This window comes from Dermacentor albipictus, chromosome 1 (assembly GCF_038994185.2).
Source record: "Dermacentor albipictus isolate Rhodes 1998 colony chromosome 1, USDA_Dalb.pri_finalv2, whole genome shotgun sequence".
In the NCBI taxonomy this organism is placed as follows: Eukaryota; Metazoa; Arthropoda; class Arachnida; order Ixodida; family Ixodidae; genus Dermacentor; species Dermacentor albipictus.
In genome coordinates this window covers 81,320,581-82,455,840 of record NC_091821.1, presented here as the reverse complement: position 1 = coordinate 82,455,840, position 1,135,260 = coordinate 81,320,581, and the positions used below count along the sequence as shown (strand labels likewise).

At 46.2% G+C, this 1,135,260-nt stretch overlaps 10 protein-coding genes, 2 long non-coding RNA genes, 2 other non-coding genes and 1 pseudogene across 25 annotated transcripts; 7 read left to right on the top strand and 8 right to left on the bottom strand.

Moving 5' to 3' along the window:
- Positions 1–43,487: 43,487 nt before the first annotated feature.
- LOC135907470 (probable RNA-binding protein 18) lies at positions 43,488–94,874 on the bottom strand. Its single transcript, XM_065439167.1, has 5 exons — positions 94,713–94,874; positions 94,457–94,548; positions 78,156–78,369; positions 68,070–68,140; positions 43,488–43,914 (listed from the first exon to the last, which is right to left on the bottom strand). Exons 1-5 carry the CDS (start codon positions 94,713–94,715, stop codon positions 43,731–43,733), a joined length of 564 nt encoding a protein of 187 aa, XP_065295239.1. The 5' UTR covers positions 94,716–94,874; the 3' UTR covers positions 43,488–43,730.
- A 132,326-nt stretch (positions 94,875–227,200) lies between these two features.
- Positions 227,201–256,103, top strand: LOC135907448 (uncharacterized). Its single transcript, XM_070522875.1, has 4 exons — positions 227,201–227,346; positions 229,530–229,658; positions 244,514–244,817; positions 248,811–256,103. Exons 1-4 carry the CDS (start codon positions 227,309–227,311, stop codon positions 248,826–248,828), a joined length of 489 nt encoding a protein of 162 aa, XP_070378976.1. The 5' UTR covers positions 227,201–227,308; the 3' UTR covers positions 248,829–256,103.
- Positions 256,104–258,135: 2,032 nt separating this feature from the next.
- LOC135907447 (charged multivesicular body protein 1a-like) lies at positions 258,136–262,405 on the bottom strand. 2 transcript variants are annotated; one of them, XM_065439134.1, is made up of 3 exons: positions 261,914–262,405; positions 258,493–258,675; positions 258,136–258,386 (listed from the first exon to the last, which is right to left on the bottom strand). In XM_065439134.1, the coding sequence occupies exons 1-3, from the start codon at positions 262,163–262,165 to the stop codon at positions 258,213–258,215; spliced, it is 609 nt and encodes a 202-aa protein (XP_065295206.1). In that variant the 5' UTR covers positions 262,166–262,405; the 3' UTR covers positions 258,136–258,212. The 2 variants fall into 2 exon arrangements, with proteins under 2 accessions (XP_065295206.1, XP_065295208.1); XM_065439136.1 differs by having other exon boundaries at positions 258,136–258,675; positions 261,914–262,400.
- Positions 262,406–262,865: 460 nt separating this feature from the next.
- Positions 262,866–271,502, top strand: Trmt112 (tRNA methyltransferase subunit 11-2). Its single transcript, XM_065439138.1, has 4 exons — positions 262,866–263,067; positions 263,137–263,238; positions 265,987–266,079; positions 271,281–271,502. Exons 1-4 carry the CDS (start codon positions 262,990–262,992, stop codon positions 271,380–271,382), a joined length of 375 nt encoding a protein of 124 aa, XP_065295210.1. The 5' UTR covers positions 262,866–262,989; the 3' UTR covers positions 271,383–271,502.
- Positions 271,503–304,911: 33,409 nt separating this feature from the next.
- On the bottom strand, positions 304,912–383,591 carry LOC135907444 (uncharacterized). Of its 5 annotated transcripts, none has more exons than XM_065439129.1 (18): positions 383,458–383,591; positions 382,672–382,744; positions 379,945–380,010; positions 374,152–374,181; positions 373,991–374,065; positions 370,162–370,206; positions 363,263–363,313; positions 357,720–357,817; positions 355,259–355,367; positions 349,778–349,857; positions 343,113–343,280; positions 342,176–342,354; positions 333,201–333,327; positions 323,481–323,623; positions 320,298–320,337; positions 317,717–317,794; positions 313,518–313,631; positions 304,912–306,078 (listed from the first exon to the last, which is right to left on the bottom strand). In XM_065439129.1, exons 1-18 carry the CDS (start codon positions 383,535–383,537, stop codon positions 305,820–305,822), a joined length of 1,815 nt encoding a protein of 604 aa, XP_065295201.1. In that variant the 5' UTR covers positions 383,538–383,591; the 3' UTR covers positions 304,912–305,819. The 5 variants fall into 5 exon arrangements, with proteins under 5 accessions (XP_065295201.1, XP_065295204.1, XP_065295202.1 ...); XM_065439132.1 differs by lacking the exon at positions 383,458–383,591 and adding an exon at positions 383,220–383,421; XM_065439130.1 differs by lacking the exon at positions 374,152–374,181.
- LOC135907442 (lysosomal alpha-mannosidase-like) lies at positions 379,979–946,522 on the top strand. 5 transcript variants are annotated; one of them, XM_065439126.2, is made up of 26 exons: positions 379,979–380,089; positions 391,850–391,932; positions 462,385–462,676; positions 786,297–786,399; positions 865,655–865,804; positions 887,122–887,315; positions 887,783–887,888; positions 888,891–888,988; positions 890,967–891,020; positions 891,715–891,831; positions 901,770–901,973; positions 902,351–902,411; positions 905,127–905,166; positions 906,119–906,188; positions 907,313–907,447; positions 914,014–914,130; positions 915,176–915,305; positions 916,158–916,231; positions 919,441–919,650; positions 922,370–922,488; positions 924,576–924,689; positions 928,569–928,656; positions 930,380–930,466; positions 931,373–931,600; positions 932,358–932,507; positions 933,421–946,522. In XM_065439126.2, exons 2-26 carry the CDS (start codon positions 391,916–391,918, stop codon positions 933,712–933,714), a joined length of 3,252 nt encoding a protein of 1,083 aa, XP_065295198.1. In that variant the 5' UTR covers positions 379,979–380,089; positions 391,850–391,915; the 3' UTR covers positions 933,715–946,522. The 5 variants fall into 5 exon arrangements, with proteins under 5 accessions (XP_065295198.1, XP_070378956.1, XP_065295197.1 ...); XM_070522855.1 differs by lacking the exon at positions 391,850–391,932 and having other exon boundaries at positions 380,043–380,089; XM_065439125.2 differs by lacking the exons at positions 379,979–380,089; positions 391,850–391,932 and adding an exon at positions 401,702–401,854.
- LOC135907469 (uncharacterized) lies at positions 406,752–409,634 on the bottom strand. Its single transcript, XR_010566008.1, has 3 exons — positions 409,507–409,634; positions 408,391–408,472; positions 406,752–406,904 (listed from the first exon to the last, which is right to left on the bottom strand). It is a non-coding gene; the product is annotated as an uncharacterized lncRNA (long non-coding RNA).
- Positions 548,264–548,449, top strand: LOC135907482 (U2 spliceosomal RNA). The gene has a single exon (XR_010566014.1). It is a non-coding gene; the product is annotated as a U2 spliceosomal RNA (small nuclear RNA).
- On the bottom strand, positions 675,371–675,442 carry TRNAT-CGU (transfer RNA threonine (anticodon CGU)). Its single transcript has one exon. It is a non-coding gene; the product is annotated as a tRNA-Thr (tRNA).
- LOC139055076 (U4 spliceosomal RNA) lies at positions 748,224–748,293 on the bottom strand (annotated as a pseudogene).
- On the top strand, positions 807,904–817,682 carry LOC135907446 (uncharacterized). The gene is made up of 4 exons (XR_010566002.2): positions 807,904–809,148; positions 810,314–810,366; positions 811,430–811,619; positions 812,696–817,682. It is a non-coding gene; the product is annotated as an uncharacterized lncRNA (long non-coding RNA).
- A 14,385-nt stretch (positions 946,523–960,907) lies between the features above and the next one.
- Positions 960,908–1,060,206, bottom strand: LOC135907441 (lysosomal alpha-mannosidase-like). Its single transcript, XM_065439124.1, has 25 exons — positions 1,060,134–1,060,206; positions 1,059,944–1,060,046; positions 1,041,933–1,042,035; positions 1,038,131–1,038,280; positions 1,033,513–1,033,706; positions 1,031,136–1,031,241; positions 1,027,196–1,027,299; positions 1,023,587–1,023,640; positions 1,015,380–1,015,496; positions 1,013,424–1,013,630; positions 1,011,466–1,011,520; positions 1,003,242–1,003,281; positions 1,003,095–1,003,164; positions 1,001,835–1,001,957; positions 1,001,457–1,001,576; positions 998,392–998,518; positions 997,476–997,546; positions 994,066–994,293; positions 989,818–989,936; positions 986,854–986,967; positions 971,192–971,279; positions 970,963–971,049; positions 969,458–969,667; positions 965,800–965,937; positions 960,908–961,213 (listed from the first exon to the last, which is right to left on the bottom strand). The coding sequence occupies exons 1-25, from the start codon at positions 1,060,190–1,060,192 to the stop codon at positions 960,983–960,985; spliced, it is 3,018 nt and encodes a 1,005-aa protein (XP_065295196.1). The 5' UTR covers positions 1,060,193–1,060,206; the 3' UTR covers positions 960,908–960,982.
- Positions 1,060,207–1,060,550: 344 nt separating this feature from the next.
- LOC135907440 (uncharacterized) lies at positions 1,060,551–1,071,814 on the top strand. Its single transcript, XM_065439123.1, has 5 exons — positions 1,060,551–1,060,668; positions 1,061,099–1,061,230; positions 1,062,096–1,062,305; positions 1,063,034–1,063,261; positions 1,071,687–1,071,814. The coding sequence occupies exons 2-5, from the start codon at positions 1,061,105–1,061,107 to the stop codon at positions 1,071,753–1,071,755; spliced, it is 633 nt and encodes a 210-aa protein (XP_065295195.1). The 5' UTR covers positions 1,060,551–1,060,668; positions 1,061,099–1,061,104; the 3' UTR covers positions 1,071,756–1,071,814.
- A 26,082-nt stretch (positions 1,071,815–1,097,896) lies between these two features.
- mRpL3 (mitochondrial ribosomal protein L3) lies at positions 1,097,897–1,099,151 on the bottom strand. The gene has a single exon (XM_065439118.1). The coding sequence runs from the start codon at positions 1,099,149–1,099,151 to the stop codon at positions 1,097,973–1,097,975; it is 1,179 nt and encodes a 392-aa protein (XP_065295190.1). The 3' UTR covers positions 1,097,897–1,097,972.
- LOC135907439 (uncharacterized) lies at positions 1,099,094–1,131,841 on the top strand. Of its 3 annotated transcripts, none has more exons than XM_065439121.1 (6): positions 1,099,094–1,099,216; positions 1,103,383–1,103,661; positions 1,116,569–1,116,846; positions 1,119,656–1,119,877; positions 1,126,741–1,126,810; positions 1,127,692–1,131,841. In XM_065439121.1, exons 1-6 carry the CDS (start codon positions 1,099,163–1,099,165, stop codon positions 1,127,830–1,127,832), a joined length of 1,044 nt encoding a protein of 347 aa, XP_065295193.1. In that variant the 5' UTR covers positions 1,099,094–1,099,162; the 3' UTR covers positions 1,127,833–1,131,841. The 3 variants fall into 3 exon arrangements, with proteins under 3 accessions (XP_065295193.1, XP_065295192.1, XP_065295191.1); XM_065439120.1 differs by having other exon boundaries at positions 1,099,098–1,099,231; XM_065439119.1 differs by lacking the exon at positions 1,099,094–1,099,216 and adding an exon at positions 1,099,400–1,099,693.
- Positions 1,131,842–1,135,260: the final 3,419 nt, after the last annotated feature.

Sequence of the window (1,135,260 nt, the reverse complement as noted above, 5' to 3'; positions counted from 1 at the left end):
GTGCCCAGCTAAGCCTACTCGCGATCGCCGAGCCCTGCTGCCCGAGGCTCCGCGCCTCGCGCCTCGTGCCTCGACATCCACGTGCACGCCGGGCCGCCCGACAACGGATTTTTTAATGTTTTTTCTCTCTTCAAACGCAGCGGCAACCTAGCATTATGGAAGTTGACCGAACGAACTCTATAACAGGAATAACAAATAATGAAGCTGAGATGAACGACACGGAGCCGACGTTCGACAGCAACAGCGGAAAAACACTATGCAAGACCGGACCGTGGGTGATGCTACTAGCGCGACAACAGAAGAAGAAAGACTCCATGGCAACGTCGAAGACGCAGAAGGAGTTCTCATGCGAACACAGCACGGGGCAGAACACGAATGATGGAAAACGGCAAGCCCCTCAAAAGCCATGGGGCCACAACAACGCAAGCAAGCCACGGCCTCGCTTGCCAACGACCACACCGCTACCAGAAAACCATTACAAGATTGTTTACAGACCTAAAGCCGGTGTGAAAGTGTCAAACTGGAAATACGGAGTGATAGCAAGAGGATTAGCCCAAGCATGCGGAGTCACACCCCAGGAGCTCTACGCCAAGGTGATCATACAGACACAGTGGCAACAAAACTTAATTCTGGCAAGTACCGAAGAAGAGGATTGCGCACTTAAACTAGCAGAAATAACAAGCATCGAAATAGGACACGCAACATACGAAGTCACACGTTACCTCAAGCCAATTCCGGGCACTGTACGTGTCGTTGTTCACGGAATAGAGGAAGGCACCACCGACGAGCAGCTAGTAGATCTACTAGCAACAACCAACAAGTGCAAAATCCTGTACGCTAGAATGCTGGGAAGTTCGACGTCGGCTGTGATCACCTTCGAGGGCCCGCACGTTCCGTTCTACGTTAAAGTTGGATGTACGCTCACCCGCTGCAGACCCTACCGAAAGTCAGTGCAGTACTGCAGATCTTGCGGGGAGATAGGACACAGACAAGACGTCTGTCCTAATCCAAACGATGAATTATGTGACAACTGGGGAGAAAACAACGCTGATCCAAATAACCACCAATGCGAACCGAAAGGTAAGCTCTGCGGAATGCCCCATGAAACGGCGAGTAGAGACTGTCGAAGGAAGCTGAAACCGGCCCCGCCACCATTGAGAGTCCGGGAGCGGTCAAGATCGAGACAGAGACGCTTCTGGTACCAGGCCAGCGTAGTATCTATCAACGACAATGAGCACATGATGACCATGTCACCATCGCCACAGTCACCGAATGAGGCCGAGCAGACAAAAAGTTCCAGATCCAAGTCGGGATCGCGATCGAGGGAAAGACAACAGAGCGTCCCCCGGAAAACGGCAACGGGCGTGGAACACGACAACACCCAGCGCAAGGTAAGCTGGGCCAACGTCGTCACAGGGCACAATCATACGTCGAAGGAAAATAATGGCGTTCAAACCACAAGACACTCGAGGTACGAAGACACGATAATGATTCTCCGAAGACAGAACCACGAATTGAAGCGAGAGCTAGAACAGCAAAAGAAGAAGACACAAGAGAAGGAAGCCAGCACAGAAAAACAGCTTCAATACCTGATGCGAGAAATAGAACAACTACGGAGAGAACAGACCCAGCAATCGCAAACACCCCTACCGCGGCCTTCATCCCCACCCCCACCACCATCACCAACACGACCAGAGCCATCAACACTGTCGAACCAAGCGGCGATAACCCAGAACGACCTCAAGACACTTGAAGACCGCATCAACGCCAACGTGACCGTCATGATGGAAACCACACTGTCCACAGTAACGCAGCTAGGTTATGCAAAACACGGTAACACAGATGATACAGACTGGCTTCCAATCTCTCAAGAACGAAATAGAGAACCAGATTCAGGCTCTACAGACCAAAATGACACAGTCCGGAGAAAGTTTCAGTCAACGCATTCACATGCTAGAAGAAAGAGATAATGCTCGCAAGAAACCTAAGTACCCTGCGAGAGAAGCCAAGATAATGCAGACCCTAAGCGAGCAAGATGGCGAGGCAAACTAAAGAGGAAGATGACTACAAGCAACACCCACGGCTCAAAATTTGGCAATGGAACTGTCATTCTATCCGAAGTAAGAGAAGCAACCTTGTGCAATTCTGCAAGCAGTTTGACCCAGATATTATAGCCTTACAAGAAACCGAAGCAGAAGATTTCAAGGTCAGTGGTTACCTCACTCACGTCACTGACGGTAAAACGAGGACAGCAATCCTGACCAAGAAGGCCATCAACGCTCAACGACACGACATCTAACACCGCATCGAACACACCCTCGTCGAAATCGTACCCGAGAAAAAACAGCAGCAAAGCCTCTTTGTGTTAAACGTGTACAGCCCACCAAAGGACCACCTAAAGGATCTAGACAAGCTTATGAGAGAGGTGAAGAAGCTGTGCAAGGGTAACGGGCTGATAGTCGTTGGAGATTTTAATGCTCCCCATGTGGCCTGGGGTTATGCGGCCTCAAAGAAAAAAGGAGAAGACGTGCACAACGTAGCCCAACAACACCTCCTCACGCTACTCAACGACCCGTAGACACCCACGCGCATCGGCTACAGTGTATCTAGAAACACCAGCCCCGACCTCACGTTCGTACACGGACTCACACAGTATGAGTGGAGCTGCATGGACGAGAATCTTGGTAGCGACCATTATATAGTGCAAACGATCATTCCCCACCACAAAGCGACGATGAAGATAGGAAAAGCCAAGATCACGGACTGGCAGGCCTTTCGCAAAGATGAGAGCGCCATTAATGCGACGATAGACGACATAAAAATATGGATCAGAGGAGTCGTGGAAAGAGCTGAGAAGCATACGAGGACAATCCAGCTGTCGCAAATCACCCCCGTGGTCGACCCGCACTTACTCCACCTGTGGGAGGCGCGGAGGGGTCTCGCCAAACGCTGGCAGCGTAACAAGTGCAACCGGAAACTCAAAATTCGAATCTATAAGCTGATCAAGGAAACGGAAGAGTACTCTGAACAACTTGAAAGAAAGAACTGGCGCGAAACATGTAACAAGCTTCAAGGTAACTTAAGCAGCAAGCGCACTTGGGCTGTGCTCAAGACTTTCCTATCAAATAAGGAGAACAAGAACGCCGCAAAACAGAAAGTGCAGCGACTCATACACAGCCACCCGGGGAAAGAGGAAGACATTATCAAAGAAGTGAAGGAGAAGTTCCTCGGTACGGAGCGAAACATAACTGTAGATTCGCACTTCGACGAGTATCGAGGCAACCCAAATATAGAACTGGATCGGCCCTTCACAGAAGCAGAAATCGAGAGGGCCTTGAGCAAGCTCACCCGCAACACGGCGCCGGGGTACGACAGAATAAACAACAAGACACTCCGGAACCTTGACGGACCCTCTGTAGACGCGCTCTTAAAATACATCAACGAGTGCTGGCAACAAGGTAAAGTACCACCGGAATGGAAACACGCCGAGGTAACCATGATACCTAAACCCAACAAGCCCATCAGCGTGCAGAACCTTCGACCTATATCCCTAACCTCGTGTGCTGGAAAACTCTACGAGCACATGGTGCACAACCGCATGATCGACTATCTCGAAGACAACGAACACGTCCCAATCACGATGTTCGGATTTAGAGCTCACCTGTCCGCGCAAGATGTGTTGCTGCAAATCAAGGAAAAAGTCATCGACAAGCTGGACGCGCACAGCAAAAGAGCCATCCTCGCACTTGACGTGAAAGGGGCTTTCGACAACGTGTCACACGAAGCCGTACTGCAGCACCTCAACGTATATAACTGCGGCGAAAAAGTATATAATTACATCAAAGATTTTCTGAAAGAACGGACAGCCACAGTGGGGATAGGCAACTTACACTCTGAGAAATTCGACATACCGCGAAAGGGAACGCCACAAGGCTCCGTCATTTCGCCGATGCTATTCAATCTGGCGATGAGCTCACTACCCAAGCAACTGAAGCAAATAGAAGGGATTGGTCACGCAATATATTCTGACGACCTCACCATCTGGACTACGGGAGGGTCGACAGGTAAACAGCAAGACGCTCTGCAAGAAGCGGTTGACACTACGGAAAAGTACCTGGAAGCACGTGGACTGACATGCGCACCTGAAAAATCGGAGCTCTTGGTGCTAAGAAAGCGCACAAGAGGCCGACAACCGCAGCAGATACCAGACCCGGTAGTAAAGGTGGGAGGCATCATGATTCCGCAGGTTACGACGCTCCGCATCCTCGGACTCCTGTTTCAAAAGTACGGGGCCGGGGAAGCAGAGCTGGAAAAAATTCAGAGAACAGTGCAACAAATAACCCCCCCTTATCAAAAGAGTGACGAGCAAAAGCCACGGACTCAAGGAAGAAGACTGCACGAAAATGATTCAAGCGCTGCTCACGAGCATCGTCACGTACGGGACCCCATACGTTGACATGAAGAACAGTCAACGAGACAAAGTAAACGCCCTCACCAGAAAATCATACAAAATTGCCTTGGGTCTGTCCCCCTCCACGTCCACAGCGAAATTACTCAAAATGGGAGTCCACAACACGTGGGAAGAGCTCGTGGAGGCGCACAACGTCAACCAACTTGAGAGACTGAAGCTGACAAAGACGGGAAGAGCCCTGCTGCAAGATCTGGGCTACCAAGTCGAGGATGAAAGGCAGCTACCTCAGCGTATCCCACACGAGATCAGAGACAAGCTACACATAAGTACTATTCCCAGAAACATGCATCCCGAGTACGACAAGGAAAGGAGACAGGCGAGAATACAGGCGCTCAAGCGCATACTCGAACGCACCAACAGCAAAGAAGAAAACGTTAGATATACGGATGCAGCTGCGTACAGTACCAACGACCGATTCGCAATCAGCGTGGTCGACGAGAAGGGCGAACATCTTACAACCACATCCATACGTGCCAAGGACGCGAGCACTGCGGAAGAGGTGGGCATAGCCCTGGCCATCGCAACGTGCAAGAAGGCCATGGTTACCGTGGTGACGGACTCGCAAGAAGCATGCAGAAGGTATATGAATGAAAGGATTGGAAAGGCAGCACTTCAGGTCTTGAACAACACCAAGATAGAAGCAGCACAAATCCTCTGGACGCCGGGACACGACTCTCTCACGGGGAACCAGGCGGCGCACGCCGCGGCTCGAGATCATGCACGCCGAGCCATCTCCGACGCGCAGAGAACACGTACCAACGACTGTGACGAGGATGATGAACGCATATCCAAGAAGTACTCGGATATCTTGGCGCACTACAGGAAGCAGAGGCGTTGCTACCCGCCCGCGCATAAGACGATGAGTAAGGACCAAGCGGTAACCTGGCGAAGACTACAGGCTGGAACCTACCCACACGGAACACTGCTGCACGCCATGTACCCGGGCATCTACGGGCGAGACTGCAAGTTCTGCCCGCCGGACACGCCCAACACCTTGCGCCATATGGTGCTTGGATGCAGGAATAATCGAGAAGCACCACCATGATCATCGCCACCAGGCGATAACATGCAGAAAGAGGCGGATTCAGAAGAAGAATTGGAAGACCAGTGGGAGGCTCTGCTGTTGACGCAAGACCCTGACAGCCAGCTGCGGTTGGTGAACAGGGCTCGGGCGGCGGCAGCGAGCCATGGCTACCTGGACTGAGGAGGCCACCCACCTTTGGGCTCAAGAAGCCTGGTCTCACAATAAAGTTTATTTCTCTCTCTTCTTTAATTCAATCGGTAAGTACAAGTAATTTCCCTTATGTTGTCCTTGGTGTTTTTGTTGGCTTCTCATGATATGATTATTAAAAAACGGGCCCCTCGGTTAACCCCCTTTCTTCTCGTTCAACAGTGGTAACAGTATGTCATGACACAAACCTACACTGTTTTACACATGATATAGCATTTTCAGTGCGGCCGAAAGTTGATGGACAATGTGGTCTTGCGCTAAGAGCTTGTCTTTTCCGAACAGCGGCTCTGCTGCAATGAAAACGACACTGCAGGTGAAGGAGATAGCCCGTTTTGTTTTGAGCGGAGCCGCTATTTGCAAAGAATATGCAATGCGCGGATGCTCCGGAGGTTCGTATCATATGGGGCGCGCATGCACAATAAAGTCCCTAATTTTATGTGCTCCATAGCCGGATACAGCCTAAGGACGAAGCGGCAAACACTCTTCAGAGCATGCCTTCCAACCAACGGTATCGACCGCTTGTCATAATAATAATAATAATATTTGGGGTTTTACGTGCCAAAACCACTTTCTGATTATGAGGCACGCCGTAGTGGAGGACTCCGGAAATTTTGACCACCTGGGGTTCTTTAACGTGCACCTAAATCTAAGCACACGGTTGTTTTCGCATTTCGCCCCCATCGAAATGCGGCCGCCGTGGCCGGGATTCGATCCCGCGACCTCGTGCTCAGCAGCCCAACACCATAGCCACTGAGCAACCACGGCGGGTAACCGCTTGTCATGACGTCGTGGTTAATCCCCTAGCGTGACATCGCAGGTGGGGTAGGGCTTCTGCGGTAGGGGCTTCTGCGAAATGGTATGAACGGCAACATCATTGCAATTGGTCGTTACCATTTACTGGATTGAAGGAGGACCTCTGGGTTAGTTTTTGAGTTGTATCTGACTGCAGTAAATGAAAAGCGCAAGTTGTATTTAGAAAATAACAGTATATGTGCCGTGAACAATGGTGAGCTTGGCTTCACATGTCACACGAAAGGCTACCTTAACTCCTATCAGTGGCGTAGCGTATATGACATTTGACTGCCAAGGCTCCTACGAATGCCTAGGTAAAGTATAAAATTGGAGGACGCTTGAGCTTCGCCTTCAAGAGTGGAACGCGACAGCGTTCCCGTCGACCCGCCAAGGGGTGTAAGACAATGGCTACGGCACAGCGACTACGCGCCCCGCATCGGACGCGGTGAGCGTCGAGCAACGCAGCGTTCGGCGCGGCAACGAAATGTGCGCCTGAGCAAGCGACGCACGCCTGAGCCTTAGAAGCAGCTCGTTTCTAAGGCAACACCGCATTCACTAGAGACGCTTTTGTACCGCTTTGAAGCATTGAACTCGTGGCTGAGTGGTAGTGTCTCCGTCTCACACTCCGGAGACCCTGGTTCGATTCCCACCCAGTCCATCTTGCAAGTTGTTTTTTATTCATGAAATGCCTGCTGGGATTTATCGCTCACGGCCAACGCCGCTGACGCCGACGCCAACACCTACGCCGACGCCACCGGCTTTTCTGCGACACGAGCTCCTTAAAGGGGTAAAGACATCAAAATTTTCGTTCATGCGTTTGTTGATTCAAACGTTGCGTCATGCTTCAGGGAGCACGATACACACAGCGGGATTCATATATATCCGATAAATAATTTAATAATAGCATTATTATACCGAGCGATTTCGGTTTCGGTTTCTGGGCTCCGGGGGATGCTATGACGTCACAGAGGAGGAAACGCTACATGGCTTGGTCACGTGGGCCACAAAAAATAGTGACGTAAAACTATGCTGCGTCGTCTGCTCGCGCATAAGCATGCTCTGCCAGCAGGTCAACAACTGGCGATTCGAAGTGCATGTCGCGATTATTATAATTATTGCGAAGAGCGACAATAACGGTAAGAAAATATTGCGGCTTGTTGAGAGTCGGTGATTCATTCCGAAGCGCCGTAAGCTTTAGCTTTGAAGTGAACCGGAAAAGGCCTAGCGACGATATCGGCGGCGCCGAACGATCAGAGGCGGTGAAGCTGCCGTCGGTGCCAGAGTGACCACTCCTCGGTCGCTGATTGACCGCTTCGCCGTACGGCTGCCGCACAAATGGGTCCAGGGCCAGTCCTCTCTACGGCAAGCAAATCTCGCCGTTCGCGAGCAAAACCGCCGTCGCACGGGGGCCCGCGAACGGCAAACGGCGTGCGGCGAGTTTCCGTGCCGGTAACATGGACGGGCCCTCACATTGAGAAAGGCCAAGCGAACGAGAGACCGCTCCGAGCTACCGAACTATGCGACTATGCGAAAAGAGAAGCAGACAACACGAACGCCGCATATCCTGGTCCTTTTTGGAGTCGGCCGGCTAGTGTTACACTCAAACGTGAAGGCCCGTCCGCACGGCGACTCGCCGCACGCAGTTGGCCGTTCGCGGGCCGCCGTGCGGCGTTCGTGTTGTCCACTTCTCTCCTCTTGTGTCCGTGTCTGCACGCCTTACCCCTTCTTTGCATTAAGAAAGGATTTCTATATGCCTGTAGCTCGGTCGGTCGTAGTGGAGGCTATGCTCGGTCGCTCGGCTCAGCAGGCTCCGTAATCGACATTTCATCGCTACTCATCATACGTCACGTTTTTGTGCTAGTGTGCTATGACGTCGATATTTTCGTTCCTCCTCTGTGGCGTAGTAACTGCCGCGCTAGCGATGGGTCTCGACTACGAGAAAGAGTTTTTAATTACTTTTTGGAGCTGAATTAAAATTATTTTGAAATGTTTGCAGCGTCCAATACCTCGTTCTGGGTGTCCTTGCATACGGAAGCAGCCTACAACATGCTTTTTATAGCCTCAAAATTTGGTGTCCCAACCCCTTTAACGCTATCGCGTTAAAACTTAATAGAAGCAGCTGCAGACCATTTACGACTTGCATAGGTGCTCACCACCACCTTACTTGATAGTGGACATTGCGGCACGCATGCGAATACTTTTGCTCGCACATTTTGAGCTTTCAGCCATAGCAAATCTTTTTGAAGCTTCGGCTTTCACAAGAATCTCCATGCGGACTTTGCAAAATATTTGAACAATTTTAGGAATAACGTTGTGACATGAAGGAAAGCATGCTTGCGCGGCAATGCTTCGAGTAACGCTTTGCTGCACCTCTGTCACATTTACCAAATTTAGCATTAGCGCTTCTTTGTTATTGCGAAAGTAGCTCTCAGCAACTTTGATTACCTCAATCACTCCTTGTGACGGAGTAGTCAGAGACTGGCGGTGTTGAGAATTTTTTTATGAATTGTATCAATTTGACAGGTGTGCCGTCTTCAACGAGCAAACTGTGACAGTCTTTACACTGTATTCGCTTTATCAGCCTCGAAACTACGTAGCCTGCGAGGTACGCTATCGACTCCTCTACTTCAGGACTTAAATCTAGAAGGTCTTCTGGAGCTTGAATGTTGTCTGTCTTGAGTTTTGCCTCACTTGTGTCCTGCAAATATATTAACAAATAGCCTTCCTCCTCAGAATATGCTTGAGGAATTGCGCTAACGTTGCACTCCTCAAGCTGCACTTAAATTCATAGAGTCGCGGTACAGGGTTTTTCGCCCGCAGGGTGGAGAAGAAATTTTCGAGGCCATCTCGGCTTAATCTGCTTAGGAATACGTACTGGAAGTTATACTTGCTGAGAAGTACATCTTGGACTTATAGGGCTGTTCTTGTAGCTAGAATGACGCCTGTTTGTACAGGCTTCCAAACAGCTTTGTTTTCACTGCCAATAAGAATTTTTGAGAACAATTGAGCTGTAGCATTCAAAAATGTAACACTGTCTTGATGAGCTTTCTCAAATGCATAGCTGAAAGCGAGGTTCGTTGTTCGTGACGTCCCCCCCCCCCCCCATGAGGCGAAACCACATAAATACGGTTTCAATGAACCATGCAATAGTGGGGGCATTTGTTAAAATCTTTTTCTTCTGCTCAAGCAGACGCACACCAGAAGCCGTGTCGTTATGAAAAAGCGAAAAAGCGGGGCCTACTTTCATTTTATCATAATGATTTGGATCAAGAACAGAAGTGTTCAAGTGCGGCGCAAGCTTTATGTCATCCTTCTCGTCATGCAAGGGCCTTTATATACTCGATGTTCACGCAGTTTGTCGGCAAATCATGTTTTTTTTTACAATTTCTTCGGGAAGGTGGGTGAGCTGACCTTTAGTGAAATGATTTCTTAGATTTTTGAGCAAGTGAGGTACATCGGCCATAAACCAAAGCTTTCTCTGTGGGTCACAGGGGTGAGGGCAACTGGTTCGTGGCCTGCTGTGCGTTCCAACGGTAATTCCGAAGAGCTTCCAAAGCGCCTGATTTGCATTGCCCATGTCAGATACAACATGAATATTGAGGCCGATAGGCTCGCATGAGGTAATTAGGTAAACTACTCGAGCTTTCAAGCTGGCAGCTTGAATCGAGTTGTCAGTCAGGTGATATCCGATGATTTGCTTTCATCTAGCGGAAAGTCCTCCGAGCATGAGTACCAAAATTAACCGTGTGTTGCCAAGCAATCGTCAGACAGTGAACCATCAGATAAATGCAATGTGGGTGCGCCCAGGACTTCACGGCACGAATGGTCATATACGAGACCCGACGTGATTTGCATCTCGTCTAACAGCAGAACCGCATGGCGTTCCTCTGGCTTCATGAGACTGACCTGCAAAATGCAAATCAATATTAGGATTGACTCAACGTAAACTCACAACAGTTTTAATGGACGACGTAGCATACAGATCGAAAACGCGCAGGATAGACGATTCAACTAAATAAAGCAGAAGCACAGCAATTAAATATGTGGATATACATACTTCACATATTAGCTGTGTACTGGCGAAAAGAAAGGTAAAGAGTGTCGCGCATCTTAGCTTTATAGGATAGCCAGGCAAAGAGATCTGACACTAGGCAAGCTCACAATGTAGCAGGCGTGGGGAATATTAACTCTATACCTTTATCTCGAGGGGTTCCAAACTATCATTAAGCAGTCCGGGTCGAAACTTTGCATGCTCGATGTGCCTTTGCAGGGTACGTTCTGAGGGCAAAGGGTAACCATATTCCCCGGGGAGATTGTAGCCCTGTGTCCCGCATGCCAGCCTCAGCCTCAGTGACATGACAAGTGTGTTAGCTTCCCACCGCGATCCCTGAGTTGACAACCACTCTAGTGATGTCATCCGATCATTACTGAAAAGGTGCCTGATTTTTTTCTTTAGCTGTGCATTTCCTACTTCGCTGTTCAAGTATACTTTTTGCGGCTTGTAATTTCCTCTTAGAATCCTCTTGATCACGCTCCAATGCAGCTATATATGCACTCCAAGAGTGCCTGGTGAGATGCTGAAAAAAGAAAGTTTTTAGTACCTGCAATGTATGGGTAGTTTAAGCACACACTGAATCATTAAAAGCATTGCGTGCAGGGCTTGCAGAGAGGAACGGAAAGCCCTCTCTCTGCGACGTAGTATGCAAGAAAGTTGGGGTGTGCGAACAATTCCGTTTCGAAACCGAATCGGATACAGATAGTGTAGCTAAAAACCGAATGGAATACAAATAGAATATTTCTGTGTATATTCGCTACATGTGCAAATATTCATACAGAACGAATATTCATGCGAAAGAGGTAAGCTCTAGCAGCGAGTCATTGAATTACAGCTCTAGCTGTCGAACGACGCAATGACGGATGTCCACATAGGGGACGCGCAACTCGAAATATGTATATTAACTCTGTTACCTTTATGTAATACTCATAGGAAAATTGCAATTTGCTACTGGTGATGACAACCTACAAACTAAGGCCAAATTCCATTTGGTGAAAGGAACGAAAATTTGAGTCATGGCTTCCGTATTAACTATACCATGCGCAGCAGGGTTTGCTGAACGTGGCTGACTCTTTAGCTGAAACCTGCCGCGTCGCACTATCTTGAAGGCCATAAATGAACATTGTGAAGGCGATCACACAAAAGGACAGCGTCGCGGCATTTAACCCGCCTTTCTGTCCGATCGTGGCAGTATGCTGTGCGGCGTCGAAATGGGCTTCTTCTTCTTCTTTTTTTTTTTTTACAGTCCTCGGGAAAACTGGACAACGCACTATTCTCACTTCGTGGTATTTATTCGAACACTATTCGAAAACTTGAGAACGAATTCGATTCGTTTCGAATAATTTCATTCACTATTTAATTCGCTTACCCAATCGAATACAAGCATATTCGATTCGACATTCGGAAATTTCGAATATTCGCACACCCCTACAAGGTCTGGTGGCAGCAGGGACTGCTTGGAAGATCACAGTTCCATTGGCTACCACTACATAATGAATAAAAGGCGCCATTTACCAATGGCCAAAACCGGTTCATGGCAAGCAACAGGTAGGTCACGGCAGTCTTGAGATGGTGTTATGGAGGAATTAGAATCACCGCATGAGTGTACGGCCGCATGCTAAATTCGTGTGTGAAAAGAGAAAATGGCTTACAGCAGAGATTCACTGGGAGAAGTGGCGGGCCTTATTGCAGGCACATTGTAGTTTGCGGCAAAACCCGCCGTGGCGCCGGGCCCTGCATAAAGGATCATAGTGTCCTTGGCCGTGTCGTTAAACCACCGAGAACATCATTGCTGGAATTATTAGAGGTCGGACAAGCAGCAAGCAGCAGCAATCACTTACTACTGTTAGTTCGAGGTTCGTGTCTCTCTCCAGGGGGCTTCCTGTGCTTCACGACAGGTCGGTGGGAGAAAATTGTTGGAACTGCGTAGCGCTTCAGTTTTTTTCCCCAAATTCTTGCAATATTTCTTGCAAATTGGTCTTCAGTGAAATGTAGCTAGAACAATTAGCGAAGAGTTATACACTCAGACGGGATGTATAAAACGTCTTTATACATTTATAATAATACGTTGCACTGCTAAACATTATGGCCTGCAGAATATTATCTGCATTGCTACATCATTTCCACTATCACGATTGATTGCTCAACCTTCATAATCAAAGCGCATTGATGCAATGATTTCGGCTCGTGTTAAATCGATGGAAAAAGTTTACCCACCGAACAAAACCGCAGAAAGGTGGTTTTAAAACATTCGCTATTGAAGCGAAGATTCCCGGCCTCTGCCTAGATATCGATATCAATAGCAAGCATGCGCGATCATGTGAACACCCCCTGCAAATTGCCTGTATCCGTGAGAAAACCAAATAATAATCGTCGCCCACTCATGCGTGCGTGGAAGCGCAGTTTACTGCAAATGCCGAAAATCAAAGGTGTCGCTAGCTATCGCCTGTTAGGATCGGCCTGCAGGGGTACTGCTCCGCAAAGCTATTTCAGCCCGCTGCCCGTGCTTCGATCGACCCGCGGTGCTGGCGCCCTTCGGAGAACCAGCGAGGACGACAGCGCTAATCCTAAGTATGGACAGCTGGGCTAGTTGGTTGTGATTAGCATACACCGCCCAAGGAGAAGGCGCCCTCAGAGGAGTGGTACATGGAATACCATTGCACACAACCACTGAAACCCTCATGGCCCACCTCAGAGTGAGAACACAAGGCGTGGAAATCCTTACAGCCAGGATGATCGGTGCCACTCAAAGTGCAGCGCTTACCTTTATTGGTCCCCATCTACCACGATTTGTGTACTACTACGGAGGTGAACTCCGTTACTACCCATTTAGACCGACGCTCCAAGTCTGCAAGATCTGCAGGGAAAAGGGCCACCGTACCGACGTGTGCCCAAACCCAGACAGACCCATCTGTAGATTGTGCGGACTGCTTAACCCAACCGACGGACACAAATGCGAGATAAACTGCGCCTCGTGCGGGGAGGCCCACCCAACCGGTGACCATTCGTGCAAGCAGCGACTCAAACCGGTTCGACCCCGACCCACACCATCATCAGCCCCGATGAAGTCGAAAGCCCCACGATGGTTCGCTTCGGAAGACGAAGAGACCTACAGGGCGGACACTCGGGGCCGGCCGGTCAATATTGAGGAACGCTCCCGCTCCCAATCCCGTTCCCGGTCAGCGAGCCGCGAGCATCGGGCACCACCGACACCCAAAAGGAACCCGTCGCCTCCGGCAAGGAAGCAGAAGCCTTCACACGAGGTAAGCTGGGCGGAAGTCGTTTCTCCCAAGCCACGAAACACATCCACACCGATCACACAAAATCCAGAATACCAGAGAGTCATTGAGGAAAATAGACAGCAAAAACAGCGTCTAATCGACTACGAGCACAAAATCGAAACATTAATGAAAAGAGTAGCCATGCTTGAATCGGCACACGCTGCGACCTGTGAGCGATCGCCACAACCTCAATTACCACAGCTAAGCACTCTCACCGGACATCCGCCACTACAAACACAACTGCTCCCCTCCCCCCAAACAACACAGCCAAAGCAGCCTCAGGCGCACTCACCGTCTGAGAGCAACCTGGTAACCCAGGACCAATTGCAACAAGCACTGCAACAATCACAACAACAAATAATACAAATACAACAACAATTTCAACAGTTATTTAAGGAATTCCAAGAATTAAAGAAATACGTTAACGAATCCCTAACCAAGGAACCCAAGCGTAAACGAAAAAGTAGTAAAATACCCTCTCAGACAGATGACGGTAGCATGCTAACTTCCGACACAGACAGCACAATACCCTCTAAGTCCCATCACGGCCCGTAAACCTCAAATGGAAACCGAAAGCATCACGATCTGGTCTTGGAACTGTAGGTATAATAAAAGCAAGCACGCATCCCTCTCGCTATACCAACAGGCGGCGTTAGTACCCCCGGATATTATCTGCTTGCAAGAGGCGGGAGAGCAACCGAAGCCAATTATGGGGTATAAAATACAGTACGACCCCAGCTACCGTAGGGTGGCCACGCTCGTCCGCAAAGATTTGGCAACAACCCTCACAGTGCTCCCCGGTGGGGAAATCCCACATTTCATCACCACGATATGGCCTGTCAAGAAGGGAAGACCTAAACAAGTCGTATGCAACGTATACAGTCCCCCCCGCGACAGAAAGGCTGACTTCGCGTCATTGTTCCGGCACCTACAGGGAATGCTGGAGCACCGCGATCGCCTAATTATAACCGGAGATTTCAATGCAAGACACAACACGTGGGGCTACTCGAAAGCAGACACCAAGGGCGCCAAGCTCTTAGCCATAGAGCGCCACGAATACACACTAATTACAGTACCAGGTACGCCTACTCGAATAGGAAACAGTGCCAGCAGGGACACGACTCCTGATCTCACCATCACCAACGATACCGTGGGAACAAGCTGGAGGGTCCTAGATGGGTAGTGATCACTACATTATCGAAATCACCAGCGCCTCGGCCAAACTACGCCGACCCCTAGGGAAGGCCAAAATTACAAATTGGCCTAAGTTTAGGGAGAGGCAACAGCTCGATTTAGATACAAGTCTGCCCTTCCCGGAACATCAAGGCCGCTTAACCATGATCAAGGAGCGGGCCCAACGCATCAAAGAACTATATGACGCCAACACTAAAGTGTACCAAACCGATACCGACACGCCGGCAATCGACAACCATCTAATACACTTATGGGAAGCATGCAGAGGCCTCACAAGAAGATGGCGCAAACAGAAGCTAAATCGCAAACTTAGACTTAGGATTTCAAACGTCACTAAACAGGCCAACGATTATGCCCTGAAGGTTCACAGGGACAATTGGCGCACGTTCTGCGATTCGCTTAAAGGCACGCTAAGCACCAAAAAGACATGGAACATACTCCGCAGCATCATCGATCCTTCAAATAGCAAAACAGAAACAAACACAACCCTACAAAAACTCGTTGGCGAATATCCGGGAACCGAGGATGAACTCATACAGGAACTCCAGCAAACGTACACGGGAATCCGGACCGGGCATCGGAAACCATACCCTCAATATCCGGGAGCTCCGAACGAGATACTTGATGCACCCATCACGTATGCGGAGGTATACGCGGCAGCACAGAGCTTCAAGAAAAACACGGCACCGGGTCCCGACTGGATCACCAACGCCATCTTGAGAAACCTAAGCGATGAAACCCTGCGAGCCTTTACAAAGCAGCTGAACGAAGAAATATGGGCACCGGGCGAAACATTACCCGAGGAATGGACTACGTCTCACATAGTCCTTATACCCAAACCAGGAAAACCACGCAGGCTCGATCAATTACGACCGATCTCGCTTACGTCTTGCCTAGGCAAGCTTCTTGAACGAATTGTACTCACTCGAATGGAACAACACATGGAAGAACATGGACTACACCCCAATTGCATGTACGGATTTCGGAAAGGCATGTCAGCACAGGATGTCTTCCTCCTCCTCAAGAAAGAGGTCCTCAACCCACAACCGGGCAGCAACAACAACATACTCCTAGCCCTCGACGTAGAAAAAGCATTTGATAATATAGCACACGAAACCATCCTAGATGGCCTCGCCGCCATAGGATGCGGAGAGCGAGTATACCATTATGTCGTGGCTTTTCTCAGCCACCACAAAGCTCGCATCGGCATAGCAGGCGTACAATCGGACATATATGATCTACCGCAGAAGGGTACTCCGCAAGGGTCAATATTATCCCCTTTTCTCTTCAACATCGGACTTAGAAAACGTGCTTTACAACTGGAAAGCATCCCAAAACTCGGATGTGCCTTCTATGCCCACGATATCACTCTATGGGCAACCAAGGGTTCATACGGCGACAGAGAAAACACGTTACTCACAGCTATCGGATACATCGAGTCATACCTAACCACACCAGGAATGAGGTGTGCCCCACACAAGTCGGAGTACCTTCAAGTCCGGCCTAAGCAAACTAAGGAACATCGAGCCCCGCCAATACATATCGAGATTGCCGGGCAACCTATAAAGCGCGTCCCGACCGCACGCATACTAGGTATGCACATCCAGGAGAACAACGGCATAAAGCTAGCCTCAGAGAAATTAAATCACGTTATAAGAAGCACCGCATCACTCATCGCCAGAGTAGCGCGCAGCAAAGATGGTTTCACAGAGGACGAAACCTTAAGACTGGTACAAGCCATCGTCATCAGCCGTGTCACGTACGCGCTACAGTATCAAGTCAAGCGCAAAAGCGAGACAGAACGCATGGACACTCTTATAAGAACGGCGTACAAAACGGCCTTACAGCTACCGTCAAGCACAAGCACAAAGAAATTACTAGCGCTAGGCGTATACAACACCTTTGAGGAGCTAGCAAGTGCCACGCTCATAGCGCAGAGGGAGCGCCTCAACAAGACTCAACAGGGAAGACACCTTCTTCAACGGCTAGGGTACCCGCTGACACCTCAGTACTGCAAAGAAGAAACACAACTCTTGCCTAACCACATTAGAGAGACCATTGTATAGTAGACCCTATCCCCAAGAACATGCACCCCACCCACAATCAGGAGAGAAGAGCAGCGCGTGCCCGCATGTTGCAGAAACGTTGTTTCAGAGACCCGGATACGTACTACACGGACGCTAGCCCGTATCCCTCGTCGCTACGTTGCGGGCTCAAATACACACTCGCCGTTGTCAATCAGGGGAACCTGGTTGCCTCAGCCTCCATCCGCGCCACATGCAGCGCAGCAGCAGAAGCAGCAGCAATCGCTCTCGCACTTCGCGACGCTGATAGCAAGGGAAGGTCCGCCCGTGTCCTTACTGACTCACAAGCGGCTTGTCGTTTATACCTGTATGGAACACTCCCTATACAAGCCATTCGAATCCTGGGTCGCACACTACAATGGACCCACGGTATCATCTGGTGCCCCGGGCACGAAGGCCTGCGGGGCAACGAAGAGGCGGACTGCGCAGCTCGAGGTCTCACTAGCCGAGCGGCAGACCACACCGTTCTTCAGCCCCCGACAGACCGACGAGCGACCCACGAGTTATTAACGACAGGTCAACAAATACTACAGGACCAACGGCTCGGAAGAACGCAATACGCTCCCCCACACAAAGCTCTCAATAAACTCCAGGCAAGGGACTGGCGCCACCTGCAAACTAACACATACCCACACTTGTCTCGTCTACACGCAATCTACCCAGACAGTTATACGTCCCGAACATGTCCCTGGTGTAGCAACCACACAGCGACACTCGCGCACATAACACACGAATGCGCCGACCGTCCGCGCGACGCAATTTCGCCACGAGTCATAACACACACTCACTACGTGGTCTTGGGAGGCGAGACTCTCCGAACTGGACCTGGGAAGCCAACTGGCGACCCTCGACCAGGCCCGGCGAGCCGCGATCGCCAGTGGAGCCCTGTCAGAGGGAACCACCCAGGAATAAACCGCGCAACGGTTTCTCCAATAATAAAGTTCCTCCTCCTCCTCCTCCTCCTCCTCCTCCAGCGCACAATTGAACACTTCTGTCTTTGCCTTTCTCTTCTCGTCCGAGTTCAACTGTGCGCTAGAACGATGCTTCATAATGCCAAAGCGCTAATCCACCATGCGCCTCGTTCGGAGAATCGGTGACGACAGCAGGGCGGGCCACGTTTGGCGCCCCGTGTATTGTTGGTTGATTTGCCAGGTCGTCATAGTCTCTCTCTGCAGCAAGAGCTTTCCCTAACAAAAGGATGCTTTGCGGTACGGGGGCCCCAGGATTCATCACAGTCTGCTGACACTCGTGGCGACTACAGGAGAAAGGCAGCACTGGAATTTAGAGGCGAAACACAACGGGCACCCGGCGGCCGCGCTGCGGGGGTCAGCTCGGGGAACCAACGCGCCTTTCAAGACTCAAGTTAATGGACAACCGGCGGGTCGACTGCGTTGACGATGACGTCGAACGGTTCTCTCACCTAGGGAACTAGGGACCAATGGAGTGTTTATAAGCAGCTGTTGTCGGCTGCTAGAGTGTGCTCGTCTGCGTGCTCTGTGATCGTGCTCGTGAGCTGTGTGCTCGTATGCTGTATGCTTCGTCTTGCGGGCTCCATTTGGGAGTCACGCTAGACTGTGTAAATGCATCTCTTGTTTAAAATGTAAATACTGTAAATAAACCCTGTACGCCTAGTTCCTCCCAAGTTCCTCTTTACGACCTACAACCGTTACAACTGGTGGCAGCGGCGAGATCGTCCGACAACTCCTACAACTGTATGACAGTGGTGGGATCGTCCGACAACTCCAATACGCCCAAGAGACGCAAATGCGAAAGCGTTGTAAAGCCTACTGCAATTCACCTTAATCCCCTTAAATCAACCCTAATCCACGCTAATCGATATTAATCCTCCATAAATCCCAATTACCTTAATCCACACAATCCTCCTTAATCATTGTTCATGCTCTTTAATCCATCCTAATTATCCTTAATCCACCATAATCGGTCTTAGTACTCCATGAACCCTAATCCACATTAATGCTCCTTCATCCACCTTAATACAACTTAATACTCCCAATCCACCTTAATACACCTTAATCCACCTACATCGCCCCTAATCCACATAAACCTACCATAATTAGTCTTAATACTCCTTTATCAACTCTAATTCACCTTAATACACCCTAATGGACCTTAAATCTCCTTCATCCACCTTAATACTTCCTAAGCCTTGTTCATGCACCCTAATTCACCTTAATCCACCCTAAGTGGTCTTAATACCGTTTCATCAACCCTTTACCTTAATCCATCATATTTGGCCGTAATCCACTTAATCCTTCTTAGTCACTGCTAATCACCTTAATCCACCCAATTCCCCTTACCCATCCTAATCGGTCTCAATACTCAATGAACCCTAATTCACCTTAGTCCACCCTAATCCACCTTAATGCTTCATCCACCTTAATACACCCTAATCCACCTACATTGTCCCTCATGCGCCTTAGGCTACTCTATAAGGTCTTAATCCTCCATTATCAACCCTTAACCTTAATCCTCATTCTTGCATCTTAATCCAACCTAATCCTGCTTAATAGTCCCAATCTACCTTAATACATTCTAATCCACCTCTATCATACCTAATCCAGCTCCATGGTCCCTAATCCACCTTAATCTACACTAATCCATCCTAATCGGTCTTAATCTTCCTTTATATATATATCAACCTTAATTCACCTTAATCGACCTTAATCTTCATTCATCCACATTATCCTCCCTAATCCTTGTTCATGCACCATCATCGGCCTTAATACCCTTTCATCAACCATTCACCTTAATTCACCATAATCCGCCTTAATCCTCCTCCACCCACCTTAATCTTTATTCATGTATCTTAATCCTTCTTAATGCACTCTAATCAACCTTAATCTTCTTTATACTCTAATCAACCTTAATCCTCCCTAGTCCACCTTATTTAAACCACTAATGATTCATTATTTAACTTGGGTAATCATTCTCTTATACAAGGGTGGACATGCTTTGGGTCACCTCTGGCCTTCCTTGGGTCACGTGATACTTCCAGTTTACAACGCGACCTTAAAACAAAGAGATCTAAAGGCTTTCGCCTTAAAGCTTAAAAAGAACGCAATGAAGACTAGCTAACGCTAATCACCTGCAATACCATGGCTATACTTGCCACTCATTTTTTCAGGGCGTAAAGCAGAATCTATAATGCTACACTTTCGATCGAATAACAGTTGGCGACGTGCGAGGTGATGCAGCTGCCGCAGAATATTAAGCATACTGAGGACAACACATTTTTATGCAACGTACAAATTGCCGCAACAAAAAGGCTGGTCAGCAGACCAGAAGAATTACTGTCGGATACAACTTTAGAAAAAAGGGGGCGTTTACTCCTCCGATGCGGAGGCACACGAGCATCCACCAATGGGCGCGCAGTCTGGACTAACGTCATGAGTCGGACGGCCGGTGACTCCGCCGACGGAGAAGATGGCCGCCCGCGCTTGGAACTGGGCGAGGTCGCGTCAGCTGTGTGCTTCAGCCCCTCGTCAGAATGAATGGCAGAACTGTTTGTGATGGTCTATCATGCCAGAAATATTACTGCGAGCTTACAATGCGGCATTTGTGCCGCGTGCGTTTATTTTGAGCCGTGATCCGGCGAAGGAACATTGCAGCGAGCATCGCTGGCGCTGCGCTACGCTTTGCCTGAAAACAGGATTCCGCGGCGACCGCTACGAACACACATCCTGCGTGCTTGTTCCATGTTGTTTTATTTCGCTCCCGAGTGAAGTTACGACGAGAAAAGTTTTCTAAAGACTCGTGCCCACTGTTAGCGGCGGGTGTGTTCGTGTACTGTGTCGCTGCGCTTTTCGTCGGACAGGGTGAAGTGATAAAGCAAAACCATTATCAGGAGAAATCATAAAAGTGTGCGCGCATGAAACAAACCTACGATTGTCTCAACAGAAAATATTTGCAGAAGTCTTCAACGGAAAGATTTGTCGACGTCAACTTAGGGTGAACGATCATTGTCAGCAGTGAGATAGCCGAGCGTTGTGTAGCACCGTCGATTGATTTCTGTCCACCAATGCTCACTGCACGCGCAAGCTGTAGAATGAGTGCTGTGAAATTGTGAAAACGTAAAACCAAAAAATATAAATTTTATGCTATTTAAAACCAAAAGTATTTATTTAAAACGATGAATGAAGCATTTCTGTACCTTCTTGCCTAGACCGTATTCTCGCCCCAGGTTTGTAATGGTTCCGATAAATGCATTGTTTTATATAAGTACATTTTCAATAACAACCGATTCATTTTAAGCTTGGAAAACGAGTAGTAGCTACGCCGTGTACATGTGAACAAGCGCAAAAGCCTTGCAGAGCTGCTCTTTCTACTTTTGTCACTTGCAATGAAGCTAAAGAGCAGACGACGGGCAACGTCGTAAAAGACATGGGGTTATTTTTCGCTCGCTATCCGGCATGTGCTGTAGCACATGAGAACTCTACTAAACCAGTCATCAAAATACAAAAGTACTCATTTATACCGACAATTACGCGTTTCAGGAGCACGATTTTTCGAGCGGGACTTTTTTAGTCGCGGAGGCAATCAGCTGTCGCGCTTCGGTCATCTGGGCGGGGCCTCCCCTTTCTTCTAAAGTTGTATCCGACCATAGATGCATTACGAGATGCTTTGCTACTAGCAATAAGAAAGACGCCTCACCTCGAAATAACGCCGTTCTTTGTCGGAACGAAGTTATTTCGCCCAATGTTATGCAGCCACTGCTTCCTGCGCAAGCCGTCACACTTTCCTTGTGGTATCATAAAAACGGCATAACCATCTTCAGACTTCTTGCTGCAGTTATATGCGCAACAGCACGGCATAGCGCTAGCACATAGAGCAGGAAACAAAGCGTACAACGTCCGCTACGCCGAGCTAACGCGCCGAGCCAGCCGTGCTCAGGAGAAAAATGGCGCTAGCGAAAAAGAAAACCACAAGCAAAACTCAAGATCCGTGCGTTTCCAAGGGCACCGGTAGGGAGACCAATCGTCGTGCAGAAAAAATGGCTGTGGCTTAGCTAAGGTTAAGCCCAGGATGCGAAGCATACTAGCCTTTATTTTAACGCGACAGCGTTAAGGAGCTCGTGTCGCAGAAAAGCCGGTGTCGTCGGCGTCGGCTCAGGCGTGCGGCGCTTGCTCAGGCGCACATTTCGTTGTCGCGCCGAACGCTGCGTTGCTCGACGCTCACCGCGTCCGATGTGGGGCGCGTAGTCGCTGCGCCGTAGCAAAGCCACCTAGAAACAGTCTCTGTAGCACGCCGCAACCTTCGCTTCTCATTCCAACGAGCAGCTCTGTCTCCAGGAGGCATCTCACCTGGTGAGTGTCTAGCAGAGGCAAGCGCAGCTGCTTATATACTGCCGCGACGCCGCGAGCGACGGCGCGAGTTGGAGCCCCGTTTCTCCTCTGTCGTGACGTCACGGTGGCACGTGGTATTGAAGGCGACACCGCCGCGCCTGAGTAGCTGGGTTGAGCTCTAGTAATATGCTTCGCATGAAAACGGGGCCACAACTGGTTGCCGCGGGGGGGGGGGGGCGACGCGCAAAAGGCGAGGAGGAGGCGAGGAGGTCGCGCGGCGGCGGCAGAGTTCAAGGAGTGTCGTTACTTTCAAATTATCAAGGGACTTTACCGCTTCTCCCCTTCGTCTCGTTTGAGCGCATTAGGGCCGTGCGGGGACCGGTGCGAGGATGCCCCAATACCCTTGCGTTTAATAAGTTTTCTCGCTCTCTCTCCTTCCAACTTCCAGCCTGCGTCACTCGAACCCTCGTGTTTAGGCGACACTGCTCCTCTTTCCGCTCACAGCGCGATTCGTAGGTGCAGCGTCCGATGCGGGACGCCTCTGACGTGATCGCTGCGTCGTAGCGCGTCTAGTGGGAAAGCGTCCCCTGCGATGCGTGCCGTGCTGCTGGCGAAGAGTCATGCGTCTGCGTGGTGCTCCCAAGCGAGATAGAGGACGATCCTGTCGAGGCGTCAGCCCCATAATCGCGTCCGCCTTCATGGCGCGTCGCGGACCGGCTGTCCGTGCCGATCACGACGTTTGGCTCGCGTAGATCGCTATGTGTTTGGGTGACTCAAGAGCAAGCTGAGCGAATGAGTGGGCTGTGCGAACGGGGTGCGATAACGCTGTCACGTTCCACTCTTAAAGGCGAAGCTTAAGCGTCCTCCAATCTTTATCGCTGCTGACGGCAGCGCGGAAAAATTTGTTTCCAACACGAAATAACTCAGAGTAAAGTGACCTCGAAAGTGTGCGTGTCATAAAACGTTGCACGAAATAGTAAATCATTGGCGTGATTTTGACTTTCAAGCGGTCAGCGCAGCCGCCGCAGCAATCGTCTCTGCGAAGCGGCTTGCCTGGCTAACGTGTTTTCTCATCGCTACCAACGGCGGCGGGAAAACTAACTGTATTGTCATTTATAAGTAACATAAATGCGCAGACGTTGATGGTGTTGACGAATATAGGTGCTTTACTACGAGCTGCGGACGGATCGCATGTGCCGTCGGCTCGGATCCGACGGCCAACAAGCTAGGGTCTTAACTGCTTTTGTACCTGTGAACTCTCCCGTAATGTTCGTTTTTGCAACTGCTTGAGTGATCCTTGAGTAAATTTATTAATGCCCATCTATCAAATCTTTAGTACTGTTACTGTGTGCAACCACTGAAGCAGGCCCGCAGAAAGTCTGGAGTAGCTTCCTTCATGGCTAAGACACCTGTGAACTGTTCAGCAAATATTGCATTTATGTGCCTGCAACCGTTGAAGTGAGCCAGCCCGCAGTAGCCCTCCTACTAACTTCCCTTGTACGCCCACCCTTGCAGAGGGCTTTTAGAGTTATTTTACTGGCAGAGGTGCATCTGCAAAATATTAACCCAACTGAAATGGACTCATCACTACATCAAAGTGTCAATGCTTGCTCTGGCGACTTTTACCAGAACTTGTGGATGCATAGTGCATTTGCTCTATAGATGGGTGATCATACAGCAGCTGTTTGTGTCTATATATGACCACTGAACTAGTCTCAAGTAATTTCATTAATGGCTAATGTAGTTGTGACATCTTTAGCATAACTCGCGTTAGTGTGTGTAACTACTGAATATGCCTAAGGAAAGGCTCTGGCAACATCAAGTGGCTAACATACCTCAACTGTTCAGCAAATTTAGCATTGATGTGCCTGCGACGATGGAAGTGAGCCCATAGCAAGCCTCGTGATAACTTTCGTAGCAGCCCCACTGCGAATTCTTGAATTTTATTGCTACCCAAAGTGCATTTGTAAACAGTTTAATTCATGCGCACTTTTACTAACCATTGTGCGTCATAAATAACTCCTAATGGCTGAGCTTGTGCAATGAAATTATTGAGCTTTATTTGTTCGCATTGATGCGCTTTACTGAAAACTGCTGAGTGCATTTGAGAGTTGAGCTCATGATCTTCCTGAAACGGTTTTGTTGAAATAAATGCTCTATTTTTAATGAGATTGACAAAAGATTCAGAAAGCCTGCAGAACTTAGTTCTATATAGCTTCGTTCCTGTAAGCACAAGAAGTATAGCTTGCATGTGTATATGTTTTGAATTATAGTTTATTTATGAAGTTGTATGTAATGTATTAGCTTACCATAGCAAGGAATTATGTGCCCAATGCTTAGCTAAACTGCAACCGTCTTTAACGTGCTTTGAGATGCGGTGGGCTATATTCTTGGCTCGTCTCTTGGTACTTCAGCTTTTGCATGACAAAAATGTTTAGTTGCCTAATTGGGCCGCTGGGATGAATCTTCGAGCCATGCAATTCCTTTTCATCATGGCCCCACAAGCCAACAGAAAACCAAGCCAAACTTACTTTGTTAATGGTATGTAAAATGCAGCAGGCCTGCTGCACTGCTAAGGCACATTATGAGGAACGTCCCTATTTTGTTAATTTAAAATCAGTAAGGAGGTCCTGTGGATATCCTAAATTCACATGCAAATGTCCCACAAACGTCTTTTGGACGATCGGTAACACAATGTCCCAGAAGCGTCCTACATCCCGAGAAAAATGTCCTTAGGATGTATTCGGGATTATGCAAAAGAATAATTCATATTTAAACATCTCTTGGACGCCCAGATATCCCATTATGTTCGTGGGACGTTTCTATGAACGTCAATTCGCGTGCATGGGACGATCCCATGGACGATCTAGGGATGTTCGAATGTCCCGTTTTGGATCTCTGTTGGACATCTGTAGGACGTTGGTGGTCCAATAGGTTATCACCAAACGTCCTGTGGCCATCTGAATATCCGATTTTGATGTACGATGGACGTTCTTTTGATGTGCTTTTTTTGCGTCGGACGAGCCTACGGACATCCGTAGTACGTCATTGGGACTTCTGTGGATATCCGACGGACGTCATAATATAGGTTGTACGATGTCCTTTGGTTGTTCACTCGACAGCTGTGGTCCAGTATAGCGAGTCTGCAGTACTTTTTGATAAACCTTCATTCTGCTCCATAACAGCAAATACTAACATTAAAGATTCACTGAAAAGAATAAAGAAAGCTACTAGGAAAGCTAAGAAAAATGTAACGAAAACATTTGCAAAATACACTCGCCGGTAGGAGCGCTCACTTGTGCATGTACGGTAAAGCAAACAACATCTTGCATGTATGGTACTCAGCAATGTTACATTCATAAATTTTCTTACACACAGATGAAAAAAAGGAAAGGAAAAGAAAGAGAGAAGGAAAAAAAAGAACCTTTCGTTGGCAACAATTGTGAAGCATCAACTATCACCCCGTCTGATTCGCCACCTGCACAGTCGCAAGATACCATAGTTACTGCACTGTTGTGTCACTTACCTTTATGGGGGGGTCAAGGTTGATGATGAGTTTTACGTGCCAAAACCATGTACGACATTATGGGGCACGCGTGGCGGACTTCGGATTAATTTTGACCACCTGGGGTTCTCTAACGTGGACCCAATGCACGACACTTCGCTCCCATCGAAATGCGGCCGGCGAATCGCGGCCTCGACGGCCAGGATTTTATATCGCACCCTCAGGCTCGTCAACGCAACGCCAAGGCGGCGGGTTGGGGATCCACTAGAATGCCATTTGTTCATGAAGTGAAACTGACATGGATGTCTGTAGAAGGGTAAACCAGATCAACTTGACCCCTCAGCCTTTATGCGACATTATCTGGGCTGCGGCATGCATTTTCTCTCTCTCCTTCGAGGTGGTGCAGGGTCCACTATACGCCTGCAGATTTTGGCTGTTCCTACGATGACCGCAGCATACGTGTTCAAATCACTGGAGCGCCTCCTCTGTGTCAGGTCATTACCAAAGAATGTGTTGAGAAAAAAAGGAGGCACAGCATACATTTGTAGATGAAGCCTCTCCTGCATTCTTGTCGTCTCACCAATTGCAAATCTTTGACTGATCATGACAGTTGGACGAACAAGCAGGGTTGAGAGCAGGATATTAAACTGGCCCTGAACCACTTTTTATCGAAGATTGAGAAAGGAATTTGAAGTGAAAATAGGCTATTTCGGAAATACTTTGCCGCAAAAAGTATTTCAATGTGTTCAGCAGAAGCGGCGTTATTGGCAATCAAACACGACCGCCGCTATGCCCCCGCTGTGCAGCCGTCTAAGGGAATGACGAAATACTGCGTTCGATGTCGAAATAGTACGTCCAGAAGAGAGTGAGGACAGGGATTTCTGTTGAAAAAAGAGCGTTTTAGAGAAAGGCGAATTCGCGATCCGCTGGCGAGCTCCACACACCGCGTACGACAGTAGAACCTGGCTGAGATGTTCACAGCAGCGAATTCTACCCGCGGACTATGTTATTTTGCCAAGCCCGAGGGGTGGTTCAGGGCCCCTTTAAAGTGAAACACTAAATCTGCTTAGATTGATAATACATGTTTTCAAAACTCTATTTTCGTTTTAATTTCGCAGTAAGAGGATATGGTTACTATTGTTGCGACTGGGGGTCCGAAGAATTGTGGCATCCCTTCAGCATGGAGGGGGGGACGTGGGGCTGGGCTATAGTGTACTGGAATAGGGTAATGTTATGGTAGTGTGCCATCCGGCGGCGAAAACGTGCCTCTTTTTGCGTTGACAGAGGGGAATTCTGGAGCACGGATCGATGGATGGATGTTATGAGCGTCCCCTTTGGAATGGGGCGGTGGGCTGCGCCACCAAGCTCTTGCTATTATACTGCCTAATGTCCTACCCAAGGTAAAAAAAAAAACACTATCAACTCCCATAACCTTTATTGCGCACATGTTTACTTTTCCCCTGCTCTCATAGAACCCAAGGGCTTCAAGGAGGCCAGTGCTGCCTGAATCGACCGCTAGGCAGATGTCTTCACATTCTAATAAAACATGCTCCATCGTTTCCCTAGCTTTACCGCAGCAATTGAGCACATGCTTCTTCTTCCTTCTTATATCTCACTTTATAGGTGCGTGTTCTAAGGCATTCCGATCTCGCTTCGAAAAGTAATGCGCTTCTCTTTGAGTTATCGTAAATTGTTTCTTTCCCGATTTCGTTTTTTCTCCTAAGGAGTTACTCATGGCAGGTTTCTTTTCCCCTGCCGCCACTCATGAGATTATTTCAGCCTCTCTGACTTTCCGCTTGACGTTTTTTGTTGCTGTGTTGCCCACCCTACAGGCCGCATACATGCTGGTAAGCTTCCTAGTTCGTTTCCTCCACTGTGAATCATTGTTTTTATGCGAAGCATATTACTAGAGCTCAACCCAGCTCCTCAGGCGCGGCGGTGTCGCCTTCAATACCACGTGACACCGTGACGTCACGACAGAGGAGAAACGGGGCTCCAACTCCCGCCGTCGCTCGCGGCGTCGCCTTCAAGGCTGACCACGTGACACCGTGACGTCACGACAGAGGAGAAACGGGGCTCCAACTCGCGCCGTCGCTCGCGGCGTCGCGGCGGTATATAAGCAGCTGCGCTGGCCTCTGCTAGACACTCACGAGGTGAGATGCCTCCTGGAGACAGAGCTGCTCGTTGGAATGAGAAGCGAAGGTTGCGGCGTGCTACAGAGACTGTTTCTAGGTGGCTTTGCTACGGCGCAGCGACTACGCGCCCCGCATCGGACGCGGTGAGCGTCGAGCAACGCAGCGTTCGGCGCGACAACGAAATGTACGCTTGAGCAAGCGCCGCACGCCTGAGCCGACGCCGACGACACCGGCTTTTCTGCGACACGAGCTCCTTAACGCTGTCGCGTTAAAATAAAGGCTAGTATGCTTCGCATCCTGGGCTTAACCTTAGCTAAGCCACAGCCCTTTTTTCCTGTACAAACACCTCAACACTCTCCCAGCTCATTCACTTTCTTCCATAACGCTCAGTAGTTCTTCATAATCAATTTTACTATGAGCTTCGCTCACTTCAAAACTTTTCCAGCCCATATAACCCTGCACAACTTTATTTGTAGCCTTTCCGTAAGCGCCCAATGCGAGGCGACCTTTGGTTCCCATCGAGTCCGCATTGTATCCCTGATTACAAGCAAACAACCGCATTTCCAAAAGCAATTAAGTCCTGGAACCATTACACCTTTCCACATACCCCGGAGCACCTCGTACATATTGTATCCCCATAGCGTTCTGTGCTTCATTATATATGCATTTATCTTCCGCTTCACTGTTATTGTTTTTTACTGTGTTTCCTATATCTATTGCCTTCGTTTATCCATATACCAGGGTATTTATGTTCTCTTACCCTAGGTATTTCCTGGCCGTGTATTGCCAGTGTCTGTTCACTGTTTTCATTGAACACCATAACACCTGATTTCCTAACACTAAATTTCAAACCTAAATTCTTGCCTTCCCGTCCACAGATATTAGCCAGACGTTGTAATAAAAGGCGCCGGTCCTGTCGTTTGTGTTCTTCTTCTGTCCTGGTCTATTGTGCCTTGCTCTTTACACATTCAAGCATGAACCAACTAACCCAAGTAAGAGATTTACTTGAGTTTCAAATAACTTTGCTTGTCAGCTAGTGTTAGGATCGGCCTGCAGCTATTTAAGCCCGCTGCACGTGTTCCAATCCAACCGGGACGGTGGCGCACTTCAAAGAACTGCGGATAACCGGCAGCCACGTGGCGAGGGGTCAGCTCAGGGGAGTTCTCGAAGGGAGGTAATTGGCGGAACCTCCCCATGCGCTTTTCGAGACACCAGACAATGTGCTACCCGAGCGCGCCACCCGGGACAGCTCCGAGTTCGACGAAGCAGGCTTTGTGCGCAACACGACAACGCCGCCCTGTTCTGCTATGAGTGGGGGAGTTGCCGCGGGAACGCCGACGAAGGCTCCTTCCCACGCGCCGACCAAGACAATGTGCTACCCGGGCGCGCTACCCGGGACGGCTCAGAGTTCTACGAAGCCCCTCCGACGTCGGCTCCGGACCATTACACCAGTGTGTGTGTGCGGCACGTGTCTGTGAGTCCTCCTCCTCCTCCAAGTCGAGAGCCCGCCTCCTCCAAAAGGGCGGGTCATCTACAATGACGTCGAAAATGACGTCGAGCGAAGTGCTTATAAGCAGCGATCGTCGGCTGCTAGAGTGTGCTCGTTGTCGTGCTAGAAATGTACACGTGAGCAGCGTGCTCGTTGTCGTGCTCGAAATGTACTCGTGAGCTGTGTGCTCCGTTGCTGTATGTTCGTCTTGCGTGCTCCATTTGGGAGCCACGCTAGACTGTCGATGTATCTCATGTTCAACTGCAAATAACATGTAAATAAATCCTGCTCTCCCAAGTCTCGACGAAGAGTCAAGCTCCTTCCTACAGCTACGACTGCCAAATCTTACATCTGAATGGCAGCGGTGAGATCGGCCTACTGCTCGTAGATCGTCCGACAACTCTAACAAATGATGGCAGCGGCGAGATCGTCCCACGAATCTTACACTAGCAACACAATGTCGCCCGCATAAAATAAACCTGGAAGCTGCTGCTCTACTACTGTACCCGCCAGTCTGTATGAGAGGGTAAACCCGATATTACTTCCTTATAGCGCCCTCTCCATGCATCATCACCAGGTATACATCATAAACAGCACTGTGGATAAAGGGCACCCCTGCCTCGGTCCCTTGTTGATATCAACTTTCTCCTCGCTCCTCATCCTTTCCCATCCAACACAAATGGTGTTTTCTAGGTAAATCTCTCTCAAAAGCTGTAGACAATCATCACTTAAGCCTTCCCCTTCCAGAATATCCCACAATATGTTGCGGTCTACGTTATCATACGCTCCTGTAATATCTAAAGAGGTGACATATAACGGTCTGCATTCTACTCTTGATATCTCAGTACACTGAGTAAGAACAAATAAGTTATTGTCCAAACGCCCACTTATCCTGAGGCCATTCTGAATTTCTCCCAAAATGCCATTATTCTCTGCCCATGCTTGCAGCTTTAATTTGATTGCCTGCATTGCTCGCCTGTATATTACCGATGTAGTGGACAACGGTCTATACGAGTGAATTATATCTTTCTCCCTCTTACCTTTATAAATTAAAATCATTCTACTTTATCGCCAACTGTCTAGTATTCGTCTATCATTTAAAGTTTTTTCCACTGCTTTTACCAGAACTTCCTTATTATTGGTCCTATAGTTCATTAATCAGCCTAACAGGAACCTGGTCTAGCCTTGTGGCTGTGCGCTTAGGCATTTTCTCTTCGGCTTTCTTCCAGTTAAAATTTGTCAGCACCAGCTCCTTTTCCACTTCGGTCTCTTTCATGCTCTCTTTTCCTTCAAATACAACCTCGTCATTGGCTTGGAAAGATTCGGCTCTTATTTTTGGGATGTAATTTATTGCAGCTTCTTCTTCCAGTCTGTTTTCATCTTCGTCTAGAATATGTTGTATTGTCGTTGACTTCCTGACTAATAGTTTTATGTGGTTCCAAAGTATTCTAGTTGCGGACTTCTTTTTCTCACGTATTTCTGACAACCAATTAACGTTCACTTTCACCTTTTAATTTTGCTTGCAAAAGTATTTGAACCATACACTTTTTCTCCCGGTATATTTCCCATTTACTGGTTACTTCATCCTGCGGCAACTGCGCCTTCTTTGCCTGCCTGTGCTCTCGGGATGCTTTCTGTCGTTCGGCGATCGCTTCTCGTATCTGCCTGTTCCACCAGCTTTTCGGTTTCTTTTTTCCTTTCCAACGAACATGTTTCTCTTTCCGTATTTCTGTCGTTATTACACTTAGAAGCTCACTATATACCCACTCTTTACTTGGCCATTTAACAAGTTCTTCCTCGACTCTAATGACTATATTTGTTATTTGTTCAGCGTTCAAATCTGGACTGGCCATTTTGCACTCCTTGCTCTCTTTCCCCACTACACATCCCATTTTCCAAATGATGCGTTTATAGTCACTCCCTATGCTGTTATACCCTTCCTCATCAATGACCATTTCTCTCAACTTATCATAAATTCCTTCTGTCATCAAACAGTAATCAATGGTTAATTGCCGGTTTCCCACTTCACACGTGATCTGCCTTTCACACTTAGTCCCTGTATTCACAATAACGAGGTTATGTTGCTCAAAAAGGTCTAGCATTGACTTCTTGTTGGCGGTATAGCCGTCTAAATCCTGTATGTGGGGATTCATGTCACCTAATAGGATAATTTCAGCATTCTTCCCGAAACCCTTAAAATCAGCACTTACGCATTACACTAACTCTTTATTCTTCCCTGCGCAATTATTTCCGGTCCGCAAATATGCAACGCCCAGCCAAGTTTTTTTCCCACTCATTCTACCTGATAACCAAAGATGCTCATTTTGAATTTACTCTTTTCCATTTGGCTCCCTGATGGATGAGCATTCCGACTTCTCCTCCCTTTTTTTTTCGACTTAATTAGTTCCGTTGCACCCTTCCCAGACATAATTCTCAATAACTGGCGGCTCTTCCGAGTCTTGAAGGTGCGTTTCTGTAACCGCATACACCCATATTTGTTCTCTATTTAACTGCTCCTCAATCTCCGCTCACTTTTCCTTTCTTCTGCCGACCTGCTTGTTTATGTAGCCTATTGCATGGCGAGCTCTCTTTCTTGCTTTCCTCCTTTTTCTGTTATTGACAGCGATGCTATTCTGAGGTTCCCTTCACGTTCCTTTCAGCACAGATGTATGGATGGATGTTATGAGCGTCCCCTTTGGAACGGGGCGGTGGGTTGCGCCACCAAGCTCTTGCTGTTATACTGCTTAATGTCCTACTTAGGTTAAACAATGAAAAAGAAAAAAAACACTACCCAGATTTTCTGATCCCTTATTGCGAACTGTGCTTTTGTACGTCTCCATCTTTTGTCGTTTCCCTACTTTTCTTCCAGCAATCCTCCGATCGCCTCTTATTAGTGCCTATTGCGGACATGTTTGCTTTACCACTGCTCCCGCTGAACCCAAGGGCTTCAAGGAGGCCAGTGGTGCCTAAATCGACCTCTGGGTCATTCTAATAAAACATGCTCCGTCGTTTCCCTAGCTTTACCGCAGCAAGCACATGCTTCCTCTTCCTTCTTATATCTCGTGTTCTAAGGCATCCCGATCTCGTATCGAAAAGCACGCCGTCTACTGCAGCGCCGTCTGTCGCTGCAGCTTGGAGTCATTGCTGGCAAGAGGAAAAATAATGGTGCAACACAGGGCCTCCGGGATTGGCAGTTATAGTTGTCGCGGAGGTCATGCATTTACGTTTGGAGCTCGTCGATTGCTTGCTGCGGTTTTTCCCGCCGCGTTCGCACATCCTTTATGTGCACGACAAGCGCTGGGTTTGCAAATGCACTGTGTGTGTGTGTGTGTGTGCGTGCGTGCGTGCGTGCGTGCGTGCGTGCGCGCGCGCGCTTTGAGGTTTCTGCAGCGTGACGATCACAACTCAGGGCTGCTTCAGATCGGGCACATTGAGAACATAGACTGTATTCTTGCCCTTCGGCGCCCTTTTACAGAGCGAAATATCTAAACGTTAGCGGATCCTGGCGACCTGGCGACCGCTTTTCTGGCTGATACAAAATTAAATGAATCCCGTGCAACCATGCAACCAGGCACAGTGGAGGCGCTCTTTGAGGGCTTTTCAACCTCGTATCTTTCGAAATACTGATAACATATGCTTGCTTACCGAACGGAACGAACAGACGAGTGTTTGTTTGTCTTCTGCAACCGAAACGCTGAGCCATTGACTAAGCAGACGATCAGGAACACTGAATGATCTGTGGTCGGAAACGTGCAAGCATAGACGGGGTTATTGATGTATCTTAACAGTTCGTGTTATTTATTTATTTTTTGCATATTATAAGACTTTCGATTGTATTTTGAGAGCGTTTTAGTTTATAAATGCAGAAAGATTTCCACAAGCTGTTTAAATTTCGCGCGCTGAGCACGCCGGTCGATCGCAGCAGCGTCCCCAGTTCAACGCAGAAGCGTCCCCAGTTCTCCCATTGTTTTTCCGTACAGACGACACACTGCCCCATCCTATACACCATAGCTGGGCCTGATATCCAAGACGTTTTAGGCACACACGTTTGTTACATTACTTTTCATGAAGTACAAAACATAAGTTCATGATCAAGTTCTAAGCCAATCTCTCCAAGCGTCCATCTCTCTTCGTTTAACCCCTGCATTGTCATTGTGCCTTCCTCCAATCCTGTGTTAGGAGACGGATGATGCCATGTCCTATCAATCCGGATGAGGTAGCCCTTTCCCTTTGAAGTGAGCTATGCACATAACTGTACAAGCGTCTTCCCTGCCCGGGGCAGTATACGGTGCTGCCCACGAGGAAAGGATCTGAGGGACGTCCTCCAGCAACTGGGCCTGCTGATGCTGAACAGCGGCCTCCGTTCCTCCGCTTAGGCCGGGCAGTCCGCTCGGCCACTGACATCAGCGTGGCCATAGAGGGCTATCGGTACTCCTGGGCGCCACTCCCGGACACCTGGGGGTCTGACCACCTGCTGCTCCTGCTCTTAATTCCATTCCAAGGCAAGACACCTAGGAGTCAGGAGTGCCACATCGTGGACTGGCGGGCCTTCAGACGGCTCTGCCATCAGGACACCTCCAGCAGAGACTTCCTCCAGCTGGTGGTCGATAGCGCCCGGGCCGCAACTGTCAGCATGACAGGAGAGGTGGGCCAGCCGGTTCCGGATCTGAGGCACCTGACCCTGCGAGCGAAACGGCGCCAAGCAGAGTGCCAGGCACTGCGCACTGCCCGGCCGGAGCTTTGGAATTAGTGCCGCCGAGTGGATGCCGTCTGCAGACGCCACGCACGGAGACGCCGGCGCCAAAGCTGGAAGGGCGTCTGCTCTTCTATCGGCCGAACCCACGATGGTACTCGTGCGTGGCGCCTGCTGAAGTGCCTGCTGATGGTTCCACAAGCCACAAGCCAGGTGCTGTCAGATGCCGTACACCTGGGAATCAGCGCCGCTGTTCCCAGGTGTACCGGGAACAGCGCCTACCCCTACCCCTGGGTCATAAAGTCTGGGCCGCTGTTTCCAGAGGCCCAGACTTTATTCTTTCGCCCTCCCCCCGTCAATCCACCCCGCTCCAGGCGCACATTTTTTCAGGCACCGACTAGGCAGCAGGGGCATCCTATATGATCGGCCAGCAGCATCACGCCAGCTTGAAACCGACGTCTCTAGCCAGCCAAAACTTTCGCGCTCTGTATTATGCAGCCCTACACATCCGGGCCAGCATCCGTGACCGAGCCATAGATAAACAACCAACTGCCGAGCCAGCGCCGATGGGCTCGGCAACATAGGTCGGCCTTTACGGTCCAAGCTCATCTGCGATCCTCACATTTTATTGGCTTTGGAAGTTTTGGACCACCGAGGCCCATCGCGCTGAGCCTTTCGCCTCGCCAGCCTAGACGCGTGCGCGCGTCCTTTAAAGGGCCCCATAAAACGGTTCGGACAAATTTTGCAGACGCGTAGGGTACAGCTTAAGTGAACATTCCCACCAAAATTTAAGTCTAGCGTTACGTATCAATGGAACTACAAGCGATTACAAGTTACCCTCCTCCCTAGCCATGCTTTTCCTCCTCAACTCGTTCGCCGAGCCACGGGGATAAGCTCCGCCTTCGCTGGTTCTGCGTCACGATGCGACGTCACATCGTCCACTTCCGGTTGTTTTGGAGCCCGCCCCCGCCCGCGCGAAGCCTCTCCGCCAGCCGCTTGGCCATCGACCCCAAGCGAGTGCTATCGAAGCAGCGTGCGTTTCGAGCATTCTGTCGCAGCGCCGAACGTATCTGGTATTTCGTTACCCGCACACTAGCGGAACGTTTCGACGGAACGGTGCAAGCATAAACTGAAGCTGATGAAGCGTAGACGTACGTGAGCTGCCTGATCGGTCTCCACGGTCCAGCCACCCGTTGGCGCAGAGCTTAACCAGCCAAACAAAGAGCTAATATTGCTCTAACCAAATGTAAAACTTGTTAAACATTTACAAAAAGAACGTGTTAACGATTACACTCCTGCGAAAAATTTATACCAGCAGCAAAGAATACATTTTGTTACTACTACTGTGTCTGGTTGAGCTCTATGCCACCAGGTGGCTGCACCATGCAGACCATTCACACTTGCGCTTCTGTGTTCATCCCATGAAATGACACGCAAGGGGACACGGCCAGGCCCTGTCCCCATTGCACTTGCGTTTACCCTAATACCAGACTCGCGAAACGCTATTGCGTTAGTAATCTTCCGGTATAAAGTGACGGCCGCAATTGAACAAATCCTGGCGCCGATCGGATAGCGGCAGTCCGATGCGCTGCAGCCAGTCCGCTCGTCTACTGGCTTGCAGAAAGACACGATGTCGCGGCTTGACACATTGCCAGTCACTATGTTTGCTGTCCACAATGCAACAAAGTCGAATCATAGTGCTCGCGAAAAGACAGACCGAAACCGACGGCGGAGCTCTCGTCAGACGGAGCACGTTGTAACACAAGCAGACGATATTTGCTGTGTGCCGGAAGGTGCTTAAGTGTACGGAAAAATTGTTCTTGTGCTTTTGCTTTATGTTACTTTCTTTTTATAAAAACAAATGAACTAACATTCCAACCATTACGAACATCATTTGTTTACCATAAATTTTGAAAAATTATCGATCACGCGGCCTGGTCAGCCAATCGGATAGCTCGCCCCACTGATGTCATATGGGTAGGGGCGGCTCAAAATTCCGCCACGCAGTGTGCTGCGATTGGCAGCGATGTGCATTTTTAAAACCTTATAATTATTTACACGCTTTATGCGGAGCACTTAGATGTGTCAATGAATGATCAGAAGGTCCTACTCTAACGACTTAGTACGTTTGTAGAAAATTGTCAAAATCTTTTCAGGGCCCCTTTAATTCCCACGCCAATTTACTCCACTCAGATGGAGACCGACGCTTCGTCCGGTCAGGCTGAGAAGGACACTAACTGGTCTCTCGTGGCTCGGAAAAAGAAACGCTTAGCTGAAGCTACTGCGAACCTGCCGCCTCCTCCGGAACCCGAATCACCCCGCAAGAAGAACACACGACTCCCACCACTGCCTGTCAACGACTACAAGATTTTGTTCCGCCCGAGAGATGGCCTGAACCTCAGTGCGTGGCCTCATCCTTATGTTGCCCGAGCCGTCGGCATAGCAGCGGGGCTGGAGAGCGCCGTTCTCAATGAACTCATTATTCGCATCTGCACTGAACAAAATCTTGCAGTGCTCAGCACACCGGAGAACCTCGCGACACGGCTGCAGAAAGTTCATCTCCATGGCCTCACTCAACACGCCGTCCAAGCGTACGTAGCTGCCCCAGACAACTCTTGCAAGGGTGTAGTCTCAGGCCTTGAGCCCAACACCACTAGGGCGATGCTGCTCGAGAATCTCTGCTGCTCAGAAGCCCTGTCTTACACACTCGCATGATGGGACCTACGAATACGGCCCTGGTTACATTCTCCGGCACCCATGTACCCCACTACGTCTGTATGTGCGGAGAAGAACTCCACTGCCACGTATACCGATCGCGCCAACAGGTGTGCAGCTTGTGCTTGTCGATGGGCCATTGGGCGGACGTCTGCCCCATGCCCGACAAACCACATTGCCCAGTGTGTGGCATCACAAACCCACCGAAGGAACATTAGTGCACACCTAAATGTATTCACTGCAACGGCACTCATCCCGCTACTGACCCTCGCTGTCCATCGCGAGAACTGCTGCCACATAACACATCGCGTGTGCTTCATGAAAAAAAAAAAAATAAGGACCACGCCCCCCGCCCGGATCAGCGCAAGGCCAGCCTGGGATGACGACTCAGCAGAGTGCTTAGCAAAATATGGCCCAAGCGGCAACAACACCGGAAAGCTCAGCGGGGAACCCCGGGACTAGAGGACGCAGCTGCACTCACGGATCACCCGGGGATCACCGCCAAACTGACCGAAGTCGCTCCAAGGGCTGCTCCAAGGGCTGGACTCCCAGCAGCGGCTGTTCGATAGATTGTGGCCATAAAGGAAATAGATCTGCCAAGAAGGAGCCAGCGGTAAGCTAGGCAGTGCAGTTCCCGCCTCTATCCACGTCTCCACATCCCTTCCGTCACACAACACTCTAAGCCCAAACCCACTCTGCAACCCATGATGACCGACAATGAGCTGTGTCTTAATGACTCCGTACAAACCTCTCACACAGACTACTGTATGCAACAGGCACTGAATGAAATGGCCGTCTCTCTAAAGACAGAATTGGTTGCCATAATGCAGGCAGAAATGCAAAAAATGAAGGAGGTCATTATGGCTGAAGTCACAGCTCCACTTCAACAGTTAATACAACAGGGCCTGCAACTCGCTGTCCAGCAGATAGTGGCTGATATTAAACAACAAATAGCGGCTTGCACTAGGCCAACTTTCTATCTCTTACTCTTCATCCAAACGCTCCCTGTCCCCTTCACTACAACACAGAGATCGCATCCTTACCTTCGTCCTGCCTGATAACAGTCATCAGACCGAAAACCCGCCTCACTGGGCCTGCAACACTCCCTTCACGGCACCTCCCAGACCAATGAGCCGTCAGCCGGACAGCCACCGGGTATAAAACACACACAAATAATACTTGATCATGGCCAGAAACCGTAAAGGGACACTCACTACCCCCCAACTCCTAAGTGTGTGGCAATAGAATTGCAGGGGCTACCACCGGAAATGCGGCTCCCTTACCAAATTTATTGCCACACAGCCCCATCCCCCCGACGTAATAGCGTTGCAGGAAGTGCATTGCACTCCTACACTTCCCAGCTACAACACATACACAGACACAATAAATAGTAACACACCACAACTCACAGCCACATTAGCGTCCAAACATTTGACCATTATCGAACACACCCTCGATACCTCACCCATACCACACGTACTTCTCGAATTGGTCCCGTGCTCTCGCTCCCATAGCAGCCTGTTTGTGCTTAATATCTACAGCGCACCTAATGCAAGGAAGTATGAGTGCAGGCATCTTTTTGCACATCCATGCAAAGAGGCTAAACAGATGGTCATTGTAGGCGACTTCAATGCCCTGTACCCAGCCTGGGGTTACCAAACATAACACCAAAAGGACGCCGGCTTGCTCAGGTTCTTGCGTTCCATTGCATGACTCCGCTGACAGAACCAGATCAACCAACACGATTAGGCAACAACGTAAGCAGAGACACATGCCCTGACCTCACGATGGTCAGGGGGGTAGGTCAACAATCTTGGAGCGATCTCGTGGAGAACTTCGGCAGCAACCATTACATTCTAGCTACTGAACTGCAGGTACAACCAACCCGCACTCCTGATCGAACTGTTAAGATAACAAACTGGGATAAATTTAGGCGTAACCGGTCCTCCCTAGCTAGCTCCTCAGGACACCCCCTCCCTTCAAAAATGGATCAAACAACTTCAAACTTATCTAAAAACTGCAACTCAACACATCACTGCAACAACAAAGACGCCCGATGTGGACCTCCATTTGCTCCATCTCTGGGAGGCCCGTAGAGGCCTGACCAGGCGGTGGCGGCAGCAAAAACATAATCGGAAACTTCGTCTGTGTATTGCCTGCCTAACTACAGAGGCAGACGACTATGCGAACACCCTTACTAACAACAATTGGCATCGCCTTTGCGATCGCCTCAGCGGCATGCTAAGCACACCTCGGACATGGTCGCTACTCCACGCATTATTAAACCCAGCGCAAACCAAAATACACACTAGCAAAAGAGTCCGCACTATCCTCCACAAATCAGGTCTCGATGACTATACTTCACCCTCTACAGCAACGCTACATTGCTACAGGCACCCGCCCCACCTACAGAGAATACCCACAGATAGACACCCCCCCCCCCCCCCCCTAGACGCTGATATTACAGAAGCTGAGGTTAGGGCGACCTTGCAGGGCAACCCCTGCACCGCACCCGGTGCTGATGGGATTCAGTACACACTCCTACGGAACCTAGATGATCGGGCCATTCAGGACTTAACTGCATTCTACAAGGACCACTGGAGGAATGGCACGCTTCCACAGGAATGGCGCCATGCGGACATCATACTAATTCCTAAGCAAGGCAAACCACTGTCCCTACGGAATCTCCAACTTATATCCTTAACTTTGTGTGCAGGTAAACTCTCTGAGCGCATTGTACTTTCCCGGCTACAAACCTTTCTCGAAGACAGCCAATTTGTTCCGGATACATGCTTCGGCTACCGCCCTAACCTCTCTATGCAGGACATTTTGCTGCAGCTTAAGGAGTTTGAGGAGGACGTTGTGGATGGCGCTACTGCGGCACAGGCCAGAGCTGTTGTGGCCATGGACCTCAAGGGGGCCTTCGACAACGTCTCCCACGACCTAATTATCGACAATCTGGCTTCTTGCCAAAGCGGCACACGTACCTATAACTACGTCAGAGCTTTCCTTTTGGACAGCACAGCCAATATTGGTATACGAGAGCTCCGGCCGGGCATCATCAAACTCACAGGTAAAGGTACACCACAGGGCTCGATTCTATCGTCCACCCTCTTCAACGTGGCTATGGCTAAGCTGCCCCCCTTACTAGACCAGATACCCACCATCCGGCACGCTCTCTACACTGACAAAGTTACGATCTGGGCAACGCAGGAATCCGACGGGGCCATCCAGGATGCTCTCCAGGAAGCTGTGCGTGTTATGCAAAACTATGCGACCACAAGAGGCCTTGCCTCTGCAGCCGAAAAGTACAAATTCTTCCTCATGCACAGGCGGTGCCGCAGAACCGACAAGTCCCCTAATATCTTCCTGTTTTTACACGGCAGCCCCATCCCTCAGGTAGCTAGACTCCGTATCTTGGGCCTCCACATTCAGTCTGATGGCAAAGCCTCGCACACTATGCACCTTTTGGGACAGCAGATGGCATAAGTCACACATATGATAAACCGCATTACTAATCGTAGAAGAGGCCTTCGCGAGAAAGACGTCCTCCACATAGTACAGGCTCTGATAATCAACTGGCTCACCTATCACCTCCCCTATCATAATCTTACCCTCATTCAGACTCGGAAGATGGACCCCCTTCTGCGGAAGTCAGTGAAAACAGCTCTTGGGCTGCCTCCCCATGCTTCCACACAACGGCTTCTTCAGTTTGGTATCCACAACACCGTAAGCGAACTTGTTGAGGCTCATTGCAGCGGTCAGCTCCAACATCTCAGACGCAGCCGTTAGGGCTGCGCTATGCTCTCTCGCCTTGGCTACCCTGTCCCTGAGACACCCACGCACGTCTCACAATATCGCCTCGCTCCTGCTCTACGTGCTAGCATACAAGTAGCTCCGATTCCCCGCAATCTGCACCTCGAGCAACACGCCGGCCGTAGACGTGCCTGAACTCAGGCCCTGGCACGCATTTTTGGAGAAGGCACCACAATGACACCGGTTTTGTACACTGATGCAGCCCGCTACTCAGGGAGGCGGGCCATGTGTTTAGCTGTAACTGACAACGCAGATGCGCTTAGGGTGTGTGCCACAGTTCTCACAATGTACAGCTGCTCAGCAGAGGAAGGAGCTATCGCCCTGGCCATTGTCCACGCCTTGACCCTTCCCACACGACACCCCCATAACCATAGTGACAGACTCGCAGGCTGCCTGCTGGGCCTTCACGCAAGAAGTTGACTGCACACACATTGAATTCTTTCCTCTGTTCCCCCTCCTGCGTTACGCAGGGTGCGTATGATCCGGACCCCTCGACACGCCTCTCTCCATGGTAATGAACACGTTAAAGCGGTAGCCCAAGGTCTGACTGGCCGGGCACCATCAGAAGAGCTGTCCAACCCAGACGACGCACCGCCAGAACTCCTACACTACACCAAGACGCTCGAGTACTACCGACAAAGCCGCCATAACTATCCCCCTCCTCATCCTTTGCTTAATAGGGCAGATGCCGCTGTCTGGCGGCAAATGCAGACCAATTCCTTTCCTTGTCTCCACATGCTACATGTCTTTCTTCCCACCCTATACCCTTCCTATTGTCCCCACTGTGGGGCCAAACCCACGGTGTACCACTCCACATGGGAATGCCCTAACCCTTCGGGTATTCCTCCTATACCCAACCCTACCAATTACTCTTGGGAGTCTGCGCTGCTCAGCACAAGCCAGCAGGAACAGCAACGGCTGATCCAGCGGGCTTGCGAAGTGACGCATGGCAATGGAGCCCTGGAGTGAGGGCCCCACTCATCGAGGAAAATTTCCTACTTGTTTTGCCAAATAGATGTTTATTCTCTCTCTCTCTCTGATTAGCAAACGACTAAAAGAGACAATGAGCGCTCGCCGCCATCTTTGCGAGGTCTTGACGGATTGCAATGCGGGCGCTTAAAGACTTAACTCGCTCAGCCAACTGGCTACGGTCATCTTCGGATTTTCTTACTTCTAGCGTTATCTCCTTAGGTTCTAACGCATTGTTCCGCATTGCGAGGCAGTGTGATACGAGTGGCGGTGAACCATTTGAAGCTTTTGTGTGTTTGTGTCTCGAGAAGGCTTCCCAGCAGTGAGCAGCCGGGAACGAAGTGCAAAAGAATGAATGAAGTGCAAAGTGACAATTCATTGACGAATTCAGTGGTAGTGAATGGTAACAACAAAGGCAAGGCAACTTAAACAGTGGCTAAAGCAATGGTAAAGCCAAGTGCAAGCCGTTGATTTAATGACTTCAATGAGAACAAATTAGGTTTTATGTACCAAAACCATGATATGATTATGAGGAATGCCGTAATGGGGCACTCTGGATTAATTTTGGCCAGCTGGAGTTCTTTAACTTGCTCCCAATACAAGGCACATGGGTCCTCTTACATTTTGCCCACATTGAAATGCGGCCGCCATGGCCAGGATTCAATCCTGTGCCCTTGTACTTAGCAGCGCAATACCAAAGCCACTACGCCACCACGGCAGGTACTTCAGGGAGAACTTTTGACAGCTACATGCTGTCTGTGCGATAGCAAAGTATTATCACGTGTAACTCAGGATGTTACGTGTTACATATTTAAAAGCACAGGTGTCAAACCAATTTTCAAGTACTTGTTGATGTTCCCCAGCACATAAAATATTACTCATTTCTTATAACATACTTAAGTTGATGTTAAAGACTATGTAGTGGCCAGTTTTTAACCTCTTCAGGCACCAATTATTTCTGCAAGTTAAAAATTTAGTTAACTACGTTTTTTGCATCTTCAGAATCATGAAAAGCAAATGGATGCAGAATGGATTAAGAGTTTTAAATTCTTCATTGAGATCTGTTGTTTATGGAATGTGGACTCCATGTGAGAACTCTTAAAAGGAATGCCAGACGTGAGAACAAACTATTTTATGTCTTGGCATACTAGGAATGCACCTACCCGGGCACTTGAAAAAACATGTCCGATATAAAACAATGTGAAAAGCAAAAGTAGTGAACCTGCTACACAATGTATTGATACTAAGGGCAAACACTCAGTCATCTTCTTTACGACTTCTTTTACAAAAAGACTTTACATATATTACTCAAATTTGCAGCATAGCTCCAATCACGTGTTTTTGAGATATATGCAAGACATTGTAATAACATTATTTTGAACCACAGCGTTTACTTTTGACGCACTATCATGGCATGCCAAATTGTGCACGCTGCACCTGAAGGGGATAACTTCATTACAGTGCAACATTGCACACGTTCCTATGACATGCTTCAGGTGGTAGCAGATGAAAAGCTAAGCACTGCACAACATGATAATTTGTGCTGTCAGTTGTCTGGTGAAATGCTGAATCTATTCTCTGGGTGATCAAAACTAGAAATAATCACTGCAATTAAAACCAGAATTACGCAATTCAGCAATGTGGCTAAGGGTAACAGAAACATGTTGAGGCTTCAGGAAAAGGGTACGCAAGAAGCCTATGTTGGGACTTCCAATCCCACTTTTGGCAACAAGAAATACATCTTTTTAATACAGCTACTTTTAGTGTATCTTTATTGTCCCAGCTTCCTCAAGTCACAATGCAAAGCGAGTCCAGGGGCACATGAGCACATATTGAGGGAGATCTTTACAGGCCACGCTGTAAAAAGCAACGAATAGAGGGTCTGATTTTGTACAATCAAATGCTGAAAAATGATTTGAAGATGGAAGTTTTGGGTGAGGTGACAAGATTCCATGTTGCAGTGCTACTGTACTATACACGCAGCACAGTGGTATAATGTCATCTTGACATCTTCTGGGGCCGCCTGTATGTTCTTGGCTGGTACTGGATCATGGGCTGCCTCACTGCTGCAAGGTGTGATGGGGCAGGGGGTGTAGCGAGCAAGCACTGACCTAAGTCTTTCTCTTTGTCCCTTTCCATGGCTCGCAGCTTGGCTTCAATTGCGTGAATCTGGCTGTTTACACTGCACGAAAACACGTGACATTTAAATGCAAGCAAAGCAGGATTCCGTAGCAAAAACAACCTATAGTACAGGAGGCTCTAGTTTGGGCAATGTCAGTCATATTTCAACTAAATTGGGGTTATTTTATATGCACCACGCTATACTTTGTGATAAATGCAGTCATGTAGGCCAAAAGACCGGCAGTTTGCAAATACCTAAGCAGTCCCATTACAATAGGCACACAGCACAACAGTAACAGAACACTGTAATAATCTTTAGTCATGTGTCAATTAGGCATAACAAGGTTAAACAAAGTCTGTTACAAAATCACAGTACTCAGAAATGATACTTTGCAACACTTTATTACTTGCAGAGATCTGAAATTGCTATTCTAAGACATGGGTAATGTGAAACAACTGTGCAAAAATTTTGCAATGTAGCTGCAGCTCAAAGTCAATGCTACGGCCTACTAAAACTGGTAATAACATGCAATACCAACTGGACTAAAGACATTTTGAGTGTCAAAATTTTGTTAGGCCATACCAGATCAAAATTATTTTCGTGAGAACAGACATCAAAAATCATCATGGCCATGGCAGACAGTTCAATTGCGTCACAACAGTTGGATCCCGTGGAAGCATACAGTGCTGACATGACTGATTGCACTGTGACATTTGTTCATTAACAGTTTCACTGTAAACTTTGTAATTTAGTTTAGAACTCATATCTCAATTGCAGAAGTGAAACTAAGCAATAATGAAATCATATCCATTTAGTAGAAATTCAGTGCTCAGCATCAGTTTCAATATGACTGCAGATTCTGTGGAGAAATGAACTTATGTTGCAATTAACATTTACCAGCACTTTGGAAAAATGCAGTGCTGATAAGCGTTAACTAGAATATCACTGCACCTTGCAACGAACTTTGAGGATAAATTTGCAGAAGTTGCCTCAGCCCCACAAGAGCACTGTCATCATCCATTAAAAATAAACTTGTGAGGGCCATTTGAGACAGCAAACAGTCAATATCTGATAAGTCCCTTGTACTGGGACTGCCTGCTATACCTGGCATTTGGTTTTTTATCAATGCTCAACACATGCGAAAACTTATTACTGGAGAGATGTTATGCCATTATGAAGATGCTGACTTGGTTGCTCTGTGTTAAGTATTTGGTTGGATGTTCCTGGGACCTATAAATCCTTGCTGCATTTCTCTTTGAATGCCTGTGTCCCGAGGTTAAGAACCTCTTGTGAATCAACAGAAAAGTACGCCTGAGGTTTTGAGACTTGGAATGCATAAGAAGTTAAGATCAGTCCAAGGCATATTGTGAGGAGACAGAAGCTGTTGTCAATGAATTTGAACATAACAAAGATGCAGAATGGTCATTGCAAAGCTGCACTTCGCTTGAAGAAAACCAAGGCCAACTTGTTTCGTAATAATGCTCAAGGTTTCCGAAATAATTTCTGGCGTGCCTAATGGCCCATTCACACCGGTAAATTTATGTTGAGCAATGTCTTGTGAGAGAAAAAATTCATAGTTGTGCCAATCAGTCCAAGACTGATTTTCATCGCCAGAAGAAAGGCAATGCTTGCCACAAGCCAATCATAATGTGGGATTACGAGAGAATGGAGAGGCTAGGGGTGGATATGTTCACAGTATAAGAAGGGTGCTCTGATGAGCAAGGGTGGTGTGTCTAACAAATGTTTAATTATGTTAAATTATGTTGGTGGCCTGTCACTCTGCCACTTTTGCTGGACATCCCAACAAAACCAACGAAGTGGCAGGCCACCAAGATGAGTGCTACTCCCTAGAGGTACCTAGGCCCAAACAATGTAATGTTCCTTTCCTTCGACCGCTAGCTAACCTTACGTGAGGCCTCCTTATAGTGAAGGATAGCTAACCTTACGTGAGGCCTCCTTATAGCGAAGGACTGATGTAGGAAGCAAGCGTACCCTGAAAGCTCCCTTCACCTGTCAAGTAAGGAACGGTTGCCGCATGCCTGGGTTCGACAGGATCTCTTAAAAGCTTTATGTGAACGCCATTATACAGTAAAAAGATGTATTGGAGCATAGTTTTTAAATTGAAGTGCTAATATAGAGACGCGTGCACACTTTCTTCTAGTTTTCTGCGTGGAATTCCACGCCCTCTTACATGCCTGATACACAGACTGCGATTAGGCGTCGCCTTCATGCGCAAATATTTGCACATTATTGGACAGACAGACTCCCCGGACTGTTCAGTGTGTGGCGCTGTAGAGACTATAGAACATGTGCTCGTGGTGTGCCCTGAGTATGCGCGAGAAAGACTGACATTGGCAGATACATTGAGACATTTACACAATGGACCACTGTCGGAGGACCTCTTGCTAGGCACGTGGCCACAGAGTTGGCAGACGACAGAGACAATGCGTGCACTTTCACGTTTCCTAGGTGACACGGGCCTGGACTCACGCCTGTGATACCAGTTGTGTAATGTGTCATTCACCTCGTTCCTCCCATTATCATCCCTCATTGTGACCACTTTTCTTCCCCTCTTCCCCCTCCCTTACGTAGAGTAGCAGGCCAGATGCTCCATTATCCGGCCGACCTCTCTACATTTTCCAATCATTAAAATACTTCTTCTTCTAGTTTTGTTTAGTAAACGTAAAAGAGTACCGTATTATAGTGCAAAACTTGATGTGCTCCAGCAACACTGGCACTGCCGGCGTCGTGCAACACCTAGCAACGCCAAGGAGCGCTACTCATGCCAAACGTGCGGCTGAAACGAACATGCCTGGCAAGACGTAGCATGCTCCCACTTCTCCGCATGCGGGGGACAGTGCGCATGTGCAAGCAAACATCACATGGCTACGCAGTGAGGTGAAGCACTCATTCAGGGCCATGAGCGGCTTAAGGATGCATGAAGGCAGCTTCTGAGCTACCTTACACTGAGGAAGCACCAAGGAAGGTTTTACTGAGGGCCCCTCAGTAAGGAAACTTTCCGAGTCACATAAGGTGGCCTCACAGCAATGAAGGCTTCCTTACTGAGGTAAGGAAGATTTCATTGTTTGGCCCCTAACATTTATTTGGCCACTGTAGGAGCATGTTCTTTCGTTCACCGTGCATCCAGTTAGCCATTTTGCAAATGGAGCAGTCATAGCTGGTCACATTGTTGTTTGCAAGTATATTTTTTGCAAGTATATTTGTTGGTTATTTGTGCATTGGTACCGTGCTTCACGTGAAGATAATCCTACAGGACAAGTGTACTATGTTATGTGCATTAAAATAACTGTGGATTAAGCATGTTTGCATTTCCCATGTTGGCAACAGCCATATCGGGCTTTCACCATGAGTACATAGAATTTCTTTCTCTGTGCTGTTTGTGTTGGAAAAAATTAATGTGATCATTCCACCCTGTTGCAGAATTCATTTGCCAGCAAATAGAAATGCGATTTAGCCTGCACTGTTGTTTATGCAGGTATGGTGCAATGCAACTCGTGAGAACAAACAACATCTTGCTCTACAGAGTAAAACGTTGAGACTGGCAGTAAAGCCATGCACATGCTGTAGCTGCAAGCACGATCAACATGGTGTTGTTGGCTAGCACGCTGTCATTGTAGCTACAGTGTGAGTGTTTGCGATGCTAAAGTGGCACGGAGGCAAATGAGACGCGAGTGCTATTCAGGATTTTTATGGAAGCTCATTACCGTATTTGCCCATGTAATATAACGTCTGCATTTGTTGTTTGTGCAGTGTATTTCATTCTTCTTTTTTTATAGAGACATACAAGCACTCTTGCATAATCACAAATTTGGAGCAAACCTGCTAGAAGTGGCTTGGCGAGTTTCAGCGAGTCTCGTGAGAGTTAGCGGGCGGCAACGACAATTTCATTGTGTGCTACGAGAGATCAGGCCTGAACGCACCCGTTTTGTCACTGACAATCGCGCGGCTCCTCATGCAATAGCGTTTCTCGACATGAACGCGCCATAGGAGTACCAGCAGTGCTTTCCCTACACTTCCCCTAGGGGGGGGGGGGGGGTACACAGCCCCTTGTATTTCTGAATACACTCCCTTAACTCGTAATATTAATTTTTTTTCCATGCAACAGGGAATTTTATTTGACAGTGCCGGAAGAAGGGTACATACGCAAAGGGACACATTGTCCGTAGTTGGCCTGTGGTGGAAGAAACCACAACTTATATGAAAAAGAAACTATGGCAAATACTGCGATCGCCTGGGGCAGGGCCAGGACGATCAAAGTGCCAGGGCCAGGGCACAAGCATGGGAAGCGTGCAGCAAGACGGGAGCAATTTAAATGCGGAGTGGAACATCTTCCAATGACTGAAAGGGGACTTGACATCTACAGCATTCCTATGTTCGCTTCTCGTTGTTACCTACTTTCATCGTCGCTATGTGTTTCCCAAGTTGCAGATGTCGTAGGTCATCTTTTGATGCTACGGATCACAAAAGCTACCGTTAAGTGCTCTTATCCAGCCCTCAGCCAGGTTTCGTCATCAGAAAGAAGCTGCCTTCCCCATAACTATATGAATGAGCTGCTGAGCATCACCATTGAAAGCCCAGAACTGCCAGATGCCCAAGATGCCATTGACAATGACCAACGTGCTTTTTATCGATTTTATTGAAATAGTTGTGGGAAACTCTGGTGGATTTAACTGTTCGGAATGTGGTTGAGAAATCTGTACGTATATTTGTGGTGGTTTAGTTTTTTTATTAGTACGAAGTACATGGATGTCTTGGTTTATAATTCTTCTACTAGTTTAGTTACTGCATGAATGGTCGTGGGATGTGCAAAGTATGTGCTTGTACGTATTCAACCAATTTTTGTGTGTAGCAGCCATTAGTTATTTAGATGTGTCAATGTCATGCAAATTGTCATGGCTGATATCAAAGCTCCAATATACACTTTCCACGTGTGTGTACGTGTGTTGAGCATGGATTCGACTTCCCCTGTTACGATTAGTTTGTAGGGGGTACTGCTCTGCAAACCTATCTCAGCCCGCTGCAGTTGTTTCGATCGACCCGCAGGGGTGGCGTCCTTCAGAGAACAGGCGACGCCGTCAACGCTAACCGACCATGCACTTCCTCCGGAGAACTGGAGACCACAGCAACGTTAATCCACCATGCGCCTCCTTCGGAGAATCGGCGACGGCAGCAGGTAAAGCCACGTTTGGCGGACCGTGTATTGTTGGTTGATTCGCCGTCGCTTTCATGGCCTATTTGCAGCAAGAGAGCTTCTCGGAAAAGGGTGTTTTGCAGTGCCTTTTTCCTCAGGCCCCAGGATTCGTCACGGTCTGCTGACACTCGTGGCGGCTATCTGAGAAGTCAGCTCTGGAATTAAGAGGCGCCGGCGGGGGTCAAGCGTGAAAACCTGGCTACAAGGACCCGCTCAACTCGGTGGGTTCTGGGAATCCAAAGTGCGTATGTGAGTGTGTGAGCCCTCCCCCTCAATAGCGGTTCGACTAAGCCCTAACGACTGTGGACGGTCCGATTGGACGAAGGTTGGAAAGTAGTTTTCCCTTCCCTGGGGATCTAGGGAGGACAGAGGCTTTTTAAGCAGAAGTTTGTCGGCTACTGTGCAGGGTGCTTGGAGCTTTGTGCTCGTGTGCTGGTGCTGTGCGCTTTGTGGTAGGAGCTTTCTGCTCCTTTTTGCAGTCATGCTAGGCTGTTGAAATGTATCTAGTTTTTTAATGTAAATATGTAAATAAATCCTGTACTCCTAGTTCTCGATGAGAGCAAGTTCGTCCCTACAACCACGTCCCAAGTGTGAGTGAGCGGCATGGGCCAGCTACCACATAGTTCATGCCCGAATACAAACCTTACAACTGGATGCCAGCGGTGAGATCGTCCTACAACTCTAATACCGCATGTTTACGTAGAGGACACATTTTATGTAGTCCAATTGTTCTTCAGTTTTGTCTGTGTATTAATACAATTTTATTCCTTCTGTAAAGTGAATTGTTTGCAACCTTTGCCATGAGGATTTGAGCCATAAATGGTGCTAGTGCTACGTGAAACATCAACAACAAATAAAATATGACTACCACCCCCATATATTCAATTCCTGAGGAAACCCCTCCATACCACCTAGACATAGTATATCTCATACATCAGCATGCTATTAAAAAGAGCTACAAGTGGTTTAACATTGGCTTCTCTCAAGCCACAGCATTCCGTTTCAACTTATATTCCATGCCACTATGGCTAGCATGCCGCCTTGAACACAACGTGCAGTGACACGAGTGTTGTCATTTTCCAGTTGATTTGAACCGAGTGTGATCCTATATTTCTCTTTGACATAGAGATTCTCATTACTGTGGTGATGACTGGCTTGAAATGAATTTTACGTCCAGTACTCGCTCTTTCTACAGCAAGAGGCCACTGAAGTTTACTTACTCCCTGCACACACCTGCAGCGCATAAAACAAGCACTGGTTTATTATGCAGTGCTGGTACCATTCACATTTTTGCCACCAGAAAAAAACATCTCTCTGTGTGCCACAAGCAGCCGTTAAAACTGCCCTGTTAACTTTTGTCACATTGTTTCTCACTCCATCGCTCACTCCATGCAGCCTCACAAGTCCACCACAGAGCACAGCTTTTCGAAGGAAACTCTTTATTACTATTTTGCTTGCATGCATGCATGCCCAAATGCACATAGCAGATAATCCCATATTCTCAGGCACAAGTGTGCTATTGGTCTGAAGTAACATCCACATTCATCGAATTTGTGTTTACTTTTGCAGTACAATCTGCATCATTCTGCAGGCCCCCTCCCCTGTATTGCATATGGCCGTGTAGGTGTACTCGTGCAGGCGCAGTGCCCATTGAGCGAGTGTGCCTGTATGATCTTTTAGAAGGGTGAGCCAACAGAGGGCAAGGTGATAGAAACTACTGTGGATGGTCAGTCAAATAAATAAGGGAAAAATTTTGAAACTGCCCATACAAGAGCAAGGCACTCATGTTCTGTAATTAAGTAATTTCATTCCGATGCAGACAGCAACCTGCTTGCATAAGCGATGATGCGGTTCACTCTACATTGACAATGGACTAAGACAGCGCCTATTCCATAACCACTGGCGTCTTTGCCTTGGGCTGATAAGTCCAAGTTGGCCAAAATTGGAGGCACTGTGAGGAGTGTGCTTAGCTTGGAGAAAGCCGTGGCTTGTGCAGGGCCCCAGGTAAAAAGGGCGTCTTGTTCAAGAAGGTCCACGGGCAGTTTTGCAATCACTACAAAATTGCTCACAAACCAGTGCAGAGCATCACAAAGCTGTGATCATCTCTGGCATACTTGGGCACAGGGAAGTCTATCATGGCTAAAATTTCCTCTTGGTCAGGTTGTACGCCGGCAGCGTCCACAATATGGCCAAGGATCGTAATGTGGCGACGGCCAAAACGGCACTTCGATGAATTCAGCTAAAATCAGGCACGGCAGAACACGTCAAGAATCACCGAAAGGCATTCGAGATGCGTATCAAACGCAGGCAAAAACATGATTACGTCATCTAAATAACACACTCATGTGTACCACTTGAACCCATGAAGCAGAGAATCCGTCATTCGCTCGAATGTGGCTGGGACATTACACAGACCGAAAGACGTGACCTTGAACTGGTAAAGCCCATCTGGTAAAGCCCATCGGGAGTTACAAAATTCGTTTTCTCTCAGTCCATAAGGTTCACAGCAATCTGCCAATATCCAGATCGAAGGTCGATAGAAGATAGATAAACAAGCAGCGCCATACAGACAATCAAGGTCATTATCAACTTGCAGTAACAGGTAAGAGTCTTGATTTTAATGTTGTAGAGGTGGCGATAGTCTACACAAAAGCACTACGATCTATCATACTTTTTATCTAAAACAGGGGACACCCAGGGACTGGAGGATGGCTCGATAATGTACTTCGCAAGCACCTCGTTGACTTCCTGCTGGATGACACTTAGCTAAGACGCAGACACTCGATAGGGGTGTCGGTGCTTAGGCGCATTGCGTTCCCAGAAAAACTACGAGGTCAGTTACCACCCCACCCATTCCGTCCTTCTCATTAGATCTATTATAATCACTGTCCAAAGCTGTAGAAAGGATAATGACACCACCGAGAGCCATCAAGGTCGCCTGCTTTGTGTGAATCTCAGCGCCATAGTGCGATTGAACATTCTGAACAGCCACCCGGGAACGCGAGTGTTTGGACAACAAGAAACAAGCATACGAGACCAGCGGATCATACGACACTCGGAGCCTCTTGGTAAGCGCTGAAAGAACTTTTCCCTTTTTATTTTTGCGCACAAGTGCTAAGCGCTGTTCTGATTTAGCAAAAATGTATCGTGTACCTAGGTGTGCTCAAGTCCGCGTGCATGCGTAAGATGTGGGAAACAAGAGGCTAGGGCAAAGGAGAATTGACACTATGTCGTGCAACCTATACCGATCAGCAAAAACCTGCAAAGGGCGGACAAATTAGACCTCTTACACATGAAGTGCCCTCTGGGCCGTACTTGGCGGCGACAAGGTAGCCTAGCCGCTTGCGGCATTATCTTACTGAGCTATGTCTTATGCTCGGTCGCGGTAGTCGGAAGTTCAAATCCGCCCCCTATTTCGTTTTCCGTCTTTTCTTTTTCTTCTTTTTTTAAAAACGATGGTCTATCTGCATTACAGATAGACCATCGGTGCATATAAAGATAGATAGATAGATATAGACAGACCTACAGTACACTACATCTGCAGGCTTGGTGTGGCGCCTGACACCAGCGAAAGATGCCGAGAGTGAGTGGGGCTATACTAATCAAGGTACAACCAAATTAGGAAGGCCCACTAAGCTTGAACAAAGACACTCCCTCACCAGAACAGGAATTGTCCTCCCTGGTGCAGTATTAGGCCATAACCTCCCTAATGAAATGACCTCCACAAAGAAATGGCCCTCAGTCCCCAGTGGCTGCGGAGCATCTGACCAAGGCGGCGGCCAGACTTTCAATGCAGCAGAGGGTGCTAAGAATATCTGGGTCCGGACAGGCCACCAATGGAAACTGACCCTTGCAACGTTTAACACCCGAACCCTCTCGAGTGAGGCAAGCTTAGCAAGACTCTTCGAAGAACTATCATACATTGGTTGGGATATTATTGGCCTTAGTGAGATTAGAAGACCTGGTGAGGCTTACACATTGCTGAATAACACCCATGACCTCTGCTATAGAGGTCTCCCGGATAAGAAGCAATACGGGGTAGGATTCCTAATCCATAAAGACATAGCGGGCAACATTGATGAATTCTACAGCATCAACGAGAGGGTAGCAGTAGTCGTAATCAAACTCAATAAAAGGTATAGCTAAGCATCAAAGAGAGGGTAGCAGTAGTCGTAGTCAAACTCAATAAAAGGTCTAGATTAAAGATAGTACAAACCTACGCTCCAATTACGTCCAGTCACGACGATGAGGAAGTAGATCAGTTTTATGAAGATGTTGAATTAGCGATGAGAAAAGTGCAAACGCGGTACACAGTAGTAATGGGGGACTTCAATGCAAAAGTGGGAAAAAAGCAAGCGGGTGAACAGGCAATTGGCCACTACAGTGTCGATTTTAGAAACGCTAGAGGTGAGATCCTGGTAGAATTCGCAGAAAGGAATAAGCTGAGAATAATGAACACTTTTTTCAGGAAACATAGCAACAGAAAATGGACCTGGAAAAGCCCTAATGGTGAAACAAAAAATGAAATTGATTTCATACTTTCTACCGATCCCAGCATAGTACAGGATGTTCAAGTAATAGGTAGTGTAAAATGTAGTGATCATAGGCTAGTGAGGGCCAGGATCCACCTCAATTTAAGCAGAGAAAGAGTAAAATTGATCAAGAAAGAAGAGGTCAACTTAGAGGCAGTAAGGGTAAAAAGAGACAAATTTATGCTGGTACTTACAAACAAATATGCAACCTTAGAACAGAGAGATGATGATGACATAGAGGTAATGAATGAAACCGTAATGAGGCTGGCTTCAGAGGCAGCGAATGAAGTGAGAGGCAATCAGTGAGAAGGAAACTTGGCATAGGACAAACCAAGATGTATGCGCTAAAAGATAAGCAGGGTAATATCATCAGCAATCTGGAAGATATAGTAAAAGCAGCGGAAGAATTCTATACTGACCTTTACAGTACCCAGACGACTCAGGAGCGCTCTATTCAAAACAATAATGAACAGTATACAGAAACTCCTCTTATAACTAGAGATGAGGTCAGAAAGGCCTTGCAAGGCATGAAATGGAGAAAAGCGGCAGGAGAGGATGTAATAACAGTCGATTTAATCAAAGATGGAGGAGACATAATGCTAGGAAAACTGGCGGCTCTCTATACGAAGTGTCTATCGACTGCAAGGGTCCCAGAAAACTGGAAGAATGCAAACATTATACTAATGCACAAAAAGGGCGATGTTAAAGAACTAAAAAATTATAGGCCCATTAGCTTACTCCCAGTATTATATAAGATAATTACCAAAAAATTTTCCAATAGTATAAGGAAAACACTGGAATTTAGACAACCAAGGGAGCAGGCTGGCTTCAGGAAAGGTTACTCTACAATGGATCACATCCATGTCATTAACCAGGTTATCGAGAAATCCGCAGAGTACAATAAACCTCTCTATATGGCTTTCATAGATTACAAAAAAGCATTTGATTCAGTAGAGATACCAGCAGTCATAGAGGCATTGTGTAATCAAGGAGTACAGACCGCTTACGTAAATACCCTACAAAATATCTACAGAGATTCCACAGCCACCTTAATTCTCCACAAGAAAAGTAGGAAGATACCTAAAAAGAAAGGAGTCAAACAAGGAGACACAATCTCTCCAATGCCATTCACTGCATGCTTAGAAGAAGTATTCAAGCTATTAAACTGTGAAGGCATAGGAGCAAAGATCGGCAGTGAATGCCTCAACAACCTTCGGTTTGCTGATGACATTGTTCTATTCAGCAACAATGCAGATGAGTTACAACAAATGATTCAGGACCTTAACAGGGAAAGTGTAAGAGTGGGACTGAAGATTAATATGCAGAAGACAAAGACAATGATAAATAACCTGGCAAGGGAACAAGATTTCAAGATTGCAGGTCAGCCTCTAGAGTCTGTGGAGGAGTACGTTTACCTAGGCCAACTAATCACAGGGAACCCGGACCATGAGAAGGAAATCCACAGAAGAATAAAAATGGGTTGGATCGCATACGGCAGATATCGTGAGCTCCTGAATTGAAGCTTACCGTTATCATTGAAAAGGAAAGTATACAATCAGTGCATTTTACCGGTGCTGACATACAGCGCAGAGACTTGGAGGCTGACAAAGAAGTTTGAGAACAAGTTAAGGACCGCGCAAAAAGCGATTGAACAAAGAATGCTAGGCATAACTTTAAGAGAGAGAAAGAGAGCAGTTTGGATCAGAGAGCAAACGGGCATAGACAATATTCTAATAGACATTAAGAGAAAAATATGGCGCTGGGCAGGTCATGTAATGCGCAGACTAGATAACTCTTGGACCATTAGGGTAACAGAATAGGTACCAAGAGAAGGGAAGCGCAGTAGAGGACGGCAGAAGACTAGATGGAGTGACGAAATTAGGAAATTTTCTGGTGCTATTTGGAGTCGGTTGGCACAGGACAGGGGTAATTGGAGATCGCCGGGAGAGGCCTTCGTCCTGCAGTGGACATGAATAGGCTGATGATGATGATGAAGTGAGTAGAAGACAGGAAAGATTGAAAGTGAAAGAGAAGGATAAAGATTGAAGAGGGGGACAGGAAAAGGTGACTGCCGATTTTTCCCAGGTGGGTCAGTCCAGGAGTGCCGTCTATGTGAAGCAGAGGCCAAAGAGGTGTGTTGCCTCCGCCGGGGTGGGGGCCTTAGAGGTCCGACACCCAGCATCGGCACAACCCTGGGGATCCCCCTTTCCCGAGATACGGCTACACGCGGGAGGGTCTAACCCTCGCCTGCTGGGGTACGTTGTGTCGCAACACACCAAACACCTGCTGACGCAGACACCCCGCAGGGGTGTGAATGTTCGCTTGACGCACGTTCGCTTGGAGTTTCTGCCACCAAACAACACATCCGTGCTGCAACCCCTAAACCAGGGCATTATAAAGAGTGAGAAAGCAGAATTTCGTAAGCATTTTGTGCAGCGGTTGATTATCAACCTCTGCCTAAAGCAGCCGACTGCAATCAATATTCGTCAGGCAGCGGAAATGCTCACAGGAGCTTGGTGGCACTTGAAGGTGTCCACCATTAGCAACTGCTGGTGAAACGCAGGGCTTGTCAAAGCACCTGTGTAGCCTGAAGATTACCTGGAGGCGACTGACAACAACCCAGGAGACCTGTGGACCGAGGTTGTGGTACTGCTGCCTGCCGTCTCTTCCTTCGATGACTACAAGGAGAGCGACAGCACAACACTAACAGCAGCTGACCTGACAACCTAAGAGATTGTTAACTGCATTCGTGACGTCTCCAGTGACGATGATGACCCAAAGGAAGACGGCTGTGGGTCATCAACACAAAAGATGAGATCGTGTCGAACATTGATGTTTTAGTGCACATGAACATCCGCACTTTCATTGCTCAGTGCAATGACATACCCAATGAGGTATTGCGCAAAGTGAAAGATGTAGACGCATTCCTAATCGGTTGTGCGTGTTGCACGCTCCAGAAGAAAATCACTGATTTCTTCAAATAAAGCAGCTTCGAAATGAGTGAAACATGTTTATTTGAGAGTATGCTTGTCTGCACATGCGTATACTGCCAAGGTAAGTCATTTTCCTTCTTAGGTTTATCCATTGGCTTTTAACCGCAAGTTTTCCATTACAGCAATCTTTCAAAATAACGAACGATTTCCAGCAGTCCCAAGTGATTCGTTATATCGAGATTTGACTGTACTATGACTTTAGGGGGCAGTATTCTACGTCATTCATTTTCAGGAATACAATCATTTTTGTGAGATATTGCATAACTAGCTCTGGATGAATCGGTGTCTACGGGTGACAATGTCCCTAAAACCACATGCTTCGCAATGTGCCATTGATGCCGTGACAAATAGGTATCAAAGCGTCTGGTACTATTCACGTGAACAAACTCTCATGAATGTTATTGCATCATAGAAAGTAAACGACGAATAATACATCCCCAGGACTCTGACCATTTAATTTCCGTGGAACTCATCTTTGGAAAGGCTGGTGTTTTGCCTGTGAAAAGAATCACACTTTCTTGGCTGGAACATATGGGTAGTTCTATTTTGTGCTAAAATATCCAATTTTCTTGGAAGCTGCTCAAATCACATGCAGGCTAGTTGCAATTTACTTATCAGACAGTTCAAGCATAGCTCTTCACTGGCTAAAAGGAAACTTTTACGAGGGACTTAAATGGCAAGAAGAGAGCAACAGATTTAAAGCTGCCATGATAAAGATCAATGAAGACACTATCCCTACAGTGAAAACCCTGTGGATTGCTTGAAGCATGGAACTTCATTACGCTACTTTCATTGAGACTGACAGTGGTGGGTGGCATGGGCTGTTGTGGCTCTCAACCAATGCAGATGATTGGCCAACTCTGAAGGTGTATGTTTCGTGTTCTCAACATATCATTGCAACAGAAGAAATGAAAGGAGACACTATTTTGCAAGTGAGAACTACCATGTCCATCTTGGACTGCACTCATCATAGTCTTCTAGTTTTGGATATAACTGCATAGGTTTCTCCCGATCTATAATAATTGCCAAAGAGCTTTCAATGCAAGCTGAATCCCATGTGAATGCTGATGAAATTCAGAAAGCATTTTATTGGGAGAGAGCAGTTAATGAGAATGGCTACACTGATAAGCTTTTACAACTTCGTCAGAAACATACTTTGAGCTCGTCATAGAGTTTGCAGAAGCCAAGTCCCTTCTTAGATCGTAATGGGTAACTACAAGTAGGGATTGCCTACATTTACTTGAGCAAAACAAAGATGTAAAGCCTCTGCTCATATTGCCTTGCCACCATCATTTCACTTGGATCATCATACACAATGACCACTGAAGAAACATTGTGGGATTTCAAAACACATTCACTGTGTCACAACGGTGGTTTTTGAGACACACTAATAGAGCACAAGAAAAGTACTGGATTCCAAGTGGCCGACAGCAAAGAAGTTATAAACAAATGTGATGTTTATTTAACGATGAGTTCTAAGCCAGGCGATGCTCACGCACTTTGTTATCTGCAACTCCGAATGGTTCAGTATGGTGGTAGGCTCTGCTTACATTCTTGTTCACATTCCTAGGAATTGCAGTACAACTAGGTATGCTTTTAGTTACACACTGACAATGCCAAAACTTTATGCCTCTGGAAACTACTCAGGCATATAAGGCTCACGGTTGAGAAGCTACTTACACATAAACCTCCACGAAGTGGAAAGTACAGTAAATTCTTGCCCATTGGCACATCATTCTACTTCTCCAGAAAAATTAAAAGTGCTCTATTTTGCACAGGAAAGAGACTTAGTACCCTACCATCTTTTGTGAACAATGACAATGAACCAAATTCACCAAAGGGAGCACCGAGATGATGTTGGAACTAAAACAAAGCAAATGCTGAATCACTCCTGGAGCCCACTGGAGGAAAGATAACATGTTGTCACCTAAATCTGGCCACACTTCTGAAAACTGGATTTAGAGCATTACTACTGGAGACAGCGCTCATTTATGAAGAAAAGACTCCCGAGACAAATATAGAAGATGGGCAGAGTTGCTGAAGTATATCACGAAAGTGAATCAAATAAGAGCTCGAACAGGCAAGTTGCTTACTCGGTTCACCTCACAGCGAGCGATGCAGCTTTTTTACTATCTCGTGTTCTCATCCTAAGTCTATCACTTCTGAAGCTGGGAGATATTTTTTGTCATGATCTTGTCACATTTCAATCTAATGGGCAGAAAGAAGGTTAAAAGGAATTCGGCAGAACCTATCTCACGACAACTGTCGATGATCATGCCTTTATCATTGAATCAACTATAGAAACACAACAAATTGCCACCATTGAAATGTACTATGTAAAAGGTGTGTAAAACAACTGGACTCCTCTTTCCGACTGCATTAGCCCTTTAACCCCAAAATGAATTCCTCTAAAACATACGAAATTCCCCAAATTTCTTAATGTAGTTCTAACATTTTCTAAGCCATTATGATTCTAAAATGATGGTACTTGATTGGTTTCTGCTTAGAATTAACACACTAAAAAGAGAGAGAGAGAGAGAGAGAGAGAGAGAGAGAGAGAGAAGAAAAAGCTGCTCTTTAGGCTTTCCCTCAAGACAACAATACATTCCATACAATGGGATACAACATACTGAAATATGCTGTATTTATCTGAACCGACGACATGCCATAAAACAGCAAAACGCACAGACATTGCTTCATACGCGCACAAACAAGATTTAATCAATTTAGTAATCAAATTTTGTGTGGTCTCAAAGCATGGTGTTGCACGAAGTCCAACTTGGCAGTCCTCACATTGTGTTCTCGTTTCTTTGCATTGATTCTTTTCTTCATCCTTCGAATGGGCCCGGGTGCACACAAGGCACCTCCGTGTTGACTCCTGCTTTTTTAGTGTTGATGGGACTTTCAGGGGAAAGTGGAGGCCATTAAGCCTTGTCATAGGGGAGTGGGATCTGCAACCTGGTCTTGTTCGGGTGTCAGTGTGGAGGTAAGATCTTATCTTACTCCGCATCTTACTCTACAAGTAAGATGCGGAGAGCAAGAAGGCTCAATGTTCCTTCAGATTTATTGAAGGCAAAAATAGGCCTTATTATAGGCAAAAGGCATTGAAGATAGCCACGCTAAGAAAACGGTAAAATAGTGTCTTGTAGTAAACTTTGTACAATTTGCACAGTGATAGATAGTAGGACAAAATTTGGTCCGACTGATTGACACAATCCATTGTGCTGTTTAGGCCAGAGCAATCGCAGGCTTCGAAACTTGTTCATTCTTTCTGTTGATGACATCTTCCATTGTGGGCGAATGAATTCTGCTTAGAAAAGTGACAAGCTTCTTTTCTGTCTATTGCAGGGCGAGACATTTCCCGCACTGGAAGGCAGCAATCCCACCTTTTTTTCAAACTGATGTTTTTGAATGCAGGCATGTCCTTTCTTCCAGGACGAGCTGTTTCATAAACATCAGTTTTCCGCTTGAGAAGCATATCAGCTAGCTCTGGGGAATTGTAGCAATTGTCATCTGTCAAGGCATCACACCTTTGTAAAGAAAGGGCTGCATAAGGTCCATCACAACCGTGGTACCCATTCCTTCCTTGCTGGCCACATCTACTATGCCCTTGTCGGTGTAGACTGTCAAATTGCAGACATAGCTAGTTGAGGATTCGTACAATTAAGAATTTCAGGCCAAAACTCTCTTGTTTTTGCGGCAGATATTGCTTCCATGCTAATCTTCCCCTAAAAAGCAAGAGGCTCTCGTCAACAGATACATCCTGCTCAGGCACATAGGTTGCAAGGAAGGCCTCGTTCAGCCTTGACATCACGGGCCACAGCTTCCACAGCCTGACGTGCAGGTGGGTATCTTTGCCCATGATTTTCATGTTGAAGTGAAGCCAGCACATCAATGCCTGGAAGCGGTTCCTACTCATGGCTTTTCAGAACAGAGGTGCCGCCAAAACTTTTGTTGAACAGTCCATTTCAATTTGTGGTTCGCCAACTATACCCTGCAATATTATGAGTACAAAGTATAATACCATCATCTTATCACGTCTATCAGTTTCCATGCAGAACCCCGAGCAGCAAAATATGGGACCCCATAACAGTTTGCCTGGGTCATTATAAGGTCAATAACGTCCCAGTAAACAAAAAAAAAAAACATCTGGAACCAGCCGAGAATATTTTTCTCGTCAGTGCGCTAGGGCAAAATCCCAGGCACTGAACACAAGAGAAACTGTGGAGGTGTAGGCGGTGGGTTTTGTGTGTTCACGTGCTGCCACTAATGTGCACTACCCACCACATCATCGTCACTGTAGCTGTCGCTCTTGCCGCCATCTGAAGCCGTCTCGTACTCGCAAGAAAAGGCAGAGTCGGAGACAAATTCAAAGTCTTCAGCAGCTCTCCTGTCAGGACTACTCCAAGAAGGAGCTCTTTTTCTCGAGACACCGCTGCCACTGGTATTCATCATTTGTGTCGCCATTTTTAAATCACTGTTGCCAGGCTTAACTCACTGTAAAGGCACAAAACGAAATTTTTTCCCGGCTTCTACAGCCCTCTAGTGTTGAAAGTTGAAACCAAAGCCCATTACCCACTGGTAACTCATCTTTGGCAGTGGGAGCAGCACAATATGAGGCTGAACGAGTATGATTCATCATTGGTGATATTGGTACAATCTCCCATGACTAGTACAGCTCAGGATTGGGGGTTAAAGGGCTTACTGTGGCACCACTGAAAAGCCTGCACGTCGCCTCCTAAATGTATGGTGTGCCCGTTTGTGCCAACACTGAGAAATGCATTATGCAGCAGCCGGGCTCCTCTCTCGCACTTCTTTCTGGACACGCTGCGCCATCTAGTGGCGCTGCTGAGAAGTCCCCACGTAGCCTCCAAGATGACACAGATGATGGCACATCAGTGCATAGGAATGCTGAGCACTATTCCCTCGCTTGCCACACACCTAGTGGCACATACATAGTGACCCAAGTTGGCGAAAGGTTGATCGAAGAGCGGCGCATACGCAGCACATTCATGGTACAGCACGCCAAAGAGTTGGCGTGAGAGACATTCATTGAAAAGCGGCACATATGCAGTGCATTTGTGACGCGGCCTGCTAAATTGTAGGGTTGCTGTCCTTGAGGAATCCGTATGATATGGGTTCAATTCTGCCCAGCATCTGTGAGGATGTGCGACTCTCACGCGTCCCCTGTTATGCCGTTTTCCCCGCATTTTCCACATCTTACGTCTCCTGTGATTTGGCTTCTCCGCGTAGCCTAGTGCCGGCGGCGGTCGGTCTGGTTGCAGCGCATTACGAGAAATGCCGCGAGTGTGGCACTGCTAGCGCCACCTAACAGCGGGGTTGGACGACCATGACAGGGAGTAGGCTCTTCCTCTTGGGCCAATAAAGTCAATAAAGTGCTGTCATCATCATCATTGCTGTCATTGTGGTGCTGTCAGTCTTGCCGCTGTGCCACTGTCATCATCAAGCTGGTGTTTTCTTCATTGTTCTGTCGTCACCGCCATACTGCAGACGCTGTCGGTATCACATCATTGTGTCATTAACTGCATTTTTTAAATGGGCCCTGAAACACTATTTAATGAAGTAGAGAAATGCATATGAAGTTAAACTAGACTATTTCAGAAATACTTTGCAGCAAAAAGTACTTCAATGCATTCAGAAGAAATGCAGTAATTGGCTATCAAAGATCACCTTTGATCCCCTTCACAATGCTGCCGCTACTCTTTCAATACCTTGCACGAAGGTCATAGTGAATCGAGGCATGCCCACAACACTCCTACTGAATGTCACCGTGGTGCAGAGCTCAAATTAGATTTTAGATGTTTGCGTAGATGCCAATATTTCCAATTTTGGTGCCTACAATGCGCCAAACACAGCTGTCCTGAGCGAGCCACAGTGTGCTCAGCAAGCGGGATCGTCACGGCACTCTGTGGCCGGCCACGGTATCTAGGCTATGTAGCACACTGCAGCTACATGCAACTGTAGTGCGTAAGCGCAGCATTTGCTTTGTGTATGACAGGGCTGGAGTGAGTGCTTGGTGCCAATGCACTTCAGTTTGACTGTGCTATGTGGCGCAGATCTGTTTTGTCCTGTGCCAGCTTGATAGATGGATAGTAGCCACATTCAAATTGTGTGTTTTGAAGAGCTGTCAATAGCTCAATACAAAGCGATGTCTGCCAATGTATCTAGCCAGAAGCAGCCACAAGTGAGCACGCACTGGCAAGTGCACATGCAGTCTGAGGCTAGTTGAGTGTTCAAAACTAATAGAAATTAGCGAGACCCAATGGGGCTGACAGTCTGCAGGTTTGAACTCACCGTGGCATGACCTGCCAATGGTCAACGAAGTTAGCTAGGTAGAATAGAAAGTTTGCCGTCCCACAGAGCACAGAGTAAGAAGGGTCTCTCCTGTTTTGTGCTTTGTTTTGAGTTCTGTGCGTAGCCCTCACCCTCGAAAAGTGTTTGATATATACATAAGGCTTTGTGCGCTACCGAATGCAGTACAAGTCATGGAATGCGGGCACCTTTTTGTCCAACAAACCGTGCTGAAGGTGGGCAGACCCGGCGAGCTGGTAGCAAACTCTAGGTAAGTGTACGCTAAACTACGCGCATGGTCACCAAGCATGGTCACCGCCATAGTGATGCACGATGAAATGTCACGAGGGTCATGGGCCTGACACGCTGTGCAACGACTTCGTGACGAGTGACAAAATTGGCTGGGTAGTATACAAGTCGCACTTTTCTGCAAGTTATGCTGTCACCGGGCTATACATAGCCAGTCTCGCTTGCTTTATGTGTGTGTTCAGGGTTCATTTCTTGTTTTATGTTGGTGTTTAGCTATTACAAAAGGCACCTGCTTTCACTGAGAGTAGTCTGTTGATCATCTCATCGAGAGTGCATCCCATTTTAGCTTAGCCATGAAAAATGCAGTCGTCCCTAAAGGTGTACGCGGATCATTTCTTTTTATTAGAAAACTGCCATGTGCAAGAATTTACAGGACCTAAAGGAATTTCTGACAGTGAAGCGGCCCACCTAATTAAGCAAAAGTTCATATAAAGCAGTTGAAACTGCTGCTACTGCCTACTGCTTCGCTTTGTCCTTTTCTGCGTGATTCGGACTCGACAAGGGGCATTGACTTGACCCCTCACTCCTTTTTCCACGTGGTGGCTTCAAAGTAGGTGCGGCTCTTTCAAGCTAACCCTCACACTCGTTGCACGCATTTCACATACTTTGCTGACACTCCCTCTACTGTCACGTTGGGGGACTGCGTTCCGTTGTCAGACCATTCTCGTTCACAATGGTGGCCCTGTTCAGCTTTTCCTTGGCAGCTTCAAGTCTTTCTTCCACTACCTTCGGTGCATCACACTCCCTATTTAGCTCATTTCTGAGCTCTTCAACCTGTCTGACAAGCTTTTCCTGGAAAGCCTCAATTTTCTTCAGCCTAGCCTCAACGTCACAGTGTGTGCCAATTGACTTGATTTCCTCTCCATTCTCATCCGTCCCCTCATCTACCTTGAGGGACCCCCCGCACACCGTTTGCTTTCCCAGCTTTCTCGCGATGTATTGCATGGCGTTTTCTAATGCAAATACCATAATGCTATAATATAGCAGAGCTCGTGCCTCCTAGCAAAAACCGATACACACAGGATCTAAACCCTTAAAATATCTCAATGTAATTCTCACCAATGTATTAAAAGCAATCAATGCCACAGATACTTAAGGTACGACACATTTTTGCACGTGTTCAACCACGAGGCCACGCTCTCACTTACCTACCAAAACGCATGCTGTAAAACCACTAATAGCTATTAGTCTTGCCACTTCCAAGCTACTATTTAAAGGCTATAAAGACTCAACGTCCTAGCCGGTTGCACGTGTTGAAGCACGTGGCGCGAAAGGACGCTCTGGCTATCCTGCAGAAACCAAATGCACACGAAACACACCTGCGACACGAAAAAAAAAAGAGAGACAAAAAAAGAACTTTCCAATTATTATTTAAAGGCTAAAAAAATCAGCAAATCAAGAACAGAAGCAAGCTCAAAGCATGCACAAAAGCTTATTTCGTCGTCGCCACGGAGCCCTAAAAAGCATGTCCATTTGCCACAAAATCTCAACCCAACTACCTGTCGGCTGCTGTGTGCGTGGGATGGCGCCGAATGCGGTTTTGTTGTTGCTTGTCTTTGCCTCCGTGCACATCAATTATATCAGTGTTTCTATCGGTTCGTCTGTGCTAGTTCCCAGAAAGGAGATGTACGACGGCAAACGGAAGCGCAAAACGATATCAATCGAACAGAAGTGGCTATGCTGAAAGCCGTCGAGTCTGGCGTGAAGAATAAAGTGGCTGAAGATTTCGGCATAGCGTTGAGCACGCTGTTGACAATTTTGAGCAGCAATGAAGTTATCACCAACAGAAAGAAGCTGCAAGCCCTCACTTTCGAAGCTGTAGAGAAGGCGGTCTTCAAGTGGTTTTTGGACGCAAGTGGCACTCCTGTGAATGGGGAACTGTTGCAGCGCAAAGCGTGGGATTTCCCGTGCATCATGGGGCACGATGATTTTGTGGCGAGTGTCGGCTGGCTGCAGCGTTTCAAGGAGCGCCACGACATCGTTGGCAGGGCTGTCAGCAAGGAAGTGCAGTATGTTGACCACGAAGCTGCAGTGGCGTGGGTGGAGACAAACGTTGGACAGCTTCTAGAAAAATAAAGTGCCAAAAATTTGTTCAACACGGATGACACAATCCTGTTCTACCAGATGCTGCCACAAAAAACCTTGGCCCTCAAAGGTGAGCACTGCCAGGGCAGTAAGCAGAGCAAGGTCCGTGTAACCGTGTTGCTTTGTGCCAACATGGACGGGTCGGAAAAGGTGCTGGCCCTCGTGGTCGGCAAAAGTGCATCACCACGATGCTTCAAAGGCAAACGAAAGCTCCAAGTGAGTTATGTGTCCAACCGTAAGGCTTGGATGAAGAGATAAATTTTCTTACAATGGCTGCGGGAGTGAGACGAGCGGCTGGACAAGCTGAAACGGAAGATGTGCTTCGTACTGGACAACTGCGGGCCAACCACACTGCCGCTTAGCTCAATAACATCAAGCTATGCTTCTTGTCGCGAAACTGCACTGCAGTTGTGCAACCCCTCGACCAAGGAGTTATCATGACCTTTAAGTTGGGCTACTGCAAGTGTGTGATCGACCGGATTCTGCTCAATATGAGCATGAAGCGAGAGTCCACAATCGACTTGTACATGGCGATCGAGATGCTACAGGCTGCTTGGATGGCTGTACCGGCAAGCATGATCGCCAATTGTTTCCGGCATGCCTCATTTGGCGTCAGCAGCGGCGGTTACAGTGAAGATGTCGGTGCTGCCGCCAACGAGGGTGCTGCAGGCGACCAAGCCCTAGCATCATGGGACGCTCTCCCTTATGCCGGCATTGTGCCCGACTGCGACAGCTTCTGCAAGTATGTCAGTGCCAATGCTTATGCGGTGACGACGGAAGAGCTAACAGAGGCGGAAATCATGCGTGCGGCGACGGGTGTGCCTATAATGACGACAGTGACGAATGTGTCGACGACAGCCCGGAAGCCTAATATTGGCGAACCTGACGTAATGACACCCGCACAAGCACTGGATGTGGCAGACCTGCTGCTCCGCTTCTTTGGCGCTCACGATGACGACAAGGATGGGCTCGAACTAGTGGCTGCTGCTGAAAAAGCCATCATTCACCTGAAGATGCGGCAAAAATCTATCAAGGACTTTTTTTCTGCGAAATGAGCCGCCAGCTGGTGCGCTGCTGATCGATCAGTGATGAGCCGTTTGGCGTGAATAAAGTAGCAATTTCTTGCTGTCTTTTTTTGCTTGTTTTTTTCCGTGCGGCAGCAGTATTCTTTTCGCATGGCGGGCTGCTGTGAGATTTGGTGGTGCGTACATCCTCTCTTGCTTGCTAATTGTGGATAGAAATGGCTAGTGGCTATAAGGAACTAATGCTCATTATGAAGTAATTACGACCCCTTCCTTCAACTTCATTATAACGAGGTTTTACCGTAATTTATTGTTATTGGGTCACAGTTGTGAGTTGGTGCACATGCTTAAACTAATGGACGCATGTTGCAGCAGTCTGTTGTTGTAGCTTGGCATCGTGAGACTTGCGCAGCACACGCATGATAGCGAGAGCGCACTGAAACAGCATCTGCGACTTCTCGTGTGCAGTACATGCATTTGGCACAGCACTTTGCTTCCTTGGCGACTGAAGGCATGCTACAAAGCCTCCCATGCACGAAATTCTCCAAAATTCTCATAGCAGCAGAGCTGAGACAAGCAGATATGCCGTGGTACCATGCATTTACCAGCAGGGCATCGCGTTTTGTACTACCCGAAACCTATTAATGTTGCTTGGTAGGCTCGTTGACCGGCGTTGTCGCAGCACCACCTGGGCAGCCAATCAGGCCCATGGCTACGCCATTGATAAGCAGCAGCGTGGCCACAGTTTAATTCCTACGGGGGTGGCCACGGCCGAGCCTGAGGAGACTATTGTCAGCTTCTTCCAGTAGCACGTAATTCCTATTGAATTTCTAAAACAGATTTTCACTTACTTCAGCCTGTTTACTAAACTGCGTCAATAGATATACACAGTAAGTTGAAAGAAGCGGAATGATCTATTTTAAATACCCTTCTTGATTGATGTCCGCTATCAGCCAGTAACACCCGTCCATGGGAATCGTGCATATGATGACATATGAAAGACGAAGTTGACGAGGAGAAGGCCACGTTTTGAAAGAGTGCTTGAGAAAAATTTGACTTCATGCTCTGCTTGTGAGCTTTATGCACTGTGCACGACTGCAAAATTTAGTTGAGGTGTTCACAGCAGCATATGCTATCCACGGATTGCATTATTTACAAAAAGTGCGAGGGGTGGTTCAGGACCACTTTAAAGCCTTTTTTATGAGCTGTGCCTGAACAAAAGTGTGATGAATTAATTAATGAACAGCCAACCCATTTCCTATCATAACTGCTGTTTGCAGCAAAAGGAACTAGAGGGACAATGCAATATCAGGCATGTGTTGAATGACTATTTTTATTTGTATCTGTCAATGCTATTTGATTGTTCTGGCTACAGCAATGCCAACTCGTAGGTTAAAAACTCCATGAATTACTGGAGGAACAATTTCATTTGGGTAGGAATTCCACACTTTATCAGGAACAATAACTGTGCAAAACAAGTTACACCAATGCAACAAGTGAAGGAAAGCTGAATACCACATTTAAAAGAAGGTATAAAAATGTAAAGAAGTCAAAGGTTAAGCTACTCATTAGGGCTGAAAGTGAATACTATAGACTTTAGCTACAAGAATGACTTGGTTTCATAGTATCTATATGTTTCCAACAGGTGTTATGAGAAGTGTGATCAGGATGAATAATAAATAAACCACGGGTTGAATAATAAATAAACCCAAAGAAATGAAGAATAAAAACTACAGCAACATAAACTTACTTGGGAACTGGCTTCTGCTCTTTCTTTGCAACTCCAAGACTTAAGCCTTGCCTTCGTGTTGCTAGGTCAACCTGGTGAACATATGATAAAAAGAAGATGCAATTCAGATGCAAACAATAAACGCAATAAACATTTTACACATAGTAAAGTCTTCAATAACAATGACGGGACTACAAATAGCTGTTCTGCTTTACATAAGCATGCCGTCACAACACTATGTCACTGCACTCCAAATGTATGGTTATAACAGCAACCAATCAATCTAAATTCGAAGGACAGCACGTAAAAATAAAATGTTTGCTAATCTTTGGATAACAAGAAGTTGCATCTCAAGGTATTTTAGTTTGGTTTTAGTCCGTTTGAAATCATGGGCTGCTTCTGCTGTGCAAACTGGTGCATTGCCATAACAAGGTGGCACCCACCTCAGCTTTATCCTAAATTTCTCAGTGCCTTTGTGAAACTATCAAAATAGCAATTAGAATTTCAGTGGAGCAGTTATAGCATTGTGTGTTCCTTGCATGACTTCAGAAACAACTTATACAGTTAAACCTCGATATAACGAAGTCGGTAAAATCGGCAATATGCTTCGTTATATCGAAATTTCTTTGTATTGAAAATCGACCTTTTATGGAACTAAGTACAGTCGCCGATCAAATTTTCTTACGCACAAAAGGGTCGCAGAATTTTCCGAATTATTGCGCAATCGAAAAAAAGCAACTCTGAATTATAAAACAATTCATTTTAATAAATTTGGGAGTTGGCGACGATCGAAAGATAGGGTTTCATGCTGCGGTGGTCGACGATATCTGCTCGGCAGTACGAATTAAGTGAAGCCAGCCAGGTTTTCGCATGCACTCCGTCTCCGCGGCTGACAAGCGTTGCCCACACTAGGACGACGCTATCAGGAAAAGCGCCGGCAGCGGAAAACGAATGCTTCATCTGCTTCTCGCTCCAGCGGGTCATCGAAACTCGAGATTACGCAACCTTCAATACTAAATACGCGATAAGAAGGCTTATATGGCGCCTGGCTGTCTCGGCATGCACACTCTTAGCACATGCGGCAGATTACCTCTAAAGCAGGGTGCGCGGCTGTGCATGTGCTCAGCTGCGCTTACAGCCATGCGCAGCCACGGGTGAGATGCACGACAAAAATCAAGATGCACACCGACCTACCCCCTACCACGGCCGGTCTCGACGCGCTCTCAGAGTGCGTCGAGACCGGCCATGGTATCATTATGCAAGTAACTACGGTAAAGCCTATATGCACATCATCAATATATACAGTTAAAACATGGTGTGTGGAATGATTGTATGAAGTGAATTAATTTTTACGACAAACAGTGTGCAACAAACCCCGCCTTCCTGCAGCACACCGGTCTTTTGGGTGAATGTTCTAGACAAACTGTTGCCCACTCTTACGCGAGATGTGCGATCAGAGAGTTAGCTTTCGATTGTGTTCAGCATGTTGCCACGAACACCCATTGTGGAAAAGTCCCAGCGAATACCGAAATGCCATATCGTACCATAAGCCTTCTCCAGGTCGAGAAACAATGAAAGAAGGAAACGTTTATGTATAAAGGCATCCCTGATGTTGGCCTTGATGCGAACGAGGTGGTCTGTCGTTGACCTACCTTCTCAGAAAGAACACTGGAAGGGGTCTAGTATTTTGTTATTTTCTAAGAAACAGATTATGCGCCGGTGCATCATTTTTTCAAATAGTTTGCAGAGACAGCTTATTAGAGCCACTGCTGGCTAGAGATTGGTCCTTCCATTGTTTAAGTATGGGTATAACAATAGCTTCTTTCCAAGCAAATGGAATGTATCCAGCTGCCCACATAGCATTGAAAAAAGATAGAAGTGTTTTTAGAGTTTCTGAGTGTACGTGCTTGATCATTTCCTAAATGATGCAATCACTACCTGGCGCCGAGTCTTTGCAACTATTGGGTGTTGCCTGAAGTTCAGCTAAGCTGAACACGCTTCATTTCTTCCACATTTGCGTTCAAGGTGCTGTCACTCTGCGTTTTCTTTGAACCACTGAAAAGTGTGCGTGTAGTGCGATGCAGTCGAGATTTGTTCAAAGTGCTCACCTAGAAAATCTGCCCAATTATCTAGGCAGTTTCCTTCGGTACTTATTAGGGGTTGAGGATGAAATAGTCGGCCTTTTAATTTCTTTACCCGGTTCCAGACATTTCTCTCATCAGTGCATGAAATTAATACTGGATGTATACTTCTCCAAACTATCTCTCATAGCTCATCGACGTGTTCTTCTGCCCTGCGATTTTGCTTGTTTAAAATTAATGAAATTTTCAGTAGTTGGGCAGTCACGTAGCAGATCCCAAGCTTTGTTTTGTTTTTTCTTTGCCTTCTGACATTCGTCATTCCACCAGGGTATGCGGCATTTATTAGACACTTGATTCGTTTGTTGGATGCATTTTGTGGCAGCGTATATTATAAAACCTGTCAAGTAAGCCATGGCATTGTCTATATTAAGATCAGCAATGTCCTCCCTGTCTAAACATGTAGGTTCTTAGAATAATTCCCAGATGGACGGAATCATTCTCCTCGATGGAAGTCAACAGTCCATCGAGGAGGACGTGGGGAGAATTCATCCTGTGTTGTGAGACTTAGAACTATCGGGAAGTGGTCCCTTCCATAAAGGTTCTTAATAACATTCCACTCGAGGTATGGCAAAAGAGTGCTGGATACTATGCTTAAGTCAGTTGAGGAGTAGGTGTGTGCAACGCTATAGTACATCAGTTCCATCTTATTGAGCAAGCATGCACCAGATGAACAGAGAAAGTTTTCTACTAACTTCCCTCTTCCGTCGCAACGAGAGTCTCCCCACGAGGTGTTATGTGCGTTTAGATCTCTGACAACAAGGCTTGGGGAGTTCACCGATGTAATCTTGAAATTCGGTTTTATGAAGTTGATAGTTGGGAGGGATGTAGATAGAGCTGATAGCAGCTAACTTATTAAACAACACCACCTGAACAGCAACTGCTTCTAGGGGGCGTATAGAGCTTTTTGTCGTGACAGGCAACACATCTATCGACTATAATAGCCAAACCGCAGATCACACGACTGCATTATCACGAACTTTACGAAAAATAGTATATTGTGGAAGAAAACTTATTTGTGTGTGTTTAAGGTGCATTTCTTGAACACACAGCACTATGGGACTAACTTTGCGAAGGAGTTCTTTAACGTCATCGAAATTAGGGAGGAGACCTCTGACTTTTTCAATGAACTGTTTGAGTGCCCATATTAAAAAGAGTTTTGTGCTGTGTGTTTCAGCAAAGAAAGTTAGTTTACAGAGGCCTTTACCGGCTCTGTGATTCAAGGTTTCTGTTTTTTGGAGCGGTCAAGAGATTCTCATCGCTCCTTAGGCGCTAGCTGTACTGTTTGGCTGGGAGTCGTGTCCATCGCCTCTTGTGGGGCGCTGGATACCCGCTCTTGCGAGTGCCGTGTTTGACATGAAGGCCTTGTTTTGGGGGACGAGACTCTAATGGCCACCAGCCCGGAGGTCGATGGCCCTTCTTCTGGGACGGTGGAACAGCACTAGCTGTAGCCACCAAAAGGAGGCGGATGGCGTCACTGCCGGCTCACTGCATGTGGGCCGGACAGCCGCTGGACGCCGTTGTGTTGCTGCCCCATGACGAGTCACTTCAGCAAAAATAACTTTAGGAAGGTAGGGCACCAGCCTGGGTGCTTCCTTGAATGAGATATTTTCTTTTACTTTTATTTTCACAATTTCTTTTCTTGTTTCCAGGATGGGCACGACCACGAGTATGCAGCATGCGTCCCATCACAGTTCACACAGTGAAAGGAGTTTTCACATGACTCAGAGAGGTGTTCATTTTCACCGCATTTTGCACAAGTCTGACGGCCTCGGAAGTTCTGTGCACTATGGCCGAATCCCTGGAACTCAAAGCATCACAGGGGGTTCGGGACATGCGGCCTGACCCGGATCATCACATATCCTGCCTTGATAGTGTCGGGCAGGATGCTTGAGCCCAATGCAAGTATTAGGTGTTAGGTAGAAATTTCTTTTCCATCATGCCTCATTTAAATTCGCTTAGCATTGATCACATTCTGATCACTCCAACACTGTAGAAGTTCGATTTCAGACATGTCCATCAGATCAGCATCGGAGACAAAGTCGCGGGTAGTATTCATGGTACGGTGTGGGGTCACTGTTACTACACCCAAAGGACCCAAGATTGGGCAGTTTTTCATGTTGTTTCTGATCGCGGAGCTCCAGAAGTAAATCACCACTTGCCATTTTCGATGCTTTGTAATCTGGACTGAAAACTTCAATCAGAGATTTCGAGAAGACGAAGGGCGAGATTATTCTCACTGTCTTTTCAGGTTTATCATAGTGGATTACATGAAAGCGGGGAAAGTTCTGTGTTCGAGTGCCAAAAACCTTAAACTTCTTTGGTGCACCCTTGTTTCTGAGGGCAATCAGGAAGTGGGGGAAAGAAGTTGCCATGAATACACATAATAAGTTCGGCAGCAGCGCCAGCCATCCACCACGGAGTCCAATGAGGGAACGCTGCAGAACCTTGAAAGGGCAGGTCCTGCATACACCAGCTGTACCCCACTACTATAACCAAATATGGTGTACCCAAGGTTGGCTACCCACACAAGGTTAACTCTTGCTGCCCAGAAAATTGGAAAGGAAATAAGGAGAGGATAAGAAAGATTGAAAGTGAGGGAGAAAGACAAAGATTGGTGAGAAGAGTAGGAAAAGGCAACTACCGATTTCCCTCGGGTGGGTCAGTCTGGGTGTGCCGTCTACAGGACGCAGAGGCCAAAGAGGTGTGTTGCCTCTGCCAGGGGGCCTTAACGGTCCGAACAGCTGGAATAGGCTTAACCCCCAGGATCCCCCTTTCCCCGGACACAGCTAAGCCGCCCACGGTTAGATGTGGGAGGGTCCAACCCTTGTGCGCTTGGGTACGTGGTGTCCCAACACACCAAATGCCTGCTGGCACAGATGCCCCTGTGGGGAGCTATCAATCTGGCCCTAGCAGGAGGGGCTACAATATGAAAATACCAGACAATCGATAGATGAAGTATACAACAACACAATTTGCAGGCTATCATTACAAGCAGTATCAATAACACAATATATACATTTCTGCTTAAAAGGAAGAAAAGAATTGCTCAACTGCAGCAACAGAATCACTTGATACAACAGCAGTAGCAGGAAGTAAGTTCCAGTCTTCAACGGTTTTCAGAAAAAAGCTTATAACTGTTTGTCTCTGCAAATACAGGATCAAGTGAATGTTCCCGGCTATGACATGTTCTTCGAGTGCCGAGGGGACGAACACAACTTGGCAGACTGAGATTAAGGTTGCCTGTCAGGCATTTGTGAAGTCAAGCGATTAATTTTCCTTTGAGTTTCTAGTTCCGGTATGTGGTTTGGTGTCATAAGCAGTAATGTCATATGAAGCACCCATCAGCACTGCAAGATCATAAATCTAGCAATATAATGTCACCCTCTGACTCAATGCAGGTGTCTTGATCATAAAAATTTGATGCGTCGCAATTACAGCCACACACTTTTTTTAAAGGCAAAGACCATGTGAATTTTCGCCACAATGTGCATGCCTCAGTTTATCAAAATTTGGATCAAAATGACAGTACTGCCACAGAAATGGAACCGAACCTGATTCTGAAAACCTTTTTCCTAAGCTACCTGTGGGATAGCATTATGTGTCTGAGAAACGGTTTAAGCGAGCTGAAATCACTGATTCAAATGATTGATCACCAGTGATCAATTTGAATAGGCATGGTAATTAAAAAGTTAACAATGCTAACCTCTTGACCGTAAAATTCTGATCAAGTGCCCCTACCCGTGCAAGCGCCCACCCACTTCCGGAAGTGGGCGCAAGTGGGCACAACCACCCACTTCCAAGTGATTTGAAATTGGCGCCAACTACCACGCAAGTGTCCCCGCCCTTTCTGCACCCTGTTCACTGCTTCATGCATTTTCACTGGACTGCTTGGCTACATTTTTTCTGTCATTTTTTTAATGAAATTGCATATTAAATCACATAACATCATGAAATTCAGTGAAAAAATTTATTGTTTAGCCGCACTTCTGCCGAGGCGATAGTTCATCATAGCCAGGTATCAGCATAGCCATAGCCTTCGCCAGTCACATGAGAATTATACATCACAACTGCTATGATTAAATTATTATTTAACTCTATCCCAAATGAGCTCTTGAATATAGTGAACTGTTCACTACAATAAACATGCATGCCGACCTCTTGAAAAGTGCAAAAATCGTCCTTTTAGTTAAAAATAAAAACCTCCGATATGTCTTAGAAAACATTTGGCTAATTGCCCTTCCATTGAATCTAGTCAAAATTGTAGAAGAAGTAATCCATGTCCAGCTCAATATATTTCTTCTCAGAGTATTCTGATATAAAGACAAATATGATTTAGGTGTCAATGTTCCATATGGTCAGCTCACGTTGACTTAGAAAGCCGAATTCGACTCGCAGGACTATCAGGAGATGTATCAGCACTGGTAACTTCAGATATTGCAAAGGCATATACCAGAGTCAAACTTGGAATTTTAATTTCTATATTAGCAAGCTGCACTGTTCCAGACTATTTAGTGGCTTGGATACAACAGTTCCTTACGGGTAGAAAATTCTTTTGTTTAAAGGATGGGGTGACATCAGGTATAATGAACAGACGAGAGGCGTACCACAGGGATAAGTTATTTCACCACTTTTGTTTAACATTTGTTATTTTCGGTCCCAGTTCATCAGGATGTGCAACTCCTCTATGCTGATGACGTTGAATTTTTCTCCTCATCGTAAGATATCAATACGTTATACCAAATTTTGCAATCATATTTGTCTGAGTCCAGGCTGGATGGACTCTCTTGCTTGCTTAACGTCAAGAAATGCTTGTTACTGGTGTTTCCACTGTCAAATTCGGTTTTTATTTCTCTTTATTACTGAAATGAACCAATAATGCAAATTGCAGCTTTTAAGTACTTAGGGATAACTTATGATGGTACGCTAAACTGGCAGCAACAAATCGAATCAAATGCTGGTAAAGGAGAATGTGCAATTGCATTGTTGCGCCGGTTCAGTAATAAAAACACAGGGATGCACAGAGCTATGTTGTGATGATTTATAAGCTTTATGTCCATACCATTTTCGAATTTGGCTGCATTCTTTTTTCAGCATATGCAGCACACTAACTAAGACCTTTAAAACCACTGGAAAGGCAAGCGCTATGCCTCTGCCTTGGGCTGCCTGGCTTTGTGGCTAACAATGTGCTTTATCTGGAGTCTGGAGTTATTCCACTTGAATGCAGATTTAAGCAATTTACTGTCCTAACCTTCCTGAAGCATTATGATGCATCTCTCTCCCGTATGCAACCAGTTTTCATCAATTCTCCCGAACCATTTTTCATAACAGGTTGGTGGCGTTACCAACAGCCACAAGTTGTTTTTGTTCAAGGGCTGTTATCAAAACTTCAAGTTCGTCTACCAAACTTGATTTCTCCAAAATCTAATTCACTCAAGTTAAAAGTTATCTTTGATGACATTTTTCCAAAACACGCAAAACTTCTTTGTGCACGCATACTTGAAGGTCTACTTGAAGATAATCTAATCAACTTCTTCCTCATTTGATCATTTCAACGGACCCAACAAAAAATTTAGAGAAGGCCAGTGTTGGCATCTTTTCAAATCAGCTTAACTAGTTTTTTGCTCTCTGTCTCACTGATTACACTGCAATATTCCTTGCTGAATTCCTCGTGATAATTCTGGCCATCCGAAAATTGGGTCCACAGAAGTCTAAGTAGTAGTAATGGTTACAGATGTGCTTTCAGTCTGTACACATTTAACTTCTAATAATTGGTCACACCTGCTGAGTATATATTTTACTCTTGTCAAAGACTGATGCCTGCTTTGTCTGGGTTCCCGGACATAGCGGAATCTTTTTAAATGAATCAGCTGACTTGCTCGCATTGTTATTGCTAAGTGGTCTGGTCTTAAATGTTCTTCCTGATTTCTCTTTTATAACAGGAGATAGATTCAAATGCCTTTTATCATTGACTTGTAATGAATCATCCATACTTTCCGCAGATGATTTTCGACATTAAAATTTTGGTGGAACACAAGCAAATGCCTTTCACGCCAGGGTGAGGCGACATTAGCAAGTTTCCACTGTAGAGTTCCGTGCCTAAATTTTTACTTTTATAGATCTGGTTTATCCATAACCAACCTCTGCTTTTTATGTAATGAACCAGAAACTATTGATCTTTTTTTTTCTTTTTTTCCGCCACTTCTCCTTCCTCTGCAGAATGTTCTATATATTTCCAACTAGTAAACTGGGTTTAGTACTCACAACACCAACCATTTGGCTTTTGGTGCCTGCCAATTAGGCACAAGCCATGGTTCTATGATTAGTGCTTTGCACAAGTTCATTGAAGCATCCGGAAGGCGAAACTGCTAGGGTACCGACCATGGGACACTTTATTTTATTATTTTTCTTTTGTTTTTATTTCATGTTTGTTTACTTAGTTTATATATAGGTACTCTCAAAATCTGTGATACCAGTTATTTGCCAAATGATATGTCCTAAATGTTTGCCTTTAACCCTTTTGGTAAGTTGTTGGGTGTACGTTTCAGTCCATCCAGTGTGACCAATCCCACTCATCAGTACGAGCCATGTTTTGTGGCAACAACAACAACAACACGTGAATTAAGCGCGAGACACATGGCACGATTATGTGTGCAATCCATCATACGATGTATCGGAGTCGACTTGTTGCACACGATGATTCGGGACACATGGTACAAATGAGCGAGTGGCACGTAGCTCCGCCCAGAACAGCGCCACTCATGGACGCTTGGAATGACTTTGCAAATAAAGTGAAAACAAACGTGTTTGCCACAATATAAGCAAGATTAAGCAAGCAGCGTAGATGTGTTCCAGCAAGACTACGTCCGCAGTGTCCACTCCATCGATGACCGCCGATGACTATGAGCTGTCAGGCCTAGCTCACTGGGCCGTCAAATGGGAGACCGGAGGTGCTTGGGACATAACTGCGCGCAGCTCATAACGAAGTGCCTTCAGCACAACGTGTACACAATTATGTTGCGCTTAAATTGCATTACATTTGATTTTATCGACGTTGAAGGAAGCGAGTGAGCAAGCTGGGCGAGCTTGCGATCGCTGGGACTAGGTATAGGCGTAGCTCGCTGGCTGCTGGATTCTGGGCAAACAGCTCTAGAAACTTTCGTCCGCGAGCGAAGCCCCCCCCCCCCCCCCCCCTTCCCCACATGCAAACTTTCTTGGATTATCTATGGGGGGTGAGCTTGCTTAGAATTTTATGGGGAGACTGTGTTAAGACTGATCGCATAACAGCTACAACAATGTAACTGATTAAAGATATTCTATGGCCCAAACTACAGTGGACTCTCTTTGAACGGAACCTCAAGGGACCAGGAAAATTGGTTCCATTTATCAGAAGTTCCATTTACTGAGAGACAATGCTGAATACAATTGCATGAATACAAAATCAACCAACTATGAAGATGGTCTTCCGTTTAAGAAGCAGTTCCGTTTCAGAGATTTCCGTTTATTGACATTCCACTGTAGATGCGGACAAAGAACACATAAGACAGGATGAGTGCTTCCCTGTACGTTTTTTCTGTCCCATGTAGTTTGCACCTTAGAACTTCTAGAATATGACACATCAACTAGCTCAAACCCAGATTCTGCACATGACTGATTGCAAGTACAAGACTCACTAGAAATACTGTGGCATCTGGGGCTCACAATGAATGATTGGGTGCGGCTTTTCGCTCCCACTGGCAGCCGGAGTATGAAAGGTACTTTTGATGACCTCTCAGAGAAACGACAATGCCCTGCACCATACTGGTGCGATTGGCAAAGGACTCCCACCCCTGATATATGCAAGGCCCCAGTGTTTCTAAGGAATGCATGCTACTTTCTTAACCTGAAAGTAAAAAAATTATCATCTTCACTTTCTTGAGCTTAAACATAGATCCAGTTCCCTGGAGCAAAATCTGCTGTGCATACTCACACTTGGGACGTTATTGGCCCACTTTGCCACAAGTGTCTTTGAGAAAACCAGTTTTCCATGCAAGCAGCTCAGAGCACGTTCAGCCTGTTCTTTGGTTTCATAAGTGACAAAGCAGTAGCCTCTGGGATGGCCCTTCAGAGGACCAGCCTTGTGGAAGAGGAAGTCAAATTTCTTAACATTGCCATACTTCTTCAGTACTTTAATGAGCTGAAACCTGAAAAAGAAGAGAAGAAAGTTCTTGGCAATATAATCAAGCGCTCTGATGAGCCATAATGTGGACACACATTTCTGAGAAACCAACTGATGCAGAAAGCAACCTCAGGACACCTTCGTAATTCCTCCCCCCCCCCCCCCACCAGAGTTCTTTTAAATAAAATCTTTAGGCACCGTATTCATATTGCAGAGAGAGAGAGAATCTTTATAAAGGTCCACACGAAAGATGATGGCAATTTAAACGGACAGACAACCGCTCAGAACATGAATTAAGATAGCCCCCGCTGATGGAATGATTCCCTATCGAAGTGGCTAAAACAAGCATGTTTTTCTCATTAAACGTGGATTTATATTTTTAATTCATCACTAAAGATAGCGAAAAATGACCTATGGCGCCCCACATGGCAAAAACATGAAGCTGCATAATAGGTCCACCACGTGACCTTCTACTAGTGTACGTGGTTACTGGTCTTTTTATTACCATTGAAATGCAATATACTTTTTATTATAAGTTTTTCCTGACTTACAATGTGCAGATAAGCCTTCATTTGTAGTGAGTAGAAATTGACGCTGCCTTCGCCTTCGATGAGTTAGTTGGCTTGGCTCGTCTATCGACAGAACGATGGCGACGGGGGCCAGCCAGCCATGACGTAGGCGTGTACTTGGGGGGAAAACGCGGTACAAATATAAGAAATGTCTGTACAACAGCGCAAACTTATTGCACCAGCTTCTTGTTTTCAAAAGTGGTTGAAAAGGTCAAAATGCAGGTGGTTAACCCCAGTTGCACACTCACTCCTTTGAAAGCCGAACGATGGGTGGCTTTGCGGGGCGGGCTATCAACATCGCTCTCACTTCTCAGTGTTGCTGGAGTAGGGACTCTTAGTTTTTTTGGAGGATGCTCAGATCAAAAAATCCTTACTAAATATCCATGCGCTTTTGGAAGCAACTGCTTCAGATGTAAACACTACTGAGGGTGAGCTTTGCGTTGCGCCATAAAAAACTAGGTTCTTAAAAATCGGTTGTCAGTCACTTTAAGAGCATGACAGTAACACAATATTGGAAGCCTTATCAAAAGGAGCACTATATAAATAAATTCTCATTGTTTTAATGAACTGTGATATCATCAGGTTTTCTTGCAGCCATATGCAATTCATGTATGTTAGTAACTTAAGAGGAAGTTTGAGATCACAATGTGTGAGGCGTAGCAGGCACAATAGTGATACGACGATACCACTGTAATGCATGATGAAGTGCTACAAGCACTGCATACAACCTATTGCATGTCATGTTTGCAGTCGCTGGACAGAGTGGACATGGCAACAGGGCTGCAGAAGATTTCTGGATGCTATTTCAGAGCATTTGGATCAAAACTGCACACAAACAAAGAACATCGCTGGCTGCAAGCACAGCTGAAATCGTCTGTATGGCTAGAGGTAGGCTTCCCCCATGGCACACAACCGTTGGAATTACCTGTGGAAAGTGCATTCTAAGTGCCATCTTCGAGCACTATGATGTCACCAGGGCAACAGCAGCATTCCATGCTCCTTGGCTTCAAAAGAGGCATCAGCAGTTACATTCTTCAGTGGAAATGGCAACAGTGCCGCGACTATGTCACCTCATGTCCCTCTTTTCATGAAAGTCAGTAACAGAAAATATGGCTTTTGTACCGATTATATTTGTTTGGTTGTGTTGCCATGTCCACACTCTGTTCTGAATTGTATAAGTGAATGTTTTTCAATGGCAGGCTTGCCGTTAAAGCTACCTAGTCACGAAGAAAATCCTAGACTTCCTAGACTTACTACTGCAGGTATGGTTACAGAAGTCCTACAAAAACAAAGTAATCCAACCTAAAATTTATGAAATTCAAGAAAAGCAAGTGTCCACTGATGCGAAATTGTCTGAAATGCAAAGCAGGCATGTAATCATGAAAAATAAACTGGAAAGCTATGGCTGCTGCTTATAACAGGCTCGCCAAGCTTGAAGACTGTCTTGGTAAAACTGACACGCACTTTATGATGATTTCCACTGGTTGATCTAGTGCAAGTTTACGGTTTCCACAGGTTGATATGGATCAACCCACTCCACAATAGAGCACTCCTCGTTGATCTTCTGGGCAGAGAAAGATCTAACTGGTACTCTGATGATGCGTTGCTGTCACTTCCGGATCGGCCAAGTGGCTCGGCTGCTTTCAGCTCTTTTTTGAAGCACTATTTGATATGAGTAGTTAATTCGGGTTTAATGGCGTAAAAGCGACTAAGGCCATGCTGCGCCAGACACAGGACAGTATAAGAGCTAATGTTAAGGCAGCAATAGCTGCATTACCTTAAAGTCGATGTACATAACCGGTTTCATCTAAAAACTCGAACAAGTTTGGGAATGGCACTAGTGGATCATCGCCCAATATTAAGGCAGGATGCAAAGGTATATGTAAGTGATAAAAATTTTTTAAATGTTTCCGCCTCTGTGTTTCAGTGTGTGGACATGATATAATGATGTGGGTTACTGTAAGTGATTCATGACATTTCTCGCATGTTGGTGGGTTTTCATTTCGAAATAAATTGTGTGTTAGATGCGTGTGTCCAATTCGAAGTCGACATAACATTACCTCATAGAGCTGTTCTTGGTGAATGCATGATTTCCACTCGCGAAGCAGGGGTTTAGTCATATGTAACTTGTTATTTACTCACGAGTTCCATTCTTGTTGCCATTTTGATGCTAGGGCCTTACGAACCGCTCGGATACTGTCTTTGTATGGAAGTGTTATGTGTGTTATGCTTTTGTGTGCTGCCATGGATGCGCTTCTATCTGCAGCTTCATTCCCTGCTATCCCAGCATGGCTTCGGACCCAGCAGAATCGTATGGTTCCTCTGTATTTCTTGTTAAATACTATGTTTAAGATATCGCCAAGCAGGGGTTCAGATGCGAAGATTAAGTTTAGGGCTCTTAGGGCACCTAACAAGTCAGTATAAATAATAGCATTCTTCTGCTTGTTGGTAGTAATTTTCTTAACTGCCATCCATATTGCATAAACTTCAGCGGTAAACACTGAAGAAAAATTGTTTATCCAAATGCTATTTTCCCAATTTTTCGGTACAATTCCGACACCTACGTATTCTTGTGTTTTAGAGCTGTCAGTGTAAAATTCTGTGTAATTTTTATATTTTTCTTTAGCTCGAAACTCTTGTATTATGTGTTCTTGTCGAATGTCTTTTTTCTTTACATGTGTTAACACCCAGTCACATAGCTGTGTAAAATTGCACCACGGGGGCAATCTTGGTGGGCTTTCGGCAACCTGCAGGGCTTCAGGAGGGACATCATAAGTCTGACAGTATTGTTCGTGTCATAAGATGTGTGGCCGAATCATGTTTGGTTTATTTGTGTAGTGTACTCGTGATTTGCACTGTGTTACGATGTTGTAGCATATATGTTGTGGTGATGACCGAATTCTTAATACATAGCAAAGTGTAAGTTGTGCTCTGCGGTGCTGTAATGAAGGCTCATTGCAGTCAACGTATAAACTTTGTACAGGCGATGTTTTGTAGGCACCACTCGCAAGTCGTAGGCCAAGATTATGTACTGGATCAAGTCGCTTAGTGTAATACCCCTGACACACGGGCACACTAAAGTCCTTTAGATAAGGGGACATCTACCGGAAAGGCGTTGAAGTGCAATGACACACGACAAAGGAGTATCTCCTTTATGGCAAAGTTCCTTTTCGGGAAAGGAGATCGTGCAACTACTTTTCGAGCGGAAAAGGAGTTACTCTCGCACACAGCGTGCACAACTCATCAATAGAAGGAAACCTGCCACACAACTACGGTGCCCATAGGTATTTTTTTTACCTTGCGAAAATGTTTTAATTGTCAGCGGTCATACAATTTGTCGAATAGTGAAGATTTCCTCTAGCTATACTCTCAAACGCTCGCATAACGTCGCTAGTGCCGCCATGTTGAATTCCGACAGTGTCGTCGTCGTTTGCTGCGCGCATGTGGTGTGTTCACATCGCGAGATGGAGACTGCGCAATCGGCGCCCGCAGGAAATACCCAGAAGAAACCACAGTTGTTGGAATAACATATTGAATAGAACGCGTTACGCCTGCGTGCACAAAGGAAGGGACGACAAAGACGTGAAAAAGGACGACAGAAACGCGGGCATCACCAGAATAAACAGCACGCGCAGCAAAACACCGGCTGCACATAGTTGCTGGACCACGTTAAATGGCTGCTCACAACGAAAAAACACGAATAAAATAAACGACTATAAGCATTATTAGCCATCAACAATGAAAAAAATGTATTTTTAGGTTCTACAGTAGCTAAGTGTAATTAAATACGCAGCTTTTTAAGAATGTTTTCTCTCTTGTGGCTTTAACAGCCAGCGCTATTTTTCTTGCAGCGCTCATCTGAGGAACTACCTGAAGAAGTTCAGTGTGGTGCCATGTGTCATCGGCGCAACTCCTTTCTGCAAAGGGTCCTTCAGAGTAGCAAAAGGGGTTTACTGGAAAGGACTTTAGTTTTGCCCGTGTGTCAGGGGTATAAGACTGCCTAGCTGCACCATAACCTACACTGCCGTAGTCGAGGATGCTACGTACAAGGATTTGGTATATACGTAGTAGACATGTTCGGTCGAATCCCCAGTGCTTATGCGATAAAACCTTGAGGATATTTAGTGCTTTATTTGCTTTAATTTTAGTTGCGTTAATGTGGACCAGGGAGTTCAGTATTGTGTCAAAAGTTACGCCTAGAAATTTGTAGTGTTCTTTGACTGGCAGCGCTGTACCATGCAATGTGAGAGCTGGAGTGCAGTGTAACCATCGCTTCCGGGAAAAGAGAACTGTAACAGTTTTGTGTGTTGAGAACTGGAAACCATTTTTGTCAGCCCATTGTGTAAGATTATTTATCGATATTTCTAGTTGTCGTTCGCAGGTGGCTAAGTTTGAGGTGCGGCAAGCCACTTGCAAATTGTCAACATATATTGAGTGCGTAACAGATGATGGGATGATCTTATTTACAGAACTCATTTTGACTATGAAGAGCGTTGTGCTCAGAATGCAACCTTGTGGAACGCCATTTTCTTGTGTGAATGTGCGCGAGAGTATTGTGCCAGGACGTACTCGAAATGTTCGGTTTGACATGAAATCGCATAGACAATTTATCGTTCTTCCTCGAATTCCCATGTCAGCCAGGTCTCTCAAAATTCCATATCGCCATGTGGTATCATACGCCTTTTCTAAATCAAAGAAAACCGCGAGGCAGTATTGCTTGTGAAGAAACGCATCACGTATTTCATGCATGAGATGGTCAGTGGTGGAGCAGCCCTTTTTGTACCCGCACTGGTGCTTGTCTATTAGGCTTCTTGTTTCAAGGATGAATGTGAGACTTATGTTTATAATGCTCTCATAGGATTTGGCTAGACAACCTGTTAGTGCAATGGGTCTATAGCTGCTAGGGAATGTTGCGGGTTTACCAGGTTTTAGAAAAGGCACTACTACCGCTTTTTTCCAATCTGTAGGCATTACCCCAGACTCTCATACCTTGAAGAATTTAAGAAGTGCCTCAACCGATGCTTCAGACAGGTGTGCCAGCATTGTGTAGTGGACACGGTCAAGACCTGTTGCCGTTTTTTTACCAGCAGAAAGAACTCTGTTTAATTCATGTATTGTGAGGGGATTATTATACATTTCAGCTCAAGCCCCAGTGGTGGGCAGTCTCTTTTTCTCTGCTGACTCTTTATATTTTAAGAATGTATTTGAACAGTTTGCCAAGTTGGATATGTTATAAAAGTGTTCACCTAATAAGTTGGCCTGGCCCTGTAGTGTTTGTGTGCCTGGACATGTAAGTAGTGGTATTGTGTATGATGAGTACTCTCCTCTAAATTTCCTCACCTGGTCCCACATTAGTTTTGATGTGACTGTACTATTGATTGAAGATATGTATTTTTGCCATGATAATTTCTCCGTATTTCTTCGAATAAATCGTGCTTTGGCTTTGGCCTGTTTGAAATTTAGAAGATTGTTATAAGTGGGGTACCTCCATAGGATTCCCCAGGCCTTATTTTGTTCTTTTTTGGCTTCAGTACATTCGTTTGTCCACCAGGGATTTAGCTTTTTGCGCACAATACTGGATGACTGGGGTATCGTCTTTTCTGCCGCTGAGATTATAACTTCAGTGATTTTTTGATTAAGTTCATCAATACTAAGCTCTGGCAAAAAGACATTTTCCAGTTTCGTGTTCTCCGTAAAAACCGGCCAGTCAGCTAGCTATAATTTCCATTGGCGTGGTCTAGGTACTAAGGTTTGTGGTGATGATAGGAGTTTGATGAGTGGAGGTAAGTGATCGCTACCATATGACGTGTCGAGAGCTTCCCATTTAAGATCAGTAAAAAGAGAGGGCGAACAAAGAGCTAAATCTAAACAACTAAAAGCGTGGGAAGTCGGTGAGAAATAAGTTGGCGCACCTGAGTTTAAAAGACCGATGTCATTTGACAGAATAAAATCTTCAACGAGTTGCCTGCCCTCTTTGGTCAGTTTTGACACGGCCCCAAAGAGTACAATGAGCATTAAAATCTCCTACTAAAACAAATGGCTCCGGTAACTGATCTGTTAGATATTCTAAGTCTTCAATAGTAAAATGTGTGTGAGGTGGAATATACAGTGAGCAAATGGTGATGGTTTTGTAGGATACAATGGTGCCAGCTACGGCCTCTGAAGATGTATTCAATTGGACATTTCGGGCAGGAGTGTCGCCCTGCACGACTATAGCCACTCCACCTGACAAATGGCTGGAACATTCACGGTCGCTTCGGACAATGGTGAAACCTTTGAGAATTTGACTATTTTTTGGACCGAGATTTGTTTCCTGGAGACATACTGCAACTGGTGAAAAGCTGTTGATGTCTTCGATGTCACCAAGATTGTGTATGAGACCTCTACAATTCGAATGGATAATAAAAGCCATTTTGAAAGTGAAAGGTAAGAAATGGCACTACGGAAAGAATAAGAGGTGAGATGTTAGGTGACATGGATTTAAAAAGGCTAATACAAATGAGCGGTAACCTTTAAGTTATCGCTTTCTTATTTTGAGTGGTTATTGAGATTTTGTCCCTCTTACTGCGCTCGAGAGCGCTTGTCCTTCAGTGTCAATGACACCGAGGTTTTTGTGTCCACCTCCATCGCTCTCTCTGAGGTGCTGGAGGACCGAGAGCTTGGCGCGGAGACACGTGTCTCAGGCCTTAGAGTTCACTTGATCTTTGGGCCCTACGGGACTGGTGTCTGCAGGGCCTTTGAAGAGGATGGAGCAGCGTCGGCTGCTTCCATCATGGGGGCGGGAGGGGTCACTGCAGGACCAGTGCGCGTGAGCTCGGAAGACTCGGGAGGCCTCTGTGACGCTGCCTCCATCTGCGTCACATCGGCATAACTTCTTTGCAGAAGGTACGATAGCCGCTTTCTGGCTTCACAGAACGAGATTTTTTCCTTAACAGTTAGTGCAATTACTTCTTTTTCTTTTTTCCAACAAGGGCAAGACCGCGAGTAAGCTGGATGATCTCCTTTGCAGTTAACACAATGTGGCGAAGAGGTGCAGTTGTCAGATTGGTGATCATTGGAGCTGCATTTAGCACAGGTTGCTTGGCCTCGGCATGCATGTGAAGCATGTCCAAACCTTTGGCACTTGAAACATCGTCTAGGATTTGGGATATATGGTCTCACATTGACTTTAACATACCCTGCATCGAGCGAAGTAGGCATTACACTTGTTCCGAAGGTGAGTATAACATGCTTAGTAGGGATCTCTTGGTCATTTATGCGGATTGCTATTCTTTGTACTTCAGTAACATTTTGTTCCTGGAAAACTTCCAACAGTTCCGCATCGCTCAAGCCTATAAAGTCTTCTTCAGATATTACTCCCCTGCTTGTATTAAGTGTTCTGTGGGCTGAAACTGTGACTGTCGCATTGCCAATACTGGTAAGTTCAGAGAGCTTCTCTGCTTGATCTTTATCATTCAGTTCTAGGAGGAGGTCCCCGCTAGACATTTTGGAGGCTTTGTATGTCGGTCAGATTTTATCTTTCAGGCATTTGGCTACAAGGAATGGAGAGAGCTTTCTAACTGGCATGTTGCTTTCGCTGTGGATTACATAGTACTTGGGGAAAGATGGAATATTGCTCCAAAAGGAGAATTGGAATGGTACTTCGGTGCGGCATCTTTTCAGATGCCGATCGTAAACAACAGAGGCTTGCACTGCCATGGAAAATGTGTATGTTTGGCAATAGCGCTGACCGCCCACCACGGAGCCCGACGAGGGGACGCGGCAGAGCTTGTGTACAAGCCTGCATGACGCCAGCCATACGCCGTCACTATAACCAAATATGGTGTACCCAAGGTAGGATAGCCACACAAGGTTGGCCCTTGCCGCCGTGGAGAAAGGAAGTATATGGATGAGAAAAGAAGACAGGAAAGGTCAAAAGTGAAAGATAAAGAGGAAGATTTGGGGAGAGAGAGACAGGAAAAGGCGACTGCCGATTTCCCCCAGGTGGGTCATTCTGGAGGTGCCGTCTATGTGAAGCGGAGGCCAAAAGGGTGTGTTGCCTCCGCCGGGGGGCCTTAACAGTCCAATCACCCAGCATCGGCTCAACCCCCCCGATCCCCCTTTCCCGAGACATGGCTAAGCCACGCACAGCTACACGCGGGAAGGGCCAACCCTCGTGTGCTCGGGTACGTGGTGTCGCAACACACCAAACGCCTGCTGACACAGATGCCCCAGCGGGGGTTTGATATGATGGGCGGATGCTGCACTCCCTGCAAGAGCATGTCTATTTTTCGCTGGTCGATCTGGATTGGGTCGCCCCGCATCTAATTTTGTTGCTCTTTCACGGATTTGGAACCGTGCTCTAGATTGACCAGTGGAATTCACTATTAGCGTCTTTCGCAGACAGACGCCTTAGAAAATCGTTCATGGGGAGGGATTAAAGGAGGAGGAACTGACACTGAAGAAATTTTGATGAAAAAAGCTAATGCCAACACCTTTGATGGTATACTGAATCATAAAGTTATCAGCAGTGGGCAAATTCACTGGCTCGGTAAAAAGATTCATGGTAGAGAACGCCCTATCATAGGGTTGCCGACTTCAGACAGACGAAAGTAAAATCCTAAGCAACTGTTCTAAGCCTAAAGGATCTCAAAAAAGCATAAGCAAGAACTTTAAGGAAATATTTGTCACAATCCAGTAACGCTAATGGCTTTTTAAATCTGAGGAAAGGTTGAAGGGAGCTAAAGTTGAATTGGTTTACGAAAAATTAACCACTTCAAGTGCTATGCGCACAAATGTGCAAGGGAAGACAGTGCGTCAAAATCAAAAGCACATATTAATATTATGATATTTAAAAAAGAGTTGTAAAGATCTTGAAATATTTCTGACTAGACTTGTGCTGCAAGTCTGAATATGTATAAAGTGCTTTAGTAAAATGAGTTGGAAAGTAGATAGCTGGATATGTGCCCTCGGGGTTATTGTTTTCACAATGTTGTACATCAGGCATATATTTCAAGTGTCTGGATAGGTGCTGTCCAAGTATTCTAGACATGAAACAGTTGAGGTTTGCATCTTTGACGTTCCTGTAAAAAATTATTGCATGGAGTCCACATTCTGTAAGCTTGACAAAGCTTTCTGAAGAATTGGACATTCCTAATTTGGTCTGCAGCTGTATGCTTTTCATGATTCTGAAGGCACAAAAAATGTTATAAAACTATATTTTATATGGACAGAATTATTGGCAATTGAAAGGGTTAAAAGCGAATAATGTTCTTTACACCTGGAATGAGGAAGCCCAAGAGCATGATAAGTGTTACGCACCAGTGCAGAGTGATACTGCCCAATGCTGCAACCTTCTGAACTTCAAAATAATAAAGAACAATGTGAGAAGCATCGTGAATAAAGTCGCAGAATAGAAGCAACAGTTTTGAAACATGAGCCGGATGTTATAGTGATCACCGACACCTGACATCATAAGGATACTCTCTACACAGAAGCTACACCCCTTCCTATGTATTAGTTAGAAAGGATTGTAATGCAAGTGGCAGTGGGGTTCCATTAAGGTTTCGTGAAAACCCAAATTTTCCCATACATTTATGTTGAGGGTGACATTGAAGCACTGTGGATTAAGACTATGCTGCACAACCACACAGTTTACATCGGTGGCATGTATAGGTCTCCACATGTCCCAGTTCAAGTACTTTCAAGTCTTCAATGCTTTATGGACAATAATTTGCATTATGATATCTTACTGCTACAGAATTTTACTTTTACAGATTGAAAGTAATAATTTTGCATGTGGAACCACAGAAATCTCTAGTTGTGAACAGTTAATGGGGCTTATTTTCTGCTACAGTTGAACCCAAATAACAATTTCACAAGAATGTACGCAAGTACTTCAGCTATCCTCGACTCTGAATTTGGCATCTTTTGCTAACACATGTGAACCTAGCGAGGTGTGTCAGACCACAAGAAAGTAGTATTGTCCTTAAACAAGTCCCCAAGCAGCTTTTGCCCTTCCTTCAAGAGCCTTGGTCTTAACTTCACTGCTGCTGACAATGTAGGTGCTCCAGAAACTCTAGAGGGCTCTGTTGGGTGGTTCACTGCGCTTTATCAATCAAATCACACTACAGATGACTTCTGGGAGTATTTCTTTAACTTAGTGAATCAGTGTATTTAACTTATACGGGTGTAATCATTTTTAAGTTTTCCGGAATTTTTAGAAATCACTTGTTGCAGATAATGTAATTCTAGTCCTTGAGCTGGATTATTTAGAGAGGCGGACATTACATGCAAGAGAAATCTAAACACGCAGTCAACTCATTTTTAAAAATTGCCAATTAACTTCTTAATTACTTTACAGCACATAGTGAAATTTACAAATTGTAGCCGGCGAGTTTGGAAGGCGATATATCCACTAGAAATGAATTTCTACATTGACACCATTTTGGAGATATATGCCACCAAACTTGTCGTAAAAATGCATTGCTGTTCCACTTACTTTTATAACAAAACAATATTTTATGCATTGATGCGCAAAAGTAACTGAAATGCTCATGTGTTTATTTCGTCCCACATTTTGGGGAACACCTCCAAACAGGTGTCATCCTGGAGATTCCTTTCAAGTGGATAAGTCTTGCAAACTCACCGGCTACTATTCATAAATTGTAATACGTGCCGTAAAGTAATTAATTAGAAAGCTCATCAGTGAATTTTCGTTACTTATATGAATACATGTTTCGATTTCTCGTGCTACTAACCTCCATCTCCTGAAATAATCCAGCTCAAGGGCGAGAATTATGCTACCTGTCACAGGTGATTTTTTTTAATTATAGTAAACTTCACAATGATCACCCCATATAAGTAAGTATAAGTTTATTTTCCAGGTTCAAATGAAGGGTTTTCTGGCAAAGATCCTCAGGCTACCAGAGAAATAATACAGGCAGAAGAAAGCTACAATGAAAGTGTAATATGTGCACGAATATTCCCAGAGTGCTTGTGATCACTTAGCAAAAATCGCAAGCAGCTTGTGGAAGACTCCAAACAAAAGTCTTTTTTTTTAACATCGCAGTCCCTAGGTTCCTAAGTGAGGCACCTGACAAATTTTGGAGGTATGTCAACCCCAATCCAAAATGCAACCTTCCACTGAAAGTTTCAATAACTACATCGGTTTACACTCCAGATACACCGAACACAAGATTGACAGGCTACCTATAACAGATGTTAAAATATCTGAGCAAGGAGCAAGGAGTGTTTAATCGTTTATTAAATGTAAAGATAAAGAAAAGCCCAGGACTGAATAGTATAATAAATTTCTGTACTGGTACACCAAATGGGACTCAAAATACTTGGCTTTTACTTTCTGCTCCTCCCTTAGCAATGGTTCTTTTCCCAGGGCATGCAAACACGCAAAAACTTGTCCTTAAAAGTGGCAAAAAAAAAAAAAAGACCAATCTCACTTGCAAGCACCCACACAAAGCTGATCGAACACATTCTGCTGAACATGCCTTGACTTATAATAATATTACCATACATAATTTGTTAGCTGCTGTTGCAGCTTGGGTGGCGTTAGGGCAAACAATACACCAAGCCCATCGACAAATATGTCAGGTAGTAGGAATGAAGGAAAAAGGGTTAATTGGCTTGGTTACATGGCTCCAGCTAGGAAAGCCAAATCCATGCAGGAGCAAGTTAAACGTTCAAGTTCACACCAGGACCCTCTGTCCTTAGTGCCCAAGAAGTCTCTGCTTTTAATACCGTCGTCTTCCCTAGGTGAGTCAACTAGCGAATCTGAAGACTGTTTAGCAGCAAATCCCAATCATCGAATCCATTGTGATACCACGCCCATGCTCTTGCAACACTCCGCAGTAACACTGCCTCCGAAACCCTATGGTATGGAATATACAGCAGGATAGCAACCTGCGAATCCAAGGTCGTCATCATTATTCGGTAGCATTTGATGTTGGCTCCCTCATCATTAGCTCAGGCTGTGGGTAGTGGTGGGGGTAGTGGCCTTTTGTGGACCCGTCAACAGTTGGTGTCCACGCTGCATTGACTTCTGGATAGGCACTGATGGATGGGGAGGGGGGCTGCCTTGTGGCAACTGTCTAATTAACGCCTTTGTGGTGTTGAGATGTAACACTATCAACATGGTCTTCAGAAAGCCCTATACACTACCTCTCAGCTTATTTAATTAGTTCTGTACTTTTTGGAAATTATTAACTCTCGCAGCCATCTACATAAGTTTCATAGATTTTGCAAAAGCATTCAATGAATTCTCTCGAGAAAAATTATTAAAAATAAAAATTATGGTTAAGAATGCTTCTCTTGTGCAATGACTTTTCTTATTTGCATGTTTGTAAACAGTACGTAGAGATGGAGGAAACAAAATCTAGACTTTCATTTGTATTCATCTGGGATACCTCAGTGTACATGCCGCATTCTATTTGTTAGATTTATTTGTGATTTCCTGAACAACATAAAAGAGGGTACAGATCGCGGGCACCCTCTTTTAAGGCAATGCACCAACCAGGCTTTTTGCAGATGATTATACCTTACAGAGTAAAACAGAAACCCACAACAAACCAAGAAGTGTTACGACTGTAACTTGCAGAAGAACAAGAATGTGATGATGAATCCAAATTGGAGCTAAACCTAGTTAAAACAGTAACAATTGTTGCTAGAAAGAAAACACTCCTAGACTAACAGCACTGATAATTATGAATTAAAGACAACCTTAATACAAGTTCTTAGGTATGCCATTTAACCCTGATCTGCAAAGGAATGACCATATAGATTATGTACGTGCTAAGGCTAACAGGCCAAGATGTACGCAATGAAAGATAAGCAAGGTAATATCATCAGCAATTTAAGATGCAAAAGCAGTGAAAGAATTCTATACTGCCCTGTACAGTACCTAGAGCAGCCATGATACCTCCATTCGAAGTAGTAATGAACAGGTTAAAGAGGTTCCATATATAACTAGCGATAAAGTTAGAGGGGCCTTGCAAGACATGAACCGGGGAAAAGTGGCAGAAGATGGAATAACAGTTGATTTAATCAGATAGAGGTGATATAATGCTTGAAAAGCTTGCGGCCTTCATATGAAATATCTCACAGCTTCCAGGGTTCCAGAGAACTGGAAGAATGCCAACATTATACTAATCCACAAAAAGGGAGACGTCAAAGAATTGAAAATTTATAGGCCCATTAGTTTACTTCCAGTATTGTATAAAATATTCACCAAGATAATTTCCTATAGAATAAGTGCAACACTTCAGTCAACCAAGAGAACAGGCTGGCTTCAGGAAGAGGTATTCTACAATGGATCACATCCAAGTCATCAATCAGGTAATCCAGAAATCTGTAGAGCACAATCAACTTCTCTATATGGCTTTCATTGATTATGAAAAGGCATTTAATTCAGTAGAGATACCAGCACTCACAGAGACATTACGTAATGAAGGGGTACAGGACGTTTACGTGAATATCTTGGAAAATATTTACAATGATTCCACAGCTACCTTGATTCTCCACAAGTAGAAAGATACCTATAAAAAAAGGGGTCAGGCAAGGGGACACAATTTGTCCAATGCTATTCACTGCGTACTTGGAAGAAGTATTCAAGCTATTAAACTGGGAAGGCTAAAGAGTGAGGACCAACGGCGAATATCTCGGCAACCTTCAGTTTGCAGATGACATTGTCCGGTTCAGCAACAGTGGGGATGAGTTACAACAAATGATTGAGTACCTTAACAGTGAGAGAGTCTAAGAGTGGGATTGAAGATTTAAGATAATGCTTAACAGCCTGGCAATGGAACAAGAGTTCAGGATTGCCAGTCAGCCTCTAGAGTCTGTGAAGGAGTGTTTACCTAGGTCAATTACTCACAGGGGACCCTGATCATGAGAAGGAAATTTACAGAAGAATAAAAATGGGTTGGAGTGCATATGGCAGACATTGTCAGATCCTGACTGGAAGCTTACCACTATCACTGAAAAAAAACGTGTACAATCAATGCATTCTGCAGGTGCTAACATATGGGGCAGAAACTTAGAGACTGACAAAGAAGCTCGTGAACATGTTAAGGACCTTGCAAAGAGTGATGGAACCAAGAGCGTTGGGCGTAACGTTAAGAGATGGGAGGAGAATGCTGTGTATCAGAGAGCAAATGGGGACAGCCGATATTCTAATTGAGATTAAAAAAGAATGGTGCTGGGCAGGCCATGTAATGCGTAGGTTAGACAACCGGTAGACTATTAGTGTTACAGAATGGGCGCCAAGAGTGCAGTTGAAGATCACAGAAAACTAGGTGGGGTGATGAAATTAGGAAATTCACAGGCAGAAGTTGGAATGAGTTGGCGCAGGACTGGAGTAAATGGAGATTGCAGGGAGAGGCCTCCGTCCTGCAGTGGACATAAAATAGGCTATGATGATGGCTAACAAAGCGTTGTGGGCGCCTCAGGCATAGCTCATATCTTGCAAACAAAGAAATACAGAGCTTAGCCTACAGAACGCTACTTAGACCAATCATTGGGTATGTGAAGATAGTCTGGGATCCATACACAGCAAGCAATATCTTGAAAACTGAAAAAATCTAGCGCCTTGCCATCAGGTTCATGCTTAACAGCTACCACTGCTCAGATACCTCCTCTCTGCTTTGTATAAGTGCTAATCTTAATTCCTTACAATCAATCTAAAACTGAATACGAAATCAAAAATACCTCTGTTCTATAATTTATAATCATGTCCATGTCAACAGGCCCAATTCTTTTGAGGTTCATTGCAATGAAGCCTTTAGACACCGACATTAAATATTCATCTTTGTTTTTGCTCACTGCGTCGGTTGGTTTAAGTTGATTTTTTTTCACAATGAATAATCAATGAGTGGAATTCCCTTTCTAATGTGGCCGTATCATCCTATAAGTTGACGCACTTATATACTGCATTATTGGCCTTCTTGTATGTAACAACTAGATAAGAAATAAAAGTACAACGGGTTTCTCGATGAAGCTGTCATTTTGGTTGATGGTGCTTCGCTTTTTTTACTGCAGTCATTTGTTCCTTTCTGGTTCTACTTTCATTGCTTTCTTTGCTTTACTGTCTACTTTGGTGGCACATGCATTTGTTAGCCAACCAGATACGGCATACCATTTCCTGTTGATACAATCCTTGGTTTTGTTGTCGTTTGTAATATATACACGCATTGTTATTCCCTTTAGAAACTGTACAGGGCTGACAGTATTCGTAAATAAATTTCATAACACCAAATGATGCCTTAAAGCCATAGTCAGCATAATAACATTAGTTTCAACAGAGGAGTCTGGTACGCGCATTGATTTAGCGCAGCGCTTAACAAAACAGTAATGAAACAACGTTTAACCAGTAAATTTAGTTCCTATGTAGACAGTGAGATGCCGTTGCCACTGGCCAACGCAAACGGAGGGTAAATATGCAGTGCCAGTAAATGCAGCAACGACAGACACTAAGCTAGCTTTATAAATGCCAAGCACAGAGGCAAGATGTTCCGAAGATCATTTAAGAAAGCTTGACGCTACCAAACTCACTCGGTCAGACGGCTGTCAAGGTTTCCGACCCATATTCGTTTGTCGTCTGTCTCATGGGGTAATGGTTCCACAGGCAGTGGTATCCTGGCGTCCTTTGCACAAGCGAAAATCGAAACGTGATTATTAGACACAGACACTACACGGAACAGGTGAACGAACCGCAGACATGCAAGAGCAGGAACACCGGAACGCGAACGACACAGCTATCGGAAGAGATGACCTAAGGAAATGCCAAGAAAATTCACATTCTCCTTACCATTTCTACTCAAGCTTTAAGTTTTTGTACAAACGTCATGCAACATCACAGCGGAAAAAGCGCAAACCCCTTCTGCTTTCCGCCGCGTTCACGCTAAACGCTAAACCATGGCTAAACTACGCTCAACAAAAGCTGGCTCAAAGACGGAAACGGAACCAGAGGAAGCGCTGACGGCATAGTGCTAGAGTGCAACAAAGAACGTCAAGCGGAAAGTCAGAGAGATTGAAATAATCTCATGGGTGGCGGCAATGGATAGGAAACCTGCCATGAGGAACTACTTAAGAAGAAAAAACGAAATCAGAAAAGCAGCAATTTATGAACTCGAAGGGAAGCTCATTACTGCTCATTACTTTTCGAAGCGAGATCGCGATGCCTTAGAACACGAGTTATAAGAAGGAAGAAGAAGCATGTGCTTGCTGCGGTAAAGCTAGGGAAACGATGGAGCATGTTTTATTAGAATGTGAAGACGTCTGCCCAGCGGTCGACTTAGGCAGCACTGGCGTCCTTGAAGGCCTTGGGTTCAGGGGAAAAGTAAATTGGGCTCTCTGCAATGGTCAGGCGGCGCAGCGATCGGCTCAGCCGCCAGCGCCACCGTCCACCGGGTCAGTTGCGAATCACTGGACGGAGACATGCTTCGGCGGCAGTCGTTTGAAATCTGTCGGACGTTCTAAATTGCGGTTTTAAGGCAATCGAAAACATCGAGGCCCATTTAATTTTGGACCACCGATGCTTGAAAAAGGACGTCAAATTTACGACTGCAACCATGTATGGCGTGTCAAAGAAGTAAACAGCGCGGACATCACAGCGAGGTGCCTAAATTATGGTGTTTTAGGTGCCAAAACCATGATCTGATTAGGAGGCACGCCGTGGTGGGGGACTCCAGAATAATTTGGATCACCTGGAGTTCTTTAATGCTGACCTAAACCTACTTACACGGGTATTTCGGTATTTCGACTCCATTGAAATTCACCCGCCGTGATTAAATCCCGCGACCTCGTGCTTAGCAGCACAAAACCATAGCCACTAACCAACCCTCGCAGGTCGCGAAGTTTCTATTGTCACAACAAAGCAAGCATGCTTACGACGTCGAACTCAAAGTGAGTTAACAGATCATTATTTTATGCCTCTTAAGTGAGCAAATACGGCTGTGGACATCTTTGAACTGTCATTTATTGTCGCTTCATTACTTCGAGCGTGCATTAATTGCGCCTCACAATTAATTGTAGAGGTTAAGTAAGTGCTCTTTTCCTCCGTTGACAAAGTGCCTCGAGCATATTGTGAGAATGTGAGAAAGCATTACCGCTGAAAGAGCAATCAGCTGAGACTAAACAACGTGAAGACGTACTGAACAAATATGCGCTAGCGTGCGCGAGAGAAATGCTAATTTTCGAATACTCGACGTGTGCTGCAATGTACTACAACCTTAGCTCTGTTCTAACCGTGAGAAAACATCGGCATGAGTGAGCTAGGTTCCAGCATTCGCGCCTTGTTCTTGGCGCAGGAAGAAGCACAGTGCGTTCAAAGCTCCAGCGCGGAGCGCTTACGAAGCTAGATTAGAGAAGTAAAGCAAGACGAGCTAAACAACTGTCTAAACCGATTTACAACAGCAGGAATCAGTTCATGCGTTTGTATGCAGTTGACCCTTTATTGTGCGTTTTTACGGATGCCGCTACTGGTCCTTTTTTATTTCCTTTTTCTTGTTTTTGCATTTACGTCTTAGTTCATTTAAGAGAAATTCGCAAGACCGACACGAACCGCGACGATCCATCTTCAGCCGCCGTGTTGCTTCCCCCGGTTTTGAAGGGAAGGGGTACAATTTGATGGCGACATCCCCTTCGCGGTTGTGATAATCCTTAAAGCAGCAGTATCTGCGCTTGTTCTATTTGTTCACACTTCTCAAGAAGGAGCTGCCAAGAGGCCGCGGTCAATCCATTGGAAAATTGGAAAAGCAGGCTTTCAGACAGGCCTGAGCGCACCACGGACAATGGTGAAATCGTGAAATGACGGTGCTTTGAGAAGGCCTCCCCGCGGGTGCTCACGGCCGCTGCTAGGTGGCGCGACATATACAGGAAGGAGGGACAATGCCCCTTGTCGAGTACGAATCACGCGGAAAAGGACAAAGGGAAGCAGCGCGAGGTAGGAGAGAGTGAAAGGGTGGTTATCGCTGCCGACTCAAACCTGGCTGGGTGCTCAAAAGCAATAGTGGAGAGGGTGAAAGGCGACAAAAGAGTGGCGGTAGGGACATTTCCAGGGCAGACACTGGGTTCTGTCATGGAACGAGCAAAAGAAAAGCTCGCGAAAAATGCCCGCGTGCGCAACCTTGTCATAGTAGCAGGTGGGCTAAATGACGTCCGAAACCGGAAAGGGTCAGGACTAGCCCAGCGCTTGGCGAAGGGGGTGGACGACTTGCGCGAGCTATCCCCTCAGGTGCCGATCGTGGTGTGCACGGTGCCGGAGGTGCCTGTACGTGACAGTCACGTACAAAGAGCCGTAGTGGCTGCTAATGAGGCAATATGGAAAATGAGCCGAGAGAAAGGCTTCGAGGTTGTCGAAGTAAACAAGGAAGTGAGAAGTTGTGGTGGTTTTAAACGAGACGGGATCCACTTCAATTACAGGCTGGCACGAGAAGTGGGCTGGCGACTTGGTGGTCGCGCTGTTGCTTGTTTAGGGGGCCCGCGGGCGCTCAGGAGGTCAGATCAGATAGTAATGAAGAAGGTCCCCTAGGGGAACATCGGAAGAGCATCGCCGTCGATAACAGAAAAAGGAGGGAAGTAAGAAAAAGAGCTCGCCATGCAATAGGCTACATAGTCATGCAGGGCGGCAGAAGAAAGGAAAAGTGGGCAGAGATTGAGGAGCAGTTACATAGAGAACAAATAGGGGCGTATGCGGTTACAGAAGCACACCTTAGAGACTCAGAAGAGCCGCCAGTTATTGAGAATTATGTTTGGGAAGGGTGCAACAGAACTAAGTCAGAAAGAAAGGGAGGGGGAGTCGGAATGCTCATCCATCAGGGAGCCAAATGGAAAAGAGTAAATTCACAATGTCAAGAGCATCTTTGGTTTTCAGGTACAATGAGTGGAAAGAAACTTGGCTGGGCGTTACGTATTTGTGGACCGGAAAATATTGCACAGAGAAGAATAAAGAGTTAGTGGAATGCATATAAGCGCTGATATTAGGGGTTTCGGGAATGGTGCTGAAATTGTCCTATTAGGTGACATGAATGCCCACATACAGGATTTAGATGGCTATACCGACAATAACGGGAAGTCAATGCTAGACCTTTGTGAGCAACATAACCTCGTTATCGTGAACACAGGGCCTAAGTGTGAAGGGCAGATCACGTGGGCAGTGGGAAAAGGGCAATCAACCATTGACTACTGTCTGATGACAGAAGGAATTCATGATAAGTTGAGATAAATGGACATCGATGAGGAAGGGTTTAGCAGCATATAGAGAGAGACCATAAACGCATCATTTTGAAAATGGAATATGTAGTTGGGAAAGAGCAAGGAGAGCAAAATGGCCAATACAAATTTGAACGCTGAACAAATAGCAAATATAGTCCCTAGAGTCGAGAAAGAACTTGGTGAATGGCCAAGTAAAGAGTGGGAATATGGTGAGCTCCTAAGTGTAATAACGACAGAAATACGGGAAGAGAAAGAACGTGTTCGTTGAAAAGGAAAAAAATAAACCGAAGAGTTGGTGGAACAGGGAGATACGAGAAGCGATCGCCGAACGACCGAAAGCATCTCGAGAGCACAGCCAGGCAAAGAAGGCGCAGTTGCCGCAGGATGAAGTAACCAAAAAATGGGAAATATACCGAGAGAAAAAGTCTATGGTTCAAATACTGGTGCAAGCAAAATTAAAAGGTGAAAGTGAACGTTGGTTGTCAGAAATACGTTGTCAGAAATACGTGAGAAAAAGAAGGTCGCACGTAGAATATTTTCAAACCACATAAAATTATTAGGCATGAAGTCAACAACAATACAACAACATATCCTAGACGAAGATGAAAGCCGACTGGAATGAGAAGCGGCAATAAATTACATCCGAAAAGTAACAGCCGAATCTTTCCAAGGCAATGACGAGGTTGTATTTGAAGAAAAAAAGAGCACGAAAGAGACCCAAGCGGAAAAGGAGCTAGTGCTGACAAATTTAAACTGGAAGAAAGCGGAAGAGAAAATTCCTGAGCGCACAGCCACAGGGCTAGACGAAGTTCCCGTTAGGCTGATAAATGAACTATGACCAAAAAGTAAGGAAGCTCTGGTGAAAGCAGTGGGAAAAGTTCCAGATCAATGTTGAGACTTGGCAGCAGTTCATCGGTCAGCATTATGCTGCCTTGTTCACTCCTTTTAGATGGCGGTAGTTATCGGCCTCTCTTGTAATGTGAAGGACAGTTTTCTCATAGATTACGCACCCGCGCAATTAACTCGAGATGCGTTCAGTTGTCACCATCTATTCAACCGTCACGCCCATAGCTGTTGCTTTTGTTAGTTCAACCTTCTTTGTTTAGGCTGATCCTGGGACCAGGAGGGGGATGCGGCTGTTGCTCAGCTGGTCTGTACTCTCATGGAACGAGTTGCGGCCGGAGAAAACGCCAATTGCGTTTAACTTTTCCCTTTGCTTTAATATTTCCTTGAGTTACGGCTCGCCGCGACGCTGGCAGATGCCCGGAACCATCTACACGTGATATGGGTTAGATAAGGTGGGAAATAAAATAATGTGAAAGAGCGTCCTTCATGAAACCCTGCAATAACCCTTAAACCCATAAGCAAGATGGCTGTCGCCCGTTACCTCGTCTGTTTTTCCCTAATTGTATAGCACTTTTCGTGCAAAATTGGCAACTGGAAACAAAAATCGCAAGGAGTTGAGAAATTAAGCGATCTACTAAGGGAGAGAGCCAAGGCAACAACCAAACTGCAAGCAAAAGCGAATAATGAAAAAGTTAACCGTTGTTTATGAGACTATTTATGGATCAGCATCTTTTTATTGAAAAAGGAAGTAGAGAAAACGCCGCCGGAAGTGGAGAACAATTACTTGTTTTGAATGACGCTTCTATACAGTTATCGGTTGAACCGCCTCACGTAGCCACTTCTCTGCTGTGCTTATGTGGGTGTTTTTCTAACCTTTCGCGGTGAGCGCAGTGTGTCTAGAATCGCAGAGTCCTGCGCTCTACGCGGGTGTATGGGACTGGCGGCCGCACAGCGTTACGCAATTCGCGAAACTGTCAAAACTGATAAACAAGGCGAAAATAACTGATATTCGAAACTATAACAGGAGAAACCCTGAAGAAGCCGTAAAAAATGAACGCAGCCTCAAATCAGTAAAAAAGAAACCTGGCATAGGACAAACCATGATGTATGTACTAAAAGATAAAAAGGGGATATCATCAGCAATCTCGAAGATATAGTAAAAGCAGCGGAAAAATTCTAAGCTGACCTGTATACAGTACCCAGAGGAGTCACGATACCTCACTTAGAAACAGTGATGAACAGGATACAGAAACTCCTAAAACTAGCGATGAGGTCAGAAGGTCCCTGCAAGACATGAAACGATGAAGAGCGGGAGGAGAAGGTGGAATAACAGTCGATTTAATCAAAGATGGAGGAGACATAATGCTTGGAAAACTGGCGGCTCTTTATACGAAGTGTCTGTCGACTGCAAGGGTCCCAGAAAACTGGAAGAATGCAGACATTATACTAATCCACAAAAAAGGAGACGTTAAAGAATTGAAAAATTATAGAACCATTAGCTTGCTCCCAGTATTACATAAAAATTTACCAAAATAATCTCCAATAGAATAAGGGCAGCACTGGATTTTGTCGACCAAGGGAACAGGCTGGCTTCAGGAAGAGATCAATGGATCACATCCATGTCATCAATCAGGTTATCGCAAAATCTGCAGAGTACAATAAGCCTCTCTATGTGGCTTATATAGATTACGAAAATGCATTTGATGCAGTAGAAATACCAGCAGTCATAGAGGCACTGCGTAATCAAGGAGTACAGAACACTTACGTAAAAAGCTTGGAAAATAATGCTACATGCGTGTGGTATTTGTTTGTTCGAACGAGGCGCGTGGGCGCCATCACTCCAGAAAAGAGGAGGAAGAACGAACTAAGCTCGCGCTGTGAATCTAAACGGTCAGCGCTGCAACCATTGTTGTAAATATAATCTGTAAATTGTTTCTCGTCTCACTCACTTGTCCTTCGCGTAAGAATATCTACAGAGGTTCTACAGCTACCTTAATTTTACACAAGAAAAGCAAGGAGATACTTATAGAGAAAGGGGTCAGACAGGGAGACACAATTTCTCCAAAGCTATTCACGACAGGAAGATATCCTCTTCCCCTGTCGTAATCAGCTACCAGCCTTCCTAAGTGTCGTCGAGTACCTCGACTCGTCGGGGCTCTCGGCGAGACTATAGGACATTTCTACAAAGACGGATGGCCTAACGGCCATCCCACCACCTCGGGCTTCCTGATCGGCCACTACTTCGCCTCCATCGCTACGACCCTCTACCTTTCTCCCTCCTACCCTCTCTCTCTTTTAACCCCATCCCCTCCACCCCGCTGGCGCTGAGCCGTGCTCCCGCATGGGTTGCAGAAAATAGCACTGGCCTTTTCTCCTTCCCCTCAAGAACCACATCTCTATTCACTGCGTGCTTAGAAGAATTCAAACTATTAAACTAGGAAGGCTTAGGAGTAAAGATCGACGGCAAATATCTCGGCAACCTTCGGTTTGCCGATGACATTGTTCTATTCAACAACAATGCAGACGAGCTACAACAAATGATTGGAGACCTTAACAGAGAGAGTGTAAGAGTGGGGTTTAATATTAATATGCAGAAGATGAAGATAATGATAAATAGCCGGGAAAAGCACCTAAGCACCCTAGAAACAAACATTATCATTGCAACAGATGCCTCACAGTGCGAGGAAAAAGCTGGCATTGGAATATTTTGTCCCGCGCTCGACTGGTCTTTTTCTTTAAATTGCCTGATTTTTTGCCTGTTTTCCAGGCCGAGTTTTTAGCACTAATCCTAGCCTTACGTAAATTAGAACAAATGATTATACAGCTGCTATTCTTACTGACTCCCTTTCTGTATGCTCTTGCCTTACCGCTACTAATGAGTCACCCATGCTAAAACTCTTCCACTGACTAGTTCCTGCCCATGTGCAATGTATTCATTTGATTTGGGTGCCTGGTCATAAAGGTTTGTTTTTAATGAAACTGCCGATTCACTGGCACATGGATCACTAGCCGGCCCTGTTCTTCCTATTCTACCAGTGACAGCACAGATCACGGCGGCAAGATTTCGGATGAGATCAATTAGATCAGCCTTATCAAACCCACATTTGACAGCTTCTCCAGAGTATAAACACCTGGCATTTCCCTGGCATAGCGAATCTTGTTACACAAAGATGCTTGAGGTCTGCCTCACCAAATTTCGCTGCCGCATTCCCTCTCTAAATTTCTATTTATACAGGTCGGGTTTGGTTCCCTCTCCCCTTTGTTCTTTTTGTGAGGAGGAGGAGACGATGCAGCACTTTCTTCTATCTTGCCGCCGCTTTGCTGCGTTAAGAAAAAGATTGTTGGAGATACCTTTTCGAAGAATTGGCCTGGACTTGACAGAACCTGCAATTCTTTCGCTCGGGGCGTCCACTTTGGGATTCAGTCACAGGGATGCGTGCTTCGCTGTCCAAACATTTCCTTACAGAATCTAAACAAATGCCCTGCTAAATTCAATTTTTTATTACTTTTAAATTAATTATTCCCCATTCAACAGCACCTTCCTGATTTTATTTTAGCCTGTAATTGAACCCTATTAAATGCTATTCCCATAGATATTAGGAAAATTATGCTGTATATTATTTTGGAATATTCCACCCATTTCTTGGCCAATCCCCAATCGTGGGTATGAGCCACACGTGCCACAGGCTACAACAACAACAACAACAAAGGAACAAGAGATCAGGATCGCCAGTCGGCCACTAGAGACTGTGAAGGAGCACGTTTACCTAGGTCAATTAATCACAGGCAACCCTGATCATGAGAAGGAAATTCACAGAAGAATAAAAATAGGTTGGATAGCATACGGCAGACATTGCCAGCTCCTGACTGGAAGCTTACCATTATTATTGAAAAGTAAGGTGTGCAAACAGTGCATTTTGCCAGTGCTGACATATGGGGCAGAGACTTGAGAGCAAGTTAAGGACCGCGCAAAGAGCGATCGAACGAAGATTGCTATAGGCATAACGTTAAGAGAGAGAAAGAGCGGTTTGGATCAGAGAGCGAACGGGTATAGACGATATTATAATTGATACCAAGAGGAAAAAATGTAGCTGGGCAGGTCATGTAATCAGCCGGTTCGATAACCGTTGGACCATTAGGGTTACAGAATGGTTACCAAGAGAAGGAAAACGCAATCGAGGACGACAAAACACTAGACGGAGCGATGAAATTAGGAAATTCGTGGGCGCTTGTTGGAATCGGTTGGCGCAGGACAGGGGTAATTGGAGATCGCATCGCAGGGAGAGGCCTTCGTCCTGCAGTGGACATAAAACAGGATGATGATGAAGATGATGATGATGATGATGATGATGGAGGAGGAGGAGGAGGAGGAGGGGGAGGAGGAGGTGGTGGTGGTGGTGGTGGGCCCCCCCCGAAAAAAAATCCTGGGTACGTGCCTGGTCAAGTGGAAAGTCAGAGAGTCTGAAATAATCTCATGGGTGGCGGCAATGAAAAAGAAACCTACCATGAATAACTACTTAAGAGGAAAAAACGAAATCAGGAAAGAAACCATTTATGATAACTCAAAGGGAAGCTCATTACTTTTCGAAGCGAGATCGGGATGCCTTAGAACACGCACCGATAAAGCGAGATATAAGAAGGAAGAAGAAGCATGTGCTTGCTGCGGGAAAGGTAGGGAAACGACGGAGCATGTTTTATTAGAATGTGAGGACGTCTACCCAATGGTCGAGTTAGGCACCATTGGCCTCCTTGAAGCCCTTGGGTTCAGCGGGAGCAGTGTAACGCAAACTTGTCCGTAATAGGCATTAGTAAGAGGCGATTGGACGATTGTCGGAAGAAAAGTAGGGAAACAACAAAAGACGGAGATGTACAAAAGCACAGCTCGCAATAGGGGATCAGAAAATTTGGGTAGTGTTTTTTTTTCTTTTTCGTTGTTTAACCTAAGTAGGACATTAAGCAGTATAACAGCAAGAGCTTGGTGGCGCAACCCACCGCCCCGTTCCAAAGGGGACGCTCATAACATCCATCCAACTAGTGTTCCTGTATATATGGGAGCATATACAGGAACATTAAGGCAAACTTCACTGCAGGGTGCCCTATTAGTAAGGTGCGATGAGAAGATTGGTGGAAGAAATGTAGGGAAACGACAAAAAACATAGGCGTAGAATAGGAAAATTCGCATAGGGGGTCAGAAAATTTGGTTGTGGGTTTTTTTTGTTCTTTTTTTTCCTTTTTTAATCTAGGCAGGACAATAACCAGTACAATAGCAAGAACTTGGTGGCGCAACCCACCGACCCGTTCCAAGGGGGACGCTACTAACATCAATTTGCTAGAAGGCACGTGCTCTGAAAGCTTCGGAGTTTGCATTAGAAAAAGGTAAGCGCAACACATAGCAAGAAAGACGGCAAAGAATGCAGTGTGCGGGCGGTGCTACAGTGCCTAGAATATTCCAGACACTATAGCGGTGCCTTTTCCTTTGAAACGGGAGGCCGTTTTATGGATAAATGAATGGATGGATGTTATGAGCGTCCACTTACAAACGGGACGGCAGTTCGCGCCACCAATCCCTTGCTATTATACTGCCTAATGTCTTATAACTAACCTAGGTTAAAGAGAAAAAAGAAAACCCGCGATGACTTCCCATAACCAAATTTTCTGACCCCCTATTGCGAATTTTGCTTTTGTACGTCTCTGTTTTTCTTTGTCGTTTCCCTATTTTTCTGCCGCCAATCTTCCAATCGCCTCTGTTTACTTTCCCCCTGCTCTCGCTGAACCCAAGAGCTTCAAGGAGGCCAGTAGTGCCTAAATAGACCACTGGGCAGATAACTTCACATTCTAATAAAACATGCTCCACCATTTCGCTAGATTTACCGCAGCAAGCACATACTTCTTCTTCTGCCTTATATGGCATCCTGATCTCGCTTCGTAAAGTAATGAGCTTCCCTTTGAGTTATCATAAATTGTTTCTTTCCTGACTTCGTTTTTTCCTGTTAAATAGTTACTCATGGTAGGTTTCTTTTCCATTGCCGCCACCCATGAGGTTATTTCAGCCTCTCTGACTTTCCGCTTGACGCTCTTTGTTGTTGTGTTGCTCACCCTACAGGCCGCATAGTTGCTGGTAAGCTTCCTGGTTCTGTTCCTCCACTGTGAATCAATGTTTTTTTTTTTTTTTGTACAAATACCTCAACACTCTCCCAGCCCATTTACTTTCTTCAATATTCCTCAGTCGTTCTTCATAATCAATTTTACTGCGAGCGGAGGGAGGAAGAGAAAGAAGTGCCTAGAGCTTACTGGTGCTCTGGGCCTCTCACTGTTATGCATTTTTTTACGTTCTTGCCATTTTCGTGAGAGTCATTTCATCAAGGATGAGCAAGAAGACTGACCACCTGAACAAGGTCAGTTGCCCACTTCATCGCTCATTTTTGGACGATGTGCCTTTGGAAGCTCGGACCAGCTCGATTCCTGGGAGAGCTTAACGCCAGAAGCCATGGACTCTGACAGCGAGTACACCGTAATCATGGGCCGCCGTATGAAGAAGATGCGCCGTATGTCGACTGAGGCGACTTAATCGCATCAGAGTGAGCAAGAACCCTTCATGGTTTCTTACGTGCCGCTCTCGACGTCACACAGCATGAACTCCCTCAGCAGGCAGTTTCTAACCGAATATTTTGAAAGTGTGGCTTCTGGGCAAATTAACGAGATCAGAATCAACGCTCGCAAGAACATCCTGACAATAGATGTGAAAAATTCCGCAATACTTGAGAAGTTAAAGACCATTCCACAGTCAAGCGCAATCCCCGTCCGCTCCTTTATTACTTACGGGAAGGAGACAACAACTGGAGTGATTTCCGACGTGGAGCTTGAAATCAAGCATGCGGACCTCAAGAGTCTTTTGAGGTCATCGGTGCGCATTCTTGAGATTCACCGCTTGGGGCACTTCCGATGTATCAAGTTAACGCTTGCTTCTTCGACATTACCAGCGTTCGTCAAAGTGGGCTACGTTATACACCGAGTACGGCCATTCGTTCCGAGGCCTATTCAGTGCCGGAAATGTCACAAGATAGGACACGTGAGCGCTGTTTGTAGAAGCAAAGCCACCTGCTCGCGTTGCGGCGGAGAGCATGATACCACCAACTGTGAGGCGTCCTCATTTAAATGTCCCAACTGCACTGGCTCTCACGAAGTGACTTCGAAGGAATGCCCGAAGATGAAACAGGAGGTTCGTATTCTTCGAAAAATGGAAAGAGACCAATCTTCACGTAAAGAGGCTGCTCAACATGTGCGCCAAAGTGACCAACGCTCGCGACAGAAGTATCACAAAACCATTTCAGGAGAACTACCTAGCGTGGCACAGGTACCACGACCACCTCTGCCTGTGCGTGCATCGAGGACGGTAACGGCGTCTACTGATAAATCAAGGTCGACGAGAGCACGCGGCAAACATTCACCTCCACCGGCTGATACAGACACGGAATGGCCTTTGCTGCCCTCTTGGCCCACGGCCATGCCAGCGGGCACTAGTGGTCATCTGCGCCATGAAGCCAAGCATTATAGGGCCAATGAAACTGGTGACACTACGGGCAAGCAAGGAGATGAACATAATGAGAAGGAGAGTGCACAAAAAATGCTGAAGCACCTGGTAGAGTCAATGCGCGTGATTCTCGGTGGTCTCGAGAATCCCGCCGCTAAAAGTGCCCTACGACTGCTTGCCGTGCAGGAGGCGCTTATCGCAGCTCTTTATTTGCTATAAAGGTCTTGTTTGACGCTTGTGCTATTCACGCAGGGGAGGCCCACACCAGCTTCGTCCTAACGCCTCTATTTTTAAGTTCACTCAAATTGGTGACTACAGACTTGAGGCGAAACCTGATTGTGGCTTCATGGATGACATTTAGGAATGTTTATCATCAGAGCGTTGAACTTGCTTTCACCTTTGTGCATCCCTCTTGCTATGTCATCATCATCCCTCATCACATCTTTATGTCCCCGTTCCCCCTTCCCCTGTGCAGAGTAGCAGGCTAGAGCACCTTAGCTCAGGCCGACCTCTCTGCCTTCTTTCAATTAAATTATCTCTCTCTCTCTCTTACTGCGAGCTTCCCTCACTTCAAAACTTGTAGCCCATTATATCACCCTGCACTGCTTCGTTTGTAGTCTTCCCTTGAACGCCCAATGCGAGGCGTCGCACTGACCTTTGGTTCCCATCGAGTCCTGATTGTACCGCTGATTTCAAGCAAACAACCGCATTTCCAAGTCCTGGAAGGTACCATTACATCTTTCCACATACCCCACAGCACCTCGTACCCTATCGTATCCCCGTAGCGCTCTGTGCTTCATTACGGCTGCATTTCGATGCCCATTTACTGTTATTGTTTTCCCCTGTCTTTCCACACACACACACACACACACACACACACACACATATATATATATATATATATATATATATATATATATATATATATATCAGGCGTTATGGTACTCAATGAAAACAGTGAACAGGCAGTGGCAATACAGGGCCAAGAAACACCTAGGGTAAAAGAATATTAATATCTTGGTATATGGATAAACGAAGGCAATATATATATATATATATATATATATATATATATATATATATATATATATATATATATATATATATATTAATATTCTTTTACCCTAGGTGTTTCCTGGCCCTGTATTGCCACTGCCTGTTCACTGTTTTCATTGAGTACCATAACACCCGATTTTCCAGCGCTAAATTTCAAACCTGAAATCTCGCCTTCCTGTCCACAGATTAGGCACGTACCCAGGGGATGAGGGCGCCCCCCCTCCCCCCGAATTTAAGCGGCATACCCCCTTACCCCTATCCGCCCACGCCACCACTCACCACTCCTCACACACATTCCTAAAGCGCCGACAAATCAATCTACTCGGCGGTCAACATTCCGCTGCCTTTTACAGCGAAAGCTGTGTATGACGAACTTCCGTAGTTTCTTTCAGTGTACGTTAACAGAAAAAATCATCATGTGGGCCGATCCTGGTGACAGTGAAAAAAGGGTCCAAGATTGCAAATGGCACATACTCCTGTGGACTCGGGAACCTATAACGCGCCCTTCGGAATCTTCTGGATGGGCCCACGTATGGGGAGCGCTGCTTCACCTCCGCCGCGGGTGGGCCCGGTATTGCACTACCTTCGGGATGGGCCCACGTATTTGGAGTTCTTAATGCCTGCTTCACCTCCTCCGCGGGTCGGCCCGGCATTGCACTACCTTCGGGATGGACCCATGTATGGCGAGCGCTTAACGCCTGCTTCACCTCCGCCGCAGGTGGAGGTGAAGCAGGCGTTATTGCAGCCGTATTGCAATATCTTTGGGCCGAGCTGCAGCGGAGGTGAAACATTTTGCTTTTCGTTTGAGAGCTTTGACCATGGTCAGCTTTCGCTGCCATTCCATGTTCACAGAGTGGAATGGTTTTCAATTTTTTCACTCCTTTTGGATGGCAGTAGTTATCGGCATCTGCTGGTGTGGGGAGGCCAGTTTTCTCATCGATTCGGTGCCGGCGCGATTGACTCAAGATGAATTCAGTTGCCACCATCTATTGCAGCAGGCAGGACGTAGTTTATTGTTTTAATTATAATATTTTATTTATAATGCCCAACACAATTTGTATGTCACCCAACGATCACGCGAATCGCTGTTGCTTCGTTAGTTCAACCTTCTTTATTTATACTGCTCCAGGGGCCAGGAAAGGGATTCGGTTCATAGTCAGCTGGTCTCTATGCTCGCGAAACGAGTTGTGGCCGGAGAAAACGCCAGTTGCGTTTAACTTTACCTTTAGCTTCATTATCTCCTCGAGTGACGGCTCGCCGTTACGCTGGCAGATCCTCGGAACCATATATCCGCGATATGGGTCAGATAAGGGGGAAAATAAAATATTGCGAAACATCGTCCATCATCAGACCGCGCAATAACCGTTCAACCCATAAGCAATATGACTGTCACCTTTTACCTCGTCTGGTTTTTTCCTAATTGTACAGCACTTTTCGTGCAAAATTGGCAACTGGAAACAAGAGTCGCAAGGAGATTAGAAATTAAGCGATCTGCTAAGGCAGAAAGCCAAGGCAACAGCCAAACAGGGAGGAAAAACGAAAATTGTTTGTGAAAATATTTATGGATCAACATCTTTTTATTTAAAAAGGAAGTAGAGAAAACGCCGCCGGAAGTGGAGAATAATTCTGTGTGTTTTGAATGACGCTTCTACAGTTATCAATCGAGCCGCCTGACGTAGCCACATCCCTGCTGTGCTAATGGGGGTGTTTTTCTAACCTTCCGCGATGGGCGCAGTGCGTCTAGAACGGCAGCGTCCCGCGCTCTACACGGTTGTACGGGACTGGTGACCACGCATCGTTACGCAACTTCCCAAAAAACAACACGAGTTGGTTTTGACACTTGGTAGAGCAGTAAACGAGGGATCCAAAAGAACTGTGATTCTTCCGCAAATATATATTTATCTATACTTCTTCCAGTTCTAATTAAAAAAAACGCTACTAGAAATCTCTATTTTGCACTTTCACGCGTTAACTTGTTCCTGGCAAGGTTCTTCCTGCGCATCTTTCATGCGCGAGTCCATTTTATGTGGTTCTTTGTTTGCCAAGTAAAGAAGAGATGTATCTCACAGGCGTACCTATGAGATATACACTATTTCAATTCTCTTTTGCGAGTTGTAAGCTTTGGACGTCGTAGGGAGGAACTTGGGGTACAGGATTTATTTACATATTTACATTACAACAAGAGATACATTTCGACAGCCTAGCATGACTCCCAAATGGAGCACGCAAGAGGAAGCGTACAGCACACGAGCACAAAGATCCAAGCACCAAGCATACCACTTGTCGAGCACGAGCACCCCCTAGCAGCCGACAAACTGTTGCTTAAAAAGCATCTGTCCTTTCTAGACCCCTAGGGGAGGGAAAACTGCTGTCCAACCTTAGTCCAATCGGACCGTCCACAGTCGTTGGGGCGTAGTCGACCCGTCTTTGAGGGGGAGGGCTCACACACTCACATACGCACTTTGGATTCCCAGAACCCGAGTTGAGCGGGTCGTCCTAGCCAGGTGGTCACGCTTGCCCCAGCCGGCGCCTCTTAATTCCAGAGCTGGCTTTCTCCGGTAGTCGCCACGAGTGTCAGCAGACTGTGACGAATCCTGGGGCCCGAGGACACTTACCGCAAAACACCCTTTTGTTAGGGAAGCTCTCTTGCTGCAAATAGACCATGAAGGCCACGGCAAATCAACCAACAAAACACGGTGCGCCAAACGTGGCCAGCCCTGCTGCCGTCGCTGACTCTCCGAAGAAGGCACATGGTGGATTAACGTTGCTGTAGTCTCCAGTTCTCCGAAAGAAGTTCATGGTCGGTTAGCGCTGTCATCTTCGTCGGTTCTCTGAAGGACGCCACCCCCGCGGGTCGATCGAAGCACCTGCAGCGGGCTGAGATAGCTTTGCAGAGCAGTACCCCTGCAGGCCTATCGTAACAGCTCCTCCATGGCCCGGAAAATCTCGACTGGCCAGTGCTGACAACCGCTGGGCAGGAAGAGAATGGCTGGCGAGGAAGAATACGGCTTAGCTCTCCGCAACAACTGCGCCCTTGGAATGAAACCATCTCACAACAACCGGAACAGAAGAGTCGATCCCGGTAATACAATACCACTCAGCGTGCAAACGCCCGGAATCAGCTGTTAATCCACCAGGCTTCCTATCAAAATTTCAATGCAAGCATCTTATCTGTGAACCTCAAAATTTTGGGCCCCCAAAGCGAGCGTTCACGTTCCCCCTGAGTTTAACCAGATTTGACTGTCGTGTAGCACAAGAGCAAAGGTTTACGCAGAACTAAAGGCTTTCAGCCACCAATACCTGAAAATAACTTAAGCAGCCTAACTTCACGAACAGCGTGTTCTTACCCTATCGCAGTGGCGCACATATCGCACGTACTGTTGCCGCTGAACAGTCTGGCCAACTCCACAGGTACGTAATCACAATCGCGCTCGCTTTGTGGTCCCTATTCAGAACGCGTACTTGCGTCGTACGCAAATGTTTCATCACGTTTACTCACGTTTCTTTCTCTACTCCATACAGGACACGTACCTTAAACGAGAAACTAAACTTGCGTAACTTACGGACTCCACAGAACCCCTAAACAAATGCGTCTTCTAATAACTAGTTCCATGCACGCTTACTAGAGAAGTCAGAATGCGGCCGCCCTCAACACACACGAGCAACCCATGGAGTCATAAGCCTTCTGCTTCCTTCCGTCCGCACAGGACACGCGCTAATGGAACTAAGAACGCTTTTCCATGAAAATTACGCACTTACAGAAAACCTACGCGCTTCAAATTAGAAACTTCGAAAACTCTTCTAAAAATAAAGAAGGTTAACTAATACTCACGCGCGTTACCATAGGCCTCTCACCGATAACCTTGACCTTCAAGTTACTCACACAAAATGCCTATCTACTCATTAATTAACACCTCGCGAAACTCAATAGAACGCATCTTTCTAATCTCGGAGCTTCTCAAACAAAACGTAAAGCTCATACCTTACTTATTGAAAGAAATTCTAGTCTCAAATCGCGAAAATTTTCAAAATACTCAAAAATAAGACAAAACAACACGTTTTACTTCTCCGGAAGCTCTCTTGGACTCCCGTTCCAAACGTTTATGACTGACTCATACTTTTGAGCCGTACTCGAGGTGGTCGCGGTTCGAACGCTATTCTGGCTATCCAGGAACAATAAAAGGGCTGACACACTATCAGCTCCTTCAAGACGTTACAGTCTTCGCTGCCAATTTGCGTCCTGGCGCCACGCTTTCATCACGAACTCGACTGACCGCGTCGCGACTCCCTACCACCTCGTCTCATCTTGCCACCTTGCGCTCCTTCGCACTACATACTGCACTCCGAAAAGAACGACGGAACGACGAGGAACGTAACTGCCTCGTGCCCTTTGTCCGCGTCCGTGCAGAACATGCTTCTCGTCCTCTTTTTGACCAGTGGCTCGAACTTGCTTGTGCGCACACGTCGTCAACGACGACTGCACCTTTCTTTTCCTCGCGCATTGGCTTTTTGCGACTGTCGCCGCCTTTGGCTGCGCTACATTATTCACCGCATTACGATATTTACGGCACTTTCTCTTTGAACTCCCTCTCATGCCGCTTTCTCGCGCCTCGTGCTGGCCGGAACACATTTCGTCGGCCCGGATCGCTCTCCTACCCACACAGTCAGAGTGATTTTCATTTAAATCAACTCTCTCCTTGCCTCGACTGGCGGACAGCTCAACCGACTCTGGAAAAATGCAGCAGTCTTTACTCGAGTTATGCAACTCGCACTCTTGCGAAGTCCCTCTACTGCCTCACCCAGCTCACGCTGTGCATCGGCACACAGCTCGTCGGTCTCGATCGCTGTCTCACCCGCACAGTCCGAATGATCTATAGCTAAATCATCCCTCTCTTGGCGACCTAGACTGGTGGACAGTTCCACCGATCCCTGAACCATGCAGTTGTCTTCCCTTGAGCTACGCAGCTCGCAATCCTGCATACTGCCCTCAACTAAATCGTCCAGCTGGCACTTCCTTTCGGCACGCAGATCTGACTCGACATGGGTGCTTGCGTCTGTCGGGTCAGCAGCACTCTGTACTTCGTTAACAACCTTCTTAACATTGCATGGGACGCACACGCGCGGTGACTGTGCCAATTCAATCACAGCTGGCCTAGCTGTCTCTACAGTTCTCTGTTGGCACATCACCTCGTCGTTCTCACTACGGCCTGTGTTGCCACTAAGGCACTGTTAGCTGCTAGCACTTCGAGTTCACCTATGAACGTGCTGGTAATCTTGCAGGTGCTGCTCCTACTCTCGGCTTTCGACCAACATCTGCAGTCGACTGCTTATTACTTTCGCTGCGTCCAGCCTACAGATATCTCAAGCCGCTGATGACTTCGTTCGATTTCCTGCTCCAAACTTTGAATCTCTTTGTTCAATGCAGCAGCGTACTGCTTCGTTACTTCTGTTAGGCCTTTTTCCTGTGAAATTCTTTTCAGTTTCTGCCTAGCTTCTTCCTGTTCTTGCCTAATTGCTCCCTGTTCCCGTTTTTTGCTTAGAATTCGGTTACTTAGATATTCGATGAATTTCAAATCATTGTCACTTTGGAGAATGGTTTTACGAATTTCTGCTTCCGTCAAGTCCTCCTTTAGGTCTACCTCGAGCTCTTCACACAACCACAACAGGTCAGCTCTCATCAAACACAATAGGAACATGGTCGCTACTTTAAGCTTTGACTCTGCTGTCACACAATACTTGCCGCGATACCCACGCAAATCAGAATACAAGTAAAAGATCCCCAGCGATTCAAATCTACAAATACAGAGAAATTAAAGCCTGGTAAATCTTACAGCCAAAACCAAACGCTTACCCACTCAAGCAGCACCATATCACCAGTTCTTCTCCGCCGTGTCCAGTCAGTTGCAAGAGGTCGTCAATCCCAAGTCGCCTCCAACTTGATCAGGATATCGGTCGTTCACTATGTCCCAAAGTCCGTGAGCTTTCATTGCTGTCTACGAGCCGTACCTCAATCTCACCGCTGCCATCCAGTTGTCAGGCTTGGTGGTCGTTGTAAGGAGGAGTTGGCTCGTCGTCGGGACTAGGCGTATAGGATTTATTTACATATTAACATTAAAACAAGAGATACATTTCGACAGTCTAGCTTGACTCACAAATGGAGCACGAAATCGAAGCATACAGCACACGAGCACAAAGATCCAAGCACCAAGCACACCGGATGGATGGAAGTTATGCGCGTCCCCTTTGGAACGGGGTGGTGGGTTGCTCTACCAAGTTCTTGCTACTATACTTCCTAATGTCCTACCTAGGTTGAACAATGAAAAAAAAATGCTATGAACCACCACGCCGAAATTTTCTGATCCCCTATTGCGAACTGTGCTTTTGTACGTTCCCGTCTTTTGTTGTTTCCCTACTTTTCTTCCACCAATCCTCCAATCGCCTCTTACTAATGCCTATTGTGGACATCTTTGCTTTACCACTGCTCCCGCTGAACCCAAGGGCTTCAAGGAGGCCACTGGTGCCTAAATCGACCACTGGGTAGACGTCTTCACATTCTAATATAACATGCTCAGTCGTTTCCCCAGCTTTACCGCAGCAAGCACATGCTTCTTCTTCCTTCTTATAACTCGCTTTATAGGTGTGTGTTCTAAGGCATCCCGATCTCGCTTCGAAAAGTAATGAGCTTCTCTTTGAGTTATCATAAGTTGTTTCTTTCCTGATTTCGTGTTTTTCTCGTAAGTAGTTACTCATGGCAGGTTTCTTTTCCATTGCCGCCCCCCATGAGATTATTTCATCCACTCTGACTTTCCGCTTGACCTTCTTTGTTGCTGTGTTGCCCACCCTACAGGCTGCATACTTGCTGGTAAGCTTCCTCGTTTTTTTTTCTTCCACTGTGAATCAATGTTTTTCCTGTACAGATACCTGAACCCACTCCCAGCCCATTTACTTTCTTCCATATTCTTCAGCTGTTCTTCATACTCAATTTTACTGCGAGCTTCCCTCACTTCAAAACTAGTCCAGCCCATATCACCCTGCACAGCTTCATTTGTAGTCTTCCCGTGAGCGCCCAATGCGAGGCGACCCACTGACCTTTGGTTCCCGTCGAATCCTGGTTGTACCACTGATTTAAAGCAAACAACGGCATTTTCAAAAGTAAGTCCTGGAACCATTACACATTTCCATATACCTCGGAGGACCTTGTACCTATTGTATCCCCATAGCGCTCTGTGCTTCATTATGGCTGCATTTCTCTTCCCCTTTACTGTTATGGTTGTTTCCTGTGTTTCCGTATATCTATTGCCTTCGTTTATCCATATACCAAGGTATTTATATTCTGTTACCCGAGGTATTTCTTGGCCCTGTATCTCCACTGTCTGTTCACTGTTTTCATTGAATACCATAACACCTGATTTTCTAACACTGAATTTCAAACCTCTATTGTTGCCTTCCTGTCTACAGATATCAGGCACACGTTGCAATATCACTTTGCTTGTTGGCTAGCAACACAATGTCGTCCGCATAAAATAAACCTGGAAGCTGCTGCTCTGCTACTGTACCCGCCTGTTTGTATGAGAGATTAAACCCGATATTATTTATTTATTTATTTATTTATTTATTTATTTATTTCAGAATACTGCAGGCCAACAGTTATGGCCCATGCAGCTGGGGTATGGCCCATACCCCTTCTAGCGCCCTCTCCATCCTCACCATGTACATCATAAACAGCAGCGGGGTAAAGGGCACCCCTGCCTCAGTCCCTTGTTGATATGAACTTTCTCCTTGCTCCTCATCCCTTCGCATTCAACGCAAACGGTATTTTCTCGGTAAATCTCTCTCAAAAGCTGTAGACAATCGTTACCTAAGCCTTCCCCTTCCAGAATATCCCACAAGATGTTGTGGTCTACGTTGTCGTAGGCTCCTGTAAGGTCTAAAACACCACATACAACGGTCTGCTTTCTACTTTTGATATTTCAATACACTGAGTAAGAACAAACAAGTTACCATCCAAACGCCTACCTTTTCTGAAGCCATTCACCGCTTGTCGAGCACGAGCACCCCCTAGCGGCCGACAAACTGCTGCTTAAAAAGGCTCTGTCCTCTCTAGATCCCTAGGGGAGGGAAAACTGCTGTCTAACCTTAGTCCAATCGGACCGTCCACAGTCGTTGGGGCGTAGTCGACCCGTCTTTGAGGGGGAGGGCTCACACACTCACATACGCACTTTGGATTCCCAGAACCCGAGTTGAGCGGGTCATCCTAGCCAGGTGGTCACGCTTGCCCCAGCCGGCGCCTCTTAATTCCAGAGCTGGCTTTCTCCGGTAGTCGCCACGAGTGTCAGCAGACTGTGACGAATCCTGGGGCCCGAGGAAACTCACCGCAAAACACGCTTTTGTTAGAGAAGCTCTCTTCCTGCAAATAGACCATGAAGGCCACGGCAAATCAACCAACAAAACACGGTCCGCAAACGTGGCCAGCCCTGCTGCCATCGTCGACTCTCCGAAGAAGGCGCACGGTGGATTAACGTTGCCATAGTCTCCAGTTGTCCGAAGAAAGTTCATGGTCTGTTAGCGCTGTCTTCTTTGCCGGTTCTCTGAAAGACGCCACCCCCGCGGGTCTATCGAAGCACCTGCAGCGGGCTGAGATAGCTTTGCAGAGCAGTACCCCTGCAGGCCGATCATAACAGGGTTTACGCGTCTTTATGGCGAATGGTGGGCATTATTCACATTTGTACTAGTAAATGTTCCCTCCCCCTCATTTGCATAGAAAAGTTGCCTTCGGCTGCCCCACCCCCCCGCCCCCGAGAAAAAATCCTGCGTACGTGCCTGCCACCGATATTAGCCAGACGTTGCAAATCACTTTCCTTGTTAGATAGCAACACAATGTCGTCTGCATAAAATAAACCTGGAAACTGCTGCTCGACGTACTACTGTACCCGCATGTTTATATGAGATTAAACCCGATATTCCTTCTAGCGCATTCTCCACCCTCACCATCTACATCATAAACAGCAGTGGGAATAAAGGGCACCCCTGCCTTGTTGATATCAACCTTCTCCTCGCTCCTCATCTCTTCTCATTCAACGCAAACGGTATTTTCTAGGTAAATCTATATGAAAAGCTGCAGACAATCGTCGCCTATAAGCATTCCCCTTACAGAATATCTCACAAAATGTTGCGGTCTACGTTATCATACGCTCCTGTAATGTCTAAAAAGGTCACATATAACGGTCTGCTTTCTACTCTTGATATTTCGATACACTGTGTAAGAACACATAAGTTATCCAAACGCCCACTTATCCTGAAGCCATTCTGAAGTTCCCCGAAAATGCCATTATTGTCTGCCCATGCTTGCAGCTTTAATTTGATTGCCTGTATTGCTAACCTGTATATTACCTTATGCAAAAAAGAGGTGAGGCGGGCAGACGGGACACAAGAGTAGAGAAGTGGACAACACGAAAGCCGACTACGTTGTCCACTTGTCTACTCTTGTGTCCTGTCTGCACGCCTCACCTCTTTTTTTGCATAATGAATTCTTACCAACTAGCTCAGCTTTCTGTCGTTCTAAAAATGTATATTACCGATGTAATGATCAACGGTCTATACGAGTGAATTCTATCGTTCTTCCCGGTTACCTTTATAGATCAAATTCATTCCACTTTGTCGCCAAATGACTGGTATTCGTCTATCTTTTAAAGTTTTTCCCACTACTTTCACCAGAGCTTCCTTACTTTTTGGTCCTAGTTCATTAACCAGCTTAACGGGAACCTCATCTAGCCCTGTAGCTGTGCGCTTAGGAATTTTTTCTTCGGCTTTATTCTAGTTGGAATTTGTCAGCACTAGCTCCTTTTCCACCTGGGTCTCGTTCATGCTCTTTTTTTTCTTCAAATACAACCTCTTCATTGCCTTGGAAAGGTTCGGCTGTTATTTTTCGGATGTTATAAATTGCCGCTTCTCCTTCCAGTCTGTTTCCATCTTCGTCTGGGATATGTTGTATTGTTCCAGACTCCTTGTCTAATAATTTTATGTGGTTTCAAAATATTCTAGGTGCGGCCTTCCTTTTCTCACGTATTTCTGACAATCGACGTTCACTTTCACCTTTTATCTTTGTTTGCACCAGTATTTGAACCATAGATCTTTTCTCCCGGTATATTTCCCATTTACTGGCTACTTCATTCTGCGGCAACTGCGCTTTTTTGGCCTGCCTCGCTCTCTGTGTGCTTTCTGTCGTTCGGCGATCGCTTCCAGCAGCTTTTCGGTTATTTTTTCTTTTCCAACGAACATGTATCTCTTCCCATATTTCTGTCGTTATTACGCTTAGAAGCTCATTATATTCCCAATTTTTACTTGGCCATTTGCCAAGTTCTTCCTCGACTCTTGTGATCATGGGTTTATGGTCACTCCATATATGCTGCTATACCCTTCCTCGTCAATGACCATTTCTCTCAAGTTATCATGCATTCCTTCTGTCATCAGACAGTAACCAATGGTCGATTGCCGGTTTACCACTTCCCACGTGATCTGCCCTTCACACTCCGGCCCTGCATTCACGATAATGATTTGGATGGATGGATGTTATGAACGTCCCCTTTGGAACGGGGTGGTGGGTTGCGCCACCAAGCTCTTGCTATTATACTGCCTAAATGTCCTACCTAGGTTAAACAATGAAAAAAAGAAAAAAAATACTATGAACTACCACGCCCAAATTTTCTATCCACTACTGCGAACTGTGCTTTTGTACGTCTCCGTCTTTTGTCGTTTCCTTACTTTTCTTCCACGAATCCTCCAATCGCCTCTTACTAATGCCTATTACGGACATGTTTGCTTTACCACTGCTCCCGCTCAACCCAAGGGCTTCAAGGAGGCCAGTGGTGCCTAAATCAACTGCTGGGTAGACGTCTTCACATTGTAATAAAACATGCTCCGTCGTTTCCGTATACCTTTACCGCAGCAAGCACATGCTTCTTCTTGCTTCATATATCTCGCTTTATAGGTGCGCATTCTAAGGCATGCCGATCTGGCTTCGAAATAGAAACTTTGTTGCAATGGAAAATATTTGAAGGAGGGGTGGTCGGAGCCTATCAGTCCAGGGCCCCACTGGCCTCTGCCGCCTGCCTGACCTGGCTAATTAATGACTTTTGTCCTGCTAGGTCGGAGCGGGCGAGCTGTGCCTCCTACTGCTCCATTGTGTTGCTGGTATTTCGCCTATGAGGGTGCTTAGTACACTCCCAGGTTATATGTATTAGGCTAGGTATGCCACCGCACCAAGGACAGTTGGCCCTATAACGAGTGGGATACATGGCGTTCAGCAATTTTAAATGGAGGCATACCCAGGTCTGTATTTTACGCCAATCGGCGGCCTCTTCGCCGCTAATTTGTGGATGAGGCGGCGGATATTTTCTGCGGACTCCACGCTGATAAGCAAGGATGTCTTTGGCATTTCAATTTGTGGAATTTTGTGAGGGATAGTGCGGGTTGTTGGGGATAGAAGAGGACGCCGTCGTTCGGTTAGTGAACCCTCGAGCTAACGCGTTAGCCTTTTCGTTCCCCTTTACCCCCGCGTGGCCCGGGCACCAGAGTAGGCGATGATGGTGGTCTAAGGATTTGGGGACTATCGCGAGGCTAGCCGCAGTCACGTGCCCCTTGAGAAACATGCTCAAGAAAAATAAGAGTGGGCAACATGGCTAATCACGCTAAGAAATCACAACGAATACAAAATTAGCTTCGAAAAGTAATGAGCTTCCCTTTGAGTTATCATAAATTATTTAAGTGGGTCCAGCCAGCGCCGTCCAGCGGACGCCTTGACAAGCGCCGTGGGTGATGCAAAAAATGCTGAAATTGCGGCTGTCGGCTGAGGACACTTGCATCGGACGTCTGCAGCAGAGCCTGCGTGTTTCATGAAGTACAGTGAGGGACAATATATATTTACGGTAATACACAGTTACATATGCTCATCTGCGTGAGGCAAACATCTATCAAATTGATACACTCGAGCCTAATTATACAGCCACATCAGATAAATCTCGCTTTGTACAAACAACGTTATTACGATGCGTAGAATTATACAACGTATATGTACGATTACCTGGTTGCCGCGCCAGTACAGTTTAAATTATTGAAACGAAGTCGCCTGTTACAGGAGCGGGCAACACACGGCAGCCCTCGCTGAAACGCTGCTTTCTGGAGATGACGGCAGGTGGTGTTAGGATCGGCCTGCAGCTATTTCAGCCCGCTGCACGTGTTTTGATCCAACCGGGACGGTGGCGCACTCCAGAGAACTGCGGATAACCGGCAGCCACGTGGCGAGGGCTCAGCTCAGGAGAGTTCTCGAGGAGAGGTAATTGGCGGAACCTCCCCATACGCTTTTCGAGACACCAGACAATGTGCTACCCGTGCACGCCATCCGGGACGGCTCCGAGTTCGACGAAGCAGGCTTAGTGCGCAACACAACGCCGCCCTGTTCTGCTATGAGTGGGGGAGTTGCTGCGGGAACGCCGACGAGGGCTCCTTCCCACGTTCCGACCAAGACGCAAGACAATGTGCTACCCGGGCACGCTACCCGGGGCGGCTCAGAGTTCTACGAAGTCCCTCTGACGTCGGCTCCGAACCATTACACCTGTGTGTGTGTGCGGTACGTGTATGTGAGCCCTCCTCCTCCTCCGAAAGGGCGGGTCATCTTCAATGACGTCGAACTATGACGTCGAGCAGTGTGCTTATAAGCAGCGATTGTCGGCTGCTAGAGTGTGCTCGTTGTCGTGCTCGAAATGTACTCGTGAGCTGTGTGCTCGTAAGCTGTTTGCTGTATGTTAGTCTTGCGTGCTCCATTTGGGAGCCATGCTAGACTGTCAATGTATCTCATGTTCAACTGTAAATAACATGTAAATAAATCCTGCTCTCCTAAGTCCCGACGAAGAGTCAAGCTCCTTCCTACAGCTACGACTGCCAAATCTTACATCTGAATGGCAGCGGTGAGATCGGCCTACAGCTCGTAGATCGTCCGACAATTAACTCTAACAAATGGTGGTAGCGGCGAGATCGTCCGACGAATCTTACAGTGGTCACACAAGCAACACAAGTTGATGCGTGCGCTGTCGCGGCAGCAGCTCACATCCCCATAAGCGCAAGCAAATTTGCACTTTTTTCTATAAGACCAGGCTAATAACTGTGCCAAGTGTTATACTAAAGAAGTCGACGCCAAAATGCGATCGTTCTGCAAAATTTGAGCAAGAACAGCGCAGCGATGAGCGCAAAACCTTTCTTCGAAGACGCGCAGCGAAATATTTAGGACCCTGTGAACCATCATTCAGCATAAACTCCCATACACGATGGCGCCAGATTTCCCTCTAGGCGTTATATTGAGAAACCGTGAGAAACTCTATGGGCTGAGGACATAAAAAAAACGATGCTTTATTACCTACGTTTCGGCTGGAGTCCGGCTTTTACATATATGTGTGTGTATATATCGTTACACACGAGGTGTTAATTGCAGAACCAGATGAATCTGGTTGATAGGCGCGGTTGTTGAAGAGCGGTCTCGCGGCAGCTTGGCCAACGTCGTCCTCTTCTTTCTTTCATCTGGTTGTCTGCGCGGCAGGCGTGGTTCATGACAGCTTGTGACATTTCCCCGCTGGCAGACGAAGCCCGCTGGGCGAGTCAGTCATTTCGTGGGTTGTAACGCCTCAGACGCGCGACGTGTGTCACTTCAGCCTTGGCCGAGCGCGGTCCACTGCTCGTGAGACGCGCAATGCGGTAGTTTACTTCGCTGAGGCGCTCCAGAATAACGTAAGGGCCGACGTAGTGGGCGAGAAACTTCTGGCACAAACCACGCTTCCGCAACGGCGTCCAGAGCCACACAAGGTCACCAGGATCGAAGTACACGTGGCGGTGACGCCCGTCATAGCGTATCTTGGACCGGTCCTGCGATGCTAGGGTGCGTAACCTAGCGAGGCATCGCGCTTCTTCTGCTCGACATAGGATCTCATCAATTGATTCGTTGTCATGAGCGAAGTAGGGAAATATGGTGTCGAGGGTGTAGCGCGGCGGACGAGCATACAGAAGGAAAAATGGTGAGTAACCAGTGGTCTCGTGTCTCGCGGTATTGAAGGCATAGGTAATGAAAGGCAAGATACTGTCCCAATTCTTGTGCGCTGAATCGACGTACATGGACAGCATGTTGGCAAGCGTTCTGTTTGTGCGCTCGACCAGACCATTAGCTTGTGGATGGTAGGGAGTAGAATGGCGGAAGCTACATGAACAAAGACGAAGGGTTTCTTCAACCACGTCCGCGGTAAACTGTCGCCCAAGATCGCTGATTACTATGCGAGGAGGTCCATATCGGAGTATTACGTTAGCCAGCAAGAAGCTAGAAACTTCTGTAGATGTGGCCGATGGCAATGCGGCGGTCTCACATTAGCGGGTAAGGTGATCTACGCAAACGATAACCCAACGATTACCCTTGGAGGATCGCGGGAAAGGGCCCAGAAGATCTATACCAACTTGCTCAAAGGGGACGCTAGAAGGGGGAACTGGTTGAAGCAGGCCATGTGGCGCTTGTGGCGGACGCGTCTAGCGCTGGCATTGAGAGCAGCTGGCGACGTACCGTTCGATATCTTTCAGCATCTTAGGCCAGTAAAAACGTTCTTGAGCCCTGTAGAGTGTACGTGTGGAACCAAGATGACCGGAAGTTGGGTCATCGTGCATGGCGTGTAATACTTGGTGGCGAAGGTTCTTGGGGACAACTAAAAGGTAGCGTGCACCGGTGGTCGAGTAGCTCTTCTTATACAGCGCGCCACCATCACGTAGGCGAAAGCGACTGCCTGCAGGTGACTCCTTTGCTGCCGCGAAGAGCGGTTGTAAGCTCTCGTCCTTGTGCTGCTCGGATATGACGGTACCCATATCCGGAAATTCCGGGGACACAAAAGTGATGTATTCATCAAAATTGTCCGCATCACATTCAGTTGTTTGAAGTGGCATCCGAGAAAGACAATCAGCGTCAGCATGCCGCCGGTCACTTTTGTAGCAAATAACGAAATCGTATTCCTGTAGACGGAGGGCCCAGCGCGCTAGTCGTCCTGAGGGATCCCGCAGATTCACAAGCCAGCATAGCGAATGATGATCTGTTATCACAGTGAAGGGGTGTCCATAGAGATACGAACGAAACCGTTGCATGGCGAAGATGACCGCCAGACACTCTTGTTCGGTGACTGTGTAGTTGCGCTCGGAGCGGCTCAAGGACCGACTAGCATAAGAGATCACGTGCTCACTGTCGCCAACACGCTGAACTAGCACAGCACCGATGTCTACGCCGCTGGCATCAGTGTGAATCTCAGTTGGTGATGACGGATCAAAGTGGCGAAGAATTGGTTGGGATGTCAACAGGAACTTGAGCTGGCGAAACGATGAGTCGCAATCTGCAGTCCACTCAAAGGGAACGCCTTTTTGGAGAAGGCGTGTAAGGGGATGGGCCATGTCAGCAAACCGGGGAATGAATCGGCGAAAATAGGAGCACAAGCCCAAGAAACTTCTTAACTGCTTGACAGAGTTGGGTACTCTAAATGCTTCTACGGCCGCAGTCTTTTGTGGATCTGGTCGGATGCCTTCTTTAGCGACCAGATGGCCTAGCACAAGAGTTTGTCGTTCCCCAAAACGGCATTTTTTTTAAATTGAGAACAAGACCCGCTTTCTCCAAGCCGTTCAAGACCAAATCCAAACGTTTGTTGCGCTCACTAAACGTTCGCCCGAAAATCACACCGTCGTCTAAGTAGCACATGCAAACTTCCCATTTTAAGCCGCGTAATATCGTGTCCATGAACTTTTCGAACGTTGCGGGCGCGTTACACAACCCGAAAGGCATCACGTTAAACTCGAATAGTCCGTCGGGTGTTACACATGCTGTCTTTTCTCTGTCGTCCTTGTGTATAGGAATTTGCCAGTAACCTGACCGTAAATCGATTGAGGAAAAGTAAGATGCCGCAAAGAGACAGTCGATGGCGTCGTCAATTCGTGGGAGCGGATATACATCTTTCTTAGTAACGGCGTTTAGGCGACGGTAACCAACACAGAACCGCCACGTACCGTCTTTCTTCTTCACCAATATCACGGGGGCTGCCCAAGGACTAGATGATTCTCGAATGACGCCTTCGCATAGCATTTCTTGGACCTGATCGCTGATTATCTTGCGTTCTGATGGGGATACACAATAGGGTTTTTGTCGGATTGTCTGGGCGGCTCCTGCGTTGATGCGGTGACGAGTTCTGGACGCAGGAATTTATGGTGGGCCATCGTGCTGCGCAAAGTCGAATACCGAGGTATGTTTCGTAAGCAGGGCCATCAAAACTCGACGCTCGTGATCGCTGAGTGACTTATCAATCATGGAAAGTATCTTCGAGCTACCTGGGCTCGAGACACTGGTTGCTCCTCCATCGGGGAGCTCTGTAAGTACTGCCACCAATCCTGAAACGTGGCAATCTTTAGGCCTTGAGGTAGCACTGCCGCTTCAGTGGAACAGTTTAGCGCCCACAGCCCCGCGCATCCGTTGGTCACTGAGACCACGCAGTGCGGAACTAACACGTTTTTCTTGAGGCAGTTCCGATGTACAGGTTCCACTGCAGCATCGAACGAGACAGGGGTCAGAGATGAACAGGCGACGGCAACACGCATCGCGGATAAGGCGGGCACAATTGTATCCTCAGACACGCACAACACACTCTCCGGGCAAGCGTCACCTTCAAAGAGCACAGGTGAAACACTAGTGTTGACACTCAGTTCTCCCGTCCGGCAGTCAACATTCGCACCACACAAGTGTAAAAAGTCAATCCCCAGAATCACGTCATGCGAGGAGCGAGGAAGAACAGTAAACTCTGCATTAAAAACTTTCCCACCCAAAGACACATCCACGTTACAGACACCAACCGGGTATAATGATTCACCACTGACTCCACGGAAACTTGTGCACTGGTCCCAACGAAAGATAACCTTGCGTCCCAGAAGGCCTTTAAACCCCACACTCATGACCGAGACAGTTGCTCCAGTGTCGACTAAAGCCATTGTAGAGACACCATCAATCAGTACATGAACCTTATTCTTTGGCATGAAAATAGTTGGAGGCAGTTGAGTCGGCAGCACACATTTTTCAGTGACCTCACCTCCATCGGCCGCGCTGGCTAGTTTCCCAGCGGGGGCGACACGAAACGGCGCCGAGGCGATGGTGACGGGAATCGCGGCAGAGGGAATGGTGATCGGGAGGCTCGGAAGGCTGGTGGTGGCGTCAGAGTACGGTCGGAGGCAGGTGTGTTAGATATGGGGCTGTTTCCTGAGCCTACTTCGAGGTCTGGAGACCACATCGAATCGCGCCACTGTTAAGTAAGGAGCGTAAAAACACGGAAAGCGCATTCCAGAAATTCCAAAGCATTCCCTGATTCACCTCTCTCGAACTTCTCGCCGCGGGCCGCAGCGTCCGAGTTGCTGCCGCCCCGTAATGACTGTACGACTGTTCATTGACGTCTCACTGTATATAATGTAAAAATAAACTTCCCAAGTTTTTCATCACGACGTCCGTCCCCAACTCCTACAACTGGTGGCAGCGGTGGGATCGCCTTCGAAAGCAACAGCTGGTGGCAGCGCTACGGATCAACCTTCGTCGACAGAGATCCTAAGGAACCGGGAAGAGCGCAGAAGAGAGAGCCTTCGTCGAAAGAGGTCCGAAGAAACTGGGAGTGGCGAAGAAGAGCGAGCCTTCGACCCAGGGAGTCCGGAGGAACCGGGAACAGCGGATTATCCCACATTATCGCATTATCGATCCCTCTTGGACTTCATTAAGTCAGCAAATCTTTTTTCATTCATTTAATCATCCTTATTCACCCCCATCCCATACCCTTGTATGCCCTGAGGCATTTATCCTCGCATTAAAAAAAATGAACCGGATGGCAGGGTGCTGCAACCGTAAGCGAGCGCGTGGTTTTTTTTTCCTTTTGATTCTCCAGACTCAAATGTTGTGTGTTCATTTTGATAGTTCTGGGAATCGGGAGTTTGTTGCATTGTGTGTTTGCACAAATTAAGGAAAACAGTTCTAACCACCTGTCGGGGCAGCTGCCATGGATCTTAGAAGGTTGACGAGGTTAGACTTGTTGGTGTGCGACGATTTGGGAGTTGAGGCGGACGAACGGATGAAAACGCCAGCTATCATAAAGGCGATTAACGATAGTGGCAATGATGGCAAAAGCATTGAGCTTGCTTGGGAGGTGATACAGGAACCAAGGAAGCGTGAGCGTCGTGAACGTGAGCGAGAGCGTCGTAAACGTAAGAGTGAGCGTAAGCGTGAAGAACGCGAGAACGAACGGAAGCGTGAGCTTCAAGAACTTACTCTTAGCTGTGAGCGTCACGAACGTGAGAATGAACGCGAACGTATCAGGAACTTAAGCGTGAGCGTGAGCAAAAGTATGAGTGAGTGAAGGCAGCACTGATCAAAGAGATACAGTATTGTGATCAGTTAATGGCACAGAGACAACGGCTGTCTGAGAATTCTGTAGGTAGTACAGAGCGAAAGAATGAGGCAGCATGGAGCGGATTTTCGCCAAAAGCCGACGAAAAGAGTAGTGCCTGTGAGATTGGCTGCAGATTCATAGGTGAAGGGAAAAGGCTAGCTGCTAACGATGCCTTAGTGGCAACAGAGGCCGTTAAAGGCCGCAAGGAGAGCGACGAGGTGCTGTGCCAACAGATGACTGTAGAGACAGCTAGGCCAGCTGCGCACAAATTGGCACAGTTACCGCGCGTGTGCGTCGCTTGTAATGCTAGCGAGGTTGCTAGCGAAGAAAAGGGTACTGCTGACTCGACAGACGCGAGCACCCATGTAAAGCCAGATCTACGTGCAGAAGTGAAGTGCGAACTGGACGATGCAGTCCAGACTCAAATGGACGATGCAGTTGAGAGTAGTTCTCGGGATGGCGAGCTCCGTAGTTCACGAGAGAACAACTGCATTGTTCAGGGATCGGTGCGGCTCTCCGCCAGTCTAGATAGCCTGGATAGGGATGATTACGTTGTTAATCATTCGGACTGTGCGCGTGAGACAGCGATCGATACCGACGGGCTGTGTGCCGATGCACAGCGTGAGCTGGGCAATGCAGTAGAGGGCAGTTAGCAAGAGTGCGAGTTGCATAACTCGAGTAAAGCCTGCTGCATTGTTCCAGAGTCGGTTGGGCTGTCCGCCAGTCGAGGCAAAGTGAGAGTAGATTTAAATGTAAATCACTCAGACTGTGCGGGTAAGAGACCAATCCGGGCCGACGAAATGTGTACCGGCCAGCACGAGGCACGAGAAGGCGACATGAAAGCGAATGCAAAGAGAAAGCGCCGTAAAAAGAAGCGCGGTAAAGACCAAAAGATGGTAACTAATGTAGCGCCGCCAAAGATGGCGGAAACCCAAAAGGGCAGGGCGGGAGGAAAAAGGTGCGGTCGTCACGGACGATGTTGGCGCATCCAAAACGTTCGAGCCACCGGTCAAAGGGGGACCGCGAAGCATGTTCTGCACGGACGCGGACAAAGGGCACGGGGCAGTTAAACTCCTCGTCGTTCCGTAGTTATTTTCAAAGCTCAGCGTGCAGTACGAAGAAGCGCAAGGTGGCAGGACGAGACCAGGTGGGGAGTAGCGACGCGGTCAACCGAGTTTGTGAGAAAAGCGGGGCGCCAGGACGCAAATTGGCAGGACACCGTAACGTCTTGGGAGAGCTGATAGTGAGTCAGCCCTTTTGTTGTTCCTCGGCAGCCAGAGTAGCTTTCAAACCGCGACCACCTCGGGTACGGCTCAAATTATGAGTCAGACGTAAACGTTTGGAACGGGAGGCAAACAGAGCTTCCATAGAAGTAAAACGTTCTGTTTTGTTTTATTTTTAAGCACTTTTAATTTTCGCGATGTAAGTTCCTTTCAATATGTAAGGTATGAGCTCTGTTTATGTTTTGTTTGAGAAGCTCAAGATTTGAAAGAGGCGTTTTTTTTTGTAAACATGTAGTATCGCGAGGTGTTCATTAATAAGTATAGATAGGCTTTCTTTTTTTGTGTGTGTCTAAGTAACCTGAGTGTCAAGGTTATTGTTGAGAGGCCTATCGTAACGCGCGTGTGTTTTAGTTAACCTTCTTTTTTTATAAGCGTTGTTTTATTTTCTAAGGTTAACCGCGTAGGTTTTCAGTAAGTGCATCATTTGCATTGAGAAGCGTCTTTAGTTCCTTTAGCCCGTGTCCTGTGTGGACGGAAGGAAGCAGATTTATGACTGGGTTGCTCGTTTGTGTTGACGGCAGCCGTATTCTGACTTCTCTGATAAGTATGCGTGGAACTATTTATTAAAAGACGCATTATTTTAAGGGTTCTGCGGAGTGTGTAAGTCGCGCAAGTTTAATTGTTCGTTTAAGTCACGTGTCCTGTAGGACTTTCATGGAAGAAACGTGAGTAAGCGTAAATGAAAAGTTTGCCTACAACGCAAGTACGCGGTCTGTTTAGTGACCACACGGCTAGTGCGCTTGTGATTACGTACTTGTGAGGTTGACCAGATTGTTCAGTGGCACCAATACGTGCGATAAGTACGCCACTGCGATAGATTGGAAACATGCTGTTCGTGTAGTTAGGCCACTTAAGTTATGTTCGGCTGTTTTCATTTGTTGTTTGCAACGTCAACGACCCTTTGTTTTGCTACAACAATAGTACTCTGGTCTTGCCGGCATTCGGGGAGAAATGCATAGCGGTTTGGAAAGGTGGTTGGAACTGCTTTGTCAAAATTGGGGAAATAAAAGATCAGGTTTTATTTTGACTCAGTAATAGCCTGGCGAGTCAGGGGTGAAAAGCCTGCGCTTACGCGTGGTGCATAGCTGTGTTGTTTTGTTTGTTTGACGTATGTTCTCCAGGGCCCAGGATCCCGAAGTTCGTCAAACGAGGCTCGACACCAATACCCTGCAGGTTCTTTCAGCGTTCCTCATGGCCAGCGAATGGAGTTCAGCGGCCATTCAGAACATCCGGGGCGAGAACGAGCTGTTAGATATGGGGCTGTTTCCTGAGCCTACTTCGAGGTCTGGAGACCACATCGAATCGCGCCACTGGTAAGTAAGGAGCGCAGAAACACGGAAAGCGCATTCCAGAGATTCCAGAGCATTCCCTGATTTACCTCTCTCGAACTTCTCGCCGCGGGCCGCAGCGTCCGAGTTGCTGCCGGCCCGTAATGACTGTACAACTGTTCATTGACGTCTCACTGTATATAATGTAAAAATAAACTTCCCAAGTTTTTAATCACGACGTCCGTCCCCAACTCCTACAGGGGAGCGGTAGCGGTTCCGGGTTCTTTCTTCTCCAAAGTAGGTCTCCTGGGCGGTGCGTCGGTCCTCTCGAAAGTGGCTTCCTGAAGTGGAGTTTCCTGGCCACTGAGTGCTGTCAAGAATGGCGGGCTGCGAAACAAGATTGCCACACAGTTACGACAGGGCGACACGACGCGCACCTCTCCCTCTCCGTCGCTGCAGCTGGGAGGCGTTCAAAGAAGCGGCCTTTGCGCTGGAATCCGCCGCCTTCCACCCGCCCCATCGACATTGTGACGGGACTAGTTCGGCGTGTGTGAACAATGATTCCGGAGTTCCCCAACGCGGAGCTGATTTGACACGCATGGACAAGCTGCCATGGGGACGACGTATTTTGGTGCGTCTCACGCTTCGGAGTGGCGCAGAACAACGAGCGACCCTCGATCGGCTCCGATAGTTCCCGGAACGGCACCCCGCGCGGTTGCCTCTGTGTACAGAGCGCGGTTGCCTTTGTGTACGTAAACTGGTCTGCAGAGCAGCGGCGAGTTGGTGATGAGTAAACGAACAGTCGCCGCGTCGTAGGACCGGCGGATCGAGTGCATAAAAACTGTGGTTGTGCGAATGCTGAGGGCACTTCTCTTGAGCAGTCATGTTAGACTGAGTCACTTCTCTCATGCAGTCCTGTTGGACTAATACTCTTTTTCTCAAGCAGTCATGTTAGACTGATTTAGTTTCTGTAAATAAACCCTTTTCCTCGTTCTCGATGAGAAACAGTTCTTCACTTCATCAACGATCTCAGCGTAAATAAGTTGGACGACGGCATGGGCCAGCTACCTTCGAATTCATGCCGTACTCCAATCTTGGCAAAGGACCACGGACGATGGGATTGAGCCCCCAATCCTGACAACTGGCTGACAGCGGTGAGATGGACTTTGCGACATGGTGCTGTATCTGCGGTGAGTGCTTGGTTTTTGCTTTGACTCTCTAGGCTTCATTTTGTGGTTGTTCTGTTTAGAACAGTAGGGAAGCTAGATTGTTGTGTTAGCTAGGTTGTGTTTTCCTAGCTAGATTTAGAGAGCAGAATCAAGGCAGTAAAGCAGCAGTCATGGAATTAAGGACACTGCTGAGAGACGAGTTGTTGATTGTTGGTGAGGAACTGGGCCTAGATGTACGTAAGGAAATGCTAAAATCAGAATTATTGCATATCATTTCCGAACAGGCCAGTGAGGAAGAAGTTGAACTGGGGTTTGAACTTCTGAAAAAGAGAGAAGAACGAGAGAGAAAAAAAAGGGAGGAACGCGATAAAGATCGCGAGTTAAGAAAAATGCAACTTGAACTTGAAAGCAAACGTTTGGAGTTGTCTCAAGGAAGTGAAGGCGCTCTGGGACGATCAAGTGAGGCAGAATCATACCGCATGGACAGGCTATTAAAGCCATTTGAGGTCGGGACCGACATAGGCTTGTTCCTATGCAATTTTGAAAGGACTTGCGAAAAGATGAACTTCGGCCCGAGTACATGGCCACAGCGGTTGCTGTCTATGTTGCCGTGTGAGGCGGCGGAAGTAATCGCCAGACTGAGTGTGCAGGATGCATATGATTATGCAAAAGTTAAGACTAGTCTCCTGAAGAAATACCGCCTTTCAGCCGAAGATTTCGGCAAAGGTTTAGGAGCACAGGCAAGAAAGATAGCGAGGGCTATCCGGAGTTTGCATATAGCTTAAAGGCCAACCTAGTCGAGTGGCTTAAAAGCGCGGAAGCGTACGACAGCAGAGACATGATCATTGAATGCATGTGTCTAGAGCAGTTTTACAAAACCATCCCCCAAGCTGTGAAACTGTGGGTGCAAGACAGAGGTAATGTAAACACTGTGGAAAGGGCGGCTGAATTAGCCGAAGAGTACGCAACCCGTAGAAAGTTGAACGCCGAGGAGGGAAACTGGGACGGTCGAAATGGACCACGGAAACCATTTCCGTTCAAAAAGGGTGCGCAAACTAGACGATCCGAGCCTGTAGACATGGCGGAAAAGCACGCAGAAAAGAGCGAGGAGAAACTTAACGGAGAAACCGCACAAAAAGAACAGAAAAGAAAATTCGAATCTGTTAGACCAATTCGCTGTTACAAATGCCACAAACTGGGACATATAGCTGTAAACTGCGAGAAGTCTAGCGTAGTTTTTTCCTACGTGGAGGAAAAATATGAGAATATGGAACTTTTAAGTCCATATCTCCACGACCTGCAAGTTAACGGAAAACCATGCCGAGTGCTAAGAGACAGTGCCGCCACGCTGGACATTGTCCATCCGTCTTACGTGATGGTAGATGACTTCACCGGAGAAGTAGCATGGATAAAACAGGTTGTAGAAGAACACAGCGTGTGTCTGCCCATGGCCAAAGTCAAAATCAGTGGACCATTCGGGGAGCTAGAGACTGAGGCTGCAGTTTCCAAATTTTTGTCACTGCAGTATCCCTACATCTTTTCGAATCGTTCGAATCAGTTACTGCGTGACAGAGGGCTCAAACTGGGAGAGGGCATAGTACAGGCGTTGACCCGAGGCCAAGCTCGTAAGATCGCGGCGCTTTCGGCTGAAAATGCTCAAGCTCCTCCAGCGGAAGCAGAAAAGGGGATAACTTCGATACCCGAATCCGAGCTAGGCCCGAGGGACAAAAGAACAGTTGAGGAAAGCCTGCCAGCTGACCAGCTCAATGAGAGCGTAGCACTAGAGTGTCAGAGTTCTAGCCTGCAGGAAGAGCAAGCAGACGCGCTCCCAAGCGAGACAGGGTCGTTATTATCACCGGCCTCAAAGAACTTTGATCAACTCTTACGCGTGGATAGAGAGTCACTGGCAGCTGAGCAAAAGAATGATGAGAGCTTAGCTAGATTACGTGACACAGCTAAAGAAGGCATTGCTAGGCGCAACGTAACGATACATGAGAGAGGAGGATTGTTGTATCGGCATTACAGAGATCGAAAGGGTAGGATTTTAGATCAGTTAGTCATACCTACTAAGTATAGGGAGGACCTTTTGAGTCTTTGTCATGGAAATGGGTGGTCCGGCCACCTAGGCATAAACAAATCAAAGGAAAGATTGCTTATGGAATACTACTGGCCTGGCTGTTTCAAAGATGTAGAAAACTTTGTAAGATCATGCGACGCCTGCCAGCGTTCTGGTAAACCAGGAGAGACTTGGAAAGCTCCACTGAAGGTAGTGCCCTTAATAACAGAGCCTTTCAGACGACTTGTAATAGACACGGTGGGGCCTCTTCCAAAAACAAAATCAGGCTACAGGTACTTGTTTACCATGCTGTGTCCGGCTACCAAGTTTCCAGAAGCAATCCCTTTGAAAGAGCTCAGCTCCACCGAAGTAGTAGACGCGCTTTTGACAGTGTTTGCACGAGTTGGGTTTCCAGCCGAAATTCAGGCAGATCAAGGGTCAGTATTCACGAGCGCACTGACTTCCACATTCTTGCAAAAGTGCGGGGTAAAGTTAATACACAGTTCTGTCTATCACCCTCAGTCAAACAGTGTAGAGAGGTGGCATTCGGTGCTTAAGCGAGTTTTGCGTGCGCTCTGTTACGAGCACAAGGAGGACTGGGAGAACTGTCTGCCGGCAACTTTGTTTGCTTTGCGAACGGTTCCACATGAAGCGACAGGGTTCTCACCAGCAGAACTAGTGTATGGGAGGACACTCCGTTCTCCACTGAGAATGTTAAGAGAGATGTGGGAGGAAAGAGGGGAGAGTTCAACAGTGGTTGAATACGTGCTAAATTTACTGGAACGGCTAAGCGCAACCCAAGAACTAGTCGGAAAGAACATGGAAATAGCTCAAAGGAACGCCAAATTCTATTACGACAAAAATGCGAGGCTTCGTACGTTTAAAGTCGACTTAACGATGAAAGCGGAAAAGTGTAGGTTTGGTTGTTCGCAGGTTACTTATCTGGGCCATGTTGTCGGTCAGGACATGAGACGGCCGGCTGAGCTGAAAATAGCTACGATTGGAGAATTTTCTCAGCCGCGCCCGAAAACGGACCTTCGTTCATTTTTGGGACTTGTGGGGTACTATCAACGGTACATTCCGAATTACTCACAATTGGCAAGTCCATTAACAGACGCCCTCCGAAAGGGAGCACCGAGTAACGTACACTGGGATAAGGACAAAGAGAACGCTTTCCAAAGTTTGAAAACGCTGTTGGTTTCTCGCCCTGTGCTTCGCGCGCCAGACTACACAAAGGAATTCATAGTTCAATGCGACGCAAGCGACAGAGGTATGGGCGTGGTACTTAGTCAGGTCGGCGACGATAACGAGGAGCATCCTATCCTCTACGCCAGCCGTAAACTAAATGTAAGAGAGGAAGCCTACAGCGCTTCAGAGAAGGAATGCGCTTGTTTGGTTTGGGCCGCCCAGAAGTTGTCGTGTTACTTGTACGGAACGAAGTTCATCTTCGAGACCGACCACTGTCCTCTGACGTGGCTCAATCAAATGTCACACAAAAACGGCCGCTTGCTCCGATGGAGCCTCACTCTCCAAGAGTACAACTTCTCCGTTAGATATAAGAAGGGAAAGTTGCATAGCAATGCGGATGGTTTGAGCAGGCTAATTTGAATTCTGCGTTTGAGGGTCCCGCCTAAATTTTAGGGTTACTAGTGTTAACTTTTATTAAGCGAAGAAGATCCCCTCTCATTTAGCAGGATTCCCTCCATGATTGCTGGATGTGTCAGCAGGAATTTGCTTCAGAAATTGGCATAGCGAAATGTAGCATTTTTTTTGTTTCTGCACTTATGTTGTTGTTTTTTTTTTTTTTTTTGAAGCCTAGCGAGTCTAAAGTGAGAGCCAATGCGCGTCATCTCGGCGCAGAGCCGTGTTGTGGGGTTCATTTTGCAGTTGCCTGTCCTTGTTGGATGTTTTGGGGCGGTGACATCAATGCACAAGTGGTCGCTGCGAGCCAAGACATCAATCCCGCCCTGACTAGCAGCCGTTCTCTTCCTGCCTAGCGGTTGTCAGCGCTAGACAGTCGAGACTTTCCGGGCCATGGAGGCGCTGTCAAGAATGGCGGGCTGCGAAACAAGATTGCCACACAGTTACGACAGGGCGACACGACGCGCACCTCTCCCTCTCCGTCGCTGCAGCTGGGAGGCGTTCAAAGAAGCGGCCTTTGCGCTGGAATCCGCCGCCTTCCACCCGCCCCATCGACATTGTGACGGGACTAGTTCGGCGTGTGTGAACAATGATTCCGGAGTTCCCCAACGCGGAGCTGATTTGACACGCATGGACAAGCTGCCGTGGGGACGACGTATTTTGGTGCGTCTCACGCTTCGGAGTGGCGCAGAACAACGAGCGACCCTGGATCGGCTCCGATAGTTCCCGGAACGGCACCCCGCGCGGTTGCCTCTGTGTACAGAGCGCGGTTGCCTTTGTGTACGTAAACTGGTCTGCAGAGCAGCGGCGAGTTGGTGATGAGTAAACGAACAGTCGCCGCGTCGTAGGACCGGCGGATCGAGTGTATAAAAACTGTGGTTGTGCGAATGCTGAGGACACTTCTCTTGAGCAGTCATGTTAGACTGAGTCACTTCTCTCATGCAGTCCTGTTGGACTAATACTCTTTTTCTCAAGCAGTCATGTTAGACTGATTTAGTTTCTGTAAATAAACCCTTTTCCTCGTTCTCGATGAGAAACAGTTCTTCACTTCATCAACGATCTCAGCGTAAATAAGTTGGACGACGGCATGGGCCAGCTACCTTCGAATTCATGCCGTACTCCAATCTTGGCAAAGGACCACGGACGATGGGATTGAGCCCCCAATCCTGACAGTGCGCAGTGTACGACCGCTAGACCGCATAGTCGGCGCTGACGATCCGTAGTTTGATGCTCGGCGTCGGCTACAGTACCTAGCTATATGGCCAGGCATGCCGCAGCAGTAACACAGTGGCGAAGGGCGAACTTCAGAATGCGGGTTGAAGTATTCTGCCGAAGACATCGGTTGAGGGTAACGAGGCTCTTCCCCTTGAAAGTCGTAGGTAGCGGCGAGTCTTCGTGGACGAAAGTTGCGTGGGCGTGGATCAAAACGTTGAGGGGGCGAATCATTGCGTGGTGGTTCGGTCGTAATGTAATGCGGTTCGTCTCTGGAGCCGTTAAGATCCGCGACGTTCCCCGAGTCGTTCCAAGTAGCCGAAGGGGGTTCCAAAGAGTGTCTCAGAAAACGGAGGAGCTGCAACGTGGCGCCGCATAACGTGCCTGTTCGTCATGTCGCTGGAGCTCCTCGCGGACTATCTGGCGGATGGCGGACGAAAGGTATGGGAGCGGAGGACTCGTGTCAACACTTGCTACAGACAGACAGACAGACAGACAGACAAGAAACTTTAATTGGTCCTAAGGGACTACCGTGTCGTAGTCGCGGGCCGCACCTGCGCCGGGGGCGGAAGACCGTGATCTTCAGCCCTGTCGCAGGCCCTTTGGACAGCCCGAAGCTGGACTTGAAGGTCGTTGCTCTTGACGGCTTCATCCCAGTCTTCTTGCCGGTTTAAAGGCGAGTGGCGCAAAGCAGAACATTGCCACAGCATGTGGTTCAAGGTCGACCGTTCCTCGCCGCAGTCTGGGCAGCGGGGATCCACACCTGGAGTGTAGTGGCTCAGCCTCGAGCGAGACGGAAAGGAGCCCGTCTGCAGCATTCTCAGCACCGAGGCCTGGGGTCTGCCCAGCTTCGGGTGAGGAGCCGGATACTGTCTGCGTCCCAGCTGGTAATGAGTAGTGATCTCGTGGAAAGTAAGCAGCGGGTCCGTGGTTCGGTCGATCCCCTGCGAAGCCGGGCCCCTCGGACTGGCGCGGTTGATGAGACCTCGCGCCTGGTCGTGGGCCAGCTCATTAGGGTTGATCGAGCCGGGGGAGACGTTCCGGCCCATGTGAGCCGGGAACCAAGTGATGACATGACGGGCCGTGCCTGTCTTGCGCGTCCTCAGCACCGCCGCAGCCTCGGCCGAGACAGAGCCGGCGAGAAAGGCCATCGCCGCCGACCTGGAGTCCGTGAAGATATGCGTGCGCCCGGGTTCGCACAGAGCCAGCGCCACTGCGACTTGCTCTGCGACGGACGCCGTCGAACGTTGTATAGACGGCGCACGACTCCTCGGCCATGGCTGCCAGACCCGCCATCTCGAGTATTCGGCGGCCGGCCTTGGTGGTAGAGAGGCGAACGATCTGTGCCGTTTTCTGCGCTTCGACGACTTCGCTCAGGGTGTTGTGGACCCCGAGTTGCATCAACTTCTCCGTGCTGGTCGTCATGGGGATGCCGAGGACTCGTTTGATACTCTTCCTCATGAGTGCGTCGATCTTGTTCTCCTCCGAACGTGACCAGTTTAGCGCAGAAGCCACGTAGTTGATATGGCTCATAAGGAAGGCGTGGTAGATCCTTATGAGGTTGGCTTCGCTGATGCCCCCCCTCCTGCTCGTCACTCGCGAAACGAGTCTGAGCATGTTCTCCGTCTTCGCACTCAGGCGCGCGATCGTTTGCGCGTTGTTGCCCTTTGCATTGAGGACCAGTCCGAGCACTCTGAGAGAATCCACCCTCTGGATGCGCTGACCCGTCTTCGTTCTGAGTTCGATCGGTACTTGGTCCAGCGTCGTGTCGAACTTGCGGCCTTTTCTGTCGGGTCGATAGAGCAAGAGTTCCGACTTAGTCGGCGAGAGGACGAGTCCCGTGCCCTCGAGGAATTCTTCCATGACTTGCAAGGCCTCTTGCAGGGCCCGCTCCACCGCTGCGTCCGACCCACCGCCGCACCAGATGGTGATGTCGTCCGCGTAGATAGCGTGATTGAGATTGACGGCCCCGATTCGGTCGAGTCGGACTGATAGGTCTCTCATGGAGATGTTGAAAAGCAGTGGAGATAACACCGCACCCTGCGGCGTGCCGCAGGCTCCCAGCGCGTATCCGTCCGACTTGACCTGGCCCAATTTGATCGTGGCCTTGCGATCCCTTAGGAAAGAGCTCACGAACGCGTGAAAGCGTTCGCCGAGGTTCAATCTCGTCACAGAGTCGAGGACGTGCTTGTGCTTGACCGTGTCGAAGGCCTTGGCGATGTCCAGCGCCAAGATGCCTCGGACGTCTCTCGTGACCACGTCGACTATCTGCCTCTTGATCAGCAGCATGACCTCTTGAGTGGACAGGGAGGGTCTGAAGCCGACCATATTCGGCGGGAGGAGGTGTCGTTCCTCGACATGCCTCGATATTCTGTTGTGGATGACATGCTCCGCCACCTTGCCCACGCAAGACGTGAGCGAAATCGGTCGCAGGCTGTCTATGGCTGGTGTCTTGCCCGGCTTCGGAATTAGGATCACCGAGGCTTCCTTCCAGGCATCCGGTACGATGCCGACCTCCCAGACATTGTTGATTTCTTTGGTGAGCAGTTCGATCGAGCCTTCGTCTAAATTTCGAAGGAGTCTGTTCGAGATTCCATCCGGCCCGGGCGCCGATCTTCCGATGAGGCCTTGAAGGGCCGCTCTGACTTCCGAGACGGAGAAGGGGGCGTCGAGCTCCTCGTCCGCCTTGCCGCCATAGGCCGGGTAATCTTCTGGCCCGGACTGCCCGATGGGGAGGTAGCGACGCGCGACTTCGTCCATCACTTCGTTCATAGAGGCGCCTTCGCTATTAAGCTTGTGGACCAGCCTGTCGATAGCCAGAGTGTGGTTTCTCTTAGACTGGGTGTCGTCCAATAACTGCTTGAGGAGGTTCCACTTGCCTCCCGCACGCATCTGGCCGTCGACGGACGCGCACACTTCGTTCCATTGCTGCTGGCCGAGCTCCTTGCAGTGCGATTCGATCTCGCGGTTGAGGGTCGCAATCCTCCTCCGGAGGTTGCGATTCAGCTTCTGCGTCTTCCATCTGGCCGTGAGGGAATTCTTGGCTTCGAGCAGGTGCGCCAATCGAGCGTCCATGCGATCGAGCTTGAGGTCTGTTTCAACGGTCCTGGTGACCGCAGCTACATCCTTCTTGAGCTGCGCCACGAGGTCCGCAAACGACTCGTATTTCTCGTGGTCGTCCTTCCTTCTCTTTCGGAAGGCGTCCCAGTCGACTATTTCGAAGGACCTCTGCGGGGCCGCGCTGACCGGTAGGGAGATTTCCACGATGTAGTGGTCACTTCCCAGGTTCTCTTGTAAGTTGTGCCACTCTGCTCCCGGCGCGTTCTTGACGAAGGCCAGATCTGGGGTGGTGTCTCTCGAGACCGAATTTCCCATGCGTGTGGGGTAATGGGGGTCGGTTATCAGTTCTAGGGAGCTGTCAGTCGCTGCCTGCAGGAGTCTGCAGCCTTTGGGAATGCTTCTCACGTAGCCCCAGGCTGCGTGCGGCGCGTTGAAATCTCCAGCCAGAACGAGCGGCGTCGCCCTCGCCTTGGACGATGCCTTGGTTGTTAGGCTGTAGAAGGTCTGCCGGTTGTCCCTAGGCGAGCAGTACACATTGATAACGTAGACGCTGTTCTTGAGCCAACTGTTTGGTATGATCTCGACGAGCAACGCTTCCAGCTTGGTGTTGCCAAGACGGAGATCGTGCTCCTGGAAGGCGCACTTATTTGCAATAAGTATCGCGATGCCGAGCCCGTTCTCCGCCAACGAGGAGACAGCTCGGTACCCCTGGAGGGAAATCGTTTCCATTCCCGTTTCCTGTAGCAAAATGACGTGGGGCCTCTCTTGCGGCTCCCGGGCCTTGATGAACTGCACCAGTTGAGGCCTGCGCCTCCGAAAGCTGGCGCAGTTCCACTGCCACACGATGAGCTTACTATCCGGTCTGGCCATGGTTGGGCATGTTGGTACAGTCGTTACATTGGCCAGCCGTCCAAACTTTGGTGTAATTCGGCGAGTTTTCAGCGCCTCGAACGTACGGCAGTGCCGTATCAGTTCTGATACAGTGTGCAAGTTCTCTTTACCAATGAGGAAGTTGTACACGTCTTCCGCTATTCCTTTTACCACGTGCCCCACTTTATCTTCCTCTGTCATTTGAGGGTTGACGGTTCGGCACAGCTTCAACATTTCTTCGATATAGGTAGTGCAAGTCTCGCCGGGTACCTGAGCTCTCTGGGCTAATGTGAGTTCCGCACGTTTCCTCTTTGCGTCCGAGTCACCGAAACACTTTTTGATCTCCTCAACGAAGCGTGTCCATGTAGTTAGCATGTCCGCGTGGTTGTCATACCATACCAACGCCGTGCCGGCCAAGAAAAAAACAACGTTCCTAAGCTGACTGGCAGCGTTCCAGTTATTGTATTGGCTTACCCTTTCGTAATGGGTTAGCCACTCATCCACATCTTCCTCTGCCTTCGTCGAGAACGTGCGTTGCTCTCGGTAGTGCTGGATAGGGACTGGGGTCGCCGAGGCACTGCTGGTGAGGGTATTGTGCTCTGTGGCCATGATTGAGCGCGACGGCGAAAGTCCGGCGAGGCGACGGCTTCGGCGTAGCTCTTGTGCTGGTGGCTCCGTTGTAGGTCGTGGGAGTTACCTCGCACCTCCACCAAATGATACACACGAGGTGTTTATTGCAGAACCAGATGAATCTGGTTGATAGGCGCGGTTGTTGAAGAGCGGTCTCACGGCAGCTTGGCTAACGTCGTCCTCTTCTTTCTTTCATCTGGTTGTCTGCGCGGCAAGCGTGGTTCATGACAGCTTGTGACAATATGTATATATATATATATATATATATATATATATATATATATATATATATACAGTGAAAGCTCGTTAATTCGAACTTCAATAATTCGAATTTATGGATAATTCGAACTGTACGATTTGGTCCGGCCAAGCTCCACAGAAGTCTATGTATAAAAAAGTCCGTTAATTCGAACGCGAGAAGGTTCCCTCACGGATAATTCGAACTACGCTCGCCTGGCATACGGCCAGAGAAACGCGCCTACTGCCTACACACAAGGCTGTATTGCCTCCTAAACGGAGAGAATGGCGAGAGATGGCAAAATCGGAAAAAAATCTAACCGACGCGGGGTCAGCCAGAAGGCAGCGGCGGCTGCCGCCTCTCCGTTCTACATAACCTCCGAGACTTCTTGCCCGTTGCGAATCTCGGAGGCTTTGCAAATCTTGTACAGCTGCTAATGTTGTGCGGAGATGGCACGGCAAGCGCCAAAACACAGCGAATCAAGTACGTCGCAGCTGCGCTTGCAATCAAGAACCAAAGAATCAGGGCCTTCGCCACCTTCACATGTTCGGCGTCTTTGTCTCGGCAGTCTTCATCGGTTGTGCACCTCTGTTTTCAGCTTAGGAGGTATCGGCCGTCGCGATTCATTGTGATGGTGTTAAGCCTCGGCTAACGTTCGTTTCGGTGGACATCGGTGGTGTGGCACAGTCGGACCCAGAGCTTCGATTTGAAGATGACGTGTGCCCGCGGCACACGCCATCACTTTCTGACTCGCCAAATTTCTGACATTCCCTACTGCTTCCAAGTCGCAGTGTACTGTTGCTCTCCTTCACTTTCGTTAGTTTGAACTTTCGTTAATTCGAACTGAAGCGGCTTCCCCTTGCGGTTCGAATTAACGAGCTTTTACTGTATGTATATATATATATATATATATATATATATATATATATATATATATATATATATATACATGCGGCCTCGGCGGCCGCATTTCCATGGGGGCGAAGTGCGAAAACACCCGTGTACTTAGATTTAGGTGCACGTTAAAGAACCCCAGGTGGTCGAAATTGCCGGAGTCCTCCACTACGGCGTGCCTCATAATCAGAATGCGGTTTTGGCACGTAAAACCCCATAATTTAACTTTTTTAGCGTATCGCGTCTGACACGATACGCTAAGGCCGCCAACTACGAACACCTGCCTGCCCTCGAATGTGGACCAGCCCACCAAGTTGTCAAGCACCGTCAGCTTCAAACCTCTGCGCAGCCACTAGCACCGCTCCACGAAGGCGATGTCGTGCGAGTCCAGACCGGCACGTGGGCCACGAAAGCACAGGTTCTGAAACCATCAACGTATCCAAGGTAGTACCATGTCATCACGCCGGAGGGGCGGTCCCTTCGGCGCAATCGCAAACACTTACTACCGACCGGGGAGGCATTCCAACGTGACTTCATTCCCAACGGTAGCGACGCGGAACCCGAGTGCTCGACATCTGCTCAGCACAGCGACGACGCAGCGCCGAGTAGTGGTATTACGACAGCTGCGGACATGTTCCACAGTGTGCCGCCAACGCCAGCCAGTGTTACGGCAACTGCGGACAGATCGGCACCTACACCAGCCCCGAGGAGGTCCCTGAGGCAAGCAAGACCACCCCGACGACTCAAGTATGATCAGAACTTCGAAGAGATTTCTTAAACACGCTGTGTCAAAGTTTATATGCTTTACATTCGTTACAAATGTGTAACCTCGGGAGTCATCACTATACCACATCTGTAAATTATTGCGCTGTTTATGACCCGACGTGGTTGCTCAGTGGCTATGGTGTTGGGCTGCTGAGCACGAGGTCGCGGGATCGAATCCCGGCCTCGGCGGCCGCATTTCAATGGAGGCAAAATGCGAAAAACACCCATGTACTTAGATTTAGGTGCACGTTAAAGAACCCCAGGTGGTCAAACTTTTCGGAGTCCTCCACTATGGCGTGCCTCATAATCAGAAAGTGGTCTTGGCACGTAGAGCCCCATAATTTAATTTAATTGCGCTGTTTATATCATTTTCCTTCTCGTAACGAAAGAGGATGTATGGTATCGCGTCTGACACGTGTCCTATGGATGATAAGCTGAGGGGGCGTAGTCCCACTTCTCTGTATATCGTGGCATGACCATCTGAGGTGTGTTGCCCCATTTTACTGTATAAAACAACTGCTCAATAAATCCCGGGTACTGGTGCCCTGGCAACCGCAAGCATGGGGCCATGTTGATACACACATGCAGCGTCGCATGCGAGTCCGTCTACTAAGTTCTGCCTCCTCACACAGCAGAGTGGCTTTCAGTATTACTTTTGCCAGGACCGTTGCTTTCACATTGCTTTTCGGACGTTCTGCGAATCACTTGACCCCCGCAAGCCACTGTCTATCATATGGAGGACGGTGCGCGGCCTTGGCTCGTCTCCACAGCAACGACACCCATTCTCAGTACTAGCCCTCCATCAAGGCTGCTCACAGGTCGATATAGCCGAAGACTTCTGTGTGAAGATTGCGGGCAGTGTGGTCACCATCAATAGCGAAATTCTGGGTGAGGTTCCTGCGACACGCTTCCCAGAATTGAATGTGCCCTTCTCACTTGAGGAATTGGACGCTGCTCTGGCCTCATGCAGGCGCTCATCGTCGCCAGGACCAGACGGCATCACCTACGCTGCTTTATGCCACCTAGGTGAAGATGTCCGAAGCAGACTTCTGGAATTTTATAACCAGTCATGGAATGATGGCGTCGTTCCTGAGCGGTGGAAGTCCAGCCGCTTGATACCACTCCTGAAGCCTGGAAAGTCGCCACTTGACCTAACATCCTACCGACCCATTGCGCTGTCCAGCTGTGTTGGGAAGGTCATGGAAAGAATGATTCTCACCCGCCTAGAATGGTATCTTGAGCGCTACAACGTATATCCCGATGCCATGGCTGGTTTTAGAAGAGGCCGTTCCTCGATTGACAACGTCATCGACCTAGTCACGTCTGTGCAACAAGAAAAACACCACAAGCGTATATCGGTTGCACTATTCCTCGACGTGAAAAGCGCCTATGATAATGTAACGCATGAAGCCATCCTTGAAGCCCTGGAAAATAATGGAATTGGTGGACGCATGTTTCGGTGGATTCGGAGCTATCTATTCAAAAGATCCTTCTTTGTGCACAGTGCAGATGGCCGAACTGCTGATTATTACACTTACCGTGGCGTCCCTCAGGGTGGGGTTCTTAGCCCCACTTTGTTCAACCTTGTAATCCTTGGCCTTGCCGACGTTCTACCACATACAGTAAACCTTTCCATATATGCTGACGACATATGCACATGGGCCTCGGCAGTTACACGTCTCCAGGTGCGTGCACGGCTCCAAAAAGTAGTGACCCTAACATCATCGTACCTGCGTGCGCAAGGCCTCAGCATTTCCACCGAGAAGTGCGTTACCCACAAGCCCATGACCTGGTACCCCATTTCTATTGACCACCAACCCATTTCCTACGCAAAAACTCACCGATTCCTAGGCGTTATTATAGACAGACACCTTTCATGGAGCCCCCACATCACATACTTGAAGAAGAGGCTTACTTCTATCTCCCATATACTAAGGTTTCTTGCCGGTAAAACGTGGGGCACATCCGTGGCATCTATGCTTCAACTATACAGGACGCTCTTCCTAGGATACTTGCGATAAAGCACACCAGTGCTGTCCAATGCTAACAAAACTAACATCCATGTCCTACAGAGCATTCAAGGTCAAGCCCGTCGAACTTGTCTGGGGCTACCTCGAAATGCTTCAACCGTGGCAACAATTGCCACCGCGAGAGACCACCCATTAAGGACCTACATAGATATCGACGCACTCCGGGCGCATGTTCGCCATATATCCAGAGTCCCTGACCACCATCTCGCTCGCTTGCCTGAGAAAAAACCCAAGGCAGCGTTCTCCAGATCAATTGCGGCTAACCGGCACTCTTTGTCTTTGAGGCACTCACCCACAACAAGAACGCCATCCCCTATGTGGTGCTTGAAGAAGCCTCCTGTGTACCTTGCTGTTCCAGGAATAGTGAAGAAAGCTAGCCTGACCACCGCGGCTCTCAAGCAGATCACATTGGAACTTCTGCATTGTTCATACGCTAACCACATTCATGTTTACACGGATGGTTCCGTCTCGGAAAATTCTACGGGCGCCGTTGTTCTACCATCTCAATCGGTCGTCATCAAGTTTAAGACTTCACACGTAACGACATCTACAGGTTCTGAACTGGCCGCTCTTCACGCTGCTGTCGAATACATTGAAAAAGAACCGCCCAACAAATGGGCAATATTTTGTGGCTCGAATGCAGCCCTCCAGAGCTTGCGAAGTTTACGACGTGGCAATTATGAACAACTGGTGTCACAAATCAACGAAACCTGCCATTACGTATCTGAAAGAGGACATGATATCATATTTCAGTGGCTGCCGGGACATTGTGGCATCGTTGGTAATCACCTCGCCGATGACGCTGCCCGACGTGCCCAGGCTGGCTCACCGACACTCCTTATACCTTTATCCAGAGTCGACGCTGCAAGAGAGCTTCGCAGTCTCGCTCGTACAATCACGTTAGGTTGCTGGCATACACCACAGAACTCTAAGTGCCGTTTACACAGGCTCGACCCATCACTGAAACTTACATTACCAGCGAACCTTCCACGACGTGACGCAACACTGCTGTGTCGGCTGTGGGTAGGAGTAGCATTCACCAACTCCTACAGCTATCGTATTGGAATGGCGGATTCACCAATGTGCGCTCAGTGCAAGTGTGAAGAGACCATCAGTCACCTTCTGTGCCACTGTTCTCGCTTCGATAATCAACGTGAGACTCTCCAGTGTGCCTTAAATAGACTGGATGACAGGCCATTTACGGAAGCGAAGATCTTGGGAGCCTGGACTCACAGTTCATTGGCCCAGAAAGCAGTTCGAGCGCTTTTTCGCTACCTGAGGGCAACAGACTTGAGTGCCCGACTATAGACATCCTACACCTAAGTTCTCCCTCTCCCTCTTTCACTCCCCATTCCCCTCCCCACGTGTAGGGTAGCAAACTGGACTCAGTCTGGTTAACCTCCCTGCCTTTCCATCTTCCCTTCTCTCTCTCTCTCTTTTATATTTGAATCCATTTTCCTGCAACAAGAATATGGAAATATTTTTCCTCATGCTGATTAGAATTGAAAATGTTAGCTTAGGCATGTGTGAGAAGAGAGAGAGATATATTTAATGGCAGAAAGGTGGAGAGGTCGGCCTGAGTGAAATGCCTCATGATTGAGAAAGTTAAATAGGTTAAATAAAGGATGCATACAGTGTAACTTTATTTCATATCGCACCCGTGAAAGGCTGAAATATCACCACCAATCCATGCTCGGCAATCTCGCTGGAGTGCTCTTCACCAAATTCTCCTTGGTAAGTGAAGCCTTCACTGACATTTAGGGAACATATTGAATCGTGCAGAAAAAACATAATACTGAGTATAAATTTATACACCACGCTATTATTATAATAAAGCTGTCATTTGAAACAGCGTGCTAAGTATAAAAAGTAGTATCATTTCTGATGATTTAACATTGATGTGCACACTATATACCATGTCTTTCTCTCTTGCGTTTTGAAAACAGCATGGTTGAAGCCAAAACTGAGAAATTGAAGAAACTCCAGAGAAGATTTACTTTATATCCGTATGCTACGTTTTTTTTTAAATTCGAACAACTTTTTTTTAATGTCGCCTGGAGCACACAGCTCAATTCAGCCCGTTGCGGTGGATTACCTGAAGAGATGGACGACTTACTTGCGCGACAAATCGCAATCGTCCAATGTAAGGCACATTGTGCAATTGCAAAATCAAAGCCCAGTACAAAAGTATTATCTACTCAGCAGGAATCCCAAGACTAACGCCATTCTCGAGATAACCGCCTCCACATAAGCTAAACATGCATTTAAGTTATTGTTAAGATCAATTTGAACTGCTTGGCGCACACTCTGTGGAAACTTAACTGGAACCTTGATGTGTTTCGTAGCGCCACTTCAGGGCAGCATGTCTCGGAAGTGGTGCCAGACTTGGGATTTCTGCTTGGAAAACATGACTTCAACCTTGCTCGGCTTCAGTTTCAGAAGTGCAACATCTGCCCTAAAGTGAATACCTATTAAAATTTGAAAATACTATTAATATTAAAAATACTCATTAAGTTAATTAGTGAATCTTTTTTGATTAGCTACATGGACATTGTGACTTATCTATTTATTTATTTATTTATTTCACGTACTTTCAAGGCCCGAAGGCGTTACAGAAAGGAGTGGAGTCAAAACAAGAAGTAATGCAGTAAAAAATAAAAAATACAAACAAGTATTAACAAAAAATTTACAAAAGATATTAACAAAAGGCATTCTGAACGGCGGTTTTGAAGTTAGTAGGGTCGGTGATGAGTGCGATTGAGGCGGGAAGGCGATTCCAGTCCGTGCTTGTCCTGGGGATGAATGAGTCACTGTACCGGTTAGTACGGCATAATGGCACCCCGATTTTAAGGCTGTGGTCAGTGCGGGCAGAAATATATGACGGAGGGGTAAGAAGGGTCTCTTTTAAAAGGGGGTTCAAGTGAAAAACTTTGTGAAAAAGGGAGAGACGGGAATATTTGCGGCGTGACGAAAGATCAGGTAAGTTAAGAGTTCGTTTCATTGAAGAAATACTTGCATAGCGAGAATAATTAGATAATATAAAGCGTGCACTGCGGTTTTGAATACTTTCAAGAGAAGAAACTAATGACGGCTGAGTCGGATCCCAAATGGCTGAAGCATATTCCAATTTGGAGCGAACTAAAGTTTTATAAAGAGTTAGCTTCAGGGAAGAAGGGGCAGAGCTAAAATTACGGCGTAAGTAACCAAGCATGCTATTAGCGTTTTTAGTAACATAGTCAATATGCGAGTGCCAAGAAAGGTTATTTGATATGTGAAGGCCGAGATACTTGTAAGAGCTAACTGACGTCACAGGTGCACCATTAATAAAGTAGGTGTGCGTGGCAGTGTTACGAGATATACGCATGGCCTTGCATTTATTTGAATTTAGTTGCATGCACCAATTAGAACACCACTCAATTACGCGGTTAAGGTCGTCCTGCAGCTCTTGGGAATCTGAAGGATTAGTAATTTTACGGTAGAGAACACAGTCATCCGCGAAAAGCTTTATGGAAGAGGAAAGAACGCAGTTCGGAAGATCGTTAATATAGATTAGAAAGAGAAGTGGACCCAGGACTGACCCTTGAGGAACACCTGCTGGTACGTTAGAAAACCGAGAATTACAGTTATTAGCGTTTACAAACTGCGTCCTGTTAGAAAGAAAGTTTTTTATCCACTCGAGTACATTTGCGTCCAAGTTAAGTTGAGACAGCTTAAGCAGAAGTAAATCATGGGTCACAGAGTCAAAGGCCTTCGCAAAATCAAGAAATACGCAGTCAATGTCGGTACCTAGATCAGAAATTGCAAAGAGATCATTAGTAAATGTTAAGAGCTGTGTTTCACAGGAAAAGAACTTACGGAAACCATGTTGACAGGGGTTGAAAAAGGAGTTTGATTCTAAAAACTCAGCCAAATGTGAATATATTATATGCTCAAGAATTTTACATGAAATGCTAGTTAGTGAGATAGGCCTTTAATTGCTGGGTAAGTGTGTGTTACCTGATTTATGAACTGGAATCACCTTTCCCACGCACCAGTCGTTTGGAAGAACAGACTGCTGTAACGACTGAGTGAAAATGTGTGACAAGATAACAGCAGAAAATACATCAGTACACTTCAAAATTTTTGAGTTCAGGCAGTCTGGGCCGGCAGAGGAGGACGTTTTTTGATTGTTTATTAGGCAGCTAACACCAACCCAGTCAATAGAGATTGGATCCATGGGCGAAAAACCAGAATTGGATAAAACCGGTAATCCACTAGGCATTGTGGTAACATGTGAAGAGAACACATCATTAAATACATTACAGCATTCTTCAGGAGCAACAGGTTGATCGTTTGGGTATGTTAATTGGATTATTTTGCTTGGAGTACCGTTAACTATGGTCCAGAATTTACGAGGATTAGTTTGCAAGATGGACGGAAGGGTAACAGAATAAAAATGCTGTTTCGCACTAGCGGCGGCTGTGTTGTAGTCACTTTCAGTGAGGTAGTAAGCGGACCAAGCAACGTCACTGCATGAAGCTTTTGCGCGACGAAACAACCGCTTTTTTTTGTTACGTAGTCGCTTCAGAAAGGGGTTGAACCAAGGGGACCGTGGCTTGCAAGAGACTGTTCTTTGCGGTACGAAACGTTCGATTAATGACAACAATTTATTTTTGAAAATGCACCAGTTTTCTTGAACACAGCGCTGATCGCAATTAGCGATGTAAGAAGCTGCGAAATTTTCCATTTCAGTGGTAATGGAAGCCAAGTCGGCTTTGCTGTAATCGCGGATCACCTTCGTAGTTTTCTTCACAGGAGCCCGTGTATTGATATGAAAAGTGAGTGCAAGGTGATCACTTACGCCTTTTATGTAAAGAATTGGGGAAACTGTGTCAGGGTTCGTAGTGAGAATCAGATCTAGTATGTTAGATGAGGAGGCAGACACGCGCGTTGGTTTCAGTACAAGCTGGGTGAAGTGGAAATCCAAACAAGTGTTTATAAACTGGGTACTCTGAGAAGACTGGGACGTTGCCGTGTCGTTACGCCAAATGATATCGGGAAAGTTGAAGTCACCAAGAAGAAAAAGGGGAGCGTTAGGGTATCTGACAATTAATTTGTTCAATGCGTCGTGAAGGTCATCGCAAAATGACGTCGAAGCAGTAGGAGGGCGATAGCATGTGCAAAAAATAACATCTCTGTTGTCGAGTACAACGCGCACGCAAACAAGTTCAAGTGGCGTTTCTATGGAAACTGAGCTCGATGTGAGCGTTTCAGTAACCGCAATCAAGACACATCCACCTGATCGCACACCACGATCGCAGCGATAACATGAATACAGTTTTTCACAATCAAAAATTTCGCTATTTTTTATCCGAGCCGAGAGCCATGTTTCAGTGAGACATACTATGTCAGCAGCACATGAATCAATCAGCGAGGACACCGCAGCACGTTTATTTAGTAGACTTCGCACGTTAGTGACAAAAACAGATATGGTGTTATTAGATTGCGCATGTGCTAGCTATGTCGAACCATTTCCTTCGATAGCTTGACGCGACCGATCAGAAGAGCGTGCTGCACGTGGCATGCTGACTTCGCATACATTGTCAGTGGTAGAACAGTAAACGTAGCACTTCTTGTTCAAAAATAACTTATTTAGCCGTATTGAGTATGTCTGTCCTGATGCCTTAGCAAAATCAAGCAGCTTTTTCCTAGACTGGCGCGTTGCTCGGCAGAAATCTTCGCCCACAGATACCCCGGTGGATTTGAAATTAGATTTTAGTGCCAGAATTTTATCCTATAGTTTTGAGCAAGAAAATTTCATTATAATCGGGCGAGTCTTATTAGCAGTATACGAGCCAAGTCGGTGGGCTCTACAAACCATATTCTCGGGGACCTCAAACTTAAGATGATGAGACAAAAATTCACACACCAATTTTTCAGACTGTGCCCATGTTTCTGAAGGAGAGTCAGAAATACCATAAAATATTAAGTTATCCCGGCGGGAGCGATCTTCCAGATCATCGAGACGTGTCAGGAGGGAGGCATTTTCAGTTTTAACGGCGTGAGCTACAACTGCAGGTATGTCAGCTGACGACGGGTTAAGCTCAAGTGATTCAACAAGCGATTCAACTGTCGTTAATCTAGTGGTTAAATCGGAAACTTGATTAGTTAATTGAGCTTGCTTTTCCTTTAATTCGGCGAGACCACTCATTACCTCTGTGTGTCGTGAATCTATTTTTGCTGAAAGGGCAGAAATGGCTGCAAGAAGTTCTTTGTACTGCGCGTCAGTTGCGGGTCCCGGATTAAGTTCAACGTCGCCAGATAGGATGAGTAGCCTTGCAACAAACGCACATTTAGACAGTGAGGCAAAAAATACACTTGGGCACGGGAAAAGCAGCAGACAGACGTTACTTGTACGTTTAGAGTAAAGAGACGGAGCTTCACAGACCTGCATGAAGAAGCAAAAAGGGTTTAGCGGCGACTGCATGGTTGCCGCTATCCCGTGCCCACTGAAAGTGGCCGGACGAAGGCAGCTGCTTAAGTAGAGCCAGAAGGGAGATGTCGCTCCTGGCGGCTGTGAATCCGTGTGCAAAGGTATGAAGATGGCGCCCTGGATTACTTGCTGGCACCAAAGATCTTGACTTGCGTCAGATAGCAGGACTGGCAATGGTGTCGGTGAGTCATTATAGATGAGCACTGGTGAAACCGCACATGCGCAGGTCGAGGGATACAGCCATACTCCAAGGAGCACGATGAACTGCATGAAGAAGCAAAAAGGGTTTAGCGGCGACTGCATGGTTGCCGCTATCCCGTGCCCACTGAAAGTGGCCGGACGAAGGCAGCTGCTTAAGTAGAGCCAGAAGGGAGATGTCGCTCCTGGCGGCTGTGAATCCGTGTGCAAAGGTATGAAGATGGCGCCCTGGATTACTTGCTGGCACCAAAGATCTTGACTTGCGTCAGATAGCAGGACTGGCAATGGTGTCGGTGAGTCATTATAGATGAGCACTGGTGAAACCGCACATGCGCAGGTCGAGGGATACAGCCATACTCCAAGGAGCACGATGAACTGCATGAAGAAGCAAAAAGGGTTTAGCGGCGACTGCATGGTTGCCGCTATCCCGTGCCCACTTATCGATCAAGTGACGTCCGCTTCTGCCATAAATACGCCTGGGGCCCTATAACGTAAAACTATTCCAATATGTTTCTATTCCAATTTCCTGACGCCAAATTTACGTAACCACCAACGCAAGCACCGGGCGGTCACCCGCAGGGTTGTCTGAACGGACCAATCAAACGCTCTCCTCGTTCATAGGAGGTCACTTTTGTTTGCTTGAAAAACTAATAACATTGCCTACACTGAGCGGCTTGTCGTATCTAATTGGCTGACAAGAGGCGAGGAGAACGCTCAAGTGGAGAGGGATTCACTGGGGCAGAGCCAGTGCACTGAAAATCGATAACCGGATGAAGAGGGTGGTGCCGGCGTCTGCGATTGGTCGGCTTTCCCTTACTTAGCTTGTGGTGGCTGGTCAAAAATCGCGGCGGCATGCAACGGAAGCTTAAGAATGACGCTAAAACTGACCCTCAGCAAAGAAGAGTTGGCAGAATAAAGTAGTAAACGTGCCGAAAGTGCTCGAAAACGTTACACGGTCACGCAAGAAGTTTTATTATACGCAAATACGCCCATGCTCTCCGGCAGGTGCGAGTAGCCAGCGTCTCAGCAATCGGTGGCAGCCATCTTTTATTGCTTTCGGAACGGGGCAGCCTGCGGCTATTCCGAAAAAAAATTCAGTTTTGTTCGACATATTAATGCATCTTTATCGCGTACATGTCACTATGACGGGGTGAGTTTGTGCGGTTTTGTGACGTCGCGTGACAGGCAGGTGAAGTGGGTGCAGCCCGAAAACTTTTTACCAATAGCCGAGCGCTACTGGTGAAAAGGGGTCGAATCAGAAATAACTGTTTTTCTTTTTTCTGTCAAATCATGCATAATCAGTGTGTACACATCATATCAGATGGGGAGGTATTGCGGTTTTCGTGACGTCGCGTGGCAGACAGGTGAAGTGGGGGGGTGGTCGAAAAAAGTTTTTGACCAATCGCAGAGGGCTGATAGCAGAATTGGAATAGAAAAGTTTAGAATAGTTTTACGTTATAGCGTCCCTGAATATGTGAAGCGGCGCTATGTTAAAAAGAAATCCTTTCTACGACGACGACGACGACGACGTCAACAACAACAACAACAACAACAACAACAACAACAATAATAATAATAATAATATTAATAATAATAATAATAATAATAATAACAGGCAAGCTTTCGTGCTTGCCTGTTATTCCACTCCCGCAGACGAAATTTATATATTGACTTTCGTATTCAAATTAATTCCTGTTCACTTGAGTGCACACCTGTCTTCAGGTATCTCGGAGGGACGTTGGACTGCCATTTACAACGGAAGGATCAAATTGACTATGCATGTGCGAAACTGGCATCTGGATGGTTCCTTCTTTTACAAACACGAAATTACTTTGATATCGATGCATTCCTCACTGCGTATTTTACATTGATACACAATGTTTTGTCCTACTGCGTCGAATCTTGGGGTGGGACGTACAAAACATGTATCTCAATCCTGTAATAAAATTGCAAAAACCAGCACTCATAATGATTACAAAATCTAGGTGTGGTCATACCAGTAAGCCACTCTTTAATAACTTAGCGGTGCTGACATTTGACTCCTTGAAAACAGTTTTGGTCGTAGCCTCTGTTATACAACTATCCATTTCATGTGCCAATATTTCACTCCTTAGATCGCATCCCCAGAAGTGTTATAGCTTGAAATTTTAACTTACCAGTAGCAAATAATGTATATGGAGAACGCCTAATACAGTTTCTCAGATCCAAACATTAGAATGAACTTCGCTTCACATAAGAGAGGCTGCTCATTTTCCGTCTGCCATATTTTGTGCATGACGTTTCAACAGATTGCCGTTTTTAATAAAATATGTATACCTTCAGTGTCACAAAGAAGGCGTATCCACATTTTTCGGCAACATCAGCGTGTTAAAATAACCCCATTTGTATGTTATTTGTGTAGTCAATTTTGCTTTTAGCGACCATCCGTCACTTCGTCGTGCCTCACCGTGGGGGTCATTGCCCCCTGCTTCGTGGAACCGAAGCGGCTGCCCGACTGGGGCGCCACCGCAGCCACTCGGCAAGCCTGCTTTGATTTTGAAGTGGACTCTCCTTTCTCAAGCTGTCAAAACGTAGATTCCTTGCTACCGCCAAACAGAGCTCCCAACATGCTTACAGGCGTTTCTTTCCTGCTTCATATACTACTGAAGCGCTTGTTAAATGTATATTAGGCATTAACTGTAATCGTTATTTTATATTGTACCGATTTACCTTATAAAACAGCTTACTTACACTAACACAACATTGATGTACTTGGCCAGGCTACTGGCTACTAGCTACTGGCTATTGGTCTAGACAGATGTTGTGTATTTTTTTGTGACGTAAAAAAGAAAGAATAAATTAAATTACAGAAAAATGATAGGTTGCTCTTTTTGGCCCCTTGAAAATTTTGGGGATGCGTATAAGATTACAAAAGTACCAGCAGAGAATGAACCATGGGTGAAGCAGGTGAAGTATGGATTGCGGGATGAAGCAAGTCACGAAGTGTGTCCCATGTAGTACAGCCATTTCGCACCAGTTGAAAAAGATCTCAACCAGGTGAGGTGGGTCTTCACCGCAAGAATAAGGAAACGACGACGAAGGCGGGCATCGTGATGGTGAAAAAGAAAGTAGAAAAGAATGTATTCACTTCATTGGTACGTGGTTGTGATTCGATCCGAGTCTCGAGCGGTTCTGCCTAACTCGATGTCTTGTGGTTATCGATGCCATCTCGAAAAACTTGGTGAACTTGTGGAAGTGTCAGTGCCTTCGTCAGGTTGTGAAGTCGACGAGCTCTTCCCCTTCGTGTCTTCTCCTTTGGGTCCTCCCCTGTTTGCCTGCTCAGGGCGTAGAGGAGTGACGCTTTTTCGGGGAACATGGGAATGCCCGATTGAATGTTTCCCATACTTGAGAGGTCGAAGCCCAGGCTGATCCTAATTAACAGCCTTTTCTGGGACGAGGCAAATCGTCTCCTCATGGGAAAGCACGCCAGAATGTTTCCGACACTTGAGAGGTCGATCATAACATGCAGCACGCAGGAGATAAGTCTACCAAAGCGGTCGATGTATAATTAACATGCTCCGAATGGAACAAAAGTATTTATAAACTGCATCGACTCCTCGTTTGTAGCACACTGCAGTGCATGTGCAGTTGCGTGTGGCAGTGGTTTTCGTAACACAACCATTGTGCATAGGCGCCGTAAGCAGACATATCGTAAAGTAATCAAGGCATACCGCTTCTAAACAAAAGGCGTAACATTGGTTACGTCAATTTTGCTTAGTGCTAAAGTGTTCCTTTTCTTTACAACCAAATGTCTTGTTTCCTGAATAGTTTGCTAATCATTGTTAAGCTTCCATGTTACCCCTTTCTTCACCTCTTACTGTTCTGATGCCCCCTGTCTCGTCTGTGTTTCTTTCAATTATGATGAAAAGCTGGAAGCCGATTGAACCTAGATGAAGTCGATCAAAGACAATGTCTTCCCGAGTTGGTGAGAGTGTGGCGGCGGAGTCACTGCGCACGACACTTTATCGCGTGAGAGGAGTGGGAGGAGCGTCGGACTGCTTCACTGTTTTTATTGCATTATCTTCGGTACCGGCTTACGAAAAAAGCTATAAACCCAGATATACGGAAAAGTGGAGGTAACTCGCTAAGGAATGGACACTTTCTTCAAAAACAGTTGTGAGTAAGCGCTCGTGTCGTCGTCGTTTATGTTGTCCGTGTCCCGCTCCCGCTCCTTTTCGCTATCATTTCATTTTTATATAGAGAAAGATGTAAGCCATATATGGTTGTTTCCTGGCTATAGCTGCAGTTTTATTAAGAATATTTTACTCTGGGACGACGCCAATTTGCAGGTGCTCATTAACGCTGTTCCGTGTGAGCGCACAACATGATGCCACGATTGCAGAGGCTAGTGAACCGGTGTCAGCGAAGAGTTGGCGCCCATGGCACATGGCGGCGGCGACCACGAGAGAGCCGCTAGCTTTGTCTGGTACAGTACTAGTGTGTAGGTGACCACGACACCGACCATCTGCAAGAGGAAAAGCGACACGAGCCGTCAATATCTATGAATAAGGCAACAGCGCATTGTATCGTCATTCTAGTAGGTTGCATTCGTTCAAACGAAGGTGATGCACTCATCATCAGTCTATTTTATGTTCACTGCAGGACGAAGGCCTCTCCCTGCGATCTCCAATTACCCCTGTCCTGCGCCAACCGAATACAACTAGCCCCTGCAAACTTCTAATGTCATCGCCCCACCTAGCCTTATGCCGTCCTCGATTGCCCTTCCCTTCCCTTGGCAGCATGGGGCGTAGCCAGGGTGGGAGGCTTATGGGGCCTCAGCCCCCCCGAAATTTTTTCATGCTGTTCATGCACCACCAACCAAAACAACCCCCGGCGCCGGAAATCATTCTGGAATTTGTCGAGAATGTATTTTTCACGCTCGAAAAGACATCTCAGCGCGTACACTATGATCTCGGGCTGGATTTCACGGCAACGCCCATGCACCGGGAGTCACATAACGCAAGGAGCCCCTTCCGAGCACAAAGTTTGAAGGACGTTTTGATAGCGAGCGGGCTCGTCGCGGTATCTCGCGGAGGTCGCGGAATCTACGAAGCGCATAGATTTCAATTCCGAAACTTTATGGGTATAAAGTTCTCATAAACTTTTGATGCGAAAGCACATTGACATTTCTAAAGTCATGCTTTAGATTTTCAATTCCGGAACATTGTGGGTTTAATGTTGTTATAAACATTTGATGCCAAAAGTGCATTTCTAAAATCGTACATCGGAACATACAACTAGACAAGCAAGATCAACACACTATCAGACAAGTTAACAAGGCACGCAGCGAGATCCGACGAGACAATGCGTTGTGGTGGTTCATTTGTGCCGTCATGTCACAAAAGAAACATTAACATTTTTTTTCATTTGCGCCAAAGCGTCGCACAGCGTCTACGAAGGACACCGTCATGGACGGCTTTTGATTTCGATCTGTGGATTTCATTAAATTGCCCTCAATTATTACTCGATAGCGGCTTTGCTATCCGCACTCATGGGCTACCGCAGCAGCTCCCAATCGAGATGTCCTTACGTGTTAAAACATATACATGGATACGTTGGTTTTGCACCTTGACGCAAACGTCACGACAGAAGAATTGAGCAAACTGTATCTGTGTCATCATCCGTTAGCATGCTCTGACCGAAGCTGCTCGCAATATTACGTGAAATTTACTGGACACCGGGTCACGTACACCCTTGGGTATGACATATACAGTACCTGCAGTTACTTCCCAAAGTAGTCGCCTGTCACGATTATCCACGTGCGTGAAGGAAGACCGCTATTTAAAATTATTATGCAGTAATATACACGGGATTTGTCTGTTCTCCATATTGTCTACCATGTTGCCGATCCGCTTTATAATATAGCCGCAATGTAGACTAACAGGTATCGAATGCCATGAAGGCTACCCACATACTCAAAGACCTCGCGCACAACTCCTGACACTTATATTCAAGAGTTGTGCGACTGTCAAGGACATCCTTAACGAATGTTACATAATAAATTATGGGGTTTTACGTGCTAAAACCACGATCTCATTATGAGGCACACTGTAGTGGGGGATTCCGGAATAATTTGGACCACTTTGGGTTCTTTGACCTAATACAACCTAACCCTAAGTACACGGGTGTTTTCGCATTTCACACATATCGAAATACGGCTGCCGTGGCTGGGATCCGATCCCACGACCTCGTGATTAGCAGCGGAACCCAATAAAAAATAAGCAACTACGGCAGGTAAAGAATGTTGGCAGTTCGAGGAACGTGAGAGTCGGCACGTGTGACAATTTGTTCTCATCCTCATTGCCCAAGAATCGGTACCAGTCGTCGAATAATGACACCGTAGTGCACTATATTTAATGTGATGGAGTCCGCATTCAATATTTCAGACCCGAATCACTCTGTAACGACTGACGACCAGGCACGTACCCAGGATTTTTTTCGGGGGGGGGGGGCACCACCTCTATCATCATCAGCAGCAGCAGCATCATCATCATCACCACCACCACCATCATCATCATCATCATCATCCTGTTTTATGTCCACTGCAGGACGAAGGCCTCTCCCTGCGATCTCCAATTACCCCTGTCCTGTGCCAACCGATTCCAACTAGCACCCGCGAGTTTCCTAATTTCATCGCTCCACCTAGTGTTTTGTCGTCCTCGATTGCGTTTCCCTTCTCTTGATACCCATTCTGTAACCCTAATGGTCCAACGGTTATCGAACAGGCGCATTACATGACCTGCCCAGTTACATTTTTTCCTCTTGATGTTAATTAGAATATCGTCTATACCCGTTCGCTCTCTGATCCAAACCACTCTCTTTCTCTCTTAACGTTATGGCTAGCAATCTTCGTTCGATCGCTCTCTGCGTGGTCCTTAACTTGCTCTCAAGTCTCTTCCCCGCATGCACTGGCAAAATGCACTGGCAAATGCATTGGCACTGGACATATTGCACTGGCAAAATGCACTGATTGCACACCTTACTTTTCAATAATAATGGTAAGCTTCCAGTTAGGAGCTGGCAATGTCTGCCACATGCGATCCAACCTATTTTTATTCTTCTGGGAATTTCCTTCTCATGATCAGGGTTCCCTGTGATTAATTGACCTAGGTAAACGTACTCCTTCACAGTCTCTAGTGGCCGACTGGCGATCCTGATTTCTTGTTCCTTTGCCCGGCTATTTATCATTATCTTCATCTTCTGCATAATAATATTCAACCCCACTCTTACACTCTCTCTGTTAAGGTCGCCAATCATTTGTTGTAACTCGTCTGCATTGTTGTTGAATAGAACAATGTCATCGGCAAACCAAAGGTTGCTGTGATATTTGCCGTCGATCTTTACTCCTAAGCCTGCCCAGTTTAATAGCTTGAATTCTTCTAAGCACGCAGAAAATAGCTTTGGAGAAATTGTGTCTCCCTGTCTGACCCCTTTCTCTATAGGTATCTCCCTGCTTTTCTTGTGTAGAATTAGGGTAGCTGTAGAACCTCTGTAGATATTCTAACGCGAAGGACGAGTCAGTAAGACGAGAAACTATTTACAGATTATATTTACAACAACGGTTGCAGCGCTGACCGGTTAGATTGACAGCGCGAGCCCAGTTCGTTCTTCCTCCTATTTTCTGGAGTGATGGCGCCTACGCGCCTCGTTCAAACAAATAAATACCTCACGCATGTAGCAATATTTTCCAAGCTTTTTACGTAAGCGTTCTGTACTCTTTCATTACGTAGCGCCTCTACGATTGCTGGTATCTCTACTGAATCAAATACCTTTTCGTAATCTATATAAGCCACATAGAGAGGCTTATTGTACTCTGCAGGTTTCGCGATAACCTGATTGATGACATGGATGTGATCCATTGAAAAGTATCTATTCCTGAAGCCAGCCTGTTCCCTTGGTTGACAGAATCCAGTGTTAACCTTATTCTATTAGAAATGATTTTGGTAAATATTTTGTATAATACTGGGAGCAAGCTAATGGTCCCATAATTGTTCAATTCTTTAACGTCTCCTTTTTTTTGTGGATTAGTATAATGTCTGCATTCTTCCAGTTTTCTGGGACCCTTGCAGTCGATAGACAATTCGTATAAAGAGCCGCCAGTTTTCCAAGCATTATGTCTCCTCCATCTTTGATTAAATCGACTGTTATTCCACCTTATCATCCCGCTCTTCATCGTTTCATGTCTTGCAGGGCCCTTCTGACCTAATCGCTAGTTATAGGAGAGTTTCTGTACCCTGTTCATTACTGTTTCTAAGTGAACTATCGTGACTCCTCTGGGTACTGTATACAGGTCAGCTTAGAATTTTTCCGCTGCTTTTACTATATCTTCGAGATTGCTGATGATATTATCCTTATCATTTAGTGCATACATCATGGTTTGTCCTATGCCAGGTTTCTTTTTTACTGATTTCAGGCTGCGTTCATTTTTACGGCTTCTTCAGTCTTTCTCATGTTATAGTTTCGAATATCAGTTATTTTCGCCTTGTTGATCAGTTTTGACAGTTCCGCGAATTGCGCAACGCTGTGCGGCCGCCAGTCCCATACAACCGCGTAGAGCGCACGACTCTCCGATTCTAAACGTACTGCGCTCACTGCGAAAGGTTAGAAAAACACCCACATAAGCACAGCAGAGAAGTGGCTACGTGAGGCGGTTCGACCGATAACTGTAGAAGCGTCATTCAAAACAAGTAATTGTTCTCCGCTTCTGGCGGCGTTTTCTCTACTTCCTTTTTAAATAAAAAGATGTTGATCCATAAATATTCTCATAAACAACGGTTAACTTTTTTATTATTCGCGTTTGCTTGCAGTTTGGTTGTTGCCTTGGCTCTCCCCTTAGTAGATCGCTTAATTTCTCAACTCCTTCCGATTTTTGTTTCCAGTTGCCAATATTGCACGAAAAGTGCTATGCAGTTAGGGAAAAACAGACGAGGTAACGGGCGACAATTATCTTGCTTATGGGTTTAAGGGCTATTGCAGGGTTTCATGATGGACGCTCTTTCACATTATTTTATTTCCCACCCTATCTAACCAATATCACGTGTATATGGTTCCGGGTATCTGCCAGCGTCGCGGCGAGCCGTAACTCAAGGAAACAATGAAGCAAAGGGGTAACTTAAACGCAATTGGCGTTTTCTCCGACCGCAACTCGTTCCATGAGAGTACAGACCAGCTGAGTAACAGTCGCATCCCTCTCCTGGTCCCAGGATTAGCCTAGACAAAGAAGGTTGAACTAACAAAAGCAACAGCTATGTGCGTGACGGTTGAATAGATGGTGACAACTGAACGCATATCGAGTTAATCGCGCGGGTGCGGAATCTATGAGAAAACTGTCCTTCACATTACAAGAGATGCGGATAACTAGCGCCATCTAAAAGGAGTGAAAAAGGCAGCATAATGCTGACCGATGAACAGCTGCGAAGTCTCAACATTTATCTGGCGGCGCTTTAGGAATGTGTGAGGAGTGGTGGCGTGGGTGGGAGGGGGGGGGGGGGGGGTATGCCACTTCATTTCGGGGGGGGGGCAGGCCCCCCCCCCCCCCCCCTGGGTACGTGCTTGCGACCAGGCATCTTGCTTATACGTGCAGTCGCCTGACAGCTGCCGGGCGCTGGTGTCAGCCACAGGACCTAGTACTTGACCTATCTTCAACCTTTGCCGACATTCTCGCCTTATTTCGCACCATCGGGTTTCAGCTAAACTGATTCAACAGCCAATTTATTTGTGCCAAAATTTCGCCACCCTGTCAACGTTATGGTTTCTTATTTTTAGGTCATATTTTATATTTAAGCTAACGCTGTCCTGAGATTTCCAGCGGTTTCACCTTTCCCAAAATGCCCGCATTTTTCTCGGCTTCTGCTCATATTTTGGAGGATTTTTTGATAGACGTTGAAACCAATGGCATGGCCCCCTGACCACGCTTCTCAAAAAGCCACTTTATTTTCCTGAGGTGTTGTGCAAGCTTCTCCCTTGCCGTTCATCAACCTCCTGATTTCCCTGTCACTTGTATCCTATTTTGACGACTATGATCCCACGGAAGCTGGCAATTATGTAATGACCATGAGGTTGAAGCCGTTTAAATCAATTCTATGCCGTGGACACGACAGTCGCTTTTACTCACTGCAAATGAAGATATTGCATTAATGAGCGCCATTCTTAAGCACATAAATTCACAGTCTAAAAAATTATGCGGATCTCACACACTCTGAATCGATGTAAGCGAAGCTTTCTGTGTGTGTTTTTTTTAATGACGAATGTATGATTTCTTCAGCGTATAGTGCAATACGAGAGTAGTGAGTTGATGGCAAATGTTACCTTGCGTGCCCTATCTTTGCCTGGGTAGTACACAACATACAGCGAGCCCTGTTTGCTTGAGGTGTTGTTGTGCGCCATTGTCTGTAACCTGCGAGAAGGTTGAGCATTGTCATTGCTCCACACGGCACATCACATCGAGGCAGACGTGTTGGCAGAATTATGGTATTCTACATGCCAAAACACTATCGGATTATGAGGCACGCCGTAGTGGCGTACTCCGGATTAACTTCGATACCCTGATGTTCTTTAACGTGCCCCTAAATCAAAGTGCACGACCGTTTTTCTATTTCGCTCCCGTATAAATCCGGCTCCCCACGGCGGGGATCAAACCCGCGAGCTCGAGCAATGCCATAGCAGTAAAGCTACCGCGGCGGGCACAGAAGTGTTGAATTGACGTGCGACCCCTTCAGTAGTGTCACCTAAACCCTACGGTAATTAAATGCGGCTTTGCGTCGGCACGCCCCGCGTCAGTTGTCCACTTGACAAATTTGCGTGGTGTTTATTTTTTAGAAATAGCAGAAACGTACAGTACCGTGCCTTCAGTTTGCCCGCAACCACTCTCGTGTCTATAGCAGTAGAGTTTCGCTACCTTTTCACATCGTCCTTTCTCTGTCCCGTCCTTCCCCCTGTATGAGAACTGCGAACGAAGAATGGTAAGGCTGTTATTCATTCGTTTCGCGAATAGTCCGGTTGTACTCATTATCCGACTCTTCTCCCTGCTCCCTCTCTACCATATTATCACCCTCTCTTCAGGACTTGCATGTTAGCATAAGGGTAAGCGCTGCAACTAATTACAGCTGTCAAGGGGCTAATGTGACGACACCCAGGGAGCTCCAGAGGGCACTATGCACATGTGACGCGATAGAAAAGTTCAAACGCGTTTCTTGCGCCGCCTTTCCGCTTTTCCACGCTCCTTCCATGTATATGCACGCTCTGAACCTCCCTCCGACACGGCGTGCAAGACAGCAACAGCGCCAGTGGAAAAGTCGAAGGAAGAAGCAAAGAAAGCTTCACTTTAAAAAAAAAGTTGCCTTTATTTGTTGGCGTACAGTGGCGTGTTGTCGTGGCGTCAACGCGTCCTTTGCGAGATTCCTTAGCAGCGAGAGCCGACTGGCCGACATAATTGCCCACTAGACTTTCTGCCTTTAGGAGCAACCTTATGCTGTTGCCAAGACGCGAACGGTCTATCCAGTTACTACAGACCTACAAGACTGTTTCTTTAGCCTGTTCATTATTTGCGCCCTCCATAGTTTTACTGTGGAGGTACTTCCTTTTTGTCAGTGGCTGTGGTGTTCGGCTGCTGAGCACGAGGTTGCGGGATCGAATCCCGGCCACGGCGGCCGCATTTCAATGGGGGCGAAATGCGAAAACACCCGTGTATTAGATTTAGGTACACGTTAAAGAACCCCAGCTGGTCGAAATTTGCAGAGTCCTTCGCTACGGCGTGTCTCATAATCAGAAAGTGGCGTTGGCACGTAAAACCCCATAATTTCATTTTTTGTAATTCTTTTTTACTACACTGCATTAATAAGTGAACTTGTTGTCGGATTGTATTCTCTAATAAGGTTGTATTCTTGCAATCATTGTCGTACGTAATCTACACACAGTATACTCAGGCACCCTCTAATGAAATGCTTTCAATTTTTGCCTGATTACGCCCGCCATTGTGATGCAAATAAACGTAACTTGAACTCATTTTCTCAGAAATAAACGCTGAATGAAACGCTGACGTCATCCTGAACAAGATCAACAAGCGCTGTGGAACTTGATCTTATGATGACCCTATATTCGCAAGCTTACTTTAGTGTTTTTTTTTTTTTGCGGGGGGAAGGGGATGTGTTCTTGTACTGTAGAAACGTCCCTTGGACGTTTCTGATCGATGCTCGTTTCTATTCTCATTCACCCAATGTAAAATGTCATCGCCGCGACTCTATGATGTCCTGGTGGCAGGCCACCATGGCTTCTCGCGCACGTATGACACACTAATTTATTTGACACGCGCTAAGAAACCTCCTCCGTAGTGCCTAGGCAGAGTCGTATATTCAAGGAGCAAAAGCCCCCAGATTTTCTCTCTCCTGGGACTGGCACTCCAGAAGTTTAGGTATATAACCTCCATGCATAGAAACGACAGCATGGTTGCTAATATATTGTTGGCATGCATTTGTTTGGCACGGGGTCCAAGACGGCACCCTGTTTTCTAACGCGTTCTTATGTATACGTTCGCGTCTCTGTCTTGAAGGGACGCGCACCGTAAAATGCTGCAATGGTGCTTACGTTGAGCGTATCTAAAACGCTGTTCTAAACTGTCTCTTCTCTAACTTGCGCAATAAACCCATGTTTATAGTATTCCCGCAATCGCAAGAGTCACGAGTATGGCAACCGTAATCGCAAGCGTCACGGTATACGGTCGTAACTTGTCGCGACAGCGCAGTTGTAATCCACAGATCCTGTTACTAAGGGATACGCGGCGTGGTATGGCCGATGTATAAGTAATTGCGAAGATTGGTTTTCAGTAAACGTTTACTACTATGAACGGCAGCTGCTTATACTACTGCAAAGGACGGATGCTGGGCGGTGACTCCACTCATTTACTCGCCACACCACATATCTATATACATTAGAATTCAACCGGTTTCACCAACTCTCGCTTAGGTTCTCTCGACCCTGAACTGTGACTTCGCCTGCCACCCGGACTCCAGCTTTTCCTCTTTTTGTCCCCCGCTCCTTCTCCAACGTGAGACGTGCTTCCACCGATGTTTGCTCCTCCTTTTTCTCAATAAATGAAGGCATTCATTCATTCATTCATTCATTCATTCATTCATTCATTCATTCATTCATTCATTCATTCATTCATTCCTAAACTGCTGCAGAAAATAGCGTGTCTTCATCTCCATAACCACTCTGTCTCTCACCTGGACTCTCCCATCGCAAAACAATGTTGCTATATTTGCAAATGGCTTGGCGTCGTATATACAATTGCGAGCAGCGCGGCGTGCAATTTTCGGTGGGTGAGGAGATAGTATACATAGAGCGCCTTCTTTGCAATTTCCACACTCAGCGCTCTGCTCGCTAGATCGAAGTACGAAATGAAAGAAGCCTAGCTGGGCTGGTCGCGGGCAACTCTTTTCGGATTCGTGGTGCGTCGATTTAAAATACGCATTTATTATCTAAGCCTAAATGACAGCGATATAAGCGAGGTGAGTTACGGTATAGCTCGGGAGTTTGGACTAATGACGCTCTTCAACGCAGAATTTTCGTCTTGTGCGTGTTTGCGAACCGGAGTGAAGGGCAGGAGGAACACGCCTTCCTGAATTGAAACATTCGGAATAACCCTTCGTTAACGGTTGTACATATGTCAAGGGCCCACGATACGAACCACCTTCAAGTCGGTATCAGCTTGCAAAGGGGGAACTCAGATGAAATGTTGTCAAGCGCATATAGGTTTTTAATTATAATAAGGGTATCTTTATTGAAATTCCTTACCATGAGGTGAAAGCCGACTATTAAGCATTTAAATTTTCTGCATTATTAAGACCTTCTATTGATATAAGGCTGCTGTTTTTTACAGCCTCCTAAATTAAAAAGCAAGTTATGAAAAATAAGATGTTGCGGTAAATGTGTAAACGCACACGCAACAAAGTCCTATAGTCCATTTCCCACTATTCACTCAATGAAGATGCAGCACGTCTATAGTGACAAGTTGTAGTGATGTGGAGAACAAGACACTTCCAAAAGAGTGAGTCACGAATATAACTCATTATAAGGTGAGCTTGCGCTGCAGAACAAAATAACGCTCAAAGCACAACGATGGCTGCGCGCGAAGGAGTGCTTCGTCTGAATCTGATCTAGGAATCAAGGCATTGGTTGATCAGATTGGAATGCTTGTACATTGCAGTACAATCTCGGGTCCTCAAATATGATGCAAAATAATACAGCTACGGCCGAGCTTGTCGTCTGCCTCCTACCAATGCCAGCGTATAATCCCTCCTATGCGGTACTTTCGAATATGTTACTATAATGTTTCTTTAGCGGCCTGATCCTTTCCGCAGCATATGAAGATATTCTGGCCACTGGGCGGAATATTGCGGCTCTCGAGCAGCACAGCTAGTGCACTCGCTTATCTGATCAAACTGGCAAACCGAGCGAGTTGGTGGGAATCGCAGTGCGCAAAAAGACGCTACACGGCTGAAGAACACGGATCAACAGCGCTTACTATACCGAAAGGAGCTGATTATACTCCAGGGCCCGAGCTCATAAAACGTCCTTGTATATGGAACTGTTCGTAAGAGCAAAGTCCAGCCAATCTAATAGCGAAGCCTGACAGTTATTGGCAAAGAGCACTTGATTACGAACAAAAGCCTTTGTGAAATCGGCCCCAGGTGATCTCGATATGGCTGCACTTTCTGAGCTATATAGTTCTTGGAGTGCAGCACTCTCGTCTTCGATGTGCACTTTGCAGGAACCAATCGTGCACGAGTTTTCGCCTCTTTTGCACCCGCTGGTTTTGAAGTGCAGGTGTCGTGTGAGCTCTTATTAGCAGACAACACCGCACTGGTTTCGACGAGTGCTGCAGGGACGGCAGTTTTGTGCGTGTGTGTGTGTGTGTGTGTGTGTGTGTGTGTGCGTGTGTGTGTGTGTGCGTGTGTGTGCGTGTGTGCGTGTATGTGTGTGTGTATGTGTGTGTGTGTATGTGTGTGTGTGTGCGTGTGTGTGTGTGTGTGCGTGTGTGTGCGTGTGTGTGTGTGCGTGTCTGCGTGTATGTGTGTGTGCGTGTATGTGTGTGTGTGTATGTGTGTGTGTGTGTGTGTGTGTGTGTTGTGTGTGTGTGGTTCGAGCGCTAACGAAAAGTCAATTCCTGCATGTGTCCATGGTCAGTGCTCAATCTTTCGTAGCAGACGACGCAGCTCGATCGTCGCTGCGCTTTCCTCCTCGTTTCATACGTGCCTCGACGCGCGCAGGTGTCACACTGCACTCGCACGACGTCAAATCGGGTGGCACAGCGCACGACACTATAGTGCATAAAGTGCAGCCAGATCGAGGAGACCTTTCGTCACATAAACACCGCGTGCAGTGCAGCGAATGGTTGGGCTCGATTCAGCCAATCAGTAACGAGAGATGGCTGCATGCTCCAGAGAAGTTGAGGATGGCTCTCCCATATTGCACGCTAGTAATGAAGTGTAATTGGAAAAGACGCATACAAAAAAAGCACCAGTTTCGCCCGAGAGGGGAAGCATTGATTGCGATATCAAATTATTAGGCAGCTATACGAACTAAGGTTAGTCGTTTTATCAGCTGCATAAACTGCTGCAAATATTTGCTCACTAATTAAATTGACAAGAACAAATTGTCGTGGCTGCACAGGTAAACACGAGTACATTTCACTCGCAGACACTCTCTGTCAGAAGGCTGGCGCGATGAAGAGCGGCAGCAGCGGTGATCGAATACCCTTTTCGTGCTGCCTCTCGTTTCAATGCGAACTAGGCGTGCGAGAACACAGCGCACACGAACCCATGAGCTCTCTCAGGTCCGCTAGTTTTCGAACCCACCGCAGATCAACGTTACCATTGTGGACGAGCTCCACCACTGGAAAAGCTGGCGCCGCCATCGGCGTGACGTAGTATGAGGGATCACATGGACACAGCGGCCGCGTCGGCTGCTTCGGAAGCGCCGAAGCGAGCTGAGAACGAAAGTTTAAAGTCCCACCTGCGTTGCCGTTCTGATTAAGTGAGGGAGGTTTTCCCGCTTCAGGTGCCGGACTGACACGACTTGAAAGCACTTTAATAGGTAGTAGCTGCCTCTTAAGGGGTACAACATGGTAGGCTACTGCTCGGTGCCGCAGCGCCGCACGTACGCAACGAAGCTCGGTGTCAGCTTTCACACGTAGCCGAAGGACAAGCTCCATGAATCGTGGATCCTGAAACTAAGAACCGGCAAACAGCCATCGGCTACAACTCGGGTGTGCATCAAACACTTCCGCCAGGAAGATTTCTAGTACGGCGTCGGGGCTGCTGTGTTCGGCGAATAGCCGAAAGAGCGCTGAGACGCTCGCCCGCGCACGCTGCCCGGCTAATGGAATGAAGCTTTGGTCTATGAACTCATTGAAGCTGCATACTTGCAAGTTCACTGGAATGAAAAGGGAACGGCAAGAAGCACGTTAAAAAAAGGCATGGCATATGCTCATATTTGTGTTAGCACCAAACAATGAATGTACTTAATTAAGGAGAAGAAGCAGCAAGAAATTGTTTGATGAAAACACCGGTAAACATAAAGTGCGGTGAAACATGAGAAATAATGATACGGAAACGTATAAGAATTTAGAAGAAAAGAAAAAGATTGAATTGTCACGATGGTACATCACGAAATTATTTTTGAACAGCTTTGATAGCGTCCACGCAACCATGGTTGCTTGTGCAGTTTCAAATGATCATACGCTGCGGCCTAAAGCTCACGGCACGGTGCGAAAATGCGCTCGCAGCGAAAGCGAAACAACGTGCGCGGGCATGCATGCAGACAAGCAGTCGATACGTCGCTTCGAACCCGTGCGACCGCTTCATTATTCTGTCACGCTCCATTTGGGTATACAAAAAGCCCACTTTAAGAACATATTTCACGTAGTTTTCTCTCAGCGACTACCTTACCTTTCACGCAAGAAGCCGGTTCGGGTGACTCCATCGCGGCGACCGCACGCAATGGGTATTCACTGTGTATTCGGTAAAAAGATAGCGTACGTAAACCATGCTATGCTTTTTGTTTGCCCGAGATTATTATTTTTGACAGAAGGAAACTTCCCTCGTTTCTAGAGCACTTACAGAAATGTGCAGGAGGGCTCCCGCGTGGTATTTTTATTGAGCGCCGGCAGCGAAACCTATGGGGAGCTCATACTACGCAAGCGAGGCGCTTCCGACAGATGGCGACTCCGTAAGTCCTCGCCCCCAATAGTCGCAGATTGCCTCCAAGATAAGAAACGCGCGCTGACGTGCCCACTGCATCTCCCCGCCCCCCTCAGAGCGCGGGCGCACATCTACCCGCTACCCCCTTGCGCGCGTGAGAAGACACCACTGAATCAAGGATTCAAGACACAATCCTCGGCTCACCCTCGCAAGCTTTCGCTCGCATCTACAGCACACGGCCAGCGTCTACTATAGATAGCAGGTCTCTGTACTGTGCTCTATGACGTCATGCTACTTGGACCAAAATTGCCATTACCAAGCTCGACGTGACGAAAGTGGTGACGTCAAAATCACCGTGGCTTACTCCAGAGCATCCCAACGAGATTCTATGGCAATCGGGCAAGGTAGTATGACGTCATATATCGAAGTGCACAGGCCTTGTGTTATCTAGGAGGCGTTGATACGGCGCGCGGCCGCGATGTTATCGCACTTAGACTTTATACGGAGCATCACGGCGACGCGGACGGCGGAAATTCGCCTGGAGTGCCCATTTAACTGCTATCGCAATAATAACAAAAAAAACGAGGTCGAGTGAACAAGCGCTGGTGCAATACTGCAGAAAATAGAGTGCTGATAAGTGTTAACTAGAACATGAACGCATTTCGCCGTACATTTTGAGTGCGTATTTCTGGATATTGGTGCTAAGCACGCGATTTATGTTAAGTGGATATGACAGCTTTACTGCTTGGCTTCAACTTCGCAATCAGTATATGCGCTCTAATGTACTTCAGTAGAGTGCGAAATTGGGCGACTCGAACGATATGGCAAATATCAGTAGCGTGAGGGCGCGCGCACAGACGGAATATTTGTATTTATGCTTTCCTGTGTGCAATAAACCAGTGCAGTTGTTAGTTCAGCGCCTTTCCTGTGTACTTCTCTGTTATGTTGCCGTTATTTTTGCGCTGCTTTCACTGTGAAGCTCTGGTGTAATTAATGACAAAGTTGAACAGTGGAATTTTAACGGGATAGCGTTAAGAAACCCTTGTCGCAGGAAATACGACGTCCGGCGTCTAGCGCCGGACGTCATTCCGGTAAAAAGATTTTCGGACCACCCATACCCTGGCCATCCATGTGACGCAAGAAATTTACTGAATTGAATTTCTCAAGTTAAAATGCGCCGCAAAATCGTAAACTACGACATACACTCAACCTACAGACATGGTAGCTCTCGGATTGTAATTTGACTATACGATAAAACATAATTATCTTAAGCGAAAACTCAAAGAGACCTATTTTCGAGCGTTTCCACAAATCACAGACCGACCGTGGCGTCCGCCATTTGCGCGCGCCGGTGCGTAGGTGTCATGGGGGCCACGGAGCGGCGCGCCCGGACCCTTGCAATGCCTCCAGCTGGCGCTCGCCTCCACTGCATCGCGGCCCACGCGAGAGGCCGTGTTTCTACCACAAAGCCCTCCTTCGTGCATAGCGTTCGCAGCCAGCGTTTGCTGGTAAACATTACGGTTACATACGCTCCAATTGCCGGGAACCGTATTTACATTTCCTAGTAGGCACAGCGGGGCGTGGCGTCTCTCGCGGCGCTCGACGTTTCTGCACAGGCGCGAGTAAGAGCGGGTGCGATACCGGGAAGCGTGAGAAGCAGTCAGGGATCTTTGAATGCTATCGCGTCCCACTCTTAAAGGCGAAGCTTAAGCGTCCTCCAAATTTTTGTTCATTAGCTAACATAACTTTTCAGTTTTCGTGCATCGTCCGCCGCTTGATGTAATTCAGCTATGTAACATAATCACGATAGCTGCCACATAAGTCTGTTTTCAATAAAATCAATAACCCATTTAGTCGCGCGTTTCTAAGAAAGTCCTGCCTCGTTAATATGGGCACTTCGGTTCATGACTAATATTATCCGCAAAGCGAGTCGTTCATAAAAACAATTAGGTGTTGATGGAAAACTGAGAGCACTTATTGAGGGAAAAACGACGGTCTAAAGTTTGTTTCCGCGCATTTCCCTTCGCACTGTAATTGCAATTGTAGAACATTACGCTGTTCGCCGCTATATGCAAGAAAATTGCAAGGCAGCTTGAAATACCTCGTGGTCCATGAGGGCCAGCTGTGTCAGATAGCTTAGCGTTGATGGAATTGCTCTACTTTCCCCAGTTGTCGCTGTGTACTGCTGAGCAAGTTGAACGGCGCTTAATCCCGTCTTGTTTCTGAAAGATCGTGCTTCACCTCAATATGAGGATCACAAAGCTGCGCTATAGAATACTTGTCAATCACGGGACTAAAGACTCGTCTATAATCGTCGCACTCTCGGTGTGACTGTGTGATGCGGGGATGATGCTTTGTGCGTTTCCTAGTGAGTACTCAAAATCACGGATTAAATAAATACAGATTTATTGTACACTCAGTGGGGGGGGGGGGGGGGGGGGCATTTTCTTTTCATAAACAAGAATCGAACTACTCCCTCGGAGTGCATGCAAAGGTAATAATTGGGTGCTAGCGTTATGAGAAAGAAAGAAAGAAATATTTTCTTGACTTGTTCTGATGGAACGTGCCGCGTCGAACATTCCGTTACACGGTGACCATTCTACCGCCAAATATGGGAGTGAGGGCCACCACTAAAAATGCTGGCGCTGCCACCATTCTTGCGATGAAACTTTGGTCACGTGCATGGCGAAAGGAAAGCGTAGGAGAGGCCCGGCTAGTCCGGACCAGTCGAAGAGTGTGTGATGGAAGTCACGTGGATGATGTTTTAAGGAGCAATGGGACTCGTGCGCCAAACATCAACGTTGCCTTAGCAACCGCTCTCCTGAAGCTCTTGCTGCTGCTCTAGGCCTCTGAAAAGTGAGATGCCTGAGTCTTTCTCGCTGCACATTCTGTTCGCGATACAAGCTGGGTTCGCAGTGTAGATCCCACGACCTCGTGCTTAGCAGCATAACGCCAAAGCCCACTAAGCAACCACGGTAGGTGAGCCTGAAGATTCGTGGTTATTTCAGAACAGTCAAGAATATATAAGTTTTGTACCATACCGGTCTGAATATTGGTGATTGGACTTTGAAGAAGCCACAAGCGTTGAAGGTGAATGCCTCTTCGTTGAAATGCAGCAACAGCGAAAGGACCTGAAAAAACGTGCGCGTCGGTTGGCAACATCAGTTATATCAATTATTGTTTCAGTACGCACAAAAAAATAAAGAAAAATAAAACGCAAGTGTTAATACGAAGCTGAAGTGGTTTGTCTGATTGATTGGTTCGGTCGAACGTCTCATAGCAAAATATACAAAAAATTAAATTGCGAGGTATAACGTCCCGAAGAGCAGCAGTACGCAGGTTATGAAATACGCCGATGTGGCAGGGGGGCAGGGGGGGAGGGAGGGCTGCGGGTTAATTCTGCGGGCTAAATCTAAATACATGAGCGTTCATTCATTCTGTCCCCATCGGATTACGGCCGCCGCGGCCGTTCCTCGAACCCACGACCTCATGCTTAGCAGCAGAACGCCAAACAAACAAACAAACAAACAAACAAACAAACAAACAAACAAACAAACAAACAAACAAACAAACAAAAGCCAAATAAACAAAAAAAAACTCAGTGCCCATCCTCTCTGTGAAGGATGACCAGCGAAGCTGTGTATGTGGCCCCCTTAATGGCGAACTGCAGCTCCGCCGCGGGTCGGCCCGGCATTGCACTGTATTCAGAATCGGCGCACGTATGGGGAGTGCTTAAAGGGCCCCTGAAACGATTTGGACAAATTTGTAGACGCGTAGGGTACAGCTAAAGTTAATCATTCGCACCACAATTTGTGCGAAGGGACTCATATTAAGAGAGCTACGGAGGATTTCAAGTTACCCTCCTGCATAGCCACGCATTTTCTCCTCAACTCGTTCGTCGAGTCACCGGGGCTAAGCCAACACCACATATACGAGAGAAGGCCTGAGCGCTTGGCGAGTGACGTCACTAAGAAGAGGTCGGCGGCGTGCTCGGGGATACGGGTTGAATGAAGGGATCGCGCCCTTATGGGCAACGTTAACCAGAGCACAGTTATTGTTTTCTTTTAGGCATAGTTGAGCAGATGGCCCGCAGAGAACAGAGGGTGTTCCGAGAGCATTTTATTTATGCAAAACTATTTACGCGCTGCATTATTAAAAAGCCCGTCCATAAGATATGAAATGGTTCAACCTTAGGATTGAGAACGAATTTCGGGCAAATTATGACAGGGAGCATGTCTCATATTGAAAAGTCACAGTGCTGCCCTCTTCAGAGTAGCTGCTTTGCCTTGATTTATCGTCGGCGTCAAAGAGTTAGCCGTTCATGCGACCACAAAAAGTTATTCAACAAAATGTTAGCATTACACCATAACACATATCTCATGACAACTTCACTGGTGTGCCCTTCTTCACATTCGGGACACATGTATATATTCCAGTCTAGAATAGGCTCCAAACGAATAATTTCGCTTTCGAGGCATTATTACATACAGTACCGCAGTCCAAACATTTACAACACGTAAAATGAGTTTAGCAATGGAGATACAAAACATTCGTGCAACTATTTACAAAGGAACAGCTGCCTTAATCCGCAGAATTCCAGCTTTTCTCTTCCTTGCCTTAGCATTGGCACCCGATATTTTTATTTTGTCATTGATCTTGCGGAAACATGAACGCATGATTTTTCGGCCCCGATTTGTAATTGCTCCAGAAATTGGGCATGCAGCACTTATTAGGCACATCCTGGCATGAACGTAATCCACATTCCGCGGCAATGAAGGCTTGCCGGTCACACAACCGCAATCGCAGCACAAGCGCAGAGACTACATACACGGTTCACGCCCAGAAAAAAGTGCGCTCGGAAGCATGTAGCAGCATGCCAGGACTTTTCTAACTCCGAAGCTATCCAAGGAGTGGCAGGGTTCCAGGAACTAATAGAGTTGTTATCGCCGTCGCCGCCCACTCGGTCTTCCGCGTCTCATTTTCAACACAGGCGCGCCGCTCGTAGATTCGTAGCATGCTGCACGGAACTTCTATGTGAGCCTCTTTTGCGTGACGTAACTTAAGGGGAGAGTGTACAGCCAGAAGGCCTTAAGTTCTCTAGAGGATGTTGACTAAGCTCCGCCTTCACTAGCTCTGCGCTATTATGGCACGTCATGTCGTCGACCACAAGCGAGCTGGACGTTTCGACGGATGGCTAGAGGCCATACTCAAGCTGATGAAGGAACTTAAGCGTAGACGTACGTGAGTGGCCTGATCGGTCTGCACGTTCCAGCCACCTGTTGGCGCTGAGCTTAACCAGCCGAACAAAGCACTAATATTGCTCTAACCAAGTGTAAAACATTTTAAACATTTACAAAAACAACGTGTTAACGATTACATTCCTGCGAAAAATGTACACCAGCAGCAAAGAAGACTACATTGGTGCCAAAAACGTGCACTCGCCAAGGATAAACGAAAAATAAAGAACAGACGTTTCGGGGAACCGTACGGATCCCTTGATCAATAGAGTTATATAGTATAACCAACTCTGGAGGAAAAGCTGGCCCAAAAAAGTGGGTAGCGCTAGGGCGCCGCCCTGTTGCTACTGGTCAATGTGGCCAGCTCAGTTATTATTGAAAGAGCTCAAAACAAGTACAGGTCACTTTATGCTTTGTCATTTAAAAACGCATACCTGAAGGCTTTATGAAGGTGTTAATATTAAGTTTACAGAAAGCGCTTGCTAAGTGCGTGACATATGTAAATCACGATGTGCGCATTCATGCAATAAAGGATGACACAAATTTCGATTTCAAATCTCTGTTTTCTGAATGAGTAGTAGTTTCGTACAGTTTAGGTTTGACATGCGATCGCGCATCAACGTCGGACGCTATGGCAGATTCGTGTCTTTTGTGCCACCGAAGCACTGAAGTGCTCTGGCATATACCTTCACATGTAAGTAAACGAATGTATCTTTTTGTTCAGAACATCACGTGAGTAGATTGCTCTTGTGATGCATCACAATCGTTTGAGAAGCGTCACTGTAGAGCATTTTTTTAATATGCGGAGCGGTGTTTCTATTTGCAGATTTTTCTTCAGTAGGAAATTGCTGTACAAGCGGACCAGCGCACCGGAATTGTACTGACGAATCCACAAGCAAGTCATAGAATCTGTGCAATTGTTGCACTTTGAACAATCATGCTTCTACAAAGGCCACAGCAGAAAAACAGCCCAATGCCGAGTATTTGTGCGCCACGAAGCAATCAAGAGGCGAGTGCCTAATACGGACGAAATCGAGTGCATGAACTCACATATTAATAGCGTAGGCATTTTGTTAACTTTACAATAATGTCAACACTTCATTGCATGCCATTTCATGTGGCATATCTTTTCTGGTCACACATTTGTGCAGCGAATCTATTTGCATGATCGACTCCGGGCCTGTGACACCGTTCACTTGCACTTGATGCTGAGTATTTTACATGTATCCATAAACTGCAGATATGCACATCAGATCCTTACGAGCATTTTCAAAATTCAATTATTTTAGGCAACACGCACTTATGCAACACTGACATGATCTCAAATACCACTAAGCAGCTGGGACACATTTTTGTTGAGTGTACTTGCAGGTAAAATAAGTGGATCGTGTGGACAGCTCCAGCTCATTTTCCTTAAATCAGTGTGTACAAGGGGTATGCAAAAATAACTCTGTTCTCGCGCACCATTATTTTGCTGTATAAGCAAGAGAACCCACCACGTTAGGGTAACATATGTTGTACATCACACTAATATGTGCATTAATTTACCAAGTGAGATGAGTTACTTTTATGGCTCATTCAGTCAAATCACACTGCATGCTGCATTCATCAATCTTCTATTGGATAATGCAAATGTTTATTGAAACATGTTTCCCTGTTATGCAGATATGCAATGGCAAGCCCTTCTGTGTGTTCCAAAGGTAAAATTTAAGCTCTAAATTAAAGAAGACATTTCTAGTCAGAAACAACAAGCAAAAATGGTGAATGCATAGCATCAGAAGCCCAAGGTACAGAAATTATGAGAAGTGCCGAATGATTTTAAGGAAAGAATGGTATTTGAAAATGCAGCTCTTTAGTGAAGGTCAAGCAAGTCAATATAGGTAGAATACTCTGCAAAATTATGCGAGTGATGGGATGGCAAACAATGGGTCAAGAAATGCGTTCTTTTTCTGCAAAAGAAAAGCTGATGATTGTCATTACATAAGTCACTTTAGCATCACGAGTCTTCTGATTGATAAATTCAGAAACAAACCAAAAAACAAGACACGCAAAAATAAAAAAAAACAATTTAGTGATGCTCTCTCCACACTGGGATAAATAAAAAGAAACGGATCACATCTAATGTGGACATATCAGACGCCTTGTGAAACACTAAAGGAAAAATTCAGTTTTGAGCTATGGCCTTTGTACCAATAGTGATAGTTACCTCTGCATTTAGAAATTGAAAGCATTCATGCAGGCAAGGATGATTCTTTGTATTTTTGGCTACCACTCTTCAAATGCCTCCACGAAGTGTTACAATGCTGCAGGCAGCCATATAAGGATCTCACAGCAACACCTAAAGGTAAAAAGCAAAAGCAGTCAAAGTGCTGGTGTATTCTGGACACTATGTTTGAAAACTTTTAGGCAAAAAGAGTGCAGCAGACATAAGATCAGCATTTATTTCAATAATTCCCCATTTGAATGGCCTTTCATTTTTGCTTAGACAATGCCTACGCTTAGCCACGGCAGCTCCCTCATGCAGACTCCGCAAGCCAAGAGGCCGTGGTGGCAAATGCAGGTAAGAGGCAAGAAGCAATAGCACCGGTATTGACATTCATCTAATTTCTTTATTTTTCTTACATTTAGGCAGCCAGCACACCTCGAACAGCCACCTTGACTGTGGGTGTCACCCTAGTTGCCAAGGAAACATTTGAGGGAAAGCGACAGGCAATGTGAACAGCCACTTACTTCTCCATGTAAACGATACTCTTTCTCTCGGATGACTCCTACGCCTCACCACACCAGCTCATATGTGCAGACTCCACCAGCAAAGATGCCGCGGGGGCACGTGCAAGTCAAAGGCAAGAAGCAGTGGCACTGGTGTCGATATTCACACAATTTCTTTCTTTTTCTTACACTGAGGCAGCCAGCACACCTCGAACAGTCACCTTGACTGCGGGTGTGTCAGCAGATTCCTGTTGTACACATGCTCATAATAAACTATATAAACAATAAACTCATATAATAATATATACTTTGCAGTGATACAGAGGGCCTTTTGAAGCTTCCCTCCATATTTTGTACCTTTAATTACGTATGTGTTGTGTGGCCCTCAATGCAGTTCATGTTGTAGCAGCAACTTTATCTGCGTATTGCACATTGGATTAAGCTTGTGATATCCACATGTGCAAAAGGCCCATACTTCTCTCACATATACAAAATAAGGTTCTCAGTGTTACAATAAAAATAAAAGTAAACAATGCGATCGTGGAATTGTGTTTATTACAGTAATTCCTATGACAGTTATTGACAAGTTGACAACTTGAACTGGTCAATCCGTCATGGGAAGGAATTGTATGTATACATATAGAAAAAAAAGGGGGTATGTGTGTGTGCTTGTAGGGGGGGGGGTGCTATAGGATTAGGGCGGTACGAAAAAACGTACCTACACTATCCTCTAGACTCATTCCTTTAAGGTACCGTAACAAAGCATATTATGCATAAAGTTCATACAACTAACTATGATATTACTGCACACGCCAGGCGACGCGAGCTACATTTGCCATGACTCGCATTCGCGACTGCTCCGGAAGCCTTCCATACTATTCTGGTTAATCTTGCTCACTGCACCGAGGCAAAAGAAAGATCATGGGCGCAGGCGCCTTTAAAGTATCTCGACCTTGCGAGGCACCGTTGCGCGTGCCAGGGGAGCTGTCCGTGAGAACACTCCCTGGCACACACCTACCTCGGCGGCCCCAACCTGCGTACCATTCTGCTTCGAGCTTTGATCCCCCCACTTGAAGTAGTAAAGGCAAGGCGCAAAAGACCAGGACTTAGGGAGAAGAACACAAACGACAGGGCCAGCGCCACTGGCAAGTTGAGACGGCGATAAGGTTGACGCACAAAATGGCAGGATCGGTGCGAAAGCCGTCTCAGCTTGCCAGTGGCGCCGGTCCTGTCGTTTGTGTTCTTCTCCCTAAGTCCTGGTCTTTTGCGCCTTGCCTTTACTACTTCAAGCATGAACCAACTAGGCCAAGCAAGAGTTTTACTTGATCCCCCCACTGTCCCTTGGGTTCCCTGGAGTTCCTGCACCGCCTGCTTTATTATAATCTCAGGTGCTCTCCCGAGACTTCCGTTTGTCGGTTGCACGTGCCCTACAGCTGGATCAGTACTTGTAATAAAAAAAACCCGATCTATCGTCGCGACGATAGATCGCGACAGCAGCTTCTGCAACATACCGCACCCGTGCGAAGAGAATTACGGAACGCCAACCAGGAATCTGACCACAGCTTCGAGCTCCTAACTCGTAACCTCGACGAGTGACACTCCTGCAACAGGCGTGACCACTGAAAACCGCATACCGCCGGAAACTTCAACAGGATCATCATTCGGTTGCATAACTGCCACCAGCACGGCCAACATGGACCACACCCACACCATCTCGCAACATAGAATAAAGAACCAAGTTATAAAGCCCCAAACACACGGCTGCGCGCACACACATCACCACACCACAAGCGAGACGCCATGCTGGATGCTGCTACGCTGCTACGGTTTCCAGATTAAAACTGACTACTGTCACCAAGTCTAGCAAGAATCTCAAGAACTGGCAACCTCGGCGCGTAGCAACATGGCGGCGCTCTTGCGGTTCCCGATTTTAATGCATGGGTACGGTGGCTAGACACCGTAGCATGGGTTCTATGGGTAACTTGTCCTCTAGAGTCAGTATAGTAACTCTATGCCTTGATCACAATGAAGATGTGTGTATGGGCGCGCGGCTATTTTTGGGTGAAGTGGCCCATGGCCTGAGCGGTCGATTTAGGCACCACTGGCCTCCTTGAAGCCCTGGGGTTCAGCGGGAGCAGTGGTAAAGCAAACAGGTCCGCAATAGACATTAGTAAGAGGCGATTGGAGGATTGGTGGAAGAAAAGTAGGGAAACGACAAAAGGCGGAGACGTACAAAAACACAGTCCGCAAAAGGGGATCTGAAAATTTGGACGTGTTAGGTCATAGTGTTTTTTTCTTTTCTTTTTTCATTGGTTAACCTAGGTAGGATATCAGGCAGCATAGAGGCAAGAGCTTGGTGGCGCAACCCACCACCCCGTTCCAAAGGAGACGCTCATAACATCCATCCTATATTTCGTTAATGCTATTGTGTGTGGTTGAGCTCTGTGCCACCAGGTGGCTGCACGGTGCAGACCATTCACATTTGCGCTTCTGCTCATCCCGTGAAACGGCACGGGCAAAAGGCCAAGCCCTTGCGTTTGCCCGAATACCGGACTCGCGAAACGCTATTGCGGTAGTAATCCTCCGGTGTAAAGTGACGGCCGCAAACGCACAAATACTGGCGCCGATCGGATAGCGACAGTCCGATGCACTGCAGCCAGTCCGCTCGTCTGTTGCCTTGCAGAGGGACACGATGTCGCGGCTTGACATACTGCCAGTCGCTACGTTTGCAGCCCACAACGCAACAAAGTCGAATCGTGGTGCTCGCGAAAAGATTGAGACCGACTCTGACCGCGGAGCTCTCGTCAAAATGGAACACGTCGTAACACAAGCAGACGACGCTTGCTGTGTGCCGGAAGTGCTTAAGTGTAGTGATAAATTGTTCTTGTGCATTTTCTCTCTGTTATTTTCCTTTTTTAGAAACAAATTAACATGCCAACTATTACGAACAGCATTCGTTCACGATAAAGCTGGAAAAATTATTGATGACGCGCCCTAGGCAGCCAATCGGATTGCTCGCCCTACTAACCTCATTGGGGTAAATGACGTCAAATGGGTAGGGGGGCCTTAAAATTCAGCCGAGTGATGTACTGCGGTCGGTAGCGATTTACATTTTTAAGACCTTATAATAAATTCCACGCTTTACGCGGAGCACTTATATACGTTAACTAATGATCAGAAGGACCTACTCTAACGACTGGGTACGTTTGTACATAATCGTCAAAATCGTTTCAGGGTCCGTTTAACGCTTGCTTCACCTCCGCCGGGGGTCGGCCCGCCATTGCCCTATCTTCAGGATCGGCCCACGTGAGGGGAGTTTTGTGTTTACACACGGACACGATCCTGGGGGAACTAGCCCTTCAAGGGCCCCTAACCAGGCCCTATAGAAAATTTTGGTTATACGCTGGACGTTGTTACATGTCCTCTAGGGAGCGTTCTGCCGCAAATTTTTTTCAAGCCGGCTCATTAATAGCCGAGATAGAAATATTTCAGTGCCGCGAACCCATGATTTCAGCAGACGGGCTCCACTGCATAGCGGGACTCCCTCTCCACTCGCCCCGTCTAGCCTTCGCAAGCGAAATTCCTTCCCTGCGTTCTCCCATGTCGGACCTCGAGGATCGCGTCGCCTCGGGACCTCGAGGCGCAGCGCCTTCACTTTTTATTTCTCCTCGCTTTTCTTTTCGGCTATGCGCATTTCCGTTGGCGACGTTGCGCACGAGCTGTTATCGTTCTGTGCACAAGGAAACATGACTAGGGGGTATAATTCAGTGCTACACGAATACTGAGGCAGAAAAATTGGATCGCAGAGCATGATCATGCGCTGCAACACGGTAGAAAATGGCATAGTTTCGGTACCTGCGCACGTGACCGCACGGCCATGGGAGCAAGCACACGCAGGGGAAGTACATCTCTGTTGCTTCGGTGCGAAGTAAAGCAAAAAACACGCAGACATTCCGTTTGTGTGTTTTATTATTTCTGTAAACTTAAATTCGTCAATTCAAGCAACACATCACACAAATAACACATGGTGCCTTGAACAATTCTCGAAGTGACGTGTCACCACGAACAACGTCACATTGCGGACCCTAGTACGTAGCGCAGGGACGCGAGTACGTCATCCTCCGGCTTGGAGCGCAGCGGCCGCGAGAAGGAAAAACGGCGTTCGGTTTGAAATTTCAGATCTTTCCGCGGCGCGTAGCGATGTAATACTTTGCAGACACGATCATTATCACGCAATGTAGGCTCTGCGCTTGTCAGCTCAAAATGGCCAGACCTGGTGAGGGGCCCTTTAACAGCTTCGCTGTAACAAACAAACAAACAAACAAACAAATGAGCATTATACAAGTTTGAACCTTCTGTCCTGAGAACCGTTCTGAACCTGCACCGCTGCCAGAACAATGGATGCATACGCTAAGAGGAACTCCTATAGCGACGAAGGGTGTGGTGTGCACCCCATATTGAATGTTGATGGCGACCATATAGTTTCCAGTAGCGGCGTATAATGTTGTAACCAATATGGGACGCAGCAGCGTTGAAGGTTCACGCGAATTGCTAGAGGCTATCATGTGAGACACCTCAGGTGCAAGAAACGGCAACGGTCTCTGTAATGAGCTCCATCATTACTTTCTCGGCAGTGCGAATGAGGTGGCACCTCGGAAACTATTTTCCCCCCATGGGTAGCGACAGTAGCCTCACCTCTCTCTGTAACGCTCCGTTGACGCTGGCTGTAGTCCACGTTAGGAGAGACTCCTTTAGCTTGCCCGCCTGGTAGCGAAAGGGACGGTGATCAAAATTGAGTGTATGGTATTTGATGACTTGCTGGGAACGTGAACGAACCGCGCAAGTGAACTGCAGTGTATGCGCAAAAATTGGTTGCTCTGCGAAGAATGTAATCATTATTCCTCACCTGCTTTTTGACATTGCAGGCGTAGTACGTTGCCACGACCAAGGTGAATCCGTTGTGCACGACGTACGCGACAGCCATTACCTTCGAGATGTAGCCGAGATAGATTTCAGTCGTGACCATGTAGAACGTCATCGTACAGGTGTTGGTCATCACTGCGGCGAAAGTCACGAGAAGTGGAACCGATAAAAATCTGTCCGCTGTCAGGAAAAGTTGCTTCAGGCTGTGAACAGTGGAGCGGGCCTCGCAAAGAAACTCTCCGCTCCGACCTGTTCTTATCTCGTATGAAGAACCTGCGCAGAACGTCAACAAAAACACTTTTTTAGGTAATCAGTAAAATTTCTTTAATACCGATTTATGGCGCATGTCCCGATTGGTGAATTGAAGTTGGTGAGTTCTCGACCGGGCCTCGCACTTGGAACAAATTTTGAAACTGGTGCAGTTTTGAGACAGGCGCCGTCAAACTCTTCACGAATTAAACGCACTGTTGTTCACCTCACAATTTAAATAACGTGCTTTCTTAATAGCAGATCTAGATAGAGATATTTGAAGTGCCACGAAGCCATGACTTCAGGAGGCGAGCATCACCGTCAGCATACACGCTTTCGCCACTTGCCCCGTCTAGCCTCCGCAAGCGAAATTCTTTCCTTGCGTTCTCCCATACCGGAGGCGGAGGATCGCGTGACGAATACGTTAAGGGCCCCGCCGTGTATTTTTTTCTCTCACGCGCGCGATCTGTTGTTTATTGATTAGCGGTATAAGTCAGTTCCACAATCACGAGCACTGAGACAGGCGCGAGAAGACGAAAGAGCATGGTCGCGGCTCTGAAAGAATTGCCCACATGTGAAAAATGAGGCGAAAGTCTTGAGGCAAATGGTCACGGAAGGTTCCTCGCACAGGGAGGCTGCCGCTAAGGTGCGACGTCGACGTTCACGTCGCCGGAGATCTAGGAAACCCACTGCTATTGCTAAGGATGCACCGCGTCCACTGACAGTCCACAAACTTTCACATACAACTAGCAATAGTAGCAATGAGGTTCCTCAGCAGAAAGTCTCCAATTTCTTACAGTTTCACTGGTAATAATATATCTACGGTTAGAAGCTACAAATACTTAGGCCTCGTAATCTCATCCGACCTTAGATGGAACGATCACATATCTCATATTTCAAAAAAGGCAATGCGCCAACTTGGTTACTTGAGAAGGTCGCTTCGACAGTCCACACAAGAAATCCGTCTTTTAGCGTACAAAACGTATATTAGGCCAATTCTTGAGTACGCCTCGGTAGTATGGGACCCGTACACCCTGAAGAACATTACCCAATTGGAAAACATTCAAAGAAAATCTGTTAGATTCATATTTAACTGTTATAGCTGGCACGTATCTCCGGCTGTTCTTATTAACAAAACTAACCTGGAAACATTAAAAGTAAGGCGATATAGGGACCGACTGAAATATATGTATTTACTTTACCATGATATGCTGGGGATAGATAAGGATATGTATATTACTTTAGTTACTAGGCGTACAACACGATCTAATCATCCGAAGAAAATAAAGGAATTTTCTTGCATAACAAAGGTATTTAAAAACACGTTTTTTCCTCGGACGATAAGTGAGTGGAATGCGCTCTCTGCCAGTATACAGTGGAATGCCCGACCGTCCAGTCATTCTGCAACCTGCTGAATAGCGTTTAGACTTGATGTTATATGTATATGTATGTATGTATAAATGTAATTTTTCTTTTCCCTTTTTGATTTACAATATACGCAACTGCTATTTTCGCTTGCTTGTCATTACTATTTGTAGATTTTTTTGCTGCTCAACCTACCGATCAAGCGCGATGTCGTTCAGTACGCGATGTCGTTATCAATATGCTCTGTACAGTTTTTGCGGTTAAGCGAATATCCGTATTCTAAAATATGTTGAAATTTTGTGATGCTTTTTTTGTTGTAGGAATGCTCTGTATGGCCCGTGCGAATCGGGGAATATGTCTATTGCAATGTATTGAATTCTTATAATGATTTTTGCTGTTAATTTTTTTTGTCCATCTGCGTATCGCACTGTCCACTCCTGCTCAAGGCCTAAGACTAAGGCCGGCAGTATCCTGTAAATAAATAAACAAATAAATAACTAAATAAATATCATTGCCTCATGCGAGGAGTGGCCGCCGTTGCCTTGGCTAGGTCCACCAGCGGAGCGAGAAGATGCAGCACGCTCGCCGAATTATGCTTCACCTTCTGGCAGCAACCAAGACTACGACAAACAAATTGTCACCATGAAAAGGGCCCTTATGAACACGCTACGAGTACTACTGACCGCCATACACACTCCGGTGGCTCGAGGCGCACTTTAATTACTGGATGCCCTGTATCCGGTACTGTCCGGTCTTGGGAAGCACCATGGCTGCTCCTCTACATTCGTTCCTTAAAGAGGTCAAGGAAGCGTCTATGTTCCAATGGAATGTCAGAGGCTATAAATCCCGCATTTGGGACTTTCGTCCGTTTGTTTTTAAGAACAAATTTCCAATAATCGTCATTTGTGAATCAAACGTTGAGAGCGCCATCCGCCTATCACGATATGAAGCTTTCATGTCTGCCACCTGTAGCGGCCACAGCAAAGTCATCGTTTATATCAGATGCGATTTCACGTATGTTTTACACCCAGTGGCACCTGATGACAACAATCAGTACGTATGTTTGACTATAAAATGCAAGAGCGTCGCACTCACGCTCGTGGGTGCCTACATTTTACCTTCGAGTGGATTTGACAACGCAAGACTAAGTGCAATTTTAACAGCGACACCTGGACCACGGATTATTACCGGCGACTTCAATGCGCATCATCCGCTATGGGGAAGCTTAAAGATGGACTGTCGAGGAAGACGTGTACTATCCTTCGCATCGGACCATGAGCTCTGCTGCCTAAATGATGGCAGTCCCACTTTTCTGCGGGGATTGCCATACAGCAGCTGCCTGGACTTAACTTTTCTTTCAAGATGCGTCAGTGCCAGTGTGAAATGGTTCACGGACAACGAAACGCATGGTAGTTACCACGTTCCAACATATGTTAAAATCAACGGCGTACGCAAGTCACATTCTACTACAGTCCTTCATCACATCGACTGGCGTAAATACACGTTGCTCATGGAGAATAATTGCCAAGAGATCCAGGACGGTCTACCTGGCAACATCGAGAAGCTAATTAACGCCGCTGCTCAAGAAGCCACAAGATCTTTTAGGCCTATTCCTAAGTTTTCTGAATTCGAAGCAGAATTGGAGCGGCTTCGAGCTATCCGCCGTCATGCGGAACGAAGGTACAGGCGCACCAAGTTCATCTACGACCTAAGGGAGGCGAGACGCATACAGAAGAAGATCCAGCGTCGGATCAACTCCCTGCAGTCTCTAAGATGGAAAACCTTCTGTGATTCCCTTGATCCGCATAAACCCCTGTCACATATATGGAGAACAGTGCGTGGCCTTCGAACATCCCCGCAACAACGTCACCCCAATCCAATCTCGCGGGATTCTCGTATGGACAATCTGTTTTCCATTGAGGAGTTGCAGGCGGCGTTGGCAGCGTGCAGACGTTCCTCATCGCCTGGGCCTGACGGGGTGACATACGCAGCTTTTGAAAATTTCGGTCAAACAGCCCGGCATGCACTTCTAGACGTCTACAATAATTCATGGCGTGAAGGAGTAGTTCCTGCTGCATGGAAGTCTAGCCGCCTTGTGCCTCTGCTCAAACCAGGTAAATCACCCCTAGACGTGGCGTCTTATCGTCCCATTGCTCTGGCCAGTTGTCTAGGAAAGGTGATGGAGAGGATGGTGCTGACGCGTCTACAGTGGTATCTAGAACACTACAAGTTATACCCTGACGCTATGGCAGGCTTTCGACGCGGACGCTCTTCTGTAGACAACGTCATAGATCTTGTCTCGTCTGTTCAGCACGAAAAAAGCCAGCGGCGATGTTCCTGGATGTTAAAGGCGCTTATGACAACGTAACCCATCAAGCCATCCTGGACGCCTTGGGCGATGTCGGCTAGGCGGCCTTGTTTTTCGATGGATATCCAGCTTCTTGAAGGACAGGTTATTCTTCGTGCAAACAGAGAATGGTGCGTCATCACAACACAACACCTACCATGGCGTACCACAAGGCGGAGTCTTGAGCACCACTCTATTATTTACCCTCCTGCTCATCGACCTGCTTCATACCCTTCTGCAATCCGTCCATGTGTCGATCTACGCAGACGATATATGCATTTTGTTGTGCCATTACCACAAGCCCGGATTCCGAATCTGCAAGATGCAGAATTTATCCTGCGAGCGCCCAAATTCTCCCTTGACAAGTCAAGATGCTGAGCCGTCAGGCAGCGGTGCTCTGCGGAGAAGCATCGGCGAGCAGCATGTTCAGACATGCACACAGGTGCCAGACAGCCCGGCGCCGCACCTCCTTTTGCCTGGAGGTCACCGCGCGCGCGAACTTTGAACCGGGTGGCCAGCGCGGTCGCTGGTTGGACCTCTCGGACGACCGTCGAGTGCTGACTTTGTATTGGGCCGTTTAAGTGACAATGGTTCCTCGGGGATTATAAAAGCCGCGACGCGCCGCCTGAAAAACCGGATCCGCCGACCCACCGGGAGCAGAGTGCCGCTCTCGACTGGGGTGAGACGTGTCACGCGTTTTCGCCGGACGTCGCCGTGCAAGAACAGTCGCGTTTGTGTGAGCTCTCGGCCCCAGTGCCGATCTGATCTTGTCCTGTACAATGACCTGTATATAATGTATAAAGTCCCTTTTGTTATTCTCATCGACGCCTGGCTCGGAGTCTTCGCTACCAACGCTCTGTCACGAAACGGGTGACGAGCGCTACGGGACCACAAAGTCGTAATAGTGGTGCAGCGGTGCAAAGTCGTAACAATTTGGTCATCAGGAGCAACGCGTCTCCAGGTGCGCGCCAGACTTCAAAAAGCGGCCACACTAACATCCGGTTATCTTCGAGCGCGAGGTCTGGAGGCGTCCTCCGAGAAGTGCTCTATAGTCGCTTTCACGCGCAAAGCAATGAAACCGTACGTTATCAGAATTAATGCACAGCCGATTGCCTACGAGAAGACGCACCGTTTTCTAGGGGTGATAATAGATAGAGACCTTTCCTGGAGTCCTCATATCTCCTACCTAAAAAGGAGATTAGTCATGATAACCCACGTGCTCAGATTTCTTGAGGGAAAGTCATGGGGTGCGTCTCTGAGTGCGATGCTCCAACTCTATAACGCACTGTTCCTCGGTCTCCTGCGCTATAGCTTACCTGTACTGGGTGGGACCGATAAGAGCAACCTCCTTGCCCTCCAGTCTGTACAAGCTCAAGCTTTGCGAATTTGCCTTGGTCTTCCCAGATGTGCATCCACGGCAGCAGCAATAGCCATCGCGCATGACCACCCCATCAATACGTATCTTCAAGTCGACGCTTTAAGGATGCATATCAGGCAGTGCGCCCGACTTCCATCGCATCATCTCGCCTCCCTTCCTGCCGCTCGACCTCGTTCAGCGTTTAGCAAGATTATTGCCGCCAACCATGGAACTTTACCGTCAAACTTCACGCCTGCAGCACTATCATCTCTACCGCTGTGGTGCCTCCATCCACTCCAGGCTCTTCTTGTTATTCCCCGTATCAAAAAGAAAACGGAGATGTCAACTTTCGCCCTCAAGCAAACCGTGCTTTCATTCCTACATGACAAACACAAAGGACACATCCACGTTTACACGGACGGTTCCGTCTCCTCTAAAAGTTCAGCTGGAGCAGTGGTGATTCCCTCAGAGTCTGTCACGCTCAAGTTCAAGACATCTCACATTACTCGACGGCTGCAGAACTCGCAGCTATCCATGCTGCTCTGGAGTTTACTGTTCACAAATCATCCCATTCATGGTTCATCTTATGTGACTCAAACGCCGCTCTCCAGTGTCTGATGTCGCCTTTCAACCACGGACCAAATGTGCAACTAGTCGCAGACATCCGACTACTCCACCATTACGCAATCAACAAGGGGTACATCATCTACCAGTGGATACCGGGTCTCTGCGGAATTTCGGGAAATCACAGTGCGGATGACGCCGCCCGATCAGCCCACGATGGTGTCCATGTTATACCAATACCACTGTCACGAACAGATGCAGCCACAAGTCTTCGCTCCCTCGCCCGCGAGCTTACGCAGAATCTGTGGAACACCAGTGAATTCACGAACGCACGTCTCCACAGATTGGATCCACGTCTGCAACTCCGTCAACCACCAGCGTTACCACGAGCGGAAGCAACACTTCTGTGCCACCTGTGGCTCGGTGTGGCATTCACGAACTCCCATTCATTCCGCATTGGAATGGCCTACAGCTCTACTTGTGGCACCTGCGGTTGCGAGGAGACGATTGAGCACCTCCACTGTGACTGTCCCCGTCCCGTTACAAAGTACCAAGAAAAGTGCTCGTGACCGCGCTCGAAAAACTGGGTAATCGCCCCTTTACAGAGCAAAAAGCTCTAGGACACTGGTCCAAACGGGCTTCGGCACTCAAGGCCGTAAGGGCTTTGCTGAAGTTTTTAAGGACATGCGAATTGTGCGACCGCCTTTGAGTGTTGTAGCGCGTATCTGTGTGAATTTTCTGGTTTCCATTTTTTCCCTCTTCTTATTCTTTCGCCTTTTATTCCCTTTACCCCTTTCCCCAGCACAGGGTAGCCAACCGGTACTTACACTGGCTAACCTCCCTGTCTTTCCTCCCCTTTGTCTCCTCCTCCTCCTCCTAGCTGAAAACGAAAGTATAGACACCCAGCTGCGCTGCGGTTCTGATTAAGTGGTGAGTCTTTACCGCCTTGGGTGTCTGCTTGACAACATTTGAAAGTATGCAATGGAGCCCGGTGTCAGCCTTATTCACACGTAGCTGCAGGACAAGGAGCTGTGTGAAGCTTGGCTCGCGATACTTAGAAACGGCAGACAGTCATCGGCTGCAACTTGGGTATGCAGCAAGCCCAGACGCGAGGAAGATTTCTGCTACGGCGCCTGGACTGCGATGCTCGGTGAGTGGCAGAAAACGCGTACGGAGACGCGCACCCGCGCCCGCTGCCCGGCTAATGTCATGACGGTTCGGTCTATGAACTTGTTTATGCTAGATACTGGCAAGTTCACTGGAACGGAAAGGGAGCGCTAAGACGCACATAAAAAAGAAAGGCATGGTATATGGTCATGCTTGTGTTATGAATTTTTTCACTGGATTACGAAAAAGAAGCAGAAAGAAATTACACGCTGAGAAGACCGATAAACATACAGCGCGACGCAACTTGAGAAATAATATTGAAATGTCCAAGAATTTAGAAAACAAAAAAAGATTGAATCTTCGCGACGATACATCACAGTCGCCGTAGGCGTCGAAGTCTCTATAACGAAATTATTTTTGAGCAGTTCTGATAGTGTCCACGCAACAATGGTTGCTAGTGTACTGTTAAATGCTCATATGCTGCGGCCTAAAGCTCACGGCACGAAAACGCGCTCACAGCGAAAGCAAAACATCGTGCGCGGACATGCATGCAGACGCGCAGTCGGTCACTGCGAACCCGTGCGATGGCTGCATTGAGGCTCCAATCTGTTATGCCCCATTTGGTTATGCAGACAGCCCACTATAAGAACATATTTCACATAGTTTACTCTCATCGTTTCCCTACTTTTCATGCAAGAAGCCGGTTCGGGAGACTCCATCGCGGCGACCGCGTGCAGTGGCGTTCACTGTACGTATTCGGTAAAGAGATAGCGTCTGTAAACGATTTTGTGCTCTCAGTTTGCCCAAGATTATTATATCGACAGTCAAAAACTTGCCTCGTTTTGAGAGTACTTACATAAATGTAAAGGAGGGCTGCCGCGTGGTGTTTTTATTGAGCGCCGTAAGCGAAACCTATGAGAAGCGCGCCGCGTGATCCCTCATACTACGCAAGGGAGGCGCTTCCGACAGATGGCTACTCCGGCGCTGCGGCGCCTACTCCCTTTCTCAGCGCCGCCGCCCTTTGTTAAAATTTTCGGGCCAACTGCCTGGCGCGTGAATTCACGAACCACGCCCGAGCTAATGGTCCGGCTCTCTCACAGGATTGCCCCTTCAAAGATCTTCTTACCGCCTTTGACGAAATTACGTCGCATTACAGACACAGCACGAGGAAATTTCCTCCCCCCAACCCGATACTGAACTGGGCTCAGGCCGTTACTTTCGGGTTCTTACTGACCAGATCCTACCTCACCCCCAGAGCGCTTAGTTGGATAGACCCCAACTTCACGCACTCGTGCTCCAAATGCGGTCACGCATGCTGCTCCTTCGACCACATGCTCTGACTGTGCCCGTACAACGCGGTTTCCGACCTTCAGTACAAGTCTAAGTGGGACGCCTTGCTGAAGAGCTCGGATTTCACGAACTAACTACAGGCCGTCCAGAGTAAAGCCCTTCCATGCACGTTTCCGCCGACACGTTTCCGCCGACCAAGCGGAGGTGGCGCGTGGAGGGAGAGGGCCCGCGACGTCGCGGAGAGTCACCACCTCCCTGTGCCATCGTGGGCGGAGCCACCAACTTGATTGTGGAGCCTACGCCCCCCCCCCCCCCCTATTCAAGTTCCTCAGGACACTCTAATAAAGTTCTTGTCACTGTCACATGTCATATAAGAGCGTGCTCGGCGTGCTGCATGTTGTTATTCAAGCGAAGCTTTCTTTGCCTCTTCTCCCGACTTTCAGGGGGCTGCTGTGATGGTCTTGCCGCGCGTGCCACAGGGCTTCTTGCAACACTACTAGATGGAATTCACCTCCGTGCATCCCTAGGGTGCCTCGATGTCCGCCTCCGGCGCTGGCATCGAGGCACCCTACGCATCCCGGCCGGCGCCGCTGCGTTTCGCAGTTTGTGCGTATGACACGCGCTGTGCTTGCTTCGCTATGCGATAAAAACGTAGGTGCTGGGCTGTGGACGTCGCATGCCGGGCTGCCATAGTATAAACATTACAATGGTGCATAGCCTGAAGAGAGCGCTTGGAGCTGGAGTCTCAACAGCGTGCTGGCCACGTATGCAGAAGGAGCACGTAAACACGCGCCCGTGAAATGGCTCCAAGGCGTGCACTCAGCGTCGAGGACACCCAGGCCCGAAATAAGCGTCGCGCGGAACAGGAATGTCTTGAGTTACGCAGCGAAACGTGGTGCAGGCCACGAATGTATGTGTACATTGTATACATACAATTATAATAATTGGACTACATACAGCCCCATAACTCAATCAAAGTTTAACACTTCTGCCACGATGCGATGTGCCATGTTAGGTAATAATAATGTTCAACCCACTCAGACATTATGAACAATGACGCAGAACACCTCAAGCAAACACGTCTCCCTTTGTGTTCTGTGGGCTGTGCAGACAAACAGCAGTGGTACACGCAAGGTAACGTTTAACATCAGCTCACCACTATCGTATTGGACTAAACGCTGAAGAAATTACATATTCGCCGCCAACATCACCGCTAATTATCGTCAGTCAAAGCAAACAGCATACAAAGCTTCGCTTACATCAATTCCCGCAGTGCTTTGGCAGCTGAGTGCGAAGCTTTTGTTATTTCTCTGTGTGTGTGTTACTGCACTGTTTTTCAAGTGTCATATAAAGCAAGTTCTGTTTCTCCGTGTGTCGTCCGTCCATCGTCTGCAAGTCTGTCTGCGACACGTTCCACACCAAATCAGTGTGTACCTCGAGGCAGGCATCGAAATAAAGAAGAACCTTGAACTTTACTTGACCTATTTGTTCTTTGTACGTGCAGACATGTAACACTGTTAGCACGAACAAACGATTGGCGCGCCTTTTAATGTTTTTACAGCGAATCTGTCTACCTCTAGCCCCCGCATAAATGAGCCGCATGTGTGCTCTCCCAGGCGGGGTATCTGGGCTGGCTAACGTCCGCGTAGTGAACAAAAACACCTTGCGGCAAAGCCAACTTTATCACGAATGTTCTGCAGAAAACGACTGTAACTCTTAGTTTTATCAAAACTATCAAAATATTATATGAAAATTGGTCGCTAAGATGACTCTATCATTACGCCTTCTTTCATTTACTTTTCATAATTAGGCAGTTCACAGTGAAGTTGTAAAGGTTGTGAAATTCCCATCTGCTGTCAAAACATATGGGCTCTACAGGAGGAAAATGGACAGCCCCATGTTTGTCTGCTAGGACAAAACTCTAGTCCTTCAAAGTTTCATTAAACTAATTAACTAAGAAGTATGCTCACTCGCAAATTACAAACAAACGTGTTTTGTTTCGTGCACTCCTTTTGACTGCGGCCCGGTCACCCATGTTTCGTTTCGTGGACTCGTTTGGATTGGCGGAAAGTTTTCATTTTTCCGGTTGGGGGGGTGGCTGGCATCCAACCAGCTTGCACTTAAGAGGCGTCGTGTGACCTCGAAGCATTGTTCACTGACGTGACGCCCTTATATGAGAATTTACAATACCTCATAATAGGAGACATTTCAATTTCACAGCCTGAGTCCTCTCCCAACCCCAAGAATCTGGAGTCTCTCGGTGGTGTAATCTTCCTTCATGTAACTGTCGTATATTTCGCTATCACTAATACTGCTTCGCCTTTCCGGCGAAACTGCAGCCTCTCTCTGTCTTTCTTTTCCTTTTTCTGTGAGTTCGAGTATAATCGCTCCGGCGCATGACTGCTGTTGATTGTGAATTCGAGTGAATCCGGCTTGGGCTCATTTCGGTTACTGAGTGAATTGTACAGGTTGCCCCAACTATCATGCACGAAGACTTAAATTAAGAGCAGTCGCGTTACTCGTAGAAAACCTAGTGCATATTGTTTCCCGTACAGTGGAATAGCCACCAGTAATTATTTCGTTCCTGAAATTTAATTCGAGAATCGAATTGAATTATCTAATTCAAGAAGTACTGTCCTAATTATCAAAGTGTCAATGAGGCATTTGTAGGCACCCCCAGGCACCCCCAAATGCCATCTAACTGCAATGTTTTCAGCGATGTACTGATTGCGCACAATTTTTTTCCGACTGGCAAACAAACCTCACGAAATATGAAAAATACGACGTGACTAACTGCGCTCGCACCCGCATCATAAAGCAGCGCCCTGAAATAAGCTGATTGAAAGCAACTGCATTGCCGGTCGCAAACCCGAAGAGACAATGCATCCCCATTGATTATGGTACGGAAGGGTCGCCAACAGCAGGTTTCGCGCCTTTGCAGCTATTTTTTCCTATCTACGTCGCACTTATTATCCGTTTCTCAAGGCCGACTGACCCCATTGATAATAAAAGCTTATTGATAACGCAGCCCAAGCGCCACTCTGACCAAGCACGAAACACGAAAAGCTATGTAACAGGCATAGCATTTTTCAAAATCATGGCTTTGCTCGCACCGCTTCGACAGAGTGCGCGCGCAGCTATATTTCGCGCCAGAAACTTGCTTCGGACCAAAGCCACATTAAATTGACGGTTTTAGTTTTCATGAGAATGTATACGTGCTGCAAAAACACAATTGTGGAAAAAAAAGAAGCGAAATAAACAGACTGGGAAGTGACCCACGTGTAGAGAAAAGGCAAAATCGATGCGTAAAAGAAAGTAAATAACCCCTTCTAAATGAGCCGAATTGGCAATCGGGATGCCTGCACAAAAAACAAACAAAAAAGTACATCAAATTTCAGTGTGCCCTTATTATCTATGAATTCGTAGGCGCTGTTGAACACCAGCTGCTACCTAGAGGACGAGTTCGAATAGGTCTCCAACGCAGTACTGAGTCCACATCTTCAGTGGCTTTATTGATGACCGATGCTCGAATTCTACGGCAGACATACATTATCCTTGTCTTGAGCTAATCTGACGTACGTCTCGATCATGTAGGTACGATCTTTCACATAACCCCAAAGAAAGAAATCGAGTGGAGATAGGTCAGGTGACCTAGCCGGCCAATTTACAGGCCCGTGTCTTCCAATTTGTTGCGCATGAAAAGTCGCATCCAGCCAGTTTGGTGCACGGCTGCTGCTGTGTGCCGGTGTCCCACCTTCCTGATACCACAGAAGTGGAAGACGTTATAGTGGGACTTCGCTTAGAAACTCATCCACCACTCCTTCAAGGATTTCGTCCACCTAATGCTGTTAAGTCAATGTGTGATCGAAGATGAGACTGATTATAGCACTGGCGTAAAGTCCACACCCCACATTGAACGACCACTGGTACTAATGCCGATTGCGCTTTACCCAGTGTACATTGTAGTCACTTCAATAGTGTGTTGGACCCGCCGTGGTTGCTCAGTGGCTATGGTGTTGGGCTGCTGAGCACGAGGTCGCGGGATCGAATCCCGGCCACGGCGGCCGCATTTCGATGGGGGCGAAATGCGAAAACACCCGTGTGCTTAGATTTAGGTGCACGTTAAAGAACCCCAGGTGGTCAAAATTTCCGGAGTCCTCCACTACGGCGTGCCTCATAATCAGCATGTGGTTTTGGCACGTAAAACCCCAAATATTATTATTATTATTATCAATAGTGTGCATTATGCAAATTCACCTGGGCGTTTCTGTGAAAATTGGCCTTATCTGTGCACATGATGTTCTTCAAAAAGTCCGGTGCTTCATCGGCTTTTGTGAGGACCCAATTCGAGCAATCTGTATAATTCCGCAGGCCCCTACCTTTCTTCCAAGCATATCTTTATTCCAAGAAGATGGGACCGATCACAGCACCAGCGTAAACTTAGAGAAAGACATGGCGACATTGAAAAAACAAAAAGCACCTTTAAACATTTGCACTGACGTGTCAATTCGCTTTTGTGGTGATAGGTTTTGTTGCAAAAAAAAAGAACCATCCGTGCACTTTACCTACGCTAAGACAACAGCTATCACATCTTGTTTCCAACTATAACACCAAACGCGACGTGTTACTCCGGCCGAGGTGCGGCAGATAAGGCACTAGCTCGATCACGATGTTTTACAGTGATGCTGTCTATGACTAGCCGATACGTCCGTCCATCCGTCTGTCTCCTGTGCGCCGAAAACTCCTCCGGCGCAACCCCATGCGAATGCACGAAAAAAAAAGCGAAGAGGTACGCAATTGGCTGCGCCAGTAGTGATGTCGTTGCTCTCCCTCACAGCCGAGCGGGCGCGCAGCTGTTTCTCTCCGGCTCCGACACGGGTAGGCGACGCGTCATGCGTACTCCTGAGGAGCAGGCAGCTTTCGATCAGCAACGGCGCGAGCAGAACCGGGAACGAGCTCGTCGACGCCGTCCCGATGTTGCAGCCCGGGCGCAATAACAGGCTCGTGCAGGCAAGCGCAAGCAGCAACTACGTACCGAAGATTCGGCCGCCTATCATGCCGTCGTTTAATGAACCATCGGGATTAACCCAGTGTTAAACACCGGGGCCGCACGTTTCAGCTTCGCTGGTTAACCATATTTACGGAGTGCTTGAGCGGTGATATCTTTCTTTATTTCCTTCATTTCGTTCTGCCTAACTCAGAAGGAGCCTGTCCGAGGGCGCTGCTTTATGATGCAAGTGGGAGCGCAGTCACGTAGTATTCGCCATATTTTGCAGGGTTTATTTATCAGTCAGAAAAAAAATAGTTCGCAATCAGTACGTTGCTGAAAATACCGCAGTTAGATGTTCCTTGGCTGTGCCTACAAATGCCTCATTGACACTTTGATAATTATGATAGTACGTCTCGAGTAAGATAATTAGAATTACTTAATAAATCTCAGTAACGAAAAATAACTGGCAGCTACTCTACTGAACTGGAAACAATATGCACTGGGTTTTCTTCGAGTAACGCATTGCTATCTTTTTAATCTTGGCGCACGATAGTTAATTGGAACACCCTGTATATAATCTGACCTGCGCATGAAAGTGACGATGTTTTCATCCCTAATAAATGTTGTAAATTATTAGAAGTGCTTTTTTAATGAGTCGTTAGCTTTGCTTACTGGAAATAGAAGCGAGACTGAGACATGATTCACGTGCATTTCGCACGCCGTTGATAAACGACTCTACCGAAGGGGTCACTAAAGTCTACAGGTTCTTTTCAGGGTCTAAAAAGCACGCAAGACATCTTGAAGCGAGGTGAACCTGCAGCAATATATTCATTCTCTAGGCATAAGCTATCCATACCTTTAGAAATAGTTGTTAATTGGCTACTTCCTTCTCCTTAAAAATATAATAAACTTTTCCCTTTGTATATATTTACATATATAGTGTATGTGCATGCATGGTGTTTACAGTGGAAATTTAAAACAATGCTGAAGTGAGAAAATACGGATGAGGCAGCCACTGCTGGTAATTCTCATGTGTTTGTTCTATTGTCAGGATGTGCAATAATAAAGCAAATTATGAATTAAAATCCGTGCACGTCCGCCTCAACAATGATGCAGTAAGCTATTAGCCACAATAAAATTTTTAATGAAAAGATCGAGGCAAGTAAAAAAAAAAACCTCAAATGATGCAATTGACAAAACTGGCAATGAGACGTTAGGTGGGAAGGGGGGGGGGGGGGTAGGCTTCGGCATGGCCGCGGGGATCAGCCTCCTCCTCCCCCCCCCCATCCCCGTAGTCGGCGCTTATGCCCGTTTTGCTTTGCTATCCAAACAGGTTCACACCATGGATTGGGGGCGAATTTGGGAGCGCGAAGACAGCTTCGCTCGCATTCCATCTTCACAGAGTGGATTGGCCCCCAATTTTTTCTCTTAAACCCATAACTCGCCTTGGAACGGACAGCACGGTGGGCTGCGAGCCCTCATACAACAGGTGGAGCCGCGAGCTCCACCTGAGCCAGAAATTGGAAATGTGTCATGATTTCTTGGGCATATGATATCAGAAATGACAAACTTTGCTTGGTGCTCCCCAAAGCGCCTAGATATGTTCCAGACATTTCAGGAAAAAGATGAGAGCAAACTTGCGGAAGTTCTGTCCCACGATGTGGACGCTGGGCCGCTTCTCTGAAGTCGATCGTTAAGAACCATAGCCACCTGATCTCGTTTCTGCATGGCCTAGCATCAGAAGAACGGAACGACGACAGAGCCAAACTGAGTGGAGTTTCGAAAGCGCTGTCAGAATTCGACACGTACTTCATCCTCAAGCTACTGACATTTGTGTTTTCGTGATTAGAAACAGTAAGTACTGCGTTGAAAAAAGCAGCACTAAGATTTTATCAAGCAGAAAAAATTGTCAAGGCCATCAGGGAGAGTCTTAGCAGACTTAGAAAGGAAGGACTTTGCCGATGTTGGAACGAGGCACACGCAGAGGCGCGTGAAGCGGAACTGATTGTTAAAGAGAAAGAGGCTCCTGCGCCAAGACAAAGGAAGACTCCACGACGGCATGACGACGGATCTGTACCTCACATATTTCCTTCTGTCTAGGACATGTAGCGCCAGCGGTTCAACGAGGTGTTGCAAACAATAGATTCCTCGCTGGACGTCAGGTATCCACCGGAAATGTGGCAGCACGTGGCACAGATTGAGCAGTTTCACAGCGAAGCTGTGTACCCCTACCATCCAAGGAAATTTTCCTGTCATTGGCGTGGCAAGCAACAAACTCCTCATACATGGGCCGATCCCGAAGATAGTGCAATGCCAGCCCGACCCGCGGAGGAGGTGAAGCAGGCGTTAAGCACTCCCCATACGTGGGCTGATCCCGAAGATAGTGCAATGCCGGCCCGACCCGCGGAGGAGGTGAAGCAGGCGTTAAGCACTCCCCATACGTGGGCCGCCGATCCCGAAGATAGTGCAATGCCGGGCCGACCCACGGCGGAGGTGCAGTTCGCCATTAAGGGGCCTTCATACACAGCTTCGCTGGTCGTCCTTCTTCACAGAGTGGAAGGGAACTGAGAGAGAGAGAGACAGAGAGGAAGTAGGAAAAACAGGGAGGTTAACCAGACTGAGTCCAGTTTGCTACCCTACACGTAGGGAGGGGAATATGAGTGAAAGAGTGAGAAAACATGAGTCTATACCGCACTTTTACATACACTAAGTTAGGAGCAGGATGTCTATAGTCGGGCACTCAAGTCTGTTGCCTTCAGGTAGTGAAGAAGCGTTCGAACTGCTTTCTGGGCTAATGAACTGTGAGGCAAGGCTCCGAAGATCATTGCTTCTGTAAATGGCCTGTCGTCCAGTCTATTCAAGGCACATTGGCGAGTCTGACGTTGGTTATCAAAGCGAGAACAGTGGCACAGGTGTCTGATGGTCTCTTGACACTTGCACTTAGCGCACATTGGTGAATCCACCATTTTAATATGAAACCGCCGTGGTTGCTTAGTCGCTATGGTGTTGGGCTGCTGAGCACGAGGTCGCCGGATCAAATCCCGGCCACGGCGGCCGCATTTCGGTGTGGGTGAAAGGCGAAAACACCCGTGTACTTAGATTTAGGTGCACGTTAAGGAACCCCAGGTGGTCGAAATTTCCGGAGTCCCCCACTACGGCTTGCCTCATAATCAGAAGGCGGTTTTGACACGTAAAACCCCATAATTAAACAAAAATTCCAATACGATAGCTGTAGGAGTTGGTGAATGCTACTCCTACCCACAGCCGACACAGTAGTGTTGCATCACGTCGTGAAAGGTTTGCTGGTAATTTAAGTTTCAGTGATGGGTCGAGGCTGTATGAACGACACTTACAGTTCTGTGGTGTATGCCAGTAACTTAACGTGATGGTACGAGCGAGGCTGTGAAGCTGTCTTGCAACGTCTACTCTCGATAAAGGGAACTGCGCTTCTTCGACTGTGAATTATTGTGGCAGCTCGTACCTGTTGAAATTCTAGGGGCATGCTCTCGAGCCTGAACGGCTCGACGTTCACTGTAGTGTGCTCATAGATATAGCAAGGCAGCGCAATGCACCCTTGAAAAAGTTTCAGGATGTTGTAGAGATGCTTTCGGGCGATAACTGTGAGCAGCTGCGAGATCTTTCACTATCCCGGTCACGTCACGCACACCTGAGGGATAGTTTTCATGCCTCTGTCGCGTCAAAACGTACCTGAGGTCAACAATGGGACAAGAGTGGTTAAATCACATAGAAGTTCTCCATGTGATCAAAGAGCTCACCCGCAACATGAATCTCAGTGACATCGTAGACGAGTTTATTCAGAGATCAGGTGGGCGTAGAAACACATTCTCGATTGTGCGGTAGCCTTTGTATAAAAGGACAATGAACTTCATCGCAGTATGATGCGCCAGCTTTATTCAAGCTGGAACAGTCCCTGAGCTTAACTTAACCCTTCCGATGAAATATGCATTTTGCCCCTTCGTTATTACAACCTCTCCCCTCTCAGTATTGTTTTTGTCTTTTTGCTTTTGTCGACCTTCGTAGTTCGTTTACATTTTTTTAAAGGCGAAGAGCTTATGATGTCTTTAGATTCTATAGCTTATTGTGCAAAATTTTGTACTGCCCAGTGTTTCTTAGGCACGGAGAGTTAAAAACACTTTAAAATTTTTGAATTGTTAGCTTATTGTGGAAATGTTTTCATTATCCAGTGGTTCTTACAAACCAAGAGTTTGTAACTTGTTTTTAATATTTGAATTGCCAGCTTGTTGAGGAAATCTCGTGATGCCCAGTGTTTTCTATCACTTTGACTAAGGGCGTTATGAATGTCTACCAAGAGTTTACGTGTTTTTCAGTTTCGTTTCTTCATCTATTTATTTAGTAGCTTAAGAACCATGCGGTGATTCTTTTTAGCATATTCGTTCGACCTAAGAAATAAATAAACCTGATGTTTACATATATTGCCTCTAGACCTGTGCATATCTCTTGCCAAGGAGCACGCGCGGGGAAAGGGGGGAATGAACAAAGAGAGGGTGCAAAGTGAGCCTCCCCCTTCCCGGCCGATTGAAAACTCAGTGCCTATGACGACATTGATGCGCGACTTGTTAATTCATTCATATTTTATTGAGAGTGTGACTGAGTTGCGCGTACTTTACAAGATCCTCCAGTACTACGAAGATATCTTAGGTCTCATGGGCCGACTGGTTGAAATGAAAGAATTCTAAATGTACTCCTTCGTTTGTGTGCTTATTTGTTTGTTTCACTGTAAATCTGAGCACTAACCTGAAGGCGTTAGTATAAGGCAACATTGATCTCATATGTCATAATGTGCTCGTTTTGTCCACTTGTGTGTCTACACTTACTGTAAATAGCGAGTGTTCAACATCTTTGACAGTATTTGTGCGCAATAAGAAGGAAAAACGCGCTGCGTGGTTTAGCCCAGTGGGTAAGACTTCTGAGTGTGAGGTCGTAGGTTCGAAAATGACTACCGCCAACGTTTTTTCTCCAGAATTTATTCTGGCTTTTTATACGTTACTTCCTTTACAGCTAGAAGATATATATATCTATCTATCTATCTATCTATCTATCTATCTATCTATCTATCTATATATATATATATATATATATATATATATATATATATATATATATATATATATATATATATATATATATATATATATATATATATATATATATATATATATATATATATACCTTAAAGCACCCCACTACATATCAAACAGAAGAGACCACAGTTTCAAAATACGTGAAATTTCCTGCAAAACTAACTATATGAAGTTTTCTTTTTTTCCCCGCAGTATTTCGGAATGGAATAAGTTGCCAGTTGAAGTTGTGAGTGCTCCTCGGGACGCATTTTAAAGACTAATCAATGATTTGTAATTGCAATCGTCTTCCAAACTAATGACTGCAGGATGAATGAACTTTTTTCTTGCACTGTTTTTCTTGTACTTTTTTATGTACTTTTTTGATGTACTTTTTTGATGTACTTATTTTTATCTTGATGCATTGCTCCGTTGTCATCCCTCCCTTTTGTGTGATTATATTCTCGTGCTAGTCACTTCATGTTGTACCCATTCCCCTGCTATAATGCTTCGGCGCTGCAGGGTGTACTGTAAATAAATAAATAAATAATATATATATATACGAGGGCGAATCAGAAGTCTTTGCCCCCTGTTTCTTTTAGCCAAATTACGGCTGTAAATGCGAAGTCAGCATATCCATTCCCAGTGGTGGATCTTTCTTGGACCGGCCCGGCCTTATCTGCCGATAGCTCCGCGGCACGGCGCTGTTGTCAGTTGTTGAAGATGGCGATTATGCTTCACAAGTTCGCGGCGTTCGAGCAATGAAGTGTGATTCGTTTTTTATGGAACAAGGGATGAACACCCATTGAAACCACAGGAAAATGCAGCCCACGTATGGGGAAAGTGTCTCGCTTTGAGAAGTGTGAGGTGGTGATGTTGTGATATCGCAAAATGCGGTTAACACAATGAAGCCAAGACAGCAGTCCGACGGCGGTTCCAAAGTCAGCCGCACGAATTATACCACATGGGCATCTCAGATTTAGTGCTGCGATGGGACAAATGTCTGAACCAGTGTGGGGTCCATACGGAGAAATAGTGTAAGGTACGTAGAATAGTACGTAATTTGTAGTTGTCTGTACCTACCTTATTTTGGCTAATAAAAAATAGCGTCAAATATTTTGATTCGCCCTCGTAGCTATAGCTAGCTTCTATAGCTATAGCAGTTAGAACGTAGGCGAGAGCTTGCGCTGACAAGGAACGTGCGAATAACACGGGCTGCCGATAGCGATCGAGAATGACGTGGCGTCGCGGCTATGCGCTCTTCCCTCCCGCAACACCTGGTACGTCTGAGCGGCAGCAGGTATTCCCTTTCGCTCGCTCTGTCCTGTCGGGGCGCGCACGTGTCGTAGCGTCGCGGCCAACTGGAATTCAGGTGCCGTTTTGCTGCTGCAGACGACAGACGCCGGCTTTTTCGTTCAATGGGCCATTTGGTGTTTTCGCATCAAAATCGCGTTCGCACTATATGCGAGGTGGGAGGGAGATAATATAATTGATGGAGTTTTACGAGCTTAAGTCACGGCCGGACTGTGATGCACGCCGTAGCATAGAGGGCTCCGGATTGATTTTGACCATCTGGGGTTGTTCACGCAACGAAGTATCAGTACATGAGCGTTGTCGCATTCCGCTCCCTTTGGGACACGGCCGCCGCGGCTGGGAACATCGTGCTCAGTCTCAGAACCCCATATAGCCACAGCAACCACCACGATAGGGAGAGGGTAAACAAATAAGCAGCCGCTTCAGCTATATCCATTGCAGGGCCTCTAGGGGCTACGAACTCATGCATAGATTCGACAGTTAAGGCTTTAATTCGTGAAAAGCTATTAATGAGCCGACAGACCGTTCAAATCGGTCGCTCAAGTTGCGTCCCATCTGCCTACATATAAAGTATATTAAACCTTTTTTTTTTAACTTTGCCTCTTCCTTCAACTTTCCCACTGCTGCTGCTGTGGCTGCTGCTGTCAGGCACACCGCGTCAGGGGGTGGTTCAGAGCGTAGCAAGTCAGAGAGGAAAGGCGGCGCGTGAAACTCGTTTTCACCCCACCGCGACGAATGTGCACAATGCCCTCTCCAGCTCCCTGCAAAGCATCTATAAACGTTGGCTCCCTGGGCGTCGCCCCATTCGCCTCTTGACAGCTGTAATTATCCGTGACTCCCATCAGAAGCATTGTAGAAACTGCAGCGCTTCCCTTTCTACTAAGGTGCGAGTCAATAGGGGACGTAGATAGAACTGTAGAGAGGAGGGAGGAGAAGAGGCAGTTCCCATACCAGGGAGGGGGATGGAGAGCTGACGTGAGAAGGCAAGGAAACCCTACTACCATACGACAGCGATTGCGGGGAAACTAGATAAGCTTAAGTTCAAGGTACGGTACAGTAACACCCTTGTGCTTAGATTTAGGTGCACGTTAAAAAACCCCAGGTGGTCGAAATTTCCGGAGTCCTCCACTACGGCGTGCCTCATAATGAGAAAGTGGTTTTGACACGTAAAACCCCATCATTTAAGGCACGGTACAGTATGTTGCTGCTATTTCTGAAAAATAAACGCCGTGCAAATATGTCAAGCGGACAAACTACGCAGGGCGTGCAGAAGCTGAGCCGCATTAATTAAAGCGCACCGCAGGGTCGAGGCGACACTAGGGAAGCGGTCGACCGTGTTAGGAACGGCCTGCAGAAATGGCGACATGCAACGTTTTCTCAGCCAGCTGCAGCTGCGAGCGTGGCGAGCTTCCCCGAAGAGACCATGGAAGCCTTCAACACCCCCTGCGGTGACTCGTTTCGTAGGGACCTCGAGGTGCCGCGTCAACACCTCCTCGGCGCCGCTATGACTAAACGCGATCGGCGGACCAACTATTGTTAGTGAACTCGCCACCACCGACCCGGTCTTTCGGGAGCGAGGGAGCTCCCGAGGGAATGTATCTGGCGGCAACGTCCCACGCGCCTTTCAGGACGCAAGACAATGTAGAACAGGCGGCCATGCTGCGGGGGTCAACTCGGGGAATAAGAGGCGCCTCCTTTGGGCAAGACGTAAGCCCCGAGTTCTGCGAAGCCCGTCTCACCTTGGTGGGGGCAGTGAAACCAGTGCGTACGTGCGTGTGTGAGCCCTCCTTTTCCAAAAAGGCGGGTCAACTATGCTGACGTTGGACCCCCACGAATTGGCGGTGAACTGCCGTTTTCCCTCACCTAGGGATCTAGGGAGAACGGAGTGTATACAGGCAGCCCTTCGTCGGCTGCTAGGGTGTGCTCTGTGATCGTGATCGAGAATCAGTGTGTTTGGAGCTTCGTCTTGCGTGCTCCATTTGGGAGTCACGCTAGACTGTCGAATGTATCCCGTTTGAATGTAAAAATATGTAAATAAACCCTGTACGCCTAGTTCCTGCCAAGTCCTCCCTACGACCTCCAACCCTTACAACTGGATGCCAGCGGCGGGATCATCTGACAACTCCTACAACCGTCAAATCAACACTTCTGTGCCCGCCGCGGTAGCTTTGCGGCATTGCTAGATGTCGCGGAATTGATCTCAACCGCGCCAGCCGCATTTCGACGAGGGCGATATAGAAAACGCACGTGTACTTAAGATTTTAGGACACGTTAAAGAACGTCACGGTGTCAAAATTATTCCGGAGTCCGCCACTGCAAGTTTAATACTTCTACCACTGTGGAATGTGCCATGGGAGGCAATGACAATGCTCAGCACTCTCAGAAGTTATGAATTATGGCACACAACAACGCCTCAAGCAAACACCACTCCCTGTGTGTTCTATGTACTACGCGGACAAACAGAAGTGGTACACGCAAGGTAACGTTTAACATCAACTCGGCACTCTCGTGTTAGACTAAACGTTTAAGAAATTAAGCTTTAGCCGTCAACATCACCGGTAATTATCGTCAATCAAAGCATCCACCACGGAAAGCTTCGCTTGTATCGATTCCCACAGTGCGAGGGATCTGCAAACTTTTTTTTCATATAATGCTTTCTTCAGTCGTTAAGACAAGACTTACCATAGTTGTTTATGTCATTCGCAGCCACTTCGATGTAAGTACTGATGAGCTGCGACGCGAGGCACACAATGGCTTCAGCCAGCATGCTCCAGGAGATGATGTAGAATGCTCCAAGGAGAACGAAACAGTTGTAAACCACCTGGCCGAGACTAGCCGAGCGTAGTAGCTTCATGATCTTTGACGAGCACTGTATAAACGCGCAGAAGAGCCCGTAGGTGGCGAGTACCCGCAGCAGCCTCTTGGCGCTCTTCTGGCGGCTCCTCGGTGGTGGCCTGAGTTTCTCCAAGCGGGCACACTGTCTGAGGAAAGAAATGAGCACCCGAGAACTCATGAAAGCGACGCCGAAGACGGTGCAGCACTGCGTCATTATCACCAAGGAGAAGAATATGAACAGCTTTGCTTCAAGGCTTCCGCGGGTGCTTGAATCAACTATGGAGTCAATCGCGGTGAGCGACGCAATGGCTAGGCAGAACGCGCTGTAAAGCGCGTACCACGCATTTCGCCGGCACTCGAGGCGTCGCGTGTGCTCACCAGCGAGTCCCTGAACTGGGCAGCATCCGGACAGCCGGTAGAATGCGACTAAAGTTTGAAAGCTTTCGTAAGCAGTCATGCTACGCCGAGATCAGCTCCGCAGTACTTTGAAAGCTGTAAAGTAACAAACAGGCCGACGTCACTGTGCGACACCTCAAGTCGAGAGACGGGAGCGCGGCTGCAGGTATCTTGATGGCCTACAGCGTATTCGCTGCTCTTGCAAAATATTAATTAGGCGCAACCGATCGGAGTGGGGTCATTTTCTGTGTTGCGCCGAATGGATAATTCCGAAGGGTCGCAAGCAATGATTTTTCCCATCATTTACTAATTTCTATGGATCCGTAGAAAGGGAAAGTCGCCTCTCTCTGTCTTTCATTGTGTTTTTCGGCATAAGTCCTAATTAGACGAGTTACATGTGCCGTGGTATTGTCGTGGTATTGTCGTGGTATTGTCGTGGTATTGTCGTGGTATTGACGTGGTATTGACGTGGTCTTTCACATCTTTGCGTCTAGGGTCGTACAACAAGTCGATTATTCGCGTCTTCATTCATAATGTCTCAGAAGCCTGCCATTCGATAGGCTGAATTTTTCTACTAATTACAGTGGGCAAGCCGACACGTTACAATTGCGAAGCCTCTCGTTTTGTTGTAATGAGCATCTGCTACAGACTTGTCAATTACATAACCTTAACGTAGCTCACAAAGCCTCACGAAGCCTATGCAGAAATGAGGAATGTTATGATACCCCCTCCCAACTTTTTTTTTCATTAGGGATTAAAGGCCCACAATATAGACTACTAGCCGGCAATAAAGAATGCAGAAAAGAAAGCACGTGTATAAGAAAAAAAACCGCGCAACTTTAACCTAACTTTAACGAATCAGTCGTCATTTCACGCTTTCTGTGCAACACGTTCAATTACCGTACGGAATTTGACCGTTCAACCGGTTTCGAAGCATCTGCTGTATATTTATTTCGCGTTATTTCGTTGTAATTTTTCCGGATCGTTCAGAAATGGATGGTTTAAAGCCACTTCAATAATGTGCATGTCCCCGGATCAACCACAGTCGCTGTGATGTTATTGGGTGCAGGATCACTCCAGAAAGAGGCAGAAGCAGCGCGCAGAAGCACAAACACACATCAGACTTGTATTGACGCACATAACATATAGAAAACGGCACACACACGCGACAGTTCCCCAAAATACCTCAAACGACATGCAGCTATATATGTATCGGTCAATTATAATCGGACTACAGTTCAGGCGGAAGCGCGTGTCGCCGTGTCGGAGACCTCGTGGAAATCGATGTCGGCCAGCGGGGTCGGACAGCAGGGTCGGACAGCAGGGTCGAACCACCTCGCGGAGCTCAGGTGGCCCTGCGCAACAGTCGATATACTGGAGCCTCCGCGTGCCCGGTTTCCCTCCGGCGGGGTTTGCGCCCGGGATCCCACGGCCGCAGTCACAGGGTCACGTCCACAGCTGGCGGGGTAGCCCCGTGGCAGCTCACCCGAACGCTCGATCACCCCGGTTCAGGACCACCAGGCCTCCTGGACCAGTTGCCCAGCGGAAGAGCGGGGCGAGGTAGCCACTCAGCCGGCGACAGCGTTGACTCGGGTGTGGCGTAGTGACGCGGGCGACAATAGCTCCTATGGGCCGGACGCCCAGCGAGGAAGCTTTTCTCCTTCGAACGCCGAATCTCGCGCACTGCTCACGCCACGCGCCACATTCACTCGCGCCACGCTTTTTGAGGCGCCACTGTCGACGCTCCCAAATCGGTGTCGATGATGATGATGTCTCTCTCGCGGGTATTTGCAAAAAGTCGCTGTCCTCGTCGCCCCCGCACGGCGCACTGTCTTCATATGTTTATGCTTCGCACTCCCACGTACCACATATTATCACAGTCGCAGCAGCGCCGCATCTCCAGTTTTCTTCTGAGCACGAGGATGCGTGTTTCATTCCGCAGTCACCGCGACCACAGAGTCTCGAAGGCGTTTCAGCAGAAACAACGGAGAAGCTTTGAAAAGATACTTTCTGCCTTCCTTCCAATAAATTATCTCTCCATTTATGTGTTACCGGCTCCTCCATAACGTTAAACTGTCGCACGAATGAAATTATGACACGAGATGAAATGACACGAGATGGGGGGGGGAGTCAGTTACCCCCCTCCCAATTTCCTCCTTCTCATTAGCTCTAGTATAACGGCTGTCCAAAGCTGTAGAAAGGCTGAAGACATCACTGGGAGCTGTCAAGGTCGCCTCCTTTGCTCCAGGCTCAGAGCGGTATTGATACGGCGGCGGGACTCACCATTTTGAATAGCTACCTGGAGCGCTAGTTTTCGGACGCCATGGGACAAGCAGACGCGACGAGCGGCTCGGGGCCACTCGGTAAGCGCTGAAATCTTTTCCCTTCTTTTTTTTACACACAGGTGTTAAGTGCTGTTCAAATTCAGCGAAAATATATCGTGTACCTAGGCACGTTCAAGACCGCGTGCCTGCGTGAGACTCGGGAAACAAGAGGTTAGGACCACGGAGAATTGACACAATATCGTGCAACCTATGACCCGCAACGGGCGGACAAATCAGCAGATCTCTTAGGCATTGGAATGCATCATGTAACCGCGCAAACGACAACGGACGAAGAAGGAAACACACAGGACATCCGCGCCTGTCCTGTGTTTCCTTCTTCGTCCGTTGTGGTTTGCGCGGTTACATGATGCATTCCAATGTCGACTACCAACTAGGCCGCCTATCCCTGTTAAATATGCTCTTGAGCATGTAGGGCTCTCTGGGCAGTACTTTTCGGCGACAACGTAGCCTAGCCGCCTGCGGGATTATCTTAATGAGCTATGTCGAATGCTCGGTTGCGGTAGTCGGAAGTTAAAATCCCCCCCCCCTCCGTTATTTCTTTACTTTGACATTCTCCATTGCACTACATCTGCACGCGTGGAGTGACGCCTGACACCAGCGAAAGATGCCGAGAGTGAGTGGGGCTATCCTAATCCAGGTACAACCAAATTAGGAAGGTCCACTAAGCTTGAACATAGACACTCCCTCACCAGAACATGAATTGGCCTCCCTGGTGCAGTATTCAGCCACAGCCTCCCTGATGATATCTACAATTAACCAATGGCCTTCAGTCCCCAGGAGCTGCGGAGCACTTGACCAAAGCGGCGGTCAGACCTGTAACGCAGCAGAGGGTGCTGTAACGTGCAGAGGGTGCAGTCAGCGCAGCTTCATCACGGAAGAATTGTCTAGGAAGCTGAAAGCCACTGTGTTAGCCGAACAGCAGCTCACAATCTCGGGATTTGGAAACGTTTCAGCACCGCGGAAATATTATCGAAGAGTACGAGTCACGCTGCATAGCCAGTACGACTCAAACTCACTAGAAGTTGAGGCGATAGAAGTTCCCGAAATATGCAATGACTTGTCAGCATTGACAGATACAAATGTACTTGCAAGGTTGAAAAGCAAGAACCTACGTTTGGCTGACGTCAACGCAGTTCAGGTCTCGCCTGAGCCTGGAATAAGCGTCCTTATAGGTGCAGACTATTACTGGCAGCTTGTCAGCGGCAGAATTCATCGACTGGACGACTCCTTGACAGCCATCGAAACTATCATAGGATGGACACTTCATGGAGATACGAGAAATCCACCTAAGTTCTAAGAGCGGGAAACCATAAGGAGCTTCAATATATGCCTAACGGAAGCCAACGTTTCCCAGCAGCTGAGGTCTTTCTGGGAAGTAGAACATCTGGGGCTGACTAACGAAGACAGACTTTCGAAAGATGACGAATACGTCCTGAAGAACTTCGTGGAAACAACTGTTAGAAACAATGGTCGCTATCAAGTTGAACTGCCGTGGCGCAGCAATTGTTTCCAGCCTAAAAATAACCGGGATATCACGTTAAAGAGGCTGGAGTCCTTGCAGAGAACACTACATCGAGAACCAGAGTTTCAGAAGGAATATGACACTGCCATTAGGAGCTACTATAACAAAGACTACGCTGAGAAGGTCACAATGGACAGTACGAGTGAGCATATCACGTACTATATGCCACACCGAGCAGTAGTGCGACGCGACAGAACTACGACTGAAGCACGGGTGGTATCCGACGCCGCTTCTCATGCTCCGGAGTCACCTTCACTCAAAGACGTCTTATGGACAGGACCGAATTTGAACCACAACATCATCGACTTACTGCTGAAGTTTCGCAACTTCAAGATTGGAATTTCCTCCCGGACATCGAAAAAACGTTTCTTCAAGGCCTGGCGAGCTGTTGCGGGCGGCCATGGCTTGAGGCTGTCGTGGAAGTGGCATTCGCTCCACCTGGGCAATGGGGGCCAGCGTGTGGTTGTTGCGTTTTAGCCTTTTCAGCCCACTGCTGTGCCTCCCTGACAGTGAGGACCCAGATGAAGCCTTTGCTGTTGACGACGGGCGCCCGGCAGGCCCGCTCGAGTGTCGCAGGGCGGAAGGCGATAACGTTGAAGACGACGATGATGACGACAATGACAAGGAGCTGTGCCCCGAGGACTTCCCTCCACCCGCCGGTTGGAGCACGGACGTGTCAGCAGTGTCGTCACCCCTACCAAAGGTGTCGTTGCTCCCATGCTGCTGCTCCAAGTGATTTCGCAGAGCGTGTGGTTTTGTGACTTGGTTACATATTTCACACACAACTAAATAGAAATCATTCCACGCTAGACAAAATCCGAAAAGTCCCATATCCTCTTTTCTTAATTTCATGGCATCGCTTTCTCTTTTCTCTGTCTCTGCCTCTGTATCGGCTTCTTCGTTTTCTGGATTCCTGAAGCAGATAGTTTCGGCCCAAGAATTCCATGACTGTCCTTGAGTAGCCGACACACTATTGGTGGCCGCCTTTCTGTGAAGACCTTTCAATAGTTTGGCAGCAGAAGGACATTTGTCTTCTACCAGTTGGAAGTGGTGTCGCAGAGGTGCAGCAAGGAGGAAGGGACTGCTGCAGGCACAAAAAGGAACCCTTGTCATGCGCAGTTCTTCAATATTGGAAGACCCTTCTTCAAACCAGAAGTAACGAAACGCGCCTCGGTCGGAGTGTAACACGGAGTGTACCCGAAGCGTGGTGTGATGACTTCTACTGGGCGCTTCTGGTTTGGCTGAATAAAAAGCTTCTGGCATTCACGTTGAGTCTACGTCGCTCAATAAACGGGCAAGCTTGCACTCGGTCGCGCGAGCTGGTCGATCATAGGGGCTAATAATTGGTGAAAACTACTTGAAGCCAAGTTACAACCTTAGCAGCAGCCAAGTTACAACCTAGCAGTAGGCGGAATAGCCCCTAATCGACCAGCTCCGCTGTTTCAAACCTCGCGCGACCGAGTGCGAGATTTTTTTTTGCCAACATGATTAGAACTGTACACTTAGGTAGCCCGTAATTAAGTACAATTGGTTTACTCGACGCCGTCGGTGCGAAGGGCAAACGTGCAAACCAAGCGAGCAGCCTCACTCAGACGGTCGTTATGTGTGCCGTCTGCGGTCTCTACAAAATATCCTGTCATCGCGGCTCCCGATCTAGCCAGTAGCTTAGTACTATTATATTAGACATTGCTTTTCAGAACAGGCACACGTTCGAGACAATTTTACTGAACTATTACGCCCGAAAGTTTCACCCGAAAGGCGAAGCATCGATTGGGATAGCAAATTCGTAGACAAGTAAGTAGACAAGGCTATACGAAGTAAGGATAGTAGTTTTATCGGCCGTATATACGTAAACATTCGCTAACTAAATTAAAAAGCATATGGCGTCACGCCCGTAAACATTCGCTAACTAAATTAAAAAGCATGTGGCGTCACGCGCACGCACGCAAACATCACACATCTCACTCGATGACCGCATAAACTTGTTGTCAAAACGCTACAGTGACGAAGCGCGACAGCAACAGCAAGCGAATTGACGTTCGCGCTGTCTCTCGCTTCAAGGCGAACTAAGCGACGAGAACCTAGTGCACACGAATATTTGAACCTTCCGCGAACCTAGGCTCTGTACTCATCGCAGTTCGCTTTCAAGATAGGGCCGCGCCACACGCAGCAGCCGCCAAAATAGAATGCCCCCTCCCCTACTCCTGGCGTGTCGCGCACGACCGAAAATCGCTTTCAAGATAGAACTCGCACGGCCGCGTCATACGCAGCAGCCGCCGTAGTAGAACGCGCGCCCTCTCCCTCCCCTCTCCCAGTCTCTTGTGCGCGACGGAAGACTGCGCGCTTCCTCCCCGCTTTCTTTGCTATGCGCGCTCTAGATTGAGCCACCGTCGTCGGCTCACCCTCGCACTCTTTCACTGGCACCAGAGGCATAGCCAGAAATTTCGTTGTGTGAGTGCGCGGAAGGGGGGGGGGGGAGGGGGCGCACGTGGTAGCTCGGCCTCCTCATTATAGAATTTGTAGTGGTATCAAATACATGAATAATAACTGCACTGCCATTGCCAAAGATGCTGCAAACGGATTTTTGAACGCTATACTGTCAAGAGCAGTAAATCTTTTTTTTTCATAAAAGAACATACTCGTATGTCCCAAAAATTGTGCCCGAAATAACTGACATCAAGGCTTCCATGCCTTTTGTCTATTTAATAAGTGCATAAAATATCACAGGAACTTAAGAATTATATCAGTTCGAAACCAGCAAAGCAGTGCATGCCGCTGATATGAAAAATGCAAAGGCCATGAAATGAACAAGTTGAGGACAACTATGTTAATGAAACTTTGTCAGTCAAGAACCTTGTTAACATTTTTTTACATATGCAACGGTCAGGGAATCTCAATGACGCTGTCATTTGTTCCAACCTATTGCGCTGGAGCAGTTGTCACCGGTCGTGTATTGTGAGTAATTGCACCGAAATTATAGTCGCAACAGAGAGCACATATGAAAAGCAGGAGTTCTACAAAATATATGAGGGCGATTCAAATGAAAGTGAGCGATCACGAATATATGGCAAACGGGGTACTTTATTTAACAGCAGTCTCCTTCAGCATTTACACGTTTGTCCCACTGACTAACAAGTCGCGCGATTCCCGTCTCATAAACGTTCTTAATTTGCTGCTTGAAAAAGTCTGTAACTGATTCTTTCACGCCATCGTCCGACAGAAATCTTGTTCCCTTGAGCTGTCTTCAATTGCCCCAAAATGAGGAAGTCGCAAGCCGACAGGTCTGGGCTGTATGGCGGATGTTTTCAGTGTTTCCCACTTGAACTTTGCCAGTTTTGTATTAACCACATCAGCGACGTGGGCACGGGCACTGTCGTGGAGCAAGATGACGCCATTCGTCAATTTTCGACGTCGTTTGTTCTTGATTGCGACACGCAGCCGATCCGGCGTTTCACAACATCGGAAACGATTGATAGCCTCTCCAGGTTTAGCGAATTCTATCAGTAATGGCCCCTGACGATAAAAACAGTCAACAACACCTTTCCGGCAGAAATGACGGCCTTTGCTTTCTTTGGGAGTGATGAATTCGAATGTTTCCACTGTAAGCTTTGGCGTCATGTTTCAGGTTCGTAGTAGTGCCACCAGGATTCATCCCCGGTCACAAGTGCAGAGAAGTCATCGCCCTCATTGTGATACCGGATCAGATGAGTCAAGGCAGCGCGGACCCTTTCCGTCTTCTGGTGGTGGTTCAAATCTTGGGCATCCATTTCGCTAACAAGACACGATAACCTAGATGTTCATGAATTATGGTGTGAACCGAACTGCGACCGATATTCACAGGCTCTGCCAGTTCATCGATGCTTATCTTCCGTTCTTGTCTAATCAGCTCATCAACCTTTGCATTTGCCTTGGGACTGATTACACGATGGGTTTGGCCCAATCTTGGATCGTCTTTGCAACTGTCACGTCCTTCTTTGAACCGCTTCCTCTAACGCTTCACAGTGGCCAATGAAATGCAATGTTCAACGTACACGGCAGCCATACGGTGGCTAATTTCTTTTTGGGAAGCATCTTCAGCTGTTGTAAAGAACGGCGGGTTGCACAACAAGATTGTCACCTTGCCACCCGATTACGACAAGGGGTGCAAGACGCGCACCTCCCGCTCTCCGCCGCTGCAGCTGCGAGGCGTTCAAAGAAGCGACCTTTGCGCTGGAATCCGCCGCCTTCCTCCCGCCCGCTTCGACGTTGTGACAAGACGAGTTTGGTGTGTGGACAATGATTCCAGAGTTCCTCAACGCGGCGCTGATCTGACACGCCTGAAGAAGCTACCGCGGGAACGTCTTATTTTTGCGCTCTCACGGTTCAGCATGTTGCAAAACAACGAGCGTCCCTCGAGCGGCGTCGATTTTCCGGAACGGCACCACCTTCAACGCCGTCGCTTGGGCTTCGGAATGTGTGTGCCTTTGTGTCTGAAAACTGGTCTTGAGAGCAGCTGCGAGTTGGTGGTGTGTAAACGAACAGCCGCCGCGTCGTAGGACCAGCGGATCGAGTGTATAAAAACTGTGGTTGGGCGATTGTTGGACGCACTTCTCTTGAGCAGTCATGTTAGACTGGTTCACTTCTCTCATGCAGTCCTGTTGGACTAATACTATTTTTCTCAAACAGTCATGTTAGACTGAGTTAATTTTCTGTAAATAAACCCCTTTTTCCTCGTTCTCGATGAGAAGCAGTTCTTCACTTCATCAACGATCTCAGCGTAAATAAGTTGGACGACGGCATGGGCCAGCTACCTTCGAATTCATGCCGTACTCCAATCTTGGCAAAGGACCACGGACGAAGGGATTGAGCCCCCAATCCTGACAACTGGCTGACAGCGGTGAGATGGACTTTGCGACATGGTGCTGTATCTGTGGTGAGTGCTTGGTTTTTGCTTTGACTCTCTAGGCTTCATTTTGTGGTTGTTCTGTTTAGAACAGTAGGGAAGCTAGATTGTTGTGTGTTAGCTAGGTTGTGTTTTCCTAGCTAGATTTAGAGAGCAGAATCAAGGCAGTAAAGCAGCAGTCATGGAGTTAAGGACACTGCTGAGAGACGAGTTGTTGATTGTTGGTGAGGAACTGGGCCTAGATGTACGCAAGGAAATGCTCAAATCGGAATTATTGGAGCTAATTTCCAATCAGGCCAGTGAGCAAGATATTGAAATGGGATTGGAACTTCTCAAAAAGAGAGAGAAACGGGAAAAAGAAAGAGAAGAACGAGACAGAGAAAAACGAGAGAGAGAGGAACGCGATAAAGATCGCGAGATAACAAAAATGCAACTTGAACTTGAAAACAGACGTTTGGAGTTGTCTCAAGGAAGTGAAGGAGCTCTGGGTCGATCAAGTGAGGCAGAATCGTACCGCATGGACAGGCTATTAAAGCCATATGAGGTCGGGACCGACATAGGCTTGTTCCTAAGCAATTTTGAAAGGACTTGCGAAAAGATGAACTTCGGTCCGAGTACATGGCCACAGCGGTTGCTGTCTATGTTGCCGTGTGAGGCGGCGGAAGTAATCGCCAGATTGAGTGTGCAGGATGCATATGATTATGCGAAAGTTAAGGCTAGTCTCCTGAAGAAATACCGCCTTTCAGCCGAAGCTTTTCGGCAAAGGTTTAGGAGCACAGGCAAGAAAGATAGCGAGGGCTATCCGGAGTTTGCATATAGCTTAAAGGCCAACCTAGTCGAGTGGCTTAAAAGCGCGGAAGCGTACGACAGCAGAGACATGATCATTGAATGCATGTGTCTAGAGCAGTTTTACAAAACCATTCCCCAAGCTGTGAAACTGTGGGTGCAAGATAGAGGTAATGTAAACACTGTGGAAAGGGCGGCTGAATTAGCCGAAGAGTACGCAACCCGTAGAAAGTTGAACGCCGAGGAGGGAAACTGGGACGGTCGAAATGGACCGCGGAAGCCATTTCCGTTCAAAAAGGGTGCGCAAGCTAGACGATCCGAGCCTGTAGACATGGCGGAAAAGCCCGCAGAAAAGAGCGAGGAGAAAGTTAACGGAGAAACCGCACAAAAAGAACAGAAAAGAAAATTCGAATCTGTCAGACCAATTCGCTGTTACAAATGCCACAAACTGGGACATATAGCTGTAAACTGCGAGAAGCCAAGCGTAGTTTTTTCCTACGTGGAGGAAAAGGATGAGAATATGGAACTTTTAAGTCCATATCTCCACGACCTGCAAGTTAATGGAAAACCATGCCGAGTGCTAAGAGACAGTGCCGCCACGCTGGACATTGTCCATCCGTCTTACGTGATGGTAGAGGACTTCACCGGAGAAGTAGCATGGATAAAACAGGTTGTAGAAGAACACAGCGTGTGTCTGCCCATGGCCAAAGTCAAAATCAGTGGACCATTCGGGGAGCTAGAGACTGAGGCTGCAGTTTCCAAATTTTTGTCACTGCAGTATCCCTACATCTTTTCGAATCGTTCGAATCAGTTACTGCGTGACAGAGGGCTCAAACTGGGAGAGGGCATAGTACAGGCATTGACCAGAGGCCAAGCTCGTAAGATCGCGGCGCTTTCGGCTGAAAATGCTCAAGCTCCTCCAGCTGAAGCAGAAAAGGGGATAGCTTCAATACCCGAATCCGAGCTAGGCCCGACGGACAAAAGAACAGTTGAGGAGAGCCTGCCAGTTGACCAGCTCAATGAGAGCGTAGCCCTAGAGTGTCAGAGTTCTAGCCTGCAGGAAGAGCATGCAGACGCGCTCCCAAGCGAGACAGGGTCGTTATTATCACCGGCCTCAAAGAACTTTGATCAACTCTTACGCGTGGATAGAGAGTCACTGGCAGCTGAGCAAAAGAATGATGAGAGCTTAGCTAAATTACGGGACACAGCTAAAGAAGGCATTGCTAGGCGCAACGTAACGATACATGAGAAAGGAGGATTGTTGTATCGGCATTACAGAGATCGAAAGGGTAGGATTTTAGATCAGTTAGTCATACCTACTAAGTATAGGGAGGACCTTTTGAGTCTTTGTCATGGAAATGGGTGGTCCGGCCACCTAGGCATAAACAAATCAAAGGAAAGATTGCTTATGGAATACTACTGGCCTGGCTGTTTCAAAGATGTAGAAAACTTTGTAAGATCATGCGACGCCTGCCAGCGTTCTGGTAAACCAGGAGAGACTTGGAAAGCTCCACTGAAGGTAGTGCCCTTAATAACAGAGCCTTTCAGACGGCTTGTAATAGACACGGTAGGGCCTCTTCCAAAAACAACATCAGGCTACAGGTACTTGTTTACCATGCTGTGTCCGGCTACCAAGTTTCCAGAAGCAATCCCTTTGAAAGAGCTCAGCTCCACTGAAGTAGTAGACGCGCTTTTGACAGTGTTTGCACGAGTTGGGTTTCCAGCCGAAATTCAGGCAGATCAAGGGTCAGTATTCACGAGCGCACTGACTTCCACATTCTTGCAAAAGTGCGGGGTAAAGTTAATACACAGTTCTGTCTATCACCCTCAGTCAAACAGTGTAGAGAGGTGGCATTCGGTGCTTAAGCGAGTTTTGCGTGCGCTCTGTTACGAGCACAAGGAGGACTGGGAGAACTGTCTGCCGGCAACTTTGTTTGCTTTGCGAACGGTTCCACATGAAGCGACAGGGTTCTCACCAGCAGAACTAGTGTATGGGAGGACACTCCGTTCTCCACTGAGAATGTTAAGAGAGATGTGGGAGGAAAGAGGGGAGAGTCCAACCGTGGTTGAATACGTGCTAAATTTACTGGAACGGCTAAGCGCAACCCAAGAACTAGTCGGAAAGAACATGGCACTAGCTCAAAAGAACGCCAAATTCTATTACGACAGGAATGCGAGGCTTCGTACGTTTAACGCCGGAGACCAGGTAATGATCCTCAAACCTTCAAGAAAGAACAAGCTCGAAGTTCACTGGGACGGGCCCGTTAAAGTGTTGCACAAACTTTCAGAAACTAACTATGCTTTGAGAATGCCCGGTCGCAGGAAGGAAGTGAGGATATATCACTGTAATTTGATGAAGCCGTATGTAGAGCGGAGCGGAGTCGTTAACTATACTGTCAAAGAGCCGGATGGCATTGGTACCAAGTTTAAGGAGGATAGGGCAACCTCCAACTCTGAAATCGGCCTAGAAGAAGTAGTAGAACACTCGGTAAGCTCGCATGCTCTAAGACCCGAGCAGCTAGATGAGCTAAAAAGGGTGTTAGGGGAATATCTCGACAGATTCAGCGATCGGCCGGGTAGAACCGAACTGATAACGCATGAAATTGAGCTGACCTCTGCCGAACCAGTAAGATCAAAACCTTACAGGGTGTCTCCAAGACAGAGAGAGATTATGGAGGCAGAGATACAGCGCATGCTAGAGTTGGGAGTTATTGAGCCCGCTGAGAGTGACTACACGTCACCGCTAATACTCGTAGAAACCCCTAACAAGGACCCTCGTCCGTGTGTTGACTACAGGAAGTTAAATGCGATCACTAGGGATCAGCTGTACCCGATACCCAACATTGAGGAACGAATTGAAAGAGTTAGCGCTGCTAAATACATTTCAACTATAGATCTCGTGCGGGGGTACTGGCAAGTTCCCCTTTCCGAAAGTGCCAGCCGCTATGCCGCATTCATCTCGCCTGTAGGCACTTTTCGCCCTCTCGCACTCAGCTTCGGGCTGAAGAACGCGCCGTTTAGCTTCTCTAAGTTAATGGATATTGTCCTAAAGGACTTGCAGGAGTTCGCCTTACCTTATCTTGATGATGTGGCCATTTTTTCGGACAGCTGGGAACAACACGTATCGCACCTCAAACAGGTGTTCTCACGGTTGAGGGAAGCCGGCTTAACGATGAAAGCGGAAAAGTGTAGGTTTGGTTGTTCGCAGGTTACTTATCTGGGCCATGTTGTTGGTCAGGGCATGAGACGACCGGCTGAGCTGAAAATAGCTACGATTGGAGATTTTTCTCAGCCGCGCACGAAAACGGACGTTCGTTCATTTTTGGGACTTGTGGGGTACTATCAACGGTACATTCCGAATTACTCGCAATTGGCAAGTCCATTAACAGACGCCCTCCGAAAGGGAGCACCGAGTAACGTACACTGGGATAAGGACAAAGAGAACGCTTTCCAAAGTTTGAAAACGCTATTGGTTTCTCGCCCTGTGCTTCGCGCGCCAGACTACACAAAGGAATTCATAGTTCAATGCGACGCAAGCGACAGAGGTATGGGCGTGGTACTTAGTCAAGTCGGCGACGATAACGAGGAGCATCCTATCCTCTACGCCAGCCGTAAACTAAATGTAAGAGAGGAAGCCTACAGCGCTTCAGAGAAGGAATGCGCTTGTTTGGTTTGGGCCGCCCAGAAGTTGTCGTGTTATTTGTACGGAGCGAAGTTCATCTTCGAGACCGACCACTGTCCTCTGACGTGGCTCAATCAAATGTCACACAAAAACGGCCGCTTGCTCCGATGGAGCCTCACTCTCCAAGAGTACAACTTCTCCGTTAGATATAAGAAGGGAAAGTTGCATAGCAATGCGGATGGTTTGAGCAGGCTAATTTGAATTCTGCGTTTGAGGGTCCCGCCTAAATTTTAGGGTTACTAGTGTTAAATTTATTAAGCGAAGAAGATCCCCTCTCATTTAGCAGGATTCCCTCCATGATTGCTGAATTTGTCAGCAGGAATTTGCTTCAGAAATTGGCATAGTGAAATGCAGCATTTTTTTTGTTTCTGCACTTATGTTGTTGTTGTTTTTTTTTTTGAAGCCTAGCGAGTCTAAAGTGAGAGCCAATGCACGTCATCTCGGCGCAGAGCCGTGTTGTGGGGTTCATTTTGCAGTTGCCTGTCCTTGTTGGATGTTTTGGGGCGGTGACATCAATGCACAAGTGGTCGCTGCGAGCCAAGACATCAATCCCCCCCTGACCAGCAGCCGTTCTCTTCCTGCCTAGCGGTTGTCAGCGCTAGACAGTCGAGACTTTTGGGGCCATGGAGGCGCTGTAAAGAACGGCGGGTTGCACAACAAGATTGTCACCTTGCCACCCGATTACGACAAGGGGTGCAAGACGCGCACCTCCCGCTCTCCGCCGCTGCAGCTGCGAGGCGTTCAAAGAAGCGACCTTTGCGCTGGAATCCGCCGCCTTCCTCCCGCCCGCTTCGACATTGTGACAAGACGAGTTTGGTGTGTGGACAATGATTCCAGAGTTCCTCAACGCGGCGCTGATCTGACACGCCTGAAGAAGCTACCGCGGGAACGTCTTATTTTTGCGCTCTCACGGTTCAGCATGTTGCAAAACAACGAGCGTCCCTCGAGCGGCGTCGATTTTCCGGAACGGCACCACCTTCAACGCCGTCGCTTGGGCTTCGGAATGTGTGTGCCTTTGTGTCTGAAAACTGGTCTTGAGAGCAGCTGCGAGTTGGTGGTGTGTAAACGAACAGCCGCCGCGTCGTAGGACCAGCGGATCGAGTGTATAAAAACTGTGGTTGGGCGATTGTTGGACGCACTTCTCTTGAGCAGTCATGTTAGACTGGTTCACTTCTCTCATGCAGTCCTGTTGGACTAATACTATTTTTCTCAAACAGTCATGTTAGACTGAGTTAATTTTCTGTAAATAAACCCCTTTTTCCTCGTTCTCGATGAGAAGCAGTTCTTCACTTCATCAACGATCTCAGCGTAAATAAGTTGGACGACGGCATGGGCCAGCTACCTTCGAATTCATGCCGTACTCCAATCTTGGCAAAGGACCACGGACGAAGGGATTGAGCCCCCAATCCTGACACTGTCAAGAACCTCACGACACCACGCTGTTCAACTTTTGGAGCGTCCATTATGTCACGCAACCATGTTCAACTCAGTGTATGAGAGCATTAAATAATATTTATACTCACACCTGCATGTCGCTTTTGTAAATGAGATATGCCTGTATGCTACGCGCATGCCTCGTAGATAATGAGCAGAACAATTATTGTGCGGGGTTGGTTGTCTCACTTTGATATGACTCGCACTCGTACATTAGAAATGAGAAGATACAATGGAATATACAAATGCGAAGATACGGCTTGATAAAAGGCAAAAAAGTGTCACTGGAAACAAAGTTCACTGCACGTATGCACAAAACCTCGCAATAAGATTTTTAAGTATATGTATAAGTCTCCAATAAATCTACGTATCTAAGAAAAGGTCATTGTATATAATGCGTCAAACAAAACAAACAGACATGTTGCACAATCACAGATTCACAAATTACAGAATCCTCAGGCCTGCCCTTCCTCCTCCCTCCACTCCCCCCCCCCCCCCCGTGTATCGCGTGCGACGGAAGGTGGCGCGCTTCCTCCCCGCTTTTCTCCCTTCCGTACACAAGACTGAGCCACCATCGTCGACTCACCCATCCCCCCTCTTGCACTTTCACTCGCACATACAGCATGCGGCGCGCGGTGTCGATATTATCGCCCTTGGACTTCATACGGAACATGACGGCGACGGCAGGAATGCGCTCCGAGTGTCCATATAATTGCTATCGCAATAACGTAATAAGAGTATACAACGTTACTAGATTACTTTCAGTTGTCAAACTCCGCCGCGGCACCTGGCCCCTTTCTGTCGCGCCTGCGGGGTGGCGCGCGCGACGCTGTCGGCCCGAAGGCGGGCGGTGCGAGCAACGTTTGTGCGGGCGGACAACGCCGATGCGTGCAGCAGCGTGCCACGTTTTGCTCGTGTTTCTTATTTGTGTGCCAGGAAAATGCTGCTCGCCTTGTGAGCAAACATGCCTGCAATGAAACAAGAAAAACCACGAGAAAGAGACAAAGTGGTAGATAGGGAGGGTGCAGCGCCCTTGCTAACTATCACTTTGTCTGTTTTCACTCCTGTTTTTGTGTGTGTGTGTGTGTGTGTGTGTGTGTGTGTGTGTGTGTGTGTGTGTGTGTGTGTGTGTTATTAAAAACTTGCGAGCATTCTACGACGAAATAGTGTGGTAGCGCGTTTAATTCTGACCGCGGTAACCGCCTTTGAACTTCGTGCGCATTTCTTAAGGGCTATAAACTTGTTACACTAATCATTTCAGGTCATCAAAATTTTTTTTGGAACTGCTAAACTTGACAGAACAGAGTGCAATTCAAAAGAACCTGAAGCTTTTTGTATCAAAACAAACGACAAAGTCGCTGCAAGTAACTCTGATGTCGACTTTGGACATTGTCGATGATCTGCCGCGTCCAGGTGCGCTCTATGTTTCGACACGGCCAAACTCGAGCGACAGCGGCACAGCGCACGCCGCTGCCGCTCGAGTCCGGCCGTGGTTTCGACAGCCAAGTTAAATCAAGGTCCACTGGAGGTATGCCAAACTGTTCACATTTGTTGTGACTGCATACACATTGCACTGTTTGCTAGGAAATTCCCTCACTCATGTATTTTTCAGCAATACATTGGACTAGTGCGTTCCTTCGGTTGAGATGAGTCCCATCCTACTACAATCAACTTCACGCAGATATTCCGCCTTCTAAGCCTGTATACTGCGCTTTGGCGCAGGGGCAAAAAATGTTGATTTTTTTTTTCTGTGACATGACGGCAAATGAACCACCACAACGCTTCGTGGCTTCGTCTCATCGGACTTCGTTGCGTGCTTTGTCAACTTGTCTGATAGTGTGTTGATTTGACTTGTCTCGTTGTATGGTCCGATGTATGACTTAATGCACCTTTGTCGTCAAATGTTTATAACAACATTAAACCCACAAAGTTCCGGTATTGAAAATATAAAGCGCGACTTTGGATACGTCAATGCACTTTTCGCATCGAAAGTTGGAGAACTTTATATCCATAAAGTTTCGGAATCGAAAGCCATGCGGTCCGTAGATTCCGCGGCTTCCGCCAGATGCCTCGACCAGCCCCCTCGCCGTCAAAACGCCTTTGCAACTTTGTGCTCGGATGGGGCTCCTTGCATTATGTGACTCCCGTTGTATGGGCGTTGCCGCGAAATACAGCCAGAGTTCGCAATGTGCGCGCTGAAATGTCTTTTCGAGCGTGGAAAAGACGTTCTAGACAAAATACAGAATTATTTCCGGCGCCGGGGGTTGTTTTGATCGGCGGTGCTTGGAAAGCACAAAAAAATTTCGGGGGAAGGTTGAAGCCCCATAAGCAACCCCCCTCCCCCCCCCCCCCATCTCCCGCCTGCGCCCCTGACTGGCCCATACAGCATATGGCGCTGCACCGCTGCAGTCGCGAAACGAGTGATTAACAGCCCTGCCGCTCTTCGCTCGCAGTTTTCATACAAGGTGTGTGTGTGGGGGGGGGGGGGGGGGATAGAGAAAACGTGACATGAGAAGGCAAGGGAACACTACACGACATCGGTTACGGGCAAAGAAATAAATTCAAGGCAAGTTAATTTATAATTCATTATGGGGTTTTACGCGCCAAAACCACTTTCAAGGCAAGGTACGGTACGTTTCTGCTATTTCTGAAAAATAAACTCCATGCACATTTGTCAAGCGGACAACTTACGCTGGGTGTACAGAAGCAGAGCTGCTTTAAAGCGCATCGTAGGGTCTAGGCGACACTACGGAAGCGGTCGCACGTCAAATCGACACTTCTGCGCCCGCCGCAGTAGCTTTATGGGTTTTGGCATTTCTCGTGGTAGCGCGTTTAATTCTGACCGCGGTAACCGCATTTCGACCAGGCGAAATAAAAAAAAAACGCATGTGCACTTAGATTTAGGGGCACATTAAACAACACCACGGTGTCAAAATTAATCCGGAGTCCGCCACTACGGCGTGCCTCACAATCGGATTGTGGTTTTGGCACATAGAGCCAAATTCATTTAAAGTTTAATACTTCTGCCACGGTGCGATGTGCCATATGATGTGTCATGCGAATGAATATGTTCAACCCTCTCAGAGGTTATGAAGCATGGCGCAAAACAACGCCTCAAGAAAACACCTCTCCCTTTATGTTCTGTGTACTATACGCAGGCTAACAGCAGTGGTGCACGCAAGGTAACGTTCAACACCAACTCGCCACTCTCGTGTTGGACTAAACATTGAAGAAATTAAACATTCGCCGTCAACATCACCGCTGATTATCCTCAATTCAATCCAATCGCACAGGAAGCTTCGCTTACATCGATTCCCACAGTGCGTATAGATCCGCATAATTTTCAATAAGCGTCACATGTTCGCCCGTCACTCGTTCAGTCATGTTTCTGTTTTGTGTCCCTGTCCTTGTGCACTTAACAAAGGGCTTCTCACATGTCTATAGTGCGGCAGCCCAGGCTGCTCCCACATCAAACTCGAGATTACCTTCACGGTTACCTTCATTCTATGGGTAACCAGCACTGAAACTTCGGGTGCCAACAGCAGCGCCGTAACAGGCAGCCTGTAGCGAGCGAGGGAACTAGTTCTCAGTAGCACATGGTGCGGCTTCGCGTGGGCAAATTCATTCATCTTAATGACTGAAGTGCGCCACTGCGTCAGCTTCTTATCTGCACGAATATAAAACAGGAAGCGCACGCACTTCTCGCGACGCGCCTGGATATATAGACGGAGCTCGGTTGAAGCATCGGGCTAAAAGTAAACGTTGATATGGGATCGCCTGTTATAATTACGATTCAAAATATTAATTGTGCCATTTTCGTGGTTTAACAGGGTGTGAACTTGGGTGCGTTGGTGATTCACTACAACTTGCTAAAGCGCGTTACAGACAGGGCTTAGACTGTTATAGTTTTGCATGTTCTTCGTCTAAGTCTTGTCTGTAATGCGCTTGAGAAAGTTTTCGCGGCCTCCATGTAGTGGACGGCGTCGGCGTACTTCAGCTTCACACTCAAGACTGCCGTAGTGGCCAGCGCTGGTCCCCATAGCACAAGAATCATGAAACCTCACACAAGTAGCCCAGTTTCAAGCGTTATTTACTTAAATTATACTTAAAAGGAACTTCTAAATGCATTCCAATGGATACCTTGGTTTGTTCGCGAATGACCATCTTCTGCGCGCAATTCGGCCATTTTCGGGCTCTCACTAAACTTTGCATGCTTTTGGGCAAATAGTTCTGCAGCAAGAAACAATACCGCTGCGCGGCCATGTTCGGCTATGGGAATAAATTTCCTCAACGACGCTCTAGTTTGTTGTCTCTGCAGTTTGGTTTGGCGCCTGGCGTTACGGCTCAAACCACTTCGGGAGATCAGCCGTGAATCGGGCGGTAGTAGAGAAAACAAGAAGAAAACTAAAAGAGAATTTCATAAATTAAATATATTAAAGTAATAAGAATGTTTAATACGAATTTTAGGGATATATTAAAGAAAAGATGCGATTAATATTGTTGGTATTCATGGTAATAAAAAAAAACACACTGAAGAAATTAACATAGCAGTCTCTATGTTTCTCTTATAAGATTAAATATGGCATCAAATACGTTCCTATCGCAGTATCTTAGTGCCGACGCCCCAAGAGAGAGTACAGTCAAACGTCTCCACATCGAATGCCTCTGCAGCGAAATGACCTGTATAACGAAGGATTGATTATGTCCTGGCTAAATTCCTACCCATTATATCAATAAATAAATAAATCATGTTTATTTAACGTGCGCAGGAACAACCTAAAGGGTGGTGGTGGTGGTCGTTGTCGTCGTCGTCGTCGTCGTCGTCGTCGTCGTAGTAGTAGTAGTAGTAGTAGTAGTAGTAGTAGTAGTAGTAGTAGTAGTAGTAGTAGTAGTAATAGTAATAGTAGCAGTAGCAGTAGTAGTAGTAGTAGTAGTAGTAGTATCAATACAGGGGTTGATAGCACGCGTGAAACTAAAATCGAGAAACGCTTGACGAAGGTCTCACACCTTTCACAGCAGGGAACATCATACATTTTACACTCATATTAACAAACAACTCATTCCGAATAGGAACAAATACTGGAATGCGTTTCAAGGCGCTTCATTCGGCTTCGGACATGTTATAAAAAAGTACAAATTAAAGGGACACTAAAGGAAAACAATAAATCAGTTTAGACTAATAAAGCATTGTTTGAGAACCCTGCAGGCAGTCATTTCAAAAAGATAGTTTGAATATTAGATGAGAAAATGAAGGTCCAAGTATCAGTATTTGAATTTCGCGCCAAAACCCCAGCGCCGGTACGTCAGCGTGACGTCAGGGTTTCCAAAGTATGTTTTCGCATTTGGGCCGCGTTGGCTGAATAAAGGTTCCCGAAACTTACCATGTTTAATGCTTGGTTTTTTTTTAGAATACAATGTAGTCAATCTGTACCGCTATATATAATTAGTAGGCCCTAGAAAATGCCATCAAAATCCAAGACGTCACAGCCCCCAGATGCGGGAACTCAAGTAGGCGTCGCCACCTGTATTTCGTTCTTGCGCTTTTTCTGGCTTACCAAACGTCTGATCGTTGTAAGAGTGGTGTTTTTGGTGTTGTAGAACGGTAATTTACTGACGCAGGAGAAATAATTTTTCACTTTAGTGTCCCTTTATGTTCCCAAGACTTTAGCAACAGGTAAAATAAAAATTTAAAAAATGATGAGGCTTGTAGATGGAACATTAATTAGCTCTGCAAGTAGACTGGGCATTGTAACATGGTTGTTTATATGAGGAGACGTTGCCGTTGCGCGGCGTTAAGAACCTGTTCCTGTCCAGCGGTGACCAATAGTATAACTGTGTATTTGAAATGTTCTTAAGGGAAATGTACGAGTTATTTAGTTCATTTAAAAGCACTGGTAACTGGTAACTAATCATCTCGTAGCCGTAATTTGTCTGTGCCTTAGGCAACACCCAGGTTGTCATCTGATGGAGTGGGCACGGAGATTTGAATAGGCGTAGAATGCTAACATTGATATATACTCTAGCGAGTTTTTGTTCTTTCTTTTAATTGCACAATAACATGTAAGCAAGTAAATTGAATGGATCTATGATGTGTTACACAAGTGTCTGGTTATTATCCGTAAGGTATATTACACAATATACGAGGCATTCTTTCTTCTATAGGACAGATATCTGTTTAATTTGTAGTGGTGGTGGTCGCCCACTCTAATGGACAGTAATTTAGACAATAACAGAATAGGGCATTATACAGAAGCAACATTATGCGCTAGGGCATACTTGTGCCATGTTACAAAGCATATAACTTGGGAGGTTTTCATGGCGGCATGATTTATCTGTCTGTCCCACAACACATGTGACCACCTCTACAACAAAGACCACTGTAAGGAATTTACCTGTATAACGAACGAATTTAGGTGTCCCCGACGGCTGATTTGCTGCTTTACAACGAATGTCCCGTAGCAATGCCGCCACAGCCCTCCGCAGGAAGGGCCAGCTGCGCACTTGACGAGCGTGTCGACGTCAGAAGTAATCCTGCTGCACTGCTCCAGGAACCACTCAACTCAAACGCGACTTGACGTAACGCATCTACGGGTACGACGGCTGCCGAATACGTCGTAGTTCATGACGTGATGACATAATTGTAACTGAGGACCGATTACATCTTCGAAGCCATCTAAGGCGAAAAGGGCGCAAATGTCAACTAAGTCAACAGTGTATAAACATTGTAGACGAACCAAGAGTTTCGACTAAGGGAGGCGATAGGGGAATTCCACAACCTGCAGCTTTAATTTGCGTAGCCCCTGCGTTTCGCAGCGGGGCATGCTGTGAACTTCTGCAAAATAAAGTTGGCATGACCTTATTTGACTTATTATTAGCTGGGATGCAGTCGCACATTGTGACAGAGAAAGTGTGTACAAAAAAAAATGAGCGACCTATTTCTCTGAGACTCTCTTGAATTCCTGTTAAAGGTTTTCTTTCGTTGAACGTGCTTAACCTGCCATGTTGTGATCGGTACAGTGTGCGACCTTTAGAACAAAGTGATCTGTGCAACGAATGATTTTGGAGGTCCCGTGCATTTCTTTACAGAGACTTGACTGTACAAGGGGATCGTAAGACCCAGTTCGAGCTAGCGAAGGAGCCCTTACAGAAGTCGTTTTCTTCGCATGTTAAGTGTACACGAGGTTCTGCAAAGAAGTGTTCAATTGTTTCAGGCTCACTGCAATAGTAACATTGAGGAGAAAGAGCCAAACCAGACATGTGAGAATAAAAACTAAACATTGGTGTTCAGCAACGCACTCTGGTAAATGAAACTTCAAATTTTCTCGTGAACACCACCTGATATGCCAAGCGAATCTAAGATGCTGAATATCAGTGTTGTTTAAGGCGGATGACTTGGCATGTTCTTCCTATTTCGATGGTGGCGAAATGCGAGAACACCCATGTATTTAGATTTAGGTGCACGTTAAAGAACCACAGGTGGTCCAAATTTCCAGAGTCCCCCACTACGGCGTGCCTCATAATCAGAAAGTGCTTTTGGCACGTAATACACCATAATTAATTTTTTTTAATGTTCTTCATGAACAGAAAATTTTCTGTAGTTTGCTGCAGTGATATATGGCGAAGGTCATAGTGCGTCTGCTGACTCATTTAAAGTTAAGTCCGCACGGCCCGGTACCCATACGAATGGGACCCGGCGTAAATGTTGGAAAATAGATCAACAATATCCTCCGAGAGTGTTAGAGGAATTTGACACTGACAGAGCAAAGCAAACGGACAGGTAGTCCGTCATGATAACAGCCGAAGAAATTAACCTGAGAAGTTTTTGTAGTGCTAAAATGATGACTCTGCCTGGAATATTGGTGTGAGGTCGGGTAAGTGAAAAAAAAAGGGACCACTTAATGATGGAGAAAAAATGCCCACTCCTATCTTCTCTTTACTGAAAGAAGCATCTGTGGGTATCACTGTATATATTAGGAGGCTCTAAGCGTAGTCCTCTAAAAAGCCTTTGAGGTATTTAATATGCAGGAGTTTAGCGTCTTTAGGAAATATATTATCAAATTCAACGCTTACTGTAGCAGGCAGCTCATTTGGGAAAAACCACATCACGGAATATTACTTAATGCTTCCATAAGCTTGTGCACAAACATTACCTGGGGACAATCCAGTCGAGACCATTGATTGCCAAAGAATGTAGTCGGCTTACGAATGAACCCATAATAGAAAGGTATCAGGGGAGAAGCATATATGCTCATTAATGTTCGGTCTGTCAGAATACAAAACGGAGTTTGAGGAGAAGGGAAGTGTGTTTTATGATAAACGATGTTATTTGCTACGAATTTTGGAAGGCCAAAAACATGATGCCTCGTGTTCTAATAGAAGAGGGCGTAATTTGTAAGCAGATCCCCCAGAGTATAACACGCCACCAAACTGCAAAATGAGACGGACATACATACAATAAATCAACAGATTCGCTCTACGCATTCCGAAACGACTGCTGCTGATTCTTCGTAACAAGCCAACCGCACGTGCTGCTTTAGATACGACATATAGTCTCTGCAGTGTGACTGCATATTCACGAAACAAGGAGTTTCATCTTTTTGATGTCTGCTATCGCAAGAGGTGCTGATTGTTTTTACTCCGAGTCCCCCCTCTTCTTTCATAGTGACCCATGGATATAGTGACCACATTCTTTCCATCTCTCTTCTTCATCTCTTGGTTCTGTGTATAGCACTGTGATGTAGTCTTGCTGCTGGTGCATGGGCTGTAGTTGACAACGCAGGGTGTGTGGAATTTTTTTGACCTGATATTAAAGAAAGCGCCAATATGATGCGTTGAAGTAGCTTACACCGCGCAGTGGCGCCGCCGTCGAACGATGAGCGACAGAGAAAAAGAAAAGCGGCCTGCAAATCGATCGCGCCGCGGCCAAGGCGCTAGTGAACGAGGTCCGCGTGGTAGCGAGCAGTTTCGTATTTCTGGGTTGTGAGAAATAAAAAAAAAGGTGAAAAAAATAAAGCCGTAGTCTCGTCCAATGGTATGCATTCTGAAACTCGGCACGCAGTTAGAAACGCATAACGCTCCGCTGAATGCGCACATAGTACCGTAGCCGTAAAATCTTGAGGAGTCGCGAAAGCTCCCTCAGAACTGCGCTCTGCAAAAGTTGGCTCGTGGGTTGCTTTATTCCGCTGGATTTCGCGAGATCCAGCGCCATCTCTTGTCCATCAAAGGAGAATACGGGCTTCTCGCGATTTTATACTTTGTAAAGTGAAAAGAATTGAACAAAGACGCAACACTCTGCCTAGTAACATTGTTTTCTATTATGCATCGTGGTGCACACAGACCACCTTTCTGTAGGCGCTCTTCCATGTTTTCAGATACTTTCTTGAGTGCATCAATTACTGGCCAAGACATTGCGGCTAGTGTAAATGAATGGTCGCTGCTCCAATTTTAATACAGTGAAACGGTCACGAAACAATTGACACAAGCAGGCGATCCAGCCATTTTACGAATAGAACACCGTCTATAGCATTTCGCGCCCATCGACGCCGCTCTGATTAGCTCTGATGTATGTGGGATTTCAAGCCAACGACAGATGGCGCTGCGGTCTGCTTCGACTTTAGGGAGCGAGCACATCTTCGAGCGAATGTGCGACCCGATGGGGAGTCCTCCAATTCTGCGACACGCGAGCGAAAAACACCGTCGCGGCTCGGTCTGTCCTCAAGATGGCTGCTGCGTGGTTGCCATGGCAGTCTCGGTTCGTCGCCGCTGCACGAGATAAATCATTAGCTGCTGCGACAACGTAAACAGGAAGACGCAGTCGGCCGGAGATGTCATCGAGCGAATATTCAGAAGGCGACAGCCTAAGGTACGTCCGCGCGAAGGAGAGGCCGCGGAATGCTTTCGCGAACAAGGGCGGAAAGGGTTCATCGGGTGATGCTGCGCGCTCATCTAGTGCGTCTCGGTGGGGCGAGGGTGGGGCGAGCACGTACACTCCACTCGGCTCTCGTTTTCTTAATCGCGAGCATTCACAGAGTGGCCCTGGTCGTGCACTTGTCACAGTGGTTTGTCTGCGGCTGAACACGCCCCTGCCAGGAGTTGACATGTAGCTCGCTGGTGGGAGATGTTTCAAAAGCTCTGTGTTTACCTGAACGAATTAGAAGCAACACAACTCAAGACAGAAAGCAAATAAAACAAACGTCTTTTTTTTTTGCTTTCAACGTGTGTTACCTTGTATGTTCGAAACTGCTGCGAGTTGCTTCGTAAATGCTTCAACATTGACTTCTTGAGATTCCGCTTTAGAGGCGAAACAATACCGTTCATGAAGCTTACAACATAACACTGACAGAGCAAGAACCTAGCTAATCGTGGAAAGACCTAGCTAGTACTGATCGTGGCTACTTTATGTAAGCGATGTGTCAGTCACTGAAAGTCAGCTGGCGTGAGAAAACCGGAGGACGAGACAACAGTGACTTAGCAAGCGCTTTCTGCGGTGCATGTGATATTGGTGATTAGCGTTCTCCAGGAGTGACAACTTGGTTGGTTTCTGTACTCATTTCCCAAATGATCTAGTGTGAACCCACACGGCGAACGTTAGGTGTAGCGCAACCCGCAACATCTACGCATCGGCAACAACAACCTACATGCGACCACAAACTTCTGGAAACACAACAAGTTTTATAACTCAAGAGCCCTGCGAGCTTTCATAAATGCAGACTTTAGTCCATCTCAAGAATGACAGCAGCGAAGCGCCCCAACATTCTCCTCTGCCCTACAAAATCACATGAAAAATATATATAGCAGGATGAACCTCTTACAGTGCAAGCGTGCGTAGGCCTGTAAGAGCAGAAATAAATAAATACATAAATAAATAAATAAATAACATTGCTCGAGACACAGTTATTCGAAATCCGCTATGTCACAAAAAAAAAAAAATCAGACGAGCTCTAGTTGCGGTCGCTCGAATGCTTGAATGTCTCACCCTGACGCTCTTCTTTTCTTTCCTTCGTTCTTTTTGCCTACATGAAACGCTGAGCGAAATTTTCGCGGTTTTCTAATGGTGAACAAGAATGACCGCTTGGGATGGACGGAAACTAACTTTCATATTTCTCTGTTTTCGTAACGACCATCCCTCTTTCGCGATGCTGGTGCGCTTAGAAAAAAGGCGCTTGCCTCGTCCTTTAGCGCCCGAGTATAACATATACGCGTGCCGCTATCCTGAGTTCAAAGTTATGTTCGTGCCTACAGGTGCACGTGCATGCTGCGAGCTGCGATTACATCTCCTAATTTACCTTGAAACAACTGTTTCAAGTGCTTCACGAAGTTTTCACAACCAGTTCTTGTGCTTACGAAATTGCTACGCTTCCTACGCGCAGAGCTTAAGAATCAACCTCGCGAAGACATTCAAAGAAAAGGAAATGAACTTGACGTATCAGGATCTGTAGGGGAGCGCTATTTGTTCAGTACATCTTGAAGATAAAATATACATTTCTCACGTTAAGTCGCACCTGTTTAATCTTACCAAAGGCAGCGAGAGAGAGCGGAAAGGCACTGAGGTCAGTTAGTGGTTCATTACCTTGCGCGCGTGAAAAGGAATATGTTACAAGCATACAAGGAGAAAGAAATGGGAGGGATGAAATTGGGCACCGTATATTATCACCAAAAATCAAAGATTCCATCATAGCCTGTATCTTGTGGGCCCATGGAGAGCAGGAAACAAAGTAGTGTACTAGCAGCATTTAGCGTCGGTCCTCAATTGTTATCGTTACCATAATGACCTCCGATGGTGAACAATTTTCCAGACTGTCACAAACAGTACACACAACACACAACTCCGCGCTTAAAACTTGCGACTTGGCTCGTCATTTCACATTCTTAATGGGCAGCATTAAGCGCCTGGAAATGTTAACTTCGCTGCTAATTTGGCCAACCATCATTCGTTTGCTTTGGCCAGTCTGTAACTTGTTTCTGCTTTTTTTTTCTCCTTCCTTTCTTTCCAGACGAAGTTTCATGTGTGCGGCTCTTGTCTAACTCGCTTGTTGCATCTCGCAGCCGCAGCGACGAGTCCCTGTCGGCAGAAGACGATGGTGAGGATATCATGTACCAGCTGTCCGTGTTCTGGCCCTACCCAAAGGGTCCTGACGCTTCGCTGAGAAAGGGCCCCAGCCTCGCAAACCTCTCGTGAGTGTGCATTGATAACTGTGTCCTTCAGGGGCGTAGCCAGGAGGGGATGTGGAGCACACATCCGCTTATACACCCCCCCCCCCCCCGCGTTTCTCCTCAGGTCAAGTGCGTTCAACCCCCCATCCCCCCTTCATTCGAAAATAATTTTGGGCTCCGCCAGGGCCTTCCATGCCCCATCAGAACACCGCAACGGAAATCAAAGCACCGAAACACGCACTAACAAATGCATCTGTTCTAATGTTCACCCTTCTGTGTTTTTCGGCCCATAAGGGCTGCGTTGTTCTTTTGTTTACAATAAAATTTAGCTGAGTGAACTTCTGTGTTGTTTTAAATTGTTAGTTCACCGTAGCAATGGAGAGTTGCCTTTTATACACGCAGCGCATTGCTGTAACAGATGAAATTAGCAGCTACTTTGCATGCTCCACCCCATCTGCGACACAGTCACACTCGTCCGTCAGTTTTTCCTTTCTATTTTAGAATACTTTTGACCTTGTTGCAGGCGTATCTCGATTGTGTGCGTGCTGCTCTTGCACCAACTCTTTTCGTGGTTTACGTATTTTTTTCGGTTCTGCGCGGAGACACCAGCTAATAATGTACCTTATAGCAAAGCATGTACATAGTGTCACTCAAAAGGGGGCGCCCAGAAAAGGTTAAAAATTCATACAGACGAAACGACCTGTCATATGCTTTACACACTGTTATTGAATTACGTCCCCAGTAGGGTCTACTCAAGAGAGCAATTTTCAATAATAATTAATATCTCTAATCAGCAGATCCTATTAGAATATGGCTGGGCTGGCTCTATGGTAAGCAATGCTTATTTGTATTCATCTTTTCAGCGCATGTAATGCAGGTTCACAACTAAAATTCTGGTCATTTATAGGCAGACCCGCCGTGGTTGCTTAGTGGCTATAGATTTGGGCTGCTAAGCACGAGGTAGCGGGATCGAATCCCGGCCACGCAGCCGCATTTCGATGGGGGCGAAATGCGAAAACACCCGTGTACTTCGATATAGGTCCACATAGGGCAAGCATACTTAAAGACTAGTAAAACATGTTTTATACACTGCTTCTTTTACGTCAATGCTTACGTTGCAAGAAGCCAATGTAACGTCACGCACTTCTAACTACGTTATTAATATGTTCCAACCCGGAGCCGTCCTCTGATAACAGAACACCTACGGGAGGTTATATTTCTTGCGAAAAAAATTGGAGGGCGCTACATGCGATGTACGACTCGCCGCATACAAAACTTTTGTAAGGCCACTTCTTGAGTACGCGTCAGAGGTATGGAGCCCTCATCAAGGTTATTTAAAGAAACAACTAGAGAAAATTCAGAGGTACGCGGTGCGCTTTATATGCTCCCGATATCGAAGGACTGATTCAGTCACAGAAATGCTCCGTTTTTCTAAACTGGACCTGCTAGAAACGCGTAGACAAAAACATCGATTGAAATTATTATTCCAAATACTTCAAGGCCAAATAAATATTAGGAAGGAAACATACATACTCGCACCTGGCAAACGGAGCTCCAGAACCAACCATAACCGGTCTATCCAAGCTTATACCACTCACACTAATACATTCAGGCACTCCTTCTTCCCCGACGTGATTGAAATGTGGAACAAGTTACCGATGTGTGTAGTGGAACATACTGATTTGTCCCAATTCAAAAAATCTCTGGATGACTATCTGTGCGAATGCGCCGCTTGATTTCGATGTATTCTGTGTTTGTGGTTATTGCACATGTTCTTTTCTTTTATATGTATTTTTTCATTACCCTCTCTGTAAGGACCCTCGCAAGGGGGTTGACAGTATTGTTAAATAAATAAATAAATAAATAAATACGCGATTGATGGATTATTTTTAAGGTGAAAGCCTCAAGTGGCTCATGGGCCGAAAAATCCGTTGTCCGACGTTATCGAAAAAGTACACCAAAATTGACGGTAACACCCACGACCATTGGTGGGACTCGAACCTACGACCTTTGGTGGGAGTGGAACCCACGATCTTTGGTGTTAATTAAGGCAAAGTTCATTAAGGTACTCGAACCCACGACCTTTGGTGGGAGTCGAACGCAAGGCGTTTGGTGTTAATTAAGGCACAGGTAATCAATACAGTCACTTAAGGCACTCGAACCCGCGACCTTAGGTGGGAGTTGTACCCTCAATCTTTGGTAGGAGTCTAACCCACCTTTGGTGGTAATTAAAACAGGTAATTAAGGTAGAGCTAATTAAGGCACTCGAATCCACGACCATTGGTGGGAATCGAACCCACGACCTTTGACGTTAATTAAAACACAATTAATTAATATATAGATGATTAAGACACTAAATCCCATGACCTTTGGTGTTAATGCACAGTTCATTAATATATAGTTAATTAAGGTACTCGAACCCCCGACCATTGGTGGCAGTCGAGCCCATGAGTCTTGGTGTTAATTTACTCGAATTCTCGACCTTTGGTAGGACCAAAATTCTATGGCACCAAAATTGATGGTCGAACCCACGACCACTGGTCGGAGCCGAACCAACGACCTTTGGTGGGAAACAACAGCTAATAGGAAGTAACAACGCATTCGAGTGAGAATGTCAAGTAATGCAATGAATGTCTCGTGAGCGCGCAGGCTTTCGCCTGCGCCCATTATATATATATATATATATATATATATATATATATATATATATATATATATATATATATATATATATATAAGCGAGAAGAAAGGGGGTTAACCGAGGGACCCGATATATATATATATATATATATATATATATATATATATATATCTCGTGCACACAACTCGAACGGCTAAGGAAAAAACATTTTACTGTATTTTACAATGAACACATTCCCTTCCATCCCAGTCTGCTTTTAGGAGATAACCCACTAGTAGAAACTTCATCTGTTTTTAGTTTTATGCGAAGCATATTACGAGGGCTCAACCCAGCTCCTCAGGCGCGGCGGTGACCATGAAATCACGTGACACCGTGACGTCACGACAGAGGAGAAGTGGCTTTGGCTCAACTCTTGCAAGACGGGCTGGGTGGGAATCGAACCAGGGTCTCCGGAGTGTGGGACGGAGACGCTACCACTGAGCCACGAGTACAACGCTTCAAAGCGGTACAAAAGCGCCTCTAGTGAATGCGGTGTTGCCTTAGAAACGCGCTGTTTCTAAGGCGTGCGTCTCTTGCTCAGGCGCACATTTCGTTGCCGCGCCGAACGCTGCTTTGCTCGACGCTCACCGCGTCCAATGCGGGGCGCGTAGTCGCTGCCCTGTAGCCCATTGTCTTACACCCCTTGGCGGGTCGACGGGAACGCTGTCGCGTTCCACTCTTGAAGGCGAAGAAGTAATGCATGAGTTGTTTCTTCGTCTAGCCGAACCAAATATAGCCAAGCAACAGCAGTTCACCAGGCTAAACAGTGGTTCAACAACTAAAATAAAGGCTAGTATGCTTCGCATCCTGGGCTTAACCTTACCTAAGCCACAGCCATTTTTTTTTGAAAGACGCAGCTATCCTAAACGCAATATAATATATCACAGAACTACTAATTCTAAAATTTATTACCCGTTTTTTACACGCACCTTATGATGCACCTCACCCATTTTCTCAGTCCTGAGAAGAAGGCTGAGGTCTTCAATTGGTTTGTTGGGCTCCTCAGAGTCCTTGTCTGGACAAGGACCTCGATAAGGATACCCAATTTTTGAAATAAGTTAGACCATGTGTTTGGCGCATGATAGCCTAAGTTGCTTATGCGCCATAAAACCCAATACAATATACATATATATATATATATATATATATATATATATATATATATATATATATATATATCCATTTAGCATCCGACCTTTCATGGAACATTCACATAGATGCGGTCATTAACAAGGCTTCTAAAACACTCGGATTTCTCAGACGCAATCTGCGTTCAGCTAATGCAGACACTAAGTATTTAGCATACACCACATTAGTGCGCTCGCAGTTGGATTACGCCTCTTTGATCTGGAACCCATACCAAGCATACTTAATAACAAAATTAGAGTCTCTTCAAAATAAAGCCTCTCGATTCATATCGAAGAACTACTCGCGTACGGCAAGCGTCACTGAAATAAAGCTCTCAAGTTACCTCCTCTCGAAAGATGCAGAACGCTTTTCATACTGTCCTTTTTCCACAAATTATATCACAGCCACTCTCCCTTTGCTATATCCCATCTCACGCCAGCGCATCGCATATTCCCACGCATTGACCACCAACTCAAAGTCGAACCCATCTTTGCTGGCACTAACCTCTTCTTTCATTCGCCGCTCGTCCTAGCCATCCGTCAATGGAATCTTCTGCCTGGCACCATTGCATCTGTCATTGATTACGAAGCGTTTGTAACCAGCCTGAAATGTCACCTTGAGCTGTAACTTTCATTCTTACCCTCTCCTCACTTCACACATGTGTATGTATATATAACGCTACTCTCTGTAACAATTGAATTTTTGTTGATTATTGTTGATATGTATCTCTATATTTTGTTTTTATATTTAGCATGCTGTTAATGGTAAGCGACTTCTGTACACATCGTAGTACTGCGTTGCTTTGTACTAACTGTTGTTCCCCCCCCCCCCCATGTAATGCCTGCTGGGCCTTTAGGGTATTTGAATATATATATATATATATATATATATATATATATATATATATATATATAGTAGGCAAAGAGGGTTTCTTCAGGCTACCTTTCAAACGTAAAGAACTTGAGTGGTGCTACAAGGTAAACAGAACAAGTATTTAATTTCGACAGTTTCGATCGGTGGACCGATCATTAAGGGTTACGGACTGGATCCCAAGGGAAGGGAAGCGTAGCAGGGGGCGGCAGAAAGTTAGGTGGGCGGATGAGATTAGGAAGTTTGCAGGGACGGCATGGCCGCAATTAGTACATGACCGGGGTTGTTGGAGAAATATGGGAGAGGCCTTTGCCCTGCAGTGGGCGTAACCAGGCTGATGATGATATATATATATATATATATATATATATATATATATATATATATATATATATATATATATATATATATATATATATATATATATATATATAGGGCTTGCAAGACTTCATACCATTTTCAAGAAGAGACGCAGAAATGAAACTTCGTGTGCTTGCAAATGAAGCCATACGATCTTTATGGAACACACCAAGGTTGAAGCACACATGTCTGCACCGACTGGACCCGTCTCTTCGACCCCCATCTGGAGTCTCTCGACTCGAGACAGCAGTACTTCGCCGACTGTGGCTTGGTGTCGGTTACACAAGATATCTCGCCTTCCGATTCGGTATGGAAGAGAGCGCCGCTTGCGGTCACATTGATTAAATTATAGGGTTTTACTTGCCAAAACACTTTCTGATTATGAGGCACGCCGTAGTGGAGGACTCGGGAAATTTTGACCACCTAGGGTTCTTTAACGCGCACCTAAATCTAAGTACACGGGTGTTTTCGCATTTCGCCCCCATCGAGATGCGGCCGCCGTGGCCGGGATTCGATTCCGCGACCTCGTGCTCAGCAGCCCAACACCATATATCCACTGAGCAACCACGGCGGGTGCAGTCACATGCGGCAGCGAGGAGACTATAGAACACGTACTTTGCAACTGTTCTCGATACAGCGCGCACCGGCTGTCGCTAGTGGTCGTGTTGGCCAGCCCTAGCTGACGACAGGCCACTCTACGAGCAGACAGTCTTGGAATGCCGACATGAACTGCCGTCGCACCGGAAGTAGGTCAAAGCTTTGTTTACCTTTTTACATGGCAGTGGCCTATTAGAAAGACTATAACGATCTCGTCCCTCTTTTTTTTTCACGCCTTTCTTCAGAACTTTTTGTCATTAAACGTCGCAGGAACGGTCGTAAACCAAAAGGTTACATTCCGGAAGATGAGCCAAGAGTGTGCTTATATACACTCATGAAGGATCCGCAATCAGGCTAGTTGAAAAAAGTCAAGGCTCTTGGGTATCACATAGAAGGAAACAATGCTAACTAAAGAACAATACAACATATATCGAATAAAACAGATGAAGTCATTAGCTTACTAAGGATAATTACTAATAGACACAGGGCTTAGGGGAAGACAGCGCTTTGAGGCTAATACACGCCGTTGCTCTCTGTCACTTCTCTTATGTGGCTGGATTATTCAAATGGAAGCAGGCAGAACTTGACAAACTTAACGCGATGCTCAGGAAGCTCGTTAAAGTAGCCCTAGGGATACCCAGTAACGCTGCAACCGACAAACTCATGAGTCTAGGGGTGCACAACACAATGGAAGAAATCGCGGAGGCCCAACAGCTAGCGCAACACGAAAGGCTAACAGAAACACGAGCTGGTAGGAACATATTACAGGCAATAGGTGCAGAACTGAATAGATCTAGGAGCCCAATAAAGGCTGAAGTAGAATTGAGGACTGAAGTTAGGAACAAGATCAGAACCATCCCTCTCCCCAGAACTCATGCATCCAGAATATAACATCAAAAGGAGAAAGGCAAAAGCTAAAGCACTTTTGCAGGAAATAGAGCAGCAGAACCAACTGGCAGCTATAGTTGACGCTGCCTGGGTGAAATGTAAAGAAGCATATACGGCCATTGTATCAAATTATCAAGGGAAGGTGCAAGACGCTATCACGAACAAGCGGCAATTGCTCTAGCCATCAGGAGTAATAAGTGAGCCCGCATTCACAGTGATTCGAAATCCGCTATAAGGTGTTTTGATAAAGGCTACGTAGCTGGAGTTGCAGCTAAACTTTTTGAAAACATTGGGATTATGAGAACTGAAATCCGATGGTTTCCTGCGCATATGGGGAAAGTGCACGAGACTCGGCTAAACCTCAATGAAGTTGCTCATGACTTGGCACGAGGACTTGCTAACCGTGACAGTCACAACCGAGCCGTTCACCATCAAGCCAGGGAATCTAGAGATAATTTAATAACAAACAGTGACATAACCGAACATTACTATTTAGGACGCACACGCTCTGCACACGCTCCTACTATTTAGGAGCGTGTGCATAGATGACAGGAGCGAGTCAGAGAGTAAAAGCGACGCTAGAAACTCGTTTTCACCCCACCGCGTCGAATGTGCACAATGCCCTCTGGAGCTCCCTGGCCGTCGCCACATTCGCCTCTTGGCAGCTGTAATTATCCGTGACTCCCCTCAGAAGCATTGCAGAAACGGCAGTGCTCTCCTTTCTACTACGGTGGGAGTCCAGCGGAGACGTAAATAGAACTGTAGAGAGGAGGGAGGAGACGAGGCGGTTCCCATATGCCCGAATCGTCCACGCCACTTGGCCAAAAGTACCTGCAACGGCGAAACTATATCGCTCTGTATTGGCTCGGTTTCTCCGTGACCGCGCGTTTGAGTTTCGGGTTTTAAAAAAAGCGGTACCACCGTCTGTCGCGCGCTGTTTTACTCACCAATGACAGAAAAGGGCTGTGATGGTGCACTGCACGTCACCATTCCCCGGTTGGGTGGCGGGAGATTTGAATTGCGGTAAAGGTTTTCGGACCTTTCAGATGCAATTTTCTCGTAAATGAAGGCTTTTCTTGGCACAAAACACGCGTTGCGAGGTTTCTGGAATGGTATTTACACAGTCCACGGTGACTTAGTACTTACCTTTAGTGTCCCTTTAAGCCCCTTGAATAAAACCAGATACAAGGACTGATCATGGAAGAAGGAAAAAAGATGAAGAGAGGCCCTACCCCCTCCGCACGCTAGGAGAAAAGTGTGGAGGAAGTGACGTAGTAGTTTCTCTTCTTTTTGCTTTATTTTTTTTACTTTCTCTCGCTATAGCGGCCATGTTCTCTGGCCACAATGACAGCCTTGTTATGGTTGTGTGCGTTCACACGTGTTGATCCATGGTTTTAGTACCGTGGTAAAGGCTTCGTGTGCGCTGGATTGCGTTAGCCTCCATATTTTGTACCGCTGTTCTCGAGGTTGTGCTCTCCCAGCTGTTGTGTCCAGATGGGACTGGAATAAGTAAAAAGCGTGAAACGAACGCGCATGCAACACCATACACCACGGTAGTGGACGGCGTTCATGAGTGAATCCACCGTCTTCGGTGGATTCATGCTAACGTGTCATCAGATACTGAAATCGCTGTGCTTCAGATTAAGTACGATAAACACCTTGCACGTCAGTGACAGCTCTGCAGTGTTCCTGCTTTTGACAACGAACGATGCATTTGTGGTACGTAAAACAGCGATGTGGAAGGATGAGAAAGAAGCGGCTGCTGTGAGTTATAAAGGGACAAACACTCTTTTCTGCAATAACCTTACCTGTGTGCTCGAGGGCCGTAGGTAAGTAAAGGTTGGCGGATGTGGTGCATGAATGAACAAGGCTCGACAGCATAAAGTACGCCTGCACGTATATATAGCCACGAGCAATATGACCTGCAACACCGGTTCCCGTGGCCGAAGGGGCTCGAAGACTGTACGGCTGCGCAGACACAGGGTAAGTTCCTGACCTAAACACAGCATCAATTAGTGGTATTTTTTAAACCGCTATTTCGCATGTCAGAGCCGCAGCGTAGCCCTGGAGCCCCTTCGACCACGAACAAGGGTGTTGCAAGTCATATGTCACGCGACTGTACAGTGTCGATCACACTTGTCTAGAGTGGCCCGACGGCTGCTCCGCACTGCGCCTGCGACGCCTAGCGACAAGCACCGGGTTCGAGATGTGTTGGCCGATAGCGCCACGCGCGTGGACGCTGCGGCATTCGCGGGCGGCCAAGATACAGGCCTGCGTGATTTGCGGGTCGCGAGCACCGGCTTTTTATCACTAGACGAGCACTGCCAGCTGAGCTGCGAGCGTGACACGGCTAGAATGCTGCGGCCTGTATCTTGGCTGCCCGCGAATGCCGCAGCGTCCACGCGCGTGGCGCTATCGGCCAACACATCTCGAACCCAGGGCTTGTCGCTAGGCGTCGCAGGTGCAGTGCGGAGCAGCCTTCGGGCCACTCTAGACAAGTGTGATCGACACTGTACGTAGGTCCGGTCAACGCGCTAGCCGCACGCATACGCGCTTACTGTTCGGCACCACAGAACTTTGTTTCCGTGAAGCTTCCCTTACCGTGAGAACAATATAACTCAGGCCACGGTCGGTGTATTTATTCATTCTCCTCTGCCGGACTGTTCGTCGGTGTGCTGTGGCTCGTCACACCTCCGCTGTGAGTGGCCGCGTGAAACGTGCTCAATAAAACAAAACGATTTCGATGAAGTCATGACCAGCATGCGTGTTTGTTCTCATAAACTGCAGATGGGCTTGCCATAAGTTGTGTCGCGATGGAGTAAACCGCGATTGGACCGGTGGTCAGATCGCTATACGGCGCGCAGCCCGGCGTGGTTGCGCCTATGGTAGCGCGCCGAAGGCGAGAAATGTAAACAAGACAGGAGAAACAAGCAAAGTGATTTGCAACGTCTGACTAATATCTGTGGACAGGAAGGCTAGAATTTAGGTTTATTAGGTTTGAAATTTAGTGTTAGAAAATCAGGTGTTATGGTATCCAATGAAAACAGTGACCAGTCATGTTAGCGCCGCGATGACCGAACTTCAGGTGCGTGACATAATTAGCCTGAATAACGTGAGCGTCGTGTGGAAATGTGCGCGATCAACGCGGAGCATCTCAACCATTCGCGTCGTTTCGTCATGACGCTGCCATCTCTGCATGCAGAGAAAGTGGTCCTACGCCTTCATGACAAACTGTTCCGCTGGCTCTCAAGTGCAAACATCACAGTGCGATCCGCACTTCATTTGTAAACAAATCGTTTGTAAGGACGAAAGAAACACAGGAATGACTTCCATCGATGAGCACCTTACAAATGTTGGCCTTTTGCGCTGTAAAGCGAGGGTACAAGGCGTTGATTGGTCCTCCCTCTTGCAAAATATATTTGCAGCGCATAACAAAAGCACGGACTGACAAAGCTACGCACTTTCAGTAGTAGAATAATGACGAGTCACATTTTTAGCGCGATATATGACAGCAAACAGCCTACGCACTCCATAGCTTCATACACTTGTTGACGATAGTGCAATCAGGAAAAAAAATCTGGACGAGCCCCGAGAATAGCACCAGTGCATAAGCTTACGTACCAATGCCCGAACTCCGGACCCCGTGATCAAAGAAAAAGCTTTATTCTTACGCTTTATGTGCCTTCAGTACCCTTAAAAGCAACCCCTAACATAAGACAAAACAAAAAATGTCTAAGGTTCTCCCGAAAGGCCAAGCATCGATTGCGATAGCAAATTAGTAGACATCTATACGAAGTCAGAATAGTAGTTTTATCGGCCGTTAAACTTCGAAACATTCGCTAACTTTGTAATTGAATTAACAAGCACGGTGTCAGCGCGTACAAGTAAACATGAACAAATCACATTCGATGAGCGCGGACACTCGCTGTCAAAACGCCAGTGTGAGCAAACGCGGCAGCAGCAGCTAGCGAAGTGACATTTGTGTTGTCTATCACTTCAATCCAAGAGGGAGAGAACGCAGCGCGCACAAAGGCATGAGCCGTCTGCAGATACCTTTCAAGATACGACGTGCGCGGCAATGCAAAGTACGCATTTGTTGGCGGAGTCGAAGCCGCCCCCGTCTCCCCTCCACTGCCTTCCCGCTTTCCTCCCTAGCGCACGCGAGATTAAGCCGCGATCGTCAGTTTCCCTTGCGCCCGGCCGCGAAATACGCAGCTGCTGCCGGACATGCTGCCGGAGCGCACCGCCTCCCCTCCCTCCCTCTATCCCTCCCATCCCCCAAGCTTTTCGCGCGACGGAAGACGGTGCGTTTGCCCTCCGCTTTCCTCCTACGCGCGCGCCAGATTGAGCAGCGATCGTCGGCTTCTCTTGTGTGTTTTCACTCGCACATACAGCATACGACACGCGGCGACGGTGTTATCTCCCTGGGACTTTGTACAGAACAACATCACAGGGACGGCAAAAATGCGCCTGGAGTGTCCATGTAACTGCTATCGCAATAAAACAAAAACAGAGTTCTTCAATGACGCGGGTAGCCACGAAACTTAGCCAAAACATGTCAAATGACATGCGAATGCAGGGTGCAAGGGGCCAGTGAGGGGGGGGGGGGGGAGTGACAAAAGACCTATGGGCCCCGGGTGCCAGACGACCTAGCTACGCCACTGTGCAGGACAAGGTGCGCGCTCGCGCTCATGTGCTCCAGTCTGGCTGCGCTACGCGGTGCGGACTGGCTTACTTCAGCCTGTGTATTAAACTGCCTCTATAAATACACACACTAACAGCAGAAAGAAGCGCACTGACCCAAACACAATTTTTGATTGATGTCATCTAACAGCCAATAGCAGCCGTTTATGGGAATCCTGCATGTGACGATATACCCCGCAGCTTCGAAATAGGCGAGGCCTCGTTTGAAAAGAGCGTTTGAGAAAAAATTTGGAATACGCTTAAGCTTCGCCTTTAAGAGTGGAACGTGATAGTATTCGAAGACCCCCGGCTGCTTTTCATGCTTCCCGGCAACTGCAGCTTATGTAAGCATAACGTTTACCTGGAAACGTTGGCGGCGAACGCTATGCACGAAGGGAATCTTTCTGTTAGAAACGCGGCCTCTTGCGTGGGTCGATCTCCTGAAAGCTTTACTAACCGCGTCGAGCTGAGTTTCGCGTCGCCAGCACTTTGACCTTCATTTGACCGTAGCTACGACGCAGCCTTGGCAACCCAACACGTGACCCGCCGCGCTGAGCCAACGTTGGCTCAGGCGTTGGCTGAGGCTGAGGCGTTGGCTGGCTCAGGCGTTGGCTGAGCTCCGCCGCCGCCTTGGCGCATGTGCTCTCCGCAGGTGGGTCGCCGCCTGACCACGTGACTCACCGCGCGCGAGCGCCGCGCTCGCCTAGTCTGTACGAGCTTGGCATCTCTCTTAAAACAGTTGCACCCTTTGGGGTGTATATTTGTCCCACAACAATATTCGTCATCTGCCTTGCTTGCGTTTCATTTATTGAAAACGCTGCGCTCGTTACTTTCCTGTCGAAAATGCTACGCCACGCTGATAACGCGCACGCTGTTCGTGACTGGGAAGTACCGTGCTCGCAGCGTTAAAGAAAGGAAATGCGGGCAAGACAGATGGCGATTATTGTTGCGGGACAAGATACGCCCCAAGGGGTGTAAACTTTTTTAAAGAGTGTAGATGAAAGGCGAGGCCGGGTTGTCTTCTGTGAGCGTTGCGCGGGAGTGGGAGGCTTCGAGCCGTCGTCGGCAAGCGGCGTCTGACCACCCGCGGATATTGCCCGGCGAACTGCTTCACTGGAGAGGGTCCGAAATGCAACAGGCGTCGCACCGTCGAGATCTATGTAGCGACCGCGTTCGCGCCCTGTGCGTTTGTGCTTCGCGCTACGTATGTTCGCGGCGTCTCTATGCATGTCTAGCACTTGCGCTTTCCCTGGGGCACAACAGGCGTCGCACCGTCGAACGATACGTGTCTACCCAAGCCTGATCACAGTCATGTCTAGCCCCCAACCTAGGCACAGCCGTCATACCTGGCTTAACGATGATTGTATACCTAAGTATAATAACTGTAGCTAAATAAAAAAACCAAGCTTTCGCTTTGCATATCCAGAGTTAGCTGAGCTAAGCCGCAGCCAATTTTTTTTCGCACTTTTAATATTTCACTCTGAGAAGAGAGAACATAAAAGGTAAGCGCTGTCGGTTCTTTTTTTCTTTTTTTGTCATTACGTTTGTGTGTAGGCTGCCGTTGTCAAAATTCCGAGGAATAAGTTTGTGAAGAATTAAAGAGAAGGTATGAGCAACTTTGGTGGTAGAAGAATGGTTGGGTATGCATGGTTCGGAATTTGGTTCGAAGTTCCTTCTGCCGCAGCGATGTCCGACGCTGGACGCCGGAGGGAGTTAGGTGGAAAGCTCTCCATTAAGTTATGATGCATGCTCCCAAGGTCGCTCGATTCGGCCGTGTTTGCCAGTCGATCTACGGGGTTTTGTTTGGCTCAGTGGAACCCAGAGCCGGAAGCGGTCGTGGCGCACCCTCGTGTGGTCGCGCTGCGCCACGGATGCCGTTTGTGGTCTCCATGGTTGTATGCCTTGACCTATTTTGCGTCAAGGCAGTGCGAGGGTCAGTCAGGCTTGTCTCCTGTAAGACCGACATGGTTGTTTGTGTGTTGACTGCAGTAACTCAGTTGTGCTGCACCACAGCAGCCCCCTTCCCCGGGAAGGACCGCTGGCCCGATCCAAAGCCCCCCGCCCAGTCAGCCCGGGTAGAGGGGCAGCGCCGGGGCCGATGTACCGAATGATATTGTTGATGAGTACATGTAAGCTCTGGGACGCGGCACCTTTGGGTGCCAAGTCCTCTTCTCATCTGACAACGGCGCCGGAGGCGTGATGCCGACGCTGGATTTGCTGCGACACTGGGCCCTTAAGGCTATCGCGTTAAAAAGGAGACTTCGCGCTCTGTTTCTGAGCTCCACGTGCCGCGCAGCATTGTAAAATTTGACTGTGATGTTCACAGCAACGTACACTATCCACGTACTTCGTTTTTTCACCAAGCCCGAGGGGTGGCTCAGGACCCGTCTGTGAGCATCTATTAGAGGTCCCTTAGTCCAGCAGCGATATTCTTACAATGTTACAGCAACATGATCTGGATGGGATTTAGATTACCCATGGTATGCATGTTGATTAAACAAATCTAGATATATAAAGTCACCTCTCGTTACAACGGACCCTGATGATCCGATAAGAAACGTTCGTTTTAGCCGAATCCGTAATATCCGAAACGCCTCACTTCCGAAATTTTCGTCGTGATGTCTAACTTTATTGCAAACAGCGAGTGACCAAAGTAAAAAAAAAAGTCAAATTTTCGCCCGAAAGGTGAAGCATCGATTACGATAGGAAATTAATCAAGCGAGGCAGCAGCAGCGAGTGAATTGACCTTCGTACTGTCCCTCGCTTCAACGCGAAATAAACGTCGAAAGCACAGCGCATACGAAGCTACCGGCACTGGGCGCACTTTGCATACACCGCAGATCGCTTTGATGAAGCCCGCGCAGGCGCGCACTTTGTGCACAATGCAGATCGCATTCAAGATACGGCGCCCACGTGGGCGCGCACTTTGTTCGCATCGTAGATCGCTTTCAAGATACGGCGCCCGCGCGGCCGCGGCACTTTGTCCACATCGCAGATCGCTTTCTAGATACGGCGCCCGCGCGGGTGCGCACTTTGTCCACATCGCAGATCGCTTTCAAGATACGGCGCCTGCGCGGGTGCGCACTTTGCCCACATCGCAGATCGCTTTCAAGATAGGGCGCTCACGCGGGTGCGCACTTTGTGCACATCGCAGATCGCTTTCAAGATACGGCGGCCGCACCGTAAGCAGCAGCCGCCGGAGTAGAACCCCCTCTCCTCCCCGTGCCTCGCTCGAAATAAGAGGGCACGTTTCAGCCTCGCCTTCCACCCTCGCGCGCGCGATATTGAGCCGCAATCGTCAGCTGACCCTCGCAAGTCAGTTGTCAGCCCGTGTCGACACGGCAAAAAATACGTTTTATACGCCCGATTTTGAAAAAAAATTGCCGCTAATTTCGTCCGCTGTAGCCGATAGTCCGTTGTAGAGCGGTCGGTTAAAAGCTAATTTAGTTGCATTAATAAAATAGGTAGAACAAACTACGGCTGAAATCCGCGGTCTGTTATATCCAAAAGTATGTTGTACGCGGGTCCGTTGTAACGAGCGTAGACTGTATAGGATGTGTGCAACGTTCAGAACATCATGTTGTATGAACATCTATGGAACATAAATGGTTATCCGGGGCAAATAGGCGATAAGACTATTCAATGCAATTTCTCTTCATTCTCACCACAGAAAACGGACTGTGCTCTGCAAGGGCCCGAACCCACAGAACCGGCGCGGACCAGATCCTTCACTGCACAATGGGCCAGATCCAAAGAACCACAGCGGCATCAAGTGGCGCGCTGACTGCGCCGGCTGGAAGGGCCCCAAGGCAGACGCCATGCTTTTGCTAGCGAAGCCCAAGAGGCGCCGCAGGAGGGGTGCCAAACACGTGGCCACGCCTTCCGCCGCGGGAGAGCGCACCGACGAGGAGGAGTCCGACAGTGGCCGCGCCAACTGCACACCGCCTGTCAGAGTGCACCGCAAGGAGTCTGAGGTGTGACTCACGCCTCAGCCGAATGATCATTGCTGCCATCTCTGCTGCTGCTGCCTGCACGCTGCTTCACCTTCACTGATGCCACACCAGGAGCATGCTAAGAGTTACGCCTGGCACAGTAGGAAATACAGAGAATTAATGGTCACATCAATAGGGCGACAACAGCACCCTAATCTGGTACCCGAGCAACGCTGCCATTTGTACGTGAGAATCATTCGTAAGAATGGGCACTGGCCAATCGTGACTGCGAACGAGATGGCATACCGAAGGTGGTGGCCAATGAAACATTCCTTGTTAACGAAAACAGCTGGCAACCCGAGTGACCCTAGGTCCGCAATAAAAAGAAATATATGTTAGAAGAATGTACTGAAAAGCTGTTTGTAAGAACGGGTGTGAGAAGCTTTGTAATTATGGTACCTGAAGTGAGACCCGCAAGTCTTGCATCCAAAGTGTGGAGTGTGCTGGGGTTATTTGACACTTGCCGCAATTTCTCTCTCTCTCTCTTTCATTCATAAATACTGTCATTAGCGCAAATGGCCAGCACCCATTAGTTAATTCCTACAAGCTGTTAGATAATAGCACTTAGTCCTAAGTACTCAATTTGTTCGACTGACAGATCAGTCTGAGCTCGACTCGGCCACAATCGGGACTTCAACTACTTTTGATTACTGCCATAAGGTAGCGCATGTTGAAGGTCAGAGGAGAATGTTAAGTCGATACTACCTAAAAATAAGGAGAGAAGATTCATGCACAAGCCTGGCTTGCACTGTTAATGTTGAGCCAGAGACTGCAGTAAACGTCACAAAATGTTTTGCTTCACAACCAGGAATTATAATTTTGCTGCCCTGCACTCCAAAAACTTTAGTGTACAGTTGCACAAATTATCTTAAAAAGGGGTAAAAGAACTATAGAGAAGGCACTGTCGGACACATGAATGTTAACTCTATAGGGGCATTCACTAAAATGCAAGAAAAGTTTTTAGCTTCTGGTTGTTTCAGAATGCCATATGGGTATGGTAAGAGGCCATGACAGAGTGTGCTGGCGGTCCATTCGTAGTATGCAAGAGCAGTACTGCAATGGCTGTATTGGCTTTGTGGGCTTTCCTTTAACGGGGTACCCTGTGCCTGAAAACTTTTCTTTAATTCTTTGTCGATTTTGATGAAACTTGCCTAGTTTATGTATTTCAATGTGCTAGATTTAAATATACACCCAGTTTACTTGCAGAGTAAATAACTTTCCAGAAATTGAAGAAATTCAGCTTTATTGCATAATTTGTTTGGAGGTTAGCTATCTACCAAAGTATACATGGCATAATAAATATCGACGTACGAAAAGGATGTAGAACTAACAAAGAGTGCAAATAAGCAAATATGGTGTTCTAACCCAATTTTATGTCAAATGAGAACATTGCAAACTTCAGTTAGAGAAATCCATCTAACTGCTAAAAAAAAGAAACTTTTAAAAACTTTCTAATCAATGCAACAACGTTATTTTGTTTCTTTGCACTCTACATAGCTTTGCCTTTCTGGGAAAAAAAAAAGAATTATAGGGATAGCACAAGTATAAGCACAGATAATGCACCTCCGATACGGCATCATCATCAAACGTATGGTTTTGAGAAAACAACAAAAACATTTCTCAACTGATATATAAAGTTTGAAAAAACGGCACCAGAGGCCATCAGTGGGCACTAGTAGGCACTTATTCATGGATGTTTGGCCTTTGCCGGTCGACGACATAGCATGCACTGCGAGTACGTTCAATTCAAAAGGTTTACACGTTTTCGGGCTCTCAATTCCCCGCGAGCTTCGTCCCGACGAAACTTCACCGCAGTTCTGGCAAATCACAGTCACTTTAGTAGCGAGACCGTATACCTGATCGCTCTGCACCAGCTACGCAGAACCACCTCAAGTATTACATGAGAAAACACCGAGAATATTAATTCATTGCTGCAAATCCGACGACAACGAACGGAGTAGCGGGCTTCGCGACCGAGGCTGTTGCACTATCGGCGGTCGGATCAACAAAACGCCGAATCTATCGCTCCGCGGCCATCGTAGATGCAATCTTGTCGAGCGTAGCTTTCTCGTGTGCTCTTATCTTATCCACATCCTCTTCAGTTACGACAGCCGTGTTCAATTCTTACGCGAGTGTAACCGGCGTGTGGATATGCGTGATGCGGCAAAGCAGTGGGGCGTCGACGTTCGGCGGCGAGCTGCCAGGTATCCTGTGCCGACCTCGGCGACGGAATCGCTTTCGGAAATATCTTGCGTCTTGTACGTATTCGCCCGTAACGATTCACGGAACGAAGCTTTGTCGGACCTCCAGCATACTCAGCGTCGCAGTCGCGAGACTACGACAAAATGGCGGCTGTTTTCGTCGTTTGAGCGAGCGCCCGTGGTCCTTGGAGCCAATCGCGACTCGCCATCTTGGTCACATGCTCAAACTGACCGATAATTATTCCTCCATGCCGATAATAGCGTGCGCCGCGATTTTTTTCTATTGTTTTTATTGTGATCGCAGCACTGGCAATGTTGCCTACCAACGAATAAAGAAAGCCAGAAACGTGAGCTTTCGAATGATACCAAAATGGCGCTGAAGAAAGCGTAGTGATCGAGTTATGCGCGATGAAAATCGGGCGCGATTTGTCCCCAAATTAAAGGGCAACGCTCGCGGATTCGCATCTTTGAATCACATTAACAGGAGAACCACGCGGCATTTTGTAACCAAATTTCGGAGATAGGCGGGGAAACGCGTAAGGAACGCGGAAAATAAAAATTGAAAATTCGAATTTTGGGCCGATTTTCGGTCCCTAGAACCCGGGTCCACCCTTATCTAAAGAAAGAAAATTCACCAATGATTACGGTACTTCCTAATGTGAATTTCAAGCACAGCTGTTTATGTGCTTTGAATTCGCGAAGAATTTGATTCTGAATGACAAAGTCCTCTCAGTGGCGGCGCTAAGCCTCTGCTCTGGCAGCTCGTTCAGTAGCAGCAAGATGAAGCATTTCCACCGGTTGCGTCACTCATTGTTTAAGAAAGAAAGTGTGAACACGGGAATGCGTCGCTCGCGTGGAGCGCATTCTCTGGCAGCGGCGGCAAAGGCAAAGTAGTGCTTGCGCCTGCGCTTCGAAGCGAAGCCAAGCCTGCGCTTCGTTTCCATGTATGGTATCTGTGGACACACTTGCCGCATGCCTGGTCGACGCTGTAGGGCACATCTTGTGCGGCACTCCGCTTTCCTCCTCACCCTTTCACCATACTCTCCTCCTCTGCCTTCCTCCTCAAGCTCTCTTTGCTATTGCCGTCTTTCATCCCCCGCTGCGCTCCGCGTTCTCTTTCATCCTTCGCTGTGCTCGTTCGCTCGGTTACGCTGCGGGACGCTCACGCTCAACGCAGGAATGGGCACCTAAGAGCTGCGCTCTAAAAAGCACTATGCAAAATATAGCATGCTGTAAACAAACCAAACTGAGGTTTTGAAATGTGCAGTAAGGGATTGTTCACATAGTGGTATTGTATTTAATTCAAATGTTAATTAGTCATTACTGCTGGCAGCTTTTTCTAGATGGCTGATAACAATACAAAGTTTGTTTCACCCTTATAAAGGGTTTGTCAAGGTGACAAAGCACGCAAGGAGCGAGAGGTCGAACTCGGTGCAGCAGTCAGAACCAGCCCCATGCTTAAAGCGCTGGTGATGCATCTGACTGACCAGCACTTCTTCATGACAGCCTTTCTTTTTTCTTAACTTTGTGCATGTTTAGCTAGGCCACTCAACATAATTGCAGCCATAAGTGCATAACAAAGAAGTGAAGGCACCTAAGAGAGGGAGAGTGAGAGAGAGAGATACACAGTCGAGCAATTATCGGCAGCTGTGAGCAATTTCAGTTAAACTTGCACCATTAGTTTTGTACTACATACGTGTTTGTCATAAACGACACTATTTGGTGCAAGTTCCAGGAATTCTGTATGTATACTATACAGTTATCACTTTCACAGGGCACCCTGGCGGACTGACTCATTCAAAAGAGAGAGCCTTGCCATCAGCAGCAAATTGTATAAGAGTCAAAGTGTGGACACAATGCAGTGTGTGCTTTTTAGTAGACTACCCCATTGTTACTTGTTCTGTGAATTAGCTACTGTTGTGCTGGACAAGATGCGGCTGACATGCACATTCATATTTACTTAGTCCTTTGCTGTGGCCCTTGAGTTGGTAGTACTCAGAACCACAGATGGTGCACTGTATCAACACTGTGAGTTGTGGCAATGGCTATGATGCAAGTGCATCCATACTGCAAGGAAGAGCAAAAGCAACATAAGCAAAGAGAAATAAATTGCAAACCAGCTCTCAGTGTGCTTCGCCAAGGCTGCATGTCATATATAGACACAAAGGACATGGCAGGCTGTATAAATCAGCTTTCTTGTTTCACATAACCTAAATTGTTGTATAAATTGAATGCAAGGTTAAAGCAGTGTTATGCAGGCAAAATGTTCTTGCATTTATCCTATCTTTCTATCCATGTTAATTCATACTTAATATGAAGTAAATAATCTCTATTTCAGCATTTTCAACTTACGTGCAACATCCTGTGAGAACAAAGATTACAGTTATCTGGCCAGATTTCAGATTTTTACCGCACTACATTGCGAGATCTTGATTCTACTAACGTTAAAAATTGACTTGTACTAGATTTGCCTTTTGAGTATTACATGTCTCGCTTGTTAAAGAATACATATACTAACACGATCAAGCATGGAAAACTGTACAGTTTTTAACTTATTGTCCTAGCTTTTTTATTGACCTTGCTACTTATATCGTGAAAATTGCAAACAGTGAATTTTACATGCAGACCAACATCTACCATTCATTGTACAAGACTATTTTCATTCCGATTTCCAACCTATTACTGCTGGATTGCAGCATTCTTGTTCCTACAGTAATATGTGTAATGAAAAATATGATATGCAAACCATAATTAGTTAACCAGCATGCCCGACAGTCCTTCTGCTAGTCAGCATATCTTCTCAGATCACTGCAAAGACTTGACAGCAGTTCATATTTATCAACAGGATGCCCTACTACACTTGTACTGATACTGCAACACTTGTAAACAGTACAATGTTCAATCATTGCAAAGCATATAGGCAGGTCATATTAGTGCAAGTTTTTCAAGGTAACAATAAGCATATAAATACAATTTGACCAGGCTCTGTGTTCAAGTTTACAAAAAGGCAAGCTCTTGCGACCAAGTTACTGTTATACGGCTTCACATACTGCAGCACATTATACAGTACTTTGTTTCCAAGCCACCACATTAGGGTGCCATTTCATCATTCCTTTCTTAGCTCCTTGAATCACCACTTAAGTTTTCCAGCAAATATGTGATAGTAGCATTTTTACTGCTGCTTTGACAGTTGCTTCAATGTAATGTCATTGTTTGAAGGACAGCAAATTGAAAAATGCATCATCTTACATTTTTTTGAGGTCTGTGATTTCTCTTTTCCTATCATTCTAAAGGGTTACATCTATTATTACTATAGGTATCCCAGAGCTTATTTTCCTAAATATTTACCCACTTCCTGCCACTAAAATGGAAAAAGTCTTGATACAGTGCTTAAATATTCACACACACATGTAAAACTTTTTATTTTCCTCTGTTAATGGTGATTTACTTAACATGTTAACTTGCTTCTCAGTTTCTCGACTGCTGCATTCTTTATAACGAAGTAGTCAGCTTTAGTTAAAAATGTATGCTTACTGGCATAGCTGCACATAAATGTTGTGCATATAGAATTGAAAAATTGCAAATTTTCTTCAAGAATTGACACACTCCTTTTTGGTCACAATTAATTGCCAACATGATAAGTTTGAGGTAGCCTCACAAATGCAAAGTAGGGGTCAAATGTTTTTTAGGTGGTAAAAAATGGTTAAGCTGCATTAGTTTGCAAGTACAAGTTGCCTAAACAGTGAAGGTTGGACGGTTGGACTGTGTGCCGCTATTTGGCAGTACCAAAGAAATCTTGGAACACTCAGGAACACACTGAAATGGTGGTGCCTTACACGGAATATATTCCTTAAAAAATGTTAAAGGACCCAATATGAATAGAAAAGTAAGGGCAATATTTATGTCCTCCTTTAACTCATCTATTCTCCCTCAGCGAGGGTGATGCTAATGGTTATGTCCCACCAAATGTGCTATGCCACCTGGCTTCATCTTTATTATTACTTTCTTTCCTTGACGTGCTGATGGCACTATCTACTTCCAGTAAGTGGCACCAGCCATAACCATAAGAACAATTTTCACTGGATTCGTGAATCTCTGTTACAATGGGGTATGGCAGCCACCAAAATCGAAAAATCGGAGGTCCCACCAGGGATACTTCATTGGAAGCTGGCAAGTACCCTTCAAGATAAGTATCTGACAAAACTGCCCGAGAGTGGCTATGGGACAGCTGGAACACGTCAACCACCACTTCCTCACCAGCCTGATTCCTTGCAGACCTAGAAGGGCATGAGTGCTTAATTCAAGGTAAAAACTGACAAGGTGCGATCGTGGTGATACTGGCACATGTGCCTGAAATTTAAGGTTTCGGCGAGCTTGAGCTGATGACAGCCATGTTCTTCAGGAAGTATGTCACTCTTAACGGGACACTAAAGCCAAATACTAAGTCGACGTGCACTGTTTAAATACTACCTTTCCAAAAACCTCACAAGGCTTGTTTCGTGCCAAGAAAAGACTTAGTTTACCAGAAAATTGTATCTGAAGGGTCTGAATACCTTCTTCGAAATTCAAATCTCCCGCCACCTTACCATGGAGTGGTGACGTTGCATACACCATCACCGCTCTTTGCTGCCATCGGTGAGTAAAACGGCACCCGACAGATGGCGGCACCGAGCCAAGACAGAGTGGTAAATTCGCTGCTGCAACTGCTTTTTGGTCAAGTGGCATAGACCGTTCGGGCATCCCACGACATCACATGGAAGTTGAATTCTCTGCTACTTGTAGCTTGAGCGAGTTTCGCGAGCTAGCACAACCGGCACAGCACTACGTGATCAGGAATGTACTGAAACGCCAAAGTGTGGGCGGAGCAGAGACGAGTGAAAACGAAACCTTTCGACTGCCCGCGTCGTTGTCAATGGTAATTTCAATGAGCTCTTTTTTCTAAAGATGAAATAGAACTGGACAAGTAGCATTTCATTTCATGTTATAATACAATACGAGGATGTTTTCTCCAACGAGTAGTTGAGTACCAGTTACAGAATTTAACTGAGGAGTGCGTTCGTCATCGGGCAAGTGCTTGAATGTCCCTGCGGAGTCTCTAATCATGTCCTGCAATTGCCTCGATTTCTCGATTATTAAGGCTCTATTCGCATTAATATTGACGCCTTAGAGATTGTCAAGCACTAATCTATCACTTTAGCTTGACTTAGTATTTGCCTTTAGTGTCCCTTAACAGAAGTTGTGGGTGTCGCTTCAGCCTGTTTTGTTGAACAATATAAGAAGTAAGGGCATGAAGAAGTGCATTTCACTAAGAAATTATAAACAGCCATGCAAACTCCATGCTTGTATATCTCAACAATCAGCCAATGACTGCCATCTTTGGGCTGCTGCTGCTGTGTAAGAGTTGAAAACCAGCTGGCAGCTCCACCAAAATGGGTGACAAATAGCCCCTGCTCAAAAACAGGGGGAGCTATCTTTGTGTTCCACTTGTGAGCTCCATGTGCCACGCACGTTTATAAAAATTGGCCAAAATATTCACAGCTCTGCCTGCAGAACAGATTGCATTCACCAAACTCAAAGGGTGCTGCAAGGCCCGCCTTATTTTTGCAAGTTGTAGAATTAAATGTTGTATATATAACAAATTGTTTTTTTTTTCTTATATTTACAAAACTCAACTTCTTGAGGTGGCTCCAAAAAGTGTCTCAGTTTCACTGGCAGCACATGGCCAAACACCTTTCTTAATTTAGTCTAGTTTATCAACAAGAAAAATACAATTTGCAATAGCACTGCTGCTGTGATGGACCGCAGCATCATGCTCACTTACATTCCTGTCCACTCCATTCTTAACCAATAGGACACTGTCTACCAGCCTGCGTGTGTGACCACATATTGTTAAGGCCATGTACTTTGTTTTACCAACACTAGCAAGTAGCATTGAAACCTCATGCAAACTCTGCAAACTCAGAGTGGTGAACTTCATTACCTAAATTCATGGTTGCATGGCATATTATCTTATGGTGCAAATATGAAAATTGAACTTGAAATTGTTACATAGTGCAATTACATAGTACATAGTGTGCTTAGTGCAAAAAATAAACATAAATGACCGTGGTTTTGTTGCAACAGACAAAAGGATATAACTAACAAAGAAGCCACACACGCACACCTAACAGTTAAGTATGCAAAAAAAAGGGCGTGCCCTAAACTAAATAGTATGCAATTTCACACAGAAAATCGAATAGGGAAATAACCATTTATCACGAGTCAAAGCATCCTGGCTGAAATCTTAGAGAAAGCAGCTATTTCAAATAAATACACATCTGTGTTACCAGCTATATATATATAAAGGCAAACATATAAACTCACTATTGTCTCAATTTGACAAGAAGCAAGAATAAAATAAAGGAAAACCAGATAAAAGATTACACATATGGCTGAGCAACACAGTATAGGGTAAGTGGGTGCAGTTTTTTTTGGAAGGGCAGGGGGTCATGCATGATATCTAAACACAGTAGCAGTGCCACCCTAGTTTCTCGTCTCAATGATGAGCCATGCCTAATTAGCTTGCTGCCAGCTTTAGTGATGCTTGGGTTGGGTGGCAAGCTTGCCATGCTATTATGCATTAGAGCACTCAGGTTTAACTTTTCTTATTACTATTGTTATCTTGTGTACGGTCCCACTGGAAAGACTTAATTTTGAGCAGATATCATGACTTTCGCTATGCTTTATTGGGAAGCACAAAGCAACCACCAGCAGGGATATTTTGAACAACCCTATTGGTGCACCTGTTGTCAAGTGCACTAAAGTGCTGTTTGCAGATTGTATTAGCACAGGTACAAAAAAAAAAAAACTGAATGCGGTGTTACTTTAAGGGCACACCAGTCAGCACTTCTAGCTACTCAATGGAAGCTATCCTGTGTTACTGTTTCCAAAGCAGGCCTATTTTCTCTTGCCTTCACCTGACTAGCCTCCACATTACATTGTGGAGGTGCAAGGATGCATGGGGACCCTACACCATGGAGGTGCTCCTATGTTTTGTCTTTCTACACTGCAAATCCACACTCCCAACCACCATATCTCCATGTACCAGCTCCCATGAAGTTTCTTGCAACCAAAAATGGAAGTGCTTCCACAGTAACTGTCAAGCTGAGTGTTTCAGTATATTACGTGGGCGAAAATGTCAAATGTATGAATATTTTTGAGGCCCCTTTAATGCTAATATGTGCTTCCACAGTCGGTAAGAAGATATCCAGCAGCTTGTACAGAAGTTATTTCATCAACATTTCGGTCCTTTACTTGTTAACCTTTTATCAGAAAAGTAAATGATAAAACCACACTTGGTGTAAACCAAGGAGTTGACTCTTTTGCTGCTACAACTACCAAAATATAGCATTCTCTCTCAGGCCTTTAGAGGGCATATACCATGCCAACAATACCTTGTGCCACATAAATAAGTGCAGGACCCTGTCAGGAAATGTGCCCAGTCTTAAATATACAGAGTTTGCATAGTTTTCAAGCCTCACATACAGATGCTTTATGCGTTTATGAATGCACAAATACTATATTATGGCACAGAGATCCCACTATGTGTTTACAGTAAAAATTGCGGAGCTCTGCAAGACTGTAGCTGAGCGAATGGCTACCTTTACCAATACACAGTCTTAAAGCTTTCACAGAGAGGCATATCATGAAGCTATTAGTTAGGCCTGCAAAAAAGAGCAGCAATTGTATGATGTCCAAACCAGCATAAGGGCCGTCCATTTCCATGTTGCCACTAGCATGCACACAGACATGTGCATGTTAATCATAGCAGACTGGGAGAAGAGAAATGAAGCGTGACACTTTATCTACAACCATGTGTTAGCTACCTTGTTCCTATACATGGCCTGTTCCAACATTTGGTGACCAACATACACTAGTTTCTGCTAGCATTAATTATGCCAAAAGATGTCTAGCACAAAAAATTAACTGACAACAGTAGGTGCTGTTAGCTTTACCCTTTAGTAGCAATACCAGATTAAGAGGCTAACAGTGTATTTACCATTGTAAAAGTAATTTCATTATAACCGACTGTTGCGAAGTGCATGACATATTTTAATTACAGTATGTACAGCATAAGCATCATTTAAAGCTCTAATAAGACAAGTGAAGCAGATACATTGTACTTACCCACAACAAAGCGACATAAAACTCATCATAGGCTTAAAGCCAAGCACAAATTTCAAAGCTCACTGCATTCCATTGTAGCTACAGCGTTCAGGGGCATCAGCAATGGAAACCCTACATTCACTTTGTACAAATGTTAGGCAGGTGCGGCATGTACCTTGAATTGTTTGTTGGTTTGCTGATGCTTGTGTGTACCATTTTATGCTGCCTGCAGATGTGCTACATGTTGATTTATCTACTGTATAAAATTGCTGTCACATGTTGATTCTGCAACGAAGATGTTGGTCAATTAAACTCTTATGTGGACAGGGGCACTGTAACATTCTGTATAGGAAGATAATCTATTCAAGGTCACTTTCTCAACTATTGTCTGGTAGACCATGAAAGAAGAACAGGAAAAAAAAAACTGCCATGATGGCTCAGTGGCTATGGTAATTTGCTGCTTTACACAAGGCTGTGGGTTCAATTCCCAGGCTTGTTTGAAGCATTTTGATGGAGGCATAACAAAAATTCCTGTGTACTAAGTTTTTGGTGCCCGATAAAGAAAGCCCTCACATGGTAGAAATTAATTTGCAGCCCTCCAATTAGTGCTTGGAAGCATAACTTTTGGAGGCTAAAACCAATAAACTCTGGATTACACTAAGTGAAAGACAGATTATAAAATGTGCTAAAGTGTTAATATCTTGCATGGTTACATTAAACTCACCAAACATGCTTCCTATTTTTGTTCCAGTGTCATGCAATGCTTAAACAAGTAACATGCTTGAAATGTTTGGGGACCTTCATGTGTCTGTGGTACAAACATAAAAATGCCTGTGTACTAAGTACTAAATGTGTTCTAAGACTGTCTAAAGAAAAGAGTAGCTATTATGACCAGTCAAAAGTTTGTGGCTGCTACTTTATGCTGCTAGAAATGCCTTAAGCCTTTTGTGTGAAGGTGTTTTGCATGACATGAACCAAGTTTTAAGTAGGAAGAAATACACCAGAAAACATTGCGTATTATATAACATTCAAACCAATACAGCACTGCATGGAGCCAACTTGTTATTAGGGCATTTTCTTGTTCTACTTACTTGATTTATTAGAAAAAATTTCTGAACATCTTGTCTAAAATTTCTGTGTGTGCTGTTTTTGTACAAGAAAATTGTGCATAATCATAGGAAGCATCAAATTCAAGTGTCTGCACCACACACAGTCCTTTTCCCATTAAAATAACATGTGATGTTTTGGAAAATACCACACAAATGCACAATTGTTTGGTGGCTGTAACATTCACACCAGCTGCTGTGCTAGTACAAGTTTGAAAACTACCTTGCACTTTCCTAATACATCCTAAGAATTTATCATTGACGTATTAAAACTAGTGCTCTACTCACATAATGAAACATGCCAATTTAGGACAAACTAATGCCATACTTTTATTCCCAATGACTCTCGTTCGTGTGACATTGGTGTAATTTTGGCTCATGCACTTAGATCAGAGCTCACACTGCCGGTAGTGATAAGGTTCAAAGTAGCATGGCATCACACATTTCAGTAATTGCATCTATGGGGTGTTCAACTTCCCAGTTCCCCTGTTGCGTTTCATTCTGTAAGTATAGCTCAAATTATTGCTACCATCTTCAGACTGCTCCTATCCCTTGTTAACAATGTTTTAACAGCTATGATATGATAGTTTATGGAATTAAAGCTCAAGAAAAAGTAAACATATATGTTCCACATGAAAAATGGTGCTAATGCCTAACACATAAAATGCCTGTACAAACTGTACATTGTAAGTACACCTCATAGTAACACTACATTATAAAAAAGAACATACTTTTACCACAAAAAGAATAAGCCTCATGGGTCATAATATAATAGCCTCCAATTTCAATGGTACCTATTCTGTAAAAGCATGCCATCAAGCAAAAGTACAGAGCAATGAAACAGTGCCCGTTAACAATGGTAGGTGAAACTGCTACCCGATGTTACTGCCAGAGAACTCAACTGTGAATGACACGTCTGGAGCAGTTCACATACTAACATGATCACACTGTTACTTCTTCCACTACAAGTTTCAAACTTTTTTCTCTTTTGCATTCACCGGATTACATATTAGTGTAGTACCATACCAGTCATATGTACACTTAGCAATGGGTATACAGTTTCCATCAACAGATACCAAAAACAGTGTGTGTAGATAGAAAACGAAAAGTTAATCTTGCATTTACTCCACAGCAAGCAAGCATGAAGATATCACCCAAATATGCATACACACAAAGGAAAAACAAAACATGCCACAAGTATGTTTTCAAATACAGTGTCTGCTAATAAGGCTGCCTTTCTAAAAAAATTTGTGATGACATACAGTTTTTTTAGTCATTATGAAGGCAAAATATAATTCAAGAAATACTTATTCTCCCCAGTACTAGATTGCCAAGTACATCTAAAGAGGCTAGATGTACAGTCTAATGTCCTTACTGGTCAACAAATACAGACATTGTAATGGCTGCCGTTTGTGACTGCAGCTTGCCTCGCTGTGCAGTCAGCTTGTGTAGTTTAGCGCAGTGAACCAATGAAGTGATCCATACATTGAAGAGCAGTACACAGATGCAATAAACATATGCTGAATTCAGTAAGCATTGCCAATAAAGTGGACACTGTATATGTAGCAAGTGTAGGAGGCTCATGTCACATCAAAGACAGCTAACAGCAGCAATCAATGAGAGCCACAATTAGTCATTTTGTTAAAAACCCAATTAAACATATTTCATGTAAAATAAACTGCTTGAGTCATTGCATATGAAGGACTTGAAAACTATTGACATAGCAAATGGAAAAACTGTAAAGTATGTGCTGATAGTGCCTCTCCCAGCAAAGTAAACCTAGTGCAACTCAAATAGGCCAGACGACGGGCGTGAAGATAAGCATGACTACAAAAACCGTCAGGACACTTACAAAATCATAAATTGCTTTAATATGCTCTTCTGTTTTGTTGCATTGGTGGCCATATAGTAGCATTGCAGGCTTGCTACACTGCACAAAGCACAGCATGCAGAACTGAATGAGTGGACAACCTGAATGTCTTCACCTTGCTCCACTGAGAGAATTCTAGGTGGCCACAGAAGCCACACTTGCAGTGGCCATCAGTCACGTAGAGCTGCGAGGCGTCGGGTGAGGGCATCCTCAGCGGCCTTTGAGCGACCTGTGGAAGCAGCAATGGTATCAGCTGGTGTTACGCCTGCCTGGTTGAGCTGGTCGATCATTTCGAGGCCACTCTCTTCCGCAACCTGCTGGATCAGCTGATCTACCTGGGCTGTAGGTGCAGTTGTAGTTGTGGCTGTGCCCATAGCGTCTTCCAGCACTGAACTTCGAACATCCAGATCCTCAAACTGCTGCTCAAACTTCTCCATGACAGCTGATACCTTCTGCAAGTCCATTGAGTTGATAGCCTTGTCAAGTGCTTTTACCACACCACCCATGTTCTTGGTGACCTGCATAGTAGCAAGTTTGAGAAAATAAGCTTTGTTTATTGTGATATTAGTGCAACATGTACGATGGACACTAGCCTGCTACTGCAGTTTTCTTATGACAGGAAATGATAAAACTTCAATAATTGCACATTAAGTGCAATATATGCTATACAGCAGATATATACGAGAGTAGTTTACGATTAGTCAGGACACAGTTACAAAAGACAATGAATACATTTTCATGAAGAAAATGTGAAAGCAAGGAACACTAGTACACAAAAAGTAAGATTAATAAAAAATAAATTCTGGGGTTTTACGTGCCAAAACCATGATATGATTATGAGGCACGCCGTAGTGGAGGACTCTGGCTTAATTTTGACCACCTACAGTTCTTTATTGTGCACCCACTGCATCGTACACGGTTATTTTGGATTTTTACTAGGGGTGTGCGAATATTCGAAATTTTGAATACGAATCGAATATTTTTCTTATTCGAAGCGTATTCGATTCGAGAAATGCATATTCGTAAGTTCCCGAATATTCGAGGACGGCCGAATAATGGTCGAAACGGCGAATATTCGGACAGACTGTGAATAATTTAGCAATTAACGAATTATATGCTTGCTCCACATTTTCCTAAAAACATGTTTATTCACTGAGAGCCTCACATGATCCGCTCATTATCTGTATGCTCTGCATCAAGATGGCAAGTTGGGCCAGTTTGTTGGGATTCATAGTAAGGTTCGTTACAGCGCAACACAAAACAGGGACAAAAGAAGGTGCAAAACGACGACACAGCATTACGGCACTGTGATCTTAAGTGCTGTAACGAACCTTACTATGAATGTGTATGCTTTGTTCCAGTCTATCTGCCTCAGGTCCGTGAGACATGATCAGTTTCAATTTTTTTTTCACCAAGCTTTATTCCAGGGCTATTTCATAACAATATATGATGTACTTTCGGGCTTTGTAGTAAGTATGCGCAATAAAATATGCACCTAGAAAATGTTACCCGGACAAATGTTGTCCCAGTGCATAGAGAGCCCTTACTTTCTGAACATGTTGAGCAGTCAATTTTCCTTAGCGATAATCTGTAACAAGCGTTTACCTGACAGAGCATTACCTGACATTACCTGAGTGCATTACCTCTAATGAGTGCCTCTTTAACCTGAAGCAGCCTCGTAAAATGCAATATTATTTTTAAAAGGGTGATAAAGCTATTGTTACCTTGTTTTGCAATTTTTTAATACTACACATATATTCGATATTCGAAGAAAGTTTTTCTCCTTATTCGTATTCGATTCGTATTCGAAAATTTCAATATTCGCACACCCCTAATTTTTACTCATCGAAATGCAGCCGTGGTGGCTGGGATTCAGTCCCGCAACCTTGGGTTTAGCAGCGCAACACCAAAGCCACTATGCCCCCATGGGGGGTGTAAAATGATTGGTAAGGGAATGTTAGGTAATAGGCAGACTAGTAACATGTCCACTGATATGAAATGATAAGGCTGAGGTACATCTTGGTGAAAACAACTAAAGGTCACAGAGGCAATGGAAGACATGACGATGGCCTAGGTGAGCCAATAGTGGTCTGCTTCGCCTGCCAAATCTTCCTGCAGTGCATCAGCACAAAAATACAGTAGTTTACAATAAAGTAGTTGTGTGTGTTGTGCAGACTAAAAAGACAACCATCCACAAAAGCTTGTCAACATCAAAGCAATGGAGGAAACAAATAGAACATTTTGAAAGGGGACTGCTGTTCTAACACCAAGGAACTTTTGAAAGCTCAGAACAGAAGGCTCAGAAAGGGTGCAAAATATACTAGAACAAGCAGAACTAAGCTTATGAACAACATTGCAGAACACTGAACAATACTTTTTCACTAATGAACTTCCACAATAGCAAACAAGGCAACCATAGCAAACGACAAGAGCTGGGTCGAGGCGAAAGGCCTGTGTCCTTTAATGCTTTTTAAGAGGTTTGTATCTTGTGCCTTATGCTGGATCAACATTATGGCAACATGTTTCTAGCCCCTGCATCAAGATGCCACAGCAATATGCAGTCATAACATGGTTGTGGTCAGGATCAATCAAGGTTGGTGTGAAGACCTATAATACTCTCAACAATGATTTTTATATATATATATATCAACTATAAGATGCAGGTACTTAGACAATGCTTACAGCCACATTTTTAAAGGGCCCCATACTAGGCCTCGTTCAGAACTCTGGTTACAGTACATTGGAACCTGTAGCACACCATTCCAGGACTGTGCTACCACAAAAATTTTTCAAAATGGTTTAGTAATAGAACTAACACATGCAAATGAAATGCCCCAAAGTGACAGTGTGAGAAAGCAAGCTACTTTCTCCATAGCAGAAGATATCTCCAATTCACTCGATCAGTGTCCAGCAGCGACAGTTCTCTTCTGGACACTGGTCATGTGAAGCAAACTGGTCGTGTTCAGGAACAAATGAATCTAGCGATAGTTTCGGCTTCATATGATGACGCCTGACAGTTGCAACGGGCGTCCATTTAAATTACCAAATCCTTGCTGCTTAATCAACAGACAATGTATGTACACAAGGCTGCATCATGTTCTCATCTCTCAAAAGTGGCACTGGAATGCTACCAGGCATTAAGGTGGCATGCACTCAGAATTAAGTGATAATTCAAATTAACGAGGCCACTCAGACGGTATTCATGTTAATGGAAAGACAGATGTTTGACTGTTAAAATAAAAAAAGAAAAAGAGAAGCTTGCAGGCGAGGGTCATTCTAGCTGTCAATGTACCCGACATCCACACGCATTTTGACAATTACAAAACTGTGCTTATTCCCAAATAGTGTTCTTAACGATACCCAATGCGTGCTGAAAGTGGCATCCTCAAGAATGATCATTCCTGAATGCACTCCCGCACATGAAGACCAAAAACTTCGGACACCACAGAGGGGACAGATACGTAATCTATGTTTGTCCTTGAGCTACTGTTCTCTTGGTCTGCTCCTCAGTTTAACCATTAAAGGTGGCAAATTATTTATTACCATTTAGAAGTCGTTCTATAGAAGTGAACTCTACAATGATCAGGGTCACGAAAGGCTACCTCGAACAGCTCGTTGGCGTTTAACTGTGGTAAGAACGACAATCATACCAAATAAGAATGGCATACATACGCTCCCCTCTTGCATCAGGCCATACCAAAAGCTGTTTCGATAACTTCAATGCTTTAAAGTTCAACAGTATACCTCGCTTCTTACCTGCTTCATAGCCATGGCACTCTTGATCTTGGAGCTCACAGCGTCTACTTTGGAAGCCATGCGCAGGTAATTGATGCTTTCGTTCTTCTTGCGGATGGCGTTCTCAGCATAGATTCGCGCACCTTCGACGTTGCCCTGTTGCAAGGCCTTCTTGATCTTTGCTTTCTGCAATCGCTCATCTTTCTCGGCTTTTTTGGAGAGTCGTTCGAGCTGTTTGCAGCTGAATCGCAACTGAAATAGCATGTCATCCATAACGTACCGTTACAGTGGGCGTGTCGTGAATGCGTCAGCTGTCACGCGTCTATGAGATCTCGGTACGACGTGTTTAACTACGGTCCAGCAGGTCCTAAAGACCTGTCAACGACGTTCTTCCAATCGCACTATGTATACCTACCGAACGGCACTGACTCGCTCTCGACTGTTCCTACGGTTCCTACGGTTTCTATTCGCCAGACGTAGCCAGACGTAGAGACGAAACTTTGGACTAAAGCCGAGTAATCTAGCCGAGTATGGCCAAGTGGCAGGCAAAATCATGTTATATAATCCGGTTACAGCCAGTCGATTCCTAATTGTAAATACATGAAGTGAACAACCCACTTGAAGAAAATTGAGTTTCACTGATCATTTTGATAGAGTATTATGCTAACTTTACGGTTTCGCTTGTCTCACAACATATTAACAGCTTCAGCGACATCGGCAACTCTACTTGCGCTACAAGAATCTAGACTATATAAGCTGTTAAGTATTACGCCAACCCTGCCTTCGTTGCCTCCGCGTGAGGCACCTGCGGTCAGCAGCCGCAATGGGGCGCTACTGCAACTAGAGCGTTTTTTCAGTGAACTATTTATGCACAGAACGAGAACAGTACAACAGCGCCTCTAATGGCTTATTACCGCAAAGGCTCCGCCGGCTTTAGTCTACTGAGGCTGCACTTTTATATTCTAGGCCGGTTCCTCATTTTATGACCACTCCACATTATTCTATGGCCGCTCTTGCCTGCGCCTGAGCGCTGTGTTGTGAGCTGTCAGTTCCTCGTTTCATATCCATCTTTGGGATCACTCTTTTTCAACGGCAGAATGAAGCTGCTTACGCACAATATGATGACATCAAAGTGCATCAAGGGTGTTAACATTGGTTTTCCTCTTGGCATCGTGGCAAGTTCTCTCTGGCTCAATTGCATAGTGGCATTCACGTGCTAATATTTCCTTTTCTTCTTATTTCAGGCAAGCCAAACAAAAGTGATATCAGTTGATTTTAATCCGGAGTTCGTGTGTCGCATGATACCGAAGTTGGACTGGGATGCCCTTTACCAAGCAGCCGAAAGCGTATGCATCTGACGTTGCGTTTCATTTAAATCGATTTTGCATACCTACTAACATATCTTTTCCTGTGTTTACAGCACGCAGCGAATTTTGTTGAAATGTTGGCACAGCTGCATAAACTGCCTGAGCATTGCGGTTTTCTTGGAATCTGTGCTACATGATTATGTATATCAGTGTTAGCAAAGCATTTGAAAAAAAAGGGTAGATGTTTACGGTCCTTTATTTTTACACAATCTTTATTTCGTTTTGGAGGTTGGTGTCTATTCATTTATTCTTATGTATTGTGTGGAAATAGTTCGTCATGAACCGCGTCGGTGAAGCTCTGGCAGTTACAGCACTGCTGAAGATGCTTGCATTGCGACAATGTATTCATACTAAACACCAAGGCATGGGCATCTACAAAATTGATTAGCCGGCCTGGCCAGTCGTATTTTACAAAACAAAACCGATATAAAAAAAGTCAGCTTTATGCTGGTTTGGGGGGGGGGGGGAGCAAGAGCCTGTATGCCCTTGTTCTCAAAGAAGCCCTTGACCCGGCTACAAGATAATGTCTCGCACATGGCGCTTCTGCGTCACGCGTGAATAGCAAGCAGCACACAACAGCTTGATGGTTCCGGTGAAACAGCATGCAAATTTTCCTTTGGAGGAGGCAGTTTGAAAAAAAAGATTGGGACACAGGGCACTTTTAGTTGCAGTCAAACCCAATTGAGATCAAATTTCTCGACAGCAATTGGCTCCTTTGCACAAGCTGTGTAAAGGAGCCATTCATGATCGAGCAATTCAATGCCAATTGGACTTGATTGCGATTGAAAGTGTCCTGTGTGACTGGGGTATATGCACAGGGGTTTCAGTGTTACGTAGGTAGTGCACAATAAACAAGGACAAAATGAGGGGCGTGCACACGTAGTGCTATGTGTGATGTGTGCCCCTGTCTCTCTTTCTGACCTTGTTTACAGTACACTGAATACTCTGGGCATGCTTTAGCAAAATTTCACACACATTTTGAGGGAAAAGACAAAGTTGTGCTGCATAAACTTCATATTTTACTAATTGTTGGGACCTTTTGCTGACAATTGAAGTAACAGTCGGATTAGTCAGTAATGATTAATTATGAGTATGGTAGTGTAAGACAGGACGAGATTGTCCTATTTACTTCTCCTTGTCTTGTTTTGCGCTGCTGTACTCATAAGGAACATATTTGCTGTATAGTTAAACCTCATTATAACAAAGTTGCATCAGACCAGAATATACCTTCCTTATAATAATTCTAAGCATATATTTGTTGCGTGCATATATTGATGAGAACCATTCTTATTTACTTCATTATATCTTTGCTATATCTCGTTATGTTGAAGTTCAACTGTACTTGCTTTTGAGGGACAGCGATGATGGTAATTCTGTGAAATTTAACCTAATATGAGGAGTAGAGTTTTCCTGTGCAATAATGTGTGGAACGATATATGAGGAAAGCAAAATTGTGTGGAGCCACAATAGTGCTGAGAGGTATGCTATGTTTGTTTGATTTTGTATGCTTAACCTTGCACCAGCTAGCCTGCCACGCTGCCCTTATTGCAAGGTGTAATAAAGTTATAACAATTAAAGTGGTCCTGCAGCACTTTTATATGAAAGGTGTAGACTGTGCCTAATAACAAAGAGCACCTTCTCAGGAATATTGTCGAACAGAAGGGTTTTGACTGTGCCGTATGTGTGTGAATCGACCTACCAGCAATCAGTTGCTGCTGCTACAATTCCTTCACAGCCTTCACCTCCTTTTTATCATTAAAAATACACTGCAAAGCTTTGCCTATGTGAAACAATGCCCACTATGCACTCTTCATCATCCCTCCAAGCTTTTGTATCAGCATGGCCTCAGAATCGCAGGGCACAGCTGCCCAATCCCCTAGGCTATAGTACTGGAGTAGTACCATTCTTCATCAGATGGCATCACCATCCCACCAGAGAGGATAGTTATTTGCTTTTGCTTCTGCCAGAGGCACTGTGTAGTCGTAACATCTACAGAAATCTGTTCAGTAGCCCCCGTTTTTACATTTTTATGAGCAAGTGTCAGGGTTTTGAAAATTTGAAGGAAAGGGCAAGGAAATTTTTCAAGCGAAGTTATGGGCTCTCGGTGGCATGTACAGGAATATTAGGCCTGGTTGTCTAGGACAGCATTGAACAGTAACTCGAAAATTTGTTTACCATGTTCACAAAGTATTGCAAATCCCTTTAAACCTTTCATTATACAAACGAAAACCAGATTGAAATACCTGATTTAAATAGTTGTAGTTCATTTAAGCTTGACAAACTAAGATAAGGTCAGTAGATTTTGAGATGTTATTGTTGAATTGAAAATTTTTTAGGAGAATCAGTACATACTGACAAATCAGTAGCAATGCCAATGTTGGTATAGGCGGCTAGTGCTCTGAATGCTTTCTTCATTGTATTACGCACGAACGTGCCGTGCATGCCATTTGCAGAACTATGGAGGCAGACCTCCCACACGATGAAAATTTCTTCATTATGGGAGTGCAAACCATCTGCTAAGTAGAAATCAAATGCACTGGGATGTCTTCAAGCATGTCGTTACTACCTGAGGACACCTGTACTGCCTGTACCTTGCTAGAAAGTTTTCACTCTTGTGTAGGTGGGCCTGAGGGGGAGCTCCAGAATTAAATGCACTGTTGGGAAGCTATGAAGAGGCATTTAAGGGTTTTTACACGTGTTTCATGAGGAACTCTTTATTCCTTTCAGATTGGCTGTGCTTCAGAACTGCCTAAGACATTAGTACCAGATTATGAACATAATGAAGAGTTTTTGAAGCAAGTTCATCATACACTATTTGAGGTGAGAGATGTGTAGGGTCTCTTTTGTGTCAAAAAGTGTTCATGCGTCTGCATGCTGCAGTGCAAAAAAGGTATTTGAATTAATAGGAAGCCTGTCTTTGTTTATTGTGCCTGCAAACCACATTATCGGAGGAACAAATGAAGGTACCCCTTCAAAAGAGGAAGTTACAAAGTCTAATGCTGTTAACTGTTTCCCTTTAATGTCTCTAAAATAAAGAATGAAAAAGCTTACTATAGGTCTCTCACCAAAATGATGAATTTCAAGTTACAGAATGCAAGCAATCCTAAAATATGAATATCATTTCATGTATTGCAATGTAAATACTATTTCATGCAGTGTAGCCTAAAAGCTCCTGCAGAGTAAACTAGGTACATACTTTTCTTTTGTCTGCAGTTGTGTAGCCAGAAATTTATTTCGGCGGTGGTTCTTCGTCGACAACTGCCATTCTTCCCCATCCTTGAGAACACCTAGAAAGTTGAGATACTAAATTTGTATTTATGTAATAAGAAAGGCTGAGTTAAATTGATTACATGTGAAAAAAGAACATTACCTTCCATTTAGATGAGTTAAGTGTCATTTGCCAGGCATTGCACCAGTCATTAATGCATTTTAAGGTCACCTTGAATAATAAAATGGTCTTCAAGACTGTTAATTGGTTTGTATATTATACAACTATCAGCGATAATTCGTGTGCAGGATGAGATGTTATTGGGCAGGTCATTAATGTACAGTAGACTCCCCTTAAGATGAACTCAAAGGGACCATGAAAACTTGTTCCTCTTATCAGAAGAATAATTGGTGTCATGATCAGGTGTATCCAAATATCTTACTTCAATGTGATAAATGAAGTAGACTTACAAAGGAGCAAAATTACATAGAAAGCATTTATTTAAATGAAGCATCGCGGAGGAGGAAGGTAAGCAGAAGCGTGCTGGGTTGACCTCCTCCAGCAGTTTCGACAGGTTTTGTTTGTGATACGAATGTACCGGCTTGGTCTGGTCATAACATCGTCCTCACACGCCGTATGCTGTGTGTGTCAGTGAAAGCATGCAACGGTGAGCCAGCGATGGTGGTTCAATTTCACGTGTGCAAGGGGGAAGGAAGCACTCAGTCTTCCGTCACGCGCATGGCACCGGGGGAGGGAGAGGGGGCCTTGTACTTGGGCCGTGCATGGTCACGCAGGCTTTATCTTAAAAGCGATCTGCTTTGGGGGCACAGTCTAGGTGGGCCGATGGCTCATAGCTTTCCGTGCACTGTGTTCTCACTGCTCAGTTTGCATTGAAGCAATAGACAGCACGAAGGTCACTTGGCTTGCTGCTGCTGCCACTATTCCTCGTGCCAGCGTTTTGACAGCGAGCGTCCACGGCCATCGAGCTTGATGTGTTCCTGTTTGCCTGTGCGCACTGACGTCATGCTTGTTGATGTAGTTAGTAAGCAAATGTTTACAAGGGGGTGTTCTACTCTGGCGGCTGCTGCGTATGGCATGGCCACATGAGCCCTGTCTTGAATACGATCTGTGGTGCAGACAGTGTAGGCATCTAGGTGCACCGAGGGCCGATAGCTTCATATGTGCTATAGCACCCATACGCTTGCGCGTCACCTGCGTTCGCAGAGTGAAACATCACTGCGACTTTTTATGTTTCCTCCTCTTGTTTTTGCCTCTGTCCACGGGCAGTGTGCACCACAGTCCTCCAGTAGGGCGCCTCGATGTGCGTGCCCCCAATGCAGTGCATTGAGGCACCCTAGTGTCCAGGATCGGTAGAGGTGGCGGTCTGTCCGATTGTTTGCCTTAACCAAAGACTACGTCTGAGGCGGTTCATCCTAAACGGATTTTTTCTTTTTGCATTGAGTCTGGAAAACCAAACAAACGTTCTCATGTTGTTTGTTATATGTGAGAATTTTGCTTAACTGATTTTGTCTTAATGAGGTTCACTGTAAATGAGGAAAGCACAGTTTTGGCATCTAAAACTCCTGCATTTATTATAATTTTTTTATTTCTATGAGAACACAAATGAAACATGATTGCAGTGAAGTTCAGTTCAGTCGATTAAAATATTCTAACATGAACACACTGGTTCACATGAACACACACATTCACATACTGGTTATCCACTCATGGTGTACATCAGTTCACACGAGCATGGATGGCTTCATCAGGGTCATCGTGCATCTTCTGCTGTATTTCTGCATTTTACAATGAAATCAAAACTAGAACACAAGAGAGCAGTACAGTGTCGACCTATAGGTATAACATGGCCTACGTGTACACAAATAATTAAAATTTGCTTTGGTGAATGCTTCCCATTAGTGAATTTCATGGCCAAATCACAGCATCAATAAGTAAAGCCGGTATTAAATTTCATATTTTCTGTGTTTTTGTCTGTTTGTTCACTTTTTGTGCAGGAAAAGTCCACAAGTGTTGCCAGGTTTAGTTTTATTTCTTCATTGAATAATGCAATGTAATCACTTTTATTAATCGCCAATAAACGGACCTTGGCCAGATGTGCTACAGTCTCTGATGCCAAAGGGAGTTAGACGGGAATACCAAGTTGATCGGCACCTGCCACTTTTTTTCACATCGTTTTCATGCATACCTGCTCTTGATAAAAGTAACATGCCTGTTTTATAAATATTTACTGTGCCTATCCATATAAGTAAACTTCTTTTATTGTTCCTTTAAATGTCAAAAAAATGAAAGAGCGAGAAACTTTTTTTTCTTAGCCTTATAGGTCAGTGTCGTTACCTAGCTGGCTTATATTGTGTGAAATGTCTACATTTTGCTTCCAACAAATGCATTTGTAAAGTGCCTGTTCCATCTTTATTCAATTTTGCACTTCTTGGATGTTGAATTCTTTGCTACTTTTTACTGGGAACAGCAGTTAAACATTTGAAAATGGGCTGATAATGTTTGTTCATTTGTCAGGCTTTAGTTCAGGCATGGGACGAAATGGCATAACAATTTATCCCGCCTGGGATTGAACTAGTGACAGTTTGTTTTCAAGCTGAGTGTTCTAACAGCTATTGCATTGTGTACTAAAAAATGCTTATGGTTTTTTGTCGGGCTTATCTTGTGTACTATATACCACAGCACCCAGTTGTGCACAGCGTTGACTGACATGCGGTGTCTGGCTCTAGTAATGTCAACATTCGCTAACGTTGCAAACATAGTCTTCGAATCCTCAAAAAATTGGAATTTCCTGGCCAGAGGGTGTGCTACTATCTGTAAAGGTTGCGGTGAAGGAGATGTGTTCAAGGCACTTTGATAGGGTAGCTATGGTCTGCGTAAACATAGCAAAATTGCAGGACACTGCAGTTGAGGGGCCAATGATGGCGTTCACCAACGATGTTGTGGTCTCTTGATCCACGGTAGCCGAATCCAGGCGCAACAAGGTGTTTACAGTGAACCTTAGCAGCGAAGCAGTTGGTATAGCAACAGAAGATGGATCCTTGACTTGAGAAGCTTGAATGACACTACAGGCAGAGTTCCGACTGTAACAAGTGCATAAGCCAGATTGGAATCCAGACTGAGGAATCTGGGACACTACGTCCAAGCTGTGGCAACCGTGGGAGCAGCAGCAGCAGGATGCTGGAGGATACATCCGCTCTGCAACACGATGCTTGAAGGCGGGTTATCAAGCCAAGTTTGGTTTACGGGCTGCATCATTGTGTATAAGGAAAATACAGATCCTTGTCAGTCTGTTTTTTATTTTACTCACTTCCTCTTTCTTTTCCTCTCGTTGTACTCTACTGCATGTTTCATGTTCACAATATACAGACAGGGTGTTTCAGCAAACACTTTCAAAAATTTTTAAAGGTAGACCACCTCATGAGCTAGAATTGTGCTATCTGCCACAAGCAACCCTTAAGAATTTTCGAAAGTGTGTCCTAAAACACCCTGGATATATTTTAACGTTGCAACTCTGGAGTGAGAAAGATCAATATTATCTGCTCTTTCACAACCACAATTTCACAGAATCAACATCAGCCACAGGTGTCTTTTGTGAATGTCACATTCGCAAACTAGTGGTGTATTCTAGAGTCATGAATATTGTGCTAGTTTTGTCTGGTTTAATTAAGCAGTAGTATAAAAGGTGTAATGTTTAAAATCGTAATATGTTTTTGCTGACTTATGAGGTTGCAAACTTGTTCCATCCTGAACATCCTTTAGGTAACCACATTTTTGTACCTCTACAAAGCAGGTAGACATAAGTATGGTTTTGGAGAAAATGTGTACACACGCAAAGCATGAAGCTGACATACTGCATGACACAGCAGCAGACAACACAAAGATGTTGAGTGGTTTTATTCCACTGTCTTTCACATCATCCACAGACGAGTTGATACAACAGACTTGAAGCCCCCATTTGTGTTTATTCTGCACTCTGCCCTCTCTACCTTGGATGGAGGGCCATATTTTGTGTCAGTTCTTTTCCTTCAATTGTATCTATTCCTTTCTTGTGATTTGTCGTGCCGAGCAGCTGATGCCAGCAGCACAAAATGTGTGAGAGATGTAAATAAGCATTCATTAGTGCTTATGCCTTACTCTCGCTGCTTTCAGCTGCCTTCTCAGCAGACAAGGGCCCATATTCACAAAAAGTTCTTAAGCTAAAGCTCTTCGTAAAAGCATTCCCCAACCAGTCGCAATGTTGGGCATATAGCAAAGGCAGCTGGCCATTGGCAAACAGCTACAAATTAAAAGCTTCATGTATGTGACCCCTGCACTGTGTGTTAGAACAAAAGACTTGCCTGCAGTGCTGCTAGTTCATGAAACTGTCTTTGGGCCCATATTTCAAACAGAGCTGTGAAGCTGTGTTATTGGTTCTAGTAACTTTGGTGCATGTTCACTGCAGTGTGCTTTCTACAATATTCGGGAAGCAAATCTGCAGAGAAAGAAGAAAAAAAGAAAACTGCTGTTCACAGAGTGCTTGCTAACCACATGTGTTGCTTGTAAATGGGTAGCCCCGTGAGCAGCAAACGTCTGCTGCTGTATGCAATCTGCATACTTCCTCAGATTGTGGTAGAGCATTTTAGTGTTGTCGGGGAGTTTCCATGAGTTCATCCAGTAGCACTGGAGCTGAGGGTTCATGAAATCACATGGAGCTCTCTGAATATATCCAGGTTTCATTGGCTCATAACTGGTGGTTAGCAGTAATTGAGTTCAGGGAATCAGAGTCACTAAAGTCCGGCAATTTTCTTTCCAGGTGGAGGTTGTTGCTGGAGAGCTCGTGTGCCCTGAAACAGGCAGGAAGTTCCCAATAACCAATGGCATTCCAAATATGCTTTTGAATGAAGATGAAGTCTGAGTGAAGAGTCTGAGTGAAGATGAAGTTTGTAATATTTTCTGCCATCACATTTGGCCACCTTGTGTCATTTCGTCAGAAACCATCTCATATTTGTAAATAAAGTAAAAATGAACTGAGTAATGTTGGGGCCTGCTGTGGTGACTCAGCAGCAACTGTGTTCTAAGATTAATCTCAAGGACAGCCCTTTTACCTAGCATGGTGACCATATTTCAGTGGGGCAGTTCAAAAGCAAATGATGCCAACTTCCATCGAGCATCATGTTCACTGATTCCAGGTAGGAAAAATTAAATTATACCAGAGCTGTTAACTGCGACATCTCTCATAGTACATGGTAGTTTTTGGACCTAAATAGTATGAGGGGAATTGGAACAGCTCTCCCTCTGCTAATGACACTGGCTTCCTTTAGCATTGTTTAAAACCTGTAAGTGTGTATGAACTCTTAGTAGGGCAGAGCAGTATTTTAGCTGGAGCTGTCAAGCCTGACCTCGGGCATGTAGGTTGTCACATTTTGACTTATGTCTCAATAACAGACTCGAAGCTCCATAACAACACATGCTGAGCAGGCCCATATGGTTTCTTTTTTCTTAGTATTGCACGTTAAATTTACTTGTAAATTCTCTTGGTCATATTCACTCATCTGTGACCTGGTTCAGTTGTGAACTTGCAAGCAGAATTTAAAGGGACGCTAAAGGAAAAAACTAAATCAGTTTAGACTAATTATTCTTCGAAAACTGTTTTCGTTAATTCTGCTTTAATAGGTTGATTACTAGAAAAGAAAATGTAGGACAAAGTTCCACTTGAATTTCTCGCTGAAACCCCAGCTCTGGTGTGTCAGTGTGAGGTCACAGATTTCAAAACACTTTTTTCATATTTGGGCTGCATTGGGTCAGTGAAAGCTTCCAAAGCTTCCAGTGTTCAGTCTTTGGCTCTTAAAATACGATACAGTCTATTTTACCAATAAACAATCAACTAGGCCCTGGAAGATGCCATCAGAATCCATGACATCATGGCAAGCTGGTGCGGGAACTTCAATGTGGGGCCACCTCGAAGTCTTGCTTTTTTGCACCATTTCTGGCTTTCGAAGCATCGTCTCATAATTATAGTGGCGTTTTTGGGGTTGCAGAAAGGTAATTTATTAGTACAATAAAATCATTCTTCTCTTTAGCGTATTAAGGTTGAACATTTTTGTGGCTTTTAAAATTTGTTCAGAAGACAAGCGCTTTAACAGAAAGCTCTCATCTTTATAAGATTCCCTTGAAACCATGTGCTTTAATATTATTGTGAGAAGAAACCGGAACACTAACATGCACGTGTGCTCTTTTTTGTTGTCGTCCTGGTTTAATAACATTCAGTGGAGCTTTCACTCTATGACCGCTCAGAAGCACACTTGTAGGATTTGCCTCTCTAAGAATATTCCTTAAGCCACTCAACTTTCATTCTGAATTTCTCATACTGTGCATATGCACTCATAATTAAATCCTGTGAGCGTGCATTATTGATGCATGTAGGAACAGTCGACTGGCATACTAACTCGCTTGCCACTCAAATTTGAAGGCTGTAGTTCATGAGGAGTGAAACACAGTAATTGTGCTGGTATATTTGTTCACACTTGAGGATTTCAGGACAAAAAGAAAAATCTCAAGCCTTCTCTGTGGCATCACTCAAACTGTGTGCTTTCTTAGGTGCAAAAAATTTGCATTTTATAGTGGTATTACTGTTATATTACAGTACTTCATTGTTGTGGTACGTGCAGTCAAAGTCCTAATGAAATTGTTTACTAGTCTGGAAACATTTCTGTCACTTGCAAATTACTGCATATCTTAAAGGGACTGATAACTGACCAGAATGTGTTGAGATGTCGAATAAATGAAAGAATTGCAATTTATGGTGATGAATTGAGCATGCTGTTCGTAATTTAAGTAGTTGGCGAAGTTTAAGATTTCATGATCATCGTCATCAACCTATTTTACGTCCACTGCAGGACGAAGGCCTCTCTCTGCGATCTCCAATTACCCCTGTCCTGCACCAACTGATTCCAACTAGCGCTCGCGAATTTCCTAATTTTATCGCTACACCTAGTCTTCTGCCATCCTCAACTGCGTTTGCCTTTTCTTGGAACCCATTCTGTAACCCTAATGGCCCACCGGTTATCTAACCTACGCATTACATGACCTGCCCAGCTTCATTTTTTTCTCTTAATGTCAATTAGAATATTGACTATGCCCGTTTGCTCTCTGATCCAAACCGCTCTCTTTCTGTCTCTTAATGTTATGCCTAGCATTCTTCATTCCATCGCTCTTTATGCGGTCCTTAACTTGTCCTAAAGCCTCTTTGTCAACCTCCAAGTCTCTGCCCCATATGTCAGCACCGGTAGAATGCACTGATCGTACACCTTTCTTTTCAGTGATAATGGTAAGGTTCCAGTCAGGAGCTGACATTGTTTGCCGTATGCGCTCCAACCCATTTTTATTCTGTAAATTTCCCTCTCGTGATCAGGGTTCCCCATGAGTAATTGACCTAGGTAAACATACTCCTTCACAGACTCTAGAGGCTGACTCCCCATCCTGAACTTTTGTTCCCTTGCCCATCTATTCATCATTATCTTTGTCTTCTGCATATTAATCTTCAACCTCACTCTTACACTCTCTCTATTAAGATCCTCAACATTTGTTGTAACTTGTCTCCAGTGTTGCTGAAAGATTTAAGATTTAAATGTTTACAAAGGAAGTATCAAAAACCAGTAAGCGGCGCAAACTGATGGTGGATTGGTACTTCAGATGTAGTATCGGAGATTACTGTACATAAGCCGGCTGTTATTAAGTACAGCATACTTATTACTTAATATTGCAGTTCGTATATTACTAGGTGCTTGCTGTGCTTTATTCTATGTGTATTCTATGTGACGTATTACTTCGTGAACATGGGTGCTATTCCATTTCTGTGCATTTTACATAGAATGTTTTTGAAATGCTTTGATTGTGTGCAAGTGTTGCCGTTTTGTTAATGCTTATTTTTTATTTTATACGTTTTATAGCTGTTTCTTGATAATTGGAAAGTGTTGAGTGCCATTCGGAAAGATGGTAGGCTACTGTAAGGATCTCCTGGGCATGCCTAGTCCATGCCTTTTGTCGGTGTTCAGCTTGTGCCTGGTACTTGCTGACGACTTTGGGGTCGGTCGACTGGCGCTCGGCCTGCTGCCACTTGCGTTGCTGCTCCATACTTCTCGCTCGGTGCTTGGCCTCTTGATTGCCAGACGAACCCGGTACATCCATAGCGCACACAGGTCCCGTAGCAACTGCCCTAGGAGGTCAACCCAGGACGCACACCTACCCTACCCTCCTCCTCCGTGACAATTCACCTCCTTTCTCCTTCCACACTTTGCTCAGTGTCACCTAGACTCTCCTTTAGATGGTGTGGCTTGGCCGCGCACTGAGCGCGCCTCTCTGTACTTTCGCCGGCACGCGATTCTGTTGTCCACCTCCAGGCACCGCCATGCCATGGTTGCTTAGTGGCTTTGGTGTTGCGCTGCTAAGCACGAGGTCGCGGGATTAAATCCTGACCACGGCGGCCACATTTCAACAGGGGCGAAATGCAAAAAGATCCATGTACTTAGATTTAGGTGCACATTAAGAAAACCCAGGAGATCATAATTAATGCGTAGTCCTGCACTACAGCGTGCCTCATAATCAGATTGTGGTTTTGGCATGTAAAATCCCATTAGTTAAAAAAAAAAGAGAGAGAGAAATAACAGAAAACCACCAACAGGTGCCTTTCTGCTCCAGCGCTTGCCTCCCTCGCGGTGGCGACACATAATTTTGCCAATTTTGCAGACAGGGCATGTACGCTTTGCATAAAAAGTCCATGCTAATGAGCGCCGCTCATGTCCCTCTGCATAGCAGCGCGCACGAGTGCTGTTTTATGCATCCAAAATTCTAAACATGCATGCAAGCTAAAATCCAGCTCTCTTAGGTCTTCAAGGGACAACACACTTGGGAAATCAAAAGCACACACGTAGCTTCGGCAACACGTTGAACTGTGTATCTTGAGAAAGTGGCATTTTGCTTTTGAGAACGTAACTTGGCTTGGCTAAAAAACACTCTTGACAAAAATGTTGGATGAAAAACCACGAGTGCATGTAGCTATTATCGTAAAAATGATTTAACACTTCAAAAAATGTGAATCGCAGGAACATCAGCTTGATAAACAAAATACACTTACAGCTATGGCCACACTTGTCATCTGCCTCTCTCCAATGCTGGCATATACTAATTGCTATTGCGTTCGCCTATCAATGTTTCCAGCATGCTTACAGTGAACGACTGCATCCTCACTGCTGATAGAAAAATTCTGATAAAAAATGTTCCATGGCATTTTCCGTGTTACCACTGCATGATTGGACGCTGTGACTGGTAAGCTTTCCATTGCACTAAAGAAATGAGTACCGTAAAAATTGATTGTCAGTCCCTCTAAGCATCTTGTGTAGAAGCATTCACTCTTGCTGATGTCACATGGCCTTTACAAACGATATCAAACACTCAAATTGCAATTTGCGACTCATAACAAGTTAGCTCATCATTTTTATGGAATTCTTTAGTGATGTTGACCATCTAACTTCCCCAAGAGCTTGTGCAGCACAGCTGCCTGCATTGTTGTGAAATAATAAAACGTTATGCAGATCCAGTGTGCATGTTGGAATCTATGTGAAGCAAAGCTTTTGGGCAGTGGTTGATTCACTGCTGTACAAATGTTAATCTTCTGTGCAGTATCTTGCCGCATAGCTATTACATGCCTGCCCAGCATGAGACTGAGACCCCAGTCATGCGACCACGGAATACACTGTCTCTGGGATCAGCCCACTTCGATACGACCTTGTCTTCAAGGTCAGCTGATCTTGCCATTGTACAATCTCCAGGATTGGTCCACTTTACTTGGCAAGAAACCAATCAAGCAGATACACACAGTCTGAAAAGAAAGCATAGAAAGCTTCACTTTTATAAAACCATTGTGCTATCGAAGGTGTAAATTTGTTGCAGTGAAAATGCCTAGGTACTGTTTGTTGGTTTATTGTGTAATTCCATAGAGAACAGAGCTGGTCACCAGCACATTTGTAGGGGTAGTACAGATGGGGCTACATATTGCATTCCATTGCAACCAATCAATACCCTGCGTAGCAAGAAATGATCACGGGATTTGGCACACTACGCATTTGGTTGAAACTGGCACATGCAGCAAACACCAACACAACCTGTTGAAAATTGAAAAAAGGACACCGCGCAAAAAATACAAGGACACGAGAGAGCAACACGTGTGCTCTTTAGGTACGTGGCTATCATTATCAGCATTGCAAATGATGTTCCAGGTTTTTTGCCAATCATTCACATATTGCACATGGTAGCACCCTATATATTTATTCCTTTATGGCTTTATGAATAAACTGTTGTAAGTGTCCTTGTTATTTTTGTGCTGTGTCCTTTTTCCACTGAATCACCAAAAAGCCCAAGCTTTCATGCTAAGTCGCTTCACATCCTGATGAGACTTACGCATGCTTCCTTTCTGCTCATTCCCTCCTTCCGTGGTGCACCAACCACGCTGGTTGTGCTCCCTCTCAACATCTTTCACAATCTCTCTCCGTCAGTCCGATGTGCGCTCTCACCTCCTTTCTACTGGGAGGAGTTTTCAGTGACAGAATATATTTCTTTCCTGTATAATGCTTCTGCATTAATGCTAGTGTTTTACTGAAACAGCAAAATCAAGTGACGTGAGAAATAATAAGACCCGTGAGATTCTGGAGCACAGTGATAGCTGTAACAGCAATAATTCCATTTCCATCTTTGAATCAATGACAAAGAACAGCTCTGCTGACAAGAAGCTGATCAGAAGTAAATGTAACTTTCTGCTTCTTTTATGCATGTCTGATCTACACTTTGTCACATGTTCTTCCTTCTGAGTTCACATTACTGGTTTCTGTCTCCTTATTTCGTTTCACTTCCAGTATTTAGCTAAGAACAAGAACACACATGAATAAGTTGCATTTGTTAGTGCAGTGTCCTGTCAAAGTCTTGCCTCTGTCCTCTTCTGCTCGTGCTGTATGTACTTGCAATGTCCCATCAACTAGCCTAATGAAATATCTTGAATGTGTTAATGTTCTTCATACTCCAGAGTCAAGACCCCAGTGCACAGGTGACTGAAAAGAGTACTAGGGAATAGTGCGATTGTACATTTTTCTTTTTAAGCCCATTTTCCTAAAGTTGGAGGGGAGAATGGGGCGGAGTTGCTGCACAGGGCACTCTATCGCTCTCCCTTCATGTGAGGGGAGTAGGAGGAGCGTTGGTCTGCTTACATTTTTTTACTACACTATCTTTGGGATCACCCTACATTTTTTTACTGAATTGCAGTCAGGATCAGCCCACATTTTTAGATTGCACATACCCATGTGAACAGCGCACATGTTTATAGAGTGCACCACCTTCGCGATCGGCCTACATTTTTAGGCTCCACATAGCCACGGGACGGACATTAGACTGCACTCCCTTTAGGACAAGCCCAGAAATTTAGAGTAAACATACCCATAGGAATGGCTTTACACCGCACTACCTTCAAAATAAGCCCACATCTTTAGAGTAAACATGACCATGAGAATGGCTTTAGACTGCACTACCTTCACGATAAGTCCACATTTTTATAGTAAAGATATCCATGGGTACGGCTTCAGACTGCATTACCTTCAGAAGCATCACTGCGAGCCAGCCTAGTTGGAATTGATTCATCAGGAAGCATTGCTCACACAGACACGGACGAAGAAAGAAATACAAGGATGGGTGCTTTCTAACAACTTTTTATTTTTCAGAAACGTAAATACCATACAGATCTGCGCAATACATCTCACGATTCCATGTAGGGCCCATGCAGCTATCACGTGATTTGTCTGATACATGAAAAGTAGCAACATTTATTTATGTAACATAGCAATGGATCGGTGATTCACACAATTTTCTTTTTGCTGTGAAGTGTAAAAAGCTTCCACGATTTCATTCTATGTTTTGTTAGAATGCTTGATTATAATGGTAGTCTTGTTGAAGCAGGGTTTACACACACACCCATTTCAATGTAAGGCCAAATGTGTGCTAGGGCGTCCCTTTAAATTGTACAAGTGTTCGCTTAATCTTGTGTTCACACATCTACTAGTTTGTCCGATGTACACGTGTCCACACTTCAAAGGGATCCTATAAACCACATTCTTTATTCAACAAACTGATACTTGTGCCTTATTGTACAACCATTCTTAACTTCATCCTTGCCTTCAAATTTTTGTTTTACCTTGGAGCAAACAGTTCTTATTTTAGCAGTGTGATTAATGGGCCTGGTTGGTTCATCTTTAGAATAAAAACAGGAACAGCGCAACACAGGCCAAGCGAGTAAAGAGCACAGGACAGAGCGCTAACTAGCAACCAAATGCTTTATTTGCAGAAGCAGCATATAACGATATCATTGAATGTGACATAAAGAACAGAAAAAGAAGGATAAGAAGTATAAGCGTCAGCCACGGAGATAATCCAGTTCTTTTGTTGAGAGTGTGAGGGACGCAGAACTGACGCATGCGTTGCCACTTTTTGCATGCTTTTCACTATATCTGCCAATTATTTTGCACTTCTTAACCCTTTCAGGCGCCACTTGCAATTATGCATAGAAAAAAATCTTTTTATTTATAAACATTCATTTTGGGACCTAAGAAACACAAAACCATCGAATTCTTGAAAGTTATTATGAAACTTTATTATTTGCAACATCGTACACAATTGTGTACACAGCGCCTCGGTGGTCACAAAATTCACTTGTGGAATGCGAGGAAGCAATTGCTCTCTTTCGTCAGGCACAGTTGCACGGCGCATTTCATGCAGAATATCCGGGTGCCTCATGTGCACTTCTCGAGCTTGCACCTAATTCGCACGTTCTGGTCGCGGGATTCGGACCAATGGTCAAAGGAGTCGTAGTGCGCGTCGGTGCAAGCTAGGACGCGATATTCTTGCTTTTTTGCCATATCTTTGGTTGTGGTGCTTGGATCTCTGCAAGAGAAGGCCTTCCACGCTTTTTCTCGGGTAGTACCGATTTAATTAATGCTTCGGCAGCTTGCAAGCAAGCGAAAATTCATCAAATATAGGAGTTTAGCTCCAGGCAGCGTTTGATTGTCACGGTGGTAGTCCAGCCAAGAATTGCAGATACCCAGGTTCACAAAAGGAAAAAAACACTCTGTGTCCACTTCTTCAGCTTGCGTTTCCCCTGCAGCAGCGTCTTCCTCTTCTGTGAGGTTGGTGAACGCAGCTGCAACGCAGGCGTCGGTCGCTTCGCACGTGGCTTCTTCGTCACTTTCACCAACGTCTGAAACATTTATGAGCAATGAGCTCCAAAAGCCTTTCAGCTGTCTTTTGGGTTTTCTTATACTTGTTTGCATTGTAGAAATAACGACGAATGGCCAAAAAACCTGGAAAGAAAATCAAAGCAACTCTCAGCGTTCTTCATTTCTGCAGCGACCACGGCGCTTTGTACACAATCGTGTACACATGCGCGTGCGAGCGTTAGCGTTCGGTCATCTCCTCAGAAAGGATAAAATTATCACTCCTCGGTACTTCATATGATGCACAAGCGCGTCTAATGTTTTTTCGCTTGCCACAATAAAAAAAAGTGGCTCTAAAAAAAATAAGAACTTGACTCACCGCTCTTTGCGGCTCCGTGGCCGCCATTTCTTGTTTTGATATGAACATCTTCACCGAAATGCGACAGATGGTGCCCAAAATGCACATGGTTGTCAGTTTAAAGTTTGGGAATGTGCTAAAGCCAACCTAATAGAAAATTGCGTGCCCTAAACGCGAAAAAAACACCAGAAGGACAATGTACACAATTGTGTACAAGGCGCCTTAAAGGGTTAAAGATTGGGGTGCAACCACACGTGTTACAGTGGGCAGCCAGCTGACTGTACGGGTTTCCTTTTAGTGAAGCGGCATGCTCGCGCAGGCGATCATTAATGCACCTCCCCTTTTGCCTAATATAGCAACGTTTACAATCAAACGGGATTTTATAGACGATCTGCGTTGTACAGTCAATGAAGCTGCGAACATGATTCTTAAAGCAACGTTTGCGCGTGACACTATCCACCCTGTTGACTATTTTGCACAACCCGCTTGGTTCATTAGGGGCATTGCACACCACCCTCACTCCTGCCTTGGCTGCAATTTTCATAATGTTATGGGAAACACGGTGTACATAAGCAATGATGACAAGCCTAGATCTCGAAGGCCGTGACTGCATAGTTTGTTTTCCGGCGTTCCTTAACTCTTTTATAAGGCCACCAGCAACACTGCAGAACACGCTGGTCGGGTAGCCTGCTGATGTTAGTCAACGACTTGTGCTGAAAAGCTCTGTTCAACAGAGTGCTCGCATGATTGCTTGAGAGCAGCTCGTAAACATGCCTTAGCGGTGCCTCGTTTTACGAGTTTGGAGAGTGCAGACGAAAACGGGAGAAGCCCTTTCTTTGAGCGAAGGGAGTAGCTCCAGCACACGTGATGAGGTTTAAAAACAATCTCAATGTCTAAAAACCTTAAACGGTCATTGGTGGGCTGTTCCATTGTTAATGCAAAATCTATCATTATCTCACTGAAGGCATCAATCATTGTCTTGGAGGTTAACTCTGTGTCACAAGGGTCAACTGGATAAAATACTAAAAAGTTGTCAACAAAGCGGAATATTCTTATGGTTGTCAGCTGTAGGCAAGCAAGTAAGCCCTTGTGATAGCATGCCAACAAAATGTCGCTAAGTATGGGTGCCAAACATGAACCTATACACACTCCCTGCTTTTGAATTAAAAGCTTATTGTCATGACAAATGAATGTGGATTTTAGGTAGTAGGCGAACATTTCCATGAAGCTGCCGACACTTGTTCCACAGGCATTTTGAAACTTAACCATCCCGTGCCTATCGATGCAATCACCAACTTCCTCTAAAATCAGCTTACTTGGTAACGAATCATAAAAGTCTTTGACATCAACAGAAAAGGCGGGGGAGTGCGGTGGGCACTCACTTTGCAAGAGAGTAGACACTGCATGTGGCTTCCGGATGAGGAAAGGGTCGTCCACTTCTAGATTACCCAAGGATTTTTGCAGGAAAATACCTAGGAGTCGCTGCCAGGTTCCCCACTCCGACACAATCACACAAAAAGGGGTTTCCACCTTATGTGTTTTTGGCAAGAACAACACAGTCAAAGTTACGCCCTTTGAAGTCCTCACAAAGCATGCCAGCTTGGTCAGACCCGACAATTCACACATTTTGGCTGCTTCGGCCTTCACCTTTGCTGGCTTGACTTCACTTACGTCCTTGAAGTAGCTGCTCAGGGCTTGCTCAGCCTTGAGATGGTAGGTCACTGTAGGGGCGACTATGAAGCCACTTTCCTTGTCTGAAAGGAGCAGTTTCAGGCCCTCGTCCAGGAGTGACCCGGGACAAGGGTCAGTTTCAGGCCCTCAGCCCGTTCCGCTAAGGCATGTCTGCGAGCTGCTCTCAAGCGTTCGTGCGAGCACTCAGTTGAACAGAGCTTTTTAGCACAAGTCAGCAGACTAACATCAGCAATCTACCGGACCGGTTTGTTTTGCAGTGTTCCTGGTGGCCTTGTATAAGAGTTAAATAATGCTGGAAAACAAACTATGCAGTAACCACCTTCGAGATCTAGGCTTGCCGTCATTCCTTATGTACACCGTGTTTCCCATAACATTATGAAAATTGCGGCCGAGGCAGGAGTGAGGGTAGTGTGCAATGCCCCAAATAAACTGAGCGGGTTGTGCAAAATAGTGAACAGGGTGGATACTGTCGCGCTCAAAAGTTGCTATAAAAATAATGTGCACAACTTCATTGACTGTACAACGCAGGTCGTCTCTAGAATCTTGCTCGATTGTAAACGTTGCTATATTGTGGAAACGGGGAGGTGGATTAATGATTGCCTGCATGAGCATGCCGCTTCACTAAAAGGAAACCTGTACAATCATCTGGCTGCCCACTGTAACGTGTGGTTGCACCCCAATCTTTAAGAAGTGCGAAATAATTGGCAGATATAGTGAAAAGCGTGTGCGGAAAATTTTTGAGTCATTTTGCATATTCAAAAGTGGCGATGCATGCGTCAGTTCTGCGTCCCTCACACTCTCAACAAAAGAACTGGATTATCTCCGTGGCTGATGCTTATCCTTCTTTTTCTGTTCTCTATGTCACAGTCAATGCTGTCTTCATATGCTGCTTCTGCAGATAAAGCATTTGGTTTCTAGTCAGCGCCCTGTCCTGTGCTCTTTACTTGCTCGTACTGTGTTGCGCTGTTCCTGTTTTTTATTCTGAAGTTCCTCTTGTTTTTTGCCGAAAAAAAACACCTTTAATCAGTAGTTTCTCAATACTTTTTTTAGTCTGTGGGAGAGGCTATGTACATAAGGAATTGTAGAAACCTTTGAATATTCTTTCTTCTGTTTGCTTTTCTCCGTAGTTGGTCCCTTGTTTCGGCTTCGTTAGTCTACCACACGAAGCCGGCAATACTGTGAGGGGATAACCAGCATCCCTCCAAAGCCCACATTTGTGTCTTTGTGTTTCTTCCTTCATCCCCGTCTGTGCAATGTTTCACAATGAACTACCTTCAGGATAAGCCCACATTTTTATAGTAAACACACCCATGGGAATGGCTTTAGACTGCACTACCTTCAGGATGAGCCCAAGAGAGAGGTTAAAAACACATACCCGATACAGAAAGGGGTGTAATACTACACCGTATTACATCAGGTGTAATACGGTGTAATACTACACCGTATTAAAAAAAAACTCCTTTAAGTATTTTTAATTGTCCCGCTCCCCCGTGACCGAGGCTCAATATAAACAATAAGCCATTTTTTCCCTCACTATACTGCTAAACAAGTAACCTCTGCACCAATCTTCAAACTTCCATTACGTACTATCAGTTCAAGTCTTCTGTAATGAAATGAATCTCCTGAGTTACTTAAAAGGACATCGTAATCTAAATATTGTAGGTTGCTGAACTATTCCTTGTTGATCTTTACCTCATCCTTCCCAATCTAGCACTTTGAGCACACAGTGAGTAACAATGTAGAGAATGTGTTTCCCTGCACAGGGGAAAGTGCAGTGGGGGAAGCCAAGGGGAATGCTGGAATTTGAATTATGTGATGCCACCATCAATTTAAGTTAATGAAACTACCCTCTATAATGTCTCTTAGAGACTGGAGATTAACTTGTATTTAGTATCAGGATACCCAACACTGATACTGCATAGAGATAAAGCTGCTTGATTATGCAGAGATGGCACAGTGCACCATGTCGCAGGCACATTCATTGCAGTGCAGCCAGTGCACCTTGACAAAGGAGGTGTGGCCCATACGAGGGTAATCTTGTAGTGATAGCTCTTATGGGCTCATTCCTCTGGTCATTTTATAGGTCCACTGGTGTTCATTGCAGGAATCGCAAAATGCTTTGCAAGAATGTTATAAAGAAATAAATGCTCAGTGCCCCGAGTAGATTTGAACTATGGTTGCACAGAGTGGCAGTTCGACGCATTGCCTCCTAGTCACTCCACTTTTCTTTTTTGCGTGGTATTTACTGCATCGAGTGCAACATATATTGTATGCAAGAACTACATGAGCACTAGCCAACACATCATACATTGGTAGTCTGAAAAGCACCTAGAAAGCACTATGTGTTTCTTCAGTATTTCAGTTTAGTCAAATAAGATTGTTCACTTGAAGGACATGTGTCTACCGGACTGGTACTTTCAGTTGCCTGTCAATCAGATACCTGTTACCATCATTAAGAACAAAAATGCTTGTAGTTTTCGGTGGTGTGTTACAGTTTGCCTCTGTGACGAACATTCAATGTCCTACTGTCAAAATGACGACGACAGTCCGGACGTAAAAGACACTTAGAAGCCCAGTGACTGTAAATTGCGAACGAGTGTGCCTTCGAGCTTTGGCATCTGTCTGTGCGTGTGCCTTCTCCCCCTCAGCGTGACTGTGCACATAGCTCGATTCAGGTAATGTTGGAAAACAGTATTTCTTGCCATCAGCTATACCAGGCTGAATATGCCAGTTCTCATCTGACAAGTATCAACGTGTACCAAGTGCTGCCCGCAAGCAGGGTGTTAGTTGATCCCCTCCGTCACCTGAATGAGAGAGTTCCTGGAAACATGGCCTCCGAGATTGTGCACACTCACACTGGGTGACCGTGGAGGCCATGCAACACCATGCATGGCTTAGCCAGTATCTGCCAGGTGGCGACTCCACTTGATCTCGTGGCTTATAAATTGTGCCCTTCCACAACAAGCTTCAGGATTTGAGCATTCACTTTCTCTCTTCATCGAGCAGCTTGTCGAGCTGACCGCTCTTTATGTAGGGATGTAAGTAACTCTTTCGTTACTGCACATTTAGAAATTCATCAATTTGGTCAACAGTTTTTCTACGTGTTGTTAAACATTTTCACTGGAATTCTTTTACTAGCAGCATCATGCACTCTCTGAAATGATGACTGAACTTCAACTATTTGTCAGATTTTACAATTTTGGCAGATTGGGGTCTGGAAAAATAAAATTTCGACTGGACGTGGTCTCAAAACTAGCCTCCAGTGCTCCTAGCACTTAAATAAAAAGATGCAAAATTTGCACTTTTGACTTGACAACAGAATTTTTAAATGACAGCAGCAGTGAAGACACAGAAGCTCTCACGGTGTCAATTTTCTGATTTGATGTCTAGGCTGTTTTAATGATGTCTCAAACAACAGCAGATGCTCATGAGTGTGTGTTACTTTGATGATTGTGTTTCACTAATATATCAAGTGCAAGTTTACTTCCCCCTCCCCCATAGGTTGCTTTTATCCATCAGCACTCGACAGTGTACGAACAAATTATTACAAGCAATCCTACCAGTCATGTGGGGTTTTCACTCACAAAAGAGCATGGAGTTGATTTCAGACCAACCTTCCACTGAAGGTTGACTAGCTGTCTAATCTCTTATATTTTCAACACCACCTGTACAAGTGTCCTTATTCATTTTTGTGCAATATTGTGCAACATTCCACATTACTGTACAGCACTGTATAGAAACAGCACAAAGCACGTAGAGGCTCCAGTGCCAGTTAAACGCACACCAGACCACCTTGCTTGCGCAGAAAAATTGAATGCAATAATCAAGCATAAGGAGGCTTCTTCTGCATGCTCCCTGATCTGACAACCATTGCTTCTCAGGCCTAAAGAATGCAGTAAGGACAAGCCAGGTTTCTGCTGCAATGAAACAAATGAAACAAGGAAGTGAAAACAAATGCTCTCTGTACAATAAGAACTTACCCATTTCCTTATTTGTGAAGGCAGTGCGTTGCTGCATAGCATGGGCATCACTATGGCTAGCATTGATGCCAGCAAATCCCCATAACTTTCTTGCGTGACCAGACTTATAAAATTTGGGAACTAGGAACCAGGTGCATATTTTGTATATTTCAGCTTGTCTTTTCTTTTTTTACTCTCAGTACTTATGCTAAAAATAGCAAATTATTACTTTCGTGTTTCTTGAGGTGCTTCTGTGATATCATTAGAATTCTAAAAAATTGTCGGAGCAGTTATTACTGCTACACATCTATTCAAAACACCAGTGATTAAGCTATAATTTTATATATCGCAGTATATGTTGCGACTACTATACCTTGAAATGTTAAAACATACAGCACTGAAAATGTGCACATTTCTAGTGGTAACGAAAAAGTTAGTTTTGTTATTCGCTATGTTGCCTCGTCTCTGCTGGGGCCCTCTCTGTGGCTGGTCAAGCTCCCTACCGCTGGGTTAGCATCGGAGTGGTCTATTGTGAATCCTTGGCTGAAAAGTATGGCGAGTGTGTGACTTTTCTAAACTGAGTTTTACCATGCTTTTGTTAGTGTTGACAATGAGAGTAAATTTGTGGCTCTCGTCGTTGTCAAGTTCGCGCACGTCTTGAGACAGTAATTGTGTGCAGTTGAGAAAGCAGCTCTGAAATCGGCACTGAAGTGACATTCAACAACATTTCTTTCACAATATATCAAGTTTTATTTACTGTAATGTTTTAGTAATCAGTTTCAAGACTATCTTGCTCATTTACAAACTAGTTAACATATAGCCACGGATGCTTCAATTTGTGAGAAGGCTGGGGTATGTATTTTCTCCCATTTACATGGGTGATCATCTTTAAAGGGACACTAAAGGCAAATATTAAGTCAAGCAAAAGTGATAGATTAGTGCTTGAGAATCTCTGAGGCGTCATTATTATCACGAACAAAGCCTTAATAATAAAGAAATTGAGGTAAATGCAGGACATGATTGGAGACTACCCCGGGACATTAAAGTACTTGCCCGATGACGAAAGCACTCCTCAGTTAAATTTTGTCACTAGTACTCAACCATTTGTTCAAAAAACATCCTTGTATTGTATTATAAGATGAAATAAAATGCTACTTGCCTAGTTTTATTTCATTTTCAAGAAAAAGAACTCATTAAATTTACCCTTGACAATGACGCGGGCAGACAAAAGGTTTTGTTTCGCTCGACTCTGCGCCACCCATGCTTTCGCATTCCAGTAGTTTCGTTATGGCGTAGTGCTGCACTGCTTTTGCTGGCTCGTGAAGCTCGCACAAACTGCAAGTAGCAGAGAATTCGACTTCCATGTGATGCTGCCAGATGCCCAAATGGTCTACGCCACTTGACGAAAAAGCAGCTGCAGCGGCAAATCCATTGCTCCATCTAGGCATGGTTCCGCAGTCTGTCATGCGCTGTTTTACTTACCAATGGCAGCAAAGGGTGATGATGGTGTATCCAACGTCGCCACTCCCCCCGGTTGGGTGGTGGGAGACTTGAATTTCAAAAAATGTATTCGGACCCTTAAGATGCAATTTTCTCATAAACTAAGTCTTTTCTTGGCATGTAACAAGCGTTGCGAGGTTTCTGGAATGATATTCAAACAGTCCATGTCGACTTAGTATTTGCCTTTAGTGACCTCTAAGACTTCCAAACTTCACTCCTGTTTTTGAAGCTGAGCTCTTGGCAATGGAATTCTCACACTGTGCACACTCCTTTTGAATGCAGTTGCTACTGATGACGGATTCTCTTTCAGCTTGTTCTTCGCTTACTGCCGCATCAAAATCACCAGTATTAAAAGTGTTCCTGTCATTAGTTTCGTTACACTTTAAGTCTAATCAGATTACTATGGGTACCGGGTCACAGTCGGTTACATTTCTACAAGATGGCTGATTTATTAGTGTGATCATCTCTGAATAGCCCTATAATTTCTAATTTTACCAGTATCAGCCTGCATCTCGGCGATGAGATATAGGAAACTTTCAATACATACAGGCACCATCGAAACATCACTAACATCTTTGACAGACTTGCATCTCGGGTTTCCTTGGAGAAATCAGTGATGCCCACGACAATTAGAAATATGAATTGCAAAACTGCGCTGCCACACAAAGAAAAAGGTTACCTGAAGCTACACTTTTCAAAATTTGAATTTAACTGCTTTGGTTGTGCTCTCCCTCGGAGCTTCAGCTTTAGGTTTTAGCTACAAGGATGTGTTTGACACTCTGTGTAATTCTATTCAAGCTAAAAAACCATTTCCATGCTGATCTCCGCTTTTCTTACAATACAATCCTACTAGTACTTCTACATTCCTTCCACCCTAAATTGTTCATACATCTATTGATTTGCTTCAAATTCTACGATAATTATTTCTTCCCAAAATATTCAAGGTTCCTATATATATATAAGCGTGTTCAAACTGCCTGATTCCTGGCCCATTTGCCACTGTGGGTAGTGCATGCCTTCTCTTGAAGGCACATCATCATCTTCCCTTCACCATTGCTGGGGAGCGCAACTCTCACAAACGAGCTGATATAGAAGGAAATTTTCTTATTCTCGAAATCAGATTGCTCACACACATCTGTGTATTTTTACTCCGATACCACAGGAAACAGCGTAAGACATATTTGACCAGCTATCATGTCACTGCTTTACATTGTGCACAAAACTGCAACTTTTATCAATCTTTTTTTAAATTATTATTTACTCCCGAATATAGAGGTGGGGATCACGCATGAAAATATGCATTACATATGGATGTCACTTACTTTAAACTGATCAATTTAGACAGTTCTACCAGCCTTATTTCTGGGGCTTGAAACTTTCATGTGCTGAGTTTCTCTCTTTCTTTCTCTCCCTCCCTTAAAGAAAAGTGTGGAAGAGCTTCATGAAAGGGAATTTGGGACCTTGGTGCAGTGATAATAACCACCCTTTCCTTTTTTTTGCTACCCCACTAGACTAGCTGCTACATGGTATAGAGAGATAATAGTAAGGCAGACAGGTTAACTGCAGGAGCCAAGTTCCCAGCCTGCCATTAGGTCTAAAGGGAACAGGGCTGGGGAAAAAAGAAGAAAAATGAAGCAGTGATGATGTTGGTGATAAGTGGAAAGAGGTATCAGCACCTGACTGCAGGTACAGTCTATAGACCTGTCTATGCACTCTCATTCATATGACATAGACAGGGTCAGCACATGGAAAGCAATGCTATAGAATACTGTTAAGGTCAGTACTGCATAAAAAAAAAATGTAGAGACCACTTTTGTCGCCATGCCATGCACTCGCACTCTTTCTCCAGGCTCCTGGAATCTTGTTCTGAACATGGACAATTGTACATGCAAGCAAATATAAGTTTCTGGTGGCTGGAGTATAGAAGCATTCTAAAAAGCAGGAAAGCTTTGTTAGCCTCCCTTTACACTTTAATCCGATCATGAAGAGCTTTCTAATTCCCTGTCTTTATGTTATGGTGCTAACTTCAACTGCAGAATGGATTATATTGTTCTCTACAACTGCCTCTATGCTATCATTCTCCTGTCTAAAATGACATGGATTTGTTATTGAGCAACCATGCCTAGATCATCCACACAGTGAAAATAAAGGAACATGGACATCAGGCAGGACAGCATTTATTCTAAAAGGAACCACAGCACAAAACTAGTGCCAACACACTTCTTAGGCAATGCGTGAAACAATGTCTTGCCTTTTGTTATAGAAGGGTGATGGTGCAGAAAACAGATGGTAGGATTGAAAATTTGGCAAATTTGTCATTGTACTACCTGGGATTCTGTTTTGTGGGACATAGAAAGGCATTTATGGGGCAGGAAGACGGGTTACACCTTTTTGTACTTTGCAATACACACAGATCTCTAGACGTAGCCTTGCTTTGGCAACATAATGGTTTTGATTTCACGAGATGAGGCTTCAGATTATGAATGTTGGTTGTGTACACCTCTGCAATCTGATTGCTACGCCTATATTCCCGGCAGCAGGGTGCGTACAAGCACTCTTCATCTAATATAGACTTTCAAAATGCCTATGCAACTAACTGAACAGGCAAGACTGAAAGTAAAGCATTTTTCTTAGCCACTTTCATTAGAAAGGAAAGGCAGGCATGTCCAGTTTTCAATATTATATAAAGCCAAGTATTTTAACAAGTTTACCGGGAAAATAGAGGAACAGGTAAGCATGGAATGTATCTGAAGACACTGCTGGCATATTAAATGCATGTTATGCCTGTTTAAAAAATGTCTGCAATCTGCCTAGAATGATGGAATATAACATTACAAGATTAAATGCTTTAAATACAGTACAACCTCAGTACAGTAATACCTCTTGGGGGAAAAAAAAGATAATCAGCACCTTTGTTATACGAAGAAGTTTGTTACTATATGTACATATATTAAAATGTGGTTGCTTATTGGAAGTTGTCTCAAAGTGAAAATTCTAACACTACCTTTGCCACTTGAACTCCGAGTGTGCTGTTACTCTCATTATATCCACAAACATGTGCTTATGCAAACATTTTTCAGCATCCAATAACATAAGCAGTGCATTTTTTGTCAAAGCGTGCTGCATCATTAAAGCCAAGACAGCACTTTATCACTCATGCTCCTGCTCGATGGTCTTAAACATGGTTGCCTTCAAGTTAAGAAAAAATGCTAGTAGATAACACACATGCACACACAAGAAAAACTATTTTGGCCTATGCTTTATATTTATGCACTTGTAAGGCTAAACTGGGTCTGCATATGTGTTTACAATAGTTTCCTTGTCTATATTTTACTGCTAATTGGTTACTATAATGAGGTTCTACTGTATTATGCAACACAGAACACAGTCAAATTTTCAGCTTTGCTTGCAGCTTTTAAGCTACATTCTTGTAGGGTACATTCAGATAAGAATAAACCAGGCAGCCCCATAACCATTTCTCATTTGGAATAAAATTTTCATGAGGGATAGAAAAATGCGTCTTCTGAAAATAGTGGGCCTTAGGTTGCCCTTAGAGGGCAAATTCTCAACCATATGTGTGGCTAATTTCCTGCCAGCTAATAAGTAAAATAGTTTACATCTACAGATTATGTTACGACCAAATACTACATTTGAAATTAGAGCGACACTAAAAAAAATAATGGGATATTCCTGCTGGCATGAAAAACAATACAGAAATTCAGATATAGTGTTAGTTTTCCTACCTAAAATGATACAGCATGTTTTTTCAGCTCTTGAATCACTACTTGGGTGGTCACCACTCAGAAATATTTTATGCAAACTGAAGGTGACAAGTTTTTTATGGTGTTTGAAAAATGACAATTTTCAGTTTTTATATTTTTGGCCTCTTTAAACATTAAATTGCAAAAATCTACATTACTTGTAGCCACAAGTTTTTAAGAAAAGAAAAAAAAATGAAAATCACTTGAGGGAATAGTAATAGTAAAGTTTTGACCTATTTGTATTAGCATATAAGTACACTGTATAGGCACAAGCTGCCCCACTTAACCTAATTCAAAGGAGCCTGCTTCTAGAGTCATGCTGCCACATTTTTCTCTTTTATTTTGCACCACAATAATCTAAACTTATACTAGCCTTAATGACAAGTGATCTTAAATTGCCATTACAAACTTTGTTTGGTAGAGTGTCTTAGTTTTTTTTTGTTATAATCCTTCATGCAAAGGCAAAATTTGCTAATTACAAAAATGCATCTTCTCACATGCCATATTTTTTTGGGTATAAAAACTATGCTATAACTGCATGAAAATGTCATTGCAAACAAAAAGCAGTCATGGGACTACTTAGTTCATTGTTATCTGAAAATACCTTGTATTTCAAGCAAGCAGCACTTTGACATCTGCCATTAATAGTGGACAAGCTCTAAGCTCTCTCACAACTTATCCACCATAGTAAATATCTCAGCATGATGAGCCACGCTACTGCCAAACAAAACTGGCATTGATGCCCATCCTATTCTAGCAAGTACAATGTATTCAAGCATTACAGGGCATTCTGGCTTTGAAGTCACTGGCTGTACAAGTGTAGCATTATATTAGCACTCACAAACACAGCCAAGCGTCACAGTAGCCAAGGTTCAGACAAGCACAATGAATACATTCCTGATACATGACCATTAAAGCTTTCGAACACACATCAGCTGGCCACTTCTAGCAGTGGGACGGAGACCTTGTTCACGATTGGCCAGCCAAGCACAGCTATTGGCTGCAGTTTTCAATGAGCAGTCAGATTCTTGTCCCAAGGTGCAAAATGAATTGTAAAAAAACAGCAGTATTGGTGTGGCGATGGTGTATATGTGAAACGTTGGGTTAATCAAGGGAACACATCAGAAGTGCCAAATATAACAAAAAATCTGCTAACTTGGTGTATCCCAAGCATGTATTTTATGCCTTAGCAAATTTGGTAGCCACAGCAGTTGCTCAAATGCACTCGCATGTGATATTTATTCATGGCACATGAAACCACTGTATTTAGAACCTCGCTGCAGAGGGTTGTTTTCATTATTGTAATTGCACTGTTATCTGCTTATTCACGTAGCTGATCACAGCTTTTCTTGCTTAGAAAAAAAAATACGTACACAGGACACTCAGGTGCATTTGAGTAAATAAAAAGTATATGTGCCATAAATACAATGTTGTATACACAATTCCAGTAGTAAGAATTTTGTCGAAGGCTACTATACAGCAACAGAACTGTTCCTATGTGTGTGAAAGTGTGAACAAAAATAAATAGGCCTGGCTGTAAGACATTGATACAATCTAGCAATGCCAACATATTGTTTTAAATAGAATTTAACTTACCGCGTGCATTTCACCATAACTTGCAATATATTGTCTGCACATACTGTGGAGATATAAGCTACAAGTGAAGATCTCATGGTTGATGTTATCTGGCATTGCATCCTAATGCACTCACTGGTACATCAGGAGTATCTGCTAATGCTAAGAACTAGCTGGGAAACATATTCATGCAGAACTTCATGTGAAATGTTTATGGGTATCATAAAACATCATGACAACAAGCCATACACTGTGGCTCATATCTCTAAGCTCTGTAATTTGATGCTTTGTGAATGCTAAATCCCACAAGGGCCAGTGTGTCACAATAACACACTAGCTATAACACCGTATACAGGCTGCAAAACAGTAACTAATAGTTAGCAGCAACTTTCAGGTGCTCAAATACTGCATTTGGCACTGCGCAAAGCAAAAAGAATGTACCCCCTGCATTTTAGTGCACTCCAAGCCATATCTGTGTGAATGTTTGAAACTGCAATAACACAACTCTGCATTAACACGCGTCACTCTCATATGTGCCACTCTCATATGAATGCTGCAAACAAGATCGAAATACCCGAACACAGTACACTTCACGAAACCAGTTGCTTTGCACCTATCAATGAGCATTTGTTTCAAAAATGGACGACTGGCATCTGTCATAAACCTAAGTGCAATACACAAAATGGACAAAGGCCCAGTCCTAACCTGGCCTGGCTTATACTTTTTTGTTATCATGTACATGGGACGTCAAGAAATCTTAACAAAGGTAACCATGGACGAAATGATTGAAACAGTCGAGAGTTTTTAACCTTCAGTTACCGAAGGCAACATGATAATACTTCAAGCCGTGCAGTCTTAGTGTACGCATCTTTTACAACAGTGATGTACATCATTGCTTCTGTGACCTGCATCTACAAAACACTTTTCATAATTGAACTTCATGTCATGCATCAGTGGTGCATGCACTGTGTTATCATTGAACATTAAGTTTGCAATGGCAGCACCAGCAAATCTAATGTGTCGTGTGCACATTTTACGGCCAGACACCAGATAGCTACGCAAAATTTAGATCATAAGTGCAAGTTCTATATTCGTACAGAAATAAACTTTGGCTGCTTTTAAATAATAATTAAGAGAAACATACACATACATATGTGTACCAGAGTGCATACATTTCCATGGAAACACAATAACTCATGCTAACTAACACTTAAACATAGAGCAGCATTCAGGCAAAGTGCACTTTCTGCACTCTGTTGTTGCATGTACAGATCACATTTGCTTAAACTAGAATTTGCAAATGACTTATGGTAGATAGTGAAGAAGCTTCATCTCTTCAGGAGAATTACTTGAAATGCAGGACATTACTTAGGTGGCAAAATGAAATGACATGGACGAATTGGAATGAAATTGAATAAAAAGCCAGGACAATTAGTTGATTAACAACATATCAGTAATCAGTAATTCATTACTCACCCTAGAAAATGTACTGAGATTGTGCAATTGAAACTGGTCAATCTATTTAATAGAAATCTCAGGCCTAGCACTACTTTTGATATGTATATTCCTAAAATGTGCCACAAAACACACTGGCATTCTATGTAGTTTTATTGTGAAGTGCTTAAGAAAGCCCTGCTATGGAAAATAACTCAGTATGTCAATGTTTTAGTACATCCTTTTGGGATGAATTTATACTGAAACTTGCACTTGTTCGAGGATTTCTAAAAATGAACATAGGTTTCGCACAGACTGGCTCAGATTTCACAATAGCAACATATGACCTTAAGCAATTAGTTGTAATGCTAATTAGTGAAATGAATAAATAGCTAATTAAACTTGATTTCTTATGAAAGTAACAAGTAGTGCAGCTGAAGAGGCAAAGCTTGACTTCCCAGAACATTGATTCGTAAAAAAAAAAAAAAAACAGGAGCTATCCAAAATGAAGTCCGAGAGGAATCTTCATGCACTTCATATTAAACATAATGTTGGCCTGAGAACCAAGTATATTAAGCACATAAACGCAGCCAACGTAGTCCTCAACGTATGAGTTGTGAAGAAAGTGGCTTCATTTAAGGTATGCAATAAGGGAAGACCCATAGATATGGCCACAGATCGAACTACAGTAGATGCAGGTCATTTCCACGGCAGTTGTATTTTTAGCCTGCCAAGGAATGGAAGCATTATTGTCAGTGCCGTCAAGGCTAGGTAGCACTGCATTACATGCCAGCAAATTAGTGTGCTTTGCATTTTTTTTTAATGTAAACATCCACTGCAATGGAATTACTTTGTACATGTATATGCTTTGCAATGGGTGTTGGTCACACAGACACACAGCTACTGACTTTACAGAAATAACCACACACAATGAAAATGGCAGTTACATTGTGATAACGATGATTTCTAAAATAGATATCTGCTGCTGCATGTATGTACAAAAGGTTGCACAAGTATGATAGTGTAGGCTCTGAGGGTAAGGGAAAACAAAAGAGCAAGTGATGTACACAATTAGCCATACTGAGTATACTTTTCTTTCATACATGGCCGAAGTCCGATTTGGCCAAGTCTAGGATGGCAATGTCAGCGAATGAAGCATGGTTCAATGCTATGAAGTATAAGCAATGTTTGTGAACTACTTCATCCCTTTCATCGTGTTTCAGGCTATTTTCTTTAACAATTGTAACATGTGGACGAAACACTGCTTTCAGGCAGCACACAGTGAAAAAATAGTCTCATCTTATGTGCACATGACAACAGTGTGCACTATGTGCTCTGTACCATTGCTCTAAGCTTCAGTCAGATGTGCTTGACTAGTCTGCTCATCCTTGATACACCTGCTTCACTTGGTACACATGTTCACTGTCTTCCTCAAGCATTTGTCATTTTGCTTTCTTCTATTGCTTTCAGGATATTTCAGAATGTCTTACTCAAGAAACTGAGTAATTACAAACCTGTCAAAGCCATATGAATAAGCAAATGCACATTATATTACTGCTACTAAGAGTAGATAGCTTTAATTAAAAAGAAAACTGCACCCCAGAAATGTCACACCTTGCTACTTTCTTTGTATGAACTACAAAACACAAAAAACACAATTTCACTAGGCACATATCAGGTTTATAAGATGGGCCAGAGAAAGTAGACATAAAAAAATTTCACTTCTACACTACATGCCACAAATTAGGAACCTAACTTTTCATTATCGAATACTGCCCTTGAATGTTGCTTCAAAACACTAAAGGGCTCTGAACACCCAAAGAAAAACAAAAAAATAATTAAATCAATATGACTCATACTGTGTTATCCTCACACTATCATTGGGGATTATACATGGTCACAATAACAATCAGCTGCACTTAGCCTAGTACGTAGTACTCCTCAACACCTGTTGAAATGGTTCCTGAACTAATTAATTAATGTCTTGTTTAACATCCGTTTGCACTATCACCATGCAGTGCTAATGAACTTGCCTCTAAATGGATGCTGACAATACTTTCTATTCACAGAATTATCTGCTGCCCGACACATCACCCAAACAATATAGTTATAAATTGCAACAGCTCAGCAGCACTTTTGAACATGAATATGCAAAAGCTTCAAGTATACAAATGCAGAAATGCCAGACTGCAGTTAGCTGCAATGTTCTGCACATGTACAGTGTGGTCTACTGTTAAAGGGGCCCTGTGATGCAAATAATGCATGTTGTTTTCATTCCACCTTTGCTTACTGTATTTCTTGATTATTTCAGTGGCAGTGAAAGTACCAAGGTCACAGCATTGAAGACTTAAATTTTCTCCAGAAATCAGTTTCCCCACCAACCATGTCTCCACACCGAAGATTTTAGCCAGTAAATGCGAGGCAGAAGGCATATGACATATAGGTTCATGCTGTTAATTTTGATTGGTTGGGCACAAAAATCATACTGTATATGTTAATACTATGCATGTAGTCATGATTTTTAAACAAAATCATCTTTACACTTTTTTGAGGTATAAAGAGGTCTCAGCTGCTTGCAATATAATTTTTTTAAACGTTTACAAGTGGCACTTGTGCGCTGTCCAACAGTTTATATGAATTAAAGCGCCTCCTTAATGAGCCCTTTTTCCCCCGAGAGGGAGCGCATCCAGGCACTCTAGCTTACACAAAGGGCGCTCTTCACCTTGCACCGTGTTGGGCTCGGTACTGATTCAGGTTCTTCGAAAGGCGTTTCATCATATGGGATGATGCATAGTGCCTCACTTCATTGCAGGATATTGTATTCCAATTCTGTCATATGAGAGAAACTCATTAGAGAGTTTTAACCTGCCCGTAAACATATATTACGACATACTGAATAATGGTACACTGGAGATGCCATCTTGTGACACTGACATCCACTAGAGCACATTACAACGAACATGTTCTACCTATCTGCTGGTATGACGGCATTGGAAGCAAGAGTCATCAGCATATACTAGATTTTCTTTTTTGGGGAGAAAATGACACAACAGAAATATTTATTGGGTTTTGTAGTGTAAAGTGTCACATGATGTCGCCACCAGTGCTATGGTAACATGCGATGCACATGGAGATTGTAAGCACAGTGATGACCCTCATCAAAAAGTGTGGCTGTGAGTTGTCGTGGGAAAACCACAATGGGGTGACGGCTTCCACTACATTATCATAAGCCACATTTTGATTGGAAGCAGCGCAAGTCCTCGTAGATGCATGTAATGTGAAAGCGTATGCTTCTTTTTATCATCTGCTTTTATATTGAATTTGTAGGTTAAATAACTTTCATTAATATAGCTCAATAAATAGCTTGCATCAATTTTTCTCATTATTTTTGCATTTACGTTGAACTTATCACAGTCAAACCTTGATATAACGAACTTTGATTTAACGAAATTTGCAATGTAACAAACTATTTTCATTTCCCAATATTAGTTGCATTGTAAACCATGTATTACTTTAACAAAGTAGTTTCATGGCACGGTTTCGATTTAACGACATTTTCGGCCATTCCAAGCATGTACTTGGAGCTTGTATGGCTACTAAATAAAGCAAAAATAACTATAAAAATATCAGTCGAGGCAAAAGTTATTTCAAGCATCCTTCTGCACAAAAAGTTTCAGCAGTAAAAAGGCTGTCAAAGCGCGCCGGGACGCGGTTGGGCAGGAAACACCGCTGCACCATTTATCGCGTTGGTAAACTATTGCCCAGGCAGCTTGCAGTGCTCGGAGAAACAGGAGAGCTGACGATTCCTTCTGCGCAAAGGGGATGGGAAGGGAGCGAACATGCGGTAACGTGATCAAGCACGCATGGGGGAGGAGGAGGGGGAGCGGGAACACGCGCTTGTCTGCATCCTCCTCCTAGCGCACACTTCTGTGCACAGGTCATGCACCATATCTTGGAGGTAATCGCTGCGAGGCGAGTGCAAAGGCCGAGCCAAAATGGTTGGTACCTTCGTGCGCATTTTGTTGTTCCCGCGTGACTATACTCGTGGACAACTGTGCCTATGAACGTTGTGTAACCCACTGTGGTTGCTTAGTGGGTTGCTGTTGGGGTGCTAAGCACGAGCTTGCGGGATTGAATCCTGGCCACGGTGGCTGCATTTTGACGGGGGCACAATGTGAAAATACCTGTGTACTTAGATTTATGTGCATGTTAAAGAACCTCAGGTGGTCCAAATTTCCCCCACTACGGCATGCCTCATAATCAGGTTGTGATTCTGGCATGTAAAACCCCGCAATTTAATTTTTAAGGGGAAGCTACGGGCACGTGGCTGCTGCACATGCTACCACGCCACATGACAGTGCTTTTAATTGCTCAGAACAGACGCTGGAATCGACACAGCTTCCACGTGCGATGGTTTTGCGTTTTCCTAAACGTGCAAAGGAAAAGCCACAAAATAAAAAAAATGCTTACACTCAGTGGTGTGTTGTCTTATTTAACTGTAGCTAATAAGCTGTTTATGTTTTCGCTTCCCCAGCCTAATCTGGATTAAAATGCAGGAATTTTTTCAGAAGCGCTCTCACTTGTGCACACTCTGCCTCCGTAGCTTTCCCTTCACAGCAGCAGAAAGGTGTTCGCGAGTATCGTGGTCAGTATAGACTGCAAGTTCATGGTCATCGAGTCAGATCTGTCATGTTTGCCTGAGCGTGCGTGACGCCGGTAAAACTACAAACCATACTTTGTGTAGTTGTCTTTTTGCTATCGCCATCAAGCTCCGTGAAACTGAATTTCTTTTCTTTTCTTTTTTTGCTCAGATTGAACATGCGTATCTTTTTACAATTTTGTTTTTAATTTGGGGAATTTGGCTGTGGGCACTAAGGATGGTCAGCTATGCCATCTGAGATTTATGGCGCTGTGTGATGCAACACACGCAAATCTCGGATCCCGTGAGCTACGTCGATGCATTGCTCATGGCACAATCAGCACCACACGTGCTAGCACTCATAACCGCACTAACATGTCCCGACCTTCTTGCAATTTGTTTATAAGTGCTTATTAACACAATAATATCCACCAAGAATGCTTTGGGAATTCGTGAAGTTGTCTTTAATGCTGAAACATTAAACCTCAAATTAATGAAATTTGCGATTTAATCAAGTTTTTCACTGCAAGCAGAAGTTCATCATATCAAGGTTTAACTGCATACAAGGAAACTGAAAGCGAAAAATTGTCATCCACCCGACTGCAGCACAACGCTACATGGAAACCCATACAGGCTTCTCAGAAAGAAAGCTTTGCAGTGGAAGGAAAATTTCGGACCAGGGCAAATTATTTTAGACTGCAAAGCTTTCTTTCTGAGAAGCCCATATGCCTTTCCTGTGTAGCTTCATGCTACAGTCAGGTGGATGACAATTTTTCCCTTTCATGAACTTTCCTCCACCTTGCCGGCTTCCGCAGAACCGATTTGCCATACAAGGAACCTGTTGTTGCGCAACACTTGGCAGTTAAAATAATCTTGCAGGGCTCCTTTAGAGGGGACACTATAATGTGTGGCTCTCGCTTTGCTGGCGCTCTAAGTGCATGTGCCAGCTGAAGCAATGTTAATGCACTGCACAGGTGTGTATAAGGGGTCCAGTACCACCAACCACAAGTCGTCTGTTGCAAAGCCGGGCGATTGTACACTTGCCAAAGGGGAAAATTCATATGTGCTGCACACTTGTGTGTTCCTGGGTCGCACTGTACTTATCTAGTGGACGGAACATGCACAGACTTATATTGCCCTAAGAACTGTCTAAATTAAGGAATACTGACACATAAAAATTTTGTGTTGTGCTTTTATTTTGCTGTATCATATAATTACCAATAATCATTTTATAAAATATTTGATTACATAATTTTCAACCCTTTACTTCCCATAGACGAGCAAGGTGTGTCTTCACACATTTCGCACACTGGCTACCGTGGATGAGTGAGCTAGCCCACAGTAAAAAGTGCCAATTTATCTCACCAAGGACAATCTGAGTACATCAACGTGTCTAGTTCTGTATTTTGGTCACAGATGGCACAATAAGAAATATGAAAGATCAGTGGAAGCATTTCTAAAGTTGGCAACAAGAAGAATGGCAACATCGTTGCCATTGTCTGGCACGCTGATAACATGGAAGCATGCCAAAAGGGTCATACGCAACTAAATATGATCCCATGTGGCAAGTCGATTGCATCAAAACTTTCACAGGCCACAGAAGTCGTGTTTGGGACGTTAACGTTTTGTTTTACTTTACCGACGCTGAAAAAGCAAACTTCAAGCAGTGCAGTTAAGCCAACTTTTGTTAGCATTAAAAAAATTTCATGCATGTTCTGTAAACCAATATAATGCCCTGAATGTATTTTTGGCATTTATTTAATGTGCGGATTCTATCAAGCATTTAAAGAAATCGGGATATTGAGAATGTTTTTTTCTAAAATAATTCGGGAGGTAAAGGGTCAATGTGACCAGTTCAAAATGTGCACCATGTGGAACGCAGCTTTGTGGCATACTGTGTGTTGAGCAGGACTCCTAATTGCATCATGTAAATTAGAATTGGTGGTCAGGTGGTGTCACAAATTGCTGATGTGCACATCAGGTGCAGCAGCCATAGGCTACTCCGTAGCCTATGGCTGCTGCACGTTGCACCGTGCACGTTGCAAAAAGCTGGATGCACACTGCCACGTAGGCAATTCTTTCATCCTCTATTCTGCACTCCTCTGCGTTCAGTATGAGATAAACCTTGTCCACTGGTGTTGCTTCTGGAAGAACGTAGACCACGTTTTTCTCTCCTGTTATCCTCTTGGATGCCTAATATGCTCAGCTTCCAGTGAGATGGTCTTGGTGTGGCCAGTGACCACTGTACTGGGCTGGCCAATCTGTGGTGGTGGTTTGTGATATCATGTGACCACCACCAGTGATACCTGTGATATAATGAGGAAGCCTGCTCAACAAACTTGGACCCACACGCAACATGGCCCATGTTTTGAAATGGTGACATTAAAGAGGATGCAATTAGTGATTTGTTATGTTTTCAAGAAAATTAGGCCCCATAGATTACGGAGTCAGCAGCTATCTAATAAAGAAGAGGGATGAAAATTCTGTGTCAGTACTCTTCTAACAAAGTAGCATGACAAATTAACAATTCTTCTACGAAACGCACAGATTCATTTAGATTCATACCACTTGATGTCAAAACTCATTTTTCCTTCAGACAGTCCCAGAAAGGGTTCAGTTCGGCATGTCTTTCTTGCTCACCATGGATAAAAAGCCGTATGGCAGAGTGCAATTTTGAATTTGAGTTGTTTCCGAAACATTATGTGTTTTATTTGACAACAGCTATGCATGGCTACAACTTAGAATTTAACAACTTTTCCAAATTCTATTTATCTGAACACAATCACCTAGGTTTGTGACATAAATAATTGCTCATGCAGGGCTCCTAGCAACACAGGGAAATTTTTGTACCAATTTTTGCCAGTGTACTGAATGTGCATTCATATATAGTAATTATATCTAGCATGCTACTAGATTTCTGTGTGCAAGCACTTCACTCAAAAATTGATTTTGGGCACCTGAGCCTGATGAAACAAGAACAAATCTAAATGTCACTGAAAGTGAAGACAGGCCTTCATTTGGGAACATGTGACCTAAGGCGCATCTGCTGTTCTCTTCAGTAATAAGCAACAGTGGCAGTTTATCAAAGAGAGCGCAAGAAAAAAAAAGAGGAAGACAGCACCAACTTGAATCGCACACATTGAGGGTGGAAAGCTGCTCAATCAGCATGGGACGGAACCATTTCTTCTTAAAGAATTTCAGCAATTCTTCAAAAGCAGCTTGAGCACTGTTGCATGTTAAGGCTTCTTTTTGTGTGTGTAATAGGCAGTTAAGCATTTCATAAGTTATGATGTCAAGAATTGTAGGGTAAAAATTTAGGCATACATCTTTATCTACACCTTGTACAGGCAGTGAAGTAAAGCATAACGTTATTGGCCTAAACTTACTGTGCAAAAGATATGGTGGAGGCACATTAAAAATTTTTACAATATGAACAGTCTGTGTGGCTCCTCAGATGACACTCCAGAAGACAGCCCTTTGTATGTCCATATATGCAGCCTTCTCATCTCACTCAACTGACTAGAAAGTAAAGCTGACTTAAGTGCATTGCTAGCATAAGCAGGAAATGCCATATCCAAGCATATGCCCTTGCAGTAGTGAAATGTAAGGTTAGCTTTACTGCATAGCTAGCAATGAGTTTCTGTTTCTAATAAAATGTTATATCCAAGCGTGTGCATACCCAGTGTATAGCTAGCGCTCTTATTTTTGAAAACAGAAAATATTAAAGCATGCGCCAATGTAGTAGTCTGCAAGCATACCATATACTTGTTGCACTTTTTTTCTTTCACAATTTTGATGTGGTGCGGCCCTTAAACGGGACCGAATCTCTTGGTCAGAATCGTGCCGGCGCAGCTGGCGACTTGTGAGTGAATGAATATTTGATGTTTATTCCGCGCAAGGGGCTGGCGACTTGTGCATACCCAGGATGTACCATTGCATCAGAGGTCAATGCACAGCTCTTGCCATCTAGTAGCGGCACATGGAAGTATGCAGAGCGAAAAAATTCGCCAATGCACATGCGTGGCATCGTGGCACCTAGCAGGATTTCCTCTCCATTGGAAACATTTTTTTTTCTACAAATTTTGGGCTGCCAAGTTGTGGATGCAGCTCTCACACCAAGTGCGGCCTTTGCACAAGCCTATATGGTATTCATGCACAAAGGCCAAAAACCAGTTTGTGCTGATAGTCACCCTTCAGCTAGCAGGAGCCATTTCCTGCAACAGTTTTACCTTGAGGCAAATTTACCTTGCAGTGAAAAGGGCGGAAAAAGAAGTCCCTAATAACCTTTGGAAAGTCAGTCATTCCACTGAAGCATAGAAGAACAAGGGGGAGATTGCAGGTAGCAATCATTTGAAGGCCCATTCACAGAGAATGAATACAATGGGCCATTGTTCTCAGCACAAGCCACGTAACCCCACAAAGCCCAGCATATAATTTTTGATCCACTGCAAACACACAGTGCAGGAAGGACAGAAGATGTGGCTCAGTGGCTATGGCATTCTGCTGCTGAACACATGCGTTCGATTCCTGCCATGGTGGCTGCATTCTGATGGGAGTGGAAAGCAAAAACACTTGTGTGCTTAGATTAAGCTGCATGTTAAAAAAAACTACAGGCGGTCAAAGTTTATTTCTGAAAATCTACTACAGTGCCTTTCATAGGCCCAGTGCAGCTTTAGGACATTTACACTTCATGAATCATCCAATCAATCAAGGAAAAAAGATGGTCCACAAGAAGAAAGACAGAAACGGCAGCACGGAGCTGTCTCAATTAATTTTTTATACGGATAATTTTTTGTTCCTCTTGCTGCAGTGCTGTGTGTTTGTATTGAACCACTATGATTACTAGAAGCCTGCTGTAATAGCCCAAATTATAGTCGTTCCCTGAGGCATCATTCACACCCCTTATCTTACAGAATAACAGTTTTATAGAATACAACAAGAAATAATCCATTCCTATGAACACCTGTAGACCTAATGATCTGCTTGCACAGCAGTGCAGCTTATAGCTGTGTGCATTATGGCCATCTACAAGTGGCATTTTTCGTATTTACCTGTCCGTGTTTCTTATCAATATGAAAGTGCATGTGGAGTACATGCCAATATGCAGGCTCATGCATGCCTGCACAATAATACAATGGAGTGAAACACGTGGAAAATCAATGTGATAAAGTATGTTGGTGTTTACCTGTGAGTGCACAAAGCAGAGCACACACACTGGAGCATATATTAACATGCAGCTCCTTCCTTATTCTATGGTTCATGCAATAAGACTGACACTAATTTTGGTAGCCAAAAATGAAAAAGTGTGAGGAGATCCCCTTGGTTTAGGTACTATGGACATAAAGCATGAAAATCAAGGAGTTCCACATGTGGACTCACCGACATTACTTATAATTCAAATAGCTTCAAGGTTTTAATGAGTACAAGTGAATAAAACTTGCTTGGATGCTGCTGACAAAAATTTATGAAGCCTTTCAATCATTAGTCACACTCGTAACTTCTAATGTGACTCCGGAACTTTTTTTTGCCAAGACACCAAAATGACCCATTCCATATTTCTATAACGAGGATGTGTGGCGGGGGGGGGGGGGGGGGGGGAACTACCAAGCCTAAATTGCAACTAATGAAAAGGCCGCTCTGTTTCATGCTTTGTGAGACACTACAGTAACCTGCATATAAAGCGTGATCATTTTTGAGTTCTATGGAATTTTTAAAAACTCGCCTATGGCAGATAGCAAAATTATTGTCCTTGGGCTAGATTATTCGAAAAAGCGGACATTGCTAGCATGAGAAATCAAAACACATATTCACCTAATTAACAAAAGTTTTCTAATTAATTCCTTAATTAATTGCTTTACTGCACATATTGCAATTTATGAATTGTAGCCAGTGAGCTTGCAAGACGTATCTGCTTGAAATGAATTTCCTGGATGACACCAGTTTCAAGATATTATTTCCCAAAGTGTGGAATGAAATACATGAGCAGTCCAGTTACTTTTGTGATTCAATGCATAAAAGAGCATTTTGTTAAAAAGTAAGTTGAACAACAATGCATTTTTACGGCAAGTTTGATGGCGCATATCTCCAAGCTGGCGTCATTCTGGAAATTAATTCCAAGTGAATATGCCTTGCAAATTCACTGGCTACAATTCATAAATTGCAATATGTGCCATAAATTAATTCAGAAGATAATTAGTTGTTTTTTTGTTAATTAGTTGAATATGTGTCCAATTTCTCATGCATGTATGCCTCTCTGAATGATCCAGCTCAAGGATTAGAATTATGTTATATGCAACAAGCTATCTTTAAAAATTACATAAAACTTAAAAATAATCACCCCGTACTTACGCCAACAACTTTTTTTTCTTTTTTTGCAAATGCAAATAATTTCTTCAGGCTCAACTTTTGAACCAAGACATTTTGTAGTGTATACTGTAAAATAGAGGATTTAACATTAATAGCCTGCTTAGTTCAACCAGTGAAAATGAAAAAGCATCATCGCCAATTTGAGCGCAAGCAATGCTGCACATCTAAAGTTGGCTTCGACTTGCACCAGCTATAACGAATCGGGTCCTGCTCACACTGCATACACACTTCCCTTCTCATTATTTCAAGGCTGACGCTTTGACAAGCTTTTGGTGAGCATGTGTACCAAGTAGGCACCAAGGGCATGGCCCTGCACTCGATGGCAGCTTCGTGTGGCTGCGCTAACATGCCAGCATTTCGACCTTGGTATTTTTAACAGGTTGGTGTGTGCAAATGTTGTGATAGTGAAGCACTAAGTTTTCCCAATTTCCACTTATAGACACCTCCAGCTCCTGCAAGCAAAAAGGGCAAAAATTATGTCTCATTTTCTACTACTATGGCAAGTCATCACATTTAACATAAATGTGCCACACGGAGCAGCAGTGCTGCATGTCTGCACTAGGTTTTTTTCTGCCCTCAATGCCAGATGCAGCTTGCTTGTCAGTTTTAAAATATGAATTTAGGGCTTTTTGCCCAATAGTAGTATTTTGCAAGGGACAAGTCATAGTCATGTTCTTGTGAAAATGGGTGAAAAACAAAACAAGGAAACAGCGAAGTTTCTATGCACTGCTTTCACCCAAAGAGAACAAAATGTGCAAGACACTACACCTTGGCTTTTGCTACCGCACAAAGTCGAGCCTATGAGTACAGTCCTGTTCTGATCACTGCTGGGAGGAGGAGGACTTTGAGCCCTGTGGTGAGTCACTACCACCTGAAGATAGTGAGGAACCTCGGAGGAAGGAGCGGAAGGTTATGTCCTTGAGGGGCCCTCGGCGGAACAAGCTTGATGCTTGGGGACCTCTGGCTTTGGTGGCTCCTTCCTTACTGGCAAGGTTCTTGGGGTCAGGGCCTCGTCGCAAGCTTGGGTCAGGACCTCGTCGGTTGTCAGGGTCCGGGCCCTGCCATGGCATGTACTCACGCCTGCACCAAGAGATGAACACGGGTGCCTTTGCATGAGACTTTTGAAGCAACATTCTCTTCTGCTAGCCCCACTGAAGGAAAAAAAAAAGCCATAGTATATGAACAACAACAACAAAAAAAACATCTATATGAATTTGCTGTTAATGGCGAGCTCTTGACAACTTTTAAGGTAACTGCTACTTGCACATTAGCCAGTGCAGTAATTAGCTAAACCCTTATGCACTTTCGTTCCCATGTTTTAAAAATGGCAGTGAAATTTTAATAAAGGCCCTTGCAGAAGCCTGCTTCTGCACCACAGATGTGCAGCTCTCAGTCACACCACAAACAAAGTAACTTTATCTGTGATGTGGCCAAGTGGCCCCATTAACACAACATACAATCTTTCTTGCAGGCGAGCTGGCACATTCATGACAGTGATTGGCTTTAAACCAGCTGTGGTGAATTAGTGGTTACGGTGTTGTATTGCTAAGTATGAGTTCGTGGGATCATATCCCGGCCGCCGCGGTCACATTTCGATGGGGGTGAAATGCGAAAACGCCCATGTCCCATACACTGGGGAAAGGTAAAGATCTCCAGGTCGTCAAAATTAATCCGGAACCCCCCACTACTGCATGCCTCATAATCAGATCATGCTTTTGTCACATAGAACCCCAGAATTGAATTGAATTAAATTTGATTAGCTTTATGTGATGACAATTCAAAAGTGCAAGCTGAAAAACGTGACAGCTGCTATCACTAACAGCTGTGTGCACCTGGCACTAGGCTTGATGCAAAAACGGTCCATGCAAAGAATGTAGTGGCTACACCAAGAAAAATGCCCAATAGAATCTACGCCAACGCAAGGTCACCTAAGGAGAATGTTTAGTACATGCACAGAGTGTTTGAGAGCACTACAAATAAGGTGTGCAACTGGCTGGGGAATGTACTTCTTTTAGTTATCATGCACTCTTTAAATGAGAAAAAAGTACTACAGAAAAGATATTGTGCCACAAATAATTCAGTTTTATGTTTTTACAACTGATCGATAGCTTAAATATTTAAATAAAAGCTACAGTTCGTAATAAAGTTCATAATAGAGTTCATAAATAAGTTGCTTAGTCATTAATTCATTAGGCAGAACACAAAAGCTACTAGTGACTCCTCACCGCTGTTGTTAGCAGTGTTGGTTGTGGTTTTCTTTCTTCACCTTGTATCCAGCTTGTATGGGTTGATGACTACTTGCCATGCTCTACCTCCAAGAACTGCTGCCATGGTGGAAATGTGGTGAACATGGCTACCATAATGAAGCTTTCTTCCTGTGCAAACTGTGCTTTTCTCTCTCGAGTTTCAGTAATATGTGAAACAGGTTGTCAGGACAGAACCTGACTGATCTCCTGGTGACTGCCTTTCAAGCCCTTCCTCACTATAGGCAGACCTGTTATGTGTTTGACATGGAACTCGTACTCCCACAGCTTCTATGCTCAGTGAACTGGTTCAGTCAGCCTAGTGCAGCAGCTGTGCTTACTTGATCAGTCTTGCAAGAACATTGGCCTCTAAGTTGTAACTGCAGTGTTTGGGTCAATAAACTCATCTCCATTGATGTTCCGACTCTGAAGCCTTCTCTGCACTATGTAAATGAGTTAACAAGCTATTCTGCAGTGTTGCAAGTGCTCTGTAGATACGAGTCACATCCCCTACTGACAGTAGCTAGCTGGGTGTGCCCCACACAAGGCCCCGTGCTCGCAACATACATCTGGTTCCATCTGCACAGAAGACTTTGCTTCTTTTAAAGCTTGGTCCACATTGGATGAGACATCTTGTATACAGAAGACCTCCAGCACATACATAAAGGAACTTTAAGGCACATTCAGCTGGTCCCCACTATGCTCCGACTCGGATTGCAGCGATGCAGGGCCTTTTCTTCATTGGAGCCAGAGAAAGCGTGACCAAGCCAAATGTGCAGCTGCTTGCCAGAGCAATTGGAAGCTGGAATAGGAAGCCCGTCAGCATGTCTTCTGTTGTAAATAAACAAAGCACGCAGGCACCGAGGCATGCTGCTACAGCTGATGCCATGCCAACATTGAAAGCTACAGGAGCCACGTGACTAGAAGGTTGCGAGATCTCAGCTCCCAGGTCCCAGGTCGACAATGAGAGCACCTCCGAGCACTCTGAAAGAATCAGCCGAATGTGTTCAGAGTGCTCGATTTCGACCAGCCAAACGAATGCGCACTGCCAGAGCCCTCTGGAGCACTCAATTCTGACCAGCCAAATGCAATGCGCACTTTCAGAGCCCTCTCGAGCACTTGAAAATGACCAGCTGAATGTATCATTAGAAGTCTGTTCACCATGTCAAAAGTGGAGAGAAGGGTCCAAAAGATCATGCTATGCGAATGGGTACCATTTTGTAAATATGTACTATAGAATGAAACCATGCATGGAAATCTAAACAAAAGGTCCCCAAACCTGTTAAGCTCATTGGAAAATTTGACTTAGAAGTTTGTTTCGATAGAAATATTCTGTAATTCTGTGCACAAATACTTGTTTTAATAATAATACCATAATGAAGCAGTTAAAAACAACAAAAAGTAAACTAACTTTCTCAAGTATATATATGTCTCATGGAAAAAATGGCAGAACACACTCTCATAAATGCAACTTGGGAAGTGCCTCTGGTGCATATTATTAATGATGCATCACTACTAAGTTGAGATTATGACATAACAAAAACCTTGACTTAATGAAATACATGATTTAACAATATCTTTATGTTTCCAATAAGCCCAATTAAGAACATGTTACTTTTTGCTGCAATTTATCAAAGCAATGCCACATTACAATTTTGATTTAACAACTAAGTCATTGTGAACTGTGTACATACACTGGACTCTTTGTAACAAGCAAAAAAGAAACAGGGTGTCTGCCAAGTTGACATTTCCCAATTCCCTGAGTTTTCCAGGTTTTCCCCAGTGCCTTTGCAAATTTCCCTGAGTGACGCAGAACTGTTTTATGTCAACCATGTCGCCCGATGCTGTCACTCTCTAGCAAGCATATAAAAATATATTTAAAAAAAAACGACCTAATCCAGTTTGATAACTAAGGAGTAGTGTTTGTTTTATTCAAAATGAGAATAGAAGGGAGAGGTTAGTAAAATGCACAGCAAATAAAATGTCTTAAAACAAATTGCAAATCAAGTCGGACATTCTCAAATACGAATAAAAAGGAGGCGCACACAGAAGCAAGTATTTTCGAATATAAGCTATTTCTATCAACTGATAGCAAGGCTCAGCAGTATGTGGCCCAAACTTTTTCATGATTGAGATTATCTCGCAACAGCTTATAAGTCAACCTCAACTGTCCTGACATACTCTCAGCCCGCGTATGACGCCTCAGTGTTGTGCTTCACTACTACAAAGAGTTTATTTTGGTTTGTATTAGGGACACCTGCATCTCGGTGTCAGCCAAAACGTTGTCTTTTGAGCTCAAGCTCCTTCAAAGCGGCCGCAGCACACCTCCTTTCCCGTTCATTCCTCAATGCATAGATCCTTTCTGTTCTTGTCCTCGTTCCGCCACTCATTCACCCCACGGACAATTTGAAGCATCTTCTTGGTCCCTAGGGGCCGCAAAAACGTCCGAAAAATCGACCAGTTGGAAAAACCGAATGCATGTCTTTTACTGCCCTTAAGGGCTCAAACCGCCACAGGCACATTCGAAAAAGCTCTGAAGGCCTATCGGTACACTTATTTGGCATATTGGTGCTTGTACTGTGACAAGAGATACCGGGTGCATGTGTGTATAATTAAGGAATACATAGTGTGTCCCATGGCAGTTGCCTCTTCCCATGCTTGTTATGCTTCACCGCAATACTTTTGCGTACGCCTCACGAAGTAACATTTCTTTACAGAGGCGAAACTGACTTTCAGGAATCGGCGTTATGCAACGCACAGTGCTTTTTGAGCTTCGATGCCAATTGCGAGGACCACAAAGGCGAAGTCAATGCCATTGCTGACAGCGGAGAATTCTTTCAATGAAAAACACGGCACCCAACAGCAAGAAGCTTAATAGCGAACGTCTAAGCAGTTAGACCTAGCATTGCTGCAGTGGTGGCTACGGCTTCCAGTGGATCTGCGTGCAAGAGCGCCGGTTCGAGGTGGCAAGGTAATCAAAACGGCAGCGGTGGTGGCTTTGACTAATGCCATTTCGGACCTGCGGTCACGGCAAAAAATCAGGAAAATCGGATGGCAAAGGGTTCTTGCATGTGAAATTTCAGACCTTCTGATGCAGTGATACAGTGCAAAACCGTCCGAATTATCGGGCATCTGGAAAGTCGGTTGTTGACTGTACACTTGCAACTCCTCCAGCCGATGAAAGGCAGTCAAAGACGACCCGCCGTGGTTGCTCAGTGGCTATGGTGTTAGGCTGCTGAGCACGAGGTCGCGGGATCGAATCCCAGCCACGGCGGCCGCATTTCGATGGGGGTGAAATGCGAAAACACCCGTGTACTTAGATTTAGGTGCACGTTAAAGAACCCCAGGTGGTCGAAATTTCCGGAGTCCCCCACTACGGCGTGCCTCATAATCAGAAAGTGGTTTTGGCACGTAAAACCCCATAATTTTTTTAATTTGCAGTCAAAGACGATTCGTTACTATTGCTGTCTGTTACTCGAGCCAGCATTGCCGCAACTTTTGTTCCCTTTCAACAAATTTACAGCTAATTTTCCCTGATAGAAGCACAAATTCCCTGAGTTTTCCCTGAGTATTTCCAGACTACTCAAAACCCCCGAGAATTCCCGGTTTTCCTGGTTGGTAGACACCCTGAAGAAAGGTGCTAAAATAGGCTGTCATTTGCGTATGCATATTTTCTTGTGGGTCATTCCACGCCAAATCAACCAGCCTTTCTTCGACTGTTATGGATATAGCTGAAAAAATTTCTATGTTGTTTGTTGAAGTTCAAAATGATTTCTCCCCGTTTTTTTCTTCCCAAAAATTTTCTAGCATTTTGCCGAAAATTGATTGTTCTTGCCCAGCTGAGCCAACAACATTTCTTTTTCAAAGGCTTACTTTATCATCCAGTCATTCAAATAGTGTGTATGGCAAGACAATGAAGTGATGTGACTGCCAAAATAATGAATATTTGAAATACAGTACTTAAATACATTGCGTGCTTTTGGCACCGTCAAAAACCGCTAAAATATTAAAGTTAGAATTTTTTTCTCGGAACGCGAGAAAACCCAGAAGCCATAAATTAAATATACATAGAATGGCAGCTTCGTTGACATAGTGTAACTAACTGTAAAGTTATAATTTCTTGCAAAAAGCTTCGTGTTCATGGTTGAAAAAGTAGCTTTGGTGGGTGACTTAAAAATGTATCTGATATATCATTAGCTAGCTCTAAATGTCTGCTATTCACATGAGAAATTACAAAAAGGTTTTTTTTTAAACCCAAAAAATTATTTTTTGAATTTTTGTGTCGGCACTGCCTTCGCTCTGATGTGCGCTTAAGTTTGACGTCCTGGGTTGCAGAGGACAATGCTGACTTCGTCTGCAACACAGATGACAGAAAAACAGTGTCGTGGTCTGCGTTTTATTGCCATGAAATGCACGCTCTAACGCAATGTGGCTTGTGAGTGAGTGAGTGAGTGAGTGAGTGAGTGAGTGAGTGAGTGAGTGAGTGAGTGAGTGAGTGAGTGAGTGAGTGAAGTAACTTTATTTTGGTCCAGAGAAGACGCAGGGGAGACCCCGCGCCACCCGGCTAGTCCCACGTAGGGACCGCCAAGCCGAGCTTGACGGCCCGATCGCGGGCACTCTGGACGGCCAGGGTTTGGTCGCTGAGTTCGGGGCTGCCCAAGAGCGCAGCCCACCTATCCTCGCTGAAGGAGGAGCCGATGGCTTCACACCCCCCCAACACATGGTCCAATGTTGCCCTTACTCCACAGGCAGGGCAGTCCGCACTGGGGTATCTTTCGGGGTATATGGCATGAAAATGCTTGCCGTGTGCCAGGTGAGCTATACAGCCAATGCACATGGAATATCATGATGTGTTAAATTTGTCAGGGAGTCCTGCCGAGTTAAAACGTACATTTCATGCAGTTTATAAAAAGAAACTTTTGCACTTAGGTAGCCAGTAAATCCAGAAAGAGTGCTGATATCATTCACGCAAAGTATTTGAAAAGATATGTCGCACTGTAATACAGAGCGGCGTATCAGTATGTGCTGCGACATGCAATGCGGTGCGACATACAGGGAGCAGGACACTTTGGGCCCCGCTCCCCGGCACCCAAAGATTGTCATGAGACGATGGAAACAGAAAACACCTTCATAATTACAACTGAAAGCCTACATGAGCGTGAACAAAGTATTCTGGTGTGGTGCATTACTGCTGTTTGACAGCCTGAACATGCTCGTCAATAAAATTCATATGTGCCCTATTCAGGATGATGTGCTCAGACGTTGATGTCCACTTTTCGCATTAATGGAAAGAAAGACAATACGAGTAGGGGCTGTGGCACTTGACGTTGCTTCTTTTTATATTAATAAAAAAAAGCTAGTCACAGCTTGTTGAACAGTTTCCCAGGCTCATTTTATTAACGTCTCCTTGATAGATGGCAAGACTTCATATATTTATGCTGTCTGCGTGATCCACGTACGAACATTTCAAACAATTATTTTTTGCATTTGAAAAATAATGCCTTTTTGTAACTTCTCACATTAATAGTAGACATGTAGATATATCTAATGATATACCACATACAATTTGAGCCAACCACCAAAGCTACTTTTTGACCATCAACGCAGAGCTTCCTGCAGAAAATTATAACTTTGCAGTTATTTTTCAGGCGATTGACTAAACCTTCAAAGCTTTAAATATTTTTTGGCTATGCTATATCAACCGGGCTACCATAATTTGTGGCTTCTGGATACTCCTGCGTTTTGAGGAGAAAAGATCAAACTTTGCATTTTTTGTGGCTTTTGTTGGTGCCAAAAGCACCCAAAGTATTCAAATATTTGAAATATTGGCTTGCTGTGGTAGTCACATCACTTCATTGTCTTGCCATACACACGATTTGAACAACTCAATCATACAATATACCTTTGAAAAAGAAATGTTGATTGATGTCTTTTGGCTCAGCTGGGCAAGAACAATAAATTTTCGTCAAAGTGCTAGAACATTTTTGGCAAGAAAAATAAAACGGGGAGAATGAATTATGAACTTCAACAAACACATGGAAATTTTTTCAACTATATCTGTGACGGTCGAAAAAATGCTTGTTGATTTGGCGTGGAATGACCGTCATACAAATGTTGCTGCCAATTCTCCGCAAGCAGTCTGAAGCCTGCTGCACTGTCATCACAGTATAAAACCTGTGTGTGACATGTTTCTTCAATGCTCCATCCTTCCATCCATCCTATCACAACACACACTTCAAGCAAGAGACTAGACGTCGTCTTTCTTATATTACTCACAAGAGGTTGCCATCATTTGGCCCTTTAAGAAGACTTGCATTGGGCCCCTTAGGACATATTCGACTCGAAGGTTGCGTCATCTGGTCTTCATGGGTGCTGGTACCTTTAGAGAACCTGCACAAATGACCAATAAGTCCATTACAATTGTTAGCAGTTTTACAGATGCAAAACTGTTTTGCCACAGTAGAATTCAGTTTGCACAAGGTGCTTCAACACAGTTGGAGCTATTAATACGAGCTCCTTCTAAGTGTATACATGAGAGACAAGTACAGTGTGCTTAGAAGCGTTTCTCAGGTAAAATCCACAGGCCATTAAGGTTTCCCGAGGGCATTTCTCGGCCCCACGACATACCACACTGCACAGGACACAGTTGTATGCAACATCTGCGGATTATAAAATTTTGCCTCATAATCCAATTTTCCTCTCACTGTACGCCAAGTAAGTTCTTCTTCTTTCTTCCAATCAAAGCCCAGTGCATAGGCAAAATGAGAGTGGACCACTTGTTAATGTAGAAAAACACATTAACACTAAAAATGAGTTGTTCTTTATTTAAAACAAAACAATAAAGGTATAGGGGGGGGGGGGGGGGTAGCCCTTACTTGACCATTGGTGGCAGGAATTATATGGTGAATATGTGAAGGAAGTTAAAACTTCCTTCAAACTCTAGTTGCTTAATTTGTGTCCTTTTACACGATACAGTAAACTCTCGTTCACTTGAACTCTGATATTTCGAAATATGGGCTGTCGAAATTTTTTTCCGGTCGCGGTTTCAACCCGCTTTTTAACCCCTTATCTCGAAAAGGTTTTGCGCAGGATTCTGGATATCTCTAAATCTCGACCCCAAAAATACCAGTAAAAAAATTCGCCTCCATTCCGCCCTGTGAAAGTGCATCACATACAGCGAAGCTGTTACCAACGTTAGACAAGAACAACTGACGTCAGATATGTGCCACCACCCCATCTGATGGTAGACAATGTTAGACAAGCACCACCACCACAAGCGATGTTAGACAACCACAAACTGCTGATGTAATACTTTTATTTTTTTATAGTTGGAAGTGCAGCAAACATCCTCATTCTTTTAGGCCCTCCACCTAGCACAAGTGCACTATTGAACTAATTGAATTTTTCAAAGTAAATTGCATCAGAAAATTCCTAAACTACGACTTACACACAAGCTACAGACATGATAGCTTTGGATTGCAATTCGAATATACGAGAAAACATATTTCTGCTATGCAGAAACTCAGGCAAAGCCCTTTTCCTTTTCCAGCTGCTGTTTGAGGTCTGTCTGAGTGGCCACGGCCACTAGGTGGCGGTACTGCTTTTGGGTGAGCACAGCACGAGCCTATGAAAAATCCCAACCAACTAGAGGCTAACAGCTTTGCTGTAAAAGGCAACAAGGCAATGTCAGCAGCATCGCTTGCACTCGCTTTTTACCTGGCGGCAGCTTGCCAGCCATGCCAGATACCGTGCTGGGCCGTGTGCTCCGCTTACCTTTCCCATTCTTTCTTTCTATCACTGCTCATGCATACTTGCTGGACTGCTTGCCGCCACTTTGGTGTGGCTTCGCAGCAGTGATGAGCCGGGAGTCGTTCTTTCTTTTTTCCCCCCTCTCATATCAGACACTGTCAGTGAAGCGTAACTGCGAGTCGGCTTAGTTGAAACAGTTCATCTTAAAACTTTTTGTGTGCAAACAAACAGGGACGAAGAATAGGAGCAACACAAGGACGAGTGCTTTCTAACAACTTAGTTGTTGTTAGAAAGCGCTCGTCCTCGTGTTGCTCCTATTCTTCGTCCCTTTTTGTTTGCACACAAAAAGTTTTAAGATGAACTGTCAGTGACACATCAATGTGCTCACAGCGTATTAATCGTGACCTTGAGCAAGATGATCGGAACTTTTAGCACGCATGATCAGCCTACGCGCTGTGCCGAAAAAAAGTCAGCTTACGAGCCCACAGGAGTTCAGTGAGATCATTGCTTGATAAGGATGCCCGCCTCATGCCTCACGCCCGCACGATGGGGAGGCGTAAATGCTGCATCACTTGAGGACATCTGCTAAAGACGTGACAATTGTGCTCTTTCGTTAGTTTCAGTTTTTGAAATTGTCCGAAATTCATTACAATGCAGAATGTAGCAGCGCCAGCTTTGTGGATGTCTGAAAATGGTTATGCTCGAATGACTGGCTTCAAGTATATCGTTAAAATCAATCGTCTTGATTCTGAGCCAAGCATGCTGTCTTGGTATTGCCAGCAATGCCGCTGCCTGTAGACGCCGATGTCGCTGGTGCCGATGCATGCGATAGTGACCAAAAATATTTGTGGACAACTTTCCGTGACGATGACGGGAAAGCTACAGGCCCAAGGAGGCAATGTGCGCACAAGCGGGAGCGCTTCTGAAAGAAGTCCTGCATGTTCATCCGAATTAGTTTAATCTGGGGAAGAGAAAACATGAACACCTTATTTACAACAGCTAAATTAGACGGAATGCACCATTTAGTGTTAAAGGTGACTTCTTTTGCAGCTTTTCCCTTCCACGGCTGGGCAAATGCAAAACAGCTGCTGTGCATGGAAGCTGTGTCGACTCAGCGTCTGTTCCGAGAAACCAAAAGTTATTCCATCCAGGTGTAGAAGCTCCACCCCCATAGCTTTCCCTTCATTGCCACAGAGTATAGTGGTATTTTGGAAAGGTTCCATGGTGTCTATGCAAGGCCAGAGGGTTTCTATTTTCGTGATTTTGCTTATCTCGAAATTTCCCCCCGTTTTTACAGCTTCGAGTTAACATGGGATTACTGTATTATGAACTAACGAACGCCCCTTTAAACATATGAGCACTTCATTTTCAACTTAATATGTGATAAATTAGCCTAATCAGCTAGCATATGCACTGCAGACCTATAGTAGTTCATTTCTCATTAAAATTTAACCTTCTAAATTTCAAACAAAGAACATGATAATACTGTATTTAGGAGGTGGGAGGTGCATTCATTATGCGGGGTAAGGTTTATGGGAACTTTTTTGAAAAATTTGTTAGAGAATTTAGCTTTGCAGTAAATACACATGTCCACTATTTGCAGTGACAGCTTCTTGCAAACAGTGACAGCTTTACAGTTTTCAGCCACCAGAAAGCGAGACGCGTCCAATTCGTAGCGAGCAACTTGCCGTGCTGCTTCTGCCAGTAGCACACGCAGACTCTGTCAACATCAAAATGCCTTCCAGCAGCATGATTCCCCTGCTACACCGCATACTCCATGGCCTTTGACTTAAAACTGAGTGTATGACTGGAATTAAGACCCATCGCCCACATCAAAATGCAAGACATGCACAAAAGCGTGCATTACATAACGCCGTCATGGAACAGCTGCCTGTAAGGTAGAAAAATAATCATGCGGATCCCACACATTGAGGGAATCGGTGTAAGTGGAGCTTTAATGTGCTGGTAAGACAAAATGGTGCATTGTAATAAGAAAGATGGACAGCAAACTTCGATGAGGAATGTATTCTGTAACAGTCATCAGCCACGATGGCATACTTTACACAGCAAAAGTAAGTGGGCTATATTCTCAAGTGATCACTTTCTGTGTTACTAACACTTTCACAAGATTTCGTGCGACTCTGCAGTGGTCACATAGAAGTAGATGGCTGAAAGCATTTCTGACAATGTGTGAACATGGCGAGCTAGCCATAGCACCAGGAACGCTGTCGGCCGTATATGCCGATGTGTTTGGTGCCGAGTCACGTGAAACTTTACAAAGGTGATCGTCTTCTCCATAGCAACAGCTTCTACTCAGCGAGACAGCTCACAATGACCACCACAACCACGATTACCACGATGCGCCAAATTGCAGAGTTGTAGGCAAAGAAAGCTTTGCTTAAAAAAATATGGCTAATGTACTACTCTCTGGTTCACTTTCCTCTAAATGCGCAAATTGTTTTGATTGTGTGTCGCACTGACATCACGACAGAAAGCAAGTGAACCAAGAAACTATGGCCTGGCTATTCGTTCACAAAACTGCACGAGACCAAAGTTGGAGATCTTATTAATACAAGTGAAAAAGGAATCCTAACTTTTAACAGAAAAGTTGAGGGTGCATTTATTTGCAAGCGCATTATAGTGCAGGTAATATAATACACCTTATGCAAACAAGGTAATAAGAATTTTCAATTGTTACATATTGTAAATGATAAGAAAGGACTCACTTGAACAACTTCCGAAGGAACTTGGGCCTAAATGCTCGTTCAGTTATCGATTTAGGAGGTGGGGATGTAGCCTTGTCACTGCAATAAAATTGCACCAGATGAACATATTGTAAATATAGAGGCATAGAAAACTTTCACAGATCATTCATATATATTGCCACACACGAGGGGAACACGGTGAGCATGTGCTGATGTTCACAATAAGGTAGGCCATTCTTGGGTATTGAGAACCTTTTTTCACAAGGCAATGTATTCTTGGACTATATGATACAAAGAGATGAACGCAAACACTAACAGCTTCTAGATAAAAAATGAAGATTCCGCCTACTCTGTTTCATAATGAAGAGTGTGGCTCGACTACAACGCAAGTATGTATGCAGTGAAACACAACTGCAAATTTTGCACAAAATGTAGTTATGCTTGCAAAGAAACACAATAATGTATAACACATCATAATGAGCTTACTACCTACTGATTTAGATATCTTATATGAAACATCATTAGTGTGGGGATGTTGAGTAAATTAACATAATCCAAAAACAATCTTAGTTGGATGGTGAAAGGGAGCATAATCTTTTCCCAGCAGTGGGTATTATTGTGTTGGTATTTCATTCACAATGATGGTAACCGGTGAGCAGAAGAGAGCATGAAACTTTGCAAAATGCAATGCAGCAGCACTGTGCAACACCAGAGGAGCAAGTGGTTGTTTGAAGGCTGCTCCTCTGAACACTGCAACCTTGTTTTCATCTACAGAGAGTGCATCAAGATGTCATAACAAAAATAGCAAGGTTTCATTCACTAAACATGCACTGTCGAGTGTTCACTCTATCTAGGATTCTGTGTAATTAGTTGTCAGTTCTCACAAACTTTGTTCACCTTTAGATGTCATCTGAAGAGACAACTTAACTTTTCTTTGTAATTCGTTTAGTTTTTTTTTTTTGAGTAATACATATACCTCAAGCACACATATACCTCGCCTAGAGTGTCAGCATAACATGTTATGTCACACCATATTTGCATGAATATAATGTGTTTTTCGTTTTCATAACTGCCAGCCTGAGAAACCGCATCATATTATAATCAGACTGATGCTCTGAATACAATTAATGCAAGATTTTAAGCTTATGTTGCACTTCACACTACGCCAAGCTAAGCCACATGGCGACAGAGCCATGCGACAAAGCGAACCTGGCAATGCAGATGTGTGGAAGAAAGGTGCAGGTCTGTAACCAAGTAATAGTGCAATGCAGCACAAGAAAGCTATGCAGAATGCAAAGTTCCAGGGCTTCTTTGTCTCCACGATGCATTGAAATTCTACCATGTATTGCTATGTAAAACAAAAGTAAGATGGTGTTAACGCGAAAGAGCACAACCAAAGTATGCTAGCTGAGTCACGTATAGCGTCTCACTTCCTGAGGGCCAAATTAGTATTCTCGATTGTTCATTTTCTGGAATACTGCTTTTACTGCATGTTGACTGGCCGAACCATTTGATTTCATTAAGTATTAAAAAAAAACGAGCCACAAAAAGACGCACACAGGAAACATATAAGAAGGCAGGAAACAGCTTCTTTCCTGTCTTGTATGTTTCATGGGTGCATCTTTTTCTGGCTGGTTTTTTCTTAATACAATGCACCAACTAGCCCAACAATGTGTTTTACTTTATCATTTCATTTCATTTCACTTCATTTATTTATATCCCATAAAAATGGAAGGGGCCACGAAGAGAAGCCACAGAAATGGCTTGAAAGTTCTTTAACCCTCTGTTACAGTGGACAGGAATGCCTGTCATTCCACTGAGGCACTGTGTTGGACATCATGTGGTGTAAAACTGAAAATATCTCTGAATGTTATCAATTGAGAATAGGGCTTTGGGTTATTTCACAGCCATGATGCTCATGGCACGACAGCATGAGTCGGAGCACCAGCTGAATGATGTACTAGAATTCTATTAGCCATGCTGCAGAGACTAGCCACAGTAGCAGTGGTATGCCATACAGTAGTACTGAGATATTGTGGCAATCATAAAAGGCTTCATCTAACCACTTGGACGACCTTTACTTCTATGTGGCCAGAGGAAAGGAAAGTTTCATATGCCTTAAAAAAGATTTTAACGTCAGCCATACAGCTGTACAGCTGGTGGAAGTTTTGAGTATTGTACAGGTAAACTGGGCAACTTGGCAGGTATGCATTAGTGCCTTAATCTATCAGCATTTTTATGTGGCCTGATCTTCTATCAGCCTCTACATGCTTCTCAATGTACTCGAAATGGTGGTTTTCTGACAAGTCATGTTGCAAAACTACATTTCCAACGGTGGCAGACATTAGGCTTCACAAGTGCAGCTTTAAAATTGTGGTGACAAGTGACAATGGCCCATTGATGAACATAAATTATTGCTTTCCAGAGTATTCAAAAGAATGAAGGCTACTTAACATAATCTTGATATACTAATCCCTATGTTAAGTAATCAAAACTGTGTTAACAACCCAAAGTAGCAAAAACCTGGAAATGTGATTTTTGGCCAAAACTCAGGACTTCTGACATCATGTCCCAGTTTAAATTAAAAGAAAATAGAAATTACCTGACAGTTATAAGTTGGGTTTCTTCTTTGGAGGACCCCTCTGAAAGAGACAGAAGTATTAAGTGAGCCAGTTCAATTTGGATAGTACTGCTTTGACAACAGTTTCGCATGCAGACAAACCTGAATGCGCACAGGCAACACTTAACACAGGCAACATCTAATCTGAGTGAAACAGCAGCATTAACTTCATTTTGGATAACAGCAGAAATAGATTTAGGTTATGCTACAATACTTAAGTATTGTGGCATGGCATGTTATCAGTGGTACAGTGAATAGACAGACTCGGCAATCATATGCAGAAAGCTGTGTATGTAACAGCTGGCTGTTGTATATTTCTCTCGCGATGTCAGAATATAGCAACATGCCACCAGATAAATATGGCCAGCATGAACAAAGTGAAACACAATTAACTGGTTGAGTTGTGATGGATTAAGACATGGTTTTTAGCACTTTGGCACAAAAATATACACAGGGACAAATTACGAGAAACAATATAGGAGCACTGACTTTCAAGTGGAATTCTTGTTTATCACTATGCTTGTGCTGCAGTCTTTTGTGAATTTTTATAACACATGTTTGCAATGTTTTCTTTATTGACAGGGCAGTACAATACTCAAGCTGTGTGCTTAATCACATGCATTTGTTTGGTGCCTAGGTTGATAATTGCAGCCTTTTTACCATGCACATCATGAATGAAGGCTCAAGGGAATTGTGCAAATTGAGGGCTGCTTCATGGAAGAGGAAAATAATGTGTTCTTTCTGTGGACAACTTATGAACTTTTCATTATGAATTTTTGTGAAAGGAAGTTGTTTGTGCCTTTGCTAACAAACACAACGTGGAGAAAAGAGGCCCTTTTCCATGCTTTGAGAAGTATTGTACACTGCTAAGCAACTCAATAACACAAGGAAACTGGAAATGCAGTCGAACCTCGTTATAACAATGTCACATCTGACACAAAATACCTTTGTTACATCTGCTATTATTTATAGTGAACATACTGGTATTGCCAACAACAAAATCGCAATGGTATCTATGTGAAAGAAATGCAGGCATGATGCATGATGTATGAGCATGATGCATGATGACAGCAAAGGGTCTTCTATCGATTTTCATGGCCCATAGGCTGTTACAATACAAGTCATGTGAACGTACTCAATTACAAATGTGGTCTGTCCCATTAATAATATGTAACTGCATGATCAGTGTGATAACATGGGATCAGCACGTTGGCTAGCAAGATGCAGGATAGCCAAGCTGTTGATGAAAACACGCATGCACTCTCAGAATGTGCCATTTCAACTTGCTCTTGCTGAGTATTTGGTATCTTTGCTACCAGAATAAACATATTAAGCTGCAAACAAACAAATATTCATTTTGCTGTGACTGATATTACCTTAGAGCTTGCATTTTCAGTTTCGAGCAGTAGAACACTCATTTCAGTGAAACGTGACCAACCAAATTTTATATTTACTTTGTTATATCTGATAAATCATTAAATCTGAGTTTGTTACATTGAGGTTCGATTGTATGCACTTTCTCACATGTTTGGGTACATATAACCTATATTTGCAACACTGGAATCTACAATATAGTTTGATGGGATGCCATCAAAGCGGGTTTAAGCTTCTGACTGCAAGCAGTTAATAAGGAAAAAATTATGTAGTAGTTTAATATAAATGAAAGCACTACTAGTAAACTTTTCTGGAGAGTTTTTTTTTGCAGAGGAAGGGTCTAAATACAAAAAGATATTGTGAAAACCATGGCAATAGACTGTTGACATCAGTGCCATCATTTTGGCTGCAAAAGTCAAGATGGGAAGCATGGGCTCATCTTCTTTTTCACTAAAAGCAAGATTATTCTGCTGAATAAATGCAAAAATAGTTCCAAATGAGCAAACTACCAGTAGGGCATCATCTAGTCTTTTCCTTTAATGTCCCCTTAACATGCAGGGAAGTGAAACCTTATTATAATGAAGTTGGAGTAAAGTAGAACAGAACAACGCTTGCATATGACCATAAAAGTTTCGCACTGAACAGCTGTTTGGAGAATTGGGCGAGTTCGATGAATGCAAGTGGAAAACTGTGCAACGCTGTACAAGCTCTCTGGCCGCTAGCTGGACGAAGTACGTGTAAAGTGCAAGAAAACCACTTTTCTGTACAAATGAGTTCCTTCCGACAACTTAGTGACCCATGCTCTCTCTGAAAACTCAGCTGCCAACTCATATTTTTCACTGCATCAGAAGAGAAAACATGAACAAATTATTAAAACTCTGTGAATTAATACACAGCCCAGCTGCTGTTTGTCACATATGCTTCAAACAAAAAACAAGATTTTCGGCCATGGCCATGTTGTTGAAACAACTGCTATGTGCACTGAACTAGCTCCACAGTTGGCTAATAACAGCCTGCATGTTTGACCACATGTATACCGCATTGGCAAGTGCACATTGCTTTTCTACCCTTGTTTCTACCAATGTCATGTGCTCTAAAAGACCTAATCTAAGCAAGTTGTAGTTGTGTTGCTGATCCTTCATATTGATCCTCTCCAAATTTTGTCCATCCTTTTAAGCAATGCTACACCGCTCAAATGCCCACCTTCACCAAATTTGTTAATATACAGACCAATGGCCAGCACATGGCAAGCAATGCGTGTAAGAAGCTTTGTGCATAGTGCCCTTTGAGTAGCAGGGACATTTGACCTTGGTTCAGCACAGAAGACAACAGCATCACGTGCAATGCTATGTTCATCATCATTGATGGGGCCCATTCAACCCTTTGCCAGGCAAAGACATGGGACCTTTGCCATGCATGGCAGCATCCAACACTGTTTCAAACAATACATGGGATGAAATAGCCATTGCTTCAGGAAAAATGGTCTGTTCTATCCATTGGTAAGGAAGTTCGGGGTCATTAAAGCAAAGTAACAAATGCATGCACTTCTATGAAATTTTGAAGGGGGATTTTGTTTTGTTCGTTTTCATGATTATTTGATCAACTCAATTTGTGATAATGAGGTTAAACTGTAATGACACCTGCATTTTTTTGCCCTAGATGCACATCTATCTGTGCCCATGCAATATGCTCAGTGTGCGCCCAGAGCTTTCACCAAGCATGCAGAGCAATCTACATAAACATGTCAAGAGCACTTGTAGGATGGAGTATTCACTGTATGAATAAACTGACCTTTAGTGGACGGTGCAGATTTGGTGACAAGGGTCAGGCCATCAGTCTGGGCTGGGGAGGCATGGCGGCTTCGTGGTGGGACGGGGGGAGTGCTCTTAACCAACACTCCTGGCTGTATGCCCTCAGAACCAAGGAGTGGACGGCTGCATCAGAGCAGAAAAGACATGTGTTATGTGCACGTATTCTGGTAACTTTTCAATTATGCTACATATTCAGTGTGCAGTTGCAATGCTATAGAAACCACAGACATAGCGCAGTGGTAGAATGTGTATCACTCCACTTAAAACAAAATTAATAATAGATAATTGTTTTTTCGACGAGAACCAGGAAACTGCAAACTATTGGCCGCGCACATGACTGATGGCAGTGCTGTGAATGATACCTGGTGATTTCAGCAAGACTTTCATCTGTTGTTACAGCATTTCAACTTGTTTGTTCCTGTTGCTGATGCATATAGACATATCATGTTTCTCTCAAATTACAATTTCTAATTCTTTTGCGCCTTGATTTTAAAATACTCAGCAGTTTTAGGCAAACAAATGCCACATTACTGATATCTTTCATAAATCAGCAGCCATGGCAACAAGACATGCCAACTATGGTCATGCGACTCAATTGCAAAACATCACATAAACGGAGTTGAAATACAGTCGGCACCACTTGGGAACCTAACAGCAACCTTGTGGCTCAGTCACATATTAGCACATTGACTATGCTGCAGGGTAAAGTTAAATTCAATGAACATATTTCGTTATTTTTCCACTCATTTTGTGATGTATAACTGATGCTATCGTCACCAAGAAAAATCTAGAAATTCTACTGTGGGACGATTAATCTGAAAAAGTAAGTATTAGTGAGTTTTCCAAAGTTTTGCTAAATTGTTTTATGCATACTTTATATATACTGCCTTGCTGCAGCAGAATTTCATGAGATAATCACTTTTCAGTCCATTAACTAATGCACATTTTGTTTAGTATGATGCCCTGCAATGGGTAGAGGGGGGGAGGGCTTCAGGTTTCTCTCTTTGCTTCCTGACAGTCCCAGGCTGTCATATTTATGTATACAGGGAGTTCCACGCAACTTGAACCAAACATTAAAAATATACAAATGCCAGGTAGCTGGACAGAAACAAGGTAATGTTGTTCGCTGTCACTTGGAGATATTCTGATTATTTTTTACATTCTGCCTAATTACATAATTAGTCTTAATTAATCAACTTCTCAAATTTTATAATTAGATGAAAAGTGTAAATTCAGAAATTGTTGAGCAACGTGAAATTTCCCGATACAACTTTCTGTTGCTCAATACGGGCTACATAAAAGTGTTTTTCCGGGCATAAAAGCAGCCCATGAATACACGCAAAGTGCCTCAAGTGGACAGTCGCGCAGGAATTTTGCATGTATTTGCCGGCTTCTTTCACGCTCAGAAAAACTTTTATATAGCATGTATTGAGCAATAGAAAGCTGTATCAGGAGTTTTTCCTGTTGCTCTACAATTTTCTCATTGACACATTTAATTTAACTATAATATTTGAGAAGTCAATTAATTAGTTAGGGCTAATTATCTAAATAGGCATAATGAAAAAAATAATCTGGGTATCTCCAAGCGACAGCAAACAACATTATCCTGGTTCTGTCCACCTATGAGATATTTGCATATTTTTAATGTTTGGCTCAAGTTACGTGGGAAACCCTGTATACAGGGCGTAGGTGGAAAGCCCAAACTCCACACTTCCAAATAAAATCATGGCTATGCCTCTAAATGTAACAACAACTTCTTTTCAATGCACTTTTGCAAATGTCAGGCCAACCACATAGCACTACGTTGTCAGTGAAAAAGTATACTATATTCTGTTCATTGGAAAGATACACACCAAAACCAAACTGTTTCATTCACTACTGTAATGTAATAACATTTGTTCATTTCACTTGTAAAATCTCATCCTTCACTTGTGCCTGCTACCAATGGCAGGAGCAAGGAAAGAAGCATGTGTCAGGAGCCCAGCCAGTTATTTGTATTCCTCATTTCTGATGCAGGTGCTCAGCTGACTGACGCATAAGGGCTGAGCTGCATGTTTTGTGACTTGTTGCTCAATGCCAGTGGTAATGTGGAAGCAATCAGATTTATTTTTCATGTGCATAGGCAAAAGTCTTCTTTGCCAGTGAACTTTATATTCATATTCCACATTATGTAAGAGAAAATTTGGTAGCACCACACACTACTTAATTTTATGTTTTTTACACACTGTTTTCTGGTGGTGCTCTATGAGAGGTTCCACATACATATTTCATAAACACCAAAGATCTGTTGCACTTATGTTGCGAAAATCTGTTGCTGAAAATCTGAAGATGTACTGAGAGATTCATTTGTAGCAAATATTTATCTATACTTCGCTTCTTTTCACTAGTCGCCTGAAGCAGAAGAAAAATAGAGCATGAATTTAGAAGTTTCACATGCACTATTACTTTCAGAAGCAAATAGTGTTTAAACATAGCGATGTGGAATATAATTATGTTCTTTACCACAACCACGTTCACCAGCAATAGAGGCTTGTCTCTAAAGAAAAGGAGAAGCATGCTTCTGTCACTTAATCGGGGCTTGACATATCAACAAGCTTGTCGACTCAGCTTCAAAACTAAAACCGGGGGGCCTAATCAGCTGTGCCAAGCAGCCTTCACGAAGCCAGCAAGTGGGTGCAGTGTGGTAGTGGAGTTCCCTAGAAGAAGTTACACATGACAAGGTATCACTCAAACTTCTTGGGGCTTATAGACTGCTTAAAGGAGACAAGTGCTCGTTTATGAGAGCTCTGTTGCAGGGAAGTGACATAGGCAATCCAGCTGACATGCTCACAGTACAGGACAGTGGCCAAAATTGTTGATTTACACAATGTAACTTTTTTTTTTGCTATTGGCAAAACGCATTCGTTTGAATTTAATGTGACACCGTTCACAGGGTAGGCCTTCTTTATTATTGCCAATTCTTTAGCTTGGCAGGCAATTATGAAGCACTGATTTTGACTTTGGCAGTTACTACAAAAACATAGTGCCGAAAAACCAAAGGCTGTATGGAAGAAGTTGGCAGAGCACACATTCTGCAAAAACAAGGTGGAAGTTGTGCCATATATTCATAAGACCTCATACAGCCTGAAAAAGGTAGCCCAAAGACTCGGCATATCGACTGTTTTTTCAGTCCCTTGCAAACTTTCTTGCCTATGTGCATGTACTTCAAGGAAATGAAAGTAGACTGCTTACAAGAAGCGTGCCAAGCCCTTTGTTTTCTGTTCTGTGGGTGTCGTGTATAAAACTCCTCTATCATATGACTAGAAATAAATCAGGCAGACCGGTAGATGTACTGACCGAATGAACTGAATGAATCCTGGGGTTTTACATGTCGAAACCATGATTTGATTATGAGGCATGCCGTAGTGGGGGACTCAGTACAAATTTTGACCACCAAGAGATTTTTAATGTGCCCCCAATGCACGGTAAGATGTATTGATAGAGTACAAGAGCACGATCTAGCCACAAGAAATAAGATACCTGCCCACATGTCTGAACACTGCGAGTAGTACTCATACAAGCCACTGTGGAGTTGCATCATTAAGGTGCCTGGAAAAAAAAATTCATCAGCCCTTCCACTCTGTGAACAAGAACCAGCAGCAAAGCTGTGTTATTATTACAACACACAATGCCCACTGGTAGTAACAGTGTGTATAGGACGCAGGTGGCCATTAAACCAAGCCTCGAAACGGGCGACCATATGCGTCGACCAAGACGCAGTCAAAGGAGTGCACAAAACAAAACATGCTTGTTTGTAATTTGCGACTGAGCATACTTTCTAGTTAATAGCTCAATGAAACTTGGAAAGACTAGAGTTTTATTCTAGCGGACAAACATGGGGCTGTTTATTTCCCTCCCATAGAAGCCCATGTATTGACAGCAGACGGGAATCGCACAGTATTTACAACTTCACTGTGAACTATGTAATTATGAAAAGTAGAAGATACTAGGCGTAATATTAGAGTCGTCTTAGCGGCTAATTGTCATATAATTTGTTGCGGGATACTTTCGATAAAACAAGAGTTACAGCTGTTTTTTGTAACCAGACTCCCTCCATAGATGACCATGTGCTGACAGCAGACAGGAATTCTGTAACGTCTACAACTTCGCTGTGAACTAATTATGAAAGTAAATGAAACTTGGCGTAATGATAGAGTCATCTTAGCGACCAATTTTAGTATGATTTCTTTCCAAGATACCCACATTAGATTAGAGCTACAGAGCATTAGCGAGAAACTAGATGAACATTTATTTGTGCCGACGCGACGCATAGATGGATGGACATCAACCACCACCGAAGGGTAGCTATATACAGCTTTGATGTAAAAGTAAATGCATTGTGGCATGCGAGCTGCTCGAGGCTTACTTTATTCACAGGAATGGTGAAACATGTACCAGTGACACCTCAGTTTTGCTCAGAAAAAGTGAATTCAGTATGATCTATATGCTTTTACTGATTGCAGTTCATGGATGTTCACGTTCAATGTGCACATATCTGATAGCATTAGGTAATGCATATTTTGACATGCCAGTTTCCAATAAATACCAGTTAGTTGCAAGTGAACACTGTCCCGAGTTCTTCCTCGTACCTGTCATTCCTGTGCTCCTTTCAAACATCCCAAGTATGAACCCATATGTCCAACAACTCTTTGCTAAGATGAAGGACCTGTTGCAAAATTAGCTGCGCTGGTGCTGCATCCACCCTGCTCAGAAACTCAACAAGCGTGACAAAGACATTGGATGACAGCAAGAAGCACACAGGACAGAATGTTAAGTCCAGTCAAGCATTCGAAGATGAAAAATCTAAATTGTCATTATGTTAACGTTTAATCACCTCTATACCCCAAAATATTCCATGTGCAGCCACCAAAATGGTAGGTTAGTTAAATCTGACAATTCAAGAGGAAATCGAATACTACATGGAGGGCAGTCGTGCTCTAACAACTGAGTGACATATTTGCTCTAACCAATTTACTGATACCTACACATTCACTCTATCTGTCTCTAAAGCATGGTTAGGTGAGACACTATTTTGGGAGTGTGGATATCAGTAATGCAAAAGGTTACCTTTCATAGCATTTCAGGCTAAGCATAAACAAACTGTGAGTTAATGAAGTTGTACTTGTAGCCAGAAATTCATTCAATAAAAAATTACATTAGATCTAGGTTTCTGTCCTTTAGAAGTTTAAGATAGGTTCCTCATTGGCTATCATGTTGTGGATGAGCATCCTTAAGGTATAACATTTTGGAAATCTGGCAATAATTACACATTTCAGATGTTGGTACCCAATCTATAGGTTTTAGCCATGTCAGCTATAGAAACATAATCAAAGGAGCGTCATCAGACTACAAGAACGAAACCTTGTTTGCTGTGCAGTGAGATACTACCACATTTTTGCACCACATCACCCACATCGAAAATTCCAGAAATTCAAGTGAAAAGTCAGGTGGAGGTTACACTATGCTGTCCTTAAACTTGATAACTGTTACATTTGCCATAAAGTTACCAAGCAAATGCCTCTAGATTTGGCTGTTTTAGCTAGCTAACAATACCCCACTTGCTATAGCTGGCAATGATACAAACTGCTTGCTTCGATGTCAGTCATTCTTGCTAAAGCAGCTGTAGTGCTGCACAACGAGTCTCGACTTCTTAAGATTGAAATTGTGTAATTATGAAATGAAACTACGTAATTAAATCCAGAGAAATAAGAGTTATGCCCCGTGAAAGTATTGGCAAAGTTTTAAAAAAGGTAAGTAAATTGAATATTTCAGAAGTATGCAATATGAACATTGAACTGTACAGCTGCATCTCATTAATATGAACATTTTTGCGTCGCACCAGAACCATGCGTACTGCGAGTTGTCAAAAAAGAAGAAAGCAAAAAAATAAAAAAAAAAAACAAAGAAAAACCTTTGTGGTAAATAGAGACACTTTGACAAAGGGGCATCATAATCAAGGCATGCCTCTATGAATTGTGGCGTTCATTAGAGTTCAATTATAACAAAATATGGGGAACTTCAAATGAATGCTCCAGACCACCTCTGTGATTTAAAATTCAGTGCACACTAATGTTACTTGTGGGTTTATAGTGGTATCAGAGCAGGTCTGGCATATGTTATATCCTGGACCAAAGGTGTTTTACGGCTGATAAACTCCCACACCCACCAAATTCCACCCACCCAATGAAATCCAACACAATTATAGATCTTCAGTTGCAGCCTCAAATGCCTCACTTCTGAGTTGCCTCTAACTTGCCTCTGAGACAACTCGAAATGGTTTACCTTTTTATTCACAGTGAGGGAGTTGATTTATAGCGACTTATTATGGTTGTGATGCTAGGTTGTAATGCACAGTACATGGTCTAAAAGCTTTGACTCTCTAAAGGCACAGACCTGTTCACACTTTTAATAGGTTTTGGCAGAGTGGGCCTTAAATTATTTGTAAACACAACATTTCCCATTCAAAATACTCTTTTCTACTTATCTACTGGATTACCGACTCTATCTTCTGCTCAATTTAAGTAAGGTTTTAATATACTAATCTCTGCCATAAACTGTTATTAAACTTGGAATCTTAAGGATGATTGTTAACTTCTCTCATGTTCTTTGCACAATGTTATGGCTCTCTGTCCCTTGACCATAATCTCCAGCCTTATTTTACAACTTCCCAAATCTCTGGGTCCAGACAGGCTGCCAATGGAAACTGACCCTGTCAACCTTTAATTGCCGAACTCTGTCAAGTGAGGCTAGCTTAGCAGGACTCTTTAAGGAACTATCGGATATTGTTTGGGATATCATCAGCCTTAGTGAGATTAGAAGAACTGGTGAGGCTTATACATTGCTAAATAACGGACATGTCCTCTGCTATAGAGGTCTCCTAGATAAGAAGCAATACGGGGTAGGATTCCTAATCCATAAGGACATAGCGGGCAACATTGACGAATTATACAGCATTAACGAGAGGGTAGCTGTAGTCGTAATCAAACTTAATAAGAGGTATAGATGAAAGGTAGTACAAGCCTACGCTCCAACATCCAGTCACGATGATGAGGAAGTAGATCAGTTTCATGAAGATGTTGAATTAGCAATGAGAAAAGTGCAAACTCAGTTTACTGTAGTCATGGGCGACTTCAATGCAAAAATGGGAAAAAAGCAAGCTGTTGAACAAGCGATTGGCAACTATGGCGTTGATTCTAGGAATGCTAGAGGAGAGATGCTGGTAGAATTAGCAGAAAGGAATAAGCTTCGAATAATGAACACTTCTGTAAGGAAGCGTAGCAACAGAAAGTGGACTGGGAAAATCCTTAATGGTGAAACAAGAAATGAAATTGACTTCATACTTTCTGCTGATCACAGCATAGTGCAGGATGTAGAAGTGATAGACAGGGTAACTTGCAGTGATCATAGGTTGGTGAGGGCTAGGATTCACCTCAATTTGAAGAGAGAAAGAGTAAAATTGGTCAAGAAGAAACAGGTCAACCTAGAGGCAGTAAGGGTAAAAGCAGACCAGTTCAGGCTGGTACTTGCAAACAAATATGCAGCCTTAGAATAGAGAGATGAAGATGACATAGAGATAATGAATGAAACCTTAACTAGGCTGGCTTCAGAGGCAGCAGCTGAAGTGGGAGGCAAGGCACCAAGGCAACCAGTAGGCAAGCTCTCCCAAGCAATAAAGGACCTAATAAAGAAACGACAAAGAATGAAAGTGTCCAACTCAAGATATGAAATAGAATTAGCGGAACTGTCAAAACTGATCAACAAAGCGAAAATAAGTTATGTTAGAAATCATAATGTGAGAAAGACTGAAGAAACTGTAAATAATGAACGCAGCCTGAAATCAGTGAGAAGGAAACTTGGCATAGGACAAACCAAGATGTATGCACTGAAAGATAAGCAGGGTAATATCATTAGCAATCTCGAAGATATAGTAAAAGCAGCGGAATAATTCTATCCTGACCTGTACAGTACTCAGAGGAGTCAGGATACCTCAATTACAAACAGTAATGAACAGCATACTGAAACTCCTCCTATAACTAACGATGAGGTCAAAAGGGCCCTGCAAGACGTGAAACAAGAAAAAGCGGCAGGAGAGGATGGAATAACAGTCGATTTAATCAAAGATGGAGGAGACATAATGCTTGTAAAACTGGTGGCTCTTTATACGAAGTGTCTATCGGCTGCAAGGGTCTCAGAAAACTGGAAGAATGCAACATTACACTAATCCACAAAAAAGGGAGACGTTAAAGAATTGAAAATTTATAGGCGCATTAGCTTACTCCAGTATTATATAAAATATTTACCAAAATAATCTCCAATAGAATAAGGGCAACACTGGACTTTAGTCAACCAAGGGAACAGGCTGGCTTCAGGAAGGGATACTCTACAATGGATCATATCCATGTCATTAATCAGGTTATCGAGGAATCCGCAGGGTACAATAAGCCTCTCTACATGGCTTTCATAGATTACGAAAAGGCATTTGATTCAGTAGAAATACCAGCAGTCATAGAGGCATTACGTAATCAAGGAGTACAGAACACTTACGTAAATACCTTTGAAGATATCTACAGAGGTTCTACAGCTACCTTAATTCTACACAAGAAAAGCAGGAAGATACCTATAAAGAAAGGGGTCAGACAGGGAGAGACAGTCTCTCCAATGCTATTCACTGCGTGCTTGGAAGAAGTATTCAAGCTATTAAACTGGGAAGACTTCGGAGTGAGGATCGATGGCAAATATCTCAGCAACCTTCGGTTTGCCGATGACATTGTTGTATTCAGCAACAATGCAGACGATTTACAACAAATTATTGAGGACCTTAACAGAGAGAGTGTAAGAGTGGGGTTGAAGATTAATATGCAGAATACAAAGATAATGATGAATAGCCGGGCAAGGGAACAAGAGTTCAAGAACGATAGTCAGCCTCTAGAGTCTGTGAAGGAGTATGTTTACCTAGGTCAAATGATCACAGGGAACCCTGATCATGAGAATGGAACTCGTAGAAGAATAAAAATGGGTTGGATTGCATATGGCGAACAATGTCAGCTCCTGACTGGAACCTTACCATTATCATTGAAAAGGAAGGTGCACAATCAGTGCATTTTACCAGTGTTGACATATAGGGCAGAGACTTGAAGACTGACATAGAAGCTTGAGAACAAGTTAAGGACCACGTAAAGAGCGATGGAACGAAGATTGCTCAGCCTAATGTTAAGAGACAGAAAGAAAGCGGTTTGTATCAGAGAGCAAACGGGTACAGACGATATTCTAAGTGACATCAAGAGAAAAAAATGGAGCTGGGCAGGTCATGTAATGCGCCAGCTAGATAACCGTTGGGCCATTAGGGTTACAGAATGGGTACCAAGAGAAGGGAAACGCAGTTGAGGATGGCAGAAGACTAGGTGGAGTGATGAAATTAGGAAATTCGTGGGTGCTAGTTGGAATCGGTTGGCACAAGACAGGGGTAATTGGAGATCACAGGGAGAGGCCTTCGTCCTGCAGTGGACATGAAACAGGACGATGATGATGATGATGATGATGATGATGATGATGATACACACACAAATCGCAACTGAAGAGTCCAACACCAATTTATTCCAGCTTCAACCACCAAAAGTTGAAGCTGGAACCATCAACTTGTAATGTTTCAAAAAATGTTCACCTGTCCTGCGGAGTCATGGCCTGGAGGAACTGTTTGGCCCTGTCTTCATTGTACTGGCTGCTCTCCAGGGCCATGTTGAGCAATGTCTGGGACACCGCAGGGAACTGTTCATGCAGTTGTGACACCACTGCATGCAACAGAAAACAAAGCTTTAGAAGTATATCCTTTTATCCCATACTTATTGTTTCCAGAAAATGACCTGTATTCTCTTGTAATAATTTTTTACTACACTAGCAATGCCATAGACTAGGTTAGCAGGCATTATCAGGCTTGTTGTGTCATGGTGTGAAAGGAATGATGATAATGACACCCGACACAACCATGCTCAGTACAAGTTTCAACATGGTGCCCACGGTACAAGAAGCTCCGAGACTACATGGTAGTAGCGCCATATGAAAATGTGAATTAAGGCATTGTTCCAATCATTGGTATTTAGTTCACCAATTTTCTAATGTCAGTGCTGCTGTATAGCCTTAGAGCCCCTTGTACAGTTGGCACCATGTTGCAACTCATATTCAGAATGATAGTACATAGACAGTTGCAATGCAGATAGCAGAGTGTATGGCAAATAGCACAATGAAAGCAACCTGCTGGGCAGGCCTAATTCAGGTGATGGGTGCTACAATGCATGTCCCACTGTGATACCTTCAGCCACAGTTTGCTGCCGACTTGCTTTGCCAAGCTGCTGCCCAAAGCACAACTCACGTTGCCATTGCCACAACTATTAACGCGAAAGTGTTAAGGGCCCCGTGTCGCAGAAAATCCAGCGTCGGCAACCCACATCCGGTGTCCAGCATCGACTGTCTTTTTGGCAACAATCACATTGAAGCAAGCATAGCCAGCCATTATTTTATCACCTAAGTTGCTCATAACTTGTCTTTCATTCTTTACAAAGTTATTCCTCGGAATTTTGAGAATGACAACCCACAAACAAATATTATGTAAAAAGGCACCGACAGCACATACCTTTTATGTTAGATTTTCTCAGACTGAAATATTAAATGTCACGAAACAGGAGATTGGCCCACACGAGAGGCCGCGTTTCTACCAGAAAGCTCGTCTTCGTGCTTAGCACTCGCCGCCAGCTATTCCCAGTAAACATTACGGGTACATATGCTGCAGTTGCCAGGAAGTGTGAAAAGTAGTCGGGGAGCTGTCAGATGTCAGACAGACAGTAATGGAAAGAAGACATTTATTTACAAATCAAGCACCTCATGGGCACTCAGTGTGTGGAAAAGGAAAAGCAACAGCAGTCACGACTTCGACCTTTGAAGCCATTTTTTTTAGTGCCATTTCTGCCTTTTAACAGCAGAAATGGCACTTTTTGCAGGACCCTACTATTTGGTTAAGTCCCTTCTGGCTGCTATGACAGCCATTATTCTTTGAGAGAGGTTCTGGAAAAGGCAGGCCGCCAATAGATGATGCTCCCGCCTTAAAGGGGGTGCTGTCCTTGTGCAAGTGCAGTTTTTATGGGAATGAATTGCATGTATTGGCATAGTTGGCACGGGAAAACAGGTAGGAACTGGTGACATGAAAGATGTGGTAACTACACTTATGCAGTCATCTGCTGTGCTGGAATACTGTGCTGGAATAGTGTGATAACATGCAGCTGTCTCTTTTTGTGCCTGTATGTTATTCAGATTAAACTGCAATCATTCTGATTATTTTGGTGAGTGACCCTTACGAGTACCTGCACAGGGAAAGAGGTACGAACCAACTTGGAAATAGTTGTAATGACACATGTGATTAAATCAAATGGTATCATTCTTGTGTGAATAACCTGCGTCAGACCTTCCCTAAAATTTTTCTTCAATGTTTTCATATTCATGTTTTAAGGCCAGCATGTGGCATTAGGCTTGGTTAAGACATCGATGATAGCAGGATGACAATAAGCATATGAAAAGAATGCAATTTAAGCAAGAAAGCAATACACGAGAGATAAGGGCATGCCACACTCCAAGGCATGTGCATGCTGCCATGGGCAATGCCACACAGCATAAGGGTCGACAGCTGGGCCAGTTGAAGGGTGAAAACTGATCAATCGTGAAGGGTCTTCTTGCTTGTTTATGTTGTGTCTTTTTACTGGTTTTCACCCCTCAATCACATAACATGAACAGCTGAGACAGCGGCAAGGTGAGTGGTGCTCTGTTGGTGATGTGGTAGAAGTATGCAGCAACTGAACGTACCACAATGGGACATGCTCCCACACCTTCACCGCCTGAACTGAGCATGCCCATTGCATTTCAACTGCTCATGCGAGTATCCTGCACATGCTGGCCTAATCTGCAGTTTTTTCTTCCGTAATCTTTCTAGTCTTCCAAAATAGTTGGCATTTGCTTTTTGCAGCATCCGTCTGAAAGCCTAATGTTAGACCTCGTGACCACCTTAATGCAACAGACATGCTTATGTCCCAATTCTAAATAGTCAGCTTCCTTACTAACAGTTGCAATGAGACAAAAGAGGAAAGAAGACAGCACAAAATCGTCCAGCAGAAAGTAGTGTGAAGTAAGGGTCGAACACCAATGCACAGTGGCCAGATCACAGTGCCTGTGAGTGATTCATCCAAGAAATTTCTTGGCTCACACAACTACCACAAAGTCCACATACAGCTTTCATTCAGCATGATTAACCTAAATGAGGAAATCCTTTTGCCATTACAAAAATTATGGTACATACTCATGTAACAGCCACACTTTTTTTTCGACAATCTTGATGATGTGCAGCCCTCACACAAGGACGGGCCATTTTGGTCCAACTTTCCTGGTCATGCGTAGTATGTACAATTCTTTTGCGCAAAAATTGTGAGCGCTATTGTTTTCATAACACACTTATTTGTTCACACGTGCACGCCATGCAGTTGGTGCCCATCTAGTTCTCACCACTGTCACTGACACTGCTGCTCAGGTTGAGTTCATCAGCACACTCATTGATGGTCATCTACGGTACCCTCCATGGTGTTAGGTATGTCCGTGACATCAAAGGTTTTAACAACAGTGTCCGAACCCTGCACATGCCACGTGCTCAGAATCCAAGAGCATGGAACACAAGCTACAGGAATGCTCCTTACAACCGTCTGGTCGGCATCTTTAAACTTTTTTCTAACTTTATTGTTTTTTCTAATTTTGGTATGCCAAGTGGGGCTTCAGCTCTTACATGAGTGCGGCCCTTACTCGAGTATATGCAACAACTAGTTCAGGTAAGTTGTTTTTCTCTAGCAGCAAGTATTGACTTTACTCAGAGAGAATGTGCCTACAGAGTATTTTTCCAAACTGCACCATTATTTTTAAGTTCGGGCAATATGAGTCATAGTGGCCTCCTTATGTTTGCACTTGAAGTGTCCAGATATAAGGAGCAATTTGTGTGGTTATGCATCTAGTTAACAGAGCTGTGGCAATTATCCTTTAATTAATGCCTCAGATAAAAATGTTTTGAGACAATAGCTACACATACAATTATTTCACCTTCTTAGGCTCACTGAAATTAAAAACGAATCGGAAAGAGTGCCTATAACATTAATTTATCCACCTCTCTCTCATAACACATGTAAATTGTGGTCTCACAGGACTAATGTTGGTTGCCTTGTTCTGTCCACTCTTTCTTATCCTGTTTTCAAGCTGTTTTTCAGTTATGAAATCACAGCAACATACTTCGAGTAAACATGTTTTTATGGAAGATGCTAGTTCATTTGGCAGTGTCTTGTGGGTCGGTTTCTCAATGAGTTTTGCTCTCACAGGCCACGGTGTAACAGCACAGCACATTCAGTGGCTCTGCAGAACAGCATAATAGTACAAAAATCGGGCTAACTGATTTGTGGATGGCATGGTGAACACTGCAGACAACAGGACTAGAAATAAAGATGAAGCAGGTGCACAAGTGTTCTATCGTTCTTTCTAGTGGTTTTCTGCACTTTTCACCATTCTATCTATAGCAGCAGTTTGTTGCAGGACAACAAAACACATAGGAATGTAAGCCTTTAATGTAAAGCTCATGTGAAGAAAGCAGCATAGTGTGTTGCTATGAAGTGTACAATATAGTTTATTGAAGAGCCTGATGGCAGTGATACTCCAAAACAAGAAAAACACAGCACTAGTCCCACTGTGTGAACGTGAGCTTGTTATGTTTTGACAACAGAAAAACAGAATGAAAAATGGGACAAGAGCACTTGTCATGAACGCCAGAATACCTTTTGGTTATTTCATCTAACTACTGTTCCCTTTAAAACTAAAATTAGGAAGGTGCTGTCTTGTAGGTAAAATATCTTTTTTACAAACTGATGGCTCAAATTTTTTTTTCACTATTATTTTGGTAAATGTACAATCTTGGTAATCTATTTTCACACAAAATGGCTCAATGCTAGGCTTTTGTGAGTATTACATTTTTGGTTCAAAGCGAATAGTTTGAGTAGTTGTGAGACTTGCATAAAACCTTGACTTTGTACTTTGTAGTAAATAAAAATCAACTTCAAACAAATTAGCCAATTTTGACGAATCTAAGAAAAGTTTGTTCTTTGCTTGCACAGAAGGAAACATATTCATTTCTGGAGTCAGTTTATTATCAAAGTGCCGTCATTCTGATATATTCAAGCAAAAATTCACGTTCAACATTTCCTACAACTCCAGCTGCAAAGAAAATATGTTTACAGGCTTTTGCTTCCTGTTGTACTTCAGTCTAGTGAAAATTTTGCAGTGGTAAAGGCCGTGGGAGCGTTTCGCTTTTGCCTGACATGTGTGACCATAACGCTGTGAAGTGTGGCCTTGACTGTGCAACGTTGGCAGTTTATGTTGTGTTGCACAAGTTCAGCTTGATGCTTTCCGTTTACATGCGAGCTTAACACATTCGTTTCTGCAAGCACGCAGACAAAAAAAATAATTTTAACAGCAAAATGGATGTACTGGTTATATGTGAATTATGGCTCAAGGTGCAGTTTCACGGTAGCACGGCTCGTGCTGCCGTGAAACCACCTTTAAAGGGCAACTCCGGAGATTTTTTTATGTCAATGGATGTCGATGAAATTCGCTGGGTAAATTCCTCTGAACACTTCCGTCATGCCCTCAAAAAAGCAGCTTTGAGAGTTGTACAGATTTTTTACAATGAATTTAATGAATTGCCTCGAACACCCTACCTTGCCTCCTCCTCAGTTACAGGCGACATTGTGCATGACGTCAGAAATGTTCCATGCAGAGCATGCCGGGATCATGCAGACGACAGCGATGAGAGCACCGAGGAGTCGACAATCGTGAGCTAGTGCATGGCGTGAGAAGTTGCTGTCGCGAGAAGTTGCGTTCCCTGTAGACGTGCAAGAGATCGGAGGCAAGTGGTGTTGCGTTGTTGGCTGCACGAACTTCAGCTCTCACCATCCGCACACACAGTTTGAGCCGATGCCGACCACGTTCAGCCGAGGTTAAGCCCATGTGTCACAGTCACGTAGTTCGTGTGTCTGCTGCTGGCGGACCTGAGCGACTGAAGTGAAGCTAATTAAGCCATCGGGATGAAGAAAACTCCTCCTGTAGTTCAGTTTTGCCCATACAGATTTGAAATAAACCATTCCTCATTTTGCACAGTGCACACACAAAAAGCGAGAAGCGACGATACGGCGTAGTATCGACATCGGTACGTTCTCGTTTTCGACAGAAAGCTGCCCGCCGCACTCATCAGCACTTCCCTAAATTAAATGTGACTACAAAGATGCGTGTATTTTTACATATTGTCATGCTAACTCATTATTCAGCTTCTGAGGTGCACTGCTTGCCTCGTATTCCAAATGGGTAGCAAGCGTAGGCCCCTTCGATACAGCAACGTAAACAATCACCTTGTTCAGCTGCCAATGGTGTCTATACTGGCATCGGCGTTTCCGCTAGAAAACTACGCATTCTCTAAATGAACGATCACAAGCGCAAAGTCCTCATCTATGTACACTTTAAGGAACATATTGTGTGCATGAAGAGAATACGAAGAATGATAAGTAGGCAGCATAACGCTCCTGTACTAGTCTCCCGCTCGATGTTTTTGAAGGTGCACGGTCACTCATATCAGCATGATGCAGAGTGATGCAACGGTGCTTACATGCACAAAATCTGCCTGTTTTGATATGTTCTGACATTATTTGATGTCAACGATGAGTGGCTAGTATTATATCTCAAGCGAATGACGAGTGGTCACTGCACCTGCCGATGTAAACAAATGCACCGTTCCGTGCTTTGGACTGCCAGCTGCGTTTTTGCGAGATACAAATGCGAAAAGCCGTGCTCCACATCTAACAGTAAGTATGCGAAGCGTTTACCTGAGAAGGGGTGAAACACCTAAAATAGCAAGCAGCATGTATAATATCAGTGCTTTGGGCTACCCTTGGTCTTCATGTTGCAGCAGGATATGTAGTGCATGGGCACTGGCTCTCATGGTGGTGGGTCGAATGCAAACGGCGATTCGTGGCTAATGAATTCGTCAGAATCATATCTGTCAATATTTGACAGATCCGAAGAGCTGATGCAGCTGACATTGTCACCCGAAGATCTGGCGCGGTCACGATTAAGCCAAGCGTCTGCTCTTCGCTGCTAGCGGGTGAGACTGGCATGCCTTGCGCGCCTTCCCCGGTGAACACACTCGTGATGTCACACGGAGAGGTTCGCTCAACTGCTTGGTCAGGTTTCGGTTTTGTTCTTGCGCTTTTTTGCTTATTTAATATTATTTGCGAATTTGCAAAACAATTCTACTATCAGACGCGTGACAGGGGGGTCTCGGGAACCTAAATATTTCATTACTTTGACATGGTCAAAAACTCACCAGAGTTGCACTTTAAGACAAAGTTCTCTGTCATTAGTGTTGCTGAAGAGGTGGGGAACAGAACCAGTGGCAAAGCATATGACGTTGACAATTCGTGCATCCGTGAATGAAGACTGTTTTTACAAAGATTTGGGTGCTGTATGCAGTTATTTCTACGGGTTACAAATGCGGATACCTTTTTCTTTCCGGGGTGTTGTAATTGAGGATGCGGTTTATACACAGAAAGGTATGCATATTCGTTTGTTTTGAATAGTTCAAAAACATTGAATACTGAAATTCCAGCTGAAGCAAATATTGAATAACATATATTTGATCAAATATTAGAAAATATTGAATATTCACACAAGCCTACTCAATGCACATGTCTCTGTGCTTGGCTATGGTGTTTTGGCTGCTGAGCACGAGGTCACCGGATCAAATCCCGGCCATAGCAGCTGAATTTTGATGGGAGTGAAATGTGAAAATACCCATGTACTTAGAGTTAGGTGAATGTCAATGAAATCCAGGTGGTACAAATCCCACTACATCTCCAAGTCCAAATCCACTAAACTATCCAAGTCCCCCACTACAACGTGCCTCATTATCAGATTGTGGTTTTGGCATGTAAAGCCCCATAATCTTATGTCACTGTGCTGTAATCTTTGGTATTTATGCATTTAGGTTTTCAGGCACATGTCATTAGCACAGCAACTGAAGAAGGCTGTGTGACACAATAGCACTTGGCCATGAAAAGAAAAAAAACTAATAAATTCACTTAATATTTCAGTTTATCACCACTCATTTATGATTATAATGAGGGCAAATGTACTTTTTACACTCTGCCCATATGAATGAATTAAATTATGGTGCTTTGATGTCTAAAAGTGACACATGGGCTATTAAAGATGCCATAGTGAGCATCATTGGATTAATCTGGATAATTTGGGGTTTTTTAACATCCACCCTACGTACAGTACAAGACCATTTTTACACGCCACCTCTACTGGAAGTCAGTAGTAATGGCCAGAAATCTAACCCACGACTTCGTGCACAGCAGCTGAACTTTATACCCAGTGAGCAATACGAAAAAGCACTAATTATATATGCCAAGTGTACACAATTGGCATATAGTACTGCTTCCCTTTTACAACTATCTTAAAATTAAAAAATTCCTGGGTACTCTATTTCTTTCTTTCCTCCTTTTTAAAAACTGTCCTGGATTACCATCTTTCTTTTTTTTTGGGGGGGGGGGGGTTATATGCAATCTTCCAAAAGTAAGTTATAATTCTTGTCCTTCAGTTCAGGCCAAAACTACTGACCTCCATCCATGCACAATGGTACCAAAATCAAAATACATACATTCTACTGCACAAACTATTTACATAATTTAGTGCCACAAATTCCAATTCTAGTTCAATATCTCTATTGTTTTGACTATTCCTTATTTTTCACACTGCACGCTCAATATTCAACACAATAACTCACATCTATCTTTTCCCAAACATTTCACGCTTGATTCATATTTCAATACTTCAGCACCTACATGCTCCCTAAACAAGAGTCAACATGACCTACAAAAAACAGCATGCACTTTATGCTTAATAATCATTCATGGGGTTTAACGACCCAAAACAACAGCTGAGTCATGAAAGATGCTATAGTGGAGGGCTCTGAATTTATTTTCTTATCTTCGGGTTCTTTAATATGAGAGAGAAATGCTGACTTTAATGAAAACCTGAAGTTACCCTGACTTATCATCTGGCATGCTACTTCAGTTGTTGGGTGATAATTATGGTATTCACAGTATCACACAAACACATAAATGGCACGTACACCCAAAGACACACGAACACACTAAAGCTATTCAGTTTCGCTAAGGCCTGCAGACCTCAGAAACACAACCAGCGCTTTTGTAGTGTGCAATGTGCTGGTGGTGCTTTCCCACAGGCTGAGAATAATGTGCGTCAAAATATAAGTACGTGAGCACTGTACCATTCCTGCTTAATTGGAATGTGGCTGTGCGAGCATGGATTCAATCCTGCAAAGTCGTGCTCAGCAGCTGAATGTCAGATACACTGAGCCACAGCTTGTGGTCTATATTTACTTATATGTACAGACTACTTCGACAGCATTAGCCAGAGTCAACAGTTGCATGCAGTAGCTTACAGAATCACTAGGTACATGCTTTCCAAATGACAGCTGCTAAGAAGACATACGCTTCTGCCGATCTGCCTTGGTGGGTGGTACCACTTGGGAGGGCCTGCGAAATTCCATAATAGGCGGTTTGGCAGGTGCCACCTGTTTGATGGGCGTGCCCTTGGGCAATGGTGCATCGCGCTTCTTGTAGCCCAGGTCATGCAGCCTTGTCATGGCCTCCTGGGCATTATTATCACAGCTGCAGCAAACAGAGGACGAATGAAAGTAATGTACTGTCAGTGTGACTCTTGATGAGCGCAGAGGTAAGCTGAAACAGCTAAACAGCAAAAATGACCATGTTATCAGGCTTCATATTGTTATGAGAAATATTACTGGAGGTTCAGTCATTTCACATATCTGCATGAGCAACACAGAAGATTTATTAACTTTCTGCATGTTAATCCCCTTCTGGTTCCTTTCAGACTGCTTCACACTATCCTTATTGGTAGCATCATCAAAAACATTGATACAACAGTGACGGCTTTTGGTATAATGCTTCTAGAACATGCATGTAGGATGGTATGGTCGAAATTTTGATATTGACTGCACTGCTTGGAAATATGCATGATGGTGAAAATGAGATAGAATGTGTACAAGGTCATGCAAAAGTCAATGACCACACAGAAGACAGAGTGAACCAGTACAAGTGGGGAATAAACCATGAAATATACCATGGATGATATCATTTTGCAGACAGCATAGAGAATTCTGTTTACAAAATCATTTCTTGGCAGGCATGTATACAGTGGCCAAACTGGCCAATGTTTGAATGAATAGTTTTCAAGAAAGCTGTACTTAAATGAGCATAGTAATTATGAAATATGGTGTAGGAAATGCAGATTGAAATGTTTGGGAGCAAATAAATGAACTATAATATCATTTTTGGTGTCTCTTTAGCAACAACCTGTGTTGTAGTGCAAGGAAAAGGTACTACTGATAAGGTATTAGGGAGCTTACTTATAGAGCATGTTGAAGAGCATTGCTTCGTCAGCTTCAGGAAACAGCAGCTTGAGATACCGCAGCTTCATTTTTGGTGAGCTTGGTGCTGCACTCTGGTGCCGGATGATGTAATTGTTGGGGCCCGACACCAGCATACGAATAACCTCATGCTCTTGGTTGTTGTGCCTGCATAGCAATGTCATGGGTTGCAGTGACTGTGTGTGACAACATATGTTAACATAGATTTACATGAATTTATAGAAGAGCCTCTTTGGAGATTCAAAGATGACCAACAGTATTTTTCTATATGAAAGGGTAAAACTGTCAGCCATCTGACAGTAACACGGAGCTACAAAAGAAACCTATAAGAGTTTGTCAGAAAGCTTTGCAGGTGAAGAAAAAATCATCCTGGTCCAGGGGGGAGAAATTTTTCTTCACCTATAAAGCCTTCATCCCAAGAAATCCTTATAGATTTCCTTTTATAGCTTTGTACTACAGCACAGCAAATAACATTTCTTTTTCATGGAACTTCCTCCACTCTGTGAATTTTCACAATACTGATGTGCCAATATTCCTTTCGTACCTCAACTAAGAATAAAGTGTCACATATATACTTGGTAAAGAAATTTTGCATTAAGAAATGAGGTTGAAAAGCATGAATAGAACAAGGACACTAAGAAACAAATGCCACAGACAAGCACTGACTGCCAACTGGAAGCTTATTTGATATTCTCCAGCCATTTTATACATTTTCCACCATAGGTATGCATACACCAGTCACATATACATCTGCAAAATCAGCAACATCATAATCTTTCATGCAAAAACGCTATTTCCTTTTCCGACAATGCAAGAGAAAGACACATATAGCTCCTTGCTTTCAAATGTGGTATGCCTCTATTACTTCTCTTTCCCTCTTACTTTTTCCTTTCCCTATGAATTTTGTCTTTTCAAATATGGGAGTGCATGGACACTTGTTGCAATGTCCCACTAATGACTTCCATAGCCATTCTTCACATTTCTGCTGTGCTGACGAGCTCTGTAATTGAAACACTTTCCCGTTTGTCCTATATAAGTTTTTCCACAATTACGCTGTCTGCTTTAAAAAACTTCGCTCGTGCTCGTGCTCACGTGACTTACTTAGCGCTACCTTAATGCATGTGGTTGCTATGCCCCTCTTAATCAATTTAGAGTGTGCACTGTCATAGGGCAACAAGTTTGTTTTTTTATCTCAGATGATATGCCCAGCATACATGCTCATCCAAAGAAAAACAGAGAATAATATTGAGAAACTGAATGCGGTTGTTAATTGAGAATTCATACATGAACTTAAGTCCTCCTGATGAGTTTGTGAACATCCGCAATATTTCTTTGGCTGCGTCATAAAAGTGCATACACATATCTTCTTTCATAACAATGAAATAGTCGGTCATGTACCTAAACAGTCGCATTACAGGCGTGCCCACCAACTCAGTAGAAATTACATTGTCAACTGAGGATAAAAATATGTCGTGCAAAATGGGGGCTATGGCTAAGCCTATACAAATGTTGGTGCGTTGGATGTAGAACTGGCCATCATAATTGATGGCAATTGAATGAAGATAAAAATCTAAAAGTGTTAAAAAATTGTCAGTGTTAAAAGCAACAGAATTCTGAAAATTCAGTTCTCCCAATTTTAGCCTTTCTTTATCATTATCTATCACGTTATTTATCAAACACTGCTGAGCTGTGGAAAAACTTATACAGTGAAAGCTCGTTAATTCGAACTTCAATAATTCGAACTTATGGATAATTCGAACTGTACGATTTGGTCCTGCCAAGCTCCACAGAAGTCTATGTATAAAAAAGTCCGTTAATTCGAACGCGAGAAGTTTCCCTCACGGATAATTCGAACTACGCTCGCCTGGCACACGGCCAGAGAAACGTGCCTACTGCCTACACACAAGGCTGTATTGCCTCCGAAACGGAGAGAACAGCCAGAGAAGGCAAAATCGGACAAAAAATCTAACCGACGCGGGGTCAGCCAGAAGGCAGCGGCGGCTGCCGCCTCTCCGTTTTACGTAACCTCCGAGACTTCTTGCCCGTTGCGAATCTCGGAGGCTTTGCAAATCTTGTACAGCTGCTAATGTTGTGCGGAGATGGCACGGCAAGCGCCAAAACACAGCGAATCAAGTACGTCGCAGCTGCGCTTGCAATCAAGAACCAACGAATCAGGACCTTCGCCACCTTCACATGTTCAGCGTCTTTGTCTTGGCCGTCTTCATCAGTTGTGCACCTCTGTTTTCAGCTTAGGAGGTATCGGCCGTCGCGATTCATTGTGATGGTGTTAAGCCTCGGCTAACGTTCGTTTCGGTGGACATCGGTGGTGTGGCACAGTCGGACCCAGAGCTTCGACTTGAAGATGGCGTGTGCCCGCGGCACACGCCATCACTTTCTGACTCGCCAAATTTCTGACATGCCCTACTGCTTCCAAATCGCAGTGAACTGCTGCTCTCCTTCACTTTCGTTAGTTCGAACTTTCGTTAATTCGAACTCAAGTGACTTCCCCTTGCGGTTCGAATTAACGAGCTTTTACTGTATATAGTGTTTCAATAACAGAGCTCGTCAGCACAGCAGAAATGTGGAGAATGGCTATGGAAGTCACTTAGGGGGATATTGAAACAAGTGTCCAAGCACTGCCGTACTTGAAAAGACAAAATTCAAAGGGAAAGGAAAAAGTAAGAGGGAAAGAGAAGTAATAGAGGCATATCACATTCGAAAGCAAGGAGCTATATGTGTCTCTCTGTTGTTTTGTCAGAAAAGGTAATAGCGTTTTAGTATGAAAGATTATGATGTTGCTGATTTTGCAGATGTATATGTGACTGGTGCATGCATGCCTATGGTGAAAAGGGTATAAAATGGCTGTAGAAATTCAAGTAAACTTCCAGTTGACACTCAGCGCTTGTCTGTGGCATTTGTTTCTTCATGTCATTGTTTTATTCACACTATCCAACCTCAGTTCTAAATATGAACCAACTAGCCCTTACCAAGATCTTACTAAATTTTGCATGTTTGCTTCGGCATTTAACAGGTGAAACAATATTTGCATAAATGTACAAGGGTCTACTCTTAGGGCAAACGTGAGTACATGGCCTGTGCTCTGCAGAGCCCTACATGTGGGCATCATGAGAAGCACTTGCACAGGCACATTGAAACCAGAAGAGGGACTTCCAGCACCTTGCTGCTTGGTTTTAGAACTTTTTTTTGCAGCGGTGAAACGAACACCTTTGCTATGTGTCACTACATGTCAAGGATTGGTTGCTTTATGGACGCTTACCTGAACTAACTACTGAAGAAGCTGAAAGATTATTCAATGAAATCCAGCTGGTGTACTATAGCTTAATGCTACTGACAACATTGCTGAATGACCCATTTTTTGTCCCAAAGTGCGAATTGCTTTGCCATTTTAACTGCTTGCAAGGTGCTGCTATTGCAGATGTCATGCAGGTGTTGTGCTGACCTGTGTAACACACTAATGCTATGTTAAGCCCAATATTATTGCAATAACAATTACATGGACACCCCAGGTGAATTTTCGCTACCATTGTTGCTGTCACTGTGATGTTCCTTATAAAACCCAAGTGCGATAAGGTAACACCCCGCATGCCGTATACTGCGGCTGCAAGGTAAAGCATGAGAGGGTGAGCTGAGAAGGATGGTGGCTTGATGTGCACCTTCTTGTCACGCACCTAATGTTGGCAGTCACATGATCAAGTGTGTGCTAAGCATGGAGAGTGCGCATCTCCTCCTCTAGCCTGGACTTCTTGCGCATGGCTGTCCATGTGACAGAGCGCATAGGCGGCCCGTGCACCGTACCTTGGAGGTCATCTGTGGTGGGTACAATGGCTAAGGGCAAGCTGAAATGGCAGGTGGCTTTATGGGCACTGTCTTCCTGCCTGCCTAGTGTTGGAGGTCATATAATCTCAAGTTTCAGAGACAAGGTGAAGCAAAAACAGCATGAAGCTTTCACTTCCCACTGCAATGTGGCAGTCTGGGCACGTCAGTGGCTTCCTACTGATGCTGCTCTTCATCACGCCAGCATTGTAACGAGTGTTCATGGTGATCAAGTGAGATCTGATCATGTATGCCCACGAACATGTGACACCATGCTTGGTAATTTAATTACTTAGCAAATGTTTACTGAAATTTATACGAACTATAAAATTATGAACCTTACTTTGTGTAGTTGTCTAATACTTTCGCTATGAATGCTTCACTTTTCAAGCGAGACTGATATTTTTTTTGTTTTAGGTACCAGTTGTGCAAATAGGAGAGACGCCCTTCTAAATATAAGAAGCTATCTGTGAGAAGGATTTCTTTCGCCACATCAAAGCAAGATTAGCCTAAAGTGAAGACACAACAAAGGAAGCTGAATAGGCCAACTACTACTGAGAAGTATTAAGAAAAGTTTCAAACAAACGTCACTCTGTTTTCATTAGGCAGTTTATTGTGCAGCATCTTAAGGTCGTTTGTACGATTAAATTTTTAAATTATGGGTAAACTACTCAGGGGTAAAATGCATTGTGCAATGCCAACTGCCTCTGGACTACGCCAATTAATCAATGCATTTCTGCCCACAAGAAAGCAGGCAGTGATGTCACTCGACATTGAGCAGTAAAAGAAGCCACGAGATTTGTCATTGCTGTCCTTTCAAAGCGAATAACTTTCTTTGGCTTTTTCACCCATTTACGGGGTTAGTGGCCAGAGGTTGGAACAAAAACACTGAAGCAAAGGGCACATTCGTCGTGTAATGCCACTCATAGCTCTCTGAGACGCACATGCTATCCACCTGTACTGCCACTAGAGATGTCGAGAATTGTGCAATGAAACAACAAATTCTACATAAATATCCTCACTGCAACTAATATATGTCACCAAGTGCACCATTCCTTTAATAAAGCAAATAGCTTTCTTCAAGCATTCGGCTATTTGCTTATATTGACAATCATTGTCGATGGTTTCTGCACAATTTCTTTAAAAGGTTGAAATTTTCTTTTTCTTTTTTTTTTTGCTTTCTGGTTGCTTTTCGAATTATCACAATGAAATGGCAAATTTTTAAAATACAACTCAGTAGTGGGTTCTTTTAGCATCCTGTGTCATTCCTGAGCTACTGACATCAGGTTAGTCTTGTTCCAAGGCATTGAAAAAAAATCATAACCATGGACTGCTTCCTGCTCTCCTACACACAGTGCAGACACCTACAAAAATATTGAGCTTAACAAAGTATTAGCATGTTTTATAAGAGTGGCATAAAAAGAGCAAAACTTTTACGATGGCATCTGCTACAGCATCTTGCAGGCTGCGAGAACTAGGATATATTTTGTACCTTATGACTAAAAAATCTAGCAATCCAGCAATTCTGCCCATAACATTTGAGCTGCAGGGGCCTGGCAATCTTTCTGGAATAATCTTTCCATTCCATCAACAGTTAATTCTGTATCAAAGCATAGAACAACCAATGCTTGACCTGTGGTGACATATAAGAATGCACTCGTTCCACAGAGGTACAAGAAAAGCTACAGTGACCCACGCAATGAGGTGGCTCGTAATCCCCACCTTTCGCTCACAACACGCATGCGCGAGCACTCAAAACGACTGCACATAGCACCCTGCATGCAGAGCTCAGACCGCAAACTCGCATGTTTCACCTAAGAGTGGATGACACTATACCATTACAAAACATAACATAAAAACACAGCTTTAAAAGTAGGAACATAGTATATGTTTTCTGAGCTAGCTCAGACCACAAACTCGCATGTTTCCCCTAAGAGTGGATGACACTATACCAATACAATACATTGCAAAAAAGCGCAGCTTTAAATGTAGGAACATAGTATATGTTTGCTGAGCTTAGCCAAACAGGATTCTCTGTGGTATTGCTACATCATGCTGCTTGTATACAAGAAAGCTGGAATCTTATGTACTACTAATACCTTTTAAAGCTCAATGTGAAAACAGATAGTATAGATAACACCTCTTGGTAAAAACATGATGACAATTCGAAGTACACTTGCCAGACCATTGCGTTACACTGAATTTGTGCATGCAATCCAAACAGGGACACCTTCTTCATTCTTCTAGTGGAATGATTACAGATGCAGACAGGGACATAGAGGACAAAACAACCACTGAACTATCTACTAGTGTTTTAGGCTTGTAGCGCAGCTCAGAAAGAGCAAAAAAGGAAGGAGGTAGGGGTAATCAAAGGGAACGGAAAACAGGGTGAGCGCTTTTCCGTTCCCTTTGATTACCCCTATCTCCTTCCTTTTTTGCTCTTTCTGAGCTGCGCTACAAGCCTAAGACAGTCATGACATACCAACTCGCCCAAACTGCCACGCCTTATCTACTAGTGGCTTACTTACAAAAATGACAAATTATATGTACAGGAAAATAACCAATAAATGCAGTGCAGAAACTTTACTCAATAGAATATCTACAACAAAAATAGAATACCTGCAGGATGTTTTGATTGGTGTGCATATGTAAAGTGTCTGCACTGCTTTTATTTGTTGTTTTTATATATACTGACATTGACAGGTTTCGTGTACATTCAAATAAGTAGTCTTGCTAGAAAATGCATTCTTTCAATCCAAACCAACAAGCCCAGCTCATTACCCTTAGTGCAATAACAAAAGGCATCTTACTTGTAAAGAAGACCTCTTATTGTTTCCTGATCGATTGTTGGGAAGAAGCCATGGAGCTTTGTTACAAGAGTCTCATCGACCTGCAAATAAAAAACAGGGTCAGTCATATTCCCCAGCCCCGGGCTTGCTGAACGTTACTCAAGTACTAGCAAAGTGAAATAATAAAGCTGCAGCCTACTTAGCTATATACCTCGTGCACAGTGTCGGTCATGCCACCTGTAGGCCCTTTTACACAGTACCCTTGAGAAAGTGTTTACTTACACCCACAATGGCAGGTGTATACGGTCATGTGGCAGTGACAGCACCTTTTCACACAATGCGGCAGTGTTCAGAAATCTAACTAACCTGCCAAAGAGCACTGGCAGTGAGAGCCCAGTTAAAGCATGTTTGCTTGTTAGTATTAATGGGGCATAGAGCAGAAAGATAAATAAACACATACAAAAACAAGCCAACAAGCTGGAAAAAAAGCGATTGCCAGTGTTTATTACATGCTGCCTGCGACACCTACACTCTTTGGTTGTGAAGTGCGGGTGCAAACAAAAAGTGGCACTGCGCTAGGACCACACAGGACTTCTTCTAAGCCTTTATAAGCTGCATGTGTACTGTGGCACTTAGTCACATTGTATTGAATTGAATCGAATCTTTATTATCATGTGTTGTACATGAAGGATGGCGTGAGTAAAAGCTGCACAAAAGCAGCTTGACTAGCTCTCACTATCTACAAAAGGGTGCAAAGCAGTGACATATAATAGTAAACATAAGATATGAAACATGAGATTGGACAATTATTACAACAATAATTCAGAATTATTGTGAAACAAAGTTTAACAGGATACAACAGTTACTGCTCAAGCATTAAAAAAAAATAGAAGGTAAAATATACACGCATGTTGAAAAGACAGAATTGGATTACTGTTATACAATTGCATAAATCACACTTATCATGAATGGCTGCTATAAATTAGCACTAAAGCTATAACAACAATGCTATATAACATCTGTTGAAGTTATATTTTCAGTGTTCACATCAATGCCAATAAGATAATTGAACATCTTTGGAATAACATTGTAAAGCATCTGGTCGCCATACTTAGTGCATGATCGGGGCACTAACCAGCGATTATGCTGGCGTGTATCATATCTATTTCCAGTGGGCTTAAGGTTGGCCAGTTCACAAATTATTGTTCTTTGTTTGAGTTCATTTTTTATAGCCTTACAAATGTTGTAATTGTAAAGATTCTGCATAGCTATTAATTTCTATTTTTATTATATATAACTAACAGAATGATTAGACTCTTCTTTAACAACAATTTTAACAAATCTTTTTTGAAGTTTTGTAAGCTTATCAATGTCTGTTTGCATTGTGTCACCCCATACTAGGAAACAGTAATGAGCACAGGATAGAAACAATGAATGGTAGATAATAAGTATTGTTTTCAATGGAAGTAAATAATGGTTGCAATAAATTATGCCAAATATACATGCTGTTTTTGTTACCACCTGCAGTGCTTGTGTGCCCATAACATGTTATCTAAAAATATGACACCTAAAGTTCTAATGTGATTGACAATTTGGATAGTGTTATTATTGAGATATAGAGAAGAAGTTACATGCACTTGCGTGCCTTTTGTTTGAAAAATTACCGCCTTGGTTTTTCCTGCAATAATTACTAGCCCATTTGAGCAAGCCCAGTCGTATAACTTCTGGAATGCATGATTTCCTTTTTGAATTAACTCGTGAATGTCTTCCTGTGCAAAAAATGCACTCTTATCATCAGCATAAACGATAAATTTTGCTGAACGATCAATGTGTATGATATCATTTATGTATAAATTGAAAAGAAAAGGGCCTATTATACTGCCCTAAGGAACACCGAGAGCTTGATTTAATCGTCGAAGCAAAATTATTTGTACATACATATTGTTTCCTTTCACTTAGATATAAGCTAGAAATGTCTAATGCGACACTGCATATACCGTATAAATCTAGCTTTTGTAATCTAACATTTGCTGCATAAGCTAGACTCCTGCTATTTGTGCTATTTCTCAGTGTGACCATGTTTGACTTACTATCTCTGTATGTAAGAGTTGTCGTTTCGCTGACTTTGTGCAACTGAAGCCAGAATTTTCTTTTCTAGAGACATCACGTGTCTCCCCTTTCCACCAACAAACAGAAGCCTATGGCAGCAATACAATTTCTTTTAAATTCCGCTTCTTCCACCACAGGATGTATTTTTTTAAATATGGTCATTATCATTTAGTTTTTTACCAGCAGCTGAACTCATCCTGCAGGTCAGAGGGTCAACAGCTCAACTACTAGACCGCATCCCATTTTTACTTTGAAATAGAGATGTTCAACCATTCGCTCTCAACCATTTACTTATTTGATGAAGTAAGGCAGTTAGCAACTACATGCAATAAGCAGTATGAGTACAAAAGAAAAGGTGCTTCTTAATGAACTGTTCATACATTATGAAATGCCTTTATTCAAGCACAAATTTTTGTCTCACTATCTGTTTTTCTTTGCATGTATATACTGTGATTACCAAAAACTTTCCTTATACTATAGACATTCATCACTGAAGAGTCTGCTAGAATTATTTGAACAATGGCAGTATGGTAAAACTCTACTATTTCAGTACACAAGTGCATTTAATTTGTTCCTTCCAGTGGCATGCTTTCTGTACAGTGATACCTATGTGTTGCCTTATTTCGATCTGAAAATTTAACATCTGTGCTGAAAATATTCTGTCTGCTCCACACAGGTTATGCAATATTATGAGAGGTGAGGAAGAAACATCTGCTGCTCTCATTTGGCATGTAGCACAATACCATACATTTATTATTTCCTACGGTGATCAGGGCATAGTAAGAAATTGTGCAAGCTTAAGGTGATTCCTTCAATAAACCCATGGCCCTCAGTCCCCAGCAGCTGCGAAGCACCTAACCAAGGCGGCGGTCAGACCTGTAATGCAGCAGAGGGTGCTAAGAATCTCTGGGTCCGGACAGGCCACCAATGGAAACTGACCCTGTCAACCTTTAATTACTGAACTCTGTCAAGTGAGGCTAGCTTAGCAGGACTCTTTGAGGAAATATCAGTGATTGTTTGGGATGTCATCACCCTTAGTGAGATTAGAAGAACTGGTGAGGCTTATACATTGCTGAATAACGGACATCTCCTCTGCTATAGAGGCCTCCTATATAAGAAGCAATACGGGGTAGGATTCCTAATCCATAAGGACATAGCGGGCAACATTGACGAATTCTACAGCATTAATGAGAGGGTAGCTGTAGTTGTAATCAAACTTAATAAGAGGTATAGATTAAAGGTAGTACAAGCCTACACTCCAACATCCAGTCACGATGCTGAGGAAGCAGATCAGTTTTATGAAGATATTGAATTAGCGATGAGAAAAGTGCAAATTCAGTTTACCGTAGTAATGGGCGACTTCAATGCAAAAGTGGCGGAAAAGCAGGCTGTTGAACAAGCAATTGGCAACTACGGCATCGATTCTAGGAACGCTAGAGGAGAGATGCTGGTAGAATTCGCAGAAAGGAATAAGCTGTGAATAATGAACCCCTTTTTCAGGAAGTGTAGCAAAAGAAAGTGGACCTGGATAAGCACTAACGGTGAAACAAGAAATGAAATTGATTTCATGCTTTCTACCAATCCCAGCATAGAGCAGGACGAAGAAGTGATAGGGAGGGTAAAGTGCAGTGATTATAGGTTAGTGAGGGCTAGGTTTCACCTCAATTTGAAGAGAGAAAGAGTAAAATTGGTCAAGAAGGAACAGGTCAACCTAGAGGCAGAAACGGTAAAAGCAGATAAATTAAGGCTGGTGCTTGCAAACAAATATGCAGCCTTAGAACAGAGAGATGAAGACGACATAGAGGTAATGAATGAAACTGTTACTAGGCTGGCTTGAGAGGCAGCAACTGAAGTGGGAGGCAAGGCACCAAGGCAACCAGGCAAACCCTAGTGCTCTTCCTGAGCAGCCGTCTGCATAAACCACACTGTGGTGCATAAAGTGGTCCAAGCAGAATGGACAATAAACTTCAATGTGCAAATGCTGCCAGTTTTCTATCGGTCTCATCTTGTGCGCTACTGAGGTGTAACACCTACAACACGGATGTCAGCCCTCCTCATCATGCCAGCGTTGCGGTAGCCCCATCTTCCAGGGCATTGTTTCTGCAAGACAGCAGCTGTTGCCTTGTATTGTGTGCTGTGCCAACGTGTCACCCCAGTATATTTCTCGAACACTGTCTAAGGAGCTACAGTGCAATGCTAAACCTCGCTATCACTTTCAATGCTTTGCCCTTCTGGCAAAACTGCCAAATGTTTTTATGGTGTGAATGCTCTTGCTATAGGGCCTTGACAATGACCTTTACTATGAGGTCAGCATAAGACCGTGATAACTTGCAAATAACTAAACATATAGGCAGCTGAGGTCTAGTAAAGCTGACTAGATGAGCTTTTATCCAGTGCTCTTTCATTCAAGTAAATATGTATCTAATAAGTGAACTAAAGACTTCATTCATTCTGTTGTGAAGTACGATAATAGTCAAAGCAGGGCATCCAACAACATTTCAAATCTAACTAGCAAAAAGCTGTCTGCTTTAATTAGCAGTTGGCCATTGATGTTGCCTTTCATCTCCAGTGTCATGACAATTGTGTAGTATTGCCAACCAACCAAACAAGATTAATTCATTCATTAGTTCATTTAGTGCATTACATAATGCTGAAAATGTAAGAGCAAAGGATCAGCTGCATTTTGTAACTTGACCCCTTGCTTTGTGGTGATTATACAAAAAACACATTTTCATGCATGTGTGCATTCCTTATTACTCCAAATAGCAGAAAAATTGCTTACTTCCCCCCATTCTGGGAAAGGGCCATCGTTTATCTGCTGCCACCACAAAAGTATCTTTCCGCAGCATTTCACGGACAAAAAATTGTGCCACTAAGAGTTGTTTCTGCAGTGAGAGGCTGTAGTCAATGGCACCTACATTCCCAAGAGTGCTTCAGAAAGCAGCTGCAATGTGTTCAACAGTAGCACCTCCGCAGGCAGTGCACACGACATATTTACACATTTCCATTCCTCAAACTCAGATTTTGTATGCATTCTGTCTTGATCAATTAAAATTTTCTCTGAAGAATCAATGATAGCACTGAACCAGAAGTTGAAGATTGCTGGCCTGATTCCAAGCCACAATGGTTTTATTTATTTGGATAGCCAAGAGATGCAAGAACGCATGTGCTTATAATTTACAGATATCCTGTTTAAGAAATTGGAAATGCACGACAATGTAAATTTGTTCTAAGCGGCCTTTTTGCTTCAATACACTAATTACTATGACGCATAAAAATGAAATGACCATAACATGCATAATACAGCAACACATATTACTGAAATACCACAGCATTTGGCTGATTTTTGAATTGCGATTACGTGGCATGCATGAAAGAATAGTAAGTAAGAACCTTGAGCAGCTTTGGAGGTAAATGCTCATGGGCACTGGGGTGTGTCTGGGCACGTGGATGTCCCTCAGCCAGCAAAGCGCTCACCACGACATTGTCCCTGTTGTGGTATCTAGTGACAAAGGAAAAACACAAGTACAAACAATGAAGTGGGAGGAAGAAGAAAGCAAGAGCCCCAACAAAATAGACGGCACTGCTGCAAAACAGTGGCCAAGTCATAGAGTACAACCATCTGTCATTAGTGCAACTTTTAACAATGTCTCTTTTAGAGAAGTAAGAATGAATGAAAGATGCCTCTGTGTGTTTTTAAGCCAGAACATCAATCATCCCATCTCCTTACCCTGAGGTCATGCGGTGACGACACTGCATAATGCTCACCAGCTCCCCCTGCTGTGCTAGAGGCATGCAGTCACTGCTGCCTCTGCACCAAACACCATTCCTCATGTTGAAATGCTCAAAGATAGGGAACTAAAATATTAAAGCAATGCCAGTTACAATTCACGTCACTAAAAAGGTCTGTTGTCATGCCATTTCATGAAGTGTCATGTCAACATTAATTGATCACATAAATGTACACTCTACCAAAAAAGGCACTTCATCTGTGTTCAAACAGTGATTCCCACAAAATGTGTAGGTCAACCTTGCTCTCTGCTATATTTTATAGGTCTCATGTTGAAGAATTCCACTCATAGAAGTTCTGTTTTATACGTGTTATTTATATGTATGTTTCAGTTCAGGCATAAGGAAAATTACCAACTTTAACCCCTTCAGTTTCTGGGCATTTTTTGGAGGTGATGCACCTCCAGCATCTAGTTTTTTTCTCAGGTGTCATAAAATGAACAGAATAATTTATTTTTGGTTGTACAGAAATGAAAAGGATGGCACTTATAATGGCAAATTCTCTCTTGGTGTGGCCTTCACATTTCTGACAAAAGGAATATCAAAAGGAACATGGCAGGACAGAAACACGGAAACATATCGGTATGTCAGTGAAGCTGAAAGGGCTAAATACAGATCTGGTGTTCCCTTAGCTACTAGCATGTGTTAATAAATGGCGCTGTGACAAAAGGTCATGTCAAGCACACAAGCTTTTTAATGGTGTAAATAGAAGTCTCCTGATGGATGCGAGAATGTTTAAAACAACAAAATTCTGAGTCATACTGGCAATAAAAAAAAAAGGCTGCAAACATTTATGACACCTTTCACAGCTTTCACTTGATAAGCCTTCAGTAGGTAACTGAAAGGACTGTGTGACCAGTAAAACATGATAAAGGTCACAGCCAAAATAATCCACTAATCCTGAAAGTTGCTAGGAAGTAATTTTGTACCGCCTTGCAATGTTACCAAAGCAGAACATCACTTGCAGCAAAATGTCAATGCATGTCACGACATTCAAATTTTTTATTAAGATTAAGAAACAAAAAGGCTTTTAAATACACTAGCAAAAATGAAATAGGCACGGAAGTTCTAGTTACAAATGAAAGCGCAGCTTTTTTTTTTTCATCATGATGGTGTTATTGCGATTGAGTGGTGCCACATGGTCAAAGGGAAAATCAGCATCATTATCTTGAGGTAGTGATCAAGCTAAGGTAATGAGAGAAAAAGGAGACATGAGTTGTATGAAATGGAACCCTGAATTATGTGTCACAAACAGTGTCCCAGTTGACAATGCCTTGTGCGACATTTTCAGCCAATAAAAGCATTAAAATTCTGGGTCACCTACCTTAGGCATCAAGTCATTTGTGCAGAACTTTCACCAATTCCCTCTAGCTATACCTAGTTTCATAAAGTTGGGTGAAAGTCACATTTAAAGGAATTTGTTTTTCAGACATTTAGAGGAGCTTATAAAAACAGTGTTGCTGTACAATAGTAGCAGCAGTATTAGTAATTTGTTGCATTCCCATAGCAAAAAAGAGAGAGAGAGAGAGAGAGAGAGAGAGAGAGAGAGAGAGAGAGAGAGAGAGAGAGAGAGAGAGAGAGAGAGAGAGAGACCACAGGCATTATAACTGCTTCACATTTCAGTGGACACGTGAACTGTCCCACAGCAATGGAAAAGATACTGAGGAAGCGAATAGAGAAAGGGGACAAGAAATTTACAACAAAAGTGGTTGCAAAAGAAAGAATATAGATGTATACATGCCATAACCTACACTATTGCTTTAATTAAACCATATTTTCACCACTACAGCTCTCCTACCTCACATACCTTACCTCACATATTTGCCGAGTTAGAACCACTGGGCAAATAATGTTGAGCACGCTAGATGCCAAACAAATTGCCATCAGCAGAAACTGCACATTATATGAACATACTATTAGACAGCAAATGATGACTTTTGGGTGTTTCTTGTTTCAAAGATAGTTGGCAACTCCGCTTGACAACAGTGATTTCCCTAATAGCATAGCGGTTACAATGCATTCAAGGCAAGGGTGATTGACTGGCATTGCAAAACAAATAACTTACTGCTTTAGCAGAGTGAAGATGTGGCCCTCTTCTACAGTTGGAAATTGAAGGCAAAGTTTCATGAGAAGCTGCTCATCAACTGGAACTGCTGTGCCAGACTGCAAAAGGGAATTTATGATGCATACAGGCTGATAAAGTGTTTAACATTGCTGATAACGAATTGATATCTATGTACACTACTGACACAGCACAGCAAAAAAAAAAGACAAAGAAACACAGCAGTGGCTGCTTTTATTGGGCACTGCCACATTAGGTGTTAAGCTGCTAATATAAGAATATTTTTCATGGCTACATTCGGCAATCACATACTACAAAGGAAGTGCAGACTTTCAATCAACTGAAGGCTGGGCAGTGCAGCAAGAAAAGCTCCAAAAGCAGCATTTCAAGGATGTATTATGAACACAAGTGACTGTGATTTAGAATAATTCCTACAATAATACAATGTGCAAAATAGAAGTGAGGCGTGCAGACAGGACACAAGAGTAGAGAAGTGGACAACACGAACGCGGCGTTCCTGTTGTCCACTTCTCTACTCTTGTGTCCTGTCTGCACGCCTCACGTCTATTTTGCATAATGAATCCTTACTAACTAGCTCAGCTTTCTGTCGTTCTAATACAATGAACCACAGTTCACACAGTTCACAAACAAAAATACAAGTTAAACAATAATGGCCTTGCATTGTGAATTTTATTTTGAGAACTTTACACACAACGGCTTAAGTAATATGAAGAAGCATAAAGTAACAGATGCCTTTCAATATAGCAACTGTAGCTGTTGAAAGCTTCACTAAGAAAACACAGGCACTGCCAAGGTCACGTAAAAGACGGCACAAAGGACAGTAGTCAGGAACTGTGCAGTTAACAGAATTGCAAATATGCTTTTTTTTATTCTATATTTATATTGTCACACACATGCTACAGACTGGATTTTAATGCGAAAGCACTGCATGCCCCATAGAACGAAAATCTGTCATAGTCGGTATGACTGAATGATGGTACCAAAAATGGCTGATGCAAAGATTAAAAACATGTTAAAAAATGCTTGGATTGACATCATATTTCTCAGGGAAGTTCCTGTAAACAAAGTAAATTAATGGCTTTGAAAAGAAAATTTGGTAAATCTCGCTCTGGGTGGGAATCATACCCAGGCCACTGAGATGTGAGACAAGCACACCTCCCCGACGCCACAGCAGCTCTACGTTCTGGCTGACTAAAGGTGTGCCTAGTGCATGCATCATTGCACACATCATGTCCCAACCATCTGGCTGACTAAAGGTGTGGCCTAATGCGTGTGTCGTTTGGCACATGATGGTGCAGCCAATAGGGATGAGGTGGTGCCACGTCATGACTGCATAACATGAGCACGTTCCTAGCATTCCAAGGTCTAAAAATATTATAATGCTTTTGCATTCCTACACGTAAGCAGTCTTAAGTGTCTGCCAAACTTTTTCTGGTCAAACTAGATTTCAGCACATTCTGTTACGGCTTAGTGCAGCTACATCATGTCCACAATAACTGCACACTAACTGCCTAAATCTAAAGTTGAAATTTCACTTGGCATTAAATCTGTGACAAAATCCCTAACACTTAGTCCTAGGTACTCAGGCCACCATTGCTGAAATCAGTTTCAGGTTGCTAAATTTCACACCAGAGAACAGGACAATTTAGAAAGAATGAAAAGCTTGACTTTGGTGTGTGGCAACTATTTGGCCTAGCAATGGAGATGCAACCACCACACAAAAGCAGCGATAGTAGTGGATCAACATAATGAGGTAAAATTCCAACAGAAACAAAGTGACACAGCCACAAATTTCTCCTGAGAAAAAGTGCCGACCAATGCAGCTGAAGTGAAACTATAGGAATGTAGGAATAATATACAAATTGATTAAAACACACTGCTAGGTGTAATATGCCTTAGGTGGAATTTTAGCATTACTGAAGAATAAATTATGCGCTAGCCAGAGCATGCCTTTGTGTTGATCCCATGAATGCTACTCTCCAAATGGCAATTTATAACACTGCCATAAACTGAAGCAAAATAGGTGCTTCAGTTTATAGCAGTACTATAACAATGGATCTTTGAACTATGAAAGTAATTTTCTATATAGAAACTACTGGCTCCCAAAGCCTCTTTGTTTATGGCTCAATGAATGGCTTTTGCTTAAACTGTGCAGCGAAATTTGGCATGCACGTATTTTCCACTACCATTCCTGACTACAAAAGTTGCATGAGCAACGGCTGAGCTGAGTTTATCAAGAATTGCAAAAGTGGGAATTAGGGGTGTATAAAGGTTCAAACTTCAAGCTCGAGCCCCTGCCTGAGCCTAGTGCTTAAAAACAATGGGCTCTAGAACAATGGGCTCAGCCCTAGAATGCAAAGCTGCAGCCTTGCCCAGTATGACATGGCAAGCTTACACTCCAAGCCAAGCTTGGGCCTGGCTCTAAGTGTTTGTCAGCTCTGATCAGCCAATAGTCTCTCCACAGAGCAAAACAGAAACAACTACAAAACGTGCAAACCATTCATTTCATATCTACATAAAATATTCTATAAGGCCAACCAAGTATCTCTGTTTGGCAAATACAAATAGGCTTGAGGGAGAAGAATGTTTCCAATAGTTTTATGCCTGTGTTTCTTTTCAAATAATTTCAGGAAAGTAGTGTAATGAAGAGACCAGGCCACTGCGTAGAACTCACTTAAGACTGCAAGCCCACCAGCCTTTTCACCTGCACTTTTCAGAGATAATCTAAGTATTAAAAGGTAAAACTTCGCTGCTAAGCATATGTATGTTTGAACTCCATGTCCCGACTCCATACTGCTTCTACATGACCAGTATTAAAAATGAGGACTGAAATGTCAACAGTCCATAGGTGCATGTGCAAGCTAACACTTTTAAAAGCAAGTTCATGCCTTAGCAATGCACAGAACACATTGCAAACATTCTCTGCCTCACTGTAGGCCTGGAGCTGGGCCATGAATGCACACAGCAACACCCTCCATTGGAAAGGTACAGTGGCTCAGGCCCAGCCCCATCCTAATGCAAAATATGGTTGGAAAATATTGAAGTGCAAAACACGGGACTACAAGGAAGACTATACAGATGGGACGGGTGCTACCAACAACTGAGAGTGTTTATTCAAAACTCCTTTGCCGCAGCAGGACACAGTGTGTATATGCCCAAGATTCTCTTGAATACAGCTACAAAAAGTGCAGACGAGATGAAAAAATGCAGACATGTGCATAATTTCGCTATGTAACTTGTACCTTCTTGGGTTGGTAGAGTTCCTGTAGTGGCGACCACAAAAATACAACTGGGAATCTAGCTGATGTAGCTGATGTGACTCAACAGGTCCAGCCACATGTATCTTTTAGTCGCAGTGAGCATTCAAGTGGCTTTTGTGCTATCATGTTTCGTGTGTGTGCATATGTGCTCTTGTCAATTGCTTCTTCAAAGGATGCACTGGTGGAGCACTGTTTAGAAGATGGCCATGATCCGTCTGTGTTAACATGGTGCATTGCGTGCTTAGTCTGGTATAGACCGCGAACAATACCCGAGGACAAGAGGGAGACACGGGGTGACACCTAAAGCCAACTTTCAGCTGCTTTTAATTGTCCTCATTTATTGTAAGCTATGTGCATCACTGGTAAGGTCATCCGACCATTTTCACAGCATTCCCACTGCACCCATTTCATTGGCAGAGTAGGTGACCCCTAATAGTAATGGTGTCGCATTCACACATGCGCACTCAAAAAAGGTTCACTGAGCAGCACGTGACCACTGTCAACAACACATAACTGGTACAGACGGCATATAACCAAAAAAATGTTAATAATGAACCAGCTTAACTGTTGAAATACATGAAACAAGCTTATTTGTTTAAAAGTGCCACTGAAACCATATACACATATTGGGTCCAATATTCCTATCGCCACTGCTTCTAAAATCTCATGTTTTAGTTTTGTTTTTCCATGGGCGACAACCTCGTATTCTGCAACCATGGATGGCAACCACCATATGTAATGAATAGCCAAGTTCAAGCCTTTTCATCATTACACACACCTGAAATGCTGCCAGAATTGTATTTAAAGATATTGCACCTTTTATTACCCAGCTGAATTATGCAAACATGCCAATTTTCTGTCACTAGAGTCGCAAACAAAGCAGGAAAAGACTGAGGTTTTTTTAATCGAATAAATCATACGCTCATTAACGTAGATGGTGATGATTACTTCGAAATCCGTACTGTATTTCTTTCTTCATGCAATTGCGTAATCTGCTCCGCAGAAGGTCTGAATTATATTGCAGACATCATGTACTCGTGACGTCTGCGGCAGAAAGAATGTTCCACATCCGCCACCAAGGTTTGTGAGTGGTGACCCTGGCTAACACTCCCAGGGTTAGTTCTAGTAGTGGGGAAAAAAAAACATTAATACCGAAGAAAGTGGATGAGAAAACGGCACCGCGGTAGCTTAATTGGCAAGAGCATCACACACGTATTGCGAAGATGTGGAATCGTTCTCCAACCTATGGCAAGTTGTTTTTTCATCCACTTTCATTTCCATTAATTTATCGCTTCTTTAATTCAATTAGTAACAACAAGCAATTTCCCCGATGTTTTCCTTGGTGTCTTTGTTTGTTGCCGTCCTATGATAAGATGTTCATTTGTACCACTTATGAAAAATTTTTTTCCTCCCCCTCTCTCTCTTTAGCTTTCCCCTCCTGTAATGGCCTCAGCAATGGGGCTCGCAGTATTAATAAATGAATTAATTTTAAAAATGCTTTCGTAGCCTATCACTGAGCCTATCGTCAGTGCATCATCTCACCTGTATCATTTTCCTTGTGGTACCATGTTTTGCACTTAAAACATTTTCCCAAGTACGCTTCACCAAATGGCCCAAAAGAATATTCTTCAAAAATATGGTTAGATGGCCTGAGCCTGGAAAACAGGCTGGGCCAGATCCAGGCTTTCAGGTTATCTAGAACCTGTGCACACCTCTGGTGAGCACATTTTCATGACTTTTGCCCAATGAGAAAGAAAAAAAAAACATGCTTGCACATCAGTACACAATGCATGTCCTTATTAAAGAAAATAAGCACTCAGGCTATGCTGTTCACTTATATGCAAAGAACAAGATGGCATGAGCATGGAAAGCACTGAGCTTGACACACAGCTGTAGGGCTGACTTTGAAAGCTAGTGCCACTGTAGGCCTGTAACTACAGAGATGTGTGTTACAAATGTTTCAGCATGCTAGTACTGCCACAGTGCTTTCAGTCATGTTTATCAAAGCGTGCCAACTTGTTTCCCATAGTAAGGATGCAGCGCACACTTATGTGTACAACAACAACTTTACGAGGTATAACCCTAATGAATACTCATAGGGACTGCACAGTATTGCTTCTGTGGCAGGCTACAGATGCTAGGATGTGCAACAGCAAATCAAAAGCAGGAGTTGCAAGAAAAACAAAAACAAATAACACATGCTCAAAGTTGAAACATGCATAAAAGAGCCACAAGAAAATTAATAGCTGCAGTGAAGCATGTCACCTTGAAACGATATGGTGTTCGGGGACTTCCAAAGTAAGGTGAATAGGTGCCCTAAAGATAAAGTTGGAGGAGAAAAAGAAACATGGGACTATATAAATGCTCTTCACAATGGTCCAGCCCACTGCGAGTAAGTTTCTGCACTTAAAACTTGTCCAAACGTAACATGACAGTGCATATATTTAGTTTGTGCTGGATTCCTTTACTTCCTTACTTCTTAAGTTTTCTGGATGTTTGCACCATTCATAAACAAACCTGAGGATACCAAGAAGGTTTAAAAATTAGAACTTTGGCAAGGAAACAATGAATTACTTCTGACAGTTCACAACAACAAAGGACTTTGTGCAACATCCTGTTCAATAAAAAGAGTGCAGAGAGCATGAGTAAGCCAGTGGCTGTCACATCATGGCATCTAACGTCTGCAGTAGCACTGTGAAAAGCAAGCTGCAAGAGAAATGAGCTGGGAAGTGCCAGTTAAACAAGACGACTTATGCACTGCAAGATAGGAGCAAGTTAACATATACACGGTGTTTCAGCTAACTTTAGTCAGAGTTTAAAACTATGCCGATGCACCCTAAGACGACACTACCAAATGCATGTTGCTCACTTTTGTATGTAGTGTGTCACACTATTTTTTGTATCTTGCTTAATTAGATAATTAGTCAAGATTAATTAACCAATTTCTGAAGCAACAAAGCCAGGAAAAAAATTCCAATTTGAAAGTTGCAGAGCAGTTTGCAAAACGTCCGATTGAACAGTTTCTAACTTTCTATGTGTTAGGCATTAGTATTTTTCCGCTTACTTGAGATGCCTGCGAAATAAAAAGAAATACCACGTGACAGGTCCGCTTGCGCACTGCGATTTCAGTGCTCCCAAACGCTCTGCGTACAAACGAATATAGCATTTAGTCGGGTGTGATGCCGCTGCGAGGGAAGCACATCGGTGGCGTAAATCGCACAGCCAACAACTGCGTCACTGCCCTGTTACCTTTTAAGCGGCAGCACACCCTGCTAGATGCTATGTTCGTTTGTGCAAGAAATGTTTGGGAGCGCTGCAATCACGACGTACAAGCAGGCATGTCACATGGTATATTTTTTGTATTTCGCGGGCATCTGGAGTAAGTGAAAAAACACTAATATTTCGTAGATAGAAAGACAGAAACTGTTTACTTGGACGTTTTGCAAACCGCTCTGAAACTTTCTAAATTGAATTTTTTTTCCTACCTTCGTTGCTTCAGAAGTCGGTTAATTAATCTTTACTAATCATCTAATTACACAAAATACTAAAAATAGCATGACACACTACCTACAAAAGTGAGCAATATGCATTTGGTCGTGTCACCTTAGAGTGCATTGGCATATTTCTAAACTCTGGCTAAAGTTAGCTGAAAGACCTTGCATAAAAGAGAGGCTCACAGACAAAAATCATGACAAGGGTCAAGCAAGAAATTAAATTTGCCTGCAGGTCAGTGAGGTGATGCAAGCAGTGAGGAAACAGTGCATGAATCATACATTAAACCATCGTATGAAGCAAAAAGCAGGTAAATGTTGCCAAGCTACATCACAGTGTTTAAGCGATTTAACCAATCAACTGCATCTGGTTGTCCCAGAAGCGAGCATATCACTGCAGTTTAATATAGTTACCATGCTTAAAACACATAACGAGGAAGGCTTCTAGAACATAATACACCAATCAGTCAGTGCATTAATAAGTGTGATTATGAGCCATTTCAAGGTTAGAATCAACAATGACACTGTTATAGAACACCAACGATAAGTGCTGTTACCATGTGCAACACAGTGCAACTGCATACCCAATTTAAAGAATCCTTAGAAATATGCTTAATCAAGAATTCAATACATTGCTATAAGTATTAATCCAATGTTCACCACTAATGCCACAAGTTCATGTTCATCATAGAATTTCAATGCAAAATCCAGGCAATATCAAAACTGAGCATGCTGGGAGCACCAGAAAGGCAGCCCTGCTATTATGTCAGGCAGAAATACCCCACAATGAAGTGCGTGACAAAAAGTTTGACTGACAATACATCGCAGCCGGTATTGATGTGCAGGTCATGGCAGGTGCTTGCCAGGCAAAGCAGCAAGCTATCTCAGAGCCATGAGCAAATTGTTTAGCCTTCAAGCTCTGTCACACACTTCTTCATCGGTGTTTCTGTCTGACATCATGGGGCATTTGTCGGATGGAAAGTTAGTGGAGTTATCTTTCTGGAGCTACTGGGACACTATCGTTCAATATTAGCTGGATTCAGCATCGAAACTTGGACCAATATCACCAATTAGGAGTGATTTTCAGGATTTAACAAAAATTGGGGTGCCTTAAAATGTGACTGCCTTCAAATTCGCCATAGCAACAACTGCCCTTACAGTCCTAAAAAAAATATTTGAAACATATTTTTGTTAATCGGTCTTCTCAACCTTGCATTAATAGTGGCAATGTTCATCTTACCTTACAATTATTGTGTAAAAATTCCACATGCACTATGCTCATTGCCTTTATATAAAAACTCTGCATAATCTAAAAAAATAATAAAAATGCCCTTCATGATACTTAAGCAATGACAATTAAAAGAACACAGAAATTAAGTTTATTCAACATGGCAATCTACTCAAGACACATACTGTAAAATAGTGCTTATTTGGTCTTGGTGGTACACACTCGATTGGAAGAACTGTGCAAGGACAGAATAAAGAAGGCAGCGCTTTATTCATCCTATTTTCTCGTCCTGTCCCTGTGCTGTTCATGTTCAATTAAGCCAGTTTGCCTTTCTTCAGCCAGCTCATCTTCTTTAAGGAAGCTTCTCTATGTTTCTATACACTTTTTATAAACACTAAGCATATGTAAACAATTATCACAAAAGAGAAGAAGGTGAGAACGAGGCTTCTGCTCAAATCACTGCTGATAGAGGTGACACTTAAAACTATCAACCAGACAGATGGCTCCATGCCCCAAATTTATCTTCACTCTCTTCGTCACGTGCTATGCATATAAACTGACTCCAGCACTGTCCAATGCACAGTGAACAAGGAACAGATATGGGTTCTGAACTCTCAATAATAGTTTTGACTTGGTCAGTGCATACTGTACTTTTTCATTTTTTTGTAAAACGTGCTACCTGACCAAATGAGCTTTCATTGAACCCTTGACTATATGCAGTATACCAAAGTCACCTAACTTTTGCAACTGCATATGCTTGGTGACCCAAACATAAAGTTGGTGAAAATTCATTAACCTGTTAAGAGCCCAGTGTGCTTTCAAGTACACCAACATTTTTATTTTTGAATAAATCAAGAAAAAACAAAATACAGTTTTATTTAGTACGCCATTTTGCTACCGAGTGCCTTGCCAAGATGACTGCATTGTAGTTTTCATCAGCTGCATGATGTCTTTGATCTGTTTATTGCCAAACTTGGAGAAATAGGGACTATAACAGGTACTACTGCTATTATTCTTGTGTTGCTTAGTACCTGCTTGTGGAAGCTGATTTTGAGGTGCAGGTTTTATGGCAGAATGCATAAATGATGAAGGTGTGGCACTGTATATACTATGCTTCTTTATGGCATAACAAGAAAATGAATGCAGGTGTACTTTATAGAGTACACAGGGCTTCTGTGTTGCGAGAAGGGCTTCTTTGTTCTCAGCTCTATTTCGACAAAATATTGTTTTTGGGTAGCAAGAATGGCTTCAGGTGTGGTTTCAGGCATAAACGAAGGTATAAACGAGGAATAAGTGAAGAAATGAGGATCACATCAGCAATACTGTTATGCATTCCTGCTACCTTTCTCGCCTCTGACGAAGATGACAAGGCTCTAGTGTTCAGTAGATAAAACAGCGAGCATGATTATACTAAATTTAAGTAAATGAAAAACTATTTAGATACAAAAGCTTTTTTTTAAAAAAAGAGGTCATTTATGCATGATTGTGTTACAAAATCAGTGGAAGGAACAACAACAAAGACAATGTCTGTTCCTCTGTAAACGAGATTAGCTATGTAATAAAGGTAGGTAACTCCCAACTATAACCAGTGGCAGTCTCCATCTCACAATAGGGCTGCAAAATCTAACTGAAATTTGTTTGTTGGATGTCACCAAGCAAAGCACGGAACAGGACTGAAACAGAAGAAATTGACTGTCATTGCAGTAAAGGCCACCAATTATGCTGAATGGTTCTACCTTCATTGAGTCAAAAGTTTAGGGTTTTCGTCTTCCATCACAAATGATTATGTCCATGCCCTTTATCAAATAAATTATTTAGCACTGCGTCTGAGAAAGCAACACAAAAAGCTTTCCCCATTACCTGCCTTGAAAAGTAAGAACACCAGCCTAACAAAATATAATTACTGCTAAAATGCATGTTTTTTACATGACCATACTAACTGGACCAGCAAGAAGTTTGGTGCGACGGTTTGTTTTAGGCATCTTGTTTTATTGGGTTCCGAAATATACCATAAGTTCAAGGACCTGCACCAAGTTATGCTCCCATAAAGGCCCAGCATGCTTTATAAAGTACACCCTTGTAACTTGTGAAATAATAAAGAATAATTCATGAAACTTTCAGTATGCATTTAGCGTGAAAATATCAATGCATACCAAAAAGCAATCAAATCTGACGAGTGTATTTTCCTGGAGCTTTAATGGGTTAATTCTCAGTGGCCTAACACTGTGGTCAGTAAAAGAATGAAGGATGGCCACTTATGAACAATTTGGAGGAGCACAGACAATGCCGAGAGACTACAAAGAGCTGACCATGCAATTTAATATGTACAGCCTGAAGTTCACTTCAGCTCCATTAAAGAACATTCTCTAGTAGTGTCACTTGTCATGTAAGCTTCACCCACATATTCATAGGTTTACACATACAGGTCACATACAGGTTGCCTTGAGTAACTTAAGGCAAGCTTTAATAAGAAAAGTGGTGTGCTGTGACTGAAAAAACTGAAGCATTGTCATTGGATATGCCAAGAAAAAGTGATAAACTACAATCAGCCAGTTAACTCTTTAGCTATTTAGACTAGAAAGAGAGCTTAATGGTGCAGCTCAAGAACTAGGTAAAACCACACAATTTTTACACGCACACAAGAAAAGGCCTAGTTTGGAACTTTTCGCATGGATTTATAACGCTGAAGTGGCTAGAGTAGTAAAGCAAAACAGAAAAGCTGAAAATACACATTTATGCAGTGTCTAACATGCATAAATTGCATACTCTCTACATAAAACTGCCACTAAGTGTTACTAAGTTTTCATGGCTACAGTCACTAATCTCACGTGTAAACTCCTGCCGTCTCTCACTAGTCCGTGTTTTATGCAGTGCATTTCCAGTCTAAATTTTATTATTATTATTATTATTATTATTATTATTATTATTATTAAAAGAATGGAATTTTTCAGGAATTTGTTCAGTACAGTGAGTTTTTTTAGAGAGTGTTAGTCATTCTAATGGCTACTTTCTACTTACTTCAAGAGAAAAGGCCTGCAAATTCTGAACTACAGAATCTACTCAACAAGTGTTTGTCATGTTTATTCCCATGTCCTCCACACATGGGTGAAATGTCAAGGCCACTAATAAAAGGTTGTTCACAGTGCTCTGCAACATGTTACTTCACACCTGCCGTAGAGAAAATATCTTTGCAAAATCACAATGCTATGGCATGACTACATTCTGTAGTTACCATATTCAAATTTGACATAGTGAGGAATAAAAGCTATACAGCAGGTGTCTGGCAATAGATTACGTGTGAACCTTTTATCATGCTTGCATTTGGTAGTAAAATATTATAACGAGAATTTCTAACTTAAAAGTTCTACCTCTTGAAATTTCTTTTCGTTAAACGCCATATTAACATCAAGATGAAGAAATTCACAAAAGTGTAGCACACTTAGACATTCAGTAAAATAAAGTTTTACAATGCTTTACAGCAGCACACACAGGAGAGACATTTTGTTGCCAACACTAAAAACAAATTCAAATAAAACACTGTACAAGCATTCACAGCTATAACTGTATAGAGTGCTTAAGGTTACATGACCAGGTAGTTAAAATAGTCCTCCAAAATGTGATGGGCATACAGCACTGAAAAACTCTTTTAGCCCAAGCACTGACAAGAGTTGCATGTTGAGCAAATGATCTCAAAATATTTAATTTGCAACAAATTCTTTTGCCCCAACACACCAGCACAGAAGCCAAATGCTGCCATTAATGTATCGTAGCCAGCAGCAATTAATTTTCAAGCAGCCATCTCAGCAACAGGTTGGTTAAAAAACAGTCTTGTATACCTGCTGGTAATTCAACATGCCACCAAATATACAGACGCCTTCAAGTACCGAGTATAATCTCAAAGCAAACAACATTTGTTTTACACCATGTGAGCACATTACAATGTGCAACAGTACAAAAATCTAACAAAAAGTCAGCCTAAGTAAGGCAGGACCCCTGTATGGCTATGGCAATTTGTCAAATTAAATGGCATCGCCATTTTAGCACTACCATTCATTAGAAATGCTAAATGTTTAGGATCACTCCTTGTCATGATTATTAAAATGTAGCGGCAAGTCAAACACCAATGTCAATAAGTTTACTTACCTGAAAAATTAGTGTCAATCTTATTTACTCTAAGAACAAGTGTGTCTTGAGTTCCTAGGCTTAGTAATGAGCCAGAAGAATAAAGAAAACAGAGGGGCTAAATTTTTTAGTAGCTATCATATGGAGCTATACCGACAATGAAGCCAAGGAAAGCACGTGGGAAATTATCATCACTACTTCTGTTCGCTCTAGAGCATCAAAAAAAGACCATGAAATCTTAAGGTTAAACTACGCAATGCAACTGCAGTATATGTTGAGTGTTTTCAAGAGTAAAAGTGTACAAATCACAGATTCATACATACCACAGGTCTCGCTGCTGCAGTGTAGAAGCCTTCCCTGGGTGATGCCTACAGAAGCATGACAAAGCAAGTGACTCATACAGATAATTGGAGGAATATGGGTGCTACGAAATCAAAGTAGAGCTAGTCTTGTCTTCATTCAAAAGAATAATTTGAAAGCTGAGCTTGTGCTATTACCTGTTTTTCATATGTCTATGGCTGCCAACCCTTCAAAGAAATTGTCTGAAACAAAAAATACAGAAACAAAGGCAATAACGAACTGGAGGATAAACAAGCAAACCCAAACCTAATTTACAGTGCCAGGAAATCTACACAGCAAAAACGTAATCACAAAGTTTGGAAAATCAACAGGAAAGGAAAATAAAAATATCAAGTACGGAGACAGGTTGAAGCTAAACTATTATACTAAATAAAAAATAAAAATAATAATAAAAAGGCCTAAAAAAATATGACATAACCCTTTATGTGAGGCAACTTATTTCAATGTAGATGTGGCAGCTAAATACAAGAAACATCTATGTCCCACAGTGCAAAACCTACAGGTCTCCCTCTGCTTGGGCAAACTGTCTCACAGCCTTGCAAAAAGAAGTGTGTACTTCAGGCCAATTGATGACCTGTTATTATTTTAATAAGCTACTAATAACTTTGTTCAAAGCCAGCACCGGTATGCAATAACAGACATCAAGGTTGGGCATGGTTCAGTTGCTTCTAAGTGCATAGTAGAACTTTACAGTGTGCTGCTAATTGAGGTCTAGATATTAAAAAAAAAAGCAAGAAAACGAAATAAAAAGAAGCTAAGCACTTCTAAACAACAATAATATGGCATATCGTGCAATCTGTATGTAAAATGATAGCATTAGGCACAGCAAGTGGTGGTACATAACTTAAACAATTAATGCATGTAAAATAGAAAGAAAAAAAAAGAAGGAAGAAACAAAGAGTGAGACAATAAAAGCTTACTAATACAAAGTACCAATACAAATCTACCAGCTGCAGCATGTGTGCATGGCCAGAGATAAGCTTGCTATTCATAATCAATGTTGTGTGTCACTGGCAAATACACTACAGTCAGTGTGCCATGATAGACCAACGCATGCACACCCGAGACTTAAGATTGCATAGACAAATGCTGTGGCCACAATCAATTTAGCATGGTTTTCCTGGTTAAGCTGTAACCTGATATAAAAAAAATTAATCATCCGACTTCAACAATCCCTCCAGCTTTGAACTCATTTACTGTGACAGCAGTCGCTCCCCTGACAAGCCTAAATGCCCCCAACTTTGTGCAAAACTCCTGCAAACATGCAGAAAGTCCACAACTGTATGGAACAACTGCTTATGACCACAATGACGATGATGGTGGCAGCATGACAACAAAGCTTTGTCCAGTAATATTCAGTATGACAAAAAGCCTTTCCAACATGAATGCTGACAACGAGAGCTCTGGTGAAAGCCACACTGCAAATGACTGCTGCACTGCACACTAGCCATTCCAAAAAAATTAACAGGTTTACAGTCTAATGTCCCGAAGCAAGATGTGGGCTATGAGAGATGTAGCAGGAGGCTCTGGAGTAATTTCAGCTGCCTAAAGTTCATTATTGCACCCACAAAGCATGGCGCACAAGCCCTTTTGCCCCCAGCATTTGCCCCCATTGGAATGCAGTCGCAGCGGCCAGGAATTGAGCTCACCACCAGCAGCAGAATGTAACAGCCAGAGAGCAACAGTAGTGTGTACCAGCTTCGCTGTGGGAGCATGTTGAAACTGGGTGACAGAACGGTGGCGGTATCTGCAGCGAGCGTATGCCATAGTAAAGCTTGATGACGGCTTCAAGCTTCAACGCAACCCTCTTACAATATGCTCACACAACATAGTTGGTCCACACTGTGGTAGCTACCTGGCTGTTATATTCTGTTGCTGGTCATGGATTCAACTGCTGGCCGCTGGAGTTTACAATTGCACCCACAACCAGTAGCAACAGAGCTGTCACCGAGCTTTACCGTGGGAGGCTCTTGTAGCTGACACCCCAATCATCTCAAGGAAAACCTTTTTTTTTTGTAATACGTGTAGCAGCTGATAGCAGCTGCAAATTTACCGTGAAGCAGACAATGTGCCAACCTTCAACAATGACGATGAAGTGCCTGCTCTTCTCGCGACCGTGCGGCATGAAGAGCATGCACCAGCCAAGTATGGAACGGTCGACTCTGAGAGGAAGAGGGAACCTGGGCAGCTGTGCTCTCCTCTAGCAACGCAGTGCAAACCACTGCAGCTAAATGTTGGCTATTTCTCGGCCTCAACACCAGTTATTTATTTGCAGCCCCCCACCTTCACTCCTTGGCTAGCACCACAATACGCACATGTAGAATTTATCTGCTACAGTATTGCTGTGGTGGCTTCTGAAATACCTGAATAGACCCCACCACCTTCAGAGTCTGCATTGCATGCAAAACCCTACAAAAACTAAGAAAGCAGCGGTACCGCACAAAAACTGCCAAGTTCAATTCCCAGTGGTAGCAATGGGCAATACTTTTGTTTTTGCTTGCCAGATGGTGAGGGTGAAGATGAGGATGAGAAGGTGGCCTAGCAACAGCAAGGAATGCATAGGATGGACAGACAGACACAGCAAACCCAGTTTCAAGCTATTAACTGGTGTCACAGAGTAAGTGTTGCACTGGTGCATACAGAGAGAATTAGAATAAGGTTTTCCTTACTACACAGAGAGGATAAAAATTGAATGCGACTGAAATAGACAGACAGAATGGGACATACTGCTCTTTCACTTACCAACAAAAATACATATCATATGTGTCTGCAATAGTTATGACTTGCTGAGGCTACACAGAGCACTTTATATCTTTATTTTCTAAATATAGATTTTATCAGTCCTTGACAGACTGACTAACAGGAATGTGCCAATATGTTATAAGAAATGCACAATGTAACATTAAGCCTTTCCCATGGTCCTACAACAGGTGATAAACACAAGAATACAATACTGAAAAAGCATCAATGTTATAGGGAAAGCAAATATTTACAGAAAAGCAACCTTGTAATTTTATGTGCACGCGTGTGGCAAAAAATTAGGTTGTCATCAAATAACATGGAGCCATCAATCCATTGATATCTGACACAGCTGCTGCACTACTGGACAGGTATACTATATAGAGCCAACATCATATGTTGATGGCGTTACATTATTTGTTACCATAAAATTGTCACCAAAAGCTGCACTGGTCTTTGGACTGCTGCAACTATACTATAGGCAGTGCAGACAAATGTCATAAGGCCTTACTTCTGCCCTGTCCTATGACAGTACAGAATAGTTATCTATGGTACTTGTACTCATTTTTAACCCAGAACAGAAAACATGCTTCAGTGACGACTGAATTTAATTATATATTTTAATATTAAGCAGCTTGATGTAAAGAGTTCGTAGTCACAAGGAGAGTTAATTTCTAATTATTAAATACATGATGTGCACTATTAGCAGTTGCTGGTGAACCTTACTTATACATATACAACAGTGGGGAACCATTGAAAATTACAAATCTTGATTGACATGGCTCTTTATTACACCGCCTCCCCTTCCTACCAGTGCCGTTTTCTTTCCAGGGGGGAGAAGGGTCACTTAATATGCATCAGCTTTACAGTAGCGAATGGCTAGGTCAATTTTTTTCCTTTCTTTTGTTTTTTTTCTGCCGCTGAACATGGTTATACTCCATGCAACTTTGCAATGCAATACAACTTCCTTGCACATAAAGATGTGTGTGGCTCAAGGACAACAATAAGGTTACAGCCTGGTGTTTAAAAAAATATGAAACGTTTATGGCTTACTGTGGTTGAATTAGAAACTGTCGTTGAAGGTGGTGGTGGTGGATAGTAGACCATGCCATAGTATGGAGGGCAGGCCTGTGGATGCAAGTGATCACGGAAGAGTCAATTATGGAGCTTAAATCTTTCCAGGAGTTGTAGAATCAAGGCGGAAAAAAAATTACCATTGCAAGGTCATCTTGAAAATACTTTTGCTGCACGAAAAAAGAAAAATGAAAGGAAGAAATTAAAGTCATGTGTTAATAACTTCGTAACACTAATAAAAAAAAAATTTCCTGCTTCAAAGTGCAGACAGCCATTTACAACGTCCTTTGTAGTTTCGCATAATGTAATCTGTAAATGCATGCAGTACCACTGGCACGTATAACGCTTTAAAATAGAAAGTAAAGTGGTTTCACATTTATGCATGTGTATGCTTCTGAAAAATAAGAACTGGCTTCAAAAAATACATATATAACAATGTGTGCTGCCGTCTGAGAAGATTGTCATGAAACAATAATCATGCTGTCGTGCACCAGCACAGTGGTAAAATGAGAGGCTTTTTATGGGGGCTTTCACATCTGCAGAACCTGAAGTTTTGCATTTAGTTGTGGGTTTATTTTCTGTCCCCAGCTGAATGACTTGCTGAGAGCACTTCTTATCTTTACTTTCAACTATATTATCAGTTTTTTCAACTAACTAACTAATATTTCAACTAACTTTTATCAGTCCTTAACAGACTGAATAACAGGTATGCACCAATACTTTATAAAAATGCACACTATAACATTAAGCATTTCACCATGGTCCTACAACAAGTGATGAACACAGGAAAATGATACTGAAAGCATTGAAACAAAGAAAAATGGGATGAAAATTATTAAAAGACTGCTTCCCTGGATGGTTTACTTGCAGTATACAGTAGAACATACAGCAATAATCAAAAATCATGCGCAGTATGTAAGTCGCATAATTGCAGTGGATTCAACAAGTCTCATGCCCAGTGTTGGCTAAAACATACTGCACGTTTTTGCAATGACTGTCTCAGGTTTACTGAATATAGAGGATATTAGACAAAATTATTGCTTTTAAATACCAATTGCAATGAAATCTTGGAGTGCGTAAAAACCAAGTTTAACCTCTTCCATCCTGTTGTCGGCAATTTCATGAAAATCGAGATCTTAGCTCACAAGTCCAAACAGGATGCTTAAACAAGAGAAATCATGATTGTGATGTCATCTGTGGTAAACTGGAAAAAGAATGCTTTAGTGTGTCGCCATCTTTCCCTCAGAAAACAATGCTTTGCGTATGTTGCTTCCAACAAGCGAGAAGACTTCAAGAAACTTGTGCGACTACATCTATTCAGGTGCATAAATTGAAGTCGCCATCTCTGCAATACTGACATTTTTACAGATTGCATTAAGAAGCCATACAGATACCTGCAAAGTCTGAGTTTGTTCAGTGCAAAAGCATGTAAATATAACGGCATTGTGTTGTGCTAGATGCCCATTTCAGTTTTAAATGCATAGGCATTTCTATGCCTACCCAACAAGGAACCCCATCCGTTTGTCCATTTGTCTGTCATGCAAGACGAATCGCTACAAAGAAATTCATGTATAAAACTAAACAAATTTGAAAGGAAAAGTGTTGGAAGTGGTGAGTTTGCAAAAGGTAAATATACCTGAACAATATGAATGTGTTGTACTGGCAGTACAAAACAAATGTGAAAGGAGGACAGTTTCTATGAAGGCTTTGTTGAAATGTTTGGCGATGGTGGAATAAAAGCCATCCCTAGGACCACATGTAGAGTCGACTTGGAGCATTGAAGACATCAGGAAAATTCTGACTTTGGAAAAATTTAATGCCAAACACATCACAAGCCCAATGCATTTCGGTGGTCGCGGCATGTACCTTCCCTTGGAGAGTTTCTTCACCGACCAAAATGGCACCAATCTCTGAGGGCTCATGCATTTCGCATCCCGCAACACTGAGGCAAGCAGTCAATGAGTTAACAAGGATGATAAGGAGCGATCAGGTGTTATATGGGTCTCACCACGATTGATAATGATTGGATGCGGATGGATCTGGTGCTAAAGAGTGATAAGGGCTTACAATGATTGGAGCAATTCTGATCCGGTTGATAAAGACTGATGAAGGTTGATAAAGGTCTGGTTGAGTTCAATAAGGTTTGATAAGGGCCCAGTAATAATTGATAAGGGTTGGACAATGATTGATAAGGTTGATAAGGACAGATAAGGGCTGATGAGAAGAGGATTGATTGTTATAGGGTTGATAAGTGTTCATACTGGTTGGATCAAGTTTGACACAATTGATAATGACACCGAGCTGTGTGGAGATGAGCAAGTGGCACAATGCCTACGCATACTGGCACAACTCCAGTGGAGTTTTTACGTGAAATTTTTCTTTAAATGGGTCTACATATCTCACCCGAGGTAGCAAACGGTATGAGAGTAATTTTGGACGTTCTTATTTTTCATACAAGTATTTCTAATTGCAATTCAAATATTTTTCTTTGGGCAATAAAATTCAACCAACAAGAGGTTGAGATAGTGTACATATAGTACCTCTGTGCAAAATTTGATGTTTGAAATACAAGTGGAACAATCACGAAAAGTTTGAAGAATAGCCATTTTTGATACTAAAACCGAAAAAGACGCCGCCATTACCACTCACTGGAAGTAATGCGTGACCTATAGCTCATTGCTCCTTGGCATTTCCTCCAAGATAAACCGGTGTCCACAGCTGCCTGTGGCGCAGTGAAAAATCTCAAAGGCAGCATGCCAACACTCATACCCATGCCACACGGGTGACGTTAATGCCATTAAAAGTGTAAGACCTTAAGTTTCTTAATGCCATTATATTTCAGTCACTGCTACATGCACATACTTAATGACATTAAACATCGCAATGGCGATAGCTGCAGTGAAACGGTTAAGTTTGCGTGCCAATCGTAATACAATAAAAACAGTTATTTAGGGAGTAAATGTTTAAGGAATGATGTGAGAAACATTCACAGGCGTATTTTATGTAGTTTACTTCAGGAAGTCTTTGTTGCACCCAGCTGTAAACTGTTTGAAGCCGAAGTTAGCTGAACGACCAATCCATACAACGCATTTTAATGCCAAAGCATTAAAATTGGAAAAATGGCACTCACAGCTTCAAAGCTCTCAAGCAGTGATCTTGAAGACTCTGACCATGAGCTCCAGTTTGTTGTGGCGTATGTGCTTCTTTGAGCCAAACATCATCAAGAAATTCGAAGGCTTCAGTACGAGGCCAACAAGCCAAGGAGTCACCGCCGTGCCATTGAACAGCTTCTGCTGGCTAATGCACTCACGATTAGTGCTGTAGCTGTGCGTAGTGGCAAGATTGCCTGCCGATCTATACAAAAATAAAGAGCTCCTTTAAAAAAAAAATGAAGAATATATTAGTTGTTTTTATTTACAAGTTCGTCTAATGTTGTCAGAATGTGGTCACCATGGCCACGGCGGAGACATTGGAAATGAGCGTACGCATTCGATGGCCAAGTGAGTTGTAATAATTGCAAGAGTGCACTATGCCGGGAAAAAAGAGCTCTTTTTAAAAGGAAGTTAAGAATATATTAATTGTTCTTCACAAAGAATTTCTTTAGTCTTGTCAGAATGTGGAGACATTGGGAACGAGAGTACACATTTGATGGCCAAGTGAGTTATGAGAATGCACTACGTTGCGAATGGCATTAAGTTTTAATGCCACCAAGCATGTCTATGTGGCACCCCTGCAAATGGCATTAAAGTTTAAGGCGTTAGCAAATTAATGTCATTTTCTGTGCCCGTGTGGCATGGGCATTGAATCATAACAACAACCACCAGGTGCATGCCCTGCGGCTTTGCAAAGATTTCTTTTGTGGTATAAACTCATTTATAATAAATTTTGCCAAAGTGAAATTTAATTGCAGTTGGCTTTTAATTATTTCATCACCACTAGAAATGTGCTCATTTTCAGTGCTTTGGTCATAACATTTTATTTAAAGACATAATAGTTGCAACGTGCACTGCGATACATAAAATTATAGCCTGACCACAGGTGTTTTGAATGGATGTATAGCAGTAATAACTGCTCAGACAATTTTTGAGAATTATAATGTCAAACTTCACACAAGCACCTAAAGAAACACGAATTAAAGAAATAATTTTATATTTTCAGTAAAGTACTGAGAGCAAAAAAATTTGAAATATACAGAATACGCATCTGGTTCCTAGTTCCCAACTTTTGTAAGTCAGATCACGCAAAAAAATTATTATGATGCATCTTTGGCACCAAAACTAATCATAGTGATGCCCATGGTTTGTGGAAAAGCAGTAGCTTTGCAAATGTGATAATGAGTAAGTTCCTATTGTACAGGGAGCTTTTGTTTTTACTCACTGCAGCAGGCTCCTTTTTTGTATTTTACTGCATTCTTTAGGCTCGCAAAGCAATGGTTGTCAGGTTAGGAAGCATGCAGAAACCTCCTCATACTTGTTTACTTGTCCTCATACAAATAGTTTAAGTTCAGCGGTCATTTCAGACGATGCACAATGTTGCTAGCTGAGAATTGCAATGGAAATTTTTAACAATCCATAAAAAAATGCCAATAAAATTGATTTATTTCTATAGGGGCAGTAATGAAACAGTTAATCACCAAGCTTCACAGCAATGGTGGACATCAGAATTAGCATGATAATCACACTGTGACCATTATTAATTAGAGAAGTTTCCCTAATTAACTTTTTTATTTATTCACTTTAGGGGCATGTTGTAAATGAATAATTGAAGCCAGTCAGAACGAAAGCATAACCTTTTTGCTAGAAACTCTACTAGAAGCTCTCTGCTTTGCCCAAAATTCAACAAATAGGCACTCAAAATCAGCAACAAAGTACATTGTTATTTCAATTAGAATTAGAATGTTTCTGCACTGTGAAAACATACACAATGTAAAAATGCTAAGTGGAAGAGCAAGTATTTCACAGCCCATCTCAAGTCCATCACTCTCAAAACTGGTGCTAGGCACATTATTTCTGGTAAAAGGTTTTGCTTGAAATACTAGCTGATATCATTTACATGCCCCCTAAAGTCCTCAATTAAAATGTTAACCAGTAGAATAGCCAATAATCATATTGACAATTATCATACAAATCCTGGCGTCGACCACTGTTATAAAGCTTGGTCATTAAAAATGATTATTTGTCTATAATACGCTATTCTCAATAATATGAGACAGTCATTGCAGAAACATGCAGCATAATGTACTGTTTCCTAAACGGCTCTGCCAGAGAAGGGTTGGTTGGCTGAATCAAGAAGGTCCTGAATCCAGCTGTAAAAATACATGAAAGAAAGCACTGAGAAAGTCTGCCACAAAGTTTCAGAAAGCTTGTTCAAACACGAAGGCAAGAAAGCCACGAGGGCAAGAAAGCCACGAGACACAACAGCAGAGAGTGTAGGAGGGGAGGACACAGATGGCAAGTGGGAAGGATAAATAGAGCTGCTTCGATAATGGCAGGGTCACCCTTCCTGTCAGCTCACGGTAAAACAAAGACAAATGAGCAGAAAGAAAAGGTAAAAGTAGGAGAGGGAACGCACGGCCAACCCTCTATCTCACACAGAAAAGGAACAACTCACTCTCCGACCAGCAAGACTCTCTGTTCTGTCTTTTCAATGCGAAGACAGCCATGAGGTGAGAGAAGAGAGGGGGGATTGGGGGGGGGGGTGCATGCAAGGGGTGTTTCTGCTAGCGTGCACACTTTTTTTTTGTTTTTTTCTTTCTCTGGCAACTAGTACAGTAGCTAAACACGAGAACTGGACAGGTGCCAGGGGGAGAAATGCCGGCAGAATGCGTGGCCCGCAAAACAACCAGCAAGCCGGGAGGCACGACGTGCTCTGAAGAGATGCAAAAGAGGTGCAGCGGCCAGTGGAGGGAGACAACAGAGAAAAGGAAACGGCACCTTGGACGCTGCCTGGCCTGGTGTGGGCTTGCCACTGCCGTAGAGGTAGTACTTTGCATAGCTGCCCTGCATTTGGGTAGCAAGGAGGCAGAAGAAAGTCAGAGGAGGAATACATGGTGGCAGATGCCTCAACTATGCCTCCAAGGTGAGCCTTCATTGCATAATTGGCCCACTTTTTATCGCATATGTTAGGGTTAATGCTAGCCTAATTTGACTCAGCCAAAGAGCACACACAAATTTCCTCTAGAACAAATCATGTACAAGTAAAAAAAGTAAGCATAGCGTGCAGGTTTCACAGATTACTTGAGAAGACCTTAGTTCTTTTTCAAACGGTTACAAGCAGTCTCAAATGGCCCAACAAATTTTTCTCTGAGAGGAGCTTCCACTGTAAAGTACATGCATATTCAACAGTCACTGTAGTCATCATAAGTATCATGCAATGCACTGAAAATCCATACAGTGACGAGCTCGATCATCATCCAAGCACACTTCATCTTAGTATAGTGTTTAACATGCTACCCCCCCTCCCCCCTAGACGTCAGAGATGGTGGCAGTATTCAACACATCAGATTCCTTATCCTACCTACCTTTTTGTTTTTATACGTCCATGTGGCTATGTTGTATAGATCAGCTACACATTAATAAGATTTTCGCATTAAACCACAGATGTTCACTTTGCAACAGGACATAAGACTCATGCTCTGCCTACACAGTCAGTTCCACCACGCACTTATGAGCACACAGTGTGTAATTAATAGACTGGGTGAGAATTGGGAAGTTGCAGATATAATCTTAGTTCAGTGTCTATTTTTGTCTTACCTTTGTTTTACGCACGGCAGATAAAAATTCTACCACAAACAGTAGAATGCACAATGCTATGTACACTGCTCAGCAAAACACATATGAAATAAATTTTGTATTGTATGTGTGAATCGGAAGGAATGATGGAAAGCATGCTTCGACTTTCTTATCCAATTTTGGTCCCTAGCTTGGCACATATTTAAAATAAAAAAATAAATAGCTAGCAATGAGGCCCACTGAACATATCATATGCTCTGTAGCTACAAACAGGGCTGGGCAAAGATACTTTGCAATTGTATCATGATACAATACAAGATACTCGGGCAACAAGTATTTGAGATAGATACAAGATACTATCGAATTATTGTAGCCGATACGATACTTTTGATTTGTATCTTAAGATACTTCGATACATTCACAAATTACTTATTTTAGGTCTATATAATATAGCAGCAAATGTGTATGCACAAAAATGTTAGCTTGGAAATTGCTCAACTCCGACCAACCTGGTTCGATTTGAATGAAATGTCTGTTAGTATCTCAAAATGTTTGTCTTTCTTGCTCAAAGTATAATATTTTCATTTCAAAACAATTTAGCATGGTTGTTTTAGCTGCTTAACATGAAAGTTCTTTCTATGCTACACTGTCAGTGGTTTTTGCTTGCCACTTTTGTAAGTGATGGTAGTCGCTGCTCTGCTTGTCAGCCAGCTAGCGGGTCGCCATTTAATTACAAGAACGTCAATAAGACGCCTCTGCATGATGGCACAAATATCTCTGTGGAATTTTACCTTGTCTGTGAACGTATTACCGTTTACGCAATACCAGATCACCGGAAAGGTGAACAGCAGCAACAATGCTTGTAGCGACATTTTTTGTGACACATCATGTATACAGAGAGCACATAAAGTTGCAATGACCTTTCATATTCTAGTTATCTGCTGTCGTAAAGCATTCGTTGGCAACATATTCATTAACATGCAATCCTTTTATAATTTTTCTTCTAAGAGACAACTTGTGCAGCCCAAAAACTTTTCATACGCATTTTAGTGGCACAAAGTGCCGCAGGATAATGCTGCTATTCACACTACTGCCACTTAAAGCTCCGATTACCCGGTGATTTGTAACAGTAAGAAATTTAATGGAGCTAAAAAAAATAAAAATATACCTAAGTAAAACAGAAAGGTGGTACCATATCACACAATCGCAATGAATACATAGAAACACGATACAGGCGGTACAACAAATAGCTATGACATTTAAGCATGAAGTATTGTCAACTTTCCTGTTAACTACAGATAATTTAAATTTAGTACCCGTGGAAATTCAGGTGGCTTAGTGGCTGCACTATCAGTTTGAGAAGTGGACTTGAGAGAAAGTTTATAGTTTCACACGGCAATGTTGCGATAGCAGTATCTTGTACCTTAAGATACACGATGCATTCTTTCATATATCGAAAATACAGATACTGATGCACATAATGCCAGAGGTATCATGATACACACACAATATACCCAAAGAGTATCTAAGACAGCATCTAAGATACATGTATCTTCGATACTGCCCAGCACTGTCTACAAACATCATGGACTATTGAGAGTTGGCAAGTAGCGATCTTCCTCTTAGTGATCCTTTACATCCACACGTTTACACTCGCCGGAAACACAGTACAGTTCAAACATGCAAGGTGCCTATGAATTATTAGAGATGGGGTGTAGAAATTGACTTGGCAATTTCCACTTCCCTTTCACTAAATATGCTTTATTGACTGTACGAGATGCAGCCGTGAAGACAACGAAGTCACTTCCAGTTCTCTCCTCCCAACCTATCCTTGGCCTACATTCGTAGCGTCTAGCGCCATTGTCGAGGTACAATAACAATCAAAACAATATCTTTACAGAAACTACAAGGGTGCACCTGTCCCGTTACCTGCTGTAACTGTGGGTATCGCAGCCGCGGATCTTCCCATGTTGTCGTTTGTTCCCTGTGATTTATAAAATAGCTAAATGTGAGAGAAAAAAAAGAAAGAGAGGGCCCAATTAGTCTATCACACAACAAATACACAGCTCAATTCACAAAAACCACACCACTTAGGCAGCACTGACGTCATAATTTAATTATACAAATGACTTAGCCAAGTAACATGGCTTGAAATCTATGTGCATACAAATACATATTACAGTACGTACATTACCTGAGACGATCGCTAAAGAAAAAAAGAAAAAATAGACAGAAACGGCAGAATTTGTGCATGCTGCCATAAGCTAAACAACGCGGCATGGAAGCGCGTTAATGCAACCCGCGATCAAGACTCATGGAATGCACGCTAATAGACAGCTGATAACGCACGCCACATTCAACGTTCTCGTTGAACTTGGGAGGCCGAAGGGGCTAAATGCAGTTTCTACGCAAGGATGGAGTACATGTTCGAAACTAGATGCTAACTGGTTAACCAGTTGAGGCCGAACTAGACATACTCTCAGGGCCAAGGTATAAACAAAGGTTTTGCACGGCAGGGTCAGAAGATCACAGCACTCTGGTAGCGCTAGCCAGCAGACCACGGCAGGCATCGGATCGATAGCGTTGTAGGAAAGCCGACCTGTGCAGCGCACGTCTAGGCCTACAAGAGCGCTAACTGAACGAGACCAGTAAATCGGCTAGCGTGCCTGGCCCAGCAGACGCATAATTGAGAAGCTTAACAGCCCATCCACTCACTTGCGGCCCGTTCTGGGATCAAAACGGCATTCCCAGCCTGACGGCAGAGTCTCCGCCGGCTCCGGGTGAACGGCGGCCATTTCCGCGTGCGCTGCTTTCGTTTCGCGTTTGTTTCCGTCCGCTGCTCGCGCCGCGCGCTCTTTCTTCTCACCTGGCGCCCTCTGGCGGGACGCTGCGGTGTCTCCGGGACCGTGCTCCGGGAGAAGAATCGCGCCGTTCGGTGGGAAAGCAGGTGTACGGGGGGCTCTGAGGGTGATGATTCATAGAGACTGGAATTTTAGGAACTAAGAAAGGTGCACCTTAGGAGCCTAGAAGAGACACTTAAAGCCTCGGTTTTGGCGTGATAGAGGCCGAAATAGACTCGCTAACCACAAGCTTCTTTATGGATATTAAACGTGTGCGGCCCACTTTAACGGAAAGAAAGCTCTGAAGTAGCGTTTACAATCACACTATGCAAGCCATCACGGTACATTACAGTGCTTCGCAAGGCGTATGATAGGCCGTTTTTTTTTTCGATCACGTACTTCAGTCATTGTTTAAAGACAGTGTTATGACGCAGTGAGCAGATAAGGCATATTTAATAGTCAAGCGTTTCAGTTCAGTTCAGTTTATTATTCTTTAAATACAACGAATTGATAAGAGACAATATACAGACAAGGGTACTACTTACAATAGCGCATTAAGTGGAGCAAACATAGAATACACTTACGCTAAGAAAGTTCCTAAACCGAGAAGCTAAACTCCTTATTAGATTAGGATGTCTGAGCTAGAACGAGATGTTATGGGCGGAAATTTGATGATGTCACCTACACACATGTAGCGTGCGCAAATAGCGCAGCAACCATGGCCCATATTTCTTGGCCCCACTTCACCTCTGAAATAGAGTCATGTCGGGCGGTGCCCATTTACAGATGAAGTGCTTTGGCTCTTTTAATGTAAATACTAGGCTAAATAGGCTAAATGTAAAATAAAAGCTGGTTGTTTCCGACGAAAGTGTTACCTTCGGCTGAGTATTGATGAGGTTATATCTGCGATAAAATTTTACGAGATCGCCCGGCCTCATCTTAAAACAATAACACAAAGATACACGTTGAACGATATCTATACGGCAAAATAAGCTATGAAAAACTCGTGGGGAGTTTGAGGAGAGTGCTTCTTTTCATTCAGTAATAGCTACTATATTATCGTGCCCCTCCTAAGATGGCGGTAGCCAGGCTTTAATTTAGGGACATCATCTCCACTCCAGAACTCTCGTTTTTTTTTTAATCCTCCTTCATCCATGCAGAGGACAATGAGGACGCATAGTAACACTGCCCGAGACAATAATGTCTCCCGCAGTCTCTTGCAAAGTGCCTCGGGCGGCCAGTCGCACGGCAATTTTGCGTGTATTCGCGGGCTTCTTTCACTCTCGTAAAAATACTCTTATGTAGCACGTATCGAGCAACAGAGAGCTGTATCGAGAGTTTTTCACGTTGCTCTACAATTTTATCATTGACGCTTTTCATATAATTAGAATACTTGAGAAGTTAATTAATTAATTGCTGCTAATTATACAATTCGGTGGAATGCAAAAAAAAATAGCGTGAGTATCTCCAAGCGACGGCCAGTATTATTACCTTGATTCTGTCCTGCTACGTGGCAGTTGCATGTCTTTAAATCTTGGTGCATCAACAATCAACATGTTGGGACACCCTGCATATATATCGGATTCAATTCCAGCGTAATCACTGGGGCTCGCGTGGGTTCCAGAATGCATGGGCACCGCTATTCCTATCGCACACTCCATCTAATTAGACAACATTCTTTCACTGTTACAAAGCGATAACTCTGTAACAGTGGTTAGCCGGTGAAAAAAACGATCACCGGAAAAAGACAAACAATGTATGCGTGTTATTGTTATTGTGTATATAACAAATTGAGTGCGATTTGTAAGAAAACGATGAATCCACGCTTCAAGGTTAAAATTAAGATTTAGTCTACTTAGTTTCTATAACAGAAGTTTGACACACCTTGAATGAGACTAGTTCTTTCTATCTGACTTATGGAGTGGCAAGAATCAGATGTATGCGTTAAGAGATAAAGCCGGCAGTATCATTACTAATATGGATGAGATAGTTCAAGTGGCTGAGGAGTTCTATAGAGATTTATACAGTGTGGCACCCACGATGATAATGGAAGAGAGAATAGTCTAGAGGAATTCGAAATCCCACAGGTAACGCCGGAGAAGAAAAGAAAGCCTTGGGAGCTATGCAAAGGGTGAATGCAGCTGGGGAGGATCAGGTAACAGCAGATTTGTTGAAGGATGGTGGGTAGATTATTCTAGAGAAACTGGCCACCCTGTATACGCAATGCCTCATGACCTCGAGCGTACCGGAATCTTGGAAGAATGCTAACATAATCCTAATCCATAGGAAAGGGGACGCCAAAGACTTGAAAAATTATAGACCGATCAGCTTACTGTCAGTTGCCTACAAACTATTTACTAAGGCAATCGCAAATAGAATAAGGAACACCTTAGACTTCTGTCAAGCAAAGGACCAGGCAGGATTCCGTAAAGGCTACTCAACCATAGACCATATTCACACTATCAATCAGGTGATAGAGAAATGTGCGGAATATATAACCAACCCCTATATATAGCTTTCATTGATTACGAGAAAGCGTTTGATTCTGTCGAAACCTCAGCAGTCATGGATGCATTACGGAATCAGGGTGTAGACGAGCCGTATGTAAAAATACTGAAAGATATCTATAGCGGCTCCACAACCACCGTAGTCCTCCATAAAGAGAGCAACAAAATCCCAATAAAGAAAGGGGTCAGGTAGGGAGATACGATCTCTCCAATGCTATTCACAGCGTGTTTACAGGAGGTATTCAGAGACCTGGATTGGGAAGAATTGGGGATAAAAGTTAATGGAGAATACCTTAGTAACTTGCGATTCGCTGATGACAATTCCTTGCTTAGTAACTCAGGGGACCAATTGCAATGCATGCTCACTGACCTGGCGATGCAAAGCAGAAGAGTGGGTCTAAAAATTAATCTGCAGAAAACTAAAGTGATGTTTAACAGTCTCGGAAGCGAACAACAATTTACTATAGGTAGCGAGGCACTGGAAGTGGTAAGGGAATACATCTACTTAGGGCAGGAAGTGACGGCGGATCCGGATCATGAGACGGAAATAATCAGAAGAATAAGAATGGGCTGGGGTGCGTTCGGCAGGCATTCTCAGATCATGAACAGCAGGTTGCCATTATCCCTCAAGAAAAAAGTGTATAATATCTGTGTCTTACCAGTACTCACATACGGGGCAGAAACCTGGAGGCTTAAGAAAAGGGTTCTACTTAAAATGAGGACGACGCAACGAGCTATGGAAAGAAGAATGATGGGTGTAACGTTAAGGGATAAGAAAATTGCAGATTGGGTGAGGGAACAAACGCGGTTAAATGACATCTTAGTTGAAATCAAGAAAAAGAAATGGGCATGGGCAGGACATGTAATGTAATTCCAAGGACATGTAATTCCAAGGGAAGGGAAGCGTAGCAGGGGGCGGCAGAAAGTTAGGTGGGCGGATGAGATTAAGAAGTTTGCAGGGACGACATGGCCACAATTAGTACATAACCGGGGTTGTTGGAGAAGTATGGGAGAGGCCTTTGCCCTGCAGTGGGCGCAACCAGGCTGCTGCTGCTGCTGCTGCTGCTGATGATGATGATGGAGTGGAACCACCTTCACGCTCGTTCATTCGTTAGTCAATGTGCACATATCCAGAGAGTGCTGAAAAAAAAAGTCTCATAAATATAATTTAACTAACAAGACTAGTACTTTGCAAAGGTTTTGGTTTAACAGACTCGTAAACGAGGGAGGAATTTATGCATTAATAAGTTTGCAAGATCACCAGCAGCTTCAACAATTATTGAACGTATTTGAACGTTCTCGCATTCATAAGGCAAATCACTTTTGCACGCGTTTGAACAGTTTTAAAGCGAAGCTATCTTTGGCTGGCATTTTGTTTTGATCACCAAGGCAATGGAAGCCCGCACTGTTTCTAGGTCACTCATGACGCCGGTTGCAGATTGTGGCGCGTCTTTTGATATTGCTAGTGCATCACCTCGTCAACGCGTAATGCAATTGTGATGATATCAGTGAAATTCAACGGACCGTGAAAAAGTTCAGCATCACTCACATGGGTTGGCAGCCACGTTTCGGTTAAGGCAAAAATTTGGGCACCACATGTCGACTGCGGGTGATGAGGGTTGTGTAATATTTATTAGGAATGTAAAAAAAAATACACGAAAAGAAATTTCGGAAGGCTGGACATCACTGACAGTGCACTCACAGCTGATTTATTACATTGAAAGGCCAGATAAAAATATACAGAATAATTTAGTTGTTAGATATAGCGTCAATATTCCGTCTTCTGTCCTTTGTTATCGTCTAATTTGCGCCACAATGCCTTCCGCAAGTATCAAGCTTGTCCAGCCACAAGTTCATTTGAATGGAAGCACACAGTCTTTGCACCTGCTCGCAAGATTTAAAAAAAAAAAGGTATCCGATAAAGGCATGTGTTCTAGTTAGCAACATAAACCGGATAAGTGTGTGTATCTGCGTTTTGCGCACGCCCGGCGGTATTGTGTGAGGCCTTTTTCCACCGAGCCCAATCGAGACCACAGGAGGCGCCATAAACAGAGCTAGGGTTCCATTATGCTGAGCGCTACCGGAGTACCGGAAATATCGTCGATGGGGCATCGCATTGCTGCCTTGCGAAAAGGGATTCAGTGATTATGCGCTGACGTCAGTTCTGACTGTATACAATACCAATTCACCGAACGTGACGTTAGGTAGAACCAGTGACCGATTAAGTCACAGATGATGATTGCTCTGCAGTATCGTGATGTTGCTAGGACAATGCATTGTCATGCCTATAGACATGTACATCCAAGCGAGCCTGTGAAAACTGCTCAAAATCAATGCTGCGGATAGAGAGCCGTCCCGGCGTATGATATAGTTGAAGACGGGCTCACCATTGCTGTCAGTGAACAGGACCGCAGCGCGTTTCCTGTCTCTCGTTCAGTTATGATTTACTAATGGAGAGACCCAAACAACAGTGCTCACCTTCGGAGGAGGACAAGGGGAAAATGCTGTGTCAAGTTACTAACGCAGTCGACAGGATCCGAGAGCGAACAGACTTCCCAGCGACAGCGTCTACTAGAGGGTCTCGCGTTAGACTTCCGCTCCAACTGATACATTGAAAACATGGCACGTGTTATGTCCCCTGCCGAAGGAGACGTACAGCACGCCAGCCAATACGGGAACGGGCAGCTCCAGACAGTGGACGAAGACGTCACCGGGTTCACCACCCCTATAGAGAACAGCGAGAGCCTGCTGTTCCTCGTCGTGTGACTCCTGCCCCAGACTTCAGCTCACGGGTCGCCAGCGCCAGCTGCCCTGGATTACTCCACGAATATCCCGGTTTCTTATCAGAGTCGCTTTTAGCAGCCTCTGCTCTGATGATAAAGTGTCTAAGCTCCATTAGCCGTGACGGTTCGTCAGACTGAAACACAGCCAGAAAAAGCAGCGATTGCGACTTCTGGCGGCCACCAGACTCACCGCTGTGTTGCCGCAAGATCTCACTCGGAACAGGCACAATGATACGTGTCTCGCCAGCCGCCAAGGCGTTGCTCGCGGCTGTATCATCTCCACGGCTTAGAATGGACGCTTACCGCCACAGACTGGCCAAGGCTACGACTTTAAGTATGCTAAGAACTTTCGTCAATACAGGTCCATCGGTCAGCACGGAAGGGAGGAAGTCCAAATGTGTTCCTTAGGTATACGTTTTTCTGCGCGCGCTGTGGTGCTTGAGCTGGCCTTCCCGGATAGTGACTATAGGTTTGCCTATTTAAATCCGTACAAAAAAGCCCGAAGGACGTTCGCCCAGATTTCTCCGGATTTAAAGCTCACTCGATGGAAACGGAAAATGTGAGTTTGGAGGATGCGGTTGACGGCGTTGAAGCTCAAACGATTCTCTCACAACGGCGCACGTATACAGGAGCACGAGCTTGCCCGTCTTCGTGTAAACACCTTTTCGCGCACGCATGAAGAGACGAATTAGGCAGCACCGCATAGTGGTCCGATAGGCGTTATGTGATAATAATAATAATAATAATAATAATAATAATAATAATAATAATAATAATAATAATAATAATAATAATAATAATAATAATAATGGTGCGCACATCGAGACCCTGCGGTCCAGAAGCTTTCCGCGTACTATATAAACTGAACTGCCAAGACAAGAACAATAGTGTTGTTCTGTGTGGAATACGCCTTTCAGGTTCACCTGACCAATACGCTGGAGAGCATCCAGCACCGCGCCACCCGAACACTCACCCGCCTCGGCTGCGGCTGCGACGTATACTTCCACGGTATGAGGCACAATTGCAACGCTTTGGATGGCAGACGCTCCAGCACCGGCGCACTGTTGCCCGTGCAGGCTTTCTCCGCCGCTGCGTGGATGGATCCCTTGGAGACTCCTACATCAGCACAGTCGTTCGCTATAGCACACGAACGGGTGAGCCCTAACCCATGTACGCAAGGACAGTCCGCCACCAGAATTCTCATTTCAGCTGCAGTGAGTGACTTTCTTTCCGCACCCCGAAGTGTGCGAACACCCCTCCCTTCGGACCATGCGGCATCTAGGGAGCTGTGCAGAGCACTGGCGAGAAGCCTTCGTGACGGGCCTTAGTTCGTTCATTAGTTAATCGATTAATTGCATTGAGTCTATCCATCATTCACGGTATTTTCCTCCTCCTTTCCTCCCTGAGCGGATGGCTGGCAGGCGCTCCGCGTAGGGGTCTGCAGCTATCGGCCACGCCCAGCACGCCAACCAGGGCGATACCCTTCTTTCTCTTTACATCTTTACCCCTTCTCTCTTTTTTCCCTTGACGTTCAGTGCAAATAATAATAATAATAATAATAATAATAATAATAATAATAATAATAATAATAATAATAATAATAATAATAATAATGCTCCTTGTTGGAACACTTGAAATTACCCGCCGGCGGTGAACTGCCTGTCCGATTTGAGTCATTGGAAGCCTCGCTAGAGCAGGACGTTCCCAGACAGCAGTGGGGTCAGATCTCATGCTATGATTGCTTAGTCCACATGGATTAGGCCACGTGGCTTTCCATGCTGCTATCTCCCTTCCCCCCACCTGTTCAACGTTGCAACTGACTTACTTAAGGCTGATTACCAAGAAAGTTCCTAAGTGCTGGCTAACGCAAAATAGAAACCTGGAAGGCGTTCAATTTGCACCCGCCTGCAGAGTTGTCGTAACTTTTATCCCGAGGCATGTCGTCCTTCGGAAGGCTTCTCAAGCTGTTGGTCAAGATTCAACTGAAAGTGGGCTTAACAGTGGAACCCTCTAAAAAATGAAGCGTGCGAAGAAGATAACTGGATAAGTGTAGGTGAATTGGCACAATTGTTGCAGGCGTTCGAAGAAGCAGAGTGTGAGGTAATATAAATGAAGGAGGTCGGATAGCTACAAGCACTAAAGTTCGAAACACAACACAAAGGCTGAAGTCCCGAGCACTCCGAAATTACTTAAATACGTGGCACCATGGCTGTAGAAAACCAGCACACACAGGTCGTCAACTGATGGAAAATAGGCTTCAGGATCAAGCAGCTGTTACCATTGCGGAAGCTAGAGAAACCTTGCTGATCAGTGCCCGTTTCAGTCGAGAAGAGACACTCGAGCAAAGCGCACGCGACTACGCGCGAATAGGCTAATGGATATAGAGTCAGTGCGAAGGATGTTGGATTGTCCTTCATATGCAAGTCCTTGAGGCCAAGTCAAGGTGATCGATATACTATCGTTGACACTGGAGCGGGTATCACAGTGGTCCGTTAGAGCATTGTACAAGAAAACATCATCAGAAAGAAAGGTAGTACTGCAGTGTCAGCTTTCGGTGAGAAGGTGAAAGCCAAGCTCGCAGTATTATCTCGTTCTATCGCGTAGCGTCGCTAATAAGTGAACTGGAGGACGTTACGCCAGTAGTGTTCCTGCTTACGAACGAACTCGCAGATGCAGGCTATCTAATTTCTGCGTAGGCATGGGAATACCTGCAAAGTCTGTGGCAGCCCGACACTGAGGTCCACGTGCAAGCAGTAGAGACGTGCTTGGACGTCTCCACTGTACACCTGAACGTCTCTACTAAAAGCCTGTTAGCAATATAACTTAGCATCGCACGGACCTCACGCAGATTCGAGCAACGAAACTTCCCGAAAATAACCGGTCAGAACAGGCTAGGAAAAAACAGTGTCGGAAGGCCTGTGATGCCAACCTCCTGTTCCCAGATCGAGTGATACCTCGAAAATCCCTTTATTTTCAGGTTGGATGGGTGTGGTGAAAATGCCATCAGTGCAGAGCCTCGCTTACGGCATTCTTCAGTGCAGCAATGATAAACGCCACAAGGTACCGTTGCATGATACAAAGTATTGCCTTGTGCGCTCTTAAGCATTTAAGTAGTCATTGACCGCGGGCGCAGTGCACACATGTGCGCTGTGAAAAAAGGCTGACATTTCTCCTAGCTTGTTTAAAAATTCTGCATGGCGCTCAAGCTGAAAAAAAAAATTAATAAAAAATGCGCCGAAGTATTCAGGGCGTCATGTGTGAATGCCGCTGGTTCTTGTAGCCACTGCGCAGTGTCCTTAAATAAGTGTGCAGTGGCCCTTGGAGGAACTCCTGAAGTTATTAAATGCGTATGAATTCCTACGCCAACCCACCGAGAAAACCCGCCCATTCATCCGTCTGTCGCGTAAGACGAATCGCTATAACGAAATTAATGTATGAAACCGAATAAATTCAGAAGGAAAAACGTTGGCGATGGTCGTTGAGCAGTCAATGACCATCGGAGTTCATAAGGGTGATAGCAGTGATGAGGGGTTAGATGGGTCTTATCACGGTTTATAATGGTTCGACGCGGATGGATAATGTGCTAAAGAGCGATAAGGACTTATAATGGTCGGATCAATTCTGATAAGGCTAATAAGCACCGATAAGTGTTGATAAAGGTCAGATCAAGTTCGATAGGGTTGATAAATACCGATAAGAGTTGATAAGCGTCGAATCATGTCAGAAAGTTGATAAGGACCAATAAGTGCTGATAAGACTCGAATGGAGTCCGCTAAGGTTGATAAGGGTCGGATCTAGTCCGATAAAGTTAATAACGACCGATAAGGGTTTATACTGATCGGATCAAGTTTCATATCATTGATAATGAAACCGGTCTGCCTGTAGATAAGCAAGTAGCACAAAGCTTACGCATAATTAGACGCATAATTAGACGACTCCCAAGGGAGTTTCTGTGTGAATTTGTTGTTTCTATGCTGTAGGCTCTGCAAGCTTTCGCGTCGTTATCGACGCTGACATGGCTGTTTATGCCCACAGAATCGCTATTCGCATCTTGTGTAGCGATCAGAGCAGCTTCCACCAAGTCTGCTGTTTCGGCCATCTCGATGAGCCAAGTACCAGGCGAAAATTTGCCTTAACCGAGCCGTCGGTTCGTGTTAAGCGGGCTTTTGGGGCACTGGGTCTATGGGAAACCAACAAAGTGTTCCCTTATTGCTTCTCACATTCAAATATTCAGCATAACCGCATTCGCCTTAACGGGAGCATATTGTAGATTTATGACTGTTATTCGTGCTGAGATGTTCACTCTAATATGCCACGCTACATAATGGCAATACTGGAGCGGATGAGGACAACAGCTAAACACGTAAAGGACGCGTTCTTGCCTCTTCTATTATCGCTGTAGCGTTAAGGGCCCCGTGTAGCAGAAAATCCGACGTCGGACTTCCTTTTGGCAAAAAGATTTTCGAACCACCCATAGCCAGGCCCTCCATATGGCGCGAGGAAGCTAATGAAATAATTAAATTCTTAAGCTAAAACACGGTGAAAAATCGTAAAGTACGACTTACACACAGCCTGCAGACACGATAGCATCGGATTGTAATTGGAATATACGAGGAAACACATTTCTGTTACGCGAAAAATCAAAGAAACTGCTTTTCAAGCGTTCCTACCATTCACAGACCGGCCACGGCGTCCGCCATTTGTGCGCGCCGGCGCGTGAGTATCTCGGGGGCCACGGAACGGCAAGCCCAGTTCCTTGCAACACCTCCAGATGGCACTCGCCCCCGCCGCATCGCGGTGATATGTTCGTTGGAAAGGAAAAAAGAAACCGAAAAGCTGTCGGAACAGGGAGATACGAGAAGCGATCGCCGAACGACAGAATGCATCCTGAGAGCACAGGCAGGCAAAGAAGGCGCAGTTGCCGCAGGATGAAGTAGCCAGTAAATGGGAAAAATACCGGGAGAAAAAGTCTATGGTTCAAATATTGGTGCAAGCAAAGATAAAAGGTGAAAGTGAACGTTGGTTGTCAGAAATACGCGGGAAAAAGAAGGCCGCACCTAGAATATTTTGGAAGCACATAAAATTATTAGGCAGGAAGTCAACAACAATACAACATATCCTAGACGAAGATGGAAACAAACTGGAAGGGGAAGCGGCAATAAATTACATCCGAAAAGTAACAGCCGAAGCTTTCCAAGGCAACGATGAGGATGTATTTGAAGAAAAAAAGAGCATGAAAGAGACCCAAGTGGAAAAGGAACTTGGTGCTGACATATTCCAACTGGAAGAAAGCCGAAAAGAAAATTCCTAAGCGCACAGCCACAAGGCCAGACGAGATTCCCGTTAGGCTGATTAATGAACTAGGACCAAAAAGTAAGGAAGCTCTGGTGAAAGCAGTGGAAAAAACTTTAAAAGATAGACGAATATCAGACAGTTGGCGACAAAGTAGAATGAATTTAATTTATAAAGGTAAGGGGGAGAAATATAGAATTCACTCGTGTAGACCGTTGACCATTACATCGGTAATATACAGGCTTGCAATACAGGCAATCACATTAAAGCTGCAAGCATGGGCCGAGAATAATGACATTTTTGGGAAACTTCAGAATGGCTTCAGTATAGGTAGGCGTTTAGATGATAACTTATTTGTTCTTACTCAATGTATTGAAATATCAAAAGTAGAAAGCAGACCGTTATATGTGGGCTTTTTAGACATTATAGAAGCCTGTGACAACGTAGACCGCAACATTTTGTGGAATATTCTGGAAGGGGAAGGTTTAGGTGACGATTGTGTACAGCCTTTGAGAGAGATTTACCTAGAAAATATCGTTTGAATGGGAAGGGGTGAGGAGCGAGGAGAAAGTTGATATCAACAAGGGATTGAGTCAGGCGTGCCCTTTATCCCCACTGCTGTTTATGATGTACATGGTGAGGATGGAGAGTGTGCTAGAAGGAAGTAATATCAGGTTTAATCTCTCATACAAACAGGCGGGTGCAGTAGTAGAGCAGCAGCTTACAGGTTTATTTTATACGGACGACATTGTGTTGCTAGCTAACAATCAAAGTGATTTGCCACGTCTGGCTAATGTCTGTAGACAGGAAGGCAACCATTGAGGTTTGAAATTGAGTGTTAGAAAATCAGGTGTTATGGTATTCAATGAAAACAGTGAACAGACAGTGGCGATACAGGGCCAGGAAATACCTCGGGTAACAGAATATAAATACCTTGGTATATGGATAAACGAAGGCAATAGATATATGGAAACATAGGAAAAAACAATAACAGCGAAGGGGAAGAGAAATGCAGCCATAATGAAGCACATAGCGCTATGGGGATACAACAGGTACGAGGTGCTCCGGAGTATGTGGAAAGGTGTAATGGTTCCAGGACTGACTTTTGGAAATGCGGTTGTTTGCACCCATCCATCCATCCACGCAAAGGGCCGCGTTTCTACTAGAAAGCCCGCCTTCGCGCACAGCGTTCGCGGCCAGCGTTTCCCGCTAAACATTGCGGTTACATACACTCCAGTTGCCGGGTGGCGTGAGAAGCAGTCAGGGACCTTTGAATGCTATCGCGCTCCACTTTTAAAGGCGAAGCTTAAGCGTCTTCCATATTTTTCTGACCACTCTCGTTGTGTGTCATGCTGGTTACACCATCACGAAAATATAAAATACCAACTAGTCCATTTGTCAATTTGCGCTTTGCTGCTCAAATGTATTTGCTGTTAATTTCAACGAATCACTTGAGCGCTATTAATGAATGGCAGACAGATGCGTGCACCGAAGAGGAAGCATTCCCTTTTTCGTATTTGTTAATATGGCTCAAGATTGTACAAATTAAAGACAGGTAATATAAACAATCAGAACACGAAATAAATGTGCATAAGATTGCTTCAATGTTCACTGCTTGTTAACAACTTCGCTTTTCCTTAAAATTTTGTAGCTTCCCTTTCATAAATACATTGCTTATTTTCAGCCCTTCCCAAACGTTCTGATGCGGTCGTTTCACTTTTTAAGCTTGAGTAAAATATTATTTAATGATTTTGTTTTCTTCATGGACAGCGAATCATCCGCACAATATGTTTGTTAACAGCCTACTCCTTTGCATTATTTTCAGCTTCACTTGCCAAAACAATATTGACAGCAGTATTCAACAAGGAAAAGCTTAGACCTATCCGAGAGACCAGAGGTGGCGCCGTGTTTTCTGGCCCACTGACGCTGTTCTTCGTCTGTAATGTTGCCGGACTTCTTTCACGAGAGCGGCTAGTAACTCAAGCATATTTTTTTTTTCTGTTGTGGCAGAACAATAAATATATACGTGAAGTGCGGTGAGGGAGAAAAATAGTAGGAACCGAAGGCTCAGTTTTGGTAGTTACAACCACGTGAGTGTTCGCCGAGATGCAGACGCAAAATGGGATCCACTCACGAGCTCATATTTGTTTCCTTACGCAGCAGTTAATAACCCCCTCCCCCCTCCGATCATATATGTACAAATTCAACATTGGGAAGAATGACAAACAAACTTTGAGCACCTTTTGAAATCCCTAAATTCTGATAAAACGCACCCAATCCCTAACCTAGTTCCAAATATTCTATAAATCTCGGGATGAATTCCTAACACTACGCGAGGCCAGAGTGGGCGAGCTCAGTCACGCCTTTGCTTTCATGACAAGCATCAAGATCATCGATCACTATGCGATGCCTCGAAGAATGCCAAGAAAGGCAAGCCAAAAATGGCTGCCTTAAAGAGTCTGCCTCACTACAAAGTTATCGGTCAGAGTGCGCAACAGCTGCAGGTGTACTGCCCCAGTCGGGTCGCCGAGGCGCTCTTACTCTAAGTGATGGGTCATACTGGGGTGACCACCTGGGCTTTAGGAAGACAAACGCGCGTTTAAAGTGAATCATTTACTGACAAGTCATGGAAGAAGACATAACCGAGCATCGCAACCGCTGGCGCAGCTGTCAAGTTCGCGTGGATAGGCCTCGGTGCGACCGAGTACCGATTACACTGCTCACGCGTTAAGTTACCGTTTCAAAAGGACAACGTAGATTATCGGCCCCAATGACCAACCGTCTGCGGAGGGGGTATCTTTCGTACGATGTGAGATTGACCTGTGCATGGGATAGCCAGAAGTGCTTTTCTTAAGGTCTTCGTCAGCCAAGGCAACTTGCGAGGCGCATTCTGACTCTCTTTAGCGTGCAGGGTATCCGAGGTTGTTCGCTCAGATTTCGGAAAGAATAGAATTCCTCAAACGGCTGGGCTCCGGGGTTTGCACTTCTGACCACCTAGGAAGTAGCAACTTTGTTGAGACGTGGAACAGGGTTGTTCTATGCGGTACTATGTACCTGATCGAGAGGGACGGGAGAGACTGGGATAAGTTCGTGCCACTTTTACTTTGGGCACACCGAGAGGTCCCACATTAGATTACGGGAGTGTCGCTCTTTCATGGCATACAAAGCTGGGAGGTGCACCTAAATGTGGCTGCAGAGTTGGCCGACACCACCAGCAGACTATCTGAAGAAACTAAGATAACAGCTACAGCTCGCGGCTGAAGTCGCAGGATTCACGACGCGCAAAAGGCAGGGGGTGTATGCTTCATAATATAATAAACCTGCCATGTTAAACATATTTAGGAAAGCGGATGAAGTACTCGCCTTCGAGTCATCGAGCACCTTCACAGAGTTCTTGTGACGCTGCAAGTTGTCGGCTTGCGGATGGAGAGCGAAAATTTGAACAGTTGGTTCAAACCATCATGCGTTATCTCTGGCATCTCGCAGGCTCAGGGACTCATAAACCAGACTCTGATAATATAGTAGCAACATATATAAAGGGTTCTAGTAGATTAAAAAAAACGGAATTAAGGAAAGCTTTTGATCTCTGCGGCTACTATCGGTGGCGTGCCACGCTCGTTCAGCCGCTGACAGAGCTAATCAACACGAAAGTTCCGACAAAAAAATACCTTGGTCGTTCAAAGCCGATACAGTCTTTATATGACTGAATCAAGCCCTATGTGGGAGAAGCTTCCCTGGCTACACTAGATAATCAGAAATGATATGCGTTCTTCGCAGATGCGTCGGAAATTGTTGCGGAAGCCTGTTTGGTACAGATGCCCGAAAACGGCTCAGAGGTGCATGCTAGCTGCTTTCGAGAGCTACCGCTTTACACCGACGCAATTACGATGAACCCAGCGTGCATATCTTAATGTGGTTGAGGTATGCCTTTTTGGTGCTTATGGAACAGTCGTCGCCGGTCACAACCCACTCCCGTAGCAGCACACGTGGCATAAAGCGCAAAACTGACACCCTGGGACTAGCGCTTCGATGCTATAATCTCGTTATGCACCACCGAAAAGGCATTGGGACAGCACAAATGCGCATGCCTTGTCGAGGCTTGCCAACGACTGTTGGCAAAGACAGTTGGCTCGGGCACCGCAGTGACCGCATAGTTCTATAGACTCGGGGACCGTGCGACCATGCAGTGACGGACAGTTGGGGGCCAAAGGGGACATTCCTTTATCTAATAGTATGTGATGTGCACATTCGACCATATTTTAACGGCGAGTTGCTTTATGTCCTTTTGATTAGCGCCAAACTAAACATAAGCGTTGTTATTAATTAAATCTAATTTCTGATTAATGAATCTTGAAAGAGAGGTGCAAGGTTCGGCGCCAGTGCCTTTGTGTTTTGTGCACGCCAGAGGTTTCGTGTTCTATTTGGAGACGTAATTTTCCGCCGAAGTCACTTGAGACTACTCAGCAACGTCATCGTGGAGCGGCCGTAAACGGATGATCCAGTTACTTGCCGTGGTGGCGTCGTGGCTTTCGTGTTGCAGGCGCTGCTAAGCCCGAGGTCGTGGGATCAAATCCCGGCCCCGGCGGCCGCATATCAATGCGACCGTACATTGGGTGCACGTTAACTAATCCCAGGTAGTCAAAAGTCAATCCGGAGTTCCCCACCACGCCGTGCCGCACAATCATTTCGCGGTTTCGGCACGTAAAAATGTCATAATTATTTTAGATTATTCCATTCTTCTATTTGAAACAGAACAGCGCGGTTTTGACGGGGACAAGCAGGGAGAACGACACGGACAGCGCTCGTCCGTGTCGTTCTCCCTGCTGTCCCCGTCAAAACCGCGCTGTTCTGTTTCAAATATGGCTTACCAACTAGCCCAAACGTCCGTTTTAATCCATTCTTCTAACCGTTACCGTAATCACAGCCTCGCGGAAAGGGATTAGCTCTAGCCAATGATTAGCCCAGAGAGATATCACGCTGAACGAGTGGCAGAAGTCTTGACTGCATGCAGTGCGGCGAGGTCGCTAGGTTAACGTATTTTCATGCTGCTTAAATATAAAAACGAAAAAAAAAAACCGGCGCAACATTAATGTAGTGGCACAGAGTTGACTGGGTGTATGCTGTAGGTGAGTACAGGCTTACCGTTGCTGTCGGCGGGCAGGCCGCGCGAGTTCCCTGTTTCTCGTGTTTTTTCCACATAATTTGCATAAAGTTTAGTGCTGATTTACGCGATCATATGTACGTCTTAATTCGAGACTCAACCACCTATGAAGTTTTTGGACTAGGGCAACCAGAAAAGAACCTGTCAAATTACCGTGTGTATACACTTATAGCCTTTTAACGCTCTGGTAGGCGACGACTGCGTTTTTCAACCTCCTCCAAGAACGTCATTGTTACTCTGCCACGTATACCACCGAGCAGCGGGTCTTGCCACGTGTGAAGTAGCATGTGAATTTTTTTTTCAATAGTGTGTGACTGTACGTACCTGGGTTGTCCGTAGTAAATTGCCAGATGGGCGGCTTGTTGGCTCAGTGAATTTGTTTTTATTGGATTATTTAATCGAGTGCTAGAATCGCTCGCGGCACCCACTACTGTGCTATACATACGGGAAGATCATTTTTGAGTTTAACATAATTTTTGAAAAACCACCTGGGGCTGATGGCATAATTACAGTCATTGTGCTGGATTATTCAAAGAAACGGACAGTACTTGCATGAAAAATCAGAACACATATTAAACTATATTTTAAGAAAGCCTAATTAACTTGTTAATTTATTACTTCATGGCACATATTGCAATTTACGAATTGTAGCCGGTGAGTTCGCAAGGCGTATCCGCTTAGAATGAATTTTCAGGATGGCACCATTTCGAGATATTCATTGCCAAATTGTGCGACTAAATACACGGGCGTTCTAGTTATTTTCCGGCGTCAGTGTATAAAAACGCGTTTTGTTAAATAGGTGGAACAACAGTGCACTTGTACCGCAAGTCTGATGGCGGAAATCTCGACACCCGTGCCATCCTTAAAAAAAAAAAAAATGTTCCAAGTAGATACGCCTTGCTGACTCACCGGCTACAATTTACAAACAACAATAAGTAGCGTAGAGTAATTATTTAATAACTTAATTAGTGAATATTGGTCAATCATTTGATTATCTGTTTCGATTTCTCGCACATGTCCGCCTCTTTGAATGATCCAGCTCTATGACTGGAATTATGCTATTTGCCCCAGGTATTTTTTTTTTTATTCTGTAAAACTTCAAAATGATCACCCCGTATACTGTATGGTGTTCGCTGAGAACGAGGCAATTTTTGCATTCGATGGCAGCCGAATGCAAAAACGCGCACGTAGGCATATTTCGGCTTGTACGTTTTACAAGGTCTCGAGAGGTGAAAAATCAATCCGGTGCAATTAACGTGTAGAGAAATTGCAGTCAGCGGTGGAACAAGAGATGAGAGAGAGAGAGAGAGACAGGTGAACTAGTGCGCCGTTGCGTGATAACTTAAAAAAAAAGATATTGGAAAACTCTTGTTTAAATGAATACAGGTGCCCTGCGGAGTGTCGGTGCAGCGCAGCTGCAGCGAACGTGAGCGTGCTTGCTGTGTCAGAGACGTAACAGAGATGAGAGGAGCAGATGGGCGGGGGATGGGTGCTGAAAGCGTCTTATGGTACTTTGTCCAGCTGGTACTTTGTCCGCCTTTACACGCCTTTGATTATCCAAAGAGCGTTTTACAGACACGCATTCGAGTCACTGCCGTCGCTCGACTACGTCAAAGGGGGGTTGCGCCGAAAGCCGCGCTTGCCGTTGCCGAGTGAGTAATCAGGTAAACGGAACGAATAAATTGACGCCAGTTATTTAGGTTTACATGGCCATTGAAATATAGAAACACGGAAATAGATTATTATGACGATGCCCTTGCACTTTCCATTTCAAACATGTGCCTGTAAAGTGTGTGTCTAAGAAGTTAAATAATCTAACTAATACGTGAATGGAATGGCTTTAGTTTTCCTAGCATATGATGTCTGCCTGAACCGATAATTCCCCCGCATTGCCGTATCAACTCGCACTGACGTAATGCGAGTAGATTTTGTGGGCTCTTTACTCCACGGAGCAAGGTACTTTAGATCATGCATATCCTACGCACCGAGGGAGTCGGTCTAAGCGAAGCTGTGGTGAGCCGACAAGACGCAAAAGAGCATCTCGACAACAGACGCGCGGCGGACTTAGGCGACGTCCCGCAACTGTCAGCCAAGGCGGCGGAGACACGCGACATAGTGCACATGGGGGCGAGCTTCACCGCTGGAAAAGCTGGCGCCACTGTCGGCGTGACGTGACACGAGGGATCACGTGGACACAGCCACCGCGGCGGCTGCTTCAGACTGAAAACGAAAGTTTAAAGTCCCACCTGCGCTGCGGTTCTGGTTAAGTGGTGAGGTTTCCCGCCTTGGGGATCTGCTTGACAGCATTCGAAAGCATGGTAGGCTACTGCTCGGTACCGCAGTGCCTGACGTATGCAACGGAGCCTGGTATCAGCCTTATTAACACGTAGCCGCAGGACAAAAAGCTGCGTGAAGCTTGGCTCGCCAAACCTGGAACCCGCAAACAGCCATGGGCTACTCCAACTCGGGTATGCAGCAAGCACCGACGCTAGGAAGATTACTGCTACGGCGTCGGGACTGCGATGTTCGGTGAGTAGCAGAAAACGCTCACTGAGACGCTCGCCCGCGCCTGCTGCCCGGTTAATGTCATGACGATTTATTTGGTCTATGAACTTGTTGATGCTACATACTGGCAAGTTCACTGAAATGGAAAGGGAGCGCTAAGAAGCACATTAAAAAACAAAGGCATGACACGTGGTCATCTTTGTGTTATGAATTAATGTACTGGATTGGGAAAAATAAGCAGCGGGAAATCGCACGCTGACAAGACCGATAAACATACAGCGCGACGCAACTTGAGAAATAATATTGAAACGTCCAAGAATTTAGAAAAAAAAAAGATTGAATCATCGCGACTGCAGATCACAGTCGCCGTAGGCGTCGAAGTCTCTATTACAAAATTATTTTTGAACAGCTCTGATATCGTCCACGCAACACTGGTTGCTTGTATATTGTCAAATGCTGATATTCTGCGGCCTAAAGCTCACGGCACGGTGCGGAAATGCGCTCGCGGCGAAAGCAAAACATTGTGCGCGGACATACATGCAGACGCGCAGTCGATCGCTGTGAACCCGTGCGATCGCTGCATTGAGGCTTCATTCTGTTATGCTCCATTCGGTTATACAGACAGCCCACTATAAGAACATGTTTCACATCGTTTGCTCTCAGTGTTTGCCTACCTTTCACGCAAGAAGCCGGTTCGGGAGACTTCATCGCGGCGACCGCGCGCAGTGGCGTTCACTGTTCGGTAAAGGGATAGCGTCTGTGAACGATTCTGTGCTTTCAGTTTGCCCAGGCTTATTATTTTGACAGATAAAAACGTCTCTCGTTTTGAGAGTACTTACAGAAATCTCCAGGAGGGTTACTGCGAGGTGTTTTCATTAAGCGCCGTAAGCCAAACCATGGCCAAACCTATGACAGCCTATGAGGAGCGCGCCGCGTTATCATTCATACTACGCAAGCGAGACACTTCCGACAGATGGCGACTCTGTAAGTTCTCGTTCCCAAATACCGACCACAGCCTCTAAACTTTCGGGCGCCTCAAAGCTCCCGGGAGAAGACACGTGCGCCTCAAAGAATTTAGTCGTCGCTGGCGGGAGAGAAGCATGCGATTGCGGCCGCATGTTCCTCTGAGCACGGAAGCAAAAGAAAGAACCAAAGAAATCGATTTGCTTTAGGGAAGGATTGGCGTGCTCGAAGGCGTATATCTGTTACGATTGCAATATTTTAGTAGCGTTTGTTGTTTCACTGCGTAGTTCCATAGAGAACAGAGCCGGCCACCGGCACATCTGCAGATGTCGTGCAGATGGCCGTACATATAAACCGGCTCGTTATATACGTGTGCGGTCCTGTGTTAAGCTATTCGGCAAGACAGCAGCCGCAGCCACGGTCCGCAAAGTACGGGAGGGTTCGCTGAGAAAGGTTCGCATAAAAGAAAAAAAAAGATGGTCGAAAGTTTATCGCTTGGCTGTCTTTTCCATTCGTATCCTCATCCCAGCGTTGTTTGTAAAAATGGATTTTCAACTCCCCTAAACCTACGACACCATTTAAGGACGACAGAAGTCTTGCAGCAAACTGCAAAATGCCCATTGGCAACCGTGCCACATGAAGGTGCCACAGCAGTGGTTGCCGCTGCCGTAAATGCGGTAATGACTTGGTTCGAAAACAAGGCGGTGGCGTATAGGAGATGTCTCCGCATTGTCTATATGCTGGAAGACCGTGGGCGGCGAGAAAGTCAGCACCGATAACGGCACAGCGAGCCACAAAACGGGAATGCGCGAACCGTTCACGGCTTGTAAAAAGCGAACTTGCGTTGTCGAGCGATCGGCCCGCAATTTAATGAACCGTGATGTAGGCTGCCTGGATGCTCGCCTCCGAGCTCACGCGTAATTGAAGCATACACACACACACACACACACCATACACCTCCGTTCGAGCCAAGTATCCTCTCCCCCCTGTACTCCCCCCTAAAAACAAGTTAATGAATGAATAGAAAAAGAAAAAAAAACTAAAAGAAACCCACTGCCGTCACAATAAATGCTGCACGTTCCGTTGTTAAGGTGTCTTTGGAGGAGTTGTTTTTGAACGTTTGTTGGACCGGATAATTAAAATTTTCGCAATTATTTCATTATTATTTTGTGTGCATACGTACGTGTAATAGTTAATATGCTTTGTAACCAGCGAGCTTTATTAATTGAACTGTGATTACATAGACGTATTTACCGGGGGGCACACTTGCCACTGTCGCCAGTGGAGGGGCAAAGTATGCCATTGCCCCCTCCACCCCCCCCCGCACACACACACACGCACACTTTTGAAGGCGGATGCGTGCGACTGCGCGCTGAAAAATCCAACAAATAACAGCTGAAGCCGAATTTTCTTTCCGAATGCATTCGCCACGTAAGCAGGGATTTCCTTTTTTTACGCATCCCCTGTACGGGCAGCGAGGATTGTCTTTAGTTTCTCGCCGCAAAGAGCTGTAGGAAACGACGAACGGAGAAGCGTGTATGGCTCACGCCATACATGCTGGCATTTTGGAGAAGGCTGTCACTGGTAAGTTCCCGCCATAACAAGTTTCGCGTTGTGCTTCTGGCATAATGCACAGGTTTTGGGGACCACCTAATCATATTAGAAAACACAAAATTAGCTTGCCGTATTTAACCTAATGACGAGGGAGGGGGGGGGGTAGGTCTGGATAAATTATTATAATCAGCCGCGACCAACGATAGCATGCTTTACGGCATGAAATTGTTGGATTGTCAATGCCAGAACTATATATATTATATAGTTGCGGTATATAACATGAACAGACAACGTCAAAAGTGACACATATCGATAGAAAAAAAAAAATATGAGTGGTATTGTAATGGCTCTGCACATTAGACACTGCCGTTTTTCTTAAAATTTGACGCAAGAAACAAAAACACGACAGAATAAAGTAGAAAGAGCGCACAGGACAAACACTGCCAAAATGTCCGGTCACCAATTTGCTCAACTTTCGACATTCCTGAAGGTCGTTTTCACCAACATATCTAGGATAAGCGGTGGATATATATATATATATATATATATATATATATATATATATATATATATATATATATATATATATATATATATATATATATTTATATATATATATATATATATATATATATATATATATATATATATATATATATATATATATATATATATATATATATATATATATATTTATATATGTGTGTGTGTGTGTGTGTATATATTAGAGAGAGAAAGGGTCGGACGGTTTCCGGTTTGTCCTCCTACTCGAGAAATACTTGGTACGCCATTGTGTGATTCATTGTAAAAAATTGTTTGTTTTGGAAACTGCATTTCGTGTTGCATTTTTTTTTTGCATACGATTAACAACGACTGTCATACATCACTTCTGTATCATGCGCTGACGCTGTTCGACTTTGCGAGGTCAGGATAGTCAAGCGGTGGTCACCACTGCTTTTTTTCTCGCCACTTTCGGTTCCTTTCCCTGAAACATAAATAAAATATAAACTGAACTGAATTATGTCACAGATGACTTGGAATGCTACTTAGGAGAAATTTGCCGGCTTGCAGGGGCACAATGTGACAACAGTTACTGAACAATATACAGTGTCATTCAAGTGAAGACCAATCTTCAGCATTGCTTTGTAAACGGTCATTCGATTGTATGACTGAGGTCGCTAGGTCATGCGAAGGGATAGTTTGCATTGGAGATGCTAAGTTCACTCATTCACTTGGGGCTGTTGAGGTGGTGCTTCACTAAACAAAGTTGTGTACCCAAATTTGTATTGAGTACAGTCGAAAATACATATATAATTATATATATATATATATATATATATATATATATATATATATATATATATATATATATATCCGCCACGAAGTAATACATTAACGTTAATCCTGCATCATGAAAGCAATTACAGTTCATAAAAATGCCACACTAAGACCACCACTACATGGCATGAAAGACCACGTGCATCACGAGGCCTTTACTAACTTCACCTTCAAGCATCTATGAATCCCATGCGTTAGCAAATAGTTAGTAAAATGTTAGTAACGATCCGTGAGATGTAGTATGCCGGGGTTACTGAACTTTTTACTAAGTTTTCTTTTTCTGAGTTTAGAGCAGTGACCTTCGCGCACTCTTCCTTCTGTCCTCATCGACACCGATCGTGCCCCTTTCTTTCCCCCGACTACATAGTAACGAGTCTCTCCCTACAGCAATTCATCGGGAATGTATAATGCGGCTTGTTGTCGGCCTTGATATCTATATCTTCCGTTGCATCTTGGGCGACGTCTCCACCTTGTTTACGCTTTCAGCTCTTCTTTAGGCTTGTAGCGCAGCTCAGAACGAGCAAAGAAGGAAGGTGGAAGGGGTAATGAAAAGGAACGGAGAATTGTTTTCCGCTCCTTTTCATTACCCCTTCCACCTTCCTTTTTTTGCTCGTTCTGAGCTGCGCTACAAACCTAAAAAAGTCATGATATACCAACTTGCCACTGCCACGCCTTTGCTCTTCAGCTCACTTAAGGCTTTATTTCCTCAACTCCTGACCTTTCTTTTCCTGTCATTTTTTTAATTACTGCTACTTGAAAAGCAATAGACGTCACCATTGTCCTTGTACGTTCATTCCAAATTAAAAAAAGAAATGTAAAGACAAGCTCTGCATGTCCTGTCACCAATTGTGCAGTTTTGTCGCCGACAATTGCAACTGGCGCTTAAACTGCCGCGTTGCTGACTGAAAAGGTGGCATAGGCGGCAAACATATAGAGCCTCTGTTCTGCAGGTTCGGCTTCGAAAAACGCTGTTTCAGTGGTTGTTTACGGCTTCTATGAAACACACTTCTCGGTGCACAAAATCCAGCGCGCGATAGTCAAGTAAGAAATAGGGCATTCATTTCAGGAGAAGAAGGTTTATTACATTTCAATAAAAATACTTTAAAAAAGAGAGAAGTCGCAGCATGTGCTATTCTTGAACATTATCCATCATTTCCATAAGCTCCTCGAGGAGTCGTCTCCTTTGTTCCATACACCAAATCTGTACGATGAGGAGGCGCTGAAATGCAAGAATATCAATCAATCAATCAATCAATCAATCAATCAATCAATCAATCAATCAATCAATCAATCAATCAATCAATCAATCAATCACCGTGCCCAGGAACAACCCTAAGGTGTGAGTGCTGGCGCCCGCATACATTAAAAAGCAAAAACAAAGAAAACAAATAAACAAACACAAACCTGCAGGGGAATATAAGCAAAAAACAATGAATAAAAAGAACAATTATGAGAAGAAGAGCACATACAAGAAAGCGCAAGGCAAATATAAAAGGAGGAGAAAGGCATGAACAATGTGTGAAACTATGATACAACAACGTAAAGCACGGCAAAACAATGACAGTGAGTTCAGAAAAAAATGTCGAGATCATAAAAATAGGCGTTATTAAGACTCAGTATTCTGGGGTCCTTTGAGTGTTGGTGACGACAGGCAGAACATGGAGGGGTCTAGGTTCTCTGGTGATCTTGCGCGGAATATGATACATGATACAACTGAGGAGCTCGGGACAGGTGAGAATACCGTGAAGTAGTTTGAAAAGAAACAGAAGGTCAGCGCGATAACATCGGCTGCAAAGTCAGGACAATTACAATAGAAACCGTGCAAGGACCAGGTCCAGTGTCCGCGTTAGCAAAGCGGCGATGATATATGCTTCGAAACTTTTTTCTGGACCCGATCTATACCACTGTTGGATAAAAAAAATCCAATAATAATAATAATAATAATAATAATAATAATAATAATAATAATAATAATAATAATAATAATAATAATAATAATAATAATATTAGCCGTACCACTCACGCGAATACCCTAACTTTCGCTTCTCTCGCCTTTAAACAGCCGCCGAGTCGGTGCTCCTACCGCCGTGGGGTTGTGTAACGGAACATTAGTCAGCTCAGCAATGCCCACGAGGACGCGACAAAATAAAAACATGGAGAGGTCTAGGTTCTCTGGTGATCTTGCGCGGAATACGACACATGATACAACTGAAGAGCTCGGCACAGGTGAGAATACCGTGAAGTAGTTCGAAAAGAAACAGAAGGCGACAGAATAAAAACGATGAAGGAGTGGTCCACCATATTACGTGCTGTGACCGTTCCTGTATAAAAAGTTAATACAATATCGGTTGATGTCGCGAACATTGCACTCGAAGGAGAATGTGGCATACGCGCGTGCTTCTTTAATCCCGAGACGCCGAGAAAGAATACGTGCAAGGCCGAGTGCTTGAGAAAAGGGAGCGTCGGGCTGCCGGCGGCGAGTAGCCACTCGTTCTCCACAAACGTCGGTCGCTAGTCAAGAGCGTGGACCTTTGTTCACTTCGGAGAAGTCGGCGGATCGGACCTACAAGAAACATAGGACGAATCTGACATCGGGACCGGAGTTTGAGCACCTTCTCCTATTCTGCACAGCTGACTTCCATTGGACATGTAGCCCCAGTGCGCGCCTGCGGTCATATCTCACGTATAAAGGAAAAAATTCCCACCCGCAGCAGCCGCAGCAGCTGCAAGTCCAGCATTTCCAAGGGCTGGGTTTGTCCGGTCTCAGATGCCGGTCGCTTTCTTATCCTGCAAGGGAAAGCCCGAAATTATGCAGCTGCCTTTAGGAGCACCATGAATGCACGCTATGTAACACATCCAGCAAAGAGGTCACATTAAGGAAGCCAAAGAATAAGTGCAGCTCAGCCTTCGTAGCGCCTCTCTGAGATGCATGATGTAGTCGCAAGTGGCGAAAGGCGTTAAGTCCCTCTGTACGATTGTAGTAGATCCACCGTAATTTGTCTTTTTGCGGTTCGAGAGTCGTCTGATTGCACATACAAGAGATATCGAAGCCAAACGGCCACAGTTTTGCAACGCTCCTACCATTAGAACAAGGCCTCCTTGTTCACAAATTTAGGCAGTTGTCAAGCTCGAGTCATTCCTAATAACGAACTTCGGTCATGATAGCGAGCGCACCATATATACGGGTTTAGTCTGATCGCCGATGACAAACGGAAAGCTAACTTCAGTTCGGCAGACTTAAAGCTAGCGGCGAATTGCGCTGCTCGATTTGGAGCAGTGCTACGCTGCAGAACGCCAGAGAGTGCCAGTGGTTCTTTTGTCTTTCCGATCACGAAATCACACATGCAACGGCCGGTTGCACTCGAAGCGACTCGCTGGGAATCCGCCAGCGAAGAACGGGCAGTCTTTCTCCGAACTGACGAACGCGTCCCATGATCTTAGGCGCGAAGCAGCAGATAATTCCTCCTAACCAACCGACGGAATTCGCCACTGGACGAGTGGAAGGCGACTACTGCCACGAACTGATTAACGTTTGTGTTTTTCCAAACGAATCGCTCGTTGATCCGGCACTGCTGCTTTCCCGCGCCAGCAACTAAGGTAAAAAGCGAGACTTCTTTAAAACGTACATAACGCGAGCTCGAACAGACAGCAACTTAATTTCAATAAGCGTCTCTCTGGTTGCGTACGGAGCCGGTACCTGTCAGAGCGCACTGGAATAGTGGACAGCTTTGAGATTAAAGACAATCGTTCGCTGCTTTCGGTTAATTCTGCGAAAATTATTAAACACTTAGCTATCTTTACATAGGAAAGAGCATGCTCACCCTTTGCCGGCCATGTCTCCGTTCGTTTTCGTGCTTGTCAGACGGGGACTACTCTTCGGCTCTCTAGACAAGCTGACAGAACTGAACGCAGCCTGTAAGACGTGAAGGGCCGCAACCTGATCACGCGGTCGCCACCTTCTCTAAAGCCCCAGGTCGTGGCGCCACTATCGGCGTCTCCGCGCACCGCGAAAGCGCTACATGGAATTGCATCTGACGGTATAAGCGCGGCTATTACGCGGATATATCGCGCCTCCAGACTGAAGTGATATGTTTTGGCTTGTAGTTATGCGTATCTGCATTTATGTGTAAGCTCCTTTGTGGTGTAATTTCAGCCAAAGAAAATTTGTTAAGAACCTAACCCCGGTTGCTATCTAAGAATGTGTTTAGCATACTTTGAGAGGTGATTATTTATGGCACTATGTTGCACTATGTCTCATAGGTGGAAAGTTTTCATTTTTCCGGGAAGGGGGCGGAGGGGGGGTAGCTCCACCAGCTTTCCCATTCCCATATATGTTACCTTTAATAACATTTGCACTTGAAGAAACTTCGTGTGGCCTCGAACAATGGTTCACAGAAGTGGCGGTCTCATATGAGCATTTACAAGGCTTCATAGTAGAGGACATATCAATTTCACATCCTGAGTCCGCTCGCACCACCAAGAATCTGGCGTCACTCGGTGGTGGAATCTTCATTCGTAATTGTCTTGTACTTCGCTATCACTAATATCGCTTCGCCTTTCCAGTGCAACTGCAGTCTCCTTTTCTTCTTTTTTTTTACTGTGAGTCCAAGTATAAGTGCCGCTGCACATCAGTGCTATTGATTCTGATTTCGAGTGAATCCGGCTTGGCCTCATTTCGGTTACGGAGTTAATTATATATATTTATGACCTCTGAATGCAAGTGGCGATGTTTCTATCCCTCATAAATGTTTTAAATTATTAGAATAGTTTTTTTTTTAGAGCGCGGCTCTTAGGCACCTGCTCCTGCGTTGAGCGTCGGCGTGCCTCGGCGTAACCGAGCGAACGAGCACAGCGAAGTACGAAAGAGCGAACGCGGCGCGCAGCGGGGGTTGAAAGACGGCGAGAGCGAAGAGAGCGCGAGGAGGAAAGTGGAGGAGGAGAGTATGGCGAAAGGATGAGGAGGAAAGCGAAGTGCCGCACGAGACGTGCTCCACGGCGGCGACCAGGCATGCGGCGAGCGCGTCCACCGATACCATGTATGGAAACAATGCGCTGGCGTGGGCTTCGGACCCACTTCGCATGCGCTGCTTCGCCTTTGCCGCCGCCGCTAGACAATGCGCTCTATGCGACCCACGCTTTCCCGTGTTCCCGCTTTCTTTCTGGACAATGAGCGACGCTACCGGTGGAAAGGCTTCGACTGCCGCTGCTGCTAAAGGAGCTGCCCGAGGAGAGGCTCCGCGCCGCCGCCGAGAGGACCCTGTAGTTCTGAATCAAATTCTTTGTCGCAATATATCGCGAATTCAAGATATCTAAACAGCTGCGCTCAAATTTCGCGTTAGAGAGTATCATAATCATCGGCGAATTTTTTTTCTCGTGTCGTTAGCATTGCTTACTGGAAACAGAAGCAATACTGATACACACATCATTCGCGTGTATTTCACACGCCTTTGATAAAAGACTCTGCCGACGGTGTCACTGAAGTCTGCAGGTTATTTTCAGGGTCAAAAAAAGCACGCAACACAATTTGAGGCAAGCTGAACATACAGCAACATATTCATACTCTAGTTGGAAAGGGAAACAGCGCTTCAAACGAAGACAATGACAGAACAACGACTCATTCGCTAGGCATAGGCTATCCATACTATTAGAAATAGTTGTTGGTTGGCTACCTCTCTCTCTTTAAAAAAATATAACGAGCGTTGTCCTGTGTATATATATAGATATATTGTGTCTGTGCATGGTGTTTACAGTGGAATTTAGATGTTGAAATGTTCAATTGAGAAAATACGGATGACGTAGCCGCCGCTGGTGCTTCTAATGCGCTTGTCCTCCTATCGTCAGGATTTGCAGAAATAAAGCGAAAGTATGAATTAAAAGCCGTGCACGTTCGCGCCAATAATTATGCAGTAAGCTTTAAGCCTCAATATAATTTTAATTGAGAAGGTAGAGGCAAAAAAAAAAAAAGCTCGAATGACGTGGGTGACAGGACTCTGGCAGTGACACTTTAGGGCAGGAGGGGGGGGGGGGCGTCGGCATCGCCGGTGGAGGGGGGGGGGCTTTACTCCCCCTCCCTGGTAAACTTCGGATGGGGCTCGGGCCCCGGAGCACTCCCCCACTCCCGTATTCGGCGCCCATGCTATGTGTTCTGGGTGGCGGTCTCTTTACCACCGCGCCTTACCCGGACACGGGAGCCAACCGGTACTTCGAGCGCCACTTGCTCTAGGGCCAGTTCGGAACCCCGTGCAGCGCCTCAACGACAGCACCTCAAAACGACAGCTGTCACGAGGGAAGAGTGCGAGAATGCTGTCCTTACCACCGTGCCACCCTGCTGTACTGCATAGTACCAGTGGTACCACCGTTGGGTTTTTACCGCCGAGTTGGACTGCGCATCTTTGGGATCGGCCCACGCAAACGGTTGAACAGTCTCAAGAAATCGCGTTTATTTCGCGAAGAATGCTAAACGCATTAAAACAGAAAGAGAAAATTAAAATGACGTCTGTAGCAGCTGTTTCAGATATCAATAGCGGTACCCATTCTGACAAGATACTGCTGCGCCGACGAAGTACTTTCTTCTTCTTTTTTTAAATTTCATGTGGTAGAATGTTTGGAACCGCCTAGCCTACCACAGCAACAAATGAACAAAAGATAGGAGCATGTCTTACCACTATTTGCTGCTTTTCTCCGTGCTGCGTTCTCCTCGAACGGACGAAAGTGGGCACGAGGCAAACAAATCACAGTATTCCACTGAGCTTGTCCATCATCGGCATTCATCGTAAGAGCCGTTATCGTGCAAAACTCAGCCACTACAGTCGCAAGTCCCCCCTTAGTCGATTCGAAGTTTCTCCCAGATTAATTGTTTTGTTCGTATCTGTATCTGGTTATGTTAACTCGCTGCCTCACTGGCAATTCATTTACCGCATTGTCATTACATCGGCGCGCAAGCAGATCCTAACGTTTTAATGCGCAGATCCGACGGCTTCTTGAAGACAAGAGCTCGTCTTTTATCATGATGATGATTATAATAATAATAATAATAATAATAATAATAATAATAATAATAATAATAATAATAATAATAAGAATAATAATAATAATAATCAAAGGCCTTCATTAATGTACCCAGGAACAAGCTCGAGGGTCTTGGTGCTGGCGCACTCGGCAAAACAATGCACAGGAAAACGGTGCACGCCCACACACGCATATACACATACACACATAAAAGAAATGATTAATTTCGCGATGCTGATTTTTACAGAGCATAAAATGTGTACACGAAGAGAATACAAAGCAAAGGTGGAGAAACAGAAAAAATTATTACAGAATGACGGAACACACGACAGATATGAGAGTTTTTGTTCAGTTATTGAAAATCCTCTGCAATACTCCTTTCAGGAAAATATTAAAATTAGGCACGAAGATACTCGGCACTCTGAATGGGCGTTACATGTCGCCTGCACTCTAGATAGAGGGTTACAAAATTTGAAGGCTGAAAGACGCGCAGTTTCCTTGGGCCTTTCTGCGGAATGTAAAAGCGCACATTACAGAAAGCAAGTGCGAGCAGCAGATTTTTCCATGTAGTAATTTGTGAAGAAAAACAATATCCGATTTATTGCGTCCACAGGTGAGGGTAGGCAACGTGAGTGTCTGCGTTAGCTCTGTGGATCGAGATGGAAGGCGTTTGACAGAATCAATGGTTATATATATATGTGAACTTCTTATGCGCATTTTCGAGAAGTTCGCAATTTGACCTAAAGCGCCGCCCCAAATCATGGAGGCGCACTCAAGAAATGGAAGGCATACGCTCTTGCATAACGTTCCAAATGGCTCAGGTTGTTTGAAGTCTCTCGTCATCCGACATACTGTGCCGAGCGTTCCAAGTGCACGCAGCCTCGTGTGTTGAGCGTGGGGCGAGAAACTCGGAGAACTATCGAAGTGCGCTCCAAGGCCCTTTGTTCCCTGAGCTCTTGGCAGGAGAACGTCTTTAACGCTATAGGGAAGTAAGATCCTGTCAGTCTTCCGCGTCAAGCTTACAACTTTCGTTTTTGATGCATTTATGACCAGGTTGTTTTCAGGGCACCGTGACGCAAAATTTGCAATGTCCTTCTGAAGGGTGGCGCAATCATTAAAATTTTTTTACCGCTTTGAAAGGTTTCGCGTAATCAGCACATAACAAAATTGAAGAGTTTTGAAAGACTGCCGAAACGTCGTTAATGAATAGCGAGAAAAGAAGGGGGCCCAGGACACACCCCTGAGGAACTCCACTTATAACCGCAAAAAGTTCTGACGGCTGACCGTTTACGCTAACGTATACCAGTACCGGTCGCGTAGGTAGCTTCTTATCAGCGCTGTGACAGAGTGGTGTAGATAAAGTTGTGTCAACTTTTGAAGGAGTATTTTGTGGCATACTACACCAAACGCCTTACTGAGGTCAAAATAAATGACATCCAGCTGTCCTTTCTTATACACGGCTTGATAGGCATGCATCATGAAGCTAACGAGGTTGGTAGTGGTGGAGCGTCCCGAACTGAATCCATGCTGCCGAGGAATGATAGTATTTTTAAAAGAGGATTAAATTATTGAATGCAGAGTTGACTCGAATAATTTAGATGCTGCGCATAAGAGAGAAATAGGCCTGCAGTTGCTCGCAGCAGTTTTTACCCCTGACTTAAAGATAGGAACGACCCGCGCTAATAATAATAATAATAATAATAATAATAATAATAATAATAATAATAATAATAATAATAATAATAATAATAATAATAATAATAATTACTACTGTGTGTGGGCGACGTAATTGGAGGAAACATTATAGGCATTTTTTTAAACGTTCGAAGCAAAAAAGAAACACTATGCTTCCTGCGTCCTCGTAACAATATTTTCGACTCTTCATTTTTGTGCGTTAAATGAAGGTCCTATGCCTTTATAAACGCTAGAAAAATACTGGCAAGCTTCGAAACGAGCTAAATAGCTCGTTTTGCCCCTAGGCGCCGCAGCCAAAGCTCGGAGGGCCTCTGCCACTCGCTGAGCCAGAAGAGCAGCTCAACGGGCAGGTGGCGTATACTGGGTGCCATCCTAAACCCCGCACTCAACCCTCTCATTGATTACGAGAAAGCGTTTGATTCAATCGAAACCACAGCAGTCATGCAAGCATTACGGAATCAGGGTGTAGACGAGCAGTATGTAAAAATACTGAAATATATATATAGCGGCTCCACAGCCACCGTAGTCCTCCATAAGAAAAGCAACAAAATCCCAACAAAGAAGGGCGTCAGGCAGGGAGTGTTAGATATGGAGCTGTTTCCTGCGATTACTTCGAGTTCCCCAGACCACATCGGATTGCAGCACAGCTAATTGAGGAATGCAGAAGCAGGAAAGCGCATTCCAGAGGAGCGGCCGAGCAAACAAGTTTGGGGCAACAAGTTCACGTGCCAACAAGTTCGTGCGCCGCCGGGATTAGCAGGTGGGCATCCGACAATGGAGCATGAGCAGCCCTCCCCTTCTCCTCGTTAGAAGTGCATTGCCAGTCTGCGAGGCAAGACCACAGAGAGCCGCCAGGTGTGGCACCGCGACACGGGCGCCTACCATTGGCTGAAAGTGGCGTCATCGGAGCGGACTCTCCCATTGGTCAAACATGACGTGACTTACAGTGCTCGAAGGGTTTATAAGAAGCCTTCCAGAGAGACCTGAGGAGTCTGGGATATGCCCTGATTCCCTGATTCACCTCTCTCGAACTTCTTGCCGCGGGCCGCAGCGTCCGAGTTGCTGCCGGCCCGTAATGTCTGTACGACTGTTAATTGACGCTCACCTCCTTGTAAACAATGTAGAATAAATCCTCCCAAGTTTTTGGTTTTCATCCCGACGTCCGTCCTTCAACCCCTACATCTGGTGGCAGCGGTGGGATCGCCTCCGAATGCATCAGCTGGTGGCAGCGCTACGGATCAACCTTCGTCGAGAGAGACCCTAAGGAACCGGGAAGAGCGAAGAAGAGAGCCTTCGTTGAAATAGGTCCGAAGAAACTGGGAGTAGCGAAGAAGGAGCGAGCCTTCGACCCAGGGAGTCCGGAGGAACCGGGAACAGCGGACAGATGAACCGGATGGCAGGGTGCTGCAACCGTAAGTGAGCGCGTGGTTTTTTTCCTTATGATTCGCCAGACTCAAAGGTTGTGTGTTCAATTTTGATAGTTCTGGGAATCGGGAATTTGTTGCATTGTGTGTTTGCACAAATTAATTAAGGAAAACAGTTTTAACCACCTGTCGGGGCAGCTGCCATGGATCTTAGAAGGTTGACGAGGTTGGACTTGTTGTTGGTGTGCGACGATTTGGGAGTTGAGGCGGACGAACGGATGGAAACGCCAGCTATCATAAAGGCGATTAATGATAGTGGCAATGATGACAAAAGCATTGCGCTTGCTTGGGAGGTGATACAGGAGCCACGGGAGCGTGTGCGTCGTGTACGTTTGCGGGAGCGTCGTGAACTTAAGAGTGAGAGTAAGCGTGAACAACGCGAGAAGGAACGGAAGCATGAGCTTCAAGAACTTACTCTTAGGTGTCAGCGTCACGAACGTGAGAAGGCACGCGAACGTGAGAATCAACGTAAGCTTGAGCGAGAGCAAAAGTATGAGAGAGAGAAGGCAGCACTGATCAAAGAGATACAGTATTGTGATCAGTTATTGGCACAGAGACAACGGCTGTCTGAGAATTCTGTAGGTAGTACAGAGCGAAAGAATGAGCAAGTGTCTAGTGGTTTTTCGCCAGAAGCCGACGAAAAGAGTAGTGCCTGTGAGATTAGCTGCAGATTCATAAGTGAAGGGAAAAGGCTAGCTGCTAACGATGCCTTAGTGGCAATAGAGGCCGTTAAAGGCCAGAGTGAGAGCGACGAGGTGCTGTGCCAACAGATGACTGTGGAGACAGCTAGGCCAGCTGCGAACAAATTGGCACAGTTACCGCGTGTGTGCGTCGCTGGTAAGGTTAGCGAGGTTGCTAGCGAGGAAAAGGGTACTGTTGACGCGACAGACGCGGGCACCCATGTAGAGCCAGATGTGCGTGCAGAAGTGAAGTGCGAGCTGAGCGGTGCAGTTGAGGGTAATTCTCAGGATTGCGAGCTGCGTAGCTCAAGAGAATACAACTGCATTGTTCAGGGATCGGTGCGGCTCTCCGCCAGTCTAGATGGCCTAGATAGGGATGATTCAGTTGTTAATCATTCGGACTGTGCGCGTGAGACAGCGATCGATACCGACGGGCTGTGTGCCGATGCACAGCGTGAGCTGGGCAATGTAGTAGAGGGCAGTTCGCAAGAGTGCGAGTTGTCTTACTCGAGTAAAGCCTGCTGCATTGTGCCAGAGTCGGTTGAGCTGTCCGCCAGTCGAGGCAGAGAGAGAGTAGATTTAAGTGAGAATCACTCAGACTGTGCGGGTAAGAGACCGATCCGGGCCGACGAAATGTGTACCGGCCAGCACGAGGCACGAGGCGACATGAAAGCGAGTGCAAAGAGAAAGCGCCGTAAAAAGAAGCGCGGTAAAGACCGAAAGTCGGTAAATAATGTAGCGCCGCCAAAAATGGCGAGAAACCCAAATGGGCAGGGCGCGAGGAGAAGAAAGGTGCGGTCGTCACTGACGATGTTGACGCATCCTAAACGTTCGAGCCACAGGTCAAAGGGGGACCGCGAAGAATGTTCTGCACGGACACGGACAAAGGGCACGAGGCAGTTAAGCTCCTCGTCGTTCCGTAGTTCTTTTCACAGCTCAGCGTGCAGTTCGAAGAAACGCAAGGTGGCAGGACGAGACCAGGTGGGGAGTAGCGACGCGGTCAATCGAGTTCGTGTTGAAAGCGGGGCGCCAGGACGCAAATTGGCAGGAGACCGTAACGTCTTGGGGGAGCTGATAGTGAATCAGCCCTTTTGTTGTCTCTCGGCAGCCAGAGTAGCTTTGAAACTTCGCCCACCGCGGGTCAGGCTGAAAGTATGAGTCAGTCGTAAGCAATCGGGAACGGGAGGCCAAGAGCGCTTCAGTAGAAATGGAGTGTCTTGTTTTTTTTATTTTGAGCATCGGAAAGTTTTTCGCGAATTGAGACTTGGATTTCTTTCAATGTGTAAGGTTTGAGCTTTGTTTATGTTTTCGTTCGAGAAGCTCGAGATTTGAAAGACGCGTTTAAAGTAAACGTGTAGTCTCGCGAGATGCTCATTAATAAGTAGATAGGCTTTTTTTGTGTGTGTGAGTAACCTGAGGGTCAAGGTTATTGTTGAGAGGCCTATCGTAACGCGCGTGTGGTTTATTTAACCTTCTTTCTTTTTAAGTGTTTTGAATTTTCTAAGGTTAAGCGCGTAGATTTTCAGTGAGTGCATGATTTGCACGGAGAAGCGTTCTTAGTTCCATTAGCGCATGTCCTGTGTGGACGGAAGGAAGCAGATTTATGACTGGGTTGCTCGTGTGTGTTGAGGGCAGCCGTATTCTGACTTCTTTAGTGAACGTGCGTGGAAAGAGTTAGTAGAAGACGCATCATTATAAGAGTTCTGCGGAGTGTGTAAGTCCCGCGAGTTTAATTGTTCGTTTACGTCACGTGTCCTGTAGGACTTTCAGGGAAGAAACGTTAGTAAGCGTAAATGAAAAGTTTGCCTACAACGCAAGTACGCGTTCTGTTTAGTGACCACAAGGCTAGTGCGCTTGTGATTACGTACTTGTGAGGTTGACCAGATTGTTCAGTGGCACCAATACGTGCGATAAGTACGCCACTGCGATAGATTGGAAACATGCTGTTCGTGTAGTCAGGCCACTTAAGTATGTTCGGCTGTTTTCATTTGTTGTTTGCATCGTCAACGACCCTTTTGTTTTGCAACAACAATAGTACTCTGGTCTTGTGGGCAATCGAGGAGAAATGGATAGCTGTTTGGAAGGGTGGTTGGAACTGTTTTGTCAAAATTGGGGAAATAAAAGATCAGGGTTGATTTTGACTCAGTAATAGCCTGGCGAGTCAGGGGTGAAGACCCTGCGCTTACGCGTGGTGCAGCGCTGTGTTGTTTGGTTTGTTTAACGTATGTTCTCCAGGGCCCAGGATCCCGAGGGTTGTCAAACGAGGCTCGACCCCAGTACCCTGCAGCTTCTTTCAGCGTTCCTCATGGCCAGCGAATTGAGTTCACCGGCCATTCAGAACAACCGGGGCGAGGACGAGCTGTTAGATATGGAGCTGTTTCCTGCGTTTACTTCGAGTTCCCCAGACCACATCGGATTGCAGCACAGCTAATTGAGGAATGCAGAAGCAGGAAAGCGCATTCCAGAGGAGCGGCCGAGCAAACAAGTTTGGGGCAACAAGTTCACGTGCCAACAAGTTCGTGCGCCGCCGGGATTAGCAGGTGGGCATCCGACAATGGAGCATGAGCAGCCCTCCCCTTCTCCTCGTTAGAAGTGCATTGCCAGTCTGCGAGGCAAGACCACAGAGAGCCGCCAGGTGTGGCACCGCGACACGGGCGCCTACCATTGGCTGAAAGTGGCGTCATCGGAGCGGACTCTCCCATTGGTCAAACATGACGTGACTTACAGTGCTCGAAGGGTTTATAAGAAGCCTTCCAGAGAGACCTGAGGAGTCTGGGATATGCCCTGATTCCCTGATTCACCTCTCTCGAACTTCTTGCCGCGGGCCGCAGCGTCCGAGTTGCTGCCGGCCCGTAATGACTGTACGACTGTTAATTGACGCTCACCTCCTTGTAAACAATGTAGAATAAATCCTCCCAAGTTTTTGGTTTTCATCCCGACGTCCGTCCTTCAACCCCTACAGGAGATACGATCTTTCCAATGCTATTCACAGCGTGTTTACAGGAGGTATTCAGAGACCTGGATTGGGATTGGGGAAAAGAGTTAATGGAGAAATACCTTAGTAACTTGCGATTCGCTGATGATGTTGCCTTGCTTAGTAACTCAGGAGACCAATTGCATGCATCTTGCGGTGGTATACATGTACTCTTCATTCATGAATAACAGCAATAAGAAAGGAAATAAACTTATAAGAATGAAAAATTTGACGCATTGTTATACACATAGTTCAAGGCTTTGAAAATGCGCACACGAGAATATTTCGCAAGACTCAAATGTTCCTGCTCTTAAACTAATATGTACAGTCGCCCAAATCTTTAACTGGTGTGCGGGAGCGGCGACTTTTCCGGGCGTCAGCGCCGTATGACGCGGCGAGGCTGGAAACAGCCTAGTAGACGATGGGCCCAGCTGAGCGCGCTTTGTCCGCATGCGCTTAGCCTCAGACTGTTTCCAGCCTCGCCCCGTCAAACGGCGCTGACGCACGGAAAAGTCGCCGCTCCCGCACACCAGTTAAAGATTTGGGCGACTGTACATCCATAGCGTAATCGAACTGCGTAGGTGCGCGCACTCAAGAAAACTGCGTGGTTGTGTGCCCGTCAAAAAAGCAAAATGTGTGATAAACTTCCGCTAATCTTCATCTTATCGCCAATCGGAGGCACTGAGCTTTCGCGAGTCTCAAAAAAAAAAAAAAAGCACCGGAAACACATGCACGGCAGCATTCTTCCTATGCGCACCCCTGTGAGCACTAAACGATCGACAAACAAGCGGCCGTCCTTTGAGCGATTCGTAACGAGATCGCCATCAGTTTTGCGAGCGTAAAGGCGCCAATACACTTCGACGTGACCCGGCGCGCGCGCGCGCGGTGGTTGCGCTACGTCACGCCAGGTCGGCTACGCCGCGTCAGGTGTAAAAGAAGCCGAAACCGCCCGCGGAACCAAACCCAAACCACCGCGCGTCTGCGCGCGGTAGTGTATAGACGCGCGGGGGCGAACTAGCTCTAAAACAAACCATGCAACAAAAACGGAGAGAGGGAGGCGCGCGAAAAAAATTCCCTCTATTCCCACATAGCGGCAGCACATGACAGAAGAGAAAAAGTTAGGAAAATGGCGCGCTTTTTAATCGCACAGACGGCGCCGTAAATATACGCCATCGACCATTTCGGGCTTCGTTCGCGGCGCCGTATATTTACGTATATATATATTTACGTATATTGACCTTTAAAGGGTTAGAAAAAAAGGTCGTCATATCCACTAACCAAATACCAACACGTTACTTGTCACAAAAAGCATTGTCTTCTTAGTAAGTGCAGGTAAAAAAAATTATGGGGTTTAACGTGCCAAAACCACTTTCTGATTATGAGGCACGCCGTAGTGACGGACTCCGGAAATTTAGACCACCCGGGTTCCTTAACGTGCACCTAAATCTAAGTACACGGGTGTTTTCACCTCCATCGAAATGCGGCCGCCGTGGCCGGGATTCGATCCCGCGACCTCGTGCTCAGCAGCCTAACACTATAGCCACTGAGCAATAAGTGCAGGTAGTAAAATTATAATATATAGTATATGGTATATGGGGCAGAGACTTAGAGACTGACAAATGCTGACAAAGAAGCTTGAGAACAAGTTAAGGACCGCGCAAAGTGTGATGGAACGAAGAATGCCAGGCATAACTTAAAGAGACAGAAGAGAGCGGTTTAGATCAGAGAGCAACGGGTATTGACGATATTCTAATAGACATTAAGAGAAAAAAAAATGGCGCTGGGCAGGACATGTAATGCGCAGATTAGGTCAGCGTTGGACCATTAGCGTGACAGAATGGGTACCAAGAGCAGGGAAACTCAGTAGAGGACGGCAGAAGACTAGGTGGTGCGACGAAATCAAGAAATTTGCGGGTGCTAGTTGCAATCGCTTAGCGCAGGACAGCGGTAATTGGAGATCGCAGGGAGAGGCCTTCGTCCTGCAGTGGACATAAAATAGACTGATGATGATGACTTTTCATTACCTGCTCAACAGTGGCGCAACCGGAAATTTCGCCCGGGGGGGGAGGTGCTCACGTTGCAGCCCGGCCTCCTCCTTATAAAACTTGTCGAGGGATCAAATACATGAATAATAACTGCATTGCCATTGCCAAAGATGCTATAAACGAATTCTTAAATGCCACGCATTGTCAAGACAAGTGAAATATGTATTTTTTTTTCATAAAAGAATCTACTCGTATGTTCCCGAAATTATGCCCGAAATAACTGATATCAATGCTTCTATGTTTTTTTGTCTATTTAATAAGTAAAGAAAATATCACACAATCTTTCGAACTATATCAGTTCGAAACCAACAAAGCAGTGCATGCCGCTGATATGAAAAATGTAAAGGCCGTGAAATGAACAAGTTGAGGACAAATATTTTAATGAAACTTTGTCATTCAAGAATCTTGTTTACATCTTTAAACATATGCAACGGTCAGGGAAAATCTAATGACACTGTCCATTGTTCCAATGTATTGCGCAGGAGCAGCTGCCACCGGTCGTGTATTGTGAATAATTGCACCGAAATTGTAGTCGGAACAGAGAGCACACATAAAAGCAGGAGTTCTGCAAAATATACGTGGGCGAGTACTCATGGCGTACTCATGACGCCTGTGGCAGAGATGATGTCCCACATCCGCCGCCATGGTTTGTGAGTGGTGGCGCTGGCTAACACTCTGAAAGTTAGTTCTAATAATAACACATAAATGTCTAAGAAAGTGGATGGAAAAACCGCGCAGCGGTAGCTCAGTCGGTTAGAGCATCGCACGTGTAATGCGAAGACGTGGGATCGTTCCCCAGCTGCGGAAAGTTGTTTTGTCATCCACTTTCATTGCCATTAATTTGTCATTTCTTTAATTCAGTTAGTAAGTACAAGTAATTTCCCCTATGTTTTCCTTGGTGTCGTTCTTTGTTGGCTTCTCATGATATGATTAACAAAAATCGGGCCCCTCAGTTAACCCCCATTCTTCTAATTTCACTTTCGAAAGTTATCTTTGTCACTGAAAACAGCTCAGAGCTCGCCCGTTAAACTTGAGTCACCTGAGACCACATGAAACACGCCGCGGTTCACCACTCGCAGTACCACACGGTTCATTCACCACATCATACATCACACTAAGTCAGGAGTGTCATACTTTAAATCTCTGCAGCGCCAAACGGAACTGAAAATTCATTTCCTTCGACACAGTTTTTCAGCTGGGCACACGATGTTGTTCACGCAGACACCCTTTACGTGGCCAATCTTGCAACACTTGAAGCACTGGAGGGGCTTCGGCATGAATGGTCGTACTGAATGGCGGACACGTCCTACTTCGACGCGGAAAGGAATGGTGTCTCAATAAAATAAGACCTTCCCTCAGCGTGCGTTTTCCCAATCTAGAAACCTTCGCAATGAAAGTGTCTTTTGTCGTTGATTTCTGCCGTCATTTCGTGACGAGGTTCGGAACGCGTCGATATTTCACTGAATCGCCAGAGTACTACATGTCGGACTTTCGATAGTTTGTGTTCATGAATCAGATAGCCCTCGTACTGTTCGTGTGTCTCTGAATTTTGCTGTCTCGTCCTCTGCGCGCTATTTATTGCTATTGAAATCATGCACCAACAAGCCCCAAAAACTACGCTGCTGAGCCCCATTATAGTCATCTGCGAGCCCCTATCAGCTTACACCAGACTGTCCGGGTATGAGGGCTTCATGTCCGCTACACACGGATCGAGAATGCAGGAAGATCATCGTTTTCATACGGCGTGATCTTACGTATGTCCATCAACCAGTGCCGCATGACCATGAAAACCAGTACCTGTGTCTGACAGTGAAGAAAATCCAGCTCCCTTTCACAGTAGTTGGAGTCTCAAGTCGGCTGGACTGCCAGCGGTTACGGTGAATCTCGACAGCGACTCCACAGCCTTGGTTGATGACTGGATATTTTAATGCCCACCGCTATCTTGGCAGAAGCTCCAAGATAAACTTGAGGGGCAGAAGATTAGTGTCATTTGCCTCCGAACAGGAACTCTGTTTGTTAAATGATGAAAGCCCCACCTTTCTGCGTGTAACTGTCTGAAGTAGCTGCCTGCACCTCGCCTTCGTTTCACGCTCCTTCCCCAGAAAGGTTAGGTGGTTTTCAGATACTGAAACGCGGGGAAGTGACCATCTCCACCCTTATCTTAGGATTGAAGGGCAGACGGACTCCATGTTACCCGGCGTCACCCAATGTATTGACTGGCCGATGTTCAATTGTGGAAGACGGCTGTCGTGATGGCTTATCCTTTAGCCTAGAAGACACTATAAAGTGTGCAGTGGAGGCTGCCACGCATTCTCTTTCGAGAACGTCTACACGCACCGACTACAAAATTGAGCTGGAGAAGCTTCGTCCAATTAGTCGCCGCAGGCGACTAATACAGGCGTGCAAAGTCTGTACGTGACTCGAGCTTGGCCAGGCTAACTCAAAAGAAAATTCAGCGTCGCATGGACAAACTCGCATCGCAAAGATGGATGCCATTTTGCGAGTGTTTGATCCAAGAAAACCTTTGTCTCACATATGAAGAACTGTTCGCGGTCTCTGTGGAACCCCTCATCAACGCCACCTTTTCCAGTATTTGGCCCTTCACCAACAATGCAGCGAGATTGACGTCGCTGAAGATTTCTGCAGGAGTATTGCTGGCGAAACTAGATCCGCTGGAACATCGATGGTCGACCACTCACCGATTTCACGCAATCCCCGCATGGACAGTCATTTCACTATGGACGAATTCGAAACTGCACTTGCCTTGTGAAAGCGTTCATCATCGTCAGGACCCGACCGTATAACCTAGCATGCACTATGTAATCTTGGCGGAGAGGCTCGGAAAATGCTCCTGCTCCTGTTCAAGAGTTCCTGGCAGACAGGTATGGTTCCCCAGGAATGGAAGACTACTCGCCTAATTTCAGTGCTCAAGCCTGGCAAGTCGCCTGTAGACATTGCATCATACCGACCGCTGCGCTTGCCAGCTGCATCGAAAAACTAATGGATAGGATGGTTCTAGCACGATTAAAATGGTACCTTGAACATCACCAGCTATATACAGACGCAGTGGTCGGTTTCAGGCGTGGCCGTTCTTCCATAGACAACGTCCGTTATCGACTTGGTGACGTACGTCGAGCAATGTCGGGTGTGACGCTACTTCAGCTGCGCGCGCGGCTTCAGAGAGCAGGTACTTTAACATCGTCCTACCTTCAAGAACAATGACTTCATATACCATGTGAAAAGGGTGCAGTGGTGGTATTTACCAGGAAACCAACGTCTCCATACGTGATATCTGCCCATGGACAGCTGATCTCGTACAGCCCAAGTCACAGATTTTTTGGGGTGGTTATTGACAGAAATCTGTCTTCGATACGTCAAGTGAATTATGTGAAGAAACGTCTGACAGGAATTTGTCATATGTTTACGTTCCTAGCAGGGAAGGCCTCGGGAGTATCGATACACTCTATGCTGCAACTATATAAGGTCTTCTTTATTAGATTCCTGTAATGATGCTGCAATCCCTGCCTACTGGTCATCTCCAACATCTGCAGAACTAACCTGAATACAAACCAAGGTATCCAAGCCCAAGCCCTTAGGATGTGCCTTGGTCTACCACGGAGAACTTCAATGACAGAAGCCACTGCAGTCGCTCAAGATTGCACTATCAGAAGGCACATTACCATTGAAACAATGCGTGTGCACATAAGACACTTCACCCGGACCCCTACCCGCCACCTCGCAAGTCTCCGAGTAGAAAGGCCCCAAACAACATTCAGTCTAACTGTTTTCGCGCACCGTGCCTCTCTTATGTCAGTATACGCAGCTGCTGAAAAACCTTCGATTCCTCCATGGTTTGTGAGCCGTATTCAAATAAACCTCACAATCCCAGGACTTCAGAAAAAAGTCGGACTTACCGTCATCTGCACTAAAGCGCCTTAGTCTACTCATCTTGTACTAGAAATAGAGCGACTGTACACACGTCTATACTGATGGTTCAACTACGTCAACCAGTTCCAGTGACGCTGTAGTTATACCAACAAGGGGAATAACCCAGCAGTTCAAGACTTCCCATATCACTACGCTTACAGCTGCAGAGCACGCGGTTCTCAGCGGTGCGCTTCGTGTGATCAATACAGAGAGTCCTGGAAAATGGGCAGTCTTCTGCGATTCAAGGTCGGCCTTACAATGTATACTGTCGTTTCTCCGACATGGAAATCACGATCAACTGACGTGCGAAACCGTGGAACTTGTCTATCACTCCAGAGAAAAAGGCCATGATATCTATTTTCAATGGATATCAGGACATTGCGGTATCAGTGGAAATGATGACATATATAAGGCAGCTCGGACGTCAAACCAAGAAGACCACTGCATCGCCATTCCTCTCTCAAGGACAGACGCTGCGAGACAGGTTCGCATTTCAACACGCACACTTGTTAGCTAATTGGAATACCACGCATACAAGGCGCACCAGACTGCATAGACTAAACCCTTCGCTGCAACGCGGACCTCCGACCGAACTGCACCGACGCGAAGTGTCTCTTGTGTCGGTTATGGTTGGGAGTTGCCTTCGGGAAAGCTTATTCTGAACTTATTGGAATGGCTGACAGTCCTGCATGTGACGTCTGCGGATGCGAGAACACTGACCACTTATTGTGCCGCTGTCCTCAATTTGAAGCACGAAGACAATCTATGTACAACGCATTCAATGAACTAGATGATCGTCCTCTGAATGAACAGACAATATTAGGACATCGCCCCCACTGATCATCGGCTCGGAAGGTAATGAAGGCACTTTTGGGCTTAGTGAGAACGTCTGGCTCGCACGAACGCCTTTGACTCTGTATACTGTCCGTTCACGGCTCTATAACCACCCCCTTTCTCCCTTCTTTCTCTTCCCCTTCTCCTTTGCGCTCCTGACATTCGCCGAGGCTGTCGGCCTCGCCGACCGCCTTTAGCTCCATCCCATTTCCGCGGCGTGCTGCTGTTTCTGGTGCTCTTTCTCTCCCCCTACTTTCATTCCCTACCCCCTGTGCAGCGCGGTTGAGGTGTCCTCTGCTGAGAGACAGTTACTGCGCTGCACTTTACCCCAACCTTTCCTCCCATCATCAAGAATCTCCTTCTCTCTCTCACCTAGCGTAGGGTAACCAACCAGATTCTTGACTGGTTACCATCCCTTGCCTTTCGTATATCCTTCTCTCTCTCTCTCTCTCTGGCCCTTTCGGGAACGCTATTCCTTAGCCCCAGCAACAAAGAAGCGCTGCGCCTCATAAAGAGCCCAGACCCGACCATCACGACATCGAGTAACCACAATCATTTGAGCAAGGTGTTCGTTACTACACAAATCTACTCTCCACCGCGCACATTGAGCGAGCTTTCAGTGTCGCTGTCATGTATATACAAGAAAACGAGGAAAGACTACCGAATAAAATTTTGAAAAAGGAATACTTAGTGCAGACAAACAATGTATGAAGGGCTGCATATGACGCCTTGAAAGAGCCAGGCCAGCTCCTTCTATTTACTGTATTTGTCCAGTGTTATTATATGTAGGGAGGATAGTAACGTTAAAATTAGTAAAGTTAACGACTACATTTTAGTAATTGTTCAATTACTTCCGTGGGGCAGTTCTCCCTGCGTCCTCCCTGCGTGGAGGAAGCCTAACCGACTCTGCAGGCATTTTCAATAAAGTCTCTCTCTCTCTGTCTCTCTCTCTAATTATAATCGGTTAATTTATTTCTGTAACGTGTTCAAGTCTGGTTGTAACACACGCCACTGAGGCACGTCCTTTCTGCCACGACTAAGCTCAGGTGGGGATGGCGTCATCACTGACGCAACTAATTAGTCGGCATAGCGCCCTACAAATATCCTTTATTTTACCCCCTCACCCACCTCACAAGCTTTTCTCCACAGTCTTCCCCTCCACCATACCCCTGTCCACATTCCTTACTCCTCTTCACAGTCCAACCATAAAATTTCGTCGACAATAGCGCTCATCTTGTTCAATTTGTTTTGTGCGGTCCTCTTGTGCTGCGCTGCTTATGTGCGCGGTAAACATCCTCTACAAGCAGCGAGGCGCGACAAGCGTCGTGTATTCCAAACGCCACTAATGAAAGCTTTTCAGAGGTTTCCTTCCTTCATTTGCGGATGACTGCTGATTTTATCATTTTATAGAGGTATCGCATCAATGTACAGACATACAACGATTTACAACATACACTGCAGAATACAGTGTCGAATCAGAAGCATCTACTGAGGTAGAATTGAAAAAAAGCACTGTCATTTTGTACCAGGAAAGGAATAAGCTTAACTATGTAGCCTTGACGTTTTACAGCTCTTTGTTTGTGGGGCTTACGATAACAAGGGCGCAACCGGCCGCGGTGCTCTTTCGGAGCTTACCTCCAATGCCATGGTCTAAGTTTTTCTAACACATAATCACAGGGGAGCATATAGTGTGCATTTACAGCACGGTGTAGCAGAATATAGTATGCAGAAAATGCACCCAACGATAGTTAGAATTTTATAGAGAAAGGATACCGCGTCACATTTCAGTGGCTTCCAAGTCACTGCGGCGTCACATAGGTAACCAGTCCGCCGATGACACTGTTCCGTCAATTCGTGAAACAGCTCGCTGGAATCGATACCATCACCAAGATCAGGTGACGCTAGAACACTTTGAGTGCTTGCCAGTTATCAAGTTCGTGTGGAACACCCAAAGTTTTTAAAACGACCATCTCTGCTCTTCTCCCCGCCTTCGCATGCCATGTGGACTCTGTCGATGTGAGGCTACGATTCTTTGTCGTCTATGCTCGGGGTGGCCTTTACGATATCTTTTGTTTTTCACATTGAAATGGCCGACAATTCTACGTGTGATGATTCTGGTGGCGAGGAGACCCTTGAACACTGTCTGTGTGACTGTCCTTGCAACAGTATACAGAGATGATCGCTCGCGGTTCAGCTAGCTCGTGTTGATTACAGACCATCGCCAGAACACACCATTTTGGAATGCCGACCTCATACGCCATCGCAACAGAGATGTATAAAGGCACTACTAGAAATCTTAAGGACAACAAACCTGCACAAGTGGCTCCGGCCTTAATTGGTGTTCATTGTGCTCTACGTGATCCTGTGCTGTGATAGTGTGCGATGATATCGCGTCTCGGGTGCTTTCTCTCTACTTCCTTTCATCTTTCTACCTCGCCCTCGCGCGTCCCTCAGGGTAGAATAGCAAACCGGATTTTTCGTTCTGGTTAACTTCCCTGCCCTTTCCCTTTTATTCGTCTCTCTCTAAATGGTATTTTTGGCGGACGGAACTGCAGCAAGTTAATGCGTGCGGACACAGCTTTTATACTTTCAACACCTTGATACTTTTATGCTTTCAATAGCAAGTTATATTTAGCGTTTGCACTGGTCCATGAAGCTCCTTGTCTGAAGCGTTTTGTGTATCATATGTGCCTTGAGATGCGTAATCACGACGAAATTTTTACCTGCGGTGTACATAGTTTTTGCAGTGGTTAGGTGCGTTCTATATGTCATATGCCTAATCAAGCACGAAAAAAAAGGCGCGAAGCTGAGCACTTATATATCGTAAGGAACAACCGTCATTCGCCGAGAGCATGCCAAGTGACATCACAATACCACGCCTCCGCGAACTCAGAGGCCTCACCAAGGCGTATAGCATCTACGCGTTCATAGTGTAAGTTTGTCAACGTTGTTACTATCGGCCAGCGGGGATAGTGACCTTCTAGCCTCTCCTACACCACTGCGACGATCGCTTCGCGAAGCTAACAATGCGCCCGCTCGGACAGACTTGCGGCGACAGCAAGGCGAGACACGTTTGGCGGATCGAGTGTTGTTTGTTGGTTCACTGTCGCCGTCACGGACGATGGGAGCAAGAAACTCCTGGAAAAGGGTGTTCTACGGCTTTTCCTCACGGACGCCGGTAACCATCAAGGTCGTTTGACAGACTCTCCAGCTAACTGCTGGGTCATCCCAAAAACCAGGACGTGCCAGCTTGAGTAAAACCTGACAATCCCTGTCTACGAAGCTCCCATTTTTTCTGTGTTCAGTGAACAAAGGTGCGGGAGCGATTGTGTGAACACTCGACGCCAACGTGGGTCCTTTGACGACTTTGGACACTCCAATTGGATGAAGGTGGGAAGACAGATTTCCCTGGCCTAGGGACCTAGGGAGGACAGAGGGCGTTTAAGCGGAATTTTCGGCTCCTCAATGTGCTACAATTCTGTCATGCTAGACTGATGAGACGTAACGTTCTCCACTCTTCATGTAGATATTGTAAATAAACCCAGTACTCCTCGTCCTCGATGAGAACATGTTCCTCCCTTCAACAAAGTCCTCAGCGTTGATGAGTCGGACAACGGCAAGGGTCAGCTTACGCTTTTGACACGCCTGACCTCAACTCTTACAACTGGCTGGCAGCGGTGGCACGAATTTTGCGACGTGGTGCTATGTCTGCGGTGGGCGCTTGGTTCTTGCTTTGACTCCTTAGGCTTCATTTTGTGATTGTTCCGTTTAGAACAGTAGGGAAGTTGGATTGTTGATTGCTAGCAAGGTTGTGTTTATCTAGTTATGTTTAGCGAGCAGGACCAAGGCAGTCAAGCAGCAATCATGGATTTAAAGACACTGATGAAAGACGAATTGTTGGTTGTCGGTGAGGAACTGAGCCTAGATGTACACAAGGAAATAATGAAGTTGGAAATACTAAAGCTGATTTCCGAACTGGCCGGTGAGGAGGACATTGGTAATGGGTCAGAACCTTTTAGGAAAAGAGAGAAACGGAACAGAGGGAGAGAAGAACGGGACAGAGAGGAACGCGAGTTAAGAAAAATGCAACTTGACCTTGAAAGTAAACGTTTGAAATTGTCTCGAGCGAGTGAAGGGACTCTGGAATGATCGAGTAAGGCAGAATCATACCGCATGGACAGGCTGTTATAGCCATTAGAGGTGGGAACGACATAGGGCTGTTCGTAGATAATTTTGAAAGGACTTGCGAGAAGATGAACTTCGCTCCGAGTACATGGCCACAGCGTTTGCTGGCTACGTTGCCGTGTGAAGCTGCTGAAGTAATCGTCAGACTCAGTGCGCAAGGTGTATATTATTATGCGAAGGTTAAGGCTAGCCTTTTCAAGAAATGGCACCTTCAGCCGAAGCTTTCCGGCAAAGGATTCGAAACAAGGGCAAGAAGGATAGCGAGGGATATCCGGCGTTTGCATATAGCTTAAAGGCATACCTAGTCAAGTGGTTGAAAAGCGTGGAAGTGTAATAGGGCAGAAACATGATTATTGAATGCATGTGTCTAGAGCAGTTTTACAAAAATATCCTACAATCTGTGAAGCATTTGGTGCAACACAGAGGAAACGTAAACACTGCGGAAAGGGCGGCCGGGTTAGCCAAGAGTACGCAACGCGTATAGAAAGCTTAACGCCGAGGACGCAAGTTCGGACGGTCGAAATGGACCGTGGAAACAATTTTCATTCAAAAAGGGATCGCAGACGAAATTACCGAATCATGTGGACGGGGAGAAAAGGACGTAAGAAAAGAGCGAAGAGCAGTAAAATGGCGAAATCGTCCAAGCGGATCGGTCTAAAAGACCGATCCGCTGCTATAAGTGCCATAAACTCGGACATATCGCTGCGAACTGCAGGAAGCCTAGCGTAGTTTTTTCCTGCGTGGACGAAAGAGACGAATCTTCACGACCTACATATTGTCACGCTGCACGACACAGCTGAAGGAAGAGAAAGTAGAGGTGTGCGCGAGGAGCTGGCCGCTGCCTGTTGGCCTTGCACACTAACCACCTATCATCTTGTAAATAAACCCATCCCATCCGTAACAATTTTGGTGGAGGTTCTGGGTAGATCACACTGGACGGCCAAGCTATACTACCCCTTCGACGCAGCGAACGGTTGGCCGGGCTACCACCAGGAGACGCTGACATGAGCGATTCGGAAGGAGGCGACGTTCGCGAGAAAACCGCAGAAGAAAGCATTTCCCCAAGGCAAGCTGGCTACTGGACACCTCATCGAGAAGCAGGCACATTCTCAGGCAAAGCGAATTAGGACGTCGAAGACTGGTTGAGACACTACCAGAGTGTGAGTCGCCACAATGAATGGAGCGCGTCTGCGCAGCTTTCTAACGTTGTATTTTTTCTTGCCGGAACTGCCCTGATGTGGTTCGACAATAACGAGGACTCGCTCACAACTTGGGACAACTTCGTCGAAGAGATAACAAAAGCTTTGGTGATTCGCTTTCGAAAAAGAAAAGGACTGAGCAGACACTTTCACGACGAGCGCAGTTACCGGGAGAGACGTGCACTACCTACATTGAGGAAGTCCTGAAGCTTTACGGAATTGTGAACGCAAGTATGTCGGACGAGGATAAGGTTGGACACCTGCTCAAGAAAATTGCCGAAGATGTATATAATATTTTTATCTCTAAGGACGACCTAACTACCCTTTCCGATTTAAGGCGTCACTGTCGTACGTTCGAGGCTCTTAAAACACGCCGCGTTCTTCCCAAGTTTGGTCGGCTGGACAACGTGACCACCGTAGCAAGTGTGGACGTATCTGCCTCAGACAACTTTGCGGCTTTAGTACGACGAGTTATCAGAGATGAGCTGCCTCATCTTCAAGGCCAAGATGCCAACCGCGTGTGCCACCAATGATCCGTTGAAGAGAGCTATTGCGAGGCACCGGCAGCCTGGCCACAACCTGCCTACAGCGACCATCCCGTTCACGACAACAACTATGCCCAGAGTACCATAGTCCAGCCACAGCCTATGAGTCTCGAACGTCGACATGACAGACAGCCGCGACGTGCGTCTTCCGTCCGCAACACGCCTTGGAGATCTGTGCCCAACTTCAATGAAAATCGCAGGGCGCCTGTTTGCTACTGCTGCGGGGCTCAGGGACATATCGCGATGTGTTGCAGTCGTTGCCCGTGCACAGCGTGCTCCGCGAGATCGCGCATATTCACATCGCATGCAAGAAGCTACATCCTGACAACCATTTGTGGCTTTTCGTCAACTACTTCGAGAGTACGCGCCAAGGAATTACCCCCCAGTATCTGACCGCAGCCTGACTCCACCGCCGACCCGGACACGTCGATCGCCATCTCCGTGTCGCCGCTCGCCTACGCCGCCCCAGCTAGCTAGCTGGTGCGACCGACTAGCTGGTGCGACCGATGGAGGTGAGGTCGCGGGACGGTCACTTTTTCAAGTACCTCCGCCTATCGGGATGTTAAAGAACAAAGTGTGTATTTGTGTCGATGGTGTAAATACTGTGGCCTTGGTTTACTGGTGCTTTTGTGTCTGTGATGTGTCTTTCTTTCAAGAATCACCTAGGACCGAAAGTGTCGTTTGCTTGGGACGGAAATACCACGTTTCGCGGAGTTGGCGGTGAACTGTTACGTCCTGTGGGAGAGTGTTCAGTTGTCATAACCGTTGGTGGAAAGGCAATTCGCACGGAATTTACTGTACCCGCACGGGCCACTCGTGACGTAATTATTGGTACTTACTTTTTTATGGGAGTGTGGAGCAACATTAGACTGCAGGGCTGGTGAGATTTCACTTAACAGCGATGTCAGACAACCAACGCTCGACAACGTTCCATCCGATTATCAAGAATTATTTTCCGTGTCCACTGATATACGTGTGCCTGCGCAGACGGCAATGTTCATCCCAGGGACCTCGTCGCGCGCCCGTGTTGGTTTTTGCTGTGGATTTATCAAATGCATAACCGTATCGAATTGTTCTATCTGGTTGTATGTAACTGTTTGTAACAAGTTTATTTCTATACTGTCTTTTTTCCTGTATTTTCAGTGTATTTATTCTAGATATTTGTAATTTGATAGTATTTCGGATATTCACTTTTTCTAAGAAACTATTTTGTATTTATTTTATAACGATTGTAAGAACTGCTTTAACTTTTCTGTATTAACTTTACATTTCCATGCCTTAGTGTGCGCACTACGTTGTCTGTTAAGTTTCAATTTTTTTATTTATTTTACGGTAGTGCTGTTACTGCTCCGAAATTTTTCTATGCTGTGACCTAGTCAAGCTGTTCTGACAAGCAACTTTTTGTCACAGTCCTTCCTTCTGTATCTTCGACAGAATTAAAATAAGCTTGATTGATTGAATTGAATTGAATTTTATTTCTCCTTCATTCAAAAGAGGGTAGACTGAGACTAAAAGCATAAAGCCTGACAAAGGTCTCAGCCCACACGAACGACAGGTTTGACAGCAGATCACACACATATGCACAATTTTGCGCGTTGCAACAGCGTTGGTTACTGTGAAAATTCATGGTAGTAATGTCCATGGTCATTCGATTCTTCAAATGTATAGTACAATGTACAGCAACGGCTAAGTACAAGTAAGCATTTGAGATTCTAATGGTATGCTAACATTGTACAATTATATACGAAATAAACTTCAGCTAATTTATGGGGCAATATAGAGCAACAACATGCGCAAAAAAAGTAAGACATCCGAATTGTTTGCCAAATGTAATACAACAATAGCATGCACAACATGCGCAACAACAACAAGCAACAGTTTGATTGCAATTGATGCAATTGAAGCAATTGATTGATTGATTGATTGATTGATTAATTGACTGAACCCGAATACGTCAACACTCTTAAGAAGAATGTACTTGTCCCTCGCTCACTTATCGAATTGTAGAAAGTTGTGCCCACGTGTGGACGGTGAATGGTGTCCTCCGAGTCAGTTATTTTGCCTACAGGACTGAAAGTAGCATGTTTTGAGGAAGATGGTTTTGTGAGCGTTGGTGCAGTTGCTACTTCCACGGACGCAAGCTCGCCGCTCAGCGACCACTTTTCAAAATTTAAGAGCATGATTAGTAAATCGCTTCCCTCTTCCCACCAACAAGCGCTCCAAGAGCTCCTTTCCAGCTATGCTTCAGTGTTTGACTTTGCATAAGGGCGTCTACATTCACCACTGCACTCCCGCGTACACCACTACATAAATACTGGAACAACGTCGCCAATGCGACAGAAGCCGTAATGCGTTTCGTCAGCCGAGCGCAAATTGATCGCCGAACAATTTACGGACATGCTACAGAAAGGCGTCATCCAGGAGTCCAGTATAGTCCGTGGGCGGCTCCAGTTATATTGGTCAAGAAGAAAGATGACTTGTGGAGATTCTGCATCGACTATACAGGCGCCTAAACGCAGTGACAAAGGAGGAGGTGTATCCTCTCCCACGTAAAGATGATACCATTGACTGTTTACGTTCTGACTCGCACTTCTCCTCTGTTGATCTGCGCTCAGGCTACTGGCAGATACCTATGCACGCCCCAGACAAGGAGACGACTGCCTTCATAACACCGGATGGACTCCGAGTTTAACGTAATGCCTTTTAGTTTGTGTAATGCTCCAACAACATTCGAACGATTTATGGACACGATTCTGCGCGGACTTCGATGGGAAATATACGTGTGCTACCTGGACGACGTTGTCATTTACGGCAAGACATTTCACGAGCACAACCAACGACTGGAAGTTGTTCTTGACTGCATATGGCAAGCTGGGCTGATATTAAACTCCAAAAAGTGCCAATGTGACGAGCGTCAAACACTTGTTTTGGGTTTCCTCGTCGACAAAGAAGGCATCCGCCCAGACCAGCAGAGACTTGCAGCCGTTCGTGACTTCCGCCAGCCGAAGACGGCGAAAGTCCTCCGCAGTTTCCTGGGATTATGTTCATACTTTCGCCGTTTTAATAAGGACTTTGCACGCCTAGCTCAGCCGCTCACGTCACTCCTTCACAAGGACTCACCGTTTACATGGACTACTGAGTGGTAGTCTGCATTCCGTCAACTAAAATATCTGCTTACCTCAGCTCTAATTTTGCGCCACTTTGATCCTGAGGTCCCAACTGAGCTTCACACCGATACTAGTGGTCTGGGCGTCGGAGCAATACTCGTACAGATACATGGCGCACACCAACAAGTCGTCGCCTACGCAAGCCGTACTCTTACCAATGCTGAGCGGAATTATACCGTGACCACATTGGAATGCCTCGCGGTAGTCTTCGCCACCCACAAGTTTCGACCATACTTGTACGGCAGCCACTTCACGATAGTGACAGACTACCATTCTCTTTGTTGGTTGGTTGGACTACGCGATCCATCTAGCCGATTAGCTCGGTGGTCATTACGGCTTCAAGAATACGACTTTTCCATCACATACAATAGTGGTCGATGGCACACCGATGCTGACTGTTTATTTCGTCTTCCTTCAGGACGCATGCGAGATAGGGACGAAGACTTAGATGAATACCTCCTTACCATCTCTGAACAGTTTCCTGATGCGACCGCCTTCAAGCGTAAGCAAAAGCATGACCCTTCCATTAGACCTATTCTTGACGCCGCTCGGTCACTAGGGGGTGGGGGGTGGTATTCTGCAAGAGTGCACCTAGTGGACTGTCCATTTCGGCCGCTTTTGAATGGATGTAGCGGTACAAGCGAGGAGGAGACGAGCGGCCCCAGCCAATCAGCAGCAGCCGAAATGGACAGTCCACCAGGTGGACTCCTAGAGAATACCTCCTCAGCACGGGGCTCCCCTTTCATTATTGTTGACGGTTTATTGTATAAGACGAATTATTCTGCTGACGGCGCTCCACTTCTCCTCGTGGTTCCCCAAACATTCAGACCTATGGTCCTTCAGGACTTGCACGATGACATCACGTCAGGCCACCTTGGCTTTGCTCGGACGCTCCACCGATTGCGCCAACGTTTCTACTGGCCCAAGCTCTGGAAGATGGCGAAGCGGTACTTTTCCAGCTGTGAAATTTGCCAACGACATAAGCAGTTAGCGACGCCTTCTGCGGGTACCCTGGAGCCAGTTAAGCCGCCGATCTTGCCATTTGAAAAAGTTGGTGTCGACTTGCTGGGTCCTTTCCCCAAGTCTACTACCGGACGTCGCTGGATTATTGTGTGTGTGGACTACTTGACCCGGTATACTGAGACGGCGGCACTTTCTTCGGCTACAGCAGCTGACGTTTCATCTTCCCTGCTGTACTACGTGATTCTCCGTCATAGGGCTCCACGCGTTGTGATTAGTGATCGTGGATGGCAGTTTACTGCCGACGTTGTTGAAGAATCTACTACGTCTTTGTTATGTGATTACCGGCACTTGACTCCTTACCACCCGCAAACAAACGGCCTCACTGAGCGCACGAATCGTACCCTGACCAACATGCTTGCCATGTATGTCTCCACAGATCACAAAAATTGGGATTCTATTTTACCATTTGTTACGTACGCTTACAATACTGCCAAGCATGAAGTCACGGGTTATGCGCCTTTCTTTCTTCTGTATGCTCGCAACCCGTAAAGCTTCGACACCGTCCTCCCCTGGTCTGTACATGATGACTTTTCCATAGGCCAGACTTTATGTCATGCCGAAGAAGCCCGTCGACTAGCCCGCCTCTGGACTCTCTCCTCTCAAGATCGTGCCAAGGCTCGTTATGACGCTCGACATATGCTCGTCACATTTACTCCTGGGGACTTTGTTTGGCTTTGGACACCGATACGGAAAAAGGGGCTGTACACAAAATTTCTGTTACGATACACTGGCCCATACGTCATACTGAAACGCTTAAGTGACGTGATATACGTCATCGTAAGAATGACTTCGCACAACCGGCTCACCTAAAACGCAAGTCGTGCACGTCGCCCGACTGAAACTGTACCACCATCGGGCTACATAAATCGCTCAGAGAGCTTCGTCTGCCCCCGGAGAAGCTGTCACGCTGCACGACAGCTGTCACGCTGCATGACCGTCCTGTGTCTTGTTCTACGCTAACGATCTATCATCTTGTAAACAAACGCATCTCATCCGTTACAATATTAATGGAAAAACCACGCCGGGTGCTACCAGACAGTGCCACCACCATGCATATTGTCTATCCGTCTTACGTGATGATAGATGACTTCACCGGAAGAACACAGCGTGCGTCTAGCGATGGCAAAAGTCAAAATCAGTGGGCCGTTCGGGGAGCTCGTGACCGAGGCTGCAGTTTCCAAATTCTTGTCGCTGCAGTACCCTTAGGTTTTTTCGAATCGGTCAGATCAGTTACTGCGTGAGAAAGGGCTGAAAGGGCGTAGGGAGAGGGCGTATTACAGGCGTTGACGCGATCCCAAGCTCGCAAGAATCGCGTCGCTTTCATATGAAAATGCAAGAACCGCTCCAGCAGAAGTAGCAAAAGAGGTAGCCTCGGCAATAAAAACCGAGCTAGACTCGAGGGTTGGAAAAGTTGAGAAAATCCTGCCAGCCAACCAGCTCAACGAGAGCATATCACAAGGCATGTGTCAAAGTTCACGCCTGCAGGGAGAGCCAGCTGACGCACTCGCAAGCGATACAGGATCGTTACTCTCGCCGGCCTAAGAGAACTTTGATGGACTCTTACGTATGGGCGGAGTCACTGGCAGCCGAGCAAAAGAATGACGGCAGCCTAACTAAATTACATGTAACAGCTAAAGAAGGCACTCCTAGGCGCAACGTGACGATGCACAAAACAGGAGGCTTGCTATATTGGCACTACAGAGACTAAAAGGGGAAGATTCTGGATCAGTTAGTCGCACAGGGGGACGTTTTGGGTTTCTGTCATGGAAGTGGACGGTCTGGCCACCTTGGCATAAACAAAAGAAAAGAAATATTGCTTATAGAATACTGCTGGCCTGGCATTTCAAACACGTTAAAAACTATTGTGAGTTCATGCGACGCTTACCAGCGCTCGGGTAAACCAGGAGAACCATGGAAAGCTCCACTAAAGGTAGTGTCCGTAATATCGGAACCTTTGAGACGACATGTAATAGAAACGGCAGGGCGTCCACCAAAGAAAAAGTCGGGTTACAGGTACCTGTTCACCATGCTGTGCCCGGCTACAAATTTCCCGGAGGCAATCCCTCTGAAAGAACTCAGCTCCACCGAAATATAGTAGACGCGCTTTTGCCAGTATTCGAACGAGTTGGGTTTCCAGCAGAAATTCAGGCGGATCAAGGGCCAGTATGCACCAGCTCACTGACTTCCACATTCTTCCAAAGTGTGGGGTAAGGTTAATACACAGTTCCGTCTATCACCCTCAGTCAAATAGTGTAGAGAGGGGGCATTCAATGCTTGAGCGAGTTTCGCGGGCGGTCTGTTATGAGCGAAAAGAAGACTAGAATAATTGTCTTCGGGCTATTTTGTTTGCTTTGCGAATGGTTCTTCATGAGGATACAGGGTTCTCGCCAGCAGAACTAATGTATGGGAGGACACTCCGTTCCCCACTGATAATGAATGTTGAGAGAGATGTGGGAAGAAAGAGGAAATAGTTAGTGTTAGAGTAAGTGCTAAATCTACTGGAACGGCTAAGTGCAACACAAGAACTAGTCGAAAAGAACCTGGGCGCGGCTTTAAAAGAACGTCAAGCTCTATTACGACAGGAATGCGAGGCTTCGTGCGTTTAGCGCCGGAGACCAGGTCATGATCCTCAAACCTTCAAGAAAGAACAAGCTTGAAGTTTAGAGTGACGGACCCGTTAAAGTGTTGCACAACATTTCAGATACTATCTATGCTCTGAAAGTGCGTGATCGAAGGAAGGAGGTGAGAATATACCACTGCAATTCGATGAAGTCGTACGTGGAGCGGAGTCGTGCACTTTACCGCCAAAGAGCCGGATGACATTATTACCGAGTTTAATGAGCGTAAGGCGACCTCCAACCCTGAAATCAGCCTGGATGTTGTAGAACACTCGGTAAGCTCGGACGCTCTTAAACCCGAGCAGCTAGATGAGCTAAAGGGGCTGCTAGGGGAATATCACGATAGATTCAGCAGTTGGCCAGGCAGAACCGAACTCGTAACACATGAAATAGAGCTGACATCAACCGAACGCGTAAGATCAAAGCCTTACAGGGTGTCTCCATGACAGAGAGAAATTATGGGGGCAGAAATGCAGCGCATGCTAGAGTTGGGAGTTATTGAGCCAGCTGAGAGTGACTACACGTCACCGCTAATACTTGTGGAAACCCCTAATAAGAACCCTCGTTCATGTGTTGACTACAGGCAGTTAAATGCCATCACCAGGGATCAGTTCTACCCCATACCCAACACTGAGGCATAGAGTAACATAGTAAACGACAAGAGGGGACACTCGAGCCGTTTCACGGCCGAGCTATGGAGCTTCGCCGATTCCGCTAGGTGGCAGAGCACATCAAGAAAAATGCGGCTGTGGCTGCGGCTGTGGCTAGCAGCTTCACAGGCGGCACGACGACTGGGCACGACCCGACATGTGCAAAGTAAAATTGAGGGGCTTTAGTGCAAAGCCTAGTCGGGCCGTGCCGCCGGGCTCATTCTGTAAAATGCACCTGAGGATCGTTTTTGGGTTCTTCTGCCAGCGTTTGCTGCGTCGCCATTTCATGGTAAGGCCACAGCAAGTTCTTGTGGGCGTTGTTAACGGCTTATTCTCTTCGCCTTTCGTTATGTCACTGTTAGCCGCATGAACGAGTGACGGCGGCCTTGCAGCTATGAATAGCTGCTGTCCATCTGCTACGCTGACTTTCATTTCCCATTCTTTTTTTTTTTAGGCGCAGCAATGAGCGGTGATGCTAGCGATGACAGCGACGTGACAGCGTCTGAGCTGCGAGGCACGCTCGATACAATGACGAAGTTAGAAAATAAAATGGTTCGTTAAGAAATGCGGCCTATGAACAAATGCCGTTCGGGACAGAGAGCTTTATGTTATGCGCAGCGACTGCTGAAAAACTATGGTGTTCTACTTTCGCAAAAGAAATGTAGCTATATCTAAAGCGGTACAACGTGCAATATTTGCAGTATGGCAATAATGCACTTTCTCTCAACCTCTGTAGCACGCTATGTGCGCTCGAGCGTTGTTAGCTGTTCTGCATTGGGCTGAAGATACGTGTTTTCATGTCGTAATTGTGTATGGAGTCGTTACCGTAGAAAGTCCCTCGTTTCTTAGCATTTATAACAGTGCTTCCTTAACCAAAAAAATACGCATTACATGAAGGAACGCAGCATCTTCATTATAAAACTTTGCAGGCTCCAGTATTGCTTATACGAAGGAACGTAGCGTCTACATTCAATAGCTTTGAAGCCTCCAGTATTGCTTACCTTCAGTCTTCATTCCAGTATTTACCTTCAGTATTACTCCAGTATTTACCTTCAGTCTGTCATTCTACGTATTGCAGGAATCGCCACCATTTCCTCAAAATACACTGTACAGCCAAAGGACATCATACATACTGAATGGCAAAATTCCAAGTATCAGAAGACGATTGCAAGGCTTCGAAGATAGCAGGTGAAGACCCCCAACACAAAGTGCTTAATTGCAGCTGTTTAATGACGGACACACTGGTTTGCACATTCGAGATGAGAATGTTGGTGCGTGTTCAATTATTTTTGCAGCAATTTTATTTCGGCACGCAACGATTCACATAACTTCGCTACCCTAATTCACCCTCCTTCGCAGAAAAACAAGAAAAAACGTCGGTTTTTTTTTCATTCTAAAACAATCCCATCTTGAGCCAATTAATTGCTGGTGTGCATGCGCACTTCTTTTTTTATTATTATCTGGATAGTTGCAACACGTCTTCTATGTGTTATGCTTGTGCAAAGTTATTGCCATCAAGTCATTAATTTCTGACCATTCTCCATTGCACCGGTGTCACCCGACCACTTTCAACCGCGATCAAGTCCGATCCGGATCGAAATTCGCGACTGCTATTGGCTCCCAATCGCGACCGAGAAATTCAAATAGGATTGTGCTTGATCGCGTTTAAAAGTGCGCCGTGTGACACCCCTATAACTTGCATTTCGCAGTTTCTTCCCGTTTTCATGTATCTGCCTCTTAAAATCTTGCTCCAGTAAATTGTTGTCTGCTATTTTCGTGTTCTTGACTGTGCAGCAAGTTTACTTATATTTAAGGAACATGGGACATTTATTTACGATACACCTTTTGGCGTGAGTTACTAGACGTACAATACCATAAGTGATAAAGTTTTACTTCCTCAACAGTTGGCATGATTGTTGCGCTTGTTGATCCTAGTGCAGGTTACTCGGTGCTGCCTTTCGGAGTGCGTCCGTTAAAGGACTTACTATCTGCGAATAATTCGGAATGTACCGTTGGTAGCACCCCATAAGTCCCAAAAATGAATGAATGTCTGTTTTCGTGCGCGGCTGTGAAAAATCTCCAATCGTAGCTATTTTCAGCTCGGCCGGCCGCCTCGTGCCCTGACCGACAACATGACCCAGATAAGTAACCTGCGAGCAGCCAAACCTACACTTTTCCGCCTTTATCGTTAAGCCTGCTTCCTTCAACCGTGAGAATGCCTGTTTGAGGTGCGATACGGGCTGTACCCAGCTGTCAGAAAAAAATTGCTACATCATCAAGATATGGCAAGGCGAACTCCTGCAAGTCTTTTAGGACGATATCCATTAGAGAAGCTAAACGGCGCGTTCTTCAGCACGAAGCTGAGGGCGAGAGGGCGAAAAGTGCCTACAGGTGAGATAAATGCGGCATAGCGGCTGGCACTTTCTGAAAGGGGAACTTGCCAGTATCCCCGCACGAGAACTATAGTTGAAATGTGTTTAGCAGCGCTAACTCTTTCGATTCGTTCCTCAATGTTGGGTATCGGGTACAGCTGATCCCTAGTGATGGCATTTAACTTCCTGTAGTCAACATATGGACGAGGGTTTCTACGAGTATTAGTGGTGACGTGTAGTCACTCTCAGCGGGCTCAATAACTCCCAACTCTAGCATGCGGTGTGTCTCTGCTTCCATAATTTCTCTCTGTCGTGGAGACACCCTGTAAGGCTTCGATCTTACGGGTTCGGTTGATGTCAGCTCTATTTCATGCGTTATTAGTTCGGTTCTACCTGGCCGATCGCTGAATCCATCGAGATATTCCCCTAACATCTCTTTTAGCTCATCCAGCTGCTCGGGCCTAAGAGCGTGTGAGCTTACCGAATGTTTTACCACTTCTTCGAGGCTGATTTCAGAGTTGGAGGTTGCCTTATATTCATTAAACTCGATACTAGTGTCATCCTGCTCTTTGATGGTAACGTTAATGACTCCGCTCCGCTCCACGTACGGCTTCATCAAATTGCAGTGGTATATCTTCACCTCCTTCCTGCGACCGGGTATTTTCAGAGCATACTTAGTATATGAAAGTTTGTGCAACACTTTAACGGGTCCGTCCCAGTGAACTTCAAGTTTGTTCTTTCTTGAAGGTTTGAGGATCAGTACCTGGTCTCCGGCGTGAAACGTACGAAGCCTCGCATTCTTGTCGTAATAGAACTTGGCGTTCTTTTGAGCTACTCCCATGTTCTTTTCGACTAGTTCTTAGGTTGCATTTAGCCGTTCCAGCAGATTTAGCACGTATTCTACCACTGTTGGACTCTCTCCTCTTTCCTCCCACATCTCTCTTTACATTCTCAGTGGAGAACGGAGTGTCCTCCCATACACTATTTCTGCTGGCGAGAACCATGTAGCCTCATGAGCACTGAATACCAGCTCTCTACACTGTTTGACTGAGGGTGATAGAGGGAACTGTGTCTCAACTTTACCCCGCACTTTTGTAAGAATGAGGAAGTCAGTGAGCTGGTGAATACTGACCGTTGATCCGCCTTTCGGCTGGAAGCCCAACTCGTGTGAATACTGACAAAAGCGCGTCTACTACTTCAGTGGAGCTGAGCTCTTTCAGAGGGATTGCTTCGGGAAACTTTGTAGTCAGACATAGCATGGTGAACAAGTACCTGTAACCCGACTTTGTCTTTCGTAGAGGCCCTACCGTGTCTATCACAATTCGTCTGCAAGTTTGCTATATTAAGGGCACTACCTTTAGTGGAGCGTTCCATGTTTCTCCTGGTTTACCCGAGCGCTGGCAGGCATCGCATGATCTTACAAAGTTTTCTGGGTCTTTGAAACAGCCAGGCCAGTAGTATTCCATAAGCAATCTTTACTTCGATTTGTTTATGCCTAGGTGGCCAGACCACCCATTTCCATGACAGAGACTCAAAAGGTCCTCCCTGTGTTTAGTAGGTACGACTAACTGATCTAAAATCCTACTCTTTCGATCTCTGTAGTGCCGATGCAACAATCCTCCTTTCTCTTGTATCGTCACGTTGCGCTTAGCAATGCCTTCTTGAGCTGTGTGATGCAATTTAGTTAAGCTGTCATCATTATTTTGCTCGGCTGCCACTGACTCTCTGTCCACACGTAAGAGTCGATCAATGTTATTTGAGGATGGTGACATTAAGGACCCTGTCTCGCTTGCGAGTGCGTCAGCTGGCTCTTCCTGCAGGCGTGAACTTTGACACTCTAGTCATCAGTTCTCATTGAGCTGGTCAGCTGGCAGGGTTTCCTCAACTGTTTTTTTTTTTTGTCTCTCGGGCGTAGCTCGGATTCGGTTACTGAAGTTACCTCTTTTGCTACTTCCGCTAGAGCAGCTTTTGCATTTTCAGCCGAAAGCGACGCGATTTTACGAGCTTTGCCTCGTGTCAACGCCTGTGACTAAAGCAGTAACTGATCCGACCGATTCGAAAAAAAAAATGTAAGGGTACTGCAGCGACAAAAATGCGAAAACTGCAGCCTCGGTTACGAGCTCCCCGAACGGTCCACTGATTTTGACTTTGGCCATGGGCAGACACAGGCTGTGTCCTTCTACAACCTGTTTGATCCATGCTGCTTCTCCAGTGAAGTCATCTACCGCCACGTAAGACTGATGGACAATGTCCATAGTGGCGGCACTGTCTCGCAGCACCCGACATGGTTTCCCATTAACTTGCAGGTCGTGAAGATGGGCTTAAAAGTTCCACATTCTCGTCTTTTTCATCAACGTAGGAGAAAACTATGCTTGGCTTTCCGCAGTTTACAGCGATATGTCCGGATTGCACTCATTGCAACGGATCGTTCTAAAAGATTCGAATTTTCTTTTCTGCTCTTTTCTGAGGTCTTTTCCTCCACGTCTAGAGGTACCGGTCGTCCACGAACCTTTCTTTAACGGAAATGGTTTCCGCGGTCCATTTCGACCATTCCAATTTCCGTCCTCAGCGTTCAGCTTTCTACGCGTTGCGTACTCTTCGGCTAATTCAGCCACCCTTTCCACAGTGTTTACGTTTCCTCTGTATTGCAACCACAGCTTCACAGATTGGGGGATGCTTTTGTAAAACTGCTCTAGACACATGCATTCAATAATCATGTCTCTGCTCTCGTACGCTTTCGCGCTTTTCAACCACTCAACTAAGTTTGCCTTTAAGCCATATGCAAACTCCGAATATCCCTCGCTATCCTTCTTGCCCATGCTTCTAAACCTTTGCCGAAAAGCTTCGGCAGAAATGCGGTACTTCTTCAAAAGACTAGTTTTAACCTTCGCATAATCATATGTATCTTGCGCACCGAGTCTGGCAATTACTTCCGCCACCTCACACGGCAACATAGACAGCAACCGCTGTGGCCATGTACTCGGACCGAAGTTCATCTTCTCGCAAGTCCTTTCAAAATTTCCGAGGAACAAGCCTATGTCGTTCCCGACCTCAAATAGCTTTAACAGCCTGTTCATGCGCTATGATTCTGCCTCACTTGATTGCCCCAGAGCCCCTTCACTTCCTTAAGACAACTCCAACCGTTTTCCTTCAAACCCAAATAGCATTTTTCTGAACTTGCGTTCCCCTCTGTCCCGTTCTTCTCTCTCTCTGTCCCGTTTCTCTCGTTTCCTACGAAGTTTCAGCCCAACTTCAATGTCCTCCTCACTGGCCTTTCCGGAAATCAGCTTCAATAATTCTGATTTTAGCATTTCCTTGCGTACCTCTAGGCCCAGTTCCTCACCAACAATCAACAATTCGTCTCTCAGCAGTGTCCTAAACTCCATGATTGCTGCTTTACTGCCTTGGTCCTGCTCGCTAATCATACCTAAGTAAACACAACCTCGCTAACAATCAACAATCCAGCTTCCCTACTGCTCTAAACAGAACAACCACAAAATGGCGCCTAGAGAGTCAAAGCAAGAACCAAGCACTCACCGCGGACACAGCACCACGTCGCAAAGTCAGTCTCACCGCTGCCAGCCAGTTGTAAGAGTTGGGGTCTGGCATGAAAAAATTGCCTGTGGTTTAGCTCTGGCTCTAGCAAGAGCTGCATGGCTACGCTTCTTCTGGCGTCTCTTGAGCGCGTTGTCTCTGCCTCGCTTCGTTCTGTCGTTGTTGCGTCTTTTTCGCGCTCTCCATTACGACTAAAAGCACTGAGGCGAAACGCATATGTATATACCCCCCGCTAGGCGACACCTCCTCTCCGTCTACCCCAGCAGTGGAGCGAGCGTAGACGGCGGCGCCATCTGTTGAAGCGCGACTTCGGCGCTGCTAGGCAACGGCGGCGCAAGGTCGTTCGTCGGCCACGGCATATGGCATACGGCTTACGCCTGCATACGGCATACTGCCTGCATACGGCATACGGCGCGACGAGCCGAAATGGCTCGCTCGCTGGCGTAGTAAAGCTTTCGCTTTAATAAGTGGTAGCTGGCCCATGCCGTCGTCCGACTCATCCACGCTAAAGACGTTGTTGAAGGAAGAGACTTGCTCTCATCGAGAAAAAGGAATACGGGTTTTATATACAATATTTACATGAAGACAGGAGATACATTTCATCAGTCTAGCAAGACTGAAAAATGAAGCCCACACAACCAGCGTAAACGGCTGCTTAAAAACCCTATGTCCTCCCTAGATCCCTAGGGGAGGGAAAACTGCCGTTCAAACTTCGTCCAATGGGAGCGTCCACAGTCATCCTGCACTTTTTATAGTCGTAGTTGACCCGTCTTTGATGGGGAGGGTTCACACACTCACGTCCGCACTTTGGTTTCACTGAACACACCGAATTGAGCGGGTCCACGTAGACATGGGTTGCACGCTTGACCCCAGTTGGCGCCTCTTGATTCCAGTTAGCCGCCGTGTCTGTCAATCGAATGTGACGATTTCTGGGGCTCGTGAGAAAGCACCTGCAAAACACCGTTTTCCAGGAGTTCTCTTGTTCCAAGTAGACCATGAAAGCGACAGCGAATCAACTAACAATACTCTGTCTGCCGAACGTGGCTAGACTTGTTGGCGCCGCTGGCTGTCCGCAGGAGGCGCATTGTTAGCCCTCCAAAATGACTCGTCGCAGCGGGCCGCGAAGTCGTCGGTTCTCCGAAGGCCGCCACCCCTGCAGTTCTATCTAAACTGCTGCAGCGGGCTGGGAAAGGTTTGCAGGTGAGTACCCCTGCAGGCTGATCGTAACACCATTTTGACATGCCCGACCTCAACTTTTACAACGTGCACCTGAACCGGCGATTGGGTTAGAACAAGTGGCATTGCGTGCAAAATAGACGTGTGGCGCTATAAAAACATAGTCATACCATTCCATTCTAACGTTATTCGTCAAATTTACGCAACCGCCTACGTAAGCACGTGCAGTGACCCGCAGCGTCGTTTGAATAGGTACATCAAACGCACTCCTTGTTTAGAGGAGGTTACTTTTGCTTGGTTTCAAAGCGAATAGCACTGCCTACCGCGACAGGTTTTTCTTATCCAATTGGCTGACTGGAGTTGAGAGCGCGCAGGAGAGCAGAGAGTTCTTGTGAGGCCGAGCTAGCGCAGTGAAAGTAGATAACCGGGTGTGGAGAGTGGTGCCGTCGTTTTCGATTGGTCCGCTTCTCCTTGCTTAGCTTGCGGTGGATCATCGACGATCGCAGCGGCGTGCTACTAAGCGTAAAAATGGCACCGTAACGGATTCTCACTGAAGAAGATTTGGCAGAGCGATGTTATATACGTGATAAAAAGGCTGGCCAATGTTGTACTGCCACGCAAAACATCTTATGCGCAAGGATACCAATTCTTGCCAGCAACTCAAGTACGTTGAATTGATCCATGAAATGCTTTCTGTTCCTTTCGGACAGTCTCCGGCAATTGCACGAAAAGTTCAGTTTTGTTCGGCCTATTAATGCAACTTATTGAACACACGTCACTTTGACATGTTCTCTTTTCACGGTTTTGTGATGTCACTTGACAGACAAGCAAGCTAGGCGTGGCCCGAAAACATTTTTACCAATCGCGCAAGGCTAATGGCGACGAAGGCATAGAATTAGAAAGAAATGTTTTCTTTTTTAGGGCGGAACCATGCATAACCAGTGTGTACGCGTCATCTTAAGGTGCGGAGTTTTCGCGGTTTCCGTGGTGTCTTATGACCAGGGGCGTAGCCAGGGGGGCGGGGTGTTTATGGGGCTTCAGTACCCCCCCCCCCCCCCCCTCCTCCCCGAAATTTTTTCGTGCTATCATGCACCGCCGACCAAAGCAACCCCGGGCGCCGGAAATCGTTCTGGATTTTGCCTACAATGTCTTTTTCACGCTCAAAAAGGCTTTTGGATGCGAGCATTGTAAGCTCGGGCTGGATGTCGTGGCAACGCCCATGCACCTGAAGCCAAATCAAGGAACACAAAATTTCCAGCAAGTTTTGATGGCTAGCGGGCTCGTCGCGGCATCTCGTGGAGGCCGCGGAATCTGCGGAGCGCTTGGATTTCAATTCCGAAACTTTATGGGTATAATGTTCTCATAAACTTTTCATGCGAAAGGTGCATTAACATTTCCAAAGTCGGTCTTTAGATTTTCAATTGAGGAACTTTGTGGGTTTAATGTCCTCACAAACATTTTACGCCAAAGATGCGTTGATTTTTCTAAAGTCGTACATCGAACCATACAATGAGACAAGCCAAATCAACACACTATGAGACAAGTTGACACAGCACGCAGTGATGTCCGTTGAGACGAAGCGTTACGGTTGTTCAGTTGTGCCGTTATGTCACAGAAAAGCATATCAACATTTTTTTTTCCACCTGCGCCAAAGCATCCATGTCCAGACACTAAAGCCAGCAAAGGTAACTAGGTTCTTATTTATTTTTTCTGCTTTGACTTTTATTCGCGAGGACACATTGAGCCTCTTCAATTTTCTTGTTCTCGCTACCCGCGAGCTGCCAGAGCCAGCCAAAGTGCATGCGTTTTTCTGGTGTTGCCCCGACCACCGCGCGGTGCCCTTCGGTGCGCGTTTGTTTTTCTCTAGCCGAGTGGATTCTGGCCTGGCAGAGTTTTGTACGCTTTCTGGCTAGCAGACGAGAAAAAGAAACAATGACCGCTCATTCCCATGACTGTGGGGACTCGACGGATTGCAACGCGTTCACTTGAAGGCATCACTTTGACTTCGATGTTAGCGCAACTTCTCCGAAAAGACTTGTCTTGCTGGTGTAGGATACTGAGCAGTATGCATATGTGGACTGTATGCATATGCTCTGTGGACCAATCGTCTCATGGTCTCTTCAATATTCCTTCGGTAGCCACATTAGGTGCTCAAAGTAGGCATTCCATTGTGGCCAACATGCTTTCCTTCGCGTTTCTTTTCTTCAATTCAGTGCCCCCGCACCCACAAAAGAAAAAAAAAATGACATTGTTGCGGCGCAGCTAATTGCCGCATGGTTAAAGTTCGATTTTGTTACTTCTTTTGCGGAAATTAATGGGCCACGTGACTCTTCAGTTGCCGGATACTCTTATTATATTATTGCGATAGCTCTGGACACTCGGGCCGCGTTCCTGCAGTTGCCGTCATGTTCCGTATAAAGTCCAAGGGCGATAACATCGACACCGCGCGCCGCATGCTGTATGCGTGAGTGAAAGCATAGGGGAAGGGGGGGGGGAGGGTGAGTCGACGGTGGTGACTTCGTCTTGTGTGCGCAAGGGAGAAAAGTGGGGAGGAAGCGCGCCGCTTTTCGTCGCGCGCGATGCATCGGGAGGAGCGGAGGGAGCCTTAGGATGCTGTGATCTGTTTGTGATTGCGTAACATGTTCATTTGCCTCGTTTAAGCATTATATACAGCGTATTTTGCTTAGATACGCAGATTTATTGGATACTTATCCTTATATTTAAATATCTTGTTGCGATGTTTTGTATCTTCGCATTTCTCATGAATATTTGGCAGAGCTCCTTCTTTTTATACGTATTCTCTGTTGCGATTATAATTTTGGTGCAATTACTCACAATACACAACAGGTGACAGCTGCTCCTGCGCAATGCATTGGAACGAAGGACAGCGTCATTTAGATTTTTTCCCTGACCGTTGCATATATACAAAAATGTAAACAAGGTTCTTGAATAACAAAGTTTAATTGAAATATTTGTCCTTAACTGGTTTAGTTCATGCCTTTACGTTTTAAATTCGAAGCATTTCTTGGCGAACATTTGCCACCTTGATAGTATCAAGCCGCCTACGTCTTGGCGCTCTGATGGTCATGTCGCTAACTTGGTATGTATCAAAATTGGCATGGTATGAAAAGAGTGTCTCACGAACATAAATGATCGTTCATGACATGAATATCATATGTGTGTAAGGTAGCTCATGAAGCAGCCGCCTACGTCTTGATGATCTCATAGTCGTTTCGTTAACTTGGTAGGTACCACCATAAATGGCCTACTATGACAAGAGTGTGTGACAAACATAAATGATAGGTCATGACATGCGTGTCATGTAGGTCATGAAACAGCCGCCTACGTCTTGGCATGTACAAAAATTGGCATAGTATGACAAGAATGCATGACGAACATAAATGATAGGTCATGACATGCGTGTCATGTAGGTCATGGAACAGCCGCATAAGTCTCGGTATATACGTAAATTGGCACAGTATGACAAGACTGTATGACGAACATACATTGCAGACATGCATGTCCTGACATGCGTGTCATGTAGGCCATGAAACAGCCTGCTACGTCTTGGCGCTTTCGTGCTCGTTTCGTTAACATGGTAGGCTCCCCGCACATTGCTTCGCATACCTCGATTCCCACAGGGCGTGGGATCGGCCGGATTTTTCATATCAGCGGCTTGCACTGTTTGCTGGTTTCGAACTCATATACTTTTAAGGATCGTGTGATATTTTCGTTAGTTATTAAATAGACAAAAACATGGAAGCATTGATATCAGTTATTTCTGGCACAATTTTTGGGGACATACGAATATATTCTTTTATGAAATAATACATATTTTACTTGTCTTGACAGTGCGTAGCGTTCAAGAATTTGCAGTATCTTTGACTATGGCAATGCAATTATTATTCATGTACTTGATCCTTCGACAAATTCTATAAGGAGGAGGACGAGCTGCAACGTAAGCCGCCCCCGAACGAAATGTCTGGCTACGCCACTGCTCGTGACTGAATGGTGAAGTAGTCGTTACCCCAAATATGTTTGAGCAATTGCGGAGGGCTAACGAAAAGAATGGAATAGAAACAGATTGGAATAGCTTTAGGCTATGGCGCCCCTGAACTTGCTCTCACAAGTATACTTTAAATCAGTTTAATGAAGAGAGCCTGTGACATTGCCCATCTACACCACAAGGCCAACATTGCTGTGCTTTACATCACCTTCCAGTGGATACCTGGCCACTCCGGTATTTCAGTAAACAAAAAAGCGGAGGGAGCACCCAAAGCGGTCTTGAATACAGAAATATTAGGAGAATATTATTGCAAAGACCGATACTTCGAGCATGGCATAAAATTATGCCTATGAAGAAAGGAGTCTTAGCACTTCTTCTTCTTATTCATCATCATCATCATCATCATCATCATCATCATCATCATCATCATCACCACCACCACCACCACCGTCGCCGTCATCATAATAATCATCATCATCATCATGTTATTTTGTATCCACTACAGGACGAAAGCCCCTCTCCGCGATCTCCAGTTACCCCGGTTTGCACCAGCCGATTGCACCTAGCACCCGCAAATTTCCGAATTTCATAGCACCACCTAGTCTTCTGTCGTCCTCTACTGCGCTTCCCTTCACGTGGTACCCATTCTGTCACCCTAATGGTCCAACGGTTATCTACTCTACGCATTACATGACCTGCCCAGCGCCATTTTTTTCTCTTCGTGTCAATTAGAATGTCGTCTATACCTGTTTTCTCTCTGATCCAAACCGCTCTCTTTGTGTCTCTTAAAGTTATGCCTAGCATTCTTTGTTCCATCGCTCTTTGCGCAGTCCTTAACTTGTCCTCAAGCTTCTTTGTCAATCTCCAAGTCTCTGCCCCATATGTCATCACCGGTAAAATGCACTGATTCTACACCTTCTTTTTAATGATAACGGTAAGCTTCCAGTCAGGAGCTCACAATGTCTGCCGTATGCGATCCAACCCATTTTTATTCTTCTGTGAATTTCCTTCTCATGGTCAGGGGTTCCTTGCAATTAGTTGACCTAGGTAAACCTACTCCTTCAGAGACTCTAGAGGGTGACTTGCGACCCTGAACTCTTGTTCCCTTGCCCGGCTATTCATCATTATCTCTGTCTTCTGCATATTAATCTTCAGCCCCACTCTTACACTCTCTCACTTATCGTCCTCAATCATTTGTTGTAACTCGTCTGCAGTGTTGCTGAATAGAACAATGTCATCGGCAAACCGTCGGTTGCTGAGGTATTCGCCGTCGATCCTTACTCCTAAACCTTCCCAGTTTAATAGCTTGAATATTTCTTCCAAGCACGCAGTGAATAGCATTGGAGAGATTGTGTCTCCTTGTCTGACTCCTTTCGTTACTTTTCTTTTCCTGCTTTTCTTGTGTAGAATTAAAGTGGCTGTGGAATCTCCGTCGATATTTTCCAAGGTATTTACGTAAGCGGTCTGTACTCCTTGATTACACAATGCCTCTATGACTGCTGGTATCTCTACTGAATCAAATGCTTTTTTGTAATCTATGAAAGCCATATAGAGAGGCTTATTGTACTCTGCGGATTTCTCGATAGCCTGATTAATGACATGGATGTGGCCCATCGTAGAGAATCCGTCCCTGAAGCCCGCCTGTTACCTTGGTTGAATAAAGTAGTGTCGCCCTTATCCTATTGGAGATTATTTCGGTGAATATAATATATAATACTGGGAGTAAGCAAATGGGCCTATGATTTTCAGTTCTTCAACGTCTCCCTTTTTGCGCATTAGTATAATGCTTGCATTCTTCCAGTTTTCTGGGGCCCATGCAGTTCATAAGCATTTCGTATTGAGAGCAGCCAGTTTTTCTAGCATTGTGTCTCCTCCACCTTTGATTAAATCGACTGTTATTCCATCTTCTCCTGCTGCTTTTCGCCATTTCATGTCTTGCAAGACCCTTCTGGCCTTATCTCTAGTTATAGGCGGAGTTTCTGTATCCTGTTCATTATCGTTTAGAACGGAGTTCTCCTGAGTCCTCTGGGTACTGTACAGGTCAGTATAGAGTTCTTCCGCTGCATTTATTATACCTTAGGCATTGCTAATAATATTACCCTGCTTGTCTTTAAGTGCATACATCTTGTTTTGTCCTATGCCAAATTTCTTTCTCACAGATTCGAGGCTGCGATCATTTTTTACGGCTTCTTCAGCCTTTCTCGCGTTATAATTTCTAACATCACTTATTTTCGCTTTGTTGATCAGTTTTTACAGTTCCGCGAATTCTATCTTATCTCTTCAGTTGGACACTTTCATTCTTTGTCGTTTCTTTAATAGTTCACTGGTTACTTGGAAGAGCTTGCCTACTGGTTGCCTTGGTGCCTTGCCTCCCGCTTCAGTTGCTGCCTCTGAAGCCAGCCTCGTTACGGTTTCATTCATTGCCTCTATGTCATAATCATCATATCTCTGTTCTAAGCTCAGTGTTGGTTAACTTCTCTACCTTTCATTTATCATTTGCGCTCTCGCTCTCTGTTCTAAGGCTGCAAATTTATTTGCAAGTACCAGCCTAAATTTGTCTGCTTCTATCCTTACTGCCTCTACGTTGACCTGTTTCTTCTTGACCAATCTTACTTTTTCTCTCTTCAAATTGAGGTGAATCCTAGCCCCCACTAACCTATGGTCACTGCACTTAACCATACTTATCACTTTTACATCCTGCACTATGCTGGGATCGGCACAAAGTATGAAATCAATTTCATTCCTTGTTTCACCATTAGGGCTTTTCCAGGTCCACTTTCTGTTGCTACGCTCCTTGAAAAAGGTGTTCACTATTATCAGCTTATTCTTTTCTGCGAATTTTACCAGCACCTCTCCTCTAGCGTTTCTAGAATCGACGCCGTAGTTGCCAATTTCCTGTTCATCCGCCTGCTTTTTCCCCACTTTTGCATTGAAGTCATCCATTACTACTGTATACCGAGTTTGCACTTTTCTCATCGCTAATTCAACATCTTCATAAAACTGATCTACTTCATCATCATCGTGACTGGATGTTAGAGCGTAGGCTTGTACTACCTTTAATCTATACCTCTTATTAGGTTGGATTACGACTACTGCTGCCCTCTCATTAATGCTGTAGAATTCGTCAATGTTGCCCGCTATGCCTTTATGGATTAAGAATCCTACTCCGCATTGCTTCTTATCAGGGAGACCTCTATAGCAGAGGACATGGCTGTTATTCAGCAACGTATAAGCCTCACCAGTTCTTCTAATCTCACTAAGGCCGAATGTCACTAAAAACCTATACTTCGAGTATGACATAATATTATGCCTATGAAGAAAGGAGTCTTAGCACTTACGAACAATTATATCCTATAGTACGTGCCACTGATTACTACTGTGATAAATGCGGCAACTTAAAGACAGTGGAGCACGTATTACATGAATGGGTCCCTATACCATGACGAGAGATATTCTTTTGAGCACCAAATGGACATCATGTGTCACGCTCCGCTAAAATTTACCTGGCATCTGAGGCTCTATGCCTTGCCCTTCAAAACAATATTTATTGTTCCGCTACCTATAAGAAATTGACGTCTCGGAAAGATTTAAAAAACGTTCGCTTTGTGATATAGAAAAGCTTAAACTCAACCAGCGTCTCGCCTGTAAATATCATTACCAGCTTCAATCATACATTTCATATTTATTTTTTACTATTTTTGTTTTCGCTCACCCCCCCCCCCCCTCTAAAATCGTTCCATCCCCTTCCTCTCCCTATGCGGAGTAGTATGTCAGCGGTTGTATACACACCGTCAAAAATATCTGTCGTCTAATAAGAGCTGCCGTCTCTCTATCTCTCTCTCTCTCTCTCTCTCTCTCTAATGCAGGGAGCATGAATATGATTTAATACTAATTTATTTTTATTTCGTGCAGTTGTAATTAACAACCATTTATTTGCATAGGCAAACGTGTGGTTTCAAAATCTGCAACCGCCCCTCTTTAATGTTGAATTCAGGGCTCGGCGAAAAGGTTTCTGCTGGGGGGTGCAGTTTTCCGCGAATGGTTGCGGCACATATAAAAGAACGCAGAGCATGAAGAATGCGCGTAAAGCACGTAACACATGACGAGAAGTTCTCGAACGGCGACGCGGTTTCAGCGAATCCCAAAATACACCCACGAAAGTTGTGCAAAAGCCAAATTTTAGCTATTGATAGCCTTTCTCCTTTACACAACTAGAAAATTCGACGACTTCTAAGCTCGTATATCCATAGAAAAATCCAGGAGGCACTTTTTGGCGCACATATAGCTTTGGCTTTCTGCTCGTTAATTATAGATTAGTGTAAAAGATTTATCAACCTCCGGCACGTTCGTACGAACCAATTGCAGAGATCAAATAAGCACTGAATACAAAACTATCAACAGACTGCGCGCATAAACATGCTAATACAATTGATTAAACAGCAGTGAAGTGGTAATTATTATCAACTGTGGCGAGAATGTAGGAGGAAACGAACGGAAACTTATGAACCATTCAAATTGAGCAGGTTGGTATAAGGATTCACGGTATGCTTAAACGCAGGCGTGCTAGAAAATTAGAACGAAACGGACAACAATTGGAACGAAATGGACAGTTAGAACAACAAGGCAGCGCAACGTCTGGGTTGCCCTTATCGTTCTACTTGTGTTCGTTTTTGCTAGCCTGCCTTTCTTTACCATGAGCGAATAGAAGTACGGGAACATACGCCCACACAGGAACTCGCGCGTTTATCAGGCCAAAATAAGATGACATGTCAATTACCATCACCACTAGCGTTTCGCGAGTGGTTTCGATCAAAGTCGTTGTTTTACTGGCGGAATAATCATTCCCGCAAAAAGCGAAAACAGAACTTTCTGTGAGTGACGCAGGGCATCGCCTGGTATTTACAGAACAGAAGCCTGAAAAGATACTTCGCCTATGGCATGGCGGGGTTGTGGAGGAAAGCGCTTGTCGCTTTAAACATTTTCTAATGGTACATTCGACTGATTCCTACACCGATACGACACCATTTGCAGCGATGTGGAGGCTTCTGCACAATGAAGCGTGCACTAAGAAAGGGCCCAGCAGCCGTACGTTCAGTTGGCTCCAGAGCAATTGAATGAGCCACGTAATCGGAGTTCGGTCGGATCTCGGTTGCGCTCCCAGCTCGAAGGTGAGAGCGTCCCCTAGCGCTTCCAGTTTGAACGTGGCACTTTGAATGAACCAGGCGGACGTGTTCCGAGCAGTCCATGTCGACCAGCCGAATGTAAACCGCTCCGCGAGTGCTCTCTGGAGCTCTTGTAAAGCGACTAGTCAAATGGGACATTAGAAACTATATATGTTAGGTTTATATTAAGTATTCTTGTCCTGTAAAATGAAAGTCCTGTTACCAATATGCGTCACGCAAATTTAAATTAGGTTATTTAGCCACATGGTATATTGTGTAATCATGGGCACTTACATTGGTACACGCGTGAAAAAACAACTTTTGCGCGTGTTCTCGGACAGTTTCAAGCACATTTATTTATTTATGAAAGCATGCATACTTATACATGTTTGCGCATGTTCTACTGCCTTCAGTGGCATCATGGATTTCTGTGCGGAACTTTGCATCCGTTCTCTTTTATATTGCTTAATGTGTTTCATATTGCTCTTTGTGGTTCCATTTTGCTTGCCATGCGACAAGGAGTAGCCAGCGCCACCTAAAGGCACCTACCTTCAGTTTAAAATCATATAACGAAGAAAAAAATACGGCAAAACTCTTCTCACGGTGACTGCCGACGGTAATGCGTTAGCATTGAATCAATATAGCGGCCCAACGGATTGCCACCGTCGAAACAAGTTATGTATCAGGTGTTGCCGCGGGGCTCCTCTTTCGTGCTTCCCTAAGAACACTCCGCGCCAACTAGCGCCGCCGCCGCGAAGCCTGCGCATGGACTCCGAGATGCTTGGCGCGCCGGTGCGTACAAACGCTGCGAAACGTGTCATGCGGCAACCGGGCTCCCCTCTCGTGCTTCTTTCTGGGCACGGTTGGCCACCTAGTGGCACTGCCGAGAAGTCTGCGCGTGGCCTCCGAGACGAGAATCGTGGCGAACTGCTGCCTGCGAACGCTAAGAATTGTTCCCTCGCTTGCCGCACACTCAGTGGCGCATCCTAAGTGACGCAAGTTGGCGAGAGGTTCACTGAAGTGCGGCACACACCCAGTGCATTCATGGCGCAGCTCGCTAAAGCGTTGGCGTGAAAGACGTTCGTTGAAAAAAGGCACATAGTCAGTGCGATTGTGGTACAGCCGGTTAAAGCGTGGGTCTGCTGCCCTCGAAGAGACCGTGTGACGTGGGTTCAATTCTCAGCATCGGAGAAATTTAAGTGATCTATTTCGTAGAGCGGCACCTTTCGTAGTAAAACTCTTTCTTGGGCTAGTTGGTTCATACTTAAATGAGTAAAGGCAAGGCGCAAAAGACCAGGACTGAAGGACACAAACGGCAGGACCGGTGCCACTCACAACTAAGTTTATTTCCGCAACAAGCCTGCCTTATGTAAGTCAATCAAGCCGAATCACACACGAAACGTTAGAAGTACAACACAGCAATCCATCCACCACTCAGGAATTATATCTGCCACAGAAGATCAAATCAGCAACCTAGAAGCATACGTGGAGCAGCACGGGAAGCAATTCATCGAACACAGTCTTTACCAAGCCAACGGGGAGAAAAAACGAGACATAAAAAGTGCCGTCTCCGCTTCACTATCAACTATGCAAAACATAACACCATTCTAACGCCTAAGGCCCAGTCAATCATAAAACCCGCACGACTATGGGAATAATGACCAACGAATAACACGGAAAAAACATGAAGAAAGGGCGTCTAGGTACAGCGTCTGCGTCAAAACTAAAATCTCTAATAGTCACTCACCTGAAGAATTGATAGAACGCGTGACCGCGCGAAAGATGAATCTTGTGACAAACAATGAAATAGAACAGTTGAACGACAAAGGGTCTGAAGAACAGCGTCTGCGTCAAAACGAAAAAAAGGCGAAAACCCTGTAAGAGCCACTAGAAAATCGTCAACAAAATAAAAACTGGACAAATAAAGGAAGACAGACGGGAAAAAACTAAATGAAATCACTCTAACATGAGGCCTAAATGAAACCCTCTAAAAAAGTAGTCTCCTTGTCACTAAGCACAATGGACGGCCTGCTGACGCATCTGTTTCTATCTTTTTTGATAATATAGGCTTCCACAATCTCCCGCTCGAACCTGTCTTTTCCAAACTTCAAAAATTTAGTTTTGTCGAACTGAGGGCGGCAATTAGTGCAGTCTCTGCAATGCTCTGCAAGGAAGCTCCTTTCATTGTTGCGCAGATTACGACAGTGTTCCATTGCACGCTCATTGAAACACTGACCTGTTTGTCCGATAAAGCTGCGACCACAGCATAGAGGGATTTGGTACACGACACGTGTCCTGGATTCAGTGAACTTCTTCTGATGCTGAATCGAACAAGCCGTTTGGCTTTTCCTCCCCGTTGGCTTGTTAAAGACTGTGTTCGATGAATTGCTTCCTGTGCTGCTGCACGTGTACTTCTTGGTTGCTGATTTGATCTTTTGTAAAAGCCAGATATGATTCCAGAGTGGTCGATCGATTTCTGCATTGTACTTCTAACGTTTCGTGTATGATTCGGTTTGATTGACCTACATAAGGCAGGCTTGTTGCGGAAATAAACTTATTTGTGAGTGGCGTCGGTCCTGTCGTTTGTGTCCTTCTGCAGTCCTGGTCTTTTGCGCCTTGCCTTTACTCATTCAAACGTTTCGTAGAGCGGCACATTGTAGAGCGGCCCATTCCAGTACCACATACCTAGTTACCCAAGTTGGCGTCAAAAACGTTCATTGAAGAGTGGCACACACACGCTGACACATACACAGTCACCCAAGTTGGCATCAAAGAGGTTCATTGAAGACCAGCACAGACCGAGTGGCACATACCCGGTGTTCAAAGTCGGCGCCAAAGAGTTTCTTACAACAGCGGCACCTATATCCAGTCCCACGTCTGCAGTGACCGATGTCGGAGGGAAAGAGGTTCGTTGAAGACTGGCACATATGTACACGTTGCCACATACTCAGTGACCTAGGTTGGTCCGATGGTCGCTGATGGTGGAGGGCATGTAGCAGGGACACGCACGTCTCTAATTTAGGGCATAATACAGCATGTTGCCTCGCGGCTGCTGGAGACTGAGGGCCGGGGTTTGATGTGAATACAACAATCAAACCCCGGCCCTCAGTCTCCAGCAGCCGCGAAGCAACTGACCACGGCGGCGGTCAGATCTGTGACGCAGCAGAGGGTGCTAAGAATACCTGGCTACGGACAGGCCGCCATTGGAATCTGAACCTGGCAACGTTTAACGTTAGAACGTTATCTAGTGAGGCGAGTCTAGCAGTGTTATTGGAGGAATTAGAGGGTAGTAAATGGGATATAATAGGGCTCAGTGAGGTTAGGAGGACAAAAGAAGCATATACAGTGCTAAAAAGCGGGCACGTACTGTGCTACCGGGGCTTAGCGGGGAGACGAGAACTAGAAGTCGGATTCCTGATTAATAAGGAAATAGCTGGTAACATACAGGAATTCTATAGCATTAACGAGAGGGTGGCAGGTCTTGTTGTGAAACTTAATAAGATGTACAAATTGAAGGTAGTACAAGTCTACGCCCCTACATCCAGTCATGATGACCAGGAAGTCGAAAGCTTTTATGAAGACGTGGAATTGGCGATGGGCAAAGTCAAAACAAAATACACTATACTGATGGGCGACTTCAATGCCAGGGTAGGCAAGAAGCAGGCTGGAGACAAGTCAGTGGGGGAATATGGCATAGGCTCTAGGAATAGCAGAGGAGAGTTATTAGTAGAGTTTCTGCGGATAATGAATCTGCGGATAATGAATACCTTTTTCCGCAAGTGGGTTAGCCGAAAGTGGACGTGGAGGAGCCCGAATGGTGAGACTAGAAATGAAATCGACTTCATACTCTGCGCGAACCGTGGCATCATACAACATGTAGACGTGCTCGGCAAGTTACGCTGCAGTGACCATAGGATGGTAAGAACTCGAATTAGCCTTGACTTGAGGAGGGAACGGAAGAAACTGGTACATAAGCCAATCAATGAGTTAGCGGTAAGAGGGAAACTATAGGAATTCCGGATCAAGTTACAGAACAGGTATTCGGCTTTAACTCAGGAAGAGTTGAAGCATTGTTGTTGTTGAAGCATTGAACGACAATCTTATGGGCATCATTAAGGAGTGCGCAATAGAAGACGGTGGTAACCCCGTTAGACAGGAAACCAGTAAACTATCGCAGGAGATGAAAGATCTCATCAAGAAACGCCAATGTATAAAAGCCTCTAACCCTACAGCTAGAATAGAACTGACAGAACTAAGTTAATGAACAAGCGTAAGACAGCTGACATAAGGAACTATAATATGGATAGAATTGAACAGGCTCTCAGGAACGGAGGAAGCCTAAAAGCAGTGAAGAAGAAACTAGGAATAGGCAAGAATCAGATGTGTCCGTTAAGAGACAAAGCCGGCAATATCGTTACTAATATGGATGAGATAGTTCAAGTGGCTGAGGAGTTCTATAGAGATTTATACAGTATCAGTAACACCCACGACGATAAGGTGAGAGAGAACAGTCTAGAGGAACTTGAAATCCCACAAGTAACGCCGGAAGAGGTAAAGAACGCCTTGGGAGCTATGCAAAGGGGGAAGGCAGCTGGAGAGGACCAGGTAACAGCAAATTTGTTGAAGGATGGTGGGAACACTGTCCTAGGAAGATTGGCCGCCCTATATACACAATGCCTCATGACCTCGAACGTACCGGAATCTTGGAAGAACGCTAACATAATCCTAATCCATAAGAAAGGGGATGCCAAAGACTTGAAAAATTATAGACCGATCAGCTTACTGTTCGTTGCCTACAAAGTATTTACTAAGGTAATCGCAAATAGAATCAGGAATACCTTAGACTTCTGTCAACCAAAGGACCAGGCAGGATTCCGTAAAGGCTACTCAACAATAGACCATATTCACACTATCAATCAGGTGATAGAGAAATGTGCGGAATATAACCAACCCTTATATACAGCCTTCATTGATTACGAAAAAGCGTTTGATTCAGTCGAAACCTCAGCAGTGATGAAGGCATTACGGAACCAGGGTGTAGATGAGCCACATGTAAAGATACTGGAAGATATCTATAGCGGCTCCACAGCCACCGTAGTCCTCCACAAAGAAAGCTACAAAATCCCAATAAAGAAAGGCGTCAGACAGGGAGATACGATCTCTCCAATGCTATTCACAGCATGTTTACAGGAGGTATTCAGAGGCCTGGAGTGGGAAGAATTGGGGATAAAAGTTGATGGAGAATACCTTAGCAACTTGCGATTCGCTGATGATATTGCCTTGCTTAGTAACTCAGGGGACCAATTGCAATGCATTCTCACTGACCTGGAGAGGCAAAGCAGAAGAGTGGGTCTAAAAATTATCTGCAGAAAACTAAAGTAATGTTTAACAGTCTCGAAAGAGAACAGCAGTTTACGATAGGTAGCGAGGCACTGGAAGTGGTAAGGGAATACATCTACTTAGGGCAGGTAGTGATCACGGATCCGGATCATGAGACTGAAATAACCAGAAGAATAAGAATGGGCTGGGGTGCGTTTGGCAGGCATTCCCAAATCATGAACAGCAGGTTGCCACTATCCCTCAAGAGGAAAGTGTATAACAGCTGTGTGTTAGCAGTACTCACGTATGGCGCAGAAACCTGGAGGCTTACGAAAAGGGTTCTGCTGAAATTGAGGACGACGCAACGAGCTATGGAAAGAAGAATTATGGGTGTAACGTTAAGGGATAAGAAAATAGCAGATTGGGTGAGGGAACAAACGCGGGTAAATGAGATCTTAGTTGAAATCAAGAAAGAGAAATGGGCATGGGCCGGACATGTAATGAGGAGGGAAGATAACCGATGGTCATTAAGGGTTACGGACTGGATTCCAAGGGAAGGAAAGCGTAGCAGGTGGCGGCAGAAAGTTAGGTGGGTGGATGACATTAAGACGTTTGCAGGGACAACATGGCCACAATTAGTACATGACCGGGGTAGTTGGAGAAGTATGGGAGAGGCGTTTGCCCTGCAGTGGGCGTAACTAGGCTGATGATGATGATGATGATGATGATGACTGCATGTAAGTTTCGCCGGGTGAACGTGGAATGATAATTCGAATTAAATTGCGTTATTTAACCTCCGGAACCTGCGCAGTGGATTATGAGACACTCATAAACCAACCATTATCTATAGGATTAATTTTGACCACCTGGGGTTCTTTAACATGCACCTAAATCGAAGTGCACGAGGGTTTCTGCAGTTCACCCCAATCGAAATGCGGGCGCCGCAGCTGTGCAATCGAACTTGTAACCTCACGCTCAGCAGCCAAACTTGCTAGTATCTTAATCACTGCAAGTGGGTAAGAAATCACCGGTACAGCGTCACGCGAAGGGTATTAGAAACGATGCTACCTTCTCGCGGCGACGCCTACTTAAGTTTCGAAAACGGCGCCTCCTGTGATGACGTCGTCTCTTGCAGTGCCGCCATCTCAGGGGAGGCGGCGGCGGCAGGCGGTGCGCGAAGCGGTCGTCCGGCGTCGCTCGAGGAGGAGGGGTCGGCGGAGAGCGGCGGCGAGCGGGAGCGCTTCTCGCTCCCGCTGCTGGTGTTAGTCGCCCTGGATATGCGCAGGGACCCGGTCGTGCAGGGCCTGGCCACCATGCTCCTGCTCTCCGGCATGCTCTCGCTCGTGCTCTGCTCGGCGCTGGCCGGCCTCCAGCATCGGCAAGCGGCGCAGCGTGAACGCCGGCACGAGAACGCCTGCATCTACAAGGTGAGCGAACGACAACCGCTTACTTCTCTCTGAAGTTTCAGTTAGACCGCTCCGCACGCGTCGTCATTCGTGTCGCGTGCCCGCTCGGACAACGAAAGTAGCTGGCTTGCTGAGGGCGCGCGTCATTTGTCGTCTGCTCGAGTCGCCGGACAGCGCTGAAACTGTCGACGCGCTGTCACGAAAAAAGGGCGAAAAAGCGAGAAAATGTATCAGTAAACGTTTACGTCGCGCCAGAACTAACGTTGTTCTGTCCTGTCATAGGAACTTAACGTTCATTTCCGTTTCAAAAGAGATGCGAATCGATACAGATCAGCGTCCCATCACGAGTACCTTTTGCAAATGTAAATGAATGAACGCCAGTCTATCCAGCGATATTTATCGAGCGCTCGCCAGTTTAAAAAGCTCGAAAATGATAAAAAATATTGAGGCAGGGTCGCGCTCGCATTTAGCGTTTCTTCTACGTATTTTCTCCCTGCTATAAAGAGGTGACAGCCTGTGCTTCGAGTGCGACGTAAGTGATTCTATAGACAGAAGCCACAAGACGGAAAACCGACATTAATGCCATATGTGCAGTAAGTGTTGCGCGACACGAACAGTTCGAACGAGAGGCCCAAACCGAGTGTGTCACGCCTGACGAAATTTATGCGTTCGCGTTCGCCGTTCCTTCTTTTTAATGTGCACTAATAGCTTTGCTTTCTTGTACACCTCCTTCTTTTATCAACATTTCAGCGTTATATATTACTACCAATCAACTTGTGCACAGGGTCGCACACCACACGGACCTTGTGTAGTGTGCGTCCCTTCCACACATGTTCACGGCCGCGATTGATTGTCAGCTCTGCTTTAAATTTTGCCAACGCGCAATGAAAGTTCGCGCAGCTAAAACCAACTGGTTCGCAGAAGGAAACTGTTTGGGGAACAGGTAAGTGCCGCTTCGTCTGCGAGATTCGTCCTGATCCTTGCAATCGCGTCGTTTCAATGTCGTAAAGACGTGAAGGCCGGACACACCGGCGGCGACACGTGCAGCGAAAGAGAATGAGAAGTAATCGGCTGGTTCGCGAAGCGTTTCTACAGGCAGTAGTGGCCATTGCCTTTTAAGAGTTACGTTTTCGTCAGAAGGCTGACAAAAAGTGCACAAAATTTAAAAAAAAAGGAGAGAAAGACTGAGATGGACTCTCGATGCTTCTGTGATAATGAGGCACACAGCAAACGCGTTTATGCCTCGAAGCAAGCGGCCCCACGCCGTGGGAAAAAAAGAAAACAGCCAGTTTCAAGATGCGGTACAAGTGAAATCACGGTCTCCATTAGCAAAACTTCTCTTACGTACGAGTGCTTCCTCAGTGGTTGGAGTTCAGACAGGCGCCACATGTGTAATAGCAATTGCGTGACGATGAGACTGTGGCTCCGGTGATGTGGGCAATTCCGGACGGCGTTCACGGTACAGGGCCCGTATACGGAAAAGCACTTCTTACGCCAGAACAGAGCCTAAAAACAGATGCTAGCCGATCTTTATGTTGGATATATTAATAGCGAACACTGACGGCCAATGGTAAACATGTACATACGAAAGGAAAGTTTTGTGAATACGTGCCATGATCCTTGTTAAGTTAGTCGCCCTGTATTCGTGCCTCATGCTCAGCAGCGGCTCCGTTGCTTTTATCCGGCGCATTCAATAAACATTAAAGAAATAAAGCTCGTAATTCAATAGCGAGGTGATTAGGCGATTTTACTGCCGCTCGTTCGACACAAAGCCCTGCTATCTCAAAGAGCGAATTAGCGACCTCTTTGTCTGCATAACTGCGAATATGAGAATACGGACGCTGCAAACAAATGGCTCGCAGAACGTAATTGTGGGCTTTCGTTTCTGTTCTTGGCACATTGTCGCTATAGGATTCATCTTACGCTGTCAGTTGCAGTGTTTTTTTCTTTTATGTGTGTTCCTGATCATAGTGACAATGGGGTGATGTTTTTAGGAAGTCTTTGCAGACTTTTTTGCAGCCAGGAAACGGAGGAGGTCAGCAGATATGTTTTACAGGCTTCATTCTGTACAGAAATTGTCGAAAAATAGACACACGCGCGCTCACGCGGATTTCGCGCACTTTTGCGGTCGGCGCTGAGATCTGACTGTAGTGGTTATTATCTTGAGGGTCACTGCTGCTGTTTGAGCGCTGATAGTTGTGTGTGAATTTGTCAGAATGACGGGGGAAAAAAGTTCATAAAGGGGGCTGCGCTGTGGTGAAGAAAATACCATAGGTACAGAAAACAATAATCCCTGCAGGGGCGGCAGAACTTGTGCACGTTACAGAAATAAAGTGACCGATTACTTTTAGTTCATTCAGAAATGCGCTTGATTAAAGTGACTGATTGGTCACTGCCCCATAAAGGTAACTGAGCAATTACTAAACGTAACTGATTACCTTTACGGTACTTTCCTCCCGAGCTTTATTTACATTGCACAAATACAGTAAATAGATCGAACTGGCATGACTCTTCCAGCGTATCCTCTGCCGCCTTTCACACTTGTTCACTTTCACACTTTTTACCACCAACGTTTGCTTTTTAAAATTTTCGTCGTTCGTGTTCCATCGTTTCGTTGCGAAGACACCATAATCGAGACCGAAAAGTCGCGCGATGTGAGCGCTGGAGGGAACAGCGGTGGTGTAAGGTACCCAACCCCTTGGGCACAATTAAGATCGTAATTACTCAATAGCACGATGCCCATGTCTGGGTCCTCTATAAATATACATATATAGCGCATCGTTGTTGCCGGGGCTCGGAGAGGGCGCTCACAGAAGGGCCAATGGAAAGGTGAAAAATGGGCGGTTTCCTGGATTAAACGCCCGAAGTGGCCATCGCTATCGAGCAGTGCAGGGCCGGTTTAAATCGTGAGCCAAAATTTGGTGGCAATCGGGAAACAAGTACTGAGTATGGCCCAGTATATGCGCTTTCGCGAGGCTGCTGCATGGCTCGGCCGCGGGCTTTGTATAATACTGTGTGGTTCCCGCCAAATTGGAGTTCTCGATAAAGTATAACTGGTAACGTGCAATCGATTACTGAAAAAAAAAGTTATTGAATTACAGTGAGCGTCACCGAGTAAAGAAGGTACTATTACAAAACTACCAAATACATGTAATCGATTGCAAGTAATTAGTTACATATAATTAGTTACGGATAAGTCTGCTGGTCAGTGACCTTCGCGTGCATTTCTAAAATCGCCGCCTGACGGAGAAGCGAAAACACGAATAGGAAAACTGCACAGTGCCTCATTCAGCTGCAGCCCGATGATAGCCGTGATGAACGAGCACGACAAGAGCGGGTTGAAAGGGGGGGGGGGGGGCTGAGGTCGTCGGTCACGGGCGACACAAGGGTATAGCCGTGGGTAGCAAAGCGTTGTACGATGAAAGTCAGCAATTGCCGACAGGAACTCTGTAGCAGCGCAAACGCGGGGTTTTATACGTAAGTGCCGGTCCTTCCGTGGCAAATGGGCAGCCAGAGAGAGATATATATGAAGGAAAAGGAAAGACAGAGAGGTTAACCAGAGGTTATATCCGGTTGGCTACCCTGTCCAAGGGAAGGTGGAAAGAGTATTTCAAGCAACGTAATATAGCGCTGAAAGGGTATGGGGGAATTCTGATGTAACCTATATAAACGTGCTGATTGACGCCAGTTGGTTCTAGTAGAAGGGCTTGGTTTCTTACTTACCCTGCGCTAGAATAAAGTAGGAAGCGACGTTGTTGTGTGTCGGATGTAGGAAGTGTAGGAAGCATTAAGGTTTCGCCTTGGTCCCTTGGTAATAATGATAGTAATAATAATTAATAATTAAGCGCCCTATTTCGAAAGTTGTTTGCATGCTACATAGGGAGGTTGGTAATAACAGGTACCGGTTAGTTATGACAGTGGATATATTAGTATCAACTGCAGTCAATCATTTACAAACTATTCTCACAGAAAAAAATGCAATAAAAAATGAACGAAATATTTTGTCAAAGTCCAATAATATTCATTTATTGGCATTCGCTACCGGTATGCTCTCTGTCACGATTCACCGGCGCCTGTCTTCAAGAACGGTTCTACCGTAAGAAATCTTTTTCGAATACCCTCGCAAAAGTTCTGATATATAAGAATAGTGTTGTGCTTCAAATTCTTGCCTTCAATAGACTTTCATTTGGGATACAACTGAATGTCACGCATAATTTTTGCAAGGTTGAAAGCCAAGAGCCTGAACTCTCCGCTTCAACCGTTTTAGGCTTGTAGCGCAGCTCAGAAAGAGCAAAAAAAAAAGGAAGAAGGTAGGGGATTTAATCAAAGGGAACGGAAAACAGAGTGAGCGCCGTTCCCTTTGATTACCCGTACCTTCTTCCTTTATTGCTCTTTCTGAGCTGCGCTACAAGCTTAAAACGGTCATGACATACCAACTCGCCCAAACTGCCATGCTTTTGACCTCCGCTTCAACCCTTCAACCGGGTGGTCTACGCTTGTCAGATGTGCATCGTTTCAAAATAATGTGATTTTACAAGGGTTGCTCAAGCTGCAGTAAACCAGTTAGGCTGGAGCGCGATCGTGTATTGGATTAATGTCCGTCCCTCTAGCGCCAGAGCGGCGTCTGCTTATATCGTGTCGGGTGTCAGAGCCCGCCCTATAGCTTCCTCTTTAGTGCCCCTATGTTCTGAAACCGAGTAGGTTCTTCACGCAGTACTGACACTGATTCCTCATTTTGGCACTTAGTGCGGGTCTAAGGCTATCGCACTTGAAGACATCTTGTATAGTTCGCGGATCGGCCACGGGTAAGACATGTGATGCCACTGATGCTAAAGCGGCTGTCTCCAGACTGACTGAGTGAGTAAAGACTTTATTTGAAAACAAGGTATTGACGGATGACCTTGTTGTTAAGCAGCCGCGAGCCCCTGGGCCCGGGCGGCTTCTTCAGCTCTTTCGATGACCTTGGCCTGCAGGTCAGGGTCGGAGCTGAGCAACACGGTCTCCCACTGCTCAGTACTACTTATTTTGTGAAGTCTCCAGACTGGTTTTAAAATCCCTCGTTGAGAGAAAGATGCCGGACGAGCACCTCCAGCTGGGAACTAATGCAAGAACAGATTCTAGCACCCGTAAATTTACTTAACTGTCATAGCACGGCAAAAGCCCGGAAAGAACAGACGTGTGCGGTTCATCCGCCTTCCACTTGGGCTCTCTCATTGGCGTGTCTTTAGGAAGGTATGCACTTATATAGTGTGTCGTTCGGAGCGCGCCACACTGCTGTACAGCTACGACAATGCTTTCACTTTAAATTTTACAAATAAATAAATAAATAAATAAATAAATAAATAAATAAATAAATAAATAAATAAGTTCACACGTACGACGTCTGGAGACAACCAAATAAATGGCGCGTGCCTGCACAGAAACATGTAACGTCTGTCCAACTGCCTCGTCACATGCGCTTTTTTTTTTCTTCACCATGCATAGCACTGCTGCGCCAAAATTAAGAGGCATACGGGATGAGTACAATATTGCGCGGTACAGCGGTACAGGCAGCACATTTGTTCACGGTTGAATTGGCCACTGTACATATTTTTATCCAGCACTCGGGAGGCGTGAATGTCACTCATTATGTAGGCCAATGCTTGCTTTATTTATCGACAAAGGAGACAAATTACAGCCTTCTGCTGAAAGTAGGGCACGATCGACAACACTCTGGCGAGATAACTTTAGTACGTCGTCAGCCGAAGTCGTAGATTCTAATAGCCGTAAAATAGACAAGGTTTATCCACGCTGCTTTGCATAACAGACGTCTTGTAACGTTTTTGAACACGTTTGCCAATTTTTAAGAGGAGGCCGTGACGTACGCGAATTAAGAGAGCAGGTGGTGTCGTGTTAGCCGCGCTTGGATACTGTTAACGCGGCAGAATGCTGGAATACAGACTCTCCATAAATCATCGTTAAACTGCTCGTTTATGCGCTTATTAAAGCTGTAATCGTCACTGCGTTCTCAACCTTTGTTGCTGGTGAACTGCGTGGTCAGTTACCCCTCTTTCCCGTCATCAAAAACCAGCTCGGCATCTAATCATTATCTTTCTTTTGTCTTTTATTTTTGACTGCGGGACGGCTTTCATAAAGCGCTTTGCCATTCATAAGAACAAGCACCAGCCAACCGCGACGGCAATCATAATTTAACGAAGGTGGCTGATTCATGACGGCCAATTTTCACGAAGGAAAAGCTTTGTGAATGCAACACACGAATTGCCTTCATTGCGCTGGTCGTAAGCCTCTTGTATGGTTGCGTCCAGGAGATCGGGAGTTTATTTACATTGGAGAGGCAAACTTTTACTTACACTGAACAAGGGGTACTCGTACTGGCCGGAGCTCGGAGCGCAGTACATCGTTTTCGTAGCATAAGCTATGGGTAGGCATCTTTTTGGCGAGCACACGTGAGAGCACACTGGCACGCCAAAGATAACCGCTGTTTATCCATCTGTCCTTCCTAGATCCATACAGGCCAAAGAAATCAGCGGTCGCACCACCTTCCAATCGGAGCGCTCGTAGTCGCCTTGAGGGCGAGAGTGCGCACTATGATTCCGGCACCTTTGTTCACGGAACGCCATCGGAGAAATACCATCGGGCACACACGGCTCACGGTCGCAGAGAAAGGACGGGATGATCGCATACAGCGGTTTCACGCTTGAATTCGTTTGCGCGTCTCGGCTCCTGGTGTGGCCCAGCAATTAGCTGGTTTACTTTCGATCGGCTTTGGCGGTTCGCAGCGGCCGCAACGAAGCGGCGTATAACCCACCTTCACAGGAGTTCCTCGGTCTGCGTTGTAGTCGGCGACCAAGTGCCATCTATCTACCCTGTAGACGTCAGACGCGCCTCGTCTTGGTGTCGCCGCTAGTCTGTCCAGGCGACGTATTGTGCGCGTCGCGAAGCGTTTCGTCGAAGCAGGGCAGGAGGGGCTCGAAGGTCCCGCTGGCCGATCGTAACACCGCGTAGCTCCGTGGCTGGATGCCATCCTGCCGTGCTCATATATAGCCGGTTCGCGATTTGCAGCAACTTTTGGTTGTAAGAAACATTTGTCTCCGTTTTTTTTTTCCTTTCTTCCCCCTGGTCATGTTTTCTTCGCCAAGTCACATGAGTCATGAAATACTTTATTTCTGGCCTTCGGAGAATGCATACAACACATATAACAGCTTTTTGTGCAATAGTGCCTCCGGATCACTTGCGGTTATCTGCTGATAACTGACTTGGGAGAACTCCAATCTGTTGCATAGCCCCATACCGCACAAGTTGGTCGTGTGCTTCCTCACTAACGAACGATGTATGAACGGAATAAGTTCCGAAGCAAATATTTGTGCATACGTAGGAAAGAGGCCTGAAAAATATTTCGCGTTTCACTATATTTCCTTCTCCCGGCCAACTAGGGAAGGACGAAAAAAAAAGATCTTTAGGACTATTTTGTTTCAGAATCACAAGCAGGTGAACGCAGAAGCCGCACTCGATCCTGATGACAGTTTCACCCAGCTCCATGAAACTGTTAGTGTATCCAGTTAATGAGCATGGCAGCCTACAGCAGCTCTCGGTGATGCTGGTACCATTTGAGATTGCGATAGGAAGGTTATTGGAGACTTGGACATTAGGCACTTGTGCGTTAAAAATGGTGTTGATGGACGTTTTCATGTCCCATGCTTCTTTTTCTTTCCATTCTACTTCTTTACAAGAATTGCTCATCACTAGCTGCATAGCCAGCTTCTTCTGTCATCTCACGCGCTATCACTATTGTCCGACGCGGACTGAACGGCCTCACGAATTCGGATTCACTCTGTTTCGCGCGCTAAGCTTTGCACAAGACGTGCAGATCACTCCTTGGACGATGTGTCCTCCACACACACACACACACACACACACACACACACACACACACACACACACGCACACGCACACGCACACGCACACGCACACACACACACACACACACACACACACACACACACACACACACACACACATATATATATATATATATATATATATATTGAGGACGCGTCTTCTAAGGAGCGGATGGGCTGACGACGATCTGAGCTAACTTGGCATGCGTCAATCTCGACATCATAAAGCCAACAGGCAATGGAGCCAAGGAAAGCATAGGGATAATTAGCTGTGGTTGAAATTAAAATGTAGAAACTAATGAGGAAAAACAGAAAATGAAAGTGGACAAAAGGATAAACTTGTCGTCGGTGGGAGACGTGTTGTGGAATAAGAGACAGAGAACTTTGAAATTATGGAAAAACGACAGACGTCCTTTCGCTTCGAGCGCATCAAGAAGACTGCCTTATTTTTCACTAGAAGGTATGGGAAATGGGAGAGAGTAGTGAGAAGGAAAAAGTCACAATACACCATGCCACACAAGCATTCTTGCACCACGCACGTGCCAAAAGCCATCGCCACAGGCCGGGCTGCCAGCGTCATGAGCCTCCGGGACATGAACGTTTGAGTGCAGTGGGGCCGTGCGGGGCCCCAAGGACCTGCGTGTCCGCAACTCCCCTGTGTGCAATAAAGTTATCGCCACCACCTCCACACTTGGAAGGCACCACCGCACCGCCGGTTGCTGTTTGTATACATCGCGCCCGCCAGTAAGGCACGTAGTTTGAGGGGTATCAAGTGTCCGGCGCCTCTGAAAGGGAGTTCTTCTTGCCACCTCGTCGGCGGCCCGCAGCGCGGGGGTTTATCAAATGTCCGGCGCCGCTGGGGAGGGTACTTTGGCTCCAGAATGGAGGATATACAAGACGAATGCATCAATCGCTATCGGCCAGACACTAAGACGGTACGCACGTTGCTAATGCAATGCACGTTGCAATGCAGTAGCGTCGTGTCGCTACTCTATACGAACTCCTGGCGCCACATGGAGCGTTGTGGCGTCAGCTCTGTAGAGCTCTACAGTGCTTGTATACAAGGCGACGAGGGAGGTTCGCCGCCCTCTCTTCACAGCATTGGAGCAGTGCGGATACTACAGGGTGCGCACTGTATGGGACATCCACGGTGTAAGCAGCGGTTATGCACGAAGTGGCTTTGTTTCTTTCGACAGAGGCCGCACATTACTCATCTTTCCGTCTGCCCGCGTCGCTTCTCGTTGCAGTAAAGGCATACACGCCGTCTTCGCGTTCCAGCACTTCACACCAAATCCGTGTCGTCATTCCGCGCCATTCTCAGATTTACCTTCACCGAAACCTTCGTTGTTTTTTTTTCCCACCTATTGCTAGCTCAACAAAATTTGCCACCGGAAAGGCGTATCTATCATTCAGCGAGGTCCTTGCGTTTTCCACCATCCGAGTGGCCAATTTTCTGACTACGCGAAAAAAAATGAAAATTTGTACAATGCGCGTATTTCGCTCTGCGCCTGTGAAGGCATGACATTTTCCACGAGGCATCGCAACACGAGTATTATTCTTATTAATTATTATTATTGCTTGCGTCACATTTTCAGTGCTGGAACGAGGACCGGTGAGGTATACGCTAACTCCGCACAGGTAGAGCAGGACGGCCTGCTCGCAAGGAAGCTTATAAAAGTCCGCGTGAGCAGGCACGCTCTATCGTTCGCTGGCAGATTGCGATAGAGAGGAGAAAAGAATATTAAAAGGCGGCCACTTGTGCGGCACAATTAAGATGCGAAAAACAGAAACGCCTGACTTGTGAACTTCTTGCTTTCGGTAATTCTAACGCAAGAGCTTTACGTTTCACCTATACCAGCTGCTCCTGTATAAGAGTGTTAGGTAAACCGACTTATTATATCGACAGCTGCAGCTGGACGATGGGCAATTATACGCGAGCCTACCTTGCTCTTTATTGCCGTTGTATAAGCTGATCTTTATACGATATACACCTGCAGATTTAAAGATTCACGAAGCGTCTCATTTCGGGAAACGGGAATGCTTGATTTTTGGGTAAGCGTCTATTAGAAAAATAAGAACGAAAAAAAAAGAAAGAATGATATATCTGGTTCCCAAATCAACACACTGGCTGTGAGCAACGACGTAGTTGGGGGCTCCGCAATGTTTCGTACCGCTTGGGGTTCTCTAACGTACGCCTAATCTACGTGCGCGAGCGTTTTTCGCATTTGCAACCGGGCAACCATATCCTCCATTCCATAATCCTTGCTCTCCATGCTTCAGTGGATGCCCTAAGTCAGCGTCTTTATTCATAAGGTGGGGAAGAACAGCGCGTACATCATAACCGCAAACGCAGACCGTACTTCCTCAGGCTCCGCAACAATGTTTAGCGTTCTTCCTTTGAAGACAAACGCACCCGTAAGAAATGAGCCATACATCCCACAACGCTACGAACTTAGGCACAGAACTAGAGCACAGTGCCCCCTCGATGTGCAGCCTCGCTGGCGTGTGGGCTGAGTCGATGGCGCTTTTTTTTTTTTTCTCGTGGGCGATCTCTCGCAGCATAAGAGGTGTGGGCAGGTGGCGTCTAGCGATGAAAAGTGATGCACCGTGAACTGCTTCGCAGGACTTGCGCATTGGCACAGCCACTGACGCTCTGCGAGACATTCGATCCTGTGCTATCCGATATATGCATGCGGCGCTTGCAGCGACGTCTGTGATGTGGGAGATAACCTACTCATGCTACAAAGGGGAAAGTTCGCCGATGGCGCAATTTATTTTTCTAGCTAGCTCAGAGCGACAGGGTTGAATTTTTCTGAGGTAAATTGAGAATGACGGCGGCGCTAGCTATAAGAGAGCGAGATGTTGTCTTTAACGAAACGCTATATGTGTTAGCCTAGCTGAACGCGTGCCTCTCTCCCTCTCTCTCTCTCTCACACACACACACACACACACACACACACACGCACGCACGCACACGCACACAGACACACACACACACACACACACACACACACACACACACACACACACACACACACACACACACACACACACACACACACACACACACACACACACACACACACACACACACACACACACACACACACACACGCGCGCGCGCGCGCACTAAAGCTATTTACAAAGTTTCGTTAAGGCATATGTAGACCTTAGAAACACCAGCAGCGCTTTTATAGCACGCAACTCGTGGTTGGTGCTTTCCCACGGGCCGGAAATGTCCCGCAGCTCTAAGCTCTATAGTCGCGCTGAAACTATTGGCGGCGAGGAGTTACGGAGTCGCCCTCTATCGGAAGCGCCTGGCTGGCGTAGTATGAGGGATCACGTGGCGCGCTCCTCATAGCTTTTGCTGTCAGCGCTCACTAAAAACACCACGCGCGAGCTTTCCCGGACATTTCTGTAAGCACTTTCGAAACGATAGAAGTTTCTTACTGTCTAAATAATAATCTTGGGCAAACTGAAAGCACACAATCGTTTACAGTCGCTATCTCTTTACCGAATACGTACAGTGAACGCCACTGCGCACGGTCGCCGCGATGGAGTCTGCCGAACCGGCTTCTTGCGTGAAAGGTAGGTGAACACTGAGAGCAAACTATGTGAAATATGTTCTTATAGTGTTTGTATAACTAAATGGAGCGTAATAGAACGAAGCCTCAATGCAGCGATCGCGCAGATTCGCAGCGACCGACTGCTCGTCTGCATGTTTGTCCGCGCACTGTTTCGATTTCTCCGCACGCGCGTTTTCTCACCGTGTCATGAGCTTTAGGCCGCAGAATATGAGCATTTGACAGTATACAGGCAACCATTGTTGCGTGGGCGCTATCAGAGCTGTTCAAAAATAATTTCATTGTAGAGACTTCGACGCCTACGGGGACTGTAATGTGCCGTCGCGATGGTTCAATCTTTCTTTCTTCTAAATTCTTTGACCTTTCAATATTATTCCTCGAGTTGCGTCGCACTGTATGTTTATCGGTGTTCTCAGCGTGCAATTTCCCGCTGCTCCTTTTTTGTAATCCAGTGCATTAATTCATAACACAAACATGACCATATGCCATGCTTTTTTTTTAAATGTGCTTCTTACCGCTGCCTTTCCACTCCACTGAACTAGCCAGTATCTATAGCATCGACAAGTTGATAGACCAAACCGTCATGACATTAGCCAGGCAGCTGACTCGGGCGTGCGCCTCAGTGCGCGTTTTCAGAACATCGCAGACCGGGCGCCGTAGCAGAAATCTTCCCCGCGTCTGTGCTTGCATACCCTAGTTGTAGCCGATGACTGTTTGCCGGTTTTATGTTTCGCGAGCCAAGCTTCACACAGCTTCTTGTCCTGCGGCTACGTGTGAATAAGGCTGACACCGGCCTCCGTTACGTGCGTCCGGCCCTGCGGCACCGAGCAGTAGCCTACCATGTCGGGCGCCTTCAAAGGCAGCCACTACCTGTTGTAGTGCTTTCAAGCGTTGTAAAGGAGACACTCGAAGCGGGAAAATTTCGCCACTAAATGAAAACCGCAGCATACGAGGGAATTTAAACTCGTTTTCAGCTCGCTTCGGCGCGCCCGAAGCAGCCGACGCGGCCGCTATGTCCACGTGATCCCTCCTAGCACGTCACGCCGACGGTGGCGCCAGCTTTTCCAGTGGTGGAGCTCGAGGCCAATACTGTCCCATTCAAGGATTGTCTCTCGGATAAGTAATGGCAGAAGTCACACATATGTTCCAAGTCCTCAGGGACGTTACGCACACATTGCAACGCTAAAATGTGCTGCCTTGGTGCCCGTGGTGAGCTGAGGTCGAGTTACAGCAAAAAAGGTAAAAGAAGAGAGGAAGGAAGAAAAAAGAAAGACCTGTCTATTTAAAGCGTCTACACTCTTCTCTATCAGTGGCTTGCATGTGAATAACTATTTTACTGCTTTGTAAATGTTGCTAAACCTCATGAAATGCGGTATCAGCGACTGAAATCGCCGCCTCCCGGATAAAGGGAAGGTTCCTTGACACCTTGGAATGTATTAACGTATTTTACGCGTTCCGCCTGAAACGGTGATTAAGCGCAAGCTGTTCCCGGCACTTCAAGGAAGCGGCTGCATGCTTCTCGCAAAGCCGATTACTCCGCGATGGTTCGTATCTTCTTCGTGTTTTTCGGCAGCATTTCATTTGACAGCCTTTTATCAATATTCGTCAGTGAGGTAAACAATGCAGTCTTTACAGCAAAATGTTGAACGTTACGTGAACTAAGTAACGTGATATTAAAACACCACTGGCAATAGAAAGCAAGAAAGAAAGAAAGAAAGGCCCGTTGCCATGCCACATCTTACACTTTATCTGTAAACGCACACACTTGCAGATAACACAAAATAAAAGTATATGTAAGTTCCTGGTGTTGCGGCGTTCGTTTACTGAAGAAAATAACCTTGTTTACAAAAAATCATACGTCTTTCGAAAATTGGTGTCTTTCAGTGCGTTGCATGGTAAGGATGTTGAAAATGGATGACTTCCGGTGAAAAAAAAGTTATAGCTAAAGATACACTAGGTTGTAGTCTGAAGAACCTAAAGAGTGAACTGCGGGGGTTGTGACGCAAACATCATGTGGGCCGTCGGCTCCCATCAACTATAAATGTTATCTCAGATATGGGTGAAGGCAGGGATGAATGTCGATTTCGGGCGCTCTTGGTGGGGTTGGCGGCGGTCGAGGCGAGGACAGAGAACCTCTGCTGCGGGGAAGTATACCTCCTCGCGCCATCGCCTGGCAAGGTCAAATAAACCCGTTGTTTAACAATTCCTCCGCTCTCAGGAGGGAACATTACAGCTTCCAGTGCGCAAGCAAAATTTTTTGACGGGGCCTGATGAGGAGCCCACGAAGGCGTTGATTTTAAAGAAAGACTGAAAAATGGGGCAAGAAGAGATTTACAACTGCTCCTTTCCTTTTTGCGTGAGCGTAAAGCGCGTGCTTGTTATCTTTTTCGGCGCTCTCATGCGCGGCCACTGGAATGATAGTCTGTTGGGCGTTTCTTTTTGTCTTAAGCGGCACACTTTTTCCGGGACAACACCGGCCACCTACCCCTGTTTATTTGACGTGCGTCTAAATCTAAGTAAACGATCGTTTCTGCATTGCGCCCCCATTGCAATGCGGCGCGGATTCGAACCCACAACCTCGTGCTCAGCAGCAGAACGCCATATATGGAATTCTGCTGCTGATGTAGCCGTCGAGCTATACCTCTGGCGAGTCGATTCAGTTAGGCTCTAGGTGATGAAGAAGATTTAAAGTTAACGAAACATGCACAAAAAAGCTCGCTTACATTCATGGTTATATTGCGCTCAGTTTTACACAGACGATATTAAGGAAGGACAGGACGTGGACGGACGTAGCGCTTACATTACAATAACTGTTTGAAATGTTTTCTTTTCTTTTAATGACCTCACCGAAGAAATACGAAAACGGTCACTATTGGTGCTTGGTTCTTTATGTTCCAGGGACGTAAGTTTCCCACTGTGTGCGACTACACACAGCTTCCAGTACACTTGCCTGTATCGCTGAAGCTGTCTATACGGCAGCGCACGTGTGCGACGTTGGAGGTCGCTGGGCCAAGATAACTTCACCACAGCAAGCGCTTTTCTTTTTCTTCTTTTTTCGTTGGGCGACTCGCACTGCCCCTTTGCGCAGCGAAAACGGTGGCAGCAGTGAGCGATAGGTGGCACACAAGGCGACGAGGCGTGCCGTTATTTTTGCATCGTGGCCACCGCTGAGGCTTCCGGGAAGAAGAGCGGTATCGTTGATAAACAAAGGAGCAGTGAACGGCAGTTGCGCACGGAGCAGAACGAATAGCGGAGACCAGCTCATCTGGCAGCGCACGCTCAAAGCAAACTGTCTCTGTGCCGAGCCGCACGGTGGACGGCGCAAACGCACTGTGTACTGACGCCTATAAGCGCGCCACTCGGTGGAAATCAATACAGGGCGGCTTATACGCGACAGTTCTCGGTACGCAGTCTGAATGTGTCATACAAGACCACTGCGCAAGTGACACGTATTTCTGGGGGAGGAATAATAGGGAAATGCTGAGATGTATTGCACCTGCGCAAGGTAGATGCTAAAAAAGAGGGAAAATTTTTCTAGGTGACGTTTAAACTATTGTCGCACTCGTGAAGCGCTCTCCGTTGGTTGAGATGCTGCGTGTCTGTTTCCCACATAATAGATGATGCAGCGTTCCAAAATATTTGGGGGTGAAGCCCTTCTTTTACAAAAAACACGCGCAAGTTGTGCATCTCTTCGACGAGCTATGTATCTCGAGGTACCAGCTAGCTTGATACGCATCTAAAGTTTGCCACAAATTAGTTCACGTAAGGGCGAATTAACGATGCGGACTTGTTTATCTGTTTCGCGCGTCTGGAAATTAAACAAAAATACGAATAATCCAGCAGCTTTTAATGCCGCACTAATTCCCGAGTTACTGTCCCAAACGTAACATATTTATTCCGCAGAGGTATAGCAGTGTCTAAAAAGGAGCATTTACGTTCTTCTGCGGATACATATTCATTCTGCCCCATCAAAGGCATTGTTTACACTGGAGAACATTTTCCGCACCATTAACCTAGAATAGAACGTTTTAACACTCAGAAGTGAGAGATCCGCTTCCGATATTATGCGCTGCTCCGAGGGGGCCACGTGCGCGCGGGCAGCATACCAGGTGATAATTTTTGAAGTTTAGCATAATTTATATTAGTCTGTGTGGCAGATAGCATAGTCGTGTGTGGCAGATAGCATAATTCAAATTCCTGAGCTGGATTACATAAAGAGGCGGACATTACTTGCACGAGAAATCTAAACGCATATCCAACTAATTAACAACTATTCACTAAATAACTTCCTAATTATTTACTTCGCGGCGCATATTGCAATTAACGAATTGTAGCCGGTGAGTTGGAAAGGCATGCCCACTTAGGATGACGTTTCAGGATGGCGCCAACTTAGAGATATCCATTGCCAGACTGTGAGACAAATTACATAAGCGTTCCAGTTGCTTTAGTGCTTCAATGTATAAAAAAGCGTTTTGTTAAAAAAATCACCGCCCAAGCCCTCCGTACAGATGGTTAACCACACAAGCTGAAACGTGCGGCCCCGGTGTTTATCACTGGGTTAATCCCGACGGCTAACTAAAGGATGGTTTGGTAGGCTGCCGGATCCTCGATACGCATTTGCTGCTGTTTGCGATCGGCTGCACGAGCCTGTTCTTGTGCTCGGGCTGCAGCATCGGCACGACGTAGACGAGCTTGTTCCCGATTATGCTCGCGGCGTTGCTGATCGAAAGCTGCCTGCTCCTCAGGAGTACGTATGACGCATGGCCTACCAATGTTGGAGCGGGAGAGAAACTGCTGCGCGCGCGCTCGGCTGCGACGGAGAGCAACGATGTCACTACGGGCGCTGCCAATCACGTCCCTCTCTTTTTCTATTTTTTTTTCGCGCATGCGCTTGAGGTGTCGCCGGAGAAGTTTTCGGCGTACAGGCCACAGACGGTCGGACGAATCGGCTGGCCATATACAGCTTCGTTGTAAAAAGTCAGTAGAACAGCAGTGCATTTTACGGGAGTTTGATGGCGCATATCTGCAGATGCAGATATGCAGAAAGGTTGTTTTTCAACGTCAGGCGTTAGCGCATATTGTAGAACACATCCTTCACTGTGCGAATAATGGAAACTGCGCTTCCGTGCCTGTGCAGTTTTTTCTTTTAAATTTAGTAATCGATTGTAGCCTACTACATTTTATTTTCAAGTCTAATTTGGTCATACTGTAAAACGGGTAATACCAGTGCATACAATACAAATTGTATCCTTTCTCAACCCAGCGCGGTAGCTTAGTGGTTATGGCGGCCGCATTTTGAAATGCAAAAACGCCCGTGTATACTTAGATCTAGGTGCACGTTAAGAAGTCCAAGGTGGTACAATTTAATCCGGAGCGCCCCCCCCCCCCGCCCCCTGTGGCGTGCCTCATAAAGAGATCGTTGTTTTGGCATGTGAAGCCCCAAAATATAATTAATTTTGTGGATATTGTTTATCTTTAAATTGTGGAAATTACAAACAAAGAAAGGGTGCCCGTGTGTAGGCGTTGCTCGTTGCATGTCCCCCCGAACTTTCGAATACGCTCTAGTTCGCCTCATCATCTTTCGTTTTTGACTTGACCATTTTTCGTTATATCACAAAGCTAGGCTTGAGCGCCGAGGGACGCCAGTGTTGGGCTCACATTATTATTATTATTATTATTATTATTATTATTATTATTATTATTATTATTATTATTATTATTATTATTATTATTATTATAATAACCACCCGGGGACCCCAGGCGTTCATCTGGTGAAATCATTAGCGAGATTGGCTATCCTCTGCTGTCCTTATTCTTCTTAATCGTGGTGTCTCTGCCGCACCCATTACGTTCGATTATGAAGATCAACTATAGCCAAGCGCCACGTCATTTCATCACAGCACTCAGACGCTTCGGATTCCGCGGCCGAGAATGGATCGCGCGGCATCGTGCTCGGAGAAGAAAGCCACACAAGCACGGCCTAGACCTTCACTCAAGTAACGTTGCGTTGATCACGACCCCTGTATGCGGTCGATAAACGCCGACTTCCTGCGACCTTGTCGCCGCTGAGGAGGAAGCTTTTCGCGGTAGTCTCGGTCGTTAAACGCTTCCTTCCTGCAGCTTTCTTTTACGTTAACGGCGGCTCTCGCGTCACTTCTCCGTAACAGGCCTTCCGCTCACCGTTGGCGCCCTCCGTCGTTATTCTTCGCACAGATCACTTAGGGACGATGCAGCGCGTGCGCAGCACAGCACGGACGTAAAAGCGGCCCTCCGACCTTACGAAAAGTTTCTTCGGGGAGGTGGGGCGGCGCGGGGCCACTTTCCAAGGTCAGTGCGCGCGTTTTTCGCGAACGGCGGAGGAGAGAGGTGGCGCTCGGCGGTCCACCGACTGGGAAGCGCGCGCAGAAGTGTGTCGCTCGCTATGCTCGGCTGCGCATGTCTTCCATCATCGACGCCGCACAGCGCGCACTGCCTCACCCGCCAGCACGTCGCGCGATGCTCGGTACTGCTGGCGCGCTTTCCCTGGGTGTGTTGTTTGTGTACACTACGCGGCATGGATAGCTGGGCAGGCCTTGCTTTGTATATATATATATATATATATATATATATATATATATATATATATATATATATATATATATATATATATATATATATATATGCCCTCTTGCTCCGCAGTGGTGGCGGTGCCGTCAGTTATCGCGGGCGGGTGGGTGGGTCGCCGCGTTCACTGTGTTGCCCGCGACGGTCGAGGTCAGGGGACCGGTGCTTGAGGTCGGGGCGGGGGGAGGGGGAAGGGGAGGCCCGCAGGGTCCCGCTTTCTTTGCAATCTTTATGGAGGAGTTCGGCCTTTCCACCCATTCGACAAGCGCTGGAGCAGCTTTTATTACCAGTAGTGCCTTGGGCGGGGCTATTCTAACTCTCCAATTTTTCGATTAATGATTTAATCGCGATTTATCGGTTGATTTCGCATGAGTAAAAACAGGAAAGCAGGTATTGTCGTACGGCTGCCATTTCCCCGAGGCACAGCACATGACGGTCACCACCCTTGTTCGACGAAGATTCTTGGCAAAGCATACTGTTTCGTGAGCCACCTGAGCGTGAAGCTACCTATTCGTGAATTAGTGAAGGTTCACCTTGGTTTCTTTAGGTTGCCAGTTCACTTTCATTCATTTAGTTGTTGCAGCATAAGCTCTGTGATAAACCAAGGACGCATGCATTTTGTCCACTTTTGTAAGTAAGTAGGTGTGTAACCATAAAATATATTGTAATGCCGGAGGTTGTCTATGAAGCAAGGCAACTAATGTTTTATGCTGCAGCTAGAATTATTTGCTTTGGGCTCACATATCTTTAACCCGTTACCTCCCGAGTTATTTTTGATAAAACGTTAGCAAAACCCCAATTATTTTTCTAAGCGCTTCATTCAACCGTCACGCGAAATAAATGCACCCCTCCCCCCCCCCCTCCCCAAGAAAAACATAAGAAACACTCAGAATAATATATTTATTTACAGAATACCGATGAAAAATTGTTTCATTCTAGAAGCAGTTAGCTTCACTACAGTGCTTGAAGTTGGGTTTTTCAGGGCCAATAAATTAAACAAAAAGAGAACTTACCAAAAACAACTTCTGTGGCCTGTGAAACGTCCCCCCGGGCCGAAACCTTAGTAAAATCCAGGTATTTTTCCTACGTGCTTCTATTATTGGACCTGATTCACTGCCGGAACCTGTGATTCCACGCTTCATTGATATATATATATATATATATATATATATATATATATATATATATATATATATATACATATATATATATATATATATATATATATATATATATGTATATATATATATTGTCATGAAGAAACGAAACGGGGCACCGTTCCCTCTCAAAGCTTGTTTTACTCTGTTCATCTTCGTCGCCTCCCATTCCCTGGACCAGCGCTGGTCCTGAGCTCTTCCTTGTCCATGCTTTTTGGCGCTGTTTAACATGAATGACCCGTACCATTGCAACTAGCTCGCACCCAAACCCTTCTACGTCACACTGTTCCTTCATCTGTGAACGCGTTTCCTCTTCCTTATACTCGACCACGCTGCGAATACACAAAAGAAAGCACAGCATGGTCACGTGTTCGCGACGTGTGCACGACGAAACTGGTAGTTCTTGTCTTGTCTAGGCTTTATGTGCGAGGCCGGCAGACCCGCCACGTGCTCTCCTCGAGGCAGTCGGTTACGACGAAACTGTTACGATCGGCCAGCGGGGGAAGCGACCTTCCAAACTCTCCCGCCTCACTGCGACGAATCGCTTCGTGAGGTTCATGATACGTCGCCTCGGACAGACCAGCGGCAACACCAAGGCGAGACACTTTTGACGGCTACGGGGCTGATGGATGGCACTCGGTTGCCGACCCCGACGCTGGGACCGAGAAACTGCAGTGAAAGTGCTTGACACACCGCTTCGTTACCGTCACTGCTGGGCCATGCCAGGAGCCAAGACGCACAAATGTAGTTAAGCGGTACACCTCTGTCTACGAGCATCCCCTTCTTTCTCTGTAGCAGTGAGCCGTGTGTGCCCGGAGATATTTCTCCGATGGCGTTCCGTGAACAAAGGTGGCAAAGGTGCACTCTCGCCATCAAGGTGACTACGAGCGCTCCGATTGGAAGATGGTGTGACCACGGATTTATTTGGCCTGTAGGGATCTAGGAAGGACAGATGGATAAAAAGCGGATACCTTTGACGTGCTATAGTGTGCTCTGATGTGTGCTCGCCAGAAATTTGCAGTGTGCTGACCTGTAGCTCATGCTACGAGAACGATGTACTGCGCTCCGTGCTCCAGCCAGTACATGATCCCTTGTTCTGTAGATAAGTGTGTTTCTCCTATATGTAAATAAACCCCCTGTTCCGTTCCTCAGCCCTCTCGACCTCGTACGGTTCACGAAAGAAGCAGCTCTCATCAAGTAAGCTCGGACGACGGCGTGGGCCCGCTTAGCCTCCGTGCGACGTCCCGATAGTGTAGGCCAGCTACCTGTTAGGAAACGCACCGGTGGTGTAGACTAGAGAGCGACCCTCACTTGACGCCCGACTGCGAGGCCATGACTCCGGAACCCTACAAGGAGCTAGGACGCGCAAATGGAGTCAAGCAACTCGAAGTTATCAAGACGCTTTCGGTTAGGGCATTGAGCAAGTCGCTCTAACTGTGCTCTTTTGTTGCACGCCCGTGGAGGTCGAAAGTGGCGGTGATGTCGTTGTGTACGACCTCTATTTTTCTTCCATGTTTCAGCGTTCCAGAAGCGACGAGGCCATACCTTAGAATCTGAAACGTGGCTCAGGTTGTCCGAGAGCAGCTTTAAGTTATTGCTTTCAGTATGATGCTGTAAAAAGTATTGGCTCTGTCCCGGCGGGTCCCCGCGTAGTTGTTTGCACGTCCGACACATGTCACAGTGGGCGACGTAGTAACGGATGTCACTTTCCATTTTCGACCACCAAAATCGTTGCTGTATCTCATGGAGCGTGGCTCGCCGATCGATGTGTCTCCCATATCGAGTCGTGTGGGTGTTGTTCAAAACGCAGGAGCCCCAACAGCAAGGGGTTACGATGACTTTCCTCTTGTTTTTTCTTGCTCCAGTGGCGACGGAACAAAATCTCACCTTCTTGAACAAATTTAGACTGCTTGCCTTCTTCAAGGTGTGCAAAAAATAACAGCAAGTCCGTGTCTTCTTATTGGGCCTCGGACACGCTATTCTCTAGAGAATACGTTCCCACCCCCAGTTTTCCGACATCTGGCTCTCAATCGTGTCCTGTGGCCTAGCTTCGGCGTTATATGATTGACATCTTCAACGTGATGGCACTAAGAATGCTCACCGAAAGCTTCGGCGGCATGGTTGACATCTTCAGGGTGGGTGCAGTTAGAATGCTTACCCTACGGGTTCTTAGTTGAGGCGGCGCTGAAATCCGGACGGATAAGTTGGATACACCCTTGTGAAATGGTGATCACGACATCATCGTGGATCAAATAGTCCTTCCCCAAGATGACGTCAGCGGGAAGGTTCTCGAATACTGGCACGGCAGGGATGGACCTGCTGCAAGTATTGTTAAGTCTAACATGCCGACTGGTAGAACCCTGTCTCCGATAGAGTGCGATGCGGGCTGTGTCCAAGATTGAAGTGTGGATGGAGCATGACGCCGCAGTATTGCGGACTTCAACGCCTGTGGCCACTAGAGCAGAAAGGTCGCCGATTCCAGTGACATGAACTCTTCCTTACATATGTGTGCGGGCGCGCGCGCGCGCCCGTGTGTGTGTGTGTGTGTGTGTGTGTGTGTGTGTGTGTGTGTGTGTGTGTGTGTGTGTGTGTGTGTGTGTGTGTGTGTGTGTGTGTGTGTGTGTGTGTGTGTGTGTGTGTGTGTGTGTGTGCGTGCGTGCGTGCGTGCGTGCGTGCGTGCGTGCGTGCGCGCGCGCGCTATGCTGGTTGCCGTGGTACGAGGGCAGCGTTCTCTGTCACGATTGATCGGCCCCATGCTCTTGCGAACCAGCCTAGCGCGCAAACGTCTTAGAGATTCACGAGCACCTTCAGGCGTAAGAAGTGCCCGTCATTTGTCGAGGCTTCTTCTATCGACAAAGTCGTTCGTGTAAGAAAAGGTGTCGGCGGCCGGCGGACACCTTTTCTTATACAAGCGACTGCGTGAATCTGTAACCATGGCTTTAAGGAAACGATGCCGAATTTGCTTTAGTAGGAACTGTTTGACATTGGCCGGCCGCCTTCGTTAAAGATGTACATACCTAACATTACGATTGGCTGGTGCCTGGTCTTACGGACCATAAGTTGTTTTTGTGAATACGGGTCCTGAACCTGCCGTAATACTCTTGCGAGTTCTTTTCTCTGAGCCTTCGTTGTTTAGTCTATGACGGAACTAATGGTAGTAGTCGCAATATGCGTTCAAGCTCAACCTCACACTGCAACGCTTGAACCGCAGAGATATGCACGCCATAGGGACCAAACGAAGTTCCCCCTTGGTGTCTGTGTTGAGTGTAGAGACCTGTATAGACCCTTTCCGCGGAGCAGTTTGATCCAGAGGAACGAGGTGGCGCTTTTGGAGACGCGCCACACATTGCCATAGCGAAAGCGCACGAATAAGAAACTGTTAGCGCTTCTGCCTTGCTACTGTGCGATCGGCTGTCGGAAATGCAACTCGGTGACCGCTAACGCACTGTACTCCATTCATGCTGCAAAATGTGGAACGGTAGAGGGAAGACATGTGCCGTAGTTACCTGCAAAAATAGTGACTAGTATATTAAGCAATGGAATTACTCTTTTTCGAAAGTTAAGTGGAGGGGCGAGTTCAATCAATGAATGCTGCTAAGCATGGGTGACGGCGACTGCACTGATAACGCACGAATATTCAAACCTGAACGTTTCGTGAGCGTCCGCATAGTAATCGAGTGACTACCGGTAATATACATGTAAGGTGTCCAAGCTAATTTTAGCCAGAGTTTAAACATATGCGAATGCCACGTAGCTGGACAGAAGAAAGCTAATGTTGTTTTCGGTCGCTTCGAGATACTCAAACTATGTTTTTCATTCCGCCGAAGGAGATAATTAGCCCTAATGAATTAATCAACTTCTCAAATAGCATGATCAGATGAAAAGTGTAGATGAGAAAATTGTAGAGTGACATGAAAAACACCCGATACAGCTTTCTGTTGCTCAATACATGCTACATAAAAATTCCGAGCGTGAAAGAAGCCCGCAAATGCACGCAAATTTGCCGCGCGACTGGCCGCTCGAGGCACTTCGCTGGCGCTGTTTCTCTCATTTTTTTTTCTTCTTCTTCCAGTGGGATGAACAACTTCTCGTGCGCGAGCATTCGGGAATGTCGATAAGCCTATTATGTGGGTGACTCTCCATCGAAAAAAAATAAATAAAGACAAGTCGTTTTAATTTGGCTACGGCTCGTACCGTTAAAAGCATGCAATGTATAAGGATAAAACGTGACGCAAGATCAATCTTCAACTGTGCACGTAAAAAAAATTGTGCGTATATAGAAATTGAGCAAGAGGCATCTTCGATCTCTCCCAAAAGGGAACAGCCTTGTAGAGACGCATGCATTAGCAACCGATATTTGGGAAATGTCCTTGTAGAAACACACGATTTTATTATACTGGAGAAAGGAACATGCCTTTTGGAATCTCACTAGAGAAAAGTGCGAAAGAAAAAAAAAATTAACAAAAGACTCATTCAGTTAGCTGAAAAAATAATAGTAAGGAATTGCCTCGTGATAAATTGCTTGCTTCGCTGGAGTCAGCAGAATACATGTCCTGTGTCTACTGAAACTTGAGAAACGGCGGCGATGAGATTAAACGACAGAAATGTCAAAACCGAGGCTACTAACAAGAATCTTACTCCACTTAAGTGCGTGGTCCAAGCCAGGGAAGGAGGATTACGTTGCTGTCAGGATGAGAAGTGAAGCATGAGTAAAATTTTTAAAAAAATTTGAGCGAGAGTTGCACATGTGAGTGTTTCTCTCTCTCTTTTCTTGTCAAATAGCGATGGCATGTCGTAAATCACTGAATTTCCTCAGCTCACCCCAATTAGCACCGTTGCCGCTATGAACCCGCGCTTATTGTGTAGCCATGTCAAGTAGACACAACTCGAACGGTTCATGACGTCAGCTGCCACTGACTTTCCTGGCTGCATGAACCGGCAGCATTCCTGTGAAGGCAGGACGTCAAAAAAAAAATCATCGACGATTACGATATTCCCCAATGCGAAATTTGAGCGAAGCTTTACACGTGGTTTCATTTCGCGATATATTGGCTGGCGCGGACAATGTGTCTCCTGCGGCTCGTTGCATATGGAGCGAGGTTCGGCGCGACTGCCTCGCGAATTTGGAGATTGCGAGAGCCAGTGCGTGGGTGACGCGTGGGCGCAATTCGCAGCAGCCGCCGCCGACAGACCTCCCAGACGACGCGCGCTACTCTGGCGCCATCTCGTAGCCATCGTCGCAGCACTACGCTTTTCTTTGTAACGACATCAAGAACAGCTATGGTCACACGGCCGTCATTACTGTTTATTCTCACTTTCTTCCTGGCCTCCTCAAGGCCGTCCTCTCGCGTCATCTTTCTCTTCAACCTCACACTTCTCCCGTTTTCCTTGTTCTCCCCTCCTGGGGTGATAGCGGAGAGCATCTCTCACGGCCGCAAATTCTAGCTGTCCATTATTGAGGTACCCGATAGTCTTAAGCACACCTTGTTGTGTCGATGTTTGCACGACTTCGAGAGGGCCAAGTGTTCTTGTATCACTGCCGTGTGGCCCTATCCGTACAAGAACAAGATCGTTCAGTGAAACGTCAACCCGGTGTCTTTGGTGCCGCTAGTACAAAAATGCAACTTCGTCGCTTTTCGATATTTAATGTGCTACTAGTTGCTTTTACGGCACTCAAACAGGCGCATGTTGTCTTCAATTCCAAGTTATTTGTCAGCTGCAGCAAAATGAGGGCTACAACCAAGACTGTTTGCGTCCTGTTGTAAAATGTTTTTCAAAAACAGAAATTTTCTAGCAGTTGCCTTGCCAGAATATTTCTGTGAAGCTCTGTTTTCTATATTTCCTTTTTCTGTTATTTAACAAGTTCTTTCTGTTTTACATTAATAGAAATTTTGTGTTTAAGGACAGTTATCTGTTTTGTATTACAGGAAACGTTCTGTTGTCTGTTTAAAAATTTTCTGTTACTTTATCAATATTTTCTGTTTTATTTTACAGAATATATATGTGTAAAACAATTATCCATTTTGAGGCAAAGGAGAAGTTCTGTGTTCTGTTTATATTTTTCTGTAACTTCACATATTTTCTCTGCTCCGCTGTACAGAAGTATGATGTGTAGACAATTTTCTATCGTGATAATCGAATAATGGTCGAGCCAGGATGGTCGCTGAAACCAACGCTTTGAAAGGGCATTTCTCTTCGTGACCGCAGTTGCCACCCTCACGAAGAGAATTTTTTTTTTTGTAGAAACGTTGACTGCAGCCGATATTCCTTGTTCAACCACTGTTTATCACTTCAGGCCTCCATTTTGATGTGAACTTCTCTCATGTTTGAGTTTTCTATCGCACTTCACATAATCATTATAAAATAACAGATATCATGTAAATATGCAGCTGGTCTCAAAACGAAAATTAGGCTTTGTGGTCAAAGCTGAAAATGTTCAACTGCAGTGCAAAAAGACAAAGGTCACACGTAGCGCTCGTGTGTGTCTCCGTTTTTACTTTACTCAGTTTTCTTGCGCTGCTGCTAAATATGGTCAACACTTTTTCTCTCAGTGGCTGTAAGGAATAATTTGTAATTAAGGACATTGTAGAATAAAACGAATTTTGCTTTGTTTTACATCAAAACATTACTGGACAGATAAATATCAAAACAGGTATATTAACAGATCTGCTTATGCGCACTAGGTTCACAAAACAAGCAGCATCGCTTTTTCTCCAGGTGCTATAACAGCTTAAAAGTCAATTTTCCAGGCTATAGATAAGCTTCCGCTTGCCATGGATCGCACGCGTACGTAGAGAAGGAAGAGCAGGAAAAGGCACATCCCCTTTCAAAGCAAGGCAAGCGAAGTAAATAAATACGCACATCTTTGTGTATAGTAGACACTGATGGGCAAGTTACGGAACTCCCCCGATCCTGTCAGTAAATTTGTTTTGGATGAGTCACGGCATGTATTCATGCACACATTTGCGACACACAGTATCATCAAGATGAGTGTGCAGTGTGTATGAGGCATCATGGTAGGTGTGCATTATGTCATAGTGTCCAGATATTGTGAAGCGCACATTGAAGAGATGTGCGTATACTTTCAAAATGCATATACAATCGAATGCTTTTTTCATGTATAAAGGAACCTGTCGCGTAAAGTCAGATATTAGTTTAACCATCGTAGCGGAGTCGCAAAATAGCAAAACTGTTCTCACCTGAAAATTCTTTAATCTAATTTCTCTCGAACGCTTATTTTTTTCCTGTGAATGAGTTCTGGGGTGTTATGTGCCAAAACCACGATTTTATTATGAGGCACGCCGTAGTGGCGGGCTCTGGATTAGCTTTGAACACTAGAGAATCTTTAAGTGCCCATAATGCACGGGACCAGAGGCGTTTTTGCATTTCGCCCCCATCAAAGTGCAGCCGTCGCGGCCGGGATTCGAGCCCGCGACCTCGTGCTTATCAGCGCAACACCATAGCCGCTTAGCCGCCGCGGAGGGCGTTGTTCATTTCTTTTTTTGTCGATAAACCAAGGAAGCAGATATTTCATGGAGTCATGCGTGACAAAGAGCAGATGGCAGCACTAGCACTGTCGTAAATGATGCTACAAAGAAGAGCCAAGCTACAGTTTGTTTCGCACAAAAATAGAAAAGTGTTATATGTTAAAGCAAGAAACACTGATGGCTAAATAAGCCACATGAAAACAAAACAGAAACAGCGAACTTCTTATTACAGTAAAAGAACCAGATTTAATATCAAACCATAATAGGGGGGGGGGGGTGCTGAAGAATACTCAAAGTGGGCTCGGCATTACGTTGATTAAAACTCAATCGTGAAGACACCTGATTATGGAGAAAACTTTTGATGCAAGGCCGTGCTGCTTGCTTGGGCGCTGGACCTTGGTTCCTCTCTCAGGATGTCATGCTGCGACGGACTTGAAAACAATAGTGGTGCTTTAATATACCTATGGCTGTAGCATGATTGTACAGGGCTCAGCGAAGCACATTAGCGCAAGACTTTTTTTAGGAAGAGCGGTCAACAAATCCCTGCAGTGTGTGCGTATGTCAGTACCGTGTGGGAGGCCACTTGGAAGTAACGTTTATATCAGCCAGACGACTGCACACTTTGAAACAAACAGCCCTCACCATGGGACAAAGTGTACACGCCCTTCCCCCCACACCTCCATGTTGTTCGCTGTTTGTTTCAAAAATGTAGAAGCCTATACAGAGCATTGCACTGACAAGCTTCATTTTATTATTGCCAATATTCACTAACTAGAGGACGTGTGAACCTCAGGTTAATTGAGGCGTCTGTGGTTTTCTTTTTTAAGCACAGTTAAGCTTACAAAAGGCGACACATTCAGAATGACTATTGCTTCATTTTAAAGGAGCAACAGTCAATGAAGACAAAGAAAGAAAAAGATCTTAGGCTGGTCTCCATCGGTTCAACTACAAGTGTGATTACCACACTCCCACTATATTGATCGTTCTGTTGGTTGTTTTATGCGTGTCACCTATTCATGAAAATATTAACATACCATTTGTGCAACTATGGTTGAAACATTTCTTTTAAACCATGCAGCCAGTTAGAACGTGATATCAAAAACGAATATGCAGATTCTTTCATGACTTCCTCTTTTATAACTCTTCTAAACTAACCTTACTATTCACTTGAGGGCACCTGTCGAAATTGCGGAATTGAAGCCGATCAGTGGAGAAGGGATGCAAGGACTTCATTACTTCTTGGCCTCAATTTCGGAATTAGTACATTTGATTCAAATAGAATACTTATGAATGTATTCAGTGAATCGCTTTATTTATCAACTTGAACGTTGCAATTTGTCGCTCAAGTCCACTTCTTCATGTAATCTATATCAATAGGCTTAATTGTGCTATATGCTCCATGCGCTTTATTTTTATTTTTCGAACTAAAAAAAAAAAAGTCGCGCTTCCGCCCGAAAGGCGAAGCATCAGTTGCGATAGGAAATGAGTAGACAGCTATACTATAGTAAGGATACTAGTTTTATCGGCAGTATAAACTCGGAAAACATTCGCTTACTAACTGAATTAACAAGCACGGCGTCAGCGCGCGCAAGCAAACATGAACACGTCACACTCGATGAGCGCGGACAATCGCTGTCAGAACGCTGGTGTGAGCAAATTCAACGCAAGAGCGGCGAGCGAAGTGACCTTCGTGCGATCAGTGGCCTCAGCGAAAGAGCGGCGAGAATACAGCGCGCACAAAGGCACGAGCAGTCTGCTGATCCATTTCAAGATACAGCGCGCGGTCGCGAAGTGCGTGCTTGTTGGCGGGGTCGAAGCCGCCCCCCCCCCCCCCCCCCCTCCGTCCCGCGCTGCCTCCGTCAGTTCCCCTTTCGCCCGTTCGCGAAATGCACAGTCGCAAACACATCGCACGCCAGCTATTTTCGTAACAATGTCTAGCAGAATGGCACGAGGTAGAAAATAGTCCTGATAGTTTAAAGCGGTGGACACATTACGTTAACTGTGTAGTGTTAGTTACGTGAAACACACATGCTGCCCTTTCACTTTTTTTTACTAAATGTTTTGCTGCCGTTCAATTTACGCAAATTTTCTTATTTTCGCAGTCAGTCATTCATAAATTTAGTTATTCTTTGTCAGTGTCGGGAAGTGAGGCTAGCGTGACAACGTGCGAGCAATTCTTCGTGGCCACGAGCGTGATGACAGCATATCTTCGCGGCTCGGGTTACTAACCCCTTCGGTTCCGTGCTTTTAAAATGCGCAGACTGTACACCAAGCAACGCAGTCCAGCGTTCCCGCTAACTATTTTCAATATGAAACGACGTAGTCAGTGGCCAGGCAAAATCATTTCCCGACGGTAACGCACTAAAATACCCGAAACGCCGCTAACGAAGCAACATCATGAATACTGGATGCCATGAGCCCTCATATGCGCCGGGTTCACATGCCAGCATCAAAAGAGACAAAATATTACCGAACAGGAAGAAAGTCGCACTTTCCGGTCACTTCAATAAACTAAACACTTGATCGTAGCTAAGAGCTAACGTCGCTGAGTGAGCTTTGCTGAGAACTCACGCATGCTTTTTTTTTTTGTTTCTGGCAGCCATAGCAAAAACAGGTAACATTCCGAAAAGGCAAGAATAGAAAACAACACATTAGTCAAGCCCACTGGGTAGCCCTTACGTTTGCTGTAATAAATAACTAAAGCTAAATTTAATACCCGAATCCCACGTTGCCTCACAAAACGCAACGTACTCTAAATGTCGGAACACGTCGTTGCTAAATTTTGTCACTGTCCGCCTCAATTTTCTTTGCGGGCTACATTGTAGTACTCTCCTATGTCATGAACACGCGGAATATTAGGTAAAAGAATACGTCGTACATTGTTAGCAATTTACTTGAAAAGAAAACCACTCACTTCTTACGATTGGCGAAAGGAGAAACGGAGCAGTGCCGACATGCGTTCACTTGAAGAGCAGCTATCTTGATCATGGCACGGAGCATCAAAGCAGTACCGCAAAACAGCACGTTGTGCGTGGTACACGCAAAAAAAAAACCCGCCGTGTACCAAAAGAAAAAAAAAACCTATAAAATTTTATTGTATAGTTTATTTATGCAGTTACAATAATTTAGAACGGTTATATTTCAGTTTTGACTCGTTTTACAGGCTGGAGATGAAAACGAACAGAACGTTTCTGTTTTTTCTGCTAACAGGTTTCTATGATAGAGGATTCACAGAAAATTTCTTTTGCGGAACAAAAAATTTCAATAAATTTTCTTTAACACATTTTTTACAGTGCACAGCCGCTCCTAAAACAAGCATTTCCATCCTCCTTTAAACGTTGCGTACATGGAGATGAACTGCTCCACTCTCTCGGTCCATTTCATTTGCCTGCGGGTGATATAGAACACAACGTCGTAGCGTAACTCCCCGACTATATGCCCTCTGCTGAAGTTTCTTGCTTAGGAAAGCGGGTCCATTGTCTGATATCACAACTTTTAGCTGTGAAAACATTGTGCGATCATGAAGGGGCATAACGCTTTTGGCGTCTTCTCCACCAGGGCGCGCTGCTGCCATTCTAGTGCACTGGTCTATTATAATGATGATCTTTGCCACCACTCGTTGCTAACGACGCCGGCTTTTTCTGCCTCGTGGTACATTTAATGCTTTCGAATTAATAAAATCAGGGCTATCTGATTTCTGAACTAAACTATATGACCGCAGAAGCTGAGGCAGGCGAGTGCTACATGCAGGAAGCACGAAAGTTATCACAAAAGTGTGTGCGAGTACACCACATGGTTGACGGATAGTCCCAGCCTACGCGAATAGCGCGGTGTGAGAGCGTTGCTTGCTAGTTTCGAAGGCCCTCCACCTGACGACTCCTCTGCCTGCCGTTGTTATCTAGCTCGGCCCTTTGGACTCTTTGCAGTTGATGCAGCGCTTCCGCGCGACGAATCCCGCCGTCGTTCTCGAGGCGCGAGCTACCACGAACATAGAGTTTCATATTAGTATACCTAGAGGCAAATCTGGCGCTGCGATCGTTCAACCATCATGGGAATGATGGGAAGTACAGGCTTCGGATTGGCATTCTATTGACTGGCGAACTAGTCTACAAGTATTTTTTTGGCAGTTTTGGTTTCGCTCCAAGCGCAATTGCTATAACCTGCAGTGGGACAGTGCAACGCAAAGCTCTCTGCCTTTGTTATGTTGCTCGGAGTGGCGATAGCGCGCTGGGCCAGCGACTGGGACGATGCTTGTGTCGCGGTGTGGCGTCGAAGCCGTGACGAGAAAGCGGCGGCATCATAAACGTTGAAAGAACATGTTTTGAGCGTTTGGACCTTGGTTGGTTAAGTGTGTTAGTTTGACACTGTAGCGTTACGTTCTTTATGAAACTTCAGAATAGGACAAAGAAGGCACTACTGATACAAGACATATACAGTTGTACTTCTAGTGGCTTGAAAATCAAATTTTATTGAGGGCTTCATTATGTGCTCGTTTATGTGCTCATTGACATGCGTGTTTTAGGACTTTGAGAACACAAACTTACTTGTGGTAGGAAAGATAGCTGTTTCCGAGCTGTAGTCTAGTGTCGCACAATGGGTACCCGCAAAGCCACGCTGTAACGCTTCGGAAGCGGTACGCCAATATAAGATATGATGAAGCATACTCGTAGGAGGCCACTAGCGTCCTAGCTAGCACTGCAGCAGATGTGCTTAAAAGTACTTGAAGACGTTCAGCAATCGTGACAGCCGACGCAACCTTTTCGAAAGAGCAAGAGAGTTCGCAAGTGCCTGTCGTCTGCGAGAAAAGTCTCGCGTTTGCAGCGAGCAGGCGTCGTAGCAGACGACACTTGTAGCATTCCTCTCAAGGGCGCAACGCTTTGTCACAATACAACATTTTTATTTCCAGAAATACTTGATGAGTATTTTTATATAAGTACATGCACGGTTGTTTTGCTGTTTCCAAAATGACTAAATAATTATTCTTTGGCGTTAAATTGGGAACAGAATCGCACAAGTATGCATACCCTGGTGTGTCCTGCTGACAAACCACAGTAAACCATGCTTCCATCTCAAAGTCATGCAAAGTTTATGTAGCGTGTTGTGCATTATATAACATACTGCAGAAATAGAATTAGATTTTACGTGATAATATTTGAGTATAGCGTTGTTTACTGCGCCAGAAGTAAACGCCACTAGTCTAAAGACCGAAGTCAATCCGAAGCCTGTACTTCCCATCATTCCCATGTAGGTTGAGGCGACGCTCATGAGAACCCCCGTAGACACTAGCGCCACATTTCCCTCTAGGGTATTTTTAGAAACTCTATGACCACGAACGAAGAATAGCGCATGCTGCCCGAGGCCACACCAGCACAAGACAGCGAAATGCGAACGACCGGTTGTGTTACCGAATGCTTGAAATTCACGCCCCGATATCGAGAACCAACCTTGAGACGACGACCGAGATAATGCAGCAACTTTGCTGCCGAGGTGAGATGAAAGGTATAGAAAGTCAACAACCCAATTCAATTCCAGTTAGGGGACTAAACGGGTCAGAAACGGCCACCAGTTTGGCCTGAAGCGCACAGGCTGGACGTCGCTGGGTCGGGTGGTGACGCAAACGAAAGACGTGTGGCAACGTCACCCTAGAGTTTCCCCGCACCACCCATGCCGTGACGTCATTGATAATGACTGTGTCTGCTTAGGCGCACTCGTTTATTTATCTGTAAAGAAGCACTACCTTACAATCTAAAGGAACCGAACACTCAACCTAGCAACCTCAGATAACATTTACTGTGTCATAATGACCTAAATACGTGAAGCTATCCTTCCAAACCGGGACATCGCGCTGACGCTCGGGCGCTGAAGTTTCGTCGCGAAGAAAAAAAGTTTGGCCTTCCTTTTTTTTTTGATCTCCGGTAACAATCAACTGTTTATTGCCAAGTGAAATTACGAAGTGAAATAAAATAGTCTCAAAGAGATACTTTACTACTCTAAATTGATTTAATGTTCGTCTTTCGTATCTCTCTAACGAGTGAGCGTGTTGAGAGGCATTTAAACTTCCGCCCTTTAACGCTGCCTTCGTCAGGATATGAATATCCTGATGTTCTTTTTTACCCAATAGCGGGGACTTGCGCTATAGTTGATAACGCTATTTAAATGCAAAAATCACTACATTCGACAGCGTTATCAAGAACCGTGGGCCGAACAGGGCCGCATGACGCAGTTAAATAGGGTTAGATATGCGTACTCGCCGAATCTGAGCAACGTCAACTTGCGCACGTCCCTGTCGTGTCCAGCCGCTGATTGGTGTAGACTTACAGCATAGGCGCTATTGTATCCTCCGGCCGACGTCCTTCCACCTTTCTCGCATTAAATTTTTCTCTCTGTTCTCTCTCCGTTCTATAATAAATAGTGCCCTGCCGCTGAGAGCATCGACGCCTTCTGAGCCATAGTTTGCATCAAAATATTGGCGTGCGTGGGGTGGAGCTGCGTCGGTATAAGTGCGCCAGTGGCCCCGGCCCTCGTGACTCTGGGTGGGCGCTACTTCATGGAAGTTCTTGCCTCTATTGACGGTGCGTTGAAATGCGCGGCTTTATTAACGTCACGGATATCGCACATCTCTAACGAGCGCACGTTTAGTGCTACCGGTTTGACTTCGTGAAGGCGGGTCGCGTACTTATTTTGGACTCGCTGTTTGTGTGTTGAAGGGCACCAAAAGGACTGAACATCTAAATGACGACAGTGCTCGTTGTTCGTCTCGAAAGCAGGTGGGCGAAGGTGAAATATGCGAGTGGTGTTCAGCAGTTGTGGGACAGATTTATTGCTGCTACATACATCCTAGCGGCCGCGGCTAGTACTTCTTTAGTGGCTCTTTGCAATAAGTTGCTTAGCAACGCGCCAACCCCCTCCCCGAGGCGCTTTCATATGGGCGCGACGCGTTTCCTCATTTCTAAGCAAACTAAAGGGCGGGAGGGGGAAGAGTGCTTCGCTCGCGCTGTGCTCCAGTTGTCGCGTTTGCTGACTTCGCGCAGATGAAATAATCGCGTGTCACAGCGTGTTTCTCTGCCGCGCTCTGTGCCGAAGCACTTGCGTGGGAGGATCGAGTTCGGGGTTCCTCTTCATAACGAGCCCCCCCCCCCCCCCCCCCCCCCCTCAACCTCCGTGACGCTCCACGCCATGAGCTTTCGTGCCGTCCGCTTGAAATGGACGACGCTGCCAAACTCAGCACGCGAATCACCGCGTCAACAAAGACTAAGCTGAGCGTGGTTGTTGCGCGAAGGTCGCTTTCCCACAATGAAAGCAAAAGGCAGCACGGAAAGGAGACGCTCGCTCTTTCGGTCGTGAATTGAGACGACTAGAATGAGAAGAAGGGAGAGAGAGAAAGAAACGTTTATTATACGAAACAGTGTCCCGAGCGAGGACGGGTATCGCACGCGAGAGTACGCTACAAAAGACCGTATTCGGCGCTGTGAAAAGTCAGTCGCTCCGGCGCAGATACAGAAAAGAAGATGTGCAGCGTGCATGCACTGAAGAAAAAACAAATGAAGTAGGATGCTTGGGATCGGAGGATGGAGAGGCGTAACGGAACATACGATCAGAGACACCGCGGAACCGTGACAAGCTCCATTTCCGGGAAGGCTTGTGTGTGGATTTCGGAGGCGAGCTTGTCACAAGCGGGGATCATGCAGCGGACCGTACATGCGTGAGGTTAGACTTCCCGCGCGTTGCTATGGCTGAATAAAAATGTGCGCCGATAGCAGGCGAAAGGCGCGAGTACAGAGAGAGAGAGAGAGAGCAGTGGCGAAGCATCATAATTGCACGTGCATATCAGATCGTTACGCGAACAGCCTCAAGAAGGGCCGATTCGCGTCTCATCTCCAGTTCTCCGGTCAGATGCATTCAAGCGCAAGTTCTGGTGTGAAGCAGCATGTGTGACAGTGGTTCGACTCGGTTCCCAAAGGATTTCCATAGGAGACGACGCTACAGCAGTCACTATAGCTTATCACCCGCACAGCCTGGTGCCGTATCGCACCCTGACGATCATTTTTGCTTGTTTATTTCTTAATCGCAGCAAGAGCTGTCGGCCAACGGGGACATTGCCGCAGCGCTGTGGGTAGAAAGCGGGCGTTGTGTAAGTGGTCGTAAAGACGTCCAGGTTGTGAAATAGAGACATGCATTGCGACAGGAGCCCGGACAGTGTACGAGAGAGCAGCGTGCCGTGTCCACTTGGTCCACGGTCGAATGCGTCCCCAACGGGTGCTTCCTTTGCGGGAACCGGTTTCGGACACGGACATCAACGCAACCGGCGGGTTCGTCGTGAAAGGAGCACGCGACTCCTTCTAAAGGATGACCGACCGCGCGATTGCCGACCGGTGTGAACAGGGCCATATGGGACTGCAGAGCCGAGCGATATAAAAAACAAGAGAGATGACCGTGGTCGACTCGTTTGTTGGCTGCTCTGTTCGTTGACGTTGTACATCGAAGGAGAGCGTAGACGGCATACAGTAGAAAGATCTGCGCGAGAACTTCCGCCCAAAAAATGTGGGACTGTGGAGGGGCGACGAAACCGAAGAATAAATCGTTGGTTCAGTGCAGTGGTGCAGCCATAAATTCTGTTCGGTTGGGGAGTCGGCTGCAGCCAAAAAAAAAAAAAAGTGAGAATATCGAAATCGGACCATCGAAATGGAAATCGAAATGTCCAACATCATGGCGCCGTGGCAGAAAGCAAGAATTGCTTGATTGTGTAGCAATAAGGCTAGTTACGTTGACGTCGCCTATAAAGAAAGAGTGCTGCGCGCTTTTCTTCTGGCTACTCAACTCACTAGTTGCAGTCGCATCGATCGCAGGAGCCGAGAGAGCCCGTTAAATGAGTGATTGGTTTCGAATTCCCGCTCTCTCACACTGCATCCTAAACGCAGCCTGAAATGTCAATAATAAATGAAAGTACTGAGGAAACTATCGTTACACATTTAGCACAAGATCAAGGTTCGACCGGTGTCCCTGCCGCAAAATTTCGTGTCCGCGAGCTGAGACGATCGGCTGCAGCAGCATGCGCACGACATATTTGCCGGCGCCAGCTGTCGGCAAACGTGTCACTGAAAGTCTGTTTCGTCATACTATGCCGACAACAATGCCGAGGCGATTGCATGCTTGAAAGCCATCACAAATGCGACGGCACTTCGCGCCGACGACGCCGATCAGCGTAGTCCCGAGCTCAACAGCTGTGCCCGAAGGATAGACCGCTGAGCGAAAACTTTGCACCGGCAGCGTTTTCGCCAGCTTATAAGCCTGCACTCAAGATTTGTCGGCATGCAGCGCTCGACGGCTGCATGCCTATAACACGCGGCCGACGATGTCGTTCTCACCCGCCGTGGTTGCTCAGTGGCTATGGTGTTGGGCTACTGAGCACGAGGTCGCGGGATCGGATCCCGGCCATGGCGGCCGCATTTCGATGGGGGCGAAATGCGAAAACACCGGTGTACTTAGATTTAGGTGCACGTTAAAGATCCCCAGGTGGTCTAAATTTCCGGAGTCCCCCACTACGGCGTGCCTCATAATCAGAAAGTGGTTTTGGCACGTAAAGCCCCATAATTTAATTTTTAAATAATTTAACGATGTCAGTCTCGTTCAGCGGAGTTTATGGGCCTAGCGCCGCTCCGAGTTTGTGTCGTAGCGAATCTCGTATCTCGAGCGCATTGAACTGTCGCCTCCACGCACTTGACCTTGCGTCCAAGCTGCAAGCGCCATCTTACGTTTCCTGCTGTTACGAGAATTTTCTGCGCCACCATCGGCTATGGGTTTTACGAAAGCCTGCTCATCCATCATTGCAATGGCAGATCCGTCCACGTGTGACCCGTGCAGCTGCGAAGAGGCAGTCGAACACGTATTGTGTTACACGTATTGTGTTTTTTCTTATCGTTACGACATCGAGCGCGACGTTCTTCTGACCGCTTCCGTCCTAGACCGTTTTCATAGGACAAATGCTTTTTGGCCATGTCCTCAATGCGTCGCAGGCTCAGAAAGCACCCAGAACCATGCTACAGTTTCTCAAATCAACTGGGCCTCAGTGACCGGTTGGTAGGTGTAATGTTTAGCACCACGGATTCGCACTGCGTATTCCCTGCCTTCTTCTCCCTTATTTCTTAATTTTCCCCATGTGTAGGGTTGCCAATAGGTGTGGCCGACTTCCCTACTTTTCCTCTCTCTTTTCTCTCCACCTTGTACCGGATGTGGCAGATACATTTTGCGCCATATATATGGCGGTGTGCCTGTCCCCACTTTCCTGATTCTTCTATGAAGGCTATCTTCAAACCGTGCTCACATTTTTCTGCAGCCTGGGGCTGAATACATGTAGCGCCTGTGTAGTAAAGCTGGTGTTGTTCGCACATGAGTACATTTTGCGCGTCGTGAACTATTTATGGGCGCGCAGCGTCGTCCGAATCCGTTTGAACTTTACTGGCCAAGTAACTGCTGCTAAACCACATTCTATAGATCTATATATAAGCACAATATGTTTCTCAAGCGACCAGCCAGTAGGTGAAACCTTTCCTGATACTCGTTCCGGTGTGTGTCCAATCTGGCTGCTTGACCGCGGAGGCCTTTCGGTTTTTGCTACTCGGGCCCCTTTTGAGGCTGCCTAAGTAAATAAGCCGTCGTGGAGCGCACTCGCCCGCGCCCCGGACGAGCCCGCGAGTTCTCGGTGTGCGACGGGCAGTCTTCGAGTACACTCCCCCCGTGTGGTTGACCCACGTGCATAATATACTCGATAACTCGTAACTTTGGCGCAGTGCTCACCTACTGACTCCTATAGCGATAGGTCACGGTGGAAACCGCGCGAGATGTAGAGAGGAAAGGCGGGCGCTATTTGCATTTGTGTTGAACAAAGGCAAACGTATCTCGGTCCCCTGATACCTTCCAATTCGCTCGCGACTGATGTGCAGCATTCGCGAAAACTTTCACGAAAGGTTTTTGAGAAGGCCGCATTCACGAAGGCTGATAAACAAACATTGCCCGATAGCCTCGGGTAATAAAACGTTCCTTTACACAACTGGCTGGTCGTCGGAACCGCCATGGTGTAACTGTGTTGTAAATATGGGCCCAGTTTACACCAATCTCAGGAGAAAACACGGCCTGCTGGAATTTGAGACCACTAATGTGCTCTAATGCGTTTTAATTCGTCTCCTGCCGAAAGGCGGATGTTTCTGACACTCCGAGTGCTTCGAATTTCCCGGATAATAAGTATAAGTAATGCATGAAAAATATAAGAAACCAGGTCGATTGCGATGGAAGCTACGGCATGCATACGGCAGGACTTGACTGCAAGGAATCATCACTGACGAGCAATGCACTCGACTCATGAAAGGCAGCACCGCCACTGCATATAGTATTCTGATTTTACGATGAGTGAATGCCTATAGTTATTCGGTTCGCTCTTGAGCCTTAGTAAACACAAGGCTTGTGACGGCCCTTCGCGTCTTATACGGACAGTGAGATGAAGATCTCGAAGTAGAATACCTGGCCGTGTTCTCCTGGGACTTCGAAAGCAAGCGGTAAACTACATCCTTCGATCCCTCCCCCTCTTTATCTATTCGTTTTCTTTTGCTCTATTCTTTCCAGATGTCTTCTTTATGTCATCTTGAGAATACAATGCTATATGCAACAGACACGTGTTTTTTTGTTTTTTACTCATCCGGGCGCAGCTGTGAGGCAGCCACAGCACACTGCCGCCAGATGCAGTGAAACGGTCGTCCGACATTGTCATAATACTCGTCATATTGCAAGCAAGAAAACAAAAGGCCAATTTCGCTTCGCCTCGTAAATCGCTAGCAAGATCCTCCTGACATCTGAAGAAAGCAGTGGACATTAATCACGTATACCTGTGTGGCATTCCGACTATTGTCTCGTCCGATTGAAGAGTGTAACGGGTTTCAAGTGAACTCATGAGTCGGTCCTTCGTCGTGTGTTTATCTCCACACACACACACACACACACACACACACACACACACACACACACACACACACACACACACACACACACACACACACACACACACACACACACACACACACACACACACACACACACACACACACACACACACACACACACACACACACACACACACACACACACACACACACACACACACACACACACACACACACACACACACACACACACACACACACACACACACACACACACACACACACACACACACACACACACACACACACACACACACACACACACACACACACACACACACACACACACACACACACACACACACACACACACACACACACACACACACACACACACACACACACACACACACACACACACACACACACACACACACACACACACACACACACACACACACACACACACACACACACACACACACACACACACACACACACACACACACACACACACACACACACACACACACACACACACACACACACACACACACACACACACACACACACACACACACACACACACACACACACACACACACACACACACACACACACACACACACACACACACACACACACACACACACATATATATATATATATATATATATATATATATATATATATATATATATATATATATATATATATATATATACGTGTGCTTGTTTATAAGGTTCCTCCGGTGAACGCTTGTTACTGGCTAACAAATGTTAAACGTAATCGCTCCTCGTAGGACACGCCTGCATGTATAGTAAGTTTCTCGAATGTACCGCTAGTTCCATCCGTTGTGTGTTGTCGCCGAACTTTCTGTAATAAAATTGTAGGCGCGACAAAATGCAGTCTGGCACGACTTCATAGTCCAGTGCCCCAATAAGTCGGATGACCTTGTAGGATCCGGAATAGCTAGCGTCGCAAGAAAACTCGCGCAAGGAAATGTTATTGTGCAGCGTCGCAAACGTTTCTCACTAAGTCCTCGTCGGCGTATCGGGGTTCAAACCCAAACACGTTTCCCGGGCTGGTATTCCACTTGGCGTTGTCGAAGATTGTATTGTCGGCTGTCCGTCCATTGCTGGCTCTTGATGCGTAGACGGGTGAGTTGTGCTTCTTCGGTGCGCTGTAGATAGGCGGTGACGTCGAAAGTCGTCGTTGGGTTCCTTCCGTAAACCAGCTTGAACGGCGTGATGTGCGTTGTTTCTTGCACTACTGTGTTGTAAGCGAAGGTTACGTAGGGAAGAACCGCATCCCACGTCTTGTGTTCGATGTCCGCATACATGGATAACATGTCGGCAAGGGTCTTATTTAGGCGCTATGTGAGGCCATTCTTCTGCGGGTGATAGGCGGTTGTCCTGCGGTGACTACTCTGGCTGTACTGCAGGATGGCTTGAGTAAGCTCCGCCGTAAAAGCAGTTCCTCTGTCGGTGATCAGGACTTCTGGGGCACCATGTCGTAACAGGATGTTCTCGACAATACGTTTCGCGATATCGGCCGCGATACCTTTGGGAAGGGCTTTTGGTAGCGGGTAACGAGGTCGGTAGCCACAACGATCCACTTATTCCCGGATGTTGACATCAGAAATGGCCCCAACAAGTCCATTAATATTTACTGAAATGGTCGGCAAGGTGGCTCGATTGGCTTGAGCGATCCCGCTGGCCTTGTTTGTGCTGCCTTCCGTCGCTGGCAGTCTCGGCATTTCCTGACGTAGTGGGCAACGTCAATGGTCAGGCGCGGCCAGTAATACTTTTCTTGTATCCTCGATAGAGTACGGGAGAATCCGAGGTGCCAGCGGTCGGATCGTCACATAGGGCGTGCAGAACCTCTGAACGCAGTGCTAAGGGCACAACAAGAAGGTATAGTTGGCACGGACTGATGAGAAGTTTTTATTTACGAGGGCGTCGTGTTGCAGGAAAAATGAGCATAATCCTAGCCTACATGCGCTAGGGACAACGTCGGCGTTGCCTTCCAAATACTCGACGAGGTTTTCTAGCTCCGGGTCCGCTCGTCGCTATTCAGCGAAGTCATCAGCGATGACGACGCCTACCTGGCGACGTCATCCTCGTCATCTTGCGGCGGCGGGTCACTGCGGCCCGCGATAGGCAGTTGGCATCAGAGTGCTTCCGTCCAGACTTGTAGGCGATGGTGGTGTCCAATTTCTTGCGTCTGAGACTCCATTGTGCGCGGCGATCTGAAGGATCCTGTAAATTTGCCAGGCAACACAAGGCATGGTGATCGCTTATGACTTCTTCGAAGAGCCTGCCGTATAGGTTAGGGCTTAATTTCGTGGTAGCCCAAATGATGGCAAGGCATTCTTCTTGCGTCGAGGAATAATTCGCTTCAGCTTTCGACAGCGACCAGCTGGTGTAGGAAATGACCCATTCCAATCCGTCTTTCCTTTGGACTAGGACGGGGCCGAGGCCTAGGCTACTTGCGTGGTGTGAATTTCGGCGTTGGCGTCTTCATGGAAGTGGACAAGTACTGGCGTTGACTACAAGCGTCGTTTAAGCTCTTCGAATGCTTCTATTTGCGGCGTTTCCCACTTGAACCCGACGTGGGATTTTGTGAGATATGTCGGTGAAGCGACGATGCGTGAAAAGTCGTTGACGAAGCGCCTGTAATGGGCACACAGGCCAAGGAATCTGCGCGCCGCGTTCTTGTCGGTGGGCTGTGGAAAGTCAGCGATGGAAGATGTCTTCTGCAGATCAGGACAGACTCGATTTATTGATGACGGGACCTGGGAACAGAAGCTAACCGTAAGCGAAGCGACACCTTTCCGGCTTCAGAGTGAGCCCTGATGACAGACTTAAAAAATTATGGGGTTTTACGTGCCAAAACCACTTTCTGATTATGAGGCACGCCGTAGTGGAGGACTCCGGAAATTTCGACCGCCTGGGGTTCTTTAACGTGCACCTCAATCTAAGTACACAGGTGTTTTCGCATTTCGCCCCCATCGAAATGCTGCCGCCGTGGCCGGGATTCGATCCCGCGACCTCGTGCTCAGCAGCCTAACACCATAGCCACTGAGCAACCGCGACAGACTTGATGACAGATCTGATGACAGATTTGATGAAAGATCTGATGACAGATCTGATGAGACTTGATGGCCTCTAGTACTGTCCCAAACCGCCTAAGAGTGATCGTCGAAATTTCCGGCGAAGACATCGACGTCATCCAAGTAGACGAGACAGGTCTGCCACCTCAACACCGTTAATAGCGTGTAAATCACGCGCGGGAAAGTTGCAGGTGCCGAGCACAATCCGAATGGCATGACCTTGAACTCGTGGAGGCTGTCCGGCGTGGTGAAGGCGGTCTTCTTGCGATTCCTCTCGTCGAGTTCTGTTTGACAGCAGGCAGTCTTGAAATCTGTCAATGAGAAATACTTAGCGCTGCAGAGCCGGTCCAATGCGTCGTCTATCCGTGGGAGCGGGTATACGTCCTTGTACGTGATCTTGTTCAGCCGGCAATAATCCACACAGAAATGCAGGGTTCCCTCTTTTTTGTTCACCAAGCCAACAGGAGACGCCCACGGGCTCTTCGAATACTGAAAGATTTTGTCGCGTAGCATTTCATGACTTGTAGCGTTATGGCTTCTCGTTCTCGCGTCTAAACTCGGTACGGGTTCCTTGGTTATTATGCGATGTTTAGCAGCTTGTGTTTGCCGAATCCTTGGTGACATCGAAAAGAAGTCTTTTTATCGTTGGAGAAGACTTTTGAGCTGTTGCTGCTTACTCGTGTGGAGACTCGGATTGATGTCGAAGGCTGGTTCGGGAACAATGGCCTTCGATGTAGACGCGGCAAAATCCGAGAGGACAAACGCATTGCTGGTTTCCACAATTTCCTCTATGTATGTGATCATCGGGCCCTTAATTGCTTAGGTGTTTGTACTCCTGGCTTAAGTTTGTCAGTGTTACTTTCGCTTTTCCTCCATATAGTCGAGCGATCATTATCGTGATCGATCATGACCGGGGTAGTTGGAGAAGTATGGGAGAGGCCTTTTCCCTGCAGTGGGCGTAACCAGGCTGATGATGATGAGTCGAGCGATTCCTCTTGCGACTCCAATATCGCGGTGTAGCACTAGATGTCGGTCACCCTCGACGACGCCTTCCACATCTGCCGGTGTTTTGGTGCCGGCGAAAATGATGATACTGGAGCGAGGCGGGATGCTGACTGAGAGAGAGAGCAAATGATAAATGAAAGGTAGGGAGGTTAACCAGGACTGAGCCCGGTTGGCTACCCCACACTGGGGAAAGGGAAACGGGGACGGAAAGATTAAAGAAAGAAGAGAAAGTCCACCGGGGATATCGTTCAGTCACTCAGTCCGGATTACAGACGCTGACTCAATCCTGTATCTTTCAAATATAGCAGCAGCGCTTTTGTGGCCTTTTGTAGCTGCGATATGCGAGGCAATGGTCCCAAGATCTTGTTCAAGGTGAACGGTTTGCTATCTAACTGGTTGAGAGCTGTGCAGAGATCTTGTCTTTCATTTTCAAATGATGGGCAGTAGCACAGTAGGTGGTCTATAGTTTCTTCGACACCGCAGGCATTGCACTCGGCGCTATCAGCCATTCCAATCAAAAACGTATATGCATTCGTGAATGCGACGCCCAAGCGTAAGCGGCACAGCATTGTTTCCTCATTACGCGGAAGCCCTGGTAACAGCCGCAGTTGCATAGATGGATCGAGGGAATGCAATCGATGTTGAGTGAAATCAGGTGTGTGCCACTTCTCCAATGTCATACGGTGCGCTAGCTTGCCTAAGTGTTGGGCTGCGTCAGTACGCGATAAAGGTATAGAAACAAGGGCTGCTCCTTCGTGTGCTTTCTTAGCAGCGTCGTCAGCGAGGTCGTTGCCGGAGATACCGCAATGGCCAGGTAGCCACTGCAACACGATGTCGTGCCCTTTCGCATGTGATGGTGGATTTCTCGTATCTCCGATACGAGTTGTTCACAGGACCCGCGACGAAGAGATGACAGAAGACATTGTAAGGCCGCCTTTGAATCACAGAATATTGCCCACCGATTAGCCGGTTGGTTGTTAATATAATCAACGGCACCTCGGAGGGCAACAAGCTCCGAACCGGTCGATGTTGTCAAGTGAGAAATCTTGTATCGGATGCTTAGTGATCGTGATGGTATAACCACTGCCCCGGTGGAGCTGGTCTGGGTGGAAGAGCCATCCGTATATATGTGGACTCGGTCAAAGTAAAAAGTGTGCAAACAATCCAGAGCTGCTTGCTTCAAGGCCAAGGTAGGCAGGTCGGTCTTCTTTCTTATCCCTGGAACCGTAAGACGCACTTGAGGTTGTTTTAAACACCACAAAGCTGGGCTGCTGACTGGATCTTCAAGCACTCTTAAGGCATGGTGACTCAGAGCTCTCCAGCAATATCACGTGGTCTTCGGATAGCATTATCGACTTTCACTTCAGGTCGCTGATTGCGCCGTGTTGACTCAAGAACTCCATGCCGTGAATTGAATACCGCGAGCATTGCTGCAGGATAACAAACATTGCAGGGTGTGTCTGATTATGAACTGGAAGTCTTGCGGTGCAGATTCCAGTCGGCGTTAACAGGTTTCCTCCAGCTGTCCGGATTTGAGCGCCGTACCATGCAGTCCTGACATTCTTCAAAGGCTCTTCGGCGTTTAGACGAACAGCAACCGCACCTCCATCGGTTGCTGCTCTTAGTTTCCTGGATAAGGGCTTATGGACCGGCCACGGGATGGTCCTGCATACGGTCGGCGCTACGGCGACAAGTAGCGTCCTGGTGAAGGCGAACGCGAAGGACGTCGGGGTTTCCAGTGCGTCAATGCGATGTGGTCGGCGATGTCACTAGGTTGCTCGCCAAGCTGTGGATTCGGCACGCTGACTGGGAGTCCTCGTAGTCCTATCTCTCGATGTGGGCTCCAGCGGTAGACATGGCCCGCTTCACCGTAGTGGTGGCTCAGCGGGCGGTGGTTGGAGTTGCACCAAATATCGGGGTGTTGCGCGGGCCGTCAGACAGGCGGGGTGGCGGTGGCTAGTGGCGGAATTGCGGCGTCATGAGATTTTGACGGGACCGTGCAGGGTGAACCTGACGGCGGGCGACGGCAGCATAGGTCATTGTTCCCGGCTGAGACTGCGGCAGTTCATGAACTCGCTGACTGCTGGATCTCCTGTCGGACTATATCAGCAATCGAATTTACTTGGGGCTGCGACGCTGGGAACATCTTTCGTAGTACTTCTCGCACAACTGCCCTTATCGTCTCCCGCAGGTCACTGGAACAGAGTGCTTAAAGGTCTGCGCTGTCTGGCGTCGAGCGGCGATTCCACTGACTAGTATGCATTTATAAAGCGTCTTCTCAATTATAGCTTCCGTCAGAAGTTCTGCTATACGCGCTCTTGGGCTGGTTGCGCATAAGTCCGGCGAAGAGTTCTTGCTTTACCCCTTACATGAGGAGTAGATATTTTCTTCTCCTCAGACTTATCCCGGTCGGCGTGGCGGAAAAGTCGGATCAGCTCTTCTGTAAAAACGGTAATGTCCTCATTTGGCAGCTACACTTAGGCTTGCAATAGATTTTCGACCCTTTCTCATCGGACGACGCTTGTGAAAGTATTTAGGAACTCGCTACAGAACAGGTCCCATGTCGTTAATAACGAGAACTCTCGATTTTCGAACCAAGTTCTGGCGGCCTCTTCCAGTGAAACATAGACGTGGCGCAGCTTGTCCTCAGCGTTCCACTTATTGTAGGTTGACACTCTTTCGAATGCCTCACTCCACGTCTCCGGGTCGTCCGATGAAGACCCATGGAAAGTAGGGGGCTCCCTTGGTTGTTGAAACACGATAGGTGTAGGCGGCACTGTGGCTGTCATCGCGGCTGTTGACTTTGCCTTGGCCTTTTTGTTATCATCGGGTAGAAGTCCGTATTCCGAGGGCAAGTTTTGTTGATCGAGGCTTGCTCAGTGAGCCGGGGTGGCGTTGGTGTTCGCTTCACGGCTTGGATCACGACTTTGCGGGGCCGTCCGGTACATGCACGCAAAAGCACCTTCACAAGATGTCGCGTTGTAGTAGCGACGATGAAGTACACACCAGCAAAAGCTCTGAATCACGAACAAATTCTTTATTGGGCTAACCCGTGCCCAGAACAACTTACACTCAAGCACCACGATAGCGGCCAGCACAGTTGGCGATCGTCGATATCTGATCTGCGGGTCAAGTGCGTCGGCTTTTATACATCACTGGTCGAAGGTTCCAGGGTAAAAAGTACTAGGCAGTTCGTGTCGCGTATACAATCTGATTACACAATGTTCGGCGACAACAGACAACGGATAGAACTATTGATAACATCAGAGAAAGTTCCGATACATGCAGGCGTGTCCTGCGCCGAGCTATTGCGTTTGACACAACAGCGACGAAGGCGATAGTAAATTAAACTAAATTCAATTGAAGTCTGTCCTCGCGGCGCGTGGTAAGCGAAGTCGCACGATGCTGGCGTCTTGGCGCCGCCCCGCTCGTTCACGCGCCGCGGGCAGGTCGCTTCCAGCCAAGCACGCTCGTAGGAATCGCCGACATGTTGGATTGCTCTAATTGAGTAAACGCGAAGGTCGATACGGCTCGTTAAGGAGACTCTACTAATAAACAGCCTTAGCGCCGGTTGACTGTAGCGGAGCTCGGCAATCTCGAAGGCCGCTTTCTTCTTGCAATATACGCCTGCTTTCAAAGTGAGAGTAATTTGGCGAGCTGGCCCGGACTGTGGCGACCCTGCAGCCCCGCATAGCAAACGCGCCGCTCTGAACCGCCCGAGTTCAACTTCTAGGCCCCGGAGGCACGACAACTTCGCGCTTCCTCGTTCTTCATAGGGCTTTTCCTCTCGACTCTGCCATGGATTAGAGGCAAATTTTTATCTCGGCCCATTTGCCTGCTTGCTTATACTATTTGCTGGTGTGAACTGCAAGCACATTGATCCTGTCCGCAAGAACTCCCGAGAAAAAATATGATAACTGTGTTGCTAAAGGCCTGCTCTCTGCGCGTGATGTCTTCTTGTATACTCAGCAGTGGGTTTGGCAACGAGAGAATGAAGTCGGGGAAGTTGGCAAGAAGTAGCCTTTTTTGGTTACTCTGCACGATGTGAGGGATAAGGATATAGAAGGAGAAATGAGAGAATAATAGGGCTAGCGTAAAGCGGCTCGCGCAACCGAGGGTTAGAACGCAGCACTCTCAGACTCTATCGTACGGGCTCGGAGGCTTCACAATGAAGCGACGTGTTTGTTAGACTAAACCACAGACATCCGTTGTGGCCGCTGTCCTGGAATTCTAAAATTGTGCGATTATCTAGAGTATTGTCAAGCGAAACTTGTTTTGCACAATGTAATACTGATGGTCTCAAAGAATGCGCCCGAAGGTCTCGTCACAGTTGCACTTTTTACAGACGGAACTGTCGGCCTCGCTGATTATAAATGACCACGCGTTTATAACTGCGACCCTGCGTCACAAACGATATAGCATGGTCTGCTCTCATCACGTTACTATGCACACACGCCGGAGTTCACATCTGCTAGTGAAGGACGAGCGAACATAGACAAGAGATCGTGAAAACGTTGTTCCACGAGGCAAACTTGCAGCCCATTGAGGGAAGGATGTAACCTCCGTGTACGCTCGGGGAAGGCGACTTGCGTGGATTTGCTTTTTCTGTTGACAAATTGGATGGCTTCCTCAGAGCCGTCGTTCCCAGCGGTACTCCAGGGTCTCGTCAATCATTGAAACGATACGTCATGTGCTTTGCCCTGTACACGGCAGTAAATACGCCGATGTCGTGCACCAGTTCATCAATGGTTTGATGGCGCGCTTAAGTATGCATGCTAGAAGATAACCTTAGAGCTAATCAATCGTAGTGCATCTTTGCGATAGCTTTGTATGGATACGTTTGAGCGCCTCACGAAATCACTGAAGGAAGAAGCCATGCACCTGTCCAAACAGTGCGACTCCATCACTTCAATTTAACACTTCACCGTAATTATACTCCTGCAGCTGTGGAAGTGGTGAAGTCAACAGGGCGGTACAATATAATATAACATTCTGTCGAGTATCGTGCACTTAGTAAGGAATTTTAAAGGTTGCTTGCCTTAGCACTTGCAGCAGAGGATCAACATTACTAATTATCCCTGCAGCTATCGTTTCAGTTGCATTATCGTATCAGTGCAGGGCACGTCGTGAGGGAGTTCTTGTCTCTGCACACAAAGCTGAAGCAGTCGCCGGTGAGATGCGCAACAGCCTTGCCGCTGCGGCCCGCAATCAGGGCCAACGGCTGGGCAAGCATACATACGTTAGTGAACGCCGCTCCGAACAGCAGACGGCACAAAAGTTTCGATTCTCATCGCAGCAGGTGAGACGGTGTACGCAGCTGCACGGAGAAGTCCACAAATTGAAGTCCGATATGCAGCGTTTGTGATTTTTGTGCAAAAGAAGCTCATCAGACGGTGGATAATTTCGAAGCCTGGGGCGCTTACAAAGATAACGACTGCAACTGAGCTGTCGCGGAAAACGATAACTACACGGAAGGTATAAATAAACATTGATAGGTAGTATATACGGCCCGAATCGGCCTGCAAGGTGTTGTAAGTACATAATTGTAGACTCCCTCTCAACTCCTGTGTCGTATGAATTGAAAATGGTTCTCGCTTTACCGTGTCACTATATATTCACATAGGCCCCTTTACTCAATGCCAGAATGGGCGCATAACGCACTTTGGGTTAATAATTGTACGTTCCTTACTTCAAAGAAAAACTATATGTCGCCAAATACATACGTGGGCCTATAGGATTCCCTGCCTCTCTCCTAGCATGCAGGAGGAGAAAGAAGAGAGGGAAGGACAGGAGGGTTAACCAGTGTAAATACCGGCTGGTTACCCTATATCCTAGGGTAACAGATACATTGGTCTCTGTCCAATTTATCAAAAAAAAAGCCAAAGTATAGCAGGCGCTAGGTATGTGATAACGAATGGTGGAGGTAATAATGTTTATAAACAGGTTGAATGTTTCAGTGGTATCGTTAATTGTTGTATAGAGGGGGGAAAAGCTTTTAATCGATATCTTGAAACAAAACTATGTGATCCTCACTTAATAAAACAAAAATTTTCTCTAGATTTAAAGGACAGCTTCATACCTTTGATGCAGTGGTTGCCGGAGGAGAAATGTTGCATGTGTCACAATTTCGCCCTCATTGGTGACAACAGTGCCACTGTTGCCGATACTAGCTCGTAGTAGAAAATCGCGTGCCAGCTGGACTTACCATTATTACAGGGGTCACTTAAAAAAGCTGAGCTCTGCAAAAGTAAACCGAAAGAAAGAAAACAAAACATACTAACGTTACGTCTTTCCTCCATCAGCTTGATACTTCGTTATAACAGCTGCAAAGGGAAGCGCAAACTACGTAAGGTTGTGTTAACTTATTTAAGCAGGGCACACACACACACACACACACACACACACACACACACACACACACACACACACACACACACACACACACACACACACACACACACACACACACACACACACACACACACACACACACACGCACACGCACACACACACAATAAAACAAAATGAACATTGAGAGCGCGAAACTTGATTATATTTGACAGAACCTATGTTTACGCATCTTCTCAAACACAATGGGGCAGCCCTATAACTCGGAAAATAGTAATATAGTAAAATAAAGATACTGTTCCGGCGCGCGCGAAGACGCAATCATCTCAAGGGTCGATTAACAAATTAAGGAGCTCATCTTGAGGCCATAGTATGTGACCGTGCGAGCGGCTGTTTCAAAACTCCCTGGCACGCATTCGAGTGCATATTGTAATGGCTGGAACCAGGAAGTGCTTTCGTAATTTCGTCGCACTCGCAAGCTGCTGTATGGGTGAGCAAGTTTTTATACGCGCAGCATGCTATATATAGCTGCACGAATAACTTGTTTACGGAAGCCTTTCATGTCCAGCGGGAAGATAATTGCTTTTGCGTCACTATATTGGCGCTCTAACTTGCAATCATTGTCGAATGTTGTCATGTTTTATTTTGTTTTTGGTAACTGGAGCTGTTGAAAATGGGACTAGCAGAAAACTGAGCGTGCGGCTCCAACTGCAACAGTGTACAGTACATATCATTGCGACACGGGTCCATGGGACGCTCTGTATATAGCGTATTTGCATAGCTGCGTTAAATATCAGGGCTCGCATTCACAAAACTTTCTTACGCTGGAATTGTTTGCAAGAACAAATTGCAGCCAATCATAATGCTGGATATAATTTGAGCGAAGGCGTCAGTGACAAAGAGCACTCACGAAGGAAAAGCTTTGTGAATTCGAGCCCAGGAGCTCATTCGCCAGGCGCTATACTCTGACAGGGAATTGAGCCAGGAAAAACGCAGGGAAGCTCAGTCATAACTTGAGCCCAGTCGTCTTACTTTGTTCGAGGGGACTGAAGGAGGCACGTGAATATATATATATATATATATATATATATATATATATATATATATATATATATATATATATATATATATATATATATATATATATATATAGAAAGCGGGACGTGCGCGGGTTATCAACGGCATCCTATATAACGCCGAAATTCGACCTCGTATCTCTGGCTTCCATGAATGCCAGCGGTTAAACCCCAAGATTCACCATTGCGACGCTGGAAATGAAACCCAGTCCTTCGTGGAGTGTATTCCACGGCGGCTGTACCGCGGCCTGGCAACCGCGCTGAAAAAATAAAAAAATGAAACGGGCCCCATATTGCCAGCTGTGACCAGCACACGAAGAGTACGTGATTTGTCACTGAACCGTCTGGAGTTAGCAAGAAATGTGGTAGCGATGTTAGATGGTCATGTTAGAAAAAAAGAATAGAGAACGAAAGAAAAGAAAATGAAAGCGGTCGTAGCGATTAAGTATTCCTTCGCAGCGAGGAAGAAGGCGATACAGACAATGAGCATCATCAAGGTGTTGATGACGTGATAGACGTACTCAGCAGTTATATCTGCTCTCGGGCATAAGATCGATGATCTTGCTTCATTTTCACGCTCTGAGCGTCTGTTTGAAATTGAGATAGTATAGCTTGATAAGCGCATGTAACTATAGTCAAGGTTACCTATTGTTTTCCGCGTGTTGGTAATTTATCACGCTGCTGCGCGGGCACGGCCTGATTATCTTGCATTACACACGCCCTGCGGCCTTTGCTCACCGGTGTGTACGACCGAGAACGGTGGCGAGGCTGCCGCAGGGCGCTGGACGCGCACTTCACCGCGCGCATAGCAAGGTGCGTGTGCTGCCATGCAGCGTACTACGTGCCCCGCGAAGAGAGCTCGCACGCCGTTCCGCCCGCGCACGCACTCGGCGTGCGCGTTCGCTCTGTCGCTCGCTTTGCGTTCCCTGCGAGTCCGCGTACACGTAGAGAAAGTGAAAGGAGGATGTGGGCGCTTTGTCCAGCTGCAGACACTACCGGCATATATCAGAGCCGGGCGCGCTCTCCTTGGCTATACAGCGCCGGCGCCCGTCGAGATCCGCGCTTTCTCATTCACTTTAAACTCAGAATGCCGAGCGCCACACGCTCTGTACCGTGGTTTTTCGGGTCCCGAGCGGCATCCGCGCGAGGACCGCACCTGCTTCCTCAAGAGGCGGGCGCGCCACCTCGTGTTCCTCTTCATTAGGACGAGGACCACCGAGTTCGGGCGAAACGGGCGCTGTATAGAGTAGGGAAGTGTGGGTGGATGGGAAGGAGGGCTTCGCGGGAAACCGACGGGCCGCTCGCGGAACTGCTCTCAAAACTGCGCATTTCTCACACTGTACTTTTTGCATATGTATTCACATATGTATTCTAATCATTGCATAACCTTTGAGTGTAGTCTCCCCACTTATACAATGCCTCTAGGGGCCTGTTAGGTATCTTTAAATAAGTAAATAAAACACAGCGTGCTCTCACGCGTGGCGGCACCGTCGGCTGTCTCTTCCAGTGGACAAAGCGAGAGCAACGAAACGATCATGCGCGCGCTGCCTTTGCAATAGCAGAGTGCGCTCTTAGACCAAACACTTCTCCCATTGCCTTTTTCATCTTCCTTCTGCCCGCCAAGATCCCGCGCCGCGCAACAGCTGCTCGACAGCCGGAAAGACGGCGCTAGGTGGAATTGTCTTGTCGCCCGCGACGTCGACAACGCTCTTCAAGAGCGGATCACGCGTGCTGCCAGCCGGCCGCGCTTGCGTTCGGGTTAGGATGCCGTGCGCTAAGGCTATCAGCTCAAATGTGACGACGCATCGCATACGGACAGCCTCATAGCACAAGAGATAGAGAGAAGCAAGGCTTTCGCTAAGTGCCATGCTCGTACTGTAGAAAAGAACAGGGTGTATAGAAATAAAGAAATATGTGTTTACGAAGTCGGCGCCCCGATCCGTTTGGCAATTTCTGCCATAAAATACCGGCACCAAAGTACACACGATGCCATCTCTTGCTCAACACCTACGAGTTGAAGGTTCTATATACTCAGGGAGTACGGCGAATGTCTGTCCTATATGCTGAGGGGGTATTGCACGGGGAAGTAAATATTGTTTCGACAATACGCAGGAGCGGGCCTTATTCCGGCTCATCTTCTAATTCAAAATAAACGCCGAGCGTTGCTCGTGATGTCGGGTTCGAGAGACCCGTGAAGATTATCACTGGTCGAAAGGCGGCAGAGAGACAATCCCGTTGTGTCTCCAAAGGCGAGGTGCGCTGCTAATGAACAAATACAATCAACCAGGACGACGAATGGGAAATTAGAATCAGACAAATGTTTTGATGATCCATGCGTCATATAGCACAAAAAATAATTTCGAACTTGAGTGATGGGCTTTGTCAAGCTGGATTAGAGTGTATTTATTTATTTATTTATTTATTTATTTATTTATTTATTTATTTATTTATTGATCTAAACAACCATGCGTAGTGCTGTGTGAAAGAACCTCCTCTCGTGCAACTCACTGCGTTTACAAATTCTTAAAGCTGTGCGTGCTGTTTCGATGTTTGGACATTATTCGAGAGCCTGGAGACAGAATGAGAGAGAAAAATAGCAGCGGAAATACGAATTGCAACACAAAGAGCATAAAACAACAGCGAAGACTACAGGTGGCATAACAACGCAATGCAACACTGTGACGGACGATGGAATACGCGGTATGGTATGGTATGGTATGGTATGGTATGGTATGGTATGGTATGGTATGGTATGGTATGGTATGGTATAGCATGGTATGGTATGGTATGGCATGGTATGGCATGGTATAGTAAAACTTTATTGAAGTCCTGCAGTCCATGAGTCTTCACGAATCGGGTCGCTCCCACGTGGGAACCGAGAGGCCGAGCCTCTCGGCCGCATTGTGAGCCTGCAGGACCGGCCAGAGCTGGTCAACCAGTAGAGGGCTGCGGAGAAGCCTCCCATCTGGTCGAGTTGTTATCGATGACAGAGCGTGACCGGGCACACCGCCAGAGCATGTGTTCTAATTTCTCCACAATCGCGGCAAGTACCGTTGGTGTAAGTATCCGGATAGGTTTTATGTAAGAGCGACGGATTGGGGATACGTGTTCATTTGTAGTAGACGGAGTGTTAATGCTTGAACTCTATTGAGCCTCGGATGAGGAACGAAGTAGGTTCTATGGCTGAGATAGTGGTGTTTAGTAATCTCGTTGCAGGTGAAGTGCGTGTCCGTTTTCTCTGGGGAGTCAGCTTCCGATTGGTCGAAGGTAGCGCGGTGGGTAAGTTCACGCGCAGCCCCGTGAGCCGACTCGTTGAGGTTGGGAGGAGCACCCTTTATCTGACCCTGATATGCGGGAAACCAATAAATGAAGTGGTGCGCGATTGCCTTGCCCCCAAGAAGTCTGAGGGCCTGTTTGAAAACAGTGCCTTTTTCAAATGATCTGACTGCATACCTTGAATCACTATAGATGGCATCCAGTGAGCTGTCCAGCAGGGCTAGTACAATAGCCATTCGTTCAGCTATTTCGGAGTCCCTCGTCCGAACCGAGGCAGCATTGGTGATTCCTTGCCAACTATCGACACAGTGACGATGGTGGACGCCGGACGTCCTGTACAAGAAGCAGCATCCACAAAGCTGACCTGTCGCTGATCACTGTGTATTTGCCTAAGGAGGTTGGCCGCCCTTGCCCTCCATCTACCGCGATTATGATCGGGGTGCATGTTCCTAGGTATGGACGGGACCGTAATGCTCTCACGAATCGACGGAGGAGCGTCAGAGAACTCCTCGGCTACTCTATCGGGTTGATATCCGAGTTCCTGCAAGATTGATCTCCCTGCCTTCGCTGTAGTGAGGCGAGTTGGCTGTGCGCGCTGCTCTTCCAATCTCTTCCAGAGTATTGTGAATGCCAAGCTGCATTAAGCGCTCTGTTCAAGTGCATATGGGTAACCCGAGAACCCGCTTAGTAATCTTCCTAAGCTGTGCATTCAATTTATTCCGCTCTGCCCGTTTCCATCGATGCATGGCTGCCACGTATGTAAAGTGGCACAGAACGAAAGCATGCATTAGTCGAATGAGGTTATCCTCCTTGAGTCCATGGTGCCGATTTGATACCCTCCGAACTAAACGAACGGCACTTTCAGTTTGAATACGTGGTGTCACCGTAGTTTTATACGTCTGGGAGCCAGGTTAAAAGACCTCTCGAATTCCATTTGCACCCTGACTACAAAAGTATAGCAGTTTGAGGTTTCCAAATATTACTAAGTAGCGGAGTGAATACTGTGGACAGAAGAAGACAATCAACAACGCCGTCAGGTGCCGCGCGAACGCTGTCCTAAAATCTGAAGGAAACATCTCTCGTTACGCCGTGGTGTATGTGTGAGAAACGAATAAAGACTCGTATATATGGGAAGCGCTCGCAAGCTATGTGCAGAGGACGGCAAGTGCGCGCAATATTTCTACACTAGATTACTATTTTTACGTACCGTCAGAAAGGCGCTGTCATTTGAAAGGTTCCTGGAGCGTGTCGCTGGCAGCAGGTAATTTAGCCGTCCCTTTTGCAGGAAATTACAAAACTGACTTGTATGTTTAAATCACTGGTTTCGAATACTCCTTATACTGGAGTATTAACGCCATATGAAAGAAGCATCATGCACACCCAAGCGCTGACTAAGAAGCGTCTGTAGCCTGTGGTCTATCGGGAATGGAAGAGGGCATTTCGAACGGGACTCCTGCACGTGAGTGAACAAACGCGTATTGGACCCTTCCGAAGGAAACGGCAAAAGACACCAGGGGCAGTATAGCAGAAAGTGCGTCGTATATAGTGGCCAGTAGCCGCGGGGAGCGACAAACAGTATATTCGAACCCGCCGCGGTTGCTCAGTGGCTATGGTGTTAGGCTGCTGAGCACGAGGTCGCGGGATCGAATCCCGGCCACGGCGGCCGCATTTCGATGGGGGCGAAATGCGAAAACACCCGTGTACTTAGATTTAGGTGCACGTTAAAGAACCCCAGGTGGTCAAAATTTCCGGAGTCCCCCACTACGGCGTGCCTCATAATCATAAAGTGGTTTTGGCACGTAAAACCCCATATATTATTATTAAACAGTATATTCGAGACAGCAGGGCCGTCACCAGCGGGCAAGAAATGATAATTGCGCTACACTATAGCGCACTCTAGTGCGTCCGTTAGTTTCCCTAGAGCTCGTCAAATCTTACAGTCGTGTGGGACAACATACAGCACGGTAAGGTTTGACCCCCCGTCCCCACCTCCCCTCCCGCTATTTGAGCTACCACACTCTCGGGGAGGTGCTCAGCAGGTGCCCCGTAACTAGTATAGTGACGGGACTCTTCTGTCGGCAGCAGCTGACAGAATCTCGTCGGTCTCAGGCGAATCGGGGCGCTGATGTCGCCGAGGGCCTCCTGATCGCAACAATGGCGCGTGGAGTGTCGGCAAAGAATGAGAGCCTTGACCCACTAGTTAAGAAAAGAGGCGGCCCAGGAGAGCTTTCTCGATCCCCCCGTGGACGCCGACCGCGTTGTTTTTTGTCCCAGACGAGCAGGACAGCGCCGTCTCTGGCGGGCTGTACGCAGGTGCGGCTCCTGTCTTTTCGCCATTGTTCCCGCCGAGGAGGGTGCATTGTCTTCCGACCACCTTCCTGATTAACGGAGCTCCTTTGGCCGCGTTATGCTCAGGGCGACCGACTGTCGAGAACGACGAGGGCTGGCGCCCGTACCGCGGCGTGCGGGGAGCGCGCTGTCGTTGCGTGCGCGTCGTAAAATACGCGCCCTTTCCTCAGCTGCTTCTGGGCAACGCGCTCGTCCGCCTTTCAGCGCTGCCTCTCGTTGCTCCCATGAATTACGTCGGTGGTTTCCAAGGAAAAAAGTGGAGAAGCATATTGCGGCCGCGGGGAGTAATGATTTCCAGAAAAAAAAAAAGTCGGGGGGGGGGGGGTGTGCAGCGTAGTTGGTAGGCAGGACTACCGCGACGCTTTGTCTGAACGGACGAGTTCTTAATATTCCTTGGACGCATTCTTTTTTCACCATCTTTTTCTTCTCCGTTCTCTCGTTCTCTGTACTGTTGATGTCCATCTCTGCCGCCCTTTTCTGTGCATGCGCATGTTACTGTCAGCCAATACCGGCGCACATACTTGAGGGCGCAGTGGTCGTAATTTCTCTTAGAGATCAGATAACGCAAGCGCTCACTCACGCACACGCAAGCAGGCGCACGCTAGTGCACACGCGCACACACTCAACCCCGAATGTTTTCTAGGGACGGATGTCGGTCAAGTTTGATGGTGGCTTCGCAAGTCAACCAGGGACTCACTGGTAAAGTGTGGTAGTAACACAAAGTATGGGGGAAGCATGCATCGCATTTTTTTTTAAACCCCGAAGTGGAATGCATTCGATTCGGCGAAATTTCATTTGTTTTATTCGCCCCCCCCCCCCCTCATCGTTCTTTAGCTCCGGTTCGCTAATACATCTTGCAGTGTGCGTTTGCATTTTTAATGGGCGCTAATGAAAACATAAAAGTTAACCCATAGCAAAATTAACGCTTCCAATATTTTGTATAATTCAATAAAAGGCACTGCGAGAAAAAGAAAGCAAGCTTCCTTAACGCCTCCAGTCTTTTGTATAATTCCATAAAATGCATTACGATAAAGAGAAAGAAAGCTTCCAAAATTCGCAAGAGCCGATTCATTGAGATCGCCAGACGCAATGTTTTCTCTCTGTCCCTCTCTCTCTTGCTTTCGAGCAAGCCTAAAGATGAAGCTGACTCCTGTTGTGAGGGTTGCCCGCTACTCCTTAACACGTTAAATATACACCTGAAGCTAATGCCATAATGAAGGTAGAATTATCATTCTGAAGAGCACGCACGTTGCAGACGTGGTATAGCTAGCTATCCGCTCCTCCTCGGTATGTTCTTGTTCGAAGGCGTGGCCGTTCACGGCTCCGAAAAACAAAGCCAAAAAAGAATTCATTCCATTACAGGCTGACGAATTAGGCAATTTGCAGCTGCAGGTGCTGCCGACTTGTGTGGAACGCTGTATGTTGGACGAGTGCCAAGCTCGAAGTGTCAAGCTTGTAAATGTACAGCGGAAACTCCTCGTGCCATGCATCATGTTCAAACTTTTCCAAGTCGTGGCGCCACATGCTCACGGACCGTTGCGTGGATGTGCTCTAGTAAAATGTGCCACCACATTTCATCAATTTGTTGTTATGAGCCTGCTACTTACTAGTCGCTCATATGGACACGCCATTCTGGTTAACCTCCCTGCCTTCTACTGATCTCTTTCCCTCCTTCAAAGTTTGCTCGACGGCTCTTTCTTCTTTTTCTTTTTTTTGTTCCCCAAAGCATGTGCTTGGCGTTGATTTCTAAGGCAAGCCACATATTGCTTGTTTAAGAATGACACGGACATGCCATACCCTGCCATATATACAGCACATGAGTAGCACTGCTCTTCGTGCGCTCATGGTTCAAAGTACAGCCTTCATGTATAACACAGTTTGATACTGTTCGTGCTTCGGTTCAAGTATATAAAATTAAAGAGGGGGTAACGAATTGTACCATGGAGGTAACATTCTCAGAACCGAATGCTTGACGTCGACTTGAGAAGTGCAGAATATTGTGGCGTAAAAGTTCTATGCGTAAGCCCCTCCTACCCCTCCCCCCCCCTCCCCCCCCAAAAAAAAGAGAAACATTGTGCAGATCCAACATCGCGGAATATATGTGAAGCGCAGCTTTCGTGAGGCGGTTATTCAAATTCTATAAATTTGCACATTTCAATCCCGCGTCTTTCGCGTAAAACCATGAGAGTTTCACGCGACGACATGGGCCGTCGCGAGAACTGATAGCTCGCTCTTATCGCTCGGTTCTGGAAATCGAATTCGTCGCTCTTCGCCCAGAAGTGCTATGAGCGACTAGCTAATAGCGCGAATCCGGAACTAGACGTACATCAGTCAAGTACTACCGATTGCGACTCGGAAGGAGCAGTTACGACCAATTTCTTTTAATACGTGCAAGGATAAGAAGCTCACTGCAGTAATACCCTCAGAAATATTTTATGCTGCTCTTTACAGCAAAACACATTAACTTAAATTATTGAAGCACGGGTCACATCAGTGTGGGCGCGTATTTGCGGCCCTCATACCGGCAACACCGGAAAAAAATTAAATTATGGGGTTTAACGTGCCAAAACCACTTTCTGATTATGAGGCACGCCGTAGTGGAGGACTCCGGAAATTTCGACCACCTGGGGATCTTTAACGTGCACCTAAATCTAAGTACACGGGGGTTTCCGCCTCCATCGAAATGTGGCCGCCATGGCCGGGATTCGATCCCGCGACCTCGTGCTCAGCAGCCTAACACCATAGCCACTGAGCAACCACGGCGGGTAACACCGGAAAGACGTCGCTCACAGCCGAACGCGAAAGCCATCTCCATCGCGTCGCGTGTCGCCGTCGCGCGCAAGGTCGCATGCATGGGGATTTTATGCCTAAAGTAAACTGACGCGCGTGAACGCTGGTGACACGCGGCAAGCATGCATCTCAAAGATCTGCAGTAGGCGTTGGCGCGGGAGAAGGGCACGTGCGATTGTGGCCTCGTGGTTTGCGCATCGAGCTACTGATGCTGGGATGCTCCGTCCCACCATCGGACTCGTAAATCAGTTCTATTTTTAACAGCGGAGCTGTTCTAAGTCGAGCTTTCGCCGTCCGGCGCCTGGTGTCACGCAGGGGGGCAAGTTAATGGCACAAACCCTCTATGGGGGATAGGCCATAGGAGGGGGGAGGAGAGGGGTATAGGAGCAGGTGTTTCGCCGGCGCGCACCCTTTCGCCCCCTTAGATTCCGTTCGGCGCGAGCGGCAGCGCAGACGTCGCGCAAATCCCGAGCTTCGAGAGCGAGAAGCGCAAGCAAAGCGCCAGCGGAGGGAAGCCGCTACCGCCGAGGATCGAGAACGGGAAGCGCAAGCCAAGCGCCGGTGGAGGCACGCCAACCCCCCACCTCCAAGAGTTAGGCAACTGGAGCCAAGTGCGAGCAGAGGCAAGCTAACCCCCAACTTCGAGAGTAGGAGGCCGAATAGAGACGTCGACGCGGAGAGATTCCTCCCACGGATGGTGCCGATGGACGGTTCAAGAGAGAATTCCTCGACCGCGAGTGCGGCCACAGCTGCAAGGTGTGTGGTAGACGGTGCTTTGATCACAACCTCACGCAAGTGAAGAGTATGCGGAAGCCGGAGCCGAAGCTCGAATATAGCAAAACGACGACAACGAGATAAAAGGCTTTCATGAAAGTCGCGCTAAACACGAGTTCGAACTTGACAAAACGACGACCAGCTTCGCTGTTTTGACAGCTTATTCTGCGAGGAAACTGGCTTTACTTTTTCAAGTGTGACCTATTCGGCAAGACAGCAACACCCATCAGCCACGGTCAGGAAAGGCCGAGAGGGTTCGCAAAAGAAAGTTTCGCTTTAAACTAAAATAAGCGCAAAAAGAAAGAGACGTTTCTGCGTGTATACACGAGAATCTGTTGCGGCCAGATAAGGTTCAACGCTGACTGAGGCATGGCTCAGCGCTGGCTCACCACGCCGGTCTGCTCATAGGCCACTGCAGCTCCATTTCCTTCGCCCAGCTCGAAAATCAACAATCAGCACGCGCGTTCGTATTTCGCTCAAGTGGCTCGCGCGAACAGGCGCATTACGGATTAGCTTGGAGTAAATATTTTTTCCCGTAGAAGTGCAACGAGAGTCGTCTCTTTCCCGTCCCTTGACGCAAGTCGCTTATTCGAGTCGGCAACAGTCTATGGAACTGCCTGCAAGCGAAAACGGGATACAACAATATAAGAAAGCACAAATATCAAAGCACCATTCGTACCAACTAATACTGCTGCAATCAATATCAGCCGTGTCGTACGAAAAAAATAATGCATTTTTCTTCGAGGTTATAGGATATACATAATGCAGAATTGACACTTTCACCCGCGCTGGCTTTAAAGAAAGAAAGAAAATGTACGTACCAGACACTGGCAGGTCTGAATTCACATAGCTCACAAACAGCGTGCATGGAAACATTTGCGCCGGGTATCCTATACGCAGGGTGTTTTTAATCGAAAGCTTTTGGAAAGAAAAACACGACTGACTTCCCCAGAACAGTTTCTTCTTAAATTGGTCGGACGTTTTCTTCTGTTGCTACGTGTATACCGTGACATCTTCTGACACATATTTTTTTTATTATTATTTGGCTCTTTCTTATCATTTTCGTCTCGTCATGCGTCGTTGCCCACACTAATTTCCTGCCACCGTTGCGAAATGAGCTCCTTCGAGAGTTCGTCGATGCGCGCGAAAGCGGCGGCTTTGTTGAGGGAGCGCATCGCTGCGGTGTTTGTCTTGGGTTGTCCAAACACTGTCTGCGCGAGAGGATAAATGGGGTCAAATAATGGAGGGGGGAGGGGGAAGTACAGGGCGTAGATTCTACATGGCGATTGGAGAGATTATTTTATTAGTTCCGTTCTATTTACTTAAAATTAGGCGCATTGGGTTACGCTGTGTATGGGTTGCGTGAAGGCGGCTGCGGTGCCAAACTGTGCCTTATGCATACCCTTCTTTTATGCTGAATGCTTGCGTGCATACACGCGGCACTATAGGTGTGGGCGAGAACGAAAAGCGCGCAACAATTTCCGACGAACGCGCTGATGCCAGTGCCTGCTCCACTTTGTTGTCCGTAAAACGGGCCGTGGTATTCAACCTGAACGCTTTCTCCATGTACTGGGCCCTTGCTCTCCTCCTGCCGGAGTGTAGGCTAGGGTCCATGTTGCGTGGTAGCGGGGCAACGTGAAACCATCGGATACACCCCACAGCCTACAGGGACGAATGCCCATGGTGTGGGGCCACACCAACCCTATACCACACTACGTGGGAGTGCACACTACACAACATAGAACACCCAGACACGAACATCACAAGGGAGCAATGGGAGGCACTGCTGTCCAGCTCGGCTCTCGACAACCAGCTGAAGCTGATAAAGAGAGCTGAGAAAATGGCAAGAGCCAAGTCTATCTATCTATCTATCTATCTATCTATCTATCTATCTATCTATCTATCTATCTATCTATCTATCTATCTATCTATCTATCTATCTATCTATCTATCTATCTATCTATCTATCTATCTATCTATCTATCTATCTATCTATCTATCTATCTATCTATCTATCTATCTATCTATCTATCTATCTATCTATCTATCTATCTATCTATCTATCTATCTATCTATCTATCTATCTATCTATCTATCTATCTATCTATCTATCTATCTATCTATCTATCTATCTATCTATCTATCTATCTATCTATCTATCTATCTATCTATCTATCTATCTATCTATCTATCTATCTATCTATCTATCTATCTATCTATCTATCTATCTATCTATCTATCTATCTATCTATCTATCTATCTATCTATCTATCTATCTATCTATCTATCTATCTATCTATCTATCTATCTATCTATCTATCTATCTATCTATCTATCTATCTATCTATCTATCTATCTATCTATCTATCTATCTATCTATCTATCTATCTATCTATCTATCTATCTATCTATCTATCTATCTATCTATCTATCTATCTATCTATCTATCTATCTATCTATCTATCTATCTATCTATCTATCTATCTATCTATCTATCTATCTATCTATCTATCTATCTATCTATCTATCTATCTATCTATCTATCTATCTATCTATCTATCTATCTATCTATCTATCTATCTATCTATCTATCTAATCTCTGTACTTAGTTGTATGTGTAGGAGGAGTGCTTTACGTAATAATTACAAAGTCAGTTTTCAACATCGGGCCACAATGCCGATTGCTATGCTTTCTGAACACTTTTTCCTCCTATAGCGCACTTTTTCTTTCTATCTCTTCAGTAGTGTCTTGCCTGTCGGCATACTCGGGTTGTATGTAAACAGTAAACTACAGTGTAAGAAGAAATGTCAAGTGCTCGGAAAAGCACGAGGAGAGCGTACGGTGAACGAGGGGACGACGTATTCCGAAATGTACAGAGGCACGTGGGTACTAGCCGACTGTGTACTGTACACCGATTAACAAAGGACTAAAAAGGCACATGAGGTTCCGATGTGCTCCGATATGTACAGTAGCAATGTCGAAAACGGTATACAGAGAGAATGAGGAGAAAATAAATGCAGAAGGCAGAGGCGTTAACCGGAAAATCGTCTGGTTGCCTAGCCTACGCTGGGGAGAGGGGAACATCGAGATGAGAGAGAGAGTGTGTGTGTGGAAGGAAAGACGTGGTGAATGCGTGTAAGCGCGCAGACGGCGCCACGCAATCAAAGACGTTCACGCGTGCCAGTCACCCTCTAGAAGCTCGAAAGTGCCTACATAATGTTGTGCGCCGACGAGCCACTACTATAGCGCCTGCACAGATAGCAGACGACTTTTTAGATGATATAATGCGCGCGTAAAGGCGGCACCATACACAACTCTACCGAGTGCTGTGAGCATTCCCACGAAAAGCTTCCGCTAACTACATAGTATATCGGTTAAACGCACCAATGCAGCGCCTAGCAAGTCACGTGCTGAATATGTCGTTGCTATAAAAAAGAAATATTCAAACACGCTCAGTGATTTCCGCAGTGCTGCTTCCGATGGCCACCGGCCTAGCGGTTTGGAGAGATGTAAATCAATTCCGCGAATTTCTTGGCTCTAGACGCCGTCTGTGCATGTCTGGAGCACTAGCTGAGCAGATGGCGAATATTCTTATCGTCGTGGTAGCAGGAAAAAGCCGGGTATGACATTCGTTTGAGTCGGTAGAGGAAATATACCGTATATGTTTACCCTAGAATTAGTAGCATTGCGGCCCATGTTGCAGCATGTGAATTGCGGCGAAACGTGCACTGGCGTGGCGCACGAAGGTGTCGCCATGTGTGTGAGAAGAGCTTCAAGCAAAGTAACCCACAGAACACCAATTCATTTCGCCGAATATTTCGCGACGGATATCTAGATACAAGATGACATAGTCGGACGATTTTTATCGAACACACAGGGCTCGAATGGCGATTGAATTGAGTTTCGCAGACTCAGTGGTGTGCATCGCAATGCTGCGACATGAGAAAGCGATTACTTTTGATTGATCATTCAGCTGGTTTGCACGCACCTCGTATATATATTTTGTCACAACCGTTGTTGCTACGATGCGCCATCCTCAAGGCTGGAGATTTGGAATCGGAGACAATGGAGCTGAGTAGAAGAGGCACCCCCCAGGGATCAGTCATCTCACCACTCCTCTTCAACATCGCAATGGTTGACCTCTCAAGGTGTCTAGGCAAGGTCCAGGGCATCGGTCACACGATCTACGCGGATGACATCACTGTCTGGTGCGCGGGTGGCAGTGACGGACAAGTCGAAGCCGCTCTCCAGGAAGCTGTCGACACTACAGAGCGCTTTTTAACCAACACGGGACTCCGGTGCTCCCCAAAGAAATCGGAGCTCCTTCTCTACAGCCCAAGTAGAAAGGGCCGCAAGCCACAGAACTGGAAACCCCCCAATGAAATTGACATTAATCTCTACACCAGTAGCGGAGATCCCATTCCCAAAGTCGCGTCCATTCGAATCTTGGGAATGGCACTCGAAGGGACAGGCACAAATAGCATCACCATTCACAAATTAGCAAAGAACACGGATAGCGTCATCAGTCTCATCAGGCGGGTAGCTAACAGAAGGAGAGGCCTGAGCGAAGAGAATCTGTTAAGGCTAGTCCACGCTTTCTTGTTGTGCCATTTTACGTACGTAGCGGCCATGCACGTCTGGAAGAGGGCCGAGCGAGACAAACTAAATGCCATGATAAGGAGGGGGATCAAAAGCGCGCTCGGACTACCAAACTACACACGCACCGACCGACTCCTGCAGTTGGGTATTCATAATACCCTGGAACAGATTGCAGAAGCACAAGAAAGGGCACAGATTCTCAGGCTCTCCGGCACCAGGGCGGGCAGACGACTCCTAACTGAGATGGGCGTCCCTCCGGCCACTGTCGAAGACGCCTACCAAGGCCTACCGAAAGAGCAGAAAGATAACATCATCATATCGCCCGCCCCGCGCAATATGCATCCCCAGCGCAACGTAGAAAGAAGGAAGGCCAGAGCGGTGGCGCTCCTACGCCGCGCAACAGAACTCCCTGGAGGCAGCTGCTTCGTTGACGCGGCCCAGTATGGCAACAGCGACAATTTCACGGTGGTTTCAATCAACCACAGGGGCTCGACCGTTAACGCGGCTTCGGTACGAAGCACGTCGTCGCGTGCGGCGGAGCAAGTGGCCATTGCCTTGGCCCTCCTGGATGACGGACATGCCAATATCTTCAGCGACTCCAGGGCAGCCATCCGCGCCTTCAGCGTCGGCGCCGTGTGAGGAAGCCTGTCGCATCCTCGACGGCAAAAGCATAACCACCCACACTCTCACGTGCTTCCCCGCTCACATGGGATCCATCACGGCAGGCCCCACAAACCTCAACGAGCTGGCCCACTCCAAGGCGCGAGGTCTCACTTTCCGCGACCATGGAGAACAACGCCGGCCCGCAGCGGTGGAGAATAGAGATCAGCCGACCACATATAACGAAATTGCGCAGCACTTTTATCTCGGCAGGAGAGAGTTTCCCCTTCCACACAAGAAGTTAAATAGAGCGCAGGCATTGACCTTCAGATTACTGCAAACAGGCTCATATCCCAGCCCGGCTTTATTCCACAAAATTTATCCCGACACCTATGCCACCAGTTCTTGCAAGCATTGCAATGACATCGCTAGCCTAGATCATATGCTCTGGCGTTGCCCCTCGTTACGAGGCACAGAAGAAATCAATGAAGACAAGTGGCTCTCCGCTATCAAGAGCCCTGATGCCGGGGTGCAACTATGGGCTGTCCAGAGGGCCCACGATGCGGCGGTCGGGCAAGGCCTGACTGTCCCAACGTGGGAGCGGCCCGCAGCGCGCTGAGTCGCGTACCTCAGGACCTTATTAAAGTTTCGCATCCATCCATCCAACCGTTGTTGCTATAATATATGTTGTGTTAAAATATTTTGCATTCGGTAAAAACTATGTTTTTAAATCTATTCCTTACTGCTATTTCGGTTCTCTATGCAATTTCTACATGGGCTCGCCAATTTTGTTCTTGGGTTCCTCAACTCAATCAGTGCGTTGAGTTGAGGAACTCAACCAACTCAACCAGTGCGCCATCTTAGGAACGCCTTCGGAAGGCGACGAAGACAGTTAATGCAGAACCGTGCACCGTCACGGCGACCATTGCTTCCTCGGGATTATGTCTGGTTGGCACACTTTTGTGCAGATAGGCAGCAGCCACTGCAGTGCTCCCCTGCTTCCGACCGGCTCTCCAGCGCGAGCATGTTGCCTGCGTGTCAATCCTGCGTCGCGCAGCTGTTGCCGCGCCGACCCTCGTCGTCAATGCGTGAACTTGAGCAGCGGGCGCGATTATACGCGCTCAGCAGCTTTATGCATGCGCGCGCACGCGCGTGCGCATACCCGCTTTTTGAGCCACCCAGGCTGACGCAAAACTAAAAAAAAAAGAAACCGGAAAGTACGAAGGAGAGATGGGCGTCACGAATGCGGAGCGTTCGAAAGGGGCACCGCGTACTGGCGCCTGTGTTGCACGCATCGACAGTCACTGTCGCGGTCGGTCCGCGGGCGAGAAATTTGTTAGCCGGCGGCAGCACACTCTAAATAATTTTGCGTCGTGTGCGCGAGCTTTCACAGTAACTGGCGCCGCTGTCGAAAGAGAGGCGGCGGCAGTCTGCATATTCGCGGGCTGTTCCGTTTGCTTTGCGAGTGGTTCGCACCGTGAGCCTCGCGGCGAGTTTTCTTTCTCGAGTCCGGCTGCTAAGGCCTGCCTTCTCAGTGAATGGCGAATAACTTGCGGTGGCGCTTACCTTCAGTTCTGCGTCACGCATAACAACCTACAGTGCGAGGTCTCTCTGCAGTGACGGGCAGGCACTTACCGACGTCACGACGTATCTGGTGCCCACCATGTCAATGCATTGCGCGCGACCCTAAAGCAATTTTAAAGGGGAGGGTTCCCGCCCACCGTTTATTTCTTTTGCCGTGGGTCCGCTTGCGCTGCAGTTTATATATATTCAGTTGGCGCCGCGTACAGGAAAGTGACATTATCGGAGACATTCATCCGAGAACACCGCTCCATAGAGAAAGAACGGGTACGGACGCAAGAGCAACCTGCTGTCCTAGTTGTCTTTGGATGTCACGCGAAAGTGCCTCGACATGTGGCTCACCAAATGTATTTGTGCTATTTGCTGTTGTAGTGTAATATTACCTTTCTTTTTATCCAATCTGTAGCAAGCAATATAGGCAAGCCATGCAATGAGAACAAGTTACACCACATTTGTTTATGCCGGTTCTTTATTGTGTACTGAAATCGGCAGACGCAGGCTCTTTGCAGCACTGAAATGGAACGGCTGCCGCGAGTGAATTCAACGCAGCTCCTGGCAGCTCGTCCGGCATCAGAGACGCGTGTGTGATACCGGACGCTCTGGTTGACCTCCCTGCCGTTCCTCTCATTCCTTTATCTCTCTCTCTCTCTAGATCGGACAGAGCGGTAAGGCTATGCTGACATGACATGCGGCTTGGTCGTTTCTTGACTATGTATGGACAATTGGCAGATATGAGCCTTTTATTGCCCATCAACGCTAAATTTGTCTGGAATCCATTCTGTAACAATGATTTTCTTCCTCTTCCATTCTTCTTGCTCTTCTTCATTGGCTTCCACAAAGCCGCGACCATGCCATCGCCGGGATATATAGGCCACTCGGAGGAACGTATGTCAAGTAATGAATATCAAGGGAAAATAATGTATGCAAATACTGACCCTCTAATGTATCCTATATCCATATGATGCGTAGCACGTGCATTTTGTGCATGCCGAGAGGTAAGTGATGTGCAGTGTGCTGGACCAATTGGACATCTACTATCAGAACAAAAATGTATAGGCCAGTGCTCTCAAAGAAACTTCGCGCAGAAGGCATTATTTGTGCTACCAAGGTTCCTGCGGTCTACGGGCCTCCATGATTGACTAAGAACGCCGGCCGCTACCGCTTTATATAGCGTGCGCGGTTTGTTTGTTCTCTCTCTCTCTCTTCTTTCTTTCCCTGCCCCCTTCGCCCGTGCAGAGTAGCCAACCGGAACTACCTCTGGTTAGTGAGAGACAAAATAAAACGATGGAGAAATTCAAATCCGCAGAATCACTGGTTGTGCAAATAGCTCTAGGTGTGTGTGTGTGTGCGTATGCGTGTTTGTGTGTGTTTGTGTGTGTTTGTGTGTGTGTGTGTGTGTGTGTGTGTGTGTGTGTGTGTGTGTGTGTGTGTGTGTGTGTGTGTGTGTGTGTGTGTGTGTGTGTGTGTGTGTGTGTGTGTGTGTGTGTGTGTGTGTGTGTGTGTGTGTGTGTGTGTGTGTGTGTGTGTGTGTGTGTGTGTGTGTGTGTGTGTGTGTGTGTGTGCGCGGTCAAGCTTGCGGCTGCGCATTTCAATGGGCGCGAAATGCTTCAAAAACGCCCGTTGTCCCGTGCATCGGGGGCACGTTAAAGATCCTCTGGTGGTCGAAATTAATCCGGAGTCCCTCACTACACGGCGTGCCTCATAATAAAATTGTGGTTTTGGCACGTAAAACCCAGAATTCTATTCGTGTGCGTGAGTGTGCGTGTGTGTCTGAAAAATTATCTTCTCATTGCATGTGTCCATGGCTTTATATACCACGCAGGTAAAATGCACGAAGGCCTGATGTCTGATAGGTCTTTCAGCAGCAGAGGCGCGTTGCTGCATTAATGCGCTCTCTCGGGAGTGTTCATGCAACGCCAGTGCCTGCAATATGCAGCGCGCCGCAAAGCCACCGCCACGAGCTCCGACCATGTCGGGCACTTGGTGCGAAGGCAGGCGCGACATGGCCATTGCACGCGTGGCTGAGCGCGCGTGATCGAAACTGTATTTTCCTCAAACTAAGTTGGTCTACCGTGAAGCGTCTTCTCGCACTCGGCTCTCGAGTATATTTAAGGTGAATTTCAGCCCTGGGGAGAAGGCGCAGAAAGCAGAATCGCAGGTAATCGCACTGGATTGGTAAAGTACTGCTCTCTGGGGGAAAAAAAAAATAGAGAGAGAGAGGAGAGAGAGAGAGAGGCAGGGGGGGGTGTTAACGTGATCACGCCACCGTGGTTATAATGAAGGGAAATTATGCACCTTCACCGAGTCGCGCTTTCCCGTTCTTGTGGCTGCATGCCGGCTTTCATATAAACTAACATCTATCCCGCATTGGCAAACACGCAAAGGGAAAATCCAGCCTGTATATTCTGGGGTGTTCGAAGATGGCGTATGTAAAATAAAAAAAAAGCAGATTGACAGATACCGGTCCGACGCCTTATGCTGAAAGGGCCGCTAAGCGGACTTCGTATTGTAGACACGAGCACGAAGAGATATAAAGCGGGAAGGTTTCCAGGGGAAGCGTAGGCGACAAGGAAGAACTCGTGAGATGTAGGAGGCGCACTCGTGTAACACGAAACTGTGCAGTTTGTATTTTGCCCACGCTAAATGTGGCTTGACAGGTCATAACCGCAAATGCATTGCGTTTCACGTTTGGTAAGATGAAAGAAAACTCAATGTTGGCGTCGACCATAAAGACGTTCATTGAAAAGGCCCTGTGTCCGTGAGTGCATAGGAGTGCCACGCTTTTACCAACACTTTTTGTACACGTGACAAGGAATAGCCGGCTCATTAGCTTAGCGCTAGCATCTCTTTCTATCATATCAATAAAAAATTTAAAAAGAGGTATTTATTAAATTTAGGTTAGACGGCAGTTTCTGATGTGCGTAAACAATACCGGAGAGAATCAAACACCACCTTCGGTTGATCGTGGGCGCCTTTTGAGTAGGTCCATATCATGGACTAACGCTTTCTTAAACAGCACCAGGGGTCATTCACTTGTTCATTCAGATTCATTGACTTATTAATCGAAGAAAGAGATCTTAGTTATGCCGTTGACAAAATACGATATAAAATAATCGAGGAATTATGGTAGGGTGAATGCGTATGATATAATGAATGCTTTGCTGGACTAGCTAAAGCAATTCTTACGTCCTTACTGCGCTTTTGCATGCTAAGTTGAGACTTTCTACATCCCATAATTCTTCCCGGAGGCAAAATTATGCGGTACGGCTACACAAAGAACGTCACTGGTACAGTAGTCATGCAATATTATTCCAACAACTCTGTAATAAGATTTCATGCCTAACGCTGCTTAGTTTTCGCTCGTTTCCCAGGAAAATCTTTGTTTTTTTCTTCTGCATCGTTCAATAAAACTCTTAAACACTGGGCATCTGTGCTTGCCTGGTTCGTCCATTTGTATTCCCGCTACATAATCGCATATTTGCTGCGCAGCTTTCGACTGGTTTCGCCGCCCGTACGCAACTAAACGTCCGGACAAACGAGGCAGACAACTATGCCCAGTGTTTTGTCGAAATATGCAGAGAAAAAAAGAAAGCAGCTTCCTTGCGAAATTATACTGAGAGCAAGGCAGCGGTAAACGAATAACCTTATTTTAAAGTTATAGGATAGAAATGTGCAGATCCCACGCATTCGAGATTTGATGTACGCGAAGCTTTCTGTGCTATTTGTGTTCAGTGACGGCATTTGATGGCGATTTGGACGGCACACGACATTGATGATGTATTGTCAAATGTTATCTTCCGCTCTGTCTTAGTACACAAAGCGCACAGCCAGACGTGTTTGTTCGGTGCATTGTTGTGCGCCATTGTCCGTAGCCTGCGAGGATGTTAGCACTGTCATTCTCTCACACGGCGCACCGCTTGGTAGGTGCCATAGAGAAATCCTTTTAAATGCCTTAGGAAACACAGCTGCTGCCACGTCCCGTGCCCGATGGACCAGCGCCCGCTGGCCACCATGGGCTCACTCAGCGCGGCCTCCCAGTGTTGCAGGGTAGGGACATCGTGGCTGAACTGTTTAATAATAGAAATAAATTATGGGGTTCTTACGTGCCCAAACCACGATCTTTCTTATGAGGCACGCCGTAGTGGGGGACTCCAGAATAATTTTGACCACTTGGGGTTCTTCAACGTGCACCTAAATTAAGTACACGGGGGTTTTCGCATTTCGCCCCCAACAAAATACAGCTGTCGTGGCCGGTATTCGATTCCACGATCTCGCAACTCAACGCCATAGCCACTAAGCAACCACGGCGGGTCTTAAGTATTGATGATGCTGGACCACCTTTGCGTATTGTCGTTTTGACGCCGCGGTGCTTTAATCAAACGTGCACGGTGTTTATTTTTCAGAAATAGCAGAAACGTGCCGTACCATACCTTTAATTATTATTATTATTATTATTATTATTATTATTATTATTATTATTATTATTATTATTATTATTATTATTATTATTATATTTTTCAGTTTGTCCGCAACTGTCGCCATGTCTAGTAGTAGCGTTTCTTTTATTGAAGAGACTCCAAACGAAACGCTTTCTGACGGCGCCTTTCCCTTCCCCCGCAATCATCACGTGTACGCAAACTGCCAGGAGCGAAAGCTCACCCGTTTCGTCACGGCGTTGGCTTTACGCATTCTCTGTCTCCTCTGTCTACAATTCTATCTCCCCTCCGGGCTGTTGCGTGAAAAACGCAGGTTACTGTATAGCCTTTGTTTCGTACGTGTGGCGATGTGCGCACAATGCTCGTTATGTTGGCGGTTACTGTACGTGACGTAATATGTGCCCCCCCTTGAATAAAATTTACAATTATCTTCGTTTAGCTTATAAGCTGCTCAAACAATGAGAAACGTGCGCGCTTGTTCAAAAGGCGCGTCACCGGATTATCACATAACGATAAAGCAGTGGCTGTCTTTATATAAACGTTTCCTGCCTGCAGTCCAGATGAGGAGTGTTGAAATCTGTGGTTTAGTTTTATGGAATGCAAAGCAGTCGAATGACGTGTTCACATCGGTGACCCCGCATGCGCTCGCGGCACCCGGGCGGCTGTCAGCAACTGGAGTGATTGTGCGCCCTTTTACGCTGCTACAAAAACGTGCGCACGTTTTAACCTCAGCGTGAACTGCTGTCTTCCTCAAGCAGGAAGGTACGTATAAGAGCTAACTGGACTGCAGATTACTGTACCCATATCTTGCGAAAGGAGCCCCGACTTTTATGCGGATGGTATATTTTTTGCTTATTTTTTGCAGCGTAACACAAGGGTTCGACACGTTTAGCGGCCCCTTTCAAAATATTTAGGGCTATAAATGCACCGATGGAATTGCGGCTACGGAGGGGAAGCATCGGGCGAAATTTGCCGCACTGTAACTCGTTGTGTATGCGCCAGCGCTCGATGCAGAACGTTTTCAGGCACCGTGGAAGCGTGCCGAGCTGTCATCGATCTGCTCGAGGCCGGTTGCAGTTCCAACTCGCGCACGTCCATCTCTCCTATCGGCCCACCGCCGGGTGTTGCGGTAGCACGAGAGCCGGTAAAGCCACACGGTTGCAGGAAGCTCGGCAGCCGCAATGCCGGCGTCCACGCCAGTTCGAGGACACAATAAAAGAGAAGTCCAACAGAAAGGGGAGAGGGCCGCTGCGGAGCCAGTCTTCCGGTCGCGTGCTCAGAAAGACGCCGGCGTCCCGAAAACAAGACGACACGCTCGTGAGAGAAAAGCCGACGTCGCTACAGCTGGCCCCGCAAGAGCGCACTTACTCTGGAAGCGAGGAAGCACGTTTTAGCGTCTCTTCGACGAGGAGACAGCGCGGCGTGGAGCGAGCGCTAAGATTGCTGCTGTGGCGCTCTTGCCACGTGCGGCGAGGGCGCCTGACGGTGCCGAAATGTGTCGCTGGCGCGGCAGCGAACCCGACGTCTCGCAAGCGAGAAGAGCGCTCGAAAACAGACACGGCCGACAGTAGTGTGCGTGTATAGCTGTTTGCGGCTGGACTCGCCTGCCTGTCCGTCGACGAGTGCCGCACACACGCTAGCTGGCGTCTCTCTCTCTCTTGGCCACAAATGGCGGGTTTGCGTTCTTCTCACGCGTCTATGGCCCAGAGGGCTCTTCTGCTGCGCATTAATTGGTTAGCTAAATAGACGTTCAAGTTCCCCTTACAGGCCCCTGGCTGCATGGGTTGTTTTGGTCCCACAAAAAAATAAAACCAAGTATAGTAGGCCGACCGCGACAGTCACCGCAATGAGTTCCTCGAACATTGAGTAAACAGAGGCGCCCATCAAGCAAGCGCAAATGACGAGGGATGTGCCCGCTGCTGTGAGCTAAAGAGACCATTTCATTCGTCATTGATTTGGACGGCAGTGGCGTTAAGACGACGGTGCATCGCAATGAACGGACGAACAGAGGAAATCCAGTTTCTAGGTTTCAAGTGCCATATCACTAAACGATCGAGGCATGGTGGCATTGTATAGCATTCATGTGTGATGCTTCACTGCTTCGCGTCCAATGAGATGTTGAGCCTCAACATTTCCACTTGTTCCATCGTAGTGAAGTCGCAAAATCATGAACATTTTGTTATTGCACCTGGCCCCCAGTGCACAGAAGTGTTGAGATATCGGTCCGTCAAGCGAACAGCTGCCATCCACTATTGTGACTTGGAAATGGAGGACGAGAGATGGACTCTTGGCGCAGACGCAGAGGAAACGTAAAGCTTTATAGAATATATGTACATCTATAGCAGAAAATAGCCTTACGGGAGAAGTCATTGATGTTGGTGATCCTCCCCCGTTTCACGTCAACCAATGCACTTTCGAGTCATTAGTGATGGGTCCTTCACCCGTCTTGCATGTAGGGCTTGGCATCAGTAGCATGTAGGGAAGTTCAGGTAACCGCGATGAATGCTCGCTCAAAGATGTGTGGCACAACAAGAAGGCGGAGCCCTGTAGCAAATGCTATCCATCGATTTTCATATTATCACGCCCTTAACTATACCGAACAATAATGTGGCAGTGTATGTTTTGTATATCCTGTTAAAAGGTGACGTTCAATTAACAAGAATTTTTCGCTAAACAATTTTCAACGAAACTTCTTAACGAATGCGCGATTCAGAACGTCCACAACAAAATAAAGTCGATCGAGTTGGACGGTTCACGCTCAATTAAAAGGGAATAGAAATTGGATTTTAAAAATGAAAACAGAACGCACGGTTAAATGTAGCTGAAAAGCGCAGTCGAGCAAGAACGCTCCATTGGGTCGAAATGAATATGTAGGTTGGAGGCAACATGTTGTACGGTAGACTGATGCTTTCGGCTGGTACTTACGGACATAATAAATAGCAAATTAGATAAAGCATGTAATAATAATAAAAAGAAAATTTTGACAAAATTGTGCATGTGCAAGCATTGAAGAGTACCTATACTCTGCTTGTTCGATAGCGGATGGTCAGAGAGAAAGAGCAAGGAGAGGAAAGGCAGGGAGGTCAAACAGACGAGCGCCCTATTTGCTGCCCTGCACTTGGGGTAAGGGAAAGGGGAACAGAAAGAGGGAGACAATGAACACTGAGTGCGCGTGGGAGGACGCAGAGAGACACTACAAGCGGTCTCTCAAACCGGTGCACTTCAAGTACTGTGCTGGAACACGAATCGCTTTTTGTGCCAGGGACGGGTGTGGCCACGGCCCGAGTATTTTTTACTCAGAGAACGGTCTCGAGTCTAGTCGTTTTGAAGTTGTCCTGAGAGAGATACTCTCGGCCATTCTTATACGATAGGAGTAAGCATTCGTAAACGCCACTCGCAGCCACAAGCGGTACAGCAAGGTTGTTTTGCCGAAAGAAAGGCTAGATGGCAGTTGTAGCCGTAGCAAGGGGTCCAGCTCATGTAATCAGCAATTGAAGGCACTTGAACTCCCGAAAGCTTGCGACTTTTTGCGTGCAAGCAGGCGAAGTTCCCTGGAAGTGTCCGCCCTCGGCAAAGGTATTGGATGCGTCTGGGTGCCTTCGGGGCCAGACGCGTCCAGGGGTCAGCAGTGAGCAGGAATCCACTGGAAGATTATGTTGTGCCCTGTTTCTAGAGCATGGTGGTGTACTTCCCTAATGTCAGATATCATCTCCTCGTAAGTTCTGTGATGTAAGGCAGACTTGATACTGTGAAGAGCTGCCTCTAGAGTCACAAAATATGATCCATTTCTGTGCCGGCTCTTTGGTGGCGTAGGTCATGGCATGGAGGGCTGCAAGTTCTGCCGCCGTTGATGTAGTCACGTGTGTCACTTTGAACTTAATTAACTGTAACCTGCTTAGCTGGAACGATGAATGCGGCAGTTGAGCTGGTAGGTGAGGTCGAACCATCGGTGTATATATGTATGCGGTCATGATATGTCTGGTGCAGTAATAGGAGCGTCAGTTGCTTCAGAGTCGGCGACGGATGACTGGCCTGCTTTGTAATTCCGGAAATAGCTAAATTCATTTGAGGCTTTCGCAGGCACCACAGGGGAGATGAAGGCTTCGCCGCCGGTGTGTATATATATATATATATATATATATATATATATAATGTGTGTGTGTACATATAAGATGACGGTATGCACTCTTGATGACCGCTAGTCACTCTCTTGAAAAGGTCGCTTGAGGTCTCTTGGCTGGTATAGGTAAGCTAAGTAATGGTCGGGGATTCTTTACAGATGGCGAATGTGCGCTCTGAGAGAGTCGACAGCTATACACGTGTCTGGATCATATGATCTCTCGCGATGGCAATTGTTGCTGTTGTTGAGCTGCACTGAGGCAGCCCTAAACACGTGCGTAGGGCTTGACCTTGTATGCTCTCCAAAGCGCGAATGTTCGTCTTGCACGTATTTGACAAAACTGGTAGACTGTAAGGTAGGAGTCCCAGGAACAGTACCCTGTACAGAAGCAGCATAATATAGACTAGTGTACCCCAGTTTTTCCCTCATAGAAATTTGAAGCCCTGAGCGATGGCAACTAACTTCTTCTTCAGATAAATGCAGTGAGGGCTCCACGAGAGGTTGCGGTCAATGATGACACCCAGAAAGCGATGCGTCTTAGCATAGATCACAGCTTGACCGTTGATTGAAACGGGATACAATGACATTTGTTTGCGCGTAAAGCCAACCAATGTGCACTTTTCGGTAGGCGCATTGAGGCCTCGTTCTCGAAGACGCCGTCAAGGTTGCCGCCCGTTGAAGCCTGGCCCGCACCTGTGGGCGAGTCACCGCAGAAGCCCACACTCTTAAACAAAAGGTCGTCATATTCACTAACTAAGTGCTAACATGTTACTTGCCCAAAAGCGCTACCTTCTTAGTCAGTGTGGGCAGTAAAATGATGGTTAGTACTTTTCACTGCCTGCTGAAGCTAGAAAAAGGTCACTAACTTAGTACTAACTAAATACTACCTCGGTAGTGCTGTTACTAACGCAACTGAAATATAATTGCCAACAATACAATGGGGCCTAGCTATTCGATCTATAAGTTCCGCTTGCATTGTCATATGAAGTCGATGGTATTGTGGAAGCATAAGAAAAGTAAAATAATAAATGTACACGAAAAAAAGAGAACAAAGAGTATATATACGTAACGCTTACCAGGTGCATTAAGGCAGGCTACTTCGCATAACAATGAATATCTTCACAAGCAACGATAGGCAAGAGCACAAAGAACGACAGAGACGCTACGCGACATTTACTGAAGAGCAACTTCAAGAGTAATTAGAGCCCTAGTTTGAGGGAGCACACGTTGCACCGGTGAACACCTATGTATTTGGTTAAATAATCAAAGCTTTGTGCACAATTTTATAAAGCCTACTCCTTGCATATATGTGTGCTACGACATCGCACGCAAATGTTAGTCCAACATTATGAACAACACTACAGTTTATGTCAATTTTGCGCAAGACTCACAATGGCAGTATAATAGGCCACGGCCAGACGAAGTAGTAACTTAGTACTTACTTTAGTAAGAACTGCTAAGAAGCCTTTCTAGCTAGTGAAGGCAGCATTTTCTAGCTTTACCAACTGCTGGCTTGTACAGAACTAGCAAGAAGGTAGTGAAATACATAGTAATCTAGTAAACGCGTGCGTTTACTAGCTATTTACTAACTTTATCTCTAAGAGTGCAGATGCAAATATCGTCGGCGTATATTGAGACATGAACTGTCCGCGGTAAGTACTCCGCAAGTCCTACCAGGACGACGTTGAACAATATGGGGCTCAACACTCCACCCTGAGGCACGCCATGGTCAGAATGTCCGTTGGAACAATGGGCGCAAGAGAAACGGGAAAACTGGTGGCGTGAAAAAAAGAGTGAAGTAAGAAAAAGTAAGTCAAGTATAGGCAAACGGCTGCCAAATAAGCTCCAAATGCACCAAATGAATTCAATCCTGCAGCATGGGACGAAGACCGCAAATCCGCTTGTGCCAAAGGCGCTCGCAAGTATATAGCAACGGCGCGAATGTATGAGTAGCATATTCTCGTATTTGTAGAGCAGGAACGCAGATAAGAAGGTATACAAAGAAGGCGAGCTAAAAGTGTTGCTTCGCAGGTTTCAGTCCCTTCGGGACCTTCTGTCTTCACAGCCTCCCACAAGAAATTGACCTACACTTGTTCACGGTTGAGGCGTTCCATCTATCGGTAGTGGGGATGCACGGACGATACAGGTGCTGCTGCGGCCGCCAGGCAGGCGAGAGCAAGAAGTGCGAGCCAAAAAAAAGGCCTAAAAGAAAAAAAGCGCTCTGCCGTGAACGTCGGATAGAATAGACGGCATAAAGGCAGCCACAAGGGGGACGCAAATGTAAAGCCACGATGCGCATTTCTCTAAAGGGGTGAAGGTCAGCTAATCAGCCGCATATCGTAACTGTGTGTGTGCGCGCGCGCGCGCGTGTGTGTGTGTGTGTGTGTGTGTGTGTGTGTGTGTGTGTGTGTGTGTGTGTGTGTGTGTGTGTGTGTGTGTGTGTGTGTGTGTGTGTGTGTGTGTGTGTGTGTGTGTGTGTGTGTGTGTGTGTGTGTGTGTGTGTGCGCGCGCCGTAGGCGAGCCTTGGCGCCGATGTACGACCCAGATCTCACGGCTGCTCGCGTGCGGCTCCGCGGGGAAGCCGCCGTCGGCGACGGTAGCTAGGAAGCGGCAGCGGCATTTTCTAAAGCGATTCCATCAGACAGCCCCGTTTCGAAGTATCTGCATATCGAAGCGCTGTACTACACAGCTCTTGCGGGCTAGATGCCATCTAGCGTTACGAGTAGTGACCTGCGCCGATGAGATGACTTAAGCTGTTTTCTACACGTCCAGGCGCTTCGCTTTGCTATTTGCAGACACGTTAGCTGAGGGCTTCAGATTTAAGTTTGTCTACATGGGATACAGTAAAGTGCCACCGAAATCTGCGCACACGGACCCGCCATTTTGCAACTGCGCCAATAGTAATGCGATCATGCGTCTGGCAATCAAACCCGGGACTTTGTTCTGAACATGATAGAGCACCGTAGCCTCTGAACCGCGGCGGTATGTGAGCCGCACGGAATTGGAAGCGTCAGCAGCAGTGCAAGGTTCGATTAAATGAAAAAAAAAATAGTGAATAAGAAAAAGAGTACCGGCCGGTCGCTTTGCCTTGTAGCGAACAAATCGACCGGGAAGGACATAATCGACCTTCGCTGACCGCGGGGAAGTTACAGGAAAGGCTGGACCAAGGAAGTGGGTACATTTACGGATGCGCGATCATTACGACACGGTGGATCGTGAAATACGCGAATGAGTAGCGCCGCGAACCCTGCCCAGCTGCCATTTGGTTAACTGACTCGGTCCCTCAATCGCGCGCTGCTGCCGTCACCGTAATGATCGGTTCACGCCACGGATTCATAAGAATGACCGCGTGCTGCGGCGGTCGCATAATGGAATGCCGCTGATATAAGGAAGATTATAGTTTCAGTCCACGGATGGGGGGGGGCATCACAGTGAAGACGAGCTAACGCCTTCTTGAAACGTCGAAGGTGTCTGCATTATACCATTTCCTTGCTTCAATATCAGCCACGACACGGTGCGCTGGTATTTACAGCTGTAGAGGAGCGTGACCTACATGCAGGAAGCGCTCTGACGAAATCATCCATATCCGCGGAAATCTGAGCGTCGATTGTGATGGAAGGAATTTTTCAGATTTTTTGCCGTTCCTGTTGTTCTCTTTCTTTTCATTTGTCGTTATTTAGTTTGTCGAGTTCATATTTTCCTGATGCGCGTGACGCTTCGCAAGGTGTGCGGAAGGCAGTACGCAAAGTAAAAATCGCGCTAATTTCGTACGAAGAAGCGCAAGGTTTCAGGTGATATAAGGTGACCTGCGATTCAATTGCAAAAGCTTCAAAAGAAGGCTTAGCGCTTGCTATTGTTTTGTTTTCACTTCACGTTCTGGTCCGCACCGCATACAGCGACATACTTGCCGTCGTTGTTGTTTGCCTCCTTTGTTCGAACATCTATTTCCCAGCAGGTATCGAAATCATGTCTGTCTTTGCAGCATTTCGTTGCTGCGATGACGACGTGAACATACAACTGCGTTTGTTTTTCCAGATGAACCTAGCAAATAAATACTCTCACTGCTTTAATAAACAATGCAGACTGCGAAATATACGATATCCTGAGGTGAAAGGCGCCTAAGCGACGACACACATAATAGAGATGCTCACACAAAGCGCCTAATATGTCGAATATTGTAGCATAATATAGCGTAGTATAGCGCATAATAACGCTGCGAATTTTGAACAAGCACAAAGCAGCGGCACGCGGCAAATCCTCTTTCGAAATTCGTAGTATAAAGGCGAAGGTAATAACAGAAAGACGCAAATTTACAAGCCGCGTAAATTTTTTTTTCTTTAGGCAGAGCGCATGTGTAGGGCTTTTTCGTCCAAAATTATTATATAGGATTACCGTATACTGCAGGCTTCAGAATGGTTAACACAATAATGGCCCTCTGCGTTGAACTTAACAGTTTTGAGTACTGTGCCATTATTTCATAAACATTGGCATATTAAGTAATATTACAAGGTATATTGTCCCCTGACATAGGCAGAAGAGTCTAGAAAGGCGCATACGCAACTCATAATAGGGAATAATGATGCAATTCTGATTTTCAAATGCAGCTAGACTCAAGTTTTAGGTTTATTTCAATATCGCAGACAATTATGCAGACTTTAAACAAGAAGTGACAAGGACTTGGCCAAGTCTGCGCGTCCTGTTACATGGCAAGAAGGATGCCAGGGTGACATCACGCATGCAAGCAACATTTAGGCATTCATAAATATTCAGTAGCAACAAACAAAATGACCGCGCTTTTTTCCCTTGAGCAGGCCATTTGGGCACAAATACACGATTATTTTGTTATTTTATTGCGATATCTATTACATGGACACCCCAGCCGCATTTCCGCGGCTGGAGTGACCACGCAGGCGATCTGCGGTGCGGTGTGCGATGGGGACACAGTGCTCCGAGTGGTGATAGCTTCGTGTGCACTGTGTTGTAGCCGCTTAGTTAGCGTTGAAGCGTGAGGCAACACGAAGGTCAATTGGTTGGCTGCTGCGGCCGCGCTTTCTTGCTCCAGCATTTTGACAGAGAGTGTGCGCGGTCATCGAGTGAGGCGGTCATCATCAGTGAGGCGGAAATCAGAACGGCACTCCAAGGACTCAACAGCAAGTCAGCCCCAGGACCGGACAGGGTTAACAACAAAACGCTCAAAAACCTGGACGACAAATCTGTTACCAAACTCACGGGCTATATGAACAAGTGCTGGAGAGAAGGCCGCATCCCGGAGCAGTGGAAGAGGTCCAAGGCTATCCTCATACCCAAGCACGGAAAGCCGTTGAGTTTGGAGAACCTACGCCCAATCTCTCTCACGTCGTGCGTGGGTAAGGTCTTGGAACACGCCTTCCTGAACCGTATCAATAGCCATCTAGAAGAGACGGAAGCCTACCCCCACACCATGATAGGCTTCCGATCCCGCCTGTCCACGCAGGACGTCATGTTACAACTAAAGAACCAGATCCTTGACGACAAGACAAGAAACACCAGAGCCATCCTAGGACTAGACCTGGAGAAAGCATTCGACAACGTCGCTCACGAGTCGATCCTTAAACAAGTGTCTAATCTGAACCTGGGGGAAAGGTCCTACAACTACGTGAGGGACTTTCTGAACGATCGCAAAGCCACCCTTACGGTTGGCGACCTCGAGTCCGAAGAACGAGCCCAGGGAAGTGCAGGTACCCCCCAGGGCTCAGTTATATCTCCGCTCCTTTTCAACTTAGTCATGCTGGGTCTCCCCAGCAAACTACGCGAAATCGAAGGAATCCACCACGCTATATATGCAGACGATATAACGATATGGGCAGACCGCGGCAGTGATGGGCAAATTGAACACGCACTACAAACGGCCATTAACAAAGTGGAAGAGTACCTCCAAGGAACGGGCCTCAAATGCTCCCCGAGCAAGTCCGAACTACTCCTTTACCGGCCCACGCGCAGAGGCATGCCACCAAAGAGCTACACAGGACCCCGGGAGTACGAGGAAATCCGCCTGTACACCCAAGACGGAAACGCAATCCCCAAAGTGAACAAGATCAAAATCCTCGGAATGATCATTGAGGCCAACGGAGCTAACGGTGAAACCGTGAGGAAGATCGAAGGCAAAGTCGTCAGCGCCACGAGACTCATAAAGAGAATAACCAATAGACACGCGGGCATGAAGGAAGACAACGTCATTCGACTGATCCACTCATTCGTTGTCAGCCACATCGCCTATGTAGCCGCCTACCACAACTGGTACGTCGCGGAAAAGAACAAGATTAACACGCTCATAAGGAAAACGTACAAGATAGCCCTGGGCCTACCGGAATCGACGAGCACCGAGCTCCTGACTCAGCTGGGCATATACAACACCATAGAAGAAATAACCGAAGCACAACGCATCTCGCAGCTCGAACGCCTGTCGACCACCACGACGGGAAGACACATTATGAACACGCTCGGCATAACGTACCACAACCAGCACGGCCAGAAAATGCAAATCCCCAACAAAATCAGAGAGACCATTACGGTGGCAACCATCCCAAGAAACGTGCACCCCGATTACAACCGAGGTAGACGAAAGGCAAGAGCCGAGGCTCTGCTCCGTTCATTCGGCAGGGACAGAAACGCGCGCTTTGTCGACGCAGCCGAATATGCGAACGGCCAAACATACGCCGCCGTAGTCATAGACGCAGAATCAAAAATCAGAACCACATGTAGTGTATACACCAAACACTCAGAAATAGCGGAGGAAGTAGCGATTGCGCTAGCCCTCACAGAACAGGAATGCGAAGTCGTACTAAGTGACTCGCAAACGGCAGTAAAGAATTATGCCAAAGGTCGAATTTCCAAGGAAGCCATGTCCATTCTGGCCAAAGCGGGCAGATCCAAAACCGCGAGCTCGAGGATCATATGGTTCCCCGCGCACGTCACCACGGAAGACGACGCGCTCCCGAACCTAAACGAGACGGCGCACCGGACGGCGCGAGACATGACCCGCCGCGCCGAACAGGGCAACGCCTCTCGCACGATAGCGAACGCTTCTCGAGCAGAACGGGACAGGCTCACAAGATACAACGACATCACCAGTGCATATTTGAACGCCAGAAGGATATACCCCCCGCCGAGTCCCAAATTGAACAGGAGGCAGGCCGTCGCCTGGCGACAACTCCAGACAAACACGTTCCCTAATCCATTCCGTCTCAAACGCATCTTCCCAGATAAGCATCAGGACGACACGTGCAAATTGTGCCAGGAAGGACCCGCAACACTCAAACACATGCTGTGGGAGTGCAATGTAGTTATAGGAGGGATGGCAGTTACTCCGGAGACCCTGTCGTCGAGGTGGGCCGCCGCTCTGCGCAGCTCAGACCTCGGAATCCAGACGTGGGCAGTCCAGCAAGCCCGTGAGGCGGCGTTGAGGCAGGGCCTTGACGTTCCTCCATGGGAGACCTGAGCCCGGGTCGCGTTAAATCTTGCCGGACGTACAAGAAAGTTGTATCCATCCATCCATCCATCGAGTGAAGTGTGTTCAGGTTTGCTTCTGCGCGCGTGGCGCCATGCTTGCTAATTTACTTAGTAAGCGAATTTTTACAAGTTTATACGGCCGACAAAACTATTAACTTTACTTCGTATGGTTGTGTACTAATTTTCTATCGCAATCGATGCTTCGCCTATCGGGCGAAACTGCGACTTCTTTAGAGCACAGCTCTCAGGCGCCCGTTCCTGCGTTGAGCGTCGGCGTGCCTCCTCCTCCCTCGGCGTAGCACAGCGAACGATGAAAGAGCGAACGCGGAGCGCAGCGGTGGATGAAAGACGGCGAGAGCGAAGAGAGCGCGAGGAAGAAAGCGCAGGAGGAGAGTGCAGCGGGAGCATGAGGAGGAAGGCGGAATAAGGCATCTTGAAGCGAGGTGTGCGTCTACAGCGGCAACGATTGTCATAGCTCGAGATCACCCAATAACAACGTACTTGGTAACCGACGCTCTCAGAGCGCATATTCGCCACGTTGCCCGACTACCTTCTCACCACCTTGCCGCTCTACCCGCAGAAAGGCCACACGCAGCTATCAGTCGTATGATTGTTGCCAATCGCACCTCATTGCCAATGAACTACATGCCTGCAGCAAGACCATCCACACCTTTATGGTGCCTGCACAGACCTGAAGTACGCCTCACCATCCCAGGAATCACTAAAAAGGCTAACATGCCGTCGTTTGCCCTGAAGCAGGCCACATTACAACTTATACATGAGGTGCACAGCGGCCGCGTACACGTTTACATCGATGGCTCAGTCACATCTGCAAGTTCAGCTGCTGCTGTGGTGATACCAACAAGATCCATCAAAATACAGCTAAAAACGTCGCATGTATCATCAACGACAGCTGCTGAACTGGTAGCCTAGCGTGCGGCTCTCCATTTCATTCAGGAGGAACCACCGCATGCATGGTCAGTCTTCTGTGATTCCAAGGCAGCACTACAGAGTGTACTCTCAGCACTGCGCCATGGATCACATGAACAGCTCGTCGCAGAGATCAGAGAAGTACACCATCGCATAGTTGACGAAGGACACGATATCATATATCAGTGGTTGCCTAGTCACTGTGGCATACACGGCAATGATCGAGCAGACGCAGCTGCCCTATCTGCCCATGACGGCGTCAGGTGCGTTGCCATTCCTCTTTCGAGAGCCGACGCAGCGAAAAAACTTGCCGTACTGGCAAACGACCTGACATTAGCTCAGTGGAATTCATCCGATTTCACAAGTGCACGACTTCATACCCTGGACCCTACTTTACAACTCCGTATTCCGCCCGAGCTTCCACGACGCGACTGTACCCTTCTAGTTCGTCTATGGCTTGGAGTAGCATTTTCAAATGCGTACTCCTTTCTTATCGGAATGTCCAACAACCCACTTTGTGACTTCTGCGCGTGCAATGAAACAATCGCGCACCTTCTTTGTGAGTGCTCTCGTTTCAACCCGCAAAGAGCAGTCCTCTCAGCCACCCTAGACAATCTGGACAAGCGCCCACTGACAGAAAACAAGATCCTTGGACACTGGCCTATGCGAACATCAGCACGATCGGCTATGAAGGCGCTGCTGCGGTATTTAAAAGACACTGGACTTTCTGACAGATTGTGACTTCACTGTGTGACTCAGGATTGTACGGTGCACTGCATCACAGTAGGAACGCCTTTGCGGGCTGCGTGACAGTGCCCACAGAAACAGTTTGTGTGTACGTGCGTGTGTGTGTAGTTTTTTTTTAATCCTTCTCCCTCTCACCTATCGCATCCCCTTTCCCCTCCCCCAGTACAGGGTAGCCAACCGGAGATAATCTCTGGTTAACCTCCCTGTCTTTCCTTTGCCTTTCTCTCTCTCTCTCTCTCTTGAAGCATCACCATATGGCGCTCACGTCCGCGCATGCGTGGCAGCGGCCGTGAGGGGGAAATAAGAAAAAAGAACCAGCAAGCTTGCATTCGCGCATACGCCGCGAGCGTTTCCCGGCAAAGATTATGGTTGCATAAGCTGCAGTTGCCGGGAAGCGGCAACTGTGTGGGCCGGCCCATATATAGCGCCGCGCGTCGCGGCTCTGCCAGCCGGGGCGGTGATGGCTGCAATGCCTCGCTATATTGCAAAATGAACACATGTAGAGCTGAGCTCAAATTTAGCATTATAGGAGTATCGTAATCGTCGGTGATATTTTTTTTACACAGGTAGTCACTTGCGATTGCCTGCCATGAGACTTCATAGACCTCGAAGACCTGCAAATAAACACGTTTCTGCCATTACATGAAAGCAACATAAAATTAAGAAATATCAATAACACACACTAAACAACCGCAACAAGACATGACTGCAACAACAACAACAATAATAAAGCTCCTAGCAGGTGCTTGCGGCTTTGCAGAATCATTTATCAAAGATCAGAGAAAGACGTCGCACTTTGCCGCCAGAGAGGATCATGCCACCGTATAGGATGCCTCGATGCGCGCGCTCTTCCAAGGGGGCCGCGCGCATTGAGGCATCCTAGCCCACAGTGACTCTGCAATGCCACCCTGACGCTCGAATTCGTCGTAAAAGAACATTGCAGCTAATCCTCATGCTCGATATATTATTAGCGGAGGTGGCTGCCCAATGGGAAAGAGACCTTACGGAAGGGAACCTTTGGTAATTCGGCCCCTGTTTCATAGTAAATTACATGACATCTGACTGCTCACCTCCAATTCCGTGCGATTCTATTTCCATTCGCTTGCCGAATGTTTTCTCGTCATTACACATGGTTGCTTAGGGGCTTTGGCGTTGCGCTGCTAAGCACAAGGTCGCGGTATTAAATCCCGGCCGCGGCAGCCGCATTCCCTTGGGGCGGAAATGCGAAAACGCCCGTGTATAGCGTACATTGGATACGCGTTAAAGAATCCCAGATGGTCAAAATTAACCCGGAGTCTGCCACTACGGCGTGCCTCATAATTATATCTTAGTTTTGACTCGTAAAACCACCGAATTAAAATAAAATAATTAAAAAAAATTTAACCTGCAGCTTCTCCACTAACGTATTTGGTGTGCATTTGTCAGGAAAAAGATTTTTAAAAAAACATGAGTTATTCCACTTTGTGAAGGTGGATGACCAGCGAATGTGTTAAGCACACGACACGGAGATAACATAGAATTTTGAAAGAAAAGGTACTAACTCGCTTGCCGCGACTTTCATATACGTTCGCGTGGACGACGGGACCGCCGTCCCGAGGAAACTAGACGCGCGTGACGTTTCGACGGGACAGCCACCGCGGGAGAGTGGAAGGAAAGGAGAGGAGATACGCAAGAGGCTTGAAGAGGCTTGGAACGCCAACAAAGAGAGGGCAGTGCTAACTTAGACACGGCCGACGTGGGTCAGAGTGTACAAACTGTTCTTATCAGCTTAATATGTGAAACGGGTTCTATTCAACGATATTAAACTTATTTTTGCTAGCTGGCGGAGTGCTTGAAGCGCACTTCACCCTCGCTGCGGGTCGACGCGGTATTGCACTATCTCCGGGATCGTCCCACGGTTTTTGCACACTCAGAACAAAAATGCATGGAACCCTAGCCATAAAACAGCTTCGCTATAAAATAACTCCATCGATCGAGACCTGAACGAGGCTTACGCTGTAGCAGGAAGCACATTTGTCGATACTGGTAATACGAAAGCCATATACCATGCTTTTACTTACTTATTTTTCAGAGGCACGCGAAAGCTTTTGCGCGTCCTTAGAGTATTGGCGGGAGGTTGCCTGAAACAAAGAAAATGGCTAAGCGCCAGTAATCAACCTCTAGTTTCTTGTAGAGGATGATCTTCAACCTTGCAGGAGTTAGTTCTTCATTGGCCGCTGACAAGTACTTATCCTCCTTAACACGAGTCCGCGTCACTTACAGGACTCGATACAAGGCATCCGCCCGTTACAGCCATCAGCACAATTTTTTTATTCCCTTGGCTCTCACTCGTGATGCTAGCGTAATTGAAGCTGCGAAATATCTCACCACCGGCGCTGAACTCAAATAAGAAGTGGGGTCAATAATAAAATAATAACAATAATAAAAGCTTCGCCACGCACGTCACATCACTGGCGCGCAGGGCGCCGCATGTTAAACGGGCGCTAACAGCAACACTTTCAACTCGTGTTGTACTTAACGGTACACGATCCACTTCTCTGACCCGACCCCCCCCCAAGAGTTTCGCAGTTCGGGATATCCTGCAATAACCCGTCGCGCGCTCGCGTGCATTCCGATCGTACGCACTTCACGTACGATTCACGTGCTGCGCGTCGGCGTGCATCTTCTTTTTCCTCTACGGCACCACTCAACGCAGAGAAGGGCGGCGGCTCGGGTTTTCCTCCCTCTGCAGCTCACACATGCGCACCTGGCCGCACTTGCGAGTCCGGCCCTTTTCCTCGTTTGTACACGCCGTCGCCGCGCGCGCGCACACACGCACACATGCACGCATCGGCACCTCCGCGCTCGTTTTCCCTTCAATCGAGAAAGCGGCCTCGCGTAGCCTGCGCGGGAGAAAGGCGACCTCTCCTCTCTCTCTCTCGCTCGAATATAGGTGCGTGCGCGGACCCCTCTGGCGTGCCAATGCTCACTCGAGCGCATGCGTTGCGCAACCGGCGAGTCTTGCCCGAGCCGACCCGGCGACGCGGAATGCATCCGCACTCCAAGAAGCCAGGGAGCGATTGTGCCGCATCAACCGAGGGCCTCTTATGGCAGTCCCGGCGAATCGCCCAAACATATGCAGCCGGTCATTCCTCCGTGTGCCATGTAGAGCACGCGAACCTTGCCGCCGATATGACTTTTTCTTTTTCCCGCGCAGCCACTCATGGACATAGGTCGCCGACGACCGTCGCCGCTTGACTGTCGTACTGAGTCACCTTCGCGAGGATTCTTAGCGCTGCGAAGACCAGGAACACGTTTTCTAAACGTTTCGGTTTATTCTACTAATATTACCTTTTTTTTTCTTTCCTTTGAGCCAATCAGAGAGCAATTGTGAAGTCCATTGGAGCCAAGCAGATGTGCCCGCAGGCGCTTCTTGGCTGCTTTGCGGGCAACTAAGCCACAGAAGAGGTAATATGATGGAATCAGTGCAAAAAAAAAAAAAAACGCACGATAGCTTACATGAAGCTAAAATTTGTGATAACTTATGCACGTGTATAGCTTTGTACAACTTCTCGGCATCATCGCGACGAATGTTTCTTAAAGGGGGAGCCAAAAATAAAACAAATGTAGTTGGCTAGGTTTCCCCTCTGCCAGCCTCGAATAAAGAAGTGCTGAGCTCCGTTCACCTCCCGACGTGATTAGGCGGTGGTCCATAAAGGAGCCGACGGCATCCACTTGTACGCGCTCGCGGTCTTGAAATGCTTACGTATTCTGCCAAGCTGCTATAGTGAAGGATACGAAGTCGAAAACTTACAACTCTCTGTATCTGCAACAAGTTTTTTTTTTCGTATGCAATAAGTATATCAGCGTTATTTACTTGTACCAGACTCTCGATGTACTGAATCAATTTTGAACACCCGTCAACGGCATAAGGTAGGGGTTCGTCAAGTGAACATGTAAGTAGGTCCTTGCAACTTGCCGTGCATATTAGTCGTTTATTCTTTAAGGCGCTACACGGAAAACAAGTATGTGCGCGAGCAAGTAATGTTCGAGCTGCAGACGCCCTTATTTTTCTTACAGGGTGCCTTGGTTCTGTTCAGGCACGCTCGTTGAAGGCATTTTAACTCGATATACTACACGGTTAGCCGGAGGGAAAGGCATCTGTCAAGCCTTGCATCTGGCGATTCAATTTAAGATAGATACGTCTCGCAAGCCCACAGGCTACAATTCGCAAATTGCAATGTGGGCCGTAATTTAAATAATGAAGTTAATTTGTGGATTTTTTAAAACTAGTTGAATATGTGTTTCGATTTCTCGTGCTATTAATGTCTGCCTCTTCGAATAATCCAGCTCAAGGACAAGAATTAAGCTATGTGCCACAGGCGATATTTTTTTTTTAATTCCCGAAAACTGGAACGGGAGTGAGTGCCGCTAAGGTGAGTGCGAATGAACCTCAATGACGGTGTGTGCGAATGGACGTGAGTATCAACGTGAATATAGGCTTGTGAGCGAGTGCCGGTGAGCGTGTGAGTGCATGTGCCAATGAGGGAGTATACGTAGCCTACAAAAATATTGGCGATTGAGTATTAGTGAGTGCCCGCTTATTCTTCCGACCTATGGTAGCTGCACCTAACAGCACCTGCCTTCTGTTTGGCTGTTGCTTGTTCGGTCGAAAATCGGCTGCCAGCTTCTCCCACCGAACGGCTCTGCTTGCACTTGGGGGCTTGCCGCCGCTCAGTGTTAATTAAATTTTGGGGAACAAGTTTGCAACAACTGAAACTTTTTTCCCCATTCCAAGGCCATTCACTGGAAATGTTTCATCAGAGAGATTTGGTGCTTCCCTGATTCTGTTAAGTGAACACGAAAAGGCAAGCGCACTGCATGCTGTAACAGAGTCGTGAAGGTGAAAGGAGCGGTAATAACGACCCAGCCTGTGGAGAACCTGATGAGTCGGTCAAGTGCGGATTAATTACACACGAGCCTCTTCTTCGGCGCTAACTCACTATCGAAATTTCTTTTTCTTGGTTGGTGTACTTTGATTTCATTTGTGGGCCGAAAGAAAAACACAGTAAGAAAGGAAGCTACTATAAAGTAAATGAAACCTTTGTGATCTGAGGTGCAACGATCGAAAACGCCGGTGTTGTAATTTTCGCTTTCTTTCTTCATATCTTGTTTCCTTTTTCTTTTCATTCAGGTGATTGGGCTTTTTGAGTGAAAAAATAAATTTATAGCATAGACCGCCAAGCGACGAGCCCGCTTTACTACTATTACGCATGATGTCAAAAAGTTCGCGCGCTTGCAATGAACCGATACGATCGCGCTTCCGACATCACTCATCGCGATAACACAACTACAAAGATTGGCTTTCCAGCGTGCTCTTCCCACAACGACGGTTTCACTTTTTGTTTCGTTTATGTTTGCGTTGTTTCCGCAACGCTCGAATTGAGTTACGTGTCGCTGGCCGAAGGCTAGTTCTTCTCCGTACACTTGTTTCTGTTTCCACCGCCGGTGGTCATCAAAAGTGCAACGCGATAACGTGTCCAGCCCTTCATCGATGCCGTTTAATAGAACGGAAAGGAAGAGGCAGAAAAATGAAATAAATGCGTAATGAAGATATCGCTGATGGCAACGCTTCCGGATAGCTTCCCGCTTTAATAGATTGGGTAATCATTAACGGCGCGGGAAAAACGGAAACCGAAAATCGAGCAGCTCGGATGCGTAGAGGTGAAGGGGGATGGCCTGAACGGGGGAAAGGAATCGGGAAAGCGTGAGTGGGAGAACGCTAATCAGAGCCAGATGAAACATCCTACGCCCACAAGCCAAATGAAAGGTTGGAAGCCGGTACACGGGGTGCAGCGTGGGCGAGAGGGCTGGTATATGGCGATAGCGGAGTGGGGCAGCTGTGTACAACGCTGAGAAGCAGTGCTTACGAACGTGGTGTTTCCTTCGTCTACGGTAGTTCCCGTTGCGAACGTGCTTGGTGGATGTTGCCGTACGACCGCACATTCTCGACAAGCGCTGCGCAGTCTGTCTCTCGTTTATTCGCCACAAGACAAAAACTAGGGAAGCTCGCAGGAAGCGATGCAAGCGTGCTTGCACTCCTGCAAATAATTACATATGCGCTTTGCAGTTTTGCGATCGGTCGTCAGTTGGTTTCGAGTTCATTTTATCGTGCGCGCGCGCGCGCGTGTGTGTCTGCGTGCGTGCGTGCGCGCGCGCGCTTGTGTGTGTGTGTGTGTGTGTGTGTGTGTGTGTGTGTGTGTGTGTGTGTGTGTGTGTGTGTGTGTGTGTGTGTGTGTGTGTGTGTGTGTGTGTGTGTGTGTGTGTGTGTGTGTGTGTGTGTGTGTGTGTGTGTGTGTGTGTGTGTGTGTGTGTGTGTGTGTGTGTGTGTGTGTGTGTGTGTGTGTGTGTGTGTGTGTGTGTGTGTGTGTGTGTGTGTGTGTGTGTGTGTGTGTGTGTGTGTGTGTGTTGTCACCAGGCTTGGAATTGTTAGCACTGTTGGTCGGGTCTGTGTAAAGGAAGTCCGCACCACAAGCCACGTAATGGTAATACATAATCATACATAATACATAATCCCGCAGTGGCTTCCAAGTCACTGCGGGATTATCGGCAATGAACGGGCGGATCACGCTGCCCGCTCAGCCCATACTGAGGAACGCTGCGTCCCGATTCCTCATTCTAGAACTGACGCAGCACGGAAGCTCCGCCTACTTGCTCGGCAGTGCACCGCGTCGCAATGGAATGAACCACAATTAAGAAACACGCGACTGTACTCATTTGACCCAACATTAAGTCTTCGAGCGCCATCACAGCTTCGCCGTAGAGACGCCACGCTTTTATATCGACTTTGGTTGGGCGTTGCCTTTACTCAAGCCTATGCATTCCGCATAGGGATGACCGACAGCCCAACCTGTGACCACTGCGGCCATGAAGAAACAATTGGCCATATTCTGTGTGCCTGCCCGCAGTACAGTACACAGAGGGCATGCCTTCGCCACGAACTTGACAAACTGGACGAACAAGCGCTATCCGAAAAAAGAATTCTACAACATCGAGAGGACCTACCGTCACAGAAGAAGGCCGTGCAAGCGCTATTGCGCTTTTTGCGATCTACCGGCCTGTGTGAACGACTTTAACTGGAACGCCTTTTTGTGTGTGTGCCTCCATGTGTGCGTGTTTTTTTTTCCTTTTTTTAGCGTTTTCCTCTCTGTCATCTTTCTAACCCCTATCCCCCATCCCCAGTGTAGGGTAGCAAACCGGAGACTCATATCTGGTTAACCTCCCTGCCTTTCCTCTTCATTCTCTCTCTCTCTCTCTCATGCGGTGCCTTCTCAATACCGGCATCTTGGGTCCCTGCTTTCAAAATAGCCCTCCAGAGTTTGCTGTCTGCCTAGAACATTGGAACCCCACGACCTACGACCAACTTGTAGCGACCACAAGAGAAATTTACCATCGGACAGTTGAGAGTACATGACATTGGCTTTCAGTGGTTGCCAAATCATTGTGCTGTCGTTATAGAAGCGATCAAGCAGATGCAGCAGCTCGACCTGCTCATGACAGTGCCAATTGCGTTGATACACCGATGTCAAGAGCCGATGCAGGGGGAAAGCTCCGAATGCTTGCACGTGAGCTTACATTGGCCAGGCCTGATGGAATTAGGCAGACTTTGCAAACCAGCACATTTATTCGCTGGATTCCCTTCCAAAGCTGCTTATCGCGCAGCTTACCATGACGAGATGTAACACTCATTTGTCGCCTATGGATTGGAGTAGCATTTACTAATTTCTACTCGTTTCTCATCGGAATCTCCAGGTGTCCAGAATGTGAAGTTTGTGGGTGAAAAGATGTGATTGCGCACCTCCTGTGCGGCTGTCTTCGTTCCAGTGCAGAAGGAAAGACACCCTGTGTTATACACTCGACAAGCTTGGCAACCAGTACGGAAAAACAGAATCCTTGGTCCCAGCAGTTGTCAGCCCGAGTTTCTCAAAACGCGCTAACGCGTTCCTTAAAAGCATAGGGAGTGATTGAAAAACTACAGTCGCCGTCAGATGTATTAGCTGTGTTTGTGCGGGCAGATCCGCTTCACATCTTTTCTTCTTCTCTCCTCGTCTTTTCAGCCCTGATCCCATCCGCGAGTGCAATCTGTCCGGATGGACAGATTGTCGATATGGCTAATCCGGACAGTTAAACTGGTGAACACACATGTGCCTTACGCCTATTAATTTTTTTTCTCTATTTTGTTCCTGCCCAATCCTGTCTATCCGAGGGGCCTGATTTTTACTAATCTTATCATCGGAATCGCCCAAATAATGACACGACGGAAGAAGAAAAACGCGGTACAGTTTGAAGTATCTCGCTGTCCACGAGGGTTGTGGCGTCCAACTTTGCATTCACGGAACTCCCTGCGATAGGGCTTTCAGTCAAAAAGAGTTAATACAACAGAAGAAGAGAGCAATTCTGACAGCTACAGCTTGCTCGCGGAGCTATAACCAAGCAGAAGAAGAAAGCTGTTCTATACCTACACTGGACTTCTGTGCACGCGATGCCAGTTGAAAGACGGGGGAATGCCCAGTTTGCGCTTCAGAAAGCCCGTGCGCGTCCCCGGATGCACGTGAGTAGCGAAGCCATCACGTGGCTGCCGCGAGGGCGCTGGCCACGCCGGCAGCGGTGAGCGCTGTCGCCGCCGCGGTGGCACGGCGTGCGCGTTTCGCCTCTTTAAGTTTCGCCCAGGGTGAAATCGACGCCACGCTTTCATGGCGGGAGGCGGCGCTGACCTCGAGGCACCCTATTTTCGCTGCCAGCTCGCGCTTTCATTCATAGCAAGTGTTGTCAATACCGACGCTGCACATATTAACGATACATGACTGTAATAATAATAATAATAATAATAATAATAATAATAATAATAATAATAATAATAATAATAATATGTGTTTAAATAATATGGCTTGAGTTTACTTGTGTGCACGTATTGCTGTTTCGTGTATACTTTAGTGATTACTTGATATACTTATCTGTTTGTTTGTTTTTTGTACAAGTTCCAGTACTGCCTCCCTGCTGAACTTTATTTAGGTTTGTAGACTTGTCAAGCTGCCCTGGTGTAGCTTTTTTTTCTGCAACCCCTCCATCTGTATTGTAAGATGGGAAAATGAATTGAAATTGAAATAATAACAATAATAATAATAATAAAATGCACTGTTCTTCCGCTTTATTGCAGGGGCCCGAATCAGGTGTGACCATTTTGATCTGATAAACGCAGCGCATACAGTGCGTGCTAACGATTTTGTCTACAAATTGGCTACACCGCTAGCGCCGCGAAAAGAGCGGGCATTGCATATCAAACGCCGTGCGCCCTTCTCCTCGCGGCCGCCGAGCTCCCTGCCAGAGAGTCGGCGTTAATCGCGCCAGTGCGCCTACGTGGTTCGCCTTGCTGTGACGTCACCCATAATGACGCGTGACTTCGAAAATTATTCACGGTAACATCAGTTGTTTGTTTGATCCATTGCTTCAATAGGCGATATAAAGTTTGTAGAAATAATAAAACCCACGAACCGAATGGTCTGCGAGCCTTTGTTTTACTCCGTGCCGTAGCGAGAGGGACGTACTTCCGTTTCGTCGGCTGGTTCCCACGTCGTGCAGTCGCGCGCGCAGAAGACGAGAGTATCTGCCATTTTCTATCGGGCTCCAATGCGCGATCGGGCTCTTTGATCCGCTTGCGTCTGCCTCAGTGTTCGTGACTGGGGAAATTACTTGTACCGCGAATCAGGTGTTCTCGTGCTGAGCGCGCAAAATCGTACGCTGCGCGAAACGAAACGAACGCAACAGCTCGCGCGCGAAACCGTCACCGGTAGTGCGCCAGTCAGCAAAAATGGGAGAGAGAGAAAAAAGAGAGAGAGAGAGGACGGTAGCTATGACGTACTCGTCACGCGATCCTCCCGCTCCAGTCAACGCCACCTTTGTTGCTCCAGTACGGGAAAATGCAGTGAAGGAATTTCGCTTTCGGAGGCCAGACGGGGACAGGTGGAGAGAGAGTGTGTGTTGGTGGTGACGCTCGCCTCCTGAAAGCATAGGTTCGCCAGCACTTCAAATATTTATATCTCTACTATTAATGAAATCATATGAGAAATTCTTGCGGTAGAACGCTCCTTAGAGAACACGTAACGACTTCTAGCGTATAACCAAAAATTACTATGTGCTCTGTGAGGGTCTCTTTCACCGCAGTTATTCTAGGTTGGGGTGGCCAATGAATAACGTCAGCAAAAAAATCTTCGTGCTTGGGTCGACACTTCTGTGCTAATGCAATAGCAGCTCTTTGAGCACTTCACAAGAGTTTTGTTTAGTGCGGTTCGGTGCGATTGTATCTCATTGGCTTTTTTTTTTTTGGCCCAGCGATGGCACGTTTCGAGTGCGCTCGGGGCATGCTTCTCCATTGGGGAGCAACAGCACGTTTTCACGCGAGAAACGTCCCGGTCTCCGAGCGCGGCATTTCCTGTGCTTACGAGCATTCCGGTCGCGTCGGGCCCTCGCGAGACGGCACATTTGCGGGGTCGGTGGCAAAGAGGAAGCCGTGGCTGTGCCCGATCCCACCAAGGCGTTTGTTTTCTTCTTCTGTTGTTGTTGTCGTCGTCGTTGCACGCTTCTTGAACCGGCGGTGACAGCGTCGATCGCCGAAGACTCGAGAAGCGATGACTCCAGTCCGCACCAACTCAAGCAGCGCTCGAGTGCGCCAACTGCTGGGCGTTAGCGAAATTTTGTTCCCAAAAGACCGCGCGCTGGCAGAGTGCTGTCTTCCGAGGAGTAAAAGCTTTCGATCGATAGCAGCGCCTATAGACGTTTTTTTTCTTCTTCTTTTTTTACATGAAACTTTAGGGTTCCGTGGTGTGTGATCTCTGTGCATGACGAAAATGACCGCCGTTCAGCTGGACAAGGTGCTTTCCTGAGGGCCACCAATGGTCCCCTGTGGCTTGATTTCATCAGCACCACGGCCAGAGTTAACTTCTTACATATTCTGCTGCGTGCACTATCTTTATTTATACATTTTCTGTCTGACCGCAATGACGCTGAAGTAACCATACTTGCCTGGGAAGAACTGGTCGCACTCTCTAGAACGTGTGCTCCGAAAAAAATATATATATATATTTCTGGAGCTTTTTTTTTTCCATGAAAAAGAAGTGAAAAACAAAAGCCGCCAGCTAAATTACGTGGCCTTGCAGAATAACAACAAAAAGTTCCAGCGAAGCACAGTTCTTTGAAGCAAAGAGCCTGCTACGGTTCCTGTGAGAATTTTTTTTCCTCGTGTGCCCCCCTCAGCGCCTCCTCGCGCCGGGCCCAGCTACAACCCTTGCGCTGGCGTTAACGTCGTCAAACGCGCGTTCGCTTGCAAATTCCCGCTTCCCAAGTCACGTGGATACTTTGAGCTGTTTATTGCAAGTGCAGAGCGTTTCACGTATATGTTCGTTCTAAATTTTTTTAAAGTGAGATTGTTGAGCCGTTCGCTTACAACAAGAGGTATACAATTTGAATCGGTGTTCGAAGGGGAGCTTCAAATGAGCCAAGGCAGTTTAGGAATTTAACAGGGCGTCCGCAATACACCTACAACTGGGAAAACTTGCCAGCTCGTTCCTCCCAAAACGCATGTGCACCTTATACGTATATCCATACCGCATGCTGGAAATAAGAAAACTAATGCTGCAAATAAGAGAGGCATCATGAACTGTATAGCTGAGAAAGGACATGATGTCACTTTCCAATGGCTACCACGCCCCTGTGGCTGTTGAAGCTGCTGGGAGTGTGCACGAAAATTGCATGCAGGAACCGATCCGAGTGGCAGGAACAGGTGCAGCAACAAGGCTTCTCATGCCCGCGCGTGATGTCACACGATCCATGTAGAACTTGCCAGGTTTCCGGCATACCAATTTGCATCGCCTGGACCCGTCTCTCGGACTCCGTATCCCATCTGGACTATCTCGCTGCGAGATTATGCTTGCCTCTGCCCACTATTGGCCTGTTGTATGTTTTAAAAGTACTTTTGCTCGCCTCATCGGAATGGCCGACAGTGCTGCGTGGGACTATTGCGGCAGCGAGAAAAAAATCGAACATGTCCTCTATCATTTTCCCCACCGCTTCTTGAGCAGGCGATAGCAGAAGGCGACGAAGGCGCTGCTGAAGTTCTTCTGTCCAAGTGACCTAGTTAAACGACTTTGACCCTCCCGCGTTCTTGTGCGTGTTTGTGCACGTGGATGATTTTTTTTTGTCTGTCTCTGCGTTTTCTTTTCCTTGTCATCATTCATTCTCCCCTTACCCCTTCACCATGTGCAAGGTAGCAAGCAAACTCAATGTTTGCCTTCCGGTTAACCTCCCCGCCTTTCCCGTTCTCTCTCTCTCTCTTTCATCTTTATATCTACCATGTTTCATCTCCATACGCCGCCAGTAGTTTACAAACCGCAAAACTATTAGTCCCCTGGCATAAACATAAAAGAACCTCGAGTGGCAGAAATTTGATAATTTACCAACTTGTGCCTTGTACAACTACAACCTTGAAATTTCCGCAATGTGTTTCGTTTTAGTAATTTGTGTCAAATTTCATATATTTTCTATAGTTTTGGAACAATACACTCTTGAATACACCATAAAGCTGCGAGGCCGAATTAACAGAATTTCCTTAATTTACAATTACCTTATTATCCCATGCACATCTTGCTTGCCCCAACCATCGCCCTCGGTATAGGATGCTTATCATTCCGGCGACGTGTTACGCTGAACGCTACGTGACGTAGAAGAGAGTGTCGCGAAAATGACCGATGGAGAATGTGGTTCTGGGGCCGCACTTTTGTATGACGACAGAACTTATTTCCGGTTCAGATGTTCTTATAAAGCGCTTGCTCCGAGCGGTCGATCCGGCGACAACGGCCGCTGCGCCCAAGCCAGCGACGAAGGCCAGACCGAAGGGGAAATGAACTGGAAGGGTACACGAAACGGCTGACCCTCGTTAACGTCGGTGTCTCTAATCTGCTTTAATCTTGCCGTGTATGTTGTTTCAGTCGACACAGACTGGATAATCATTGGCTTCTACGACGTGTGCGCAGACAGGGGACATGACGTTATCTTTCCGGAAACGAGGAGCAGATGCTCTTTCGCGGAGACACTGCGTTGAAAGTGACACTGCTTCCCCCGTATCACACGAGATACGCCAAATGACGCCGGCTTTCTGAAGCCCAGTAGCGGGCAGCGCTATACATTGCGTCATGCATTCCAAGAAGCAATGTGATTATGCTGTTCTGAGACCGCGGGCTTACTGACTGTAGGTAGACTATACACCCACAGCGAGCCCAAGTAACAGATGGGCGAAGATCGAGTAAGATGTACTTGTCTATGTACTTCACACCAAATCAATCAACCGATTTGTCAAAAGAAGAAGAGCGTTTGCGTAAAGAAAGAAAGCATGGGATACAGTGTGGCTCGCTAGCGATCAGCGCTGACCCAACAGCAAGGAAAGGTACGGAAACGGTGAATAATAAAGAAGCGCGAACAAACTACATGAGGGGCACATCGCCGGATGGAGGGCCAACGACAAACTGCGAGAAAGGCGCAAATGCACCGTGGCTGAAGGTGTCGATGTACGGCGTAAGTACTCTCCCGGGGACAGAACATGCTCTCGCGGCCGGCAGCTGCAATTAGGTGCCGAGTCCCCTCTTAAATGTGCATTGGGCACTACTAATGTAGGTCAGCTGCCAGAGGTGTTAGCGAGGAGGAGGAAGAAGAAGGAATGCGAGCACCGAAAGCTCCCGGCCGCGCTCCCTGCATTAAGGAAGGCGAAAGAAGGGAGAGTGGGCTCGAGTAACGCCGGCTCGGTTCGTCCCCGTTGGCGCTGCCTGCGCCACAGCCGCACTGGCCAATTCCATGCACCGGCTGTGCGCATGCTCGATCGCTACTCGATTATTTGATATAGGCGATGCTCGGACCCACACGGCGGCAAGAACAGCTTGTCGTTATACTTTAAACGTCTCTCACTCTAATCTCTCGAGTTACTGTCGGCATCGTCTTTGTTAAGATCACCTGACCAGACGAGCTTACTTCGAGCTATTGAGTAACATAATTTATTTGCGACGAGACTTGACTGAATGAGGTCAGGAGAGATTGAGGTACAGACTTTTAGTTGCGGGACGCCGTTACCGCAGAACTAATAACACGAGGAAAGATTTGCCTTTATTTGTCTTCTTTTTTTTAAACCTCCAATGCTTACAGAATGAGGCGTTGGCATGCTTATGGGGACGCCGGGACTAGTCACTCTTTTCTCCATATCCGTATACGTTATAAGAACTTGCCTCGATGAAGTGGCAGATGCGATGCTAAGACGACGAGGAATAGAAACATGCACAGATGCCGCCCGCAATTACGTGACGCGTGCACAGTGCTGGGGGACGTCTAATTTCCTTACATCGATGCACGTTTGCGGGCGAGGTTACATATGGAAACAAAAAATCTTGGGTTGAGGTCATCCACATCTTGAGTTTTGAGTAATCACTTGATAATGAACGCGCCCTTCCCTTGTCAATTTTGGACTTATTTTCGACTTTGCGTTTTAGTTTGTTTGCGAAGCCGCTGCGTAAACAGAGGACGAAACATCTGCTGCTTACTGAAAAAAAACATTCACTCTATTCCATGACCCATTAAGATTTCAGCTCGCTCGTAATCATCAAGATACACGGGTCCAGCTCGCTCGTATAAATGGGTCCCGACATGGTCAACTATACATATGCACATCACGCTACATGGAACGCGACTCCGCAATCGAAAAGAGCATTTTTAGCGGTCTGGTGGGATTTAAGGGACGCCTCAGGAGGGCGGGGTTCGCGGAGCAACGTACACCAGCGCCGCGGTTCCACGTGACGCCTCGCATTATAGCCGCGAACCAATCGAAGGACTACATTTTAGACTCCTTTTCACGCACACTGTACGAACCTCTCATTTTATCGCCACAATGGAGAGTATGCCAACTTAGCCCCTGAAACAGGCAGCTGGCCCCTCGTTCTAGAGTCCCAGGGTATCGATAGGCCGCAGGAAGAGTAAATGGGGACAAGCGCCGTGCACGAAAGAACATGACCCGCACCCAGTGGCAGATTGGAGAAGAAAGGCGGCTGCCCTGGCCGTATAAACAGCTTGGAAGCAAGCGCCGAGAATTGGAAGAGACGGGGCTTCCCAACGGATACCAGCGTCCGACGCGCTGCCCACAACTGTTCGCGAGCACGCTAATCAGCACCGACGCTGCTGCGGGTGTCGAGGGAAACGTTGTTGCCGGCGCTATCTGCGCTCACGGCCACGCCGAAGGGCGCGCACGAAGGGAAAGAACGCGCGGCGAAAGGTGTACGAATTACAGAGACAAAACTATAGCCGCGGAGAGGCGCACGGCCGAAGCTGTGGTCGGGATTGCCAGCAACAGACGGCGAACACAACGCAATAGTGCGAGCAGGAATTAACGAAACGAAGAAAAGGTATGTAGGTCGAGTTACGCGCGGGAAACAGTCGCAGAGAGAAAGCAAAATAAGGAGGACCACGAAAAACGTCCCTCGCTTCTTGTGGCTCGTTATCTCAGTAGTACTTCTAATATCAAGGGAAAGGAAAGTGAGCTGAAAACGACAAACTGTCGATAGAAAGGAGGAAAAAAAAAACTTGAGAGAGGAGCGAGCGGCCGGCGTGGTGCAAGCGAGGAAGATTCGCGCAGAACCAAGTGCGGGTGCACTTGAGCAAAACGGCTACGTGTATCAAGAGGTGCACTTTCGGCCGCGGGCGGCTGCCGCAAGCGAGGCAAGAGCTCCGACATCCGTTTAGCGTTACGCAATTACCGCCCCCCACCGACATCGGTGTCCTGCCTTGTCGCGAAACGCGCGGGAGTGTTTGTACTGTATTTAGCGTGCGCCTTCTTTCTCTCTCCATCTCGCCTCCCTGTACCGCGTTCTCGGTCCGCCAGTTTCGTGTATCTCTGTATTATCGGCTGCGTCGCGGCCATCGTTTGCTTTTGCCTTCGCCTGCAGTGCCGGCATTTCTCGCTTACATTTCTACGCGCCCCGAGGAAGTGGCTCAGCGCAGCACGTACATGCTGCATCGGGCTGGATGTCGCGTTGCATTCCATCGCTGACTTATGGAACTGGCGGCGGCGTCGCGGATGCCTCGCGGTTGGCTCGCTTTGATTAGGTCCGAGCCCCACTCTCGCTTTCCCCTCATCGCTCTGCCCGCCGTTCTCGCGGGTGTGTACGCATATACGCCTCGCGAACACATCGTGGTTGCTGGTACGTGTCTCGGGCTGAACACTTGGCACTGGGCCTGCGCTCAGCACGTGGGGCGGGGTGCTTAGGGCTCTGTTGTAACCGTCGTCCTTTCCCTCATTTATACTGCCCGGGCTTTCCTCTTTTCGCTTTCATCGCTTCACGCGGATGGACTCGGGATCGAAGGGCAGCGCGTGGTTGCTGTGCTGCGCTTTTGTGCAAGTAGATAACAATATGAGAGGCAGGTTGCACAAGATCGGTCAGCCAGCAAATCGAGTCGTACGCACATGCGCCATGTGATTTTACTCACCGGAAATAATAATAATAATAATAATAATAATAATAATAATAATAATAATAATAATAATAATAATAATAATAATAATAATAATAATAATAATAATAATCAGTGACGATGCCATGAATCTCTTGCATAAAAAGAAATATACGCAGATACAAGGCACTTATTGGAATCTGTGAAGTGAAGTTTTCGTGAAGCGGTTAATGAAATGCTCGAAGACTGTTCATCTTCTTTTCAGCGTTTTGCAGCATAGCGATTACGTGCCTGCCAGCAAGATGGCATGACGCAGAGACCCCAACCACGTGACCGCGCATTACGCTTTAGCCAGAGTCGGGCCACTTTCCTCGGGAGAAAGCGACCGATTAGATGCGCCAAATTTCATTGCGCTTCGCTTTAATGAATGAATCATGTGCCTGGCGGCGTATATTTGTTGCGTAGGCGAGAATATTAGGTACTGTTTGTTATTTGACAGTGTAATTCGTTGGAGAACAGAGCTGGCGACCATCACATCTCTGGGGCTAGTATACAGATTCGGCTACGTACTATGAGCCGATTCGTTATGTGGGTGCTGCAGCTCATTGGCGAGACAGGAGCCACGGTAAACAGAGGCCGAGGGCGTTCACAAAGAAAGCTTCGCGTTAAAAATTCAGCAGCCACGGCTGCTGAATTATTACAAGGGCATACAGGTAAAACATGGACACCACCCAACTCCTTGTAAAGCTGTAAAGCTGTAAAACTGTTGCAATGGACGTCCGTCCGACGCCCAATCGTATGCTTACCCGTTTCATTCGCATCGCGCAGCCTTTAACGTCTGTTCACGCATAAACCCAAGTTTCAACGACGCGAAGCGCATAATGTACTTGCGATTGCGTTGCGAGTATCCAGACCGTCGACGTACCGACATGGTCCGGTTCCGTTGCTGTCGCATCACTGCGTGTCGACGATGCCCCAGCTTCGTTCGCGTTTACGAGCAAGTGCTCTCGTCGCTTCGCGTTTCTGAACGAAATGTTCACAGCGCTCCTCGGCGTTCATCGCCACCACTCGACGCTGTTCCAGTTCACATTTGCGAGCCAGCATGCGGTCGCGTTCTAACCATGCGTGGCTGCGCATCGAAGACGTTGTGCTCTGCTCGACGCTTCTTCCGGGTGTCGGTCTCCGCCGCACACAGTTGCAATTTCGGTCGCACTTTGTTTGTGTTGGAGCTCGCGCGCCCGCGCGCTCCGTGAATAATACCCCTGGTTGCCTCGCACACCTGGGCTTGCAATATCTCCGACACCGGCTCATAGTGCAAGCCAGCAGCCAGCGGTCGCAAAGTAGGGGGAATCGGCAAAAGAAAACGCTTGGCTTTTGAGAGTGGTACCACGATGAACCTACAGTCAACAAGCCACTACGACGTGGCCAACGTGGATAGCTTGTGACCCATCGTGTAAAGCAGCACGCTGCACCCGCAATTTGGGAGGAAGGGGCAAGCCACATTTTGATGAGTTACAGTAATTAATGCCGCCAAATACAACAGCACATAACACACAACAGATGCACGGCAACGTCCTACCCAACTCCCGCTGACTTTTGACAAAAGCGTATAGATGTCGAATCAGAAATACTGTCCCAAACTACCGATTTCTGCGATCATACTGCTTTTGTAAGCAGAGTGATTTTTTATAGGATGTTCTGTATAAGGAGCAAGGAAAAAGAAAATAAAAAACTTTTATTCTAAAGCTTTTCCTGCCCTGCTACAAGCCTTTGAATGGTCGTTAGCTCCCCTCCCCAACTTGGTCGCGTCCCCGGCGTGGCCAAGTTTGAAGCGCCGTTATATTGGCGCGACAGCTGTTGCGTATACGTCGCATCAGCCCGCGCTGTTCTTCCGTGGTGGCTTGTGCAAGGAGAGGGGTTCAAGGTGACGACGGAGACAGCGCGGCACAACAATGCCCGCTGTTGCTGGCGCACAATGGCTCCCCTATCTTGCGCGGACGGGCTGGATGCTTATGCGACGACCTAATTACACACGCCGAAGATGGCCGCTGGACCGGATCGCCTTCGCGTGTCGGCGCCCGTCAGACGACGACGTCCGGAAATGCGTGTAGCAAGCGGTGCGTTGCGCGAGGCTGGGGTTTTACTAAACTGGGTCGACGTCGTAATTGAAGGGTCCGCCGATACAGCTGGTGCCCCTTCACTGTCCCTTTTGTCTATATTTCATAAAAATAGCTTGAAATGCACCTTCGCGTGTTGACGTCGCTAACGCTGGCAGCATCCGAGGCTTACACCGACAGTGATGCGCAACCGGTGCACCACGCTTTCGCATGAGCCGTATGCGTTAACGCGATAATTTTGTGTCTTGCATATACCTGCTCCGCTTTGCAAGACGGAGTTATTTACCGTGACAATTTACCATGTGCGGTAATGCGCGGTGGCTGCATGTCTCGAATGACGCGCGTTTGAGCCGGCACACTAAACCGATCCATATATACGCATCCAGCCCGTTGACAGGCACGTGGTGCGTCTTCCCCCGCTCATTGTAGGCTTAGGTGTACGCGGCACAGGGCCGCTATCTTGCACACGTTCGAAAAGCCGACGTTCGGTTTCGCCTCGCGCGATTGTCCAGGCTGCGCCGTTATCGCGGCCTAGGCCAATCTAATCCAATCGCGTGAGGCGAAATCGAACGTCGGCTTTTCGAACGTGTGCAAGATAGCGGCCCAGGTTGCAGGCATAGGTAGCGGTGCAAGTTAAGTAAAGAAGTTCTGAGAAAGCGAAGAAAAAAACAAAGGATATGTATACAAAAATGCTTCGCGTAGAATGCATACCATACCTGATTATAACTCAAGCTGGCTATAGTGACTATTTTTCACTGCCCCGTATCGAAGGGGATGCTAATAAATCACCATCATGACCTTGCAATCGCACGCATAACCTGGCGGAAGAAACTAAGCTTGGTTGTTGCTCTTATTGCAGAAGATAAGTTGTAGCTTGAAATATTTAAAAAATTGAAATATTGAAACTTGAAAATATTTTCGTCTTCCAATAACTTTAACTAAATTGATGGTTCACATTACAGTAGTTTAAAGCTTCTTGTGACTCAATATGGCAAATCAGTTCTGCGGAATCCCGCAAGGTGGAGTAAGGTTCATAAAAGGGAAAATTGTCATCCGCCCGACTGTTGCGCGAAACTACAAAGGAAACCCATACGGGTCTCTCAGAAATAACAACTTCGAAGGTGAGGAAAAATTCTTCCTGGCCCGCGGCCACTCAGAGCGCCATTGCGAGTGCCCTCCTGAAGTTGCTTTGTTTGTTTGTTTCGACTTGTTTATGACTCTGCGCGCGGCGTTTATTTCTAATCGGCCTTATAAGACAATGCCGCTTAACAACGCCATTTAAACTGTCGCTTGAGTAACAGCTTTACTCGATGTGCACCGCGATATGGCTTCTTCGAGTTACCTTTCGACCAGGAGGACGCCGGGGGTGCTCGGCTGGATTTCCCCATGCAGGCGCTTAGCCGAGAAGGTCATCCTATATATATATAAGAGCGTCTCTGTGTTTTTTGATGATGAAACTTGGATCAAGACCAAGTGGTTAGTTTGAGGAAACGCATGTACTGATAGTAAGGCGCGCTTATATCTGAGGTAGACGTTGAGACAACGTTTACTAACGGCGACAATTGAAGCAGAAGATTAGTGGTGCGAGAACGGTGATCTTTGATACCAAATCGAACACGAATCGAAAAGCACCAGAAGCGAATCTAATCGGAATACCTTTCCAATAGTTTTCTTAATAGTGAGCAGACTCTTTCACGTTTAACATAAAACAATGTTCACACCCTTGTATTCACAGTGGTTAGCAAGTTTCTGTCATTACACTGCATATTATAAATATAGCACGGCTTTTAAAAGTGCAAATGGAGCAATAGAAGCAAATGAGCACTTTATTCGCACAGTCAGGTACTCTTCTTTAAAGCATACGTGGTCGTGAATTATCAGAACGAACATTTTAAAAAAAGCAGTCTTGTGAGCTCGTTAATGTCTGTGTATGCAGCCGAGATAGATAGATAGATAGATAGATAGATAGATAGATAGATAGATAGATAGATAGATAGATAGATAGATAGATAGATAGATAGATAGATAGATAGATAGATAGATAGATAGATAGATAGATAGATAGATAGATAGATAGATAGATAGATAGATAGATAGATAGATAGATAGATAGATAGATAGATAGATAGATAGATAGATAGATAGATAGATAGATAGATAGATAGATAGATAGATAGATAGATAGATAGATAGATAGATAGATAGATAGATAGATAGATAGATAGATAGATAGAGAGATAGAGAGAGAGAGAGAGAGAGAGAGAGAGAGAGAGAGAGAGAGAGAGAGGAAAGCCAAGGAGGTCAACCAGGCGAGCGTCTGGTTTTCTACCCTCCACTGGGGGTAATGGAAAGAGGGAATAGAAAGATGAAAGAAGGGAGAGAGGGAACAGAGCGTGCACGCGGGAGGATGCCTCACCGGATGACGATAAACGATCACTCATTCCGGTGCACTTCAATAACAGCACTAATCCACTAATGGCTCTTTGGGCCAGCGACCGATGAAGCCACTGTCCGAGTATCTGTGACTCCGAGGTTGAATGAGAAATGAGTGTCGTACGCGGCGACAGCAGAGCGATAACATGAGACTTTTTTTCTAGTTAGAGTGGTCGCGGCATAGGTGCTATGCTCTATTATATCAGCTAATGTTGCAACGAAGCGCATTCAGATTTAATTCGTAGAGAACACGCAGGTGCAACATCAGTAAATAGTACCAAGCGATACCCACTGTCAAATGCCATGTCTGGGCGAAAATTGAGTGCGAATGATTGCAGTTTAGCCGGAAAAGTCTGTCTCCCTTGGCGACGGAGCGGGCTCTGCTACACACACGTGACTTCTTGGGATTTACATCCACCATGGCCGCGATGAAAGTGGTCGAAGTTGTATACAGATTTATGTTTGACCATGCACAGCTGACAATGTGAATTATTCAAAAGTTTTGAATATTCGCACTATACTAAAGAAGTATAAATAAATAAATAAATAAATAAATAAATAAATAAATAAATAAATAAATAAATAAATACGCACATCGGTGCCATTTATTATTAATGGCCTCGCATAGGAAGAACCCCTGCATGAAGCGCGCATTCTGGAAGTAAAGAGTTGCGACTCGTTCGCAAATTTCGGGGGAACATTATAATTTCACTTTATCTACGAAAAGAACTAGCCGTTACCATTTATCACGAAAATGACTCTTCCTTTTAGCACGATTGGTTTATTGGTTTTATTACGATTGGTTATAAATAATTCATAAGGGAAAGGCAGGGAGGTTAACCAGGCGGAACTCGGTAGGCTGCCCTGCACTGGGAAAGCGGGAAAGGGGATTGAAAGAGAAGTAAGAAGGAAGGTCACAGTCTCCACTGTTACGTACACAAGCGTGCACCACTGAGTCAATTACAGGCGGTCATACAGGCTGGCGCTTTTCAAGAAACGCACCAACGCATTTGTGGCCTTGCACATAGCAGACGCACGAGGCCACGTGCCCATGATCTTCTCTGTGAAAGGGCGGTCGTCTAAGTGACCCAAAGCTGTACGAAGGGCACTCCTCTCGTCTTCGTATGCAGGGCACTCACACAGAAGGTGTGTGGTCATTTCTTTGACACCACATCTGCTGCGATTGGGACTGTTCGCCATTCCAATTAAGAATGAGTAGGTGTTTGTTAAAGAAACCCCTATTCGCAAGTGGTACAGTAGCGTTTTTTTTTTCCGCCGGTTATAACAGGGAACCAATTGGTTGTGTTTTGTGCAACCAATGAGCTCAGGCCCCAAACACTATTCTTCCTTTTACTTCAATTTCAATTACAAGGTAATAAAGGCAAAAAAAAAAAACTAGCTTGACTATATTATGTGAGCATGAGTCAAGCTTCCAGCAATATTGAAGAACTTTGCTCAGTTGAAATCAAACGCAGTATGTTTAAAGTAGGTCCCTTTCCCGGAAGTTGTTCCCAGGGATAACGGCAGCGTGCGAAATGTATTACACGCAGCACGTAGGCGGTCGGCATTATACTGTTCCGCCTTTGGCGATGGGTGCACTTCTGTGCATCTGTTCCTGATCTTGTTAGAAGCGTGGTGAAAATTGCCGACATTGATTAGTTGATTTTTGTTTGCTCCTAGACAGAGCTGTATCGTTGGATTCCCGATTGATTTCGACAGCTGCTGGATTCGTTATTGTGAAGCCGAACCGCATAGTGGGCGCGTATAGCCGAACCGCAATTGCGCCCGCGCCTAACAGAATCTCTGCCGCCTCAAGTAGAACTCACGAATTCGTGCTCGGCGGCAAAGCGTCGTATCCGCAGATGGATTCACAGTACCGCTCCGCTTTCTTGCCTTACAAGTGGGCAGTATAAATCACATTTCTCTTGTGAGTGATCCCGAGTGCCAGCAGTAGCTACTCGGGTTTGTTCTTATAGCGCACGGAACGAGCATGGGGCATGACCGTGCATGGTCTTATTGCAGCGTCGGCTCGTACTTTCTTTCGCGAATAAACGGCTATAGATCGGCCGGTTGGCCACTCTGGCCAAGTGTGATGTACAGTGCGCACATCTGCCCGTATAGCGTTATAGCTGCAAGGTATTTGGCGAACAAACAATAATAAAGAAAACACTTCCTGCATACGAGCGTTGTCGACAGGAGTGAACCGATCTCATAGATATTAAAACCCATGAATAAAAAAGTAACGACTTCCTCTGAACTTTGCCGCTTTCTCTCTCGCCTTCCACGCCCCCGGAGAGTCGGCCCTCCTATTGGTCGAAGCGCCGTGGTCAGGTGTTAGCGAGCGCTTTCTTGGTCCGTAGCAGACGCCGGCATCATTCCCGGGTATCGAAATCGCGCTTCGGTTGTTTTCTGGCGGCGGAGTTTTGGCGGGCAGCGTTTGGCTAGCGCTGGCGCCGTTTACGTAATGCGGCGTTGCCTAGCCTGTGTTGTGCTTATGGCTGCCACAACCGAGGAGGCTAGGGGAAAAGACTTCGTTATTCCATTCGCGAGAAGCAACGCCGTTCGCCGAAAGATTTCGCTGCACAGGATCGGCCGGCCGGGCAAACATTGAAAATGCGCGGTACCCGCGCCTCTGTGGGGAAAGTGGCGTTCATCAGGAGTTACTCGTATTCTTTCGGACGATTTGGTGAGAAGCGCGGTAGTCTGCAGCCTTTCTTCGCACTAAATAACGTTCGGCACGGTTGTAGTTGTAAACGTTCACTCGCTGCTGCGAAAGCCAAGCCGTGCTTCATGTTTTATGAGCCTCGCCGTTCACGCTTCTGGTTCGGCAGGCTTTATTATGACGTTGCGCACATTGCTTGGCGTACTCGTTTCGTTGTAGTTGAAACCGTTGCTGGGCTCAGACACGAAAGTTGCGCTTCATGTGTTAGTTCAACCCGCCATTGAGTGGTGCGTATTGCATACTGAACTGACACGCATTGCTATACGTTTTTTTTTTTTAATGGACTCCGCTGACGAAGTCGAGACTAAAACGGCGGTTCTCATCGTTTGAGCCCCCACTGTTCATGCTACTCGCGGTGCAAGTCTGGCTTTTATGTTGCGCGCATTGGTACATGCATATCTATTTGCAGGGTTGTTACGAAAGTCGGCAGTTACTGTGGCTAGGCATAGTAACGGCAGCTATATCTTGAGTGCGCCATATCTGCGCACATAATAAATCAGAATGCTGACATCCACTAAACACAGCCGAAATTATATTGGGTTCAAAAATGTCGTGCAAATCTAAGCTGGTGGAAACATTTTTAAAGCGGATATAGTCGGGTGAAAGAAACCTCTGACGAAGGGGCGCGCAATGACCCAGACCATTTTCAACGTTCGGCATTGATAAAATTGTTATGACCATGCACACGATGGGCTAACATATCAACAGTTCTTATTCTTGAAATTATTTGTGAAGTGTCACGGCGTATATCTTCTTCCGTGCCTTGTATCTTTTCTCAAAAAGTTGTATCATACCAAATTTTAGCTTATTCATCTTAGGATCACTTCACCGAAGACCTATTTTAAAGCCAAATCCTTCGGAATTACGGCGTCAAGAAATTAAAGCCCGATGCATTACCAAGCATTTTTGTAGTACGAGCAAACGCGCCTATGACAGAATATATTATGGAAGTAGTACACCAACATCGGTTCTTATAAAGTCTAGACCCCACGCCTGTGTTTTAAAAAAAGTAAAAGCTAAATATCCACGTACAAAGCTTATGTTGTTCCAATTTCTCCTGGCGGCGTTGTAGGTCAAGTGAAGCTGATCAAAAGGCGCCGTTCGAGAAAACACACTCCGTTAGCTCGCTTCCGCCCACCACCTCCACCGTTGGCACCGCAATCGAAGTGATCGCAGTGGAAGGAGCTTCGATAACGCAGTGCAACGCGGCTGTTATTGGAGTAACACATTTATGAACCTCTCCTGTCATGAACGCAACAACCAAATCCTCAAGGCGCGCAGTGCGCTGTGCGCCAAAGGAACGAACGTTGGGAGCGCCTGCTAGCGGTACCCGGCCTAGGTGCCGCCGCTGTCGGCGCCCGGGAGGAGCCGAGAGAAGGAGCATAGGAGGGGGAGAGAGGAGATGTCGTTAATTTTGGATAATTTAGGGGTTCTAATATATCTTGGCCGTGCGAGCGCCTTTTCTCTCTCTATTTCTTTTTACGTTTGGCACGAGTTACACTTTACAGTAAAGAGTTTTAGATTAGGGAAACGCGAGCGTTGGGGCCACGATACTGCGCATGCGCAGTATCGTGGCCCCAAGAGCTAGCGGGTCCCAAGACCTTGCGTCCCTCTAATCTAAAGCTCTCTATTGTATACGTGGGCGCAATTAAGAGGCTCAGTTTAGCTCATGTAGTTTGACTTCTTTTCAATATATTCAGTCCTATGCACTGGTTGAAAACAATCAAATGGTCCAAAATGCAGCTGTCCTAAATGGCACGAGGGTGCTTTTTCTTTCTTTCTTTTTGTTTTTTAGACAATACAGATGTTTTATAAAGAAGCAATGAGCGAAGCGAACATGGCGTTTCTTGCAGGCGAGAGTTCCTAGGTGAGGCGGACATAGTTTACCGCTAATAACGTGAGCTTCATGAGGATAATTAACAAAAATTCATTAATAATCTTTTTACTAGTGCCTTGGGCGCATTGTCTAAATGGCTAATCTGGACGCAGTGATATTTCCACCCACACCTACTTTTTTTAATTGTCTCGAACACTGCACCTCATTCAAGATATTCATCATCAAATTCCAAAGCTCAGTCGAGACAATATCGAGACTGAGCGTGTCCCTTTGCGCATCAGGTGCAACGCCCCTTTAAGTAAGTGTGGGGCGAACGATAGTATGCCGCGGCAAATCCTGAGCCGACACAAAGCCGCAATCTCTCGGCGTGCAAAGCGTGCCGTATCGCCAGCTGCCGCGAGTGGCCGGGGCGTTCGCTTTGCAACTTAATCGCGCTTGCCGTCACGGGGCGTTTCGCTCTGATATGACAGCGAGGCCGCCTTTTATGCGCTCCCGCGGCGTTCGGCTGCGATATTGTCTGGATTTGACGTTGAAATTCGATTATAGGTATCTCGAATCAGGTGCGACCTTCAATTTCCCTATAAAATGAGGGTGCATTATGATGTCACTGCTTTCAATTCCGCAAGTGCCTCTAAGGCAATAATAAAAAAGTTAATTACTTTTTAAAGTTAGTTTTCAGAAGCTCACGCTGGTAGTGTCAAAGTATGTCCGCCTCGCCTAGGAACTCGTCTGTTTAATGCCATGTTCGCTACGCTTATAGCCTTCTTTATATATAAAAAAAATCTGTATCATCTAAAAGCAAAACACTACAAAAAAAAACACCCTGCATATATTTTAAATGTTGAAGACAGCACACCTGAAGTCTCTGTTCAAAAATTAATTGACGTAAAACCAACTTGGAAAATAACTGCTTCTGAATGCCTCATCGGCGTAGGCGCACGTGCTTTGAGCCGTTCGAGAGATCTCGATTTTCCATCCTCTACTGATAAAAAGTCTGAGGCAAGAAGGGGAACGAAGATAGCTGCAAATTTGCCCCAGCTGTATTCATGCATCTCTTCCAGTAACTTGGCATGCGTACGCTCAAATGCTGACTTTCTCATACGTTCATCTCACTCTCGTATTGTGACCAAGGCCGACTGCAGCCGCATGTGAGTCTCCCGTTGTATCTGCGGCAAGTCGTGTGGAAGGGCTCATGCTTTCTTCCAAGCTTTCGGGCTCTTGATACAGGCTTGAAGAGACGCGCCACACGGCACGCAGAGTCGGCTTTTGTCAGACGGTGAGGTGAACTTGAATTTTGGCGAGGGTCGTTCCGCCATGCATGGCTACACTGAGATGTATACAAACAGCTTGATGCTACATTTGTGCTTATATGTAGTAATTTTGCCACTGGAGCTTTACTTTTGTGCGAAGAAATACGTCCCAGTCAATCGTCCTGTACTTTTTTTTTCCCCTCTCAACTGCAAAGCATCGTGGAGTGATCTACATACGGCGCTGCTGCGTATACCCTCTCGGTTCCCGCTGGATCGGGTCGACGTCTCCCAGAGTATCGCGAACGTGTGAGCGCCGGATGCTGTTTTGTTTTACGCTGACAGCGCACACGGTTAGCGTCGACGGTGCGCCGTTGGCGCAATTCAAACTTTCTCGACGCACCCTGCTGTGTGTGTGCAGCACGTGACAGCTTCCTAGGACGGCTGCGGCGTGTGAAGTGATTCCGGTGGCGCGGATTCGGAACCCGCGCGCGCGCCCGTCGTCACCAGCTGCGCTCACCGGAGCAACGCGTCTGAACGTCATGTCGGACCGGCTTCTTAGAACGCGGGTGGGCCAGGGCTTCCTGTATGCTGTCAGAGCCTAGAGTCATGAAAAGGCGTGCGCTTTCTGCTTGAAGAGCCATAAAGAAAGAACAATGTCTAGAAGGCGCTACGAAAAAAAAAATATCAAATAGTCAGCAGGCGGAGGATGAGACGCCGTCACTACAGCATACGTAGGTAGTGCTTCGCCGCCACTCAGGCTCTGTTACCCAATGTGGCGCATACTATATCTGCGTGCGACGGGCGCGGGCATAGTCCTGTCGCAGCGCTCCGGTTGGCGCATATCACAGTGTATACGTGAGCGCCCTGACAAAGCGTGCCTCTCGCGCGTGTACATAATACGCATGCTATTATGCTGCAGCGGCTCTTGGGAAGAAAGCGCCGCGGCGTGCGTGCTGTCGCGCGCGCGGCATGAGAAACGCGGACGTAATGGCTACGCAAGAGCATCTCCGCCGAGGGGCGCCGAGCGACATTCTTGTCAGGACGACAATTTCCGGTCCTGTTTGTTGCCGTTCGCACGCAGCGCCGCGAAAGCGATCGTCACGACGCGTCGCCGTGTGTGTTTATAATGTACGCGTATACGCGCAGCTGGTATCGTGCGTCTCGCTCCTCGCGGACTGTCTTTACGAGTGCGCGCGCGTGTGCTTAAACGCCCGTATAACACTACCATATAGTGCGGGCCTCGCCTTCATTCGCCATCGGGAAGTGGCGGTGGCCACGGGTATCTTCTTTTCGTTTTCACGAAAAAAAAAATAAAGACGAACAAGAAGCAATACGAGGAGGATGACGTACAAGTTTTGCGTCGCGCACGCTGTGTTTTGGCGGCCGTCGTGATTCATCCGGATGACGGGGAGTCCATTCGTGCGGGGCCGCGTACGCGCTAACCGTCGCGGTGTTCGGCGAAACCCGACAGCTTTTGACGCACGGCGACGTCTCGCTGACTTTCAGCGCCGGCGCGGAGACGGAAAGCGAGCTCGAGCAACTTCGGCCGCCTTAACAGCCTTGACGGCGGCTGTTTTTGCGGCGGCCGTGTATACACGTCAGTGCATGCACAGCTGGGTGAGTGACCGCGTTGTCATCTTTGCTTATACGGTTTCGCCTATACGGTTTCACTGGGCAAAGCGTACGCTGACGGCCGTGGTGAGCCGCTGAAAGGGCTAATCACAGTGCGAACGTGACTCGACGCGAATGACGTGAACGAGTAACACGTTTAACCGCTTCGATTTTCGATGCAGTAAGAAGCAGCGGAAAGCGACCCGCGTTAGAGGGTAATTGAGTGATCGAGTATTGTCATGACCCCCTCGGTCTGGACGAAATCAGCTAGTTCGCCTCACCTGCGTCACTTCGGTTCGTCCTGGTCACGTGTGCAACCATACCCTCCACTGCCGATCTTTCAGTGTTCTGATTGTCACATTCGACTTTACAGCAGCATAATCGACTATCAAAGCCCACGTGGAGCATACGCTTCTGGTTTTGCGTATAAGCGTACTGTACCTTCTCGCTTCGAATCCTCTTTTCCTCAACAACAATACTTCATTCGCGATGGCTATGGAAACAACCTACGTGAAGTGATTTATTCACGAGCTTTATTTATCTTTTTTCTCAGGGCGTATACGAGAGAGTCAGTTTCGAACCTCCAACAGGAAAAACAAAACGACAAGACAAACAACAAGAATACAGCTCAACGAGAGTGCGCAGGTGTATTGCAGCCACGTCGATATTGCATGCCGGCGCGAAGCCAAAGAAACCCTCCCGCCGCCGTCAGTTGGCTCGAGCTTTGATATGCAAATAAAAATTTCCGTATCTTTTTCAAAGGCGAAAAACAGCCGTTGAAACGGGACTCCAACACCCGCACGCACAAAAGGCTCCGTTCGTCCTTTCTAAAGCGGCGACCTCTTTGTTAACGAACGGGCCATGAGCCGCGGACGTTCCTGACGGTGACGATATGCTTTTTTTTTCATGGGGGGGGGACAGCCCGGAAGGAGAAAGCGATTAAAGCCGCTTTTCACTGCCTAATGAGATCGCCAATGACGCGCATTCATCAAAGCGCACCTGCAGAGAAGCGGCGCAACTTTTGTGTGTGGCGAAGCCATTTCGCGACCACAGCGACACGCCCAGACGTCTGCTGGACAGGGAGCGCGCCCAATGATTTAACCTGCATGTCACCCGTGCTTTAAAACATTTTGACGAATTAAGGAAAAATTGCACTTCATCCGCATATAGCACAGTTGCACCTTTAAAGATGGATTGCTCGTAAAGGCGGGCATTGCTACTTTCATGACAAATCTCTAGACCATTTTCGGAAATGGAAATCCTTGGACCATGGCCGTATGCGCGTCAATGGCACAGAAAGCCACGAGAGCGTTGTTGAAGCACTTCAAGCCGACAGGTCTTGGCAACCGTGTGTAGACTCGGTGCGAACGTTCAAATTTGCGCGAAACTCTGCTCTATCTCCTATCTCTCTTCGTCTCTATACCCCTTACCCGAGTGTAGGGTAGCAAACCGGACGTGCGTCTGGTTAACCTCCCTGCCTTTCCTCTCTTCTATTTCTCTCTCTCTTGTCCAGTGGACAATTAGCTAAATTACGCAAGTGGAATAATTAACACTTCTTCGTTGCTTTACTTTTCTGGTACACGTTGAAGCAGCAGAATAGAGGGGTGACTGCACCGTCCTCAGCCGTACACTCTTTGAACTATACCCTAAGTAGTAATTAATTACATCACGTTAATGACTAATTGCTGCTATACCGGCATTTCACAAGGCTACATGCATTTATGTGGCGCATTTTCTTTACTGGTTAGGCCTCGTTCATGGCAGATTCCCCCTTCATATAAAAAAGAATTACTGTCACGTTTGTTATTGCTCTTAGCAACGCGACTGTAAGGTGAGTTAATATAAATAAGTCGGGCAGCTTTTTGCATAAAGAAAAATCAACTATACGCTAAAACTCGTGGCATGCATTTAATGTTTGTGTACAACGCAATCTTAAGGCAAAGGGCTTTTTCCTTGCCTAACCCCCAGTTCATAGTTTTCTTGCGCTTTGTTTTAACAGGGAAACAAATGAAAATATGGATGACACAACCTATTGTATGCAAGCGCAATGTTACAACATAGCGCAACACAACTATAGCCGTGGCCCAACTAGCCCCGTTCATTGCTTTTCGAAACCCGGTGCTTTCCGTTTTTCCGTCGGTCAATTTCTTCCCTAGAAAAATGGCCCGATCCCGGAGGCGTTAATCGAAAGCGAGTCTATCCAGGATGCCGTAAACTGGGCCCGTTGCGGGAACTGCGTATAAACAAAGGTCGTGAATGGTTGGGCCGATCCTTGCACCGCGGGGCATGATACGCGTCCTCGCGAGGGTTCTAACGTGGTTTGCAGCGCGAGACGATAACGCGGGCAGAGCGATTCTCATATAACGCTATCATCGCATTACACTCGCTCAGCTGCATCATGTGTAACCATAGCTTCTTTGCCTCTTCCGTCGGGTTCGGCGTCGTCGTCTCTGCGACCTTCTAACCGATCGGATACGCCGCTGACACAAGCCACCTACTTACTGGCACAAGGGTATTTGGGGGAATTCATCAACGCTGCATTGAAGGATTGCACCAGCGAGGCCTTGGACTGAGGGCCTCTACCAGCTCCGTTGTTGATTTGAAGTGTTCGTCTCTCTCTTTCTCGCCGAGTATAGACGTACATTGAACGGGCCCTCCCTTCCCTCAGAGCTGTGGCACTGAGGGTGAAAGCACGGAGAGCATTTACAAAGGACAGGTCGCCGGACAGGCTCGGCGGGAGGTCTCCGCGGTCGCGCGGTGGAGGTAATTGATTGATTACGTACATGTCAGAGGTGTTGAAGCGCTAAAGATGCATTGCTGTGTGTCCTGCGTGCTTTTCTGCGCATCAGCTCTGTTCACAGCGCTCCCTTCACCGCTCGCAAAGCGTCGCATTATATAGCCCGTACAAGAACGTCGCTGCATCCGCGTCGCATATCACATGCACTTGTGTTTGTGTTTAGGCAGAAGGTGCAAACAATTGCGTAGATTGAAATTAAAATACAACTTCACGCATTGTGTGTCTCCTTGTGTGACATTTAATAGAAACGATTCAAGATAGCTTCGCTAAACGTACACTCCATCGTGTGCGTTGAATCAGCCGTAATTTGTTTTTTTGTTTTTTTCGTAACAAGAGCGGCAAATTATGCGTGAGTGCACAAAACACGACCTACAGTCGCGTTCAATATGAGCTGCAACACAGTGCCAGTGGCCGCAGGGGCTCCAAGACTACGAAAAAATTGGTTTAATAAATACCGGTATTGAGAATGGTGCTCATAGTTCTCCAATTTTTCGTATGTCGGCTCCACTGTGAAGTCAAGCCCCTTTAACCACTGGCATCGCTTTGGAGCTTATGCTGGACCTGTCTGCATGTCTTCGCAATACGTCGTTGTACATCATGACAGCAACAACCAGCAGAGTGAAGTAACAATATTGCGTTTCGTAGCCATCCGCTCAAGGACACCGATCTAAATAGAACGTTGCGTATTGCATTTGTCGAACGAGGTGTCAACAATGAAGTGTTCAGGAAGGTGGCGCAGGACTGTTCACTCAGCAACACCTAAAAGATAGTTTACGTTGTAAGAATAACGCCTGAGATTTGCATCACAGGGATTGACAGGCGGGGAGTTTTGACCTATTAGTTGCGTTTTCTTCACGCTCCGAGATTGTTAACATAAAGTGAGTAACAGATTAGTAAAGCGTTAGCAAACAAATCGACTATACTAACCTTTTTACTAACTTTTTTCATTAAGAATGATAGCTCCCGGTACGAGAAGATGGGACCCAAAGAGAATGCGCCTCCGGTGTACTGTTTAAGAAATACGTGAAATCCTCCCGAGCCTCTCAGTATAGCAGCATTCTCGGGTAGACGGTGCCATTACTCGGGACATGCGGCGAAAACACCAGACAGCGACAGTCTAACAAACACTTAGAAAACGCGCTAACCTTTTTAGAAGAGAAAGTCGTTCAGTTGCACTTATTTAAGGTAAAGAAGAGCAGACTATAGCGGAATGTTTTGGTAGATCGGCCATACCATGCTGAATACGCCGGTTCTCGTCCGATATTCCAAAGAAATAGCGCAAATAAGACATGAGATAAGGAAGGACAAGACATGTCCTCTCAGTCCGTGTCTTATTTGCGCTATTTCTTTGCAATATGTCGTACCGATAAGGCTGAATCTCGCTTATTCTCATTTTGGTAGATCTACATACCGCATTAATATGGTACACGCGTGTGGTATTTGATTGTTTGAATGAGCCGCGTGGGCGCCATCACTCGAGAAAAGAGGAGGAAGAACGAACTGGGCTCGTGCTGTAAATCTAACCGGCCAGCGCTGCAACCGCTGTTGTAAATATAACCTGTAAATAGTTGCTCGTCTTACAGACTCGTCCTTCGCGTAACAATATAGTTAGATTTAAGCGTAACACGTGGTCCCAACGAACCTACACATTGAATTAAGAAGGCTTCCTGTTTGCTGTTGATAAATTATCCGAATTAATATTTTTACTATTATTTTGTCGTATTAGCTCAACGGATATATATATATATATATATATATATATATATATATATATATATATATATATATATATATATATATATATATACATATATATATCCATATATATAACATATAATAACATATATATATATATATATATACTAATATAATATATAATATTATATATATTATATATATATATATATATATATATATATATATATATATATATATATATATATATATATATAATAGAAAAGAAGCGACGAATTTTGGAGGTTTTCATTCTTCAAAAATAGCGATAGAATGTGGTAAGGAATTGACTGATCAACATCGCAACTGATAGCCAAGCTTTACTGGTTAATTTTTACGCGAGCGACGACAAAGAGAGAGGGCTTGTGACTTTTCCTTCATACGCTTGCAGAACTCACTTGCTGCTTTAAACCACAACGTTCCGCATATTACAAATGTTAGCGCTGGCAGCGAGCAGTTCCACATACTCCTGGGGTTTGCTGTAGATTACGAAGGGCGGTGACGCCGCGGTTTGCGCACCACTTGGAAGCTCCAGCGCGAGTGTCGCCGTGTCTGTAGAGTGTGACCGGATTCACGAAGCTTCTGGTTCATAAGAATTTTTTTATTGTGTGTCGATGCCTTGTCTTTTTAACAGTCATTCGTTATCGCAATCAGGCGGGGACCATTTCCACTAGGGACCACATTATTTTATTTTACCTTTTGCCTTTTGCACATTCAGTGCGCCTAAATTGATTAATCTAGAACAAATACTCATCGCGAATACAATGGCGCACCTCCAAGTCGCGTTGTTTTCCCTTCTCATACATAGTTGTCGAGAGCATTGATAGTAGGTAGCGATGCGTCGCTCCAGTGAGGCGTCGAGCCTGAGTGTACATAACCCAAAAATGAAAGTATCTGCCGAAGTGAAATGATCCACAACACGGCCCCAAGTGTTCTCGCTCGCGGACGCCTTTGCCGATGCAGATCTTGCACGTGCGGCGTCGAGCATGCGATCGGGCCAGTGAAAGGGCTTCCAACGAAGGCTTGTTTGCTCGTTTCCCAATCGCTGCAGCTGCAGCTCGCATTGTCTCTGTGCCGCAACGCGGCTCACCGACGCGTGCACCGTGCGCGCGCCGGAACGAACAGTGAGCGCTTCGCGGAAGGCTGTGCGTGTGTGTGCACAGCGTGCGCGAGCCTGTCACGCGCAGGTGCCGCGCATTCTCGCTTTGATGGGTTACCGAAAGGCGCTCTACTTCCCTGAAACGCGACCGGGTGTCGTGGGGAAGCGCGCGAGAAAATCTACGGCGTGGCGCGCGGGTTTGAAAAAGCGAAAGCGCGCTGGACGAAACGACAGAAGAAAAGCGCCGTACGTCCCCGCCGACGAGGTTGCGGAACGAAGGAGATTTTCGACTCGTCTATTTAGGTGCCACGAGGAATGCTCTGTCGCACGCGCTGCTACGTGCGGTATAAGCCGAACACGAATAGGCATCGTCGGGCTGCGCTCTGCAAGTTGCGAGGACGACACCGCCGATTTGTATCCGACTTCTTCTCGGCTAAGCTCCTGCTTCGTCGCTGTGGAGGCTGCTAGGATGCGTGCTTCTTCGTTCGCGTTGTCAGCGGACGACAGCGTTCAAGGAACCTAAGTGCTCCGACTCTCGTCGCTACGATAAGAAGACGTACAATGTCGGCCGAGTGGCCGGTCGCCACCGCGCACGAGTCGCCCAAAAGGGGCCGCGAGTGAACGCGACAAGTGACGGCCCCGTGGAGTGGACCAGAGAGCGGCCAGCGGAAGGCGTGCTTAGCGGGGAAAAACCGTCGGTGGTGCCAAATGAAGAGCGAGGAAAGACTGCGTGAGTAAGCGAGCTGGAAGACAGTAAATACGGCGCGCGCGGCTCTCTTTCCGCTGGCGATCCGCAGTGGCGGCGGCCAAGCTTCTCCTTCGCTATCGCTGTGCATGGTGCACGTGCTGGCGGCTTATAGACCGTTTTTTCGTAGGCGCCGCCATATTGTGAACGCAGTGGCGCCGCCTATTAGCAGCGCCATACTGGCTTTGGCCGGAATTTCTGCTGGCGTTGAGGTGTACGGAACACGCAGCTCGATGTGTGCGCGCATATTTGAGCCTACAATCAGCCTCGGAGATCAATTGTATATTTATGAATGTTCCAATCACTAATGTGACCTTATTGCAGTATTATCCTCTATTTCTGAGTTGCGGTTTAGGAGCCATGAAACATACGCGATGATCGTAACAGCGTGGCTACCGTTCTCCTACGATAGGAGCTGTGCCGCTATACTTTGACAAGCGTTCAAACTGTTCGCTGCAGGTTACATTGCGTGACTATTTGGTTGGAAGGGTGAGGTTTCCACCCATGAATAAAATAGTTTTGGCTAGTAATAGCAGCATGCCTTACAGTCTGAATTAAGGTTGTCCAGCAAAGCAACCGTTTACGAACTGCGCGAGCGTCCTAAGCAGTAGTAGGTGCTGGATTACAGATATCTTTGTTCTATATAGCGCATGGTCCAAGCATACGGCATCAGCGGTTATATATTTATAAACGTTGTGCGGCGTTAGCCCGTTTTCTCTTGCCTTTTAGAAAAGAAGGATGATAACCGAATTCTTTTTTTCGGTTGTGTTCGTTCAGTTCTCTACGACGCACTCACTTGTACTACGGAAATTTTGCGCTCAAAAATAGCCATCGCATTCTTTTTATGCGAACCCTCTCATATATTATGGCTGTATACAGGCCAAAAAGGCAATGCCGAAGCACAGAGCTTATATATGTATCGTGCTGGCTCACCAACCGCAGTGATCGCTGTGTTGAGCAGCGCCATGGGCCTCATGCAGCAAGGCTAGCGTAGACATACGGTAATTTCAGGCATACTAGACATGAAATGCGTGAGAACGATGCCAATGTATCACAAATATTTGATAGCGCGTGCCGCTCAGGTGTTTCGTGGTTGTCTTAGGTTGGCCGTGCGCGCGCGTGCGCTCTTATGTTTTATGTTTTACTCCCTACGCCAATCGCTCACACAGTGAGCTGGTTTACCATTTAATGCTGGTAATAGAGAGACGCCGGTTTTCTTTGTTGAATTAAGATCGATATAAGCAATATAGTAAACAACACATACACGCACCGCGACTGATAATGCGCGTACACCGCCGCTGATTATGCGCGTCACATTTTTGCGCCCCCAAGACATATTTCTGCCTACAGTAGTTACCGATGCACCGAAAGGCTTCCCTGACGACCTTATATGAACGAACATGGCGTAAATTTCACAAAGTAAGATCGAAAACATCTCGAAATCGTTCCGCAGCACGCGACAGCAACACTTTCAAGTAGCGCCGCGCCGGATCGCCCAAGCCAGAGAGGAGGAAAGGCTCTCCGCGTGCCCTATCCTCCTCGCCCGATGACCAACGAGCCACTCGGCCTCACGGGAAAGCGCTCCTGCCAAGTGCCACACTTTGAGCTCCGTTCCTGCCTCTCGGCGTCCCTTGATCCGCATTTGTCCTCCCTCCCACCGAGTCTTTCGCGCGTTATCTACACGCTCTTCGGAGGCGCGGCTATCTATGCTGTCTGGCAACGGCCAGTGCTATAAGCACTGGCCGTTGCCAGTGCTTATAGGAAGTTATAGATAATATGCGCAACATAATTGCAGTCGGCTGGAGAAGGAGAGTAGGATGCGGAAGGAAGCGACATTATTGCGTCGTGCCGCCAGAAGGCTTTCTCGTCGAATCGGGGACAACTTCACACAAAGAGAACGTATGCGCTATGAGACACTGCCCTGGCTTTAGCACCTTCAAGAGTCACACACGTGCTTCACGCGAGCGAACTTGCAACGCACAAGTTGTGTACCTCCTCTTTTTTCTTTCTTTTCTTTTCCAGGCTGCGGTGCAAACAGTTCTACGTATTCGTCCAAAAGCATTGCGAAATTTTGGAGACTACAAAATTTCTTTGTGGTTGTCGTACAGAATCGGTCCAGTTCACGAAAGAACGACAGTTTTCTTGTCTTCTTTATTCCTGTTCTGTAAGCTGCGCTCTGAACTTGCTTTCAGTGCAATTAGGCTATTTTTCGGATCGTTATTGTCGCGAATACGAGCTTTCGCAATTAAAGTCCGAATAATGCAACAATTTCTACTCCCGCTCTCTTCCAGAGAGATCCTTTTCACTTTTCCTCATTGGCTCGAGCAATGCCCTTGCCTATACTACATATCGGTTTGTCTGGCGGCAAGTTTACATAAAATAAAAAAAGTAATTCATATAACAAGAAGATGGGGTGCATTCCTTATTCGTGTGATGACATGCGTACCACCTACACTATAATCAGTTATTGAAACCTGCGTAGGAGCAGGCGTTTGTTGTGTTTTTGTTTTCGCAGTTTACTTCTTATTTTTTTATTTTTTTGCAACAGAGGGAGAAAGTGCTGTACTCCATATATTTTCTACGTCAATTCTACACAGCAGCCTACTTACAACAGAACAGATAAGTGTAGCAAAAGAAAAAAAAATGAGAATCAGTATTATCTCGTCTGAAATGCGCATTTCCACTGAGTGATAGGCCAAATATTGAATAATTTAATGACTACACTTTGCCTTACGGTGGACGCGTATGTATAATACTTATGCGCACAAGCTTACGGGTGACACATGCCGTGGAGGGATCCAGATTAATTTTGACCACACGACGTAACAAATCGCTGAATACCTTGGGGGGAGCGGGTGCGACCCCATCAACCGCATAGTCCTCGGACTGAATCAGGTGATCTCTTTCTTCGCGAAAAATCACCTCGACTCGTACCGAAATACACGTGCAATTTCGCATTCCGCCCCTGCCGAATTGCTGCCACCGCCATGGCCAGGGAGTCTAACTTGCTACGGTCGGGCTCAGCCGCGCAGCGCGCCACACCCGCCCGATTCATGGTGGTGGTGGTAGGGGGGGAGGGGGGGGGGGGGGTTAACAGCAGCCTTTCATTCTTAACCGGCGAACCGGCAATTGTTCCGCCTGAGTGTCTCATCGAGGCAGGCATCGAGCGAGGACAGCTACACGGTTTTTATTAGCCGCAGCCGGAACACCAAACACCTCGCGCGAAGCTTGGCTGTATTTCTTCTCTTTGTTTTCTTTTTCTTTGTTCACCGGCAGCGAGCGACAGATATTCTTTTAAAACGCGGGCGTGTGTCGTCATGATCCCATGAGCAGAGCTCAATTGCGATGGGGCTTGAATGCCAACCTACCTGAAAAGAAAGCAACAGAAGTTATTGCGGAACACAACTGAAGAGAGAAAGAAAGACGAGCGAGCGTGGGGGAAAGGCGCTCGTGATTAATAGAGTCGTGATCCTTGGCCATCAGCGGCCTCTCCCCCACGCGCAGACTGTCTCCGCCCAGTGAACGCCATTACAGGTGCGCTAGGGGGCTCTTTATTTATGCGTTGGGTGCAGCCGCGCTGAAGCGCCGGTGCCATCCGCAACTACGTGGTTGCCGCCAGTCGAAGGCGCATTTACTGCGCCGCGCCAACTCAATTTGGCATCCGCGAGGCGTGTACTTCAAAAAACAAGACTCGCGGTGCGCTGACGTGGTGCCGAGGAAAAAAAAAAATCAAAGAAGAAGAGTAACAAGAAAGAAGAGCCGAGGTTGTAAACGCAGCGCTTTATCGTTTTATGCGGCGCGTAATATTGAACGACAAATGATGTACAAGAGCGCACGAAGCCGAGTTGGAATACGCGCAAAGCCGCACAAATGGAGAGCCAGGAAAATAATCTCAGAAAACGCCTCGGGACCCATCATGGTGCTGTTAATTCCTCTGAGAGAGAGAGCGAGAGGAAAGAAAAAAAGAAGGGGGGGGGGGGTTGTGAAATCGGTCTGCCTCGGGTATATGCGCTTCCTCGTTTTATTTTCCTCTCTCTTTTTCTTTTCGTGGAAATAAATGAACGAGTCTTTGCCATCGTGCGGTGTTCTAAGGCTGTATTATTTTTTTCGCGGAAGCCTGGCCAAAAAGTGCACTTATTGGGCGCAAGAATCAAAGCACGCGAGCAAAGTAACGCTGTAGCAAGCCTATATAAGGTTGAAGAGCGCGAGACATGCAAGGCCAGCATCAGGCCGAGATTAAACCGCGGCAAATAAACATGCTTACGCAGAGATATATTTTATTTACAGGAAAGGCAGAGACGTCGGCCTGAGCTGTTGCATTCTATATAGCCTGCTACTCAACGCTGGAGAAGAAGGAAGTATAGTTAAACTATAGCAATGAATGATGACGAGGAGTAAGGAAGGAGTTGGGTATGTGTACATTACGCAGCGGCCCTATATACTAAAGCCGCTCGTCCAATTTCATGGCATACAGCAACTCCAATAACTATTTCCTTGCCTGATTCGCAAACACGCTTTGAATAACTGCACTAGTTATTGCGGGCGCGCCTATTGCAACGGCGAAGTCAGACACAGCGCGCTTCAAACGAAAACTTACTGAGAAAACGACAAGCGCTGCGCTCTTTCAGTAATCAAATTGAACTTATTCGAGCCCTTCAACTATGCATATGCGTCTAATTTCTTTTTATTTATTTATTTAACCAGGACCATGACGGTGACTCTTAATCAGCAAGGTCAGCAAACCAGGAGTTGCATGATTCGGAGTCAACGTGTGTCCCCCCGTCTCAAGAGCAATATAATTTTGCGCCTTCGGGCTATTTGCGTATCGCGATGAAATGACGAGAGAGGCATCGCGAATGCATCAGCAACCCCTATACTACTTCTGCACCAGAATTTTGTTTTTCGCATTTGTGACACTGTCATCACACGAACTTCAGCCCTCACCTAAACTTGCTTTGTTAGCGTTTTGTCACGTTCTCCTCTGCAGTTTTATTGCGATAGCAAATGAATGGTACGTGTAGCTGAAGCGCAATGCTATATACAATTTATTTACAGAGACGCTAACGGAAGGCCAAAATGCCCACGCTGTGTAAAGCATATATATATATATATATATATATATATATATATATATATATATATATATATATATATATATATATATATATATATATATATATATATATATATATATATATATATATATATATATATATATATATATATATGTGCAGCATGATTTTAACGCCGATTGTATGTTGCAAAGGTATCTGCCATTTGCGAATGCTTCATTAAGTATTCTCGTTACTTTTGGGTCACCCCTTGTGCTTACACAGCACGCGCTTGAAAGACAATGCGCCACGCTCACTCGCACATATTCTGTAGTTATCCGCAGTATTCACACCTGTGGCCCGAAATTTCCTTTTATTTTGCGTGTGCTAGTGCGAAAATAACACAAATAAAGTTCTTTATGATTAATTTGTTTCACTTCGATTGATTTGTTTAAATTCGTATTCGCCCAAGCGGGACGTGCGCAAAAACGAAAATCGCAGCACACTTCGATGCCTTCGGTTCTTCGCCCTCGCCAACGCAAACTCACGCCTCGAAATGAACGGGAAATCAGCCCAAACAGCCCAGCACGACGCAGTTGTGTTTCGTTAGCTTACCGTGTTCGATGACTCGTATAGGTATTTCGTTGTCGTTATTAAACTGAAGAGCTTTCTTTGACTCTTTCGGCCGTTTTCGTTGTTGGTCAGTGGCTAGACTCGGCGAGGAAAACGTTCATACTCCCACTCGTTCCCTGGTTCATTCGTTCGTGCTATTGATTACATTGACAATAATCGTTATGGTTTTATTAATCGTTGTTATTATTATTATTATTATTATTATTATTATTATTATAGTTGTCGTTATTGTTGTTGCTGCTGCTGCTGAAATGAAAGCGAAAAATCCGAGAACACCTAAGCACTTCTTATGTGATGTGAATGCAAAATAGTTAATATGTAATTGAACGCCGCTGAGCGGTCCTTCGAGTTATGAACTCCTTGCAGGCAATCGAGTGCGTCGGGACACTTGGCGCGTTTTCATTTGGCCTCACCGAGACGCAGTCGGAGCGCAGGCGGGAGCTTGCGCGGACAAGGAACGCGCGGATAACACAGGCTTCCCAGAGCGAGAGCGAGGGTGGCGTCTCCCTTCACGATACACCTGGCGCGCTAACACGGCAGCCGGTGTTAGCGCGCCGGCGCTAACACCGGTGGCAGCCTTTCGCCCGCTCTGCCCCGTCGAGGCCCGAGCCGGCAAGCGCGAGTTAGCGTCGCAGCCGATGGGGAAGTTAGGTGCCGTGTTCTTTTTTTTTTTTTCGCTGCTACAGACGCCACCGGCTTTTCGGCTCAATTGGCCATTTGACGCTTTCGCATCAATAAATGAAAGCTATTTAGTCGCCCGTAATGGTGATGGCTGCTCTTTTTCGCATAATGCCACTAATAATCATTTAATGACTCCTGCAGAGGTTTGCCTGGTTGCATATGCCGATAGCATGCCACTTGAGGCGGGCATGATGAAGACTGAAACGATACGCACGTGCACAAAACAGGCCACAACACTCGAGGAGCTTTGAGACCCGTGCGTCTAAGGAAGAAAGTTAACAGTGCCGTCTTCGCGCGAGACGCACCGCCACCAACACGTTGGGTTCCTCCGCTGGGCGCGGCGCATTGTCTCGCATCGGGCCCTTTGTTTTCCGGTCGTCGGCCGAGCATGCGAGAACGGCACATGGCTTTCGCCCCTCCGGTCCGTGCGACGAGTCTCCCCTCTCCGGTGGTGGCGGCGGGCGTTCGCGTGGGCGGCGTGCGTGACCCGCGCGCGGTCCCCCGCTGGCGTTCGTCTCCGGTGGCCGGGGCGACGTGCGCGCCGGGCGAAGTCGCCCGGGTTTATCTCGCCGGTCTCCCTAATTAGACCTGATGAAGATGGATGCCGGTGCAGTACAACCCCCCCCCCCCCCCCCCCTTCTCCCCGAACGCTGCCCCATGCGGCGCGGTGAGCTGTACGCCACCGTGTTCTTCTCTGCGCCGTTGTCGGAGTTGGTGGGGCACCGCGGCAGAGACGCCCAAGTCTGTTAGCCCCGAACTGCGGCTCGTCGAACAGGGAGCGAACGGTGCGACGCCTCGCGGGTGCGGAGTTTACGCTGGCAGTGCATACGTGCGAGGCAACCGCGACACGGCGGTATGGCAGCTCCGTGGGTGTATGATACACGAGTGCAGAGTGGCACCAAGTTCGATTTCTGCCTTCTCTCGAGCGGCAAAAATTGCTGTCGGCATTTCGCCCGATAAATTTGTGTAGTCGCTCGCAGTGCGGCCTTCGTACCTCACTTTTCAAAGAAAGATCAATCTGACGATTTTTGAACCTCCTTAAGAATCTACGCACGTAAAAAAAAAAAAGGAAAAATGTTTCGGCGATGCAAGTTGCAGCGATGCTCCGTCTGCTGCCATTGTTCTGTCGTAGTGTTATGGCGCATTCACATCCTGTAAAAAGCATATTTCTAAATGCAGGCAATAATGCCCAGTACAACGCCTGTACTGGGCATTATTACACGCACGCACGCATTATATATATATATATATATATATATATATATATATATATATATATATATATATATATATATATATATATATATATATATATAACACGCAGCTACGCAATGAAATGTGCCAACTATCCCGACGCTTTGCCGGGACAAAGTTTCTTCTAAAGAAAGAAGTAAGGAAAATTCTTTCGCGTATTTCTAACATTAAAATAACCACGGTATAGGTCCGGTGCTCTCACAAAGAGATTTTTTTTTGTAGTCTAGGTGCATTTTTCTGATATAAAGACCCCACAACTATATAGAGAGAGAATGAAGAGGAAAGGCAGGGAGGTTAACCAGATATGAGTCTCCGGTTTGCTACCCTACACTGGGGATGTGGAATAGGGGTTAGAAAGATAACAGAGAGGAAAACGCTAAAAAAAAGGAAAAAAAGCAACACGCACACATAGAGACACACACACACACACACACACACACACACACACACACACACACACACACAAAAGGCGTTCCAGTTAAAGGCGTTCGCAAAGGCCGGTAGATCGCAAAAAGCGCAATAGTGCTTGCACGGCCTTCTTCTGTGACGTTAGCTCCCTTCGATGGTGTAGAATTCTTTTTTCGTATGGCGGTTGGTCGTCCAGTTGGTCAAGTTCGTGGCGATGGCATTCCCTCTATGGACCGTACTGCGGGCAGGCGCACAAAATATGGCCAATTGATTCTTCATGGCCGCAGTGGTCACAGGTTGGGGTGTCGGTCATCCCTATGCGGTACGCATAGGCTTTGGTAAAGGCAACGCCCAACCACAGTCGATGAAAAAGCGTGGCGTCTCGATCCACGGCGAAGCTGTGATGGCGCCCGAAGACTTAATGTTGGATCAAGTGAGTACAGTCGCGTATTTCTTAAGGGGATCATTCCATTGTGACATGGTGTACTGGCGAGCAAGCAGGCGGAGCTTTCGTGCTGCGTCAGTTCTGGAAAGTGGAATTGGTACGTGGTGCTCCTCAGTATATGGACTGAACGGGCAGCTTTATCGGCCCGTTCATTGGCGATTATCCCGCAGTGACTTGTAAGCCATTGTAAAGTTATTTTACGGCCTGCATCAGTTATATGGTGTAACGTCTATGTAATATGAAATATTAGCTGTTCGTGCGGTCCGCGTCGTAAATGTGGCAGTAGAGACTGCAGTGCCGCCTTAGAATCACAGAATATCGTCCACTTCTGTAGCTGTTCAATACCAATGTACTGAAGGGCACTAAAGATCGCTGCGAGCTCTGCTGCCGTCGACGTTTTCGCATGAGTCGTCCTAAATTTGATTGTTGTGAATGTCGCTGGTATCACGATTGCCGCCGCGGAGCTGTTTGGCAAGACAGATCCATCCGTGTAGATATGTGTAGAATCACGGTAGTTCTCGTGCAGTTCTCGTGCAGTTCTCGTGCAGGTAGTTCTCGTGCAGTTCTCGTGCAGAAATAGTAGCGTGGGCTGTTTAAGGGCTGGTGATGATATATCAGCTTTTTTCGTGATGCCAGGTATCGTGAGATTGATTTTTGGCTGAGCGAGGCATTATGGAGGAACCGAAAGTCTCGCAGCCGGAGTGAAACAAGTTGGCAATGATTCATCATGTGCGGTAATTGTTTGGCTGAAAGATGTGCGAGGTCGTTCCGCTGGTAGAGAGGCTAAGTGGTGACGAGGAGTCCTGGTTAGATGCCTTATATGGCTCCTGAGCACTTCAATTTCAATGTGGGTCTTCACAAAGTGGTCTCTAGCCATTGCTATCCTAGCCACAACTATTATTGCTGTAGTTGGTAACCAGCTGCCGTGCAGCTAAGCGACGCACAGGAAGTTATAATTAATTAGTTAGCGAATTAATCAACAAAGGAACATTAGTTCAATATCGAAAAGTGATGTGAACATGCTGTTTACTTGTTCCTGTCCCAGTTTTAAGCATGACGTGCCGGCGATTGACTGCACGCAAATCTATAGCCTCGTGATTTGCCGACAATTGCGCCGCGCCCAAGGGCCGTTTTTTTATATTATGAAAGTCGATTCAAGCTGTAGTTGTCGAGCGCATCGTCCAGAAACCCAACGAGAGACAGTTGCACAAGACCACGCGACGAACGAGCAAGAGCGGGGCGTAGGCGTGGCAGCGTGCAAATGATCCATCGCGCAAGGCCCCGTCGGCCTGCCCAGATGGACCACGCAACGCCTTCAAATGAATCTCAGCGTGTCCTCTCGGCTGCACCACGTCAGACGTAGCAGCATTCTGGGCGTCTCTCAACGAGAGGCTTGCGCAACGTAGCCAGTGCAGGACACTCCAGCAAATAATGCTTAACGTGGCGCGTGTTGGCTCGCTGCACATCACACAACGCGCTCGCCAGCCTCGACGGTGACTCAGCGGCGAACACCCGCATGTGTACACGCGTGCGTATCCCCTGTTTTGTCTCCTGCTGACCTTTCTCACCACATTCGCTCTTCCGCCGTGAATAACCGATACACGCCAGTCGTGCTTAAAGCCGGTCCGCATAAGCTTTACCTTCTCCCTCTCGACCTATTTCGACGTTTGTTTATTTTCAGCTTAGGGTGCTTTGTTGTCCTTGCGTGACTTCGTTTACGAAGTCAAAAAGCATTGTGCCTGATTTGTTTTGAAACCCTTAGAAACCGCGTTACATCAGCGCCCGGAAGCCTGCAGCTGTGCGCCCTGCGCAAAAGGGAACAGGAACGCAGGCTTGTTGCGTAGGTTTAAACCTTTTGAACGTATGCCTTTCACTCATTATAACAATTCCGCTGAACTTCTTGCCAGGCTAGCCGGGCAAGACGTTCCATATGTCGAGAACCGAACAAATTTCTCAACGTTATATAACCGTGACGGTGCCTATGCAATGCGAGCAGCTGCGGGCTCGCGATCATGGTTCTGGGCCAGCTTTCGCATATTGCAAATACTTACGTATGCTGTTGAGACTCGCACTTATAAAGCTACTATGCTTAGTTATATGCCATGTGCAAATTACTGCTGCTGCTATAAACTACTACTACTACTACTTCCAGTACTACTACTATACTTTACTGTATTACATGAAAACATACATGATCAACATAAACCGGAATGAAAGCTGGCAGCTGTCTCCTGAAAGGAACACCGAGCCAACATCTTGAAGAAGAAAGCGTCAGAACAAACAACCAAGAGAGAGAGAGAGAGAGGTGCAAATAACACACTTGTTCACACAAAACCCACCCATAGCTGTAAAGCGAGCGTAAATTAAATGCAGTGGTCGCCGATGGTGACCTTCCAGTTGATTTTGGCCGCATCGGTATATACTTGTGTGCTGGATAATATTACGTGCTAAAAAAATGTGGCTGGAAGTCGGATAAAGTAATCAATTTTGGACAACAGAATTATTAGCCGGGTGCGCGTTTTATCGCGTTTTGCTGGACCCAATAAAGGTTCACTCACTCACTCACTCACTCACTCACTCACTCACTCACTCACTCACTCACTCACTCACTCACTCACTCACTCACTCACTCACTCACTCACTCACTCACTCACTCACTCACTCACTCATTCGCTCAGCTCACTCATTCATTCGCTCAGCTCACTCACTCACTCACTCACTCACTCGCTCGCTCACTCACTCACTCACTCACTCACTCACTCACTCACTCACTCACTCACTCACTCACTCACTCACTCACTCACTCACTCACTCACTCACTCACTCACTCACTCACTCACTCACTCACTCACTCACTCACTCACTCACTCACTCAGCTCACCTGACTCCTGAATGGCAGACTTCGTCTGGAAATTAGCGCTTACTGACTCTATTTGGGCAACGCAATACATACACAATGGGCTTAATTAAGCACAGGAACTGAGTCATAGTCTTGTCTTAGATCCTATTTTGTTAAAGTTTTGACACTTCAAACATTTGATGATTCAAACAGAGTTACGTTGCGACTACGCGTGTTTGAGTTAAAGGCGAGTCAGCTGCGATTGCACACCCGTTCCGCACAGAAGGCAAGCTACGACAAGCTGCTCGTTGCTCAAGCTGTCGGAAGAGTGCGCTGGATTGCGCCGAGTGCATGCACCGTCGGTCACGGTCACTACGCCGGGAGCGGTATTCGACGCGCCCTTCGCCTTCACACATTCCGCTTCGGCGTGCGGATCCGTAACATTGCCGGTTACTCTGTGGCATTGCCGTCGCCGTCGATGTCGTGCCGCCTTGACCTGGAAAAATCGCTCGAGCAAAGCGGCGTTCGGCCGCCATGCGAAGCGGTGGGGCGTATCTATTCGCAATGGAGTTACTGTATGTGCTTCGTTGGTAGCATGTACAGTAACTCTAATTCACAACACCACCGAGCAACGAACAGCGCCCTGCTCGACCTCAATGTGCGCGTTTGCCGCTGTTGCTCGTGGGGGACCGCGCCTCTTTCGCACTAAAGTCGCCCATGACCACACTTTGCTTAGTTCTCACCTGTCTCATCGCTGATTCAACGTCCTCATAGAACTGTTCTGCTTCATTATTATCATTGTTGGATGTTGGTCTGTATTGATTTGTACTATACCTTTGATCTTATTTGGTTTTGTTAAAGTGAACGCTGCGGATTTAACCAATGATGCCCACTGCGTCCTTATGCGCTAGAAATCCGTCTCTCGTATTATCGCATATCTTAGCTCTTTAACAGAGGACGTGCCCATCAATTAGTATACTATCAGTGCCTCACCAGCTATCCTAACTTCGCTAAGTCGAACGACATTCCAAGTGACGATGGTTGATTCCCTAAAGCGGTCCGCTAAGCTGGCTTCATTCGGTAGGGCTCGCGCATTTGACGTGCAGGTTCAGTTTCTAGTGGCAGCTTCTCAGGATCCAGAGATTCTTATCACCCTCTGCTGCGCAGCATTAAACGTCTGACCACTGTCTTGGTTAGGTGCTACCCAGCAGCTTGATAGCGAGGGCCAAGTATCAGCTGCGACGTTCGCGGCAGCGGTATATGCACTAAATACTGCGCCACGGAAGGCGCAGTATTTCTCTTTCTTTCTCTTCTCTTTTTGAAAGCGTGTCGGCTTTCCTATTTTGGTTGCAAGACCGCTCATCGGGCGAGGAGGATAGGGCGCCCGGAGAGCCTTTCCTCCTCTCTGGCTTGGGCGATCCGGCGCGGCGCTGCTTCAAAGCAATGCTGTCGCGTGCTGCGGAACGATTTCGAGATGTTTTAGATCTTACTTTGTCAAATTTACGCCATGTTCGTTCAGATAAGGTCGTCAGGGAAGCCGTTCGGTGCATCGGTAACTATTGTAGGCAGAAATATGTCTTGGGGGCGCAAAAATGTGACGCGCAAAATCAGCCGCGGTGCGCGCGCATTATCAGTCGCGGTGCGTGTATGTGTTGTTTACTATTTTGCTTATATCGATTTTAATTCGACAAAGAAAACCGGCGTCTCTGTATTACCAGCAATAAATGGTAAATCAGCTCACTGTCTGATCGATTGACGTAGGGAGTAAAACATAAAACATAACAGCACATACTCGTGCACGGCCAACCTAAGGCAACCACGAAACACCTGAGCGGCAGGCGCTATCAAACATTTGTGATACACTGGCATCGTTCTCACGCATTTCAAGTCTAGTATGCGTGAAATTACCATATGTCTACGCTAGCCTTTCTGCATGAGGCCCATGGCGCTGCTCAACACAGCGACCACTGCAGTTGGTGAGCCAGCATGATACATATATAAGCTGTGTGCTTCGGCATTGCCTTTTTGGCCTGTATACAGCCATAATATATGAGAGGGTTCGCATAAAAAGAATGCGATGGCTATTCTTGAGCGCAAAATTTCCGTAATACGCGTGAGTCCGTCGTAGAGAACTGAACGAATACGACCGAAAAAAGAAATTCGGTTATCATCCTCTTTCTCTAAAAAGCAAGAGAAAACGGGCTAACGCCGCACAGCGTTTATAAATATATAACCGCTGATGCCGTATGCTTGGACCATGCGCTAAATAGAACAAATATATCTGTAATCCAGCACCTACTACTACTTAGGACGCTCGCGCAGTTCGTAAACGGTCGCTTTGCTGGACAAGCTTAATTCAGACTGTAAGGTATGCCCCTATTACTCGCCAAATCTATTTTATTCATGGGTGGAAACCTCATCCATCCAACCAAGTAGCCACACAATGTAACCTGCAGCGAACAGTTTGAACGCTCGTCTAAGTATAACAGTACAGCTCCTATCGTAGCAGAATGGTACCCACGCTGCTACGATCGTCGCGTATGTTTCATGGATCCTAAACCGCAGCTTAGAAATAGAGGATAATACTGAAATAAGGTCACATTAGTGATTGGAACATTCAGAAATACACAATTGATCTCCGAGGCTGATTGTAGGCTCAAATATGCGCGCACACATCGCGCTGCGTGTTCCGTCCACCTCAACGCCAGCAGAAATTCCGGCCCATGACGCCTTAACCACTTCAGCACTTCTCACAGAACCGTTTACCACTTAGAAAGCGCACGTCATTCTAAATAGACCGCACGACCGCGAAAACAAACGCCAGAACCTACCGCCGAGCGTATACCTGCCATGCAAAAGACCGCTTTCACCCAAGCCAGTATGGCGCTGCTCATAGGCGGCGCCACTGCGTTCACAATATGGCGGCGCCTACGAAAAAACGGTCTTTCTGTGGCAATGAAGAGAAAGCTACACAGAGGCAAAGCGCGCACAAGTGGGAGCGCTTCTGAAAAGAGTCCCATGTTTACATCCACGTTAGCTTAAGCTGGGAAATAGAAAACATAAACACCTTATTAGCAACAGGTAAATAAGATAAAACACGCTACTGAATGTAAAGGTGTACTTATTTTGCGGCTTTTCCCTTCCGCGTGTGGACAAACGCGAAACCGTCGCACGTGAAGCTGCGTCGATTCGGCGTCTGCTCCGAGCAACCAAAAGCACTGTCAAACGCTGGCGGACTACTTGGCACGGTAACACATGTGCAGAAGCTCCGCCCCCGTAGCTTTCGCTTCATTGCAACAGTCACATTGGCTCTCCGCTGTATACACGTTTCCATCCCCCCCTTTTCTTGTTTTTGTTTTTCGCATTCATTCGCTGCTTCAAGCCTGAAAAAATGGCTTAGATGACGATTCGAATCGAGACCCTTGAGCGCAGAAATTGTATGCTTGCCTCTACTCTATGGCACCACTTGCATATTGCGGTCATTGCTAACTGGGGCTCCTGCGAAAGGACGTAACTACGAACTGCATGGGATCGAAGTTTACTCTTTTGTTGTAAAGTTTGCGAAAATAATTTAGCCGAATAGCTGTTTTTCTGAGTGTAGCCAATGGTTGAAAGACCAGCCTTGTCTAGGAATGCTACTGCAGGTTGCATTCTGTTGTAGCAGGAAAAAAAAAAGTTACATACAGCTGACTGTCTTTGCATACGCTCAAGCCAGTTAATATGATTTTGGCTGCGGTGCTACGTGAGCCAGGTCGCGCGAAATGCGCAGCTTGCAATTCGTATTGCAAGTCCAAATTAACTCAATGCCTGGTGGAGCTTCGCAGCGTTAGTGCCGCGATCACCGGTTTTCTCAGCCTTGCCACATTATCGCACGAAGGTCTCGAGAGCGGCGTATTTAACGGCGCGGAGTCTTTAAAGTGCGTCGTCAACGGATCGAGAATGAAGCAACGCGGTGCCCGCCCAGTAGCTAATTGAGCAACTTGAGAGCTGCAGACGCCGTCAGCGGCTTACATACTACTCGTATACCTCATACGCTCGCGCGTGCGCGGACACTTTTTTCGGGTGTGAGCTGTAAGCTGTGTGAGCTGGGGTGTGAGCTGTGTGAGCTGGGTGTGAAATCTGTAGTTACAAGCACCGCACGTGCAACGCGTTTTCAGTCGCGCCCCCTGAGAGAGGTCATCACGCTGGCAAAAAAAAAAAAAAAAGAAGAGGAGAAGAAAAGGAAGTGGGTGGCGCGGTAAGCGAGGTAAGCTCTTCTCCCGAGTATTCACGGTCACGTCCGCCGAACGGGGCGATATTCCGGCCGACCGCGAATAAACGCGGCGCCGACGGCGGCCCAGCGTCCCGACGCCCATTCCGCCCCCCACCCTCGTTCTGCTCGCGGGCGCTTTCACTGCGAGTGCGTCTTTTATTTGACTTTCTCTCCTCGCGTAGGCGGAGAAGTGGGGAGTGCGCGTGTCGCAACCGGGCAGCTGGAAAGCGCCTCCGGAGGCACATATACCGCATCCGCTGCTGCATATCACGCGCGCGCTTCCGTGGTCCCACGTAGTCGTGGCGCGTACCTCGTGCAGTGGTGGAAAACTTAATTTCGCAAGAATGGCATGCGGAAATTTGCATAACTGCTTTCGTTTCGTTTCTTGCTCTCTTGTTTTTTTTCTTGTCGGTACGTACACGTGCGCCGATATGTGGTACTCGCCTCCGTGTTCTGTAACGCTCATGTTTGCCCCTTTGGGAATGCACGGCAATGGGAGGCCGGCTCTCGAAGAAGCGAGCGCTAGCCGGTGTTCATGCTCGAGGCTCGTGCTTCTGCAAGCACCGCGCTAGTGATACAAACACGCGTACAGGTAATTTCCTTTTTTTTCTCTCTCTTTTTTGAAGCTTAATTTGCTGTGCTCTGAACTGCAGTGTCGTGCCAATGTCTTACAAAGAGCCTGTGAAACGTATCGCGTTAGCTTCTGAGGGTGGTGCCCATTTCTGTCGTCCAGGCTCAGTATTACTGTATTCACATCTTTGAAGTAATGATACTAGGGTGATTAAAATTAGGTAACATTTGTTGTTGAAATCGGTAGCACGCAAGGCGTGTGTGTTTTTCTGTGAAGCTTTACTGGGTGACAACGTAAGAATTAAGTACAATGTCTACCCAGAGTACCGCACTGCACGTGCCCCTTGTGCCTCCGCGCACCAAAGCATGCTTCCTGTAAGACGCTCATATTGAAATAAGTTCGCCTACGCTGAGACGTCGCGAAAATGAGTAAACGCGCGATTTAATACTTGCTTTGTAAACTTTGTTAATATCATGCTAATTAGAAAATGTACCACTCTTTCTCTTTCTTTCTTTTTTTGTCATATTATATGCATTTCCTTGTCTGTACCTTTTTTTAAATACCTGTGGTAAATTTCATAATTGCTTTTGTTTCGCCAGATTATTGTAAGCCTCTATGTAATCCTTATTGTGCTCAGTCTTCGTGAAGTTACTGTCTTTCATTGTAGACCCTTGTCGAACTGTATGGCGCTCAGGAGCTCGTGAAGCTACGGCTTTATCTCGTGTAGCCTTCTGCTCATTGTGGTGAAAAATAAAGATTGATTGATTGATTGATTGATTGATTGATTGATTGATTGATTGATTGATTGATTGATTCGCTGACGTCCATTTATACATACTGTTTCAGTTTGGCAGCGGGGAATCTTCCACTAAATTAGGTTGTCACCGACAATAGTGTACATGACGATTTGCCTGACAAGACCACATTAATGAGCTAGCGAACAGGAAAGAGCAACCAGGGAATCGATGCACAAATAGGTTATAAGCACTAATTATGCCCTGTCAAGGATTGCACTCACTCCTTTCTGTGTGAAGCAATACACGAAAGCTGCAGAAGCAGTGAAAGGAGCGCGGCTCTTTATAATTTGGCAACGAGACTGCAGTACCCCTGAATATATATTTAATAGATTTTGTTTGCTGAAGCCCTGCTTGGAGGCTGTATGAAGAAAGGGTACTCTCAGACAGTGCTATAACTAACCGGCCTGCAGGTTATATTCGCTATGACTCCCGCATAAAAAGAAAATTAAATAGAAAGAAAAGCTAAATATACTTGCCTATGTCAAAAACTTGGCTGCTTTTCTATTGGCGCGCTCTGATTTCACGCTGTATCGACTCACAACTGAGTCTTTGCTATATTTGTCATATATGCCTCCGCATTTATGTAGGAATTCTTTTTAGTGCTACCGGCATGAGCGAAGAACGCATGCTCCAATGGTACGTAAATATACCGCTTTAGACCCCTACGCTATTTCTTTTTATATCACGGAGCAGAGGAAAAGGATGGAGGTCGCGGTCACGGCAGAGCACTGCCAAACGCCTGGCGCTTAGCCTGACCCGACGTCAACGCGCGATCCGACAAGCGCCGCAGCGAGCGCACATAGCGGGGCAGAAAGCGAAAGCCAGCAGTGACTGACCGCGAATTACACAACCACCACGGCGGGAAGGCGTGAGGCGTCTCCGGCATGTGCTGCACACGCGCGCGATGCGGTCGATAGCTCTTGGAAGGACGACGCTCGAAGTTCGTTCCGCGCGGTGCGGCTTCCTTCTGATTGCGCCAAGTCGAGGCTCCTGTGACGGCGGCAGGCGACGCCTCCAAAGTGGGTGGGGGGAATGCGGTGCGGAGAGGTGAGCCGAGGACAACGCTGGGCAACGCGGCCTTGGTGAAACGGAGAGGGAGCCAAAGGGGGGAGGAGGGGGCTCTCCTCGTCCCTGACTCTCCTCGTCCCTGACGCTGCCAAAGCGGGTGGTTGCGGGGATCAGGCTGAATTGCTCAAGAAGCCAGAATGAGATTGCTAATTACCTCTGATGGCTGGGCATGCATAGACACCACCGCGGTGACGAAACTCTGCCTTCGGTCGCGGGCCAAGTTGCTTTGCTTGCTTCCTATTATACGCCGCCCTCTGGTTCTCGACGAGGAAAGGATCAAAAAACGGCTGGTCGCATTTATTCATTGGGATGTTCGGCAAATGCAGAGTCGGGGGAGGGGGGGGGGAGGATGGGCTCTGATTGGTTCAGCACTTAATAAATGTGTCCGCAAGCCAGGTTCTGTGACTGCAGCCGGACTATGAAGGATCTAAGACGGGATAAACATTAAACCATTTAAGAAAAAAGGTTGGTGCTTTCTTTCTTTTTCTTTTTTGTCAAGGTCGGAGCTCATTAGGCAAATCGAGTGTAATTTGGAATATAGCTTCGGAACCATTTGGAACCATCGTTGGAGATGGTGCGTGCGGCCTCGGCCGCATGCAGAAACGTACGCCAACCGCAGTTGGCGTGAGGCTTTGCACGGGATGACGTAACGTGCGACAGCCCGCGTGATACCTGCAGAGGGGCAATGAAGAGGAGGAGGAGGAAAAGGAAGGAAAGGTAAGGAGGTCAATCAGACGCACGTCTGGTTTACCACCCTACACAGGGGAAGGGGTGTAAGGGAAGGAAAGAAAGGAGAGGGAGGGAAGAAGGTACTATCGATGTGAATGCGCGCGGATGTCCATAACTTCACGCCTACAATCGGTCACTGAGGCGAGTCGCTTTCATGAAACATAGCAGTACCCGCGTCGCTTTGTGAGCCTGCGACGCGTGGGACAATGGTGCAAGAACCTTAAGATGGTCTGTTATCTAATCGGCTTAACACCGTCAGAAGAACGTCGCGTTCGTTGTCATAGAAACTACAAAAACACAACACTTGCTCGATCGTCAGTTCACAGTTGCACGAGTCACAGATCGGTGTGTCGGACATTCCATTAAGGAATGAGTAGGCTTTCGTAAAAAGCCACCTCTAATCAGAGGCGGCGCATTAAAGTTGCATCACGGCGGGAGAAGTTCGATGGAATCTGCAGCTTCAATGTAGGATCCCGCCGGTGGAGACGGCAGTTGGAGAAAATCGGGCTGTTCCACGCAAAGTTTCAGTCTTGGTTTGAGCAAGTAAACGAAGACCCTTCGTAGCATCTGTCGTTGATAAGGGTATACAAAGTGCCAGGGTTTCTTTATGGGCTGACCGGACGGCATCATCAGCAAAGTCATTTCCGACGGTGCCACAGAGCCCCGGAAGCCATTGGTAGATGACATCATGTCCGTTTGTGAGGGCTTGATGGAGAACCTCTCTGGTCTCGAACACCAGTTGTTCATGGGTCTTGCGTCGTAAGGCTGACTGCAGACTCTGAAGGGCTGTCTGTAAAGTCACAAAAAAACGACCCACTTTCGAGGTTTCGCTTATGCGATGTAATTAACAAGGGCACGTAGAGCGGCAAGTTCTGTTGCCGTAGAGGTCGTTCTATAGGACACTTTGAAAATAATTGTAACTTGTAAGGCCGGGATGATAACAGCGCCTGTGGAGCTGGTGGCTGAGAGAGATCCATCGGTGTAGATGTGCGTTCTTCGTTCATATGCCTCTTCCTCGTTCAGTAATGACAGTGTGGACTGATGTAGAGGCACTGTCGAATGACGGGTCTTGTTCGTAATTCTCGGAATCGTGAGGCATACTTGTGGTTGTCGTAGGAGCCACAGGGTCTTACTGCTGGTGTGAAGCCCGACGGAAGGTAGCCTTTATGTGTCGCAACAAGTTTGGAAAATGTGCCTTGAGGTCTTTGTGCTGGCGAAGCAGCAATATAGTGACTGGGTGCGCGACACAGATGTCGAATGTGTGCTCTAAGGTTGTCAATCGTTATATGTGTTGGAACCAAGTAGTCTCTAGCAATCATGATTGTTGCGTGAGTCAAGGCGCATCTTGGTAGCCCAAGACATGTCCGCAGGGCTTGGCCTTGCAAACTTTCGAGGGTGCGAATGTTTGCTTTACATGTTTTGACCAAAATCGGTAAGTTGTACCGTAAAAAGCCCAGAAACAGTGTTCTGTACAGCTGCAGCGTGGACCGTACCGACGTGCCCCAGGTTTTTCCGCACAGGAACCTCAGTATATGTACAATGAAGAGGAAGACCACTTTGACACCAGGAAGGTGCCATCCATGTCGCGCAGGTCCCCTTCTGCCTCCTCCTCTTTCGTCCTTACCGAATGGGCGTCCATAAAAAAAAGTTGTGACATAATCGCGAACGCACACACGAAAACTGTTTAGCTAGAGAGTCGGAAACTAGGCCGTGTTGAACTAAACTGCTGGGAGCTGCGACCAAATAATTATGTCGGCGACACGGTGTATGCGTTCCTCTTATCGCTGTTTCAATGCAGGGCATTCTCGCCGCCTCGACTGATTGCATAGCATTTGTCGACGCGTTGGCAAGCGGTTGTCCACAATTGATGGCGTTCATAATTAGACTAACACGCGTGAGCAATAGCTCCGCTTAATTACGAAAAGCAGGCGACACTATCGGTGGGCCGTCCGGCATCGTCCCTGACGAAAACCCGTGACAGCTATTCTAGGGTCATCTCACTTGTTACGCCGTGGAAATTGGCATCATTCGAGGCTTCCGCGTTGTGCCATGGCTCGGCACCCTGCCAGGAACAATACCTGTTAATGACTCCCGCAGACTTGCCCCGGCGGCGCGTGTAGTCGTCGGGGGAAATTTTAAAGCAGCCGAAAGGAATAAAAAAGAACGTAAAACAAATAATTTATTACGCTACCAATTCGTACAAAGCTTCGTGAAGTAGGGGCTCTTTAGAGAGGCAATCTGGGTAATGTGTTGGGTACTATACAATGGACACATTTTATCCTGCTTGGAACATGGCTGTACGCGTCGGTGGCACAGAAAGCCACGAGAGCGTTGTTGAAGTATCTCAAGTCGACAGGTCTTGGCAACCGCGTGTACGCTCGGTGCGAACCTTCAAATGTGCGCGAAACTGTGCTCTTTATATCTCCCCCTCTCTCTCTTTTCTTCCCTATTTGACGTGCTATTTGAACGGGCCTCTAATATTACATCAGCGACAGCTCGCTTAAATGCTTGAGCGTCTCAAAGAGCTAGTTGGTGTTCGGCAACGAACGCAACCTTTCCAGTACGAAATCGGGCGGAAGAACCAAAGGAAACATTCAACTGGCAAATAGAGTGAAAGAAATGACTTCAATTTAATAAAATAATGACGCTCTGGAAAGCATGTATTTTTTGAAAGAGCGTATATATATATAGGTTAGGGCGTGTTGGTATTCCATAACTGAGGTTTTTTAGCGCACGAAAAGGGACGAAAGACAGTGGCAAGACGCGGACACAGCGCTAACTTCCAACACTTGTTTTATTCCACGAAGCGGACACATATATGTAGGTAACACACACAAACGTACGCATGCGCATATGTACTGGTTTCTAGTCAAATGAGACAGCAACGAGACATGTGTAATGGAAAGTTAAGATGATGTCAAAGATGAAAGAACGACCATGCATAGCCAAAAAAAAAAATTGTAATTGCAAGATTAAAATGATCTCTAGTTTAGGGAGCGCTTGTTTTAGTGCGCCTTCAATAGATCTTTCAAGTAAAGAATTCGATTTTTTAAACGTGACACGGAGGGTGGCCTGATGGAGATTACATTTTAATCTTGCAATTAAAAAAATTTTTTTTTGGCTATGCATGGTCGTTCTTTCATCTTTCATATCATCTTAACTTTCCATTACACATGTCTCGTTGCTGTCTCATTTGACTGGAAACCAGTACATATGCGCATGCGTACGGTTGTGTGTGTTACCTATACATATATGTGTCCGCTTCGTGGAATAAAACAATTGTTGGATGTTAGCGCTGTGTCCGCGTCTTGCCCCTGTCTTTCGTCCCTTCTCGTGAGCTAAAAACCTCAGTTATGTATTTTTTCCAGTGGGGACATTTAGATTAGCGTTTATTGCTTCGTTGCGTAATTTCGTAGAGAACAGAGTCGGCATCCAACACAACTGTATAGGTTGTACCAGATGGATATACGTATACGCCGTCTCCATATGCTGTCCTGATAACGTAAAACTATTCCAAACTTTTCTATTCCACTTCTGCAATCAGCCATTAGCAAAACGACTGGTAAAAAAAAAATGTTCGGGCCATCCCTACTTCGCCTGTCTGGCACGCGACGTCACGAAAACCACGACAACGTCCCATCTGATATGTGCGCACTGATTATGCATGACTAGACCAAACAAAATAAAAATAATTGTTCCGAATTCGATGCCTTCTCGCCATTAGCCCTGTGCTATTGGTCAAACATTTTCGGGCTTCACCTGTCTGTCACGTGACGTCCCAGAACCGCGAAATCTCACCGCATCAAAGTGACGTGTACGCGTTAAAAACGAATTAATATGCCAAACAAAACACATTTTTTTTTCTGAATAGCCGGCGACTGCCGCGTTCCGAAAGGAATAGAAGATGGCTGCCCGCCGATCGCGCTGGGGAGCTACCGAGGTACATGGATTTATTTGCGTAAAATGAAAATGTTTGCGTGGCAGTATAACGTTATGGAGCCATTTCGGCACGTATGCGAGGTTGATCTGGCAGCTCTTCTTCAGCTGAGGATGCGTTATGGCGGCATCTTTAACCTTCCGGTGCACGCCGCCGCTATTTTTGACCGGCCACCTCAAGCTAAATAAGGGGAAGCGTACCAATCGCAGACTCTGGTGCCATCTTCCTCATTCGGCTATCTACTTTCACTGTGCTGGCTCCGCCCCATATAATCTCTCTCTCTACTTGAGCGTGCTCCTCGCGTCTTATCAGCCAATTAGATAAGAAAAAAATGATCCATGTGGGCAATGCTATTCGCTTTGAAAGCAAGGAAAGTGACCTCCTTAACGAGGAACGCGTTTTATTGGGCTTTGCAAACAACGCTGCGGGTTACCGCCCGATTATGGCGTCGTGGTTACGTAAATTTCGCGTCATGAGATTGGTATGAAAACGGATTAGAATAGTTTTACATTATGGGGCCCCTGCGTTTAGTCATGTCGGGAGTCGACGTACTTTCCGTGAAATGGAAGTCTGCGGGAGACCTTGAGAAAAACCGCTTCTGCGGTAAAGGTACAGAAAAAGAAAGAAGGCAAACGTGAAAAACAGAGATGTTCTCTTGTGCGCAACGTTAAGAGTTGCGGGGATCCATATAGTGTGGTGCACATCGAGAACTGGAGGGGTTAGCCTAGACAGTACACGAGATGCCAATGTCGATGTGTGATGAAAGATGAAGCAACAGGTGAGGAAGGATGCTTATTAACCCGAAGGTAAAAATTGAACTGAACAGCTGGCTTTGAGAACCTTGAACTACATTTGTGTCCATTTCTTCTAGCCTTTTTCTTTTTCTTCTTTACTGCTACCACAACTAGATGGCAGACACACGCGCATTCACTACAGGCCAGTGTAGGTCTACCCTATTGTGGGCGTTTATGGTCAAAGGATCGCAGCGAAGGTGCGTTCTCTTTTGAAAAAAGGAGCACCAGCTGACGTTGCATCCACGCATAAGTTCACTCCCAGAATTTCCCACGAGGCTTGCACTGCGAATATGCGGAAAATATTTGAATTTGTTGTCTTTCTTCGTCGGGAAATACGTGCGGTTTCTTTGTGCGGACGAAATACCGTCGGCGCGTCGCGTATCGTCACACTGCGAGCGGTTCGCATGTCTAGCGTCATGCGACGCTTCGAAATTCGTGCAGATGAGCCATGGCATAAAGCGTCAAACGTGAATATTGTACAGTGAAAGCTCGTTAATTCGAACTTCAATAATTCGAATTTATGGATAATTCGAACTGTACGATTTGGTCCGGCCAAGCTGCACAGAAGTCTATGTATAAAAAAGTCCGTTAATTCGAACGCGAGAAGGTTCCCTCACGGATAATTCGAACTACGCTCGCCTGGCACACGGCCAGAGAAACGCGCCTACTGCCTACACACAAGGCTGTATTGCCTCCGAAACGGAGAGAACAGCGAGAGAAGGCAAAATCGGAAAAAAATCTAACCGACGCGGGGTCAGCCAGAAGGCAGCGGCGGCTGCCGCCTCTCCGTTCTACGTAACCTCCGAGACTTCTTGCCCGTTGCGAATCTCGGAGTCTTTGCAAATCTTGTACAGCTGCTAATGTGCGGAGATGGCACGGCAAGCTCCAAAACACAGCGAATCAAGTACGTCGCAGCTGCGCTTGCAATCAAGAACCAACGAATCAGGGCCTTCGCCACCTTCACATGTTCAGCGTCTTTGTCTCGGCAGTCTTCATCGGTTGTGCACCTCTGTTTTCAGCTTAGGAGGTATCGGCCGTCGCGATTCATTGTGATGGTGTTAAGCCTCGGCTAACGTTCGTTTCGGTGGACATCGGTGGTGTGGCACAGTCGGACCCAGAGCTTCGACTTGAAGATGGCGTGTGCCACTTTTTGACACGCCAAATTTCTGACATGCCCTACTGCTTCCACATCGCAGTGTACTGTTGCCCTCCTTCACTTTCGTTAGTTCGAACTTTCGTTAATTCGAACTGAAGCGGCTTCCCCTTGCGGTTCGAATTAACGAGCTTTTACTGTATAGGGTTTCTCAGCTAACGTTAGCCAAGCTGTTCAACGAAAACAAAGATTAAAAAAAACATGGTGCAAGATACGACTATAAGGCCTACGGTGTTCGGTTGTAGGACTTTTGGCGACCGAACGCTGTAGGTTTGATAATTGTATCTACCTTAAGGTAGCATGTGTGGGTTTATTGACCAGTTGCCCTCACCAAGAGAGATCACGTACTCGTGACGCCTGCGACAGAAACGATGTTCCACATCCGCCGCCAAGGTTTGTGAGTGGTGGTGCTGGCTAACACTCCCAGGGTTTGTTCTCGTAGTAGCACATCAATACTCCAGAAAGTGGATGGGAAAACGGCACCGCGGTAGCTCAATTGGTGAGAGCATCGCACGCATAATGCTGAGACGTGGGATCGTTCCCCACCTGCGATTCAATGATTCATGATTCAATGATTCAATTCAATGATTAAGTAGACGTAATTTACATTGTGTTGCCCTTGGTATCTTTGTTTGTTGGCTTTATTTTATTAAATGCATTTAAGTAGAGGTGGGTGAACGTGAACGCGATCTACATACTTAGTGTAAATATGTGATAAAGTTAATTGCTTTATCGTAACTACGGGAATATCACCTTTGCGACTTACTCCATGTAATGAAGTGACTATTTCTGGAATTGCTAGTCGCCATGGGGGATGAGTTGCGCAAGTATGCCAGTATTCGTAAGCAGGCAGCAAGTTTTGCACCGCCGTGTTTCTTCATATATGCGTGCAATGGTTCTATCGTGAAGGTCCTGGCATAGTGAATGATTAGCGTGTTGTGTAGCCAACGAAAAAAGTTACAAGTTTCCGTAAATCTCAGTGCATGAGAAGTTGGTTGGCGGAACTCAGCAATTATCGAAGCACTGGCAGATGCACGCGGAACACCAAGACATATGCAAAGGCTTCTGGTCAGCAACCTTTGAATTGTCCCCTGTAGATTACAGGATATTCCATGTAGCACCGGAGCAGAGTATGTTATTCTTTGTCTAATGATTTTCTAGGGAATGCGTAATAAGAAGAGGTTGAACTACCCCATCTCACTCCAGCAAATTGACGGAGAATGTTGATTAGGGAGTTGACTTTCTCCTCTAATGCTTTTATTTGGGGAGCCCATGATATCCGCCAATCTCTAACAATACACAAGAACTTGTGCTGTTGGCTTCTTATGAGATTGTTAAAAAATCGGGCCCTTTCTTTTCGTTCACACACACACACACACACACACACACACACACACACACACACACACACACACACACACACACACACACACACACACACACACACACACACACGTATATACATATATATATATATATATATATATATATATATATATATATATATATATATATATATATATATATATATATATATATAATATGCGTCTTACAAGGACACGCTGTTGCTCTCTGGCGGTCATAGTAATTCTGCGCATATGCAGCTTCCATATATAATAGGTTATTTTCCTTCGGCTGCATTTAGTTCGAACCGCTGCGCCAGATAGTAGGTCGTGGTTGTGCAACAGTGAGGCAAATCGATCGGTGTCGTGATTTGAGCTTGTTGTTGGGTCATCATGTTCTGCAATCAAACTACACGGAAAAGCGAAACAAATTGAACTGTTGGAGCATATAGGGGACAGAATTTGAAAACGAGCTAAGTGTAATATTTCATTTGGTTCCGTTCCATTGTATTCAAATTAGACTAAAATTATTGCACTAGGATGGCTCTGTATATACTGTGATTGGATGCACACTGAGTACTATGCGCGACTCTATGACGACGTTTGCAAGCGTATTCTTTAAAATATTTTGGCTCTTGTTGTTTCGGGGATATAAATCTGGGAAAGTAGGCTACCGATACACCGGCTATATCGGCATCATCAGTTATGAAGCTCTTACTGAGAAGGATAGAGCAATCTGGATAAAATGGAATGCGAAAAGAAAAAGAAGGAAAGAAGAGACAGAACGAAGATTGTTAGCGCAGGACATGAAACAATTTAGAGGCAACAATATATGACCGATGACGTCTTTCTATATCTTCAATACGTAGCTGTCGTTATGCGAAAGCAGTACAGTACTTCTAAAGCAAACCGTGCGTGCTATTTAATTAAAATACCATCATTTCCATCAAAATATTTTACACAAAGAACTGAATAAGGTTAATGCGGGATTTAGATTGATTCTTTGCTTCCTGCCAATTGATCTTCTCTTTAGTTTTTAGCCTACATAATGACGAATGTGTTTCCTGACGGGCCTTGGTGGCTCGGTGCGCACTCTGTTGGGGCGGGATGAGGGAAAGAAAAAAAGCAAGAGTCGCGTGCGTGTCAAGCACTGCGCGCACGTTAATGAACCCCACCTGGACAGTCTAATCCGGAGCTCATGAAAGCGACGAACAACGTTATATTGCTTTTTTATTTCGTTTGAAATAAGTTTTATTTAGCAGAAATCTTATTTATTTCTTGTAGTTTGATTCATCTTGTATATATGTGGACCGAATCACGGTATTAACGGCAGTGCTTAACGGGAAGCTGTAACTCTACATCCAACTTAAAACATCCAACTCGCATGGCTTGCGTAGACTGTCTATATTATATCAGGCGACGACAGAAAGTGTAGACAATAAAATGAGAATAAGCTTTGGAAGACGCAAGCAAATATGTAAGAACCTTTCGGGAATTTTGGTCAAGCGTTTAGAGCGGTGCATTGCCGTCACACACACACACACAAAAAAAAAAATGTCCGAATGAGCATTTCTTAAAGGACGAACCGATGGATGGAAAACACGAAGTACATTGGCTACTCCCATGCCGTTATTATTGTGAAAATCTGGTTCCGCCCGCCGAATTCCTTAGTGCTGTCCGGCTTCTAGCTTCTAAGAAAGCAGAAAGAAAGAAAGAAAGAAAGAAAGAAAGAAAGAAAGAAAGAAAGGAAGAAAGAAAGCAAAGATTGCATCACTGCAAAGCGTGTGCGCCTTATCTCCCTCTCCTCTACCCCATTTTTTCTTTCTTTTTTGCTTCGGGGGAGGAGGTTGGGTGGGGAAGTGTTGGCTGATTAGTTCCAGTTTTTTTTTTTTTTTTTAAGGGGGCGAAATGCGAAAACACCCGTGTGCTTAGATTTAGGTGCACGTTAAAGAACCCCAGGTGGTCGAAATTTCCGGAGTCCTCCACTACGGCGTGCCTCATAATCAGAAAGTGGTTTTGGCACGTAAAACCCCATAATTTAATTTAAATTTATTTCCAGTTTTACAGTTATGGGCTTACACCTGACCTGGCAGCTGACGCCGCCGGTGCCATGTTAGCGGCGCTGCCGCTGTGGTCGAGAGCACCAGTAGAAAAGAAGATGGCGCTCGGAGGTACTTGTCCCTACTTAACCAAAGCGCAGCATCCGGGGACACTTGGCTCCCCAGAGCGGGCTTCGACCCTAGAGAACAGATGTTGTGCAGATCGAGTTGTCAGGAATGTTGTCAAGAAAGTTCCTACTGTCTCTGCGGAGGCTGTTGCCTTCACGAAGGCGGCAAGAGCGGTTGCCGTTTGGAACTTGCTCGTCATTTGGAGCTTCCATCGCCTGCGCGATTAAACTGAGCTGGCCGCGCAAGACCTCCTGCAGCCGTTCGTTCTGCAGCGACAACGGGCGCATACGCCACCTGAGTAGAGCGTTATAGCCCCGGAGAGGAAGCCCAGCAGACTTCCGGTGCTCGACGAAGAGAAACCGGTCCGCTTGCGCGATGAAAGCGCCTCTGGAAGGTGGCTGCGCATGGGCCACCGAACGCGTCGCGCGTATACGCTCGATCGCGGCGTGCAGCAGCCCTGCGGAGAGGCCGCCGAGTGATCGCCGTCGTCTGACCGCAATGAACGCGCATCGGGCTCCGCAGCCGCCGGGGCTCAGCCCCTCCCCGCTTTCGAGTGGCTCGCGCCGCCCGGACGGCCGGCTTATCGAGCATCGCGACGCCTCGCGCAGCCAGTGAAAATTGGAGACGGGGGGGGCAATCGCACGGTCGGCGGCCCTGCCGAGGATGGGGCAACCAGGGGGCGGCTTCGGTGAATTCCGGCGCCGCTACGCACGACTTTGGAAGGCGCAGCCGCGCGCACGCGCCGTGTACGCGTGTGTACGACGCGATTCACGGCGCTCTTCGCCTTGGGCCGGCAGCGCGCCCCGCGGAGGCAATTAAGAAGCCGCGGAGCGCGAGATTGCGGGCAATCGCCTTCCGGACTGAGGCTCCCCTCTTCCGTGCACGGTCAACTTGGCGACCACGGGCCCGGAAGAGGCACTGCGCCCGCCGCTCCCTTTGGCGGTGGTGACCTCCCTTTCGTTCGTTCCCAGGTGCGTTTGCGCGCCGCGCTCTGTGGCCGACCGCTCGCGCCAGCGCTTTCGGGGAGTGTGGGCGCTCTTTCTGCACCACCGTGTATAGAACGAAGGCGCGTCCTTTGTTGCTCTATTGTGGTTACATATAGGCTGCCATCCGTGGTCCACTCGCGCTGAGTTTACAGCAACTATAGTGTCCCTGAAGAGTCGCGTAAGTACAGGTACCAACGAAACGTTAACTTTCGTTGCACATGCAATTACAATGACAATAACCATTTATCGAGCCCAAATAAAATAAAATAAAAGATCACTGCTTTCGGTAGAATGCATAGACGCTCGTCCGCCAGTGCAGTCGGAAATTGCTGAGTTGCGCATTCAAAATGTATACTGTGCGCGTTAAGGTTGCTCAGAAGAAGAAAAAAAAAAAAGAAGTCAGCTGTCTCGGTTGAAAGCTTTTGGGTGTTATAAGCGGAACAAGCGCTATGTATGAGATGTGATGAGGTCAACTTATCGAGGTGCGATCATCGGATCATTGCTGACCACGCGCTTCACAGGCAGGGTTGGTGAGCATTCCAATACAAAAATCCGCCTGTTTGCGACGCAGTGTATGTATAGAACCTCGTTCAGTGCGCGGGCATTCAATAAGGGTCCAGTACGCCACATTTCCCTGACGCTCCCATGCTACAGCCTTGCAGTGCATGTTAGGTACGCGAACAGGCATGCCTTATACATTAGACGCACAAAGCCATTCGTGCGGAAGAGGTTTTCGTAAGAAGGGGCACATAACCCATCGCGATAACGAAAACGATTACAGTCAAGGCGCTATAACCAACGATGAACAATTCTTAAGACCGAAGAAGCCCCCCTTAATCCGGTTACAGCATCGCAAAAGTGAGATGGCGAAACCGTACATTTCGGTGCAGCCAGAAAACCACACCCAAAGAAAGTTGGCGCTCTCGCGCCCAAAAGTACAACCCGTGGCGTAACTTTCTGCCCGGCCATTGTTCTTCGCCGACGGATAGGGGAGATCGTTGGTTGCCCGCGCTGTGAGAAATGTTGGGTGGGGCGCGGGCCTATCGCCTTCTGACGCTTATTTATGGAAGAAGGCTTGTTTTTGTTTTCGCGGCCCGCACAAGAACCAGTTTCGCGTATATGGGAGCTGGAAAGGGGAATTTTTAGCGACAATGCTTGCCCCTCCCCCCCCCCCCCCCAATCCCCGCCCGCGTGCAAGGCATGTGAACTTTCGCACGCGGGTACGCTTAATTTTGTTCTACAACTGTCTGAATGAATAGCTAATAAAAAAAAATGCGCGATTAATTCATTGTGCCTGCACTATTGAAGGAACAGGAGACGCTCAGTATATGGACACAGGCGCGTGCGTGTGCGTGGCCACGCTCGTTGTTGCGGAGTTCGAGTGCTTGGAGACCAATTTTCGGCGACCACAGTGCAACAGCAACGTGATAAGCTCGTCTCCATCTCAAATTCGTGTTCTTATAGGAATCGGAGACAACCGTGGTGACTGTCACGATTGCTCCAATGACAGCTCGGGCAGCTGAGGCTTCTCGAAGGCACTCTCGACCTGCACACTACTTATTTTATTGATCTATTCATTTATTTATCTCCAAGCGCTTTGCTATACAGGGGAAGGGAGTACACAAAAATAGCAAGAGAAATAAAAATGACATGAAATGTATAAACATCTGCAGGTAGGAAGATGCAATTTTCAAGGCTCGCACAAATGAAAATTCAAATACGATGCGAAGTACGGCGCATACAAATAAGACACACCGAAAATGAACAACATTCACTTCACACGTGATTGACTAAATAATTGGGTGTCGATGAAGAAAACAAGTCATGGTCTGTAGTAAAGAAAACGAAATTATGAGCTCTTCAGAGCGCAAGCTCTGGGTTTTGCTACGATTCCGATATGATAGTGCAGCGAGCGATAGGCTTAGATTAGCGGAGCTCTCGACCCGCTATCGCTCGCACTACCCCTGCCTAAGGTATACGCGCTAATTCTGACGTTTCGTATTGCCGACTTTCCCCTAGAAACGAAAACCGATCAAAAAAATATTTTGGTTTCACTCCGAAACAAAATAACGTTTAGGTTACGTTTTCGTTCTGGTCAAACATATAGCTTTTTTTTTTCGTTCTTGTTTTGTTTTTGATTCAGTTCCGACACATGGATTAGGTTACTTGATAAGTCATGGCAGACAACACAGTCATCTGCGAATAAGTGAATTGGGGAGCTTACGCAATCGGGCGAATCAATAATATAAACGTAGAAAAGTAAAGGGTACAGTACAGAGCCCTGCAGGCACGCCCGAGGTAACAGGAGAGGAGGATGAGCTAGAATTATTTGCAACAACGCACTGTGAAGGATTATTTTTAAAAAATCTCAATCCAAGTGAGAATACTGCAGTCAGTGTTCAAGGTCCTGAGCTTGTAGAGTAGGAGATGATGGTTGATCTTGTCAAAAGCGATGGGAAAGTCTGAAAAAATAGAATCGACCCAGGATCCCCGAGCCTGAGTGGCATTTAAGGAATGGGTAAAACAGAGCAACTGCGTTTCACTTGATATCGATTTACTAAATACGTGCTTCGACTTGCTAAAGAAATGAGTCTGATTAGAGGAAGGTGACAAGATTAGAGAAGATTATATATATGCTCCAGAATCGTACATGGTATGCAAGTGAGAGAAATGAGTCGGGAATTAGCGACAGATTGCTTGCTTTCGGATTGACGCAGTGGAACCACATTCGCCTCTTTCTAATCCCGAGACAGCACACCTTCATCCAAAGGCTGCTGAAATATTCTACACAAAATAAGAGATCACTACAATTTTGTTTCTTTAAGAAATCGCGAATTAATATTGTCAATATCGCAAGCAGAGGACTTCCGGAGGGATTCGATCAATTTCGTGATGCCATCGTCTTCAATCACTATAGGAGAACTACGTGTAAAATTGCACATTGACAAATAAACAATCGTACTAGTAGATGAAGCTGGAAAGTTGCGGGCAAAATTTTCCTCTAAAAGTGTGGCGCACTTGTGGGCAGATAGGGGAAGACCATTCATGTCAACAAGTACAATTCAACTCTCATTATCATTCATTACAATTCTCCAAAACTTATTCGGGTTACTGATAAGCATTGATGGTAGCGTGTTTGACAGGGAGTTAGCTTTGGCGTCGGCAACTGGCTAAGGTATAAGCGTCTGCAGCAGATTTGTAAGGACGCCAAAGTACCTTGGAATATTGCCGCACGAAACAAGCGTTTCCTTTTGTTAGAAAATCGCTTTAAGTAGGTATTGTGCCAGGGTTTGAAGAGGTGTAAATTTATTCGGAATAAAAATTCGAGTAAGTTCATGTATTTTGTTAATAAACAGCACTCAGTTTTCTTGCACGGTTCTATTACCAAAGTCATGTAAGCATCTAAAAAAAGATACAATGCTTGGTTAATGGCTTCGAAGTTTGCGGCATTGTAGTCATAAATTACCTTGCGCTCCTTAATAGCGGTAGGCATGCTGTTGTTTATGTTAAAGTGTAACAGACAGTGATCGCTGAGACCAGGAAGGGAAGACAATGAATGAATCATTCTCAGCTACTGTCGTGAGGATAAAGTCAACAATGTGCCACGAAGTACCGGTGACGCGAGTTGGATTAGTCACCAGCTGTGCGAAATTAAAAAGGTTGCAGGTATCAAGGAAGTATTGACCATGAGTAGAATATGGCACGACTTGTGGTAACGATGGCGTCCACATTATGGAACGACAGTTAAAATCACCTAGAATAGTTATAGAAGCTGATGATTACCGCATTATAATTGCATTATAATTACCGTGAAACTCATGAACAAAGCGAACATCCGTATCCGAAGGGGTGTAACGGACACCAAAGGCATGCGGGGTGAGACCACCCAAGACCACCTCAATGTTCAAGACCACCTCCAATGTAGAGGTCATGCTTATGAGGAAAGAGTTCAAACGCTTTGAAATGGCAAGTACCACTGACCTTGTCTTCTTCCATCACGATCGCGGCGATAAATCTGCAACGACGTGGGAATAGTAAAAATTTCACTGTCGCGAACATTATTATTCAACCATATCTCGCTGACAGCGATTACGTCATATTTGAAGGAATCGATAAGCGCCTCGAAGTCATCAAGCTTCTTCATGTTGCTGTGGATGTTCGTATACAGCACAGAAATAGGTCGTCATGCTCTCCCACTTCCCCTCGCACCTAAGTAGCAATGCATTTTTCAATCGCACTTTCAATCCAAGCAAACTAAACCCCTAAAATAGCAATCAGCACGTATAAAATCGGTGGTTAGGCCTACCCTTGGTCTTCATGTTGCAGCACGATATTTAGCGCGTGGGCGCTGGCTCTCCTGGTAGCGAGTCGAACGGCGATTCGTGGCTGTCGAATTCGTCAGAATCATATCTGTCAATATTTGACAGATCCGAAGAGCTGGGGCAGCTGGCATTGTCATACTGCACTGACATTGACATACTGCACTGCACGAAATCTAATTTTCCACCTCCTTCTTCATGCGGTGTCGTTGTACTCACACATTTCAGGTAAAAAAGTGCAGCCGGCGCCACCTCGAGGCGTATAGTCATAAGTGGGCGCGAGTCAAAAGCGAACGGAGTCGGGGCCTGCGACGCACGTGCATGCAAGCTGGCGCTGAGGGGTGTACGTATTGCATATAATGAACGGAGGCGGGCGTTTAGTTTAGGTATGTCCCCATCGCTTGCTATCGTTGTAAACAGCGACAGAAGCGGCCCCATTCATCCCTGACTGCGTATCTGAGAGATCACGGTCACAGGCTCCATGCAGTGCTATGTGCGACATCACCGCGGTTCTTCTTGTTCTTCATTTTGTGCCCACCAAATCAGAAGAGCAAATCGAGTTATCGCATGGTTGTAGTTAATATTCAATTTGCGGTCAAAAATAGTTGCTCGATATGTTCAGGAATGCGATCCCAGGAAGCTCTTTTATTCGCTAGCTTCCGAACTAATAAATCGGGACAATAAATTCAACTTTCTTCATTGAGTGGTTTGACCAGCGGCAACTTTGCGAGGACTTGATTGGAAGATAAGCGATCCGGGACCACAAGTCAGCCTTGTGCGCACATTCAAGGCTCATCGGTCGTCCAGCTATCAGTATAATGTTAATGGTAGACTATCAAAACCGACTTCGCTCCCAGATTTTCTTTCGGACAATGTTGATTGCGCATTGTTCGCTTTGTTGGCCCACGCTATACAGGTGTCTACTGCTGGCGCCCACGCCCTGCTCTCGTACAGGAGAACTATACGTTCGAACCTCGACCTCCCTGACCGCATGGCACCCCTCGAGCGGAAGGCTCTATGCCTCGCCGCTGCGCCGCGTGAACTCGAGCGAACGCGCCGCCGTCGGGCTGGCCTTGAACCCTCGCCAGCATGCCAGGGTCGCGGCAGCGCGCACGCACCTTCCGTCAGAGTTAATCAGGCGTGCAAGAAGCGCCGCTCACGACGCAACGCCGGAGGGAGCCCGAAAAGGAGAGCGGCGCGGTCAAACGCGCCCCGCAGCCCTCCCACCCTTTTGTCGTCGTCCGACGTCAGCCCGCGGCACTTCGCGCGCGGCCGAATCAGCTCGTCATCGTGACAGGCCTCGCGACGCGCGCGGCTGTCGGCCGACGGAAAACCCGTTCCAACTCGTTCCTTCGTTCGTGGTCCTCTCGACGAGAACCTGCTCTCTGCAGTGACTGCTGTTTCACCTCCGCGCCGTATGCTCGCACGAGCGCGCGCAACACCCTCCTCCAGCATCCACTTCGGTTCGCTCTCGTTTTTTTTTTTTTTGCGCTGGTCGAGTTCGATCTGATCTATGACGAGTCTCGCTGTGTGTTCCTTCCCCTCTGGCGCTTCTCCAATGAGCCGCGGAAAGGGACTGGCGCAGAAAAAGGGAAGCCGTGTATACGGAAATGGAACTAAGAGCCTGCGGGAACAAAGCGACACGAGGCAGTTTTTCGAGGGCGCGGCAGCCGTCGACGTCGTTCGATGGGTATTTTCCTAGCCGACCAGCTTGCCTCGCTCCATCTCGTAGCTCGGCAGCCCGGTGCGGTGTGCTGCCCGGCCACTGCACTTGGTTTGCTTTCCAGTCTAACGAGACAGGAGAGAGAGAGAGATCGTAAAAAAAAAAGAAAAAGAAAAGAAATAGCAGCGAGACTAAGGAAGCTCGGAGAGCAGCAGAAAAGTATCCTGGAGTTGTTCTTTTTCGTCTTGAAACGGTGTAATGGGCCGCGTGTTTAAAAAGAAGAAAGGAAGAAAACAGAGAAAAAGGACATGCGTTCTCTTCAAAGCAAGGCGCACACAGCCGGCCAATGCAAAAGCGACGTCATTAAAGATGGGACCGAGCTTTGCTGCCCTCAGAGCGAACTAGAAAGGAGACCGCGCCAGAAAAGAATTGAACGTAATGTACGGAGTAACGATTACATTTGGAACGCGCGTTTTTTTCTTTCTTTCGTGTGTACGTGTGCTTGCGCGCCAGTGTCAGTGTGACGTAGCTGAACGAAGAAATATGGGCACCGGGCGGAACATTACCCGAGGAATGGACTACAGCTCACATAGTCCTTATACCCAAACCAGGAAAACCGCGCAGGCTCGATCAATTACGACCGATATCGCTTACGTCTTGCCTAGGCAAGCTTCTTGAACGAATTGTACTCACTCGAATGGAACAACACATGGAAGAACATGGACTACACCCCAATTGCATGTACGGATTTCGGAAAGGCATGTCAGCACAGGATGTCTTCCTCCTCCTCAAGGAAGAGGTCCTCAACCCACAACCGGGCAGCAACAACAACATACTCCTAGCCCTCGACGTAGAAAAAGCATTTGATAATATACCACACGAAACCATCCTAGATGGCCTCGCCGCCATAGTATGCGGAGAGCGAGTATATTATTATGTCGTGGCTTTTCTCAGCCACCGCAAAGCTCGCATCGGCATAGCAGGCGTACAATCGGACATATATGATCTGCCGTGGAAGGGTACTCCGCAAGGGTCAATATTATCTCCTTTTCTCTTCAACATCGGACTTAGAAAGCTTGCTTTACAACTGGAAAACACCCCAAAACTCGGATGTGCCTTCTATGCCGACGATATCACTCTAGGGGCAACCAAGGGTTCATACGGCGACAGAGAAAACACGTTACTCACAGCTATCGGATACATCGAGTCATACCTAACCACAGCAGAAATTAGGTGTGCCCCACACAAGTCGGAGTACCTTCAAGTCCGGCCTAAGCAAACTAAGGAACATCGAGCCCCGCCAACACATCTCGAGATTGCCGGGCAACCTATAAAGCGCGTCCCGACCGCACGCATACTAGGTATGCACATCCAGGAGAACAACGGCATAAAGCTAGCCTCAGAGAAATTAAATCACGTTATAAGAAGCACCGCATCACTCATCGCCAGAGTAGCGCGCAGCAAAGATGGTTTCACAGAGGACGAAACCTTAAGACTGGTACAAGCCATCGTCATCAGCCGTGTCACGTACGCGCTACCGTATCAAGTCAAGCGCAAAAGCGAAACAGAACGCATGGACACTCTTATAAGAACGGCGTACAAAACGGCCTTACAGCTACCGTCAAGCACAAGCACAAAGAAATTACTAGCGCTAGGCGTATACAACACCTTTGAGGAGCTAGCAAGTGCCACGCTCATAGCGCAGAGGGAGCGCCTCAACAAGACTCAACAGGGAAGACACCTTCTTCAACGGCTAGGGTACCCGCTGACACCTCAGTACTGCAAAGAAGAAACACAACTCTTGCCTAACCACATTAGAGAGACCATTGTATAGTAGACCCTATCCCCAAGAACATGCACCCCACCCACAATCAGGAGAGAAGAGCAGCGCGTGCCCGCATGTTGCACAAACGTTGTTTCAGAGACCCGGATACGTACTACATGGACGCTAGCCCGTATCCCTCGTCGCCACGTTGCGGGCTCAAATACACACTCGCCGTTGTCAATCAGGGGAACCTGGTTGCCTCAGCCTCCATCCGCGCCACATGCAGCGCAGCAGCAGAAGCAGCAGCAATCGCTCTCGCACTTCGCGACGCTGAGAGCAAGGGAAGGTCCGCCCGTGTCCTTACTGACTCACAAGCGGCTTGTCGTTTATACCTGAATGCAACACTCCCTATACAAGCCATTCGAATCCTGGGTCGCACACTACAATGGACCCACGGTATCGTCTGGTGCCCCGGGCACGAAGGCCTGCGGGGCAACGAAGAGGCGGACTGCGCAGCTCGAGGTCTCACTAGCCGAGCGGCAGACCACACCGTTCTTCAGCCCCCGACAGGCCGACGAGCGACCCACGAGTTATTAACGACAGGTCAACAAATACTACAGGACCAACGGCTCGGAAGAACGCAATACGCTCCCCCACACAAAGCTCTTAATAAACTCCAGGCAAGGGACTGGCGCCGCCTGCAAACTAACACATACCCACACTTGTCTCGTCTACACGCAATCTACCCAGACAGTTATACGTCCCGAACATGTCCCTGGTGTAGCAACCACACAGCGACACTCGCGCACATAGCACACGAATGCACCGACCGTCCGGGCGACGCAATTTCGCCACGAGTCACAACACACACACTCACTACGTGCTCTTGGGAGGCGAGACTCTCCGAACTGGACCTGGGAAGCCAACTGGCGACCCTCGACCAGGCCCGGCGAGCCGCGATCGCCAGTGGAGCCCTGTCAGAGGGAACCACCCAGGAATAAACCGCGCAACGGTTTCTCCAATAATAAAGTTCCTCCTCCTCCTCCTCCTCCTCCTCCGAAAAGTAAGCAAGAAAAGCCGAGAAATTTGGAACTAGGAACTGAGCATCGCCACCACTGCTTACGCATGGAAGCATTCATTTTGTGCGCTTCTCTGTTGCACTTCATATAAGTCTGACGGGGCAGCACTCAAATGACTCATATGACGCCAAGTTGTTGTTTAACGGCCGTTGCCGACATATTAGGGCGTATACAACTACGTATACGTTCTCCTGACGTACAGTGAGCGCCGTACGCTTCTACATTAAGACTTTCTTTTCGCGTTTGTTCATGGAGCTGGTTGCCATACTATGTCGAATGTCTTCCCGCGCGAAGTAACGGTGTGCTTGAACGGTGTCACTAGCGAAAACGCGCAACCTTGGCTACGGTGGGGAGGGTGGGGGTGATGTTGCCGCAGGCGGGGTTAGCCTGACTATATATAGCCGCGATCGCTCTGCCTGAGCCTCCTATCAGTTAAGCCTCCTATCCGCCATTTCCCTTACGCCCGGTGCAGGGTAGCAAACCGGGCGCTCGTCTGGTTGACTTCCCTGCCTTTCCTCTCCTTGCTTCCTCTCTCTATTTGACGCTTTCACTTTTGGGAGACATGTCAGCGCGCGTGCAAGAGCGTGTTTTTTTTTTTCGTTGCCTTCAATACCCTACGTGGGACGGGATCCACCGAAATTTTACGTTAAATCTCTCGCTCATTAGATCGGCAATTGGTGCCAGAGATTGCTTTATAACCTTCTCTCGAGGTAGGCCACGATGTAATCGTTCTAACTCTGACTTTTGAGTCCTTGAACCTTCTAAAACCCCGTCTGTTGGGTATCCGAGACCAAAGGTTTTTTTTTTTCCTTTTGTTCGGCTGTCATGTGTGCGGAGCGGAACGTGCAGATTTTGTCTGTGGCTACAATAATCGAAGCGCCCCATCTCGTTAAAATTAAAATAAATTCGCGGGTTTTACGCGCCAACACCGCAATCTGATTATGATAGCTTATTCTTTTTCTTTCTTTTTGCATTTTGCCCTCATCCGAATGCGGCCGCCGCGGCCGGCCATCGGGCGCGCGACTTCGTGCTTAGCAGCGCACCGCAATGCACCGCGGCGGGTGCGCCCAGTCTCGCATATCCTCTTCCGCGGCGTTTAAACCCATAGCGGGGATCGACTGTGTGAAGCAACGCGCTACAGGCACGACAAAACGCGTGTTCACTCGGCAAAGGAGCGGACGTCGTTGGCGGCGTCTGCCGCGGGGCGCACAGAGCGCCGTGGCTCTCCGCTACGCGGTTCGTTCTTTTTTCTGCTGGAGCCGTCGTCGTTCGTTGCGCGGCGGGAAATCGCAGCGCGAGCTGCGGTCAAACGGGACCGGTTGACTGCGGCGCGGGGCGGAGAGGGTGCGTCCCGGTGAATCGGTGCCCCGAGCGCGGGGGATGCAAAAGCGGTTGACCCGACACTGACCCCCTATCTGCAGGTCCGGCGCCGCCGACCGCGGGCACCGCAGCGCGGCGCTTCTCCCGCGTTGAGCCGACCGCGTGAATTCGCATCGGCGACGCGGCCGGAGAAATTTAGTCGTTACGCGCGCCTCCTCGGCAGACTCCTTCGCATAGTTATCGGCGCTGCGAGAAAAGGAATAAGAAGCGTCGAAACGGCCACCTCGACAGTCGGCAATACGTACGAGCAGAGACCGAGAGTGGATTAAAAAAAAAAAAAGCACGACTGTCGGAAACCAGCGAGCGAGCGAGAGGCGCGCCGCACGGCAGTTTGCCTCAGAGGGCGCAACAAGACCTCAGCTTTCGCGCACCACTAAGGTGTGAGAGAAAAGAAGTAGCGGGTGTTTCGTGTGCCTGTCAAGCCGTCTCCCTAAACACATCCAATAAATCGACAAAAAATCTCGAGCAGTCACGCTTTCCCCCGTAGGACAGTTAATACTGAATCGCAACGCTCCCAGAAGGGAGCCCCCGTCAGAAGATTCCCTCACCGATGCTCCCGGCATTGTACAATCTATTACGGCAAGATCCATAAACAGGATATATATATATATATATATATATATATATATATATATAAGCGCTTCAACTTTGAGACAGCTTGCTTGGCCACGCCGTGCCTCCACGGGAAGAGACTTACCGTGGCTTAATTATGCAACTATTAACTCGTGCAATTGCTCTACAGCGCGCGCGTTCACCCATAGCACGGGCGCTGAACAACTCCCGTTTATTACTCGTTTAAAGCGCCATCATGCTCACTAATTACACATGGAAACCTTGTGACTATCGTAGAACGATGAATCATTTTGCTTTGGACCACATTGGCGCGTGCATAACGATGTTTCCGTCACTGCTCATTTCCGCGTCTTGATGCACAGTTTTCACCTTGTCTTTTTTTTCCCGATTCATGCGAAAAGAGTCGGAGCCGTGCTTATGTCGTTATAGCTTGCTGCGAGATAAACAGTGCGGCTTCTTCTTTCCTGTGGAGCGAATGTCAGCAGTAAATAGCATGGCTAAGAAAATACTCTCTGGAAATTTAAAAATTGGCGGAATATACTGGAATGGAATCTAATTTGGGAGAGATTTCTCTATCTGGTTTATTCTAATGTTCTCCTGCTTATATTTGCGACCTTATTATGCGCGCGCATAATTGTACACGCTTTGAGAAAATGATCAGTTTCTGTTCATTTATACCTTTTAGTTTGTTTTGTGTATTCAGTGCCTTGAGCATCAAAAAAGAAAAAAAAAAACGAGTGGCAGGTTAAGCTTGATTCAGAGAGAGTTGCTCTCTTTAACGAATACTACATGTCATATCCTGGTCACAGGTCTCGTATAATACTTCTCCACGTAAGGGTCTCTAGGGAAATTTGGGACATATAAATTGCTTCGTAGGGGCAGAACCGAGACTCGACCGCACAGATTCTATATATAAGGTATGCTTGATATGCACGAGGGATTACAAATGTGCACGGGTGGATATTGTGAGCTTCAGATTTAATTGCCAGATTAAATGTAGAGGGCGCACAAGCCAAATGTTAGGCGCAATCTTTTGAGAAGTGCTTGTCTTGAGAATATTTGTTTTGAAGTGCGTCTAGAGAATGCATCCAGATGTTTTACGAAGAAAGGCGGTGTAGGCGGCTGTGACGAACGTCATCTTCATGAACGCTGCACGTTTGCTTTTTTTTTTTCTCCCTCTAAAACGACGTTAATCTTCTCGATGTATGCAGCACTTTGTGCTGTACTGAACGCTTCGCTGTCAGAGCGGAGGGCGTTGCGGAATAGCTGCCTCAACGAGATTGCTTGGATTAGTGACGAGCACCTTCAGAGGCCGTTTTGCGCAACGCAGCGCGTTTGAGCTGAGAAGGAAAAGAAATAAATAAAAAGATTGACGCTAACTGAATGAAAGACAGTGGGTCATAAGCCGGCCGTTGCACTTGTCAGATTAGAGCGGAGGCAAAATGGTTCATCAGCATGTCTCGTGTTAGTGGTACGCGGAACGTTTGTTCGCTTTTGTATTGGAAACAAGGATGCTGAAGCAAATGATCTAGCGATACATTCAGGGGAGAAAAGATAACCTAGAATTCCACAATATCTCTGTATTCTGTAACGTCTTTTCAAAGTGCTGGTGCGGCCCAACATTCTGGTTCTTTTTCTTTTTTTCAGTCGAGCATGTTTTGCAACTCGTCGAGTTTAGTTTTTGATGCAGTGACCTAGTTCTGCTGCCAACTTCAAAGGAGGGGCGCCAAGTATTTTGCAATCACGCAGTCGAGACGCACAACGCTAAGGTGACCTTTTAACGCCGAAGCATGCAGCGAATGATTTCACTCGCAACCGCACGCGGAAACGACCTTCGTGCGTGCGTACGAGAAAGAAAAAAAATGTCACGAATGAAACGTCAGCTTGACACTAATAATCGCGTGCTACACACGCAGACGCGCCCCGCGTTGTGCTGCGCGCTGGGACATTTATTTACGCCGCGCTCCGCGCGAGCGTGCACCACCAACGCGTGCTGGCGCGGCGCGTGCCGTCGGCCGAGTGAGTCGTCAGCGCGTCTGGCCGGAGCCAAGAGCTGCCCTGGCCTTCGCCTGCGTCGCAGCTCACGGCCACTTCCGCGTTGCCGGCCGGTCGCCGCGGCAACTGCTCCGGGCAACGCAACTCGCGCTTCCTGGGCGTCGTGTTTCTCCGCAAGCACCTCCGAGTGGACTGGGGCTGTTTTTCTTTTGTTTTTTTTTTTGTGCTCGCTGTACGAGCGTTGTTTTTGTTGGCGCTCTTCGGGCTCTTTGCGGCCGTGTAGGAGCAGCGCGGTACACGCCGACCGCGTCGGCGTTCGGGGTGGGCGGCACGTCAGCCTTGCTTTCGCGGCGCTCTCCGACGCCGCTGGCCGCGTCGACGGCTGCTTCGCCGGCGAATAGCGGCTGCTTTTCACGTAATCGCTGACCAAAGCTTCCGGCTTCAGTAAGCGATAATAGGAGGGGCTCTCATAGTAACGCCAGTTAACTCGTTTACGATTTACGATGTTTCGCGGGCTTCGTGGCGCCCCACTTGTGTGTGCGCGGAGTGGCCGCCGTTTCTCGTCTCTTTGCATATGTCGCAATCTAAATGGAGGCGTGGCGCTATATATATATATATATATATATATATATATATATATATATATATATATATATAAGTGGACACTGGGAACTCTCAAATAAATGCACCACTTCACATCCTCGAACTACTTTTCGCTTTAGATGAGTGTTCCTTTGAGCCATATGGCGAAGCATATTTAGAAAATGTGGAAGCCCAACACATGGGATCACACGACAGAGAATCGCGCCTGTCCCATACGTACTCCTTTCCTTGTGGTCCCGTGTTTTGCGCTTCATGCAGCCTTTTCCGAATGTCTTCCACGTAGTCGGGCGAATTGCGAACGGTCTCTATAGTGTATATGGCAGAAAATTATCGAGTGGAGCGCGGAAATTCGAGAATGTAGCACCGTCTAATAATCTCGTTACGCTGTTCTTGTGGTTGGAAACGTGGCGTATTGGTTTTATGTATACGCGAAGCTATGAAGTTGTATAGAAGCCCCCGACTTGGAGAGTACGCCGAAATTAACGCTCAAAAGACATGGGTATGGATTGCAATCGTATTCTTCTTTCCATCTCTGTACTATTTTTTTTATCTTTAAACTGTAACTATAGGTGTAAAACTAGATGGAAAAACCAGGGCCTGTATTCATCAAAACGTGTTGGGCTCGACTTATTCGTAAAAGAAAATTCTAGCCAATCCGCATGCTGTACGTGTGATTAGGAAAGGTGGACGGTCAATGGCAAAGAACACTTACGAAAGAAGAGCTTTGTGAATCCGGTCCCAGATGTAAAACTAGTGTTGAAACTAGATGTGAAACTAGGTGGGAAACAGTGCTCGATGTAGCGGATACCGCCTTTTGATTTTACTTGCATAAACTGATAAAAATGATTAAAATGAATCGAACTGTATAAAACAGAAGCAAAGCTTTAGGAAATCGCACCTGTGAAAAAGATGGGGCGTTGGAGGGGGAAGGAAAGTGGGAGTGAAGGCTTGCTTTATTGCGCTAGCAATTATGGAAGCTCCAGGCGACCTTTCGCCGTCGCTGAGGTGTTGGAAGTGCGATACGATCCTATCGTACCCCGCGCGCAGTGGATTCGAGGGAAAGCATGCGAGACGGAGCCGAGAAGAATGGTTGGTGGATTGGTGCGTGCCGTCTTCCCGAGCGTCCACTACTGGAGGTCACGTGATCAAGAGCGTGCCGTGGGATGGGAGGCTATTGAGCACACTTCTTTCCTTCTCTGGCTCGGCCGTGCATGACTGCGAATGGCTGCCCACTCGGCGGAGTCCATACGCGGCATATGCCATACTTGCTAGTGTAATTACTAAGCGAATGTGTACTGCAATTTATACGGCCGATAGAACTACGAACCTCACTTCGTGTACTCGTCTAGTGCTTTGCTTTTGCTATCGTTGTACCGACTTTTGTACGTTGTACCGAAACAAGTTCTGACGAAAGTGATATATTTTCGTTTCCAAGAATAAAGGGAATGAGTTATCTTGTGCATTTTCAAACAAAAGTAAACTTACTTCAATTAATGTTTTCTTTAATGGGATATATTTTAAGTAAACTTCGTTTCGGTTATAATCTTAAAGCGGAGACACTCTCTCCACATCTACTTATCCCAAAGCAGTTGGTAAAGGAGTATCCAGTGGTGTATGAAAGTACCAGCGTCTGCTTTTTATGCGTAATTGATCATAGAATGAAGAAAATTACCATAGAGACCGTGACGTCTTACAGTTCGCGCACATTTTTATACGGATCATGGGTATTGTTAATCCTGATCCTTCTCTTTTAGTTGAATGCATTCCATCGCCGCCTTCATTCGAATATACTAACGATCTCAAAATTGTCCGAAATCATCACCGCTTTACTAGATGGACCCTTCACTAGTTCTCCGCTCGCAGTTTTGCTTCAAGAACAGCGACGAGACGAACGAAGCTAGGCTATACACCTCGGATATATTTTTAAAAAATCCGTCATCCAACGAACGACTCAGCGCCTTATTTGGCAGCGTTGTTTACTTAATCGAAACGTGCAAACTCGTGCTGGCAAGACAGGAGATTTAATAGAATGCTTGGAATACCTTAATAACCTTCGCATTTCTTGATCTTATTACGTGAGCGTGCAGCATAAGGATTAAAGTGCGGTTTTGGAAACTTGCGCGCATTCTCTGGTCCGTCACTCGGTACCGACACTTAGGTACTGTTAGGATCGACACTTAGGTACTGTTAGGCGATGGTGGCTATTCCACATCACGCTGTGATACGTCATGCTGAACCCTTTTGAAATGACAGCTTAAACGCACACGATATGTAAGGCCGCCGTTCTAGCTCAACGGACGCTAGTGCGCACGTGGCTTTAGCACACGCGGTGTGATGCACGTCTGCCGACAATAGACAGTTTTAGTTACACGTACGTAGAGGCTTCACGTACGCAAACGTGAAAAGCCTACGTACCTTACGTGCACGCCATCTGAAACACTTTTAGCTACACGTACGCGACGCAAGCCAAGAGGGACCCCGTACCCCCATCTATCGGGAAATGTGAACACGGCGGTAGCCAATTGAATCCTGTCGCCGTGTTTCGATGCGAGCCGTCTGCGCGCGCGCGGCCCGCTATCGCTTGTTCGTGATCTTGCGGAACTCCCGCGCGAAGCTGTCTACGTGCGCAAGAAACGCACGCAAAGAATTGAATCTCACGTACGTCCGTGAGACGCGCGCGCGCCCGCTACGTTGTACGCATGCGCACTGCTCACACGTAGACGCTCTACGTACGTGAAGCCTCTACGTACGTGTAACTAAAACTGTCTAATATATACGTGCCCCTGCAGCTCAGCGGCTCGTGTTCTGTACGACGTCGCTTGATCGAATCCCAGCAGCGAGGCCCGGGACTCGTTTAAACTCACTTAGACTCGCATGCGGGCTAACCGACCCAGGGTGTTCAATATCAAACCGGAGCCTTCGACTGCGACGTCACGCTCCGGCTTCACAGCGAATCTTTAGGCGTAAAACTTATATCAGTTTATACGCGTTACAAAATTAAGCCTTATTATTGTTTTTTTTTTCTGATGGGGATTGACAGCGTCGTCACAGGCGGGGGCTCATATATAGACATAAATAAGCAATATTATAATATTGAAGACGTCTCACGCGCGGCGTGTACGTTTTTATTTGTTTGTTTCTTTCTTGTTTGACGTGCACGGCGTCTGACAAAATGCACTCCGCTATACATCACATCACATCACATCACTTTATTTTCCTTAAAGACCCCTTTCGGGGTGTTACATAAGGGGTGCGGTTTACAAGATGCAGGCGTTCACAGAAGTCGAAAATGTGGATGGACAGGTTATGGCAGCGACATGGTGGGGAAGGCCGTTCCAATCAGTTGCTGTTCGTGAAAAAAAAAATGAGTTCATGAAGGTAGTAGTACGGGCTCGTGGACGCAAAACTTGAAGAGGGTGACCGATGCGATGGGATCGGCGTGGTGGGGGTGCGCAGATGTATGGTTCTTGTCTTAGGGGCGAATAAAAAAACTTGTGATATAAAACAAGACTGGCAATGCGACGGCTAGCAGAAAGATCACACAAACCTGATTGTAATTTTAGCGATGATATGCTAACGTCGTATGAGTATGAAGAGTGAATAAATCTGGTAGCTCGGTTTTGTACAGCTTCGATGGCATTTGTTAAATATGCTTGATGAGGGTTCCAGATGGGCGATGCGTATTCCAGTTTAGTTCTGATAAGTGAGATGTATGCTTGTAGTCTGACGTGTTGAGGGGCTTCCCTCAGGTGACGTTTTAAGAAACCTAATGTTTTATTAGCTGATGATATTAGGTTAGTTACGTGCAGTCGCCAAGATAAGTCATGAGACATGGTGATACCTAAGTATTTGTAAGACTGGACGAGGTCAACAGGGGAGTTAGAAACGGAATATTCAAAAACAAAAGGGTTGCGACGGCGGTGAAAAGACATGTACTTACATTTGTTAGGGTTGAGTGTCATCATCCACTGCGAACACCAGTTTAGCACAAGGTTTAGGTTTGCCTGAAGGGATTCTTGGTCAGAAGGGTTAGTCACCGAACGATAAATAACGCAATCATCAGCGAACAAGCGGATATGGCAAGATACGCGCTGGGGTATGTCGTTTATGTAAATGAGGAATAACAAGGGACCGAGGACGGATCCTTGCGGGACGCCAGAGGTGACTGGGAGCGGGTCGGAGGATTGGTTATTAATGAAGACAGACTGAGAGCGATGCGTGAGGAATTCGTTAATCCACGCGATGATGTTTGGATGCAGGTTTAACTGGGAAAGTTTAAGAAGCAAGCGTTGATGAGGTACTTTATCGAATGCCTTAGCGAAGTCTAAGAAGATGGCGTCAGTTTGTAGATTATTATCAAGGTTGGCGTGAATGTCATGAAGAAAAATGGCTAGTTGAGTCTCGCACGAAAAACCCTTACGAAAACCATGCTGTGACGGATGAAAGAAGTTATTGGAATCCTTTTGAAATGACAGCTTAAACGCACACGATATGTAAGGCCGCCGTTCTAGCTCAACGCAATCGAAGGAATACCGAAGGAACTTCACGTTTCCCGAGGAAAAGGTGGCCGTGCGTCTTGTTATACGCGGCGATAAAGTTTGCATAGCGACAATTCTTTTAACGTGTTTTCCACACTTTTTGTGATATGAAACCTCCAGCTCTATTCAGGGCCACAGATTCGATTTCCGGCTGCTGCGTCTGCATTATTCGATCCGAGTTGAAGTTCGCACGAACGATCACGGGCCGAGGTTTGGGCACCGTTAGAAAGAGGGGGAGCGCAGCTGCGCTCTAAATGAGCCTTTGAGAGCCCATATGGCGCTTCGGGATCAAAAGGCTCTAAAGGCACGAACAGAAGGTCCCGCCGTGGAGGCCACCCGGCCGTCACGATTTTATGGTCTGAACAGATGCGGGCAGTATGCATGATTTGTTTGAATTATATCGCGGTTTGCTGTGTGGGGTGGTTAACGAGGAATTAATATCATAACGCATTACTTTGTTGGCGCACGTTGGAAAGTCGAGCATACTGGTAGTACGCCCTCATGTGCAGATCGGGCGACTCCGTCGGCGTGGTCATTCCCGCTGATGCCGCACTGTCTTGGCCAGTGAAAGATCACGCTGTGTCCCTTGTCGTGGCTGCGATGATATATCTGTCGGATTTTTCAGGCCATTTGTTCATTGGGTCCGTGGCGCGTTGGGCTTTGTATGCACTGAAGGGCTGCCTTGGAGTCACTAAACACTGTCCATTGTTGCTGTGGTTCCCGATTAATGAAATCAAGTGCAGCACGGAGTTCCGTAAGCTCTGCACCCGTCGACGTAGTCACACATGAAGTATTGAACTTGGTTTTTTGAGATTTTGCCGGGATGATGATGACTGCAGCAGCAGAGCTGTTGAGCTTTATATTGAACCATTGGTGTAGGCATGTTGTGGGAATCTGTGCATCTTGTAAACGTGTTCTAAGGTCGCTTGCTTTAAAGCTTGCAACCGCGCTCCAGCTTTCCTTTTGGTGCCCGGAAATGTCAATTGTACTTGCTGCCGTGCGGACACCACAGTGAGGTTGACAATCATGTAGCAGGCGTGAATGGTGTTAGCAAGTAGGACTGATGTCTTACAATACTTTTGAAGTTGTCTTGATTCCGCTTTCGCGAACAGACGCTGCGGCTGGCCTCCGATTCATATCTCTTGAATGTACTCTTCCGCTGTGGGACTCGAACGTTTTCACCATGTGTCGTTCGCGTTCGTTTTTCCAAATATACAGATGCATCTACAGCGTGGGTTACCACGACGTGAACAGACCATGATGTACCGTCTGTGGCTACGCGTAGCATTTACCAACTCTTATGCCGTCTTTATTGGAATGGCCAACAGCCCCACCAGCGGCACATGCAAATTTGAAGAGACGCTCGCACACAATATCTGTGTCTGCCCGTGCTATAGTGTTGAAAAGCAAGTGATGTGCAGAGTGGTGGACCAATTGGACAATTGTCTTCTATCAGAACTGAAAGCTCTAGGCCAATTCTCCCAAAGAACATCCTGGCAGAAGGCCTTATTTGCGCTACTAAGATTCCTGCGGTCTGCGGGGCTTTATGACAGACTCTATGAAAGCCGACACTACCGTTCTATAGTGTACGCGGTTTGTTTGTGATCGTCTGTCTTTCTCTCTCTCTCTATCCCTTCCGCTCTCTTTCTCTTTGTATCCCCCTACTCCCTTCCGCCGTGCAGGATAGCGAACCGGAACTACCTCTGGTTAACCTTCCTGCATTTCTGTGCATTCTTTCTATCTGTCTATCTCTTGGTAGTACGCAATACGACTGACATATTTGCAACAAGAGTGTCCGTTATTTTTTCTGTAAAGACCTGAAGCTTTAGCATATGCGAGCCTCGTTGCAAGTCGCCGGTACTTGCTGTTTTGCAGTGCGTTCCGTTGATTGAACCGATAAGTCTTATGGGACGAAACATGAACTTTTCCTTTCATTTTGTCTTTTGCAGGTGAGTTTGCGCAGTACAGAGCCCGCAACTTCTTGGTTTGTCACGCGGAACACCAAGTCGTCGTAGTAGTAAGTATTCTATGACAACTGACACTCGGGGTATTGTGTATTGAACAAGGAGCCCCAGTGTTACGGGGGGTTCAAGGCAAAAGAGTCCGACGAAACCTAAGCTCTTCTTACGAGTTGTGAATGCGAAAGCATTAATGTCCAATTGAACGCTGAGCGGTCCTTCGAGTTATGAACTCCTCGCGGCCAAGCGAGCGTGTTGAGACGCCTTACCGATGCGCAATTAGAACGCAGGCGAGAGCTTGCGCGGACAAGGAGCGCGCGGATAACACAGGCTTCCTAGAACGAGAGCGAGGAGGACGTGGCGTCGTGGCGATTTCCTCTCTCCTCAAGCAACACATTGCGCGCTAACACGGCAGCCGGTGTTCCCTTTCGCCCTCTCTGCTCCGTCGAGCCGCGTTCGTGACGTGGCGTCGCAGCCAGTGAGAATTTAGGAGCCGTTTCGCTGCTGCGACGCCGGACGCCGGCTTTTTCTCTTAATGAGCCGTTTGACGGCTTCGCATCAGTATGTCATTTTGTCGACCTGAATGCGCTGATCTTATTGCACTGTGCAGAAAATAAATGTATTTTTGAACAACTCAGCGTATACCAGCTAGAGCAATGTTTTCGGGAAACTTAGGTTTGTTCGTCGCACGCATGAGCGCGAGGTATTATGCGGAGAAGAAGCTAACTGGGTAATAAGCAACAGCGGCCGCTGCGCGACGACGACCATGCACCACCTATATATACACTCTAATCAAGAGCAACTTGGCTACACCATTCTTTTTTTAAATTTTTACTGTGAACAGCTGTGTCCGTCGGTTATTTATGTGAACCAAGGCGTCACCAAAGCGTATACCAGTTTTTCATTCTCATCATCTGCGTTGTTTTCTTTAAATGTCGCTGCGCAAAAATAGTTGCTCGACGTCTCATCAACGTTGAAGAACAGCGCAGAAAATAACTCCTGAAACGTACGTGACATTTAGCGAGTGCATTGATAAATGTGAGCACGGATGGCATGGCATGCGCAGGACTTGTCAAGAATCATTAAACATGGTGCCCATGTCCAAAGCTGTCGTTATACCACGTGCGATGTAGTTCCTGTAGAAATTTCTACGCACATTGAAAGGGGCTTAGTTCTGTTCGCTCACTTGGCCTTCAGTGTGCCAGGGTGTTACATACAGGAGGCCCGAGAAGAAAAGCTGCAATGTACGTATTCAAAAGGGCGCAATATTTGTTCGCGTAAAAAACATGTCTACAAAGGCGTACTCTACGCAGTGGCTACACGTTCGCTGGAGACATTGTTACGTCACGGCTAGGGGCCTCGTTGCACGGAATTTTAACGAGGCAACTTCTCCAATAATCACTGCGAGCCCGATTACTTCACCCAGAAACACTGATGCGGTGCAGCACGAAAGCAAAAGCACCTGCGGCCATCAAAGCTACGCGTGTCTCAAGCGCTCGACTGAGCAATTTTTTCCTCTTCAAGAATGCGTAACTTTGCGTTCGTAAACAAATTGCGTAAACAGTTGCATCTCGGACGTGTATGTATACGTACGCGAAGGCGCTTGGAGTTCTACTCCCATACCTCTGCCCCCATGTTTTTCTCCCCCATTTTTGAGAGCGCTCGTTGGAAAGTTTACTATATACGTTTTCCCTGCATTTGAAGCGATTCCTACTGAAAAGAGGCACGAAGAACGGGCTTGGCTAGCTTTCGTGACTGCGCACATGTGCGTGTTCACCGCCGTTTGTTGCTTCGTGTTTCAACCGATCTTGGCTAACATCCCGCGCTGGCTGCCGTAATGTTTCTTTCACAGCGGCAGCCCATGCGTAACTTGAGAGTCTTTTCTCTCCTTAGATTCGCGATAAGCAGCAATCCGATATAAATCACCCACGTGCACTTCCCGTTTTCTGGCTCTGAACTCGCGTGTCCCACACTACAAGAAATAAATAATACAAACCAGCTATCTTCGTCCGCACTTGAACGTATACACAAGAGACTAAGTTAAACGCAAGCGAGGGGGAAATTAGGAGCCGTGTAACACCATCAGTGGTCTGCTTTTACGTGCATTTGCGATTAATTGCAAGTAAGTTCAACTGCGCTGGTCGGCGGCGCATTGTGCTGGAGCCACGGCGCAAAAAAACGCAAGCACGGGAGGAAAAGGGGATGGACGCGCAGTTTCGCCTGGCCATCGCCTCTCCCTCCTATGCTTTCAATTGTATGCGCTGCGTCGCCAATGTGAATGCAAATAAATTGGATTTAGCCTGCCCGTATAGGTGTCGCAGCTTGGGGAATACGTGCCGGAATGCTGTTATGTGACCTTTTTGTGTATCCTTTTATTTCGCCCTTTTGCCATTTCCTTGCTCACGCTTCCTAGGCCGCGGGACAGTTCAGGTGTCCACTGACAAGTGAGACACTTGTGAAGCCGGCAGCCTATGTTGCTCAGTTCTTTCATCTTGTTCTTCTTCTTCTTCTTCTACTTCTTCAACAACAACAACAACAATGTTTATTGCCATCTTACACTGCCACACATCGAAAGCAGGCCTGTCAAAGCCAAGAAGTGGCTTCCATGACTAGGCCCGGCACATCAGCAGGTGACAAGACGACAACATCGTTAACATATCAAAGTCTGACACTGATAAATAAAAATACAGAAGCTCCAAAAGAGCTGAGACCTAGCTCACTTACACCAGTGAGAAAACAAAACAAGAAATAACGACAACAATAATATTATGAATAATGCAGTATAATAATGAGTGTAAGATATGTTCTACATCGAAATAAACGAAACAACAATTTCCTAACCTAATAAGAATACTAATAGTAATAATAATAATACGCCTACGAAGGAGGATCACCACAGGTGGTGCGCAGCTCACTACTCGTTTTGTATACTACTCGTTTATTGTATACGTGATTACGGCGCCGCCGCCACACTATGCACCAGCAACTGAGTATAGCACAGTCCTCCAGTGCAGTACTAGTTTTGCACGCTCTGGTTAAACTCAGCGTCACGAGATCCATGGCACATCCAGCGCGCTGCTGCTCACATCTAGTTCCCCGGTGTTGCATATCTGGTATAATGCGCCCGCACAGACAAGCTAAACACCCTATTTATATTGTAGGTTTGGCTGCGTGTGCGTTGTTATGCATAGTATGAATACGGACTTGCAATAGAGTGGGGGCAAATGTCTGCATCGAGGGAAGACCCGCCGCGGTAGCTGAGTGGCTATGGCGTTGCGAGGCTGAGCTCGAGGTCGCTGGTTCGAGTCCGGTGGCCGAAGTTGGATGAGGGACAAAAAAAAAAGGAAAACAAACACAGCTTTCGTGTAGTTGAATTTATAGATACACGTTAAAGAACAACAGCCGGCCGAAATTTACCGGGAGCTCCCCCCCAGCGGCGTGTCTCACAATCAGATCGTGGTTTTGGCACAGAATACCCCCCCCCCCTTTTTTTTTATCGCGCTAATAAATACGCGCGTGACAGAAGCAGAGCGTTTATTGTTCGTTGTGGGGGCAACTACGATTCGTTCAAAAACTTTCTTTGCTCACAGCTTGCACTCATCGATCCGTTTCGCTGTTTCTGTCACTTTGTGCAGCGGCGTTACAACGCCGCCTCTTTTAAAATTCAGCAACGGCGCTGCATTGTCATGTTTTAAGCTCATCAGTAAATGGCCGGAACCGAGAGGAAGAAATTCGAAACGCACAGCAGGAGCGTAAAACAGAAGCCGCCTCTGGAGCCGGAGAGCAAATCGTTAATCAGCTTGTCGGACGATGCGTGTGGTTCAGATCAGTGATGCGATTTTTTCCTCTTCTTCCTATCAATAATACGGGAAGCGGAATCTGCGGCATGCAAGAAGGATTTCGGTGCTCCCTTCTCCGCGCCCCATTTTCTTTTATAGGCAAGTATTGACAAGTTGTTAGAAGAAAGAAAGAAAGAAAGAAAGAAAGAAAGAAAGAAAGAAAGAAAGAAAGAAAGAAAGAAAGTCTTGGAAATGAAGGCGAAGAAAGCAGGCCCACCATTTGGCCTTTTCTTCGTTTCGTGCATACGAACTGCATACATCATTGGTTTTTTTCCGATGCTTTCATGGAGATGCCGCCCTCGAAGGCAGGAGGCGCTTCTTTGCGGACTTAGATGTATAATGATGTAAAGATAAGACGAGTTGCCGACAATTCAGATTATACTCGGGGTGGTGCCACTGGCAGCGCTGGCCGCTCGAATCGACGTCACATATTCTAATTAATCTGCGCGCTGGTTAGAATTAGCTAATTACATTTAGGTTTTGCACTTGATTTTTGACGCCTGCTGCAGCTCCGTAACGGGATCCGAATTTTAGGTAAACATATACGGCTACCACTTTAAAAATAACCCTAAAGAACTGTCGCATGAGAAATTGAGGTTTTGTGGGTAGGGTCGTTAGTTCCCCGCGCTGCGGGCCGGGCGCTCTTCCTTGCCACTCGATGATGACTCTTCGTCTCTCTCCGTACGATGGTGTACGTGTTCGCTGTTGTGTAAGGACATGGCGCCCCTGAAAAAAAAGCAATTAATAGCACACGCCCACGCGCACACACAAACACACACGGACACACATGGTGCGAGGAGGTGGGGGACAAGAAGAAACATATGGACTTGTGCCCTTCTTTACGCACTGTAAATCGTGAATCTAGTCCGACTCGCCCAGACCTCCATTCTTACGCGCGCGCGCGCAAACACAAACACACACACACACACACACACACACACACACACACACACACACACACACACACACACACACACACACACACACACACACACACACACACACACACACACACACACACACACACACACACACACGCGCGCGCGCGCGCACGCACGCACGCACGCACGCGCACACACACACACACGCACACACGCGCACACACACACACACACACACACACACACACACGCACGCACGCACACACACACACACACACACACACACACACACACACACACACACACACGCGCGCGCGCGCGCACGCACGCACACGCACACACACACACGCACGCACGCACACGCACACACACGCGCGCGCGCGCACATGTGCGCATGCACACACGCATACACACACGCACGCACACACACAAAGAGAAAGTGAATGCAAAACATGGTTCAGAGCAGTTCCACTATATTAATTTAGCGGATCACGAAACGCAGCATGAAGAAAGTAATAACCGTGCAAGACAGGCCTGCTAGCAAGCAAGCAAGATGAAAAGGGGGCAAAAGTGAAACAGACGGGGAGCAGCTGCCGTAGGGCTAGCTGCCGTCTGCGGTTGACAGGCCGCGGCCGTAGAGAATAGGTTTATTCACGGCAAGAAATAAGTGTGCTTCTCAAGGCGATCTCGCGAGTTTGACGCTGTGCCGCCTGGGAAGCAAAGTTTCGACGCTGGTAAAGAGTGCGCCCTTTCATGTTCGCCGTCGTGCACGAGGAGGACCGAAGTTGGCCGCAGCGCAAGCGGCAGGCCCATCGTGAACTCTGGGCATGGCGTCTGAGCGTACCGGGCATTTCTCCATGCGTGCGCCGGCATGTATCGTCGACCTTTTTCTCCAGTGACTGCGCTGCCCGCGCACAAAGACGTCCTTGAAAAGGTTGGCAGCGAAGTGAGAGACACAAAGCATCGAACCATGTCAGCAAACGGGTCACCCGCATAGAAAGCGGCCGGCGGCAGCCCACCCTCTTTTCTCGAGTACGCGCTCGCAAAGGAGACGCCGAAAACAAAGCCGCCCGCACTGGCGCTTTTATGGGAAGCGATCGGCGGCAACTTCCGAGGCCCCGAAGAGGAACAAAGATGGAAATTCTCCGCGTGCGCGAGCAACGGAGAACGCGCTTCGTGGGCCGCGGGAAGGCTTCGTCGGAAAGCGAACGCTGCCTCGAGTGGACGACAGCTTGTAGACGGCTACAAGTGCACTTTGGGGAAACGGCGCCAGCTTGTTAAACCGCGAGGCTTTTTGTTTGTGCAGCTGCCCGCGCAAAAAACTTGAGGAATCGTATTCAGCACAACAGTTCGGCCATCATTAACGTCCGCAAATGGGTGCTTTGTAATCGCGCTCCTTCTCTGTTTGAAGACTATGTTTTCCTTGGCGAGTTAACACCACTTCTCCGTATCAGGTTTCGTGTCTAAATACAGTCGTACTGGGGCTACTTGGTGCCCCGGATATCTGCCCACAAGGTATGTGCCAAAGGATATGCGACCCTGGGGTTGGTGGGAAGGTACCACTGGATGTGTGACCCTGGGGCCACTGATTATGTGACTGCTGGCAAAAATTTGGAAGGCGATTCAAGCTCTAGTTGACCTGGATGAGACGTTATTGCTACAGCGCAGCTCTCACAATAAATATGATATATATATATATATATATATATATATATATATATATATATATATATATATATATATATATATATATATATATATATATATATATATATATATATACACACACACACTCCTTTTTTTCTGAGTTTCAACACGGCTTCCGCAAAACATGCTCATGTGACACCCAACTAGTATCATTCACGCATAAACTAAACCTATTGCTTGACCACTCTTCAGTTGCAGATCTAATTTTTTTGGACTTCGCAAAAGCGTTCGATAAAGTGTGCCATAGCTTATTAATCTACAAACTGCAACAACTAAACCTTGAGCCTAAAATTCTGTACTGGCTTGAAGTTTTCCTCACTAACCGTTCACAGTTCGTTTCAGCTAACGAAGCAACATCTAATCTGAGTCCTGTTTATTCAGGTGTACCACAAGGCTCCGTGCTTGGACCCCTCCTATTTCTCATATATATTAACGACTTACCTTCCTGTGTTTCATCTCAAATTCACCTATTTGCTGACGACTGCGTAATTTACACCGAAATAACTCGCGACGAGGATGTTACCAGGCTTCAAGCTGACCTTAACGCCATTTCTGCATGGTGCAATTCATGGTTAATGGAACTAAACGTTAACAAGTGTAAATTCATGCGTGTATCTCGAACTACCAGTGAACCACCTGTGTACTCCCTTAATAACACTCCATTAGAATTGGTAACAACTTACAAGTACCTTGGCCTTCACTTCACCTCTGATCTTACTTGGAATACTCACATCACCCATATAATAAGTAACGCTAACAGAATGCTAGGTTACTTACGACGCAACTTTTCCAAAGCACCTTCTTCCTTAAAATTAATCCTCTATAAAACTCTAATACGACCTAAACTTGAGTACGCTGCTTCAATCTGGGATCCAGGTCAAGTAAACCTAATACACTCACTAGAAATGGTTCAGAATAACTCTACTCGTTTCATTCTTTCTAACTATAATAGAACCGCGAGTATCAGTGCCATGAAATCTAGCCTCAACCTACCGTCCTTGTTATCACGTCGAAAATTGTTCCGTTTGTGCCTTTTTCATAAATTATTTCATCACCCGCTGCTACGCAACAAACTTATTTCTCCGCCTCCGTATGTATCACCCAGACTAGACCACATTCATAAGGTTGACATTTCATTTTGCAGATCGAACGCTTTTTTGCAGTCATTTGTACCACGCACTTCCAATGAGTGGAATCACCTCCCCGCCTCGATAGCCACTATCGCAGATCACCAATTATTCAAGAATGTCATAGCTAACATTGTATAACTAGGAACCTTTTTTTTTCATATTGTTCAACCTGTACTCACAAATGCCTTAGCTAACATTGTATATCTAGGTGCCATTTGTTAAATAGTTTTGTTTATACATATTCATATACATAATTTTCTGCACTAATAACTCCTGTTTGTTGAATTTACCCGTTTTTGCTTGTAACCACTCCCCTCTATAATGCCGTAATGGCCCTGAGGGTATGATTAATAAATAAAAAAAAATATATATACATATATATATATATATATATATATATATATATATATATATATATATATATATATATATATATATATATATATATATATATATATATGTATATATATATATAAGCTTTTAGGATATGCCGGAGATGGTAGCCTGGCTGATAGCCTCCCCTCACGATCCCGAATTCGTCGTTAATATATATAGTTATGCAGTCTTTTCTGCGTACTTGTGGGTCTGTTTTCTCTGTGGATGGCTCATAAGCTGTGGTTCGTGGTTTGAGGTCTTGGGCACTTGAATATCCGTTCCATTAATACGTAGAATATGTTTTTCAGAGGCTCTTCTTTTTACTAAATATCGCGAGATCAGAATAGGCTTGTTGCGGTCATAAATCTAAATAAACAGCAATTTGATATTCTAGTTGGCAGATAGTTCCTGTATTCTGTATTTTAAAGACCAATATGGTTTCGAAATGTTGCTGAAGCCATCGAGAAAAGAAAAGGGAACGAATATTTCAACTTGTTAATGCTTATGTATACTTACAGAAATACACGGCCGATAGCAAATAACCTACCGCTCTGGTCTTATGAATGCGTACCCTAGGCGCATGGCCTAAATGTCAGTGAAGCCCGCGGCAGTCGGCGTCCCACACCTGTGTGGGCTGCTAAAGCACCTCCATCGTGCCGCCTCTCTTATTCCATATAGTGCCAGACTGTGCACACCTGTTATCAAATTTTCAGACGGTTCGTAATAAACCTCAGGATCGCTGCCACTACACTCCTTTACACGAAGTACACATTCCTGCATTATAAAGGCGTGCTATATCCTGCGTAGAAGAGGCACGATTAGCACGCCTTCATCGTTTCCTGCTGCAAACACATTGGCTATAGTTGTACATGTTGTCATCGTTATTTCACGGGCAGATTTATGTTTTCCCAATCCCCTTTCGAGACGCGGAAACCTTCTGCGTCGTTAAGGCATAAAGCAACGAGAGCATTACCATACAGTAAGTCGAGAGGCCTCGGCGGGCATTTATTTATACTTGGTTCGCACCTTCGCATGCACGCACAAATATGGCGCTCCATCTCTTCCCACCTAACTCTTTCCTCGCAGTGCGGGATATAAAAGGGAGTGTGCGCCTGGTTAACCTGTCTCTCTTTCTTTCTGTTCTCTCGCTCTGTCTTTCGAGGCGAATGGGCTTCCCTCCCGTACTCTCAGAGCCGAAGACCAGAGCCACATCCTTCTCATAAGCCCGCTCACCTTCATCTATTGCGCTATCCGTATACTAAGGCATTAAGTAAGGCTGCCAGCCCAATAGCTGATATGGCAGTGTAGAAGAAAACAAAGAAGCTGCTCGCTCGAGCCAGTGGCCGGGGCCGGCAGACAAACGGCCGACCGGAGCGGAGGGGCGGCGTCCATATAGCGGCGTCGCTTTTCGGAAGCCGCGCCTGTCACGCGTGCCGCAGGTGGTAAATACGCCGGCTTGAATCGGGGCACCGCGCGGGACGCGGCCACTCGAGCCGCCCGGGGCCAGATGCCACTGCCAGCCAGTGCTCGTTACTTACGCGCCGCGAGTATAGATGCGCCACAGTGACTCGGTTGCTAATGAGTCGAGCCACCAAACGAGCGACTGCGGCTCCGGTTTCCAGGACCACGCGGTTGGCTAGGGTCTAAAGGCGAGACCGTTCACGCGGGCTGTGGGCGACATTAAAGAGGGCGCACGGATAAGCTACAAATGCCAGAAAGAATAATGGGTTCGGGACTTATGGTCGTCCCCATCCGCGGGTTTAAGGGTTGGCTTCGAGAGATGTATGGTTTTATATAAAGAGACATTAAAACAGTTTAAAGCATTCTTTCGAAACTATATTTCCTGTTAATCTTGAGGTTTAAGGGGTCGAGGGGAAAGTGGCCAAACTCCCCGTTCTTGAATTTCGCGACGAAAGCCCATCGCCGTCACTTCAGTGTGACGTCACTGATTTCTATGCATTTTGGCCTGTTTCGGCCGTTTTGGTGCGACAAGTGTTCTCGATCCTTGGCTTCTCCAGAATACAACGTAGTTAATATTTACCTATAAAGATTAGCTAGGCCCGAGCAGAAGCCGTCCCTATCCATTACTCCACGGGGATGTGGTGCGGGAACTCATCCAAGGCGACGTCGCCGTCCGCTTTCGCTCTTGCGTCTTTTGTGATTTTTCAAGTTTCCGCTTTTATTTATTTATTTATTTATTTATTTATTTATTTATTTATTTATTTATTACCTCAAAGGCCCCGGTGTGGGCTATTAAATGAGGGATGGGTGACCACTTCAGTGGAATATGGACTCAATGGCAGCCTTGAAATGATGTGGATTGGAGTGGTGCACGGCGTCGGCGGAAAGGTCATTCCAGTCCCGTGCAGTCCTCACAAAGAAAGAATGTAGGTGCGCAGTGGTCCGGGCAGGCGGGGGTTATACAGATTGTTCGTGACGTAATCGGCAAGATGAACGGTGTGCTGGAATGATGGCTGAAGTGCTAGGAGCAGAATGATAAAATTTCTGATAGAGACACAGTCTGAAAACATGACGCCTTATATCTAGATTGGAAATTCCTGTTTTTAATTTTAGCGGAGAGACACTGGTGTGGTAAGAATAATCAGAATAAATATAGCGAGCTGCACGATTCTGAACTGCTTTTAGAGTGTTAGAAAGGGTGGTTTGATGCGGGTCCCAAACAGCGCATGCGTATTCTAGCTTTTTGGGCAGTGTAGGATCTCAATTTACTAATGCTGCTAAATTTTATTTGCTCTTGAATGTCCCTTTAAAATGGCACTCGGTCTATATATGCCATTCCACCTTACTTGACCTTCTTTTTCTTCCGGCAATCGGGAAGACAGCATAGGGAGAGTGGTACCAGGCCAGAGCAGGAATCTGGCAACTCGGGCCGGTCCTTCTGTTGAGGGGTGTGTGAGCTGTGCGCGATTCGGTTGGAAAGAATTACTCAGGTGGTAAGCAGACGGCTTTGCACACCGCCTGCACAGCCGACAGAATTGACAACCGCACAATGTTCAATGCGGTGTTGTTGGACATTGGCAGAATTTCAGGCTGTCTAATTATAGGGAAGCGTCGTATTGAGAAGCGTATACATATTTGAGCACGAGGCAAACTTTTATCTCTATCTGCTACATCCCTTGAGCCTTCTCATCTGCAGAAAAAGAAAGCCTTCGGCGACAACCTTTCTGCTGTTGTTGATCGTGGATTCTGGATGATTGAGCATTGGAGCGCCAGGCTTGTAAATGCTCCACCTGAGAAACGTAAGGCTGGGCAAAGAAGTTGCGCCACGACGGAAAATAAGGCGGTGGCATGAGACGTCCTTTTAAAGCATCCTGCTCCCACCGGAATTCCTACATATAGTAAAAGCGCTCATGCGGTAGTCCTCTCCTTTTTATTCTTTCGGGTGCCTTGTTCCTTTCGGCGCGTTGTCAGTGTCGTTACCACCCGCCGTGGTTGCTCAGTGGCTATGGTGTTGGGCTGCTGAGCGCGAGGTCGCGGGTTCGAATCCCGGCCACGGCGGCCGCATTTAGATGGAGGCGAAAACACCGGTGTACTTAGATTTAGGTGCACATTAAAGAACCCCAGGTGGTCGAAATTTCCGGAGTCCTCCAGTACAGCGTGCCTCATAATCAGAAAGTGGTTTTGGCACGTAAAACCCCGTAATTTAATTTAATGTCGTGGCCAAACGACGCGTCGCACATCACCGACCTTGTCGCGTGTGGCACAGGCACGAAAAGGGGTTCAACACCGTTTCGAAAAGACGCGGCTAGCGCGTAGTGCTTAATCCAAAGTATGATGATGATTTTGATTGATATCCCCTTTGAAACGAGGCAGCAACAAGTACTCACCTTGTCTGTTTTATCTCATCAGGATTTACATCTCTCGCAGTCAGCGTTTTGCCAATCTTTCTTTGATATTGTCTATCTTCATTAAAACCGCTATCTCTATATTGTGCACTTACATATACGTATTATGCTATCTCTATATTTCTATATTGCACAACGACTCCGGTTCTATCAATCGCTTCGCTGTTTTTTTTTTGCGTGTGTTTGTGCGTGTGTCTGTGTTTTCGCTAACACTATAAACGTCTCCTGCTTATCTCGACTACTGACCAGTTAATGCTTCCATCCGCTTTTAATCCCAGCGTTTCTGGAAGGTGGACATTTTCTACGGATTTCGCTAGGGGAACACCTTCGCATTCCATTATATATAGATGTGCTGAGTTGTCTGCGGTTCTATTTATTATTATTATTATTATTATTATTATTATTATTATTATTATTATTATTATTATTATTATTATTGCTGTAGTAGACACCTGCCTCGTCCTGTTGCGAGTATTTGCTCCGGTATGTTTTTGTAATGATGCAGCCAGCTCGGGCGGCCTCAAATAACAAGGCATTGCTGCGTTGTCCAGATTTCCCCGCCTGGTTTCTTTCTTGTCGTATTCCTAAAACTCCATGGTCTTTGTTTCCCCATTTGCATCTAATTTACCGTCTCTGTTTCTCTCACACTCTTTTTGATGACTCCGAATGGTCTATCTATATGTATACTCAGTTGTCTATTTACCCATTGTCTATTCGCCCATTACAGCGAAGGTCGCGCACCTGTAGGCCTGCCAATGCCAGCAAAATACTCTCGGAAGAGCGTATGGTCATGAGCTCTACAGGGCGTAAAGCGCTTTGTTAGGGGTTGAAGGGTGGTGTTGTATAACGGTCACCTGCTCGCCACTGGACTGTCTGACCAAATGTCCACAGGGCATCTCATTCCACAGAATGGCGGGCAGGGGCCAACCGCTTCTCTCCCTTCGGCACCGCTGGAGCCAAAAGACGGCGTACGATGTACGCGACAAACCTTTAGGCCGTGTAAAATTGCACGTGTGCTTCGTGGCATTCAATCAAATTTCGACCGCGACCTGGATCCTGCCATTTTTGCTGCTACAGCTGCCCGTCATCATCTTTTTGCTCTCACGAAATATGGAATCGTTCACCTTGCACCGCTGAAGCCAGCTATGTTTGACCGTGTTACTTGACCAACCGTGTACACCCACAACACGGTCCTAAAATAGCTGTTGTTACGCGCGAAATGGCCATCAGTCTCATTGCATAAGCGGCATGTACTACGTCTTGCATACTTCTTAGCTTTATTAAAGTTTTTCATGTGTTCGCGCCAGTCACGGATTGAAACGTACACCCGTGAGCAAAAGTATACGGACCAGGGATTGCGCGATAAAACTAATTTTCTCCTCTGTCTGTGAACGCAACTAGAAATAAAAGACTGCAGTCCAAAATTGACATTACAAAATTTCTAGTGCACTCGTCAGTTTCCGCTTATGCGTGTTAATTACGAAGAAATTATGTCTTTTTCGGGGCGACCCTGTGGTCGGTATACCTTTGCTCACGGCTGTATACGCTACGTGTTGCAACGAGGGCGTGTTGGTGTGGCAACTTGGAAAAGCTATTGTAGCGCATACAAACAAGAACGCAAGAAGGCTCAGGCACGTGCTACACTTACACTTGGGTCGATTTAATCGTTATAGTCTATAAAAATGAATGAGAATATTAACGACATTGCGCTGTAACTTGTATTTAGGTATTTAGATGCTGCGGCACAACAATGTGAAAGCATGCCCATTTATAAAGGCTACCATGATAAGTGTGTACACTTTCGTAGTCTATAAAGGTAAGTTTTGTAAAGGCGCGAGTTTTGCAATTTGCACGATTGCGGTCGCAGCCCAGCGGTATACTGTATATACCGATCCTCTCTGTTCCATTTCGACTGACGTAAATGCTATATCGGCAAAATAGGCGTCGTAACTTTTAGCTTGTAGGTGCGGAAAAGAAAAGTAAAATGTGCACTTTCGACAAACGTTACCAAATTTACCGAATTTATTTTACAAGACGTATGAACACGTATACTTCTTCAATATGTTTCGTCGACTCTTTTCATCCAAGTGAATCGCAGCGTACACTCAAACAATATGGAGTCGCGTGAGCAGTATTTCTTTGGCCGCCGCACGCGAGCTGACGAGGAAAGCGATACAGGCGAAGAAGAAGCACTGTGTCACGCCGGCAAAGTTGTAAAAGGCAGTTCCTGGCCCGTTGTAGCGAGCGAGCTTGGCCGGCCGAGATTCGGTTCGGTGGAGCACATCATGGAAGGGCCCGCTTCGGTTTCAGTGTCCTTCCGACTGAGTGCGTCCCGCCAGCGCTGGCCGTGAAAAGGTTCATTTCGCCGCAGGAAGATTCGCTTTAGTGCCACGCTCAATCACGTTCCCCCACTTCATCCTCCCCTCCCGCCTTCCGGCCGAAGCCTCCATAAAGCCGCAGCGGCCGCTTGTCGCCGATCTATATAGATCTGCGTGCGGCGAACGCGGATGTGTGACCGCAGTGCTTGGCGCCTGGCTGCAGCCTGAACCGCAGCCAGGGTTCGTATTAGCACCGCAGATATAGGAGGCCGCACAGTGAGAGTGGCCATTAGTCTTGCTGGGGTAAATGCGCAGGGCGTGCGTCTGTCTTCATTTCTGTTTTGCAGCGAGGCCGTTAGGGTGGGTTCCGCAACGCTTCTCGTGCGATGGCGAAGGCCGGCGTGCGGTATCGACGGCGGGTCCGGCATCAAATGCCAATCAGAGAACAACCGGCAACTCAACCTGCGTCGTATTTATCAATATAGCGTTTGAATGGCAGGACGCGCGAAACGAAAACTTTTTTTTTTTGACGTTCTGGACGGATTCCGGCCGAAACGCCGGGAAAATGAAATGTGTGCGGTTCGTGCGTCCAATAATTCAAGCACTTGAAATCACTGCATCCAAGGGCACGCACGCGCGCACGCACACATAACGAGCCAGGGGGAGGCAGCGCTGTAGTAGCCGGATCTTGCTTTCTTATTTCTGACAGTGTCCAGTGCATTGCAGCGATTATATATATATATATAAAATACCAGAAGTCACAGGGGCATTACGCAATCAAGGAGTACCAGACCGTTTACGTAAATACCTTGGAAAACAGCTACCTTAATTCTACACAAGAAAGGTACGAAGATATCTATAAAGATAGGGGTCAGACAGGTAGACACAATCTCTCCAATGCTATTCAGTGCGTGCTTGGAAGAAGTATTCAAGCTATTAAACTGGGAAGGCTTAGGAGTAAGGATCGACGGCGAATATCTCAGCAACTTTCGGTTTGCCGATGACATTGTTCTATTCAGCAACAATGCGGACGAAATGTAACAAATGATTGAGCACCTTAACAGAGACAGTGTGAGAGTGGGGTTGAAGATTAATATGCAGAAGACAAAAATAATAATGAATAGCCGGGCAAGTGAACAAGAGTTCAAGATCGCCAGTCAGCCTCTAGAGTCTGTGAAGGAGTACGTTTACCTAAGTCAACTAATCGCAGGGAACCCTAATCATGAGAAAGAAATTCATAGAAGACTAAAAATGTGTTGGATGGCATACAGCAGACATTGAGTTCCTGGCTGGAAGATTACCATTATCATTGAAAAAGAAGATGTACAATCAGTGCATTTTACCAGTGCTGACATATGAGGCAGAAACTTGGAGACTGACAAAGAAGTCAACGACCGCGCAAAGAGCGATGGAACGAAGATTGCTAGGCATAACGTTAAGAGATAGAAAGAGGGCGGTTTGGATCAGAGAGCAAACGGGTATAGCCGATATTCTAATGGACATTAAGAGAAAAAATTGAGCTGGGCAGGTCATATATATATATATATATATATATATATATATATATATATATATATATATATATATATATATATATATATATATATATATATATAATCTTTTTTTTTATAGCAGTTGTATACCTATGCACCCCAACGCATTTGTCCTTTCTGTGGGCAAAAATAACCTCTTTCGTGGGCCGATCCCGGAGGTACTGCCGTCGTAGGCAAAAATTGAAGCGGAAAGTGTGCTTATCCTCTCGAATCACACATACGCTGCACACCACATAGGTAGTTTCGATAAAGAAAAGCAGATAACACGTCTCAGGTCAACATGATGAATAATAAGGCGGTTATTAACAATGGGAAGCACATAATGATTGATAACGACATCCACTTGTAACAGGAGGCGTGACGCCAATACCCACGTAAAGCATAAACTAAAGTGCAGGTTTGTGACAGCAGACTTTGTAACACGGTAGATGACGCCACTACATTACATATATACACTGTAAACGAACTGTGCTATGGAACAGCGACAGTGCTATGGAAAGGCCACGTATAGTGAAGACTCCTGATGAGTAGCGTGCATACGAGGAGCGGCGAAGAGAACAGAGACGACAACGTGAACAACGGGGTCGTGCTTGTACCACGGATGAACATCGCGTCCAGCACCGTCAGCGCAAGCGCCAAGCGTGGCAGGATGATGATGAACGTCGTGAAGCCGATAACGCGGCCGAGCAACGAAGGCACACTGCAATGAATCATTTCCCTTTTCCCTTTACCCCTTTCCCCAGCACAGGGTAGCCAGTCGGTACTTACACTGGCTAATCTCCCTGTCTTTCCTCCTCTTTGTCTCTCTCTCTCTCTCTCTCAAGGGTGCAAATTTTAAACTTAGGAAGAAAGCTCTCTAAGCAGAATTTGGATTTAGTTGCTCGGTGTGTGTTGGACTGTGGTTTCAGGTTGTTATGCCCGGCGGCCGTTCAGAGGGGGAGGGGGAGGGGATGCTCGGAAACAGTATGACTTGAACATGCTAAGACGCTACCATAGTGTGCTCCGTTAGTTGGAGCCGTTTTGTAATCTCAACCATGTACGTTTTTTGGATATATTCCTTTGTCTTAATTCTCTTAAACGTTACTCGGAACCCCTTCTCCCGGCACCTGGCACGGCACCATGGATGGAAACTTTGTTGGCCGCACGGGACCCCCTTCTTCGCAACAGTGGTAGTCACCAATGAGATTGACCTCACGGAACTTGGGACGTGGTGACCACCGCAACAAGATTAAAGGGAAGCTGAAGAGTCTGTCGAATTCAATAAGACGCTCATATACGGATGCGGGAACCTTATAAACCATGTCGGTAAAATTTGGGTTTTTGTTTTTCAATTAGGAGCGACGTAATCGTCGGTTGAAATTGCGCTGTAGCTCCGCCCCCCTTTGAGTGAGCGAGCGGAGCGGAAACCGGAAACCGCGGTGTTGTGACGTCAACTCTGCTTCGTTCCTTCGCAGCGTCCGCGACCGTGCCTGACCGCGCTTGTTTCTGCGTGCGTGCCATCGTGTATCTGCTTCGATCGACCCTGCATTCCTTTGTTGGTGCGTCTGCGTGTATGTAGAGTGGTAGTCAACGTGCGTGGTAGTCAACGTGAGTGGTAATCAACGTGAGTGGTAGTCAACGTGAGTGGTAGTCAACAGATGAAGGTCGCTACACGTACCGCATGAACCGGGAAGCTTTTCGCGCGTTTAAACCGTCTTTGTAGATTGCCGACAGCTTTGGACAGCGCACAAATGCCGACGATCGCATCCCCGCTTACGTTCCACGAGGAGGCATGCAGGAACACAACACTACAGTTGTTTGACCGGAAACTAGCTCACTAGATCACCGAAAGATCGCCGAGATCACTAGATCGCTTTGGAAAAAACACACTCACTAAAGAGCATTTCCAACACGAGGAGATCACAAGGCTTTGCTTTCGTTCGCGTCTAAAGCACTGCTCGCACCAGCATCGTTTGCTTCTTCGAGAGGCCGGCTCTTCGCAATCGGCTCGTACATGTAGGGAGTAACGCCGAACTCCTCAGAAAGACGCAGTCTCTCTAAATTTTCCATTACCGTCTCAGAAAACAGCACCAAACTACCTGGCACCGCGCTTCATGTGTAGCGGCAGCGGTCGGCAGCGGCAGAGTTGACGTCACGACGCAGAGTTGACGTCACAGGCGGAAACGAGACGCACGAGCTGGGCGTGTCCGCTGCTGCACTTTTCGTCAAAATAAAATATATTTGCGCTTTCTTTCGCTCAATTTGGATACGATATTCGAATTCGGAGGGTTGAAAACCATTATGTACAGATGTTCACTCATTTTTTCTGGAAAACCTTTCAGCTTCCCTTTAATAGTGAAGAAGGCTGTTCAATTTTCGAAAACTGTCGACATTCAATTGGATTATTCACCTCTGGGCTTGTCGATTCGTATTCGATTCGGCCTGAAAAATTGTTATTCACACTTATATAGAAAAATCGCATGCGCGTCTCGGGCAAAAGAACAGGGAGAGAGGATAGCGGAGAGGACTGCTCAAGGAAGTCACACGGTGTTTCGTGAGCTGCCTATAGCTGCCTATACGTATAGGAGGGCCTCGGCGCCGTCGGCCGGCAGCCCGTGCGCGCGATAGCAGCTTCTTTCCGCGGTGCCTTGAAAGCACTGTACCGCAGGAGCACGTGTTCGGGGATCTCACCGCAGTTGTCGCAGCTGTCCGTAGCTGCGAGACCGAGGCGCTGCCTGCGCGCCACACGCACCCGCAACTCGCAGCTGATAGCGACACCGCCCGTTGCAGCCTGCGTGCGGTGATCGCGGGTAGCTTCTCACCACGCGCAACGCGGGTCGGGATGCTGCTGTTGGATGCGGCGTCGGGTGGGCAGGCGCATGCCGTCGCATCGAGACTCGAGGATGCTATTATCACGTTGTCAGCAACAAACGACATCGGACTCGAGCTGGTGTCGTGTCTCATGCACCTACTGTTATGAAGGAGTTAGTGCTTTATTTTCCGCGTACTGAACCCTTTCCTACTCTTTTATCATGCATCGCCTCGTACTTGGCAGTGCTGAATGCAGCAGCCCGTGTCTCATTCAGGAGAAACTGACCTCTCAATCCATTCATTCGTTCGTCCTTTCTCTTTCCATATTTCTTTCTTTCTTTCTTTCTTTCTTTCTTTCTTTCTTTCTTTCTTTCTTTCTTTCTTTCTTTCTTTCTTTCTTTCTTTCTTTCTTTCTTTCTTTCTTTCTAGCATCATGTTGCATTGATGAGTTGAGAATTCTGGTTGAGATGACTGGTTGATTTCGATGAGTTGATTCTGATGAATTGATTCCGATGTTCTTCAACTATCTGACCCCGTCGCAGCATATGACGTTTTATTAAAGCAATTACTGAGCTCTACAATCAAGCCTTCCCTACCGTAGAATTCAAAAAGGGTAAACAAAGCCAGAAAGCCATGGATAAATGCCGACCTTCTGAAAAGAATTAGAGAACGTGACAGACTATTTGCCTCTTTCATCAGAACGAAAAATATGGACTGTTTGACTGAATACAAACAAATTCGTAATAAATTAAGTTCTGATATTAAAAAAGCCAGGACTAGTTATTACGAACATAAGTTTACTGATATCTGCAACAACCCTAAACAACTATGGAATACAGTAAACAAGCTAATGTCCAACAACAAAAGAGACGACATCTCTGAACTTGTTATAAATGGAGTGCCTTACACAGGGGCGTCGCTTGCTGACAAACTTAATGAGCACTTTCTTATATCAGGGGCTTCAAGTAAATCGCAGGCAAGTAACTGTGAATTTACAACGTATATCACGTCCAACATCCAAAACTCAATCTTCATGTTTCCAACTACAGAATTAGAAATCTGCACAGTAACCAAAAACCTAAAATATAACAGTGCATGTGGTGCTGATGACATAAAAGTTCAACCTATAAAATCCATCAGTCACACGATTAGTGAGCCACTTACGCATATATGCAACCCGATTTTGAGTACCGGAATATTTCCAGCTAAATTAGAAATTGCAAAAATCTCTGTCATACACAAGGGAGGTGATAGAAATGACATAAATAATTATAGACCAATTTCAGTCCTACCAATCCTCTCGAAAGTAGTTGAACAAGTTATAAACATCAGGCTACTAAACTTCTGCAAGCGAAACGATATCATCGCCGAACAGCAAAACGGATTTTAGAAAGAGAAATCTACTGAAATGGCGCTAATAAAAATTAAGGACAAGATAATAGACAACTTTGAGCAGAAAATATGTACAATAGGTGTTTTTCTAGACTTTAAAAAGGCATTCGACTCGATTAAGCACCCTATTTTACTGTACAAGTTACATAAATATGGCATTAGTGGAACGGCTCTCACATTAATAAAGAATGACCTCTTAAATCGTCACCAGTACACGAATATTACGAATGCAAAGTTCAGTTTAGGTCAGATACATTATGGAGCTTCACAAGGATCAATCCTTGGGCCGCTGTTATTTCTGCTTTATATAAATGATATAATTAACGTGCCCTCTACACCATAATTAATACTGTGCGCTGATGATACCAATGTATTCATCTGCGGACAAGACCTAGAAGTCCTCCAAGTAGAAACCAATGTATGGCTGGAAAATTTGTCCACGTGGCTCCACGGTAATGAACTAGAGTTAAACATTAAAAAAAAACTAAGTACAGTATATTCCGCGCTCGTAGCAAGTGTGTAAAACAAGAAATACTTATCCAATTTCGCGATGAATCTATCGAACGTGTAGCAACACATAAATTTCTTGTTGTCATATTTCACAAGCATCTTGACTGGTCACCTCACATTGAAAAAGTTCGCACTGGTATATCTACATCCATTGGTATCATGTACAAAACAAAGAACCTTTTGCCTAGCTGGCTAAAGAAACAACTATACTACACACTGGTACATTCGCGTTTTCACTATTGTCTTCTTGTCTGGGGCACAGCGCCTAAAACAAGCATAGAAAACATATATTTATTACAAAAGAAATTTTTGCGCCTAATAGATAATGCACCATACCTCAGCCACACTGCCCCATTGTTTTGAAAACATGAACTGCTTACACTGTGGAATGTTATAAACAGAAAGATAGCGTTAGCTAGTTACCTACAAATGCATTCCGATCCTACGGCTTTTTTTCATCAGTATCTAACGAAAACCCACACCTACAACACCCATCACATATGTTACAATAAGGAAAAAAATACGTACGAACTACGGCACCCAGAAACTTAGCTACAGAATTTCCAGTTTTTTAAACGATCACCATCCTGCTGTAAACATTATCCAGGAAAGTAAATCATTCAAAGCTTTCAAAAATAGCATCACTATGTATCTGTTTTCACTGCAGGCATGAACACTCTTTTGTGTTTTCTGTTGTTTCTTACAGTATTTACAGTATTTTTCAATATGAAATAACTCCAGTTTCAATGTTAACCAACCACTCTGTATTTATATCTCGTTTAGTGTTTATTTTATGCGCTGAATGTCTTGTGCTCTCGAATGGGAGCAAGAAGGGCGCAGACTCCTTGTCAGCCATCCACTTGCCTTTTGGTCTGCGCCCTAGGCAACTGTACCATACGTTGTCTGAATAAACTCTTTGACTTTGAGTTGAGCCCAGCGAGGAAAGCGTTCAGGGTCTCTGAACGTAAGAAAAACAACAACAGCAACGTTTCAGTAAAGGAAAATTATAGTATATCTTCACAGTAACCTCGGAGCTTCGAAGTTATGGGCATGCGTCATTTCCTTACCGCGGTTTGTTTCTTTTTCTTCTGATTTTCCTCGCTTGTAGGCGCTTATCGACAGGACCTTCATGCGTCACCTTAGGTACAAGACGATTTGCAACAGCTGTCATCATACTTATGCGCAATAAAATACCCCCGCGCACTTTCGTGCTCGTATGGTTGTGCATTTTTTTTATGGCTCTCAGGTTCTTTTCTAATGCCAGATTTACTCCCGCCACATCAATTTGTCGTACAAGGCTGGTTAAGTAGTAACTTCAGCTTCTTGGAAAATTACAGCCAGCGTAGGCAGAAGTAGTAGGCAACCGACGACGCCGACGAGGAGGAGAACCACCACAGAAAACACACCGAGTATGTGTCACGTTTTTTTCTTCATTGTGTGCGTGTGTGTGGGGGGGGAGGGGGGTTGAATCGCCTGGGGAAGAGAGCGGGATTCCGTCGCTTCAGCTTGGTCGTTGGAGAGGAAGAACACGCGCACTTCATTTAGCTAATTAACAAAGTTTCGCGAATTGTAATTCCGTGTTTCCTTCCTTAATATCTTTATGCATTTCTGTTCACCTACCTTTTGTTCTTGCTTTCTTTCTCAGAAAACGTTTCGGCAGCGCTATTCTAATGTGATTTCCCGTTCGTAGTCTAGCTCCTGCGTCGCTGTGCACGTCGTCTGCAGGAGGAAAGTTATCCGGCGAATGCTGGCGCGTGTGGTTCTTGGGTTTCTGGTCTTACTACAGAACTGCCTACAAGAGCGATATATTAAGTTTACTTACGAATGGCTCTTTGTCCGGTCTAGGAGCCATTAGTATGAAATAATTAAATTGTAGTGGCGCTGTGGATTCCCAAGGATGTGTGGCAAAGTTTTCTTCTTCTTCTGGTGTCGCTGGTTTTAGACATGACCGAGTAGTAGGGTGAAGAAGAGGAGTTAGAAACGATGGAGTGCATCAGCACAGTTACGAGTACAGGGGTTTATTTGTACGTCCCTTCACTTGATCTCCTCTATCGTGTCTAACTCCTTTTCCTCATTTCTTAAGCTGTAGCCCAATACTCGCTCATGTTTAAAACCAACGACGCCAGTAGAAGAAAAGTTTGCCACAGATGCTTACGAAAAAAAAAAAAAGTGAGTATAGTGAGCTATGCAAAATGTTGCCGCGAGTCAGTCATAAATTCCGTATTATAGAGCGAGACAAAGAACCGCATTGGTTGCGCTGAGCTAACCACAAATGAGGAGGAGGGGGATAGAAAGAGAGAAGGCAGGGATGTTAACCAGAAATGCGTCTGGTTTGCTACCCTACTCTGGGGGACCGGGAAAGAGAGAACAGAAAGATGAGATAGAGATAGGAGGGAGGGAGGAAAGACGCGGTGAGCTCGCGCACGCACATGGAGGGCACCAGCAAGCCGAAGGCGCTCACATAGGCCAGTCGTCCTCAAGAAAGTCAAAAGTGCTAAGCCCAAAAAAGAGAAAAAAATCGTTGCTAATTATGCCAGTTTTTCTATCGCGTAATTCTTGGTCTAGCGAGATACATGCTGCCTGCCTCGCCCCACCGTAAGAAGCGTCGCTGGGTCCGTGAAGCCCCAAAGTCTATCTGATCCAAAACGCGGTGCATTGAACTGGCACCCACGAGCTTTGGTGTGAGAGAAAAAAAAAAAAAAGGCCGTCGCGGAACGCAGTCGTTTATCGGTAAACACGCATCCATTCCGAGTGCTTCCTCTTCTTGTTTCGAACTTCGCTTTCCTTTCTACTTTTTCTTCTAGTGCTTTGTTTCTGCACGGACGGTGCCGAGAATATGAGCCCCTGTCCGGGTAAATTAATGAGGCTTCTATATGGGAGTAATATTCACAGTAATATATACGGAAATTACGATAGGAAGTAACACTGAAACCAGAAATAAACGCGAGAGATTGCTAAACGCCTTATGTTATCCGCCATAGAACCGGCCATTGAAAAAGAAAGAGAGAGATAGAGAAAAAATAAAGGTGGGTGGGTGGGAGGTGTCAGAGGGATAACGCACGTGTGGCTTATTGCAAAAGGATTCGTTAACAGGCGGAAATGCAGACAGCCGAAACAGCCATCTTATTCAGCTTTGGAAAGCCATCTTTGTGTAGCTGAGGGTTCGTTAATTAATGCCGATTTGTCTTGTGCCTATATCTTATTATTCGAGATTCGTTTAACTTTCTGTTTTTATGGCTGCAGGGAGAGAGTAGCCGCCTTGCTAGCTCATTGACTGCGACATTTTGCTGCTGAACACCAGATTGTGTAGGTTCAATTAAAAAAAAAATTAATTATGGGGTTTTACGTGCCAAAACCACTTTCTGATTATGAGGCACGCCGTAGTGGAGGACTCCGGGAATTTCGACCGCCTGGGGTTCTTTAATGTGCACCTAAATCTAAGTACACGGGTGTTTTCACACTTCGCCCCCCATCGAAATGCAGCCTCCGTGGCCGGGATTCGATCACGCGACCTCGTGCTCAGCAGCCTAACACCATAGACACTGAGCAACCACGGCGGGTAAGGTTCAATTTCCGGCCGCGCGCGTCCCCATTGCGTTAGAGGCGGGACTCAAAGGCGATCGTGCGACTCCAACATCACCTGGCAAGTCCCACGTGTGGGAGCAAATTCAAGAATGGTCGCGCCCACACAGGTCGGTCATGGAACACCCTGCGCACAAGGAGGGCAGCTCGCCGCCGTGCCGTTACACCAACGGTTCACGCGGGTGGCAGGAGCGAGCACTCTCGCTAATGAATATCTTGTAAAGTCGGTGTCGCTGCGCCTTTCGTTTCCTTTTTTCTCACTTTTGGCAAGCGCAGATATTTTTAATTGCCTCTTCACAGCCTAGCCCTCCCCTGCACAGTCATGATCACATTGGATTAAAGCGCCTTTCAACGGCTCCTGCAGTCATGTCTGCACAGCGAGGCGGAGACAAAAAAAAAAAAAGCATGTCCTCCGGGGAACCATTTGCAACTTTCTCGTGCGCCACCCCCTTCAGGTGAAACCCAACTGCCCCTAACGTAACCACACTCCTCACCACCGCCCAACGCCTCCTGAACTATAGGAAAAGGCTTTAAAAGAAAGCCAGCCAATTTGTGATCATAGCAAAGGCACAGGTATACATATCTATATATAGCAGACAAAATATACTGCTTAAGGGTCGCTTTATTCGTTGTTTCTTCGTGTAGACTCAAGAATCTGTCGTCAAGCCTTTGCCCTTGCGCGTCAGAACGACAGTTTCTGCAAAATACTTCGGATTCCCTATGCCTTGCAGGTGCACATATACATATATTGAATGCATATCCACGTCTTGTCTCGCGGAGGCGCAATTACCATCCAACGCCCACGTCGAATAGGCTTTCTGTCTTCATATATGTGCGCTTTTTTCATCTAGTGTATAGCAAATTTCCTTTCGGAGTGCAGGCAGCATGTATTTTCGTGCGAGACGTGGGCGACTGCTCACTGAACACGCCCGAAGAACGGGACCTTCCTTCGCCTCTCCATCTCGACATTTACGAACAATTACGCGTGTGCGATAGCTCGCAGTGGCCGACTTGCGCCCAACTGCACAAGTTCGAGCTTTACGTGTACTGAATAAGTAACGTGCTCTCCTTAAATGGCTTATTGATTTACGGTAGCGAAAATAACGAGGTATCAAACATGGATAAGCGCTGGATGTAACGACGCTTAAAGATCGAATAAGGAACAAATTCTTCCTTCGTCTCCCCTCGTTGGCAACGTTTGATACTAACGAATATATTGGCCCTTCTCGCTGAACAGTTTTGTCTGCAGAAGAACGAGATGGCGCTTTTGGCGGCGCGCCGCACGTTGCCGCAGTGAGAGCGCATGAATACCAAATCTTCACCGCGTCTGCCATGCGACTGTGAGATCAGCTGTCGGAAATGCAACTAGGTGTTCGCTAACGCACTGCTCTCCATTCGTGCTGCAAAATGCAGAGCGGTAGAGGGAAGATGTGTGCAGTTGTTGGCTGCAAAAAGAGTGACTGGCATACTAAGGAAGTGAATGAATCTGTGTGCCCAAGTTCACGGACCGCTGCTACATAACCAATGCTTGTGCTGCCGGCGCTTCGCGAACCACGGCTTTTCTCGAGAATATAAAAAAAAATGATTGATAAGTCAGCGTTGTATCGCTAACCTCCATAGGAAGGATTTCAACCCGGAACATCGGCAAGATTGAGAACAACCGCCTCCTTTTTTGCACAGTGCGATCGCACCTATATGTATCGTAGGTAATTGTTAAGGCAATAATTTCATTGTCAGATACTGCGGAATACAGCATAGTCTCAGTGAAAGTGATAACATTGGAGTCAGCTTAATCGAGATAACTTGAAATGAGATCGTGCTTCAACATCGGGCTACGCAAAAGCTTCGAGCGGGCGCAACTCGCAGTGAGCTCTTGTTTTCGTAATTAATTACGTGCTTTTTAGTGAAACGCGGAAGTGTAATTAATCTCGGAATACGAATAACGAGCTAAACTATAAGGAAGCGCCGCTGCACACAAATAATTCGCGCTTCTCCACAGGCGCACGCAGCGCCCCGGAGGCGAACGACGCTGCATGCAGCGGATGCTCGGTCGCGAGTGTGCGAACCACTCTCATTCAACGCGCCTTGTAAGTTGCGCGCTTTTATTTTTCACGCAACGCGTACACACTTTCCAAGGTAGCGTTTTTTACTGCATAACCGAAGTTGTGAGTCTGACAAAGGCCGGCTGTAAGCACACACTGCGCGGCCACAAGGAATAGGAGGGCCTGGGCTGGGCCTTGCACTCCTTGATGAGTGGTTAGAGTTCAGCCGCGGCTCTCTCGCTCAGTATGTAATGCGTCGAAGCAGGCAGCGCTAACTGGACAGCTTTCGCGCACCGTGGAAGTGTCACACGTGTGCCACCGAATAGAAGAAAATAGAATAAAGAAATGCAATGACTACGCGATACGTGAGACGGCGAAAATTACGTAAGCGGAATACTTACGATGCCTTCAGGCCGTGACCGTTAACCCTGGCGACTGCTTATAAGGTGCCGACAAGTCAGTTGAGCGCGAAACTTTAGCTTTCTTGTCGCTACTTCACCGGCTTTTATACGCCTTAGAAGTCTGTATCTATAGCCACTAAGTCGGTCTGTAACAAAAGGTCAATGTTTCTTAACACCTGCAAGCCGGTGGAGGGTATAGGGGAAAGAAAACAGACTCGTTTCGCGATGTACTTGGAAGTTAATGTAAGGCATTGTAAAGTTGATGGAAAGCTGGCTGAAAGCTTGCACCTTGCGAACTTCTAGGAAGTGTCGCGGTAACAATATTTTTCAGTGGTGTTTAATACGAACAGTTTAGGACTATAGAGCAAGATGTGCACGCAGAGGCAATCAGGAAAAGTTAAAATTATTTCGCTCATACATTTACTTGTGCGTAGCTTGCACGCTTCTCTCTTACCCTGTTTCAGCTCTTGCACACGCGTATACCTTGCGTTCGCTTCTGTTCGCATAAAAAGAAAATGCACGGGTCTGTTAAAGACTTCCTCTCCCTACTAGATACTCAGAAACTTAACGAATAACCTTGGCCTCTAAAGCAGGCCTCGCTTAGCAGCCGCGGCCTGCTCATACCGCTTGGAGAATAACGCCTGCAGCATGTTCGCGACGTTTCCTGAAAGAAAGCGCAGCACGCAAGCGTATTTTACGACTTCGGCGCTAGCAATGAGACAAGAGTGAGATAGAGGAAAAAGTGAGAGAGAGAGCGCAGTTGGCTGGGTTGCAGGAAATAAACCCTGAAAAGAACGATAAGGAAGATCTTACGTCACAGTGGATGCGACACCGCTATGTCGACGTGGCGGGACGTTTGGAAAGATCGAGAGTCATTGCCGCGCTTCGAAAATTGTAGCCAACCCCGCCCTTTTGCAGATTACAGGGCTTCCCGATGTCGAGTCGTGTACAGCCACGAGTGATATCGATGTGACCGCGAAAGCATGTTGAAAATCTAGCAATAACGGCTTTATTTCACGTCGGAAGCTTGTATGACTGATGAGGCTGATACTCAGGGGTGAAAGCTCTTGCCGTTACTTAAATAAATAAATAAATAAATAAATAAATAAATAAATAAATAAATAAATAGAGAATGAAGATAGATAGAGAGAGAGAGAGACAAAAGAAAGGGGAAAGGCAGGGAGGTTAACCAGAGGTGAAGATCCGCTTTGCTACCATACTCTAGGGAGAGAGGGAAGGGGGAGGTAAAGTGACAGGAAAGTAGAGAGAGAAAAAGAAAGGGAGCACAGATACATAATCACAGTCGGTCACTGTCATCGCGTACTATCACCGCACTGCAGCGTGGCACTTGTAGTACTATGAACATCAGTTAAGGCTACAGCCACTTGTCCAATTCTGTTGCCTTTAAAAACTGCAACAGTGCCCTCCTCGCCCTCCGCTGCGATGGCTTGTGATGTCGGCATTCTAAAATAAGTTCCTCTGTTAGAGATCTTTGGTCAAAGAGAGCTATCGTGGTTGCGAGCGATCGGCTCTGTAAATTGTAGTGAGGACAGTCACAGAGAAGGTGTTGAAGCGTCTCCTCGCTATCGCAGTCATCACACGAAGCGTCTTCGGCCCATCCGCTTGGGAATGCAAAAGTCTTCGTGAAGGCCATTCCTAGCCAAATTCGACAAAGCAGGGTATCATCGCGTCGGCCGAGTCCAGCTGGGATGAGAAGGCGGAGAGAAGAGTATGTGGCGCAGCCAGTTGCTTTGAAAACTCCGTGTGTTCCACACAGAGAACGTGATATCTCGGATGAGAATTCGAAGTTTTCTAGCGGCATCCGTCCTTGATAATGGTACGACTCCTCTTCGTCACCTTATCGTCAGCGTTATCGGCGTGTTCGTTACTTATAAGACGCCGCATTGACTTGGAATCCACTGAAATGTAACGTGCTGTCCTTACTCAGTCGAGGCATGAATTAGTTCTCTAATCTCGAATACCAGTTGTTTGTGTGGTCCGCACCGCAGGCCTGAAGAGGGAATGAAAATTCCTTGACAAGCTATCACCTCTGCAAGGAAACATTATCAGTATTTTTCACTCTGAAGCAGTGAACATTCGACACGCACAAGAGTCGTAATAAATACATATACTACATCATCATCATGGTCGACAACTAAAGGAATCATCACGCGGTTCCACAAGCATTACAAGACGTAAAACCGTTATTATATTCGTCTAGCGTCTAAAACAATTGCCATTTTCAAAGGCGTCATTGAACTGCTAAAGCTTTTATAGCTTTTTTTAAATTTTTATATCTTTGATATGAAGCATGACAACACATATGGCTCGGCTGACAAAATATGACGTCAAAGCTTAGGTGGCTCGGTGTCCCGTGTGCGCTAGTGACGGCTGCCGGAAAAAGCAAATGCTGCACCGTGAGTTTAATACTGCATTCGACTAGTTGTTTGCAATCGCTCTGGTTTGCTCTGACCCAGGCGATTGCTAATCGACTGGCCGATAGGGCACGCGCAGGATATTTGGCTTGTCGTTTTCAAAGTGCTGAAGCGGCTCCTGGAGAATAACTTCAAGTGCCGCTACAGAAGTGCCCAAATCTTGGCATCCTCAGGACTGGTCAGACAGGATGTCTTCAGCTTGATTTTCGCAGGCTTCACTGAAATGACTACTGCATATGCCGAGCTGGTAGAGATAACAAAGCCGTCAGTGTAAAAGCGCAGTAAACTAGGTGCTACTGGTTGGCCGTTGACGCCAAAGGCGTACGATCTCATCGGTTTGCGGATGAACGCAACCAACGAGAACTTATTCAAAGAAAGCTACGGACATCCGCTGCGTAGGATGCGTTTGCGGGCGAGACTGAGACTTCAAAAGCCCTTTGGTCGCGTTTAAATGCCCCGAATCTGTAGGTCTATTAAACTTGAGGCATTTGTACAGATGTGAAAAAGAAATTAATTTAAGTTATGGTGTTTTTCGTGCCAACACCAGGATCTGATTATGAGGCACGCTTTCGGATTTATTTTGATCACCTAGAGCTCTTTAACGTGCACCTAAATCTGGGTACACGGGTGCTTTCCATTTTGCCTCTTCCAAAATGCGGCTGCCGTGGCCTTGTTTGACCCCCGCCACCTCGTGCTTAGCAGCGCAACACCAAAGCCACTAAACAGTCACGGCAGATGAGTGTGCTGATGTCGTCAAAATAATTTGATGGTGGTACGGTCAGTGGCAGCTATTTGGAGAGACCGATGAGCGCAGTGTTGAACACCGTAGGGCTCAACACTACACCCTGCAAAACACCGCGAGAAGTGCGCTGAAAGGTGCATCCTCAGTGATGATGTAAGAAAATATATTACACACAGCTGTGATAAACACGAGGCAACCGATTCCTGCAGCTTTTCCAAGGCGTCCAAAAATGGTCTGTTGTGTAACGTTGCCACATGCTCCCTTGTCGTCTAGAAATAGCGCCGATGTGAGTTGTTTCAGAAACTCCTGCCGTTTCAAAGATACCATTTACATTACATTGTCAAATGATCGTACGCCACGTTCAAAGCCAGACGTAGCTTATAGGTAGGTGTTGTCGCTGTCTAGACACCATTTCAGGCGTGTCATTACCATCCCCTCCATCATCTTCCGAACGCATTCGTCCAACGCGACTGCACGATACGATGTTGGGTCCAATAGAGGTCCGCCAGGCTTGAGAAGCAGGACGAGGCAGCTTGACTTCTATTCACGAAGAACTAACCCTTCTCGCCATGATTTGTTGCAGAGGTCGAGAAGAGAATTTCGGGCATCTGGACCGAATTTTCCCCATGCAGAATGCGTTACCCCTTCAAGTTCAGGCGAAGACGAACACTGTCATGCGGCCAGCCAAGCCTCCAGCTCTTCCGTGGAAAAGAGAACGTCCATGCGCACATCTCGTGAGCAATGCGCAGCAATGTGAACAAGTGTAGTAGAGTAGGGTGCTGAGCCCACTACCCTTGCGCCAGAAACGTTTAGCTACCTCTATTGAAATCGCCGATATGATTGGCTACGTTTAAAGAAATCATATATATAGATATTGTTACGCGTGAAGGAGACCGTTTGTCACCCTTACGGATGAAGGGGGCCGCTTACTTAAGGTCGCGAAGGTGAACGCAAGAGCGGCCAGCTGGTTGATAACTCAGCGTCGTCCTCTTCCTCTTTTCCCACTCGGGACCGCAAGCACGTTCGCCGGTCTTCGTATTCCTTCCTTACGCGTGACAATATATATATATATATATATATATATATATATATATATATATATATATATATATGGCTTGCCTGACCAGTTGATTCGTGTGGGCGTCTCGGGTACAAACACAATGGCACCGGCCGATGGCTCCGCGTCCGACACTATAGTTACCTCTAACTTGAAAGCTGTGAAGGATCTCATCATGCTTTTCCTATATGCAGTTGCGTAATAGCTGTCAACAGATGCGCCGCTCTCTGAAGTTGAGTACAGCAAAATGTCCTCACTGTTTTCATCATTTCGTTTTCTCGAGGAGGCGCCACGCTCTTGTATCGACTGTGGTTGGGCGTTGCCTTTACCAAAGCCTATGCATTCCGCATAGGGATGACCGACACCGCAACCTGCGACCACTGCGACCATGAAGAATAAATTGAACACATTTTGTGCGCTTGCCCGCAGTACAGTCCACAGAGGGAATACCTTCGTCACGAACTTGACCAACTGGGCGACCAACCGCTATCGGAAAAAAGAATTCTACACCACCGAAGGTACCTAACGTCACAGAAGAAGACCGTGCAAGCGATATTGTGCTTTCTGCGATCTACCGGCCTGTGCGAACGTCTTTAACTGGAACGCCTTTTGTGTGTTTGTGTCTCCATGTGTGCGTGTTTTTTTGCGTTTTACTCTCTGTCATCTTTCTAACCCCTATCTCTCATCCCCAGTGAAGGGTAGCAAACCGGAGACTGATATCTGGTTAACCTCCCTGCATTTCCTCTTCATTTCTCTCTCTCTCTCTTTTCTCGAGGCGTTCGTTGCAGTGAGACCTGCGCCACAACAGGGCACCGGTTGATTCCGCTTCTTTCGCCGAGGTAAGGTAGCGACGCCATATCAAACCCCACGAGCTCTCATGGGTGTCTATAGCCGTTCGTTCATTCCTTCATAATAAAACGTCTCATTTTAACGCAATGGCGTTAAGGGCCCCGTGTCACAGAAAATCCGGTTTTGTCGCCAGCGGAGTTGTCCGTAAGTGAAAATTCTGGCATATATTTAGGTATATGTATATGCCGCGCCTTGCTATATGACATGCGCTTTATGCGCGGGTTACATTGCTACACCATCCTATCACTAAAGTTACCCATACCTTGTCTTACATTCTTGACAAAGTTATTTCTCGAAATTTCGAGAATGACATCCCACAAACAAACAATAAGAAGCCAACAAACAAAAGAACCAAGGACAGCATGAGGGAAATTACATGTACTTACTAACTGAATTAAAGGAATGATAAATGAATGCAAATGAAAGTGGGTGAAAAAAAACAACTGCATGATGGGATACGAACCCACGTCTTCGCATTAAGCGTACGATGCTCTTACCAATTAAGTTACCGCGGCACCGTTTTCCAGTTTCATTTACATTCTTTCCTAATTTCTTTAATTCAGTTTGTGAGTACAAGTAATTTCCCCTGTGTTGTCCTTGGTGTCTGTCTGTTGGCTTCTTATGATATGTGTAATAAAATCGGGCGCCTTGGTTCCCTTTCTTCTCGTTCATCCCACAAGCAAAAGTCACGGAACAAAACACCGGTAGTGCATGCCTTTTATGTTACATCTTCTCAGACTGAAATATTTAAAGTGCGAAACAATAACAGAAACCCGAAAATGATGTAATTCTTTTGGCGCGGCTGTGTACTAGCTCCGGGATTCGCCCGCGCAAGCGGCCACGTTTCTACCAGAACGCTCGCCTTCGAGCATAGCGTCCGGCGCCAGCGCGTTTCCGGTAAACATTACGGTTACGTAAGCTGCAGTTGCCGGGAAGCGTGAGAAGCAGTCAGGGACCTTTGAATGCTATCGCGTTCCACTCTTGTCGGCGACGCTTAAGCGTCCTCCGAATTTTCCCTCAGTCGCGATGAGATAACGCAGTTCGTGCGTTACTGCATAGCGTCGCCGGAGTGGAAGTCTAGCGACGTAAAGCTCTCGAAGTCAAGCCAAAATAAACTGAATGCTAAGGAGCGAGTCTTTGTGCACGTAAATATTTCTAGCTGGAAATATTTCCGACCTCTTAAACCGTAGTTTGCTCGCAAGACGACCATAATGGCAACCTTCCCTCTTACGTCGTCTTCCCTCTTACGAGGAAGACGACGAAGTGTCTTCAGGCAGAACGCCGGCTCTTCCAGCTCTACTCATTTTGTGATTTTCCTAGACTATGCCAGTGGACTGCTATTTCCTCCTTAACTGCCATGGAGATGGAGTCTCACGCGCGTCCACCGGACTCGGCAGTGCCCGCGGCGGCTGCCTCCAGGAAGCGCAACGGCACCGAGAGCGACACGGACAGCGACGACACCATGCACTACTATATCAGCGGTGAAGATTCTTGTGACGACACCTTCGAGCTGGTGCGGAGTCGTAAAGCAAAGCGCAGATTTCTCAGCGCATCATCGAGTTCGAGTGAGTCCACCGTGAGATCTTCGCGGGATACCGAGGAGCTCACCATCCTGTTCTCGCCTGCTCTCGCCACTGACAACCTGAGACGCCTCAACAGGCAAGCCGTGTCTTCTCATCTAGAAGCGCTGGTTCCAAACGAAATCAAAGACATCAGAGTGAACACCCGTAAGAACGTGCTAGCGATTGACGTAGAACACGCGGCTGCGTTGGATTCCTTGCGCAAGATCACGGAACTTGGCGGGATGAAAGTCCGCCCTTATATTCCGCTGGGCAAACAAGTCCGTACTGGCGTAATTTACGATGTTGACGAGACCATTGTCGACTCCGACCTGTCAATCTTAATCAAGCCAGCTACAGAGACCACCATCATCACAAACGCGTTTCGTCTCGGCACGTCACGGTGTGTGAAGATCATATTTAAGGGCGAATCCCTCCCATCGCATGTAAAAGTGGGCCACTTCCGACACGCAGTTCGCCCTTTTATACCAAAACCACTGCAGTGCTGGAAGTGCATGAAGCTTGGCCATGTGAGTAGTGTGTGCAATAACACTACCGTCTGTTCTCGCTGCACTGGGCCCCACACCACAAACACATGCGAGGCCAGTGTGCTGAAGTGCACAAACTGCAGCGGCCCTCACGATGCATCTTCGAAGGAATGCCCTTTGATTCGAAAGGAAATGCAAATATTGAAGAAAATGGTTAGAGACCACTCGTCTCACCGAGAAGCAGCAGCATCTATTAAGCGACGACGATCACGTCGCCGGCATCGATCAAGACCCTCCAAAGCCTCTGCAGAACGCCACACACGTATATCACCACCCACTCTTCCGCCCAGGCCAAACGCAGTCAGCTCCAAGGACACGGGTGCATCGAACAGCACGGCTGCTGACGCGTGGCCTGCACTCCCGAAGCTACATGCCCCTACTGAGCGGAGTGATACTTCTACAGCAGGGGACACTTCGTCTGTTCCTGATAAATTGGCGGACCAAGATCAACAAATTGTTGTTATGATCAGCTCTCTGGTGAGTGCTATTCGTGTTCTTCTGGACAAGCTACAGACACCAACAGCTCGAAGTGCATTGCAAGTGCTGGATGCCATCAGTCCGGTTCTGGCGAGCCTTCAGAAGTCCAGTGCTTGAGAACTTCTACAGCAGAACCATGGCTAATCGACACCACCAACGATCGTTCCGGGATGATGTGAGAAATGCCTCCATATTCCAATGGAATGCGAGAGGCCTGAGGTCCCGTATTTCGGATTTTCGACCGTTCGTATTTGCAAACCATTTTCCTATACTAGTCATCTGTGAACCGAACTTATCAGCTTCCATAAGACTGTCGGGATATGAATCTTTTGTTTCCAACACGTGTGTCCGTAGCAGTAAGGTTCTGGTCTACATTCGCAAGGACCTTACGTATTTTTCCCAACAAGTAGCGCCACACGACGGTAACCAATACGTCTCTGTTACTGTGAAAAAGAAGAAGCTGTCTTTTACTCTTATCGGCGTCTACCTTTCCCCAACAAGTCAGTTTGATAGAAAAAGACTGGAATATATTATGGCTGCTACTCCCGGTCCTTGGATAATAACAGGGGACTTCAACGCTCACCACCATATATGGGGAAGCTCCAGGATAAATTCGAGGGGCAGGTCACTAGTATCCTTTGCATCAGGCCACAACCTGTGTCTTCTAAATGACGGAAGCCCGACATTTCTGCGAGGAACTAAGTACAGTAGCTGCCTTGACTTGACTTTGGTGTCACGTTGCCTGACTTTGAGCGTGCAGTGGTTCACTGATATTGAAACCCATGGAAGTGATCATATACTTACCTATGTGAGAATTGATGGACTAGACGCCACATTACCGGTTGTTTCTCGCCAAATCGACTGGTCAGTCTTTCAAGATCGCGTAGAAGACACATGCAAGACACATATTGCACGCAGATTAGAAGACATAATTGCGGACGCTATGCAAGATTGTACACGCTGCTTCACACATCCATCAAAGCGTACAGTGAATGACATTGAATTGGAAAGGCTTCGTGCACTACGTCGCCGAGCTGAAAGGAGGTACAGGCGCACGAAGTCAATTCTTGACCTCAGGGAAGCTCGGCGCATGCAAAAGAAGATCAGACGCCGTATGGATAAGCTAGCGAATCAAAGATGGAAGTGTTTTTGCGACTCACTAGACCCCCGCAAGCCATTGTCCTGTGTATGGCGTACCCTACGGGGTCTTGCTCAAGTCCCCAGCAACGACACCCATTCAACGCCCTTGCTCTCTATCAAAACCGCTGTGAGATAGACGTCGCAGAGGAATTTTGTGCGAACGTCGCCGGCGGCGCAGTTTTAGTCCCTGACATGGCTCTAGGCAACATCCCCGGCCCACGAGATGCAAGTATGGACGCTCCATTCTCTATGGAAGAGCTAGAAGCTGCTATGGCGCTCTGTAAGTGTTCGTCTTCACCAGGGCCCGATGGCATAACGTATACTGCTTTGCGCCACCTAGGCAGAGAAGCACGAAGAGAACTCCTCAGCATTTTTAATAGTTCATGGCAAGATGGTGTCGTCCCACAGGAATGGAAACGCAGCCGCCTGGTACCGCTTCTAAAAGCAGGAAAGTCACCGCTCGAACTGGCATCCTATCGGCCTATAGCTCTTGCCAGCTACGTCGGGAAGCTCATGGAACGTATGATCCTCATGCGTCTCGAATGGTACCTTGAACACCACAAGATTTACCCTGACTCTATGGCGGGATTTCGACGGGGTCGTTCATCGATTGACAATGTCATCGATCTAGTAACATCTGTGGAACAACAAAAATATCGGAAGCGATTATCAGTAGCACTCTTTCTTGACGTGAAAGGCGCTTACGACAACGTTTTCCATCAAACCATTCTAGACGCACTTTTGACAATTGACCTAGGAGGACGAGTATATCGTTGGGTCAGTAACTACTTGACACAAAGGTCCTTGTTCGTACGAACGGAAGATGGTCCGACTACCGACCACTACACATGCCGAGGCGTTCCCCAAGGTGGTGTTCTAAGCCCTATTCTTTTCAACCTCGCGCTTCTTGGGCTGGCCAAATCCCTACCAGAAACAGTGAGTGTTTCAATCTACGCCGACGACATCTGCATCTGGACATCAGCGGTCACTCGCCTGCAGGTTCGCGCACGGCTACAGAAAGCAGCAACGCAGGCATCTGACTACCTTCACGCACAAGGCCTTACCATCTCAACAGAAAAATGTGCGATAGTCGCTTTTACGCGAAAAGCGATGAGTCCTTATCCGGTATGCATCAAAGGTCAGCCTATCTCCTACAAGAGAAATCACCGGTTTTTGGGCGTCATTGTAGACCGAGACCTCACTTGGAGCCCTCATGTTGCCCACTTAAAGAAGAAGCTCACATCTATTGTTCACGTTTTCAAGTTTATCGCCGGCAAAACATGGGGATCGTCAGTGGGCTCCATGCTACAGTTATATAGAGCACTGTTCATCGGATTCCTACGCTACAGTTCTCCCGTGCTTGCTAAAACATGCAAGTCAAATCTTCGAGAACTTCAGAGCGTGCAGGCGCAGGCACTACGTGTTTGCCTAGGCCTTCCGCGCAGCGCCTCAACAGCTGGAACCATTGTAATGGCTCAAGACCATCCCATCACGACTTATATTAGTACCGAAACGCTTAGAGCCCATGTTCGTCATGTTTCACGGATGCAGTCAAGCTCTCTTGCGTGCCTGCCGGAACGACGACCACAGGCGTCCTTCTCCAACAAGGTCAACATCCATCGTGCCTCCTTACCATCGGGTTTCACACCCTCTTCACGTTCAACCTCAGCTTTGTGGTGTTTAAAACAACCTCAAGTGCGTCTTACGGTTCCAGGAATAAGAAAGAAGACCGACCTGCCTACCTTGGCTTTGAAGCAAGCAGCTCTGGATTGTTTGCACACTTTCTACTTTGATCGAATACACATATATACGGATGGCTCTTCCACTCAGACCAGCTCCACCAGCGCAGTGGTTATACCATCACGATCACTAAGCATCCAATACAAGATTTCTCATTTGACAAACTCGACTGGTTCGGAGCTTGTTGCCCTCCGAGGTGCCGTTGATTATATTAATAACCAACCGGCTAATCGGTGGGCTATATTCTGTGATTCCAAGGCAGCCTTACAATGTCTTCTGGCATCTCTTCGTCGCGGGTCATGTGAACAACTCGTGTCGGAGATACGAGAAATGCACCATCTCATGATCGCGAAAGGACACGACGTCGTGTTTCAGTGGCTGCCTGGTCATTGCGGTATCTCCGGCAACGACCTCGCTGACGAAGCTGCTAGAAAAGCACACGAAGGAGCAACCCTTGTTTCAATACCTTTATCGCGGACCGACGCAGCCCAACCATTAGGCAAGCTAGCGCACTCTTTGACATTGGAGAAGTGGCACACATCTGAATTCACTCACCATCGCTTGCATTCCCTCGATCCCTCTATGCAACTGCGGCTGTTACCAGGTCTTCCGCGAAATGAGGAAACAGTGCTGTGCCGCTTACGTTTGGGAGTCGCATTCACAAATGCTTATGCATTTCTGATTGGAATGGCTGATAGCGCCGAGTGCAATGCCTGCGGTGTCGAGGAAACCATAGAACACCTACTGTGCTACTGCCCATCTTATGAAAACGAAAGGCAAGACCTCTGCACAGCTCTCAATCAGCTGGATGGGAAGCCGTTCACCTTGAAGAAGATCTTGGGACCTTGGCCTCGCATATCGCAGCTACAAAAGGCCACAAAAGCGCTGCTGCGGTATTTGAAAGCGACCGGATTGAGTGAGCGCCTGTGATTCGGACTGAGTGACCGACTGATATCTCCAGTGGACTTTCTCTTCTTTTCATCTTTCCGTCCCCCTTTCCCTTTCCCCAGTGTAGGGTAGCCAACCGGGCTCAGTCCTGGTTAACCTCCCTACCTTCCTTTTATCATTTTCTCTCTCTCTCTCTCTCTTTTTCCCTCTTACGACGCAGCGGTCATGCGTAAAAAAAATAATTATAATTATAATAAAGAAAAAAAGGTAACTTTGTAGCTGTCGTCCGCCGAAACGAGTCGGGCTTTCGAACCACGGGCGATTCCCTAGTGCACGGCGTCATTATCGCCCTACCTCGCCCAAGCCATTCCTGTCGAATAGCGCGCGCTGGTGCACCACGGGAGGGAATGCGGGGCGCGAGTGCGCAGGGCAGTGAACCTCGATGTTCGTGACATTTCCAGGCCGTTATGATGAAAGTGCCGGTACTCATAATAAAAAAAAACGAAAACAAAAAAAGAAAAGAAACGAAAGAAAGTGAGGCACCTCCATAGAGCTGCCTCTTGACTTTATGATTTTTTTTTTGTCAGAGTTGCACCCAAGGGGAAGAAAAAGAGCTGAACAGATTCCCTATCGTGCCTAAAGATGCCGACCCGCGCAGCCGGGGATCCCGGCAGCGGCCGCTTGCCGAGTAGGGTGACCCCAAAAGAAGAGCGTGCAGCGTCGGTCCGCACAGCGTGCGGTCTGGCACCACTTACTATTACGGGCTGAGGGAACATAGCCACCACCACCGCGGCCACTCCCCCTTGCCCTCCTCGGCGCCGGCGTCTTCGCCGTCGTTTGTAAATTTGGGGTGAGTTATGTGACACGCCGCGCGCGGGACACGCCCCGATGAAAACCGGCCTTCTGCGTGCCGCTCCGGGAACGAGAAGCCAAGCGAGCAGGGAGGAAGGGGGTCAAAATAAAAGCGAACGGAAAACGACCAAGCGCGGCGCATAAACACGCGTATAAGCCACGCGCTGTATAGGAATAAAGCGGGAGTCAATGCCGCGTCGACGACGTTATATGACGACGACGGTGGCGACCGCGGGATTGCGTGTACGTAGGCGCAGCAGGAAAAAGGAAAACGAGAACCGCGCATGACGTGCCAGCCATCTCGGAGGGCGGCTGGCATGGAGGCAGAAAGCGTATATTTGAAGAAACGCAAAATAAGGCAGAAAAAAAGGGAAGACGCTGTGCAGTTACGCGAGACGCGCCTGCGGAGGTAGCAGGCGGGAGGCCCGAGAGAAACGCTGCTCGTCTATCTGCGGGCGGGATGGCTGGCCGAATACCGCCGGCGCGCATGACGGAGCCGGATTGAACAGCCGCGCAGGAGCCGAAGACAGGATTTTCGTTACGCCGGGCGTTCTGTATAAAATATGCATTTAGGGTTGGGGCCGAAACTCGGGGAATTTCTCCTGCTATAGCAGTGCAGCCCTCCAGAATGCCCTCTGCCTTCACCCCTCTGCCTTCGTTCGCTTCAACTTCCGTGCAACAGGGGAATCCGTGACAGACACGAGGGGGGCACACTGTGGATGAAAAAGGCGTATACAAAATTGACGAAACCGAAACAGACTGGGGAGAAATAAGAGGCAGATCACAGAAGTGGCCGGAGAAGGATGAGGAAAACGGTGTATGTGGGGCGCCGGCAGAAGCCGAAGCGATTTGTGCCTTGCGCCGAACATGTCGTCTCGGTTTCACCCCGTTGTGACTTACCTTCGTCATTTCCTTGTGCTTCCGAGCGTAGGTATACACTTACCTGGAAAGATGAAGAAAAGAAGATCGCACGCAGAATGCCGCGGTCTCTACCCACTATTTCTTATTATTGCAAAGACACTGTTTATAGCGAAGCGCCGCAAGAATGTAGCAGAGAACCCGGCAAGTATGAGTAAAGAAATGAAACATTAATTACATTTACCGCACATCTCTATAAGCTTCGCAAACCTTATGAGCGGAAAGGAAAACACATTAATCTTCCAATGTGTGTGTGGGTGTGTGTGTGTGTGTGTGTGTGTGTGTTGAATTTTTCCCAAATGTGCGCAAATATGTGCGTCACGAAGAGAGAGAGAAATAACATTTATTAGTTCCAAAGGAACTAAAGCCCAACTCTGGCCCTCCTGGTAGGCTCATGCCTCCTGGCCTAGCACGCGTTCTTGACGTGCTGCACGAGAAGCGGCCACCATAGCTTTTGAAGCTTTCGTGGGGGACTGGTCCGCTCGGAGGCACCACTGCCGCGCTGAAATGGTAAGGGAAAGCGCTGCTTCTTAATGACCATTAGAGACAAAAAGCACAATCGGAAATGAAAAACAACGAAGCTTTACCCAGTTGAATGTACTAGAGAAGGTGCATTTTTAGACGAGAACACTAGCAATAGACATGATACGCATAACTGATTAAGCATGCATATTTCTCAGATTAATCCCTGCCAAAGGCAGGAGTAGTATAGCTAATTTTTGTACGAACATATACAAAACGGTACAAAGACAAAGAGAAAAGTATATAATAGCTGTGTCTTACCAGTACTCACCTACGGGGCAGAAACCTGGAGGCTTACGAAAAGGTTCTACTCAAATTGAGGACGACACAACGAGCTATGGAAAGAAGAATGATAGGTGTAACGTTAAGGGATAAGAAAAGAGCAGATTGGGTGAGGGAACAAACGCGAGTTAATGACATCTTAGTTGAAATCAAGAAAAAGAAATGGGCATGGGCAGGGCATGTAATGAGGAGGGAAGATAACCGATGGTCATTAAGGGTTACGGACTGGATCCCAAGGGAAGGGAAGCGTAGCAGGGGGCGGCAGAAACTTAGGTGGGCGGATGAGATTAAGAAGTTTGCAGGCACGGCATGGTTACAATTAGTACATGACCGGGGTTGTTGGAGAAGCATGGGAGAGGCCTTTGCCCTGCAGTGGGTGCAACCAGGCTGATGATGATGATGATGACAAAGACATAGAAAGAGAGAAGTAGAAAAAGTCAGGGATGTTAACCAAGACCCAGCCCTATTGGCCACCCTATTCTACCTCAACAGAGAAAAAGAGGGCAGTTCAAGGTGCGCTGGAGACGCAGGCGATCCGCAATGTTCATCGTTGCCTGACAGCCACTCATAAAAAAAAAAAAACTGTGGTTTTACGTGCCGAAATCACAATCTGATTATGAGGCATGCCGTAGTGGGGGACTCCGGAATAATTTTGACCAGCTGGGGTTCTTTAACGTGCACCTAGATCTAAGTAGACGAGTGTTCTTTCATTTCGCCGCCATCGAAATGCGGCCACCACAGACGGGATCGTACCCGCGATCTCGAGCTTAGCAGCGCAACGTCATATAGCAACTAAGTTGTCACGGCTAGTAGACGGTCACTCAGTCAGGTTGATTTCGGTATCTGCAGCAGCACTTTTGTGGCTTAATGCTGCTGCTTTGTGCGAGTACATAAATCCAAGGTCTTTCTCCCGGTGAAAGGTCTTCCACCTAGCTGGCTACGGGTGGTGTGGAGGGCTAGTCGTTGATCTTCAAAGAGAAGCCACATATGTATAGTATGTGTTCTACTGTTCCTTCGCGATCGCGAGTGTTGTAAACAGCGCTTACGGCCATTCCAATTCCAAGGAGGAGCAGTCGTTCATGAAAGCGACGATAGGCGCAAGCGACAGCTTAATGTTGCTTCATACAGGGAAAAACCAGTTCACAGGTGCAGTTGCATCGAGGGGTTGAGCAAGTACAGACGACGACAGGCGACCTCAGGCAAACACCATTTGCTGTGGACAGGCTGGATTTACCTGTAGGCCACAGGCATTAGCGAATACAAGAAAAAGTCATCAAGGTGCATACTAACGTTTACTGCGCTGGCCGCAAAAAAAAAAAAAAAAAACAGCCAGGTGTCGAAACCTATAACAAAGAGTAAAAACTTTGGTGCTTTATTAAACTGCACTGTTCAGCTGCCTTCTTGCATCGCTGACATTCATATTGCAAAAGAAGTGTCCAGTGACACTGTAGTTTGCAGAAGGCACGTACCAATATTAGAAAGTCTTGTGAAACACTAAACCAACCCTGACTCGGGATATTTCACAAACGACAAGGGAGCTAACATAGAAAGCTAATATAGGTACTTGCGCAAGTTGAACGTACGTACGAGTCAGCAGAGATGCTCGACGTGAGCCCCTATTGAGAGTCCTTTGTTATCCCAGACGACAGGTTTGGTTTTCTTAAGCGGGTACACGCGCGAAAACATCTACAGTGGACCTGTGTTTCCGAGTGTCTGTCACAGTAGCTGTCTGTTTCAAGGTAGTCGACTGATTTTCTCGGGGGCAGTGGATGCTATGGAGGGACGTATACGAAAGATGACTCTCACTCCGGTTTAACCACTATACGTCCACTCGCACGTCACAGCGCGCACAGCCCGCTCGGCTGCACTGTTCACCGGAAAAGGCTTTAAAATGCTTTTGTATCGCATAGGTCACTGGCCCTTCAGCACTTTCGGATCGCATTTGCCGAATGCTGCCTTTTCTCGACATTGCTTTATCTGCTTCCAATAGGGGGCAAAAATGAGAGAAAAGAAATGAGAAAAGATATCGCCTGCGACGAGACGCGTGGCGTCGCTTAATGCCTTCGGCTGGATATGGCACCGAGACTTTTGAGCGGGGCTGCGTCATCGCCTCTCACGGCAGTGTTTCATTTCATTGTCGTTTTTTAGCCGATGAACCGGCAAAGTGCCGCCGCCATGCGCTGTGGTAGGCGAAAGTCACCCGCGCACGCGATATCCGTTCGACATTTCAGCGCGAGCAAGTCAGTGGATCAGAAGGGAAGAATTTTCTTCAAGATGTCCATAAATTACATAGCTGTCCCTAGTTATTAAGCGAGAGTCGCTAACTCGCGTCGCTCGTATAACACGTGCGAACTTCTTGCGGCCCTGGCGCAATATTAGACTCGAGCACTTGATGCCGCCTATCTAATGTCAGCGCCGACAGCGAATGCGGGAATTGCATATACACCCCGACTCTCGGCCTAACTCGGTGACAACGGCACTGCGGTGGTGCAATTACGGATGACACTATTGATTCATGAGTGGGCGTCGTGCCACTGACGCTGCAGTGAAGCAACGTCGCGCTGGCCTCAAATGCGCACGCTACAAATACCGAAATACACTCCGGGCACCTGACACCCCACCCTCCCACCTGCCTAGCCCGCCCTCTCTTCTTCTCACTCTCCTCGCTCATGAGACACTGCGCCTTCGTACGTGAAGGAGGAGAACTATATTTTGATTTTCTAAGCAGGTCGCTTTTTTTCCCACCAGGCGGTGATTTTTGAACGCGCTTTGAAGTTTCGCGATTGTCAAAAAGTCGAAGTAGAAAGCAAGATAGCTAGAGACGTTCACTGTGCGGAGGCGCGAGTAAGAGCGGGCGCGAGAGAGAACATCTGGGGGCTTTTGCTCCTTGAATATATGGCTCTCCCTAGGTACTACGGAGGGGGCTGCTTAGCGCGTGTTGTAGGCTATTCTCCCTAGGCGTGCCGGCATTGCGGAGTGGTGTCCAGTTTGTTTACGATCGGACGTTGACTGCGGGCGCGGTTAAGTAGCTGAAGCAGCAGGCTAAGTTAGTCGTGGTGGAACGTAGCTTTCTCGCGCCTTACGGCGAAGTACCTTGTAAATAACATCACAGATGTTTCTGTGAGAGCAGTTGCGACCGTATTAGAGCCTGGACCGCATATATTGAATATCTAGAAGGCAGCGCACCTTAGCGACCGCGGTTGAACGGAAGTGGCTGAAAGGCCGCCGGTGACGATGACTGACTGAGCACCAGCGCCACAGGCGCGAGAAAGTCTGTCCGACGTACCTTCAGAAGCAAAGTTCTGACTGGCGTTGCAGAAGTCGGCGGGCGCGGTACTACTAAACTTAGCGTCACAAGTTGGCGGCTGGGCGTAACTATATTTATTATATAGCCTTTTTTTTTACTAATTGTAACAACCTGTCGTTATTTCGCATTATTTGCGGCGCCTCCAGGACACCAAAGCTGCAACGGGGACACCACAGCTAGAACCCGGACTGGTCCGTCGGTCGGGGCTGGCACGCTTCAGCCTCCGCAGCCCCAACCCACGGGCCGCCCTGCTTCCAGCTTTGGTCCCCCCGCTACGCCTTGGGTGCGCTGGAGATAATGCGTCGCCTGCTTTATTATAACCTCAGGTGCTCTCCTGAGGCCTCTGTTTGCCGGTTACATTGGCCTAGCTGTTGGAGCAGCTAGTGCTCGTAAAATAATCCAAGCTATCGTCGCGACGAAAAAAGTGACCCGCGAATTACACAATACCAGTCAGAACCTTGCCCCTTCAGACACAGCGATCACCAAATGGGGCGTCCGCGCCCACTGCCTCACCGCGCGCGCTGCCAGCGGCGGAGTGTAAACAAACTCGACCGCACTCCGCATGTCTAGGGGACAAACGCATACAACACGCGTTAAGAAACCTCCTCCGTAATGCCTAGGCACAGTCATATATTCAAGGAGCAAAAGCCCCCAAATTTTCTCTCTTGCGCCCGCTCTTACTCGCGCCTGCGCACAAACGACTGGCGATCCCTCAAATGAACGTCTCCTGCAAAATAGCTGCCGCCGGGATCGGCGCGCTTCGAAAGATCGCAGATCTCTTGATTCCGCTGTGCCTGCGGTTCATTCTATCGATAGATCGAGCAGCAGCTAGTCTGAGGATGCTGCCTTTTCGTCGGACCATGGTCGGACTCTGAGAGCGATGACGAAGCAAACTAGCCCAGAACCTCGGCGGCCGCAGCCCGGCACGCCCAACTGTACTGCTTGCAGTTAAATTTTTGTAGTTTAATACCTGTTCAATGAAAAATTTCGACTTTTTCGGACATAATGCCTATTAGACTGCAATGCATTTTGTATATCATAATTTTTTTACGTATTTTTATTAGTAGATACAAGCGCGTCTTTACAAACGTTTGTCAATATTATTCCACAATCTTGATTCTGAACGAGAAGAAAGGGCTTAACCGAGGGGTCCGTTTTTTTTAATGATATCATAAGAAGCCAACACCAAGGACAACACAGGGGAAATTACTTGCACTTAGTAATTGAAATAAAGAAATGAGAAAATAATGGAATTGAAAGTGGATGAAAAAAATAACTTTCCGCAGGTGGGGAACGATCCCACGTCTTCGCATTACGCGTGCGATGCTCTACCAATTGAGCCACCGCGGCGCCGTCTTCCCATCCACTTCCTGGGGTATTTATGTGTTACTACTAGAACTAACCCTGGGAGTGTTAGCCAGCGCTACAACTCACAAACCTTGGCGGCGGATGTGGAACATCCTTTCAGCCGCAGGCGTCAAGAGTACGTGATATTTTTTGGGTGAAGGTAACTGGTCAATAAACTCACACGTGCTACCTGAAGGCATCAATGTTGCCAGATTCGAGACCCTCGTTATGTAAGGACGATAAGAAAGGGGGTTAACCGAGGGGCCCGTTTGAATCTTGATTCTGGCAATTTATATATTTTCTAAGACATATATTGCGTTAACAAAACTTTCATGCTTGCAAAGTGCATTAATTCTGCTATTTGTTTATGTATTACAATAAATATTACATAAAACTGCAGAAAAAAATAGATCTGGCGTAACCTACAAACACACCTCTTTCCGCTATATTTAGGGAAAGAGTTAATCTGAACCGCCACGAAACGTTCAGCTTCGAACATTCATGAGCTGTTGGCGTAGTCTCGTCACCCACGCTTCGGCGCATTGATTCAAGTGTGCGCCCATTGACCTTTTCCTGACCCGTTGGCGATATAGTGGGCGTAAATGTGCGTGTGGGTTGGGGTGCACGTGTGTAAAGCGCCAGAAACTTACTGCGACAGGAAGCGGCGCTACTGCTTTCGTCGATGTGTAACGGGCGGTACTCTTGCCGCCGTTCCGGGATTGAACTCATTTATTTGTGGGTTAGCGATACTACGCTGGCGGGTGAGGGAACTTTTTTATCCGCGGGGAAAGCCGTGCATTGCGAGGTGCCGGGGAAACAGACAGTCATTATGTAGCAGCGGTCCGTGAACGTGGTACCAGAGATTGATTTCATTTCTTAATACGCCAGTCACTACTTTGGCAGCCAACTACAGCACACGTGTTCCCTCTACGGCTCCACATTTTGCAGCGTGAATGGAGCACAGTGCGTTAGCGAATGCCCAGTTGTTTTTCTGACAGCAAGAAGTAAGGCAGAGGTTGTAGTGGTTTCGTAACCGCGCTGCCATCTCGTTCCTGTGGAGCAAAGTGCCCCGCGAAAACGTATACTATTCCATACTGTTTTTATTCCGATCTGCTGACGTCAATTTTACGTAATCACCGACGTAAAAATCGGGCGGTGACCTGCGGCATTGCTTGAACCGCCCCATAAAACGGTCTTCTCGTTTAAAACAAGGTCACTTTTGATTGCTTTGAAAGCGAATGACATTGCCTACATTGAGCAGTTTTTCTTATTTAATAGGCTGGAAATAGGCGAGGAGTTCGCAGAAATGGACAGGGTTCCAGTGGGGCCGAGACAGCGCAGCGAAACTAGATAACCGGATGAGGAGAGCGTTGCCGGCGTCTGGGATTCGCCGTCTTCCCTTCGCTTAGCTTGCTGTGGCTGCTCGAAAATTGTGGCGGCATGCATGGGGAGGTTAAAAATGTCGCTAAAATGGATCCTCAACGAAGAACAGTTCGCAGAGCGATGCGGTATACGTGCCGAAAGGACTCGACACGTTATAATGCCAGTAAAAAATTTTATTATACGCAAATAAAACCGTTCTCCCTGGCAGCTCGGAGATGCCAGTGCTTGAGCGATCGGTAGGCAGACGTCTTCTATTCCTTTCGGAACGGGGCAGCGTCCGGTTATTCCGAAAAAAAAAGTTTAGTTTTGTTCGGCATATTAATGCATATTTAATGCGTACACGCGGCGAGATTTCGCGGTTTTGTGACGCCGCGTGAAAGAAAGGCGAAGTGGGCGCAGCCCGAAAACTTTTGCCCAACAAGGGAGGCCTGATGGGGAAAACGATGCGGAATGAGAAATAATTATCGTTTGTTCGCTCAAATCGCGCATAACGAGTGTGTACACGCCATATATCAGATTTGTTTCGCCGTTTTTGTGACGCCGCCTGACAGACAGGTTAAGTGGGGTTAGCCCGAAAAATATTTGACCAATAGTGGAGGGCTGATTGCAGAAATGGAAGAGAAACAGTTTGGAATAGCTTTACGTTATGGCGCCAAGCTCTCCATTGTTTCTTTTCTTTTTCTTTTATTTGCCCTAAAGACCCATCGAGCATTAATTATATAGAAGAGAAGACATTTTAGTAAAATGACCACCGACAATTTCATTCGTGCAACAAAGATCTGCAGCGGTGCCAAAATTTTGTACAGTAGTCCTAGAAAACATTGTAGAGAAACGCTTGCATAAAGTACAGGTACAGTTCCTCATTTCCCACACACATATATATATATATATATATATATATATATATATATATATATATATATATATATATATATATATATATATATATCGTTCCCAAGTATACAAGAAAAACACTTCCAATGGAAACTACAGTACAGCAATTAGGAAAATCAAATACCGAAGCATAAAAGGATTCCTTGAAAACAGCATGAGAAAAAAAGTTAAGCAATACATGATGTGAGCGAAACCATTACATGCCATTTCACGGGGGTGGAAACAATTCGGAACATTTTTATTTGTGTTAGCGGCCTTTGGTACGCGAAAAAAAAAAAATATGGTTCAGTGCTTCTGAAAATTTATCTGCACTGACTATGTCAGCTACTGATCTCGGCAACTGATTCCACTCCTGAATTGCCAAGTGGAGAAACGAAATACTGAGTAGGTCAGCAGCGCAGGCGAAAAGGTGGTGACGCTTGAAACTGTGGTGCAAGCGCGATAAAGCTGCAGCTGCTGCCTTTATTATTGTTGTAGAGCAAGGAGCAGGGATGTGATATATCTTGTGAAAGAATGTTATTCGAAAAGCTTTCCGCATTCTTCCTAGTGATGCAAAGTCAAGGTGGTTTTTAATTTTAGATATACTTGAATAGCAAGAGTAATCAGATACGATGAACCTAGCGGCTTTAGTTTGCCTAATATTTTGATGAGGCAAGCGTAAACAGGGCTCCAAATACCTGAAGAATATTCACGGTTAAATCGCGCGATTGAGTTGTAGGCAAGAGGTTTTGTATCCTTGTTAGCTTGGCGAAGAGTACGTCGGAGAAAACCAAGAGTCATATTTGCTTTCCCCAACGGTCAATACGTGTGTTCCACGACAGATTAGTAGTTAAATGGACACCTAAATATTTATATGGCTCGACTGATTCAATGTTATCACCATTTATTGCATAAGTGCGCGACAAGAAGTATTTCCGGTAATAAACCGCATTAGCTTTGTTTTCTTGATATTATTACTCGTTGGCCAATGAAAACATCGTTGGTTTATTTTCTGCAGCTCCTTTTCTAGTTCACTGCAATCTTCACGGTCAGTAACAGCCCGATAAGTAACACAGTCGTTGGAAAATATAGGAATTTTTGAATTTCTAGCAATGTGAATATCGTTTATGTAGACAAGAAACAGCGTTGGGCCCGATACTCAGCCCTGGGGCACGCCATGCTTCACGTGCTCGAAGCTAGTTGCAATATTATCAACAAATACCGCGTGACGTCTGTCGCATGAATATTTTTAAATTCAATCACTGACTGTATTTTCTATTTCAATACGCCTCATCTTATAAATCAAACGCCTGTGACCTACGTGACCCAACGCCTTTCCGAAATCAATAAGCACTGCATCAGTTTGCGTAAGTTCATGCAGGTTGGTGTGAATGTCAGTTGTTCGTTGGGAAAGCTGTGTCTGACAAGATCGTCTCTGCTGAAAGCCATTTTGGTTAGCAAATGATTTTGTTGTTGTTAGGTATGTATTACGTGATCTGAGACGACAATGTGTTCTAACGTGTTGCAAGTGAAAGATGTTGAAGGGACACTTAAAGGCAAGTATTGAGTCCACGTGGACTGTTAAAATACCATTCCAGAAATTTCGCAGTGACAAAATTCGTTGATGAGCCTGACAACCACTCATTGGCTCGCGATGCTGCGCTCCATTTCAAGCTGCGAAGAGCCTCACACGCTGCTGAGGGCTCGCGCTGCCGGCGTGGCATTACTCTGCTATCCTTGTACTTTGTGCGAGTTTCGTGAGTTTGCAAAACCAGCGCAGCGCTACGCGTTAACGAAAGTGCTGAAACGGCAGAGCACGGGCGACGCAGTGTCGAGCGAAAAGGAAACCTTTCGACCGCGCACGCGTCGTTGTCAAGGGTAACGTCATTCAGTTATTTTTTTTTTCTAAACGTCGAATAGAACTGGACAAGTAGACTTTTCTCGAGTCTTATAGCGCAATGCAATGATTGTTTTATTATCAGTGGTTGAGTACAAGTGACAGAATTATAATGAGGGGCTTCTACGTCATCGGGCTCGTACCTGAATGTCCCCGGGGGAGTCTGAAATCGTGCTCTGCATTTATCTCAATCTCGCGATCACTAAAGCTCTCTTCGCGATAATATCGACACCTTAGACGCTCTCGAGCATTAATTTATCACTTTATCTTTATTTAATATTTGCCTTTACTGTCACGTATATCGGTCGATAATTGGTCATGGCATTATTATCCACTGTTTTTAACATCGGCACTAAATGAGGAAGTTTTCGAGGTTATATATATACGAGGAATTGGAGAGGCGTCACAACCAAGTACATTACTAGTCTTTGAATTGTCAACACCAGGGGGCTTTCACAAAAACACTGCAGAAATATGAATTAAATGCACGCAACAAATCAGCAGCACCCAACGAAGAACCTTCACATGAAGATATGGGAGGCAATTCCCTCGAAGGCTCAGGCGATATCACTTTCCAAAATTTGCTAGGGCAATTTTTTGAGAAGTTGGACTTCGTTCTTATACGAAAAAAAAAGAAAACGGATGTATAAGGCAATTTGATGTTGCACATACTGGATTTCCGAAGAGTAACTGTGCAGTGGAACATGCGGTCCTAAAATTTTAAGTTTTACCTACGGCAGGGCAGCGATGAATACAGGAGACGCTGAAAATATCCGTCACTGGCTTGAAGACATGTCTGCACACGACGCTGCATAATGTTAAACACTCGGTGGATGGTTTCTGAAATTACCCGTGCAATGCGCTGGATAATGGTTGTGTGTGTAGCTCCTGCAGTGACCTGTGAGGATTGTATTCGTACACCCGTGCACCCCACAGAGGTTATCAGACGAACCACAGGCTCGCTGTCATATCGGAAGTCAAACTGCGATGTCATTCTCAATTATCATCATATTCTTTTTTGTTTATTTTCTCACTACAGAGTTACTTTGGGACACCCAGTATTACACACGGTGTTTCAGAGGATGTGTTCGAAATTCCTTAAATATAGGGAAGATGCGATAATTAAGCGCGATTTCTTCGTCATTACCTTTAAGCGAGAGGCATGCATCTTAAGATGGCTGGAAGTAGTAATTCCACAAGTAATTATGCAACTTAGATTCATTGACTTCTTCACCAGAAGACTCAGACCGTTTCCAGCTATGGAAAAATTTGAGACGCATACCTTTAAACTCTGGCTAAAGAATACACGCAAAGTGCCTCGAGCGACCAGTCGCGCGGCAATATTGCGTGAATTTGCACGCGAAATGTGTGTGTGTGGTTGGTGTGTGATGTTTTTAACGTTCCGGCCGTGGCACGCCCTTCGTCAGAATAATTATGGCGAATAAAAACATTACAGATGCAATTTTAGTAAGTGCGCACCTTCGTTTCTCAACTACCTATGCACCGGATCTACAGCACTTTCCATTGGCACACACACACACACACACACACACACACACACACACACACACACACACACACACACACACACACACACACACACACACACACACACACACACACACACACACACACACATATATATATATATATATATATATGTATCGCTGGTTTCATATTATGCTTCATGGAAGCTCCCTCGACAACATCCTCAACAATAATGAGTAATAACCCGCAGTAAATTAAGCGGAACCGGTTTCCTCCTCTCACCACACGCATCCTGTCGCGAAGGCAAATAGAATCACGGACTCACCGCCGCGTCCATTCCGCCGCGAAGCGTGCCACTGCTCCGCTCTAATTAAGAGTCACTGATGGAATTACTGCCATCTCGGTTGTCTTATTTGGGTGACACTGATTCGGTGCTCCGTGCGGGCTGCTTGCCGGGCCAAATTAAGCCCCGCTCGCAGGTCACCGGATCCCAAACACGGCGCCGCGCGGCCGCCGCGAGCCTCATTTCCGCAGCAAAGCGGTCATCGCGGACGTCGGCCGAGCAGGCCGCGCGCGCTGTTATTATTTATGGCGCCGTGGACGCAGTAGACTCGGACCGCGTGCGCCTTCCGCGCCGCTTCCCCCCCTCCCCCCCCCCCCTCGCCGAGGGCGCATTACTAGTGCGTGCGTGCGTGCGCGCTTGAGAAGTGCAATCGAGTCGCCTGCATTTATACAGCCGCCGTAAGACTCGACCTGTGCAAACAGGACATCTCTTTAGCGGTTTAACTTTAGCAAATGCATACGTACAGGCTGCAAAGAGCAAACGTGGGAGCCGTTGGAAGGACGGCACATTGAACCAGCCCCCAAGTCAGGGTATACCTCAGCCAAAAATCTTCAACGCCATTCGCAGGAGAAGCGAAAAGACGCTTAGGGCGTGCTAACGTAGTCCAAAGTAAGCGCGTTACAGCGTAGTGGGGTAGCAGCGTAGTCGCGTGTTAGCGTAGTCGAAATAAAAAAAAGAAACCCACGGACCGACGGGCTTTTTTGCACTTAGCAGTGCGGTGTAGCACCGCTGTGTCTAAACATTGGTGCACAATCACTGTACCGTCTGCCATCCAGGCTGACTCAACTGATGTCACGCAGCCACCGGATGGGGGGCGTCAAACAGAATAAGCGCGTCCAATAGCTTATTTTGACTCGATCGCCTAGTTTCTTTTTTTCTTTTTCTTCTTTTTTTACACCAATGTTGGCGCTACAATGATGTAAAGCTATTCAAGACGTTTAAATTCCGACGCCTTTTTTGTCACTAGCGAGAAAGGCGTCGTTCAAACAACTGCTATTGGTCAAACGTTTTCGGGCTGCAGCGCCCACTTCGCCTGTCTGTCACGCGAAGTTACAAACTCGCGAAAAACTCACCGCGTCGAAGTGCTGTTTACACGTTAAAGACGCATTATTATGCTGAACAAAACTGAAAAATTTTCTGAATAGCCGTAGACTACTCCGTTCCGAAAGCAATAGAAGATCGCTGCCGCCGATCGCTCAGGCACTGGCTACTCGCACATGCCGGAGAGCATGGGTTTATTTGCGTATATCAAAACTTTTTCCGTGGGCGTATAACGTTATCGAGCCTTTTCGGCACGTATACCACATCGCTCTGCCAACGCTTCCTTGCTGAGGATCCGTTTCAGCGGTATATTTAACCTTACGTTGCACGCCACCGCGATTTTAGACAAGCTACCGCAAGCTAAGTAATGCAAAGCGGAGCAATCGCATAATCCGGTACACCGACCTCCTCATTCGTTTATCTAATTTCACTGTGCTGGCTGGGCGCCATCGAAACTCGCTCCAGCTGAGCGTACTCCTCGCCTCTTCTCAACCAATTAGATAGGAAAAACTGCTCCATGTAGGCAATGCTATTCGCATTGAAAGCAAAAAAAAAGAAAAATGACCTCCTATAAACGAGGGACGCGTTTGATTGGGCTTTTCAAACAACGTTGCGGTTGACCGCCCGATGCTTGTGTCGTTGTTATGTAAATGTGAAGTCAGGATATTGGAATAGTTTTGCGTTGTAGGGTCCCATAAGTTGGGCCCTGTTAGCTAGTTTAATCATGTGTGCCGTCTTTGTCATCATTATCGTGTGTCGTAACATCGATGACCCCCACAGCTTTTTCTAAACCAAAACCGCAGTCGTTTTATATAACAGGAAATAACGACGCCTTTTGTGCAGTATACGGCCCACTGGTAAAGAGAACACCAAAGAGAGAAAACAAGGAAAGGGAAGGGAGGATGGTTCAACCAGACGAACGTCCGGTTTTAAAGAGGGAAAGGGTGAATAGAAATACGAAACAGGGAGGGAGTGAAGAATATCTGTACGCGAGATGATTCACAGGACTATAAATGGTCGCTCAGGCCGGTACACTTCAAGTACAGCACCAGTGCACGGTGTAGGGGTTGGAGGACGAACGTCGGGATGAAAACCACAAACTTGGGGGTGATTTATTCTACATTATATACAGAGAGGTGAGCGTCAATTAACCGTCGTACAGTCATTACGGGCCGGCAGCAGCTCGGACGCTGCGGCCCGCGGCAAGAAGTTCGAGAGAGGTGAATCAGGGAATCAGGGCATGTCCCAGAATGCTCAGATCTCTCTGGAAGGCTTCTTATAAACCCTTCGAGCACTGTAAATCACGTCATGTTTGACCAATGGGAGAGTCCGCTCCGATGACGCCACTTTCAGCCAATGGTAGGCGCCCGTGTCGCGGTGTCACACCTGGCGGCTCTCTGTGGTCTTGCCTCGCAGACTGGCAATGCACTTCTAACGAGGAGAAGGGGAGGGCTGCTCATGCTCCATTGTCGGAGGCCCACCTGCTAATCCCGGCGGCGCACGAAGTTGTTGGCACGTGAACTTGTTGCCTTAAACTTGTTTGCTCGGCCGCTCCTCTGGAATGTGCTTTCCTGCTTCGGCATTCCTCAATTAGCTGTGCTGCGACTCGAAGTGGTTTGGGGAACTCGAAGTAATCGCAGGAAACAGCTCCATATCTAACAGCTCGTCCTCGCCCCGGTTGTTCTGAATGGCCGGTGAACTCAATTCGCTGGCCATGAGGAACGCTGAAAGAAGCTGCAGGGTACTGGGGTCGAGCCTCGTTTGACAACCCTCGGGATCCTGGGCCCTGGAGAACATACGTCAAACAAACCAAACAACACAGCGCTGCACAACGGGTAAGCGCAGGCTCTTCACCCCTGACTCGCCAGGCTATTACTGAGTCAAAATCAACCCTGATCTTTTAGTTCCCCAATTTTGACAAAACAGTTGTAACCACCCCTCCAAACAGCTATGCATTTCTCCTCGATTGCCGACAAGACCAGACTACTATTGTTGTTGCAAAACAAAAAGGTCGTTGACGATGCAAACAACAAATGAAAACAGCCGAACATAACTTAAGTGGCCTAACCACACGAACAGCATGTTTCCAATCTATCGCAGTGGCGTACTTATCGCACGTAATTGTGCCACTGAACAATCTGGTCAACCTCACAAGTACGTAATCACAAGCGCACTAGCCTTGTGGTCACTAAACAAAACGCGTACTTGCGTTGTAGGCAAACTTTTCACTTACGCTTACTCACGTTTCTTCCCTGAAAGTCCTACAGGACACGTGACATAAACGAACAATTAAACTTGCGGGACTTACACACTCCGCAGAACCCTTAAAATAATGCGTCTTTTACTAACTCGTTCCACGCGTACTTATAAGACAAGCCAGAATACGGCTGCCCTCAACACACGAGCAACCCAGTCATAAAGTCTGCTTCCTTCCGTCCACACAGGACACGCGCTAATGGAACTAAGAACGCTTCTCCGTGCAAATCATGCACTTACTAAAAACCTACGCGCTTAACCTTACAAAATTCAAAAACACTTAAAAAGAAAGAAGGTTAAATAACACACACGCGCGTTACCATAGGCCTTTCGACGATAACCTTGACCTTCAGGTTACTCGCACACACACAAAAAAAAGCCTATCTACTTATTAATGAGCATCTCGCGAGACTACATGTATACATAAAACGCATCTTTCAAATCTCGGAGCTTTCTCAAACCAAAACATAAACAAAGCTCAAACCTTACACATTGAAAGAAACTCTAGTCTCAAATCGCGAAATTTTCCGATGCTCAAAAATAAAAAACAAACACTTCATTTCTACGGAAGCGCTCTTGGCCTCCCGTTCCCGATTGCTTACGACTGACTCATACTTTCAGCCTGACCCGCGGTGGGCGAAGTTTCAAAGCTACTCTGGCTGCCGAGAGACAACAAAAGGGCTGATTCACTATCAGCTCCCCCAAGACGTTACGGTCTCCTGCCAATTTGCGTCCTGGCGCCCCGCTTTCAACACGAACTCGATTGACCGCGTCGCTACTCCCCACCTGGTCTCGTCCTGCCACCTTGCGTTTCTTCGAACTGCACGCTGAGCTGTGAAAAGAACTACGGAACGACGAGGAGCTTAACTGCCTCGTGCCCTTTGTCCGCGTCCGTGCAGAACATTCTTCGCGGTCCCCCTTTGACCTGTGGCTCGAACGTTTAGGATGCGTCAACATCGTCATTGACGACCGCGCCTTTCTTCTCCTCGCGCCCTGCCCATTTGGGTTTCTCGCCATTTTTGGCGGCGCTACATTATTTACCGACTTTCGGTCTTTACCGCGCTTCTTTTTACGGCGCTTTCTCTTTGCACTCGCTTTCATGTCGCCTCGTGCCTCGTGCTGGCCGGTACACATTTCGTCGGCCCGGATCGGTCTCTTACCCGCACAGTCTGAGTGATTCTCACTTAAATCTACTCTCTCTCTGCCTCGACTGGCGGACAGCTCAACCGACTCTGGCACAATGCAGCAGGCTTTACTCGAGTAAGACAACTCGCACTCTTGCGAACTGCCCTCTACTACATTGCCCAGCTCACGCTGTGCATCGGCACACAGCCCGTCGGTATCGATCGCTGTCTCACGCGCACAGTCCGAATGATTAACAACTGAATCATCCCTATCTAGGCCATCTAGACTGGCGGAGAGCCGCACCGATCCCTGAACAATGCAGTTGTATTCTCTTGAGCTACGCAGCTCGCAATCCTGAGAATTACCCTCAACTGCACCGCTCAGCTCGCACTTCACTTCTGCACGCACATCTGGCTCTACATGGGTGCCCGCGTCTGTCGCGTCAACAGTACCCTTTTCCTCGCTAGCAACCTCGCTAACCTTACCAGCGACGCACACACGCGGTAACTGTGCCAATTTGTTCGCAGCTGCCCTAGCTGTCTCCACAGTCATCTGTTGGCACAGCACCTCGTCGCTCTCACTCTGGCCTTTAACGGCCTCTATTGCCACTAAGGCATCGTTAGCAGCTAGCCTTTTCCCTTCACTTATGAATCTGCAGCTAATCTCACAGGCACTACTCTTTTCGTCGGCTTCTGACGAAAAACCACTAGACACTTGCTCATTCTTTCGCTCTGTACTACCTACAGAATTCTCAGACAGCCGTTGTCTCTGTGCCAATAACTGATCACAATACTGTATCTCTTTGATCAGTGCTGCCTTCTCTCTCTCATACTTTTGCTCTCGCTCAAGCTTACGTTGATTCTCACGTTCGCGTGCCTTCTCACGTTCGTGACGCTGACACCTAAGAGTAAGTTCTTGAAGCTCATGCTTCCGTTCCTTCTCGCGTTGTTCACGCTTACTCTCACTCTTAAGTTCACGACGCTCCCGCAAACGTACACGACGCACACGCTCCCGTGGCTCCTGTATCACTTCCCAAGCAAGCTCAATGCTTTTGTCATCATTGCCACTATCATTAATCGCCTTTATGATAGCTGGCGTTTCCATCCGTTCGTCCGCCTCAACTCCCAAATCGTCGCACACCAACAACAAATCTAACCTCGTCAACCTTCTAAGATCCATGGCAGCTGCCCCGACAGGTGGTTAAAACTGTCTTCCTTAATTAATTTGTGCAAAGACACAATGCAACAAACTCCCGATTCCCAGAACTATCAAAATTGAACACACATCCTTTGAGTCTGGCGAATCATAAGGAAAAAAACCACGCGCTCACTTACGGTTGCAGCACCCTGCCATCCGGTTCATTCGTCCGCTGCTCCCGGTTCCTCCGGACTCCCTGGGTCGAAGGCTCGCTCCTTCTTCGCAACTCCCAGTTTCTTCGGACCTCTTTCGACGAAGGCTCTCTCTTCTTCGCTCTTCCCGGTTCCTTAGGATCTCTCTTGACGAAGGCTTATCCGTAGCGCTGCCACCAGCTGATGCATTCGGAGGCGATCCCACCGCTGCCACCAGATGTAGGGGTTGTGGGACGGACTCCGGGATGAAAGCCCAAACTTGGGGGTGATTTATTCTACATTATATACAGAGAGGTGAGCGTCAATTAACCGTCGTACAGTCATTACGGGCCGGCAGCAGCTCGGACGCTGCGGCCCGCGGCAAGAAGTTCGAGAGAGGTGAATCAGGGAATCAGGGCATGTCCCAGAATGCTCAGATCTCTCTGGAAGGCTTCTTATAAACCCTTCGAGCACTGTAAATCACGTCATGTTTGACCAATGGGAGAGTCCGCTCCGATGACGCCACTTTCAGCCAATGGTAGGCGCCCGTGTCGCGGTGTCACACCTGGCGGCTCTCTGTGGTCTTGCCTCGCAGACTGGCAATGCACTTCTAACGAGGAGAAGGGGAGTGCTGCTCATGCTCCATTGTCGGAGGCCCACCTGCTAATCCCGGCGGCGCACGAAGTTGTTGGCACGTGAACTTGTTGCCTTAAACTTGTTTGCTCGGCCGCTCCTCTGGAATGTGCTTTCCTGCTTCGGCATTCCTCAATTAGCTGTGCTGCGACTCGAAGTGGTTTGGGGAACTCGAAGTAATCGCAGGAAACAGCTCCATATCTAACAACGGGTAGCCTTTTGCGCCTGCGGCGGATGTCGCCACAGTACGAGTATATCTGACTCGGAAAATGGACTTGCGAAATGGAAAGCAAACTTGCGGCGAAAGGCCACTCGGCGGGACGCGAAACCCTTTGTACAACACTTGTGCATATGCAACTTATACTGCAAGCAACTTGCAGTGCAACAACTATTTCAGCGAGATTTTCGGCCTGCTCGTAACACACACACACACACACACACACACACACACACACACACACACACACACACACACACACGCACACACACACACACACACACACACACACACGCACACACACGCGCGCGCGCGCGCACGCGCACACACACACACACGCGCGCGCGCACACACACGCGCACACACGCGCGCGCACACGCGCGCACACACGCGCGCACACACACACACACACACGCGCACACACACACGCGCACGCACACACACACACACACACACATTTATAGGTGCGAAATAATTGACAGCGTGCATAGTGATAGGCCCGTTCCTTCGTATAACCACGAATTTCTGACTGTTAAACACGATTACTCTGAGAGAGCAGAGGCAGCGGATATTAACTGGCTTGCTTTTATAGTTTTCTACCCTACAATGGGAGGGGAGAAGTGTGACATGACTAACGAAGAAAGGAAAGTGTGAAAAAATGAAAGTTAACAATTAAATTCTGGAGTTTTGCCAGTACCATGATTTGATTATGAGACACGCCGTAGTGGGGGATTCTTGATTAATTTCGACCACCTGGGGTTTTTAACGTTGCACGTAATGCACGGTGCACGAGCATTATTACACTTCGTCCCCGTCGAAATGCGGTCGCCGCGGCGAGGATTTTGATACCGCGACCTCGTGCCTAGCAGCGCAGTGCCAAAGCCGCTAAGCAACCATGGTGAGTATAGTGTAAGTTAGCACCTGTTCCCACGTTTTTGCGCCACGTGTGTAAACGTGATAGCCACCGGGCACAGCGCAGTCGTCCCCACACGGGACGCGAGCACCGCGAACTCAGGCTTGAGCCGGGCCAATTGCACGTTCCGACCTGCTTCCTTGAAATGTAACGTGAGAACGATGTGGAAGCACTCAGATTCACTGGCAGGTGGTCATGCGAAACAGAGAGAGATAGAGAAAAAAAAAAAAGCTTTATTCTTAAAGAAAAACACGGCATTATCTCCACGCGGCCATTCCTTATGCGTAACTCGGCTCATATGTCGGCGAGTAGCGAGATCTGCAGTCAAGTAACGGTGTCTGATTTCTAAAGCGCCTGAAGCCTTGTCGCGTGACAAAAAGATGCGGAACAAGTGAAAAGCGAAGTCGTTGCGTGCTGGTCTCGCCCGACTTTGCTCACTTACCTATACGTTTATTATAGTTTGCATTCTTAGTTCTTTAGAACGTTTTCACTATTGTTAATGCTGGAAGCGGTGGTAATCTTGCGTAGCTCTTGCCAGCATTTGCTCAGCCCGAGTCGCATTAATAAGCGTAAATCAACTTACTCCAATATGGCAAACTCAACAGGTACAGTTGGAAGAGAGAGAGACCAAGCACGAAGAAAGAGAACGTAAGGCTTACTTAATATAATGATTTCTCAACTTATGACACGTCCAGCTTCACCCCTCCCCCCCTCATGCAGGCATAGGTTGAAATGGGGTTCAAATGCAGAGGTTAAAAAAGCAGCACGCCTCCGGCTACTAAATTTCGCTTATGTGGAAAATATAAACTTGCTGGTGAATTTTCGCTGATCGTGATAAGTTCTCAGTTAGTAAGCAGCTGCGCACACCCCTCTCAATTTCTCCTCCTCCTCTCTCCAAATGAAAAAAAGAAAAAGGAATACTCATAGGAACGCACGAAGTGTATAAGGAATCGGGGTGCTCCCGCCCGCTCGCGATTAGGTGCATTTTGTTTCGTCCGCCTGCCCTACTGGAGGCAGGAAAAGGAAGGAAGGAAAGTTAGGGAGGTCAACCAGAAGCACGTCCGGTTAGCTACCCTACACGAGGGAAGGGACGCCACACCGCCGTCGCCACACGACACCCGTGTGGCGACGGCGGTATGACGACGATGGTGTGAAGACATGATGACCATGGGATGACGATGCTGTGGCGACGATGATGTGCGATGACGAAGGTGTGGTGACCATGAGATGACGACGATGGTACGACGACGACGATGTGACGAAGGAGATGACGAAGCTGAAATGACGACTAATTAAGGCATAACGGCAATAGTAGGACGAGAGTAGAATCACCACGACAAAATGACGGCGATGAAAAGACCACGACGGTATGACGACAACCGTTTGATGACGACGTGAGGACGACAGTGGCATGGAAGGGGTGTAATGACGAAGACGAAATTGCAACGATGGCTCGAAGATGGCGGCGTGAAGACCATGGATGACGAATCTCGAGAGACGATGGTGTTATGACGACGATGGCGTGAAGCCAACGGCGTGAAGACCATGGGATGACGACACTCGAGAAACGATTGTGGCATGACTACGAGGGTCTCACGACGTTGAAGGCGCGCCGACCAAGGATGAAGACACTGGTGTGGCGACGGTAGTATGACGACCATGGGATGACGACGCTGGGGTGGGGATGATGGTATGACGACGATGGTGTGACGGGAAGATGGCATGACGAAAACGTGTTGCCGATGCTGGAACGATACCGATGGCATGACGACGACGATGTGACGAAAGGAATGAAGGAGCTGAAATCACGACGAGAGCATGACGACAAAGGCATGACGACAAAGACGTAACGACAATAGGAGGACGAGAGTAGAATCACCACGACAAAATTATGACGATGGAAAGACCACGACGTCATGATGTAAAACCTTTGATGACGACGCGAGGAGGACAATGACATGGCGACGACGTAATGATGACGATGAAATTGCAACGATGGCTCAAAGATGGCGGCATGATGACGATATGACAACGCAGTCCAGGTTGCTACTCTGCGCGGAGGGAAGAGATTTAAGGGATGCAAACAAATATATAAGAGGAGGGAAGAAGATACTGTCAGTGTGAACGCATGCTGTTGTCCATCATTTCACGCATAGAATCGGTCACTGAGTCCAGTCGAATTCGTCAATCGTAGCAATGCCTGCGTGGCTTTGTAAGCCTGCGACGCGTGGGGCCATGGTCCATGAATCGTCTCTGAAAATGATCTGCTGTCTAAACGGTTTAACACACTCCGAACAATGTCGTGTTCGATGTCATAAAGATCACAAAAACACAACACGTGCTTGATCGCCGCTTCAGAGTTGCACGAGGCACAGATAGGTGTATCGGACATTGCAATAAGGAATGAATAGGCTTTCGTAAAATCCGCCCATATCCATAGGAGGCACAATAAAGTTGTATCACAGTGTAGCAGTTGCAAATTGCAGGCGGATGGATGGCCTATTCGTGGCGTGGCTGGATACGCCGTGCATCAGTGTGTCGTCGTCGGCACCGACGATACATGCGTGCAGAAACATGTGCCTCTTGCTAGCTGCTTCGGCGTTGTGGCTGAAGAAATCGGCGGCCCAGATCGACCTCATTTATTTCAGTAAGAGCGCTTGTTTTTGGACTAGTGGGTACATAGCCATTAAACCTCTTTCTCTGTCTCGCTTTCTTGTCCCATTTGTGCTGTGTGGTGTTTTTTCTTGACTTAATCCTTAATTTATGTCCGACTTAATCGCCGTGCCTCCCAGGGAGCCCGCATGATTACGCGCGTCCTGCGAAAAATTGCGTCAGCTACATAGCGAAAGGGGATGCACGCGGGTTTTATCCGAGTCCCAATGTCGGCATATGCAAATCGTAGCGCAATTTGAGAGAAAATGCCCCCTTCTTAACTCGAATCGCATTTTTACGAAGACCTTTCTTGTCGTGCCTCTTGAATAAATTCTGTGTCGAGACTCGCCTGTCGGCGGGCGCTTTGCATAAATCCGAAATATACTGGCTAAACCCACCTTTCGTTCCCCGCTGTTCTCGCAATCGTCATTTTGCTCCGTAAGGGTGAATGACTTCGGATTCGCAAAACGGGACCTACTTCCCGAAGGTTATCGTTCGTAGAGACTTTTCCAATGCCTGGCCGCCTCCACTAATAAAACGTTTGCGACAACTATATGGACCAGTGTCTGTTCTTACTAATCACTGTAGTGTGCCAGCTGCATTGCGAAAACTAGGCTTGTTTATTTTTTGTGAATGCTGGGCCGGAGTAATGTAACCATCCTTATTCCACTGCTAATTCTTTTCGCGCTTCGTCAGTCGTCCGAGCAGCATACGTTATCGCCACAATCGGCCGCTCCTGAGCAGTGTATGATAAGAAAGGAATAGATTCGAACGAAAGAAATCCTAACATTACACCAACCCTGGTTGCGATCCGCGTAATGTGGCAGCGAAAAAGACGACAGCAAAGGCGCCAGTCGATAGCAGTTCTTGCGAATGGAAAGCTTCATGAGGACATCCTTAAGATTTATAAAGACATTTGGCACGTAAGGACGACCGTCGATTGGCTGGCGTTCCGAGCTTCATGTATTAGGCATTGACACAATAAGGAAGTCGCGAGTGCGTGTAACATACTACCGTATAGGCATTCTGAATATGGGGCCGAATGCACGAAACTCTTTCTTCGTGTAAGAACTTGGGAACGGCCGGTCGCCATTGCGATAATATTGGTCGTTAATAACAACAAGTTGTCACGCCAGAATTATTCGAGAGAACAGATGTTAGCTTATAGCAATGCCGTACATATCATTAGCGAAGATGGCCGGCCGACGGCTAACAGCGCTTAAGAACGAAATGTTTTGCAAATTCTGCCCGTATTGGTCTATCAGAATTTGTCGGCTCTTCTTATTACGAACTGCTCTGACGTAAGAACCGCTTTATGAATACTGGCTATGGGCCAGTATTTCAAGAGCAGTTTGTATTCCACAGCGATTCGCTAGAACATGCTCCAACCAGTCGTGATAGCCAACATATTGGCGAACGCAGACGGCAAATGACCAACACTTTCGTGTGAAGGAAACTTCGTGAATGCGGCTTCTGGGACCGGACTTTGGCAGAGGCTTTTATCCGTACGAACTGCTTGTCATGGGCGGTCGTATGCTGCATTACGTTTTTTATTATCCTGTTTGCTGTCACAATTCGCAGGCGTGCGCCCTTCCGTTAGAACGGCATCGTTATTTCGAGCCATTGGACCATGATAACAAAATTTTCACTACAAAACATGTGTTTGCCGACTTGGACAATGGAACATTTCGACTGTTGCAAGAAATAGTCTCAAAATAAAATTGTATGTGTATATACTACAGGAACATAAAAATCCGCTTCTGACTACAATCAACAGTGATTTGAACGCAAACAGCGCGACATTCACCGGGGTCACATATTTCTTTTTCCTTTTTTTTCTTTTTTGTTGCTTTTCTTGGTTAATGTTTCGGGATAGCCGGCCTTCTCAGTCGCCAAACTTCCCGCCTTTCACAGCTAATGAAGACAGAAGAAGGCCACTGACATTGTGTACAATGAGAAACTGAAGCGCCAATTAACTCCGCGGTGGATGTAGAAAACGCATCTTTCATTATCATGAACGAACTCGCGCAATATCAGGTCTTGTTAAGCATATTTCGATTGGTCGGTTTGTTCCATACCCGTAGTAGTTCGGCGGCGTTGCCGTAAGCACCGAACTGCGGGGCGAACCATGTGGGCAAACTTTGAATAGCGGTGTCTGATTATGTGACCGCAGGAAGTGTAAACAGCTAAGGCGTTAACTGTGTTAGTCAGACTGGCTATACTTACGCAGTGACGCTACTTTTGTTGCGCTTTGAGGACTTCTTTCTTTCTTTCTTTCTTTCTTTCTTTCTTTCTTTCTTTCTTTCTTTCTTTCTTTCTTTCTTTCTTTCTTTCTTTCTTCCTTCCTTTCTTTCTTTCTTTCTTTCTTTCTTTCTTTCTTTCTTTCTTTCTTTCTTTCTTTCTTTTTGGCCTGCCAGGGTTCGTAAAACTGCGCCAGATTATCGATCTGACCCAACGTCGGTTGGCGTTAACGTCGGTGTGCTCGCGCGAGTGACATGAGTTGCTCCTCACGCGCGCACTTCCAGCGTCCGACTGCTATGGATGTTTATGCCTGCGTGCTACGCGCTCATAACAGGCGATGGCTGTCGAGCTGAGCTAGAGAGCCCAACGAGAGTGCGAATGTGAGCGGCGTCAAAAGTGCCACGCCGTCGCGGCTCTCGCTCTTGCTTGTCATTTTCTTCGTTGGCCTTTCGCGTGCGTGCGTGTGTTGGTGTGTGTCGACTTTGGAGTTCACAGAACTAGCTTGACGGGCTTTACCCCTTGAAAAGAAGCAGTGCCACTTATCAATGTCACGGATGTCATCGCCTATATTCAAGGGCGCTGGAATTCAAAGCGCGAAGGTGATGCACTAACTGGTCGGCGGTCGAGATAAGCACGAGTCGTTGAGAGGATTGGTGGAAAAGAAAAAAAAGAAAAGGAAACAAGGAAAAGATCGACAGAGCCGGAGTCGTTACAGGCATAGTCAACTGTACAATATAGAGATAGAGGTCCGACTGGAGAGAGAAAAGGCCAATGATCGATGGGCAAAATCCTACAGACTGCAATATACATAGTACCATGATCAGCTCTATAGCAAGCTAGGTGACACTTTGTCGCCACCACGTTTCGAAGGGGCTGCCTATAGAAATCATCACCGCACGCTTTGCTCTACTTTTAAAATCAATTTCTTGCTTTTTGTTGCCACCTTTGTGCCTTCATGGCTCGCGTGTGCACTGGCTGTTCCTTCTCATAGCCGCGGTGCTGAATGAAAGCGCAGAAGCTCTGACTCTTGCTTCCTTTCTCTTCGTCCCGTAAGCGAAGCGCGCTTCAACACAGCTGGAGTTTGAACGGAGTGGCGAAAAAATTGGGAGGACGCCTTTAAGAGTGGAACGTGATATAGAATTCAAAGACCCCTGACTGCTTTTCACGCTTCCCAGCAAGTGCAGCTTATGTAACTATAATGTGTTCCTGGAGAGGCTGGCAGCAAACACTTTGCACGAAGGCGAGCTTTCTGGTTCTTTTCTTTTTTTGGTGGTGTTGCAAGGAACCGAGCGGGCCGCGCCACTTCTCAGACAGGCCGCAAACGGCAGCTGGAAAAGGGGTTTGCGTAACAAAATTATATTTTCTCGTATATTCAAATTACAGTCCGACGCTGTCGTGTCTGGAGGTTGTGTGTAAGTCCTGCTTTGCGAGCTTTCTAACGCATTTTACATTGAAAAATTCAATTATTTCAGTAACGCCTATGCGCCATGCAGAGGGCCTGCCTGGTTCGGGATACGCTGTTCAGGATGACTCTCTGGGCCGCAGACGCCGGCGCCAACACCGATGCCGAATTTTCTGCGACACGGGGCCTTTAACGCTGTCGCGTTAATATGTTTTCGTTGTGTCCAGTCACTTCAATGGCAAACTTGATAGTAAAGTGAAATAAATAAATTAATTGATTAATTAATATGAATTGCAGCCGTCACGACTCGCGCTTGAGGGGGGTGATACAAAAAGGAAGTAGACACGTTGAAAGACGCTGGAATGCTGCACCTTATAGCATGCAAACTACAAGGTGAAAAAGAAAAGCTTAACATACAATACGTGCACAAATAATAGAATGCGCTATGAACAAATGAAACGTTGCTCACTGCACTTAAGAAAATTTTGTAAAAGTAGATATCGTCTTTCACCAGGAAAATTGCTCCGGAAGTCAATCGTTCGCGGGAAAAAATATACTTGGATAAATCAGTGTGAGATTGAAAGGGTGAAATATTAATCTTGTGGCTGTTTCCTGTTGATAACATCCTTGCAAGGCACCAGTTTAGTTAGTCTCGATGAGTTATCCTTCCTCAAGATACTGCGGTTTAGAATGGGAATGTAAACTGGTCCGGTAAAATATAGCCGTATAAAACATACTCCATTATTTCTACACTAACAAAGCACCACGACAATTATAATGCTAATTAGATTAGGACGCCTTCTATTCTTTTATTTTTGCGAAGTACCTTGTATCAGAAAAGATCGAGATATAGTCGCAAAAAAGCAATGGCACAGGAAACACGCCATTCTTATGGCACGGAAGCCGCAGGCGCGTCTTTGGAAGACATTGTTTTCGAACTTTAATTCAATTCATAGAAAGAGTGAAAGAATTAAACATTAAAAAAAAACGATTCCTTGGCCCCTGCTAGCGAAATCACGGGTCGAGATTGTTTAGAAGGAACTTGGTCGCTTCAAACAGTCGGTCGACCCTCATCCCCACTCCACCAACTCCCCTAAAAAAATAGCCTAAAAAAATGCCCTTAACTCGCGTAGAAACCTCGTCTTTGCTTCAGTCAAACCACGAAAATTACCGACTAAAATAATGATTGTCATCATTATCGTCATTTTGGCTACCTGAGGTTCTTTAATGCACGCCTAAAGCACAGTACACGGCCAGTTTTGCATTCCCAGTGTGCGTTTGGGGGAGGGGGGGGGGAGGAGGAATATGGGGACTGGGTGGAGACCTTGCGAAAGCAGTGCGGGTGCGGGAACACCAACACAATGTGTTCTGGAAACGTGTTCAGCCCGTCCTGATTGGAGCCCTGGCGCGGGGTGCAAATCCCCTCCCCCCTCCCCCTCCCCTCCACACACACACGGCACGCAGCGGCCTGGCCTGGGGCCTGCACGCTTCGCCGACAAGCCAAGGGCTCTTTAAACTAATGAAGGCGCAACCGCGTACTCCACCAAAGCACGGCCCGTAACGAAAGCGAGACAAAGAAATGCAGCAGAGGGGCTAGTGCACTGCAACAACGATAAAGAACGGGGACACGTGAAGAGAACGTGGAGCTGAAACTAGCGGAGGCACGTTGAACTCCTGTCATGGACATAGCTTCAACAAAATTGTATGAGCGTCACGCTTGTCGCGACTAGAGTGGCTTTCTGAGTAATGACGGAGAAGCGCACACTTCATCTTTCTGATTTGCCAGAACGCGCAAGGGAAGAGGAAACTTACTTTCACGTTCATGTTAACACTAGACGGTTCACGGGCTTGATGAGCTACCTCCCTCTACGCTTATGCATTCCTTGGAGTCTCTCTTCCACAGGTCCTGCTGTGTGCTTGTGCGCGTAATTCTTGGCTGCACACGAAAAGGAGGGAAAATGGAGAGTGTCCGTCACCAGCATCAAGTGGCTTAGCACAAGTGGTGGGCGCGTTAGCTGAACATTCTCAGTTGCTAGACAGCGCCTGTGGCGTGTGCTTGTACGTTATCGTGTCACTGTCTGTCCAGCGTTGCTGACCCAGGGGAACCCACTTGAACTGCCTTTATTGGATGCGCCACAACGCCAAGAGATAAAAAGAATGGCGGTTCTTCTAAAGTTCTTTTGGGGAAAGAGAGGTGGGGAGCGATATGGGAGAGAGGGGTGTTTGTGCCTCATTTCTTTTCTTTTTTATGGCAGCGCACTATCCGTAGCAAAGGACGGCAGCAGTTTTGCATCAATCACTACTAGCATAATAAGTCAACCAAGATGGGACCATTTACTTTTAATTAAAGGCTTTAAGTCAGGTTCTTTATTTGAAGGATTGAAGCCGCTTAGTACTCCAGATTTTTTTTTTTCTGTGAATCGCCAGGCACCGGAAAGTTCTCTGTCCGCAACTGCTCCTTACGTAGTTAACCTCTCCCGCGCAGGATGAGGTCGAGTATGTTTGTCGCTTACATCGTGCAAAGCACAACAGTCCGCACTAATTCAAGGGACTAACCACCTTATTCAGAAATGCGCCCTAACTTGAATGTCATGCTTGACTTGGTCAAAATAACGACTGTCGTGAACGCGCCAGAGGAAACACAATGAGCGTCTTGGGCACGTTCGCGCCAGGTGTCCTCCAGGTAAAGTCAAGGATGGACTTGAAGTTAAGACTCATTTCTGAATACGGGGGTAAGATACGCCTTTACACGAACTCGTCATAGAACACTGTCCAGCCCGGTCATCTCATTGCACGTCATTAAATATCGTGGCCCATCCGACACTATGCTCGACATCTTCATCAATATGTTAAAAAGAACAAACTTTCCTTTGTCTTAGAGAGCCGCTAACTTAGTTAATTTTCTCAAACTAAGAAAATCACCGTTGTCGTTCGACTTGGCACCTGGTCAGTCGGACCCGTGGTGCTTCCAAGGTGATAAAAAAAATTATTCACCCCAGACTAGAGCAGTGGATAGACTCCGGTAACTGTCTCCGAGATCAAATGGCTGGTTTTAGAATACAGCGGGCCCGGGCTCAGTGAACTGTACAGTTTTGATTCGGTGATGTTCACTGGACACATGATGAGTAGTGGGAACTCTGCCGTTTCGGTTTCCATATACACTAAGAAGACGTTAGCTTCGGTCAACTTTCTGCGGTATGACGCACAAGGGCAACATTGTGCTGTATTGTGTAGTATGTGCTCCATGAGCTTCCTTATTTGAAGTAAGAGACTCGCTTCGAGAGTTCATACCACAGCTTCAAAAGTCAGTACCGAGACCAGCGCTATGACTATAATGGCGGCAAAGCAATTGACATCACACCAACTTTTCGGTAATTACTAAAAAAAAATATTTACGCAGTTGGGGTACAGTCAAGAGGGAAGGTTTAGCGACAGCTTATATTATAACGAGACATACACTAGGAATGCGCTTCGTGCATAGGGCGTATATCGTCTTCAACAACAGCGGAGTTGATGGACAGCACACCTGGCCATCGGATTTATTAAGTAAACGAAACACTAAAAATGCGAGTGATTATTACGGACCTGTGTTTTCGTTTAAATACCGTCTAAAGTTCAGCCAAACGTGAGAAAGACCTGATAGAACTCATGGTGTGGTCTTACAGTGGGCCCTGGGGTATACCGGCGTTACAGAAAAATAAACTGCAGCTTCAGTGGCAAAGCCGACGCACAAAAATTTAGAATATCGCCTCATCTCACCACCAACCGATCAATGACAGGTCTTGAGAATATTAAGAGGAAAATTGCGTGCATCAACACAGCTTGCGCAGAACGCCTAACAGTTGAAGAAAAAAAAATTCGTCCTGGTCCGGGATGAACGCCTGACCAGGACGAATTTTTTTTATTGAACTGTGAGGCACTCTGCCAGATAAACGCGTAGGGTTTCCTTTGTACAGATTCGTGCAACGATTCAGCTGGGTGGCAATTCTGTCATTTCATGTACTTTCCTCCACCTTGCGGACTTTCGCAGAACTGATCCATAGCTTGTGCAACGCAAAAAAGACTCGAATTCCTACCGCATGTCGAGTTTAATTGAAAGACACACTGACACTGCTCTGCGTAGATTGAACATTGGCACAGCATACACAAAGCACCTGCTGCACCGCTTTCGACATGATTTCACCTCGTACTTGCAGTTCTCCACTCTCCCAAGTTTATGTGTATACACAGGTAGATCCGTCTTTTGAGTCTTTTTCACGATAGTCGGTCGATTGACATTGAAACCACAGTATGTATCAGTTTAATTAATATCGCATTCACCTGAACCGCGCAATCACAAAAACAGAATTGTTCCTAAGGGAACATTTCAGCCAATCCTGATGCTGGACATAATACAAGCGGAGGCGGCCAGCCAATAGCAAAAAAAAAAAAAAACTTTTTCAAACGACATACTCGGCATGTTACACAGTTAATAGGGCCCCAATACCATGAGCGATTCATAATTTTAGCGCGTTCGTGATGTTAACAGGAGGGAAAGTAGCAGCAGGCTTCAATATAAGTTTTTTGCCTCCTTTCTTTTTCGTATTTTAGTATCTCTTTGTTGTCGAATCTGTTTCTAATTTTCTATTTCTATTTCTAATAGAAGAAAGAAAATAAACTTTATTGAAAAGAATAGTCTAACAGTTTTGGTTGTGGTGGCCTCAGGTGGCGGCTCGAAGTCCTTGGACTCGGGTGGCATCTTCGGCTTCCCGCACGTCCCAGAGCTGGTCTTCCAGCTCCGAACCTATTTTTTTTATCATCTCATTCTTCGTACGGTATCCTTGTATGGACGGCGAGGCAGTTATGTATCTGCCAGCGTGCGTCTCTATGCTTTGTTCTTTAAACATGGGCAGTTCTGACCTACGCTAATGCCAAGCCAGCTCGTGTATAACTCGTTGTCTGTGCATTGTGTACATGCGCATTTTGTTTTAATTTGTAGAGAAAGAGAGAGAGAGATGAAGAGGAAAGGCGCGGAGGTTAACCAGCTATTAGTATCCGGTTTAATCCACTACACTGGGGTTGGGAGATATGGGTTAGAAAGAGGACAGAGAGGAAAGGGTTAAAAAATGCACACACAGACGCACACACACGAAGGGCGTTCCAGTTAGAGCCGTTCACAAATGACCGTAGATCGCAAGAAGCGCAGTAGCGCTTCTACGGCCTTCTTCTGTGACGTTAGGTCCTGTCGATGGCGCAGAATTTCTTCTTCCGATAGTGGTCGGTCGTCCAGCTGGTTGAGTTAGTGGCGAAGGGATTCCCTCTGTGGACTGCACTGCCGCAGGCGCACAAAATATGGCCAATGGATTCTCCATGGACGCAGTGGTCACATGTTGCGGTGTCGGCCATCCGCATGCGGAACGCATAGGCTTTTGGTAAAAGCAACGCCCAACCACAGTCGATACAAAAGCATGGCGCCTCCACGGCGAAGCTTTGATGGGATTCGAAGGCTTAATGTGGGATGAATGGAGTATAGTTGGGAATTCCTGAAATGTGGCTCATTCCATTGCGATTTGGTGCACTGGCGAACAAGCAGGCGGGGCTTCTGTGCTGCGTTAGTTTTAGAAAGTGGTATTGGTACGCGGTGGTCCTCAGTATGGGCTGAACGGGCAGCTTGATCGGCCCGTTCATTGCCGATAATCCCTCAGTGACTTGGAAGCCACTGGAAACTTATTTGATGGCCAGCACGAGGTCGCGGGATCCAATACCCGCCGCGGCGGCCGCATTTCAATGGAGGCGAAATGCAAAAAACGCCCGTGTTTCGTGCATTGGGGGCACTTCAAAGATTCCGTGGTGGTCAAAATTAATCCAGAGTCCCCCACTATGGCGTGCCTCGTAACGAAATCGTGGTTTTGGCACGTAAAACTCCAGAATTCAATTCGATACGGAGATTAAATCTCCTTTCATATTTTCATTTCAATCATTAAAAAAAATGATTTCTTCACCTTCAAACGCAATTTTTATGCTATATGAATTCGTCATGCCCGAAAACCACTCAGAATGTGCGCGCCTTCTTAATCCAACCTAACGTATGTCGTTGCGTAACAAATACATAAAAAAAGAGCTCATATTCCTGGTATAAAGCTGACCTCAACGTTAAGCCACATTGCATACCTCGGCGCAAATAAATAAATAAATAAATAAATAAATAAATAAATAAATAAATAGGAATATTGAAAAAGCGGCTAGTAATATGACTATGCATTGACGTCGGCGGAGAATGTGTCCCATCACTGACAATTTTTCTTTTTTCTGTTTTGCTTAAGCCAAGGTTGTAAAGGTTTCCTTAGCGTGATTCAACGGTCCTTTATAATGTCGACCGCTATGATTTCATACTTGCTATTGAACCACGCGCATAAAATGAAACGATCGTGATCACGTCGCCTGCGTCTTCGCACGAGTTACTTTTCACATCTGCACAGTGTGGAGGCCGTTTTTCTATTTTTTCTTTTCGTCGCGTGGATACACATACCCTGCCGTGCCATATACCTGCGTTAAAAATACCCTCTTCTGATATGGTTTTCTTAAATTTCAAGGATATTTGTCGAATGTCATACTCTATGAGGAATGTACAGTGTCTCCCAGCTAACGTTAGCCAAGCTGTTCGTAAAAAAAAAAAGAAAAAGAAAAAAAAGATAAAGAAAGACACGGCGCGAGATGTGATCGGAACATCTGCGATGTTCGGTTGTCAGAGCTTTGGCGACTGAAAAATGTAGGTCTTAAAATCGTATCTTGCACCGTGCTCTTTAAATTGAGCAGCGTGCTCTTTTATTTGAGCAGCTTAGTTAACGTATGCTGGGACACCCTATTGCTATGTATAGGCGGATACGATATTCACAGATAAGTAGAGCACGAGGGTGGGTGCATCAAAGACGAGACAAGCAAAGTGGGCACCGTCAATCGTTTTCTGCAAGAGAACGCATAACTGTATTTGTTTAAATCGACACTTTCGGCAAGTTTGGGGCTCATAGCGCTATTGACTGCATAAGCTCGCAGATCAGCCGTGTGCGCGCGTCCGTGCGTCCGTGTGTGTGTGTGTGTAACATAGACAACGGCTCTCATCTAGCTAGCCACTTACAGCAATGTCTTCTGCATGGACGCAGTGTAGGGAAAATGTAAAAACAAATGATCAAACCACGGCCAGCAGGCATCTGATGGTCACGTATTTCTTTGTTGCTGTTGTCTCGTTGTGGGGGATGTAATGCAGCGTGCCGCTTGTCGACGTGTTTGCACACGGCACACTCGGACACACCGTTAGCGAAAGTATTCTGTCACCACGCGCGTCCTGTCGCCAATGGCTGCGTCCGTCCTCGTTGTACGCGGCGGGAGGCGGACAGGGGAAAACACGAAATACGCCCGCTCATCTGTCGTGCTTGCCTGGAACGGGCCCCTGTTGCCAGCCGCGGTTCTGCGCACGTTCCGCAGCATGCCGGCGCGATCGACGAGCGGGGCCACCCGCGTGCTCCGGCGAATGCGGAATGTAGCAGCGGCACGCGGCGATCAAGCGCCAACCTTGTTTGTAAACAGCCGCGCCCAAAGCAAGCACCGTGGGAGCCCGTGTGCCAGCGAGACGGTGGCAGCTTGGGGCGACGCTTCTCCCTTGGCCCAGTTTCTTTCTGGTGGCGGCCTCGACAGGATGGCGGTCACGCATGCGGCGTGGTCTTCATTTTCGATGCCAACTCCGAAGAACGCAACAGTTTGCGAGAGGCCCCTTTTTTAAAATTCTACTCGTTCCCTGCACTTGTAACCCGGTGAACGAACTGCCTGCTATTATAAGCTCTCGCCTTCAGTACGTATGAGTACGTGTCGTGTATACGCGATGAAGCAAAGAAAAAAAGATAATGTACTAGCTTATACGACGTTGCTTCTGTCGGTGATTATGGAGTTCTTATTTCCTTGTTTCTTAACTTCGTTGGAGCGCCTAATAGAAAGCCTACTAATTGCCAGATGATATAAGTGATATTCGACAGATGCTATGTATCTATCTGCCGGTTCATCTCCCTGCCTTTCGCATCTCATTGATCTCTCTCTCTCTCTCTCTCTCTCTCTCTCTCTATGCGCTTGCGCTCCGGCATTAAGAATGCCTACGTGCCGACAGACACGATTGCATGAAATGCGATAAGGTTGGGTGCTAAGAGCCCGCAATATTGCGAATGCTCCCGAAGGCAGGGCGCTTCAGTGTTTGCCTAAAGCGAGAACGACGAGGAAAGCGAATAGAAGAAAACGGCGCAGAAAAAAAAAAAAAAGTTAGGTTGAAGCGCGACGCAAAAGATTTACTGCGAGTTCGCATGGGGGGGAAGGGGCTCGGGGCAGAGCACTATTAGCATGTCGGCAAATTCATGGCGGTGGCTTTTTCGGTTCGGGCTGTGTATCCCGCTCGTGCCGCGACCCTCTTGCGTTTAGCGACGTTTAAACTGCGGCAGACCCGAAGGAGCCCAGAGGTCGGGGGAGGTGGAAGGGTCATTGGCTCCTCGTCGGCGGCCTGCGTTCATTCGACACGTTCTCACCTTTCTACCTCTTCTCCATATAGCTTCGCACATAGCTGCCGCCAAGATAGGAGCAGCAGAGCAGCATGTGTCACCTCAATATCCAATTCCTCTCTTACTGATTACAAGGGAGAGAAGGAAGGATTTCGCCATCCTGGTGGCCGCTTGCACGAAGCGTCCGTTGGCAAATTCGCCAACGCGTAAGGAGCTTCGCGCAACTGTCAGTAAACTGTCCGCAGCCTAGTAAGTGTCCGAAGGATGAAGGACACTCGTGCGAAACTTTTTTTTTTCTCTTTTAATTTTGTCAATCGATAACTTATTCTGCGGCACCGTCCTGTCACTCAGGCGAAAGTGTTTTTATGGATGCATAAATTAACAACACGAATAAAATGCCTGGTGAAGCGATCCCAAGTGTGTGTACCAAAAAGCACGGCTAGCGGAGGAGGATGCCACAGGACAATACTGACCGGACTGATCAGAAAGTATCTTTCGCTTGCAACAGTGCCTGTAGTATAGTTGCAGGAACAACGCTGCAGATGTCACAGCCAACACGCACCAAGTTAAAGTAAATGAATCAGGCTATAGTAAAGCCAGCCACTTCGGTTGGTAGTATCAGGCTATAAGACCAGCCACTTCGAGGCGCAGATAGTACACTTTTCTTCTGCCTAATCAGATATGATAAATTGTTCTCTGTCAGTATTGATTGAACGGCTCAGTTATGAGTTCACTCAGAAATTATGAATTCTCCTTCGAATAACAAGCTGTCACCCCATGCGGCTAGGTCTGCTTGCACGCATTATTTCTGCATCGGAGAGACAAAACGCGAATTTTCATCGACGAATATTTCAGCAACGGAAGGCGTTTCTAAAAGCTGGTGAATTGCTATTGCCCCGTGCAATTCTACCATTGCAATGCTGTCGCTGAAACTACTGATGAAAAGGGAAATTAATGAATCTATGTTAATTAGGGAATGGACTGTGACGGCTACTGGATCATCTAGTTTCTGCCGTGCTGAAAGAACAAATAGCGAAGAGGGTACACATCGGTTACATGCTATATTTGAGAAAATATGCATGCACTAATATATATATATATATATATATATATATATATATATATATATATATATATATATATATATATATATATATATATATATATATATATATATATATATATATATCACTATGTATTCTTTTTACTGATTTTGTTGCTGACGTATCGCCGGTCCTCCGGCCGAATAACAAGTTGTCACAATAACAGACGGTCACACTTTAGTGTGAACGTGTGTGTGTGTATGTGTGTGTGTGTGTGTGTGTACGTGCGTGTGTGTGTGTGTGTGTACGTGCGTGTGTGTACGTGCGTGTACATGTGCGTGTGTAGGGGGTGTGTTGGTAACACTTAGCAAAAAGGGGAAGAAAAAAAGAAAAAATTATGCGGCGAAGATGAAATAATCTATCCTCAAGAAACTTGCGGTATCTCTTGTGCTTTTCGGAACAAAATAATTAGTAATAACTCTATAACGATTTCTTTTTTAACTTTACCACTGTAACAACATTAGGTTCTTAGAGCAAATTTCAATACTTCGGTTCCAATTGTTTGCGGTGCGCTAGCCTTCGTGCACATTTTTTTAATATCTCTCATTGAATATCAGTCCGCGAAATTTCGGAAATTGACGCGGCCTCCTGCCGCGACCAAGCATCGTGAAATTCTAAGCAGGCGCTGCAACCCGCGCAACCACGTCTTCCCCAATTCCAAATGCTCGCGCGAAACTCTCCTCAGTGACATCCTCAATTTCAGTGCCCTGCACGCACAGAGGTCGCTTCGCTGACTTACCCTCAATTACCGTATTTGCACGTAAATAACGCGACAACGAAGATAACGCGAAGGGGGACTTTCGGTCTCTCTGAAAAACGGAGGAAAATGTGTATATTACGATTATAGTGCGAAGTGAAGCCGCAACGAAAGAGGAAACGATGCATATAAGCGGATGCCCGCGACGGTTTATTCATCACTGTGAACTGCCGCCGCAAAAAAAAAAAGAACTTAAATAAAAAATAAAGTAAAAGAAAGAAAGGTGAAAGGACGAGTGCATGCACAATTTAGTTACCTTCACTGCTGAAATCTTTGTCACTGTTTGGGAGAACGGCGTCGTCCTCCACAAATTTATTGGACGGGCAGCACTTCAGAAACGCCCACGACACAATCGAAGAGAGCAAGGAGGAGGAAAGCAAGAGAAGGCAGAGATGTCAACGACAAACGCGTCTGGTTGGCTACCCTAAACTGGAGGATGGGAATTATTATTATTATTTGTTTTGAACACATATACACAAATAACAGGAAAGGGAAAACGAGGAGCAGGCTGGCAACTGCCACCGGAAGGGGCACAACGCCTGCCTACTCTTCTGAAGGGAGGCGACAGCAACACAGAAATAGAAGATAGGAAGGCGGGGAGGAAAAAGGAAAGGAGAGAAACAGGACAAATCTAAAGACCAAAGTAGAACACTGCAACAGGACAAATCTAAAGACTAAAGTAGAACTCTGCAGCCGGAATTAAAGTGACGCCGCTTCGAACACCGCGTCGAACACCGCGTCGAACAGCCTCCACAATTATCAACCACGTCCATGGCTAGTTCGCTATGGGGCTGACTGTGTTCTGCACGATGAGACGCCAAGTAAAGCTGCACGTAATCACCGTTTCACGTAATCACCTGCATGTAATCGCCGCTTCACAATACACACTACAAGGTATAGGCAATTAACGCACTGTGTGGTGATCCACCATGCGACTTCGAGAACCACTCGCTTATCGCGCCTGCCTAACAGCGCCGATCGTCTTGTTCAAGGTTGCGATTAATACGCCGCAGCCACATTGATGAGGCACGAACAGCCTTCGACATCAGGGGAACAAAAACGGCCTCATATACGCAGCGGCAACTCCCAGCTCGCGCGCTCTTGCGCGAGCTGAATTGGGAGCGATATAGAAAGAAGAACAAGAAAAAAGAACGCGTTGTGTTACGAATCCGAATATAACGCGGTGCGCGTTCTGAGGCCGGAAATTTCGAGAAAGAACTTGCGTTGTATTCGTGCAAATAAATACGGTATCTCCAATAAGAGGAGCGCTTCTCTCTTACCGCAAATGACGAGTGATGGACCACTTAGTGCTTCTCTCCGAATTTTGCCGCTAGTGGCGAGTGACAGACGATGACACGCGAACTATGCCATTCAATTAACGGTGGGCTCTCGCCGGTCCTGCCATCTCGAATTCTTGGCCTTTCGGCAGCTATAATGCTCTTGATTGATAGCAGGATCCCCGATCGAGGACAATGAGAGACGGAGAAAAGTAAAGGCAGCAGAGAGCGCCATATCATGGACCGCCGTGCGTTGACGGATGCATGGCATGGCGTTTGCGAGGATTGTCGTTTTATCTGTATTGTTCGTAAAGAAATCACGACGATGCAGACATTTCATTTCAGGTACGACTTTCGTTTTTCTTTTGTTCCATAGATAAGCTATTCTCTCTTCTTTTTTTATTTCTTGCATAATGTCGCATAGCACCGTACGCGTATATCATTGTATAAAATGGCGTGATCACGATGTCGCTGGCCTATACCATGAGGCATGCGGCGGTGTACGAGACGGCATTAATGTTCGCGCTTCGCAAGCCTTATTATTGTTCTTTATTGAAATGAAAATAAAAGAAAGATATGTAGTCACCCTATAATGGTGACTCCTCTTCTCGTAGCAGAAAAGCCTTATAAATTCTTGCACTTTTCACCCCCCCCCCTTCCCCCGCCTTCGTTTCCCCTCACTCTTCGGAATTCTAAGGCGAGAAGTTTCATTTGCGCCTTCATCGCGACGTTCCTGCCACCTCACGGAGACGTGCCAGCTTCGCTAATATTAATATCGCGCCCACCGCGCAATTAGGGGGACGCGGCTCGTCGACGTATACGTAGCGGCTCGTTAGAAGGAGGTGCCTTTCGGGCCAAAACGAGCGAGAAAGGAGCCGCGCGTAAACAAAAACAAAAAATAATAAAATAAGAATGCGCGACAAACTGGTCGAGAAGTCAGTGTCACAGAAGAGAGGAAGGAGGGTGCGAGCCTGTCTCTAATGTTCTATTGCGCACACACTTCCGTTGCTGCGCGCGTGCCGTATTACACCAGGCAGCGCCCGTGCCCCCCACGGACTGATGGGAAAGGGCCGCTACGCGGTGATGGGCGTGCGTTTGTATGTGTGTGCGCACCGCGGTTAGCTAACGAGCCAGAACGTCTGGGCGCCGCGTAATCCTGGAGCATTTGCATAAGGCTCCGGCACTCTCTGCGGCGCCTAGCGGGGTCTTCGGTACTTCACACTTTGTCACAGCAGTCGGCAGGACGCCGCGCCGCGGATTCGAAGCGGTTGCGGAACGCGTAGTCCGCGTATCGCAGAGCGACCGCCTCGGTGATATGTGCCGGCGGGCTTTGAATCTCTGTTGTAATCGCTGACCGTCTTTGTTACGCGGACGCTAGTTAGTGTGCGACTTGCGGAAAACCCTCTATACAAACGCCCTTGTCGTAGTTTATTTTAGTTGCCGTTTGTTTTCTGCATGCGAAGTGCTCACCCAGGCAAAAGGAGCAACCGCGACTCTTCCTCAACCGTGCGCGGCGTTATTTGGTCTTGCAGGAAAGCGCGCGCAGCGCCATCACGCCGCATTTAGCTTCGTAGAAAAATACTTGTAGAAGGCGCTGCAATCCGCAATGAATTCCTGCGCTGCATGAAATCGCACAGCCGCTATGGAAGCCCTGTGCAGCGCACGAAATTTTCTAATATCGGCTATGAGCTTCGATCATCGCGAACTTATACGCATTAGGCTTCTTTCGTTATTACACCAAGGTAAATATCGTTGTCATTGCGAGGCAGCAATCTGCACAGCCTCTTTGCTAACGCTGGAACATGTCCAAGTGTGACTCAATCTCTGAAGCCACTCATTTGCCGCTTGTAACACGTATTTTCCTTAACTGGAACATATTTCTTTCGAAATCAACTGTGGGAGTTCGTTCAACGCCGCCTATACTTAACTCGATTTATTTAACAGGCAGTAAATTCTCCCACGACAAAGCATGACGTCACACTTAGCTAATAAACAACTAATCGCTTAAAGGCACTTGTTCAGTATTTGGAGTTTAAGCCGCGTAGTGCTCAATGGATGCGATACAGTTAAATAGAAATATTGAGGCTGGCACCACTTTCAGAACATTCGTTTTGAGTGGCATTCACCATTGCATACTCATTCTTGAATGCAATGACCGATAACGCCGAATGCAACGCCTGTAGTGGCGAGGAACACTTTCTGTGCTACTGCCCCTCCTTTGAAAATGTAAGCCTTGACCTCCGCACAGCTCTGGACCACCTAGACGGAGTAGCTCTCTCGTTGGATGAGATCGTGGAACCATGGTCTCGCATATCACAGCTGCAGAAGGCCGCAAAAGCGCTGAGGCCGCAAAAGCGCTGAGCGACCCGTCTGTGATGCACAGCAGATAATATCTACTACCCTCAACACTGATATCCCTTCTCTTCATCTTCCCCCCCCCCTCCATTTTCCCCAGTACAGGGTAGCCAACCAGGCTCACTCCTGATTAACTTTCCTGCATTTCATTTATCCTTACCACTCTTTCTTCGTCCCCGGTATGCGCCGCAGTGCACATTGGCCTTCCACAATATTTTGTCTTCCCGTGGAGAAGGAAGGCCTTGGGGCGAAGTAGCACGTGGAACGTAAGTATAATTTTATTTTAAAAATTGGCTACAGATATTTCGAAAGGAACGGCATTGTCTCAGAAATTGTGCTGCAAATTCCGTGCTTTCAACGTGTACATAAATATATTTATTTTACAGTTAGGTTTTTACAAGTTTCCTAAAGGCAATCGGTACAATGTGATTTGTCGAGCCAGCAACGTCCGCGTCTTCAAGTCGTTCAACTGAGGAAGGCAATCTTTCGGGAAAATGTGATCGGAAAATGAACAAAAAGGACAGGCGTTATATAAGCAGATCAGCTGTGTCTGACATCGCGTAATTCTAGCCGCCAACGTGGACGAGCGGTACGTCGAAGTAGCTATTTTCGCACGTCGAAGCGGACAGATATTTTATGCCGCTGTCCTTGAATTGATGATGAGATTATTACATTTGGTAAGTGCCAAATTCCATCTTCTGGAGGGCTTCTAGCCCGCATGGGTCAAAGAAATGACAAAACTTCAACGCGAGAATTGGCTGTCCATGCAGAGTATATATAGCGTACGCGATGTAGTCGACTATGTAGCTAACGAAAGCGCATATTTTTGCAATAAGTGTGCCGAGAAAAGATCATGCATATGCCAAGAGGGACGTTCAGTGCTGGCTAACGACATCAACCAATCTTCAGATATTTTGAACATCCTGATTCTTACCGAGTCTTTGCTGGAGCGTCTAATCGAAAAACAATCGGACAACCGAAGCGCGACGTTCGGGGGCAAACAAGAAATGATAACCGTGCACGCCTGTTGTATTGGAGGAAAAACAAACGTGCGTAAGGGTCCGCGGAGACGGTACGCGAACCGCATTGCCCTTGTGCTCGTCCCTGCGATGCTGCAGAAGATTACTAGGCAGCGCTGCCATAGAGGTGTCGCCAATAGGCCGCACGTGACCTTAACGTATGTAAGGCCTGATATTGCGCGCGCTGTTGTCGAAGGCTTCCACAGAGCACCGTTTTACTGCTCATCTCGTCAGATGAGTTGTAAAACCTTGTCGGTACTGCATGCGATTAAGTCTCGCGTGTCGTTTTTTTTTTTTTTTTTTGGTTCGACTACGCTGTGATAGCGACTGCGCAATGCCTACACCGCTCCGCGCTCGCTACCTCGAGACTCACGGCACGGGCGCTGCAGAGGCTCGAAGGCACAGTGCCACTTTGTTGCCACGATGGCCTTTAGCTTCCGCATGCTTGTAACGTTGGTGCGATCTTGACACATTTTTCTTCTGTTGAGAACAAAAATCTGGCATCTTGGCGTAGCAACCGATACAATCATGGATTACAACAAGGTCTTCCCCTTTTAGGCTAAACACTCTTTCTTTTCTTTATCTTTAGCCTTGCGCCCATTTCTGCGATGCTTCTTACGCAGAAATAAGTATTGCTCTGAACACACTGAACGGATTCAAGAGGTAAGCATCAAACATATATACCAGGGCGGCCGTAAACCATGCGTATACAGCTCCTTACAAACTAAAGTGTCAATTGAGGCAGCAACTCTTGCTAAGTGCTGCCGGGACGTGTTATGTCTGATTATTATTATTATTATTATTATTATTATTATTATTATTATTATTATTATTATTATTATTATTATTATTATTATTATTATTATTATTATTATTTCCACATTCGCGACTGTCATGTAAATCGGGCCAAACCATAGATCACCTTAGCACTACGTTATCACGCTAGCTTTATCACTATAGTATGATATAGAGATACGTTAACCGGCCGGTACCACATGACTCCCTTTGCTATAATTTCAACTATTTCGCTTTAGTGATTTCTTATGCGCTTTGCTTTGAACTAATCTATTTGAACATGAGCAGCGACTACGTACTCCTGCCTTTCACAGATCATACGCTAACTCTGATTTATGCGTGATTTGTGTAGATCTTCCATTTCTATGTATCTCTCTCTACCTCTAGGCGCTGCGCCCCTTCCGGTGGCAGTTGCTAGCCTGCTCCTCGCTTTCAATTTCCTGTCAAATGTAGACATGTTTTTAAAATGAATAATAATAATGAACCCTACATCAAGTTCTTTGATATTTGTAGAGTGTGTGTAGAGTATTTCTTTCACTCTAAACTGTTGAGAAATTTTTTGATTATTTCTCTTTATTTCTTTACTGACGCTGTTCTTTCTTGCAGTGTATTTTTTGTGTACGTGTGCCTGCGTGCGTGTGCGTGTCTGTGTTCAGCTTTGACTTTGGGATAGAGGGCTCTTCAGTAGCCATACTTCCCGTGTGGCAGGTGATAAACCACAACAAACATGATTTTCGTTCAAAAACCTTCTTCCAATGCGCGTCATCCAGCACGTTCATTTCTGCGCGTTTTGCTGGAAGCCGTTTCATTTACAAATTTATCTGCCTGACTCACATGGTGCCGTTATGTTAAATTCATGGCACAAAATGCACGTATTTTTCATCAATATTCTTTTGGGCCCGCATTCACAAACAGCCTCTTACGTTTGATTTTTTCGTAAGAGAAAATCCCAGCCAATCGCGATTGAGGTACTATTAGCGAAGGCGACAAGCCAATGGCAGAGAACACTTACGAAAGAAAGATATTATGAATTCAGCTCCTGGTGCTATAACATAAAGCTATTCCAAAATTTTCTATTCCAATTCTGAAATCAGCATTCCACGATTGCTTAAAAGTTTTCTGGCCACCCCTCCACTTCGCCTGTCTGTCACGCGGCGTCACGAAAACCGCGATAACGCCCCTTCTGATATGATGTGTTCACACTGATTATGCATAATTATACCAAACGAAAGAAAAATAATTATTTCTGATTCGATACCTTTTCGCCATTCTGCCTCGGCTATTGGACAAACGTTTTCGGGCTGCGCCCACTTCGCCTTTCTGTCACACGACGTCACAAAACCGCAAAATCTCACCTCGTGAAAGTGACGTGCGCGCGTTAAAGACGCATTAAGATGCCGAACAAAACTGAATTTCTTTTTCGAATAGCCGGAGAGTGCCCCGTTCCCAAAGGAATAGAAGATGGCTGCCCGGCGATCGCTCCGGCACTGGCTAATCGCAGCTGCATGGATTTATTTGCATATAATAGAAATTTTTCATGGCAGTATAACGTTATCGAGCTCTTTCGACATGTATACAACATGGTCTGCCAACTCTTCCTCGCTGAGGATCCGTTTTAGCGGCATCCTCAACCTTCCGGGTCACGCCGCCGCGATTTTCGACCAGCCACCGCAAGCTAAGTAATGCAAAGCGGAGCAATCGCAGACTCCGGTACACCGACCTCCTCATTCGGTTATCTAATTTCACTGTGCTGGCTGGACGCCTTCGAAACTCGCTCGAGTTGAGCGTGCTCCTCGCCTCTTGTCAATTAATTAGATAAGAAAAACTGCTCCGTGTAGGCAATGCTATTCGCATTGAAAGCAAAAAAAAAAAAGTGATGATCTATAAACGAGGAGCGCGTTTGATTGAGCTTTTCAAACACAACGTTGCGGGTTACCCTCCCATGCTTGCGTCGGTGGTCATGTAAATTTGACGTAAAGACATTGGAATAGAAACAGATTTTAATAGTATTATGTTATAGGGTGCCTGGTGTTTACTACGCGCATTGCGCACTGTCTGTATATACCTACTAGCACAACTGCACCATTGGTGCACCAGTTGGTGCACCAACTGCATTGCCGCACAATTGCTCCTTTTTTCGGTGCTGTATGTCGTCGTCAGTCTCCGCGACGAGGCTCCTTCGATAAACAGCTCCCGGTCCTCCGCGTTAAGGCCCACACGTCAATGTTTTATTAGCCGTGTATGTGATCTCGCGAGGTGTAGTTTCGCTCTCGATTTCTTTTTCGTCTATGCCGGGAGAACCGCTGCATTGTCTCATTATGCGTTACAGACGCAGATTCCACAGGTACGGGCGAGTTGTTAAGGGTTTCTTATCGACGTTGCGTCATGATGCAGTGAAACTGCGCAGCGCCCATTTATTTATTTATTTATTTATTTATTTATTTATTTATTTATTTATTTATTTATTTATTTATTTATACCTCAAAGGTCTTCGGCCGGGACATTACATGAGGGGTGGGCGTAACATGGCAAAATGTTGCCTAGGTGAGAAGACTTGAATGATGCGCTTCGATTGAATACTTGAAACGTGGCAGGTCACTGATGATGGCGATGTGTTCCAGCAGGTGATTGCAATCAATGGCAGTTCGGATAAAAAATAAATTTTGGTATGTGAGTGTGAGTGCGCGTGGGGTGTACACAGGGTTGGGGTGAGTATTGCGGGAATAGCGATAAGGTGGTCTGATTATCTTGTTACCAGGTGGCAGTGAATGATAAAATCTATGCAAAAGAGCGAGCCTGGCTAATACGCCGGGATGCGAGAAGGGGCAGATCAAGCTGTGCTTTTAATGCTGTGATAATGCTGCTGTGGGAATAGTCAGATATAATGAATCTAGCGGCGCGGTTTTGAGCGGAGTCAAGGGTGTTTATTACGTTAATATATGACGAGGGTCAAAAATAGCGCTAGCGTTTGATAAAGGGGAAATTAATCAATTTATTAATTTATTGATCACTTCCCTCCACCTTATAGGTTTCTGCAGAGCTGTTACGTCAGTCATAGCGCTTGCGTATTCAAGTTTGGGGTGTATGAGGGTCTTGTAAGCAAATAACTTAACAGAGGTTGGTGCAAACGCCAGATTGTGACGAAGATAGCCCAATAACCGGTTAGCCAAACTGGTGATGCCGTTTACATGACGTGCCCAAGTTAAATCACTAGAAATATGGATACCTAAGTATCTGTAGGAGTCGGTAGGTGCGACGAGGATTTCGGTAATAAAGTAAGCCGGAACCACGTAGTTACGGCGGCTGTGAAATGATAGCAGGGAAGTCTTACTTACATTAAGGGCCAAACAATGAAATCTTCCTTACTCCAGTAAGGAAGTCTTCATTGCGGTGAGGCTACCTTATGTCACTCTGAAAGCTTCCTTACTGAGGGGCCCTCGGTGAAGGCTTCCTTAGTGCTTCCTCAGCATCAGGTAGCTCCAAAGCAACCTTCATGCGTCCTTACGCCGCTCCTGGCCCTGAACGAGCGCTTCACCTCAGTGCTTAACCACGTGACCTTTCCTTGCGCATGCGCGCTGTCGCCCACCTGCGGAGAAGCGCAAGGACGGTACGTCTTGCCAGGAATGTTCGTTTCAGTCACTCGTGCGGCATTAAAGCGTTGCTAGGCGTTGCACGACGCCAGCATGCCTGCGTTGATGGAGCACATCACGTTTTGCACTGTAAAACGCTACTTTTTTTATGTTTAGTAAACAAAACTAGAAGAAAGCGTCCACGCTTCTCTATATTAGCTCGTCAATTTAAAGATTGTGCGACAGTACAACATTTTTTATTGAATAATGGTGTTCGCGTAAAGCTTTTAAGAGATAATAGAGTGTTTTAGCAGAACGTTTTTGACGGTCCGGTCCGCTCTCGCGTACCCGCTCACAGTTAGCGGAGCGGCGGACGAAGAATCAGTTTTAGCGGAGCGCCCGGCTGCGTCCGAAAGGCATGTGCTTGCCTGACGCGCCACCTTGCCGCAGAAGGTAAAACCGCTATGAACATAATATTCAAGTTCTAAGAATTGCCGCAATAAAGTGATATATTTGGAATTGCTCGAGTGTCTGAAGGCATTTCACGCAATACATTGCATTTTCATTTCTTATATATATATATATAATCCTTACATTAACAAAGCCGTTACGCTGTGTTGTAGCCAAGACAAGGTTTTTTGCTCTTTCAGTACACCTAAAACGTGGTCCGCATAAACAAACGTGCACACATGGCATGGTTCTGAAACGGGTTCATGGCCACAACCTCCCGAATAGAAGATCTTCGTGTCTCCTAAAGTGTACTCTAGGTTTGCGCTTTACAAATCCCGATTCAAACGACCTCGTGGACGGGCCAGCAGCACTGGGGGCAGCCATTTTGCTTCGCTAGACCCGCTTGACGCGCTCGCCGCGCTCCGCTGAGAAAGCTTTCTAGCGGAGAGGGGGCTCCCGTCCGCTCGCCCGCTCACTGGGCCTCTTCGATTTTCGCAGTTCTGGCAGCCCGCTGGTAGCCAGACGGCAGCCAGCTAGTTCCGGTTCTGACAGGAAGTCACGTGGGCTGGGATCCCAAGACAACCCGAACCTGCCCGAAGTTTGCAAAATCGAACGCCGGTACAGCTGGCCAAATGTAAACATGCTACCAGCATGGCAGCGCCCGTCGAGGCCGACGCGCGCTCGGCGTAGTCGGCCCATTTATGCGTTGCCACCTTGAAAATGTATAGTTGCATTCAGGAATACGATCGCTTTCGCGCGATTTCGCGCGACTCGTCGCAGGACGCGTACTGGGCCAAGCTCGCCTTGCGCAGCGCAACAGGTGGCCTCCGACGCGGCAGATGACAAGACGCGAAATCGTGATTGTATACTCGAAAGCGATAGCTGGAAGATCCCTTTTCGCAGCCATCACGTCGCCCACCGGCGACATTGATGAGTTGGCGCTGTATCATCACAAGACATGAGAAAGCAGGTTATCGGGTACGTCTCATACGCATAAAATTTCGCGCCGACCTGCTTGGGCTTCGATTTCAGAAAGTTTGTTGTGGCTGATGGTGCTTCTCATTTAAGGGGCTGGACGCGGCTGGCGCGTGAAAATGCACGTCGCCTGTGACCAGCGAAACGTTTTACACGAAAAACAACATTGGTCGCAATCATTAGAGCAATAAGCCATGCAATGTACGTGTGTCTAAATGTACCGAGTGCAATCAGTGTATTCTTAGATCAACGGCCTGCAGTTCGAACACATATCGGTTTCGAGCTGCCACCTAAGCATACGACGGAGAGACGGAGCGAACACGGGCTAACTGCAAAGCCTTCGCTAACTGCAGAGAAAGGAGAGATATACATACACGAAATATGTGAAAAGGAACGCCACCAGAGAAAGACGAAACTAAGATGTACCGCAATGTGTGAATGAGCGTCTACAACTTGCGTGTAACACGATGCAGATAACATGCACGCATGAGAGCGCGGCGCGCTGTTCACCGCCGCGAAGAAGCAATCGGGGGACACACACACACAAAAGCTTCAAGCGGTTCACCACGGCTCGCATCACACCGCTTCGCGATGCGGAACGGAGCGTTAGCACCTAAAAAGATAACGCTAGAAGTAAGGAAATCCGGAGATGACCGTATACAGTTGGCTGAGCGAGATAAATTTAAGTCCTCAAGCGCCCGCGTTGAAATCCGTGAAGTCCCCGTAAAGATGGCGGCGAGCGCACATCGCCTCTTTTAGTCGTCTGCTAGCCACAGAACTTCCAGAGAGCAGCCAGACCAAAATCGTCCTGGCAGGTTCTGGCAGCCCGCGGGTAGCCAGAACCGTCCAGCGCGAGCAAAACGAACGCCCGGCGGAAGTGCGTAGCGCGGTGGGCGGAGCAACCCGAGAAAAACGAAGACGCTCTGGCTGGCTCTGGCAGCCCGCGGGTAGCCAGAAGTGTAAAATCGAAGAAGCCCACTGCTGAACGGGTCGCGCATGCGCACTTGCGCTTCCGCTAGCCCGCTGAGCGGAGCGGACCGTCAAAAACGCTCTGCTAAAACAGCCTAATCTCGAACCCAGGCATGCGGCAACCGCTCCTTACGTGAGGACGGGTGAAGGGAGCTTTCACAGTACGCTTGCTTCCTTCATCGGTCCTTCGCTGTAAAGAGGCCTCACGTGAGGTTAGGAAGCGCTCGAAGGAAAGCAACGTTTCATTGTTTGAACCTAAGTGCCATGAGCCATGTGTCACACCAAGTTAATACTTTGTTAAGATCCTCTTGAAAGCTGGAGATATCATCGGGATTAGTTATTGGGTGATATATGACAGAATCGTTGACGAAGAGGCGGATTTCAGAAGAGATGTTACAAAGAAGGTCGTTAATATAGATTACGAAAAGAAGTGGGCCAAGGACGGTTCCTTGGGGTACGCCTGAAATGACGGAAGGCATCGGCGATGAATGTGAGCTCGCGTAAACAAATTGTTGGTGGATAGTTAGGAATGCCTTTATACATGCTAACACTAATGGATGTAGGTTAAGATTTGAAAGCTTTGATATTAAACGCTCATGAGGGACCTTATCGAAAGCTTTTTCATAATCCAAAAACAAGGCGTTCTGTATCTGTATCTGTGTGTATGTATCTGTATGTATCTCTATCTGTACGTTATGCATCTGTACCATCGGAATGGTGACACGTCGCGAATGGCTCCAGAATAAGTCGCAGCTTGCGACGTGTTTCGCGGTAGGCCCTCCTTGGGACAGACACAGCTTGCGATGCAGCCTATATTTAGGGCAGATAATATACGAGCTAATATACATGTCACAAACCTGGCCCGCTTAGAGTGTCTGTCAAACTTACTGGCTGTCTTTATTTGCCGCGTCTTTGATCGACCTATAGCTGCGAGCTTCCTTCCCACGCGTTAGCGACTTGACAGGTTCCATCGGTGCTTGCTATATCGGTCTGCCTTGCTATAGCACAAGTTGAGAGCGCTGACTGGCTGTAGTATAGCAGTGCCTGTGCACTTTGCTACGCGGCTAGGCACGTAATTTTCAGCCCTTTCGTCTCGTGCACCTTAGTGCGTTACATGCATAAGGCTTTGGAACGTTGGGACCATTTTACGCAGCGGCTACGGCGGGTGGTTGTGTGAGGAAACACAATCATCTTGCTGTACAGTATCACATCTTTTGCGATACGATCTCCATTTTTGACTTGTTCGTGCATAGCCTTTAACTCTTGTGAAATGCATTGCTACCAGCGGCATTCTGCTTTGGCGCGTGAATAGCAAAACGTTGCCTGTCTGTCCACTTGCAGTAAAGCTGGGCTGATAAGGCCAGCACGCATAAATCGAACTCAATTTAGCCACATGCAGAATGTCGTCCAACGATTTGAGGCGCAACCTATGAGGATGGGGCCTTGTAGCTTTTACTGCGGTGTCGTCCCAAGGCGAGACAGCCCGTAAGCCACCGATCTGACCTCCCCAATTTCTCTTTTACTTCTCCTCTTGCTTTGTGTGCTTGCCATTCCCCGCGGTCTGGCGCCTTATTTGGTCTTTTGTCTTCGTCTCGCTTGCTGCCTCTCCTTGCTGCTTCGCCCGTCCCAGCTTCGGGCGTGCCTGTCCTCCCGGACAGCAGCCATTATCTCTGCCCAGCCGCAGCTCTGTAAGAGCTGGGCGACAGGCGGCGAAGGGAAAGCAGCGACAGCGCCCCAGGTACTGAATTATTGAGAAGCGCGAGCGGAGGCGGATGGAATTCGTTCCGAAACCGCCGAGGCCCCGACGCCGCCGCAGACCGACGCGTCGCCTGGCGCGCTGCAACGGCCACGGGCGCCCATTAGGCCGCATGCGCTACGTCCCCCCCCCCCCTCCATCTGGGCGGCTTCTAACCCTGTCGTCATGCCCTGGCTCGCGTGATTGCGACGTGACCGAGCGCCCGTGCTGGAGCCACGGGCACACGCTACGCGTCCGCAGTAAAGCACGCGATGCACGCGCCGAAGAAATGTGCGCGCGACTTCTCTCTGGTTTCTTCTCCGAGCCGATATTCAGGGTGCACCGCAGTCGCCCTGTTTGCCTAAATTGCACTGTGCACCTGCCTACTTTTGGGCGTGGTAATCGATTCCGCGTATCGGTCTGCCAGAGAGTTCCGAACTTTCTGCTCGTAGCAACGTTGGAAGAGAGATTCACTCACTCGCAACTATCTAACTAAATAAATAAATCGGCGGCGAATTGGGAGAGAGGAGGCAATCAGTGTCTGAGAAATATGCGCGGGGTTTTTTTCGTTGTTTTTGGTTTAACGCGATAGCGTAAGGAGCCCGTGTCGCAGAAAATTCTCTGTCGGCGTCGGACGTCGTTCTGGCGTACGCATTTCCGAACCACACATTCCCAGGCCTCCCATGTGACGCAAGGAATTGACTCAACTGATTGAATTTTTCAAGCTAGAATGCGTGGAAAAATCGTAAACTGCGACTCATACACAACTTACAGACGTGATAGCTGTGGGAATGTAATTTGAATATACAAGAAAACGTAATTCTGTTACGCGAAAACTTAAACAAGCCGCTTTTCCAGCGTTTATGCAATTTATAGACCGGAGACGGCGTCCGCCATTTGCGCAAGCCGGCGCATAAGTATATGTCTACTGAGCGCCCGCTTCCTTGAAACTCTTCCAGATGGCGCTCGCATCCGCCGCATCGAGGGCCATATGCAAGAGGCCGCGTCTCTACGTGAAAGCCCGCCTTCGTGCATAGCGTTCACCGTGAGCGTTTCCCGGCAAACATTGCGGTTACATACGCTGCAGTTGCCGGGAAGCAGTCAGGGATCTTTGAATGCTACTGTGTTACACTCTTAAAGGCGAAGCTTAAGAGGAAGCTTCAGCTCGGGTGCTCCTATCTAAATACATGTAAAAGCAGAATTCGTTTTTCTTGGCAACCACTGCACCAAATTTGGCGAGGTTTGTTGCATTAAAAAGAAAGACTTAAAATCTAGCGACTGTTGTTTCGAATTTTCGATTTTAGTGATCAATTTTTATTAAAAAGCGGCAAAAATCGAACATTTTCAGAAAACGATACTATCAAGTTTACAACTCTGTAACTCAGCAATGAAAACTGATACCACAATTCTGTGAATTGTATCCAATAATACATCTAAAGCGGAAAAAATGATATGTTACACATGAATCTTAAGACATTTAGTAATATGGAAATGCGGCTTTTGCAGAACCCTTGTACACAACGTAACCAGTTCACGTACGATATAAAATGACACGTTGAAATTGTCCGCTTTGAACGATCTAATGGATGCCGCTTACAGAACCACGATATCTGTTCTTGAAGCAGAGCTATTAATTTGTAAACTTCGTGCTTCTATATTTTTTGATCTATGTCTTTCTGAAATTTCTTTTAACAATTAAAAGAAATTAAAGAAACCACAGCCTTCGCGAAATGCGAAGGTTGTGGGTTCGGCTCCCACCTGCGGCAAGTTGTATTTTTCATCCACTTTAATTTCCATTAATTTATCGTTACTTTATTTCATTTATTAGGCACAAGTAATTTCGCTTATGTTGTCCTTGGTGTCAGTGTTTGTTGGCTTCTCATGATATGACTAATAAAAATCGGGCCCCTCGGTTACCCCCTACCTTCTCGTTTCTAGCGTACTAAGTGCTTTGTGTATGCGGACCCAGACTTCCTGCGTTGGCATTAAGTTGCCCCTTACGCTTGCGGAGGGGTCTGTATTCGCAAAACAGTTCTTACGCTTGGGTGGTTGCTATAAGAGCGCGCGGCAGCCAATCGTGAAAGTGAACGTATTATTAGTAATAAAAACAGTAAGAAAAGAAAAGTGCACTTGGCAAATTATCTGCGAGAGTGCTCTTTAAAAGCATCCACTAAAGCCATCGGGCATTATGAATAAAATACACCATATATATGCAAATAAGCATTGCAACATAAGCGGAGGAAGTAAAGTCGGACGGATGTCCCTTGGACCTTTCTGAATATATAAAAGTCTTAGCCTGGTTCAGTGGTTCCAGTGGCCCTGGCTTGAGCACGCATACAGAAACCACAAGCGGTAGAATGGGTTTCGCTCTGCTTGCGGCGTAGTTCCACCGCTCAATGGGAGAGCCTTTCAACGAGCTGCGCATATGAGCCGCAGTCGAATGCATTTGGCTCAGCCGTCACGCAATGTCCTTGCCTTCCTTTCTTTATCGAGGCAGGCGAGTATATTGCGCCGCGGACAATCTCGGTTTCGTGGGACAATCTCCCGCTTTCTAGCGCTTCGCTCGCTTTATGTAGCGCTCCTGTCGCAGCTGCAGCGGATCTGTATAGATTTTTCTTCACTGGCTCACGGCAGATTAGCGGGCGGAATAAACAATACGTTACGTTCTCCAGCCCGCCTACTAGAATAAGAGGAAGATAAAACGTGTTTACATATGTTACAGCCTTCCTGCGGCAACGCAGGAAGGCTGATGACGCCGATTTGCCGCGTCCGTCGTCGTCAGCTCTTCGTCCCTCGCGCTCCGAGTAAACGCGAATTGACGCGGCTGTCGCTTTTGAGGGCCGCGAAACGGTGATGCCCCGGGGGAGTGGAAGATGCGAGGGCGAATTTGGCCAATGAAAAATGACTGCGGGGACGCTGTTTTCTTCTCTTTTATCACTGCCTGAGAGAGACGTGAGCTGTAAATTTCGGCGTGCTTATTTATTCTAGGCCACACGCATCGAAGTAGACGAAAGAGGGTCAAACGCGTAACGTTACCCAAGCGCACCCGTTGCGTAGTCCTAAGCTTTAAATGACTCAGCTAAGCAACCGGTCTTCATTCATTCAGCGATTCATCGGGTGGGGAGGCATGCATCGCCTCTGCCGCGAAAACATTTTGGTGCTCGAGCTATATACGTAGGCGGCGACAGGGGTGACCCGCTGACATGTTGAAGCACCAATTAATGATGTTATCAGACGGTAATAAATTGCCCTGAACAGAGGCGTCTGTTACTAGTTACCGCAATTTATACGAGTATTATTCGTTTATATCGCTACTGCAGATGGCTACAGTGATATGAATGGACGGTAAGCAAAAATACTGCTGCGCATGCGCGAACACGGCTGTTACGAGCGCCCTCTGCATGTTTAGGTACGAGAAGCAGACGAACAACCAACGCAGCGCCAGCGCGCCTTGAGACGCCGGTTTGTAGTAGTTTTGACCACGGTATTTTCGTGAAAAGGCCGGCTAGTTGTGTTGAGTATTGTGCACAAATTGCTTCACTAGCAAATGGAGCACCACTTTACTTCGGTTTCCGACTGAGAAGAGCTAATCCGGCGAGGAAAGCAGCATGGATAAGCGACGCCTGGCGATGCCATCAGAGCACACAACTTGCTCGCTCCTCGCAGAGCCCGTTCTCATCGCGCTACTTGCGGCTACTGAATTGTCATATGGCAGCGCAGCAAGGTTATTTCGGCCTGCGAGCTTCGAGACGCCCTTAAACGCAGCCGCATTTTGCCGGAATGTGGAAAGCTCAAGATGTACGAGGACGGACAGCGCTTGCGAAAGCGCAGTGGTGTCACTCAGTTGTCGCTGACATGTAATTATAATAAATATTATAAAGTGATGTCGAAAGTGCGCCTCATATGACCATCAGCGCCCAATACTACGCCATTAAAGTAATCGAAACACACTATCCGAGGGCAGTTGTCGCCGACGGGCAGCGTGGAGCGACCACCGTGCGACGGAGTTCGCCTGGTTTGCTCTTTTCTGCCGACGGTGTACAGATATCCAAATGTATTCTTCACTTAGCCTTTTAATATTCATGCAAGCTTTAAAGAGTTCGCAAAAGACTATGCGTTCAATTGTTAGAAGAAGCTTCTTCGTAACCGGCGACCCCCACGGCCAGCGAGCAAGGCCTATAATGTCTTCATCAGTGGCAGTTAGTGCATCAGGCGAGAGAACGGCGCACTGGTTGAGACTTTTTTTTTTAGCGTACGCTTTTTTTATTTAGCGTATTTAGCGTACGCGAAAAAGGGCCGTCGTAATAAGGCAAACAGCTCCGTGAAACTTTGCTTTGTTGCAGATGGGCCATATTGGTATTGTAAACTCTTTGTCGGCAGCCGCCGATCGCTCGAGCCGGTAGGCCTAGCTCCCGGTTGTCGAAGCAGCAGCCGACGGCGCTTGCAATGAAAACACCGCGAGTCACAAAGCGTTTATTTTCGTGAGCATTCTGGCGTCTGTACAACTATGTCGTGGTTAAATGAACACGGAATTTGTTCTCTCTATACTCTGTCGGCAGCAAAGAGCAAATAAGGCGAGACGCATTGGACGGTGGTCGCTGCGCGCGGCGAGTCTGCGAAACCAACACTCGGCGACACATCGGCAGGCTGTTTCGAGGACGTGCACTCCGCTCTTTGTTGCACTCGCATCCAGTGCACTCGCACCCTGGATGCGGTGCACTCGCATCCAGGGTGCACAAACGGGCGTGCATAAAATGTGGTTCATTCCACTCTGATGTAGTGCATTGGCGTGCAAGTATAGGCGGATCATCCTTGCAGCATCTGTCCTAGACAACGGGATCGATAGGCGGTTGTCTTCTACATGAGCTGAACGAGCAGCTTGATCGGCACGTTCATTAGTTTTGCTTTGAGCATCGGGGAAATCATCTTCAACCTTGTGCTCTTTGGTCTCGTAGAATGCCTGCGAGATTTTATAGATTCTTCCCTAGTCCCTATCAAAGCAAAATCTTGCACACAACCTCCAAGATTGCTTGACAAAGGCATGGCTGATACTCCTATTCCGAACCATGCTGCGCAAAACTTCCGAACGCGCCAATTTGTATAGACTGTTGCTCGGTATCGGTTGGCCTGCCTGCCGGACACCACGGCTTAAGGTACACAAATCTTACGCTAACTCGGATGTTTCATCTAACACGCATGCGATAATGAAAACGCAAGTAAGGCAATGAAACGGCGGCTGAATTCACAAAGCTTTTCGTTCGTAAGTGATGTATGTCATTGGCCGGTCGCGTTCGCTAATTTTATGTCCAATAATTCCATTGCATGGTTGGCGTCTGATTTCACGAACTGCTCTTGCATAAGGACTACTTTGCGAATACGGGCCCAGAAAACCGAATTCACAACACTTTAGCTTGAAACTAGTGTTTGGCTTTGGCATGCCGCCTTCGCTAATGTAATACGTTTGCGCATACGGGTGGTCAGTGCATGCTCTTACGCACCGTTGTTGCGCACGAACTGCTTTGAGGATGCGAATAAAACTTGCGCCGTCGAGAGCTGTGGTGGATATATCCCTCAATGAGTGAAGAAAAAAACGAAGACCGCTGCGACCGGTCCAAACGGCCGGTTGCTGTTTTCCCCTCGACTTTTCCCCTCGACTTTCAATGGGAAGCGTAATTTTTTTGACGAGGCTGTCGTGCGTCTGTACGTCAATAAAGTTTGCTGTTGGGTTATAGTTGCCACATGGTTCTGAATATATGAACGTGACGAGGAAAACCCGCGGTGGCCGCCAGCGCATGACTGCTCAAATGGCTGCGTTTGAAGCCGGTGTTTGGAAAGGAGCGCTGACGTGTTTGGTTGTCCGTCGGTGGTGCAAGGAACGCGGCGACTCCCGCAAAGCTGCCGCCGTATACGTGCTGGCTTAAAACACACTTGCTTCTTCACGGCGACTTCTTTTTGGGGTATAGGTGCGTGTGCTTTGCATAGCGGGCAGTTAAACTGCACCTCCTCTCACCTCGCGCTTCTCTTTGTCCAAGCCGCGGCCCAGTTCAAGACCACGGGATTCATTAAACACGCGCCACCTGGTGCTTTTTTGTTTGTCTTCTTCTTTATCGATTCGAGTGCGCGTGTAGGCAATCGATGGGTGAAGCAACCGTACACCAGCCCCTCCTCTTGCCTCGGTTGCATGCCGAGAGGGCGCACCCGCTGGTGTGTGTTTGCTTCGAAGAGTGTGACTCGGTTTTAGAGGTGGTAATTGCTTAATCTGTGCGCTCCATGGGGCCACGCTGCCTGCTAAGCCGGCTCGCGCGGCATTCGGATTACGCGCGCGCCGCGACTGGGTCATCGGAGCGTATTTCAGTGGCGCCCCGCAGTCACGCCTCCGTGCGCGCGCAATGGCGCAATTTATGGGGAGCCCCGGTTAAATTCTTCTTTTAAGTGCCTCTCGCAGTGCGAGCTAGCGCTGTTTGTTTGCGAGCTGCCTTGTACGACCACAGCGGGTAGCAGGATTTACCGTGATCTGAAAGGTCACCGTTATGTTGCTTCTTTAACTAATTTTAACTCCAGAGCGCTTTTAGAGTGCTTAAAACTCACTATAAGATTACTGCGGTATCGACAAAGTTTTCGCTTTTAAAGAAAGAAATGAAAGCAACTTTCAAAAACTGCAGAGCTTTCACTTCCGTTACGTCGCAACTGCAGCCTCGAGCGGACGGAAAAGTACGCTGGTGAGAACGCATTCGACCCACGCACCCACCGTACGGTCACATGGATGCATACACGCGGCGCTTTTTACCTGACTAATATACGCAAACTGCGTTTTTCTATATAGGCCAAGTTAATCTACTCCGAAAGAAAGGTTCAAGATGTATTCTACAATTCCAAGGCTATCAAGCTTTTGTTATATGTGTGTTGCGGTTAAGCAATATTGACGGGACGTGTCAGTGCATGTTATGTCACTGGGAGTTTCTATTCTTTTGTATAGCGCAGCGATATATTTCTTTAAATAGGCCCTGCCACGCAAATTACGCAGGTTGTTTTTATTGCGAAAGCAATACTGCTCGCACTTTCGGCCCATCGGTGGTCATGGCGCCTCCTTACACAGCTGCGCGTCACGTGACCGTGAGACGTCACGCCAGACCGAGAGACGGGGCCCCAGCTCGCGGCATCGATGGTGGAGGCGAAGCCTTGCGCGCCGCTGCTGCGGCGCTACCGAGAGAGGGCGCTCGCTGGTGTGACGTCATGCTAGGAGGATAAATGGGGCTACAGCTCGGCTCCTCGCAGTGGTCGGCGCGCTGCCTTGCGCTATGTCGGATGATGTATAGCCATAAGTTTAACAAAGGGCAACCATGTCCACACCATCAGCCGAACCAAGGCGCAGCCAAGGGTATTGCTTTCGCAATCTTCCAGGCTTAACCAAGCTAAGCCTTCAGCCATTTTTTTATTCCATTTTAGTTTGCTGTAGGGCTCGACGATGATCCAGCGGCAGTGAAAGTGCCGAGACCATGTCTCGCATTCACAAAACGCTCTTACGCTACTAAGAAAAATTTCAGCCAATCCTGGTGCTGGACATATTATTGGCGAAGGTAACCGGCCAATGGAAAAGAGCATTTACGAAAGAAAAGATTTGTGAGTTCGTGCCCTGATCACTTATTATTTTACTTTTTCTCCAGAAATCAGGGGCCGTATTCACAAAAAGCGCTTACGCAAGAATTTTTCGTAAGAGCAAATGCCAGTCAATCCTGATGATGGGTATATTATAGCCGAATTAAGGCAGTGTGCCAATGACAAAGAGCATCTATACGAACTAATAACTTCGCCAGTTCGGCCCCATTTCCCATGCCGATCGCATGCGTCCTACGCCAATGATTTTCGGCAGCTGGTGTATGGCATAAAGTACGTGACATTCATTCATTCATTCATTCGTTCATTCGTTCAGTCAGTCAGTCAGTCAGTCAGTCAGTCAGTCAGTCAGTCAGTCAGTCAGTCAGTCAGTCAGTCAGTCAGTCAGTCAGTCAGTCAGTCAGTCAGTCAGTCAGTCAGCACCCCCCCCCCCGCTTTCCCCGCGAAAAACAAGATAAAGTAAGGGGGTGGGGGGCTGGGCAATGGGCAATGGATAGGTACGCAGCATTTGGGTGGCTGTGGCTAGAGATAAGGAGCTCTTGTGTGATGACCTGTGAACCTAAACACAATGACTGAAAAGAAGCTTATGAAAAAGGCAAAGCTGAACATATTTGCAGCTGGAAGCGAGGGTAAGAAGGTGAAATTGTTCTTTTAATGCCGAGATTCTATTGTTGTAAGTCGTGAAGAATGAATCGAGTTGCTCGGTTCTGAACGGATTCGTGTGTTTTAATTTGATTGGCTTGGTGTGAGCCTTATACGCTAATACTTTCACGGAAAAGGGGGCCAATTATAGATTGGTCATGGATATAATATTGTATCTTTTGATGCCGTGCATGTAATCATGACTCTCAAATCAATTAAGCATGGTTTACGCTATTTAGAGCTAGAGAAAGATCAGATTTCAGAAAGGTCAGAAAGCCCGACACAGGACACAGAAAAAAGCCATAAGGACGTAGCGCTGTGAAGTTTATTTCCTTGTTGCTGTTGTTTTCTTTTACCCAAATGCACCAAACAGCTCTATTGAGCACGCTGTCAAGGATTCGTGGATCCCTGGGGTCTATCGCTTCGAGAAGGAAGCAAAAAAAAAGAAAGGAAATACCCAAAACGATGAAAGTGAAGAATTACTCATGTCTGTGTACACCACGCCACTCGATGGTGCTCCAAAACTGCCGGCTTTGGTCTCTTGCTTTGTTTGCGTGCGTCAGCTATGACCGGACCAAATCTTCTCTTTGCGTTCGGTGTCTGTTGAGTGCATTTCATCCGCATACTGAAACCGTCCCTATCTGAATCAAATAATCAGGGCACGCAATTACAAAGCGTTTCGTACTCTAGAGCGGTTCGTAAAAACAGAAATTTCCAAATCCTTACAACGAAGACAATATTAGTTGTAAACAGCACGCAAACGGACGACGACGACTTCGGGCAAACAGGGCGAACTTGGGGAGTGCTCGTCCTGTGTCCTCCCTAAGCTTCCCGTGTCCGTTTGCACTCTGCTTGTAATGAATAACTTCCAACTTACCTCCTTCATGCACCTTCCTTCTACTGAGAAAGAGAGAGAGACAGAGGAAAAAAAGTGACAGTTTCGTCCGAGAGGCGAAACATCGATTGCGATAGCAAATTAGTCGACAGCTATACGAAGTAAGGATAGCAGTTTTATTGGCCGTATAAACTTGTAAACATGGGCATACTAACTAAATTAACAAGCATGATGTTACGCGCGCACAAGAAAACATGAACACATCTCATTCGATGACCGCGAAAACTCGTTCTCAAAACGCTGGAGTGAGGAAGCGCGGCAGCAGCAGCGAGCAAATTGACCTTCGTGCTGCCTCTTGCATCAACGCGAACTAAGCCGCTAAAACAGCGCATGACGGATTCTGTAACCGTCGCAGATGGCTTTCAAAATACAGCGGCCTGGGCGGGCGCGCGCCCAAAGTAGAATGCGCCCCCTCCCCCACTCCTGCCAGAGCCTTGCGCGCGACCGAAGACGGCGCGCTTCCTCCCCGCTTTCCTCCCTTGCGCGCGCGAGATCGAGCTGCGATCGCCGGCTTACTCTCACACGCTTTCACTCGCACATACAGCATACGGCGCGTGGCGACGATTTTATCGCCCTTGTAGCTTATACGGAACGCCACGGGGACGGCGACGACAGAAATGCGCCTGGAGTGTGCATGTAATTGCTATCGCAATGAAAGAGAGGAACGGCAGGAAGGTTAACCAGAGGCACTTACGGTTTGCTACCCTGCTCTTGGGGAGAGGGGATAAAGGAGTTAAATGAATTAGAGAAGGGAAGATAGAGAGGGAGCTCTAGTTGCGCGCCCACTTGAAGGTGCGAATTGAGTTACAAACGGTCGAAAAGACCTGCAATACTGCAATAATGCTTTCGTGGCTTTCCGTGCCATCGACGCACGCGGCCATGGTCCAAGGATCTTCAATTCCGAAATTGGTTCAGAGTCCAGCCGGTTCACTTCTGTCCGGAGAGGTTCACGATTGATGTCGTACCGAGGACAAAGATACAAAATGTGTTGAATAGTTTCTGTTGTTCAAAAGTCGCACATTGGCGTATGCCGCATTCCGATGAGGAATGATTATTAGGCTTTCGTGAATGCCACCCCGAGCCAGATGCGGCATAACATTGTCGCCTCAGAAAAAGAAGCTTTTGATGCCATTGTTAGGTTTAGAAATAAATTACGTGAATGTATATGGCATTTCGGGAGGTTAGGAGAAGACCAATATTTGTGTTCCATAGCTGTCTCGTTCGCGCTTGTTTTGATTGCCATGGTTTGCGATTGTTTGTTTACATTGATGAGTCTAAACCGAGACGTCCCGATGGAGAGGCTTTTGGAGATAGTGCGTCATATCCGATTTTGTACGACAAGACGGGCCCTGAATACAAGGACCCAGAGGCGACACCCAGTACCTCATTCTTATTGTCTTTTGAACGCGGCAACGCCACAACAGAAGGCAGCACAGCAACGTGGTTATGATCAGTGCCAACGACGTCGTCAGCTTCATAAGACATAACGCGTTAAGGACGAAGGACAAGGATCGTAAACACAGCGCCGATCTGTCAGCAGACGAAGGAAAAATCACGCGACATCTTGCACCTACACGCACAGTGAGAGTGTAGCGAAACAGAGGGGAGGCGAGATTTTCATGCTGTCACGTGAGTGCCGCAGCGGCTCGCCGCCGGTTGGTGTAGCCGCTCTGCTGGCGCTGTGTTTTGCCGCCGCCGGCGCGCCGCGCGCGTTTTTCCGCTAGTGTGTACGCGAGCAGAGGCAAAATACGGCATCAACAGCTACGCGTACCAACGACATGTCGTACACATGCGGCGTTTCTCGCATTCGCGCTTCGGGTACTTATTTTCAGTTTTCAACCTTTTGCGGTTTTCGGTGGCTGCAGCGATTGCGACGTTGCGTCTCTCCTGTTCGCCATAAATACATGGGCCCTGCCCCATCTTCCGTCTGTTTTCTCTTCCTTCCATTCATCTTGTCGCACTTATCGGTGGCCACAAGAAACTAAAAGCTGCGGGAAAAAGAAAAGAAAAGGAAAGGAAAAACACGAGAAAAACAGGCCTGGCCAGTTAGTACACCGGTTTGCGGTGAGGCGGACAGAGCGGCGCTTGATTACCCCGCTGGCAAAGGGGGACAACTTGCAGCTAGGTCTTTTCCACGTGGCCCGCCGCCGCTGTTGCTGCTGGTTTCCGCGACAAAGTAATAAAGGAGAAGGTGATTGCCAGAAGCACGTCTTGAATTTCGGCTGTATGTAGTTGCAGCAGCAGCAGCAGAATCGCTCCTCACTGCTGTTGTTGCTGCAGTGACCTCCTAGGTCTCGCGCGTCACGCGTCGCGGCGGATTTACTCTGGAGGTGGGAGTGCCTCTGCCTCTGCCTTCGTTTATTACTTTTGTGACGCGATGGCCCGGTGACGTTTTTAATTTCCGGCGAACGGTAACAGGAGCACACACTCTGTCGGTGTGTTTTACTTCGGGCGCAGTGCGTGCACCAACCGCGCCTTTACGTTTCAGAAAGACGGGAAGGGGGAATACAAAATTAAAGGTAGGAAATTTGGCCGCATGGTTTGCCCGATACCTATTTTTGGCCGCCGGTAGCCAACTGAAGTTTCTCATTTGCGGAAGAAAAAAATTCTGTGGAAAAAATAAAGTAGGGCCCTCGTGGCAACTGAACTCCGTTAATTCCGCGATACTAGCGCGTTCACGCTTGTGGCATGTCCGCCACACATAGACACGCGTAGCAGCAATACACAAAAGATTATTTGAATTTTGAATTAATAGATGAACTGTGAGCGTCAACTTGAAAAGGAGGTGAGCGCACAAAAACAAACCACTAAGAGGAGAGTGGACGACATACACGTAGCGCTTGTGTCGTGTATTCTCTCTCTTATTGTGTTGGATTTTGTGCGCTGCCCTTTTCTTTTCAAGGTGATACGATATCTCCCTCCAAGTTGCCCAATAATCGACATTGCTGGACTGTGAGCACCAGACTGTTAAAGCCCCTCTTGCATGCTTATTAAACTTCGGCTTTTTTTAAAAAAAGAAATAAAAATAAAACAACGTCGGTGATAAACTTGGGTTGTGTAGGCGATGTAAACGCCGAAGGCCTATTAGGTTATGCAGTTTTCAATTCTACGTACAAATGACCCGGAGCGCCTGGCTATACAGCCACTAAAGAAGCGAGTGCGGGCATACAGTACGAGGCCTACAATCCAATCTTGTGTGTGCGAGCGCGAGAACCGATTTTACGTATTTGCGCCTATTCGACAGCGAATTCACTTCGAGAGCTTGACAGGCGTTCCTCCAGCAGAGAAGAAATGTGGCAGTCGGGCGATATAGCAGCCGCCAGTCTCGCTGCTCCTGCTTCAACGTAGTTCCTACGAGAGAAAGAAAGAGATAGAGAGAGAAAAGCAAGGAAGAAAGATAAAAAAAAGCAGGGAGGTTAACTAAATTTTGTCCATTTTGCCACCCTATACGTAAGAAGGGGCGAAGGGTGAGTGGAAGAGAGAGAACGCAAGAGTTCAAATTATGCGCGTGCTGCGTGATGACCATCGTTCCTGCCGTCGGGCACTGAAACCTGTCGCCTTGGGGTATTGTAGAAGCGCTCGGTGTGGGGCTTTCTGGGCTGATGAGCTGCGAGGACAGGTTGCCAGGATCTTTTCTTCTATATGAGACCGGCCGTCTAGTCTGCTCAAAACACACTGGGGTGTCTAATAGTGTGGTTCGTCGAAACGGGAAAAGTGGCAGACGAGGCGATCGATAGTCTCTTCCCATCTGCACTGAGCGCAGATAGGTGAGTCAGTCATTCCAATGAAATAGCTGCACGGCTTGATGGATACTCCAACCCAGAGCCGATACTGCAGCCACTCCGTTGCAGTCGCACGAATATACAAGGTTTTTGGGCTAACACTTCGGAATCCTTACAAAACGCAGGTGCGTGCTATGCGAATTCCACCCACAAGAAAAATGAGAACTTTACGTTATCCAGTCCAGACATTGAAATTTTAACAGTTGAAGATGCACACAGTACTTTTTCTGTGCTGTACGGCCCACCAGATGGTGACGTAGAAAAATGTCTTAGTCTTCTAGAGTGTCTATTAGATTACCTGCCAAGAAATCAGCTTAGTTTGTTTCTTTATGGTGATATTAACATTCATGCACAAGCTGTATCACCGTCACAGAAAGTGTTTGTATCATTTTTGCATGCTTACGGTTATTCTAATCTTATCGATGTGCCAACGCGTGTCACATGTGCCAGTTCCTCAACCATAGACATTATAATCACTAATGCTGACGCCAGAACGACTTCCGGTAAAATAATATCTGACATCACTGATCACCTTCCTGTATTTGGTTTTTTTTTCTATGTGCAGCCCCCATCAAAATACCACCAGTAACCATTTGCAATATCAATGAATCGATGCAATTACTTTAGACCATTTTCGAACTGCAGTTACTACTGCACTTGAATGGGTGTGACGTGTTGTCTTTGAACGACATAGAAAATTCGTACAATGCACTGATAACAAAAATCAAATTTGTATATGACAAATGCTTTCCATTAGAACGCACTCGAAAACACAACAAGCCAGAAAGCTTTGGACCACGTCAGAATTAATGCGCAAAATAAAAACCAGAGACACAAGCTGTTCGCTCAGGTTTTGAAATCCAGAGAACTTTCAAAGTTGCAGATATGCAAAAAATATCGCTTCCAGTTAAACCGTGAGCTCAGAGTATCCAAAGTACACTATTTTAAGAAAACATTTTCGCATTCACCTAACAAGACTGTGAAGAACCAATGGGACCATCTAAATAAAATTCTAGACTGCAGTTCTAAAAACACTGTTACGTCGCTTATGAAGGACGGGCTTTTACTAAGTGTAGGAGACCTGCCTGTTGAACTTAATAATGTTTTATTATTATTACTCAAAGGCTGTGTTGTTGTAGCACTCCCATAAATTACGTCCATCACGCATCTGGCGCTTGACATTTGCTTTTTATATTTCCCACAACGGAAAGTTAGATAATTACAGTGTTTTCGAATCTTAGAACAAGTGAAGCTGAAGATAAAGATGGATTTGAAATCAAACCTCAAGTATGTTGTTCGCTTGCTAGCCTTAGTGTTTATGCACATTTATCACCTTGCTCTCTGCACAGAAGTTTTTCGAAAAGAAATTCAGGTAGCGAAAGTTACTGCCATCCATAAAGGGGGTGGCGCATCAAACTTGTCTAACTTTCGACCAATCTCGACTTTTCCAGTGATAGCAAAAGGCCTAGAAAAGGGGATGTATACCGGAATTCACAAGTTCTTAATGAAACATTATGTCTTATCTGATTGTCAATTCGGTTTCCGACAGAAGATGTCCAGAGAAGCAGCATTGATGAAGCAAAAGGACATTATAATTGACGGATTTGAAACAAAGCAATTAGTACACGGGATATATGTAGACTTTTCGAAAGCATTTGGTCTTCTGAATTACGATTTATATAATAATGCAAAAACTCAAAAACTGTGGAATAAGAGGGAACTGCCTAAGATTATTGGAATTCTGGCGCGCATTTTCTAGACTAGCGCCCATCCGTTTTATTCATTGGCTTCACTGTCACTTTTTTTAATTCGTTTACTTATTTTATCATTACCATCTATTCCGTTATTTTCCGCTGCATAACGTAGACAAATGGAGTAGCCGAGGGGCTAAGTTACCTCATTCCCTCCACAGTAACAGAAGAGACAAAAATTCAACTAGGCTAGAGCAGGCGCCGTCAACACCATGGCGCATCCACTGCGAGCCGATGCGGGAACTTTGAGGCAGCGTTGCTATATACCCGTGTTTTGTTTTTCCTCCTTTTCTGGTTTACCAAGCCTCTTCTAAAACGCTAAGAGCGGCCTTTCTGAGTGGCCATTCTGGTATCGTAGTAAGGGCAACTTACTCATAGAACTTAAATTAATTGTCCCTTTAGTGTCCATTTAATTTTCACTGATCGCTTGAATAACTCGTGCTATCCGTTCAATTAGCCTGATTGATTCACTAACGACGTATATAGTTATCTATATTTTAAAGTCCCAATCTAGACGCATAGCCTACAACAGAGAAGCTGTATAGCGTATCGTTAAATATACAATCAATGTGCTTTCATAATAGTAGCAGTTGTGCGTTTATTTTTTCTGGATTCCAGCGAACGTGGGCAAGCTCTGAAGTAAACTACTGCGTGACTATAAGTGCTTACGCGCGGCGTAATGTATGGCGTTGTACAGCTCTCCGATGATCAATATGTGCTGCACGTAGGCCGACCGCATTTAAGACTGCAGCCCGCCTGCGAAAACGATGGCTTCGAGGCGGCGACGGCCACTAATTGCGTCTCGCATGCATTACCATTCACCACCACAATCCCCTCGCCCATTACGCAGTCTGTCAATGGCAAGAACGCTGAAACAACCTCAAGAGTTGCTTTGCGCTCTTTATGTCCCACAATGTCATCATTTCAGCCGCTAAGTTATCAGCAGGTGTTCGGGAGGCGAAGACCGTTGAGTTCTATTATCACCGTCGCTTGTAGCCTTTTCGCACATCTTATCTGCGTGCAGCACCGATAATTTGTTCGGACCATGTTTGTGGGCTCTGACATGTCTGCACGCATGCGACTATTGCGTGGTGCTTGCTTAGATTTGGCAGGTCATTCTTTGATGCTCGGAAAGACTGGAGCCTCCCTGGAAATATACAGCTTTAGAATTGCATTAGTCGCCTTATGTAGGTTAATACCAAGCAACTTAGGGGGACGATAAGTGCGTGTCCCGTCAAGACCTTTAGTTTAACGTGCGGGAGCGCAAACGTAAGAAGGACGTTAGAAGTGTCTGGTGCCTTGTGCCAAACGTATCCACGCCTAGGTAATCTATAAGCAACGGACCCCCGAATCACCGAACATAAATTGGACTTCCTATATATGCACTCATAACTGACGTTTCAGGTGAGTTTAGAGGAAGCGAGAGCTCATTTGAATAGTTACTGGCGATCAGTGAGAGCGTAGCCATGACGAGAATTCACGGTGAAGTGGGAGCCATGGATGCCGCCATGTCGAACAACGCTATTTTTTAGCGGGCGTAAGCATTAAGAACGTTATAGTCGCCAAATAACGTACGTTATCATAGCGCGCGTAAACCACAGAAAACTAATAACGTTCAGAGCATGCGCAGTGATGACAACTAATGCTATTTCTTTACGTACGTAATGCGTTTGCGTTTGGTTTCAGACCCTATTATAAAGCTGTTTAATAAATCGTTGGGATGCTTTCAAACGCGCTATCCGACTCTTTGGAAGTTCGCTAATTAATCATGGCTAATCAACAAATTAGAGTTTCTGCGAAAATTAGCCTCAGTTGCCCAAGGAAACATTGAACAGTACTGCATCGTTTGCGTAGCACGCTCTACCTTTCTTTACGGCTTCGCACAAGAGATTTGGAACACCGTGCATCTGTTTTTTGGGATCGACTAAATACCGTGACGGAAGCTTTTTTCCACTGCTTATAATCATGCTTTCCTTGCCTCGATGTCAATTCTGTTACCTTAAAAATACCGCAGGTTATCCTCTGCGGTACGCATCATGTGTCTCTCCCATGTCTAAAACCTCTCTAGTATATCTCAGCTTGACTAGTATCACGCAAGTTTCTCCTCTTTGCTATATATGGGATAGTCAATCAGACCGTTTATATATATTTAAAGTCCTCCTGTGTGTCTTTCGCCGTGCGCGAAGTTCTCAATATTTTCCTCTGAACCACCAGTGTATAGGGTAGCAAACTGGACGCTTGTTTGGTTGCCTTCCCTGCCTTTCCTGTCATTTTTTTTTTATCTCTCCTCCGTGCAGCAGCCTTACAATCGATTAAAGTTGAATAATTTCTTTTTCTGTCTTTTGTTGCAATGTCCCCAGTTTCTTTCCTCACAATTGTTGCCCCGAGTTCGCCAACCATTTCGATCAAGAACTGCTTATCATTAGCTGGTTGCCTTCGCTATTACGATGCTCGCTGTCACGAATAATTAATTAATTTATTTCTTTCATGAACTCTGAAGGGCACCGGTGTCATTAGGGAAATGAGTGATAGGATAAGAATGCGTACATATTCATTGGATATGAACAAAAAGCATGGTGCAAGGTATTCTTCAAGTTGTAAGAAGGCGGGATAAAAGTGGTGAACGCAGCAAGGTGGTCTTACTTTATAGGCTTGCTCTGGGGATGAAAGATTCGCTGTACAGGTTCTTACAAGAGGCTGGTATGCTCATTTCGGGGCCAGTGTCATTGGCGTCTTGCGTATCACAAGGTTTTCAGTCGCTAGCCTGTGCCAAGCTGGGCAAGTTTGCAGACCAGAAAAGAAAATTTCCGTCATATGCATGACTGCCTTCTGACACAGGCTCTGGCCACTGATAGTGCGTTGGATCTGGGGAGCCACATTAAGCACCATAAAGAATACGGTCTTTCTGAAGTTGACGTTTTTTGTGCACATCTACGTAGCCTATGGCTGCGGCATACAGCCCAGCATCACCAGTCAAGTAATAGTCATGGGAATCACTTCCCGTGGCTAGCCGTTTGTCCATGAATTCCTCAATGACCGCGTGGTGCACGAGCGTTTTCCTAATCCGCTGCCGTCGGATTGCGGCCGCCGCTGCCGGGAGCCGAACCCACCACCTCGTGCTCCGTAGCAGAACGTCAGAGCCACTCAGCCACTGCGGCAAGACGTCCCTGTTGCCTACCCAAAGCAATCTGCCGATCGAAAGAAATCTTTGCCTCCGTTTGCCAAATCTGGGCCTACGAACGTAAGCAAGCAGAAAAATGGTGTCCTGTGTTTTTTTTTTATTCTTCTTCTTAGTATTGAACGAACGGCTACAATGTTACAACGCGATTTGTTCCCCGCACAGCGGCTGTCAGACTGAGCCACTGCCTGCAGTAACTATCAGGCTAGCATTGTGTGTAACAACAACAACGACACTGTCGCTGTGATGTGATCGGGATGAAATGCACATAACACGAGAAAGAACAAATTGTTTCTTTGAAAAAGGGGGCTTACGTACCGTACGAAAAAGACGTAAGCACGTAAACCCGCAGCGCACCGTTCTAGCGTGCATACTGCACTGTCACTAATATGGCCGTAGTGCCGGCTTCGGTAACGATTATTTTCATTTTCCATTCCCTTCGCCCTTAGAAAGTGGGTCGCACAGCCGCCGTTATTGCGCGCGGATGGGCCACTAGGTGCGATGCGTGATATAAAAATGAATAGAATCGAAGAAAAAGAATCCTTACAACACAGGACTTGTGGAGGACCGCCAGCCAAAACGACAAAGGCTCAGCGCATTCACCCGTCATCTCTATACCTTCTCGGAACAAGTGCCGCAGCACGACTCATTACCGAGTGCATTCCGTCCCCCCTTCGCCAACTTTTTCTTCGTTTTGTAACTCGAATTCTGAGCGCGCGAGGAGCGCATCGACGGTAGTGGTGTACGTCTCTGTCGCTCGGCTCGGTGCACCTATAGCGGCGGACTCGACGCCGCCACTCGGCACGTTCCCGCCGACAGTCGTAAAAAGCGTGGTCGGCGTCGTCTGCCTCGGCTTTTGACCTTCGCCAGCCAACGGCGCCCCGGAGTGCCTGCTCTTCTCCACTCGGCGGGCCTCCTTTCGGGGTCCGCCGGGCGAGCGCCGATTTCAATCATCCGTGCGCCCCTTTGTCCTGTACGCGTGGGCCCGATCGTCCCGGAGAACGGCGGGACGTAATGCGCGCGGCGACGCAACTAACGCACGCATTCGAGTTTTAGACTTGAGCTCCCGTGCTGTAAAAACGAGCCTCTGCTCGAGGGAGTTTTTCGACAACGCGCCTCCCATGTAGGCCTTTCATTCTTTCTTTTTTTTTTTTAAATGCGCACTTTGAATCCAAACTCTGGCGAACTTGGAGAAAGAGATGTGGAACAAGTCAGCAGGGAGAAGAGCACTTATTGGCTCGATGTCCTTTTCTGTTTTCCACCCGTAGCTTCCGTTTGTTATTATTTTTCGTCGTGATAGTAGATGCAGAAAAAAAAAAATTTCAACCATCAACTACGAAAACGAAAAAAAAAAATACACATCTTCGATATGTGCGTAGGTTTGAAGTCACAGAGGACAAAAACGGAATGGGCAGAGGCGGGACAAGTCAATCGGAAGAATGCGAAAGTTTTGTACGTCGCCGGTGTGTATCCGTTGCTGAAAATCGGGCGGCGTACAATTGAGGGGCTAGGCGGATCGCGGTTTTTCACTGGTTATTATGCCTTTCTCCAGTTGAGAAGACGGTTGCAGAATCGATTCTAGGACACAACGCAGCAGCCACATTTTCTCGAGTGGCTTAATGCAAAAGTATCCTTGTGCTTAGATAATTCGGCACGTCGGCGGAGTCCATATGTGGTCACAGACTGCTTGGAGCTTCCCATTATGGCAAATCGCTAACACGGCAGCGCAGCTGGGGCACATGTGACAGACAAGGCTTCAATGTGCTGTGGGGCAGCTGCGTTTAGATGGGAGCAGTACGCAAAAAAAAAAAAAATTCTGGATGAAACGGCGACCGAAACAACTTCATATAAGTAATACTCTAGTCAAGCGAGCAAGTTAAGTGCGCTTACGGAGAGTGCACTCGGTTTTAAGTGCACTTTCCCAAATCTAAACGGCGCAAGCTGAGTGTACTCGCAGAAGAGTGCACTCCGGTCGGAGTGCGTTCACGGAACGCACTTTGCTGGTCGAGTGCGTAGCCTCGCCGCCAGCGGTTTCAACAGTACAAAATGTATTGCTTAGAAAAAGGACACACAAGTTATTTCTAGCTGTTGAAGAGCTTTTAACAAAATAATGAGAGCATAACTCGCTGATATTCTGTTCTAGCAGGATCAAGTGCCGCCTCGTCGCGTGCCACCATCTTGTTCTGGATTGGCTAGGCATTCGCCTTGGCCGGCCTTGACTTGCAACACTCTTATGATAAAGATACTTTCGTTTTTTGTTGAGTAAATATAGATTACGATTGTTTTTTTTTATTTATAATACAACTAAAACAATCGCTTTTTAGGAGTTTTTTTATTTTAATCTACGTCTTCAAAAAACATAATTTTAGTCTGTCGCCATTTCTTTTAGTGCGAGTGCACTCTGTTTTCCCGTTTAGCACCGCGTAGCCTAAAGTGTCGATCAAGGTCCCGAAGTGCACTCCATGTAAGTGCACTTAACTTGCCCGCTTGACAGGGGTGTAAGTTCAGATTTCTCTTGCGCACGGTTTCACTGGCGTACGTGCTTTTGCTCATCAATCGCTGCTTCAAGTGCAGTTTCTCAAACTTGCGCTATAGGCGCTATGGGAAAGCGAAGACACTACACGCCTAAAGAACTTTTCACACGATGTGATTTTCATCGTAGCGGAATGTGATTTTTATCGCACTGCGACGCAAATCGCAATCGCACTCGTCGCATACTCCGTGCAACCGATTTCCTCAACGTTGATTACGTCGTCGGTGCAAACAGCACGATGGTTACATCGTCAACAAGCAGGATCTCGAGTGTACGCTACGTAACAGAAAATTCGCAGATTCGCCAGAAAGGCGAAGCATCAATTGCGATAGCGAATTAGCAGACAGCCATGCGAAGTAAGGATAGCACTTTTATCGACCGCATCAACTCGAAAACATTCGCCTGCTAACTAAATTAACAAGCATGGTGTCAGAGTGCATAGCAAACATGAACACGTCACGCTCAATGACAGCGGACATTCGCTGTCGAAACGCAGGTGGGAGCAAGCGCGGCAGCAGCAACGAGCGAAGTGACCTTCGTGCGGTCTATCGCTTCAACGCAAGAGCGCTGAATGTATGAGCGCAAGGTATGAGCTGTCTGCAGATCCCTTTCAAGATACGGTGCGTGCGGCTTTGCAAAACACGCAGTTCTTGGCAGAGTCGAAGCCGCCCCATCCCTCCCGCGCTGTTTCCCCGCTTTCCTTCATATATAGCGCGCAACATTTAACCGCGATCATCAGTTCCCCTTGCGGCCAGTCGTGAAATGCGCTGTTGCTGTCGGAGCACAACGCTGCCCCCCCCCCCCCCCACTCCCTCCCTTCCGTCCTCCCACGGCCTTTCACGCGACGGAAGACGGCCCGTTTGCTCTCAGCTTTCTTCCTTCGCACGCGCCATATTGAGCCCCGATCGTCGGCTTCCTTCGCATGCATTCACTCGCACATACATCGTACGACGCGCTGCGACGGTGTTATTGCCTTTCGACATCGTACAGAAGATTATGGCGACGGCAAAAGTGCGCCTAGATAATTGCTAGCACAATAAAACAAAATGAGGAAGAACAAAAAAATGAAAGGAAAAGGGAGACGAGTGGTGGCCACAGTGAGAATAGTGCAAATTACGCTGTAGATCATTTGGCAGTTCTGGCCGGTGAATGGCGGTTGTTGCATCCGAGATCTTGGTGCGCGCATTTACGTCTTAATTTACATCCCCCCCTTTTTTTTTCCTTCTTTTTGCGTGGTTATACGTATGGCACACAAGAGGTTTCAGACAAGATGACGCGGACCAATACAAATGCTGAATTCAACTTGCTATCGCAGGGGAATTTTATGCGATTGCACATCTGGAAGGCACAAATGGCAAACAAGAGGCTTCAACAGCAGGCTTCACGAATCATTTTAAGCACTATGCATAACGCGTCATAGCAAGTAAAACGATTGTGCGCTTACATTTAGGTGCTTGTAAAAATACCCAGTTGGTGAAATTCATCGGACGGCGTTCACTATACGGAATCTCATATCCAAGAAGTTGCTTTTGGACGCTGAACACAGTCGATCGATCATTCGGTTATTCAATCAATCAATCAATCAATCAATCAATCAATCAATCAATCAATCAATCAATCAATCAATCAATCAATCAATTAATCAATCAATCAATCAATCAATCAGTATTCGACGTTTAATTGGTACGCTTACTCATCCAAGCAGGACACGCTGTTATGTTCAGAGTGATGTCAGAAGTGGGCGCACATTCTCTTCGGCGACCTCGGTCAGCAAGATCTGCTCCACAACTAGTAGGAATATAGGGTTTGTAGCAGTGGATATGGGTGCCGGGCTCGGCTGTGGGAGGTGCGTGGTACGATCCCCATCACCGGACAACCACCGCTTTATACTGACACTTGTCCTCGTTTATCGTTCTTCGGTGGCCGCTTTTCACCGGCTAATAAATGTCAAACGTTATCGCTCGGCGCAGGACTCGCCTGCATGAATCGAAAGTTACTCGAATGCTATCGATGGTACTACCCATTGTCTGTCGTCACCGAAAGAAACCTTGAGTAATCTGATTGTATGCACGACACAAATGTGTAGCACTTTGCGGAAAACACGCGGGACTAGCGATTACGCAGGGACCATCTGGAACCTTCGTCTAGTCATGTATAACAGCCGAGGCGCTTGACCCGCTGATCAGATTTTCGACGATGACCGACTGCGCTCGCCACAATCGATATGCTTTGAGTGTGGCCTATTTTTCTGGGCACAGGTTCGCCCAATAAAGACTTAGCTTCATGATTTACAGTTTTGCTTCTTTGTACTTCATCGTCACTGCAACGTGGCAATATGACAGGTACTAGCAGCGAACCCCCCCCCCCCCCCCCGGCCACGCGTCCGGCCTTTTCCGGGGTGCGTTAACTAAAACTAACGAAACTTCACACAAACTCTCAGAAAAAGAGATATTGGTATCGGAATCGAGAGGTTTGATTTGCGCATTGTCGAGCGGCCTAAATGCTTACTTTTTCCTTGAAGGGCCCTTCTTCAGGTCAATACGAAACTTTTGATTATGAAATGCAAGTTATAAAGCGCAGTCGAAGGAGCGTACTGCGCCTAAAAAGAAAGTGAAAACGAAAAAAAAATTAGGAAGGTGTAGTAGCAACCAGCACAGAGGCAAGTGAAATGTCTCAAACAATGATGCAAGGAGGTGAGCTACCCTTTCCCAACACAGGCTCTCACTCTTTGCCTCGAGCAGCGCCCACTAGCGATATTCATCTCCTCCTTTCTCTCACATCGAAAACGAGTGTCCTTCTCATTTTTTTTTTCTTTCTCTTTCACAACCCTCGTCCCCGCCCATCCCCGCCTCCGTTTTCCTGTCTCCGCCTTGCTGTGTGGCCCACCGAGTAATGCTTGAAATTCCAGTATATAGGCTTCACGGTCTACATAGATGTAATACTGTGCAGACACCGTCGTGATCGCGAGATCTACACACCGGGCTCGTCTGATCGTAGTGCCCGAATGGCGAGGGGCGCTTTAAGTTCTCGGTGAGCGACGATAGATCATTCAGGGACAAGATGGAAACGAGAACCTGCGAAAGCTTCGCTGAACACCTCCTGGTAGACGCTGCAGGTCTTTCACGCTTCAGCTGCAGGATTTAAAACTGTGACTTGTCGATGTCAGAAATAAAAGAGAGACAGAGAAAAATAACGACATAGGGGCATGATCTTGGGCTTATTTTGGGCGTATAGGGTAAGTTTAAGTAAGATTAGTTTACCTATATAGCACGTTAGAGTGGTCGCAAGCCATGTCGCCAGTTTTCATGTACACAGCCTTGGCCAAAGTACTTGTATTGCGGTGCGTGGCATCGACGAAAAGAAGGTAACTCTTAAAAAGAAAATGCAACGCTCTGCGGGCAGTGCCTTCTTTGTGATGTACGAGCGCAGCTGTACTTGACCACATGCCTAGGCAGCGAAGAGCTCCCCCTCTTTCTCTCGATATCGTTCTTCGAAAAATTTTATACACAAGTGCGCGGGAAAGTATTACGCCTTAGGCACGCCCTCGATTCTGAACTGCGACAATTAACGAACCAACCAGCCACGACAAAAAGTAAAAACCATTATATCGATTACCAAATGAAAGAAAAAAAAGAAGAAAAAGCTACAGAAGTTTGGCAGAAAAATAAGAACAAGTGAGACACCGAGCCCTGTCGTGAGTTTACATTAATCTAGGTGACCCCTTTCGAAGCTAGTCCACGTGTACTGAGCTCGATGGGCGCGTTTTCTTTCTTTTCTTTTTCCAAACGCCTCTTCGCGCCCATCAAAATGCGGCTTCCGTAGTGGAAAAGCGAACCCGAGACCCCGGACGGCCACACGTCACTCATGCCTTATTCACTGGTTCGCAACGTTCGTGTTAAGGGAATAGATAAAGCGAGTAGCTAGCGTGCGGAGGGGGGCCCCAACTGGGAGACCATGGGATGTCGAGCGCCGTTTGGGAACAAAGGGAAACGGGCACGTGCTTGTTTTATGACTGGCTCGGGAATCGTTTCTTTACGAGAGGTTTATAGGCGGCACTCAGTCTCCCTTTACGACATGAAGCCAGCCCTGGCACACCCTTGCCTCCTCCCGCTGCCACAGTTCTCATTCGGCCTCGAAAGAGAGCCCTGGTTGCAGGACTGGCCGGCGCGCAGATGTGAAATATAGCAGCTTCGCTCCACATTATCTTTTCGCTATATACTGTCGAATAACGGAATTCGAGGGATTTTACTTTAAGGTAGCTCTCACTGGCGGCTTTTCCGCGTTTTTTTTTTTTAGATTCTTGGAGCCTTCCGTGTATTTCTAAAGCGCAGCTGTAAATTGTTTTTGCGTGCTGCGCAGCCTTTTTCATTTATAATTTTGTCGTCCTTATTATTTTTTACGTGAGTATTTGCAAACGGTTGTCATTTTTCTCCCGCATTCTTATAACCTAGGTTGCTTATATCACATGCAACGCAACACTGGTCGTCTTCATAATGTAACACGGTTTCTCAGTATGAATATAGGTCAGTGCAGGGTGTGTGCTAAACGTTGATCACATCCCCTTGGGCCCATATTTATGAAAATGCGGCTATAGCTACTTTGCAACATGGAGCAGTTCGCTTCATGTTTGGCGAGCTCCGTGCACATGTGAATTCGATGATCTTTTTATTCAGTCATGAGGAGAAGGTGTTATATTTTTCCATATAACACGGTAGCAAAAACATCATCGTCATCATCGTCAGTCAAAATTCGGTGGCAAGAGAGCGAAAGAAATAGGGAGGGAATAAAGAGGAAATCTGAGGGTCAACCGGACGAACCTCTGGTTCGCTGCTCCATACTCAAGTGGGCAATGCCATAGAACAAGGGAAAGGGAGAGAGATGGAACAGCAACTGCAATAAAAGCGCGAATCGATTTTTGCACCGGCAGTGCATGTGGCCACGGTCCACAGATCTTCGGCCGTTTAAAGCCGACCTGTAAAACTGTAAAAACAGGCCGCTGGGCATCGTGTCGAGAATAGAACCGTCACATGCACTCGATGGGCTCCAGGCAACCGCAAGTCGCAAATTGATCTATCGGCAAAAATAACGAAACTCTCGAATAAGTGTGTCTGAAAGCCAGTCCCAGCAAAGGGGCATCGCAGTGAGAGAAGCTATAGTTGTCACTTGCATCAGCATCAGGCTCCGTACGACAGGTCAAGAGAAAGTGGTAAATTTGTGCGAAAGAGAATCATATGAATATCACCGCTGTATAGTGCTGAAGGTGTTTGTGAAGTCGCTCCTTTCTCGCGCTGAACTTGTGGTACCTTTTGAAGTTTAACACGATATCTGACGGACGTTGTTTCGTCATTGAAAACAGTAACTAGGGTCAATGGTAATCAATGCATATGTGAACCGGCATCTGACAGAGTTGTTGCGTCTGTGCATCGCCACACACTGCAACATACGAAGCGTGCTAAAGAAATATAATTTGTTATATATATATATATATATATATATATATATATATATATATATATATATATATATATATATATATATATATATAACCTACTTCCCTCTCTCATGTCCTTGGCCCTGAGCGTATGTTAAATAAATAAATCCCAAACAGCTTGAACCCGGTTTCGCAAAGACAATAAAATGAAATAGATCCTTTACCAGCTGCAACAACTTCCCTATAAACTATTTACTGTTACAAAAAACCCTCATTAGATGGCTGATTAGTAGCACATTTACTGGTGCCAGTAGAAGACTGACTAAACTCTCCATCTATTGAGAAGAGAGAGAGAGAATGAAGTGGAAAGGCAGGGAGGTTAACCAGATATGAGTCTCCGGTTTGCTACCCTACACTGGGAATGGGGGATAGGGGTTAGAAAGATGACAGAGAGGAAAACGCTAAAGAAAAAGGAATAAAAAACACACACACATGGAGAGACACACACGAAAGCTATTGCTGTGAAAAGAAGGCTGCTAAAGCACACTGAACTATAGGGGGAGGAGGAAAGAGAAAAGCAGAAGCCAGGCAGGTTAACCAGAATAACGTCCGGTTGGCTACCCTGCACCGGGGCAATGGGAAAGGGAAGAACAAACATCACAGGGAGAGAGAGGAGGGAAGGAAAGAAGGAAATTGCGGTGAGTTCGCTGACGCGTGTGGTATTACAGAAGTTGCCTTAATAGTCACAGATGCATAATAGGCATAATAATGCATAATAGCCACAAGCCCGTCGTCCTTAATAAGCACAAAAGCGCCTTCACCGCTTTATGGGCCGACGAGCCATGGCGGCGGTGTTCCAGCAGCACCTGCACAGAAAGCGGCCGATTGTCCAGTTTTTGAAAAGCTTTGGCAAGTTCTTGTGTCTCTGGGGCATATCGTGGCCAGTGGCACAGCAGGTGGTCGATGTTTTCTTCGGTGCCGCATACCTCGCATGCTGCAGTGTCAGTCACTCCAATTAATGTAGAGTATACCTTTGTGAAGGCAACTCCTAACCAAAGGCGATAGAGAAGCGTAGCTTCACGTCGAGGAAGTCCGAGTGGAGGTTGGAGTTGCAGGGATGGGTTTAGTCGATGCAGTCGTGTAAGTCGTAAGTTTGGCGAGTTCCACTCGACTGCGTGCCAGGTGTCGAAGCTGCCCTGCGGCGTCTGTCCTCGAAAGCGGAATGGGAACGCTGTGCTTTTCTTGATGTGCTGTGCGAGCACCGTTATCGGCGGAATCATTGCCACTGATTCTACAATGGCCAGGTACTCATTGAAAAACGACCTCGTGCCCTTTTTGTTGGACGTGATGGTAAATTTTCACGATTTCGTATGTCAATTGGTCATGACATCCGTGTCAGAGAACTGACTGCGTGCACTGTAATGCCGGTTTTCAATCACAGAACACAGCCCATTTTCTATGTCTTTCAGAATCAGTGAATTCCAGTGCTCGACGCAGGGCCGTTAGTTCTGCCGCCGTTGAGGTCGTGGCATGCGATGTCTTGAACCGCAGTGTCATTCCTCGCATTGGAATAGCCACCGCACCACCAGAACTGCACGACGTAGTCGATCCATCGGTATAGATGTGCACGTGGTTGCTGTACCTTTCATGCAAAAGAAGTAAGGTCAGCTGTTTTAGAGCAGGGGCCGGTAGGTCTGTCTTCTTCTGTAGTCCTGGAATCATTATATATACTTGTGAACGGCTCAAACACCACGGAGAAAACCCTGGCTTGGCCGCAGGTGCGTACCCTGAAGTAAACGGCGCACGATGTGCACTGACACTAGCGCTAAATGTCGAACACACTGAACTATAAGTTCCAAGTTGAGGGTGGCGGGGGTGCAAAGTTGCAAAGGTGCAAATTATGAAGGGGAAATACAGAAATCAAAGACACGCACACAATAACGAGGAGTTGGGGGGGGAGGGGGGAGGGGGGAGCAGCGTGAGTAACAGAATTTATAAAGCCGCTGTCACTGTTCGTCGGGCACAGGGCTCAGGGATTGAAACTGCCGCCTAGCCTTCGTTCTCGAAATGAAGCAGCAGAACGAGACACCGAGTGCCTTCATTCTCTTCGTACACGGTGGCAGTCGACTTGCGCTGCCGCGGATTTCTGCATCCATTCCGACGAGGAGGAGTAGGGTTGGACGCGGGGGACAACACGGCCGTCAAGCGGAAAAGGAGAAGCTGACACTGATATGGGGACGCGGCGGCGGTCCGGCCTTATAGTATGTACACAGCGGCATGAACGGGCCCGCAGCTGCTGCAGCAATAAACACGGAGCGATCTGCCGCGCTGTCATGACGCTGACCCACACAGAAAAGAGGGGTCGGCGGTATATGAATCGCATAAATCTCGCGGGCCCTGCGCTTGCTCGGTGGACAGAGCATCATATAGGGGCAATACGGTTCGCCGGGAGGAAGACGCGATGCGACGCGCAAGGAGGCAGGAAGTGGAGGCGAAGTCAGCGCTCTTCGCGCTCAGATGACGCCTCCGGAAACGGGCGTCATGTGCCCCCCGCACGAAAAAGGCGAAATGTTTTACATTCATTCGGGCCTCATTTTTTTTCCTTCTACTTCTTCATTGTTCCTCGTGGCTGTGGCTGTATATATACCTCGATTTGACAGCGTTAAAGGGACTCTGAAGCAAAACACTAATTCACTTTAGACGAATAAAGTGATTTTTGGAAACTCTGTTGTCGTTGATTTCGAAATAATTGGTTGACTGTTAGAAGAGAAAATGAAAGTCAAGATTTCAGTTCTTTAATTTGGCTCCGAATAAGAAACGCCCATACGTCACTGAGAGGTCACGGATTTCAAAGATTTTTTTTCATATTTAGCCCGCTTTGGCGCAGGAAATGTTCCCGAAACTCGCCATGTTCCATTTCTGGCTCCATTAGAACACAATGTAGTCTATCTTTACCGCTAATTAATTAACTGGGCCCTAGAAGACGCTGTCCAAATCCATGCCGTCACAGTTAACTGGTGCGGGAACTTCAAGGAGGCGTCGCCACCCGTCTTTTGTTATCGCACTTCTTCTGGCTTACCAAGCGTCTTGGCGTGGTAAGAGTTGTGTTTTCGATATTGTAGAAGGGCGATTTTCTGATATATATAAAAAAAAGATCGTTTTTCTTTTTCGTGTTTTTTTTTTTTTGATGGCAATGTTCGCGCGTCCAATTTGCGCCGCGGCTGCCCCTCATCACATAGAAGCTAACAAAATACGGCACTGGTATCACTACCTGGGCGCTCGTGATACAAACATTGTATCATCAATTTTGAGATCTACAGCTGAGCTATTTGCCATGCTATCTTCCCTTTTGTTTTCTCGTCACTATAAGGTGCACAAAAGTGTATAGGGTGTCGAATTCAGCCTTAAACGCCTTCGACAGTTTGTAAATATCGTAACATTCGTAATTGTTACATTACGGGGCGCTAAATGAGTTAACTAAAGCTAGACTTATTGAATATGCTATGGCTATTGGGTTTTACGTGCCAAAAGCACGATATGATAATGAGACGTGTTGTAGTGAGGGACTCCGGAATAATTTTGACTACCTGGGGTTCTTTAACGTGCACCTAAATCTAAGTACACTGGTGTTTTCGCATTTCGCCCCCTTTTCAACTAGCAACAGTCGCCCCTCATTTAGCACTTCATAGGGTACGACACCGCCTCTGCGCAAAATAGCCGCATTTCGCCCCATCGGAATGCGGCCGTCGTGCCAGGGATTCGATCCTGCGACCTCGTGCTTAACAGCCTAATACCATGGTCACTAAGCAACCGCGGCGGATACAGAATATGCTACCATACGTAGCATAGATAAGGCCCTTTTGGGAGCCATATACAGTAGCGCTAACTAAAACCCAGAATGCGGGACACATAACGTTGGTTAGGTTAGGTGTCGTGATGATTGTGCAAACAACGGATTATACGCTTGCGCGGGAGGCCGGTTGGAGTACTCCAACGTCGAGCATCTCGCGGACCCATCTGTCTAAATCTGTCTAAAACGTTGCATCTGCCCACGTTATCAGAAGAAAATTGTTTGGTAATATTTCTTTGCTTTATTTATTTATTTATTTAGTACGTTGACCTGTCCCTAGAATTTAAAACAGAGCTAAAGAGAAACCAAGAAAATCCAGTTATCTTTTTTTTTTTTCGACGGCCGTTTAACTCCTGCGCTAAACACTTTCGACATCCGAATGAATCCTCCCAAAAACACGATTTCCATTGCGGCCGCGCAGGTGCGACCACGCGCATTTTTTTCTATAGTATCCAAAACGACAAGCAATTGCTTAGCAGATGATTTTTGATGAACGTGGTTCGAATACCTCTGTGTTCTTAGAAAGCTATTTCGCCAGAGAAAAAAAAAATTTGGCGGACTTTCCCAATTTCTCCGGACCAGAGCTCATTTACTGCTGCATCTCATCACCACCCTGGCTCCCACAGTGGACACTGCCACTTTTTTGATGTTGATGTCGATTCCTTTAACAACACCTTCTCAGAAACGGCTTCTTTATTGCGATGCGTGGCGTCGTCTTCGTCCGCTACGCTATTGCCTGCAGTGGCCACCGTAACATACGCACGACGCCACCACTCTTAGTGTTTCGCACAAAACCCCGCATGAATTGACATACACGAACGTTGCGCTTTATCTAAGTGGTCAGCACCTCGGAGTCCCAGCTGCATATTGCTTCAGGGGCACGAGTACGAGTACCCCTATGGCTGCATTGGGAAAAGTTTTTGTTTTCTTTGACGTATGGTCAGGGTGGTGACGAAGGCGGCGGCGTAACGAAACCGATGGGTGCAGCAAACACAGCTTCAACAGCTTAACTGATGTTTGGAGTAAAATAGAACAAAAATCAGTGAAGTAATGCCAGCTTATTTACGTGAATGCATTCTTATAGGCCAGTGGGATTGTATATGCCGATGTTAGGGTAAAGAATATGTGCCAGGAATGAAACCTGTACAAGTACATGCTTCAATTTAATGGTCTGTCTTCGTTCTAAGTCTAAACTTCGTATATAATATTGCGTAACACATTGCGCGTAGCCTATTGCGCGCTGGGTACTAATCTCTTGGCGGAGCTTATTCAAACGGTAGTGTAGGGTTATTTACCGGCTTATAGAAGGGGCCACGCTTACCACGCCATTCTTTCTTTTCATTCCCTAACCCACATTCTCCTGTGTAGAGTAGCAAACCGGACGTGCGTCTGGTTGACCTTACATTCGCGCTCTCTCTCTCTCTCACACACACACACACACACACACACACACACACACACACACACACACACACACACACACACACACACACACACACACACACACACACACACACACACACACACACACACACACTCTCTCTCTCTCTCTCTCTCTCTCTCTCTCTCTCTCTCTTGTCGTTTGAGTATTTATGAAACACCGGCTCTGGTAACAGACGCGCAACACAGCGCATAACAGTGAACCACCATGTTGGACTTTACTGGGGCAGTAAACAGTATACTTACCTCACAGGGATGATGGCAGCGCATGCCTCTCAAATGGTGGGTCCTCGAAGTCAATACCACACATGGATGCTAGTCTGGTCTAGCTTTCTTTGAGCTCGATAGCTATTCATGATTTAACGGAACAGCGCGACGCAGCGGGAGTCATAGAAAGAACGTAAAAACAAATGGCTTGCTCTTAATCTTGCTATTGCCCCCACAGCATCGCGATGCTCCTTTGAATCATGAATCCGCAGCAAATCGCCTACATTTTAGTCTTCTTTCTATATGGTACATGTATACATTGTCGATGGCCATCGCAACCGCATTCGATTGCTCCTCCGTACAGAGAACAGCGACAAAAAGGTATAATTTTGAGCGGCAAGATCTACATGCGTCATTGGCCAAGCCTTTAATCTCGAGGTTGCTTCTTGGGCAACGCATGAAGTAATGCTTACATTTGTATCCTAAACGCGGAGCCGATTTACGCAACAGCGCGGTTATCACTCTAAAGGGCCGTTTAAAGGGCAAGATATAGTCCGGCGTAACGCGCGCGCGCGGCCACGCGCGTCGCGGTTAAGCGACGTCGGTGAAAAGCGCGCACTCTACAGTCCGGCGTCACGGCGTAGCCGGCGTGCCCAGGCGCGCTTGGCGAGCACAACGCCGCCGGCGCGGACATAGAGCGTGTTCTATTTCACGCGGCTGCCGCTAGACCAGAATGCACTGCGCGCTGCAGCGGCAGCGAGCAGAAGGCAGAATGGCGGCCTGCGGTGCGTGTACTGACAGTGCGGCTGTGGTTTTTTCAACATCCGTGTGGGATGACAGCGCGAGTGAGGACGCCTGCTTGAAGCGATTTGCAACCTTCCATGTGTATACGATGTGAAACGCATGGACTACCGCGACACAGAGCGCAAGAACAACGCGTGGGAAGCTATACGAAAGCAGTGTGGTCTCGCCACAGGTAAGCTGCATTTCGCAGCTCCTGTACTAGCTGGTGGTAGTCGCCGAGTTGAGGGCGCTTGTCGAATAGCTTTCGCATGTACATACATGGTCCGCTTCCGTTTTTGACGTAGCCGAAGTACTAGCAATATGAGTGCGATGTTCTGGCTGTCAGGCACGGCGGCCGCATTTCGATGGGGGCGAAATGCGAAAAATACCCGTGTGCTTAGATTTAGGTACACGCTAAAGAACCCCAGGTCAGAAAGAAAGTAGTTTTCGCACGTAAAACCTTATGTTTTTTTTTCTGGCTGTCAGGACAAGTTAACGCCATCCCGCAAAAGTTTTCATTGTAGCGCACAAACACCGCGCGGAACGAGAAGCGCGCGCGCTACTCGAACGGCGAGGGTATTGGCCTCGAGCTCCACCACTGGAAAAGCTGGCGCCACCGTCGGCGTGACGTGCTAGGAGGGATCACGTGGACATAGCGGCCGCGTCGGCTGCTTCGGGCGCGCCGAAGCGAGCTGAAAACGAGTTTAAATTCCCTCGTACGCTGCGGTTTTCATTTAGTGGCGAAATTTTCCCGCTTCGAGTGTCTCCTTTACAACGCTTGAAAGCACTACAACAGGTAGTGGCTGCCTTTGAAGGCGCCCGACATGGTAGGCTACTGCTCGGTGCCGCAGGGCCGGACGCACGTAACGGAGGCCGGTGTCAGCCTTATTCACACGTAGCCGCAGGACAAGAAGCTGTGTGAAGCTTGGCTCGCGAAACATAAAACCGGCAAACAGTCATCGGCTACAACTCGGGTATGCAAGCACAGACGCGGGGAAGATTTCTGCTACGGCGCCCGGTCTGCGATGTTCTGAAAACGCGCACTGAGGCGCACGCCCGAGTCAGCTGCCTGACCAATGTCATGACGGTTTGGTCTATCAACTTGTCGATACTATAGATACTGGCTAGTTCAGTGGAGTGGAAAGGCAGCGGTAAGAAGCACATTTGAAGAAAGCATGGCATATGGTCATGTTTGTGTTATGAATTAATGCACTGGATTACAAAAAAGGAGCAGCGGGAAATCGCACGCTGAGCACGCCGATAAACATACAGTGCGACGCAACTCGAGAAATAGTATCGAATGGTCAAAGAATTTTTAAGAAAAAAAGGATTGAATCGTCGCGACGGCACATCACAGTCCCCGTAGGCGTCGAAGTCTCTACAATGAAATTATTTTTGAACAGCTCTGATAGCGCCCACGCAACAATGGTTGCTTGTATACTGTCAAATGCTCATATTCTGCGGCCTAAAGCTCATGGCACGGTGCGAAAACGAGTAGAAAGCGAAACAGTGCGCGGACAAGCATGCAGACGCGCAGTCGGTCGCTGCGAATCTGCGCGATCGCTGCATTGAGGCTTCATTCTATTACGCTCCATTTAGTTATACAAACACTATAAGAACATATTTCACATAGTTTGCTCTCAGTGTTCACCTACCTTTCACGCAAGAAGCCAGTTCGGCAGACTCCATCGCGGCGACCGTGCGCAGTGGCGTTCACTGTACGTATTCGGTAAAGAGATAGCGTCTGTAAACGATTGTGTGTTTTCAGTTTGCCCAAGATTATTATTTAGACAGTAAGAAACTTCTATCGTTTCGAAAGTGCTTACAGAAATGTCCGGGAAAGCTCGCGCGTGGTGTTTTCAGTGAGCGCTGACAGCAAAAGCTATGAGGAGCGCGCCACGTGATCCCTCATACTACGCCAGCCAGGCGCTTCCGATAGAGGGCGACTCCGTAACTCCTCGCCGCCAATATGCAAGACGCGCATGCGCCATGTAAACAGCTGTTCGCCGCGGCGGTGAAGTTGCGCTCCCGGACGCACAGATGGCGCCAGCCTCGAGCTACGCGTAGCTACGCGCGCACGCCGAACTCTAGAGGAAGCAAATTTCTTGCACCCCTGGCGTCGCTAGCGCAGCGTATCCGACTTCGCCTGCCGCGGCCTGGCGCGCCGAGAACGCCGGACTATATCTTGGCCTTTAGCCAAGTCGCGCGGCGTCCGCAAAAGCAGTCTGCGGAGTTGTGCTGGCGCCTTTTTCTTCGCGCGCAATGCATTGTGGGTCGACGCAGTCGGCGGCGCCGGCGTGCGAATGGAGCAGGAGCCAAATCTGCGCCGGGCACGTCGGGGCGCGCTGGCAGCCGTCGGTTACTTCGGCGCTGCAGTGCGTCGGGCTATACACCAGAACACCGTGAATTCAAAGGGCGCCGCCATATTGATGAGCGCCGGTCGCGCCATCTATCCCAAGCGCCGCGAAGTAGCAGGCCTGGGCTGCCACGCCGGGAGATGCGACCCGGCGCGAAAGCAAAACTTGGGCTTTTTAGCTGGGCGGATGGCGTGTTTCGCGTTTTTTCTAACCTGTCATTTTCGCTGTCTGGATTCAATCAAACTTCAAGACCTCGTGCAAGTCCACAATGGACACACTGAGTGCTGTGCAGACTGCAGAAGCGAATACATCGGGTAGGTAGGCTATTACGTTTGTACAAACCGCGCGCTATATGCTAGAACACCTGTGAGCTTTTTGGCACGTAACCTGTGAAGGAATTTACAGCACTGTGTTGGTGCCATATATTATTAAAGCACGCAGAACACTGTCATCTGCACTTTCAGTTTGGTCTTGTTTTTAATGGTCTCTACTGGGTTGGCCGCGCTTGGCAACCAACTGGCGAGGTCGTTTGACTGCCTGGTTAGCAGACGCCTGCCCTTCACCACCTGCACACTGAAAACAAAATAGATGTTATAGTAAGAAGGGCTGTAGTTCTTTCCCATGCCATCACTTTTGTGAAGATATAAAGTCCTCTCAAAATGAAACAGAAAATACACCAGGCCAATTGTATCGTGCAACCACTTAAGAGTACAACATTCAGAACAAAAGCCTACAGCACTCGAACAAGCAGCATATGATGCTAAACCTGCACTCATTGGAAAATGAGGTACTACAGTAGTTATAATGTTCAACTACATGTGCAGTCAAAGCCCGTATAACAGGGCGAGCATGACAGATGCAGGTGTTGTACAGTTGCACAAACCATGACAGGGCACGTAAAATTACCATCCCTACTTAAAGCTGCATCATCAGGACCCCTTTGGTACAAGAGAACAACCGCACCTACATTCCAAGAAATTAGCCCCACCAACTGCAGCTACCTGGTACCAGACCTGTTTCGCTTGTGCGAGGCCATCGGATTGTTGGCGCTCCCTTAGAAAAGAAAACAGTAAAAAAAAAACAAGTGAGAACGATGAAAATTTTGTTACAAAATACAAGAATAATTAAGCACCTTATTTTCCTCGCCATATGAACGGAAATATTTTGCGCTTTGCCCCTCATAACAGCCCGCACGCATTTTAGAGCTCAGGAGGCTCAAATGAATTCGTTACGAATGACACCTGCAACACCAGCTCGTAAAGGCAGGTGCGCTGCAAGAACACCTTCGGCGACGAGTAGTCGTCGTTTACGTTTTTGTGGACGCATGCTACGTGACGAGCAGACTTCGGTTTACTTTCATTAGCAATAACGCTCACCAGCAAGGCCTACAACGTGTCGTTCACGCTTAATGGTCATTCCGTGCACCAGCTGCAATTATCGCTCACAGCAAACTCAATTGTTCCGCTTAACCGTCGGGAGCTCTGCCTGAATGAATACACGAAAAGGCTTGCCTTTTTGTTATAGCCAAGGCGAAGCACCGGCGCGGGATTCTGCTCTGTAGGCTTGTTGCCCAGAAAGTTCTCGGAGCAAATCTGCGTGTTACACGTATTACGTTTGTATTGCGCAAAGTTGAACGTGGCACCAAAATATACACAGATCGAATACTCACTCGTGCATTTTCACTGGGTTGGTAGTTCTTCCTATTCACTGCAGCTATCCACCGGCGGCGCAGCTTGGCATTCTTCGTTGCGGATGGAAATCGGCGCAGGCTGAAAACACCGCACCGGCACGATTCCCTACGTGTGTTGTGCTCTTTGCAAACAGCGCTAAGCAACCTGCTCCTTTTCCGCTGGTTGTTTTGGCATCCAAACACGACGCAATGATGCCCAGATGACTTCTTCTACTTTGGATCCGTGTGAACGGACACATTTCCGCACTTTGGAGCCCTAGAGCTGGCGCTTGCCATGCCTACTGGTCGCCGGCGAACACACTTTGGCAGCCCAGGCGCCGGTCGACCGGGCAACCCGGGTGCGAGAGTATGCGTTCGGTTTGTCTGGGTGCGAGACTAGCGTGTTCTGGTCTATAGACGGAGTTGTTTTCGCCAACCTAACGTAGCGGGCGCGAGCGCGCGCGCGCGCGCCCGTTACGTCGGACTATAAACGGCCCTTTAAGGAGTGATTGTATTTCGTGGCTGGTGCAGGGCGTCGAGCATTGCGCTGATACACTCCAGCTACCGGACGCCGTCAAAATTGCGGGTAGTCAAGTGTATTAATTCCAACGCGTTATAACACTAGCCTAACGCAACTTCGATTGTAGGTACCATCTATGGCTCTCTTGCACTCGAAGTTTGCTACCCCAAGGGTCTCGGTTAATTTTTCGCCCAGTTCTCTTTTTTTATTCCACATACCCTTCCCCCAGAGCAGGGTAGCAAACCGAACGTGCGTCTAGTTAACCTCCCTGCCTTTCCTTTCTTTTATTTCTTTTTTTTCCTCTCTTCGCTTTGTTGTGTTAACTCTTCAGTTCTCTGGGCTTTTGTCCCGTTCTTCTACTAAAGATTAGGTGTATTTTCGAAAGTCACCCCGTAAAAGTGTCAGAATGCAACGGTTATGGGCAAAGATAGAAAAACGGATATGGGGGGTTGGGAGAAGCCTTAGGAATGGGGGGGGGGGGTAGGGGGAAGAAGGGGGTATAGGAGTTTTTTCATTTTTTTTAACTTTGTTTTTACTGACTCGTCAAAACAAAACTATGCCGGTGAGCCTGCTTCGGCATTGTTCGAATCACGGCCGATTCCGGCGAAGGGAGTACTATACTCCAATCGGTTGTATGTAGATAAGCTACTTCAACAGATCGCCATCCATGTTTTGTTTATTGGAATGCGTACCAGTGTTTCGTCATATGACCTTTTTTTTTCCGTATCGTGTTCTTGAGCTTATTTGCCACGCCTTGCATACACACTGCTGTCTCTTTCACGCACCCGCCACGTCTAACTTGCGGTTGTCAGATTTGTCGGACGATCCTACCGCTGTCAACCAGATGTAGGACTCGTCGGACTTCCTCGCTGCTGCCACCATTTGAGGGAGTCGAAGGTCGTAGAGAGGAACTCGGTGAACAGGAATTTATTTACAGGATTTTAAATTTTAAGACAAGATACATTGGCAGTCTAGCGCGACTCCCATATGGAGCCCGCACAACTAACATACAGCAAACAGTTTACGAGCACACAGCTCACTACTACATTTCGAGCATGACGACGAGCACTCAGCTCCCGACGACGAGCACGACACGAGCACGCTCTAGCTGCCGGCAAACGCTGCTTATATCCTCTCCGCTTGACGTCATAGTTCGACGTCACCGTTCGAGGGCCCCGTGGATGGATCCCCCGCGGACGGAAATGTTCGTGTTGCACACACACACAGGTTTCAGTGCCGCACAGCTCTCAGTGCCGCACAGCTCTCGGTGTCGACGTCAGAGGGCTTCGTGGAGGGCTGCCGGTCATCCGCAGTTCTCGGAAGGGCGCCTCGTCTGGTGGGCTTGGAACACCTGCAGCGGGCTGAAAGCTGGCACGTTGCCACCCCGTACGGCCATTCCTAACACGGTTCAGATTTATCGCAATTAATAAATTTTCTTTCTTGATTATTTTACGTGTAAATCACTTTCTCAAGACGCCTGTTCTGCTACCAAAACAGAGCGAAACAGTTGAGAAGCTTTATGCAATCGTCACGTCTGCGCCTGCGAGGACTCAAGACATGGGTGTGTACAACTTCCATGACATCGGTAAAGCAGGTAGAGCCTGGCGATATCATCAAATTGAACGTTGCCTTGTATTGATACAAAGTCAGCAATAAGGCAAAAAAAAAAACAAAGTGGGGTTGATGCAAGTTCAAGAACACCCGCCACGGTTGCTCAGTGGCTATGGTGTTAGGCTGCTGAGCACGAGGTCGCGGGATCGAATCCCGGCCACGGCGGCCACATTTCGATGGGGGCGAAATGCGAAAACACCCGTGTACTTAGATTTAGGTGCACGTTAAAGAACCCCGGGTGGTCGAAATTTCCGGAGTCCTCCACTACGGCGTGCCTCATAATCAGAAAGTGGTTTTGGCACGTAAAACCCCTTAATTAAAGTTCAAGAACTCCGGATCAATGTTGACCACCTGGGGTTCTTTAACGTGTACCCTATGCGCAGTACACGCGCGTTTTTGCGCCGTCGAAATGCGGCTGCCGGGGCCGGGATTTGATCCCGCGACCTCGTGCTTAGCAGCGCAACGCCGCAGCCACTAAGCAACCGCGGCGGGTAAGCACCGGTGTTTCAGTTGGAAGACAGTCCTTTGTCAAGTGGACTTTGTCATCCTTGCAGCTTTCTTATCGACGTGGTGTCGAGACGTTACCACCATTGCGTGCTATTGTTATGGGGTTAGTACGTTATGAAAAAAAAAGAAGCTTCCATCTACCAAAACATCGGCTCGCCTCAAAATTTAATTTACTTTAGCTGAGTCTTGCTTCCAGTTTGATCATTTCTTGTACTATCCAAGACTTGGTCGTGCGGGTATACTTAAAAGGAGCCTCACGAGCATGACCGGTACTGAGAAAATACAGATAAGACTTTACGGAGACTAACAGTTTAGTTGCACCAGCCGAATAGAGGTAACGCGCACCAGTTAGTCCATGTACAATAATCTGGCGCGCCAAACTCAGTGGCTATAGAACGTGCCTATATGAATCACCTACGAGTGCGTGTCACCATTAAATATCGAATGGCCGCATTTTTTAATTATTTAGTGTCGACGCAATTCCTCGTGTCATACTGATCACGCTACCGCGAACACAGCTGTCTCTCATGACAGCCGATAACATTTTTTTTGTTCTACCTTTGTTCCATTGAACCCTTACGCGAACTGCTTCCAATTCCGAATGATATCATCAAGGTCTGCGCAAACAAAGCTTCGTTCTTCCGTTTATCAGAAAGTTGAGTTGAACCGCATTGTGTCCAGCCGGATTTCACTGTATCCTATTACCATGTTGCAGCGAACGCTGCTGATCATATGGCAGGTCATGATATTTCGTTGCACAGGTAACGGAGCCCTTTATAAAGCAGGCTTGCGAGTTTTTTTTTTTTTCTCTCTCCTTGCATGCGTGCGCGTGCGCCAGTACGCGTCTGTATGTGCGTGCGCGTTATGAGTGTGCTTGCGTCCGCACGTGCAGTCGGCCACAACAGATATTATTGATTTCCTTTTTTCACGAAGGCGCACGGGGAGCGATGGAATCCCGGAGGGGCCAGAGTTCCAGAATTTAAAATTCAAATGAAACACAGGGTTCTTTTATCCGCTCAAGTCTGAGGTTATGTTCACGGCCTTACGCCGCTGCACACTGCCAGAATTGGACATATTTGTGCCGATTTGGTTACATGAAAACCAAAGTTTGGATTTTCTGATATTTCAGGGCTTTCATGAGCGCTATATAGTATTTGATTTCGCCTCCGTTTGCTACCGTTAAAAAAAATAAAGAGACGGATCCGGAAAAGGACCATCAGGTGGGTGCCCCAATTTACGACCGAATTTTTTTTTTTCCGCCTGGCACTGGCCTAACTTACGAACCTACTGCAGCCGCACGCTCTTGAATCTATAATTCCGAGAGTAGCACAGGTATGCGCCGGTCCTTCCACGGATTATATTTCTATGCACATTTGATTTTTTTCGCTTCTTTTTGTTGTAGTCCTTCGAAAGCTTCAGTCTGTTGTCATATTCACATTGAATTACAAAGGACTGGCGACGGTGGGGTTTATCTGATTCTGCGCTGACTCGGCTAGATCATAGAAATTTGCAGGTTCTGTTTTTTTCGCTTTTTCTATTAAACACGTTGCACACTTGTATTGTCTAAGCCTTCGGGCTTTCTACAGCGACTGTGCTGTTTCTCGCGGCTTCTGCCTTCGCAGAATTCGTCTCTCTCTCTCTCTCTCTCTCTACATATATATATATATATATATATATATATATATATATATATATATATATATATATATATATATATATATATATAAACGAGAAGAAAGGGGGTTAACCGAGGGACCCGATAATTATTAGTCATATAATGAGAAGCCAACAAACACTGACACCAAGTACAACATAGGGTAAATTGCATGTGCTTAATAAATGAAATAAAGTAATGATAAATTAATGGAAATTAAAGTGGATGAAAAAACAACTTGCCGCAGGTGGGAACCGAACCCACAACCTTCGCATGTCGCGTGCGATGCTCTACCAATTGAGCTACCGCGGCGGCGTTTTCCCCATCCACTTCCTTGGGTATTTATGTGTACTAGTAGAACCCTGGGAGTGTTAGCCAGCGCCCCCACTCACAGACCTTGGCGGCGGACGTGGAACGTCTTTTTTGCCGCAGGCGTCACGAGAACGTGATCTTTTCGGGTGAAGGCAACTGGTCAATAAACCCACATATGCTACCTGAAGGCATCAATGTTGCCGGATTCGAGACCCTCGTTATGGTGTCAGTGTTTGTTGGCTTCTCATTATATGACTAATAATTATCGGGTCCCTCGGTTAACCCCCTTTCTTCTCGTTTATTACATAACGAGGGTCTCGAATCCGGCAACATTGATGCCTTCAGGTAGCATATGTGGGTTTATTGACCAGTTGCCTTCACCCGAAAAGATCACGTTCTCGTGACGCCTGCGGCAAAAAAGACGTTCCACCTCCGCCGCCAAGGTCTGTGAGTGGGGGCGCTGGCTAACACTCCCAGGGTTCTACTAGTACACATAAATATCCAAGGAAGTGGATGGGGAAAACGCCGCCGCGGTAGCTCAATTGGTAGAGCATCGCACGCGACATGCGAAGGTTGTGGGTTCGGTTCCCACCTGCGGCAAGTTGTTTTTTCATCCACTTTAATTTCAATTAATTTATCATTACTTTATTTCATTTATTAAGCACATGCAATTTACCCTATGTTGTACTTGGTGTCAGTGTTTGTTGGCTTCTCATTATATATATATATATATATATATATATATATATATATATATATATATATATATATATATATATATATATATATATATTGTGGGAATTTATAAGCTATATTCTGTCATCTGTACACGATCATCATCATATGGGGTTCTTCTTCATCATCGCTTGTGGGGCTGGTTCTCGTGTGTGCTCCGTGCTGTGGGCGTGGTCGGTTCGCCTAATCTTTTGACGCGGAATAAACGCCGTGATTACTGCTGCGTCACAAGTGGTGGAGTGTGCTCTTCGGTCCCCCGTCCTCTGACTCCCCTCTCAACCTCCTGGAGCTTCGATCGGGTCGCCGATTGTGCCAGCTGTCCGCCAGCATGTCGCAGGACGAGCCAACAGGCACTTCTACTTCCACCATCTCGGCCTCGGCTACCCCAGCCTCTCCGTATTGGGTTGTCAGTGGGCACCAGCGCGATCCGCATCTGTTTGCTGGACTTCGCGGCGAAGACGTCGAGGATTGGCTGGACGACTATGACCGAGTGAGTTCGGCTAACCGTTGGGACGATGCGTCCAAGCTACGTCACGTCGCCTTTTATCTGACAGGAGTAGCGAAGACTTGGTTTTTCAACCATGAGGTTGATTTCACGAACTGGGGCGCTTTCAAACAGCAGCTCCGCCAAATCTTCGGCACACCGGCTGTTCGTTCCGCCCTCGCAAAAAAGACGCTCGACACTCGCAAGCAACAGCCCGGTGAATCTTATACGTCGTACATCGAGGATGTGCTTGCTCTTTGTCGACGCGTGAACACGGCCATGACCGAATCAGACAGGGTTCGCCACATCCTCAAAGGCATCGGAGCTATTGCTTTCAATGCTTTAGCCATCCAGAACCCCGCTACCGTCACTGATATCGTCGCTACTTGCCAGCGCCTTGACGAACTCGAATCAGTACGGTTGCAGCCAGACGCCACTACAAACACTACCACCGACGACCCTGCGTTAAGAGCGATGATACGCGCAATAATTCGAGAAGAGCTCCAGTATCTTGGCTTAGCCGCGGGACCTATGCCTTCTCCTGCCTCCGATACCAATCTGCGAGACGTCATCAAGGAGGAATTGGCATCCATGGCTGGTGCAGCGTACACGGACCCTCTAACCCCTAGGGCCCCATCAACGTACGCACAAGTAGCCGCAGCTACTCCAGTCATCGTCCCACCGATGCCTCCAAAACCAACACCGGCTCACATCGCTTCCATGACTACCAGCGCACCTACCCAAACCAGCTATCCGCAGTGGCGTCCTCCTCGTCCCATCTGCTACTACTGCGGCTATCGTGGCCACATAGCGCGTTTTTGCCGCAAGCGCCAGCAAGACGAGCGTCGCGGATATGATGTATACGAACGGGATGACTTTTCGCCCGGAGCTTCTTTCCATCGTCTAGGGAGCTTCCAGGACCAACGCCGTCCTTGTGGTCCACCGCGCGGACGCTCTCCATCGCCTACTGTAGCATCCGAGACGGCTTACCGTCCTGCGAGACGCCGCTCGCCGTCACCCCTTCGCCGCTCTACGTCCCCACTGAGACCTGCTTCTCAATTTGCCGAGCGTCGTCCGGAAAACTGAATTATGCAGCTTTTGGAGGAAAAGCTGCATCGAACGACAGGACAGAAATTCCTCCATCGCGTCCGTACAATGTGATATTGGTTGTTGTAGAAGGTGTACAAGTAGAAGCTTTAATAGACACTGGTGCTAGTGTTTCAGTCATTCACCGTGATTTGTGTTCGCGACTTCGGAAAGTTATGACCCCCTATGATGGACCTACGCTACTCGCTGCTCAAGGGGCCTCCATTCGACCTATCGCCTGGTGCACAGCTCGTATTTCCATCGATGGACTTCTACATCACGTACAATTTGCAGTGCTAAGTTCGTGTGCCCAGCAGCTCATATTGGGATGGGATTTTCTTTCTACGGCCTCCGCCTCCATCTGCTGTGGACAACGCGTTCTCCACATGACCGACACGACCTATTCACTTCATGCAGATGCCGCACCCCTTCACTTCCTTGCTGCAGAAGATACCGCGTTACCTCCTCGCCATCAAAGCATCGTTACTATCACGTCTGGTGTGATTGACTGCGGCGACGTGCTCGTATTGCCATCTACACGCTGTCTTGCAAGAGGGATAGCCTTTGCATCAGGGCTGGTTAGGTTTGATCATGGCTCTGCACTTCTCTACGCTACAAACCCGACATCCGAAAAGATTCTCATCCCTAAAGGCACTACATTGGCTTGCGCCACTGAATCGGAGTCTATATCTGTTGTTTCCTTTAAACCAGCTTCTTCTGAAGGTCCTTGTACCGGACGGGCCGCATCTCCTTCAGCTCTTGCAGCTGCCATCAGTTCCGACCTGACGCCTTCGCAGTCACAACAATTGCTTGTTTTGCTCCAAAAACATGAAGCTTCCTTTGACGCGCATTCAACTTCGTTGGGAAAGACTTCGATTACGACGCATCGGATAGAGACAGATGGTACATCCATCGTGCGCCGTAGACCATATCGCGTATCGCTAGCCGAGAGGAAAGTCATTGACGAGAACGTCACCGACATGCTCCAACGAAACATAATACGCCCCTCTGCTAGCCCTTGGTCTTCCCCCGTTGTTTTGGTTCGGAAAAAAGACGGCTCTGTTCGATTTTGTGTAGACTACCGAGCACTTAACAAGATCACGCGCAAGGATGTATACCCTATGCCGCGAATAGACGATGCCTTGGATTCCCTGCAGGGTGCCGAGTACTTCTCCAGCATCGATCTGCGTTCCGGCTACTGGCAGATACCTATGCATGAGGACGATAAGGAGAAAACAGCGTTTTCAACACCAGATGGGCTGTACGAGTTTAATGTCATGCCATTCGGCCTCTGCAATGCGCCCGCAACGTTCGAGCGCATGATTGACACCGTTCTTCGTGGCCTAAAGTGGAAGACTTGCCTGTGCTATCTGGACGATATTGTTGTTTTCTCGTCAACCTTCTCTCAGCACCTGCAACGTCTGGATGAAGTTCTCACGTGCCTTGCCAACGCTGGACTTCAGCTAAACACCAAGAAATGCCATTTTGCCAGCAAGACGATCAAAGTTCTAGGTCACATTGTGAGCAAAGATGGCATTCGTCCTGATCCTGACAAGGTTTCCGCAGTTCAGAACTTCCCTCGTCCCGAAAAGACCAAAGATTTGCGTAGTTTCTTAGGCCTCGCTCCCTATTTTCGGCGATTCATACGGGGCTTCGCCTCAATAGCGTCACCTCTGCACAAATTACTGGGTTCTAATGTTCCCTTTGTGTGGTCTCCCGAATGTGAATCTGCGTTCACCCATCTGAAGCGCGCTCTCACATCTGAACCGGTCCTACGCCATTTTGATGAAGCTGCTCCTACCCTCCTGCATACGGATGCTAGTGGTCACGGAATTGGTGGCATTCTCCTACAGCGAGACGACACTTTAGGTGAGAGGGTCGTCGCATACGCAAGTCGCGTTCTGACAAACGCCGAAAAGAATTACACCATCACGGAGCAGGAATGTCCAGCTATCATTTGGTCTGTGCAGAAGTTTCGACCTTATCTTCACGGCCGCCACTTTACGATCGTTACAGACCATCATGCATTATGCTGGCTTTCGACGCTGAAGAACTTGTCTGGACGACTTGGTCGGTGGATTCTTCGTTTGCAAGAATACGACTTTACCATTACCTACAAGTGCGGGAAAAAACACCAAGATGCAGACGCGCTTTCTCGCTGTCCGCTTCCTACGACACCATGCAATGGAGCTCCAACTACCATCCGTGACAAGCTTTCGCTCGATCCCTCCTCAGATGCTTTCTTGTTGGCCACTGTCGACGAGATGCCTCCACACGACAACAAATCCTTCCAATTTCATCAACTTGCCGACTCTTACTGTCGGCGCATCATAGACCACCTTCAAGGAGCTTCGCGCCCGCCTAACGCCCGCCTTCGTCGGCAGCTGACGCAATTTAAGATTGAAAACCGCGTCCTATACCGTCATGTCTATCACCCTGACGGTCAACGCTGGGTTCCTGTCCTGCCACGCTCTCTACGTGCTCATGTCCTGCAGGCTTCTCACGACGACATGACTGCTGGTCACCTTGGTTTCCAGAAAACCTATGACCGCATCAAAGGGCGCTTCTACTGGCCTGGATTGTCCGCCAGTGTAGCGAGGTATGTCGCTTCCTGCGCTCTATGTCAGCGTCGAAAGCTCCCTACATCAGCTCCAAGCGGACAACTGCAACCGGTTCCTTGTCCGTCGCAACCATTTGAGGTCGTTGGAGTTGACCTATATGGCCCTCTTCCTGTGACTCTCACCGGTAAACGATGGATTGTGACAGCCGTTGATCACTTGACACGCTACGCCGAAACAACTTGTGTGAGTTCTGCCTCGGCCTCTGAAGTTGCTGCATTCATACTTCAATCCTTAATACTGCGTCACGGTGCTCCTCGCGTCCTCCTGAGCGACCGTGGAAAAGCATTCCTCTCGCAACTACTAGACGAAGTACTCAGAGCCTCCGGAACCACCCACAAGACTACCTCCAGTTACCATCCGCAAACCAACGGCCTCACAGAGCGATTTCATCGCACGCTGTCTGACATGTTAGCCATGTACATTGACCCGGATCACAGAAAGTGGGACGCAATTTTACCATTCGTTCCCTTTGCATATAATACCGCCGTTCAACGCACGACCGGTTACTCGCCATACTACCTTGTCTATGGTCGTTCGCCCTCTACCTGTCTTGACGTCTCTTTCTTCGCGCCAACTGTCCATCAATGTCCTTCCTCCTGCGAAGAATGTGTCCCGCATTCTGCGTTGTCGCCAGCTCGCCCTCATCAACACCGAAGCACGGCAACAGGACCGCAAGCAGCATTACGACGCCTCTCATCGCGTCGTGTGCTTCCGCCCTGGCGAGGAAGTGCTTCTCCGGACACCAGTTCGTACTCCTGGCTTGTGTGACAAGTTTCAGCTTCGCTTCATCGGCCCCTACAGAGTCTTGGAGCAGACTTCTCCAGTGAACTATCGCGTGGAACCAGTTATTGTTCCAAATGACCGCCGCTGCCGCGCCGCTGAGATTGTCCACGTTTCCCGTATGAAGCCTTTCACGAGACGTTCCCCGCCCCTTTGAATCGCGGCCAGGATGGCCGCTCTCGCGCGAGGGTGGGAATTTATAAGCTATTATGTCATCTGTACACGATCATCATCATATGGGGTTCATATGGGGTTCTTCTTCATCATCGCTTGTGGGGCTGGTTCTCGTGTGTGCTCCGTGCTGTGGGCGTGGTCGGTTCGCCTAATCTTTTGACGCGGAATAAACGCCGTGATTACTGCTGCGTCACAAGATATATATATATATATATATATAACTTTGGGGCGTCAATTGAGTAGCGCAGCTTGTTCTGGGTGGCTAACTTAGACCGCTGCGAGAATCACTTCCTTCGAAGGAGAAATGTTGCAAGGGTGGCTTTGTTGACGCTTACAAATCCTTTCGTGCGGCTAAAAGATCCGAAAGACCATTCTGACAGAGCACGTTCTGGAAGACACTTTTGAACAATGTACAATGCAAAAATATAATAACGATATATCCTAAACTTCTGTAACGAAGATTTCCTCACGACCTTTCTAGAATAGCGAAAGTGCCGTATGTTAGGCCCACAGCGCATCAATTTTCCTTCCGACTTCCCATATGCAGAGCCAACGCTTGCTTACTACTCTCGAACCCGGAAGACATGCTGCCGCCCTTTCTTTAATCTGTTCGTGTGTATGTCTTTCTATGTGTTCGTGCTACTTTAAAGGGGTCCTGAACCATGCTCACGCTTTGTGAAAAAACGCAGTTCGCGGATAGCATACGCTGCTGTGAACATCTCAGCCAAGTTGTGAAGTCGTGCGCGGCGCGTGGAGCTCGCAAGCGGAACGCGAAGTCACCTTTCTCAGACGCTCTCTTTTCAATAGAAATCTGCTCCTCACTCTTTTCTGGGCGCTTTATATCGTGATATACATGGAGGAAGGAAAACTGAGGAGAGGCCCTACCCCTTCCGCGCGCTAGGAGAAAAGTGTGGAGGAAATCACGTAGTAGGTTCTTTTTTTCCCTCTTTCTTTAATTCTTTTGCTGTAGCGGCCATGTTATTGGGCCACAATGGCGGCTTTGTTGTGGTTGTGCGCGCTCACGCGTGTTGCCCCGTACGTTTCGTACCGTGGCAAAGGCGTCGTGTGGCCAGGTTTGCGTCAGTATCTGTGTTTTGTTGCGCTGTGTTACCTGGACCGTGCTCTCTCGGATGTTGCTGTGACCAGGTGGGACAGGAGGAAGTAAAGCTATTACTGTACGCAAAAGAGAGAGAGAGAGATAGAGAGAGAGAGAGAGAAAAGGGGAGGAAAGACAGGGAGGTTAGCCAGTGTAACTACCGGCTGGCTACCCCGTGTTGGCGAAGGGGCTAAAGGGAATAAAAGGAGGCGAAAAAAAAAACACTCAGAAAAATTCGCACAGTAACGCAATGCTACGCGCTGCACTCAATGTACTGTACGCTGTACTGTACGCAATGTACCGCGCCACGGCAATGGCAACGGACGATGTAGTATCCGCGGGGAAATCTTGCCCTCTTCGGCGGAATCGTGCTAACGTGCCATAGCAGGCCGAAGCCGATGCGTTTCAGAATCTGTACAATGAACTCCTTGCAGGTCAGTAATTCCTGCTTTTAACCGCGCATGGTGCATTTGCGGCACGTTGAACGTAGGTTATTCAAGAATGCATAATCCTGGTTTTAGAACTTCATGTTCAGCAACAACTTGCTTTTGTTCATGTTAAAACACATGTTGCTTAACTGTTGCTTGTTTCTCGCAGTACTCGCGGCAGCACGTACTCTTTTAAGCAGAGCGCGGTTGTGGGTCATACAGACCTACGCAGATGTACCGCAATACACGTGCTGATAGCGCGTTACGCAGAATATGTGCATTTTGCTGCCTTCGGCACCGTGCGCCGGCCAGCCGACGCTTCATCCTGGAAGATGGGAAAAAAGCGGCTGCTTTGTCATGTTAGGGACGAATCCATCCTATACCGCAGGGGTATCTTATCTGCGCGCGCGAGAATCGCAGGGAAGTGAATTTTAGCGGATGCGCTGCAACAGTGAGCAAGGCTCCAGAGAACGTACGACTGCGAACACATCAAACGGCTGTTCCATGGTCACACGTAGGCCAGGTCTACGCGCATACTGTTCGGCACCGTGCACCGGCTATCACAAAACTTTGGTTCCGTGAAACTTCCCTTACCGTGGGAAGAAGGCATGGTAAGTGCCTTCTTCAGTAAAAGCCGGTAAAAGCAGCGGACTCGACCTCACGGCCCAATTTGCTAAGTTCATTATGAACGTCTTTCATCATGACTTCGGCAACGGTAATGCGATGAGACACCGCAATTACATCCTTTAGGATTTAGGTTTAGGATTGCTGCGGAGCGCGCGCGTCCGAGCTGCCTGGTTGCGCGCAGCGCGGCTTGGTTTTGCGAGAAACGTAAACAAGGGAGGAGAACTGGCCTGACAGGATGGCGGAGCAACGCCAACTTCCGGCTTCACTTAGCTTCACAAAGAGTGACGTCAGGGCCCCTCGTAAATTTTTTTCCTTCCTCCATGTTAATATAGCAGGTTCCCATACGTGGCTGCTATTGGCCAATAGCGGACATCAATCAAGAAGGGTCTTTAAATCAGTGTGCTTTTTCCTACTGTCACTGTGTATATTTAGTGACGCAGTTTAATAAACCGGTCGAAGTGAGCGAAAAATCTGGTTTAGAATTTCGAGATTAATTGCGTAGTTCCGGAAGAAGCCAACTATCGTCTGCTCACGCTCGGCCGCGGCTGCCCGCGTACGAATGAAACTTCGACCACCCTTATTACCAGTGTCGTAGCCGTCGTGTCTCGCTAATTTCGACTAGTTTTGAACACTCCTTTGAAACCCGCGAAACTTGAATTCAGACAGCACGCAAGCTCGCCAGCGCGCGCTCACTCCTGGCCGCGCACGGTTGTAGACGCCTTGACAGACTTCGCTTCATGTTGAGCTATTGACAGCGCTTCAAAATGCCGTTTGATGTGGCTATACTATGCGTCGTTCAAGCTGGTGCTGGAAAAAGCCGCGGTCCGCACCACGCAGACTGGAGCATATGAGTGCAAGCGCGCACTCAAGCCCTGTCGTGCACAAGGCAAATGCTGCCCATGCGCACTGCAGTCGCATGTATAGGTACGGTCTGGTTCGCAGCGTAGATACCGCAACCACGACGAGGTGCGGCGATCAGTCGGCTGACCGAGCGCACTGCGGCTCGCTGAGGACAGCCGCGCTTGGCGCGTCGTCTACTTCTGAAACTACTTCTGAAACTTAAATATATACTAGGAGATGGGCCAATCTTTCGTTGGGTTAGCAATTACTTTTCTGACCGCCGGCAGTTTGTTCAGTTAGGAGCCTGCACTTCTGAAATTGTTCCAGCCCTTTCTGGTGTGCCCCAGGGTTCAGTTTTGGTCCCTATCCTGTTCCTTTTGTTCATAAGCGACATAACTAGTCAGGTTCAATCAAAGACTAGGTTGTTTGCAGACGAATGCGTCCTGTATAGAGAAGCACTAAGCCGACATGTACGATTAAATTAGTCTTAAGAAGCATTTTGCTTTGATAGCCCAATGGTGTGAAAACTGGCAAATGGCCATCAACTTTGATAAAACAGTTTCAGTGTCCGTAACAAAAAAGAAATTCCATCTTATTTTTACTTACGGCTGTGATAGTACTATATCTAAAACTGTCACTCAGTATAAGTACTTGGGCGTCGTCATATCATCAGATTTAGGATGGTCGGCTGATGTATAGAGCACGTGGCAAGCAAAGTGATGCGAAAGCTAATGTTCTTAAAGCGGGCCCTGCGATACTCTACGAAGGAAGCCAAGCTCTTGGCCGATGTGACGATCATGCGCCCTATCCCAGAATACGCAAACGGGGCGTGGTTTCCCTTTGCCCAAAATCAAATAGTTACTCTTGAGGATGTCCACCGAAAAACCGCGCGATTTATCTGTAACAGATATAGGCGCACCGACTCACCTACGCAGACGCTATTCGATATCGGCCTTCATACGCTAAGCGGTCGTGCGATGCTGTACCGACTCGTAATCTTTGTATCTCATCCTGCATAATAAGTTTAAAGTGGATTCTGACACCTACATTTGCTCTAACACATCCAGAGAAACCCGTTATAGGCGTCAGGTTACACTCCAAGAATATCCTTGCGCTATCAATACATTTAGTTTTTCGTTCTGCCCGCGAACTGTTCGTGACTGGAATGCTTTAGCCCAGACGGTAGTCGCACAGCCCACTGTTGACAAAATTGTTGAACTTGCTGACCAAACTGTACTGTTAGCAACAAGTAAGTGATGTTACCATTATTATGTTTACCATTGTTTTACTTACGAAGTATTTTGGAAATCTATGATGTGAAATTGTAGATGATGTTACCAATTGGCATATCTCGTATGCTTGTCCTTCTTTACTTCCTTTCTTCTTTTTGCAGAACATCATATGTAATTGAAATAAGTTGATTTGCGTTATCTTTTTGCCATACTCATTGCTGTTAACATAGGTCCATTATCCTTAAAGGGCTCCTCAACAGGTCTGGCCATTTCGAGCTGACAACCGCAGAGCATACAATGCGCGCTAACGATCGTGTTTACAAATAATTACAACGCTACGCGCCGCGGAAAGGCCTGAAATTTCAATCCGAACGCCGTTTTCCCTTTCCCTCGCGGCGACCGCGCTCCAAGCGGGACGGTGACGTACTCGTGTCCCTGTGCCTACGTGCTCGTGTCCGCAATGCCACGTCGCTTGTGGTGACATGCGACTTCGAGAATCATTCAAGGCAACATCTGTTATTCGTGTGATCTGTTGCTTGAATTGACGAATTGAAGTTTAGAGAAATAATAAAACACACAAACGGAATGTCTGCGTGTTATTTTGTTTTACTTCGCACCGAAGCAAGAGAGATGTACTTCCGCTGCTTCCGCTTCGTCTGCTTGTTCCCACGTTGTGCAGTCGCGCGCGCAGACAGCGAAACTATATCATTTTCTACCGTGTTTGAGCACGGGATCATGCTCTGTGATCTACTTGTGTCTGCCATCAGTATTCGTGTGGCCATGAATTATATCGCTAGTCATGTGCCCTTGTGCCCAGCGCGCAAAATTGTGCGCTGCGCGAAACGAGACAATCACAACAGCTCGCGCGCAACGCCGTCAGCAAAAATGCTCAGCGCCGCAAAAAATAAAAAATAAAATAAATAAATAAAAGATAAAAAAGCGAAGAGAAAAAAGAAATGAAAGCGGAGGCTAGATGGCGGGAGTGGAGAGAGTGTCCAGTTTGGAAGTGGAGCTCGCCTGCTGAAATCATGGGTTCGCGGCATTGAAATATTTCTATCTCGGCTATTAATGAGCCGATTAAAAAAAATTTGCGGTAGCACGCTCTATAGAGGGCACGTAACAACTTCCAGCGTATAACCAAAATTTGCTATGGGGCCTGGTGAGGGCCCTTTACCATCCAAAATCGAATTTGAACTGCGCACCACGGTGATGTTCAGTAGGCGGCGCCCCGCTGTAGCCTTCGCAGTGCAAGTCATTGAGAAGAAGCAGAAGCACCGCGTAGGGGACAGTTGATTGCCTATAACTCCGTTTCAGCTGCATGCATTGAAGTACTTTTTGTGGCAAAATAAAGTATTTCCGAAATAATCTAACTTCAAGTGCATTTCTCGACTTCCATAAAAAGTGGTGCACGGCCCCTTCAATGATTGCGTTACTGAGCAATTGTATCTTAATTCTACGTGCTGCTTTTCACCCGCTCTGTTACGATCGAAAGGCCAACGGTATATGCAGATAAAAAAATTATGAGAAGCGGCACGTTTAAGGTATCCACGAAATACGGGCGAATAATATTTTTCACTGGTTTAGCCCGAAACCCACTAGCATGCTCGACTGCACTAAATTTTTAGCGTCAGAACGTGCGATTGACTTTCATATATTATGTTCTGGATAAAAAAAAAAGAAGAATGTCATATGATACAATTCTAGTCAGTACATCACTGCATGTCACAAGGAGATAAATTATGCGCCAGTGTTCGCATGAACCGTAAAGCTCCAGAGGAAGGACGGCATTCTGGTCGCATATAACCTAAATACTGACGGAAGAAAGTTTTTTGTTCAAAACAATGCAACAGCTGCTGCCGAAGTGCAGGCACCTTCGGCAAGTATTGTACTATTGACAGCAGTTTGGAATGTGTACGGTGAGAGAGCTTTCTGGTGCACCAGACATGTCGTTTATAAGTTGCGTCATGCAGGTACGAGACGATACTTTCAAGGCAGAATACTAACATTCTGTCATGTTTGCTTCAACAAGGTAACCAGTCAACAAATACAGTTGAATGCTAATAGGTGTGATACGGTCATGCAAATCACAAGATCAGTGCGGCGCACGACGTTCAATGAATTCCCATTAGCCGATAACGGGGCTGTCTGCTGGAAACATGAATCGCGGGACGTGCGAACCAGCAAGTGACCGAGTTGCAGCCGCATTTGCATCCTCGTTGTTTGTTCTCGCTGCAAGAAAACGATGGGCATACTTCGTCGATACTTACGCGTTTCTGCTCTTTCAGTAGAGACGTTTAGCTTGTACGCTAATCCGGTAAACGGGAGCGGTTTGGGCGGGTTACCGGATGGTCGGGGCGTAAACGTGAGCGGTGAAGCCGCCTGGTGTTGTAGAGCTCAACCAGACAAACGCATAGCTAAAACTGCAGTAACTCACCATATCCTGCTTCGCCACTCGTGCAAATTTTTGGCAGCGGCGTAATTGTGAACACGATTACGCCACTGTCGAATATTTACCCCAGCAGCTAAGTAGAATACAGTAATTAGCTCTGTGGTTGTGTGGTTGAGCTTTGCGCCACCAGCTGGCGCCACCGATCGGGCCGCTCACCTTTACGCCCCCGCTAAACCGGAAAACCGCCCGCGCTTTCCCGGATACCGGACGCGCTAAAAGTCCCTAGTCTCAGGACTGCGCGAATGTTTCCTTCCTTCGGCGATTCGGGCGCTTCTTGTGAGAGGAGCTTAAACGGAACACCAGCTTATATCGAATTTCTTTCTGTATCCGCAGTTGACTAAGCGGCGTCTCGCACGTTCACGCGTCCGTGCGTGTACGTGCGGGCGCGCTTAAATTTGTGAAATTTGTTCGGAGGTGGACAATTTCCTTACACAGCGAGTATGAAGTACTGTTCGCAAGGAACCTTCCATACAAGGCAGCTTCCACACACAAAATATACACTTGCCCCCTCTAGTCACCACGCCCGTCTCCTTCGATCTCCGCTTTCCTTTACCAGCTCTGCGTATGTCGGTTGCGTCTGGCTGTGCTAACAGCCATCAACCGAATGATACCTTATTGACTCTTTCATTGCAATAGCAATTATATGGACACTTCTGGCGAATTTCCACCGTCGGCGTCGCCGTGATGTACCGCGTAAACTCCAAGGCCACCGTATTCTGTAGATGCGAGTGAAAGCGTGAGAGGGTGAGCCAAAAAGGACGGTGGCTTGATCTCGCGTAAGCATGGTGGGAGGTTGGGAGGTAGGGCGCCGTCTTCCATCGAACCTTCACAAGTTCATACGGCCGATAAAACCACTATCCTTACTTTGTATAGCTAATAATTTGCTATCGTAATCGATCTTTCGCCTTCCGGACGAAAAACTGCGAACTTTTTTTTCCTTTCACCGTCTGCAGCCTTTATCGCCCGCACATCCACATTTGGGTAAAGTACCAGCGATCGTAACGATTTCTTCCCATTACGCTCGTTCCGGATCAGGAAGGGGGACATTTTTGCCTATATATCGTCTCTCGCTGTGTGCCCGAACGCGCATTTAGGGCTCTGTAATCTTCGCGCAGCGAGCTTTTCGCAGAAATTTCGTGTGCCTCCTCATCCGGCGCATAGCGTTCTCAGCGTTTTCCGTCAGGATGAGCGCATGCTTTGCGGCTATCTTCATTTGGCGCCTGCAACTGTATGGGCGGTGAATAGCGCAATCGCATTCGTCGATCGCTTTTGTACGCGTTGCGCTTTGCTTCGGCAGGAGCACGCGGAGCGTCCCTCACCTTTTACTTTGCCGTCGAGTTGCTCAGGACGCGAAACCTGCAAGCATCAATCACGTAATTCCCGTGATTCACGTAATCACTTATTCCGTGCCACATCGCCCACTGCCACAGATGATAAACGCTGAGCCGCGCAGCATATACACGAAGCACGAAGCCTGCCAGTTTTTGCCGGCGCATGCCAGTTTTTCCGGGCGCAAATGCACGTAATCGCGTATGTGGGCGAATATCGCTGCGGATGCTTTACTTCATCAAGTAACGGTGCATGCATCAAAACGGCAGCTTGGGTGAGTGGGCTCGCATTCATCATTTCTGTGCAACGCGAACAAGCGAGGCACGCAGGGCGTAGGAATCATAAACCCGAGCACTGTGTCTGCGTTTGTAGTCTTTTTAGGCTGAATCGATGTGATGAACGTTTCAGTGTTAGAAATGTGGCCATCGTTCGCGATACAACCGCGAGAGTTCATGGAATAAATAATAAAACTGACATCCCGAGTCGTTAACTCGGGGTTTGCAGTTTTGTTCACCGCTGCAAACCACCATCACGAACGAATATCTCCCTCGTGTTGAACGTAGATGATCTTTGTCAAGCAGTTAACATGCATATAAAGTAATTGCCACGATAGTAGCAAATCCTGAACGTGCCGCACGTTCAGGATTACTCTTTCTGTCACTCTTGTGTCGATCACAATCGGATATAGTGACACGTTCAGGATGGCGAATGAGAGGTCAGGCCAGTTTAAAATTGTGCAGCACAGGGCTTCTCGCCGCCACCCTACAGGAACACTCACCAACACAAGAGTGCATCCTTGCCTTGACTGCATACACCGCGGTGAGCCCCTTGACATTAACCCCCGTATGCAGAGATGCAACTTAAGTCGAAGCACATGCTTGACTTGATCCGAGTGACGTCTATCGGGAACGCGCCGAAGGAAACGCAGTGAGCGTCATTGGGCAGGTTAACGCCAGGCGTCATCTAAATCAAGTCAAGCATGTGCTTCGACTTAAGTTGCATCTCTGCATACGGGGGTAAATGGAAGCGTCCTGGAGGCCCCGAAGCAGCTTTTTTGCTGCTATAGTACGGCAGTGAGCAAAAGTTGACGGTGATGTACAAAGATGAAAAAAAAATGGACTTTCTTACTCACGTTATATAGAACGGCTCACTCGAATTCGGGCGCGCGATATGCGATGCTGCACAGTGTCACGTGATCAAAAACGCCGCAAGAACAATAGCAGGATAGCAGCGTCAGCGCATCCAGTGTTGGAGGGAAAGGGATAACTAGAAGGCAGGGAGGTTAACCAGAATAACGTCCGGTTGGCTACCCTACACCGGGGGAATGGGAAAGGGGGAAACAAATATAACAGGGAGAGAGACAGGAGGGAAGGAAAGAAGGAAATTGCGGTGAGTTCGCCGACGTGTGTGGTCTTACAGAAATTGCATTAATAGTCACAGATGGTCGCACAAGCCCGTCGTCCTGAATCCACTGTTGGAACACTCGCACAAGCATAGCGGAAGCTTCTTGCGAACTCGTCCAGTATTGTCGGCGAGGAGTTACGGAGTCGCCATCTATCGGAAGCGCCTCGCTGGCGTAGTATGAGGGATCACGTGGCACGCTCCTCATAGGTTTTGCTGTCAGCGGTCACTGAAAACACCACGCGCGAGCTCTCCCGGACATTTCTGTAAGTACTTTCGAAACGAAAGAAGTTTCTTACTGTCTAAATAATAATCTTGGGCAAACTGAAAGCACACAATCGTTTACAGACGCTATCTCTTTACCGAATACGTACAGTGAACGCCACTGGGCGCGGTTGCCGCGATGGAGTCTCGCGAACCGGCTTCTTGCGTGAAAGGTAGGTAAACGCCGAGAGCAAACTATGTGAAATATGTTCTTATAGTGTTTGTATAACTAATTGGAGCGTAATAGAACGAAGCCCCAATGCAGCGATCGCGCAGATTCGCAGCGACCGACTGCGCGTCTGCATGCTTGTCCGCGCACTGTTTCGATTTCTCCGCGCGCGCGTTTTCTCACCGTGCCATGGGCTTTAGGCCGCAGAATATGAGCATGTGACAGTATACAAGCAACCATTGTTGCGTGGGCGCTATCAGAGCTGTTCAAAAATAATTTCATTGTAGAGACTTCGACGCCTACGAGGACTGTAATGTGCCGTCGGGACGATTCAATCTTTCTTTCTTCTAAATTCTTTGACCTTTCAATATTATTCCTCGAGTTGCGTCGCACTGTATGTTTATCGGTGTTCTCAGCGTGCAATTTCCCGCTGCTCCTTCTTTGTAATCCAGTGCATTAATTCATAACACAAACATGACCATATGCCATGCTTTCTTTAAATGTGCTTCTAACCGCTGCCTTTCCGCTCCACTGAACTTGCCAGTATCTATAGCATCGACAAGTTCATAGACCAAACCGTCATGACATTAGTCGGGCAGCGGACTCGGGCGAGAGTCTCAGTGCGCGTTTTCAGAACATCGCAGACCGGGCGCCGTAGCAGAAATCTTCCTCGCGTCTGTGCTTGCTGCATACCCGAGTTGTAGCCGATGACTTTTTGCCGGTTTTATGTTTCGCGAGCCAAGCTTCACGCAGCTTCTTCGCCTGCGGCTACGTGTGAATAAGGCTGACACCGGCCTCCGTTACATACGTCCGGCATTGCGGCACCGAGCAGTAGCCTACCATGTTGCGCGCCTTCAAAGGTAGCCACTACCTATTGTAGTGCTTTGAAGCGTTGTGAAGGAGACACTCGAAGCGGGAAAATTTCGCCAATAAATGAGGACCGCAGCGGACGAGGGAATTTAAACTCGTTTTCAGCTCGCTGCGGCCGCTATGTCCACGTGATCCCTCCTAGCACGTCACGCCGACGGTGGCGCCAGCTTTTCCAGTGGTGGAGCTCGAGGCCAATAATATGACGAGAGTCTCTCTCTCTCTCTCTCTCTCTCTCTCTCTCTCTCTCTCTATATATATATATATATATATATATATATATATATATATATATATATATATATATATATATATATATATATATATATATTCGGGGATTTTACTTGCCAAAGCCACGATCTGATTATGAGCCATGCCGTAGTGGGGGGCTACGGATACATTTTGGCCACCTGTGGTTCTCTAATGTGCGCCCACTGCACGGGCACTTTTGCATTTCGGCCACATTGAAATGCGGCAGCTGCGGCCGGGGCTTGATCCGGCGGCCTCGTGCTCCGCAACGCAACTCCGAAGCCACTAAGCAACCACGGCGGTTCCGAGAGTCTATTCTATTGCAATGATATTCCCATTCGCGCTTTGTCAATATATTACGAGCTGCTCTCCGCTCACGTTGTCACTGGGATAGGCCGGCTGTGAACGGCGGATGTTATGAGAGCCATATAATAGAGCGACAGGAATATTTACATTGTACTAACCCTGATTTCATGCGCATGTGCAGCTATCCTATTTGCCTTGTTTCCCCCACTTTACCACCTGAGCCTCTAACAGAGTAACCCATTTCCCTTTCATTTCTTTTTCTCGTTCTATCAGCTATGTACAGGGTGCGCAACTATCATGCACGAAGATTTAAAAATATGCGAATGCCACGTAGGTGGTCAGAACCAAGGTAATGCTTTTTGTCGTCGCTTGGAGATGCTAAGATTATATTTTTGCGTTCCGCCTAATTGCATAATTAGTCTAAATAATTAATCAACTTCTCAAATATTGTAATTCTATGAACAGTGTCAATGAGAAAATTGTAGAGCGATATGAAAAACTACCGATACGGCTCTCTGTTGCTCAATACGTGCTGCATAAAAGTGTTTTTCCGAGCGTAAAAGAAACCCGTGAATACACGCAAAGTGCCTCAAGCGGCCTGTCATGCGGCAGTTTTGCCTGTGTTGCCAGGAATGTTACAATGCACTGGTATCCATTGGAATGCTATTTCATACTTTGCTTGGCTTGCCTTTGTGAGGTCTTAAAGTGTTTCGTATATTATGCTATCACTGATTGTTTTTCTTTGTGTGCTGCAGATTGATGTTAGAGCCGCCTGTGAATCCCTGAAATCACCCATTTTGGCGCATCTTTTACTGACGTTATAAATTTTATCGGACATAGGATTGCTAATAGTTCAGCCGTTGTGGATGAAGTCGCATGAGCTAACTTAAATGATTCTTGTTTATTGAGGCACAGTATAATGAATGCTGAAGTTGAAGAGGTTGATGTACTGGATCCATCTGTATAGACGTGTCTGTATTCTGAATATCGCACATATTCGTATATCCAGTAAAGTGCTAGTTGGTGAGCAGCTTGAATGAACATGTCTCTTTTTCTGCATATGCCGTCTACTGACAAATCGATTTTTGGAAGTTTAGCAGCCTTGGAGGATATTTGACGTCTGAGCACCAAAATTCATTTCTTGGCAATATATGAAGATTTTTTCGAATTTCTTTATGAACATAACTTCTATCTCGTTTCATTATGTCTAGAGCCAATTGGTGGCTTTTATGCTGTGTTTGAAGACGGAAATAATGTCGGCATGTTTCTGTAGTTCTCATAACTGGAAACGATGACTGACGAGCCTCATCTATTACAAGACAACTAGAAGTCGCTCGTCGAACTACTAGATATATGCGTAGTCCTCTAGCTAAAAGTCTTTGAAGTCGCTCTTCCGACGTGTGGGAAAGTCCGTGTAAGGTGGGCGCGGAATATGCAATCTTTTGTCATATTAATGCATTGTAGACAGTCAGCATGAACGATACTGATCCGCCCCATGATGTGCCTGCAAGCCTGCGAAGTACAGTCTCTATCGCATTGACCTGGTTTTCGAGTTTTTTTTTATGTGGGGTGTCTAAGATAGCTGCATATCAAGTATTATGCCAAGAAATCGATGCTGTGTGACAATCATTAGAGGGTGTCCTTCCAGATTAAGAGTAAAATTTTTTAACGGCCTCAGAGTGAAGGGCAATGCTGCTGTCTTTGCGTGTGATAGAACCATTTCTCTCTCTCTCTCTCTCGCTCAAAACTTTGTTAGTGATATTTATGCCGTCTTGCAATGCCATCTTAAGTAATTGAACATTAGACCCAGATGTCCAAATATACACATCATCAGCAAACAATGAAAACCTTAACTGTGATGGCAGTCTTCTTGTTGAATCGGCCATGACGCAGTTAAAAAGAAAAGGGCTGAGTACACTTCCCTGCCGTACTCCCTGTTTGACAACATGTTCAGCACTCTTTCCTTCACCCGTCTGAACAAATATTTTCCGACCTGATAAAAATTCAGAAATCTATCACAAGGACCTGCCAGATATTACGAGTTCTAACATACTTAGCAGAACATGAACGTGACTAACAGTGTCAAATGCCCTCTTGATGTCTAGGAATACTGCTATCCCCATGTTTCTACGTGCACGTTTGTGTTCCACACAGGTTGCTATATCGAATATTGCATCCATTGTGCATCTCTGTTTTCTAAAACCTGCTAAGTAGTTGGACAACACATCCGTTCCATTACACCGCCAGTGAAGTCGCGCGTCAACCATTTTCTCCATTACATTGCATAAACAACTTGTCAAACTAACTAGGCGGAAGGATTCAAGGCACAAGGGCGTCTTATCCGGTTTTAAAATTGGGATCTTCATTCTTCAATGAAGTTATATACGCGTCTTATGGTCGAGGCATGGCATATCAATAAAGGTGGAGGTGCGTGCGTGAGTCAGCCTTCGGTTACCTTACATAAGGAAGAGATCAAATGCCTGAACAGTTACCTCTCACGTAGAGCTTCAATGAGGTTACGCGTCTTACGGTCGAGGCATGGGCATATCAATAAAAGTAGAAGTGCGTGCGTGAGTCAGCCTTTGGTTACCTTACATAAGGAAGAGATCAAATGCCTTAACAGTTACCTCTCATATAGAGCGGCACGTGTACCCGATTGACACGTGGTGCTACCATTCTAGAGCATGCGCGGATGAGTTATGTGTATTATTTTTTTTTCGCCTCAGTGCTTCGTTCAATTTATAGTCAGCGTTCGTGTTTTCCACTTCTCTTCTCTAGTGTCCGTGTCTGCACGCCTTACCCCTTCTTCGCATTATGCGCCATTTGCTTTGGTCACGTATAACAAAAAACAAGCAGAAGGAATTCCGGTTGTCTTTCTCGCAACAAGTGAAGGTACTACTTTTTGGCGAGTGAATCCGAACCGAGTGTCTGCTGAAATAGTTTCCGTTGCCAAAGAAAAAGCACAGTATTTTAGGACGACCAGAGATGGAAGTTTCAGTGTCAGCGTTGCTTCTTTAGCATCCGCAAAGCGCCTTTTTATGCTCTCAAGTGTAGGAGGCCTGGATGTCCTTCATCCCAGAGTCATACACACGAAACGTTGGGAAAGTGAGACATGTGCTTCCGCAGTATACGGACGTGCAGCTCCTAGACTCCTTGAAAGATGCAGGAGTTATATCGGCACGCAGACAGATAAAATATTACGGCCAGGAAGATGGAGCAGTAAAGTTGCACCCACTTCACACAGCAATTCTGACTTTCAGAGACGATCACCCTATTCCAGGAAGAATTTATTTAGACTTCACCAGTCATCCTGTCGAGGAATATCTAGGACCAGCACTTCGCTGCTATAATTGCCAGCGATTTGGGCACATAGCGAAAAACTGCCGCAGCACACGTCGATGCAAAATCTACCCAGAAGGTCATGACCGCAAGGATTGCAAGTCACTCCTTCAGCCTAAATGTATGAATTGTGCGGGGAACCATGCTGCCTGCTACTCAGGCTGCCCTCAGAGCAACGCAGCGGCACAAATGCGTCGATGTGGACTTATCCATGGAAGACAACCGCGACGCAATGAACCCGTCTCAAACCTTGAGATTGTTCATCCTGCCAAGTGAACCACCACAGCCAAAATAACCAGCGGGCTATTCCTCCTCAAGAGAACAACTAAGAGTGCAATCAAGAGACCAATCAAGAGGATCACAGTCAAGCGCCCAGCCTTATGCGTCAATGCTACGGAAACCCACGCGACAACAGGCAGAAAGTAATACACCAGAAAGCTCTAATATTCGTACACATTATTATCAGCGACCTTACGCACCTACTGCAGAAGTAACGCCAGTTAATAGCGACCATACCACCGCATCGGTAACGCAACTGATTTTGCCAATGCTTTTCGCAGGTCTTAAGGCAATCCTGTCTGCCCTGCTGGAAGCAAACCACCTACCAGAAGTGTTATATAAAGAAGGGTATACAGCCCAACTCACTCACAGCCTTGTTGCCTCTGGAAGCACTATTGTGTCAACAATCCGGGCCAAAACTGCGGCAAGCAGCACATAAATAACCGCTACAAAAATGTCTCCATATTTCAGTGGAATGCCAACAGTCTTCGACGAGAGTGTGCTGAATTTCGTAAACTGCTTGTACAATACAACTTTCCAATACTTTGCATTCAAGAGGCGGGAATGAGTGATAATTGTCGCCTCTCGAGTTTTGTGATACACAAGACGTCTCGTCAAGGTGCTGTTATCGGAGTGCTCCTGTGCATCAAAAAGGACTTACCATCTTATCAAATTCAGTCCTGTGATTCAGACTTTCCGGAATTCATCGCATGTTAAGTATCCTTTGGTAAGCTGTGCATAACAGTGATTAATTTATATCTACAACCTTCAAACCGTATTTCGGTCGACGCGCTAGTGGATATCTTCAAAATAGCTCATTCTAATGTATTTTTATGTGGAGATTTCAATGGACACATTATTTGGGACAGTGATCATTGTGATGCACGTGGTAACGTTATTGAGTGCGCCATAGATAAATGCAACCTGACTGTTTTAAACGATGGATCGCCAACATTTCCTCGCGGATATAATTATTCAAGCTGCATAGATGTTACCCTGTGTTCAAAAGATCTAGTGAATGATATGAGATGGACTAGCCAGCTTAATGTATACGTAGTATCACACGGCAAGGCGGCCACCAACTTGAAATCTTATCGTCTTGAATTTTTGTGAGATTTTGAACTCCCATGGTAATGTCCCTTTTGCTGCTTGTGCAGTCAGCAGGACTAATTTCAGTTTGGCTTTTTTCTTTCTTGCAACAATGAGCACATGTAGTGCACGCGCTAACGCACGATGTTGATGGATTATAATGCTATTCTTGAACACGTTTTTAATTCCCACTTTCTACCTATCCTATCCTATCCGCTCGCTCACCTCACTAATTCACTCGCTCGCTCGCTCGCTCGCTCACTCACTCACCCACCCACCCATTCGCTCGTTCACTCACTCACTCACTCACTCACTCACTCACTCACTCACTCACTCACTCACTCACTCACTCACTCACTCACTCACTCACTCACTCACTCACTCACTCACTCACTCACTCACTCACTCGCACGCACGCATACTGTCGCGGTGCCTAACAAGAATGAGATTAAAAATAAAAGCCCATCAGAAAAAGCAGTGTCTGCGCGCATTTGTTTGGTTTTACTGTCGTGTCGATCCTCTTAAGGCGCACAGGCTACCGGCTGAGCGTAAATAAAGAGTAAAGACACGGAGGAAGCGAAAGTGACTCCGTCATCTTCGTCGGGGTCGAGCTCCGCCTCGAATTGAAGGAGCGCGCGGGCCCCCAGAGAGAGGCCCCCTCTTTCGAAGCTCGAGGCAACATAAACGTGGCTGACGGAAGCACCGATTCATCGTTGTCGCCCACGGTCGAACCGTAGCAGCCCGCTGGATAAAGTTCCGCTCGGTCCAGTTTGCTTCGCGCAGAAAGCCTGAGAAGGAAAAGAAGAACAATAAGAAGAAACGAATTGCCTCAAATACTATATAGGGTGAACGATATAGATTCGCGCTGTTTCCGTCTCCGGTCTTTACATTTGCACGAGGAAAAAAATACGAAGAGTGAACGAGGAGAAGGGAAAGTAAAAAATGTACTCTCTATGGGTATTGCTATATAAGCTGTGGGTGCCGAACGGCTCGCTTATTTATAGAAGGTAGGCGTCACTTATTTACTGTACTGCGCAAAATGAAACACATTCTCTTTTCTCTTCTCTTATATACCAGAAGACGGTTTGTAATCTATCTTCCAGGAAAGCGGCGACTCGGTGAAGTCATTTCCGCTCACAGGCTTAATTATCATCTGGAGAACGGCTAACGCTATCTTTTGGTATCTGCGGAATGACAATTTTGACGATATCATTTTATCATCTGGAGTAGCCTCTCAAGTTCTAGGTTACATGATACTTTTAGTTTGACGAATTTAAGATATAATCTGGAATAGATTCACTGAAGATTTGGAAACGCAATATTTTTCTTAACTGGCATAGTTCTTTGTTTGCGCGTTTTTAATGACCATTATTATTAGATAACCATTAATGACCATCGGTTATCTTCCCTCCTAATTACATGTCCTGCCCATGGCCATTTCTTTTTCTTGATTTTACCTAAGATATCATTAACTCGCGTTTGTTCCCTCACCCAATCTGCTCTTTTCTTGTCCCTTAACGTTACACCTATCATTCTTCTTTCCATAGCTCGTTGCGTCGTCCTCAATTTGAGTAGAACCCTTTTCGTAAGCCTCCAGGTTTCTGCCCCGCACGTCAGTACTGATAAGACACAGCTGTTATATACTTTTCTTTAGAGGGATAATGGCAACCTGCTGTTCATGATCTGAGAATGCCTGCCAAATGCACCTCAGCCCATTCTTATTCTTCTGATTATTTCAGTCTCATGATGTGGATCCGCAGTCACCACCTGCCCTAAGTAGATGTACTCCCTTACCACTTCCAGTGCCTCGCTACCTATTGTAAATTGCTGTTCTCTTCCGAGACTGTTAAACATTACTTTAGTTTTCTGCAGATTAATTTTTAGACCCACTCTTCTGCTTTGCCTCTCCAGGTCAGTGAGCATGCATTCAATTGGTCCCCTGAGTTACTAATCAACGCAATATCATCAGCGTATCGCAAGTTACTAAGGTATTCTCTATTAACTCTTTTCCCCAACTCTTCCCTAGCCAGGTCTCTGAATACCTCCTGTAAACACGATGTGAATAGCATTGGAGATATCGTATCTCCCTGCCTGACGCCTTTCTTTATTTTGGATTTTGTTGCTTTCCTTATGGAGGACTACGGTGGCTGTGAAGCCGCTATAGATATCTTTCAGTATTTTTACATACGGCTCGTCTACACCCTGATTTCGCAATGCCTCCATGACTGCTGAGGTTTCGACTGAATCAAACGCTTTCTCGTAATCAATGAAAGCTATATATAAGGGTTGGTTATGTTCCGCACATTTCTCTATCACCTGATTGATAGTGTGAATATGGTCTATTGTTGAGTAGCCTTTACGGAATCCTACCTGGTCCTTTAGTTGACGGAAGTCTAAGGTATTCCTGATTCTATTCGCGATTACCTTAGCAAATACACATACGTTACCTAGACGTAAATGCTAATGAGGCAGCGCAAAATGACGCAAACGCCGACTCCTTCAATGTTCTGTTGCTGAACTGTCCTTTTCGTTCAGCTCGTTAATCCGGGCACACACTTAGTGGCACCTACCTATTGCGAGGTATTGGCCAAGAATGGGCACAGACCGAGTGGCAAAGACCCAGAGGCCCAATGTGTCTACTCGCACATGTACGCCCGCAAGTTTTCGTCTACGCGGTAAAACAGCGACAAGTGGTCTACTCGCCAAGGCAGCAGCACCCGCAAAGTTGGCTGCAAGAGGCCAAGAAAGCTTCGCTTAGAAAACAACCTAGCGATCTCCGAAGTGATTCGCGCCAGAAACGTTGAGCAAGGACGACTGCCGGTCAACGACTACCGGCCAACTGTGGCAATGATTGAGATGACATTACATGACACGACGTTAGCGAGTTCCTCGTCGTTCCGGTTTAGCAGAGATGTCTAGCACTCAGTACTGCTAATACTTAGTCCAATGGCGGTAGTGACTGCTGATATAATGGTGCAATAAAACAAGGGCAAATAATAAGACACCGACACAGTCTCTTCACATTAATTCTCCAATTACCACGACCACGTCATTATAACATTTCATTAAGTATGTAAGGGGGCAAGAAGGCGCGATATTTCGGTGACGTCGACATAGAAAAAGTCACACTTCAAGGTCCAAGTGTATGGTCTGAATCTCGCTACCGTGGCCTCGTATAGCTCGTCGCGGCATATGCGTTCCGAAAGAAAAACGGCATTGTTGCTCAAAAAGACGCTTCGCCGCGGGAATGGATGCGAACGAAAGCGGCCGCAGACGCAGCTGCGGCGGGACATCTTAATAGCAACGTGAGCGTTTAATTCATCAACGAAGGAAGGTTGTTAACTTCTATGCCTGTCACAACATGTATTCGGGCTCTTTTTCAAGACAGCAGGTGTATTTTCCTGTAGTGTGTGTTGCCAGACCAATCTGTTTCGCCGCAGTGGAGATTGAAAGGCAGAACTGCAGCGCACTCAGGCTGCTTGAAGTAGCTGAGGCACTTAAGCACTTAGGATAGCAACGAAGAAGGCGGGGCAAAGTGATCTCGCCTCTTTAATGAACGATAATTATCAGCTTTACTTTCTTTTTATAGCTCCGTACCTCATGTTTCAAGTTAAGTGTATTTTGTCACTAATTCCTTAGACGATCACTCTTTCATTTTATTTCACTTTTAATCGTCTCTTGCCGAATGGGGCCTTTGCTTGGCATGTATTTCGGGTTTTCCTTACATTTCTTACAGCGTCAGGTTTCTCCACAGCTTGTTTCATACCACTATATCCGTCCGTTGCGTACGACTCCTTTTGATGGCTTTCGCTATTCTGTTTGTGTGCGCGCGTGGTAGATTCTCATGTGCGCACTTCATTTTTTTTTATTGTAATTCGCAGTGGTTTCTCCATGTTCGCCCTCCTCTGTATAATGGTTTTAAACCGTCGCCTTTCAGCTTTATAGAGAGTACCGTGCTGTCTAAGGAAATGACATGCCGATTACTACCTCTCATTCCGGATGTTTTCCAAGAAGAAATCACATAGCCACATTGGGAGCGAAGCTTCGCGAACGCCTTGACCAACCTTGTATAGTGTCACGGCTCGCGCGTTCGTCGTCGTCTTCCCCAGCTGGCTCCGATGCCGCTCTTCGTGCCAGCGTTCCCGTACTGCCCCTCCCTCTGCGAAGGCGCTGACGGCACTGGCCCACTGCCAGTCGGTGCGGTGATTTCACTCTCACATTCTTTGCCTCAATATATCGCGAAATGAAAACACGCATACAGGTGCGTTCAAATTTAACATTATGGAGTATTATTATTATTATTATTATTATTATTATTATTATTATTATTATTATTATTATTATTAGGACATATTTTTCTTGCTTGCTTATGAGAACACGAACTTTCCTAAACCTGCTGTCTTTATTTATTTATTTTTTCGGTGCAACAAACTTCACATGGTCGGCTGTTTTGCCCAGTTGTTTCGATGGTGCGTCAGTGCGTGTTTACCAATACACGTCGTCAAAATACTGCAAGTTGAATATAGCTATCGCCGAGGCGCTGTTCTTGACTCGAAACAAAAACAGTGAGCGTTGATAGATCGTCAGCCATTGCGCGCCGTGTGGACTGTTTAGTTGGTCATGTCGACCGTATAATACTGCACATGTGATAGCGGTACTACAATAATGTCAACTATAGCCCGTATCGTAGCCGGTTGGACTCTAACAATTGATGATGAATGACTTAGTAAAACATTTCTCACTGAAAAGTCATCGACGACGTCCTCTTTTTTTCTTTTCATCTGGTCTTGTTTTAGGTTACGATTAACGCATTCCATTAACTGTACTGCACGATGTATGGCTCTTTACGTTCGTCCGTTGTTTTCTACGCACTGCTTTTTGGCGATCATGAATAACCAACTAGCCTGAATTTCAACCCTAGTACCTGTCCCCTTACCTCTTGTGCTTCGTTCTCTACTTCTGCAGGCCTGCCACGAGACCAAGCCGGGTTTCCTCAACGTGCACATTGTAAGCCACACCCACAACGACGTTGGATGGGTCCACACTGTGAACTTTTACTACAGAAACTGTAAGTTCAACCGCGACTTGCAAGCACCGCACTCAATTTGCTCCAAGTGACATCTTATAGTGAAAAAGGGCCTAAATTGACCATCATGCGGAAAACTCTCTGTTCGCACGCTGTTACACCGACGCACAATTATCTGTTCGGCCTTGGGGAGGAAGGACACTACACTTACATAACGAAAAAAGGAAGATCTTGTGTTCTCTAGAGCGCGCGCACACACACACACACACACACACACACACACACACACACACACACACACACACACACACACACACACACACACACACACACACACACACACACACACACACACGCACACGCACACGCACACACACGCACACACACACACACGCACGCACGCTCGCACACACACGTGTGTGTGTGTGTGTGTGTGTGTGCGTGTGTGTGTGTGTGTTACTGTTTTTGTTTGTTTCTTTCTTTCTTTCTTTAGATTTAGATTCCCGGTAGGCATGAAGACATGTTTAAAGTCTTGAGACTCTCATTCGCTCCTCTTCTGTTGGATAACTGCTTCGCATTATGGGCGAAACTGAAATTTTCTCTCTCTTAATTTCAACCATAAAAATAATCGTATCAGCATAGTGTATTGCTGAAACTAATGTTGTACTAGATACCAATGAAAATTAAATTGCTTGTTCTTCGAGAAAGAGGGTCGTCGTCTCATTCGTGAATGTGCTGCACTCCCAAGCATGGGAAAACGGTTGACGACGAAGTTCCTTTTTGATTCAATGTTTTATCTCATCCGTACATTCAATTCATCAGTCGTGCCAGCTGTCGTTGTAACAGATTCTATAACTTCATATTCGCCTCTCGGGCTCAAATATTGATTCTCACGCTTTTCAGGTACATTTCATTTTTTACAGTGCCTTCTAACGCGCAAACTTAGATTGGTCCGGGTGCCTCGTCATTAAAGGCTTGTTCACCCGTTGTTGGTGTGTGATGGTACAAAATCTTGATGGCACGAATGAACTGTGCGGGCGCTTGTGGCTTAATTGTTAGAGGTTGGAGCAACTCACCGCGAGACGGTTTTTTTTTTAAGAATGCGATTAAACCTACTCGGCGAGAACCCGATCATAGATGGATGGACTGACCGATAACCCAGGTGAAACTATTTGATGGTAGGCAAAGCAACTTCGCTTAAAAAAAATGGAAAAAAAGAAAAAAAAGAAGAAACGCACCAATATGCAGACCCCGTGTAGGAATAGAATAAATTTCTGATTGATGAACCTTTCGCGCAAATGTCGCTGTAGTTTCAGTGTGAGCAACATGCAAGTATTACAACTATATAAAATAGCTGAAAATCTTGCCGAAGGCTTACATTTTTTCACTACGTAATAGAAAGTACGCATCGCGAATACGCAAACAAAAGATTAAAGATGGAAGGATAGTGAGGAAAAAAAATAGAGAAAGAGCACTTGCAGCATTAGTACTTTCCTCATTTTGAACGGTGGTATAAGTCTAAACAAATCGCGCTTTTTAGTAGCTTTCTCCACGCTGTTATAGGGTGCTAGATGCAATAAAATTACGGGGTGGCATTCACAAAGCTTGTCGTTCATAAAAGCTATTTGTCATTGACAGGTCGCCTTCGCTAATAGTACATATTACGTATAGCGTTACAGTACAGTATACGTATAGTAACGGGGCGCTGATACTACCCTATAGTATGTATAGTATAGCGACCACCCGCATCATTTTTTCCCCCTATCTGTGTTGGGTTTTTTTTTTAGCAATAAACTTCTCCTTTAGTAAACAACAGCCATGCCAAGAGCAAGTTTTTTTTTTCTTAAACACTTTACTGTGTCCTCAATTACGATTGGCCGCTGCCTATTCTTACATACGAACTGCTTTGGAGTACAAACTGCTCGACGAATACAGAGCCGGTATTTCAGCTGTTCGAGCAGGCCGACTTTTAACTGCGTCCGCACCTTAGCAGACCATGGCAGCGGTAAATAGCCCTCCGATTCATGTATATGCTCGATGCGTCATCGTGCATTCTTTCAGAGGACCTACTGCATGCGCTTCAGCTCCCGGCTCATGACTCGTATTCACAAAGCAGTTCGCACGCTAGAGTGATTTGTGAAAACAGGTTGCAATGGCTGATCGTCACAGCCGACGTGATATAAGTGGCCGACCAACGACAAACAGATCTCGGATACAAAGAGCGTTGTGAATTTGGCCCGCGCATCTTTTTGCAAACCACTGCATAGCTTATGAAGTGCTTCTTGCCATATACGAGCCCAAATTACTTTCTAGTTTTCCTACAGCTTTAATGCGCATAGATGACGGGCCTTTTGCGGATGAGATGGTCTTGGGACCGTGGCCTCCTGCGTATGTGGTGTGCAAAGCCACAAAAGCTCTGCTCCGCTTTTTCAGATGCGCCAGTTTTTATGAGCGCTTGTGGTGAACCAAACGGTGAACCCTTCATTATGTCCTTATCCGCGCAAAGTGTGAACTCATTTCATTCTTCTCATCTTTCACTCGCCTTTCCCTAATCTCCACTGCAGGGTGACCAACCGCGTTCGGCCTGGTTAACCTCCCTGTATTTCCTTTATCACTTCTCTTTCTCTCCTACGGTGTCCGTGCCTGCACGTGCTTTTAATCGTGAACGTGAACGCCTATTTTACACTGTGTTATGCACAAAAGCCATAAAGAAACTGCGACTTTTCGAACACAGAGCCGATATGACGACCTTTTTCTCAAAGTCGTTTACAACGAGAAAAATAGATGTTCGCACTCCGAAGCTCCATTTTCACGCCGGTGCGCGATTCGAAACTCCAGTGATTTACCTGGGAACATCCATAAGCGATGTGATTAAATTAATACTGGCCGTTTGATACCAGGCTGATCGCCAAAAAGTTTCAGGTGGCGCCGGTAAGGAGCGCTTTTTTGGAATATTATTTCTTCGTAGTCCCGTGCTCCTGCTGCACAAACAAAAAAACTAAAACGAAGCATAATATGCAGATTACTCTGGTGCGGCGGAGTTTTAGTCTTAGATTCTCCTGGCTAACTCTGTGGAGCCTGCAAGACTTGCCCGCCATCTCGATTTCCATCTTGAACGAACATTTGGCTCTGGTTGTAATACCACTACTCATATCCCCTCCCCTACGCCCTCCCTTACCGCCCACCCCCACGCGCTTTCTGTAAAGCGAGTTTCAACTTGGATCACTCATATCGCCAACGGCATCGGGTCTCCGTTATTACAATGTCATCGGTGTTTTGCCGCAGCGAGAAAGAAGCAGCAAGCGGATTTCTTCTTCGTGATTTATAGCTCAGAATAAGGCTTCATGTTTTCCTCATTCATCTTTACAATCCGATTTGCAAGAAAACACGTTCTGCACTCCGTATGTTGATCATGTTGTCGAGGCATTGCGTGCAGGGCTTAAAATCAAAACTGATTTGCAACAATGCGCCCGAAAAATCAAGAGGTGTCCATCAAATAAACTCATGCAGCTCTGTGCATCGGGTATCGCGCGTCAGGCAGTTACTTCATGTCCACTTTTTCGTTTCTTCAGGCGCGGTGTTGCAATCCTTGTTCATTTCTTTCTCTCTCTTCTTTCTTCACTGCATATCCCCGTCAGCAAATCCCCAGAATTTAAAACAGAAAAGGCAGAACATGCATGACGACTTCTTTTCTTTTCCTTTTTTCTTTCTTACTTTGTGTGGTATTTGCATCTTGGCATTTCCACGGTCTGATCCGCTTGTTTTCTCGGTCATAATCAGATAATCAGACGTATTCAGCGTTCCAGAAATTCAAGTTGACCCCTGCAATTTGTCGTCAATCACTTCCGATAGTACTTACTTTCCAGGATAACTTATATATGAGGCCTAATGTGCTTTTGCTGGAACTAGTGACGTTTTCGCTAACTACGCTCCAGTTTCGGTGATGCTAGAATCATTTTTGTTGCGCCCGCCCAGCACTTGCGAGGTAGGAAATCGGAACTAGCTTTACCGTGACTCGATGACTCCGTAACGCTCGGAGGTACTCACATGCAGTGGCGCCGATACGTTACATTCGGCGCGGCAGCGAGGAGGCCTGGCGAGCCTGGCTGGGAGCGCTAGCAAGATGGTGTCAGCACGTGTAGCGTTAAGACTTGCGCCGGCCTCTAGCTGCCGTCCAGCTAGTCTAACTGGCGTCGACGTAGCACACTTCAGGGGGGCACCTGGAAGCGCGCAGATGTGCGCATGCGGCAGCGCGGACGTCAACGTTGAACGGGGCGCCACCCAACCCGCGCCTGCGTCCAGCCCGACCAACCCACGCGCTGCTTCCTATAGGAGGCAGTAGTACAGCAGAGAGGCCTCTACGTGAGAGCCTGGTGAAGCCGAGGTGGGTTCTTCGCTACTGCTCACCGCCGCTGGCAAAGCCGAAGCGCGCAGTGCCGCAGCCGCGTAAAAGATGAGGGCTTAGCGAAACTGTCGAGCGGAGCTCGCGAGTCGTCGAGGCTTGCCCGAGGGGTGTATCAAGTGATTTGTGTGTCGATTTGGTGTAGACAAGCCGAAAAGACCAAATCGAAGGAGTGTGAATGATGAGGTATACATAGTACGTGGCGGAGACGTGGAGGTGGTACAGTGACGTCTAATGTATTTACTTGAGGTATGGCATCGCAAAGGGATCGAGCTGGTCGTCGCAGTACTCGGGTTAGGCTTGTCATCATTATGTCGGCTTTTTGTCTCCTCGTTTGAAGGAATATTCTACTTCAGAAGGTGTTATTTTTTTATCAGTTTATTTCTAATTTACTTATCGTTTATCCTTTGTTTCCACATGCTCTTGTCTCTGAAGCCGCCACGTGGAGCGGATGTCGCCAAATATACGTCAAATAAGCGCGTGGAACGCATTTTTGGTCGGGAGTACTCCGCGGTTATTGTGGAGTGCAATGTAGACGCGCCGATTAGGGTGCCGTGATGCCGAAAACAGGTTCTCCTTGTTCGGCTGCCACTTAAGATGTTTCTGTTCGGCCTAGTTTGCTTTAAAGAAAGCATCCGTTATTGCGACCAATGCTCGCTTTCTTCTTATAAAGAAATCTCTATCAAAGGCAATCGTTATCGTTTTCTTGCCAGCGTAACCACTCAGAAATCGATTCACTCTCTACATATTCCTCAGCGCCCTCATTTCAAAAACTTCGATCTGTTGAATTAGTTTCGGTTAAGATGACAGTCTCTTTTCTTCATCTCTGTCTGTGGAATGTGATTCTTCTTAGAATAGTAATAAGACAGAAAAAAAAGGAAATTGGCAGACTCAACTACAGTTGACGTTTACATAATGCGAAGCATTCATGATTTTTAGAGAACGGTTGTATGAATAATGTGAATGTTGTGTAGCGAACGGTTATGTAGAGATTATATGCCGTAGGGTTTATATTTATAATAAGTAAGACATGTTTGTAATGGCGAGATATAAGATTGAAAGCAAACTGAAACTCAGTGGCACATAGCCAGTGACCCCCGCGACACATCTAGTGGCACATATCCATTGCAAATACCCAGTGCGCACATGCACCCAGTAGCACATACCCAATGCACACATACCCAGTCGCCCGAGTGCCACATACCCTGTTGCCCCTGTAACACATAATTATCGACTGCACTGTCACCGGGACTGGCCCGCTTAAGCGGCGAGATGCCGCGCGCCCACGCGCAAGAAAGTAGTTGCACTCAGAGAAGGATGCTTAGCATTGAAAGAAAAGATGGAAAAGAAGAACGCCGAGGCGTGGGTGGAGAGAAATAGCAAGAAACTGGTGCCGCGCTCTTCTGCATAGTATGCCCACTCCGGTAATCTCCTCTGCTGAGACTCCCTAATACCCGGCAAGGTCAGATGGTTCAAGCGTAAAAGTTCCACCGTGTGTGAATCATGTTCCAAGCTGCTCCCACTCTAGTTAAGTTTAAGGTTAACGCTCAGACGGGTATCGTGGTGGTGTCTTGCCTGCACTGCACGAAGAGTTTCTATATGGCTTGATCGGCTGTACCAATCGCTTAACCTTAATATGCAGTCTATGCCACGCCGGTTTTCGTGTTAGACCTGTACGTCTCTTTATATTTTGCGCAACTTCTCGCTTTTACTTCCACTAATTGCCTGTTATATATATCCTGAGGGCCAAGCCTCGTGGAGACATTGCTTTGAAGGGTATCTGACTAGACGCCTGCGTCTAGTGAAGGACAAACATTTACGCGATGGGTCGATTCGGTAATGAATTCGGCACTGGGGAACCGCCGAGCGATTGTGGAGGTCCTTATTGCCTGTCCTGCGTGAAGGCGTGCCGGCGCCGCTGTCTGCACGTCGGTCTCCGCTTTATTGCGCTCGGCACGCGAAGCAAGCAAAGCTAACCGCAGAGGCAGCCGCAACAGCGAGACCGCAATGACCGGAAGGTAGTCGAATGGCGACTTGCTGCGAGAAAATTCACATACGAGGATTGAGCGATTCGTTAACGCGCGGGTTTAGTTCTGCGGTTCTTTAAACTATTTTCTGTGAGCCCTCGAAAAGAGCAGAAGAAGAATAAGCTTGCCGTAAAAGGCAGAAGGCCGCTCGAAAGCCGGAATTGTATTCCGAATTCGTTCTCAAAATGTGTCGGAAGCTATGAGTGGAATTTAGGCGAACTGCCTGAGAGGTTCGCCTCATATTGTGACGCGTTACGGTGCTATGCCGCAAAAAAAGAAAAAAAGAAACAGAAAACAAAAGAAAAGCAGATTTCGCAAGCAAGCAAAGACATGTGCAAACAGCAGTGCCAATACGATTGATTTGGTAGGACGTGAAAAATAAAACTGTATGAATACAAATGCGTCTAACTTCATATAATCTAAGTGTTACTATAGTTGCACAACTTAGCCAGAGCCCTGCAGCAGGTGTGCCATCATAAATAACTGGCATACAGCTCACAATAAAACAGTAAGAGGCAGACGTTCGAGTTTTCCTATGGCCGGTGAATTAAAATGAACGAACCTGGGCTAGGTGCGCCACAGAGGCAGGCCGATATTACGACATGTGTACCTATTTTTGCCAAGGACGGTCTTGTCACTCTTGGCGTATTAGTATCATGTAATTAATGGATAAAAATTCGGCTTTGACAAATATAGATCCGCCTATTGAAGTGCCGGCAGCTAGTCTTTCGCACGTCAACCCCGGTTAATTTCCAGTTTACTTGTAGTGGGTTTCGATCAGTCGACCTCTACATTCTGACTGTTGATTTGTTTGCCAGCTATTTTAACAAACATAAACCTATATTCAGGAACTACTCTCAGAAAATAGTTTGATGTAAAGGATACGTTTTCTTCCTTTTTTCCGAATACTCGACCTCAGGTCACGAAAGCCACCCAAATCTAGGGGCCGTGAATTTACCCACAAGTTCGCCTAGCCTGTGAGGGTGCTTCTTGACTCTCTGCCGCATGGGCTGTTGCATTCTCGGTCGTCGAGGTCAGCCAGATCGTGAGGGTCGACGGATTGCGAATAGCTCCTAAATCTGAAGGCTATCTATGACTCGGCGTCATTGATTGGTTCATGTCAACCGCAGCTGCCATATGACTCTGGATGGTCTCACTCGAAGCAGCCATCGGCCACACCACACTCGGTCAGTTCATTTCCACCGTCGTGCTCCGATAGAGGCACCGACTGAGTAGCTTTGTCAAACGTGGCCAGCAAAAGTGGAGGGAAGACGGGCGGAAGGAGATCGGTGAAAAGGAAGGCGGCTTCGGGGTTGCCACGTGCGCACCAAGCATCGACGACGCCACCGCTGCTCGACGCACGCCAGCAGTATCGCCCTGCCATCACGACCGCGACACGTTTGTCCCGCAGGGGGGGGGGGGGGGAGTAACGCGGGTGTCGTCGGAAGGACCCTGCGGTCGTCACGCCAAGTGGTTTCAGATTAATGGGCCGATCCGCGTCTTCACGGAAGAGAGCTCACGCTCCCTTGACGCGTGCACGGTGGCACCGGCACGCCCTGACGGCCCGGCAATGTACGGATAAAAGGGGATGTATATCTGGGGGGAGGGGAGCTCAAGTCTCTGAGGGGTTGCGTCCCTTTTTGGTTGGCGGCAGCAACGATGTTTGCAGCGTGCGACCAGGTCGCAGACGGCGTTCTTGCGAGGAACGGACGCGTGACGATAGCACCATAGATACTCGCGCGCGAAAAATAGAACATTAATCAGAAGAGAACGTCGCCTGTCTTTCATCTTGGGGAGATTAATTGGTATGTCCGTCACTATCTCTAACACTACTTTTCAGAGCGTTTTGTTTGGCGTTGCTGATCTGACAGCGGCGAGGATTTGTTTCAATGTGGGCGGAGCAAATGAGCATACGTGACGGTTAAAATGAAAATACATTGAATCGTCATGTTAATAAGTCGATCCTGGACGTTGCCGCGCGAAGGGATGCCGTTGCCATGCAAGGGACGTCGCTTGATTTTCTTCATGCAGCAAGGTTACGAATTCCATGAAGATGCGTACAAAGCTGTACATTCACAAGCCCAAGTACGAAGCCGCAATGTTGGAATTCGCACTCATACTGCGCTTCAAGATTAGAGCAAACTGCCGAAATACTCGTTCTAGAGGTGCTAGGCAGTGACTGCTAGCTGCTACTTGCGGTGCAGTTATATATATCAGTTGATGCCCCTGGCCCTGCCTTCACAAGAGTGTTTTCTTGCACTATAGAGTGCTTCATTTGAGCTGGCGCCTTCCATATGTAATATCGAACGTAAAATGGAACAAAACCGCACTGTAACAGTTTTTTTTTTTTACAAACGAAACGCATCGCGAGTATTACAGCGAAGCTGTCCATGGCTAGGATCTGGAAACAAATGTGTCGGAGATGTTGACAAAAACACATCATCATGTGGGTCGATTCTGGGTCAAAAAGCGTCCAAGCTCAATGGCACATACCCCTGTGGGCTCGGGGACCTGTAACGCGCCCTTGAAATACCCGTGTCACACGTGGGACGCAAGGAGAGGTCCCAGGCACAAGGGTGAGAAGAGATGTTTTTGAAAAAATGTTTTGTGCAACTTTTTCAAAAAGGACTGTTAAAAAATTTCCGGCGCCAACCGCGCAAACGCGCTGGTGCCACTGCTCGCGTGTTCGTTGTTGCCGTCTTCTTCCACAGCTTGCTTTGTTGCCGCTCATCATTCGAGCGTAGAATTTCACTTCTGTCCTAGTGATGCGGAGGCCGCATTTATGGGCGTATGAGCCAATGCTTTTAGTGGGTATGAGCCATTCATTATCTTGCGTAACGGACACATTTAATAACAGAGGTGATACGCGAATGTGTGTTCGCACCTGTATCGCCAGGATGACCACAGATTAGGAAAACAGATATGTGCGTACCTTCGTTCAGTATTCTGGGTCACCTCTGTGGCGTGCGCTAAACAGCTTCGCTGTTCATCGACCATCACAGAATGAAATGGCTCATGATTTTTTTTTTTGCTTTTTGCTTTCTAAAGCGCAGATCTTAGGCGCCCGTTCCTGCCTTGAGCCTCGGCGTCCCTCAGCGTAACCGAGCGAACGAGCACTGCGAAGGATGAAATAGCATACGCGGAGCGCGGCGGGGGATGAAAGACGGTGATAACCAAGAGCGCGAGGAGGAAAGCGGAGGAGGAGGCTTGAGAAGAAAAGCGTAGTGCCGCGCAAGACGTGTTCTGCGGCAGTGATCGCTGCGAGATTGCGTCAGAGTAACGCGCGTCGTCTGTTCATTGATGACGTCATCGTTAAGGCATGCGGTGAGCACGTCCACCGATACCATATATAGAAACAAAGCGCTGCATGAGCGCAGGTCTGTCTGCGGCGGCTGCTGTGAACCGTGCCCGCGCGGCACCCACGCGCTGCCTCTCGTGATCTCCCGATTAGCGAGGCAGTCGCGCCACACTTCGCTCCGTTTTAATCGTGCCGCACGAGACAGATTGTCCGCGCCAGCCAATATATCACGAAATGAAAACACTTATAGAGCGGCGCTCAAATGTGGCATTAGGGAGTATCTAATCGTCGGTGAATTTTTTTGTCTGATTCTAACATTGACAAAAATTATGACTGCGCAGGATACTTTCTGTCCGGCATCGCCGTCGCTCTCCCATTATTATTCGCAAGGACTTCATCTTTCCCTTGTTATTTCTTTATGTTATGCCTCGTTCAGAGGGTACCTTGCTCTCATTATCAGAGAAGAGATCGGTGAAACTTTCTGAGATTTTTACAACGGAAAAACACAGAACCCTCGCATTTTCAGCTTGACATAACGCATTAATACATGAGGGTAGCTTTAGGTTGCGTTCACTATGCTGTCGGCACTGCCAACGCTAGAACCGTGATGGACGAGTCAAATTTTATTTAAAGAACGGCAGAGCTGTCGTCCTAAATTGTTGTCATCTAGCCTGCTATCTGCACTGGGGCATAATGAATGGTAGTGAAAGTGTAGTAGTGACTGATGATGAGGGATAAAAAATGCGTGAATGTGTTTGTACATTACACAGGCGCCCCTAGTAAAGCCGGTCGTCCAGTTCCGCGAAAGAAAAAAAAAACACGCAATTCATGCCATATAGTACTTGTGCGTATCACGTGTGGTTACTTCTCATGCGAGTAGCATTCTTGGCATTGTCAAAGCAGTTTTTTACGTCTATTTATCTAGCTATCTAACGAAAAATATCAGTCCATTCCGGAGATAGCACAGTCAAAAAAACGTGCGTCATTTCCACGGGTATGTACCCCGAGGTTATGTGGGGATTTCGCGGCGGCGATATATGCTGGATAGTGCGTGGGTCCAGAGGGAAGCGCGAGTGCTTCATAAAGCATGCGTACTGGCCTGCGATGCACGCCTTATGCATGATGTGTTTCGGCTATTCGCATACCCGGAATAGTAATCGTCGATGAATGCTACGCAGATTTTGTCCATTTTATTTTTGTGTTTTTGTTAAGCATTTGCCGTGTAAAACTATACCGCATATAAACCGTTCACATCCCTTGGCCGCAGTCACGGTGGAATTCGTGTTGCTCTCCACAGTATCGTGCATGGGAAAATGGGGTTCATAGCTACGTGCCACGCTCAGAACCCCGCTCTTCCTAGGATACTTTCGATATAGCACACCAATATTGTCCAAGGCTAACAAAATTGACATCCGTATGCACACAGCATTCAAGGCCAGGCCCTTCGAACATGTCTGGGGTTACCTCGATGTGCTTCAACCGCAGCAAACATTGCCATCATGAGAGACCACCCAATAACGACTTATATAGCTGTCGACGCACTATGGGCGCATGTTCGCCATATATCCAGAATTTATGACCATCATCACGCTCGCTTGCCTGAGCGAAGGCCCGAGGTAGCGTTTTCCAGATCAATTCTGGCTAACCAGCACTCTTTGTGATTGACATACTCACCCGCAACAAGAACGCCATCCCCTCAGTGGAGCTTGAAAAAGCATTCGGTGTACCTTGCTGTTCCAGGAATTGCGAAGAAAGCTAACCGGGCCTCCGCGGCTCTCAAGCATATCACAATGAAACCTTTTCATTGTTCCTACTCTAGCCGAATCCATGTTTACACGGATGGTTTGGTCTCGTAAAGTTCAACGGGCACCATTGCTATACCATCTCGATCGGCAGTCATCAAGTTTAAGACTTCACATGTCACGACATCTACAGATTCCGATCTTGGCGCTCTTCGCGCTGCTGTGGAATACATTGAAAAACAACCATCTAGCAAGTGAGCAATATTTTGTGACTCGAAAGCATGCAGTCTTCCAAAGCGTGCGAAGTTTACGATATGGAAATTACGACCCACTGACGTCCCTGCTATGATAGGTTTCTCGAGTACGAGTTATTTAACTGAGGCAGAGCCTCAGTACAAAAAAGACGAAACCATTTTCCCCCATAACAAACTTAATATTCATTACGAGAAAAAAGAAAACAAGATAATAACGAGGAGCACACGAAAAGTACAGAATAATAAAAGCAAGAATAATAAAAGTAAGAATAATAAAAGTTGGCCGCGTTAGTCCATGCAAGGAGTTCAAATCACTCCCGGTCCGAAACAAGAAACAAGAAAAAAAAGGCGTCGCAGGTCTTATTTACTCGGGTGGCGATGAGTTGAAAGAAATTGCCCTTGCGTTGATGGTGGTAGCGACCTGGGGGGCAGGGGCAAACGACGGACGCGAACGCACGGCAAAGCCAACCCCGGACGTCCGAGTCCAAGGCCAAGGATGTGTCGGAGTCCAAGGTCATCCAAGTGCGACCGTTACACCTGAGCGGCACCCGTTCCTTGGCTCGCCGTTCCGCCCAGGCGCCTCTCACCAATGTCGCCCCAGGCATCTCGTCGCTTCCAGGCAACCTCCGCTCTTTTCATGGCGGCTCAGGATCAGGACCAGGATCAGGATCGTCACCAGTACCAGCAGGTGCAGCTGGAACAGCCGAGCGCTACGCTCGGCGGATCTCTCCAGGAACAGCCGGGGTCGTCCTGGTTCTGTCGACGCTCTCTGGTTGGGGTCTGGACACCGACGACACCGCCCTCGACATCGGCGATCTTCAAGCCCCGTTCCCGAGCGATCTCTTATTTCTGCGTTTCAGTCTGTTCTCCTCCTTTCTCTTGCGTCATTGCACTGCTGGTTTCGTGCCGCCCCCTGATTGGGCGATATTCTTTCTCCCTCGTCGTACAGTGCTACCGCCTGCCTTCTTTTTTGTCGGCCACTCGAGGGTATTCGGAGCTGCCGCTGTTCTGCAGTGTTCTGCCACCGTATTTTTCAACAGTCTTCAGCAGTCGCTGCATTTTCAACCACGACGCTTTCCACTCACTCATTACAGCCTCAAATCAACGAAATTTGCCATTGCGTTTTGAACGAGGACTGTCTTTCGGTGGCTGCCGGGATATTGTTGTATCGTTGGCATTCACCTATCCGATGACGCTGCCCGACGTGCCCAGGTTGGAGCGCCGACACTGCTTATACCTTTGTCAAGAGTACACGCTGCAAGAGAGCTTCGCAGTCTCGCGCGTACCATCACGTTGATATATTGGCGTACTCCGCGCAACTCTAACCGTCGATTATACAGCCTCGACCCATCACTGAAACTGCAATTACCGACAAACATTGCACGACATGACGCAACACTGCTGCGTCGGCTGTGGATAGGAGTGGCCTTCACTACTCACTAACTCCTACAACTATCGCATAGGTATGGCGGGCTCGCTCGTGCGCGCTAAGTGCAAGTGAGTAGAGTCCGTTGATCATCTTCTGGGCCACTATTCTCACTTCGATAGACAGCACCAGACTCTCCAGTGTACCATGAAAAAAACTGGACGATAGGCCATTTACATAAGCAAAGGTCTTGAGAGCCTGGCTTCATAGCTTATCAACCCAGAAAGCCTTTCAAACCCTTCTACAGTACCTGAAGACGACAAACTTGGGTGCCTGACTTTAGATGTACTACACTTGGCTTAGTGCATGTGAAAGTGCTATAAAGACTCGTGTCTTCTCTCTCTCTTTCTTTCACTCCCCCGTTCCCCTCCCCTCGTGTAGGGTAACAAACTGAACAAAGTCTAGTTAACCTCCCTGACTTTCCTTCCTCATCTCTCGTTTAGAATCCTGCGCGTCTTGTAGACCACTGTTACACGCCTTCAAGGAAACCCAAGCGTCACATATTTCATCGGCGTCCGCGGGTTGCCGTATCGGCAACACATTTAGAAGGCAAGCTCTTTTTGGGTGTGTTCATAGGGGCTTGGCGTATCTAGGGAGATGGGTATCGTGTAACCACTTCCAGAAATAGATGGCCCTTTCGCATGTTCGGAGCGTCGTAGTGAGTCACAAATGATATCAAAATGTAGGTATTAACGAAACAAAAAAGTGAGAATTTGTCGCAGAGAAGTTAAAATTGACGGTACGGGCGTAGTTAGAGCCCATATAGTTGAAAATTAACGAAATTGTACTAAACACCTGTAAAGGGTGCACCGCCGTAGATATAGACATTATGAGGCAAAGCCACCGTATGGCACAGTTTTGGGGAATGGAGCGAGTTCGTTTGAACTTAGCTTTGGCTTACGCGAGGCAATGATGTCTGAAACCGGCTGCACGTGCTGCCCACAAGAAGTGAGGATTAGTTGCAGAGTAGGTAAAGTTTACGGTACGGGCGTAATTAGTGCCAGCATAGACGAAAATTAGCCGAATTGCACCATAAACTGTAAGAAACCTGCGCGGTCGGTCCACCTATCATCAATAAAAGAAATAATAATAGAGAAAGGAAAGAAGACAAAACCAAGTGTCGACGCTAACGAAAACTAGGTCGACGTAACTGCACGTATAATACGATACGAATAAGATACGAAATGAGTGAACAAAAAAATTTAAATTATGGGGTTGAACGTGCCAAAACCACTTTCTGATTATGAGGCACGTCGTAGTGGAGGACTCCGGAAATTTTTGACCACCTGGGGTTCTTTAACGTGCACCTAAATCTAAGTACACAGGTGTCTTCGCATTTCTCCCCCTACGAAATGCGGCCGCCGTGGCCGGGATTCGATCCCGCGACCTCGTGCTGAGCAGCCCTACACCATAGCCACTGAGCAACCACGGTGGGTGAGTGAAGAGCACAAGAAATAGACACAAAGAACAGAATACGGAGTTATAATCAATATTTAAACAAATTATTTTAACGACTTTGTGCGTAGATCATCTCTTCTTTGCAGTCGACACTTGCCAGACACTTTTCTTCCGCAACCACCCCCGCACTTCCCTCTCCTCCTTCTCTCTCAAACAAACATGCACGCAAGCACGTACGCGCATAGTTTACGTAGCCCTCCTGCGGCTGCGTGTATGAGACCCTCTCTTGAAGGGGACACGGCAGCACACGTGTAAGCGCGCCTTGTTGACGCCGTAAACAGGGTGCTGCCCTCCGCCCCTCTTTTGTCTTGGGCGAGTGAAAGATGACGAAGCCGACGGGATGACAGGCGCACAGCCTGTCATCTTCGGTGCGGCGAGGCACCCAGCGGGCAGCGCTCGTCGTACGGCTGGCGTCGTCGCCGTCGCAACGGAGGAAATGGCAGCGCTGCGATGGACGCGCGTGCGCGCCTATAGTCAGCGTGACGTGCGATCGTATATTGCCTCCAATCGCGGTAGGGCGAGAGACACGGCCTGGGCCGCTTTGTTGCCTCACGCGCCGCTCCTCCTTTGACCTGCTTCCCCCCGCGTATAGCTTGCCGCGTTGCTTCCCCGTCCGTTGTCGTTGCACTTGCGGCTTTTTGTTGGTCATCAGTGATGGCTGATTCAATTAAGGTGCATGACATCCTAAAGCAGCAGCCGGGTTGTGGGAAACGCCGTAAGGGTAAACTTCGGAATAACTTTGGCCAGTTTTTTAACGTGGCCTGAATAAAAGATATTGAAAGTAGGCCCAAGGGTATTGAAAAATATGTGTCAGAGGAAGCGTTCCACTCATTTGTGTTGAGACGCTCATAAAATTTGCTGCTTTTATACGCGAATTGTTCATTTTGAAGACTAGTCCGCCTTTCCCATTATTTATCATTGTTTTGTTTATGTATGCACCGCACATGGTCACTCGCGAGTTATTATCTGTTTTTCCCACCTGAATTAATGATTTTCATTAAGCGCTGCAGATACGTTGAATGAATGAATGAATGAATGAATGAATGAATGAATGAATGAATGAATGAATGAATGAATGAATGAATGAATGTGAAAAGAGTGCTTTATTTCCATTATTTCCAACGTGCTGGAGACACTCGATGCAAGCACAAAGTTCCGTCTAACATAAAGAGGTATTTATCGTGAACAGTTTCACGGGTTCGTGCATTGCAGCTCTCAGCATTTTGTGTTAGAAGCGCCAACGGAGTACGCTTCTATTGTTATTTCGGCGCCTGCTCCACTAAATTTGACAAAATTCGTAATATCATTGCTGATACAAAGCTTACAAAGCCGACAGGAAACTATGCAAAGCATGCCTTTACAGGGGACAGAAGTACTCGCACGTAATGTGCACCGGATAAGCACAACGTGACCGTACAGGCGACGTTAATTCAAGCATCACCGTCGCGGTAATATTCCTCTATATTAGCGGTACTTGAGATAATAGTCACCAGCCCGGCCCAATGCAACGTAGCGCCATGCTCCTAGCCGTTCTGTAAACACCCGTAACCTCTCATCGGTTTATGTTGGTCAAACTCTTCGTGAACATCGACATCGAACTAAAAGTCACCTTTACTCAGCCGGAAATGAAGTCCACCTTCATTTGAAAGTGCCAAACAACAATTTTTTCTGAAGGATGTAGTTTACTTGCCGCTTTTTCTTTTTTGGCCTGATAAGAACAACTCTGCTTTCTTTTCTTTCTGCTTTCACACACACACACACACATATATATATATATATATATATATATATATATATATATATATATATATATATATATATATATATATATATATATATATATATATATATATATAACTGACGTGCCTGCGCACGGTTTTTCCCACGCCGCCCAGTTTATCCTATACATGGACCACAGGAGTGCATACACGGTTTAAAATCCCACTTTACCTTGTGGGCCGGTTTATATTGGGCAGTCGTTAAACTCTGTTAGTTGTTCGTCTTGTCTATGTTTATATTTGTGCGGTATTTGCTTATATGAGATGAGCAGTTAAACTGGATAACTTCTAAAAAAGGGAGAATTGTGCTGAAAAGCTTTATATTACAAATCTGTGAAACAAACACCCACTCATGTCAACTCGATTTGTTGTTGACCCTATCGAGGAGAAACTATTCCAGAGCTATCAGATATCCCTCGCAAACTCAGACAATTTATTCGAAAGCTTCACGAAAGAGAAGTCCTTGCTCTAGCAATATGAAATGCGTGCTCGAAATTTCTAATAGGAGCTTCACAGGGAAATGCTTACGGGGGCAGCCTTTGCAGTATGCGGTTTGCTTGTTTTTTTTTTTTAGGCTTGTTCACAGAGATTATATGCTTCTTTCTTCCAGCAGTACTCAATCTAGTGACATATGCGCTCCTCAGGCTGAAAGGGTCTGAGTAATACTGTGTATACGCATAACGTACTTACATAAAAATGTCCAGATTTAGCAAGCGTCCGTCGTCCGGGACTTGGGTAAATTGGTTGCTGCGTGCCGGTACCCATCCACTCTGTCGTGCGACCGCTCGCAATTTCGTGCGGCCCGACCATGTCGTCAGAGCGAAAGCGGGCCTATCGACTACCTGGAGCAGCTTCATCATAGATACGTGGCTTCGTGTTTCATTTATTGCGCGGCAGAGGCGGACAAGAAAAAAACAAACAAATAAGGTTGGTGATTACGATCCGCGGCCAACGGCGTTCCACCCGACCTATTTCAGCGGACGCGTACTGGGGGGCGCGTGGAGTTACAGATGAGAAGGTTGTATATATTTAACTACATGGTGGCAGCCTTCCGGCTACAGGCAAGCGTAGTTCATACCGAACCTGCGGACGCGCGACTGTTTCGTTAACGTGTACACGTTCGATGTGCAGTCCAGCAGTATATAACGAACTTTTATTGTGAATAATACACGAATACACGCAAAGTGCCTCGAGCAGCAACTTTGCGGCAACTTTGCGCGTATTTGCGGGCTTCTTTCGCGCTCGGAAAAACTCTTTTATGTAGCACGTATCGAGCAACAGAAATCTGTATCGGCAGTTTTTCATGTTGCTCTACAATTTTCTCATTGACGCTTTTCGTCTGCTTATAATATTTCAGAAGTTGATGAATTACTTAAGACTAATCACGTAATTAGGCGCAACGAAAAAATAATCTGAGTATCGCCAAGCGACATCAAACAACATTACGTTGGTTCTGTCCAACTACGCGGCACCCGCCGTGGTTGCTCAGTGGCTATGGTGTTGGGCTGCTGAGCACGAGGTCGCGGGATCGAATCCCGGCCACGGCGGCCGCATTTCGATGGGGGCGAAATGCGAAAACACCCGTGTACTTAGATTTAGGTGCACGTTAAAGAACCCCAGGTGGTCTAAATTTCCGGAGTCCTCCACTACGGCGTGCCTCGCAATCAGAAAGTGGTTTTGGCACGTAAAACCCCATAATTTTTAACTACGCGGCATTTGCATATTTTTTTATGTTTGGATCAAGTTACGTGGGAGACCCTGCATACCGGCTGTGGCTCGAAGTGGCTTTCACGAGGGCTTACACTACATTGATTGGAATGACCGACTCTGCTGCGTGCAACATCTGCGACAGCGAAGAGAACATTGAACATTTATTGTGCCACTGCCGTCGATTTCAGTCGGAAAGACAAACACTATCTATCGCATTACGATGACTGGACGATCGGACGTTGTCCTTGAAGGCGCTACTTGAAGACCGTCCCCATGGCTCGTCTGCCCACAAAGCTGTGAAAGCACTTTTGTCTTTCTTGAGGGCGATGAGCCTCTGTGACGGCCGTCCGCGCGCGCGCGCGAACTCACGGATTTTTCCTTCCTCCAGCTCCTCTCTCTATCTCATCTTTCTATTCCCACTTCCCTTCATCCAGTGTAGGGTAGCCAACCAGACGCATTTCTGGTTAACCCCCTCTCTGCCTTCTCTCTTTCTTTCCTACTCCTCCTTAAGTACCCGAAAACATTTTTCAAGAATTGGCCATCAAATAAGGCTTACATGCCGCACGGCTTTGCGTCTCTTTGCTGACAGCCACCTTTAATACCTATAATGTCACTTAGCTTTTTTTTTTAGGTTAGTGGTGCACCTAGCGCTCAATGATGTTCAGCCAGCCAATTCGAGCATGCCTGGCGCGGGCGCGAACCACAGCAATATAGAGACAAATAAGCAATGTACTGCAAGTATGCGTCCTGTTTTTCCACTGTCGCACTTTGGTTTTTCCAATGCGAGCCAACAGCCTTCCGGATGAACGATTACGAGTGAATATATACTTGCTTGAGTCGGGACAAAACCAAACAGGTGACCAGTTCCAAATAAGAACGTTTTTCTGCTACACGGGCAGAAAGCGCGAGAGTTCCTGAAAACGTTCCACTTGACAGAGGAGTAATTCTGCAAATTTATTTATTTATTTATTTATTTATTTATTTATTTATTTATTTTGTGATACTGTCAATCCCATCAGGGATTTTTACAGAAATGGGTTAGAAGGGTCTGTAGACATTGTGGTTCATTGTATACTTTAGTATACAAAAGGGTACCTAGAGAGCGTTAAGGATAATGGACCTATGTTAACAGCAATGAGTATGGCGACAAGATAACTCACAATCAACTTATTTCAATTACATATGATGTTCTGCAGAAAGCAAAAACGAAGGAAAGAAGGACAAGCATACGAGATATGCCAATTGGTAACATCATCTACAATTTCACATCACAGATTTCCAAAATACCTGGTAAATAAAACAATGGTGGACATAATAATCATGATGTTGTATACTGATATCGCGTGTCACACTACATTTTCATGACAATCGCTTATCGGCCACGCAAGCAGCAGTCGGCAGATCACATGTTCATCACCCTATAAAAAGGCCACGGCATCAATAAACGTTCACTCTAAGAAAAAAGAGAGTAAAAAGTGAGTCACAGCAACTTGACTCTCTTTTTTCTTACGAAGACCCATTTTCGCGCGGGTAGAGTCACAAAACAAGAGTCAACATTTGTGTGTGGGTCGTTTGACTCTTAATAGGACGCGAAGAGTCGTCGTGCAAGATTGCGACTCCTCTGATATTCGAGATGAGTATGGCGAGAGAAAGATTAAAATGCAGGAGAAGAAATACCAGATAACGTCTTCTGTTTTAGGCAGGCCCTCGGGTTCCTGTCCTGGTTGTAATCAGTTCAGTTCAGTTCAGTTTCATTCCTTAAAGGCCCCCATTTCAGGGGGTGTTACATAAGGGGTGGGATTACATTTGTAGTGAGGAAAACAAACAGCGATGGTGATTTAACATTGAAGGTGATCTGTTACGCGTTGCACGTTAAAGAACCCCAGGTGGTCAAAATTTCCGGAGTCCTCCACTACGGCGTGCCTCATAATCAGAAAGTGGTTTTGGCACGTAAAACCCCAAATATTATTATTATTATCTGTTACGCGTTCTTGAAAAGCAGGTGTTGAAGCGATGGCGACGATGTCATGGGGTAGGCCGTTCCAGTCCGTGGCTGCTCGAAGAAATAACAAGGCTGAAAACGTAGTAGTACGTGATAATGGGCGGGCAACTTGAAGGGGATGACTGGTGCGGTGAGATATGCGTGATGCGGCGGCGATATACGGTGCTTGATTGAGAGGAGAACAAAAGAATTTGTGATAAAGGGTGAGGCTAGCAATGCGACGACGAAAAGAGAGGGGTGACAGTCCGGATGTAGCTTTCAAGGATGAAACACTGACGTCATATGAGTATGAGGAATGAATGAATCGGGCAGCACGATTCTGCACAGCTTCCAATGCGGTGATTAGATATGCTTGAAGTGGGCTCCAGATGGGGCATGCATATTCTAATTTGGGTCTTATAAGTGATTTATACGCGAGCAATTTAACATGTGGTGGGGCAAGACGAAAGTGACGTTTTAGAAAACCGAGGGTTTTGTTTGATGCTGAAATGATGTTACCGACATGTTACCGACATGCGGTGTATCATTCTTTCGTCAAGCTTGTCATGTTCTGCAATTACATCGAACTCTAAATATCGATTTTCCTTGAACATGTTTGTTGATATATCACACGCTTAAGCGATAGCTGGCTTCCTATGCTAAGGAAGACCCGGATTTGTCACAATGGATTCTGACCATAAGTAAATCTAAAAAATATAGCATTGGCTACTAAAGAGAGCACAGCAACGAGATAACAAGTTCAGTAGGCGCACTCAACAGTGTCGATTGTAAATGTAATTGCGCTACGTAAAGTTAAATTTTGAGGATTTAGGTTCCAAAATCAAGATCTTGTTATGAGGCGCACGGTAATTGAAAACTGCAGATTTATTTTCAGCAGCTCGGGTTATTTACCGTGCACGGAATGCACAATATACGCGCGTTTTCGCATTCTGCCCCCATTGGAATGCGACTGCTGCGGTTGTGATTGGACCCGTGACCTCGAGCTCAGCAGCGCAACACCAAAGCCACTGGGCTACCGCAGTGCGTTGTGTTCCGCGACCAGAAACAAACACTAGCGTACGCAGCACTGCTTTTGAACCCCCCAGAAATTTAAAAACAAAAATGTAGCAGTTTCCCCCCCAATGCTGCATTAACCACTGCACGAACAACTGCACGAACCAAGGTTCGTAGCTTCATCGCCTGAATAAACTGCAGTAAACAATCGCTTACTCCGTAAATTAGCAAGCACGGGGTCACGCGCGCACGTGCAAACATGAACAGATTTCACTCAATGACCGCGAACACTCGCTGCCACAGCGTCCGCGTGATGAAGGGCGCGAACAGAGCGGACAGAACGCTTCTGCTGCCTCGTCCTTCAAAGCGTCCCCGAAACTTGAAACGGCGATATAGAAGCGCCTTTCCCCTCTCCCCCCCCCTCCCCACTTTGCACCCATCGGGAATTATCTCCAAGACAGAGCGAGAGTGGCGCCAGACCGGGCTAGAGCAACGGCCAGAGGAGAAGCGTGCTAAACCAGCGCCTCCTTTCCCCGGCTTGCGCGCGTTTTATCAAGTGACCACCTATAGATACTTGGGGCACCCATCCAGGCACTATACATCTCGGCTCGCCCTCGCACACTTCCTTTAACGCGCACAGCTAACGGCGCAGGATAGGATCTTATCGCACTTTATACGTAAGCTCACGGCAACACCGACAGATATATTTCGGCGGTTGTGTCCATATAATTGCTATCGCAAAATTCGCAATACATAGAAAATTTTACTAAGGACCAACCACGCTGCTGCCATGTCGTGATAGAGCGGTGAACGATAGTTCTAGAAAATGTGTTGCTAAATCTCCGCCAAATGACTACACGCTCGCATTTGGTGAGAGCGGCACACAGTCGCAAGAACTTGTGGAGGAAATACCGGAGTTCTGGCAGCTTCAGGTGCACTAGATTATTTAGTAACATGGGCGGCTTTGTAGTTCTACCTTACATCAGAGCAAACTGCACTCCACAGAAATCAAGGGCAGCCGCACCGTTATAGCTAAGAAAATTAAGGACAATTACGCCGCGTCTTCAGACTTCGAGCACGCTCCGACAGCCCAGCGATAGGTATTTAAAACACAACCACACTCGGACGAGAAAAGTTTGCTTCTGCCAAGTGAACGTAGCGGGTATTTCAAGACGCGTGTTAAATTCATGGCTGTTTCATTCGTAAACATTACTTAAGTGACGTAAAATTATCAGTGAGCAAAACAGTTTTTATTTCAACGCGAGGAAACAAAACCGAAACTAGCGCAACTGTTTTGCTCAGTTGTGCAGCTACAAAATGATCCAGAGCCCAAGCCGTCAATAGCATGACGCCATTTTCAAGTTGCGCTGCCTCACGCTCGTGTCGTTGAGTGGTTCTGAAATCGCTGCGCTAGGGGAGACTGCAACCAAGCGTTGCGGCAAGTTACGGTGGGAGCTTCTGTCCGTGCTGTGTGATTGCGACCAGGGGACCGCCGCCAGCAGCAGCGTTTCGCCGATTTCGTCTTTGCCGACATCGAGCAAGTGCGCTCGCCGGACCGTAACAAGCGCCCGAAGTGCTGCGGTTTGCACTGCATCTTTCATTGTGATATGGGAGATCGCAACGGACAGAGACGACCAGATGCATACGAACCACTACCAGCGGGGACCTGTGACCTGTGCCATATTTCTCTTAACGTCTCAGGTAAGCATATCAGCTTTTGTTCCGAGTTTACAAACGGCGCGTACTCGGCCCTTCCGGTACGGCTACATTTTGCGCCATGTTTCTCTTGGCAGTTCACAGACGTCTCTTAGGCATGCGTGCGCGTATGTATGCGGAAATACTACTGGCAGACGGAAGCCTCAGGATAAACACCGTTCTTAACGACTCTAGTGACGAGTGGCCTGTCGCATCGAAAAATCCGTAGAATATCAAGTACTGCGTAACTTGAAGTGTATATACAAAACTAGCACCAGTGTGACTTTCGCGTGGCGAAGACAGGTAATCGAAAGGGCAGCTTGTGCATTCTGAAGATTTACTAGCGCTTTAGGTATATTGCCGCGAATAATAAAAGCGCTACAACGCTGTATGGCAGTGTCAGGCGATGTGGCAGCACAGATATTTTAAGAGCGGTTAAGCGGCTGCTTGCACAAGCGAACAGACACTGCGCTTTCAAAGCGCTGAAAGAGAACAAACTTTTTGTGCATTTGGCTGTAAGTAGAAAACACATTAGCTCACAATCTAAGCCTATATATAATGTATTATTTTTACGTAATCTTTATTTTCACGGTTGTAAAAATTTAAAAGCATGAATATGCTGCAACATTTATATAGTAAATCCTACTACGCTTACAAAACCTGGCTGTGTTATGTGGTAAAATTGTACTGTTGCTACTGGATTTTTTATATTGAGTCCGGTGGTTTATGAAAAAAAAAGGTCCTTTTATGTGTAGTTTTATGTTAGTGCGTATATTTGCCCAGCAGAAATGAGTTGATTGCAAAGTTGTACCTTCCAGTGAGCTGCATATGAACCCAAGTTTATCCTGTCTTGGCTATTGTAATGTGCATACAGCAATTTTAAGTATATACAGCTGTAGTTGGCTTAGTCGCTGCAACATATTTTGTAAAAGTAGAAGGCCATTTATTATTTAGCTGCTTCCATGCAGAAATACCTTTTTTCTTGTAGCAAGAAACGCTGACAGTATTGAATGAAATGAAGTGTGTTGTATTTTTCTATTAACTTAAAGGAAATTTCGTCTGCCGTGTATCGGAGATTAGTTTACCTTCTTGTACTAAACAATGCATTATGTCCTCGGCTACTGCTGTTGTCCTGTATATTTTTATAATTTTGAAATGTATTTTATTTTAGGTATTCAAGAAATGGCAACAGCCAGAAGTCACCATCTTACCAGCACGTTATGGGTGAGACAAATCGTAGCAGGCACTTTTGCATATCTCATTAGCATATGATGCTATTTGTTGTAATTTTTGTGTCCACTTTCCTGTCTTTATGCATTTTACTATTATTGTGCAAAGGGTAACAGTTTTACATTGAGACAGAGTAATCACCCAAAGGGGGGACATGGCTGGAGGAGACAACACACACAAGCCTCCTTTGTCCGTATCTTTATGTTGCGCAGTTACTCTGTCGTTATCTACCAACAAGCCCAAGTTCCTCATCAGCTACATTTACTAATGATCCGTTATTACACTTTCATTGACATAACATTGAAAGTACAGAGGTACACAGGAGGACAAGAGACTTGAACTGATGAAGAGCCGTAGAACAAGGACCGCTGGAGCCAATATTTCGACAAAGAGAAGGAGATTTTTCTTCTCAAAACGTTGGCTCCAATGAATTTTCTTGTTCTATCACTATTTACGGTTGAAAGAAAGCATTATTCCTCTTGCTGAAGTATTATGCATTATGGCATAAAAATTAGCAGGGTGAAATATGAGGAATGTCAAAATTCTTGTATATTCCAGCGCTAAAGCGAAAGCCAGGAAAACAAGATGTAGAGAACCACATTGTTATTTTTCACTGCCCAGTTTAGCCAGCTTTATTCCAAGCTTGCACTTTGTTGCATTAACGACCACTGGAATTCGTTAATTGAATTAGCTTGGTGATTTACTTATATTAAGAGATTTTGAACTTGTATTAATGCAGCTTAACATAATGCATGTAAAAATAATTTACAATGACATATTTAGGTGGCAGGCTTGCAGTTGTCTAGCAGATCACTTGATGGTATGAGCTCAGGTTTCAACCGAGCTTCCATGCACAAACCGGTTACACATTTTTTGTTTCATTGTTTGGATTTTCATAAACATAAGTACCGTTTCTTTTTTGTTGGGCTTCTAGTTGTGTCGTAGGGCCTAACTGTTTACCTTTATTTGTATTGGTAGCCATGTTACACAGACAGCTCAGTTTTATTGTAAATCATGTCATGGTAGGACTAAGAACATTTGTGCAAATTTGTTGCAGGTACACTCTGGCGGCTCCTACCCCTGTGTCCTCCCACTACCCTGTCCTGACTACATCCACTAGGTAGTTGGGAGCCTTTGGCGGCTTCTGCCACTGCATCCTGCCGCCACCATGTCCCGACTATGTCCACTAGGGAGTTGGCAGCCTTAGTGATGATGCCAGCAGGCTGACAGCGGACAGAAAGATTCAGGTAAATACCTGTAATTAAGTGACGTCTTTTTGAGTGAAATGGCTTGTCACTCAGCAATGAAAGACGTAACTTCGAAGTAGTTTAGACTCCCTGCTATCTGTGCAGGGATGCTCAAGTCCATGCATTTTGTCTTAGCCGCCAAGAGGCTATATGTATTAGACGAAATGCGATGTAAATTTTCAAACTGCAAGAGACCACTTGCACAATTTTTTTTTGCTTAACACAAAAACTACTTTGATAAAGCTTTACCAATTTAAAAAGAATACAATGTACGCTCATACATGGTATTTGGCATAAATTTACTAGGGCTGCCTCAATGATAAGCAGGCCGATAAACGTACACCAAAACTGTCTTCTTTTCCAAGTTCATGCTCCTCTCTGCACTGCTGCATAATGTATCTTTCTGATACCATTCTTGCACACAGCACAAGTCCTAAACACATGGATTGCATAAATTTGCAGCTTTTGCTGTAGGTCACTTTTGTGAAAATAAAGTTAATAAGCCATTTTGTCCATTTTTAATCAGCCATAATAAACTGAGCAGTGGCTAATAAGCAGTCAAGTTTTTGGTGTAAGGCCTCTCTTCGTTGTTAAAAATTTGGCCCTCTTAATGAAATAACCAAATTTCTGGCTGCCATTTTATGATGCATACTTTGGTGCATTACACGAAATTTGACATAATGTTTATGGCAGTGAAAATTTTTTTTTGCTTCAAGTATTGTGTGAAATTGAGATTTTTTCTATAATGAAAGGCCCTCAGTTTTCAAGAAGAAATTCCAAGTGGTTGTGTGCCAGGTTGGAACAGCTGGCATGGAATAGCCTACTTACACAAATAGGGAGGGTCATGTACACTTGACTTTATGTTAAGATACTATTATTGATCCACAAAAGACAAATTGAAGGATTCCATCCTATAAGCAGCTCTTCACATTCATTTCCACTTTTGCACATTTATATACCTTGAGTCTGGTGACTTCTGTCTGTTTTCATCATCTGCTATGTGCAGATGGTAAACTTCAGATTTGCCCTATGGTACAGAATATTTTGGTGCTAATATATGAAACTGTGTTTTTCAGGTTGCCTCGAAATTTTACCCAAGCGATGCCGCACACTCGGGCCAGGCCTCTTGCGAACGACGTATAACCAGGCTCAACGCATCAGGGTCGAGGGAGTCCGGAGATCAAGGCAACCTGCTCTGCAACCAGCGTGCAACCTTTGGTGATCCCTCTACATGTTCTACCTATTTCACAGCTGTGCCTCACCTACCATCTATCCAAACAGCATCACCGGCTGTGATCACTTATCGAACCATGGATGAATGTTGGGGTGGAGTGATTTGAACAGACATTCTATTTGTCTCTTCAAATTCATTGTAAATATTTCTGTTATAATTGATATGTGTCTTTAGTATCTAGTTTTTAATAGTTCCTTTCTCTTAGAATTCTCACCATCAGCCCCTGCTATTCTAATGTATACCTGCCTTTAAGCCCCGTTTCTCGTAGTTCTTTCGTACTTGTGGATGTAATTGATAGGTTATTAATTCTTGTTGTACGGAAGGCTAAAATACGAACTTACGGCATTTTTTCTTCCTTTGATAATCTACAGCACTGCAATGTGTTCAAAAAATGCAACATAACACGGGCTCTGGTGCAGGATAAATTTAAGAGCAATATAGAGTACTTATTTCAAGCACCCATTATTTTTTAAAAACTCAAGGATATAGGAGCACAAGAAAGAAACTATTGAACTAGAGAAACATTGGTTCCCCTCATAAGTCTGGCAATAATGTGACTTCTTTCACTGCAAAGATACTGGTACTCGCATACAAGGTTTGAGACATGAAAGCTATGATACCCTTGGCATTTCTCAGTGCTTATTTGCCACACTGACGAATGTCAAAGGCAGCATAGGTTTCATGCACACATTGGTTGTATTACACCTTTTGAGTATTGCATTTCTCAAACACACGGGTTTGCAGCAGTGCTTTAAATAGCAGATGTATTTCCTAATTTTCAGAATTTGTTAGTGCAAGAGTAACGCTACAGATCATGTAAAAATAATTTTACAGACTATATGTCCATGGATGCATGTTTCTTCTGATGACGTAGCAGTGCCATGTGGTCGGGGGATGAATGTCTATTTCAGATTTAAATATTGGCTTCCAGGCCTGGGTTAGTCTCCTACACTGAGTATTCTAGGTCAAAGCCCAGTTACTAGAGGAAAGTGAATAAAACTAGGAATTATACACATCAAAAGATCTTGTTCGGGACACTAATGTAACAATCAGCAAGGTTCTTTGTGCATTCATTTCCAGATTTGCGAGATTATATTTTGACTGGTTTCATTAATGCGAGAACAAATATTTGTTTATTCTCATGCTAGAGTTGGCTGCCCCCATTCGCATACAACCCCTTTACAGGCTAAAAATTAAGTGTATTAATAGGCTGTTTTTCGGTTTTGCGCCCTCAGTGTTAAGGGATGGAAATGGTGTCATACAACAGAATGCAGAAAAATGTCTAAGGAATGCAAGCAGGGCATGGGACTTTTTAGACAGATGCATGTGTGTGCTATTTATAAAACTCCCTATGGTATGCCTCAAGGAGTTTTGTAACCCTTTGGTAGAAACACTGACACCCACTTATTAAGGGGAAATGCTCCTCGAAACAACATTTTTAATTTGTACTAGAAATTTGAATGTACTGCTATTCATAGGCAGTTTTATGTAGATTTGAATTGTCATTGGTTTTTGTGTAGCTGGTGTTTAGTTATGTCCTACATAGTGGCAATATATTTTTATGGGCACTTGTGTGTAAAAGTTTCGCAAATGGTTTCATGCTGTATCTTATTTAGCTAGGTGTATACCGCAAAGTGGCGATACCTATCCAAACAGCTTGTACAATTACTGGAATTATGCAAAAAATATTAGGCCACTTTAAATAATTTTTAGATTGCAATTTCAATTAGATACTGGTATTCTGCTTATCTTGAAGAGTATGTATGCCAAATTTAATTTGTAAAGGACAATTATAAAGCACGAGGTTATTCTCATGCTATTGTGAGAAAAAATTATTGAAGTATTCTCAATAATTTTAGTAGCAGGCCTGCCTCCCTGCCTACTAATCTTGCATACTTCTAGTAACTTTACGTGCTGTTTGAATAGATATCGGCACCTGGCAGTCTACAGGGAGCTGAGTTAGCTGCAGCACACTGCTTTTTTGTGAAAATTTAATACACAAGAAAGTGCCCGCAAATATCACTATGTATTTCGCCGTTGTATAGGACATAACTCACGAAGCAGCTAAACAAAAACTAATGGAATATATGAAATCTGCATGAAGAACTCTACAATTGGCTCTCTTTTGAAACCTCTAGTACAAATAATAAAAATATTTCGAGTAATATTCAATCAGCAAAACGTTCCCCTTGCTACAGTGACCTACAACATAGCGACGCAAAGCTTAAGGCAAGTCCTCTTGTCGAAGCAAATATGGGCTGTCTTCCCAAGGGCTTCTGTTAAAGACGGTGAATTTTCCTGCATTTACCAGAAGTGCAATACTAAAATGTTTGTGAATGTGCAATTGGTATTGGCACACTAACAGAAAAAAAGACAGTTCTGTGAAATGTAGACTTGAGACGTGACTTTGTTGGACATTTAAATTTTGACTCCATATATTTGTGTTTTGTACTGAGTGTTTCACCGGTGACTGCCACTAATTATTGAACATAACTGCTTCATGACAGTGCGACAATTTTCACTAACATAAATTTTAGCTGTGGCAGGCATTAGAATTACAGTACTCAATAACGTCTACTTTGTAAGAACTCAGACTAGCACCAGTTCTGAGATACATATACCCAAAAAGTAATGATCAAATAGATTTCTTTTCCACACAGAATTGCCCTACAAGGATTACAGAAGGCTTTTTGGCAAAGTAATATCCGAAAGAGCAAAGCATGTTCCACCAAGTATGGTGACAAATATTTCAGAGCTGCTAGTCTGAGGACTCCTACAAACTAACAATACCTTCAGCACTGACTAGCTTCAATAATGGGATGTCAGTGTTTTGCTAAAATTAATGAAACTTCAATTATTGTGATCTTGTTTAAGAAGACATATGTAATTAACATGCAGTTCTAATCTCTGTCACTTTTGTAAATATTTCCCAATTATTTTTTCAGGCTACAATTTTTGGTTATAATGGTATTCATTGCAGAAAAAGCTAGTACATGGCATTTAATAAAGAAGGTACTGGTCATTGTAGATTTTCTGTCTTCAGCATTTGTTCTGTTCCACAGCTGTTTCTTGAAATCTGAAATGATTTACCCATCACTTTGTTAGCGATCAACAGGGAAATCTGTCAGTATGTTTTGTTTAAAATGGAGCTGATAAACCCAATGGTTAGGCTATTTGCTAATTATAAATTACAATGATAATAGTACAGGACCATAAGAACAGACTGATGCTGAATAACAGCTGTGCCCAGCTACATCCACGCAGCTTTGCCACACAATGTGCATGTGTTCAGAAGAGCCAAATGCCCCAGAGAGAAAGCAACAGTAACTAATTGTTCGTCATCTTGTATAAGCAGATTATGCGCTAGATGTAAATCATGCTCAGTAAATACATAAGTCAGTCATGTGAGGTGTCTCACTTTTGGTTGCAAGTTGGAACTTGTTGCAATCTTGGTTGTTTTTATTTTGTTTCCTTTGTGAGCATGAGTGACTTAGTTGCCTTGACACATATTATCAAAACTGTTTCTTCATCACTGGGAATCACAAAATTTCAATTACACATAAAATTTCCAGTTACTGATATGGTAGACTTCGAAGTTAATTCTCTTATCTACCAAGTAGTTTTATCATTCATTGAAACATATCCATGCAATGCACAATGGGACCCCAAATTATAAATATCTGTTCTTGCTTTCTACCCTGCTCTACAACATTATGATGATACAAAGCAAAACTATAAGTTTACAATTGTCCCCCATAACCTGAGTTTCGCTTAGAATTTGAAAAACAAAATTGACATCCTGCTATAGTGTGAGAGTTGCTTTGGGCACCAAGTGAACTGCGTAGCACCTGTGCTAGAGTACACAACAAAGCAGAAAATCGCACCAGATTGCAATGGCAGTGGTAAGTTAAGAACAGAAAGTTAAGAACAGATGTTTTATTTCACGCACCATTAATGTGGCTTATCATCTGCTCCTGTTTTGTGGGAACGCATACATTGGGAAGACAATTTTTTGCACCAATCTTACCTTAGTGGGACACTTGAGAAAGGTAGAAATCAAGAACAGGTATTCACACTTTGTTGCCCACAGTGTATTTATTATCTGAATGTGTTTCACTCTACAAAAGACTACTGTGGTAGATAATCATAAAGACCAAGACAAAAGAATTAAAAGAAGTATGTGTCAGTCATCCTTCCATGATCTCCCGTGTTTATAGCAACACTTCTTTCTGCATATGTGCGAAAGTGTAGGGAAGCATTACATAACTCAGTCATGCTTTCCAAGTTAAAAATCGGAATAAGGACGATCACAAGAACATTGTATGAGTGATTTGTAAATGTGGCATCTAATCTAACTTATTTACGTATGTGCTGAGGATACATTACAGCCAGTGCATAATCTGTCTGCTCTTACAGGATAGCTTGTGATGAGTAAAAGAAGCCTTCCTCACATTTTCCTCTTTGTTTCTTTTGGACCTCGGTGCACCATGTGTATTGTTACAGCTGCATGCATGCAGCTGGGTATAGTTTGTGTTCTGCTAACTCCCTTGTCCTCATTATTCATGTGCTATCTTTGCCGTAACAAAATACAGCTACCTGCGCTACATATTTTGTCAGCGTGTTTGCATTATGGCAAGTTTTGTGTTAGTGGTTATTGCAATCTGCGAAATTGTCTGTCAGCTATTATACTTCGTCTTAAAAAGTATGTTTGTCAACATAAATAAACAATTAGTATAAATTTTGCTCTATTTATTTTTGTAATATTATCTGTTGTGAAGCTTTTATACACTGTTGCATGTTGTATGACAATAAAATTGATGAACAACTTTTTAATGTGGTATTTTTCAGATCAATTTTCAACTGACGCTAACACACACAAGTTGTGGGGGAAAAGTGCCAACAAGAGTACCATAAGGTAAGACAGCTGTTCTTACTGTTAGATTGGATTATCAATTGCCAACCAGTTGTTTTCAGCAAGCATAGTATAACGCATAGATTATGTAATCTAAGTTGGAATATTGTTTTTATTGCACTTGATTATCTGGGTCTCCTTTGTACATAAGTGCGGCCTTCTTTATTTGTTGTGTAGCTTACTTGCTTAAAATGTTAAATCGTAAGTTCTAAATAAAAACGTCTCGAAGAACAGTGAAATAGGTTTAACTTATAAATGTTTTGACATTAGAGACCTGTGCAGTGCTGAATTGAACTTCTACATGAGTTACATAATATTTTGGGGTCTCATTATGGTTCTGAGTTGCGTTGCAGTGTCATGCATATGCACCTGCAGGCTACATATTGGATGTTTATTTAAGACTGTTTTGCTTGGTTGGCTATTGATTCCAGTTTAATGGTAATGAGAACTGTCTTGCTTTCATGGTGATTCTGTGCTGACTAATACATTTGAATTTTCCAGAAGACAACAAAGGGTGATGAAATGTTAACATTTTGTTGCTAACCTGCCACGTCCTTTTTGGCAAGTTTGCTATGGGTTCTTTCTTATATGTTGTCTTTTCACAGTAGCCATCTTGAGAACTAGCCATAGTCATGTGTAATTACAGCAAAAGTTGGTGACACATTTTGAAAAGCGGCTCGACACTGCCATCCGAGAGTCAAACGACTTACATGGATTAGTTATTTTACTCCATTTACAAGAGTCCTGCACCACGCACTAAGGGTAACTTGACACACACTGCTGGAGTCATCAGACTCGTCAAGAAGAGTTGACTGAATCCTTCAGCAGTGGTCATGTCACCCTTTTATCTTGAGTCGTTCGACTCATTTAGAATTGTTAACGGACTCCCTCAGCACTAGTCTTGTAACCCTTTTGAGAGGGTATAGGCGACTATTACAACAGAGTGTGCATGACTATTGTGTGCGGAGTCACGCAAACACCTTGTATTGAGCACGGATAGTCTCGGGACTCTCTGCCGAAAGAGAGTTCGGGTGTCTCCCACAAAGTGTGTCGTATACGTGGCGAATCCAGACTCTCCGAAAAGAGTAAGAGGTACTCTTTTTTTTCTTAGTGTGTTGTCTGTTCCACCCTGGCGTCCGGCTGATACGCGACAGTTGGCGACGAGGAAGCGGCGGCGATGGCCGTCGGCAGGATGGGCGAGTATCATCTCGGCACAAACGCGTCATGGGACGAATACGTCGAGAGGCTAGAAATGTTCTGCGAAGCTAACAAGATAGCGAAAGAAGAACAGGAAAGAGCCGTCCTGCTGAGTTGTTGCGGCGAAGAAGCGTACGGGCTCATCGTGACTCTGGTGAAGCCAGCAAGACCGACAACAGCAACCTACGAGGAAATTAAGACGGCGGTTCGCAAGCACCTGCATCCAAGGCCTTCAGAGCTATACGCAAGGTTTTTGTTCTACAAGAGAAACCAGGCTGCCGAGGAATCAGTTGCGGACTACGTCACGGCGCTTCGGAAGCTGGCCGAAGACTGCGGTTTATCGCTAGCTAGATCTATCGCGTCTGCAGAATGCGGAGTTAAGAGTAAACAAAGACAAGTGCGAATTCAACAAGCCGAGCATTGAATTCTTGGGTCACAGGATTGACGCCACGGGAATACATCCGAGCCGAAGCAAGACTGACGCCATCCATAAAGCGCCCGCACCCACAAGCAAAAAGGAGCTGCAAGCGTTCTTGGGGTTACTAAATTTTTACAGCAGTTTTCTCAAGGGCAAGACTGAAGTGGCAGAACCCCTCTATCGACTGCTCGACCATGACCACGAATGGAAGTGGACAGGTGAGCACCAACGTGCGTTTGAGAGACTAAAAAAATTGCTTAGCTCCGACTCTGTACTTGTGCCCTATGACATCAAGCGTCCTTTAATTTTGTGCTGCGACGCATCTCCTGTGGGAGTGGGGGCAGTGCTAGCCCATCGTACGACTGATGGGAGGGAACAGCCCATAGCGTATGCTTCCCGGACGCTTGGAGCCAGTGAACGTAACTATGCTCAGATTGATAAAGAGGGCTTAGCTGTTGTCTTTGGCGTGAAACGGTTCCACCAGTACCTTGCTGGGCGAGAATTTACGTTCATAACGGACCACAAGCCATTCCAGTGTTCCTACTCCAGTGTTCCGTCCAGTGTTCCTACTCTAAACCAACAAATGACGCTTGCTGCCTGTCATTCAGTCTTGGCCGAAGACATTTAGCTAGAAACTTCATACTCAATACTTAAACTTAGTAAGAAAAAAATTCTTTTTTGGTACGTTGCCTGTAGGCAACACTCGTCAATAAAGGGTTAACTACTTTGGCGAAATCGTGTAGGATCTCAACAGGTTGGGTAATGGTAGACAGACCAGTCCTGAATCCACGTTGGCAATCATGGAGGACATTATTTGCCTCAATGAACTCTATAACGTATTTTAAGATAATATGTTCCAAGATTTTAAGGCATGTACATGTGAAAGAAATAGTCCTATAATTTGACTAACAAGACGTATCGCCCGATTTGTAAACTGGCGCTATTTCAGCTATTTTCCATTCTGCTGGAACGTATTGTTTGGAGATTGATTTATTGTAGACAAGGCATAAGTATTTGCTTATAGGCTCGGCATAACTTTGCAGGAAACAGCTCGGGATTACGTCTGGACCGTTGCATTTTTTTATTATCTAAATTTAATAATAGAACACGCCTGCTTCGGTTGCAACGGGTGCACTCAGCGCCCCGTTTTGCTCTATATTTTCTGGCATGTAAGCATGCGTTATGCCATTGTCAGGGACAAATACGGAATGTTACCGTTATCCCGGTAGTCAAATAACTTCGGAATGAAAGGGCTGTGCTTGGGATTCCCAGTCACTTTCTTTCGCCCAAGAGGGTGGATTCTTTCGATGCTGGCCGTTTTTATTCCTATCGTATCTTCAAAGATTGTTTTCTCAACCACATCGAGCAGATCTTGATGCTCTCATTTTCAAGTTCCGTAAGACCGTGTACAACAAGAATAGAGCTGCGGCCTCTGTTATCTAATTCGTCGACTGTCTTAGTCAAGGGCAGAACCAGATGATGGAAAAAGAATTATGGGGTTTTACGTGCCAAAACCACTTTCTGATTATGAGGCATGCCGTAGTGGAGGACTCCGGAAATTTCGACCACCTGGGGTTCTTTAACGTGCACCTAAATCTAAGAACACGGGTGTTTTCGCATTTCGCCCCCATCGAAATGCGGCCGCCGTGGCCGGGATTCGATCCCGCGACCTCGTGCTCAGCATCCTAACAAACCAGATGATCGAGTTGGTCAACCCTTTCCACGCATTCCACGAGCTGCCTTTATATTTTGCCTACTTTTTATAGATTTTCATCTATTGCTCCCAGCTTTTGATTGGTCACCATTTATTCGTTATTTATCTCCTGGATGTATTTTTCAGTCATATTGAGCTGCTCTTCAATCGTAATGTCACCGGGTCCAGGATTAGTCTCGACATCCCCTGCTAGCAACAACAGGAACCGCAAGGAAGTCGGCAGATCACAGAACCATTCAAGCAAAGCGTATGGGCACGGCAGCAAAACCAGGCAAACATTACTTCTACAAAAGGATTTGCCGATGCCCTTCCTCACCTGGGTGCCGAACAAGAACGGACTTGAGCGACGCATCTCGGCACTGCTGCCGCGCCCACTGAAGCATCCCTCGCAGAAATAATTCCTTAAATAGCATTCCCTTGACGTCATGGTCTTGTCTTCTCATAGAGTTGCACCGGTTGGGGGGACATGGCCGCTGGCACCATCTGGTGCCCGATGATAAGGCCAGTCATGTCCCGGGATAACAAGTGGGCGGAACAGTTGCGCCGATGAGTTCCCTGATGAAGGTCCGGTTGAAGTCAGCAGCACACCAACCGTAACCTGGACGGCGAACAAGAATGGATTTGAGCGACGCGTCTCGGCACTGCTGCCCCGCCCACTATGCGTGCTTGTGAACCCCGAGCGTATCCCGTTGCGCTGCAGAGGAATGTCGGCACCTCTCAGAAGAGCACCCCTCACAATACTTGGCTTGGCAATAACTGTCGCATAATACACTACTCGGCGTATAATATAAACACGCATATCATTACTTTAAGATAAATGTATATTTTTGAAAGCACTAGACACATGAGCAGTGACTTGATGAACAAACGAATAATTTCTCACCGCTTATGGGTGCACTTGTCGGTGTTTCTGTCATACTGACGTAAAACTGCCATCGCGCTCTCTTACACTGTTTCCAGCGTAGGACTGCAGTGGGGCGACAACGCGCAAGCATCTCGCTTTCCGAACATTCACTAGCGCCCTCGAGATTCGCGGGCTTTGCCCTCACGTCAGCGGTCGTCTTCTCGACGAGGCGGGCACGCCATTTGAACACAGCCTACTCGGTGACGTAGCAAGCATTATCGAGTACTATCAAATGAAATAACACTAAAATTAAAGTCCGTACTAATGACACCATCTGGAGACTGTTCCCGACTAAGCGTGTGCTGAAGTACTGAATGACATGTTTTCTCAGGCCTTCTTACCATCCTCACATGCTACTCCCCTTCCCAAAACAAGACCTAAAAGCTACTTTCAGAGTGATCCCATAGTATGTAATTGTAGCGTTATTAAAGCAACTATAAATAAATTAGAAATAAGATCGTCGAGTGGTGTAGATGAAATTAAAACTCAGTTCTTGCGCAGTACCAATGAACATTGCTCCATCTCACTGGAAATAATTTTTTCTCGGTCGCGTAACTGCAGCACAGTACTTCTAGATTTGAAAAAGTCCAAACTAATTCCAATTCGTAATATAGTGCCCTCCATAACCTTTCTAATTATAGGCTGTTCTCATTGACATCAGTTCCCTGTAAAATAATGGAGCATCTTGTTTACTCCCAGGTTATAAATTACCTCAAATCTAACAACTTCCTTGCTCTCAGCCAACACGGTTTTCGCAAAATCTTCTCCTTTGACACTCAGCTCAATTGTTTTACTAACGATCTGAATTCCATTCTCAACGCAGGATTTCTAACGGACCGAATGTTTCTTGATATTGCAAAAGCGTTAGACAAAGTACACGACCCGTTACTGCAATCTAAACTGTGGTATAAATATTTACCTTAACCTGTTTAATTGGATAAAGGCCTTCCTAAAGTATCCAGTGCAATTCTTAAATCTTAATGAAGATATTTCAATCTTAGCACCCGTTAAATCTCTCATCCCGCAGGGGTTTGTACTTGGACCCCTTTTATTCCTGATTTACATTAATGACCATTCTGATAACATCTCATTTAAGCTTTGTGTTTTTGCAGATTATGCTTAATATATCGTAAAATTACTAAGCACTCTGACGTGTTCTCCCTTCAATATGACTTAAATACATTGCTTAACTGGTCTCGTAAATGGCAAATGGAACTTAACGTTAAAAAATTTTAGTCTATTCGAATCTCGGGTCGGAATGAAGCCTGCCCTACCTACTTGATAACATCCGCTTTGACAATGTAAGAAGCTACAAATACGTTGGCATCGATATAACCCATAGCTTGTCCTGGAAATAACACACCGATTTTATAACGCGAAAAGCTAATCCCACGCAGGGTACCTTCGCAGAAACTTCCCGCTAGCACCATTAGCACATTTACTTTTGTTATAGACAACATATGTTCGTCCGCAGTTCGAATATGCATCATCGGCGCGGGGCCCTCATCATGCCACTTTAATAAACCGCCTCGAAAGCGTTCAGAACCGTTCTGCTCGATTTATATTAACAAATTACAATCGCCCGGCAAGCCTAACACAAGTGAAGGCCACATTAAGCCTCCCTTCTCTCTCAACCCATAAGAAACAATCGAAGCAATGTTGGTTCCATAAGATACACTGCTAAAACCCAGCGCTCCGGCGAGCGTGGTTTCATCCAGCCCCATTAATCTCCTGCCGTCGAGATGGCGTGCGCAAAGTGCACGTGCCGCACTCTATCACACTGATGCACTCGCAATTATTTTGTGGAAAACACGCAACAACTGGAACTGTTTGCCCGCATAAATGGGTAGTATAAGTAATCCCGCTTCATTTAAAACTGCTTCGGTTAACCACTACGAATCTTTGGACAATTCTGTTGACTGGCGCATTCTGTAGTTTTTGTTATTACTGTAAGCGTGATGCCTCGAAATAATGCATCAATATGGCTACTATTCTTCAGTTGTGTAATGCAGAAATCTTGGTCATGAAATGTATTAGCTGACTTTGTTTTTATCCTCTAATTGTAATGTCCTTTATTTGTAATGTGCACGCACGTGCGTGCGTGCGCGTGTGTTTGTGTGTGTGTGTGTGTGCGTGCGTGTGTGTGTGTGTGTGTGTGCGCGCGCGCGCGTGTGTGTGTGTGTGCGCGTGTGTGTGTGTGTGTGTGTGTGTGTGTGTGTGTGTGTGTGTGTGTGTATTTGTGTGTTTGTGTGACGGGGGGGGGGGTGTACAGGGGGTTTCAGCGCGCACTTCAAAATTTTTTAAAGGTTGCCTGTGGCAGATAGCTCAGTTCTGGTTCGTGAAATGGTCTACTCGTAGCGGTGGACACTACTTGCACAAAAAATTGAAATGCATGATCGAATATTTAGACAAATGACTGATTAACTCTTTAACTAATTATATTATGGCCCATATTGCAAGTTACAAATTCTAGCCTTGGAGTTCGCAAGGCGGATCCACTTGGAACGAATTCTCAGAACGTCACCAATTTCGAGATATTCATTCACAAACTTTGCGTAGAAATGCATTGGCGTTCAAGTTACTTGTGTGCTTCAATGAATAAAACGACGTTTTGTTAACAAATTAACTGGAGCGCCAATGGATTTCTCCGCAAAGTTCGGGAATTGATATCTCGAAACTGGTGTTATCTTGAAAATTCTTTCCAAATGGATCCGCCTTGCGAACTCCATGGCTAGAATTAGAAAATTGCAATATGGGTCATAGGGTAATTATTTAAAAAGTAATCAGTGAATGTTTGTTAATTAGTCGATTATGCATTTCACATTTTTGCGCAAGTAATGTCAGCCTTTTCGGGTAGACCAGCTCATGAACTAGAATTGTGATATCTGCCACAGGCAACCTTTAAAGATTTTTGAAAGTGTTCGCTGAAACTCCCTGTACATATATATATTACTGTTGTCTATCTAGGCTCTCCCCTCTATAACGTATTTTACCCTGAGGGTACTGCAAATGGATGAATAAATAAATAAAGTGCCGTAACGGTGATATGTTTTAGTCGTAGTAGTCGTAAACCCGGTGCTTCACTTTTAAGAAATTATCCGACGCTACGCAATTTTTTATTATCCTCCGAGAAAAAAAATTCGGTCTTCATTAGGTAGATTTTTACTTTTTCTTAATGAGCAAATCTCATCAACTTCGGTGCGTTGAATACAGACCAAAACGATTTCTCTCCTCACACCGCTGACAACTCGGACAAGCAGCCGCTTGTAAAATAAGGTGGATTTCTATCTGCTTCAATGTCAAGCTCTAGCGCAAATTGCTTAATGCCACTGGCTATGAATTTGCCAGATGCTTTGCTAGGAGGAATGAAAGCAGTTGCACTGCCGGGAGAAAAATCTTCCCACCGAAGCGACGACCGAACTGCGTCACTCCCATAGTCATCCCACTGATCCATGGCACGCTGTCTACACAGTCGATGTTTGTTATTCTTTGCACTGATTCCCAACTTCAACAAGCATCGCTGCAGAGGACAACGAACACGTACTCGTACCGACTGACTAGTCACCCAATGCGCTGTCACTAGTGCGGGCAACCAGCGCTGAAACTTCTGGTGCCAACAGCAGCGGTTCAAGCAGTTTTCGGCAGCTCGTGCTGCGATTGCGCACCAGCAGATTGACCGCTCCACCTTGAGGCACATGTGCCCACATTCTGGCCTGACTGGGAACCGGCGTGCTATAGAACGAAAACTAAATACACTATACTAATGGGCGATTTTAATGCCAAGGTAGGCAAGAAGCAGGCTGGAGACAAGGCAGTGGGGGAATATGGCATAGGCGCTAGGAATAGCAGGGGAGAGTTATTAGTAGAGTTTGCGGAACAGAATAATATGAGGATAATGAATACCTTCTTCCGCAAGCGGGATAGCCGAAAGTGGACGTGGAGGAGCCCGAACGGCGAGACTAGAAATGAAATAGACTTCATACTCTGCGCTAACCCCGGCATCATACAAGATGTGGACGTGCTCGGCAAGGTGCGCTGCAGTGACCACAGGATGGTAAGAACTCGAATTAGCCTAGACCTGAGGAGGGAACGGAAGAAACTGGTACATAAGAAGCCGATTAATGAGTTAGCGGTAAGAGGGAAAATAGAAGAATTCCAGATCAACCTACAGAACAGGTATTCGGCTTTAACTCAGGAAGAGGACCTTAGTGTTGAAACAATGAATGACAATCTTGTGGGCATCATTAAGGAGTGTGCAATGGAAGTCGGTGGTAACTCCATTAGGCAGGATACCAGCAAACTATCGCAGGAGACGAAAGATCTGATCAAGAAACGCCAATGTATGAAAGCCTCTAACCCTACAGCTAGAATAGAACTGGCAGAACTTTCGAAGTTAATCAACAAGCGTAAGACAGCTGACATAAGGAAGTACAATATGGATAGAATTGAACATGCTCTCAGGAACGGAGGAAGCCTAAAAACAGCGAAGAAGAAACTAGGAATCGGCAAAAATCAGATGTATGCGTTAAGAGACAAAGCCGGCAATATCATTACTAACATGGATGAGATAGTTCAAGTGGCTGAGGAGTTCTATAGAGATTTATACAATACCAGTGACACCCACGACGATAATGGAAGGGAAAATAGCCTAGAGGAATTCGAAATCCCAAAGGTAACGCTGGAAGAAGTAAAGAAAGCCTTGGGAGATATGCAAAGGGGGAAGGCAGCTGGGGAGGATCAAGTAACAGCAGATTTGTTGAAGGATGGTAGACAGATTGTTCTAGAGAAACTGGCCACTCTGTATACGCAATGCCTCATGACCTCGAGCGTACTGGAATCTTGGAAGAACGCTAACATAATCCTAATTCATAAGAAAGGAGACGCCAAAGACTTGAAAAATTATAGACCAATCAGCTTACTGTCCGTTGCCTACAAACTATTTACTAAGGTAATCGCAAATAGAATCAGGAACACCTTAGACTTCTGTCAAGCAAAGGAGCAGGCAGAATTCCGTAAAGGCTACTCAACAATAGATCATATTCACACTATCAATCAGGTGATAGAGAAATGTGCGGAATATAACCAACCCTTATATATAGCTTTCATTGATTACGAGAAAGCGTTTGATTCTGTCGAAACCTCAGCAGTCATGGAGGCATTACGGAATCAGGGTGTAGACGAGCCGTATGTAAAAATACTGAAAGATATCTACAGCGGCTCCACAGCCACCGTAGTCCTTCATAAAGCAAGCAACAAAATCCCAATAAAGAAAGGCGTCAGGCAGGGATGATGATGATGATGATGAAAACGTTTTATTTAAAGAAAAAAGAAAAAAAAAGGAGAGGGGAGTTAGGAGAAGGGTGGTCGGATTCCTATTCCGGAATTCCGTTGGCTAAGGCCGCCGCCCTAGCTCTTTCCACGAGGGCTCGCTGGTCATCAAGGGTTGAGCTGGACAGGGCTGCCTCCCATCCTTCCCACGTTGGCTGTCTTATAGTTTCTAAGGCACTATTAGCCTGGCAGGCCCATACCATATGGTACCAATCTGCTTTCTGCCCGCAGAATTTGCACTCGGCCGAAAAAGATTGTGGCTCAATAGCATGTAGTTTCACTGGGTGATTAAATGACAGGGTTTGTAACCTTCGTAAATGGCATTCTTCTGATTTGTCTAATCCCTTAGCTAGGCTCGGGTATTTTCGTCGCGATAAGCGCAAGTGTTGTAATACGTCTGCATAAGTTATTAATGGCACTGGGACGTCCGAGTCTTCGGGGAGGGAGGAGGAGGGACCCCGGGGGAGAAAAGCTCGGGCGGCAGCGTGTGCACGCTCGTTTCCCTCTACACCCTCGTGACCTGGCACCCAAACCAGCTCTTTGCGCGAAGCGAAGACCCCAGATTGTTTGAGGATCCTGCAAGCTAGCGGTGCAATTCGGCCCCGCGTGTAATTTCTATATGCAGTTTGCGAGTCTGTAATGATGTATCCTGAACTAGGATGCGAAGCCGCCATGGCGATCGCCGCCTCTTCCAATTCTGCAATTTCCCCGTGCCGAACAGAAAGTCCATTGACCGTCTGCCCTTGATGCACCACCGATATTGTGGAGACTCCTCCCACCGGACCTGCAGCATCCACGAAGAAGGCCCCCTCTAATTTAGAATAGATCTGATCCATCTTCTTGGCTCTTGCCCTCCTCCTTGCTTGATGACATTCTGGGTGCATGTTTTTAGGAAGGGGCAGAGTCGCGAATTTGCCCCTCCACTCTTTCGGAATGTCTTGTCTTGTTGCCGTATAGTAAGGACAGCTGATATTTAGGTCCTCTAGTACCTTGCGTCCTGTTTTCGTTCCTGCCAATCTGGCATATTGACTTAATAGGTGGGCCTCAATTATCTCATCTGTTGTATTGTGCACCCCCAACTGCAATAAGCGCTCTGTAGATGTTTTGACCGACAGTCCTAGTGCCTTCTTATATGCTGTTCTGATCATGACATCGAAATGTTTTAAATCGCACCTCCTCATCCGAAGGTACGGAGCTACGTACACAATTCTGCTGAGTATAAAGGCTTTGACCAATCGAAGAGTGTCGTTCTCCATCATCCCTCTCGTTTTATTGGTGATACGTGTGATCATTCGCATTACTTGTTCGCATGATGTACGGAGATGAGTAATCATTGCTGCGTTGACACCCTTGTTGTTAACCAGTAATCCCAGGATACGCACTGTGTCCACTTCAGGGATCGCAGCGTCGTGCACCCTAATTTTGACCGGGGCTTCATCTTCTCGTCTGCGCATGATTAGAAGTGCCGATTTTTCCGGAGAGCAGCGCAGTCCGCACTCCTCGGCATATTTTTGGACTGTCGAAGCAGCCTCTTGGAGCGCCTCTTCCATCTGCCCCAGACTGCCCTTCGTCACCCAGACCGTGATGTGATCTGCATAGAGGGCGTGCCGAATTCCCTCTATGCGATCGAGTTGCTCAGGCAAATTTATGAGAGCAATATTGAAGAGCAGAGGGGAGAGGACGGCTCCTTGTGGCGTACCCCTGGTGCCCATAGGGATTGGCTGGGACCTAAAATCTCCAATTTTTACATGAGCCTGTCTGTCTAGTAGGAAGTCTCTGATGTATTCAAAAGTCCTTCTTCCACACTGTGTCTTCCGCAGGTTCTCCAGAATCTTTGAGTGCTTCACATTATCGAAAGCGCCCTTGAGATCTAGGGCTAAGATGGCTCTGCTACTGCGTTGGTTGGGTGGGTCAATAACTTCCATCTTGAGCTGCAGCAGTACGCCTTGCGTGCAGGGAGATACGATCTCTCCAATGCTATTCACAGCATGTTTACAGGAGGTATTCAGAGACCTGGATTGGGAAGAATTGGGGATAAAAGTTAATGGAGAATACCTTAGTAACTTGCGATTCGCTGTGATATTGCCTTGCTTAGTAACTCAGGGGACCAATTGCAATGCATGCTCACTGACCTGGAGAGGCAAAGCAGAAGAGTGGGTCTAAAAATTAATCTGCAGAAAACTAAAGTAATGTTTAACAGTCTCGGAAGAGAACAGCAATTTACAATAGGTAGCGAGGCACTGGAAGTCGTAAGGGAATACACCTACTTGGGGCAGGTAGTGACGGCGGATCCGGATCATGAGACAGAAATAATCAGAAGAATAAGAATGGGCTGGGGTGCGTTTGGCAGGCATTCTCAGATCATGAACAGCAGGTTGCCACTATCGCTCAAGAGAAAAGTATACAATAGCTGTGTCTTACCAGTACTCACCTACGGGGCAGAAACCTGGAGGCTTACGAAAAGAGTTCTACTCAAATTGAGGACAACGCAACGAGCTATGGAAAGAAGAATGATAGGTGTAACGTTAAGGGATAAGAAAAGAGCAGATTGGGTGAGGGAACAAACGCGAGTTAATGACATCTTAGTTGAAATCAAGAAAAAGAAAGGGGCATGGGCAGGACATGTAATGAGGAGGGAAGATAACCGATGGTCATTAAGGGTTACGGACTGGATCCCAAGGGAAGGGAAGCGTAGCAGGGGGCGGCAGAAAGTTAGGTGGGCGGATGAGATTAAGAAGTTTGCAGGGACAGCATGGCCACAATTAGTACATGACCGGGGTTGTTGGAGAAATATGGGAGAGGCCTTTGCCCTGCAGTGGGCGTAACCAGGCTGATGATGATGATGATGATAGAACGTACGAGCGCACGCCCATCTCCAACGCGTATGGGTGTGGACGGAGCTTGGCTGGGCACATAGAGCTATAACGCAAACGGTGATACAGGTGCGCGTCTTTCTCATCGAAAATATCGTACCATTCTCGTGGCCTGCCTATCGGATGGTGGCAAGATACTCCAGCTGCACACTCAGCGCCTCGTGACCAGCGCTGGTTCCATACGCACACTTTTGCTCCTGACAGTATGAATTTGTGGCGGCAGTACGCGCTCCGAGTTCGAAACGCACTACAGTCTGATTTATATATTTTTTTACGTCTATGATCATACACGAGAGCGGCTGTACGACATATAGGGCATGATATCGTGCACGATAGAGAACGCTTAAATAGAAGCTTCGTGAATTCGTACCCATTTCTTTCGTTCCCAATGTGGTTTGTAAATGGGAAACGCGCTATAGACCATTTTCGGAGACGAAGAGGCTTGGACCACGTGGCCTCTGCGTCGCGTGTTCAGAAAGCAACGTGGGCATTGCTGCAGTTTCTGAAGACGAATGGCTTCAGTGACGGCTTTCAGACGCGATGTGCACCGCCTCGTCCTCGCGCAGTTGCTGTTCTTTCTGTCTCGAGCTCCCTCTTCGTTTTGATCTCCTGATCCTCCTTTCACTGGGTAGCAAAGCACACGCTCGTCTAGTTAACCTCACCACCTGTCCTTTCTTCTTTCTCTCTCTCTCCATAGCTAGTTTCACCGAAAGTTTAACAGGCGTCACTGTGATTTATGGGGTTTCCTACCAGTGGCGATCTTGCGAAATACATTGAACTAGGGAGACCATAGCATGTTGTTGCAAAACACACTCAACGACAGCGGAACTTACCTGCCGCAGTGGCTTAGTGGCGGTGGCGTTGCGCTGCAAAGCACGAGGTCGCGGACGCGATTCCCGGCTGCGGCGGCCCCACTTCGACGGGGGCGAAATGCAAAGAAACGCTCGCGCACTTAGGTTTTGATGCACGTTAAAGAACGTCTAGGTGGTCGAAATTAATTCGGAGTCCCCCAGTACGGCGTGCCGCATGTAAAACCCACAGAATACAGTTTTAATTTAAAGCGGTACCAAATAAACAACTACACAGCATGGCGTGTGTGCCCTTTTCGCGACGAGCCACACGCGCGAAGGAGTAGATTCAGGAGATTAAAGGGGTCGCGTTCAAAGTCGGCCGAGCGTTTTTCATTCCCGATGTTGTACACGCTATTGCTTCGGACCTTTTCAACGGGTACGATATTGCGTGGGAAAGGTGATCCTGTTGCGGTAACGAGGCGCACGCGGTTTTTCATGCACTCATGTGCGAGCCCGCGCTCTGAGCCGTGCCCCGTTAAATGAGACGCGGAAATCCGTCCCGGAAGACCCTGGGGTCGCGTCTCCTGATTGGTTTTCGCGTCCTTTGAGGTCCCCGACTCTAGGGATTGGTCGTCGTCTGTGCCCTTCGGCTGCTCGCCGCGTGCGGCAGACGCGCAGCGTTCGAAAAGCTGTGTGCCCGCCGCGCCCGTAGTCGCTGGCTTAAAGCACCAGCAGTGGAAAGGATAACCCCTTTTTCGATGAGCTTATCTTCCGATGGAGAGTGTGTGGTATGTGATTTTTCTATTTCTGTGGCCTCTCATTGGATATATTTCTATGTGAAAATGAGTAGCCAGTGCCACTTAGAGGCTTCAACATCTCCTAAACGTCATATATTAAAAAAAGAGAGACAACTCTTAAATTACAGAATGGTTGCTTGTCGGGCTAGTTGGTTCATTGCAACTTAATGCAACTTATGTAACAGCACGAAAAATAAAAATAATAAAGAAGGGACGACACTTTTCGGTCTGTCGCCCTCGTCATTCTGTCTCTATCATCGTCCCTTCCTTATTTTTTTCCGCGCTGTTACGTAAGTCTTAAATCACAGTGATGATAAATTATGTAGCTAAGTTAGGGCGCCATATCGAGCGGACTTTTCAAGAAGGCTCATTTACATTCTCGTTGGAAATGCTACCATTCTCATTGGCATTCTATCGGTTAAGTTGCATCTAAGTAACGTATCGCTGTAGTTTTGTATAGCTACAAAGGCAGGCTATCCTCCCCTAAACGTTTTGTTAACCAAATTAACGGAATAACCGTTGTAAGACTCTTTTTGCTTGAAATATTGCAAATTTTTCGACATGCCGTAAATTAGCTTCGGCTTAACCGTGGTTCACGTCTTCCAGTATAGTAACTGTCTATTGATAGACCATAGTATTTACGCGGACGGCGGACGAGCGACGAAGACAGATGCATGCAGCGTGTTCATACTGCTGATATGCGAAGCATTCTGTAACTGAGATTCGTTTACTCAAGGTCACCCGTGCTTTGATTGATTCTTTTTTTTTTTTGCTCTCTCTGTTTTTGTGATTTCTCCCCTCGCGTCGCGGGTTTGGAAGGATGACCTATTTTTCTTTTTTCCTCACTAAAGTCACATGTGGAACCTGCCGTATGACTCCGCATTCCTTTGTGTTCTTCGCCGCGTGCGCTGCACTATGCCACGGTTGACTTTGTTTCGCCTAAATCGGCTGGCTCGGGTAAATAATTCTTGCGTTGCTCACTAGTGTCGGATGTCTCAGGGCCCCGCGGCGAAACTCGTAGCTTCGTTGTCGTGGCTCGTGCGTAGGGATTTATTTGGCGCGGTCAGAAATGGCGTGTTTGTCCGTGCAGGAGCCCTGTTCCGTGCTTCAGGGCGCGAATCGGGCGTAGAGTACAGAGAGGCCAACCTTCTTCTGCGCCGCGGCGGGAGCATTTTTATGCCGGGCACGACCCGAGGAAACCCTCAGGCGCGCGCATCCGTGAAGTGCGCGCGCCGCGTGACGCAAGCGAAAGTGTCGCGACGATTGATCCTCGTTGCCCTTGGGGTTGCCGCGCGGGACGTGGCCTACATTCAAGCGTGTCGGCGGTGGTGCCGGCGGTCACTTGCGGCGGACCCATGCAGTTGCAGGACACTCCTTCCGGAGAAGTCTCTTCATTCAATACTTCCACATTTCTTTGCCTCGAAGTGTGAGAGCGATACTTTTTATGTGAAGCATACTAGCCGCACAACCACGCTCTTCCTTGCTGCGCCGAGCGCGGCCGCGTAGCTACCATTGAGGGTATGAGCCATTGTTCATTGCTGCGCGTCTCATATGTGGGTCTATTCTCTTTTAAGTTTGCTATGTTTGTTATTAAGTTGCTTCTATTTTTATGCGTTGCATATTGCAATCACTCAGTTCAGCCCTTGGGCGCGGCCGGGCAGCGTAGCTACCATATGACGCCATAACAGCTGCAAAAGCGGAGGCTCAACTCGTGCGCTCGCTTGCGGCCGCGTAGCTACATAGCCGGGTCTCAGCTCTTGCGCTCGCCTGCGGTCGCACAGATAGTACTGCGGCCTAACTCCCGCTCCTCCCGCAAGGGCACTGACGTCACAACAACATGCGTCAACTCGTCAAGTTGCGAGTGTATCTGTCGCTCGCCACTACTTTACTGATCACCACAGCGTATTTATTGGTTTGAAAATAAAGGAATAAGCAGATTAACGCATGAGTTGTTTCTTCGTCTAGCCGAACCAAATATAGCCAAGCAACAGCAGTTCACCAGGCTGAACAGTGGTTCAACAACTAAAATAAAGGCTAGTATGCTTCGCATCCTGGGCTTAACCTTAGCTAAGCCACAGCCATTTTTTTAAGAACGCAGTTTTTAGGTGCCCGTTCCTGCGGCGAGCGTTGGCCTCGGCGTCGGCGTAACCGAGCGAACGAGCACAGCGAAAGATGAAAGCGAACGCGGAGTGCAGCGGCGGGATCAAAAACGCGAGGAGGAAAGCGGAGAGGAGGGTGCAGCGCAACCAGGAGGTGGAAAGCGGAGTGCCGGCAGGACCAGGCTTGCGGCCAGCGCGGAAACAAAACGCTTGCGTGGGCTTAGGACTCACTGCGCACGAGCTGCAAGAGAATGCGTTCCGCGCAAGCCACCCGTCCCGTGTTCACGCTTTCTTTCTGAACAATGAGCGATGCTACCGGTGAAAATGCTTCGTCTGCCGTTGCTGCTAAACGAGCTGCCCGAGCAGAGGTTCCGCGCCGCCGCCGAGAGCACGTTGTCCTTTAGAATCAAATTATTTGCCGTAATATACAGCGAATTCAGAACACCTAACAGCTGCGCTCGAAATTCGCATTAGGGTGTGTCGTAATCGTCGGTGAATTTTTTATAATAATTTAAGCGAACCATTGACTGATTTAGTAGATTGTTTTAAAGGTGGATATCGCAAAGCTGGTAATGTTGTGCAACCACGCACTTTCTCTAAGGAAGGTGTTAAACTCCCCTTCGTTAAGCGTAATGCACAGGCAGCATTAGCGCATGGGTCAAGTACCTCACGGGATGCCAGTCTTTGATGAATATTCAGTCCTCACATTAGGGCTGTTTTTTTTTAAAGGTGAATAGCCTTTAGTAAATGCATATGCAACTGGATACTTTACTTTGTTGCGTGTTGCGACGTGTTTCGTGTATATTGTGCATCTGTGACCTGTATTCTATAGGTCACTTCCCGTTTTATCATACCCGTGCTACTCATACCCATCATACCCATGACTGATGGCATGCTAGGCATGCCACAAAGCATACCTTTCCAGGTTTCATTAAAGAGCCCACTCTCTCTCTCTCTCTCTCTTGTTTTGCTAAATGTACAAGTCTTCAGCACTGCCCGTCTCCGCGATTTTAACATGCACTATAATGTAATTATAAGTAATTGTAATGCAATTGTAATTAATTCTATTGATGGGGAAGATAACCGATGGTCATTAAGGGTTACGGACGGGATTTCAAGGGAAGGGAAGCGTAGGCAGAAAGTTAGGTGGGCGGATGAGATTAAGAAGTTTGCAGAGACAACATGAGTTAGCGGTAAGAGGGAAAATAGAGGAATTCCAGCTCAAGCTACAGAACAGGTATTCGTCTTTAACTCAGGAAGAGGATCCTAGTGTTGAAGCAAAGAACGACAATCTTGTGGGCATCATTAAGGAGTGTGCAATGGAAGTCGGTGGTAACTCCGTTATGCAGGGCACCAGTAAACTATCGGAGGAGACGAAAGATCTGATCAAGAAACGCCAATGTATGAAAGCCTCTAACCCTACAGCTAGAATAGAACTGGCAGAACTTTCTAAGTTAATCGAGAAGCGTAAGACAGCGGACATCAGGAACTATAATATGGATAGAATTGAACAGGCTTTCAGGAACGGAGGAAGCCTAAAAACAGTGAAGAAGAAACTAGGAATTGGCAAGAATCAGATGTATGCGTTAAGAGACAAAGCCGGCAATATCATTACTAATATGGATGGGATAGTTCAAGTGGCTGAGGAGTTCTATAGAGATTTATACAGTACCAGTGGCACCCACGACGACAATGGAAGAGAAAATAGTCTAGAGGAATTCGAAATCCCAAAGGTAACGCCGGAAGAAGTAAAGAAAGCCTTGGAAGATATGCAAAGGGGGAAGGCAGCTGGGGAGGATGAGGTAACAGCACATTTGTTGAAGGATGGTGGGCAAATTGTTCTACAGAAACTGGCCACCCTGTATACGCAATGCCTCATAACGTCGAGCGTACCGAAATCTTGGAAAAACGCTAACATAATCCTAATCCATAAGAAAGGGGATGCCAAAGACTTGAAAAATTATAGACCGATCAGCTTACGGTCCGTTGCCTACAAACTATTTACTAAGGTAATCGCAAATAGAATCAGGAACACCTTAGACTTCTGTCAAGCAAAGGACCAGGCAGGATTCCGTAAAGGCTACTCAACAATAGATCATATTCACACTATCAATCAGGTGATAGAGAAATGTGCGGAATATAACCAACCCTTATATATAGCTTTCATTGATTACGAGAAAGCATTTGATTCTGTCGAAACCTCAGCAGTCATGGAGGCATTACGGAATCAGGGTGTAGACGAGCCGTATGTAAAAATACTGAAAGATATCTATAGCGGCTCCACAGCCACCATAGTCCTCCATAAAGAAAGCAACAAAATCCCAATAAAGAAAGACGTCAGGCAGGGAGATACGATCTCTCCAATGCTATTCACAGCGCGTTTACAGGAGGTATTCAGAGACCTGGATTGGGAAGAAATGGGGATAAAAGTTAATGGAGAATACCTTAGTAACTTGCGATTCGCTGATGATATTGCCTTGCTTAGTAACTCAGGGGACCAACTGCAATGCATGCTCACTGACCTGGAGAGGCAAAGCAGAAGAGTGGGTCTAAAAATTAATCTACAGAAAACTAAAGTAATGTTTAACAGTCTCGGAAGAGAACAGCAATTTACAATAGGCAGCGAGGCACTGGAAGTCGTAAGGGAATACATCTACTTAGGGCAGGTAGTCACTGCGGATCCGGATCAGGAGACGGAAATAATCAGAAGAATAAGAATGGGCTGGGGTGCGTTTGGCCGGCATTCTCAAATCATGAACAGCAGGTTGCCATTATCCCTCAAGAGAAAAGTGTATAATAGCTGTGTCTTACCAGTACTCACCTACGGGGCAGAAACCTGGAGGCTTACGAAAAGGGTTCTACTCAAATTGAGGACGACGCAACGAGCTATGGAAAGAAGAATGATAGGTGTAACGTTAAGGGATAAGAAAAGAGCAGATTGGGTGAAGGAACAAACGCGAGTTAATGACATCTTAGTTGAAATCAAGAAAAAGAAATGGGCATGAGCAGGACATGTAATGAGGAGGGGAGATAACCGATGGTCATTAAGGGTTACGGACTGGATTCCAAGGGAAGGGAAGCGTAGCAGGGGGCGGCAGAAAGTTAGGTGGGCGGATGAGATTAAGAAGTTTGCAGGGACGGCATAGCCACAATTAGTACATGACCGGGGTCGTTGGAGAAATATCGGAGAGGCCTTTGCCCTGCAGTGGGCGTAACCAGGCTGATGATGATGATGATGATGATGATGAGACAACATGGCCACAATTAGTACATGACCGGGGTAGTTGGAGAAGTATGGGAGAGGCCTTTGCCCTGCAGTGGGCGGAACCAGGCTGATGATGATAATGTAGACAAATGAATAATTAATAGGAACGTGTTCATCACCAAATCGCATACATTCATGGTCAGCTTTTCCATTAATCCACTGGAAGAGGCGAAATGGTGTAATCTGCCACTGATAAACTTTGCATAAGTGTGATATAATAGAAAAAAAAAAGATGAAGTATCTCAGATACTTAATGATGGTTTTCGTAGGGCAGCCGATGGTCAACAGGGCCCTGGCGAAGACAATGCGTCCCCTAGTCGAAACATTTTCTACAGCCTGAGGCCTCCCTTGTTCGTCCACTGTTCATCGCTTCAAGTCTCCATCAGCCCCTTTGTATTTTTTACCGTAGCGCAGAAGCACCACCAAGGCCGAAGCTGGAATGCGACCTTCCTCGTCTTTATCATGCACCGTGCGGCAGCTACTCTGGTAGATTTCGCCTCAGTAGAGCAGCGGTGGTACCGCAAGCGCATAGCCACTATTTAGACTAAGCTCGATCAGGCAACCTAAGCGGCCTATCAGAAATGAAAAACAAAAGAGCACAGAAGAAGCGATAAGAAATGGAAAACGACACGAGAAACCCTCACCTACAGCTAGTTCTTTAATCTCGAAAGCACGCAAATATATACAGCCGGGTCATTCAGACAGATACAATCGATCATCACAAGTCGGATTCAAAGATTCACGGATGTGTCACTAATGCATTCTGGGCCACTTCGTCGAACGTGAAAATCTTGAAGTTATTCAAGAGCCAATGTGTCCCTACTTTTGCCGAATTTTTTTATCTCTGGAACCTGCGGGGTGCATGAACACTCAGTGCAGCTCAGATAAGCAGACAGTGATGCAAATGCATTTTATGTTGTGAACATTATGGCCAAGCTCGTTTTGAATTCTGTCCGTAATCTGTCCTTTTTCTTCATTATCTCGGCAACATAAGGACGAGAACAGGATATTGTGAAGAAAGCACTGTTCTGTGTGAACATTTCGCACATACAGCACGCGGGTTTCACTCTTCGTCTGGCTCGCCAGGGCTGCTTGTTGTCCTTTTTTCTTTACGCGCTAATTGCAGAACTTGCGTTAACAGGTTTGCGTTTCCTTAAGTGTACCTCACAAAGTACGTGGAAGGTTCTAGGCCTAGCTTACCGTGCTTAGTTAGACCAACTGTGCTTATACACGCATCTTATCCATCAGTTATTCCGCTCGCTAGAAATTTTCTCACTTTGTCTACCGCCTCAGCTTTACGTCAAAAAAGACACAGGCTCAGCGGCCCCGAGTCAGTGACTGCCCAAACTAGCCCTGCTACTACGTAACCGTTCACAGAACCTAGAAACCCTAGTCATACAACCGAATGAATGTTCACATAAGCAAGGCTTAAACTTGGTCTTCATTTGAACGCCACTCTGCACTGCTCAGTGACTGTTGTCACTTGGTGCCTGTGTACGCGGCCGGATTCGTCGTGAGTGGCCGTTTTGGTAGTCAGTGACATGGTGAAATATGTAGTTCTTCGGCCCTTCAGGATTCATGAGTCAGGAACAACTCCGAAAACGCGCAGCTTGACAACAGAACATACAGAATTGATTGTGACGGTTGTGGTTTTCCGTGCGAGGACTTGATTTAGATTGAGGCGTGCGATAAATGAAGATATAGCGAAGGATAAAAAAAAAATATTGATACTAGATGTTCTTTTTTTATTTCGAATTCGAATTATTTTTGTCGAAAGAAGAAAAGCTTTCGATGTCAGGAGCGTTGTTTGAAATTGGGGATGAATAAGGAGTGGAGGTCTTGGCATGAGAATCTCTAAAGAATATATTCCTGGCATGCGCCATAACTAAAAACGCAATATTCCTGCTTTTTGGGCCTCCACGACAAAGCGTTGGGGATAGAATGTTAGAATATTTGCTTTCGCAGTGCCTTTAAGTATAGCAATACTATAACTTTTCGTTCCTCAGTGAAATACATCGATGGTGACATATCGCGCGCTGATTTACGATAAATGGTTGATACTGGAAAATAGTAGCAAAGCTGAGGCTTGGATACGTATGAACTGAGAATTCCGTAGCGCTTCGTTGTGCCAGGCATTTCGTGCTGCTTTGATCAGATGGTGTCTCGCGAAAGCAAGTGAAAGCTCAGCGGCAAGGAGGTTGGGGCATTTGTTGACGATCAGTTTTGCCGTATATCTTCAAAACTGTGCTTTCACTTATGCCAAGGGTTCAATTATTCATGATTACTCGATCTGCAAATAATTGCATTTTATTTGGCTCCAGTTCAGTTACAGTTTTCTTCTGGTCACGCAAGTCTTCTGCAGTTGAAAACATTGCAATCGTTCTCAGTAGCAGAGGCTAAGCTTAAATCCAAGCGTGTACCCTACCGTCATCTCGTCGCTCCTCCGTGTCTTTTTTTTTTCTTCGTGGCAATGTTTAGTGTCGATATATCGGTCACGAGTGCAGTCTTTGACGAAATGGGCAATGGTGCGTATGCGTCTTGCCGTGGGGAATGGGACGAAGCTTTGTAGGCCTTTTACGATATTCAGTTGGTTGAGCTATTTGACCAGTTATTCTCTTAATTTTTCTTTCTTGGGCACTTTCTACTGAAACCCTGAAAACCGTTATCTCTTCGATGCCACTTTTTCGCAGGAGGGAACAGTCGGTGTGCATTAATTACATGGCCTTGAATTGGTTAGAGATGCTGGCCTTGTATGCTCGGTGTGTCGGGATCACAATTTGCGTAGAGCGATGGAAGTAAATCTTTTACTTAACTACTGCGTAAAAGTGATTTTCGCAGCTGCCGACGTTTAGGAGCTTCTTGCACTTTCGTATAAGTATTTCGTGTTCTGCAACTATTAATATCAACACAGACACGAATATGCGGTCTCAGCGGTGTCAAAAACTGCGCAGGGAGATGGGCACTCCAAACGAACACTCTGTTTTGGCACACTTTGCCTCAGCAGTGCGTGCCTCTGACTCTACGCTCGATGAGGTTAGTTAGTCAGGGTGCTGGCCACGAAGGCAAAAGACGCAGGACACAGGCCATACTCTCTCGGTTATCGCAACACATGTCGCACTCTTTCCCGGCAGGGTGAAAATGCTTTTATCGTTAGCACTGTGCCAACCATCTCTTTACCATATCCTAGCACGTGATATGGAGGAACGCGATCCGCGGCCTGAATTTTATGCGCACATGTTTGACGTTGCAGAATAATCACCCTTTCCGCCCCCGCCTCGCATAGCTGAGTAAAACTTAAGCAAACTTTTCTCCCTTCTCGCAAACGCATCAGTGCGTCCTGTAATATGTATGCGGTCGGATGCTTGACACGACTTTGAGACACTTCGTAACATACGCACACGTGGATTTTTGCGTGCTAGATTGTGATCTTCGTTACGCGAGCTGATAGTTTCGTTTTACGGGGCCATTGATTTGTCTGCAGGCAGCACTTACTGGGAGAGCCATAGGCACCCCTCGTTTGCATGACGTTGAGCCGTTACAACGCCAAGCGACGCCTCAGTATGCCGGCTATTTGCATATTTCCCGCTCAGCGAATGAGGCTGGCATGTGCGGTCAGCAACTTAAATCAACAGCAGAATGTATTATCTCTTCTACTATCACAGCCTGCCTCTTGAGAACACATTAAACAAGGCATAACTACGTCCACTTCCATCACTATTAGACGTAGGACTCGTTTTTTCAGCTCCCGGAAGCTCGAGTTCCTGGTGATAGACATGAAACATATTAGCGGTATGTCTCATGCCTTTTCTGTATCTCACTGTGGCTTCCAAGGGCGCAGAACATTGGCGCTACTCTATGTGTGCCACCGGGGCTGGCCGTCGTGGAACACGCATTTCACAAGAAACCTCGTCATTGTTGTTGTTGCTTACCGTATTAATCAAAGGATCCAGCCGTTATTCGGCATCGTGTGTACCGCCGCACAAAGACGCGTGCAGCGATGACTTGTGTCATTCCTGCTCCCGCTTGCTCGCAGTGCCAGTTTTGATCCAGGCACGTTCTCTTTGGTTTCATCTGTCGGTGCACCCGCGATGCTGCTCCAATTTCGGGTGTTACGCCGGCCTCATCTTACGTCCCTGGTGTCGCGGAACAGAAGCGGGCCGCTCAGAAGAGTGATGGTGCTCCCACTCGATTTCGAAGCCCCAACCGCGTCTTCCATTCTGTCGGTCTCGTTATTTGTCCCGCTTCATCTGGCCGCAGCTGTAGTGCCCGTCTCTCGGCGATAACTTTTTTGCCTCCATTAAGCGAATAGACCGGAGGGTATATCTCCACTGCCATGATGTGGAATCGACGTTAATAATAGTGGCGGGTCTCCCTCAAACGGAGAGGCAGAGATGGCGGCAGATGAAATTTTAGACCTCCATTTACGGGATGGCATATAAAGTGTGGCCTTGCGGATAGGACTAACTGGCATAAGGACGAATAGCTTGTCATTTGCGATGAGAAATCCTACATCTGCGAAATGACGCTTGTGGGGGGTCTAGTTTCTGCCAGTGCTATTGCTGTCCTGTCCTCCGTATAACCTTCGTGTTAGGAGGTAGAAGGTAACAGACCGATGAGTACAAAGAGTTTGCGACAACCAAATCTTCGCCCGTTGCCAACTTTATTCTTTTTTTTTATTCAAATGAATATTAGGAGAGGTTGGCGCCTTTATGGTGGCACCGGCTACTCCTTGTCACTTGGCAAAGCAAACAAATTTGCGTAAAAAGGGAGAATAGCGACACGAAATATGGCACTCAGTAGAACACTGGATGAATAAAAAATATAGAGTCCAACAGTACATGAGTCGCATAGTTCTGTGCATTACTTCAATCCACGTACGCATATATAAAGTCAGATATTTAGAACAGCCATAACACACAACACATGTAATGCACTGCAAGTACAGAACAGAATTATACATATTGCATAAAAGTTGCGATCGCCACATAAACCAATTATGAATCACGAACAACGTTATGTTACTCATTTAGCGCATTCGGATCATCTGATACCTAATATTTTCCCAAAATGTTGGTCTCCTCTAAAAACTTTTTCAGAGCAAGTAGCGCTCTTTTTTGAAGGCCCGCAGTTGGCCATGGGCCAAGTATTTTTTTTAGAGTGAATGGTCTTCTGTCTAATATGAACAAATTTGCTTGCAGTACCCTTCTTTGTGGATTGTATTTAGTGCACTCGAGGAGAAGATGATGCACATCTTCGTCTGCATGGCCACAAGAACACTGTGGACTAGAGACACGTTTTATCCTGTACAAGAAGTGTTTAGTGAATGCAGTACCAAGACGCAGGCGGTGTACCAATGTTTCAAATTTTCTGTTGTCTCTTAGATTTTCCGGCATTGTTAAGTTTATACATGGGTCTATAGAGTATAAGTCAGAGTTTTTAGTTTGCTGATCAAACCAGGTAGTTTTGCTGAGGCGACAAGAAATCTGTCTCAGGAGCAGACGGACTTCATTACGCAATAGAGGAGGATTGGTTGTCTCCGCATTATTGTGCGCCCGATTCGCAGCTGCGTCCTCTGCAGTATTTCCAGGAATATTGCAGTGCCCAGGTATCCACTGGAATGCAATTACATGGTTCATTGCGCTTGCTTTTGTAAGTTCTTTGAGTGTCTGATACAATAGCAAAGTGTTCAAAGAATTTTTCTTATTGCTCTGTAGTAATGTGAGAGCGGCTTGCGAATCGCTAAAGATAACCAATTTTTGCGAATGTTCTTTTGATGCTATGAAATGCAAAGCACACAGGATTGCAAACAGTTCTGCCACGGTGGAAGATGTCTCTCGGGATAATTTAAATGTTTGCTCTAGCGCTAAATGTGGAATGACGAATGCTGAAGTCGAGGAATTTTTATGACACGAACCATCTGTATAAACGTGTATGTACTGGGGATATAAGGAGTAAATTTGGAAGAGTGCCAGTTGTTGGGCGGCTACTATGAACATGTCTCTCTTAGATTTAATCCCGTCAACCGATAATTCTATTTTAGGACATGTTAACATCCAGGGAGGGTAGCAAACATCCACTTTGCATAATTCAAATCTTGGTAATAATGCTTTATGTTCTCGAACAACACCGTGAAGTTTGCTTTTGTTTCTTTCGGTAAGCGCGAGGTTTAATGGATGATTCTCGTGCTGGGTTAAGATGCGATAAATATGTCGGCATGTTTCAACCGTTCGTATGACTGGAAATGGTGGGTCACGAGCTTCAGCAATTACTAAAGAACTCGAGGTAGCCTGCAGAACCCCAAGACGCACTCGCAGCCCTCTTGCCAGTAGACGTTGAAGATGTTCCTCAGAAGTGTGCGATAAATCATGGAGAACAGGTGCCGAGTAAGCAATTTTTTGTTTTATGAGTGCGTTATGAACTTGTAGTAGCGAAGAGACTGATCCCCCCCACGTTGTACCTGCGAGTCGCCGAAGTACGTTTATTACTGCATTGGTCTGCTTTTCAATTGCGCGGATGTGTGAAGCCCATGTTAGCTGGCGGTCAAGAATAATTCCAAGAAATTTATGCTCTTTCACAAACATCAAAGTTTGCCCATTAAGCGTAAGTTGGAAATTATTCAGCTGTCGTCTAGTAAAAGGAAGTACGGCTGTCTTTGCGTATGGAAGACTCATGCCTCTTTCTTTTAAAAAGGTGTCGATACTATCAAGTCCCTCTTGCAGCGTTGTTTGGATGTCTTGTATATGAGATCTAGAGGCCCATATGCAGATGTCATCTGCATACAGCGAATACTGTAGACCAGATGGGAGTTTTAGTGGCAAGGCTGCCATGACGCAGTTGAATAAAAACGGACTGAGAACACTGCCCTGCGGAACGCCCTGTGTGATGCTGTGATAATTACTCGCGCCTTCGATCGTTTCCATGAATATTTTTCTGTCTTTCAAGAAATTTGATACCCATCGTAGTGCTCGACCGTGTAGGCCAAGCTCTAACATACCAGCAAGGATGCGTATGTGACTTACAGTGTCGAATGCTCTTTGAATGTCTAAAAATACTGCTACTGTCACATTTCCGCAACTTCGTTCATGTTCGACGCATGTGGCAATGTCTAATACTGAATCCATAGTACACCGATTTTGTCGAAAACCGGTCATGTAATTGGAAAACATATTTGTGTGTTCGCACCACCACTTCAGTCGACAGTCTATCATCTTCTCCATTAGTTTGGAAAAACAGCTTGTGAGGCTGACGGGTCGGTAGGAGTCAAGACAAAGGGGAGTCTTTCCTGGTTTTAGTACTGGAATTACCCGGGCTAATTTCCATGAATCTGACAGAGTCTCTCTTATCCAGATGTCATTAAATATCTCCAAAAGAGTCATTCTTCCTACAGGACCCACGTTCTTTAACATCATATACGTGACACCATCTGGGCCTGCGGTTGTCTTTGTACGGCATGACGAAAGAGCACATTTCAATTCATTTAGACTAAACTCACAGTCAAGTTGGGGATGTTGTGACATAAAGCACGCACGAACTTTCTGTTCTGCTAGTGTTATCGAACTTGTAAATTGCAGGCAAGTGAACGGAATTCCTGGTCTGGATATAAGTTGGCAGAATTCGTCAGCAGCAGATGTTTTCGGAGTGCTTCGAGCTACGGCAAGGGCTTCTTCGTACCCAAGCGTCTCCCCTACCCCCTGAGATGGCCCTTGACTTCGCGAAAAGATAGATATACGTATATAAGAAACGAATAAAACTTGATACCGCATTGCACAGGGAAGAGAGGATGGCTTACTAAAGTATTTTTCTGTCGGCCTTATTCAACCCACCACCTCTGCTTTTTTCTTTTTTTCTGAAGGAGGGTCGAACTTACCTCGTATATATATGTGTGTGTACAAGGCCCCCGTATGGGAGGCGAAACGTCTTGGTTTATTTTCTTTTGATGCTTTAGTCAGCGTCCGTTTTACCGTGTGTGTGTGTGTGTGTGTGTGTGTGTGTGTGTGTGTGTGTGTGTGTGTGTGTGTGTGTGTGTGTGTGTGTGTGTGTGTGTGTGTGTGTGTGTGTGTGTGTGTGTGTGTGTGTGTGTGTGTGTGTGTGTGTTGCTTTACTTGCTTTAGTTACTTCTTGATAGCCAAATGTTTATTGTGGACGTGTCGGCCGGAGACCGACCTTTCTTGACAAGGTCGGCAACTAACAGTTGTTTTTCAAGCAAGAAGTGCATCATGTTTTCAATTATAACCTTGCGGCAACCATATATACCTCTACTTCGATGTCGTATATATATATATATATATATATATATATAATGTGTGTATGTATGTGTGTGTGTGCGCACGCGCTCCTAAAATTTTTCTCTTGCAACAATGCCAGCTTCGCAAAAGGTGCGCCCGTCGCGAAAGTGGACTTTCGTAAGCGGCGTCAACACCCTTTAGGACGTTGAAATAGAGATCGGAGAGGGGGGGGGGAGGAGAAGGGCAGCTAAATTACGGTCACATGCCTGGTTGGCTACTACGTGTACAATACGGGAAATGGAAACGAAATATGGCAGGAGATGCAAAAGCACAGAAAATTCAGCCACAGACGGGAGACTAGAGGTTTACTCCTGGTGAACCTAAGGTGAGCAGCGCTTTCAGGCTCGTCTTCAGCCGTTCGCGGCCGCGCTGTCGTGACCGCCATGGGCCTTCTCGCGCTCGGCAAAAGTCATCCACCGAAATGCGCAGCATCGCAGTCAGGCCACCTCTGACGAGTCGTTTGCTGCCCGCCTGTTGACACAGCGTCGGCCGGCGGCGGCCACGACTTCGGGGGCTGCCTGCCACACTTTTCTTTAGGCGACGAGCAAACAAGGAGAGGGGCTGACGTGCAGGCCGCGTACGTTCGCGCCCGCCTCCTCCCATTCGCCGAGCCCGTCGCTAACTGCCGCGCTGTTGGCGGTCGCTGTGTTATGTCGCGTAGTGGAGACGAGAATTCCAGGCTGATCGATATAGACGTATGTCGGCGCAAAATGTGGAGGAAGGACGAAAAAAGAACACGAGAACAAAAAAAATAAAAGTGGCCCATTTCTCCTTTAAAGCGTTCAGCTTTTATGGGGGGGGGGGGGGGGGGAACTAACCGCGATTTTCTCTTGGCTGTGCAATTGTTCTTGTGGGCCGATCCCGAAGATGGTGTTGTGCAGCACAGCGGTAAAAACCGCAGACTAGTACGGTATCACCGTGCGGTGGCACGTTGGTAAGTGGAGCACTCTTACATTCTTCCCTCGTGACCGCTAGCGTTTCTGACGCTGTAGTTTGAGACGGTGCACCTTTGGTTGAAGACGCAGACGCTGTCGTCTGAGACGCAGCACTGGGTTCCGAACTGTTACTTGGGGAAGTGACGCTCGAAGTACCGGTTGTCTCCCGCATGCGAGGAGTGCGCGGTGGTAAGGGGGGCGCCACCGATAACGCATAGTGCAACATAGTGCAACATAGTGCAACGTAGTGCCCACATAGTGCCATAAATAACCACCTTCCAAAGCATGCTAAACACTTTCTTGCAGAGCAGCCGGGACTGGCATTTCAATCATTTTTTTTTTCATGGCTGAGGGATATTCGGTTCGAGGAAAAGAGAACAGGACTGAGTCATGCCCTTCTAACCTAACGAGTTGTCGAGTTAAAGCAGCTCTCTTATCCACTTTTACGGTCGTTAGGTTGCGTATGATACTTGTGACGGCACCTCAAAAACTGTGCGGCTCTTGCATGAGTGCACAGCTCCCTTGCTCTGAGCGTCCGTCACGACCTGCTTCTCCACAATAAGAGATCTTGTGTGGAGAAGCCCGCTTAAATAATTCCTCGCGTGTGTGCGAGTAACCGAGAAGGTACTCCTTGGTTCAGTGCTTGCATTTCGGCCTAGCTTGTGAACGGTTTAAGGCATAAACTTTGCATGACATTAAAATTGTTGTCTGCGCAATGCATACGCACCAAAATTGCATGAGGTTACACCTTGCACCAAATAAAAATGAACACAGTCGTAAGCATTGCATTTAGTTGCATATAATTCAGGAATCCCTTCCCATAGGTTACATGCATGTCATTTTCTTTGTGCGTCACTTCACTCGTAGCCGTAACTTGTCAAAAGATTGATTGATTGATTGATTGATTGATTGATTGATTGATTGATTGATTGATTGACTGCGATTGAGTGATTGATTCCAAATGGTGAACTTCTAGAAATGTTTATTGTTTCGTAAAGCTGATTGATTGACTGATTGATTGATTGGTTCCCAATGGTGAGCTTCTAGAAATGTTTATTGTTTCGTAAAGCTGGCTACTGGCTTCTGTCTTGAAGCAAACGAAACGCTCGCCTACCCAGATTGAGGTACACGTTAAATAACCTCAGGTGTTCAAAATAAATCCGGAGCCTGCACACTACGCCATCTCTTATATTCCATGTGTTCTTTTGGTACTTTAAGCTCCGTAATTTATTCATTTATATTTTTGACGTCTAGAACAAAGAAAATGAGATCGGCGAAATAGTGCTGTCATAACATCCAGGCCCCCATTTTTCCCATCTCTTTTACTCTGTTCTGCCTTTGTAGTTGACTTCAGTTACAAATATTTGCGCACGTGTACATGTGCAACTAGCACTTTTTATCAATCATGTTTTTATACCCATGCAGCTAGCGAATTTTTTGTTCTCGCTGCTCTTTCTCAATTGCAAAAGTATCGAGAGGTACAGAAATGCAGAAATGAGGCGAAGCTTCTCTGCGAGCTCGAGCTTCGTGCTAAAATATTGACCCGTTGGGGAAAGAATTTCTCCCGCATCTTTGCACAACACATTGGGTGCGATGCCTGACCCACGGAGCAATCCGATGGCTACTGCGGTGGAATTCGGGACATAAATAAGAACATCAGCCGACAAAATGTCCAAAAGAGGCGTTAAAGGGGTTCAAAGGCTGCGAAATAGAAAGCTAGGCTAGGATTGATGTATTGCCCCTCTAGAATAAAGGCTACCGGCCGTTTCTCTCTGTCGTTTCTTTCTTTCTTTCTTTCTTTCTTTCTTTCTTTCTTTCTTTCTTTCTTTCTTTCTTTCTTTCTTTCTTTCTTTCTTTCTTTCTTTCTTTCTTTCTTTCTTTCTTTCTTTCTTTCTGTGCTGCCTTCCGTTCTTGCTTCTTCGTTTGGTTTATTCGTCCTGCTGCAAATTTCTAAGAAAGCTGGCTTTCTGCCCGGATAACCACAGAAGTGCGCGGGAAACAACTTCCACGACTTTTAAGCGGCATTACGAAGGAAAAAAGTCAAAAATTGCTTCATTGATATTTGGAACGTTTATTTTCAATGTGCTGATTGGCTTTACACCGTAATGTCGCTCGTTCTAACCGTTCCATCCTTGCTCCTTCTTTTTTCCTATACTTACTTACTTACTTTTGGGCACAGAAAGGACTGTAATTTACATTCCCACAATTACAGAGCCTGGTTCCGTTGTAATCATTTAAAGCCGAAAAGGTACCCTAAAATTCGCTGCTCTTCGAGCTCCTCGTTCCCGAAGGCTGCTCGTAGACAGACGAGGGGGGGGGGGGGGTGACTAAGTGAATAAAGCGCGAAGCTACCGGTGGAAACGCGACGAGAAACAATTTGTGGTGCAGACGTCTCGAGTAACATGGAAAAGAGAAGTGCTGGTAGGGGCTCTGTGTGAGCAAATGGTTGAACCTGTCCGCAACACAATGAGCCCGAAGGCAGAGACCTCATTTCCTCCGTGACATCCCGTCTGTTCTGCCTTCGGGCGTCTCTGCGCCGCCGGGCCCCGTTCGCCTCTCGTTCTTCGCGCAGCGTATCAGACCGTGAGCCGCTCTCGCTTCATGCCGACCCGAGTGGCCCGCAAGCGCGACGCGGCTGACTTGACGTTGAGTGACTATAGGCACTGTGCGGCGTTAAGATGTTTGGGTTTTGATTGAACTGCTATTGAACTGCTCTGCCGAGCGCACGGAACTATGCGTCTGTCCTGCGAGCAGTGCATGTAGTCCTACATACGAAGTTTGAAGTTCAGGTATAATTTATTTTAAAGAAAAGGAGGGAAGTCAAAAACAATGGGAGAAATGATTTGGAAAAGCCTGACAATGCCTTGGCTTCCTTGCGAAGCAGCCGGTAGTGTCAGCCTAGACATACGGAATGGTGCACAACTTAACAGTGCACTATAATACCGTTTGAAGTCCTGTGGGCAGCAGGATGTCCTGGGTTAATCGAGCTGCAGTTTTTCCTGTCACATGAAAAGTATCTTTAAGCTTTTTTTTAAATAATAGAAGTTTAATGCGTTGCGTGTGCTTAGTAAAGGACTTTTACGTCCATATTGTAATGGCCGTGCGATATAGGGAAACAATCTGAGAATGCTAATATATTTATTGTCTGCTTCGCCGCTTTAACTAGTGCATTCCTTATTTGCTCCCACAGTGACTGCATTACCAGGAGTGTGGGTATTTTTTTTATCTCGCTTTATGATTATTTTTTTAATCTTAGGGCGTTGATGTTATTGGCATTGAACTTTACAATACTTTATTTAGTATCTTGTTGTCAAATTGGAGTTCCGTAATACAGAACTCGCATTACAGTCATTCTATATACGCAGGAAGCTTCACCTTTGTCACCAGATCAGCTTTACTGCAACTTCACAATTTCTTCACTTGATTTCCCGCTAACCTTACTCATTTGCAAAATGTGCTATTACGCGTCGTTAGAATTTTTAATTCACTAAATAAATCGACAAGGCAGGTAGAATTGAACAGATTTGTCTATGCTGGTGCAAAGTTTCAGCTAAAACCTTTTTTGTCGTTAGCTTTCAGCGGTAATGCTTCGTCCTTCACCATATATACAGCTTTCAGCTTTCTTCCTTCTTTGCTTATATCGCCGCCTTTAGCGCTCGCCTTTCGTTCCATGTTTTTTTGTGCACATTTTTTATTCCTTTCTCTCTCGGTTATTATCGGTACGATGGACTATGTGCCTTATTCCCGGAACCGCATGACAGTTATGGCGTTGGGAGGGGGTGATAGAAGTGCAAACTTTGTCTGAGAGCAGCCGACAAAGGCACATTGTTGCGCCTGCCGGTCTAATTAATGTTGCCGTTGTCGCTTAATGAGACCGGTTTTCTTTTGACAAGAACGGTATATCACCTGCGCTTAGTGAAGATGGCCTGCACCGTGCACACAGTCGGCTCCGCCTGACTGCGCTAAATCGTGGCGATCACGGGCTCTTGTCGGCAGCAGAAAATTCTGAAGTTCTGTTTCTTCCACTCATTGCGGCAGAAGCCGAGGAAAGCGCTCCTGCGTTTCGTGAGGTCGACTGGCCTGCGTGGCCGCTCTTGGAGCTTCAGCTATGCTTTCACTTGATGTTGTGGCCTCAATTCACTTGTGCGCTCCTGCTTATTTCCCGTCTTCTTCTTTTTCTTGTTTTTCTTTCTTTCCCTGGGTAAGGCAGCAAAACAAACATTACATTCTGGTTCAGCTCACTGTCGTTTCCCATTTTCAGTTCCTGCCACTTTCCGAGAGAGAGAGTGCGTGAAAATGAAGAGGAAAGGCAGGGAGGTTTACCAGATATGTCTCCGGTTTGCTACCCTACATTGGAGATGGGATATAGGGGTTAGAAAGATGATAGAGAGGAAAACGCTAAAAAACACAAAAAAGAAACTTTCCGAAACTTTCTCCGTGGCAATGGCCCTCGCTCACGCGGAACGCACGCAAAAGAGCGTCACCATAATAACAGACTCACAAGAAGCATCTCGCCTGCTTCTCAGGGGCCATGTGACCAAAACATGTCACTCAATAATACCGACGAAATTCGCCCATCATCACCGGATCCTATGGTGTCCAGGTCCTACAGGCCTTGAGGGGAACGAACTGGCCGGTTTGCTAGCCCGAGGTATTATTAACCGGGCCGACTCGACCGGGACGGTCCCAGGTAGCCTCTGTAATAACCCCAATCTAATGAATGCCCGGGAGAGTCTCGCTCATCAGCCTGCAACCAGAAAAAAATACCACCCCCCACTCCCTCACCCACAACTCAGTGGAGAGGAAGCCGCCAGCTGGCGCAAAATTCAGACCGGGGTATCCCCCCACCTTAAATTACAAAATGCCATGTTCCCCACTCGCTACAACACATTACTTGGAATTGTGAAACACACCCGTCTGATAAAACAAACCACTCAGTGGAGCAATGGGAGGCACAGCTAACCAGCTCAGACCTGGCGGGACACACAGTCCTTCATAAGACAGGTCAAGCGGGCGGCCGAAGCCAGCGGGGCTTGGACTAAAGGGGTTCCAACCATTGCATGTAAATCGTTTAAGACAATAAAAGTTTATCTCTCGCTCTCTCGAAAGATCCCGTTGTACAATCGCGTTTCAAACCACCCTTGTGGAGTTAACAATTTACAATGGCAAAATACTAACTTCGTTGAGTCACGCTAATGTGGACAATAATGGTAATCCTGACGTAGGAGAACGGTCTTCTTTCTTAGACGCTAATAAACATAGTCGCAGTTTTGCCCGAAAGGCGAAGCATCGACGACGAACCTGCTGCTGCCCGTCTAAGTAGCTCTGCCTGTATTTATCGTTATTTTCCGGTCATCTTAATGGTCGGAACTGTTCCAAGACATCGGACGACTCGAAAAGATACCATCTGTGTCGGAGACCGACGGGTGCTGCGCCACCCGCCGCCTCACAAGTTGCTAGAAGAACCCAATCTGGTACCAAGGAGCACTCCGCCATGACCTCCCAAGGGGTGACACTCGGTAAGAAACGCCAGCTGGTTTGTACAAGCCTGCCTGACTGCAAACGACAAGACACTGAAGAATCTGAGGACGAGTCAACAATCGTCGGGGACCACGACGAGGCGAACCTTTCAGACCTAGATATGGACGAGGCTGACTTCCGAATCGTGCGCCAGCGTAAAGGCAGCGGGAATTCGGTGGGCATTTCAGTGTGCATCACTGCAGCATCCGAAAGAGGTGATTTATGGCAAGTGAGCCCTATTGTCCTATACTCTGAGATTGAAATGATTGTCAGCGTAGCCCCAGTCAAGAGCCGTTTCACAGCGCAGGGAGCATTGTTCTTGCATATAGACCATGAATATTCGGCGGCATAGGCATATGTGCCCGTTTCTCGCGAAGTTATATGAAGAACACGTGTATTGTTAGAGGAGTCCCAAAATGGTACTTGGATGAAGAGCTGCTCACCTACTTGAGACATCAGGAAGTATCATCAGGAACTTTGTCATATGAATGGTAGTCAAGGCGCACTGACTCCGGTTCTCACCTTTGCTGCAAATTCTGAACGTCCGGAGAAGATTAACCTTGGTCGTACCAGACACAAGCTACTCGACTACGTGGAGACATAACCACGCTGTTTTCACTGCCAGTGCTTCGGACACGTAGCTAAGTGCTGTCGTGGGGAGCAGTGATTGCTACGATTGGCCAGCGGGGGTAGTGACCTACTAGCCTCTTCTACCCCAGTGCGATGAATCGCTTCGTGCAGCTGACAATGCGTCCCCCACGGACAGACTACCGGCTCCAGGAAGGCGAGATCCGTTTGGCGGACCGAGTATTGTTAGTTGGTTCACTGTCGCCTTCACGGAACAATGGGAGCAAGACAACTCCTATAATGGGTGTTCTAAGGCGTTCCCTCACGGACTCCGGTAACCGCTGCGGTTGCTTGACAGACTCCCCAGCAAACTGCGGGGTCATCCCAGGTACCAAGACGCGCCAACATGAGTTAAGCGTGACAACCCCTGTCTGAAAAGCTCCCCTCCTTTCTGTGTGTGCAGTGAGCAAAGGTGCGGGAGTGAGTGTGTGAACCCTCGCCCTCAACGCAGGTCCTTCGACGACTTTGGATGCTCCGATTGGACGAAGGTTGGACGGCAGTTTCCCTGACCTAGGGATCTAGGGAGGACAAAGGGTGTTTAAGCAGACGTTTTCGGCTCCTCGAGGTGTGCTTCAGTTAAGTCATCCTAGAATGATGCGATGTAACCTTCTCCACTGTTCATGTAGATATGGCAAATAAACACAGTACTCCTCGTTCTCGATGAGAACACGTGCCTCCCTTAAACAACGTCCTTAGCGTAGTCACTGTGGAATTTCGGGTAATCACAGTGCGGATGACGCTGCCCGATCGGCCCACGATTGTGCCCATATTGTACCAATACCACTGTCAAGAACAGATGCAGCCAAAAGTCGTCGCTCCCTCGCAAGCGAGCTTACGCAGACTCTGTAGAACACCAGTGAATTCGCGAATGCACGTCTCCACAAGTTGGATCCACGTCTGCAACTCCGTCTTCCACCAGGGTTACCACGAGCGGAAGCAACACTTCTGTGTTGCTTGTGGCTCGGCGTGGCATTCACGAACTCCTATTTCTTCCGCATTGGAATGGCTGACAGCCCTACTTGCGACACCTGCGGCTGCGAGGAGACGATTGAGTACCTCCTCTGTGACTGTCCCCGTTACCATGTGTCAAGAAAAGTGCTCGTGACCGCGCTCGAAAAACTGGACAATCGCCCCTTCACCGAAGAAAAATTATAGGACACTTGCCCAGACGGGTTTCGGCACTCAATGACCCGGCTCTGCTGAAGTTTTTAAGGATTTGGGAATTGTGCGACCGTCTTTGTATGTTATAGCGCGTAGCATCGCGTTACTGTGTGAATTTTTCTCATTTTTTTTCTTCTTTCTCCTTTTATTCCCTTTACCCCTTTCTCGAGCACAGGGTAGCCAGACGGTACTTACACTGGCTAACCTCCCTGTCTTTCCACCCTTTTGTCACTCTCTCTCTCTCCTTAGCGTGGATGAGCCGGACGATGGCATGGGCCAGCTACCCTTTTTCATGCCCGACCCCAACTCTTACAAGATTTAGGCGCTGTAGGGTGCCTCGTAATTTTAAGACGTGTGTAAGTAAATACAGTTTTGTGCGTGCAAACCGCGGTAGCGACCACCCAGCTAGCTATGGCCGATGTCCTGCATGGACAGCTGCTCAGCGAAGGAGTAATATGTTTGCCTTGAGTCCAAATATGTAAGTGCACCATGGAACAACAAGAAGACGTCCAGCGCGCCACAGCTAAGCGGTTTGGAAACAGAGTAGGCACCTAATTTCCCGCGTCTCATATTGACAAAAGAACGGTTCTCGTTCATTACATAGCGAGGATCTCGAACCCGGCAACAGATGCCTTCAGGTAGCTCTGCGAGTTTATTGACTAGTTGCCTTCACCGAAAACGATCACGTACTCGTGACGCCTGCGGCAGAAAGCATGTTCTAGATCCGCCGCAAAGGTTTGTGAGTGGTGGCGCTGGCTAACACTCCCAGGGTTAGTTCTAGTGGTAACACATAAATACCCGAGAAAGTGTATGGGAGAATGGCGCAGCGGCAGCTCAATTGGTAGAGCAACGCACGCGTAATGCGAAGATGTGGGATCGTTCTCCACCTGCAGCAAGTTGTTTCTTCATCCACTTTCAATTCCATTAATTTATATATTTTTTATTTCAATTAGTAAGTACAAGTAATTTCCCCTCTGTGGTCCTTGGTGTCTTTGTTTGTTGGCTTCTTATGATACCGACAAAAGAAATAATTGAGCCAACGAAAAGGTCAACGCCGCTGTATAAGATGTTCCAAAAGAGTCCGCAAAACGCACCTATTCAGCTGCAGTGAATCGACCTCAAGTACCGCTTAGAAGCACTCAGCAGGAAAACTGCCAACATGTGATACGCGCTTTGTTCACGGCACTACGCTCACACGTCGCGGAGATGCCTGTGGGTTCAACGAAGGGTATGCTGGATGCACTACTGGTTCTTGAGTCAGTAATATTCTGCTCTTCTTCCACGTACGATTAGTAGTAGCATAATGGCAATTTTTCGCCCACCTGTTCCATTTCTTGATTTGAACATTGTTACAGCGCTAATAAATGCATCCACAAAATAACAAAGACGAAACAATTTTCAAATCAAGTATGCACCAACTCGCCCAGAAAGAAGTTTTAATGGTCCATTCCACCCTTCAAAAGTGCCCTCAATTATGCAGTGGAACTGCGCCAGTATTTTGCAGCGTCTTTGCGAACTTAGCCTTTTTCTTCGAGACGTCCCTATACCAACTCTATCCGTCTCGGAGGCCGGTCTCCCAAACGGAAGGAAGATCCCAGGTTACATCAGACAGGACAATCAGAGTATACCGTCATTTGCAAATGGAAGTTCAATTATACACATCAGGCGAGAAATACCTCCCAGCACCTTACCAGTGCAACACCTTTGTTCTACCTATTTGGAAGTCGCCGCTCGGCAAGTGTGCCTAGGAAACCGATAACACAGTGCGGTGTCGATGTGTATAAGTCCACGAAAGAAGGTCTCCATGGAGGCGTTTCTAAAGGACCTTTGCAGTCGTTGCCCCTCTCCTAGACTAATCTGTGGCGAGTTTAACGCACATCATTCGCTTTGGGGGATGAGATTGTAGATTTTCGAGGCAAGGAGCTTGTGGCTGCCTCGGACGATGCTGACTTATGTGTGACGAACAATGGCAAACCGACTTTCTTCAGGCCACCAGATTCATGGAGTGCCGCAGACCTCGTGTTACACTACAGAAATTTTGGTATCATCGATAACGGCCCCGGACAAGATGGGCAGAGACCATCTCCCGATCTTCACAAACATCATCAGATTTCAGACTCCTGGTCGACAATTCTGTACATTGACATGCTGGGGCACATACAGAGAAGCGTTGGATGAATCCCCTAATGAGCTGAAGAGGCTTTGCTGTGGGTTCCGATTTGATCACCATTCAAATGCTGACAAATCTGCATTACGAGCGAAGACAAGCCCTGCCGGACGTATTTAATCGCGTCTGGAGCACAGGAGAGATCCCAGAAGCGTGAAAGACAGCATGGGTGGTGCCAGTGCTCAAGTCTGGAAAGGATCCTGCGAACCTGACCTCATATCGGCCGATATCGCTAACATCATGCGCATCAAAGTTGATAGAAAAACTAATATGTACGAGGTTAACTTGGTCTCTTGAGCAAAAAAGTAGACTTACATCGTTTATGAAAGGATTTCATCCATGGTTGAGGACCCAGGACAGTGTCTCGGGCTTCCTAAACCACATCGAGCACCATCGCGACGACGGCCTTTCGACACTCGCCATCTTTGTGGACTTTGCCAAAGCATACGACTGTGTGCTACATACAGGCATCATCAACGGACTCCAAGCCGTGGGTGTCTCGGGAAATGCTCTTCGATTTGTCCAAGTATGTTTACGTGTCCAGGTTAAGTTCGGAAACATAATGAGCGAAAAGCGACGAATTTCCCTCGGTCCCCACCCTTTACCTTCATGCCCCTGCCATCCAATTATTGCGACCGACTGGAGATCCAGCGACTCAACCGCAGGATTTATCCCCCGCCTCACAAAAAGCTCAGCACTGAAGATGCCGTAGCTCTCCGACTTATACAGACCAACACATTTCCAAACCTACACAGATACAGTAAAATGTTCCCACATACATATCGCGGCATCTGCCCCTGGTGCGGCGACACACGCCCTACACTTTTTCACATCTCTTGGGGGTGCGGGGGCAAACCTCAACACTTACAGACGCCTAGCACGTCATTTGAGCGGTGGGAGGTACAGCTGACCGGCGATACCCTGGCGGGACAAGAAGCTCTCGTCCAGCAAGTACGTCGAGCAGCCACGGCCAGTGGAGTCCTGGAATGAGGACCCCACCCACTCGACTTCAAGAGCAACAACCTCGGTGGTCCAAATAAATGTTTTTCCTCTCTCTCTCTCTCTCCCTCGGTGTCCCACAAGGAAGTGTACTATCTTCCTTGCTTTTTAACGTTGTCATGGCCAGCCTTCCAGAAGCGCTGAAGGTAGGTTGGACGGCAGGTAAAATGTCCTTCTACGATGATTACTACTGCGTCTGGATCTGCGGCACCAACACAAACGCTTGGCCCAGAGAGGCCAGGGGGCAATGTCCGTCATCGAACGCCACTTATCAACGCTTGGCATATCTTTATCAGCGAAAAAATCTGCCTTCATGATTTTCCCGGCAGTGAGGCGTAAGTCAACACGCCTGAGGCTGAATATAAGAGGCCATGTAATTCGTCGTGCAACTAGTGTTCGATTGCTGGGCATCACCAACGACAGCAAGCTACTCTGGCGACGCGCAGTTGAAAGTGTTGAAGCCGGATCAGTGCAAAGGTCAACGAACTTCGTCGCATGGCAGGTATACGCTGGGAAAACAGTCCTATGTCCATGCTTAAACTGAAGGTGGCTGTGATAACAAGCCGCATTCTCTATTAGCTGCCGCTGATATCACTATCCCCGAGCCAATTCGAGCGCTTGGAGACAGTGCACAGAAAGGGACTTCGCCTGGCGATAGGAGTTCCTCAAGTGGCTTCAAAAAAGAAGGTTAGTAATGAAGCAGAGTCTCTTCCACTCCGTCTTTTGGAAGCTCAGGCATTGCTGACGCAGCTATTAAGGCTTGGCGAGCCCCTCGCATGCACGGCGCTTCTCCGGTGGCTAAGAGCAAGAACTTGCTTCCATTTCCATGCGGCGCTGAACGCCTTCCAGTTTTTAGGATTGGGATGGCCTAAACGGAGTCGCCTCGACCCGCCATGGTTTTTTGTACGTTTCCTGCAACCTCAGGGCCGCCACCTACCGGCGAAACGCATTATTTCAACTGCCGAAGCAAAGTTTATTGTGCTAGACCACTTGAGCACAGCGTTTCAAAGCCACCGCTAAGTGTACACAGACGGGTCAGTGTGCGCACAAACAAATGTCTGCGCAGCGGCATTCTGCATAGCCTCCCTTGATGTGTCATGGTCTGGCCGCCTGGATCGTGCAGTGTCGTCCACAGCAGTAGAAAGTGCCGCAATTACCGCAATCTTGCGAAAACTACGCAGCTGTTTTGCATGTCACGTCGTGGTGCTGACGGCCGGAAAGTCAGCTTTACAACGATTACACCGTGTCCCACCTCGAGGCCTACACCATAGCCTATATCTGGCTCTGATTAAAGTTCTAATGAGCAAGGGTTTTAACATCAGATTTCAATGGATTCCATCCCACGTAGGAATTGAAGAAGATATAAAAGCTAACGCAAGCCTAGCACTGACATCTGTCCCAAAAGTAATAGCGCCAAAGATTTTTCAGTACCCTAAGGATGCAATCCGCATTCATTTTAGGGCAATCCACTAGACTCCACACCAAGCCTGTGTCACCCACGGACTTACTCGGGAAGAAGCAACGCTCTTGTACCGAATCAGAACCGAATCCGCGCACACCCCAGCTAGGTTATTCAAGACTGAACGATGCGCTTCCCCGCTCTGTACTTTATGTGGTGATATCGGTGATATCGAACATTTCATTTGGCTATGCCTGCAGTTCGACACAGAAAGAAAAGCGATGATCGAAAGCCTGCAAAAGAATGGTCTTTCGCACAGGACCTTTGAAGACGTCGTTTTCCCCGGAGGGCCCGCGGCAATCAAGAAAAGAGTGCAATGACTGCTGATTGCCTTCATGTGAGACACGGGGCTCTTTGAAACCTGCTGACACACATAGTGACACTCATAGGAGCCTCAGGCGGAACAATTGCCGGCTATGTATGCTAGGCTACCTGCTGCAACACCACCACCACCACCGCCTAGACAGCTATACGAAGTACGTGTAATAGTTTTATCGGCCGTATAAACTTGGAAACATTCGCTTCATCATCATCATCATCAGCTTGGTTACGCCCACTGCAGGGCAAAGGCCTCTCCCATACTTCTCCAACAACCCCGGTCATGTACTAATTGTGGCCATGCCGTGCCTGCAAACTTCTTAATCTTATCCGCCCACCTAACTTTCTGCCGCCCCCTGCTACGCTTCCCTTCCCTTGGGATCCAGTCCGTAACCCTTAATGACCATCGGTTATCTTCCCTCCTCATTACATGTCCTGCCCATGCCCATTTCTTTTTCTTGATTTCAACTAAGATGTCATTAACTCGCGTTTGTTCCCTCACCCAATCTCCTCTTTTCTTATCCCTTAACGTTACACCTATCATTCTTCTTTCCATAGCTGGTTGCGTCGTCCTCAATTTGTGTAGAACCCTTTTCGTAAGCCTCCAGGTTTCTGCCCCGTAGGTGAGTACTGGTAAGACACAGCTATTATATACTTTTCTCTTGAGGGATAATGGCAACCTGCTGTTCATGATCTGAGAATGCCTGCCAAATGCACCCCAGCCCATTCTTATTCTTCTGATTATTACGTCTCATGATCCGGATCCGCCGTCACTACCTGCCCTAAGTAGATGTATTCCCTTACGACTTCCAGTGCCTCGCTGCCTATTGTAAATTGCTGTTCTCTTCCTAGACTGTTAAGCATTACTTTAGTTTTCTGCAGATTAATTTTTAGACCCACTCTTCTGCTTTGCCTCTCCAGGTCAGTGATCATGCATTGCAATTGGTCCCCTGAGTTACTAAGCAAGGCAATATCATCAGCGAATCGCAAGTTACTAAGGTATTCTCCATTAACTCTTATCCCCAATTCTTCCCAATCCAGGTCTCTGAATACCTCCCGTAAACACGCTGTGAATAGCATTGGAGATATCGTATCTCCCTGCCTGACGCCTTTCTTTATTGGGATTTTGTTGCTTGCTTTATGGAGGACTACGGTGGCTGTGGAGCCGCTATAGATATCTTTCAGTATCTTTACATCCGGCTCGTCTACACCCTGATTCCGTAATGCCTCCATGACTGCTGAGGTTTCGACAGAATCAAACGCTTTCTCGTAATCATTCGCTTACTAAGTAAATTAACGAGCATGGTGTCAGAACGTACGAGCAAACATGACGACATCACACTGGATGAGCGCGGACGCTCGCTGTCAGAACGCTGGTGTGAGCAAGCGCTGCAGCCTGCAGCCAACGAAGTGACGTTCGTGCGGTCTATCGCTTCAACGCAAGAGCGCCGACAGCACTGCGCGCGAAGGGGTATAAGCCGTCTGGAGATCCGTTTCGAGATACGGCACACGCGACCGCACGCGGCCATGCAAAGTACGCACTTGTTGGCAGAGCCGAAGCCGCCCTCCGCCCCCTCTCCCACCTGTGCTGCCTCCCCGCTTTCCTCCACATATGGCGCGCGAGATTGAACTGTGATTGTCAGTTCCCCTCAACGTTACTATGGTTCCCCTGGCGCCCGGTCACGAAATGCGCAGTTGCTGCCGGAGCACAATGCCGCCCGCGCTCCCTCCCTCCTTCTGATCGCCCACGGCCTTTCGCGCGGCGGGAGAAGGCGCGTTTGCTCTCCGCTTTCTTTTTTCGTGCGAGCCAGATTGAGCCGCGATCGCTCGCTTCCCTCACGTGCTTTCACTCGCACATATTACGACGCGCGGCGACGGTTTATCGACCGTGGACTTTATACGGAGCATCACAGCGACGCCGACGAGAAAAATGCTCCTGGAGGGTCCATATAATTGCTATCGCAGTAAAAAAAGAAGAGGCAGTTGGCAGTGGTAAAGGGCAACCACGAGGGAAGAGAAACTTGCCGGCTTAGTCCTCACTTGGAAGCGCCAAGTCTCGAGCGGCTGCCGAGTGATTTTTAAAGCGCCAAGCAGCGGTCCGACGCGCCGAGGTGGAATAGACGGATGAACTCGAAGAAAGGAGATTCTGGTGAATCTCCACTGCGTCGAACACCTGCGTCGACGATGTGAAAGAAGGAAGGCTCTAGGAAGAGTTCGTAAAAACTGCGTGCGTTTACCGAAAGAGAATGCGATTTACGGCGAGGATGTGGCTATTTCAGCTCTGCAATGAAGCGAGCGGAATCCTTCGATTCGCTTGGTGCATCAGAAGCGCCTGGCCTTTGCGCCAACGAAAATCCGAAGGTGTCTGTCTCTGTGCGCCGACACAGCAGGCACTCTGACTCACACTGCATGCGTGCACCCCCGCCTTGCTTCTCGTCTCTTTGTCAAGCAAATCGACCGTGTAATGCACCTCTTTTGCGTTACAGTTGTGGCCGTTCTTTATTTTTGTTTACTTCACCGCACGGATACATTCCGCTCATGATAGCGTCAGTGCGGGGCCGCTTTTCGCAGCGAAAAGGATGCGGTGTTAGTGAACTGCCCAAGGCCCTTTCGCTCGCCCACTTCTATATACGCGGCTCGAAGCGGTACCGTGCGCGTTATTTGCTGGGTCTCCTCTTTTACTACCATCAGTACGCATACACATGGTTTATATATACCTATTATATTGCAGCCTCAGATTTGTGTTCTCTGTCGGAAATAAAGGTAAGCTTTCTGCACTTCTGGCCGCTTTGGTTGGCTTTACATACCACCGCGGCTTTTATAGTCCGGTTCATGAGACAAGACAGTGCAAGAGTGGCGCTGTGCTACCACGACTTATTCGAATCTTCAAAAGCGCTACTGGAGCAAAATAGACCCTCACTCTTATTCTCTGTGGGCTACTCTTTTTCTTACAATGGGTCCTCTTTTTGACAAAAAAAAAAAACAGATGGGGTGCGTAAATGGTTTAAGAAAAAGCGAACAATGCGACGGCAAGACAGATGGAATAACCAGAACTAGTTCGGGCTTACCATCCTGTGTAGGGTGGAGGAGATAAATGGATCCGAAAATGAAGGAAAGAAGATTTGAAAAATAGGTGCGCCCACACACGCGAGAAAGCGCGTACAAGACGCAACGCCATGACTTGGCCGTCGATAAGCACTCCCGGCAGCTATATATCATTTGGAGAAGAGTGCCTTCAAACCGTCTATTTGTATTAAAGCGAACTGTATCGTGACTGTTGTATATCGCATTGAAGAGTGTTTGCACGCTGAAGCGAGTGCAACCGCTGAGACAGGCTTGCATGATTTTCTCGTTTCACTCACGCGCGTCTGATGCACGACTATGGGTCATCAGATACCAGCGAGAGCGAGAGAAAAAAAAAAGGCGTACTTTCATGCACGCTACGTGAAACCGCAGATGACAAAGAGTGCTTGCTTGACATCGTGTTCGCAGTCACTGATACTTAAGAAAACGGGAATCAGGAGCCTGAAAAATAGAACTGACGATGTCATCCAAATTTAACTGCATGGGTAACAGAAGCTACATGTGTTGTACGAGGGATCTTGCATTTCTTCCTTCTATATTATTAATTTTTGTTTTATATTTCACCCTAATCATCTGGAGTGGCATGTCAGGCATTTCACTAGTGCAACACATCCGGCTCTCATTAAAGTCTTTTCTTTCTCTGTCTCTTGCTTACGCATGTCTTTATTTCATGCTCTTAGTTTACCTGTCGCGACGACTTAGATAGTTCTGTCTTTTCGCTTATACATGACACAGCAAAAGCTTAGCCACGTGTACTAAGCTGAAGCCAACATCCGCATTATGATTGAGATAAGTAACTTCCTTAAGGAAGCGCGGTATAGTTTGCTGTCTGAAGCACCGCTGATGCTCCATTCGAGTTTTTCGCGTCTCGGAACCACAATAAGCATGTTGAAAAATCTCCCTTAAATGGGCGACAAGCGAATCTAAGTTTGTATTAGCCCTGAGCCGAGGGTAGGCTTTATTGTGTTTCTTCCATTTTCATCTAATTTGGTTATCACGCACACATATATACTTTCAATGAACGCCTGCAAAGCAAAGTTCGTTTTTTTTTCCATGATTCCTGACGCACTGGACACAAAAATTCATGTTACAGCAAAATGGTGCTGCTGCTTAATCACCGCCAGTCTTTAGCCCAACCTGCTATAATACAGCGGCGGTGATCTTAACGCTGGAAGAATGGCAAGCATATTGTTTGCACGTTGCATAAAATAGATGATGAAGAGAAAAAAAACAGCGTGGCTGAAAACTACGGCATCTTGCGTCCTTTGCAACCCGCGATATTCGTGTTCACTGAGGAATATCGGCGCCTGACTTGCGCCAGACGGGTAGTGTCGTGATGAAGGCGTCCTAATACTGTGTTTTTTTCCCCCAGTAAGAGAGAGTCGCGCGCCTTTAGGAGGTGTCGATCGGGTGCGGCTTAAAGTTTTACCGCCAGCGAGGAGCCTGGCTTTAAAGAAGGCTGCTCTCCGATTCCCTGTTGCTTCTGCTGCCCGTGAAAGGGTGAAAAAGCGACTTCCATTGACGAACGCTGGTGGCAGTTGCTCCCGGATGCAATCCAAGGCGATTGCCATCCGCCGCTTTCCGCCTGTTGTTCTGCCGGGAGACACAATTTCGCCCAAAGGCGATGAAGCGCGAAAATCGATGCCAACTACGAGTGCGAGAGGGAAATGACGCAAGTGGTGCTCGACTCGATCATTTCCTCTGGGTTATTTAGCGTCAAAGATGAGAATACGGGGGTTCAAGAGGGGTAACATACCAAACGATGAAAGAACTGCGCCGACGGTTCGGCTCCAGGCGCTGAAACGCGCGCCCGATGAGCAGAAAAGCTGATAACTTATCAAAGGCGTGGTCCCGAAGTGGATGTTATTTCCCTTGACTTCGTAGCTTTAGTTTTGGAGCTGTGAGGACAATAAACGACCTAATTTTTGGCGCCGCTGCCGATTTTGGTAGCTCTACTGCGCTTAAGGAAGCTGAGATGGCTGACCGTTTGCGGACGAAAGGACATTGATGCACAGGCCACTGAAAACTTGCATGTACCTAAATACCTGGCCTTCTCGCTCTCTCTCTCTCTTAGGGGAACAAAATCTTTAAAATGCGCTTCAAGCAGAAGGCGTAATTGTATTGCCCGAAGTAGATTACTTAGCGAGGCAGACGCTACCTGCATAGAAATGACCGTAAATAATTATATAATTAGCAGAATTTTGCAAATACGTATTTAACTAGTCAATTTAGGGTGCATGTTTCAGCTGCTATATTCATGTATGTGAATGGCCAAGGCACGTCCCACTTTGAACGAATATTGAAATGCTCCAATTTTGAGATAAGCTTCCTTGAAAGAGGAACACCAGCTTTCTTTCTTTCTTTCTTTCTTTCTTTCTTTCTTTCTTTCTTTCTTTCTTTCTTTCTTTCTTTCTTTCTTTCTTTCTTTCTTTCTTTCTTTCTTTCTTTCTTTCTCTTTTTTTTTTACAGAACGCGTTTTTAAGTTGTGAATGACAAATGTAACTCCAACACCAATGCATTTTGTAGCTACCTTTAGGAATGGATATTACGAAGCTGACTGATGCTGCGGCCTAGAATTCCTTCTACGTGGACATGTCTTTCGAATTCACGGCCTTCAACGCGTAATTAACTTTGCAATCTGTGCCTTAATGCAATTAGTCCAAAAGTGTATTTGTGAAAATTTGTTAATTATTCAGCAATCCGTTTTGATTTTGCGTAAAGGTATGCCCACCTGCACGAATAATCGAATTCAACGAGTAAAATTACGCTGCCTGCTCCAGGCTGTTCTTTAAGGTCCTGTTCAGGTGGAATAAAAAAAAAGGTCAGGTATTGCGTTAGAACGTCTCTGTCCCTCTGGGAGACTGCTCGGCTGTGCGGTCGCGTATGAGATCGCCGTTTACTGAAACCGAAACACCGCTGATGGCAACAGCACCTCTGGTAGCGCCATCTCCTGACGTTTTCTACAACAGCAATTCGTTATACGTAGTCCCCTAACAACAAGGAGAGAGAACTTCAGTATACACCTTCGCATAAGCAGATATGTAGAACAAAGTCGTTGCAAATATAGTTTTTTGTTACATTCATGACACACGCAAACAAAATGAACGTATCAGTTTCGAGATTTAGCAGGGGAGGCATTTCTGACGTATAGCGTGTTCGTGCGGCGCGCGCATGTTTGCATGCGCGATGATACTGCGAATCCTATCGCGGATCGTAACGCTTACGATTTCTTTTCATTAATGCATGTATTTTACTTCTCCTATATTTGCGTGCTACTTATTTCAAGTGCTTGAACGTTTGCTTAGCGACGAAGGAAATGACCGTCTCCACGAAACAACATTGAAAATAGCCCGCACACCAAGCGTAGCGCTTGGAAAAGCTTTTCGCGCTTACAAGAATTCCGTGACTAGGTGAGATGCATCTCTTCTATTTTTTATTTATTTTTTATTTTGGAGAGCAGCTCTCAGGCGATCGTTCCTGCGGCAAGCGTCGGCGTTTTCCCTCGTAACCGAGCGGACGAGCACAGCGAGTGGAGAAAGCGGAGGCGGAGCCCAGCAGGAAATGAGAGAAAGTGGTTCTTGAGAGAAAGAGGAAAAGCTGGGCAGACGGCGATACCAAAGAAAGCGTGAGAAGAAAAGCGTAGTGCCGCGCAAGACGGGCTCTGCGGCAACGATGGCTACGAGATGGCGCCAGGGTAGCGCGTCGTCTGTATGGAAACAAAGCGCTGCATGAGCGGAGGTCGCCTGCTGTGAATCGCGCCCACGCGTTCCCACGAGTGGGAAGTCGCGTCACACTTCGCTCCGTTTGCAACGTGCCGTACGAGACAGATTGTCCGCGCCAGCCAATGTATCGCGAAATGAAAACGCGTATAGAGCTGCGCTCAAAATTCACCTGAGGGAGTGTCGTAATCGTCGGTGAATTTTTCCTATACTTTTTTTTCCTGGACAGACGTGCGTACGATCTTGGACTCGGTGGTCGCGGAGCTGGAGGCGAAGCCGGACCGACGATTTATCTACGTCGAGATGGCTTTCTTCACCCGCTGGTGGGAGGAGCAGACGCCAGAAAAGCAGGCCTCGGTGCGCGCCCTCATCGAAGAAGGTGAGTCTCACTTTCGACTTCCATGCGCGCCTCTTCGTCTCGCACTCTCGACCTGTTTCGGCGCACGATTGAACAGACTGTGGTTCATAATAATTTGTCCGCCTCTTTGTGCACTGATGCATTAGAGTTTGCCCATCTCGGCCCGTATTCGCAAAAAGCAGCTATGGTAGAATTGTTCGTAAGAGCAAATTCCAGCCAATCCTGATGCTGTACATATTATTAGCGAAGGGGAACAGCCAATAAAAAATAGCCCTTACGAACGAAATGCTTTCTTAATTTGGCCCCGGCTCTCTTGCCCCCTTTGGCATTGGCAGAAGCCAGTGAATGTGGTAGGGAAAATAGACGCTCATTATCATCGCGTTTAGTGGGTTCCGTATGCAACTGGAAAATCACGCCCTAGAAATCCCCACACGTCCGCATTTAGCGCACCGAGCAGCTTGTGGCGGCTGCGGCATTCGCGCCAAGATCATTTCCAGAGGCACAGAAGCTGTCCCGGCAGCGTAGAAAATAAATCTCGCAAGTCACAGCGCAGCTCTCTTTCCCTTGATGAGCGCGAACAGCGTCCTGATTAGTAGACGCGTCCCGTACAACCGATGTCGGGGGGGAGTATCCACCAAGAGCACCTCGGATGCCCGTGCGCCTTCCCGCGACAGAAAATGTCCTGTTGTCTTCACTGCAGGGCACTTTATTTTTTTTTCTTGACAACCCTGACTAATGGCTGGCGCAGTGGCTGCACAAGGAATTCGTAGTTGCTACGGTGAGTCCGTGATTCCTATGCACTTTGTATGGAGCTGCCTGTCATACGCAACCTACGACAGAGGAAGCTTTCTGAACTTCCTTTCAATGTGCTGTTGGCTAGCTATATGTAATGTGTGTTCCGTAATACACAATGGAGAGCAATAGGGGGTCCATATAGTGTTGTAGGAGCAGAGAAGACTTGGTTTACAATTGCTCAATGCTGACTGACAGTCGACAATAGCAGAGTCAGAATCTACCTATTTACTGTTATATTTACTTACCGTGGCACCAGTTTAAAACAGACTGGCACCCGTGCAGACCCAAGTGGAAGAATGGTGTCAATAGAGCATCTGTGCAACCCCATTCTCGAGACGTCATGCGGTGTCACTGCGAGGTCTGCGGTTCCTATACAAGGCACCTCTCTCAGCAGGGCTGCAGACGGCGACCTCAATGATGAATATCGGGTTGCGAAATGTACCGACGATATTACCGACGATATGAGCTGCTGAGTAACAAGGTGAACTGAATGAGTTCGTTTTGTCCGCTTCGTCTCCTGTTCACTGTATGAGTAACCTTACGAAGGTTTTAAAACCACACGAGGAGCGTCAGGGAAGCAAACGCCTGAGGGAGACTTACGTAGCAGTGTGGTGAATATTTAGAGAACAATACCCGTCAAAAGGAACAGCGCCTGCTCAAGATCCGCCTACGACTTTCAGGTCACGTCATCTGCTGGCTATCCCTGTCAGTTCAGCCTCGTTAGTCTGCCGTTCTCTTTCAAGATGTATGATTAGAGCCAGACCAATTTTGGATACTCCCAGGTGCTGAAAAGAAAGCGCGAAAGGTGCACCAGTAGCAGAAGCCGAGCACTTATAAGTTATGTGTTTCCCTTCAGCGGTCACAAATGTCATAAGTGAAGAATATCAAGCTCTTCGGGAAAAAATAATGGAACGAAAAAAAAATTCTACTCATTTAGGAGAGCGTACGGCTGTGAAATTGAATTCACCGCATCGACCGGCGTTTCTTTTGAGAAAAGCCACGACGGCGACAGAGGGCACGGCAAAAGGGATGCCGAGCTTCCCTCTAAACGTGGTTTGTGATTCAGTTTCGTCTGTAGCTGAGACCGCACACTGTCGACGCACACGCGCTCTTGTCCACACTGACTGAGACTCGTATTCGAAAATGTTTGGTTCTGTGCGAAGGAGAGTAACACTCGTTCAATTCGTCTCCCTCTGATCGTGGAGATAACGCGAATACCTGTCTGGTATGTATCTTTCACAACACGTTTGTTTGGCTGCTTGCGGAAAGAAAAACGCGCAAATACAACGCAATGTTGGCATCTGAATGGCGCGAAGCTTGTTTGAGCTAGTGCGGTAGCACCAATAGCAGCGGATTACACGAGCACAGCATAGTCGCGTGTAGCTATTAGCTGTGTGTTTCACAAAAACTGAGATGATGTATCATGCTTGTCGAGGGTAGAATGTGAATGAGAATTGCATGCAATCATAAGTACGACACATACCTAAATACATTTGAGGCTTACGTACCCCTTGCGTCACAGTGGTACAAGACCATTCTAGGTTATGATCCAAGAATAGGCACATTCAAAGTGGCACATACCCAATTGTGTGTACCGAGTGGTGCGGAGAGAGATACAGAAATAGAGGAAGACAGTAATGTTAACCAGAAAAAAAAAATTCCGCTTTGCTACGTAAATCGGCGCATAAAATTCCGAGGCGGCACATATGTCTCTGTAGTAGTTGATCTCGCAGCCTCGTCGACCGCACGTAGCGAACCAGCGCTCTCACTGCCTTTAGCGCATCCGTCCATTGTGACCGCTGTCCACAGCGGCCTGCTGTTCAGTATCTCTTGCGCGGTACAACACACCTGCCTCTCCATGCAATAACGTTGGTGGATACATAGAAGATGTGCGATTGTCAGCTCAAATAAAACACAAGCAGTGAGCATATTAAATAATTGGTGTTCTTGCTCGTTTTATTAACCTATGCCATTTGATATTCATAAATGAATAAAATGTGGCAACTGCGCTTTTGAACCAATTCGCTCAGAAACTGTAAGCGAGAGGTCTCTCCCGCATTTCGTGACGTGTTCTCGCGTGGATGTCAAACTCGCATTGTCGACTCCGTTATTGACTGGGCTCATGCCGATATGACAAAGGGAGTGCCGAAGTTGTCTGTTTCGGCACATAACCAGTGTGCACATATTTAGCGGCCCCAGTTGTCTACTAGGCGAAACAACAAGACAGCAGCAAGTTCTCTATTCAGGCACATATTAAGCTGAAGTCTGCTCGGCAAGACAGTAGGCACTGGTCCAGACAGGGGCCCAAGTTCGTTCTCCCCACATAATCGGCCAGAGAGAGAGAGAGATTCTTGATCAGGGGGTGAAAGGTTGGGCTTAGTGCAGCGCGAGACAACAAGACAGCAGCAAGTTGCCTATTCAGGCACATATTCAGTTGTCAATGAAGTCTGCTCGGCAAGACAGTAGGCAATGGTCCAGACAGTGACCCAAATTCGTTCTTCCCCCATAATCGGCCAGAGAGACAGATTCTTGATCAGGGGGTGAAAGGTTGGGCTATGTGCAGCGCGAGACAGCATGACAGCAGCAAGTTGCCTATTCAGGCGCATATTCAGTTGCCAACGAAGTCTGTTCGGCAAGACAGTAGGCAGTGGTCCAGACAATGTTCCAAGTTCGTTCTCCCCCCATAATCGGCCAGAAAGGTGCAAACCGCAAAGTTTCGGGAAGAGCCATAGAAAATTATCGCTTAAAAAAACGCAGTCGGCAGCAATGCGAACAACGCGGGCATTCCTGTGAAACACAGCGCGAAGAACCGCGCCTGGAAATTCGTCGTCCAGCAGGGATAGGGAAACAAGAAAAAGGAGGAGACAGGGGCCGTAACTAAACGTCACGGGGGCTCTCCTTCCACAACGGCAGGAGAGGAATGTCGCTTGCGGACGCTGGTAGAAGCAATCGGAGAGTCCCTTATGCTGGCAGGGTAGCTCGCCTCCTATCATCATGGTGTCGGAACATTTCGTTAATTTTCTACTGCCAAACCATTCATTTCTTTAATTCTTGTGGTAGAACGATGCGTGGACGGTGCTTTACAACCAACGTTTGCCGCTGAGCCTGGTGAGAATTCACCTGACGTTCTCAAGTGGCAATTAAGAAAATTCTTCACAAAAGAGCAACATCCTCATGAGTGGTCCAAACACTGGTCTTTACTGACTAACCGTGCCGAAGCTTTGAAGTGAAGCTTGACGGCGCTCTATGGTAGCAGCTGGTCATAGTACCGCCCCGCTGGTCATAGCTGGCTGGGGTTAACCAGAATAATAATGCTAACTCAGTTGCCTGCTCTTAGTTGTCTTACTGTCATTCTTGGAGGGCAGACCGGATTCCAGGAAAGCAGATCTCCAGAAACTGCACCGTGAATCACTGTTTGTATAGTCATTTGGTCCGTCGCTTGTAGGGACAATGTAGCTGCCGCATGGCTCTAGTCGGCTCATCGATTAGCGGTAATTTCTCTCAAATACATGAAGGAAACGGCACTTCTCCGATGTTCTAGGTGATCGGCGTCTTGTGCCATGGATTTGAAAGGTTTTTATTATTTTATTCACTTTTCGCACGCTGCTTGCCGTTTGTCTCCACCTAGCCGATTTCAGCAGGTCTCAGTCCAATCGTGTTTCGCCACGTCTTTGTTTTAATGGCACTAGCCATTATAGAATTCACAAATGGATGTTCACGTAGTGCCTTCGGTTGATGTCATCACAGAATGCCTCCTCAGTAGCAGAAGAGAAAAAAAAACTTCCTCTAGTGAGGTTTGATATCATCGGTTGCCAGCCAGGTGCTTGAACCAGCAGTTCCACTAAAATGACGCAATGAAGTGACGAAAGTATATGCTATGGCAGCTAGACGCACGTGGGGCGAGGCAGTTAGACGTGTCATTTTGCGCGCGCTTCAAGCACGACTAAAGCATGAGTTTTTATGTATTGGAACCGTATGCGCGACAGTAAAAAGGCAGGTTCCTTTTTTTTTTGTAGGCGGGGGGGGGGGGGGGGCTGATGCGCGGCTGTTTGCAGAGCTTTCATTTGAGTGCGTGCTGCCAGAGGAACAGTTTTTTTTTGCTGCCTCGATCTCGCTGTACAATGAGAACGACGTACAGGGTGTTCAAAACAAAGCTTTATGGTTTTCCTAAAATTAGGCGCTGGGAGGCACGCGAAGACCACGTGTGTAAATAAGTTATGTGGCCAGGGGGACACAAAGTGATATTCCAATTATCGCTGTCAGCAGCCCAATCAACTTAAATTGAGTGATTAACTTTTCGTTGACTGCAGTAAGTGGGTATGTTTGTATTCAAAAGTTAGAGGCAGTCGTGTATCACAGTATCAGCTGGGAGAATTCTTCTATCGTGTCTGTGCTCCGAGATATCCGACTCGAAATTTTGATTGTCATTCGCATGATTTCGCATGCGAGAGAGTTAGGATCGGTGCAAAGCTCCTCCTTGATGTGACGCGGCTGTCGCGTTCGGCGTTTAGTTTGACAACGGGGCGGAGGCATCGGCAAAGATGATAACCGTCCCCCTTCCCCTCTCGGCTGGCGAAATAAAAAAATCGAAGAACCCGGAACCGCTGTCGTAACACGCGACCTGGCGCAGCCTGTAATGATGGCGGCAGCTGCCATGCCGATATAAGGCGCGAGCGGAGAAGCCGGAGGGCAGTGCGCATGCGTAATGGTGACTAGGCGAGCGGGCATGGTCCTTGCCTGGGCTACGCAAATAAAGTGACTGCTGATTTCCAAGTATTGTAAGTTTTATTGAAATCAAGAGCAACAACTGCACGGTACACCGCACTGTCATATCTTGATTCCGCCAGCCGAGAGGGGAAACGGAACAGTTATCATGTTTGCCTACGCCTCCGCGTTGTTGTCAGACTATAAACGCGGCACGCGACAGGTGTGTCACATAAGGGAAGAGCTTTGCGCCAATCCTAACTCTCTTGCATGCGTAATCATGCGAACGACAATGAAAATTTGGAGTCGAATATCTGGAAGCGCAGACATCCTAGAAAAATTATTCCAAGTGAAACTGTGTAGAAACACGATTGCCTGTAACTTTTGAATACAAACATACACACTTACTGCAGTCAATAAAAAGTTAATTGTTCAATTTTAGTTAATTGGGCTGCTGACAGCGATAACTATCATCTCACTTTGTGTCCCCTTGGCCACATAACTTATTTGCACAGGTGGTCTTCGCGTGCCTCCCAGTGCCTAATTTCAGGAAAAACGTAAAGCTTAATTTTGAACACCCAGTGTACTTTGTACTATTGGTAATGGCTGCGCGCGTACTTACAAGCAGATGCCGTCGTTCTCCAACAGTACAACCGCTGAGTGTTCAGGTGGAGTCGTTAATTAGAAGCTGCGCAATGCACTGAACAGGAAAAAGCGGTGGTATTGATGCCCGGCCCATACGCGAACGCATGCTCAAAAGTAAGCTCACTCGAACGAGCAGCCTGCGGCAGGCGATGCCGATACGGCGGCAAGCTTTTAAGCGAAAGAAATAACAAAAGAAAGAAATATGCTGTTTTGGTTTACCCTTATAGTTTCCCTACGCAACTGCACAAGTGCGAAGGCACGGACGAGGCCGGACTAATTTAAATGACTCCATTCAGCATTTTTTTTCCCCCGGCATGCTCTGTTTTCGCAACAAACGTTCGCTCCAACAGCCAGCGTACGAGAGAATGTTTGCGAAGGAGCGAGTGAGTGTGAACGGATGCTATCCTTGGGCGCCGCTAACGAGGTTCATTAGCGTCCGCATTACGAATGGGCACGCCATGCAAATCGCGTTGAACCTGGGGGAAACAGCGCGCGTCGGCAAACGGTGGGTTGGGAACAGGCTCGAAACGTGCTGCGCCCTCAGCGTTTCGGCATCGAGGAGCTGGGGCCTCGTTACGGCGCAGCGTATATCTTCAACCTAAACACATGAGCTACAAGTTGATTTCCCCCTCCCTTGTATTTGCTGGCAATGACGCAAATTCAGGGCACAGGCTAACATTCACGGGCCCGAGAATATTATTGTCTTCGAGTACTTCCAATTTTAATCAACAAGTGTCTAAATTTTGTTCATTACGGTATACAGATGCGCTACAGCGCAGGTCTGATACTGCGTTAAGGTAACGCCAGTAATGAACTGCTCATTTGCGATAACAATGGCGTCAGTAACAGGACACGATGGCTAGCTGGCTCGACAAACACGGCGACGTTGACGTCACGTCAGAATTGTCGGTATGAAGGCCTTCTGTGCACGTAGGTGCTGGTGCTCTATAACTTAGAGCCATGAATCTAAATAAAGGCAGCGAAGTTCATACAGCGGTTTTCCCTCATAACGAAATATTGGCGGCGAGGACTTACGGAGTCGTCATCTGTCGGAAGGACCTCGCTGGCGTAGTATGAGGGATAACGCGGCACGCTCCTCATAGGTGTGGCTGTCGGCGTTCAATGAAAACGCGATGCCCGAGCCCTGCTAGACATCTCTGTAGGCAATCTTGAAACGACAGAACTTTCAACTTTTTACTGTCAAAATAATGATCAAGGGCAAACAGAAACCACAGAATCGTTCACAGACGCTATCCCTTTACCGAATGCGTACAGTGAACAGCCACTGCGCGCTGTCGCCGCGATGGAGTCCTCCGCACCGGTTTCTTGCATGAGACGTAGGCAATCGGGCTGAGAGCAAACTATGTGAAATTGTTCTTGTAGCGGGCTGTTTGTGTAACGAAATATAACATAACAGAATGAAGCCTCAATGCAGCGATCGCACGGGTTTGCAGCGACCGACTGCGTGTCTGCTGCATGTCCGCGCACAATGTTTCGCTTTCGCTGCGAGCACGTTTTCGGACCGTGTCATGAGCTTTAGGCCGCAGCATATGAGCATCGTGCCGTACACATGCCACCATTGATGCGTGGACGCTATCAGAGCTGTTCGGAAATAATTTCGTTTTAACTAGGGACTTCGACGCCTATACGGCAACTTTTTATGTGCCGTCAGGACGATTCAATCTTTTTTTTTTTCTTTTCTTCTAAATTCTTGGACGTTTCAATGTCATTATTTCTCAAGTTGCATCGCACTGTATGTTTATCGGCCTTCTCAGCGAGCAATTTCCCGCTAATTTTTTTTTCTTAATCAAGTACATTCATTATTTGGTGCCAAAACAAACATGAGCATACGCCATGCCCTTTCTTTTAATGTGCTTCTTACCATTCTCTTTCCATTGCAGTCAACTTGTCAGTATCTAGCATCAGACCAGAGCTTCATGTCATTAGTCGGGCAGCGCGCGCGCTTTCTGCTACTCACTGAACATCGCAGCCCGAACGCCGTAGCAGAAATATTCCTCCAGGAAGTGCTTGCTGCACACCCGAGTTGTAGCCGATGGCAGCTTGCCGGTTCTAAGCTTCGCGATCCAAGCTTTATCCAGCTTCTTTTCCTTTGGGTACGTGTGAAGGCTGACGCCCGGCTCCGTCGAGTACGGCCGGCACTGCGGTACTGAGCAGTAGCCTAACATGTGGACGCCTTCAAAGGCAGCCACTACCTATTACAGTGCTTTCAAGTGTTGTCAAGCAGACAACCGAAGCGGAAAAACTTCCCACTCAATCAGATCCGTAGCGTAGGTGAGACTTCAAACTTTCGTTTTCAGATTGCTTCGGCGCTCCCGAAGCAATCGACGTGGCCGCTGTGTCCACATGATCCCTCATACCATGTCACGCCGATAGCAGCGCAAGCTTTTCCAGGGGTGGAGCTCGCCTCTTATACCACATGTGATTGATTGATTGATTGATTGATTGATTGATTGATTGATTGATTGATTGATTGATTGATTGATTGCATTTTCTGTTCGAATGTTTTTTAACTCTGAATGACAAGGACACTAGAAAGACGCGGGACGAACGAACGCCAATGGAAAGCGCGTCGCTCTGACAGTGCGCGTCTGCGGACAGTGTGCTGCGGTGGTGTGGGGGAAAAGTCGGTGCTTCTCCAGCGTCTAGGAACTAGGCCCTCGTTGCGGAACGAAGCCTATTTTCCGAGTCTGAACACACGAGCCGCAAGTTAATTTGTCCCCTCCCGTGTTCTGACATTGGCGCAAATTCAAGGCCTGCGTAAAGATGTAGTGGTCCGACAGAAATATCATTTTCAAGTGCGTGCAAACTGCTTCATGTGTCCAGTGTTTTTTTTTTCTTGCTTCTGTTGTGTCTCTGGCTATCACAGCAAAAACTCATTCCAATATGTTTAACCACCTCGTCCAAATGCCACCCTAATTGGGTTTCATGTCAAAACGCAATGCCTGTGCGATCGGAGGCACCGGGAATAATTTTGACTGGGTATGCTGTTCTTTAACGTGCATCCAGAGCATGTCACGCGAGCGCTTTTTCATTCTGCCCCCCCCCCCACCCCACGGAAATGCCCGTAGCGCCGGGGCCAGTAGTCGAACACGTCATCACAGGGGCGTAGCCAGAAATTTCGTTCGGGGGGAGGGGGGGGGAGGGGGGGCTTACGTTGCAGCTTGACCTCCTCGTTACAGAATTTACCGAGGGATCAAATACATCAATAATAACTGCATTGCCGTTTCCAAAAATGCTCCAAACGAATTCTTGAACGCTAAGCATTGTCAAGACAGGTAAAATTTGTATTTTTTCATAAAGCAGTATACTCGTATGTCTCAAAAATTGTGCCTTAAATAACTGATATCAATGCTTCCATGTTTTCTGTCTCTTTAATAAGTAAAGAAAATATCACACGAACTTTAGATCTATATCAGTTGGAAACCAGCAAAGCAGTCCATGCCGCTGATATGAAAAATGTAGAGACCGGGAAATTAACAAGTTCAGAACAAATATTTTAATTAAGCTTTGTTAACCTCCCTGCCTTTCTCTCATTTGCATATCTCTCTCTCTCTCTCTCTTTCCCACTCAACATCCTTGTTTCCATTTTGTACATATCTAACGACCAGAGAAAAATCTCAATGACGCTGTCCTTTGTTACAATGTATTGCGCAGGAGCAGGTTCACCGCTCGTGTGTTTTGAGTAATTGCACAGAAATTATAGCCACAACAGAAAGCACATATAAAAAGCAGTTGTGCAAATATACGAGGGCGAGTCAAATGAAAGTGAGCCAAAGCGAATATATGACAAACGGGGTACTTTATTGAAAAGTAGTCTCCGTGAGCATTTAGACATTTGTCCGACTGACTAACGAGTAGCCGCGTGATTCCTATCTCATAAAATTCATTGGGTTGCTGCTTCAAAAAGTCTGTAGCTGACTCTTTCACGTCATCTTCCGACACGAATCTGTTTCCCTTGAGCTGTTTCTTCAATTGGCCCAAAATGTGGAAGTCGCAAGGCGACATGTTTGGGCTGTATGGCGGATGTCGCAGCGTTTCCCACTTGAACTTTGCCAGTTTTGTGTTAACCACATCAGCGACGTGGGGGCGGGCATGGTCGTGGAGCGAGATGACTCCATTCCTCAATTTCCCACGTCGTTTCTTCTTGATTGCGACACGCAGCCGATCCGAGGTTTCACAATATTGGAAACGATTGATAGTCTCAGCAGATTTAGACAATTCGATCAATAATGGCCGCTGACGATCGAAAAGAAGTCAACAACACCTTTCCGGCAGAAATGACGGCCTTTGCTTTCCTTGGGGTGGTGAATTCAAATGTTTCCACTATAAGCTCTGCCGTCGTGTTTCAAGATCGTAGTAGTCGCACCATGATTCGTTCCCGGTCACAATTGCAGACAAGAAGTCCTCATCGTCATCGTGATACCGGATTAGATGAGTCCAGGCAGCACCGAACCTCTCCTTCTTCTGGCGGCGGTTCAAAATATTGGGCATTCATTACGCACACAAGAACCGATAACCGAGATGTTCATGAATTACGGTGTGACCTGAACCGTGACTGATGTTCACACGCCCTGCCAATTGATCGCTGCTTATCTTCCGTTCTTGTCTAACGAGCCTTTGCAATTGTGTTGGGGGTCATTGCACGGTGCCTTTGGCCCGGTCTTGGATTGTTTTTGCAACTTTCACATCCTTCTTGGAACCGTTTCCACCAACGCTTCACAGTGGTCAATGAAATGCAATGTTCAACGCACAAGGCAGCCATATGGCGACTAATTTCTTTTTGGGAAACACCTTCAGCTGTCAAGAACCTCACGACACCATGCTTTTCAACTTTTGGAGTGTCCATTGTGTCACACAACCATGTTCAACACTGTGTATGAGAGCATTAGAGAACACTTATCCTCACACCTGCAAGTCACTTTTGTAAATGAGAGATGCCTGCGTGCTACGCGAATGCCTCGCGCATTATGAACCGAACCATTATTGTGCGGGGTGGGTTGGCTCACTATCATTTGACTCGCCTTTGTACATTACAAATGCGAATATACAATGGAGTATACAAATGCGAAAATACAGCTTGATAAAGGGTAAAAAGTGTCACTGGAAACAAAGTTTACTGCACATGTACACAAAACCTAGCAACAAGATATTTAAATGTACGTATAGGTCTCCAATAATTCTGGGTATCTAAGAAAAAGTGACTGTATATAATGCGACCAAATAAACATGTTCCGCAACCACAGATTCACAGAACACAGCACCCCCTCGCTCCATTCCTCCTGATGTATCGCGCGCGACAGGAGACGCCGCGCTTCCTCCCCACTTTTCTCCCTTGTGCACACAAGACTGAGCCACCATCGTCGGCTCACCCATGCCACTCCTCCCCCCTCCCTACGCTTTCACTCGCACATACAGCATGCGGCGGGGGGTCACGATGTTATCGCCCTTGGACTTTATACGGAACATGAGGGCGACGGCGACGGCGACGGCAGGAATGCGCCTGGAGTGTCCATATAATTGCTATCGCAATAATATAATAACAGTATCTGGCAACTGAAGCATCCCGTGGCCCATTACTTTCCGCAAAAGAACAAGTAACAAAAACGAATTTTCACCATGCGACAATTTACTGCGCCGCAACAATTTTTTTTCTTTTGGGGGGCGGGGACACCGATATGAAAAACCACAAAGGAAATCATGTTGGCCACAACCGAATGCCTACTTTGGGCACCTAATATGGCTGCCGAAGGAATATCAAAGAAAACGTGAGACGCTTGGTCCACAGAGAACCATACGTTCGGTATCCTACATCGGCGAGACAAAATTTTCCGGAGAGGTTGCGCTCAAGCGAACGCGTTGCAATCCGTCGAGTCCTCGCAGTGATGGCGGCGAACGACAATTCCTTGTTTCTTTTTATCGTCTGGTAGCCAGGAAGCGTCCAAAACTAGAAAATCCACTGGGCCAGAGAAAAACGAACGCGCATCAAAGTGCGCCGCGTGGTGGCCGGGCCAACATAAGGAAAACGCCTGCGCTCTGAGTAGTTGCGGCAGCCCGCGGGTAGCGAGAACGAAAAAAATGAAGAAGCTTGATGTGTCCTCGCGAATAAAAGTCAAAGTAGAAAAATAAATAAGAACGTAGTTACCTTTGCTGGCTTTAGTGTCTTGACATGGATGCTTTGGCGCTGGTGAAAAAAAAAAAATGTTGGTATTCCTTTCTGTTGCATGACGGCACAAATGAACCACCACAACGCTTCGTCTCATCTGACTTCGCTGCGTACTTTGTCAACTTGTCTGATAGTGCGTTGAGTGGCTTGTCTCGTTGTATGGTCCGATGTACGACTTTATAAAAGTCGATGCACCTGGCGTCAAATGTTTATAACAACATTAAACCCACAAAGTTCCGGAATTGAAAATCTAAAGCACGACTTTGGAAATATCAGTGCACCTTTAGCATCAAAAGCTTATCAGAACTTTTTACCCATAATGTTTCAGAATTGAAATCCATGCGCTCCGTAGATTCCGCGGCCTACGCGATATGCCGCGACGAGCCCGCTCGCCATTAGCTCGATAACAAAACGCCCTTGAAACTTTGTGCGCGGATGGGGCTCCTTGCGTTACGATATGTGACGCCCGGTGCACGGGCGTTGCCACGAAATCCAGCCCGATTTTCCAATGTTCGCGCTAAAATGTCTTTTCGAGCGTGAAAAGGACATTCTAGACACAATTTAGCATGATTTCTGGCGCCGCGAGTTGTTTTGGTCGGCGGCGCTTGACAGCAATAAAAATTTTCGGAGGGGGGGGGGGGGGCTGAAGCCTCGTAAGACCACATACACCCCCCCCCCCCCCCCCCTGGCTACGCTCCTGCGTCACCTTCGTGCTCATCAGCAGAACTTTATCTGAGCCACCACCGCGACGGGTGATGCGAATTCGCGAAGTTCCTGCTCTAGAGGCCTTCTGTGCGTATGCGTGTCTGGGGCACTCGACGAGCACAAGGGAGCGGCCCCTTTTCGTCAGTGTCTTACAGCGCTCAAGGGCTGATTTCCGCTATGCGGAGCAGGACAGAAATACAAGGGTCAGAACGCGCATTCGACGTAGCATAAGAAGAAGCGCCACGGCGGTGTTTATTGCATTTTGATTTGCGCGCACTCGTTCTGAAGGAAAAAAGAAAGGAAATAAAAAAAATGAATTATATTAACGCACATTTCATAGTGCCCGCGCTCGGCTCTCTTAAACGGAACATTTCAACTCGCTTGAACGATGGAGAGAGAGAGAGAGAGGAAGGGTTGCAGGCCGAGTGCGGAGGGCGCACCCATGCAGCCGAGGCCGCCGAGTGCGCGATCGCGAAGGCGCGGTGCATCCGAGCTTTCGCGCACCATTGTTGCTACGCGCGAAGACGCGGCTTCTCAACTCCGTTGTCAGGGCGCGTTGAAGGATGGCTTTCTGAAAGAACCGCGGCCCCATCTCTCAAGGATTGGGTGCAGCCGTGAAGTGGCGGAAATAAAAGGGCGGAGAACGAAACCAGCAAGGCGCGCGTTCGGCGGCGCGCGAAGACTTCGGACCGCAGCGCTCGAGCTTTGAAGCGCACCAACTGCGAGAACTCGTGCATCGAGCCGTTAACTTATGTGCGCGACCGAGACAGTGTATATACACGTTCCGTTCTCTGGAAGCTTGGTGGCGCGTTTTGTTATTACTATTCTTTTTTTTTTCTGCAGTACCCATCGCACGATCTGCTTTTTCGAGGTAACTGCTCCGCCCCGAGCCCCTTCCTCTGTATCGCCCGCGATCGGTGCTGATAAAAAAAAAACTGCGGAAGAGAAAGTGAGAGAATCGGTGCGCGAAAAAAGGAAATGTTCTTCCTTCGCGCGAGAAGATGGCGTTGGAAAGAAAAAAAAGAAAGTGTGTGTGTAGGAGGGGGAGGGGGGCGAAGGAGAAAAGACCAACATGTTCGTTTTCTGTCTTCGTTTTCTTCTGTTCTAAGCCATTGTTGTCTCGAGAAAAGCGAGTCTGTCAGAAACTATCTCCCATTTCTCTGCTTTGTATGCCAAGATTTTTTTTCTCTCTTTATGTACGTCTTCAGAGAAATACAATAATTTCGAGTTTGAAGGGATAGAGTCCAGCAGCAAAAGGAGCGCTTGTGGTGTCGTGGGACGGCTCTTACATGCCTCCGGTGGATTTGTGATTGCTCTTTTCACATCAGGACTTCGCCTTTTCATGAAATATGTTACACTCGTCTCCGAACATTTCCTACAGCACAGTCACTCGTAGTCATTAGTGGCGCACAAAGCCCCTCAAGATCGTCTACAGCTGCTTAACAGTTGTTGTTTGTTCTTGGAATCCTCGCGTGTGACCTTAGTGATGGTAGCGTTAACGGACGTGTGACTGTGACGGATGTTTCAGCCCATAGCTGATTCGTTGCCCGTTTTGCTCGGATCTTTTCGTCTCCCTTTCCTCCTTGTGTAAGATAGCAACGCGAACGTACGTTTTGTGCGCACTGTCAAGCTCTTGATGACATCCACCATTAATTGTAGATTGTCCTGAATTTGACGAATAACGCAGAGTGGTTATTGAGGGACTGAAGCGTAAGATGGCCCCACAAACAAGCTCAAGTGACATGCTGCTCCCACGAAGGCACTGGATCTTTAGATGAGAGATTATTCGTCTCCTTCTAAAGTTTCTCCGCCATAATTAGAGTGTGAATGATGAACCGTGTGCAGGGTCCACATGTAATGGATGGCGCGTAGCCAGTTCTGAGCCCGTTGAAATCTATTCTCGTCACTAGCATTTTCTTGTGTTAGCGGATGTCCTCTTGTTACGAAACGTAATGTGACGAGCTTCGGCCCCTACCGCTCAGACCCTACGTTGCTTCAGAACTATCGCTAGTGTGTTCATTGGATTTCTTTAGTCCACGTAAGATATTGGCTTGCTTTGACAATCATTTTCGATGGTTTCTGCGAAAGCTTTAATACTCAGGGCGCACTGTGTGGTAGCGGAGCAGCAGAACTGCGTTCTAATGTACCGAAAACGAATATGAAGCCAGCTGCGGGTGGACGTATAGACGTGCTGAAACTGGTGGCAATTTCTCCGCCCGAGCGTTACTTCTGAAATGCAGCATGGTACGAAACCCGTCATTATACACACACAGGAAAAGACTAATGAAGAGTACGGGGTTGAATTAGGCGCAACAGGCTGGGCGCCAACCATTCCACCTAGTAAATCTTTTAGATATCCATCACATTCAGAGCACTCTTAATGTTCAGTGTCACTAAGAGCTTTGCAGTACACGTACGCGACCATGACGTGACTTCTCATGTCTTGCACCGCAACACTGTAGTTTGCACTGACTCCGTGCGAATGCGATAAAAGAGCGCGGCTTCAATTCTGTTAACTTCCTCGGTCACAAAACGTCTGTGCAGGGGAGATCACAACAAACGGGTGCGAATTAAGGCAGCATTTCTGGACTCTTCCTACGTCCTGAGAAGCCCTCCTTCGCCGACCTGCCAGTGCTGTGAAGGGTAAACTGTGAGCAGTCTCGATGACTGCTACACCGATATGTGAAGGTTGCAACTGGAAAACCATAGTAGAAGCGGTGCTTCACAATTACTTAACTGCGCGTAGTGAACGCTGAGTGCACTTGTCAAGGGGCAATCCTCGTTGTAATAACAAGCGCAGCCTTACTGTTTAAAAAACGAACGAAAAGTTGCGGCTGGCAAGACATCACGGGCCTAAGTCGCAAAGCTTTTCTTTCGTAAGTGCTCTTTGCCATTGGTCGGTTGCCTTCGCTAATATCATGTCTACCATCTGAGTTGGCTGAATTTTTTTCTTACGAAAAATTCTAACGTGAGAACGTTTTGTGAATACGGACCCAGAAGCCGAATTCACAAAGGTTTTTGTTCGGAAGCACTTTTTTTTATTGATCCGTGGCCTTCGCTAATGATATGTTTGCTGTCCCTATTGGACTGTTCTTGATCTTACGAATTTTACCAGCGTAAGAACCTTTTGTGAATACGAGCCCAGTTTCCGCGAGGCTGCTTCAACGAAACACTTTCGCACGCCGGAGAGGACTCGATGCGACCAAGTTTGGATGCGCATGCATGGCACCTTCGGAACCGTAATCACATATGCCGCTTTGCTATCTCCATTCCGCTTGTCACCGGGAGTGTTGGGTATAAATGATAATGATCGTTCATTCTGTGATGGTATTGAGCATCAGAGGTCCCACTCCCGCCACAAGTGCAAGGCGCTCGGTGCGAAATTTGGAAAATTACTCACTGGCATTCTACAGTCGCGTACGACCACGCAGACCCAGGCGTTACCGCTAACTGGGAAAATGTAGACCAAGAACGCGGAAAATGTTGAGTGCCTCAAAAGTGTGAGATTCAGTCCGCCTCCTAAATCTCTGGAGAAGAGCTCTCCATGAAGAAGTGTCATTAAGCTGACGCCGCTCCTGAGCATCTCTCGCTGCACTGGTCAAGCAAGTCAACCAGCCTGCAGCAAGTAAGTTCACCGACTCGACATGCCGTATACTGCTCGCTCAGATCGGCCACATAAAGTTTAGATAAATAAATAAATAAATAAATAAATAAATAAATAAATAAAACTGTTCCCAACTCGACCAGTCAAAGCCCCTCGACTCTGTCGAGTTTACGTAAATACGGCTTCTCACTTGCACACTATTTAGCTCACTCACATCCTCTTTTCACTAGCCGAGACAACACAACCGGCATCCCGATTAAAAACAACCATAACTAGATACGTACTACACTCTCAACTTCGCTACAACTGGCAGATAACCATAGCAATGACTCGCTTCAGTGTGAGGGGACACATGTTGTGCTGACGGCCATCTCGCGCTGTTAGAAAAGGCAGCTTTTCCCTCTCTCTGTTGATTTGTGAGCAGATACTTAACGCTAAGCGTTGAAGGCTTGCCAATGTGTCCCGTGTAGCGCCACAAGGAACAGTCAGCACCGAATTTAGAGATACGGCGCAGTCGTTTCAAACAGCCACATACTCTGTCAGCCCCACGAACGTATACCGCAAGAGTGCGACGAGCGTGCAAAATGTATACGGCACCACATTTTCCTCCGCTAGACACTTTCGCTCTTTACAAGCCGGAACAAAGGCGTTCTCGGGTCCTTTGAGGGAGCGCTGGGCTCCCGCAGACACCTCGCGGTGACCGTTTGCCCGCCGCGGCGGCAGAGCGCTGCCAAGTCCCTGCAATCCAGCGTTACGTATGGCGACAGAACTCGCGCGGCACGCAAACTCAAGTGTTCCCCTCGCAACAAAACCCGTGCACTGAAATAAGGAGAAAGGTCTTTTTTTTCTTTTTTGCGTCCGTGTGTGCAAGCGGAAGCGACAAAACGCGATGTACGGCCTCTGCGCACATCTGCGTATAGTGAATTCGGGGGGCCCCGGTGTACTCTGGTCGAGTGCCAGAGAGAGAACGAGGCAAGCAAGCGGCGGTGCCCGAAGCATAGCCGCGTTCCTCGGTTGATTGATTTACAAGTGCGGCGCAACCGCACGTCGCCTTTGCGGTGTTCGCAGACGACGGGGCCGCGCTCCCTCCGCTGTACCCGCGCGCCCGCCTCGTCTCGACGACCCGCGTGGGAGCGCTTGCGACGCGAATGACCACTCAGCGGCCGCCATAAATCTGGACGACCGGTGGCCCGCTCGGGAGCGTGTGCGCACACCGAGACGAGGCAAGGCCCGGAAGGCTGCCATGCAGATATACGCAGAGCGGAGGAGAAGAGGGACGGGCCGAAGCCGGCGCTGTGCAGTATGTGCGCACACGCCGAGAAGCACTGCGCACATGTGGCGCCGCTCGTATATCTGCCGCCGGCTCGCTGGTGCACTGCTCGTGAGCTGCATTGTTGTCGCCCTCGTGGGAAGAAGGAATGATCGTCGTTTGGGACGTGGAGAGCCCGCCACACTGGGACGTAATGCGCGTATAACTTTGAGCGCGCGCGTACACGGTGGCGGAGCAGATCCCCGTGCGGCTCGCTTAGTAACCCTGCGTATAGTATAGCCGCTCGGTCCTGAGGGGCCGCTGCCGCTGCGCAACAAAGCATTTGAAGATGGAGCTCCCTTCCCTAGGTACAGATGTGTCATGCTCTATTTTTGACCACGAGTAGATGAGCGCCCATTGCTGACGCCTTGACGCGAACAGTCCAGTTCCCCAGCGTGCTAAGGGCTGCGTGAATTAGTTGGCTTTGTTTGGGTGAGTAGGCTCTCGGGGTATTTTTTCTAGCGTATAGTGTCGCACCGAATAACAAAATAAAGGAAATAATTGTCTGCTTCTGTGTACTCCCTCTCCGTGAGGAAACTACGCTCCAGATCGAGCAGTGCAAATGTGCAAGAGACAGCCAAAAAGTAACTCTACTTTCTCAGTAGCATAGCTGCCGTGACGAACAAACTGCTTTGGGAATACGAACACAGAGCCTGTTTGAGCAGGTGAGCAATACGTGTGAGCAGCAGGTATTATCACGTATGTATAGACTAAAGAAGTTCAGAACGGCACCGACAGCGGCAAAGGTGTTCATGGTGTTCTGTAAAAAGCCTGTATAGTCGAAAAATACCTGTCTAAAGGGCTGTGCCAACAATTTGCCATGTTTTGACATTTTCGAAAATGAATTGAGCTTGACAAAAGACATAAACGCTGCATTTTGTTCCATTCGGCAGCATTTGCAGCAGCAGCAAGATGCTCTCTCTCTCTCTTCATCCTTATATCCCCTTTTCCTAGTTTAGGATAGCAAACCGGACGCCTGTCTGGTTAACCTCCCTACCTTTCCTCTCTTCTGTTCCTCTCTCTCTTTCTCTCTCTCTCTCTCTTTCTTTCTCTCTCAGAATGCACAATTTCACACAGCCTGAACGACTGCGGGTAAAAAGCTTACATGACGGCTTGAGCATGTACACATCGTATAGCACACTCCCTAGACCTGACACTGAACAAATTTCGTTTGTTCGGAATTCATTAGGGGAGGTCTTAGCGAAGAGGGGTCCATCATTGACGGGCTCCAATCAACGGTGCACTTCCGGCTCCAGTATCACCCGCAATATTTTTTATCGTCCTCGGCATCTTCGTGTTGTAGAAGTGCTGGCACACATTTCCTTGAATGTGTGAACGACCGTGGTGAAGATGGGATGTGTTGCTTTTATATTGTGACTATTAGTAAGTATATAAAAAAAATATAGCGCTTACTTATTTGGCTGTGCCTCGCACACCGCAACAAAAAACAATCAGGGATGGGTCTCTATGTGCACTTGCGCTACACTTAATGCAAATTATCAGATTACTTCGTTCTCGCAGATCGCATTGGGCTACTTGCCAAAACACAGATGCGCATCTTTTCTGGACATTTGCTGAATCATGCTCACACCACAGTACACCACTGTGGGCAGGCGAAGCCTCTTTTTGGCCTTTCATCGCGCTGAGGCTTGTTCGGAACGCTTATTCCTTTTTCTGTCCGAGCGTATTCCTTGCAAACACTTTCGTTTCCTCCGATGGCGTGCGGGCGTTTAGGACAACGACTTGAAACGCGCTCCCGTTCACCAACTGGGAAGCGTCGTAAGCGAGAAACCGACATCTTCTACGCACCGTGGCGACGCGCGGCTACAGGGCGTCGGTATCATCATCACCGCCCAGCGCGTGCGCGCTTTAGGCCGCTATATTGCCGTAATCCATACCGCTAAGGGCATTATGGTTCACTGAGCTGAACGTCTGTCTTGGAACTCCAATGATGTCAGGGTTTACATCCCAGCTGAGCGTGATGCGATAATTATTACAGCGATAGCTGCTAGGGGTAGGTTAGGTAGGTTTTGTGGTTTATCGTCACCGTGTTTATCGTAATTTTTATCTTTACGAAAGCCGTTGGGAAGCTTCAGTTGTGTCCAACCATGAATCATTCTCGCGTCCACGATCTGTAAGTCGCCGTACCGTCGTGTTATCGCCGTGCTCTAGTTGTCGTCGTCGTTCCGCCAAAGTCGTCTTCGTTCTTGGCGTTACAGTAACAGTTCGTCGTTGTCTGTCAGAATAGCTATCGCTGTTTTGGGTTACACTTGAGACATTCCCTTTGAGTTGCCCTGTGCAGTTGTCATTTTTTACGAGACCTGCTCTTCACCGAGGCTTTGACAGATGGGGATGATCTGCTAGAGTACCGCATAGCAAATATCGTTGTTAAAGGAACGAAGATTGGAAAAGAAGATTTATACTGTTGATAGAACGCTAAAATACCAATATTAATCATGAAGAACCAACCCTGAAGAAGCCTCTCCAAACTCGAGGCTCTCCCAAAGGTATCGGTTTCACAAAGCTCCATAAGGTCGTTCCTGACGATCCCCGTTAAAGAAGCAGCGAAGGTTTATAGTGTCGCGCGTATCTTCTTCAACATCAAGGAAATGTGCTTAATTCCAGAGATGAGGAAAAACGGTTCCGGTGTGACGGTGCTAATATCACATTAAAGCGTAATGAGCACTCTATTTAAAGGACTGCGAGTATTTCATATCACTTTCGGATGGTTTATTTTTTAAATTTGTTTTATGTATTCATTGTTTTTCGGCGCGAGAATTACGTAGCGCTACATTGTGGCTTTCAGAGTAATGACTCTTTGATTCCATTAGTAACGGCGACAAGGTTCATATTAATCGGACAAATTCTATAGCTGCAAAAGGTTTTGTTAAGCGACATTTAATTAACACGAAAATAACACTTCATTCTCTGGAGCTCTTTCTTTTTCTTTACTTCCTTTTTATTTCCGCTTTGTGCGACATATTGTGACGAAGGAGTGGCTCCAACCTTAGTGGTGCACTCACGCACTGGCATAAGTTCTATGGCCTGCCACGCAAATTTTTCAAGCTATAATTATCACAGTACTATTTCTTACCCTGGGAAACTTCATGTAAGGCAAATATAACGATGTGCCTGTGCAGCACTGAAAAATGAGCGTCGCACAGGGTCATCAGATACTTCTACCGTACTTTTCTTTCCCGCGCGTTGGCGGCATGGAAGGCATAAGCGAGTCCCTGAAACAGAGCTAACGGTGGATGAGGGTACAGAAACACTGGAAGTTCGGTCAGTGTACACCTGAAACACCCCACTCCTCCCATGGCTACGCCACTGGTATAGAAGCAGCTACGGTCACGTACAATATTCGTGAATTGATTGTGCGTACGGCGTCGCAGGTCGGCTGGAGTTTGCAGGTGGTGGCTGGTGCATGAACGACGAGGCGACCACGCACTACACAGCAACGGTGGATGAGATGTCGCTAGGACTGCGCTGGCTGAACGCTACGTTCGGCCATTGCGGCCGCTCGCGCGTCGCCTGGCAGATCGACCCCTTTGGACACGCACGCCAGGAGGCCGCGCTCTTCGCACAGGTACGCGGTCACGTGCATACCCGCGCAAGCGGTCTATTCCAAATTAACTATTCGTTTAACCTTTGTCCGAAGTTTCCACGGCACTGCGCGCGTGATATTACATTTCGTTGTTGCCGACCAGCTCAAGGCAACACTGGGGCGGTGAAACGAACAAGGACGAAAGCCTCTACTTCAACAAGCGTTCGAAACATGCCATAGTTGGAAATGGAGCGCTTCTTCCCTGTCTATTTAACCGGCCCTGCATTTTTTCCCCCTGCATTTCTTCCCCCAAGATATGGCTATCGTGTCCGGGTTTTTTTTTTTTTTCGGAGAAAGTGTTTGGGAAGCAAAAAACTGACTGTTTACACAGGGCGAATAACAGTGTCGATCTGACCCGTCCTCCCAAATCACTGCGGAGTGCTTTTATGCTGTGTCCACCCCCCCCCCCTTTTTTTTTTGTTCTATACCACACTCATTTCATCTTCTAGATGGGATTCGACGGCTTGTTCCTGGGTCGCATTCACCTCGATGACAAAGAGTGGCGGCAGCGCACCAAGCAGATGGAGTTCCTGTGGAGAGCAGACAAGTACATCGGTATGATGCCCACTCGTGCCATGCATGCGCGGAGCCAAAAAAAAAAGAGAAATAAGAAGGAAAAAAATGAAACACACCGACATTACGAGTATTTGTAGTGGCTACGCTATGCAAGGAGATATCGCGAGGCCCATCCACCGTCCCATTGCATGTAACAGCGCCAGCTGGGAACGAACGCGCACACAAAGCTTTGAAAGAAGTTTTCGTCATCAATAACACCTGTCATGCTCATTGATGGTGACTGAACACTGGTGGAATGCCATCTATGATGAAAATAACTTAATAGACAGATGCAATGCTTATATGCATGTAGTGTCTTCTACTTCGCAAACGTCACCGAATGAAGCAGTATACCCATAAAACAGTTTCTCTCTCATTGAAAGCACTCGCCAATCGCAGTGGATTGGTGGTGATGATGCCCTGCTGCCGAACACGAAGCCATCGATTCCGTTGCCAATTGTGATAGTGTGTTCAGATGGCGCACAATACAAAGAAGTCCGTGTTCTCTGGCTTCGTTGCACATTCAGAGAACCCCAAATTAATGCCCTACCTAACGAGAAATCTTCGTCTACAGTGTCGCACATCGCTCAGGGGTAGCTTGGGTACGTAAAGTCTCATTAATTATTATTTGCACCGCAGTTTGCGGACACAAATCGCTCTATTGCTATACTAATAGGAGCTGCTTGTGTTTGAGAGCAGTTTCTAATCAATTCGTTCATGCTGTAGGTCGAGGATAGCGTTACGACTAGTTACGGACATTGAGTCAGGACGTGTATGGAAATGATGGTATATTCGCCGTTTCGTCATGTCCAACTATCCTACAAGGTACAACTACTTCACGTACATTATCGCTAGAATATTGAAACAAAACTGAAGGAGATTAAAGTAAGTTTGAAACGTTATACATGCAAGTCATTCTGACAAAAAGGGGGCGTGTGTGTGCTGCTTTTGACCCTTCTTTTTTTATGACCCACGAGTCACTTGCGCTACGGCCACTTGCAGGCGAGAAAGGAGACATATTCACGGGTGTCCTGCCAAACGTATACTGGCCGCCAACGGGCTTCTGCTTCGACGTCTGGTGTGTGGACGAGACGTTGGACGTGAGTTGTTCACTCTTTCGGTTTTTCACCCCGTATTCTTTCAGGAGACACTAAAGACAAGTATTTAATGAGACTTGACTCCATTAGGGCACAATAGGCAAGTTCTATGTGTTGGGTTTAAGAGCAACAAACAAAATGCCGTCATTGTGCCTTTGGATTTCGGTTGAATGGCGTTGTAGACTTGTTGGCGGTGGCAGTTGACGATAATGCCATAATAACCCACAAATTACCGGAGAAGTCGCGGAAATATCGATAGGTAATCATCCAATTATGATAGGATCTGGTAATGCTATCGCATTGCAGGCACTCGGAGTTAAGCATCAGGACTTTCGGGTTATTTTCAGAGCGCAGCTCTTAGGCGCCCGTTCCGGTGGCGAGCATCGGCGTTGGCGGCGGCGTAACCGAGCGAACGAGCACAGCGAAATATGAAAGAGCGAACGCGGAGCGGGAAATGAAAGAGGACGTGAGCTGCGAACGGCGGAGACCAATGAGAAAGGCCCTTTCAATGACGTGTGCGCGGTAAACTGGTGTCATGTGGACCTTCCCGATCGCTCGATGCATACTCGTATCTGGTCTCAGCCGGACCGCTCGTTTCGTACTAACGTCTGCTCACGTCAGCTCTCACTGGCCCTTGTTTGGTTTGATTGGTTTGGTCTCGTTCGCGCTTGCTTCGATTGTCATGGTTTGCGATTGTTTTGTAATCTGATTGTATGCGCGGCGCGAATTGCGTAATACTTTTTGGAAGCCACGTGGCACCAGTGATTACACTGGAACCTTCGGCGAGTCATGTTAAAAGCTGGCGCGCCTATCCCGCAGATAATATTTTCGACGATTGTCGCCTCTGCTACATGTCTCTCATGCCTCTCTCAAATTCTTTGTCTCAATATGTCGCGAAATGAAAACATGCATAATGTTGCGCTCAAATTTTGCATTTGGGTGTATCGTAATAGTCGGTGATTTTTTTTTTCCTCTTATAATCAGCCTTGTCACTTAAGGGGTCCGAGCTGTGTGTGCACAATGTAGGTGATCACTGAAAGGCAAGTTGTATTGAAATCCAGGGAAAACACGGGGAAGGCGCGAGATCGAAAGCATCTGCCGCAACCGTGCCGAAGAAAGCAAATGTCGCCTTGAAAAAGACAAGTCCACTTGTCAAAACGTTGGCCCCGGCTTTCACTTTGTTCTCGTTTTGCTCATCAAGTTGTTTTGAAGATATATGTATTTTATGACAGAGTAATGGAGCCTTATCAGACTAGCATATTACATATTTTACATATTAGAATGACTTGTTTGTGTTTTCAAAAGACTAATCTTACGATCTATCCTACTGTTTGCTTTCTTTTCTGCCCCTACAGAGAGCAAATTCCTGCTTTCGCGTGTTATCATCTCGTCGCGTTGAAATTCAGTTTTTCTTCTTACGCAACGTAAAAGCTAGACAACAAAAGGTGGGACAGGATCGTAGCGCTGCGAAACCGCTCGTCGGGGTTTAAACTCAATGTTCCTTACGGGTGTACTATCAAGGAATGAACAGAAATAACCGCGACTAGTTGTGCTGCAGGCGGAACTGTTATAGATTTTCGATGAAGTATAAAATTTCAACCGTCGTGACCCAGCCTAGCGACGACAAGCTTGCACGCAGAGGCATCGTGTTGCAGACGAGCAAGATTGATCTCATGTTTTTGCCATTTCTATTGGGATTTTTGCTGAAGAGAGCTGGATAGGTGCATTTCACAACTTTACTTTTTTTATTTTCTGCCGTGAACGTCTCACCGAAACGAGGCCTATGAGTATCTTGTTTCAGTGGGAGCTTTATCGCCGTGCAAGGCGTGTCTGTTGCAGTTTTCTGTCGCAAGCTTAGCAATCTTTGGTTCGTGACACGCTTTCATTTATAAAACGGAGCAGGTATCCAAAATACGTCGCGCTTTTTCTGGCGCTGAGTGATCAATGCTGCAACGCAAACTTCATTTTTATTTCATGCCAGGCATACAACGGACAAAGGAGGGCGAGAGAGTTTCTTCATATCGTCGCTAAACAGGTAAGTGGAGACTGTCGTGTTATCCGAGTCGACCGCGATATTTGGAAATCTGTCGCGAAGTTCGCAAGTGTTCCGGTGCTTGCAGGTGGCCAATGATTTCTTTTTTTTTTTTCAAACGCGCGCTAGTACATAGTTAAGAGCATATCTACGACAGCAGCTTTCAACGAGCTTAGCAAACACTGTTTCGCGGGTAATTTAGGTTTGCAAATGTACCGCGGTTGCCCGTTCAAGCGACGCAAGTTAATTCACGGCCAAATAATAATAAAAAATATTGAGTTTGTTGTACTGCATTTTAAAAAAATAAGGAAAGAAAACGCTGGGTTGAATAGCGACAAGTAATTAACCAGCTTGAACATGCTCTGCGCGACTTCTGGGTCAGCGGAAGCATAATTCCTGCTTATTTCAACTCTACCCTGCATGCAAGTTTTCACAGAAATATTCGGCATGCAGGAACTCTCAAGAAGCTGAATAACCCGAATCCAAGGGCGCACTGTTCTCTTGAATCACACACGAAAGTGCAGAGTACACCTCTCAGCTCATTAATGCGAACTTCAGTTTCCAGAAAATACAACTTTTTCATGCCTTCCGTAATTGTCACAAATATTTCTCTATCATCTGTGCTTGTTCACCGCACTGCAGGCGCTGTACTTTGACGCTAAAATTGTCAAATCTTGTTCGTTGCCCTTCTTCTCAGGCCAAGCACTACTCCACCAACCACACCGTAGTGACCATGGGCATGGACTTCCACTACAGGGACGCTGCTAAGTGGTTTCGCAACCTCGACAGCCTCATCCATCACATCAACGCAGAGGTCAGCCACTTTTACCTGCAGGCTCGATGGTGTCGTTGCGTTCATGTTTAGCTCACAGGCAAAACAGATTTTGCATGAAGTACCGCCTGTCAGCGAAACAGACGCGTACGAGAGCTTAGAGCAAAAGAGTATCTAAACACCTTTCACTGATGGAAAACTGCCGGTATACGCTTAAAAGCACTTCTTGTTGGGCTAGTTGGTAGCTGTTCATTGTGGCGCCCTGTCCCGTTCTCTTCTCTTGTGTGTGTCCGTTTATTTGGCATCTTCATATTTTATAATGCCGGTATACGCAAATGCACGCCGTGTTTCAAGTGTACGACTTCCCCAGTCGGCTTTTTTTTTTTTGGAACTCGGGCGTCTGGTACTCTCCATTGCTTTTCAGGTATCGAAAACAGACACACCACTTGACGGTCTTCAAAGGAAACGCGACGTTTCGACATTCGCAGAGAAACAATTGGCGTTACATCCACTATTGAGCAAGTATCGGAGCTCTGTACATGTTTATATACATGGACGGTTCTGTCGAAAAGAAGCTGCGACAGCAGCCTATGCCATACGGGCGTTACAAGAAAAGTACGCTTGTCGGCCGGGACGCACGTAGTCGTAAACATTGGCAAAATGAATGGTAGTGATCCAAGCCACAGACTTTTTAACATATGCGAAATACGAAAAAAAGGGCAATCTGTACAAACACCTTGTCGGCTTCAGCAAGTCTCGAAACTATCGACGAAAGCCAACCTCACGCATGTATAACTATGCATTCGATACTAAAGTTTTTAACTCGGGCTGCTCAGTGAAAACAATGGGTGTTATTGCAGTGAGTGCTAGGACATGCAGGCACAACAGGAAATGAATTAGTGGACTCGCTGCTGAAATGGGCCTATAAGGATGCGGAAGTTCACCTTATTCCTTTCCCACCAATGGATATGCGATGCATATTAAGAAGTACTAACGAAGGAATTGCTTATGTCCATATGGTTTAAAAAAATAATTAGGAATCGATCATTTACGAAGTAGAGCCTCATCTCGAGTACAACTTGAATCTAAACCTTTCAAGAACTACCGAGACACTAACTCATCCAGCGCCTTGGTTCACTGCGCCTTTGTCGACTGCGCTTTTGTGTGCTTGCAGATGATTGTGTGTTGTATATACCCGTGGTGCTCTGTTTAGGATCAGCTTCTACTAAATGGGACGTTTGGCAAATAAATAAATAAGAAGTCAAAGGTACTTGGGCATCCTACCTGGATGAATGCGAAATAATTGCGACGTCTTCCCGATAACGACTCGTTTTACGAAGCGTAATGGTATTGTTTTCACGTTGCGATGTATCATTTCTCGCACCACGTGTCTCGGCCTCGGTCGCGTACTTACGTGGACGTCTAAAAGAGCCGGGCGCAGCTACTGAATGAAAAGTCGAAGTCGAAGGTTCGGCCATAGGAGCGCACGACAGAACCCACCGAAATCACCGCACCGACAGCTGGCAGTGGGCCAGTGCCGTCAGCGCCTTCGCGGAGGGAGGGGCACTATGGGAACGCTGGCATGATGAGCGGCATCGGAGCCAGCTGTGGAAGAAGACGCCGACGAACGCACGAGCAGTGGCACGAGCGCATCGCTGTGACCACGTGACTTTTTGTACGATCTCCGGCCACGCCGCTGGATTTTCCGCTTCAAGAGCCATACAATACTTTCGCGTTTATAAAATAAATGTATACAAAACATTTTATGTACCACATAAAACATGTGTCATCCCCGGCTTGTTCCTGTGGCAGTGACGACGAAGACGTTGACTATCTACTCCTTTATTGAGTCATGGCTTGAGGCTACAACAACTACCTTTTCCCCGGACACGCATATGCAACGCATATGCGGCAGAGAGGACAAGAAGTACACGGAATCGATGCGCATCGACCGTTCTCGCTCGTAAAACTGCTCGGCCCGTGGCCATAGAAAAGAGCGCAGCAAGAAGCACTCAACGCACTTGCATATTTCCTTGAAGGCACAGGCATTCTAAACGCGTACTCTGGTGCCGAACGTTCCAGTTTTACACATAATTTTAGACGATGTACTCTGCATGGTGTGTCAACTCTCCCAATTTGTCCGGGAGACTCCCGAATTTCGACCAATCCTTCAAATTGTACGGGCATGGCCGTAAAGCTTCCGAAATACCGCCCCCCCCCCCTCTCTAGGCTACATAAATAAAAATAAAAAGAGAACACCGCGTCATGCAGCATAGTCGCATCGTAACTGCGATTATGCACTAGATAGCTACGTGAAGTCGAATTTAAATCCGAGCCAATTGTAAGTAGGCGGTGTAGGCCTAATTCAGGTCACTTCATATCGAAGCGTGCGTTGAGGAGTGCGCATGAGCCAAAGGTCTAATATGCGTTGCATAATGGCCGGGTTGCTTAAGTCAGCTTCGCCGTTATATAAATCTGTTATGCGGTGAAGCATACTAAGAGTCGAACGGGGCCATTGTCACGGGACGTAGTAGTTCCTTAAATATACACGCCCGAAAACACCGTCCCCGGTCACAGCACTAGAGTCAAGACGTCTAATAACTGTACTGACAGCCATTAAGGGTTGTTTCTGTTGTTGTGGCGATTGTAGCCCTTCTTTCGCAGACCTTGCGCGCTCCGTATATTAGACCGTAACGGGGCCTAGTACGGGTTCCTTAATTACACACGCGTGCACGCGCCATCTCTGGTCACAGTACGAACACCGAGACATCTAATATGTGTAATGGCAGCTACTCAGAGTTGTTTCTGACGTTGCTTTGGCCCAGAAAAAAAAAAGAGAAAAAAAATTTTCTTCGTAGATTGCCACAAATTACGGCCCCACAAGTTCCACAAGTGTCCAGCCATAAAAAAGGAAACCTGCAATTATTGCTTCGACTGAATGAAGGCGTGTGTACGCCTCGGTCAGCTATAAAATTCGTCATCTGGAAACCCTAGCATGTTCAACTAAAGGCAGCTTCTTCCACTCGCTACGATTTGGGTTACGTCTTTCTTTAGGCTAGTTCTGTGTAATATATATATATATATATATATATATATATATATATATATATATATAAACGAGAAGAAAGGGGGTTAACCGAGGGTCCCGATTTTATTAGTCATATCATAAGAAGCCTACAAACATTGACACCAAGGACAACATAGGGGAAATTATTGTGCTTAATAAATGAAATAAAGAAACGAAGAATTAATGGAAATTAAAGTGGATGAACAAACAACTTGCCGCAGGTGGGAACCGAACCCAATAGGTAGAGCATCGCACGCGAAATGCGAAGGTTGTGGGTTCGGTTCCCACCTGCGGCAAGTTGTTTTTTCATCCACTTTCATTTCCATTAATTCTTCGTTTCCTTATTTCATTTATTAAGCACAATAATTTCGCCTATGTTGTCCTTGGTGTCAATGTTTGTTGGCTTCTTATGATATGACTATATATATATGACTATATATATATATATATATATATATATATATATATATATATATATATATATATATATATATATATATATATATATATAATGTGGAGGATAGAAACAAAACAGGAGGGACATTGACGTCACGTTTTTGAAGCCGGAAACGCAGCCATGTTTGTGTGTCATCTCCCGTCGCGCCTCCAATCAGCTCGCCGGAGCAGATAGGCGGGAGCTACATATATATATATATATATATATATATATATATATATATATATATATATATACACATATATATATTTATATTTATATATATGCCGCGTGTATCTGCGATGACATCAAGCAATTTCCAAAGAGTGCCTGTGGCAAGCAGCACAGTTATAGTCCTTGAGCAGGTTTTCACGCTGAGGTGGACATTACTTGCGCGACAAATGGAAATGCGTAATAGACGAATTGACACAATTTGACTAATTACGTTTTTGCTAAATACTTTGCAATTTACAAAATGTAGCCAGTTAGGCTGCACGGCTTATGAAATTAAATATAATTCTATGAATGACACCATTTTCGAGATATGCGCCATCAAACTCGTAGTAAAAGTTCACTGTCATTCCACTTACTTTCTTTAACAAAACGCCGTTTTATGCGTTGAAGCACAAAAGTAACTGAACTGCCAATGTATTTCTTTACAAATTTCGGGAAACTCTGTCATCCTGAGAATTTGTTCCAAGTGGATCCGCTTTGCGAACTCCCCGGCTGCAATTTCTAAATTTCAATATGTGCCATCGGCCATTAGTTAAAAACTTAATTAGTGAATTTTGCTAATAAGTCGAGTATGAATTCCGATTTCTCGACAAGTAATATCCGCCTCTTCGAGTAGACCTGCTCAAATACTAGAACTGTACTGTCTGCCACAGGCGATTTGTAAAAATCGCTTAAGAGCTTCGCAGAAACAGCTGGTATAGTTACAATTATATGAAGCCAACAGACGATGAAACCAAGGAAAGCATGAACTAAATAACTTGTTTGATTTCTTTTGTTAGATTATATGCAGGAATGATACAGTAAAGGGGAAAGAAAGTGGACGAAAAAGCAACTTGTCGCAGGTGGGATCTGAGCCCACGATTTCGTATTATACGTGTGCAATGCTCATACCGATTGAGCTACTGCTGCACAGTTTTCCTGTTCACTTTCTTAGATATATGTGTACTAGATCTAGCCCTGGTAGTGTTAGCCAGTGCCACAACTCACGGCGATGGTGGCGTGATACTCAGCTACCTCCAGGCTGTCAGCAAATTCTTACGATCATGTCAGCCGTCATCAACCATGGCGATGTGTTAGTTTTTTCCCTTCTGCGTGTTGTTTTACAAAATAGATAGCCATTGTATCAGGCCTAGTTAGATTTGACAATCGTTCTGCGCTTCTCGCCACAATGAACACAACACTTTAGAAATTGTCTTTTCTAAAGGCACCACTTTGGCTTGCGTAGGAGATTCAGGCCCTCTCTGTCGTTCCTCTTGAGGCTGCTCCCTCTGAAATCTCTCATGCTGGACATCCTCATCTTGCCTCTACTCTTGCAGCCGTAATCAGCTCCGACTTGACCCGTTCATAGACACAACAGTTGCTTGCCTTGTTGAAGAGGCATGAACGTTCATTTGGCATCCATTCTTCGACAATGGGACAGACTTCCGTCGCAACGCATCGGATTCAGACAGACAGCAGATCCATCGTGCGTCGCCTACTGTATTGCGTGTCTCTAGCCGAGCGGAAAGTTATTAAAGAAAACGTCGCCGACATGCTGCAACGTACGATAATCTGCCCCTTGATCGCCTTCCATTGTATTGGTCTGAAAAAAAATAAGATGGCTCCGTGCGATTTTCTGTCAATTGCCGAGCACTCAACAGGACCACGCGCAAGGATGTATAGCACATGCCTCGCATTGACGATGCCCTCGATTCCCTGCAAGGTGCCGAGTACTTCTCCAGTCTCGATCTACGTTCAGGTTACTGACAAATCCCGATGCACGAAGACAACAAAGAAAAAGACAGCGTTTGCAACCCCAGAAGACCCTTATGAGTTCAACGTCATGCCCTTCAGCCTCTCCAATGCTCCCGCAACTTTTGAGCGCTTGATTAACGCCGTTCTGCATGGCCTGAAGTGGAAGACTTGCTTGTGCTATCTGGACGATATAGTTATTAAGGCTAAAGCCTTGTATGTCACATCGGTCAGTCGAACATGAGCGAAAACGCGTCGACGACACAAAACGTACAAACAGGCTGCGAACCATCGACCTCTGGTAGGAGTCGAAGTCATGGCCATTCGTGGGAGTTGAGCCCATGACCTTTGGTCTTAATGAAGGCGACGTTAATTCAGACACAGTTATTAAGATAGAGTTAAGGCTCTCGAACCCACGACCTTTGGTGTTAATGAAGGCGAAGAAAATTAAGGCACAAATAATTAAGACTGAGTAAATTAATGCACTCGAACCCACGATCTTGGGTGGGAGTTGAACCAACGACCTTTGGAATTAAGAGGGATGTCTAAACAACGTACACTAGCAACGTACACTTTAATGCATCGGCACTTGGGCTTTCGCCTTCAAGCTGTCTTAGAGATAACATAAGAATCCCCGTGAATTTTATGTCTCATCGACATTTGCCCAGCACCTGCAACGTCTGGACGAGGCGCTTACGTGCGTCGCCAACGCTGGTCTTCTACTAAACACCAAAAACTGCCATTTGGCAAGCATGATAATCAAGGTGTTAGGTCACATTGTGAGCAAGGATGGTATTCGTCCTGAACCTGACAAGATTTCGGTGCTGCTTCGCTTTCCTCGTCCTGAAAGGAACAAAGACCTGCGCAGTTTCCTTGGATATGCTTCCTATATTCGCCGATTTATACGCGACTTCGCCTCTGTAACTGCTCCTTTACACAGCTTACTTGGTACTGGTACTCCCTTCGTGTTGTCTCCGGAATTCCGGAATATGAATCTGCATTTGACCAGCTGGAGGGCGCCCTCACATTTGAGGCTGTCCTTTGTCATTTCGATGAGACTGCACACATGGACGATAGCGGCTATGGCTATGTGCTGTCCTCCAGCGAGACAATTATTCACGTGAGAGAGTCGTTGCATATGCCAGCAGTGTAATCACACCTGCCGCAAAGAACTATACCATCACCGAGCAGGAGTGGCTAGCTGTCGTTTGGTCGGTACAGAAGTTTCTCTATTATCTTCACTGCCGGAGTTTTGTCCATTTTACCATCCTTACGGACAATCACGCCTTATGCTGATTTTCCACACTCAATTTTTCAGGACATCTTGGTCGCTGGATTCTTCGTCTGAAGGAATCATAGATTGAGATCACACTTTGAGATCATCTACAAGTTTCGTAAAAAGCACCAAGACGCAGGCGCTCTTTCTCGCTACCCGCTTCCTACCGCCACACTCAATGGTTCCGCAATCATCTCCAGTGACGCACTCACTTACGTCGCTTCTACGGCGGAGTTTTGTCCTTCACCGCTCTTGATGACCTGACTTGGGACAACCATGAATCATTTTCGTCGTAACAACTCGCCGACTCGTACTGTCGACGTATTAGAGATCGCCTTCGTGGAGCTTCGCGCCCGCCCAATGTCCGACTTTGTTGGCAGCTGACACAATTCAAGCTGGAAAACGCCGTGCTGTGCCACCATATACGTCCGACTTTGTTGGCAACTGAAACAACTGAAGCTGGAAAACGCCGTGCTGTGCCACCATATCCATCATCCTGGCGGTCGACGCTGGGTGCCTGTTCTGCCTCGCTGCCTTCTTGTGCGTGTCCTTCAGGCCTTTTATGACGATTTGTTTTCTGGCCACCTTTGTATGCAGAAAACTTACGACCGCGTAAGAAGTCGCTTATATTGGCCTGACCTGCCTACCAGTGTGGCGAGATACGTCGCTTTTTGCGCCATTTGTCAGCGTCGAAAGCGGCCAACATCAGCTCCTGCTGGACAGCTACTACCAGTATCGTGACCTACGGAACCGTCCGAGGTTGTTGGCATCGATCTCTACGGGCATCCTCCTATTACTCCTGCGTTAATCGATAGATAGGGACAGCCATCGACCACCTGACGCGCTATGCCGAAACAGCTTCTGTGAGCTCTGCCTCTGCTTCTGAAGTTGCTGCCGTCATTCCTCAAGCCATTATCCTGCGTTACTGCACTCCTCGTGTCTTTCTGAACGACCGTGAAAAGGCATCCCTTTCGCAACTCGCAGTCCAAGCCTTCGGCACTACCCACAAGACTACTTCAAGTTACCATCCTCATACCAATGACCTGACTGAGCGGTTTCATCCTACGCTCACTGTCATGATAGCCGCCTATATTCAACCGGATCGCAGAAATTGGGATGAAATGTTGTCATTCGTCAGTTTAGCGTATAACAGCGCCTTTCAACGCACAACTGGTTGCTCGCCATTCTACCTTGTTTATGGCCGTTCTCCCAGTTCCTTTCTCGACGTTTATTTCTTCTTTGCCCCTGTAAGTCCATCTCCGCCTTCGTGCGAAGAACACGTTTCTGCCTCGTTCAGTTTCGCCTGCGTGCCCGCATTACGAAATGAAATAAGAGCACGATGCACTCAATGAACGAATCAAGCAGCGAGCTCAGAAACAAAGGTAACGTAAACAAGGAACATCATATTGCAATCCTTAATACACAACAGTAGATGTTGGAGAAAAAATGTATGGAATGGAACAAAGTAGCAGCATCAAAACAAAAATAAAGACTAACATGCAAACATGGAACAAAGCAAAAACAGTGTTAGGATGAAAAATACCAGTGCAAGCTGGCACGGAAAATATGGGGATCAGATGATGTGCTATGTAAAAAATGATGTGCTATGTAAGATTTCAACACGTGATGGACCGAGACAATGCAGGGGAATGAAGTGCTTGCGTTCTTCCGAAGATATGCTTGAAACGGAGAACTTGTGTAGCTGCCGTGACTAATTTTAGAAATCGTGCCCGTGATTATCCAGATGCATTCTACAAATATCCTAGTGCAGGATTTGTTCACTCGGTCTGATTGCTACATATGCCTTATTCTGAAGCGCTTAACTGTGTTTGCTTCTTGCCCTCTGTCTTGCGTCATCACGTTCTTCTTTTTTTTCTAGGTGAGGCATTCCACAGCTTTGTTAAAAGTGCTTTAGCGCTCTTTCAGTGAAGTTTTGATCTTCGGCCTTACTTGGGGCACAGAGGTTTCCAGTTTTCTATGACTGTGTGTCTGATATCACTTGCTGTTCCACATTTCTCACAGCTGCTGTCATACCTGAAGTCATTTGTGTGGCGCATGTATTTGTATCATGGGCCCTATAACGTAACACTATTCCAATATGTTTTTTCTTCCAAGCTCTGACGTCAAATTTACGTAACCGCCGACGCAAGCTTCGGGCGGTTACTCGCAGCGTTGCCTGAACAGCCCAATCAAACGCTCTACTCGTTTATAGGAGGCCGCTTTTGTTTGCTTTCAAAACGAATAACATTGCCTACATTGAGCGCTTTTTCTTATCTAATTGGTTTACAATAGGCAAGGAGCCCGCTGAAGTGGAGAGAGTTTCGATAGGGCCGAGCCAGCGCACTGAATATATAGATAACCGCATCAAGTGGGAGGTGATGGCATCTGCGATTGGTCCGCTTTCCCTTACATAGCTTGTGATGGCTTGTCTAAAATCGCGGCGGCGTGCAACGTAAGGTTAAAAATGCCGCTGAAACGGATCCTCAGCAAGGAATAGTTGGCAGAGCGATGTTGTATACGTGCCGAAAGACCTCGATAACGTTATACGGCAACGAAAAAACCCATGCTGCCCGGCATGTGCGAGTAGCCAGTGCCTGAGCTATTGGTGGCAGCCATCTTCTATTCCTTTCGGAGCAGAGCAATCTCCGGCTATTCAGAAAAAAAAAATACTGTTTTGTTCGGCATATTAATGCCTCTTTGAAGCATACATGTCACTTTGACGCAATGAGTTTTCGCGGTTTTGTGACGTTGAGTGACAGACAGTTGAGGTGAGTGCAGCCTGAAACATCTTGACCAATATCAGAGGGTTGATGGCGAAAAGGCTTCGAATCAGAAATAGTTATTTCTTTTTTCTTTTGCGCGGTCGAATCATGCATAATTAGTGTGTCCACATCATCTCAGATTGGGACCTATCGTGGTTTTCGTGACGTCGCATGACAGACAGGCGAAGTGGGAGTGGTCAAAAAAAAGTTTTTTGACTAATCGTGCGGGGCTGATTACAGAATTGGAATAGGAAAGTTTGGAATAGCTTTACGTTATAGCGCCCCATGTGTGTGTGTGTGTGTTTCTCTATATGGCAACCTGCTTCGCTATTCTTGCGGAATATTTTACTCCCATCAAGAGACAGAGACTTGGTCAGTGTGATAATTTGATAACACGTCCCGTGTGGTAACGTTGTAATACCTGAACTATAAGCGTTCGACGACGATGTCCCTCGTGCCTGTTTTCGTGTGCAGCAAGCGAACGGCAGCCGCGTGCACGCCTTCTACTCGACTCCCGCCTGCTACCTGAAGGCGCTGCACGACAGCGGCCTGCGGTGGCCCGAGTTCTCGGATGACTTCTTCCCGTACGCCGACCAGGATCACGCCTACTGGACCGGCTACTACACGAGCCGGCCAAACTTCAAGTACTTCGCGCGCCACGCCAACGGTGTTCTCCAGGTATGCGCACGTGCACATAGAGCATGATGGTAATGATGAAGCTTTATTGAAATATGGATGACTCATCGGCCTACTGAGGGTAAATGGGTTGGGGAATCGGAAGATGTCGACAGGCTCCGCTACCGAGGAATGCTCCCCCGCATGACAGAGAAGCACGATGAAGTTCTCACGCATGCATTAGGGGCTACTCGCTTATATAATGAGGAAGTTTTTCAAAGCTTGCTAGACACTCTGTGTATCGGGACACGCGTGTCTGTGTGTGGGGCGTCAACTTTCAAATCTTCATTCGGGCTCATTTCTTCCGTCCTGATCAAACGAGCACGGCTCGCGGCCCTGCTAAGTGCGCGCGTGTTCCCTCACACCTCCTTTTTTGACAGGCGTGCAAGCAGCTCAAGGTCATCGGGCAGCTTGACGACAGCGCGGACGTCGACACTCTTGGTGAGAGGCAGATCATCGCTTTACGTGGCTTATGCAGCCAGCGCACGTGCAATGTTCTTTTAACCAGAGGGCTGCTCCCTGCGCTATTGGTCTCATTTACCGAGCTATTCACTTTTCAAACTTCATGCCCCGTATACACAAAAAGTTCTCACGGTAGAATTGTTTGTAAGAGAAAATTTCATCCAATCCTGATGCCAGACATACTAGCGAAGCCGACTGGCCCATGACAAGGATCATTTACGAATGAAAAGCTTTGCGAATTCAAGGGAGCTTAACGTCAAGCTATTCGAGTATGTTTCTACTCCAATTTCTTCGTTAGCCCTCCGCGATTGGTCAAACTTCTTTAATGCCGCGCCCCCTTCGCCTGTCTGTAACGAAGCGTCGCGAAAACTCCCCATATCAAAATGAAGTGTACACACTAACAATGCTTGATTAGGCCGAAGAAAAGAAAAACATTTCTTTCCGATTCCACTCATTTGCCACCATTAATTAGCCTTTCCCCCCGATTGAGAAAATATTTTTGGGTCACGCTTACATCGCTCTTCTGTCACGCGATGCCACAACACCGCGGAAACTGACCCCGTCTAAGTTACGCGTACGCACTAAAGATTCATTATTATGCCGAAGAAAACTGAACTTTTTTTCGAATAGCTGGAGACTTCCCTGTTATGAAAGGAGTAGAAAATGGCTGTCCACCAATCGCTCTGGCGATAGCTATTTGGAGCGAGAGTTGATTTCTTTGTGCATATTAAAAATTTTGGTACCCGTAAAACGTTCCTGAGCTCTTTTTGCACGTATACAACATCGTAATGCCATATCTCCTTCATTGAGCATTGGTTTTGGCGGCATCATTAACGCCTTGTTGCACGACGCCGTGATCGTCGACGAATCACCGCAAGCTAAGAAAGGGGAAGCGGGCTAATCGCGGACGCCAGCACCACCCTCCTTATTCAGTTATCTACTTTCACTGTGCTCGCCCGGTCCCACCAAAACGTTCTCCACTTCTGTGTGTTCGACGTCTTTTGTCAGCCAATCAGATAAGAAGAGCCAGTCAATGTAGGCAATGCTATTCGCATTGAAAGCAAACAAAAGTTACGTTTCTATAAACGAGGAGAGCGGTTGACTGAGCTTTTCAAACAACCTTGCGGGTCAGCGCCCGATGCTTGCGTCGGCTGTTGCGTAAATTTGACGTAAGAAAATTAGAATAAAATCACTATCAAATAACTTTACATTATGGCGCCCCAAATGCAGGGACCATATTCACAAAAAAGCCCTTACGCTTGAATTGTTCGTAAGCGCAAATACCAGTCAATCCTCATTCTGGACATATTAACGAAGACGGCTGGCCAATGGCAAAAGCATTCACGAATAATAGCCCGTATTCTGTACAATCTCTTTCGCTTGAACTGTTCGTAAGAGAAAATTCTAGATAATCCTGATGCCGGGCACCCATTAGCAAAGGCGACTGCCCAATGACAACGAGCATTTACGAATGAAAAGCTTTGTGGATTCGATCCAACGAGCTTTGTGAATTCGGTCCCAGTTCGTGAAATTTGCAGACCGACGGTGATGTTGATGTGCGCCTCCGGATGAAGCGGCGCCCTGTCTGTTCTCTCGCCTTTCTTTATTTTTATCCCTTAACCCCCTTTTACCTACGTAGGGTAGCAAACCGAACCTTTGGCTGGTCTCACTGCTAATCGATAATAAGTTCACAATCCGATCGCTATTTAATCCATTGGAACTAGGGCCCGCATTCACAAAACGTTCTTACGCTAGAAGCGTTCGTGCCAGCGAATAGTGATGTAAGACACATTATTAACTAAGACGATCAGCCAGTGAAAAACATCACTTACGAACGGAAAGCTTTGTGAATTCGGCCCCAGTAGTGAAGCATGGGCTAACATACATACTTATGTTTACGTTTTTCTCTTGTTTTCTTTTTTTATGTCCAACGACAAATACAAGAAGGTAGAGAACATGTAAGGAGAACAGGACAAGCGCTTCAATTTCTTTCTCAGTCACCGCGCTTCAAAAAACTTCAACATGAACATCGGCCAACTGGCCTGAATCGCTATCTTGCTGGAATACAGATATGTTTAACTCAAGTAATGTAATTATCTTACACTGTCATTTTGTTCTGTCATTCTTGAATCTGCATCATGTCTCCTTTTTTTAGAATTTGTTTTTGCATTTTCTTCATAGCTCGGCATTTTTTAGCCTATTTTACTGGTTCTGCGGTGGTCGACTCTGTTACTTTACTGACGCGAATATATGTGTATGCACACTTCATTGTTGCATATTATTAATCCTCCTGTTTGTATTGCTATGTAATTTACTTGTACATTCTGAGCGAGAATAATTCTACCTGAAAGAAAGCATTTGCTATATTTTTGTGTTGCATATGTGCCCAATCTTTCTTTTCTTTTTAGTCAACGTGATATAGCTGCTGCGCCCAGATGGAGCACGCAATCTCCTCAGGAGGCTAATTTTCGCGCAAACCCGCGTGAAACGCTATCTATTGTGCAAGAAAAATAAATATAATAAATTATGAATAATGCGTTGGCATACGTCCACTTTCTATGTTCAAAACATTTCCGATGGTCACTAAACGTGGAATGCAGAACCACGAACCGCGAAACAAAGCAAACTTATCCTATTTACTAAACTACTTACTTGAACAACACAAGCCTGATGCCATTCTTTTCTCTTGTGCAGCAAAAGCTGTGGCTGTGTTGCAGCACCATGACGCAATATCGTAAGTGTAGCATGTGTCTAACAAGACCTTCACCTGTCTTTGAAGCTATCGCTTGCAAGTGATAGATGCAGTTTGTTAATAAGGGTGCTTTAATTATTCCTTTCTGTAATTAGTCTTCTTTTGCTGTTGCTACCCGCCGTGGTTGCTTAGTGGCTACGGCGTTGCGCTGCTATGCACGGGTTCGCGGGATCAAATCCCGGCAACGGCGGCAGCATTTCCATGGGGGCGAAATGCAAAAACGCCAGTATACTTAGATGTAGGTGCACGTTAAAGAACCCCAGGTGGTCAAAATTGATCAGACACCCCCCCCCCCCCCCCCCCCTTACTCCTACGTGCCTCATAATCAGATCGTGGTTTTGGGACGTAAAGCCCCATCATTTAATTTAAATATAATTTTTGTTGCTGTTTCTTCAACGATACGTAGGTGCAGCTGCGTGCAGCTGCGTACATCGTTGCTTTATTTATTTTTCGATGGTGTCAGTTAGCAAGTTTCAGCTGTTAACGATCTCAGCCATATATACAAAGACACGCACAAGGTGGCTGAAATCTTTATTGATTCCGAGTGAGCGAATTCCTGAGCGGAATCGAATTCGCATCTACCTGGACAGTAGGTGCGAAGCGGTTGGGACATAAATGTATGTTCAGAGAAGAGGAAGCTCTAATATTGCTGCGGTACCTGAATCGGCTAAGATATGATGCGCAAACATACTTGCGCATGCAGTAAAAAAAAAAAGCTTTCGTTTACTTTGAACTTAGATTTACACTATAGTGAGTAGGATATAATTGAATTCATGCTACTGTCGGCACTGTGGAGTTTGAAATTGTAGTTTTTTTTTATAATCTTAATTGTGCCTCAAGAAAAACATTTGCTTTCGCGCCTTGTATAAGGATATTTATGCAGTTTGTCTCAGGAAAGCAAATCTCGTTTATTCGTATCCGGCGTTCACTGCAGGGGCACTCAGAAGCAGCATGTCGCTGAGGACTACGTATACATGACTGAGATAGGAATCAAGCAATGTGAGGTAAGTAAAGTGCATCTTTTCATCATCATTTGTGCAAGGTACATGTGTATGTGTGTAGAGTACATTTATACTGATCTTTATACTGCCCAGCAGATGACACCGGGAGCTTATGTTATTGGTAGTGGTGACTTTGTTGATGTGACTATGCGCGGAAGAACTTACAGATAAAGAGCAGTTACAAAGCTTAATCGCTCAATCGTACGTGCGGCGACGTTCAATATATCATTTGCATGGGTAAAGAACACATCTAATATTTAATCGTGTCACAAATTAGCGTTATTGATTTTAGTGTCGACGGTATATTATGGTTCTTTAATGCGGATCGAAGTAGAATTTCTGGTTCCTCCAGCTAGCAGTGCAAAAAAAGAAAACAAATAAGAAAATCTCCAAGAAGACATTTAAGCCATGGCTGTTCCCTCTGTCTCTCTTTCTTTTATTTTCTTTTTTTCGTGTATAATTGTATTAAAATTTATCGCCTATTGTAGTCCTATAGTAGTCCTTCGCTCGCGACGTCTGCTTCAATTCGAGAAGATATGTTACGTAATTCACTCATATGGTTGCATAATAATAAGTTGTGTAACTTAAAAGACATGAGAGGGAGCAAATAAGCTGTAGATGTTTCGCGAGATCTTGGGCCTGTGGCCTCGTGCGTCTGCTATGTGCAAGACCACAAAGGCGCTGGTGCGTTTCTTGGAATGCGCCAGCCTGTATGACCGCCTGTGATTGACGCAGTGGTGCACGCTTGTGTGCGTAACAGTGGAGACTGTGACCTTCGTTCTTCCTTCTCCTCTTTCGATCCCCTTTCCCGCTTCCCCAGTGCAGGGTAGCCTACCGGGCTCAGCCTGGTTAACGTCCCTACCCTACCCTTATGACTTATATATATATATATATATATATATATATATATATATATATATATATATATATATATATATATATATATATATATATATATATATATCGTCGCAATTCTTTTTTCTTATTTAACAAATTACATAGCCGTAAGTTCTGTATGCGGAGTTCGAGTCTTGCCGACCTGGCTGGCAGGACGTTCCAGGTCAGCGATGTATATGCAGAGGAATTGTACCGGTCCTCAAAGCAACTGCCGCTGTGGACTTTCGCAGGACGTATTCAACAAGGCTTACCGGCGAATGCTGCTAACTGGCGCTGCCGGGACCGCCTTCCAGTCGGACATCTGCTTGACTTTTTGCCCGCTTCTCAACATCAGCAGCTGCGAAATCACCGAAACAGCCGACGAAGTAAGTCGCAGACTGGGACGTGTGTAGAAGGTGTGCTCCGTTTAAAAGAGAAAAGTACAACTCGAGGCGGCCTCGTCACAGGCGGGCGTATGATCTTCTGGTGGCCCAACGGTCACCAGTATCGCTCATTGTACTGTGGTCAATGTAGAAGCACTAGAGACCTCCACGCACGGTCTGAACCGCAGACCGGTACTTGCAAGTTGCAACCTCTGGGCTGCGATGTCTGAGAGAATCGCGCAGCTGCCGCCGCGAATAGCGCAACGACTATGAAGCTACCGCGGCCAAGAATTTCGTCCGTGGCCGTGGCGAAGAGGACCACACTCCGCAGAAGACATACTCGGCATGATCAGTGTATCCTGTCGTGGTTCCCTCCCCCCCCCCAAAAAAAAACGAAGCTTGCATTTCTTGAGTGAGGTTTTGCGCTATTAATATGGAAAATATTGTTCTCCGTTGATCGAGCCCAATCAAGGCGCGCGAAGGAAGCAATGAGAGCGGAGAGCGCAGTTCAGTGTCAGATGCACATAAATGCATGTGAGACATACAGTGCATAATCTTCGTACATGTGACTGACTCGCTGTTTTAAGCACATCGCAGGCTGATTGCATTTAGGTCACCGCTTGTATTTTCTTTTCTCGCTGTAATTTCTTGTCTATTGTGCGCATGGCTTGACGTTACGTAATCCGTACATGTTTCTGGTGTTGTGAGATGCACGGGTCAACTGTGTGAATGCGGCAATAGCGATGATATCGGGTACAGTGTAGTGAATTTCTGAAACAGCCGTACGAATTCGAACTACAAAAGCCTGGCATAATCACGGGTCAGGGGCCGCTAGTTACGGTTATCAAAGATAATATAGGCCGCTATCTATAAGCGCGTTCGAGCTCAGCTTTACTGAGCTTTTTCCGGTAGCTAGCTGGGTTATTCCCAGTAGCAGTTGTGTTGTTGCTCTATTTGGTTATATGAAGTAATATATATTGTTCTTTAGCGCCGAGTGGCCGTTAGAGATTGTCGTGCGAAATTTAAGGCAGGGCTTAAAAGTAGGCACGGTGAGCCTTGGCGATCTTGTTTCGCCCTTTTCTACATGCGAAAATAAATTTTAAAAATTATCGCGGCGGCGCAAGAAACGAACAGAACATATACTCGGCGAGTGCATTTTCTGGTGGGGATGGTTTGTTTTGTTTGCGCTGTTGACGTTTCATTCACGCTAGATTCGGCCTTTATTTTTATTCCTGCACTTTCTCTCGAAAACATGTTATCATTTCTGCATATGACAGCTTGTTGAATTCCTGCTGTTCAAAGTAGCTTGCCAACGTTTTAATATCGCGCTGCAAACACGCTGATCGCGCCATGCATTTCTTTGGTATAGACCCACGTTATCTCTCTCTCTCTCTCTCCCCATTCCCCTCCCCACGTGTAGGGTACCAAACTAGACTCAGTTTGGTTAACCTCCCTAATTTTCCTTCTTCCCTTCTCTCTCTCTTTTCTTCGAAGTGCCATATGCTTTATATGCAACAGATGAAGAACTTGTCGCTGGTGGCTCTGTACGACGGGTGATCTTTGCCTATTGTTAGATATGGAGCTGTTTCCTGCGATTACTTCCCCAGACCACATCGGATTGCAGCACAGCTAATTGAGGAATGCAGAGCAGGAAAGCGCATTCCAGAGAAGCGGCCGAGCAAACAAGTTTAAGGCAACAAGTTCACGTGCCAACAAGTTCGTGCGTCGCCGGGATTAGAAGGGGGCCTCGTACAATGGAGCTCAATCGTCCCCCTTCGGCTTTGAAGAAGGCATCTGCTACCGCTGCGAAGCCGAGCCACCGGGTGCAGGTGGGCCCTTGTGCAATGAAGCAGGAGCGCCCCCCCCTCCTTCTCCAGCCTAGAAGAAGTGGATTGCCAGTCTGCGAGGCAAGACCGCAGAGAGCCGCCAGGTGCGACACCGCGACACGGGCGCCTACCATTGGCTGAAAGTGGCGTCATCGGAGCGGACTCTCCCATTGGTGAAACATGACGTGACTTACAGTGCTCGAAGGGTTTATAAGAAGCCTTCCAGAGAGACCTGAGCATTCTGGGACATGCCCTCATTCCCTGTTTCACCTCTCTCGAACTTCTTGCCGCGGGCCGCAGCGTCCGAGTTGCTGCCGGCCCGTAATGACAGTACGACCGTTCATTGACTCTCAGCTCCTTGTAAATAATGTAGAATAAATACTCCCAAGTGTGGGTTTTCATCCGCGAAGTCCGTCCCCCAACCCCTACATCTGGTTGGCAGCGGTGGGAACGCCTCCGAATGCATCAGCTGGTGGCAGCGCTACGTATCAACCTTCGTCGAGAGAGACCCTAAGGAACCGGGAAGAGCGAAGAAGAGAGAGCCTTCGTCGAAAGAGGTCCGAAGAAATTGGGAGTTGCGAAGAAGGAGCGAGCCTTCGACCCAGGGAGTCCGGAGGAACCGGGAGCAGCGGACGAATGAACCGGATGGCAGGGTGCTGCAACCGTAAGTGAGCGCGTGGTTTTTTTCCTTATGATTCGCCAGACTCAAAGGTTGTGTGTTCAATTTTGATAGTTCTGGGAATCGGGAGTTTGTTGCATTGTGTCTTTGGACAAATTAATAAAGGAAAACAGTTTTAACCACCTGTCGGGGCAGCTGCCATGGATCTTAGAAGGTTGACGAGGTTGGACTTGTTGTTGGTGTGCGACGATTTGGGAGTTGAGGCGGACGAACGGATGAAAACGCCAGCTATCATAAAGGCGATTAACGATAGTGGCAATGGTGGCAACAGCATTGAGCTTGCTTGGGAGGTGATACAGGAACCACGGGAGCGAGCGCGTCGTGTACGTTTGCGAGAGCGTCGTGAACTTAGGAGTAAGCGTCAGCGTGAAGAACGCGAGAATGAACGGAAGCATGAGCTTCAAGAACTTACTCTTAGGTGTCAGCGTCACGGACGTGAGAATGAACGCGAACGTGAGCGAGAGGAAAAGTATGCGAGAGAGAAGGCAGCACTGATCAAAGAGATAGAGTATTGTGATCAGCTATTGGCACAGAGACAACGGCTGTCTGAGAATTCCGTAGGTAGTACAGAGCGAAAGAATGAGGCAGCATCGAGCGGATTTTCGCCAGAAGCCAACGAAGAGAGTAGTGCCTGTGAGATTGGCTGCCGATTGATAAGTGAAGGGAAAAGGCTAGCTGCTAACGATGCCTTAGTGGCAACAGAGGCCGTTAAAGGCCGCAAGGAGAGCGACGAGGTGCTGTGCCAACAGATGACTGTAGAGACAGCTAGGCCAGCTGCGAACAAATTGGCACAGTCACCGCGTGTGTGCGTCGCTGGTAATGTTAGCGAGGTTGCTAGCGAAGAAAAGGGTACTGTTGACGCGACAGACGCGAGCACCCATGTAGAGCCAGAGGTGCGTGCAGAAGTGAAGTGCGAGCTGAGCGGTGCAGTTGAGGGTAATTCTCAGGATTGCGAGCTGCGTAGCTCAAGAGAATACAACTGCATTGTTCAGGGATCGGTGCGCCTCTCCGCCAGTCTAGATAGCCTAGAGAGGGATGGTTCAGTTAATAATCATTCGGACTGTGCGCGTGAGACAGCGATCGATACCGACGGGCTGTGTGCCGATTCACAGCGTGAGCTGGGCAATGTAGTAGAGGGCAGTTCGCAAGAGTGCGAGTTGTCTAACTCGAGTAAAGCCTGCTGCATTGTGCCAGAGTCGGTTGGGCTGTCCGCCAGTCGAGGCAAAGTGAGAGTTGATTTAAATGAGAATCACTCAGACTGTGCGGGTAAGAGACCGATCCGGGCCGACGAAATGTGTACCGGCCAGCACGAGGCACGAGAAGGCGACATGAAGGCGAGTGCAAAGAGAAAGCGCCGTAAAAAGAAGCGCGGTAAAGACCGAAAGTCGGTAATTAATGTAGCGCCGCCAAAGATGGCGAGAAACCCAAAAGGGCAGGGCGCGAGGAAAAAGGTGCGGTCGTCAAGGACGGTGTTGACGCATCCTAAACGTTCGAGCCACCGGTCAAAGGGGGACCGCGAAGAATGTTCTGCACGGACGCGGACAAAGGGCACGAGGCAGTTCTCGTCGTTCCGTAGTTCTTTTCACAGCTCAGCGTGCAGTTCGAAGAAACGCAAGGTGGCAGGACGAGACCAGGTGGGGAGTGGCGACGCGGTCAATCGAGTTTGTGTTGAAAGCGGGGCGCGAGGACGCAAATTGGCAGGAGACCGTAACGTCTTGGGGGAGCTGATAGTGAATCAGCCCTTTTGTTGTCTCTCGGCAGCCGGAGTAGCTTTGAAACTTCGCCCACCGCGGGTCAGGCTGAAAGTATGAGTCAGTCGTAAGCAATCGGGAACGGGAGGCCAAGAGCGCTTCCGTAGAAATGAAGTGTTTGTTTTTTATTTTTGAGCATCGGAAAATTTCGCGATTTGAGACTAGAGTTTCTTTCAATGTGTAAGGTTTGAGCTTTGTTTATGTTTTGGTTTGAGAAAGCTCCGAGATTTGAAAGATGCGTTTTATGTAAACATGTAGTCTCGCGAGATGCTCATTAATAAGTAGATAGGCTTTTTTTTGTGTGTGTGCGAGTAACCTGAAGGTCAAGGTTATCGTCGAAAGGCCTATGGTAACGCGCGTGTGTGTTATTTAACCTTCTTTCTTTTTAAGTGTTTTTGAATTTTGTAAGGTTAAGCGCGTAGGTTTTTAGTAAGTGCATGATTTGCACGGAGAAGCGTTCTTAGTTCCATTAGCGCGTGTCCTGTGTGGACGGAAGGAAGCAGACTTTATGACTGGGTTGCTCGTGTGTTGAGGGCAGCCGTATTCTGGCTTGTCTTATAAGTACGCGTGGAACGAGTTAGTAAAAGACGCATTATTTTAAGGGTTCTGCGGAGTGTGTAAGTCCCGCAAGTTTAATTGTTCGTTTATGTCACGTGTCCTGTAGGACTTTCAGGGAAGAAACGTGAATAAGCGTAAGTGAAAAGTTTGCCTACAACGCAAGTACGCGTTTTGTTTAGTGACCACAAGGCTAGTGCGCTTGTGATTACGTACTTGTGAGGTTGACCAGATTGTTCAGTGGCACCATTACGTGCGATAAGTACGCCACTGCGATAGATTGGAAACATGCTGTTCGTGTGGTTAGGCCACTTAAGTTATGTTCGGCTGTTTTCATTTGTTGTTTGCATCCTCAACGACCTTTTTGTTTTGCAACAACAATAATAGTCTGGTCTTGTGGGCAATCGAGGAGAAATGGATAGCTGTTTGGAAGGGTGGTTGGAACTGTTTTGTCAAAATTGGGGAACTAAAAGATCAGGGTTGATTTTGACTCAGTAATAGCCTGGCGAGTCAGGGGTGAAGAGCCTGCGCTTACGCGTGGTGCAGCGCTGTGTTGTTTGGTTTGTTTGACGTATGTTCTCCAGGGCCCAGGATCCCGAGGGTTGTCAAACGAGGCTCGACCCCAGTACCCTGCAGCTTCTTTCAGCGTTCCTCATGGCCAGCGAATTGAGTTCACCGGCCATTCAGAACAACCGGGGCGAGGACGAGCTGTTAGATATGGAGCTGTTTCCTGCGATTACTTCCCCAGACCACATCGGATTGCAGCACAGCTAATTGAGGAATGCAGAAGCAGGAAAGCGCATTCCAGAGAAGCGGCCGAGCAAACAAGTTTAAGGCAACAAGTTCACGTGCCAACAAGTTCGTGCGTCGCCGGGATTAGAAGGGGGCCTCGTACAATGGAGCTCAATCGTCCCCCTTCGGCTTTGAAGAAGGCATCTGCTACCGCTGCGAAGCCGAGCCACCGGGTGCAGGTGGGCCCTTGTGCAATGAAGCAGGAGCGCCCCCCCTCCTTCTCCAGCCTAGAAGAAGTGGATTGCCAGTCTGCGAGGCAAGACCGCAGAGAGCCGCCAGGTGCGACACCGCGACACGGGCGCCTACCATTGGCTGAAAGTGGCGTCATCGGAGCGGACTCTCCCATTGGTGAAACATGACGTGACTTACAGTGCTCGAAGGGTTTATAAGAAGCCTTCCAGAGAGACCTGAGCATTCTGGGACATGCCCTGATTCCCTGTTTCACCTCTCTCGAACTTCTTGCCGCGGGCCGCAGCGTCCGAGTTGCTGCCGGCCCGTAATGACAGTACGACCGTTCATTGACTCTCAGCTCCTTGTAAATAATGTAGAATAAATACTCCCAAGTGTGGGTTTTCATCCGCGAAGTCCGTCCCCCAACCCCTACACTATACGCCCTGCCAAGGTCGCCATTGGCTACACTTCTTTTTTTTTTTACGTTCTTACGCATGACTTAAAACCAACGTGTATGTGAGAACTTGCAGCTTCTTCGTAATGGACTCTTACTGATTGTCTTTTAAATAACCTCCGAGACGAGCGATTTGGTAAGGATAGAGCAAACCAGACGCAACCTTTGAAGCAGCGAAATCATGATGACATACTAATTACCCGCTCTCAAGACTTGCTTTGAAATGGGCTTATCAAATGATGCGCCCTGATTAATCTGCGGATACATATGGATGTGCATCTGCGAATCTCTTCGCAGTCTATGACAGCTGCCCATTCGCCGCCTTTCAAATATCTGCGCAGTTTTTTGTCTTCGTCTACAACCCGCTATCTACGCCCGTCCAAACGTACGCGAGGCTGCCGGTTACGGGCGGCGGCTACGAAGTGAAAGAGCTGCCGGGACAGGTCATCGAGGCACAGGTAAGTGCTGAACTACCTGTGTTAATGAGAATGAGTTATGTGTTGTCAGAGAAGCGCACATTTGCTATGTTTACACAAATCGAGTTACGGCATCACGCACAAGTTACCAACATGCAAGCAACGTTTGCTGCACCATGTGGTGTAACAGTACCCTTTCCCAGCCATTGCATGCTTCTGTCACACGTTTCACACTCGTAATATTTGCAGCAATTGCCTAATTCAGGGAACCTTCATACGCGCATCCACGCCGTAGGGTGGGCCCATGAGTAGGGAGCGTGAGAGCGATGTGTATCAGGACTTCGTAGCCCAACTTTTTCTTTTTTTCAGAACACCGAGCGTCAAAACGCAATTGCGTGGAAATTCACATTTGCTGTTTGCGCCTTGACTTATTAAGTGCTTGCTTTCATTTCGCGAATGATTACGCATGTAGTATTGCGGTTAAGCTTTTGAAACGAACAGGATTCTTCAAAATGTTTTCGTTCTTCAGACTTTTCGTCTCAGACGAACTTGAACTATATCTTTCAAGTTGATTGAAATATGTAAACTCAGTCATCAGCGTGCAAGTATGCAGCCGTTGTGTCAGCGAGAGGCTCAAGCGTAAATCAATCGTTAAATCTGCATGATCGGCCATTCTACATGACCGACTGTTCTACGTAACCGTGAGGACCTGGCGTAACGATGAAACGCCACAGCAAGGCTCGTGTCCTAGATGAATTTGTTTATTTATTATTAATTTATCCTCGTTTATTTTTGATAACGTAACCATCCGAGACACACACAGGGCCGCGACTGCATTCCTTCATAGGCAGTCGGCCGTAAAACTTTTGTAGCCTCGGAAACAAAGAACGCGATAAAAAGAACCCAGCCGAAAAGGTCCCGCTCCCTTGAGGGGTTCCAAAAAAAGTTTTTTTTTTTTTTTTCACGGATGTGCTTTTCGGAGCTGCTGTCCCGTAGTAGGTTACGGCGCAGAGTGTGTGTACCTCGTGGAACAGAAAAGTGTGGTTGCGGCTTCTTCACGACGAGTGGCGGCCTCCTCCTTGCGCAGCTCGTGCCGGTTCAGCGGAAGGTGCTGCGCATCCCCGAGCGGAAGACGTCCACCGCGACATCGGAGATTGTCTTTCCGATGCAGCTGCCGCCCATGGGTGTCACCACCTACCAGCTGAGGAAATACGAAGGCGAGGGCGTGTTCGTTTATACACCACGCTTTCTTTGTCGTTTATTTTTTTATTTATTTGTGTTATGTTTGTCCCGAACGTTTACTGCCAACGAACGAGGACATATTTTTTTGTCACTTGCGAAAGAAGCTGCCCCGGAATTTCTTTTTTGTTTTACAATACTTTTGTATGTGTCTATTTAACTCGAGACAAGCTGTAGGCTGTCATGCTGAAGTGAGCTGAAAATCAACCCGTGCAATCCCTTATTTACTATCACGACCTCTGCTGGTGCTGATATATTTTACTTGAGGAGCTCGGCGGATTTGCATGCCGCGAAAATATTTGAGTGCAAGCTTTAGAAGTGAGGAGTAGTTCAACTAGTATGTCAGCCTTATTAGCTGGAGAAGTTAGTGGAAAAGTAAAGAAAGCGAAGCACAAATATGAAGCAATATGATGATAATCACAACGAGCAAGCTATTTGAGGTGTAAGGAAGTGCCTTTTCTTCAGTATCGCGCATTTCAAAGTGACTGCTGAGCCCTCGTTCGAGCACCTATTACTCCATTTGAAACTGCGATAATTTAATGGAAAAATTCGCAAATATTCACCCGTGCGTGGCAAACGGCCTTATGATGCCAACCTGTATATAGCTGCGAACTTATACAAATGACAAAAATCGGACGAAATGCGGAGGCTCCCCAATGGAGGTAATCTACAAAAGGTTTCCAAACAAAAAGGCTACAAAACGCATAAAGTGATAGCGAAATCTACAAAAAAAAAGAAATCGGACACCAGAACGTCTAGTCTGCTGTGCACTACTCGTGGGAATCCTCCTCTGTCGTTGCTATAATGTTCCGCTTGTTTTTGTTTTCCAGGTTCCACGCTTCGGGACAGTGAAAGCAGTGCTGTTTTTGACGGTGGCAGCGAAGCTCCGGCCATAGACAATGGCGTAAGTACGCTCTTTTAGCTCCTATGCACGCATTTGTGACGCTCGATAAGGTGACCATTTGTAGCCGGTTAGTCAACATTAGTGACCTATGGTATTGCCGCTTACTGGCTTGTTATGAAGTAGAACTGCGAACAGCCTTTCGAACGATTCCCAACACCATCAAGAAATTGCGCGTTAGTGTAAAGAATCGAGCCAGCGTTTACGCGATCACCGCTCTCTCGCTGCCGCGCACTCAGCACTCTAACCACTACTCCACGCCCACGTTCTATACTGCTCTCAACCATTATAAGCATTATATAGTCTCCTGCTGAGAATATTGCACGGGCTGCGCAGAACGACGCACCGTCGGAAGGGCATCGACATGATGAGTGTGAAGCCATAGACGAGTACAAAAGAAGCCTCTCACCGGGTCTAGCTGTCAGTGCGGTATTCCGCCACAGAAAAGAAATAAAGAGGCCGTTCGCCATCTAGCTGGAGGATGGAGAGCCGAAGCATTCGCTTGACTGTTGTTCACAGTAATTGCGTTAAACCAAGAGTCAATGGGGTACGCCAGTGGTTCCGGCCGCTAGAAGAGGGTGCTGTATTAGTATTAAATATGCTTTCATATTGTGATGCCCGAAAGTGTTGACAGCGCAGCCAATGCTGAAAGGAGGTCCTCCGCTGAGCGCCCTAGCTGCCTCGCGAAAATTTCTGCGCCCGTAGCGTTCGAGCAACGGCGTTCCTCTTCGCGCTGTCTTGGACGACGCTAGCCGAGTATGTGATAAACAGGTTGGCTTTTTCTTATTTCTTTTCGGTGCCGACAGCTAGTAATGCGGACCTCAAAAGGAGCTGTTCAGGCACATCAGTAAACGCGCGTCCGTGGTTTGATGGGGGTTGCCGCCGCAGTGAGGCCCGCCTCACCACCAGGCACCAGAAAATGAACGTTTACCCACTGCCGTCATTGGAGGTCGAACCCATGCCAATGAAACAACGTTCATGTGGGGTGTGGATGTGCCATTGCGCAGCTTAAGTTAGTCCATAATTATGCGGGGTTTCTTGGGTGCGTAACGCAGGCGTAAACGATGCGCGACTCAATGCGTTGCATTCGCCGTAAGGCAAACCGCAGCCGTAACTTTCCGAGACAGAACGTGCAGCAGCCATCTTTATTCCTGCCATACTATACATATATTTTTATGGAGTTTTAATATAGCATTCTAATGATATTAAGCATATAAACTCGGAGCTAGCACTTACCTGACACGTGTTTCTGTGTGATTCATTATAGTAGATATTTCTCGTACATGGCGGGAAAATTCAGTCTTGTCAGTTATACGGGACACAAGGATAAAGTGAATTCAGATGGGCTATTTATTTATTTATTTATTTATTTATTTATTTATTTATTTATTTATTTATTTATTTATTCAATTATTTATTTATTTATTTATTTATTTATTTATTTATTTATTTATTTATTTATTTATTTATAAATACACCATAGGTTCCAATAGGAACATTGTGTGATTGGGGGGAGGGTGGTAGTACATTAAAATTACATAAAGCATAAACAGGAATAAATGAACCTTCTTAACAATCATAAAAATTCTGTACAATACTTAAAACACCACTTTACAAGATGTGAGTGCACAAATTTTTGCGAAATGTTTCGCGGTTAGTGATGGAGACAACGCTGTCGGGAAGGAGGAGAGGAGGAGACAAAGGAGAGGAAAGACAGGGAGGTTAGCCAGTGTAAGTACCGGCTGGCTACCCTGTGCTGGGGAAAGGGGTAAAGGGAATAAAAGGAGAAAGAAGAAGAAGAGAAAAAAAGAAAAACAAAAAGAAAATTCACACAGTAACGCGAAACTACGCTCTACAACGTTCAAAGGCGGTCGCACAGTTCGCATGTCCTTAAAAACTTCGACAAAGCCCTTAAGGCCTTGAGTGCCGAAGCCCGTCTGGACCAATGTCCTAGAGCTTTTTCCTCTGTAAAGGGGCGATTGTCCAGTTTTGCGAGAGCGGTCACGAGCACTTTTCTTCGCACTGCGTAACGGGGACAGTCACAAAGGAGGTGTTCAATCGTCTCCTCGCAGCCGCAGGTGTCACAACTAGGGCTGTCGGCCATTCCAATGCGGAATGAATATGAGTTTGTGAATGCCACGCCGAGCCACAGGCGGCACAGAAGTGTTGCTTCCGCTCGTGGCAACCCTGGTGGTAGGTGGAGTTGCAGACGTGGATCCAATTTGTGGAGACGGGCGTTCGTGAAATCACTGGTGTTCCACAGATTCTGTGTAAGCTATATTTGGTAGAACCAAAGCTATATTTGGTAGAACCAAAGCTTCAAATTCCTGAGCGTTGCCACAAGCTATTGCACTCTGGAATAATCTTCCCGACAGCGAAGACTTATGGCTGCAAGAACAGATGCAGCCATAAGTCTTCGCTGTCGGGAAGATTATTCCAGAGTGCAATAGCTTGTGGCAACGCTCAGGAATTTGAAGCTTTGGTTCTACCAAATATTCGCTTGAGGCTGAGATGATTACGAAGAAGCCTAGAAGTACGTAGTGGGCTGACAATTAGTAACTTGTGTTGTGTTGTGCCTTGAATGTATTTGTGTATCAGACATAACAGTGTCATTGTTCTACGGTACATAATGCTTGAAGGGATAAGTCTACTTTAATTCGAGTGACCCTAGAGTGCCAGTCGTATAGTTGGATGATATGAATCTGGCGGCTCGGTTTGTTTGAAATTCGTCTCGTTTCATCTCGTCTACTCACCCGTTTATAGGCGCTGCACAGTTATTGTACTCATGCTGGTCGTATTATCAGAAATATAGACAATATATCCTGAGCGCGAAGATGATGCTCTTATGGGCAGACACGGCATGAAAAGCTGTTTAAGTGCTCGAACGATGCTCGTATTCGTAGAAAAAGGTGCCGTGAAATTCTTTGCGCCGCAATGTATTAGCAGTGACGGGTGAAATCAATTAAGCGATGCGCACATGTGGCCGTCTTTGACGTCTATTTATATTCAGTAAAGCTCGTTTCTTATTTGTGCTCTTGTTTTGTTCGCAGTCAAGTAACTCTACACATCTGTTCGGAAAACCGCACCAAGGCTGCAAGGAGTTCACTTTACTCATTGTCATCTTTTTTTCTATTGAGCAACAATCTCTAGACGGAAGAAAGGCTAGCCGAATTATTTTCAACTACCACTGAACAAACCACTCGACCTTGCAGAAGTACCGGCTTTTCTTGGACCCTGTGACGGGCCTGCTGAGTCGCGTGATGCTCCTCAACACGGGCCTGGAGGTGCCCTTCCGCCAGTCGCTGTTCGCGTACCTCGCTTATGAAGGCGTTGTAGAGAAGCCCTCGGGCGCCTACTCCTTCAATCCTTCGGACGATCAGCCCATCGATCTGGGTCGCCGAGTCAACTACAGCCTCGTCAAGGTACGCGCCGCGCAGCTTGCACGCCATGCATCGGCGAATCGTTGCCATGCTTTTTGAAGCCGAAAGTCGATTATCATGCAATTGCGTGACGATGGTGCCGCTTTTTGATTGATGCTAAAAGTATTTACCAGCGCAACGTTCTGACTATATGTCTGGAATTGAGTGGTACTGATTGGGGAACTAGATTGCAAGGCAGGATGCGGACTTACAGGAGGAAAGACAAATCGAACACGATAAGGTGCGGTCCGTTCTCGCCGTGGCTCTTCCCTTTATGCGTTCTGACAAGCGTAAGGCTCTTAATTTATGAGGTTTTAAGTGCAAGAACCGCGATCACATTATAAGGCACGACGTAGTTGGAAGGGGGGGGGGGGGGGTAATTTTGACTGCCTGCGGTTCTTTAATGTGCACCCAATGCACGGTACACGACCCATTTTTGCATTTCACCCCCATCGAACTGCGGCCATCGCGATCGCGATCGCACCCGCGACCTCGTGCTTAGCAGCGCAACGCCGTACGCGTAGCCACTGAGCCACTGTGCGGGTAGGCTTTCGACTCTACCGCACCTCATAAGTGGCGCTCGGGTCGGGTCATCGCCGGCGGCTATTTGTAGGTCATGTCGTCCTGCAGCAAGAAGCACCGCTCATTTGCTTCCTCCTGCTCCTCGTCCTTGCCGAAACTTGCGAAACCATGCAATGCGAGAGTTCAACTCTCGGTGCCGTGTAAAGCTCTGTAGATTGGGAGGGACACTTTCATTTGTGTCTGCTGATCTTCTGAATGCTCTAACTATTGCCGCAGGCCCATCACGCCGGTTTACGATGGTTTATTGCGTGAGCAGTGTTTCCAAACTTTTCGCGGAGGCTGTACGTACAGATTGCTGCTCGATGTATTTATATGGTAACGTCTACCAATGACAGGAATTTTGTTCTTTTTCCTTTGCCCTGTAGTCCAGCAGTAGGCCACAGGTTGTTCCGCGGGTGGTTTTCTACACACTGCCAGTAATGTAACCTTCAACTGAAGGCCCAGAGAGATAGGAAGCACGTATTGCAAAGGCAGGGAGCTCAACGAGAGGAGCGTTCGGCTTGCTACCCTGCACTAGGAGTATGGGAAAAGGGTAATAGAAACATAAAGGCCTACAAGAACGGCTGATTAACTTACCTCTTCGAAATTAAGGACGTAGCCAGTCTGAAAAGTTTGTGTCATTTGCCATCTCTTTCATTTTTCCTGTCAAGCGCGTCAGAGCTTGCATGCCGCTCTTTTGCCAGACCTGGCCCTTGCGCCATTAAATATCACATATCATCATCGAGCGGGTCAGAGAGGCATTCTCTTACAGCAATAGACAGACCAATAGATCACGTCTAATTGCGGTATTACATGTGGAAAACTCAAGAAAGAGAAACACTTACTATGAAAAAAAAATTCATAAAACGAAATAATTAAAACTTAGTTCACGTCCGTGCGGAGTCTGAAAATAAGCGGACGGGTGCAAGAAATAAAGAAGAAATATTTTATTAACATTTTTGGTGTCAGGAAAGTGCAAAACTTCATATGAAAGTCAAATAAAGGCAGAATACCTGCACGGAATGGCAAACCCATCAATGTTCTCTTTGACACATTCATAGGTTCATTCCATTAAGCAGCACGCCCCCCCCCCCCTTTTTCTTTTTTGTCTTCTTTTTTTAGTTGTGAGGTCTAGTATCTATCTGTGTGACAAAATTTCAGTATGTGAAGTAGTTCTGAATGAGCGCGCGTTGACAAGTGTTGGAAAACTAGCTCATCAGTTGCTATAAACCGTATTGAGGTTACGGTGCACCGTAAGCGAGGAGGAAATAGAAGGCACTTCTTGTCTCTGGCATCCCGCTTTCACAACTTTTTCCTTCCTCTCCACCACTCTGCAACCCTGTCGTTCGTGTTAAGCACTGAATGCTTATAGGCACAGTCAACGTAGCTTTAGGATAGTCATGAATCTTGCTAGAATGTCGCGCAAGAAAGTGATATGTTTCGAGAGGTATATGAGGGAACGAGCCGGAAAAGTACAGCGTAAGCCGTTTGATAGCTACGTTAGCAACTTGGGGTGCTGCACAACCACATATTGTCACTTTTAAAAATGCTTGTGCCACGGCCAGTTACTGGCCTTGAATAGGCAGCTTCCTTTGCTGTGAAAAACTTCTTTATTAATGTGAACTAGGGCTCAAAATATCTGGGGAACTTTTATTTATAGCGAGTTACGTTTCTCATTTTATTGCTCTCTTACTTTTTCTATTTCTCTTACTTTATCTACCTCTAGCCGGGGATGCTCGCCCAATCTCCGAATAACTCGCCGGACCTTTGAATAAAGTTATTCTTCGGCTGCTTCTTCTTCTTCTAGCAAATATATCTAGCGTTTGGACGGAGTAAAGTGGTATTTCTTTTTACTTTTATATTACTTTTTATTTTATGTCTAAAGGAAATTTCTATCTTGAAAATGAACTACCCTTGAAGCACGTTGCTCAGCTCTTACCTTTGATGACTTCAGTGTACAAGAGCACGTTGAAGTTACGCTATGGTCCTCGACCTGGCATCAGTCTAGGTATTCTTCCTTAATTACTACTGTGTGCGGCCGATTGACCGTGTTTTTTTTTTATAAGGAATACTAAATAGTCACGAAGCGCCGATGGTTCGCTCTGCGCATGACACAGTTAACTGCTTTCGTTGTCCTTGCGGTCTTCTCGCCGGCACGCAGGGCCCCTTGGTGCAAGAGATTCACCAGACGTTCAGCGACTGGGTCTCCCAAGTCATCCGGCTGTACAAGGACGAAGACATCATCGAGTTTGACTGGGTCGTTGGGCCCATCCCGTTCAGGTTGGTGCAGCAGTATGCAGTTCGCGTCTCCTTGAGAACCTACGTGCAGTGTACCATGTGACCCAGTCTGGTTGCGGAACGTGGTTCCGAGACCTGCTTGCACGGATTGAATAACAGTTTCAGGGGATCGAAAACGTTTGCGCTAATGTCTGAGCGTATTGGTCCTGTGGTTGCGTATGTGCATTCTACCCCTCTTGATTTCCATCAGATCCTGCATCACCGCAATCATATAAAAGAACCGCGTTCCATTTAATTCTGACTCGGCATAGGACGGAGTCGAATGCTCATGCTTTAGTTGGACTAAAACTCGAAATAATATATTTTCCTTTTTCTTTCTTTTTTTTTTGCTTATGGGAAGGGGGAAGAAAAGAATGCATTCAAAACTTTCTGATACAGATTCGAAGTTTGTTAAAAATTTAGGGCCCATATTTCGTACTCAGAGCAATGGCTCCCTCATTTAAATAGAAGCCAATGGCACTTGTAATCGAACTGAGAGGGAAAAAAATGTCTCCAGTTCAAGAGCGAACTCCGAAAGGCCCGTTGGTGGCAGCTTACTAAGCCAACAACGTGCGATCATGGGTGTTGGAAACTATCGGGGACGAAACGCCCAGCGTGGTTTGGAACTTGCCTATTTATGCATTCCAGATTTATGCATTCAGTTAATGTCCAGTATTCCAGCCCTCGGCCATATCCACAGGCAATAATAATAACCCAGGACTGGAGCATAGGACTCAGTGAAGCATGCGGGTACATCGACTAGGACAAATTCATACATATCAACTGCCACCAGCACGTCAGCTGCGAACGCATAAAAAAAATTGAATTATAGGGTGTTACGTGCCAAAACCACTTTCTGATTATGCGGCCCGCTGAAGTGGGAGACTCCGAAAATTTGGACCACCTGGGGTTCTTTAACGTGCACGTAAATCCAAGTACACGGTTGTTTTCGCATTTCGCCTCCATCGAAATGTGGTCGCCGTGGCCGGGATTCGATCCCGCGACCTGTGCTTAGCAGCCCAACACCATAGCCACTAAGCAGCCACGGCAGGTAGCTACGAACGCACTTGATGTCAGTTTGAAAATATACATTCAAAGCTTCGCATCAGGCTCACATGTGAACGAGTTCAAAAGCTTGCGTATGTGCTGTACAACCTGAATACCGAAACAGCTCCAAGAAATACAACTGCGCGCATTGCTACATACACCACATATCACCACTCCCTACATGACTGGCCGATGTACGAGAGCATGAGAGTATCATCCAGCTGACACGAGCCTTTCCTCTTTCTGTCCTAAGCACTTGTTTGCTTATCTTGCACTGCTCTGTGGGATTAGTGGAAAAATTGTGCGTAGCGGCACGTAATATGAACAAGCAAAGCGCTTTCCTCTCTTCATGTGAAGAAGTGCCTGTTTGCGCGCCATACATGTGATCTCAAGGGACGCCACAGCGCAGGCACACAGAATAGTGCTATCAATGCTGCAACCTTTGCCATGGCAACTAACGCATCCCGCAGGCACTATTTACAATGGTCATGTTTGCGCGGCGGCCACAATTCAGCTGGCCCTGACTGAGTTCTTGATTCCTTAATTTAAAACGTTTCCGTTGGACCATGTTTGCCCAGTGTATTCAGTATATCGGTGCATTAGTTCCAGACAAGCTCATTATCGAAACGTTGGCTACAACCTAAGGCTTCTCTTGTTCGTGGACAGTCAGTCACCTTGTAATCATTATCATTTTTGTAGCTGCTGAAGAAAATGAAAAAGAAAAACAGAAAAAGAGAGAGCCGGTATAATGTAAGAATAACTTTTGCTCTATTCAAATCCTCTCTTATCATCCACCGTTCACGGTAAGCCGAAAGCGTGGATGACGTGGTGATCCACCAGGCGTGTAGCGGTCATTGGAGCATTGGCGAAGCGCTGAAAGGAATAGCATTGTAATAGAATCATTACATTTGTACCGAACCTGCCTGGTTAGCGCGCGAAAATGATAAACACAGCAGAATAATGGTAATTATTCTATTGAGGAGTATTCCAACTGATTTTCTTGTTTAATTCACCTACATTTCATCTTTCTTTCATTCTCTTAGCGAGGGCCGCGAGCCCAGCCGCGGCAAGGAGATCATCTCACGTTACCAAACCTCGATTTGGAACAATGGCACTTTTTACACTGATTCCAACGGACGTCAGACAATAAAGAGAACGTGAGTGTGAAAATTTCCTCTATTCGTGTTTTTGCATATTTGATACCTTGTCTGAAAGCGCTGCTGTCCAGCGAGTGCGCGGGTGGTATTTGCCGTTAGTAAATTATTTTCCATGTGCTTTTTTTGCACAGCGTTACGTCAAGATTGCTGTTAGCCTCATGTACCGGTGTCCTTTGTCCGACGCATGTTCAAAGCGTCGTACGCAGTATGGTGCAAATTGGGTTTGGAATGTCGGTTAGTGCGCTATTTTCTCGCAGTAGCTTTTTGCACTTAGGCGTTTTCGTCTCACATGCGTTCTACACCAAAACGCGACGATCAAGCGAACGGAATGGATGCTTGAGCTACGCAACGACAGGTCTTGCTGTTTGAAACAGTATAACCGTTTAATTTGTCTGAAGCGTCGAGCTCGCGAAAGTACCAAATGACGCCTCCTGCTGAGAGACGAATTTAGAGAGAACCGTATGCATGCGCAGTTTAGAAGGAAAATACGCAATTCCGTTTTACAATTATATTTAAATCCGGCAGGAAAAATGTAAGAAAGGGAACCAAGAGATACTGTTCTGGTGAAAATTTGCCTGGTTTCCTGTATAAAACCATGCGTTGAACAACTTTGATTGGAATTGTACTGAGAAGGAAAAAAGTAGCATAGATCCTTGCGCCGTTTTATGGGATCCGGAAACTCAAGCATATAACGGTCGTAAAACCGTCGAGATGTACATTATTTGCAGCGTGTATGCTTAGTTCTCGGGCTTAAAAACAAGAGTGTACGACTACTGCGAAGCTTATTTATTCGTATATGCTAAAAAGCGCTGATTCCTGCGAGGTGCGGAACTACTGTCTTCTAAAATATTTTTTTATCACATTCGCGCGGTATGTCGTTTGACCATAACAAGGTGAGCCCACGATGTGCCGCTTGTTATGACGATCCTTGCACAGTATGGACTATACCATACGAAAGTGTTTATTACGCTTTACAGCGAGATTTCGATACGTGCGTGGTGGCACAATAGTCGTACAGTAGTAGCGACAGCAGTGCCCAAGTCGTACGTGCCCGCTGTTTCTCTCTTAGAAATATGTCGTTACTTTTGTTTATTATATTTAACGTTTAAAAGATGTTATAACTTTCATGTCCAAGAACCACTGAGAGTGAAGTTCGATTATCGCATGCCAAAATTTAAACTTTTTCCTGGCAGGTGCACCAATCTTCCTAAGATGTGATTATGTGGGGCGACGTATATGTACCGGCAACGTCAGCTTTGCATCCACCAGTGGTCACTGCGGCCAGAAGCTTCATATACTTTAAGTTAAAGGGCCCTTATAGGGAACACAACCGCATAGAGACTAAATCAAGCGTTATTTCGGCGTAAACAAGAACTAGCAGAATGTACGGCTCTGAGAGAGAAAAAAATACATTTGTTGGCCATAACTTGCGCACCTTCTGTTTCTCACGGCAGTGGCTGGTAGTTTTCTTCACAGCCACTCGATGCGAACCTTCAAGTGTGCGCGACACTGTGCTATCTGTATCTCATCTCTCTCTCTCTCTCTCTCTCTTTCTTTCTTCGTCCCTATACCCCTTCCCCCAGCGCAGAGTAGCAAACCGCACGTGCGTTTGGTTAACGTCCCTGCCTTCTCTCTCTCTCTCTCTCTCTCTCTCTCTCTCTCTCTCTCTCTGTGCGTGTGTGTGTGTGTGCTTGCCATAAGTAATTCTCAGCTCAACGAAATGCCTCAGAAACGACCTCACATCTCCCCTTCTTTGCTCGCGGGCGCACCGTGATGGGCTTTACATTTACTTTTTTTGTTTCCAGCGTTGATAGTAAACGCACGACCAGCGCTCGTATTAATGGTGCTTATCTGAAAAGTCGGCTTGCAATTTTTACAGATAGTTTATACCTTACCGGATTTTCTAAAAAAACGTAGCAAGTGGTCAGCGACCTTCTGACCTCCACGATGTGTATATAGGCATATTTCCAGGAGAAAAAAAAATAGAAGACAGGAACAGAGCGCGAGCATTGCCATCATAGTTTGCGTGCGGGGTTGAAGCAGCTTGGGACGATGGCCATATAAGCCGAAGTGGTTCCTCGATAAATTCTGCAGGGGCAGCGGTAAAAAAGCACCAAAGTAGCGTTCGTGAAAAGTTTTTTTTTTTAATTTTATGGCCTATGCATGCACCGACGAGACTGCGGCATCGAAAAGTTGAGCGATGCTAAGGAAATTGTTTTCTTGTTTTCTTGTTTCATAGCGCGGAGAGCACACTACGAACAGGAAGGAGCAAGAAATTTTGAAAGCTGTAATAATGTATAGGCAGGGTAGTACAAGGTAGAAATGATTAAAGTTGATGCTTTTTCTTTATTTCGCGTCTTTAAGCTTCGTAATCGGGTTAAAAGGTGGGTACGAGAAATGTCAGGAGTATGTATATATCTATTTTTTTCTACTGGCGTATAGAGGTCAACATCGAAAGTTTTGATTCGTTCGAGAGCGGAGCTCTTTGCCGATACTGCTCGCGACTTTAATGCCATGTTGTGTGGGTTTTCTTTTTTTCCCTTTTCTTTCTGCAGTTTTATTTGCCGTTTTCCAGATCTCCGCCTCATTTTTTTTTCTCTCTTTTTTTCTAACGGCAGCATGGAGGTCCTTTTTCTCAGTTACAGTTCTAAATATAGGAGTGAGATTAAGGAAACAATTTTATAATTAATTTCCTGAGCGCTGACAGAAACATATAAGTTCGGAGAAAAGAATTTCAAAGGTTATCAGAGCCCTGCACGATATATAACGCAACGAAACGGCGACAAACGCCATTTTCTGGGGAAGAGGCAAAGAAAGCTTCGCGTTAACAAATGACAGAATAATTACCCCCAAGACGGGAGGAAGTGCCCATTTATTTTAATACGACATTGCCGTCATTGATCTCCAGGTTATGAAATGCGAGCACTGTCACGGCTTGCTTGGTTAGCAGCGCTGCTAGGAAAATGACGACAGCTTTTTGAACTCAACTCATTCTCTGTTTTCCAACGTGGTACAAAAATGCTGTGACTTGTAAATCGCATTTGCTCATCTCTCGGCAACATCACGAGCAGCTCCCAAAATCATAGAGCGCAGAACGGAAAGTTGGCGGCGATCTTCTGCAGTCGAATAAGAGCAGCGATTGATTTAGCATGCCAGCCAGCAGGCGAACCACTGCGCCACGAACATCGGCCATCGCTTTAACGTGTGAGGACAAAATCGGCGTGCATTCCTGCCCAGCAATCGTCTCCTTGTTGGAACATGCAGTTCCTGTGAAAAAGGGCAATTTGCCATAGGAAGGAACCAGAGGTACAGACTGGCAGACGTTAAGAGTGAAGTTGTGATTATTATTTTCATCTGCAGTTCCTCATTCAAATAGCCGGGGATCAAATTCGCAAAGCTTCTTGTTCGCAAGTACTGTTTTTCATTGACCGGCAGGCTTTGTTAATCTCATATTTACTATCAAGATTGGGCACCGAGGCATACGAACGGCCACAGCGTGCCGGCTGCTTTGTGACTACTCAGTCCGAGAAGCTTTGCGAATTCTGCCTCTGGTTACCGCATGCTTGGCAAATCGCGATTGCATAAATGACCAAGGGAGTAAAGAAAAACGGTCTGCAGTTCATTCTAGCTCCGGGCCATCCTGTTTCCCAGCTTGCTCAAGTTTACCGCGCACAATTGTGGTTCCACATTTTTTCGTTCGTTCACATCTGCACTCCTCGCCATCTTCTACCCACACCCACTGTTTACTGGGCTGACGCCTACGGATAAGCGTTATAAAGCATTTGGAGGACGGGTAGCCTCGATCCCGTGCATATAAGTCCCCACGTACACCGGCCGTGGCGATACTCCCGGCGCACGCTGATGGGGGATGTTTCGCAGGAGGAACGCTCATCGACCGTGGACCAAAACCATCGTGGAGCCCACTACGTACAACTATTACCCTGTGGTCTCGTGGATCTATCTCAAGGTGCGTACGGCTCCTCGATACGTGACGGCCAGCGGTGGCGATCGCCGAAAGGTGGTCACTGCCCATCGATGTCACTCGCTAGCACAAAGCGCTGTAAAGATTCTTTTTGAATTCCATTTTTCGGGATCATCGTCATTGACTTCCTACACGCGCCGCCGTTGCTATGGCTGGCATCGGCCACTTTACGTATATCTACAGGCGCGAAGGATGATAAGGAATTAATAGAATTGGAGGAACAGAGTCGTAGCAAAGTACGGCCTGAGCTTGGGTGAGTTTATCGAGCAAGGTTGCAACAGAACATGGAAGCTAAACAGTACCCGCCCATTGCAATTCAAAAGCATCGCTGGGCAGCTTGGTGGGTGCATCTCATTTCACAACACGACCGCGTCTGTGCGCAACTCTCGAAAACTGCGAAAACGCCTGCTTTTTTGCTCCCATGCCAAAAGAACCGTGCTTTCCTGATACTTCGGACTGTGCACATTGGTCGGATGCGGCGCCCACCTAGAATTTTTTTACGACCACTCGAAGCTGCTATTTGCCTGTTGCATCGTATTAACGAGGTCCGCTTTTTGCCCTCGGAGTCGTGGGGTGCAACGCAGGACGGCCCGACTACGTTCGGGATCTCCGCGAGCTGTGGCGACGCCCTCGGATGAATGAGCTAATGGTGTAACGAGATAAAATTCAACCCTCGGCACGCCTACAGTGTCATTGGCTTATCTGGATTCACTCTTGGGTTATCAACACTTGGGCGTTACCTCATGGGCGGCCGAGAAAGAGAGTCACGTGGTCAAACCGTCGGGGCCTTGTCATTTGTTTATTGTTCCACCCAGTGCCACTACATGTGTCAGTAAGTTATAGAACACATGTTATCTCTTACCGTGTTGGAAAGAAAGGAAAGTGTTAGTTGTGAGAATGCGCCACGTCTGCACAGTTCGCATTCGACGGTGGATGGACAGGATAATATCCGGAAGAGAAGAGACGCCCATGACGCGCCCCAACAAGGCGTGGCGAGAGGCTTGCGCAGAGTGTGTAGATACATAGCGGAAAAGTCAATGTATATTGCAATATTGCATTGATAACGCTAAGCGGCGCTGGTATACGTAACATTGCCCAGACTTCAGTGTCTGGAAGGAGGAAGCGGCGCGCGCAGGGTGCGCTCGCGTTGACATATACGTGGCTTTATCTCGACGTTTTATTGTGGGCTGCTTTCGCGCGTTCTGCGCTATCTTTGTTCACTGACTTCACGGGGAGCAAACTCAGGCGAGCGAGAAACTCAGCACATCCTGCGTAACGCCCATGATTTCTTTTTGTTAATTAGAATTTAATTTCGACATCGATAAAAAAGCGCACTATCTTTCTGATTTCCAACCTCCTACAATACTGAACATCAATACTCTTCTAAGCTGGGGAGTGATCTTGTAAGGTTTAGGAAAGCGAACTGCTCGTTCGGCATCGCGTGATTCGTCAGAACGGCGCCTTCGTCATCAAAAGCGCCATTCTGACCAATCACGCTTCAGCGATTTGCTCCGCCAGCAGCTCGCCTGCGGCATTCGTGTTACGGCACGATTCGGCGGCGCTGAGCCAGTCCTGATCGTGCACATCATTCCGTTCGTCGTGTGAACCCAGCTTTAACATTAAAAATTGTATGCGGGCCAAAAGTGTGCAAGGCAGAGAGAGAACTTTATCGATAGAGAGCTGTATTAGTTTTTCGCTTTTATTTCAGAATGAAACTCATGACCTCCAGTTGACAGTGTTTCCAGACCGACCACAAGGCGGGAGCAGCCTACATGAAGGCGAACTCGAATTAATGGTAAGTGCTCAAGTAATCTCTCGCCATGAACTGTAAAATAAAAAGCTAAATACTATATGTTCCAACTGCGGCACACATATATGTATATATGTAGTGAGCATTTTTTTAAGAGGTCCCCTAAATATTGCTGAGCCAACGAGTGTCTTGATCAGAGCACAAAACGATGCTTTGGGAAGCAAAGGTGGAAGAGTGGTTGTATCCACCCCTCTCCCACTAGTTCCCTTAATGGTTACTCTCAAGGACACATTTATTAGACAGTGCAATTGCAGGCGAGTAAACAGCTGCGCACGGCGTCTTTTAGTAATCACACAACTAATTTGTAGGAAATCTTTCCATCAACAAAGATTTCGGAAGTTGAAGCCTGAAAGAAATGAAAACGAATTAAGCCCTACCTCACGTTACTATTTTTTGCACGGCAGGGCGTCGTGCAAGTCTTAAATGCGTACTGATGTACACGTGCGCGACCGTATTGGATATAAGGACGCGTATTGGAACTATATCGTTGTGTCATCAGCGCAATGCAAAACACTGGTAAGCAGAACTTTCGTCATCAGCCTGTAAAACATGGTTACAGGATAGCCTCAGCGAACAGCTTCCACATGCGTGCAGGAGGACATTTCTGACCTAGCTGGCAGGTGGTTCCAGTAGGCGCCTGCTCCGATGGCAGAAAAGTTGTGCGAGGGTAGCGCTTGTTCCATGCCGTGTGCCGCGCATAGCGCTATCCATCGTTATAAACAATGCGGTGGACGTCATGCAGAACTCCAGCTAGCGATACTTATTTGTGGTGTGCAGTCCTTATAATGCTCGCGACAGCCCTATAGCGATGTCAACGACGCTGTATGCGTAGTGTATAATGACGGCCGTGACTGCATGCAGCGTTAACGGCTGTCGTCTGTTCTTGCGCAGCTTCACCGGCGGCTGCAGTATGACGATTCGTTCGGCGTCGAGGAGCCCTTGAACGAGATTGGCGTGGACAAGCGGGGCCTTGTGGCCCGCGGCACGCACCGCGTTTTCTTGGGCTCCATTGAGGACTCTGAGCGGATGCTGCGCTCCATGGCCAACCGGCTCGTGCTCTCGCCGCAGTTCGCCTTTCACACACGTGACCGGGAGCTGCTCGACATCCCGGTGCCAAGGGTACGCTGAATTGCTATCGGCAGCCTTGCTGCAGTGCGCGACACAACTCACACCGCCCATCAGGGTCCCTGTGCCTTCATGCTAAGCACAATGCCGAGGCCCATTGCATATGGATCAAGAAAAAGGTGGACGTTCGATGTCCTGTCATAATAAGCGCGTTTCACAGTGGCGAGGCCCTGCAGTGAGAGACTAGGAAACCCAATATTATTTTAGCAATATTCAACAAAGTATTTACCACCGTCCCTACGCGAGCACTGTGTACAACAGTGGGGTTCCGATTGTGCGTCCTAGCCGCGACGAAATTCAGTTTCTCCTTTTTTTTTTCGCGGTGCCTGTACTCCACAAGCTTTTGTCTAGAACTGCATGCCGATATGCTAATAAAATGCCTCTTAAAACAAAAGATGATGATGCCTCAGTCTTGCGTTGTTGCGTACACGCCTGCAGTAAATATTGAGGCATTCGTCCTGTTTCTCTCTCTCGAAAAATCTTGGTTAAACCACGGCTGATACTGCAGAAATTATCTTGTTCCAAATTACTAAAGCAGTAAGCCCACAAAGTAATTGCGGTGGGAATGTAATGTGCTAAACAAAAGAATACTGGTAAAATTGGGACTCAAATATTTGCGCGCAGATCTGGAATAAGCGAACACCGAAAGGCTTCAATAATTAGACTGATCAAGTGGTATACAATCAAGAAAGCAAGCAAGGGCACGTCATTGAGTGACTTTGACGTTCCGTTCACAATTAACACGATGCAGGCGAGTGGGCTGCAGTATCCGTTACCGCCAAACCTGCACCTGCTGACATTAGAACCCGTCGGAGGAAGCCGTGCGATCGTCCGCCTTGAACACCTCTACCCCGGCGTCAAGGACAACAGGCTCAACAAGCCTGCTTCGGTATCCCTTAAGGTGAGATGCTCTTAACGTGCTGCGTTTCCTCGAACACGGGTTTAGTTACTGAGTGCGCTTGGTCCGGGCCACCTTCCGCTGTTAATACGAAAGATTTTTCACGACACTGCACAACGCGCGCTGTTGTGGCCAGTCTGCAAACACTGGCTGTAGTCGTACAGATTGTGCTTTGTGCCTCGAACAAGCTGTAGCATTTCGCCGTGAATCACCTCAAAAATCCCGAGTACAGTGCTGCGGCGTGTTTAAGGTGCGCGCGCCCCCACCGAAACCGGTCGCCTACACGCCCATGCGCCGGCTGCAGAGGCTCTAGTCTTGGCACTTCGTCTCTCCGTACTGCGTGATGGCGGAATTAAAGTGACTTCCCGAAATACCCGTAGTGTCGCTGTTTCGCGAGGCCATCCTCACTTAACAGGTGGGCCGGCACCGAACTACGCTTTCAGACTTTTCTGGTGGCGCTGTGACCGCCTTGTCCAAGCATCCTTGCAGAGGCACCACTGTACTGTGATGCCTCGCAAGCCCCCTGAACAAACTTGTGTCTACAGTCCTACTTAGGACCCTCCTCGTGGTCGCTTTCAAAACTATTTTCTAGGCCGCCAGGGACGCTCGTCTCCTCACACTTCCAAGCTAAAAAAATGGTTCACGGCGGGATTTTATCGCACGCGAGTTGTCGTAGAAGAAGAATGTTTAAGTCATAGCGACGGATAAGCTGCCGACCTTTACGAGTACATTCACTTGATCTATGTTGGTGCGTTGTGTTGGACGACACAGATACAAATCACGTTGGCGACAGTCGTTGCCCAACGGCCTACACTGCATCCGCTGCGTAGGTCGCCTTTTACCGCGTGCAATCACGGTTCACTTTAGTGTCCTTCGTACTCAACGTCTCTTATCCGTGTGGTCCACCTCTTTGCAGAACATGTTGGTCCCATACACCGTGACGGCAGCCGAGGAAACCGTGCTGTCGGCACACGAGTATCTGCGCAACACGACCAGGTTCCACTTCGAGACGAGAGACTCCGTGAGGGAGTCGCCCACCCCCGCTCTGCTGCGGCGTCTGGCGGGGCATCGGAACGCCGGTCTGAGCACCGGCGCATCTTCCTCCGGGAAGAATTCGTTGCCCATCGACGAGCGGCTTTTCACGGTGACGGTGAATCCGGGCGAAATCCGGACGTTCCTGGTGACGCTAGAACCCAAGAACATAGGCTAACGAATGAGCCCCTCTCTCCATCTATACTATAGGAACGTTGGAAACCTTGCGATTTTTTTTTTTTTGGAACGATATAGACGCTGCTGGTATCAGCTTCACATCTATAATATAGCACATCGTCGTAGCCCGCCCAGGCGGCCATACCGGCAAGATAGCTGCGCATGGAGGCAACGTTGGCAGGCCAGGTCATGGGCACATGTTTTCTTAACTGAAGCTCGGTTCTGTCGACTAGCTGCTGATGCAGCGGGAATCGGTCGTTTCAACTATATAGAAGAGTTTAGATAAATTCTTTTTTGTTTTGTTCGGGAAAAGAAGTTGCGGCATGCACTGGGAACAAAACATGCTCACTTGTAAATGCATGCCTTAGTTTTTAACATGCTCAACCTTTTTGGCTATTAGCAACAGATGGCCGCTGCGTATCATGTCAAGAAAGGATAAAATGACTCGACTTTCCTATATTCAGCGCAATGCTTAGGCAAGCGGTAAGTGATATGCTTAAAAACTAAATGCTTGCATAGTTGCACACAACTGAACAGTTCGCTATGCTGCCTTTTTCGACAAAATATCTTCCCTGCTTATTTTCTGACATCTGCCTCAGCTTCGTGGCATATTGGCTCGCTGCGCGAGCTTGCTAAACCATAATATGGCAATCGTCATGATTGTGAATATCCTGGACGATCAAGGCGCGATCAGAGAATCTATGGTGGCAGGGTGAACGAATCCAATTGAGTGAGCATCTCAGAGGCACAACTGAGAATGTTACCAGCACCACGCGCTAATCAGCGGCATTACCGTAACCTATGCGGAAATTTTCAGCGCGGAGCTGTTGGCGTAGAGGTCATTGTTTCATTTCTGGGCCGCGATTTTGCAGCGATGCCTTTTCCGGTGCTATTACTTTACGCGCTTCGTCCGAAGGGAAAGGGACGCTGCGCCCGCGTTATCAATGCGATCAGCCTTCTGTCAGCGGTGGATATTGAAAGTGGCATAAAATAGAACGGAAAGCAACGCCGCAAAAGTCGCCGGCCCAGAACACAGTTTCAACTATTCGCACCTTGATCGTCTCCGATAGCGTATATACTGCATGTATCAGGCGCTCCTAGATGTTCCTGAATCGTTTATTTTTTGTTAATTTCTTGGATGAGTTGAGCAAGTAGAATAGTGTGACCCGTCGGCATGTCCCGTGGCTGTTGCGCTGGAGGGAACGCAGGTTGTTCCAAGCATAATCACTTGAAGTGACCAATGGCTGCTCCAAAGTCGGGAGGCGCTTTGTTTTGCTTCTGTAGCTGCAAAACGCCGCCTTACACATCTAGTCTACTGTGAGAAGCGAGGGGTTTTCTTTATATATATATATATGTAGCAGTTATTCAAAGCCCACGAGCTGAGACGTGACGTTAACAACCGTTTCTTTTCGTTCACATCCTCTTTAGTACGCTGGCGTAGCCTCACAATAGGCGAACACTTCATGCGAAGAACGATCATGACGTTTGATCAAAAAAAAGGGAAAAAAAACCTACCGAGTGCTTGCATTTCAGCTTCACTTCTGAAAGACAGTGTGCAATTCTGCCTCGTGAAGAAAGCATTGTCGTTGTGAACTCAACGGAGAGTAACCGCCACCTTGATCATCGTTGTTATCGCTCAGTTTCGTTCTTTAGTCGACGGTATCGACAATGTCCCGTAGTTATTTTCCTCTTACTTTCGTTTTCGGCTCTCTTCTCTGTTTCTCTTTGTGTGACGTATGACTACTGTTTGGTGAGAGCTTGGTGAAAAACTTGTAAAACTAAAGTTCAGAGCCATTTCAGACTTGTGGCTGTCGCCATTGAACATTGAACATTGAAGGTGACTAAACATGAACATTGAAGGAAGGTGACTAAAAACGGCGCAACGTGTTTATAAGGATCACATCTGATTATCACAGTTCTGGTTTCACTTCTAATAATGAATTTCAGCTCTAAGGCATAAGAATCGCGTTAAGGTAAACCATTACGCACCAAGCTAAACTTAAATAGTTCGGGAGTCTTATTACTAAGGAAGTCATTTTGAAATCTCTCTCAAGCCTATGAAAATTAAGAAAAATATCTGCCAGCTGACTGGCAGACTTTTCAAAAGCAGCATTCAACTGGCGGGGCCTGATTTGTTCCTAAATATAGACGAATTCGAAGGTCAACGAAGGGTAGAAACAGGAAAGTTTATCCATCGACGGCAGCTGACCCGACGACTGTCGAGGGGAACGTCACCGTACTTCGTGGTGTGCCTGTACAGACCGACAAGAGCTTGGATTGGCATGCTGCGAAGCAGGGCTCAATATCATTAGAGACCCGAAGTGAATATGTGGCCGAAACCACTTCTCCGAGTGACCAGCAAATGCAGACGCGAGAGAGGGTTTGTTTCAATTAGGGCTTCAAAGTTTTAGGCTGCACACGGCCACAGGGAATAAAGAGCACGCGTTGTGAAGCCGGGAAGACGACTTTTCTCGTGTTTTTCCTGTACATGGATGCTGTCACCAGAACCGATTATTTAGGTTTCACTAAAAAAAAAACGCTTCACTTTTTGTTTTGTGCCCGAGAAACGCTCTTTCACCAATGGGAGACAAGATTTTTTTTAGTGTTACTTCGAGAAATAGCATCTCCGACGTCGTCGGTTAGTGTTCCGGAGTTAGTTATATAGGCAGGATCACTTTGTTTACCACAGTCTGAGCGTGCGGGGAGACGATGACAGACCGTTAGTACCGTGCCTGTGACTATCGAATTAGTAGTTCTATTTGGCACACCTAAGCACCCACGTTGCGATACGATGCGCTGAGTTTTACGTTCCTGCCCTTACAACTTTAAATAGCGCCTTCAGTCGCGCTGCAAGGTCTCGGGTCACCTCATGAGTCGTTACGATGGTGCTTCCTCACTCTTGGATCATATATACGCGTATCGTGACGACTCGGATATGCGCCCACCGGCAGCAGCATGATCTTTATTGCGACGTATTTTGAGGCCATTCGTATGTATCGTGACACAACTGCATCAAGCGCGCGCTTTACTGGCACCATGTACTGCACAGACAAGTCCATTGCCTTGTAATAAGCCGGGCTGCGTTCCTTTTGGCATTAAGTGAATATGCAGATTTAATGAAACTCTTCCAACAGCTCATGGCGCCTATGCGCTTTGAAATTAATGGCTCAGCTTCCCCACGAAGTGATCGGCAGATGCAGCGTTGCAAGCCATGCATAAAATAGATTCACGCGCCCTCAGGTAGTTCATCCCAGGGTTGGTTAATTCACGGTTGTTGGGGCATTTGTGTGGGGAAATGTAATGTAGCGAAACATTACGTTCTTCAGCAACTGCACTAGTACGTGTAAAATCTACAGAATGTTGCGGATAACGGTGTAGTTTAAGTAGGATAACGTTCGCCGTGTATTGCTTGGGGTGGGTACTGAGAAGTTTTCGGTAGCACTTGCGCTCTGCACGATCGAATAAAGCTGCGCAGGCGTTGTTGCGCTTATCGATAGTCTGGCAGCCGCACCGCTCTTTCGAAATATCCGTGATACGAATCTCGCATAACCCGGTAAGAGTCTGCTTTCCTACTTCCGTCTTCACATCGTGGCGTCAACAAAATTTTATGTGCAAACACTCGTGCCGCTCTGGCGACGACGACCGCACGCGGTGTGTATATATGCATGCCTGCGCAGCCAACCGACAGCTTCTGCCATTTTGTGTTTTGTTTCGAGGCGCGCAGGCTGAAACCTGTCTGTGTGTGCAGTTATACGCCTCTGTGGGCGCACGCTTGATATGTTGTTACACCGTTCCCGCCTTGCCACTGTGTGGCACTGAAGCTGTGATTTTCGTTATTGCCTCCGGCGTTTTACTCCCCCCTCCCCCCCCTCCACCTTTCTTTTTGTTTCTTTGGAGCTCTGGAGCTCGTGAAGTGTTGCGTTTACAGCTATGCTTCACCTCGTGTTTTGTTATTTTACCAGGCTGCGCGGCTATTCCACGTCAAGCGATGGCACCTTCACCTTGCTGAATATGTAGAAGAAGAAAGAATGTCGGCTGCAGCTACATTAGTGAACTAGGAATGAGGCGCTATCTGCGTGTGATCTTGATTAGAAAATCTGCTAGTTTTTCTTTCGGCGATGCTGCTATTTGTCATAAGAGCTCAGGAAAGCAATGACGCTTCGGTTCTTCGAGATTTCTTCGAGCACGATATGTTGTTTTCGTTTCACAAAATCGGTCCCGTCTGCAAGTCGTCTCTCGATGTATGAGTCAGGCCTTAGTACGTGCGCTTTCTCTTGAACCACGAAGTTTACGCGACGGAACTAGAGGCTTTTTTCCTCACCCACGTACCACTGGCAGAATTCTGCACACACGCATCAGGCGCTTGTATTCGCGCTTGAGGCGACACGCAAGGAAAAACTCGCTGATGGTGAAGTTTGTCATCGCTGAGACAGTGGTTGATGACTGCCTGCACTTCTGTCAAGATGCTGCAGGTGGCGGAGCCTTGCTCGATGTGAAGCACATTGCTTCGTAAGAATAAAAATTATAAAATATATGGTTGATGGGAAGAGGGGGAGAAATCTATAGCTGTACGATAAAGATATATATCGACACACCTATGTATGCATAGAATTAACGAGATAATATATTCTCTGTTTAACTTCTCATTATCTATTACCTGTAAATAAGCGCGTAAGTTTAACTAAGCACCCTTTCCGCGGGTCCATGTACTAACAGCCCACGCACTAATTATTACGCAAGCACGTCGGGAATTTTGCTGTTGTATACAAAGTAATCTAGCGTGATGTAAAGTGCGTGCAAAATGAAAAAAAAAAAGAGAGGAAAGAGTGGAGTGAAAATCTTGGTTTCGATCGTATTTTTTCTGGCTCTTTCTCCGACACTGCGTGTACAGGGGAATGTGCGTGTTATCTCAGAGTGTGTGCAAACAATCATCGATGTTTGTCTTTTTGAGCGCAACATTCTCTTGCGCGGATGACATCAGTATGACTGTTCTTTGTGCTACTTGTGTGTATGCTATCGCGGACTATAAAAAAAACCTGTATTATGTAGTCCCATGCCGAAACGGGAAAATCACTTGCTCCTGTACGCGGGTCTGCCGCGAAATATTGCTGTTCGAAGTGTTTAGTGTATTCACCATCTTCGGGACAAGCTGCTGTTCCGGCGCGCGACATTCAAGCCTCAAAGAATGGTCTTGAAACGCGGGAAGCAGCGCCCAGTAGGCGACACAAAAGGAGAAGAAGCGGACAAGACAGGCTCTCCTTTCGTGTCGTGTAGTGTGCGCTCTTTCCCGCGTTCTAAGATGATTAGTCACGAAATGCGCCCGGCCGTCGACCTAGCTGTACCTCAAGAAATGAAGTAATGAGTGCGACTCTAGCAACAGGCCACTACGTGTACGCAAAGGCGAGTGGTGTCAGCTGATCGACCTTGTTCTCGCTTAACTCGTGCTTTTGGCTAGAACGTACCGTCATGCCACCGTTACTTCCTTCCAGTGCCAAGCGCACACTGCGCGTCTTTACCGCGCAGCTCACTGGCAGCAGCTTACGACAGTGACGGTATAGCGACAAAGGCGTGAGAGTATGCTAAAGCACGATAATATATCCCGACAGCGCGTGCCATTTCTCGAGGCCCATCTATTTAGCGCTTTTCTTTTTTATTGCTTTGCGCATTCGCGGCCCGTTAGATCACGGCAACGTACATGTGTGCGTGACAATATTTTAGTGTCCCCTTGTACACTGGCTTGCAAAAACAGGCATGACGTTATTCTTGTTCAAGGTTCTCTCGACGAAATTCTGCTTCATTTCACATTTTCTGCAATATGAGTGTATAATAGAAGTAGGGCTGTGTCAGGTCTCTTCTTATACTTCGAGCATCGACAAAATTTATTATTATTATTATGTTTTGATCGTGGGCAAACGTGTCTATGAGTACATATACATAAAACAAGCTTTTTCTTTCTTTCTGAAACCTGGCACTGCTACTATGTGTCAAAAAGGATCAAGTGCGGACCGTCTCACGTTACTCGAATAAGCCTGATCTGAACAATGCTGGGGTTCTCGCGTGAAATAAAGAAAGAAACCCGGAACTATTCTGGCGCGAACAGTGAAACAAACTTTCATGAACACTTGACCGGATGCATTGTCTATTTGACGTCGCTTTAACAGTCGCTTAATCTGCAGCAGCAACTTAAGAACCAGCACGGACTCATTGATAATTAGATCGTTTTGGCGCACTCAGCTTTACACGTGCATCACTAGTACTGTTGTCAGGTATGTTGCGTCCAAGAAAGTCGTCGCGCAGTGGGCTCCATGGTGCAGACTTATGTTGGGCGTGGAAGCGATATTCTCTGTCCCCGAGTTAGATGTGAGCACTCGCACTCGCCTTTCTTTCGTGCCAAAATAACCTATATCTGTTTTTGATAATCGCAAAAAGTAATAGAGCATTCTTAACACGTGCCAGATGCTTCTTCATTACCGTGATTATCAGACGTACCGCGAAGTATCGCGTCCGGGTCTGCGAGGCCCTACGGTATGACAAGCCGAAGGCGTCCTTCGGCAGGTAGAGGTCGCCCTCTGCGAAGAGTGGGGTCTACAGGACCGTCGCGCGGCCTGCGACTCTCTCTTGGCTTTCGTCAGGGAGTCGGCGCTAACTGCAATGGTTGTAGACACCACTCCTGGCAGCGAGCTCTCTCATCAACGATAACACCACACCGTCCCCTTATTCCCACGAAACGGCAGCAGCCAAGAGCGCGATCCTTTTTTAGCATCATTACCGTGATTTTCTTTAATTATTACTTTATTGTTGTTATTATTACTCAGTGTGACATCAGTGACATTGAACAGCGGCGTGTGTGAAAGTCGTGACAAGTCGACCGTTATCAGCAGCAGGTTGGACTTCTGGAATAGCAGATAGGCAACTTTTATTCAAATATGGAAAGTTGGTGCGCCAGGAGAAGGCGAAATCGAAAGACGAATGGTGACGCCACCTTGAATGTTTCCGGAGCGCCTCCCCATGACGTCGCATATATTGACAACTCTTAGCCGTGGCTGGGACATTCCTTATGACAAAAAATATATATATATACAGTGCGTTCGAAAATAATCGAAAATTAAACATCATAACTCTGTCTTTTTTTACACTTTTCGTGCCACACAAAGCGAAACATCGTGCGAAGAGTCATCCGCACCGCGCCCTGTTATTTCTCATTTCCCACTGCTATCTGTGAGCCGTAGTGCGCAGCGTTTGTTCTTACGTCCCGTGCACGTCATGTGCGTATTCTTATGGCCGTATGATCTCTCTAAAAATGATCGCATTTTCACAATATTGTGCCGTAGCATCTAAACTGGAGGCACCGCAGCGTGTTCATGATGTCCTCGTTATTTTTGGTAAGATTGCAAGCTTGTACCGACTGAAGCAAGTGTTGCACGCAAGTTCGTTAACAAGGACAACATCGGTGTTCAATTATGCGCGTTTAGTAAGTATTCCTGTAATAAAAACACAGCGGTCGCTTTTGGGTGCCTCGCGGCGTTTGCGCCGGCAGTCTGTAACGACATGCCGCTGTCAAACAAATAAAATGGTTCACTGCCCGCGAACCGACGTCACGTTGCCAAAAAGAAAGTGGTGTCATAAAATTTATTGTTGCCTGTTCATGGGTTTGCCGTTTAGATTCTCAACCAATGACAGAGATAGAGACTGATAAAAGAGATGAGAAAGGCAGGGAGGTTAACTGGAAGATAGATACCAAGTTTGCTACCCTGCACTGTGGAAGGGTTAAGGGGAGACAGAAAGATATCTTTAAAAATGCACACACATGAAAAGAGTGGAAGAGGGTAAAGAAAATATTAAAAATGCACAGAGAGATTACACTTGCGCAGTATGGTAAGGAAAGAAACGCGATCAATAATGTGACGTTTGTAGCCCTGCTGGACACGAACACAACAATATAATTAAACTTCATGGCGATGCAGAGTATGTAACTGGCAAACATGGCAGCATTGTTTCGTTGTAGCCTTCATTTTTTTTTATGCCATGACTATTTATTTTGTATACCCTGACTGACCTGTAGTCGGAAGATAAAAAAAAAACACAACCTGCACATTAGAACACTAGATATACAATGCATCCGTCGCAAGTTAATTGAAGTGGTGGGCGTGTAAAAAAGTTCCAAAAAGTTATGCGGGGCTCCAGGATCATGTTCGCGTGGCTGTTGTTCGTCACTTGAAGCGTCCTGCATCCACGTAGAACCGGTTCAGGAGTACCGCGCTGCATCATAATTTTGGGCTGCTGGGAGCAGTAACGTTGTCAGAGATGTGAATACGTGTATGTGATTCTGCTTATGTCTAGTGTGACCCTGTCAATGACGTTAATGCTTGCACGTACAAGCGTCATTTCTTGCAGCTGGTACTTCTTGGGTACTTGTAGATGTTTTACTGCTGCCTTTAGTACTGGTGCACTTTTTGGCTGCAACTCCTATCGGAGGATGTTAAGAATGTATTCTGCACACTGTTCTGTCCGACCTGCCATGCGTGCAGCGAGCAGTGACAAACGTCTCAGAGTTCAATCTTATGCGTGCTTGCAATGACAAAAGCACCAGTGAGTGATGATTTCATTGCAACTTCGCATGTATGTTCGCTTCCTTACAAACATTTAATATGGCACTGGGGGCGAAAGCCGGTACACGCACAGAGCTTAGTTTGACCAACGTGACATGACCGCGTTTCTGATGTGTGTGCGTGTGTGTGTGTGTGTGTGACCTTGGCCACATCACCTAGTATTCTCCATAACACCATAACGCTGAAGCCCTTGTCGTACTTGCGCTGCGGCTCAAGTGTAAGCGCAGTGCGCTTCAGGTCCTTCAGCGCCAAATATATGGTGATTCCACATGTACATTTATATATATATATATATATATATATATATATATATATATATATATATGTATCTATATTTCCTGTTGCTTCTTCGGCTACTGTTTATTGCGGCGAGTGTTTAGCAGTTGCTAGCGTAAATGACGTATGTTAACTTATCACTCCCTCCAGTGAGTGTTCGGCACTGTGTAGTTTATATAGCGTCTTGTGACGCTAAAGCAGTAAACACAAAAAATATGTATCTCTGTTTGTGAAATGTTTGTATATTTCTAAACGCCAAATGTTTGGGCAGCTCCATACAGTGTCAAGGCGCCAGTAGACATGCGCAGTCAATTCAACTGGCACATGGCACTTTTCTGTTGCGACCTTCTCGGTTTAACCAGTTCGGAGTTCGTCTAGACGCGCCCCTTGGTTACTCCTTCAGACCTAGGTTCCAGAATGGCACCTGTCGCCGAAAATTTGAAGCCCAAGACATGTTGGCTACAGGTTGGCTCGTTAAAAACAAGCTTCCCTGACACTTGCAGAACAAAAGCGGCGTTGTCATTAGGCGAACGTTTGAGAGCACCAACGGCCTTTTGATTGTTTGTGACGAACCACGTATACTCATAAAATAGCAGCTGCTGTGACTGGAAGTCTACACGGTAATCAGATCATGTAGGAACATTTCGCTACGTAAACGCCACTTGTTTTCTTGTTTTTCTTTTGTGTTTTGTGCGTGTGTGTACTTTAGTTGTGTCGTGGCCAGTCAATGGGCCGTTTTCCTTGCTTTTTCCTTTCCACGCGCGCACCTCTTGCACGCGGCTAACTTTACATTGTTAGTCGCTAAAACTAGTCAGAAAAGTCGAGAGGTCAAGGCTTATGGCTTTTACGGTAACGATTAGAAGGTGCAACTGGCGGAAAGTAGAGGTGACGCAGCAAAGCACCGAAAGACGAAAACTGTTTGCAGGTGTTACGAGAGTCTTGGAATGTGAGCAAGGCACGCAGAGAAACGCTATTAAACTATTAACTGCTCGGAAATTGGGAAAATCGGCTGTGGGTAGTTCTCCGGAAATTCCTCGGCGATAACGGTTGCTGACATAACGGGATAATATTAATGTCACATTCAAAACCCATGTCACGTTCACGACATGTCACGTTCACGACATGTCACGTTCAAAACCCTTCTGTGTCTTCTCTGTAGGGTCAGGGAAGCGTTCATCCGCTGTTATTTACATCGCAGCCTAAAAAAGAAAAAGATAAATTGATTATGCGCACGAGAGTATACATTCAAAATCACATCTTTTTTGCTTGTCTTGCTGGCCGTAATAATTGTAAAGTGGAATTTTTAAAAACGACACAGCCATTGATTCTATAGCATTCGGTTTGATATCTTCAATCAAGTATAGTACGGTGTATGAAAAGCCAATAGTTCTTGACAGCGAAATGGTGTCAACGTTTTCTCGTAGAGAACCTCGCATGTTTGACCGAACGACCTCGCCTTTGATATAGGAAAGAAGTTAGGAAGCTATGGAGGGGCAAACGAAGGTGTCCCGTCGGCTTGCTTTCTTGCGCGACTGCGAATTAATGGACGAGATGGTAGCGTGCGTTATGTTCTGGACAGCGGCGATAAGGTGGGACACACTAGGTGCCACGCTAACACCGCCTGCAGCGACGACACAACCAGCATTACAATACTAACCAGGAACGTGGAGGAGAGCGGGGGTGGTAGGGTATACTTGCCCTCAGTTATTAGTGGTAGGCAGAGAACCAACCAAACATGGTCAATGTATTTTGCGTGAGAAATATCCTTAGTGGCATTCAGGAAAGTGGTGGACCGTATATTGCCGGCTCTCGGAAGGTACACTGTTGTCAGGCAAGAGGAAATTCGATGAACGGATTCTATTAGCGCGACGAACAAAATGCGTGAATTGTATTTATCAAACCCGCAACATTTCCGAAAACGCATGAGGGGTGTCAGTTGCCAATATGCTGAAGGCTGTTTGTTTGCATCAGGTCTTCTGGAAGGCCCCCACCGCGTCTTATGCGGAGGCAATGCACAGAATTCTTTTAGTGCCTCGCGATAAGTGGCATAACGGCATTCTTTTTCAATAACATGGAAACCAAGATTAATTTGATGTCGCAAAAACTATTGGTTTTTGTACTCGATGGGAGCTTCTCATGGTGGCTCTGCGAGATTGATACATGTCAGGAGAGTTTAGCGCACATCTTATATTCAACTTTAATGGACAATGAAGCTAGCTCAACTCTAGCATACTGCATCAGTAGGAACTTCGGTAGCGTTTTCTTGGGTCGTCTTTGTAGCGGTTCATTTCATTTTTCATTCTTTTAAATATTTTCGCACTTCATTTTCGCGGACGCCGGTGTGGATCCGTTATTGCCGCGTTCGGCCACTTGCCGCGACGGATGATAAGAAAGAAAAAAAAAAGAAGAATGAAAATTTAAATTTTCGTTACGAAGTCCGGGCCTCGGATTAAAAAATATTTTTTTTTTAAGTGTGCCCTTCTGACACAGAATCGTCAAAGTGCCATAGCTCTGTAAAAACAAAACGTGGAACTCGAAGTAGGTGTGCCGAGTACATGTTAGATTGTTATCTGGTCGTTAACCGCAATGGATCGAGGTATACGAGTGTTTACTGAATCTTTACGTGGTCGTTACGATAAAGGTACCCAAAGCCGTGTCAACGGCATGCTGCGTAGCAGTGGTGGTGCCCATCACAGCATGATGTACTCGCTACGTGCAAAAACTGCCCAGGAGCTGTGTTACGGTACTGATGTTCTAATGGTGCGTATTGATTAGCATATTGCATTTATAGTTTTGTCTGTTGTCTGGAAATCAGCGCAATGAAGCAAGCTTTAATGTAGAGATGGAGGCTTCACCTTGCAGCTCGCATCAGTGCCAGTTCTATTGAATCGGGCGCACTGTTTTTTTTTTCGTCATAATTTATTAATATTAAAAGCAACATCAGAACCACGTCAATAAGTCGGTGCAATAATGCGCCTTCACGCACGTGCTGTGAGCATTGTGCCGGTTTCCAGAACTTTGTGCACTTGCATCAGTTTTTGCTGCTGGTGAATGTCTATTCACACTGGGGAACAAGTGGGCCAATACTATCCGTAGCCGCTTGAGTAACGTGTTGTCTGCGGTCGTGTTACATTGAAGGACCAACAAATGCCCAGGAAACATGTCCCCAACAAGCGGCGACGACATGTTGACCAAGAGTTGGGCAACGCCGAGTCACGTAAAGCTCGACATTTTCGACAAGGCGCTCGGGGGCTTTCGGTAGTTCTCTCCCGCTATATTGTCTCGCGAACATCACGATAAACGCACGACAAGTGGAATAGAAAAAGAAAATTAACAAGAATTGCACTTGCGTCGTTATGATACGTGCTACGAAGAGCGTTCGACAAATAATAAAAAGAAATCCTACTCGAGCGTTATAGCGTGGTGCTGCACAGTGTGCGAGGGAAAACACGTGCCACCAAGAAAAAAAGGACGAAGCAATGGTGTCGCTTGTTTTCGTTGTCGAAGCTGTCACACTGGCCAGTATTGCTGCAGTGGCCAATGCTGTTTTGCAGACTGAGAGGATGCTTGGCGACATAGACGGAGACCGTCACGTTGGCCAACTCTTGGAGAAACATGTAAACATGTCGACCGAAAGTTTGGAAACGTGTTCCGCAATGTGAACAGACCCTTTGCGAGGGCCAACGCCTGGGACCTTTTTGTATATCACTGTAAACAATGTCCACGTAAGATGTAGCATTGAATGGTTCTGTGTTTATCTGACAGCTGTATGCCGTTGTTCACAGCAATGAGAATGAAGTTTCTGTGTTGCGAATATCGATGTTAGCCCGAAATCGTGCATTGTGTGTGGTTTGAAAAAGACAAAAAAAAGGCACAAATTTAGAGACAGTAAATATCATGAAATAAACTATTGTTTGTTACCCGCGACGGTGTTCTGTTTTCTTTCCTTTTCTCTCGCTGAGGCTTACACTGTCCCAATTTTGCACTTCCACCACAGACGACTTTCCAGGGGACAACTGCGGTTGATCACTTACAGCTTGTATCATCCAAAGGCTCTTTCTTATATTGGGTGAAAATTATACGCCCTGTGTAAGCGAGGCGTTTTTTTTTTTTTCACGATACTAAAATTAACAAGTCGAGTCAGAGAGAGAGAGAGAGAGAGAGAGAAAGGCAAAGGAAAGACAGGGAGGTTAACCAGAGATTATCTCTGGTTGGCTACCCTGTACTGGCGGAGGCGAAGGGGGATGAGATAACTGAAAGAGTCAGAACTCTGGTTCATACAGACAGCCCAAACCTAAAGCCCCTCAATCTCCCAAAGTAGCGCCATTCACTTCTCTCCTCCTCCGCTCGGCGCGGCCTCGACGGTGGCGCCGCCGGCAGTGGGCCTGCCGTAGCAGACGACGGCTAACACGCTACGGGAGGAAATCCGCGGAAAAGTTCGCTCGAGTCCTGCGGAGCAGTTTTTTCAATCTAGATCTTGCTTTGTCAGTCGGTAACTGGCCTTAAGAATGTCGTGTCGGATTTGCGGAAGAAATAGAGAAAAGCACCATTATTCAAGGCGTATTTAAGGCGTAAAGCGCGCGCACGTTGAAAGTTCGTGTTGCTGAAACACGACACAAGCACGCGGTGTGCTCAGACACGCGAGTAATTACCAGAGTTTCAGGTTTGGCAGCGCGAAAGTATGTGCACGTGGTTTCGTAGGTTAATTTACGTACCTGCAGGATGCTTTTGTTCGGCCGGCGCGTGAGAGATTCCGACTGTCTGCGGTCAGCAATGCCTGGCACCAGGGCCGTTTCTGTTCCGCGCCTTTTACAGATGTACGTAGCTCATGCACAGGTTGTGGTGGCCATGAGCAACGTTTTCACACATAGGCGGTATAGATAATTTTAACAACTTACCAGCATATGAAATCGTTATTTATTTATTACAGTGCAAATGGTTAGAATTTGATAGAAAAGAAAGAAGGAACTTGATGGGACAACTGGAAAGAGGTTCAGAAAATAATTATCCCCCTCCCTCATTGGCACCAGCAACACTTTTGTTGAAGTGCTAATTTTATCTCTGTATACTACGTGCGTCTGTATTCTTTTGCGTTGTAATTTTTCACAAGGAAGCAGTGTTGCGTTAACTGGAACTGTCAAGGCACACAAGACAGAAGAAAAGTTGATTCTTGGGTTTTACATCCCAACACCACGATCTCATAAGGCACGCCATAATGGGGGCTCTGGATTAATTTTTTTTTTTTTTTTTGCAGCTGGGGTTCTTTAACGCACCCCCAATGCACTGGACACGGGCCCGTTTTGACACGGGCGTCAAAAGAAGAGGTTGGAGGAGCCGTGTCACTTAACAAAGCCGCGCGTTCTTTGCCACTTGCTCGAAGTCAGCCCGCCCGATCTTGTGAATCCACACTTTTCTTCGTTTTGCGTTGCGCCCGGCGGATGGTAAAACAAAAAGCTTTTTGCCGTCACTGGGTCTGTTGTGGCAACCGTAGGCGCAGCAGCACGGCATCGCAATTAAGCACTCGGCCCTAACACATTGTATAAAACCACCGCGCTCCTTCAAACCGCCTGCCGTACTTCGTCGCGGAGGCCCAAAAATGGGGGTCGCAGGCCCAAGATTGGGGGTCGCAGCGCGCTGGAAAGAAAAGATATACAAAAGCGCGGCGCCTGCTCTGCGCCGGAAAGAAAAAAATATACAAAAGCGCGGGGCCCGCTTTCACGTGACACAGATTGGCCAATGGGGGAGCGGAGGAGGCTGGGGCGATAGGAGGAGTGGAGGAGGAAGCGCCTGGGTGAGCGGGGTGGCGGAAAGATCTAAGAATGGCGCTACTTTTGGAAAATTGAGGGGCTTTACCCAAACCCACCGCGCCGCATATGTCTCGCCAAGTGGTTCGGGCCATTTATTGCGTCCGATCCACTTGGGCTGAACGAGCTTACCCTGATGGCAGCTCAGGCCGACCCGTGTGCATTTACAATGGCCCGGTATGCAAGCTTAAGACCGACAAGCCGCTTAGACGCGCTTTCGCCGGATTCTTACACACGGCGGGCTCCATGTATCGTTCCATCGAGTCCGTAACCAGCCCACCTCACTCTCGAGCACCAATAACATATTTGTGGAAAGTGAGTAGTGACTATTTAAAAGAAAAACTCTTCTCTTTGCTACGACACAAAGCAGGACGTTCTCTCAGCTTTTGCGAGCGAAAGTATGATGTTAATGTCGTGTACGAAGCAGCAAGGCAGAAAATAGTATCAGCGTTTCCTTCTTATTCAATTTTTGTCAAGACAATGGCACAACCGAGCCTTCTGTCACCGTAAACTGTTGCCTACAGCATGAAACAGTTTTCGCCGAGACCGTCTCGAGGGAATGTCGGTGAACGCTTGAAAATATATCTATACCGATATTCAGCACCGTATTCATCGTGGAAGCGCTTTGTCAGCTAATGAAAAAGGGATTCAGAAGTACACGTGAGTGATGCAGACGTAGTTCACGCGCAAGAACAGTACAATCATCCGGACACGAGACAGGTGCACCAGTTTACCCGTGAAGAGTTGAAACGATGACCGTTTTGCAGAAGCCTAGTGGGTTATTTGGACGTCCATCTAAAGTGCTCCCGAGACTGACGAACAGAAAGTGTTCCTGCGTAGTTATGTTGCGAACTGTTAATGACAACGTTTTCAACAGAAGCAGGCTGCGTACCTCAAGTGAACCATAGCATGTCCTTTACTAAACTTCATAGCGATGTATTTACACGTTGCATGTGTAGCCCGGAGACAATTCTGATTGTTCATCAAGCCATGACTCCCCGCATAAGTTCTTGGTGTTCCAATGAAGCACGTGATGATAGCCAAGGGCGTTTTAAGTGTGCAGTCTTTCAGCCAGTTCATTTGCTGTTTGGCTAATGATGAGTAGAAATAAATGCACAGACATCTAAGAAACAGAGAGCAAATATCGAGCGCTTTATCTGAAAGACGGCAAGTCATACTGACGCTCTGTTATTCGTAATAAATCGTGTGTCATGGGTTCAAGCTCTCTGGTTTAGCTGTTAGCAAATTATTTATAAACATGTCCTGATGTCCTGCTGCTGTGCAAATTAGCAGTATGCACACCCTGCAGCACGTGCGTGTCACCAGTGGGGATATCCGTGCTCAGTAGCTGCTCTATCGTCGGCGATTAAGTTCGCTTCTGCTTTTGCTACGGTAAGCACACTGGAATCGGTCACCGCATTGGAGACATCGGGGCCTCTTGCGGCAACGCAGCTGGTTCAGTAGCGCGTTTCTAGCGCGATAGCTCGTTCATGTGAACTCCTGCTACACCCGTCAGTACGCGTAAGGGTGTACACATTAAGCAGAGGTAGGAAACGACGAATCTGCAGGATATTTCCTTGAAGATTTTAGGTAATCTTTAGAAATAGCCGTTTTGAAATAAAGGGATGGTTACTTCGGAGACATGCCGTCAGTGCTGGCGACCATGAGGTGACGGTTGATACGTGGCCATTAGTCGCTAATTAACAAACATCTATTAAGTAACTCTTAAACTTTTAGTTTTAGCGGGCTCATCGCAATCGGAAAATTGAAGGGACAGCTCCGTACAAGCCATATCAACTTTTGGATATCGAAAAATGCGATTACCCGCGGAATTGTGTCACGCCGAGTTCCGGCTATCCGAGCACGCGAAACCGAAACCAGGAGGCTACATCGTAGGCAAAGGTTCGAGGTTCTGCTTACGTCCCTCAGCAGTGGGCAGCCAGCCCACTTGGACAGCGAGGAGCACGGAGCCCAGCGCACTGCCCGCTGCTGGTCACCCCAAAGCCGCGCCTCTAAGGGCGCGGCTTTGCGCTCGCTTCAGCGTCCCAGTTTCGGTTTCACGCGCTATGATAGTCGAAATTCCTAGCTAGCCTCTTCTCTTTCTCTTTTTTTAGTCATTACTGCTCACTACTAAGCAGTTTTAGTCATTTGTAAGCAATTGTGGTCATTACTAACCGTCGTTAGGCATGTTGGTCATATCAGTCATTAGTAGTCATTACTGTGATGACGTAACGCCAAGCGCATGCGGTGCCACTTGGTCATCACGGTGCACTGATATCAGCAGCGGATAAGTAACCGCTGCCTATAAAAAGCGTGTGCTAAAGAATAAACGCTGATTCCTTGTTCTGCACCTGCCACTGTCGTTTTCTGGAGTACGGCTTCTCGGTTGCCGCACGCTACAACAATTACAAGTCATTATTAGTCCTTACTGGTCATTACTCACCACGTTTAGTCATCTCTAATGAATTGTAGTTGTTACAACTTACAAGACGACACAGACGCTCTTTTGCCAGCGAGTTTCGTTTTCAAGGAGCCTGCCAACGGGAACTAATTGTTCGCGTAGCTCCCGCATGAAATCCGCTATTTAAAATTTAATAATTGGGATAGGTAGTGTGGAGGACGGGCTCCAAAGTACTAATTTGCTGTATCCCCTTAGTGTTAATAATGAGAAAATTACCGTAATTTTGCTAATTATACACGTAATTGCGGAAATTGCTCTGTATCTAGAGGCTGCCTATCCGTACACTCGAATGGTAAACGTAATTTAACCTTACCCGAATTTATATTTTCTAATTTTAAAAATTTGGTTCAAAAAGAAAACACCCTGTATAAGTAAAACCGTGACGAGACTGTTCTTGATGATGTCATGGCACCGTGAGCATCACTCGGAAGTTTCTTAAGAGACCGACATTTCTATTTTATCGTAGCGACAGGGACAAGACGAATTTAAAATCTGAACGTTTCGTCGACTTTCTTTGGTACAACATGGCTGTCGCGCGGGTGAGTGCTCGATGCCGTGAAACAACAAAAACAAATTACGTTCAGAACATGAAAACACATGAACATTAACAAAAAGCACAGCATAAATAGGACATATAACAAGAATCTTCCTCGGTAATTTGCAAAGCAATGCATCAGAACGCCCTCTTGACCTATCTGTACTTATAGCACTCATTTCAACGGCGGCAATTTTACCACAGAGCCTGCGTGTGCTTTGCATCAATAAACTTAATTGTGACCATACCGATGTCAAAGTCTCTAAATGTATGCATGCGTGTGTGCATGCAAGAAACGCGTATATGTTAACTGTGTATCAAACAAGTAACACTTTATTGAAATCATTCACAAAAATGACACACGCTTCGCAGATCTGGCTCAAGGTCTGCGCTAAGCAGCCCAGTATTACGTACACTGACTGACCCTGGGATAAAGAGTATTGCTGGCTGTGAAATTTCAAAACCATTGGACACTCTTCTCAGCCTCCGTCAAATGATACGATGGCCCAGTATGTTCGTTTATGAACTTCAGGTCTGTCGCGTCACTGTCTTCTTTCCGCTTGCGACCGGCCAGAGTAAGGTTGCGGCTGACATGCCGCAGCAGAGGCCGCAGCCTCTTGCCTCCTGCACACCTGCCCGAACACGATCACCTGTGGCTGCTCGCTCCGCTGCGCTCCGGCCTGTTGTTAATGCGAATGCATTGTAGGCCCCATGAGGCGGAAAATCCGGCGTCACAACCCACGAGACCAAGTGATGACGTCACGTTCCCGGCGCTGGACCTGCTGCGGCTCGCACAGCGAAATCCCACGGTGAACAGCCATGGCGTCGGACGGACGCCGTGGTCTACATCCAAAAAATTGACTTCGCCCAATTTGAAAATTGTGTTGACACACGTTCAAAGCTCACCTCACCCACTCCCAAAATTTACTTCGCCCACCCCTAAAGTTTCGGTGGCCCACCCTCAAAATTGACTTTGCGCCACTTCAAAGCACGATGGACACACTCCAGAACGCAGTCGAATCCATACAACACGCCCTTCTCGCCCTGGCACAGCGCGTCACAAACATTTAAACCCACCTACAAACTCTCCCCATGCCCGCTCTCCCTGCCCATGAAACCCCGGCACTGCCCATGATGGCGTCCCCCAATCTCTATCATGGCCCACACTAACAGTGATACACTTATCTGGCAGTGAAACTGCCGAGGCTATCTCCGCAAACAACCAGTCATCCGTCAACACCTTCGTACCCTCACTCGGCAACCGGACGTCATCATGATTCAGGAAACCCATATCGATTCGGTCACCCTACCAGGCTACCAACCTTTCATCCCGTCACATGCTTCTCGCCGCCTCTGCACTTTCGTCCGCAAGAGAATCACCGTCATTGAACACAATCTCCACGACCGAAACATCGAACACCTTCTCGTTTAACTTATACCCACCAGGAAACGTAAGGAAAGTATTTTTCTCCTTAACGTGTACAGCCATGCTACTGCCAAAGTTCGAAGCCGTTTTCTCACCCTCTTCAAGAAGGCCCTTAACGTAGCTGGCACCAACCCCCTCGTTATCGGTGGAGACTACAACCTGCCCACACGGTATGCGGATATAGCTACTCGACGACAGCGGCTCAAAACCTTTGGAAAGACTCCCATGACCTCGGCCTCACTTTCATTACAGACCACATGTTCCCCACACACCTCGGTAACTCCACTTCCTGCGACACGACCCCCGACCTGACATTTACCAAGAACGTCACCAACGCCCAATGGATCAACACACAACATGATCTCGGTAGTGACCATTCCATCATTGCCATACTTATCCCTCGGATAGCTGCAGTTGCCGCCAAACCCCGTGAGTTCACCTGGGTTGAGCGGGATGCATTTCGAAAGCATCGATCCGCTGACCAGCTAGCGGAACGCATAGCGTATATCGATGCATGTACCCGAAATCTCCACTCCGATACCAAGGCAGCCACGCACACCGTTGCCACCGATGGCCCCGTCGAGTGCAGGGACAGCAGACTGGCCCATCTCCTTGCAGCTAAAACATCCATCCTATCCCGCTAGAAAAGGCAACGCCTATGCAGGAGCCTCCGCGATAAAATAGCCCTCCTCAGCAAGGAAATCGAAGCCCATTGCCTCATTATGAGCCGTCAACAGTGGACTGAACTGTGCAATACAGCTGACGGACAGATCCACTGTCCCTCTTCTTGGAAGCTTCCCAAACACCTCCACGATAGTCAAGCCACCCGCTATTCCGAACACGATCGCCTCATTAAACTTCTCTATACAGAAACGAAGAAACAGGGCCGCGCCCAAGTCTTAGACTACGCCACTAACAAGTATCTCCCCGTGAGCCCAGTGCAACCTCACGGCTCCTACACCGGGGCCCCCAATCCCCACTGGTTGAAGACATTAGTGTCGCTGAAGTCCAAGCCGTCCTGCATAAATTAAAAAGCCGCTCTGCCCCTGGACCCGATGGGGTCTATTTATTTATTTATTTATTTATTTATTTATTTATTTATTTATTTATTTATTTTATTTGGTACATACTGCTAGCCTTAACGAAGGCTTTGGCAGGAAAGGGCACATTCATAAAAATGAAGATACATCATTCACACAGGGTTCAACGATAATCATTTACAAGAGGCCTTGGCTTTGGTTTAAAAACAATCGTATACATACTCATGTACAGCGATATTGATAATGCACATTCATGGTGACAATAGAACATAATGTAAAAAACCACATTTCATCATGTAGCAACAAAGATATGGTTAGACAGCTTAGACAAAAAAGAATCGAGGCTTGTACAATCGACAACTTCTTGTGGTAACATATTCCATTCTCTGATAGTCACTGAGGTCACTAACAAAGCCCTCCGTAACCTGGATCATGACTCCGTCACCCACCTCACAGATTATATCAATGACTAATGGTGCCATTTTCCCGGCCTGGAAAACAGCAAAGGTCATCCTTATTCCCAAACCTGGCAAACCTCCTAGCCTCGATCATCTTCACCCCATCTCACTAATCTCTTGTGTGGGAAAGGTTATAGAGAATGCCTTCCTCATCCAAATTAACACCCATCTGGAAGACACCGCAGCGTATCCTAACTCGGTCATTGGCTTCCGGACCCACCTGTCGACCCAAGACGTCGTGCTACAACTTAAGCACCAGATGGTAGCACGCACTACTAGAAGGTAAAACACGTACTACTAAAGGTATACATGGCCTCGACCTCGAAAAAGCCTCTGACAGCATAGCCCATTCCACCATTCTTGACCGCATCTCACGCCTTAATCTCGGTGCGCGCGCTTATAATTACGTCAGAGATTTTGTCTCTAATCGCACGGCCTTCCTTTCGGTGGGGGATCACCGCATCAACGCCCAGACTCTGGGCAGTGCGGGAACCCTCCAGGGCTCCGTTATCTCCCCAATGCCTTTTAATCTCGTTATGATCGATCTTGCCAAGGAGTTGCAGCAAGTGGACGGTGTCACCCACACCATCTACGTTGACGATATAACCATCTGGGCCAGTCGAGACCTATCTCCAAGGCACGGGGGTTCGCTGCTCCCCTGCGAAGTCTGAACTCCTCCTCTACAAGCCTACTCTCCGTGGCCGCCGTCCCAAAATACTCCACTGCTAAAGGCCATTACGAAGACATTGCGCTTCATCTCACGGATAGCAACCCCTTACCCCTATATCCGTGTGCTAGGCATGCTCATAAAGGCTAACAGAGCGAATGGCATGGCCCTGGCCAAAATTAAGATGAATACAGCCAACACCATGAGACTTTTGAAGCGGGTCTCCAACCGCCGTGGGGGTATGAAAGAGGACAATATCCTCCGATTAATCCAGTCATTTGTAATTTGTCACATCACTTACGTTGCTGCGTATCTGAACTGGTGCAAGGCTGAACAAACCAAGCTCAACATCCTCCTACGCGGTGTCTATAAACAAGCCCTCGGCCTCCCCGGTTGCACCAGCACTGACCTCCTCCTTCAACTAGGCGTCCATAACACACTGGACGAGCTCATCAGGGCCCAACGCCGCTCTCAGCTGGAGAGACTCAATCTCACAGCGACGGGCCGCCATATCCTCACCTCGCTCGGTGTCACCTACCACCATCAACACGGCCATAAAACCCAGATCCCCTCCACCATACGAGCCTGGATTCACGCCGACCCTATCCCCAGAAAACTGCACCCCAAATACAACCGCGCAGGCCACACAGCCCGTACCGCGGCTCTCACCAAATCCCTTGCTCGCCACGACGGTGCGAGTTTCGTCGACGCCGCCGAATATGCGTGAAGGCTCTCTCCGCCATGCTATCAGCCTAGTAACCCCACACGCTGAGGAAGCTGAAGAAGTGGCCATCGCGCTAGCCACACTAGACCTAACATGACATACCATCGTCTTTGACTCCCGCTCCTCCGTTATCAACTATATCAACGGCCGTATTTCACACCAAGCCTTGCGCATCTTGCAACAAGCACACCGCACAACCAACCATCATGTTACACTCGTCTGGCTCCCAGCTCATGCAGGCACCGTCCACCCGCACCTCCCCAACCTCAACGAGGTTACCCACTCCCTACTGCGAGGCCTAGTTAACCGGGGAGGCTGCCCCCACCGGTAGGGATCACCTGACACGCTACAATGATCTTGTGAAGTCCTTCTACTTAGAGCGTAGAACCTTCGCTGGCACACAAAACAATCTATCCCGAGCGCAGGCTACAATTTTCCGCCTGCTACAAACCAATACTTATCCCTCGTTACAACGTTACAAGATCTACCGAGACATTTACCCCAATCCCACGTGCCATGTCTGTAAGACACAGCCAGCCGCACTTCCACACATGCTTTGGGACTGTACACACCAATACCCCGACACTAACCCCACGACCCTCTCGTCGAGATGGCACGCTGCCCTGCGTAGCTCCAACCTTTACGACCAACTCTGGGCGACCCAGCAAACCTGCGAGGCGGCGAAGAGGCAACACCTCGACGTCCTCACGTGGGAGACCTAGGCCCAGCCACCACCCCTTGCTGGTTTCAATAAAGTATATTCAGTCAGTCAATTCGAGTACATTACCAAGTAAAAAGTATCGAGTGGAAAAGTCATACTGCTTTCACATTCAATGCACGTAAGTGCCTGTATAACTTTTTGCTTCTCTGCCGCTGTCAACAAACACGACCACAATTCCACGCAGCTCTTCGACGAAGCAGCCTTGAGCGTGGCGTCGTAAATGTGGGGTGCCGAGCAAATCACCTTCGATATCGTATTTTGTTAAATGCAAACGTAGCAGAAATTGGTAAAGTAGCAGTGCTTTTGAAATTGATTTTAATTTACGAAACGAGTAAAGTATACAATTTTGTGCTACCTTAATGCTGTGATTTGCAAGCAATGGCATTTGCCCGTGTACAAGGAGAAGGGTTGACCCAAAAAAGCCATTGAGCATGTTTTTTTTCTTCTTTTTTTATTTTGTGCTAGATTGAAGAAGTCTACAAGGAAGAATACTGCTTGCTCGGTTGGCCCTTTAGGTACAGTTTCAAACACAGTTCCACATACGGAAAAATGAAAACTTGTTCAGTTTTATGCTGGACACGGAGAGTACATTTGTATAAAAAAATTATGAAATGTCATTTCAGTAAACTTTTAATTGGTACTGTTAATAGATAACTAGTAATTCATTTGCTGAAACTATCCCAATGACTTGCTACAGCGTATCAACAACGCTATCATAGGCTAATCGTTAGGTTTCGATCCCGTGCTTAGATAAGTATCTTGAGGTATTAAACTCGGCGCAGTATAAATGATACTCTGGTCATTACAGTGTTAATTTCAACCACGAGAGAGGAGATTCCATCTCCTCAGATGCTATCTTTAGCGCGACTCGTAAAAGCTTCTTGTGAACTCTCAACTATAACGTGACATACAGGGTGTTTCACGTTATTTGAACCAAGGATTTAAGAAAGTGATTATCCGCATATCATATTGACCGCAAATAAGACGGGGACAGAGGGAGAAAACACATAAACAGCACGGGCGGTATGTGTTTACACAGCATACCGCCCGTGCTGTTTATGTGTTTTCTCCCTCTGTCCCCGTCTTATTTGCGGTCAATATGATATGCAGTAAATACCAACTAGGCCAATGTGAAGTTCTTCTGATTATCCGCAGCTGAATGAAACCAACGGCATATGGTTTGCCACCATGTTGCACTCTTCTGGGCATTTCTTTATATTCCGCTTAATTCGTTAATTAACTAATATCAATTTTCCAAAATATTTAATATTTGCTTTAGGGCGAAGTGCGTTTCGTTGCGTTGTAGAGGGGGTTCAGAAACAACTGAGCCAAGACTAAAGTAGAACCCTGCAGCCGGAATTAAAGTGACGCCGCGTCGAACAGTCTCCACAATTATCAACCACATCCATGGTATAGTTCGCTATGCGGCTAATTGTGTTCTTCACGATGAGACGCCAAGTACAGCTGCACGTAATCACCGTTTCACCGGTAGTCGGTTCACAATATACACTACAAGGTGTTTGAACCGGCCACCTCCCATCTTCGAAGGAAGAAGCGTTAGGGCGCAGTACTGATCACACACAGTAGGGCCGGTCACTGAAGGTCACGCTACTACATAATGTTGAATGTTCATGCTACAAACGTGAACCTAAGTTAGTTAACTCTATAAAGGTTAGTAGGGCGCGATGGGCCTGATCACGTTTAGATGCACAACCACTGGGGTATAAACATTCCTCGAGTGTCGCACACCGCAGGCCAAGGAGATGATAGTTTCTCACTAGCGACATGCGCTGCGCACTGAAAGCGGGACACTCAAATATAAGGTGCTGAAGTGTCTCGTAGCAGCCACTAGACGTACACAATGGACTTTCCACACGCCCTTGTCTGTATAAACGTTCGTGCACGTTGACGCAACCAACCCTCAGCTTGAGCAGTTGTGCTCTAGCGCGACGAGGCAAGCCTCGACCACGAACACGGGGCGGGAACGTTCCATTTGCGACGCGCTGATATGGATGCTGCTTGATTAGGTGGCGACGAATCAGCAGATGAGCATCATCAAGCTTGCACAAAATTTATGGGCTGTCACAGTTGTTATGAACGCAACTTGAAGTGAGCCGATCAGCCTCTTCATTTCCAGCGATTCCTACGTGTGAAGGTATCCATTGAGCAACGAGAGATACCCCACGGGATGTAATTTTGCTCGCAGGGTCAGTAATGCTGCGCACAAGTGGACAATCAAGCTCACAGCGTTAATTGTAACCTGTTAAGGGCAGCACGGGAGTCCGTAAAGATGACTCAATGGCTGACTAGTAACAACACGCAGCCGCCACGACTCGCGATCTTCTTCCTCTCTCTCTTCTTTCACCTTTCCGTAACAATATTTCGCGGGCTTTCTTTGAACGCCGAAGACCCCCCCCCCCCCCCCGAAGTTAAGCGGCATACCTCCCCTCCCCGCCCCACGCCACCACTCCTCACACACATTCCTAAAGCTCCGCCACAGCAATGTTGAGACTTGACAAATATTAGTCGGTCAACATTTTGCTGTATTTTTCACTCCTCTTGGATGGCGGTAGTTATCGGCATCTCCTGTGGTGTGGAGGCCAGTTTTCTCATCGATTAGGTGCCCGCGCGATTAACTCGAGATGCATTCAGTTGTCACCATCTATTCAACGGGCACGTGCATCGCTGTTACTTCGTTAATTGAACCTTCTTTGTTTAAACTGATCCAGGGACCAGGAAAGGGATTCGGTTCGTGGTCAGCTGGTCTGTATGCTCGTGGAACGAGTTACGGCCGCAGAAAACACCCGTTGCGATTAAGTTTTCCTTTCGCATCGTTATTTCTTTGAGTGACGGCTCGCAGCGACGCTGGCAGATCCTCGGAACCGTATACCCGCGATATGGGTGAGATAAGGTATACCTATAAGCGGTATGACTGTCACTCGTTACCTCGTCTGGTTTTCCCAAATTGTACAGCACATTTCGTGCGAAATTGGCAACTGGAAACAGGAATCGCCAGGAGTTGAGCAATTAAGCGATCTACTAATGGAGAGAGCCAAAGCAACAGCCAAACAGGAAGGAAAAGCGAAAAGTAACAAATTTAACCGTTGTTTATGAAAATATTTATAGATCAACATCTATTTGTTTAAAAAGGAAGTAGAGAAAACGGCGCCGGAAGTGAGAAAAATTCCGTGTATTTTGAATGACGCTTCTACAGTCACCAGTCGAGCCGCCTGACGTAGCCACTTCTCTGCTGTGCTTAAGTGGGTGTTTTTTTAGCCTTCCGCGGTGGGCGCAGTGCGTCTAAAACCGCAACGTCTTGCGCTCTACGTGGTTGTACGGTACTGGCGGCAACGCATCGTTACGCAACTTCCCAAATAACAATATGACTCGGTTTGGGCACTTGGCAGCTCAGTAAACGAGGGATTCAAAAGAACCTGTGATTGTTCCGCAAATATATATTTCTCTATAATTCTTTCAGAGCTAATTAAAAAAACTCTACTATAGCCGGATGCAACTTAAGTCTACATTGAAGCCCCGCCCACGCCCTCATAACCACCAGCCACCATTCCTACGGGAGGCTCCAAATAATTCGTACTTCAAACTTTTCCTGTTACCCAAATAAGGCGGTAACCACAAAAATAAAATTATTAGCGCGTAATTTTATACGTTTTCCCTCACCTATTATAGTGGAATGGCAAAAGCCTAATTCTTTATCGAACTGAAATAAAATGCTTGCTTCACTGCAGCTATCTATTGTCAAGTTTCACTTCAGTTGGCAGTGAAGTTTCGTGAGTAAAACGGGTTCAGCAGTGAAATGAGCTGTACCGCAGACTTTTGAAGAGTGAAATGCTCAGACACCATACACTTTGTCCATGTCTGTTGCACACCTCATTGCTTCCGCCAGTGAAAGGGCTCTTAAGAACAGCAGATGCTCCGGAGGTATCAAGTACGACGCCATTTTGAAAAGGCCGCATGACGACGATTTTGTTTGCTTCTGTGATTGGCTTGCTTGCCAACTGCTGTTTTTAATTTGTATTCTATTATAGTAATCTTTATTTTACGCTTCTTCCCTGCGTAAGTCCATTTGACGTAGTTCCTTGTTCGCCAAGTAAAGGAGAGGTGCATCTTACAGGTACGCCTGCGAGATACACTTTATTTCATTTCTCTTTTGCGGGTTTACGCGTTTTTATGGTGAATGGTAGGCGTTATTCACATTTGTACTAGTAAAGGTATGACCCCCCCCCCCTCATTTTCATAGGAAAGTTACCTTGGGTCGCCCCCCCCCCCCCACACCCCTGAAAAAAAATCCTGGGTATGTGCCTGTACCTCCCTATATAGCGAGGGACCCTGACGGAAACCGAGTGCCTGTAGGGTCTATTCCAAGTCTGCCCATGTCGCGCGGGCACACACCCCTACATGCTTCTTTATATTTTTTCCTCATGCAACACTTCTGACAAAAAAAAATACAAAAAGTTCTAAGCTGCAGTCGAAGGCTTTACTCAGTCAGCTGACGAAAAAAGAAGCGCCCCTGCTGTGGCATGCGCTCGCCTAGCGCAGCTTGGGCGAAAGGGAAGCATAGAAGGTCCTGATGCGACCGTCCAACAGTTGCACCGAATAGTTGTCTTGCTCGTGGACGACGCCCGAGCCGCCACTGGGCGCCGGTGGGCCGCCCGACGTCTGCGTCTGCCGCCACTGCAGACGCCGCATCTCGTCCAGCAGCATGTGCCCCGACAGGCTTGCCTCGTGCACGTCCTCCAGGAGGTTGCTCCTGAGCAGATGCTGCGGAACGCGTACGCGAAGCCGCTGTTACTTATCGCGTGCACGCCTTACTTTCCTGGTGTTCGTTTTACTGCTAACGGCACTTGTTAGGTAGATATAAGGTTCGATTGTTGCTCGTTCCGTCCTTCCTTCCTCGTACTTTTGCGAGGTCGTGAAAGTCAGCCGGCTCTCTTCCCTTTCGTTCTTGAGCTTACGGGCGTCTTAAACGCAAAGGAGGTGGCCGCCACCACCGCATTCTATGTTAGCCTGAGTGTTAAACCTACTTTAATTCGAATAAATTTAAAACAAATAAAAAAGGACAGTAATATAGTAGTAGTAGTAATACAGTAGTAGTAATATAGTAGTATATATAATTACTAATATATAGTAATTAGAACTAGTAGCTTAGTGCGAATAAAACTACGGAAACAAGAAAGACGGACAAGGACTTGTCCGTCTTTCTTGTTTGAGGAAGGACTAACGCTTGTCCTTGTCCATCTTTCTTGTTTCCGTTGTTTTATTCGCGCTAAGCTACTACTTCAAATATGGATGACCAACTAGCCCAACAGTCAACCCATATAGTAATTCCCTTTGCCCATTTATTAGGTTATCCTTAACCAGGCGCTCTTCGCGCAAAGATAATAAAATTTCAGATCTAGTGATTTCAATCGCGCGACGCAATGAGCCCCCTTTCGATTTTCTGTGCGCTCAATGGCTAAAGTTATCTTGCCTTAGTTTAACAGGCCAACTGGTTAGATGCTTTGCTTTTTTTTTTTTTAGATGAGCTGGTGTGCGCTAACGAAGCACGGAAAGGAATGCTTAATTTTTGACGAATTTATGTATTGCTACGGAGCGTATCGAGGCATAAAAGACGCGCCTCGGACTTGGAACCGCCTATTTAGATAGCTGGGCAATGCCGAAAAGTTCGGCCAATGGCCGTGCCTAAAATACCGTGGCGAAGGGTCTTCGTGCGGACTTCGTTTCGGCACTTTGCTCGTGCCCCCCTAAGACTGTTCAAACAACACGCTCTTTCATTGTTGCTAGAAGACTTGCGCAGAGATTGCGACGTAATTATATCATATGTGATCTAACAGGTTCATTGTGACCCTGCAGTGCATTCTTATCCATCTTTATTTTTCGGTAGCTTTTATACCGCGAGGGTGATAAAAATTTTACAATCGTAAATAAACTGGTATGAAAGCTACAGTACCACTAGTGAAAGAAGTCTCGTTTAATTGACTGTCATCAAATTAGGTAGTCCGTTCCTTATATCATCGTTCATCGTACCTTTCATCATTTCGTTCATCAAAAGTAACAGAAAATCGGCCTACGCATTTGAGGAAGAGGAAAGCGTACTACTGCCGGTGCATGCTACTGCCGGTGTAGTGCCGGTGTAAATGCGCCTGGAAGTGTTCGTATAATATAAACACTATATCGCAATAAAATCGAGCTCTCGGTGACACTCTTCCCTGTCATGCTATTGACGAAGAAAGAAGAAAGCGTAGTAAAAAAAAAAGGCCAAATGCACATCGCACAGGACAGGTGCTATCTTGTATAGTATTTGTCCAGTGTTTCTTCTTTTCTACGGTTTTCTGTTTTCGTTTTTCATTATAATTCGCCCAAGAAAATGTTTTCGTTAGCATTCAATTCATATAAACTTTTATGTGGCACTGTACACATCGTTAAAACACATAATAAAAGCGGCCCCTCCTGCAGTAGCACGCTTTCCTCTTCCTCAAATGCGACAGCCGATTTTGTTTCTTTTTATCAAATTATCGTTTTAGTTTTTGTCTTTTAAAGAAAACTAACAGTAGTTCAAAGTAAGAGCGCAATGTTTCATTGTTGCTATTGTTGTTCAAAGGCCCTGCCTTGCACGACAGCTTATGATGTATTATTTTAATAGCAGCATCGCACATGAAGTATCGTTTGATCATGGTCTTTAAAAAGACAGCAAATAAAAGTATCAAGTTAAGCCAGATTCGTGAAGAGCGCGCCTAGATTGATGAATAGATGAGCGTTGCAGTGAACAAAGGCTTAGAACAAGCCAGCAGGGATGTTAAAACGAAAGATTGGTGGCAATTGACACATTTTGATATTTCCGCACCAGCACCCCGTGACGTCATAAATTTTAGCAGTGCCTAGTGGATGCGAAGCAATCTTTTACCAAGAAATAATAGTACACTGTGTTCCAAAGTGAATGAGATCGCAACCTGGCAGCTTTTCGAGGCCTTTAAGGCGGAAACACATGGAGCAACTTTTCGCGAAAAAGCGGAGGTCGGCCGCACGGCAGCGTCCACCCGGAGCCCGGCAGCCGAAATGTAGCTGTTCGCCATCGAAAAAGCTGTGCTTGACATTGTCCGCCGGCGCGCCCGCCGGAAGCGGCGAAAGCAGGAGGGCCGCGAGGACTAAAATCGCGGCTCGTCTACATCCTTCTTCCGGCCGCCAAAATTTGAACCTCGCCGCCGCTACCCCAGGGCTCTACTCTGGACATTCCGCCAATTTTTTTCGAAGCGTGACGTAGGTGCGACTCTTACAAAATGGCGCTGATGACCCTGTTTTGCTTTCGTAACGTGACGTAAACTTCACGCTTTGCCTACGAAACTGAAATGAAGGCACTGAACCTAACGTTCTTGATAAAGCAAAGCAGTTTTCCTCCCCAGCAAAAATAAAGCAGCTACACTCTAAGAACAGTTTACACCCTTTGGCTTGCCCCTTCTGCCACACAAAAATAATCGTCATCTGCCTTGATGCGTTTCCTTTCTTTATCGCTGCAAGCCCGGAACTTTCCAGTGACGAACGGCACGCGCGTTATCAGAAGAGGCACTCCAAAGGGTGTAAACTGTTCTATGCTGATAACGCGCGTGCCGTTCGTTACTGGAAAGTTCCGGGCTCGCAGCGATAAAGAAAGGAAACGCATCAAGGCAGATGACGATTATTTTTGTGTGGCAGAAGGGGCAAGCCAAAGGGTGTAAACTGTTCTTAGAGTGTAGCTCAAAGCGGACGATTATTCCGCCGAAAACGCTTCTCGCTTCCGTCGTCTGCTTCATTAGCTAGGATGTGTCTCCGGGATACGGAATGAGTAATCGTATGTTGGCACCAACGCGCTTGTTTTCTAACTTCAGACAGCATACGCGATCCACCAGTGGTGATGAGCGCACGTTCTAGGCCGCGTTATCGCTATCTCGCAAAACGCAAGTGACTCAGTCCGACTCGCCAGGCTGAGAAAGGGCCGAATATCACCGATAGCGTTGCGCGTGCCAGAAGTATCAGCTTGCGCGACGCAAGCGCAGGCGGTGCCATCTCTTGTTCACTTCGCTGCTTACCCGCACCGCCTAAGGAAACTTCGAGGCACCGCCTTGTGTACGTTTCTTTTTATAAATTAAAAAGCCGCCGTTGTTTCTGATGATGCGAAAAGACATTAATCTTGATTACAATATAAACGCAGCAGTGAAAACTGAAAAATGCCGCAGAAGGTTTCCAATGTTCAACCAATATTATTTCAAATAAACGTGTTTTTTAAACAAACACACTCAGAAAAGTTTACACCCTTTGAGTCGTTTCTTGCCACACAACGATAAACGTCATCTGTCTTGTCCGCATTTCCTTTCTTTAACACTGCGAGCCCGGTACTTTCCAGTAACGAACGGCATGCGCGTTATCAGCATGACATAGCATTGCCGACAGGAAAGTAGCGGGCGCGGCGTTTTCAAGAAAGGAAACGCAAGCAACGCAGATTGCGATTATCGTTGTATGGCAGATATACACCCCAAAGGGTGTAAGCTTTTTTTAGAGTGAACGATGGCCCAAAACACAAATGCTAACACCACCCGCGAGCGATGTCCTTTCCAAAACTTCCGTTTCCCGGCACAAATTTCAATGCACGTGAGCTCTCTACAGCCAATCAGAGAGTCAACATGGCGGATAATGGCCGCCGTGCAGCAGCCATGCGTGTCGACGTGTTGAGCATGGAGGAAGGAAAACTTCCTCCTTCCTCGATGGTGTCGAGAATAGAGCCGTAGAGCCTCCAATCACGATTACCACTGCACAGTGTGAACAATTCGAGCCATTTGTCCGCCTTCTGCAGTCTAGGTTGTGATAAAAAGTTAAAATTGACAAATTAAAATGAAACCTAAATAATAAGTCGTTGTCTATGTCGCCACTAAATAATAAATAGTTTGCCTGTAAAAAACAAAACACATTTTGTTTTAATTTTACTTTGTACTAAACCGTGGCGCCTCTAGCAACACTGAAATCTTGCCGGCAGCCGCCTATCTCTTTCGTTGAATGCGTGTGCTGCACGACGAAGGCACGCCACCATGTTCGCCGCCGAACGTTCACCATATGGGTCGGCCTTTAGAGAAAAAATAAAAGGAGCCGAAAAAGCAAAAAACTTTCTGTACAATCCGTACCACGACGTTAGAAACACTGTTTCCTGGTCTTCTGGTGTTCATTTTGTGCACTAATAGGCAATTGTTGTTGTTTTTTTCACCGAAGGAATTGGGAAATAGTTCTGTAAAGAAGCGCGCGAATCTATATATTGAACTAGTGCTTTACCGATTTACTGCTGCTTTAACGTAGGGGCAGTAATGGTCTCATGAAGTACGTACCGTGATAGAGACGAGCTTGTCATTGGCGTCCTTGTCGACGGCGAGGTGTTCGAGCCTCACCAGGATGCGCGACGCGGAGAGTGCCTCCAGTGTCAGCAAGTGCGCGTTGTCAGGCAGCTCTTCCCGCAGCCCTGAGAACTGTCATGACGCGCCAAGACAAGCCACGCAGTTCGGCTGAGCGCAGCTGTTGGACAGCAGATGCGTATACATGCGACGCAGAAATCAATGAAGCCGTGCTTCACCACTAGCCCCTGTGTATACGTGATCTGCGGTATTCCCTTTGGCAATTCCTGGACTTTAATAATTGAACCGCATTCAGGAGACATTGCTAAAACACGATAACACCAGCTGACCCCCCCCCCTCCTCCCGCTTGCAAGAAAAGGTGACAAATAAACACGTCGAAGCGGCCACTGCGATAAAAATGCGAGACTTACAACAAACACTAGCCACCTCGAAAGATATCTGCTTCAAAACCAACTGTTTCCAATATGCGCTTCGATTTCGTGGCGGTAGCCCCATTATGATGGCGCAGGCCACGCCGCACGTGTAAGGACTGTTCATGCTTCGACACGTGTACATAGGAGGTACCTGACAACTCCCATGTGCACAGCTGCATAATATGCCTGAGCAGAAGAGTAAAGTCAAAAGCTATATGTCATTCAGCTGCCTAAGCGAGGCATTTTACGGAGCGGAAGGGGTTCTTATAGCGTCTGCCTTGACTCTTTCACGCTACCCGCACGTGGCCTACATGAAACGGCGCCTGACAGCAACTTCCCAGTTGTTTAAATACTTGGCAGGAAAGACGTGGGGGATGTCAGTAGACGCAATGCTTAAACTCTACAGAGCTCTCTTTCTCGGTTTTCTAAGATATAGTCTACCTGTACTGACCAACACCTGCAAGACAAATATTCGTGTTCTGCAGGCAGCACAAGCTCAAGCACTCAGAGTCTGCCTTGGTTTGCCCAGATGCACCTCAACAGAGGCAACTCTTGCGATTGCTCGGGACCATCCAATGCGAACTCACATTACGGTGGAAGCCCTGAGAACGCACATCAGACATATTGCACGTGCCACCTATCACCACCTTGCAGCACTACCTTCAGACAGGCACCAATCATCATTCTCTAAAACTATCATCAAATACAACGACAAACTTCCATCGGGCTTCACCGCTGCATCTAAACCATCGATACCCCCTTGGTGTCTTATCAGCCCCACAGTCCATCTCAGTGTATCAGGAATCGGAAAAAAGTCTGAACTGTCGTCGCCTGTGCTGAAACAACTGTCTCTGCTTCTTCTGCACGAGAGGTACGCGGACAGGGAACACATTTATACCGATGGTTCCACAAACATCCAGTGTTCGTCCGGTGCTGTGGTTGTCCCAGCAAAAGCTATTACCATCAGCTTTAGGACTGACCACCCAACAACATCGACATCTGCTGAACTAGCTGCTCTTCGCGCTGCACTTCGTGTCGTCAATCGGGAGCCACCTCGACAATGGTCAATCTTCAGTGATTCAAAGGCAGCCCTACAATCTGTACTATCAGCTCTGCGTCGCGGGCCATTCGAACAGCTCGTATTCGATATTAGATACCTACTCCATACATCACAGGAGAAAGGACACCACGTGACGTTTCAGTGGCTGCCAAGTCACTGCGGCGTCAGTGGAAATGAAGACGCCGATAATGCCGCTCGGGCAGCTCTTGACGACGCACAAGAAGAGGCCATACCGCTTTCACGATCCGACGCAGCTAGCAGACTTCGAGTGCTTGCACAGGAGATCACGCTATCTCTATGGTGCACACCAAACAGCCAGACCACCCAGAGCAACCGTCAATACCACCTGCCCTCTTTGATGCATCTCTATATGCCAACTGGACTCCGTCGAAGAGAGGCGACTCTGCTTTAGCGCTTATGGCTAGGGGTGGCTTTCACTAAATCTTACTCCTTCCGCATTGGAATGGCCGACAACGCTCTCTGTAATGCCTGTCTTTGCGAGGAGACGCTGGAACATGTTCTGTGCGACTGTCCTGAATATAATGTTCAGCGACAGTCCCTGGCACCTGTTCTAGCGCGCCTTGACAGTAGACCATTGTCCCTCGACACGATTTTCACATGCCGCCGACAGAAGATATCGCAAGTGAAGGCGACAAAGGGACTACTTCGGTTTTTGAAAGAGACAGGATTGGACAAGCGGTTGTGAGAGTGATGTCGCGTACCATGCCAGATTGATGGACTCCAACGGACGATGTGTGTGTGCTGTGCTATGTGCTCTCTCTCCCTCTCCCCCTTCCCCACCTTTAATCTCCCCCATCCCTCTCCCATGTGTAGGGTAGCAAACCGGTTACGCTAAACTGGTTAACCTCCCTACCTTTCCTTCTCCACTTTTTCCTTCCTTCCTTCCTTCCTTCACGCTACTTTTTGGGTCGTGAACGGCAAGCTAAACAGTAATAATAAAAATTTATAGACCACTTGCGCGTTCTGTCCTGAACATAGGACGCAACATTGCAAAGCCGTTACCTCAGGGCTACACGATCTCGAGTACTGGTACTGCTCTCCGACCGAAGCAAAGCATCGGTGATCATTGCAAGACTGGCACGGACAAATTTCGGGATAGCGTCTTTTCAAAGAGACAGCGTTGGCGCGAACCTTGAGAAAATATATCCTCATACGCAGGCAGAATCGTGATATGAACTAGTTTCTGCAATTGGACGTGGCACTTCTCCTGAACGGGTCTGTTCCCCGTATTTTTCTTTGTTATCTGTTTCTTTGCAACGTGTCCTTGCGCAAAAAAAAAAAATGTGTTCTGGATAGTCTAGTTATCTTCACGCAATGTCTGCCCGTCTGGCGCCACCTGCATTTTTTTTTCCTTCATTCGATTTTTTCTGCGCCTGAAAAGATGGCCCGCCTACCAATCCTTCATGATGTCTTCATTATGGAAACGTTTTTTTTCTTTTTTTAGGAAACATAAATATGCTTCCCAACGTAAAATAGAATGTGAGACTCGTCTCGAATTAGCGTTTTCTTACACTCCGCAAGTTTTCGTACATTTCTTAAGTACCAAAAACCAGGAGGGCTCGTGCTTTAGTTGTATGCCCGTTCTTTTTAAATTAATTTTCGCTTCCTAATTCTCATTCGGCTGATGCCTGACGGCACGTAAATAATGTAAGAGGGATCACGTTTATCGGCATCATTATAATGCTTAATTAAACCTCACATAAAGAAATACTGGAGCCTGGGGCTACAAAGCTTCATAATTCCCGACTTGCTCGAAGAAATCGAAAGTGAGCGCAGCTAGTATCTCGCAACTTAGTGGTTCTGCTTCATGTTCCAGACACTCTGTTTTGCCAATGTTTTCTCATAATTCCACTTCTGCAGATGACACAAACAAAAAGCGAACAAAAGAAAAAAAAAGTGATGGTTAATGAATGTAAATTCCTGCTCCCAAAAGCTAAGCCTGGGGCTGCAGCCGACAGCATTTTTACCTCAGTCCAGTGCTGTTTTCATTAAAATCACGCGAGCATCTGCTTCGCGTTCCCTATAATTAAAGGCGCCGGAACTTTGTGAGCGCAGCACCCTGTTGCTTTTTTTTTTTTTTGGAAGGCATCTCGCATACCTAGCGAACGAATCACGCACGCTGGACTCGAGCGCACTCACATTTCCTGTGGCGAGCATGCTGTCCACCGACTCCCTGCCCAGCTTGTAGTACGCGAGCGTGGGCGCGTAGACGAGCTGGAGCGCCTGCTGGCGCATGCGGGGCCAGCCGGAGGTGCCGAGGTGCAGCCAGTGGTGGCCGCGCACCACCGACGTGTCGTTCAGCGCCTCGCCGAGGCCGCACCCGTCGTCTTCCACCAGCCGGCGGTGCACCTGCGACCCGGCAACGACAGCTCAGCAGCCGCGACTCTTGTAGCGGCATCCGCCGCGTATAACGGCAATAGCGAGGGAGTGCACATCAATCGCTTGTTACTGCGTTCTATGGGTACACCGGCTATAATGGCAGCTTTGATTAAGTCTAGTTTCTGATGGCATCAGAGCTGGTAAACTACAAGAGCGACTTCGGGTACCTCTTGTTAGCAGCGATCACTGTGGACAAGATATGAAAGATAACATGTAGTTTTGGAAAATCTTCATTTTTCAAGAACTTCCCGGTCGTTGCAGTGCTTCTCTCTCTTCATGCTACTGCAGCCATGCAGGACACGAATAAGAAGGTGCTTAAGCAATTTTTAACTGATAGTATGCGGCAGCAAAGCCGTTGCTTTTTCTTTTTTCCTTTTTGGTACTCTGAAACAGACAGGCGTCAGCATGACGCAGCATCGTTTTAAGTCAAAGCGTCATTGGTTGCTCTCTCTTATCAGCTCCACGATGATTTCCTTACAGGCAATTCATATAATTGCGACGTTGAAGAGACTCCTTCATTATTTCCGCACATGGTCGCTTGCCGTGGCTGCGTTTCCCAGTTCATTGCAGAATACAGACGATAATGTGGCACGCACTGTCCGTGTTGAATGAAATTGCAGCGAAGAAACGCGCGGATATATACCGACACAGATACAATTCGTTTCAGGAGGCGCTGCTTGATTTCCCATCCGAACATCGCCACAAAAATCAAATATCACCACTCTGAACAAGCAAAAGAAAGAGGCGCATTTAATTGCACCGAGATTACGAGCGTACGGCCATCACTCCGATGATACGCATTTCGCAAGATCATCATTGCTTTTTAGTCTTAGTGTTTTCTGGACCGAAGATTTCGGCGATTTCAGTCCTCGAGAGCTGACATCTGGATTAACGCTAATGCCTAACATTTCGTACTTGGATCAGAGCCAATGTCGTGGCAATCCACGACGCTGAGAAATTTCCAGTTGGCCCTGCGGGATCGGCAATCTCGAAACTTATCAAGCCTCCGACCAGCATACTCATGCATGCCATAGCGGGTGTGAATCGGGAGGTGTTCGGCTGTGTTGGCGGCCACACTCGTCATACTCCTCCCATGAAATCTGACATGCCAACAATGCAGTGATATCTTCGATGGAGTGAAAAGCAAACAGCTGCTAAGCGCTACGAATTACTTCAAGAGTGTACTACAACCCTTAGGCCATATGTTGGTGCAATAGAGTAGTACTACTACGGGCTGAATTTATGCAGAATTTTTTTTTTACTACCATGAGCTCAATCTCCCCGTCGTGAAGGCTGGCCGTCCCTTGGGATGAGTCGGGCAGGATGGTCATTTGCATGTTTCGAACCACGTCCTGTAGGGTTTGGTGGAAGAGAAGCAAGCGCGTGAGTTGCGTCGCTACCACAATGTTTGAGTACAGCGCTGTATATTGACTTTACCAAAGAGACGAATGCCGCAAGGCAGGCGATTCTGATTACAAATGAGAGCACGGTTACCTTAATGTACACCCAAGACACGACGGGGTAGTACTGCGAAGCTGTAGTCTTCCAGTTGTCTGTTCCTTTCTTTGCCACAGGACCCCGTCTGGGAAAAGGTAATTCCATGCCGTGGCGAAAAAAAAAAATATCGATCGTATTAGCATGTCATCACAGAGGTGACTATATTTGCACAGCTGTCTATAAGCGGTCGAAGAGGAGGGAGGGAGGAGCGTTGCTAGCTGCAAGTGCAAAAGAAAAAAAATGATGTGTTGTTCTCCTTTTGCTCAACTATGTCTTGCGCTTCGTTTGTTGAGCTGAGGCTTGTCTTTCAACATAGCAAAGGCCTGCACCAATCGATAATTGACTGAATCTGTTCAGAAATAGGGAAGGCAAAGAGAGGTTTCGGCTGTATTAGAAACTTTCTTAACTTTGGCACCAACAATAGATGGTTGACGACTTGTTTTCATTAAGAGATAAGACGAGAAGAAAAGGATTTAACGTTGGAATAAAACATAAATGACGACGCTAATATGTTCACCATGTCTCTGGCACGATGCCAAGGACTCTGCAGTGTCTAAGGCATGATGCCTAATACAAAGGCAGAGTTTTGCGAAAGGCGCTCACTCGTGTGGTTTGAAAAGTCCTTTCTTCACTTGACTTCATGCGCACAAAGTTTCGACGTCCTTCTGATCTGCCAAGCTACATATCCGTGGCGGCATTACCATATACAGCCAAGGCCGGGTACTACATCTGCAGTTCTTCAGTCGATTAGTTGTTTTGCATGAAATACATAGCATAACAAACTTCCAGCTGTCCTAAAGAAAACAAAATTGCACTCTGTGCGCAAGCGAAGTCCCGCAAATAAAGCTGGACGTACTACACTTCAAAAGCGTGCATCGCTGATAGGTAGTAATGTGATTCAAAAACATTATACAGGATTAGCTGTTGAATATATTTAAGGCTATATGGCAGCTAAAACTACGCCCGTTCAATTGCGTCATTAGCTCACGAAAACAAAACGGCGAACGCGTATTATTTATGAGAATCATAACTCCACATTGCAAGAACACTTTCTTTATTTCCGGACTGCGATGAGAATACACGAACTATGAGTAAAGAGCGCGGTAATTATTTAACATCAGCCAATTTTGTTAATTTCTTGCAACTAGTGGTAATTTCATATATTCATAATTGAAAACCTTGGCTTACCATCTATCATACCTCGTTTCACAGTTTCAAGCGCGGATGAATTGATGGGTTTTATGAGCACCCGCTTTGAAGCGGTCTGCATGGTGTCTGGTACCACGGAGGTAATTTATTTTAATGTGAAGTGTTCTCTGCCTCATCCCAGGCCCATCGCAGTAAATGGGCAGGTAGGTTCCTGTCCCGCCTTGTTTCGGGCCTCTTCACTAAGAAGAATATTGACGATTGCAAGATCGAACCTCTGACTCCAAACACAACAGCTTGATGCTCTAACCTTTGCATGATGATGATGATGATGATGATGATGATGTGTGTTTTATTGGTTTAAGGGCCAGGGATGGCCACAAAGAGCACCAACAGCCTTTGTATGGCCGACACATTAAAATTTCTTGAGCACTGTCAAATCGCCAGAGTGATCCACTCTGGTGGATGGTGTTGCATCCTGGAAGCCTCTCTAACAGGAACAGCATTCTCAATGAAGTTGTCACGTACAGAATGTACACTGATATCCGCATGATGAATGCGTGATGGATGCGGGCCTTCCACGAACTGTCTAAGCCCAGGAGCAATATTAAATCCTATATATGGAGCACCGAGTGTGTTATCAATCGGCAAGAATCGTATACCATGCACGTTCATGGGCAATTTTATTTTAATGGTTCATTGCAGAACATCGCAATGAAAAGCTGTTTACCATACAATGTAGCAAAAACATACATAATTAAGTTTGTGCCGCGCTCACAAATTGGACGAAGGACGAAGAAGGTACACACAGGACACGCGCTGTGGGTACATATAGAAAAAAAAATGTTCAGTTGTTTCTGTTTTTTTTAAATAACAGAGGATTATTCGTCCAGGATATAAACATTTATTTTTGCTGGAGGCACGCTCTAACGAATAATGTGTTTGTGTGTAACTTAAAGAAGAAACTCTTATGAGCAGGTGCGACCGGCATTTTTTTAATTCTTTTGTGTAATATTTTTTCTGAGGGCTCCAGAATGTGCAGTGCGGTAGGGAGCGTAACATCAAGATCTTCGTAAGGTCATTCTTATTAATGTTTTTTTTTTTCGAAGGCGGAGCTGGGGGGACAAATTAGACAAATATTCTAATGAAAATATGACGTGCAGCATACGACAAGAATGCAAAACCTCGCGCATATATTTAGTAATAGCACCACACATAAGAGGAAACTAATAGACCAATGAAGCAATCTACCTAAGCGTATTGGTATGAAAAACACGTGAAAAACAGTGTTCTTTGTCTCATAAATATATGGACCAGACAAATGCCATCCTTTTTAACGAGAATAAACAGGTTCGTCCGAGCGTTTTTCGCCCACGCTGAAGCCCAACTAAATACAGCACATGACATAAAAATTGTAACAGCGCAAACACATGCAACCACACATGCAACCACACACAACTACAGGGCTTGTGTCTCGTCCTTCGTACTTTGTGGTTGCATGTGTTTGCGCTGTTACAATATTTATGTCAAGTATGCACCAACTCGCCCAGAAATAAGTTTTAATACAGCACATGGTCGATGAATTCTTTGAATACTAATACGTGATACGTACAATACATTCATCACATACGAGCTCTTGGACACAGGGAGCCCATGACAAACCGTAGAGCGCGCGAACAACGAGGGTTGCCTCCCTTGCCACGCGTCTGCCTTTTCTTTTACGCGTGACGTTTGAACTTCCGAGTGATCATCGGTGTCGTTGCATTTGTCTAAATTAACGTCGAGGTACTGCGTCGGCAGAGCTGACCAATGCGAACTGAAAAAGTTCTTAGGCTTTGTAAACCAGTTTTCAAGTCAGAAGCTAGAGCTCTTTTCCCTATTTATGCAGAAACCTGCGGGTTAGCAAAAGGTTTTCGACATCAGTAACTAAATGGATATTGTCCATATTTGTGCAAGAAGCAACCATATCATGCGCATAAGCGAGGATCTTCACATGAGCAGAGAGAGAGAGATAAAAGGAAGGCAGGCATGCTAACCCGTCGAGAGTTCGGTTGGCTGCCCTGATCTGGGTGATGGGAGAAGGGGAATAAAGAGAAGAGAGATAGGGAGAGAGGAGGTAGAGAGAAGTGCACGGACAGCACTAAAGAGTCAAAGGCGCTCACACAAGCCCGGCGTTCCCAGAAAGCACAAAAGTGCCTTCACTGCCTTCTGAGCCGGTGATCGGTGGGGACGATGTTCTAGCATTGTCTGTTCACTCAGAAGACGATCGTCTAGTTTCCTGAATCAGTTGGACGTAGATTGTCTTGTTGCTTCAAATTGAGTACAGTGGCACAACAGGTGGTCAACATTCTCCTCGCAGTCACAGACATCACACGCAGGACCTTCAGCCATTCCAATTACTGCTGAATAAGCTTTCGTGAAGGCAACTCCCAACCACGACCGACAAAGAACAGACGCTTCTCGTTGGTGCAGTCCGGCTGGAGGTCCGAGTTGCAGCGAAGGATTTAGTCTATGCAGTCTGGTGCACCTTGTAAGGGCGGTATTCCACTCAGCTAACTAAAGTGTGCGTGCTAGAATGCGAACCGGTCTCGCAGCGTCTGTTCTTGATTGGACGTCTGAGTTGCTTTACCTTTGTCATCATTTCGAATGATACCGCAATGGCCTGGTATCCATTGAAAAGAGGTATCATGGCTTTTTTTCTATGAAGTGATGGATAAGTTCCACGATTTCGGACGTCAGCGGATAGTGAGTTCCATGTCGGAGAAACGACTGCACACATTGCAAGGCAGGCAATGAATCGCAGAAGACTGCCCATTTTCCATGGCTCTCTGTATCGATCACATGAAGCGCACCGCGGAGAGCCGCGTGCTCTGCAGCTGTAGATGTAGTGATATGGGAAGTTTTGAACTGTCGGGTTATACCCCTTGTTGGTATAACTACAGCGTCACCGGAACTGATTGACGTAGTTGAACCATCAGTATAGTCGTGTGTGCAGTCGCTCTATTTTTAGTACAAGAGGAGTAGACTAAGTTGCTTAAGTGCAGATGACGGTAAGTACGACTTTTTCTGAAGTCCTGGGATTTTGACGTTTACTTGAGTACGGCTCATAAACCATGGAGGAATCGAAGGTTTTTCTGCAGGTGCGTACACTGACGTAAGAGAGGCACGGTGCGCGAAAACAGTTAGACTGAATGTTCTGTGGGGCCTTTCTACTGGAAGACTTGCGAGGTGGTGGGTAAAGTGTCTTATGTGCACGCGCATTGTTTCAATGGCAATGTGCGTTCTGATAGTGCAATCTTGAGTAACTGCAATGACTTCTGTCGTTGACGTGCTCCGCGGTAGACCAAGGCATATCCTGAGAGCTTAGGCTTGGATACCTTGGATTGTATACAGGTTAGTTGCGCAGTTGTTGGAGATTACCGGTAGGCTGTACCGCAGGAATCTAATAAAGAAGACCCTATACAGTTGCAGCATAGATTGTATGACACTTCCCAGGTCTTTCCTGCTAGGAACCTAAACATATGGCAAATTCCCATCAGACGCTTTTCACATAATTTACATGAGGTTTCCAGGAGAAATTTCTGTTAATAACCACCCCCAAAATCTGCGCTCCAAGCGCTCCAAAACGCGACGCGTTCCATGAACGTTTGTTGCGACACTTCTGCTAGTTTGATGCGGCAGTGTTATCACACTTTGCATCCTTTTCGCCGATGCCATCATAAAGATCTTTTTATCGACGTTGACGAGACTTATCGGGCTATGATAGCATGTATATTTCCCTCGTGCCAACGCCGACTAGCCATTTGAGGCGAATGACGCGCGCTTCACGGCACATAGCACGTGCGCGAGCACCTATCCTCACGGCCGGGCGCGTGCACCGCCTTCGGCCTACATTTCCCAGTCCTTTTCTCGTAGAGCAGATAACGCAAAGAAGACGCTGTGCGACATTTATTTATTTATTTATTTATTTATTTATTTATTTATTTATTTATTTATTTATTTATTTCAGTACTCTCGGGGTCAGAGGCATTACAGAGAGGAGGGGCATACAAATTCGGTGGCAGTTTTCTTAAATTTGTTCACGTCGGTGATGGGCAGCCATGAAGGCAGGGAGATGCATGGTTCCAGTCATTTCCAGTTCGAGGAATTATTGAATTCATGCAAAGGCTAGTTCGGCATTGCGGTATTCCTAACTTGAAGTTGTAGTCAGTGCGTGAAGATATATAAGATGGAGAGAGGAGTACCACGGTAGGGATCAACACAGGTCGTAACGGAACAGGTTTTAACGTTTCTTCCTCGGAATAAAAAGAAAAGATTCATTTTCGTCACGCCGCCATGCTACGGCCGTCGTCTTGCTACGGTCGTAACACAGAGGCTAGTGTGACACACACAATTGCTTGCTTTACATAACCACTTTTGCCCATCTGGTAACTCTTTCAAGAACCCCAAATGATACTGCCTAGCCAGGTACCTGCAAATTGCTGCGCATAACATCGATTCTTACAGAGCATGGGATCTGTATAATTTCTTTTTGCCTTTTTTGTCTTTCTTCTGCGTTTATTCTGGGCCCCTAAGAGTCAGTGGTTTGGGCTTTACAAACCATGGAAACTTGGAATATTTGGTTCTAAAAAATAACAGTCTTCTCTGTCTGTGTTTTACGCAACCAATCGTCCAATCGTCGTTTAGTGTAGCCTCTACACCACCAGAATCATTAATTTATCCCAGGCTATACTACAAGCCCAAGGCCTCGAGCTGTGTAACTGCATCTTCACTTGCTCCTGGGTGAATTTCGATGCATGCTAACCGGACCAGTTGAATGATTTCTGACTATTTTTGCACGCTGCGCACGAGCAGTTGTGATCCGCGAGTTTTCTCCTATAGCTATGCTTTCTCAGGAACCCAGATCTTCGAACTATATCCTGATCACCCTGAACTGTGTCCTTCGAACTGTATCCTGTGTCTTGAGGCACCCTGTTTTTCGCCCTGCCCTTTGGATTACCATTAAATATTTCCTCTTTTGATTTTATCAGCTCTTTGCCGATATAGTTCCATAGCTGGCTTCCTCTTCACATTGTTTATTTGGGATATTCCAATCTCTGCTGCTGTCCGCACTATTAGCGTAACACTGGTTAGCTTCCTGGCACTTTTTCTCTATTGCGAGACAACGTTCTGCAAATAGAAGTACCATACCTTATCACTTATCAGTGCCTTAGCCGTCTATATACTTCACTTCAAGTACCGCAGTAGTTTTTCGAAATTTTGTTCTTAGCCCTCCACACTTCGAAAGACGCCCAGTACATGTATTCTTTTTCAACGTTTTTTCGTGTGCACCTAAAGCTAGTCTTCCAAAAATCTTCTGATTAATATGTGGCTCCGAGTGCACTTCTAATTTTAAACATAAATCTGAGTTTCCATACTTAAGTCCTGGAACAATGACTCCTTTCTACACTGCCCCACACTCTTCGCATCGCCACAACCCTCTTTCTTGTTCTATGGCCACGTTTCTTTTCCCTTTCGCTTACAGTATATTACTTGTTCATGCTTTGCTATGTTATTATTTACTTCTTTAATACATACTCTTCGATAACTCTATTCTTCAACCCTTGATGTTCTGTCTCCCTGTATTGTGTGATTGCCTGACTCTTACTAAATTCCCAAAATTCTGACTTCTCCCCACTAAACCGAAACCTAGTGAATCACCATCTTCGCAAATATCTGCCGGAAGGTAAACATCCCTATGACTATCCGCTAACTGGGGAATATCATCAGCGTACGGTAAACCCGGAATAAGTTGCTCCACCACCACACTTCCTTGTTCGTATACGAGTAAGTATAACCTAATTTACTTGCTTCTAGCCCTCTTCCCCATTCCTATCATGTATACATCATAAAGAGCAGCGGTGATAGCGGGAAACATCGGCGTAAACATGTCTGACAATCTGCTGTATGGCCGCTAGTTCACTTTTCCCAAGCTATTGCCCGTTATCATTCTTTCACATTACTTTTTTTTCACGGTTTAACTTCAACCAGACCGCGACTAAGAACAGTCCACAAAATTTCCGTGTTTACGTTTTCGTGCACAATGCTAATATCCAGGAAAGGAACGCTAAATATAATTTATTTATTTTATTCACAAATACTGCTATCTCATTTTAGAGACATAGCAGAGGTGGGTTACATAACTTATTAACATAACATGTCAACCAACGTGGTTAGGCAGTTCTTTCTGAAATTGATTAGTCGGCAATGAACGCAGAGAACCTTCTAAGTTATTCCATAACTCAACAGTGTGTGGAAAAAAAGAAAACTTGTAGCAATCTACTTTTGGAACGAAGGCATCTATGTTTAATGGGTGAGTACGTCGGGTTACTCGCGCAGTAGGTGTGGTTAGCGAGATAGGCGCTTCAATGTTAGATGATCCGTGAACGATTTTGTGCAGCAGGATTAGGCGGTCACACGTGCGACGAAACGACAATGGGTCCAGTGATAAAGCGTGTGCATGGGATGACGGTGAAAACATACGGTAGTAACGGCCATAAATAAATCTAACAGCTTTTTTTTAATGGATTCTAATTTGGAAATATCCTGTATGCGATAATGATCTGTTCTCTTCTCTGGCAATTTTTATAGTATGTCATTGCAAAAAGCTTTTGCTTGCCCTCCCCCCCTCCCCCTCCCTTTTGCCTGCAAATGCATATCTACTTTTCCCAATGTGCCATTCTGTTCTGGCCAAGCTTGCGTCCTTAAACTGTACGCTAATGGAGATATTATAACTTTGGACTGAAGGAATTAATGTTGGTTCTATTTCCTCCTCTGCAAATGAGTGATCCTACTCTGTCCTCAACTATGCGAGATTTGCGCATCCTTTATGGGTTTTGTTTGTTTGTTTGCTTCATTTTTGTTTTGTTTTTGTTTTTTTTTGTTTTTTCAGTAATTTTAGTAATGTCTTTCTCCTTTTCGGTTTTAGTTCCATAATTATCCTCAAGGCTATTCCATCCGATATGGGTGCCGTACATATTGGCACTTTCCGTTCAACCTTTTTCCTGTTGGTGTTATTCGGAAGTAATTAAATTTTCTGCCTCCCGCGAATTTCTTGTGCATAGCTCTTAAATAATTCAGCTGTATTTCCTTTGGTGCGATTATTTGGTGCGTATGCCCCGTTCAAATTCTTTCGATCTTTGTCATAGGCCTGAACTCTTTAGTCGTTTTTTCCGCCCTCAGAGGTTTTACGGAGTCCCAGAATATCCCCGGTGCGCTTTTGAGTTTTCTCGCGTAATCTCCTGAAAGCCAGAAATTATTTGCGCTTTTGATTTTTCTTTCCTGGACTACAATAAGCAGTTCCCATTCGCTTCCGCCTAAGTAATTCCCATTATGTGTCTTCCTGCTGCGATGTCGTTTCTTTCTTGACATGTCTGACGTCACGACTGAGGCATGCGGCGAGCGCTGGGCGAGCGCGTCCACCAACACCATATATGGAAAGGAAGCGCCTCGCGTGCGTTTCGGACCAACATCGCATGCGTAACTTCGGCCGCGCTGATGCCGGCGCTGGAGCATGCGCTCCGCGTGAGACACGCGTCCCCGTGTTCGCGATTTCTTTCTCAACAATGAGCGACGCAACCGGTGGAATTCGAAACACCTGTATAGCGGTGCTCAAATTTCTCATTAAGGAGCATTGTGATCGAAGGTGAATTTTTTTGCTACCGTGATCTGTTCAAGTCCGCAGTGACACCACTTAATGCATAGGTTCTTTTCCATTTCCTGCGCTATGCTTGCTGTTATTTGTACTATTCGTGGGTCGTTGGTCGCTGGAACACATTCTGTGCGACTGCCCTGAATATAATGTTCAGAGACAGCCCTGGCGTCCGTTCTAGCGCACCTTGACAATAGACCATTGTCAGTTGCTACCATTTTCACATATCGCCGACAGAAGACATCGCAGCTGAAGGCGATGAAGGGACTACTTCGGTTTATGAAGGAGACGGGCTTGGACAAGCGGCTGTGACAGTGATGTCACGTACCGCGCAAGAGTGACGGACTGTAACTAACGATGTGTGTGCCGTGTTATGTGCTCTATCTAGCTCTTCTCCCTATCTTTCATCCCCCCCATCCCTCTCCCATGTGTAGGGTAGCAAACCGGTTAAGCTAAACTGGTTAACCTCCCTGCCTGTCCTTCTCCACTTTTTCCTTCCTTCCTTCCTTCCTTCCTTCCTTCCTTCCTTCCTTCGTTGGTCGTTGAAACTAAGTGATTTATCGTGTCCCAAGTGCAAATGGAGTGATCAGCCCCTAAGTTTCTAATTTCTACCTTGTCTGTTAGTATGCTAACCAACTTGCTGCATATGTATTGCAAGACAGACTGTAATCAATAGACGCGTCTTTTCCATTTCCTGGCTCCCACGTTGGTTTGCTTTCACACTTAGGTTCCCTATTAATAATTGCAAGACTATGCTCTCCACTTAGGTTAAACAGTTGTTTCCTGTTGTAGTCCATGTATCTGTTTAGGTCTTTAACGTGTGCCTTTTGAGCTAGCTTAGTGTCAGCTTCAACGTCCCTCATCGCAATGTGAGATGAGGGTATTTATTTATTTATTTATTTATTTATTTATTTATTTATTTATTTATTTATTTATTTATTTATTTATTTGCTTACCGTCTGCGCTCCTAGCGTGACGATCAGCTATCGGTTCTATAGCATATCATGACCGACATAGGCACATCTGCCTTGCTGCGTCACATTGTAGTCGGGATATGCGATGTGAGCGCAAGAAATAAGCCAAATAATGTGTAGGACAGAAAAGCAAGTACCACGAGAGCGATTGTCCATAACTTGCTGGTAAAGCCACGGCGGCCGTGGTGGGCAGAAATCGCGGGGCAACACCGTACCGTCTGCCTTATATTCTAAAGGGCTACGGCTTCAGGGATATTATTGCACTTTATGGAACTAACTTGGCGGCGCTGGTAAACCAGTTCGCCAGGCGTATTTATTTGCGCTTCGGCCTGGAGGGCGTGAATGGGATTAATTTGTGGAAGGCTCGTAATTAGATGCACTGCTGTTCAGTTGATACATTCCAATCGGTCCCACTCTGCGCGTGTCATGTAATGAAACTGGGCTGGGTATATCAATCATGGCTGTAACACAGTACGTATGTGGAGGCGGGCGATGGTGGTTGTGGCACCATCTGACTTTTGAGAAATCATGCGGGTGAAGTGCAGCATTTTAGGCGCTTTCTGACGCGCTGTGCGAATCCAAGCGCCGGCGGGGCCGAAATCATACAAGTCGATGTCGAGGACTCGGAGTGAGCTGACGCCTCGAATTCTGCTTCCGTGCAAAAGAAAAAAAAAGAAAGGCGATGGGGGAGGTGTTAAACGCACGGCGACCACGCGAATTCGTAAAGGGAAGTAGAGAAGTCTTTTGAAGCGACAGCGTGAGTCCTACAAAAGAACATCATTGATGTCTAATTGTCAGAGCGAGCTGTGAACTTCTGGCTTATATTTGGGGAGACGGGTGAACGGCACAGACTGTGATGTCATCCACATAAATGAGTGCGTGCAGGTCAGCAATGTCGCCAAACACCATGCCAAGAGTAGGAGGTTAATGTTGAAAAGTATGAGGGCTAGCACTGATCCCCCTTGCGGTACACCGTGATGTGGCCGAAAGGATCCCCCATTGTGTTTATGGATGCGGATGGCAAATTCACGAGATGTAAGAAAGGTGTGAATAAACTTGCATATGTGGGCGGGTAAGTGAATCCAGCGTAGGACTTCACCAAGGGCAGCTTGGTTGATTTGGTCATGTGCCTTGTGCACATCTATGTCGAGAACGGACCGGACTCGGATCGATCGCCCACCAATCAAAATCATAGAGGATAAGTGATCTAGGCACTCATCTGTACCAAGGCGGGGGCCAAAGCCAACTTGCGACGGATGATACCAGTGATGTACGTCTAGCCACCACTGGAGACGGGTAGCCACCATAGGTTCCAACAATTTCCACAAAGTAGACGTCAGATAAATTGGTCGAAGATTTGATATGTTGTCATGAGGTTTGGCGGGCTTTGGGATGGCGATTATAGCTGCTTGAAACCAGTGCCCCGGTACCTCTCCTGACAGTTATGTAGCGTTTAATGAGCTGAGAACAGCTTCCAACGTGGCTCCTTCTAGTTTCTTAAATGCCTCATAGGTCACGCCGTCGGGACCCGGGGCATTTTTCATTTTTTCTTGGCCTTGTGCAGCGATAAAATCAGCCGCCGTGAACGGAGACTGAATCCCAGAGATAACATAAGCTGATGGGAGTGACCCTGCATTGGGCGGAAAGGTAAATGAGGCGGAGACCACAGGTGGTTGCGTATCATAGCCGGAAATAATTACTTGCATCACGAAGATTGTTTTGTTCTTCTAGGAGTAACACCCAAGCTCGAAGTGAGCCCAAGCGAATGCGTTCTCGGAGCAGATTAACCTTGTTAGCGAGACTCCGGCAATTCCACTGAATTGCGTATGCAGGTGGTTTAGAAGCCATTGTGGCATAAGTGTTCCGGAAGGGTGGCAATTAGGGCCTGTAGCTGTTGCATGACATAGCGCACAAGTGATGACGGGTCGGTGGCAATTAGGTGCAGATTCATGCGGGGACGCAATACCTGACGCTGGTACTAGTAGAGGGCATTTATGAGGTATTTGCGCCGCCGATGACCAATTCGTTGTCGACGAAGTGCACGGAATGACAAGGCGGTTGCGGCAAGAATGGAGTTTGGATAATTCCGTCTGCAACCTTTCGATACTGCAATAGATGTCAGCCATTTCCTTTTTAAATTTCTCCTGGGCCGCTGATGCAGACGCACGATGACTGTGACGAGTGCGGCTAGTAACATCGTTGTAGCTGGCCTGAGGAGCACACACCACCTTAAATGATGAAGGGACATCTTCCTCGATGGCTTCATCCCCTTCTGTTAGCGGAGCGAAGTGGTTGGCAGTCACCAACAGGTCCTGGGTAGATGGAGTAGGACAAAAGGTGCGAACACCGCGTTTACTTTTCTGAGTCTTATGCTTGGTTGGGCAAGCGCCATCCGTTATTGAAGGGCCATTGGACTTACATAGACTACATTGGAAGGCTTGAGAGTTGTTTCGCTCATTTGTCTGCACCGGAGCCAGGTTAGGGCACGATGCACGCATGTGGCCTTGCTGTAGGCACTGGTAACAGTATATACGCTTCAGCGGTATGGACGAGGTGAAGAACGTGCCCTTTGTAGATAAAGCGTTTTTTTTTTGCCGTAACTGGTCCTAAAACTGTTAACAGACATGTGCGACCATGCCCTAGGTAGCTAGCACCACACAATGAGTGTCGCAACTCAGGGTATCACGTAGGGTTTCCGGCGATTCGTCGGAATCGACTCCTGTTACCATGTAGCGATAAATGTCCGTGCCAGAGAGCAGGTATGCTTGAACGCGCAAGACGCGTCCGTTGGGAAGGGCGATTGCTGCCAATAGGCACAGGGGATGCACTTCACTAAGAACGGCACCCACAGGAATACCATGATGGGGGCCTGGTGATATGTGCAGCCTCAGAAGCCCGTCGTGGTTACGTAAGAGGCGACCGTCTCTGAAGGGTCTTCATAGGGATATCGTGTATGTTGTAGTCTTTCTTTGGGCGGATGGCAACATTATATGATCCAAGAGGGCTATTAGATGGGCGTAGCGGGAGAGCGTCCGGATTGAACAGACACGATCGCTTTTTGGCAGGAACATCTGACGATGCAAGCGCGGGAGACGCGCCCGGTAGGCACATTTACATAATCACCAATTCCTCAGCTTCCATCCGTAGTCTGCGGCGTGTTATGAATTCTGACGTTTTGGCACAGGAGATTCCGGACACACTTGAGCGATTCTCCGTTACAGTACGTGCACAATGCATACGTCGCAATGCACATCCCACACAAGCCTTGGTGGATGAAGCGAGTCACAATAAAACTCCTCGTCCCCTTCACTTGGCTCCCACCTCTCCAGAAACCAAGGCTACTCAAAGAAAAAGAAAACCTTCAGCGCACCACGCGAGCACTTCTCCCACCGTGTGGCACCGACCTCCCTGGCGGCCTAGCACGCTGGAAAGAGGTCTTGCTACGAAGGTTACGCGCCCGTCTCGCCCTTACGCCTGCGGTAACCTGGTCGTGGTCAGCAGGATAGCGCGCCTCCGACAGCGATCCCGTCCCCTTCTGTCCCGCTACTGTCTGCGAGGTGGACACTGGGCACCTACTCTGGACTTATCATTCTCTACACGCCCTCCGGCAGAAACACCTGCTTCGATGTGGACCACCCCAGGTCGGCCGCCGGATGTGGATAGTTGGACCGGACCCTGCCGGGAATCTGGAGTGTATCTATACTTGTAAATAATGCTTCATGTCAAAAGGCATGCTATCGCAATAAAAAAAAGTACGACGGCATGTTTCGGGGCCCCAAGCTCGCTTTGATAACTTCTCAACCTGGGTTCATCTTGGTTAACGATTACCTTCGGCAAAAACAATACGTGAAGCTCACAATTAAATACTAGCATATCAACACATGAAGTAACTCATACGTCGATGACACTTAGGACCTATATTTATTCTTCTGTATTATTTAGCGTATAACTATGATGACCCTCTATATTCTATTGCGCTGTAAAAGCAGAAGAGTGTTCTAAGCTCCTTCATGCGGAAGTAACTCCTTGCCCATACTTAAATCCCTTTTAGAGAGCCCTCGTGCACCCAGATAGAGTTCGTTTTCAATGCTTCAGCCCAATTAGAGTGAACGTCTTTCATTTGGCAGAAGGAAAGGTCTCGAAAATTGGTTTATATGAAAGAGAGCGAGAGAGAGAGAAAAAATGCATAGAAAGGTATGGAGGTCAACCAGGGGTAGTTCCGGTTGGCTACCCTGCACGGGGGGAAAGAGTAGGGGTATAAAAAGAGAAAGCGAATGGCAGGGAAGAGAGAGAGAAATAAAGAGAGACGAGCACAAACAGACCGCGTACACTATAGAGCGGTAGGGAGCGGCGTTCTTAAAGTCTATCGCATGGTCTCGTAGACTGCAGGAATCTTAGTAGCGCTAATAAAGCCTTCTGCGCGGAGGTTGTTTGGGAGCGCGGCTTAGAGCTTTTAGTTCTGATAGTGGACGATTGTCCAATTGGTCCAGCACTCCGTACATCACTTGCCTATGGCCGCTATAGCGCGGGCAGACGCAAATAATGTGCGGGAGCGTCTCATCACAGCTGTATGTGTCGCACGTGGTACTGTTGGCCATTCCAATGGCGAAGGCATAAGTGTTTGTATATACAACACCTAGTTACAGCATGGTCGGTTCACGAAGTGGTGACTCAGGCGGTATATATATGTATCTGTATATCCAGAGACAACGAACGGAAACCAGCTATTCCCGCGTAGGGAGCTGCCCATCGTTGCCGTTGTTCTTAAAGTGTGGGCGCTAATTTCTGAATCGTTGCCTTTGTCCACGTTTCCTTGTGGTCACGGACCAAGCGTGAATGCCACTGAGGCGTATGCGGAGCCCAAGCACTCTTCATGCCTACATTTAACCTCATGGTCGCGCATTGTAGGAGCTAGATGAATGCTAGACAGCCGTGAAATGTCGATAAACTAGAACACGAAGTTGCCGTGTGCGATACAGTAACTGCCGAGGTCAAGAAAAAGGCATCGCGGTGCACCTCGTGGACTCGCAGTCTAATGTGTGCGTCAGAGGGAAGCACCGAACAGACGCTCGGAACTTTTATTCAATCATGAGATCAGAAAGAAATCAACGACCACAAATGGAAAAACCGCAATAACACCAGCACCATCACCAGCACTGCCGCCATCATCACCATCATCTTCTTCTTTATCAGGCTATTTAAGTCCACTGTACGACGAAGGAATTTCCCACCGATCTCCAATCTCAGTTCTCTTTATATCTTGCGCCACCTAACGCCATCCTCCTATGTGCGCAAATTTCTTATTTTCATCACACTATATAAACTGCTCCCTCATCTAGCTACCTGCTGCTCAATTGCGCTTCTCTCCCCCTAAAACCCATTTGGTAACTCTAATAGACCATCGGTTAACTGCCGTACACATTTCATGGCCTGCCCAACTCTACTGATTGACCCTAGTCTCAGCTAGAAAATCGGCTGCCCCCGTTTTCTCTCTAATCCACGTCGCTGTCTTCCTATCTTTTAAAGTTACACCTACCACTCTTCGTTTCATCGTTCGTTGCGCAGAACCGTAAGTTTCTGCCCCCGTGTGTAAAAACACATTAACCTTCAGATCCTTATCTGCTATACCCTACGAAATAGTGGGATAGTAACTGGTTGAAAAATTGCTGCTCCGGAACCAGGATGGTTGTAGATGAATCAGGAAGCAGAAATTTCAACGTCTACGTGGCGTGTCCGTAACTATCGATCTTTGGTATATTATTCAGCACAGGTCGAGGTGTAGAAAGACTCACGTACTCGTCGTCCGATCGCTTTCCCGCGCGTTACGTGCTCCCTGGTGGCACACATACCTTCTTTCGATCGTTGTTCGCCCGTTGGAGTCCGTGTAGAATATGCCGTCGTTTAGGAGGTTTGTTGAGTAACGCGAAATGATCTCACGGCTGACCACCTTGCTTCGGCGGCTCCTGCATGAAGAACGATGAGTCTTCAACGCTAAGTCAAGACGGCAAACTTTTTTGGTTGTCGAGGTATTCGTGTGGGGACGTGTATGGGGGCAGTTTACTCTCCACCCGAACATGCTCCTTAACGAACCCTTAAACAGGCTTGGACCAGGTGCACTCGAAAGGCGAGCGTCCTGACAAGCAACTTGACATTGCTTAAGATTAAGACCGAGTTGGTTAAGATTAAACAAATTTTCCATGCAAGGTCACTATTGTGCTGAGACCCGCTGAGGCATCTTTTTTTCCTTCCCTCCGCGTCACTCGTCACCTGCGCAGTGAGAGGCAGGGAGAATTTGTGTAAATGTTTTTGCTTATGAAATTTACTAAGTGAATAGCCCTTGCAGTTTGTCTCACAATTTTTATCCGTGTGGCGATAAAAGGAAACAGACGCCGACCAAGATTAATTTTTTCCGTAGTGCGATAATATCGCAGCCGCGCGCCGTATGCTGTAAGTGCGAGCGAAAGCTTGCGAGGGTGAGCCGAAAAGGGTGGTGGCTTGATGCGGCGGCGTCTTCTCGCACTTGCAAGGGAGGAGGACGGGGAGGTTGCGCGCCGTCTTCTCACGGGCGCAGGTGATGGGTGGCAGGGCGCGAGGAGATGTGAGCGCGCAAGGAGGGGGCAGGTTAGTGCGCATCTCATCCCTACTCCGATAGAGTTCCATACAATCACTGTGGGGAACTGTGGCGATAGTGTCTACAGAAGCTGCAAGCAGGGCAGTTCAGCCAGCATGGGAATGATGGGCAATACATGGATATGCGTAAACTTCGTCCTTCTGGCTCTAAATGGCATCGTGACTTTGCAAAGGGGTCATTCTTTAGCAAGTATTGCGTTATAAGTAATGAAGGAAACATTAATAAAAGCGTCGGACGACAGGATTCGAGCACAGGACCTTCAGCACAGAAGCCCGATACTGAAAACCTTACGCCACGGACACATGGACAAGCGGAACCATTGCAATTAGCAGCGGTTATGCGTGCCTAATTGCAGAATCTTATTACCTTCTGTATTAAAAAATGGCTGTGGCTTAGCTAAGGTTAAGCCCAGGATGCGAAGCATACTAGCCTTTATTTTAGTTGTTGAACCACTGTTTAGCGTGGTGAACTGCTGTTGCTTGGCTATATTTGGTTCGGCTAGACGAAGAAACAACTCATACGTTACTCTGCTTCGCCTTCAAGAGTGGAACGCGACAGCGTTCCCGTCGACCCGCCAAGGGCTGTAAGACAATGAGCTACGGCGCAGCGACTACGCGCCCCGCATTGGACGCGGTGAGCGTCGAGCAACGCAGCGTTCGGCGCGGCAACGAAATGTGCGCCTGAGCAAGCGACGCACGCCTGAGCCTTAGAAACAGCTCGTTTCTAAGGCAACACCGCATTGACTAGAGGCGCTTTTGTACCGTTTTGAAGCATCGTACTCGTGGCGCAGTGGTAGGGTCTCCGTCTCACACTCCGGAGACCCTGGTTCGATTCCCACCCAGCCCATCTTGCAAGAGTTGAGCCAAAGCCACCTAGAAACAAGCGCAGCTGCTTATATACCGCCGCGACGCCGCGAGCGACGGCGCGAGTTGGAGCCCCGTTTCTCCTCTGTCGTGACGTCACGGTGTCACGTGGTATTGAAGGCGACACCGCCGCGCCTGAGGAGCTGGGTTGAGCTCTCGTAATATGCTTCGCATAAAAACGTATAAATTGCTTTGAAATTTAGGCCAGTTTAGCCCCTGATAAAACGCAACAAAGACACAAGAACGTCTGAAGCCCCTAGCACGAAGATCACACATATCCATGTCGACTCCAGCTGCGGCGGCTGAGCCCGGCTGAGCGCGTCCCATCTTGGAGGCAATCTTCGCTGGGTTCGAAGGCTAGCCGACCGGAGATAGCTGATGGTTTCGTATGAGCTGTTCTCACGCGCCTAGTTCATGTTGAAGAGAAAGGCAGCACGAAAGTCAATTCGCTCGCCACTGCTGCCGCTCTTCATCACGCCAGCATTCTGGCAGCGAGTGTCCGCGGCCATCTAGTGAGATGTGTTCGTGTTTGTCTGTGCGCGCACGACAGCGTGCTTGTTAATTTAGTTAGTAAGCGAATGTTTACAGCAGCTCATGCTGCTGATAAAACGACTAGCCTTACTTCGTATAACTTTCTAATAATTTGCTATCCTAACGCATGCATTGCCTTTCCGACGAAACTAGGACTTTTTTTACGATAACCACCAACGCCAAGATAATTTGCACAGAAGACTTAGTACAATAGACTTTGTATGGTAGGATTTTTCCCGTAGGGCAAGCAACTTCAGCCAGAGAAAATAAGGCCTCTTGGTACGTTTAAACACGGAGGAAGCAGACTGGTAGCAATATCAGTTACTGGTATCCAATAAAGTAACAACTAAATGACGACGTACTACGAGGGACTGTTCTATCTGCAACATTGAACTATAAACCCCTGCTAAAACACGTCCCAAGGGTCAGAAGCGGAGGCGCGTACTTCTAAAAAAGAAAATATTTTCCATAATTTCATCAAACGTATAATGTCAATCTTAAAGTGAATGTGTTATTATGCGGCAGCGGTGCTCGAGGGAAACCAGATTACGACCGGCTGCTTACGTGACAGCCTTTCTCTGCTAGTGTATCATTACACGAACTATGCTGCACACGCCTGTCTTCTAACTGCCCGCACGAAAGCATTACGCTCTTGCTGTAGCAATGCTTCTCTTCCATTCCTTATTGACATAAGGAGCACCAGACCAGCAGGGCCAGTCAGTGCAATCTACTCAAAGAGTTGCATCTCAAGCCTGGGGGGCACCTCGCTCCATATACAGGGACCTCACTCGACCGGGATGGGTCCCACCATCCACTCGAACTCGATGAGGTCCAGGCCCTTGTAGAGCCGGATAACTTGAGTAATCCAGGAGTCGAACACCTGCTGGATCTCCTGTACCACGTTTCCCTGCAAAAACGAACAAGACATCAGGCTTTTTGCCAAATTATTGATGACATATGTGCCTAAACATTACGAATATGGGCAGCCTTTTACTCACTCAAAAATACTGATCACTGAGACCACTGACAAGGTAGCAACACAAATAACGAGTAATTCACTAAAAATTTGAAACTGAATTTTGTGTTGAGCAAGTTGGACGTTCATGTCAAAGCGGAACGAGCGGCGCGAAGCGACCAGAGGACATGAACCGAAGGGTGTTCCTGCCCTCGTCGCTTTGTGCCGTTGGCTCATCTTCGATATGCGAAGCTGGTACCAACAAAAACAAAAGGATAGTCTGCCCTGTAGCATACATCACCCAAACATAACCATCCAGCTTTTCTACGCTATACGAAGTACATATTTGCACAGGAAACTACACGGGAAACTCATATGCGTCTCTCAGAAAGAAAGCTTCGCAGTTTAAGAAAAATTCTGCATAAGTGCTGCTGCAAAATGGTTGACAATATTTTTCAAGAGCATTCCTCCACCTCGCGTGCTTCCGCGGAACTGATTTGCCCTATTCACTGTCCCTGTGTTTCGACTTGTGGATCAATCAGCCTCGCCCGTTAATTTGCTGGCCTCCAGGTTAGCTCAGATGGTATAGAGATCGCCCTAGAGAGGCGTTGGTTCCGGCTGTATCCACGGGTAAGGACGATTTTTCTTGAACTGCGAAGCTTTCTGTCTGAGAAATCCGCATGGGTTTCCTTTCTAGCTTCGCGCTGCACTGGGTCGGATCACAATTTTTCCTTCGATAAATGTAGCGATTGTTCGCGACTGCCTGGTGACGACCCACAATGTTGCGGAAGCGCTCAAAGTACACACCAGGCACTTTGCCCTCGCCTCTTCCCACCATCTCTCCTCGCTGCTAGAACACCTACTTTCTCCCACTTTCTGTCAGGCGATATCCGCTTATCGCGACAGCCCCCTATGGATTAGACGGTTGGGGATAGATTCCGTTAGCTCGGTTTACTTGTGCCAGCTTTGCTCACGAATATAAGTCGACAGCTTATTTTGGGTGACATTCTTGAGAAGAAAGTCGACTTATATTCGACAATCATTGTATTCTACCGGTGCTAACATATGAGGTAGAAAGTTGGACGTTAACAAAGAAGCTCAAGAACAAGTTAAGGGCCGCGCAAAAAGCGATGGAACGAAAAATGTTAGGCATAACGTTAAGATGCGGGAACCTAATGATGTGGATCAGAGAGCAGACGGGCATAGCCGATAGTCTAGTTGACATTAAGAAAAACAAAGTGGAGCTGGACACGCCATGTAATTCGTATTGTAGATAACCGGTGGACCATTAGTGTTGCAGAATGGGTGCAAAGAGAAGGGAATCGCAGTCGAGGACGGAAGAAAACTAGGTGGGATGGTGAAATTAGGACATTTGCAGGCGCGTTGGAATCAGCTAGCGCAAGGCAGGGCTACTTGGAGATCGCAGGGCTCTCCCTGCCTTCGTCCTGCAGTGGACGTAAAAAGAGGCTGATCATGGTGATGATACTCGAATAAATACAGCATATAGTATCTTTACTTTTGCTATGCGAGACATATAAAGACCATATTCGCATTTACACTGACCGTTCGACCAAAGTAGATGGGTCTGTGAGATATGTTATCTCTCCGGCAAAAGCCGTCACCCTAAAATTTAGGACTCCTCAACAGAAAGCGTCGACTGTGGCGGAACTTGCCTTTTTTCGTAGCGCACTTGATGTGAGTCGTCAAAAAGGGCCTCTAACATGGAGCGCCTTCAGTGATTCTAAGGCAACACTACTGTGTATGCTATTCACCTTACAGCGTGGACCACACGACTGAGTAATGCTTGAAATTTGAGAGCTTTTTCCTCATTTCACCGATCAAGGATAACGCCGGTGATGTTGCTCGGTGTACTCATAATTATGGCCTGCAGGAACCCATCCCGTTATCAAGAACAGATGCAGCAACAAATCTTCGCATGTTCGTGCGTGATGCCACACGGTCCATGTGGAACAGGCCAAGTTTCCAGCGCACGGAATACCCGCCTGCATCGCCTGGACTCTTCTATCCGACCCCGCCTCCCAACAGGGTCTATCACGGTACGAAACAAGTGTTCTTTGCCGATTGCTTGGCGTATCAATTGCGAAATCATTTGTTTAGTGCATCGGAATAGCCGACAGGGCTGCCTGTGACTACTATGGTAACAATGAAACCACCGAACACATTCTTTACCATTGACCCTGCTCAATGACCAGATGGAACTAATAATTGCAGTAGATAATATTTTGTCCTCGGCCAGTTCATTCATGCTATGAGTTCAGTTAAAGTTCTCACGCGTTATTAATACAAATGGTTGCCAGTTCTGGTCTAAATATGTGCCACTCTTGTGCTATAAGCCCCATGCTCTTTACAAAAACCATCTGTTGGCTGCATTCTCTGATACCACGACACGAGAACATCGCCTCTCCGCGGCGCCAACATCATGCTTATACGTTGCCGGGATATTTTGGTTCTATAATGAAGCGCGTCGCTGTCTTTTTCAACCGTACTCTGTTGATTGATTGATTGATTGATTGATTGATTGATTGATTGATTGATTGATTGATTGATTGATTGATTGATTGATTGATTGATTGATTGATTGATTGATTGATTGATTGATCTTGCGCTCAAGAAACACATTTTATGTGCTGATAAGTAAGTGCATTCCACTTGTGTTTGGAAAAGCAAGTTTCGATTCGCATCTGCAGATTCTAGAGAGCAGTTCAACAGGCGCAGCTCTACTTTCCTGGTGTACGTACTTCATTCAGCTTCTCCGCCTGTGTCATGATCACATATTTAAGGTTGCCTACTAGTACTCACTCGAGGTCAATTATCTAACGGTGCCACCAGCAGTCGAACACAACTTACTGCACCTCCCATACGAAGCGATCGTGAATGTCAAGCACTCACTTAGTACCCAAACAAGCGACGAATTCCACTGGTCGATAAGTATCAGCTTTTGGTGGGTTGATTCGTTAGCAAGCGAGTTCTCTTTGCAATTTCGGTTCGAGGTGGCACGTCTACTTGGTTGGTATGAAGCAAATGTCTTCAAATCAATCAGCCTGCGAGATATGCGATCTCATGCTCAGACGGCTGAGTCAACAAAAGAGCACGCGTTCTCTAATGTGGAGTACTGAACGGGAAAACGAAACTGAATAAAAAAGGTTACATTCTGGGATTTTACATGTCAAAACCACGATCTAGTAATAAGCCACGCCGTAGTGAGGAGCTCCGGATTAATTTATACCACAGGCAGTTCTTTAACGTGCACCTAAATCTAAGTGCACGGGCATGTTGTGTTTCCCTCCGTAGAAATGAGTGGCCGGTGGTTTAACCAGTGATTCCGAACTCAGCAGGGCAATGCCACTGGGCTGGCGCGGCGGGTAACCGGATAAACGCGAACTGTCTTCCAGTCTTTGATAATTTTATAGACGGGGCCGTTGTCTCATGGGAACATGTGATATTATTGATGCGAAAGCGTTGAGCGAAAAAGCAGGCGTCTGTCGTTTGTAGCAGTGAAACGGCACCTAAGTTCGCATTGCCATTGGCTGCGACGCCACGTCACGGGCTTACCTCAATGGAGCAGAGTGGGAAAAGGGAAACAGCTGCTGCTGCTTTAACGCGCCAAGTGTTACGCGAGGGGAGAGGGCATTGCCGCGACGCCACGTCACCCTCGCTTTCAGAAGCAGGCGCGAGGTCCGTATCTCTTTATCTCACTCCCACTGGGCTTAGCTGCTGCGCGCGCCTGCCGGCCTTGTTGGCAGCTGCTGCTTCCTCGCAGGACCTCGGTAGCATGCGGCGTTGGCACCACAGGCTGCTGCTGCTTGCCGGCTCGGGCAGCACGTACCGCTCTAGTACATTACTCACGGCGTAAAACTCGAGGGACCGCTCCGCGGCGTTCAGCTGTACATTAATACTTTCGCATTCACAACTCGTGAGAAGTGCTTAGGTGTCCTCAGATTTTTCTATCATAGATATGTTTGATACATGCGATGAAACACGCTGCATTTTGCAGAACGTTTGGCCCTGAATAGGCCCTGAAAAACAGGACCAACTGAAGGGGCAGCAACGTAAAACATACCTTGATGATTCTGTACGTAACGTGTGTGCCCAGGTCGTACGGCTCGTCGTCGGCTGGACTGAAAATATAGGCGCCCGAAGTGGACGAGGCGCCGACGCTCGCTTTGCCGCCAGTGTTCTGCGCCTCGTAGCAAAAGAACGACTGGCGCAGCACTAACGTCTCGCCCCTCTCCAGAATGATGACCTCCTTCAGCAGGCCGGTGGTCACATCCACGATCAAGCGGTACTTCTGTGTGCCACAAACATTTCAGTGTGTACATCTCATGTACTGAGCAGTGACCACATTCATTAATGACCCGCAGCCGCGTCTCAACCACAACTGTGCGCGATCGGAGCGTCAGCGCACGTGAAATCTGCTGGCAAAGGGCTCTTTGCTACCGCTAACAGGTGCCTAAAATCCGATAACTGAGAAAGCTGCGAAGAGCCACCATTGTAGAATGTTATTCAAGTACATGCTCTGAGTAAGATTTTCATTGAAGGCGCTCTTGTGAATCACGGTCCACGTGCGTCTTTCTTTCTCTACCCTCGACTTCGATGTTGTACTCGTTTCTCCTTGAATCACCAACTCGCCCAAGCCCAAGCGACAAGCAGACCCTTGTCACTGCCTGGTTTCGACACGTATGATGAAACTCTCTGCGCTGAGAACCAGAGGGCTACTTTTGTGATCGTCACTGTTTTATTGCACGGACATATCGCCGTTCACGAAACAACAAACTAGAGAAATTGGTAGAGCTTGGAAGCGTACCTTTTCAGTCCGGTAAACAGGTTTTCATGATCCCACACATGATAAACTCTCTGCTAAGGTCGAAACGCCAGCTCCCTCCGCCAGCTACATCGCCCATTGCCTGTCCGAACATTCCCAATATATCTCACCCAGGGAGTTTCACGTCGATACCACCCATGATTACCGTCGAGTGGGTCATTAAAAATAATCGCAATAGAGCTTAAGAGCTTGCGAAACAATTGAACGCCTCAAAAATTAACCACCGTTCGTGTCTATGCGATCCTTTCAAGACCAGATAATACCCTATTACGGAGGACAGGCGAGCTTTCAGACTCTTTAAGCAAACACTCCTCCGTTTCTTGTCCGAACGTATTTCAACCCCTTAATGATGACTAGAGTGCCTTGAGTCACTCAAACATAAGGCTGTTCTCGTTTGAAGAGTAAAAGTGATATTAACCTCCCCTTTCTCGAACAATCCTCCGCTCGACATTGTACCTCGAGAGCGAGGAAGACATCGACGCCCTGAGGCAGTTTTGAAGGCATCGGGACAGTTATGAAGACTCAGGAACCAAAAAGAGAGAGAGAGAGCAAAGAGAGGAAAGGAGGGAGGTCAACCAGACGAGCGTCCGGTTTGCTACCCTACACTGGGGGTGAGGGAAAGGGCGAATAGAAAGAAGAAAAGAGGAAGGAAGTGATGACTGTGTGCAGTGAAGCACCGTGACACCAAAGTGGAGTTCCATAGCTGGTGATCTGCATTGATGACATGTGGGACGACCAAAGAGCCAGTGGTAACGTGGATGAAAATAAATGGGCGGCTAAAGTGCTCAAGTATGTGTACATGAAAAGCGTAGGACACAGAATGTAGGAAGAGGTCAATAAAATGGGCAACCAAGTACACTGTAATCGAAAGTATGAAAAGACAACAAATAGTCATCAAAATTAAACTGAAAGAAATAGATACAGTGAATTGGATGCAAACAACGGGAAGAAAAGTTGACAGTCACTTTAGCATAGGCTAAAGAGGATGAAGGCGAAAGCCTGCGCGCTCACGAAACATTAGTTATATTACTTATGTGTATTATGTGTTATATTACTTATGTATAATATTACATTATTATATTATATTACTTGTGTGTCGTTACTTTCTATTACTTGTTTTCTAAAATTAAAGCTCGTGCGTAAGAGTCTTAATTAACTGTGCTTTTATGAACTTCGCATTAATTACCACAATAGGTCGTAGATTAGACTCCCACCAAGGTCGTGGTTTCAAGTGTCCTAATTAACTCTATCCTAATTAACTTCGCCTTAATTAACACTAAAGGTCGTGGGTCAAGGAAGTTGGCAACCAAGTACAGGGTAATTGAAACCATACATAGACGACCAGGAGTCATCACAAAGAAAGTGAGAGTAACAGAGGCATTTAATTGGATGTAAAAAATGGAAACAAAAAGGACTACGGAGATTCAAAAGAATGGGAAGAAAGAAATTAGAAGGGAAAATTTGTACCGTAACCCATAGGGCAGCGCCTTGCTATTTTAGGCTCGAGCTGGTTGCCTAAGGACAAAAGCATACAGGATAAAATATTCGCAACAAGATGAAGCATGCGTCTGCTGCAGCAAAAAATCCGCAGGCCACTTAGCGCATCCTATTTTATTGCGAAGGCATACACCCAGTAAAACCTGTATATAACGTACACCTTCCAGAAGTGGTGTTGTATTTAAAGTGGACGCAAGCATCAACCGTTCAACAGTCGAGATAAGCAAGAAAAGTTTACTGTATTGGTGGGAAAAAAGCAGGGAAGGTACTGATACGACCGCACCCGTTACATGCATAGGTAGCGGTACACGGTAGCTAGAGAAGTTTTTAGGAAGAGAAAATAGGTTAACGAAATGTATACAATAACGCCGGAATGAAAAAACATGCACGGCATACATTATTAACACAAGCAGGCTTAGTGACTATTTGCCACCACCCTGTTTCAAAGGGGATGCCAATAAATCATCATCACCATCGTGTTAAGCCCTATCATCGACACGACACACAAGGGGAAACGCCGGGAACGTCACCGAGTCGCTCGAATCTCGGTGTAGTCAAGAAACTGCTTAGATTCGGAGGCCAGTTTCTTAATTCAGGGCACAGACTTGCTAACCCGACTACTCCGGTTAACCTCCCTGCCTTTGCTATCCCGTTTAACTCTCTCTCTCTCTCTCTACTCTGTCATAACTTTCTCGAGTGGTGGTTTGACGGGATACTCTCGCACTTTAAAGCCTCATTTGATTGATTGATTGATTGATTGATTGATTGATATTGAAAATTTTTATAAACATTTGGCGTTCCAAAGGGTGTCTACAAGAGCCCATAGCGAAGCGTCTGCACCCGATAGGTTTTAAAATTTTGTCAACGCGGCTGCCGAATGAAAATATTAAAATGCTTTTAATTTCACCCACAGCATTTCCATCGCAGTCATTGGTTCTAAATATTCACCAACAATAGATGCGAAATAGTTCACCTTGATTATTGTTTGCAAGTTCTATTCCTCAACCCGTAGTGTGCTCTTTATTAATCGAAATCGCTGGGTAATAATCATTGTCTGCCATGGCGACTATAGTCACGACCAGTGCGCGCCACGAAAATAAGATTCCAGAACATTTAACTTGAATTATTATATTGTAACACTAATGCTATACCTCGTTTTCGATCGACGATTCCTCCAGGTCAATCTTGAATATGTCGTAGTTTTCGTTTGCCGGCTTCCCGACTGGAAAAAAAAAAGTACAGAAAATTCAAACGCACTGTCGTAACTGCCCGGCGCCGAGAAAAAAAAAGAACTCCAACGCCGCATCATGCGCTGCGGCGCCACCTCTGTATACCTCCATTACACTTGTGGCACCCTTTTGTCCTGCGCACTCGTTAAGTTCGCAACCTTGCTTGCTGTGCAGCCAAGCTCCATTTTCTTAATTGGATGCCTACCCACTGGGAGAATCCCTCAAACGCAAGCCTGGGCATTCCCTGTTTCATTCTGGAAGAATAATTTAATTAGAACAATTACTGTTAAGGACTACCGCTGTCTGAAGCCCTATCTTCGCTTGTTCTATAGCGCAGAAGGAGAACAAAACATCATCGAGTCCCCCTTCTTACACGCACATCCTTTCACCACCTCCACAGGGCAGCGCACGTAGACGGATGTAGGTCGGATATAGAGGGCTCGGCTTATTTGTGGCCACGTGTTGTGCTGGGCATCCGCTTTCATATCTTCAGATCGATCTTAAAACGAATTTCCATCCTTATCATGCGTGCACCCTACTCTCTAGGTGGTCAGGAACATGAATCACAGAATGTCGTTTCTGTGAAAAACTCTGTAGCCGTGTCACTCATACTCGGCGCACAAAGCAACTGTATAGCTCTAAGCGCAAAGCTGTTTCCACAGGTGCGCCTTGATGTGGGAAACCATCTCAGCTTCCACAAAGCATCTATCTCCGCCCAGTAAGTGCGTTGCACACACGACCTACGGCGGGTTTCTTCAACTTTAAACATTCACTGTATTCTTTTATCTAAAATTTTACCGGTACATCTGGCACATATAATAGGGCACAGATGTTGTACCTGGTATTCTTAATACATGGTAGGCGGTGGCTCCCAGTGGCGGCAATTCCACTTGAAACACGAGCTCGTTCATCGCAATGTGTTTCTTGAGCGGAAGATCCATAACTGTATTCGCCATGGGAACAACCTGCGGGAAAACCACAGAGAATAACTTAAACATATTGGTACGTCCCATTAAGTGATTTGCCACGAAAAGAAGCGAGTATAGTGAATAGTTGTCAGTTAAGTAACAACAGAAAAACGAGCTGCTGCAGTTACTTTCGACAAAATCGAATTTCGAACAACGGCCTTCCTACACAGTTAAAAAATCAATAACCGACCTCATACTCTACACAGCTACCTAACGCACCATGGCCATGGCACCAGGGCCGAGAGCTATGAAAGAACTGATCTAGTGGCCACTGACAATGTAGCCTTCCCTTGGCGCTTCAAGCTCAAGCCTGAAGCGCCAAGGGTAGGCTACGTTGTCAGTGGCCACTAGATCAGTTCTTTCATAGCATATTCTTTTCTTTCGATACTCAAGAAGCATAAAAAACTAGTTTTCTCTCTCGGTATAAAGTTAACAGTGGCTTGAGATCACTGACACTTTCTGGGGAAGGCAATGTGCACTTTACGACATACCTCTGGAAAGTGTAGCTGTAGGTGTATCGTGCCCAACACTTTAATAAGTAGGGCGATTATTTATCATACTTAGTCAGTAAAGCCTTTGTAATTGTTCTAGAAATTGGGCGTTAGGTTTGAAGCTACAGGCCAGCTTCCTGGCTTTTTCTTGTAAAAGAAGAAACTCTATTTCTCAGTCATCTAATAGCCTCTTGCTGCCTCCCGGTTCACCAGAAGATTATCCATAACACCTGTGGTTTATAGCAATATGGAGTCGCTCGCTCATCGACAATTCGGCGCCATGCATACTTTCACTCTGAATATATTTGCTAGCGGGCGGCGGACCTTCGACGGTTGCCGGCATGCAGCTTTAATAATTACGCTCCCTGTTACAGTAAGTTACTATTTACAGCGGGTAGCTGCCAGTATTTTCTCATGCTCAGCGCCGATCCTGTACACTTTCTTTCCGGGCACCGAAGCCCCTCTCTACTCCTCGCACCTCGCCCTTTTTAGTGAAGCGCATGTGCAGTCTTCACCCATTGCGTGAATGTCGCGGAAGTTAGCGGAACTCGATTGCAACGGCGTAGAACTCCGCCAGGGCAAAGTCAGTTATTGGGAAACGTTCATAATAAAAAGGTGCATACGGTCGAGTCAAAGCGTCTGTGTAAAGGCTCATACGTGCGGTAAGGGTGCCTATATACTATGGCACGAGTAGCAGTGTACGAGTGGCATCTGTGATCGCTGTGGAGGCACGTGGTGAGGAAGCAGGACCGACCGGGAGAAGCGCCTGCATGGTGGTAGGAAGCGAAGTAGAAACAGGGACAGAGGTGTCAGGGACATGAAAGCTGAGATGAAAAAGAATGAAGCGACCCTACGAGGTCAGAGTGAGACAGAGTTCCTGATTCCGTTTGTGAATGTTGATGATTTCTTCTGTGGTGCTGGGTACGTGTAGTAGCATTAAGAGTTTTGCACTAGTGCTGACAGGAACGCCAAGTGCCAGCTTCGTCACCTTACGAAGGAAAGCATCGAGCCTGATGAGATCTTTTTGCCCAAATCTTAACGTATGGGAGCTAGTGAAAGCGAGAGACTACGACAACGTCGTCAAAGCGGAGCATGACAGTTTTCCGCAGTCCGCGATAGCGGGGACATACGGCGACTCATGTGCAGTACCTGCTCGATTTGGCGAAAGATTTGTTGAACGGCCGCCGCATTGCGATAACACTCGCGATCACCCTGGCACAAGTATACACAGAAATTTTATTGAGTTTCTAAATATAGTTTAGTGAAAGCTATAGAAAATCAGTGGGAAATCTTTAGAATGTGAACAAGGACTTTGTAAGGGCAATGTGGAGAACAAGGATTTTGATGTGACGCGGTTGCGTTGCAGCAATGCCAGCGCAGGTAACTTGGATGGGAGCGTGGTGTCAATGGATGAGATGGACAAGGAGGAGTTCCGATTTCTCGAGGGACCACGCAAACTCTATAGATTGGGCAGATTTGGAAGTGAGGTCGACGGAACATTGCAAAGTGTCTTGCAGATGACCCGGGGATGCAGCGGGCATCCATATATTTATGTCGTCTGCGTAGACTGTAAAGCGAACGTCCTTTGAGAGTGGCAAGTGCCCAATGTATTTTACACACGGCCAAGTTGAAGAGAACAGGAGAAAGAACCGAGGCTTTGCAGTGTAACACATTGAAGATTAGCTAGGACAGAATCAGCAAAGCGAAGACAGCAGGTTCAGCTCTGGAAAAAGGCGAGCATGTAGTTGTAAAGCTAGAGCCACAGCATGAGCGAGCTAGCTCGTCGAGCAAGGCATCGTGGGCCACGTGATTGAAGGCCTTGTTTTTAGAGTGAGGGCCAGAATACCTCAAAGTTGGACTGCGTTGGGCATGTCAAATATATCGTTATGAAGCTTGGAGAAGTTTGGCCAGAGAGGAAATATTGGAAATAGTCGATAAATGTATAAAGATATTCAATAGAATCTAAGTACAATTTGAATTGAGAGAGCATTATGTTTTCCATAAGTTTGCCTACAGATATGGTGAGAGAGAACGTGTGAAAGGAGCTAAGAGTACGGGGTTATTCATTCTTGGGCAACGCACACACAAACAAACAAGAGAAAGAAGACCGTTTGTGCGTACGCTGCCCAAGAATGGATAGGTACCAACTCGCCCCCTTTTCAATCCTTCAGTAGATGGTTGGTCGGCTTTTGATATAAATGTTACATACGAAGCTTCCATTCGACATCAAGAGTGTCTGTGGCCCATGAGTAATTGATATGCGTCATTCGCAGCCCATTTTAGGAAGGTTAGATTTGTCTGTCATGCAATCGCATCCCGAATTGGTGTTGCTAAGGAGCACGTGGCAGTCATAATATTTGGCTATCGCAAAGCGTACGTTGCACATCCTCTCCCATAGAACCTCCTGCGTCCGATACCTTCAAAACACTGTGGCGCTGCCATACCTGAGACTGCACGGTCTCTTTATCTCGTGTCTCAACCACGTAGCCATCCTTGAAGGGAACCGGGAGCCGAACATAGTGCTTCACCCTCTGGCCCATGGGGTTGTAAGCGATCACCAGGAACTGAAAGAACAAACAGGGTACATGAAAGTTGGAATGCAGGACGTTTGGTAACCTATCTCGCGTGTATGTTGTATGTGTGTGTGTTTGACCAGTTAATGATGTGATCGCTCTAGTAGTCTGTGTGTTTGACCAGTTAATGATGTGATCGCTCTAGTAGTCTGTAGTCTGTAGTCGTCTGTCGAAAGACGCTTATAATCTGTTCGCGTTTGTCAAATTTGGGTCAATGAGTGTTGGGCCGCCTTCGGTATCAAATTATACCTTCTTCTCGTTTTCGGTGATGTAGCAGATGGTCTCGTTCAGCCTGTGGCAGAACTGTAGTGGCTCGTCGTAGCTGTCCGGGTTTCGCCACAGCAGGCTCACGATCCCGTCGCTTATCACCTTCTGCAGCAACCAGTCGCATCATCGTTTCTTCAACGAACCGCACTGACTCCGACAGATGACTGGTCTACGAATAAGACCCATCTGCGAGTACGTTCTACAGTACAGCAAAAAGAAATCCTACACCCCATTCCAGAGCATTGAAAATCACGGCCAAAGCCACAGAAGCTCTTGCACCTCCGCATATGATTTCGTTTTGTCATTGTTCGACCCACGGCAAAATTATATGTAATCTTCGTAAATACTCACGAGAACCCCATTTCGTGCGTAAGCATAACGAAAAGATTCGTCGTATTCTCAGGCGTGTGGTACGCCTGCTAATTAGCCTAATCAAGCGCAGTAGTCGAATTTCTATTGGCTATCTGTGGTATTACGAATTACTTTAGTGCTGCATAGGTGTTTTCTCAGAAGACCTAGCACGCCACGGCAGGCTATGAAGAGTGATCATAACCATTTACGCCATATTGAAGGCTGAGGCTTCATTTACGGCAACGTTTGCGCAACACGCTAATGTATACTGACAGAGTTTCATACCAAAATTACTATCCAGAGAGAAATCTGGCGCTAGTGTCTGCGTGGCTCGTGGGTACAGCGCTTCAGCCAACGTGGAAGTGATGTGTATAGTATATGAATTTGTCCAAACTTCGTTCCTCTGTCTTCGAAGAATATTTTTACGTATTTTAATCTAATATCGTCTGTATGACAATAATTAGCCTCATTTATTCTCTAATTTCTGCCATCGCGTTGCTTTCAAAATCTTACAAATAAACCCTTCAAAATATCACAGAATGTTCCCTCAGCAGTGATTGTCTCAGCACAGAAGTCAGCAGAATCTAGGGACACGCATGCTCACGATTGTCGAGGCAAGTATTTTTGCAGTCGTAATGGTATAACAGGGTGAAGCAACTGTCAGCGTGAGGTGCTCCACCGTGCTACAAAAAGTACTGTGTGATTAACACGCGTTACAGCAGAAGTACAAATAAGTTGGTTTGCTTTCGCTACGAAGTCATGCCGAAGCGTAGAAAAATCCACACACTAGCCATCAGGACCATGACGACTTAATGAGTGCAGCGCTACATTTCCCACTAGTAATTCTGGAAGGAAACTCGATGCTCATTGCTGTTCAGTTAGCGATATTACCTCGCACTGGAACATGCTGTCTCCAATGAGCTTCGAATATCCCTGGGCCGCCTTTTCCGAGCAGGTTCCACTGCGAACAGAAACACTTTCGTCGCAGGCCAACTGCTCCAAACACCCGTGCAGCGCATTGACACGGCCACAACTCACGTGATTGCGTCGTGGTGCTGCAATGTAGCAACTGCCCTCTCTGCGTCAGAGGAGATGAACATACGATAAGTTAGGAGAGAAGGGCACTCCACGCACTCATTCGCTTTAAATCAAAGCACCATGCAGATAATCAATCAATAAATAGATAATTGCATAAATAAATAAACACTTATTTCTGCTCCAGTGAACAGAGAGCAATAGGCGAAACAGCCGTTCCTTGACGAGCTCCTGATTCCTACGCAATTCAAGTGGTGCGATCAAGACAAGGACGCGAAAATTGATTGCAATCAAAATTACATACAGCCTTGCAAAAAATATGCATAGCAAAATCACTAAGCACAAATACAACTTGTCTTACCTAACTTTGAAGAAATAAAAACGTACAGAATAAGTGCAGTGTGTGGAAAATACATAATATCACACAAACGCTTCATTTCTGAGAATGTCCAACAAATGCTTCAGTATACTGACCACAATACTCAAAAAATAATCTTAAAAAATCGTTTATAGCAACTCTGCTAATTATCATTGTTTTTGTCTTCAATATATCACACTTGGAGGTATACACCGACAACATGGCCTTGTCGCAGGCCTCAGTGCAGCTCTTATGATGGAATTCACCTAGAATGGCGCTTTAACACCTCCCTTCAAATTCCTCTACGCATCAATCTCTTCTAATTTGTCGTCCCCGTGGCATCACGATGCGCTTCATAGATTCATTGAACATGAAATCCACTGATTTAGTCATTGATTAAAACGTGACGCTGATCAATTAAAGCAAGAAAAAAAATTACCGACGATTACGTTACTTCCTAATGCGAAATTTGAGCGCAGCAAATAAGCTGTTTCACCTTTTCGATAGATTGAGGCAAAGAAATCGCGCAACACATGTATGCGCTATCACAGAATTTTTTTTTATTTTTCACACGTATTCCTTTAACAAAGACCACACGTTCACAACTGGACCCTTAATGCCATATTGGCCTCCGCCGTGCATCAGTCGTCGCACTTGCATGAATGGGATTCGCGGAGATACGAGTCTTACACTCACCGCATTAAGTTGTGGAAGGTGCGCTGGCCTCGAGGGATATTTGTAACCGTTTGTTGTCGAAAAATGAGGAATGTCACCTTTCCGCACAGATTGCATGCATGAAGAACACAGTCTGAATTGACACAAGTCCGAGTTGGGAAACGCACACCGGAGATTCTTACGGCACGTATCCGGAAGCGGTTTCACGTCATTTTGGAACCAGAGCCGATCACACACTGAACACAAACTTCCAAACGGATTGTCTGTAAACTGTCGCCGGAAAGCATTTGTTGCACCCTGACTGTTTGCGAGCCTTTGTTTGCGTTTGGCCTCGGCCTCGGCCGCGCGAACGGTAGAGTCTTCTCTGCGACGGCGATGAGCTTCTGCTTCAGCCTCGCTTACTGCTGGTTGCTCTCGACGGCGGCGATGAGCCTCCGCTTCGGCGGCGCGAACTGCAGGGTCTTCTCGGCGGCGGCGATGAGCTTCTGCTTCAGCCTCGCTTACTGCTGGTTGCTCTCGACGGCGGCGATGAGCCTCCGCTTCGGCGGCGCGAACGGCAGGGTCTTCTCGGCGGCGGCGCTTAGCCTCTGCTTCGGCGACGCGTACTCCTGGATCATCTCGACGGCGGCGACGGTAAGCTTCTGCTTCGGCGGCACGCACCTCTGGATTCTGACGGCGACGGCGCTGGGCCTCTGCTCTGGCAGCTCGTTTAGCAGCAGCAGCAGCAGCAGCAGCAGACGGAGGACTTCCATCGGTCGTCTCGCTCATGGCTCAGAAAGAACTGGCAGATAATTTCGCAGTGGCGAACGGCAGCGGCAATTTCGGCTCGGGCGGTGCAGATATACAGATCCGCCGCCACCGATCTGGCTCTCTGATTGCCACCGCACAGGGCGAACGGCAGCGGCAATTTCGGCTCGGGCGGTGCACATATACAGATCCGCCGCCACCGATCTGGCTCTCTGATTGCCACCGCACAAAGGTTGCATTGGAGGAGGAGCGAAGAAAGGAATTAAGTTCGAGCCGGCGCTTTGACAACCGGAGACTCGCAGGAAGAGGGGGGAGGGGGGCGGCGTGTACACCCAGCGGCAAACGATGGGGGCAGAAGCGCGCGCAGCAAGCGGACAACACGATAAAGGGAGGAGGGAAGAGATAGCAGCGACTGACTGATGCCGCTGACGCCGATAGTGAGTCAACCCCAGCTGCGGAGTTGGTTTCAGGGACAACGCCGCCGATGCCGACACAAACAATATGATACCCTCGCTTCCGCAGCGCTAAGAACCAGGTCTAGCCGTGGGAAGGTGGTCACGTATTCGTCGACGTGCCGGGGCCTACGTGAAATAACCGGCGCGTCGGCAACTGAAGAGCACCCTATCCGCCACACAAGAACAGGGGGGGGGGGGGGGGGACCCTTTCCTCCTCTTTCTGCATGGCGGCGACGGTGTTCTATGCAGTCACGTTATCTTGACTCTCTAGCGGCGTCAGCGGCATCCAGCGGTATCAGTCGGTCGCTGCTAGCGCTGGGGGGATGAAAGGGGGGCGGAGCTGGTTACGAGGCCGACGACAACGCCGACGACGACGCGAAACCCAGGAACGGACGCCAAAGAGCTGCGCTCTAAAAGGGACGATGCAGGGTTGCTCGTGACTGACAGAGAATCGCGAGCGCGCCGCATGTGCTGCATCAGTCCTGAACGAGCGTTTACAAATGTTGAAACGAGAGAGACGGAGTTGGAGAGAAACCGCTAAGTCGACGTCAGGTATTCCAAAGCCCCAATATGGTGCCCCGCACTTATAATGGTTCTGAATACGCACCATGCCACCCTCCCCCCTCCCCACTGCTTCCTTCAAACTGTTATTTCAACGTTCATTTAAAGTAGTAAATTAAACAAATTATGCACTGCTAGACTCAAACGGACGGACGGACGGACGGAGCGCGCCGCATGTGCTGCATCAGTCCTTGAACGAGCGTTTACAAATGTTGACGGACGGACGGACGTCCGTCCGTCCGTCCGGATGGATGGATGGATGGATGGATGGATGGATTATTACTAATCTCTGTTGCGGGCATGTTTACTTTCCCTGACCCATGAATCCAAGTGCTTCAAAGAGGCCAGCGGAGCCTAAACCGACAGCTTGATAGATATTTTCACATTCTAATATAAAACATGTTCCATCGTTTCCCTAGCTTTACCGTAGCAAGCACATGCTTCTTTTTCTTGTAGTACCTCGCTTTATAACTACGCCTTCTAACACAACTTGACCTCGCTTCGAAAAGTAAAGAGCTTCACTTTGAACTATTATAAATTATTTCTTTCCCGATTGCATTTTTACCTCTTAGGTAGTTACTCATAGCCGGTTTTTCCATTACCGCCTCCCTCGAGATTGTCTCAACCTCTCTGACTATGATATTAACGTTCTGTGTTGCGATGTTGCTTACTATACCAGTCGCATGCTTGCTGGTATAAGCTTCCTAGTTCTTTTGCTCCACGGTGAGTCAACATTTGTCTTGTACAAATGCTTGAACCCTCTCGCAACCCATTTACTTTCCTCTATATTCCTAAGTCGTTCTTCAATGTCAATTTTACTCTGAGCTTCCCTAACTTGTATTTTCCCTCACAAAACTTCTCCAGTCCATATCATCCTGTGCGGCTTCATATGTAGATTTCCCGAGAGCCCAATGCGAGGCGTCCCACTGGCCTGTGGTTGCAATCGGGTCCTGATTGTGCCTCTGACTTCAAGCAAACAAGCACATTTACAAATCTAGGCCCTGAAGCTATGACACCTTTCCACGTACCACAAATCATCTTGTACTTATTGTATCCCCAGGCGCTCTGTGTTTCATTATGGCCGTATTTCTGTTCCCGTTTGCTATGGTTGTTTTTTCCAGTGTTTCCGTATATACATTGCCCTCATTTATTCATTTACCAAGGTATTTGTATTATTTTATCCGAGGTATTTCCTGGCCCTGTATGGACACTGTCTGTTCACTTTTTTCATTGCATATCAAAAGACATGCTTTTTTAACGCTAAGTTGCAATCCGAAATTTTCACCTTTCTGTCCACTGATATTAGCCAGACGTGGCACATCACTTTGTTATCAAGCAACACAATGTCGTCGGCATAAATCAAACCTGGGAGTTGCTGCTCTATTACCGTGCCCGCCTGTTTGTATGAGAGATTGAACAAGCTCTGCCTTTTTTCTCCTTTATCTAATACCACGTAAGCTGCGCGTTGTCCAAGTGCAAGCTGAAAGAAAAGTTGGTGGAAAGTTCAGAGCCCTTCCGCCGGACGCTTTTATTTAAGAAGACATTTTTGCGTGGTAACGTGTTTTCCACAACCGAAGGACCGCAGTTCTACGCGTTTTCTGTTGAAGAAATCAGGGGCTCATATGGCGTGCGGCCTTCTAAAATGCTTGCGTCGAGTTGCTGGCATACTCAGCTCACGGTGAAAGATACGTAATTAAAATCGTGATCCATTGACATTTTTTGCTCTGTCCGCTGATATTCCTTTTGCCGGTAAATGTGCCTAGACATCTAGCAGAATCGTCGATCTTTCAGATAGTTGGCGACTGCTCGTCTTCAAGAAGAAAGAAAAAGCACATCAGCAGCACGGTACACCTACATAAAGAAGAAATTTGGCAGACTTCATTGATGATGATAAATACTTCATTAAATATTGTTAAAGGATCCTGACTGCAACATTTTTGTTCTTGAGTTTTATGCTTTAATGCATTGGTCTGTGTTTGGTAATCACGAAACGAAATCGCAAAGACTTCAAAGTGACGAATAATAATTATGGTAAATTATAACGTCACATCAAAACGCGCGCCCAAAACCATAAGAAACGAGCGCCGCACCCCGGCGGTCGCAACTGACCGGCCAGGTGATCTCGTGAGCTCAAAAACGGGTGCCATGCGGTGCCGTTGAGGAGTGCGCTAGCTGAATGGCCATTTGCAGAATTAGTCTGCTAGTCGCAAGCGTGTTATAGCATGTTGTCGGCGTCAGAATCGTGGTCGTCTTCATCGTTAAGTGAGGCCGACGACTTAATTTGTGCAAGTCGGAATCCCTGCCATATAGTGGATGTAGCCAACCATTTTTAGTTTTGCCCCAGCATGCAGAATGGGTCGGAAATTAACAACACTGTAAGCATGCGATAAAGATAAAAGGTGCGCATTGGCCACCGCAAAATGGCGCTGGCGAATTCGGCTGCTCTTCCTTGGCGTCCAAATATTCCGACCGTTGTTGCAGGCGAAGTTGATCCACTGTTGTCGGTATCCCGCGTGTAGAAACAAATGATGCGGCTACTTCGGTGCCACCTCTTGGCTACGCTGGAGACTGCGGTAACCTCGCAACGATGCCCTGTCGTGTCGATGTGTTCAGACTACGGTTACACACAGTACGATTTCGCGTATCGCCCTACGTACGACGCGTGTCCATCCGACTTGCCGCATAGGACGATTCGGTGTAGTATACACATGGGACGGGCGTGCCAGCGAGCGAGTGGCACGACACGACACGACGCGGCGTAACTGAACGGAACGTACGGAAGGGCGTAGGAAACAATTTTTTGAGCTCTTAACTGCTGTGGAAGTAAAAGGTTGCACATATGGTGTCTGCACCCTAGGCTAATTGAACGATGCGTGCAACACGCAAGAAGACAGTCACCGCGACGCAACGACATGGCCGGAGAGAGCAAACACCATTCCGAGCTCTTAACTGCTCTCTCAGTGTCAATAATATAATTCAATATTCTATGCGCGAGAACTCTGTTGGAGCAGTAAATCTCGCACAATATGGTGGCATTTTCTGGCGAAGCTGTTATATACGACTTGATGCATGCGGTGGAGAACGTCCGCTCCAAATTTCGACGAGATTGTACTGTGATTGACACTAGTCAGGGAAATTTGTAGGTAAAGTTGAACATGTCAAGAGTGATGCGTTGGTAAAGTTAGAATTGTGTGGGATAAATAGTGGCATTGTTAGATATTACCAAGGTTCTATTAATTGCGCGTTGGCGCTCTCTGGTTTAGTACACAGTGCACCGTCTCAGAAATCAGGTTTATCAGAAAAAGTGCCTTGGGAATAAAATGGTACCACTTAAAGGTACCATTAGAGCGCAGTAAGGAATTACAAAATTCGTGTTAATCGAGACTGTCGATGAATGCCGGGGCACTATAACGTTTCCCGCTTACGAACTATACTGCAGGCATATCACGACAAAACTTCGCAGAAATAAAGTGTACCTGCCTAGAATGCACATTCTGAAGATAATGTTGCAAATAAGTTGAAGGGTGATGTAAAGAATCTCCAAACTGCCGCAGGAGGTTTTAAGGAGCCCTTCGAGCAAAGAGTCAAATTTTAGAATGGTTGCTGTGAGCAAACGGCCGAACATTTCTGCTTGACACGTTATGCACGTTTGAGACGCTCTACTCTTACGAGTAGATTCTTTTGTTGAATATATCTTGGCTGGCTCAGAAGTGTCAGTTTAGGGAGTGCTAACTATGTGGTTTTGCGCTAAAGACCACCAGCGCAACAGCTGTGAAACGGCGCGAGGGGACCGTAAGGAGGTTAGGAAGCTGCACGAAGGGCTGCTGAAAAGTTCCACAGAAAACCAAAATGCTTCTCTGTCGGGAAATGCGCTTTGACGGTACAAGAAGCGCGCCGGGCGCCCGCGGTCCCTACATATGCTTCGCAGGAATATGTGTTCGGATTCTGCAAGGTCGCACAAACCTGCTGGCTTTATTACCGCATAAGCGGTTTTTGTCGAGGTCTCCTACAGACTTGCGTTGCATGGATGCAACGTAAATGACGTCATCACCTGACATAGCGGCACCTGGTCTGCCTGGGCCTGCCTGCCTCAGGCCGAACGGGCTCTACGTAGGGTTGCCAACTTTAGAGTCGGGACGGGGGAAAGGGTTGGCGACGACCGACCTTGTCACTGCCAGGAACCGCCGGTGTGTAAGTGCAACAATGTCGAACTATTTTTCCCCCCTGCCGTGTCACTATTTACTAAAACAAAGGTGCAGTACAGCTGCCCGACTAACATGGCTACTAACACAAATAGAGGAACTGTGAACGGTTACGGCCTGCAACAGATCTCGAACCACGACAAAAACGAAATTGTCCTTGTTTTACGATGCAACAGGTCCACGAAAAAAAAAACGTGCAAACGAGCTATCCGGCATTATAAAAAGAAAAATGGTCTATTCATTGTTATCTACTAGAATAAACACAGAATTAGAGACATTTCGCCGTCCCGATTGGGTCAAGTCGGGACATGGGACATTTACTCAAAAGTCGCGATTGTCCCACTAAATTCGGTATGGTTGGCAATCCTAATTCTACCCCGCTTGCTCACTTCACAGGAAGTGAATGGTGTTGTAGACTTTCGCTACGCTTTATCTTACCTCATCAGCAAAGCTCGGGCGTTATCTTCCGTTCCGCTGCAAAAATCATGTTCAGGGATCGACATGTGAAGAGATTATCATGTTGCATTGCAGGGAAATTGGCAGATTTTGAGCAGCGTCGCCGCAGACAACACGCACTTGTCATTGCCTTGAATTAGAGCAAATAAAAACTTCAATGTTTATTTGTATTGTTATTATTATTAGGCGGTGCCAGGATGAAGCCACATGACTTCTTTTGACGTTTCAGAGTCAAGTCTGAATTGAGAGGCCTGCATAACCACAGCCAAAGCTCACTGAAATAAACCCAACATGATCATTTACCACAATGCGTTGGCGGGCTAGTTGGTGCGAATCCATGAATACTTTGTTTAGCGCAAAACGACAGAGACAAGAAAGACGACAGGACAAGGCGCTACTCTCAAGTTGAGAGTTGAGAGTAGCGCCTTGTCCTGTCGTCTTTCTTGTCTCTGTCGTTTTGCGCTAAACAAAGTATTCATGATCATTTACATTTTGTGCACGCGAACTTTGAAATGAGGAGACCATTCTTTTCGATTCGTTGCGTTTGTTATGACCATGACTTTGAGAAGTTATATGGCTTGAGAGAGTAGCTGGCTGCACTCATAGGGACAAACATCTCCTTGAATATAGTTAATAAAGAAACAGGACGTTGTTTCATAATGTCACAGGGATATCAAAACTCTGCTCGTACCTAAGATATAATAGTAGTTTCACCCCATATTGTTCACGTCTAATGGATCGAGTACAGGCATGTAGCATTGCGAATCACTTACTGAATCTGTGTATTGATGCTCGAAGTCCTGCTGTAACAGCCACTTGCTTGCAAACCTGTTAACAAGAGAAGACGCGCACATTGAGGGTAGAGGACGGTAGCACAATATTTGATGACGCGCGGTATTTGTAAGCCGACGTTTCTGTTTTCTTTTTTTTTCTCCCTAGTTGTCGTGATACAGTGACCGTATCCATGGCTATTGCCGCGCCGGAGACGAAAAAAAGACAGCGAAAGATGGTGTGTAACGATAGGAAATGCGTTTTCTGCTAAAGTTATCGCGGAAAACAAACTTTATTATTTTTTACTCTTTGTTCGGGGATCAAAATTACTATCGAAACCTCCCGCATACTGTTTTATGTCCTACTCCGCTAATATTTTGTACCGGGTCCTTGTCTGTTGTCAGCTCCACGAGATTGAGCTTTATGACGAACTCATTCATTGCCGCCACGTTGCAAGCATCCGAAGACAGGGGCTCGTGTAACAAGACTGACGGGAGGGGGAGCAGAATCACTTCCCGCCCATTGAAAAAAATTTTTTGAAAAGTAAGGTCCATGCCGTCAAGTAAGACTATAGTTCGTGTAAATTGCGGCCATTTCTGAAAGCCACACGGCTTTCAGAAAAATACCCTGTACCCTGTAATGCTTGAGCTAGTAACCAATTTGCAATATCAATGGGTAATTTTTCCTTGATTGAACATTTACTGACTTCTCGAAAGCATTCGATGGCGTCCCTCACCAACGTTACTTACAAAACTACGTAACCTATAGCTAGATGATAAAACATTTATGTGTAGGAAGGGCTTTCTGAGTGACAGACTTCAGAGTGTTAAAATCAATCACTACGGGCCTCACCACACACATGTCAAGCCGGGAGTGCCACAAGGATGCATGGGTGGATGGACGGACGGACGGACGGACGCTATGAGCGTCTTCTTTGAAACGGGGCGGTGGGTTGCGCCACCAAGTTCTTGTTCTTATTTTGATTAATATCCTACCTATATTAAGGAAGAACGCACAGACAAAGAATTCCCAGCATCAAACTTTCTGAATAACTATTGAGAACTTTGTTTTTGTACGCCTCAGGTTGTTTGTGGTCTCCATATTTTTCGACCACCAAACTTCCAATCCGCTTTTACTAATCTCTTCTGCGGGCACGTTTACTTTGCCTCTGCTTTCCCTAAATACCCTAGCCCAAAGGCTTCATGAAGACCACAGGAGCCTAAACCGACCACTGGGCAGATATCTTCACATTATAATAAAACATGCTGCATCGTTTCCCTAGCTTTACCGCGACAAGATCGTGCTTTTTTTCTTCGGTGTACCTCGCTTTATAACTATGCGTTCTAAGGCATCCTGATCTCGCTTCGAAAAGTAAAGAGCTTCCCTTTCAGTTATCATAAATTATTTATTTCCTGATTTCGTTCTTTCCTCTTAGGTAGTTACTCATAGAAGGTTTCCCTTCCATCATGCGCGCGCGCAGCGCCCCTATTTTCCAATCACTTGACTATCTCTTTCTATCCCATCATTCCCGTTGCCGAGTGCAGGGTAGCAAAGCGGACATCCTTGACTTCTTTGCACTTTCTGTTCATTATCGCTCTCTCTACTGCGCTAGTTAAATTTACTACGAAAGCGTGTATTTAAATTTTTAATAGCACACGATTGACATAAACGGATCACTGAAACCCGAGATCTTATAAACGGTCTATGTAAATAGGCCAAGAGGTCGGCCGAGAGACGAGGATATGAAAAGTTCCTTCACCTCGAACGTCGAATGATTCGGCTAGAGATCAGTAAGCAGCACTGAGTTCGATAATGTTTAGCATTGCCGGCTATACGGTGCATGCAGGCAAGAAAGGTACTTTTGTGGCGAACAATTGCGAGACCACGAGGCTTCTCCACCACCCTGCAGCAGCACGCAGCATAATGCGCCAGACAGCGTGGCACGACAGGCGGGAGTGACCTGCAGGAATCCGTTGGCATGCCGGGCGTAGCGCTTGAGGCCGGGCCGGCTGGCGTAGAAGCCCGTCCAGTAGACGTGCGGCCGGTCAGCGTACGGCAGGAAGTCGCGCGTGTGCGCGGGCCACGACCGGTTGGCCGCGTGCAGTGCCCTCAGGTAGCACGAGGGACTCGAGTAGAACACCTGCAGCCTTACGCCCGAACTTGAGGCCTGCGATTGATTGATTGATTGATTGATTGATTGATTGATTGATTGATTGATTGATTGATTGATTGATTGATTGATTGATTGATTGATTGATTGATTGATTGATTGATCGATCGATCGATCGATTGATTGATTGATTGATTGATTGATTGATTGATTGATTGATTGATTGATTGATTGATTGATTGATTGATTGATTACGATGTCCCAAAACACTATTCGGCACCAGAAGTGCGTCCGCGTCCGAACGTACTAAATTCATTGTTTGTGCTGTTAAAACTTTCTACGGAAACACATACTTTGCACTGAGACACAAAACCCTCGACGGCTCTCACTTTTAGGTGAAACTTAACGCGTACTTAGTTTATTCCGTGACATTAACCTGTCAGCTCATAAGCTAACCTTTTTATTTATGAATTTTGCTGTACAGAACAAACGTTTCAGCACGCCTCACGTCACCAACATAAAAAGCTGCTTAGGGGCAATTTTCGCAAAAACGTTTTAGCACAAACAGTGAGTGGCTTTCTGCGCTCGACAAATCACTTGCTTATATGAAAGGGCAAGATTTCAGGGTAATATTACAAGCCTAATGCTCCTGGTGTTTCTAACAGCACCCATAGTATGAGGCAAGGGCTATTGTCGAGCGCTCTATCACTGGAAGTTGCTACGAAAAAACGAAAGCTTCGTGACGTGTCCCACATGACCACATTTTCAACTCAGAATGCAACGATACTATTCATTTGCTTAAGACATCCTGCTGCTTTAGAGTAGCTTTGCATCCTCTTGACGGGCCCTACCACGTATCTCATTTCTTCGCAATCATCGTCGCTTCGTTGCGATGAAGTAACTTCTGTTGCGTCATTGATTATAATATCACCACAGGCGTGTTTTCCTGTAGCACTAAATGAATACTAATTTAAAGTGCACTGGCGAAAAAAAACTATATAAAAATAAAGGATGGCACTTTCGCGCGAAGTGCGAAACAGTGACATTACCAGTCTGCTTACGTGCGTCGCCATCTATTAGCGACAGAAAAGTACGCACAGTACTGAGTCAGACGGGGCATGCCATGGAACAGGGCGCACAAAAGCGCTGCCACCAGATTTATTCAACGGAGGCAGACGAAGGTGAAGCCGGACACATATTGTCTTCATCGAGAAATAGCGTTATTATTAAAATCTTTAATATTTAAAGTGCCAACAGCATGATTCAAAACATCGCGTTTCTTCGTTATGGTAATTTATTATTGTTTTATTATTAGCTCTTTAAAAGGTTCTCTTTTATTTTACATAAATTATTTTTCATTTCGTCCCTGCTACCGCCCGTTTCTTGGCCAATCTCTCGTAGTGGATTGAGCCTCCATATCGTTTAAGGCCAAACGAAACCAAACTGACGGAGCACCTCAGGTGGACAGCCTCAGCCAAGCCATGCCTCAGCCTTCATGAATACCGCCGCTTCCTTCTGCTAATCATCTGCGCCGTTTTATCTATATGGTCTAGTCTATACACACCTAGCGACCAATGTAAGATGTTCTTGCTTCTTAGGAACACACCGCATTGTTCACTTGGCTTGCAGCCTTCGGAACAAGTTCCGTGTTTCCCAGCCGGAAGCGCGACAAGTTGTTGCCGCTTATTTATTGAAGACCGTTCTTATTTGTCCTCGCGCTGCTCTTCTTCAGGCCACTTACGGTGTTTATACTAAGGAGCGAGGATAAACAGCAGCCCGGCGCGTTCGCAGGAACTATCCGCTCACCTCTCTGTTGACGGCCGAAATAAGGCGGTCGATGTTGTCGAACCAGGACTCCGCTTTAGTGTACGCCAGATCACCTCCCATGGTCACCATCACGTTGCGTGTTTCGTAGTACTTGGCCTGCGCAGACAAAAGGGTGGCTCCGCAGGGTTTCCCACCTTTCGCTGCGGGGAGATCTCGGAGAGAGAGAGAAACAGCCCTCTGATGAAATGCAGAGAATTTTACTGGTGTATGTGTAGGCACCGACATGCTACTCTGCACAGATAAGGGCATCGCTGGAACAGGAAGGCCCTGGGGAGAAGAGGACGGCAAGAGCAGTGTGCACCTTCATTTGAATCTAATCCGCGCTTTCTTGCCCGTGCCCTGATTTTAGTGCAGTTAAGTGAGCGGACCTTGTGTTTACTTTAGTGCACCTATGTGACTGGACTTTCTGTTGCGGTGTTTCTGAGTTGACTTTCAGTTTTAGTGCGGCATTAGTATACTTGTGTGACTGGACTTTATGTTTTTATGATGTTGTGTTGACTTTCACTTTTAGTGTGGAACTAGTGTACTTATGAGACTGAACCTTGTGTTATTATGCTTTGGAGTTGACTTGTAGTTTTAACGCAGTAATGATTATTTTTTAAATTTCTATGGGAAAAGGAGTAGCCGGCGCCAACTAAAGGCGCCACCAAAATCTATCTACCATATAATGAAAAAAGAAATACAGAAGGATGAGCATGCATATATATATATATATATATATATATATATATATATATATTTCATTTCTCTTTTGTGGGTTTACGCGTTTTTATGGCGAATGGTGGACGTTCACATTTGTACTATTACAGTACACCCCCCTCATCTGCATAGAAGTTACCTTGGGTTGGGCCCCTCCGGAAAAAAAATCCTGCGTACGTGCCATATATATATACATATATATATATATATATATATATATATATATATATATATATATATACATATATATATATATATATATATATATATATATATATATATATATATATATATATATATATATATATATCAGGCACGTACGCAGGATTTTTTTTTCGGAGCGGCCCAACCCAAGGTAACCTCTATGCAGATGAGGGGGGTGTACTGTAATAGTACAAATGTGAACGTCCACCATTCGCCATAAAAACGCGTAAACCCACAAAAGAGAAATGAAATAATGTGTATGTTGCAGGTATATACGCCTGTGCGATACACCTCTCCTTTATTTGGCAAACAAGGAATTACGTCAAATGGACTTGCGCAGGAAAGAAGCGCAGGAAGAACACTGCCAAGAACAAGTAAAGAAGCCAAAATGTAAAATAAAGATTACTTTAGTAGAATACAACCTAAAAAAAGAGCACTTGGCAACGAAGGCACACAAATCGTGTGGGGTTGTGCAACTTCACCAGCCAGTCACAGAAGCAAACAAAATCGTGGTCGTGCGTCCTTTTCAAAATGACGTCCTACTTGACACCTCCGGAGCGCCTGCTGTTCTTGAATAATCTTTTCATCGACGGAAGCAATGAGGTGTGCAACAGACATGGACAAAGTGTATGGTGTCTGAGAATTTCACTCTTCAAAAGTCTGCGGTGCCGTTTTCACTGCTGAACCCGTTTTACTCATGAAACTTCACTGCCAACTAAAGTGAAACTTGACAATAAACAGTTGCAGCAAAGCAAGCATGTTATTTCAATTCAATAAATAATTAGCGTTTTCCCATTCCACATAACAGGCGAGGAAAAAGGTATAAAATTACGCGCTAATAATTTTACTTTTGTGGTTACCGCCTTATTTGGGTAACAGAAAAAGTTTGAAGTACGAACTATTTTCAGCCTCCCGGAGGAACAGTGGCTGGTGGTTATGGGGGCGTGGGCGGGGCTTCACTGCAGACTTAATTTGTATCCGACTATAGTAAATCAAACCGATCATAATCGCGGTAGAAGGAGGGCAAGGGCGGCCAACCTCCTTAGGCAAATACACAATGATCAGCGACAGGTCAGCTTTGTGGATGCCGCTTCTTGTAAGGGACGTCAGGCGTTCACCATCGTCACTGTTGATGGTCGCCAAGGAATCACCAATGCTGCCTCGGTTCGGACGAGGGACTCCGAAATAGCTGAACAAATGGCTATTGCACTAGCCCTGCTAGATAGCTCACGGGATGCCATCTATAGTGATTCAAGATCTGCAGTCAGAGCATTTGAAAAAGGCACCATTTCCAAACAGGCCCTCAGACTTCTTGGGGGCAAGGCAATCACGCACCACTTCATTTATTGGTTTCCGGCACATCAGGGTCAGATAAAGGGTGCTCCTCCCAACCTCAATGAGTCGGCTCACGGGTCTGCGCGTGAACTTGCCCACCGCGCTACCCTCGACCAATCGGAAGCCGACTCACTAGAGAACAGGGACACGCCCTCCACCTACAACGAGATAACTAAACACTACTATCTCAGCCGTAGAACCTACTTTGTTCCTCATCCGCGCCTCAATAGAGCTCAAGCATTAACGCTCCGTCTACTACAAACGAATACCTATCCGAATCCATCGCTCTTAAATAAAATCTATCCTCATACTTACACCAACGCTACCTGCCACGATTGTGGAGATATAGCCACGTTAGACCATATGCTCTGGCGGTGTGCTCGGTCACGCTCTATCATCGCTAACAGCTCGGCCAGATGGGAGGCGGTTCTCCGCAGCCCTCTTCTGGCTGACCAACTCTGGGCTGTCCAGCAGGCCCACGATGCGGCCGAGAGGCTCGGCCTTCCGGTTCCCACGTGGGAGCGGCCCGCTTCGTGAAGACTCACGATCTGCAGGACTTTAATTAATAAAGTTTTACCATACCATACCATAGTAAAGTTTTTTTAATTAGCTCTGGGAGAACTATAGAGAAACCTGTATTTGTGTAACCGCCACAGTTCTTTTGGGTCCCTCGTTTATGCTCTACCAAGTTAAGTGCCGCAAACGACTCGTATTGTTATTTGGGAAGTTAAGTACCGATGCGTGGCTGCCAGTCCAGTACAATCTCTTAGGACGCAGGACGCTGCAATTCTAGACATACTGCGCCCACCGCGGAAGCTTAGAAAGCCACTTACATAAGCACAGCAGAGAAGTGGCTACGTCAGGCGGCTCGACTGATAACTGTAGAAGCGTCATTCAAGACACACGGAATTGTTCTCCACTTCCGGCGGTGTTTTCTCTACTTCCTCTTTAAATAAAGAGACGTTGATCTATAAATATTTTCATAAACAACGATAGCATTTGTTAACTTTCGCTTTTTCTTTCTGTTTGGCTGTTGCCTCGGTTGCCGACAATGGATTCCTTAGTAGATAACTTAATTTCTCAACGCCTTGCGACACTTGTTTCCAGTTAGCAATTTCGCACGAAAAGTGCTTTACAATTAGGCAAAAGCCAGATGAGGTAACGGATGACATTCATGTTGCTTATGGATGTAACGGTTATTGCAGGGTTTGATGATGGACGCTGTTTCGCATTATTTTATTTTTCACCTTACCTAATCCATATCGCGGGTATATGGTTCCGAGAATCTATCAGCGTCGCGGCGAGCCGTTACTCGAAGAAATAATGAAGCAAAAGGAAAAGGTAAACCCATGCAATTGGCGTTTTCTCTGGCCGAAACTCGTTCCACGTGCATAAAGACGAGCTGACCAGGAATCGAATCCCTCTCTAGGTCCCTGGATGAGCCTAAACGAAGAAGGTTGCACTAACGAAGCAACAGCGAAGCGCGTGACCGTCGAAAAGATAGTGACAACTGAATGCATCTCGAGTTAATAGCGTGAGCACCGAATCGATGAGGACACTGGCCATCACACCTCAAAAGATGCCGATAATTACCACCATCCAAAAGGAGTGAAAAAGGCAGCAATATGTTGACCGCCGAATAGCTGTCTAGTTTCAACATTGATTTGGCGGCGCTTAGGGATGTGTGTGAGAAGTGGTGGCGGGGAGGGGGGGCCCAGGCCCCCCCTTGGGTACGTGCCTGATATATATATATATATATATATATATATATATATATATATATATATATATATATATATATATATGTGTGTGTGTGTGTGTGTGTGTGTGTGTGTGTGTGTGTTTGTGTGTGTTTGTGTGTGTATGTATATTCGGGGGGGGGGGCTTACGAAGCTTCAGCCCTCCCCCCCGAAATTTTTTCGTGCTGTCCATGCACAACCGACCAAAACCAACCCCCCGGCACCGAATATCATTCTCGATTTTGTCTAGAATGTCCTTTTTCAGCGCGTAGATTTCAGCGCGTACATTGCCAACTCGGGCTCGATTTCGCAGCAACGCCCATGCAACGGCAGTCACATAACTCAAGGAGCACCATCCTGAGCACAGTTTCATGGGCGTCTTCATGGCGAGTGGGCTCGTCGCGGCATCTCGCGGAGGCCGCGGAATCTATAGAGCGCAAGGATTTCAATTCCGAAACTTTATGGGTATAAAGTTCTCAAACTTTCGATGCGAAATGTGCATTGACATTTCCAAAGTCGTGCTTTAGATTTTCAATTCCGGAACTTTGTGGATTTAAAGTTGTTATAAACATCTGACGCCAAAGGTGCATTGACTTTTCTAAAGTCGTACATCAGACCATACAACGAGACAAGCCAAATCAACACACTATCAGACAAGTTGACAAAGCACGCAGCGAGGTCTGATGAGGCAAAGCGTTGTGGTGGTCCATCTGTGCCGTCATGTCACAGAAAAAAATATAAACATTTTTTGCGCCTTCGCCATAGCATCCATGCTTAGACACTGAAGCCATCAAAGGTAACTACGTCCTTGTTTATTTTTCTACTTTGACTTTAATTCGCGAGCACACGTTCAGCCTCTTCAATTTTCTTGTTCTCGCTACCCGCGGGCTCCCAGAGTCAGCCAGAGCGCATGCGTCCTTCTCGTGTTGCCCCGACCACCGCGCAGCGCACTGGGGCGCGCGTTCGTTTTTGTCTGGCCGAGCGGATTTTCGCATGGCAGAGTTATGGACGCCTTCTGGCTAGCAGACGAGAAAAAGAAACAATGGTCACTAGCCGCCATCACGTCGCGGGAGTCGACGTATTCTAACGCGTTCGATTGAGTGCAACCGGTCCGGAAAGTCTTGTCTCGCCGGTGTAGGATGCCGAGCAGTGTGCGTATGGTTCCCTGTGGACCAAGCGTCTCACGTTTTCTTCGATATTCCTTCGGTAGCCACATTAGGTGTCCAAAGTAGGCATTCGATTGTAGCCAACATGCTTTCCTTTGCGTTTCTTCATTTCGGTGTCCCCGTTCCACAAAAGAAGAAGACCTTGTTGCGGCGTATACGCCGCAACAAGGTCTTCTTCGAATTGTCGCATGGTGAAAGTTCGATTTTGTTACTTATTATGCGGAAAGCCACGGGACGCTTCAGTTGCCGGATACTCTTATATTATTGCGATAGCAATTATCTGGACACTCGGGGCGCATTCCAGCCGTCGCCATCATGTTCCGTATAAAGTCCAAGGACGATAACATTGTGACCGCGCGACGCACGCTGTATGTGTAAGTGAGAGCGGGGGGTAAACAGCCTGGTGTCGTGAGGTTTTTGACAGCTGAAGGAGTTTCCCAAAAAGAAATTAGTCGTCATATGGCTGCCGTGTGCGTTGAACATTGCATTTCATTGGCCACTGTAATTCATTCGAGGAAACGTTTCAAAGAATGACGTGAAATTTGCAAAGACGATCCACGACCGGGCCAAAGCCACCGTGTAATCACCCCCAACGCAATTGCAAATAAGGTTGCTGAGCTGATTATACAAGAACGGAGGATAAGCACCGATGAACTGGCAGAGCGTGTGAACATCAGTCATGGTTCGGTTCCCACCATAATTCGTTAACATCTCGGTTATCGGCTCTTGTGCGCGCAATGGATGCCAAAGGTTTTGAACCACCGCCACAAAACGGTGAAGTTCGGCGCTGCCTTGACTCATCTGATCCGGTATCACAATGAGGGTGACGACTTTTTCTTTGCAGTTGTGACCGGGGATGAATCATGCTGGCACTACTACGAACCTGAAACACGACGGCAAAGCTTACAGTGGAAACATTCGAATTCACCACCCCCAGAGAAAGCAAAGGCCGTCATTTCCGCCGGAAAGGTAGTGTTGACTTTTCTTTTCCATCGTCAGGGGCCATTACTGACAGAATTTGCTAAACCTGGAGAGACTATCAATCGTTTCCGGTATTGTGAAACGCCGGATCGGCTGCGTGTCGCAATCAAGAACAAACTGCGTAGAAAACTACGTAGAATTGGGTCATCTTGTTCCACGACCACGCCCGTCCCCACGTCGTTGATGCCGTTAACACTAAACTGGCAAAGTTCAAGTGGGAAACACTGAAACATCCGCCATACAGCCCAGACCTGTCGCCTTGCGACTTCCTCATTTTGGGGCAATTGAAAAAACAGCTCAGGGGAAGCAGATTATGTCGGACGATGACGTGAAAGAGTCAGTTACACAATTTTCGAAGCAGCAACCCAAGGAGTTTTACGAGACGGGTATCACGCGACTCCTTAGTCAGTGAGACAAATGTCTAAACGCTCATGGAGACTTCTTTTAAATAAAGTACTCCGTTTGTCATATATTCGCTTTGGCTCACTTTCATTTGACTCGCGCTCGTATATTTTGCAGAACTCCTGCTTTCTATATGTGCTCTCCGTTGCGACTATAATTTCGTTGCAGTTGCAATACACGACCGGTGACAGCTGCTCCTGCGCAATACATTGGAACAAATGGCAGCGTCATTGAGATTTTTTCCTGGTCGTTGCATCTGTACAAAAATGTAAACAAGGTTCTTGACTGACAAAGCTTCGTTAAAACATTTGTCCTGAACTTGTTCATTTCACGACTTTACATTTTTCATATCAGCGGCATGCGCTGCTTTGCCGGTTTCGAACTGATGTAGTTCTAAAGTCCCTGTGATATTTTCTGCACTTATTAAATAGAAAAAAAGCACGGAAGCCTTGATGTCAGTTATTTGGGGCACAATTTTTGGGACATGCGAGTATATTCTTTTATGAAAAAATACATATTTTACTTCTCTTGACATTGCGTAGCGTCCAAGAATTCGTTTGCAGCATCTTTGGCAATGGAAATGCAGTTGTTATTTATGTATTGATCCCTCGACAAATTCTGCAAGGAGGAAGCCGAGGAAACCGAGCGCCCCCCCCCCCCCCTCGAACAACATTTCTGGCTACTGCATTCATATATATATACATATATATATCCATGGCATGTGCAGGTTAGACAAAGGTGATGGTATTGTTGTATAGGCCAGAACTTGTTAATTAAACCGCTGTCCTGAAAGAATACAAAACTTTAATTGAAAGCTTGGCGTTGCTTTGAATAGGACGGCGTAGGACCTAATATATGCTCGCTTGATCTAGGGATTCTGGGGAAGCAGACACCATTCCGCGAAAACAACACGTCCTTTCCTGTCTGTAATGTGGACAGAAAAGTTCGATGTACATTCAGCGCAAGTCTCGTCGATATTGTGTTCATAGAAGTGGAACGAAGGCGCACAGTTATCGTGCGCGATTCTATAGGAGCAAGATTATTATATTCGTGGATACGCTTGTAAACACCAATCTTCTTTTTGATTTCGCCTTTTAATCGAATACGACTTGCGCGTACCGTGGAAGTGATGAAAAACGGGCGGCGAAGCGCGAGCTACGTAAGTCGAGAAAAAGATGGTGCTTCGCTTTTGGGGCACGAGTGGGACTCGATCCTTACCACACCGCCCATTTAATCATCGTGCATAAGGAGAAGAGAGAGCGGAAGAACTGCAGATAAACAAGGAGTGAGGACGCGCAGTTATTGCTTTTTTTTTCTTATTTTCTGTGGGTGCGTGTGCCGCTGCAAAAAAAAAAAAGACAAGGAATAATAATTTTGGAAACACGCATAAATCATATAGATCGCGCAAAGCTGCCTGCGTTGTTTGGGAAAAAGAATTTCACAAGCATTCCCTGATTCATCTGGAATAATGAAACTGCCGCGTTCATACGATATTTTAGGACGCTCGGTTTTTCGAGATTTCGAGAGTTTCAGTGTTAAAGGAGACCACTAAATAGTTTCTACAACAAAACACTGCGACAAAACTGTTTTTTAGCGAGAAAATGTGGCAGGAAAGGGTGGAACGGCTTTAAGCTCAGCGAGGCACTTTTCTAATACTCACGTATTCCCTGACGGTGTCAATGAACTGTCGAGCCCGCGTCCTTGCATTGTAGGCCTGAAAAAAAAAAGCCAGAGGATGATTGTGCCACAATAACTGCCACGGCTTTAGAGGTGAGGCCGCATGCACGAATGCGAACGCACAGAAAACTGATGACAGATACTCACATTATGCATTCTTTAAAAGGAAAAGAAAATGCTCTTCAAGTGAAGATGCATGGTCTTGTGGTTCAGAGTACATCATGCACCAAGAATGAGGCGCACACAGCATCTCACAGTTTCAGGAATATATAAATAACGCCCACATGTCCACATTTTTATCGCGCAGCAGTGTCAGGTAGATATTTATTATCGTTTTTTTATCTCTGCTTACCAACACTCAGACCTCAATGTTAGTCCTCGGTACGTTACATATTCGATTGATTGAATGGGTAAATAAGTAATTAATCAAATAATCAATTAGAATAAATTATTGTATACATGATCAATTAATTAATTAATTAATTAATTAATTAATTAATTAATTAATTAATTAATTGGTTAATTGATCCGTTAAACAACCAGATACTTACTTGATTAATTATTTGTTTAACTAATCACTACTTAATTAAATACGCATTTGAAGAATACATGAATCAATACTTCCTAGATAAGCTATTTATTTAAACAATTACATAATTGACTCATTCCTAAGAAAGGTGCTTTATTAATTATTTGTTAATTAATTTAAGCGTTTCGAAACTGTACAGGGGATTATGAGTGACGCGATAGCGGAGCGCTCCAGATTTACTTTTACCAGCGGGTTTTCCTGAAAGTAACATAAATCGAAGTTCGCGAAATTTTTTTGCATCTCCGCCCCATCAAAATCGCAGTTAGGAATCGAAACCGCGGCCTTGTTCTCCTCGCGAGAACGCCGCCACTGAGCCACCGCATGCAGTGTGTGGGAGAATGTGGACTGGGCCTTCAGGTGTTTGATTTGAACTCTATATGTCACTCAAATGTGCGAACAGAAGTAAACCAAGATTTGGGGCGCTGACGCTGTTATGTCAGTGCGATTACCGCCATATTACTTAAACCAGATTGCTTTGAAATTCGATTTAACTTCCTGCATTTATCATGCCGCTGCCCACTTCTAACGTCCTCTTATCTGCTTATTCACCGGTTGGTCACTCATATCTGGGCCCGTATTCACAAAACGTTCGCACGCTAAAAGCGACCATGCCAGTTAATAGCGATGTAAGACATATTATCAGCGAAGGCGATCAGCCAATGAAAAATAGCACGTACGAACAAAAAGCTTTGTGAATTCGGCCCCAGGTGATTATCTGGCATTGAGAACGTAGCTCGATACAATACGCCGAAACGTTATGTTGAAATCAGAGAGATACGCATTTCGTAATATAAAAGAAAAGAACAGGTTACGTAGCATATTGAATCCTTCTCAAGGGTCATTTCATGCCAAACGCACCAGACATAGACCTCGGTCATCTCTAAACGTTATTGAGAGACATAAATAAATCCAGGCGTGTTATCCCCATGTATACGCATTCTCAACATATCTTGCCTGACAAAAAATTCATGGCATGAGCACCTACAAAAAGACATTTTAATGATTAATACAAAATATTTTCTGCGTAAAGAAGGAGTCAATTTTGACAATCCTTGTGTGTGTTTGCGTTATTTTTTATTTTCTTCTATATAGTCGGATGAAAAGCAATCGCCCCTTCACAGAAGAAAAAGTTCTAGGACAATGATCTAGACGGGTTTCGGAACTCAAGGCCTTAAGGGCTCTGCTGAAGTTTTCAAGGACCTGTGAATTGGTAGACCGCCTTTGAATTTTGTAGCGAGTAGCATCGCGTTACTGTGTGATCTTTTCTCGATTCTTTTTTCTCTTCTTTCTTCTTTTATTCCCTTTACCCCTATGCCCAGCACAGGGCAGCCAGCCGGTATTTACACTGGCTAACCTCCCTGTCTTTCTTTTCCTTTTGTCTCTCTACCACGTGGGCCAGATTTTATTATCTCAACAACTGTGTTATGGCCTTCACACGTTATGGTCGAATGGAGTGAATATGAAGAAATTAGAACCAGTATGTTTCCAGCTACACTTTTTCACTAATGAGGAAAATAGTAATGTCAACAAAAACACAGCACCAACGGAAAACATATCTTCTACTTTGTTGCATCATAGGCAGAACGACAGGGACACAGAAAGGCACATTAGACAAACAGCTGTGCGTTTCTGTGACCCTGTCGTTCTGCCTGGACTACACAACAAAGTAGAAACTGTCATGCCAACAAGGCTCATGCAGCTACGCCTCATTGGGAAGCAGTCTTCTTTTTTGTTCTTGTTTTTTTACTTCGAAGACTTAAAAAAGAAAGAAGTCCGCAGTAGTTATTCGAATAACGCCACTATACATTAATTACGCGTCCAGGCGGACATCATTTGCTAGAAAAAATAAAGCAATCTATTCACAAATTAAACTAATTACATTGATTAACTTCCTAGTTACCAACTTTGAGGCACATTTTTGGATTGTAATGTTGAAGGGAATCGCCATAAAGGTCCGTTCTTAAACATTCCAAAACGGTCATGTAAACCGAGGTCTAATCGGCGTTAAATTATCTGTTGAACGTACCTGATTACGCGCGCAGCACTGCAAAGCGCAGCTTGCTATGCAGCCCTCCTGTGACGTAGCTGGGCGGCGTAGCAAGAAGCTGCCGTCGCACTTCCCTCTTCCCGCGACCTTACTCCGGTTGACGCTGTGCGCAACTCCCGGCAGGATGCATGTTCGGCCGCAGAGGTGAGACGGACCAGCGTTATCGAGACGTATGGCCCAGCTTAACCTTTTTCGCAACCCTGCCACGTGACAGGAGGTTTGCACCGAGACCCGCGTATTCGCAGTGTTACGTGCGTAATGAGGTCAATTCAGCTAACAGTTGAAGGCCAATTATTCCGGTTAACATAGCCGTTTTAACACGTTGGAACATGAAACTAGACTTTTGTGACAATATCCTTCAACTTTACGATAGAAACATGCGCCGTAAGGTTTCTAACTAAGAAGTAATTATTGTAGTTAGTGTAATTACTGAATTGATTGCTTCGGTTTTCCCTAGCAAACGATGTACGCCACGTACACATTCATGTGTAGTGACGGGATTCGAGCAACCTTTGAAGCCTCTTTTTCTTTTCTTTTTAAGTGCTCGAAATAAACAAAACGCCATATTATGCGGATCAAATTATTTCGACACGCAGCAAAATTGGAACTCACGCGAAAAACTACTTTGACGTTTGAACGAAAATTATGACTTGCGTTCAGTCATTAATTGCGTGTACCACTTTGGGATGTGTTGTATTTTGGATTGCGACTTATTTTACGTTTGCTGACTAATTTCGGCGCTCCAGCCGACCAATTCAAACTGTCGAAACCTAGCTACTTCGAAGGAAGTGTACGTGCATTTAACTCGGTCTCCTGTATAACGTATAAGGACACACCCGTTTCAACTAGAGTTTCACACGTCTCCCACGCGTTTATATCCGCATGCATGCGAATTAGGCACGTAGACCGAGCGGCACGGACATTATGAGAGACGAGATGTTAGGTACTTCACTTACCAGTACGTCCGGGTCGGTGTTGCAGCTGTACTTGTCGAAGCAGAAGCCCCTGGGTGGCATGTAGACATTGGGCAGGATGGACGCGAACAGGTCTGCGCTGCTCCCTGCGTAGCGCGCTTGGTGTTGCCTGTTTCACATATACTCCGTATAGAGTGTTTAGCACACAAGAATACCGCTAACGTAGCAGACAATCGTTGTAATTGCTTACGACAACCGAACCCGCAAAAATGGGTGGGGGGGAGTCAAGCGTGTCGTGCGGCATGCTAACTGTATGTAGACTCTAACACTGCAAAGCTACAGCGGCTTCACTGGCGCTGATTTTCGTGCTCCTCTTCGCAGCTTCTGCACGGTTTGTGATGTGCAGTGATTTGCATGTTTATGCTTTGTGTAACACAGAAAGGAAGAATCACAGCGTCTGCGTGACAGCGCATGATCCTATAGCAAGCAGTTCGTGCGCTTTCGGGGAAAACACCGCTAAACGTAATCCTTCGTGAAGTGGCCTTCATTTCGTCGCGACATCGAAAGGAAACAATAAAATGTGTTAGTCTGATCCAGCTCTTTCAGTGATCTCCGTATGAGTTCTGCGAGAAGAAAAGATAGAGAGAAAGAAAGAAAGAGATGACTTTCCATCAGAGGAAGTGAAAGAAGAAGAAGAAACTTTAGTAAAGAATAGTCCGGCAGTTCTTGATGTGGTGGCCTCAGGTGACGGCTCGAAGTTCTTGGACTCGAGCGGCATCTTCGGCTTGCCGGACGGCCCAGAGCTGGTCTGCCAGCTCTGAACTTCTGATAGCCGCCTCCCAGCGGCGGCGACGCCTACGGAGAAGGTCCCCGGCGGCTCCCGCATCCGGGGCGGCGTCGGGAAGAACGGAGCTCGAGCCTTCTACTCTGGCAACAGCCGCGATTATGGACGCGTCGCCAACGGAGCTGCTTTGATTACCGTTGTTGCCGGTACACTCCCAGAGCATGTGTCGCAGCGTTGCTCTGCGTCCGCATGTTTTACACGCGTCTGTTGGGTACAAACGCGGATAGCAGTGGTGTAAGATAGCGGGGCTAGGGTAGGTGTGTGTCTGGAGCAAGCGTAACGTCACGGCCTCGTTCCTGTTCAGTTTATCGTGTGGTGGCGGGAATTTGCGTCTTTCGAGTCTGTAGTGTTGGGTGAGGTCTCTGAACGTGGTTAGGCGATCGCCCCACGCCCAGTGTGTTTCTTGTTGCTGTGTTTCTGTTGTAGTGTCCCGATCCGGCAGATCCGATGCCCCGCTCTCGGGGGCGGAGGCGGCCACATAATCAGCGGCGGCTCGGCGTGTGAGACCTCGAGCCGTGGCGTGGGCCGCCTCGTTTCCCGCTAGCGGAACATCGGTGTGTGCCGGGGTCCAGAGGAGGAAGACCGCAGAATTTTGGGGTTGCGAGGGCGAAGACGAGTCCCCGTCGTCAGAAATTCGGAGTATGCGGGCCGCTTCCCGCGAGACACGACCGCGCGCGAAGCCGCGGATTGCCGCCTGCGAGTCGCTGATCACGATCGCAGCGTTCGGCACCGCGACGAGCGCTAGGGCTATCGCGGCTTCTTCGGCCGCTTCCGTGTGTCCCGTGGTCACCGTGGCGCTCGCGAGGCACCTACCCGAGCGGTCTACAACCGCTATCGCGTGCGCGCTTCTCCCTCCTCCATATCGCGCCGCGTCTACGTACACCGCCTCGTTGCTGTTACCAAACTTCTTCTCAAGGTCGCTTGCTCGTTTGTTGCGTCTCCCGGCGTGGTGCGTCGGGTGCATGTTCTTGGGAAGCGGCGGGATGATCAGGCGGTCGCGAACAGAGGCGGGAACCGCCATCTTTTCTCCATGCTGAGTGTGGTACGCGATGCTGAGCGACTCGAGGATGCATCGACCTGCCTTTGACCTGGATAATCTTTCGTATTGCGCAATGTCGTGCGCCTCGATTAACTCGTTGAGAGAGTTGTGAACTCCGAGCTCTAGAAACTTGTCGGTGCTCGCGTTGAGTGGAACGCCGACCGCCCTCTTGAAAGCCTTTCGGATCATGCATTCGACTTTGTTTTTTTCGGACCCGATCCACCTCAGGTAGGGGGCAACATACGTTATGCGGCTTATCGCGTACGCCTGCACGAGACGGATCGCGCACTCTTCACGCATACCATTGCGTCTGTTCGTGATGCGACGCAAGAGTCGGATGGTGTCATCTACCGAACGACGAAGTATTCGCACCGTCTCTCCGTTATGGCCGTTTGCCTGCAGGTGTAACCCTAGGATTCTAATTTTCTCTACGTGCGGTACGGGAGTACCATCTCCCGTACCGCACGTAGAGAAAATTAGAATCAAATTTCTCTTTCTGAGCATTTACCAAACCTCCCGGTACCAATAACGTCAGCATCCCACCATTGATATCGGTTTAATCTGAGATATTTGGGTATTTATTTAGGTGTTACAGCTTACTTGTCAGAAGTCGAACTTATGCAGCTGCATTCGCATCGCTCACTAAGCCATAAGCCAAGACACAGCCAGTGCTCACACTTCCCATCGGTGTCACACTGGTTGAAGAGCCTATGAAGAAACCACATAAGCACTATCACCCCTTTTTATTTATTTATTTATTTATTTATTTATTTATTTATTTATTTATTTATTTATTTATTTATCTATCTTTAAAAGAACGGTCGAAATTGTCGTGCACGCTAGTTTGGTGTTTAATGCCGCAAAGGCTACTCGGGCCATGCAGCACGCTAGAGCTGGCATCAAGCTTTCACCAAATTGTCACTCTACAGAATTCGCTGGTACCTCGGCTGTCGCGCTGTTGGTCGTTGTTATTGAGCCAAACAGGGCCGCTGTGTGTTTCAGCATAAAAATCGTAATGCTAATTTGATTCCGCGTTGACTGACACCAGCTTTATGTGCGGCACTGACGTCCGTGGCACACCAACGGTGGAATCCCCTCCCCCTACTGCTTCCGCTATATATTTACAAGGAGGTCAGCCTGCAGCTAGAAATACCCCTCTTCCTTCCTTCGCGTCATCCTTGCTGCTTACATATTAACGCTGTCTTCGTCTGTCCGTGACAATCTATGTACTTCTGGTCCCAACCAATGCTCAACCCGCAGAGAATGCAAGTTCTGCAAAGTTGGCGTTGGCGTTTTAGTTAAGATCGTCCTGAACTGCTAGAGGAAGTCTTTCGGGAAAATATTAACTGCAACGCCAATGTATTTCGCAGTACATTTTAAGGGTGGATATCTAGAAAGTGATGTTAGCTTTAAGATATATAGACATTACTTCTCTACTTCTCAGCTTGTCTTGACTCTCGATATTGCAACATTTGCCCTAAAATGAAGAATTAGACAATTTATTAGTGAATATTTTAATTACCTAACTGGACGCTGCGATTTTTCGCTCATGCAATGCCCACCTCTTCAGTTAATTTACCAGAACAGTCCGAATTGCGCTTTATGAGCCCTTTCCTTTTTTTGTTTTCTTTCTTTTTGTGTTGGAATGAAGAAAAAAAGAATGCATGGCTTGTGTTCGCGTATGTCAGCTTCATCACATACAGCAGTGAACAGTTTCAATGCCTTTTTTGAGGAGGCCTGAGCTAAAGGAATCATCCGCGTTACAACTTGCAAAGCATGTGTCCACTTTACGTAGAGATCTCCATTCAGCCTTAGGCAGTGAAAATAAAATACGGAGTATGCAAGCTCTGACGCTATGACTTCCCGTTTATCGTTCGAATGGTGCAGGAAAGACTGTTTAAACGACATAATTTGCATCCCCCTGCACAGGTTATGTCTCGGGCAATAATTATTCCCCGTTTTTGGCTCCTGAAACCAATGAGAAGCCACTCAGAGCCGCGATGTACCAATAACGAGCCTTCGTGTCCTGTTGACTGTTTGCAAAGCACGCGTGGACTGGTGCCGACCAGCAGGACGGCGAAGCTTGCGGGTGAACGCACCGATGCTCCTGTCGGTGTTCCAGACGAACTCCAGCGAGCGTTGCCTGCGGCGGTACTCCTTGTCGGCCACGTGCACGCGGCCCAAGAACATTGCGTCGAAGCCCATCTGCGTGAAGACGCGCGCTTACAGCGCTGTACAAGATTGCCTAGAGTCCTTCAATGCTTTACTTATTTTAAATAGTATCAAAGGAGGCCTCTGGTCATACGCTACCAATGTGAGCTCTTTAGTTCCCCCCAGGTCCCATAACCTGAAGATTCCGCCCGAATATATATGGTAACATTGTATACGACGCGTTCGCGACGTTTCCTCGCTGCAAGATTTGAGTGAATTGACGCAGCTTATGGTATTCGTGACATTCTAGCCGTTACAAGCGATTTGACAGCTTGAGCAGTGTATGGTGCCGCGTTGTGTGTCTGTTATACGGACTACGAACAACAGCGCCACGCAGAGCTCTATGCCAGCGGCGGATACGTTTATCATCTCATTAGTATACTAAATGTTTGTGCCAATAGCAGAGGCAGCTCGTAACGGAGGTCGACAGAAGCAGCCCTGGATAACTAAGCGTAACAAACTTGAAGGTATGATTATAGCGCTCAGTGGAATCAACGCACGTTTTCAACGTAAGAAGGCCTTCGTGGCAGCTCTATTTCATCCCAAGTCGCACCTCCGCAGAGACAGCGCAAAACAAAACAACGTGTGGTTACTCGAAGCGGCTCTGTGCAGAAGGACACCTTTCGAGTGGTTTCAGTACGCCTAAACGCAAGTGAATAGTTGTAAAAGTTGAACGGCACAGCCGAAGGCCAAATGTAATGCGACGCGGCGCCGTAGCGATTCGACCACGACAAACACATGTTTTTGTTTCCCACTACCGATTGAGTGCTTCCCCCGCCTTCGTCGCCCGTTTTAATCTATTTGCAGACAGCAGGCGCTTTGTGCGGAGACTACCTAGCCGCGCTGTACGGCTCTGGTAGAAGTGTCGGTCCTTTAAATTTTAATCTTCACTGATGCGTACTTATCACTGCGGCAGCGCCTACGAAGCCCTCCACGAACTGATTTATGAATACGGGCCGTTACATTTAATGTCTGCGATCTCTTGACATCCTTTCAGATATCATCTGGTAGTCGTAGGTGAGTATAATTCTGAAACGGTGCGCGAAAAAAAAATGCGTGAGTGCTGATGCGCCCAGTTGAAGAATAAAACATTCGCATAGAAAAGAACGGCTTGCGTATAGCAATCTCATCTTACCCAATTTCCTTTGTATACCTTTTTCGATAGTGCTGCACGCAATACGGGCTTGCAAAAGAAGAAAAAGAATTGCAAAATATATAGTGCCTGGCGCAAGAAGTGCCCATGAGTAGAGCCTCAGTTCGGACAATACTACGAACATTGTATGATCGAGTACTCCGGACTTATTTTGAACGCCACCGGTTCCTTGAGCTGCACCGGAACGTCTGCACATGAATGTTTCGGCAGTCCGCCCCTGGTCATCGATCACGTCATCCTGAATACACCGATTCTCTTCAGATCACCGAAAACTGAGCAGCATTTTGCTTCGTCTTTCCTTGTGAAGGAGACAGCCTGGGAGTGCTCTCGAGACTTCCCTTCTACCGCATAACTGTGAAGTGTCCGCCTTGAGCGACACGGTTGACGGCCCTCATTCGCCTACATCCATAAGGTCGACTTGCGCTCAAACCGCACGCCGCACCGCAAACCTGCCGCATGCGTGCGGTCGTGTGGAATAATGCAAATGTCGTACAGAAGTGCACAAATTTCGGCAGGCCGGCACTGCTTGTGTGGACCCAATGTGGGCCGAAATTGTGTGCGACATGTGCAGATTTAAGCACGACCGCGCGCGTGCGGCGGGCGTGCGGTCTGTGCGTAAGTCGGCCATTAGAAAGCATTTGTTCTTCTGCTGCATTCATAGGCAGCCGTGGCGGCTGCATAGGCATAAGAATGCAGCCGCCGTGACCGGGAATCAAACCGACGCCCTCGCGCTGGAGAACAGGGCCCCCTATTCACAAGAAATATGTTACGCTGGAACTGCGTGTAAGAGCACCTGCCAGCCAATCGCGGTGTTGGACGTACTATTAGTAAAGACGAACTGGACAATTCCAAAGAACACTTGCGAACTAAATGCATGTGAATCCGGCCCCGCAACGGGTTATGGCAGATTTACTTTTAGCCTGATGACTGATCGGTTACAAAATTTAACCTCCAACTTAAACGACAGTCGGTTTGCTCTATAGAGCCCTCTGAACAAGGCTTTCCACTGACCGCAAAAGGCGTGACCTACTGGGCTGAACTGTCGTACAGAGCGAACCAAACTCAACGTGGCGGCGACCCCCAGCAGCTTGAACGACACATCATGTGCACACCTGTGCGAAGAGAGCGGCGTTCTCACGCGAGTGTCCGTATGGGTCGACCTGCCAGGCGACGCGGGGCCGGCCGCACTCGCCGAAGGTGTCGTTGAGCCAGCGCAGCCCCATCGTCATCTGGTCGACGATCGCCGAGTAGTGAGTGGTCGCCTCGTCGCTCTGCACCCAGCCGCCACCCGCCATCTCCAGCTGCCCTGCATGTAGCACACGCAGCCCGTCACGGGCACTACTCCGGCGCAGAAGACTGCCTGCGACAGGCCGCACCTCCAAAGAGCGTTTGCAGGTTGACAGCCGAATAGTGGTGCACTATGAACGCGAAACATCGACTCGAAATGTGCCAACTTGAAGCAGCTCTGAAGGGGTGCGTAACACGAAAGTAAAAAATTAAGCGGCACACAGCTCAACGAGAGCTGTCCAATATGTGTGGCATTATATGACGGTGTGTGTGTGTGTGTGCGTGTGTGTGTGCGTGTGTGTGTGCGCGTGTGCGTGCGTGTCTGTGTGTGCGTGTGCGTGTGTGTGTGCGCGTGTGCGTGCGCGCGCGTGTGTGTGTGTGTGTGTGTGTGTGTGTGTGTGTGCGCGCGTGTGCGTGCGCGCGCGCGCGCGCGTGTGTGTGTGTGTGTGTGTTTTAGGGGGTGGGGTGGACTATGATGATGCAGTATGCGTTACTTATTTATATATGCGTGAGGAGTGTACGAACGGAGAGAGGCACATATTTACATTGCCGGACATATACATTCCGCACCACGCCGACTGCCATATTATCCTACGCATATCTTCAACAGTTCCCGTTCAGGGAAGTTCCGCTTAATTTGTTTGCGCGCTGCCCGGCGCGGCATAACGAACGCGTTAATGCCGTCATAGGCAGCGGAGAGGGACGGCGGTGGGTACATGTGTAATTAATGCACGAGCGGTGCATTCTATCGGACGTCCCATACTGGTTGCTATCGCCCTTTTTAAATATATATATATATATATATATATATATATATATATATATATATATATATATATATATATATATATATATATATATATATATATATTAAATACTGTTGTCTGGTCATGAAACTTCCACGTAACGCTATGGGAAAGCTTCATATAGCGCCCGCAATGGACTCACCGCGGCGCTGGCGCATGTGGAAAGAAGGTGGACTAGAGCAGACGCCGAACGGACGCCACGGGCGTTCAGCGCGTACGCTCGCTATTGTGCACGGGTCGGCTGCCTGTATCGGCGTGTGAATATTGGGCGATAAAACGTGCGAATCGCCGCCCTGCTTCTGCACAGTGTTCAGAAACTTAAACGCGAACAACTTCGAAACAACCAACACCTTGTTTCATTTCCAGGTTCAACTGCGTTTGCAACAGCTGCGGCTTAATTCGAATTCAAATTGTACACTTGCAAGGGCGCTATAACGTAAAACTATTCCAGACTTTTCTATTACAATTCTGCAATCAGCCCTACACGATTGGTTAAAAACTTTTTTTGGACCACCCCCACATCGCATAGCTGTCACGGGACGTCACGAAAACCGCGATACCTCCCCATCTGATATGACGTGTGCACATTGAATATACATGACTTGACCGAACAAAACCAAATAGTTCTTTCTGATTCGATGCCTTTTCGCCACTAGCCCTCGGCTATTGGTCAAAAGCTTTCGGGCTGCAACCACTTCACCTGCCTGTCACTCGACGCCACAAGACCGCAAAAACTCACCGCGTCAAAGTGACATGTAAGCGTTAAAGATACATTAATATGCTGAACAAAACGGACTTTTCTTCTAAATAGCCGCAGGCTGCCCCGTTCCGAAAGGAATAAAAGATGGCTGCCGCCGATCGCCCAAGCACTGGCTACTCGCACCTGCCGGAAAGCATGGCTTTATTTGCTTTAACTTTCTGCGCGGCCGCGTAACATTTCGAGCACTGTCGGCACGTTTATACGACCTCGTTCTGCCAACTCTTCTTTGCTGAGGATCCGTTTTAGCATTATTCTTAAGCTTCCGTTGCATGCCGCCGTGATTTTCGGCCAGCCACCGCGAGTTAAATAAGTGAAAGTCGACCAATCGCAGACGGCGCCACCCTCTTCGTCCAGTTATCGATTTTCAGTGCAGTGGCCCTGCCCTATCAAATCCCTCTCCACTTGAGCGTGCTCCTCGCCTCTTGTCAGCGAATTAGATAAGAGAAGCCGTTGAGCATAGGCAACGTTATTCGTTTTTCAAGCAAACAAAAGTGACATCCCTATGAACAAGGAGAGCGTTTGATTGGTCTGTTCAAACAACCCTGCGGGTGACCGACCGATGCTTGCGTAGGCGGTTACGCAAATTAGACATCAGGAGATTGGAATAAAAACATTTTTGGAATAGTTTTACATTATAGGGCCCTTGGATTAATGAATCGTTCGAAATCGACTACAGAGCAAGTTCACGCCACACTTTTATGTAATTTCGCGTAAAAAACCTTCGTTTCACACTAGCAAAGTTAACGAACGGATTAACTAAGCAAATAGGTAATTAATAAACAAAGCGAACAACTGATTATTAAACTAATTACTAATTAATACTAAATTACTAAGCTATTACTACATTATTACTGATTACCGCTGAACTAATTAGTAAACTGATTCCCAACTAATTACCAGTTACTAAATTAACAAAGCTAACCAAATATGCAATTACTAAACTAATTATCAATCGAACAACTAACTAACCCAATTTACGAATCTAACAACTACATTAACTACATTGACTAAACTCAATAGTAAGTTTGAAGTAGTAGCTTAGCGCAAATAAAACCACAAACAAAAGGAAGACGGACAAGGACGACCAACTAGCCCAACAGTCAACCCTTCTAGAAATCAAAAGTAAGTACCGTAGCAAATTACAGTAGCAAAACCAACTCAGCCAATAAGCTAATTACATAAGAATAACTAAGTAATACACCAAATAAACTAACTAAATAACTAAGCTAACTAACAACACTAATTAAATAATTAAACTAACACAGCTAACCAATTGATTCACTAATTTATCTAACTGAAATAACAAAATTATCCACTAATAACCTACCTAAGTATAATAACTAAGCAAATATAATTAACTGACTAACTAATCAATTAATATCTAACACACTGAACTAGCTAACCAAATATAACTGACTTATACAACTACTAGACAAAGTGCAAATAGAGACAGCCGAACGAAACAGTTTGTGCAAGAAGGGCTACTAGGGGGGAGGGGGCGACGTCAATTATAAAACGGTGCCGTGTATAATTTAAATACAAACGCATCGCTCATTAAATTATTTTGCCAAAAGTTCCCGTTCCACGTTCACTCTACAAACATGCCGAAATAAATGTGGGAGAGGCGCCATTCCTCGTGAAAGATTTGCATGATCGCGCAGCGCGGCCATCTGGCACAGCAGCTTGTTGTTCACCTTCTACTTACGCCAGCGCCTCTGGTATCACCTTCCGTCCCTATATGAAACCTTCGGGGAAATTTCGCGATCAGACGAAAAGTATTGGAGGACCTGGAATGGCGTAAGGGGAACGGCGAGAAGGACGGGCCCGTAGACTGTATTAATTGCGCCGGCGCGCCGATACTTATCGTGGACAACGGGTCGTTTGTCAATGTACTCTGGATGGCAGCTACCAACCGGGCACACAATGGGCTTGAACTGCGCATTCTCGCTCTATACTTATTGGGAAAGAGGTTTTCTGCCTTCACCTGGAAGTCTTCGACCGACTAACCATATAATGGTACGCATGAAAATAAAAACGAAGGGGGGGGGGGGGGGGGGGAATTTTAAACACTTACTTTGCAGTCACATGTGCAACCGGATGGCGAAGGCGTGCATAATGCGGCAGTTGTGGCCTCACGTCAGAACGTCGACCAGCTAAATGAAACCAAACTGGGAGATTGCACACCCGCTTTTCCGAACTGCTGAAGAAACCATGACACCTTAATAAATTGTCTGCTGGCTTAGTCCATAAAACATCGTAATGTTGCTAACTCTAAAGGACATGGGGCGAAAACAAAAACAAAACAAAAAATAACACAGTGGTCAAAGGAATGTTCATAATACAAATCCTTGTGGGCAAAACAGTTTGTGGTTCTCCACCTCTATCACTGCGCGATTTTGCTTTATCACCCTTACCAAGCCCCGTTATCATCCAAAGTTTTAAGAAAATGCCCGTCTAAAATATATAATACACCAAGACATTACAACTGCAACCGAACTTTATGTATATTTGGTAGCACATTTTCATTATTATTCCCTTCAATGTGGCAACTTTGGCTGGAAACATCCTTTTTTTTTCACACGTCTTACAGTCACCGCCCACAGCTCATGTAAACATTAGCCGCGCTTACATGAATGCGACAGTCGCATTTTTTTTTTTTTTGCCACACCACGGTACTTACTACATGACAGCGCACGCTTACGTGTGGCGCATTTCCCTTTGTTCGAAACAAGCTGGAACCTCTTTCCTGTAGGTTTCCGTCGGTCGCACCAATGCGATTCGCTTTCGTAGCGCATTACCGACGTTTACGTGGACGCAGTGCGCAAGAAATGCGACGCGTCACTTGTCGAATTCAGCTAAACGCCGCATGGGGCTAACCTTGTTGGATGAGCTTGCGGACGCTGTTTCGTCGTGGCGGCAGCTGGTCTTGCCACCATCGCTCGAAGAACGCCGTCTCGGCCGACACGTACTTCCGGTCGCGGCTCTTGTGCAGTGCCGCCGTCACCGAGCTGTAGATATCCTGCACGTCTGTCGCAAAAATGACCCAAGGGCTCTGTCGTTGCAGCACACTGCCACAGTCGCAAGCGTGCAGGCAGTCTACCAGCCTCCTTCTAGCTATTCGATAGCTATACAGGTTCGCTGTTTACCACTTCGGTGAGAAATAACAAAACCTACTGACCCTTTTCGAGGCGATCCCGTGAGCGCTGCCATGTTTGATCACGTGGTGACGCGTCCATTGCTTGCCTCAACTGCCTACGTGGCCTCCGCGTTTACAATGGGTGTGTATGACGCCGGTGCGGCTTAGCAAACCTCTGTTTCGGGCGATATCGCAGACGGTGACTGGGTGGACAACACGAAGCTTTGGCCACAGCTTCAGAGAACATGCAAAAGCGCTTTGGAGGCTGATTATGCTCTGTGCAAACGGAGTGAGCAGCGTACATGGTGCTCGTTTTAAAAGCGAGGCTAAATATGTAGTCCAAGCTATCCAAACCTTCCGCTCATGAATTCAATCAGGATTAGTGTGTTTTGCTATTCGTTCTTTATTTGGCAAATATTTTGAAGCAGCGGCTTGTCACATTTTCGATTCAGCATATTTCCTTGGTGTGGTCACTATCTGAGTATTCCTGCCTAATTGCTCGCGGGTGTGCTCAGTTCCGATAGCTTTGTTCTTGCTGCGCGCAAGGCTTGAAATGTAGCCGTTTTGCACATTGTAATACCATGTAGCGAATATGTATTATCGCTAGTAACTGGCTTACTCTTGTGGACCGTCAAGAAACGTTCAGCTTCAACCATTCGTGCGCTATCGGTGTAGTCCGTCATTTATTGCGCATATATGGTGCGCATATATTCAAGTGTGCGCCCATTCTCTTATTGACACGTTCGCGATAGAGTGGGCGTAAGATTACGTGCCAGTTGGGGTAGATGTGTGCAGATACTGCAAGGTCTATCTAGACAGGTCGCGGAGGTTGTAACGAAAAGCGTGCCAAAACCTATCGCCAGAGGTATCAGTTAGTGGTGCACAATTGAAGCGCGACTAGGTGAGGGGGGCACAAACACTGAAACTAGAAAACCTATTTGGAAAAAATGTTCAAAATTTTACATCAGAGTACTGTCATACAAGTAAATATTGTCTTTCAAATATTTTTGGTGTACTAAAACAACAAGCGTTAATTTTATTTTAATTCACAATTTATTAGTTCGTTCTTTGTGACCCCTACCAACCAGTGATTCTGGCGCAAGACTTGGCAAGACTGTGCAAGCCAGCTATAAAGTCGTGGGGAACGGCGTTGCTCACTTGAATGCAGCGGTCCGAGTTTTTTTTCTTTTTTTTTCCCTTGCGTGTTTGTTCAAAGTTTGGCTTGCGCTTCACTTCAAATTTTGCGTGACCTAGCGCACAGCCTTCATGGGCGAAAGGTGTGAGTCCAGGTATTTTGTTATCGTGCAAGTTCACGCTGCGGCATGCGACGCGCTGTCTCTCTTCGTGACGATACATGCGGAACGCTCTGCGAAGAAACATCGCGTCATGTTCGTTCACTCTCCGTAACACAGGCTCTGAGTGTCCGACGGGCAGCAAAATTAGTAAGTACAATGTTTTCTGGGGCAATGCTGTCTCGTCTGATAACTGTTCGATCTGAATACACGGTGTCGCACGAAATTGCGAATTATTCTGTGAAAACGTTTCGCATATGTTGCTATACATTACGACTGTGTGCAACAGTCGGATACAACTTAAGTATGCAGCGAAGCCCCGCCCACGCCCTCATAACCGCCAGCCACTGTTGCTCCGCGAGAGTGGAAATAATTCGTACTTCAAACTTTTCCTGTTACCTAAATAAGGTGGTAACCACAAAAAATAAAGTTATAAGCGCGTAATTTTATACGTCTTCACTCGTCTGTTATAGTGGAATGGCGAAAGTCTAATTCTTTATTGAACTGAAATAAAATGCTTGCGTCGCTGCAACTATTTGCTGTCAAGTTTCACTTCAATTGGTAGTGAAGTTGGTAGTGAGCTCGCCTCCATGATTTCAGGAGGCGAGCTCCACTGCCCAACGAGACACTCTCTCCACTCGCCCAGTCTATAGTCTTCGCAAGCGATTGATTGATTGATTGAAAAAATTTTTGTTCCACCGAGCTGGGGTGTCCGCCTCTTAACCTACACGTAGGCGGGGGGGGGGAGGGGGGGGGGAGGACAAAGCAGTCCCCGCGCGTTGAGGACGGTGAGTCTTCACGGCCTCAACGGCCAGGCTGATTGTTCGACGCTGGTCGTCTTCAGCCTCGCTCTGGAGCAAGGCCTCCCAGGCTTCTCTACTGTCAATGTTTTCCTTGGCCCCTGGGGAGCCAGCACACTCCCATATTATATGGTCTAGCGTGCCTTATTGCTTACAAATTTTGCAGAGGGCGTCGTTATAGTCCCTTGTCTGTGTTAAGTAGATCCAATATGGCGAAATTCCTTCCCTACGTTCTCCCATACCGGACCTCGAGGATCGCGTGGCGCAAACGTCACGGGCCCCGCCTTCATTTCTTTTTTACTCGCTTTCTTTACGGCGCGGTGCACTTCCGCTGACGGCGTCGCGCGCGAGCTGTTTGATTGTCTCGTTTCGCGCATCGCATGATTTTGCGCTCCCTTCACGAGGACACCTTACTAGCGCTATAATTCAGTGCTACACGAATACTGAGGCAGACACAAGCGCATCACGGAGCATGACCCCGCGCTGGAACACGTTAGAAAATGACATAGTTTCGGTGTCTGCGAGTGCGACTGCACGATGTGGGAACGTGCAGACAAAACGGAAGTACACCTCTCTTGCTGCAGTTCGAAGTAAAACAAAAACATGCAGACATTCGGTTTGTGTGTTTGATTATTCCTCTAAGCTTTAATTCGTCTATTCAAGCAACATATTACGCAAACAACAGATGTTGCCTTGAATAATTCTCGAAGTCACGTGTCACTACGAGCGACGTCACAGTGCAAACACATGTACGTAGGCGCACTAGCACGTGTACGTCATCCTCCGGCTTGAAGCGTGGCGGCCACGAGGAGAAGGGAAAACGGCGTTCGGTTTGAAATTTCAGGTGTTTACGCGGTGCGTAGCGATGTAATACTTTGCAGACACGATCGTTATCGCACAATGTATGCTCTGCGTTTATCAGCTCAATATGGCCAGATTTGGTGAGGGACCCTTTACCAAAACATCTTTTATTCATTGAAGCACAAAAGTAACTGGAACGCCAATGCATTTCTCTGCAAAGTAATATCTCGAAACTGGCGTCGTACTCAGAATTCGTTCCAAGTGAATCCGCCTTGCGAACTCCCCTTCTAGAATTTGTAATTGTAATTTGCCATAAGGTAATTAGTTAAAAGCTTAATTAGTAATTTTTTGTTATTCAGAAGATTATGCATTTAATTTTTTGTGCAAGTAATATCCGCCTCTTTGGCAGACCATCTTAGAAATTTTAGAAAAATTTTGAGTGTTCGCCGAGACGCCCGGTATGATGTGTGTCGAGTGAGCTCCTGAACAGCACTTTTAAATGTGGTGAACGCGGTTTAAATCATGGATGCGGGACCTCAAAGAGGTGCGACGTAATAGTTACGCATTTATCTCTCATTTCCCGCTAAATCGCCGCTGAATTATTTTTTGTTTACACGTGCCGCGGACAGTGCGCGAACCGCTTTGCTCACATTCGTTGTAGATGACGTCCGGCGTCTCGGTCCAGCCGACGTCGTTGTGGCTATGGCACACTATGTGAACGTTCAGCATATCCGGTCGTCCCACGAAGCAGCTCTGCATGCGGCAAAGTGAGGCGCAAACGAGCACGTCAAGGCCGTAAATTGGGGCTCCCATGCACATACTAGAAAAAAAAAAAACGAGCTGGCTTCTTATGTTCCTCCAGGCAGCGCTGGAATTCTGCTCATTTTAGGCTATGCTTTATGTTTGTTTTGTTAATTTTTTTGCAGAACACGTGTATCTTACGTGAATAATACGCTTTGTGAAGGAAGCTGGTGCTTAATTAATGCCTAAAACTAAAGAAAAAATAACACGAATGAAGACAGGACAAGCGCTGTGCCAACATATATTATGCCAACGTTGAAGGAGCTAGTAGACAAATAAAAAAGTTGCATCGTTACAATATACCTATGCTGATAAGTGAGAAGAGTTCTAAATGGCAGGGGTTCTTATGTCGCCCCGAAATCTAATACAAAAGCAAACAGTTACGACTAAACGCTAAAAATGAAGATCATAGGCCTGCATGATTATTTGCAGCTCGCGCATCATTGTCCCCAAATACGAAGTGAAGAGCGATGAAAACGCAGCAGGAAGGGCTCTTTTGATCGCAGTTTGCATCAGACCAGACACCTTCAGTGAGATAGCTCTCACCGGCCTTGCCCGCCTTGATAAGCAGTGAGTTGAGGGTACGCTCAGCAGCTACACAGATTGAGTAAGAAAGAAGGCAAGAAATGGCATGTAATATGGTGGAACCTTCCTAACCCTTGTGGTAAATGCAGTCACATATAAAACTGTTTTTCTTTCTCGAAATGACATTTTTAATTTTTTTATATGTTCTTGTTATACAACTGTTATTCAGACTATGGTGAAATTTTTACAACTTGCAGTACATTATACTGCGTAAAGTTTGAACCTAAATTACAAAAATATTCTTTATCGTATTGGGAAAAAAATATATTCTGCAAATTCCCTCTTATAGGTCACAACAAGTGAGAGCAATATTGTTTTTCGTGCCTGATGTTACAGTAGAAACCTAATTTTCTCAAATTTCGTTTGAAAACAGTTATGTGCGGTACACACCTGCCAATTTAAATCGTTATCATACCTTTGGTCCTTGAGAAAAGGTAGGTTTAAACCTGTAACTCTGGTCAAAATGCGGTTCATAATTGCGGAAACTGGTGGTGCTGCCGTAAAAGAGCTGTACAGAATTAAGCTAAAGGTCGTTACTATTCAGCATGGAAAATTTCGCATAACATATACAGCGTTGTTTAATATAGAAAGCGGCAACCTTAAGGAGATATCGGCCTTGAACTTAGGAGTTAAATTCTTCTCCTTCGTTGCATCCTTCCTGGAGAGCAGGACCGCGGCCATAAAGTTGAGGCAATCAGTCTCGGAGTCTTACACACTCGAAAGAATGGGTACTCCCCAAGGGGCAGTTATCTCACCCCTTCTGTTCAACATAGCAATGCGCAAGCTGTCGGAAAGCCTTGCAGCAATTCCTTGTGTAGGTCATGCATTATATACTGACGACATTACAATCTGGTCTCGCAGAGGATCGGAGGCGATGGTCGAACAAGCTCTACAGAAGGCACTGGATGTTACAGTCTTTCCTGGAAGGTACGGGACTGGCACTCGCGCCTGGAAGGTCGGAATTCCTCCTGTACAGACAGGCTAGACGAGATGCTAGGGGACTCGCCCCACTCGATCAGGTGTCCATTAGCGTTCGTACCAGGGATGGGCACACCATCCCTAGAGTAGACTCTATCAAAATCCTAGGGCTTTCATTAGACTCAAAGGGCTGCATGCAACGCTAAGACTATAACCCATCTCACTACGAAAACGGAGAACATTCTTAGATTAATTATGAGAGTTTCCAACAAGAAAGGCCACATAGGCGAGCTTTGCGAGGAATATATCATCGCATAGGCAAAGATATATTCCTTAGGGCTCGCCATGCTTTCCTCATGAGCCATGTATATATAATTTACATAGTCGCAGCCCTCAATTGGACCAAAACGGAAAGAGATAAATCAGACACGCTCATGCGTAAAAGTGTCAGAAGGGTGCTTGGCGTGCTATACACGGCTAGCACAGATAAACTCATGACGTTGGGAGTACACAACACAACTTCGGAGTTAATAGAAGCACAAAAATCAGCACAAATTATTAGATTATGAAACTCCAAAGCAGGCAGAAGACTGCTGGATGCGGCAGGCCTCCGCACTAGCTTCAATCAGGCAGAAACCACATAACTTGATAATCAAACAAGGAACTCCTTTACTGTAGACCCTTTTCCAAGAATCGTCCACCCCAATACAATAAAGGTCCATGAATACTTTGTTTAGCGCAAAACAACAGACACAAGAAAGAAGACCAGGACAAGGCGCTGCTCTCAACTGACGTCATATAATTGCGTCACTCCTTTATAGACAGCTGAAACTAGAGGAACATGCGCAGTGAGCACCATGTGATGGAACCACCAACATCCGATCACAAGAGCGCACTCATGCGACATAATCCCAAAAACCATATTCAGCACTGTACAAGGTTAAGGAAGGCACACTAATGCACTGTGACCCCAATGACTGAATGAAGAATGCTTCCGATACTCTCGGGTGGTGGTGTTATCGGAAGCATTCTTCATTCAGTCATCGGGGTCACAGTGCATTAGTGTGCCTTCCTTAATCTTGTTAACCTTAACCTTAACCTTCAGCACTGTACACAGTGCTGAATAATTCTGTCGCATGAGTGCGCTCTTGTGATCGGATGTTGGTGGTTCCACCACATGGTGCTCACTGCGCATGTTCCTCTAGTTTCAGCTGTCTATAAAGGAGTGACGCAATAAAATGATGTCAGTTGAGAGTAGCGCCTTGTCCTGGTCGTCTTTCTTGTGTCTGTTGTTTTGCGCTAAACAAAGTATTCATGGATTCACACAAACTAGCCCGCCAACGCATTGTGCTGAACAGTAAAGGTCGAAGGTTAGCGAGGGCTAGGGCTTTCTTAAAGAACATATCCGGAACGGAGACCTTTGTTGACGCGGCGCGACACGCCTGTGCCAACAAGTTTTCCGTAACCGTAGTCAATGACAGGGGACAACTCCTTTCGGCAGCTTCGCTGAAGACATCCTTGGTCGATGGGGTGGAACAGGCTGCTATAGCTCTCGCATTACTTGACGCAAAACGCACTACGGTGTACACGGACTCCCGAGCGGCCGTTAGAGCGTTCGCATATAGCCAAAGAGGCAGTCAGGATTCTCAACAGCAAACCCCCCTCTGACATTATTCATTACATAGTCTGGTTCCCCTGCTCACATTGGACCAGACGTATTACGGGGTCACCTTAACCCCAATGAAATAGCCACGACCGTGCGCGAGGTTTCATATGCCGCGACGGGATGGTGTCTTGGGTGAGTTCCGGAGAGCTCGCCCAGTGATCCTCTAGTTACCTTTCACGAAATCACATCACATTACAGAGGGAATAGGCAGAGTTTTCCCTTCCCCATCATATGCTCAACAGATCACAAGCTAGCACGCTCCGCATGCTCCAGACGGGTCGTAGGCGCTTTCTGAACATGCTCCACCCGGACATTGATCCACTCTGCCCAGATTGTGGCACTGAATATTGCTCATTAAGTCACATGCTCTGGCAGTGCCCTGTGTTACAGGATTTTAACCGAGAAGAAGACTGGACGAAGGCCATCACAGACCCGAAACAAGACGTCCAGCTCCTGGCTGTCCAGAGGGCCCGTGAACGAGCGGAGAGGCATGGCCTCTGTTCTGACATGAGACTAGCCAACGGCTGGGCAGGGACCTACCTATAGCAGGCCCCCTGCCTAGCTCCTCAGGACGTCAATAAAGTTGTTTACTACTACTACCAAAGTGACCCGTTTATTTCTTCCGAAAACGTTTATTTCAAGCCAGAAATTCAGCAGCATGTTACACTGCTGTAACACGTGAAGGCGAAAGCCTGCTGCACACTTGGTAATTCGCCGTCTCGCATCGTCGCGTTGCTGCTTTCGCAGTTCAGCTTCCTCGCCTCGTTTTCGACGCTTAGCTGCGGCTTCGCGCGCTCGTATAGCGAGGTCAGACTCACGCCAACGACGTTTCTCTTCGACTTTTCGTTGCATCCTCTCAGCCGGGAATTGAAACGTATGCTGTTCTGTGTGTTGTATAGGTGATTTCAATGAATATATGCACTCTTCACTTTGCTGCGCGATTTTTTTTTTATGCGAAGCATATTACTAGAGCTCAACCCAGCTCCTCAGGCGCGGCGGTGTCGCCTTCAATACCACGTGACACCGTGACGTCACGACAGAGGAGAAACGGGGCTCCAACTCGCGCCGTCGCTCGCGGCGTCGCCTTCAAGGCTGACCACGTGACACCGTGACGTCACGACAGAGGAGAAACGGGGCTCCAACTCGCGCCGTCGCTCGCGGCGTCGCGGCGGTATATAAGCAGCTGCGCTTGCCTCTGCTAGACACTCACGAGGTGAGATGCCTCCTGGAGACAGAGCTGCTCGTTGGAATGAGAAGCGAAGGTTGCGGCGTGCTACAGAGACTGCTTCTAGGTGGCTTTGCTACGGCGCAGTGACTACGCGCCCCGCATCGGACGCGGTGAGCGTCGAGCAACGCAGCGTTCGGCGCGACAACGAAATGTGCGCCTGAGCAAGCGCCGCACGCCTGAGCCGACGCCGACGACACCGGCTTTTCTGCGACACGAGCTCCTTAACGCTGTCGCGTTAAAATAAAGGCTAGTATGCTTCGAATCCTGGGCTTAACCTTAGCTAAGCCACAGCCATTTTTTCATGGTATTTATTACAGTAACTTTCAACCCGACATTCACCAGTTCAGCATAGCCAGAGATTGGAGGGCACAATGAAAGCCACACACAGAAAAGGTAGCGTTCATACCGTGAGTAGAAACGTTGTTTTCACTTTAGAAGGGTGGTAAGGATAAGCACCTCACCAAAAGAGCGTACCAGTCCGGTTGTATATCGAGTCCATCATAAACATGTTTTAGGTGTAGTGTCATTTGGATAAAATATACTCTTGCAGGAACCACCGTTTCGGCGTTTCGGTCCATCATTCGCGTTTTCCACAAGCTGTGTATTCTCATGAGAAAAAACGTATCGAAAGGTGCACTATTATCAGAGGTTGGCAGCAGGTATCGCACAGTATGAGCGTTAATCTCAAAGCCTTTTTTTTTAAAGTCCGTTGGAGAACATCCCAAAACAGGATGGCGTCGGTGCAGCTAATATATAACAATGTTCAATTGTCTCTGGTACATCACAAAGGCAACAGTTAACAGAAGAGACAAAGATACCCTTTTTTTGTAAGCATGTCTTTACCGGTATGGTTTCACTATGAAGTCTACAAAATAATGTTTTGCAGCAAGGGGATAACTACAGTTTGCGAACTCGCTTTAGTACATCGTGGCCTGGCCATTTAATGTATAGTGATAGGTAAGATGGGAGACGGATATAGCATGGACAGTAAATCTTTGTATAACGTTTTCCGCGACACAGAGTACAAGTATTCAGTGGAAAACCGAACTGTCAGGGAACGAACCGCTAAGTAAACTTCTTGCATGAACCCCCACAAGCATAAACGGGAAGAAAGATTTGAAGAAACAACTAAATCAGGTAATGCATTAACAAGTGCGACTTGCATGTATGACCGAATTATAGGATGCGAAGTATCGCGAAAAAAGAAGAAACGAGACGTTATTTGTCGCACATGAATATGTACTAAGCTCAGCCCACCTTCACTAACAGGCCTAAAAATATTGTCTCGCCTAATGGGCTCAAAAGTTGAAAACCATACGAAGGTTGCAAAGATTTGGTGAAAGCGTTGGATGTATAGCCTAGCACAACGAATAACTTGCAATACATAGTAAATTTTTGTTGCGAAGAGCTTATTGCAGGCTTCGGCTTTCCCTAAAATAGAAAGTCATTGTGGAACGAATGTCTGGGCGTAACCTTGCAGGGACGAAACCCGTTCTTTCCAATAGTGTGCGCTTAATTTATATGCGTCTAGCGGCACGCCAAAATACTTTGGCGGGAAATCAGTCCACTCAACGCCTGCAAACTGTTATGGTGTATAGCACCATAAGCCAAACCATAAGCCTAAACTTTTCGAGGAGTTCATTCGTGCACCTGATACACTGCCAAATCCTTCTATTGTCGATACTATCTTTCCAACACTGGACTTATCCGGGCATAAGAACGCTAGATCATCTGCATAAGCTAAGACCTTTACTTCATTACCCAGTATATTGAAGCCATGGATGTAACTCGACTGAATTACGCTTAAGCAAAGCGGTTCCAGGTAAAGCGCGAATAGGAGTGGGGACATCGAGCATCATTGTTTTACTGATGAGCAAATAGAAACGGGTTCGGAGAGTTGGCCATTAATAACTAAACGAGTAGTACAACTGGTGTAGCAAAGCCCAACGCCTTTAAGCACAATGGAGCCAACATTGGCATGCTCCAGAAGAGAAAATAATTAGGCGTGACTGACACGATCAAAAGCTTTAACAAGGTCTACCTGGAGCATTGCAAGCTGCTCAGTGGAACCATAACAGTATTGAAGAAGTGTACGGGCGATATGTATGTTGGTTTGAATGGATCGGCCCCAAATTCCACACGTCTGAACCAATTAGAATTGACATCGCAAATTGCAGTCTATTAGATAAAACTTTTACAAAAATTTTATAATCCACGTTTGACAATGTGATTGATCGGTAGCTTTCTACACAACGCAGTTTCTCTTTTATCTGAACTTTTGGGAAAACTGTGCGGGTTTTGCAAAAAGATTGCGGAAGGGCGTCCGCCTCTAAATTTGTCATAAAAATGTCCTATAATATGGGACTGATAATTGACTTGAAAGCTTTGTAAAATTCACTTGAAAGTCCATCGGGGCAGGGTGTTTTCGGCAAAGGCTCAATAGCTAACTCAATTTCTTCGATCGTAAGCCTCACTGATCAATTCACAGTAATCATCCTTTAGCGGTTTTACAAGAGATACGAAACCCTCTAGAGCTTTTGCATCGTGATCGTCCGGAGGGGCGTTAAACAACACAGTGTAGTAAGTTTCGAACTGAGAAATTATGTCATTCGTATTTGTTAGAAGACTACCTTCAGAGTATATTTCCGGAATCACTTTGGAAGTAGCGTGACGTCGCTCGTCAAGTAAAGCTTGACGTGTTGGCTGCTCAGACTGCAGAGCACGCATATTTCGAGATCGAATTCGCGCACCTCTGTAACCCAGTGTATCATACTTTTGTAACTCACATTTAAGATTTTCTATGTCACCAATGTAAGTGCCTGGCATTTCGCATTCCATCTCATGAAGGCTACATGGGCTCTTAAGAAGCATTTTTTCTTCATTCTTTCTATAGAATGATTTCACCGATCCAATTTCTATAGCCACTGTACGAACCTCTTGTTTAAAGAGTTCCCAAGCAGCAAATAACGGCAAGTCAGTAGAAAGAGAATTTGTTAGAGCCATGCGCACGCGATTAATACATTTCTGATCATTTAGGAGCTCAGAGTTAAGCTTCCAGAGTGCCCACTGTGGTCGGAAATTAGTTACAGATTTTTAACCAATCTTTGCGATAACCACACAATGATCGGAGAACGAAACTGGGATAGTATTACAGGACAGTCCTCGGGAGAGGAGTGATGAAGAAACATAAATCCGATCAAGACGGGCGTAGGAGCGACCTTGAATTCGTGTATAAGAGCGAGCTCCTTGTCCCGACACTCCTATATCAATGAGCCCTGCATTTTCCATTACGCTGTGGCGTCAGCCTTACGGGGGTATGAGCCATTCTTGCAGGAGTATGAGCCATTGGGAAGGTCACGTGGTTATTAAAGCGAAAGCTTTAAGAGGAAGCTTTAGCTCGGGCCCAACTCCGACGCGGCCTATTCAAATACATGTAAAACGCAAAAATGCTTTTCTGAGATAACGCCTGGACCGATTTAATTAAATATGTTGCATTTTAAAGAGAAAGCTATATTCTAGTGACTGTTGGAAGGGGAATTTCGATTTAGGGCTTGAATTTTGTTAAAACAATTTTCAAGTATTCGACCGTATGAAAAAAATAGAAGCGCGAAGTTTACAAATTCATAGCTCTGCAACAAGAACAGATATCGCGGTTCCGTAAACGGCATCCATTAGATCATTCAAAGCGGACGAATTCGATGTGTGACTTTACATCTTACGTGAATTTGTTACGTTGGTTACAAGGGTTCTGCAAAAGCTGTATTTCCATATTGCTAAATTTTTTATACTCATGTGACATGCCAATTTTGTCCGCTTTAGACGTGCTATTAGATGCAATTCACAGAATTGTGTTATCGTATTTTGTTGCTGAGTTACAGAGTTGTAAACTTGATTGTATCGTTTTTTGAAAATTTTCGGTTTTTGCCAATTTTTAATAAAAAATTGACGACCTAACTCAAAAATTCGAAACCAACAGTCACTAGAGTTTAAGTTTTTCTTTTAAATGCAACAAACCTCGTTAAATTTGGTGCAGTGGTTGCCGAGAAAAACAAATTCTCCTTTTACATGTATTTAGATAAGAGCACCCGAGCTAAAGCTTCCTCTTAAGAGGAAGCTTTAGCTCGGGTGCTATCGCCGCAGCACATCGGCTGCGGCGATAGCGTGCCAGGAGTTGCGTGAAGGAAGATGGCATCGCCGCGACGGCATGTCGCCCTCGCTCTAGGAAGCATCTCCGCGTTTCTTGTCCGCGCAAGCTCTCGCGTGCGTTCTAGCTGCGCACGCAGCTAGAACGCACGCGAACAAAACGAGCCAGACCAACCTGTTCTCGATAGCAGGCCTGTGCACTCTGCTTTGTGGCACCTTGTTACTTGGACAGAAATTTCCATTGCCAAGCCCCGCGTGACGAAAGTGGTCACGTCAAAATCACCGCGGCTTACTGGGGAGCGTTCCCATTAGATTCTATATGGCAGTCGGGCAAGGTAGCATGACGTTACGGATCGAAGTGCACCGGCCTTGTGCTATTTAGGAAGCACTGGCCAAGCGTCTCAACGCACTTTCTTGGCCGCGAGTTCATAATTCGAAGGACCGCATTCAATTGGACATGAATGCTTCCGCCTTCATAACTCATAAGAAGCGCTTAAGCGTCCTCGGATTCGTTTGTTTGTTTGTTTGTTTGTTTGTTGCAGAAATGTGTATACAATGGTATGTATAGATGCTGCAAGGATGATCCACCTACTTGCACGCCAATGCACCACATCAGAGTGGAATAAACATTTTATGCATGCCCGATTATACACCATGGATCCAGCCTTAGCTTTCGGTTTCCACCAAGACTTCCCCGAAGAAACGCGACGCTTTTTTTTTAGGCTATGGTTTGCCGTCGCCTTCATACGCGTTCCGCATAGAAATGGCTGACGCCACCGCATGTGGCCATTGCGGCGACGAGGAAACAATTATGTATGTTCTTTGAGTGCCCGCAGTAAAGCGTGCAGAGACATTCGCTTTTCGTCACGCTGAACCAGTTGGACGACCAGCCACTCTCGGAAGAAAGACTTTTGCAACATCGACGCGACTTATCATCGCATCATCATTTAACACTATGGTAAGTTTTTGAAATGTAAATTACGACCAGCGTGGCACGCTGCACTTTGAGCCGCGAAAGCTGTATACGACTTTCGCGGTTATATGAGCTTGTCATATTGAAGACCAAAACCGATCTAACTGGGGCTCAGCGATGCACCATCATCAGCCTGCTTTATGTCCTTTGCAGGAAGAAGGCCTCTCCCTGCGATCTCCAATTACCACTGTCCTGTGCCAACCGATTCCAACTAGCGTCCGCGAATTTTCTAATTTCGTCGCACCACGTAGTCTTCTGCCGTCCTCTATTACACTTCCCTTTTCTTAGTACCCATTGTGTCGCCCTAATGGTCCAACGGTTATCTAACCGGCGCATTACATGACCTGCCCAGCTCCATTTCTTTATGTTGATGTCAATTAGAATGTCGTCTCTACCCGTTTGCTCTCTGATCCAAACCACTCTCTTTCTGTCTCTTAACGTTATGCCTAGCCATCTTCGTTCCATTGGCCTTTGCGCGGTCCTTAACTTGTTCTCAAGCTTCTTTGTCAGGCTCCAAGTCTCTGCCCCATATATCAGCACTGGTAAAATGCACTGATTGTACACCCTCCTTTTCAATGATAATGGTAAGCTTCCAGTCAGGAGCTGACAATGCCTGCCGTGCGCGATCCAACCCATTTTTATTCTTCTATGAACTTCCTTCTCATGATCAGGGATCCCTGTGATTAATTGACCTAGGTAAACGTATTCCTTCACAGACTCTAGAGGCTGACTGTCGATCCTGAACTCTTGTTTCTTTGCCCGGATATTCATCATTATCTTTGCCTTCTGCATATTAATCTTCAACCCCGCTCTTACACCCACTCTCTGTTAAAGAGACACTAGAGAGAAAAAATGATTTCATCTGCATCAGTAAATTACCTTTATACGACACCAAAAACACCACTCTACCACAATAATGCTCTTGGTAAGCCAGAAAAAGCGCAAGAAGGAAAGCCGGGTGGCGACGCCTCCTTGAAGTTCCCGCACAGTCGCTGTGACGTCATGGATTTTCATGGCATCTTCTAGAGCCTATTTATTTATATAGCGGTACAGATCGACTACATCGTGTTCTAAATGAACCAACTATTAAACATGGCAAGTTTCGGGAACATTTACTCAGCCAACGCGGCCCAAATGCGAACACATACTTTGGAATCCCCGACGTCGCACTGACGTACCGGCGTCGGGGTTTCGGCGCGAAATTTAAATACTGATACTTCGACCTGCATTTTTTCATCTAAAAATCAAACTATTATTTTGAAATTACTGCCTGCAGGGTTCTCAAACAATGGTTTATCAGTCTAAACTGATTTATTCCTTCGCTTTAGTATCCCTTTAAGGTCATCAATCATTTGTTGTAACTCGTCTGCATTGTTTCTGAATAGAACAATGTCATCGGCAAACCGAAGGTTGCTGAGATATTTGCCGTCGATCCTTACCCCTAAGCCTTCCCAGTTTAATACTTCTTCTAAGCACGCAGTGAATAACATTGGAGAGATTGTGTCTCCTTGTTTGACTCCTTTCTTTATAGTTATCTTCCTACTTTTCTTGTGTAGAATTAAGGTGGCTGTGGAATCTCTGCAGATATTTTCTAGTGTATTTACGTAAGTGGTCTGTACTCCTTGATTATGCAACGCCTCTATGACTGCTGGTATCTCTACTGAATCAAATGCTTTTTCGTAATCTATGAAAGCCATATAGAGAGCTTGTAGTCTGCACATTTCTCGATAACCTGATTAATGACATGGATGTGATCCATTGAAGAGTAACCTTTCCTGAAGCCAGCCTGCTCCCTTGGTTGACTAAATTCCAGTGTTGTCCTTATTCTATTGGAGATTATTTTGGTAAATATTTTATAAAATACTGGGAGTAAGCTTATGGGTCTACAATTTTTCCATTTTTGAATGTCTCCCTTTTTGTCGATTAGCATAATGTTGGCGTTCTTTCAGTTCTCTGGGACCCTAGAAGTCGTGAGACATTTTGTATCAAGGGCCGCAAGCTTATGAAGCATGATGTCTCTTCCATCGTTGATTAAATCGACTGTTATTCCGTCTTCTCCTGCCGCTCTTCCTCGTTTCATGTCTTGCAAGGCCCTTCTGACCTCATCGCTAGTTATAGGAGGAGTTTCTGTATCCTATTAATTACTGTTTCTAATGGAGCTATCCTGACTCCTCTGGGTGGTGTACAAGTCACTACAGAATTATTCCGCTTCTTTTACTATATCTTCGAGATTGCTGATGATATTACCCTGCTTATCTTTCAGTGCATACATCTTAGTTTGTCCAATGCCAAGTTTCTTTCTCACTGATTTCAGGCTGCATCCATCTTATACGGCTTCTTCAGTCTTTCTCACGTTATAATTTCGAATACCACTTATTTCGTCTTGTTGATCTTATCTCTTGAGTTGGACACTTTCATTCTTTGTCGTGTCTTTATTAGGTTCTTTGTTATTTGGGAGAGATTGCCTACTGGTTGCCTTGGTGCCTTGCCTCCCACTTCAATTGCTGCCTCTGAAGCCGGCCTAGTTACGGTTTCATTCATTACCTCTATATATGTCATCTTCATCTGTCTGTTATAAGGCCGCATATTTGTTTGCAAGTACCCGCCTGAATTTGTCTGCTTTTACCCTACTGCCTCTAGGTTGATCTGTTTCTTCTTGACCAATTTTGCTCTTTCTCTCTTCCAATTGAGGTGAATCCTAGCCCTTACTAATCTATGATCACTGCACTTTGCCCTACCTATCACTTCTACATCCTGCACTATGCTGGGATTAGCAGAACGTGTGAAGTCAATTTCATTTCTTGTTTCACTATTAGGGCTTTTCCAGGTCCACTTTCTGTTGCTACGCTTCCTGAAAAAGGTGTTCATTATTCGAAGCTTGTTCCTTTCTGTGAATTCTACCACCATCTCTCCTCTAGCGTTTCTAGAATCAACGCCGTACTTGCCAATTGCTTGTTCACCAGTCTGCTTTTTCCCCACTTTTGCAATGAAGTCGCCCATTACTACAGTATACTGAGTTTGCACTTTTCTCATCGCTCATTCAACATCTTCATAAAACTGATCTACTTCCTCATCATCGTGACTGGACGTTGGAGCGTAGGTTTGTACTACCTTAATCTATACCTTTTATTGGGTTTGATTACTACTACTGCTACCCTCTTGGTGACCAGGGGGGGGGGGGGGCTTATGGGCCTTCAGCCCCCCCCCCCGAAATTTTTTCGCGCTGTCGATGCACCGACGACCAAAGCAACCCCCGGCGCCAGAAATCATTCTGGATTTTGTCTAGAATGTGTTTTTCACGCTCGTAAAGACATTTCACCGCGAACATTGCTAACTCGGGCTGGATTTCGCGGCAACGCGCATGTACCGGGAGTCACATAACGCAAGCAGCCCCATCCGAGCACAAAGTTTCAAGGTCGTTTGGATGGCGACTGGGCTCACCGGGGAATCGCGCGGAGGCCGCGGAATCTACGGAGCGCATGGATGTCAATTCCGAAACTTTATGGGTATAAAGTTCTCATAAAATTTTGATGTGAAAGGTGCATTGACATTCCCAAAGTTGTGCTTTAGATTTTAAGTTGAGGAACTGCAATTGAAAATTATGTTCCCATAAATATTTGACGCCAAAGGTTCATTAACTTTTCCAAAGTCGTACATCGGGCCATACAACGGGACAAGCCAAATCAACACACTATCAGACAAGTTGACAAAGCCCGCAGCGAGGCCCGATGGGACGAAGCGTTGTGGTGGCTCATTCGTGCCATCACGTCACATAAAAAAATATCAACATTTCTTTTTCACCTGTGCCAAAGCATCCAGTGAAGACACTAAAGCCAGCCAAGGCAACTACGTTCTTATTTATTTTTTCTACTTTGACATTTAATCGCGATGACACATTGAGCCTCTTCAGTTTTCTTGTTCTCGCTCCCCTACCCACGGGCTGCCAGAGCCAACCGGAGCGCATGCGTTTTTCTCGTGTTGCCCCGACCACCTCGCGGCGCGTGCATTTCGGGTTTGGTTTTCTCTGGCCGGGTGGATTTGCGCCTGGCAGTGTTTTGCACACCTTCTCGCTAGCAGACGAGAAAAAGAAACAATGGTCGCTCACCACCATCACTGTGAGGACTCGACGGATTTACAGCGCGTTCGCTTGAGCACAACCTCTCCGGAAAGTCTGGTCTCGCCGGTGTAGAATACCGAGCACTATGCGTATGGTTCTCGGTGGACAAGCGTCTCACGTTTTCTTCGATATTCATTCGTTAGCCACATTAGGTGGCCAAAGTAGGCATTGGATTGTGGCCAACTTACTCTTTCTTGCGTTTTTTTTTTTCATTTCGGTGCTCTCGCCTCACAAAATGAAAAAAGAAACATTGTAGCGGCGCAGCGACTTGTCGCATGGTGAAAGTTCGATTTTGTTACTTTCTGTTTTGCGGAAAGTAATCGGCCACGGGACGCTTCATTTGCCGGATACTCTTATTACATTAGCGTGATAGCAATTATATGGACACTCCAGGTGCATTCCCACTGTCGCCATTGCCCTCATGTTTCGTATGAAGTCCAAGGGCGATAACATCGTGACCGCGCGCCTCATGTGCGAGTGAAAGCGTAGGGGGGGTGTGGGGTCAAATGGGTGAGCCGACAATGGTGGCTCAGTCTTGTGTGCGCAAAGGAGAAGAGCGGGCAGAAAGCGCGCCGCCTTTCGTCGCGCGTGATACATCAGAGGGAGTGGAGGGAAATGGGGTGGGATCTAGGATTCTGTGAATCTGTGATTGGGCACCGTGTTTATTTGCCTTATTTGACCCATTATATACAGTGACATTTTTCTTAGATACGTAGATTTATTGGAGACTTATATGTATATTTAAATATATCTTGTTGCGAGGTTTTGTGTATACGTGCAGTGAACTTTCTTTCCAGTGACAATTTTTTGCCCTTTATCAAGCATTTGTATATTCCATTGTATCTTCGCATTTCTGATGAACGAGGGCGAGTCAAGTGAAATTGAGCCTACCCATCCCGGGCAATAATGGCATAAAATTGTTATAGCGCAAACACATGCAACCACAAAGTATGAAGGACGGGACACAAGCGCTTGTGTCCCGTACTTCATACTTTGTAGTTGCATGTGTTTGCGCTGTAACAATTTTTATATCAAGTATGCACCAACTCGCCCAGAAAGAAGTTTTAATGCAATAATGTTTCGTTTCATTATCTGCGAGGAATGCGCGTAGCACACAGGTATCTCTCATTTACAAAAGTGACACGCAGATGAGAGAGTAAATGTTCTTTAATGCTCTCATAAACTGGGTGGAACATGATTGGGTGACGTAATGGACGCTTCAGAAATTGAGCAGCGTGGTGCCCTGAGGTTTTTGACAGCTGAAGGTGTTTCCCAAAAAGAAATTAGTTGCCGTATGGCGGCCGTGTATGTTGAACATCGCATTTCATTGGCCACTGTGAAGCGTTGGAGTAAACGGTTGAAAGACAGACGTGAAAGTTGCAAAGACGATCCAAAACCGGGCCAAAGCCATCGTGCAATTACCCCCAACAAAATTGCAAAGGTTGATGAGCTGAGGAGACAAGAACGGAGGATAAAGATCGATGAACTAGCAGAGTGCGTGAACATCAGTCCCGGTTCGTTTCATGCCATAATTCATGAACATCTCGGTTACCGGCTCTTGTGTGCGCAGTGGATGCCCAGGAATTTGAACCACCGCCGTAAGACGGAGCGGTTCTGCGCTGCCTTGACTCAGCTGATCCGGTATCACAATGAGGGTGACGACTTCTTGTCTACAATTGTGAGCAGGGACGAACCATGGTACCACTACTACGAGCCTGAAACACGACGGCAAAGCTTACAGTGTAACCAATCGAATTCACCTCCCACAAAGAAAGTAAAGACCGTCATTTCCGGCGAAAAGGTGTTGACGTTTTTTTTTTTTTTTCGATCGTCAGGGGCCATTACTGTTAGAATTTTCTAAACCCGGAGAGACTATCAATCGTTTCCGATATTTCGAAACGCCGGATCGGCTGCACGTAGCAATCAAGAACAAACGACGTGGGAAATTGACGTATGGGGTCATCTTGTTCCACGACCTGGATATGGTGTTGGGCTGCTGAGCACGGAGGCCGCGGGATCGAATCCCCGCCACGGCGGCCGCATTTCGATGGAGGCAAAATGCGAGAACACCTGTGTACCCCATTTAGGTGCCCGTTAAAGAACCCCAGGTGGTCGAAATTTCCGGAGTCCTCCACTACGGCGTGCCTCATAATCAGGAAGGGGTTTTGGCACGTAATACCCCATAATTTTATTTTTAATTGTTCCACGACAATGCCGGTCCCCACGTCACTCATGTGGTTAACACAAAACTGGCAAAGTTCAAATGGGAAGCGCTGCAACACCCGCTATACAGCTGAGACCTGTCGCCTTGCGACTTCCACATTTTGGGACAAATGAAGAAAAACAGCTCAAGGGAAACAGATTGGTGCCGGACGATGACGTGAAGGAGTTAGTTGCAGACTTTTTGAAGCAGAAACCCAAGGAGTTTTATGAGACGGGAATCACGCGACTCCTTAGTCAATGGGACAAATCTCTAAATGCTTATAGAGACTACTTTTAAACAAAGTGCCCCGTTTGTCATATATTCGCATTGGTTCACTTTGGTTTGACTCGCCCTTGTATATTTTGCACAACGGCTTTGTATACGTGATATCTGTTGGGACAATAATTTAGGTGCCATTACTCACGATACACGACCGGTGACAGCTGCTCATGCATAATACATTGGAATAAATGACAGCTTCATTGAGATTTTTCACTGGCCGTTGCATATGTACAGTACAAAAATGTAAACAAGGTTCTTGAATGACAAAGTCTTATTAACATATTTATTCTCAACTTGTTCATTTCATGGCCTTTACATTTTTCATATCAGTGGCATGCACTGCTTTGCTGGTTTCGAACTGATATAGTTCTAAAGTTCGTGTGATGTTTTCTTTACTTATTAAATAGACAAAAACATGGAAGCATTGATATCAGTTATTTTGGGCACAATGTAGGCACATAGGAGTATATCTTTTTATGAAAAAAATACATATTTTACTTGTTTTGACAGTGCGTAGCGTTCAAGAATTCGTTTGCAGCATCTTTGGCAATAGCAATGCAGTTATTATTCATGTATTTGATTCCCTCGACAAATTGTTTAAGAGGAAGCTTTAGCTCGGGCACAACTCCGACGCGACTATTCAAATACATGTAAAACGCAGAAACGCTTTTGTGAGATAACCCCTGGATCGCTTTTAATGAAATTTGTTGCATTTGAGAGCGAAAGTTAAATTCTAGTATCTGTTGGAAGCGGAAATTCAATTTAGGGTCAGGATTTTGTTTAAAATATATTGAAAAATTTGAAAGTGCGAAAAAAAAAGCACGACATTTACAAACTAATAGCTCTGCATCAAGAACACATATCACGGTTCTGTAAACAGTATCTATTGTAAGAGTCAAAGCGGACAAATTTGGTATGTCATTTTGTATCTTACTTGAATTGGTTACGTGGTGTACAAGGGTTCTGAAAAAACCGTATTTCCATAATACAAATTTTTTTCAGATTCATGTGTAATGTATCAATTTTGCCCGCTGTAGATGTACTACTATGTGCGACTCACAGAATTGTGATATTATTTTTCATTGTTGAGTTAGAGTTTTAAATATGATAGTTTCTTTTTCTAGGAATGTGCGATTTTTGCCAAATTTTAATGAAGAATTGACAACCTCAATGAAAAATTCGAAACCAGAAGTCCGTAGAATTCAAGTTTTCTTTTAAATTCAATAAATCTCATCAAATTTGGTGTAGTGGTTGCCGAGAAAAACGAATGCACCTTCTACATTGTATTTAGTTAGGAGCACCCGAGCTAAAGCTTCCTCTTAAGGAGGAGGCCAAGCTGCAACGTTGCAAGGGTCAGTTTCCATTGGCGGTGTGTCCGGACCCAGAGATTATTAGCACCCTCGACTGCGCTACAGGTCTGACCGCTGCCTTGGTCAGGTGCTCCGCAGCTCCTGGGGACTGAGACCCACTGGATGAGTCATTTGGGATATATATATATATATATATATATATATATATATATATATATATATATATATATATATATATATATATATATATATATATATATATATATATATCATTTTAGTTTTTTTCAAAAACTACATAAAATTGCAGAATGACTGCTAAGAGTGCGAAGTGGCGTTTACATCAGGTGGCAAGATGTCGCGGGAGGAACGTATATGAGCTAATTTTGAGCCCTGTAGTTATGAGAGGGCCGATATGACAGAATGAACTGAACTCGCCTCGTAAGTGCACGATGACGCCGCGTCTTCTTCGACGGCTTTTTCCGTGACAGCCATTTGCCTTAAAGTGAGTAGCACACAAACGATACTCCACAGCTTGAATCTGGAAAATAATATTAATTTCTCTAACATAGTTTTGCACCTTATCATGGCGAACAAACAAAGTGGCAGTCACTGCGCACAGCAATACCGTTCTGCAAAGACGATGACGGTGCCAGCTTCGGCGCGATTTCCTGTACGTGGTTTCATATTGCTCACATCGTTGCCAAGGGCTTATACAGCTACCCATGATGTAAAGGTGAAGTGCAAACGTAAGCAGCCGTTAGCAATAACTCAGAGCAAAATGCACTTTGCGAAATAGAAAATATCTGTGCCTTTAACTTGGTAGATTTCTTCGCACACATCGAAGAGTAAAAGGCTGTTACAATTAAACCTGTAGCACATCAAAAATAAATGCATGCCATAGAAGTGGCTCTCTTTCTGTTTATATAAAGTTGTCGTAGCCTTTTTGTACATATACTAAATGTAATGTCCACAGGCTACGAAAAGTATTTTAAACAGGAAGATTCGCGCATTAGCCGCGCGCAGAGAAAAAAAAAGTGAAAGCATTTTTCGTCGTCAGGGGGCGAGCATGTTTTCACCGGAAGTTCTCGACTTGATGCTAGATCCGCACTGATGCAGCCTTTTCCTACTCCACTAGCTGCGACGAGCGGAGCGTGTGCTAGGCGAGTGATATATTTTTTGCACTAACAGAGAGTTCTGTCTAAATTTAATTGCAAATTGGATTAAGTGGGCTTTTATGAATATGTTATGAGTTGTTCAGCATTGGAACGTTGAGGCGTTATGGGTTTTTGGCGTTTTTGAATGTGCACGACCGGTTTCCCGAGCTGCTTAAGCCTAACAGTGTGTTGTTCGTAAACGTGTTCAGCCAGGTTGTATTCGAGTACTCGATCATACGATCGTCGCTTCGCTCCATGTACTTGCTGGTGTTGCATTTTCTCCTAGCATTGTTGCGGTTATTTAGCAAGAGAACTGTAGCTACTTTTTTAAGTTTGCGGTAATTGTGCTTGATGACTGGCACCTGCCATTGATTGGCATGTGGGCGACCACGTTGTCCGTCCCGGCGTCTGGGTTACATTAAGCTTTCTTTTACAGCTCAAAATGACGGACTGCTGGGACGATCCTGCGCCTACTACGGTAACAGTTGTTCCTACGGAGCAACTGGAAACAAAACTTTTTGGACGTTGGAGCTCAAGTGATGTGCAAGTCAGCGATATCGGCCTCACTGTAAGTGCTTCTGTGTATGCTCAAATCTTCTACTGTGTGCATACGCCGTAAGTTGTGCTGTATTTTGTTAACGAGGCCTTGTGCAAAGGCGAACTGTTTCGCGTTGTGATCACCCGCTGTAGTCAACATTTTCTACAGAATGTGTATGCTTTTATTAAGCGCTGTTTGACGTGTGCTTCCGGCGTGCTCGCGAATTTCTGTTCAAATTCCTGAAATGCTTAATGGAAAATCCCGATGTTTTTATATGTTGGCTAGAATGCGGCATAGGGCAGCAAACATGTTCGCACTGACCTGCGAGCTCGAGTGGTTACTAGGGCTGCGAGTCTTGAGTGAACCCGGCTGATACTGAGTGAGCTCTAAGCAACAAGCATATTTTGTGAGTTTCATTTTGCCGACAATGCGGTGCCCTGTGCTTGCGCCCCCTACTAACCCCACTCGCTCCCCAGCTACCGTAAGCAGTTGTAATATGCAACTTGTGCTTTGTAACTAGTTAACGTAGGCCTGCTGACACTGGAGTCCTACATTAAAAGTGGCGCTGGTCGGCATAATTGTACTCTCTGCACGCTGTCTTTGGTGAGTGAGTGGACATAGCAGCACATGTTAAGCAAGCTAGAGCTTGTTGAATGAAACAGGACAAGACGAGAGGGATAAATATGAGAAATGTCCGTCATTCTTGCAGTCGTTTGCATTTCATCTGCTGGTTGTACACTGCGTTGCTGACTAGCTCAAGATGAGCCTGCAAAATTATTTTCAGCTGTTAGCCTTTGAATTAGGTGTTGGGGCCTGGTAGGGCTTATATTCTCTGCATTCCACTTGGTAAAATGAAATAAATGACAGCTTGTGAATTTGCGCTGTTTTTGTGCAGGATTACATTGCAGTGAAGGAGAAACATGCCAAGTACTTGCCCCACTCCTCCGGACGTTATGCATCCAAGAGGTTCCGCAAGGCCCAGTGCCCCATTGTGGAGCGTCTGACCAACTCCATGATGATGCACGGCCGCAACAATGGCAAGAAGCTGCTTGCAGTGAAGATCGTCAAGCACTCTTTCGAGATCATACACCTTCTTACTGGAGAGGTCTGGTACCACTTCCCCTATTGCCACTTCCTAACCAAATGTCATATTTATAACAAATAATGGCTTTACAGGCGCATGGGGATACCAGAAAGGGTTATATTGTCTCTAACTTTGAGTCCTGTTGACAAACTGCATGTGCAGCTATTGAGCCAAATTTTCTATTTGCTGACAATGAAATCTTGTCACTGATTGCCTGTTCCTTTTCAGCGACAAAATTCCATTGCTAATTTAGCCATCCGTGACCTATTGCCTTTCAATAAAACACATCACTGCAGCTTCTCTGCTATGCGTCACTTTTGAGTTGCGTCTGCCTCATTAGAAATCGCAGCAGAGAGGCATTATTGATGCCACTTGTACTTGGGCTAGACTTAATAAATATGGTTAAGTGAACTACCTGTGTATCCATTTGTGCATGTTTTTGCATGTAGTGTTCTTGGCTATTCAAGTCAGGTTAAATATAACTACACTACATATTTATTAAAATGTGTTGTGCGAGTAGCATCAGAGTTCATGCTGGATAAGGATATGATGAAACTGCTCTGATGTTGGTTATGCTTGTTGCTTGCAAGTTTGATGTGTCCTCAAAGTGGCACATGGAGGAATAGAAGGCACTTCATTGAATTGAGTGATGCTGATTGAATGAGTGAAGTGTCAAGCTGTAGGGGGGGAGGCCTTATGACAGCGTGTGGACAAGTGGGTAATGGGTGATTGTGTGTTTGTTGGTACAGAACCCTTTGCAGGTGCTGGTGAACGCTATCATCAACAGTGGACCACGTGAAGACTCTACGCGCATTGGGCGTGCTGGCACAGTACGTCGTCAGGCCGTGGATGTGTCGCCGCTGCGCCGGGTGAACCAGGCCATCTGGCTGCTGTGCACAGGCGCCCGTGAAAGTGCCTTCCGCAACATCAAAACCATTGCCGAATGCTTGGCTGATGAGCTCATCAATGCAGCCAAGGTCAGTCGCCTAACACTGAATTATATACATATACCGCATGGGTGTAGAATTGCCATTAGGTGCCTGAATTTCTTGATTCTAATTGCCATTAAAATACTGTTGGCAAAGCTTTTGAAGGTGTTGTACAGGAAGTGGGAGAAATCTCGGCTGCTTTCTTTTTTCCCCAAAGTACCTGCTTCCCCTGGGAGCTATCTTCACATTCGCTCGTGCGTATGACCATGGCATGCACATTGCTGAACTTGAGCTCCTCTCCCATTTGTATCAAAGGCATCTGTTAGGAACGTGTTTGTTGATGTAAAGACTGTATTCGTAAGTGCATCATCATGGCAGCATTTAATCGCTCGAAAGTGATATGTAGCACCAGCACACATGCTTTTTAAGAAGCCCTGAGCCACCTCCAACTTTTTACATGTTAATAAGTATGCACGTCCAGTACAGTGTAAAAGGACGATCATCATTTGTGCAAATGGCTAGCGCTATGTGGCACGGGGAAGCCGCAACTTCAGAACAATAATCCCATGCTCATCTGCGGGCTTTTCTGGTCCTTGCTTTAGCGCAACTCAGTTTCAGTATAAAAGAAAAAGGACAGACATGCGACCTGCCCTTTTTCTTCATATTCAAACAGTTCCGTTAAAGCAAGACAAGAATATGATGCACCAACTCACCCATTCAGCAATACCGTATTTACTCGCATAATGATCGCGCCCCTAAATTTTGTCGTCAAAATTCAATTTTTTTATTTCCCGTGTAATGATCGCACCCCGAACTTGCCGCAGCAATATGTCGAGTGCCAAGTCTAGCTAATAATGATCGTGCTTACCGTCTGTCAAATGCTACGTGAACAACTCAAGACAAACCAAGCGGTCTGCAAGCACCAAACATTCTTAAGCAGATGCCCCATTTCATTCCTTTCATCACTTTCCACTATTCCACGACAAAGAAAAAAAAGCTACAGCCTAACTTGCCTTGGCTTTATTATTTGTAGACTTTATAATGGCTGTGATCAACAACAAAAAAGGTGCCTTTCGATTCTTCTCGTCTGCACTCGTGGGCCCGCAACAAATCAACGAGCGGCGACAATAGCAGCCACGTTTACACTGATACGTTTGAAGTGTACCCTATTCATACGCATACGCTTGTAACGCAGCTAAATATTCGCCCACCCTTAGCGGAGTCGTGCCGTATTAGGATAGTAGTGAAGACAGATGCCGCAATTTCTGCAGCATGTCCACCATGTGTTCCTATGTCACTGGCAGCTAAGCGCGCCCATCTGTTTGTCCCCTTAAAGTGGACATGGGTAGGTTATTGCCACAAACTTGCCAAAATTAACGATATTATTCATTACTGATACGGAAGAAACTGTTTCAGTGCACGTAATGTACTCACAAGAAGAATCAAAATCGCGTTCGGCTTGCTCCGCCGGCCACCATCTTTGTTTTGGTGTCCCGCACTACATACATACATTTTGGTGTCCCGCACTACACTACCACATGTTGACCTGTTGTCATCCTGCAGCAAATGCAAGATGGAAAAAAAATTCCTTTTTTTTTTATTTTGCGGGAAATTTAACCCGCGGAGTGATCGCACCCCTGAATTTGCGTCAATTTTTTTTTTACAAATAAAGTGCGATCGTTACGCAAGTAGTTTTTCACTACATAACGAGAAAAATATTTTATAAAATTTTTTATGTTCCCATGTTTCAGGATGACTGGCAGAACATTTTTTTGCAGTAAGAAATGTAAAAGTTATGCGAAAATATTCCTGAATGTTCAAGGAGTGCAGTAAGCTTTTGTCTCATGTTTCTATCTCTGTTCTATCCAAAGTTCCAAAGTTGTGACACGCGATGTATATATATATTTTTACCTTCCTCAAAATGTCAATGTTTCAAGGTGCAGAAATGTGGTATTATAGACTTACTGCCATCCCTGGAAGCCTAATTATCAGATGAAGCAAAAATTATTCAAATTGGATGATTAGGCAAGTAACTATGCCTCCCGGAAAATTGCTGATTACCAAAAAAAAAGCATGTTGAGAAAAGCGGAAAAAGCTAGCCACCATGTGAAAAAAAGCATTTTATTTTCCTGGATGCATGAAATTGTCATAGCCAATGGCTCAGAAGGCTCTAGGGGAATAATCTGGATGGGGATTTCCTCACTGCCTTCGCTTTGCAGCTGCTTGAAAAGCTGCAAAGGACATTAGCTTTCTCCACACTAACAACGCAACGAGAGTCCTTTTCAGGGGAGACACTACTATTGATATAATATTCATTTTTTTTATCAATACTAATGAAACTTTCCAACATTATAAAGATTTCTGTGCTGATGTCAAATACATAATTGTTTTTCCAATAGGCCATTTAGTTCTGCAGATAAATGAAATTCATTGTTCATCATTTGCAGAAACAAAAGAAAAATATCAGCGCTACAAAAATTTATATTGTCACATGCCTAGTACTAGAAAACATAAGGAACACAATGATAGGAATACCTCTCTGATACACAGTCGCCGACCGTTTATTCGGACCTCACGGGGACTGCGAAAATGTCCGAATAAACAGGTGTTCGAAAAAGCAGATTAAAAAAAAAAATGAAATCCTTTATTTCCACGCACTTATTCGGGCTCGGCAGTAGGCTTGGAAGAAATCGTGAATGTGCCGTTGCACGCTGTTCCGTTACGCGCAATCAGATAAGCCTGAATCTCTGAGGGGGTCGTACGGTCACTATTAGCGGCTGAAAGCACAGTCGCTGCTTGTACACGCTCCGCATGCGACGGCAGCATAGCACATGGTGCGTCTTCTTCCGACTCAGAGTCATCGTCCAGCGGTGCAGCAGAAACCTGACGAATGAATACAGCAGTGTCAGTACCTATGAAACTGTCAAATGAGACGCTGTCCGGAATCGCAATGCAACCACTGCGCAGGTCTCGGCAGAACATTTCCCGCGTCAGTAGGGAGCACATAGGAAGGCCACAAGTCTTAGGCCTCCCGGCACCCGCTTGCTGGCATTCCCCAGCGAAGTATGCGTGGGCACTGTCGGCGCCATTAGACCCTTGACGCGATGTTTATGTATGCCGCGTTGGATCACCGAAACCTTGACACAGCACACAAAGCAAACACCACCGTGCTGACACCAGTCGCACAAACGAAAAAACGCGGCCCTCGCAGCGTCTTGCGCTAAGAAACAAATCGGCTGCTGGATTGTCTTGACATGGCTTACTAAGCTGAAACCGGAACTACTGCAGAGCCACTCTATCGAACCAGACAGAAACGATGATGATGAGCGGGGATTTCCAGTAGCGCCACTTCGTGGGGCAGCAAAGAAGTTGCGTTCAAAACAAAAATGGCGTTCAACAAGTTGAACCATGCACCGGTCAGAGTCGGTGCAAGGTGCTCTTGACCGAGTTGGCTCAAGGAGTGTCCGAACTTTCGGCAGTTGTTATACATTATGGTCTATGGGAAGAATGGCGGTGCCGTGAAGCTGACTGAATAATCGGGCATGTCCGAATTTTTGGAGTCCGGAAAATCGGTCGGCGACTGTAACTAATATTCATAACTCTATAGCAGCTCAATATTTACTGTTCCAAATGTGAGTTTCCTGCTGTCTCATCTACAGCAGAATTGAAAAAATTTAAAGCTTAAATTCCAAAATTTGTTCCTACCACTGTGTGCTTTGCACACTCAGCTAAAAGCCACAACAAAAGTTATGGCTCTACCTGCCTTGAAGGCAGAGATATCGCTGCCGCAAACCAGCTAGTAGTCAAAAATCAGGGTTTTGAGAAAACGAGAAAAGAAAATACATATTTTTAGTCAAAGGTGCAGAAATAATTTTGCAATATTTTGCAGTCAAAGTGGCCAACAGCCACCAGGAATCTAGTCGCTCTGACCACTGCCACCCAAATGTGGCGAAAGCATTGTTTAGCGCCGTTCGCCGATTCCCAGTGGCTTGCATCGCGCACACGGCAAGTTTGCTGTTCACGCGGGTCAAGCTCCACGGAAACACGATATCGCCGCAGCACGCACACGTAATAATGCTCTTTATGGCGAGGCCATGTTCCCATTCATTTTTGCCTACTGCGACGCTACCGCCGCACACCTTGCACTTGACGAACGACATCAGTGCGTTGACGGAGTCCTGACAATAGCGAAGCCTGCCTCGGCGTCGACTGGTGCGGCTGCAACGCCTTCGGCGTGAGTGAGCAAATCCAACTTCCACTTTGTTGCTGGCGTTGAAGCAAGAACTTGTTTTTTCTCCCATCCATCTATGCAGCAAATTCGCACGCCGAACGCAGCTGCTGTCCAGAACACTCGTGCGTTGGGGAGCTAGCTAGGCTTACTTTGGCATCACTTGCGGTTGGCGGCGGACGATTATTGATGTTTTCCGAAGGAATGGAATGCCTTTGAAAGTGGTCAGCTGATTGCTTCTTTTTGCCGAAGTTGTGCCTCGTGGTGAACTTCCCCAGTGGATCGGTCATCGATGTGCATTTGTCACAAACCTACGAGACGTGCCATCACGTCACCGGCAAAATGGAGCAGACAGGAACTTCGCGCAGCCAACCACAGCATGCGTTTCTGGTCACGCGCACTAGTCGACGAATTGGATTGCGCATTTGGACTTTCTTGCCTCCTGGATTTTGACGTCACCGGTGAGCCGGCGGAGTCACTTTTGGTGTAAAATTGATGAAGAAAGGCTCCTCTTTCCAATGAGACCAAGATGCTGCGATCGCACGCGTAGGAAAAGAGCTACGTGCCGTAATAGAAAGGTTGTTTTTCCGCGGAATTCACCTTACAGTGATGTTATGAATTGATATTGTGGGCAAAATACTGTTCCGCAATATGTGAATTTTTGTGAATTAAAGGAATATTAGCTGTAGGTATATAAAATGTTATTTTCAAAAAAATCAATTTTCGCAGTTTTTTCACCTCAAGACCCGTGTCCCCCCTTAAAGATCAGTGCACTAGACGATTATTTTCATGGCTGTAATGCGGCGAAAGGGCAGCGTCTGCTTAGCCATGTAAGTGACGCTGAGCAGGGTATTGGAAACGACATTGTACAGTATGTGCCGCCTGAAAAACCGTTGGCACATACCATGCATGTTAGCTAAAGTTATTTTTGCAGTTTCTCACAAAATGTTTTCTACAAATTAGTGTTGTCTCTGTTGGCGACAACGGACTTCCATTGACACTGCAGAAATAAACAAAATATATCGCCGCATAGTGCAAATACGACATGCGCACACAACTTTAACTAGTACGTTCTCTACATTATAGAATAGAGGCAACAGCGTAAATAGCTTGGCCACTTTTCAACAGTGGTCAAGAGATCGAAGTTGCATTTCTGCTTCAGCAATGCCAGTGCGACCAAGAAGCGGGCGTGTATCGTCCAGTAGCTCGATCGATCGGTGCAGTGGTAATGCAGGAATGAACTCCAGTCATGTTCAATGCATCGTGCACACGTTCAATTTCTCGGCACGCGTGAACTACGGCCACTGCTAGCACATGCAATAGAAGTTGTTTCCATTCTGAGGTAGCATACACACAACTGAAACACAAGAAAGTTGACAGGACAAGTGCTTGTCTAACAGAAAATCTGCATAAAAAGATATGCCCACTAATCATGAAATTCATGTAGATTACATGTAACAACCGTCATACACTCATGAGTGATCAATGAATGAGATCACTTCATTTGCCTGTTGTTACTTTGTTCGGCGCGCCTCAGTAATCCATGTCTGTCATCTGCTTTTTTCGTACCGTTTTCTTGTGAATTGACAGAATTCCACTGGTAGCATCAACCCTTTCATGTTTACATTGCTGTTGTGACAGTTAACAGAATAATTTCCAGTCATCTGAAGAGGCCCCATCACAAACACGAGATGTTTGGCCCGCGGCTTGAGCCAAGCGTGGGCACGACCTTGGAGGATGAACGTACACCCGTGGGAGGTGAAATCGTTCCGCGCTGGCGTCTAGGGTGAAGTTTGGCGTGCAGACTCTATAGTGAGCTGATGCTTATGCACCGGTGTGCAGCTACACGCAGTGGTGAATGTGGCCAGTGTAGCTTGATTAACTGCCGTGGCGAAGGAGAGTTGAACCCCGTAGAAAGTGATATACCGGCACAGAACGGTCGGGTAGTTTTTGGTTTCAGAGACGAATCTAATTGATTATATCCATTGGCAGGACAATTTCACTTCATTAAAATGAGGTTTTAAATACAAGGATCTCTATGGGGAGGGATTTCAAGTGAAATTTTATTTACTTTGTTGCATCTGTTATTTCATTATATCCCGTTTTGTTATAACGAGGCTCGAGTGTACAGTTGCCGACCGTTTATTCGGACCTCACGGGGACTGCAGAAATGTCCGAATAAACAGGTGTCCAAAAAAGCAGGTTAAGCAAAAAAATGGAAATCCTTTATTTCCACGCACTTATTCGGGCTCGGCAGTAGGCTTGGAAGAAATCGTGAATGCGCCGTTGCATGCTGTTCCGTTTACGCGCAATCAGATAAGCCTGAATCTCCGAGAGGGTCGTACGGTCACTATTAGCGGCTGAAAGCACAGTCACTGCTTGTGCACGCTCCGCATGCGACGGCAGCGTAGCACATGGTGCGTCATGTTCCGACTTGAAGTCATCGTCCGGCGATGCAGCAGGAACCGGACGAATGATCTTGCCGTCGTCGAGTTCTGCGCACGTCAGTACAGCAGTGTCAGCACCTGTGAAACTGTCAAATGAGACGGTGTCCGGAATCGCAATGCAACCACTGCGCAGGTCTCGGCAGAACATTTTCCGTGTCAGTAGGGAGCACATCGGAAGGTGACAAATCTTAGGCCTCCCGGCACCCGCTTGCCGGCATTCCCCAGCGCAGTCTGCGCGGGCACTGTCGGCTCCATTAGACACTTGACGCGCTGTTTCCGTACGCCGCGTTGGATCACCGAAACCTCGACACAGCACACAAACACCACCGTGCCGACACCAGTCGCGCAAACGAAAAACGTGACCTGCTTGCAGCGTCGTGCGCGAAAGAAACAAATCGGCTACTGGATTGTCTTGACATGGCTTACTAAGCTGAAACCGGAACTGCTGTACGGCCACTCTATCGAACCAGGCAGAAACGATGACGATGAGCGGGGATTTCCAGTAGCGCCACTTTGTGGGGCAGCAAGGAGGCTCCGTTCAAAACAAAAACGGCGTTCAGCAAGTCGAACTAAGTGCCGGTCAGAGTCGGTGCATGATGCCCTCAATCGAGTTGGCCCAAGGAGTGTCCGAAAAATCAGACGAGAGGTTGCGAGGTGTCCGAATTTTCGGCAGTTGTTATATATTATGGTCTATGGGGAGAATAGCAGTGCCGCGAAGCTGACCGAATAATCGGGCATGTCCGAATTTTTGGAGTTCGGAAAATCGGACGGCGACTGTAGTGATTTCATTGCAAGAAAATTGCAAAAGCGAGTTTTTTGCTCTTCATATCTTTATTTATTATAGATGCTTTTGAAAACTTGTTACGAGATATTCCTCTGTGATGTCAAGATGTTCAACTTGGTAAAAACGTTGTATTGGCTTGTTGCCAATTAAAGGGACGCATGAAGAGATACCGCAAATCGGTTTGAAGGAGTGCAGTTTGTTGAAGCTCGTTTTCATTCTTCTGCCACAATCATGTTCAGTACTAGAGAAAAAAACAATCGAACTTTCCTTTCTTGAATGCTGCACCCTCACAGCAGTGCCGGGTAAATCATGTGACATCACAAAGTTCAAGGATATTCTTGTATTGGGCTAACCTGAGCACTGAAAAAGTTCTAAAATATTCCTAGATTTTCATGCCATTGCATGTGTTACTCTTAGCTGAGTACTTCGTTTATTTAGATCACTGTAATCTTTATCGGTGAACAATTACCTAAACTGAAAGGAATGCTAGGTATCTAAGTCTTGACATCATGAGAAGCTGGTATGGGAACTTCAATAGGATTGCTCCCACTCATATTTTAATTTTTGTATTTTCTGACGTACCAAACCCTTCCACTTATTGCAATAAAGCTTTTTGGCATCCTGGAAATGAGATTTGACATACGGGGAATTTGTACTTCTCTTCCATGTTCCCTTTAAGATAAATGTCAATAGCACGTGGCGTTGTCATGTTCATGTTTGACATGTTTGCATTATGTGCTGCTTGTTCACCTTTGTGTTGCTGTAGAGGGTCTGTGAAAAATTGTACTGTTCCGTAGCCTGGCTGCCTCCAACAAAACCCTGAGTATATGTCGGCAATGGCTTGCTCAGGCACTCTTTTGGTTGTGGTGCTGTCTAAGACAGCAACACATCTATGGGCAAGGTGGTTTGCACTGCAAGGATACTGATGCCTAAATTTTTCATTCCTTTCACACTTGCAGCTAGTTGTTGTGAGCCTGGAAATGTGTGCTTGCTCACCTGACATTTATTTTGCAGGGTTCATCGAACAGCTATGCGATCAAGAAGAAGGACGAGCTCGAGCGTGTGGCCAAGTCCAACCGTTAAAGGCAGCATGGTATTATCCTTTGGGGAATAAACAATGCAGTTGCTGCGCCTGGCATTCATCTTTCGCCTCACTACTTCTACGTGCTCCATGCATTTGCAACTGGCAAAACACGTTGCAGCTGTGGTTTGGTGGTCTCATGTGCCACCCTGCCTTTGCTATCTTGAGCTTAGTGCATTTTCTTGCGCTATGCTCAAGCCTGGTTACATTATAGTCGACATCTGTTAACCCTTTATTGTACCATATATCAGAGCATTATAGAAAAAAATTGATGGCTAACTGCGCTTTCTCCAAAGCACTTGCAAACCATTGTGCAAGAACGAATTCGTTTATTCCAGAACTAAATGAGAAATTGGTATGTTACCATTTGGTAACATTGTGCCATAATGTAGTGCAAATTTATGCTTGTCACTGTTACCAAGTATGCACTGAATCCGTGCTAGTGGCTGTTTGTAGCAAACTCCAGCATTCGACTGTATTGATGAAGCTCCAATCCATACTGCTATCGAACAAAGCGTTTAGCATGTTTTGGGGGGCTCTTATTTCTGGCACTATGTGTAATAAATGATCCAAGTTTTATAGGTAGAGTAGCATGGTTGAATTATTCGTTTAGTTTGTAGGCTGCATCGAATTGGTCCTTGAAGAAGTGGCATTTAAATTAGTACCGGTCTTTGTTAAACGCTCTGTTGTACTGCACTATCTTTGGGATTGGCACACGAAATCGGGGTAAGTTCCCAGAGAATGCTCAACGCATTAAAGAAGCATTGGACTCCACTGATTGAGAAGCCAAGTGTGAACATTCTTGCTTGTATTTCTTATTGCTGCCTTCACGTATAACTTTACAGAATGCATATAACTAAGAGACAGCTTGAAACAAATACATTTGACCTCTGGCAAAAGAAAGCCGAATTTTACACACTATTGCACCATGTTATATGTGTCATGAATTCGAATACACCACGTGTATAAGAAGTGCCAAGACTTTCCAATGATGACCATGGATCAGTGTTTTATTGCTCCTTTTGTACATAATTTTGCTGTTCATGCAACTAAGACAGGCATAAAAAGCGTGTGCTACTGTCTTAATGGAAAATTTGCAGGCACTGCCCCATGGAAGGGAAACCCTGAACTAGCAATATTGAAAAATGGCTGCATTACCAAACGGCCACTGTACACATTAGTAAAACTGCCTGCGTGTGTGTCTCGAAGGCTGGGTAGAATGCAGTACGTTACCAAACGATAATGCCAGCCTATAGAGGGTTAATTGAACCCTTGCAGGACAGACAGAATCAATTAATTATCCGGCAGGTCGAATTTAACAAGATTCTGAAAGTGCGCCAAAGCTTACCATTGCTTCATTTGCTTGATTCTAACGTGCACCTGTTTTCTATGTGTTCACAGTAGAAAACTAACATAAAAAATGACATTAAAGCTAAACAATATAGAAAAACACCCAATTTTTTAGCAAGAAAAATGGACAAAGGTTTAATATGTGTTGCACAATGACAACTGCGTTTTAAAGTCGGCTTTGCCGCAGTAAAACAGGCAAATGTGATTTTGGTATCGTATTAAATTGCACAGGCAATTTGTTGACCACTTTTCGTTGGGGGAAAAGAAAGGTGTCATTGGAGTCTGGCACATGCATGCAGACTGATCAAGTTCGAATTATGTGGCAAAGACCAATTTGAGGATCGAAATAGAAGTTCAGGCCTGTAGAAATGCGTGGGTGCCAGCCAGGTTTCTTGATTGAGATTGAATTAACCAGAGTCAAATTCACAGAAGTCTACACACTTATGGTTCTGTTTCTTTCACATATATCAAAAATTCCATCGGTATGATATTCGCGAAATCAGGTTTGTAAAAAAAAAAAAAGACCTATATTGAAGGGACATAAAGTAAAATATTAAGTCGAGCCAGATTGAAAGATGACAAATTGTGGTAACAAATTTGTAAGCGGGAAAATAGTAAATTGGAGTGATGCCACCTGTTGTGTACTGCTACCCGATTCGCCGAGTGACTGCTATATCCTGCCACTGCCACCTGCATCATTTTCTCTCTGCATCCACTGAGGTGGCAACCATGAGGCTCAAGTGACTATCCAGAACCCTGAACCCAAGCAGAGTCCCAGAGTGACTCGCCTACAGTGCAAAGTGATATATTGGCACACACAACTTCTAGATGAACACTCGTCAATCTAGCAGGACTTAATATTTTCCTTTAGTGTCCTTTTAAATATTACAAAGGCAAAGCAGGTGTGCCTTAACAGTCGTGACATAGCAGCATCTGGGCAAGCTTTTTGGTATAGAGAAAAATGCCATCTGTCATTTCATAACTCAATTCTATTGCCAAAGCAAGCCTTAGCTTATGGAAAGCTACTGCACTATTCTTATTTTGGGCCTGCACAGTCGCCTAAAACTTGGCTGTCCCCCTAAGGTTGCACGATCTAGAAATAATTGAAGTTTGTAATTTGGTGCATGTCCCTTTAAATGAAAATCATAGACGACGATTGTACATGTAAGGGAATAGCGAAATACTTCTATAAACCTCTGCCTTTTTAAAGGAATGATATGCTTGAAGGTGTATATTGGTTGCAATGAGGATATTTGGGTAGCATTTGTTATTCCGTTGTGTAATTTCGAAGGGAATGGAGCCGTGAAACAGCAGAACTGTAGTGGCTGTATGGGTTGCTATACATACAAACTGATTCATTGTGTGTGCAGTGTTGGCAATAATGTATTATAAGTAACGACTTTACCGTTGATGCATTACTTGGTTTTGATAGCTTAGTGATGTACTCGTTACTTTTTCTGTCTGTAAAGGGTAACATACTTGCATTAACATTTTTTGGTAATGAAGCACCATCTTACTAGTTGTTTTTCATTCCATTACTTCCTCCCCCCCCCCCCCCGAAAGAAGCATAGCACATCTGAACTAAAGTGGCATTGCAAATAAAAAGTATGGACACTTGCAGCAACCATGCTCTTGGCTGACGTGTGTGCCACAAAGTGCATGCCTTTGATGATGCAGGCAGCAGACCTAACTAAAAAAAGTTAGTACTTTTTTTTAGTTAGGTCTGCTGCCTGCATTCCATCCAGTGGATCCGGATCGTTGAGTGCCTGTTGCACATCGCTGCAGTCATATTTAACAAAGCTGTTTATAGCTGTCCGATGCCGGCTATGAAATGAAACTATTTCACAAGTTCAACAGCGCACAGTAATTACTAGAAAGTTGTTCGTCTAATAATTTAGGTGCCATTAATTAATTTTGCTTTCGAATTAAATTTTGTTTATTATACATGCAACTCCATTTCTGGTTAATCCCAAGCGAGTGAGGTTGACTATGAAGCACCTTCATATAAGCACTTGCAATTTTTCTGGTAAATAATTTCTGCTAGGATCCACTGTCTATAATTTCTGAACATGGACTAACAAGAAAGTAATGGCCATTACTTTTACTTTAATTTGCGAGTAACTTAGGGTGGTGAGGCATTGCTTTTTATTTGAACATAACATGTTACTTTTTTTTCGCTAACGCCTACAACACTGCGGGTTGTCTCCAGCAGGAAGAGCGCTGGCGTGGAAAGTGACTGCCATCCTCTCCTGCCACCAAGGGAGGGGGCAGTGGGAGAAGGGAAGGGCTGTCCTTTCTGAGTGCTCCGCTACAGCTTCTAAATCTTTAGGCACCCCAAAGCTTCTGTGTGACAGCATGTGCATATCAAAGAGCTATAATAGCTGGCAATTTGTGATGAGTGTGACCCGCAACTGCCAAGGGAACCTCCCAATTTGCAACAATCAACTGATTGCAAGTCAAACTAGTGAACATTAGCTTGATGCAAATTGGGAGGTTCCCCTCCATGATGACCTTTGGTATTCACTATAACCAAGCTCGCACGTGGGGAGTCATGAAACATGCTGTATCAGTAAGTCTAGCTCCAAGTCCAATCTCTTGATATTGAAAGAGAACATAAGATGTCTGCTTTTTTTGAGGTAGTTGTAATGACCAACCAACAGTACAGTAATAAAAATCAAATGTCATTTGAGACTTTTTTTTTTCTATAATCTGGTTGCTTAGTGCATGCATCAAGCAGCAGCCATCACAAAGCATGATGCAACTGACATGAGCGTGCACATGAGACACACAATGTTTGCAGCTTTTTCAGGACCTCCCCAACCTCTCTTTTCATGCTTTAACGCTTCATTTCATTTGCATCATGTTAAGGCATACATGAAGCAAGCAGAGCACATAATTTCTGAAGAAAAGTGTATTTATTTTTATGGTGGATTCTTTGGTTGATAGAACATTTTCGTTGTCTCAGAGCAACACAGAGGCTAAGAGAGATTCAGCATTTGGTGGTTCTCAATTACTATTTACCATCTGCCGATCATGTGCACCTATGTAATAGTACAGGAGTGTCTTTTCATTTGCCTCCATTGGCATATGGCTACTGAGGCGGGGAATTCAACATGCCACTTCGGGATCAGCAGGAGAACGTCGTATGTACCTGCTGAGCCACCACAAGTATAGCTAGCCATGTTTTCTTCTTTTCTCTCATAAAAAAGCACCAGTGTTTCTCCTTCCGCACTGCAGGTTGCTTCTTGGTTCATGGAAAAAATGGAAGCCACAATTAAACCTGACGTTTTTGCAGCGCAATGGTTAGAGAGCATGTGAGGTGCCAAGCACAGCAGCTTATACTTGGGGGTCCTTCATTATTTGGTTTCTTATATCTTGAAATTCGCGGAGTGAAAATCGTGTTCTTTTCAAAGATGAAAATTGAGGAGAAATCGGGGGTATTGTTTGGCAGCCCAAAGTTCGGGATATTTATTATGACATTGAAAAATTATTAACACATGCAATGCTCTCCTTTTTTACACAGTCATTCTGTTTAAACAAACGAAATCACTCACATGAACGCCTAAAGGCAAAAAGAGCTGCTCGCAAATCATGTGACGAACTGATCTCCATAAATCCTTGTCGGGCATTATTAACACATCTAAAATAAATCAAATTACCGGAAACAACAAATATAGATGCGTTTGGTGATCCTTTTTTCACTTTGTTCTCTGCACTTTATAAGCAAATGAAAAAAAAAACCAAGAATTGCGACACACACACATGCTTCACAGGAAGTGTGATGCTTTTCCTTATCTTACAAGCCCTCGGTGACGTACATTATCAAATGCGTTGGTAGAATTTTTCTGCCCATCCTAAACCTGTTGGGCCTTTCGTCCTTGTCTGTTGTCCTGTTTTACTGGTTCCCAGTATATGCTCTTTCCCTAAAATTAATGGAAAGACCAATTAAACAAATCACCTACACTTTGAATGTGACGTAGTTTGGTAAACATTGATCCTCTCAACGTCAGCGCTGCGCGAATTCACTCGCTAGTGCATTACTGCAGTTTACATTTATGACATGTAAGAAATGCAATGCAATGTATATTCTGGTATCCATGTAAACACGGGTACTCAAACAGAATCGTGTTTTCATTCACTCAGCAGCCACAGGCGCTGAATATGTTATATCTTTATACATGCTGGTTTTCCTTTTAGTATTAAGCAAAAAACAAGGCATACACCGAATTCATAATATTAGTATTGTGTTGTGTAATGATATGTCTTGGCCACTTGCTCAGGAAATATTGGCAGTGCTGATTGGTTTTGTAATACCTGCATTTCTTTTTATCCTTTACAAAAGGGAAAACTTCTGGGACAGATCTGGCTTAACCCAATTTTCATAAATTTTGTTTGGGGTGCAAAAACTGGGAATTGTCAGGTTTTACCCAAAAACATAGGACCCTACTCATACATAACTTTTCATTGCTGTCTTTTGTACACTGAACAAAATAATCCAACATGTTCTTGCGTAAATTAGATAACTGATGACAGATTATCCTGGGGATTACCCTGATAAGAGCACATGGCCGAAATAACTCTCGAAATGTAGGCATGCATACAGAATCATCTCACGCTGAATAATGCAACAATGTAGCTTTCGAGCAATCCACTTGTTTTATGTAATACACTTCGCAACTGCTGTACACCTCTGTGAGGAAATTTGCACTGCAGAGCAGATACTTATTAAATGAGCATACTTGCAAGATACAGGGTGTTACCAATTATTCTGTTGAAGATGGCCAGAGCACAATTCTCAGTTTTCATTGCGGGTGCAGAAGGGCACTCGATCAGTGTTGTAGGAAGGGGGCGATGGAGGCAGAAGCAAATATTGGGGGTTTGATGCCCTGGCTTCCTTGTACCCCCTTAGGGCCACCTTCCTCAAAATAAATCTTGCCAGAGGCAGTGCTATAGAGCTTTGTTAATACTCTCAACACCACCACTGCACATGCAAAAATGCCAAGATTCCATTGTGCAGATGTGGTACACATCACACACAGGCAAGCACTGCTGCAACTGGCCACAGAGTCCAGTACGTCGGCAAAGTCTAGCCAGATACGATACATGGCACCATTTTCCTATGATGGTAGTGCACTCACGAAAAAGTCTGCATGTTTGAAAGGCACTGAGGTTCAGCTTGTTTATTAGTATTATTAAAGCAAAGCTTTCTTTGCCTCTTCTCCCAGCTTTCCGGGTGCTGCTATTGCTGCTGTTGTCTTGCAACACCACCAGGTGGCACTCGCCTCCGCTCATTCCAGCTGGCGTCACCATGGCAGCGTTTCACAGTTTGTGCGTATTGCATGTGCTGCACATTCCTATGCGACAAAACTGCAGGTGCTGGGCTGTGACAGTGTAAACATTACAATCATCTGTAGCCAGAAGAGAGTGCTTGGAGCTGCATCTAAACAGCGTGCTGGCCATGTATGCAAGAGGAGCACGTAAACGCACACCAGCAAAATGGAACCAAAGTGTGCACTCAGTGTTGAGGATACCCAGGCCCGAAAGAAGCGTCGCGTGGAACAGGAGCATCTTTGCTATGCAGTGAAACATGGTACAGATGCCGAATGTATGTATACAATGTATACATACAATTATAAGGTGAATTCAATTATCTGCAGCCCTATAATTCAATTAAAGTTTAACATAAATGCAGCTTTTCGTGCACAAGACGAGGATGAAGAAGAGACCGAGACACACGAGCGCAGACTTGCAACATTTTTTGTGAGTCTGCACTGTTGTAAACAATGTTGTAAGTCTGCGCTCGTGTGTCTCAGCCTCTTCTTCGTGCTCATCTTGTGCGCGAAACCAACATGCCCAAACAGTCACTTTAGTAAAGTTTAACACTTCTGTCACGTCAATCAAAGCAAACAGCGTACAAATCTTTGCTTACATCAATTCCCACAGTGCGTGGGATTCGCCAATTTTTTTATTATTCCATTCTTTCTTTCTTTCATCCCCTCCCGCTTAAGCCATGGGATGTAGGAGAAGGCGTAACATAGGTGGATGGTGGGTTGGGTACAGAAATGGTGGCAGAATGAAGGACACATCACTGCACAAACCTCAATAGGCACTTAATCTATTGAACTACAGACTCAAAGATGTCGCCGTTAAGAGATCCATTGGTCATGAAACAATAAAATCTGCTTGCAGAAGCATTCTATGCCAGGTCTTCCAAAATAAAATCAAAATAATTCTTTGGCAAAAATCACAATTATTCTAGCTTCTGCATTCCACTCAAGGTTTATTTTAGTCAACTCTAAATAAACAAGTACTCACTCAAGTACGCACTGGAAAAAAAGCAAGAGTTCTGTACGCATAGCTGATGACTTTATATTGTACCCTTCCTCCAAAAAAAATTTAAAAGCAGTTTGTATGCTGCAATCATGCCTGAATGCCTGTAACACTTTGCAGATACACTTCAATATTATAGATCCAGGAGGGCATATGAAGTGGAGAGAGGATTTAAGTGCAGGTGTGGCTTATATTGCAAAGAAGCCGCATGCCTGTGCAACGTCCTCTCAGCTGGGCCGCATAATGTCTTGGAAGACTGTAGCCATGGTACAGCTGAGCAACACTGAGTGCTTTAGAATGCAACAAGAGGAGACGAAAGACAGGCGCTGAATAGCAATCATAATCCTTTATTGACGAGTGTTGCCTACAGGCAACTACCAGAAAAAATTTATTGCGGAGTTTCAGTATTGAGTACGAAGTTTCTAGCTAAATGTCTTCAGCTTGCCGTAAGCCTCATTTGTTGGCTTAGCGCAGGAAGACTAGACAAGGAAGAAGTTTGGCACACGACTCACTGTCTTTTGAAAGCAAGGTCAGAGGAGACAGGCTGATACAAGATATCCAGCTGCAGGGGTGTCACACATGTGACATAAAGCAAATGAAATGTACACCTATGGCTCACATATTATGAGTGCTGTCTTTACAAATTGAAAACGAAGCCTTAGGTGGCTTGGAGTGAAGCCCACTTCCAGTTTGCTGCCTGGGGTTTTCCCCCCATTGATGAAAAGATTTCTGCAAATTTCCTTTTTGTTGATTATGCTTATTGTTGATATGTTTTCCACATTTAGATAGAAAATAAACATTCTTTCTGGGTATTTATATGTCTCATCCTTAAAGGGTTAATGTTTATTTGTATTATAGCGAAAGACTTACTACTACTTGTTGCTGGGCTAGCTGGTTCATACTTCTTGCAGTGCAAAAGACATGAAAACAGGCAAGGAAACGACTGGACAAGAAAGAATGTTCTGTCTGGCCATTTTCTTACGTGTTCTTGTGTCTTTTCCACTTTAAGTGAAAGCTACTCATAGCTTGCTGTCATCACCAAGTGCATGAAAGCATGCGTTTACAATTCCTAATCAAGATATGACAGCCCTTTCCCGAGCAAAGATACAGAAGGTTCACTGATGAAGATACCGCCAAACTTGTGGATAGCAAATGCCTCAAGAATCTCACATTTTCTTTGTTCCCGTTCCCAATATCTTTTCTCAAGATAATGCAACTGTCGAAGTCTAGAAAGCATTTACACACATGCACGTGGCTAAACAAGTGGCTACATGCCGTGTCTTTTAGCGAGTTTGCATGTTCCTGTAGCCTATCATCCAACTGGTTCCCACAGCACCCGTGGTAATACTGCACTAAAACCAGTCAGTTGACTTCAGGATTCATTTAGTTGTCATTGAAAAAAAAAAAAAAGAAAATTTAGCTTTGTAGAATATGTAGACCATTGTCCCACATTTGCAAACCAAGAAAACAGGAACAATAAAATAAAAAGAATAATCAATAAGGCTGACTTCTTGCTAAAGATCAAAGCTAAATATTTCATGAGTGACCACATTTAGAGCCATGCCATCTCACAAGCTTTTAGATAAAAAAACATATATGTACGGTTTAAAATAATCAGGCTTAAACAGACTTCTTACAGTGTGCTTTGGAAGACCTGATTTAGGTTCAGATCTTGTTTGAATATCAGCAACAAGAATGCTCTTGTTGCTGGTATTCCCCCATGAATTTATGTATAAATGTAGCAATATGAAAAAAAAATGTGCTAGACGGTGCTTTGAATTGTGTTTTGTAACTTGCTCTAAAATTTGTGTCTCAATTAATTTGTAAACAGAAGAGTTAGCTAATTTGTATTGGCAGCTTAGTATGCATCTAATACATTTTCTGAAAGACCTGCATGGTGAATAGTGCTTATAAGAACTGGAGACGTGTTGCTAATACTCAGGTACATCTCAACACGTGCCAGTTCCTTTCAAAAGAAATTGTTTAGCTCTGTTGCTGTACATCTTTGACAACTTCTCATTTTCAGCTCTCTTCATGACTGCTTCCGTAGATCTTGGATTACATTGGGACCTCATTTACTCTCATTACACTCATGCTTCATTTGCTGATATTGTGCCATTTCTTTCAATATTTTTTCCTCATTATCGCAAGGAGCAGTCATCATCATTGTGTGGCGACTAGGACTCCTTTTCAATGAAAGAAAAGAAGAAAAGCATGGGCAGAAGAGTAATGTACGTAGCATGGTGCCTCAAGTCAACCATCTGCAAGCAGCCATCTAATCATAGATGGCCTGTATATGAGACTATGCACTGCATGGCACACAAGGTGGGATATGGGATTGCATACTTGGTCTCTTTTTGTTTGTTACTGATGAGAGGTAAAGCCATCAAGGTCCATGCCTTTGCTTCTGTGGCCACACAGCATGCAGCAAGAACAAAAAGTAGCCGAAGCACAATGAACGAGTTGCAAAACTCAGTATATAAGTAAGCTGCCCTGCAGCACTAAACTTCTAGCAAGAACTCTTATTTGAAGACTACTTTATAGATAAGATTCAGAATGCTTGGAGGTCAGGGGCAAAATTTTTTATACGCTCATGTGGCTAAATTCACATTTTGTTACATCTTTATTATATCTTTTTTTAAACTTGACTTTCTTGAAGGTCTAAGTTTTTCACACCTATCCTCCAGAACAATGTGGCTACGCAATCCACTTCCCTCTAAAAGAAACCTTCCCATATCCTACTTAACAAACAGTGATTAACTTTTGATCAGAGTTGAGAAGCAGAATCTAAGTAATGAAGGTCAAATTTTGGCATTCCCTTTTCAATTATACAAACAAATGTAAAAATGGATCTGTGGACAAGAGTTTTCGATTTAAGGGCAGCTTTGCAGTGCGACTGAGCTATAAATTTCTGCAAACTGTCTTGCTGCTTGAATTTGCATATCGTGCAGCTAAGCAATTGAGGGACAGTAAGCAAACTACTCTTTCAGCCTCGTGTACTATAGTACCCACTGCTTTCAAAACTTGCAATCTAAGCTGACGTAAAGAGCGAGATCAAGAAATTGGGAAGGTAACTATACGTTGTCTACTTGGCTGCTCCACTTATCCGGGGAGCAGAAGGGGGGAGTAAAAGAGGGATGAGGAAAGAGTTCAGATATCTAATGTGCCCTAAACAAGGCACGTGAAGAAAGGGGGTTAACCGAGGGGCCCGATTATTAGTGATTGTAGCATGGGAAGCCAACAAACAAAGACACCAAGGACAACAAAGGGGAAATTACTTGTACTTACTAATTGAATTAAAGAATTTAATTCAATTAGTAAGTACAAGTAATTTCCCCTTTGTTGTCCTTGGTGTCTTTGTTGGCTTCCCATGATACGACTAAACAAGGCATGTGCTTTATGCTTTAAACATAGGTATAGTACAGTCGAATACACCAGAGCAGGATTGGCCACCCTGGTGCAGTACTTGGCCACAACCTCCTATATGAACACAACAATCAAACCCCGGCCCTCAGTCCCCAGCAGCTGCGAAGCAACTAACCACGGTGGCGGTCAGACCTGCGACGCAACAGAGGGTGCTAAGAATCTCTGGCTCCGGACAGGCCGCCATTGGAATATGAACCTGGCAACGCTTAACGCTAGGACGTTATCTAGTGAGGCAAGTCTAGCAGTGCTATTGGAGGAATTAGAGGGCAGTAAATGGGATATAATAGGGCTCAGTGAAGTTAGGAGGCCAAAGGAAGCATATACAGTGCTGAAAAGCGGGCACGTCCTGTGCTACCGGGGCTTAGCGGAGACACCAGAACTAGGAGTCGGATTCCTGATTAATAAGAATATAGCTGGTAACACACAGGAATTCTATAGCATTAACGAGAGGGTGGCAGGTCTTGTTGTGAAACTTAATAAGAGGTACAAAATGAAGGTTGTACAGGTCTACGCCCCTACATCCAGTCATGATGACCAGGAAGTCGAAAGCTTCTATGAAGACGTGGAATTGGCGATGGGTAAAGTCAAAACAAAATACACTATACTGATGGGCGATTTCAATGCCAAGGTAGGCAAGAAGCATGCTGGAGACAAGGCAGTGGGGGAATATGGCATAGGCACTAGGAATAGCAGGGGAGAGTTATTAGTAGAGTTTGCGGAACAGAATAATATGCGGTTAATGAATACCTTCTTCCGCAAGCGGGATAGCCGAAAGTGGACGTGGAGGAGCCCGAACGGCGAGACTAGAAATGAAATAGACTTTATACTCTGCGCTAACGCTGGCATCATACAACAAGTGGACGTGCTCAGCAGGGTTTGCTGCAGTAACTATAGGATGGTAAGAACTCGAATTAGCCTAGACGTGTGGAGGAATTGGAAGAAACTGGTACATAAGAAGCCGATCAATGAGTTAGCGGTAAGAGGGAAAAGAGAGAAATTCCAGATAAAGCTACGGAACAGGTATTCGGCTTTAACTTAGGAAGAGGACCTTTGTGTTGAAACAATGAAGAACAGTCTTGTGGGCATCATTAAGGAGCGTGCAATAGAAGTCGGTTGTAACTCCGTTAGACAGGATACCAGTAAGCTATTGCAGAAGACGAAAGATATCTGATCAAGAAACGCCAATGTATGAAAGCCTCTAACCCTACAGCTAGAATAGAACTGGCAGAACTTTCGAAGTTAATCAACAAGCGTAAGACAGCTGACATAAGGAAGTATAATATGGATAGAATTGAACATGCTCTCAGGAATGGAGGAAGCCTAAAAACAGTGAAGAAGAAACTAGGAATTGGCAAGAATGAGATGTATGTGTTAAGAGACAAAGCCGGCAATATCATTACTAATATGGATGAAATAGTTCAAGTGGCTGAGGAGTTCTATAGAGATTTATACAGCACTAGTGGCTTCCACGATGATAATGGAAGGGAGAATAGTCTAGAGGAATTCGAAATCCCACAGGTAACGCTGGAAGAAGTAAAGAAAGCCTTGGGAGCTATGCAAAGGGGGAAGGGAGCTGGGGAGGATCAGGTAACAGCAGATTTGTTGAAGGATGGTGGGCAGATTGTTCTAGAGAAACTGGCCACCCGGTATACGCAATGTCTCATGACTTCGAGCGTACCGGAATCTTGGAAAAACGCTAACATAATCCAAATCCATAAGAAAGGGGACGCCAAAGACTTGAAAAATTATAGGCCGATCAGCTTACTGTCCGTTGCCTACAAAGTATTTACTAAGGTAATTGCAAATAGAATCAGGAACACCTTAGACTTTCGTCAACCAAAGGACCAGGCAGGATTCCGTAAAGGCTACTCAACAATAGACCATATTCACACTATCAATCAGGTGATAGAAAAATGTGCGGAATATAACCAACCTTTATATATAGCTTTCATTGATTACGAGAAAGCGTTTGATTCAGTCGAAACCTCAGCAGTCATGGAGGCATTGCAGAATCAGGGTGTAGACGAGCCGTATGTAAAAATACTGAAAGATATCTATAGCGGCTCCACAGCCACCGTAGTCCTCCATAAAGAAAGCAACAAAATCCCAATAAATAAAGGCGTCAGGCAGGGAGATACGAATTCTCCAATGCTATTCACAGCGTGTTTACAGGAGGTATTCAGAGACCTGGATTGGGGAGAATTGGGGATAAAAGTTAATGCAGAATACCTTAGTAACTTGCGATTCGCTGATGATATTGCCTTGCTTAGTAACTCAGGGGACCAACTGCAATGCATGTTCACAGACCTGGAAAGGCAAAGCCAAAGGGTGGGTCTAAATATTAATCTGCAGAAAACTAAAGTAATGTTTAATAGTCTCGGAAGAGAACAGCAGCTTACGATAGGTAGTGACGCACTGGAAGTGATAAGGGAATACATCTACTTAGGACAGGTAGTGACTGCGTTTCTGAATCATGAGACTGAAATAATCAGAAGAATAAGAATGGGCTGGGGTACGTTTGGCAGGCATTCTGAGATCATGAACAGCAGGTTGCCATTATCCCTCAAGAGAAAAGCTTATAACAGCTGTGTCTTACCAGTACTCGCGTACGGGGCAGAAACCCGGAGGCTTACGAAAAGGGTTCTACTTAAATTGAGGATGACACAACAAGCTATGGAAAGAAGAATGATAGGTGTAACGTTTAGGGATAAGAAAAGAGCAGATTGGGAGTGGGAACAAACGCGAGTTAAGGATATCTTAGTTGAAATCAAGAAAAAGAAATGGGCATGGGCGGGACACGTAATGAGGAGGGAATATAACCGATGGTCATTAAGAGTTACAGAATGGATTCCAATTGAAGGGAAGCGTAGCAGAGGGCGGCAGAAAGTTAGGTGGGCAGATGAGATTAAGAAGTTTGCAGGGACAACATGGCCGCAATTAGTACATTACCAGGGTAGTTGGAGAAGTATGGGAGAGGCCTTTGCCCTGCAGTGGGCATAACCAGGCTGATGATGATGATGATACAGTCGAATTCAATCATGATGGGACCGACGAAATTGGTTGAATTACCCGGTTGGTCGAATTAAACTATAGAAAAAAAGAAAAAACAAAAAACGCCGAAACACGCCTTTGAGTCACTTGACAGTATTTGCATCTAAAGTTAGCTTTGCTGCAATACAGCAGTGTTATGTAGTGAAGCATATTAAGCGGAACCAGATGCCAGTGTTATGGGACATAGTACGCATTCCTTAATTTACACACATGTGCCGTCTCCGGTCACAGTACGAGCACCAAGACGCCTAATAAGTTTAGTGGCAACTGTTCAGAGATTTAGATAGACCCCCGCTTTTTGTTGGCTTTAAACGTCCCGTCGGCTTGTTTTAATCGTACACCTTCCTACCTTTTCGCTAGCTTTCCCAAAACACAGATGGTTTTTCTCCGCTTCTTGGTGCGCGTGCGTATAATTAAGGAACGCGTACTAGGCACCGTTAACACTCGCATATGGCGGGCGAAATGAGGGCTCAAATCGCCACAACAACGTCAGAAACGGCTCTGAATTGCTGCAGTATGCTTATTAGTCGTCTAAGTGCTCTAACTGTGACCGGAGACTGTGTGTGCGCGCCTGTATAATTAAGAAACGCGTATTACGTGCCGTGACAGTGGCCCCTTTTGATTCTTAATATGCTTCACCGCATGACACTGCTGTATTGCGGCGAAGGTCAGTTTTAAGATCGAAATAACGGAAGTTTTCACCCATAGAAATGTATGGGCGCCGGCCGGGTCCTTCGGCTGGGATTGAACTAACCGAAAAAATAGCATTAACCAGCGTAAAGTTAACTGAAGTGTACTGTACTTGGCATTGAAATAGGCCACTGGTTTATGAAAAGAGTAAACTTTGTTTCAGTAACCCCATTCCATTGTGTTCACCTGCTTTGTTCTGCTTGTCCTAGATCGAGGTGTGCAATCAGCTTGTTCATGGCTTGCATGTAGTTGGGGGCGAGGTAAATTGCCAGCCACTCCTCATGTGTTGCAGACCTGTCCATTGGCATGAGTTTGGCAAGGCTCACTTGGATAGCAAAACCTGCACCCCAGACAGTCCCACAGAATGTGAGAATTGTCTGGGAAGCCACCACATGTCATGCAAACAGGTTTGCCAGACAAATTCTGTATGTAGTGTTTGAAGGGCGGGGAAAGATCGAAGGGAATGCATCGCACACATCCATATGGTATCGCCTCTCCTCACTGTACGTGTCTGAGTGTGAATACTTCATGCATTTGGTGAGTAATTTATATATGTACATGAGGGCATTCAGGTTCAATGGGTCCAGCCACCACAAGGGAGGCCTGAGAGGTTAGCACAGGATGTGTCATGTGCCACTTCATTCCCTCTGATCCCCATGCGGCTCAAATTCCACTAAATCCGTACTCTAATATTAGGGTGTGCATTGAGGTGTGTTGTTAGTGCTGTGAGGATGTTTCCAGCTGTGAGTGCCCCGCATGCAGCCTGGCTATCTGGTTGAGTGAGCAGATTTCATTTGCGTGGGTTTGGCACAGTGGTGGCCTCCATTACAGCTGTAAGTTTTGCTTGATGTTGTGATGTGATGTTGCAGTGTAGGTTCCATGATATTGGCATACAGTCAGTTGTCACCCTTGTACAGAAGCCATAATTGGTTGGAAAAGCAAACGTGTATAGGATCCAGTCCTTAATATCATCCCTGAAGTGTTAAGCTTTATTTTGCCATCTTGCTGGTTGCGTGTCTGCCTACATGTTTCTATGTATTCGATCAATGGTAACCTTGTCTAACTTGTCCCATGGGCGCTTTTGTTATTCTGTGTCTGGACGTTGTGTGATAATGTAGCTTTGATCGCACAGAAATGCTTGCCTTTGTCTGGATAGCTTTTGGTGGCTAAATTTTGCCTCTTGTTGGAGTTGTTTCAATTTGTCCAGCATAGGCAGTACGGCCTTGTTGTCCACTCAGTCAGATTAAGAGTATGTAGGGGTATGTATGTAGTATGTTGTTCAAGCCAACATTTTGACAAGGGTGTTTGTCTTCATCAGGACATTATTATTTGTTATATCATCATTGCAAAATAAGCAGAGCAATGAGTTGTACAAGCAAGACAAGGCAAGCCAAGTGCAGAATGTGCATGTATATGTGGTATTTCAGAGTTAGTGGATGAAGTTATGAACACCATGCATTGTTCAATGGCAAATCTGGTGTTCAATGGACAGTCGGCCACTACTTTCCTTGCCTATCCTTGATGTGTTTTACGAAGGAAGACATCGGTTTATGGCAGCAAGGGAGTAACTCAAGGCCTTTGGCAGTTTATGGTTGGAAGTTGATATTTTTTTTATGTTTGGCAGTGTAAAAGTTACCTTCGGTCAATTCCATAATTAATTTTTATCGTTTTAATATGAACTGAAGGCTACAGTTGAAGTGTTCTGTGCAAAGTGTAGAGATATATATATGCAGTAAAAAAATGTTCTTCTCAGAGTTTAGAGGAGATACATCTTGCCTAATAAATAATTTCGTACTACTAAAATCACAGGCTCATATTAGCAAGGCAAGAGGTCTATTATGACGGGAGGTGGCTGAAATGCGCCTGCTCTTTAAAGAAAAGGACCATGTGATATGCCTACAAGTTTTTTTGTTTTTTTTAAATACAGGGTCAAATGCCTCATGGTTGAGGTGCCATCAGTCCAGTTAGTTTTCCCTCTTGACATGCTCCTGAAGTAACCCATGGCTGACATAGACACCATCACATTTTCTTTATGCACAGTGTCAATCTTACCTGGCATAGTTGATTCTATGCGGAATTCCAAGCAGACTGTAAAATAGCTAAACAAGCCAATAATAAATATGCAGCAGAACTCCTCTAACACATACTTCATGGGGCAGCAGAAATAGAACTTATTAACCAGAAAATCTATAGCTAATATATGAACACACTGCTGAAATCATGCAGTGACACTGTAGTCGGGAAAATGAGTAATCGGGTTTCTGCTGCATAACAATTTTATGCAAAGTGTGAACTTAGCATCATCTCTAATAATATCCTATAATCACGGTAGATCACTTTTTGTATTTTATTCAGGACCCACAAGCATTGAATGAGAGCTGTGTGCAGCATATGCATGAACCTGCTGCTCTGCTCGAAGTGTGCGTCATATACTGTACATATTTAATTGCAGTGCATGATATGACATACAGTAGAACCTTATTGATAAGTTCCCATTACGTACATTTTCCCGGCGCTAACGTTCGCAATCGAGAGCACAAAAAATGACGAGCGTAACAAACGCTCGTCTTTTACCGGTTCATAGTACGTTCCCGGAATACACAATTTTTCGGCACCAACGTTCAGTACGTCGCCAAAATGCGATCGTATGATACGTTTTTCTGCCGCTAGATCCCACGTAAACAGGAAAAATGCGCGAGGCGCGCGCGATCGAGAACAGTATTGGGGGCGAGCTCCACTGGAAAAGCTGGCGCCACCGTCGGCGTGACGTGGCATGAGGGATCACGTGGACACAGCGGCCGCGTCGGCTGCTTCGGAAGGGTCGAAGCGAGCTGAAAATGAAAGTTTAAAGTCCTGCCTGCGTCGCGGTTCTGATTAAGTGGTGAGGCTTTACCGCCTTGTGTGTCTGCTTGACAACATTTGAAAGTATTATAATAGGTATTGGCGCCCTTGGGAGGCGTGCAGCATGGTAGCTAGGTTAATTAGTGCTCGGTGCCGCAGTGCCGGACGCACGCAGCGAAGCCCGGTGTCAGCCTTATTCACACGCAGCCGCAGGGCAAGGAGCTGCGTGAAGCTTGGCTGGCGAAACTTAGAACCGGCAGACAGCCATCGGCTACAACTCGGGCGTGCAGCAAGCACAGTCGCGAGGAACATTTCTGCTACGGCGCCGGGACTGCGCGATGTTCGGTGATGAGCAGCAGAAAACGTGCACTGAGACGCTCGCCGACGCCCGACTGTCTGGTTAATGTCATGGCGCTTTATTAGGTCTACGAACTTGTTGATACTATAGATTCTGTGAAGTTCATTGGAATGCAAAGCGGTAAAAAGCGCATTAAAAAAAGGCATGCCATATGGTCATGTTTGTGTTATGAATTAATGCACTGGATTCCGAAAAAGAAGCAGAGGGAAATCGCACACTGAGAATTAAATTGAGAAATAATATTCAAATGTCCAAGAATTTAGAAGACAAAGAAAGATTGAATCGTCGCGACGGCACATCACAGTTGCCGTAGGCGTCGAAGCCTCTATAACGAAATTATTTTTGAACAGTTCTGATAGCGTCCACGCAACAATGGTTTTCTATTACGTGTGCTGTCAAATGCTCATATGCTGCGGTCTAAAGCTTACGGCACGGTGCGAAAACGCGCTCACAGTGAAAGCAAAACCACGGCTGCTCAGTGCAAAAGCACAGGGTTTGCATCGAGCGGCCGTGGCAAAACATTGTGCGCGGATATGCATGCAGACGCGCAGTCGGTCGCTGAACCCGTGTGATCGCTGCATTGAGGCTTCATTCTGTTATGGTCCATTTGATTATACAGACAGCCCACTATAAGAACATACTTCACATAGTTTACTCTCAGCGTTTGCCTACCTCTCACGCAAGAAGCCGGTTCGGGAGACTCCATCGCGACGACCGCGCGCCTGTGGCGCGTTCACTGTGCGTATTCGGTAAGGAAATAGCGTCTGTAAATGACTCTGTGCTTTCAGTTTGCCCAAGATTATTATATCGGCAGTCAAAAACTTCCCTCGTTTTGAGAGTACCTACATAAATGTCCAGGAGGGCTGCCGCGTGGTGTTTTTATTGAGCGCCGTAAGCGAAATTACCTATGAGGATCGCGCCGCGTGATCCCTCATACTACGCAAGGGAGGCGCTTCCGACAGATGGCGACTCCATAAATCCTCGCCCCCAAAATATAGCTGCCCACCGCGGCAGCTTCACCGCAATACCCGCCCACCCGTCTCACGCGAAAACACCGGCGCGCGCATTCAATTTATCATTTCGGTACCAGCAATTAAATCTTCTCCGGCGTCGTCGCACGCGGCATTCATAGCTATCTCCGCCAGTCCTACTGAGATACGCATCTCTGCCTATCAATTTCACAGCGCGTGCATGCACATGGTGCCGTCTGAAGCGTAGCACACGGTTTTAATAGGCGTTGACCGAAACGCGCCGCCGTTCCCTGCTGCAGACTGCGATCGTTTACGTTTTCCGGCCGCTAGATCCAATGGTAAAAAAAAAAAAAGGCGATTGAGAACAGTACATAATCGCCCGTCTCACATTAAAACGACGGCGTGCATGGTTTCCTTATTGCGGTACCAGCAAATCCACGCCCAGGTCGTCGCACGCCGCATTTCTGCAGCTATCGCCGCCAAACCTATTGCAATGAGCATCTTCACCTATCTATTTACAGCGCGTGGTGCGTATGGTAGCGTACTGCGCGCTTTTGTAGGAGGCTATCATCCAAACGCGCCGCTGTTCCCTGCTGCAGGCGGCGTGATGTGGGCATCACGTTTCTCTTCGGCGGCATCCGGTGTCGCCCACCAGCTCGATTTCGTTTCGGTTTGCCGTCGCCCTCTTAAAACATCACGCAAGAGGAAAACATCAAAACGCGTCTCGTGCCGCAAGATCCGCGCGACGCTTCGCATCACGTAGATGTCAATAATAGTTGAGTCTGTCAATTTTTTAAAATTAGTTCGGATCGTGCGTTTGCCGGTTAGTACGTTTTCTCGCGTTTTTGTTTTTTCGAAACACATGAACGAGCTAGATTCTCCGGTATATGGAAGCGTGTGCAGCATGCTGATGTGCCACCATTGGGGCCCAAGAGCTGCCTTGTGTGAACACCGCAATGCACGTCAGCAAGAGGTCGAGGCAACCCGAGCTGCTTCACGGAAAAGGACTGTCCGGCATCACGAGTCCTTGCTTCCTGCATCCGTTAGCGACTTCTTGTCCCTTCCCATCTCTTTGCGACATCCCTTGCACAGGTCACCGATGGCATCTCAGGAACTTTCCAGGTGTTTTGCACATGGTATCTCTCAAGGCCAGATATAACAGTGTGGGACCCATCTCACCTCATCATGATTACTTCCTTGCTTTCCACTCCCTTCTTTGCTTTCTTCCTTCATGACATCATCACGATCCTCCTCACCTCTGCCCATTCTCACTCTGCCCCCATTCTCAACATCATCCGACCTCGCCTACACGGTGGTTGGTTAATGAGCACTCACGCGTAAGGGTTTTTACCTTTTCGATTATCCTGGTATACCACCGCCCACATTTATTGGTGCAAATAAAATTACATTTACGTGTGATGTGCATTGTGCGTACACTAACATTCAGTGGTAGGATGAGTACTAATGAACGTGACACAAAAATCTCCTGTGAACCTAGAGTGGCTACTCATTGCTCACCATTCAAGTACCTAGAAAGCACTAAGAAAGGAATGTTGGCACGAGAGTACTTTTAAAGTGAAGCTTTCTCTGCTTACCCTGTAATTTGGCATGCATCATCGGTTGGTCGTCACTTTCTCGCCTGATAGGCAAGTGAGCTAGGTTCCAGCAAACCAGCTTACATAGCAGTGCATGTTGACATATAAAGCTGTGCCATTGAGCACACTTCTCTTCTGCATTAAAAAAAAATAATAAATCACGACATAATACCTGTAAGTATAATACCAGCTCATAGTTGTCTCTAAAGCACACAGACATAGAATGGAATAGTGCATGATATTCACTGGCTTCCTTGATTTTCTTAGTTTTTTTATATTTGAGCTACGCTATTCTTGGGCAACTGGGTATATGCCACTGGATGTCCTGGATATATATAGGGTTGTTCGTTTTCGGGTAAAACCCAATTTTACCTGATTTTTGCACCCCGAACGTGTTCCTAAAATATCGGGTAAAACCCGATTTTTCCCGATTTCTGAAACAACTGTGCCCACGGAATTTCTGTGCCTCCAGTTGGCGCGCAGGCGAGAGGCGGCCAAAGCGGCCGACAGACAGACAGACTTAGCCCATTTAATCCATGTGAGCGTTGACCATGCGATTTCTTCACCTTGCATGTCTGATGTTCGATCCGCAGTGATCAAGTTTGGAGCATTATTTAAGCATGCTAACAAGCTGCACCAAAAGTACATCGAAATATGTGCCTCTAATAGCCTGTTTGGCGCTTATGCAAAGAAGCCTCCTTCTGTAGTTCCGAAGAGATAGCAAAGCTTCTACAAAGCGCTTGTTGTCGTCATAGAAATGTGGAGCTCATTAACAGAACTTGTTGAATGCTTGCATGATAGCACCAAAGAGGAAGCTATTCGAGGGATACTTTCGGAAAAAGAGGTTCTTTATGCAAAGGCAGTCTTAATGAGAGATGCACTCGAGCCTCTTTTAGATGTCCAGAAAACGCTTGAAAGCGTAGAACTCCTCATGCCAAGCTTCGATCACCTCGTAAACGTCAAGCTGCAGCAGACTGTCAACGAGCTTTCCACGATGATCGGTAAAAGTGATCGGGCGAAAGGTGTTTTGTCTATGTTGCCTAAGAGCAGTGCCATATTAGTAAAAACTTGTTGTGAAGAGTTTTGCGCCAAAATCTCCACAAAATGGGACTGCACTTTGAAACGGAACGTCTCAGACAAAGAAGAAAACCAGTTGACATTGTGGAAACTGGGAGCCGTACTCGATCCGTTCCAGAAGCGGCTGCTGAGTCAGTCATTTGATGACTACCAACCTCTCTTTAATTCCATGATGGACGATGTAGGCTCGCTTCACGAGGAGTTAAACCACTACTTGCTGGAAGCAAGCCCCACAAATGAAGGTGTTGAAGTGATGGACTTTTGGAACGACACAACTGTGCGTTACCCAAGGCTAGAAAATGCAGCGTTATCATTGTTGTGCCTAACTAATGGCAGCTGTGACGTTGAGCAAACATTCTCTCAGCTAAGGTACCTGCAGAGACCAGACAGGTCTCGTATGGAAGCCGAGATGTTGCGCGCATGCAGATGATTATGTATGTTAATAAGGACGTGTAGAACGTCGATGACCAGCCCTTGTGAATAAAATGTTTCTTTTCTCAAGACTGACCGTTGCCTCTCACTGCGAGTAATAATTAATTACCAAAGAAACGCCAAATTTTGCAATATTTTCTTGAAAGCAGCCCAAAATCTAGCCCTAATTGTTACCCACCAGTTAGAGCAAATCGAATAAATTATTAGTTTGCAAATTAAACCCGATAAAACCCGAATTGCAGAATTTTTCCACAAAAAACCCGATTTCTCCCCTATTATCAAGTCGAAAAATAACGCCCGATTTTTACCCCCCGAATTTGAAAAAATATAAAACCCGAAAACGAATAACCCTACATATATAGCATGGAATTCTGACTGACAAAGTAGTGCCAGTGAGCACATCTGAGCGCACCTCTGTTCTGCATAGTAAAATAATAAATCACAACATAAAACTTGTACACACAATATCTCTAAAGCACACAGATCTACCAATGGAACAGTGCATTTCTTATAGTTGCGCTAGCCCATTCTTGAGCCCTTGGGTATGGATCCATTGTTGGGCAATCCTCCAGAATGGGTATGTGCCACTGTGACACCTTTAAATATATTTAGCTACGTATCATCTACAAGCATCATGCATATATCGCCTTCATCCTTGTGATGTCACTGCATCAACATCTCACACTGTGCATCCGTATGATTTGGTGCTTGCATTTCAGCATAGATTGTGAATGGTGTAGTGCATAACATAAACATTGCACGATGTTAATGTTGTGGCCTGTGCAGTGCACAAACAGTGCATGAGGTTACATATGGCATAGGATGAATACAATTGTACATATTACATTTAGGTATATAACATTTTATTAATCAACTCACTAAAGCTTTGCTTCACATAGTAGATTCCAACATGTGCATGTCCTCTGAATACCTTTTTATGTGTAAGGATGTCAGCTAGTTGCAATACATGCTATACTGTCTTCAAATAGCCATCGTAAAACTAGTCTAAGTAAGCTTGACCATATTAAACCTGAATATCCTTGCCATAATTAATTAACCAATGCTTTAAATTTTCTGATAATTTTGCTACATTCTGCTTTTCTTCATTCACACAGCTTACAAGGTATTATTTTTTTAAGTTACATTAAATAAACACCTATTTCATGGCAACAGAACGTAACCTCAGTAATATAATGATGTCCTTTTATTAGAATTTTCTTCAGGGTGTCACGTAAAATAAGCACATGTATTTTAGACCAAATTATTCGGAGTGCAGGTTCTAGTGGGTTCTCTGCTTAGTACGAACGGCAAACAAGAAGGCAAAAAAGTCACAACTGCCATTTTGCTTGCTCCACGCCATGCAAGTTGTGCCCACTGTGTACATACTTTGGCACTGGAGATAGAGAGTCGAAAGAATGCAAATAAAAAATATTCCTCCTTTGGGAGGAATGGTGGATGCACAGAACACACGTCCATAACATTAAGTGCAGCCTGTATGACTGGTATGTGCCTTTATGGCTTTGACTGGTGCTAGTGTGTAGCTTAGGTCTGACACTTGTCAAGATTGCACAGAAGTATTTTAACAGTACAGTAGAAGATTGCCATTATACCAGGAGTATAGCAAAGCAGCTGGACCAAATTACAATCTGCAGGAGTTCGATTACTCACTGGTGAGTGCAGTGAATTAAGTGATGATGAACAAGCATCACGAGATGTGCCCAGACATTAGAGGTGAATTTCACTGGAGCAGATGTATTTTCTCCATTGTAGATAACTTGTTAGCTATTGGTCAATTTGGAACTAATTTTGTGTTTTCCATTGGTTGTTTCAGCTAAAATCACCGTGGCACAATATCCTTCCTAGCTCTGCCATTGAGGCATAAGTTCAACTGAAACTTTCAGAATGATTAAACTAAATTGACATTAAATGCTATCTTTGTGTGGAGCAGTTTGTCTTCCTTTAGCACATTTGAATTTGTGACATCTGAGCACTCACCGGCGAATTCAAGTAGCTTCTCAAAATGACCAATGGAATTAGCTAAACAAGGGACTTGTAATACACAAAGAAGAAACACTCACCACATAGTACTTGTATCCTTTTTCATAACTACACAATAATACATCCATGTTGCCAGTGATGAGGATATGTTAATTTTAGTGTCTGTTTCTATTACTGTGAAACTCTTATATTTCAGAAACATTCAATTTTGATGGGTTGACATTCTGCAAAACCTTACGAGACATAGATAAGTGAATCTCCTACCACTAGAAGAAAGAAAAGACGGCAGAACTTTGCAACCATGAATGACAATGAGCTTACACTCAGAAAAATTAGGAGTATAAAAATATAATTTTGCAATTCTCGTATGGTGTCAAGAAACATTCCCCACATCACTCTATATTAAACCAGGTGTTGCGTTCTCGTACAATTAGTTTTAATTACTATATCATTTTCAGTGTGTTTTGGCTAGCTAAGCCAGTTGAAGGAGATGCAATGAAAGGAATGGCGTGCCTTCAGTCAGAATTATTTTCACGTCACATATTTCTTGAGTGCATTAAGAAAATTACCATCACTCCACTGAGACACCACACTGAACACTCTTGCAAAATTGAAATGTACTTGAAACATACATAACAAATATACATGACCAAGCTAACATATTGGGAGCTTTTTTACAAGCAGTGCCACTTTGAAAACTTATGTGAACATGTCTGCTTCCAAACTGAAAGAAAAGTTTAACCTATCAATAAACAACATAAAGACAGAAGCAATAATAAAGTCCCCTGATGTAAATGTCAATCCAAGATCACACATTCAGAGGCCAGTGCTTTGACTGCGATCCCGATCCATGCTCATCAAGTGCGATGTGTTCATGTTTGCTTGTGCACACCGACACCATGCTTACTTCAGTTAGTAAGCGAATGTTTCCAAGTTTATACGGCAAATAAAACTACTATCCTTACTTCATATAGCTGTATACTAATTTGCTATCCCAATCGATGCCTCTGGCGAAACTGCGCCTTTTTTGGGACTGTAATTGCATAACAATGGTTGCTTTCATTTAGGAAGATAGGTATACCTGGTTTGACTTTTTCCTACACTGATTATTTCAGCTTGGTAGTTCAGTGGCTAAGGCCCTCTACAGATGAGCATGTGGTTGCTGCTTCAATCTCCAGCAGCAGCTCCAGCCTGATTTCGGAGACAGAATTCAAAAGTGCTCAAGCCCATGAGCTTTCGGAGCACACTAAAAAGCCTTAGGTGGTCAAAATTAAACTGAAGCCCTTCACTGCAACATTGCTCACAGCCAATGTGTTGCTTTGGGATTTTAACTCAATTAATCCAATCACTTCACCGAGTTGTTTTGACACCAAAAGTTCAAGTGGCACCATTGCTTACATTTAATGTAGTGGAGCATAAAGAAAAAAGTTTAAAATTAAATTATGGGGTTTTATGTGCCAAAACCACTTTCTGATTATGAGGCATGCCGTAGTGGAGGACTCCGGAAATTTCGACCACCTGGGGTTCTTTAACATGCACCTAAATCTAAGTACACGGGTGTTTTCGCATTTCACCCCTATCAAAATGCGGCTGCCGTGGCCGGGATTTGATCCCGTGACCTCGTGCTCAGCAGCCCAACACCATAGCCGCTGAGCAACCACGGCGGGTTGGAGCATAAAGAGTTGCTAAAAAAAAACAATTACCCAATTAACGTGCCAAAACCACAATATGATTACTAGACATGACATAGTGGAGGACTCCGGAAATTTTGACCACCTGTGGATCGTTAACGTGCACTCAATGCATGGCACACAGGCATTCTTGCATTTTGCACTCAGTGAAATGCAGGCACTGGGATTTGAGCCTGACTGAGTTGCTATAACAGGATTCTAGAACTGCTGTCTTTAAAATACCTCCACACTTACGCAGATACTGCATAAGACAAGGTTCGAATATCTACTGTGTATACATAATGTGTCTGCATATGTATTGCTCCATAAAGGAGTAGCTGACTCTGACTCAGATAATGTGAACATTGGTTTATTCTACAATGAAATAAGTTCCGTGCTCATGTTGCAGTGCCAGTTAGACAGCACATGACTACTTTCGACCCTTGGTTTTGGCCTTGACCTTGGCTTTCTTTTTAACTTGCACTTCATCATCCTCAAATGTGACTGACGGTGCTTCAAATGGGTGCAGCTCTTTGTCGTACATTTCCTCTGGCAAAGGCTGCGCGGCATCAGGAAAGTACGTAGGGAATGGAGGCGGGTCATCGGCTGAATGACCCTTTTTGCCATGCTTCGAGTCGTAGATATTCACGAGCGCCAGCGTATGGCCTGGCACCGCAGGACCGTGCACAAAAAGTACGTTGTGCTGTGTGTTAATGCGCCAGATACGGAGACCAGCGAGCAGTCGCCTCTCCTGGCCCATGTGTCCCGGCATCCGCTTCCCTTTCTGGATGATGCCACGGGGCCCGCCGATGGCTCCTAATCGCCGGTGTGACTTGGTCGTGCCATGCGTGGCCGGGCCGCCTTTCATACCCCATCGCTTCATCACACCTTGGAAACCGTGGCCCCGCGTCTTGCCGTACACATTAACGTAGTCGCCCGCCCGAAAATGGGCCGCCGTCAGCGGTGTCCCAGGCGGAAGGGCCGCATCCGGAGTGATCAAGAACCGCGTAAGCTTCTTTTTGGGCATTACGCCAGACTTTTCAAAGAGCTTCAGGTAAGGTGCCTTGAAGTTCATGGGATCAATACTGCCAGCACCCACTATCAAGCAGCCGAGGCCCTGCGCCCGGAAACCAAACCGCGTCTTCGCGTATTGCTCTGGAGGCAAGTAGTCAATTACATGGTTGTCCAAGACCTGTATTAACGTGGTCATTATCCGCTTGCCCGTGTTTGTCCACATGGGGTAGATGCCTATCTTGCGACCGATCACTCCGGTCCTGCGTGACTCCGGCGTCCAAGTCGCCACAGGCCATGGTTCTTCCCTAAGCGGACTTTCGCCTGGCTGCAGGTATTTCTTCTGTGCGACCTCTTGGAGAAACGTGTAGTTCTCAGGCAGGATGTGGTCCTGGTCCCTCACTTTTCTCCTGCGCGGTGCCCACCAGTGGAAAGGGTACGTTTTTCGCCTCTTGACAGTAGTAGACGTTTTATGGCGGCATTGGATGTTGCATGCGATGGCCACGCACGGCGCAAATGTCTGTGACGATAAAACATTACTGGCGGAGAACCCAGAAAACAACCTAATTTGAGAGAGCGCAGCAACATACCACGCCATTGCCGGCGCACATGGGTGCATGGGTCCTCGGGCGAAACCCGGATGCAGCCGGCGCCGCCAAGCAGGTAGATTCTATGCAGGTAGTGCAAAACGTAGTACTTCACTAAGACATTTTGCAAGAATTACTGATGCTAGAACTTTTATTTGTTTAATAATGTGTTATTATAATTGCTATAAGAGTTAATATTTGCGTTTTGCAGTGGGATTTACAATATTTTTACAGCTTTAGCCAATTTTCGGGACAACCAGCCAACATTGACCGGCAGCAGCAGTAGCGAATTTCCTGCTGCCTTTAGTCGTCGGGCATGTGTATACTTTCTGTGCATATTTAAAGGTTTTCGTCACTGCTTTTCAGTCTTTTGCTCACTGGCGCTCTCCTGCGTGATATGGCCGTGTGTTTCCGAGCACTCAAGGGTTCTTTAAACAGTGCGTTGGGGACTGTGAAGACTAGCAACATCAGGTCCCATACCGGTCTTCTGACCCTGACTGCTACAACGCCATGCAATTGCTATGTAACCCTAACCTCTAGCCAAGGCACGAAGGTGATTCTTGCCCTTTTGTTGTGCTTCTTTTTTTATCCTCTTGCGCAGTTTCAAATCTGTCGCCTCTGCTATCGCGTGAGCTTGCCTGTGCATGCTAGCTAGTTGACACCGTCTCCTACGTAGCGTGCGATTCATTCGACGTGCGGAAAACAAGTCACTTGCCGCTTGGGAACTCTTGTACATAATGCCGCGTTCTTTAAATAGTGTGTTACCTTTAACGGACTCATCGAGGGTACTTATATTAATTATTGGTTGGCTGCTGGCAAATTCATTGTGAGCGATGATTCCCAAGTTACCGTAGCTTGAACATTGCAACAGACGAAAATGACAATTTCATGCATTACCCATAGTTATGAACACTGTGGTGTGGCAGAAACGGGGCGCGAGGTTTCGTTCTCTCATTTGTACTGCTTGCCACGCTCGAAGTCTATTCAGACGCTATGCTCCTTGATTCCTTCCCTCCCCCACTTAACGTCCTCCCCGCTTATATAAGGTAAATAAATAACACTCGCACACAGTAGAAGAAACGTAAGCACAAACTTTCAACGTAAGGGCCAAATGCATCAGTAACATTCTAAGGTCAATTGTTGATCAATTTTTGAAAGGCTGCTTTATATACTGGAAATTGTGAAGGTGTTAGTTTAAATTGTAGGTTCAGTTAAACGTTAAACCTATTTTTTCACTTTCATTGCTGCTAACACGAAACACCAGAATAATGAAGTTCGGAGGAGGTCACTGTCAGTGACTGAAAGTCGAGGTGAGATCTGAAAGCAGCATCTCAATTTCATGGGATGAAGTTAAATGAGGTCATCCAATCTCATTTGGAGGTGAGGTCCACCCTTGGGAGGTTATTTGTGCCTACCTTTGCTCAGTAGTAGTCGTTATGGATTACGCTTTAGCTCTCTTGAGTTGCTGGTCAAATCAGCTTGAGAAACAAGTTGTCTTGGTGGAATGTGTAGCCAAGGTTATGGGAACAGACAATCTTCAGTTTTCAGTGTGCAAATCACAAAATATCACACATTAAAAAAAATGTATTGAGCAGTTTGCATTTAAATGTGGGATTTTTGAGTTCATAACTTGATAATTGAGACTGAGGGCCCAGAATAAATATGTGACGATTGGGGAGCTATATTGAATTTATTATCAGGATTTAACTTTCACCCCTTAGCAATTTTATCAGCATTTCCTGAATACCATGAGGTGCCATGGCAAAGTACCGTGAGGGTTATGTCAGTCTGAGCTGCCATTTTATCAAGTCTCCTGTTGGTCAGTTGTTGCAATGGGTTTTCAGCCTCCGCACCCCCCCCCCTCCCCCATCAGGCTGTGCAAACAAACAAATGGTTGCTGACCCTATTATGCTGCATAAACTGTTTGGAAACATGTTGCTGCTCCCAGCCAGAGACCTCCTCATGGCTGGCCCACACACTGCACCTGCAGCGTGCTGGCCTGGACATAAGCATGGTCCTGCGGCCCTGTCCAACTCTCTACACTCTCCCTCCTCACTTGCCTCCTCACTAAGTTTTTTTCCATTATCCACTCATTCAAGGCACGGTTGAGGTCGCCACATCTGGTGAGACCTATACCAAGCCTCTTTTTTTCCTGTCTTGCCAGTGTACGATGCCGGGTAGTATGCACATGATTCTCTGTGGTCCAAGCCTTGTATTTTCTTTTTATTCAGTCGCTCCTTCGGTCACGGCATCAGGTGTCCATAAAAGACACTTCCTTGTACCCAACGCACATTCCTTCCTTTGCATTGCTTTCTTTCCATATTCCCTAACCAAAACACATTTTTGCAGTGCAAGGATGTGTTGTCATTCAATTTTGTTGTCTTTTCTTTTTTTGCCCCCCCCCCCCCCCCCACTTCGAACAGCTCCCACCAAACAGAACTTTCTGGCTACACCACAGCTGTACAGTGTCTGAATTTTCCCGCAGCATTACGCATGATAACCAAGCTCAGTTCAGCATTTCCCTTTTGTCCTTGTGTGTACTTATCATCCTTAAAGGGAATGAATTCTTCAAGAAATGTTTATTTAGCTAATGTATGGTGCAAAGTTTAAAATAAAGTTTTTGCTCAAGGAAGATGGAAGCCTGACAGGTCGCACTATTCCAAAAACGTTGCATTTGGTATTTTGCTTGCAAAAATGTGTTTACCATCTGCTTCAAGTAAGGTGAAAGTAAATTTTGTGCCGGAAAACGGCGCAATCTGCATCTAATGCAGACTTGACAAACTGCTATTACCGTCATGCTTCAGAGTGTTCCATTTGACACGTGCAGGGAGGCACCATCTGCCACTTTTTGAGAGTTCAAAGAAAAAACAACCTAATATGTGTACGATGGCTGTCCCGAAAGTAAATTCCAGTTGATTTTTAAATAGGCCTAAGCATAATAAAAAGCGTTTTTATAATATTGTTAGTTAGAATGATGCATTGGCTGTTTTTTTAGACGTGAACCATCCTTTTGAAGGAATGTGCCATACTAAACTGCTGCCAGTGACTGAAACCTCCTAGGATGTCAACTCTGCCTGTGCTGCATCCTTGCTGAGAAAAAGTTGCTCTACCAAAAATTGCGACAATCTTGGGTGGCAGTGGGTGGCTAATATCTGGAAACGGGGAGAAAAATGAATTGTCAAGCGTAAATTTTTATTTATTTAATATATATATTTTTTTCAATTGCTTACCGCACACTTTCCATAGGACCTGCTGTGATGATGGATGGCTGGCTGGCCAGATCATGCTAGGAAATTTGCATTTGTCGGGAAACTGTACCGAGGCAGCCATTTTACGTAAAAGAAGACTGCTCCTAAAGTGCCAAACTAGTGCATGTCACTCTGACAACTACCACCATCTTTCCTGTCTCTCGAAAACTGTTTCTAAGCAGGGCAACAATTTGCAATATCCAGGTTTTACTTGCTAGTGGCACATTAGCGTGACACTGCACACAAAACGGTACTGTCTTTCAAAGAATTCCTTCAAAAGAATGGTTTCCGTCCCTAAATATAGACTGTGTATCACCTATTGGATAATGTAAACACTGCTTCGTTGTGCTCTTTATGCCTCATTTAAGAACAATCGGAACTTACTTCATGGATGGTCCTTGTAACTTGTTACTTTCAATGAACAATAGCATTTTTTCAATGCTGCCGGTCTGTGCCTGCACGGCATTCTATAAAAAGTGGGAGACCACTAATCAACACATGCAATGGCATTTGTCTGCTACAAAAAGCCAGCACAATGGCTACACAGTTGGCGCATCCAAACCACCAAGTACAGGAGAGCTGAGAATTCAGGTAGAATTGGCTACTGAATTACTTAATAGCAGCAAAAGTTAGCAGAAATATAATTCCCAGAGCACTGGGCAAACTATGTTCTGTGGCATATTGCAGTGTTGGCCAACATATGGCTGCTCTGGGGCTGGTTCTTATACATTTCAGTGTAGTGTTTACATAGGCCTTACAGAATAAAGCATTATTTTTAAGTGAACAGAGAGGGAAGAAATGTTGATTTCATATTTATACATTAGCTTTTCCACAAATACTTTCTGCAGGTTGAAATGTTGTACGTATGAGATAATACTGCAACAAAAGACTGCATATTTTTCTGTGCTGAGCTGCACCACTTTTCATAAATGTAATGGAGCTAAATTGATATAGCTACTGAGGTTTCCTTCTGTCCTGCATCTTTCCCGGACAGGTCATTGCAAAGCATGCTGCTGTGTTGCCTCAAGTCCTGGGAGGCACTTCCCTCCAGAGCACATGCCGCAGTTCCAGTATGTGCCTCCCTGCTGCACATTCACTGCCTGAGGTCGTCACAAACGATGTCATTGCTCCAGAACTTGTCAACCGGGAGGAACAGGCCCCTTTCACATTTTTTGAACTCCGAAGTGGGGACGATGCGACAAAATCTTCAGGCGTAGTTTGCAGAGTGCATACGACGGTCTTGTCAGGATATTTAGATGCCTACCCATACAAGGTGAGATTACAGCTTTTGTCCCTTGTATATGTGAGTCAACACACTCATGCAGTTTGCCTTATCACTTTCTTAGAGGTTTTGGTTTTACTCATTCTAAAGGTGACATGATGGGCGGCAAAGTGCTGTAAAGTGAAAATTTTGTATGCAGCCTAGGAGTCTTGTAGCTTAGTTTGCCCAATTCACTTCGTTCCAGGTGCTATGATTGTCGTAGCTACGTAGATAGCAGAGGTACTGTAAAGTTGTTTTCATTCTTTGTTTTTGCTTCTCCATGAGGCAGCAATATTTAAAACAGTTGCATAAATGGTCATTGTTTACAACTGTGGTGTTTAGAACCCTCTGTGTGAGAACCGGTGAGTGTAGTTTTCAATACTAGATGGATCTGTTGTATCATTCTTTAAGATTTTATGCATGTTTTTGTTTGTTACTAGCAGCACATCAACATTTGTGGCACGTGAATATGTGCCATTACCGCCGCAAATTTTTCAGCTTAGTGGATCTTGTCATCTTATTCTTGAGTGGTGTGAAGCACTTAATCAATATTCAGCATTTTTTTGTTGTCTTGCAGATAAAGAAGGCCATAAAGTATGTGTAATGGCAGCAATAATTATGCCTGGGTGCATATTTTAGATAGAACAATATCTAATGATGAGGATGGGTTGTGGAAAGGAGTGGCTCTAGAGGAGATTGTGAGATCTACCAAAGTGCTTGTTACAGTCCAAGCACCTCTACAGTGACGCCTCTACATTGAAGTGACCTGTATAACAAAGGAATAATTCTGTCCCGGTTTTATTATGAGCAATGCAGTGTGCAACATTTCTTTTTGCAGAAAATTTTGTTGAAAAGCTTTGTTTGCTTTTCTAAAAAGAAAAGTGTTGCTTGATAGTGGAATCATTGGCATGATAAACATAATCCGTTTTTCATTTTCTTCAGTTTAGCCTAATGAACTTCCTGCAATGATAAAAGCATATTTACTAAGAAAACCCAGAAATGGCCATCTTACAATGACCTAGAAAGAGGTAATCACACCATTACAGGACCCGTGCCTTGAAGAGTGGCGGCACCATTAGTTAAAAGCATTCAAGTCTGCTAATTGTCACACAACTTTTGAGCAGAGAGGTACGGGGGGGGGGGGGGTCATTTGATGTAACACATTTTCCTCCAGCATAATATACAAAACAATATTTATTGATCAAGCTTTGTTGCACCAGTGGGCATCAGAATTTGTATAATCATTGCCAACATGATTATTAATTAGCAATCTGCAACTGTTTATTTTAATTAATGATTTAGGGGTCATGTAAATTGCGAAATTGAAGTCCGCTACTACTCATAATTACCTTTTTGCTGGAAATCAGCACCAGTTTCAAGAAATAAGTACTGAAAAACAAGTAAAATGCAATGCATTTCACAGTACACTTTGAGTTCGTATTTCTCGAAACAGGTGTTAGGCCCAAAGTTTTTCGATAAAGGTTTTGCTTGAACTACTGGCTGACTTCAATTCCACAATTGCAATGTCCCCTTATATTTTTCTAATTATAAAGTTCTTTAGTGAAAATTTAGTGAAATGCTCGCATCTTAACAAAAACAGTCTCCATTTGCGAATGCATGACTCGTCCGTGTGGTGTCTGGCTCAGACCAGACGCATGACACTGGACCACGCAAGCGCAGTATGCAACTCCCTTTATTCGTCACAGTAAAGCCACTTATATAGGAAATCATATTGAATGACGATGACGATATGTACACTGAAAGAAACGAAACTGAAACAATAAAGAAGGATACAACATCGCCTCACGCTTGAAAATACAACACAGTAATTTGCAACAACCAAAATAACTCGAACTAAACACTTATTGTTCAGGTAAAGAAAACCCAAATCTTTCGACAGGTTGGCGTACCCTAGTGCTGCGACGCAAAGGTTGCTCCACCGAATCCTCTAAAGGAGCGACCAATTCTTCATTAGCTTCAGCCCTTGTTTCCGGTGATCGCAACATTTCACGTTGTTCAGCGTCTGCGCACTCTGTGCGGCTTCCAGCCCCAGCGGTACCCGAGTAGTCAGGACGAGGCAATTCCCATGCCCATTGTTCTGTTGTCTGCGGTTGGTTGCACGGAACCCATACTAGTTTAGACGCGTTCCAGCAACGACCGTCGCTCATCAAAAAGCTATTTTTGCCTTTTCTGCCGACAATCTTGAAAGGTCCCATGTAGTTTACCGACGCTTTCCCACCGCCTGCTGGCTTGCGTACACGAACGAAGTCCCCTACACTAAAGGCTGGTCTTTTTGCACCTCGCCTCCTGTCCGTATACTGTTTTGCATACGTCTGCTTCGCCTTAACCCTAGCAGGAACATTTTTATTCGAACCGGCACGGACACCCTCTCTTGTTGGCAAACCCACTGTATTGAGTCTTGTCCTTGGCTGGCGCCCGTGAAGCAACTTAGCTGGCGACACACCTGTTGTCGCATGCGGCGTCGACCTATATATGCCGAGATAGTCAACCACAGCAGCCTGGAGGGGCCGTTGTTCCAATCAGGCAACCTGCATGAAATCATTCAGCACGCGATTAAAGCGTTCAATCGCGCCGTTTCCTTGTGGATAGTACAGAGAAGAACAACGATGCGCAATACCCCTCTCTCTCAAGAATGTTTCAAACATTTGCGATCTAAACTGAGGCCCATTATCTGTGACAATTTCTTCCGGATAGCCTTCTCGGCTGAACACAGTCTGCAAAAAATCGACCACACTCTGTGACGTCACTGTAGATGAAAAGGCAGCCTCAGGCCACTTGGAATGATAATCGATCAGCGGCATCATGTACCTACAGTTTGAAGGGGCCCAGTCAATCGGTCCCACTATATCCATTGCTAACTTCTGCCATGGTAGCGCTGTAAACATCACCGGCTGCAGCAGTGCAAACGACGGTTTAGTGGACTTGTCCGCGGCCTAGCAGATATGACAAAAATGGATTGCTTCTTCTACCTGTTTATTCAAACGCGGCCACCAGTAAAGATCACATAGTCTCTGCTTCGTCCTCACAATTCCTGGGTGACCTTCGTGCACAAAACCAACAAGGAGCGAGGTTAATTCACTCGGAACAACTACCTGCTCGCCGCGCATCAAAAGGCCATCAACGAAAGAAAGCTCTTCCCGCACGTTAAAGTACGGCATTATTTCTGCTGGCAAAGCTTTTCTAAGCGCCCAACCATGTACCACGTGTAGAACAACCTGTTGCAATGTGCTGTCTGCAGCAGTGGCCACCTGCAGCCGTTCCTTTGTTAGGCACTCTGATACAACGGACACAATTTCTTCCTGCATCGTCTGAAGCGAATCACAGTCAAGAGGTAGGCGTGAAAGTGCATCGGCCACGACATTTTGCGATCCCTTTTGGTACTCTATGTCGAAGTTATAATACAAAAGTCGAGCTGACCTGTCAAGTTGGGTCCTGTACCGGCAGCTGAAAGTAATGTCACCAGTGCCTGGTGGTCCTTACGCAACAAAAATTTTCTACCCCACAAGTAGACGTGCCAGTGCTCGCACGCGAAGAGACAAGCAAGGGCCTCGCGTTCCCCAGCGGAGTACGCGATGCGAAGGCCACCGTGTGTACGCTGTCACCATCGCGTTGCTGAAGAACGGCTCCCAGTCCCTTATCAGAAGCATCTGTCGTTACAATTACATCAAGGTCTGGGTTAAACATTTGTATGACTGGGCTTGAAGACAAAGCTGTCTTAACAAGCTGGAAGCTACGCTCAGCCTCATCATCCCATGTGAACTGTTGACCAGACCGCAGGAGCCTTCTAAGCGGCTCGACAAGATCGGCAAATTGCGGCACAAACCGAGCATAGTAACCAGCGAGACCCAAAAATGACCTCAAAGTGGCAACATCGTGAGTAGCAGGCACTTTGACAATAGCGTCAACCTTAGACTGCAATGGTGTGAGCCCTTTTGAGCTCACCGTATGCCCTAAAAAGGATAGTTCTGAAACAGCAAATGTGCATTTCTGGTTGAGCTTCAAACCTGAATCACCAATGCGTTTTAGCACCTGGTGTAGATTCTTGTGGTGCTCCTCACTTGTCTTGCCCCACACAATCACATCATCAATGTAACAAAGTACGCCTTTACAATCTTTCAAAATATGCTGCATCATTCTCTGAAAGGCTAAAGGGGCAGATGCAAGGCCAAAACACACTCTCTTAAAATGAAACAATCCGTGTGTGATAAAGGTGGTTAGTCCCCGACTTTCCGGAGTCAGTTCTAGCTGGTGGTATGCCAACGCTAAGTTGAGCTTTGAGAAGCACGTTCCTCCAGCTAGTTCATGAAGTAGTTCCTCTGTATGCAGAAGAGGAAAAGCATCGGCAATTACTGCCTTGTTCACTTCAAGTAGGTCCACACACAAACTAATTGAACCGTCCTTCTTCCTCACGACGACGATTGGTGATATCCACTCCGATGCGTCGACAGGTTCAATTATATCTTCGGCCAGCAGACGTTGTATCTCTACCGATACCTGTTGCCGTAGCGTGAGCGGCAGGCGTCGGAGCTTCGCAATGACTGGTTTCACAGATAAACGGCATTTAACATGGTGAACAAAGCCTTTCACATGCCCTAACTGTTCTGTGAACAAGTGCGCAAACTGGTGCGTGAATTCTGAAGGCAGCGAGTCAGGGCATGTCACCTGGCAGCAATTCAAGGTTGAGCCGTTGATAGTGATTCCCAGGCTTTGAACGGCATCAAGCCCCAGCAGCGATGTGCCCTTGGTTGTGACATGAAAGAGCACACTGGCTCTGTTTCCCTTGTAAGATACGTCAGCAAGAAAGCAATTGCTTAACTTGATTTGTTCTCCGGAATAGTTACACAAATTGGCAGTCGGCGGTCGCAACGAGTAGGTGTTGGCTAGATATTTGTGGTAGTGCTCTTCACTGAGCAAAGAAATGTTGGCTCGAATATCTTTCGCCGAAGCATTACGGTCACATATTTGAAGTATCGTGACGGTGTTGGCCTTCTCGGGCTTTCGAACGGCATATTTCTTTTTCTTTGATTTGCACATGCTTGAAAAGTGACCAATTTTTCCACAAGAGTGGCAACGCTTGTTCCTCGCCGGACATGCAGTCGAGTTAGCCATATGAGATGACGAGCTGCACCTGTAGCAGCTTCCTTGCTCAGTCTGACCTTTTTCGCACATCTTGAATCTTGTTCACAGTGCTATGCGCGAATTCCCCGAGCTCTTGTTGCGTTTGCTCAATTTGCTTCCCGATGTCAACAGCACGCTGCAGTGTAAGCGAAGACTCTTCATAAAGCATGCGTTCACGGGTTGTTTGTGAAGAAGTGCCTTCCAGTAATTGGTCTCGAATCATGCTATCGGTAGCACTGCCGAAATTGCAAGTAGACGCAAGGTCCCGAAGACTAAATGCTTGAAAGGTCTCACCAGGCAGTTGTCGTCTTTGGCGAAACCGGCGCCGCTCCACCAAATCATTCGTAGCGCTCGCGAAATGCGTATCCAGTGCAGCAAGCCCGTCCTTGAACTCATCCACCTTGTCCTCGGCCTTGGCGTCCGCGATCATGTCTGCTCCTTGTGCAAGGATGCTGTAGAATATTCGCTGGCCTTCAACCCCGAGCGAGTTTAGCAGAATTGCCCTGCAACGCTTCAGCTTCAGTTCATCGCCGCCATTGGCCTCCAGGAAATTCAGGAATACGCGTTTCCACTGCTGCCAAGGCACAGCCGGGTCACCGGGTGCAGGCAAGAAAGGGGGCGGTGCTGGGAAACACCCGAGCGGCATGGCTCTGATACTGACCCTCGTCGCCAATATGTGGTGTCTGGCTCAGACCAGATGCATGACACTGGACCACGCAAGCGCAGTATGCAACTCCCTTTATTCGTCACAGTAAAGCCACTTATATAGGAAATCATATTGAATGACGATGATGATATGTACACTGAAAGAAATGAAACTGAAACAATGAAGAAGGATACAACAGTCCGCATCGTATCTTTGGCTAGTAGCTCTGTTTCCCCCCTCCTCAGTGATGCTGATACTCGTCAGCTTTTGCTACGCTGTAAAAGGATGGTCGTTGAGCATGCTCATTGTGATCCGTGTTCTGATTTGCCAGCGCCACATGCACTATTCGCTTACTACTAAGTGCAAAAATGGCGACCCATAAAGAGAAGGAGAATGGGCAACCATGAAGTAGTGGAAAAGGGAGCTTCAACACCCAGGGGTGGCGATAGCGTGGGGTTCCCTGGGAGATGATGAAGGTTTGAATGGTGGAGAACCGTGCCTTGTGGTGTGGCTTCACAAAGCAGGTTGAAACCAGATCTTAAGGAAAAATACGTATATAACCCACAGCCTGGCTTTACTGTTAAATTATTTTTGCATTTTTGGTGCGGACGCGTACAGTAGTTGCCTGCTTAGAGCTATGTAGGAATGGATATAGAGAGCGGCACGCTGTTCAACAACTTGTGCCGCTTTTATGGCACAGTAATTCTCTTCCATGGCTTGACCCCTGGAAGCCTGCCAGATGTTGCGAGGCTTTGAAATGGGTTTGAGCGTCAGCAGGGAATGGAGAAATTGGATGTTTAAGGGTGTCAGCTTTGCATTCTCAATGCTGGTTACTGCAGCAAATGTTGCCCATGTGTTCTGTCAACCTCTTTGGGCTGGCACGCTTGGGTTGATAATGTTGTGCTGCTGGTTTGTAGACTCTCATAGATCCTTGGACAAGCCATCTCTGACAGAACAACTATTCGTTTGCACCACTAGATTGATAATATGGTGCAAAAATGAGTGTAGAGGTCTGGTGGAAAGTGAGTGCTGCCAGCTGTTACAATGACACCCTTGCATAATGTTCACAACCAGTTTAATGGCTAAGGATGAAATGGCAACCTTTTTTTTAACCTTGTTCGAGCGCCTATTTTCAGCCGGCACATGCATTGCACACCATGCTTGTTTCATATCTGGATAAGCTTATTGATGTGTAACTAGGACACCCATGTAAGGTCACCTATTTGTGGACAGATATTGCATACTCTTGTGTAAGGGCCATACCCCTAATTTTGGGCTTAAGTATTTCAGACAAAAATTATTCATGCATGGGCAGCATGTTCTTTTCATGTGCACACCTCGTCAGCCATGACCATGTAGCGATATCGACACAGTGCAGATTGTTCTTAAGTTTTCTCTTCGGTTGTTTCCACAGTTGGTCAACTAAGCACTGGCAAAATTATGGCCCGGTTCCCTGCTGCTTTTCCTTTAGCTCTGTGCATACGGGTTTGTGCAACATACGTGTGGTGTCCCGGCCACAGCAGCCGCATTTCGATGGGGGTGAAATGCGAAAACACCCGTGTACTTAGATTTAGGTGCACGTTAAAGAACCCCAGGTGGTCGAAATTACCGGAGTACTCCACTACGGCGTGCCTCATAATCAGAAAGTGGTTTTGGCACGTAAAATCCCATAATTTATTTATTTATTATTATTATTTTTTTTACGTGTGGTGTCGGCCATGGGCTCCACACTTTGTATGTACTGCACACGTTTGGTGCAATGAGCTTTCGTTGCTCCCATGTTAGCTTAAACGTATGCAGGAACTATCGACTGTTACACACTGTTAAAATTTTTGTTAAAGCTGTGGTAGTGTTTTAATCGCACTACTTTACCTGCGGTGCTACATCCAAGCCCATGTCTGCGGATGGGTTAATCTTGTACCAGTGTGCTTCTGGCAAACCAGATTCCAGCTGCTCCATCTCAATGATTATGTGCCAATGATGGCAAATGGGGTGGCAAACAAAGCTTAGGTGAAGGCTTCCCAATGTCATTGCACGTGGTGGCAAGCATGTCATTTTTTGCAAGGAGATAAAATTTATTTACTTTTTATTTATTTATGGGTCCCTTCCAAGAAAGTTGGACCCAAATTTGCAAAAAGAAAAAGTTCTAGCCCTTACTTGAGAATATACAGTAAACAGGTGCTTTTATAATCGATTTCACACTGGCATATGGCCGTTTGTCACTTACTGGTATGATGTACCGGGTTATCTATTTTAGTGAAAACATGTAATGAAGATATTCTGTGGCAGAGTACATCAGCTGTAACACCAATTGGACTACTGGAAGAGGCAGACATACTTGAAAGAAAAATTGCAAGGTTGTTAGCTAACTATGTTTCACTGATTAACTTAGTAATTGCTTAGGAGCACATGTCAGTAATTAAGTAATATTTATTTAGCAGAAATGTTCTTAGCGTCAGTTTCTAGAATTAGACCTTCAAAATATGTGGCATAATGCAGTAATGTTCCAGTTCAGACTTATCAGCACCATAGAAAATGAAGTGTATATATGTGGCTTGTTTCCAGAGAGAACGAGAAGGCAAATAGAGGGGCTTGATTTTTGTTAATCACAACCATATAATGCCGGCAGGAAATGAACCCAATGAAAGCATAGGGGTAATTAGCTGTGGTTGAAATTGAAGTGTAGGAGATAATGAAGAAAAGGGGAAATGAAAGTGCACGAAAAGATAATTTGTCACCAGTGGGACCGAACTCACATCTTCGCATCACGCATGCGATGAACTTTCAGCTGTGCTATGACAGCCATCAATCCGTCCACTAACTTGGGTATTTATGTGTACTACATCTAGCTCTGCGAGTGTTAGCCAGTGCCACTCAGAGGTATGAAAGAAAGAATGGCCATTTTTCTTGAAGACATTGTGGTGACAACGAAAGTTGTCTTTTTTTTTTCACGTTACTACCAGCAGCTAACATTTCAGTGAAATTTGTGATAGCCATGGTAACTATTTATTGTATTCACCATATAACTTTTTCATTACCTTAGGGCACACGTCGCAAGTTCTCAGAATTGAAGCTGGTCAGACCTCAAGGCATGTTTCACTTAGTTGAAATCGTGATGCCCGTTACCAGATTAACATAATCACTGCACTTGCAGAAAAGGGCGTTGGCATTCCACTTCTTATTTTCCCAGAGAACCTTATCTGCTCCATCTAGAGGGCTGCATGGAATAATCTTTAAAAGGTGCGCATGCATCCCACAAAAGGTGTGTGATCAGGGCCAACATTTTTTAAAGAGGTGTGGTATGCCCTCCCCTCCTTTGTGATTACAGCATTTTCATTAATTTTAAGTTCACCGATGGGCAGGTATGCTAGTACTAGTCTTACAATTGATGATAGGGAAACTTGGCGCCTACAAGACTGTAGCAGAAAACTGTAAAAACCCATATTGCTTGTTTAAGATTTCAGATTTTATTATCAGAATACATGTGATACACCGCATAAAAATACATAAATGTTGAAGGAGGTCTTGAAGTCTCGAGACAGAGCCAGACTTCCTGCTAGACTGTACACCCGGCCATAAAATATTACGGACCATGAAATATGAGAAATATCTGAATATCTCCGCAACCTCGCAACGTGGCCTGGTATTTGCATTTCAGGCCTCGACTATAATATGCTAATAACATTGTCATATATAGTTTTACTGGCTATTGCTACAGGCTGCTCTTGAATTAAACATTTTCTGAGATCTGAGATCCCGTGGTCCATAAACTTCTGTGGCCGGGTGTACATAGGTGAATAACATTTCAGAAAGACTTTGCAGTTGAAAGTTTTGACCTAGTCTGGGGATCAAAACTGGCACCTCCTTCTTTCTGGGCATTTGCTCTACCAGCTGACCTAACCACAATTTTTAGCAAGTGGATGTGTCTTAACAAATGAATGCCACAATTTGTACCTGTAAGTAATTAATTTGTCATAACCTTTTCTGCACCTGTGACAGGTAGGGAAAAAAGTTCATAGTGTATGACACAGCAAGGTGTTGTTTATTAAATATTTTTTGAAGCTATGCATTTCCAAAGCATTTTTGGAAAATTTGGCAAAACATAACTTTTCGTGCTGCTTGTGACTGCAGTTGTTTGGAAGATTCTCAGGCGTGTTGGCTTTGATAAATTTGGGCCATAGATATAGCTGAAGTAATAAATAAAAGCTGTTTTCCAAATACAAGCTTTCGAAAGCTGAGGGCTGAATCTACTTGACTTCTCCTCCTACTTACTATGTGTGTGGTGGAGTGACTTCGGAACTCTGCTATAGAGCTTAGGTATGTGGGTTGCCTTTAAGGCCATCTCGCAGCCATATTTTTATGAGAGGAAATTGTGTGCAACACCTAGGTATGTGCTGGGACTTCATCGCCTGCTGAATAACCACAGATGGTTGAAGCACACACACTGTCCGCTATGAAATCCTCTGTAGCATTTGGTCTTTCTTGTGCATCTCATCCCATAGCCCTCATATTGTTCACAGCACAGTGTGACTACCCTAGTGCTTGAAGAGAATCTACAGTCGACTTTTGTAATTCGACCCTAACAGGACCAACGAAATTGAACTAATTATCCACCGTGTCGAATTAAACAGGATGCAGAAGAAAGACAAAAACACTCCAATGATTCATTAGGCAGTACTTGTCCGATTCAAACACGCTCCCGAATCAGACACGCAACCACTTTCTATGTTTTCAAAGTAGAAAAACTAAAGTAGAAATCGCATTGAAGCACCTAAACCAAGTAGAAATCTAAAGTGCACCCACTTTTTTTTTTTTTTCAGTAAGAAAAATGGACGAGGGTCTAATATGTGTTAAACAATGGCAGGCAGTTTTCTAAAGTTCGCTGCAATACGTCAATGTTATGCGGCAAAGCATACAAACGCCGACCAGGCAATTTTCGGCCCAAATTTTTTTTTTTTTAAGTTTTATAATTGGATAAATGCTGTAGTCAGACAGTTTGAACTATAGTTATTTCTTGAAAATCTTTCTAGGGCAGGCCGAAAATAGCGGTTTTCGACGGGAGATGGTGCGTGTTCAATACATTGACTTTCCCCCCAAGCTCTGCCGATAGAAGCTGCCAATAAAGGGGTCACCATAGGGGTCAGGTGCATGCATGCTGACTGGTAAAGTTCTAATTATCCGGCAAAGCATCTAAATAATGAGCTTTGGTGCACCTCAATGGCATGGGCGCCAGCCGGGATCTAATTAACTGAAGAATTGAATTAACTGGAGTCAAGTTAATGGAAGTCTACTGGTAAAGGTAAAGGTGGTGACACACAGTACCCATTGTGAAATGGCATCTTGTTTTGGGTGAAAGGAACGAGTGTGGGTATTGAATTCAAATGCCCTGTAGTCTCTACTTATTTTGATCTCTGGTGTTAGGCTGCTGAGCACGAGGTCGCGGGATCGAATCCCGGCCACGGCGGCCGCATTTCGATGGGGGCGAAATGCGAAAACACCCGTGTACTTAGATTTAGGTGCACGTTAAAGAACCCCAGGTGGTCAAAATTTCCGGAGTCCCCCACTACGGCGTGCCTCATAATCAGAAAGTGGTTTTGGCACGTAAAAACCCCATATATTATTATTATTATTTTGATCTTTTATTTATTTTTGCACATTGTTCAGCACACTTATTTCGTTATTAAGTCATTAGTACACAAGTAGTGCATGTAGAGGCAGGTTAGTATTATTTTCTTTTGGCATTTTGCCATATTTATTCATCCCATTTTCACTCATTGAAGCTCTCGTTGATTTGCCTTGTCTGCATGACTAGATCATGTGAGCTTTATGCTAGAATAAATATATTTTGACTTGCACGTCTGCTATGCATTCGATCACCACAAAGCCTGTGCTTGTGTGAAAAACAAATGGTGATGCACAGACACTAATTCTGTGCTTGCGAAACAGGTTGTTTGTAGTACCTTCTCGACTAGCTGAGGAAGCATGTTGCATTCTTATTAGTCAGCTTTGTTATCTTGACTTGCACATCATTATGTGCCTGAAGATGAGCTATGAAAATGAGAATATTCATTCTTTTATGATTTCGCTGTCGTACCAGACATTGTTAGCTAGTGCTGCATGCATTTTGCACTCTGTCCTGGTGCCAAACCCAGCTGCATATTGTTTCATTTATCACTAAATTGCGTGCCTTCACTGTTACTGTGACATTCTATACTGCTGAAGCCCCTGAAACAGCATACATCAAAGACATTTGCCATTTGTTCTTTGCAATTTGGAAAAAAACTTTTGTCCAAGCTTTTTGCATCAATGTAGAAAGCGGACGGAGGAGTGTTGGTGGTTATTAACACTTGAATTCTTCTTAGGAAGAATGGTGTACAAAATGCTTTGAATGCTCCCCTAGAGAGAAAACTGGCTTATGGTATTGTTTTTTCCTGTTAAAGATGTCCTGTGTGCACAGCTTTCGGGCTCCCATGATGAATAAAATTTTACTGGTCCAGCCGCTGCTTAACCAGATGCTGTCACAGAAAAGCACCAGGCGATCCAAGAGCGGAAGTTGCACATTTTGTGACGCTGGTGGCAATAATACTTGATAACATGATAAAAACAAAATTGAGAAAGGACACTTAATATATAGAATTTCTCAATTTCATTTGTTATACCAATTAACTCAATTAGTATTTGTTTATATGCAACTGTTTATTTTTTAAAAAATACTCCACAGCTACTGGGATCATGTCAAGTGGCGACTCTTTTGCTTGTTTCGGGTTTCTGTGATTGGCAACAGCGATGTTGCCACTTGCCGATGCAGTGTTACAGCTTTGCAGTTCATGCATGAATATTGAACTTCAGATTCCAGCTATGATTTTCTCCACCGATAATTCTTTAATTTTTCGTGAAACAAACCTTGAATGTATAGTAAATTGGGATAATCTGTCTGGCAAGCATGGTTTTATTTGTTCATTTAGTGTCCCCTTAATGGGAAGTTTGAAAATATCCAAATTAAAATTGCTGCATGTTGGTTGGTAGCCCTGTTGAGCGATTTGCAAGTGTAGATAGGACAGGTTGCTCTAGAAGTGTCTCTCTCCTTATTGTTCTTTCTTTTTTTTCTTCTTTTCATCTTTGCCTAATTATCAGGTGTACTGCTTTGATGTGGACCGGCGGGTGGCAGCAGAGATGGCACTATCTGATTATGAGCGAGAGGTGTTGCAGTTTGCGGGCACATCAGTTGCTCTGAAAGGGGCACGCAATAATGAGCAGCTACCAGATCCTGGTCGTGCGACTGAGGAACAGCTAAAGCGGATATCACGGGCCCTAGCTGGCCACTTGCCTCGTTTTTTCACTGAGCCACACATCTACAGCTTGTACAACAGGAACATTGTCTTCAGGAACAACATTCGTGGCATCACCACAAGGTTGGAGGCCTGGCAGTCTCTTCTTTTTTGCTGCTGTGCATGCACATAGTTAAAATGCAATTTGTTTAAAAATTGCAGGTTTTCTCAACTGTTGATGCATCGAAAGTAAAAAATGGGTGGTCTATAGGAAGGTGCAAAAGCGTGTTTCAAGATTTTTTTTTTTTACAGCAGGGCAGTGGAATCAACTTCCAGGCTCGTCATATACATAGTGTGGTATCAGAAATTTAATGGCTCTAGATACCTGCACCTGTTTAAAAGCACTAGTTCCTTAAAGGACCCCTTACCAGACCACGCAGCAAACTTCGGTTATACACTGGAAGTTGTTACGTGTCCTCTAGCGAGCGTTCTGCCGTAATAATTTTCAAATCGGCTCATTAATAGTTGAGATAGAAATATTTCAGTGCCGCGAACCCATGCTCTCAGGAGGCGAGCTCCACTGCCAGGCTAGACGCTCTCTCCTTTTGCCCCGTCTAGCATCCGCATTCTTCCCTGCGTTCTCCCATCCTGGACCTCAAGGATTGTGTGACACAAAGATCATGGGTCATGCCTTAATTTTTTTTTTTTCTCCTCGCTTTTTTTGTGGCGCAGCGCACTTCCGCTGCCGGCGTCGCACACAAGCTGTTGTGATCGTCTTGTTTCGTGCAGGGCACAATCTTGCACGCTGTGCTTGTCGAGGACACCTGACTAGCAGTATAAGTCAGTGTTACACGAATACTGAGGCAGACACAAGCAGATCACAGAGCATGATCTCGTGCTGAAACACGGTAGAAAATGACAGTTTCAGTGTCTGTGCGCGCGACTGCACGACGTGGGAACAAGCAGACGAAACACAAGTACATCTCTTTTGCTGTGGAGCGAAGTAAAATAAAAAACATGCAAACATTTGGTTTGTGTGTTTGATTATTTCTCTAAGCTGTAATTTGTCTATTCAAGCAACATATTACACAAATAACAGATGTTGCCTTGAATAAATCTCGAAATCACGTGTCAGCACGAGCGATGTCACAGTGCAAACACGTGTATGTCATCCTCTGACTTGAAGAGCGGTGGCCGTGAGGACAAGGGAAAACAGTGTTCAGTTTGAAATTTCACATCTTTCCGTGGCATGTAGCGATGTAATACTTGGCAGACACGTTATCGTGCATTGTATGCTCTGCGCTTGTCCGCTCAAAATGATCAAACCTGGTGAGGGGCCCTTTAAGCTAAGTTTGCCCTATGAAGCTGCATGATATGGTTTTGCTGTGAGTTTTGATGAGCTCTGTAACGAGTTAAGTTACACAATGCACCTTTTAACAACCTTGAGGCAGGAATGGAAGGCTTCTCATTTTTTGCATTTAGGTCACAATTTATTGTGTTAGCACAGCTGAAGCCATAGTGCTAGCATAGGCATATTGGAAACATTGTTTCCATGATTTTGGCCACCTTTGTGCAGTAGCTCTACTGCTTTCCTTGTGATAATTCAGCCTTTTCTCAGAAGAACTTTGTGTTGGTTGATGGCATATTGAAGAAAACAAAGCTTTGCTGCCATGCAAAATCATAAACTGCTATGCTAGTTCCCCAGCCATCTGGGCACCTTTTATTCTGTCCATCTAACTTCCTTCATTGCTGCACCGTATCAGACACAGACAAAGTTGTCCTCAGTGAACCGCAGTACGCTCAGCCAGCAGACTCGTTGCGGCACCCCATGGCGGCTGCGGTGTCTATGCTACATAGCAGACTGCAGCTACATGCAACTGCTGTGCATATGCGTAGCACTTGCTTTGTGCACGAGAGGGCTTGAGTGCTCGCTTGTGCTCATGTGCTCCTCTCTGGCTGTGCTATGTGGTGCAGACCGACTTTGTCCTGCACCAGCTTGAACTACGCATAGTAGCCACATCCAACTTACGCATTTTGAAGCGCTGTCAATATCTCAGTACAAAGCGAAGTCTGCCAGGGTGTCTAACTAGGAGGGGCAAAGTGTGAGCACACGCCGGCAAGCATGCGTGTGGTCTGACCTTGAGTGTTGCGTGGCTCTAGGCTAGTTGAGTGTTCAAAACTACCTAGTCGGAATTAGCGCGACCCGACACCTACGATACAAATTAGCACGGTGACCAAAGTTTAATTCCTACACGAGCGGCCGCAGCCCAGCATGGGCAGATAGTTGGCTTTTTTTGGAAGTACGTAATTATTCTCAAAATTCAAAACCAGATTTTTGCCTACTTCAGTGTATTTATTAGACTGCATCAATAAATATTCACAGTAACTGTAGGAAGAAGCACACTGATCCAAACGCCCTTCTTAATTGATGTCAGCTATTGGCCCATAGCAGCTGGGTATGGGAATCTGCTATATTACGAAATAAAGTGTCCAGAAAAGAGTGATGGGCAGGCTTCTGTTGAAAAGAGAGTTTGAGAGAAATGTGACTTTGTGCTCCACTTGCGAGCTCCATGTACCGTGCACGACTGCAAAATTTGAGTGTGATGTTCACAGCAGTGTATGCTATCTGCAGACTGTTTTTTTTCCACAAAACTCAAGGGTTTGTTTAGGACCACTTTAAAACCTCGACAGCTGAGCTTTTCTGAGGCCACATCTACCCAGAAAACAGCATGACTATCAGCAAATACATTCCTTACATTTACTCACATTTAGTAATTTATAAGAATATGTCAATTATAAGCTGCATTTTGTTTGAGAAAAGGATCCATTGTAGGTTCCAAAAGGTCTTGTTTGGTTTTATACAACAAAAGTATTCTTGACGACTCTTGACTTAAATGAACTTTTGTCTGACTTTTGGCTGTTCTGGAATTCCATGGATGCTTTCGCCATACAGGGGAATTACAGGCTATGTGCAGCAAATGGCACTGGTTCGCATCCTGGGTCACCTACGGTATGCACATGTGCAACTGGAAGTTCTCAAAATGACAACTCACAAGGAGGACAGCACAGTTCGTATACGCTGGCGCATTGTGGGCGTATCAGGCTTGCGTGCCCTGTTCATGTTCTGGAAGTTCCGAATTTGGGAGTGGCAGAAGATGATCTCTCAGGAGGCTGAGTGAGTACATGGTCTATGCAACTAGTTGCTGATTGTTTTACCCTTGGGCTGCTTTTGTAGAGCCATGAAGGTTAATTTGTCTTCACTGATGACCTTCCTTTGAGCACCCACTTTTTTCTGCTTGTTAGCTGACCAATTTTCCAAAGGCTCTGTTTAAAACACCATAAACATTTATGCATTTGCAGTAAATTCTTGGTATGTTGCATTGCTTTTTTGGGGGGCCAAGATTGAAATTTCATAGTACTTGGCCAAAATAATCACATTGCCATTCCCTGGGGGTCTCATTATCTGTAATATCAACTCATTAATTTCTTTGTAGGTGTGCACTGACTGCTTCTAACGCTGACTGTTTAGATACCTTTCAATGAACGAGTTCTTTTTAACTTGGGTTCTTTTTAACTTTCAACTTTTAATTGACTTGGGCACTGGCTTATGGATGTGAAAATTCTAGAATTGTATAAGTACTCTTGTTCCTAAATGGTTGTTTTGTTGCACCTGTACAATCGTGGACAAATGAAATGCGAACAGTGGAGCGCGTGGCCGATAGTACAATCAGCGCAATCTGCTGGCCATGCTCAAGTCAGGCAGTGAGTGCGAGAGTAAGTGTCCCACTGCAATATGTTCGCCTGAAGTTTCCTGTGTGCTAGTTTTGTTATACCGCCGTGCCACGGGCGCGGCGCGCCGGTGGGGCTTCAGCTGCGCATGCCACGATTTGAAGATCCTGGACCTCTGTCGTGGCTCTACGTCTGTGTCCACTAGGTAGATTTCCAAGCCGTCCCTCGTCACGCTACGTCTGGAGAATCCGATTAACAGTCGACAACTGGCGGCCATTAATGCTGGCAATTTCACGTTGCGGCACATTGTACCGGTAAAGAGCAATCATCTGAAGTCTTCTGTCGATACACTGGGCATGGCTGAGTTCTAATAGCCTTAGGAAAACCGGGTCCTGCAGTTATATACAATAGCGCCGACACGGCAACACCGCCTCGTTAAGGTGTAGCTCTAGTGCAAGCGGCGTTTTTAATGTTACAATTGAGTGGCATGAGCAGTGCTGCCTTCCAGCAGCTAAAGTACCAGTGGTAGCGAAGAGACAATCGTGGCAAAAATAAATACATAAATAAAAAGCAACTATTGATAGTGAGCAAAGCAAACGCTCGTCTCGCACGTGCGGGCTGCCTTTAAGCAACACTGCATGGCACGAACAGCTGCTTTGACGGCAATGTCAGCGGCTTGCCAGTGCGGCGGTATGATAAAACTAGTACACAGGAAAACGAGATGTTCATTTGAGGGATTGCCAGTCGTTTGTGTGCAGGCGCTAGTAAGAGTGGGTGCGAGAGAGAAAGTCTGGGGGCTTTTGCTCCTTGAATATATGACTCTGCCTAGGCACTACGGAGGAGGTTTCTTAGCACGTGTTGTATGCGTTTCTACCCTAGACATGCCCGCATTGCGGAGTGCGGTCGAGTTTGTTTACACTTTGCCGCCGGTTGCCCACGTGGTGAGGCAGTGGGCACGGACGCCCCATTTGGTGATCACTGTGTCTGAAGAGGCAAGGTTCTGACTGGTACGTGTTGTATAAGTCGCGGGTTGTTTTTTTTTGTTGTGATGATAGATTGGACTTTTCACAAGCACTGCTCCAGGAGGGCACATGTAACTATCAAACGGAGGCCTCAGGCGCAAGCACCTGAGGTTATAGTAAAGCAGGTGGCGCAGGATCTCTAGGGCACCCAAGGGGTAGTGGGGGATCAAAGCAGGAAGCAGGGCGGCCCGTGGGTTGGGGCCACGGAGGCTGACGCGTGCCTGGGGGTGTTTGCATAAAAAATTGGCTGACAGCCGATCTTATACACCCCTGGCACACACAGGCCTCGGCGAGCCCCAACCCACGGACCAGTCCGGGTTCTAGCTTTGGTGTCCCCGTTGCCACTTTGGTGTCCTGGAGGTGCCGCCAATAATGCAAAATAAGGACACATTGTTACAATTAGTAAACAAAATATGTTTTAATAAATATAATTATGTCCAGCCGCCAACTTGTAATGCTAAGTTCAGCACTACCGCACCCCGCGACTTCTGCAACACCAGTCAGAACTTTGCGTATGAAGGTACGTCAGAGAGACTTTCTCGTGCCTGCGGCGCTGGTGCTGGGTCAGTCATTGTCACTGGCGGCCTTTCAGCCACTTTCATTCAACCGCAGCTGCTAAGGCGCTCTGCCTTCCAGACTTTCAATATATGTGGCCTGGGCTCTACTACGGTCGCTACTGCTCCCACAGAAACATCTGTGATGTTATTTACAAGGTACATCACCGTAAAGAGCTAGAAAGCTACGATCCGCCACAATTGGCTTAGCCCGTTGCTTCACCTACTTTACCGTGCCAGCAGCCAGCGTCCGAGCGATGCTGGCACGCCAAGAGAAAAACACCTACAACACACAGTACCTAGGCAGAGTCATATATTCAAGGAGCAAAAGCCCCCACATTTTCTCTTTCAAGCCCGCTTTTACTCGCGTTTGCGCACAAACAACTAGCGATCCCTCAAATGAACGTCTCGTCACAGGAAATGGCGGTCGAACATATCACAGTGAGACACTTACTCTCGCACTCAATGCCTGAATTGAGCATGGCCAGCAGGTCGCGCTCATTGTACTATCGGCCACGCACTCCGCTGTTCGCGCTTCATTTGTCCACGATAGTACATTTGGCATGCATTAGTGTTGCTACATACTCTGAAGAGAAGAGGACTTATGTACAAACAATTCATAGTTTATTTGCTGCATATAGGCTTTGTTACCACTTATCTTTCTTATTGCATTTCTCTTGTCTTCCTTCATAGAGGTGGGGGTCAGTATTAGGTATAAAGTTTACTTCAGTGTAGTAGTAAAATTGTGATGAAACTTAGCACCTGCCTATACATAGAAGCCATCATAATATTACAGTATAAGGTATATAGAGCATCTCTGTTGTCTTTGTTGGGTGATCTCACTGCAAGTTTCACCATGACACTGCTACCATAGATGCTGCTGCTAGTTGTAGCTTGTGATAGACTGAACGGCAATTGTTATTGGAATGTGGAAATATTTTTCCTTTAAGGGGACGCTAAACATAGATATTAAGTCAAGCTAAAGTGATAGATTAATGTACGAGAATGTTTAAGACGTCAGCATTATCGCAAACAAAGTTTTAGTAATCGAGAAATTGAGGTACTAAAGGCGGGACATGATTTACACCTCACCCGGGACATTCAAGTACTAGCCCAATGGTGTAGGTACTCCTCATTGTAGTTCTGTCCCTAGTACTCAACCTCTCATATTAAAAAAGATAATTGCATTGTATGCTACTTGCAACAAGCCGGGATACAGTATGCAGGAAATGCCACCACGCCATTTATTGTGCTGGTAAACAACTTTTGGAGGCCACGGGGTGCACGGCAGCTCACAGCGCATGGGAAAACATGAGGGCTGACGATTCCTTCAGCTCAAGGGTGGTGGGGAGAAGTGAACACATGGTAACATGATCAAGCACGGTCTAGAAGGGGCGGGGCAGGAGGCCTACGTATATTTGCCCTCGCCTTGGTGCACGTTGTGTTCCCGCACATCTAGTGTTGGCGGTCGCATAATCTTAAGTTTCTGGCATGATGTGAAGTGTTCGCTCACATTGTGATGGCGAGTGTTCGTAGTCATAGAGTGAGATTTGTACATGTTTGCCTGAGCACGCGTGACAACAATAAAGCTACGAACCTTGCTTTGTGTGGTTCTCTCTTTGCTATCGCCATCATTGCTCTGCCTTGTGAAACTGTGCCATTTTTTTTTTCTGTGGACAACTATGTATCTTTTTCCATTTGTTTTTAATTTGTGGGCATCATTGGATAACGGCTGTGGGCACAAGCGCGGTCAGCTATGGCGTCCAAGGTTTAAGGTGCATTGATCTCAGCGCGATCTGCACAGCTTGTGCTGGTTCTCATACTCGCGCTATTATGGCCCAACCTTCTAGCAGTTTGCTTACGAGTGCTTAAAGGGACACTAAAGCAAAACAATAAATCAGTTTAGACTAATAAAGCGTTGGTTCAGAACTCTGCAGGCCGTCATTTAAAAAAAATAGTTTGATTATTAGATGAGAAAGTGAAGGTCTATGTATCAGTATTTGAATTTCGCGCCGAGACCCCAGCGCCAGTACGTCAGCGTGACGTCAGAGATTCCAAACTATGTCTTCGCATTTGGGCCGCGTTGGCTGAGTAAAGGCTCCCGAAACTTGCCATGTTTAATATTTGGTTCCTTTACAACACAATGTAGTCAATCTGTACCGCTATATATAATTAGTAGGCCCTAGAAGATGCCATAAAAATCCATGACGTCACAGTCCCCAGGTGCGGGAGCTTAGGTAGGCGTCGCCACCCGTATTTCGTTCTTGCGCTTTTTCTGGCTTACCAAACGTCTTATCGTTGTAAGAGTGGTGTTTTTGGTGTTGTAGAAAGGTATTTTACTGATGCAGAAGAAATCATTTTTCACTTTAGTGTCCCTTTAATGACTAGATATTACACCAGGATTACTGTGGGAATTTGTGAAATTATTTTTACTGCTGAAACCTTATAACCTTGAATTAACAGAATTTGCAATTTAAGGAAGTATTTCACTGCAAGTACCACTTCATTGTATTATCGAGGATTGACTTATAATTGACACTGTCGCTAGACAAACTAGGCTCTGATGAATACTAAATCTGTCAAACTGTGAACTCAGAGGTGCCGTTTTCTGCATATTTATTGTTCAAAACACAAGGAAATCAACCTTGGTAAGAGTGTGTCAAGAACCTACAACAGGTAATAAAATGCTGGTTGAACTTGGAATAGTACTTCCAGATATGTGCCATGAGCCATGATAGTCTTTCATATTTACCAGTCGCTGTTACGAGATTCCCTGGCTGAGAAAAGGTGTACGAGATTAGCTGCAGGCTGAAAATAAACTCTCTTCTACCCAAGCACTCACCCAGGATTCAAACCTGGGGCTGCAAAGGGAACAGAGTTGCTCACACAATTGCACTGCCATAACAGCTGTTCCAAGTATGTTCGAAGCATGAAACATGACAGTGAATGGGCAGGACAGATGCTGTCTCTACTTTTCCATGTTCCAAGCTTAAGCGCTATAAATATGTCACTCAATTAAGGCAACCAACTAGCCTAGCTTTCTGCATAAATTAATTCGTCAGGTTCCACGCTGCAGTTCCATGCCGTTATCATAGAGATTGGATAGGTAAAGATGACACATAAACAAGGATCACATTATAAACTAAAAAAAAATTCTCTGCGAAATAAGACTCATGATTTATAACATATTTCAAGGAGTGAGAGACCAATAGATAAAAAATGGTCATTGTACTTCCCAAGGTATCAGTTCCACAAGGGAAAACCAGATACAGTTAGGTTTTTTGCTAGTTGCTAGAAATATTTTGTCACCGTGGCTAATGAAAAAGTCACATCCTGACACTTTTCAGCTGAAAGAATTGTCAGAATTACAATGACTATGAAACAGTGTTCGATTTTGCTGCTAGAGAGACAAATTTCTGACTTTTCTATTTACTAGTAACAACCAGTTGTAGGAACATTGAAAAGAGCTCTCATCGATGTTCATAAACCTGTGCCTGTGGCTGCGTGCCATATTTCTGTGTATAACCAGTGCCAAAAATTTGAAAAATCAATAGTATGGGTGCCAATTATGTTCAAATTTAACCTTGAAATGTGGCTTCACGGCAGCGCTGCGCACGTTGCCGTGAAGCCACACTACAAGGCAAAGTTCACCATTTAAGGTTTCATTATCTCCAAGGGAACCCCACCCCCGTGAATTGAAGCTCTCTCCCTTCTTTCGTGGTCGCCAATTTTTCTCCTCTTTCTGGACTGTGATTTTGTGTTCTCGCTGGGCTAGCAGTTGGAAAATAGTGCATGCGGCGTCAGCGAACCAGAACGTGGATTATGAGAGCCGTGCTCGATGGCAGTCCTTTGCAGCGTAGCAGATCATTAGCGTTGCTGAAGAGGTGGGAAATGGAGCTGCTGGCTAAATATACGACGTAGAATAGTCGTAAATCCGCGAGGCTGTTTTTATGAAGATTTGTGTGTTGTGTGCAGTTATTTCTGAATAATTCACACTGACATTTAAAAAAAAAAATTTTAAGGGTGTTTATGGGGGTATGGGTTATGCGTCGAAAAATATGGTATTGGCCTGGCACCACCGCATGGGGGCGCCTTATACATATATCAAACAAAAAAAAACCTGCCTGTTGCTGCTACTGGTGGTTTGAAAGCCACTGCAACAATGTGCAATTGGGAGCTGCACACAATAACCACTGAGCTGTTGCCCATCTTCTGTGCTTCACAGTTTGTGTGGGGTTTGTAGACAGGCAACACAGACTCTGAAAGTGCTGGTGTCTGCACGTGTTAGGGCAAGCAGCAGCTGCCAATACATTCATGCAGCATTATTAGTGCATAATGCAGCAGCCATGCAAAAGTTCCTTTTGCAAAAGAAGAGACAAAAGCCAATGGCGTTGTGGTGATTGGGCACAGATGCCAGTGCTGTTTGGGCCACATCTCTATTGCAGTGAAGGCAGGCTGCCCGTAGCAGCGAATATAATGCAGTGTTACAAGAAAACAAACACATTGTTATCCCGGCTGTCACCAGTACATTCATTTACAAGTAGGGTGAGGAAACGTCCTTTTTTTTTAAAATTCCATCTTAGTTTTGGAGGCCGTTTCCCTGTTTACTTGTGATGTTTGCTAATAAGGTATTATGTGTAATGTTTAGTCTCCGAAAGCTGCTACAATAGTATGTATGTCTAAATAGCCATGTAAAAAAACAGTGTTAATTATTTTGATTTGGTTTCTGCTAGGTGGACGGATGGTTTTTCGGTGCTTAAAGTAGGATCTGATGGACTTATATACGAGCACATTTGTGACAAGGTAAGCTTCTTGTCTGTTTTGATGAACTCTGCTGCTATTATTCGGTATCAATGAGTGGCAGGAATATTTTGCACAGCACATCCATTATCAAGAATTTGTATGTAACCCTGAATTCAGTACAGTAACAAGCTTTTCTTTTTCAGCATCATGGTACTACATTAATATAATACTAGTAGTGACATAACTGTAAGCACAATTCCTTTCTGTGCAATGATTTGGTTCATAACAGAAGCACATATAACATTGGCACTTTCTATGCAGGTGCTGTACAGGCCATTTTTTTTTTTAAGAACATTGTTGTCAACAGTGAAGAGTGAAGCCACACTTTGACTGCCATTTCTTTGTTGTATTGTGAGGAATAGTTTTTTAGCATCAAGTTATTTCTTTAGGAAAGCTTGAAATTTGCATTTTGCACTTGTGGTGCTGTGAACCAGGTTAAGCACATGCACTTCTGTATTTTACTTATGCCACAATAGCATGCACTAGGTCTACAGTATATTTTTGTGATGTTGGATGGAAGCCAAGTGCATGCATGGCTGTTAAAAATGTACATTTTCATTTTGCTATATTTTCGGGATAGACAGATCAGTTGCAACAGTGACAGATCCATGTGGCTAAGTATCATCTCATTCTTTGCTGTATGCACTGGCGATTGTAACATCTTTTGATTAGTGATATGGCTTCCGCATATGACATAATTAAAAAAGCTTTTTGAATTACTTGTTTTAGAACTGTGTAAAGTGAATCTTTCGCAAGTGTAGCCACTACGCAAATATATACAGTAAGACTAGTCTACCATGTCATTGTGTGGTTATTTGAACTGATTGTTAATTTGATTCTCTAGCACTGCTGATGCAACAGATTTATTTCTCATGTTGTAGATGATGCCTGACGAAGAGCTAGAAGAGGCGAAGCCATCTAATGTGGCCATCAAGCTTGCTTTGTTGTTGGGCCTGACACCACAATCGTTCAGCTTTGGATCTCCGACAGTCATGTCCTCGAGTGAGAACAGCCTGCTTTAGTGCTGAAGCTGACACTCTTGCTTCTCCTCTTCTCCCACACATTTTGTGTGTGCAGTGTACATAGCTTTAGGAACACAAGTCAAGACCTTTATCGGCCTTTACAATTTTGTCTCGCCTTCCTGCCACATTACAGGCAGTATACTGTTACAAAAGAGTGTGGCTTAATGGCTTTTGCAACGGGAAGGATGAGTAAAGTTATCGTGTGAGAGCAATCCCTGTGAGTAGTAGTGCCTAGAGAAGGATGTTTGCTATTGAACTTGGTTCAACTCCTGTAGATTGCAGCAATGCTTTTGACATAGCAGCTTGGAATTGCATAGTGTAAAATGATTAAGCAAGAACTTAGGAGGTGTTCTTGATAGTGTTTTTGACAGCACACATTGTACATGCATGAAAGGATTATTTATCATAGCTGTCTGCCTGTGCTCGTCTTTTTGCGCTGTGTAACTTCAAATGTGATGCTTGACAAATGATGTCAATCTGTTTTATCTTCACTCCCAAAAATGCTGTTCACTATGTGATCTTCATATAAATGGCAATTTCTTTGATGGAAGTACAAGTTGCACTATCTGCTAACTTGAGAAAAGTCATACTGGTTGGGCATGGTTCTAAAGTTGCTTCCAGGTTGCAGCTTACTAAGGAAGCTTGTATTCAGTGGTGTGTCCACTAGTTATTTGTGCTGCTCTTTTATTGTTGTTGAGTGTTGTTTATTATCGGTTACAGTAAAGGGCGACATAATTTGAACAGCACTTATTTTTCAGAAATGCAAAGGTTGTGCACTTGTGCTCATCATGCTAAAGTTGGTGCACATAGCCTTTTACAAGGGAGTGCTGTAGTGAGCCACTTGTAGTCTGTTTGCTTCTAGGTTTTTGTTTCCAGTGCCATGTCTGAACAATTGTTTTCTGCATAGCTTAATCTGTGTACAGAGCAAGCTTTAAAGTGCTTTTAAGCTACGCAGAAGCTGCATCAAGTTCTTGAACTCCTACTTACAAGGTGTGGACATACTTATGTGCTAAGCATGTTATGTGCAACTTGGATCACAAAGCAGACTATGAGGTGTTTACATTACGTTCCAACAGTTGTGATTGTCCAGCAAATGAGAGAGTTGCAACAGTGTATATGAAATCAAGTAAAATGGCTCATGGGCACAGTCTCGACATTGTCCTTCCCAATTTTAACTTTTACAGGTAATGCAACACAGCTGGTTTTACATACTGATGTGTAGAAGTGGCTACCTGCAATAGCATTATGTAATGTGTAAGGATGTGTCAAGTGTACTCACTGAGATTCACTACCAAAGTGTTGTACCTACCTTGCACGTGCTTTGCTGTGAACCACTTGAGCCATCATAAGCTTTGCCAGGCCAGCTTAGACAAAATTAGCTCTGTTGCAACAGTCTCCCGTGTTGCTTTCCACCATGAAACCATTTTGCTTTAAATTCTGGGTTTTACTGTTAATTTGAAATTCATTGTGAGACACTGGAGCATGTGATGGCTGCACTGAGTTTAGGCACATAGAGTAGATCTGTGCTTTTTGAGAACAATGTGTAAGCACAGTAGTGGCAAGGTGTTGCAATAGTGTTAGCATGGTGCAACCAGAATTGCACTGTAAGCATTGTTGAGAAGTGCAGCATTGTACAAGCTTTTGATGAGCTATGCTTCTGAGCGTTATCTATTCTGTCCATCACATGTGCCGTGGTTTCTATTATGTCCTTGTGGAGAGCTCAAAGCCAATGTTAAAGAGCTTTTAAAAACATTATCTGCACAAAGTCGCAGCCCCGCACTTGTATTCGGTAGCTTCTTATGGAAGGGTTGTTAATGCAAAAGCTCTCATGTTGCAATTTTTGTGGTTATTAGAATTAACATTCTTGAGGTCACCAGTTTAAGAAAGCAGTTTGCATTAAATTTGAAAGCATGCTTCTAATAACGTGCAATACCCTTCCTCCTCCCTTATGCATGTTAAAAAAAAAAAAACGAGCTCAACCACTGGGTGTCTGAGCTGTGCAGAAAAACTGCAGGTGCATCAGTTTGAAGAGTAAGGTGCATGTCTGCAATTAAGCAGGAGTGCCACGAAGCGTAAAGGGAGTGACAGAAGTAGTCTGCAGTGGCCTGGTCTACCACTGTAATGAGCAGCATCTGCTCCCCATTGTTGAATCAAACACCCTGTTCCACACATCTGGCTCTTCTGGACAATGCTTAGCAGTTCAGCACAGTGTGATAGATGTACTGCAATGTATGTAACCCATGGCCCAGCGCAAGTGTTGATGTTGCACAGGTATGCATTGCAGTAGCAAGTTGTGTGTCACAGTATGCTAATACAGTCAATTTGAACCCATTGCTTGCAGTCGCATTACACATTGTTTTTGTTTTGTCATGCTTTTTACATAATTGTCTGAATTGTCATTGGTTGTGTTCAAGTTTGCAGTACATTTCTAAAAACAGTAAACTTAAGGTGGTCAAACATGATCAGGAGCCCATAGCTACATCTCCCATACCAGCACCATGCTTAAAACTGTGCTTGTATACAAAGCATCTGTATCTACGTGTTCAATTGCACGTAGTGTGAAACAAAAAAATAGTGTGCGCTACTTTTTCTTTTTTTTATTGAAATAAAAATAAAAGAGAGACGTAGTCACCTGATAATGGTGACTGCTACTCCTTTTCTCATAGCGGAAACAACAATATAAAAAAAAATCTAAGAAATCACTTCATACGGTCAGAAATCCACAGCACACTTTTTTTATTCCTGTAGTGCCTTTTGGCATCTATTTGTGGTGTAGAAATTGATATGCATAATACCTAAAAACATTTCTGGAATAGTGTAATGTTGCAGTGTGCAGTGTCTCCAGCGTATTTCAATATGTATAAAAATTCTGCTGTGTATGTCTGACATTTCTAAACGCAGTGTCTCATTGACTTTCTTTTTTGCTTTCTCTCTAAATGCACTGTTAATGGGTAAGTTGCTGCAGTTTATCTTGTAAGTAATTTCTCAACAGAATTAAAAGTTTTGCTTCCGAGTTTTAAAAAATGTATCCTTGGTGGCTGACAGACTGCTTATGCTACATTGCATGCCCGCCTGAACAGTTGTGTAACCATGGCAAACTTGCAGGCATTATTGGGAGGCTTTAATGTATGGAAATGGCTTTGGCTCACTATTTGCGCAATACTGTCACCTGCATGTTTTTTTTTTTCTGCTAAATTTGCTTATGATTAAATAAGACATCACTTTGTGACGAGTTGCATACAGCTTATTATATGTAGTGTTGTTCATTTGTATAATTTTGTGAACTTCTTAAAGTGACTTAAATTGTACATACATATGGAGCATTTAGCTGCTATCCTTCACGTAAATGAAGGCACAGTAACACTTTTACTGTTTGGATGATTTACTTGAGGTCGCTCAGCAGAAATTGTGTATGGTACTTGTGAGAAAGGTTGCTGTAATGATGTCTGAAGTGAAAAATCATTGTCCCATAAGCCCCTCACCCAGAGAATTGCAATATTTACTCTTTACAAATTAGATGCTGCATCCATTCGTGTAATCCTCTCATGATGATTGGGTGGGCTGGAGAAGTGTTTAGTGAAAATGTGCTGCAGTGAGTGAGTGCTAGTCTAAGCTCCAGCCTGTTTATAGCTCATAATGCAGTGCACAGTCTAGTTTGATAATTAGTGGTCCTATAGTGCCACATTGGGGTGCACTTGGCATGAACATGTTCCTTTACTACGAGTGCATATGTGCATGCTCTTGTTTAGAATATAAAGTGCTGCTTCCTGTTGTAGCCGGTGAAATAAGTTGCCACAGCGGTTATACTTGTTGCGCTTTACTGTCTACACCACTCTCAAGTTCCAGAAATAAGTGTTGGCTACAGTACACTTGTTTCTTGCTGTAAGGATTTCAGGAGTGTGTTGTTGCATTTTTTAAAATTCGAACATGATTAAATCTGTAGTACATCCTTTGGTAGTAGTTGTGGAAAGTTCTGTTGCATGAATAAAACTTATTTTTCAGTGCTTCATGTCATGTGTAGTTTAATTATGTACCAAATTCGTTCTGTAATTGTTACTCTTACTCCTCCTAGATTGCCTTTTGTAAGCAGTCTGCTAATATTTCAAAGGTTTTGTGAACACGTGTCATGCCAGCTGGTGAAAGCCGTTAGCCATCGCACATTTCTAGCCGGAGCTTTGGGACTGAGCGTCAACAGTTTGGTGATATTGGAAGAACCTTTTGGAGATTATTAATAAATGCACAATAAGCACTGTCAGCACAAAAGCGTCACTTCATGCCCAATTGTTGACAACTGGCTTTGCAGTCACTAACAAATGGCCTAATACCCATTGTGTCACTGAACTGTGTTTAGAATTCGTGTTATGGCAAACTCTTAATGTACTGTCAAGAATGGCAAGCTTGTGTGCTAGTTTTTATAACTTATTGCTCCAGTTAGTAGCTTTTCAAATGTATAAACAAAATAGATGTGCGTGATTTCATACTTCACATCAGCAGCCATAAATACTTCAAGTGAAAGTTTTGAGTACTCGTATAACAAATAGCTTAGTGCCCAGAGTAGCTGCCTTGTATGACACTGGGGAAGTGTGGAAAAAACATTGGCCAAATGAAAGTCAACATGGGGCAGTATGCTTGCTCACTCTGATTCTTGGAGAACACTATGAATGCTATACTTCATCTCACAAGTTGTTTGCAGCACTACCAAAGGTACGAGGCATACACAGCTAACATCCTTGCCCAGTGGAATACAGTTCCGTGCATAACTGTCCCAGTATAAGTGACAGTGGAGAGTTTTAGAGTGCAGCTCTTAGGCGTCTGTTCCGGCGGCAAGTTTCGGCGTTGTTCGATGTCTGCATAACCGAGCGAACGAGTGCTGCGAAGAGTGCAGCGGAACCACGAGGCAGAAAGAGGAGGAGCTGAGGGGAGACGGCCTACACATGCGCAGAGTTACCGGCGGCCTAGGCATCCGCAGCCGCGTGGACAATCTCATCTGTGCTTCTGGGGTGAAAAGGGGAGGGGGGGCTATGTTGGTCCGCGATGTCAGCTGCTGAGGACAGTCTACGGTACCATCGTGTGTGACTGGGATCACTGCTCTTGCAAGGGGCAATAGTGAGCGGCCACGAGTAAGGCTCGATGTGACACTTCCTTGGGTGTTGTCGCTGCCGACACTGGTGGCACGACTTCCCCACGACGAAGGGCCGCTCTCGTCGTTGGTGGAACGAAAGCATGAGAGGAAAGTGTAGTGCCGCGCAAGACTGGCTGTGCGGCGACGATGGCTACGGTATAGCACCAGATTAGCGCGCATCGGCTCTATAGACACGAAGCGCTGCATGAGCGGAGGTCTGTCTGCAGTGGCTGCTGTGAATCGCACAACCCATGTGCTGCCTCTCATGATCTCTTGATTAGCAAGGTAGACGCACTGCACTTTGCTCAGTTTGGAATGTGCCACATGAGACAGATCGTCCGTGCCAGCCAATATATCGCGAAGTGAAAATACGTACAGAGCTGCACTCAAATTTTGCATTAGGGAGTATTGTAATCGTCGGTGAATATTTTTGCTTGGTACATGATTAGTTACAGCGACACATGTTAGGACCTTTGCATATGCACGTCACATACCACGAATTACTGTGGTGGTGAGTAGATGATGCAGCATGGATGAACACCTCTTGAGTGGCATTTGACCTTCCTATTGGCTAAGGAATCCTGCAGCTTCCACAGTGCTGCAAATTGCGAAATGGAGTATGGGCCCAATATGTTAGGTGGAAAAGTCCTCCCTGAAGATATTGCACTTTTGCTGCATAAAAGGATTTGGGTGTGCTTTAGAACCTCTTTGACAACCATGTGGACTTCTGGGAGTAAATTCCCATTTTGCTAAGGAAGTGACCCATTAAACAAATTGCTTGCTGGAGGCATAACTGTGCTCTGCAGATGTGACTATCTTTCAGAGGCAATTGCTGCTTCTGCACGAACTATGAAGGTAGGTGGTTTTGTGATCTTACCTTGTGATAAGTTTAATTAAAAAGCCTACGTGCAATTACTAAGAATTTTAGTGGCATAAAAGTGAGCTAGTGAAACGTCAAAAGAAAGTAAAACTGTTTTATGAAAAGAGCTACAAAACTGGCCTAGCAAAAAAAGAACTAAAGTCTAGAAGGCCGATCTTGGGCCATGTTATTCAGGGTAACCTTCCAAAGCAATATAGTATTTGTTAAAAATATTGTGCATGTGCTAAAATGGCTTTTTTATTTTTGTCCACAGACTAGTACAATAAAGTGTTGTTTCAATTCTATAGCCTTGCCTTTACCACTGCTGAATCCCTGCAGGGGTTCTGCTGTAGTAAAGGGTGTTGAAGGGAAACATTCACTTTCAGTGGAGAAAATCGGTGACTATGACTAGTATATGAACAATTCTGGGAAAGTGCTCATGCTCCATGGGAGGTCCGTGTTTAGAAGGAAGAATGCCCTCTTTAAATGAGTTTTTAGTTTGAAAAGAGCCATACAGGGCAGCCAATTTTGCAAATGGTCTAGTGACAAATACATCTCTTAATATTATGCAGAGGTAGGCTTTTGTGGTGGCTATGCTTAAAGGAAAAACTGAAAAAAGAAGCAATGTCACAATGAATAATTTGTCTGCATATTGTACACGTGCACAAAATGTGTGTTCTAAACTCTGGTTCTGATGCTTCCATTTCATAAACTATAGTGGTACCATAATTTAAGTATGCCAGTTTCTTCCATCCTTGTGGCAGCTAGCGCTTCAAGAGACTACATTGCACCACCTTCCCTCATAGCAACTAGTGCTATGTAGATGCCGTGCAACATAGTAAAGTCTTTGGGATTGGCCCAGGTCGCAGCAAAGCAGATTGTAATGCTTCTCTGCAATACTACAATAAATTCGTTGTCATGCTATCATCACCATACTATCATTGTTGCCTTGTAATCTTACTGCTGTCATCGTACACCATCCACTTTGCAGAACTCCAAACAATGCTGGAGAGCCAGCTGCAAAACGCTTTGCATAACATTGATCCCCACAGTGCAGAGACTGCATAACTTTTATTTTCATTAGTTCTGCTATTTGGGCATTATCAGTGCCTGGAGGGGCTGTACACACAATCATTCTAGCTCAGCAGATGAAAAGGTGGTGTTTGGAACAATATTATGCACAGCACTGAGCGCTAGACATTGGGAATGTATCTACGAGGATGTAGACACTCTTTTGAGAAACTCTTTGTTTTTTGAGCTCTTCACAATTGCAAGAGATACTAGCTGAACCTGTTGCACCAAGCCAGAAAGCAAAGTGTAGCTGTGAGCATTGTCAGGATTGGGGGCTCAATCCCATCGCTCGTGGTCCTTTGCCAAGATTGGAGTACGGCATGAATTCGAAGGTAGCTGGCCCATGCCGTCGTCCAACTTATTTACGCTGAGATCG

What these genes read in the sequence shown, in the direction of transcription:
- LOC135907470 (XM_065439167.1), bottom strand. An exon ending in CTTGACAGCCGTCTGACCGA is followed by an intron (nt 78,370 to 94,456) that starts GTGAGTTTGGTA and finishes CTTCTTTTTCAG; the next exon opens with GTTTCAGCTCATTAAAGTAC. An exon ending in GAGCAGAAGCCAGTTCCCAA is followed by an intron (nt 43,915 to 68,069) that starts GTAAGTTTATGT and finishes GTTTTCGTGCAG; the next exon opens with TGTAAACAGCCAGATTCACG.
- LOC135907448 (XM_070522875.1), top strand. Translation starts at nt 227,309, where the DNA reads ATGTCATCGAGCGAATATTCAGAAGGCGACAGCCTAAG. An exon ending in TCAGAAGGCGACAGCCTAAG is followed by an intron (nt 227,347 to 229,529) that starts GTACGTCCGCGC and finishes TGCATCTCGCAG; the next exon opens with CCGCAGCGACGAGTCCCTGT. An exon ending in CCCAGCCTCGCAAACCTCTC is followed by an intron (nt 229,659 to 244,513) that starts GTGAGTGTGCAT and finishes TTCTCACCACAG; the next exon opens with AAAACGGACTGTGCTCTGCA.
- LOC135907447 (XM_065439134.1), bottom strand. Translation starts at nt 262,165, where the DNA reads ATGGATGACATGCTATTTCAGTTGCGATTCAGCTGCAAACAGCTCGAA. An exon ending in GTGCCATGGCTATGAAGCAG is followed by an intron (nt 258,676 to 261,913) that starts GTAAGAAGCGAG and finishes GCTACTATGCAG; the next exon opens with GTCACCAAGAACATGGGTGG. An exon ending in CAACTGCACCTACAGCCCAG is followed by an intron (nt 258,387 to 258,492) that starts GTAGATCAGCTG and finishes CTGCTTCCACAG; the next exon opens with GTCGCTCAAAGGCCGCTGAG.
- Trmt112 (XM_065439138.1), top strand. Translation starts at nt 262,990, where the DNA reads ATGAAGCTGCTTACGCACAATATGATGACATCAAAGTGCATCAAGGGT. An exon ending in TTTACCAAGCAGCCGAAAGC is followed by an intron (nt 263,239 to 265,986) that starts GTATGCATCTGA and finishes TATTCCTTTCAG; the next exon opens with ATTGGCTGTGCTTCAGAACT. An exon ending in TTCATCATACACTATTTGAG is followed by an intron (nt 266,080 to 271,280) that starts GTGAGAGATGTG and finishes TTTTCTTTCCAG; the next exon opens with GTGGAGGTTGTTGCTGGAGA.
- LOC135907444 (XM_065439129.1), bottom strand. Translation starts at nt 383,537, where the DNA reads ATGGCCGCCGTTCACCCGGAGCCGGCGGAGACTCTGCCGTCAGGCTGG. An exon ending in ATCTTCACTCTGCTAAAGCA is followed by an intron (nt 355,368 to 357,719) that starts GTAAGTTATTTG and finishes CTTTGTCACTAG; the next exon opens with ATACCACAACAGGGACAATG. An exon ending in ATAAGAGGTCTTCTTTACAA is followed by an intron (nt 343,281 to 349,777) that starts GTAAGATGCCTT and finishes ATTGCTATGCAG; the next exon opens with GCACAACAACCAAGAGCATG.
- LOC135907442 (XM_065439125.2), top strand. Translation starts at nt 401,775, where the DNA reads ATGGGCTACTCCAACTCGGGTATGCAGCAAGCACCGACGCTAGGAAGA. An exon ending in CGTCAGACAATAAAGAGAAC is followed by an intron (nt 924,690 to 928,568) that starts GTGAGTGTGAAA and finishes GATGTTTCGCAG; the next exon opens with GAGGAACGCTCATCGACCGT. An exon ending in TCTCGTGGATCTATCTCAAG is followed by an intron (nt 928,657 to 930,379) that starts GTGCGTACGGCT and finishes CTTTTATTTCAG; the next exon opens with AATGAAACTCATGACCTCCA.
- LOC135907441 (XM_065439124.1), bottom strand. Translation starts at nt 1,060,192, where the DNA reads ATGAAACCACGTACAGGAAATCGCGCCGAAGCTGGCACCGTCATCGTC. An exon ending in GTCATCGTCTTTGCAGAACG is followed by an intron (nt 1,060,047 to 1,060,133) that starts GTATTGCTGTGC and finishes ATTATTTTCCAG; the next exon opens with ATTCAAGCTGTGGAGTATCG. An exon ending in GCATGCTCGCCACAGGAAAT is followed by an intron (nt 965,938 to 969,457) that starts GTGAGTGCGCTC and finishes GCGTCATGACAG; the next exon opens with TTCTCAGGGCTGCGGGAAGA.
- LOC135907440 (XM_065439123.1), top strand. Translation starts at nt 1,061,105, where the DNA reads ATGACGGACTGCTGGGACGATCCTGCGCCTACTACGGTAACAGTTGTT. An exon ending in TCAGCGATATCGGCCTCACT is followed by an intron (nt 1,061,231 to 1,062,095) that starts GTAAGTGCTTCT and finishes GTTTTTGTGCAG; the next exon opens with GATTACATTGCAGTGAAGGA. An exon ending in AGCTCATCAATGCAGCCAAG is followed by an intron (nt 1,063,262 to 1,071,686) that starts GTCAGTCGCCTA and finishes TTTATTTTGCAG; the next exon opens with GGTTCATCGAACAGCTATGC.
- mRpL3 (XM_065439118.1), bottom strand. Translation starts at nt 1,099,151, where the DNA reads ATGGCGTGGTATGTTGCTGCGCTCTCTCAAATTAGGTTGTTTTCTGGG.
- LOC135907439 (XM_065439119.1), top strand. Translation starts at nt 1,099,538, where the DNA reads ATGGCCGTGTGTTTCCGAGCACTCAAGGGTTCTTTAAACAGTGCGTTG. An exon ending in CCTCTAGCCAAGGCACGAAG is followed by an intron (nt 1,099,694 to 1,103,382) that starts GTGATTCTTGCC and finishes TTTCCCGGACAG; the next exon opens with GTCATTGCAAAGCATGCTGC. An exon ending in ATGATCTCTCAGGAGGCTGA is followed by an intron (nt 1,119,878 to 1,126,740) that starts GTGAGTACATGG and finishes GGTTTCTGCTAG; the next exon opens with GTGGACGGATGGTTTTTCGG.